A 907,500-nucleotide genomic window follows, 5' to 3' on the forward strand; every position below is an offset into this window, starting at 1 on the left:
TAATCTTGTGCAGCTTTGTAAAAACATTGACAGTCTCTCAAAATACATACATTTTTATTGGGGGGAATTTAGATAGCTATGGTGAGTACACTCTAAAATCTCGTTGAAATCCATTATGAGAAATCAGAACCTATGGATGATGCTCTAATTACACATCTTTAAAATGATAACAAACTTTTAGCTTCATAGGCTAAAGTTCCAAATACTGTAGCTGCAGAATTTGACCAGGTAGACCAATAGACTAAAATCAACCTAACCAGTTGCTTATAAAAATCCTATTGGATAAATGCATTATAAAGATTAGGGATTAAAATGAATAGGAGTAGTATTGGTTGTTTTAAGTGTCTCACTGCAATATTTCCTCTAAAATTAATCAGTCTTCAAAGGTCATACAGCTGAAAAGGCAGACACAAACTTCATATTTTTAATGAGTATTTTCCTTGATCATTCTTCAGAGTCACAGGCATACAGGTGTATTTCTTGTTCTGTGTGCATGAAAAAAAAAAAAAAAGAATGATTTCTCTGCTTCAGACCCACACATTTATGGGCAACTTCAGTGTTCTTCCAATAACACAGAGGTATTAGTAGCACTTCGTTACTCCCAATAGCTATTTACTAGTCATATCACTTAACCAAATAATAAATGTATTTGTGTTGTGTTTATTCTGTCTTAGAAATGTTTGTCAGGATTCATGGTATTAAGTCAAGTAATCAAGATTATTTCCTCAAAGCCAATTCATTTTCTTGGATGGATTTTCAAATACTGTAGGTATAACTTTATCACTTTTACTAGATACAGTAAAGAAAATGATCAGATGACTTACCTAGGAAGAAGTAAGCAATTGATAATGGTCTATGATTCCATAAAGCAAACATTTTGATAATGTTTGACACTATGTTTTTGTTTCAGTCATCTATGTTTGTGATTCTGGGAACAAAAGACAGGAAGTATAAGAAGGAAGAAAGTTTCTGTAAATAATAATTTACATTGCCAACATACCCTCAAATTTAACCCTACAGAGAACATGCACATTGGCAAACACAGGTATTGTCATCTTTAAAGTTGTAGTGAATCCCCTATTGAGAGTTTGTATGGTTTATTTATGATTATTGTATTTTCATATGTAAATGAAAAATTCAAGATATTACCACTAAGGTTTATTGTGAGAATGGAATGAGACAAAGAGGGTAAAGTATCTGGTGACACAGTTGGTGGCCAACAATGTGAATCCTCTCATACACTATATCCACCAGCTGAATTGGACCTGAATACACTTAAAGAGTAATTCTTTAAAGTAGCCTTTCAGACAGATGATGAACAATTCCTTCTGCACAATTACAAAATTGCCAAGCAAAGAAAACGATTTCCCAACATACCATGAAAGTGTGCCAGTTTGGCAGGAAGAAAAGTACAGCAAATAGCTAAAGCGCCAACGTATTAAACAAATGTCTTCATGCTCTTTTATGACTAGTGATGAGGATCTGAAAATTATACCCAGAAGTAGCTTGCAATTATGGTGTGTAGTATGAACTAAAGAAACAGCCTGGATATTTTTCTTATATTCTCTGTGACTATTTTATTGCACATAGGCCCTCTAATCTTCCTCTGACGTCCCTTTTCCTAAGTAACTTTCTGTAAAATAAAGACAATTTCCTTAGAGTCCCCTCCCTGCAATCTCATTAACTACAGAAAATTAATCTTTGGAGAAGAAATTAAAGGTCATTATATCCACCTGGTCAGATCATCTTCTGTTCCTCTCAGGGCTATTACCTGAGGGATTTTATTTGCCTAACAAGGACTTTGATGGAAGTTTAGATCTAACCTCACCTTCTGACAATTTGGTGCCACCTCTTTCCTAACTCAAAAGACCTTTGTCTTTGGTCATTAGCACTTTGAGCCCACTCATCTCCTTTAAAAATCAGTTACTCCTTGTCTTAGTCGGGGTTTCTATTCCTGCACAAACATCATGAACAAGAAGTTTGGGAGGAAAGGGTTTAGTCAGCTTACATTTCCACATGGCTGAAGTCAGGACTGGAACTCAAGCAGGTCAGCAAGCAGGAGCTGATACAGAGGCCATGGAGGGATGTTTCTTACTGGCTTGTTTCCCCTGGCTTGCTCAGCTTGCTCTCTTACAGAACTCAAGACTACCAGCCCAGACATGACACCAACCACAATGGGCCTTCCCCCCTTATTGCCAACTGAAAAAATGCCCCACACCTGGATCTCATGGAGGCACTTCCCCAACTGAAGCTCCTTTCTCTATGATTACGACAGCTTGTGTCAAGTTGACACACAAAAACAGCCAGTACACTCCTCTAAATTCACCAATACCCTCCATTCCTCTTCCTCTATAAAAACCATATTTAAGGGGCTAGAGAGATGACTCAGTAGTCAAGAGCACCGACTGCTCTTCCAGAAGTCCTGAGTTCAATTCCCAGCCACCACATGGTGACTCACAAACATCTGTAATGGGATCCAATGCTCTCTTCTTGTCTGTCCGAAAACAGTGACAGTGTACTCACATACATGAAATAAATAAATCTTTTAAAACAAAAGAAAACATATTTAAGCTGCAATTATTTGACTGTATTTTGACCTTCCCCTATATGTACTTCTACATGTTTGCATGTTAACAGGGATGCTTGCCTTTCCTCCTGGGACTGTGTTGACTACCAGTCTGTTTTATAGGCTCAAGTTAATGAACCTTCAGAAAGTAGGAAGAAGGACATTTTTGTATGTACATGCCTGCTTCTTCCCCCTGCTACATTTATGGTGTGATCTAAATTCCTTTAGAAACTTCAATTGGTCGTGGAGGCATTTATCAGAACCATCTTTGATTGCTGAGGCCCAAGAGCAGGTCACTGTTACCTAGGACTGCAATGCTTCAGTTCACATGAAGAATTGCTTCAGGCTGACCAAGAAAGACAGCATGAAGAAGACTCCGAGGTACTTTATTTTAAAATTCCTTTTCATTGTTTCTCTTGAAAAAAATGAAAGAAGTTCTAAAAGAATGAAAGAAAACAACCCAAACAACACTGGATTAAATACAATGTCTTTCTTTTCCCAGTGGTTGATTATTAGGATTTGACACAGTCTGTAAAGCTCCATACACCTTCCATGTCAAATTCAGCAGAGTTATAACCTCAACCGAGCATCGTAATTCCAGTGTTCTTTCTGGAGATGTTCATGGCAAGTGTAGCCATGTGAGAGATGGCATTACACTTGCTGCTCCCTGACTCTCTATGATCCCAAGTACATGACCACATATGTCTAATAGTGACAGATTTTCTCTACTCTTCAATGATTAATAGAAATTTACTTTTCAAAAAGGAAACAATAATTGACATCATCTAGGAATACACTATAAACAAGAGAAAAAACTAAGAGTGACTCTGTATTTTCAATTACTCTAAAAACAGGTATGAAAACATGCATTCTTTCAAAATTGCACTGATGGGTGTAGTGGTAACAAACTGTTTTTCCATGCCCAAACATGTGACCTTATCATATGTAAATGAGCCAATAGATATGTATAATCCAGATAGAGTTACAAATTGCTAAAATAAGTGAGTTAGTGAGCACTGGTCACACACACTGGATTATTATACCCCCCAAAATAAACCCTTAGCAATATTTAATTGGTTGATAGTACCTCACCTTCAATGATATATAAAATTTGAGACCTCTGGAGTTTGTGTGACAATAAAGATTAAAATTCCAATTGTTAAAAAATTAGATAACTTACCAGGTGAGCCTTAGCAAAAGGGCCATAGATTATAATCATCAAGCAAGAAATAATAACATGGAATATAACTACTAGTCTAGTTTGCATAGTGATATGCTGTGTTTATGTTTTTGTTAGCAGAGAAAGTATCCATATTAAGACTTTAGACCTAACTACTACCAATTGTACATCAGGAAAGAGCAGTGGCTGTTCTATCATCCTCCAAATTTCACTTCGTTTGTCAAAGATTATTTGCTTAATTTGCAATAGATACTCTAATTGTAAACAATATAAAAAACACGTTTTAAAAGGGCTAGAGAGATGGCTAAGAGTATAAGGGCATTTGCTGTACTAACAAGGGACCAGGGTTCAGATTCCAGCACACATGGAAATTTGCAACTGTCTGTCACTACAGGTTCAGACAATCTGATGCCCTTTTCTGACCACCTTGGCACCAACCATACACAGTGCCCACATACTCATGCAAATAGACATGCCCATAAAATGTAATAAAAACACTTTTAAAAAATGTTTTAAAAATATAAAACATCCAAACATCAATACAAAGTATGCAATGGATATTTGTGAAGAAAGATACTGCAGTGGGCTTAGCTAGTGTTATTTAAACATTATAGAAATGTGGCCAAATGCTTCAGGAAACGTATTGAAAAGAAGAAAAGTTGGAGATTGATGGAGCAGGACAATGATGGCTCAAGGGAAAAAAAAGTGGTTGGAGATTTCCTCCTTGGATGCTTCTGAAAGCAATGGCAATCAGAGATGATTGTTTTGAGATTAAGTGTCAAGACAAAGTAGAGGGCATCACATTCAGATTGCTAGAAGTTGGGGAAAGAAGAGATATCTATGTTGTAGGCAAAGGCATTCATTGCCAAGTCTTGGCAGAATGGAAAAGGAGAAAGAATGACACATGTTATGGCTTCAATGAGAAATGTAACCCATTGTCTCAGGTATTTGAATATTTGATCACCAGCTCAAGGCACTATTTGGAGAGGATTGGTAGTTATGACCTTGTTAACAGTACATCACTGAAGGAAAGTTTTAAAGGATCCTGTCATTTCTAGTTTGTTCTCTATGATTTGCACTTTCAGTTCAGGGTTCAGCACTTCTCAGCTCCCACTGCTGCCATGCCTGTGGCTTCCTGTGCTGGTGACTAGGTTCTGATCCCCCTGACCCATAAGCCCATATAAACCTTTCTTTCCCCAAAGTTGCCTTGGTCATGGTATTTTGTCACAGCAATATAAAAGTAACTAATACAATTTATTATTAAATCTTGATTGATGTGGCCCCCCTCACATTGAACCCGATACAGCTAACTTCTGCTGAATCCCTCTACAGTTCAATGAAGCGTGGGTACACATTTTGAGGAATGTGTCTCTATGCTTGACATCACTGGAGAGTCAATAAAAATACTGACGTGGTAGTTCAATGTTGTAAATCAGAATCTTCTGTATTCAGTCTGAAAAATGTTTTTATGAAAAGATAACCAGATTATTTGTCTGAGTGGGTAAGTTTTGGAAAGTTAAATTTTCTTCTACTCTTCTGAGTTCTTGGCTTGAAGAAATATTTGAAAGAGCAAAACAAATGGAAGTTTGTTAGCATGTGTGGTGTTTTGAATGAAAATGGTACCCATAGGCTCATAAGGAGGTGTGGCCTTGTGAAAGTAGATTTTGCATTGTTGAATGAAGTGTCTCTCAGTTGCTTCCTGCTACCTGCCTACCCAGTTATAGAACTCTCATTTCTATAATTATAACTGGATATAGGTATCAAGGTCTACCTGCATATCACCATGCTTCCTGCAATGATGATACTGGACTAAACCTCTGAACTGTAAGCCAGCCCTGATTAGATGCTTTCCTTAGAGTTGCCAGGGTCATGGTATCTCCTCATCACAACAATAGAAACCTTAACAGTATGCAAACTTCATATATACAAAGGAAATTTAGGGTGAGGGTGACTATGATGTGACACAAAACTCTGGTTTCCATAGTAACTATTAAAAATAAGGAGAAGATAGGGAAGGCAAATCATGGATTATGACTAGGGGAAGCAGAGTTTGTACTCTTGAGAGTCATCCATTTTGTTCTCCATGAATCAGGGACAGATACACACCGACATGTGAAGATTCTCTTCATAGATGTAAATTTCCTCGGTAATATCCACTCTGTTGTCACAGCTTCGTCTGTATTTACACTTCTCAAAACAAGTAGGTCAAAATGACCTCCAAGGAACTACAGCTCCTTCTTCTTCTTTATTTTTTTTTCCTGACCCACTGCCATGAAGTGAGCAGTATGCTCAACATGAGTTCAGGCTATGGTATGCTGCCTCATGCCGGACTCCAAAACAACAATCAGTCCAGGAGGAGAATCTCCCAAACTGTGAGCCAAAATCATCTTTTTTTTAAAAGTTAATTAACTCAGTATTTGTTATAGTTACAGAAAACTGGATTAAAAAAGTTGCTAGGGAGCACTATGATTTCTTATATTTATTTTGTATTCAAGATAATGATGATGGCATGTGAAAGAAGAATAGCTTAATAAAAGCATGTTAATTAAGTTTTATCTTTCAAACTTAGTGCCATGACTCCTAGATAGTTTCTGGGAGGAGGATGTGTTGGGAGGAATCAGGGAAGAGTTGAAGGGGGAAAATGGGTTTTGATGTGACTATGTTTCATTGTATGTATTCTCAAATAATCTCATATAGTATTAATAAATTATCAAATAAATTAAAAATAAATACTAGCAAAAGAGCTCTCTGATTTCCATATGATTTAAAATATTCATTGAGAAACATCTTCATATGAGATATGGAGAAGGATTCTTAGAATGCAATAGATGGAGAGCCCTTCCAAGTCAGGGGCTGACACAGTTTTCTTCATAAGTCAATCTCTCTCCAATTTCATTCTGGGTGAAACCTAAAGTCAAATTTGGAAATACATTTTCTCCATACCACCCAGGTGCTCTGACTCTGTAGACTAAATGACTTAAGTAATTACTTAACCACACATAGCCTGCCTTTGGGTACTTTTGGTTGCTCTTTGGGAAGACTTGAGAGTCAATAGTTCTCAGCATGGGTCTAGAAATACTACTATACTCTACTATTTTTCTGAAGATACAGGCAGACATTTAAGAGCCACTTGTTCTCAAGGAGCTTACATTTGAGGGTGGATGGGAGACTGGCAAGTAGACAACCAGATCAGCACGTGCTAGTATACTATAATCTGAAGAGGAGAAAAGATGGAAGAAGATTGTGAGCAAGTGCCAAGCAAACCTCTGAGTAGGTGCTTTTCAGGGCCATGCAGAATTCTGGAGGAAGAACATGCTGGATGCAGGCATAGTAATATAGATACCCTGCACTGGAGGAGTATTAGGACTAGAGGGGAATGGTAGAAGAGAAGAAAGCAGAGGAACAACGGGTTAGAAAGGGAAAGGCAAGGTTTTAAACTAATGTACATTATTATACAGTGACCATTGTATTCTGCAAAGGCTTTTTTAAAAAATGTGTGGATGTTAACTTATTTAAATATACATAATAATTGTATGTTTCAGTATCATTATCTCTAATGTAAGATGAAATTCTGGTAGTGCAATTAATTGTTTTATGGTACAGGGCAAAGTTCACACAGACTCTGAGTCAGATTTTAATGACTGCCACTCTCCTAACAATTATATTCATCTTTGAACAAATTTTGTTTACCCTTCCTTCCCAACCTTAAAGTTCCATTGCAGGCAGAACATATATATGGTAGACATGAATAAATTCGACTCTGAGATATTATTTACAAAATATCATCTCCCATCTTAATGCTAACTAGAAAATATGAAGAAGGTCAAGGAAATTGAATTTTTGTACTATCTCCCAAGACCAAGTTTTAGGAAGTAAAATTTCTCCTACTATTTTTCCTCATGCATCTCTTCACTTATTTCTCTCTGACTATTGATCCATGGTCTGTGACCTAGGTGCTCAGCCAATGGCGTCCATGTATTGATTTAGCCTGGAAGACACACAACTTAAGCATAACATTTCTGAGAAGGGTTAACATGGTCAATCACCCATCCAAGCTTCACTTACATCGTTGCCTTTGGTCTGTCCTGGGGTGATGTGTGCTACCTTTCCAGACAGTGCTGATGGTGACAGCTGGAAAGGCAATACAGACAAGGCTGTAGAGAGCCCCTCTCTTACCCCATCCCAGCACTATAGATTTTATGCTCAGGAAGAAAATAGAGTGCACAGTCTGTGTATGTGTATCTTATGGGATCCAAATGCTAGAAGAAATTAGTAATTGCTTTGTCCTATTTCTTTGTAAATAACTAGACTCTACCTACTGGAATAAAAATAGAACATTATTGAGGAAGGGAATTGGAGTTAATCCCATGGATTTAAAGTGGGAATGGTGTCAATGATCATCTATTTTTGTGTGCCAGAAAAACAGATTGTATTAGAAAGAATTTGATAGTAAAGTCTTGAGGTGCAGTTTAAAAGGTAGAAGTTGAATTGTGTACCCTAAAAAGAATAGAAATGGGTACAGGAAGAACTAATGTCTCAATATCTCCCTGAACTAAAAAAATGACCATAGATGAATAAATCCTGGTTCCTCTTCCACAAAGTGTCAAAAATAATGATGTTTTAGGATATTGTGAGGAGTAGCTGCTTACATGTAAAGCATAGAGTATAGTGGTATACACCATAATTGCCACTTACTGTGACTAATCTCTTACTGCTCCTTTTCTCATACAAAGGGATGGATTTCTCATATTCATATCCATCTCAAGGGTAACTTGTCAAATTCAAAAGATTTCTTCAGTTAAATATTATCCTCTGTGTTACCAGCTACTCATTTATAAGAAATTACGAGCAACTGTTACTCATGCATTTAAATTGTGGGGAATCCAGGTCAGCTCAAACTTTTCAGACTGATTTACAACAACTCCTCAGAAAATTGGAAACACCTGTACATTCTTATAGGTGCCATGGTATAGCCTCGTGCCTTGACCTGACTTTTCAACCAAGTATTAAAAAAAAATTTATCTAGCATAGAAAATCCATCTGATATAGCAATTTCTTAACTTCTAGAGATGGGAAAAATAAGTGTATATTCTTTATAAATCAATCAGTCTCTAGATTTTGCCCATAGGAACGCAAAGGATGTATTTTTACAACCTAGCCAAAAGTAAGCCAAAAAAAATCTTTCTCCTGCATGCTGAATTCTTCAATGGTGAGTATGAATATGGTTGTGAATATGCCTATGTATCTCCACAGCAACCACTGAAGGACCCACATACTTGCCTAAATCTGGTTTCCTTTTTACAAGTGCCTCCAGATTCTTGAATGTTTTTCTAAGGAAGGGGATTTTTATCCCTGGTTGCACATCAAAAGCAAAAGAGATTTTGAAGTCCACAACTAGGTCCTAACCATGAGCTCTATATGCAATTATTACTTTATAAAACCAAAAGAGAGTGAAGTTCAAGTGCCAAAGAAATAGTTCTTTAATTAAGTTGGAGAGACAGGTGAAATAACAAATAGACATGCCCCTTTACACTGGGTCTCAGGGAGAGTGTGGGAGCTTTTTTATTTTTTTTTCTTTATTGGATATTTTCTTTATTTAAATTTCTAATGTTATCTCCTTTCATTCACTCCCTCCAGGAAACCCCCTATCACATCCTCCCTCCCCCTGCTTCTATGAGGGTGTTCCTCCACTCACCAACCCACCTCCACCTCCCTGCCCTCGAGTCCCCTAAACTGGGGCATCTATAGAGCCTTCATAAGACCAAGTACCTCTCTTTCCATTGATGAATGGCAAGACCATCCTCTACTTCATATGCAGCTGGAGCCAGGTGTACTCCTTCATTGATGGCTTAGTTCCTGGGAGTTCGGGGGGGGAAAAGGGGTCTGGTTGGTTGATACTGTTGTTCTTCCTATGGGGTTGCAAATCCCTTCAACTCCTTCAGTCCTTCTCTAACTCCTCAATTAGAGACCCTGTGCTAAGTCCAATGGTTGGCTGCTAATATCTACCTCTGTATATGTAAGGCTCTGGCAGGGCCTCTCAGGAGACAGCCATATCAGGCTTCTTTCACCAGACAGAATGGCTAAAATAAAAAACTCAGGTGACAGCAGATGCTGGCGAGGATGTGGAGAAAAAGAAACACTCCTCCATTGCTGGTGGGATTGCAAGCTGGTGTAACCACTCTGGAAATCAGTCTGGCACTTCCTCACAAAATTGGACATACTACTACCTGAGAACCCAGCTATACCACTCCTGGGCATATAACCAAAAGATGCTTCAACACATAACAAGGACACATGCTCCACTATGTTCATAGCAGTTTTATTTACAATAGCCAGAAGATGGAAAGAACCAGATGTCCTTTAACAGAGGAATGGGTCAAAAAAAATGTGTTACATTTACACAATGGAGTACTACTCAGCTATTAAAAATGATGAATTCATGAAATTCTTAGGCAAATGGATAAAACTAGAAAATATCATCCTGTGTGAGGTAACCCAATTGCAAAAGAAAGTACATGGTGTGCACTCACTGATAACTGAATACTAGCCCCAAAGCTCCAAATAACCAGGATACAATACACAGACTACATGAAGCTCAATAAGAAGAAAGACTAAAGTGTGGGTGCTTTGGTCCTTCTGAGAAGAAGAACAAAATACTCACAGGAGCAAATCTGGAGATAAAGAGTATAGCAGAGACTAAAGGAAAGGCCACACAGAGACTGTCCCACCTGGGGATTCATCCCATGTACAGTTACCAAACCCAGACACTATTATGGATGCCAGGAAGTACCTGCTGAAAGGAAGCTTTTTTTTTTTTTTTTTAAAGGACTAATTAGTGAAAAAAAAATCGTCTTTTCTGATCTCTGGTTTTCCACATTGCAAGAGATGGTAGGAAGGTTAAATTGAATTTACTGAAATCCATCATCTGTATACATTTAGGAAATGTAACTTCACTCAAGATAGAGATGATGGCTAAATATCATAGTAAGGATGCTGACCTTGTCCTCAAGGTGATTCTAAATTTATTCTCACAAATTTATGTCTCTAAATTTATATCTCATAAATTATCTTGAAGAGACAAAATTCCCACATCTGATTCAATAAGATGTTACTAGTTGGAATATAATTGGTACTTTGGCTAAACTGCACGGGGGGCGGGGGGAGGAGTGTTGAAGGAGTTCAGCAAAAGAGAGATAAAGAAAGGATGTATACTTGAGGATAGGAAGAATTGGCACCACTTGTCCATTTGGCCAAGGGAAAATAATTATAAAAACAGAGACAAAATAAGCAGGGGTATTTCTTTGCTGGAAGATAGAAACTATCAGCCCTGACAAAGAAGAGTGGAATAAAGTGGAGACGATTGTGTAGGACAAATTACAAAGAGTCACCCATAATATCTCTTGTGAAACTACACTTCTGTGGTTATTGAACATATCAGTCAATATGTTACCTAGAGGAGAGAACTTACAGAATGAATGTGTGTGTGTGTTTGTGTTTGTGTGTGAGTGTGTGTGTGTGTGTGTGTGTGTCTGTCTGTCTGTCTGTCTGTGAATTGTCATAAAAGACAATATACTTTGAAAAAACTTCTGACAACAAAACTTAAAATAGGAAAAGGTCTATCATTAAATACTATAAAACATGATTTACCAAAATCCACTCTTCTCTCAACATTTTGACTTCTGGACGAATTGCTTCAAGGCAATTGTTTTCCCAGAGGATTATTGAATAATTCTACAATTAAGGAAAGATGAGTTTCTGTTTGCCTTTTAGTTAAATTTTAGCATACTTCTTAAAAGATACAAACCTCATTTGAAGACATTGGAAGCTTTTTCAACTATGAAAGTAATAGTTGGCATTTGATCATCTATTATAATGACCCAAAGGACTCATCTATCAAGCTCTAATATTACCTTCAAACATCACTGTTGAATTCATCCCAACCACAGGCTCTCTTTTTGTACCAAAAAAAAATGTTATTTCTTTTTTTTAATAACAAATATTTTTATTCATGCATTTCAAATAAACATGTTATTACACAACAAATCAATCTGCTGTTTATGCTTGATGAATATAACTTCTTTTGCTTTTAACTCTGTAAATAATTGTATACATATTTTATGTATCAAAATATAAAAAGTGATGTTATTAAATTCACAGAAAACTTCATAGTTTTCTTCATATTCATCCAAAAGTACACTACTTAAAATATGATCACAAGCATAGGGATTATTCAGTTTATTATTATTCAGTTTATTATTCAGGTTATAATTATTCCATTTTATTATTGTTTCATTTTTACTATTATGATAATATTAAAGGATCTTAGCCATTCTGACTGGTGTGAGGTGGAATCTCAGGGTTATTTTGATTTGCATTTCTCTGATGATTAAGGATGTCGAACAGTTTTTCAGGTGCTTCTCAGCCATTTGGTATTTCTCAGGTGAGAATTCTTTGTTTAGCTATTAGCCCCATTTTTTAATGGGGTTATTTGATTTTTCTGGAGTCCACCTTCTTGAGTTCTTTATATATATTGGATATTAGTCCCCTATCTGATTTAGGATAGGTAAAGATCCTTTCCCAATCTGTTGGTGGCCTTTTTGTCTTATTGACAGTGTCTTTTGCCTTGCCGAAGCTTTGCAATTTTATGAGGTCCCATTTGTCGATTTTTGATCTTACAGCACAAGCCATTGCCGTTCTATTCAGGAATTTTTCCCCTGTACCCATATCTTCGAGGCTTTTCCCTACTTTCTCCTCTATAAGTTTCAGTGTCTCTGGTTTTATGTGGAGTTCCTTAATCCATTTAGATTTGACCTTAGTACAAGGAGATAGGAATGGATCAATTCGCATTCTTCTTCGTGATAACCACCAGTTGTGACAGCATCATTTGTTGAAAATGCTGTCTTTTTTCCACTGGATGGTTTTTGCTCCCTTGTCAAAGATCAAGTGACCATAGGTGTGTGGGTTCATTTCTGGGTCTTCAACTCTATTGCACTGGTCTACTTGTCTGTTTCTATACCAGTACCATACAGTTTTTTTGTTTTTTTGTTTTTTTTTTTTTTGTTGTTGTTTTGTTTTGTTTTGTTTTTTATCACGATTGCTCTGTAGCACAGCTTTAGTTCAGGCATGGTGATTCCACTGGAGGTTCTTTTATCTTTGAGAAGAGTTGTTGCTATCCTAGGTTTTTTGTTATTCCAGATGGATTTGCAGAATGCCCTTTCTAATTCATTGAAGAACTGAGTTGGAATTTTCATGGGGATTTCATTGAATCTGTAGATTGCTTTTGGCAAGATAGCCATTTTTACTATATTGATCCTGCCAATCCATGAGCATGGGAGATCTTTCCATCTTGGCGAGGATGTGGAGAAAGAGGAACACTCCTCCATTGTTGGTGGGATTGCAAGCTTGTACAACCACTCTAGAAATCAGTCTGGCAGTTCCTCAGAAAATTGGACATAGTACTAACGAAGGATACCACAATACCCTCCTGGGCATATATCCAGAAGATTGTTCCATCTGGTAAGAAGGACTCATGCTCCACTATGTTCAGAGCAGCCTTATTTATAATAGCCAGAAGTTGGAAAGAACCCAGATGCCCCTCAACAGAGGAATGGATGCAGAAAATGATGTACATTTACATAATGCAGTACTACTCAGGTATTAAAAAGAATGAATTTGTGAAAATCCTAGGCAAATGGTTGGACCTGGAGGGCATCATCCTGAGTGAGGTAACCCAATCACAGAAAATCTCACATGATATTTACTCACTGATAAGTGGATATTAGCCCAGAAACTTAGAATACCCAAGATATATGATACAATATGCAAAACACGTGAAACTCAAGAAGAATGAAGACCAAAGTGTGAACACTTTGCCCCTTCTTAGAATTGGGAACAAAACACCCATGGAAGGAGTTACAGAGACAAAGTTTGGAGCTGAGACAAAAGGATGGACCATCTAGAGACTGCCATATCAGGGGATCCATCCCATAATCAGCCTCCAAACGCTGACATCATTGCATACACTAGCAAGATTTTGCTGAAAGGACCCAGATATAGCTGTCTCTTATTAAATCCGTGTCTAGCTTTTCGGGTGTGTTGGTGTGCCCAGGACTGGCTGAGGTGGGAGTGCTGGGTTCTGATGATGGTGAGGGTCTTGGTTTCTGTTAGTTATATTCTTACATTTGTCTTTCACCATCTGGTAATCTTTGGAGTTAGTTGTTATTGTTGTCTGTGGTTAGAGCTTGTTCCTCTTGTGATTTTGTTAGCCTCTATCAGCAGACCTGGGAGACTAGCTCTCTCCTGAGTTTCAGTGGTTAGAGTACTGTCTGCAGGCAAGCTCTCCTCTTTCAGGGAAGGTGCACAGATATCTGGCTTTCGGACCTGTCTCCTGGCAGAAGATGAAGGCCCGAAACAGGGCCTGTCCCAGAAGCTGTCGGCTTCGGTAGTCCACACTCTCACCTGTGCAGACTAGTCTTGGCTGAATCTGGGAACCAAGATGGCTCCCCTGGGTGCTCTGGCAAAGCCCTCCTGGGCAGGGCGGACACCTCTACTCTGGAAGGGAAGGTGCCCGGATGTCTGGAGCCTGAAACAGGGTCTGCCTCAGAAGCTGGGTGGCTTAAGCCTGTCCCAGAAGCTGTTAGCTTCTGTAGTCCACACTCTCACCTTAGCAGACTAGTCTTGGTGGGATCCAGGAACCAAGATGCCTCTCCAGGTTGCTCAGGCCAACAATATCATTTCTTACCATTAGACAGCACATCTATTTGAGGAACATTTTCATTGTCATTTTTTGCATTTAATTATATTTGCTTTTACTGAAGGTTATTTGAAAGACTATTATGAAACATATAAGGCTTTAAAAACACTTTAGAAGTAATTTACAGGTAAAAGACAGTTTCAATTAAAAAGTAAATATTAAAACTGGCTACTGCCACAAGACACACCTCCTATGGCATGGATCACATTATCCATAATTTGGAAATAGTGATTTCACGTGTATAAATTTGTTTTTTCAGAGTCTCACTTTGTAACTCAAACCTGGTCTCAAACCTGGGTGTTCTTGAGTGCTGGTTTACAGGTGTGTGCAACTCTATCCCATTGGTGGGAAAATCAACAATTTGAATTTTTCTGTATGTTTGAGGAACTCCCTGCCCCTGCCCCATCTACTCAAACTATACCTTGGATTTTAATACTTAATGTAATTGGAAAGAGAATTCTGTTTCTCCACTGCATGAGTCTTCTGTGACTAAAAGAAGTGATCACAGATTTGGTAGAGTGGAATAGTGTAAATGGATTGTTTTATAGAACCAGGTCAATAGTCTGAAATGAAAGTGACCCAGGGCAATATTTGCTTGGACACTCTAAAAAAAAGATTCCATGTTCTCCCTCTCCCATGCTCTGGGGGTTACAGGCATTCATTGGCATATAGTCACAGCCTTACAATTTCTAACTCCATCATCACATTGCTCTTCTTCTTTTGTTTTTTTGTTTTTTTCCTCAAAGATTTGTCTGTTGAATACTCTCTCTATATAAAGACTCTGGTAATGGGACCAGAAGAGCCCGACTCTGGGGCATAGGCTGACCAACTACGCTGCCATTCATGTCTGAATCCAGCACTTTGAGTAGGTTAACTGTAACACCTACTCCATCCATGGGCCATTGGACCATGAGAAGGAGCCGGTGCTACAGAAGACATCCAATAGCACACCATCACCACCAAAGCATGGCTGTGATCAAGAATTATCAGTGATGGTACAGTATTTATGGTCCTTCAGAGACTAGCCTTTAAGCCAGCTCAATGGCTCATGATAATGAGTATTTGCATGTTGCACGTAGAACTGTGTGGGATACACACACACACACACACACACACACACACACACTGAGTGATGAGCACAGTTTCCAATGTGACTGTGTCTAATGAATTTTCAATGGAGGTGTGGGATGGATGGAGGAATGGAGCATTGCATAAGCTATAGAGAGAGATGTTGAACCATATCAGTGTCTGAGGCTTATGTTACTGCCAAAGGCCATGAGGATGCCCATGGTCTGTGCTTCCACACGAAACCATGTTGATGTCTGTGATCCAGGATGCCATCAGGACCTTGTTTGTGTCCATGGCCCATGTTCTGGAGGCAATGTTGATGTCTGTGGTCTGTGCTGCTGCTGGGGGCCATGTCTGGGTCCATGGTCCTGCTACAGCTGGAACAGTATTGATGTCTATAGCCCTATTACCACTCAAGGCTAGGTAGATATCTGTGGTCTCTCCTGCCCCCTGAATCCATGTTGATATCCAGGGGATGGACTGCTTCCAAGAAACATGGTCCATGCTCTTGAGTACTGTAACAGACAAGGGAGCGTCTTCGGCAGTGCTATTGATTGACTTTGGCTTTAGTCAGTCTCACAATTGAGAAAGACAGAAAAGGCTTCTGTGACAACTCCCCTTTCCCCAAAGCAACAACAGAAACAGGAAGGCATCAATGAGAATTCATAAAAAATGTGATAAGGAAGATCAAGTATAGCCAATAGCTGGCAACTAGTGGGCATGGGGAAGGACTCACTTCTCTTTATGAGGCAGGCCACTAGGAGCTTGGTCATGCCCTAGTGACTATCTAGGCAGAACAAATTGGGTTATAAAAAATATTTTGGCAGTGGGAGGCCACAAGGGTGAGGGGGTAGATCTGAGAGAACTGGAAAGTAAGGGTGATCAGGGTACATTATATGAAATTACCAAATAATCAATAAAAATAGTATGTCAAAATAATCATAAAGGGGGGGGGGCTGGAAAGATGCTTGTAATGTCAGGTAGGGCCATCCTGAAGATGATGCTGGGTAATCTTACCTCAGGATTCCTAATTTAGCACCTCTATGACTACCTGCTTTCTGTACAACATTAACAGATTACACGTACTTAATACGGATGTCTTTTAGGGGTCCATATAGGTGAGTCTGTATTTCTACAATGACGACAAAAGGCATTGCTTCTTTCAAAATTGTTTTTTATCGTGCTTGTAAAGTCATAAGCACTCTATGAGGAGTTGACTATTGGAAAATTGTACTAAATATTAAATAACCTTAGGTAACATAAAATTGATTACTTGGAGAAAAGGCTATGGTGTTTGGAGACATCCAATTGCATTATGCCCTATCCATTCATGTCCTCTGTTCAGTGTCCCAAACATGACTCCTTACTCTGGATGAGTAGAGGAACTACCTTCAGTTTGCTGTTACTCTACCCTCAGTACCAAGGGAAGCTATCTGATAGTTTCTTACATCTCAACTAAGTAACGCAAAATGCAATTGTTTCCTAATGTCATATTTAAATTGACCTATGTGTTTGCAGTGTCTTGCTATAAAGGGAAGGGTAACCATGTTACAATCCACAAACCTAAAGGGGCTGGATAATAAAGAGGTCCCAAGGAAGGATGTGTGAATCTCAGAAGGGAAAACTACATAGTCATACACAGGTGGATAGAGAGAAGGAACTGGGAAGGAGAGGAGGTAAAGAGCAGAAGTGGTGAGGTAGTCATCATGTGGGAAGGGTGAGGGAAGCCTGGGTGTGAGAATGGAAATTGGCAGGGGCAGGGTGCATCTCTGGTGACTAACTTGAAGTCTAGGATGGGAGAGGATTTGGGAAGTCTATGGGGGTAACCTGAGCTTAGATTCCTACCAGAGTGGAATATAGATACTGAAATGCCCACCTCTTGTAGCCAGGCAGGAATTCCATAGGAAGGATGGAAACATCAATCTACCCACAAAACCTTCAATCCAAAATTTGTCGTGGCTACAGATATGCAGGGATAAAGGTGGAGCAGAAACTGAGGGAACAGCCAACCAGTCAACAGTTGACTGCTTCAACTGGAGACATGTCCCTTGTACGAGAGCCAACTTCTGACACTATTAATGATACTCTGCTATGCTCACAGACAGGAAACTAGCATAACTGAGTCCTGAGAGACTACATCCAACAGGAGATGGAGACAGATGCAGAGAGCAACAGCCAAACATCAGGTGGAGCCTGAGGAATCTTGTGGAAGAGTGATGTACAGAAGTGAGCAAGGCAGCAAGGTCAAGCACACCACAAAAAGAACCAGAGTCAACTAACCTGGGACTATGGGAGCTTACAGAGCCTGGGCCATCAATTTTGGAATATGCCGGAGCTGGACCTAGACCTACTACACATTTGTAGGATACATAGAGCTTGGTGTTCATGTGGTTCCCATAACAGGAGGATCAGGGGCTGTGTCTGTCTCTGTTTCTGACCATTGGATCTGCTTCCTCCATATTTAGATTGCTTGGTTGGGCCTCAGTGGGAAAAGATGTGCCTAGACCAACTGGGACTATGTGCCCCAGGGTGAGGTGATACCCAAGGGGAAACACCCCTTCTCTGTGCAGAAGGGGTGGATGCAATCAGGGGAAGGATTTGTAAGGGTGGGACTGGAAAAAAGGAGCGGGGGGCTGTGATTGGAATGCAAAGTAAATAAAAAATAAATAAAAAGAAACAAAAGAAAAACAAAAGATTTTCCAACTATGTAAGAAACTGAAAATCTACTTTAATCTCTTAAGACTTACATTTGTTTAAAATGTATATACACACCAACAATATACATATATTTGAAATTAATATTTCAAATCTGATTATCTTAATCAACAGAATACTGAAATTAAAAAGGCAGCATTGATTAAATAACCACTGACGTTTATATTAGCATGTTTATATGAAGAGTTACTCATTTATTTATAAACACTTGCAGAATAGAATGTTTATGAGCAAATATGCTGAAAATATTAAGATTTTTAAAATGAAGAAATTAGTGGTGATATGAAACTAGACCAGCATTACTGAAGTAAAATCTTCTGGGAAGTGTTTTCTGAGAACACAGAAAAACTGAATTCCAAAGGCAGACACAGCTATACCCCATTCTGGTAGCTAGGCTTGATAATTTGTAAGATTCACACAGGTGGCATTTGTTTTGAAAGCATGAAGGGCTCATGAGGGGCATCTGAGGCTTGGCACTGTGAGAGACCATTGGCAAAGGGCACAGTCTTAATGGCAGTTGAAAGCCTAGGACTGAAGAGATCATACAAAGAAGTCAAGGCTTGGCACCATGAAAAGGGCCTATGAGAGGCTATTGGAGAAAGTGTGGCTCAGTTGCAGCAGAAGACTACATTGCTTTGGAGATGCCACTCCCATGGAATGACCACCAAGAACTGCAGCAGCAGTGGAGTGGCACCACCAGGAACCTAGAAGCCCAGCTGCTTGCTACACGGGGCAAGGATAGAGAAGTGAGCCAAGGCCCTTTGGAGGAGACCAGAAGATCATGAGTAGATCCCAGACATTGGAATGTTGGTGTTTGATTTTGTTTTGATTTGACTGTGAATGTGCCCTGATTTTTCCCCATTGAAGTAAAAAAGGTATTTTACTAAAGCCCACAGTTAAGAAATGTTGAATTTTAAAAGACTGGATTTGAAAAGGAATTGGTTATTTTAAAGGGACTGGATTTTTTAATGTGTTTGAATTTGTAAAGTGCATGTGACTTCTAAAGTTTCTTCTGTTTTTAATGTGAGATCTTGGGGATGAATATGAAAGGAGGGTTGTTGCTTAATAGTGATGCATTTGTGTGTCAAGTTAACAAGGAGTCAGTTGAACTGGCTGGTTTTGTGTGTCAACTTTACACAAGCTAGAGTCACCAGAGAAGAAGGAGCCTCAGTTGAGGAAATTTCTCCACGAGATCCAGCTGTAAGGCATTTTCACAATTAATGGAGTGGAGAGGACCCAGTCTATTGTGAGTGATACTACCCCTGGGCTGGTAGTTCTGGCTTTTATAAGAAAGCAGGCTGAACAAACCAAGAGAAGCAAGCCAGTAAGCAGCACCACTACATGGTCTCTGCATCAGCTCCTGCCTCCAGGATCCTGTCGTATTTGAGTTCCTGTCCTGACTTCCTTTGATGATGAAAAGCAGTGTGGAAGTACAAGCCAAATAACACCCTGCCCTTAACTCTCCTTTTGGGCATGGTGTTTTGTCACGGAAATATAAGCCCTAACTAGAGCACTCATTAATAGGATCTCCTGAGTAACTGTGGTGTCTGTAGGTCCATCTGTCTATCTATCGAACCATCTATCTACTTATCATCTATCTATCTAAGACAAGGCCTTACCATGCAGCCACAAATTCATAAAGATTCGCCTACCTCTGCCTTCAGAGTTCCAGGGTTAAAGGCATGTGCTAGTGTGCAGTGCTAGGTTCCAAGTAACTATGCTTTTAAATTACAGTGACCAGAGAATGGTGGTGATATCCTATAGAAAAGGTAGCCCAAAGGTTCATGGCCTTGTGTTGTTCTTGGTGCATTTCTTAGACTCACAGGTGATAAATTACAAATCTGGAGTGAGGATATTTGAGGACACAACTCATTTTATATCAACTACTCCTATTAGCAACTTAGCCGGTCCCATTAACCACATGCCATACCAGGGACACTCAGGAAGATGGCCAGGTTTCCAATGTTTAGGTTATGTTTTTCCATTCAAATAGATTCTCTCATTTTATGAGGGTATTTCCAGATTTGAAGTGGGCAAAGCTCCATTTATTCCTTTGGCTTCTTAAGGATGGGGAGAACAGAAGGGTAGCCCTAGCAGAACTATTTAGCCCTAACAGGATGGGGTTGCCCTCCTACGGCCCTAGTGAGTACATTTACCACACCTCCCCCTTCTCAATATTCTAACTTCAAAGCACAAAAGGAAACTATTAAAAGTTCATTTTATGACATTTCTCCCTGCCCACTCCCTCCACATAACTTTAAAAATGAACGAAGCAATTTATTTATTTATTTTTTAGAAGTAGTAGAAAGTTCCCTTCTGGACTTATTTTCCATGTGTTGGGTTTCAGCCTGGAGCACACGTTCTGTTGGAAATCGGGGGTTATAATAAAAATGCTGACACAACCTCCTCAACCACAGAGGTGCTAGCAGGCACTTCTGTAATAAATAATGTGGGAAATATTTTACACTTCAAGGCAATTACATGTTCAGCCATCTTTAGAAGAGCTGGCCCATGAAGGGTAAGGATTAGGTTTCCCTGACAAGTGTAAAAGACCCATGACTCATGAATGCCGGGAGGTATGAATGAATTACAAGGGCTGAGTGGAAGCCACATAATCACCTATCACAGGTGAAATAGAGTCTGTTTATTTGCAGAAGGAAAATAGGATGGAAAAAAGGAAGGCATCACTTTTCTGACAGTTGGACCAACAAGGCAAGAGGCACATTTCCAGGTATAGATTCAATGGGTACTGCTATGCTGTGGAGGCTGAGTTTTGCTTCTGAGCTTTCCTCCCTATCAATATGTTTTCAAAGGGCATGGAAGGGATTACTTAAATTCCATAAAGATGAGAGGGTCTGTACACCTATAGACTCTCACACAGCTAGGAGGGCCCAGGACATAGTGACAAAGCCTTTCTTGATTCAGTCCTGCTTGATCTCGGTGCTAAACTCATGTTCTCACTTGTCTCTGTCTTGCCACATTTGCTCTTTTCGGTGTATCTGTGCATAGCAGGCACCATTGAGGGATACCCCGCCCCCAGAGCTATTTACCTGGAAGCATGAAACCTTACTTTTCCTCCACTTTCTCGGTAAATGCTTTGAACAAACATAGGGGCACAGGGATGAGTTACACTGTATGAGTCTGATAGATGTTCCATATAGACTAAATCTGCAAACACAGCAGCAAGGAGCGCAGTGCTCATACAACTTGTTGACTGAATTCATGCTTCCATTACAGAATTAGTTTTATTTGGATAGAAAAGTTTTTCTTTTCTTTTTTTTTTTTTTTAAATTTAAATTTTTTTTCTATAGGGTCTCTGTGTAGCCTTGGTTGTCCTAGAACTACCTCTGTAGACCATGCCAGTCTTGAACTCAAAGAGATCTGCCTGCATTCACCTCCCATGTGCTAAAGCCATGGACTACCACTGCTGCCCAGCTTCATTTGAATAGAAACTTTCATCCTTCGAAGGGGCTGTGGTACTCAGCTCAGAATTTCTTCCCTCATTTGACTAAGATCTCATGTTGTGAGCAGATAAGCCTCACTTTAGTTCATTTGGGCTGCTATACCAAAATGTTGTGAACTTCTAATCAGACCACTTATAAATAAGTTGTTGCTCCTAGTTCTTGGAACCAGGGAAGCTCACTCTGTTTTCCACCTTAGCTTGTGGACCTTTAGAGACTCCCCACACTCCCACCCTGTCATGCACACTGAAGCCAAACCTGTTGATGTCTTATAAGAACTATTTTGTAGTGAACCTTGTTCCCTCTGAGAAAGAATAAGCGAAAGTTTAGGAACCATGAAGTTATACTTTTAAGCTGTATATGAAGAATTACAATATGTAATTAAAACCACAATTTGGTGAAATAATTGTCAAGTAGTGGTCTGACTCACAAATTTCCTGAAATTTACTAATATGCATATTGGAGTTCCAAGAAAATTTAATTATCCTATACCTGATCTTTTTCTGACATAGATAAGTACCCATCTCAATACTGTATTTAATATCTGTTTAATAAAGTCATGAAACTGAGTCACAAAATTTCAAAATTAAGTACTGGTAAGACCCTAATATGTACCATATTAAAGTACACATATTATTGCCTACATATACATTTCTCGTTTGCAGATAAAACTATGGTTATTCAAGAGATTTAAAAGAATAGGCACTGGCAAATACAGAACTGGAGGCTCACAGTCATCTATAGGATGGAACACAGGGCCCCCAATGGAGGAGCTAGAGAAAGTACCCAAGGAGCTGAAGGGGTCTGCAACCCTATAGGTGGAACAACAATATAAACTACCCAGTACCCCCAGAGCTAATGTCTCTAGCTGCATATGTAGCAGAAGATGGCCTAGTTGACCATCATTGGGAAGAGAGGCCCCTAGGTCTTGCAAACTTTATATGCCCCAGTACAGGGGAACGCCAGGGTCAGGAAGCAGGATTGGGTGGGTAGGGGAGCAGGGCAGGGGAAGGTATAGGGGACTTTTGGGATAGCATTTGAAATGTAAATGAAGAAAATATCTAATAAAAAAAAGAAAAAAGAACAGGCACTACTTGATATCACTGGTTATAAAGCCTTGAGAAGGGGACTCTGAACATTATGTTAGCATTGATGCATCAATCTTTTAATTGAAGGATGGCACATCTGAATCCCAGAACAGACTTAATTAACAGAAAATAATTAGCATCAATTTCCCAACAGAGAATATGGGCTTCTTTTTTTCTCCAGCAGAATTCATTGATTGATAATTAAGGAGGAGTTAGTTGTAATAAAACTCCACTATTGCAATTTTTAATTGGCATTTCAGGACATTTTACAGTTACAGTTACTTTGTTCCAGGCATTCTCTGCCTTTTGAACGGTTTTAATAAGAATGTTTCCTTTCCAAAGCCAGCGCTCTGCAGGTGATGAGGGAAGGAAGGTGGAGGCACACAGAGCACATTAGTATCAGGTTGGCAGCGCAGCAGCTGAAGAACATTTCTTTTCCTTTTAAATTTTTGTGGCTACCACACTCTACCTCCAGGCTGAACTTGTTCAGGGGACAGGTATGCTCTGCCCCAGGGACTTTCTCCACAGGAGGCATTCCATAACCTGAGGTCCTGTCTATAGTAGAAGGCACTTTAGTAACTGTATTGAGCCACAGTCTTTCCATGTATGCATGCATGTATGTATGTATGTATGTATGTATGTATGTATGTATTTAAGACTGCTTTGCCTACCTATGATGCGCAGATCACTGATTATCCGTTTAAGCTTTTAGAGCCTTTCTTGGTGTGTATGTGTGTCTGTGTGTGTGTGTGTAATACAGTGGTCTGAAATAATCTACCTGCCTCAGACATACCCTTTCTCTAATAATCTCTAATTTTCTCAGTGTCTGGACTACAGTAAGAATTCACTTTAAATGCATATTTTAGAAAAATCAGAAAAAAATAGAAAACAAAGGAAGAAAATGAAAAGTAAATCACCTTGAATATGCCTTTCTACAATGATTTTAAATTTGGCATATTCCTGTCTGATACTTTTGTATATCTATTCTTAAAAATAGAAAAAATATATAAAAATAGAATCAACTTTTTTGTAAAATATGAATTTATTAAAATATAGTTTCATAGCCTTCAAATCTACAGAGCAGTACTATTTTTAAAATTCAACAGAAGTAGGTATTTGACATAATGATCTTAGAGTACAAAATTCTGCTCATTTCAAACAAGATCTTTGTATTTGTTTTTGAGAATAAACTTAACCTTCAATGTCTAAAGAATATTTCAGGTATCTTAGAAATATGTTAGGCAAGTGAAATAAAATACATTATAGGAAGAAGTGTGAAATTAATTGCATAAACACAATTTGTAAATGATAGTTATTTATTTGAACTAAAACACATCTCTGTGATATATCATGATACATATAAATCAGGGGTTATTTTATTGGGTCAAAACCATAATACTTCTCACAAAGGGACAACCCCAAAAGGCCAAAGGATGACAAGTCGGGCTTTTGATTGTCAGTTCCACTCACTCTCCCACTCCCTTAGACAAGATGCCCTGGATCAGACCTGTGCCCTGGGAGGGAAAGCAAGGTTGGAACACAGTGGGTGATGGAGAGATCCACAGGCATCTGGTGAACACAATGAAAAGCAGAGGCAGGCTTCATTGAGCAGCTCCTTTAATTGGGGGAAAACAAAGGCTCTTTAAACAAGAGCCTTTGGGGAGTGAGTGGAGGCTTTCAGGGTGAGTGTACATCTTTGGCTGGGCTCTTGGTGCTGGGGATGCCTCATTTGCATGAGGAGGAATTCCAGAGCTAAGGAGTTGTAAATGTTTCTTTTGCATGAATTCCAGGTGCTGGTAGAAATGACCTTATACGGGGAAGGAAGTTTAACCTGGCTACTGAGCTCACTCTGGTGAGTCAAAGGTCAGCATGGGTCTGGGTACAGCAGGAATTGCAGGCCTAGGGTAGGGGGTGGAGCAATCCTACTCATGCCAACATCAAGACAAGATTTCCAGGGTTGAGATTAGACTTGACCCCACTCTTGCTTCAGGACTGCTCCTCATGGCTCTAAAGCTACTTGGCCCCACATTTGGCGATGCATTAAAGACACACCCAGCTATTAAGCTCCCCATAGGTCACCACACTTGTTAAATATAAAGAGTAAAAGGATAAAATTTTGAAACTCAAGATAAAAAAAAAATCATTGAAAAAAATTAATAAGTAGATTTTCTAACTATATGTGGTGAAATTTCAACTGTCTGCTATAAATATTAACACAACTATTGGTATGTTAGAGAAAACAGGGAAATTTTGTTTAATGACATGAAATGCTAGATTCAATGAGTGCTCAAAGTTTTTGATTGGATTACCTTTGTAGAGAGAAGAGAGTTCCACAGAACATTGATTAGAATATACTTGAGACATAACACTTAAAAATGCGAAATAACTACTCAATTAAATACCATGAGTCATTTCAATCATTTTTTTCTCCCCACATGTAAACAATAAAGTATATTCCCATAAATACACCGAAAGGAACAAGGGCCCTTGGTTTGCTTGAGGCCAGTAGTTTTGGGCAAGTGTTAGTAGTGGTCTATTAGTCAATTGCTCTTTAGAAAGGACCTCCCTCTCACATACAAATCATTACAAACTCATCTCTACAGTCCCACATATTTGGGACATCCCTCTGTTAACTTTTTAGTTCAGCTATTTAGAACTAAGAAAAATATCAAACTCAAATGATCACTTTGCCATTTACATTAATAAGATATAAATGACATAACAGTATGGATTACAATAATAAAGTTAATTTTAGTATTAGTATGTAAGAACAAAACATTTAAGGTCTTCAAATTTTAACTATAGAATGTGCATGGGAGCAAACACACACCCACACATATATACACACACAGAGTATGTTACAAAATATGGTACAATCAAGATGTGAGTGTAAGCTGCCCAGATGAGAGGCCTCCAGTTAGAACACACTGCTCAGTCAAAATGAGTAAGTTGCCATCTACATGGTAACTTCTTTGGCCAGTGAGTAGCAGACTATACTCTCCTCATTTCTGAATCATTTGCAATGTGTGTTGTTTATCTTCCTTTGGCTTCCCTTGTGCTCCTGCACAGGCCTCCCCGCCCCGTCTCCCATCCATAGCTTTGGGTATGTTAGATACATTAGCCATATCAGGAAGACTACCATATTTCTGTATATGAGAGTTCTAGAGCTGCCATCAATAAGTCAGAATTAAATTCCATGCAATTGGAAAACCCCAAATACAGTGGTTTAAATACGACAGTATTTATTTTCTGTTGTATAAACTTCTACATGGGTCCACTCAAAATCTGATTTGTTGCTCAGTTTTATGAAATTCTCCGAGACCTAAACACTGTACCCCTCGCCATGATCTCTGAGGTAAACTCTCTATCTTTTTTGACTTATGATGGTGATGGCCCTCTTCTCAGCAGCAGAGCAGATCACAACAATGCTGATTCCTGAAGCTACCAAAGTCTGCCTTTATCACCCACTTAAAAACAACAAAACAAGCAACCAACAAAAACCTTTCAATTTATAATCACATTGAGCTTTAGGGTGCACTGAGAAATGCAATCTTTTTCTCCCCCTAAGGGGCCCCTGTATGATGCTATAAGTTATCATCGCAGAGGATACAGAGGGATGCCAAATGCTTTAAAGACAAGCCAGATAGCCATGAGCATGTGCTTGGCAGGGTGTGTATCAAGGTAGGAACAGGATGGAGGAGAGATGAGCAGGGCAAATGGGGAGCAACTTCAGAAGAATGTTCTCACCCTCAGGAGTTCTAGAGCAAGACTCGGTTCCAAAATCTTCCTCTTGAGATGGGAACGGGCTTTGGGAATCTTGGCCCAGACACTCTGTTGGAAAAGAATAATCTCGGGGTTGCACAAAGGCATACATGAACAAAACTAAGACATTTGGCAAGGCAACCAGAGTCCTTGTTTGTGAAAAAGGCTGAGCCAGAACTTAGACCAAGCTAGCAAGCAGCACATTTGGTCAAAATGGCCTCTGTTTTTGATCCCTGACCTAGATGGTGACTGCCTCTTATCCTACTGGTAGGAGCTTGGTTTTCTTAATCTGACATAATTGGCTAATCTAATTGGTGTAATGAGTAAGGGATTGGGGCTCTGGAAATGTTGGCTTTTGTCAAGTTAACAATTACATTTGATACAAAAAAGTGTTTCTCAGAATCTTGTGGTCATGGATAGGGATCATGTTTTTCTCCCTTTGATAACACCTTTTTAACAAATTAGTTAACTTTACCATTTTGGTGGTGCTGTCTGGGAGGGAAGGCAGGATATTTGAGAGGAATGGATATTTGTGGGCTGTAGTCTCTGGCAGTGGGAATTTTCAGTTAGTTATTTGATCATATGTTTGGGGCAGCTGGCTCACCTTTGTACGTGGTCACACTTAAGAATGAACAAATGGGCACACTTACAAATGAACACTTGGGCTTACTTAAGAATAAACAAATAGACAAGCAGTTCTGAGTTCCAGGAATTGCTAAGGTCAAGTTGATTCTAAAACAAGTGATCATCACCCAAAGCATATATGCCCTACTACATAGGATATTTGGTATTTTTTGTTCTTTTCATAGGTGCTTATTTGTTTATTCTTAGTGGTAAACCTCAAAAGGAATGCACTGTAATTGCTAATTTTTTTCCTTCTAATCGAAATAAGAGAATAGAGCTCTTGTCCATAAGGCCACCAAAACCCAGTAGAAACATTTGGTGCAATCAATCTATCCCAAGCCAATTTTATAGCTATATAATGAGATCTAATTGCTGCTTTATTAGTCTGGCTAATATTAAAAGTGTCAGTAATTGCTTTGCATTTAAGTTGCTTTTCCAATTTAAATTGCATATCCAATACATTACCATTAACTTATGTACTTCTTTTGTTTAATAGATTTTTTGTGTGGTCTAGTCTGCATCTGTAGAATTTCTCCTTCCTAAATATTTGAAATTATAAGAAGGAGAAATTAGAGAGGTAGAAATAAATGCAAATTTTATAAAGTGAGTTCCTGTATTTCTAGAATGGTTTGTTATATTTTTAATTCTGAAACATAGATCAAATTTGTGTATTGTGAAGTATTTCTAGTGCCTTTTTTATGCAAAATGTATGTAAGAAGAAAGTTAGTAAATCTATTCTTTACTGCATAGTCCACATATCTCTATTAATTGAAATACTGGATTAGTTATTTCTAATTCCTTTGATTTAATTACATTAATTAATACTTTAAAGAGATTTTTAATGGAGTCTCTTATTGATTGGGTCTTTGGAACCACAGATGAGAGGGAGGCAAACAGATCATTTTTACAGTTAAGTGCTCATGCTTGAGTGCCCACTATTAGCCTCTGTGACCATATTCTCTGAAACAAAGGCTTTGCTTCTCAAAAACAATGTTTACCTGATACATTGCCACTTTGAGGTAAACTAAGTAATGGTTCCATGAGAGGCTGAAAGAGACTGTTGTTAGTTGTTGGGAAAATTCTGTGTCTCTCAGGTACCTCACTGTCATACCTGAATGTCCATGTAAGAACTGAAAAAGATTCTCTATTTCAATATGTCCTCTTTGTCTTTCCATCTAGGGGTTTGGGGAGATTTGTTTTTTTTTTTTTTTTTTTGCCTTCAAGGAATATTTAAGTGTGTAGAATTTAACTTAGTCAACTTCGATGCTTGCTGCCAAGCCTGATAACCTGTGCTTGACTTCTGAACTCATGTTGTGGTAAAAGAGAACAGACTCTTTGGAAGTTATTCTATCTCCACATGCATGCTGAGACATGCACATGAGAAGAGAAAGGAAGACAGACAGACAGACAGACAGACACAGGCAGGCAGACAGACACACACACACATACACTCAGACACACAGAGACACACACACACAATTCATTAGTGACTTAATATAAAAAATGCTTATATTTCCATATTCTTTAAGTTTTATTCGTTAATCATATCAGACTTGCTCCAGTCTTGCATTATGAGCTCTGTAGTTTGGTAGCAAAGATTTATACCCTGGATCCTGTTCATCCTTGCTGGTATCCTTGGGCAAATTCTTTTTGTTTTGTTTTGTTTTGTTTTGTTTTGTTTTGTTTTGTTTTGTTTTGAGACAGGGTTTCTCTGTGTAGCCCTGGCTGTACTGGAACTCACTCTGTAGATTTGGGACAATTCTAAATTATTCTGTGTCCTGGTAGTTTTTGTTGTTGTTTATAGAATTAAAATAGCAATAGAAACTATTTTTTATAGTTATTTTGGGACTTCAATGAAATAATAACTATTTTATACAAATTAGATATTTTTATTCATTTTTATCTTGGAAGAAAATATTACCAAGGTAAGATTCTAAGATTATATTAATAAAATATTTTTTTAGAGTCATAGAAGTATTCTAAGCTACTCTCTGGTAGCCATGGGTTTTTCCTTCACTTCAGGGAGACCTTAGTTTATAGGAGTGGGTGGTCATGTCTAAGAGGAGGGTTCAAAGGAAACCTTGTAATCCTATTTTTTCATTTTCTTTATCCAGTAGATTCTTTCACCCAGAAGCCACCCTTGATCCCTGTTCTTACTTGAGTAGGTTTCATATTTACAAAAATTATTTCTCAAATCCAGAAGTTATGAAATTATATGACATATGAAGACAGTGTACATAACATTGAAATACAGGTTTTGTTTTACTTTTTAAAGATTTATTTTTATTTTAAGTAGACAAGGATTATGCCTGCATGTATGTAAGTGTAGCACATGCATGCAGTGTCCAGAGTCCAGAAGAAGGCCTCGGATCTCATGGGACTCGAGTTATAGGGAAGTAGAAGCTCTCATGTATGTGCTGGTAACTGAACCCCGGTCTTCAGCAACTGCTCTTAATCATAGAACTATTATCTTGGCCCTTGCTCTCCTTCCATTTTGGAAAAATAACTTCTCTAGTTTACTGACAACTTATATGTATATGATGCATCTGGGAAATCTTACCTCCCGTTGTCTCCCACCTCTCTACATCCTAACACCTCTCCTCTTCACCAATGTCTTTCTTATGTTTGTATCTATCTGTGTTAGTATAGAACCTTCTAAATTTAACTAGGACCATCTGTGTGACCAGTGGTTAGGAGCTCTTCATTGGAGCCTGATACACTGAGCAGTAGGTACATTATTGAGGACAGTAACTACCCATATCCAACAATCTATCAAAAGCCAAATGGTCTGCTAAAAGGGTTAAGGCCACATCAACCCCTTTCCCTTCCTTGATTGATTGATATCAGGGCCATCCCAAGTAGCTGCTGTTCTGTGTTCATGATGATAAGGGCTGTATGAAGTATGAAGGAAGCATGACTTTCACACTCTTCCTGCTCTTACATGTTTCCCACCCCCTCTTCCAATCTGCCTTTCCTGAGCTTTAGGATGGTGACATAGGTGTGCTTTCTAAATCTTAGCCCCCAGCCATCACTTGTTCTATGCTGAGTCTCTGAACTCACTCTGTTCCTGCTGTGTGATCACAAAGAACAAAAACATTACAGGATAGTTCTCTTACATATTTTAATCATCAGAGATTTGGACAAAATGTTACTGTGACTTTGCAGAACCAGTTTTACCGATCTACTGCCCACCTCCCCTCCGACTCCATTCATTAAGGTCTTAAGTTCTTCTTGAAGTTGCTTTCCTACATACACTGCAGCCTAAAAGTCCCTTTAACCTTTCCCTGCTTAATTCTCTGCTCAGAGACAATTCCTCACTTAGATTAAGGAAAGGCACATAAATCCAAAAACTCAAAATTATAGGTACATAGGTATATATAATTTATTTGGATTTCCTCAGGAATATTTATTATCACATATTGTAAGTATATGCCCAATAGCAGACAACAATATTTTCCATTAGCATCATCTAACCATTTAATTAATGAACTCAGAGAGTGTAGGCTAGGGGTGGCTACTGGGTGATTTGAGGATAAACAGCATGTACCAATAAGAATTTCCTAATTGCACTTGCTTGATTGTATCTCTGAACAACTTGCTTCACCTCTATGGGAATCTATTTCTTCAATTTAAAATGAAACAAATCCCTGAGGCCTGTTACAATTCTAACCTTCTTCCTGCCAAGGTTTTATTCTGCTTAAAATTCTTCACAAGACTGTGCTTACACATAGATAGGTTCATAGGCCCATGAAAAACTTCAGATTCAGGATTATTTTATATAATTTTACAGTTATTATCAATGTTTTAGTTATTACCTAAATGTGGATGGCAAAAAAATGTGCTTACATGTTAATATTCTTAAAGTCTATTGTCCTACCTCATAATAGTCTGTGGGGTGGGGGCTCCCCAGAACATTACAGTCTACTCAAGTTGTAGCCTCACTATTCCATTTTTCCCCAAAATAGTGTTGACTGAAACCAATATGAGAGTTTAGAAGATCAATATTTTTTCATTTTTTTCTTATTCTGGTCTCCTAAATGCCTTTATCATTGAAAAGGCCACAGGAAAAGAAATCAAGAAAACCTGAAACGTAAAGCCAGATAGCAAATCTAATTAGATTGATTCTCCTTCAGCCCCATCATCAATGGCATCCCTGGAGTCTGTCAATGGGGGAAAATCTAGAGAAAACGAGACATATCTTTTTAAAGTTACTTGACTTTGGACGTTGAAAGCAACCACAGTGGGGCTTTTTCTTCTCTTTTCTCTCTGCCTTTTCTGCTCCTGAATCTCCACACATCATGCTGTGCGCCTGATAATTTGTAACATCTCATGCAGATCCACGGCACTCAGGAAGGCTTTATATCTTGCACATGTTGGGTAGTAATTGGGGATTTGTATTTTCCATGGGGACATTTCCCTGAGTGGAGAGGGTTTGTTTCCTTTTTTATGATTGGCCAGTTGTGATTGGCTGCTGTGATCTCAGAATGGGAATTTATGGGATGACCTGTGCCACCCTAGTGTGGTGATTATGACTTTTAATGCTGACTATTTACTGCCTTAGGCAAGGGATGCCAGGGTCCCACTCTGTGGACGGAAGCATTTCAAGGCCACAAAGAAGTGCATCACTGGATTTTTACATAGCATGGGGCTGAAATAAATTGACTACTATCCCTTGTAATATTTATTAGAGAAAAAATGAAATATTTATGGTACTTATTTGTGTAATGGTCATTTTTTTTTTGGTAGAATTTCAAATGCTTGAAAGAGACAAGCTTTCTTAAGGACACTGTGTTAGAAACTAGGAAGAATGAGCCTGTGTCTTATTCTTGGTTTGGATTTAGGTTTCATTGTTTGAGCAGTGAAAATGCTCAAAAAGGAGAGATGTTTACTAATAGTGTCTACAGAAAGCAGAGCCAGGGAAAATGGCTGATATGAACAAAGTTGTTTTGAAAATGTTATCTTGGAAAATGTGTGAGAGATAGGAGAACAGTAGCATGTGAGATGGAGTGAAGGGCAATATAAAGATTCATTGCTGAATGGGCTGTTGCTATGGATGTGTGGAGCACATTGCCAGAGGGACTTTCTAAGTTCAGAATGCACTTCATATTTGTGAGGCCACTAATGAAAATAGAATGTATTTATTGCCATGGCCAGTCACTGGAGATTTACACTATGTTTAATTCCCTGTAATTTCGCTAACTGAGCATCAGCAAGTATCTTTGATGTAAAATCCCAGAAGTACCAGAATAAAAGGGAGCCAGTGGTTTGTCTAGTCGAAGGTTGTCTAGAACTACAGAAATGATATGATGTAGCATCCAGGAAACCTTCTTGATGACCATGGTCACTGCCTTCATCTAGTCATCCTGTGAAACAATATATATAGCCTCTGAGTTAGTGAGTTCTCATTTCTTCAGGGCAAGCACTGGGTTAGCCAGTTCCTACTTAGCAAAAATAACAAGCAAATGATAAAGTCAATGCTTGAGTCTAGTCTATTAGATTGGTCTTGGGAGCCAAGCATGAGAGTGCTTTCTCTGTTTCACAACTCTTGGATTACTGAATTTGAAAAAGTATCCAGAGATGTGTAAATATGAACTCAAAAAGAAGAGAACAAGAGGATGATTTGTTGTGTTTCCATATTTCCATAGTATACATTATGTCACCAGTGCCAGTTTTAAGCAATCAATCTAATGATATCCCTTTAAAAATATAATGTTAGATACATCTGCTTCTAAGAGAAAACACTGGCTACCTTCAATACAGCAATGTGATCTAAGTATGGAACTAATCGGAACAAGAAGCTCTATAGCAAAATAGTTACAATTGCAGGTTCAGTAAAACTATAGGTCAAGGTTTAGTACAGACTCTATTACTCATGTAACTTTGAAAAAATTCCAATCTTCTGTGTGCCTAATATTATTTCTATAAAATGGCCAAAATGAATGTGCCTGGGAAAACTGAGGGTAGCCTTGTAAAGCATTATCCATTTGTCGTGAATTAGCTGGCTTATACTGCAAAGGATGGCCAGATATCAGCAGAGAACCCCATGCTGAGTCATGTACAAGCTAGGATGTAAGAAAGGGAATTTAAGTAAGAATGAAAATTCACTTTAAAGTACTCCATCCAAGTAACAGAATAAGAGAAAAATCAAAATTGTGACCCACTTGTCTGTTTCCCTTGCATTTGGCATCACCATGGGATCAAGAATGTATTTTAGAAACTATTCCTTTTCTTTTTTCTTTTCTTTCCTTTTCTTTTTAGAAATTGGTTCTTTATTTCATAAAATTGCCCCCATTTAAACTGTATTTTAATATTTAACAAGCTTTAAGACTGAATTTTACTTTAATTTGTCGGTGGAATGATTTCCTCTTGTACAAAATGACCAGGTATGTAATTTGAGAAACTCCAGAATTGTGTTGTGTTGGGCTGGTGGCTACCATTTGGTGCAGACCCATGTAGCCCCCATGATGGCTGCTTCAGTTTCTGTGAGTTCAACTTTGCTTGGTTGGTTTTGATGGTCTGGTTCTCCTGGTGTCTTTATCTCCTGGATCCCTTACTCCTTCTACCTCCCCTCCCCTTCCACAGTGTTCCCGAGCTCTGAGGGGAGGCATTTGTTGGAGAAATTTCCTTGCATGTATGTGTTCCGAGGTCTCTCTCACTCTGTGTAATGTAAGCTTGTGGGTCTCTATTCACATCTGCTGTAGCAGGAAGCCCCTCTGGTGGTGGTGAAGAAGGTGTCAATCTATGTGTATAGCACCGTAAGGGTAAAAGTCACTTTTATTATTACTTTCTACTGCACTAGGGTTTCCATACCTCCATTCAAATGCTCTGAAATTCTAGCTGTCTCTCCCCTCATTCCCACTTTTAATCTCCTCTCCCCTACACTTCCCACCTGACCCTCTCATTCTAGTCTCCCCTCCACCTCAGGCACCATTCTATAGATAATATTCCCCCTATCAGAGAGATGTATATGTTCTTCCCAGTCCCTTCCTTACCCCGTATACTCTCTGGGTATATGGACTGTAGCTTTGTTTGCTATCCTTCATTTAATGGCTAATATTCAGATATAAGCAAATACATGCCATATTTATCTTCCTTTAATATTTATATTTAATTACCTCACTCAGGATTTCTTTTCCTAGTATCATCCACTTGTCTACAAATTTCATGATGTCATTATTTTTAACAGTGGAGTAATGATTCATGTGTGAGTGTACCACTTTTTTATCCATTCTTCTACTGAGGGACATCTCAGTCATTTCCAGTTTCTGGCTATTATGAATAGAAAAGCAATAAACGTGGCTGAGCAAGTGTCCCTGTAGTAGGATAAAGCATCTACTGAGTATATGCCCAAGAGTGGCCTAGCTGGATCTTGAGATAGATTGATTCCCATCTTCCTGGGGAACAGTCACATTGATTTCCATAGGGGCTGTACAAACTTGTCCTCCCACCATCTATGGAGAAGTGTTCCTCCTTCTTTATATTCTTTTTCTACAGCCCCCCCCCCTTTAGGGTTTTCATTTTTTATTAGATATGTTCTTTATTTACATTGCAAATGTTATCCCCTTTCCAAGTTTCCCCATGAAACCTCCTATCCCCTCCCCACTCTGCCTGCTCACCAACCCACCTACTCCCACTTCCTAGCCCTAACTTTCCTCTACATTGGGGCATAGAGTCTTCACAGGACCAACAGCTCTCCTCCCATTGAAATCCAATAAGATCATTCTCTGCTACATAAGCTGGAGCCATGAGTCCCTCCATTTGTACTCTTTCATTAGTGGTTTAGTCCTTGTGTTCACAAACCACATGAAACTCAAGGAAAAGGAAGACCAAAGTGTGGATACTTCAGTCCTTCTTATCAGGGGGAACAAAATACCAATGGAAGTAGTTACAGAGACAAAGTATGGAGCAGAGACTGAAGGAATGACCATCCAGAGACTGTCCCACCTGGGAATCCATCCCATACTCAGTCACCAAACCCAGACATTATTGTGGATGCCAACAAGTGCTTACTGGCAGAAGACTGTTCTAACTGTCTCCTGAGAGGCTTTACCAGTGTCTGACAAATACAGAAGTGGATGCTCACAGCCAACCATTGGACAGAGCAGAGGGTCTCCAATGGAGGAGCTAGAGAAAGGACCCAAGGAGCTGAAGGGGTTTGCAGTAACATAGGAGGAATTTTTTTTTAATTGGATATTTTCTTTATTTACATTTCAAATGTTTTCCCCTTTCCAGGTCTCCCCTTTGGAACCTCCCATCCCATCCCCCCTGCCCTTGATTCTATGAGGGTGCTCACCCTCCCACCCACCCACTCCTGTCTTCCTGCCCTGGCATTCCCCTACACTGGGGCATTGAACACCCTCAGGCCCAAGGGCCTCTCCTCCCACTTATGTCCAACAAAGTCATCCTCTGCCACATATGTGGTGGGAGCCATGGGTCTTTGGTTGGTGATTCAGTCTCAGGAGCTCCAGGGGCTCTGGCCAGTTGACACTGTTGCTCCCTCAATGGGACTGCAAACCCATTCAGCACCTTCAGTTGCTTCTCCAACTCCTCCACTGGGGACCCCACACTCAGTCCAAGGGTTGGCTGTGAGCATCTGCCTCTGTATTTGTCAGGCTCTGGCAGAGCCTCTCAGGAGACAACTATATCAGGCTCCTATTAGCAATCTCTTCCCTACATCTACAATAGTGTCCACATTTGGTGACTGTATATGGGATGGATCCCTAGGTGGGGCCATTTCTAGACGGCCTTTTCTTCAGTCTCTGTTCCACACTTTGTCTCCATATTTCCTCCTGTGAGTATTTTGTTCCACCTTCTAAGAAGCACTGAAGCTTCCATACTTTGGTCTTCTTTCTTCTTGGAATTTGTATGGTCTGTGAATTGAATCTTGAGTATTCCCAACTTTTGGGCTAATATCCACTTATCAAGAGTACATACCATGTGTGTTCCTTTGTGACTGAGTCACCTCACTCAGAATGATGTTCTCAAGTTCCACCCACTTGCCTGTGAATTTCATGAAGTCATTGTTCTTAATAGATAAGTGTTATTCCATTGTGTAAATGTGCCACATATCTATTCCTCTGTTGAGGGACATCTGGGTTGTTTGCAGCTTCTGGCTATTATATATATGGCTGCTACAAACATGTGGAGCATGTGTCCTTATTACATTTTTGAGCATCTTCTGGGTATATGCCCAGGGGTGGTATAACTGGGTCCTCAAGTAGTATTATATCCAATTTTCTGAGGAACTGCCAGACTGATTTCCAGAGTGGTTGTACAAGCTTGCAATCTCACCAACAATATAGGATTGTTCCTCTTTCTCCACATCCTTGCCAGCATCTGCTGTCACCTGAGTTTTTGATCTTAGCCATTCTGACTGGTGTGAGGTGGAATTTCAGGGTTGTTTTGATTTGCATTTACCTGATGATTAAGGATGTTGAACTCTTTAGGTGCTTCTCAGCCATTTGGTGTTCCTCAGTTAAGAATTCTGTTTAGCTCTTTTCCCCATTTTTTAATAGGCTTATTTAGTTCTCTGGCATTTCTAAGTTTATATGCGTCTAAGTAATTGAGAGAGCAGGGTCCAGGGGAGGGACATGGGTGTTGGAATTGTTTTTAATTACCCTGGAGAAAAATTGCTTACTTAAAGGCTCTAGACTTTATCCACTATCATTTTCTTTAGCATATCCACAAAATGTTGTCATTAATTTATTCAATGAAAAGCATCAGTGCATGGTAAATTCATTTTAAATGAAAGAATGATGTCAGTAGAGAAAAGCATTTAGAAGAAAATATATTTCTATTCATTCAAGTTCATGTAATAAAAAAGTGAATATTAGTCTTCTAATAGAAATATTAACTATGGTGAGGATTATTACAAAAGGATTAATGAATAGATTTATTAAAAGTAGTTAGTAAACCTTGGGCGCGACCTCCCAGAGGGTCCCAAGTTCCCCACAGGACTCTCCACACTAAAGACACCCTAGCAGACCTGGGATCTTGAGATTACTGATGAGTTGAAAGAAACATCTGTTCCAAAAAACCCAGAGGGTCTTGTGCTAGCAGGAACAGGGACAAAGGAAAACTGCACAACCAGCAGCTAGGGTTCCTTCCTGTAGGCTCCAGCCCCTCGCCATCTTGGACATGAACTTGGCAGGCACTAGCACACCCAGGATCTTGGGATCACTGGGACCAGTCTACACAGGAGAGCACATGGGCAGCAGAAGCAACAGAGCTTCTTGGGCAGGGTCGCTTTGGACCTTCATCCTCAGCCAGGAGGCATATCTGAGACCCACACCCCTGGGCACCTTCCCCACCAGAGAAGAGTAGGCCTTAAGGGAGGGCTCTGACTCTGGGACTCAGGAGATGGATCTGAGCTCCAGACCTCTGTGCACCTTCCCTGCAAGAGGAGAGCTTGCCTGCAGAAAGTGCTCTGACCACTGGTACTCAGAAGAGAATTGGACTCACAGGAGTGCTGACAGAGGCTAACAGAATCACAGGAAGAATAAGCTCCATCCAGGGACCGCAAGAACATCTAACACCAGAGATTACCACGTGGCAAAAAGGCAAACTTAAGAATCTTACTAATAGAAACCAAGACCACTCGTCATTATCACAACCCAGTATGCCCACCACAGCGAGTTCTGGATACCCCAACAGACCCAGAAAATAAAGATTGGGATTTAAAATCATATCTCATGAAGCTGGTAGGGATTTTTAAGAAGGACATTAATAACTCACTTAAAGAAATAATACACTAATAGTAGAACACTGCTAAACAGGTAGAAGTCCTTAAAGAGGAAACATAAAAATCCCTTAAAGAATTACAGGAAATTGAACAAAACCATCTAAGATCTAAAAATGAAAGTTGAAACAATGAAGAAAACCCAAAGGGAGACAATTCTGGAGATAGAAACCCTAGGAAAGAAATCAGGAACAACAGATGCGAGCATCAGCAACAGAAAACAAGAGAAGGAACAGAAAATCTCAGGTGCAGAAGATTCTGTAGAGAACATGGACACAACAATCAAAAAAAAAATGCAAAATACAAAAAGATCCTAACTCAAAACATCCAGGAAATCCAGGACACAATGAGAAAACCAAACCTAAGGATAATAGGTATAGATGAGAATGAAGATTTTCAACTTAAAGGGCCTAAAAAATATCTTGAACAAAATTATAGAAGAAAACTTCCCTAACCTAAAGAAAGAGATGCCCATGAACTTACAAGAAGCCTACAGAACTCCAAATAGATTGGACCAGAAAAGAAATTCCTTCCAACACATTATAATCAGAACAACAAATGCACTAAATATAGATAGACTATTAAAAGCAGTAAGGGAAAAAGGTCAAGTAACATATAAAGCCAGGCCTATTAGAATTACACCAGACTTTTCACCAGAGACTATGAAAGCCAGAAGATTCTGGACAGATGATATACAGACCCTAAGAGAACACAAATGCCAGCCCAGGCTACGATACCCAGTAAAATTCTCAATTACCATAGACAGAGAAACCAAAGTATTCCATGACAAAACCAAATTCACACAATATCTTTCCATGAATCCATCCCTTCAAAGGATAATAAAGGGAAAACACCAACAAAAGGAGGGAAATTATGCCCCAGAAAAAGTGAAAAAGTAATCCTTTAGCAAAACTAAAAGAAGACAGCCACAAGAACAGAATTCTAACTATAACAACAAAAATAACAGAAAGCAACAAATACTTTTCCTTAATATCTCTTAACATTGATGGACTCAGTTCCCCAATAAAAAGACATAGACTAATGACTGGCTACATAAACAGGACCCAAGTTTTTGCTGCTTACAGGAAACCCCCCTCAAGGTGAAGACAGAAACCACCAGAGTAAAAGACTGGAAAACAATTTTCCAAGCAAACAGTCTGAAGAAACAAGCTGGAGTAGCCATTCTAATATTGAATAAAATCAACTTCCAACCCAAAGTTATCAAAGAAGACAAGGAGGGGCACTTCATACTCATCAAAGATAAAATCTGTGAAGATGAATTCTCAATTCTGAATATCTATGCTCCAAATGCAAGGGCATCCACATTCATTAAAGAAACTATAGTAAAGCTCAAAGCACATATTGCACCTCACACAATAATAGTGGGAGACTTCAACACCCCCTTTCATCAATAGACAGATCCTGGAAACAGAAACTAAACAGAGCTACATTGAAACTAACAAGTTATAAAAGAAATACATTTAACACATATCTGTAGAACATTTTATCATAAAATAAAAGGATGTACCTTCTTCTCAGCACCTCATGGTACCTTGACCATATAATTGGTCACAAAACAAGCCTCAACTGATACAAAAATATTGAAATTATCCCATGTATCCTATCAGATCACCACAGACTAAGGCTGGTCTTCAATAACAACTTAAATAATACAAAGCCAACATTTATGTGGAAGCTGAACAACACTCTACTCAATGATTCCTTGGTCAAGGAAAAAGTAAAGAAAGAAATTAAAGACTTTTAGAGTTTAATGAAAATGAAGGCACAGCATACCCAAACTTATGGGACACAATGAAAGCAGTCCTAATAGGAAAACGCATATCTCTGAGTGCTGTCAAAAAGAAACTAGAGAGAGCACACACTAGCAGCTTGACACTACAACTAAAAGCTCTAGAACAAAAGGAAGCAAATTCACCCAAGAGGAGTAGATGACAGGAAATAATCAAACTCAGGGGTGAAATCAACCAAGTGGAAACAAGAAGAGCTATTCAAACAACCAAACCAGGAGCTGGTTCTTTGAGAAAAACAACAAAATAGATAAACCCATAACCAGACTAACTAGAGTGTACAGGGGAAGTATCCTAATTAACAAAATCAGAAATGAAAAGGGAGACTTAACAACAGAACCTGAGGAAATCCAAAACATGATCATATCCTACTACAAAAGGCTACACTCAACAAAACTTGAAAACCTAGATGAAAAGGACAAATTTCTAGACAGATACCAGGTACCAAAGTTAAATGAGGACCAGATTAATGACCTAAACAGTCCCATAACCCCTAAAGAAATAGATGCAGTCATTAATAGGCTCCCAACCTAAAAAGGCCCAGGACCAGATGGGTTTAGTGCAGTTTCTGATATTTTCTTCCTTCTCTACAGATCTACACAATTGATCTCCAAGACTGGTACTATGGGATTTCTTTTTCATTTTTTGAGACAGGGTCTCATGTAACCCATCTTGGTCTCCACTCATTATGTCACTGAGGGTGGCCATAAACAATTTGTTCACTCTGATAATTGGTTTTTTTTTTTGATTTTTAATATTTTTATTACATATTTTCCTCAGTTACATTTCCAATGCTATCCCAAAAGTCTCCCATAGCGCCCCCCACTTCCCTACCCACCCATACCCATACTTTTGGCCCTGGCATTCCCCTATATTGGGGCATATAAAGTTTGCAAGTCCAATGGGCCTCTCTTTCCATTGATGGCCGACTAGGCCATCTTTCGATACATATGCAGCTAGAGTCAAGAGCTCCGGGGTTCTGGTTAGTACATCATGTTGTTCCAACAATAGGGTTGCAGATCCCTTTAGCTCCTTGGGTACTTTCTCTAGCTTCTCCATTGGGAGCTCTGTGATACATCCAATAGCTGACTGTGAACATCCACTTCTGTGTTTGCTAGGCTCCAGCATAGTCTCACAAGAGACAGCTATATCAGGGTCCTTTCAGCAAAATCTTGCTAGTGTATGCAATGGTGTCAGCATTTGGAGGCTGATTGTGGGATGGATCCCTGGACATGGCAGTCTCTAGATGGTTCATCCTTTTGTCTCAGCTCCAAACTTGGTCTCTGTAACTCCTTCCATGGGTGTTTTGTCCCCAATTCTAAGAAGGGGCAAAGTGTCCACAATTTGGTCTTCGTTCTTCTTGACTTTCATGTGTTTTGCAAATTGTAACTTATATCTTGGGTGTTCTAAGTTTCTGGGCTAATATCCACTTATCAGTGAGTACATATCATTTGAGTTCTTTTGTGATTGGGTTACCTCACTCAGGATAATGCCCTCCAGGTCTAACCATTTGCCTAGGAATTTCATAAATTCATTCTTTTTAATAGCTGAGTAGTACTCCATTCTGTAAATATACCATATATTTTGTATCCATTCTTCTGTTGAGGGGCATCTGAGTTCTTTCCAGCTTCTGGCTATTATAAATAAGGCTGCTATGAACATAGTGGAGAATTTTTATTTCTTACTAGTTGAAACATCTTCTGGATATATGCCTAGGAGAGGTACTGTGGGATCCTCCAGTAGTACCATGTCAAATTTTCCGAGAAACAGCCAGACTGATTTCCAGAGTGCTTGTACAAAGGACCAGCAAATATCTTCAACAAAATTATAGAAGAATACAAGCTTGCAATCACACCAACAATGGAGGAGTGTTCCTCTTTCTCCACATCCTTGCCAGCATCTGCTGTCACCTGAATTTTTTTTAATTTATTTTTTTACTAGGTATTTTTCTCGTTTATATTTTCAATGCTATCACAAAAGTCCCCCATACCCACCCCCCAATCCCCTACCCACCCACTCCCCCTTTTTGGCCCTGGGGTTCCCCTGTACTGGGGCATATAAAGTTTGCAACTCCAATGGGCCTCTCTTTGCAGTGATGGCCGACTAGGCCATCTTTAGATACATATGCAGCTAGAGACAAGAGCTCCGGGGTACTGGTTAGTTCCTATTGTTGTTCCACCTATAGGGTTGCAGATCCCTTTAGCTCCTTGGGTAATTTCTCTAGCTCCTCCATTAGGGCCATGTGATCCATCCAATAGCTGACCGTGAGCATCCACTTCTGTGTTAGGCCCCAGCATAGTTTCACAAGACAGAGCTATATCTGGGTCCTTTCAGCAAAATCTTGCTAGTGTATGCAATGGTGTCAGTGTTTGGAAGCTGATTGTGGGATGGGTCCCTGCATATGGCAATCACTAGATGGTCCATCCTTTCGTCACAGCTCCAAATTTTGTCTTTGTAACTCCTTCCATTGGTGTTTGTTCCCATTTCTAAGAAGGGGCAAAGTGTCCACAATTTGGTCTTCGTTCTTCTTGAATTTCATATGTTTAGCAAATTGTGTCTTATACCTTGGGTATCCTATGTTTCTGGGCTAATATCCACTTATCAGTGAGTACATATTATTTGAGTTCTCTTGTGATTGGGTTACCTCACTCAGGATGATGCCCTCCAGGTCCATCCATTTGCCTAGAAATTTCATAAATTCATTTCTTTTAATAGCTGAGTAGTACTCCATTGGGTAAATGTACCACATTTTCTGTATCCATTCCTCTGTTGAGGGGCATCTGGGTTCTTTCCAGCTTCTGGCTATTATAAATAAGGCTGCTATGAACATAATGGAGCATGTGTCCTTCTTACCGGTTGGGAGATCTTCTGGGTATATGCCCAGGAGAGGTATTGAGGGATCCTCCGGTACTCCTATGTCCAATTTTCTGAGGAACCGCCAGACTGATTTCCAAAGTGGTTGTACAAGCTTGCAATCCCACCAACAATGGAGGAGTGTTCCTCTTTCTCCACATCCTCGCCAGCATCTGCTGTCACCTGAATTTTTGATTTTAGCCATTCTGACTAGAGTGAAGTGGAATCTCAGGGTTGTTTTGATTTGCATTTCCCTGATGATTAAGGATGTTGAACATTTTTTCAGGTGCTTCTCAGCCATTCGGTATTCCTCAGGTGAGAATTCTTTGTTTAGCTCTGAGCCCCATTTTTAATGGGGTTATTTGATTTTCTGGAGTCCATCTTCTTGAGTTCTTTATATCTATTGGATATTAGTCCCCCATCTTATTTGGGATAGGTAAAGATCCTTTCCCAATCTGTTGGTGGCCTTTTTGTCTTATTGATGGTGTCTTTTTCTTTGCAGAAGCTTTGCAATTTTATGAGGTCCCATTTATCAATTCTTGATCTTACAGCACAAGCCATTGCTGTTCTATTCAAGAATTTTTCCCCTGTACCCATATCTTCGAGGCTTTTCTCTACTTTCTCCTCTATAAGTTTCAGTGTCTCTGGTTTTATGTGGAGTTCCTTAATCCACCTAGATTTGACCTTAGATCAAGGAGATAGGAATGGATCAATTCGCATTTTTCTACATGATAACCACCAGTTGTGTCAGCACCATTTGTTGAAAATGCTGTCTTTTTTCCACTGGATGGTTTTAGCTCCCTCGTCAAAGATCAAGTGACCATAGGTGTGTGGGTTCATTTCTGGGTCTTCAATTTTGTTCCATTGGTCTACTTGTCTGTCACTGTACCAATACCATGCAGTTTTTATCACAATTGCTCTGTAGTACAGCTTTAGGTCAGGCATGGTGATTCAACCAGAGGTTCTTTTATCCTTGAGAAGAGTTGTTGCTATCCTAGGTTATTTGTTATTCCAGATGAATCTGCTGATTGCCTTTTCTAATTCGATGAAGAATTGAGTTAGAATTTTGATGGGGATTGCATTGAATCTGTAGATTGCTTTTGGCAAGATAGCCATTTTTACAATGTTGATCCTGCCAATCCATGAGCATGGGAGATCTTTCCATCTTCTGAGATCTTCTATAATTTCTTTCTTCAGAGACTTGAAGTTCTTATCATACAGATCTTTCACTTCCTTAGTTAGAGTCACAACAAGGTATTTTATATTATTTGTGACTATTGAGAAGGGTGTTGTTTCCCTAATTTCTTTCTCAGCCTGTTTATTCTTGGTGTAGAGAAAGGCCATTGACTTGTTTGAGTTAATTTTATATCCAGCTACTTCACTGAAGCCGTTTATCAGGCTTAGGAGTTCTCTGGTGGAATTTTTAGGGTCACTTATATATACTATCATATCATCTGCAAAAAGTGATATTTTGACTTCATCTTTTCCAATTTGTATCCCTTTGATCTCCTTTTGATGTCGAATTGGCTGGCTAGGACTTCAAGTACAATGTTGAATAGGTATGGAGAAAGTGGACAGCCTTGTCTAGTCCCTGATTTTAGAGGGATTGCTTCAAGCTTCTCACCATTTACTTTGATGTTGGCTACTGGTTTGCTGTAGATTGCTTTTATCATATTTAGGTATGGGCCTTGAATTCCTGATCTTTCCAAGACTTTTATCATGAATGGGGTTTTGGATTTTGTCGAATGCTTTCTCCACGTCTAATGAGATGATCACGTGGTTTTTGTCTTTGAGTTTGTTTATATAATGGATTTCTTTGATGGATTTCCATATATTAAACCATCCCTGCATCCCTGCAATAAACCTACTTAGTCAGGATGGATGATTGTTTTAATGTGTTCTTGGATTTGGTTAGTGAGAATTTTATTGAGGATTTTTGCATCGATATTCATAAGGGATATTGGTCTGAAGTTCTCTATCTTGGTTGGATCTTTCTGTGGTTTAGGTATCAGAGTAATTGTGGCTTCATAGAATGAGTTGGGTAGAGTACCTTCTACTTCTATTTTGTGGAATAGTTTGTGCAGAACTGGAAATAGATCTTTGAAGGTCTGATAGAACTCTGCACTAAACCCATCTAGTCCTGGGCTTTTTATGGTTGGGAGACTATTAATGACTGCTTCTATTTCTTTAGAGGATATGGGACTGTTTAGATCGTTAACTTGATCCTGGTTTAACTTTGGTACCTGGTATCTGTCTAGGAATTTGTCCATTTTTTTCCAGGATTTCCAGGTTTGTTGAGTATAGCCTTTTGTAGAAGGATCTGATGGTGTTTTGGGTTTCTTCAAGATCTGTTGTTATGTCTCCCTTTTCATTTCTGATTTTGTTAATTAGAATACTTTCCCTATGCCCTCTAGTGAGTCTGGCTAAGGGTTTATCTATCTTGTTGATTTTCTCAAAGAACCAGCTCCTCGTTTGGTTGATTCTTTGAATAGTTCTTCTTGTTTCCACTGGGTTGATTTCGCCCCTGAGTTTGATTATTTCCTGCTGTCTACTCCTCTTGAGTGAATTTGCTTCCTTTTTCTAGAGCTTTTAGGTGTGTTGTCAAGCTGCTAGTGTGTGCTCTTTCTAGTGTCTTTTTGGAGGCACTCAGAGCTATGAGTTTCCCTCTTAGAAATGCTTTCATAGTGTCCCATAAGTTTGAGTTTGTTGTGGCTTCATTCTCATTAAACTCTATAAAGTCTTTAATTTCTTTCTTTATTCCTTCTTTGACCAAGGAATCATTGAGAAGAGTGTTTTTCATTTTCCATGTGAATGTTGGCTTTCCATTATTTATGATGTTATTGAAGGTCAGCCTTAGTCCATGTTGATCTGATAGGATGCATGGGATGATTTCAATATTTTTGTATCTGTTGAGGCCTGTTTTGTGACCAATTATATGATCAATTTTGGAGAAGGTACCATGAGGTGCTGAGAAGAAGGTATATCCTTTTGTTTTAGGATAACATGTTCTGTAGATATATGTTAAGTCCATTTGTTTCATCACTTCTGTTAGTTTCACTGTGTCCCTGTATAGTTTGTTTCCACAATTTGTCCATTGATCAAAGTGGTGTGTTGAAGTCTCCCACTATTATTGTGTGAGGTGCAATGTGTGCTTTGAGCTTTACTAAAGTTTCTTTAATGATTGTGGCTGCCCTTGCATTTGGAGCACAGATATTCAGAATTGAGAGTTCTTCTTGGAGGATTTTACCTTTGATGAGTATAAAGTGTCCCTCCTTGTCTTTTTTGATAACTGTGGGTTGGAAGTCAATTTTATTCCATATTAGAATGCCTACTCCACCTTGTTTCTTCAGACGATTTTCTGGAAAATTGATTTCCAGCCCTTCACTCTGAGGTAGTGTCTGTCTTTTACCCTGAGATGGGTTTCCTGTAAGCAGCGGAATGTTGGGTCCTGTTTGTGTAGCCAGTCTGTTAGTCTATGTCTTTTTATTGGGGAATTGAGTCCATTCATATTAAGAGATATTAAGGAAAAGTAATTGTTGCTTTTATTATTTTTGTTTTTAGAGTTGGCATTCTCTTCTTGTGGCTGTCTTCTTTTTGGTTTTTTGAGGGATTACTTTCTTGTTTTTTCTAGGGCGTGATTTCTGTCCTTGTATTGTTTTTTTTTTTTTTTTTTTTTTTCTGGTATTATCCTTTGAAGGGCTGGATTCGTGGAAAGATAATGTGTGAATTTGGTTTTGTCATAGAATACTTTGGTTTCTCCACCTATGGTAATTGAGAGTTTGGCTGGGTATAGTAGCCTGGGCTGGCATTTGTGTTCTGTTAGGGTCTGTATAACATCTTTCCAGGATCTTCTGGCTTTCATAGTCTCTTGTGAAAAGTCTGGTGTAATTCTGATAGGCCTGTCTTTATATGTTACTTGACCTTTTTCCCTTACTGCTTTTAATATTTTATCTTTATTTAGTGCATTTGTTGTTCTGATTATTATGTGTCGGGAGGAATTTCTTTTCTGGTCCAGTCTATTTGGAGTTCTGTAGGCTTCTTGTAAGTTCATGGGCATCTCTTTCTTTAGGTTTGGGAACTTTTCTTCTATAATTTTGTTGAAGATATTTGCTGGTCCTTTAAGTTGAAAATCTTCATTCTCATCTATACCTATTATCCTTAGGTTTGGTCTTCTCATTGTGTCCTGGATTTTCTGGATGTTTTGAGTTAGGATCTTTTTGCGTTTTTATTTTTTTTTGATTGTTGTGCTGATGTTCTCTATGGAATCTTCTGCACCTTTGATTCTCTCTTCCATCTCTTGTATTCTGTTGCTGATGCTTGCATCTATGTTTCCAGATTTCTTTCCTATCTCCAGCGTTGCCTCACTTTGGGTTTTCTGTATTGTGTCTACTTCCCTTTTTAGGTCTTGGATGGTTTTATTCAATTCCATCACCTGTTTGGTCATGTTTACTTGCAATTCTTTAAGGGATTTTTGTGCTTCCTCTTTAAGGTTTTTTTCCTGTTTATCAGTGTTCTCCTGTATTTCTTTAAGTGAGTTATTAAAGTCCTTCTTGATTTCCTCTACCATCATTATGAGATATGCTTTTAAATTCAGGTCTAGCTTTTTGGGTGTGTTGGGGTGCCCAGGACTGTGTGTGGTGGGAGTGCTGCGTTCTGATGATGGTGTGTTCTCTTGGTTTCTGTTAGTAAGATACTTACGTTTGCCTTTCGCCATCTGGTAATCTCTGGAGTCAGTTGTTGTAGTTGTCTCTGGTTAGATCTTGTTCCTCAGGTGTTTATTTTAGCCTCTATCAGCAGACATGGGAGACTATCTCTCTCCTGAGTTTCAGTGTTCAGAGTACTCTAGGCAGGTAAGCTCTCCTCTTGCAGGGAAGGTGCCCAGATATCTGGTGTTCGAACCTGCCTCCTGGCAGAAGTTGTTATCCACTCACAGAGGTCTTAAGATCTCATGGCAGGTCCTGTGTATACCTTGCAGATGTCTGCAGACTTCACTCTCAAGGTACGCCGGTGCTGGCGGGGACCAGAAGGGACTTGTGCCTCTGATCAGGCCGGGTTTTCTGCTTCCCTAATTAATGCAGTCTCAGTTCCCTCGAGATTGGATTGGAGCAGCAACTGTGTTCCACTCACCAGAGGTCTTAGGATCCCGTGGCAGGTCTTGTGGGTAGCTTATGCATGCCAGCAGACTCTGCACCCAAGCTACTCTGATGCTGGTGGGGACCGGAAGGAGAACCTCTATTTCTAAAAAAAAAAATATTTTGACACCATCCTATGTTGTACAGTTGTACAGTCACAAACTGTTCAATCCTAGGTACAGTTTTTAGTTTTATTTATTTATTTATTTGTTTATTTATTTATTTATTTTTACTTATCTTAGAGAAGTCCTAATGATCTTGGTATGTATTTATAACAGAAATTATAGATACTATCTATATATGGGTGTAGAAACATGCACACAATGAATCCCCCCTCCATTCCTTTCTCTCTCTTTAGAGAGAGACAGAGATATGAAATTCATTGTGTAAATTGGCTTAGGTGATAATGGAGGCTAAGAAGTTCCACAATATTCCCCAAGCAAGCTGAAGTTCAAGAAAACATTGAGATATTGAGCATCATGAAAGACCATACTGGTGCTCATACCAGAATCTGAAACTTTAATCTAGAGAGTTTTTTACTGTTTGCATGCCACCTTCACTCCATTGTAAAGTTCAAGGTGTTAAGTGAAGCTTTTGCACTTCTGTGTAATCTATCAAGGAATGAGGTTCCAGTCCTTCAGGGAAACTCAGACTCAGAAGCTCAAATGAAGCTAATGATGTTAGTAAGTCCAACCAAGCTTTAAGTCTTTTGCTGAGAGGGATTATTACATTTATTTGTTTACTTACTTATTTGTCTGTGTGTGTGTGTGTGTGTGTGTGTGTATATATGTGTAGTTGGGGAGTAGTAGGACAGCCTCATATAGAGGTGAGAGGAAAAAGTGTGAGAGAAATGTAGGTTGGCAAATGATCTCCTTCCAACAAGCAAGTCTCCTGGAATCAAACTTAGACTCTCAGGAATCATTGAGCCATCTCTATGGCCCAAATGAAGGGCCGTTACCCCTGGGTGGGCTCAAATCATTATCCTTTTTGTTTGCATCCATGTGCAATAACCTAACATACCACATAGAGGTAAATCTTTTAAATGTTTGTTAACTTGGGTGTACTGTCCTATACCCTGTCCTAATAAACTATCATTCAGGGAAATGAGATAATATTAGGCCATGGTACCATGTGTTGCAAATTTTGGTTTAGTATGAGTCAACATTTAGAGATCTCCATTGAAATATTTGGAGAAGTGGAGGAACAAATAATGTCACTGAACAATGTGGACACTATTTCTGAATACTTTCCTTCTTATCTCTGTTATGGTTACAATGTGGTGAACTTTAAGTCAGAAGCCTTAGCCTGTAGGCCACTGATGAAAGGGGACAGGAAGTGAGCAGTGCCAAGCCTGGGGCATTCTTCCTTCCAGATACTTGCCTATTTCCTTCATGCAAACTCTGTAGTTTAGTGTTTTGATCCCTTGCTTGCAGCAGGGAATGTTTGGTGGATTACTTACTGCATGGACCCCGAATATTTCAAGTAACCTCTATTTCATTCACCTCACATTATATGCCAGAATGGTTCTGTACTGAATTATTGTCTCAACTTCCAGAGGCTTCTAACGTTACCATTAATGATTGTAATATTGTTTAATCTTCCTTCATTCTACTAATTTAAACATGTTATATTATTTTCTTTAAAAAAGCAAAAACATAAACAATGCTTGTGTATTCTTTCCCCTCTCCCAACTTCTCCCAGATCCTTTCTCACCTTCATACTCATCAAACTTCATGCCTGAATTGTCTACTCAACCAACTTCAGGACTCCTCTCTCTCTCTTTCAAGAGAAACCTAAAACAGAAAATCTCAAAGCAAACAAAAACTCAGTATGATATATATACTAAAACACAAACAGCAAAAGCAACAAAAATAGACAAACACACACACATACACACAAGCATGGAGACTGTTCTGTGTTGGTCAACTACTCCTGATCATGGGGCCTGACCTAGACTGTAGTTGATAACTTAAGAAAACTGGTTTTTCATTTTCCACCAGGGATATTTTATTTTGAAAAGATATTTTAAAATCACCTTCTGCATATCCCTGCCTAGCATTGCCCATACCTGAGCCTAGAATCTGTCTCAAAGGACCTTGTTTTGGTGGAACAACTTAAGGAAATGTGAACCAACAGAGATTCATGAGAGGTTACTAAACTTGTGGTCCAAAATAATACCAAAACTTGTGGTCCAAAATAATACCAAGGATGGAGGTAAATAACATGTTTTTCATCATTTTGAAATCTAGGTTACAAGAGAGCCATACACATGTATGAGCAGCAGAACAGCAATGTATCATAGAATTGTTGGCCTTATCCTTACACATGGTAATCAATCAACAGAGTCCTATGCTCAGGACTCCTTACACTAAGCCTGTATTCCTATTTGCCTTCCTACATTCCTTCTGTGCTTAACGCTCCTCTCCCTTTTGCTATGTACTCAATGGGAATCACCTGTTTAAAGTTTCAGTTGGAGTACTTCTTTATTAGACAAGAATAATTTGCCTAATCACTCCAGGTCATCTTTATTGTTTCTATGTGTTAATATCTTAGTATATTTCCCAGGCATCTTTCTAGTCTTGAACTCATGGGACGATTCTGCCTCATCTCTCTAGTAGACTACAGGTGCATACTGCTATGCTAGACTGTGTGTGCTTTGTACTAACAACCTAAAACTTTAAATGACTTCTATTATTTTGGTTGTGTGCTTAATGCTCCACGTCTGGCCAATCAAATTTAGTGAATTTGATCAAAGCAGCTCACCAAGTCTTCCTAAACTGTTTTCTTTAATAAGTGGTAGTTTCTAACACATAAGACCCCATAGACATGTTCAAATAAGTAGATTATATGCATTCAAAATCTGCTAAACTCTATCACCTAGATGTCATGTCTTCTTTCTTTCCCCTTTCTGTAGTTTATACCAGTAACATAACCTTCTAAAGACTATGGGGAGATGAAGTCTGTGATTTTCTAGATGAAACACTAAGTTAATAGAACTGTATTTCAAACTATGCCAGGACATCTACTCAAACCAATTCTGCTTCTAAATAGCCTCTGGAATTTAAACATTCGGCATGACTCTGATGCAACTGCTCAAAACAACAGTTTGAGGGCTTCTTTGCAAAAATTGCTTTTTAAAAGTCTTTTGTTTTGTTTTGTTTTTTTGGGATAGGGTTTCTCTGTATAGCCCTGGCTGTCCTGGAACTCACTCTGTAGACCAGGCTGGCCTCAATCTCAGAAATATTTTCCACATGCCAAATCTTTATTATCTGGGGTTGAATTAGATTTCTGAAACCTGGCAAACTTTTGGCAAACTAAAGTTCGCAAATGAAGTGAATGCTTAAGCTGTGTAATGTCATTTTTGGATATTTTGGTACACTGTGCCTCAGGAAAGAATGGGGCCTTATGTAACTGTAAATTGACTTCGATGCAGGGATAATGAGAATAATAATGTAACAGCTGGCTGCTTCCTCTCTTCTTCAGAATCCCATCTTGTGTGGTCTGCTGTGCATTGACCTAATTCTACAGAGTTCATAAACAATTGCTCTCAAAGTTATATTTTATGATTAGAATCTCTCTCTCTCTCTCTCTCTCTCTCTCTCTCTCTCTCTCTCTCACACACACACACACACACACACACACACACACACACACACACTCTTCTGGTTCTTGGACAAGTCTGCTCTTCATGACAGTCAGAATTAAGTATTTTAAAAGACCCCTGTTCTGATAAATCACAAGGGAGGACTAGAGAACCAGCCTCATAGTTTGATAGCTGCAAACTTTAGGGCAAATGTCAGTCTTAGCGCATTTGTCTGGAAAACATACATCAATATATCAGATACTGATCTAATCATGCTTACTGTTATGATTTCCAATTTGTTACCCTTTGCAGTACCACATTTGATTGGCTTCACTATATTCGCTGGGAGAATTTGAACCGCTTGAGATTAGGGCCCAATTAGACTCCCATCAATATTTCCTGCTCATATTTTAGCATACCATGACCACTCAACAGATAAGACTCATAAAGATACTATAGAAATTGATTAAGTTTTGCTTCTGTGAAGCAAATCTTAACTTAAAATATATATGCCCTTCACCATTGCCATGGTTTGATTATGATTTGTCCCTCACAAACACAGATGGAAATTTAATTGCTATAATGAGAAGCTGAGAGATGGGACCAGATGGGACCATTAGCAACTAAGTCTGGTTCTGACTTCATGAATGAAATAACACATTCCTGTGGTTAATACATTAATTGATAGATTAATGGGTAAATGTGTTATTTTAAAAATGGGTCAGCTACAACTGTCTGTTTGTCTGGGACTCTAGAGCTCAGTGATACAGCATTCTACCTGGCAATTCCGCCAGCCCTTCAACCTCAAAAAGAGCCATGGGCCAAACAAACCTTTCTTCTTTATAGGTTACTCAACCTATGGGAATAAGCAACAAAAAACAGACTGAAAAATAAACCACCTGTCATTGTTCTTGGAGATTAATATTTGTAACAGTGGTAATTATGTCTCAAGACATTGTTTTCATTTGAAGAAAGACTAGTCACTAGGCCAATCAATAATAAGTTCTGAGTGTGAAAAGTGACCATAAAAGGAGTCCCATGTGACTCATATGACCATGAAGATATGGCCACAGCATGTAAACATAAGTGATATAAGCTGAGAACACCACATTCATAATAATCCCCCTGCCTTTGAAAATGAAAATGTAGATCTACTTACAGGGGTTAGAGAAAGAGGCCATAGTATCTAAAACTCTGAGCATCCTTGTCACAGAGCATAATGGGAGGTAGCTCTATGGACTTCCTCCTTGTATGGAGGTGTTATGAGAGATGGAACCGAATTTGTGTCTTGTTGAAGCTACTGTAATATAATTAGATCTTAAAAAAAATCATTTGCAGAGTCACCCAATATGGGTCACCCATTTTATGTCCTTCTCAAAGCCATGATTCTTTTCCTCATGGTACCTTAGATATCTTTAGTCTTCATTATTTCTTTATTCTTGTCAATAATGATTAAATTATTAATAAAATCTTGGTGGGGTTTTTTTGGCATTCTGTTCTACAGCCACAAAAAAATGCACCACCTCTAGACATTTAATTCCTTTGTGCTGTTAATTGCCCCCCCCCACGCACACACACACCCACATACACACATTCTTTATTCCACTTACTCTCTTAGCTTGTTAGGACCTTTGTTCATCTTCAAAGTCATTTCAGGCAGCTATGTATTACTGGGGAAATGCAATAGAGATTAAGTCCATGTTCCCAGGTTTTTGTTGTTGTTGTTTTTGTTTCTTTTGTTTTGTTTTGTTTTGTTCTCCTAGCCTCTTAGCAACCCCCTGACATGGCCTGAGCTCTTTTTATTATGTATCCCGAAACATGGTTCCTTCTGTGTCCTGACTGCTTTTCTTTGAAAGGAAAGGAAGTTCCCAGGTTTTTTATGCCACTGTTTCTTCAGTCATCATAAATTACATGCCACAACTCTTCAATAAAACTTTTTCTTCAAATTTCATTCAAGAGAAAGCTAACATGTCTCCCATCTTCCTCCATTTGAAGTTGGCACTTTGTCCATGTTTGTTCCTACATGCTGACTCTTAGTTTCTAGACATGAGGTGTACTTGCATCCGTCAAAGGCCTGAGCTTAGGACTGGCCTCATTTTAGTTATCCTTTGAATAACTGTCATGACTTTTTCCTTATCTTTTAATCATCAAATATGCTTGCTTAATAATTATATTTAACACCAACTCACTTTAAGAAAAAGAAGGAACTCCCTGGATACCCAGAGAACTCAACTACACCCATGTCTTCATTTTTCATTCGCTATAAAATCTAATTAAACGTTTGGGCTGGGGAAAGCAGCCTCTTTCCTGTGTTGTAGCACATTCCGGTCGAGTGCTTTCCTCTGGATCTCCTCTGAGACCAAGCTGATGGCCCTTTCTCCTGTATTTTCTCTCACTCCCTGTCTAGTTCATTACTACCTCTCCTCCTTTGGTGTCTTCTAGTATCATAAGAGCCTCCATATTCCTGGCACTGCTTTCACTTCATTGAACCCTTTTTCTTTGCCTTCTTTCTCCTGTACTCAACTTCTAAATACCAATGTATTCTAGTACATGACTTGGACATCTGTTTTTTCCACGACTCTTTACTTTTGTCTATTACTAATATAGCCCCAATACTTAACAGCGTTTCTTAGATACTATGGCCACAGTAAACATGTATAAAGTGGATGGACATATTATTCTTACAAAATAATAACAGTAATGGCTGGAAAGATGGATCAGCATGTAAAGGTTATGGGTGCTCTTGCAGAGAATGGGGATTCAACTCCCAACACCCACATAGTGACTCACAACTCTCTGTAACTTCTAGTTCTAGAAGATCCCACAACATCTCCTTGCCTTTGTAGGCACTGCATACATGTGGTACACAGATAAACATACAGATAAGACATCGCACAAAAAAAAAATAAAATTTAAAAATTAAAGTAACAGTAAATAATGGCTGTCAGTTATATTCTATACATTCATTTTTGGACTATCGCTGAACATTTTTTAAAATTTTATTACTGTTTTGGGATTCAATACTTGATCCTTGGGTGGGACAGCTCAGCAATTATCTTTATATAAATCTATGGAGTACGTGAAAAACTTAATAAAGTATAGGGCTCAAAACACATAGACAAAAATATTGGAATATTAAACAATTACCATGTAAATTTGCTTCAACTGGACAACTAATATAGATATCCCAGTTTTAAAACTCCTGTTTGTTTGTTTGTTTGTACATCTATATGTACAAACATATACTTGAATTGCACAGGTAACAATTCTAACTATAAGATATGTGTAAGAGAACTATAAAATCCAATATCCATTTTACTATAATTTTGCCCCACCCTTTCCATTTTCACTAAATGGAGATCAACCTTTGTTCATAGTGTGCTTTCAGATCATAAATGAAAGATTGCTAAGTCCCTGTCATTATGATTGCATTATGTTTAAAGTGGCCTAAGTTACCCGCAAAGGAAAATAACACGTTATGATCTATTTAAAGGCTTTTGTAAGTAGTCAGGTCTCCAACCTTTAATCCAGTTCATTATGCTCCTATGCTCCAGTACTAAAGCAGAGAGGGCTTAGGTTGTCATAGTTGCTGGATGAGAGAGCTCATTACCTATTAAAGACAAGTTAAGCAAGCTAGTCTACAGAGAGCACTCACAGCTTGTGACCACACAATAGCCAGAGGGGTGTGGGTTGGGCTTGATGAATGATGAGATCACATCTCTGGGTAGCATCTAAAAATTTCTAATCTGTTCATAAAACCAACCACTAGGGAAGGACTAGCTGGTGCATCTTCACTCAGTTCTAGTCACTTCTAATGCCCCCAGAAACCTTACTTTTGGTTCTTTGTTTGTTTTTCTTTTTTTTTTTTTGTTTTGTTTTGTTTTGTTTTGTTTTGTTTTTCAAGACAGGGTTTCTCTGTGTAGCCCTGGCTGTCCTGGAACTCACTTTGTAGACCAGGCTGGCCTCGAACTCAGAAATCCACCTGCCTCTGCCTTCAGAGTGCTGGGATTAAAGGCGTGCGCCACCACTCCCGGCTACTTTTGTTTCTTATTACACAGTTGGTATTACTTCTCTCATATATACTACTCCACAAAATGTGCCAAGTATTTTAGGTTCAAAGCCTTTCCCTGATTCTTGAATCATCCTTGTACACTATATTCTATCTTAGGAAGAAGTGAAGCACCATTGATGACATCCAGCCCTAAAAGTCCAATGTCATGATAAATGAGTTAGTACTATGGCTATGAACTCCACAGTGACAGTCCCACTTAGATACTTCTGAAGTGGATATTCCCTCAGATAAACCCATATGCCCATCATGTCAGGAGACCTTCTACCTAAAATTATACATTGTGATTATCACTAGTAAATTGCACAGGAGACGAGTGTTCTTCATGAGATACAAATAACTCTTAGATGTAGCTACTCTGTTGTGGGTCAGTAATGTAATAACATCACCTCCTTGCCAAAGTTTATCAGAACAGTAAAACTGTGGGTCTTCTCTGCCTTTCATTTATGTTGTTATAATTTATTCTGCATGAAACCAGTATAGATCCCTGGTATCTATATTTCAAACAAGTAAATTGCTAGTTGTGGTAGCACACACATTCAATCCCAATACTCAGGAGACAGAGGCAGGAGCAGAGGAATCTCAATGAGTTTGAGGCCAGCATGGTCTATAGAATAAGTTCTAGGATTGCCAGGCCTACACAGAGAAGCTGTCTAGAGAAAACAACCCACCAACCAACCAATCAACAAATAAATAAACAAATCAATTTCACTGTACTTAGTTTTGAATATGATCATATAATATTTGTTATCTGTCTTTCATTTATTTATTCTAGCTGTTACACACAGCATTTACCTTTAGAATATTAATAGCATTAGCATGGAATTTCTCCATGTTTTAGAGTCAGAGAAAATTAAAAGTAAGTTCTAGACTGTAATAGTATAATAACAAACAAAGGTTTGTAAAGGTTATGGATTGACATCTTAAATTTGCTATTTCTTATAGTTTAACATCACTCATTCAGAAGTCTACATTTTCTCCATATTTTCATATCAATACATAATCATAATCTACATATGAAAATCACTACACAAATGAGATTGGAAATAATGACTAGTGTTAATTATTGTGCACTCTCTGTTGGTTACCATGAGCCCAGGAGTGGCTCTTCTTAGGAGGTAAACAATATTTAGTGAAATTAAGCCAATGGGTATTTGAAAGCAATGAGACACTACATGATTCAGAACTTTTATGGAATCAAATTGCCTTCTCTCTTCCCCATTCATGTATACACACATGCAGATGCTCTAACAGGAAGAGTTTAAAAGATTCAGAGGCTACGAAGGCTGTACAGATGAAACCACCACGAATAAACAGATTCTCTGGATTCGAGGTGAGGTAGGAGAATTCCAGTTCAGAGAGGGCAAGAAGCACAATAACAGTGTGCCTACGAACTGTTTCTGCTTGATCTGAGTAAAGGCTTTCATGTGGCAATGCTGAATCTGGAAAGGTTTTCTGGTCCTTTTCTAACCCTCTGTGGAGTGTCAGATGGCACAATAATCTCAATTACCAAACAGCCCATGCTAGATCTGAGGGTATCTCATCCTTTCCAGGTAAATGTCTCATGCAGGTTCAATGCAGGACTTCCTGCTGTTCCCATTTCTCCTCTCAGGATTCTCACATACAGGTATGCATTTTCAACAATTGGCAGGCACCTCCCTAAAGGAGATGTTCCTGTGAAAAACATCATATCCTTCAAGCTTATTTCTTATTCCTATCAAAACTGTTTTATGTCTCATTGTGTCTTACTGTTAGCTAACTTTATGATCATGCTCTAGCAGATGTTTGGCTCTTACTGACTCTCAAACATGAAGTTTTTAAACATAGACCATATTGGGGCAATGGAAGAGAGTTCATAGAACATAGCAGCTGACACAAGAAACCAAATTGATAAATCCAGCTTAACACTAGGTCTTACAGCACATCTAATGGGAATGAGCTGTGTAGGGAAAAGCACTATTCTGCTCTAAATGAGTAAAATTAGGAAGAGAAAGATCTTAAAGAGGGCACAGGTGGGACAGAGGTAGGACAGGTGCTTGTTCCTGCATGCCAGCCATTGGATCCCATTAGGGCTAATTGGTGGGTAACTTATGCATTCAAAATAAAGGACAAAATGACATCAGCAAACATTGATAAGAATAAGAGATTATAACACAAGTATAAATTACAGTAGGGAAGCGCATTAATATTTCTCCTCATATTCATATAGTCTTATTCCAGCTACACTTTCATACTCTTTCAATAACATCCTAGAATAAATGCATATGTGTGTAAATGTTGGAGTGTTACATAACAATGTTCTGAAGCAAAGTTGGAGTTTATTGGGGAAGGATTTAGTATAGACCTGTAAGCATGAGCATGGAGACAAAGAAGCATGTGAGGTAATGTTAATTTATTTACAGCCTGTGATTGGGCTTCTCAAGAGTCAAAGGGCTGGAGAAATGGTTCAGGAATTAATAGGACACAATGTTTTTATAGAGCACCCATGTTCTGTTCCCAGAATTATATTCCCAGAAGCCTATAACTTTGGCTTCAGGGTATCTAACTTCTAACCTCCATGGGCACTTCCATTAATGTGCATATACTCTTACACATACATAATCTCAAAAATTCAAAATACATCTTGTGATAATTTTTGGAGAAAATCATTTTCACTTCTCTCTCCAACTTCTCCAACCCTTCCTGTATCCCCAACACTTCTACTCATGTTCATGATATCTTCTCTCTCTCTCTCTCTCTCTCTCTCTCTCTCTCCCACACACACACACACACACACACACACACAAACACACACAAATTTCCCCCGAACCTACTAAGCCCATTAGTAGTGCTGTTATGTACATGTGTTTAGGTCTGACACTTGGGCTCATCTCCAAAGAAAGCTCATTCTCTCTCGCTTAGCAGCCATTGACTGCCTGTAATTATTCATGGAAGAATGGGTCATGATGAAATGTCCTCCATTCCCATTGGCATATTAACTGGAATTGTCATCAGTCAGGTCTTGTTTAAGTGATGATATCGTTGTGATTTCACAGGTGCATTTTCCCTGTCATGTCTTGTAGCAGTGGTCTTCTAGCTCTTAAAATCTTTTCACTGCCCCCATGATGCTCCCTGAGCCTTAGGTATAGGGATTTCATTGAAGTGCCAATTGTAGCTGGGCACCCCAAGATCACTTCATCCATATTTTAATTAAAAAGGGTCTTTTAATTAAAGGTACTATTCATAATGATGTTTTGTTTTCTGGTCATTTTTATTTTATTAGAACTTCCTTGAGGCAATGCCTTAACTATAGTACTAAGCATTCCCTTGCTGAAATTTTCATCAGTTCAGGAGGTTAGTGAAAGATAAATTTCATGGGGCAAAGACATGGACAGCTCCTCCTATAATGGCACGTTAACAATTAGCTTCTGGTTATATGCTTGGGAAACACCAGTATCCTATGCCAAATGAATCCATTTGCAATGAATATGAAACTTAAACCAGATACAGGTCACAGTAGCACTCTTAGATAGCTAATTAAACACAAATCAGCAGTGCTAGAATTATTCCTGTCCATATATTTATCAATGGGTAAGATATAGAAATTTGACAGGAATTTTCAAGGAGATGGATAATGATCATTGATGGTCCCCTGGGGAGCTGAAATACTAGTAAGGGCAAAGTGGGTGTTTATGTTAGATAATCATGGGAGGCCTTACTGTTTATTGCATTTGATGAGGAGGTATGTGAGTGTGTTGAATTAGTCTAGTTACATTATAGAGTGTGGTATGCCTTTAGAAATGGCCATGGGCATAAGTCTGATGATCAAGGTGGCACAAGGGTGCCATGATGATCATCAATTGGGTAGTTGTACGCTCACTGTAGGCAGTGAGAACCTTTGGTCTTTGAGGAGTCAATATACAAACAAAGAAGAAAGAAAATTCCATTTGCTTAATAGACACCAATGATCAACTTCTAATTGATTAGACTTTTGACTGTAGTATGGTATCCGTGGTGAAATAATAACACTTGAATGAGAAAATAAATGAAAATATTTAGAATGCCTTTATTAGTGAAGCTTACCATTTGTATCTATAATGTGTAATGACATCATTATGTTAAGCTATTATAGACTTTCCTTGCAAGCTTATTTTTTTGTCTCCAGTATTATTGCTATTTCAATTTATAGTGCATTTAAAATAACTGATTATATTATAAAAGGAGCTACATTTTTAAAGCTATTGTTCTATGCTTAATTATCCTTAAGTAGGCTCAAACCACCATAGTATTAGTACAATTAAAAAGACATTAAGTAGAATGTTTAAATCTGTGTACTTAAATATATAAAATATTTTAAAACTACGTTTCCTGTCTTTCTTGCATGAATTGTGTTTTAAGGTACATTTAAGATTGTATGAAAAATATTAGAAGTAATTTTTGTTCATGTATTATACTACTTATACTTTCTTTATAATGATAAGCAGTTTTTCCTGTTTTATGTGCTATGCAGCTGGTATTTTCACACTTTGCAACTGTATATCTAAATGAATAAGCTCTTGCCCTCTTGCTTGCCCTCTTCCCCTATTGCCTTCCCCCATCTCCCCAGGTGCTCATGGCTGGCCCCTATTATTCTACTCTACTTCTCTTTCCCTGCCTTTCTCTGCCTCTACTACAGTCCTTAACCCCTCTCCCCATGCCCTGAATAAACTCTATTCTATACTAAAAAAAGAAAAAAGAAAAAAGAAAAAGAAAAACACAAGAGTTATGGTTGGGCTACCAATCGTTTTGTATGTTAGAAAAGAAAAGAATGTATCTTATTAAGGAAGTTTTTAATCTAAGAACAAACGTCAACAAGGTATTAATTAAACTTAATATTCAATTCTTAAGCCAATTAATTCTAAGTATACAAGTTTTATGCAAATAGGAAAAAGTTAAGACCACATCACTTAATTTATGTGTTGAACAAAATAATAGATTTTACGCTAATGTTTTCATACATATGCATTATTATCTGCGGATATTCATTCCCTCAGTATCTTCTCTTTTCCTGCCTCTTCTTCCTGTCCCTTTATCTTCTCAAATCATCTTTCTAATTTTAGGTCTTATCTTATTTTTCTAAGTTTAATTGCACATATGAGAAAAATTATCACATTTAACATGTTTTCTCATGTTAAAATGGAAAGTATTGTTAATACTGTGTTGTTGTTGTTGTTGTTGTTGTTGTTTTAATCAGCTTGATTTTGTTTACTTAAAATATTTTTACCACAGCTCCCAGGGACTAAACCACTGACCACCAACACAGAAGGCTCGAGCCACATATGTAGCAGAGGAAGGCCTTGTTAAGCATCAATGGGACGGTCCTGTGGAAGCTTCATGCCCCAGAGTAGGGGGATGCTAGAGGGGACACCCTCATAGACTCTGGAGGAAGGGAGGATGGGTTTGGGGAGGGGCTACCCAGAAGGGTGATGACATTTGTAAATAAATATAAAACATATATTTTTTAAATGTTCTGGTGGTCACTGGTCAATGTCCCCTTTTTAAGTAAGAATAACTGCTGTATTTTAAAACACTCTTGAATTCTCAATGATTATTATGATTTTTATAAATCTCTGTAGAGCTCACAGATTTTTCTAAATTGAAAGGAAGAATTTATAAGTAAGGAACTTAACACTACTTGATTAACTTGTGTTCATTTAAGGTGAGAAGAAGTTTTGAGAGTGTTAAAGTAGAATTACTTTTGGAATGTTGATCAAAATTAAAAGACAGCTATTTTTCTTTAACTACTTTGGTCTATCAATGCACTAATTTGTGACCCTTGCTGTGTAAATTATAAATACACTATAAAAATCAAGTTAATATTACCTAGAAATATTAAAGGTATCTACTGTCTACAACCTCAAAAATTCTATTTCAGGTTACATATAACCTACAGAAATTTTCTTAAACTTTAATGCAGACCAAATCAAAGGGACCTTGTTAGAATTAAACTTGTGACTTTGTAAGTCTGGGATAAAATCTGAGTGTTCATTCTGCTCCAGCTTCCTAGGTGAATGTTGCTTGGCTAGTCTATGGACCACGGATAAGGACCCAGAGCTAGAACTGCTATTCTCAAAGTATGTTTCCATGATCTGCATGCATCAATGTCTTCTAGAAATTTATTTAAAATGCAAATTCTTGGATACCAAAAATCTCAACCTCTGGGGATGGGGCCCAGCCATTAGTGTTTGAAGAAACCTTCCAAATGAGTGCAGATCATGTTAAAGTGTATCAGAGTTTGTGTGTAGAAGTAGTCTCAACACCACTGCTAACCAAACTCAAAGCTGGAAAAGATTCCAAGCAAGATGATCAGGTAAATAAACTAAGAATGCTCATGTGCTAAGCTGCCACAAGGCAGTGACAATTACATAGCATTAGGAGAGTGTGGATGAATTTTATAGATGATACACCTTAGATATGAAACAAAATTCTTATAAATACTACGAAGAATGTAAATATCTCAAAACAAAATCTATCTATCTGAATCTGCTTCTACAAAGTTAAAGGTAGTTAAGACATTTTAGGGAGGACTGCATAAATGGTAAAACTGTAAATAAAATATACACCATATTGACCACCTCTACTGTAAGTGAAAGTGCCGTTTTATGAAGGACCTTGTGGGCTAGGCTATGTAATATTTTTTGGCAGAATGATACATATATGTGCATATATGAATAGCCACTTTGGAATTATTTACATATTTTCATTTTATGATTTTGTCCTTTTAAAAGTGAAAATATATGAAGGTAGTAAGGTATATAATGCATTTTGTTTATGATTGTAAGGACTCTTCCTTTGTTAATAATGTAAGATTATTGTGATCAAAATCATCCTGCTGCCCATGGTTCTAGTTAATTATGCTTGCCAGTTTGACTGAATTTAGAATTAACAGGGAGTGACACAGATATGCATGCCTTTGAATACATTTCTAGAGACTGGGGAAGACCCACTCTGAACATGATTCATACCATCCCACAGATGGGAAATAAAGACTAATAAGGGAGATAAAGACTAATAAATGGAAGAATGAAGTAGGACAGTCTTGAAAATGTCACAAATAATAAGGAAAAAAGATGAATGCTTTTGGGCCCAAGGATCAGAGCACACTTGGATCTCACCGATAGGGCATAGAAGTGATGGTCGTTACTTGCCCAAGTACTTGGCATCTCGGTCGGCTGGACTATTTTAAGTTCAGTTTCAATACTTAAAACTACTAACTTGATAGAGCCCTTACCTAGCATATACAGAACGCTGACTTTAGCTCCAGTGCTAAACATGCTGTGGCCACACATTCCTATTGTCCTAGCACATGCTGGAAACAAGAGCCTCAGAAGTTCAAGGGCTTCCTCAGCTATAGATTGACTCTAATGCTGGTATACATGAGACCATGTCTAAAGAAAAGAAAGGAAGGAAGGACAGAAGGAATCAAGAAGCAACATCAAAGAAAAAAACAAAACAGACAAACAAAAGCAACAATAAAAACAAGAACTTAGAAGCATTTAGGCTAATGTGTAATTTCAGTTCAATGCATACAGTACTCACATTCTAAATTCAGACAACTGTTAATGAATCATATATTTGTATTAATTTCTTGGAATTATAGTCAATTATAATTATATTTATATTGATTATATAAATGTTATGTATATGATCATATATATTATGATATATAGTCAGTTACTAATAATTAACTGTTAATGTAGGTCCTGAAACTACAATGTTTTGATACATCTCTCAGATCACAGATATTGCCTTCTCTATCATAGTAGACGGTAGGGTAGAGATGCCCACAAAAAGAACTGCATCAGATTCAGAGGGAGTAATGTCCTGATAAAGTTTCTTTCTTCTTACTTACCACAAATGTGAAAGATTTTGACTTCTCAGTTTTACAACCTAACTAAAAGGCTTACTGCATGACAAGAAACTGTCCCTAGGTGAAATCTAAGTGAAACTTCTAATGTCTATAGAGTTTCAAATTTATTTTAAGACTATCTTCACAGAGATCACAGTATTAAAGGGAATGATCACCCACTAATGACTACATTATCATATGATAAAGTACGATGTAGGAACGTGTCAAAACTAAAACCCATTACTGTGGCTGCTGATTTAATATATTTAATACTGCCAAAATACATACGATTTATAATTGTGCTATTTTAGGAAAAAAAAACTATCTCGAGGTACTATATTTTAGCCCCATTTGAGACACTAGGAAACCTCTAAAATTTTTAATTCTCAGTCTACAGTCAGGTTTTGAAGGTCTCAGATTTGTCAGTATGATTAAGTATGTATGTATGTATGTAAATAAGTATGTATGCAAATAAGTATGTAAATAAGTGTGTATGTAAAGTATGTATGTATGTATGTAAATAAGTATGTAGTATGTAGACACATAGAGCCATTTATTGGCTTAATTTTAGTGCCATGAATGTGAGGGAAGTAGTTAATTTTCAGGTTGCATTCTACCACAGTGTCTCACCTGATCACTTCATAAGGTTCACCCCACCCCCACCGACTTACTTCTCAGCTCATCACAGTAGTCCCAGTGGGGCACACATTCACTTAGAGTGTAATTCTGAAATCATTCCTGTTAGATTTCAACTCCCCTCTTTCAGAGCTTTATTCACTTTATATCCTTTTGAAGCCCCCTCCCTGCTCTCTTCCAAGTCCCACCCTTTCAAGTCCCCCACCCCTTGCTCCGAGAAGGGAAAGCCCCCCTTCTCCTTTGGTACTACCCAGCACAGAGACATCAAATCTCAGCAGGACTAAGTGCATCCTCTCCCACTGAGGCCCAACAAGGCAGTCCAGCGAGGGAAAGGGATCCAATGACTGTCAAAAGAGTTAGGGGCAGCCCTTTCTCTTTTGTAGGCACCTGTGTTGCTCCCCGCTGGCCTTCAGCCCCTCAACCTACCTCCATTCACCCTGAAGCTGGTAGAACCCCTGCTCTTGGCCCAAACTGTGAAGCTCTTTCAGGGGTCATTTGCATGTTTCTGAGCTTGGTCCTTTTACATTTGTTTCTCATGTGGATTTCATTGTCAGCCAAGTGTGCACGGCTTGTCTTCCATTATGAGCAAAGAAAAACAACAAGTTCAGCACTAAAATGCAGCATCTGTGTCAATACGTGTCTGCGTGATGGGGTTGATTTAAATCTGAGCCCATTTGTTTATTTTAAATCAGAGACTCCTGGTATGGCAATCCACTGCCCTGTCTAGCCCTCAGTGGAAGCATCATTCCACTTCCCTTTGTAGCTGTCAGGTCGGGAACTGCTGAAAACACTTCTCCTAGTGCCTGGCTTGCATTATGTGTAAGGCCACAGAGAACAGAGTTAAAAGCAAGCTCCTTTCATCTCCATACAGCAAATCCTTTCACTTTTGCCTTATGCTTTACCTTGTGCACTGTTGCAACACTAAAAGTTTTAAGACAGTTGTCTTTTCATACTTCCTGGATGGCCTCATGCTGAGAATCGTCTTCCTAGTAGGAGCCAGGAAATCAGGAATGTAGAAAAGCCAGTGAAGTTTTAATTGGATTAAACTCCCTGTGTCCCTCCACACCCCACACCCCCAATCTCCTCACTGACAACTTTCTCAACAGCTTAACTAACAAGATATTTAACAAAGCGATGTGGCATTCAGCAGGGCCTCCTGTCTTACCTGGGGGTGGGGTGGGGGTGGGGGACACACCTGGGCCATCTCTGAGAAGCAACAGGATAACACATAACTGACAACAACCCTTGCTCAGATACTGTCACCAGTTCTTGGGCTTTGTGCATTTCTCAGATGATTGAAACTCAAACCTGAAATTTTAACTGCTCAGAGTGATTGGATTCAGCAGGCGCCTCCTAACTTGTGGTTAAATGCCAGAGGGGGAGCAAAGTCACTTCCCTGGTCTTTAATTCCCTTGGCCAAGAAAAATCAAAATCTGTCCATTTGGCACCTTTGAGAGGGAAAAAGGGCAATACAAATTTTCCTTAATAAAATCACGCTGGCTATTAAAGAGCAGCCTTGCCGATGTCATTTGACGCCCTTTCCCAGCAGGGCTGGCGGGCATAGGTCCGGGTGTGTGGAAGCGCAATTGCAGACATTAGTAACACCACCTTAGGTACGGTAGCAAAATAATATTTGATAAATGAAAATAAATCCAGGCGGACACAATTTCCAAATAGTTTTTAGAAGTACCTGTCACTCCTAGCCTCTCTTCTTAAGCAGAACCCTTGGTGAGCGAATCCATTTTATCGCTCCTTCCCAGCAGAAAATTTCAGTGTGCCCTAAAGAACAGCTTTAGGAAAAAGGTTGACAACCACATGTTTTTATGACTATTAGGAACTGTCTATGCAAGCTCCTTCTAGAAAGTTCCTACCTGAAACCCAAGAAGAAGAAAATGTTCCCTGTTTTATATTAGCCACACAAATGCAAGTGTGTTATCATGTATCTTCCACAGGAACACACCTCTTCCCTACTAGGAGAACTAGGAAGAACTGGGAATTATGACCACGAAAGTGATCACCTAGCGATCTAAGGATAAGTGCCCTGACTTAACTCAGCTTTAATTTGGAGAAAGTTAGGCAAGACCTTTAGCAAACAACAACAACAACAACAAAAAAAACAGCCAAACAACAACAACCCCCCCCACACAACCCACAAACAACAACAACAAACCAGGGGAGGTAGATGAAGAGCATCACAAGAATCCAATTCAAATGATCTGGGAGATATGTGTAATTTGACAAAATTAGAATTGGGAGTAGGACATCTCCTGCCTCCTCTTGTGTTTCAAGCTTACTGTATTTAAAATCCTTGTGAGTTCAGTTTATGATCTTTTAAATTTTACAGTGGTTAAAAAAATGATATTTGTCTAATAGAACAAATGGCCCAGGCACCACGTGATGACTATATGAGGAACTGATACTCTGCCATGTTACTACTTTCTGATGCATGATAGGTTAGGTAGAACAAAGGCAGCATTTTTATTTAGAATGAAATTATCTTCCCACATATTTATAAAAAGGTGAGCTTGTCCCAGTTTGGGGGGCTGTGGTCCTCTACCTGTGCTGGGAAACCTGAGTCAGGAAGATCTTGCTGAGACAATGATAGCCGGCTTGAGTTCCAGTGTTCATTTAGAATGTAGCACCTATTATCAGATAAGTGGGGTATGTAGCTGGTATGCGGCTGGCAAGATTGGATGCATATTTAAATAGCCTGTCTGGTTAGTCTTTGTACAGAGGTTTACTTTCTTCACACGATATGAGAACTAAAAGCAGTAATGTGAATAAAGTATCAACAACCCCTCCTCTCAACTTCTACTTTCTGTTCTGAGTAGTAAAGTTCTAGCCTTTGTTTCCTCAGGTATAGTATAAGGAGGGGAGCAATACTCTCTGAATAGATTGCTGTAAAGTTTAAACAAGGTAATATATTTTAATATCTCTTTAGGAGTGTGTATGGTATGAAATAGTGACAACTATTTATGCACTTTTCTTTTAAATCAGGGCCAATACAGCCACTATTTGAGTTCGCCAAGTTGCTGCCATGTGATAAGGGGTAAGCATGAGAATATAGGATTTTTTATATTTTATCTCTGCATTGTTGTCTTGAAGCAGAAGAGTTTGGTATAGCATCTTCAATTTCAGAGCAGAGGACATAAGAGTCAAGAGTGAGTAGTGTAATGTGGGTTATGTTGACATAGAAACCAGGCTGGAGATAGTGTATCTCTCTCACCAGAGGTTCCTATGGAAAAGTGTCTCCACCTCTAGAACAAATCCCAAAAGAGAAAGTAAAAATCCAAACAGTGTCTAGCTCCTGAGAAAGCAAACTCCAAACAGGAGAAGTTTTAGAAAGCTCAGCTTGCAGGGAGGACAACTAAACTACCTCATTATACTTTGAACTGCTAAAAAACAATCCTGAAATTCCTGAACTCTGGTTGATAACGATGGGCATTGTGAAGAAATTATGGATGAAGAATTATTTACCAAAGTCTATGAACCTGTAGCATGTGAATCAATTCTTTTGCCGGAGTCTCTGAAAACTTCAAACATTATAAAAAAATTTAGAAGTATATAGAGTTTTGTAGGGTATAGAGAAATTTGGGGGTGGTGGTTTTAAGTTTCATCTGATTTCAGAAATTTCTGACACTTCAAAAGGGTTAAGAACACTAGATTATACAACAAAATCTTAGGCTTATAAATAAGAATTCTTATCTTTTTTATCTTCTTGTTGCATAAGAGTGTCACGAAGACACTGTATAATAGCCCGGCATCTTGGCAGGAGAGGCGTTGATTCTTTCTTAAGAAGCAACAGGAACTAAAGGATTGGTAGGTGGCCCAGATCCTGTGCTTTTGGCTTTGAAGAATTCCTTGTATTTTCTTATGTTGATTGAGTATGAAAGTTGACTCTAACTCTATATGAGACTCTGGGAGAACCGAACAACACTGTCCACAGCTTTAGATGAACAGTGAAGTATATTATCACTGTCCCTTGCAGTTACATCCCTCCCTAGCTGCTGAAGGTACCACCAGTTTATAGCTTTCTGCTCAGTGTCTGACACCAACAACACCTTAGAGACACTCTGCTGCTTCTCTTCCATCACATTTCTAGGAGGATGGGACTCAACAGCAAATGGCTTATTACAGCCCACTCCCATCTGGAGAACCACTAATAGGAAGTAAGAACAGACTTAGTTTATGGAAATTTGTGCATGTTAATAGTAGCAGAGATAATCTTCCCTTATCCTGTCATTAGTGAACATTGTGATTGCCAGAAATATCTCCAAAATAATTTATAAACCTTTTCCTCTTCAATCACAATACAAATCCAGGAGATTGGTATACTTTTCAGACTTCAGATAAATGGGTTATTGCTTCACAAAATCACACATCTACAGAGTAAAATGGCTAGCAAATATCAGAGTTGAAATCCAACAGTCCTGTTAGCATGATTCAACATTCTTGACCATTATTCTGTAGCAACTAGTTGTTTCTCTTAGATAGCCAAAGTTCTACTATAGTTTTTTTTTTTTTATGACTAGTTTAGTTTGAAGGAGATACAAACATTTGCTGTGAAAGAACTTTATACACAAGGGGCCTGTGTGATTCTGTGACTGGAGAAATAATTCCCCTTTGCCTCCATGAAATTTCAAATTCAGTGACTGAAAGTAAGAACAGGAAGAAATCAAGAGCTGTGGCACCCCTGTTCTTAAGAACAGTGAGACCATGGTCCACTACTAAGGATTTCATAAAAGACTATATTTTTATGTAAATAAATAAAGACTTTTAGTGTCACACTTAAGACATCAGTCTATGGCTGGGGTAGGGACCTCACATCCCATCTGGGCCCACTGTCTCACAGTTTCTCATATCATTTGTCTCTATCTGCATTGTCACTGAATCCATAAATGCTGACAGCTGAGGCCCCTGGCCATCATGTTTATGTTCTAGAAAAGAAGGCCAAAAGTAAATAAAGAACCCAAGCATGCCAGCCAAGCCTGTGCCTGGAGCCATTCACATAGCCATTCCAAGCAGAGACTTTGAAGATGTGCTAGCTCTGTGCACAGTGCAATTACAAAAGAGAACAAGGATCTACCAGGAAGAAACAAAGGGAGTCCAGGCACTGGGGCACTGGAATGGTGACTACAGGAGAATCCCCATGCTACAAAATGGGCAGCAGCCTCGAGGGAACCTCACAGTGCAAAATCCCACTTTCTATAGCTGCAAGGGTTGTTCTTAGCTGGGCTTCCTATTGCAAGCCCTGGGGTCAAACAGAGCTGGAGCTTGTATATTTTATGGCTGGCAGAGTGTTGTCTTGAGCTACTGAATTAAGCCACTGACAGATTTGTAAATTCACAGCGTTATTGGGACATAGTTCTCAGTTGTGTGAAGTAGGTCATGTGGGGTTTCTCTGGAAAGATTCATCTTGTCCCAATCCAAGCTGGGCTTAAATTCAAAGAACCTGTGTTAGTCAAAGACCCAAGGTAAAAACATGAAAAAAAGTTTATGTTGGCTCAGAGTTCCAGGGGGCTCTATTTGAGCTTGGTTAGCTTTGCTTCTTCATGCCCAAGATGAGGCAGAGTATCAAGGCTATGAGCTTGCAATAGAGAAAGCTAATGAAAGCTGGAAAGATGAGGAGGAGGGAAGAGATTGGGATTGGGACAAGATGCATCTTTCCAGAGAACCCCCACATGACCTACTTCACACAGTTGAGTGCTATGTCCCAATAACGCTGTGAATTTACAAATCTGTCAATGTATTAATCCAGTAATCAGGTCAGAACCGTCTGTGATCTAATTGCCTCCCACTGATTGGATCTTCCAACTGAGGACCAAGCCTCTAAGACAGGAACCTCTGAGGGATGATTCAGACTCCACACATAACAGAAACAAGATCGAAGTTCAAAACCTCAAGTCCCTCATTGGCCCTCTTTATCCAGTATAACATTAGACTAATCATCAACCTCAATTTTAAGTATAAAATAAGGATAGTAATAACACCTGTAAGATCAGATTCCTGTACAGTGTCAATTAGATGATGTGTGTAAACCTGATTTATGGAAAGGTGAATGTGCATAATGCCCCATAGAGATTAAGACTATGGAACAAAAGCACCCAATTAGGCTTCTTTATTATTTTTAATGGAAATCATTGTATTTTGGAAAGCAGTAAGGCCTCCCTCTGTACAAAACATCACACTACGGAAGGCTGCTGTAGATGGAGAAACGTGGTGAATCTCTACAGTAGCGACATCCCCAAAGACTGGTCTCCTTTATACATCTATCCCTTCTGCCCTCTTGTCTGGATCATTTCCTTTGTGGGATTTTGCATGAAGCTGGAAAGAATCTTTGCCGTCACCTCTGCAGTCCATAGAGTTCTTTTACTTAGTATTTCAGTTACTGTACTTTTATGCTTTTAAAAAATTTATTTCACCCACCCTTACCCCTTCATCCATTCCAGCTCTAGAGTATAGCAATCCCAAGTCGTCACTATACTCAGCCATGACTTTCTCTCAACTGACAGGCTCTAGGTTAATTTCAGCTGCACTCATGGTACCTTCTACCTCAGTTTGCTGGCTGGCAAATCACTTGTATGTGCATGTAGTTCCGACTTGTGCCCCAGGCTGCACAATCATATATGTGACAGCTTATTGGACATGTCCCCAGTGGATTTCTCAAGCAAGTACAAATCTTCCACTGTGAACTTTTCTTTATCCTATGGGCCATGGCCCTACCTCTGTGGACTGTTCAGTTTTCCTTATCTTCTTCTGCAACTCAGCTCCAGGGCTATGATGCAGGCCTCACTTTCCTTCGCTGAACTACATCCACTCAGTTAAGTCTAGCATTTTTTTTTCTCTCTTCTTTCTTGCCACTGCCACTGTGGATGTGGGAGCTTTGATAGCCTTCTGTGTGGGCTATGATAATGGATTCCCATCTTGTCCCCAGTGTCATCCCACTGGCCCCAGCTGTTAGCATAAGTGACCGAGCCAAACAAAACAAACTACTTCAATTCTTTTGACAGTTTCCCAAGGTGTTTTCTATCCTTCCCTTTCCATTTAGGAATTCTGAAATTGAGACCTTCATGAGATGCCTGAATCTTTCCTAGTGTGAGTTCTGTCAATGTTAGTCAGTGTCCTCATGCATGCTTAGTCAATGTATCCACCAACAGCACCACACAACCGACATCCTTCAGCACAGATCTCATTAGGCAGGGCTGCACTGATTTTGCCTATATATTTTTGTGGAATGGTCTAGCCCCTCTCCCTCTCCCCCTGCCTCTTCTCCCCCTCTGTGTATTTCAACTGCTTATCTAAAATAATTCTTTTTAGCAGGTAGCTTGAGTTTATTTTCTGAAGACTGTGTCTTTTACCCTGGAGTTCTGTAAACCTTGCATGGCATTCCAAGGTAGGATCAGGTACAGGCATGAACCTAGAGGGTTGATCAGAATTCCTGAGTATTTACTTGGCTCCCACCTAGATTTTTTCCCCTTAGTTGTGTAGCTGAACCTATTAATGTGGAGAAGTCTGAGTAGTCAAAGTGAGTCACTCCCTGCATCTGACTATAGGAAAAATAAGTCTTTTGATGTTAGCTTCCCTAAAAGGCCCCAATTCTCTAAGGACATTTTTTGGTGACATCAGCCCTTTGTGTTTGTGTGAATGGCTTAGATTAAGGAGATTAAGAAAGACTGAATGAGTCAGAGGTGAAAGTGGCTGGTGGCAGAAGAGTGGGGGACAACAAATCTCTCCCTGCCTTGTAGAGCAGATTCCCCTCACATCTGCAGGCATTAAGGCACATGCAGCAGATAGAGTTCTGAACTGCACTCTTTCTTAGGAGCTGAGTTCAATTTTAAGTCCTAGGTTTAGCAGACAGAAGACAAGATCATCATGGTGTTTGAGTTTGTTCCTTCCATTAAAGAGAAAGCACTGTTAGGCCTTCCCACAGCATAACAAAAATGCATTCACATATAATAAATATGTAGTCTCCTAAGCTTCATGATTAAGTGTATGGCATATTACATGAGGGCCCTGAGATTGATATGCAGGTGAATGGTTCCAGTATATTATTCTTAAGGTCTTAGGTACTTAACACAAAAGCACATGTACTCTATAGACTTTATAAAAATGCCAGCTCCTCTAAATATATGGGGTGTTTGTGTGTGTGTGTGTGTTTACAGCTTGAAATATTGGGTATTTTCTTCTGTCTGGATTCCTGGGTTCTGTTAATATCTACATGATAAATTCTAAGCTTCATTTAGAAAATAGTCACCCCTAGGCTCTGAGTATATATTTTTAAAATTTTTTCTGTCTCCCTGACTTTCCTCATTTGTGCCATATACACATAATATACACACCTGTACAGAAGCGCATTCACTTAAGCATATTTAAAATTAAGTATATAGAACTGTGTACAAATGCATAGTTTACACATGTACATAAATATAAACATACAAAATTCATACATTTTCACAAAATTCATAAATGCATAAGACATATGGACACTTAAGATATATAGAAATTCAGATGGTTATAGGATGTACAATTTTGCATAATATATGAACACAGGCACACTATAAACACACATAAACACAAAATTTACATATTGTTACATGCGTGTCACATGTTTCTGTACATACCCACTCAAGTGTTTACATATATTCATATGGCTACATACACATGGGGTTACTCATGCAGACATTGGCACATACCCAACACTGCTTCATGCAGATGACTGTTAGTTAACTTCTCTATCCCACTCTCAGCAAGGTGGTGGAGCCTTTGATTTGGTTCATGAGATAATGATGCTCTTTTTCTCCTCCCAGAAGAGTGTTAATGCTTCCCTCATTTTAGCTAATTGCCAAAGCATCTGGCTCTCCTCTTCACCAAAGGCACAGAAGTTTTATTCACAGATATTTGTCAGGGGGTATCTCATTTCATCTCACCAGAGTTCTGAGATGAACTTTTATAGAGGAGCAGACCATCAAGTACAGCCTAGATTGTCACCCAGACCAGCAGGGCTTGAAAATAATGAGTGCACATAAGACACCCATGCAACTTGACATTCATAATACATACTCAGGTGTGTACATATATTCATATGGCTTCATAGAAAGGTACACATGAGGGTCATTCATGCATACATGCAACATGGGCATATACCAACACTCCACCTCATGCAGAAGAATGTTAATTACCGTCCCCAGTGACATGACCAACTGAAGAAAGCAGTAAGAAATAGATAAACTAAATTTTAGTAATGCATCTATTGACTTATTACAAATTACAAAATGGAATGGTTGCCTGTGACCATTGTTACATTCTGAACAAGTTGTCTTATCATTTGTACCTGTGTGCTATTCTTTGAAATGTAATCTGACTGACCTTTGCATATGTAGAAATTGTGGCAAAATGATGGAAGAGAGGAAGGTAGCCCAAGGAAGACAGGAAGTATTCACAGAACACAACGAATCATGTGTTTGGTAACTCAAGGGAGTAGAGATTACTGCTATGTGATCAGACACACGTGTGTACCATTTGTGCATTCTCGATCTGTCCAGTTCATTTGAATGTGGTTTTCATGTTGGACCAGGATATCCTGCAGCTGCAAGATTCACCTGATGCTTATTTTGTTCCCTGATTTAGCAATCCTTAGAAAAAATTTGTGTTTATGAAAATAAGTGTGACTGTTTCTCTGACTGTAGTTATCCCTGCTCTGACCACATTTATATCTGTTTGGTTTTAGGTGTTTCCACATGGTTCCCATTCTCGAGTCTAGCCTACGAATGACATTTAGGCAAATGCACTTTTCATCTTAAGGACATATTTCTATCATCTGTATCTTCTAAACCCTGTGCCTGTCACAGTGATAACATCCCCTTTGTCCTCTAAACTTTATCTACATTATATCTGGTTCCCTCCCACGAAAGATGCATTTCTCAGGAACGAGACCACAATTTATTCATTGCCTCATATCATTTTGCTGGTTAGAACATAGGATGCTCAGAATCTGATGAGTACTGACTGGGCCCAGTGGATTCCCCTGCTGCTTACATTTATTTTACCCAGCCCTTTCCTTCCCTTATCACTTAGGTGACTGTCATGGCTTAGTCAATGAAGTCACTGTTTTAGCACAGCAGACTGTAGGGAGCCAGAGCAGGCCAAGGGAACACTGAGGAGAGCAGTTTGTCCAAGTCTTTTCAAATCCCTCCTTCAGTGTGAAAACCCTCCAAGGCTGCTCTTATTGTCAGGACTGGGTTCTCACCAGTACCACAGATGCACAGAACAGAGGAAACAGTGTTCTTCTCTCCCTGGCTCTGTTAGAATCATTCCTCACCCTAGGCACTTGAGAGAGTGGAAATTAGAGTTGAGAGTTTAGAACATCAGCCTGTACACTAGAACTCAGAATAGTTCTGAGTTCTTTCTACACATATAACTAGTTTTGATAGAATAGTAAAAGAAATGGTCCATATAGCTGAATCCGGCAAAGTTGCTTTAGTTGGTCTAAAGTATTTTACCTGAGTTTCTTACTTTTAAGTGTGTGTTTTTAACTTTTCATAATGAATATAAATTTCTATGCATGTATCAATGCCCTCTACTGGATAATTTCGGTAACATTAGTTCATTAGTTGGCCATGTATACCAATATATCAAACAATAGCTTATTCTTGGCTTGCAATTTCCTTTTGCAGGTTTTCAGTTCCTTTATCATAGAACATTTAAAGTTATCCTTTTATGATGCTTTTAAATAGCTCAAATATTTTCATTCCCATTTTAGAGATGGTAAAGCTGAGACAAAGGTAAACTTATTAACTCAATTTAATACCTCAGTGGCATGCTAGAAAGTTTACAAAGATTAATAGGATAGTGTCATGTCTTTGGGAGCTGTTGGTATGTTACAGAAAAATGCATTCTCAAATCGTTTTGTTAAAATAACATTATGATACATTAATGATTATAAGATTTGTTATTGTGGCAAGTACATATAAGTTATTTTGGTGTATAAAATTTTTTCAGAAGAAAAAAACATTTGTCACTTGTGTAAATCAAGGAAAGTGGAGGTATTTGACCTAGGACTTTAAAAAGAGCTGAAAAGAGAGCATCTGTTAGGTGGTCATGGTGTCAGTAATTCGCTCACTTGAGCAATGATAGATCCTGCAGAGAGAGCGGTGCTCAGAACACAAGAAACCAAGGAAGGGTCAAGAACCAGTAGGAGAAAGGCCATTGGCTTCTTTGAGTTAATTTTATATCCTGCTACTTCACTGAAGCTGTTTATCAGGTTTAGGAGTTCTCTGGTGGAATTTTTAGGGTCATTTATATATACTATCATATCATCTGCAAATTAGTCCAGAAACTTAGAATACCCAAGATACAAGATACAATTTGCAAAACACATAAAACTCAAGAAGAATGAAGACGAAAGTGTAGACACTTTGCTCCTTCTTAGAATTGGGAACAAAATACCCATGGAAGGAGTTACAGAGACAAAGTTTGGAGCTGAGACGAAAGGATGGACCATCTAGAGACTGCCATACCAGGGGATCCATCCCATAATCAGCCCCCAAACTCTGACACCATTGCATACACTAGCAAGATGTTGCTGAAAGGACCCTGATATATCTGTCTCTTGCGAAGCTATGTCGGGGCCTAGCAAACACATAAGTGGAGGCTCACAGTCAGCTATTGGATGGATCACAGGGCCCCCAAAGGAGGAGCTAGAGAAAGTACCCAAAGAGCTAAAGGGATCTGCAACCCTATAGGTGGAACAACAATATGAACTAACCAGTACCCCCCTGGAGCTCGTGTCTCTAGCTGCATATGTATCAGAAGATGACCTAGTTGACCATCAGTGGAAAGAGAGGCCCATTGGTCTTGCAAACTTTATATGCCTCAGTACAGGGGAATGCCAGGGCCAAGAAGTGAGAGTGGGGGAGTGGGGGAGGGAGGGTTTGGGGGACTTATGGGGTAGCATTGGAAATGTAAATAAAGAAAATACCTAATTAATAAAAAAAATAAAAAGAAGAACAAAGTAAAAAAAAAAAAAAAAAGAGCCAGTAGGAAAGCTAAGACTCATTCAGCTCTGCTCCTCTGAGCAGTGAGAAAGGGCCCTTGAAAGAAAATGCTGGCTTGGGCTGGCTCCTCTGGCAGAAGGCAGTGGTACTTGTCTGTAGAATCGTCAGCCTTGCCTCTTACAAGGCCTGAGGTGTTTTGTTCATGAAGCTGGTCACAGGTCAATGGGAGCCGGTGTGGGAAGCATGAACAGGCTATGGCAGCCTGTTCTCCCTGAATAGTAAGGAGTGTGGCATCACAATGGTACACAGGGAAATTACTCACTCTCACATTAGAGGTTGCTGAACTGTGGCACCAACTCTTTCCTTTAACAGCCTGGATCAACAGCTTCCAAAAGCACCATGTAAAAAAAACAAAATAAAATAAAATAAAATCGAAAACACTTCGGTGAGTATAGCAGGCATATCTCTGTCCTTGTAGAATACATTCTTGATTTTTGCCTAGAGTTTTTTTTTATGACTCAAAATTCTACAAGCTCTCTCAAGTAAACCTATACTGCCTTCTAGGCAGCCTTGCAGAGGGTATCTAGGTCAGAATAAGCGGCTGACACCCCCAGAGAGTTCTCAGAGATCATATGACCAGACCTAGTTAGTGTGAAACTGATGGAATAGTGGGTGGGGGGCCATAAAAGAAAAGGAAGGAACAGAGAAGATAAAGCTAAGGCAAGTTGCAGAAACAGGTATAAGCTTTTGTTTAGACAAAAGAATCACTGAGTTAGAATATTCTGTTTTCCTTCTGAAGATTTTTGTTTTAATTACTTCCAGTTATTGGAAAGAACATGTGAGGGGAGTGGGGAGAGGGGATGAAGAGGCATGGCTTGAATGAGGCTTGAATAAATGTGCTGTTTCTATAACTTTCCTTAAAGAACGTCTACTGTTTATCAAATCTCGGTCCTAAATCAAGGCAGTAGTGGTTCTTTAGAATTTACAGAACTATCGCTGCTTCCCATTTGCCTGCTCACCAAGAGACCATGAAGCAGATTCTCAGGAGCTTTTGCCTCGAGGGATGCTTCTGGAAGGGGCGCTTAGTAAATGCCGAGTGAGGTTGGTCCTCGCGTTACCTCATCTCCTTTTCAGTAGTTCTTAGACCTGCGCACACCAGTTCCAGCCCTTGGCCATCACTGTAGAGACAGTACACATAACTGAGACACAGGCGTGACTGCTATAGAAAATATTTTATCTCAATCGGGGACTTCTACCCTGACTTTGATCATTCATTTCCCAGATAAAACACACACAACTTCTATTATTTATAATAAACCTTAATCAACACTAAAGCTGGGCAGATATCTACCCTCTGTGCTATTAGATTCTACATTTATATCCATAACCCCTAGTTATTACTGACTATGTTTCTTCTGGGCTGCTTTTAACTCCAATTGGCCAGCCTAGCCTTCATGGCTATAATTTTAAAATTCTTATCCTCTCTCCACTTTCCTCTCGCTCTACTAGTTCTCTTTTTGACACCAAGCCCTGGAACCTCAGACCTCGTCTACATTTTATTTATTTATTTATTTATTTATTTATTTATTTATTACCCAGCTCTTGGCTGTCAACATCGTTGTTTAACCAATAGTTTTAAATTGAAAAGCAAGGTCGCATCGTCCTTGCAGATTCTCTCATTCCTGGTAGCATCCAGGCTTTGGAGGTCTATACTGATCATTGCAGTACTTATCAAAAGATCAAACGTCAACACGTGACTCCTTGTGTTGTCAGCATGTGTCTCATCCTCTGAATTGGCAGGAGTAAATCTCGCTGGCAGAAAACATATCAGGGCAGAAAAGCACATGGTTTCACCTATAAGACTGAGCTGAAGTCTTTATGATCTGAAACCAATTGCTACTATATCACCTCCAGAATATGTGCTTAATATTCATAAAGAATAAAAGAAATAACGACCTCTCCTGGTCAGTCTTTTCAATTTAATTGGTTTAGATTTATGAAAAGCTCACATAAATGGCTATGTGTTTTGCATATGCCATCTGACCCATGACTACAATGTCAATAGTACTTGTGAGGTCACTCTGTCCTCAGTTAAACGTGTCAGCTGTCAACAAGGAAGGGGTCTAGTCTGATGTGTAAGCCCCCACAGGACTTCCTAAATATAATTCTGACAAGTCAAAGACAAGATATTTGATGTCACTCTATGCCAATGTTTCCTCATTCACAAAATGGGGACGGGACTGTTTTGGTAAACTAGAATGGCTATTTAGACTGTCAGTGATTAAAATCAAGGAGCAATGGCCTCACCTCAGACTTACAAGATGATGTCTTTTATATCCTCAGGCAGCAAGAACTGCACCTTACTCTTGCCTTGGGACACATTGATATGGGTCTTCATATAGAGAGAAGTACTTAATAAAGGTCTCATAGATTGAGTTGATAAGGAATGGTTTGTAGTATAACATTTATTATACCATACTTATGGTAACTTGCCTTATTTAGTAATTGCCCCCTTCTTCATTTTCTTAACAATTCTATGCACCTTTTAGATATAGAGAAGGTGTCACTGATTTTCCTACAATCACTTCCCACCCACAATGAGCACTATAGTATAGCTTACATCACAAACTCTTTGAAATAACTTGGTAATTAGTCAGTGACTGAAAGGACCAATATGCTTTTCTTCTAAGGTATCAAGAAAAAGATATTTGTGTACACACCCACTCCCACAGGACTTTTATTTCTAAACATCTCAGTGAATCTTGGAACTCTATTCTGACTTTATAGACCTTCAGAGAGGATGATCAGATTGTCTTTTGGGAAAAATCTATTTCAAGTGTGAAGTTTCTCGTGGCCAAGGGCAAGAATTTTTTTTGCCTCTAATAATTCAGCAGGGGCAGCAAGCAGTAGCCTTGCTCAGAGGCTCTTCATTCTTCACAGGTGGGAACAGTATTGCCTTCTGTGGCCTATGATATTTTACTTACTTAGTGGTGATCTGATTATTTTGATGGTGAGATTTTTTAACTTTGCATCGTCCATTCCCACAGAGAACTGAGTAAGATGATAAGGGCCTGTGGAAATCCAGGCCTAATTTTATATTGCAGTTCTATTGGTAATTGTGATTTAACCAACTTAACTGCGAGTTCTTGGGGGAAGTAAAATTACTCACACTAATAAGATTTTAGAAAAAATGGATATGATACATCATGCAAGAACTTTCCTTGATGAAGTAGCTAATACAAGGTACATATATAACAATCTAATAAGTAAATTTTTTTTATTAAAGGTAATTTGCTCAATAGTCAATAACAAAGTCACTAGGAAGAATGACCAAGGGAACAAATGCTATATTCTCGCTCACTTTTGAATAAAAAAATGCTTTCTCTGTAACATGTTTTAGGAGGGCACACAGAGACTGAGAGGAAGAAAGGATAGTCAAGTATTTTGAAGACCTTTAAAAATTTAGAGTGTCCATATCATATTGGATTCAATATTGTTGATACTTAGAGTATGAATATATGATCTTGACAAGCTGAAGATCTGATCCATTCACATTACTAAGGTCAATACTGACATTTTTGTTTTCTTGTATACCATAACTTGGTCACAGCATTTTGTATGAGCAAAGCAACTGATTTACGTCACTGACAAAGTTTCAGGCATGCAGTTGAACACTGGATGGGCTTTGTATAGCTTGAACAATGCTTCTTTTCTTTCTTTTTTTTTAAGATTTATTTATTTTATGTATATGGGTACACTGTAGATGTCTTCAAACATAGCAGCAGAGGGCACTGGATCTCATTACAGATGGTTGTGAGCCACCATGTTGTTGTTGGGAATTGAACTCAGGACCTCTGGAAGAACAGTTAGTGTTCTTAACCACTGAGCCATTTCTCCACCCTCTGGATTTATTTGTTTATTTGTTTATTTGTTTATTTATTTTATACAAGTGCTCTATATGCATATACACATGTGTGCCAAAAGAGGGCATCAGATCCCATTATAGATAGTCATGAGCCACCAGGTGGTTGCTGGGAATTAAACTCGGGACCTCTGGAAGAGATGCCAGTGTTCTTAACCTCAGAGCCATCTTGAGAAATGCTTTTAATCTTGATATCTTACCTCTTTGCCAACATATACACATGATGTGACCAAAATTGAAGAATTAATAGAGCTACTATACTGAATATAATCCCTATCAACTCTTCTTTCACTGCTGAGACTAACGGAAATTTAAAATTTTATTTTACTTAACTACCTTTGATGAGAAAGGAGATAGTTGACCCTGATTAAGAAATGATGACAAGCCTTTCGATCACTCTAATTGGCTATTAACAGTTAGTTATGCAGCTTTCATCTTTGAATTTATCTAAACTGTTCATGCCCATATTTTTACTTCCAGCTCATATAAATAATTGCTCTAATAAATTCCACATGTTACCTTATTTACAGTTAAGAACTTCCTCTCAGACTTGAGGAATCTGCTCTAAATTTGTAACCACAAGATAGAAGAAAATCCCACTGTCTCTAATAATCATCTCCTCTTTATTCCTATAGCTTTCCAATTGGTCACTTAAAAATCTTCAAAACCATCTTGGCATTAAAAACAAAACAAAACAAAACAAAACAACAGTAACAGCAACATGTCACAGAAAGACTCCCTTCAAAGACAACTTTGTGTAAACAGTTGATTCTGCCAGTACTTATAGAGTTGATTCTGGTGGCAGACACGGGAATGTAATAGAAAATAAAATACAGCTCCTGTCTTCTAGGAGCTCTCAACCAGGCCAGAGAGAGACAGGATAAAATGGATCAGTATAACACAAATACAACTGAGTTATGTAAAGCGTTATGGATTGCAATAGAGTTGAGGGGGAAATTGTTCCAAAGAGGCAAAAATCAGCAAAACTGTCAGATTGGAGGAGATGCTCAAGTCTTAAAGAGAGCAGAAATCTTGTTGAAAAGATAAAAGGTATAAAGGCAGTAGACACAAGGGTAAAGAGACGGGGTTTGCAGTAGAGTAAAGTTGGGTTTGGCTCATGTTTCTGCTTTTGCCTTTTGAAATCAAAGTTTTTATTCTATGAAGAATACAAAATGCAGCAATATTTCTATTGGATAGATAACCTTACACACTATTTTTCCCATAGTTGGAAGTGTCCTTCCAAAATTCCCTGGACTCTAATGCCTGATTCAGTATCCTCTGGACATGACAGAGCACCTGTATGTACTGTAGCTGTAATCACTTGATCAAGATAAAGGCAGTTAACATTCTAGCACAGAGGGAGAGGGGTTCACCAGCCCCACCCCTAGCCTTGGTTGGGGGTGGGGAGGAGGTAGTATTCCTTTGGGATGTGGTTCTTTACAGGTTGACCTACCATGCTCGGATAGATGCCTCACCACCATGGTTTTATAGACTTGGACTTGGAGGTGGAAGGTAGGTGTGGAACAAGGAAGAATTAGAAGAGGAGGGTTAATAAGGACAAAATACCACATGGACACTATGATATTCTCAAAGAGCTAAAAGCAATCACTTTTAGTGAAGTGATTAAATCAAGAGTAATCTCCTTTCTTTGATGAGTGGTGAACTTGTAATGCAACAGAGGTTGAGGCAAGCCTGCTGGGGCCTCCTGCTCCTCTGTCATCTCTGGAAGCAACAATACAGTCTTACCAGACTCAGAGTTTGTTCGCTCTTTGATCTTGTACTTTCTACCCTCCAGAACCGTAGGGAAGAAATATTATTTATGAATTACCCAGTGCTGAATATTCTTGTAATAACGGCATGGAGACTGTGTATAGTGCTTAGCATCATACTTGCCACACAAGGTACTTCTGTGCTCATCACTATTCTAAGTTATTCATGCCACTCCCATTTCTGTCTAAAATCTTCCTAGTAACATCCAATTGTCTTTTCTTCTTTCATGAGACTAACGAACACTGAGATAAACAGTATGTTACTTAACATGTAGGCCCTAAACCAAACTTCTGAATCAGCAGTTCACTTGTTAAAATAGACTTGTGAATCACTGTCTTTCTGGAGTTACCCAGAATCTTTGGGTATGAATTTATTATAGATAATTTTATTCTGGCTTAGGGCAAGTTTTATGCCCACCAGTGAAGGAAAACACCCTCTTATTTAGATGGCATTGCAGTGTTCACAGAACTCTGTTTACTAACAATCGCCCCAACACCTCAGAATTGGTTTTCCTTCAGCCTCTCCCGATGCTTCCTGTCATAAAGACCATTTGCTGGATAAGCAAGTAAAGAAGTGTAGGTTGATTTTTATTTTTAGGCTTATAGTCTTCTACATTTTCATCAATGTCAGTGGTACATAATTCTAAATGTACTTTTAGATGGTATTTATATATTCATTCATATGTTTACACATATCATTTAATTATCTGAAAACCTACTAAATAGGTTTTAATAGAATTATCTTTCTTTTTTTTTTTAAAAAAAGCAAATCTGTGAAAGTTACATAATAAACTCCACAGCCACAAGATAAATGCATGATGAAGATGAAAGTAACCCAGATCCTTCTCTTTGGTGTCAGAGCTCTGAACAGAGACAATAACCTTTCCTTGAGAAAATAGTAAGCATTGCAAATGTGTGACCAGAACTTTAAGCATTGTCTTAATGCATGATGTCTAATGATAAGTCTCAACTCCTGACAGTCCAGAGCTCATGAGATAATGAGCTTGTCTGCTTGGCCTGATGACCCACAAAATCAAAAGAGAAGGATATGATTGATGTATATAGTATCACTTTTAAAAGACACTCAAGTTTTGTCATCAAAGCAGTTTTATTTTTAATGAAGCAAAGTTAAGATCTACAAAAAAAAAAAAAAAAAAAAAAAAAAAAGGGTTTTAACATAGGCTTTTGCACAGGCATTGGGGGAACATTTAGGAAAATGTAGTACATTCCCAAGACGTATGTTTGACCCTGTCTCAGAAGAGTCACTAGAGTAGTTTTAAAAGATTCAAAACAAGCAAATTATGATATATGAGATTTGGAGATTCAGATGTCATTAAATGGTGGCAGGTTTGGCTTTGATCCAGACTCCTAAGAACTCCTGTTTCACCCCATCACTTAAGGCATCCCACTGTCCCAGTTTGCCTGAGAGTGATGAATTTCCCATAATATAAACCAAATCGTTGGTTACCCTACTCTACCACAACATTGTCTAAGTTCTATCATATACTGTATAACTCTGACTTTACAAAGGGCAATCAATGGTTAAGTGAGCAGGTCTTTGGGATCACCAAGTGGCCCATCTTGTTATCAAGATGAAATGAGAATAATAATGATAATCTTGTAACCCAAGATCTTGATTATGATACTAATCAAAACATTTGCCATAACAATGTCAATTATCATTAAATAGCATTTCCTTACTTACACCATGGGAAAGGAGCCAGCAATATAATAAGCCACCCACGATGAAGTGAAGGGATGCTGCCTATGTTCTGGAAAAGGACCACAGAAAATAAACTGTAGAGAATTATTTATAAACTGATGTGATAATTTGTGTGTGGGAAGTGTGTTAGGTGCTCTGCAGCCACTCATGTTGATTCTGAAAGGGAAAGTGTCTTTCATCCAGAAGAGCAATGATTATAAAAAATGTGCACCAAGACACTGCCCTATCCTCAGCCATAATCAGAAAACAACTTCATGTGATTCTACTTTTGATGATTCTTTGGTTATTATTTCCCAGTGATTTATAGATACCATGACACCATGAATGGGTTTTTTATATTTTGTATCTCCCCCTTCCCCTTACCACTGGATTCTTTTCTAGCACTGAGCTGTTCTTATCCATGTCAACTTAGATTAAGTCAAATTAGTTCTCATTTCAATACTGACAAAGATTTTGTTTGACAGCAAGAGTCACCTCTGGTTTTCTCCCAAGAACATCTTATCTGCAGAATGAATCATATGCTACATCTGGGAGAATGACAGAGAAATCTAAGACATTTCCACTTCTAATAGAATCAGAAAATACAAGGTTTAAAACGGTGGCTAAGGACATCCAAGCCCAACAGAAACAGAAACCAACTGATTTAACATTGGGGATTTAGGAAATCCTAGAATTTACTCCCAATTTATAGACAGGGATTTTATTAAGTATAAACCTTGAAGGGAGTGCATGAAAGTCAGGCTGATTTGAGAGTAGCAGTGACCCATATTGTAATCGTGAATGAAACTGGAAAGCGAAAGTGGGTGTGAGATGGAGAAAGGAGAGAAGAGACACATTTCTTTTGGTTACAGTCCCATGAGTATATTTGTGTTGGATCTAAATTCAAAGCTGAAAGGCAACTCTAACTCAGCTCCTTTCACTGGTCACTGGATGTCTTAGACTTTTACATTCTTTATACAAGATCTGGGCTTTTCTTAAACTGATATTCTATGCAAGTGAGACAAATGATGACTGCTCTTATTTTATGGACAAAGAAGGATGCAAAGGACTTGATAGCAAATAATGTGTCCACAGCTACATTACTAGAGATTTGTCTAGGCTACAGACTTCTTCCTCTTTCTATATCTTTCCACTGCTACCTTTCTTCTCATTTATGACAATTAAGTGGTTTCCATCTATGTTTCATTGTCTAAGTTTGCAGAAGTAATCATGGAAGTTTGGCAGACTCAAAACAGGATGCATCATATGCCCAACTGTTTTCTTGTCCTGTGTGGGTAACCCATAAAGTACTGAATCCAAGTCCCTCCACAAAGTACTGAGACACAGTTCCTCAAGCTGCTGGTGTAACTGCTAGTATTCATATCATCTCATTTACACTCAGGATAAGGGAAGACTTAATACTGAAGGATTATTGGGGCAAAGAGTTCTGTATCACAAATCCAGAAGAACAAAAAATGACCACGAAGCAACTTGTATAAACAGACACAGAGAGTGACTGACAAAATCAAATTGACTTGTGTGAGATCTGATAGAAGAGATATTTAAAGTACTATATCCTCTAACTCTAATATAATGATGCTTGCACAGTTTTACACTTCCACCTTCTGTGGTCTTGTTGGTTCCGGCTTCTTAAGGCATACAGTTAAGTCACATCCAAGTTTAAACAAACAAACAAAAAAAGTGAAAACTGTTACTCGGAAGGACCATCTATCATTTTTTGTCAGTTTCTGCCTTTCTCACGTACCTGGCTGCGTGTTGTGAACAATGCATTTGATGTTTAATTAAGTCAAATTGAATGTAGTGTTTACTCCAGATGACTCTGCAATATGACTCATAGTTAAGTATTTTCTCAGAGGGCTCATTTGCAAATGTACGAGGGCTAAAAACATTTGCAAGAAGGAGTGGCAAATGAAATCATAATGAAGTGTTTTGAGAGTGTATCTGTCAGCTAAAGAGTGGCAGCATTGAAGGGTAGCTTTTTCTCACCTGAAACTTCTGGTGTTTTAGTTGAAACCTTCGAGGACAGCTACTAGATGATTTTTAAAGTGTGGTTAAGTGGGATAGGTTTAATAACTTTAAGAACACATGTTAACTATCAAATTTCAAAGCACATGATAATGATTATAATTGTGACTATTGATTAGAACCAAAAGACTTGTGAGACCCTCTTATTTTCAACTGTTAATACACATAATAAAATGCAACATAATAAAAACATTTATATGAGATAAAAAACAGACTTTCAAAATATCAGATATCTCCCACTTAACCAGATTTAGATATTCTCAAGGGTTGGAACAAATGCCATTAATAAAAGTAATACATAGATTGACTATTTGTTAATTAATAATTTATTTGTTGGAAATTACCAAGCCTCTAGAGTTTAGGCACAATATTTCCAAAAGATTTGCACAAATCCCGATATGGATCAGGGAAAATGAGCATGACATCCTATATGTAGATGTAAAGCTACTAACAACTGAGGGAGGCAGAAGGATGGGAGTTCTCTTTAGGAGTGTAGCCCTTGGTAAACTCATCAGTAAAGGATGGATGCAAACATATATGGCAGCACAAATTGGAGTGGATGCTTTTTTTTTGGTTTTTATTTTATTTGTTTGTTTGGTTGGTTTTTTTGCTTTTGTTTTTTAAAAGAGCAAAACTAAAAAGAACATGCAGTTAGTTGAGTGGTTAGGAAAGAGGAACAACGGACCTGGTAGGAATTGAGAATGGGATGAATGTGACAACATGCATGAAGAGTCTCAAAGAACTACTTAAAGTTAGTTTTTAAAACTAATTTGTATATATATAAGTAAAGAATTCTACTTTCCTCCTGTAGATTGCCCCAGGGTTTGCAGGAGGTGAAGGATCCTTGGCCGCAAAATAATATCCAGAAAGACTTGGGCAACAATGATACAAAATGTATTACACATATCCACATGCTCCCTGAGGGCTGGAGAGGAGGCGCTGACTGAGGCTGAGAACCACAGATAAAGTTATAGCAAAGATGACATGAAAAATTCGAGCTTATTATCAGTTGTATGGCCAAGGGCAAATTATCTCTGGGCCTCAGTTTCTTCATTTGTATAATGAGAATAATAATAAAGAACCTCATAAGATTCTTGCCAATGTGATTTTAATTAATAAATTAATGTAATAATGCACATACTGTTCCCAATGAATCACCTTGTAAGTAGGAAGTTAGCAGTATAGAACTAATTACATCTATTGTTTTGCTCTCTTCTTAATTGTGAATTTTATATACATAGGAATGTTTCACTGCCAGCCAACCAGGGCTGCAGAGACAAATCAAATGTCCTCAGAAAGTCAGACTGAAGAATATCTTTTGTAAATACAACATAGTGAGACTCTCATTGACCACAGTCTACACCCAGCTCAATTATTTGAATATTTAATCATATCTTGGGTAATAAGTTTCCCATTATGTTCATAAATCTAGTTTTTCCTGAATAGGCCTTATCTGTCACAGAGTAGTTTTGTAGCTACAATTACCTTTAAGACATAGTTATGCTTTCCAGATAGCTTTATTTTAAAGCCTTTCTTTCTTTCTTTCTTTCTTTCTTTCTTTCTTTCTTTCTTTCTTTCTTTCTTTCTTTCTTTCTTCCTTCCTTCCTTCCTTCCTTCCTTCCTTCCTTCCTTCCTTTCTTTCTTTCTTTCTTTCTTTCTTTCTTTCTTTCTTTCTTTCTTTCTTTCTTTCTTCCTGTCTCTCTTTCTCTATCTCTATTTTACTTTCTTCCTTTCTTTTTCAGGTTTTATTAAATTGTTTTCAATAATTAATTTTTTTCACTACATCACAATTGCAGTGCTTCCCTCCCTGCTCTCTTCCCAGTTCTGCCCTTACAAGTCCCTCCCTCCATTAAGCCTCCCATTCTCCTAGAAGAAGGGAATCCCCCTCAGGTACCACCCCACCCTGGAACATCTAGTCCCAGCAGGACTAGGCACATTCTCACCTGCTAAGTCCTTCTTGATGGTGGAAAAACAAAATCCAGACATAGTATACTACTAATTGTTCTCTTGAGAATCTGGCTTCTAGAACACCATATCTAGGTTCAGTATCCTCTGCAGTTCTTGCTTTTATTTGTTACTTTGAAGTATTGCAAATGCTCCATTCTTTACTGTGCTCTCCAATTGCGTGCATATTTCTAAAACAGAATCATTCACTGTGTGGGTCCTGGAACCAGGTTTCTTTGCACTGTGACTTAGCTTGTTGTGACGTGTTGAATGAAAGTGGTTCTCAGAGATTTAAAAGTGCCTGGCTCTGGTGGTTGTATATGGGATGGATTCCCAGGTGGGGCAGTCTCTGGATGGTCTTTCCTTCCGTCTTAGCTCCGAACTTTGTCTCTCTACCACCAAACTCAGACACTATTGCATATGCCAGAAAGATTTTGCTGACAGGACCCTGAAATAGCTCTCTTTTGTGAGTCTATGCCAATGCCTGGCAAATACAGAAGTGGATGTTCACAGTCATCTATTGGATGGAACACAGGGCCCCTAATGAAGGAGCTAAAGAAAGTACCTAAGGAGGAACAACGATATGAACTAAACAGTACCCCCCCAGAGCTGTGTCTCTTGTTGCATATGTAGCAGAGGATGGCCTTATTGGCCATCAATGGGAGAAGAGGCCCTTGGTATTTCGAAGATCATATGCCCCAGTACAGGGGAATGCCAGGGCCAGGAAGCGGGAGAGGGTGGGTTGGGGAGCAGGGTGGGAGGAGGGTATAGGAGGCTTTGGGGATAGCATTTGAAATGTAAATGAAGAAAATATCTAATAAAAAAAGTGCCTGGCTCTTCACTGCTTCTTTAAATACATCTCCATAAAAAGCCAACAGGGAATTCCCAGCCTTCTACCAGTCTTTGGTAATGAAATGAAGGTCTGGAAAGAGTCTATTCACTACAAGATTTATTGTTCTTAAGATTCAGTAAACCGTGAAAATCAAAACTGGGAGAGACCCATCAACAACTGCTAAATTTCAATTAAAAATATGTTTATATATTTATTTTTGCATTGGTGTCTACAGATAAGGACAATGTAATGTATATTTCAAAAAGGCTAAAAGGAGAAATTTCAAATGGTTCCACTACAAGAAAATGATGATTATTTTAATAAGTACATTTTCACCTTGATCTGAATATTATATGGACATGTATAGAAATATACATATCCATAATTTTCATGTCAGTTAAAAAAAGACAGAAAGAAGAAAGTAAGGAAGACAGAGGGAGCAGAGGAAGGAAGATTAAAGAATATCAGGAAGAAAATACAGGAGTATTAGAAGGCTGGGGTTGTCATTCAATTCATACAGTGTCTGCTTATTATGTATGAAACCCTCCGTTTAATCTCCAGCAATGCATACCAAGACATGGTGCTACATGCCAAATAATATCAACACTCAGGGCATACAGACAAGATGATCAGAAATGCAAAGCCATCATCCAAAATTTTCGTTCAAAACAACTAAGAAATACATGAAGGATCATAGTAATAACAACAAATAAAAGGAAAATTATCAAATGATATTTTATTGTTTAATAATGAGTTAGATTATTTTTCAGACAATTGACAAATTATTTTAAACATACCAAGCATCTTAACTTTCACAAAATCTCTAGGGGAGAGTTACCATCATCTTTACTAAAAAGTGAATTAAGAGCTAGGAATATTAAGCAGCTCATTTAGTTCCAGGTCATAACAGTAGTCAATAAAGGGTGGAGTCAAGATTTGAACTAGGCAAGAACTTCTCTAGAGCTTATCTCACCAAAGGGTTTGACTCACTGTTCAGAGAACCAGTGAGGAAGATATCACAGAAAGGCTGCCCTTGATGTTGTGTTTCAAAGTGTACATGGGTTTCTTCAGATAAGTCAGATAATGGGTGTGAAAGCTCATCAATGGAACAAAACTAGCATGGGCTGGAAGGCACAGTTCTATATAAGGTATGGTACATTATTATAATTACAAGGGGATTAATGTAGGAGGACATCTTGAAAGTATCGATGTTTGCAAAGAGATGAACTATAAGATGCTATAAAAGCATGGACTCACTATCACCCCCATAGGATGGTAGTCAATGAAGGAGTGAGGCTTTGGATGTTGAGAGTATTTGAATGGAAATAGGACAGGAGCCTTTGATAGGGAAGTAAGCCAGAATAGAGAAACCTAGCTTGAAATAGTAGGGACTACATCCCCAACTTCACCATTGCTTCCCTTGTATAAATGGTGCTCATTGGCTGAAACCAGCTATGACCTGCACCCTAATGAATCAATAGATCTTTTCCACAGAGTCGGGATCCTTGGGTGCAGATCAGGGGCAAACTTTGAAGACTGGGTCTACAAAGACAAGTAAACAGTGTTTGGTGCACTACAATTGTTTTTGCATAATATCAAATAACTTTTGGAAAAAGCTTGGGAAATTTCAGAGTAATTTTGAAAGGTCAAGTATACTGACTGACAGGAGAATATCTATTTTCTGGGAGAGCAGATAATGAAGTCATAGTTAAATTTGATGTGAATATGTCCCCAGATGTTTCTGAAATCTGACTCTGCACAAATACAGTAGTAACTTAATACTAGCACAGATTGAGCAGGTTAAAAGCAACATTTTTAAATTACTCCTAACTTAATTAATATTTTCATAATTAGCCAGAAGATTTCCTGAATGAAGATGAGATATATGAATATTTTTTTTGCTGTTAGTGAATTATCTTGGCACAGAAATAGCCGTATGCTTCTTTCAGCCAGAAAAAATAGTTGTTTTCATCTGCTTTTAATTCAAAAGTAGACTGTATGAATTTGGTTAAAGGTTATTTGAAAACATCACCTTTAGATGAGACCATGCATGGAAAAATTCAACTCCCAAAGGATAGAATTTTGGAAAATAATATGCAACCAAAGTATCAGGCTAGATAAAAGGAAGGAAGAACATCCTAGATGGAATCTATAAATAATATGAGATTACCTACTGATGTTGACAGTTGACAAAAATATAAGGATTCTAATTCCTCCACAAAGGAAGATGGAAAACAACCCGTATAAAGCATCTCAGGAAATTCAGTTATCAACTAATAATTCTGTTAGCTAGCATTTGTGCATATCCATCTATTCCTCTACATATACAGAGAATGGTTTATCATTGCCTTTATTTTACATATAAGAAAATACATTTTACATATTTTACATGACTTTTACAAGGATCTTGATCTATGAAATGATACTGCTGAACCCCATAATCTTGGACTTTTTGACTCTCTAGGTCAGGGTGTGTGTGTGTGTGTGTGTGTGTGTGTCTGTGTTTGAACAAGAGTAAACAGCAGGGTAATACTGGACTAGGTATATTACTCTCCAATCAGAACTAATTACATAAACTATTCAATCAATTTGTAAAATTAGCTGATGACATGAAATCTCTGTGGATATGCTGTCTGTCTTCATTTTATTTCTGAATTTGTTCATTTCCTGAGTAGAGATCAGAACTGTTAGAGTGTAAAGCTGTTAAAATAAGCATAACAAAGCCAAAGACACTGACTATGTTTGGTGAAGGATATTTGAACAGTCATGATTAGCCCAAGGCTGACCTTGGCATAAGTAATGTTTTGGTTATGCAGTGGGACCCAGACTTGTTCTGCAAGTTAACGTGACTGGTTTCCTTCTATCCTAAAAGGGTGATGACTGATCAAGGAGTACAGGAAAATTCATGTTAATTTTAGATTATATTGTAATTTTTTTTTTAATGTCGACATGGCTTGGGAGGCCACTGTTGACCACTGTATTGTAGGAAATGGAAAGAGGGCAGATCAGTGAAAGTCTCAGGAATGTGATCAGACAAGAAGACAATCTTGTAACCACTGAACTCTTTTTCTTCACTCCCTGTTTCCTTTTTGCCCAGCCTGATCTGTAGGGGCAGAATGCCCTTGGATGATTCATGACTCAAATAGGCATGTTAAAGAAGGGTGGCCTGAACCCAGCAGATGGATATTCCTTCCTCTAAATTTGAGACTTTTCATTTTATCACTCTCTGCTTGTGTGTCTTAAAAAACTCTATTACTGTTGTAAAATAAAAATGGTAAAGTGGCATAGAATGTACAAGTTGTTAAATGGATGCAGTAACAAATGTGAGAGATTATTCACTTAACCACTACTTGATAACTATAGGTATGTTTTGACAGTTTCTCTCACCTTACTTTATAATTCATTTTCCTCAACTGGCAGAAAAACAGAGTCTTTCTTAAGAGCTCAATAACAGAAAAAAAAGAAAAAGAGCTCAATAACAGAATGTGGGAAGTTTAAAAAAGGACTACCTATACTGTAAAATGAAAATATTTTAAAGGAAATAAAATCGAATAATTCTAAGTATCTAATTTTGAGATTTTTCTAAATTAAAAACTTCAAAAGTTTTCCTTTGGGACATAACTTCTTATATTTGGTCTACATAGAAAATAATACTTTTTCTATAAATCCCAGCCACTTGTAAGTTAACAGGAAAACTCCCTTAACCCAAATTATGAAAAGAAATATTTTCCATTGTTCAAAATTTTGCCACTGCAATGAAATTCTGGAGAGAAACTCTTAAGGAGTAAACACTTATATTTTTAATATATTTTTCTGGAGGTTTCAAGGTCAGATGGCTTCTTCGTTTTAAGTCTGAGCTGAGGCAGAGAACCATGGCTATGGGAGCTTTTGGTAGAGTAGGTTTCTTACCTCAAAGTAGCTGAGAAGATGAAAGAGAGAGAGAGAGACAGAGAGAGAGACAGAGACAGAGACAGAGAGACAGACAGAGACAGACAGAGAGAGACAGAGAGACAGAAAGAGAGAGAGACAGAGAGACAGAGAGAGAGAGAGAGAGAGACAGAGACAGAGAGAGAGAGAGAGAGAGAGAGAGAGAGAGAGAGAGAGATCTCCTTCTCCTCCATAGCATTCCTCTAGAACTTTAACCCTGCAAATAGGCCTCAGTGGCAATAATGTCATCAAATCATAGATTCATCAGTAAATTAATTCATTGGCCCAGGCAGATCCCACCTATGATAAATGATGTCCTAAAGCATGGCAGCTGGGGCTTCAGCTGAACAGTACGCCGTTAACAGATGAGCTTTAGTGACTACTGCAGGCATGAACCAGAATGCACTTTGATTTTCCCTGTTGTAATTTGTCCCTTATTTTAGGGTCAGCACTGAAGGTGAAATTGGTGATTATTTTATATCTGGTAAGAACAACAATGGTTTCCCACAATCCTCTTATCTTAATCCAACCCTGTTGGACTTCAGGGTTCTACTGCCCAGGCGTGGTGAGCACTTTAGAGACATACTTTCAAAAATTAGAGAGTTGTACAAAATATCACATGCACAGAGTTTTAATTTTTTAAAAAGGACAATTATAATCATATATATATATTTCTTTCAAAGATTTGCAAGTACTTTATTACTGAATATAAATTGTGTATGAATGACTGTGAAAAATTCTGGATAGAAGTTTTCAAGTAATCAAGCAAGGATGTGAGGATAACAATACTTGTAGGGCAAGAAAAGTTGTTAAAGAAAAGCCAATTAAGATATCCAAATTGGCAGAGAAGGAGAAACGTATCTAAGGTTGCTTTCATTGATAAGACTTTTTATGAACTGGGACCCTTAATTAAGCAGCAACATGAGTAATATAATGAGGATGTTCCTCAAATTTGTTAAGTGTATTGAACTTTACACTGTCATGTTGATGCAATTTGAATATAGCACCCTTCTTTTATTTTCTTTGGTTTTACATGAAGTTAGCTATACACAGCTATACATACGAAAGGACAAATAATTTACACAGTCTGGACAGCTTTACTCTCAATTACCTGGGCACTTGTCATGAAGATCAGCAGTCCAGAAAGTTAGTCAAGTTCATACAGAGTAGCTGAATTCAACAAGACTTTTACCTGGTTCCTATGCTGTTTTGAGGGGTTATCATGTACTGAGCTGTTTAAACAAGGTAAAATTATCCAAATTTCTGAAGCACATAAATTATTGAAAAGAAATTTAGCATCTACAGAAGAACTTTTCATGTCAAAAGTCAATTATCGATAACTCCTTATCCTCTTCATGATAGTAATTCTTTCCCATTCATTCCAGTGGCTTGTCATATATGGAGTGACATTACAGCTTATATGCATCCTATTCTTACTTGTACTGAATGAGTTATTGATAAAGACAACAATTTGTAAATCCATCCCTATACTACAAAGTTTATGCACATATTCTTAAAGTATTTATGATTATTAGTTACAGAAATTGAATTACCCCTTAAAGAAATTAAGGGGGATGTCAACCATGATCATATTTAACAACACTGAGGTTTTTATGGTAGGAATTCTGGTTGTATGCTCCAGTTGGCGTTTGACATAAGAAAATTAGGTTTCTCTATTAATTTATTTAACAAGCCACTTAATCTGTTCAAGCTATGGACTCAATGATGCTCCCCTTACCAGGGTTTTGATAATACCTATGTCATGAGTTATTTTTGGTTCCTATGGAATATAAGCAAATGTGTCTTGTTAGCACCAAAACCCTATCACATAAAAACTTCCTTCGAAGATGTTCTTAGATGGTCATTACATTTTATTTTATGTTATTTTATGGGTGCTGGAGATAAAACCTATGGCTCTGCACATGTTAGGGAAGTACTCTATTACTGAGCTATAGACTATCTTATACACTAGCTTGTGGTATACTCTTCAATGAGCAATATGTCAACCAAGTTTTTGACATGACTGAAACCTTGATCTGTCAAAAAATGTTTTTTCTTTGAATCTCATATATGGTTAATCTTGATTTGGTACCTGAGAACTATTTAATTTTGAAGCTAAAATCTTAACCAACCTTAATAAGTCAACATTAAAATAATATTATGTTCTCTAGTCAACAATGAATGCTTATGACGTCAGAGTGCCATGGAGTAGGTGCTTGAGGTCCTGTTCTGAGTTGTGAGAGCAAGTGCCTTCTTTTATGTTTCTCTCTCTCCCTGTGAATCATGAAGCATCACTAGGGAAGACAGCCTATGTCCTGGTGGGTGGATTGGAGAAACCAGTTTCTGAGAAAAGAGAAGTATTTTAGCTGTACATAAGGGAGGGTTAGAATGTAAGGTCTTATTTCTTTCTTATAACTAAAGATAAACTAGAGTTCTCTACTTTGTGGGGAGGCAGACTAATAAGATTCCATTTCCTGAATATTGCGGCATCATGGTTGGGAGCATACATGGGAAGACATGTTGGACTCTATTATCCCTCTGGATGTACAAGCAGAAATCAACTTAGTAAAACCACTATGAAAAACAGTATGGAATCTAAATCACCAAAACAAGTGAGAGAGTGAAAGATATATATGAGATGTTGAGACTTTTCATTTAACAGTTGGAAGTCAAAATATAATGCCAAGACCTTGGTCTTGGAAACTTTACATGCCCCAGTACAGGGGAACACCAGGGCCAAAAAGTTTGAGTAGGTGGGTAGGAGGAGCAGAGACGGGGGAGGGTATAGGGGACATTCAGGATAGCATTTGAACTGTAAATGAAGAAAATATCTAATAAAAAAATTGAAAACAAACAAATATAATGCCAACATACTCAAATGACTAGGAAAACATGAGGAATCTGACTGGATACAAAGACAGAAGTGAGGAAAACTGAGATCTATTCAGACAGGAGAGATCATCAAATGTATGAAAAAGTGACCATGAAAATGGTTCATTACAAGCCAAGCAGTGGTGTCACATGCCTTTAATCAGCACTTGGGAGGCAGAAGTAGGCGGATTTCAGAGTTCAAGGCCAGCCTGGTCTACAGAGTGAGTTCCAGGACAGTCAGGGATACACAGAAAAACCCTGTCTCAGAAAAATAAAAATAAATAAATAAGTAGATAGATAAATAAACAAATATTTAGAAAATTAAAAAGATGAACAATTAATATGTATTAACCATCATTATAAAATGATATAAATAAAACCTTACAGAAAGGGAGCTATTTTTACATTTGTTCACCATTGACATATAAAGATCTGTTGTTTTGCCCCAATATTCTGGTTTTCCCATGGTTCAAAGCTTATTATCATTTAATTTCCCTAAACTTCTTAGGGTAAGTATACCATCCCAACCATAGACAAAGTATTACTCCAAAGTGTTGTTACAATGAACTGGACAAGCCCTTGGTCTTGCGAAGATTATATGCTCCAGTATAGGGTAATTCCAGGGCCAGGAAGTGGGAGTGAGTGGGATGGGGAGCAGGGTGGGGGGAGGGTATAGGGGACTTTCAGAGAGGAAGCTAGGAAAGGGGATAGCATTTGAAATGTAAATGAAGAAAATATCTTATAAATTTTTTTTTAAAAGATTGAAGAGTTCCCACAGAACTCGAAACAAAGAAAATGTCAGTTGAGAAATTTCATAACAAATAGCAGCACACTCAAGCAAGTAAAATCTGAGCAGATACATGACAACTTTCTATTGTCATTTCCATCATGGTCTGTAATATTAGTTATTCAATAAGTGAATCAATGAAGGAAGATCAGCTGTTAGAAAAAGGAACTGAAATCCTCATGACGAATGCAAGGGATGGTTCACCCAGTGCACAGAGCATAAGAGGAGTAAGAGGAGAAACAAGTAGGTATAAGCCTAGGTGTGTTCATCCAGATAAGGAACATGTATGCTTCTATGTAAAGATTGTGTAGATTTTTAAGATAGAATTATGCATTGTTATGTTTCTCTATGTCTACACACACATACATCTACATATATAATAGAGAAAAAGAGAATGAACTCTTTGACAGTGCAAGAAAATAGTCAAAGTCCAAAGTCTAGAAGCACAATGTAGGATTTATGAACCAACTACAGAAATTTTTTTAATGTAATCACTTGAAAATTAAAACTTATTGTTTTGATATAGGCCTAAATCTAACTATGGAACTTTATAGCATTCTTTTGGACAGAGGATTCACACTTAAACAGAAGGTGCTAGAAGTTATTATCAGGTCCACTTTTGCTTAATTTAGTCTTAAGCAATTTCATTGTATCTGAGGACAAGATGTTATTATTGTGGTTGGCTTTTCCCATTACTCACCTCATCTTTTGCATATGGTTAGTGCAATCTTCGAGGACAATCCATTATTTCGTTCCTTTGAAAAATTCTGCAAGTACAGTTGGCAATGCCTTTTCCCATGGAAAACATTACTATGATGTGATAAAACTGGAAGTTCATTTCATTATTCACCTTAACTATAGGAATAAAAAGAATAGTATGAGATTCCAGGCTACAAAGGCCCACCTTCCTCCTCATCCCCTCTTCCCATCCTCATCCTCCTGTTCATCTTCCTTCATCCCTTCCTCCCTCCTTCTCTCTCTTTTCTTCCTTTCTTTCTTCTTCCTTTCTTCCTTCTTTCTTTCTTTCTTTCTTTCTTTCTTTCTTTCTTTCTTTCTTTCTTTCTTTCTTTCTTTCTTTCTTTCCTTCTTTCTTTCTTCCTTTCTTTCTTTCCTTGAGACAGGGTCTTACTAGGTAGCCATGTCTGGCCCAGAACTTGCTCTGTAGACCACCCTGGCCATAGTGGTACTCTTGCCTCTCCACAATGCTAGGATTAAATGCACAGGACACCACAAGCAGCTGCCTTTCTTCTTTTAAGATGTTGGTTTAAACCTCTTTCCTTGTCTTACAGACTTAGAATTATTCTTCCACTTAAAAAACTCTACAGACTATTTCATGAACAGTCAATAATACACTCATCAAGGTGACTGACTGAGCTATCTCTGAAACACCTGGGAAAATCACAACCCTAAAATGTGCAGGTGGACATTTCAGGTGCTGATTTTACAGAGCTCATTGAAGATTGTAATATGGTGTGAGCCCTTTAGGTGTTGTTGACCTATGACAGGAAGAGCAGGAATTGTCTTAAGACTAGATTATTGCAGCCTGGATTTTTAAATCTCTGTAAAATTGCTATCCCACCCCCTTACTACCTCGAAATTCACAGTGGTAAGTAGAAATGGCAGAGGTGGTAGCTGCATTGCTCAATGAGAATATAAAAGGCAATTAGAGCAAAGATCCCTTTTAAAGGAAGGGGTATGTGGAGAGCTGGGAAAATTTCAAAGGCCTCACTTGTCTGATAACTGAATGGATGGATGAGAAAAAAATTCAGGTTGAAGGGCAATACAGGCAAGCTACCTTAACATAGCCAGTAATTTTGTCTATTCAAATGTGTTTGCCCTGGAGCCAAAGAGTCAGCTGTGTTCTGCTGGGTGATGTGTGAAGCAGAAAGAACACTGTCTCATTTTTATATTCAGTTGAGCCTGAAGTACCTCAGAATGGGGAGGGAGGTAGTACAGCTCAGTCCCACCATAGATTCTTATTCATGCAAGAATCTCTCTGCAGCTATCCCAAGTAGCTCTAATTGCATTAACCCTTCAACCACAGGGGAGGGGGAAGACAGAGAGTTGTCATCTAATTAACATGAGTGGGTTGTACAGCAGTGAAGGGTGAGATTTTTTTTTATTCTTTTACATTGTGTTAAGAAGGGACTGGGGGGGGTGTATTGGGGACTTTTTGGATAGCATTGGAAATGTAATTGAGGAAAATACCTAATTAAAAAAAAAAGAAAAAAAAAAAAAAGAAAAAAAGAATAGTATCCCATAATCAGCTTCCAAACGCTGACACCATTGCATACACTAGCAAGATTTTGCTGAAAGGACCCAGATATAGCTGTCTCTTGTGAGACTATGCCGGGGCCTAGCAAACACAGAAGTGGATGATCACAGTCAGCTATTGGATGGATCACACGGCCCCCAATGGAGGAGACAGAGAAATTACCCAAGGAGCTAAAGGGAACTGCAACCCTATAGGTGGAACAACAATATTAACTAACCAGTACCCCGGAGCTCTTGTCTCTAGCTGCATATGTATCAAAAGATGGCCTAGTCGGCCATCACTGCAAAGAGAGGCCCATTGGACTTGCAAACTTTATATGCCCCAGTACAGGGGAACCCCAGGGCCAAAACGGGGGAGTGGGTGGGTAGGGGATTGGGGGGGCGGTGGGTATGGGGGACTTTTGGGATAGCATTGAAAATGTAAACGAAGAAAATACCTAATTAAAAAAAAAGAATAGTATTGGATTTATTTTGTTTTTGTTTTAAGCAGTGATGAATGTCTTCTGTCTTTCTTTAAGCAGGTTAGTTTCTTCTTTTGAAATACTAACAATTTCTTATGAAAATAAGAGGTTTTCACAGAGTACTTACTAGCTCTCTCCATGGATAGCTTTTTCTCACTGGAAGGTCTCTCCACCTGAGTGATTTAACTCAGCAAAAAGTGTATCTTTTTCTTTCTCTTTAACAGAATTCTGAGACATTTAGAAATTACTTCCTTACTCACTTACTTATATATAAAAAAATTTATGAATGATATCAGTAATGGACTCAAGTATACCAAGAAACAGGGAGAACCTTGTCTTTGACAAAAATCAGAGAATTACTATAGGTTACATACATCATGACAACTATTAATTAATATTATATTAGCATGACTAAATTGCATGTTTCTGTATACATTAAATTGTTTAAAAACAGAATGAGGCCACATATATTCAGTAAGATAAAGTAAGATTCTAGGGCAGTCATTCCAATGTGCATTCTGCTAGAATTATGGTTGTGACACTCAAATGGATGCAAGGTATTGAAGATTGTCTAAAACACTTAGGTACTTTAAAATTCTGTAAACTTCAAGGTCATCTGTAGATAAAAACTTGAAAATTCTCAGGCTTTTAAGAAGAAAAGTAGCTTATGGGCACCAAAACAACACCACTGCTCTCCAGTTTCCCAGGCAAGAAAAAAATTGTGTGGAGTCATATACTTCTATATTACAGGAAGTGACAGGCAGAAAGGAAACCCTTGCCTGTCCAGGCCTTGAAGAGATGCTACATGCAATATTCTACTCTCAACAAACAGAAACAACAGGTTTTGGAGTACAACTTCAGATAAACCTATCTCTATGTGTCTCTCAGATCATCTTATCTGAGTCCCAATTTCTCTGCTTATAAATCTGACATTGATCTCACACAGTAAGTGTGTGTCTCCTATTACTTTAGTGTCTGTAAGATGCTTATTGTAGGCTGGCATATCATAGATCATCCTTTAAGCTTACTTCAATGAGTTAGTATTCTTTATATTTTGTTGTTTTATTAATGGAATTAAACTCATTCTTTATAATAAATGAAAATGTATCTGATTTTATTCATCTTCCATTGAATATCCATATCTCTTATTTAAAGAGGAACAATTATTTGCTGAGTGGTCAGAGCTTGCTTGGCATTTTTGTTATGCCACCATATACATTACAAATATCTAGCAAAGCTGGAATGATTAGGCCCACTGCACCGAGAAAAGCAAGTGAGTAAAGCCAACCTTTGCCTACTGTCTTAGTCTTAATAAGAAAGTCCATAACACATAGACCATGATATTTCTCCATCAGAACTCCCAGTTAAGATAGTTTAAAAGCTATAAAATTGTATTTTACAGTTTTGATAAAGAAATATCACTATTTTATATGACAAATCACTCTGGCTTCCTAGTGTCTCTGATTAAAATAACCTTGAAGTCCTACTTACCAAAGTGCACATGATATATGTGTGTGACTCCTCTAGACCCCAGATGATCAGAATAAGTCAAGGTACAGTTACATTATCTGTCATGATGTCCCCGATAGGTATCTTTTCTCTGTGGGGAACCACAGAGGCTTCTTTGCATAGACCATCAGTGCATCAAAACAGATTTCTAGGATATAGTGCTATGGAAAGTATGAATCATGTATAACAACTGTTTCTAGTTATCTCTGGTGTGTGAAAATGAGTTTCTGTCTCTGTTGTTGAAGGTAACCAAAGAAGAATTTTAGACTCTTGGAAATTACTACCTGCCACAGTTCCTGAAGGTTTTATGGAAGTACAAGAAAATACCTTGCTGTTTTAGGACACTGACATTGGGGTGGCTGAAACAGTAAAAACAAATAAATGGATAATGTTCCCGAGTACCATGTTCTTGGAAGTTGTATGATTATTCAAAGAAAAATTAAGGCTTGAAAATGCCAGTTCAAGTAGATATCAGGAAGAAGATGAGAAATGATGTGTAGGATTTGAATGAATCTTTAGTACTCAAAGGTTTGTGGTTATTGTATCTTGAGATTAGAGTGCTGATTCTTCAACTAGCATCAGTCTTTGGGAAACAGCTAGGTGCCTTATACAAGCCTCCTATTGTCTTGAACTGTCCTCTCTTTATTAATTGTACAATAATTAAATGCATGTGGTAGATCATGAGAATACAGCAATGAAAAACATGTTGCATCATTCCAGTATGGCCACACCTAAAGAGAGCTATAGGATAGAACATGCTCAAATCATTACTGCTGGACAGCTAGGGGTCAAAGCAGCTGAGGTTTACTAGGATAGAACATTGAGAATAAGTTACCTCCCATATTGTACAGTATGCTAGATCTTCTTAAATGTTTAAATATATAGCTGAGTTTATAAGGAAAAGAGAGCATAAAAGGGAAATCCATATAGATACAACAATGCGGGGGGGGGTGGGGATGAAGAAAGAGCGTAAAGGGAGGAAAGAGGAGAGTAAACAAAGAAAGAAAGAAGAGAAGAAAGAATGAAAAGCAAGACGATAGGGAAATGGGGGCAATGGTGTAAAAGAAACCTAATGGAAAGAACAGATCTCATGAACTGAAGCATTCTAAGAGTAGATGAATGGGTATTAGAGTAAGTATAGGCTGGAGGGCCTGAGGAAGTGGACTTGAACGTGCAAATAAGATCAAGTAGGATAGAGGACCTGAATTTGCATAAAGACAAATCTGTATGTGATATATTAGAATGATTCTTCCCACAATGCAGAGAAGGGTCCTGGATGACTCTTCTGCCCTGGGCTATGGGTGGAGGAATAAAAACTTCTTTGAAAATTGAAAAACCAGGCAAGTGGCAAGGGTAGAATTTAATTTTCAAGAGATACATAAGACTAGACTTTACCCAAGGCTACAAGTCAATGTAAAACTGATTGCAAACCAGTGAAATTCCTATACTATATTAGGAAGCCAAAGCAAAAGTCCTTTGTAGCTTTATACCAACAATCACCACATTTCCAAGATCAAAAACCAACTGGCTATGGTGAGCAAATAATATAATTATAAGCCACACAAAGAAATATTGGGTCAGAGTTGGAGGGAGGGCTCAGCAGCAAAGAGAACTTGCTATTCTTTTTAGAATTTGGTATGATTCCTAGCCTCCAAGTGGTGGCTCACAACCATCTGTAGCTCCAGTTCCTAGGAATCTGATGCCCTCTTCTGGCTTCCACATGTACTGCACACAAACACACACACACACACACACACACACACACAAACACACACACACACAGACACAGAGAGAGAGAGAGAGAGAGAGAGAGAGAGAGAGAGAGAGAGAGAGTCAGAGAGACAGAGAGAGATTTTAAACATGAATAGATTTTTAAAATAAAAGAAGCAAAAAAAAAAAAAAGACAGAGAAAAGAAAAGAAAAAAAAAAAGAAAAATAAATTCTGGGTCCTAAGACACAAAGACTGTGGGAAGATCAAAAGCAACTTTAAATAATTTAAATTAGCATAGAAGTCACAATGGGAAGGAACCCACTGCCCACTAGAATAGACAGGTTTGGGGAAATATTCAAAAATAACCTTACAAGTAAAAACTACCTATGCATGCACTTTTTAAAATATATAGCTGAACCCCATCAACACATAAAACAGCCAAGATAAAACATAAAACAGTGACTGAAATTTATAAAATTTAATCTGATGTGTTACAGATCTAAAAAACTTAAGTGAAACACAAAGGAGCCGAATAAATATCTATGTCAATCACTCAGCATGTAGCATAACTTCTGTAACTCAAGCACCAGAGAATTTCATAGACTCTTCAGGCCTCCGTAGGCATACAAATAGTTCATAGGCAAACATACAAGCAAACCATCCATACACATGGCAAAAATATAAAAATAAAGTAAATAAGCTTGTTTTTAAGATGTAGCACTGAGAAGATTTTTTTTTAATGTAGCAAATGTTGAAGAAGCTCCAGACCTAGAAGTCTATGGAAAATTCAAAAGCACAGAACAAAGATTGTGGTGATAGGAGATGCTTAATTAAGGTGGATGGCAACAGAAACTTCAGACACAAGCGACTCAATAATACCAAGAGTGGACAACAAAGAAAGCAGCATTTTATTCACACCACAGTGAAGATTACTTTATATAATTTTATATTGTATTGTATTTTATCATTAAGCCATACTACCTAGAGTGTACTTGTCAATGCCCTTCCTTGGGTAAAGTTTCCCTATTTAAATACCTCCCAGGTACCTCAGGAGCACTGATTATCTCTTCTAGTTTATATTCAACTAATTTTATTGTCCACTAAATAATTTCTCAAGAAAGTAAAACAACTTGTTAGTTTGGCAGTTATATTCAATGTTGCTACTTGTGATGGAGACCAAGGGGCTGAGACATCCAAAACTGGACCCTTAGAGACAGGTTGCAAACTGCCTGCAAGGTTGTCACCTACAGCCCATGGTCTGCCTGCATAAGCCATTCCATAGAAGATGGGATCTTCTCAGGATTAGGGAGGGGAACTGAAAGATTAAGATGTAGATACACCTTACATTAACCAGCAGGGTGCAGCTGGTGACACTGGGCCAATTAGAATCCTTATATGCTACAAAAAATACAGCATGCCTGTGTTTTCATGGTAATCTTTATAGGTAATGTACGGCAAGATATTATGGTTTGTGTAAAACATCATTGCGAATGTATTTTAATCATCCAGGAAAGTTTCTTTGCTGAAAGCATCATCCTGTGCATCTGACTGAAAGGAATGAAATGTTGTGTCTTTCATAGCTTTCTTTCATTGTTTATAATGACACACTATGCAGAGTGATGTTAGCCACTAACAGGGACAGTCTTCAAATGCTTTATGATAGAATTAGAAAAAGATTGTTTTAAGTTACATGTATTCATTTGGTGTGTGTGAGCACACATGTGTGCATCTGCATGTGCCTGTGCTGGTATACACACACCTGACTGGAGATAGAAGGACAACTTGCAGGAATCAGTTCTCTCTTCCACCACATGGGTCAAGCTCAGGTCTTGAGACTTGAAGGCTAGAACGATTTTACTCACTGAACCACCTCCATACCTGGAGGGTTTTTTTTTTTTTCACTTGAAGTAAACTAATTTGTTTCTCTAGGAAAAAATATGTGCTTCTCTCCTCTTCCCTTCTCACTTGCTTTCTTGTCTCCTTTCTTTCCTTAATCTGCTCTCTTCCCCATTGTATGAGCTTTTACCTGCCTATATATATATAGAAATTATTATATATGTGTTATATATACAATTATTTTATATGCTATATTCTTATATATTAATTTATATACTACTTGAGGTATTTAATTCTTTAAGTGTGACCAAGTGCAGTATAATATCTGAAAATGTATTAGAAATACAAGTTCTTATGCTTGACCTTTGATCTCCGGGGATGAGGTCCAGCAATACAGAACATGAAAAGTGCTTAAGGGGATATTGCTATTCACTGATGTTTCAAAAATATTGTGTTAGATCCTTTTATTCAGCATTGTTCCAATCTTGTCATTGTTAGAACAATGGAGAGTCAGACCCTGCCTGAGACATATGAAAGGAAAACCACTACTTTATTAAGAACTCGAGTCATTTTTATGCTTATTAAGGTTGAAGTACTGTGTTGGAGGAAGAAATAAATTACTTTGATAATTCTCACAACCCTCTCTTAATGTCTATTAATCAAGGCCAATAGCATGGCTCAGAGGGTGAAACACTTTGCCAGGCAATCCTGATGACATGAGTTCAAGTCCCAGGACCCATAGCGGGGGATTGTCTTGATTGTTAAGTGAGGTGAGATGATCCTCCTTGAATGTGAGCAGAGCTATTTAATGGGCTGTGCTCTGAACTGGGAAGAGAAGTTAAGAAAGCTACCTGAGCAGAAAACGATCAAGACAGGAGGTCTTTCTCTGGGCTCATTAGTTATTGTGTTAGCTGCTTGAATACTGCTTGATTTCCCTGAAATGATGAACAGTGCTGTAGCATTATAAGACACATAAATTCTTTTATTTCCTGAAAGGATGGGTTTTATATTGGATGGGTACATGTCATAGCAATGTAAATGAGATGAGAAAAATAATAATGCAATCTTCCTTCTGAGCCCAGCAGAGGCCACTAAGGGCTTCAGAGTGCTCTCCATGCTGCAGGACCTCAGGATCACCTTGGGATCATGGGTGAGTGGAACACAACATCAGCTCCAAAGAATTGCAGAGGATCTTGTGCCAGCAGGAACAGAAACAAAGGAACCCTGCCCAACTAGAGGCTGGGAACCATTCAGGTCGGGGCCAGCCCATCCATCTTCTGCATGAACCCAGTCAAGGGTGTCTAGGGCACCAGAGGACTCTCCACACCACAGGACACCTAGCACAGCCAGGACCTCCTGATCATCTGAGAGCACATGGGCAATAGAAGCAACAGAGTTTCTTGGTCAGGGTCCCATCAGGCCTTCATCCTCAGCCAGGAGGCAGAACTGAAACCCAGATCCCTGGGCACATTCCTTGCCAGAAGAGAGTTGGCCTACAGGGAGAGTTCTGACCCCAGAACTCAGGAGGTGGATCAGAACTCCAGACTGCTGGACACCTGCCCTGAAAGAGGAGAGCTTGCCTACAGAGAATGCTCTGACCACTGGAACACAGGAGAGAGTTGGACTCCCTGCAGTGCTGACAGAGGCTAAAAGAATCACAGGAAAGCAAGCTCCAACCAGTGAAAGCTTGAACACCAGAGATCTCCAGATGGCGAAAGGCAAACATAAGAATCTTACTAACTACTTCATTGAAGCTGTTTATCAGGTTTGGGAGTTCTCTGGTGGAATTTTTAGGGTCACTTATATATACTGTCATATAATCTGCAAACAGTGATATTTTGACTTCTTCCTTTCCAATTTGTATCCCCTTGATCGACTTTTGTTGTTGAATTGCTCTGGTTATAATATCAAGTACAATGTTGAATAAGTAGGGAGAAAGTGGGCAGTCTTGTCTAGTCCCTGATTTTACTGGGATTGCTTCCAGCTTCTCACCATTTACTTTGATGTTGACTACTAGTTTGATGTATATTGCTTTTATCATGTTTGGGTATGGGCCTTGAATAAAATACCTTGGTGTGACTCTAACTAAGGAAGTGAAGATCTTTATGATAAGAACTTCAATTCTCTGAAGAAAGAAATTAAAGAAGATCTCAGAAGATGGAAAGATCTCCCATGCTCATGGATTGGCAGGATCAATATAGTAAAAATGGCTATCTTGCCAAAAGCAATCTACAGATTCAATGCAATCCCCATCAAAATTCTAACTAAATTCTTCAATGAATTAGAAAGAGCAATCTGGAATAAAAAAAAAAGCTAGGATAGCAAAAACTCTTCTCAAGGATAAAAGAACTTTTGGTGGAATCACCATGCCTGACCTAAAGCTGTACTACAGAGCAATTGTGATAAAAACTGCATGGTACTGGAATAGCCACAGAGAAGTAGACCAATGGAATAGAATTGAAGACCCAGAAATGAACCCACACACCTATGGTCACTTGATCTTTGACAAGGGAGCTAAAACCATCCAGTTGAAAAAAGACAGCATTTTCAACAAATGGTGCTGGCACAACTGGCATGTATCATGTAGAAGAATGTGAATTGATTCATTTCTATCTCCTTGTACTAAGATAAAATCTAAGTGGATCAAGCAACTCCACATGAAACCAGAGACAGTGAAACTTATAGAGGAGAAAGTGGGGAAAAGACTTGAAGATATGGGTACAGGGGGAAAATTCCTGAATAGAACAGCAATGGCTTGTGCTGTAAGACCGAGAATTGACAAATGGGACCTCATAAAATTGCAAAGCTTCTGTAAGGCAAAAGACACCATCAATAAGACAAAAAGGCCACCAACAGAATGGGAAAGGATCTTTACCTATCCTAAATCAGATAGGGGACTAATATCCTATATATATAAAGAACTCAAGAAGGTGGACTGCAGAAAATCAAATAACCCCATTAAAAATAGGGCTCAGAGCTAAACAAAGAATTCTCACCTGAGGAATACCGAATGGCTGAGAAGAACCTGAAAAAATGTTCAGCATCCTTAATCATCAGGGAAATGGAATTCAAAACATTCCACCTCACACCAGTCAGAATGGCTAAGATAAAAAATTCAGGTGACAGCAGATGCTGGCAAGGATGTGGAGAAAGAGGAACACTCCTCCATTGTTGGTGGGATTGCAAGCTTGTACATCCACTCTGGAAATCAGTCTGGTGGTTCCTCAGAAAATTGGACATAGTACTCCGGAGGATCCCACAATACCTCTCCTGGGCATATATCCAGAAGATGTTCCAACCGTTAAGAAGGACACATGCTCCACTATGTTCATAGCAGCCTTATTTATAATAGCCAGAAGCTGGAAAGAACCCAGATACCCCTCAACAGAAGAATGGATTCAGAAAATGTGGTACATTTACACAATGGAGTACTACTCAGCTATTAAAAAGAATGAATTTATGAAATTCCTAGGCAAATGGATGGACCTGGAGGGTATCATCCTGAGTGAGGTAACCCAACTACAAAAGAACTCACATGATATATACTCCCTGATAAGTGGACATTAGCCCAGAAACTTAGAATACCCAAGATATAAGATACAATTTGCAAAACACGTGAAAGTCAAGAAGAACGAACACCAAAGTGTGGACACTTTGCCCCTTCTTAGAATTGGGAACAAAACACCCATGGAAGGAGTTACAGAGACAAAGTTTGGAGCTGAGACAAAAGGATGGACCATCTAGAGACTGCCATACCCTGGGATCCATCCCATGATCAGCCTCCAAAAGCTGACACCATTACATACACTAGCAAGATTTTGCTGAAAGGACCCTGATATAGCTGTCTCTTATGAGGCTATTCTTGGACCTAGCAAACACAGAAGTGGATGCTCAGAGTCAGCTATTGGATGGATCACAAGGCTGCCAATGGAGGAGCTAGAGAAAATACCCAAGGAGCTAAAGGGATCTGAAATCCTATAGGTGGAACATCAATATGAACTAATCAGTACCCTCTGGAGCTCCTGTCTCTAGCTGCATATGTATCAGAAGATGGCCTAGTTGTCCATCAGTGGAAAGAGAGGCCCATTGGTCTTGCAAACTTTATATGCCTCAGTACAGGGGAACGCCAGTGACAAGAAGTGCGAGTGGGTGGGTAGGGGAGTGTGTGGGTGTGAGGGTCTTTTGGGATAGCATTGGAAATGTAAATGAAGAAAATACCTAATTAAAAAAAAAGAATCTTACTAACAGAAATCAAGAACTCTGGGCATCATCACCCAGGACACCCAACACAATGAGTCCTGGATACCCCAACACACTCGAAAAGCAAGATGAGGATTTAAAATCATATCTCATGATGGTGGTAGAAGATTTTACGGAGGGCATTAATAACTCACTTAAAGAAATACAGGAGAACACTGATAAACAGGTAGAAGCCCTTAAAGTAGGGGCACAAAAATTCCTCAAGGAATTACAGGAGAATACTGCTAAAAAAAAGTAGAAGCCCTTAAAGAGGAAACACAAAAATCCCTCAAAGAATTACAGGAGAACACTACTAAACAGGTAGAAGTCCTTAAAGAACTACAAGCAAACACTGCTAAACAGGTAGAAGAAACACAAAAATCCCTTAAAGAATTACAGGAAACCACAATGAAACCGACGATGGAATTAAACAAAACCATCTGTGATGGTTTGTATATCCTTGGACCAGGGAGTGGCACCATCTAGAGGTGTGGCCTTGTTAGAATAGGTGTGACCTGGTTGGAATGGGTGTGTCACTGTGGGTGCGGGCTTAAGATCCTCACCCTAGTTGCCTGGAAGTCAGTATTCCACTAGCAGCCTTTGGATGAAGATGTAGAATTCTAAGCTCTACCTGTGCCATGCCTGCCTGGATACTGCCATGCTCCCACCTTTATGATAATGAACTGGACCTCTGAATCTGTAAGCCAGCCCCAATTAAATGTTGTTTTATTAAGATTTGCCTAGGTCATGGTGTCTGTTCACAGCAGTAAAACCGTAACTAAGACACCATCCAAGATCTAAAAATGGAAGTAGAAACAATGAAGAAAATCCAAAGGGAGACATCTCTGGAGATAGAAACCCTAGGAAAGAAATCAGGAACCATAGATGGTTCCATCAGCAACAGAATACAAGAGATGGAAGAGAGAATCTCAGGTGGAGAAAATTCCATAGGGAACATGCACACAATAATCAAAGAAAATGCAAAATGCAAAAAGATTCTAACTCAAAACATCCAAGAAATCCAGGACACAATGAGAAGACTGATAATAGGAGTAGATTAGAATGAAGATTTTTAACTTAAAGGGCCAGCAAATATCTTTAACAAAATTATAGAAGAAAACTTCCCATACCTAAAGAAAGAGATGCCCATGAACATACAAGAAGCCTACAGAACTCGAAATAGACTGGAACAGAAAAGAAATTCCTCCCAACACATCATAATCAAAATAATAAATGCACTAAATAAAGACAGAATATTAAAAACAGTAAGGAAAAAGGTCAAGTAGCATATAAAGGCAGAACTATTAGAATTACTCCCGACATCTCGCCAGAGAATATGAAAGACAGAAGATCCTGGACAAGTGTTATACAGACCCTAAGAGAACACAAATGCCAGCCCAGGCTACTATACCCAGCAAAACTCAATAACCATAGCTAGAGAAACCAAAGTATTCCATGACAACAACAACAAAAAAATTACACGATATCTTTCCATGAATCCAGCTTTTCAACGGATAATAAAGGGAAAACACCAACACAAAGACAGAAACTACACCCTAGAAAAAGACAAAGTAATCCTTTAACAAAACTAAAAGAAGACAGCCACAAGAACAGAATCCCAACTTTAACAACAAAATTGACGGGAAGAAACACATATTTTTCTTTCATTTATCTTAACATCAATGGACTCAATTCCTCAATAAAAATACATAGACTAACAGACTGGCTACATGAATAGGACCCAAAGGTTTCCTGCTTACAGGAAACCCACCTTAGGGATAAAGACAGACACTACCTCAGAGTAAAACGCTGGAAAACAATTTTCCAAGAAAATGATCCAAAGAAACAAGCCATTCTTTTTTTTTAATTTTTAATATTTTTATTACATATTTTCCTCAGTTACATATCCAATGCTATCCCAAAAGTCCCCCATAGCGCCCCCCACTTCCCTACCCACCCATTCCCATTCTTTTGACCCTGGCATTCCCCTATATTGGGGCATATAAAGTTTGCAAGTCCAATGGGCCTCTCTTTCCAGTGATGGCCGACTAGGTCATCTTTCGATACATATGCAGCTAGAGACAAGAGCTCCGGGGTTCTGGTTAGTACATCATGTTGTTCCAACAATAGGGTTGCAGATCCCTTTAGCTCCTTGGGTACTTTCTCTAGCTTCTCCATTGGGAGCCCTGTGATACATCCAATAGGTGACTGTGAACATCCACTCCTGTGTTTGCTAGGCCCTGACATCGTCTCACAAGAGACAGCTATATTTGGGTCCTTTCAGCAAAATCTTGCTAGTGTATGCAATGGTGTCAGCGTTTAGAAGCTGCTTATGGGATGGATCCCTGGATATGGCAGTCTCTAAATGGTCCATCCTTTCATCACAGCTACGATCTTTGTCTCTGTAACTCCTTCCCTGGGTGTTTTGTTCCCAATTCTAAGAAGGGGCACAGTGTCCACACTTTGGTCTTCATTCTTCTTGAGTTTCATGCGTTTAGCAAATTGTATCTTATATCTTGGGTATCCTAAGTTTTGGGCTAATATCCACTTATCAGTGAATACATATTGTGTGAGTTCTTTTGTTTTTTTTTTTTTTCCACTGTTTTTTTTTTATTACATATTTTCCTCAATTACATTTCCAATGCTATCCCAAAAGTCCCCCATACCGCCCCCCACTTCCCTACCCTCCCATTCCCATTCTTTTGGCCCTGGCATTCCCCTATATTGGGGCATATAAAGTTTGCAAGTCCAATGGGCCTCTCTTTCCAGTGATGGCCGACTAGGCCATCTTTCGATACATATGCAGCTAGAGACAAGAGCTCCGGGGTACTGGTTAGTTCATCATGTTGTTCCAACTATAGGGTTGCAGATCCCTTTAGCTCCTTGGGTACTTTCTCTAGCTTCTCCATTGGGAGCCCTGTGATCCATCCAATAGCTGACTGTGAGCATCCACTCCTGTGTTTGCTAGGCCCCTGCATAGTCTCACAAGAGACAGCTATATTTGGGTCCTTTCAGCAAAATCTTGCTAGTGTATGCAATGGTGTCAGCGTTTAGAAGCTGATTATGGGATGGATCCCTGGATACGGCAGTCTCTAGATGGTCCATCCTTTCATCACAGCTACGAACTTTGTCTCTGTAACTCCTTCCCTGGGTGTTTTGTTCCCAATTCTAAGAAGGGGCACAGTGTCCACATTTTGGTCTTCATTCTTCTTGAGTTTCATGCGTTTATCAAATTGTATCTTATATCTTGGGTATCCTAAGTTTTGGGCTAATATCCACTTATCAGTGAATACATATTGTGTGAGTTCCTTTGTGATTGTGTTACCTCACTCAAGATGATGCCCTCCAGGTCTATCCATTTGGCTAGGAATTTCATAAATTCATTCTTTTTAATAGCTGAGTAGTACTCCATTGTGTAAATGTACCATAATTTCTGTATCCATTCCTCTGTTGAGGGACATCTGGGTTCTTTCCAGCTTCTGGCTATTATAAATAGGGCTGCTATGAACATAGTGGAGCATGTGTCCTTCTTACCGGTTGGGACATCTTCTGGATATATGCCCAGAAGAGGTATTGCTGGATCCTCCAGTAGTACTATGTCCAATTTTCTGAGGAACCGCCAGACTGATTTCTAGAGTGGTTGTACAAGCTTGCAATCCCACCAACAATGGAGGAGTGTTCCTCTTTCTCCACATCCTCGCCAGCATCTGCTGTCACCTGAATTTTTGATCTTAGCCATTCTGACTGGTGTGAGGTGGAATCTCAGGGTTGTTTTGATTTGCATTTCCCTGATGATTAAGGATGTTGAACATTTTTTCAGGTGCTTCTCTGCCATTTGGTATTCTTCAGGTGAGAATTCTTTGTTCAATTCTGAGCCCCATTTTTTAATGGGGTTATTTGACTTTCTGGAGTCCACCTTCTTTTTTTTTTTTTTTTGATTTTTAATATTTTTATTGCATATTTTCCTCAATTACATTTCCAATGCTATCCCTAAAGTCCCCCATAGCGCCCCCCACTTCCCTACCCACCCATTCCCATTCTTTTGGCCCTGGCATTCCCCTATATTGGGGCATATAAAGTTTGCAAGTCCAATGGGCCTCTCTTTCCAATGATGGCCAACTAGGCCATCTTTCGATACATATGCAGCTAGAGACAAGAGCTCCGGGGTTCTGGTTAGTACATCATGTTGTTCCAACAATAGGGTTGCAGATCCCTTTAGCTCCTTGGGTACTTTCTCTAGCTTCTCCATTGGGAGCCCTGTGATCCATCCAATAGCTGACTGTGAACATCCACTCTTGTGTTTGCTAGGCCCCGGCATCGTCTCACAAGAGACAGCTATATTTGGGTCCTTTCAGCAAAATCTTGCTAGTGTATGCAATGGTGTCAGCGTTTAGAAGCTGATTATGGGACGGATCCCTGGATACAGCAGTCTCTAAATGGTCCATCCTTTCATCACAGCTACGAACTTTGTCTCTGTAACTCCTTCCCTGGGTGTTTTGTTCCCAATTCTAAGAAGGGGCACAGTGTCCACACTTTGGTCTTCATTCTTCTTGAGTTTCATGCGTTTATCAAATTGTATCTTATATCTTGGGTATCCTAAGTTTTGGGCTAATATCCACTTATCAATGAATACATATTGTGTGAGTTCTTTTGTGATTGTGTTACTTCACTCAAGATGATGCCCTCCAGGTCCATCCATTTGGCTAGGAATTTCATAAATTCATTCTTTTTAATAGCTGAGTAGTACTCCATTGTGTAAATGTACCATAATTTCTGTATCCATTCCTCTGTTGAGGGACATCTGGGTTCTTTCCAGCTTCTGGCTATTATAAATAAGGCTGCTATGAACATAGTGGAGCATGTGTCCTTTTTACCGGTTGGGACATCTTCTGGATATATGCCCAGGAGAGGTATTGCTGGATCCTCCAGTAGTACTATGTCCAATTTTCTGAGGAACCGCCAGACTGATTTCCAGAGTGGTTGTACAAGCTTGCAATCCCACCAACAATGGAGGAGTGTTGCTCTTTCTCCACATCCTCGCCAGCATCTGCTGTCACCTGAATTTTTGATCTTAGCCATTCTGACTGGTGTGAGGTGGAATCTCAGGGTTGTTTTGATTTGCATTTCCCTGATGATTAAGGATGTTGAACATTTTTTCAGGTGCTTCTCTGCCATTCAGTATTCCTCAGGTGAGAATTCTTTGTTCAGTTCTGAGCCCCATTTTTTAATGGGGTTATTTGACTTTCTGGAGTCCACCTTCTTGAGTTCTTTATATATATTGGATATTAGTCCCTTATCTGATTTAGGATAGGTGAAGATCCTTTCCCAATCTGTTGGTGGTTTTTTTGTCTTATTGATGGTGTCTTTAGCCTTGCAGAAGCTTTGCAGTTTCATGAGGTCCCACTTGTCAATTCTCGATCTTACAGCACAAGCCATTACTGTTCTATAGAGGAATTTTTCCCCTGTGCCCATATCTTCAAGGCTTTTCCCCACTTTCTCCTCTATAAGTTTCAGTGTCTCTGGTTTTATGTGAAGTTCCTTGATCCACTTAGACTTGACCTTAGTACAAGGAGATAGGAATGGATCGATTCACATTCTTCTACATGTTAACAACCAGTTGTGCCAGCACCATTTGTTGAAAATGCTGTCTTTCTTCCACTGGATGTTTTTAGCTCCCTTGTCGAAGATCAAGTAACCATAGGTGTGTGGGTTCATTTCTGGGTCTTCAATTCTATTCCATTGGTCTATTTGTCCGTCACTATACCAGTACCATGCAGTTTTTATCACAATTGCTCTGTAGTAGAGCTTTAGGTCCGGCATGGTGATTCCATCAGAGGTTCTTTTATCCTTGAGAAGAGTTTTTGCTATCCTAGGTTTTTTGTTATTCCAGATGAATTTGCAGATTGCACTTTCTAATTCGTTGAAGAATTGATTTGGAATTTTGATGGGGATTGCATTGAATCTGTAGATTGCTTTTGGCAAGATAGCCATTTTTACAATGTTGATCCTGCCAATCCATGAGCATGGGAGATATTTCCATCTTCTGAGATCTTCTATAATTTCTTTCTTCAGGGACTTGAAGTTTTTATTATACAGATCTTTCACTTCCTTAGTTAGAGTCACGACAAGATATTTTATATTATTTGTGACTATTGAGAAGGGTGTTGTTTCCCTAATTTCTTTCTCAGCCTGTTTATTCTTTGTGTAGAGAAAGGCCATTGATTTGTTTGAGTTAATTTTATATCCAGCTACTTCACCGAAGCTGTTTATCAGGCTTAGGAGTTCTCTGGTGGAATTTTTAGGGTCACTTATATATACTATCATATCATCTGCAAAAAGTGATATTTTGACTTCATCTTTTCCAATTTGTATCCATTTGATCTCCTTTTGTTGTCGAATTGCTCTGGCTAGGACTTCAAGTACAATGTTGAATAGGTATGGAGAAAGTGGACAGCCTTGTCTAGTCACTGATTTTAGAGGGATTGCTTCAAGATTCTCACCATTTACTTTGATGTTGGCTACTGGTTTGCTGTAGATTGCTTTTATCATGTTTAGGTATGGGCCTTGAATTCCTGATCTTTCCAAGACTTTTATCATGAATGGGTGTTGGATCTTATCAAATGCTTTTTCCACATCTAACGAGATGATCATGTGGTTTTTGTCTTTGAGTTTGTTTATATACTGGATTACGTTGATGGATTTCCGTATATTGAACCATCCCTGCATCCCTGGGATGAAACCTACTTGGTCAGGATGGATGATTGTTTTGATGTGTTCTTGGATTCGGTTAGCAAGAACTTTATTGAGGATTTTTGCATCAATATTCATAAGGGATATTGGTCTGAAGTTTTCTATCTTTGTTGGGTCTTTTTGTGGTTTAGGTATCAGAGTAATTGTGGCTTCATAGAATGAGTTGGGTAGAGTACCTTCTGTTTCTATTTTGTGGAATAGTTTGTGAAGAACTGGGATTAGATCTTCTTTGAAGGTCTGATAGAACTCTGCACTAAACCCATCTGGTCCTGGGCTTTTTTTAGTTGGGAGACTATTAATGACTGCTTCTATTTCTTTGGGGGATATAGGGCTGTTTAGATCATTAACCTGATCTTGATTCAACTTTGGTACCTGGTATCTGTCTAGGAACTTCTCCATTTCATCCAGGTTCTCCAGTTTTGTTGAGTATAGCCTTTGGTAGAAGGATCTGATGGTGTTTTGGATGTCTTCAGGATCTGTTGTTATGTCTCCTTTTTCATTTCTGATTTTGTTAATTAGGATGCTTTCCCTGTGCCCTCTAGTGAGTCTGGCTAAGGGTTTATCTATCTTGTTGATTTTCTCAAAGAACCAGCTCCTTGATTGGTTGATTCTTTGAATAGTTTTTCTTGTTTCCACTTGGTTGATTTCACCCCTGAGTTTGATTATTTCCTGCTGTCTACTCCTCTTGGGTGAATTTGCTTCCTTTTGTTCTAGTGCTTTTAGGTGTGTTGTCAAGCTGCTAATGTGTGCTCTCTCTAGTTTCCTTTTGGAGGCACTCAGAGCTATGAATTTTCCTCTTAGAAATGCTTTCATTGCGTCCCATAAGTTTGGGTATGTTGTGGCTTCATTTTCATTGAACTCTAAAAAGTCCTTAATTTCTTTCTTTATTCCTTCCTTGACCAAGGTATCATTGAGAAGAGTGTTGTTCAGTTTCCACGTGAAGGTTGGCTTTCTATTATTTATTTTGTTATTGAAGATCAGCCTTAGTCCATGGTGATCTGATAGGATGCATGGGACAATTTCAATATTTTTATATCTGTTGAGGCCTGCTTTGTGACCAATTATGTGGTCAATTTTGGAGAAGGTACCATGAGGTGCTGAGAAGAAGGTATATCCTTTTGTTTTAGGATAGAATGTTCTGTAGATATCTGCCAGATCCATTTGATTCATAATTTCTCTTAGTTTCACTGTGTCCCTGTTTAGTTTCTGTTTCCATGATCTGTCCATTGGTGAAAGTGGTGTGTTGAAGTCTCCCACTATTATTGTATGAGGTGCAATGTGTGCTTTGAGATTTACTAAAATTTCTTTAATGAATGTGGCTGCCTTTGTATTTGGAGCATAGATATTCAGGATTGATAGTTCCTCTTGGAGGATTTTACCTTTGATGAGTATGAAGTGTCCCTCCCTGTCTTTTTTAATGACTTTGGGTTGGAAGTCAATCTTATCAGATATTAGAATGGCTACTCCAGCTTGTTTCTTCATGCCATTTGCTTGGAAAATTGTTTTCCAGCCTTTCATTCTGAGATAGTGTCTATCCTTTTCTCTGAGATGAGTTTCCTGTAATCAGCAAAATGTTGGGTCTTGTTTGTGTAGCCAGTTTGTTAGTCTATGTCTTTTCATCGGGGAGTTGAGTCCATTGATATTAAGAGATATTAAGGAAAAGTAATTGTTGTTTCCTGTTATTTTTGTTGTTAAAGTTGGCATTTTGTTCTGGTGGCTGTCTTCTTTTAGGTTTGTTGAGGGATTACCTTCTTGTTGTTTCTAGGGCGTGGTTCCTGTCCTTGTATTGGTTTTTTTCTGTTATTATCCTTTGAAGGGCTGGATTCGTGGAGAGATAATGTGTGAATTTGGTTTTGTCGTGGAATACTTTGGTTTCTCCATCTATGTTAATTGAGAATTTGGCTGGGTATAGTAGCCTGGGCTGTAATTTGTGTTCTTTTAGTGTCTGTATAACATCCGTCCAGGATCTTCTGGCTTTCATAGTCTCTGGTGAAAAATCTGGCGTAATTCTGATAGGCTTGCCTTTATATGTTACTTGGCCTTTTTCTCTTACTGCTTTTAGTATTCTATCTTTATTTAGAGCATTTGTTGTTCTGATTATAATGTGTCGGGAGGTATTTCTTTTCTGGTCCAGTCTATTTGGAGTTCTGTATGCTTCTTGTATGTTCATGGGCATCTCTTTCTTTAGATTTGGGAAGTTTTCTTCTATAATTTTGTTGAAGATGTTTGCTGGTCCTTTGAGTTGAAAATCTTCATTCTCATCCACTCCTATTATCCGTAGGTTTGGTCTTCTCATTGTGTCCTGTATTTCTTGGATGTTTTGAGTTAGGATCTTTTTGCATTTTACATTTTCCTTGATTGTTGTGCCGATGTTCTCTATGGAATCTTCTGCACCTGAGATTCTCTCTTCCATCTCTTGTATTCTGTTGCTGATGCTCATATCTATGGTTCCAGATTTCTTTCCTAGGGTTTCTATCTCCAGTGTTGCCTCCTTTTGGGTTTTCTTTATTGTGTCTACTTCCCTTTTTAGGTCTAGTATGGTTTTGTTCATTTCCATCATCTGTTTGGATGTGTTTTCCTGTTTTTCTGTAAGGACTTCTACCTGTTTGATTATGTTATCCTGTTTTTATTTAAGGATTTGTAACTCTTTAGCATTGTTCTCCTGCCATTCTTTAAGGGATTTTTGTGCTTCCTCTTTATTGTCTTCTGCCTGTTTAGCAGTGTTCTCCTGTATTTCTTTAAGTGTGTTATTAAAGTCCTTCTTGAAGTCCTCTATCATCATCAGGAGATATGCTTTTAAATCTGTGTCTAGCTTTTCCGGTGTGTTGGGGTGCCCTGGACTGGGCGAAGTGGGGGTGCTGGGTTCTGATGATGGTGAGTGGTCTTGGTTTCTGTTAGTAAGATTATTACGTTTACCTTTCGCCATCTGGTAATCTCTGGGGTTAGTTGTTATCTTGTCACTGTTTAAAGATTGGAGCAGAAGCTGTGTTCCACTCACCAGCAGTCTCTAAATCCTGCGGTGGGGGTCGTGGGTAGCTGATGGTACCCCGGTGCTGGTCCAGCCGGAAGAGGCCTGTGGTCCTACTCAGGCCGGTTTCTGCTTCCCTAACTAATGCAGTCTCAGGTCCTGCGCAATTGGATTGGAGCAGAAGCTGTGCTCCACTCACCAGAAGTCCCAAAATCCTGTGGCGGGGGTCGTGGGTAGCTGGCGGGTGTCAGGCAACCCTGCGCTCCCGCTACCCCGGCACTGATCCGGCTGGATGAGGCCTGTGGTCCTACTCAGGCCGGTTTCTGCTTCCCTAACTAATGCAGTCTCAGGTCCCACGCAATTGGATTGGAGCAGAAGCTGTGCTCCACTCACCAGAAGTCTTAAGATCCTGTGGCGGGTGTTGTGGGTAGCTGGCGAGTGTCAGCTGACCCTGTGCCCCAGCTGCCCTGGTGCTTTTCTGACCGGAAGAGGGTTGTGGCCCTATGTAGGCCGTATTTCTCTCTCCCCAACCAGAGCAGTCTCAGGTCCCGCGTGATTGGACTGGAGCAGAAGCTGTGTTCCACTCACCAGCAGTCCCAAAATCCTGAGGCGGGGGGTCCTGGGTAGCTGGTGGGTGTCAGGCAACCCTGTGCTCCCGCTACCCCAGCGCTGATCCGGCTGGATGAGGCCTGTGGCCCTACTCGGGCCGGTTTCTGCTTCCCTAATTAATGCAGTCTCAGGTCCCGCGCAATTGGATTGGAGCAGAAGCTGTGTTCCACTCACCAGCAGTCCCAAAATCCTGAGGCGGGGGTCGTGGGTAGCTGGCGGGTGTCAGGCAACCCTGCGCTCCCGCTACCCCAGTGCTGATCCAGCCGGATGAGGCCTGTGGTCCTACTCAGGCCGGTTTCTGCTTCCCTAACTAATGTAGTCTCAGGTCCCGCGCCTGGAGTCCACCTTCTTGAGTTCCTTATATATATTGGATATTAGACCCTTATCTGATTTAGGATAGGTAAAGATCCTTTCCCAATCTGTTGGTGGTTTTTTTGTCTTATTGATGGTGTCTTTTGCCTTGCAGAAGCTTTGCAGTTTCATGAGGTCCCACTTGTCAATTCTCGATCTTACAGCACAAGCCATTGCTGTTCTATTCAAGAATTTTTCCCCTGTGCCCATATCTTCAAGGCTTTTCCCCACTTTCTCCTCTATAAGTTTCAGTGTCTCTGGTTTTATGTGAAGTTCCTTGATCCACTTAGACTTGACCTTAGTACAAGGAGATAGGAATGGATCGATTCGCATTCTTCTACATGATAACAACCAGTTGTGCCAGCACCATTTGTTGAAAATGCTGTCTTTCTTCCACTGGATGTTTTTAGCTCCCTTGTCGAAGATCAAGTGACCGTAGGTGTGTGGGTTCATTTCTGGGTCTTCAATTCTATTCCATTGGTCTATTTGTCTGTCACTATACCAGTACCATGCAGTTTTTATCACAATTGCTCTGTAGTAAAGCTTTAGGTCAGGCATGGTGATTCCACCAGAGGTTCTTTTATCCTTGAGAAGAGTTTTTGCTATCCTAGGTTTTTTGTTATTCCAGATGAATTTGCAGATTGCACTTTCTAATTCGTTGAAGAATTGAGTTGGAATTTTGATGGGGATGTGAGTTCTTTTGTGATTGTGTTACTTCACTCAAGATGATGCCCTCCAGGTCCATCCATTTGGCTAGGAATTTCATAAATTCATTCTTTTTAATAGCTGAGTAGTACTCCATTGTGTAATAGTACCATAATTTCTGTATCCATTCTTCTGTTGAGGGACATCTGGGTTCTTTCCAGCTTCTGGCTATTATAAATAGGGCTGCTATGAACATAGTGGAGCATGTGTCCTTTTTACCGGTTGGGACATCTTCTGGATATATGCCCAGAAGAGGTATTGCTGGATCCTCCAGTAGTACTATGTCCAATTTTCTGAGGAACCGCCAGACTGATTTCCAGAGTGGTTGTACAAGCTTGCAATCCCACCAACAATGGAGGAGTGTTCCTCTTTCTCCACATCCTCGCCAGCATCTGCTGTCACCTGAATTTTTGATCTTAGCCATTCTGACTGGTGTGAGGTGGAATCTCAGGGTTGTTTTGATTTGCATTTCCCTGATGATTAAGGATGTTGAACATTTTTTCAGGTGCTTCTCTGCCATTCGGTATTCCTCAGGTGAGAATTCTTTGAAACAAGCCATTCTTAATATCAAATAAAATTGACTTACAACCCAAAGTTTTCAAAAAAGACAAGGAGGGGCACTTCATACTCATCAAAAGTAAAATCTACCTAGATGAACTCTCAATTCAAAATACCTATGCTCCAAATGCAAGGGCAGCCACATTCATAAAAGAAACTTTAGTAAAGCTCAAAGCACACATTGTACCTCACACAATAATAGTGGGAGACTTTAATACCCCACTCTCTCTAATGGACAGATCCTGAAACAGAAACTAAACAGAGACATGTGGACACTAACAGAAGTTATGAAACAAGTGGATTTAACAGATATATACAGAATATTTTATCCTAACACAAATGGATATACCTTCTTCTCAGCGCCTCATGGTACCTCCTTCAAAATTGACCATATAATTGGTCATAAAACAGGCCTCAACAGATACAAAAATACTGAAATTATTCCATGCATCCTGTTGGATCACCCCGGACTAAGGCTGATCTTCCATAACAGCATAAATAATAGAAAGCCAAGATTCACATGAAAACTGAACAACACTCCTCTCAATGATACCTTGGTCAAGGAAAAAATAAAAAAAGAAATTAAACACTTTTTAGAGTTTAATGAAAATGAAGGCAAACATAACCAAACATATGGAACACAATGAAAGCAGTCCTAAGAGGAAAACTTATAGCATTGAGTGCCCCCAAAAAGAAACTAGAGAGAGCATACACTAGCAGTCTGACAGCACACCTAGAAGCTCTAGAATGAAAGGAAGCAAATTCAAGCAAGAGGAGTAGACATCAGGAATAATCAAACATAGGACTAAAATCAACCAAGTGGAAACAAGAACTATTCAAAGAATCAACCAAACGAGGAGCTGGTTCTTTGAGCAAATCAACAAAATAGATAAACACTCAGCCAAACTAACTAGAGGTCACAGGGATAATATCCTAACTAACAAAATCAGAAATGAAAAAAGGAGACATAACAACAGATCCTGAGGAAATCCAAAATATCATCAGATTCTACTACAAAAGGCTATACTCAACAAACTGGAAAACCTGAATGAAATGCATAACTTCCTAGAGAGATACCAGGTACCAAAGTTAAATCAGGATTAGATTAACGATCTTCTTTTTTTTAATTTTTAATATTTTTATTACGTATTTTCCTCAATTACATTTCCAATGCTATCCCAAAAGTCCCCTATACCCTCCCCCCCACTTCACTACCCCCCATTCCCATTTTTTTTTGTTTTTTTTTGGGGGGTGGCCCTGGCTTTCCCCTGTACTGGGGTATATAAAGTTTGCAAGTCCAATGGGCCTCTCTTTCCAGTGATGGCTGACTAGGCCATCTTTTGATACATATGCAGCTAGAGTCAAGAGCTCCGGGGTACTGGTTAGTTCATAATGTTGTTCCACCTATAGGGTTGCAGATTCCTTTAGCTCTTGGGTACTTTCTCTAGCTCCTCCATTGGGAGCCCTGTGATCCATCCAATAGCTGACTGTGAGCATCCACTTCTGTGTTTGTTAGGCACCGGCATAGTCTCACAAGAGACAGCTATATCAGGGTCCTTTCAGCAAAATCTTGCTAGTGTATGCAATGGTGTCAGCGTTTGGAAGCTGATTATGGGATGGATCCCTGGATATGGCAGTCTCTAGATGGTCCATCCTTTGTCTCAGCTCCAAACTTTGTCTCTGTAACTCCTTCCATGGGTGTTTTGTTCCCAATTCTAAGAAGGTGCACAGTGTCCACACTTTGGTCTTCATTCTTCTTGAGTTTCATGCATTTAGCAAATTGTATCTTCTATCTTGGGTATCCTAAGTTTTGGGCTAATATCCACTTATCAGTGAGTACATATTGTGTGAATTCCTTTGTGATTGTGTTACCTCACTCAGGATGATTCCCTCCAGGTCCATCCATTTGCCTAGGAATTTCATAAATTCATTCTTTTTAATAGCTGAGTAGTACTCCATTGTGTAATATTAAATATCTTAGATAGATTAACGATCTTAATAGTCCCAACTCCCCTGAAGAAATAGAAGCAGTCATTAAGAGTCTCCCAACCAAAAAAGCTCAGGACCAGTTGGGTTTAGTGCAGAGTTCTATCAGACCTTCAATGAAGATCTAATTCCAATTGTCCTCAAACTATTCCACAAAATAGAAACAGAAGGTACTCTACCCAATTCATTCTATGAAGCCACAATTACTCTGATACCTAAACCACGCAAAAATCCAACAAAGAAAGAGAAGTTCAGACCAATTTCCCTTATGAATATCAATGCAAAAATACTCAATAATATCCTTGTAAACAGAATCCAAGAACACATCAAAATGATCATCCATCTTGAACAAGTAGGCTTCTTCCCAGTGATGCAGGAATGGTTTAATATACAGAAATCCATCAATGTAATCCACTATGTTAACAAACTCAAAGACAAATATCACATGATCATCTTGTTAGATGCTGAGAAAGCATTTGACAAAATCAAGCACCCCTTCATGATAAATCACCGAAAGATCAGGGATTCAAGGCCCATACCTAAACATAATAAAATCAATATTCAGCAAAGCAGTAGCCAACATCAAAGTAAATGGAGAGAAACTGGAAGCAATCCCACTAAAACCAGGGACTAGACAAGGCTGCCCACTTTCTTCCTTCCTATTCAATATAGTACTTGAAGTCCTAGCCAGAGCAATTCAACAACAAAAGGAGATCAAGGGGATACAAATTGGAAAGAAAGAAGTCAAAATATCACTCTTTGCAGATGATATGATAGTATATATAAGTGACTCTAAAAGTTCCACCAGAGAACTCCTAAACCTGATAAACAGCTTCAGTGCAGTAGCTGGATATAAAACTAACTCAAACAAATCAGTGGCCTTTCTTTACACAAAGAATAAAGAGGATGATAAAGAAATTAGGGAAACAAAATCCTACACAATAGTCACAAATAATATAAAATACCTTCATGTGACTCTAACTAAGGAAATGAAAGATCTGTATGACAAGAACTTCAAGTTTCTTAAGAAAGAAATTGAAGAAGATCTCAGAAGATGGAAAGATCTCCCATGCTCATGGATTGGCAGGATTAATAGAGTAAAAAAGGCTATCATGCCGAAAGCAATCTACCAATTCAACACAATCCCCATCAAAATTCCAATTCTTCACTGAGTTACAAAGGGAAATTTGCAAATACATCTGGAATAACAAAAAAATCAAGAATAGCAAAAACTATTCTCAACAATAAAAGAACTTCTGGTGCAATCACCATGCCTGACCTAAAGCTGTACTACAGAGCAATTGTGATAAAAACTGCATGGTACTGGTACAGTGACAGACAGGTAGATCAATGGAATAGAATTGAAGACCCAGACATGAACCCACACACTTATGGTCACTTGATCTTTGACAAGGGAGCTAAAAACATCCAGTGGAAAAAAAAGAGAGCATTTTCAACAAATGGTTCTGGCACGACTGGCGGTTATCATGTAGAAAAATGAGAATTGATCCATTCTTATGTCCTTGTACAAATCTCCAGTCTAAGTGGATCAAAGAACTCCACATAAAACCAGAGACACTGAAATTCATAGAGGAGAAAGTGGGGAAAACCCTCAAAAATATGGGCACAGGGGAAAAATTCCTAAACAGAACAGCAATGGCCTGTGCTGTAAGATCAAGAATCAACAAATGGTACCTCATAAAATTGCAAAGCTTCTGTAGGGCAAAAGATACTGTCAATAAGACAAGAAGGCCACCAACAGATTGGTAAAGAATTTTTATCAACCCTAAAACTGATATGGGATTAATATCCAATATATACAAAGAGCTCAAGAAGCTGAATTAGAGAAATTCAAATAACCCCATTAAAAAATGGGCTACTTGGCTAAACAAAGAATTCTCAGCTGAGGGATACCAAAGGGCTAAGAAGCACTTGAAAAAATGTTCAACATCCTTAATCATCAGGGAAATGCAAACCAAAACAACCCTGAGATTCCAGCTCACACCAGTAAGAATGGCTAAGATTAAAAATTCAGGTGATAGCTGATGCTGGTGAGGATGTGGAGAAAGAGGAACACTCCTCCATTTCTGTGGGATGGCAAGCTTGTACAACCACTCTGGAAATCAGTCTGGCGGTTCCTCAGAAAATTGGACATAGTACTACCAAAAGATCCAGCAATACCTCTCCTGGGCATATACCCAGAAGATGTTCCAATTGGTAATAAGGACACAGGCTCTGCTATGTTCCTAGCAGCCCTATTTTTAATAGTCAGAAGCTGGAAAGAACCCAGATGTCCCTCAATAGAGGAATGGATATTGAAAATGTGATACTTTTACACAATGGAATACTACTCAGCTGTTAAAAACCATGAATTTATGAAATTCTTAGGCTAATGAATGTATCTGGAGAATATCATCCTGAGTGAGGTAACCCAATCACAAAAGAAGTTACTTGACATGCACTCACTGATAAGTGGATATTAGCCCAGAAACCTAGAATACCCAAGATACAACTTCCAAAACACAAGAAAATCAAGAAGGAAGTCCAACACGTGGATACTTCATTTCTATCTAGAATAGGATATAAAATATCCATGGAGGGAGTTGCAGAGAAAAAGTTTGGAGCTAAGATGAAACGATGGACTGCCCCACCTGGAGGTCCATCCCATATTCAGCCACCAAACGCAGACACTATTGCATATGCCGGCAAGATTTTCCTGAAGGGTCCCTGATATAGCTGTCTCCTGTGAGGCTTTGCCAATATCTGGCAAATACAGAAGTGGATGCTCACAGTCATTTACAGGATGGAACACAGGGTCTCCAATATAGGAGCTAGAAAAAGTACCCAAAAGCTGAAGGGGTCTGCAACCCTATAGGTAGAACAACAATATGAACTAATCAGTACCCCCAGAGCTCATGTCTCTAGCTGCATATGTAGCAGGAGATGGCCTAGTTGGCCATCATTTGGAAAAGAGGCCAACTTGGTCTAGCAAACTTCATATGCCCCAGTACAGGGGAAGGTGAGGGCCAAGAAGTGGGAGTGAGTGGTTAGGCTTGCAGGGTTGTGGGAGGGTATAGGGGACTTTTCGAATAGCATTTGAAATGTAAATGAAGAAAATATCTAATTAAAAATGTGGGGAATAAAAGAGTGGAAGATAAAAAAAGAAAAGAAAAGAAAAATAATAATGCAAAAAATTATAAGATATAATTAATCAAGGCTACACTGGCCACAGTAAAATATCAGTACAGAAATGAGTGATTCGGCACAGGCAATTTTATTAGTGATCCAAATTAAAGTCTAATGGATGGATAGCTATGGTGCTGTGTTCTACTGTCACTTCATAGGCTATGATTTTCAACAATTGCCCCTGAGTGTGATCTCAGATATCAGCATCCTCTTGAGAAAAGGGAAAGAGGCACTCGAGAACCCCCTGTGATACATCCTAGGTGTTAGTGGCCAGAATTAATCCACATGGTCCCTATGGATATACTGATGCCAAATGGAAATAATCCGCGGTTGGTTGCCTGGCATTGGAAAACAACAATGCACCATGCAGAGAAGGACAAATGTAAGTAGCTAGTTCCTTTATGTGGCTTTGATATACGTTGAGGACACAAGATAAAACATGCATATTCACAGTATCCTATATTCAGGGTCCTGATATGTACTTATGGACATTTTTGGAGGAATCACATAAGCATTCCATGGTTTTAAGTGTGCCCAGATATAAAAGTCAGAAGCCAAATATCAGAGTGTCAGATCCAATGGCATCATGAGTAAGTGGGATGTGAAATAGAGGCAAGAACATAGAAAAGAGGTGGCTGAAGAGTGAACTAGTATCAATTTAAAATAGTGTTTAAAAGACAATTTTAGGCTCCTGTCTGTAAGCACACCATAGCATCAGTAATAGTGTCAGGCCTTGGAGCCTCCCCTTGAGCTAGATCCCAATTTGGGCCTGTCAATGAACAGACAGGAGCCTAGCATGGCTGCCCTCCCAGAGGCCCAACAAGCAGCTGAAAGAGTCAGATGCAGATACTTACACCCAATCAATGGACACAAGTCTGGAGCCTCTGTGGTTAAATTAGAGAAAAGCTGGAAGAAGCTGAGGAGGAGGGTGACTCCATAGGAAGACCAGCAGTGTCAACTAACCTGGATCCCCAAGATCTCTTAAACACTGAGCCACCAACCAGGCAGCATACACCAGCTGATATGAGTCCTCCAAAACATATACAGCAGAGGACTCCCTGGTCTGGCCTCAGTGAGAGAAAATGCACCTTAGTCTTGAGGTCCCAGGGAGTAGAGAGGCATGGGGGTAGGGAGGCTGGAGGGGTGGCAACATCCTTTTGGAGATGGGGAGTGCTAGGAGGAGGTATGGGATGAGGAATAGTCAGAAGGCAGAAGAGGAAGGCGATAAGAACAGGGCTGTAAATAATAATAATAATAAATAATAGACAACTTTAGACTCATTTATATTTTAGATGTAAAAAAAACCCTAACAATCTTATGATCTATAATACTCATAAGTAGAAAATGAATGCCAGAAAGGCTTTAAAAATTTTGTAGAGTTACAGTAATTAGTGGGTGTATAGATTTAAAGAAAATAGCTTATTTTTATTTTAAAATGTGCATTTGTTTGTGCTTGTGTGACCTATGTGTTACTGTGATGTTCAAAGAGGCCCAAAGAGACTGTGAAATCCCCTGGTGCTGGTACAGCTTGTAGAGGGCCCTACAATGTGAGCTCTGACAAGTGAACTCAGGTCTTCCCTAAGAGCTGTCCATGCTCTTAACTGCTGAGCTCCTTCTCCAGACTGGATCCAAGACTTTATCTACACATATACCTTCATGACACAGTTGTGATGATCATGTGATGGTCACACTATCTTTGGTACCTCGGTTCTCATCCCCCATCCCAAGTCACCTTATACTAGAAACATTTTTCAATAAGCCTCTGACACTATGATATTGGATAGCTTTATCATAAGCATCCTTAAGGATCATTTCACCAGAGCTCCCCAGTGTCTTTGAATTCTTTTTTTTTTTTTAATTTTATTCATTTGACTTTGATTTGTTTTTGAAATAGCCATGCTAGGTCAGGCAAGCTAGCATTAAACTTTCGGTCTTCCTGCCTAAGATTCCTAAGTGCTGGGCTGACAAGTGTATGTCACTCCACCCAGATCACACTATTCGTTCTCTTTATGCACTCTTGGATCTAATGGCATCAAAGAGGCTTAGAAATTAGATGCAAATGTGAGAAGGCCATGGACTGTTGCTATAATGTTGGGGTGTCACAATGTGAGCCAGATGGCTCACCCTGCTCTGTGTGTCTAACATGACAGTGTCTGCTGCATGCTCAATATTAAATGTTCCTCTTTACATGTTATACAAATCTTAAAATGGTCTATGCGGTGAAAGATAGTTAACAGTTTGGGAGAGAATAGATAGGTAGTAACTGCTCTAAATGATGAATCACCGCTTAAATGCTCTTCCATTAATTTGAATGACATTTTGACAATAGCATGCTGTCAGTCCAATGGTTTGACCTGTACAACAACCTCTAATTATTACTAATTAAATAATTAATAATTCATAAAAGTGCATGCCATTAGCATAGCAGAGATGTGTTAGAATATGAGTTATATGAGGTTTATGAATCTTCAGAAAATAGATTCTTTAATAAATTAATAAAGGGGCTCTGGGGTTTCATTAAAAGGTGGCTGGAGGGTGTGCTTGCCTGTTTCCAGGGAGACCACAGGTGGTTCGCTGCTTTTTTTTTTTAAGTTAAACTTGTTTGGGCTAGATGATTTTTTTTTTAAGGCCTTTCTCACTGCGCTGTCCTCAGGCAGAGAATGGAACATTTTAATGAAACCCCTGTTGTGTTCATATCACTTTGATCCCCCTGTGTTCTCTCCAGTCTACACATTGGCCAGGCGGATGAAGGGCTTCGCATTTTCCCTCCAGTATTAAAAACTGTGGCATGCCCTCCATGAATAAACAACATTGCAGTGGAGACCCAGTGAAAGAGAAAGGCAGAGCAAACAAAAGGATGAAGGAAAATGCATAAATTCAAATGACACCAGCCTCATTTACCCACTTAATTATCCTGACTCCTGACTCCGTTAGCCACTGCGATTATTTTTCCAGTTGAGTCTGGTTTAAAGAAATTGGAAAAATAGGCTCATCCATTTATTCCCCCTCAAAAATCTCTTTGCCACATGGAGTTCTGTGCCTTCGTTATCTTGGCATAATAATGATCATGGTGATATTAGTATCTTCCAGCACTGCTCACTAAATAGTGATAAAAATAGTAATATTAATGTTTTCTAACATCCATTTTTGATGCTCTAAGGCGCATTAGAAATTCGGTCTTTGTTTAAGCAGTAGGGAGCCCACAAAATATCATTATAGTTATCATTAGAACTCAAGGGCACTCCCCAGCAACTGAAACCTAGCCGAGGCTGTGTCAGCAAGCATTCATGGGCCATTGGAGGAACAAAACTTAAAAAAAAAAAAATGATTTTTTTAATACTGTTTCAACATCTGACCTATTCTGACAGAGTGGCTTTTTTTTTCTTCCTCTCATTCTCCCTCTCTCTCCCTCTCTCACCACCCGACTCCTCTCTCTGTTTTGTTTTCTGTTTTCCTTTTTTCTTTCTTATTTTCCTTAAATTGTTCTTCATTATCCTTACGAAGATGGAGTGGCCCTTTTTCTTTTTTCTGAACCTGGTGTCAATCAGTCCTTTAAAGTCAGTAGGACCCATCTCAATTTTAATCTCAATCTTGCTTCTCTTTTCTTTCAAAGAAGAAAAAGAAACTTCAAAGGAGCAACAGGGTTGGCTTTCTAAAGCTCCAGGCCAGGGCAGTCTTCACCTACACACCACTGTAGAGACTGAAAGAAAGCAAAGAGAGCACTCTCCATGCCTGAGCTTGGGAATGCTAAAGACTGGGATGTGGTGGGGCACATTTAACTACTTATTGGGGTTGCAAAAGAGGAACAAAATTTCTGAAAACTAGTAAAAGAAAATATTCTTTTCTGAAGGGCCAGGCTTCACTTTCTGCTTGTGCCACAGCCAGAGAACCAACCCAGTGTGAGTGCTTACTTGGCACTGCCACACTTCTCATGGCTGGCAGTCTCTGGGAGACCTGAGATCTCTTTGCACTGGGGACTTAGACCTGTCCCTCAATCAGTGTGTGTGGCCTTTCCCTCCTCATTTTCACTCTGATTTTGACGTTTTGGATTTGATTCCCCCTTCTCATTATTTCTCCCTTCCCATTCAAACCTTTCTATTCTCCCTTCTCTGGTCCCTTACCTCTGCTACTTCCCAGCCATTCCTTAGCTCAGTAGTTTTATTTGCTTGTGTGTGTGTGTGTGTGTGTGTGTGTGTGTGTGTGTGTGTGTTTCTTTTTTAGCTGTCTGTTATGTGGTCAAGTATATTTTCCTTGTTCCTAGTCTGGCAAAATACAGATATTGTGTCATTCCTGTGTATGTATCCAAGGTAGAATGTTCAAGCAGGAGGGCAAAAATTCCTAAAAGTCATTAAGCCAATTACATTAATTACTAACACAAATGGGTGTTTACTAATTATAGTTTAGGAATAAGAATCATTTCAGGAAAAATATTATTAATCTCACAGATACCCACTCTCTTTTCTTTAAAAGCAAAAACAAAAAACAAAAACCAACTGAATTCAAGGAAGATTAAAGCCTTAATTGAACACATACTTTATTTCTGTATTTAGTTTTCACAAATGACATTCTTCTTAATGGAAAACTGACATTCTGGCATCAGTCATATGCCCATCAGGGTTGGATAATCAACAACAGTTTATAATAATGCTGACCAGAATAATTAATAAAGTATGAAGCTCAAGGAAAAGAAATGTGTATTGCTCCAAACACAAAAAGGAGACTGCTGTATATGTGTGATATATAGAAGGCTTAAAGTTTGTTCAACTTTCTCTACTTTTCCATTAGAGGAAGAAATTAAGTACATGATTGCCATGATTTGCCTATGCTAGCAATCTTGTTTTCTTATTTTCCATACACCTTTTCCTTTTTTAATTCTAGTTTCACTACCTGATGTTTGCTCTGCCTGTTTTCTGGTCTTCAAAACTCACACATTTAATACCAACTCCAAGACAATAATGTCAAGAGAGAAATGTGAATGTGATGTGTGATTCTAATAATTATTTGCATTCTTAACAACAGTTAGTTATCCATTAGTGATAGCTCTGTTTATAGATAGATAGATAGATAGATAGATAGATAGATAGATAGATAGATAGAATAGATAGTTACATAGGTACATAGATACATAGATACATAGACAGACAGTAGACAGCCTGGTAAAAAGAACCTGGATAATGCTAGACCAGGTGATCTGTAGTACTTCCAAAATACTATCATTAACTTACCATCTTTATAGCAAGACCCCATAAGCCCACTAGATAGGTGTTTTCCAAAATCAAATCAGTAAGTTCAAAGTTGAGTTTGCAAATATAATGGGCAGCAGTATGGAACACAATTTTTGCTAGTGTAAGCAATTGCTCATCTTCATAGTTGGGTTCATAATAGTCTTCCACTTATTTACTCAGTGCTATGAAATAAAAATTATTCTGGATCATACGTTAAAACTTAGAAAATCAAAACAGAAGTGAAAACCTACTATAAAATATAAGATTACTTTTTTTTCCAATTTATGGGAAAAAATGCAAAGGAGTCTGCTGAGGATTGTACTGAGTCTGTATGTTGTTATTGTAATCTGGCCCTTTTAATAATTAATAATCCTACCAATAATAATAATCATTAATAATCCTACCAATCAATGAGTATGGAAAGGTTTTCCATCTTATATCTTTTTCAATTTCTTTTTTTCCGGTGTTAAAGTTTACATTGTAAAACACCTTGGTTGGATTTATCCCAAGATTTTTTGATATTGTTGTGTGTATAGAAGCACAATTTGTGTGTGTATGCTAATTTTATATCCTGCTACTTTGCTGAGTTTGTTTTTTAGTGTAGGAGGTTTTTGGTGAAGTCTTCAGGGTCTATTCCATACAGAATGATATTTTTGCAAATAGGGGTACCTTGAATTCTTTCTCTCTCTCTCCTATTCATCAGTGGACTTATTGCACTGGTAAGACTCCAGTAATTATACTGAACAGAAGAGGAAAAAAAGGGTACAAAGTAAAATAAGTTAATGAATAAAATATAAAAGGAAAGATGGAAGAAAACCTAGTATGGTTTAAAAATTATCAGAAGCATATGATAAACTTATGAACGATGTTAAGGTTCAATTTAAATTCTAGTCATTAATCTGTTCTTTAAAGAATAGTCATCTTAGCATAAAATCCAAAACACTGAAATGCTAGTATGAAATGAAAATACAGGTAGTACCCCATGAGATACAAGTATAAGAAAAGACATTTTGAATATGATTGTGTTTGCCCAGAAACGTAGGCCAACAATTGATAAGTGGGATCTCACAAGATTAAAATGTTTCTGCAAAGCTGAGGAAGCAATCAATAGACTGAAGAAGCCTCAGAATATGAGAGAATCTGTGACACCTATATATCTGACAGATGATTTTTACAGCATTTTTGTTCTCTTGGCTTTACTAATTTCTTAATGGTTTTGACAGAAGATGTAATATCCAGAATGTATAAAAACTAAACAGACAAAAGGAAAACAAAGAGAAAAGAAAGATAGAAATCATGTGGCCTATTTAAAAAAGAAGCTACAGATTTAAAGAGGCATAAATCTCAAAAAATGTTTATCTTTAGCAGTTAGGGAAATATTAATCAAAACAACTAGAGTTTTATCTTACCCAAATCTGAATTATTAGGATCAACAAAACAACGAACCATAAATGCTGGAGAGGACATGGGAAAATGGAACTTCAAAATCCAAACTGGTACAGCCCCTATAGAAATCAGCATACAAAACTCTCAAAAAGCTAAAGTACATTGGCCTTATGGCCCACCCCATGGTATATGCCACGGTGATGTAACATCCCAGTCCACAGGTACCTGCTCAGCTGTGTTCACAGCTGTTCTATTCATAATAGGTTGAAAATGAAAACAACTGAAATGTCCTTCAGCTGATAAAAGGATAATGAAAATGTGGTACATATACACTATGGAATACTATTCAACTGCAAATGAAAATGAAATTTAACTTCAGTTAAATGTATGGAACTAGAACTGTCACATTGAATGAGGTAACCCAGAGTTAGACAAATGTTACATGTTCTCTTTCTTCTGTTATTCCTAGCTCCAAATCTTGGGATGTAAGTATATAACCTGGAACAACCATAGAAACCAGGTGGGCAATGCTAGTAGGCAATGAAGAGCAGGTTATACAAGTGATAAGAAGAAAAGTGTAAATGACAAAATAGGAGAGCTTTAATTGAGCCTAGATAAGAGGGTGATATAGAAGAATGAGGAAGAAGAAAATAAAATTAAGTATATTTAGAAAAGGCCATAAGAAATCATATTATTTTTATTTAACTAAAATTATACCTAGTAATATATTTATACATATATGTGTGTTCGTATTTGCATACGCATATATACATAAAGCTTAAATGGATGTACACAACATGGGCTGGCAAATTTTCTCCCCTAGGATCCATTATCTATCTAAAAAAGGCATTTTACCAGACATGGGAAATCTCCTTTGAATTTGTTGGCCAGAAGAGTCCAAGAAACATCCTAAACAATATGAACTATTGCTGTTGTACTTTGTTGCCGTCAAGATGTTGAAGTGCCTACTGAAATACTATGTACTTCAGATACAGGACTCAGAGGATCTGAGACAGATCTCATTTGAAAATCTCCTCCCTGAGAACTAGCTTTCATTGTAACAAAAGGTGCTATGTAAGCTTCCACCGGAGGGAAGCAACCAGCAATTCCATTCAGCTGTCATGCCTATGAACCACAACAATGATCAGCACAGCAATATATCTCTGAATACATTCGTGGCACTCATATTTTGGTGGTACCCAATATCTTGTTAGATTCCAGGCTAGTTCAACAAGGAAGAAACAATTTCTCTGGTAATCTAATCAACGTCCTGAGGCTAACGACGTCGTGGATCTTAGAAGAGAATCTACTACCACTGCTTTAGCAAGCCAATATACTTTCAACTGCCTTCTAAACACATATCCTTATATCCATAGTTAAGGTTGGCTCTTATCCCTCATCATATAAGCTTTTTGCAACAGACATAATCCATTACAAATATACAAAAAAATATAAAAAATAAACAAAACACAAAGAACAAACTGCAGTAGAGAGTCCAGCCCCAATCTACAACACATCTTCAATATCCACAACACAATTTCTGAACCCCTAAGGCTCTGTGGACATCATGGAGATAGGTGGTGCAGAAAGATTTTAAGAGACCCAGAGACCTACAACATTTTCTAGGAGATTGTGTTTCTTACAAATGACAGGGAAGCATTACCCATGACACCTCAGCAGCATGTCTGCCTAAACAAGTCTTGAACAAGTACAATGCCAAAAGACAGACTAATGTATAAGGGATAAATCTCAGAAGGCTCACTCACTCCTAGATAAAGAAATATAAGCAACTAAGGAATAGTCTTCTCCAAGGACGAGCCTCTTAATTGATTACTCAGTTGTTCAGCCTTGAAATTATATACATATATGAAAACCTAAACTGAGTGATCAAGTCTTATTCATATACTTATTATATATGATATGTGAATTTCCATCTGTCTCTCATCTCTGTTTCTGTCTTTCTATCTGTCTGTCTGTCTCTATCTCTCTGTTTCTGTTTCTTCTCTCTGTCTCTCTCTCTTTGTCAGGGGAGTGTGTGTGTGTGTGTATAACAGAAAACAAAGAAAAAGATGCCATGAATTTGAGAGGGAGCAAAGCCAGGTTGGTTAGGTCATGGGAAGGTTTGGAGAGAAGAAAGGGAAGGGAGAAATGTTGTAAGTATATCTTAATTTAAAATATTCATTCTAGTAACTTAAAAGCATGAATCTTTTGTGTATATTATCTTCTGACCATCATACAGCTACAAACAGAAGATGATATGAAGCACAGCTCTGCTGTGCAGATTTTCCATCCTCAGATACAAGTATGGCACACAATTCTTCTACTTACAGTTCTATCCACTTGCATTGCTTACTTCTGTATTTTACCATCTTCTTGCAGGCATGCATGCTGATTTCTGTACATCACTAAGACAATCAAGGGGAGAGGGGCTGCATCTTATTTTGTTCCTATGCCATATCCAATTACATGTTCACTACTTGATATATGAATCAAATAAGGACTATTCAAAAACAAATCCCAGAGTAGGTATTCACCACTCTTATTAATTAAGAGTAGAGTTCTCACTAATATCTGCCTACCTCTGTCTTTGGTGTTCACAAATCATAAGCCACCATGTTCTGTTTTCAGAGGCATTTTTCTCAAATTAGAAAAAAATGACCTTTGCAATAATCAGAGGCATAATGGTGGTGCCTCTTACAGTAGGGGACATATTTTTTTGACAGAAGATCTTCCACTGTTTCTCAAATATTACCACCATAAATCAATCTTATTGTATCTTCTTTACTCACAGCAGTCAATGCTTTCTAAAATCTTTGTATGTGAAGATCATTTCTTGAGTGTGAAGAAAAATCTGTGAACTGGATGCTGAAGGTTTCTTATTTCTGCCATAATAATCAACACAATATTAGAAGGTTAACACAATACACATGCTGTCCTACTGCTGCTTTGGTCACAATTTGACATGGAAGCTACCACATAAAACTCATCATTTGTGTTGATATGGATATGTCCTTTTAGAAACTGTAGAAAAGAACTGATTGCCTCGAGGTTTCCAGACTTTGGCAAAAATCTACATTCTTTGACTCTCCTGCCTCCCTTTTAAAATTCCAATGGACATCATACCAAGGAACCTTCTTTTGTACTTTACATCTCCTTAAAACAAAGTCAGGAAACATTTGTCCACTCCTAGATTGTATTGGATTGATGGAGAAAATATCAAACATGTCTTTATGTCAAGGTTCTAATGTTACATTTGCAAAGTTGCTCTTGTCATGCAAGGGAACAATTTCAGGTTTATGAGCACCGACGTCTTGGCTCTTGTCCTCCCAATTACACTCATCACTTGTTACACTGTTTCATAAAGAGAATTGTATTTAAAAGGAGAGATCAGAAGCAAAGATGCTGTATTAATATAATTTTGACAGGAATAGATATTACATAGAGACTGAATAATAAAACATGATTTAATGGAGGCTTTTTTCAATGAGGAGAAGGGTAGAGGGAAACTATGGGGATATTGAAGCTCCATGAAGACAAGGAGTGAAGAGAAGGCAAGAGTGACCCTTGGCTGAATGAGCCGGAGGAGCAAACAGTCACTGGGATGTATTTACAAAAGCCTGCCTGTTAGACATTGGGGCCTTTTAATACATTGACATAGTCCAATTGGGAGGACTCAATAGTTAAACAACATCATCTTCTTCAGTCTCTTGCTAGTGAAATTTCTATTATTTTCTTCTACCCATCTAATTGACAGTGGTTAGTGATAAAGCCTACTAATATTGGTCTGGTTAGTGTTTGTGGACATGGGAGCATAGCTGTGGGAAGTAGACATGAAATGGAAAACAAAAATATATAGTGGGAATAAAAGCTAAAGAATTGTCTTGGATACAACTTCAAATATAAAATACCCAATTAAAAATAAGATTTATATATGAGTAAGATATACGTTGGCACCAATGACCTTAGGCAAATGACCAGGTTCTGATCCTCAAGGAGATAAACATGAACATAGCCACAATGAAGCTTCTGGTATTGGGTAGAAATCAACACAAAGTTCCTGTTTTCTTTGACAGCATTTTGGTGGTGGTGGTGGGGGCAGTGTTAGTACCCCTATATGGATTTTTAAGGAACATCTGTCATTATGTATTTATTTAGCCTAAAACTATTTATTGAGTTTAGAAAGTACAAGCTATATAAGAATTAGTTGACATCAGAATTAAATAATAGACTGAATCTGTTTTTATTCTCTCTTAATTGAAAAAAAAAGAACAAAATACCCTAACATACAATTTCTATGAAATGGAGGAGGAATATTCCTTCAGTTCCAACTGGATTATTTTTTAATCCAGGCTCATGTTTTTATTATTTATTTTTATTAGTGGATATTTAGTGTAAATAATAATCAGTTTCATTTTGCTATTTTCATAATACTTACTTTGATTCTATTCAATTCTCTAGTTATCTCTCTTCTCTTCCAGCTTTCTTGGTCTAGATCCCTTGTTTATCCCAAATACTCTCCTGCTTTTCTTTTTTCCTTTTTCAGATGTATGTATTTATTTTATGTATGAGCACACCATAACTGTTTTTGGACACACCAGAAGAGGGAATCAGATTCCATTACAAATGTTTATGAACCATGTGGTTGTTGGGAATTGAAATCTGGACCTCTGGAAGAGCAGTCAGGGCTCTTAACTGCTGACCCATGTCTCCAGCCCCCACTCTCCTTCTTTTCATGCCTTAGTAAATGAAGGTTTGGCATATGAGTAAAAGCCTGCAATATTTATCTTCCAAAGTCTGGCTTATTTTGATTAAGGTGATGCCTCTATTCCATCCAGTAAGCTCCTTGCTCTGAGTACATTAAACACGAGCTGCCTTCTCCATACGTGCCTCTCCTGGATGTATCCGCACTGTGAGAGGAACCCTTACCACAGTCTTACTTTCTGTTTAAACCAGGACAATGCTAGGCAACTGATAACAGAATCCAGTCAGATACTGTCATATGGCTTCACACTGGTTGTATTTTATTTTTATGTATTTATTCTTCTCTCTGAGAGAATGAGAAGTTGTATAACATGAACATTCAGTAGAATTTCCCACTTGAGTCCAATTCTAAAGAGAACTTCAAATAGAGAAACAATCCGTATTATTCAATCCTCTTTTTATCTCATAGATGTGTTTACTTCTATTAGATCACAAAAAATATACCATTCCTCCCACCATACTGGCCTTCCATCCTTCCTCCTTTCTTCAGTCTAAGTAGGGTTTAGTTTTCTTCTTACTCCAGTATGTGTGGCACATAAGCACTGTTAAGGAATAGAACTCATGCTTTAAATGAATCTATCTATGCAGGTGAGTGTAACAGTTGGGATGATGTAGGTTAATGTTGAAACTCTACAGTGTGCTGGAAGGGAGCATTTTAGGATTCCAGGAAATGGAAAAGAAGTTATCTCTGCATTTCAGTATATTCCTACGCAGTAGAGTGCTTATCACTCATTTGGTTGCCTTGCTGTCAAGCTAGGTGTGATCCTTTGGAGTACAACACTTCTGAAGACTTGACAATTACTATTAAAAATTGTCTTGACCTCAGCAGCTAGTTCATATTGTTGTTCCTCCTATGGGGCTGCAAACCCCTTTAGCTCCTTGGGTCCTTTCTCTAGCTCCTTCATTGGGGATCCTCTGCTCAGTCCAATGGGTGGCTGTGAGCATCCACCTCTGTATTTGTGAGGCACTGGCAGATCCTCTCAGGAGACAGTTATATCAGGCTCCTGTCAGCAAGCACCTGTTGGCATCCAAAACACTGTCTGGGTTTCATAGTAAATGGGATGGATCCCCAGGTGAGTCAGGCTCTAGATGGTTATTTCTTCAGTGTTTACTCTTAGGTATTCTGAGCTTCTAGGATTCTCGGCTAATATCCACTTATTAGTGAGCGCATATCATATGTGTTCTTTTGTAATTGGGTTACCTCACTCAGGAAAATACACTCCAGATCCATCCATTTTCCTCTGAATTTCATAATTTCGTTGTTTTTAATAGTTGAGCAGTACTCCATTGTGTAAATGTACCACATTTTCTGTATCTATTCCTCTGTTGAGGGACATCTGGGTCTATCCAGCTTCTGGCTATTATAAATAAGGTTGCTATGAACATAGTGGAACATGTGTTCTTATTACACGTTGGAGCATCTTCTGAATATATGGCCAGGAGTGGTGTAGCAGGGTCCTCAGGTTCAATTTTCTGAGAAATTGCCAAACTGATTTCCAGAGTGGTTGTACCAGTTTGCAATACAACCAGCAATGGAGGAGTGTTCCTTTTTCTCCACATCCTCACCAGCAACTGCTGTCGCCTAAGTTTTTGATCTTAGCTATTCTGACTGGTGTGAGGTGGAATCTCAGGGTTGTTTTGATTTCCCTGATGACTAAGGATGCTGAACATTTTTTTCAGGTGCTTCTCAGCCATTTGGTATTCCTCAGTTGAGAATTCTTTGTTTAGCTCTGTACCCCATTTTTAATAGGGCTTCTCTGTAGTCTAACTTCTTGAGTTCTTTTGTGTATATTGGAGAGTAGCCCTCTGTCAGATGTAAGATTGGTAAAAATCTTTTTCCAATCTGTTGGTGGCCTTTTTTTGTTTTCTTGTCAGTGTCCATTGCCTTACAGAAGCTTTGCAATTTTATAAGGTCCCATCACAAGCCATTGGTGTTCTGTTCTGATACAAGCCTTGCTTGGATGTAGAAAAATGAATTATGTGACAATATGAAAATGCATAGGAAAGTCACAGAATATTTCTGGGCTCTTTGTCTTCCTCTCAAAACTACAATCAGGAAAAGATAGCGATGTAAAGAAACTGATTAGTGTTCTAGAGTCTAATAGAACTCTTGCCATGTGGTTACTATGAATGCAATTGTTACTTCAGACATATACTATGCTTTCATTTCAGGTATTTGGCAATTTGTTGGGTCTCATTTAAAATAGGCTTTGGAATGGTATACGTTTCCAACATGAATTTCCATTTTAAGAGTGACTTAAGACAAAGAAAGCATCACAGGAGGGCCTCTGTAGAACTCCATCATCATGACTACAGAGAGATGCTGATAACATGCTTTCCTATCATTAGATACATAGCATAAGGAATATGTGTGTGTGTGTGTGTGTGTGTGTGTGTGTGTGTACTTATGTAGCAGGACTGTTTATACATATGAGCATAAACTACAAAAAGTACACATGTGTTTTAAAATGTAACATATCATATAAATCCACATAGCAAGTTAGTATATGAACATTTGTATTAGAGAAACACATTCTATAGAGAAGAAATAAAATATGTATAGTATATAAGGAATGTAACACTTATGTATGTAATATGCATATATTCCATTACTAAGCTTACAGAAATAAGTATACGCAGCCACCAAATGTGTCATAGATTTATGAGTTGTAAGTAAGCATTGGACATACAGCATATAAATAATACTTATATCAATAATTAAATAATACTTATCTCAATGTGTAATACATATAGCTCTAACATATATAGAACATAATAATCATTCATATAATTGCAAGATTCATGTGATTATTGATTAAAACTTCATTTATTTATGTATGTACATACTTTATACAAAATGTGTCTATTCTGAATAAAAATGCAGGTGTGTAAAGTACCATTTTGTATGTAGCTTATCTAATAAAATGCCTTTTAGAGAAGGATACATAGAAAGCAATCTGCTGTAAAATATGTGTTGTAGTTTGTAGTCTTAATCATGACTGATCTAGAAGTCCTAGTGTTTAGTCACATTTTGTTCTGTACCTTGGCCCTTCAAATGACTATTGTTGGATTTCAAGCTATAAATGGGATAAAGCTATAAAATATCAACAGCCATTCCAGTCAAGCTAAATGGGAAAAGTGAGAGAACAAACAGAAGTATTTACTAGAGTCAAAACAAGTGGTAGGCAACATAAAAGCAGACATGATTTCTTAACTTTTCATAGGAGAAACAAGAAAATAGCTTCAACTAAAGAATACCATGCCAGACACAACATTAGTATCTTGCAGGTTCAATGGACTATAAAGAAAAAAGAAAATAAACAAACAACAACAACAACAACAACAACAAAGAAAACAACAGTAACAGAAAAACAGTAAAATATAGAAGGTAACACTTTATTTTATTCAGACTGTTAACACAATGAGAGGACATTAATAGCCCTGTATATAACCCACTAAATTATAGTACCACACACTATCATAACTGGAAACCAAACTCGTCCTTATAAGTTTCCAAAGACAGTCAAGGGCTGGACTTTATTCATTGCGAACCACTGGCATAGGGGACAGTGAATAGTGTTTTTATCTAGGTCTTTACTCTGTAATTTATGTTTATGAATTAGCAATATGCTTGCCTCATTGAAAATATGTTCCTTTGAGTTTTCATAATTCTGTTTTTATCTGTCTTTGTCTATACTCAAAACAATTTGCAGGCTTCCACTTGTGAAGATTTCTTAGTTTTCATTCCACGTGTCTTGAATATTTTGTACCTCTTAACCAGTCGTGACAGTCTGGAAATCTATGAATGTACAAACCATTAGTATTGTCCTCTATTAGCCAATTTATGCAGGACAGGCAGCCATGGCAACATATGTAGATCTCTCAGAGAAAGCAGTCTCAATAATTAACATGTTTCTTCATCTCAATTTCCTACTAATGAAGCTCACATGAGATCTGGTAATGCTTTGTACATGAGAAAATTATATTAATGATACATGAATGGATAATTTACAATGGAGGAAGGAAAAAAACTTTTATTATCTCACAAGTATCAAATATCATCAAATCCTCCAAACCATAAGATTAAAAATGACCAAGATGCTTCAGTGTATGTCTATACTATCTAACTGAATAGCCGACAGACAGATCTCCTAGCTAAAAGTCCTATATCCAAGCTGCATTCATTTATTTCAGAAGGATAGAGCAGATATAGGAAGCATCTTCAATAGTCTCTGCACAATGTCTTAAATGAATCCAATTGGATCATACTTGATCCATTGAAGAGAGTCATTTCAGAGTGAGAACTATTTTACAGGTATTCTGCTCATGGACTATACTTGTACAAGACTTAGTGGGGTGTTCATTCTTTTTGTTGTTTTTATTTTTTACCAACAATTCTTTGGTGATAAGAGAAAACACACTTCAAAGTACATCACCAGGCCGATCTAATCTTTGTAGCAACCATATGCAGTTTTTCTACTTCTTCACAAAACAAGTAAAAAATGAGGACATAAATATCTGCTTGATCATATTTTGCTTTCATTAAAATGGATTGCCTATTTTTGAAGAATTAAATGTGAAATTTTAGTGATTGGACAATCCTATTTTGTCTTTATACTTATGTAGTTAAATAAATATATTTTTGTTAGTTAATCTTCAATCAGACATTACAGTTTTACAAAAATACGTTGAAAAGTTTATTGCAAAATATAATCTAAATAACCAATTGGTCTGTTCTTGATTGGTAAATACTACTGCTGCTCTCGGCATCTCTTAGTTGCCTGTATTTCTTTGTGCAGGGTTAGGGCCTTCCCTGTCCTTTTTGACATGTTGTATATTGTTCTTGTCTTTGTTCAGCTCATATTCATGGAATCATGTTGGTGAGCGAGCATGGGTGTAGTCTCTGACAGTAGTAAGAGATACAATCAAACAGAAAAGTCCCTGATCCCCTGGCTCTTATAACTACCACTCTTCTTCAGTATTTAATGAGCCTTAAATATAGAAGTTCTTTTATAGGTGACTATAGATGTACATGTAACAACATTCATGTAACATCAGTTAATGAGGGAAGACATCATATATCTGAATGAGGGCAAGGAGGTGTATGTGGGAGGGATTGAAATGAGGATAGGCAAGGGAGAAGTGAAATAATTACATTATAATCTCAAAGATAAAAGAAACTATAAAATCAGCTAATAGTTCATCTCATAAAATAATAACGCAAATAATGGTAGAGAAAATCATCTAACATTGCCCAAAAGAACGAAGGCTACAGTGAATATTATCACCTTGATGGTATATAGAATAACATAAAAAAAAAAACCTTATCTTTGGCACATCAATGAAGGATGAAATTGATTAGGTTAATTGATGTAGAAAGACCTGTCCCGAGATTGGGTACTACTATTCCTTAGGGTGCTTTGGTGAAGGTCTTTTATCACAGCAAATGGAAAATAGCAAGCACACCTATTTGGAGGCAATTATCGATACTGAGGGGTCACAACGCATACTCTTCTGATCACCACCTCAACTCTTGTTTCTATCAGTCAGTACCTCCTGTTGAAGGTGAAATGTCCCTCATAGGCTTCCTTCAACACTCCTTGAACCCTAGTGATGGAGCTGTTCTGAAAGACTGGGGAACACCAGGAGGTGAAAACTTGCTGGGTGGGTTTCAGGATGGTATATCCTGATCCTATTTTCTCTCTGCTCTCCATGTCTGGCTCTATCTACCTGTGAGGAAATGAGGAATTACTGTTTTACAATCTTGCCATCATGAATCTGCCTGTTCCCATGATTTCCTCTCTATGATGGACTTTAGCATGAGATTGTGATCTGAAATAAAACCCTGCCTTCCTCAAGTATCTTTGGTCCAGTATTTTGTTACAATGCAAAGTTACTATCTCAATTTCTAGGCTAATTATCTTAATCAGGACTGTATCAGAAAGCACCAGGGCAACTCTTTGCATCTATCTTTTAATAATGTTACTTCATCCTTTGCAATCATCATTATCTATGGAGAGATACAGAGATCACATAGAGGTTTTCTGCAGTGGCTGGGCAAATTTGACACACTGGACCCTTTCCTTCCTCAGACCAACTGCACCCCTCTTCTGCTTCCCTCTTGGTGGAACACACCACACCCCTCATCCTTTTTGATTGTGTGTGTTTTTCCTCTTCATTACAGCTAAAGACTGAATGGGCCTCTTGTATGAAAGAGAGACAATGATGTTCATTTAATGGGATTATTTACAATAGGAAAAAAAAAGTAGCTTTAAAAAGAGAAAGCAGAGACAGTTATAGCAAGAGGCCTGGCCATGAAGCCTTTCTTTTATTATGAATCTGGCACACTCCGCACCTTTTCCTGGCCATGTGCCAAGGATCTCCTCAGCTTGAGAGCAGCGCTTTAGTTCTGTTGCAGTTTCCAAATGATGCCACATTAGCCAGGCTCTGTGGTGTGACTCATTTCCGCAACAAGGGTGCTCTGGTACATTAACAGCTCTGTGTTCTTTGATCAAATAACACTGTGGCAGCCATTCTCATGGCCAAGGTTCTCAGATGATTAGGCTTTTCCTGGGCACACCCACATGTAGAAGAGAACACTAGCTGTAGAAAGACAGCCAAACTTGGCTCCATAGGCAGAATAGGTATTAGCCATGGGAAGAAGAGACTGGCTAGGCTTGGAAGCTTCCCTGATCCGGGCAGTGTCCTTACGACAACCTGAAAACCCAGCTTTTCAGGGCCAGTCGATTAGAGAAAGTTGCCTCCTGTCAAGAGATATAGCCCTTCAGCTCCACACTGAGGCTCTTAGACATCACACATAGTGTACAATTTCATGCAGCAACTGGGACCACACATAACCACGCTCATAGTCATTGAACCCCCAACTGACCATTGGTAGCAACACAGTGCATAGTCCAGGATTTGTATCCTGAGTTTATCATTTGTTATCTGGATACATCCATTATATTTGGCTATTTATTTAAATATTGCCAGTCATGGTTTCTTTATCTGGGAAATGGTTTATTATGCCATGATAAGATTTGAATCAGAGGTCACTTGGAAGAGACTAAAACGGAAAGGAAGTTCATAGAGCTGAGCTCTCCCTGAAAAGGAAGTTCTCATTACCATTTATGAACATTAAGTGCTAAGTGAATCCAGTCCTCAATAAAGATAGTAAGTAAGAGTCTCCTCTTGCATTGGTACATCAATCTTTTGTTCTTCTTAACTTTCTTTCAGGGAATGGAGGGGGTGCGGTGGGTAGGAACCTAGTATAGCCGCAGGTCTTACTCTTTCAACCAGGCTGGTTTCAAGTTTACCATAATCTTCCTTTTCTGTGCTGGGTTTACAGCTCTGCATCATGACATCTGCTTCTGTACAATATTCTTTAGTATCCAAATTCTCCTATTGGCTTAAGCTACTATAATATTAGTTATTTTGAATATATTAATTATATGCCAAACATTATGTTAAATATTTTATGTATTTAATATTATAAACCACCTTACCTTCTTTCTGAACTTGGCTCTTTTATTAATCCCATGTATTAAGCCAGGGTCCTGATGTTCAAGAAATCTAAGTTACTTATTCAGGGTTGAAAGCTAAGGTGTACTTCATGTGGAGATTCATGGAACTTCTGACACAGTTGTTCCTCTACACTGAAAGCAGAAATTTGCTTACCTATATAAGAATTTATAACTCCAATCTTTTCTCCCTATTTTATATCCTAAAATATATAATAAGACATCCTTGGTAAGATACTCTAATTAAAAAACAAAGCACAATATACTGCCTCTTTAAAGGGCAGTATTTATTTAGTGAAAAATAAAGAGATTAGTCACATCCTCTGGGATGTCATGAGAGCTATGGAGTTCTGAGGACCAGTTAGTGTCCTTAAAGTGGAAGGAAGTATATCAGCCTCATCCACAAGTCTGGTTCTGAACTCTCTCCCATCTGGGTTTTCCAAGTAGTACATATACTGTTTCTATTGCTATGATGTTAATATTGATAGCTCTGATAATAGTCTATCATTTTCTCACTCCATTTCTGGAATATTGTTTCATTTGTCTCTCTCGTATTTTATTTACTTAATGTTTTTCAAATTGCACCATTTGCTACTTAGCCTCAAGGAGTATCAGCTATTAAAATTACCCTAATAATGTTAATTGACTAAATTGATGTAAAATATCCCAGCTGTCAATGTGGGTAGGTGCCATACAGAGGGAGAAGGTTGCTTTAAATAAAGCAAGGTGGTCTTGGGGTTCTGAACACTTTAACTGAGTAGGAAGATACGATATTGCAGGAAGTCCATGTGGGCCCCTTTGCAGTGTATCTGTGTTTCTAGTTTAGTGCATATTGTAATATAAGTTTTAAGTTTCCAAGAGAAACCACTTATGGAAGGGCACTATCAGATATAACTGTTCACTGCATAAAATTGTATTTGTTGAAGGACCATCCAGAAGATATAAGCTTGGATTAATGAACTGTCATATACAACTGTTCAAGATCATGCCTATGTGTCTGTTATAGATAAATGTATATATACTTGTCCATATCTCTTATTAACTCTGTCCTAAAGCCTAGCTAAAAACAGTCTAAAGAGAAAACACTTGCTAGTTTCTAAGTACAACTTTCATATTTAACAATGGACGGTTAAAAAAAAGGGGGGATTCGGGGAGCAATAGTTATTTCCCGAAGGTCACTACCTACTTATAGGTAGAGACAATGTCCACTCATATGTTTCTGTGTTCCACTCCTGGTCATTGTATATTCTACTTGATGGGACTTTTAATTTAAAGGAAATAAAGTTGGATGTGGGAATACTTAAAAGATGACATAGAACCTTAAACATGAAAAAAACAAATCTGAAGCACAGATGAAATATTTGGAAATTCAGAGAAAAAAGTAATGTTTTACAAAATATAGGGTAGAAAGTCTATTAAAAATTCTTTTCCTCTCACTGATCTATTCATTAACCTCCAGAAATAATGACCAAGAGCCTAGAATTAGACAAAGAGAATGATTAGATAGACTACACTAACCTGGATATGTTCTGCGTTTCCCAATGTTTACCATAAACCCAAAGGGACAGCACCTTGTGAATGACTTACTGTGAAAAGTCCTTGCTATGACCTAAGCTTTATGGGAGTTGGCATTAGATTAAAGAGTAAGTCATAGTGCTGAGGAGCAGTTAAACGAGACACAGATCCCTGCCCTCTAACAGACATGCAGTGTTGGAAGTGGAGGGCACTTGAGCAGAGGTAACTGAAATCCTTCTGGAAGAGAAGCAATTACTGCCATATTTAGTTCAACATTTCTGGAGTACACACTCAAATGCTTATTCCTGTTGGATTTTTAATAGAGACATTGGCATTAGTCTCATCTTTTCAATGACTAAACACAAACTAGAACAACAGAGATATATTTTGTAAGTATCCACATTTTCTTCATGGGATATTTGGGGCCAAGAACCATATTTTCTAATTTCTGAAATTATAAAATAATAAGTGATTCTGCTACTTAAATTTGGTCTTACTTATTCCCATGTTGCAATGATAAAGTGCCCTTATGAAAGCAACTTAAAGAAGAAAGAGTTTTATTTGGTTTTCAGTTCCAAGAGGATTCAGTCATTCATGGGAAGAAGTCACAGAAGCAGGCAGGGAAGGTGTGGCAGCAGATGAAGGTGGTTGACCAGTCCCTTTTCATCCACACTAAAGCAAAATGGATGTGTGCTGCTATTGGCCAATGGATATTACAAAGTATCTGATAATCCCCAACTACATGGAATATTTTAAGAAGGCATTTCACAAAATACTATCTATGACTCTGCTAAATTGAAGAGAACATAAGCACATGCTAAATTACTCTATGTGTATCAAACAAAATATTTAATCTTTTCTCTCCCACAAAGCTGGGAAGAGTTTTGTGTGTGTGTGTGTGTGTGTGTGTGTGTGTGTGTGTGTGTGTGTGGCTTTCTTTAAATGTATAAATCTGCTCCCTATAAAGTAAAACCTAGCTATCAATAACTTAAACTTTGTTATGTTAGAGATGCAATTTACATCCATTTTCTAGGGTCATTGACAAACTTACAACACACATGAGAAAAAGGTGTCATAAATGTAGAAATATGTCTTTACCAAAAATAAGCCAAAAATATGTACATTGATGGATATTTCCATCTCTCAGATAACATGGAATCCTGTTGAATGCATTCAGAACCCACTTTCTATATCTGTATTTCATAGACGGGACAAAAATAAGAGGAGGCAAAATAAGAGGAGGAGGTAGGGCAAAGAGCATTGTAAATAAAGAATATCAAAAATACCCAACTTCAGGACCCGCTAAACAACCGTAGCATCAATTAATTTTCTGAACCAATTATATACCCAGGACATTTCTGAAAATGATCAAGGAATTAGGCATGAATACTAATTTTTAAAACTAGTGTGTGTCTCATTCACTGCTGGTAGGAGTACAAACTTGGACAGTCACTATGGATATCATTATGGCCATTCCTCAGAAAGATTGGAATATATCTACTTCAAGATTCAGCTATATTAGTCTCAAGAATATACCCCAAAGACACTTCATACTACAATAGAAGTACTTGCTCAACCATGTTCATTGCTGTTACAGTCACAACAATCAGAAACTGAAAACAACCTAAATGACTCTCAATAGTTGAAAGGGTAAAGAAAATGTGGTACATTTACACAATGAAGTATTACTTAGCCATTATGAGATGATGTTCTCAGGTAAATGGAAAAAAAATAGAAAGATCATTCTGAGTGAGGTAATCCACTCTCAGAAAGGCAAATGTGGTATGTATTCACGTATATGCAAGCTTATGCTTTATTTAGCTATATGATTTACATCGATGATAACTAAGCTACCATCAGTAGAACAATAAAGGTTATATATAAAATACTAAGAGGGAATAGATAGATTTCTCTGGGAGAGAGAAATAGAAAAGATAGTTATGGATGTATGGGGAGGGGGAACTAGAACAGGAGGATCAAGTAGAGATGTAAGAGGGGATAAATGGAAATAGAGGGAAAACAGGAAAAATTAAGGACCATTTGATGGGTACTATGACAACACCACTAATTGAGCAGCATGGTTGCTTTTGACAAAAGAGCTCACCATTTTCATAATCCCAATTATAGGGCATCCCTGACTCTCTTCTTTTCCTCTTATCATCTGCTTTTTCTTCCCATTTCTTCTCTCTCTCTCTCTCTCTCTCTCTCTCTCTCTCTCTCTGTGTGTGTGTGTGTGTGTGTGTGTGTAAGAGAGGGGGTGAGGGAGGAGAATGTGTAATGAAAATGGTGCAGTTATTTCACAAACTTATGGCTCCTAAGTCCAGCATGGCCTTGGTAGGGACAGAAACTTCAACAATTTTTTTCTAACAGAATTTCTGACTTGGGTCAGAAAAATCCATGGAGAGTAAACACAGCTCTCTTAGAAATTTTTTGCAACAGGATTTCTGATGACCTTGGTCAGAAGTCTCAAGAATTACTTAGAGAGCTGACAGAGCTCTTTTAGAAAGTTTTCTAGTACCCAAGGACTAATCAGTACTCCCAGAGCTCTTTGGAACTAAACCACCAATCAAAGAAAACACATGGTGGGACTTGTGGCTTTAGCTGCATATGTAGCAGAGGATCGCCTAGTTGTTCATCAATGGGGGAAGAGGCCCTTGGTCCTGTGAAGGTTCTAAGCCCCAGTATAGGGGAATGCCAGGGCTAGGAAGCATGAGTGGGTGGGTTGGGGAGCAGGGGAAAGGGGGAGGGTATAGGGAATTTTGGCAGAGCAAATTAGGAAAGGGGATAGCATTTGAAATGTAAATGAAGAAAATATCTAATAGAAAAATTATTTTAAAAAGAGCATGTTTTCTAGCTGCTATCCAGAGAAGGCTGTCTCAAGAGTGAACACAGATCTTTTTAAATTCTTTTTCCTGGTTCTCTGATTTTCAAGGGAAAACCCAAGAATAGCTTTTAGAATTTTTCTAACAGGATTTCTGACTTGGTTGGAAGATTCAAGAATGTTTTAGCAGCTTTCCTGACTTTGGTTAGAAAACCCATGAGCTATCCAGAGAGCTTTTAGAATTTTTGGTAGCAAAGAGATCTGTCTTCAGCAGAAAGGTAGCTATGTCAATCATAGAGTTTTTAGAATAGCAAGAAAAAGTTGTCTAGAGCATAGTAGAATACACACATACACACACACACACACACACACACACACACAGGAGAGAGAGAGAGAGAGAGAGAGAGAGAGAGAGAGAGAGAGAGAGAGAGAGAGAGATCTTTATTTAAAGCTATCTCAGCTGAACATGGACCACGAGCTTAGACCCACAGTTTGACTTAGAGTCATTTGTTTTCACAACTCCCAAACACCCTTTCTATCAGGAGCCTGGTCCAAGACAGGGCTCCTTGGCACATGGTTAAATATCAAGAATAAGTCATCCATACAGTTCTGGATGTCCAAAGGCAAAACTCAGCCATTTCTCCTAAGAACCATGAAGAACATCTGACCAAGCTTTTTTTTTTTTTTTTTTGACTCATACTGCCAATGCTTCCCAGCTTCTTCTTCTTTCTTCTTTCTTTCTTTCTTCTTCTTCTTTCTTCTTCTTTCTTCTTCTTCTTCTTCTTCTTCTTCTTCTTCTTCTTCTTCTTCTTCTTCTTCTTCTTCTTCTTCTTCTTCTTCTTCTTCCCCCTCCTCCTCCCCTTCCTCCCCCCCCCTCCTCCTCCTCCTCCTCCTCCTCCTCCTCCTCCTCCTCCTCTTCTTCTTCTTCTTCTTCTTCTTCTTCTTCTTCTTCTTCTTCTTCTTCTTCTTCTTCTTCTTTCTCTCTCTCTCTCTCTCTCTCTCTCTCTCTCTCTCTCTCTCTCTCTCTCTCGCCTCTTCTCTCTTCTCTTGATCTCTGTGTCTCTGTCTCTCTGTGTCTTTCTCTGTCTCTCTCTCTGTCCCTCCCTCCCTCCCCCTCTCTCTGTCTCCCTCTCTTTCTCCTCCCTCACTCTGCAGTCTTAAGCATCTTTCCTTACACATTTTATTGTTATTGTTGATAAGTGAATGATACTTATCCTATCAGCAGATGATTGATTTTAGCCTTCATAGGACAGTATGATTTAGATGTGCCCATTACATTCTAGTTAATAAGATGTTCACATCTGTATAAAAGTTCATTGATGAACTGATTATCAGAGAGGAGATCTTTTATAAAAAGATTATCCAAATCTGATTATGTGATTTGATATGCATTTATTAATCTCATAATAGTATGTACTTTCCATTAGTACATTTCTTGCTGCTTAAGTATCTATTTGCTATGTTTCCTTAATCTTCTTGTGAATGAACCAGCCAACAAGCTTATAGATAAGTAGGGCTATAGTTGGAGCACTTTCCATACCCATAGACATGGAAAATGACTGGACAATGTTGCTCACATTTATAAAGAAAGGGGAAAATGAAGCGGATATCTTGTAGAGCCTGCATGCTGCCCAGTTCTGACAGGCAAAAGGTTAAAGCCAGTTCCAAACTATGGAAACATTTTGACTTAGAATTGCAGTGACTAAGTTCAAGTAAACAGCGCCAGTAGTCTGTTGGCTCAATTGCCAATATGGAAATCAGTCCTAATAAATTATTTTCTGTGATGTTTCTAATCCCACAGAAAGTAATTCTTTATTGTTCAACTAGGTTATTTAAAAGAGAATTTTGATTGCTCTAAATAGCTATCAATTATCTTTCTATTTCCTGGTATAAAATATGAACATTATGACAATGTTGAGTCACCCATGAACACAAAGGAGGGGAGAGAAAAAGCATATTCATCATGTGACTCCTTTAACATGCTGTATAAATGTAGCCTTTATATATTACTCACAACAAGACTCACCAGATTCTGTTACCAAGTTAAACTGAACAATTGGATGACATCCACAAGCCAGAAATTACTCAGCCCCTTTGAGGAGTTTATTGGCAAAACTCCAAGTCTGGGGAAGGGGCTTCCTGGGTGGATTAGCACTTGGGTATTATTTTTTATGTTGCACTTGAAAATTATTGAAGTTTCTTTTGAGTTATTTTTCACAACGATGAAAACCAGCTGAAATTAATGAATGTTTTGAATTTAACTAACATTGCGCCATTAGTCATAAGTATCTAAATAGTGTTTTTTTTAAAAGGCATTTTACTATTAACATTTTTTAAATGATCAACAGAGCTGCTTAAGCTATGCTTTTTCCCCCTTTACTTGATAAATGTATCAATTTGAGGTTTGCTTATATCACTGTGCAATGCAGATCCATTTCATTTGGCTGTAAGACAAACCAACATATTTTGTTTTGAATAACTGTTACTTTTTTTTTGAAAAGTAATCTATTTGGAAAGGAGGTAGCTGGAGGGAGGAGTGAGGAAATAGAGTTAACCTAATTACTCTGTAATGCTTTTTTCTTTTTAATAATTTATATGGCATGTCTGGAAATGTCCTTTTAGAGAGAATATGTGGGCTTTTGCTTTATCAGAACAAAGTAAATGAAAATGCTAATTGATTTCCAATGAAATGATTTGGGTGAATTCTTAATTTTTGAGTTTTTGAAGCAATGTTATTCATGCTAATGCATAAATAGCCTTATATCTGTAAGGCCTTCCAAGTTTTAGGAAGCTGTCTGGAGAGTAGAAGCCCTCTAGCTGCATATGTAGCAGAAGATGGCCTAGTCGGCCATCACTGAAAAGAGAGCCCCCTTGGTATTGCAAACTTTATATGCCCCAGTACAGGGGAATGCCAGGGCCAAGAACCGGGAGTGGGTGGGTAGGGGAGCAGGGCAGGAAAGGGTATAGGGAACTTTCAGGAAAGCATTTGAAATGTATATAAAGAAAATATCTAGTAAAAAAGAAAGAAAATACAGGAGCCCCTGTTTCCTGGGGCATTAGCCTTGGCTTTGAGGCATTTGTGTGCCCCATATGCATTTTCCTTCCCCTGTTAAACACCCTGTGGAACAGGCATTATCCCACACCACCTTACTGTCTACATCTGCTCAGGATACCTTGTGAGACATTTCTCACAGGGTTGTTTTGATATTTTACTGCCCTGTCTTGGACTCTTTGTTACATGTTCCATATGTGTCTCACTAGGTACCATATTTCCTATACTGCCAGCTTCTTTCTCCCACTATACCTATGGAAAAGTACACTATGATTGTCTCTTCTACAAGGCAAAGGTCTTCTAGGGCTGTTTAATTCATTGTAATACACTGATTTTAGTCTACTTGACCAATGTGTGTTGATCCTCAGTGTCATTTTCAGATATACAGTGAAAGGACTTTGATGACTTTAAAAGTTTTAGGAATTGAACTTTATCTACTATATGAAATAGATGTGATTTAATAAAAAAATGGATCCTTCTTCCATTATTATGTTTTTGTTTGGAAAATGTTATTTCACTTTCTCATAATTTAAAGCATTACTTTGATACAAGTCTCTTTGCTTTAAAAGTGGTTAGTCTTGGTCTATGCATTCAGGAGGTTAGAACCCCCTGAAGCTTAATGCAACAGAAGACTCTCAAATATTTGAATAGCAATTCTCTTTCTTTGATTACAGATTTGGTGAAATTATTCAAACTGAAGAATGGTATATATACTTTGTTATTAATTTCATTGGGCAAATATATGGAATACAGAGTGATCATTCAATACAAACATACTGTCATTGTGCTATATTTATAGTGAGTAACACTTCTGTTTTCTCACATATCATTATTAGTTCTTCAACCTGTGTATAATAACTGCAAATTTTCGTAGTATATAGTGTGAAACACCAAATGCATGTATACACTCTGTACTAATCGAATCATAATAGGATTACTCAATTGTATTTTAAAATTACATGTTTTGATTCATCTGAACTTTGGTGGGGTTCAGGCATCTGCAGTTTATTTTTTTTTTGATTTTTAATATTTTTATTACATATTTTCCTCAATTACATTTCCAATGCTATCCCAAAAGTCCCCCATAGCGCCCCCCACTTCCCTACCCACCCATTCCCATTCTTTTGGCCCTGGCATTCCCCTATATTGGGGCATATAAAGAGATACCAGGTACCAAAGTTAAATCAGGATTAGATTAACGATCTTCTTTTTTTAAATTTTTAATATTTTTATTACGTATTTTCCTCAATTACATTTCCAATGCTATCCCAAAAGTCCCCTATACCCTCCCCCCCACTTCCCTACCCCCCCATTCCCATTTTTTTTTGTTTTTTTTTGGGGGGGGGCCCTGGCTTTCCCCTGTACTGGGGTATATAAAGTTTGCAAGTCCAATGGGTCTCTCTTTCCAGTGATGGCTGACTAGGCCATCTTTTGATACATATGCAGCTAGAGTCAAGAGCTCCGGGGTACTGGTTAGTTCATAATGTTGTTCCACCTATAGGGTTGCAGATTCCTTTAGCTCTTGGGTACTTTCTCTAGCTCCTCCATTGGGAGCCCTGTGATCCATCCAATAGATGACTGTGAACATCCACTCCTGTGTTTGCTAGGCCCCGGCATCGTCTCACAAGAGACAGCTATATTTGGGTCCTTTCAGCAAAATCTTGCTAGTGTATGCAATGGTGTCAGCGTTTAGAAGCTGATTATGGGATGGATCCCTGGATACGGCAGTCTCTAAATGGTCCATCCTTTCATCACAGCTCCGAACTTTGTCTCTGTAACTCCTTCCCTGGGTGTTTTGTTCCCAATTCTAAGAAGGTGCACAGTGTCCACACTTTGGTCTTCATTCTTCTTGAGTTTCATGCGTTTATCAAATTGTATCTTATATCTTGGGTATCCTAAGTTTTGGGCTAATATCCACTTATCAGTGAATACATATTGTGTGAGTTCTTTTGTGATTGTGTTACCTCACTCAAGATGATGCCCTCCAGGTCCATCCATTTGGCTAGGAATTTCATAAATTCATTCTTTTTAATAGCTGAGTAGTACTCCATTGTGTAAATGTACCATAATTTCTGTATCCATTCCTCTGTTGAGGGACATCTGGGTTCTTTCCAGCTTCTGGCTATTATAAATAGGGCTGCTATGAACATAGTGGAGCATGTGTCCTTTTTACCGGTTTAAACAAATGTTTTAGGTAATATGGATACTGGTACCAGCAAACTGGAATTCAAGCAGAGAAGTTTAATTAAAGCCATAGAAGAGACACTTAGCTGTCTAAAAACTGTTTTTCAGATATGATTCTATGGACAATGGTATGATTTTGTCCTCTTCCACTTAAAATATGACACCTAAACAATACCTGGCTAATTGTTTATTATCTCCATCACATTGAGTTCAGTGTTCTTCCTTCCTGGTGCCACCAAAGCAGGCATCAAAGGAAGCTCATTTCTTTTCATAGTTTATGCAAAGTTGGGAGAAACCTAAGAATCTGAAATAACAAACAAAACACATAGGAGTTTGCTTCTCTCTGTGGCCATGTGATTATTCCTGAGTTTTAACATCTGCCAATAATGACAGGGCCCACGAAATTACTCATGCATCACCACGAACTTGTTCTCATACTCATGGAACTTCTCTGCATCATTACCACAGCAATTGACCTAATATCAATCATGGCCATACTGCCACTGTTCCAAGGAAAGTTTGCCTATGCCTCTCACTCACATTTGAAATGAATCTGAATCTGAAGCCTGCCTGGCAGTGTCCTTGTGGAGTTTCTCAGCCTTTCTTTCCCAAGCCCATCTGCTTCACCTGGTGATTTCTTAGACTTTCTCTAATACTTTAAATTTTATACACTGTCCTTCCTAGAAGGCCTCACAGCTTTGACTTCTTGTGCAAATGAATACTCTGTATTTGAATCTCATTCCTCTGGTAGACTTCAATGTGCCTAGCTCCTCTTCTACCGTCACATCAGGCTGTTAGAGAAAAGAAATCAGCAGTAGCTGACCTCATTAACTACTCATGCTATTGTCTTGATAAATGTAGGGGACAGATTCCCATTTAACAGATGACACACTGAAACATGGGGACACTTAGTCAAGTCCACAAAAACTAAAGATTAAAAGGATTGAGAGTGGGACCCAAGAGAAGACCCTCTCTTGGCCCATTATCTGAACCTTGGTCTCACAACTAAGTGATGTTTTACAGAGCTGCCTTCTCCAACCAGTTAGTAATTTCTTCAACACCATGTCTTAAGGGTTCTCCATATTCCGGTTTTGTAGTGAATAGCCTAAACCATGTTAAACGAACACATGACTAAATCATGTAATGATTTCATATGATATGTCTGAAATAACAAACAAAACACATAGGGGTTTGCTTCTCTCTGTGGCCATGTGATTATTCCTGAGTTTTAACATCTGCCAATAATGACAGGGCCCACGAAATTACTCATGCATCACCACGAACTTGTTCTCATACTCATGGAACTTCTCTGCATCATTACCACAGCAATTGACCTAATATCAATCATGGTGCAGCAGAGAGCACAAAGTGAGCTGGGTCATCCAATGATAGCCTATTTGATACACCCTTATTATAGCTCACAGGCACCACAGTTACTTAAAACATCTGGAGCTAAAGGGATCTGCAACCCTATAGGTGGAACAACATTATGAATTAACCAGTACCCCGGAGTTCTTGACTCTAGCTGCATATGTATCAAAAGATGGCCTAGTCGGCCATCACTGGAAAGAGAGGCCCATTGGACATGCAAACTTTATATGCCCCAGTACAGGGGAACGCCAGGGCCAAAAAAAAAAAAAAAAAAAAAAATGGGAATGGGTGGGTAGGGAAGTGGGGGGGGAGGGTATGGGGGACTTTTGGGATAGCATTGGAAATGTAATTGAGGAAAATACGTAATAAAAAAATATAAAAAAAAACCCATCTACATTAAGTTTGAAATCAGTGCAATGCAGTAAAAAGAGAAAGAAATCAAGCAGGCATGATTGACTTGCATTTGACCTCTAGAATCAAAGGTATGAATTAGGAATGGTCTGTACTTTTTCTGTAGCTATTTCTGGATTTCTCTGTGGTAAGGGACATTAGTTTCAGCTCATGTGATATGTGTCAGTGATGGGCCCAATGATCAAAGGGATCATACTTCTTTGTGCTCAGAAGCCACTATCAGTTTTTCCTGTCAGTGTGTTTAGACAGTACAGATGAACTGCATATCAAATGATTTGGCTCAGATGAGCTTCTAAGCTGTCCCTGAACTTGAAGATGTTGTACATGTACCTATCCAGCATCCTGTACATTTAAGAACACACCCTATGCTTTGGAGTCAGAGAGCCCCAGTTTAAAGTTACAGCCATGTCATTGACTGTAAGTTAAAACAATATGCATGACTTCTCCATGTCTTGGTTTTTGTTTGTTTGTCTGTGTGTTTTGTTTTGTTTTGTTTTATTCTTACAATGGGATTAATTAAAATCCAAATTAAAAGGATATTATAAGAAATATTAAATGTCAAAATTTGTACAAGATATTCCTTGTGTTTGATATTATACCTTTAACACTTCCAATAAAGCCAGATAAAGAAATCGAAGTCAGGAATTTTGATCAAATGCCTGAATTTTGAGCCTCATTAGAACCTGCTCTGTTTGATCACATATCTGACTTTTTTTTTTAACTCTTTCATATCATTATTCTCTGGCTTTCAAACAAACAAACAAACAAACAAGCAAGCAAGCAAAAAAAAAAAACACAAACAAATCATTATGAAGCACAATCATTTAGAACCCCAAACTGACTGGTAGACAACCTTAAAATACATGGAGTACCTCTATAAGGGTGATCTTCATTTGATCACCCATCGAGCAGAACATAGACATGAATTTGTGGAGAATTCTAAAGTGCGTGTAGATTGATGTTGAGCAAGCTATACATAGGTGCTCGTTCCTCAGAGTCTCAAATGCATTCCCACCTTACACAAATAGGAAACATTCACTAGTAATGAACTAGCCTGTGTCATCTTTTCATGAACTTTCTCTGTGCTTTCCATCATGCTGTTTGTATCAGACTGTTCATTCTGCATTACATTTGCCCTCATATCAAACCCTTTAAGGTAAAGAACAGTTCTACCTCTTTTGCTATAGTTTTTCCTGGTTTCCCCTCCAAAGGAAGAGGAAAATGAAGACAACAAGCTTTTCCTATCTTAGATCATATAAAAGATCAAATCATGGCAGGTTAGACTAGGAGGCAACCTCAACAAAGCTTTCTTGGTATTAAAAAAAGAAAGAAAGAAAGAAAAAAAGAAAGATAAGCCCAGAGAGATGAAAGAACTAACTGCTCAAGGCCAAAACTAAATCTATTGGATTCCATTCCTATCTTCTTTCTAAACATTAATGTTGCCTCTTCTTGCTGTAGGAACAGCCCCATGAGTTAGTTATAATCATTAACTCTTTCAGAATGTTTCTAATGAATCTACAGTATATATTACAAAATGGTAAAATGTTAGTGGTTGTAAAAATACTGCCAATAAAATCTTCCTTGTATAGACTGACAGATGAAAATATTTCTCTAGTTCTGCTTTATGATCCTGTAAGTTTTGAAAATTACTTAGTTTTTCTTAGCAATTGTTCAAATTTCAGTGAGAATGAATTCCTGGCGGTTGAGTGTAGTGATAATTGTTTCTGTGCATTAGTCATAATCACTTTTTAAGCAGCAAAGCCTATTACTGTTGCAGAGCGAGTTTCAGATGCCCTGCAGATTTGAGTAATTTTGGGTAATGCATCTGTGTGTGGTAAAAAAGATTTTACAATGCCTATAAAATGTTGCCTCATGACACGTTCAGCAGCGAATATGTGGCACCATACAGCAATTTCAGTGCTATTCATTAAACACCAGATAAAATTTACATTGTGCAGTTTTTAAACAAGAGCCACCCTCTTAGATAAGGAGGTTCTCCAAGATGCTAGCATTTGAGAGTCCAAAGTGAGACTTAGAATATTGTAAATATGTCTGTGGAAGCAACACAAGATAGTCAACACACACACAAACACCCTGAAAAGGCACACACAGGAGAGAATTCTGTTCTCTTTACACTTTTCTCAGCTACAACATTTAAGAATGTGCCTCCTCCAGCTTTTTACATCTGCTCAGGACAGATCAGAGGTCTGACTCCCAGTTTTACATAATGTGTCATTTTTCCGCATAAACATAAGAGGAGCATGAGTAACCCACACTGGAAAGCAGGTTACTTCCTTTTGGTTTTTAAGATTATCTTTCCAATCTTCAACTGCCTGTAGGTCATTGTTGTTGTTATAAATAAGTTAGCCAGACACAGTCACTTTTTTGGTTGATCCATTTACATATTTGATACATAATGATCTCAAATCTACAAAAATCAGGTATTGTATGTATCAACAAGACACAAGTTCTTTCAAATTTCCTCTTTCCTCATGTGTGATGGTGATTGTGTAAGAGGTTGACCTTGAAACATAAGTTCACCTATAAATCCAGACAGAACTCTGTAATACAGTGGAAGTTTTCAGAAGCAAATGGAAGCTAATGTTTCTAGGGTGAACAGTTTCACTCCCCCCCCCACCCCGCCCCTTGCTTTCAAATAGTGCATTACCTAGATATATCAATAGAGCTACAATCATAGGCCCTGATGAAACTCCCAGTATGCATACCCTACTCATGTATTGTAGCCACTACCTACAATGCAGTTAATCTTGAAGTTCAGTTAGGTATCAGAACACACTGGAAAGAACACTGTATTTCATCATGTTTTTAAAAATTTATTCAGCCAAAACTTACTAAAAATACAGGTGGATAAATGCAGGATTATGTTCTCTATGCATTGTCCTGGAAAGCTCCGCAGGTACTCTGAAGGGAAGGAGAGTGCACGTCTTTGGTGAGTATGTGTTCTGCTGAGGGAGGCATGTCTGATCTACTTGGATTCCAGACCCGATTTCCATCACTCACTCCCTGTCTTTATGGGTATTACTTCTGCTCTAGAAATCTAAATGTCTTTAACTATAAAACTATGATCACTTCATAGAAATTCAAAGTAAGTATGATAATGTATGTCTGACATACACAAAAAACACCCAATTTCCCCTCTGCTTGTATCTACAAAAGTTGAGTCCAAACTAGAAATGTGTATGAAGCTTTCTGTTTGGAGGAACAGTACAGCCAGTGGTTACAATCATTATCCTGAGAAACGAGGTTTTCATAAAACCCCTATAGACCACATTTGATGTATTGAAGAAGAAGAAAGAGTAAAAAACTTACAGGATTTCCTTTCAGTCTTTCTGACAGCCTCAATTTGCAGATCCTCTCCAAATTTTCTCTGGAGACAGAATTGGATACAAAGACATTGATGTCAAAGGAGTGGTTATAGAGAGAGACCTCATTAAGTGTTCTGCTATGTTATCTGATATAAACTGATCCAGGTAGAGTGTTGTACTGACTCTTAACTGACTTGTCCATTATAAAAAGGTAGCAATAACAGTTTTATCTTCCATATATGAATGTTTTATTTATTGTTTGGGTACATAGTGAACAATGACCTGGTCCTAGACACTACACTATAAATAAGAACTTTGATTTACTGAGCTTTTATCTTTTGAAGAAGACAGACAATAAATACATAAATAGGTTCTAAACTCTTCAGAGAAGAAAAGTAGCATAAAGAAAAATGAGACAGAAAATTACTGGAAAGAAGAAGTCTTCTATGAAATAGCAATGTCGATATTGTAGAGAACACAACATATGTGTGTGTGTGTGTGTACATATATGTACATATATATTCAAGTACTTATTATTGCTCAATCTTGAATTAGACACAAGTATTCCTGGTTCACATAGAGCAGTGCTCCATTAAACACCATCTCCCAGCACTGGCATGCATCCTACCTGTTTCTACTTCTAAAGTAGAAAAGAAGACTTCTAAGAACATTCAGGAAGCAGGGCATAGAGGGTCATAGATCTTCTATCAATTTCTGCTTTAACTTGTTTCTACCATGTCTACCTTCTCCCTCTTAATATATCTCCTAACTGGAAGCACTATGTCAACATCATAAGCTTTCTAGCAAAGAGAAGGAAGTAATACAGCAAGGGGAGAAGAGGTCAATGAGTTTGTTGAAACAGCCCTTCAAATCAGAGTGTGCATTTGAAGAGATGTCAGAGGCATCGTGTAACCATTTGGACTGATTTGGAATCCCAGAATCCACAAAAAATGTAGATGCCCAGTGCGATTACAGTATCTGTAACCCCAATGGTCCCCCGAGGAGGTAAGAGATTGAAATAGAAGAGTTGCTAGAAGCTTGGTGCTGAAATCCAGGTGTTCTCTGATCTTCACACCTTGGCATATATGATCCTGCGTTCACACATTACACACACACATACACAAATACACGCACACACACACACACACACACACACACACACACTCTCTCTCTCTCTCTAATGGGAAGGAGAAAGACTTAAGTAAAGGAGAAGGAAAAAGAAGAAAAAAAAAAGAGGGAAGAAGGGGATGAAGACCTAGAAGATGGAGTTTGTGTTATATAGATAAAAATGTTAGTTTGATGAGGAACTGACTTACACATCTTGTAAGATTTGGGGTGGGAGAACTTCAATTACTCATCCGTATCAATTACTTTGGTTAAGAGAAGTAACATTTCTGTTTTCTTGAAGTCTTGAGAATGCAGAGTGCTTTCTCTGCACAGTGGTCAATCCACATGGAAGAGTCCTCCAGGCCTTGTCAAACTGGCTCATTTTAACCCAGCAGCATACATTTCTCTTGAGGGTGTGAAGGCTTGCAAAACAAGAACTTCCCGGTCATCGTGTTCACATTTATTGCAAGTAATTTTTATTTAATCTTTTTAAAGAGTAGGGCGATTTGATAATACAGTGATTTTGTTTTACAGGCAATTAAAAGAGAAAAGCCTCCTTCTTCCCAAATGGTTTATTATGTAAACCAATAAAAGTCACTTAGAGGCCTGGGTAATTATCTGGATAATTATCTAAACTCTGAGCTCTGCTCTTCTAGCCTTCTTGTAGACATACAATGGAAACTTAGATGATTTGAAGACTTGGTTTAATTCTGAAGGCCAAAAGCCTGAAGCACTGAAGAAAAATATTTACCTGTTGCTATGTTAGAATCATAAACTTCAAAGAGAGGCAAACCTTCTCCTGTCAGGAAGAAATGAACTAAGGGAGTGTTCTCCTTGGCAGAGGACATGATGCTTGCTTTGATAGCAATTTCTACCACCACCTCTTTTCAAGAGGTTGCCTACCTCACAAACCAACCTTAACATTGTTCTCTGCTTCACTCATTTCAATGTGACATTTCTTTTCCTCTGCTGAAAATGACAGAGCATGGGGAATTCTCATAATTTACTTATACGCCCAAGTTAGTAACCTAAAAGATTGTGGTTCTTTTTATTTTCATTTTGGAAGAGGGTAGGGACATGATATTTGTTATAAATCGGGGTATATATGCTATGATTTGTATTTGTGTTCCTTCTCCAGAGAACTAATTGTACACAGGGCAACTGCTATGCAATTCTTACTTTGCACATGCAACTCGACTTATTACCAAGATCAATCAATATGAAGAATTATAAAACTCCAATCTAATGGAAATAATTGTCTTATATTTTTGCTCATTATTTAGTCACTTACACACAGTTTACAATGTATGTGTATACATATTGTATTATATTATATTATATTATATTATATTATATTATATTATATACATTAAGTGCTTGATGCATTAAGCCTTGACCACTGATATGCTTTTCCCCTATTCTTAAAGCCTCTTCACTAGTTTCTAGTGAAATCTTAACCCTTCAACAATTACTGTATTTTCATTTCTATTATATAGCTCATCTTCCCCATTCCTTGATTTTAAATAAGCAGCCTCAATGTACCTGAGTGCCTAAGTCTGCTAGGTACCTTTACTGCCATGAATTGGCTACAACGATGGGTTGAGATAATGGTGCCCAAATATTAATTTCCCAATACAGATTTGAATCTCTGAGACTTGCCATGATTTGCTTAAGGTTCTTCAAGAGAAGGATTCAGACACATAAAATTCCAAGTTCAAGAACTCTGTTGAATTCTACTGAGTCATCAGAAGATATTTGCCCTTGTCCTAGCAACATAGTGATATAAAAACAAAGTCCTAAGTCTGAATCTCTATGTCATCACTACTTTTTAAATGTGTTTTCTATGTGTTTTGGGTTAATTTAGACTCTGTTATTTTGTCCATGAAGCATGAATAGACCTGGCATACTCCTGTTTCTACCTAAGTTTTGTATAGTGCTTCCAGGTAGAGTTTCTGTAAAGATTTCAATCCATGAGGCAAATGAGAAGCTAATGGCCAGAGCTATATCAGAACTAATTTTCATCTTTGAAATCATAACTGCTTTATAATTTTCTATCTCAATAAGTTCATAAGACCTTTAAAAGCAGGTCTACTGGTTGCTTACCACCATTTTCCAGAAGTCTAGGAAAATACCAGGCATGGAGGCCATGCTCATTTTAAGTTCACGGAATCTCTATCAAATAACCAGAAGGAAGAATGCTCAAAGCTTCTTTGCGTCTGTATAGAGTGGCCTTTCTGCATCTCCAACAGTGGCAGCTGTGTACTTATAGCTTCTGTGACTCTGATCCATCACATAATAGGTTAGAAAGACAATTTTCAAGGTCATAAAGTATCAGATTATACCATAACTCACTAGAATATAATGCAGATCAATCCAGGAGTAGATTATCAACCTGTTGTTGGAGTTAGGTGTTGTTTGGACCAGTGGAAAGTGTTTCTATCTGGTGCTGCATTTCCCAGATCGCCAACCACCTATTTCCATAGCCGTGCCTTTTGCCTGCTACCTACTGTTAACTGATACTGTGGTGGTATTAAGGAAAACAATAATGTCTGCTAATGCTGCCAACACCTTGGTAGTATCTGTCTCTCTTCAATTACTTTTGTTTACAAATTACTCCTAATTTTGTTCTTAAAAGCTAGTTAAGAACAAACGCTGCTAGGATTGATGGGAAGCTAACTGCATGATTAAGTAATTACGTTTTTAAAGCTTGCCTTACACTAGGACTAATGATACATTACCCCGTAGCAGAAACCCCTGATAATGAATGAGAAATGTTTATATGTACTTAGTTGCTTTTAAATCTCCCTTCACGCTAGAGCTGGTGCGGTGCATTGGGGACTGGGATGAAGAAAGGAAATGACAGCTTGGCCTCTCCAGCCTTTGTATGGTACACAAACTCCCACGAAGGTCTCTTTCTGCCCCATTCGGCTCTTTATTTTTCTGAGTGCAGAGTTCTCAATTGGTTCGCTGATAAAAATGCTACATCGTTTTGTCGACTAAAGAGTTGAATTAATTTAACTAGTAACTGATTGTCCTTTCACTGCAGGGACCTCAATTGGCCCTGAACTTTTGCAGATATACAATAGAATTAGAGTTAGGCCTGAAGGGTCCAGCCAAATAGTGGCTTCTACAGTCTGTGTGTGTAGACCGGGGAGCCAGTGTTGGGATGTCAAGAGGCTTGAGAGAGAATGGGAAGGAAGGCTCTTCTGGAGTTATGGCTGAGGGTTCTTAGTGATGTGTGGCCCATACACTGAAGGAAAAGGCATTGATTGCTTTGGAACTGCCCTACTGAAGAGAGTATCAGAACTAGGTTTACCATGAGCCTAGTGTCTCCTTAAGTTTATACTTAATAGGATTGCTCACAATTATTTTTAGACAAAGAAAGTAGAATAATATCTTTGTTTCTGTGTATGCACATATAGTTTACATATGAAATTGTAAAAAAAAACTGTTTTAATACATTTCATGTAGCACTGTATGTAGTATGATTATATCTATATAATTAGAATTTATACATGTTAATATGTATTTATATATAGTTATATATAATGACAAATGCATATAAAACATAGCACAAGAACTGTTTAAATGGTTGCTATAATGATACACACATTTGTTATTATAACTCATGTCTACATAAACACATAAGTAGATAATTGCTATATATTTGTTGCATCACATAAACATAAATATATTATATATTCTTGCCCATATTCTCAAAAATTATAATCTAGTAATCATTTTAGGGCATATGAGAATTACTAGGACTGCTATAATTAGACCAATACCTTGTCTGAACAATGACAGTCAAGTACATCTGTGTTTATTCTAGAAGTAACCAGTTGCTGGGCTTCCTCAAGATTTCTCCTAAAAATATTTTTTTCAGGAGAATACAAACTATAACATCAACCTGGTAGATTTCTATGAATAGAAAATGAGACTGTACATGTGTATAAGTATGGTGTATATGAAGTTTATTTTACAGCACTATATATTATAGGTACTCATTAAATGTTAGTTTCGTATTCTCAGAACTGTAATTTAAATCTAATGTTTGCAAACAATGGTGCCTCAGATAAAAAATGCTGTACAATTTTTTTTTGTAGTTGTGAAATTCAAACTATCCCTTCTTGCCATGTTATAACAATGGTAGTTGACTCAGAAGTTTCATGTCTAAATAAGTGGTTGATTGAAGATAAGTTTAACAATGTAAATGGACCCTAATTAACAAATGCTTTAATCATTCATCCTGTTTCCTCTTTATATTCATTATTTCCTGCCTAGTGGTGTACACATAGTGTATATACATTTAGATATGAATGTACATGTACACATATGCATGTGTAGATTTTTAGTATACCAGATTTAGTGAAGAACAAAGGTGTGAATTAATTGGGGTAACAAAAAGACTCTCTTATAGACTTGTTTGCATCTGAATAGCCTATCCTCACTAGTAGGTATTCCAAGTGGCCATGATTCTGATGATACTTCATTTCCTTCAGGAGGACCTTAATATTTACAGAAGATTCATTTGATAAAACAGTTATTTGCTACCTATAGATCTATTTAGTTTTTAAATTTTTACTTCTCAGAGCATTCCAATTATCACTGATAAAAATGTTATTGTATATTGATAGTATTATACATACACAATAACATTCATAATTATATAATTATTTTGCTAATACAAACCCTGATTAAAAATAAGTATTAGAAAACAAGAAAATAAGGTGATCCCTATTGAGATCTTCAGGACCTCGCTCTGCTGCGGGTACCTGAAGCAGATCCGTTGGAGAAAAGATCAACTCATTCTGGTTCCCTGCTACAAGCCCCCCAAATCCCTACTCACCCTCATGTCTAAGTCACACAATGGCAGTACAAAAAAAGTTGTGCTAACTGTCTCTGTAAATGGTAAAGGATGGGCACTAAAGGACAGCAGGTATGTAAGTGAACCAAGAGCCCTGCTGTATCTTCATATCTGATATGTTGTAACCCTCCAAGTTCATTTCTGGGATCAAGGTAACTGTTTTTGTATTTTTTGGTTTTGTTTTTTTTTGTTTGTTTGTTTGTTTTGGTATTTGAAGCAAGCATTAATTTCTAGCTCAAAGACAATGAAAAGGAAGGTGGTTATAGCACCTATGTGACTTGTTGGTTCTTTTATTTTAATCTTTTTTTTTCACTCCAGTTTTCTTATCCCCCCCCCACCCCCTGCCTCCCCGTCTTCCCTCTGGCTGTTCTTCCCCATATCTCCTGCCATGTCTCTAAGATGTCCTTGTCCCTCCTTCCTCACCCCACCAGCCCTCCCCACTCAATGGTGCTCCAAGTCTCTGGAGAGTTACATGTTTCTTCTCTCACTGAGTCCAGACCAGGAAGTCCTCTGCTGTATGTGAGTCAGGGGCCCCATATCAGCTGGTGTATGCTGCTTGGTTGGTGGCTCAGTATCTGAGGGATCTCTGGGGCCCAGATAAACTGAGACTGCTGGTCTTACTATGGGCTGCTCTCCTCTTTAGCTTCTTCCAGCTTTTTCCTAATTCAATCACAGGGGTCCCTGGCTTCTGTCCATTGGTTAGAGGTATAAGTATCTGCATCTGACTCTTTCAGCTGCTTGCTGGGCCTCTTGGAGAGCAGTCATGCTAGGATCCTGTCTGTAAGCACACCATAGCCTCAGTAATAGTGTGAAGTCTTAGAGCCTTCCCTTTGGGAGTTGGATCCCAATTTGGACTGGTCACGGGACCTCCTTTCCCTCAGTCTCTTCTCCTTTTTTGTCCCTGCAGTTCTTTTAGACAGGAACAATTCTCTGTCAGAGGGCAAACTGATTCTTTTTTTTTTTAATTTTTTATTAGATGTTTTCTTCATTTATATTTCAAATGCTATCCCAAAAGTCCCCTATACCCTCCCCCACCCTGCTCCCCTACTCACCCACTCCCATGTCTGGGCCCTGGCGTTCTCCTGTACTGGGGCATATTAAGTTTGCAAGACCGGGGGGGCCTCTCTTCCCAATGATGGCCAACTAGGCCATCTTCTGATACATATGCACCTAGAGACATGAGCTCTGGAGGTACTGGTTAGTTCATATTGCTGTTCTACCTATAGAGTTGCAGACCTCTTTAGCTCCTTGGGTACTTTCTCCAGCTCCTCCATTGGGGGCCCTGTGTTCCATCCAATGGACTGTGAGCATCCACTTGTGTATTTGCCAGGCACTGGCATAGCCTCACAAGAGACAGCTATATTAGGGTTCTTTCAGCAAAATCTTGCTGGCAAATGCAATAGTGTCTGCGTTTGGTGACTGATTATGGGATGGATCCCTGGGTGAGGTAGTCTCTGGATGGTCCATCTTTTCGTCTTAGCTCCAAACTCTGTCTCTGTAACTCCTTCCATGGATCCTTTGTTCCCTATTCTAAGGAGGAATGAAGAATCCCTGAGTTGGTCTTCCTTCTTCTTGATTTTCTTGTGTTTTGCAAATTGTATCTTTGGTATTCTAAGTTTCTGGGCTATCCACTTATCAGTGAATGAATATCAAGTGACTTCTTTTGTGATTATGTTACCTCACTCAGGATGATATCCTCCAGATACATCCATTTGCCCAAGAATTTCATAAATTCATTGTTTTTAATAGCCGAGTAGTACTCCATTGTGTAAATGTACCACTTTTTCTGTATCCACTCCTCATTGAGGGACATCTGGGTTCTTTCCAGCTTCTGGTTATTATAAAGAGGACTGTTATGAACATAGTGGAGAATGTGTCCTTATTACCAGTTAGACCATCTTCTGGGTTTATGCCCAGGAGAGGTATTGATATGGGCACAGGGGAAAAATTCCTGAACAGAACAGCAATGGCTTGTGTTGAAAGATCAAGAATCATGGGAACTCATAAAATTGCAAATCTTCTGTAAGGCAAAAGATACTGTGAATAAGACAAAAAGGCCACCAACAGATTGAGAAAGAATTTTTACCAATCCTAAATGTAATAGGGGACTAATATCCAATATATCCAAAGAGCTCAAGAAGCTGCACTCCAGAAATTCAAATAACCCCATTAAAACTAGGGTACAGAGCTAAACAAAGAATTCTCTACTGAAGAATGCCGAAGAGCTGAGAAGCACTTGAAAAAATGTTCAACATCCTCAATCATCAGGGAAATTCACATCAAAACAAAGCTGAGATTCCAAGTCACACCAGTCAGAATAGCTAAGATCAAAAATTCAGGTGACAGCAGATGCTGGTGAGGATGTGGAGAAAGAGAACACTCCTCCATTGCTAGTGGGATTGCAAGCTTGCATAAACTGATTCTTTAACCTGTTTACATTCAGATGTCAAAGAAAGCTTTCAGAATATAATAATAAAATTGACAAAAATAGGAGGAGTGGGAATTTGGTAAACTATGGATTGATAATGATGTTCTGGTCAGAAAATTATGACAAAAATATTAAAATAAATATATGACACTAAACTATTAGGAAAAAAGGAAACCATGTTCCTGGTTTTTCAGGACCCTTTTTCATTCCATTCTCTGATACAGGAGGTATAAACCACTGTTGAATATCAGTGATGAATATCATCACAGCTATTAAGGCATACAAACACCTACAGTCCATGCACAGTAAGTGAACTGATTCAGAACCTGCTGAGGCCAAGGCAAGAATGCACAGAAAATTATAATGTGATAACTAGGCGAGGTCCACTGTTTCCTAGACACCAGATACAAGCTGTGTGGTAACTTACAGTAAATCCTGAAGGTTGATTCATTGTTTTCCTTGCTATTGTAAGCAAATGGTTAACATAAATAACTTATGGGAAGATATAGTTTGGTCTATGTTTCTCTAGATTTGGGTCATCGTGTGGATAGTTCACAGTAGAGCACAGCAGCTTACAACATGGTGGTCAGGAAGCAGAGAAAAAAATATGTATATGCAAGGGCCAAGCAATATACTCTCATTGATACATCTACTACCTACTTCCTCCAACTGATAGGCCACACCTACTGCTTTGACTGCCCTCCAATAATGTCATCTCCTTAAGAGTCTGTCAGGGGACTAAGTCATTCATTAAATCTAGAAGTCTACTTTACTAATATCCTAGGCAGGCTCCAATGTGAGTCTCAATCTAGTCACAGTCAGTCAAGTTCAACTCTCACATAGAGATACAAGATGACTTCCCCAGTACATGACCAGCTCTGCGTACCTAGCTTTGTGTCTCTGCACAAAGCTCGTTTTTAAACTGAAGTCAAGTAAAGTTAGTGTCAGCCCCCTGTCACTTCTCTGTCCTTCATAGGTGACAGATCTATGCCTAGTATTTCAATTCCAAACATGTCACTGTGTACATGTCACTGCTCCATTCCTTGTTGCAGGGATCACAACGGTCCGCCTGTCAGTTCCCATTCATCTGGAAGAGTCAGCCAACACTGACAGCAAGAGGTCCCACCTGTGCCTCTGACAACATCTGTCATAGTGACTGATACCAGGCACAGCACCAGTTAGCAACACTCAGCTGCCACTTCAGAAGCTGGTTGGGTAACTTTAAGTAGTGTTGAAATTCTACTTACCATCCACATGATCCAATACTATAACTGAAAACAAATGGCAAAGTGGATGTTGAATCAGGTGGGGGGGGGGGATGCTGTTGGATTTTGAGTCACGTGTCCCAGATGTGATTTAATGCCTTACTTGGACGTGCCAAGTCCTGTCCAGGGAGGAAATGTATACAAATACAATAGAGTGATAGGGCACACTTAATAAGCTATTACTGAAGTGTCAGGAAAAATAACTTTTCTGTATAATTTCATAGGTAGCTTATCAGAACTGAAACTTGGGATAAATCCCAAAGGTTGTAAGAGAAATCTCAGTAAGAGGCATACACATTCTCCTTGTTTTCTACATTGTATTTCCTAGTAGAGGCTTGAAAGATAGGGGAAAAAAACCTAAGTTCTGACCATGTATCATTTTTTTATACTTAATTATCTATATTTCAGCTATGTCTTTGGGATGTGATATAAAAATGAATATTAAAACAACAGTGTATTGACAAATTACATGGGTTTTAATGTCTTGAAATATTTGGAGGATGACCTCATATTGCAAGAAAATATTTGAAGAAGATTGGGAAACATAGCCAGTGTTTTCTCATAGACATATCATCCATCACATCAGCTTTAACATTGACTGTCTCTTAATAAATCACAGACAGCATCATCCTTTATGTAGCATCTTAGAGTATAACAATATTCCATCTTCAATGTACACAGTGTTTATAGAAATCAGAAAGCCACATAGGAAGCTTGATAACAGACATATCAAGAAATAAACATTTTCCGTCGTTTTTTAAATTAAATATTAAATGAGATGCTGATATCCTAGACATATTTGAGGAATTTCACAAGAATCTGGGATACCATAGTATACTTCTTGGAGGATGTCTTGATTTCTACAGCTTATTTATTCATTATAGTGTGGAAAACTCATATAGTCAATATACTAAAGACAACAGATCAGGGGACATCTCAGTGCACATGTTTCTGTATATGGAAGGTCCTGTGTTTGATCACCAACAACATAAGAAAAAAATGCAGGCATAATGAAAATTCGAAATTTTAACTAAAATTTTACTTACTAATTTTCTCATAAGATAGCTTTTCTAACTTGACTTTGAAGGTCACTCTGGGTATACAATATACTCATATTTTTATGGAAAAATTATATACACGAGGTATCCTGATTATATCTGTATCTATCTCTATCTCTACCTATATCTATCTATACATATATACAAAATATAGCTAGAGGAATGATGAAAAGATGGAAAGATAGAGATTATGCCATCAGACATAAGATGTATGATGATTATTTTTGACATGTGATATATGATATAGAGTGATATATGATTAATTGATATACGATACATAATTAATATGTGATATGATATTTGATATCTGATATTGGTATGAACTTGTTCATTATATGGTTAAAAATAGGACCATAGCAAGCCGGGCGTGGTGGCGCACGCCTTTAATCCCAGCACTCGGGAGGCAGAGGCAGGTGAATTTCTGAGTTCGAGGCCAGCCTGGTCTACAAAGTGAGTTCCAGGACAGCCAGGGCTACACAGAGAAACCCTGTCTCGAAAAACCAAAAAAAAAAAAAAAAAAAAATAGGACCATAGCAAATCCTTATTATCTCCAAACAACCCTTTGGGGTTTCAAAAAAATGGACCACCATGCTGTCAAACAGCTTAAGATCACTTATATAAAGTGATCCCATTTTTCTAAAGCTCACTTATCTACCAATCACTTAAGACAGTTTGGTAGATGAGGCATTTACCAATGTATTAAGCTCTCAAAAGTTACTTTAGATGATAACTTGCTGAACAATAATAAGTAAATGGAAACTTATAGGCTAATTAATTAAAATGTATGAGTGTCAGTGCTCACTAAGAATATGTGTACCCGTTTGGAACTTCAGAGATAACATAGCCCAGCAGTCATTCATTTGCCTTTGGTAGACAGAGTCTCCTCAGTCATCACAAAACGATTAGAGGAACTGTGAAATTCATTTCCATGTGCTTGAAAGCTATCCATCTTTTGCTATGATTAAATATATAACCAGCCGGGCGTGGTGGCACATGCCTTTAATCCCAGCACTCGGGAGGCAGAGGCAGGCGGATTTCTGAGTTCAAGGCCAGCCTGGTCTACAGAGTGAGTTCCAGGACAGCCATGGCTACACAGAGAATTCCTGTCTCAATCCTCCCCCCATATATATATATGGACTCAGCAAGTCAACTGCTATATATATATATATATATATATATATATATATATAACTGCTATATATATATATATATATATATATATATATATATAACCACAAGACTTTCCATATAGTGGTGGAAGAAGGCCTTGACTAAATCCAAAATATCATTCACTAATAAAAGGTTAAGAAAAAAATATTCCTCAGCTTAAGTCTGGTAATGTTAATCATAATCAACAATGGAACTAGAATAGGGAGAGAGAAATGATATTCTTGACATACATGGTAAGAGACTACCTCTGACTCTTTGCAATCCAGCCTCCTTTCTGCTGCTAAGCCAGGCACTATGGCTCCATACAGATTGAAAAAACTGTTTACAAGAAGTTCTGGCTCTTGTATACCCTGAAGGTGTTGAGAACTAGATGAGGGTATTATTTTCCTTTTGACCAAAGCAAAGCAAGCTTTAATGACTCAGAAATACTCCGAAAGCAGCAAGGGGTTCTCTACAGTGGAATCCTGACTTTTCACACACTAAGAGAAAGGACCAATTAAGAAGAAAAATGTAAGAGGAAAGAAAGCACATTGTGGATCATCAGACTCCTAGTCCAACAATGTTAACCAAATAGACCCCTCTGCCCAAAGCTCCCAGGGACTAAACCACCAACCATATAGGGACTCATGGCTCCAGCTGCAAGTGTATCAGAAGATGGCCTTTTCAGGCATCAATGGGAGGAGAGGACCTTGGTCCTGTGAAGGCTCAATTCCCCAGTGTAGGGGAATGCCAGGTCAGGGAGGCAGGAGTGAGTGGGTGGGGGAACACCCTCATAGAAACACGGGAGAGAGGATGGGATAGGGATTTTGCAGGACAATGGGGGGGGGACTGGGAAAGGAGATAACATTACATTTAAGGTGTAAATAAAGAAAATATCCAATTAAAAATAAAAGAATTCTAGTCATAATGGCTGTATTATATGAATGTAAAATTTACACATTTAAGTTTTATGTCAAAGAAGAATGACAAGCCATCTCTTGTGACTTGACTCATATCTGTCTTCCACTCCCCCCGCCTCACTCCACCCCGACATCCCTCCCAGTCGAGATCGAGGGCATGTAATGCAAGCAGAAACTGCTGAAAGGAGTATGTGGTTGATGGAAATGTTGCTCAGTATCCTGTGGACATACCATGAAAGTGACCTTCTCCTGGAATTCCCAAGGTGCAGTTTAGGTAATATTTGGCTTTAAACATTGGCATGGTGAATTTTCAGAGATCTAAGGAAACAACACCTGCTGTGTTTTTGGTTTTTTTGGTGTCTCTAAAACACATATGAAAGGTTTTTGGATTTTATGGATAGCAATACTCAAAAATTATGTCCCCAATTCCACTCTCTAAATTATGACACACCAGTACAATGTTTCATTGGTCATTGTCAGGTTCTATCAAGTCTCATGATTGACATAATTGCAATGATAGTAAATGTAATGGACATTGGGATGTTCATGAGTATCTATTGAAATAAAGTAACTAATGAGCCTGTTAAGTAGTCTGCTAGCATGGATGTAGCATTGAGCTCTGGAGAGTGACAAGTGAAATGTTTGGAATGCAGGTAGAATGAAATGTTAGTACCTATGACCATCACACTGTGAAGTGCATTTGATCAGCTTAAGGGTTACAAAGTGGTCAGAGAGACTTTCTCAACAGTCAGAAAGAATTCAGTGTGACTGCTTTGTTGAGAAGACATCAGTGTTAACGCATGTTAATATATTCAGGCTGATAGCAGTACCTGAAGTTTTCCATGGCTCATTAGGAATACTCGAATGATATAAAACCAGAAGTCTTGTTGGGGATATATCAGTAAAATAGTTTTGATTATTTTAATTATTTATTAAGATTTATTAGATTTCTAAGTCAGGATACAGAATGATGGATTTTATTATGAATTTTTCACACACATATATGATTTGATTTTGTTCTTATCAGAAAAGATCCATCTTTCCACACTCTTGCTGGTGCTCATCTTCCCACAAAACCCCTACATTCTGCTGTCATGTCCATGTATTGCATTACCTTCTCCTTATCCCATCTCTCCTTTCCAGAAGATCACTTCAGATTGTTCTTTGGACTCAGCAAGTCAACTGCTAAAAGCTGACTAATCTAAAAAAATTAATGAAAGATGATGAATGATGTACAATTCTACAATTGGGGAAATCAACATTTATAAAACACTTGGGGAAATATGAAACATATTAGGTTGTAGTGCTATCTCCAGGTGCTTTATCTAGTTAGAGTATGAAGAGATGTAAAATTACGTTACTTAGTGGAGAGTCTTAGTTTTCTCATTTGTTCCAAGGACCTGTTAGAAAAGATTATCTACAACATTCCTTCAAGCTCAATGTAAACCAAAACCTGAAATAGTTTCTCAATTCTGCAAAACCACAGCCTTTTACCAATTTTGTTTCTACGATTAAAGAATGGGTTTTTTGATCCCTTTGTAAGGTTTTGATCAACACCTGAATTTCCATCCTCTTAGTTTGAGTACATGTTGGGGAAACAGAGTGATAATGCTAGCTATGCGGATTAAGAGAAAATTAGTTGCTTATTCTCATGAGGGTACTGTGTGGTAGCAACTGTGAAAGGCAAAGAAGAATAAGATAAATGTATGTGATACATTCAAGAAGTGAAGTGTTTGGATATATGTTAATGCTTCTAGAATAAGGTAACAATAACTATCGTAGTACCAAGGTGTTCTTGAAGCAAATAGTAACTTACTGCCCCACCACAGGGAGGTACACTTCATGAACAGGATTGAGAAGAAACAGAGAGCTGCCATGGGCATCTGTGACAGTACTGACTAAGGTAAGATTTTCACTGATAAGCAGAGAAAGAGTGTGTCCCTTGGGAAGGGAATGATATGCAAACTGGAGAAATGGGAATATTTAGGATATCTTCAGAATGTTAAAACAGATTAAAGATTCGTGCATGGAAACAGTAAGGAATGAAGGCTCAAAATAAGCACTGCACCATAAGATGAGACACTAGCATCCAAAGACATGTAAGAAGCTTGAACTAAATAAATGAATAATCTGATTCACAAAGCCAACAAAGCAAGCCACAGTCAAAACAAAGTCAAGCGATATCACTACAACTATAGAACAAAAATGTGGAAATGTTATTTCCTGTTCCCAGTACTGACTTTTCCTTTTTCAGATGTCAGAAATCATGTGTAGTGTTCTTCATAAATGCTGAATTCAGAGTGTGTTAATATTGGTTTATTCAAATTCCATGCACCTGTGTGAGAGGACAATGTATTATTAGAACCAATTGCATTAGAACGATCTGGTCTCTGACAGCCACCAGGGAGAAAGTGATGGAGACCTGACAGAATGAGAGATAGGATATAGATAGGCTCTGCTGTTGTAATGTAAGCTTACTCATGCAGAGAGAAAGGCCTGTAGAATTACATAGGTCAGTCCTTTTAATGGAGAAATATTTTAACATGAAAGAACCCTCAAACTGTAACATTAATCTTACATGTCTCTGGCATGTTGTTCCCTTGTCTTTTATTACGTGAAGAAACAGAGTAGACTGTTGGATAAACATCAACACAATCTGGCTGAAACCACTGAGTCAGAATTCTTCCTCATTGTTTCCTCTACCCTCTTCCAACAACCGCCTGCATGATTACAGAAAGACAGGGGTATAAGGGACTTACACAAGAGGTGTCCTTTGTTTACCTTTGCCAATAAATATATGCAGGAAAGCCACTCTTCTTTTAAAAAAATTACATAGTACAAATAACACTATATTTATTCAAATCATTTTATTTTAGGCTGGTCCTCTGCCACAGTCCTACGTCTTGCCTAGCATGTGATTCAAACTTCTGCTTTAGCATCTATTTAAAATTTACTTTGGTGATTATAAGACCATTAAACACACATGTGAATGAGTATGTAAACCAATTGGCTTCACAAAGTGATTTTGAGATCAAGACAAAAACCTTTGTCCTCCAGAGATCTGCAGTCTAGATGAAGGGTCAGGATACCAAGATTTCCACCTTGCAGACAGGAAAAGAAATCTTAGGATACCTAGGCTGTAGAAGATGATAAGCAGGCTGGATTGGTAGGGAGGGCTTCCTAGAACTAAGGCAACTTTAAGAGTAAAAAACAGGATTTGATTAAATCAAGAAGGCCAAAGAAAATGAGATGTGAGAGCCAGGGGTAGAAACACCACGGCTGCTCATGCATTCATTTGTCCTGGTATGGAGCTGCCTTGGCTTTATTGCCAGGCATCTTGTAGCCACCTTCTCTCCCAACTGGATTGTTAAGTTATCCAAACTGCACATTCAACTGCCTTCAATATACCTCTCAATTCTATCTAAGATGAAGAGGGTGCAGACTCCTTCCCTAATACCAGAGACAGACCCTGAGCAAAAAAAACAAAAAAAACAAACAAACAAAAAAACGTTTCTCAGCTAGATTCCCCTATTCTACCACCAGTAATTCAGCATAAGTACCCCTACTCTAGGGCTGTCCGAGTTTCCTGAATCTTCAGTCTTTCCAGTTTCTGTCAGTGTTTGATCTCTAATCTATCTGAGACTCCTCTTCATTTTTTTTTTTTTTTGTTTTTAAGAGAACACAAAAAGTCAAGTCCAAAAATATTACATTTGCTCTTTTCAACTTCTCTTGCTTAACTTGGTGCCAAGCGTGATCACTTTTGCTCCTGCTGGGTTCCTCCCTTTGACTTCTTTCCTCTCCTTTACAAAAAACATTCGCTGTTAAATTACAAAGCACAGACAAGCCCGTGCGAGCACGTGAGCAGACTCATGCATGCACCCGCATGCGCGCTCACGCAGGCTGAAATTTGGCTTTTGCCCTTTCTAATTACAAATCACCACCTGTGGTAAAATTATTGAAAAACAGATGAGCTTTTCATTCCAGCAATAGCCTTAAAACAAGCAGCGGTTTCAACTGCCAGTGTGATGTATAGACACCACAGAGGGCAGATGAGGGATTAATTAGGTCTGTCCTTGCACATTGCCAGGGGAACACTTCTGTAGAAGTGATTGAAAACTAGAAAGAGTGGCATTCGTCTTCATTGTTGGTTAAAGGCAACAAAAATAAAGATGCAATTGAGTTGACAAAGCTTCAAGGTATGTGGCTGGATCATTTGGAGGTGTCAAAACGATCAAACTATAATTAATTAGCTAAACTGTTATATTTAATCCCTCAACTTTAATGAAGAATTTTACATCCATGAACAAACAGTATGAGAGGAGCCATCGGTTTCGGATATTTGTCAGGTCTGACAAGGGAGGGGCGATTGTTAGGAGAGACTCAAGTTTTTTTCCTCAGCTGTAATGATCCACAATCTCTGCTTTTAATCTTACTGTCATTTCCTTATAGAGCAGTAGTGCCATTCCATGCATTTCTATGAGGATAGCAAACGCAGGCAGACAGCCTGTATGTGAGGTCTTCTTAAGGGAGCAGAAGCTTGGCTGGGATGGCAGCCTTTGAGCACTTGTATAGTGCTATGTTTTGTCATATTTTACCAATTGCTGGCTCTAGTTTAGACCAGAACTGTAGCTGTTGATCACAAAATAATAAAAGAAATAATTAATAAATTTTAATTATGGTAAGGAAATATTCGTTGAATGCCTGCTAATGTATGGTATCTTTTGTTTATCATTACAAATATTTACAAATAGGAATACACATATGATTATATCTTTTTATGCTGTCTGTAAAGATTTTACCTACATGTGATCCACCCAATAATATGGACAGCTAGACAAGACCAGTCTATGAGCTCTGGTCTCAAGGAGGAGAACTTGCCTCAATATATAATATCTAAAGTGAGAATGATTCAAGAAAATATCCAGTGTCAACTTCACATACTTCCATGCATATCTGCACAAACATGAACACCTTCACACATACACATAGCATATACATGCACACACACACACACACACACTCACACACACACTTACATGCATGCACACAAACATGCACCCACACAGGTAAATTAAATGCATCAATGTTCAGGACTGAGACAAAGATGAGCTTATAAATTAGCTTTGTAAACAACATGAATTGGTCAGTGAAGTAGGATAGATACAGAACTATGTAACTTATATATGTGCATTGTAGAAGGTAGATTGTTAATCCCCAATATTCATTCTCAAGATGCAAACAATAGTACTCAACACATTAATGAGTTCCATTGTAATGATATACAATGGAATACCACTCAGAATTCACTGAAGGAAAAATAAAATAAGCATGAGACACATCCAAGAAAATATGGTGCCAAGCTAATAGACACCAGGCATCAAATATATATAACAATTAATTAAGGTAATCAACAGATTGGGAAAATATCTTTACCAATCCTAAATCCAACAGGGGGGTAATATCCAATATATATAAAGAACTCAAAATGTTGGACTCCAGAAAACTAAATAACCCTATTAAAAATGGGGTACAGAGCTAAACAAAGAATTCTCAACTGAGGAATACCAAATGGCTGAAAAGTACCTAAAAAATGTTTAACATCCTTAATCATCAGGGAAATGCAAATCAAAACAACCCTGAGATTCCACCTCACACCAGTCAGAATGGCTAAGTTTAAAAACTCAGGTGACAGCAGATGCTGGTGAGGATGTGGAGAAAGAGGAATACTTCTCCATTGCAAGTGATACAACCACTCTGGAAATCAATTTGGCGGTTCCTCAGAAAATTGGGCATACTTCTACCGGAAGATCCAGTGATACCATGCCTGGGCATATACTCAGAAGATGTTCTAGCATGTAATAAGGACAAATGCTCCACTATGTTCATAGCAGCCTTATTTGTAATAGCCAGAAGCTGGAAAGAACCCAGATGTCCTTCAACAGAGGTAAACGTGGTACATTTATACAATGGAGTACTATGCAGCTATTAAAAACAATGAATTTATGAAATTCTTAGACAAAGGGATGGATCTGGAGGATATCATCTAGAGTGAGGTAACCAAATCACAAAAGGACACACATGATATGCACTCACTGATAAGTGGATATTATCCCAGAAGCTCAGAATCCTTTTTAGAAGGGAGAACAAAATACCCACGGAAGGAGTTGCAGAGACAAAGTTCGGAGCAGAGCCTAAAGGAATGACCATCCAGAGACTGCCCCACCTGGGGATCCATCCCATAAACAACCACCAAACCCAGACACTAGGCAGATGCCAGCAAGAGCCTGCTGACAGGAGCCTGATATATCTGACTGGGAGGCTCTGCCAGTGCCTGGTAAATACAGAAGTGGATGTTCATAGTCATCTATTCGATGATGCACAAGGTCCCCAATGAAGGAGCTAGAGAAAATACCCAGGGGGCTGAAGGGGTCTGAAGCCCCATAGGAGGAACATCAATATGAATTAACCAGTACCCCCAGAGCTCCTTGGAACTGTATCACCAATCAAAGAAAACACATGGTGGAACTTGTGGCTCTAGCTGCATATGTAGCAGAGGATGGCCTAGTCAGTCATCAATGGGAGGGGAGGCCCTTGGTCCTGTGAAGGCTCTATGCCACAGTATAGGGGAATGCCAGAACCAGGAATGGGAGTGGGTGGGTTGAAAAGCAGGGAGGGGGGAGGGGATAGGGGATTTTCAGAGTGGAAACTAGGAAATGGGATAACATTCGAAATGTAAATAAAGAAAATATCTCATAAAAAATCTAACATATGGTGATAGAAGTCTATGGATATTTCGGGATGCTAGAGAGAGAAGATAGGATTAAGGGCAAAAGTTTCCGTGGAAATGGTCTTCAAACAGAGTTTATTTTATTCATTCTCCCATTATCCTTCTTTTCCCCAACCCCCAGATCCCTTGCAAATCTTTAAAACCTCATCAGTTTCCTTTCTGCTTTTGTCAAGTGTCCCATATCCCTTACCTCTTTCCTCAACACGTATTTTTTTTCTCTTCTTGTGGTCCCCTTTCTAATTTTCATAACATATAAAACTCATGCCCACCTAAATAGATGATAGACAGGTGACATAGAGAGACAAATGGAAATTAAAAGCACAGACCTGCATATGAGAGAGTATATGTGGTGTATGTAATACTGGGTCTGAGTTTCCTCACTAGTTTAAATACTTTGAAGATCCATTCAGTATCCTGAAAACTCTATAATTTCATGTTTTCTTTACAGGTGAATAAAATGTAATTGTATACATGTATATATACATGTAGACACTATATAAATGTGTATATACTTATAGACACTATATTATGCATATGTATGTATATATACATATAGACACACACATATATATATATATATGTATATATAATTTCTATTGCATACTCATCTATTGAACGTCATCTAAACTGGTTTCACTTTCTTACTGTTATGGATAATCAACAGGGATTCTACACATATCTCTATGATAAAACTTTGGGTGTATAGCCAGGATCATATGGAAGCACTGTATTTTAATATTTGAAGAAATGTCCATACTAATTTCTATAGTGTGTTTGTTAGTTTGCAGTCCTTCCAGGAGTAAATATGGGCTCTTGCTTCCCTCCCTCTTGGCTAGCACAAGGCCAAAACAAAACAGACCAAAACAAGTGCTCACCTGATGACTAGTAAGTGTTCATGAGGTGAATAGGCAATTCTCAAAAGAAACATAAATGGCTAATACAATACATGTTTTTGTTTCCTGTTCAAAAGCCTTTAGTTAAAATTAAATTAAAGCTAATTGGAGATTCCATCTCACCACAATCTCTGTAGCTATATATTTGTGGGTTTTTTACCCTATTTTTTCTTATTTAGGATAATGAATTCGTAGTGTAATCAGACATTATTAACTTCTCTCTATGAAGATAGAAATACAGGCGACACTTTGTAATCATTTTATACACTATGCAATCTCCTCATTAGTTTCGTTTGCTTATAGGACAAACAAAACTGAGGATTAGTGTAACCATAAACATTTGACACTGAAAGTAGTGATGAAGACTTCTTAAAGGCAGAATCCAATTAAGATATCCCTCCTGTCATCATCTTCATTTCTTTTCCTGGTTGTGATTAAAAAGCCTGATAAAAGGATGTTAAGGACAGCTGGGTTCATTTTAGCTTACAGTTCAAGGAATAGTCCATCATGACAGTGAAGTCAAGGCAGCAGGAGCTTCAAGCAGCTGGTCCCACTTCATCAGAAATCAGAAAGTTTCGAAGGAAAATATGCATGCTGCTTATAAGTTCTCTTTCTCCAATTGTATACTCTCGAGTAGAGAATGACATGACCAGAGTGGGCATGTCTTCCCACTGCAATTAATCTAATCAGGATAATCCCTCACAGGGATGCTCAGAGGCCCACCTCAGAGCTGATTCTAGATTTCTTAACTCTGAAAACACTAATCATCACAATTCCTATGTCATCAGGTAATAGTGTACAGGTATCTTCACTCAACTTTTTACCAAGCAGCCTGCCATACTGTGTCATAGATGTTGATGTACTATTAAAAGAAAAAACCATGCTGTTAATAATATCTGGCATTCAAATGTTATCTTCATATTTTTAGTGTATCTCTGCTTCCTTTATTTTCAAGCAAATGATGCTGTCTACAACTTATTTGAGGCTGAAAATATAAATTTCGCATTTTCTTTGAGCAGAGAACCCCCTCTGTCTTTTGGGGACCTGTGTGCCTACTCTGGATGACTGTCTTCATTTTGAGAAGGATCTTGTGCTATATTTATATCTCATACAGCAAAAGGTACATGCACCGTTGCTTGTGTTTGGAGAGGGAAGGAAATAGAGAAGGTGGGTATTACTAGACTCCTTGTAAGGATCAAGGAGAGGGTACCAATGAGAAACAGCTCACCCAATAGCTCCAGATCTGAGCTTCTCCTCAGGGAACATCATGGGAACCGGTGAGTGACTGTCTCATTACAATGTTGATTCAGTGAACACATCTCATAGTCTGGAAAGAAATTAGTCACTGGCAAATGAGGAGAGGGGAAAGCTAAAACTGACCTTTTAGCAAAGGGGTAGAAAATAACCTGAATCCCACTCATCTTTCAATGCCGCCATAGTTCTCTCCCAGATCACTAGCACGTACAGAGTAGTGCAATCTTAACCCAACCATTTCCAAACATCTCCTTCCTCAATATCTTCTAAGTTTGATTGTTAAGTAGCAACAACTTCAAGGGCTTTATTTCAGGCCACAGAATGTAAGCCAAGTGAAAATGGTTCCTAGCATCTTTCTTCAGTGGACATGGAACAGTACACACTGAGTAGGCAGGGTCAAATGGCCACAGTACTGTCCAGTGTTATCTGACAGTCAGTCGAGAATCTTTGAAGATACCTGTTACATTTGTGTTAGGAATGGTGGGTGTGTGTCCACAGTTGGAATCTGTTGTGTGCCAGGCACGTCTCCCATCGGTGTAACCAGTTCCATACTCTTGCAGATCCCATGGTGATGAGTTACTTGTCATTTCTTTTTCTGTCCCCAAGAAGGCTGTTTGTTGTTGTTCAATGGTTTACTTTTAACATTTGCATAACTTCTTTGTTATCTTGATACACTCAGAATAAAGTCTAAAAACCCCCTAAATATATCTTTGGAGAAAGCTAAATTTATTGTTATGGCTTTCTGAATGCAGATGGGCATTTGTTTTGATACAGATAGGCTTCATTGCTCTGACTTCTTTCCTCTGCCCTCCTGAGCTCTCAGTTCATCCTGGACTACAGTTCCATTTAGACAGATTTCTGCTACAACTATTTTTTTTCCAGAGTTTTCTTGGCAATTGTAGTATGGCACTTTTCGTTTTAATCAACAACTGGGCTGTATGTTATTGCATGTTCCATCTGGAAGACATCAAAGATCAATAGCCACAGAATTTCAAAAACTGTCAAATAAAAACTAACTTCAGTTCTCTAGTTCCCGTTCTCAAATCCCAAGGTATTGTTAAAGCCAAACACATCTGTCTATAGCCCAATATGGGATTCTCAGGACCAGAGAAGCTGCAGGTAACGTGGAAGCTGGGTAAACAACAGACACAGAAGGCCCTTTGTTCTCAGGCAAAATGCTAGCTATTTATTTATATTTCCTTGGTGCCATTTTCCCAGATGGCTTGAAGAGACCAGTGGGGCTTCTATATCTGTACTTCTCAATTGGCAGACTCTTCCACCCTAGGGGGCATGTGACAATAGCCAGACATATTCTGAGTGTCACAACATGGGTTGTGTTATTGACATCTGTAGTGTAAAGATTAGAAATCCTGACAAACATCTCAGGTTGCATGGAACAGTCCTCACAGCCAAGAACTATCTACCCCGCACTTGAGAAATCTCCCCTGAATGGGTAAGTGTGAACATAAGAATTTCAGTTACAAAGGGGGAACTCAAAGGCATTTTTATTTATGAAATGCCAATTAAGGCATCATAATTAGTGATTTGGGCACATTTAGATAGATGAGAGTTATCTAGGAATAATAGGACAAAAGGGGGGGGGCATACAAGCTGAGTCCAGAAATGAAGTGAAGGAGAGGGGGAAAGAATTCATTCAGAGTTCATTTCTAACCACAGGCTTCTAAAAGGAAATCAAATATGCCTGTGTTCATTTCTTTCTTTATTCTCACTGAAGGTTTGCCCAAGCAAACTTTTTTTTTTTTTAAAAATCAGGATTTATAGTCGCTCCACTAAAGTAGGATGCACACCCCTCACTTTATTCCAAGAGGTAAGGTTGTGATCATAACAATTCATACAAGGTAACTTCACCTTTACTAATTTTATAATATACCTCTGATAAAAACGCAAGTCCAAATTTCAGAAATATTTGAGTGTGCAAATTGGCAATAACCAATCCTTTGAGAAATGAGGAGAAAGAGGTCATTACTAATAAAGACTCATTGGTCTATGTGAACTGTGTCCAGGGCCCTTACTTACCATGTCTTTTATCTGGTTTCTCTGACACTCCACACTGAGGTATAGTCTATTTCTCTTGTTATGTTGAAGCTTCAGAGGACCAGGAAGTGTTAGTCTTCTGTGTGAGTACATAACTAGGAAAATGAGCCAAGATTTCTGATATGGTTTGGTGATGCAGGGTACTCAAGTAGGGGAAATCTCTCTCTCTCTCTCTCTCTCTCTCTCTCTCTCTCTCTCTCTCTCTCTCTCTCTCTCTCTCTCTCAATCTCTCTCTCTCTCTCTCTCTCTCTCTCACACACACACACACACACACAAACACACACACACATATATACATACACAGACATATATTGTTGGGAAATGGTGATGCTTGCCATATACATATACGCACACAAATATATGTGGCACAATATATACATACATACACACACATATATATATATATTGGGAGAGATGGTGGTACCTGTCAATCAGGGGAGTAAAAGCTGTTTGAATATTATCAATCAGTATAAGAATCCCAGACAGAGTTAGTAGCAATCTTGAAGATATTTTTTCTTAACCCCCCTTCTCTAGTATGTAGTATGTAGTATGTAGTGTGTAGTGTGTAGTGTGTAGTGTGTAGTGTGTAGTGTGTAGTGTGTAGTGTGTAGTGTGTAGTGTGTAGTGTGTAGTGTGTAGTGTGTAGTGTGTAGTGTGTAGTGTGTAGTGTGTAGTGTGTAGTGTGTAGTAGTATGTAGTATGTGTAGTATGTGTCCCATATATTCTTCCTAAAGGTTTATGTCACTGGTTTTACCTGGAAATATGTAAATGAAGCAACACCTGATAGTGTTCCCCAATGTCTATTATTGGAGCAAGAAAACATACCTAGCCCCTACTGACCTCCCTATTCCATACTCCAGGGAAGTGGACATTTTGTTCTAGAATTCCCTTGCTCCCTGATGAAACAAAGCCTCAGTTTTCTTACTTTCAGGCCATAGTACAGAGATGGCAGTTTAGTATGAAAGCATGTGCTTTATAAACGTCCTATCCTTTCTTCCTTCCTCCTCTTAGCTGAGCTAGTTAAACCTCACAAAATGTTAAATTATAATGCCAGTGGGCTGAGATTAATGGTGATGTTTATTTTGCTACATTTGCTTTAGGATCCATTTTGTGTTTTTACAAACTTAACAAATAATTGGATCGAGAATAAGTAGGCACTCTGCAGCCTCCCATTAGCCACAGTTGGATTTGAACTGGTGACCTTCAGGGGCAAGGCAACACATCATATTACCAATGCCTCAGGCCAAGAGTTCCACTCACTGACTGTTGCTTTAAAATAATTGCCAACAGCAAGATCAGCAGTGAGAATTCTCTCTGGTATGAAGATCCTGGGGTCTTAGAAATTCTGCCATTGAGAGTTTTTCCTTTAGTGTGGAGTTTGGATCTATTAACTAGCAACATTTTTAGAAAAACTGCAGAGGGATAAAAAAAATGGTGTGTAATCAGACAGTTTTGCTGGAGAAAAAGTAGACTATCAGGTTATAGCTGTCTGATTTCCCATCAGGCTGGTTGATAGCTCAAGTCACCAGTGCACAAGTAAGAGGAAATAGTTGAGAGCGCTAATGATTTGCTGGTACCCAGGGACACGATGAACAGTTTAGAAATGCTGCTCCTCAATGGGAGAGAATGTATTTCTATTAAGGGACCAGAATTGTGCTACGCTTCTTGGAATTTTTGCTTGTGCACAGGAATTTAGCTCGAGGTCTGTGTCTGTCACTAAAATTGACAACTGCCTATGGCTCTGCACAATTGAAACGTAGATCTTAAATTTCACATCATTATCCAAATAAAATATATCTGCCAAGGGGGACTGGTATTACACAGTTAGAGGACTATGATACCAGTCATCTGATTAACATATTGAGAAGAATATAAGAATTTCTCACCTATTTTCCAGAGAGAGGCTGGCTGGGGAGCTCTTGCTAAATGGACTAATTGATCAGCCTCCCTGTGCTAAGAAGAGAGATGCCCAACAACTGCCTGGCCTGTGGAAACAAGGCTTTCCTGTAATATATGACAGTGCAAGAAGGGACAGAGTTTAAAGACGTTTCCTTAATCTCATCTTGAATAAGAAAGCATTAGCCCCTGATTATCTAATCCAGAGCAAATGCTTCCTGTCTTCAGAATGATCCAGAAACATGGAGAGAGAAGACGCACACTGAATTTCTCTTCTCAAAGTCTTGACACCATCATGCCTCTCATTAGATTATTCATAAAATTGCAAAAGTCATAGGCAACACAAAACATCTTCCCAGTATAATAAAATCAATAATAATAATAATAATAGTAGTGTAATGGCAGTTTATTGAAAAAATATATTGGCCTTTTAAAACACAAGTTACGTGAGTTTTTTATGGTATGTTAGTTACTTGTGTTACAGTGTAGTGAACAATTCTATATTGTGATAGACAGGTTATCATGTGTAACTCACAAGTGTAGAACACAGTGATTCTAGAAGCCATAGGCACATTTGTTCAAGTTGCAAGTAAATTTTGTCAGACATACTGTTGCTCATTTTATTTTTCCAAGTGAAAGTAGAGAGAACTCTTCGCCTAATAGCAAACCATTGTAATCATTTCGCAGCATTATGGGGATTCACTTAACCTTAATTTCCCCACGTGTCATTTTATAATCATTTTTCATCAGACTATAGAGTTATATCCTGGTCTGATAGGTATACTGACAGTGCTTTAATCAAAATAGACCAGTGTTTTTCTCATATTGTTGCTATGTCTAATCTATCTTTCTACCATTTTTCATAACTCTGAAATATGGTGGACATTGAAATTCTCCATAGTGTTGAGTTCAGACATAGCTTAAAAATACAAGTTGCTGATGCTTTCCTAAGTCCTCTGGTGCCTGAGTTGACATCTCATATGTAAGTTTTTACTTTCTTTTTTCTTTTTTTTTTCTTTTTTTTGTTTTTGTTTTTGTTTGGTTTTTGTTTTTGTTTTTGTTTTTGGAGACAGGGTTTCTCTATATAGCCCTGGCTGTCCTGGAACTCACTCTGTAGACCAGGCTGACCTCTAACTCAGAAATCCACCAGTCTCTGCCTCCTAAGAGCTGGGATTAAAGGCATGTGCCATGCTAGTGGATGGAAAGAGAGATGTGATGCATTGGACAGTATTTACTCTAGGTGGTGGGTAATATTAGACTAAAGAATGAATGGAATGGTTCTTCTTTAGCTAATTCTGTTCATGACACCACACTAATATTCTTTTGTGTTTCTAGCAAACACCAACAAAGGGACTCTCCATTTCCTGCCTCATGGTCCATAAGGTTGAAAAATTGTGGTTCCCATGGCTATGTTTCACTGAGACAAAATGCCATTTTATTTTATACTATGTTGGAGTTCCTTGCTGTCATGCAGGAAAACAATATAAAAACAAAAACAGAAAAACCAAATCCAAAGACATCATGGTTACTTTCCAGAATCCCATACAAGTAAGTTAAGATTATGTTGATCACTTTGTTCTTTAAAGGTAACTGTAAAATAAACTCTACACATCCCTGCATGTATTGAAATTTCTTGCAAGAAGACTTTGTTTTATATATATGTTTAAAACTGACAGAGCTACAAGGTATAATAGAACTAGCATGAATTGAGGAAATACACAAATCATTTTTATCATGTGTTTATACCTATGTTCTTTTCTATCAACTATTTTACAATTACATGGTCCTGCCATGTCCACATGATGGACAAGCTTAGATAGAAAGAAAAGGTCAGATGGTCTTACTCCCATGGTTCTGTAAGGCAGTCTTAGATTCCAGGAGCTGTTTTGAGCTATTTACAAGGCTAGGTGGAGAGAGTGTTTTAAATTGGGGCAATAAAACAGAGTCTGTACACAAGCAGAGCCTTTGTTTACTTTGAACACTCACTGAGTGTCATTCTTGCTTTTTCTATAACCTTGGGGATTGTGTATCTCCCTAGAGAAATGTTGGAAGGGTAGGTGCTATGGAGAGTTAAGAGAAAACATAGACATGGAGAAATGAGAGAGAAATTCAGTCCCTGGGGCTCCCTGTTTACTTTGCTTTAAAAAAATTTTAACCTGGTCTTTACTGAGATTTATCAGTCATTTCTGATATCATAAAGTGTGTTACCCTGTTTGGGACCCAGAGTATTTTATAGTACACATGACTGACTTCCCTGTGGGTCTTACATTTAATCTGATCAGTATTCATCATTCCTGTGAAGAACAAACAAAAATATATTCCCACTGGGGTGACAGAGGCTCTCAGGCATGGATAGATCTCCTTTTGTTCTTTTATTCTCTCCTTCCCTTGAATCCATAACCCAGTGTTGTCAGAGTGAATCAACTGGAGAGTGACATAAGAAAAAAACAAATGAACAAACAAACAAACAAACAAAAAACCAAGAGTCATATAAAACTTCCCTGGGTAAGGAACGTTGTGAGATTAGGGACAATATCAAATTACTTTCCAGAAATCTTAGAAAAGTTTGGTTGTTTTTTGTTTATGTACTTTAATTGTTTATTAATGCATATTTTATTGTAGAAAGGAAAATATTTCTTTATGACACTTCTACATACAATGTAATTTGATAATTCTCAGTCCTCCCCTCCCCCATTGCTTTTTCTCATGCTTCCTTCTTCTTCCTTTGTCCTGTCCACATCCCCCACAATCCTCCTCTTACATTTAAGTCATCGTTACACATCCAGCAATAAACCTGTGATGCTTGCTTTGTGAGGTTGGCTTATTTCACTTAGCACCCTGCTCTCCAGGTTCATTCATTTCTCTATGGTAGAATAAACCTCCTTTTGAGTACACAAACAAATTTTCTTTACCCATTTATCCACTGATGGGTGCCTAGGTGGACTCCCCAACTTGTCTATTGAGAATTTTGAAGTGATAAGCACGGGTGAATACCTGTGTTTATCAGTTATAGTCAGGCATGTTGACAAACAATCTATATACCCAAAGTTCTGTAGCTGGATCATAGGAAATTCTACTTGTAAGTTTTTGTGGAATATTTACAGCAGTCCATAATGATCAGACTACATCTTTTTTCGAGCCATGCCATTAGGAGTGATCAAAATGAAAGGACTAGAAAGAATGTGAACAATAATCAAAAGGTTCAACAATTTGAAATAGGTATAGATTTACCAGTTAATTATTAATATCATTAGTGATATTGTATGCTTATTCTTGATGATTAATATCATTAGTGATTTTGTAGTCTTATTCTTGATGATCAATAAAATATGAGAACAGAAAAGAAAGCAATGATTGACCTAAATAGAACATAGTAACATGGTAGTTACCTTGCCATGAAAGCTAATTCTCTTTTCTGGTTTTAATAACAGCCCTAATTCTTCACCAGGATTCCTAGATGGCAAACTATCTAATAATATGTTCCATGTGCCTTGCCCTCATTGCCTATCCATAGTTAGGTTAGAGACTAAATTTTGTAACTTTTCCTTCAATGATATTAGAGAATGCAGCCATTCTACAGCCATGCCAAGGACACAATAGTCTACCATTTATGTTTGAAAAGCATTTTCATCTTCTTCCCCCCTCCTCTTTCTCATCCTCATTCTTCTCTTTCCTGACATGATTTCACTTACTACATAGGCCTAGCTGGCCTAGAACTTGCAATATAGATTAAACTGCCCTGGAACTCATAGAGATCCATATGCCTCTGTCTCCCAGCTAAGATTAAAGGCATATGAGCCACTATATCTGTTTTATTCAAAACCTATGGGGAATTGTTTTAGTTTCTAAGATACCTTATGCAAAATGCCCTGCCTTTACTTACTTGGCTAATTTACAATTTTAGTAAGCAGACTGTTCACAGATTTAGTTTTCCTCTGGTTTATTCACAGTTTTCCATGGCCAGTGCTTTGGCTCTTTTTCTCTTTGTAGATAATAAAAAAACCTAAAGGTCAATGAGAAAAAAGTCTCTTTAGTCTGCTGTAAAGGGAGGCTTGTTTTTGGAGCAACCTATTTTCACATTTCTAATAATGCAGGATAAACATTCCAAAGTACACCCGAAACAAATAAATTTTCCCTTGATAGTAGACTTGAATGTTATATGACACAATGTGTAAATGGCACTTGGTTGTCACTGTGGAGTCTGGTTGATTCCCTCTAGTATGGTGATGTGTCTTGATGCAGGTTAGAATAATGTCAGGTAATATTAGATGGCAACTTGGGACCAAATCCTGTGATTTTGATGTTGCAAGGTGGTGGACCTCATTTGGATTTTCAAAACCTCCATCTTCTCTTCATTGAGGTCACTCTTCTCATCATAACTTACTGCATAAACTGAGTACGTGCATAGCATGATGAAATGAAAATAAAGGCCCTTTGTAAACTTGAGGTGAGGCAGCATATAAAAACAGGGGTGACTTCATTCCATCACATCAAGCCACATACGTACTGACCCAGGGGATGGGGAGAATGACTCATGGCTATTAGTGGGTTGATTACATTCATATGGGACTACAGAGGCACAGATTCTTCATCATTTGGATACTGATTTTTTTTTTATTCTTTTCATTTTGTGACAAATGTGGAAGGGGGGAGGAAATTGGAAAAGTTAAAAATGAAGGCCTTTTCTGATATTGCCTATCCTGACATACCAAAGAGTGATATGTTTTCTGCCCATTAGGAAAAACAAAAGATAGGTGAAAATTTTGTCTCAGAAGATTTTACCTTAGTTTATGTCTGGCACATTTCAAATATATTCTATTGTGTTCTCAGTGTGTGTAAGTACAATATTTTCCACATACAAGAACCGTGAATACTGTCAATGACATGGTCAGCTAAAACAGAGCAAAATTCCAGGGGCTACATCACTCTCTGCACCAAATATTCTTTCCAAAAAAAAATCTTAGAACTTACAATGGAGTGTATAGGTCATATATATATATGAAACTTGTGAAGGCTGGAGATTAAAAAAAAAGAACTTGGACGAACTAGGGTTAACTGAGCTATAAAATAAATATTCATGGAGACATGGTGCCCAATTAACTAAATATAGTGTCTATGTTCAGAAAGACTGGGTTTCAGTGTCTCCTACTTATCCTCAAGTAAATACTATAAAAGAGATGTGTTCCCTCTGTGTTTCTCAGTCCTGGCCTTTGCTACAAATCTTTAAATGAACCACTAATCTTCTGATCTATAAATGGCTCTGTTTTGATAGGAAGGCTGTATTGAATGTTGAACTTTGAGGCAACTCTAAGGTGACCTGTGGAGAACATCAAGAAGCCCTACTTCCTAGGCAATTTGAGTTAAAAAGAAAAAAAGACAGAATCTTTGAATATGTAATAAAACTACCAAAACATTTAAAATGAACTATGCAAATTATACCATATAGTTTGGGCTTTGTTCTGGAAATTTTGACAATTTTAAATCCAGAAACTCTTTAGAACCACTTAAACTGCCATGCTTTCTAAAGACCCTACACAACCACATAAGCACAGCCTCCCTCACATCCACATAAGCACAGCCTCCCTCACATCCACATAAGCACAGCCTCCCTCACATCCACATAAGCACAGCCTCCCTCACATCCACATAAGCACAGCCTCCCTCACATCCTGACTCTTGCCACTAACCTGATTCCATTCTCTCTTACAACTGACTTAAAAGACATTGAAAAGAAAGCATGAGTCTAGTAGGAAGATTGCCTAGTGCCCCAAAGCAAGCACAGAGTCTTCCTTGACTGAGTTTCAGGTGAGGTGCTTACAAAATTAGAAGTACGTGGGCAATTCTTGTAATCACCAGGCAAGTAACAGAATGCCTGCAACACAGAACAGTTTGTCCTAACTGGGTTTCAATTTGAATTGAATTCAGATAACCAATAAGTAACATTAAGTCTAATGTTTTGAAGCATGAGGGGGTGTACAGAAGACCTCAAGATGTTCCATATCTCATTGAGGTGAGAACTCATCTTATGCTTGCATCATTTAATTGAGTGAACAAACTTTGAGGTCTATAATTTATCTCACAAAAAGATTACCAATAAAATTTGATCTCACTGAAACAAAACACAAATAATTGCAGGCATGGGAGTAAAACCAAGAAATTAGCATAGCTATTTTCTTAGAGTGAACATCTTATGAAATGAGTATTATGACGATATGATTTTACATCATACAGTGTCAGGAAGCAAGAAACACAGTATAAGTTTATAGCCACAAGCTGAATCCCTACTTATGATCCTGTAAGGGATTCTTTGCGCCCGAGAGCTTGCATTACTCTGAGAAGTAAAATTCTTATTCACACCTTAAAGATGAGGATAGACAACCTCAGTGAGACCAAGCAACAGGTTAAAGTGTTGCAGGCTGCTTGTTTTCTTAAATTGAGGGCCATAATTAGGAGCAAAAGAATCAAATGAACAATGAAAACTCAATGTACACCAACTTTTTAAAAGAAAATGAATTAAAAATTATTCCATTGCTCACTTCATATTCATTTCATTTTGTCAATTTTCATTGTCTATTCCCTCAGTAAAAGTTCAACTTTGACTTCTGTTGCACCACAAGATAGTAATTAACTACCAAAAAAATTGAGTGTACTAGGCAAACATATAACCTGCTGGTAACTAGTGGAATTCTTTATCGTTTAAATTGTAGGCTAAATTCTCCCATATACCAAGAAAACAAGGATCTGTTGAAGGCTACCTTGTCTACTCTGTCCAGGTAATAGCTTCACTGATAAGAGCTTAAAGAGATGTGGACAAGAACAAATAATAGTGAGACAAAGATGGGAAGGCTCAATGACTCTTCACTTGCACTACCCGCCTAGCAAGGAAATATATACAACAGATAGAACTTGAAGCACTGTTCCCAGAGTTAGTAAATTAACTTACCACGAGACACTTCCTATGATACCATATAGATATGATTAGAGGCAGTCTACAATGTATGAAGTTACATTCTTCTAAGCCCAGCAGAAATATTCCAGATTCACCACAAATTATAGTAGAATAATTAAGCTACTTTTCATATCTTTGATACAGAGTTGGGGACCTTCATAATGATTCCTGCCATCCATGGGGCGATCCCTTAAATATTGGTCACTTTCTATATGAGTAGAGACAAAGAGGAAAAACTATTTAGAAAAGTGTTTTTCAACCTGTGAGTTGTTACCCCTTTGGGGGGTCGAAAGATCTTTTGATAGGGGTCACCAAATTACATCTGCATATCAGATATTTACATTCCAATTCGTAACAGTAGCAAAATTACAGTTATGAAGTAGCAACAAAATGAATTTTATGGTTAGGACCCATCATCACAACCTGAGGGGCTGTATTGAAACACTGAAGTATTAGGCAGATTGATACTCTCTGCTCTCCAAGAGGGAAATAGATATCCACATCATAAAGGCACCTTGCCGAACATCAAGCTTCGTAAAGAAAGGTCCATCTTGCTTTTTGTTCCTCATGCATCTTTGAAACTAGACACAACCTCAGACCCATGCCAGACACACAGCACACATCAGATAGATAAAAAGTAATGTAATGAAATGCAATCTTGCCTCCCGTTTGTAGTAAAAGTGCCCCATGACTATTGCATTATGTCCTGACAGCAGAAATCCTTCTAGGCAGGCAAGAAACTGATATTTCTAAAGTGAAAAAGATAAAGGTAAGGCATTGTTAACCAATTAATTGGCTCTGAAACAAACTCCCCTGAGACCCTTCCCATTCTCCATACACTGCAAATATTTACCACAATCCGGCATAAAATAAAACTCTTAAATTTTCACCTTTTTTCTGGGGACTTGAACTCAGGTTTATTTTGAGTGTAATTACAAGTGAGGTTTCTCACCTAGGTTTATGTCAAAATCATTACGCGGGAAAAATAACTACAGCCTTGCCCTTCACAGACTACTGACGTGAGGGTTATTATTTATTTTGATTAGACTGGCTTTGTTATTGGAGACATTTTTCTCTCCAGTTCCCCGTAACAACTCCCTTACAGAAACAAGCAGGAGAAGCTGCTGAGAGGAGGACCCAGGGAATTCTAATTTGCCTCTCCCCCATCAGTTTCAGATGGAGCTGGCTATCTCCCTTCGGCTGAACATTATCATAACCACCCTAACAGTCAACAAAAGTCACCCGAGGACACCTGCAGCCTTGCTCATTACCCACTGCAACCCGACAGTTTACTTGCGGTACCTGCCAATTTAAAGAAAAACGTACAGTATACCACTGGTCCCCACAAACCCACAGTAACATTTCCACCAAAGGGTGAAATCCTGGAACATTTAAGTATCTTGAAAGCAAATGGTAATTAAACACTTTTCCTACACTGGGAAGCTGGAGTGGTGAATGGGGTGAAATCTAAGGATTGGAATCTATTATGCAGTGGAGGCTTCTGTCTGGTCGATTTAAGCAGATTGAAGCCGAGGCAGTCGCACATAACCCCCTCAGGTATGGGAGCTCAGTGTTCCTTTGGGGTTATCAAACCGGCCAGGCCTTGAAGGCAGAGCAAAACCCTTCCAGTGGGAAGTTCTGCCTAAGTGCTTGCGTGGCATCCGCGGGATTATCCCACCCCACTCACACATCATCTGGCTTTAAACTTCAGGCCCTCTGGCAAAGAGGAGACGAACATTCTATTCGGTCCCTCCTCCCTCTTATCCCTTGGTTCTGGCTTTCCCATCCTGTTTCCTAGCAGCCGCTGGCTGAGGCCTGCCCTTCTCTGCCAAGCATCAGGCTGGATTAGCTGCAAGCCAATAGCTGGGGGTCAGGATTAAGAGGCCAGCGTGCACTTTAATACAAGCTGCCTATAATTAATGGCATTATTAATAGCTTGACTGAAAAATTCATTAAAAAATCCATTAAAAATAAATACCCTTTTACAAAAGGCATCGCCTTGGGTGAGAACAACAGAAAAAAAGATAAAGGAAAATTGATTGGTGGCTTTCAGTTCACAGAAAGACAGACCATAGTTCAAACTGATTAAAATTGAACATTTTAGATTAAGCACCCTTGCCAAAATATTCTCTGTAGTTACCCAACATGAAAATATTATGATATGTCACATATTTATATGCTTAGGCATCAAGGGCAGGGATAGAGCACACGCAGGTAACTGCTTCAAATAACTTTCTTGGAGTGAATATTCTTGATTTTCTGCAACAGCAGAATGCACTATGAAATGCTAACTAAACTGCATCTGCTTACTTCATAACCTGAACTGCAAAAGAACTGTCAGGGGCAAATCATCACCCCACAAACTCTTAATTTTCCCAACTCTGTAGCTACCTGGATATTGTCTAGGCATCTATGAATTAAGCCCCCTCCCTTTCCTTTCTGTTTCTTCTCGAGCTCTTTCGCTCATTCCCACCACCGTTTTTTGTCCCTCTATCTGATTCCGTGACTTGGAGTCGATCCTATTGAGTTTTGCCTCAGCCCAAGTAAACACTGTTGATGGAGGCTAGAATGTCTGCTTTCAATGTTTGCTGAAGTGGGAGGGGGGTGGCAATAGAAAGGGGTATCTATGGCTGGACATGCAGCCTCCTTGGATTTCTATAAAGGGTTTGTTTGTGTTGATACTGAGTCTGATCTTTCGGGTCAACTTTGCCCTGGGTTTAATCTGCTCACTGGTGTGAGATGAACATTGTCTTCCTGAAGTACAGGCGATCACATTCTCACTCAGTCAAAAGACCCTATTCATGAGAGAGTTTGCTGGGAGAGCGCTTTTATTCACTTCACCTGTTAGGTTGTGTCTATAGAACACAAAGCCAAGTGGAGATTAGGCAATTATCTGGTTAATAGGATCAACATAGACAAGAAGTTCATTCAGTGGGCATTTTTGACTGCACACCATGCACAGCTCAGCCATCCATGGATGAGAGGCACAGGGCAAAGAGAGAGGGCAGTGTTGCCGAGTTCATGATGGAACAGAGGAAATGATACAATCACACACAGCCAACAACTGATGGGCACTTTACAGGCTAAGGCAGAATCCTACAAGATCTTATGCATTACAGTGTGCAGAGTAACACAACAAATATGAGAGGATGTGGGTATCTCAAGCTAAAATTCTTGAAAAGGCAGATCATTGTTTCTACACTTTTGGATAGCTCCCATTTGCCTCTTTCAAATCTGTTCATTTTAAGCAGAGCATGCTTTTCTTTTTTAACCTTTAAATATGCATCTGATCTTCTCTGTTACTGTTACCCTATGCTTCCAGAATTTATACTGGAGATAGTATTAGGTTCCTGGAAATATTGAGAGACTTGTCTTTATCTGGATTCACAAAGGTGCCCACAGATACTGTGTTTAAAACTGGGGCATTGTTTCAGCTCTCTCTTTTCCAGCCTTAATTACTACTTGGTACAGAGGTCTTTGAAGTTATCAGCATGCCATGATCGATACTGAGAAGTGAGCTTTGCAGTCCAAAGCGCTGATAAAAACACCCTTGCCCTGTTGATTCTCCCTTACGTTGCAAATATAACTACAGCCACAATGAGCAACGCGCTGAGTAACTTCTCAACCAAGATGAAGTAGTCTACCTAGCAGCTTTCATTCCCCTCCATTTCCTCACGATAAATTTTCCCAAAAGTGAAACATTTGTAATCTTGTAAGAATAGGAAGCTTAAGAATAGATGTTTGAGGATAAGATGTTCTCCCCTGTGCCTTCTAAGACTTGCTATCCTCAGGGTTTTTTATTTGTAGGCTAGTATGAAAGCCAATGCCACTGTGTGGAATTTTAAACATTATTCCAGACAGCTGATTTGTCCATGTGGGCCAAAGACATTTAATTATTGTGCTTATAAAAAGTTTCCTCGTGAAATCAGCTACTATCTGGGCATGAGATAGAGAGAAGGAAGCAGCTAGTGATAGAGAGAAGGAGGCAGCTAAACAAAAGAATCAGTGAAATGGTGGGTACCTGGAAAGGAGGAAAATAAGAATGCAAGGATATGGCATCACTGTATCCATCACAACGCACCTGGTGTGTTCTCATTGAGCAAATTGATCAGTAATGGTTTAGGAAAGAAAGGCCTTGGTCATTAGAAAAATGACATCCTGTAAAAGCTCAGAAGATTCTGCATTCCATTTTTGTCTTTCAAATCTTGTTATTCTGGATGTCTGAATGTGGAGGAAAGGTATCAAGGATCAGAGAGTGAGAGAAGACTTTTCTTTCTTTCTCTCTTTCCTCCTTTCTTTCAGCCTGTCTTTCTTTCTTTCTTTCTTCTTTCTTTCTTTCTTTCTTTCTTTCTTTCTTTCTTTCTTTCTTTCTTTCTTCCTTTCTTTTTCTCTTTTTTATTAGATATTTTCTTTATTTACATTTCAAATGTTATCCCCATTCCTAGTTTCCCCTACTAAAATCCCCTATCTACTCCCCCATCCCCCTGCTCCCCAATCCACCCACTCCCATTCCTGGTCCTCACATTCCCCTATATGGGGGCATAGAGCCTTCACAGGACTAAGTCTTCCCATTGATGACTGACTAGGCCATCCTCTGCTACATATGTAGCTAGAGCCACAAGTTCCACCATGTGTTTTCTTTGATTGGTGGTATAGTTCCAAGGAGCTCTGGGTGTACTGGTTAGTTCATATTGATGCTCCTCCTATGGGGCTTCAGTCCCATTCAGCTCTCTGGTTATTTCTTTGGTTCCTTCATTGGGGACCTTGTGCTCTGTCCAATGGATGACTGTGAGCATCCACTTCTATATTTGTCAGGCACTGGAAGAGCCTGGCAGGAGACAGCTATATCAGGTGCCTGTCAGTAGGCTCTTGTTGGCATCTGCCTAGTGACTGGGTGTGGTGGTGGTTGTTTATGGGGTGAATCCCCAAGTGGGGCAGTCTCTGGATGGTCTTTCCTTCAGGCTCTGCTACAAACTTTGTCTCTGTAACTCCTTCCATGGGTATTTTGTTTCCCATTCTAAGAAGGAACAAAGAATCCATACTTTGGTCTTCATTCTTCTTGAGTTTCATATGTTTTGCAAATTGTATCAGGTGACAGCAGATGCTGGTGAGGATGTGGAGAAAGAGGAACACTCCTCCATTACTGGTGGGATTGCAAGCTGGTACAGCCACCCTGGAAATCAGTTTGGTGGTTCCTCAGAAAATTGGACGTAGTACTACAGGAAGATTCGGCAATTCCTCTCCTGGCATATACTCAGAAGATGTTCCAAACTGTAAGATGGACACATGCTCTACTATGTTCATCGTAGCCTTATTTATAATAACCAGAAGCTGGAAAGAACCCAGATGTCTTTCAACAGAGGAATAGATATAGAAAATGTGGTACATTTACACAATGGAGTACTACTCAGCTATTAAAAACAATTAATTTATGAAATTCTTAGGCAAATGGATGGATCTGGACGATACCATCCTGAGTGAGGTAACCCAATCACAAAAGAACACACATGATATGCACTCACTGATAAGTGGATATTAGCCCAGAAACTTAGACTACAGGAGAGAAGAATTTTCTATATCAGTCTCCAAACTAAGATCCTCATCACCATATGAATAATCAGATAGATCTGCTCACGGGTTCTGATGCTTTCATGAAACTATATTTAAACACTTACTAGATGTTGGCTACATTCCAGAGTCAGAGAAATGCAACATATAACAACAACAACAACAGCAACAAAATCCGTGCATCATCCTGAATGTAATATTCTAATGAAAGGATGGATAAAAGAGGAATGTGTATATATATATATATATATATATATACATACATATATATATACATACATATATATATACATATATAATCATACCATATATATTTACATATTATTACACATATTATTTAATATCTCACAAACATTACATATATACAGGAAGAATATTATAAGAAAAGAGGACAGTGGTCTTAATTTCTTGAGGAAGTAATGAAAGAATGAGGGAAATTATTATCTCAATGTTAAATATGCTTATGGTCACAGGATGCTGACAAATACAGCAAGAGTTTTAAGCTGTTTCTGATGGCAGAATGGAAAGCAGAAATGAAAACATGTTGTGAATTCAAGCAGGTACTAAAGGCTGTTTACTTGATTTTGGTGTTGTTGGGAGTTTCAATTGTTCTAAAACAATGTTTTGAAAATAATATACTAAATCAAATAAATTTTAAGAATGCTTAGTTAGTACAAAATCTAGTCAGTTTCATTAAAGTTATTGACAAATAGTTTCCATAAAAATATAGGCTTAAAATATGATCATCTATCTCAACATAACTTGAGCCATAATTGCTTTATGGTTTCCACCCCCCCCCACCCCCCAGGAAGAATCTACTCTTCCTGACTATAATGCTAAGAAATGGCTATTATATCCAGTGTCAGCAATCTCCTCTTTACAACTCTAAGCATACACAGATGAAAGCTGACCTTAGAGGATCATTTCTCTTTAATTAGGACATGGGGAAAGTAGTTGATCTTGAATGGTGTCCTGCAACCCACGTGATCCTAGAGAACCAGGGAAACAGATAGCTGGAATCTCTGCCCAGAAAGGATTCAGTTAACTTTGTCCACAGAATGTTTGTAACTGGAGTCTTATGAAGGGGAAAATCTAGATAGTGCCAGAAAGAGAGAAGGGCATTTGTTGTTGTTATTATTATTATTATTAATTATTAATATTAAGATGGAAAGGCAGAAATAAAAAGTTAGACCAAGCAACAAACAGTGACTTATAATAACAAAATTATGAAAGATGACTATTTAATTACGACAAAATTAATAGAAAAAGCCCAGTGTAGAAACATTCTGGCTAATGCTACCTTAAAGAGAAGATACTATAAATTCCTCATGCAGTTATCTGATTTCCTTTCCTTTCAGGAATAATCACTGTGGCAGCAGTGTCAAGAGTCTAAATGGCATTGTGGAGCCATGGGGACTGGCCAATGATCCATTGAACTAATCCAACCAAGACATTATTAAGTGAATTTGTAGTATAGGGTTATGAATGGCACTATTAATACAAATAATTTTTGAAATAATAGGGGGTGACATGATTGTAAACAGTGTTTAACAGAGGATGGATACAGTAGTCAAAGATAACCCCAATACATTGCTCAGCCAAAATAAAGAATTTGGTAAAGCAAGAAAGGAACAGATTGGGGTAAATAATAATATTGAGTCTGAATAGCTAGATCCTGACATATTCATGTGACAAGCCTCTTGGGAATGATCATTGTATGGCATATGCACATGTGGATCTGAGTAGACACAAAATGTGTATAAAGGAACCATTAAGCCTACATCATATTTATTTCTATTGATAGCATGCATATTGTACTTAATGTTTCCAACTGTATGCCTGTACTACCAAACATGGAAATGCTTCATGGTAGCAAACATATGTTTTGCATTTATGTTTTTCTTGAATGATCTTCAAATGAGTTTCTATCATCATTGATAATAGCTCTACCATATGATATACTTTCATGAAAAGAGCCTAAAACAAATAGCAATTTTTTTCTCCTCAGAAAAGAATTGAGTATATTGGAATGTTTATCAATTAATATATTTTCTTATTGTTGCATTTTTTTAAATGTGACAGAATCATTTGGAAATTATTTTTAGTTCGTTTTGTTTTATGATATAACTGGTCACTATAAAGCTTGGAGGACATCAAGTGTTTGTTAGAGCTCCTGGATCCCAATTTCTCACAAGGTAAAGGCCACCATATTTAATTGGGAATTATTTTCAATTTTTTTGTTTGTTTAAATTTTATTTAACATGCACGGACATTTTGACTGAATTTATGCCTGTGTATCCTGTGTGTTCAGGGTGCGCATAACAGCTAGAAGAGGGCCTCAGATCTCCAGGAGTGAGAGTTCCTGATGGTTGTAATCTGCCATGTGAGTGTTGGGAATTGAACCAGGAAAAGAAAGCAGTGCTCTTAGCCACTGAGCTAGCTCTCCAGATCCTCTTTGTTAGAAAACAATCTCTTGGACTTAAGGTTTCCAAAGTAAGGACTTGCTTAGCAAGCACCAGGCTACACATGATTCCTGGTGCCACAAAATTAATTAACTAAGACATGAATGCCAAAATGAACGTGTTCTATGAAAGCCTGGGCTTTTGGTCACTGTGGCCACTATATGCTTGGTTTTGGCACAGTGATTGGCAAAACGTGATAGTGAACAGATACTGAATATATAAACTACAATTCTCATGTGGAAGCAATCTCTCTTTAGAGCCAGATGCCTAACTAATAAAAAGCTTCCAATGTCCTCATAAAATGAGTGAGTGGTTATTGTTGCTGAGATGTTTGCTCTTATGTGGTTAGTGAGTCACCAGTCTGAATTCTGTTTTAAAAATCAGGCAGTTTATAAAAAGATGCTGCCAGTGTAATATAAAGAATATACAATGGCTCATTGGATGACACCCTTCTGTGAGAACAGTTGGACTTTCATTGGTTTTAAGGATAGGGTGTCAAAGAAGCATCACAAATTTGTATCATCTTAGCCAAGAGTTGTGGGCAGTATGTGCTACCTGGCATAGGTTAGGAATTTGACTAAATTCTATCCATCTCCTAACTTGACTTCCCCATGTTAATTTTTGGAATTCACAATAGCAGTTTGGATTTGCTTCATTCATATATATATATATATATATATATATATATATATACAGATACACATGACTATCTGTGTGTGTGTGTGCAACTTACAATATACATGCATAGTTACCAGTCACACACTTCTTATTAGTAGTAATAGGGAACAGTTAAAAAGATTTTATGTGAATAGAGAAAAATAAAACAATGATCTATAGGAGAAGAATATGGAGACACATACAACCTGAGAGTTCAGCATTGAATGAAAGAATAAGTGAAAAGCCAGAACTCTGAACTCCCCTCCCCACAACTTTCCATCTAGTACAGTGGAAGTAAAAGACAGTTGGGTACACCTGGGAATAAAATCAAAATCGTCCAGAATCTTATACTACTCACCTTTGGACTTTGGGTTTTCTATCTTACCACTTAAAAATACTCCAAGTAAGCATCTTGTCATTATTTTTTTATTTTTTTATTTTTATTTTTTTGCTTTTAGAATTGTCTTTGTATTGATTAATTCAGCTCTTTGACAATTCCATACATTGTGCATAATGAATTCTGATTACTGACCCTTCTACTCTATATATCCCTTCCCAGCCCTACAAGTTCAACTCTTCCCTACAGGTTCCTTCCACAGACTCGTGATTCATTTGGTTTAACCAGGGCCATGTATATTGAGCATTAGATTGCAAGTATCCACTTGAGTTTGGTAGAGTCATCAGTGGGTGCCAACTGAAAGCAACCACTACATCTTTCTGAGTCTATCAGTAGCAAATAGTTCATCATTAAGGGACAGAACCCCCTGAACCACTCCTCCATGCATGCCTGTCTGTCTACAGACCCACTCTTGTGCAGACCCAGGGCAGACATCTATGGCTACTGTGATTTCATGATTCCAATGGTCATGTCTATCCCAGAAGATGGAATTTCACAGTTCTTGTTCTGATATTCCAGTTTTCCTATTCATTATTTTGCTTGGGCTTTAGAGGTTGTGCCTTTCTAGTAGCTTCTGGTTAAGGTTTTAGAGCTCCTTTGTGAACTCACCATATGGGCCCATCAATCTACTGAAGCTCAAGTTGATGCAGTTGATCAGGGATGTTTGGGGTGGTGTGGTCATAGAGAACAATCTTGTATCTACTAGACATGACATGTAAAGAGAGAAGAAAAGCCAGTAATGGAGTGGCAACATGCACTGCCTCCCAAAGGAATAAAGCAAAGTATATTGAGAGGTGGAATATGGGAGTGATTGGCAGTGGTTTGAATCCTAGAATTAGTCCTTTAATAGGTTCACTGAAATAGACAAAAACATCACTTGTGTATGAATTAGAATAATATGACCCATGTCACAGTTTATTTAAAGAAACTCTTAGAAGCTATTCATATCCCTCCATTAGTTGATAATTCAGCTGTAAAACATTTTGCTAAAGTCAGCGGATCAAGTAGATAAAGTTGAGTGAGTGAATGAGTGAGTGTGTGTGTGTGTTTGTGTGTGTGCATGTGCCCGAGTGAGCACAGATGCACACATGCATATGTGTGCATTCACATGCCAAGTTCTGTTGCACCATTCAATGATGTGGAGATGAAAGAATCTTGCCATGCCAATATACACAGCTTGGAATAAAGAAGGAACAAAACATGTTTTATTTTGTACGTTGCTTGAGATTGAACCTAGGGCCCCACATATTCTAAAACAAATTAAAACATTTTCTTTTAAATCTTGATCTACCTGATCCCTTTAGGATATTTTTTAACTGGGAGGTTAGAGTTGTGTATTCTGGGAGATGCTTCTAAAAGATGAAGAAACAAAGCATGCCCAGTAGCTTGGCAAGGAACTGTAAGGATATAAGAACAAGTGAGATCATCAACTCCAGCATGTTGCAACAGGAGGAGGAGACTGAGAATGTTGACTTTCAAGTGAAAGCAAGCAGAAAGCTTCATAAATCTGAATTAAATAAACGTTGCCTTGAAGGAGCCTGAAAGGGAAAAAGGAAGTGTTTTCTAATTATTTCAAAACTGGAGAGAATAGAGGGGTAATACCTTCACTGTGTAAACTTTCCAACTGGCTATTAAGGACATGTACCTGAGACACAGGATACATAGAGAGCTCAAGTAAGGGACACTGGAACTCAATTTCACAGAGGCAGTACATGCTGTCATGTGTCCATCTTGTTAATAATAGATGCCACCCTGTTCTGCACTTGTTAGACAGAGACATTGGTTTCAGCAGCACGTGTCCTGCTCTGAATGCAAAGGATATCCATGAGTATTAACCAAGTTTGCAGGAGGAATCAGATTCACCCCCAAAGAGGTTTTGGGGAATGAAAATGTGTCTTCAGGAAAAATCCTCATAAACCAGACATCATCTTTGATTTACAATTTATGATATTTTCTTCACTGTATTCGATACCCTCAGTTTGACGTGTGGCATTACCAAATGCCCTTGGTGCGTGGATCATTTTATGCACTGAAACGAAGTCAATCGAATTAGAAATTCAGGAAAACATACAACAAGCTAAAGTTCCCTGGGTTGGTTTGTTTGTTAATGGTAGTTAATATATTTGTGTGTGACTTTCCAGAAGGAAACCACTCAGAAGACTTGTTTGCACTTCTAGATATCTGGCGCTCCAGTCTGCTGTGATAAGATTCACAGGATACACTAACCTACTTTGCACTACAGGATATCAAAGACCACCAGGGGCTTTCAAATATAGGAAAAGATTGGGACTGGGGAGATATCTCAGTGCTTAAGGATGCTGGCCACTCTTGTAAGGAACCTGGTTTCACAATCATCTCTAACTCCAGTTTCAAAGGACCCTTCAACTTGTTACATTTTTAGGCACCAGGCATGAACATGGTGCACACACAAACATCCAGAAAAGCACATAAAATAAAAAAAATTTCTTTTATAAACATTGACCAAGCTACACAAGGTTCCCATCAGATCTGAGAAGTAAACCAAAAAAGAGGAGAAAAATGAGACAATATTAAACAAATTTGATTTTGTTAAGAAACTGTTCAGAGAACATTGGATATTATATAAAGTACAAGATATAGAAGAAACTAATGTGGCAAATTTTAAATCATGTAAGAAGACTACTGTAATTAATTTATACATGGAAATGAATGATAAATACATTCTCGAAATTCTGTATCATTTTTGAATCCTGTAGATATTCAATGATATCATCAGAATGATGACTGAAAAGAAGCATGGCTGTCCTACACATGGATTAGTATGCACACAAGTAGCTGGCACATGTGTTCAGAGTTATTGGTAAATGAGTATGCAGGTATGTTTAATTCCTTATTGATCATTCATTTTTTAAAAACCTAGCTGATGAAAGATGCATTAAACTAAAAATGTTAAAAATTGAATGTCTTTAGTATAAAACATTTGAAAGCATATGAATGTATTTTGAAATAATGACCTTTTCAACTTTTCCACACTTGAAAGGTCACTTCTAATTGGTTTAAAATAAATCATGAGAAACTTCATGAGTACTTTTACTAAGATAATTGATATGTATGCAAGTAATAGATAAACAAAACGTTGTACATGTGTTGGTTTTCTTTTTTTTTTTTTTCTTTTTAAAGAATTAGTATCTTGATAAGGTAGAGTCTTCTAGGTTAGTCGTGAATGGTAGGTGGAGATATCACAGGACTTAGGAACTTGGAAATTTACTCTCCAATAGTATGAGTGAATGCAGATGAGCAGAACACACTGGTTCCCCAAGCAGATGGGTTAAACCACACCCCCAAAGACACACCAAAGGCTGAAAATGTTTTTATGATTTCTCTCCATGATGTTTGGGACAGACGTACGTGACTTTAGTGTGTGTATTGGTTCCAGATTATCAGCTACGTCTCTGGGTTTGAATTTTGTCATCTGCGAAAAATGTTTCTGAACTCCCAGGAAAGTCCCTGTTCTTGTGACATCTGGCGTTTAAAAACAATAAATACATACTTATCCTGACCAGAACCTAATCTCTGCTTCTTCAGAAGTTATATCCTAGATATAAGCTATTTTTAACATTTCCCCTCTTACTTTACTTAAATCAAGTAAGCATGAGACATTGTTTTCACAACTTACAATCCTGGCAACTTCGTATGCTGCTATTGTTGATCAGCTGCATTATGTCTTTTATTTCAAAGAGTCACAGATATTCTCTATTTATACAAAAAAGCTCAACCAACAGTAACATAGCAACCTATTTGTGATAAATTTGAGCAAATTAATGCCATTCAACATAAACCCAAGCACTATGGCTTCAAAACACTTTGCTTGCCTCAAGTCAAGTGGAAATAATGTGTTATATAAGAAATAAGACAAAATATCCTGATCTTTGTGTGTGTTTGTTTGTTTTACACATCCTGCATTACCATCCCTATTGCATGCTCTCCTGGTACTGATTCATTCTGACATAGATCTTGTGCTGGAACGTGCTGGAAATAAGGGTTGCAGACTGGCGACTGAGTTCATTTCACAACGGATGGCTGGGTTTGCTCTGTGTTAGAGTACACGATACTTTATGCAAACACCCACATATGTAATGAGTCTAGAAGCTGAGCTCTCAGCAACCATTTTCTTCTTCTTTATTGATGGTGATGAAAGCCAGGACTGTTCATGCCGGACAAGTACCAAAAAGTGAAGTTGTTATCTCTAGCCCTAGGATTGTTCTCTAGTTCCATTGTTCATATGAAAGATTAGAAAAATGAACAAGACAACACTACTAGGTCATGTGTATGCTTCAGCCATTCGTGTTTTCCATATAATAGAAATATGGAGGCTCCTCTCTTCCTACAGCAAACCCATGGTTCAAAAAGAAAATGACTGTTGGGGTCAGCTTCTGTCTGTTTCCTCCTGTGCAATTCCTTACAGACTTAGCAGATGAAAATTCGAGGGTGAAGATTAGAAAAAATACAAAAATGTTATGTGGGAAGTAGAAAGCCCTCCAATGTATCTGCTTTTATACTGAGTGTGAGGGACTTGCCATTTTCTCCTCTCCACAAACAACCTCTGATGAATGCCATAATTTTGAAAAAAGCAAACAAATGAACAAACACCATTTGCAGAGATCATACAACATACCAAGAAGATAATTCACCAACAGCAAAACAAAACAAAACAAAACAAAACAAAAAAACAAATTCTTTTACTAAACAAAGTGGCAAAGCAAAGCAGGGCATTAATCAACCTCAACCTTTGGGTTCTAAGAATGTTTTTAAAGTTATGGAACGGTCATCTCCTGAAGGCCCAGTTGAGCCCTAAAATAAAGGCAGCGTCCAGGGGGCAGATCTGTTCTTTCTGAGCTGGCTTTTGGCCTACTGTGCAGCAGCTGATGCTGTGAACTCGGTATCAATAAAGGGGGTGCTGTCCCTGTGTGTATTGTGTGGGTGTGTTAATCTACCACCCATGTCCAATTGCCTGAGCACTAAGTGGACTGGATGAGGATTTGGGGGGAGGGTAGAGAAAGCTTGCCTTTTCTTATCTCATTCAAATTGGTTTGTTCATTTCAGTTCTCATGTGTCTTATAAAAATCAAGATGGGTGAGCTCCTGGGGGAATCTAGTATATTCTCCTCTGTCAGCTAAGGATTATATCCTATAATCTGTCCCCTAGTGCTTTATACACACCCATTTAAAATAACTCCAGTAACCGGATCTTTAATTGATTAGGGGATGGTGGGGGCCTTGCCAGTGTGATTGTAGTTTGGGTTCAAAGGAGAAGAATGAGGTTGATTCTCTGCCTTGTGTCTAAGTAACAATATGTGAAAAGATTCACTTAGTTCTTAATCCTTATGGAGGACCTGAAAGGAGCTGGCCATTTAACAGCAAGCTGTTTTTCATATTTATATCTTGGTTGTTAAAGCTCTAATTGTTCTCCCTCATTGTTTGGGGTGAGAAGAGGAAAGAGAGAAAGAAAAAGGGACAAATTGGTGTTAGTAACTCATAAAGCAATGAGCTGAAGTTAAAAAATGAAACCTACCCAAGTCTCCCTGTAAAAGGTTCAAATTTGGTTTGGAATACTCTACGAGATAAAACAATAAGAAGGGAACAAATTAAAAAACACCAGTTAGAGAAAGCATGCATAAAAGAGAACGTTTGACCTTGCCCAAGTGCGTCTCTCCCACTTTTCCTGCTATAAGTGAGCTCAAAAGATGCTTCAAGGAAGAAAAGAGGTTTACAGGTTCATTGGTCTAGGAATTTGTGACAACAGGTCTGTATGACTTTAACTGTACATTCAGTTTTAGGGAACACAGATAAATATTTCTTAACAACCATTTTTCTACCACATGTCCAGCCATATATCAAATTGAGAACATTTTATTTAATACAAAACTGGGGTAATACGACAAAAGGGTTGTGCAGGGTATTTATCCCAAGAAGAAAAATTATCATCATCCCTTAATAGCTGCATATCTGTATCTCTTTTTGTTTGTTTGTTTGTTTGGTTGGTTTTTGTTTTGTTGTAGTTTTCAGCTTTTGCTGATTTTTATATCACCAAGAAAACTGAGAGAACAGCCAAGTTCAAAGCTTCTACACTGTCCTTGGTAGGTAAATGTAAAGGCTGAGTGAAAGCAGTCAATAGATATTGCCCTTCCTGACTTCCTCTAGAGGACTGAATGGCTTGCACACCCATATCAATATGGCCTCAAGGTTTCTGAAGGCAGAACTCTAAGGAACCAAGTGTGACTGAGATGCATATTGTTCTTGACACACAAGATCACCATATATGCATAAGGATATATCTGGATGCAGATGAGAGGAGTAAGAGATAGGCAACCCAATCACAAAAGAACTCACACAATATGTACTCACTGATAAGTGGATAATAGTCCAGAAACTTAGAATACCCAAGATATAAGATACAATTTGAAAAACACAGGAAACTTAAGAAGAACGAAGACCTAAATGTGGACACTTTGCCCCTTCTTAGAATTGGGAACAAAACACCCATGGAAGGAGTTACAGAGACAAAGTTTGGAGCTGAGATGAAAGGATGGACCATCTAGAGACTGCCATCCCATAATCAGCTCCCAAATGCTGACACCATTGCATACACTAGCAAGATTTTGCTGAAAGAACCTAGATATAGCTGTCTCTTGTGAGACTATGCCGGGGCCTAGCAAACACATAAGTGGAGGCTCAAAGTCTGATTGGATGGATCACAGGGCCCCCAATGGAGGAGCTAGAGAAAGTAACCAAGGAGCTAAAGGGATCTGCAACCCAATAGGTGGAACAACAATATGAACTACCCAGTACCCCCCAGAGCTCGTGTCTCTAGCTGCATATGTATCAAAAGATGACCTAGTCGGCCATCAGTGGAAAGAGAGGCCCATTGGTTGTGCAAACTTTATATGCCTCAGTACAGGGGAACACCAGGGCCAAGAAGTAGGAGTGGGTGGGTGGTGGAATGGGTGGGGGAGCTTGTGGGGGACTTTTGGGATAGCATTGGAAATATAAATGAAATAAATACCTAAATAAAGAGATATATGAATCAAATCACAGCAATCAGTGTGGACATATTTTATTAAAGCACAGGGTTCTGTGCGGCAATGGTCATGTCCAAGGTCCACATAAAAGAAACAGTTGTACTACCGAAAAAAGGCATATATCAAGGTTGTTATTACTCAATCAAACCCCAATTTGGGAATTGGTCTGTACTTGTTTGCTATCTCAAACAGTTTTGAAGGAATTAACGTACAGCTAGTATTTTTATTATTATTTGTAAATATTTATTTGCTTTTATTTTATGTGTAGTGTTTTTACACATTCATGTATGAGCACCACATGTGAAAAGGGCTCCTATTTCCTGGAACTGGAGTAAAGTTCCAGGAAATAGGAGCACCCCATGGGTGCAAGGATTCAAACTTGAGTCCTCTGCAAGAGAAGCTGGTGCTGTTAAAGAGAGAGCCTCATTTCTCACTTCTAACAAACATTTCAGAAAGAATTGGCCTGTAAAAAAAAAATCTCTTGAAGAAATTGGGAGTCATGATTGCAGTAGTTTCTGGAAAGGCAGTTTTGAAATGGGTCCACACTGAGATTCGTTTTGCTCACTTTGAACAACATGTGAACAAGGAAGTGATTATTTCAGTTGTTTTGCATAGTGAGAATGATGCATTTCATTCATTGCTAGAAAGTTAAAAAAACACTTGTGGTAACCACATATAATAATAAGTACTGGGATAGAATGTTATATTTAGGAAAATATTTGAAGTGTATATGAACAGCAAACTTGGTATGTGGAGTTCATGGCTAGCCAGATGACTGTGTGATATGAAGAGGGGTTAAATGTCAGGACTTCAAGGAGTCTCTTGGCAGTGAAGCACATTCCCTGAGAGTTTCAGATAGTTTGTGCTATTACACCTGTGAGATGATTAGGTAAGAAGAAAATATTCTAGCCCAGTGTGGTGGTATATGCCTTTAAACCTAGCACTTAGGAGAAAGAGGCAGGAAGATGTCTGAGTTTGAGGCCAGCCAGCCGCTGGTCTATGGAGCAAGTAGCAGGACAGCTAGAGATACCCTTTCAAAAGAAGAAGAAAAGATGAAGAAGAAGAAGAAGAAGAAGAAGAAGAAGAAGAAGAAGAAGAAGAAGAAGAAGAAGAAGAAGAAGAAGAAGAAGAAGAAGAAGAAAGAGGAGAAAGAGGAGAAAGAGGAAGCGAAATTTCTTATGGTTCTCTTTCCACAACATTTTATAGAAACAGAATTCACTCGTTTTCCTTCCATGTCTAACAAGAGTATGCTGGAGCCAATGATTTTAGAGATATCTTTAAAATATCTGTAGCTGTAAAAAATAAAATGGACCATTGGTAAGAAAAAGAAAGATGAGCCTCGTAAAGCTGAGTTCAAGCTTCCCTCTACTTCACTACTATTGCCTTTCATGTCTTAATGGGTATTTTCATTGCTCAAAAGGCTTTTGGGTATCCCAAAAGAGTTACCTACTATTTGATTTGCTTAAACTGTTTTCCTCTGTGTAACCTAGTACTGTTGAGCACTGAGGTTTATGAGAGGCAGCACCTCGGGTACATAGATAGCCCTTTGACACACACTTCCATGTCACCCTTAGCTTTCTCTTCAGACAGACATAGCAGATGTGAACAAATGTGTGTCCTGGGCTAGAGCAAGAGCTCAGTGAGTGTTTACCACAAAAGCATGAGGAATGTGAGTTCCACTCTCAGAATGCACTCTTAAAAAGTAAAACGAACAAACAAAAAACAACTGGGCATAGTAGTATTCACTATAAAGGCAAAGGTAGGCAGAAATCTGAGTTGTTGTTGGCCAACTAGCCTAAACTAGCTAGTCAGTTCCAGACCAATAGGAGACCTTGTCTCAACAGAAAGGTGAATAGACCCCAAAAGACACCTGATATTGTTATCTGTACACACACAGTCAGATACACATAAATACTCCCACATGAACTCACACATATAAACACACAAAAACATTCACACAGCACACACACACACACTGTAATGTGCAAATCTACAAAATAAGTTCTTTTAAGCAATAACCTTGAGTCAAAATTCCATCTACATGTTGATAATTTTCTATTCACACATGCCATCAACTTGCTACATATATCTTAAAATTTCTAACAACTCAGAACTTTATGGATTGCCATGTCCAGCTGTGGCCCTGATGGGGACAGTGACATGGTGACATGGCTTCTGCCCCTGGGACCGGACCCCAGAGTGAGCCTTCAGGACTGTCAATGACTGTTGTTGGCTTAAGACTTGCTTGTATAATAATGTACGTATTTCACATTCCTCTGAGGAATGTCCTCTCTGTTAACATTAGTGACTCCATAATAATCTGATAGCACTAGTCCAGGAGGTGAAGGTGTGGCTAATCTCTCAACAAAATGGTAAACACTATGATCTTCAGGACAGCCCTTAAGACTATGGGAAAGAGCCCTAAATACATGAATTTGAAAATATATAATTTCTCAACTATGCAAAATATAAGGATGCAATATGAATTATAGGGTGGCTCTTCAAGTATTTTATCTTAACAGGATTTCTGACTTGGTCTGGAATAATTTTTTATTGGATATTTTCTTTATTTACATTTCAAATGTTATCCCCTTTCCTGGTTCCTCCCTTCCCTTCACAGAAACCCCCTATTCTATCCCCCATCATCCTGCTTCTATGAGGGTGTTTCCCAACCTACCCACCCACTCCTGCCTCCCTGCCATAGCATTCCCTTACACTGGGGCATCTAGCCTTCTCAGGACCAAGGGCCTCTTTTCCCATTGATGCTGGACAAGTCCATCCTCTGCTTCATATGCAACAGGAGCCATGTGTACTCTTTGGTTGGTGGTTTAGTCTGGGAGTTCTGGTTGGTTGATATTGTTGTTCTTCCTGTGGGGTTGCAAACCCTTTCAGCTCCTTCAGTCCTTTCTCCAAAGCCTCCATTGGGGACCCCATACTCAGTCCAACGGTTGGCTTTTTATAGCAGCCTTTGGCCAGAAAAGCCATGAGATATCAAGATAACTTTGAGATATTTTACTAGAAAAGAAAGCTATCTCAACCACAGAGTTTTTAGAATAGAGCAGAACACACACACACACACACACACACACACACACACACAGAGAGAGAGAGAGAGAGAGAGAGAGAGAGAGAGAGAGAGAGAGAGAGAGAGAGAACAGTCTGGAAAACCATCACAGCAGAGCCAAGGCCACCAGCTTGTATGATTTGACTTTGAGTTGTTATTTTCGTCACTCCCAGACACCCTTTCTCTCAGAACCCCTCTCCATGCCAAGGTTTATCTTTGGGAATGGACACTTAAAAGTAAAATGAATAATCAAAATGTCCCCTCCCTGAGTAGAATTCCACTGTTTGGCTTGCTCTTGCTCACAAAGCCAAAGTCCTTAAACCCATACCTTTCTGAATCTCCTCACCATGGTGGGATTCTTCAATAAGGTTTTCACATTAGCAAGATGACAAAAGCATTTGGTGAACTCTCTAAAGGTCCTACATCTCCTCACAACTTTAGATGTCCATTTTACCATTTATGATACATAGTAGGTTTTGATGTATTTCCTAATCTGTGGATTACATACAACTAAATCTCATAAAATAATACATTATGCAGGTAGAAATTTTTCTTTGTGGTTCTTACTTAAACAATCCCATTTTCTTTGGGTGAGTTACTGTCATCTAGTGAAATAGCTGAAGGGCACTAAGACAGGAAAAAAAAAAGGATTTTCAGTATTGTAATCCATGGCACAGGAGGCTCTCTTGCAGAAAATATACCTGACCTATACCATTGCTTTACATGTCAATCAAGTTTCTTAATCATTTTACACACACACACACACACACACACACACACACACACACACACACACACACCAAAATTACCAATTGTGGCAGCAAATGGCAGTATGTCTTATTACCTTTTGAATTTTCAAAGGGTGGCTTGACATAATGTTTGGAATAACAGTCATCAACTCCCGAGCAAAACAGCTTCAATGTAGTCAAAGGGACGAGACACAGGTGATTCAAAACACAGGTAGCTACAGGCAAATGGCTTCCAGAGAAGTCAGGATGGCCTGCCTTCCAACTCAGCATATGTCCTAGAGTAGAATTTGAGCCAGCACTGTTCTGTCTTCTTTTGTGAGGCAGGTTATGACTTGGCTGCCACAGCAGAGCATTGTACTACTGCCAGCTTTGGGCACCTGTGCAGGTATGTGCAGCAATTACAGCCAATTTGGCTATGTAGATAAGAGCATGCGGAAAACTGGCTTCATGCTTTGACTAAGTTGCAGAGACAAATGAATTGGCTGACTGACTGTTCATGTTGGAATGGCATCACGAAGATTCTGAGTGCATATTGGAAAATTCATTGTAATCTGCCCATCATGTTACATACTACATGGTGATGCTTGTTGCCATAGGAGAGATGGACATAAGGCAAAAGATCTTCTGTCTCCCAGATTAGTGTTCTATACAGTCAAAATCTAGAGATGTGGATGGTTTCCCTCCAAGATCTAACATTACTTCCACTCATAGAAGTCGGCTTAGAAGTTGAATGAAAAGGTAGTGTACAAAATGGTTTCTCACCTCTCATTTATTTTAATATTAGCAAAGCTTAATACATAATTTTTGTTTTGGGATTACTTGAACCAATGAAAAATTTTCTTTTTATTCTTTGAGAAGTTTTGATGCATCATATGCTTGAGGTGTATTCTGTTCCTCAGAACAATAATTAAAAGCTTGCTATTTTCCCTATACATAGAAAAATAAACTTACATGTGATTTCCAAAGAAATTATAAATGATCAGGACCTGAAGCATATTTTACCAGCATTTGTCTTAAATAGCTAAAACAAATTCACAAAATAAATATTAATAAAATCAGAAAAATATCACTGTTTATATTAAATTAACTGAGGAAGAGGGATAAATTGCAAGAAATGCATTTCAATTGTTTTAATTCTTTTTATAGTTCAGCAGGATGACTATTAAACTTATTTTCAGTTATTAAATGCTACAGAATTAGCTACTCCCAAATAACTGCATTATTTTGAGTATAAGGGTACAAGAACACAGTAGGGCTACAAGCGTCAGTAAAATACCCATGTTTCTCTCTAATATTCCAATTTTATACTGTAGGGTCCCCAGGTGAATTAAAGTTATACATGTTGCTAATAAGGTGACTATATTTAATGTTTTTCTGGATTATCTAATGAGGCTCTGAATTGTATGTCTCTTTAAAGGTCGAAGATGGAATTGTAACCACAGAAGAATTCTCAGAGAGACACAACATGGGTTGGCTGGGAAGGTTTAGTATAGAAGGAGGGCATCAAACTGAAGAGTTCTGCACAGTGTTTGGAGGCTGAAAACCACAAGGAAATGTTGTCCCTAGTTCTCATCTGGAGAGGGTTTGCATCTCATGAACATCTTGATTTTTGATTCAATGTAGTCCTCCTTTTTTTCCTACTGTTTTCCAAAACTTCATATTAATAAATTAATATTGCTTAAGGAAGGGGATTGTGTGTACATTGCTATACTACCCAAGAACACTCATCTATCCATATGCACTGTGCCCCTTTACCCATTCCTGTAGACTTTATGCCCAGGTCCATCTCATGCTAAGATATAGCCTCCTATGTGTATCAGGACCTGAATTCCCATTCATTATTCCAGTGATAGCTCTGGTGAGACACTTCCCTGTCAATCCTGGGGTCTGTGTTCCTTTTAGGTTCCAATTCCTGGGCTCTAATGTTGAATACCTGGACTCTAAGGGTAAGAGTCATAAACATGCACTTTTCCATTATCCTAAAAAATTTAGCTGAGACAAGTGAAATAAACTTCATAGCCTTAAGGCTAAGGGTTTCTTAGATAGTCATTACTTTTAACCAAATTTATATTTCACCCAGTCAACTGCAGGGAAAACTTCTCTCAGTGGTATAATTATGTGAATGAATTCTGTAGTTCTTACTCTTAGTGAGCATGTACCTTGCTTTTATTAATTTCCTCCAAGGCTCATTTCAGGCTTCATCCACAGAATATTCACTGAGGTAGGCCAAGTCTTAATTACTTTGCTGTACTGATTATTATTTCCTGAAATACATCCATTTACCTGCATATTTTCTGAACCCCTGTGTGTCAGGACATGTTACCAACAAGGCAGTCAATTGTGAACTCACTCAATAAGTAAAAATAGAAGAAAAAGGAAAAAAGGGGGGGAGGGAACATTTAGAAAAATAAAATTGTTAATGAAGCTAAAAAAAAAAAAGAAAGAAAGAAAAAAGAAAAAAAAAGACTCAAGGGATGAGCAAGATGGGTAAATGTGCTTGCTGCCGAGACTGATAACCTGAGTTCAAAACCCAGTCTGTAGTATAAGGAGAGAGAAAACCATGTGAGTTGTTCTTCGATCTCTATATATGTGTGAGTGTGTGTGTGTGTGTGTGTGTGTGTGTGTGTGTGTGTGTGTGTGTGTGTGTGTGAGACCTGGGCATAGGGTCTACACACACACACACACACACACAAACACCTGGACACCTCTACTCATAAGTTAAAGAAGTTAAGAACAAAAATATTAAATAAATTTTTTATTCAAGAAGGTCAATTTCATTACATGTTAAAAGGGAAGCTCCACATAGGCAAGCCACAAACCTTACCAGCTTTCTGGAGCAGGAGGATGGAGAAGAGAAATTAAACAGATATGTCATATGAGTTAAGCCAACATGGAGGTCAGCTGCAAGAAGACCAGCAGCCACATGATAGGGAGAAGAGCTTTAGAGAAAAGGGAAGCCCAAAGTACTAGTGGAGTGGAGACCAAAATTAGATTATTGCTAGCATAGAAAAAGAAGAAGAGAAGAAAGAAAACATAGAAAACAAATTAATCCTCGTGGTAGGTCAGAAGTACTGTGCTCTCAGGAGCAGGGCCAGCTTCTGAGAACAAAACATACAAGCATCCCATCAAAGGGGTGCTTATTCTACCCATCCCATCAAAGAAATGATTGTTCCACCCAGACCATCAAAGGGATAAGTATTCCACCCATCTCATCAAAGGGATAAGTATTCCACCCGTTTCTTGATCACGGTTTCTGGTGAACCTTCCTTGATCAGGTGGTTGATGTGAGCAGTTAAATATTAAGTCTCCAGTCAGGCCAAAAATTCTATTATCTTGACCAGAAGTTTTCCTTAATGGGTTGATCATTTCTGCTCTGAATAGGTAATGGTAAAAACCATTTAAGAGATGAGCTGAGATTAGGGAATGAATACGAGCCATTTTTTTTTCCATGAAAACACAGAGATCCCATTCCAATACTGATCACCAGGAGGGATCAGCCTCTGCGTAGACATTCTCTTCTCTCTCCCTGGCATGTAGGCTCCTGGCAGTGCTGCTCATTGAGAAGATAAGAGATCAGATCTCCTTTCTCATAGTCCTAGCCTAAAAACCAACAAAATTTCTGAAACCACTGCTTTGGGTTTCCATGTCCTTAGGTGCTTCCCTAGTTTCTACTTCCCGTTCTCATTATTCTCCGTTGAAGATGTAACCCTGACTGCCACTAGGGAACTGGATAATGGCAGATCTGAATTCATTGACCTGGTGAGGTCAGTGAGCGAGGTAGTAAGGATATTTTTCCAGTGGGCCTATCTAAGAGACCCCCCAGAGTGCATCAATAATCCACCTGCATAGCATCCAAGGAGAAGTCCATGACCAGCACTTGGAGAGAGACATGAGGGGGAGATAAAGGCAAGAGCCTTATAATTGCCTTATAATCCCTAGGCAAGTAGCTCAGAGAGACTAGGCAAGCAGGTCAGCAAGAATTGTGGCTTATTCTCAAAAGATGGAACATCTCATAAAAGGAAGGAACCATTGGCTTCTCCCAATTCTTTTAAACCCCAGAAACTAGATCCTTTACTCATCTTGACATTTTTTTTCCATACAACATATTCTTTCTCTGTCCATAAAGATTCTTTCAAATATTACTTTTGGTCACATGCATGGTCTTAAATCCCAAATAGAAAAGCATGACCAAAACTAAAAATAATTGTGTTTCTTGAACAGTCCAGAGTATTGCACTCTACAGACACTAGTATTATTTATGAGATTTAATTGTACAGCTATTTCTCACTAATACTTTTATTATTGATAAGAAAATTTATATTTAGATGTAAGCTAGGATTTTGGATCAGTTTCAACACTCTAGCACTTATTTGCAACCAAGACAGACTGGCCTAGCACTGTTTTAACCTAAACATTGGAAGGTTAAATTTCTTCTGCTGCTCCCTCTCTAGAACTTTTCTGGTAGAGACCTAACCATGTGATTCTAGATCCCCCAACAGCTATCAAAGTGCCTGAAAGCAGATGCTGAATCCATCACTTCCAGCCCCAGAAGCCCATGGAAAATGTGAGGCAACCAGTCAAATAATGCTCTTATAAACTTATCAAGAGATTAAAAAAATATTTTAGTAAAATTAGGTAGGACCAGGCAAATGAAATAGTAATTATAATCATACATGAAGACAAATGCCCCTCAACCTGGGTTAATACCTTGATAAGTCATAAGTCAAAAATACCTTGACAAATGTATTGGACACACTGCAAATAACACAATATAAATGTATTGGGCACGTTATAGTAACATAACACTGAAGGAATCAGTGGCTTAGAGTCATGATTCTGAATATGACTAAAAAATATGGCTAACTATAATGACACAGCATCATCTAAGAATGTCATACAACATCACAGATGTCTGGTTAGTGAAAAAAAAAAAACAAAACAAACAAACAAACAAAAACAAAGCAAAACACAATTTAAATCATGGTTTCTACTTTTGTGGAAACATGTAAGCCCACATTTATGAAAGGTATCAGTTTGAGTAGGAAGGCATGGCTTGACCATTATTGTAGAGTCTGTGAGTAGCTAATATAAAATAGTCAGCAAACACTTACAGAATTAATGAACACACTCTGTGATGAAATGCCTCCCGAGAGATTTCCTATGGTTGCTTTATTTCCAGGTGAAGCTGCCCTGCAAACATTTATCATCTGTCTAGATAGAGGCAGCCAGAGAATGAGGGAAATTAAATGGATGTTTCACTTTTATAAACTTACTGCAACTGAGTTATATTTCCCATTGATATATCTCTGTCAATAACATTGATTCCCCTCAGAGGTATTTTATTTATCTCCGATTTGCAGATTAAATATTCTACATTTTAATCTCAAATTTGTCATTGATGAGCATTAGTCTCATGCTTTAAACTCTAAAAGCCCTACGTGTTAAATGACTACCACAGGGATTGGAAAAAAGAGCTCAAGATTAAGAATAGCGGTTGCTCTTCCAGAGAACCAGGGTTCGGTTTTCATTGAACCCCACATAATATCTCCCAACCTTTGGTAACTCCAGTTCCAGGACTGGACCAAGAGCTCAAGGTGAAGAATAGTGGTTGTTCTTCCAGAGAACTGGTATGTAACCACCTTCAGTAACTCCAGTTACAAGAGATCCAATGCTGTTTTCTCAGCTCCAAGGCACCAGTCACAACACGCAGGGACAATACCCATATTTGTCAAATAAAACAAAAATTTAAAAATTAGCGATTACAATAGTTGAGGGATGTGGTGAGTAAATGTTCTTTCTGATCCTTAAGACAGTTGAGGTCCCTACTAAACAACAGGAAAGAAATGCAGGCAGGAGCCATTCTATCTCTACTTATAATCTATTATTTATATAACACTCTTGGATTGTAACACTTACATAGCACTCTTGGATTGTAACAGTTACATCTGTCCCGGGAACAACAGAGTAATTTCATTTGAAATTTAAATAAAGGAAAGCTGATGATGTAGTCATAATAATTCTAGCTCACTGTCAAAAACAATCTCCCTTTCTACCTGGGCCCATAGTGAGGGCACATTTCAGGTGCCCTCTAAGTCTACTGATTGAGTTCTCATCAATAGAATGTGTGTGCCCATGGCATATACTGCTTCTTGAGAGGCCCTACAGTGCTCCTCGTGGCATGACTGTGCTTCTCTCAGCTGATTGGGGAGGATGAGCCCTCTGGTGAACTTGGGGAGATTGTGTGAACACAGAATAAACTGAACCTGATGCTCACCATTTTGGCTGTGTTGACCGACAAGAGAGCTCCCAGGAGCCACCTGTCTCTGGAGTTATAGTCATAGACAAGCATGCCCGGCTTTACATGGGCCTTGGAATTCAAACTTGGGTTCTCATGCTTGAACAGAAACCTCTAGGACCCACAGATCCAGCTCCCCAACTCCAAGCAGTTGTTGTGAGACTGTCCAGAGCCCATATAAAATATTGTTTGTGTGTATTAACTTTCCACAAGATATCCTGTATTCAAATGATGAGTATAATACTTCATTGATTTATACCAAGTTACTTAGCCTCCCAGTATCTCAGTTCTGTCATGTAAAATTAGGGATAAAAATAGAAACTTGCCTTGCAAATGTCCCCTCTATAGTTGAGTGAGTTAAGGTAACAAATGTCAACCCTTTGATGTAGGATTTAAGATGTATCCTGAGGATCAGCCCCATATCATTTCCAGGTGTCAGATAGTGCTCTGGGGTCATTCTCTGACCAAAGACTAGCAGCACACTTTTTTTTCTATATCCCAAACATTTATGAGTGTAACTTGGAATTCTATGAATGAGTTTTATTGAAAATAATTTAAACAGAGTATATGAAGTTCTTGGTGCAAGAGTATTTGGTAGAAAAATCATGAAAAAGATGGTATTTTATACAGCTCAAAATGAGGTTTAGAACAGTGAAGGCTGTTACAAAGAAACTGAAATCATGCCTTTGTGTAAATTGATTGCACTGAAATGAGTGGATGATCATATATTAATTCTTTAAGACTCTGTTCAAATGATTCCCCTTCCTCAGCCTTAGCTAAGCCCTAGTTAGAAAATTATAAATTTTGTCTATGTGATTTCTACATTGTTTATAATCTTTGATCTTAAATTACATAATTATATGTATGTATGTGTGTGTATATATGTATGTGTATATATATATATATATATATATATATATATATATATATATATATATATATATGTATTACCTAGGTGTCTTTTATATGAATATAAGCTTCTTAATTTCTGAACCCATTTAATTTCCCTCATTTCTATAATGTAAGGACTTTTGCTCCAGTGGCAACCTTGACCTCAAAGCATGAAGGATGATGGGAAACAGAAGAACATGGGAATACTTCCTGTCATGTAACTTTTAGGCTTTCTTCAATTTCATAAGAGAAGAATGGCACCTATAGTATTTATGAAAGAGACACGTATAAGAAAAAAAAATGCTATCCTTATTCAGATGAAATTCCTGAACGTGGCCCCAAGTAGTAGAATGTGAAGGTCTTTTCAAAACCTTCTGAAGCTTGCTTCAACAAAGAAGCCATAAACTTTAAGAAAAGAATTTGAAGTGTCACAACTGTGGGGACTTTTTAAGCAAAAGTGGTTTCTGATAAGCCCTGAGAAGTAGCTTCCAGTCATCACTAACAGAACACCCGGCCCCACTATAGAGCTAGCACACATCAGGCAATGCTCAACTTCTAGACTGATGACAGGATCAATGCTTTAGATGAATACAGTCTTGGATAACAGACTAGTAGGGTAGAAGTCTCCAAGATTGAGCAGAGGTAGAGAACTGTGGACTAGAAAAGAATGACCCTTTTCTGAAGGTTCCTATGTGCCTAGCTCAGATGTATTCTATCAACCTTGATATTATGTGGAAGCCAGATTTGCCTTTGCCATTCTAGAAAGCCTGCCACAGATTGAAGGAAGAATGAAAACTTACAGGTCTCTAAAAGATTGGTGGTAAAAACACTATGCAGTAAATGTATGCCTGATTGGGTTTTTCCATCCAAATATACACCCTTGCAAAGATGTGTGTTGATGCTGGCATCTTTAACACAAGGAAACTGAAAACTGTTCACCTTATGTTCCTCTAGTGGCTGTAGTGTATACTGCATATGCCCCAGTGCCCTGCTTGGTAGCAGGCAATATTTAGTTGACCAGGCCTTAGTGACCCTTGAAGGCTGATACTATAATAGATCCAGACTTTGTGGCTGTGAACATAATCCTGTAGAAATACAGTTAATGCCTATATGTTTCTATGCCCTGTGAATAAATGGTAAGATTTTGGGGAAAAACCAAGCAACTAAAATATTCAGTTCTGCTCTTACAATTTATTGTAATGACATCTGAACTGTTACCTCTGATTATCACATTTTTTTTCTTTGAGCTGAGATATATTTTGTGAATCTCCAACTAGCTCTAGAATTTGAATCCAATTCTCCCATTCCCCTAAGCTGGCAAAACCAATGCATTTAAGTCTTTGCCAGTTTTGAAAGCTGGTGAGATCATCAGCTATTCTTATTGGTAATTTATCGAGTAGAGAAAGCTGATTAAGGGCAAAGAAAGAAGGCTTGATCTCACAGACACGTGCATACATAAACACTTCTGCCATCCTGCCCCATTCTGCAGCCCCAACTGTGCAACCCACTGAGCACATTAGCATTGAGCAGGACAAATGACCTATTTTCAATCAGCTGGAGTCAGCTGCCTCCCACTTGTCTCAGACTCTCTGCCTCATCATTGTTCTTCAGGCCCCCAGCAGCAGGAGGTAGAGGACACGTGGAGCCATTCTCACCCTCTGGCCCCAAATCCAGTTCTTTTCATCAAATTGTAGACAGACACTTTCCAAGAACTTGAATGGGGCTCTACAGCCTCCTTGGTGACTGCTCATTAATCTGCTTGTTCAGACATTCCTCTGCCTTTTGGCTGGTCTGTCCAACCCCCCGAGGACAATAATACCCAGAGAGCAATCACTTCTTACAAGCTGTAAGTACAATTCAGGAAGGCAGGACCGTCTAATAAATTCTGCACATTGGATAGAGCCAAGCCCCTAAAGATCAGCTTTATCTAGATCTGGAGGATGTGGACTGACATATTGGCATAGAATATTAACTTTTGGATGAGGATATATGTGCTCATTGGGAAGTCACCATAGCTAAGCTGTGCTGTGCTTGGTTCCAACATACGTAGGAGGCATTTTACAATTTATCCTGTTGAAACAAATGCCCTGGTTGCATCTCAGCACTGGCCCATGCCTTTAAAACGCTGCCCCTCTGGTTACGTAGATAAAACATAACTACATGATCTGGAAATAAAGTGAATTTCAACTGAATGGAACAGGAGCAGAGAGAAGGTAGATTTCCACCTCGGAAGGCCTATGAAGATTTGAATGAGAGAAGTTGACATGACTGGGACCTTAAAGGATTGGCAGTGTCTGGATAAATACATTTAAGAGATTAAGAGCAGTCTGAATAATAAGGCTGGGAAATTAGAAAGAATAGAAAGTGTGTACACTGGGGGGAATTCACCCTCATGTGATTGAGGCAATGGATTGAAACAGGGGGAAACTAGAGACCACCTGGGAAGCAGAGCAGAAAAGGCATCTAAGAAGCTCTTGTCTCCTTCCTTTACCAGTATTGGAGAGAACCATTTTCAGCTAAATCTATGTTTAAGCTATGATATCATGAGCAACATCTGCCCCCACAAAGGCTCAGGCAGCTACATGAAAGAAAAGACAGAAAGACTGTGCAAGCCTGAGAGAGGCAGAAATCAAGGAACTTCAACACACAGGGCCTTCACCTATTCAAGTAAGATGGTTATCAGTGCTGAGAGGGGCATGTGGATGTGAGCACCCACCCCCTAATCTAGAATCTGTCAGCAATAGGAACCCCCTTGCAAAGGAAGAGACAATTTATTTCTTCAGTGGAGTTGCATTGGGACATTAACCGTACTTTAGGGCAAGCCCCGTGCCCAGCAGTAGATGGCCAACACAAAATGAACTCAACAGGATTTATGTAGACTTTTTATATCATGTTGCTTTGTTTGGATTTATTTTTATTTTTATTTTTTGTCTTACTGATCTTTTGTCTGTATATAATGTCCAGCTTTCTGGTTTTGTGAAGTTTTATGTATGTATTTCTTGTGTTTTGTTTGCTCTGTTTTTTCTTTTCACCTATTTTGCTTTCTAAAAAAGAGAAAAAGAAAGGACATGGATTTGGGTTACTGGGAAGGTTGCAAGGATTTGGGAGGCATTGTGGGAGGAGAACCTTGATCAGAATATATCTTATGAAACCATGCTTTTCAATAAAAAATAAAATAAAAAGATATGTTAGGGATAAATCTAGACCCTAATGATGATGTCCTATGGGTGATTGAGAAGCTATTTGAAACTTCTTGGTAACAGGTGGCCCTATCAAACCAGGAAAGATACTGCTTTCTGATTTCAAACCTAACCTTCACTGCTTAATGGAGCAACTTTGTACCTTAAGAGCTCCCTGGGTACTCACTAGGCAGTTTAGGAACCAGCATGAAATTAGTGCTGGCCCCGAGGCTACCATTTAGCACATTGAAGCAGCAACTTTTGGAATGGTCTCCCACTGTCCTGACAGGGTCTCTTTCTGCATTTCTTTCTAAGGTGTCCATTGAAGATCCAGGGAAGATTGGCTCCAACAATTACCATCAAGGATGCACATCTTGAGAGTTGCTGAACAGGCCATGAAAGGTAACACTTGTTCACTTTATGGTAATAAGAATATACATAGAGACCCATTTCTGAATATCGGGAGATCTCTTGACTAGTATTCTCCCTGACAGAAGAAAATGTCAGGATGCATAGACAATGTAGCACAGAGTCACCATGGCAATGTGGATCTCAGTTTGGGCTCCTGTACCACATTGTACCAAAGCAGCCTCGGCAGTAAGAAAAAGGAGGTGAGATAACTGTATGTACATTTAATCTCTGCTGTGCTGTGCTGTGCTGTGCTGTTGAATGTGTAGCTGAGTCTTACCAAGTATCAGAAACTTAAAAAGAAAGAAAGTAAAAAGAGCAATCACATTCATTTGCCTTTATCTTTTAAAAAAGTAACACATCATAAAATGGGGTTTATAAGGTCATTTCCTCAACGGTAACATCTTATCCTGTGCCAAGAACTATCAACAGTTTTAATAGGCTTAATGGAAACACAAGTGGACTTTTTGTAGACCTGTATATTTTCATTTTCATTTAATGGACATATGTGTACTGGTTAAACAAGTTTCCTGTGTTTTATACTTGTGCATGTATACAGAGTAACAACTTCCTGTTTGATAATCTAGGTCTGAGAAGTCTACATTTTAGTTCTCCAGAAGGACAACTAAAAGGACAAATGCAGTGTCCATAGAGTGCTGCAGAAGTACATTCCAAAGGACAGTATTAGGAAAGATGGGGATCTACACACACACACACAAACACACACACACACACACACACACACACACACACATATATATATATATATATATATATATATATGTGTGTGTGTGTGTGTGTGTTGAAGCAGCAACTTTTGGAATGGTCTCCCACTGTCCTGACAGGGTCTCATTCTGCATTTCTTTCTAAGGTGTCCATTGAAGATCCAGGGAAGATATATACATACATACACACACACATACACATATATATATATACACACATACACACACACAAATACACACACATACACACACACAAACACACACACACATACATACACACATACACACACATACACACCCACACACAGAGTAATTCAGGAATGGCAGACATAAGGTCCAAAGATCTCCAAAGTAGAACCCCCATTGCCTGCCCACCTTTAAAGAAGAAAACCAACATAGGTCATTTTCACGTCCCCAAGATATTCAGGAGGCTGATGACAAGAACGTGCAGCCTGATACACTTACTTTACTAAATCTTGATTCAGGCTCCTGGGAAGAAGAGAATTATATAATGAAAACTTCAGAATGATTGGGACTCTGGTACTGGATTTGCTTCTTACATCTGAAATAATCACAAAGATAAAAAAAGAGCCTCATGGATTGTATAGTCAGTCATCTAAGAAATGGATTTGACTCACTCTCTTCTCTCCATCCTTTCCCTAACCAATCCACAAGAGACATAAAAATAATAAAAAAGCGTTTTGCTGCCTTGTCAGTGTAATGAAGGCCTCCTTGCCCATTGTGTTTGTCTATAAGCACACATGTAATATGCCCAGAGGCAACCTGGTTGATTGTGCCCTCTCTCTCTCTCTTTCACTCTCTCTCTTTCTCTGTCTCTCTGTCTCTGTCTCTCTCTGTCTGTCTGTCTCTCTCTCTCTCTGAGGCACAGTTCCTCACTTTACTTAGACTAGTTGACCAACACTCTCCTATCTCCGTGTTCCCAATGCTGAAAGTAGAGGTTCTCGTTGACATGTCCTGCTTCTGTGTTTTTAAGCATGGGCCCTGAAGGTCATATTCAGGTCCTCCTGCTTATGCATCAAGTAACTCACAAGTTGAGCCATTTCCTCAGCTTCCAGCCTCTACTCTTGTGCTTTAAATGCTTAAAAGTACAGAGGGCCACTTGTAAGCAGCTGGCCTTGGGCTTTGCCTTTTCTGCAATCTCAGTGCCCACTGGCTCATCCCATCTCTGTACTCTCTCCTTCAATAAGATTTTGTTAAATGTTTTGCTCCTTTAAAAAAAAATCCACTGTTCCCCTAGGCTGAAATGTTCAATTTTTTTGTTTTTATTTTGTCTTTTTTGTTTGTTTGTTTTTGTTTTGTTTTGTTTTTCAAGACAAGGTTTCTCTGTGCAGTCCTGACTGTTCTGGAACTCACTCTGTAGACCAGGCTAGCCTCCTCCTACTCAGAAATCCACTTGCCTCTGCCTCCCAAGTGCTGGGATTACAGGCATGTGCCACCACTGCCCAGCATGTTCAAGTATTTAAAAATGTGTCTATAGTTCTTCCTACAGTGACCTTATCTGCTTTCTGAAGGACAGTATTAGTTTTCCAGAATTCTCAGATAGGATTAATTTGCTGTGAGGTAATTAAAATTCTCTTGACCCTTCTCAGGTAGTGCTATTATATCAGCAGTTAAAAGTCATCAGAGGGCACTGATTAGGAAGTGTTAAAAGAAGAAAGACAGAAAGGAAGTGCAGGACAGAAAAACTCATCTTATATTACTTATAAGTCAGGTGGGTGTTGCACTATGAAATTAGTTTTAGTCAAACACACATGTAAATACATGTGAGGCCATAAGTCTGTGTACACACTGCTGGATCATTTGATAAAATAAAAACGAATGCTCTGGAATAGAAAAAAATGTATGTACCTATTGATGCACGATAGTAACTTAATCCTATTAGGTTTCTGGATCCAACTATGTCCTCCCGAATATTTCAAGAAATGATACCTAAAGGCTCTGGAAGCTTAATGGCTGAAATATTCACTTGCAGGTATTTTATTCACACTAACCAGTGTCAAGGCTGAACATTTCTATTCAGATTATGGAAACAGGAATAAAACAATCCACATTTGATAATACTACTTTTAAATAATTATTAAAACCCTATGTAGCATGATGTAGTATAAAAATGTCCTATGAAATGAAGTAGTTTTTTTTTAATTAGGTATTTATTTCATTTACATTTCCAATGCTATCCCAAAAGTCCCCCATACCCTCCCACCCACTCCCACTTTTTGGCCCTGGTGTTACCCTGTACTGGGTCATATAAAGTTTGCAAGTCCAATGGGCCTCTCTTTCCAGTGATGGCCGACTAGGCCATCTTTTGATACATATGCAGCTAGAGTCAAGAGCTCCAGGGTACTGGTTAGTTCATAATGTTGTTCCACCTATAGGGTTGCAGATCCCTTTAGCTCCTTGGTTACCATCTGTCTTAGTCATGGTTTCTATTCCTGCACAAACATCAAGACCAAGAAGCAAGTTGGGGAGGAAAGGGCTTATTCGGCTTACACTTCCATACTGCTGTTCATCACCAAAGGAAGTCAGGACTGGAACTCAAGCAGGTCAGAAAGCAGGAGCTGATGCAGAGGCCATGGAGGGATGTTCTTTACTGGCTTGCCTCCCCTGGCTTGCTCAACCTGCTCTCTTATAGAACCCAAGACTACCAGCCCAGAGATGGCACCACCCACAAGGGGCCTTTCCCCCATGATCACTAATTGAGAAAAATGCCTTACAGTTGGAGCTCATGGAGGCATTTCCTCAACTGAAGCTCCTTTCTCTGTGATAACGCCAGCTGTGTCAAGTTGACACAAAATTAGTCAGTACACCATCTCTAGCTCCTCCATTGGGGGCCCTGTGATCCATCCAATAGCTGACTGTGAGCATCCACTTCTGTGTTTGCTAGGCCCTGGCATAGTCTCACAAGAGACAGTTCTATCTGGGTCCTTTCAGCAAAATCTTGCTATTGTATGCAATGGGGTCTGCGTTTGGAGGCTGATTATGGGATGAATCCCCGGATATGGCAGTCTCTAGATGGTCCATTCTTTTGTCTCAGCTCCAAACTTTGTCTCTGTAATTCTTCCAGGGGTGTTTTGTTCCCAATTCTACGAAGGGGCAAAGTGTCCACACTTTGGTCTTCGTTCTTCTTGAGTTTCATGTGTTTAGCAAATTGTATCTTATATCTTGGGTATTCTAAGTTTCTGGGCTAATATCCACTTATCAGTGAGTACATATCATGTGAGTTCTTTTGTGATTGGGTTACCTCACTCAGGATGATGCCCTCCAGGTCCATCCATTTGCCTAGGAATTTCATAAATTCATTCTTTTAATAGCTGAGTAGTACTCCATTGTGTAAATGTACCACATGTTTTGTATCCATTCCTCTGTTGAGGGGCATCTAGGTTCTTTCCAGCTTCTGGCTATTATAAATAAGGCTGCTACGAACATAGTGGAGCATGTGTCCTTCTTACAGGTTGGAACATCTTCTGGATATAGGCCCAGGAGAGGTATTGCGGGATCCTCCAGTAGTACCATGTCCAATTTTCTGAGGAACAGCCAGACTGATTTCCAGAGTGGTTGTACAAGCTTGAAACCCCTCCAACAATGGAGGAGTGTTCCTCTTTCTCTACATCCTTGCCAGCATCTGCTGTCAGCTGAGTTTTTGATCTTAGCCATTCTGACTGGTGTGAAGTGGAATCTCAGGGTTGTTTTGATTTGCATTTCCCTGATGATCAAGGATGTTGAACATTTTCAGGTGCTTCTCAGCCATTTGGTATTCCTCGGGTGAGAATTCTTTGTTTAGCTCTTAGCCCCATTTTTAAGGGGGTTATTTGATTTTCTGGAGTCCACCTTCTTGAGTTCTCTATATATATTGGATATTAGTCCCCTATCTGATTTAGGATAAGTAAAGATCCTTTCCCAGTCTGTTGGTGTCCTTTTTGTCTTATCTTGAAAGAAGTAATTTTTAAGACTTTGGGGGAACAAAACTTAATAAAGCTCAAGGAATGAATAACACACAAGTATCAAGAAATTCCAGAAATTTACAAGATTTAAACAGTTCTTCCAACAACAGTAAGGATATCTGGGGAACAGAGACACTCAAGGAGGTCAAGCTCCTTTTATAACTTGTAGGGAGGCCAGGGACACAGCTTCTGTGATCACCCAAGTTGTTGCAGGATTTAAACAACACAGCTGTGTTTATCCCTGGAAGTAAGCCCTCAGCCATATTCTGTCAGTAACCACAAAAAAAGTCATTGGTTCTCCAAGTTAGACTTTGGTAGAATCATTTCTTTGATCTACCTTGGCTTCCTTGAGGTAAGTAGATGTGTTTTCATGTTTTCCTAAGAAAAGATGCATACCAAAGGGATAGCCAACAAAATATGTATTTGCAGAGGTGCCTGAGAGACTAAGAAAAGAATAATTGATCAAGACTCCTTGACCAAGGAACAGTGCTCTTACCATTTGAATATAAAATTGTTGTCTTTCAATCTTGTTGGTTAGTTTGTTAAAAGTAACATTTAATACTTATGAAGCTAGAGTTCTGAAGGAGAAAACAGGAAAAAATAAGAATATATCCCCCAGTACAGTGGACTGCCAGCGCCAATAAAGTGGGAGTGGGTGGTTAGGGGAGTGGTGGGGACTTTTGGAACTTTTTAGGGGAATAGGGGACTTTTGGGATAGCATTTGAAATGTAAATGAAGAAAATACCTAATTAAATATTGGAAAAAGTTTTTAAAAATGATTATTCAAAAAAGAAGAAATATTCAAAATAATAGTGTTTTGCCCTATGTAAAAGTACTAGCATTAGGTTGAACTTAAGTAACAATATACTATAAACTGGATGGCTTCTAAACTACAATTTTCTTTCTCCTCTACCCCATGCCCCCACCCCAGTTCTGGGGGCTGGACTAGTTTTGAATCTACCAAGGGGTCATGTCCTGTTTCCTGGGTTTACTTTCCTGCTGTGTAGTCAGAGAATTGAAAAGGGGAAAGATGCTTTTTTTTGCCCCTTTGGTAAGAATATTAAATACTATTTATGAAGATTCCTTTTCTATTCTCTAATGGTCTTTGTAATTTCCCTGCTGAGTTGAATCTTAACTGTCCTCCAACAGCCTGGTGATCCTATTTTGGGAGGATGTGAGATTCCTTTAGAATGGATGTCCTGAGTGACAGAAGTAATTCACTGGGGGTGGACCTTTGAAGGTGATAACTGATTCCTGATTTCTATTGCACTTTCTGTGTGTTGCTTAGGCAACCGTGATGCAGATGGTTATACAGCTCACCCTTACTGCATAATTTTGGGCTCAGGCACATTGGGCCCAGAAATTCTGAACTTCTGAGACCATGAGCAAAATCAATCTTTCCTGTTTTGTCTCTGCTAGGTAATATTATGAAAGCAACATACACTCCCCACTTCTTGATATTGTCACCTTGAAGGCTAGAATTGCAGCACATGAATTTTGAGGGCACACAAACATCAGACCTTAGCAGTATTAAATTTAAAACACACCATAAATCATATCTTTCCTTCAAGTATCCTTTGGAGAATACAACCTATCATCTCTCAGGCATGTGTGTTTTCTAAGTTGCTAATAAGAGCTACCCAGCATGTACAAGGAGATGTTCTACATAATTGGAAGCTGAATATAGACACGTAGATCAGAGAATCTAGGTCACACAGGAGAAAAATGCTACAGACTTTCTGGACAAGCAGGAGGGTAAATACATTGCTTCAGGCAAGCTCTGATAAGAATTTACTAAGGAAAGAAGTATAAATTGATCATTTCCAGATTCATTAGTTTGCAGCCGACTCCAAAGATGTGGAGTCCTGTCAGAGCTTTTGAAATTTAAAATGATCAAATATTAGCTTTTTAAAACTATGGCTGCAAGGAATCCAGCAATGTAAGTTATCAAAATGTGTTATCTTGTTTGTTTGCTGGAGTATTTTCTGTCTATCTACAAAGAAGATGTTGTTTTGATATGAGATAATGTCTTTTTTTTTTTTTGCCACATTTTCCCTAGTTTACTTTTGTGTCATTTCTTAATAGAAAGGGAAAAATACTGTAATCTTATTTTATAGATCCAAAGTGCTATCTTTAAAGTTCTCACTTTTTATTTTATTTTATGATGCAGAATCCTGAAATTAGTGACAATTATGGCAATGGAAGAAAATGATACACTTTCCTAATAAGTCTACTGTCTGGAGCCATGCCGGTTTTTGATACCTCCTTCTCTTATAGATCATCAGCTACCAAATAAGGAAATACTTCAAAATAAGTCAGGTTCTTAGATACTTTTTAAGGCTGGAAAAGAGGATGTACCAATATCAAAAAGTAAATAACTAAATAACTCTTAAAGTTTACATTTATAGTCCATGCATCCAAATGAACATGTAACCAAGTATTTTATACACCAAATCCCTTCAAACATCATCACTGAATATGAATACCTAACATAAAGAAGATGTCATGCTGATTTTAGTACAGAAAAGGCAGGATTGGTATATTTATATTCCCAGGACATTCCACATCAGTAGAGACCAGGCAAAGCATATCAAATGGTTTAGACACTAATGCATATGACAGCAAGATTTTGCTGAAAGGACCCTGACATAGCTGTCTCATGTGAGGCTATGCCAGTGCCTGGCAAATACAGAAGTGGATACTCACAGTCATCTATAGTATGGAACACAGGGCTCCCAACGGAGGAGCTAGAGAAAGTACCCAAGGAGCTGAAGGGGTCTGCAACCCTATAGGAGGAACAACAATATGAACTAACCAGTACCCCCAGAGCACATGTCTCTAGCTGCATATGTAGCAGAAGATGGCCTAGTCAGCCATCATTGGGAAGAGAGGCCCCTAGGTCTTGCAAACTTTATATCCCCCAGTACAGGGGACCACCAGGGCCAATAAGTTAGAGTTGGCGGGTAGGGGAGCAGGGTGGGAGGAGGGTATAGGGAACTTTAGGGATAGCATTTGAAATGTAAATAAAGAAAATATCTAATTAAAAAAAAAAAAGAAATTTCAAGGGAAGGAAGATTCATAGAACCAGTGTTGAGTTATACTCTGTCCTCTTTCTATCTTTTTGTTTCTTTCTATGAAGAAACCTAAGCTTAAATAATTGTTTAAACATGCCTACATTTATCACACTACAAAATATTGTCTGGAAGTTAAACAGGATCATTTCACTAGAAAGTCTGTACTAATTAATAAAATCAATAGTATTACTTAGGTTAACTAGGGAGAAACTACCAGGGTCACATTAGGGTTTTGTTTTTGTTTTTTGGTGTAGTAGTAAATGAAGACATTTAGCCAGCATAAGCAGTAAACTGAGAGAACAAGAAATCCAAGAGTGGGATTGGTTTAAGTCACTGACATTTTGTGGCAAAATGGTGGAATAAGATAGATGAGATGACAAAATAGAGCTAACATATCTCTTGTGATGGAAAATTTCTGATTGGGAGTGCAATCAGACAATCAGAGTTTAAGAGAGGTATAATGAAAGCAAAGAGAAAAAGGGGAGAGGAGAGAAGTAGAGATCTACATCCCAGATGTACTGCTGCAGGAAGCCATTGGCCATTGTTAAATAACAGACCCCTAACTTGTGATCCTCCCACAGACTCAAAAACATTAACCAAGAAAAAAAGCCGTAGGCTGCTTGAATTACACCTAGGAGGGGAAAAAAAGAGTCATGGAATACAGAGGTAGGGAGGAAACTGTGTGGGAGAGGGGATGTGGAAAGGGAAGATGGGGCAGGATCAGGTATGAGAAGAGACAGGAAGAAGGCTGAGAGGGCCAGGAGAATGAATGGAAATCTGCAGCTACTGCTGGTGGGGTGAGGGAGTGGGAGGGGAATCTCTAGGAAGTCTCAGAGATCTGGGATGAGGGAGGCTCCCAGGAGTCAATGCAGATTACCTTAGACAAGATGTTTAAGATGTGGGGACATGGAACCTGAAAAGGCCATCTTCTGTTGTCAGGCAGAACCCCCCAGTGGAGGGTTAAGGACACCAACTCACCCACAAAACTTTAGACCACAAATTTGTCCCGACTAAAAGAAATGCAGAGGAGGAGCAGAGACTGGAGAAAAAACAAAGCAATAACTGACTCAGCTCATCCTATGAGCAGCACCAATGACATTATTAATGATACTCTGTGTCTTAGTCAGAGTTTCTATTCCTGCACAAACATCATGACCAAGAAGCAAGTTGGGGAGGAAAATGTTTATTCGGCTTACACTTCCATACTGCTGTTCATCACCAAAGGAAGTCAGAACTGGAACTCAAGCAGGTCAGAAAGCAGGAGCTGATGCAGAGGCCATGGAGGGATGTTCTTTACTGGCTTGCCTCCCCTGGCTTGCTCAGCCTGCTTTCTTATAGAACCCAAGACTACCAGCCCAGAGATGGTCCCACCCACAAGGGGCCTTTCCCCCTTGATCACTAATTGAGAAAATGCCTTACAGTTGGATCTCAAGGAGGCATTTCCTCAACTGAAGCTCCTTTCTCTGTGATAACTCCAGCTGTGTCAAGTTGACACAAAACTAGCTAGTACACTCTGTTATGGTTGCAAACATAAGGTTAGCATAACTGTCCTCTGAGGACTTTACCCAGTACCTAACTGAAACACATGCAGACACCCACAGTCGAACATTGGATGGACAACAGGGACCCTTATGGAAGAGTTGGAGGAAGAATTAAAACCCTGAAGGGGATGGGAACCCCACAGAAAGATCAGCAGAGTCAATTAACCTGGATCCCTGGGAGCTTTCAGAGACTGAACCACCAACCAAAGAATATTCATTGTCTGGACAGAGGTCCCTGACACATAGGTAACCAATGCAGCCCAGTGTCCATGACTGCCTTGTCTGGTCTCAGTAGGTGAGGATGAGCCTAATCTGGCAGAAACTTTATGCACCAGAGTAGGGGGATACCCAGATAGGCCCCATCCTCTCAGAAGAGAAGCAGAAGCTATGGAAGATGGACTCTGTAAAGGTGGGGGGGCAGCATTTGGACTGTAAATAGAGAAAAAAAAAGAAGAAAAAAAAAAAAAGAAAAGAATCAGATTCCTAAACATTTTGGCAGCCATGTGCTAGAACAATAGTTATGACATTGCTAAGTTTGAGGGTTTGGCATAAGGGCAATACAGCTTAGGAAAGGGATCCAGACAAGGCATACAGGGATGCAGAGTAACCATTACTCTTAAAACAGCTATTTTATAAATATCCCATTTTTGCTTGGAGCAGGCATAAGGATGGACTTTAGAAGCACATAGAATGTCCAGAATTCTCTTTTCTGCTTTTAGCCCATGCATGTACAACAAAATTGAAGCAATGATGAAAGACAACAACATTTGTATTTATACTGTTCTTTCCCACTAAATTAAGAATAATGTATTCTATCATGATTATCTTATATTTGCATGGAATATGTAGAACAAATCAGATTCAAATAGCTTGAGGAATGGAAAAGCCATATGCCTTTATTCCAACCTCATAACGTTGCTCAGCCTGATCTCATACCTCTCTTCTCATGTCTCATGTATCATTATGGAGAAATTGAAATATATACTAGCTTGGAGAAACATATTGAACATTTACTCTGAGCTATCTATTCTGTTAACTACTTGACATGGAGTAGGAAACAATGGCTTCCAGTGTTCTCCACCTCCTGCTACAAATGTCCATGTTTAATTCTTAATCCCTAAAGAGAAGGTTTGACTTAGTGACCTACTTTCAACAAATACAATATGTTAAAAGGAATGGAACAACTTTTATAAAGGTAAGTTAGAAAAGACCTTGATATCTATGATGTCTCTCTCTCTCTCTACACCCCCCCACACACACAAGCTCTCTCTCTCTGATATATACATATATGTATGTTTATATGTATTTATGTATATATGTTTCTCTCTCATATATACATATATACATATGAGAGAGAAGCATATACATACATATATACATATATTTATGTATATATAATCTTCCTGTTTAGTCACTGACATGCAATGTGGTAATAAATAGTGGAGAGGCTTGAATGCTAAAAGTTAAGGGTGATTTTTTTTGACTAAAAGATAGATATTATGTAACTCAGCCATCTTTCCAATAATTGACCAAAAGTTTCATAAATAAATTTCAAAGCAAGTCTTCCACTGAAGTTTCAGTTATCCATTGTTCACTAATACCTCAGCCACACATCACGGGAAGTTCTGAGTGAGAACACAGCATAGATAGTCCCAGATTTCTCACCTAAGAAAATGATACATCAGTTAAGTCACTGTTTTGAGGGTTATAATTCATCATATTGCAAGGGGTAACAGCCAATATTCATGGATAATTTGACTATTAGCACAGTGATAAAATGTATGTCATTTTGTCTATTTTAGGTAATTCTGAGCTTTCCATATATCAAATGACTCTCCAGTATCATATGCAAAATGGTAAAATTGAAATATAAAACCAGAAGAAAAACACCTAAGAATTTCACCTATGATTTATGACTTACAATACATCATCAGCAAAACTGAGTATCATGGCAGTAAAGTGTACATAAATATCAAATTTTGCCGGTTTGTTGTTTATTTGTTTGTCATTGTTGTTGATATCATTACCCCAGCGGTTGAACATGACCAAAGTAGTTCATCTTAAGATAAACTTTCATGGTCCCCCAAAGTTTTTGGTCTCCATTAAACCCATTTTGGGCAACTAAACTGCAATTTCTTTAAAAAGTGGGGCCATGGTAAAATTTCATTAAAAAAGGTGGAGAGAAATATATGTCACTTGATCATCCAAGGATCCCTCATGAAGGAATCTAATTGGCAATAAATTTTGTACACTGAAAAATGTTTCCTAGAGTCTTTGTCTTATATTTAACACTTTAAACCTCCAAATCTCAACACAAAACATTGCTTGCTTTTCCAGTAACTAGAGATGATTTCCTATGCTTTTGTTATACCTATAATCAGAAAGAGAAGGGATTTGAGTCTTCTGTGTTTCACCATGTTTCAAGTGTTTGAAGGCACTTCTTTTCTTTTTTTTTTTTTCTTTTTTAAATTTTTTTCTGAACTGAAGTTATTTCCTTTGAAGCACCAGCATAGACAACGATGCTGGTGTCATCCCAGAACAGTATAGTCTTTTAGAATTAATATCAGAGAACAAGACACATGTTGATTTAGTATGAATAGCAGATTTACAAGGTTTGATATCCTCAGTTGACAATAAATGTTGATTCTGAACACAGAATGTTTTGCTAAGGTCTAGGGTATGAACACTAGGGGAGCCCACCCAAACGTATGACCATATCTTTATAATGTTTGAGTTTGATCTATCCAACCCTTCTTTTATGTTCTTTCTTTCCTCAAAAAAAAAAAAAAAAAAAGCAAACAACAACAACAAACCACTTTCACTACTCTTAATGGCTCTAACTGAGGAGTAGGAGAGTTATATACCTTGAGTGATGGTCACATGATCTAAGGGTTATTGCCAGTACTGAAGATGAATGTGAGAATATGAATCCTATATTCAAACAGTTTCATTCACACAGAACAATGAATGTGCTTTAATTATAATCCTTTCTGCAAATATGTTGAATGTTATTAGCAGCCTCCATCTATTTCTTAATCTGTGTCTTTCTTTGATGAGTTCACAATAATGTATTATAGTTCAATATTTTATGAGAGCAATGGTATTAGTCTCAATGCTTTACTTTAATCTATTTACTATAAACATGTATATCTGTTTCCAGCAAGGAAGCTTTACCTGTGATACATCAACCACAATCTACTGTCTAGAATAACAAACACAGTATGTGGTTTAACTTTGTTTGAGGATTTTGTTATATCACTTTGAAGAAACTTGAGAACAATAAGCATAATTTGGAGGAGGAAAAAGCTTTCAGTAAGATGACATATACTTTAACTCTTCTAACATATAAAATTTATCAAGGCTTAATTCCTTCCTTTCTGTTCTCCAACCTGACCTTTATTGTATTTCCCAGAATTTTCTATATTTGAACTGAGAATTTTGTTAAAAAACAAATATCTATTATGCAATAATTTATACAATTATAATTATGCAATAATAATACAATAATTTATATATTGTCATCTGACCCTACAAACATTAATACATGGAATTAAATTCAAGAAAATTGGATTTTTCCTGTCTGAAAAGAGTGAGAAATCAGGGTGTATAATTCTCAAGTAGGCTGAGAAGCATGTATTAACCACACCCTCCCTTTCACTTGAGTCTATGGAACAGCTGATACAGTGGTATATGCCTATAATTCTTTATTTGTTCAAGCAGGAGATTCTCATGTTGAAGGCTAGCATAGACTTTATAGTACATTTGAGACCCTCCTAAAGTACATAATGAGATATGCTCTCAAAATAAGCCAGCAAAACCAACCAAACCAAAGGGAGTCTCATCAGGGATCCTTTAAGACCTGACTGCTGATCATGGTGCTATCAATATAGTTACATTTATTCTGTGAGTGGCAAGGTGGCAAGAGTTCAGAACTCCCAGGGTATGTGTTAAAGTTCACAAATGGAGAATAGAAGTCACCCTCTTAGTCAGGAGTCGTTTTATGTAATGAGCCAGATAATAAATGCATGCCTTAGGATCTCTTTCTCAACCATCATCTGCTACTGTAGTACAAACCCAACCACAAGTAATGCACTTATTGCCTGTTGTGCCTGTATAAACTTCATTTACAAAGCAAACTCCTAGGACATCCTTGGCTAATTTGCTGAACTTTCCAATACTTAACATCTCAATATATACTGCTAAGTTCTCTTGTTATGTAAAATATTGCATGGCATATAAGAAAATATATGAATAACTTTGCCATGCTCAATATCTACAAATTTTATAATGGTGGTAGTGGTGTATGTGTGTGTGTGTGTGTGTTTAGGATGAGCTGTAATATTGTGTGGAAGTATTCAGCTAAAAGCAATTTGCTGTATCACAGGGCTCCCAATGGAGAAGCTAGAGAAAGTACCCAAGGAGCTAAAGGGATCTGCAACCCTATTGTTGGAACAACATGATGTACTAACCAGAACCCCGGAGCTCTTGTCTCTAGCTGCATATGTATCGAAAGATGTCCTAGTCGGCCATCAATGGAAAGAGAGGCCCATTGGACTTGCAAACTTTATATGCCCCAATATAGGGGAATGCCAGGGCCAAAAGAATGGGAATGGGTGGGTAGGGAAGTGGGGGGCGCTATGGGGGACTTTTGGGATAGCATTGGAAATGTAATTGAGGAAAATATGTAATAAAAATATTAAAAATTTTTAAAAAAAAAGCAATTTGCATGGACTGTAGTGATGGGTCAGTGGTCAAGAACAATGTTTACTTGGACCTAGGTTCGACTCCAAGCATCCACATGGAAGTTAACAAACATTTGTAACTCCAGTTCCAGAGAACCGTATGTTTTCTTCTAGTCACTGTGGACACCACGGACAAAGTTGTGCACAGACATGCAGGCAGGTAAAATTTTACCCACACATACAATTGGGAGGAGGAGGAAGACGATGGCATTGAAAATGAAAAAGTTGCAATGTAATTTATTTATACTTTCACAACTACTTCGAACTCCAAATCCAGGGTCATCTAATACCACTGGCATCCATAATCACCCATATTCCTTCCAATAAACAGACACTGACATAGAGATGGAAATAGACACAAACATACATAAGTTTAAAAAAATCTTTAAAATAATTAAATTTTGACTGAATAGTTCTATTGAATGGTGTACAGCATTTTGAAGCTGTCTTAGAATTGATTGATTAGTACTACAGTTTTATATTCACTGAAAGAGAGAACACTCCTAAAATACTACAAAATGGGAGAAGTATGTTTAGGAGAATGTCAAAAATTGTTAGAAGTTGTGTCCCAGTTTCAAATAAAGGTTTATTTACTGCTTTTTTAAAAAATATAATCATTAAATTCAAGTCAACATTTTAATGGTAATTTTAAATATTCTATAGTCTCATAAAATATAGTCCAAACTTATACTAATTTTGATACTTAGATGATGAAGAATAAGGGTAGAAAAATACTAAGAATCTGTTTTCTGTAATTGAACTCTCCTGTTTCTGTAAGAACAATCAACTTCTGTGCATGGTAAAAATACTACACAATTGTGTCCAATCTGAATCAAGGCATATTGTTCTGGATTCTGTAGTGTGATGGCATGTTTATAGTGTATATGTGTACATACAGAATCAGAGCCTTGGGAAGGTATATTACAACAGCACTTAGGAATTATTAGGAATTTGAGTCTAAATTATTTTTACTTTTTTGATCACTGTTCACTCAGACAACTTTTATTGGTGTGAAAATGTTTGCTTGCTCTATACATTCAGTTCCACCATCCCATACTGGTTCAGGCTGGAGAGAGATCATGTCCTACCTAAGGGACCAGATTTCAATTCCAGGGACCCACATGAGAGAGAAAACCTATTGCAACAAGTTGTCCTCTGACATTTGCATGGGTGCCATGACAAGCGTGGCCATACATATGCACATAAAGAGTGAAAGTTTAATAGGGTGTTGTGATGTATGTGACCACACACATGCACATAAAGAATAAAATTGTAGTAGGCTATTGTGACATAAGTGATCCTGAGTCATAAAATGAATAAATTAAAGTGTAGCAAAATTCTTTATAAAAACATTAAGAGGTTTTTTTTGGGGGTATTTTTTTTTGTTTTTTGTTTTTTTTAAAGGATGGTTTTTAAGGAATTGAAGAGATAGGATTTAAAACCTCACAGCATAGTAAAATTTAGACATTTCATTCACCAGGGCATTGTGGGAAAATTCTCAAGTTATGAACAAGGATTTGCATAGAGTTCATAGGGCAGTACTGGAGTTTTCCTGTAAGCAGCAGAATACCACTTACTAGTAGTAGCATACTGAAGTTGAGAGACATGAGGTTCAGGGGCCTGCTGTGGTCATTTTAGATAGCAGCCAATTCTGTATTCCAAGCTGGTCTTGAACTCTGACCCTCCTCCCTCAACCTCCCAATTTGTGATTTTAGGCTTTTTCTAGCACAACTGTGAATTTCTTGAAATAATTTATTTGTGGTAGTTATCTATATTCTCAAATGTAAGCCAGTTTTCTTTTTTCCTTTCTGCCTCATTCTGGTGTTGATTCTCTGTGTCAGTCCTGGCCTGGTAGAGTCTGAGGGGCCATTCACATCAGCAAAATGGGAAAAATCACACTCAATTTTTTTTTTATTGCGTTTTGATACTGGAAGCTTCCTGTAGTAGAACTGCTGACACCATCATGATTCCTTCCTTCCTGCTCTGCCTTCATTTTTGTTCTTGAAGTCAATTTATTTGTTGAGGAGGACTACAAACTCTGACCGTGACACTCAGGAACACACTTATAAGCAGTTTCTTTACTTCTATCCCCACAAAAAAACAGATGAATATGAAATGTCCAGTATCCACACTGCATTCTGGCTTTCCTAAGCAAAGGCATGACTTAAGTAATGAATTTCACATGATAGATTTATTTAAATTACGATAATTGTTAAGCCTGAGATTAAAGAGCCAACAAACATACCCCATGTTGTACATATTTCATTCAAATGGTGTGGCCAGAGTTACAGAAGGAAAAGAAATAACTTTAAATTGAGCATAAAACATGCACCTTATACAGAGCAATCCATTCCAACCTCTGATCAGAAAGCTACCTACCTACCCTACTATCTTCCACTAGTATTTGAAAAAATGACCAGTTTTCATGTTACGCTGAGAGCTCCTATGCAGGATAAGGGACCAAGCCATCTAAATTTATTTACCCAGTCAATGGGATGAGTTCAAGCTCATGCTTGTAGAAATAGGAAAGACAAATAGAAAGTGTGTAATACTATCAATCTGTAATCTCTCATGCCTTGCTTAGGAAGAGATAGATAGATAGATAGATAGATAGATAGATAGATAGATAGAAGCCATTAACTCTCCATACCCAGAAGAAACACCCACAACAGCCATAAAACTCTCAAACAGTTTCCAAAGCAAAACCTTACCTTCTTGTGGGGATTAGGTCAGATCAATCTACATAGCCCCAAAGAAATGCAGAGTTAGAAATACCTTCCCTTCCTTCTGAGCATACCCTTCTCTCATTCTCTCCTTGGGAAGTTTGCTCTGGTCACAGTGGCTGGCTATTCTTGTGGTCCTTGTTTCATCTGAGAGTAAATGATTGTCAAGACTCATTTCAGTGAAAGCAGAAGCCAGGAAAGAAATTAAAAACACAGCTCACATTATAGAAGATCTCTCACCTGACCACATTTCCTTCCATTCTAACACTTGTCAAAAATAGGTAAAAGTGTAACCAATTTATAAAAACCTATTCTTGTATGTGCTCAATCGAATATAAAAGTGATGCTAACTGACTAGATACCAGAAGCATCAGGGTGCTCTCTCTTGCTATTCTCAGCATATATCATTTGTTATCACAGAGTGCAAAAGCATATAGTATACAGTGGTGACTTATTTCCAGTCTTTAATATGGGAAAAAAGACCTGGGTGGGAAGAAGTCTTACTTGTTTTGTTTCTTGTTTCAGTTTCTGGAACTCCTGTAATTATGTGCAATTACCTATTATGTAGGAAATTGGTTTTTCAAAGATGCAGAGCCTACTCTATGTTCTTTAAAAAATTGTATAAACTATGCAATTTAAGGAAGGAACAGTTTGAGTGTGAAGAACAATGAGACTACAGCTGTAGGATTTTGTTTTGCTTTTAGTACCAAATCACAAAACCTATTAAATTATTATCCTACAGGCAGGCATTGTACTGCTAACTTTGAATACAACTGCAGATTCTAGAGAAAGAAATGTGTGCATTTTAATTGCCTCTGAGTTAAACAAGCTTTAATTTTATTAGTTTTTTTTTTCATTCTTTAAAAACTAAGGGGTTCATTTTTTTTGTTGTTGTACTAGGACACTCATGTACAAACATCTTCTTTTTCTTTGAAGGAGCAGGTTCAAAGCTGAAGCTTCAGCGAAACAATTGTCTATACATAAACGCAAGGACCCTGCACACACATGGGCAACACGTTCTCCTGGATATGCAGTCTTCAATATACTTCTGAAGAAGCCTCGATGCATGTCTTACATTCTTTGCTTCTCATCCACTCATATAATATGACTGACTTACTGTATTTCACTTTCATTATTTTTCAAGATACTGAGTCACAAATGAAATTATCCTTCAGGAGTCCCTCTTTAAAACTCAGACCATTGTTCTCCCAGGAAGTACACTTGCAAGCTGAACCAAGGCTGCATAGTATGGTAGAGGGAGTCTCTGAAGCTGTACTTCTTGGGTTCATTAAAAAAAATGTATTTTTACCATTCTCTGTATTTAAAACTCATTTGTTTTCATATTTATCACCATAATAAATGCTATTTATTTATTTATTTACTTACTTACTTATTTTATGGGAACCACTGGAAGTTTCTAACATTGCCTTAGGCTCATTGCTGTACTTTTGTGGGCCTCTTCTCCCCATGATAAATGAGCTTAACTTCAAAGATAAGTTGCAACAATGCTTAAAAGGGAAACCCCTATTCCAGCTAATATGTTACTCCCCTTCACTACCTTCCAAACACCATTACATGGAAAACAAGCCAGGAAGTAGGCTTAAACCCTGCTGTGGCCAGCCAACAGTGTCAGCTATAGACTACTTAGAATACTAGCAAACTGTAGAGTAAGTTCAAGCTACCCTATTTGCTTGCAGGGAAACATACTAGTGTGGTTTATCCTTGTTATCTAGACATTCATTTCAACAACATCCACAGAAAGAAAGATGACATTATTGTTTGCTATTTTGTTTCATTTCATTATCGCAAAATGTTACCAAACTAAGAGGCTTATTTAAAGTGAGTTTTAAAAATCTCAAAATGCTTTGATTATGTTTCCTGACTTCCAGCTTTTTCAGAACGAAATGCTCAAGGTGGGCTTATAAAATTTTGATTTTAATGCTGAGTGGTCTCCAAGGGCTATGTGCATTTTAAATGAGGTATTGGTATTTCATATTTAATAGCATATATTTCTTTCTAGAATCCCTCTGATTTTTAGGAATTTCACACTAGCCCCTTCCCTGAGAATATGCTTTTTAGAGGCATTTTAAAATGCGACTTTAGAAGAAAATAGCCCATGAGCCCACAGTGCTCCTCTCCAAGAGTCCCATTTGTTTGTCTGGCCAATGAATTTTCATTCCACACCCCGGCTGGTTACAAGAGTAATATATAGATGGAAGAGGGTGTGCAGATTGGAGCTGGCCCTTTATCCTTTGAAAGGGTTAAAATGAAAAGGGGGTTTGTTGCAACTGGGGGTCAATAGGGTTGGGGATGAGGGAAGGAAAAAGGAAAAAGAAAAGGTTAGTGTTTTCTGTCCATTAAAGGGGGTATTCTGTCCTGAAACAAAATTGGTCATGCATTCCAGAAGCGTTTCCTGGTGGAGCCGGAGTCTGATTGGAGCACCTGCCCTGCTATAGTACTGGCTCTGGGCTCCTCTCCCCCAACCTTTACCATTCCAGGGAGCAGAATCTGTCACTTATTACAGACAGATCACCCAGAGTGCCTGAGCCCCACCAAGAGGAGAGGGGAAATCTCTGTGACAACTTGACTCAGCCTCCAAGTCATCAGGCATAGAGAGCTTTGTTTTGATTCTTTAGACGATTAGAAGTGGTTCCCTGCTAAAGACTGCCAGAAACGCGAAACTGTCTGCTTCCTGCGGACAGATAGGTTAGTTAGTACCCAAAGCTGAAGAAAAAGAAATAGTGGGTGCTGGGCATTAAGACAGTCAGGAGCATAGAAGAAAATGGTGTGTCGTGTGACCGGCACACAGCAGGTGGAGTCTATTAGTTCTATACACAAGGTAAATAACTACACTTGGTCTGTGAATCTTGAAAGGCATCCCCCAGTGCCACAGCTGTGTTTTTCTATACTCCTCTGAGTACCTCCATATATCTGTGCCCTGGACAACCTCAGTGTTAAGGAAGGACACTTTATCCTGAAATGATGTCATCACCTTTACTGCGTGCCTCGACCGGTTATAATTTTTAAAGACGTGTTGCTTCAGAGGCTCACACACTGTGAACAGTTTCTTAATGCATACTTTAAAGGATTAGCTGGTTCCCTTTCATCTAGTCATTTTGGTTTTATCTTGGAGAAGTGCACAATGAGAAGAAGATTTTAAATGCTCACCCCCCCCCCCCCAATTCTTCTCAATGGGTGTACATCGAAAGGGACTTACTGTGATAAAATCCAGTTGTGAACAATTCACAGTGCCCTGTGGCTGTCTGTTTGAATTAATGAAAGGTAGCCTTTGTAACTGAATCTTTCAACCCCAGGGTCACTCTCTCCGGCCCTCTAGAACTACCCTGCTAATCATTAGAAGGACAGCCCTTCAATACTTTGGCCTTTACTATAGTTCCTGAAAGCTCGGAACAGGTGTTAATTATCAGAAAAAAACGATAGTAGAAAAGTTGACGCTACATCTATTAAACTCAATATCTATTAAAATTCAAAGTGATTTCTCTATTATTATTGTTATTATCATTATCATTATTGCCAAGGGCCTTGGTTAGGAAAAGGACATGGTGAAATCTTCAGACAGAGCATCCCTAACCCCTTGTGGCACAGTGGAATTTGGGAGTAGAGAATTCATCCTTAGATACTCTCAGATTTCTGAACTCTGAGGCCCCTGAATTCAGCCTTGAAGCAATGGCAGTCCTGGTGGACACCAGAGTATGTTGGAAGAGTCAGAAATTTTCCTCTCTACAGGAATTTTGTGTTTCCACTAATTTTTCTTTTAGTTTATTTTTGAAAATGTATATGATGGATTTAATCTTTGGGCACCACAGTTAAGGTAAAGATCGATTTCCATACATCAAAATGAATGAGTAAAAACTTCAGTGTTTACCAAACACTCTTACAACTATTGAGACATTTGCTTGCATTGTCCCTGCGTGGATGTCTGTGACTGGCATACTCTCTGCAGATGAGGAAACAGCAGCTCTGAAACCTGTGAAGGGGCCCATTCTGAGTAGACAGTGAGCTCTGGGGACCCATCACAGGACAATATGGCCAGTCAAGAAAGAAATCTTTCTGTAAGCCAGAGTTTCAGTCACTAAGTGTAGGAATGTATGACTTCTTGTCTCACGTTGTTTTCAATGTAATACTGGAATATAATACTGGGATAGCCTGAATTACATTCTTTAGCATATTCATCTCATCTATTCTTCCTCACTCTGCTCTCCTCTTTAATATCTCTGCCTAAATTTCTTCTTTTCCTTGGAAACTCAACTGAACAGACCCTTCCTCCATGAAATCTGCACTGATAGTACTAAGCAGTCACTAATTTTTTCCCCCCTGTGTGTTTTCTCTGGCCTCAAAATTACTCTTTCATGATGAGTTTACCAAGTTGTATTAGTCCCACTAATACAACTGTAGCTCCTGCTAGGCTCCAAGCTTCACAGGAGTGATGTCTTGAATCATTTATGTTCAAGTCCACACATTTGTTATGGGCCCAGCAATGATGTCAGCTCTCAGGGGATGGTGGAAGATTCTCCTGTATATGTGTGGCTCCACATTGTTTCTTATGTCACCTAAATCTGACAACTCAAAAAGAATCTCATGATTACAATGCAAGACCCCTCCAGCTTCTGTCCTTTCTTACCCTTTCTGTAGCAGGCACTACTTACTCAGTAAGTTTCAAATAGAACTGTGCCACACCACTCTGTTTTCAAATTGTAGTTAATAAAGAAGACAAAGAGCATGAGTATTCTATGGTATTACAAGAATTGATTTTATACAGGTAAGTAGGAAGAGGAGCTGGAAAACTTTCTAGCAGAGAAAATAATATGAGAGGGAAAGAGAAAAGGTGATAAATAGAAAATTCACTCAAAATAACCTGCAAACTAAACCTCCAAAGCAAGTATTGAATGAGAAGTTAGGGGGTTGGTGGTTAAGAATTCTTAGAGCTCTTGAAGAGTGTCTGGATTAAATTACCAACATTCATATGTTAGGCAGTTTATAACCTACTGTAACTCCAGTTCCTGGGGATCTGATACTCTCTACTTCTGTGGGCATCCACACATACACATGTTGGATTAAACTCACGCAAACACACACACACACACACACACACACACATGTTTGAATGAGTTTAGTGCAAAAATAGAAATTGGTAATCTAAAATATGTAGCTCTAGGATTGTAAGACATGTGAAAAGACAATATCCAGTTTAAAGGAATGTTAGAAAATAAAACAGAAACAGGAACTAAATTAAAATATATGTGAAATGATAAAAATTATACACATGTGTGTGTATGTATGGATGTAGGCACCTGTGTGCATGTGTGTATGTGTGTGTGCACCCTCTGCTTCTGTGTGCGCGCACACACACACACACACACACACATTCAATGAAATATATCCAATATAGAAAACTAGACCTCTATTAGAATCACTTGAGTGAGCATAAACACATTATTAACCCAGAATCCAGGCGAGGAATGGGACAGAAAACAACAAATTGAAACAGAGGCAAGTAAGGACCAAATGCCTCACAAGTGTCCAATAAGACTTCTCTCAACTGAAAATTATGGCAATGGCAGAGAACTGATGAATCAAACAGACTTTTCAAAATTAGAGTAAACTCAAGTATCTCTAAATCCCAAACAAGATAAATAGCAATGAACTGACAACTAGAAACATTATAATAGAAATGTAGATCATCAAATGCAAGGGAAAATATCCAAAGACTATCAGAAGAAAAAAATATAGATAACTTTAAAGGGAATAAAAATTAGATTGTAGATTTTCTAAAAGTAATGACAAATGCTGAAGCCTATGGAATAATACCTACTGAGTCCTGAAGGGGAATACTGAGCGAACTGTGATGCACAGGCACCAACATTATCATTTCAGCTGGAGGACGAGCTAAAACATCTAAAACAACACGCACCACCAGGAGAATTTACCCAAAGCTCCCTCAAGTCACTGTTAGATGAAGTGCATGAGGAGGAAGAAATAGGAATCCAATTGGAAGGAATGAGTAGTATGAAGAACACCTAAGTATTTACTCATTACTGGGCGCAGTCTCAGCATTTGGCATTTTGAGATAAATCCCTGTAGCAAACATCAAGACAGCTGCTGTTGTTAATGCTTCATTTTATAATCAAGAAAAAAATATATTTATGAGGAAGAGACATCATTTTTCTCATAGTTAGGAATTAGAGAACCCAAAGTTTAGACAGAAGATTGGCCTTTGTAGGCACATGCTTAACACTACCCATTCCTTCTTACCATTAAAAAAAAAAAACCAGGTGATCAAAGAAAATAATAGAATATATCATTCAGTATCATTATAAAATAATAACTGAGCCAGTTTGAGGCAGATAAGTTAAAGTTATAAAATAGCAGGTAAAGATATGAAGACTGTCAATAATTCTGGTACGTGGGATAGTGGTCAGAGGATGTAGAAAAGAGAAAAAATAATGTCAAAATTTGTATGCTGAGAGATGGTGTCCCCAAAGGTAAAACAGTAGTATGGAAAGAGAAGAGCCCCGGTGTCAGAGCCAGCAGGAGGAGTCAAGGCCCAAGGCTTGGGAAGACTTTCTATCATATTCCTCCAACTTCTTCGTTTCTCCCCATTTGAATTCCCACAACCTTTAGAATCTTAATCACCCACATTAGCTGGTAATTATAGGTTCCTCTGTTTCTGTCTCCATACATATTACTTCTTGTCACCCCCAAGTGAACTGAGCTCCTTGAGGTGAGAAATTACATTTTAAAGTTCCATTTTCCCCTTCAAATATCTACCACAATTCAGGAAATACAGAGGCAAATCATGATGCCCAGATACTCAACTGCTTTGACAGCTACATGAGTACAATCTGCACAGTAAAAATTACCTGTCTGCATATATGTGCAATACCTGAAGTAGAAAAGGTAGTATTTTACAAAATGTTTATATAGTTATAGATAATATATTTTGAGAAAGTTACTCTAGTTAAAACAGTATAAATCTTGAGAATACTCAAATAGGGATCATGAACCTACCACTCTTAATTCTTTGGAATTAAAGCAGTTATTTCTCCTAATAAATGTCCCTGTGAGCTATGAATGATTACAGTAGGGCTTGCTTAACAGTACATCCATCTGGCTCTTGGATCCTCCTATCTCTGAACAACTTCCACAAACTCAACACAAATCAGCATTTAGAAATGCCATTAAGGGAGCATGTGGAGGGTAAACCTTACAGAGGAAGTGGGTTTTGCTCTTGGCCGCACAATCTTTTGAGAATTTGTTCTAAGCTAACATTCTCTTATCCCTAACTCCACATTCCAGCAGCTAAATAAGCTGTCTTCAAACATATAGTTTGTCTTCAAATATTACTGTTGAGTTTGGAGCCAAGGAAATCTACCCAGGAAGATTTAATCCAAATGTTTTGATTCCTCTTGCTCCTTTACTGGCTTCCTGAGATCCACTTCCAGGGTAAAGTCATGACCAAGAAATCACATTGACATTTCTGGAGACCCATTCATGAAGGGCCCAAAGATAACCTCACAGACTCTGCAACCTAACAAAGAACACTCCTCTAAAATGCTCTAAGGGACACTTCAGCATCCTCCCAAAAGTGTCCTCTTGGACCTTCAGTCTTTTGATTTTTCTAGAATGCCACACTGTGCTTAAGGACACGGACACATCATCAGTCTTTCGGGAGCTCAGATGGCTGAAGAGCTGCCAGGTGTTGGGAGTATCTGATTAAAACAGAAAGCTAAAATGAAAGTACCAGGAAACCTTTAATCACCTACAGCTACTATATAAGCTGGAGGCTAAGTCCAAGAGAAAAAAAAAATCCCTTCCATTCTATTGTCCTCCCATGGGATTGCCCCAGTGAAATATCAGCTGAATCAGCACAGCTGGGTGAGTAATTTCTTTGTCATGAGAGCCCAAAGATAAAAGACAATAAAGTTGAATGGACCTAAGACAAGATGAGGTTGGACATCAGGGAGGAGAAGGGGCTAAGAGTGGAAAGTATTAAACACTAGGTCAAAGTGACATATCTGTGGTTTATGCCACCCCACAAAAGTATCTTTATAAAGATATTTGAGGTGCCTTGTCAAAAATCCCTGTAAAGATTCCTCAGGGAGTGCTCAGCTAGGGTGGAGCCATACCTAAGAGCATGCTGATCAGGAGATCTGTACTGGCTGGTTTTGTTTATCAACTTGACACAAGCTGGAGTTATCACAGACAAAGGAGCCTCCCTTTAGGAAATGTCTCCATGAGATCCAGCTGTAAGGCATTTTCTCAATTAGTGATCAAGTGGGGAGGGCCCATTGTGGGTGATGCCCATCCCTGAGCTGGTCCTGGGTTCTGTAACAAAGCAAGATGAGCAAGACCGGGAAGCAAGCCAGTAAGTAGCATTCCTCCATGGCCTCTGCATCACCTCCTGCCTCCAAGTTCCTGCTCTTTGTGAGTTCCTGTCCTGACTTCCTTTGGTGGTGAACAGCAATGTGTAAAAGTAAGCTGAATAAACCCTTTCCTCCCCAACTTGCTTCTTGGTCATGATGTTTTGTGCAGGAATACAAACCCTGACTAAGACAAGGGCTTTTTGTCTTGACCACTGTAGCCCAAAAATGGGGTGAGGAAAGTGGCTGACCCCACAGTGGCCTGGCGAATAAAGACATTATAACTACCCCCAGCTGGACCTGAAAACTTGAATATAAGTTTAAGCCTAGAGTTAGATGCTCCATCCTGTAGTCTTTCCTGACAGTGCAGCTCTGGTGAATTTATCAATCACTCATCATTGCCTCTTTTCTCCAATCTCATTACAGCAACTGGCCAATGCTGGACCAATTATAGAACCTCCTGTGCTACTAAATACACTGCGTCTATTTCCAAATATCCTGTGCACACTAGATTGAGGGGCAGGCATTAGTTCCAGAAAATAGAAGTCCTTGCCACCCCCCACTTCTTTTACAATTAGTATTGATAAAAATAATTAAGTCTTTTTTCATAGGTCAGGAGGCCCTGGTATTTTCAGAGCTATCCTTATTTATTGTACAGAGGAACTGCCTGGCAACAAGGCCAACTCAGCAGCTATAGAATGACACATCTCTGGCTAGGGTATCCACGGGACTCCCTATAAAATCCTTTTAATTGTTGAAGGAGAAGGAGCTGTATTTGTGGTTTTGTTTTTGTTGTTGTTGGTTTTGTTTTTGTTTTTGTTTTTTGTTTTTTGAGACAGAGTTTCTCTGTATAGCCCTGGCTGTCCTGGAACTCACTCTGTAGACCAGGCTGGCCTCGAACTCAGAAATCTGCCTGCCTCTGCCTCCCAAGTGCTGGGATTAAAGGCTTGTGCCACCACTGCCCGACAGGAGCTGAATTTATTAACTTTATTGTTTCAGTAGTATCGCTCTATTTCAGTGGTCCCTACAGAATCCACTCTTTCTTCTTACTCTGATCCAACTTTCTTCTCACACATCACAACACATATCGCTTTCTCAATTCATTCCCAACACTGTCTCTGTTTCCAAATATCCTGAGACCTGTTCTAGGATTGCTGCCAGCCAATGCCGGCAAAGGCACCTGCTCATTCTGCACAATGTCAGTGGGGAAACCTAGAGGAATGCAGGCTTAATTAACTTTTTGGATTATTGAGATTATTTTGAATAGGAATAAGTATATGGAAGTCCTCCATTATGTGCTTAAAATCACTACAGGTGATGGACTAGTTTTCTAGGTGAAGACTGTCATGGCAAGAAACGTTCTGCTTATTATTTTATTTAATTCTTAGAGCAGCCTCACAGGCTATTTTGAAATGTGAAAGGGATGGTAAAAAATGGTTAGTCATGGTAGCTTGGAGAAGTGTACAGACATTGGATAACTCAGGGACAAGGTTGATTTAAATTTTATTTAATTAATGTATAAGCCTACTGCCTATCTGCATAAATTGAAGTATGGAGATGTATGAATCGTGGACACAATGATATTTCAGTTATTGAGTTATTCAGAATGAATATATAGAGCTTTCTTTCTACTTATTACATTTTTCTAGATTTTTTTCAAGCATAATAACTTAACAATTTGTATGAACAAACGGGATGGTCCCTTGACACATTCCAAGCCAAATTGGAACTGATTTTTCCATCTTTCTGGAAAAAGTCTAGTTCTATTAAACCCATTGGATGTAACAAGACAGAGACAAAATTTAAAATTGTGAAAGGTGCTATCAATTACCTATGAGATAGTGGGCTATAGGTTTTATTGACACAAGGAATGACTTACGATGAACTTACATGGAAAATCCCAGGATGTTCACAGAAATCAGTGATATCAGAACACAATACAAGAACTCATTTGACTCACCATTTCCAGCAACTGATGAAGATTCCAAGTAGTTTGGTGGACTTCCACTTTTCTCCTGTTTTCTATTTCTGTTTTATGAAAGTGGTTTTGATTTGTCACAAGGCAGTTGAAAGTCACTTTTTATGAGTGTGATAGCACCCTAGAGGGAGCTTCCTTCTGAAGCTTATGTTTGTAAATATGATAATAGATCTTGAGCACTTGGTTGAGACTATTCTGACAATAGTCACAAGAAAACAATAACTGTTGACACTGTACACAGAAGGAGCAGTTTCAGATATTAACAGTTATTGCACATATATTTTGGTTTATTTTATGAACTTTTCATCCAATTTTTTTCAGGTTCTATAAAAAAAAAAAGAGCAGAGTGGAAAAGACCTTTGGGTGACCATGGCAACAGATGGTCTCTGAGTGCTCCATATCAGATGCTTTGCCTTGATTAATGCTCAGCATTGCTGGAAACTTAGCAGCTTTGTGACGTTCACTTTTACATCTGAAAAAACTGAGGCAGAGGGGATATCATTGTTGAAGATCACTCATCTAGTGCATACCAATGCTTACTGGAGACTGGGAAGTCAGACTCTAAAGGATAATTATAATTCTTCATTAATAGAACACAGAGCCTCTGATTAGTATTTCTGGACTAGTGCTTATGTACTAGATATGCAAAATGATGACCTATGCATAAATGCTTAAATATAAATCAGCCTACACACTTAGAAATTACACAGGGCAGAGTCTCTGTAAAGCTCAATGGAAAGGCTGTTGATATAGTACAATGGCATTTAAAACTGTCACTTGCTTTCTCAGTGTCTCAGTATCCTGCTATGCCAATGGCTGTAGGAGCAGTAATCCCTCATGTAGATGAGAACGATAAAGTGACGTAGGGTGACTGGCTTCATAAGCATCATCCTGGGAATAAGCCAAGTGCTTGGAGAAGTTGGATGGTTCTATCAGTGGATGAAAGCAATTTGAGACATTGTTGTTCCTGTGCCCCAAATGATCAGCTAGCCAGCCTAAAAGGCCAGCCCAATGATAGACCATCTAGTAATGCTAATGACCCCTCTGCTCTTTTAACCGCCTATGGTGTATGTGGTATAATAGCAACATCTCAGAAAGGCACACCATTTATTTGTTTGTTGTTTGTTTGTTTACTTTATTTGTGTTGTTGTTGATGGTGTTATGTGATGGGAACAGTAACTTCCAAGAGATTGCTACAGTCAGATAGAACCTAACAACTCATGTTATAATCTAGTTTTGTTCTGTCTCTACCTTGCAGGGCTTAATATTGAATAAAATTTCATATTCTTCACTCCTTCCCAAAGCACGTGGAACACATCATATACATGAAGCTATGATTGCTAATATGAGCTACTAAGAAAATTTATATTTTGAAATTGTCAGAGAGCACATACTAACAATCTGTTCTCTTAGAAAGTTATTAGCTATTCAGTACACATTTTAACTTACTCTCAATGCAGGGGTGGTGAGATTCCATTATTTCAAAGTAACTTAGTAGGTAAGGCATTGAAAGAGGTACTTCATTCATACCTGATTATCACTTCAATATTATGACATTGACATTATTGTCTGTTATTACTTCTTACAATTCACATATTTGGAAATGAGAAGCTTGGGAAATTCACAGCAGGTTCAAGTTCACAAAGCTAGGGCAGGGCAAGTGGGTAGGTGCATTTCCCAATCCCATTTCCCTTCCTCTAACCTGAATCTTATCATTACTTTGGTATTTCTGAGGTTCAACTGCTCATGGGAATTGTTGGAAAGGGCTTTAAAAGAAGTACTGATTATAATCCACAATTTACACCAATTCCACAGAACACTTAGAAAGTAATTAGATACATGTCTGTCTTGGGGTTTCCATAGCTGTGAAGAGACACCATGACCAAGGCAACACTTCTATGAGACAACACATAATCAGGCTTATAGTTTCAGAGACTCAATCCACTGTCATCATGGCAGGAAGCATGTCAGCATGCAGGTAGACACAGTGCTGGAGAAAGAGTGAAGACTTCTACATCATGATCCAAAGGCAGTGGGAAGACTGACTCTGGCCAAACCAGAAGTATATATGAGACCTCAAACCCCACTACCACAGGGACACACTTCCTCCAGCAAGGGCACAACTCCTAACAGTGCCACTCCCTATGGACCAAGCATATACAAACCACCACATCATCCCCCTTATAATATGGTTTGCTTTGCAGTGTTGGGAATTGAATCCACAGCCTCATGTACAATAATCAAGCCCTTTCCTACTAAGCTACAACCTCTAATTTTGGTAGTAGTCAGATGTAATTCACTGAATGCAATTCACTTAATTAAGTTAACTCACTGAAAGAAAAGTGATGTGTGAGTTGAGCATGGTAGCATATGTGTACTATCCCAATATTTTGGGAAGAAAAGGAAGGATGAAGGATGAACTGAGGCTTGGGGTCAGCAGCTGCTGATACAGGGTACTTTCAATTCAGCTTGCCTGGGCTACGTGAGACTCTGCCTCAAAAACAACAACAAAGACAACAAAAAAGCCACAAACACAAACAAGCAAAAACACCAACAAGAGTCCATTATATGTGAATTTTCTTCCTAGCCCAAATTAAAAATCATAAGGATAGAATTTTTCTGAAAGATATATAAATGATCATGCAAGTGATGCTCTCTAAGTTTAGAAAAAATGATTGGTTAACATTTAGGAGAAATGTAGAGACTCGTCCTCTGAACCTATCTATTATGATAGAGAAGTTCTAGAAAATTCCATGGCAGGAGTATAAATGAGTCCCTACGTAACAAGCCTGTGTTCTCTAATTCCTGAACATAGTTTTTAGAAGTTGAGAGATTTCAAGAAGAGTATTTGTTGTGCCTAAGATTTCACCATAAATTTCTAGGTTTGTATTTGATAAGTAACTATTAGTGTATCAAGGAAAGCTATGGACATTACAGCAGACTCCATGCCTCCAAAATTCTATGTTTGGTAGCCATGCCATGGTATTTACCAATAAACAGTCAATATTACCTCCTCTCTCTCTTTCTCTCTATGTTATTGTTTAGACAGGCTCTCCCATGAAACCTGACTAGCTAGCAAGTTCCATTCACTGGGGTTATGTATGTGTGCTCATTTACATATAGCATTAAGCATATTAAACAATGTATACTGCAGAATTTAGTGTGGCTTTCTCAAAAATCACTGGGGAAATGTGGACACAGCACTGGGGAGCCTCAGCAATTCTTCTCTTTGATCAGAAGGAAAAGTGGTGGGTTACTTATTCTATTAACATTTATTGATCTTCTTTAAGAAAATAAGCTCCAAATGGATCCAAAATGCGTTTCCCTCCTCAAATCTCCCAAATGAGCAGGGAAGAGACCTTGAAATGTTGTGTAGTCGTCATTCAGTGAAGAACCAAATTAACACTAATTATATTCTGGCTTGCTGTGGTGCAGCCAGTGTGACTTCACAAGGGGGTGGGGGGTGGCATCCATGGCACTAGGTGGCATCATTCTGACACATTTACAGATCATTAGCCAGCAATAACATCATTTCTAAGGGCTTCTGTCAAAACATGAAGGACACCCTGGAGCATGCCGCTCAGACCTGTGAGATCCCAGAATGAAAACTTGGCTGTGGATAGATACAATAGAGATGAAGGGCTCTGGAGTGTTGGGTGTCCGCTGCTGGTACAACTTGTTCCCAAATGTAGGTCACGAGAATAGGCTCTGTCCTAACACATCTAAAAAGTGCCTAGAAACTTTTTTTGGTATAAAGGGCATGTTGTCATAAAATGCCCTGGCCTTTTTAACAGAGAAAGAAAGATGAGTTCTTCTGCTGCATCTGAAGATGGTAGTCACATGATCCAGACCTTTGTTGAACAAACATCAGGATTTCTGTAGCAGTGGTTCTAGAACTAGAGTATGACAATTAGGTATCTCAAGACAACAGGCTTCTAGCAGAGAAAGGTAGGCAGGATGAGTCTGTAAGCTGAATGAGATCCTGGATGTGTGTGTGGTTCAAATGTCTGTGGAACTTTGGAGAACAGAGCAGGATACTCTCTTTACAAGCTAACTGGGATTTTGCTATTTAGGAGTTTATCAACAGGGCATCAACAAGGCTTTCTAGACGAGGGTTTTAGAAATGGAGAACTTTGTTCTCTGCTCTGATTTCAAAGCAGACTCTACCTGAGATGCCAGAAAATTGAGGAGCAGATAATTGGTAGGGTATGGCTGTTCCCCTGAACACCGAACCCCACCCCCACCCCGTCCACTTCTGCTGCCTTGGGATTCCCTAGTCCACACATTGCTGTGGTTACTGCTCAAAACTTCCCATACCTCCCTTTGGTCACATCATAGATGCTAGATAATCTTCCTCTTTGTCTCCCATCTCCTATGAAGAAGTATTGATGAATACCTGAATTGAGACTCTCTCTGTGTGTGTCTGTGTGTGTGTGTGTGTATGTTTTCTTCTTTTACATCTTTGACAGTATTGTGTGCTTATAATGCACTGTGACCATACCCATCCTCCACAACCCTCTCTTATTGTCCTATCACTTCCACAGACAGCTCCTCAGTTCCTCCATCACTCTCCTACCTTCACATTCCTCACTGTCCACCCCACTTTTCAGGTCCCATGGAAGTGGTCCACAGCTTCTCTATGTCAATGATTGTAGTGAGTTCACTCCTCCCCATCTCACAAATCATCCACCCTCTCTTGTGGTTTTACCCAGGCCCTGGGTGGCAATATAGATATCCTGTTTGAGGCAAATAGCACACCAGTCTCTTATTCTTTTTAATACACTATCCCACTGCACCTTAGACTAGAATCCCACTACATCATAAATGCCCGAAGTTTGACAGGGGAGCATTATAGGAACTGATAAGTATGCTATCAAGACTAGAATGAATTTTCAACCAAGTGATGTTTAAATTTGGTACTCACTCTTGTAAGGTAAGTCTCTTCCCTTCACATTCTAGCTGCCTTCATGCTTGCCTCAGGGTCTTCATTACTTACAACACTAAGCATAGCACCATGGGATGATTCTGTACTTAGCAGACACCAGCATTTGTGTGTGAGCATCACACACACACACACACAAACACACAGAGAGGCATATATATGTACATACGTGGACACTCCTACACACATACACACACAGGTACATATTCACATGCAAAAGTATGTATGCACACTCATATATATATATATATATATATATATATATATATATACATGCAGACACACATACACACACAACACATACACACACACACATACCAGCATGCACACACATATACACTTATATACATGTACACACACACCATTTCTGGACCTATTGGTTATGATCAAGCATATGGTAATAGTTCTCAGAGGAGTCTTAGCAATCATTAGGGTTCATATTGGCATGGCTATATGAATGAGAATCTAACACCTTAAAGTGTTTAAGAAGTGAATGGATATGATAACACTCTACAGTGACAGTCATGAGAATGCATAAATGTTTACCCATCACTCTTTGCTCCTTTAGTGCATTTTGTACTTGGAAGCTCCATCTTGTATGATTTATTCTCAGGTATGCGTTAGATTAGCATGCTCGGGTCCAGCATTTCTCTACAGGATGAATGTAAAATGGCATTACACATTATTATTGAAGCATTTGGGGGAAGGATTAAAGACCCTCAAGGAGATGGTAACCCCACAAGTATGTTTGATCCAAAATTGGTCCTGCTTAAAAAAAAAACAAAAAAACACAGGGACAAAGATGGAGCAGAGACTGAAGGAATGACCAACCAGTGAGTGGTCCATTTTGAGACCCATCCCTTGAGCAAGCACCAATCTCTGACATTGTTAATGATGCTGTTGTGCTTGCACACAGGAGCCTAGCATAGCAACACTCTAAGAGGCTCTACTCTTCTATGTGACTGAGACAGATACAGAGACCCACGGACAACCATTGGATGGAGGTCAGAGACCCCTGTGGAAGAGATAGGGGAAGGATTGAAGACCCTCAAGAATATGGCAATTCCACAGGAAGACCAACAGTGTCAACTAACCTGGACCCCTGGGAGCTCCAAGAGACTGAACCACCAAACAAAGAACATACACAGGCCCCTGACACATATGTAGCCTTCTTCTGCCTCAGTGGGAGAGGATGCACCTAATCCTGCAGAGACTTGATGCCCCAGGGAGGGGGATATGGGAGTCTTCCCTCTCAAAAGCAAAGGAGAAGAGGCATGAAGGAGGAACTCTTTGAGGGGGGACCGGGAGGGTCAACATTTGAGATGTAAAGAAATAAATATCTTTCCTGAATCTAAAGAATCACAGTTTATTTGAGAATTGAGTTATTAGTCTTCCACTGATTGTAGGATCTTTTGTTTGTTTGTTTGTTTGTTTGTTTGTTTTTTTGGTTTTCCAAGACAGGGTTTCTCTGTATAGCCCTGGCTGTCCTGGAACTCACTGTGTAGATCAGGCTGGCCTCGAACTCAGAAATCCGCCTGCCTTTGCCTCCCAAGTGCTGGGATTAAAGGCGTGCACTGCCACTGCCCGGCTGGTTGTAGGATCTTAAATCAAGGGATATTAAAAGTACACACAGCAAGTTGTTAATAAAGTAATTTAGTAATGATTGCAGACTCTTGTCTTAGAACAACTCCAGGAAGCATTTTCTAATCCACTGGTTCATTGTGTATATTATTTAAAGGACCTTGTCTAGAGGGAAATTATAATTGTTCTCCAATAATAATGACTGGAAGAAGTTATTATTTCTCTTCTTTTCAATCATGAACATCCTTTCTCTAAGCAGATACCCTATATTTAGGTCCTATATTTGAGCAGGACGAAAGGGCATGGAGATTTGTCTTTGATGAAATCTGAAATAATATTTGGTTCAAATGGAATAACTCTTCTATTCTAAAATAAATCACCTCCCATGTTCATTGATTATGAATACACTTCTGCAGGTCGTAAAGGATCGTTTTTATTTTATTCCACTCAAGTGTGTGCCACTTTCTGTCTCTCTGCTTCTGCTTTTCTTGAATTATTTAATGTTTTCTCTAGTTAATCTAAATTAGAGGGCTTTGTGGTGTTGTTGTTGTTATTGTTGTTTCACAGGAGGTGGGGAGGTGGTGGGAAGAAACTAAAAATAGTCACCGAAGCCAAGATATATTATAGCAACTGCTCTTGCCTCTGGTGCTTGCTGGAGTTTCCTTTGTTGTCTTGTTTGATTGTTTCATTTATATGGCAGGTTAGACAGCGACACACTTCTGTTATTGCCTTTTCTCAGTGGTGGATTTTTTAGACTCAGATTCCCCGGAGGCAGCCACTCCCTATCCCCAGCTGGTGACAAGAGGTGCTGTTGCTCTCAATACTTACACCCACTGAAGAAAGATCTACAGAGACGGTATTAAGTGCCGTGGAGTGTCTCCATTTTTAACCGGAGGGACGGACGGAGGAGAGGGAGGGAGATGCGGTAACTGTGAGAGAGGTCACTGAACAGGTTACACCTTGCCCTTTTGCAGATGTTCAACCACATTCTTTTGCTTTGTTCATGCTTTCCTGCAACTAGCTACTACCCTCTCCTTTAAGGATATTTTTTGGCTTTTTTTCTATTATGTTGTTTTCGATAGTCACATCATTTTTTAATCAAATTGCAGAGAGTTGGACAGGGGCAGGGTGGAGGATCCTAATGACTGAGAGGAGGAAGGTTGGTAAATCGGTCCTCTGGGCCATTTTAAAGTTCTCTCAGGAAACGTGGCATCATTAGTAACTCTCTAACTTTCCGTTACTCTTTTAGTTGATGCAGCCACAGAGCGTAATCCTTGGCATAAAATCGGGAATGAGAAGGCTTACAGGAGAAAGAGAAATAAAGTGCTGAGAAAGTAGAAATTCCGTGGCTCTAGCAATACTTCCGGCACAGCCAGTTGAGAAGAGACACCAAAGAGCCCTGGTCATGCAGAGAGAGCCTCTGTCCTCCAGTCATGGCTCACTGCAGACTTCTCAGCTGCCCTTTTGTTTCCTATCACAGAGCAGAGAAGAGGAGACACTGGAGACCCTGGAAAGAGCCCCTGTGCTGCTGCTGTTCTGTGATTGTTTTCATTGTTTGTTTGAAGTTCAAAAAACCCAAGGTGAGTCAAGGGATGTCAAAGAAGGCAGTGCAGAAGAGGCTAAAACCACCTCAGGTACTGAGTGCTGAACCTTAACAGAAAAATAAGGAATAAAGAACAGAGTTTAGTTATGTCTGGTGTGCCAGGAGCCAGGTTGTTGGCTTTAAAACCACAGCTACAAGAATCCCTGAAGGAGATCTGCTGCAGAACTTCAGAGCAATGTGAAAAATCAGGGGACTAAAGGCACACCAGATCCTGATGAGATCTAGGCGGCTAATGTCCTCAGAGATGGCCTGTGTGTAGAGGTGTAATTGGGAAGAGGAGAATGAGCAGGATTTGAGCAAGGACTATAGATCAAAGAAGGTATTTAAAAATGTCTCCCTCCCTCTATAACCACAGACATGTGAGGTAAAGTTATAGAGAATGCTGAAAGTCCTAGCTGTTTTTCACTAGAATAAACTTGATGACCTGCAGTAAATAGTCTAAACTCACCCTAGGGGCAGAGACTGAAAGCACAATGATGTCATACCATGCAATGCCAGCAGCAGAGAGGTCTTCAAGATTCTTTTACTTCGGATTCTTGGTTTCTTCATTACTATGTAATTACATCGTATGGTAGGTTAAACTGTGAAAAATGTGAACTGGACAATCCTATAACTGTGACTAATTTATAACTTACTTCATAGATTTATGGTTGTAGAGGATGAGGCACATTTCAAAATATAGTCTTATAACATCACATAACAGAGTTCCCTGAGGTATACGCTAAAATAACATTTAATAAGGTGTATGGCATTTCAATAAATAAAGTATTTACTCTGTCTCACATACCATGTATATGCACTTTCATTTGCTATTTAAAAAGAATGTGACCAACGTACAATAACGTTGGAAAATATGTTGACACTGGGGACAAGGGAGATGGCTAAATTGTTAGGAGCGATTGCTCTCACAGAGGACCCAGGTTTGGGTCTAGCACTCACATGGACTAGGTTAACCATCTGTAATTCCTATTCCAGGATATCTGGTGCCCTCTTCTGACCTTCATAGGCATAATTACACACGAGGTGCACATATAAACAAGTAACCATAAACACATAAAAGGAAGAAAAATCATCTAAAACAATCGCTAAAGTATGTTGGATTTATATTAACATATAGAGAAGTAACAAAATTTTATGCTATCAAAGGTGTGTGTGTGTGTGTGTGTGTGTGTGTGTGTCCACATGCCAAAGTATATATTTGGTGGTCAGAAGACACCTAGTGGGAGTCCATTTTCTCCTTCTACTGTGTGGAAGCTTCCTGTGGAGCTTGTGTGAAATCATCAGGCTTGGCTGTCTTACCAACTGAACCATCCCCTCATCCCCCAGCATCAGTATCTAAAAAGATAATACCTTATTTTTACCTCCTACACTTTACACTGAAAGTACTCCATGCCAGTCCCTTTCTCTATTTTGTTTCTAACAGGATAAGGCAAGAGAAGTGGTCTGGAACTCTTGCTCACCCTGTGTCTCAGAAGCTCCTGGATGAAGGAATGTTCATTCCCAACAAACAGATAGACAAACTGCCAGTACCGTTATTGTTTTCCATAGCAGTTCTGTTGGCAGCAGAAGAAAAGACATCTAAGAACAGACTGAAAGACCCCCCATGGGAGTCTCAGCAGCCTTATCAGACAGACAGACAGACAGCACATGATGTTAGGAGGGTACCGGGGGCACTGGACCATGCCCCCTAGTCCACTATCCCTGTTCCCCTCACTTCTCTCAGTTTTCTGAGTTTATGATCCTGAATAACAGCCTTACCCTATACTCTTTGACCCCATTCCTTCATCTGTAAAGAGAGAATGATAACACTGTCCATTGCATGAAAACATTAGGAAGATTAAATGAATTCATATTTTAAAGCAATTAAAACATCAATTCAATAATGCAGATCATATCATATAGAGACATATGAAGGCATATCTACATATTGTCTCCCTTAAAATACAAATATCAGTGTTTTTATGCTTACTGCTCACATAAATTATATTCTGCTAAGAGAAAACATGATTTTAAAACATGTGGTATTTAACGTTGCCATGATCTTTTTTCTCTGTTGGATTGCAAACCTCTGTGGCAAAACTGTGTGCCTCATTGTAGCATCTCTCAGCCTGCGTCTTTTTTGCAATTACTAAAGCTCCCTCTTTTTCAAAGGACATCACCTGGTGATTGTCAGCAGTTGAAGCTGAAATGGGCATCACAGTTCCCTAGTAAGCACCATTTCCTGGAACATCTTTATGAAGTTGCACACAGTAGCTTGGGGTGCTAAGACTGTGCATAGAGTACTTGAAAAGCTTCATTTAGTTTGGCTTGACATAGGGGAAAAGTCCAACCTCTTCATGAAACAAAGCCTGTTGGAGGCTAAAGAATGAAAAACCCATCATACAACTTGTTATGCTTGCTTTTTGTTTTTTTAATTTGGGAGATGTAACTTTTATTTTAAGTAGATATTTTCTTCATTTACATTTCAAATGCTATCCCGAAAGTCTCCTATACCGTCTCCCTGCCCTGCTCCCCAACTCCCCCATTCCCAATTCCTGGCCCTGGCATTCCCCTGTACTGGGGCATATAATCTTCACAAGACCAAGGGCCTCTCCTCCCAATGATGGCCAACTAGGCCATCCTCTGCTACATATGCAACTAGAGACACAAGCTCTTGGGGTACTGGTTAGTTCATATCGTTGTTCCTCCTATAGGGTTGCAGACCCCTTTAGCTCCTTGGCTACATTCTATAGCTCCTTCATTGGGGGCCCTGTGTTCCATCCAATAGATGACTGTGAGCATCCACTTCTGTATTTGCCAGGCACTGGCATAGCCTCACAAGAGATAGCTATATCAGGGTCCTATCAGCAAAATCTTTCTGGCATATGTAATAGTGTCTGGGTTTGGTGGTTGTATATGGGATGGATCCCTGGATGGGGCAGTCTCTGGATGGTTCTTCCTTCTGTCTCAGCTCTGAACTTTGTCTTTGTAACTCCTTCCATGGGTATTTTGTTTCCCATTCTAAGAAGGTGCTTGCTTTAAGTATGGTGTGAGGAAATGATATTTTTATTCATTATGGGGAATTTTGGAATCAAATTTTTATCTCCCTGAGAAGTATGTGGAAACTGTTTTTTAGTATTCAGCCTCAAAACCAAGGTGTATTGAATTTAATTAAGATAATTTTAATGAGGTGTTCTTTTTTTGCATTACTTCCTTTATATGGAACTACTGGGTCACATCCAGGATCAGGGTCGTCTCTTGCCATGTTTCCCTAGTTCATCTTTCTTCTCCTGTCTCTATATATCATATTTCTCTTCAGAGAAAATGATGGATAAGCAGAAAACAGAAAGAGGAAACATCTGGTCTTGAGACAAGCATCAAAACTGATCACTTACAAACCCAAGTATTTGCTTTGGAAAATAAGTCTGGGATATTATCAAACAATGTGAGAGGAAATTGCCAGAATTTTTATTTTCACACTGCCATGAAGGAAGGACGCTAGTGGGATTCAGCACATGTACACTCACCTAGATTTCTGCATTATGGATTCACAGTTTCAAACCTAAAGAGAGTGTGTGTGTGTCCCCTCATCCTTTCCATTCACTATCAACACCCACTGCTTTATAAGTGAGGAAATCAAATGTCCTTTTGAGATAAAAGAGTGACCTTTCTTCTGGATTGTTTAAAAAAAAAGCCCCACAAAGCTGAACATTCATTTCTGGAAGAATCCAATATAGCTCTGTTCTAATGCTCACTTTTATTCAAAGTTCACCATTTGAAACTAAACATTCTATGGGGACAGGGTACGGCAGCCTCACTGCTGATGGTATTTTTCTCAGCCTCCATACATAGTAATAGACCGCACAGTCTGAGGCTTTTTCAGATGGGCTGCCCAATTATATTTTTTAAAAGATGTTTTGCTGACATCTAGAGGCATTTGGGTAATAACACTTATTAATAATGATTCTTCTCATTTATAGGGTGCCTTGCATTGCATGCTCCCTCTGCACTTTACACACATTAATTAATTACACATCACAGCACCCCAGTGAGGTGGAGTGGGCGGGCATTATTGTATGCGAAGGATTTATTGATTTTCAGAGACAATATATAGCTGAGGCACAGAGGGAAAGCGCATAGGAACAGGGATTAAGGGAAGAAACTAAAGACACAGGGTGAATGCAAAAGAAGTATATACAAATGAGCACAACCCCACTATGCTCTATGGAAAGAGACTATTACCTGGAAGTTTTAAAGGAGTGAACATTAACATACGTTTGTTTGGGACTTCTGCAAAAATACCTAGGAAATTGAAGGGAACATTTCTTCAATTAGAATTCTAGTGCTGTGGTTTGAACCCTGTTCTCAATGCTTCCACCATGGATATCCTGGCATCCTGGATTTTTCTACGAAGTCACTAAGGGGCTGTGGTAGGTAGGAGCAGGGTCTGTGGGCTTGCAGTGGAGGTATTTCGTGAGTTCAAGACAAGGATTGGGATCCAGCATGGGAATCCAGACAAGGGAAGGAGAAGTGACTTCAATGCAAAAGTATGCTAGGAGGCTGTGGAATTCAAACTATGCCACAGAGTTCCATAAATCAACTGTCCTTTGAAATTCTTCTAGGCTTGTTTTATGGCAATGGCTCAGATAACTGTTCTTTTGAAGCAGTAACTACTCTGGCTTTTCATGGCAGGCATCCTTCTTATTTATCTTCATAAAACTAAAACTTCCAGGGCTTACTATTCATTTCTAAACTGAAAGATAATATTCTCCTTAAAAAGAAAAATGTTGTAAACACTAGCTTGAAGTCACCAAGACATGATAAAAGACTGGCGAAAAGCATGATCCTCTTTCTACAAGTTATTGTAATGTTCTGTCATATGACAGTCACAATAAGTTGACTTTAAAACAACTTATTTTAGTCAAATCCGATGAAAGGCAGCAAGAAAGCAAATTGAATGTAAATGATCATAAATGGGTCTTAGACTTCCAGCGCTGATTTTGAAAAAGAAAACTTCCCCCAAATCCCCATAGCAACTGAAACCTGTTACTAGAACGAACATTGCTGTTTCTCATGAATCTTTGTTGACAATTTAATTCCCAGGATGGGCTCAAACTTAGAGAAAAATGGGCTCAGTTGGTAAGAGTGTTTGCTGTGGGACCATAAACACATGTAACAAGCCTGGCTGCTCCCTTCTGTGAACCCCAACATTTTGTGGGGTAAGATTGCTGGAACTCACTAGCTGCCAACCTAGATAAAAAGAATGTGATTAATCAAGAGCACTTGCCTTTGCCATGTACACATGAACATACACAAATACACTTACACACTGAGACAGACATAGATAGACAGAGACAGACAGATATACAGATAGACATAGAGAGCTCAGAAACTGGTGGGATTTATTAGAACTGATTCCTGGGGAAACTTGCATTGTCCTGCATGGCCATGAAAGGGACAGAATAACATGGTTCCTGCCCCTGAGACAGAGCCCACAGGGGGTGGGCTTCCATGAGTGTCCACGGTTTCTGTGAGCATAAGGCTTGTTTGTATAATAATGCATATATTTTCACATTCCCCCTTCAAGGAATGTCTTCTTTGCCAAGGTTAATGACTCCATGATAATCAGGGACAGCACGAGTCTGGGAGGCAAGGGTGTCTCAGCAAAATGGGAGAATGCTGTGACCTTCATGCTGTGGGAAAGAACACTCAAAACATGAGTTCAAAAATATATAATTTTTCAACTATGCAAAATCTAATAATGCAATATGAATTTTATAAGGTGCTTCCCAGACCTAAAGGAACAGAGGCACTGTGAGCCAGCTTGTCAGAAAGATATTGATGAAAGAGATAAAGAGATTAGGGAGTGGTGATTGCAGATCCCACCCAGCTAAGTTTATTGTTTGTGCTTACACTGGCAGGCAGATTCCTAAATTCAAGGTCAGCCTGGGACCAAGAGAGTTTAGGTGCAGGCCTAGGCATGGTAGGAATGGTAACTTCAGGGTGGGATCTCACCTACCTATCTTATTGTCTGTGCTTGTGCTTGCTGTATTTTTCAAAGAATCACAGGGCTAGGGTCTGTGGTGTGGATTCATGGAAAAATCAAAAGGGAACCTGGGGTGATGAGTGATCAATATGTAAATAAAAGACTGGGCTTTTGATCTGCAAGAGATGAGCCATTCAGAGTTATTAGAATAACAAGAGAAAGCTCTCTTGAACAGAACATAGACCAGCTTGTACCCAAGATTTGATTTCAAGTTCTTTGTTTCATATATAACCCCTTCCTCAGAACCCCTCTTCTAGCTGAAATTGGTCTTTGGCAGAATCTCTTTCTGATGGGGTCTCTTTTCCTAGTCTCTGCTATCATTTATATCTATTTGCTTTACTTTATGCCATGGAGAAAAGCTAAAAAAAGTTCTTCTTCTTCTTCTTCTTCTTCTTCTTCTTCTTCTTCTTCTTCTTCTTCTTCTTCTTCTTCTTCTTCTTCTTCTTCTTCTTTTCTTTGCAGTTTTTTCTAGAGCTGTTGTTTAAACCATTCATTCATTGCGATGAAATAACTTGATCACATTCTTCCCCAAATTACATCAGAACTAGGTGTTCTGAAGCCAAAAGGAGGAAAAGTTTTGCTTAGAGGAAAAGTTGGAGGGCAGGGAGTCATCGTGTTGAACATAGATCATTTTATTGTGAGGAAAGCTGGAGCATGGTGTGATACTGAGCTTTGAATCTTTAGGGATTTGGAACCAGAACTGCTAGTTTAATGGAAAGAAATTTAAATTGAAGAGGTGGGAATGATATCAGATTCAGCCATTGATTTCAAGACAATGAGTGGATCTTTATGAACGACTATGAGAAGAAAATTGTTTCACCCTTCTTCTTTCTGTTATTCTTCTGATCAGCCACTCTGACATACTACACATTGGCTGCCATTCAATTATACTCCAGGCTAGACTATTTAAGAGTGCTCCAGGTATTTAAACATCTCCAGTTACCTTGTTTCTCAAGGAAAACAGTTCCAAAAAAATGGACCAAATGGAGAATTTAGAAAAACTAGCCACTTCCTAAATTGGAAACCACTTCATCTTCAGATGAGTAGTGGTAAGAGAGTCAAGGAATCAAATATCAATCATGACTTCAGGATTTGTTTTGCTTTTGAACTTGGCTTAGTACCCTGGGATTGCAACCTATACCCATACAATTCATGTTATCTGAGAAAGAAAGTGTATATTCTCTAGGTACTATGTTACTGAAACAGCTATGCAGCTACTTGTTGGAGACAGTAACAGTTTACAGCAGGTGAACATTAACAACTATGCGTTCCATCCTGCTTTTGTGGTCATGTGCCTCCTGGGTGAAGAGCAAGCTGGAAAGTTAAAATTCTCTCATACACAAGTAATATGCTCCTATTTGCCACGGAGCTGGTGATAATGTAGAACACATGTGGGTCCAGAAACTCAAGAGATTTGCAAAAAACACTTCCATATTTAAGATAGGTTGAGGGGTAAGGAGGCTGTGATTTTCAGTTTGTTCTTTTATTGAAATATTTATTTTGATTACAAATGGATTTTGTAGAATCTGAGCAGGGAACTTAAAAGAGCTTCCTGTCACTTGGCTTTGTTTACAAGTGTGGGACTATGTAGTAGATAGTGAGAGGTGTTATCAGTGAAACATGTGTATGAACATTGAAGGGAGAGAGAGAGAGAGAGAGAGAGAGAGAGAGAGAGAGAGATTTCTCCCTTGTAACTGTTGCCTCTTCTAACACTCAGAGCATTCAATTTGTACATAGTGCTGTCTTCAGTGGGTAACCCCATACATGACATATGCACACATGTACAAATAAACAAAAATCTAAATAAAAAATAAATAAGGGTTGGGGAAATAGCTCAGGAGTTAAGCATGCTTTCTACTCTTTCAGAGGACCTGAGTTCCCAGAACCCATACTGGGCAGCTCATAAGCCCCTGTAACTCCAGTTCCCAAATATCTCATGTTCTTCACTGTTCTTCTAGACACATGTGTATTCTCTCTCTCTCTCTCTCTCTCTCTCTCTCTCTCTCTCACACACACACACACACACACACACACACACACACACACATACATGCATATGCAAACATCCACACAAATAAAAATAAAATTAATGTAGCATGTATGTATATAAATTCGAGGCTGGCCATTTGCTATTGGCTAAACAAGTAGAGGACCTCCCTCTGTCCATAGTCATTAATCTAGGAATGGGGCCCATGAGATTTCTTCTTCCATGTTAGCAAGTCTATTTGTATTTTCAATGTTTAGGTCTTGTTTAGTCAGTCATGTTGCTGAGGGATCTGAGGCATGACTTCTCTATTATTTCTAAAAGACATAGTCCCACGGGAGAATTCCTGGTCTTTCTACCCTGTCTTCTGAGATGTTCTTGAGCCATTCTTTCTTTAGAGGTCATGAAGGAGTGATAAAGGAAGATAGTTGAAAGGAAAACAGGAAGGGGGGAAATTCTGTAAGTATACTTTGATTTTTTTTTAATTACAAAAATAAAAAAAATGAATTTAAAACATAAAATTAGTTCATTTTATAAAAAAAGACTAAGGCTAGCTAGTTTATTCAGATGAACTCTAGTTCAAATGACTCAGAGAGAGTCCAAATGTATCTCTTTTATGTAAACCATTTAAGCATTTAAATCTCACTTAGATTAAAAGCCAAGATTTCCATCATGACTACAATGGTCCTACATATTCTGTATCTCTCAAGCACTAATCTTTTTATTCCATTTTACTTGCCGTCCTTTCCAGTCAGGCTTCTGTGCTGCAACTGTTGGAAAACATTCCTGCCTCAGGCTCTCTTCTTCTGTCATCTGTGTCTTTGGATCACTAATGACTTCCACCTTTACCTCCTTCAGGTCTGGACATAAGTATCACTTTAGTGAGTTCTTTCCTGATTCCAGCAAATTTTCAGCACTTTTTTCTTCCTCAACATTTGCATGCTTTCTATATCTAAACCCCAATTTACCTTTCTCCTTGGCAATTTACCTTTCTTAAACATCCCATTAGTCTCTACATTTTTCTTCTTTGTTTTGTTTGCCATTGGCATGCATCAAGTAAAACACAAGCTTATAAACTCAAGAATCATTGTTTTATTTCCCTTTGCATGTTCAGGATCTAGAATAGTACCTGGTGCTTAGTAGGTGCTCCATAAATGTATTTAGTGACTCTGCAGGAATGCCTTGAGTATCAAAGACAAAAATATCCACAGATTGGGTGTATTGTTGTGGGAACACCATGCAGTGAGTTTAAGCATAGAGAGACATTAACTTCCTTTAACTTGACCAGTTGAACAAATTGAAATCACAGACCAAATTATATTGTCAAGCCTTTAATGAAACTGCCACAAGTGTATTCAGGGCTGCCTTCATGGTTTCAGATGCACAGGGTATGTCTGTTTCAGAGTGATGGATGTATAATCAAAGGATAATGTTTCACTCAGAGATTTTGTGCGGCTCCGGTGAAGTTAATTTATAAAGTTTAACTACTGTAGTTAATTTCCCTCACTAGGCTTAGACATTGTGCTGAATTAAAACATACATCTCATTTTATCTACTATGTATACATAATATACATACATAAAATACATAAATATCTATTTTTAATTTGGAACCACCAATGTTTTAGTGCATTGTTACCTTTCACTACCACATGTTAGTTAAGTAGATGATTTTTCTTTTGCATTTTTTCAGACTCTGTCCTAAAGTTTCATGTATCCACCAGAACAAATTCCACATGCTCAAAGCCAGCATGAAGAAAGCTGGAAAGCATCTTGGACTTGAAGACTGATAGGAATTGAGCAAACTGTCTCTCGTTTTCCTCTCCTTTTTGCAATAGTAAAGAGCATGTTTCAAAGAAATGTGTGGAAACTATTTTTAGTGGACAATTTTGTTACCCCAGAGTAATGAGATGAGACAACTAAAAATACTGTTGCAGGTGAAAAATAAAAATGAAAACAGGCCTTGACAAATGAATTCAAGCTGGGGTACTTTAGCAATCTGGAAGTACTTTTGAGATTGATACCAAAATTTCTTGTATGTATGATAACCTTTCATTAACTAGAATATAAATATTTATTCATATAGAAGTAACCCTTCTATTAGAAGGTATCTAATTCTTCATGCTGGCTTTGAGCATGTGGAACTTGTTCTAATATACCTAAGGAATATCTAAGTAATCAAGGCACCTTTCCGTGTTGTCTAAGATGGACTGTAAGACCTTTGTCTTGTCTCGGGAAAATATCCTTCAGTGTATAAGGCTGTATGGATAAGCTTATAGCCTGATACTCAATACTGATACTCTTGGGCTCCAAAACATAATGCTGCAAAGTTTTACCCTACTCAGGGCTGTGACACTGACAATTGGATTAATATCATATCGACATTGATTAAAAACCCTATAATTCCTCAGATGTAGTCCAAAGCTTCAGAGCTTAAGTCAAGATTAACATACATGTGTTTGCCAAGGGAAGAATGCAAGTGTGAGACTCAACGGTGGGTAGTTGTGGCAGTAACAAGGATGAAGCTAGGAGAAGTGGATGTTCCTGATCAGATACCAATAAAACAGCTTGTTTCCAAAACATTCCGTATGATTGGCATGCTTCCTGGTAGAATAAAAAGCAGGTCAGTTATAACTGTTGTTATATTTCTATGGTGTAAGGAGACAAAGAATTTAGATGAATGGGGTGAAGTGAAGGTGGTGAGAGCTTTGTCTGGCTTCACAGCCATGATGTTTCAAAATGTTGCCATCCCTGGGCATTTTCCCATCTCCTTTATGTTGTATTTAGCTTTGGTGTTAAACCCACCCCTCCAGAATCTTGTAAAATTAGTATGGCAGTTAGAAACTTAGCTGGATTTCAAATTGGGTCTCCAAGAGACTTCAACACACACATACATACACACACACACACACACACACACACACACACACACACAAACAAACACACACACAGAATAAGAAGCACCTCTTGGCTAACAAATTATTTTTAAAATTATTGCTTTTTATTTTATTTCAATTTTACATATGGGTGTTTTGCCTACATGTGTATCTGTGCATCATGTGCGTACCTGGTGCCTTTGGAAGCCAGATGAAGTTATCAGATCCCATGGGAGTGGTTGTGAACTGTCATATAAATGTTGAAGATTGGACCTAGGTTTTCTAAATGAACAGCCAATGCTCTCAACTGTGGAGCCATCTCTTCAGCCCTCAGTAAGAGCTAAGTAAATTCTTAATGGAGAATAATGAAAAGAAAAGGGAATTTGTTTGAGACACAAGTCAAATGCCTATTAAATTCAAATGCATAGAGTGAAAAGCTTAACATTCCTTGCAAAGTATATCACTAGGACAGAACCAGGAAGGTACAGAAGTACTGAGTAATAAATGAGTAATAAGTGAGTAATAAGTAAAAAGGTATATATATATATATATATATATATATATATATATATATATATACCTTTTTATAATATGTACATGTTTGTGCATATAGAATAGCTACTTTGAAGGAGCAATAGTCCCTTCAAAACTATCACCTGCCAAAGAGCCAATAAAACATCCTTATGAGCCAAGAGGTTTAATTTTCTTATAGCAAAATAGGAAGACTACACACACCAATACATTGTGCAGTCTTTTCTTTTATTCCAATATATGCTGTGTCTCTTTTCTTCCTGGTCTTTCTCACCCCCAGCATCGTCTTACCCTCCCTCTCTTTGGCCTTTATTACAAAGTCTTTGTCCCTGAGCCAGAAGCATGCCTCAGGGTGGTAGCCCCATGGTCTAATAAAGGAGCCCTTTTGTCAATGGCCAGAATGATTACCTCTTGTGCAGCTGCCCCTGGTGTTGCATTTTGTAACACAATTTGGCCTCTTTGGGCTCTGGTTAGTCCTATTTAACTTACTGCAGGGGTTCCCTGTTTGATCTCTAATTGATATAATTGACTGGGAATAATCGGAAAGGCTTTATAGATGTTTATTGATAGCTAATTTTCCTTCATCCATTGTTTAATTCGATAAGAGCATAACCTAATTTATTGTCACTCCAATAGGGATCCATTATCCTTTTGATAAATGCTTCTGGGGTCAACTTGTCAGTAACTGATTTCAAAGCACTGTTAACTCACAGAGTCCATCATTAGTTAATGGCAGTTTAGAAAGCTAATGATGTTATAAATTACGATCAATAAGAACATGGAAATTACAGTGTTGAGCAGGATAACACCATATTATTAAGCAGACACTAAACTGCACCTTTATTTATGTGTGAAAAGTTTCTAAATCCACTTAAGGATATTCATGACTGACAGACACAGTCCTGAATCAGAAGGGGGAATAAAGCAACTGGTACTTAGAGAAACATTTCAAAACCATCAAGGGGCTACACTTGCACTCTCTGACAACAGGGGGAGTGTACAGAAAAAAAAAATCATACAATCTGGGACACGACACATACATAGCTATCATCTTAGGTCTTTAATCCAGTCCCACTAATGGAAGGGAAAATATGCCATCAAAGAAAAATATCCCCAAACCTGCAAAAGCATGCAGGCATTGCATATATTGCATGTCTTTGTTTCTTGAGGTTCTGTGAAGTATGGAAAATATGTGTATAAGTTCACTGGTGCAACTAGCTTCTCCCTAATGGTTCACCACGTAGCTGATTGAGCTCATGGTGGATTCATAAGAGACATGAGTGAAACAGAGCCAACAGCTCCTTTTCTTGTAGCAACCTACTTTATATAGAGGTCATTATTATTTCTTTTTAACATGCATTCATTCCATAATATGATTCCAATTAAATATTTTGTTCTGGATTGATATGCTATTGATTTATATCTCAGCATACCTCAGTACATAGCAAACAGCCTTCATAAATTCTACTGGTCATTCAATAATGTCAAGTCATGTTTTCTGGGGAAGGGGCGGAGAGTTGAAGCACTTAATAAACACTGTAGTAGGTACAAGTGGCTAAAATGAAAATTTTATGAATATCTCACCATGATAAAAAAATCAAATACAGTCTAAATTAATGCTGTCTTTTTACACTAACACAATGTCTTTAATATATTATATTTTAGTAATGAGAAATGGTATATAGAAAGCTTATTAATACTTTTGGCCTTTTGGATTATTGCTGTTTTAAGATAAGATCTCATTCCATGGCCTAGTCTGGCCTTGAACTTGTAACCCTCCTGTCTTAACCTCCTGAGCATGGGGAGTTAGGATATGTGACAATCCATTCACCTAAGCTATCTACCCCTCCCCGAGAAAACATGGCTTTACATCATTGAATGACCATTAGCATTTATGATGATTGTTTGCTGTGTACTGAGATATAAATCAATAGCATATTAATCAAGAACAAAACATTTAATTGAAATCATATTATAGAATTAATGTATATCCATTGTGGGTAGTACAGATAATTCAGGAAACTACAGTAGCAGAGCCTTCTCATTTCTTATTCTGAAGTGAGAAGAAACTATACAATTACAAAGATGTTCTTCACATAGGATATAAATTATATCAGGTCAAATTGTAGTTGCCACTAGAAATCTTCAGATGGTGGCTCCAAAGTGCAGGGCTTGACTCATTCAGGATGTTGTTCATTTAAAGAAGTACAACATAGGTATACCATTATGGCAGGTTCTATAGAAAATAAAAAAAAAAACCATAGTTTCTCTGAAGAGATCAGATTCTTATTGTATATTGGACACAATGTTGTACAGTGTGTGTGTGTGTGTGTGTGAGGGTGACTGAGTTAATCAACAAAATGAATGGCAACATTGCTTCACTCAGGCAAACTATGATGATTTGACTGACAGATTATCATAGTAACAGGAAGTTATTTGCTAGTCAAATCAGAGAGACATCAATGAAGAAGGTGGTAGACAAATAATGTGTGTAAATTTGGAGGGGAGACGAGTTGAGGAAGAAACATCTTAGGAGATCAAAAGGGTGCAATATGTCCATTAGACAGTGAGGGCAACATGCACTCCAGTAGAACAACCATCATGTATCAAGAGAGGTATGGGATAAGAATATGGTAACATGTACATCTCAGATAATGAGTAAACATCATCAGCACAATAGAAAGACAGGAAATTCCAATGCCGTTATATGTGGAAAATACCACATCAGGAATATAGGTCTGTATAAAAAAATACAATGACCAGCAGTCATAAGCTGATACATTTCTTTATTATCTACTTTCTCTAGAAATGTAAACTCATAAAGGCAAGTGGTTTTTTTGGCTATCTATCCACTTCTGGATTTTCATCACTTACAAGAGTACTTAAGACATAAATGATGCTCAACGAATAGTTCTCAAGAATAGATTCTAAACAAATGATCTTCAAGTGATACTTATTCAAAATGATGCCTCATTTTCTATGGGACTATACAACTCATGATTCTTCATTCTCATATTCAGTATTTGTCGTACACAGGTGAATACTAAATGAGCACAGCATGAAGCTGTCCCCAGACAGTCCCACTAAATGTGTTCAAGCACATGAGCCTGTGAGAGACATTTTTCTTTTTTCTTTTTTTCCAATTTTTATTAGATATTTTCTTCATTTACATTTCAAATGCTATCCTGAAAGTCCCCTATACCCTCCCCCCGCCCTGCTCCCCTACCCACCTACTCCCACTTCTTGGGCCTGGCATTCCCCTGTACTGGAGAATATAAAGTTTGCAAGACCAAGGGGCCTCCTTTCCCAATGATGGCTGACTAGGCCATCTTCTGCTACATATGCAGCTAGAGACACAAGCTCTAGGGGTACTGGTTAGTTCATATTGTTGTTCCACCTATAGGGTTGCAGACCCCTTCAGCTCCTTGGGTACTTTCTCTACTCCTCCATTGAGGGCCCTGTGTTCCATCCAATAGATGACTGTGAGAAAAATATGGAACACTTCATGAATTTGCTTGTCATCCTTGCGCAGGAGCCATGCTAATCTTCTCTGTATCATTCCACAAGAGACATTTTTCATTTAAAGCACAAAGGAAAGAAGGAAGGGAGCAAGGAAGAGAAGAAAGCAAACAATGAAAGTCAAAGGAAGGAAGGAAGGAAGGAAGGAAGGAAGGAAGGAAGGAAGGAAGGAAGGAAGGAAGGAAGGAAGGGAGAAACAGAGGAAGGGAGGATAAGAAGCCAGATTTCCATGAGTTCTATATTTCAGCTTAGGTCAAATCTATCCACAATTACTATCCACCATCTCTTGAATTCTTCACCATTCCCTAGTAGCATCAAATTAAGGGTCTATCCTTTATTACAAGGGCCTTTGAAGTACATTCTATTTTCAAACTATGGCAGAGTTCATACTTGAATAAAAAACATCTAAATGAAAATACAGGTATTTAGAAAATACCCAATTATGTAAAATCCAGCAAACTGTGTGGTTATAATTGTGAAAGAAAATTCGGTAACTCCTTCCATGAGTATTTTGTTCCCTATTCTAAGGAAGAATGAAGTATCCACACATTGGTCTTCCTTCTTCTTGATTTTCTTGTGTTTTGCAAATTGTATCTTGGGTAATCTAAGTGTCTGGGCTAATATCCACTTCTCAGTTGAGTGCATATCAAGTGACTTCATTTGTGATTGGGTTAACTCACTAAGGATGATATCCTCCAGATATATCCATTTGCCTAAGAATTTTATAAATTCATTGTTTTTAATAGCTGAGTAGTACTTCATTGTGTAAATGTACCACATTTTCTGTATCCATTCCTCTGTGGAGGGACATCTGGGTTCTTTCCAGTTTCTGGCTATTATAAATAAGGCTGCGATGAACATAGTGGAGCATGTGTCCTTATTACTAGTTGGAACATCTTCTGGGTATATGCCCAGGAGAGGTATTGCTGAATCTTACGGTAGTACTATGTCCAGTTTTCTGAGGAACAGCCAGACTGACTTCCAGAGTGGTTGTACAAGCTTACAATCCCACCAGGAGTTACAGAGACAAAGTTTGGAGCTAAGACTAAAGGATGGACCATCCAGAGACTACCCCACCAGGGGATCCATACCATAATCAGCCACCAAACCCAGACACTATTGCATATGCCAGCAAGATTTTGTTGAAGGGACCCTGGTATAGCTGTCTCGTGTGAGGCTATGCCAGTGCCTGGCAAATACAGAATTGGATGCTCACAATCACCTACAGGATGGAACACAAGGCCCTCAGTGAAGGAGCTAGAGAAAGCACCCAAGGACCTGAAAGGGTCTGCAACCCTATAGGTGGAACAACAATATGAACTAACCAGTACCACCAGAGCTTGTGTCTCTAGCTGCATATGTAGCAGAAGATGGCCTAGTCGGCCATCATTTGGAAGAGAGGTCCCTTGGTCTTACAAGCTTTTTATGCCCCAGTACAGGGGAATGCCAGGGCCAAGAAGTGGGAGTGGGTGGGTAGGGGAGCAGGGCGGGGGGACGGTATAGGGGACTTTCGGGATAACATTTGAAATGTAAATAAAGAAAGTAGCTAATAAAAAAAAAGAAAATGAAAAAAGAAAATTCAGTGTTCTATGGGAGGACTGTGAAATGAGAGTCACTCTGGTTATGAATCAGGAATTAAAAAATTATACATTTCAGGCCCAGATGGGCAAGGCTTGTTTGCTTTCACCTGGGGCAACATTCCTCTTAGGGCTCCCTATGATGCAGATGATCAACAAGTATCAGTTAAACTGAATTGTTTTAAAATCATAATACAATATATTTTCATTTACTAACAAAACATTAGTGTATCAGGATATTCTATTACCTATTGATCCTAAGAAGCAGGTACTTGCTTTCATTTGCTTTTATTTCCCTTTTGTGAAGAAAGGCTTATGTTTCATGTACCTTACCCTCCTGATGTATTTACATGCTGTAAAGCTAAATTAAGATCCAGGCATATTGAAGTTGGCAATCTTTCATGAGGATTTCATTTCTTGAGATTTCTATTCACAAGGCTGACCTGGTGTTACTCAATGATCATGTGTGATGTAGTGAAATGTGGAACGTAGAATGCTTACCTCTTCGATGACAGACTCTCACTGTGCTACTGTACCAAAGAGACTTTTTAAACATATATTTGGCTGGGCAATGCACGAACAAACTATTATGCATATTTTCCCTGCAGGTGTAACATGGAAACATATATGACATAATCATCATAGAGAACATTTAGAGTAGGGGTGAGTGGGGGAAGGGACTCCTCTGAAAAACTTGTCTGTGCTCCCTCTCCACTCTTCATCGGCTTATTGCCACTCCTTCAGTGATGTTATCAAAGTCATGTTCATAGAACCCATTTGTGGGCTTGTGGAAACTGATGGGGAGGTTGGTGCAAGGATAAACAGCCAGGATGATGAAATATAAAATAAAATAAAATAAGTAAGCAGTAAAATAAAGTAAAACAAATGAACTACTCTCTGTGGAGGCATGGCCCATTAGCAGTAACCAAGAGAAGAACTAAGAATGTTCCAGAAAGGGAGCAGTGCAGGGAAAGGACATATCTGTCTTCTATGAGCCATCGGCTGCTTTCTACTGTGTAGTCTCTGCTACTTTGAAGACACCGTGGAGGGCTGGCAAGTAAAGGGAGCTGCTTGCAGATTGATTTCCTTGCTTCAATAGCTACTTGACATGGCAAAGTTTGGCTTCATTCCATTTTCAAATTGAAAATTTATACAGAAATGAGAAAAACCACCACACCCAGCAATGAATTAATAATAGCTGCCAACGAGCTCCAAGAACTGGCATACCCTCATAATGCCTCCTGATGTCGTTCTCATTGCCTGTGAAAGGGAATTTGTCCTTAAGCTGCTTATTTTCAAGCTACATGGGAAGAAAGCAAACTGTATGGCATGTTTATCCAATAAGGCATAGCAAGGAAACTGAAGAATTAGATGGGAGGGAGTGAAAAGAGATAGAAATTTAAGAGCCAGCCAGGCTGAAATAAAGCAGGCAAGATTAGGAGACACATGTACAATTCTCCACGGTCCCTAAAGTCTCTAGCGAGAAGGTAGAAATGAACTAATTTATTAGTAAAATCGCATCAGGGGCAGTAATTTCATGTTAGTGAATTTACATGTAACAACATTAGGCTCCCAACCTCCACCTCACCAGTGTGGCCCTCACCAATGATGAATGAGGTGCCTAAAGAAAGATGATAGTTTGATTGTTTTCACAGCAAACAGATCAGCTTTTTAATTTCTTGCCTCTGTGTTTATTGCTTATTTGGCCCCTTGCTCGGCTTGTAAAAACTTGGCTAAATGGAAATGAATAAATGTAATTACTGTGGGTGACAGTGGTAATCTGTGTGGGTTTTTCATATTGGCTTTGCCAGCCTTAATCTAATCACTCGAGAATATGTGTCAGAGCACAAATATACTGACAGAAAGCAGAGTTCTCAGTCAGTGCCAAGCACACACACAGGACGGGAAGCCTGGGCCCAAGCCCAGGCTGCTGCTTCACCTCTGGTTGGGAGCACAAGCTTCAGGAATATTCTAGAATGTGGGCCTGAGTGCACAAAATGGTTTGTAGTTTTGAGAATTGATAACAAAGTCTCCCAGGTGACCCTGAAGGCAACCGTTTTTCTTTAATGCTAGATACAGAATCCCAGGCCATTGCAGGGATGAACACGGAAGCCTTCCATTTTCTTGCCAGTATTAAAAAGGCTGGCAAGGCTAGCTAACCTGTTTCTTTACCTTTTTCAGGCTTTTGTTTTTTTCCATCCATAAGGCAGGGATGGGACAAGTCAGATGTTTGATGTTTGTAACAGCAGGAGGTGAGCCAGGCAATCAGTGTGGGGTAGGAAGAATGAAATGAGATAATGTATGTTAAAGTGTCTTGCAAACTACAAAGCAAAGCTAAATGGAGCAGAAGAAGAAGCCTGGGAACAGACTTTATTATATGTAAGATTTATTTTATCAAAGCAGCGGGGAAGCAGAGGATTAGTCACTAAATGGCAGCTGAATGGCTGGTTAGCATTTTGTAATGAAAAATAAATCAAGACCTATAATGCCAAATATTGGTCAAGGAGAACTCCAGATGGATCAAATAATTAAATATAACAGTAAAATATTGGGAAAAAACAGATTAAGGATTTAATATATACTGGATTTGGGGGGAATTGGAAGAGGATTCTGTAAACTGAAGAATCTTAAAGGGAAAATAAGCAAACTAAATATTAATGCTTCAAATTTTTTCAGTCAAAATGAAGATAAAATGAAAATAACTTCAGTAAATAAGACAATTGAAATGTATGAAAGCTCATGAGTTTATTTAATTAATAAAGCCCCACAGATGACTGAAAGATGAAAGCTGTGAGAAGTGTCACTCAAACACTCACTAAGGGTATGTGAAAAGCAAATGTTCAAGCCAACCAAGAGGCAAAGCCAATTTAAACCAATCTGCAAAAGCAGGAAATGCCTACTGTTCTCAGTGCTGTGGACAGGCAGAGACATCCAGGTCAACTAACACTGATGCCAGTAGCAACTTTCTGGAAGATACTGGCTAATCTATTTATGGAAATAGATTAATTATTAGACCCATGGAAACAGAGGAAGAGGAACACAGCATGGGAAATGATATAGTTATAGAAAACTGAAGTATTAGGACAAGACGGGAAACTAGTATCTTGACATACCAAAACCAATCCTTGAACCAATTTTTGAAGGAAGGAAGGAAGGAAGGAAGGAAGGAAGGAAGGAAGGAAGGAAGGAAGGAAGGAAGGAAGGAAGGAGCAAGGAAAAAGAAAAGGAAGGGTAATGGAGGTGGGGAATAAAATGAAGCAAAGAAGAAAAGAAAACTAAAATAATAGATTAAAAATTAATCTGTTACAACCCTCAGCACCAATCTTGGAAAAAATCTGTACCATTCCTAAAATAATTCCTTTTGTACATACCAAAACTATCTATCACTACAATTTAATTCCACAAATGCTATCAAGAATTTAAGGTCCTTTTGGTTTGCTAGGAAGGGTGCTGATACATTTAGAAGCGTTGGTATTTTTGTGTGGAACAAAGGAAAAGCAAGACAACTCTTTGAAGAAGGCAACACCAGATCCATCTGGGCCAAAGTGTAGCAGGTAGACCAATGGACCTTCAGTTTCACAACACAATGAGTGGGCTGGGCTAGGTCAAAAACAGAGGAGGTTCAGTGAAATGTCTTAGTCTGCTTTATATTGCTGTGATAAAACACTGGCCAAAGGCAACTTGGAGAAAACAAAGAATTTATTCTGTCCATCATCCAGGAAAAGTCACAGACAGAATTCAAGGCAGAAATTGAAAGACTTTTCCTGGAGGAGTACTGCTTACTGGCTTGCTCCTTATGGTTTGTTAAGCTTTCTTTCTTATACATCCCAGGACCACTGGCTGAGGGGAGGCACCATTCACAGTGAGCTAGACAACTCACATGAGTCATGAAAATTTTTGAAAAAACATGTGTATGAGCAAATGAGATGAAGATATTTTCACATATGAGGTTTCTGCTTCCCAAATGACTCTAGCTTACAACAATAACAGCAGAAAACCTAATCCTAACCCTAACTCTAACCCAACTCTAACCCTAACCTAACTCTAACCCTAACCCAAGCCTAACCCAACACTAACCCTAACTCTAACCCAACCCTAACTCTAACACTAACTCTGGACACAAAACTCAGCATATGAGGGGGATGTAGGGATAGTAAAGGGAGTAGCTGGGAAGAGGAAAGAAGAGAGTAGGAATAGGAAAGGGTTGTAAGAGGATAGTCAGGGTGGTGATGAATATAACCACAGTGCAGTCTGTACATACATGAAACAGGACAAGGAAAGGTGCCACAGTCTTCCTCCAAGGTATCTCTGCAAACAAGTAGAATTGGAAGTTAGCTGTGGTGGCCCAACCCTTTAATCCCAACACTTCAGAGGCAGAGGCAGGCAGATCTCTGAGTTCCACATCCTGATCTACAAAGTGGGTTTTAGAATAGCCAGGACTACACAGAGAAACCCTGTCTTAAACAAGCAAACAAAAGAAAACAAAATAGAATTTAACCACTTAAGGAATTCAAAGTAATTAACTTCTGGAGACTGCAAGGCACGGGCCTGGGTGGTTGATGTTTGTTAAAGTCCAGTTGGTAAGTTTATTTGCAAGAAAATGGAATTCATTTTCAAATCTTCTACTAGCCCATATCTTATTGCATTAATTAAGCTTGGGTAGGAAAGCAGTACTTGTGAAACAGTCATTAGAAGAAAAGAGCGTAGCGCTAGGGAGAAGACATCTCTGCTGTTGGCTGTCTGCACAGCCACACCCTGGAAGATAGTTCAGATGAGAGTTTTATTTTTATAGAGTATTTGCAAAAAAAAATTTTTTTTTCAGACCAAGAAAATATATGCATTGGATTTTCCGGAAATTGGATTTCTAGTTCTCTAAATCAGTGGTTTGGATTTTCATTTTGTCTGGGCATCCCAAGGATAGTTTGTGTCCATTGATACCCAGGAAGCTGGAACCAGTGAACCTAGGGGCAGAAAAATCAGAGTTCTCGGTTCATCCCACCAGCCACCCAAATTCATTGCCTGTAAGAGGAAATAAAGTGGTTTTGCTTCTCGTTTTAAATGCAGAATTAGAGTTCAAGCCCAGTCCTCTTACTTGGAAAAAAAATTAAAAAATAAAAAATAAAGACAGGGAAAAGTTTCTTTTATGTTTCAGGAAATTATTACATTTTGGTGAAGTGCTTAGAGGTATATAATATGAGCTGGATAATTTTCACAGCATTTGATGTAGTGAATGTTGTGGGACTTCTCCATGACACACAATCAGTATTAAGCCAACGTTTATAAAATAAAAAATGAAGCCAAGTTTCTCACCAGGAAAATTGGTTTCTGTTCAACAAGATGTCCTTCGGCACACTTATAATTTTTAGGTTTTGCTTCTCAGTATTCTTTTTCTTTTTTTTTTTACCGCAATAGATAGCAGTCAGGAATAAAAGAAAGTAGGGGGTCCCCTAAAAAGGACTTATATCAAATATTGAGAGACTCCCTGACCCAAATTAACTAATATTTAATGGTTAGTATTGATTAGAAGCTTCTTCTTGCCCTCTTAAATATAGTGTGTGCATGTGCACATGTGCATGTTCATATGTTAGTTTTCTGAAGCAACATTACAGGTCACTCCATTTCTAACAAAATATGTAGTACCATGTAATTTATTTTCATATGCATGAGGAGCTTTGCATGAATTTATGCCACTAGTTCAGGTTAAATTTGAGGCATTATGAGAAGTAAACAGAATAGAATTTATTTCCCATCTTTTAGTAACACTAATAGAATAGGGAAACTGAAGTGTTCACACTTATCAAGGCATCAAATTTATGTATGGACAAAGAATCACAAATTCAGAATTGTGAAACCTAAGGATATGAAATTCACAAGCACTGCAAAACTTCTGAATTATTGAATCGTAGGAAAGTATTAAGAACTAACATTAAAGGAATGTTCTCCTTTATAAAGATTTAAAATTCTTCTTTACTTATGTGTATGTGTACATGTTTGTGCACATGTGGATAGAGTTTTGTTTGGAGACCAAAGGGATCATGTGCTCTGGAACTGGGGTTATAGATGATTGTAAGACACACATCAGCATGGATGCTGAGAACTGAATGCTCTTCCTCTAAAAGGTTGAGCAGTGTGCTCCCTTGAACACTCTGTCATCTCTGTGGCCTCTAAGAAAATTTTAAACTGAGTAACAGTATTTTTGCAAATATTAAGATGATAACGAAATATCATGAACAATATGCCAACCAAAAAGGGAATCCAATTGCCAATAGGTTTATTATCTCATGGAAAATTCTTTCTCAGGGAAAGCTTGAAAGAGCTCTCCTGAAGTAGCCAATATCCTCAGATTCCCTCATTTGTAAATGTATTCAGCCATAAATAATAGAATTGTGCTGATAGAGCATTGCTAATTTTAAGAAAATAAACTTTTGAGTAAGTGACATAGACATGGTTGTAACAGAGTATCCACTGACTTTAAGTTGTGGGTGCACGCATGCCTGACATTGAACACATTCAGAGTCCCTTTTCCTTCTTACTGTTCTACCCTGTTGGAATCAGTCTTTACAAATAAATTTCTCTATTTCTGCAACTGCCACAGGGCAAGAAATTCTTTGCCTTCTTTTTAAAAATTAAAGATAATATTATGTTCTAAGTTCTTACTCAAATGTGCCATCCCTCTCTTGTAAGAACAAGAGATGAAGTCTATTGCAATCCGGAATCCCCAGCTGCCATTTTACTAAATGATAATAGCAGGGGTGGGAGATGCTGGAAAGCTATAAGGCTGGGACTTCCTACTCTATCTATCTGTCTTTTATCTATCTATTTATCTATCTATCTATCTATCTATCTATCTATCTATCTATCTATCTATCTATCTCTCATCTATCTACCTAAATGTATATGTATGTGTATGTATACGTATGTGTATATATTGCTAGCAGGCAAATTCCAAATACTGAATTTCTACATATGCTTTAATCATAGAATATGAAACCTGTCCCGGCTGTGGCTCTATTCTTCCTAGTGCCTGCTGGTGGCAGCAGGAGAGTTATAGCACTTGCTCATTTTCCTGCTGGGCAGAGGGAGCACACTGTCAGAGCCAGGTGACAGATCTAGTCCCTGAATGGTAATGGCACCCAGGTCCTGTGAAGCTATTCTCCTCACAAGGAGAAGCAATATCTAAGTAAATGAAAGAGGACCAGAGAAGCAACAAGAATGCCAGTCAGTAAAAGAGCAGAGCACTTCACTGAAGTCTGGTGAATACTCTATTCTTAGTAGGGAAAGAAAAGCAGACCTTGCATAGTGACTTTCTAGTAAGCCTTAAAATGCAACAGGAAACATAATCACTGGTGAGTGATACTCAGCCAAGGTTCAATACACTTCTGTTCATTTCTTTCTATCAATCCGATGCATGTGAACACAGAATAATCCAGTGATTTGGAACAAAACTGAGGACAGACAACAAAAGAAACAAAACAAAATCATGTAGAAAACAAATCCTTTTAAAAGTAAGTTTATTTTTCAGTTAGCATATAAGGTATTAAGGAACGGTGTTTGCAAGCAGAATTTGTTTTAGGTGGTTATCTTCCCTCCTCTGTCCCTTTAGTCGCAGAATTCTCATGCCTTGTACTCACCCCAGCCCCTTTTCTGCTGCTTTCTCCCTCTGACTTTTGCACCATTTTTTCCTTTATGAAGGAAGTGACACTCTCACAGACAAATATACTCTGGCACCTCTCCCAGCCACACAGCTCCACCTGTCTGTAACACCTCAGCAGGCAGCCTCATCAGTGCCAGGAATGTTGAAGACAGGTACTCCTCAGGAAAAGTTCCATATTGCTGCTCTCCAGGAATATCTGCTTGAAAGAATGTTCACCATCAAGCTATTTCCTGAAGACGTTAACTACAAATATGGGACATGTTGGGAAGAGTTCTATCGTCCGATTTGTCTCCTAAACTTTCTTCTGCTCTTTGTTCTTCCTTCTTCTCAAAGAAGACTATGGCCTGTAGGATCATAAGTGAGCTTGCTTGAAATTCTACTATGCATTTTGGTTTACATGAGAGAGTCTAGAATAAGGGTAATTAATTTTGTCTTCCTAAATACTGAGTCATCATTATATTGTAATATATTATTAATTAAATCAAATGATTATAAAGTGACAGTGATTTGTTTAGAAGTCTTGATGAGATAGGTACCAGCCTGGGTAGTTTTTACTTACTAACAAATTCGATTATCAAAATAAAACTCTAGTAATTGTCATCATTTTAGAAATGTGGAAACTGAATCATCAACAAGCCACATGTTTTCCCCCAAATTATAAAATGAGAAAGAGACACGGTGATAATTCTACTTCTTATGGTTTCAGCTTTGTACCTAATACCTTCTAATTTTAAAAATAACTATTATAAGTGGGTGTGTGGCCAGGCAGTGGTGGTACATGCCTTGAATCCCAGCACTTGGGAGGCAGAGGCAGGTAGATTTCTGAGTTCAAGGCCAGCCTGGTCTACAGAGTTCCAGAACAGCCAGGGCTACACAGAGAAACCCTGTCTCAAAAAACCAATCAATCAATCAGTCAATAAGTGGGTGTGTGTATACATTGCACAAACCCCAAATACATAAATGACTCACTGTAACTAATATGCAAAATTTTAATTTATGCATAATAGGGGTAGTTTCAGACAACAAAGTGAGAGAGTTGGGCAAAACAAAACCAACAGAAGCAATTGCAAGGGACTGAATAACTCTAGTCTAAAAGGGCTGAGTGCTAACGGAATGATAATAGGACTGGTTACTTTCACTGATGGGTTGACAATATTACTACTTTGAAAAGGTTTGCTTTCTGTAAATTCTCTGATTGTTTGCCATGCAGATAAACACAAGAATCCTCTTCCCAATTCCATGCACTTGGAGGAAGGGAGCTCCCTTGATTTCTGGATGTGAACTGAAAGGGCTTCTCCTTGCTGGGACACCTGAAAAGGTTCATTGTAAAATGCAGGCTATGGGCTCCCCAGAGATCTAGCTGTTACTGTGTTTGGCTTTCAGGTCTCAGGACTTCCTCCTTGACTGGCTATTGCTCTCTTTGCTCTCACAATGGAGAGGAAATACAAGAAACAATCATGTGAATAAACGTTAGTATTGCTATTCTATGTCCATTGGCAATTGTCTCAAGTCTTCCTCTCTAAGGTTTCAATTGCGGACTATACTGCTGAGTTTTCATAAGCTTCAGTTTAACATTTGCTCCTGCCAGGTTTATTTCATTTGGCCTGGGAGAAACAACGTAAGTAACACTTCTCCTCTTTCTTGTTCTGCCTGTTGAGATGGGATATAAAACTCAGGTAGTAGCAAAGGAGGAACACATTGGAGTGTCTTGCTTTGGCTGGATTATGTCTTCTGAGATCAAAGGAAGTGTCAACAGAGCTCTTCTAGGTGGCAGAGAAAAGAAAGTGTGATTCGCAGGTTACACAGTGTGGGTTTGTATGATGTTATGTAGCCACTTGTTTAAAATTATGTTACAGAAGCTGCATGAGGAATCGAGGCCAAAATATAAAAAGATATTAACTAAAGATGTAAATATAATGCTTTGAAAAAGAAAAAAATTAATTCTTTCACTCATCTAAATTCTCATTTCTAGTAAACTTAATAGCAAATTTATTTTATTTTTATTAGATATTTTCTTTATTTACATTTCAAATGCTATCATGAAAGTTCCCTATAACCTCCCCCCACCCTGCTCCCCTACCCACTCCCACTTCTTGGCCCTGGCATTCCTCTGTACTGGAGCATATAAAGTTTGCATGACCAAGGGGCCTCTCTTCCCAGTGATGGCCAACTAGGCTATCTTCTGCTACATATGCAGCTAGAGACACCAGCTCTGGGGGTTCTTCTTGTTTCAAATTGTTGTTCCACCTATAGGGTTGCAGACCTGTTTAACTCCTTGGGTACATTCTCTAGCTTCTCCATTGGGGGCCCTGTGTTCCATCTTATAGATGATTGTGAGCATCCACTTCTGTATTTGCCACGTATTTGCATAGCCTCATACTAGACAGCTATACCAGGGTCCCTTAAGCAAAATCTTGCTGGCATATGCAATAGTGTCTGGGTTTGGTGGATGATTATGGGATGGCTCCCCAGGTGGGGTAGTCTCTGGATAGTCCATTCTTTTGTCTTAGCTCCAAACTTTGTCTCTGTAATTCTTCTCATGGGAATTTTGTTCCCTATTCTAAGGAGGAATGAAGTATCCACCCATTGGTCTTCTATCTTCTTGATTTTCTTGTGTTTTGCAAATTGTATCTTGGGTGTTCAATGTTTCTGGGCTAATATCCACTTACCAGTGAGTGCATATCTAATGACTTCTTTTGTGATTGGGTTACCTCACTAAGGATGATATCCTCCAGATACATCCATGTGTCCAAGAATTTCATAAATTCATTGTTTTAAAAAGCTGAGTAGTACTCTATTGTGTAAATGTACCACATTTTCTGTATCCATTCTTCTGTTGAGGGACATCTTGGTTCTTTCCAGCTTCTGGCTATTATAAATAAGGCTGTTATGAACAGAGTGGAGCATGTGTTCTTATTACCAGTTGGAAAATCTTCTGGGTATATGCCCAGGAGAGGTATTGCTGGACCTTCCGGTAGTATTATGTCCAATTTTCTGAGGAACCTCCAGACTGACTTCCAGAGTGGTTGTACAAGCTTGCAATCCCACCAGCAATGTAGGAGTATTCTTCTTTCTCCACTTCCTTGCCAGCATCTGCTGTCACCTGAATTTTTTATCTTAGCCATTCTGATTGGTTTGAGGTGGAAATCTCAAGGTTGTTTGATTTGCATTTCCCTGATGATTAAATATGGTGAACATTTTTTCAAGTGCTTCTCATCCATTTGGTATTCCTCAGTTGAGAATTCTTTGTTTAGCTCTGTACCCCATTTTTAATGGGGTTATTTGAATTTCTGGAGTTCAGCTTCTTGAGCTCTTTGAATATATTGGATATTAGTCCCCTATCAGATTTAGGATTGGTAAAAATCCTTTCCCAATCTGTTGGTGGCCTTTTTGTCTTATTGACTGTGCCTTCTGTCTTACAGAAGCTTTGCGATTTTATGAGGTTCCATTTGTCAATTCTTGATCATACAGCACAAGCCATTGCTGTTCTGTTCAGGAATTTTTCCCTGTGCCCATATCTTTGAGGCTTTTCCCCAATTATTTACTATTAATGTCAATGTCTCTGGTCTTATGTGCAGGTCTTTGATCCACTTTGATTTGATTTTTGTACAAGGAGATAAGAATGGAACAATTTGCATCCTTCTACATGATAACTGCCAGTTGTGCCAGTACCATTTATTGAAAATGCTGTCTTTTTTCCACTGGATCGTTTTAGCTCCCTTGTCGAAGATCAAGTAACCATAGGTGTGTGGGTTCATTTCTGGGTGTTCAATTCTATTCCATTGATTTACCTGTCTGTCACAGTATTAGTACCATGCAATTTTTAATCACAATTTCATTTCTGATTTTGTAAAGTAAGATACTGTCCCTGTGCCCTCTAGTAGAGATTGAGGTCAGGCATGGTGATTCCACCACAGGTTCTTTTATTGTTGAGAATATGTTTTGCTATCTTAAGTTTTTTATTATTCCAGATAAATTTGCAAATTGCCCTTTCTCTCTCAGTGAAGAATTGAGTTGAATTTTGATGGGGATTGCTTTGAATATGTAGATTGCTTTCTGTAAGATAGCCATTTTACTATATTGATCCTGCCAATCCATGAGCATGGGAGATCTTTCCATCTTCTGAGATCTTCTTCAATTTTTTTCTTCAGAGACTTGAAATTCTTATCATACAGATCCTTCACTTCTTTAGTTAGAGTCACACCAAGGTATTTTAGGTTATTTGTGAGTATTGTGAAGGGTGTTGTTTCCCTAATTTCTTTCTCAGTCCATTTATCCTTTGTGTAGAGAAAGGCCATTGATTTGTTTGATTTAATTTTATATCCAGCTACTGCACTGAAGCTATTTATAAGGTTTAGATATTCTCTGGTGGAATTTTTGAGGTCACTTATATATATTATCATATCATATGCAAATAGTGATATTTTGACTTATTCCTTTCCAATTTGTATCCCCTGATGTCCTTTTGTTGTCTAATTGCTCTGGCTGGGACTTCAAGTACTATATTGAATAGGTATGGAGGAAGTGGGCAGCTTTGTCTAGTCCCTGATTTTAGTGGGATTGCTTTGAGTTTCTCTCCATTTAGTTTGATGTTGGCTACTGGTTTGCTATACATTGCTTTTATTATGTTTAGGTATGGGCCTTGAATTCCTGATCTTTCCAAGACTTTTATCATGAATTGGTGTTGGATTTTGTCAAATGCTTTCTCTGCATCTACTGAGATGATCATGTGGTTTTTGTCTTTGAGTTTGTTTATACTGGATTACATTGATGGATTTCCATATATTGAGCTATCCCTGCATCCCTGGGATGAAACCTACTTGGTCAGGATGGATGATTGTTTTGATGTGTTCTTGGATTTGGTTAGCGAGAACTTTATTGAGGATTTTTGCATGGATATTCATAAGGGAAATTGGTCTGAAGTTCTCTATCATTGTTGGGTCTTTTTGTAGTTTAGGTATCAGAGTAATTGTGGCTTCATAGAATGAGTTGCGTACTGTACCTTCTACTTCTATTTTGTGGAATAGTTGTGAAGAACTGTGATTAGATCTTCTTTGAAGGTCTGATAGAACTCTGCACTAAACCCATCTGGTCCTGGGCTTTTCTTTTGGTTGGGAGATTATTAATTACTGCTTCTATTTCTTTAGGGGATATAGGACTGTTTAGATCCTTACTTGATCTTGATTTAACTTTGGTACCTGGTATCTGTCTAGAAACTTGACCATTTCATCCAGGTTCTCCAGTTTTGTTGAGTATAGCCTTTTGTAGTAGGATCTGATGGTGTTTTGGATTTCTTCAGGATCTGTTGTTATGTGTCCCTTTTCATTTCTGATTTTGTTAATTAGGATACTGTCCCTGTGCCATCTAATGAGTCTGGCTAAGGGTTTATCTATCTTGTTGATTTTCTCAAAGGACCAGCTCCTCGATTGGTTGTTTCTTTGAATAGTTCTTCTTGTTTCCACTTGGTTGATTTCGCCCCTGAGTTTGATTATTTCCTGCCGACTACTCCTCTTGGGTGAATTTGCTTCCTTTTGTTCTAGAGCTTTTAGGTGTGTTCTCAAGCGTCTAATGTGTGCTCTCTCTAGTTTCTTTTTGGAGGCACACAGAGCTATGAGTTTTCCTCTTAGAAATGCTTTCATTGTGTCCCATAAGTTTGGGTATGTTGTGGCTTCATTTTCATTAAACTCCAAAAAGTCCTTAATTTCTTTCTTTATTCCTTCCTTCACCAAGGTATCATTGAGAAAAGTGTTGTTCTGTTTCCAGGTGAATGTTGGCTTTCTATTATTTATTTTGTTATTGAAGATCAGCCTTAGTCCATGGTGATCTGATAGGATGCATGGGACAATTTCAATATTTTTGTATATGTTGAGGCTTGTTTTATGACCAATTATGTGGTTAATTTTGGAGAAGGTACCATGAGTTGCTGAGAAGAAGGTATATCCTTTTGTTTTAGGATAAAATGTTCTGTAGATATCTGTCAGATCCATTTGTTTCATAACTTCTGTTAGTTTCACTGTGTCCCTGTTTAGTTTCTGTTTCCATGATCTGTCCATTGGTGAAAGTGGTGTGTTGAAGTCTCCCACTATTATTGTGTGAGGTGCAATGCGTGCTTTGAGCGTTACTAACGTTTCTTTAATAAATGTGGCTGCCCTTGCATTTGGAGCATAGATATTGAGAATTGATAGTTCCTCTTGGAGGATTTTACGTTTGATGAGTATGAAGTGCCGCTCCTTGTCTTTTTTGATGACTTTGGGTTGGAAGTCGATTTTATCAGATATTAGAATGGCTACTCCAGCTTGTTTCTTCCTACCATTTGTTTGGAAAATTGTTTTCAAGCCTTTCATTCTGAGGTATCATATCTTTTTCTCTGAGATGAGATTCCTGTAATGTGGGGAGCAGGTGTGGCAGCAGTCCCAAGAAGGCGCCAGGGACTGCAGCTAAGTCGTATGACTTGCACCTGACTTCCTCATATAAACCACACACATCGTGAGAGCTGCGCAGGTGTACCAGGTTACTGGCGAAGCCATTTTGGTGGAGATATGCCCCTGCTGCCCTGATTAGCTGAAGCTGCGTACCTGGTGAGGTGATGTGGCCTGCTGTGAGTGGATGGGAACTGATAGTATATAAGAGTGAGAGGCCCAGGGCTCGGAGTCTTTCGCCTACACAGTCAATGCGCAGCCCAATAAACGTGTGCAGAAGGATCCTATTGTGGCGTCGTTCTTGCTGGCGAGTCAGGAGTCCCACACTGTAAGCAGCAAAATGTTGGGTCCTGTTTGTGTAGCCAGTCTGTTAGTCTATGTCTTTATTGGGGAGTTGAGTCCATTGATATTAAGAGATATTAAGGAAAAGTAATTGTTGCTTCCTATTATTTTTGTTGTTAAAGTTGGCATTCTGTTCATATGGCTGTCTTCTTTTAGGTTTGTTGAGGGATTATCTTATTGCTTTTTCTAGGACGTGGTTTCGGTCCTTGCATTGGTTTTTTTCTGTTTTTATCTTTTGAAGGCCTGGATTCGTGGAAAGATAATGTGTGAATTTGGTTTTGTTGTGGAATACTTTTTTTTCTCCATCTATGGTAATTGAGAGTTTGACTGGGTATAGTAGCCTGGGCTGACATTTGTGTTCTTTTAGTGTCTGTATAACATCTGTCCAGGCTCTTCTGGCTTTCATAGTCTCTGGTGAAAAATCTGGTGTAATTCTGATAGGCCTGCCTTTTATGTTACTTGACCTTTTTCCCTTACTGCCTTTAATATTCTATTTTTATTTATTGCATTTGTTGTTCTGATTATTATGTGTCGTGAGGAATTTCTTTTGTGGTCCAGTCTATTTGGAGTTCTGTAGGCTTCTTGTATGTTCATGGGTATCTCTTTCTTTAGGTTTGGGAAGTTTTCTTCTATAATTTTGTTGAAGATATTTGCTGGTCCTTTGAGTTGAAAATCTTCATTCTCATCTACTCTTATTATCAGTAGGTTTGGTCTTCTCATTGTGTCCTGGATTTCCTGGATGTTTTGAGTTAGGATCTTTTTGCATTTTCCATTTTCTTTGATTGTTGTGCAGATGTTCTCTATGGAATCTTCTGTACCTGAGATTCTCTCTTCCATCTCTTGTATTCTGTGGTTACTGATTTCTTTCCTAGGATTTCTATCTCCAGAGTTGTTTCACTTTGGGTTTTCTTTATTGTTTCTACTTCCCTTTTTAGGTCTTGGATGGTTTTATTCAATTCCATCACCTGTTTGGTTGTGTTTTCCTGCAATTCTTTAAGGGATTTTTGTGCTTCCTATTTAAGGTCTTCTACCTGTTTAGCAGTGTTCTCCTGTATTTCTTTAAGTGAGTTAGTAAAGTCCTTCTTGATGTCCTCTACCATCATCATGAGATATGCTTTTAAATCCGGGTCTAGCTTTTCGGGTGTGTTGGGGTGCCCTGGACTAGGTGAGCTGGGAGTGCTGGGTTCTGATGGTGGTGAGTGGTCTTGGTTTCTGTTAGTAAGATTCTTATGTTTACCTTTCGCCATCTGGTAATCTCTGGAGTTAGTTGTTATAGTTGTCTCTGTTTATAGATTGTTCCTCTGGTGATTCTGTTAGCCTCTATCAGCAGACATGGGAGACTAGATCTCTCCTCTGAGTTTCAGTGGTCAGAGCACTCTCTGCACGCAAGCTCTCCTCTTTCTTACAGGGAAGGTGCACAGATATCTGGCATTAGGACCTCCGTTCTGGCCGAAGATGAAGGCCCAAAACAGGACCTTTCCCAGAAGCTGTGTTGCTTTGGCCTGTCACAGAAGCTGTTAGCTTCTGTAGTCCACACTCTCACCTGTGCAGACTACTTTCGGCAGAGTCTCAGAACCAAGATGCCTTTCAACAATGCTGAGGCAAAGCCCTCCAGGGCTGGGCGGACACCTATCCTCCTATCCTCTGGCCGGGAAGGTGGCTGGATGTCTGGAGCCTGAAAAGGGGTCTGCCTCAGAAGCTCTGTGGCTCCTGCCTGTCCCAGAAGCTGTTAGCTTCTGTGGTGCACACTCTCACTTGTGCAGACTACTTTCGGCAGAGTCCTGGAACCAAGATGGCTCCCGCCGATGCTCGAATAAGCTACATTTACAGGTGCATTTGTTCTTAAGAATTATCTGTAAAATGATTAAATAAAACAGAGTATGAACAATTGTTACACAGATTACAGTAAAATTACAACAATCAGCCTTAGTGAGCTAACATACCATAGCCTTTTAAATTTACCAGCAATAGTTCCATAAGATAGCCATAGAAGAACTTGGATCAGAGTAGGAGTATTGTCCTGTCTAAACTAACATACTCTGTGAAGAATTATATTGTGAAATATATTGTAGATAAAAATCAGTAATGAGCCAGGCAGTAGTGGCTCAAGCCTTTAATCCCAGCACTTGGGAGGCAGAGGTAGGTGGATTTCTGAGTGTGAGGCCAGCCTGGTCTACAGAGTGAGTTCCAGGACAGCCAGGGATACACAGAGAAACCCTGTCTTAGAAAAAAAAAATCGGTTACATCTCAGCAGCAGCAGGAATGAGAAGCCTAAGAGAAATTGCCTCTGTGATGGAAGACACTCTAATGTTCAATTCCATTCTAAGGTACATAACAAATGCTTTAAAAACATAGTCTAAGGTTAAGGACACATTTCTTTTTGTATAGTCAAGAGATCATAGATTGCCACTGATTTCACAGACACATTGTTACACAGTAATTACATTTCTCTAATGTACTCACAGTTGGGAATTTCAAAATGAAATCATTAATAATTGAATTTTTCTTCCTTTTGATAGAATGACACTATGTGGCCTTGCCTGGCCTCACTATGTAGATCAGGCTGGCCTTGAACTTACAAAGATACCTTTCCTTCTGTTTCCCAAATTCTAGAATTATAGACATCTACCAAAAACCTCAAAGTTGGGTGGATATGAAGGTCAGGAAGATGCGAGTAATTATGGAACAAGTTGAGAGCAAGGATGAGTACATTATATAAACTTCTCAAAGATGTAATAAAACATTATTATAAACTATTCTTATATCTAATTAAATTTATGAAATTATCATGGCCATCAAATTTAGTTCATAGTGGTATTCTAAAAACAGCATGTTTAGAAATAAATTCATCAAAATTGTATGTAAGAATTTGTTGGGTGATAGAATAGACTTCAATAAAAAATATTTTAAAAACTGGGTGATAGTGATTCATGCCTTTAATCTAATCTGAGCACTCAGGAGGCAGAGAGGCAGAAAGGCAGGCAGAGAGGCAGAGAGGCAGAGAGGCAGAGAGGCAGAGAGGCAGAGAGGCAGAGAGGCAGAGAGGCAGAGAGGCAGAGAGGCAGAGAGGCAGAGAGGCAGAGAGGCAGAGAGGCAGAGAGGCAGAGAGGCAGAGGCAGTGGTAGGTGAATCTCTGAATTTGAGGCAGGAGTAAAACTGTAGGTGTGGGCTATAAGAAGCTCACTCTAGCTGCCTGGAAGTCAGCATAATGCTAACAGCCTCCAGATGAAGATGTAGAACTCTCAGCTCCTCCTACACAATGCCTGCCTGGATGCTGCCATGCTCCTGCCTTGATGATAATGGACTGGACCTCTGAACCTGTAAGCCAGCTCCAATTAAATGTTCTTTTTAAGGTTGTTTTATTCGTGGTCTCTGTTCACAGCAGTAAAACCCTAACTAAGGTAGTGATAATGTACACATTTCTCAAAAAATAAAATTAAATGAACAAATAAGTAATAAGATATATTTCAGAGACAAAGAAAAGTGAAATGGCCAAATATTTCTTGGAATACCCAAGATAAATTCAGAAACCACATGACACTCAAGAAAAAGGGAGACTGAAGTGTGGATACTTAGATCCTTCCTAGAAGGGGGAACAAAATACCCATGAGAGGAGATACAAAGTGTGGAACAGAGACTGAAGGAATGACCATCCAGAGACTGCAACACCTGGGGATCTATCCCATATACAATTACCAAACCCAGACACTATTGGGGATGCCAACAAGTGTTTGCTGACAGGAGCCTGATATAGCTGTCCCTTAGACGCTCTGCCAGTGCCTAACAAATACAGAAGGAGATGCTCACAGCCATCCATTGGTCTGAGCACAAGGTCCCTAATAAAGGAGCTACAGAAAAGATCCAAAGAGTTGAAGGGGTTTGCAGCTTCATAAGAGGAACAAAAATATGAACCAACCAGTACTTCCTAGAGCCCCCAGGGACTAAACCACCAACCAAAGAGTGCACATGGTGGGACTCATGGCTACAGCTACATATGCAGCAGAGGATAGCCTAGTTGGTCATCAATGGGAGGAGAGACCCTTGGTCCTGTGAAGGCTCTCTGCCCCAGTATAGGAGGAATCCAGGGCCAGGAAGAGGGAGCAGGTGTGTTGATGAGCAGGGGAAGGGGAGAAGGGATAGGGAGTTTTCAGAGGGGAAACCAGGAAAGGGTATAACATTTGAAATGTAAATAAAATATCTAATGAAATAAAATAAAATGAAAGGAAGGAAAGAAGGAAGGAAGGAAGGAAGGAAAGAAGAAAGAAAGAAAGAAAGAAAGAAAGAAAGAAAGAAAGAAAGAAAAGAAAGAAAGAAAGAAAGAAAGAAAGAAAGAAAGAAAGAAAGAAAGAAAGAAAGGAAAAAATGTAGGAGGGAAACATGCCATACAAAAACTGAGAGAAAATATAATTCTAAACACATTCTCAAAATAAGAAAAAGGATACTTAGCATACATTAAAGAAATCAATATTCTATTTCATTAAACTTAAGATATAATATTTACAAAGGTAAAATGCTTGAAATTCATTTATCAGACTAGTACCAAGGTTATGTAAAATCTACATAATCTATAGCAAATCTGCCTAATCTACAGCAAAACAACGCATAATGGCCAATATCAAGAATTCCACTGAAGAAAAACTGAGCAATCAAAGATAGTGAACTATTTTAGCAGAAACTAAATAAACTGACATTTAATATATATTCCCTTTGTTTGAAACAGATTTTTTCCTCAGATAATATGTCCTGATTATGGTTTCTCCTTCCTTTACTCCTTTCAGTTCCTCCCCATCTCTTCTTGCTTGTTCCATCTCCTTTCTGTATTTCAGTAGGAAACAGACTTCTAAAGGATAATAATAAAATATAATATGATAAAACAAAAACTAACACATCAGACTAGAAGAAAATACACAGAAAGAAAACAGACTAAAAAAAAGGTCTAAGAAACATAGAGAACTACTTGTTTGCACACTAGGGAGTCCCATAAAAACACTACAGTTGAAGCCGTACTATATATAGCTTAAATTAAAAAAAAAAAACTCTAAGTTTATAACTTAGTATGGAGTAATAAAATAAAAATTCTGAATTTATTTGGTTGACATTAAATTAATACATTCTGACACCCAAATATATTACAAGAAATATGCAGGAAGAATCTTCACAGAATATTATTTTTGATGACAGAAATTTTAAAAAATCTCTAAGTGAACACATTCTTTCTCAAGCAAATTAACTGTGTCATATTTAATGGCAAAATAGAATATTTATGAACATAAATGCTTTTTCATTAAGGTAAGTATTTACGAGAATGAATAATGGTAGCTATCTATCTCACCACATAGTATCACAAAAATATAGTTCACGGGAAGAAATGAGCAACTCACAAAATTCATATATTATAACATATATTCAATAACAAAAATCAGTACCAATAATCTGGGGATATTTGTTAATAGTGTGGCCATGCTGTTTTGTTGATGTGTGACTGTGTAGAAGGGTCTTCAAGACAAGTGTACATTTACATTTAAAATTTTGCAACTTTTGTATGAATTTATTGTTAGCACCATGTATATTTTTCATTCTCCCTGAAAATCATAACATTCATAAAGTTTATAAATTCCTGTCTTTCCCTATCATCTAAAGATTGAAGATCTGGTTTTGTATATCAAATATTACAGTAGATTAACATAATTGTACTTAAGCATATATACACATATATATTATTGATTGGGAAAATGTAATCTTGAAAAGTACAGTTCTATAAATAGATAATTCAGATCGATTTATATTTTAGTTTTTATAACATTAGCATTTTAAAGGTTGTGACTATGTATAAAATATACTAATTTGCTCACAAATTTGCACAGAATCATATAAAAGTTGTGAAAGAAATTTTATCCAAACTTTCAGGAAAGGCAAAGTCAAACCCAAACAAAAGCAGCAAGGTCCTTGAAGGTCTTCAGGCATCAATTATCTTGTGTAACTAGAGACAATTGTCTTTAGAAGTTAAGGGCCATGGTACATGCTGACCATTCCAGCTACTTAAACTAAGGGAAGGGGGCTGGAAAAATGACTTAGTGGTTAAGAGCACTGACTACTCTTCCAGAGGTCCAGAGTTCAATTCAAAGCAACCATATGGTGGCTCACAACCATCTTTAATGGGATCCAGTGCCCTCTTCTGTTGTGTCTGAAGACAGTTACAGTATACTCATATACATAAAATAAATAAATTATTCTTTTAAAAAATCTTAAAAAAGATCTTTTAGTCCCAGGAGTTTGAGACCAGCCTGGGCAACAGGCTGAGAGCCCATCTGTAAAGGAGTTTGGTAAGACATTGAATAATATGGTAAGTATAGAAAAACAGCTTTATAGCTGAAAATAGATATTTATTTTATTCCCCTGAATTATTTTAGCTTATTACATTCATTTAGCACTGTGACAAAAATCTCTTCAAAATAACTTTTTAAGACACTATGTGACTTTTCTCCTGAAGTCAGATCAAAGTTCTCTACAGGACATTTAACATTCACACACACTACTATTGAGAATCTCTACCTGTCATATGCTATCTATAGCCCAAATAAACAAAATATTTCACTCTTTGAGGAATAGGTGAACTTGACTCAAAATCTTTTTTTTTTCTTTCTTTATTCAAAGAGCCAAAACAATTCAGTAAGAGATTTGGAACTTTTAGAGTGAGCTTCATTAAATTTCTCTACATTTTAGTGATTTTATTTATTTTGGTTTTGTTAGTTTTTCTGAAAGATTGCTTAGGCATATAGATGTCAATTCACGTTGTAGAAAATTACATTTAAAAATAATTAGGTATTTGTTTTTATAGAAATATCTGGCTTATAACACATGTCAAGTGTCCTTTAAATTCATCTATGACACAATAATTAACAGGGTTTTCTTTTTAAGCTTGGCTAATGGTGCATTGCCTGTATACTGTATTTTCTTTTTTTATTAATACATTAGTGAATCCTTAAGATGAGTTATGTTGACATGAACATGGATGTAGATGTCTCTTTGACCTACTGACTTTATTTCCCTGGTTGGTAGAGTGATTTCTGGATTAGATAGTTATTTTATTTTGACTTTTTGTGGAACCTCGATAATGCTTTGAAAACTGACTCTACTAACTTATACTCTCACTTCAGTGCATATGCCTGCCTGTTCCATTTCTCCACATCCCCACTGATACTTCTTACCCTCTATCCTAGTTATATGTGGAATTTTAATGTAAAAAGATCAAACTCATGAAATTTTGGTGGTTTCTAAATTTTGGGGACAGAAAAATTTGAGGAATGCTGGTCAAAAGTTTCAGCATCTCACTTAGCTAGATTAATTTAACTATTTCTTAATCATGACAATTGATAATTATATATATATATATATATATATACATTTATATGCATATATATATATATGTATATCTGACAGTTGATGATTATATATATATATATATATATATATATATATATATATTCTAGAATGATCTGGTTGTATTTTAAATGTTCTGAAGAGTAGGTTAATATTAATTATCTTGGTTTATAGTTTGTAAAATGTATAAATATACCACAAGATCAGCTCATATTATATAAGCATACACACATGCTTATACACACACACACACACACACACACACACACACACATTTATAGTGTTGTCAAAATTTAGAATTTAAAAAGTAAAATTATACAGAAGTGGATGCTCACAGCCATCCATTGGATGGAGCACATGGTCCCCAATGAAGGAGCCAGAGAAAGTACCAAAGGAGCTGAAGGGGTTTGCAACCCCATAGGAGGAACAACAATATGAACTAACCAGTATCCCCAGAGCTCCCAGGGACTAAACCACTAACCAAAGAGTACATATAGTAGGACTCATTGCTCCAGCTATATATGTAGCAGAGGATGGCCTAGTCGGTCATCAATGGGAAGAAAGGTCCTGTGAAGGCTCTAAACCAGTGTAGGGGAATGCCAGGGCCAGGAAGAGGGAGTAAGTGGGTTGGTGAGCAAGGGAAGGGGGAAAGGGATAGGGGAGCTTTGGAGGGGAAACTAGGAAAGGGGATAACATTTGAAATGTAAATAAAGAAAATATCTAAAATAAATAAATTAATTAATTAAAATCAAATATCAACAATAATTCATTCATATCATATACTTATGACCATAATTGACTTTGGCTAGCAATACTGCTGTACCACAGACATAATTTTAAGTTCACATTGTTGCCATACATAAAACTGTAGCCAGCATGCTCTTGTGTTTTGTCCCTCTTTTCTTTGGGGATATCATTGACCTTTTATCCTGAAAAGGAATGGCACTTTCAAGGGCTTTTTTCTATTTGCAAACTCCCTTCTCTTTTATTCCTATTTCTGCCTATGTACTCAACATCCATTCTCCTTCATTTCCTACAAACATTTTGGTTGGACGTATCTTCCCTTGTCAGAAAACTCAGACTTTAAGGAAAGAGGTCAGACCCAACACAGAGGATGTTCTGAGCATAACTGTGGGTACAGGATGCGTCATGTGGCCTAGGATGAGCCAATTAAGGTGAATGGAAAGATACTTGGAGGGGAAATGCTCTTCTCATTGTGTGTAGACACAAGCTCTGCTGTTCCTGTTCACTGGCAGCTGCCTTGCCACTTTGAAGATATTTTAGGTTGTGTAACTGAGCAAACGACACATGGCCTGTGTATATCATGGCATGATAGAGCCACTGCCTTAAATATTCCCAGCAGCAATACCATCTCTGAACTCCTGAATGTCACTGTCTAATCTCATAGAAATCAATTTTTTTGCCAACAAAATATCCTAATTAATTATAGTTCTATTTTAAATTTGCTTTTTTTTCTTAAAAATCAAATATTTCAAATAAATTAAAAAAAAAGACAGCGTTTTCAACAAATGATGCTGGCTCAACTGGCAGTTAGCATGTAGAATGCATGTTGATCCATTCTTATCTCCTTGTACAAAGTTCAAGTATGAGTGGAACAAGGAACTCCACATAAAACCAGAGACACTGAAATTTATAGAGGAGAAAAGGGGGGAAGAGCCTCAAAGATATGGGCACAGGGGGGAAATTCCTGAACAGAACAGCAATGGCTTATGCTGTAAGATCAAGAATTGACAAATGGGACCTCATAAAACTGCAAAGCTTCTGTAAGGAAAGAACACTGTCAGTAAGGCAAAAAGGCCACCAACAGACTGGGAAAGGATCTTTAACAATCCTAAATAAGATAGGGGGCTAATATCCAATTATTATATATATAAAGAACTCAAGAAGATGGACTCCAGAAAATCAAATAACCCTACTAAAATATGGGATACAGAGCTAAACAAAGAATTCTCAACTGAGGAATACCGAATGCCTGAGAAGCACCTGAAAAAATGTTCAACATCCTTAATCATCAGGGAAATGTAAATCCAAACAACCCTGAGATTCCACCTCACACCAGTTAGAATGGTTAAGGTAAAAAATTCAGGTGACAGCAGATGCTGGTGAGGATGTGGAGAAAGAGGAACACTTCTCCATTGCTGGTGGTAGTGTAAACTGATAAAACCATTCTGAAAATCACTTTGGCGGTTCATCAGAAAATTGGACATAGTTCTACCAGATGATACAGCAATACCACTCCTGTGCATATACCCAGAAGATGCCCCTACTTGTAATAAGGACACATGTTCTACTATGTTCATAGCATCCTTATTTATAATAGCCAGAAACTGAAAAGAACCCAAATGTCCCTCCACAGAAGAATGGATACAGAAAATGTGGTACATTTACATAATGGAGTACAACTCAGCTATTAAAAACAATGAATTTATGAAATTCTTAGGCAAATGGATGGATCTGGAGGATATCTTCCTGAGTGAGTTAACCCAATCATTGTGTCTTTTTAAACTCACATAAATTCTTCAATTATCAACACTTGTTTGGTGTAAGCTTGAAGTAAGTTTTGGTATAAGCTTACTCTAACCAAAGTTCAATTTCATAAACAATGATAGTTCCCTTTTGAGAAATATTCTGCAAATTACTATGTGTGTGTATATATATGTATATATGTGTGTATGTATGTATGTATGTACGTATGTGTATATATACTGTATATATTCATTATATATCCATTAGCTATTCTCTTCTTCTCCTTCTTCTTCTTCTTCTTCTTCTTCTTCTTCTTCTTCTTCTTCTTCTTCTTCTTCTTCTTCTTCTTCTTCTTCTTCTTCTTCTTTGTCACCTGTGTCACAGGAGTAACATAATTTGTAGCTTCCATATCAGGAAATAGCAATCACTTCACAGCTTGCCCCAAGTTTCTACTCCCAGAAACTTCTGCCCCTTCACTTGCTCTGCCTATTTATAAAGAAACCTGTTGGTACCTCACCTTCCCTTTTTGCTGCCTTCCCATTCACAACTGCAGAAAGCATGCATTTTTAGCATCAAACACAGATAGAGTGGCTATCTACTATAAAGAATGCTGTGTGGTACAACCTATAGGAGTACCCCTCCCTCCCCAAAGGCATACTGTTTACATCAGTGCTGTCCTTGTGGTGTCTCCAGGAACTGCACTTCATTAACTAGAGCTGCATCCTGGTCCAAATGGCAAATGGATTTAGACAAACAAAGGACTCCACTTTTGTCTCAGTTTGGTAAACTCCACAGCACATTAGAGTTTCAGAGCACTCTGTAAATTACTTGAAACCAATGCTAAAAATATGCCTATGCTAAAGTAGGAATTTTCCCTGACTATTTCTGCTCTGTTCCTGCTTTATATAGATATTCATCTTATATACAATTCTTCATTTGAATCATCTGATTTCCCTTCTTGGGGAAGCTGACTGTCAACAGTCAGATCAGAAATCTGAGAAACAGATGTGTATATAGAATTCTGAAGCCCCAGACCCCCAGCAGTCAGCAGACACCAAGTTGTCAGTCATTCATGAAAGAATGGACAATTGTGGTGGTTTAGGTAAGAATGGCCCCATGGGCTCATACGTGTGAATGCCTAGTGTCATAGTCAGGGTTTCTATTCCTGCACAAAACATTATGACTGAGAAGCAAGTTGCAGAGAAAAGGGTTTACTCCGCTTCCACTTCCACATTGCCGTTATCACTAAAGGAAATCAGGACTGGAACCCACACAGAGTAGGAACCTGGAGGCAGGAGCTGATGCAGAAGCCATGGAAGGATGCTGCTTACTGGATTGCTTCCCCTGACTTGCTCAGCTAGCTTTCTTTATATATATATATATATATATATATATATATATATATATATATATATTACATATTTTCCTCAATTACATTTCCAATGCTATCCCAAAAGTCCCCCATACCCTCTCCCCCACTCCCCTACCCACCCAGTCCCAATTTTTGGCCCTGGCGTTCCCCTGTACTGGGGCATATAAAGTTTGCAAGTCCAATGGGCCTCTCTTTCCAGTGATGGCCGACTAGGCCTTCTTTTGATACATATGCAGCTAGAGTCAAGAGCTCCGAGGTACTGGTTAGTTCATAATGTTGTTCCACATATAGGGTTGCAGATCCCTTTAGCTCCTTGGGTATTTTTTCTAGATCTTCCATTGGGGGCCCTGTGAGCCATCCAATAGCTTCCACTTATATGTTTGCTAGGCCCCGGCATAGTCTCACTAGAGCACTCAGGACTACCAGCCCAGGGATGACACCACCCACAACAGGCCCTCCCACTCTTGATCACTAATCAAGAAAATGCCTTACAGCTGGATCTCTGGGGGGCATTTCCTCAAGGGAAGCTCCTTTCTCTGTGATAATTCCAGCTTGTGTCAAGTTGACACAAAACCAGCAAGTATACCTAATCATTATGGAGTGGTACTACTTACAAGGATTAGGAGTTGTGACATTGTTGGAGAAAAAATGTCACAGAAGTGGACTTTGTGGTTTCAGAAGTCCAAGCTATATCTAGATATTCTTGCTCTTCCTGCTGCCTTTGGGTAAGTATGTAGAGCTCTAAGCTACTGTGTCATTCTTCATGTCATCACGCTCCCCACCATGGGGTTAATGGACTAAATCTCCGACCCTGTAGGCAAGCCCCGATTGTGTGTTTTATTTTATAAGAATTGCCACGATCATGGTGTCTCCCCACATCAGTAGAACATGAACTAAGACAACAACCCAGAGTGGGGCAGCAGTGCACCTGTAAAATGTTTCACCTTAGGAAATCAGGTTGACATGCTAGTGAAGAAACATACATGGTATACTGCATCAGGTGCTTAGGAAATGCTGAGAAAGAAATAGAGATGCAATAGAAGTGAGAAAATATTGCTAGGGGCATTGAGCCCTTCTGAAAACACATAATCGAAAGCTGAAACTAACAAATCAGAAATAAGAACATACGAATGGAATGTAGAACACATGCCTGACAACGTAGAAGCTGGCATTTACCTCTCACAGTTGAAAGACAGAACAAGCTGAATATTTCCAGGGGTTATTAACAAGAATAGGAGAAATAACACAACAGCAAGAATAACCCATGCAAACAACTATGCTATCCTAAGTTTAAGCAGTGGAAAGCAATGGAACAATAAATAAGAACATCTACCATGATCACAGACTGCAGTCACCTAAATTCACCCAACCCAATATTCTCATCCACTTCTAGCTGCGTTGTTCTTTATAACTGCTGTCTTCTTTGTGCATTGTAAGATGTTCAGCAGCATCAAATGTCCACCCCCTAGATTTCTGTAGTCTATAGTCATGTTGCTTCCTTTGTAATAATGAAAAAAATCAGCATACACAATGAAATATCTTCTGGGGACAATGCTAGGTTTAAACCTGTGGTCTAAAAGCCCCAGTGCTAAAAGTACTGGCCAACCTTTATGTTAGGAATTACTTGCTTGGGTAAATTGTGAAGAAACTAACTAACTCAAAGGATGATTTTGAGCCTATGGGGAAATCTGATAATAGGGAATTTTGATTGTTTACTTGATCAAAAGAAAGCCTCAGTTAGGGACTATTTAGATCATTCTGCTATTCAGATAAATCTCTGGGGGATCTTTTTCATTCCATCATTGTTAAGTATGGTATACACGTACATACATACACATACAATGACACACACAAATATATAATAAATGTTACATTACATAATATATATGTTGCATGTAACATATATATGATATAAGTTGTATATAAATTAATATACAGACACATAAAAACTGAGTACAAGCATGCATAGTTATTGCTATTGTATCCCCAAGCACTGCTGCTGTATGTTCAGCCTGGCAGACTCTTACAAAACCCTGACCTGAGCTTTCATACATAATTCCATTCTTAATAATAAGTCTCAGTTTTCAAAACAAGACATAATTAAAACTTGGTTCAGCATAAAGCCTTATTTGGTGTACAGTCATGAGATCAACCTTGGGAACTTGAATATGACAAAAGAGATTTAAATAGGAAGTTACCACAAACCTGCATCTGTATCATGATGGTCGGGTCCCTGATGCTCAGATTGTCCTTCTGTGCTTAAATGACCTTGAAGTTGCAGCATTAGAAACTGTAGAACTAGTGCATCTCTAATGACTTTGATTATATTATAATATTATTTACACTGTCATTTTGACTCTTCCCAAATTATAGGTATTTCTAATATAGGAAAATATCCTCTATCATGAAGACATGTTGCTCCATGATTTGGGAGAGAAAAGGCTTCACCTTACATTAAGAGTGTCACCTAACTCATATGTATTCATAAACATTATGTTAAAACTTTAATATAGACCCACTGTGCTCCTTCTGCTTTTGGATAGCCTACTATATCTCTGTTTGACCTCCTCATGCATGGGCTTTTGACCAGGACTATGGTACCAGGCATGGAATGCTTTTGTGTGGATCAAGCTGCAAATCCAATCAGAAAGCAGTTAGCTACTCCATGATAATCATAGCACTGTTAACATTGTTCTTGGATACATACCATAAGTATATAGTAAGCCACTATTGTTCAAGATACCTTTGACTGAGAACATCTTAAAAGAACAGGGAAATTTCCTCCTTGCTAGCTGGCTTATAGAGAGCCAAAAGCTGCTACACTGGTTTCTAAAGAGAAAAAAAAAAGCATAATTGTCTCTTCTGATAATAGACTCTCTATGCTGAAATACTGATTTCTGTCTGCTCTTGAGACTTTGTATGTGACTCTTGAGTTCTTCCTACCTTGGCCTTCTTTTTATGGAAGGAATAGACTGTACTTTGGAATTTTGTGATCTGACACAAACCCTTTCTACCCTAAATTGCTTTTGCCAGGTATTTTATTGCAGCACCAAGAAATAAAGTTAGAATCTTGTGTTTTCTAAACTAGTAGGAAATACGTGGATGAAAGGAACAACAATCTTTTGAGTTTAGAGTGGGAATGGACTATGACACTGTACTACGAGGTGTAGTGATATTAGTGGGATGATTAGCACCAGAAATAATTGATGACATGTGGGTCTGTATCAAGCCAATTCATATTTTAATTATTTGACATTTTACAAAAATATCCAGCCACAAGTGCTAAAAGTATACAGACTAAAAGTGATAATTTAGGGTAATTTAGAGATTCATTGTTTGCAACCATGCTAAGTGTCCCTGTAATTGATCTTGGGGTCCTACTCTTTCCTAACTATGTCCATAGAATAAACCTTCAAATCCTCTGGCATTTTGCTATTCTCATGCCTGGTCCAGAGCACACTATTGACCCTTCTAATTGCACTATTGACATAGGATATAGCGTAAACCTTAAGGTGCTTATACTCTTGACTGACTGGCAGGTCTTGGCATTCTCTGGAATGTGGGAGAAAGCCTCAGTATGCCTAATTCCATCACACCAATAAAATATTCAAGGATACCAAGGATTGTGCAGGATGACTCAATTAAAGAAATTAGGTAGTGTTAGGTTTCATATATCTCAGTATGGAAAGTGAAGAAGATAAGATTGGTCCATAGGCTTTTTAGAGGCAGCCTTCTCTATGTGGAAAATGCTGCTCAGTCTCTAATACTAGTGTACCATTTGAATAGAGCCCCAGGGGCACAAGTTGAGGGGAGCACAGACCAAGGATGACTCTTGAAGAATACAATGCCCCAGATCTTCTGAAACAAGGCAAAAATCATATACATTGGTGAATTATACACGGTGAAAAAATCAGTTCCCTGTATGCTACTAGACCCTGCTGAGTTAATAATATGCAAACCACAGAATACTATCTAACCAAGCATTCAGAATTACCTGATGAGAAACTGAAGCCAAAAGTAAGAAAACTATCAGAAGTCCATGTGCATGCAAGTGTCCAAAGTGTCCTCTTGAAGTATACAATACCTAACCTATGTATATTGAGTTGTTACTTATCATCTAAACTATATTCTGTAGGCTAATACCTAAAGCATCTTTCAGCCAACTTTCAGTATAGTCTCCCTTTTCCTACTCTGTACACACAGACACTATGACAAATTTCATGTTTTAGCTTTCCAGGTTTATTTGCAACTTTATATTAGCACAGAGGCACTATTCAGACAAGTGTGATCGGAGCAGATGCCATAGGGTGGTGACCTCAGAGAGCCAGGAATGGGGGAAAGCTCATGGCCTGGAATTTCTTCCTTCTTCAAGATACAGATACCATGCCTGGAGCTGAAATATCTATCTTGTGATCAGGGGATGGAGAGCTGCATTCTAAAGACTATATAAAGAGCAGGGACTATAAAGAGATATGGTGCTTTCTCAGGCTGGGATTGTTTATGTCTAAATCTTTCTCAGGTGAAAATGTTAAAAATGAATAAGTTGTCACTGTCTTTTGGGGTTAGTTTTGGAGTCAATACAATCCCTATCTGATACATCCATTTTAATAACAAAGAGACTTTTAATGCTATATTCACTACAAGAAAACAGCAGCCTATATATTTATAGTTTATACTTAGTTGATAATAATACTAGAAATTGAACTAAAATTAGAATTTTTCAGACTCAAAATCATTATTGTAGAATCTGATTATCCTACCTGGTGAAATCTACAATGTGAATGTTCAGGATAACTTATGGATATATGATTGGCAGGGTATCATTCACTGAAGGATTTCAGAGAAGAGTTTTCCCAAAAATAGTAAATAGGAATGTAAAACATAAGTGGGAAAAGACCATGAAGCCTAATAATGTGAGCAACTGTGTCACGTTTTAGACTCATTGTATTCTTCTACATAAATGACCCTTCTGAACAGATCTACTCTATATACGTACAGATCTGGCAGTGTCTGTTGGCTATCTCTTTGTTCCACTTTGGGGCACACTTTTGTGTAAAAGAACCTTTGGACTTTCAATGTCTTTTATTCCAGGGGACCCTCTTTCTGTATTATGTCTTCTCGTCTCTGTGTGTTTGTATCAATATGCTAATTTTTATGAAATTAATTTATAATTTAGAGCTGCACTTCGAACATTTTAGGTAATAGAAAAGTACAGGCTCATGATGAGCTGCTCATATTCAAGGATTTAAGAATAAAAGCAGCATAAAATATGGTGACCACAGCTTGATATAACTAATCTTGGGAGGCAAGCTGTGTTCAAAATAGCAATTATTTTGCTTCTACTATGTTATTTAGATGAAAATCATTATGAGATCAGAGAAGGCGATACTCCCTTGACATTAAAATTTACTTGGTATGTGATGAATTGAGTTTTTCTCCAAGGTTAAGAATAAATGGATAAAAGAAATATATCTTTCAATTTGTCCATTCATCTGTGGAGCAAACATCTGATACATCTAAATACTGTAGATGGAAAATCGAATAGCTACATTAAACAAGATAACATCTGCTTTATATAAGTCCTTAGTCCCACTATCATTGTATGTGTTTATCTAATATTGAAATTTTAACGGTCTTTAAAATGTCAAGGGAAAGATTGTCACATGTCAATGGCATGTTATAGCGTTAGGATTCTTATAAAAAGTAAGTTTTTATTCTGTACCCAATTTTGTTTATTTCAAAGACAGATCTATATATTTTTTGAGACTCCAAAGGAACAAGTGTCTATGACCTTAATTGTGTGTGTGTCTTTTATCTTTTTTGTTTTTTCAACTTGAGGCCTCATGCATGTTAGGCATGCAATATTCTATGGATCTACATTCCCAGTTTTGCCATAATTTTATAGTCAAAGCTGCTAACACTATCATAAGAAGTGTCATTAGAACTTATATTACCTGTATTAATCACTGTTCTATAGCTGTGAAGAGATACTATAACTGTCTTAATTAGGGTTTTACCACTGTGAACAGACACCATGACCAAGGCAACTCTTATAAGAACAACATTTAATTGGGGCTTGCTTACGGTTCAGAGATTCAGTCCATTATCATCAAGGTAGGAGCATGGCAGCATCCAGGCAGGCATGGTGCAGGCAGAGCTGAGAGTTCTACATCTTCATCCGAAGACTACTAGAAGAATACTGACTTCCAGGCAGCTAGGAAGAGGGTCTTAAAGCCCACTTCCACAGTGACACATCTACTCCAACAAGGCCACACCTATTCCAACAGGGCCACTCCTTCTAATAGTGCCACTCCCTGGGCAGAGGATATACAAACTATGACAATGACAAAGGCAACTTATAAGAGAAAATATCTAACTAGGTTCTTCCTAACAGTTTTAGAAGGGTTAATCCATAATCTTCATGGTTGAAAGCATGGCTACCAACAGGCATGGTCCTGGAGCAAGAGTTAAGAGCTTACTGACATACTTATCCTTAGGCAGGAGACAGGAAGAACAAGAAAAGCCCTGGGCTTTTGAAACTTCAAAGGCACCCCCAGTGACACACCTTCTCCTATAAAATCACACTTCCTAATCCTTCCTAAGTGGTCTGCCAACTGGGAAGCAAACATGCAAGTAAAGGAGCCTATGAGGTCCATTCTTGTTCAAATCACCACAGGGTCGATTATGTTACTTTTCCCCTGTGTTATTAAATCGCCCTTCATTTGTGCATTCAGTAAATATCTACCGAGTGCTCATTAAATATGAGGCACAACAGCAAGTACAAAAGCATAACAGTGCATACCACTTAAACAAGGGTCCCTCGGTGGGCATTAGATTAAAAAAAATTCTAAATATGAAAATATATGAAAAACATGCACTCAGAACATTCTGGAAAGACCAAAGCTGATCCTGTGGGAGAGGGATGTCTCTAACCACTTGCACCCTTTCCCATCATCTAAATTTGAAGTGTTATGTTGACAACCTTTGAACATTTTTTTCTCTAACCGCGATAAAACCAGAGAATGCTGAATTCCCTAAGAATTTCCATTTTCTGGAAGGCTAACTTGGACTTTTGCCAACCTCACACCATCCATATATATATATATATAAAAATATATATATATATATGGATACATATGCATGCAATTGGATCTATCTATATGCAGCCATATTGAAAATTGTATTCCATATGTGACAACATATTATTAAAACAGCAAAATCATAGCTTCCATCTGCCTGTTGGGATGCTTGGCGTCACTCTCTACCCTGTAATGTTAGACTTTATTGCATTTGTCGGCAGCATATTCCATTTTAATATTTGATAAATAGATATGGGAAGAATTGTTTCAAGCTACAGCCCTGTGCTGCTTCAGCTGTTCACCTCTTTTCTGAAGCAAAACTCTCTATCCACAAACTAATATTCCCCCTCAAAAGAAAAATCAATTTCAAATGACTGCCGAAATGTGTTTATTTTTCTACCCTCAGGATTAAAATGCTGAGATATGATTAATAATAATTTGTCTGCAAAGATAATGCAGACATTTTAGGGGGCTGTGTGATTTTGCATCTTTAATTTTCACCATGGCTAACATGTTATCATTAAAACTGCATGAATATAGAGAGAGGAAGATAAAGAAGAGGAGAGAGGTAGTAATACCTTTGATCTCTTAGGCGGTATTTCCTATATTTCAGATTTCTACATTGTCTGACCCCATTGCAGTCAATTTTCCATAGACTGCCTGTCTCATATCCGCTGAGGGAACACACCAGTGCTGTGTTTATGCTAATTTTATGCTCTCTGAGTTGTGTCTGTTATTCAAAGCAGTTGAAGCAGTTATTGCCAGTAATCTTATTTCTGTGGGAGCCTCAGGGCAGAGGAGGCCTCAAAATCAGGCCTGCAGACCGAGGCAAAGCCATCACAGCCTGCTGGTAAATGGCAGCTCTTTCCCTCCGAATCTGATATCAGTTACTTCGCAAACACAGTAATAAAATGAAACAAATCAGATTTTCAAGTAAATAAACCAGACTTCAGTGGGAAGCAACAATGGTCAGGGCAACAGGAGTTTAATAAGTGATACATAGGGGGAAATACGAAGCACTATGGACCGCTCCCACACTGCTGTCATTTGAAACAGGCCCCCAAGCTTCCCAGTCTTAAGGCAAGATGTTTTAATTCTACTGGAGGGATAGAGGGACATCAGAGCTGACCTCAAGCAAAACAAGCAGTGAATGAAAGGTGTACGTTCTCCTGCTAAACATCAGGCAAAGGGACTGAAGACATGTGTGCTCCTGGAAAGTGACAGAGATATGGTATAGACAAAAGTATGACAAAACAAACGGGATTGTCTCTTCCCACCCATCAGTAGTAACTGCAATGTTCAAAGGGTTACTAGTGTCCTTGCCTGACACTTGCCCTCTAATGACTCGGAAGGGGCATGGGTACAGGTACAATGACACAACAATAGAACTGGGCAATGTCTGTTAGTTCTAAATTACAGGTGGGTACTGTTCACAAATTTGAGTTCAGTGTTACACTAGTAAGCTCAGAAGCTTACTTTTTCTTAATCGGAAATATCTTGCTCTAATTATTCTCAATAGTTGCCATGGTCTTCCATCCATGAATCTATACATCCACCTAACCCATTCATTCATCCTTCTCTCTAGCCATCCTACTGTCTGTCTCCATCCACCCACCTACCCACCCACCCATACATCCTTTCTTCCTTCCCTCCTTTTTATATTCACACATCTGTCTATCCATTCATCCATCTATCTAGCCATCCATCCATGCATGCACCCACCCACACCCCTGCTTGTCCATCCATCTTTCCCTCTTTTCTTGACCTACCCTCTACCTTCCTTCTTCCCTCCAACCATCTACCTTTTGATTCATTTATTTTGGTAAACATTTGTTGTCTGTCTCCCTTATGTCAGACTCTGTTGTCAGAAGAAAAACCCATCTAATGGGAAAGAAATTGCACAGAATTGTGGATATATTCACTCGTTTAGCTGAAAATGCAAAGGTTTGCACCCCTGACCTAAGAGACACAGACACTCTGGTGTGTGGAGATGGATTGTTTGCAAGAAAGTGATTCCTGAGTTCAATTTAGTGTGAAAATAGAAAATTTTAATCGAGGAAAAATGCAGAAAGCATCTCTGGTAGAGGATTAAGTGGGTTAGTTGGGAGAAAATCACAGACACTAGTGTCACTGGGACAGAGGTCAGGGAAGTGGTAAATAAGGGACATCTGGGTTAACTGAACACTGCTGGGTTTCAGTGTCAACTGGATAGTAATTAGTGTGTTCTCTCTTAGCCTCTTTTCATAGATACTGGATATGCCAGTATCTAGAAGGTCAAGTGAGATATGCATTTGAAAATGGCAGCATTAATTAATTAATTAATTAATTTTTGCTTTCTTGTTTTGAAACTTTAAGATCCCTTTTAATTCTCGGTAGAATTAGAAATACAATAGCTATGTGAAAGTACTAATTTTAAAATGTAACTAGATAACTATGGTAATGATCACAATCCATGAAATATTTCTTATGTCCCAAACACTCTGATCCATGCTTCTTTACATAATCAGCTCTATGTAATAGAACTCCCAATGGAAAAGCAAAAGGCCTTTTCCAAAATCACAAAGGCAATATGCAGATATATTGAGGCCTGAACTCAATACCATGAGTGTGTGCCTAGTCTAATCACATGATTATCCTCCTCATACTGCTTTCCTGCCAACTGCTTCTTCACATAAGATGAAACAGGACTCAAAGTCTCAATATCTTCATGGACCACATATTGATGATACATTGAATGAAGGCCTTTCCCACCACTGTTAGTTTCCACACTACCTGCCTCTCATTTGGATCTCTTGAGTATTGAATTCATGAGTGAATCAGATGCTGTTCTACCATTAGTGAGGACAATTAATATCCCCCCTTACTGAAATATTTCCCAATGGTGGACCATGTCGCTTTAAGGGAGATATACTGAAGTGTTTGATATTTGATTTGGGTAGTTCCTTTGTTTAGCTTAAGATACATCTAAATAACATACTCTCTGTGAGCTGCTGAGCTGGCTCAGCTAAAGGTCCCTTCACCCTAACTTGAAGATCTGAGTTCTATTCTACATAGTAGACCCCACATAGTAGAGGGAGACAATGGACTCCTGCAAACTGCCCTATGACCTCAACATTCCCAATATAGCATGAGTATACTCCAAAACAAACAAAAACTGTAATTAGAGGCTAAAGATGTGTATATGCAGGTGTGTGGTAGCCAGAGAAGGACATCATTTACATTACTCTGTCCTTCTATGTCTTGTTTTCTAAGAAGCAATGCTGTTTCTAATTGTGGTTGTAATCTTAAGGTTTGGAGAGACAGCTATTTTCCATTTCACCACAACAGTTTGCAACTCTGACAATCCAAACTTAGGAAGTGATGTCTACCCTCTAAACCCCACCAATTTTTTTTTTCATGTCATTTGATGGGTGTCGACTTCAGGCTGTGGCCATGATGGACAAGTGTTCTTCCCCTGAATTATGTTCCAACTTTTGTCACACTCTTACCAATATTTGTTGCCTGTTATATCTTCAAAAAACAGAGATTCTATAAGGGAGGGCATTATCTATTGGTGTTTAAGGTTGTATTTTGCTAGTGATTAGTGATGCCAAATATTTTCTTAGATATCTGTTGGTACACTTTCATGAATTCTCCAGGTTGTTTCTCTGTGTTGGAAATATATCTGTTTAGATACTTTGGAAAATTTTCCATGTTTATTTATTATATTCATTTATTTTTATTTGTATTGAGCTGTTTGCATTCCTCACACGTGCTAATGATTATTTCTTCCCAGAACCATAGATAACATTCTGCCACAATGAATGCACACATGGAATATATATCTGTATACACATAGGATATACATATACAGTTTGGTTGTTACCTTTACTGTATAGAAACTCTTTAGTGTTTGGTTTATATTTGTTTAGTTTTTTTCTTCCTTCTTTTTTTCAGTTTTTCTCTCCTTCTTTTATTTGTCTTCCCACGCCCTCTTTCTGATAGTATGTTTTACTAAGTGGCCCTGTTGGCCTGGAGCTTGTTATACAGACCAGGCTGGCCTTGAACTCACAAGGCTTATTTCTGCCTCTGAACTGCTGGAACGAATAGTGTGTACCACCATGCCCAACATGCTTTTGTTTTTTGAGATTTAACATAATTTTTAAAAAAAAAATATACCAAGACCAACATCAAGGGGTTTTCTGCTCATGCTCTCTTTTATGAGTTTTTTTTTCAGAGTTTTTCTATATATCTTTATTGACTTTTGATTTGGTAGGTTTTATAAGATAGAATTCAATAGTATTACTTCTTCACCTGTGCATCTAGACATTGAGTTTTTTGACATCATTTATTTTTAGTTATATTTTATGTGTCTTAGTGTTTTGCCTGCATAGATGTATTTGGACCACATGCATGCCTTGTGCCAGGTGGAACCAGAAGAAGCCACAGAATCCCTTGCAGCTAGTCTTATAGATAAGTATGAGACACAATGTGGGTACTCAGAACTGAGCTGGGTCCTTTGCAAGTACAAGTACAGCAAGTAATCTTAAGTAAGGAGCCACTTCTTCAGCCTTCCGGACACAATTTACTAAAGAGATAGCTAGCCTTATTCCCATTGTGTGTGCCTACTGTCTGTGTTTACAAGTAAGTCAAGTCTATATACTTGTGTTTACTTCTTGCTTCTGTAATGTATTCCATAGGGAACTGAGTCTGAGTTTAGGCCAGTGCAATGGCATGCTGATGATTATGGATCTGTAATACAACATAATACCAGAAAGTTTGCTGTCTTAATCTTTCCTCATCTTCCTTGGAATTGCTTGATTTGGGTTAATATCGTTACATATTCATTTTAGTATTATTTTATGTATTTCTGGGAAATGTGTTTTGGTATTTAATAGAAATAATGTTGAATTTGTATATCACTTTGGGTAGAATTGACATTTTGTAGTATTTATTATTCTGTTACACAAATATAGGTTATATATATATATATATATATGTATATATATATATGTGTGTGTAATAAATATGTCTTCAGTTTCTTTTAATGTTTTATATTTTACAGCATACATCAATTTTACCTATTTGGCCAAATTTATTCCCAGTTATTTTTCTTTTAAGATGGTATCTTAACTGAGAATGATAATGTAACCAGCAATCTCACTTATACATAGGTCCAGCTGGTATAACAATACAATGTGAGTGCTTGTATTCTGAAATTTAAATAGGCTCATCGATTTGTTCAAACAGAATGTTTTGTTTGGTTTGGTTTTTCTTATCTTATCTCTTGTAAGTGCATCAAATTCTAAGTTGCATAGAGGTAATGATAGTGGCAATCTTCCTTATACTAGATCATGGAAAAAGAGCTTGATGCTATGGACTTTACTTAAAATGGACTTTGATAAAGATAATGTAGAGATAGATGATAGACAGACACACAGACAGACAAACAAATATCTCACAGCCCTCTTTAAGTATATTGGCTAGTATACTTATTGACACATATGTATATGTCATATACATACACATATACATATATATGACATACACACACACACACACACACACACACACACACACACACACATTTTTTGAGACACTGTTTCTCTATGTAGACCTGGCTGTCTTAAAACTGTCCCTGTAGTCTAGGCTGGTCTTTAACTCAGATATTTTTGCTGTATTGCTGAATTTATTTATTTTAAGACTATTTGTATTAGTCATTTCCTGGCATACTTCAGCTGTGATGCTATCTCATCCTCATATTATTATATTTGGGAGGATTTTGATTATTAGCCCAATCTTGTTTAATTGTCCAATTGAAATTTTTTCTTTGTAGGTTGTTTGTTAGAAGATATTTGTACCTGTCTTGTAGATAACTTAGTTTATGGGTATTACTATAGTTTCACAAACTTTATAATTTCCAGAGTATTTAACCTTTGCACCATTTCTGATTTTGTTTATACTAGTATTCTGTTTTTGTCTTAGTCCAGTTTCTAAATTCTGTTTAGAATTTAGAAACTAGAATTTAGAATTGCATTTAAAAACAATCCCAAATTTTCCAGCATTTGGTTTATATTTTAGTTAACTTTGTTATTTTATTTCTTCCACTAATCTCATTAGTTTATCCCTTTGAAGATCATTTGGGGTGTAATGATAGCTCGCTGATCTGGTAACTTCTTTGAAATACAGAAATTCACTTATCATTAACCTTCCATATTATCAGTGTCATTAGAATATCCCATGTTTCATTTCTTTCTGAGTCCAAATATTTCTTCTTTTATTGAAAATAGACTCCTTTCTCATACAATACATTCTGGTTATAGTTTTCTTCTCTCTACTTCTCCCAGTTTCTCCTCAACTCTCCTTCCTCCTGGATACCCTTGTTTTCTGCCTCTCATTAGAAAACAACAGGCTTCTAATAGTTAACAACCAAACATGACAAAATAAAATATCATAAGATGAAGCAAAAACTATCATGTCGAAGGTGGACACAGCAACCCAACAGGAGGAAAGGAGTCCCAAGAGTAGGCAACTGAGTCAGAGACAACTAATCCTAAGGTAACAGCTATAATACGCATGCAGAGGACCTGGTGCAGACCCATGCAGGCTTTGTGCTTGCTGCTTCAGTCTCTGTGAGCTCTTGTCCACCTTTCTCAGGTGCATTTGATTCAAAGTGAATCATTCTGATGTTCTGTATCCCCTCTGACTCTTACAATCTCTCTGCTGACTCTTTCAAAAAATTCCCTGAGCTCTGAGTGGAAGGATTTCATGGAGACCTCCAATTTAGACTCTCTCTCTCTCTCTCTCTCTCTCTCTCTCTCTCTCTCTCTCTCTCTCTCTCTCTCTCTCTCTCTCTCTCTCTCTCTCTCTCTCTCTCTCTCTCTCTCTCTCTCTCTCTCTCTCTCTCTCTCTCTCTCTCTCTCTCTCTCTCTCTCTCTCTCTCTCTCTCTCTCTCTCTCTCTCTCTCTCTCTCTCTCTCTCTCTCTCTCTCTCTCTCTCTCTCTCTGCACAAAGTCTGGCTATAGGTCTTTGCATCTATTCAAGACATTTTAAATTGTCTCTTCATTTCTTCTTGAATATGGTGATTATCTAGGTTCATTGTTTCTTTTCCTTGTCTTTGTGATGTTGCTTTTCTAATTTATTGCTGACTGCTTTCAGCTTTCATTCAGCTGTAGCTAGACAAAATATGTGGTATAATTCTGACCTTCTAAATTTTGTTATGCTTTGTTTTATGGAAAAACATGGTCTTTCCTAAATAGCACTCTGTGTGCATGTGAAGAAAATATATACTACTACTACATAAAATCTGGTATATATACGTGTGAGGTAAATTTGTTTGATCTGGCATGGTTCAAGCTGTGAGATTTTTATGACTTTGTGTCTAAAATTTAAATTCATCACTATAAATTGTGTAATATTTTGTATTATTAGTATTATTGTTCTATTAGAGCTGCAAAAGTTTATTTATATGTTTACATCTACTAATATTAGATGAATATATTTTTAATTTTTATATTTTCCTGCTGAATTGATCCTTTTATTACATAATAAAATTCTTTGCCTTTATGAACCTGTACCATACACCTATCTTATTTGAAGTAAGGATAGCTACTGCTGCTTTTTCATGTGGACTTTTATGTGACTTAAGTTCTAGTCTATGCATTTCTTTGAGTCCAAATTGAATTTGGGGGGTACTGATGGACAGAGTGTTACAATACTGACTGCCACCAAGTGTGAGACCCTGTGTTCAACAACACAGAATAAAAAAAAAAAAACCTAAACAAATGAAAAATAAACCAAGTGGGTTTCTCTTAGACAGTGGATAGTTGGGTTTGGTCTTTGTTACTCAGTTGCTCTCTATCTTTTTGTTAGGAAGTTTATTTGAATTAGTGTCATATGCAGAGATGTGCTGTTGCTACACTTTGGCTGCTTTGTCTTTTATGTTTTCTTATAATTTTCTCTCTTATGCATTTCTTTTCTTTTCTTTTTTGATAATTTTTAAATTATTTTTGTCTTCAATTGATGCAAGGTTTCTTTAAGATAGTCTTATGATATAGTTTTGTTTAGTCTAAGAACACCTTTATCCTTCTGTAATTGGTAATACACATGGCTATCAGGTTTAGTATTAAGAGTTGACAATTTAAGTAGCAAAAAATTTATCATACCAATCTATGTTTTCCATTTGTTAGTTTAAAAAAATCCACTTGTAACCTTATGAAAGTTTCCTTATAAGTTATAAGTGAGTTTTCTCTTATTGCTTTCAAATTTCTTTGCCATTAACTTTTGCTAATTTGATTTAAATGATCCTTTCCTTTGGTGGATAGAAGCTTTTTAGTTTCTTGAGGTCCCACTTGTCAATTGATGCCCCTAGGGCCTGAGCAAATGGAGTCCTACTCCAAAAGGTGTTTCCTAAATGTATAAACTGCCTATGGTTTCTTCTAGAAGACTCAGTGTTTCAGATATTACATTGAAATATTTCATCTACTTGAAGTTAAGTTTTCATGGCAATAGATATGGGTCTAATCTCATTCTTCTTCATTTGGGTATCTAGTTGTCCTAGACCTATTTGTTGAAAATGCTGTTTGATTTTCTATCATTTTGTTTTCTTCAATGTACATTTTTGGTCCCCTTGTTGTATATTGTATACCTATAGTTGTAGGCATTCATGTTTGGGTCTAGTTTTTGTCCCTCAGTCTACATGTCTGTTTTTGTGCCTACGCCATGTTGTTTTCATTAGCATAATTCAGGATTATAGCTGGAAATCTGGTTTGAAAATCCCTCCAGCATGAAACAGTTTGCTTAGGATTGCTTTGGCTATCTAAAGGTCTTCGGCGCTTTCATATGAATTTGGCATTATCTTTTTCTGTCTGTGAAGAGTGCAAGAATAATAAATCTAGTTATGAATTTTTTAAAATCCATATTTGGTGTTATTTGAGCACCCTTAAGTTGGATGCTCTTTTTCCCAATGTTTTGGGAAGTTTTATCTTTATTTTAAGATTTATTCCTATATGTGTATATATGTATATATGTATGTCTATGAGTATATGTGGACATGTGCATGCAGGAGTATGACTCTATGCTTATTATCAGAATCCAGATAAAGGCATTGGGTGTTCTTTATCACATAATTCCTTTTCTTTTGAGGTAATCTCTCCTTGAATCTGAGGTCATGTTTTCTTGGCTAAGCTCAAAGACAGCAATCTAACTAGGCTCACTGACTTCTGAGCCTGGGTTTAAGAAGTGTGTGAGAGACACCCATCTTCTAGTTTGACTGCTGGAATCCAAATTCTTGCATAAGAGTTGTAGGTTTTCCCTAGGGCATTTGCTCTTCACAGCCATGGTAGTGAGCTCTGGATCTTATTTACAACATTAAAACTTTGATTTTCTATGGTCTTCTTTGCATTTCACCACCTCATATTTTTCAATTCTATGGACACTTTTTAAAATTTTGGTCTTCTAGTCACTTCTGTCACGACACCAAACCTAGAATTAATCTTCAGGAAAACACACAGAGAAAGGAAACACAAAAGACGACTGTCATTACACTGTCATAACTCTATAGAGCCTGTAATTTTCTTTGAAGGAAAATAATCTCCTTATCTTTCAATGGGATTCAATCTTACAAACAGAATCTGAAAGAAAGATAGTTAGACCTTGCCTTTGCTTAAAAAGTACTCAGAGACAAAAGAAAGCTGCCAAGAATTGTCTCTAAATACCACATAAAACAGTATTTAAACATCTGACCGGACCAGAAAGAGGTTTTTCAGGAAGAGTAAACTTAATTTCCAATAGTATTGGATGCCTGTCCTTTCTTAGAATGCTAATTCAGCCCCAGTGGCTTACTGTAAGATGGGGGGGATGAACAAGTAAGAAAGCACAAACCACACATTATGTCAAAACACATACTATAGTCTCCTAAAAAATAAACATGCATGTGAGCAGTTCTTAATCTCGTTCATATTCATTTGTATTTCTGTAGTATGAATTAAGGCTGTGGTTTTCATATTAGAAATTTACAAAAAAACTATCAGATTTCCATAGAGAGATAGAAAATTTTATAATCAACCACCTTTTCATGTAGTGCAGCTGAAAAATTCTCCAAATCATGTTTCAAAAGGTGGTGGGTAGAAGACAAATGCGGGTGGTATACGTTCATTTTCCAGTTACAATAATGATGATTGCCATCTATTGAGAGTTACTGTGCTCCAGGCACATTCTTATCCTTTTATGTAAATTAAATAATACTATGCCGTAGCAATTGAATTAATTACTTGTAACTATTACGGACTTTTAAGACAAGAGCATGGTAAGGCACAGAAAAGACATGATCCAGCAATCCCACTTCACACACACACACACACATCCACAGGGGATGGAATCAGTGTGTGAAACGGATATCTGCATTTTCAGTCCACCATTGCATAACCAACAAAACACAGGAGGAATCTGGAGAAGTATCTATAAGTTTAGGAACAGTTGAGGAGAATGTGAACAATAAACATACATTACGTGGGTATACATAATACACTCATACCTAGTGGCCTATTGTTTAGTCTTAGAAGAGTAAGAACTCATGTTTTTACCCATAATACAGATCAGTGGTTCTCAATGTGTGGGTGGTGACATCTTTGGCAAATGTCTATATCCAAAAATATTTACAATATGATGTATAACAGTGCTAAAATTAAAGTTATGAAGTATCAATGAAAATAACTTTAAGGTTGAGGTTACAACACCATGAGGAACTGTATTAAAAGGTTGCAGAGTTAGAAAGGTTGAGAGCCACAGCTGTGGATGAGTGGATAAACCTAGAGACCAATATGTTACTTGAACTGTGCCAGGTACATACATGTCTTATAATCACATTTACAAATGGAGCATTGCACAGACTTTCTACAATGGCCATGTGAGTAGATAAATGGAAGGTATAATAAATAGGTAATAAACCTAATGGCATTGTCCTCTAGAAATAATTTTCACTATCATGACGGATTTGAGCACAACAAATAAAATTCGTATGAGAGAGTGTAAGAGGTCTAAGGTTCTGTTGGTTTATGGAAGCTAACAGAATTCAAACAAAATAAACACCATCACACCAACCTCATCATTTCAGTCAAACTCAATTATACCATTTGTCTTGAAATGTTGGTCTTGAAGCCAAAATGTCTACGTGTATGTAAAGCTACAAACTAAGTAGATTAGATTACTTTTCTGAGACACAATATTTTCAGGGATAAAAGATAACGGTAATGCTTTCAAAAGACAATTGTAACGTGGCTGAAGACAGTGCCTTAGTGGGTCCCAGTTCTAACTGCTCTTGTAGGACCAGAGTTCAGTCCTAGTAAGCAGATGAGGTGGCTCTCATCAGCCTATAATCCCAGTTAAAAGGGATCTGACGACATTTTCTGGCCTCTATGTGCACCTGAAAGCACAATAATTGATAAAAATGCAAGTAAATATTTTAAATTCCAAGTAGGGCACTCTGAGACCATATGCCCACAGGTAACATTACTAATAGTTTTCTGCTCAAGATTCTAATTCCTAGCTTCCCTGTACACTACAGAAGTGACTACATCACATCTTCTTCTGTATTTAGACCACATATATGGGTCCAAATTTTGCATATGTGGGTGGCCAAAAGGCCAAGATGTCCTTTGTCATGGATAAACATGGTTCCATGTGAGGTCAGAAAAGCTCTCTCTCTCTCTCTCTCTCTCTCTCTCTCTCTCTCTCTCTCTCTTTCTCTCTGTCTCTGTCTCTCTCTCTCTGGCTCTCTCTCTCTCTCCTGCCTTCCATCTTCCATCTCTCTACTTTTTTAATGCCTTTTAAATGAGCAGGTGGTAAGTACACATCTAGGAATATATCAACTATTAAAGACAAAGAGACAATGAACATAGCAGGGTCTGAGTGGGAGAGTCTGAAGTGAGATAAAGGAAGGGGGAGTGATGTCATTATGTTAAAATAAAATTTATTAATAACATAGCAATAAAACCTCATATCATGTAACAGAAATAAGATGAGGCATTCATTGTTATAAAAGGGTTGTGGTTTCACAGTGGATGTACTCAGACATTAAGACTTAAATATTAGAGATATCTTAAAATAATTGTGATGGAATATGGAATTTAGATAGCATTTATTTACTTTTTTCTTTTGTTTCTATGAATAATTTTATTACCAGTCTGCTGTTGATAGAAATGAAATACTAATAGGTCCCTAACAAGCAAGGTGAAAAACATTAGCAAAGGCAGGTAACTCCAGGGCAGTATGCTGCATAAAACTGTCCCAAAGTGGGGAAGGGGGCAGAAACCCAAATTCAAATGAATGTTTATTAAATAAAAACATACATAATACAGGAAAAATAACACGGTTCTTCATCCTTGAGGCAGCAATGGTAGTAAGGCTTCTTGTGTTGATCCAGCGGGAGTCTGAACCTAGTGGAGTATTTTGACACTGTGCCTTGGTCCTACGTGGTAGAGAGGGAAGCTCTTCAGGACAACATCTAGTGCATGTTTGTGGGTACAAGGTTATGGCTTCTGCTTCTCCTTGTGCTAAAGAAACTAAGTCTTAACTTCCTCTTCCATCAGGTTAAGTCTGTTGGACAGGACCCTAAAGCTTTCCATTTAGGATTTGGGTCCATCTTCAACTGTTTCTTTAATACCTGCTATTGCTCCCAGATGAACACTTGGTATGCATGACCAGGGATTCAGCAAGGCAAGGAATCAGGAGTTGCTTCCATCTTGACTGCAGATCATGTGGCTCACTTCAACTCAGTTCACCTGCTTTTTTGTATTTATGTTTTAAAAACATACTTCATAAATTACCTATATGGTCCTTTTATTAAATACATTCACTCAGTCTTCCCCAAGATTGAGTCTTCTAACAGGTTAACCAATACCAAGTGGCCAACACTGAAATAATATAAGCAGGAGCAGCAGCACTAATCAACTTGATATGTGAACTACTTATATTCTTGTGTGCACGTGTGTGTGTGTGTGTGTGTGTGTGTGTGTGTGTGTGTGTAAACAATTAAAGAAAGAAGACTGATGCTATGAATTTTAGAGGGAGCATGAAGAGGGGCGTGGGAGGTGTTGATGGGAGGAAAGGGAACCAGGATATAATATAATTTTATTTATAATATATTTATATTATAATTAATTTATTTTAATAAAGTAAAAATTCTCAAAAGACATTATAGGTCATTTGATGTCCGACTGGAAAGGGAGCAAAGTGTAAGTGAAGTATGTGTTGCCTTTATGTGGCTACCAGGTTAGAGGGTATCTCAAGATGGGATCCTACATCCACTAGATACTCACATGTGAATTTCTGACCCTCTTGCTTCTATATCCATGGTGTTGAGTTCTGTTTGCTGTGAAGAAACAGAATGACCATGACCACTCTCATAAAGAAAGTATTTAACTGGAGCTGGGTTCAGATGTTTAGTCTGTTATTGTCAGTGTGGAAAGCATGAGCCTATGGAGGTAGACATGGTGCTAGAGAAAGAGCTTAGAGTTCTACATCTAGATCTGTAGGCAACAGGAAGAGAGAGTCACACTGGGCCTGGTGTCAGCTTCTAAAACTCCAAAGCCCATCCTCAGTGACATATTTCCTCCAAGTCCACACAATGCCAACTAATAGTGTCACTCCCTATGAACCTATGGGATGTATTTTAATTCAAACTACTATAAAATTAAAGGTCCCACCAAGCTTACCTACAAAATGTTTTTGTTTGTTTTGCTGTTCTTGAATAGAAATACATACTTGTAAATTCTACCTGAATTTACAAATTGATTTAAAAAATTAAAGTTTTCCCATATTTATATATACATTTAGAAAGAGTAACAAGAAAAAAAAATCATGGTGACAATCTCATTATCACCAACAGCTGTAACCTGTTGCACTAGATCCTGAGAACACAATCTAGGCTGCTTTCACCAAATGTTCAGGCTGTTTAAATGCCTCTCTTATCTTTTCTACTTACTTAAAGAGAAACTGGAGTAAAAAGCCAGTTGCATAGGAATCTAATAGAAAAAAATTGTAACTCATTGCTAGCTACCCTTGAAAGTTAAGAATGACGAGGCATTTGGAGGAGGGGGAAGAGAAGGGAGATATAATGTAATTATGACCTCAAACATTAAAAAGAAACCAATGAGGCTCCTCATGTTTTCTTCTCTGTTTCCCACCACAAACCTCCCATCTAGGACTATACCCTTTCTCTCTCACTGAAACACAAACAGGCATCTAACGAACAATACCAAAAGGAAATAAAACAAAAACTAACAAACTGGAAGAGGGCAAAACAGCTAAGCAAGACAAAGAGACAAAGAATGCCACAAGAAATTCATATAGACATAGTGACATACCTGTTCACACACACAGTAATCCTGTAAAATACCCAAACTGGAAACCATAATATAAATACAAAGGAGTTATAAATTTAAGTACTCAGATTTTACATAACAAAGAACTCCCAAAAATGCCACTGAGTTTTGTGTTGATCATCTACTGTTTTACATTGGGCCTATCCTTAAGAGTACCTTCTCTAATGAGCTACTCCCTTAGAGAACACTAATTTTTTTTTTATATATATTTTTATTACATATTTTCCTCAATTACATTTCCAATACTATCCCAAAAGTCCCCCATAGCGCCCCCCACTTCCCTACCCACCCATTCCCATTCTTTTGGCCCTGGCATTCCCCTATATTGGGGCATATAAAGTTTGCAAGTCCAATGGGCCTCTCTTTCCATTGATGGCCGACTAGGCCATCTTTCGATACATATGCAGCTAGAGACAAGAGCTCCAGGGTTCTGGTTAGTACATCATGTTGTTCCAACAATAGGGTTGCAGATCCCTTTAGCTCCTTAGGTACTTTCTCTAGCTTCTCCATTGGGAGCCCTGTGATACATCCAATAGCTGACTGTGAACATCCACTCCTGTGTTTGCTAGGCCCCGGCATCATCTCACAAGAGACAGCTATATTTGGGTCCTTTCAGCAAAATCTTGCTAGTGTATGCAATGGTGTCAGCGTTTAGAAGCTGATTATGGGACGGATCCCTGGATACAGCAGTCTCTAAATGGTCCATCCTTTCATCACAGCTACGAACTTTGTCTCTGTAACTCCTTCCCTGGGTGTTTTGTTCCCAATTCTAAGAAGGTGCACAGTGTCCACACTTTGGTCTTCATTCTTCTTGAGTTTCATGCGTTTATCAAATTGTATCTTATATCTTGGGTATCCTAAGTTTTGGGCTAATATCCACTTATCAATGAATACATATTGTGTGAGTTCTTTTGTGATTGTGTTACTTCACTCAAGATGATGCCCTCCAGGTCCATCCATTTGGCTAGGAATTTCATAAATTCATTCTTTTTAATAGCTGAGTAGTACTCCATTGTGTAAATGTACCATAATTTCTGTATCCATTCCTCTGTTGAGGGACATCTGGGTTCTTTCCAGCTTCTGGCTATTATAAATAGGGCTGCTATGAACATAGTGGAGCATGTGTCCTTTTTACCGGTTGGGACATCTTCTGGATATATGCCCAGGAGAGGTATTGCTGGATCCTCCGGTAGTACTATGTCCAATTTTCTGAGGAACCGCCAAACTGATTTCCAGAGTGGTTGTACAAGCTTGCAATCCCACCAACAATGGAGGAGTGTTCCTCTTTCTCCACATCCTCGCCAGCATCTGCTGTCACCTGAATTTTTGATCTTAGCCATTCTGACTGGTGTGAGGTGGAATCTCAGGGTTGTTTTGATTTGCATTTCCCTGATGATTAAGGATGTTGAACATTTTTTCAGGTGCTTCTCTGCCATTCGGTATTCCTCAGGTGAGAATTCTTTGTTCAGTTCTGAGCCCCATTTTTTAATGGGGTTATTTGACTTTCTGGAGTCTACCTTCTTGAGTTCTTTATATATATTGGATATTAGTCCCTTATCTGATTTAGGATAGGTGAAGATCCTTTCCCAATCTGTTGGTGGTTTTTTTGTCTTATTGATGGTGTCTTTAGCCTTGCAGAAGCTTTGTAGTTTCATGAGGTCCCACTTGTCAATTCTCGATCTTACAGCACAAGCCATTACTGTTCTATTCAGGAATTTTTCCCCTGTGCCCATATCTTCAAGGCTTTTCCCCACTTTCTCCTCTATAAGTTTCAGTGTCTCTGGTTTTATGTGAAGTTCCTTGATCCACTTAGACTTGACCTTAGTACAAGGAGATAGGAATGGATCGATTCGCATTCTTCTACATGTTAACAACCAGTTGTGCCAGCACCATTTGTTGAAAATGCTGTCTTTCTTCCACTGGATGTTTTTAGCTCCCTTGTCGAAGATCAAGTGACCATAGGTGTGTGGGTTCATTTCTGGGTCTTCAATTCTATTCCATTGGTCTATTTGTCTGTCACTATACCAGTACCATGCAGTTTTTATCACAATTGCTCTGTAATAGAGCTTTAGGTCCGGCATGGTGATTCCACCAGAGGTTCTTTTATCCTTGAGAAGAGTTTTTGCTATCCTAGGTTTTTTGTTATTCCAGATGAATTTGCAGATTGCACTTTCTAATTCGTTGAAGAATTGATTTGGAATTTTGATGGGGATTGCATTGAATCTGTAGATTGCTTTTGGCAAGATAGCCATTTTTACAATGTTGATCCTGCCAATCCATGAGCATGGGAGATCTTTCCATCTTCTGAGATCTTCTATAATTTCTTTTTTCAGAGACTTGTAGTTTTTATTATACAGATCTTTCACTTCCTTAGTTAGAGTCACGCCAAGATATTTTATATTATTTGTGACTATTGAGAAGGGTGTTGTTTCCCTAATTTCTTTCTCAGCCTGTTTATTCTTTGTGTAGAGAAAGGCCATTGATTTGTTTGAGTTAATTTTATATCCAGCTACTTCACCGAAGCTGTTTATCAGGCTTAGGAGTTCTCTGGTGGAATTTTTAGGGTCACTTATATATACTATCATATCATCTGCAAAAAGTGATATTTTGACTTCGTCTTTTCCAATTTGTATCCCTTTGATCTCCTTTTGTTGTCGAATTGCTCTGGCTAGGACTTCAAGTACAATGTTGAATAGGTATGGAGAAAGTGGACAGCCTTGTCTAGTCCCTGATTTTAGAGGGATTGCTTCAAGCTTCTCACCATTTACTTTGATGTTGGCTACTGGTTTGCTGTAGATTGCTTTTATCATGTTTAGGTATGGGCCTTGAATTCCTGATCGTTCCAAGACTTTTATCATGAATGGGTGTTGGATCTTGTCAAATGCTTTTTCCGCATCTAAGGAGATGACCATGTGGTTTTTGTCTTTGAGTTTGTTTATATACTGGATTACGTTGATGGATTTCCGTATATTGAACCATCCCTGCATCCCTGGGATGAAACCTACTTGGTCAGGATGGATGATTGTTTTGATGTGTTCTTGGATTCGGTTAGCAAGAACTTTATTGAGGATTTTTGCATCAATATTCATAAGGGATATTGGTCTGAAGTTTTCTATCTTTGTTGGGTCTTTTTGTGGTTTAGGTATCAGAGTAATTGTGGCTTCATAGAATGAGTTGGGTAGAGTACCTTCTGTTTCTATTTTGTGGAATAGTTTGTGAAGAACTGGGATTAGATCTTCTTTGAAGGTCTGATAGAACTCTGCACTAAACCCATCTGGTCCTGGGCTTTTTTTAGTTGGGAGACTATTAATGACTGCTTCTATTTCTTTGGGGGATATAGGGCTGTTTAGATCATTAACCTGATCTTGATTCAACTTTGGTACCTGGTATCTGTCTAGGAACTTCTCCATTTCATCCAGGTTCTCCAGTTTTGTTGAGTATAGCCTTTGGTAGAAGGATCTGATGGTGTTTTGGATGTCTTCAGGATCTGTTGTTATGTCTCCTTTTTCATTTCTGATTTTGTTAATTAGGATGCTTTCCCTGTGCCCTCTAGTGAGTCTGGCTAAGGGTTTATCTATCTTGTTGATTTTCTCAAAGAACCAGCTCCTTGATTGGTTGATTCTTTGAATAGTTTTTCTTGTTTCCACTTGGTTGATTTCACCCCTGAGTTTGATTATTTCCTGCCGTCTACTCCTCTTGGGTGAATTTGCTTCCTTTTGTTCTAGTGCTTTTAGGTGTGTTGTCAAGCTGCTAATGTGTGCTCTCTCTAGTTTCCTTTTGGAGGCACTCAGAGCTATGAGTTTTCCTCTTAGAAATGCTTTCATTGTGTCCCATAAGTTTGGGTATGTTGTGGCTTCATTTTCATTGAACTCTAAAAAGTCCTTAATTTCTTTCTTTATTCCTTCCTTGACCAAGGTATCATTGAGAAGAGTGTTGTTCAGTTTCCACGTGAAGGTTGGCTTTCTATTATTTATTTTGTTATTGAAGATCAGCCTTAGTCCATGGTGATCTGATAGGATGCATGGGACAATTTCAATATTTTTATATCTGTTGAGGCCTGCTTTGTGACCAATTATGTGGTCAATTTTGGAGAAGGTACCATGAGGTGCTGAGAAAAAGGTATATCCTTTTGTTTTAGGATAGAATGTTCTGTAGATATCTGCCAGATCCATTAGGTTCATAATTTGTCTTAGTTTCACTGTGTCCCTGTTTAGTTTCTGTTTCCATGATCTGTCCATTGGTGAAAGTGGTGTGTTGAAGTCTCCCACTATTATTGTATGAGGTGCAATGTGTGCTTTGAGCTTTACTAAAGTTTCTTTAATGAATGTGGCTGCCTTTTTATTTGGAGCATAGATATTCAGGATTGATAGTTCCTCTTGGAGGATTTTACCTTTGATGAGTATGAAGTGTCCCTCCCTGTCTTTTTTAATGACTTTGGGTTGGAAGTCAATCTTATCAGATATTAGAATGGCTACTCCAGCTTGTTTCTTCATGCCATTTGCTTGGAAAATTGTTTTCCAGCCTTTCATTCTGAGGTAGTGTCTATCCTTTTCTCTGAGATGAGTTTCCTGTAAGCAGCAAAATGTTGGGTCTTGTTTGTGTAGCCATTTTGTTAGTCTATGTCTTTTTATCGGGGAGTTGAGTCCATTGATATTAAGAGATATTAAGGAAAAGTAATTGTTGTTTCCTGTTATTTTTGTTGTTAAAGTTGGCATTTTGTTCTTGTGGCTGTCTTCTTTTAGGTTTGTTGAGGGATTACCTTCTTGTTGTTTCTAGGGCGTGGTTCCTGTCCTTGTATTGGTTTTTTTCTGTTATTATCCTTTGAAGGGCTGGATTCATGGAGAGATAATGTGTGAATTTGGTTTTGTCGTGGAATACTTTGGTTTCTCCATCTATGTTAATTGAGAGTTTGGCTGGGTATAGTAGCCTGGGCTGGAATTTGTGTTCTCTTAGTGTCTGTATAACATCTGTCCAGGATCTTCTGGCTTTCATAGTCTCTGGTGAAAAATCTGGTGTAATTCTGATAGGCTTGCCTTTATATGTTACTTGGCCTTTTTCTCTTACTGCTTTTAGTATTCTATCTTTATTTAGAGCATTTGTTGCTCTGATTATTATGTGTCGGGAGGTGTTTCTTTTCTGGTCCAGTCTATTTGGAGTTCTGTAGGCTTCTTGTATGTTCATGGGCATCTCTTTCTTTAAATTTGGAAAGTTTTCTTCTATAATTTTGTTGAAGATGTTTGCTGGTCCTTTGAGTTGAAAATCTTCATTCTCATCCACTCCTATTATCCGTAGGTTTGGTCTTCTCATTGCGTCCTGTATTTCTTGGATGTTTTGAGTTAGTATCTTTTTGGATTTTACATTTTCCTTGATTGTTGTGCCGATGTTCTCTATGGAATCTTCTGCACCTGAGATTCTCTCTTCCATCTCTTGTATTCTGTTGCTGATGCTCGTATCTATGGTTCCAGATTTCTTTCCTAGGGTTTCTATCTCCAGTGTTGCCTCATTTTGGGTTTTCTTTATTGTGTCTACTTCCCTTTTTAGGTCTAGTATGGTTTTGTTCATTTCCATCATCTGTTTGGATGTGTTTTCCTGTTTTTCTGTAAGGACTTCTACCTGTTTGATTATGTTATCTTGTTTTTCTTTAAGGATTTGTAACTCTTTAGCAGTGTTCTCCTGCAATTCTTTAAGGGATTTTTGTGCTTTCTCTTCATTGTCTTCTGCCTGTTTAGCAGTGTTCTCCTGCATTTCTTTAAGTGTGTTATTAAAGTCCTTCTTGAAGTTCTCTATCATCATCAGGAGATATGCTTTTAAATCCGTGTCTAGCTTTTCCAGTGTGTTGGGGTGCCCTGGACTAGGCGAAGAAGGGGTGCTGGGTTCTGATGATGGTGAGTGGTCTTGGTTTCTGTTAGTAAGATTATTACGTTTACCTTTCGCCATCTTGTAATCTCTGGGGTTAGTTGTTATTGTTGTCACTGTTTAAAGATTGGAGCAGAAGCTGTGTTCCACTCACCAGCAGTCTCTAAATCCTGCGGCGGGGGTCGTGGGTAGCTGACGGTACCCCGGTGCTGGTCCAGCCGGAAGAGGCCTGTGGTCCTACACAGGCCGTTTTTCTGCTTCCCTAACTAATGCAGTCTCTGGTCCCGCGTGCAATTGGATTGGAGCAGAAGCTGTGTTCCACTCACCAGCAGTCCCAAAATCCTGTGGCGGGGGTCGTGGGTAGCTGGCGGGTGTCAGGCAACCCTGAGCTCCCGCTACCCCGGTGCTGATCCGGCTGGATGAGGCCTGTGGCCCTACTCAGGCCGGTTCCTGCTTCCCTAACTAATGCAGTCTCAGGTCCCGCGCAATTGGATTGGAGCAGAAGCTGTGTTCCACTCACCAGCAGTCCCAAAATCCTGCGGCGGGGGTCGTGGGTAGCTGGTGGGTGTCAGGCAACCCTGCGCTCCCGCTACCCCGGCGCTGATCCAGCCGGATGAGGCCTGTGGTCCTACTCAGGCCGGTTTCTGCTTCCCTACCTAATGCAGTCTCAGGTCCCGCGCAATTGGATTGGAGCAGAAGCTGTGCTCCACTCACCAGAAGTCTTAAGATCCTGTGGCGGGTGTTGTGGGTAGCTGGTGAGTGTCAGCAGACCCTGTGCCCCAGCTGCTCAGGTGCTTTTCTGACCGGAAGAGGGTTGTGGCCCTATGTAGGCAGGATTTCTCTCTCCCCAACCAGAGCAGTCTCAGGTCCCGCGTGATTGGACTGGAACAGAAGCTGTGTTCCACTCACCAAAAGTCCCAAAATCCTGCGGCGGGGGTCGTGGGTAGCTGGCGGGTGTCAGGCAACCCTGTGCTCCAGCTACCCTGGCACTGATTCTGCCGGATGAGGCCTGTGGCCCTACTCAGGCCGGTTTCTGCTTCCCTAACTAATGCAGTCTCAGGTCCCGCGCAATTGGATTGGAGCAGAAGTTTGTTCCACTCACCAGCAGTCCCAAAAACCTGTGGCGGGGATCGTGGGTAGCTGGCGGGTGTCAGGCAACCCTGCGCTCCCGCTACCCTGGTGCTGATCCGGCCGGATGAGGCCTGTGGCCCTACTCAGGCCGGTTTCTGCTTCCCTAACTAATGCAGTCTCAGGTCCCGCGCAATTGGATTGGAGCAGAAGCTGTGTTCCACTCACCAGCAGTCCCAAAATCCTGCGGCGGGGGTCGTGGGTAGCTGGCGGGTGTCAGGCAACCCTGCGCTCCCGCTCCCCCGGCGCTGATCCGGCCGGATGAGGCCTGTGGCCCTACTCAGGCCGGTTCCTGCTTCCCTAACTAATGCAGTCTCAGGTCCCGCGCAATTGGATTGGAGCAGAAGCTGTGTTCCACTCACCAGCAGTCCCAAAATCCTGCGGCGGGGGTCGTGGGTAGCTGGCGGGTGTCAGGCAACCCTGCGCTCCCGCTACCCCGGCGCTGATCCAGCCGGATGAGGCCTGTGGTCCTACTCAGGCCGGTTTCTGCTTCCCTACCTAATGCAGTCTCAGGTCCTGCGCAATTGGATTGGAGCAGAAGCTGTGCTCCACTCACCAGAAGTCTTAAGATCCTGTGGCGGGTGTTGTGGGTAGCTGGTGAGTGTCCAGAGAACACTAATTTTTATTTGAAAGGGATGTCAATCAGAACCCCCTTCTGGGTTAGGGATAGGTATCCCCTTCTTTCAGTTCTAGAACCCCATCTGTGTAGACACTATATATACTGCCATAGGCTCTGTGGACTCATATGTGTGCCAGCCATGTTATGTTTAGAAGGCCTAGATTCCTTGGTGTCTTCTATCCACTCTGGTTCATACCTTCTTTCTTCCTCCTCTTCTGTAGAACCTCTGAGCTCTGAGGGGAAGGATTTGATGGAGACATCCCTTTTGGAACAAAGTATTCCAAGGTCTCACTCTCTGCACATTGCCTGACTGTGGGTCTCAGTGTTTGGCCCCATCTGCTGCAGGAGGAAGCTTCTTTGATGTTGGCTGAGTAAGGTATGGGTTCACAGATATAGTAGAATGCCTGCCATTAGGAGTCATTTTATTGTTATGCTTTAGTGTTTGATTTTCTTCTTGGTCCCTGGCCTATATAGTCTCAGGTTCATGGCCATTCAAACAGTGTTGAGTATGGACCCATCTCATGTCATGGATCTTAAATCAAATCAGATATTGGTTGGTTACACCCATAAGCTATGTGACTCTATTGCACCAGCATATGTCACAGGCAGGTCACCATCATAGATTAAAGGTTTTATAGCTGGGTTCCTGTACAACTCATTTAATGTGGAGAAGTCCATCTGGTGCCTACCTACAGCCTTCTTTCCTGTGGATTACTGTTCATAGTATCAGAAGGTGCTCTGCAAACTACCAAAGAAGAGCAGGGTAAACATTTTTAAACATGTATCTTACCTCTGACCTAGATAGATGGCACATATTTAAGAGCAAATGTTTCCCCACAAATCCTTCTCTCTTGTACATGGGATTTAAGGAGACATTTTTGTATGTTGTCATCCTCTTTTGTTTGTTTGTTCATTTGTTTGTTTTGAGACAGGGTTTCTCTGTATAGCCCTGAATGCCCTGGAATTCACTTTGTAGAGCAAGCTGACCTTGAACTCAGAAATCCGCCTATCTTTGCCTCCCAAGTGCTGGGATTAAAGGCGTGTGCAACCACTGCCCGGCTGTGTGGTGTTATCCTGAGCATGGCAGGATAGCATTCCATGAGAGAATTATTATGTTTTCACAATTGAATGCAACACATTCACCGAGAAAAAAATCACCTTGATAATTTGTTCAGATTGATTATTATATCTAAAAGACATATTTTATAAGAGTTGACCCATAATTTATGCACACACATCCACTTTGCATTGTGTGTCTTGTAGCAATAACATCACAAAGATAATTAGGCAATGAGTTTGAAATCCAGTTCAATTGAAATACACAGTTTCAGGGACTTGCTGTTCCCCCTCCAGTATGTCTTCTTAAATATGCTTATTTATAACTCATGAAAGTTAAATAATTTACATTTTCTACAAAATTACAAAAGGTCTTCTGTGCCATGAATGATTTTCTCATCTCCTTAGTGAGAAAGTTTTCTGGGCTGTAGATGATGTCCAGTGACACAAACATTAAAATATACTGCTGGGTGTTATAGAGTAAATGCAGTCCCTAGATTGAAGAAAGATGAGGAGGGAGAGAGGCAGGTAGGGGGAGCAGAGAGGAGAGAAAGAGAGAACTATGAGGGAAAAGTAAAGCATAGAAAATGAGGTGTCAGATAAAAAATGTACAGAACATAATTAAGACTTCCAGAGTTGACTCTTTACACATACTACCAATGTATGGAAGACATAAGAAATGTAATTTTCTTTTTTTTCGATTAAATTAATTATTTCTTTCCTAGTAGTCATAAATATAAAGGTTCTTACTTATTTGTTTTACAGTCTGATAATTGATATAAACTCACGACTTTGCTAAGAGTGTATTAATAAAGTGTGTTTTTTAATACTGATTCCCCCTTCTCTTCTTTATTAAGAGAAGTTTCATTGCTTATTCTAAATAAAATTTTAAAAGAAAACATGTATTATTGATTTAAAACAAAAAAGAAGAAGTCCCAAATATTTTGTGTTCAAACATTTCTTCTTACAAAGAAGCTTGGGAAGAATTTAGGGCTAAATAAATGCTGCCTCAAACCAGGCAAGATAAAACATAAATCATTGCATTAAAACCTCTAACAAGTCTATCTGCTTTTTGAAATGACTGGGAGATGAAAGCAAGAGTCTCATTTAAGAAGGCCCAGCGGATCCGTTCTGCATTTATATAGCTGTTATCAAAAGCAATTCATTTGGAGATCAAATAGACTGACAGATAGGACAAGCAGGGGATCACCACTGCCTTCAGGCAGCCCAAAGCCAGGACCGCTTCCCAGTGCGGGCACTGATATTGGGTCTAGTGAATGCTATGTCTATTACTCTTCCCTCCTCTGCCAGCTACACACGATCATGGTTCCCTGGCATCATTTCTCACAAGGGCAGCAATACTGAGAACAGGGTTTCTCTAAGTGAACCGAGTCCTAACTTTGGATACTGGTGACTACAGAGTGGAAATTAAAGTCTTGCCAAAGGGCTATGGGCTTGGGGACCTCTCCAAGGCTAGCATGCTACTATTCTTAACCATCTGCAGGCTGCTCAAACCTTTCTATCTACAGAGCGGGGACACTGGAGAGCAGTGGGCATGTTTGAAGTTAAGTCACAGTAGGTAAGAGATTCTAAAGATAAATTCAGGGACATTTGTTTATTAAGGCAGAGGTGAGGTGCTCCAGGCCTCTACTTACTAAGTATTCATGAAAGAAAATTAAGCTACAGAAGTTCAATTAATATATTCATATTTTTAAAGAGTTGTTTTATTTTAAATTATGTAATTATGCCCATGTCTGTCTGGGTGTGGGGGTTACTGAGGCCCAAGAAATACAGGGACAGTCTGGAACTTGACACAGGTCATTCTGAACCATCTGATGTGGGTGCTGGGAATTGTACTGAAACTTGAATTCCCTACAAAACCATCAAGTGGTCTTATCCATGAGGCCATCTCTCCAGCCCCAGATAATATATTTTAAACTAAATATAAATAGCATTATCTCTCAGGGATGACTCCTGCTCACTGCACTATGCAGAAATATATTCCTATGTGTCATTTTGCACTTAATATTAAAATATAATGCAGTTATTATTAAACTGCATAATTTTAATGAATGAAGATTTAATTATATGGGCATCTCTTGCTTTAATTAACTTTTTTTTTGTTTATTCATGCTAAAACTTGGTTGGTACTTAAAATTCCAGCCATTTTGGTGTAGAATATTCTGGAATAATAAAGACAAAGCTAGCCAATGCTAACTAAACAGTAAAATATGGAAATTTTTACCACATAGGAGTTAAGGAATCAATTGGAAAATATTTCCAGAGTACTTTTTTGCCTCTTGTTGCCTATAGAAATTATAAATATTTTAAAACATTCATGCAGAAATAAGATAACCTTCTCCAAAAAATATGTTATATTTCTAAACCTTTATCAGATGCCTGGAAACATATATAAAAATGGGATGTATTAAATTTTGCATATTGCAACCCCTAACATTGAGGGAAAATAACAGAAGAGATTACAAAATGATTGTAAGAGGCAGGCAACCAAGATGCCTGCTGTTAGACAATCTGTTTTCCCTAGAAATGACAGAGAAAATGAACCCAGGAAACCTCAACAATATGGTTGCCTGAACAAGATGGGCATCAGTGATGACACCAGTTTATATGCCAATGTGAACAGAGGAAATTCCACATGGCCCCAACTCTAGCTGAAGAGCTCTGGGTGGTCAATGGCTGTTAGGGAGGGCAAATTAGTGTCCTCTAGGGACGAGCAGCTTCATTAGCTAGCTCAGGATGCATGAAAAGATTAGCAATGCTAAATGGATTCAGTAGGTTGGCATACATGTTGGCATATATTCATACATATACATATATACCTACAATAATAATTAAAGGTGATATTAGGAATTTTGGAGGAAGGCAACATGAAAGGAGTGCATGGGGTGGTAGAACACAAGTGGTATATATGCAGTAGTCATATATGAAGTCCTCAACATAAAATTATGAACAGTAGTTATGCAAATGGCTATCAAATATATTAAAAATTACTTGATGTAACAAAATATCAAAAAGTGGAAAACCAAAACCACAACAAGGTATTTCACTGAAATTATAAAACCAAGGTGACAAATAATATCAAATTCTGTGAGAGATGCAGAGCAAGGGGAACTTGCCTACACTATTGGTGTAGATGGAGGCTTCTACATTAGTATAGGAAGTGGTATGTGAATCGCAAACAAATGAAAGCAAGGAATTACCAAACAGAACAAAAACGTAGACTGATCATGTGGTTCAGGATCCAAAGGAAATGAAGCCAGCATAGCAGAGAGAAAGCAGTTCTCTGAGGATTTTTGCAGCAGAATTCACCAAAGCCAAGAGAGAACTTCAATTCAAAGTGTCCATCAACAAAGTAGTTAATAATGAAAATGTAGGATAGATGCACGATGGGATGTTTTTCAGCCATGTAAACAAAACCCTGACATTTTTGGCAATATAGCTGGATTTAGGGGAGTTTCGGTGCACATGCCAAGCATAGAAAGAATAATGTCAGATGTTACCACTCCTAGACGGGGAGTAAAATTGTTGAATATAGAGAAGGGAAACAGAAGGAGACGTGACACGCCAGTGAGGAGAGGAGAGAAGGGAGATACAAGAAGCTCTGATAGTGGACACCAACACTAGGTGATGTGCAAGGAATGTGTTAAAGCTCTTCAGGTTATTGTGTAGACTATAGCACACAATGAATGCTTACATACTTCATAAAGAGCTAGGAGAAAGGTAAGCAGGATGGTACACACCTGCAATTCCAAAATGGCACACACCTGTAATACGAGGACGACACAAACCCATTATCCTATCAATTAGCAAGAGGTAAAGGCTTTATGAACAGGATCTCAAGCTCACTCCGGTCTGAGTGAGACCCTGTCTCAGTAGAAGTACAAACCAATTAGGTCTAAAAGAGAAAAGCTCTAATTTTCTCAACACAAAAGTTTATGCCAGAATAAAATGGTAATTACACCAATTTAGACATTGCAACTATATAGTGTATGTACATGTATATACATATGTATATGATGTAAATTTATGTATACATGTATATATGTATACAAATATATGCCTTTACATATATAGGTGTCACTGTATACTGCAGAATTATATACAATTATTAGATGTTAATTTAAAGTCAATCAATCAATGAAAGAGGAATATTTCAGGAAATAAGGTAAGGTTTTCTAGTGGTACAATATATTGAAAGGAAATGTGGTAGATTTTTCCCATGTGAATGTTGCACAATTTGATGGTTAAAGTTCCTACTAGTAACCTATTTATAACTTGATATATTTGTTATACAAAAGTTTACACTATTTAATAGTTCAGCAAATTGCTTGCCTGTGGAAGCCATTCCCCAACATGGTGGCTTTGTCTGGCTTCAGTGGGTGCAGATGTTCCCAACCCTGCAGAGACTTGATGTGAAAGGATGAGAAGATCCCATCCTCTCAGAGGTCCCCACCCTCTCAGAGGAGGGAGAATGGAGAGGGATTCTATGATGGAGGGACTGGGATGGTGCAATAATTGCGATGTAAAATAAAACAAAATAAATCTATTTATTCACTTTTTAAAAGACTGTGCAGCCAAATATTTTAAATGATTTTTTAAAACTATATTACAATTTTCTTTAAAATGTATTTATAGTTTTTATTCTCATTAAATAGAATATGAATAAAATTATTTTGTTTCAAACTACAGTGGTGTTTTAATTGCTCATTTAATTATTGAACAAAATTTTGCTTTTGAGAAAATGTGCAAAAGGCATGCTCTTTATTTTATAAGCCCCAAGTTAAGAATCTCTGAATCCAGACATCACCTGTCAAAACCACCTAGCTACTGTCGACCATTGCACCAAGATTTCCATTCAAAAGGAAGCATCAGTTTTTACTGCCATTGGAAGGTGATGCATCAGAGTGAAGATCTTTATTATCTCCGAGAGAAAGCAGCTTGTAGGTAAATGTTCTGTAGGTACTGGCTTCAAAGCATTTTGCCATTCATTCTTCAGATATGTAACCTTTCATGGCTACCAAGGAAGACTGCACCTAACAACTAGAGACAGCTTCATATCCCCTGTCCCTTCCTTCTCTCCTTTGACACCAAGTCTCCCCTTTTCTCTTTTTCAACTCCTTCCTTTAAATGCTCATTTTGGATATATGCTTTTCCCTGGGATTAATGGAGGGTTTGCATTTAAAATTTTCATTTACTAAACAGCAAAATATTTTACTTGAAGGGAACAGTATTAAGGAGAAATTATTTTTTCCTTCTACCCCGAGGCCTGGCATAGACAGGATTTGATTTGCTATGTTCGTCTGGAATCTGGATTGATACACAGAGATGAGAGGAGGTGTTTAATAAAATTTACATTTCATTTTCTCACTTGACACCAGTCTCCTGTCACTCACAGAGCAGATGGGATTGCTGCAAATAACTTTTGTCAGAATCTAGGTGGGGAAAGAGAATGAAATGAGAAACCGGACTGGGAGAGAGAAAAATTACAATGGTTTGTTTTTTTCTATCTTCTGATTTCACTCATAGAAACAAACCTTCTGAGTCTTGAGATCTGATGGGAGGTCACTTCCCCACAGAAGGGAGCAGCTGCACCAGTAGGGAGCTTGGAGAAGCCCCTGAGAGCTCATATGAACCAGATGTGTTCGGGGAGAGCATTTATGAATTGAGTTGAGAATTTAAGCTTCTAGAGGCATGAAGTGACTCCTGCCAGCTGAATAAGACACTAAGAGACAGGTACAAAGACAAGAGTACCTCAGATTCTCCTTTGCTCAAGGAAGGTAGTCTCTAATAATTTTCTATTTCACAATCATTGACCCAAAGCAGTACCTGTTTATCAGAGCTTGGTTCTATAGTCCTGAAATTCAGATGAATTTCATTTTTAGGGCCTCATGTTTTTAAAATCAAAGTCATTCTGAACATCTACCTGGAACTTCTACTGGAAGAATCCATTTCAAGACTCATTCATTCTTGCAGTTGGCAGAACTAATTGTCTTGCAGAGCAAGCACTGCTATCTCTGGTTACATCCCAGTTGCCTTCCTGAGGCCATTCTTGATTCCCCAACCCTAAGAGCTTCTTCTAGACTGTGTCCTTCATCCTTGAAGTGCCAGTGGATCACAGAACTACCCCTATCTGTTTATAACAAATTCTTCCTCCATTTACTTTGATGAGCAAAAGAAAGAGCTCACTTCTGCAAACTTTGATGGAGGATTCTAGTCGTTCATGCATGTATGCCATGTGCCCAAGCACGCTCAGATCATGGTCACTTGATAGATCACCTAGATTAGACATCTACATAGCAAGTGACTAGGCATATTTACTGTTTTATGAACTTCTTACCTGTGTGAAAGTCTGGCTAGGAATGGTATGATGTCATTCAGGAGCATGGTGTGTGTGGAAAACACCCATTGTGTAGATCTGAAGGCAATATTGACAGAGAAGTTTATTAATTTCTGATCCATTTGATGTAAGAAAAAAATAAGAAAAATTAGCTTACCTACACCGGCATCCTCCAGTATGCAAGTAAGATGAGAGAAATAGCACTTAGCCATATTTTAAGAAATTGAAATACAGGGACTGGACAGATGGTTCTATAGTTAGAAGCACTTGTTCTTCCAGGGGACCTGAGTTCCATTCCCAGCTCTCAAGCCAAGTTGATAGTATGTAAGTCCAGCTTGAGGAGACCTTAAACCTGTATCCTCCAAGGACACCTGCACACCCATATGCAGACACACACACACCAGCATGTCATTAAAAATAATATAAATCTTAAACAAAAGAATATCAACAGAGGACCAGTAAGATAACTCAATTAGTATTGGTGTTTGCTGCCAATCAGGCCAACCTGAGTTCAATCCCGGGACCCACACTGTGGAAGAGGAAAGTCCTGAAGCCACCATGTGTGCACCAAAGGACGCATGCACACACACCCTCACATAGGTGCACACAATAAAGGCTAGAACAATTAAACCCTTCATTGATTCAGATGTTGAAATAGTTATAATTTCCACTGACAATCCCTCCAAGTATTTTTTCCCTAATTCCTAATCTTCTCAAAATGAATTTTCCTTCATTTGTCCTGGTACAGATTGAAATTGCTTCTACCACCACAGATTATAATTTTATCAGCTCAAAGTAATTAAAATGTTAATTCAGCATTTTATTTCCTTTAAAATCAATAATTTATTGTGGAAGTATCTATCATGTGGGAATAAAGAGCTATTATATTCATGTATATATTTCTTCCTACATGATCTATCCTATAGCTATTTAAATTCTACTCATTCTTGTAGAGTTTGCTTGAGTTTTCCTTCCTATGAGGCTTCCTCTCTTATTACAGTATGGCCAGCCTCTCTTTGTAATTATTGTTATAGAGTATGCAAAAGACTATGAATAAGGGATAATTTGATCACTTCTTGATCCATAAGCAGAAGGCAGAAAGAGAAAGTATTCAAGAATGACACAAGTCTTTTGAAACATCAAAGCCTATCACCATTGACACATCTTATCCAACCAGTGCACACATCTGAATCCTTCCCAAGCAGGTTCACTAACTGGGAATCAAATATTCATATATATGAGCTTATGAGAGAACTTCTCATTATAGCCGCCACACAAGTACATGGGGCATGCAAGTAAACCAAGGACCCAAAATAAAGTCAACACAAAATCGTGGTATCTGAGAAAGATTCAATTAGATATTCAACTGAGGTAATGCAAAGAAAAAATAGAGAAGCATTGTTCAGACTTACAATGCAGAGGTCATCTGTGGTTACCACTAGAGTAATCTCTAGTCTGTAGCAGTGTCAAATGATGTTAATGAACTTGTAGCACAATAGAAACCACAGTATAATAAAAAAGGTATTAACAGCTATATTTCCTTGTTTTTCCTCTTTTTTTAATTTGTGTTTTAGGATATGAATTTATTAACCATGTTGGATTATTATTGAAACAAACTAGTATATGGGAAGTGATTGGCGTTTTTGAAAGAGGTAACAATTGAAACTGTCACATCATTGAGAATAGCATAAATATTTTGTTGGGAACAGAAGTTGATGCTATTACTCAATCTATAATCCCAAACATAAAATATATCTAGTGTATTCAAGAAACTAGGGAAACTAAGTATATTTATTTATTTACTTGATATTAAGAAAAATTCTACATCATTTAATTTCTCAAGTCAGCCTGTTTATTTACATGTTATGTCTCTAACTTGAGAGTCTAAATCTGAGGAGCTGAATTAAAGAATTTTCTCACAAAGAAGAAACTATTGTGTTAGAGAGCATCTACTCTTTATCTTAATTGTTGAGAGTGAAAGGTTTCCAATTGATCTTAATAATGTATTTAAAAGTTATCAGGTCAAAGGAATGTTAAACACACAAATCTGTGTTTTCTACTCCTTATGCCTCACTTGACCTCATAAAAAATATTTCATTTGCTTTTTAAAGCTGCAGTCTAGAAACTTGCTCTCTTATATATATATATATCTGTAGTTGGTCACAGCACTGTAATGAAGATTATAATAAATTATTCTCCATCCAATTCTAATTCTTCTTATTGCTTTCCTAAAATTTACAGAGTCAATTTTTAATCTGGCAAGAGATTGATGGAATAAATGTACAATTTCTAAGTGATGGAATCACTTTACTGCCACAGACATACATAGTTTCAAAGAAATTTAGTTGAGTAGCAAGTGCATGTGTTTTATAATGTTTCTCCTCTTTTGTTTTTGAATGTACTTTGTGTGCATTTAAATGTATAGCAATTCTGTAAGTTTGGAATTCTGCCTGTAGATTGGTAAGAGTTATTCAACTGAGTAGCTTTTGGAAGAGATAAAACCTGAGGGAGCTCAAGGCATCTTTGTTTTTAGCAGCTTCACTGGTAGGAACATGGGCAAGAACTCTATGGTAACTGCCTGATTCAATTGGCTCAGTCTCTTCTCTAAGAATGTCATCTGTCGAAGGCTGAACCTCCTGGAACATGATGCTAAAAGCAAAATAAATGGGACAAACTCCATTGTTTTTCCTTTGCATTTTACGATGTGAAAATATTTATTAATGATTTCATATTGTTGACTGATTAATAAAGAATGTATTTACTGAGTACAAAATAAAGTTTTCAAACACACATCTGCTGTGAAACAGCTCAGTAAATGACATTAGCATCACCTCTCCTGTTTATCAGCTTTTTGTGATGAGCATCTGTTAGCAGATTAAAATCTGTTTTCAAATATTTTTAAATCCTCAGAGCTTCAGTACCATAATCTCTTGGGAGGAAGGGCATGTCATACAGAGAGCATTGCAAATGAGCAACAAAAATAGGCTCTTTCAAATGACACAGGAAAAGAGATGTTTATCACATCGCTTATTGGTTAATAGGAGTAGCTGAGAAATATTTACCTTCATCGATGGTGCAGTTCAGGGTTGGCTTAGCATGGGCTCTCGTCAACAGACTTGTTCTAAGCCATAAGTGAACTTAGCTTCTTTTCCTGCCTCCAGTATTTATCCCACTCGCCCATCCTTTTCTTTTTAAGCAGTGAAACAGAGAACCAGCTCAAAAGTTATCCCACACAAAGACAGCCTGGTGCAGCATGGGGTATGGATGAGGAGATTAGACTGAGACTGGAGACATGTGTGAAAATGAGACTTGGGAGTTGAATGAGAATACTGACATACAAAAAAATGTGCCATGGCTTCTGTTATAATATGATGCCATTCATTGGATGAGGAGGGGAAAATACCGAGTTGGAACAGGGTTGAGCTTTGCACAGACTTCACAGTGGTTATGAAACAGCCTACTGAAAATTCTCAGTAGGTACATGGAATAGACTTCAGCAAGTGTCGAAGGCAGTTACCTGAGTGCAGATGTAATGCAAAGATAAACAGCAGGCAATGCAATGACTGAGATCTACTCTCCCATAGTCCTCAATCTCCTTAATTTCTGAAAGGGATTGGTCGATGAAGACTTTAGCATGCAGTACTTTAGCATGCAGAGTTTGCACTAGAATTTGCAGAGGCCAATGATTTTAATTATCAAAAACTTACCAAATGAAATATAATAAAATAATTATTGCCAGGACTAATTACGTGGGAGAAGCAAAGCAGAAATAGTTGGTTTGGCATAGCTATTTCTAAAATACCTTTGCTGTCTGAAAAATGCACAGCTACAGAGATTTACCCTGAGGAAGCTAGCTTATACCTCAATGGTAAATTTGTATCATTTCAGTTGTCTTATGGTATCTCAGCATGCATACATACTGGATTCACGTTTCCTAAGGGGCATCAGACTCAGTAGCATCATTCCTGCACTCAGAAGTCGGTACAGAGCCACAGGGAAGGGTCTCCACCTCCAAACAAAGTAATCTTAGAAACTGGGAGTTTTATGAGATACGTCACGAATGGTTAAAGAGGAAAGAGGCTGAGATAGCTATGGCCAACTCACAATGGGAAAAGATACGCTTTCCAGTTGACGACTACTTTCTACCAATACTTCCAACGGATTCAGTTTCTATGCTGCAATTATTTGAGAGTTAGCAGTAGAAGACAACTGTTGCTTGTCTGTGTTCTGTCTCAATCACAGAAGAGCTCCTTAGTCATGATGATATTGGAAAATCGTGGTTTATACTCTTGGAAAATCTGACATTTCCACTGAAAATTGTGGAAATTCTCTTTACTGACTGACTGTCATCCATAACTTTGCTTCATATTCTCATGTCTTAAGGCTTTGTGGGGAGCAGACAAATGTGATAATTCAGTGCACTTAAGTATTCTTTAGTTTGGATAGAGATGGATGCCTTCATTTGCCTAAGATTTCATGAATTCATTGTTTTAATTGCTGAGTAGTACTCCATTATGTACCACATTTGCTGTATCCATTCCTCTATTGAGGAACATCTGGGTTCTTTCCAGATTCTGGCTATTATAAATAAGGCTGCTACGAACATGGTGGAGCATGTGTCCTTATTACAAGTTGGAGCATCTTCTGGGTATATGCCCAGGAGAGGAAGTGCTGGATCTTCCCTTAGTACTATGTCTAATTTTCTGAGGAACCGCCAGACTGATTTCAAGAGTGGTTGTACCAGCTCGCAATCCCACCAGCAATGGAGGAGTATTTCTCTTTTGCCACATCCTTGTCAGCATCTGCTGTCACCTGAATTTTTGATCTTAGCCATTCTGACTGGTGTGAGGTGGAATCTCAGGGTTTGGATTTGCATTTCCATGATGATTAAGGATGTTGAAATTTTTTTTCATGTGCTTCTCAGCCATTCGGTATTCCTCAGTAGAGAATTCTTTATTTAGCTCTGAAGCCAATTTTTAGTAGGGTCATTTGATTTTTCTAGAGTCCAGCTGTTGTGGCCCGCCCGCAGTCCACAACGCGAATGGTTCAACTGAGGATGGCAGTTCGAGCTGAAAAGAGAGGAAGCTAGACGGGGCGGGAGAAAGAATGAGGCCAAGACGATTCCATGTTCAAGGCCCCCCTTTACTAATTCCAACATTCAGTTATAAAGGAAGGGGGAGGGAACATAATTTCCAGCCAAGTAACTCGGGGTCCAGTAGCAGGACGAACACGTGTGTGCCTCCAAGCAGCAAAGCGACAAGGTCCAGCAGTGGGCGTGGCAGAATGAATGAGCAGGAAACTCCACCCTTGAGCAAGCAGGTTCCATGGTGGGGGAAGGGAAACCACATCCAGCTTCTTGAGTTCTTTATATATATTTTGAATATTAGTCCCCTATCAGATTTAGGATTGGTAAAGATACTTTCCCAATCTGTTGGTGGCCTTTTTGTCTTATGGACAGTGTCTTTTGCCTTATACAAACTTTGCAATTTTATGAGGTCCCATTTGTCAATTCTCAATCTTACAGTACAAGCCATTGCTATTCTGTTCAGGAATTTTTCCCCTCTGCCCATATCTTTGAGGTTTTTCCCAACTTTCTCCTCTATAAGTTTCAGTGTCTCTGGTTTTATGTGGGGTTCCTTGATCCACTTAGACTTGAGCTTTGTACAAGGATATAAAGAATGGATCAGTTTGCATTCTTCTACATAATAACCTCCAGTTGAGCAGGCACCATTTGTCAAAACTGTTGTCCTTTTTCTACTGGATGGGTTTAGTTCCTTTGTCAAAGATCAATTGACCATAGGAGTGTGGGTTCATTTTTGGGTCTTCAATTCTATTCTAATGATCTACCTGTCTGTTACTGTACCAGTACAATGCAGTTTTTATCACAATTGCTCTGTAATACAGCTTAATGTCAGGCATGGTGATTCCACCAGAGGTTTTCTTATTGTTGAAAATAGTTTTGCTATCCTAGGTTTTTTGTTATTCCTGATGAATTTGCTAATGTGCCCTTTCTAACTCTGTGAAGAATTGAGTTGGAATTTTGATGGAGATTGCATTGAATATGTAGATTGCTTTCAGCAGGATAGCCATTTTGACTATATTAATCCTGCTAATCCATGAGCATGGGAGATCTTTGCACCTTATGAGATCTTCTTCAATTTCTTTTTTCAGAGACTTAAAGTTCTTATCATACAGATCTTTCACTTCTTTAATGAGAGTCACACCAAAATATTTTAAATTATCTGTGAGTATTGTGAAAGATGTTTTTTCCCTAATTTCTTTCTCAGTCTGTTTATCCTTTGTGTAGAAAGGCCTTTGATTTGTTTGAGTTAATTTTATATCCAGCTACTTCACTGAAGCTGTTTATCAGGAGTTGGGGTTCTCTGGTGGAATTTTTAGGGTCACTTATATATACTATCATATCATCTAAAAAGAGTGATATTTTGACTTCTTCCTTTCAAATTTGTATCCCCTTTATCTCCTTTTGTTGTCTAATTACTCTGGCTAGGACTTCAAGTACTATATTCAATAGGTAGGGAGAAAGTGAGCAGCCTTGTCTAGTCCCTTATTTTAGTGGGATTGCTTCGAGCTTCTCTCCATTTAGTTTGATGTTGGCTACTGGTTTGTTGTATATTGCTTTTATTATGTCTAGATATGGGTCTTGAATTCCTGATCTTTTCCAGACTTTTTTTCATGAATGGGTGTTGGATTTTGTCAAATGCTTTCTTAGCATCTAACGAGATGATCCTGTGGTTTTTGTCTTTGAGTTTGTTTATATAGTGGATTATGTTGACAGATTTCTGTATATTAAACCATCCCTGAATCCCTGGAATGAAGTCTACTTGGTCAGGATGGATGACGATTTTGATGTGTTCTTGGATTCTGTTAGTGAGAATTTTATTAAGTAATTTTGCATTGGTATTCATAAGGGAAATTGGTCTGAAGTTCTCTTTCCTTGTTGGGTCTTTATGTAGTTTAGGTATCAGAGTAATTGTGGCTTCATAGAACGAATTGGGTAGAGTACCTTCTGTTTCTATTTTGTGAAATAGTTTGAGGAGAATTGGAATTAGATCTTCTTTGAAGGTCTAAAAGAACTCTGCACTAAACCCATCAGGTCCTTGGCTTTTTTTTTTTTTTTTTGGATGGGAGACTATTAATGACTGCTTCTATTTCTTTAGGGGATATGGGACTGTTTAGATTTTTAATATGACCCTGATTTAACTTTGGTACTTTGTATCTCTCTAGGAAATTGTCCATTTCATCCAGGTTTTCCAGTTTTATTGAGTGTAGCCTTTTGTAGTAGGATCTGATGATGTTTTGGATTTCCTCAGGTTCTGTCTCCTTTTTCATTTCTGATTTTGTTAATAAGGATACAGTTCTTGTGCCCTCTAGTTAGACTGGCTAAGGGTTTATCTATCTTGTTGATTTTCTAAAAACAAAACAAAACCAATAAATAAATAAACAAACAAAAACAGCTCATAGTTTGGTTGATTCTTTGAATAGTTCTTTTGTTACCATTTGGTTGATTTCAGCCCTGAGTTTGGTTATTTCCTGCCTTCTACTTCTCTTGGGTTACTTTGATTCCTTTTGTTCTAGAGCTTTTAGGTGTGCTGTACAGCTGCTAGTGTATGCTCTCTCTAGATTATTTTGACAGCTCTCAGAGCTTTGAGATTCCCTCTTAGGAATGCTTCCATTGTTGTACATAAGTTTGGGTATGTTGTGTCTTCATTTTCATTACACTCTAAAAAGTCTTTAATTTCTTTCTTTCTTTCTTCCTTGACCAAGGTATCATTGAGTAGAGTGTTGTTCAGCTTCCATGTGAATGTTGACTTTCTATTTTTTATGTTGTTATTGAAGTTCAGCCTTACTCTGTGGTGATCTGATAGGATACATGGGATAATTTCAATATTGTTATATCTCTTGAGGCCTGTTTTGTGACTGATTACATGGTCAGTTTTGGAGAAGTTACCATGAGGTGCTGAGAAGAAGGTATATCCTTTTCTTTTAGGATAAAATATTCTATAGATATCTGTTAAGTCCATTTGGTTCATAACTACTGTTAGTTTCACTGTGTCCCTGTTTAGTTTCTGTTTGCAGGATCTCTCCATTCATGAGAGTGGGGTCTTGAAGTCTCCCACTATTATTGTGTGAGGTCCAATGTGTGCTTTGAGCTTTATTATAGTTTCTCTAATGAATGAGGTTACCCTTGCATTTGGAGCATAGATATTCAGAATTGAGAGTTTGTCTTGGAATATTTTAACTTTCATGAGTATGAAGTGCCCCTCCTTGTCTTTTTTGATAATTTTGGGTTGGAAATCAATTTTATTCGATATTAGAATGATTACTCCACATTGTTTCTTAGGACCATTTGCTTGGAAATTTGTTTTCCAGACTTTTACTCTGAGGTAGTGTCTTTCTTTGTTTGTGAGGTAGGTTTCCTGATTGCAGCAAAATGTTGAGTCCTGTTTTTATAGCCCGTCTTCTAGTCTGTGTCTTTTTATTGGGGAATTGAGTCCATTGATATTAAGAGATATTAAGGAAAAGTAATCATTCCTTCCTGTTATTTTTGTTGTTAGAGTTGGGATTCTGTTCTTGGCGATTATCTCCTTTTAGGTTTGTTGAAGGATTACTTTCTTGCTTTCTAGGGTGTAATTTCCCTCCTTGTGCTGGAGTTTTCCCTTTATTATCCTTTGAAGGGCTGGATTTGTGGAAAGATATTGTGTGAATCTGGTTTTGTCATGGAATACTTTGGTTTTTCCATCTATGATAATTGAGAGTTTTGCTGAGTATAGTAGCCTGGGCTGTTACTTGTGTTCCTTTAGGGTCTGTATAACAATCTGTTCTGGATCTTCTGGCTTTCATAGTCTCTGGTGAGAAGTCTGGTGTATTTCCAATAGGTCTGCCTTTATATGTTACTTGGCTTTTTTCCCTTACTGCTTTTAATATTCCATCTTTATTTAGTGCATTTGTTGTTCTGATTATGATGTGTTGGGAACAATTTCTTTCCTGGTCCAATCTATTTGGAGTTCTGTAGGCTTCTTGTATGTTCATAGACATCTCTTTCTTTAGGTTAGGGAAGTTTTCTTCTATAATTTCATTGAAGATAATTACTGGCCCTTTAAGTTGAAAATCTTCATTCTCATCTCTACCTATTATCCTTAGGGTTGGTCTTCTCATTGTGTCCTGGATTTCCTTGATTTTTGAGTTAGGATCTTTTTGCATTTTGCATTTTTTTGATTGTTGTGTCCTCCAGGTTTTCTATGAAATCTTCAGCACTTGCAATAGTCTCTTCCATCTCTTTTTTTCCTTTGTTGATGCTTGCATTTATGGTTCCTGATTTCTTTCCTAGGATTTCTATCTCCAGGGTTGTCTCCCTTTGGGTTTTCTTTATTGTTTCTACTTCCATTTTTAGATCTTGGATACTTTTGTTCAATTCCATCACCTGTTTGGTTGTGTTTTCCAGTAATTCTTTAAGGGATTTTTGTGATTCCTCTTTATCTTTAAGGACTTCTACCTGTTTAGCAGTCTTCTCCTGTACTTTTTAAAGTGAGTTATTAATGCCGTTCTTAAAATCCTCTATTAGCATCATGAGATATGATTTTAAATCTGAATCTTGCTTTTCCAGGACTCACTGTGGTGGAAGGATTGGGTTCTGATGGTGCTGAGTGGTCTTGGTTTGTGTTCGTAAGATTCTTATGTATGCCTTTTGCCATCTGGTAATCTCTGGTGTTAGATGTTCTAGCTGACTCTGGCTGGAGCTTGTTGCTCCTGTGATTCTGTTAGCCTCTGTCAGCACTCCTGGGAGTCCAACTCTCCCCTAAATCCCAGTATTCAGAGCACTCTCTTCAGGCAAGCTCTCTGTGAGCTCTCCTCTGCAAACTGGTCTCTGAGAGACCTGGGATTCAGGATGGTGCTCTCCTCTGAGTTCTGGGGTCAGAGCCCTCCCTGGAGGCTGACTTTCTTCTGGCAGGAAAGATGTGCAGAAGACTGGGTCTCAGCTCTGCCTCCTAGCTGAGGATGAAGGCTGAAGTGACCCTGTCCAAGAAGCTCTGTTGCTTCTGCAACCTGCATGCTCTCCTGTGTGGACTGGTCTCTGAGAAACCCAGGATACAAGATGGTGATCTCATCTGAGTCTGGGGGTTAGAGCCCTCTCTCAATCAGTTCTATTATAACTATTAATGCACTTTATCATTAGGTTATGTTTAGTCTTCCAGGAAAATTTCCTTGTCATTGTAAATTTGACCCAACTAAATGAAAATATTAGAACTAATAAGTCAAAATATTGAGAGTCCACATTATCCCTTTATTGTCCAAACAGATAGACCTCTCCTTGCCCATTTACCATGTAGATATAATTTTGAATATTTCCCCATTTCATACAAATACTCATAATGTAAAATGTAACTATAGTACATAATTTTTTTTTGCCTAAACTTAGTATTACACTTTTCCTTACTGAAATCCTAACAAATCCCATGTGACCATCATCTTTCTTATACAAGTACTCATGAAGTATAAATGATAATGTTTCCAATGCAGTGAGTGCCTGTTAATGACTGAATTTAAACCATGAAATAAAATCTACAAGTAACTTTTATTAAGTTAACTCTGTTTGGAGGGTAAACTTTGGTGTAAAATATCCGCTGGGTATTTCTATAGCACTGCAGATACAACATTAGCTAACTAAAGCTATCACAGGTCTTCCATGAAACAACCCTAAAGCATCCTGAGTGTTCACTAGAGGGAATCTTAATCATAGTTCCTACTTAGTGAAACTCAGTATATATAGCACAGGTATTAAGTTGGCTGCAACGTAACCAATTTGAACCCCAGAAAATATCAGCAAGCCTTTGAGATCCTATTATTTGCTGGACTTGGGTAGGATCAATGAGAGGTACAAGAGACATGATTGATTACAATCTCAGTCTACAAGCATTTGCCTGACTGTCTTCCATATTAAAGTTTAAAGATTTAGAGTTCACATTCTCCTTATTTGTCCAAACAGATCAGACCTCTCCTCCCCCATTTACAATGCAGAAATAATTTTGAATATTTTCTCCTTTTCATACAAATGCCCACAGTGCTCCATGCCCACAGCTGTTACTGGATAGTTTCTGGTGGAGCAGTGTGGAGGCAGAAAGTCTCAGTGGTAATGCAACTGGCCTTCTCTTGAGAAAGTCCAGTGCAGTCACTCCCTTTGTCCAGCTGGCTAGGCTCCTGACCCTGTTTCCTCTCTTGCCTGAGGTCTGGGCGTAACAGGAGCAGCTGATTGCGGCCTGCCAGCTGGTATCTGAGCAATTGCTGTTGGGCCTCCTGCCAGTTCCCAGGCTCCTGCAGTGTCAGCTGCTGAGCAAGAGATCCTGGAACACAGGTGATTCTGGGAATCTTTGGGGCAGGTGTAGCTGTTCTTTCCTCTGTGGCAGCAAGGCGGCTAACTTTCCTTTTGGACACTCCATCCATTGAGTGTTGGGGAAACTGGCTCTGCATTCCCTGCATGACCTTCATTCTCATATCTATAAAAAGAACATAAGGGAAGAATGGGCTTTGTTTTCAGTCAGTTGATTACTATATTCTATATTCAAGTTCTATATTTGGCCATTATGACAGCATAGTCAAAGGATAAAATATTGAATGACATCTATTCACCAAATTTCCAAATAAATTTAGAAATGCTTTCCTTAAAAAGTACTGTTTTTCCTTCTCAATTTGTAATTAACATTAACTATGTAACCAAAATGTGATTATATCATTCCCAGAAGAAGAAAAAACACTCATGCGTTGTTATTAAGTTAACAAATATTTTTGATTGTAAATATGGGTCAAATTTGAAATCCATATCACAGCCAAGGCCAAGCATCAAGCCAACCAACATGTTTATTCAGAACACTGAACTTAAAAAAAAAAAGAAACAAAACAAACTAGTAATTTTTCTTAAAATTTGCTTTAATAGTCTTAATCAGCCACATATCACAATTACAAAAGCCAGCACATGTTCCATACTAATTCCACATATAATTTTGCTCTCAAAACACTTTTCTGATTTATGGAGTGCTATTGTCACTGCTTTAGATGTAAAGGAGTTTAGACACAAGTTAAGTAACTTTCTAAGACCACAAATAAAGCAGGAACAGACCTTCTGGAAAAATTCAAGTATTTGACTCTACAGAGTCGGTGAAGCCAAGACCACACCAATACTGTGGAAAGATTAGGAAAAGCACAGAGACTTAAGGAACCATTGTAATAGTGAAAGAAGTCATGGTGTCTACTCACTATCCTCTTCTGGAAGTTGGCTGTGTGATGGTCATTCCTCTAGTCTACACTATTCTCCACTGTGTGCAACGATGTCACATATTCAAAAGGATGCCTCTCATGTGCCTTACTGTTTACAAAAATGAGAGCTATGCCCAAATTCTTGGGAAGTAGACAGTAATATCATCCTCTACGTTTACCATGCCCATACATTGAAGATGGGGATTTATTAATAGGCACATTATACAGTTCCTATTCACTGAGTGCTGCCTTCTTTACTGTGTTAGAAGACAGTCAGCACATCTTTGGTTTATCATAAGAAACGGACACAAAGTACCAGTTTCAACTTCAGTTCATTATAACAGTGGATTGAAAAAGGATGTGAAGATGTATGAAGGCAATTGCAACTATGAATATGAGTGGTGTTTTGTATTCACAGTGGAAAAATTAGGACAAACCATATTGTTCATGTAATTTACATAGTGCATGGATTAATATATGAGAAGCATGTGTTCTTTATATCTCCACTATCCCTTTCTGACCCTTGTTGCCTTCTATTTATCTGCCATGGTCACCTAACTGGAAAAATCTTGCTGAGAGCTATAGGAAATTCCTGGTTATGCTAATTCTCCTACAGGGTCTGCAACTCCTTTCACAAATGTTTCTTGAAAGCTCAGCTACATGGATTTATATCTCAGTGCACACTGACTTGGCCTATGCAGCTTCCTCTATTGGCCACCTTCACTTGTGTGTTAGTCTTTTCTTCCTCACAGCGTTTTGAATGCCTTCACGGGAGGAACTGTTTGTTGTTGTTAGCTTTGCACAATCACCATGTCCCCTCATGTAGCCTGTACTGAACTTGGTATCACCTCCATAGATACTGACTTTAAGAGAAAAACAGGTTTTAAATTTTAATCCTTAGATAAAACCAATACAACTACAGACCTGAGGAATCGAACACCACATGTCGCTTTTTCTGAACCCATTGATGATGTTCTCAGTCTGGTTTTGAGAGACCTTCCTTGGAAATATCCCTGTCCTTTTGTTTTTCAAGTCTGCATCTATTCATAAAAAACTAATGCAAACTTAGCTTCCTTTTACAGACCCCTAAACATTAAAAAAAAAATCTCCCATGAATTATTTACATGGCAGCTCCAATCAACCACACACCTGACAGACTCCCCAGCTGAAATGAAAGTTCCCAGTGTAAAGGTGCTCAGGGTGGCTGGCCACCTCCCACTGTGAGCTTATAGACAGAACTAAGTCAGCACACATTATGTGTCACTGCCAACATCAGAAAGAATCGGCTCCTTTGATCTTAGACCTCCACAGGATGCTTAGATCTCAGACAAATTAGATAAAAAAAATGAATTTATAGCAGATATGTATCCTAAGGCCTTCAGCTTAATGTTTGGGTTTTAGGGAAGGAAGAATACTGAGTATCAAAACATATGAATTACATGCCTCCCTCATCATTCGTGTTGATGGGTCTTCACTAAAATGGAAACATGACTTCAGACAACCCATCCATGTTTTGTACTATTTGTCATCAGGTGTGATGAAGCTTCAGGGAGAACATTATAAAACATGGGCAAGACATATCTCTGCTCTTCCCAAATACAGACTCATTGTGTTGAGGACCTTATGGGTGCATGAACCCGTAACTTCTGCAGCTCCTTAGTCTCTTTTGACTTTGAGAACATTCTCAAACAGCAAGCACATGTTCTCTCTCTCTCTCTCTCTCTCTCTCTCTCTCTCTCTCTCTCTCTCTCTCTTAATAGCACAAGAATTAACCAGTATCCTCTGGCTCCCAACCCTCATCTGAAATGTTCTTACCCTGGCTCTATGTATGGTGCTCAGTGCTGAACCACATAAGCCCTCAGTACAGTTACTTTATATGAGACTCTAGCAATGTGAAGTGGAAGTCGGTTAGGAGAAGGAGTATACTCAATTCCTTGTCATAAGGACTGGGAATCCTGCCCATGTGTTAGAGAATGTATACAGTTAATAAACACTGCTGCTTGTAGTCTAATTAAATTCTATATTCCTTTATGTAGAAATTAGCGTTTATCTTAATAAGCAATGCATTGTTCTTCAGAAGGCAGAGAAATTTGAAGAATACAAAACAAAGAAGGAAATTGATCTAGTCTCTTACATACAGTCCCTCGCACCTTATACTGTATTGGCTTAGAGATACTCTACCTCTGGTTGTGTTTGATCAATTTATTCAGCTAAGTTATGTCTGTGAAATTTACTTTCTTGTTTTATTTTTTATTTATTTTTTATTAGACATTTTCTTTATTTACATTTCAAATGTTATCCCCTCTCCCGGTCCTCCCACCCTGAACCCCCCTATACAATATACCTCCTCCTGCTTCGATGAGGGTGCTCTCCCACCCATTCACCCACTCCTGCCTCCCTGCCCTGGCATTCCCCTACACTGGGGCATCGAGCCTTCACAAACTTTCACAGGACCAAGGGCCTCTCCTCCTATTGATGCCTGACAAGGACATCCTCTGCCTCATATGCGGTGGGAGTCATGGGTCCCTCCATGTGTACTCTGGTTGGTGGTTTAGTCCTTGGGTGCTCTGGTAGGGGGGTTCTGGTTGGTTGATATTGGGGTTGCAAACCCCTTTAGCATCATCAGTCTTTTCTCTAGCTCTTCCATTGGGGACCCCATGCCAAGTTCAGTGGTTGGCTTAGAGCATCTGACTCTGTATTTGTCTGGCTCTGGCAGAGCCTTTTGGGAGACAGCCATATCAGGATCCAGTCACTTCTTGGCATCCACCATAATGTCTGCGTTGGTGTCTGTATATGGCATGGATACTCAGGTGGGACAGTCTCTGGATGTCCTTTTCTTCAGTCTCTGCTCCACACTTTGTCTCTGTATTTCCTCCTGTGAGTATTTTGTTCCCCCTTTTAAGGACAGAAGTGTCTACACTTTGGTCTTCCTTCTTGAGCTTCATATGCTCTGTGAATTGTATTTTTAAAATATAGATCTAGGTAAATATTCTAAGTAATCAAATTAACTAGTTCCATGTGAAGACTGTTTTCCTTATGAATATTTTTATGTTAATATATGGAGTAGTGTGTGTTGCTATGTCATTATATATATATATATACTTCATTTACATTTCAAATGCTATCCTGAAAGTCCCCATACCCTCCCCCCACACTGCTCCCCTACCCACCCACTCCTGCTTCCTGTCCATGACATTCCCCTATACTGGGGCATATTATCTTCCCAAGACCAAGGGCCTCTCCTCCCATTGATGGCCGACTAGGCCATCTTCTGCTACATATGCAGCTAGAGACATAGCTCTGGGAGTACTGGTTAGTTCATATTGTTGATCCTCATATAGGGTTGCAGACCCCTTTAGCTTTTTAGGTACTTTCTCTAGCTCCTTCAGCGGGGGCCCTGTGTTCTATCCAATAGATGACTGTGAGCATCCACTTCTGTATTTGCCAGGCACTGGCATAGCCTCACAAGAGACAGCTATATCAGGGTCCTGTCAGCAAAATCTTGCTGGCATATGCAATAGTGTCTGGGTTTTTTGGTTGTATATGGGATGGATCCCTGGGTGGGTCAGTCTCTGGATGGTCATTCAGTCTCAGCTCTGAAATTTGTCTTTGTTTTTTTTTGGGGGGGTTGTTTTGGTTTGGTTTGGTTTGGTTTGGTTTGATTTTTTGTTTTGTTTTGTTTTGTTTTGGGTTTTTTTTTTTTTTTTTTTTTGGTTTTTGGTTTTTGGTTTTTGGTTTTTGGTTTTTGGTTTTTGGTTTTTGGTTTTTCGAGACAGGGTTTCTCTGTATATTCCTGGCTGTCCTGGAACTCACTTTGTAGACCAGGCTGGCCTCAAACTCAGAAATCCATCCGCCTCTGCCTCCCAAGTGCTGGGATTAAAGGCATGTGCCACCACCGCCGCCGGGCCAAACCTTGTCTTTGTAACTCCTATTACACACGTGTTAGTATATTTTTTTCCTCTATTCCTCTTTACCACTGGCATTATCTATACCTCTGTCTTGTTTTTTTGTTTTTACTTTTACTGTAGGTTATTTTTCTAAATCTAAATTACCTAAGATGTAATAGATAGATTTATTTCCATAATCATAGCCATATATATATATATCACAGAATCTGAAGAGTGTGAAGAGTGGTAACATAAATTTTACCTCTCTGCTAGATCCTAACATTCTCACAGCCATGGCATTAATTTACTTAATTTAATTTAGAAGGTTGACACTCCATCTCACTTGTTAATATTTTATGAAGAAATTTAGAATCATCTTATATCATTTGACATTGTATAAAGTGATTGAAATAACATTAACATAAGTAAATATGTCTTTGTAGCTATGAAACATATATCATAAACATATGATCACCCTCTACCATATTCAGTGTTTCTTTAAACTTTTTGGCAAAATATAGTTTTTGATTGGTTCACCATATCTTCAAAACTGACCACATATTGAAGCCACTTTCATGGTACTTACTACCTAACCACATCCAATGCATTCATTGTGTTAATTTGCTTTTTGTTGCTATAAAGAAATTCCTAAGCCAGGATACTTTACTAAGAAGAGTCAGCTTTAATTTCTAATATAATCTATAAATGGTTTCTAATGTTGTCTTTTTGATTTATATTTGACTACATCCTATAGTGTTAAAACTATATTGTAAGGTGAAATGATTAAATTATTTTTCTGTACATATTTGAGTAGGAAATCTAAAATGTTATGTTTAGTAAAATATTGTATAGCAACAGAAATTTCAGTGCTAATTTTGAAGTTATTTTAAGAAGTACTAGATTTTATTCATGCTTTTAAAATAAGAAATATATCAGGGTCCCTTCAGCAAAATCTTGCTGACATATGCAATAGTGTCTGGGTTTGGTGACTGATTATGGGATGGATCCTCAGGTAGAGTAGTGTCTGGATGGTCTATCCTTTCATCTTAGCTCCAAACTCTGTCTCTGTAACTCCTTTCATGGGTATTTTGTTCCCCATTCTAAGGAGGAATGAAGTATTCACACGTTGGTCTTCCTTCTTCTTGATTTTCTTAGGGGAGCATGGTGGGAGGCAGGGGTATAGGGAACTTTCAGAATAGCATTTGAAATGTAAATAAAGAAAATATCTAATAAAGTTGTCAACTTAACGCAAGGCTTTCTTATGTCTACCTTATCATTTGATATAAATTTATATCTTCTCTAAGCCTGACCTCATTTACCATAATGATTATTATATTAAAAACCACAGGGAAAGATAGGAGAGATGTTTCTCCAAAGCGCTAAGGAAAGCAAGTGCATTTGGAAACTACTAATTAATAGCATCTCTATAGAGATGCTCATTAAAAGGGGGAGTAAATATTTCCTATTTTATTTTTTTAATTTAATTTTTTTAGATATTTTAGATGGGGGAGTATAAACTCTTAGATACAGGAATCTGAAAAAAGGTTCATCTTGAGTTGGGAGAAATGAGAGAAGCTAAATATGTGGACACATTTGAGAATATTTTGAAGTGGAGATGCTGTGTTATACATAAGGACTACTGTCACTGTGGTAAAGCGACTGGACTGGAGAGGATGGTAAGACACAGGCCTTCAGACAGTAAATGTGGCTGTACTGAAAATACTGGGAAATGATGAAAAAGATAAGTATATCTAGAAACAAAAGAGGAAGTCTAAATTTATAAAATTCAGCAAACAAGAAAGAGGGAAGTATGAGAAAAACTGAACAAGGAAAGAAACAGAACTTGGATATTTCTAGCCTGGGAGATAGAAGGTGCTATGACCAAGAAAACAGAGAAAACAAAATACAGACTGACTTCCAGAGTGGTTGTACAAGCTTGCAATTCCATCAGTAGTGGATGAATGTTCCTCTTTCTCCACATCCTTGCCAGCATCTGCTGTCACCTGAATTTTTGATCTTAGCCATTCTGACTGGTATGAGGTGGAATTTCAGCGTTGTTTTGATTGGCATATCCCTGACGATTAAGGATGTTGAACATTTTTTTCAGGTGCTTCTTAGCCATTCGGTATTCCTCAGTTGAGAATTCTTTGTTTAGCTCTGAACCCCATTTTTAATGGGGTTATTTGAATTTCTGGAGTCCAGCTTCTTGAGCTCTTTGTATATATTGGTTATTAGTTCCCTATCAGATTTAGGATTGGTAAAAATCCTTTCCCAATCTGTTGGTGGCCTTTTTGTCTTATTGACAGTGCCTTTTGCCTTCCAGAAGCTTTTCAATTTTGTGAGGTCCCATTTGTCAATTCTTGATCTTACAGCACAAGCCATTGCTGTTTTGTTTATGATTTTTTCCCCTGTGCCCATATCTTTGAGGCTTTTCCCCACTTTCTCCTCTATTAATTTCAGTGTCTCTGGTCTTATGTGGAGGTCTTTGATCCACTTAGACTTGAGCTTTGTACAAGGAGATAAGAATGGATCTCAGAAAATTGTACATAATACTACTGGAAGATCCAGCAATACCTCTCCTGGGCATATACCCAGAAGAAGTTCCAACTGGTAATAAGAACACATGCTCCACTATGTTCATAGCAGCCTTATTTATAATAGCTAGAAGATGGAAAGAACCCAGATGTCCCTCAACAGAGGAATGGATACAGAAAATGTGGTACATTTACACAATGGAGTACTACTCAGCTATTAAAAACAATGGATTTGTGAAATTCTTGGACAAATGGATGTATCTGGAGAATATCATCCTTAGTAAGGCAACCCAATCACAAAAGAAGTCATTAGATATGCACTCACTGATAAGTGGATATTAGCCCAGAAACACAGAACACCCAAGATACAATTTGCAAAACACAAGAAAATCAAGAAGAGGGAAGACCAATGGGTTGATACTTCATTCCTCCTTAGAATAGGGAACAAAATATCCATGAAAGGAGTTACAGAGACAAAGATTGGAGCTAAGATGAAAAGATGGAACATTCAGAGACTACTCCACCCGGGGATCCATCCCATAATTACCCAGGCACTATTGCATATGCTAGAAAGATTTTGCTGAAGGGACCCTGTTATAGTTGTCTCATATGAGGCTATGCCAGTGCCTGGCAAATACATAAGTGGATGCATGAACTAACCAGTATCCCCAGAGCTCGTGTCCCTTGCTGCATATGTAGGAGAAGATGGCCTAATCGGCCATCATTGGGAAGAGAGGCCCCTTGGTCTTGCAAACTTTATATGCCTCAGTACAGGGGAATGCCAGGGCCAAGAAGCAGGAGTGGATGGGTAGTGGAGCAGGGCTGGGGGAGGGTATAGGGAACTTTCTGGATAGCATTTGAAATGTATATAAAGAAAATATCTAATAAAAAGTAAAGAAAAAAGAAAACAAAATACAGTTCTGAGTTCTGATAGCAATGCAAGACTCCTTCCCTTACATTGCTATGAACCAGAGTTTCTGCAAAATGGACAACCAAGTCCCTAACAAATGAGATTCGAAACAGTACAAAATGATTCAGGAGGACCTACAAGGGCTAGATGTGTCATTCAAAATATTGTTCTTTTCCCTTTTGGCACCTAGTTACATATCTACAGTCGTTAATTTGATATTTGTCTGTTGTGATTTCTTTATTCTTCATTGGCTAACACTATTCTCTAATTGTCCCTAAAATCGAGTCTCCAAATGTTTGAATTTGATGTTAGATAGGGAAGCTGATAACATTCCTGGAAACTACACAACAGGACACTATGATACAGTAAATTAATATTCAGTATGTAGAGAGGAGCACTAAACTTCACTAGTCACTCATTGACCCAGGTTCTCACCCAAGTGTAGCAAGGATAGGGAGGAGCTTCAAGTGAGGTTTCTAGTGCTTGATACTCTTGCCATCTGGGATGAAATAATTTCTGTTGTGGGTTTGACACCAGGCACGAGGTGATATTCCACTATCCTTGGTCTCCACACACTGCCAACAGTGAATTGCCCTTACCAAGTCCTGGTCAGAAAGTATTTTCTCCATTCACTGCAAATATCCTTCCAAGAAAATGTAACTAATTGTCCCCAGAATTCTGAAAGTGAGGGAATGACTGAGTTTTACTGCTTTGTAGTTTTACAACTGAGACTCTTCTCTGCAAAACCATTGGAAAGTCAGTTGCCCTATAGAGGGGACAATATTGCTGTGAGAGCGAGCTACAATCCTTGAGAAAGAAACTATTACAGGCAAAATAAATAAATAAATAAAAGGTTCAAGGAGGCCTACAGAGTTAACTAACCTGGGCCCATATAGGGCACAGAGACTGAACCACTAACTGAAGTGTACATGTGGCTCGACCTAGCCACCCTACCCATGCACATATATAGCAGACATGCAACCCAGTTTTCATATGGGTCCCCTAACAACTGCAGCAGGGCCATCTCTGACTCTTGTTGTGGATTTTTGAATCCTTTCCCCATAACTGGGCTGCCTTGTCTGACTGCCTCTCTCCTCAGTGGGAGAGGATGCATTTGGTCCTGCTATGACTTTATGTGCCAGAGAGTCTGGGTACCAAAGAGAGGGCCCTCTCTTCTCTAAGGAGAATGGGAGGGAGGAGTGAAGGGTGTAAGGGTGAGAATAGCAGGAGAGAAGGAAGGGGGCTGCAATCAGGCTGTAAAGTGAATAAACAAATTAGTGGAAGGGTAAATAAGAATTCTCAAGGCCATAGCTAGCGACTACTATGCAGGCACATATGCAGTGTTTCTTAATCCAATAAGAAATATTTTCCCATTTCATTTAAATATGGAAGTGGAAGACTCTCTAGCAGGCCCAAGCTTGCAGACAGGTCTTGCCCTTTCCCTTTCCCTTTTCTTGCCCTTGCTAAACTATTAGACTACATTCCAAAAGCTAGCCCCCATGCTCTATTCCCTTATTTGACCTTTGGCTCATTCCTGAGACAAAACCACCGAGATTGAGTAATGAAAATTCATCATTCATTCTGCCTAACCCACCCTAGCAGGGACTTCCCCATTTGTTCCTTTAAAAAAACACACATCTGCTAAAACAAACAAGCAAACAAAAAACAAACACACAAACAGAAACAGCTAGTGCTTGCTGTGTTTCTTCTCCTGATTCAGAGGCAGCTGACCCTTGCTCCACCCTACCCCATCTTCTTGCCCCTGCTTCCCCCACCATGCTAATAAATCTCTTTTGTGCTGGGAATTTTGTGTCTGGGTGTGTCCTGTACCAAATGGGGAAGAGGACAACTCCTTACAGAAAGACTAGGGAAAAACATATGAAGAACGAATGCTTAGTATCTAGTGCCTCAATTGAAAGAGTATGCTAGCAAACTAACGAGGAGTTAGGCTATCCCAGATTGAGTGAATGTCACATAAGAAAATCCAAAAATACCTAGCACATGGTTAATTCATTATATGCTATGATCTTCCCTGTGATCTTTGCTGATATTAATTTTCTTAACTAATACACAATTTGTGCAACAACCCTAACTGTGATTATTATTATTACTATGTCAGTTCTACCAGTTTGGAAACCAAAAGGCATGGGGAGGTTAGTTGTGAAGCTAGAGAATAGAAAGTTTGTCAAAGGAGGCATTCAGAAGTAAACCCAGTCTGTCCGACTCCATGGTTCCATGGCTGCAACTGTCACATCCTCCTGCTCACCCATCTGACAAGGAGGATTTGTTAAATCTGAGGCATAGAAGAGAAGCATTATATAGGAACTGGAAAGATGGCGTCAGCGTGTCGAAACCCTTGGCAGCGGTGTGTTGTAAGGGCCCTTTCTCTACACTTCTCTCCTTTCTTCCACTCTTGCATCCATGACATAATGAGCTTAGTATCTAAATTTAGGAGTAAGACTCAGCCCATCTTTCTAAATCATCTCTGTCTCTGAAGGAATCCATAGGGAAGGAAGACACTGGCAAGCAGGAAAGCCAACTCTGTTAGTAGTAAATGCCAAAAATTTGAAAACACAGACGGAAACGGAAAACTAAAATGTCATGTAAACAGTGGAACAAACCCAAACTTATTTAAAGCATTTTAATAATTAGGCGTTTTTGGAAAAGATGTTTTTTAGATCCAGACAAAGCTTGGAAGATAAGGAAACAAATCTAGCATGATCCTCTGAGAGGGCTCAGATAGCACATCTATTTTTAACATGGATGTCCTAATAAAATGGCCTCTTTGATGTTTCCATCTCTCAGTCTAAACTGGTCCCCAGAAGCCCCATTTCTTGTCTTGTTCCTGATAATTTATTAATAAACTACTCCATAAAACCCAGTAATTGTGGAGCACTTAATAACATTAATTTAAGCAAGGAGACTGTGAGCCATGTAGATAACCATATTAGGTTAGGTGCAAGCCCGGCTTCCCCCCAGTCAGTGGCTGAAGAATGTAGCTGAAGATGAGCTGCTGGGATCAGAAGGCAATTTCAAATACACCCTGAATCTGTGTGCAATAGAGGACAAGAAGCTTTCCTTTTAAGAGGTGGATAAAACCCCAAGATCCAAATGGCTTGATGTGGAATCTCCGAAGAATTCTTGGGTCTCTTTTTCTCATTCTATTTTTGAGTATTAGCATATCCTCATTTTACTACTACCCCATCATCATCATCATCATCATCGTCATTTTTATTATTATTATTTAGTATAGAGTGAGGCTGGATAATTTTGAAAAAAATAAAAATTGTATTTCTTCTTTGGGAAACGGCACAGTCAAATACACACACACATATATGTATGTGTGTGTGTGTGTGTGTGTGTGTGTGTGTAAACACACACATGGTCACACACAAATACACTCAATTGCATGCACACAACCAAAAATCTCATTCAACTATAATTTCTGACTGGCAGATTTCAGTTAAATCTTAACTCAGAACCACTAAATCCATTTCTCCTTTTCTACTAGAAAATATGCTATTTGACACATATTAGGAGAACTAGAATTGTTATTCTACTTAGAACATATTTTTAAAATGTTTCAGAGTCATGGAAATTATGTGAATATTTTTTATACACACTATCCATGCTTGGCAAACCCATGTGCTCTGGTCATTGCATTCCTAATGTGCACCCTTAAGTAGGCGAAAAGCCAGACACTCGTTTAAGGCACAGCCTTAGCTTTCTTGCTTTGCATTGATTTTGATGATAAAGTACTGTGAACGAAACAGGAACACATACCACAGCACAGCAAATGATTCATGCTGCTAATAGTCCCAGGAAACAACAAGGCAGGGTTGAGCAATACTGCCTCAGATCTTAAGGGTTCTACCCTAAAATCTAATTTGCACAGCAGGCATTTGGCAACTACACCCTCTGCTTTTCCAAACTCAATAATGTTGCCAAATTGGCAGCTTTGCAACAGCTAAGGGAAAGATTATATGCCTATCCTCTATCCACTGGCTTTCCCCCTTTTCTCTGTTAAACAAACTCAAATGTGAAACCAATAATCTTTTTCTAAGAAAAGATATATAAATGTCAGTTCAAATAACTGGCTACTAGCTGGGTGAATCAGAGAGTCCTGTGTCTTCCTGCTCTGGGGTTTTACTTAATGAAGAAAAAATAATGAAAAAAAGAAAACAACAAACAAACAAAAACAAAGAAGGGGCTGGAACTGAACCACTACCTAACCTAACATCAGAGAAAAGAGAGCCACCATTAACCCACAGAGGTCTTCATTGCTTACCCCTTACCTTCTCCCATCAAAGTGTTCTCTTTTGCTGTCTTTACTTGTAGTCCTCTGGGTTTGGAGGAATTATGGGTATTCTTCTTTTCTTCCTTAGCCTGGGATTCAGATATGTCTTCTGGTTTTATTTCTGTAATGATGACAAAACCAAGTGCCCTTTTTCTTTTTTGTCAGATTAAAAGACTTTAAAAAAATGACAAAGACCTAAATGTAAAGGCATTTCTCCTTCAGTCACAATTGTAATATTTAACAGAATGTGTATAGTGTGTCTAAAGATTAAGAAATGGTATAAAAAAATACACACTGATCACTAACTTTTTGGTATAATCTGATACATTCGCATCCACATGCTGATTTGGAATGCTTGAGATATACCTAGTTTTAGTTGAAATGTATGGTAAATAGAAAATACACACCAGATTTGGGGAAAAACATGATATCCACTTATTTTATATTTACTATACAACAAAATAATATGTTGGATATTTAGGATAGAGACCAATTAGAAAATCATTACACTTATTGGGTGTCAACTAGTATTGCTTATGTTATATTTCAATTGGACAAGACCAGTTAGTACAACAAAAGCTATTAAAGCTTTTAATTTGAAGTAAACAATAAATATTCAAAGAAACCTTCTAAGAGATTTATAAGGAGCATGAGAATGTGACCACACATAGCTAAGGACAGTTACAGACACAACCCAACACAAAGTCATAAGTCCACTCAAGACGTCATGAGCCAACTTTTTTTTGACATTAAAAAAAATAGATTATATGGCCCTCAAAACTGAACGTTGCAAATGTCAATGTTGTATTTTACTATCATAAAGTTGAAGGATCTACCCTCCTAACAGTGCCATCTTGTGCAGCAGCGCTTCAATCATGGGCCTCTCAGGGGTGTTCTAACCAATGACCAAACAGATTAACAGTGGGTGAAAATTCTGATGTGTCAATGAAAAATCAGAGAAATGAATCCACAGATACTGACAGCTTTAGAGAACAGTAAGGGACCAAGACAGACAACCTTCATGGTTATAACTGTAGGAAGAATCTACTCTTAGAACTGAGGGCACATCCAAAAGAAATGAGATTTAAAAGGTTTCACGCGTGGCCTGTGAAATGCTAGTGGAATTAGGCATTAAATTAAAAGTCAGAATTATGTAACTTAATCCAGAAGATCATATGACATAAAAGATTTTGATAATCTACTTAGGAATCGGAAAGTACCATAAACAAATATATACACACAACATATATACACCGACACACACAAATACACGTAGATGTGTAAACACAGATATCCAAAAACATAAAAGGAGACACATGCACATAAAAATATACACACAAACATACTCATACATCACAAAACACAGACACAAGCATACACACACACATATAAACCTATACACTCATGTATACACAAACACACTCACATATACACATATACTGTAGATACATACAAACAGAATGTAGAAAGAACCTCAGATTTAAACATGTAAACAGTATAGAAACTGAAATTTGACACATTATAGGCAACCCAGTTCAGAACTCCTTTCAGATCTATCTATCTATCTATCTATCTATCTATCTATCTATCTATCTATCTATCTATCTATCTATCCATACATACATATATATATATGAATGAAGGGGAAAGATTTTATTTGTAGCTTATCTACTCCTGAGGTCACCATGATGGGTAGAGAGATAAGATCTCAAGGATTAATGCTGTTCAGATGCAAATAACCCTTGAAAATCCAAGCACAGTGAACATCCAAGTAGTTAGGAAAGTTTCCATCTATTGTATGTAGTTCCTGTATTTCCTGTATTTGCATCTTATCCATTCACTCACTGGGGCACCTTTTAGGTAGTCATCTCTTAAGGCTGTAGTTTTATGCTGGCTCCTACTACCACCGGTGGTTCTTCAGTATACTCAAACTCCATGGTGTGAGATTTGGGTATAAGGAGAATATATTTTTATTAGATATTTTCTTTATATACATTTCAAATGCTATCCCAAAAATCGCCTATACCTTCCCCCCACCCTGCTCCCCTACCCACCCACTCCCAATTCTTGGCCCTGCCATTCCCCTGTACTTGGGCATATAAAGTTTTCAATACCAAGGGGCCTCTCTTCCCAGTGATGGTCAACTAGCCCATCTTCTGCTACATATGCAGCTAAAGACACGAGCTCTGGGGGTACTGGTTAGTTCATATTGTTTTTCCACCTATAGGGTTGCAGAACTCTTCAGCTCCTTGGGTGCTTTCTCTAGCTTCAAGAAGAATATTTTTAATGACAAATCTGCAGCTTTTTTCTTATTTCATCCCTAAAACCAAAGGAGAAGGATAAGAAGTCCCATTAGAGACTCCCCTTCAGAGTGCATGTTATTGCCTAAATTCTGCTTCTGGGAACAGGATTGAGGAAGTACATGATCATTTGGAACTATTCACTGATAAGGAAAAATATCCAAACTTGCTTTTCTCCCTCCAGGGAGTTTGCATATGTGTTTCCTCCCTTTGCATCTCTAAGTTAAGTACCCAAAACAGACTCTCAAGGATTTTACCAAGTATAATCTTGAACATCTGATCATCCTTTCTCCACCTCAGTGTGTGAGAAGTAGGGTTATAGATGGGCCCCACCTCATCAAAGAGTAGGCTTTGGAGACACACTGCATGGATTTCCAATGGTGGGTAACAGTACTCATGTTACTCTTACTGGACATCGCCATGTAACACCTACACTGCAGAATAATCATCACTATCTCTCATCGTTAAGTTGTTCAAGGCATTAATAAACTTATTTATCTAATGCACTTAGAACCTGGTCAATACTGAGTATGCAGTCAGTGTGAGCATTTATTATTTTTGTTAATATTAAAGATTAGATAATTCCTGCCTTTATTTATTGAAATGGGGTGGTGTCATGGAGTTGTATAAATCACAATCATAGCATTTCTCTTTGAAGACATGAAAATCATGAATATATTTATTATACATGATTACTTCAGACATTTTCATCAACATCCTCCCTTAAGCCACCTACTTCTGGTTTTGCTTTTCTTAAACCAGCAGCAAACAAGACAGCTCAGAGCCACCCATGATGCCACTGAGCACAGGGACAAGGCCAAGATGATAGTTGATCTCTCCTTGCTGGCCACGGGCAAGACAACAAAGGTTCTGGATCGAGCTGTAAAATTAGTACCTGTTTGGGAAGAAGAAACAAGTTTCAATAGCACATTAAGATATCAATATATAGCTCAGAGCAGGCATGTGAAAAGCTTTTTTTGAAGTTACTAAGCAAATGAATCAATAATAAATTCAATTTTCATGTTATGGAAGAAGTGCAAGATGACAATAAGTAGTAAAAACTTTTTGTTTTAGCTTTGTCCATCATGATGAGAAATCCTTCTAAATTCTTCATTTGATGCTCAGACTAACTTTGTCCATCACTGCAAAATTTTAACTTCATCCTCTCTCATTGTCTACTTATGAGAAAACATGATCTCCTCTCCAGAATGTCTGGAACTACTCACCTGGACAAGTAGTCATTTGAGGCAAAAATCTTCACAAATTAAAAAAAAAAAAAGTTAAACTATGGAAGCCTGCTTATAGCCCACAAGGTAACAACTTCCACTCCAAAGCACACAGGGTATTGATAGTACTTTAAAAGATTTAGTGTGTGTGTGTGTGTGTGTGTGTGTGTGTATGTGTGTGTGTGTGTGCATGTCTATTGTGTACATATGTATATGTACTTATTTGTGTGAGCACTTGTGTGGGGGTACTAGCAGAAGCTTAGAATAGGGCACCAGATACTCTGTACCAGAAATTACTGGTAATTGTAAGTTCCCTGACACAGGTACTGGGAACACAACTAAATGAACAGCAAGTAGTCTTGATGACTGAGCCATCTATCCAGCCCAGATCAGACAGTTCTCTATATAACCAAACAAATGAACAAATATAAAAATTGAAGTTTGCTGGACTTACTTAAAGTGTTCATCACACCAGGGCCTCGTGGTCTGCCAATATGGTGCTAACAGATTTCCCAAAGTTAAGTGAATTGCTACCAGGAAAACTGTGGAGTTGCTGAAGACACTGCTGCTTGGTCTCCAGGGTCTGGGGGTTTGGGGAGTGGGGAGGAGTGGATTGGGGGTTGGGCAAGTGAGGACTTCTTACACAGAGAGAGAACATCTGAGAATTATCTGAAACCACACTTTTTTAAGTTAATATTTTGCTTCTTATCTCATTAATGTGTATAAAAAAAAAAGGTGCAAAAAGAATTTGTTTAGGAACATTTAAAAGAACTAGATACAAGTGTTTATGGTAGTGTTATTCCTAACTGTCCAAACTCAGAATATAGCCAAATATCCTTTGAAAGGAGAATAAGCAAATAAAATGTTTTATCTAGAGAATCAACAGCCTGCCTACTCAACCACAAAAAGAAAATGTTGAAAAGATGGGTAAGGGGTGGGTGATCAGTAACCTCTAATAACTGAAATTAGGCAGGCAGATTTCTGAGTTTGAGGCCAGCCTAGTCTACAAAGTGAGTTCCAGGACAGCCAGGGCTATACAGAGAAACACTGTCTCAAAAAAAAAAACAAAAAACAAAAAACAAAAACAAAAACAAAAACAAAAAAAAAGGAAAAGAAAAGAAAAAAAATCAAATGCAATACGCTGAGAGAAGCGGATGGCCCCAGGGTAGACTCTGTAGGTTCCACTTACATGACATTCCAAAGATGACCAAACTGTGGAAACACACAGAAAATACTTTGGTGTTTGCCAGTAGGTAAGAGGGTGAGATTTTTGCACTATCAGAAAGGAACTTTCTGGAGTAATGATAATTATCTGCATCTTGATTGGTTTATGCTTACAAGTATCTGTGCATGTTTTTAAAGTTATAAACCCCCCCCAATGGCCTATTTAGCTCAAGAAAATTAGAAAAATAACATGTACAGAAAATATGGCCATAGTCTCTGAAGAATATGTTAATTATGAAGATAGTTACTTGAGAGGATATCTATCAGAGTTTATCACATAATATGCTTTATAGTTACACTTTACCATATTCAATTATTTTAAATATTAAAAATAAAAGTCAGAATGAATATTTGTTTCTGATTGTTACTCATAGCTGGTCTTTTTTCAAGTAGCTAATTCAAAACAAATCTCTCAGAAGAAACAGAGTTGGTTTTTATTTTTCTCTACTCAAAGAAAATAGCATGTATTTTCATGCTATGATTTCCTTGGGTGAACCTGACAATTTGTTTGGAATCCACAATTAGATGTCTTGACTCTGGGCTGAACTCACCTCAGGGCTCCCAAAGCTACTTGTAATGGCATCTGATACCGTGGCTCTAATTTGCAAGCATGTAGCATGGATCTGAGCTGAGTTTAGCTAGATTATCCTCAAATATCTGTTTGGTACAAGCATCTGCATAAGATCAATTTTCCCAGTGAGAGAGGAATGAATTTTACCAGGTACTCAAAGAGTTATACAAAATTCTTAAATTTTATCCATTTCTCCCATTTTAATTAATAACAATGATGTTAGCTCTCCCATTCTTACTTAAGATATTAAGAGCTAGAAAATTAATCAATACATACATATGACAAATACTTATAAAAATAAGAACACAATATATTCGAGAAAAGTAACAAAAATAAACATGATCAGGGAAAGAACTCTGAAGAAGAAATGTTCTGAAGGAGAGTTCAAAGGCCCAACTCAGTCATAACCAAGAACAGGAGAAGGAAACATTTGGTGTGAAATATTAGAAAACAGGGAATTTTTTATAGGCATTAAATTTTAGGCAAAATGCTCTAGATAATGTTCTGACCCTAGTGGGTTGCAGTAAAGAGGAGATGCTACGCTGAGAAGTGATGTGAGTCACAGGAATACAGACTATGTAAAACATACCACCACCACCATCATCATCACCACCACCACCATCACCACCACCACTACCACCACCATCACCATCAACACTACACCACCATCACCACCACCATCACCACCAGCACTACCACCACCATTACCACCACCACAACAACATTGGCTGAGACGTTAACGTCAGAGACATCCAAGTAGAAACTAAAATACATGGGGGGGGGGAAACCCTGGCTTTCAATTATTTTAAAAAATGAAACCATTTTTAACAATAAAATCTTAAATGTAATCTCCATGTATTCGCTCTTCCATAAGCAAATATTTGTTTGTGTTAGATATTTCTATAACTTGGGGATATATTGCTCAAATATAGTCACCTAACCAGAATTCCTGTCCCTCAGAAACTCAGGAGGAGACCTAGCACACAAGCTATAGATAAAGGAGAAAAATGCACATGAACTATAGTGGTCAATGTTGGGGGCAGGGGGCAAAAGCAAAGGTAGAAGACCAAATTACTAGGAGTGGGTTGTTGGGAAAAGGTATTGTAGACTGGGTTGCCCAAATAGTACTTCTCTAAAGATGAAACTTTAGAATGGAAGCTTGATGAGTCAATTATGTGGATTTCTAGAGAATCCTCCTAAGAAATTCCTATTACAGGCAAATGTTCTTTAAATGTAAAGGCTAAGGGCAAGATTCTGGCTCCTTGTGATTCATTTAAGAACTTCATGGCTTCAGGTAGTGGTGAGAAGAGCCACAGCCAAGACCACAGGGACAAATGCAGATAGGTCAACTAGAAAGTCCGACTTACAAAGCTGTAGCCCCAATCATCAGCCAATAGTATCTGAGAAAGGGCATATGTGATAAAGTTGGATTTATTAATACATAGGAATGATTCAAGAGGATCCCATAGTTCACATTCACACCAAATCTCTTTAACTTCTCACTTAGAAAGATCAACAGGAAAAATGGTTGTATGTTCTTTCCTTGATTTACATACAAATAAAATGTAGCATCTGTTGTTCTCTTGCTAATTGTGCCCCCCCCCCCAAAAAAAAAAACCTGCTTGCAGTGTCCTGCATGCTATCTAAAGGAAGCCAGCCCCCAGCTGGATTTGATTGCTAATAAAGAATTGTCATACAGCCAATGGCTGGGTAAAGGGAGACAGGGATCCTTGGAGATGTATGGGCAAAGAAGCAGGAGGAGGAAAGGAGAATCACCATGACCTAGAGAGACAGAACATCTTTAAAGCTGCAGAGAGGAGATCTTCTGAAATGTAGGAGTAAAGGGAAAGCTGCCCCTGAAAAGGTTGCCCAGAATCGTCTTGGGCAGCAAAGACCAATGGGTTTCACAAAAGGTAACAGAAGTAGACTTAGAAGGTGTTATGCCAGGAATATGGGAGTGAAGGGCATCCTAGCCGCGGAGGACTTAAAGTGCCCAGCCATTGAGCTAGTGAGGCATGTTAAAAATAAGCTAATGTGTGTGTGTGTGTGTGTGTGTGAGTGTGTGTTTGTGTGTGTGTTTCATTCATGTATCCAAAAATAGCTCCTAGGTAGGTGTGTGTGTGTGTGTGTGTGTGTGTGTGTGTGTGTGTGTGTGTGACCTGCCAGGAGCCAAAGGCAGTGTAGCAAAAACCACCACAACATGCAATACGAATGTGAATTACACATGAAGGCTGCTTTGTAATATTGTCACTCTGGACAATAGTATACTGAATATTTGAAATCTGTTTCTCCCAGGGACAAAGGACACCAGCCTGACCAGTGGCTGGGGTTCCTTTTTGTCAGCACCACCCCTGCACCATCTTGGGCACTATCTCTTCAGAGGGCACCAAGATCCCCAGAAGACTCTCCACTCTTTAGGAACCCTAGTATACCTGGGATCTTGAGATCACTGGTGAGTGAAATGCAACATCAGTTCCAAAAAGCCAGAGGGTCTTATGATAATAGCAACAGGGTCAAAGGACAAAGGCAAGGCCCTAGCACACCCAGAATCTTGGGATCACTAAGACCAGTCTAAGCAGGAGAGCACATGGGTGGTAGAAGCAAGAGAGCTTCTTGGACAGGGTCCCTTCGGGCCTTCATCCTCAGCCAGGAGACAGAGCTGAGACCCAGACCCCAGGATACCTTCCCTGCCAGAGGAGAGGCCTCCAGGGAGGGCTCTGACCCCAGGAATCAGGAAGTGGATCTGAGCTCCAGACTTCTGTGCACCTTCCCTGCAAAGGAGAGCTTGCCTGCAGAGAGTGCTCTGACCACTGGAACTCAGGAGACAATTGGTCTCCCAGGAGTGTTGACAAAGGCTAAAGAATCACAGGAGGAACAAGCTCTAGCCAGAGACAGCTAGAACATCTAATACCAGAGACTAACAGATGGCAAAAGGTAAATAAAAGAATCATACTAACAGAAACCAAGACCACTGGGCATCCTCAGAAACCAGTACACCCACCACAACAAGTCCTGGATACCCCAGCACACCTGGAAAGCAAGATTTGGACCTAAAATCATATCTCATGATGCTGGTAGAGGATTTTAAGAAGGGCATTAATAACTCACTTAAAGAAATACAGGAGAACACTGCTAAACAGTTAGAAGCCCTTAAAGAGGAATCACAAAAAATCCCTCAAGCAATTAGAGTAAAACACTGCTAAACAGGTAGAAGACCTTAAGGAGGAAACACAAAAATCCCTTAAAGAATTACAGGAAAACACAACCAAACAGGTGATGGAATTGAAAAAGACCATCCAAGGTCTAAAAATGGAAATAAAAACAATGAAGAAAACTCAAAGGGAGACAACTCTGGAGATAGAAACCCTAGGAAAGAAATCAGAAACCATAGATTCAAGCATCAAAAACAGAAAACAAGAGATAGAAGAGAGAATCTCAGGTGCAGAAGATTCCATGGAGAACATGGACACAACAGTAAAGGAAAATGCAAAATGCAAAAAGATCCTTACCCAAAACATCCAGGAAATTCAGGATACAATGAGAAGACCAAACCTAAGGATAATAGGTATACATGAGAATGAAGATTTTCAACTTAAAGGGCCAGTAAATATCTTCAACAAAATTATAAAAGAAAACTTCCCTAATATAAAGAAAGAGATGTCATTGAATATACAAGAAGCTTACAGAACTCCAAATAGACTGGACCAGAAAAGAAATTCCTCCCGACACATAATAATCAGAACAACAAATGCACTAAATAAAGACAGAATATTAAAAGCAGTAAGAGAAAAGGTCAAGCAACATATAAAGGCAGACCTATTGGAATTACACCAGACTTCTCACCAGAGACTATGAAAGCCCGAAGATGCTGGACAGATGATATATAGAACCTAAGACAACACAAATGCCAGCCCAGGCTACTATACCCAGCTAAACTCTCAATTACCATAGCTGAAGAAACCAAAGCATTCCAAGAAAAAACAAATTCACAAAATATCTTTCCACAAATCCACCCCTTCAAAGAATAATAAAGGGAAAATACAAACACAAGGACAGAAATTATGCCCTTCAAAAAGCAAGAAAGTAATACTTCAACAAATCTAAAGGAAGACAGCCACAAGAACAGAATCTCAACTCTAACAACAAAAATAACAGGAAGAAACAATTACTTTTACTTACTATCTCTGAATATCAATGGACTCAATTCACAAATAAAAAGACATAGACTTGTTTAAGCTTCTATATTCTAATTTAAATCTTTAAAAAACCCAAAAAGACAAAAAACAAATAACAAAAAATATAAAAGTAAAAAATTAAAAAATTTTAAAAATTAAAAAAAAAAAAAACCCTCTCCTCATGCAGAGCCTGGCCTCACAGAACTAGTTTTGACAAATATTTAGTAAGTGTATTTAAGAATAGTATAAGGAAAATATTCAAGGGCATTTCAAATCTGCAATTTTTCAGAAGGGAAAAAAAACAAAACAGTAATCTACCAATAAATGCCAAGACCATATGCGGTTCTGGAAGCTTTTGTCAGCAATTCTTGCATTTGTTTTTATAGTCTATTCCTTAGAATACCATTGATGAATCATGTGGAGAGTCTTAGTTAACCACTGGAAAACTAAAGGGCAAAAGTATCAAAAATGTCAGACAATCTGGGACAAACAACTCAGGGCCCTGTGAGTCTCTGTAGAAAGAATTTAGCCAAGCAGACCCAACCACAAAGTTGAGGCATGCACTGCTATTTTCTTCCCATGCCAACCTAGAATCTACCAGGCCTGGCTAGAGACTGCTGACACATGATCCGGTGATGGAGCAAGCCAATGAGAAAGAGACAAAGCCACTACTGACCACTTAAGAGACAATGAGATACTTGGAGAGATGTGTAAAGGTTTGCCCAGTCCCTGAAATTAACAAGTCTGCTTTTGACACTTGCCTAACTCCTGGAGTCTATGCTATTGACTCTGCTCCTTCCTACCCAAGCTTCCAAGTGTCTTGGTCAGGGTCCCATGCAACAAGTCTGACCCATTAAAAACATACGTTCAAAAAGTTGAGGTTAAGGCAAAAATTCCTGCATCTGGAGAATGAGCATGTTTGACCATGAATCGCTGTCCATCTTTAGACAGATTGATAGGGATGAAAAGAAATAGTATCTGACTCACAAAACCACGACTTGACAACAATTTTATATTTCCAAAGATAGATCTTTTGTTAAGAAAAATGTTTTTAAACTTGGACTTGAGGCATATTTGTTCAAGTTCTTCCTCACACTATGCTGAAGCATTTCCAGGCAAGATTTATCAAATCCTCTACAGTAGATTTCACTTTAGAAATTGAGATCTCACTATACTGTCCAAAGTTTGTCTCTCAAGCTCCTGGACTTTAGCAATCTTCCTGTATCAGTCTCCACAGTTTTTTGTGTCTACCAAATACAGGCTAATATTTACAATTTTAGCATCCTGATTTGTTAATTTGAAGAATACTAATAACTTACAAATGATTTTTGTCATTTGTGATTGATATAAATGATATCTGTGGACATGTAATTCAAATACTGTGTCTTTCTTTTTCTATATTCCTTGACAAGTGGCTTTCACAACACCTCTACACTACACTTTAGCTGAAAGGTTTTCTAAAATACCATAGCTGTTGTCCTGGATCCCTGGGAAACAATTTAAACTACTTTTATACAAGTATTTTCTGTATATCTTCATCTGAGACACATTATATGAATCAGAAAACAGATATCTTCAAGTGGCTTATGAAGGAAGACTGCCTTGGTTCACAATTTACACATGCCTTTTACCAATGCTTTCAGGTTCTCGATTGCTAACAGGTCTTGCTTCACTTTTTCTATAAAGAAAGCATGAGGGAAATGGGATAGAAAGATTTGTGTCCAACATATTCAACAGCTCAATTGTCTCATGGATTTTTTTAAATATTTTTATTAGGTATTTTCCTCATTTACATTTCCAATGCTATCGTAAAAGTCCCCCATACCCTCCCCCCGCCCCCACTCCCCTACCCACCCACTCACACTTTTTGGCCCTGGCGTTCCCCTGTACTGGGGCATATAAAGTTTGCAAGTCCAATGGGCCTCTCTTTCCAGTGATGGCCGACTAGGCCATCTTTTGATACATATGCAGCTAGAGTCAAGAGCTCCAGGGTACTGGTTAGTTCATAATGTTGTTCCACCTATAGGGTTGCAGATCTCTTTAGCTCCTTGGGTACTTTCCCTAGGTCCTCCATTGGGGGCCCTGTGATCCATCCAATACCTGACTGTGAGCATCCACTCCTGTGTTTGCCAGGCCCCGGCATAGTCTCACAAGAGACAGCTATATCTGAGTCCTTTCAGCAAAATCTTGCTAGTGTATGTCTCATGGATTTTTAATAAGTGTAAATCATATATGTAAAAGAAAGAGAAAAAGGAAGGGAAGGAATGAAAGAAGAGGAGGGAGTATAAAATAAATGGTAACACCTATGGGAAAATGTGTATTTAGAGTCTTGTTAATTAAATAGACTGTGAATCTGAATTTCCACAGGAGTGCTTTAATTTTATACTCAATAGTATAGTCAAGTAAACTTCTTCTATAAATTATCATGGCTTCTTATTCATGAAAGGAGTTATTCGAATCACAAAGAAAAAGAGTTACTTTTGGGGAAAATACAGATATAAAAGTATACTGTGCTGAAATTACCTGGAGGGGATATAACAGTAAAAACCAAGTGCCAGTTTGACCCAGAGATCAAGACAGTCAATCTAGAGAAGGTCACATAGCCATCCCGTGTTTCTGCCTGGGTACACCCTGTAAACAAACAGAAAACCAAAGGTAGATGTTAGCTACTTCAACTAGAGCAATGTCTTTTAAGTCTTCTCTGGAGACAAGGAATCGAATATCTCAGAAGAAATAACAAAGATCATTGGCTCTTTCCATTTCATCTTAAACAAATGCTAGAACCAAATAACTCAAAGCAAAATATAAAACAGCATTTACTGAAAGCATAATATGCTAAACATTGTTCGGCATAGATATCTTTGTGTTCAACATATATAACAGTGCTATAAACTATGTTAAATTCTATAGTTAAATTATAAAATTTATGCTGAGATTGTAGCCACAGATATACCTTATTATAAGCTTATATTCCTAACTACAACTATGTATTTGGCTTCTGTCTTGATACAAGTCTATGGAGGGGGCTGGGTTTATAGATGAGTAGTGGAGTGCTCTTTTAGCATATGAAACATCCTGGGTTCAAAGAGTCGCACCATCCAAAGAATGTATAACAAGAAATAAATCCTGTAATGAGGCAAGGAGGTCAATCTCTCTTTTTAGGGAATCTGTATTAAGGTAGTCCATCACCATGACAACAGTCTATCATCAAATCATGACTGAAAGCATGCAGGGATTTAGTAAAACGCATTGATTGAGCCTTGGTTTCTTTGAATTAAAAGGAAATGTTTAAAAGAAAAGACACAAAGCTTACATTTTCTAATGAGCAACCCATGTATACAGTTAAAGGGGACAACTTAACTAAGTTCCCATCCCTACACCATAAAATTCCTTTGACTCCACTACACTTAAATTACTTTGTAAATTAATGGTTGTTACACTTTACTCTGAACATGTCCCCATGGAGGACAAAGAGTTCAAAGAGTGATAAGTTTATGAATTTGTTTGTGATGTCTAAGGCAGAAAAGAATCATAAAGATTTAGGAAATTTAGTGTTAACATTTTTCAATTCAATTGCTCAGTCCTTTCTGTGAAAACAATGCCTTTCCTCATCAATTTTGCAGAGCTAACTAAAAGTTTCTTTACACAAGCCATATTTTCTTCCATCTCTACAAAATCCCAAAATAAATAAAATGCCCAGAAAAAAATGGAAATAAATAAGCCAAGACTCAAGTAAATGATAGGCGCCCAAGATAAATGTAGTTTATACTCTTTAAAACCTATATGCATCAAAATTATGGTCAATAAACTCTTGCAAACAATGAACTGCAGAGTACAGATGTTCAACATGAAATCGTTTGCTGCAGTTTTTCCTTTGACAAACGTCCTTATTGTTTCCATCTTTGCAAGAATGCAAAGCAGCATTTAATCGAAATGTGTCCGTCGAGCCCTGTGAGTTTGTCTCATAGAACAGCCGTCAAACTGCCTAATGGAAAGTGCTTTAGCGCCAAATGGGTTTGCTTTTGCGTTAAATACCAGCTTGCCTTACAGATCTCCACAAAGATTCCCATATATATCTATGATATTTTCAGATTTGAAGCATATGTGCCCAAAAGCTGAAGCACTTGCTGCCAAGTACAGTACATTACTCCAGGGTCCATCATATCTTTGGAATGGCTATTATAAAATATACAAATGTGGTTGACAGGCTCCCTGATCAAGCTGCTATAGAGAAGATACTGGCTGAGAGAATGTGGGATGGAATGGGGAGGCAGGCTGAAACCAGCATTGAAATCCAACTGGATTATACAGCCACCAAGGAATCATACCTCGGTATGCAGAGTATACGGTCTCTAAAATACCCTCGGACCCCAAACATCCCCAAACAAACTAGCTACTTGCTATACATGCTAGCAAGCTGACATGTCAAAAATGCTGGGAAATTATTTTTAAGCATATATATAGAATAGTTTCTGCAATTATGACCTAAAATTGAGTTTCAGGGGATCCAAGGAGACCCCCTGAAATTGCCCTTGTTTATGAATTAACTTTGTGGTGATGGCATCTTTTTCATTGAGGGCCTAAGAAAAGAAAACAAAGACCGTTAAATGCAGAATAAAAGGCTTAGACTATACAGAGAAAATATATTTTGCAGTTGCTATTTCCCCTGCCTCTGGTAATTACCTGGAGTACGTTAATTCATCCATTCCAAATGGTTGAGTTTCCATTCTTTATGAAGTTAAGGAGAACTATTTCAATAATATGAAATAAAGGTACGTTGTATTATGTGTCAGTTCATGTGTGATCAAGAGAGATTTGAGTATCATAAAATACATAATTTGTATCCTACTTAATCACACACACATACACAAACACAAATGTGAGCATTTTCATCTACCTTTCTATTACTGAAACTGTCAATATTGGTAATATTGATCCAAGTAGTCTAGTTGGATGAGGCATCCTTAGTATTGAGTTCACCAAATTACAGTCTTCTCTTCTTCATTCACATTTTATGACCATGATATTATTTTAAGCAAGTTAGTGGGGGTCATCCTTAGGATAAGTGAAGGACATAAACTAAGGATTATTTGAAAGAATTTATAAAAGTGTGTGAAGTGAGAAGTCTAAAGGGTGGTATAAGGCATAGTCCTGGAGGAGGCATTGAGTATAAGCCAGGTGCTGAGTATAGGCATGAGAGAAAGTATGAATGAGGTATGGCTGATAAGTTACACAGTATGGGAAAGGTATGAAGCATTGTAAGATACCAAAAAATGATCATAGAATGAAATACAAGAGAAAGCCTGAAGTGAGTAAGTGCTAGAGGAGATAGAGGTAGACAAGCTCTGCTAGTCATATGCTATGTGAGTTATCTTTTGTAGACAACATTGAACATGAAAAGAAAAAAACAACTGGATATCATTATTTCTCATTAGAATTCTATAAGGAGATTCTCACAAAATGCATGCAGTTTCATGGACCCATAAAGTTACAACAGTGAAGGTGCTGATGGGAACACAGAGACTTTAAGTGTTCTGAAAAAAAAAATCCATTCTGTTGAGATTCAAGAGTTATACAGCAGTTAGGAGCACTGGCTATTTTTCCATAGGCTCCAGGTTCTAAACTGACATCCCACATGTCATCTCCTAACTGTCTGTAACTCCTGTTCCAAGGGATCCCACACTCTCTTACAGCATACAAGCACCAGCCACACAAGTGTTACACAAATATGCATACATACATACAATACAGTCATATAATTTAAGAAAAAAAATAGTTTAAAAATTGTATTTTGTGGATAGCCTGAAAAGATAAGGCTTATGAATAAAATGATGTTTACAGGTAAAACTCATTGAGGGACACCTAAAAAAGGAAATAGTGAGAAAATGCATGGCTCTAATAAGAAAATAAGCATTAATCACTAAGGCTTTGAAGCTACGGAAGGTGTAATCACACAATGTTCATTGCTTCCTCAAAAGGTTTTAGTTCTGTTCTCTGGGGTTGATGATGAGTACCAAGAAAACAAGAGGTATAAATTAAATGAGATAGGGATGCTAGAATACCTTGGGATCTGACATAAATCATAAAAACAAACAAACAAACAAACAAACACCATGAAATATGTATAAATGAGACTTCATCACTTAATTCAAATAACATTATACTTTGCTTTATTTAAGGACAAATGGCAAAAAGTGAAAAAAGAAACAAAGACAACAACAAAACCTTCAGTATCCACAGGAATCTTGGGTATTTTCTATGGGTATTGAACAACTGTAAGAAACTTCTTCCATCCATTTAAGCATTTTACATATTTATGAGAGGCATGTGATGCACTGTAGACATATAGGTAGGATAGGGCAAGAGATGTCCTCATTGGAGAAATGAGCAAATGACATCTGTTTTGCTAGTGAAGACATTTCTGTGTTTGTAGAAAAAAAGGTTCAGATAATACAAAGTCAACAAAAACACCTTAGACTAACTCATGAAGTAGGTGAAAAACTTGAGATATCAATTTGTTAAAGAACTATCTTCAAATTGTCTTGAGAATAGGTTATATGACAAGTTATGACAATGTATAACATTATTATTATTACATATTATTATTATTATTATTATTAGGTATTTTCTTCATTTATATTTCCAATGCTATACCAAAAGTCCCCCCACTCCCCTACCCACCCAATGCCACTTCTTGGCCCTGGTGTTCCCCTGTACTGAGGCATATAAAGTTTGCTAGAGCAATGGGCCTCATTCCAATGATGGGCAAATAGGCCATCTTCCAATACATATGCAGCTAGAGACATGAGCTCCAGGGGGTCCTGATTAGATCATATTGTTGTTCCACCTATAGGGTTGCAGACCCCTTTAGCTCCTTGGTTACTTTCTCTACTTCCTCCATTGGGGGCTCTGTGATCCATCCAATAACTGACTATGAGCCTCCACGTCTGTATTTGCTAGGCCCCAACATAGCCTCACAAAACACAGCTATATCAGGGTCCTTTCAGCAAAATCTTGCTATTGTATGCAATGGTGTCAGCATTTGGAGACTGATTATGGGATGGATCCCCAGGTATGACAGTCTCTAGATGGTCCATCCTTTTGTCTCAGCTCCAAACTTTGTCTCTGTAACTCCTTCCATGGGTGTTTTGTTCCCAATTCTAAGAAAGGGCAAAGTGTCCACTCTTTGGTCTTCCTTCTTCTTGAGTTTCATATGTTTTGCAAATTGTATCTTATATCTTCGGTATTCTGTTTCTGGGCTAATATCCACTTATCAGTGAATACATATTGTGTGAGTTCTTTTGTGATTGTGTTACCTCACTCAGGATGATGCCCTCCAGGTCCATCCATTTGCCTAGGAATTTCATAAATCCATTGTTTTTAATAGCTGAGTAGTACTCCATTGTGTAAATGTACCACATTTTCTGTATCCATTCCTCTGTGGAGGGACATCTGGGTTCTTTCCAGTTTCTGGCTATTATAAATAAGGCTGCTATGAACATAGTGGAGCATGTGTCCTTTTTACCGGTCGGGAACAACTTCTGGAAATATGCCCAGGAGAGGTATTGTGGGATCTTCCAGTAGTACTATGAACAATTTTTTTGAGGAACTGCCAGACTGATTTCCAGTGTGGTTGTACAAACTTGCAATCCCACCAACAATGGAAGAGTGTTCCTCTTTCTCCACATACTTGCCAGCATCTGCTGTCAACTGAATTTTTGATCATAGCCATTCTGACTGGTGTGAAGTGGAATCTCAGGGATGTTTTGATTTGCATTTCCCTGAACATTTTTTCAGGTGCTTCTCAGCCATTCAGTATTCCTCAGGTGAGAATTCTTTGTTTAGCTATGAGACCCATTTTTTAATCGGGTTATTTGATTTTCTGGAGTCCACCTTCTTGAGTTCTTTATATATATTTTGGATATTAGTCCCCTATGTGGTTTAGGATAGGTAAAGATCCTTTCCCAATCTGTGGTGGCCTTTTTGTCTTATTGATGGTGTCTTTTGTCTTACAGAAACTTTGCAATTTTATGAGGTCCCATTTGTCGATCCTCAATCTTAAACCACAAGCCATTGCTGTTCTATTAAGGAATTTTACCCCTGTGCTCATATCTTATAGGCTTTTCCCCACTTTCTCCTCTATAAGTTTTACTGTCTGTGGTTTTATGTGGAGTTCCTTGATCCACTTAGATTTGACATTAGCACAAAGGGATAAGAATGGATCAAGTCGAATTCTTCTATATGATAACAGCCAGTTGTGCCAGCAACATTTGTTGAAAATGCTGTCTTTTTTCCACGGGATAGCTTTAGCTACCATGTAAAAGATCAATAGACCATAGGTGTGTGGGTTCATTTCTGGGTCTTCAATTCTATTCCACTGGTCAACTTGTCTGTCACTATACCAGTACCATGCGTTTTTTGTTTGTTTGTTTGTTTTTGTTTGTTTGTTTGTTTGTTTTTATTACAATTGCTCTGTAGTACAGATTTAGGTCAGGCATAGTGATTCCACCAGAGGTTCTTTTATCCTTGAGAAGAGTTTTTGCTATTCTAGGTTTTTTGTTATTCCAGATGAATTTGCAAATTGCCCTTTCTAATTCATTGAAGAATTGAGTTGGAATTTTGATGGGGATTGCATTGAATCTGTAGATTGTTTTTTGCAAGATAGCCATTTTTGCTATATTGATCCTGCCAATCCATGAGCATGGGAGATCTTTCCATCTTCTGAGATCTTCTTCATTTCTTTCTTCAGAGACTTGAAGTTCTTATCATACAGATATTTCACTTCCTTAGTTAGAGTCAGAGTAAGGTATTTTATATTATTTGTGACTATTGTGAAGGGTGTTGTTTCCCTAAATTCTTTCTCAGCCTGTTTTTCCTTTGTGTAGAGAAAGACCATTGACTTGTTTGAGTTAATTTTATATCCAGCTTCTTCACTGAAGCTGTTTATCAGGTTTTGGAGTTCTATGGTGGAATTTTTAGGGTCACTTATATATACTATCATATCATCTGCAAAAAGTGATATTTTGACTTCTTCCTTTCCAGTTTGTATCCCCTTGATCTCCTTTTGTTGTCGAATTGCTCAGACTAGGACTTCAAGTACAATATTGAATAGGTAGGGAGAAAGTGGACAGCCTTGTCTAGTCCCTGATTTTAGTGGGATTGCTTCCATCTTCTCACCATTTACTTTCATGTTGGCTACTGGTTTGCTGTAGATTGCTTTTATCATGTTTAGGTATGGGCCTTGAATTCCTGACCTTTTCAAGACTTTTATCATGAATGGGTGTTGGATTTTTTCCAACTGCTTTCTTTGCATCTAATGAGATGATGATGTGTTTTTTGTCTTGAGTTTGTTTATATAAAGGATTACATTGATAGCTTTTCGTATATTAAACAATCCCTGCATCCCTAGAATGAAACCTACTTGGTCAGGATGGATGATTGTTTTAATGTGTTCTTGGATTTGCATAGTGAGAATTTTATTGAGTATCTTTGCATTGATATTCATAAGGGAAATTAGTCTGAAGTTCTCTATCTTTGTTGGGTCTTTCTGTGGTTTAGGTATCAGAGTAATTGTGGCTTCATAGAATGAATTGGGTAGAATACTTTCATTTCTATTTTGTGGAATAGTTTGTGAAGAACTGGAATTAGATCTTCTTTGAAGGTCTGATAGAACTCTGCACTAAACCCATGTGGTCGTGGACTTTTTTGGTTGGGAGACTATTAATGACTGCTTTTATTTCTTTAGGGGATATAGGACTGTTTAGATCATTTACCTGATCCTGATTTGACTTTGTTACCTGGTATCTGTCTAGAAATTTGTCCATTTCATCCAGGTTTTCCAGTTTTGTTGAGTATAGCCTTTTGTAGAAGGATCTGATCGTGTTTTGGATTTCTTCAGGATCCATTGTTATGTCTCCCTTTTCAATTCTGATTTTGTTAATTAGGATGCTGTCTCTAGGCCCTCTAGTGAGTCTGGCTAAGGGTTTATATATCTTGTTGATTTTCTCAAAGAACCAGCTCCTCCTTTGGTTCATTCTTTGGATAGTTCTTCTTGTATCTACTTCGTTGATTTCGCCCCTGAGTTTGATTATTTCCTGCCATCTACTCCTCTTTTGCTTCCTTTTGTTCTAGAGCTTTTAGGTGTGTTCTCAACCTGCTAGTGTGTGCTCTCTCTAATTTCTTTTTGGAGGCACTCAGATCTATGAGTTTTCCTCTTAGAAATGCTTTCATTGTGTCCCATAAGTTTGGGTATGTTGTGGCTTTATTTTCATTATATTCTAAAAAGTCTTTAATTTCTTTCTTTATTCCTTCCTTTTCCAAGGTATCATTGAGAAGAGTGTTGTTCAGTTTCCACCTGAATGTTGGCTTTCCATTATTTATGTTGTTATTGAAGATCAGTCTTAGTCCATGGTGATCTGATAGGATGCATGGGACAATTTCAATATTTTTGTATCTGTTGAGGCCTGTTTTGTGACCAATTATATTGTCAATTTTGGAGAAGGTACCATGAGGTGCTTAGAAGAAGGTATATCCTTTCATTTTAGAATAAAATGTTCTGTAGATAACTGTTAAATCCATTTGTTTCATAACTTCTGTTAGTTTCACTGTGTCCCTGTTTAGTTTCTGTTTCCAGGATCTGTCCATTGATGAAAGTGGTGTGTTGAAGTCTCCCACTATTATTGTGTGAGGTCCAATGTGTGCTTTGAGCTTTACTAAAGTTTCTTTAATGAATGTGGCTTCCCTTGCATTTGGAGCATAGATATTCAGAACTGAGAGTTCCTCTTGGAAGATTTTGCCTTTGATAAGTATGTAGTGCCCCTCCTTGTCTTTTTTGATAACGTTGGGTTGGAAGTTGATTTTATTAGATATTAGAATGGCTACTCCAGCTTGTTTCTTCAGACCATTTGCTTGGAAAATTGTTTTCCAGCCATTCATTCTGAGGTAGTGTCTGTCTTTTCCCCTGAGATGGGTTTCCTGTAAGCAGCAAAATGTTGGGTCCTGTTTGTGTAGCCAGTCTGTTAGTCTATGTCTTTTTATTGGGGAATTGAGTCCATTGATATTAAGAGATGTTAAGGAAAAGTAATTGTTGCTTCCTATTATTTTTGTTGTTAGAGTTGGCATTCTGTTCTTGTGGCTGTCTTCTTTTAGGTTTATTGAAGGATTACTTTCTTGCTTTTTCTAGGACGTGGTTTCTGTCCTTGTATTTCTTTTTTTTCTGTTATTATCCTTTGAAGGGCTGGATTTGTGGAAAGATAATGTGTGAATTTGGTTTTGTCATGGAATACTTTGGTTTCTCCATCTATGGTAATTGAAAGTTTGGCTGGGTATAGTAGCCTGGGCTGGCATTTTGTTCTCTTAGTGTCTGTATAACATCTGTTCAGGATCTTCTGGCTTTCATCGTCTCTGGTGAAAAATCTGGTGTAATTCTGATAGGCCTGCCTTTATATGTTACTTGACCTTTTTCCTTACTACATTTAATATTCTATCTTTATTTAGTGCATTTGTTGTTCTGTTTATTATGTGTTAGGGGGAATTTCTTTCTTGGTCCAATCTATTTGGAGTTATGCAGGCTTCTTGTATATTCAATGGCATCTCTTTCTTTATATTAGGGAAGTTTTCTTCTATAATTTTGCTGAAAATATTTACTTGCCCTTTAAGTTGAAAATCTTCATTCTCATCTACTCCTATTATCCATAGGTTTGGTCTTTTCATTGTGTCCTGGATATACTAGATGTTTTGAGTTAGGATCTTTTTGCATTTTGCATTTTCTTTGATTGTTGTGCCGATGTTCTCTATTGAATCTTCTGTGCCTGAGATTCTCTCTTCCATCTCTTGTATTCTGTGGCTGATGCTCACATCTATGGTTCCAGATTTCTTTCCTAGGGTTCCTATCTCCAGCTTTGCCTCACTTTGGGTTTTCTTTATTGTGTCTACTTCCCTTTTTAGGTCTAGTATGGTTTTGTTCATTTCCATCACATGTTTGGATTTGTTTTCCTCTTTTTCTTTAAGGACTTCTACCTGTTTGGTTGTGTTTTCCTGTTTTTCTATAAGGACTTGTAACTCTTTAGCAGTGTTCTCTTGTTTTTCTTTAAGTGAGTTATTAAAGTCCTTCTTGATGTCCTCTACCATCATCATGAGATATGCTTTTAAATCCGGGTCTAGCTTTTTGGGTGTGTTGGGGTGCCCAGGACTGGCTGAGGTGGGAGTGCTAGGTTCTGATGATGGTGAATGGTCTTGGTTTCTGTTAGTAAGATTCTTACATTTGCCTTTCACCATCTGGTAATCTCTGGAGTTAGTTGTTATAGTTTACTGTGGTTAGAGCTTGTTCCTCTCATGATTCTGTTAGCCTCTATCAGCACACCTGGGAGACTAGCTTTCTCCTGAGTTTCAGTGGTTAGAGCACAGTATGCAGGCAAGCTCTCTTCTTGCAGGGAAGGTGCACAGATATCTGGTGTTCGGACCTACTTCCTGGCAGAAGATGAAGGCTCAAAACAGGGCCTATCCCAGAAGCTGTTTGCTTCTGTAGTCCACACTCTCACCTGCACAGGCTAGTCTTAGAGGGATCTGGGAACCAAGATGGTTTCCCCAGGTGTTCCAGCAAAGCCTTCCCAGGTGGGGCAGACATCTCTCCTCTGGCAGGGAAGGTGTCCGGGTGTCTGGAGCCCGAAATGGGGTCTGCCACAGAAGCTGTGTGACTTCCACCTCTCCCAGAAGCTGTTAGCTTCTCTAGTCCACACTCTTACCTATGCAGACTAGTCTTGGCGGGATCTGGGAACCAAGATGGCTCTCCTGGGTGTTCCAGCAAAGCCCTTCTGGGCAGGGGGGACACCTCTCCTCTGGCAGGGAAGGTGCCCGGATGTCTGGAGCCCGAAACAGGGTCTGCCTCAGAAGCTCTGTGGCTTCAGCCTGTTCCAGAAGCTGTTAGTTTCTCTAGTCCACACTCTCACCTAGACAATGTATAATGTACAGCCTTCTGGCACTAATGAAAGTTAGCCATCAAGGAAGGAGTTTTTCATGATTGATATAAGATTGATTTCTCTATGTCATCTAACCAATCTATACAATATTTTTGGTCATATGGTCTCATCATTCAGTTATAGTCAGATCTCTGCTGCTCAGAAATAGACATTCATGGATTTAGACCCTTGCTACAATAATCACCTATCTGGCAAGATGTAGAGACTGTTGCAATTGTGGCTTAAATGTAAAGAAGACAACCAAGCACTTTCTGATTGGCTTTGAGGCCTATTGCATGTGAAGTAATTTATTCCTGGCACAAACCTGGTCAAAAGTCCATGGTCGTGAAGGTCATATGCATTATGAGAGAAATCTTTTATTATGCTGCTAAATGTTATTGTTACCAACAGACTTCTAAATATTTATAATTATACTCATAATTTGTACTGTTTTCATCTTCACTCAGAGAAACCTCCCTTTTAGAGTCAATAGGACTGACTGTAGACTCATTCTGGGCAAATTACAAAGTGCTTGTAAATGCTCATCTCTAATGGAGACATCTATATTAAACTCCCTCTAAAGCTAAGAGATTATCATGGAAACAGAGGACAAAAGAAGGTAATTCCTGGAAGATAAAGAGGAATATTGTAATTTTTTCTAGATATGACTATGTAATTATATTCATGAATTCATAGAGGCCTAAACAAGATCAAATGAGTTGAATACCAGTGTGGTAGTTTAAATAGGCATTGACTTCCACAGATTCATGTGTTTGAATCCTTGGCCATAGAGAGCTGAACTATTAGGAGGTATAGCCTTATTGGAGGAGGTATGGCCATGTTACCAGACGTATGTTACTGTGGTGGTGGTGGGGGGGTGACTTTGAGATCATAAATGTTCACACTATGGCCAGAGTACAAAGAACTTAGTATCCTTCTCGTACCTTCAGATCAAGATGTAGAAGTCTTGGTTCCTCTAACACTATGACTGCTTGCATGCTGACATGCTTCCCAACATGATAATGGACTGAACCTCTGAAACTTTAAGCTAGTTTCAGTAAACTCTTTTCCGAGAGTTGTCATGGTAATGGTATGTATGGAAACTCTACCCATTATTTTTCAGCAACAACTAAGATAATTTTGGGGAAGTATTTCTGATGCAAAAGTGACAATACACACTCTTAGTTTGAAGATTTGGCTGATTATTGGGTCTTGATAAAAAGTGATTCAGGGATACAAATTCAACAGATATAAATTTATCAATTCAAATATCTTAGGCTTTTTTTGAGAGGGTCTGTCTGAAATAAAGGTTTTTGGTTGTAGGTGTAAAAATTCGGAAAGTATTGTTTTATGAATATTTTCTTTTGAACCATTAAACTATGAAACATTAGTATAATGGTTAGTCTTCACTAGATTTAGACTCACCGAGTAGATTTAGCTCTGCCTGTTTCTATCAGAATATTTCCAGAGAAGCTTAACTGAGGCAGGAAGACCCATCCTGAATGTCTTGATTGACATTCCAGAATGAATTTAAGAAAGAAACAAGTAAAGCCCCTTTGTCACAAAAAAAAAAAAAAAAAAAAAACATAACAACTGACCCAAAATCTCTTTCTCCTTTGCTTTAAAATTCAAACCACTCATACAAAAGTCTCTCTTTCTTCCTGCCTCCTCATTCTCTCCCTTAATTTGGTCACTTACTTTTTTGTGTTTCCACTATGATATTCCCCATCTCAGTAAGTGACACCAAACTTCTGTCACTGTATTAGGGTCAGATTTCAAAGGCATCTGTTTCTTTTATTTGAAATAAATTTCTTTACTCTACTTCTAAAAGGCAATCTGAGTCAACACTTTTTACATTTCCCCTACTGTCCTGTTCACACATGGTCTATCATTGTGTTTCACCCATTTTACTCCAGAGAGGTTATCTAACATAGATGTCAGTCTGTCAGTTCCAGCATGGCTAAGGAAAGGATGGTTTGACATGGTTCCAAACCCTGGAGTAGAGCCAGGTGTGGGTCCTTTGGAGTGCTGATGTTTGCTGTAGACATAAGGCTTGTTTCTATAATAATGTATGTATTTTCCTTAAGTTCTTCCTTTGAGGAATGTTCTCCCTGCCAAAGTTAATGAATCCATGATTATTAGAAACAGCATGATTCCAGGAAGTGAGAATGTCTAGTATTCCTTCAGAAAAATGGTGACTATGGACAGCCCTTAAGGCTGTAGGAAAAAACTCTGAAAACATGAGCTCAAGAATACAAAAATTAGTGTGAGAAGTGTTCATTATAGGATTTCTCAACTATTCAAAATATAAGGATGCAATACGAATTGTATAAGGAACTTTACAAAACCTGAAATAACAGTGGTAGCTGCATGAATGAGCCATCTTTGTCAGAAAGATACTAAGGAAGGAGATAAAGAGATTTAAGCGAGTGGAGGTCTCAGGGCAAGATCCCACACAGCTAACCTTATTGTTTGTGTTTTGCAGTTGAACAGGGATAGTTTGGATTTTTAATCTGGAATGAACTACAATTGAGAAATGGAGGGAACACTGTGATCCAGATCTCGAGGATGGAAGACACAAGCTTTTGATCTGGATCTTGAGGAAGAGTGGCCATGAAAAACTTAGGTCTAGGTGTGGTGATACACATCTTTAAGCTCAGCATTCCAGAGCAGGGCCATGCAGATCTCTGAGTTCAAGGTCTGTCTGTCAACAGAGCAAGTTCCAGGACAGAAAAGCTTAGGCAATAAAGGTGTTGGAAAACAGAAAGGTGGTGATAATATTAATAGAACAATGGGCCATATTCCAGCCCCAGCAAGCAGCAAAATTCCACAGCTTTGGCAATGTGCTTCTATGTAGAGTCAAGGGACTAAATCATAAAATTATGACTTGTGGGATAATCAAAAGGAAAACTGGGGTAATGGCTAAATTGGTGTGTAATTCTCAAAGAAGTAGGTTATGCAAAATAAAATACTGAACTTTGCTCTGCAAGAGAAAGTTATCTTGAGCAAAGAGCTATCTGGAGCAGAACACAGCTGTCAGCTTGTATTCATCATTGACTCTCTTTGTCACAAAAGGAATAACAATTGGGACCCAAAAATCTCTTTCTCCTTTGCTTTAAATGTAAACCACTCATAAAAAAGTCTCTCTTTCCCCTTGCCTCACCATTCTGTCTCTTAATATTCAGACACTCACTTTTTATTTGTTTTCACTCTAATGTTCCACATCTCAGTAACACTAAACTCCTGTCACAGTATTAGGGTCAAACCTCAAAGGCATCCTTCACTATCTTTTTCTTTCATTTGAAATAAATCTCTTGACTCTACTTCTAAAAGCCAATCTGAGTCAACATTCTTACATCTCCTCTACTGTCCAGATGATGGAGTGTCAATTGTTGTGTCTCACCAACTATACTCCAGAAAGGTTATCCAACACAAATAGCAGTTTTCAGCACACTGGCCTGCTTAAAGATCTCCCAATGTATGTGCATCTCCCAGAAGAAGTATTCCAGGCTCCCCTCCTCCAATTCTAGAATCCACTGATGTCTGCCTCCAACCCCCAGTCTCTGATTTCACCTTCTTTCCTTGTTTCTCTTAGTTAATAGGCTTCTTTTTCCTTGTCTGTATATATAACTTATTCTCCTTAAAATAATGTCTGTAGAACATACTTTAGATTTTAAATATAAAATTACAATGATAGAACTACTCTAAAATAGCAGGGTATACATTTTGTAGTCCTCCATTCAAAAATAAGTATTGACATCCAAGCTAACACTTAGGGACTCTGAGATCCCAGTGTGTCACCGACTACATCTTTATATCTAGGCAACTTTATATCACAGTGAGTTAGTTAAATTTCAAAAAAGTGTTTGTTTGGCATGTCAGATGATCTGAATTAAAGTATAATAACTACATTTTATGTAAAACCATGCCATATATGTTTATTTTTCCTTGGTTTATGAACAAATGTAAATTAAGGGGATTTTCTACAGAATACATAATCCCAATTCTCTTTTCCCCAGCACTAAAAACTCTTCAAATTAAATTACTAATATATGCTTTTTCATATTCACAAGCCCCAGAGAAATGAGATGGTGCTTCATTTGCTGGCAGGATTGAAGAAGACAGTGAGGGAGGGCATGAAAATAACATAAGCAAAACTTAACTGTAACAGTTCTCTCTAGGTCACATATTTACACAATTAATCTATTTATTCTTCTTAGCACTGAGAGTACATTTTTCTGTTTCCATAATAGAAGATACAAGTGCAAGGCAAATGAATTCCTGGACAAATTTATGACCCTCTACCAAAAACTGTGTGTCAGAGGACCACTGAGTAGAGTACAGAGGAACTAGGACTTGAGACTTAGCCCAAAACTAAGACTGTAAATATTTATTGCTAGCTTTTTCTTTTAATGACCATCAAGACAGGAGACAAAATGAAAAGAACTCTGAGAATTTGTTGAGTATGTCCATATTTGCAATTAATTCTTAATAGGGTCCCAATTGTTTGGATAAAGCTGGAGGATGCCACCTATGTATTAGTGTGTTGAAATTTAATATTCCTTGAATATGTGCTTATGAGAGGAAATTTTGAGATCCTGGTGCACATTCTGTCAAGTTTTCTAAAAAGCAAAAGATTTCACATGGAAAATTATATGAATCATATATTCAGTAGAATTTGAGAAAGAACATGCAATTTGGATTTGTAAGGCCATCAGGTGGAACGTCCATGATTGAATACTAATGGATTTTTAAAGGGGACACATTAATACGCACAGACATACACACTGTACATGAACACACACACATACACACATACTCTACATACACCACAAACACACATATACCACATATAAGCACACATTTGCACATGCATGTGTGCATGCACGTGTGCACATGCACACACACACACACACACACACACACACACACACATACACATACACATACACACACACAAACATCCACACCTACTTGCACACATATTCCCTCTCCTTTGCATGTAACACCCTGTAGTATTTATGGCATTATGTCAGAAAAAATAAAAACCCACTAGCCCTTAAAACTCTAAAAATATGAAACAAACTCCCATTTCTTTGTAAAATTGCCAACTTCAGATGTTTTGTTATAATGAAACGAGTAAGACAATATGAACCTTTGTGCACAAGGTCATAATAAATACTTAAAAGTCACTGGCACCTACCTTTAAGCACTGATTCAGATGCCCCTTCTAGAGAAACTGAAATAATCCAAGGTTCTGAGGGGAGACCCAAAGACTCTACTCTCTCATTCTGGAAATAAGTGAGGAAAGAGAAAAGGCTGGATTAAGAATACCATTTTTTGAAGTTTCTTAAAAAAAATGATGTATTCACACATATATGTTATAAATCACACATGTACTCCATGGAAGAGAGGAAATGAATGAATGCATTTCTTCTCATATAAGCATCAAATTTGACTTATTGAAAGGAGAAAAGTTATTTTATGGAGACTTAAAGCAGGATGTACAAGAGGAGAAAGTAGAATGGAGTCACAAAAGAAGGGCATCACAGCTATCCTAAGGAAGCTAGTAAGAAAGAAAGGGAATGGAAAAAAGCAGGCTTACAAACAGCTCTATGGTACAGCACTTGCCTCACAGAGCCACCTCTCTGGGTTCAGGTTTCCATGCCCTCAAAGGGAAAAGCAAGAAGCAGAACCAAAGCCATGGTGTCTGAATGCGAGATTTTATCCAAGACATGAATCTGCTTTAAGAACAGAACCAACACGGGGAGGAAAAGCATCAGAGGTTTCTGTTTGCCTTTGCTAAATCTCAAACCTTCATAGGAAATGCAAGAAGATATGTTATAATATGCAAGAATGACCAATGTAGTGAGTGAGATCTTCTACATTCATGTGGCAGTCGCTCTGTAAATGTAGATGGGGATGTTTAGAAAGAAAGCATATTCTGTGGAGAACTTGTCAGATCTGAGGAGCTACCTTCTCATCCAGGAAGACAAGCCGTGGCTGAACTGGCAATTCTATTCCCACTTCTCCATCAGAAGGCTGCACCAGGATGGAAAGCTTTGAGGGCCGGGTGTATATCAGGTTCCCAGTTATTAAACTACTTGCATTTCTAGAAAAAAATAAATGAGGTCAAGATATCCACAGGATTACAGAGATCATTGCAGTAGCTGTTTCTCATAGAACAGTTGAATTTGTGAGAATACTTGAGTTGCCTGTATTTCTATAAACCATAAATATACTGTAGTGGATTATTCTATATATGCTCATAAATTATGTGTCTTAGATACTATGGATTAGCTATGCTTAAAAATGTGCATTAAGCACAGGAAAGTGAAATTATAATTTCCACCAGCATATATTAAGTTAGGCTCCAACCGACTTCAGTGAACAATATGATGAACTAAGATGTTTACATGGCAAGAATATTCTCAGCCATAACGTGTTGAGCCAACTCTTCTGGGAAATTCTGATTTGTACCTTATCCCAATGTCTAGGGCACAAATACTTTTCAGAAATGGCTTAGTCCAAAATGCCTAGATGCCACTAAACAAACCTCAGAAGAGATTACTCCAACTCCAGCATGGTGCCATTTTGTATTCACACTTTCCAAACATACTTGCATTAAGTAGGTCCCTTAACTGTACATTAATTGTAGTTTTTAGATTCAGATGGTGCAAATCAAGGAAGTAGTAGATAGTCACAGAGTCTGGCTACTATGTGCTATTAGCCTGCCTTTCCTGTATAAAGCCGTTATATCTTTAGAATCACACTGTGAGCTGGATACTTTTATTATATTTGAGGAGTTTGAGGTTCAGAAAGAAGGATGTAGCAGAGGTCTTTTAAACTGTAACTATTTTTTGCCACTGATCCCGTGAGCTATACTGCCGCTCTCGTTCAAACATGCATGCTAATTGCTGGTGAGACTTAGCATAAAATAACTATACAGCTTTTGAGACCCTGAAACAACTTTGACTCAGGTGCTTTGGTGTGCTGAAAGATGTAACTTAGGAGAGCATTAAAAACTCACACATCCCCTTATGCATTACATATCATAGGCATGCAACACATGTGTCACAAGTAAATGAAGATCTATAGATAACATATACTATACATTCTACACCAACATTTAGTATTATTTGATAAGCTACTTTCAGAGTAGTTAGCCCTGTCTCATCTAATAAGGTTTTCATTATATTTTTTACTATAGCATCAATTAAATATTTGTAAGTCACATATTCTATTTTCTGCTTCTACTGTCCACTTGCAGGAGTAAGAAAGGATAAAATGTTATTTATCAGAGGCAGCTTATGACAGGTAAAGGTAGATGTTATTTCTGAAAGAGGAAATAATGGAGGGATGATTACAGTGTGTTGTTTTTTTTAATAAAATGAAGTTTCTATATGGGGAACAATTTCCTTGTGCTGGATGAAGCACAGAAAGGTACAGGCAGAGTGGGAGCATATGGTCGTAGGAACTTGGTTTATCCACCAAGCTAAGGTGCTGGCTGCTGAAACCTCTCCCTGAACGTTCTGTACCCAAGCATATATTAGTTTGCTTAGCCGGAGTATCTAAGGTTCCTTTCTTTGTTAAAAAAGGAACAGAGCACACTAGAGTTGTTTTTTAAAATCTGTGCCAGTATTTCCCCCACCCCAGGTTGGGATGCTGCAGATTATCTGGATTCCTCTCCTACACTCATCCCCAAATGTCTTCTGATGGGACATGGATATGGGTAAGCAGCTTGTGTTAAGAAAACTGAAAAACCCATTAAAGACTCTGACATAAGTTCATTGGTATCTGGAGACACTAGTTTGGGAAGCAGTAGACTGACCACTTACAGAAAGGCCTATTCCTGACACACTTTAAAGTTTATTGTGAGCAAACATCTGTTATTAAATGTAAACAGCATCTCACTGGAGGTCAGAGACTGGCGACTGCAGCATATGCCAAGGTAATACCACTTTAAGCTCCACATAAACTCCTAAGCAGTTTCTGTCCTAAAACCTGACCGTAGGTGGTACAGTTTTTTACGATATGTTATAATAGTGCAATAAATCTGTTAGCTTAAAATCGAATCTCCGTGGCCTTTTAGAGAAATCATCATTAAATGCTGGGTCCTGTTAATGATGCCATTGAAGTGAAATTGTTTAATCTGCTAAGGGGGTGAAAGGTCACCAAATGAATTTTTTATAATACATCAACTTGACACGCAATAGGGAAAACTGTAATAGATAAAAGCAAAGGAAAAGGGCACTGTCTTCTTCTGATAGGTCAATAGCAGCCAAGAGAGTCACTCATCCACTTTCCTTTCACGATGGGGCTCCTTTTGCATTTAATATGGACACCCAATTAATACCTCAGTACCACAGACAACCTCATTTTAGGTGACTTATAGCAATTTCTCCCCCTTCCCTGAAATGAAAGTGATCACAATACATCATAGCATTGTGCGAATTAACGTTAATTGATTCAGGTTACCAAGCAATGATGGGCCACTTATATAATCTAGACGTTATTGGGTGCTAGAAGGGATGGAGGGAAGATTAGATTCCAGTGTCCGTTGCTGTGACGACGGGAGTCACCTGACACCTTGTTAGACAGTTGTAAGGTTCTATTGCTGGCCCCAGTGGGGTCGTCAGTAAACTAGAGTGATGTCCAAACATCATTACACGCTGCTCCAATATTAAAGCAAAGGGATTAGCAACTTATTGCAAGCAACCTGGATTTGTCATTGTGCTGTCGTTATCCAATTTCCAACTGCTAATGTGACTGTAGCCTGCAGGCAGAAGGACCTACAGCCAAACTTTAAAAAATGGGGGAGGAAAGTTCCCTCCATCTCCTCCAGTTTCAAACACTATTTAACAGCTTGCAATACCCAGTCAAGTATGTGTAATATATTTCTCCCTGCAATGCCTAAGTGCAAGCTGAAGAAGGAAGATCATGACACTGCAAAAACTTTCCAGCTCAGAGACCACCAGTATTCTGTCCAGCACGGGCTTCTAAATCTAGTGCCACAAAATGCATATCTCCTAAACTTGGCCACAGTGCAAAGAAAGGACAAGATAAGACTTGCATAAACATAGCAAATGGAAATAAATAAATCCTAGTGGTGAACCCTGTTTTTCAACAAGATCTTCTGGGATGACTAGGGTGGTATGGGGGATTTCTGGCACTTCCTCTTCATTGTGCCCTTCCCCTGGATTGTTTACTAGTTTTCCACTAAGCCAAACAAAATAAAAAGCAATCAACTAAACAAACCAAAAAAACAAAAGTAATCTTCCTGTTTTGATTTAATGTCCAAGGTATCCTGAGCACCTATGGTCTCTCTTTTTCCAACATATTAGACAAATGATAGAGTCTATATGTATCATAGAGAGGACTTGTAAAAGGGGAATGGGGAATTTCTGTGCCCTGGAAGAAAAAGTTTTCCAGTCAATTCCATTTGACAATCAATGTTAGACCTCCTAGTTTGTACAAAAATTGCTTGAGGCAACGTGAGATATGCAAAGATAAATAAAACACGGTGACTCTGGCCCTGCGGAAGACTCTTCCGTACCTCTGGAAGACAAGAATGACTTTCCTAGCTATCCTTCTGAATTGATACAACCATTTTATTCACATTTAGCGATTCTCGTGATCCCTATTAAACCCAGGCTGGCTCCCTTAGCAACTGCCCTCCCCAGTTGGTAAGAAATGTCTTATGATCTGATATTTTCCTACTGGTACTATGGTTCTGTCATTTCAAGCCTAACACATTACAAGTCTCTACTTTATCTCCCTGTAACACTTCGCCATCTCAGTACCTGTCCTGTCCTTTCTTTGCACATAGGCCATCAATGTTTGAGTGCACTGTCCACAGCAGGCTTACTTCTGAGCTCATCCATTTATGGCTAAACTCTTGTAGTGGCCTGAAAGTATCCATTTCAAAAAGCAGTATGCCAAGTATAAACATGGTACATCTTATGAAGGTTTCAATGAGATGCAAACATTCAGGAAACAAACCTAAAGTACTGTAATTAGTAAGTTACTTAAGATATTATTTTATGAAAAAATCTAGCCTGAATAAAATTATGGATTAAAGTTGTCTAAAAAATGGAAAATAGATATTAAGATCTATACAAGTATTCAAAGTTTTCTATTTATGTGGAGGTACTGTAGCAGCAAAAGTCTTGGTAGAAACCACTCAGGACCTTTCTAATAGAAGAGATTAATACAAAATAATAAGGACTGGGGCATGTAGGTCTCTGTGCTCACGTCTAAGCTTAAGGGGAACCTGAAGTGTTAAGGACACACAGTTGTTCCCTCAATGGAAGGGATTTTGTACTTGCTTTTCACCCAGAAGGCTGGGGACAGATGTGTTTACTAGTCCTGTGACTGACGTATGCTCTATCTGTGTGGCGAGAGACTTTTCCAGTACTGAATTCTCCTGCAGACCCTTATCATAATTTGTTTTGTTAGTCCATCTATAGAACCTTTCTTTCTGGACTTAACAAAGAGTGTTGATGTAGCTGTATCCTATCTGTATTTAGCTTTCTTTGTCCCTTTGTTATGTATACCTCATTCTCACATATGTACATGTGAGAATGACTTAATCATCATAATAACTTTTCACCAAATGGTGCTATGCTTAAATATGTCTAAAATAAACTACTCAGGGTCAGACTCCAGATCTTTGAACCAATACTGGCTGCTTGGTCTTATTGATTTAAACCATCTTTTTGCCTTCAGCAGATCATCTCTTTTCAGGCCTCCTGCAGACAGTTACACCTGGCTATCAGACTCAAAAAGCTAAATAGCTATTATGATGGTTGATTTGCACTGTGAATCAACTAGGTATTGTGTTCATAGAGCTAGGAAAGCTTGTGATAACAAGTCACTGTCTATGAAAGATGCTGAATGATGCCTGGTTATGAATAAAATCTGATTAGGTTCTCTCGGGAATACAAAATGAATCTGAAACTGTGACCACTGAGTAAACATGATACAGATGAAAGCATACTTATGATATTAGAAAAATAACACTACTGGGCTTGTTCATGTTGAATTGGTTAATTAATTCCTTTTTTTGCTATATCAACTTTTTGCTTAAAGTTTGAAAATTTCTTACATAAATACACTGCATTTATATCATTTCCACTTCTTTCTCCCCTCTAACTCTTCCCATTCTCCCCTACTTCCTCCAGGATTACACACACATGTACACATACATACTCACATGCACTATACACACACACATGCACATGTATACACATGTACCCTATTAAATTCTAAATCCATGTAGTATTTTTATATGTACATGTATGTGAAGTATAATGTAACATATTTTTATTAAGTAATTGAGAAAATAGTTTAATTATCCATACTTGAAAATCTATATTTTTAGAGTACTGATATAATAAAATATCTTAATATGCATGCATATATACAGTAATGTTTAAATTTGTATAATATGTTGGACATGATAGGTATTCCAATAATGTTTGAGAATAAAAATTTGTTGAAATATGAGTTTTCATGAGGTTTCTTATTTATCAAATACCCACTATATGTTCATATATGTTTTACTGTGTTTTCAAAGTAGTTTGGACTAATTTTTGGAACTGGAAACTAATGTGCCTGAGGACAAAGATCTGATAGGTTTACAGATGTCAGTAATAGTAACATTATAGATAACAACTTGTTCATAAGTAAAAGCAAAGGAAAAATATAATCTTCAGAACAACAATCAAAGAGGCATTTGTCTCAGAGAACTTGGTATAAGCAAAGCCTAAAGCCATTATTGGAGACATAGGGGTCTGAAATAAATGACAATTCTTCTGATGACCCAGAAGAATCATCAATAAAAGGGACTGTGAATTGTGAATGAGCTGTGAATGCTCTGATATTTCCCATTTGATAAGGCTAGGTATTCAACTTTCACTGAAATTATTTATTTATTTTCTTTTTAGCCCAGGATAACCTCAAATGCATTATTATGCAAGTACCACCATGAACTTCTGATCTTCAGCCTCCTCCACACAAGTGCTGGTGTTGTAAGTGTGTGCTATCACACAGTTACATGGCAATGGACATCATACCCAAGGATTAAGGCACAATAAGTATGCACTCTACCAATTGATTTATAGTGGTAGGACATTTTGAAGACTTTTTAAAATACTACAAAATAAAACCCAAATATTAGTTGCATAGAAAGTTTGCTAAAGGAACAACATCTCATTTTCCTAAAAAGGAGTACATAGGAGATATACAGCAGTATGCTATTCATCCAACTTAACCAATTTATGAATTTGTACTATACTTAAATGTTCTTTCATGATTCTAGCTTGTGTTAAGTTGACATAAATACATGAATTTATAAGGTCCTAAAGTGGGGGTTGAAGAGACAGCTCAGCATTTAAAGAATATATACCATGCTGGCAGAGGCAACTCAGTTCCCCACACCCTTGTAGAGCCACTCAGAACTGCCTATGAGTTCTGCTCCAGGGAATCTGATGCTCTTTTTAGGACTGTAAGAATCCACACTCACATGTACATACTACACAAAGAAACAGACATACATTTAAAAATAAAATGTTTTCAGAAGGTACTATGTTAGGAATGAACACACATGTGTGTGCACACGTATTTTCTCCAGGGAGGTCAGGAATCTAAGGCAGAATAAGATGTATTCTGAGTGAGTCTAATTATAAACCCACTCAGATTGAAGGGTTTTCTCAAGAACTCCTAGGCTACCATGCAATCCCCATTTTGCACTCATACTATTTATCTATAATTCCCTTCCTTCCTTCCTTCCTTCCTTCCTTCCTTCCTTCCTTCCTTCCTTCCTTCCTCCCTCCCTCCCTCCCTCCCTCCCTCCTTCCCTTTCTTTCTTTCTTTCTTTCTTTCTTTCTTTCTTTCTTTCTTTCTTTCATTCTTTCCTTCCTTTCTTCCTTCCTTCCTGTATTCTTTTTATTCCTGTGTGTATTCGCTAATGTGTGTTTCTAGTTGTATGAATGCACATGTACTTACCAATTCCTATGTACATGTGCAAATGGAGCTGAGAGACTGAATTAAATTTCTTCCTAGATGGCACACTATTTCATTTATTCATGCAGGGTGTCTCACTTGAACTCATTTAGCTATGTTGACTAGTCTAGATAGCCAGCTTGCTCTGAGGATCTCATGCCTCTGTCTCATGAGCACTGTGATTATAGGCAGGCACCATGGCAGCCTAGCATTTCCATGGGTGTTATGGTACTGAACTCTGGTCTTCATGCCTACAGAGCAATTACTTTACTCACTTCACTAAGTCATCTCCACAGTTCCCTTACATCATTTCTATGGGCTCTTTACTGCCCTTAATCATGAGGAAGCAAGTTCTTCTCACACCTTGAATTGCTGTCTGCTTTCCCTGTCTGGTTTTCTTCCCATGGTAGGAAAAATTCTGCTCTTTCTGAGACTTATGTGTTTGACTGAGCCAACTATAATTCTGCATATTCTTCATATCTTATGGTCAAAATGCACCACAGAATGCAGCAAAACCATAAAAGTACATCATTCACAGTGTCAGCAGCTTATAGAGGTGCATCATGGGAGGACCCAGAAATGCTGCCATCTATAGACATCTTGGGTTTTAACAGCCAAGCTTCTGTAAGGGAGATAGCTAGAATATTTTTACATGTCTGTGCATATTTGCATGGGGGTATGTTTGTGTGTGTGTCTGTGTATGTGTCTTTGTGTGTGTGTGTACTAGAATACATATACCCTGGATCAAGATATAAAGTAGTCAGCAATTTAAGAATATATCAAACTCAAGTTTCTGGCCTCCAGAGACACAGGTACATAGGAGTCTGTAAATTCTTATTCTAGTAGGAAGATGAATGAAGCAGGAGACAGAAGAGAGAAATGAGGAAGAGATAAAAGACATACAAAGCTGAATGAAGGGCAAGCTTCTAGTGAAAGGAAAGCAGGCATTAATAACTATTGTGTCAAGATTCCTGAATACAAAGTAAATCGCATCCTGTTGGTGGTCCTCTAGCTTGAAGAGAGACATATAGAATGTGAGTTCATCTCTTCCCACTGAAAACTCTACTAAAACCACATGAAGCATAAAACTTGGTAAAAAAAAAATAGAGCAAGTAAATACAAGAACGTAGAAGACAGAGGAATAGCTAACTGATTGGATGTGTCAACAGAAGTTGGAAAAACTGGAGAACAAGCTCATGCAAGTGATCTAAGTGGGCAGAAGAAACTTGAATCCTGAATTCCTGGAGGGAGAAGAAAGCATAAACAGACACATTGACTATATATCTAAAAACCAGGTAGCAGTTTCATTTCTCCCCACTTTCCACAATGCTAGCTTCATGAAAATAAGTAGTGGTTTTCTGGAAATATAAGTTTCCAACATGGCCTCATTCTGTAACCCCTATATAACAAAAGCGACCTTCTGGAGACTTCATTAGTGCTCCCCTAAAAGGCTTCATCCTTAGACTCATCTCTGCTGCATCAAGGTCAATTCATTAGTTTGCTGATGGCTCTCCAAGGAGTTCAGCGGAGGTCCTAGCTGATACTGGTGAGAGCTGAAAGACATGGAGCTGGCCTTGGGGCCTGTGTATGCCTCCAAGGCTGTTAAGCGTACAGTGCAATGTTCAGGGGCATAGGCAATCTTGCTAAATGTTTGTCAATTCTGTGGGGAGAATGCTGTTTCTCACTTGGTAGAGATTTTTGTCCAGTATGCTTTATAGGCAGCCTTTTCTTTATCTTCACATGATTTGTTGCTTTACATCTGGAAAAATATCTCTTAATATAGCAGAGAAACAAAGCAATGGAGGATATAGAAAATTCAAACAGAAAATCAATGCCATATTATTTATGCTTCTAGTTTTTTATCATTATATTAGACACATCTGAGTCAGAAGTGAAGAGGGCATGTAATGATCAGTGATGGAGGTGATGTTTTTGCTGGGCGTATCTCTTGTCTTCAGGACAAGATGATTTCCACTACAAGTGTCTGTTACATTTCCTACTGTTCCCAGTCTACTCTGCAGGATTTCCCCAATGGCTCTTGATTACTTCTGCTCATTATCGGCTCTTGCTAATAGAATAACACACACTGCAATGTTCTGTAGAAGTTTGGGCTGGTTCTTCCTCCCAGCTCCATGCTTCCAGAAATAAGACTTAGACTCAAAATACATGTACAAATATCTTGGCCAATATTTAGGCTCATATCTGACTATAATCATAACTAAAATAACCTATTTTTTTAACCTACATTCTGCTAAATGGTTGGTTTCCTATGTTCAGGTACCATGCATCTGTCTTGTCACATCTTCCCAGGCAACTCTTCTGATACCTGGCTCCATCCCATAACCCTTTCTTCCTCTGAAATGTTCTACCTCCTATTTCCTGCCTAAACTATAAGTCACAGGCTTTTTAACTGACATATTGTGATGTATATGCAAAATACATAAGATACTCTCTCTACAATGTTTAATATTTTGCAATGGTGAACAAAGTAACACAACAGGCTAAAGCTTTGATCTCTAAGTATACCTATAAATTTATAAGAATTCATTGAAGCCTAAATGAAATTATACTAGGAAAAGAAAGCAAAAGCAAAATGCATCAGTGCCACTGACACAGATATTACCATACAAAACATAATAATAACACTAGAAAGCATGAAAGGTAGCTCAGGGGTTAAGAGCACTTGTTTCTCTTGCAGAGGACCCAGACTTGGTTTCCAGTACCTGTCTTGTGACTTAACCATGTGAAACACTAGCTCCAGAGGATCTGTTCCCCATTTTGAATTCTACAAGCACCAGATATGCATGTGGTACACATACATACATAAAGCAACACACAAGTTTTTAAAATAATATTATCACTATTTCATTAAAATTGTGTGCTTAGCAAAAAGAAAAATACTCAGTTCTATATTAGAAACAACTAAGGATAATTATGCTATCATTTTGGCATCTATCAACAAAAGGAATACTTATGTGTTCTCAGTGTTAAAATGCAAAATGTAACCAAAAATATTAACTAAACTTCCATATGGATAGTAATTCTATATAAAAAATTAATTGCCCTCTCCCAGGAATAGGCCTTCTTATTGGTTACCAAATATAAAAATATATGTGGTCAAACCCTGAAACCATACACATACCAATAATAAAAATTAGATTCAGCATATAAGTAGACTCAGCATATTGCATTTATACATTTATGGACACAAATGTGTGTGCGTGTGTGAATGTGTGTGTAAAACAATAAAAAAATCAAAGAAAAAATGTATCAGTTTAAAAGGCCACCAACAGATTGGGAAAGAATTTTTACCAATCCTAAATCTGATAGGGGATTAATATCCAACATATCCAAAGAGCTCAAGAAGCTGGACTCCAGAAATTCAAATAACCCAATTTAAAAAAAGGGGGGTACAAAATTAAACAAAGAATTCTCAACTGGGGAATACTGAAGGACTGAGAAGCACTTGAAAAAATGTTCAACATCCTTAATCATGAGGGAAATGCAAATCAAAACAACCCTGATATTCCACCTCATTCCAGTCAGAATGGCTAGGATCAAAAATTCAGGTGATAGCAGATGCTAGCGAGGATGTGGAGAAAGAGGAACACTCCTCCATTGCTGATGGAATTTCAAGCTTATAAAACCACTATGGAAATCAGTCTGGTAGTTCCTCAGAAAACTGGACATAGTACTACCGCTAGATCCAGCAATACCTCTCCTGAGCATATACCCAGAAAATGTTCCAACTGGTAATAAGGACACATGTTCTACTACGTTCATAGCAGCCCTATTTATAATAGCCAAAAGCTGGAAAGAACCCAGATGCCCCTCAACAGAGGAATGGATACAGAAAAAGTAGAACATTTATACAATGGAGTACTACTCAGCTATTAAAAACAATGAATTTATGAAATTCTTGGACAAATGGATGTATCTGGAGGATATCATACTGAGTAAGGTAACCCAATCACAAAAGATTTCACTTGATATGCACTCACTGATAAGTAGATATTAGCCCAGAAACCTAGAATACCCAAGATACAACTTCCAAAACAAGAAAACCAAGAAGGAAGACCAACTTGTGGATACTTCATTCCTCCCTAGAATAGGGAATAAAATATCCATGGAAAGAGTTGCAGAGACAAAGTTTAGAGATAAGACAAAAGGATGGACCATCCAGAGATTGCCCCATCCAGGGGTCCATCCCATAATCAGCCAGCAAATGCAGACACTATTGCATATGCCAGCAAGATTTTGCTGAAAGGACCCTGATATAGCTGTCTCCTGTGAGGCTTTGCCAGTGCCTAGCAAATACAGAAGTGGATGCTCATAGTCATCTATAGGATGGAACACAGGGCCCCCAATGTAGGAGCTAGAGAAAGTACCCAAGAGCTGAAGGGGTCTGCAACCCTATAGGTGGAACAACAATATGAACTAATCAGTACCCCCAGAACTCATGTCTCTAGCTGCACATGTAGCAGAAGATGGCCTAGTTCGCCATCATTGGAAAGAGAGGCCCCTTGATCTAGCAAACTTTATTTGCCCCAGTACAGGGGAAAACCAGGGCCAAGAAGTGGGAGTGAGTGGGTAGGTGAGCAGAGCAGAGGGGACGGTATAGGGGACTTTTGGGATATCATTTTTAATGTAAATGAAGAAAATATCCAATTAAAAAAAAAGAATTGGGGAGGGAAAAATGTATCAGTTTGAGAGGGCAGAATAGGAGAAGTAGGAGGAAAAGTTCTTGGGAGCTGCTGAAAGGATGGAAAGTGATATAATTCTATTTTTAAAGTATCCATAAATGAATTGGTTTAATATGCCTTGCATTGGGTGTATGACTTTGGCTTTTTAAATTTTTCAATTCTAGTGAATCCTTTGCAGTTAATTGTGAAGAATAAGCAAATTTTAATAGATGTCAACATAGACTCAAGAAACCACACTTTATCCAGATATTTTAATAATTAGTGCTTACCTATATCCTGTGACTCCCTTGGACTGAGTCACTAGTAGAGCCCCAACAGTCATACCTAGGACATTTTCTAGAGCTCCAGTCTGTTGAGCAGTGATAACCTGGTTCACCAATCTCTGTAATCTGTTACTTGGTAAGGACAGAATGGGTTCACTGGTCCTTATGTTTGGCAGATCACCAATTTCAATGACAATCACCTTTGAGAAAGTTTCCAGAGTTGTTGCTGGTGTGATCTTAAGTGATGTCATTTCTGCCATGAGAGGTCTACGTTGACCATATCTGATAGAAGGGCCACCACAAGTTACAGATGGGCAATTGCGCTTTCGTTTTCCTTCACTGTTTGCAATGGCCTCTAAGGTCTCTTTGTTGCCAGGCATCTCAAGAGTGAGTCTGATTTGGTTTGGGTCAATCTGGAAGAAGTAAGTTAGGCTTTCAAGCATTGCTCTCTCCCAGCCCTTTTCTAGGACTGAAAATGTCACAGTCAAAGCCAAATGAATGGAAACGCTTGAATGTATTTCAACAGGCTCCTCTCCTTGCAGGACAACATACAAGAGGTTATTCATGATGTCGAAATAGTTGGCACCAGAGGGCTCAGCCAACAATGAAGATGCTGACTTTAATGGAGTAGGTGGAATAAAGCTCTTGTCTAAGAAAACGTGAGGGCTCTGAATCTCATTGTAGAATACAGCCAAGATGAGCTTGGAGGCTCTTTGGTTTCCCAATAGAAGAAAACGCAGGAATGGAGGAGTTTGCTCTGGAAAGCATACTTTGGTCATTTGTCTGGTGGGCAAGATGGAATAAAAAGTAGACAGAGAGCTTGTGGGAGAGCATAAATCACTGTCCTTCACAATGCTAAATGTGTCCACAAAGCCATTAGTAACAGATACAAGTGGGTGTGATTTGGGGATTGTCCAAGTTGCATCCACATTATCGAGAATTAGGACCGCATGCTCAGTCTGCTTACAGAAGAAGCCCTGGTTCATCGCTCGGAATGTGCATTTCTGTTCTTCTCTGAATATACCTGTGAAACAAAGGAAACAAATGAGTAACATTTAAGCTACAACTAATGAGGATTTTTAATCCACTATTCTCGCCACCATGTGTTATACTACGAGATATTTATTGATCATTTAAGCATATTAGATATTGGGAACACAAAGCAATCTTGAGCAAAGTATGAAAAGATGTATGCATTAAAAATACCCATTTGACATAGTCTAACAATACATGTACATGGCATGTTTTTTTTTATCTTTAATCTTTTTATACAGTCTCAGTCGTTATTCCCCTCCTTTTCTACCCTCCAAGAGTTCCACACCCCATTCGTCATCCCCTGTCTACAAGAGGATGTCCCCATCCACCCCCACACCCCACAACCCACCAGGTCTCTCCATTCCCTGGGCCTTCAAGTCTATTAAGGGTTAGGTGTATCTTCTCTTATTGGGGCGAGACCAGGCAGTCCTCTGTTGTATATGTGTCAGAGGCCTCAGCTAGTGTATGCTATCTGGTTGGTGGCTCAGTGTCTGAGGGATCTCAGGGGTCCAGGTTTATTAAGACTGTTGGTCTTCCTATGGGATTGCCCTTCTCATCACCTTCTTCCAGCATGGCATGCACTTTTAAAAATTAACATAAAAATAGGATATACATAGATATATGTGTATATTCTATAACTAGTAGAAACACAAGAGTATTGGAAAAATGGCAACTAAAACTGATTAAAGATTCCATCTCATCTTAGAGTGGCTACCATTAAAAGAACAAACAGTTGTTCAATAAATGAATGGAAATATGCAACTTACAGATGTGAGGAGGTAGGGGGCATCTCCAAGCTAAGGCAGAGACCTGGGATAAGGGAGGCACCCAAGAGTCATTAAGGTGACCTTAGCTGTGACTCACAACATTGGGATATGGAACCTGAAGAGGCCACCTGCTGTAGCCAGGCAGGAACCCCAGTAGAGCAATAGAGATACCAACCCAACCAAAAAACTTTCAACTCAAAATTTATCCTATGTACAAGAAATGCAGGCATGGGGGATGGATCAGAGATGAGAAAATTGGAAATAACTGGCCCAACTTGACACCTATCCCATGGGCAAGCACCATTTCCTAATACTATTAATGATACTCTGTTATGCTTGCAGACAGGGGCATGTTGTCCTCTGAGAGGCTTCAACCAAAAACTGAATCCGGTAGATATAGACACCCACAGCCATACAGTGGTTAGAGCCTGCAGATTCTTATGGAAGAATAGAAGGAAGGATTGTGGATCCCAAAGGGGATGAAGGGGATAGGAACTCCATAGGAATAGCAACAGAGTCAACTAACCTGGACCCTTGCTGCTTTCAGAGTCTAAAACAACAACCAAAAAACATGCATGGGCTGGACCTAGGCCAGGAGGCTTGGTCTTCATGTGGGTCCCAAACAACTGGAATAAGGGCTGTCCCAAAAGCTGTTGCCTGTATGTGGGATAGGTTCCACTAGTTGGACTGCCTTATCTGGCTTCAATGTGAGAGAAAGTGCCTAGCATTGCTGAGACATGAAGTACCAGGGTAGGGGGATACCCAGAGGGTACCCACCAGCTCTGAGAAGAAAGAGGAGAAAGAAGAAGGATTGTAGGAGGGGGTAACTGGGAGGGGCAGTAAGCAGGATATAAAGTGAATAAGAAAAATAAATTTAAATAAAAAAGAGATAACAGTCAGTAGAATGTAAGTAGGGAGGAACACTATGTACTGCTGATGGGATTGAAAATTTGTGAGGCCATATGGAAATCATTATAAATGCTTCTTTAAAAAAATCTAAAAATAAAACTACCCTATGGCCCAACTGTACCATCCTAAATACACTGAGAACTTTAAGTCTTACGATTGATACATCTCTGTTTATTGGTGTTCTGTTTACAATAGATAGGTAAAGGAACCAGCCTAGGCATCTTTCATGTTATAAATGGATAAATAAACTCCACAGTTTCACTCAGATATATAGAAAATGAAACAATGATTCTTGTGGGATGAAGTAGAATTTTTGGTTCTTTTAGAGACTCAGTTGTGTCCTGTAATGTTTTCTGGAAGCTGTCTTGGGGTGGATGCATGATGTTTTGCTGGAGACAGACACTTGAGAGGGTGCATGGCGTTTAGAAAGAATATATAAGTAAAACAGCACAGACTGTGAGAGGGCACTTTTGCATTGCTACACTGAATGCTTCTCTGGTCTTCACTGAGGATGCTCCTACATTGTCATACCATGCAACACTTTGCTAATCTTCACTGGTTTTCACTTCAGAGAGAGAAATTTACCAAAGAACTTCTCATGGTATTCCAGCTGATTCTGGATGATTCTGACCAATTCAGATGACTGGTGCCAACTTGAACTTCTAATGGTATTCTGGCTTTTTCTGACCAATTATGATGACTGGTGCCAATTTGGCAGGGCTTTGCTGTTTCTGTTGGATTGTGCCACAGCAGTGTTTGGTGTTTGCAATTGGCCTGGACTGCATTGCTGGTACCTAGACTAGAAAGAGTGGAATCACCTCAAGGAACTACTCTAAATAGGTCCACACTCCCCCTTTCTTATTAACATTCTCTCTACTTTACCTTTGGTTGATGGGTTAGAAGGAAAGTTGAAGTGTTTAAAAACCCTAAGCAAAGTTGGTGTGAAAAATATAAGCCTGCAGTGGGAAAATTGATGGGACTAGAAGAAATTACTCTTGTAAGCAAATTATTCCCAACCCTGAGATACAAACACCAAATGTTTTCTGTCCTATGTGCATTCCTAGCTTTTAATTTTATATGTGTGAGGTGTGGTGGTAAGGAAACTGAATGTGGAAGTTCATGAGAGAAAACCATATCTTGAGGGAGAGTTCGGTTGGGGTAAAAGAGCATAGCTAATACAAGGAACATGAAGGGAGAGAAGGGACTATGAGCAACCAGAAGAGGGGACACAGGGGAGAGGAATGGGAAGAAAACATCAATAAGAACAAATATGCATGCAATTCCATAGTGACGCTGTTTCTGTGTATACTAATTTGAAAAAGTAATAGAGGGAAAGAAGGAAGAAAGGTAAGGAGAGGGTGACAAAGGGAGGGGAGAAGGAAGCAAAGGAGAGAGAGAAGGAGAGAGGAAGAAAGAGGAAGGAAGAAAGGGAGGGAGGAAGGGAGGAAGGGAGGAAGGGAGGAAGGAAGGGGAAGGAAAGCCCCGTCTTTGGCACACAGTGCTTCCTCCTGACGGAGAACTCCTAGAGGACTCAGTGGCAGACATTCTTATCACTTAGTACTTTACAAAGGTCTTAGGGGTTCTATGTCAGGATCCCCAAATATTAATACCAAAGATTTTCCTATCATATTATCTAAGGACATTTTAGGGGACAACACTCTTCTACATTAGCAGAATTCCAAACTCAGAAAAAGAAATGGTCTTAGGGGCTTCACTTCAACAACCAGACTTTCTCCTATTACCATAATGCAGCTCTTTATAGGATGGAGAGGACAGGACAGGGGACTTTTGGACACACACAGACACTGCAGTTTCTGCACTCTGGCCAAAGAAGATGAGTCTTAACAACACAGTCAGGGTATTCCATTTTTCATAGCATTCTCAAAGATAATATTTGGGCAATATTGCAGACAACAGCATTTGGGATAGCCCCTGCTCCACTTGTTCAGGACACTCTTGAACACCAAGCAGCAGCATATCTGCTACATGTGAGTGGGGACGCCTAGGTCCAGTCTGTGTAAGTTCTTTGATGGATCAGACTCTGAGAACCCCAAGGGTCCAGCATACTTGACTCTGTTTGTCTTCCTGTGGAGTTACTATCCCTTCAGGGTCTTCAATCTTTCCTCCTATTCTTCCATAAGAGTCCCCAAGTTTGTCCACTGTTTCACTGTGGTGTCTATATCTGTCTGATTCAGATTCCACTCAGTCTATTTTGAATTAAGTATTCTCTATATCCAATTTTTAGATTTCATAATTTTATCTGAGGAATAAAAGGTAGTTTTAAAACAAAATGTAGTAAACACTTCTAGTCCTTTTGACACAGTAGAGTGAGTACTTGTTAAAGCAATTCATGATATGTTTCAAAATGACTAGATGAATGCAAAATTTCCCACACATAAAATGATTAATCTTTGAACAGGCAGAAATATGTAATGTCTGAATTTAAATATTTTACATTGTAAACATCTACTGAATTACCATAATGTACCCCTATTTTTATATACACATGTGTCTCAATAAAGTTCTCTCTCTTACACACACACATATGTACTCCTATATACACATAAATCTGTATGCACACATATAAATGCAATGTATCCACACAAGCAATTTTACCACAGGTATATCCTTTTGCTTAAAGATGCTTTTTCATTTTCAAGATTTACCATAATGACAAACACATTATTTTAAGGCTTCCAAAGCTTATAAAATATAGCATTTCTTCTGTAAATATGAATCTCTTCACTTGGCAGTGGTGGTGCACGCCTTTAATCCCAGCACTTGGGAGGTAGAGGCAGGTTGATTTCCGAGTTCGAGGCCAACCTGGTCTACAGAGTGAGTTCCAGGACAATCACGGCTACACAGAGAAACCCTGTCTCAAAAAAACAAAATTAAATTCTTAGTAGTCAAAGTTGAAATTTCCTTGTCCGTGTGGTAATGACTGGGGTTTTAGTTTTTCAGTCTTTCCACAAAAGACATTAAGTTGCACAGGACTAGCCTTTACCCAGTGGACAGGGCCATTATATTATGGACACCTAATATTGGGTAATTAGAAAATTTTCCTCTTCTAATAGGTGCTGACACCGAAAAGAAGCAACATCATCAGGCCTTTATGGTAATCTCTAATAATATAAAAAAATCCACAAATAATGAAAATTGAGTATTGAAAATATGCATATATATATATATATATATATATATATATATATAGAGAGAGAGAGAGAGAGAGAGAGAGAGAGAGAGAGATATCCCTCTCTCACACACACACACCACACACACACACAAAAAATGATTCTGTGGGATGAAAAATAACACCTACTTCCCAATGCAGCCAGAGCTTTGAGGTGTGTATGTGTGTGTGTGTGTGTGTGTGTGTGTGTGTGTGTGTGTGTATGTATGTATGTATGTATGTATGTATGGTCTTTAACTCATGGTGAAACGATAGAAAGAAAAAAGCCAATTCATGATGCTAGGATTATCTACAGTTTCTCACAATGGACCAAATGAAAGAGAAACATTACTGTGTTGAGATCCAAGTTAAATAGAGAAATCATATAAAAGGATTAAAATGGAGTTGGATGAAGTATATTACTTAGACTAAATTTCTTGAGAGTTTAAGAACCAGTACCATATCCCTGTTGATGAAATGGGAGTAGAAAATTTAAAGACTCAATCTCTAAAGCTGGAGGAGAAATGAGGTGCATGGCAGAGGTCACAGAAAATGGAAGGCCTTCTCCTCTTCCAGGAGCTGTGAGGTAGAGTCATCTTAGAGTCACCTGTGAGGATGGAGTAGGGATGAGCCTAGGGGCACAGGTTAGATGCCAATGCTAAGACCGAGAAATGGTGTCAGGCAGAGGAGTAAGCAGCTTATTTGGATCCAATGATTACCCAGGTGAACCATTCTACAAGAACTTGTCTCGAAATTGTTAACTCTAAATTAGGAATATTATTTATTTTAATGCAATTGATTCGTTTTTTTCATTGATTTCATTTTTTGATACTGAAAAAAATAAGTATGTTTAATGAAGTTTGTGTAGTGAAATCCAAGAGAAGCCATGCAGATTGTGCCTATATACTAAAAAGCTATAACTATTGTAATTATTAAGTCTTTTTAAGATTAGTTTTATTTAAGATATGTTTTATATAATATGTTTTGATTATAGTCTTTCTGGTTTCCGAAGTTCTGTCTGGTTCTCCTCACTTTTCTACCCAACCAACTTCATGATTTTTCCCTCTTTCTCTTTTAGAAACAAACAAACAAACAAACAAAAAGCACAAAAGCAAAATAACAACAACAAAATGAAGATGGCAAGCCTAGACAATAAACAAGAGATTAATTTAGCAGGGTCTTGGAATGTGGCTTATATATCCAGTGATACTCCACCAGAGAAAACTGATTTTCCTTTTCCCAGAACATGTCAATCACAAATAGCTCCTTGGTGGAAATGTTTGTCTTCTTAGCCTTCTTGGTGCTTGAACTGTCTCACTTGGAACTGTGCAGTTTATGTGTGTACTGATAGAATCTCTGTGAGGTCATTTGTGTATCAGTCCTGTTGTTTCCGAACGAATCCTTTTATATGATTTCTCTATTTAACTTGGATCTCAACACAGTAATGATTCTCTTTCATTTGGTCCGTTGTGAGAAGCTGTAGATAATCCTAGCATCATGAATTGGCTTTTTTCTTTCTATCGTTTCACCATGAGCTAAAGACCATACATACATACATACATACATACATACATACATACGTTCTTTGGAATCCTTCTTAGAACCTTTCTGCCTCCTCTTCTTTATAGACCCCTGAGCCTTGAGGGGAGGGGTTTGGTTTGAACACCATATTTACAACTGCATATCCCAAAGCCTTTCACTCTGTACATTGTTCAGCTATGAGACTCTGTGTTAATTCCCATAAACTAAAAGAAGAAACCTGGCTGATGAGTGTTGAGCAAGGCACCGATTTGTACATATGTCCTTAGAGGTTTTTTTTTTATTTGTATGTCATTAGGGGTTACTTTGTAGCCATGTCCCTTTAGCAGATGTATTTTAGCCATGCCCCTTAGTAAGATGTTTTCACCCAAGGCAATACCTATCTAGCCTTGGGTACTTAGCCATGTCAACAGTATCAGATATGGATTCCATTTCCCGCAATTGGCCTTAAACCCAGTAAAAAAAAAAAAAAAAAAAAAAAAAAAAAGGTGGTTGATTATTCTCATAACATTTGTGCTGCTGTCGCACCAATATGTCTTACAGGAATGTCACTGCTGTAGGTCACATGGTTGGTGTCTGGGTAATACTAATGATTTTTTTTTTCTCTCCAGAAGCATATCGAGTACCTTTAAATACCATAAAAAGTTTTAATGGGTTTTTATTGTGATTTTCATACACATATGCAATGGTTGATTATTCACATTTGATCTTCTCGAGACCTAAATATTAATCAACATGAGAGAAATCACTATTAAATTGTTAATTGTTAATAATCTGCGTAAAGGTCTAAAGAGATCATCAATAAAAAGGAATGGAATACACATGTTATGCCAACAGAAGTCAAAAGGATTTGCAGAAAGCAGATAATGAGGGACAGGAGAAGAATGGCGCGGGTGGTAGCAGGAGAGCAAGACTAAGGACGAACTGTGTCAATGCATGTGAATGCAATTGTCCCAGAGAAACACATTTCTCTGTAAGCAAATTAAAACTGATATAAATGGAAGTGTCATAAATAACATAATTATAAAACCCAAAAAGTAATAATTTATCAACTTATTTAATCCTGATTAATTTTCCTATATTTAATTACATACTTTTGTATTCCTTCTTTGTATGAGGTAGATTTTTAAGTTTCCCATGAAGGACTTAGAAAGAAATTACAGCCTTTTCTCCAGCTCGATGATTGATACTTGTTTTCCAGCATGAGCTGTTTAGAAGAAATTCACTCAGCTTTTTACGTTTTATTTTTATTATATATAAATGTTTAGAATTATTGTTAAAAGTGATACTTTAAAATGTTTACTTATAGATAAGCTAGGATATTGGATACATTTGGCAAATCAGTATTCAAGGAAGTCATTTCAAAATGCATATCTCTTCTGCCCTTCATTTTCTCCTATAAATCAGGAGAGGTTCATATCATAGAGTGGCCTAGGGTCTAGTCCCAGTGTGTCATAGCATTGGGTAAGCCAACATTTATGAAGACTAGAAATTTTATAAGGAAGTATTTGGCAAAATACAAAAGTAATACCCTCACCTCTTAATTTCACATCTAAAGTATTATGCTATCCCAAACACTATGGCCATTCCCCTATCATGTAACACCATAGACATCAAAATTAAAAAAAAAAAAATTAGAATGGAAAAGGTACCATCTTTACTAGTCTCAGTTAAATTATCATAATTTAATATTTTTACAAAAACATAACTTACATAATCATACTGTTGGAGCTCCTTTAGTGATACATGGAAGGGATTTGTATCAACAAAGAGCCTGACACATGATCATGTTCTTCACAGAAAGTCTATCTGCATTGTGGGAAATGCCTTGGGTAGGTCCAATAAAAAGATGTAGACAAACAAGGTGAATGGGATCATGCAAGGCTGGGGTTATGCTTGGCTAAGAGAAGAGACTGGATAGCCAGTAATAGGAGTATTTACAGAGACCTAATTAAACAGAAGCATAGCTCATTTTAGCTACTTAAGAAGGAAAGTCCAGAGTGCACAAGAGAACTGAAAGGTGAGAGACTTAGATGAAATGCCTGACACTAGGGAGAGGTAACTTATAGAGCCCACCTCCAGCAGGAAGATGGGGCATCAAATGAAAAGGGGGCATCCTACAGTCACAATTCTGACTCATAATTGTTTCTGTCTGAAATAATTACAGAGATGGAAATAGAGAGGAGCCTGAGGAAAAGAGTGACCAGCTACAGGCCCAAAGTGGGATCCAGCTCAAAGGGAGGTCCCAAGACCTGACACTATTACTGAGGCTATAGAGTGTTCACAAAAAGGGATCACCATGACTATCCTCCAAAAGACCTAACACGCAACTGAAAGAGTCAGATGCAAATATTTGCACCCAACCAATGGGCAGAAACAGCTGACCCCTGTTGTTGAGTTAGGGAAGGCTGAAAGAAGCTGAGGAGAAGGGCAATCCTTTAGGAATTCCAGCAGTTTCACATAATTTGGACCCCTGGGATCTCTCAAACACTGGACCACTACACAGACAGCATACACCAGCTGATATGCAGTCCCCAACACACATACAGTAGAGGACTACAGGTTCTGTGTTCATTCAGAGATGATTCACCTAACCCTCAAGAGACTGGAAGCTCCAGGGAATTTAGAGGTCAGGTGAAGTGGGGGTGGGGTGGGGACATCCATGTGGAGACAGAGGGTGGAGAGGAGGTGTGGGATGTTGAGCAGTAAGAAGGTGAACAGAAAAAAAGAAGCAAAGTCAAAGGCCACAGAGAATTTGGTGTCAGAAGGAAAGAATTTGGTGTCATTTTGAATGGGTGATCAAGGATTTCAAGAGTTAGAGGACTCATCATTTCATCATGTTTTAAGGTTATTAGTGATGAAAATTTTACTACTATAATTGTGTGGGTGAACACTAAACTTCGTTGGAGAAGAAAGCATCATTTTTTATTGAAAGTCTTTTCTTGGTCTAGGCTTCTAGAAAGTACCTACAGGTGATCTCCATAAAGGTCTGGATATAGAAGTACAATGGATGGATTATATAGAAAGCTGTACTACAAGCACATAATCTGCAGTAACCAGTCCAGGCATCTACAGTTCTATCCGTACCAACCAGCCACTGAAAGTAAAAAAACAATTCTTAAAGCCTGCAGCTATACTTTAATAATAGGTTCTTATGTCTAGTTCCCTAAATCCTCCCACCATCATCATCATCTTCTTCATCTTCATTGTCCTCCTCTCTTCATTATTATTTTAGCTCAGGTTCCAATGCAAACTAACTGTAAAAAGCCCAATATATAGATGTGTGTGTGTGTGTGTGTGTGTGTGTGTGTGTGTGTATTCCTAACCAATCACATAGGATGCTTCACTTTTTGTTTTAACTCATTTTGTTTTTAACTTATTTCAGAGTCTCTAATGAAGCTCAAACATGCCTCTAATTCTCCTTGAACTTTTCCTCTGTTTTCACTATAAATCCTTCCACCCTATTTTCTGCATTTAAGTCTTTATCAAATAACCAAAGGTATTGGATGATTCCTTTGTACCAAGGTCAGAACAATTGGCATTTGCTTGCTGCCCTTCGGATGTTCTTTGTTTATTCCCAAATCTTTCAAGATTTGATGCAAGTTTCCTACTTTGATAAGAATTGTAAGGATGTTAGGATGGAGAGGGAATAGTGGGCCAATTTCCATGACCTCTTATGACTGTAGAACATTGCCTAGTATATGCAAATAAGACATGTACACTAGTGAGATCAAGAAGTAATCCAGAAGCTATTAGTCTTTGAAGAGCTGTGGATACTCTAAGGGATATTTACATACTGTGTAGGAACAGCAAAGATCAGTAAATGAAACAAGGTTTGGGATGTGACCTAAAGATATCTATTTCTTTACAACACAATGGATGCCTAGTGGAGTAAAAGGGGATGCATATCATGTTCCTTGGAAATAATGGCTGCACTGGTTCCAATTTCAAGGATTCATTCAGCTCAGGAGCAAATTTTGGACAATTGAAACAAACAGTTAAAGAGCTCCTGAGTATCTCTGGGAAGAGATATGTTACTATCACAGGCATATAGTGCTGGCCTGTGACCATGGCAAGGTGTGTTAATCAGAGGACACTTTATTCTCATACTAAAATTTGTGCGAAAATCACAATATTGGTGGTTCACATATTTTTTGTTAGTCAATGGATTTTATATAGTAACAAAGTAGTCACTTTATTTCAGCCACCGTAATAACATCGTGGCTAAAACGAGCCTTAGATATAGAAATATATGACAGAAAGCCTATAGAGTGGCATCAGGAAGGGGACAAAGAAGAATAAGAATTTGAATGGACAAGATGTTGGCTTTACTTTAAAGAAGCCTTCATACCATAAGGCTAACAGACCTTCCCTCGTTCCTTCTCTTCCTTCCTTCTTTCTTTCCTCTTCCCTGCCTTTCTCCTTTAGCCTCTCTGCCTACCTTTATATTTCCATCCTTATTCCCCTTTAGATAGTAAGTTTAATTATTTCTACATCATAGACAGAAAATTGAATCACAAATATATGAACTCAACAATGTGATTTAGAAGTGAGGAGGAGGAAACAGAAGAGGAAGAGAAGGAGGAGGACAGGGAAGGAAGGAAGGAAGGAAGGAAGGAAGGAAGGAAGGAAGGAAGGAAGGAAGGAAGGAAGGAAGGAAGGAAGGAAGGAAGGAAGGAAGGCGCAGTATAACTACATACTTCTAAATTTTTATTCTTGTATTTTGCACCTGGTAAAATAAAATGTCAGGGTTTGGACATAAGGTTCTTTTTTTATTAGACATGCTTTATTTACATTTCAAATGTTAACCCCTTTCCTAGTTTCCCCTCTGAAAATCCCCTATCCCCTTCCCCCTCCCGCTGCTCCCCAATCCACTCATTCCCACTTCCTGGCCCTGGTATAAGGTTCTGATGTGACATGTACCACTGTGAGAAGAAGGGCCAATATGTTGGAAGCTCTGTGTGCCTAGTTTTCTTACCAGGTACATATGGAAAGATTTCAGACAATTAATCACATACTGGGCAAATGCTTTTTGATTCTGTGTATTATTATTTGCCCCTTCAAACCAACATTTTATCCATAATATACCAGGAGAAAAAATTTATTGCCACAATCTTAACAAAGGCAATTGCCCAAATTCTACCAGTAAGTCATATTAAGGATCCACCTTTGCAGCCAAGTGGGAATTCTCATTTTTTTTCTAAATTGAAAATTCTACCTTAATGTCTTCAGAATTCATCCACAGTGGCTAAGAGATGTGTTGGCTTGCTCATGTCCCATCATCTGATTTCCTATGAAATGTGTACAGTTAATCAATGCTAATGTTTTCAGTTGTCCAAAAGGCAAAATAATAATGGTGATAGTTGTTAAAGCACAAATATGCAAAATTATAGGGCTGAAGAGCTGCTAAGCAGTCATGGTTCTTAATTATAACAGAGAATATATGGTCACTGTTTTCAAAAACTCTCCACACAGCTAGCCAGACCTCCTGGTTCAATCCCCAGTGGCTGAAGGTAAAATCCCATAGTCCTGGTCTAGAATCATGTCTGAATAGCCTTGCATTGTTCTCTCCCATAGATGTTTTTCTCTCCTGCTTTCCTCAGTTGGAGAAGGTTTAGTTCTGAGTAATGATTTTCTTTCACACTTGTTTTTGTCTTTTCCTTCCCCCACTTTGCCAAATGGCCTCATCTGCCAGTCACAATTTTTGTGGTCCACAATTCTGATCACTTTTAAATGAAACCCATGCTGGCTTTGGTAATCATAATGTCATTTACAATTTACCACTAAACACGTTTATTCAGTTAGTAGCACACGGGAGAAAGAGAACTCCATATGAACTCACCGTGAAAGGCATAATCTGATTATTTCCTCATGAAAATCCAGGCAGGGGTGCTTGTAAGAGGGGCTTGAGAGAAGATGGAGAGAAGGCAAGGCCTGGCCACAGCTGACTTTGATAATCAATGTGAACAGATAACTGATACAGCCTGTCAGGGCAACCACCCAGTCACCCCAGGGCATTCTTCTCAAAAAGGCAAGAGTGGACAGGTCATAATGATTGCTGAGTGACCAGTGAGCATTGGTTTGGTGTATGCTATTGCATTCAGGGCAGACATGCACAGTGACAAGGTCCAGAAGCTCCACTTTAAGTGCGGGAAATTTGATTAAGCAGGTTGTATTTGTGTATGCACATGGGCACATAAGCACTTGCTCTATGTGCCTTTCACCTTCCTAAAATATCCTGGACATAAAGCACACTCTCTCATCCTTTCCTGAGTCTAGAGGCCATAGACCCAAGCCCAGGAAAGGGGGGAGGTAATTATGTCTGGTTAAAAGCAGAAAGAACTCTGTGTGTGTGTGTGTGTGTGTGTGTGTGTGTGTGTGTGTGTGTGTGTGTATGTATGTATGTATGTACTCGGGTTGCTTCCAGGGTTCTAACAAATATTAACTTTGTGTCAATATTTGTCCTTCCTGTCGTGAAATGAGGATTTTCCACCTCATTTCACATTTGAAAAGAAAATATGCCAAAGGGGTCATCTTTGCTACAGGAAAAAAAAATTAACAGAAAACAACAACAAAAAGAAGAGAAATAACTTCTATCTTTTATTTAGAAAAATGGATCAGAAGGAAAGTAAAAAGTATGTCTAAAATAAATGCTTTGACTCAAAGGCACATAGAATCCTTCTAACTTCCCATTTCAACAAAAGAGAAAAATTTATATGGTTAAAATAGAATGAAATACATCAACATTAATGATTTTTCTCCTCAAGGTTAATGCCACCATTTCCCTCAACAATATTTTCTAGCCATCTTTGATATATTTCACCAAGTATCATAAACTATGAGAGATTTGGACATCACCAAAATATATAATCATTCACTTGTTTTCAGGAAATGAAAATAAGTAATTTACAATTTGTGTCTGCCAAACGATATCTACACCTCATTATTTCCAATTTAACAAATATGAATGGGCACAGATCAAATCAGCGACGACAGGTTGCGTGTCTCTCCATTTATATATGTCGTTCTAAATCCTTACGCAACCAGGAGTGACACCCCAAAATCTCAAAGCTCTGTTTCTTAACACTCAAAGAAATTAACAGAGACATTTGCAGGGTTGTTAGAGAAAATGTGTTTTGCTTATTTTAGATAAAATGAACAGAAGGGCTTTTGACTTCAAACTGAAGAAATGCTAAATATGATTACTTTTTTAAACTTCAAAAGCAATAAGCATATGTGTTGGAATTATTTGTTAAGACAAGTTGAAAGTGTTCTTACATGTAGTATATTCAATATCTAAACAAAATATGACTATGCTGATATAAAATCTAGAACTTGGAGTTCGTAAGGTCTGCTGTGTGACCATAATAAGTTAGTCATAATTATCATAAAGGGAACACATATATTTATTCATATATATATGCATACTACAATTTTATAAGTAATCTAAGGGTAATAGTGCTATATTAACATGCAAAATATTTATCACTGTAAAATTTGAGAAACTGTGTCCTTGGATTAAAAGGGGTCACTGTATATTCAGCCTTTATCCCTGGAATGTAATGTGTGTGTGTGTGTGTGTGTGTGTGTGTGTGTGTGTGTGTGTGTTTGTGTGTGTGTATACACATGCACATGTCTCCATTTCTAGGTTGGCTTTCACAATTAGCTAGAGAGTGTCATTGGGAACATAGTTAACTTTGACATCATTTTCAGCAAGGGAGGCCACTCTACTCTAATGAGCAGTGACAGTTGCAGTGCTGTGGCTTTGGATGGCTGTGGTACATGAGGCATGCAAGTGTGAAGACAACCCTAAGATGAAGATAACTAAAGGAGCCAGAAGCTGCTCAGTGAAGATAATGCTGCACTCTGGGTGAAAGGTGTTGTGGCTATCGAGAGCTGCTCATCTTAGCATTCCTCACACTCTCACCAGGGTTCCTGTGCTTGTCCTTCTTTTCTATGAAGACACCTTTCCAAAGTAATTGTGGAGAAACAGGCAACCACAAGAAGCCTACAAATACACAAGGCAAGCTTGCTTGGCAGAATATCTGCCTCTGTCATGTTATTTTGGTGGGTGTTTCAGAGCATTTTTTATATTTCATAAGATAAAATACTCTTTAATGATAGTCTTATTTTGAGAAAGATAAGGATAGGAGGTAGAAGAGGTGAGGGGATGTCATTATGAGGGGGAGGTGTCAGGTGGGGTGACAGATGGGCCCAGTGTCTCTTTCTTCTGAATCAGCCATTTTAAATTTTTCAGTACCTCTATGGATAGAACATTCAAACCAAATCCAGGAACTATCTCATGTTATATTTTCTAATGATGGTGACATTTCTCCGTGATATAGTACTTGAAACAACAAGTACTTTTGTGGCAGGAATAAAATTTCACCTACAAACTTCAATGGATATGGTCCCAATTATGAAACTTATTATTTGAATACTACATTGAAAACATCCCAGGCAACTGCAGGCTCAGGAAGTAGGCTCACCAAGAGATCAGGTTCAGCTCTGATTGCATCCTGCCTCCTCCTCTTTGAAGCTGTGGCTAGGCTTCTCATCCTCCCTCTGACTCCCTTTTCTCACAAGTAAAGACATTAACAGCTGCACACAACTCATGGGCTGATGCACTCTTGTATATAAGATATTATATCCTCTCTTAAACATTGACCCCATAATGTAAGTTTTTAGAAAATGTAGATGAGGGAAATACCCATACATCCATAGAAGTGTGTGTTTTGTGTGTGTGTGTGTGTGTGTGCATGCTTATACTCACACATATGCATGTGAGGTCCAGTAGAACATATATTATTCATCACTGAAGTAAACAGCCCCACAATGAAAATCCAGGATAATTTTCACTTTTGTCCAATCTCTCATTCATTTCTTTTGTCCCACTCCCCACCTCATCCCATCCCTCTTCTCATCTCCTGTTCCTATTAGCAAGCCTTATCTTCCAGCTTTAAACAAAGCAGTGTTCATTGCGTGCCTTAAAGAGAAGGACAGCCACCATCATTCTTTACAAGTGCAATTCCTGGCACACCCTTTCCTCAAAATGATAAAGTCATCACCTCTCCAGACCCTGTTTTGAAGCAGCCACAGTAATTCTGCTGGGTGCCAAAGCCGAAATGAATGGGACTCTGCCGTGGCCTGCTCAGAGCTGTGGCTATAATGAGATTTGAATGGGAAGCCCCGGACACAATAAATCTGCACCATATGTGACCATTTCCTGTGTCAATTCCTTTCTCATAACCAGCAGAGACTTTTTTCCCCCCTCTCCTGACCCCACACCATGACTCTGAAATCTTTCATGGCTGCTTACGGGCCCCAGGCTCTTTACAGCAGTTGTATAAATAAATGAATTTGACAGCAAACATCATAACAGTTAGCAGTAATGTGTGTTCGCCAGAAGTGCCTATACTACCCACTGGAGAAATGGCAGAGGAAACAGCTTGTTTTGTTACCTAAACAAAAGTAGTTTCATTTGACAAGTGGTGAAAGAATTAGTCAAATTAACTTTAAACCCAATGGGACTATTTTGCCAATTCGCCCTGTTAGAGAAACTTTCCCAGCAACTCAGTGCCTGTGACTCATAAAAGAGAAATTCCCTCTTCTTATTCTGACAATCCAGGCTAGGGATGTAAAGCCTTTGACTGGTACCTGTTAATCTAAGGGGAAAATCCAGCCAGCCTGTTGGGTATGAGGTACAGCAAAAGGTTTCTTACCAACCATGGCAGAAAAACCACATGTGATCATTGGCATGAAAATACTGAGAGGTGGCTATCATGACACAGCTAATGTGTGACCTCAGATAATAACTGAAGCCTCTGAGTAGTTCCCCTCCTCCCTTTTCCTAATTGTATCTTCATTACAGAACAACCACAAAACATCCAAACCCAATAGTTGCTTTTTTAAAAGCTACACTCTCCCCTGTATCTCCATAGTCCTAGTAAAATGAGTTTTTCTATATTTGATGAATTTGAGTCAGTTACAATAAAGATAATAATAGCCTTGCTTTTCAGTTCAAAGCACTGCTTTAAAAGGGCTTACATATCTGCACAATCCCTTATGGTATCTCCATGCTGGGAGGGATTGCACAGCACAGTGATTCTCTCTATCCTATAGAGCAAGCGGCTGTGTCAGGTCCGGACTCAGTTACTCACATTCTCTGTGACCACACTTAAGTGAATTGCCCTTGGTGTACCTTGTTTTCCTCCTCCTTTTTCCTGGTTTTTAAACCAGGAAGTTTACTGGTACAGTGAGATCCCAGTCTGGTTTTCGTTGCTATGGGTTATGTATAACATCACAGACTGGATGCTTTATAAAGAAGAGTTTTATTTAGCTCACAGTGCTCCAGGCAAGACATGCAAGAATGGGCAGCCACATGTGCTTGCTCTTAAGATCTGCTGCTGCTTGGTATAGAGTGGGGAAATGGAAGAGCGGTCTGGCTCATACAAAGAATAGAGAGGCAGGGGCCACGTGTATTCAGGAGAGCTGATGTACTGTTACAGGGATGTGGCTGTCCATTCTCATGTAGACAGAATCTCCATGATGCAAGCACCTTTTAATCCCCCACACCATTACATCAGAAGTTAAATATCAAAATCAGTATTGAAACTGCACAGACCACACTAAACCAAAGCAGACTTATAAAGTTCATACTGTGACTATACCAATTAATGCATTTTTAAAGCAGAGAAATGTAATCTAATCTAATATCAGCTATTGTTAGACCAAAGAGAGAAACCTGACAGAGTCTCCTTAGCAACAATATAGCCCCTTTCCATGACAGCTTAACACTGGCAGAAACCATATGGAAATAAAGTAGAAAGTTCTGGGAGAAAATTGAAAATTGTAATAGTACAGTTATTCAAGCTGATAGCTATCAAATTCAATGAATATTTATTTCCAATGCAAATATCACATAGACCCCCCAATATAATTTTTTATGTAAAACTTATTTTTAACTCTGTTATGGTGGTATACTTTGCAACAGTGAGTTAATCATTGTCTATAGAATTGCCCTAACAGTAAACATAAAAGCACTGATTAAGCCCAATGTCATACTGTGCACCTGTAATCTACACAATTAGGAAACAGAAGAGGGAGACTGGAGTTTGAAACCATCATAGGCTACATAGTGGGTTCAAGATCAGCCTGGGCTGTGTAGCAAGTTCTATCTCAAAAACCTAAGGGCTACAAAGAAGCTAAGTAAGAAGGAAGGCACACATGAGGATACTTGAATCTCACTTAGAAGGGGGAATAAAATGGCCATAAGAGGCAGATGGAGGGGAACAACTGGGAGGTAGAGGGAAATAGGAAGGGGACTGGGATTTCAGGATCAGATGTGGGGATGGACAGGAGAGATGGCCAGATGGCCATGAGAATGAATGTAGATCTGAAACTGATGGGGGTGGGAAGGTGTTGGACATCTCCAGGATGTGACAGAGATCTGGGGTAAGTGAGCTGCCCAAGAATCAATGGGGTAAACTTAGCTGTGACTCATAGCATTGGGGAAATAGAGCCTGAAGAGGCCACCTTCTGTAGCCAGGCAGGAACCCCAATGTAGCAATAAAGACACCAACCCACAAACAAAACTTCCAACTCCAAATTTATCCTGTCTAACAAACAATGCAGGGATGGGGGATGGAACAGAGATGAGGAGATGGCCTACCAATAACTGGCCCAACTTGAGACCGATCCCATGGTCAAGTACCAATCCTTGAAACTATTAATGATACTCTGTTATGCTTGTAGACAGGTGTGTAGCATGGCAGTCCTCTGAGAGGCTCCACCCAGCAGCTGACTCAGATACAGATACCCACAGCTAAACAGGGGATGGAGCTTAGAAACTCTTATGAAAGAATAGAGGAAAGGATTACAAGCCCTGAAGGGGATAGGAACTCTACAGGAAGACTAACAGAGTCAACTAACCTGGACCCTTGGGGTTTTCAGAGACTGAACCACCAATCAAAAAGCATACATGGGCTGGACCAAGGCCTCCCACCACATATGTAGCAGATGTGCAGCTTGGTCTTCATGTGGGTCTCAAACAACTGGAGTGGAGGATATCTCAAAAGCTGTTGCCTGTACATTTGATATGTTCTTCCAGCTGAGCTGCCCTGCCTGGTCTCAGTATTAGGGGAAGCACCTAGCCTTGAAGAGACTCGTTGTGCTGGGGGTGGGTGTGTACCTAAGGGATCCCCATCCACTCAGAGAAGGGAATGAGGGATTGGTGGGGGAAGGATTGTGGGAAGAGGTGACTGGAAAGAGGACAGTGAGCAGGATGTAAAATGAATAAAATAAAATAAAATTAGAACCATTAAAAAAAAAACAAAGGCTGGAAATGTAGCCTAGTGGTAGAGACAGAAGTCTGGTATGTTTGCTGCTAAGCCAAATGACCGGAGTTTGATCCCAGGAACTCATATCACACAAGGAATTTCAAATTGTTGTCTGAACTTCAAGTGTGCACTATGGCATATGCCATAAATAAATGGAATACATATATCATTTAAGTTATTAGGGATGGATAAGGACCAATGCAAGGAGGTTTTTCCATTTACAGAGTTCCTACTACCTGCACAATAGATTTTAGTGTCTTCATTTTAACTGCTGGATAGATCTACTTGTTTATGATTTCTTCACGTCTAGTCAAACTATGGAGAAAAGTCACAAGTAGTAATGTGTTGGACTGCATAAAAGTAAATGGACTATTAAAGTTTTCTTTGTAAGGCAATGGCAATAAAATGGGAAAGAGCTAACTGAAAGTAATGAACCCTGTGGCTACATAAAATTACAAACATGAAGGAGACAGAACAAACACTTGGTGTGAAATGGGCTGGTTGTGAATTGGAATGTAAATAGTATCCTTCTAGGTAAAGTGGACTTAAGTATGATCCCATTTATGACCTAATCAACCAAAAGCCTGAGCTTATCACTGCTTTTCTTGTACAGACGAGACACTACAGCAGGGAAACTTCTCAGGAGCTGGTCTGTGAGAAAATGACTTTTCCCATCTGCTGCAGCATGGCATCTGATAAATGCCCCATTGGCTATATCCAGATCCTTTCCCAAGATCTGAGTCTGGACTCCCTTGCTGACCCACCTTAGGGTTCCTACATGTGAAGATTTATGAATGACTCCACAGACTTCAGCCATGGGGCCACCAACACTGAATAAACACAAGGTTGAGCCGCAGCCCCTTTGATTGGGAAGCCATGGCTTCTGCCTTTTAATCAGCAAATGCACACTGTCACCTTGTAAAGTCTGTTTTTCTCAGTTAAAGGGAAAACATAAAGTGACAGGGAAACTTTACAAGATCAGTATCCTCAACCAAGCATCTCAGATTCATGAAAAAAAAATACTACTCAATTATTGCAGTATTTTCTGGGCACCTGTGAGAACACATATGAGCCTGCTCATACTTCAGGAAGTGAGAAGCTTGGACATCTCTTCTTAAGGGTTGGCAGAGTCATTAATTAGTCCTTAACCATAGCACAGAAGGAATGAGTGTTCCTTTGTGGCCATATAATTTAATTGAAGGAGTTGGCAAACCACAGGCTACAAAACAGCTCTGGCTCATTGGCTAATGTCATAAAGGACATTTCTCTAAACAGCCACAGTCATTTTCTGGGGTCTTGTCTGTGGCTGCTTTCCACCTTAATAGCACAACTGAATGATTTCAAAAGGAACCATGTGATCAAAAGCACTGAAATGTTTAGTATAAGATGCTTCATGTTAAGTGTTTGTCAGTGTCTGTTCTGAGTTCCAACTTTGTTTCTGAGACAGTGAAGAGCTTAAGTATAAGATAGAAGCTAATCCGTGCCTGAGTCCCTGCCAAGAATATGTTGATCAGAAGTACAAACCAAAAATAAATCTTTGCTGTTTGGAGGTACTGAGATGTGTGGGTTGATAGGCATCCTAACTTAGCTTCCCTGGATGGAAATAGCATACAGATTCACTAAGTTCAGATGTATCAGTTTTCTCTGAATGTACTCCCTGCATTCTGATTCAAGAAACAGGACAAAAGCCATAGGGGATTCTTTGTCTTCTAAACATCTAGCTTGACCTCAGAATATATGTAGGTTCTCAAACACATGGTCTAGAACTTTCCCTTAAATAAGCACTAATTTCCTTTATAGAACATCAGCTTCATCTACTGTCTGGGGACAAGCTTCACGGGTAAAGTGGAATGGAATGGACACTTTCTATGCACCTCTGCAAATTCTCTCTCTCTCTCTCTCTCTCTCTCTCTCTCTCTCTCTCTCTCTCTCTCTCTCTGTACAAAGTTAGACAGAAGGGATTTCCTTAGTGTGGTAATACACATAGTTACAGACATAAGTAAAGGGAGATATGGGCAGAAACCTGGGTTTGGCATGCTAAAATATTTGATAATAATTTCTTTCGTTTCGGAACGAATAGTTTTAAAGTGGGTGAACTACACACCTGGCTGCTGCACTTGCTCATTTTTTTAAATATACATATCTTTCAACTTTGGAAGCAAAAGAAATAGGTTTGTTTCTTGGAAGGAACCACAATGGCCTTTCAACTTCACAAATGGGCAAGTTGAGCTAACAGGCTTCCTCCCCTGCTCCTTAGAACCCCAGAATGGTAGAAAGCACAGGGGTTTCAAAGTCTGTATGCCTGGACTCAGCTCCTAAGGTCACAGCTGGGGAGAATCTTGCCAAGAGAATCACTTTGATTTTTACAAACAGAAGCACATTTCAAGTATAAACTACAATCTAATTTCTTCCCACTGTTTATGATACTTGAAGGTTTACAGGCTACAATGCACTTCAGTGCATTATTATAGATGCAAAGGGGTACACAAGAGCATTTACCTAACACAGGGAAATATATATAAAAATGAAGACGGCAAAGTCTAGGAGACATATAAGATAGGTTTGACTGAAAGGAAACTGAGTTTCTAAGTGTGAGGAAAGGGAGTCACGATGGAGAGTGGATAGGGAGCACAATGACACCAACCAGATACTGCTTAGGCAGTGAGCCAAGTCAGCTGACCTGATGCTTAGCAACAGAATTTCAGGATTCAATGTTCCAGGGACCTTGTGATCACTTCCTTCTCCATTTCAGTAACTCCTGGAGACTGGGGCCTCACCACTGAACAAAATGCATGGATGCTGAAGATCATGGGGAATTCAATTGGTGGCAACAAAGTCCAAGACACATTATTGGTGTATCTCACATTCCTAGCACCCACATAAAGCCAGCTGACCATGGCAGCCAACCACTTATTTCAGAAGACAAACAGAGGGGATCCCTCAGGCGAATTGGCCAGCTAAAGTCACTGTGTCATTGAGTTTGGAGTTCCATGGAGAGAACCAGCCTCAATGAATAAAATTCAGAGCAATCAAAGAAGCCTGTGTGTCAGTCTTGGGCTCCTATGTGCAAGTGTATGTAAGGAGCCGTCCTCACATTCGCCATTATAAGATGGCACTGACACCTGTGTTCTAAGTAGTAAACAAACCATCTGCACATGCGCTGGGGTAGTTTCCCACCCCATGTGCTCTGCCTTTCCCGTGATGACAACTCTGGCTGATGGGCTGCAGCCAATCAGGGAGTGACACGTCCGAGGCGGAGGACAGTCCTCCATAAAAGGGAGGGGGCTCCACCATCTCTCTCTCTCTCTCTGGCTCTCTTCTCCACTGGCTCCTGATGGGGTAAGCAATAAAGCTTGTGCCGCAGAAGATTCCGGTTGCCCTGAGTGTGTTCTTACCAGGGGGAACAAAAGCGGCGGGCAACAAATGGTGCCGGAACCCGCGAGCTACTACATCACGGGGAAGGAGCGGTTAATGAAGGGTTCCCGGAAACAGACTGTTGAGAAGGATCCAGTGTGGATTCAGAACTCATCAGCTGGGGAACTGTGGTTAATGAAGTGTTCCCGGAAAACAGACTGTTGAGAAGGATCCGGTGTGGATTCAGAACTCATCAGCTGGGGAACTGTGGTAATGAAGTGTTCCCACAAAACAGACTGTTGAGAAGGATCCGACGTAGATTCAGAACTCTTCAGCTGGGGAACTGATGCGCGTTTGTTACAGCTTTACAAGGTATGTCTGGTCTTGAACTTTCTCTAGTGTTAAAAGCCCTTTTATTTCTTTTCACATGTCAACAAGTGGTTAAGGCAGGGTGGAGAATTCTGGACAAAATTCAAGACAGTCTATCAGAAGTAAAGCGGGGAGAGAGAGCAGGAAAAAAGAGGAAACATGGCGCGCCAAATAAGTATACAGGCCTTTCCACGGGTCTTGAACCCGAGGAAAAGTTAATGTCAGGGAAGAATACCTGGGGAGAGATTAGAAGGAAAGAGGAGAAAAAACAAAGGAAAAAAGAAAAGTTAATGTCAGGGAAAAATACCTGGGGAGAGATTAGAAGGAAAGAGGAGAAAAGAGATGAGTTTAAAGAGCCAGTTCTTAGTAGCTGTAAATCAGATGAAAAAATTAGCCCTTCTGAGAAAACAGACTTGGAGGAGGGAGCAGCTCGTTATGAGAGAGAAATGCGAGCTTATAGGTCAAGAAAAAAGCCAAAAGCAGCTGGCAAAGGCCAGCTTGCTGCTTGGCCTCAAGGTCATAGTGCACCTCCGCCCTATGCGAGCCCCCGCCCTGCGTAGTGCGTCAGCCCTGTGCAGAGAGGCAGTGCGCAGACTCGTTCATTTCAAGAGAGGCACAAAGGAAGATACAACAGGCATTTTCAGTCTTTGAAGGAGCCGAGGGTGGGCATGTCCACGCTCCAGTAGAGTATTTACAGGTTAAAGAGCTTGCTAAGTTGGTTCGTAAATATGGAGCCAATGCTAACTTCACCTTGGTGCAGTTAGGCAGGCTTGCTGGCGAGGCATTAACTCCTGCCGTCTGGCAAATGATTGCAAAAGCCGCTCTCCCCAGTGCGGGCAAATATATGGAATGGAGAGCACTATGGCAAGAGGCTGCACAAACGCAGGCCCGAGCAAATGCTGCCGCTTTGACTCCAGAGCAGAGAGATTGGACCTTTGACCTGTTAACGGGTCAGGGAGCTTATACCGCTGATCAAACAAATTATCACTGGGGAGCTTATGCCCAAATTTCCTCCACGGCTATTAAGGCCTGGAAGGCGCTCTCCCGAACAGGTGAAGCCACTGGACAATTAACAAAGATACAGCGGCTGAACGTCATTGTTCAGAGCCAGATAGGCCCAAAGAGATGGTTAAATGGAAAGATGTTTTAAATAACAAATGGAAAGGCCCGGATCCTATTTTGATAAGATCCAGGGGAGCTGTTTGTGTTTTTCCACAGAATGAAGACAACCCATTTTGGATACCAGAAAGACTCACCCGAAAAATCCAGATGTCCCTCATCATGGTGATGCCCAGGGCGACAACAGCAAAGGGAAAGCAGCATTGGGAGATACAGAATCGGACGGCTAAATTTGAACAGACCCTTTGAAAATTGAGACTTGCCCCACGCACTTGGACCTGTCCCTGACCTAAGGACTATCTTTTCAACATTTTCCTTCTTTAAAGAATGGGTGGGGGTGGAATTATTTGGAGCTGTTCTTTGCTGTGGATTAGTGTTGCTTCTCTGATTGGTCTGTAAGCTTAAGGCCCAAATTAGGAGAGACATGGTGGTTATTTCCCAGGCGCTTGCAGCACTAGAACATGGTGCTTCCCCTGATATATGGTTATCTATGCTTAAGCAATAGGTCGCTGGCCACTCAGCTCTTGCACCCCACGAGGCTAGTCTCATTGCACGGGATAGAGTGAGTGTGCTTCAGCAGCCCGAGAGAGTTGCACGGCTAAGCACTGCAGTAGAAGGGCTCTGTGGCATTTATGAGCCTATTCTAGGGAGACATGTCATCTTTCAAGAAGGTTGAGTGTCCAAGTGTCCTTCCCCCAGGAAAAACGACACGGGAGCAGACCAAGACCCCTTCGGGTGATGAGCCTGGGAGGAGGTTTTGTGTAAAGCCCCTATTTTACACACTGGGGATTTGACCTCTATCTCCACTCTCATTATTATGGGTGGCCTATTGCTCTTAAATAAAAGAAAAGGGGGAGATGTAAGGAGCCGTCCTCACATTCGCCATTATAAGATGGCACTGACACCTGTGTTCTAAGTAGTAAACAAACCATCTGCACATGCGCTGGGGTAGTTTCCCACCCCATGTGCTCTGCCTTTCCCGTGATGACAACTCTGGCTGATGGGCTGCAGCCAATCAGGGAGTGACACGTCCGAGGCGGAGGACAGTCCTCCATAAAAGGGAGGGGGCTCCACCATCTCTCTCTCTCTCTCTGGCTCTCTTCTCCACTGGCTCCTGATGGGGTAAGCAATAAAGCTTGTGCCGCAGAAGATTCCGGTTGCCCTGAGTGTGTTCTTACCAGGGGGAACAAAAGCGGCGGGCAATAAGTGTACACATGTGTATGTATGTACATCTGTGTACCCATACTTATACCTGAAAATGCACACACACATGCATATACATCCACCATATCCATGTAGGAAAAAAGAGACAAAATTTTATTTCTGACAGAAGTTTTCAATAAACTATGAAACAAAGAGGGGCTGAAGCTATAAGAACAACTATTCAAAATGGGTTTGTCTTAGGGTTTTCATGGCTGTGAAGGGACAACATGACCAAGGTTACTCTTATAAAAGAAGACAATTAATTGGGGTTGGCTTACAGTTTGAGAGGTTCAATCCATTATCAGCATGGTTGCAAGCATTGTAGCATGCCGGCAGATATGGTGCTGGCAGAATGGGGGAACAGAAAGGAACTGGCTTCTTCAGGCAGCCAGCAGCAGAGTCTCTTCCACACTGGGTGAGCTTGAACACTAGAAGCCCTCAGAGCCCACTTACACAGAGATATACTTCCTCCAGCAAGGCCACCTCTATTCCAACAAGGTGAGACCTCCTAGCAGTGCTACTTCCTATGGGCCAAGCATACTCATATTTCCACAGAGTCTGTAGAAACCAGTCCAACTACAAATAAAACATGGCGGCTGTGAGTAGGTGACTTTATGTGGGTGCTCAGGATGTGGGCACATAGCAAGGTCAGCTTACAGGGAAAATTGAAGGTCATATGTTCAACTTGGGATGAAACCTGTGGTAGAGGTAGGAAAACAAAAGTCACCTGGTCTGGAGTGAATCATTTCAGAGTATTATAAACTCTGTACAGCAAGGTGGGTGACTGGGAAGAAATACAGGGATACTGTGACGTGATCTCCTCCCCATTGTCTAGGTCTAATATTTAAGCCCCAGCTGAACATGACTGAATGGGCAATTGTCATTATTCTGATAGAACACCAAACCTTGGGAATACAATAGCGGAAACAATAACAGACAGAATGCTTACCCTTAAGCTTATAGTCACATCTCTAGAAATAAAGAAGTTACTTTCTCTTAAGGAAACATTCTGCTCCTGGGACACTGGAATGTAGGCATAACCCTCATTCACCTTGGCACACTGTGTCTAATGCCTCCTCCAGGGTACATGTTCCGTGGCGGCCTCTCATGCACACAAAGAGGGAAGAAACATCAAGGTTTTCTGAGCATGTACAATATGCAAGCAGATTGCTGTGCACATCAACCAAATATACCTTTTTCTTCACAGCAGTCTAAGAGGTATAGTACCATTGCTTCTTTTTACCAATTGAGAAAACTGGATTTGAAGTACTCAAGGGTGTGTGAGCCAGATGCAAGCAGCATCTAAGATCTCCAAGTGTCACACCTGGAGGGTGGCACCTCACAACTCTTCAATCTTTTTCAGGCTGAGATGCGGGTGTAGCAGGCTTTTGCTTGTTAAACAGCTGAAACATGGGAGATCATTAGCACTGACTATGCAGGTAAATAAGCTAAAATATTTAAAATGGAAAAATATAGAAAGGCAATGAATAAATACTGCCAGGACACCCACACTTAGAAATCACATTATGATGTATCGAAAGATGGCCTAGTCGGCCATCAATGGAAAGAGAGGCCCATTGGACTTGCAAACTTTATATGCCCCAATATAGGGGAATGCCAGGGCCAAAAGAATGGGAATGGGTGGGTAGGGAAGTGGGGGGCGCTATGGGGGACTTTTGGGATAGCATTGGAAATGTAATTGAGGAAAATATGTAATAAAAATATTAAAAATAAAAAAAAAAAGAAATCACATTATGATGAAAAACCATGTATCCTGACTTTCTGACCAAGGCTACCTATACACTTAAGGATTCTTGGGCAGAGATAATGGGGCACTTCTCTCCTTGCCCTGTGTGCTTATGAGTTTATTTAAAGTGACTGCTGATGAGCTTTACCCTCCTAGGCATTCTCCACTTGGCGGCCAGCTCAAAACTAATTTGGGAGCCCTAAGGACTATTAAGGACCCTGAGCCGCACTCAGACCTACAATATAAGTACTAAAGCAGAATCCTTCATACCAAAATAAAGTTAGAAGCCAGGGGCAGCCGGTTTGAAGGTTAAAAGTAGTTTGGCAAAAAGGCAAAAGCGTGTTCATAATCATTCTTAAAAGTGAGCTCATGTGCTTCCACAGAACCTTCCTGCGTCCATTTCTCCCCTTTGTATAAGACTAGGTCAGTTATATGAATATTATGTTAAGAGAAATTCATACGCTGGGTCAAAAGCGAAATTGGACCACATCATTCAGTGAGGAGTTTATCCCAACTAAAGACTTCTCTTTGCTGAGATTCAAAGCTAACTTCCTGTACCCCAAATGCAGCTTTCTCCACATAAGGCTAACCACTGGTCTTTTCAGCATGTTTGCTATGTTAATAAGTCACCCCCTGGGAGGATGCTACAGCCAGTAAAGCATCTGGTCAAGTCCTTGATGCCATTCAATTTGTTATGGGTTTGAGGAGGAGAATTCCTTCTTCTCTTCTGGGTTGAGATCATTTTATACCCCAAAGCGTTAGACTCATTATTCTTAACTGAGCATAATTACAATGTTATGACTGTCATAAAACTAACCAGATTTTCCTCTCTCCTCTTCCTCCTCAGCATCTGCCTCCCTGACCTCCATCAACAGAAAAGTGTACAGGCTGATTATACACTATATGTGGAAGTATTTCCTTCTATTTGCTTTAATTTTCTCACCCTTAATTTCATTGAGAACATACTCATTCTCATATCATGAAAAGGAGTAAAGAAAATAAGTTTTGTACAGCCCCTAATGTCTCTCACTTCATCTGATTTTCTTACCTTCCTTGCCAGAAGTTCTCAGTGACCTGGAAATCAGGGAGCCACCGACTTGTTCCCTGGACTTCACTACTCTTTTTCCCAAAACAGCTTTGCTGATCTTGTTATCTAGTGCTTATGGTTTTCCAAGCCACTGGCTGAGAAAGTCATAGCTTAGGAGCAACAATCCGACATAGAAAGAAAACAAGAAGGTGAACCATGGCGCACGAGAAGGTGGCGATGCATATGCAATGACAGCAGTTTGTGGCTTCCAGTTGGGGCATGTCATTGTTATTCAACTACTATGAACTTTGTAGTACTTATCTATAAAATAAAATAAAGATTATATGTTCCGTATTATTTTGTTCAGATTGTATCGGGAGCTTAAATTAGTGTTTAAAGTATTAGAGCTATGGCCTGGTTTTCTTTCTATTAGTGCTTTAAACACCACAACAAAATGCAACTGGAGGAAGAAAGGGTACACTGAGCTCACACTTCCATATTACAGTCAGGGCAGGAACTCAAAACCTGGAGGCAGGAACAGAAACAGAGACCATGGAGGAACATTGCTTACTGTCTTGTTCCTCATGGATTGCTCAGTTTTCTTTCTAACACACATCAGTGACCCAGCCTGCAGGTCAGTCAATGGGGTGTGCAAGGGAGAGAGTGGGAATGTTGGGGTAAGAGACAGGAAGAATGTAGACAAGACAGACTGTCTGATCAAGTTGCTTATTGAAAGACAACTATGGGTATATAAGCACAAGCTGGGGAGTGCAGGTGGAGACAATTAATCACAAGTCCAAAATGTGTCTGAGACAAACAGGGTGTTATCAGAGTGTGTTCAGTTGTGAGTGGTTGCTTGCAAAAATGTCATACTAGGAAAACAAGTCTCTTGTCAGGGTGGAAAAGTACCAACCTGTAAGTAAATAGCCCAAGATGGCTGTAGAGATGATAGCCACTTTCTGCTAGGAGTCAGCTCCCAACACATCAGAACCACCTGCCCAGGCTGGAACCACCCAGGGTAGGATGGACACCCCCACCTCAATCATCAAACATAGACTTGCCTATCAACCAATCTGGTAAGGGCAATCTCTCAAATGATACTCTCTCTTCCCAAATAATTTCAAATTCAGTCAAGTTAACTTTTATTCCTACTTTTTCAGTGATAAGACTAAAACTCACAGTAGTTAAATAACCAGAGGCACTCAACCTCCAGGACATGTCAGGATCTGAAACTATAAAGGAGCCTCTTGAGATTTTTGAAACCATTTCTCTTGTCATCAATTTCCTTTCACAACACCTGTGAAAGGCAAGTATAAGTGTTGTTTCCACTGGCCTAAAGTAACAAACCCAATTTTGTATAGTTTATTTAGGTCTCATTTTAAAAAATAGAACTCATCAATTAAAAGTGTTTGTCCCCTAACATCTTTAGCCAATGTTTTTGTCATGACATGATGCTGTGTGTATTAACTAGAAAAGTAATGCTTCTCAAAGGGTGGATGGATGAGTTTGTTGGCTAAAATATGATGCAGTCATTTCCAAAGTGTTTTCAAAATTGTTTTCATATTAAAACTGTGTGAATTCCAAAAACATTCTAAATTAGAACATAGAAAGCAACTGAATTTTCAAACTGTGTTCCACAAATAGCATTGCCTTGGGGTCCATCCACTTGAATTAGCCAAAAATTACCATTAATTAACTAGACTTAAGCAAGGGCTGGTGTTAGGCAATGTGACCTTTTAAAGTCATATGTCACCTGGATTATATGTTGTCTCTGACGTACATATCGTTGGTCACAGTAGGCTTCCAGCACTTGACACTATAGATTTATTTGATGAAGTGTGTCAAAAACAGTAAGTTCGTTAATTTCTAAACACAGTCTTAAGTATATTATACTATAGTGTTTCTGACTTCCCTGAAGACTTGACTTCTTCAATTATATGATGATATGGTTTTGTAAGCACAGACCCATCCCAAAATCAAGAGAATCCATTCAAACAACTCATACTTTTGCCAAAACTCAGAGCTATTAATCAATATGCCTTAGGACCTTAAATAGTTACATTAGTTTTCAGAGATTCAGACCTGCCCCTATCAAATAAATTCTTTTAACTTTTACCATCAGAAGAATTTTTTACTTAGAAACTTCTCAGCTAGTTAAATTTAATCTAACAGCAAATAATGGGCTGTTTCATTTCTACCGTTTACAGCATCCTAAACTAGGAAATTTTCATCTTTAACCAAACCTTCAATTGATTTCTCATTTCTTTGCCTCAGTTGTTTCAGTCTAGTATTCAATCTCCCCTGCCCCTGCCCCTTACCCAGTAGTTACTCTCTTCTGCATTTCTCCTCATCATCACTCCTCAGACACTTGTGCCAGGGCAATCCTTTGAAACACCTACCCTTTAGAAAGACCAGCTTTCTGGTGCTTTAGTTGCATAATTTTTATCATTGAGTTTGCCTTATTTTTACATGTCACATGCACAGAAATGTAGATTTCTGTCTTCATCACACTAATATGATGGGAAGCCTAGTCTCCCACACCATTCATTGACAGTTATCCCACTTTACACTCTCTTGCCCATTGTGGTTTCTGCTGTTGTTGGACCTCATTTAAGACAGAAGATATTCTTTGGAATAGTCTCTCTCTCTCTCTCTCTCACACACACACACACACACACACACATATATATATATATATATATATATATATATATATATATAGAGAGAGAGAGAGAGAGAGAGAGAGAGAGAAGAGTTACGGACTCCATGCTCCATGTATGACAGATCTGCCCTAGCTGAACTGCCATCTACCTTTTTCAATAATAGCATCTCACACACACCTCTAACATCATTTCCCTGTAATCACTCAGGGATTCAAGATGAACTACATATTCATTAACTTCATAATCTTCTGAAGGATTGTATTTAAGAGGCCCCCAAAGCAACCACCTACTTGATCTCTTTTTTAAAACATGGGAGTTTATACAGGAATTATTTTAGAATAGCTCCCAACATTCCTTTTGCCCAGTTTGTGTGTCTGGATCTGTTGGATATAGTTTACAAAGCTTATATCAAATCTAGTCATCACAGTGAACTGAAAACATCGCTGCTGGTTTCTTTCCTATCTAAAGATACAGAGATAGACTGAAGAGAAGCCAAGGAAGTAGGCTAACAAACAAGATAGGAATCCATCCAGCCCATCTGGTTAAAGAATTGTTCAGTCCACAACATTATGTCTAGGGGGTAGTAAGTTCAGCTTCATTCCAGTCACAGGTGGCAGCAAGGTAGCCAATGAAATCCTAGTAGAAATGACAGTCCCATACCCCTTTCCTACGTGCACCACAGGCATTGATTCATTTAATCATAGCAATGACACCATTTCCTAAGTTCTACAGTCACTCCCATATCATTGAAGTGGGCAACAAGGTCTATAGTGCTCAAGCTTCTATTTCATTTTCAAGTGCCTTAAAAGAAAGGACACTCCAAACATTTTGATTTTTAAAGTCTCTTTATCCGCCATGTTATAGTCTTTTGCTTTATAAAAACTTTATTAGTTTTGAAAGGAACAAAATCCTGTGTACACTCACTCACTGTCTTCCTGCTACCTTTCCACCTAGATTTATCCCCCTGTTGCTTTTTTGATCTTTCTGCTTTCTTTTGGATTTTTTTTCTTTATAGCAATCTCTACAGATCATTCTTGCTTCCAAATATAAGTCTTACCACATCCTGAATAGCCACATTTTACTTATGATTTTAATAAGCCACATCACCATACCACCAAAGCAAGTAAATGACATGGTGATCATTACCACTCTTTCCTCTCAGCCTTCTAAATCCAGAGTGACTAATTTATTTAAGTCAACATACTTTAGGGAGTAGTGTTATAATGATGCTAGATCCAGGCAAAACACTGAACTTCTCTGGACAGAATAGGTGAAACAGTACTACAACATCTGACCTAAGGGATGGGACTTGCTGAATTGCCACAGTTTCACTGAAATGCTTGCAGGTTCCTCAGAAGCAGGAAGACTCGCTTCCTCCAGAGGCACTGTCTACAGGATTGAAATTCCACTGGTTCCTTCAAATAACAGCATGCCCAAGCAAGAAATCTTGCCAACATTTTAAAATAAGAAACTGAAGAATGAAAGAATAAGGTTTAAGGTTCTAATTCTATCACAACCAATGGAAAGCCACAACGCTGAATAAAACGGGACTTAAAGTATTTAGTGATATTTCTTTAAATTGACAGGATTTAAGAAACAGAGACCTCACTTCTTAGATCTTTCCAATAAAACCCAGAGTTTAATCTTATTAAAAACTCTGATCTTGCTACATAAACATTATCTAATGAACAAAGGATTTTCACGAAAATCCTTTTGTATCTTATTATTCTCAAATATAAATTAAAGCTTTTAACTTGTCTTTATAATGCAGCCTCAAACTCAACCCTATAACCTTTCTCTGCAGGATTGAAGACTGTGATTTCTGGAATGTAGAGCTAATTTTCCCAAGCGAGGAGGACTAAGAGAAAGGTACAGTAGGGTAGGAGAAGAAAGGAAAGAGGGGAAAATGGGAAAGTGAGGAGAAAGCAAAATCTTGAAGTCCATCAATCCACTAAGTTGTGCAGAGATGGCTTGCATTCAGGCATGTGTTCTTGGCATGCATCTTAGCAATGACTCAGCTTGCTGCAGGATGGGATGCACCTCAGGTTTGCAAATGACATTCCTGACATTTTGAACATACTTTCTTTATAGGTTCAGAAGGTAAAAACTGATGGATAGCAGCAGCTTCAAACCTCTGGTTTAAAATAATGCTAGTATGAGCCTTATGAATGCTTCTGGGAAGCATAATACACCATCATGAGAGACTATAGGTGAGCTAAATTCTTCAATATGATAAATTCTAGCATGAGGATTTTTTTTTTTTTTTTGCTTTTCTACTTTATGATTATGTACCTTCACATGTAACAAGCAGACGATAAACAGGACAAGCTCAAAGGAAAGAAATATTGTTCTTGATGGTCTTTTTTGTACTTCTCTCACTTCAGAGCTGGAAATAAACTATTGTCTCTTTAAGAAGCCAGAATCTGTTGCCTTGATTTGAATTTGCATAAAAATGTTTCATAATATTCACTCCAGCTTCAACTATAGATACTTGCTTCTTGAAAGAAAAAAATCTTTATGGGTTTAAAGGGGACGATAAGCACTGGATTCCAGGTCATGCTGTGATTTCAAGAATGGAGGTCCCCTGCTCTGTGAGGCTATAGTACTGGAAAGGTTAATTGGAAGGCATTTTACCTTATAGGATTTGGCAGAGACAGACAGATAAAACGTCCATAGTAGTGGCTCTTCTCCAGTCATTAGATGCCTTGTATATCCTCTGGACAAATAGAAATATAGTTGGTGCTTCTAGAAGTTTAGTTCTCATAGATTTGTGGGAATCATCCTATAAGCAAAAGCTGCCCAAGGATCCAGAGAAGGCCACATGTGGGGAGGGGTAGTACAACCAAGGACTTAGGCATGCCCGTGATTTCTCCTTCTATCTATCTACCATCACTGCCTACTTCCTCATCTTCTCCCAGTCAGAACTCTTTGATACAATTTTTCTCTCAGTATTATGAGTTCATTTTAAAGACAGGTTTTAGGGAGGAGACTTCAAAACCCTCCATGTGTAATGGTCAACCAGCTAAAGACAGGACAGCCTGGAAGCCAAACACCAGTAAATATACTTGTGAAGCATCAAAGCAAGAGAAAGAGGACCCAGCTGATGGAACATGCATTTCAGATATTTTGAGGATGGTAGAAGAGGGAAACCTGATGACTGCTCTTTAAAAATACTGCCATAGAGAAGAGAAGGCAGCAGTCTCACCGGTTAAAAATGATACTTGTAATATTCTGCTAATGAGCTACTTTGCATGTGGGCCTAATCAAACATGCTGTGAAATCATTGCCAATGAACGGCTTAGAATTTGTGTTACATTAACATGCCTTTGCAATTTGCTTGATTACAATAATAAATACATTCCCTTTATGCCCTGAGTCTGAACTTTGAAGTCCCTGGAGAAAATACAGTGGGTTTATGTTCCGCACTAACCTGTTTATACCTTTGCACAGTGTTGAAAACACATCTTACTCACCAAAGAATTGTCCTTTCTCCACTGACCTTAGCTCTACTGACCTAGTGGCCTGAGTACCTTCTTTATATAAGGAGCAGTTCTAGCCATAGTAGGACATTTATAAAAACCTCTAAATCTTCCTTCTGAACCCGCAGGAGGCCACCAGAGGCCCTAGAGTACTCTCCACGCCACAGGACCTCAGGACCACCTCGGGATCACTGGTGAGTGGAACTCAATATCAGCTCCAAAGAATCACAGAAGGTCTTGTCCCAGTGAGAACAGGGACAAAGAACCCTGCCCAACCAGAGGCTGGGATCCATTCAGGTCGGAGCCAGCCCCACCATCTTCTGCCTGAACCCTGCCAAGGGCATCTAGGGCCCCAGAGGACACTCCATGCGGCAGGACCCTAACACACCCAGAACATATTGATCACCTGAGAGCATGTGGGTGACAGAAGCAACAGAGCTCCTTAGACACGGTTCCATCAAGCCTTCATTCTCAGTCAGGAGGCAGAGCTGAGACCCAGACCCCTGGGCACGTTCCCTGCCAAAGGAGAGTTGGCCTAAAGGGAGGGCTCTGACCCCAGGACTTAGGAGATGAATAAGAGCTCCAGACTTCTGGACACCTGCCCTGCAGGAGAAGAGCTTGCCTGCGGCGAGTGCTCTGACCACTGGAACTCAGGTGAAAGTTGGACTCCCAGGAGTGCTGACAGAGGCTAACAGAATCACAGGAGGATCAAGCTCCAGCCAGAGACAGCTTGAACATTAACACCAGAGATCTCCAGATGGCGAAAAGCAAACATAAAAATCTTACTAACAGAAACCAAGAACACTAGGTACCACAAAATCCCTTAAAGAATTACAGGAGAACAATGCTCAACAGGTAAAAGTCCTTAAAGAACAACAAAAGTCCCTTAAGCAATTACAGGAAAACACAACCAAACCTGGGATGGAAATGAATAAAACCATCCAAGATCTAAAAATGGAGTAGAAACAATGAAGAAAATACGAAGAAAGACAACTCTGAAGATAGAAACCCTAGGAAAGAAATCAGGAACCATAGATGTGAGCATCAGCAACAGAATATAAGAAAAGGAAGAGAGAATCTTAGGTGCAGAAGATTCCATAGGGAACAATCAAAGAAAATGTAAATGCAAGAAGATCCTAATTCAAAACATCCAGGAAATTCAGGACACAATAAGACCAAACCTACAGATAATAGGAGTAGATGAGAGTGAAATTTTCAACTTAAAGTGCAAGCAAATAGCTTCAACAAAATTATAGAAGAAATCTTCCCATACCTAAAGAAAGAAATGCCCATGAACATAGAAGAAGCCTACAAAACTCCAAATAAACTGGACCAGAAAAGAAATTCCTCCTGACACATAATAATCAGAACAACAAATGCACTAAATAAAGATAGAATATTGAAAGCAGTAAGAGAAAAAGATCAAGTAACATATAAAGGCAGGCCTATTAGAATTACTTCAGACTTCTCACCAGAGACTATGAAAGTTAGAAGATCCTGGACAGATGTTATACAGACACAAAGAGAACACAAATGCCAGCCCAGGTTACTATACCCAACAAAACTTTCGATTACCATAGATGGAGAAACCAAGTATTCCATGACAAAACCAAATTCACACAATATCTTTCGATGAATCCAGCCTTTCAAAGGATAATAAAGGGAAAACACAAATGCAAAGATGGAAACTACACCCTAGAAAAAGCAAGAAAATAATCCTTCAAAAAACTAAAAGAAGATACCCACAAGAACAGAATCCCAACTTTAACAACAAAAATGACAGGAAGCAACATTTACTTTTTTTTTTTCTTAACATCAATGGACTCAGTTCCCCAGTAAAAAGACATAGACTAACAGACTGGCTACACAAACAGGAGCCAACATTTTGCTGCTTACAGGAAACCCACCTCAGGGAATAAGACAGACACTACCTCAGAGTAAAAGCCTGAAAAACAATTTTCCAAGCAAATGGTCTGAAGAAACAACCTGGAGTAGCCATTCTAATATCAAATAATATTGACTCCCAACCCAAAGTTATCAAAAAAGACAAGGAGGGGCACTTCATACCCATCAAAGGTAAAATCTTCCAAGATGAACTATAAATTCTAAATAACTATGCTTCAAATGCAAGGGCAGCCTTATGCATTAAAGAAAGTTTAATAAAGCTCAAAGCACACATTGCACCTCCACAACAATAGTGGGAAACTTAAACAGGCCACTCTCACTAATAGACAGATTCTGGAAACAAAAACTAAACTGAGACACATGGACACTAACAGAAGTTATGAAAAAATGGATTTAATAGATATCTACAGAACATTTTATCATAAAACAAAAGGATATACCTTCTTCTCACCACCTCATGGAACTTCCTCCAAAATTTACCATATAATCAGTCACAAAACATACCTTAACATATACAAAAGTATTGAAATTATCTCATGCATCCTATCAGATCACCACAGACTAAGGCCGATCAAATCACAGCATAAATAATAGAAAGCCAATATTCACGTGGAAGCTGAACAACACTCTACTCAATGATAACGTGATCAAGGAAGTAATAAAGAAACAAATTAAAGACTTTTTAGAGTTTCATGAAAATAAAGCCACAATATACTCAAAAATATGTGACACAATGAAAGCAGTCCTAAGAGGAAAACTCATAGCTCCAAGTGCCTCCAAAAAGAGACTAGAGAGAGCATACACTAGCAGTCTGACGGCACACCTAACAGCTCTAGAACTAAAGGAAGCAAATTCACACACAAGAGGAGTAGACAGAAGGAAATAATCAAACTTAGGGCTGAAATCAACCAAGTGGAAACAAAAAGAACTATTCAAAGCATCAAACAAAACATGAGATGGTGCTTTGAGAAAATCAACAAAATAGATGAACCCTTAGCCAGACTAAGTAGAGGGCAGAGGTGCAATATCCTAATTAACAAAATCAGAAAAGAAAAATGGAAACATAACAACAGATACTGAGGAAATCCAAAACATAATCAGATCCTACTACAAAAGACTATACTCAACAAAACTAGAAAACCTGGATGAAATGGACAACTTCCTAGACAGATACAAGATACCAAAGTTAAATCAGGAACAGATTAACAATCTTTTTTTTTTAATTAGGCATTTTCTTCATTTACATTTCCAGTGCTATCCCAAAAGTCCCCCATACCCTCCATCTCCCACCCAACTACCCACCCACTCCCACTTCTCAACACTGGCATTCCACTGTACTGAGGCATATAAAGTTTGCAAGAGCAAGGGCCTCTCTTTCCAATGATGGCCAACTAGGCCATCTTCTGCTACATATGCAGCTAGAGACATGCGCTCTGGTGGGTACTGGTTAATTCATATTGTTGTTCCACCTATAGGGTTGCAGACCCCTTTAGCTCCTTGGGTACTTTCTTTAGCTCCTCCATTGGGGGCCCTGTGATCTATCCAATAACTGACTGTGAGCATCCACTTCTGTGTTTGCTAGGCCCCAGCATAGCCTCACAAGAAACAGCTATATCAGGGTTCTTTCAGCAAAATCTTGCTAGTGTATGAAATGGTGTCAGCATTTGGAGGGTGATTATGGGATGGATCCCTGGATATGGCAGTCTCTAGATGATCCATCCTTTCGTCTCACCTCCAAACTTTGTCTCTGTAACTCCTTCCATGGATGTTCTGTTCCCAATTCTAAGAAGGGGCAAAGTGTCCACAATTGGATCTTGTATCTTGGGTATTCTAAGTTTCTGGGCTAATATCCACTCATCAGTGAGTACATATCATGTGAGTTCTTTTGTAATTGGGTTACCTCACTCAGGATGATGACCTCCAGGTCCATCCATTCTCCTAGGAATTTCATAAATTCATTCTTTTTAATAGCTGAGTAGAACCACATTGTGTAAATGGACCACATTTTCTGTATCCATTCCTCTGTTGAGGGGCATCTGGGTTCTTTCCAGCTTCTGGCTATTATAAATAAGGCTGCTATAAACATAGTGGAGCATGTGTCCTTCTTACCAAAATGGACAGATCGTGGAAACAGAAACTAAACAGAGATACAGTGAAACTAACAGATTAACAATCTTAACAGTCCTGTTTCCCCTAAGGAAATAGAAACAGTCATTAATAGTCTCCGAACCAAAAAAAGCCCAGGCCCAGATGGCTTTAGTTCAGAGTTCTATCAGACCTTCAAAGAAGACCTAACTCCAACTCTCCTCAATCTATTCCACAAAATAGAAACACAAGGTTCACTACCCAATTCATTCAATGTAGTCACAATTTCTCCAATACCTAAACCACACAAAGATGCAACAAAAAAAGAGAACTTCAGACCAATTTCCCTTATGAATTTTGATGCAACAATACTCAATAAAATCCTCGAAAACCGAATCCAACAGCACATCAAAATGATCATCCACCATGACCAAGTAGGCTTCATCCCAGGGATGCAGGGATGGTTTAATATATGGAAATACATCAACGTAATCCACTATATAAACAAACTCAAAGACAAAAAACACATGATCATCTCCTTAGATGCTAAGAAAGCATTTGACATTAGTCCCCCATCTGATTTAGCATAGGTAACGATCCTTTCCCAATCTCTTGGTGGTCTTTTGCAGAAGCTTTGCAGTTTCCTGAGGTCCCATTTGTCAATTCTCAATCTTACAGCGCAAGCCATTGCTGTTCTATTCAGGAATTTTTCACCTGTACCCATATCTTTGAGGCTTTTCCCTACTTTCTCCTCTATAAGTTGCTGTGTCTCTGGTTTTATGTAGAGTTCCTTGATCCACTTAGATTTGACCTTAGTACAAGGAGATGGGAATGGATTGATTTGCATTCTTCTACATGATAACAACCAGTTGTGCCAGCACCATTTGTTGAAAATGCTGTCTTTATTCCACTGGATGTTTTTAGCTCCCTTGTCGAAGATCAAGTGACCATAGGGGTGTGGGTTCATATCTGGGTCTTCAATTCTATTTCATTGCTCTACTTGTCTGTCACTGTACCAGTACCATGCAGTTTTTATCACAATTGCTCTGTAGTAAAGCTTTAGGTCAGGCATGGTGATTCCACCAGAGGTTCTTTTATCCTTGAGAAGAGTTTTTGCTATCCTAGGTTTTTTGTTATTCCAGATGAATTTGCAGATTGCTCGTTCTAATTCGTTGAAGAATTGAGTTGGAATTTTGATGGGGATTGCATTGAATCTGTAGATTGCTTTTGGCAAGATAGCCATTTTTACAATGTTGATCCTGCCAATCCATGAGCATGGGAGATCTTTCCATCTTCTGAGATCTTCTTTAATTTCTTTCTTCAGAGACTTGAAGTTTTTATTATACAGATCTTTCACTTCCTTAGTTAGAGTCACGCCAAGATATTTTATATTGTTTGTGACTATTGAGAAGGGTGTTATTTCCCTAATTTCTTTCTCAGCCTGTTTATTCGTTGTGTAGAGAAAGGCAATTGACTTGTTTGAGTTAATTTTATATCCAGCTACTTCATTGAAGCTGTTTATCAGGTTTAGGAGTTCTCTGGTGGAATTTTTAGGGTCACTTATATATACTACCATATCATGTGCAAAAAGTGATATTTTGACTTCATCTTTTCCAATTTGTATCCCCTTGATCTCCTTTTGTTGTCGAATTCCTCTGGCTAGGACTTCAAGTACAATGTTGAATAGGTATGGAGAGAGTGGACAGCCTTGTCTAGTCCCTGATTATAGTGGGATTGCTTCAAGCTTCTCACCATTTACTTTGATGTTGGCTACTGGTTTGCTGTAGATTGCTTTTATCATGGTTAGGTATGGGCCTTGAATTCCTGATCTTTCCAGAACTCAAGAAGGTAGACTCCAGAAAATCAAATAATCCCATTAAAAAATGGGGCTCAGAACTGAACAAAGAATTCTCACCTGAGGAATACCGAATGGCAGAGAAGCACCTGAAAAAATGTTCAACATCCTTAATCATCAGGGAAATGCAAATCAAAACAACCCTGAGATTCCACCTCACACCAGTCAGAATGGCTAAGATCAAAAATTCAGGTGACAGCAAATGCTGGCGAGGATGTGGAGAAAGAGGAACACTCCTCCATTGTTGGTAGGATTGCAAGCTTGTACAACCACTCTGGAAATCAGTCTGGCAGTTCCTCAAAAAATTGGATATAGTACTACCAGAGGATCCAGCAATACCTCTCTTGGGCATATATCCAGAAGATGTCCCAACCGGTAAGAAAGACACATGCTCCACTATGTCATAGCAGCCTTATTTATAATAGCCAGAAGCTGGAAAGAACCCAGATGCCCCTCAACAGAGGAATGGATACAGAAAATGTGGTACATTTACACAATGGAGTACTACACAGCTATTAAAAAGATTGAATTTATGAAATTCCTAGGCAAATGGATGGACCTGGAGGGCATCATCCTGAGTGAGGTAACACAATCACAAAGGAACTCACACAATTTGTACTCACGGATAAGTGGATATTAGCCCAAAAACTTAGGATACCCAAGATATAAGATACAATTTACTAAACACATGAAACTCAAGAAGAATGAAGACCAAAGTGTAGACATTGTACCCCTTCTTAGAATTGGGAACAAAACACCCATGGAAGGAGTTACAGAGACAAAGTTTGGAGCTGTGACGAAAGGATAGACCATCTAGAGACTGCCATATCCAGGGATCCATCCCATAATCAGCTTCCAAACACTGACAACATTGCATAAACTGGGAAGATTTTGCTGAAAGGACCCAGATATAGCTGTTTCCTGTGAGACTATGCCCGGGTCTAGCAAACACAGAAGTGGATGCTCACAGTCAGCTAGTGGATGGATCACAGGGCTCCCAATGGAGGAGCTAGAGAAAGTACCCAAGGAGCTAAAGGGATCTGCAACCCTATCGGTGGAACAACATTATGAACTAACCAGAACCCGGAGCTCTTGACTCTAGCTGCATATGTATCAAAAGATGGCCTAGTCGGCCATCACTGGAAAGAGAGGCCCATTGGACACACAAACTTTATATGCCTTAGTAGTAGTACAGGGGAATGCCAGTGCCAAAATAAATAAATAAATAAATGGGATTGGGTGGGTAGGGGAGTGGGGGGGGGGAGTGTATGGGCGACTTTCAGGATAGCATTGGAAATGTAATTGAGGAAAATACATAATAAAAAATATTAAAAATTTAAAAAAAGAAAGCATTTGACAAAATCTAACATCCCTTCATGATAAAAGTCTCAGAAAGATCAGGAATTCAAGGCCCATACCTAAACATAATAAAAGCAATCTACAGCAAACCAGTAGCCAACATCAAAGTAAATGGAGAGAAGCTTGAAGCAATCCCTCTCAAATCAGGGACTAGACAAGGCTGTCCACTTTCTCCATACCTATTCAACATTGTACTTGAAGTCCTAGCCAGAGCAATTCGACAACAAAAGGAGATCAAAGGGATACAAATTGGAAAAGATGAAGTCAAAATATCACTTTTTGCAGATGATATGATAGTATATATAAGTGACCCTAAGTTTTCCACCTGAGAACTCCTAAACCTGATAAACAGCTTCAGGGCAATAGCTGGATATAAAATTATCTCAAACAAATCAGTGCCCTTTCTCTACACAAAAGATAAACAGGATGAGAAAGAAATTAGGGAAACAACACCCTTCACAATAGTCATAAATAATATAAAGTACCTTGGTGTGACTCTAACTATGGAAGTGAAAGAACTGTATGACAAGATCTTCAAGTCTCTGAAGAAAGAAATTGAAGAAGATCTCAGAAGATGGACAGATCTCCCATGCTCATGGATTGGCAGGATTAATATAGTCAAAATGGCTATCCTGCCAAAAGCAATCTACAGATTCAATGCAATCCCCATCAAAATTCCATCTCAATTCTTCAGTGAGATAGAAAGGGCAATTTGCAAATTCATCTGGAATAACAAAAAACCAAGGATAGCAAAAACTATTCTCAACAATAAAAGAATCTCTGGTGGAATCACCATGCCTGACCTTAATCTATACTACAGAGCAACTGTGATAAAAAAAACAAACCAAACAAACAAAAAACAAACAAAGAAAAAAACACTTCATGGTACTGGTACAGGGACATATAGGTAGATCCTTGAAATAGAATTGAAGACCCAAAAATGAACCCACACACCTATGGTTACTTGATCTTTGAAAAGGGAGCTGAAACAATCCAGTTGAAAAAAGACCATATTTTCAGCAAATGGTGCTGGCACTAATTTCAGTTATCATGTAGAAGAATGCGAATTGATCCATTCTTATGTCTTTGTACAAAGCTCAAGTCTAAGTGGATCAAAGAACTCCACATAAAACCAGAGACACTGAAATTTATATAGGAGAAAGTGGGGAAAAGCCTCAAAGATATGGGCACAGGGGAAAAATTCCTAAACAGAACAGCAATGGTCTCTGCTGTAAGATCAAGAATCGACATATGGAACCTCATAAAATTGCAAAGCATCTGTAGGGCAAAAGATACTGTCAATAAGTCAAAAAGGCCACCAAGAGATTGGGAAAGGATTTTTACCAATCCTAAATCTGATAGGGGACTAATATCCAATATATACAAAGAGCTCAAGAAGCTGAACTCCAGAAATTCAAATAACCCCATTAAAAACTGCGATACAGAGCTAAACACAGAAATCTCAACTGAGGAATACCAAATGTCTGAGAAGCACTTGAAAAAAAATATTCAACATCCTTAATTATCAGGGATATGCCAATCAAAACAACGCTGAGATTCCACCTTACACCAACCAGAATGGCTAGGATCAAAAATTCAGATGACAGCAGATGCTGGGAAGACCAACACATGGATACTTCATTCCTCCCTAGAATAGGGAATAAAATATCCATGGAAGGAGTTGCAGAGACAAAGTTTGGAGCTAAGATGAAAGATGGACCATCCAGAGACTGCCCCACTCTGGGTTCCATCACACAATCAGCCACCAAACGCATACACTATTGCATATGCCAGCAAGATTTTGCTGAAGGGACCCTGGTATAGCTGTCTCTGTGAGGCTATGCCAGTGCCTGGCAAATACAGAAGTGGATGCTCACAGTCATCTATAGGATGGGACATAGGGCCTCCAATGGAGAAGCTAGAGAAAGTACCTAAGGAGCTGAAGGGGTCTTCAACCCGATAGGTGGAACAACAATATGAACTAACCAGTACCCCGGAGCTCTTGACTCTAGCTGCATATGTAGCAGAAGATGGCCTAGTCGGCCATCACTGGAAAGAGAGGCCCCTTGGTCTTGCAAACTTTATATGCCCCAGTACAGGGGAGCTCCAGGGCCAAGAAGTGGGAGTGGGTGGGTAGAGGAGCAGGATGTGGGGAGGGTATAGGGGACTTTTGGGATAGCATTTGAAATGTAACTGAAGAAAATATCTAATAAAAGAATTTTTAAAAAAGAAAAAACTCTAGCTTCTGCCCACTAACTGCCAGTAATCATACCCATGGCCAACTATTGCAACCTAGAATACACAAAGATACTGCCAAATGCCCTCGGAAAGGAAAAACCACCACTGCGGTAGAAAGATTATTCAGCCTACAACCAAACGTTATTTACTGCTCATATGGTATGGTTGCCCTTAAATATTCATTTCATATCCCTTCCTTCTGAAGCTCAAGGGTCACAGTGGAGAGAGAACAAAAGAACTATAAGAAGCAAAGGCAATGGATAACTGAAGCAAAACTGTATTTTCTGGCCATTGTGGGCTTGTTGTACACAGGCACACATAGCATCTGTGACTGTATGCATGGGGTTGGTGTCAGGTCAAGCCAGACAAGATTCAAACATTGGTGGGGTTGGGATCACTGACCCTCAGGGGAGGAGTTATTGACAAATTACTGTTGCTGCTAGCAGAGCAAGGGTTAGTTTTCACCACAGTTGGTTTCTGAGAGGTCACACATGCTCCACTAGATGGTCCTATACCATCCATATAGAGAAAGCACTAAGTAAAGTCAATGGGTTTAAACAAAACAAAACCTATGCAGTTGGTAGGGAAATAGTGGAGGGGGAGGAGGGGAAGAATGGGAGGGAAGGGAATGATGTTGGGAAGTAGATTTGATAATTTACTTTTAAAATATTAAAATTAAAATAAATTGTTAAGAAATAAGAATTATCACAACTCTGATTACAATCAGCAATGACAACAAATATTTCCATTCACTAAGCTGTCTAAATGTTAAGTCTTGGACATTTGAATTCTGTGAATTTTAAGATTCTCATTAGAAGCCAAGAATGCTAAATATGTTTCTGCTGAGCATAACTCACATCAATGATTGCACCTTCAACCTCTATGGGAGATGGGAAGACTGTATTACATTATCCCATTAGTCTATCCAATTCTTTGAAACAAAACGATGTGTTATACTCCATTGCACTATTATAGCAAATGTAACATTTTCACAGAATACTGAATATGTATTTATTTAGCTATTGATTGTTTCAGAATGCTTGGTCATGAGCCTATTATTCAGGACTCCACAGCGATATAGCAAGCGTGGAGAAGTTGATTGCTTTTGATAAAGCACATGCTATTAACAAGCATGCTATAGCCATCTGTACAAGATTGGGCCTGTCAACATTTCATTATGGAAGTAGAAGGGGGCCATGAGACCCCACACATCCTTGGGAGATTATGAGCAGTTAACTTGCTGTATGGAGAGTATCGTTTTCTTCATTGGCATAATTAGTGGCAAGTTGTTCTTGTCCCAGTGAATAACATCCTACCCATAAATAACATCCTAACTATGCTCACACAGACACTAAGCTCAGTTATCCACACACAAAAAGATGTGAAAGTTGAAGAAGGTGTGTTAGATCAAAGACTGTCAGGTGGAGAAAGAGGAGTGGAAAAGGGATGGGTGTGTGAATATGGTTAAAATTCATTAGATAAATGATTTAAATTGTCAAAGGAAAAAGGAATGAAGCATAGAACTTCTAAATGTATAAAATCTGTGACAATGAGACTGTGATCTTACAGGATTCTAAGATTGTTACAGGAAAATAAAACAATTGGTAATTAGGATTAGTGTATTGGTGTATTCCCTACCATTTTGAACCTAAATTTATACTATCAAAACAGTATGGCAGAAGTGTATTTGAAGAGTAGACAGTAACTTAGTTGTTCTCCATTGAGCATCTTCTCTCAGGGATTCCCATGCACAACTTAACCACAATCATCACTAGAGAAACACTGATCAGATGTTCTGTGGGGAAATGCTAGTGCCCTCTCAAGTGCACTACCTAGTAATTACCTAAGCCAAATGTGAGATGTTCAGACACGGCCAACTAATAATGTGATTTAGGAAGGAAATCCCCATGATTCCCAAGCAACACAAGCATCAACCACTTTTAAATATATAGTTTCCATTGGACTCCAGATGAGTAGGGAAAATGCTCCAGCTCTAAGAAAATCCCTGTGCTCCCCTGTTCTTTCAATAAAGAACTCATCCCTAAGCAATACTTTCTCTAATAGCATGCCCCTAAAATGTTCTTTCCTTCAAATGCTCTGTACATTAATTAATGGTCAGAATAAATGCTGGGGGAGGGGATGAATAGCTGGACAATAAAACGGTGGGTTCAGACAAGGTCACACCGCCTGGATTTTTAAGTAATTATAGGTAAGTTTCTGTGTTGATGATTATTTTATGATTTTGAAAGTGATACTATAATTGAATTTTTTACCTTACCATCCAAGAGAACTATACCATAAACTCCAAAACCCATAATTTTCATTTATGAACCTGAGAGCATGCCACTGACTTTATATCTCAGATATTTATATAATTTATCAAATATTATATGTTGAGGAATTTTTCTGTTCATTTATGAATGATATTATGTGGTACAATATTTTTTTCATTTATCATCCAGGTCTATCAAGTTCAACAAATGTGTATAGATTTGTAAAACTTTTATCACAGCTAGGATGTAAAATCCATCATTCTTAACACCTCCTAGCCTTCCTATATACAAATACCTTCAGTATGGCAATATCTCTGAATTCAGGAATATTTTCACTGACTATATAATTTTCCACTTTTCAAAACGGCATGCAGTTGGAACCATACAGCATGGACCCTTTATACATTAGCTTCTGAAAACTCTTCGAATCATCTAACTAATGACATACATCAATCATATATTCTTTTACATTTGGGAACACTAGCTACATACATGGAAACAACTTTTGTTTATCCATACTCGTAATGAAGGACACTCAGTTTGTTTCTAGTTCTCAACTATAACCAATGAAACTTCTACTCACATTCACATCCAGTTTTTTGTTAAACAAACAAACAAACAAAAACAAAAAAGGAAAAAGAAAAAAAACCCCTCAGTTTCTACAGTATAAATTCCATGGGCTGGGATTGTTAAATCATAGGTAAAGTATCTCTGTAACTTTATGTTTATCAATAACCAAATGTCACACTCTGCCTTGATGCAATTTTTCATTCATACCTTGCTTGTATGTGAAATGCAATTATTCTCTGACCTTCCACATCAACACTTAGTGGTAGAGTCTGATGGTTAATAATTACGGCTTTGTTTTAAGTCTGTTGTGTACCTAAGAGTGCTACATAGGTTTCAGCAGGCAGCAAGAAAAGACAGAAAGCCACTGGTCCTGGCTTGGACCTTTGAAACCTCAAGGACACACTTCTTCTAGCAAGACCACCCCTACTTCCACAAGCCACACCTCCTAATCCCTCCCAGGTAGTGCCTATGAGCCATTCTTCTTTTCCTTTTTTCTCTTTTTTTATTAGATATTTTCTTTACTTACCTTTCAAATGTTATCCCCTTTCTTTGTTTCCTTTCTGAAAACCCTCTTATCCCCTCCCACCTCCCCCTGCTCACTAACCCAACCACACCTGCTTCCCTGTCCTGGCATTCTGGGGCATCAAGCCTTCACAGGACCAAGGACCTCTCCTCTCATTGATGTCCCACAAGGCCATCCTCTGCTACATATACGGCTGGAGCCATGGATCCCTCTATGTGTACTCTTCAGTTGGTGGTTTAGACGCTGGGAGTTCTGGGGGTACTGGCTGATTCATATTGTTGTTCCTCTTATGGGGTTGAAAACCCCTTTGGCTCCTTGGGTTCTTTCTCTAACTCCTTCATTGGGGACCCTGTGCTCAGTCCAATGGATGGCTGTGAGCATCCACTCAAACCACCACAGATCATTCAGAAGAAAGAACTGGTATTAATAACTTATACTTCTGTCCAAGGCCCCTTGGTCTTGCAAACTTTATATGCCCAGTACAGGGGAATGCCAAGGCCAAGAAGTGGGCGTGGGTGGGTAGGGGAGCAGGGTGTGGAGAGGGTATAGGGAGCTTTCGGGATAGCATTTAAAATGTAAATAAAGCAAATATCTAATAAAAATAAATTAATTAATTAATTAATTAATTAATTTAAAAAAAAAACCCAAACTTGTAATATTGTCTCCTTTGCCAAAATACAGTCCATTAGCTGGAAGTTCTATGAAATCTGTAAGGAACAGAAAAGCTCACAATCAAAAGGCTGAGTCATCCTTAGGGTCTGGCAAGTAACTCATAATTCAACAGCTAACAACCTTTCTTAGAAATAAAACTGCCTGGACATAATCAGTTCACCCTAATTGACTTCATACAGCTTTATTACATAACTGATGGCTTTAAAACTCAAACCAATTAGTTTGTCAAACAGAGGTTAAATTCTTTACTGGTTATTCAAGTTAAATTTAGGCAGGATTTATCCTACTTTATCCCAGTCACTGAACATGTAATCTCTTTAGAAGAGAAGTTATTTCCTCATAACCAGAAAAAGAAAAAGAAAATTCTATGAAGATGCTGGTCTTGATGACCATGATAGTAACCCTGGAATGTATTTCATCCAGTGAACTATCCTTTGCTGTTCAGTTTATATACTTTTGAAGGCTTGAGAAGTTTTTGTCTGGTGTCACTGGTGATACTATGTCAGAAGTTGTTATACTTGAACCAGGGAAAAATCAGCAAACTTACCATCTATACTGGGCTCCTGAAAACTCACTAAATATCAGCTATTTGCATCTTCCAGTAACTCCTACAGGTTAGCTGAGAATAAATCATCGGCATAAAATACTTATTCTTCAGTCTATTTCTCTAGTCAACTATGCCATTTTAAATCATTCTCATTAGAAATATCATGTTCAGCAAAATCTTACTAGTGTATGCAATGGTGTCAGCTGTTGGAGGCTGGTTATGGGATGGATCCCTGGGTATGGCAGTCTCTAGATGGTCCATCCTTTTGTCTCAGCTCCAAACTTTGTCTCTGTAACTCCTTCCATGGGTGTTTTGTTCCCAGTTCTAAGAAAGGGGCAAAGTGTCCACACTTTGGTCTTCCTTCTTCTTGAGTTTCATGTGTTTGGCAAATTGTATCTTATATCTTGGGTACTCTAAGTTTCTGGGCTAATATCCACTTATCAGTGAGTACATATCATGTGAGTTCTTTTGTGATTGAGTTACCTCACTCAGGATGATGCCCTCCAGGTCCATCCATTTGCCTAGGAATTTCATAAATTCATTCTTTTTAATAGCTGAGTAGTACTCCATTGTGTAAATGTACCACATTTTCTGTATCCATTCCTCTGTTGAGGGGCATCTGGGTTCTTTTCAGCTTCTGGCTATTATAAATAAGGCTGCTATGAACATAGTGGAGCATGTGTCCTTCTTACCGGTTGGGACATCTTCTGGATATATGCCCAGGAGAGGTATTGCTGGATCCTCCTGTAGTACTATGCCCAATTTTTTGAGGAACTGCCAGACTGATTTCCAGAGTGGTTGTACAAGCTTGCAATCCCACCAACAATGGAGGGGTGTTCCTTTTTCTCCACATCCTCCCCAGCATCTATTATCACCTGAATTTTTGATCTAGTCAGCTATTGGATGGATCACAGGGCCCGCAATGGAGGAGCTAGAGAAAGTAACCAAGGAGCTGGGTAGATCTGCAACCCTATAGGTGGAACAACAATATGAACTAACCAGTACCCCTTGGAGCTCCTGTCTCTAGCTGCATATGTATCAGAAGATAGCCTAGTCAGCCATCAGTGGAAAGAGAGGTCCATTGGTTGTGCAAACTTTATATGCCTCAGAACAGGGGAACACCAGGGACAAGAAGTGGGAGTGGGTGGGTGGGGGAGTGAGTGGGGGAGGGTGGGGGAGACTTTTGGGATAGCATTGGAAATGTAAATGAAAAAATACCTAATAAAAAAAGAGAAATACCATGTACACAGCATGTTTTAAGGGTTTTAAATCACAATTCTAGCAGGCTAAGATGATTTTTTCCTATGCCAAATCAGCTATAGAAATCAGTTGGACAGCCTTTACATCCTGTTCACACACTCAGGTCCATGTCCAGTGAGAATTAAATATCAAAACAAGAGAGATATGGAAATGGAAACAGAACTTGCAGTTTTAATGTGAGAGTTAGTGCTAATCTACAGTGTTAGGGAAACTTTTGGACATTAATTATTTTATGAACTTTACATCACTGTATGGGGATTTTATAGATAAGGAGTCAGCAAACTTTCTTGTGGGGAAATAGACAATATTTTGAGCTTTATTGCTTTATTTAAACCAACAATTCTATATCAATATTTATGATCTATCATACTTCAATATAATTTTCAGAGATAATTTGCATATATTTTTATCTTTCAGAATCTCAGTAAAGAATAGAGAATTCAGGGCAATCGAGATAGCTCGGCAGGTACAGACACTTGTTGTTAACCCCAGTGAACTGATTTTTATTCCCAAAAATCCAAATGGTGAAGGAGAGAACCAAGTCTGGCAAAATTGTCCTCTGACAACCAAATATTATTGTACATATTGCGAACTGTGGTACACATGTGCAAATTGTGTGTATGTGTGTGGGGGGTTAATCAACAGTATATAGAAGTTAAATTATCACATTTTCAATTAAAAGATATCTTGCGTATGTGTGTGTAAAGGGATAACTTCTCACTTGCCTTATTGAGTTTTTCTAGAACTTGTACTAGTAATTAAAAAAATGGAAACAAATTGCCCTCTACTCTCATAGCACAAACCTTTGAGAAAGACAAATCACAATAATGAAATATAACATGTTCTTGGATTAGTGTATGCAGCACTGATACGCATTCATAGGAAATACTATAAAAACATATTATTAGGGGATATATGGCTTAGCAGTTTTAGCATAAAATGCTCTTACATAGGACCTAGGTTTGGTTCCTAACATCCATGTCAGCTTACAAGCATTTATATATAACTCTAGCTCCAGGGAATCTAACTAGACTAGACTCTATGACTATCTACACTCACAACTGCACTCACATATCCATACAGAGACATATGCATATAGACTCATTCTTAAAACAGTAGAACTAAATCCTTTTTTTTAAAGTGTGAGAGAATATATATATATATATATATATATATATATATATATATATAATTTAGGTAAATACCAAAGAAGCCTTTCCTAGTTAACTTTATTTCTCCCTTTCCAATCTTAAGAAGAACACCAGATTTGGGAGATAATTAAATGATTAAAATACTTGTCATATTTCTAATGACTATTTCCATTTCATAGATTTTTTTAGCACTGGTTGTTCCAACTAGGTATGCCTATATTGGAAACAGCATAGTGCAAAAAGGCACTATTTTCTTGTTTTGTTACATCTTATTTGTATCTAATCTTTCATTTGCTTTATTATGTCACAGTAAACTTTCATTTCTCCTCACAATTAACATCTTTAGTACTTGATAGCTCTAGTTAATGGATAAATTTCTCCAAGCGATGTTGAGAATTAAAATGAGAATAAACAGATAAATAAAAATTCTGATTAGTCAATATAATTCTAAACCACATGAATTAAAAATAAAAATATTTTTGTTTTTCAAACTAATATGCCATATGGTGGAGAGTAAACTACCAAAGCTTCATATTTACACTGTAAGTAAAGAAAGTAAAGAAAGAAGTTTGAATGGTAAGATAAAATGCCAGCCAATGCCTGACTGATAAAGTTTCTTCAATTATTAGGTTATGCCTGAATATCTCCCTGCTCTAGATCAAATATGTGCTGTGAATCATGCTTTGTGTTTTAATTCCAAGAAAACTCAAGTAGCAATAAACACACATACAAGTTGTGGTTCTCACACAATGCTCAAGAAAGCTGGGCATGTAATGTTCCATTCAAGATGGCCAAGTAAAGACTTCAATTCAAGAGCCAAGTCAAGATGTTCAAATCAAAATAGTTGGAATAGAGGTTGTAGAGTTTGTTCTACATTTAAATACACTTGCTGCTCTTGAAAAGGACTTATGTTTGAATCCTAGCACCTACTTGACAGCTCATACCTGTTTGCAACTCCAGGGTACCAGGTAATATGGCACCTTCTTCTGACCTCCATGGACACCATGTATACATTCACACATATATATGCATGCAAGCAAAACACTCCTACACAAAAAAATAATAAAATAAATCTAAAGAGATACTCAAGTCAAAAACGCTCAAGTCAGGATGTTCCACTATTTCTGGGAAGGGAGGATGTAAATTGTTTATTTGCATGTCAGCTGTAATAATCATTATCCAAGGGGTACCTGGTAGATTTTCAAAGGGTTGTTTCTACCTTAGTGTCATACCAGTCATGCCAGGAGTACAATGAGCTTGTAGCTAAATGAGATGTCACACTCTTTCCTTGCCTTTCCTGTGACCGTCATTTCAGACAATCAACATAAAGAGTTAGTATGAAAGAGTCTATTATTCCACAATCTTTTGTAAGGTGGATTCTATCTTTCTCAGTAGGTAGATAAGGCATAGATACTCAGGAAATAGAGATAATATCCCAAAGTAACAGTACACAAAAGTACAGAGAGCCCAAGTCTAACTCTTTAGTTACAATGGGAAGGGCTGTAGTGCCAGTCTTGTGAGGGGTTAGACCTTGAAATATATCACGTGTCATGTTAGCAAATAAAAATACATAGGGAGAGAGGAGGAATTTTATGTGGATAGCCACAGGATTACATTTGTATGTGAAAAAGGAGCCTTCTTTGTACAGACTGCAGGATTTTTAGAGGTTTAGTGTGGTAAAATGGAGAATAGCAGTTACTTTAATTGCTCTGGAAAAAAGTTCAATCCATGACAGAGGCAAGAAATGGAAAAGAGAAGATGGTGTTAATAGACATAAGAAAGTGAACTTAGTAAGGCTTCCTGGCTATGTGAAGAAGGGAGCTTGAGGAAGCAGCAGCTAAGAGTGACTGACTGCTTACTTGGGAGATTGGGTGGAAGGTGGAGTGTGAGTTTATAAAGCTCTAAGGGAAGAAAATGTTATTGTGGATAAATAGGTGGCCAGAAGTTTTGTGAGTGTAGAATAGTAGTAAGTCTACAATAAAAACAGAAATCTAAGTGTCATTAGCACAGACCCAGTGATGAAAGTTTAAGGTGCTGATGAGTTCCAGATGGGAAGAATGGGTAGTAAAGATTATAGTTAACAAGAACAGTTTAAGAAACATAGAAAGTAAGAGTAGACCAAATAGTAAATATGAAAAAAAAGGAAATTATGGGTTTAGTGGTGCCTCCATTACAGACACACACACACACACACACACACATACACACACACACACACACACGAGTACTAGAGATCAAATCCTGAGCTATATTAACTAGGTAAGCATTCTAGAATGTAGCTATATTCTCAACCCAAAGATCTCAAACCAAGGACCAGGTGAGAGAGGGGTTTGAAAACTAATTTGCATAATATTTTATCTAAGATGAAAAACTTCCATTGCACATATCAAAAAATGGAGGTTGAGTCTACCTCTCTGTTAATCTGTTAATGGTGGGTAAGAGAAATAAGAGATCGTGAGTATGGCTCTGGAGATTAAATGGAGATGGTATTTTAATAAACAGTTTCAGTGTCACAGATCACAAAGGACATATAGATGTCAAGTATTATCCTTGATAAAACTTAGGCAGAGTAACAATCAGTTTGGTAAAGCTAATGTGTTCCAATACAATTTTAGTGAAATTGTAATAGGAAACCACATTGCAGAGGACAAAGACTGAAAGAAAATAAGGAAGCAATATCAGGGCACATGCTTCTTTAAAAATATTTACAGATTAAAAAAAATTAATGAGGAGGTGACAAGAGCCTTAAGGGATGCTGAGTCAAAGTATCTCAAAAATAGTTTGACAAGACAAGGTAGCAACTCCATCTAGAGCTAGATCCTTAGACCCCTGGTGCAATTCACCTGCAATGGAACACAAATTGATGGCTACCCTTCTCTAAAAAAAATGTCCCTGCCATAGGGCCACATTTCCATCTAAAAGTCAACTAGAAGAGGTTTATTTAATTGGACCTTAAAGGCGTTCTACTGGCAGCAATTTTGTATTAAAGTTCAAATATTCAGGAAACCAGTGGAAATGAGGCCAAGATCTGTGCTCGGGGTGTAAAAGAAAAAGGGAGAAAGAAAACACAAGAAAAAGAAAAAGAAAACTTTCCCTGGTTTATAATTTTGCCTGAGTTGTATTCTGGGAAGAACAGAAATTCTGAAGGGACAAGAAAGAGGAAGCATTTCTTAGCTCATGTTTTAGTTATTATTTCAGCTTTCTACTTGTGTATGTGTGCATGTGTGGGTACAGGTACATATGCATGCACCTTTGAAGGCTAGAGATCAACTTTGCATGTTGATCTCCATCAATCCTCTATGAACCTTCACATTATTTTTTGACAGTCTTTCACTAATCCTCTAACTTAGTGATAGACTAGACTGGCTGTCGCTGAGCAGGCTGGATCCCTCCTTCCTCCACATCCTAGCACTGGGACTATAGACACTTCCAACCACACTTGGCTTTTTTCATGGTGATGGAAATTGGGTCCTCAAGCTCATACAATGAGCATTTATGCATTGAACCAGGATCCCAGACCCAGCTGAGATTGTATCTTTCTGCAGTAAGGCATCTTACATAAGATATACTTTTCTCATAACAAAAAAGAACTTAAACTTAATAATGCTTTGAATCATAATGAAATCCATTAAGCTGATACACAAGGTATGCACATGTTAAAGACCATACTTCTGAAAATCCTTTAATATTTCACACTTATGAAAATCAATTTCAATTTTCCCTACACTTTATCACCAGTGAAGAATGTGGAGAGACCTGTGCTTTACCTCCCACTCTCACATCTTGTTCTTCTGACTGCCAGTGAACAATATGAATATTATTCTCTCAGATATTGAAGATAGACTATTGATTTATATTGGTGACTTTTATCAACATACATGATAGATACTCAACTCTCAAGTAGATCTTTTCTTCCTTGAATGTCCTATTCTTTCTAGCATCCAAATACAAATTCATAGACACCATAGACAGTGCCTCCAATTCTAATGTCTCTTAAGTATCATTCCCTAGTGAAATGTAAAGATGAGGCACCACAAGACAAGGAAAGAAAGAAAACAATGGGTACTATGACTAGTGAAAGATGAGTGAGAAAATTAAGAAGGAAGAGCATGTAGAGATGGAAGGCAGGCTCTTATACATCGGGAGATTTCTATACATCCAATAATAGTCATCTTTATGTAGTAACCTAACTGCCCCATGTTATTACCAGCCTTTAGTGTTTCTTTTGTTGTTTGTTTGTTTGTTTTTATGTAATCCAACTCCAGCTCAAACTCTGACCATGTGATTTGTAGGAGGGTATGAATATTACTGTCTCCAAAATATAAAAGAAATTCGCTTCAACTATTTGTAACAACCAGTCAGTTTCATATATCTGTAAAAGTTGTGTTTGGATTGTGGCATAATCACAATAGATCAATATTATTGTGAATTTTCTGAATAGTCATCTGCTAACTGAACATTATATAGACTAGAAAATATAGTTTTTGAAACATAGATTCTTACATGTTTATTAAATTGCATGGTGATTATTAAGATATATTCCTGAGTTGGTGAGATGGCCCATTATGAAAAGGCACTAGGCAGCAAGCCCAGTAACCTGAGTTTAAACCTCGGGACTTACATGGTGTAAGGACATAACTGACTCCCACAAGTGGCTCTCCGATATCCACATACATATTATGATATGCCCATCCAATGCATGAACTCATGCACACACAAACACACACACATTTTAAAAAGAACTGCAGAATACACAGGAGATTTATGTTAGCATATATAATCTTTCAACAAACCCACACAAACATAATTCCACCTCTAACAAGAAAATTAACAGGAAGTAACCATCACTTTTCCTTAATATCTCTTAATATGAAATTTAATATTACCAACATATCCTAATGGATTGAAATTAAAAAATATGAGGAATTAGAAATTTGTCAGATGTCATCCTGTGGTGTCTCTAATTTGGTAATGGGAAAAATAGGTCCAATATTGTACAATCCATCTACATGTTCTGCTTGTTTGTACATGACAGGGTCTTGCTGTGTACCACATAATGGTCTTGAAATCATGCTTCTCCTATCTCAGCCTCTCTATTAGTAAGATTGTTTATCTGATGTTTTTACACTATGCAAATCAGAGTTTGTTTAGTGAACAGCTTACATATTTCAAAATTATTTATACAGCCAAAAGAAACATAGACAATTAATTTGGGAGGTGGCTTATATGAGAACAGTAGAGTGAGACTGAAGGCTTTGCTTGATATTTATAATTATTGTATCAATTTTGAAGAAGAAGACTTTATAAGTTACTCTTATTCTGAGATGAATGCTTTTCAAAATCATCACAGCCAATGAACTGGAATCTTATGCTCACCTAACGTCTGTGCCACCCTCCAAGCAGAGCCATTGTTCATTGAAACAGTTGATGAATGACTTCATGGATAGACCATCTTAATACATACACCATTTCTTAAATGAATGCAACCTGTTCCCTGCAGGCTGAGAATGAGGACAATCACTCAAGTCAAATAGCTTTGACCGTAGCAGAAAATCTGTATCCAAAAATCGTGCCTACAATTCATTCCTTGGTGCAGCAGAACTGTCAACTCTTAGCTTATCTACTATGGAGGTAAAATCCTTTGGTGATGTGAGGGACATTCAAGTACACTCCTATTACAATGAACTCCAATGTCTAAAAACTGTTCTTATTTTGTGTTTGTACCACAGTAAGAGCCAAGATTTTAAGCTCTATTAAAAACAAAACAAACAAACAAACAAACAAAAAGACTTTATTTATGTTCATTTAAAAAACTAAAAATTATATGTTATTTTAAAATATCATACTGTTAATATATTTGGAATTATTTAAAATTTATATTAAGAAAAACGTATATATTTTCAGTATTGCTGTAGACAAACATCTACATAAGACTGTTCAATTGATTGCTGTTTTATATCAAACAACTTTTACAGTACTCATTTTTATTCTTACAATATTTTATAAATTTTAAAAATATGATAAAAGACAAAAGGTATTGCAGGTTTTGCAGTGGGGGGCTTTCTGGGAGGAGTTGGGGTACAAAAGGGAAAGAAGAATGTGTTGTAAGTCACTTACTCAAAATATGTTTTTAAATGTTAATAAATTCAGATAAATTGAAATTATGTATCATTTTTCATCATAATGCAATAAAACTTAAATCAAAGGAAAACAACAACAAACTTCTCAACTGAGCATATCTTGTAAGTTGTTTAAATGTCATTACTTCCTTTCTACCACCATTGCTATCCTCTAGTTCTCTGTCTGGGAAGCACCCCTTCCCCCACCCCACCCCCAAGTGTATAACCTTTGTGTCAGACTGTCCTGTTAGCACCATTCAGGATAAGAGGAACCCATTTCCTCTACCATCTGTCATCATCTCATCTCTATCCCTCAGCTTTCAAGAACTAACATGAAACCACTATCGCATTTTATCAGAATAGGAAATCCCCTGTCTCGGATGGACCCGACTTCTTTATATCCTTTGAATAGCAGAGCTATCAGCATCTGGAGAGGCTGAGGACCATGTTGAGAATATTTGTCTACCTCTGCTGGAAGCCCTTCTGATTAGTCAGGCTCCTTGACTTAGAAACATAAGGATTTATAATGAAAAAGAATCACACAGTAAAAACAGAAAGAATGAAAAGAAAACAAACCAATAAAGAACTTATCCTATCATAACATTTGAGGTTCTGCTATTTGCTAGCTTTGGAAAGAGTTCAAAATAAATGAAAGAAATGTGTATTTTATTAAATGCTAATATTTAGAAGATGTGGGATGAGGAAAGAAAGATAAATATTCCGATCATAGTTGTGAATATGAGGCTTCTTCAGTGCTCTTCAAGATGGATAAATGTATTCCTTCCATCTAATCAACTTTCTCTGATTTGGGAGGAATGACTAAAACCCATAAGGAAAAAAAACATGCTGGAAGTATTGAACATGAGTATGCCTCTCTCCACCCAATAGACATCACACTACAGTTTGTTCCAAGCCTCCAATGTAATACAATGAGCTCTGTCTTGTCAATCTGCAGCTGCCCAGTTGACTTCCACCACAGGAAGCCCCTATTGCTTCTGATCCCACATAGACTCGCCAGCAATAAACTCTATCCCTCCTTGCAACATCTGCTATTGTTAACGTGATATCTATTTGTCTTGAAGTATAAATAGGCCCCCAAATTTAGGAGTTCAAAATACACTGAACCGTAACAACCACGGCTTCTTCCTTTAGTTGTTTCTAAGAGTCTCATGTCTCTCTTGGGTTTCAAAATTCACTTCAAGAACAACAAAGAAAAACCATGGAAAGGAAGAAGATTTGAGAGGCTCAGGGGATACTCACAGGTGTTAGTTTTTACTGCATCTGCAGTCCTACATGTTGACCGAGCTTGAGCCTTTTCCCACCAAAATTTAGAATTTATCATCAAAATTAGACAAGAAAAAAATTACCATCTTTTTAGCATTTTTCCTTTTCTTTATTTCTTCTTTTTATTTTACAGATATAAAATCTTGCTATACTGGTGTACTGACTAGTTTTGTGTCAACTTGACACAGGCTAGAGTTATCACAAAGAAAGGAGCTTCAGTTGGGGAAATGCCTCCACAAGATTCAGCTGCAAGACATTTTCTCAATTAGTGATCAAGGGGTGAGGTCCCATTGTGGATGGCGCCATCTCTGGACTGGTTCTATAAGAGAGCAAGCCAGGGGAAGCAAGCCAGTAAAGAACATCCCTCCATCCCTCCATGGCCTCTGTATCAGCTCCTGGTCCCTGACCTGCTTGAGTTGCAGTCCTGACTTCTTTCAGTAATGAACAGCAATGTGGAAATGTAAGCTGAATAAACCCTTTCCTCCCCAACTGCTTCTTGGTCATGATGTTTGTGCAGGAATAGAAACCCTGACTAAGACAACTGTTAACACCAAGAGGACTCAGTGGATTTTTAAGTCTCTTTCTTTTCTTTCTTTCTTTTCTTTCTTTCTTTCTTTCTTTCTTTCTTTCTTTCTTTCTTTCTTTCTTTCTTTTTTTGAGACAGGGATTCTCTGTATAACCCTGGCTGTCCTGGAACTCACTTTGTAGACCAGGCTGGCCTCGAACTCAGAAATCTGCCTGCCGCTGTCTCCCACGTGCTGGGATTAAAGGTATCTGCCACCACCGCCTGGCTTCAGTGGATTTTTAAAAGAGGCCAAGAATATGAGAGGGAAAAATGATGAGGTGCATAAAGAAGAAATTGAAAAGGAGGAAAAATCAGTAGACTTAAGAGAACATTTTTAAGCTCCAAGAATTACTAATGTTCCCCCAGGTACAACATACCTGTGTAAAAGAAAGTCACAAGCAATGACTAAAAGTAAATTAAATTACTCCCTTGTCCATCACTACAAACTCAAAAAGCCCTCTGGCAGAAAAAGAAGCCTTCGGTCACAAGGAGCAGAGCTGAGAGGGAAGCACTGAATTCTTGTTATTTCTCAGGACTCTTCACTTAAAATCTTCTTATGGTCTGGGAAGGGTTGCAGGACCTTCTAGGGGCATGATCTAGGTACTGATGTGTAGCATAAGATTCTTACATGTATGGCTCACTTCATTAGCCTAGTTGATAAGGTTCTGTGTAAGTAGCCACATACCAGGCAGAACAAGGAAGACATTCTGGAAAGAGTTGAAGGGGCAGGGGCCTGAGCACAGGAGAAACCAATCACAGAATAGAGTGATTTGGTCTCAATGAGATAGGACTCTGAAGAAAAAGTGCAAGCAGTATGGGAAACAATGTTTTTTATTTATCCTAACTACACCTACTAAAGGCTTCTCTCAGAAAGCTACTCCAGCATAGAAACCTCTAGAGAAATAAGACCTGACTAAGAGGTTACTTTTCTAGTGGTTAAAGAAATATGCTACATCCAAATGTATTAATAGCTTTAGTAGTGGTCTGTGCACACACACACACACACACACACACACACACACACGTGTGTGTGTGTGTAATCTTTTGTCATGCACAGACCACTACTAAGTTCATTAGCATCATGATTGAGAGCATGGTGCTGGTAAAGAACCTGAGAGTTCTATATCTGGATTGGCAGGCAGTAGGAAGAGAGGGAGAAACACTGGTACTGGCTTGAGTATTTGAAACTCTGACATCCAAACCTCATGACATACTTCCTCTAACAAGGCCACACCATCTCATCCCTGTCAAGTAGGGCAACTCCTCAATGATGAAGTATTCAGACATAGGAGCATATGGAGGCCTTTCCTATTCAAAATACCACAATATCACAATTACTTCAGAAAGTTTTTTGGAACTAAGAGCACAAGGACCTGGTAGGCACTCTAAGAGGAAGTTCAATGCTTTGCCTCCCCTACTGCCTTCAAAGCCATATGAACGACTACATTCCCAGCCTCAAGCAAGTCTTAGACACATATTCTCTCTGTGTGTATGATTGCTTTTATGCTGTGGACGATTTCTGTGTCCTAGGAACAGCCAGCACATAGATTCAATCATGTTTGTTTTCTCTAAAAACAGAAGCTGGGAAGTGTCTACAAACAAACAGCAACACATTGTCACCAATGTTTACAGATTATAAATGTGGGTCTAGTCACTGTATCTCAGATGGTACATTTTCTAGGGAATACATAGAAACAGTAAAAATTCCTTTTAAGAATTATCTACCTGAAGCTTAGGCAATATGACTGTTTCTGGTAGGATTCGATGTTTTGAGCACAGAGTGAAGATTTCGCTGTGATACTGTGTCACAGTCATTAAATAACATTTACTATCTGCTATCTGATCTGCAGATAAATAGAGGTGTTCTCAGTAAAAGTGATCTATGATATTTTAAACTTCTGTTGCACAAAATGAGAACTATAAATGGAGATATAATCAAATAAAAACATGGAAATGTAATTTTCAAGTTGATAATACAGATCAATGTGATGCTACCTGCAAGTGCTGTATCAAGATGAAATGAAATAAAAATTCAACAGTATGTGTCTCCAGTTCACTTCCTACTGCTGCTCAGAGAAATTATTATTCAGGTATGTACAATATGTCAAGGAGTTGTAGTTTTGGAGCTAAAATGCTCTGATGTCCAATTGCTTCATGTAATTCATCGCAAAGCTCACAAAGTCTTCTGAGAACTGTAGCATTGCACTGACCATGTACTAATCAATTTTCCTGACCATGTGATAACAATCTATAGGGAACAGGAATTTCCAAGTACTTACACAGCATAGAGATTACTTTGAATGTCAGTCAGCATGAAGCTTCTGAAACATGCAATGTGACATCAGAGGCTAAGTATGTCAAAAGAAAGGCTAGGTAATTACTGGATAGTTTTTCCTATAAAATTAAATCACTTAGAGCCATTAGGATCTTTAATCCTCAGAAATATTGACCTTTGGAGATATCTAATTTTTTCTGTAGGTGGCAGCATATGTTCCACTCTAGGATGCAATGTAACTGTCCCAATTGTTAGTGCCATTGTCTTCAGAGTCCCAGACACGTCTTCAAATACCACTGAAGGTTGTCTAGGAGTGGAGGAGATGACAAAATTCATCACCAAAGTTACACATGAGAAGCACTAATGTGGAAGATCCTTTTGAGAAATAAAACAGATAATGAAAATTAAAACAGATTGATAAAAGATGAAAGTTAGAAAGAAGCCTTCTCTGCAGGAGGGAACTCAGGCCTGGTACTGTGAACCTGGCCTAGAACCTAAGGCTAGTGAGGTCATTGCCCTAGGAGAGAACCCACTATTATTGTTTTGCCAAATAGACTTAACATAAAACTGCAGTTTAATTTTTCATCCTTATACTTCTGGATTAGTTCAGGTCTCTTCATGGAAGTTTGTATTACAGTAGACAGCAGTTACCACATTCTGTATAATTTAAGAGATAATTTTCTAATCTAATTGGGGAAAATAAATTGAGCAAATGGTATTGTATTCTTTGAGTAAAAAAATAATACATGTTCTGCTTTTGGCAAAATCCAACAATGAAGCAAAGACTTGGAGGCTGTGGTCAATTTTAAACCTCAAAGGCTCAGTTCTTCAGGTGACATCTTTAAATTGCCTCCATAAACCTTTGGAGAATAAAAAAGAAGTAGTCTAAGAAGCAAGCCAGAAGACTCAACAGTTCAGAGAACTGAATGCTTATCCAAGGACCCAGGTTTGAATCCTAGTACTCATATCATGACTCACATACTATAACTTCAGTTCTAGTGAACCAATGCCTTCTCTGACCATGCAGATACCAGGCATGCAAATTATACACAGATGTACAAACAGACAAAACACCCATATACCTAAACACAGATGAAATGGATTTTACAATGTATAATTTTAAAATGACTTATCATTAAGAGACCTTGGGAGTAATATACACTTGACATTCCCAACATGAAGATAGATAGATAGATAGATAGATAGATAGATAGATAGATAGATAGATAGATAGATGACAGACCGATGCTAGATATAGACACACAGATGCTAGATATAAACAAACAGATGACGGAGATAGAGAGAGATAGAGATAGAGAGAGAGATAGATAGACAAAGAGATGATATAGATAGAGATGAATCACATCTAATATTTTTGTTAATTTTAATAAATTGTAAGGATATTAATGTGTCATTTTTGTATAACACTTCTTTAGCATACAATACATGCCCAATATAAATACCTGTTGAGTAAGTTACTCCACAAATGGACAAACATACATATTTTAGAATGGAACTAGGAAGTATGTGACAGGCAACAAAACCAAAAAGGGGCCAAGCTCTCAAGTCACGTTGTTTCAAAACTAGTTTTCCCATTAGTGTGTGACTAGAGAGCATCTTTCCATATAGCCCATACATACATCTATCTGCCAGAGCTTAGTGTATTTGGGTTTTTGGATTTTGGAGCACCTCAGATCCTAGTAGGCATCCACATAGAAATGGACAAACTTCTGCTGCCACAGCCAGTAACCTTACTGTTCTTTTGCATCTCTAACAAACAGAAAAGAACTCAATGCATTGCTCAATTACTTATTAACATTTCAAACAAAGCCTCTTCTGCCTTAGAAGAAGGCATTCCCCAGTGTTCTCACTATAGTTTGTCTCCCTTTCCTTTTCTTTTTCAACTACATAGGCTGTATTTTACCTGATATTTTATTCTAGACAGCTTCTGTCTGAGTCTAGTATGATTTTCTCACTCACGTTCCAATCTCAGCGGCTTCATTTACAGCTGAATATTTGGGTATCTACTCCCCCAGACACCAGCTTTCCCCAACTCACTAAGGGGAAAGGAGAGGTAGCTACCCTTTTTTTTCTTCTTTCCCTATATCTGCTACTAGAACCTCAATTCCCTGAGATACTCTGTCTCTGCACAATAAAATCATTGTTGGCTTCAATTTCCAGAGAACCCAAAAAGTCAGAGTAAGGAAACCCATTCTATTTCTGTCCGTTTATTTCTTTGGCCAATGTCATCCTCTCCATCCTGGTTGTCATTAATCTCTTCCGGGTCAATGCATTTCTTTCAAATCTCAACAATTGGAACACTGTCCCTACAAGTTTTAGAATTTGGTCCTTGCTCCAATCCATTCTTCACCCTGTTTCCTGCAGCCTGATTAATCTTTCTGAGGTCCAGCTTCCTACAGACTCTTCCTCTATTCTGGCTTTTTAAAAGCCTTCTGAAAGGTTACTGAAGTCAAGAGAAGTACTAACAGGATTTTAGCCAGTAATGAAGGCTCTCCAGAGGGCCACACCCTGGCTGTTTTCAAATCTTTTCCATACTACATCCAAAAGAACCCCAAATCTTATAATATCTGATCTCTTTATTCATGTTTCTATTCAAACTGCAAAGCTCTTTCTCCTTCCCCCAAAAGAATAGTCAGTTGATATCAACAATGATTTTTAGAGCATTGTGTTCAGAAATAGAGATGCATATTTCATGTCACAGTAGAGTTGACTATGTCAATTATCTCTCCTTCTAAAATATCTCCTAGAGGTTCCAATCACAGCTAATTGCATGGAAATTCTTTAGAAAATGTAGACTCAGGAAAGGAAATCGGTATTTTAAAAACTACAAAAAATAGTCATAGACAATAAATTATGAAAGTCTTAAACATGGCTTGACATGACGTTGCACAGTTTTAATGTCATCTGCTTAAGAAGTTGACACATGAGACAACTTGGTCAGTGTATGAAGTGATGTTACAGATTCTACTTCAAAATGCACTAAAAAATTTAAGTCTTAAAATTACTTGGGAAGTAACTAAGAGTTAGAGTCTTACCTACTATGTATGAAATTCTGAGTTAAACTTACAATAGTACACACATATACATGTACATACACATAGACACACACAGACACACACATACACACACATGCACGCACACATATACATAGACACACACATACATATCACAAACACACATACATATACACAGACACACCATGTAACACATATATACATAGACACACACATGCATACCACAAATAAACATATATATATATATATATATATATATATATATATATACACACAGACAAACCATATAATATACATGCACACAGACACACATATATGTATACAGACATGCACACATGTGCACAAACAGGCACACACATGCATTCACACACATACACACATCTATGCTCATACACATCACACACATGCATACACATCCAATACTAAACATACACACAGATACATACATGTGCATACATACATGTGCATATACACATGTGCATACACAGATGCACACATAACTATATGCATACATGTATACATCACACACAAACATACATACACAGAGTACCCTGAGCACAAATCTTAGCAACCTGACTTTTCCACTTGATATTGTATATATATATATATATATATATATATATATATATATATATATATACAATCTAACAGTTTCTGGAATGTAGAAGGTACCCAGCCAATGGGAAATATGGAAATAGTAGAAATTTTGATTGCATTGTGATATAGAACTGATGTTTTTCAAATTAAACTAAAATTAACATAATTAATCTTCCTGCCCCCTAAGAGATTATAATGTGGTCTGGAAAAGGACTCACAGCTGATACCATTAACTATTCTAAGCAAAATGTAACATGAATGAATGGCATCGCTAAGTATGCTCTAAAATTGAATGTATAGAGCAGCCCCTTCCCTGCTAGAACAGAGAAGGAAACAGATGAAACACTTGATACAATGTTCTTACAACATAAAGTACAGGATGGGCGCCATCTGAGCTGTAACGCTAATCAGTGGTTTTGTTTGTTTGTTGTTTGTTTGTTAAGGAAATAAAATAAAGCTCATTAAAAACTAATCATTCATCATTTTATTATGCACTAATAACTTTATTCCCTTTATGATTATCCTTCTTAAACACATCATAATATCAGGGTGTTAGCTAGAAATGTGTTCTGGGTCATCACACCCTTCCAGTTAAGATGAAAATTAAAAGTACAGGACAGCAGGATGTAGGATTTTAGAAGGCACTTTGTTCCTGATACTTGCCTAATATAAGCTATAATAGAAACATAGACATATTTTATACAAGAAGCATCCAGGAAAGAACTAGGTAGTGAGCCCCATGTAATAACAAATTCAACGTGAATTCCTACTGCAGGTCTAAGTACTTTTATGCCATTGTAACACACAATGTGTGCAAGTTTTATGACTGCACACCTTCCTGTCCCATTCGTTCCCCAGCACAAATGGTCTTCTTTAGGAGGTAGAAATGAGAGCTATGGACTTTCTAATTCCTAGGTTAAAAACTTAAAAACAACAACCACCTTTAATACTCATGAAACGATTGACCACTGAAGATGACTTCAAGTCAAGACAGCATACATACCTCTAAAGCTCGAAGTTAAAATAAAAGAGTCTATAGAGAAAATAGTAATTGCTGAGAGTCTAACATGAGGAAAAGCTCTCAAGGTTCAGTCTTTACTGCTGAAAAACAAATTGGTGATGAGATATGCCCTATGATCAATCTATTATTAGAGTATGGGTATCTTTTACATTTTGTACAACAATTTATTGTGGAATGTTGTAATGTTATTTTCTAATCTCACACATGTACATAACATATACTGACTACTCATACCCCTTCTCCATATTGTCTCTGTCACTTTCCCACCTTTCTGCAAATCTCTGTCTTGCTTTCACATCTAATCATTCTGTTTTTCTACCACTGAGATTGTGCACTTAATTTTTTGTGTGTTTAATATGAGACTAAAATATTTTTTGTTGTGCTCAGAATACTGTGTATATAAATCCATATAATGGCTGCAGCAAACTACAGTATGACTCAGTGGTAGAACATTTGCATGTTCTGCCTGAGACCCTGGGTTGGATCTCAAGACAGACGTACACATACACACACACACACACACACACACACACACACACAATTATGTTGTTTCCCTGCAGGCTACAAACATTACCTGTGTTGCCAGAGGGGAAAATCTGAAAATGATCAAGTTAAGGCTCTGAATCCAAGGGAATAGCTTCCACTATCTGTTTAAGCTGTGAGTGTAGTCACAAGCATCCTGACAAAAGAGGCTAAGGAATATTTGTCTATTGCAAAGCAATGTGGGCACAGGGACAGGAATGAAGATGAGGCAGCTGTCATGGCAACAATAGCAGCAACCATAAAGATTGAAGAGGAAACTATGATAATCCCTAGCTATAGCACTGTACACAGAACAGGGCCAGGGAAAAGATTCTACGGACCCATCTCTTATGCATGTGCCATCCTTTTCTTCCTTAGGATCATCATGGAAAAGTTAAAGCAGATCGAGGAATACAAAATAACAGTTCAAAGCTAGTCAGGCTGCTGAAAAAATGGGGGAGGGATGTCTTGGGATGCCCATGTAATCCTTTTGTAGGAAACCCCACCCCGACATAGCCAGGGCACAGGCTCACCTTCGCACTGAATATTCTGCATATCTGTGGACCATTTTTGGCAGGTCTGAGTGCTCCCTGTTTTAAAAAACTTTTCTGTCACCAGTTTTATGTCCACGGAAATGGCAAAGCTGTGCACACCCCCTGCTAGTGACACGCGCTGCTCTCTTTCAGAAGCATTGATTTAGAGAAATTTCTCACCGTGTACCCCATTATTTCTGTAGTCGAAGGGAAGAAGGAAGGAAAGGGAAAATACAAAGAGAGAATAAAATTATAATTATGGGGGCAAGGAAGACCAAGAAGGAAAAGGAAGGGACCAATGGTGCTTGTGCGTGACTCTCTTTCATATGGAATTAATGGTGGTTTAATGGGGTATGAAGGGAGGCTGCAGAGGACACAATGAGGAACAATTGTCTAGCTCACGTTTCATTTCACAGGTCATTATTGCATTAAGAAGTAAATCGACCAAGTCCGGTAAATAACAGTCTGCGTATCGCCGAGAGCTTCAAGCCAACAATTTTAGCCCTCACAAACTAATATCTCTGTCATTTTAACCCTTGCAGGGTTGTGCTATGGGGCTAAACAATTATGACTTTGCCTGGTTCTAGCAGGTGAGCATAATTCAATGCCCCTCTAGTCCCTCCTTTTGAAAAACAAAAAAGGAAAAATAAAACCCAGAAGGCCATATTTTAGCATTGTTGTTTTGTTGATGAGCCAGCCTTAGCCAAATGCAGCTCTAGTGGCCTTGAAAAACAACCTCCATTTTAGTGAGTGCTGCAGGCATCTTTAAATGGACTGCTTCCTCTGCAAAATTAATTGCTGCAAAATGCAGTGCTCCCTCATCTAAGCTTCTGCAAGCTCACACTCAGCTATTTGGGTGGGCTATAGACATTTTTGAGAGATCCAGGGAAAATGAGCTTCCCTCCTTTATTACAGGAGTTCACGTTTGTGTCACCGAGCATCATCAGGCACTGGACATCCAGAAGTTTCTAATGCCTGAATTCTACTTCTATTAACTCAGGGGCAATTGGTGGGTAGGCAAATGCTGACTGAATTTTGCATCAATAGCACAGTAAATATAGCAAAGGCAGTGTAAAGTAAACAAATGCACTTAAAGTACAAATAGCTAAGTGCACATTAAAAGGCATGTCAAATCAAGACACTTTATCTGTGGCAAGAAGTCGAGTTAATATTCACAGCACTTCATCATCATCTCAAAGTGAATCAAGTGGTACTGTAGCTGTTTATCTTGCAAAGGGATTATAGATGCTTCAACTTTCCTTAGTATGTCTAAAAGAAGGTGAATAGACACTAACTTCTTTCCTAAAATAGAAATGTCTTGAACAGACAACTCCAGTATCCCTATTCCCTAGTTTTTGCTTGTGTAACTAGAATGAAAAGAACTATTCAAAGAACTGTGGGATGCATGCCTCTGCTGTTAGCGTTTAAATTCATAGATTGAATATGTGACTGTGGCAAGGAGACACTATGCACACGACTAGGGGTATAGTTTTGTTTGTATGTTTGCTTTTATTGTTTGAAATAGGATTTCACTATATAACCCAATTAGACTAAAACTCACAATCCTCCTGCCTCAACCTCCTGACCTCTGGGATTAATAAATGTGTTCTTTTGTGTACAGTTTAAGGCTAGAGATCTCACAGTGAAGAGATTTTGCAGGACAAAGGAAAACATTTAGGAGGAGAAAACAAACTTCCTGGCTGAAATCAGAGCTGGAGACAAGAAAGTAAGGGAAAGGAAAAGCGCACAGGAAGCATTAAAGCTCCAAGCTAGGAATGCCCTAAAAGGGGACCATGAACCTCAGCTTATGTGAATCTAGGAAATGGCCCTGTCAGTCCTATAACCACATGCAACTGAATTAGTTCCAGAGACTGAATGGACTGAATGTAGATTCATAGTGCCAGGCAGCAGAATGTAATGTTAGCTTTACCTAGGGAGAACCTAATTTCACCACCTGAATACTGATGCTGTTTCAGGACACTGGTGTATCAGTATTCTGTGACATCAACAGGAAATAAACATAAGAACTAGCTAAGGTGCATTGCTCAAATTCTCCAGTCCTCACTCCAAGCAAAGCCATGACAAGGTACTTGTAATGGCAGCAGCTGAGTGGTCACTATGATTCATGTAGTGCTTAGAGTGATTATGGCACGAGCTAAGGTTTCTGTATGCATCTGTCTACTCCTGTGGTCTCCTCCTTTGCCCCTAACAGCAAAATTCTAGTAGAAAGAGAATATGGCTTGAAGTGTGTATATGCTAGCTTCTAAGCCATCAGTATTCCAAAGCTGTGTCCTCAGCATTGCACCAAATATTACTATCCATAGCAACATAAAAATTAGTTTCCACATTTGAAAGATCTCATGGGTCCAGATTAATTGAGGCTGCTGGTCCTCCTACAGAATCGCCCTTCTCCTCAGCTTCTTTCAGCCTTCCCTAATTCAACAACAGGGTTCAGCTGCTTTTGTCAATTTTTTGGGTGAAAATATATGCATCTGACTCTTTTAGCTGCTTGTTTTGTCTTTCAGAGGACAGTCAAGTTTGGTATCTTTTTGTGAGCATTCCATAGCCTCAGTAATAGTGTCAGGCCTTGGGACCTCCCCTTGAGCTGGATCCCACTTTGGGCCTATTGTTGGACCTTCTTTTCCTCAGGCTCCTTTCCATTTCCATCCCTGTAATTCTTTCAGACAGAAACAATTATGTGTCAATGGTGTGACTGTGGGATGGCTGGGGAGGGACGGGAAATGGAATATGGAGTATAAAAAATGAATTACAAATAAAATTAAATTTAAAAAATAAATGTATGAATACATAAAAAAATTAGTTTCTACTACCTTTTTCCATTGAAATTACTCTCAGAAACTCAATTCAATTTTTACCAATCTGTCTCCTCTGAGGAAGGTAAAACAAATACAATTGGCTCTACTCCTTAATTCCAGAGCACAGAGCCTGGCTGACAGATCAAGGAAGAGATCTGTCTTTCTTGTCCCTTTCTTTCACAATGCTTTTAAGAAAACCCAGTTCATTTGTGAGGATTCTCAGTGGTAATATAAATGTGTTTTTACTGACTTTATTCTTATTAAAATATTAAGTAACATAAGCACATGATGTTTAATATAGCAACTTCTCCATCTTCCTTAAGTTGGGGTGGAGGGATAGAGGATTTTCAGTCTCTCTGTAAATGTTCATTTCTCATTCAACAAAATCATTAGGATAATTTCATAAAAGCAGAGTTGCTGGGAGAGAAATGTAGGTCTTTAGATAGTTATAAGATGTCAAATTGTCACAAGAAGCAACAAGAACAAGATTTTATGAATTGTTTGCTCAGCTGGAGGGGTCAGGGACAACTACAAAGGGACAAAGAAGACCTACAGAGTCAACTAATGTGGGCCCATGGGGGCTCACAGAGACTAAACCAACAACCAAAGAACATGGGCAGAACCTACACCCCTACATATATGGAGCAGATGGACAGCTTAGTCTTCATGTGGGTCTCTTGGCTCTGATCTCTCTCAACTCTCTCAGTAGGCCAGGCTGCCCTAAAACTCAGAGATTCACCTTTGTATTTTCAAATTCACTTACATATATTTCTGATTTAAATTTTTTTTACCAGGCTGGAGAGATGTCTCAGTGTTTAAGAGCATGGCTGCTCTTCCAGAGGTCCTGAGTTCAATTCCCAGCAAACACAAGTGGCTCACAGCCATCTATAATGGGATCCAATGTACTTGCTAGTGTGTATGAAGACAGCTACAGTGTACTCATATACATTAAATAAATAAGTAAATAAATAAATTTTATCAATATATGTTTCCACAGATTAAAAAAAAATATGTGTGTGTTCAAGTGGGCTCAGGCATCTTCAGAGGCCAGGAAAGAACTGGATCCCCTAGAGCTGAAATTGCAAGTGCTTTGTGAGCCTTGAGATGAGAGTGCTGAGAAATGAAGTCAAGTCCTCTGGAAGAGCAGTAAGTGGTCTTCACTGCTAAACCATCTTCCCCACCCTCAATCTGTGGGATGTTTTAATAATTGCATTCAATTTGCCACAGACTATTGCCACTTACATCGGCTGGAAAGGTGAAAACAAAAGTACACCACACTGGAAACCAGATGAAAGCGTCTTTTAGGATCATAATATTGACACAACACATCATTGCGTCATTCATTGACTTGCTTCTTCTTCTTATATTAGCAAGAAACTAGTGTTTTGCTTATGACTTTCCAAGTGTTCACATTCATTAAAATGTGTGCAAGAATGCCTGTGGGATATATCTATCTATACCTATACCTATACCTATATCTCTACCTATATCATCTGTTTCTATATATGTGCATACACACATACATGCATACATACATACATACATGCATGCATGCATACATATATGTATGGTGTACACATGCTCCTCCTGTAGAATGTTAATATTAGTGCTTCTCATAAACATGGTTTGAGAAAATGAGTAGATTTTTTTTCTTATAAAGAATTGTGAACTTATTTGGGTAGGGAAATTCCCAGGTTCAGAAAACTTCATTCTTTCATTAGAGGATGGCATGTTTCTTTGGTAGTTCACCAGAACGACAAACAACCCAAGGTTTGTAGGCTCGGGGCTCCCTTTCTTTAACTAATTTGGATGCCTACATCAACCAGGTGCTGTCGTGAATCATCTAATTCAAGTCATTTCTAATGAGAGCAATACAGTCTTTATGTAGCATTAATTTATTTATAAAAACATAGTTTAACATAGATGAATATTAACAGACTAGTTCAGACTTTGAAAAATAAATCAGCCATCTAACATATATCCCTCCATACAAGTAAGTATATATATATATATATATGTATACATATACATATATATCATAGCAATTATTACGTGGCATCTATCCTATGACTTGTGGAACATAAAAAAATAAATTTTGAATTGTACATAAATTTAACTATTTAAAATATAAAACAAAATTTAACTATTATAAAATAGTTAAGTACATTTGAAACAACTCATGTGTAGTTCTATGTATTATACCAGAGAGTTTTATGGTAAAGTTTATGAACTCCAGATGCAGGTCAAGTATTTCTTATGAAAATGAACCTCAACCCTGGGCATATACTCAAAGAACTCTATACTGTACCATAGGGGTACCTGCATATCTACGTTTATTGGTGATATATTCAATATAACAAAGAACTGAAATCAACCCAGTTTTCCATCCAGATGAGAATAATTAAAATTATATATACATATATTATAGAATACTATTCAGCTTTAAAGGAATATAATCATAAAGTTTACATGAAATGGACAAACTTATAATGCATAATTTTAAGCAAGGTGACATAATCTCAGAAAGAAAGAAAATGACATGTTCTCTTTCATATATGGAATTTAGCTAATATTCTATGTGTGCAAATAAAACATATAGTGTGGATATGGTTTAATATGTAGAAAAAGAAAACAGAGAAGTTTAAATATTAGGAGATGAGGGCACACTGAATGTGGGTAATGGACATGAATTATGGAGGCAGATATAAAGCTAATTATTTTTTGAGCTTTAACTCTGACAGATTTTTCATTTTTGGTAATAAGTTCATAAAACGAAAAAATATGTGTCAGAGTACAAAAGTCGATGTGAATCCCCACAGCTTCCATCTCAAAAGTACTATACTAATTGTACAAAAATTCACTAAGACATAACGCTTTGGTTCTTGTTAATTTTGGCATGTGTTTTTTATTTATAAGTCATAATAAATTTCTAAAAGAAAGTATATTTTGTGAATTGAGATCAGCCACAATTATAAACAGATAATTATATCTTATAAGCAAGAACATCCCCAAAGAAGAGATAGAAATAATCAATAATTTTATAAAAATATGCTTAATAGTCAATAAGAACACAGAAACCCATACCACAATAAAATAACACCTTATTCCCCTTATATGGGGGAGAAATGTTAGTGAAAATGTAGACAAAGAGAAAGTCATGTGCACTGGGAATGGGAACATATAATATTATAGACACTACAGGAAAGACTGTGTATAGCGTTTCCTCAAAAAATCCCTAAACATAGTTATTGTTTGACCCTTTTTTAAAATTAGGTATTTATTTCACTTACATTTCCAATGCTATCCCAAAAGTCTCCCACATGCAGCCCCACCTACTCCCCCACTCACCCACTCCCACTTTTTGGCCCTGTCGTTCCCCTGTACTGAGGCATATAAAGATTGCACGAACAATGGGCTCTTTCCACTGATGGCCGACTAGGCCATCTTCTGATACATATGCAGCTAGAGACATGAGCTCCAGGGTACTGGTTAATTCATATTGTTGTTCCACCTATAGGGTTGCAGATCCCTTTAGCTCCTTGGTTAGTTTCTCTAGCTCCTCCATTGGGGGCCCTATGATCCATCCAATAGCTGACTGTGAGCATCTACTTCTGTGTTTGCTAGGCCCCGGCATAGTCTCACAAGAGACAGCTATATCTGGGTCCTTTCAGCAAAATCTTGCTAGTGTATGCAATGGTGTCAGCGTTTGGAAGCTGATTATGGGATGGATCCCTGGATATGGCAGTTTCTAGATGGTCCATCCTTTCGTCTCAGCTCCAAACTTTGTCTCTGTAACTCCTTCCATGGGTGTTTTGTTCCCAATTCTAAGAAGGTGCAAAGTGTGACCCTTTACATAGATGTCCAAATAAACTCAATGCAAAGTTTGTAAGAGGCTTATGTAGGCCACATATGTAACAATATAATTCACAGGAGCTATAATATAAGAAGAATCCTATGTTCATGGGCAGATGAATGGAATATTTGAAATTCTACAATTTGCTACAATTTTTATGAGCCTTGTGAACATTATTCTAAGTGAATGCATCAGTCATAAGGAGGCACGTGTGGTTCTATTTATCTAAGTCACTTAGAGTAGACAAAATCATATAAACATTAAACACAGCAATGTCTGCTGGGGATGGAGGGGGAAAGTGGGATACAGAGTTAGTGTTTAATGGGTATAGTATTACTGTTTTATGAGATGAAGACTTATAAATATGGATGGTAGTGATGCTTGCATGACATGAGGAATGCATTTAATACCACTGAACTAAATGCTTAAAGTGTTTAGGTTTATAAATTTCATTCAATGTACATTTTATCAAAATAAGATTATAATACTATAAAAAGAGAAGCAATAAGCCTAACCCATTGTTTGTTCCAAAAGATAGGATTTGGATTTTGTACCTTTCAATATATATATATATATATAATTTATATGTGTGTGTGCGTGCGCATACATGCACACATACACCTCCATGAATTTATGTGCAGATGCCTGTGAATTCCCTTGAAATGGGTGTTACAGCTATCTGTCTCTCTTATGTGGGTGCTGGGCCACAAGCTCTCTTAACTGCAGTGCTGCAGTGTTCTCTCTCTCTCTCTCTCTCTCTCTCTCTCTCTCTCTCTCTCTCTCTCTCTCTTTGGCTTTTTGGGTGTTTTTTTTTTTTTTTTGAGATAGGGTTTCTCTGTGTAGCCCTGGCTGTCCTGGAACTCACTTTGTAGACCAGGCTGGCCTCGAACTCAGAAATCCACCTGCCTCTGCCTCCCAAGTGCTGGAATTAAAGGCGTGCCCCACCACACCTGGCTTAAAAGATTATTAGTTAACCCATAAATTCCATGTCATACTGAATATCTAAAGGGGTATTATATGGGAAATAATTCAACATGTATTCTAATATGATAGAAAACAAATTAGATCACTAGGTTGAAATTACAGAAGGAAGATCCTGGCCATTAAGACTGAAATGGTAGAAAACAGAAGGAAGAAGCCCCTGTGTGGTGAAGAATGAAAAAGATTGAACTCCAAGAGATCATCCATATACAAACACAAGACATTCTAATCTTATCATTTCTTCCTAGCCAAATTTGTAAAGAATATCAGCTTGCTATGATGCAATCTTTTTCCCAAATTCATTTTTAAAATACTAGTTAGACACATGTAAAAGTATTTACCAGTTAAAATACAAAATTAAACAAAAGTTTTTAATTTAATTACATAACTTATCATCTTTAATGCTTTAGGATACATATTAAATCTCTACAATGTGAATAGAGTTTTCAGAATTGATTTGACGGTACAACATATTTTTCAGTCTCCTGAGTCAGCAGCTCTGGAAACAGAACAGCCTTGAAAATAATACAAAATATTATACATCAATCATAGCAATGCAACAAACTTTGTAGAATGGTTGTCTTGAATTTTTCACTGACTCATTTATTTACTAGTCACTTTTTGGTGTATATTGGGTATATAGTCTAGAATCATAGTAGAATATAGATAGTGTTAATTTTCAGCTTGACAAAGATAGAATGACTTAGGGAGAGAGTCTTCATGCAGGTCGGTGGGGAAAATACCTTGATTGTATTAAAGTGGGAAGACTTACCCACTGTGGCTAGTACTGTTCCCTACAGGATCCTGGTCTGTACAAAAGGGCTGAGCTCAGGTAACTCACTGCCCTGTGCTTTTGACTATGGAATAACTTGACTAGCTATTTTGGGTTCTGGGCAGCCTGATTTCCCTACAGTGATGAATTGATGACTCAAATAAACCCTTTCTTCTTAAGTTTATTTTGTCAGGGTATTTGATCATAGAAACAGAAAAAAAGAAACAAGTCATAGAAAATACAGTAAAAAGTCATAACTTCTTCACAGCCTTGTAGCCTGGTGAGATAGCACAACACTTGCACAAGGGAGTGAGTGACAAAGGAAGATCAGCTAGCTAGAGAGACCCACCCTACATGGGAAAGCCATCAACTGTTCCACATGGAAGGCACAAATCTCCATCACAGAACACAGAGCCACAGCTGCTGTTTAAGTGCAATGCATATGCTTACCTCCTTATGCATGACACTTACTCATTCATTCACTTTTATCTGTTATTTGTATTGGTATATATTAATATGGAGCACATATAATATGCTCCATTGTAGCATTCCATGCATTTGCGTGAAGTATTTCAGTGATACCCACTCACTCTTCTTTATTGTCTCTCTCCTGCTGCCTCCCTTCCTCTTCTCAAGATTCCCCTTCTACTTTCATATTTGTTTTTCTGTGATGAACTCTTTAGGGAAGTTTCAGGTTGATGGCTCTTTAGACGAGCATGAAAGTCTTACTGGTAGCTACAACAACAAAATAAAATAAACTCCCTCCTTTTCCCTCAGAAATGCTCAGAGGAAGAAAGACCAGCCCCATGAAACTTCTGGATGCTGATTTTATCCAAGTCCATTCCTGCTGGTCATGTCGCTGTCTGGCATGTTTGTTCCACTGTGTGAGGGCAGGAACTGTCACATTCGACTTTAACGCCTCCCCTTGCACATTCTATCAGTACACACACCACAATGTCATTGGGAACTCAATAAAATAAACAGGTAACTGCAAATTATACCTACATCAACCCACTAAAGGAAGGGGAGAAGCTACTGAAATTTTCCAAGATGAAATTCTAATCCAGGCCAAAGGCACAATTAAGTAACTACTCCACTGTTGGGATGTAGCCTCCCTGGTTAGCAATAGAAACATTTGGTTTCTTGGCTATGATATTAGCCATTTTGTACAGGAGTTAATAGCCATACGTAAATATATATTTATATTATATAGAGACTATGAAGAGAAACAAAATGTTACTTTCATGGCTGTTAATATATTGCAACTATAACTGATGATTATGTTTTAAAATTGAAAACTTGATTAACTCCTACATATAGTGCCATTAAACGCAGCTTTGTGCAGTTTCACCGAATGACAAAGACCAGAAGCTAGTTACTTAGAAGTAGCTGTGAGCCCAAGCTTTTGAGTCTGACAAGTATTGAATTAAATTTGGGATCTGAACATTCTAACTATGAATCATGAAAAACATAGCTAGTTTCTCTAAATCCTTATATTAGCAAATGCTTGCAGGTAATAACAACCCTGACAAAATGGTAAGTGTATTGTAAGGGTAAATGTGTAATGTTTATAATTTGTCACAAATACAGAGTGCTACAAAGAAAGGGCACTGAACAAACAGTAACTGGGTTCTTATTGGTCTGAGTAGATTCTTGCTAGAATAATCATGTTATCTGTTTGCTTAAGCTAAGTCTGTGAGAAAGACTTGTAGATCTAAAATAGATTGTATGGAAGAATGGGGTAGCATGTGAGAAACCCTTACAGTACTACTAGGGACAACATAGTTTCGACTTAAGAATGGTTCAGTCCTGGATCTGTCGTTAATTAGCTATATGACTTGGACAATGAGTCAGTATCTCCATATCAGATGCTGCTCCTAAAAAATAAAGTCAGTACGAAAATATATATCATAGGGCACATCACGTTCATGTCATTAAATGAGATAATTAATCTAATAGTCTCAGCAAAGAGCCAGAGACAGTGGTCGGCATAGTCATAAATGAAAGATTTGAAGAGGGAGAAACAATGTCTAGAAGGTGGAAAGGTAACAAAATAATCCCCAGGGTATTCCTTCCTTTTTATATCATCCTGTAGAAATCACACATGAAAATCGCTGCAACCCAAAGGATGGACTACTCCGGAAAGCAATCAAATAGTGTTATGCTGAACAGCCTGGAGACCAGGGAGAGTGAGAAAATGAGGTGGATCAAAGTTGCTCTTTGGGTGTCACAAAGTACCACTGGAAGCCTGTCTCCCTCTGCTTGGGATAAAAGTCCCTTGCAGCTACATATCCCACAGCCTAATATTTTCTGAAACTCCACAGTGCCTTTATATTTTAATACCCTGACATCTGGAATCCTAAAAGTCTAATGTTTAACCATAAATATCTGCTGAGATTAAAGAGCTATATACCAAGTTTCAATCTTTGGGGCCTATAATTGCTTGGGAAAAGAGAATGGCATTTCCCCCTCTAGCTAGAAGAAAAAGACCTCAGCAAGCACGGATATTGGCAGACAAATCTTCTAACAACAGTTTCCCCTCTCCATTCTCTCCTCTCATTCCCTCCCTCCCTCCTCACGCTCTCATTTTATAATACCGTCTTGCTGTCACTCTCGGAACAAATGGGAAGAACAAGAAGCCTAGAAAGCTTAAAGAAAGACACATTTCAAGACCCAGCAACAAAGAATAGGGAAGGGCTGGCCACCCTCTGCCTGTAAAGCGGGAACAAACGCAGCTTCAGTACTTTTCCCATCATTCACTGCGAAAACACTCCATCATTCTGTGAACTGACAGTCAAATGCCAACTTTATTTTCTTTCTTTATCAACCTCGTATTTTATTTTTCATTCAAGGCAAGTCACTTTTAAGGTCTGCAGAATGTTTTATAACTTTCTTTCTTGGGAAGTGTCCCAGAAGCAACAAATTTGAAAAAATGTTTCTTAGCTACTCACAGTAAAAATAATAGGAAACCAACCTTTTTTCTCTGAAGGTAGATTTGGTCAGAAGTCCTGCTCAGAATACAGTTACTTGCTGGGAACAATGTCAAATTAAGTTTGGGAAAAGTTTATCATGAAATGAGCTTTAAATATAATGATTCAATGTAGAATGTACAAAATAATAACAAACCCATTTTCACCCAGTAAATGAATTATGAAAAAGGCCTTTATGAGATCATTCAACTCATCTTAATATAAGACAATACACATTAAAGTAAAGGTCTAACACTGTATTTTAGTCAAGGACTTTATCTATAAACACTTCTATGCCTTTTTAATGTCCTTTTCTTCTTCGGGTATGTGTCCAGGCTATCATATTTGGCATACAATCATTCTTTTTTCCCCCTTTGAGACAAGGTCTCACTCTGTAGTCTGCCTAGCCTTGAGCTCAGGATAATTCTGATACAGAAACCCCCTCAGATGCTGAGGTTTCAAGCTTAGGCTACTGTATGTCGACTCAAAGACTGTTCTTGATTACTAATGAAAACAATGCCATACACTAAAGGCCAATTGTCTTCTTAACAGATTGTTAACTGAAAAGAAGTATATAGTATATAGCAGTAACGTTTAAACTTAACACAGCAGATTTCTTGTAGATATTTAATTTCTTACCATCCCCTTCTGTCTCTGGCTGTTTCTCTGTCTCTGTCTGACTCTCCTTTTTCTGCCTCTCTATCTCTGTCTGTTTCTCCTCTCTCTCCTCTCTCTCTCTCTCTCTTTCTCTCTCTCTCTCTCTCTCTCTCTGTGTGTGTGTGTGTGTGCATGTATGTGTGCGTGTGTGTCTTTATGTGCCTGTGTTAATCCCAAAGGCTGGGTTCACACACACATATCTAATCAAAGTCTTCCTACATGTAAAAGGAAAAAAGAAATGAAGAGGATATCGTTCAGTGAATGAGTACTTACATACCATGTGAAAGGACTCAAGTTCAATTCTAGCAATAAACACATACACAAATCAAAATATTCCTGCACGTGTATGAATGCTGAATGCCTTGGTTGATTTTTGTACTAAGCTAGCCTTGAGATCTAGCGTCCTGGATTGGTTGTCAAGAATATTTGGCAATGCAAGGGAAAAAAAAGGTTTTGCCTGAGATGGACAATTTGGTTTTTTTTTATTTAATTTTATTTTAATTCATTTTTTACACTCCATATTCCATTCCCCACCCCTTCCCATATGCCCTCCAACTGCTCCATATCCCACACCTCCTCCCCTCCCCATCCCATCTACACATGGATGGCCCCACCACCCACCCTATCTGACCTCTAAACCCTCTGGTCTAACTGGCTGTCTGTATGTAGAAGAATGAAAATAGACCCATATTTGCACCTTATACAAAGCTCAAGTCCAAGTGGATCAGGGACAATTTGTTTTTAAATATTCTGTCTACTGAGAGCTCCCACTTTTAGAAAATAGGATGAAAATTATCACATAATGAGACACAAAACAGAAACCCCCAAAGCATTATTAGATACCATGGATACAAATGATTTGATGAAATTGGCAGGTTCATCAATTAGAAAATGATGTGACTATTTGCAGTTTGTGGCTAGCAGAAACCACTGAATACCAGTCCTGATGGAAGGCCCTGTCTTCTTATCATGAGAATCTTCTAGGCTACACTATCTTTCCCACTCCAGCTTGCAGCTGTCTCAAAGAACTGATAAGAATTCCCATCACTGACCTTCTTAGATCCTCCAACTTAATCAGACAATAGAATGATAGGTTCCAGAAGCAGGAAGCAGAGTGTGTGCAAATGAGGAGATGTAGTTCAGAAGACCCACATTTGCACTAATCTGTCCAATGGAAGCAATCCTTTAACTATGGATGTCAGAATATCATGCTGTATACCTTAAATGCACATAACACAAATAAAACTGAACAAAATCCTAACCTCTTGTGCTGGCCTTCAGCAGGTTGGCTCCTGTGTCTCTGCATACACAACTAGTGGGCTGCAAGCTAATCACAGTCTCTGTTCCACCCACCCCTCCTATGTATGTCTTGAGGAATTTCTTTTACCAGAGCCCCTGTGCTGCTTGGTGACACCGCCCTTACGAGTTTCCTCCCTTTGCTCATGGGAGTCTTATCTGCAAGCCATGTTACTTTATACCACATCTGAACTTCTTGCACATACATACACAATCACACACACAGACACACAGAGGCAAACACACACAGACACACACACACAGAGGCACATGCCAAAGAGAGGGAGAGAGAGAGAATGAGAGAAAATAAACTCACTCCTATATGAAATTTTCTCTGTAAACCAAAATACTATTTTATTTTCTTCACTCCTCTTTTCCTTATTAGTTGTGCATATGTTTCTGTTGCAATATAACTTTGATGAGACCACGGTTATTATCTTCTCCACACTATAATATCCATTTTAATAAGATACTAAGAGACAGTGTGTTGACAAAACATATTTACTGAGTAAAGGAAAATATCAGATACTGTACCTCCCATGCAAAGGGTAGTCACATTATGCTAATTTCTGATTCACTTCCCTCCTACTTTATTTATCTGAGGAATTATTAACTGCCACCAACCTATGGCTCTGAGGTCTTCAGTCCTCTTATAACAAACCAGGCCTCCATATATATAAACTAGTCTGTGAGGTGATAGTTTTAATTATTAGCAAAAGATAGACAGAAAATGAATAGGGACCCAAATGAAAATGCCTAGTGTTGTTCTCCTACCTAAGTGGGATATTAATTTCAAGTTTATGTTGTATTGAATGATTTTGGATTTTTGGATCATTAGAAGGCTACATAACCCCAGAAATCCTTCATAAAATAAAATGTAAATATCACCGGCTTGGGATTAGCTGCCTTCTCTTATTGCCATGTAATTTGCAAAGTTGGCAGTAAATGAGAAGTTATAGATAAGTATAAAACAAAATTACTAGCTCACTTTTTCCCTGGGTGCACACCCTGAAGTGCACAGATAGCAAAGCCTGCCGGCACTGTGCTCTCACCTGGTGATACACATGGATAGATTTTGCTCCTAATGCCAAAGTGCGTGATGTTATGCAGAGAATGAAGTGTGGCTATATGATTGAGAGAGGATTTTTTTCTGCATGTGAACTAATAGGTGCAAACAAGATCAGTTATTTTGCAAATTAAAAAGAAACCTCAGAGGCTATGGAACTGATGTGGTTTGGAGAGATTTACTAATAAAATTCAGAAAGGACATGAGGGAGTTTCAAACATGGTGACATTAGCAGTAAATACAAGACTTGGTTCTAGTGTTCTCTACTTTCAGCTTATCTGTGTCATCTTTATGGGCTCCCATGGACATATATGGAAAAGAGCCACTCTCTTAGATATTAATCGGGGCTTTTCTTGTCAACTGGCTTAGTGACAGGAATTAGAAAGTGTTTTAAAACACTGATTGTTAAAATATAAGTCTTCCATCATCAAAGAAGATATCTGAAAGTCAAGGAACACTACAATCCTATTAGCACCCCCCAATAGACACAGTTTATTATATATTATCTTCTTTGCACAGAATGTATTTTTTAGTGCAGTAAACAGCAGACTCCACTGTGAGAATCTTCTCACCTATAACAACTTCACTGAACATTTTAGGCAGCACAGTCCATACCTCTTATACACCTAAGTGGATATGCTCAGCCATGCACAAAGACTTGCTTTCAGACACGGAAAGCAAATGGTGTGTACTGTTTGTTATATATCATGGAATCATGTTTCACACAGGTCAATGAGCTGAGCAAAAGCAAACAGAGAAGAGCAACCAGTAACAAGAACATTACACCTGAATAATGTATTACACCACATGGTAAGCAACCTCCTCAAAGCTCATCAAAAGGATGTTCTTATAATTTAAAAATGAAGCATTTGATTGACATTGGAGTGACTACTGGTAAGAGGGCTCATAATGACATTTGCTGCTGGCAATCATCTTCTCCAACAGCAGAGAACTATTGATAAGACCTATGACATCCATCTGAGAAATGCTTTCTGACCATATGCAAGAGCCCATACAACCTGTGTTCAGAGAAAGCCAACAGGCCGCAGAGAGATCCCACCCTGAATCATCTCTCAGTTCAAGGGTAAGCGGGAATATAACATTTACATTAGCTCCCCAGGCACGGTTGAGGTCGTTTGGGTTTATAGTCCCCAAAAGTCCCATTAGTGTTGGGCTCCAAATTCCACAGTGGTGACAGTTTGACAGCCCATCTTTACTGTCATAATTTCTTTCTAATCTCACTTCCCTAGTGGTGGTTTTTGATAGTCTGCTACTATGTGCAACTACTTGAGTGCAAGCTTCATATCAGGTGTATTTCTAAGTCAACCCAAACAAAGGCATTATGTTCAAGCTTTTTCCATTTCTGTTAGAATAAATTTTAATTTGTGTCTAGCACTGTGGACCCATCTTATTAATTAAAAAGAAGTATAAGTTTGGCCAATGCACAAGTCCATAAAAATTCTATAATTACCCATAGGCTAGTTTTAAAGAATGAAGATGTTGCCATGACTTAAATGTCTGTGGTAGTGGTGTAAGTTTTTTTTTTTTTTTTTTTTAACCAATAGAAAATCTTACTGTTGGAAACTTTGAATAAGTTTAGAGATAGATGAAAATAGATCTGCCTATCAGCCTTAGTTGCTTTTCCAGTTGACAGAAGCAAACTAAGGGACAGAGGTTGACTTCAGAGCACATCCTGGCATGAAATCAAGGAAGGAGGAACTTGAAGCAGCTGGTCATTTCCATCATCAGTCAAGAAGCAGAGTAAGATGAATGCACATTCCTATTCAACTCATCAGTGTGTTTCTTCCATCCTGTCGTGGCCAGAGAAGGGTCCCATTAACCAACCCCCCCACCTCACCCCACCCCCCATCCCCGTAAGAAGCATCTCCTAAATCAATTCATGTAATCAAGATAATCCTTCAAAGGCATTCCAAAAGGCCTGATTTCAGATGATTCTAGATCAGGGTGACAAGGGACACTAAGGATGAAATTATCTTTTGATTTTTTTTTTATCTTTACTAATCATATATCAATACTCACCTTTATCTTCTACACACACACATACATACACACACACACACACACATTATAGGCACACACACATATTATAGGTTTCATTCCATTGTGAAAAAATATATTTACTGGTTATATTAAAAATACAAACAATATAACAAAGTGAGTATTGGCTCTGCATTTTTATGTACTCAGTATATATATATATATATATATATATATATATATATATATATATGTGACTTTAAAACCTTTCCTATAGACCCAGTATCCCAGTATCTTGTCATTCAATTACAACACTAAGACTTGAACATATGGAAAAGTATAAGATGAGTATAAAATATATTTTCAAATATGAAACATTATAATAATTTAAACATTCATCTAGAGAAATAATTCCAAATGTCAAATGTTATACTTCAACAATATCTCTGATGGAAAAAATTATAAACAAATAAAAATATACTCAGATTTTCATGATGATGTTTGTTTATACCAGGACACAGGAAGCTGAGACAGGAGGACTGGAAGCTTAAGGCAAGTTAAGAACAACACACAGAAATAAGCCCCTCTTGGACTACACAACAAATTCCAAGCTAGCTGCCAAGGTACTAAACAAAATCCCATCTCTACAAAAAGTACAAACAAAAACAAACAAGCAAAAGCTATGAACTATATAGAAGGCTTCCATATGACATATATAACATTAAATCAACAGCATGATATTCTTGAATAGTTTGGGACAAACTCATTAGTATTCTTCTAGGTATCCATGATACAGCTACTAGACCTCACTGAGTTTGTGTATAAAAGAGTTGAGTGGTAAATAAACAACTAAGTAATTACATTTATAGCATAATGCCCTGTGGTGAACCCCTATGAACAATAAAGCAACTGTATTGCAGGATGTCTAAACCCTGAGATTGTGTTGTTTTCCAAAAAGACCTGTTTCTGGTTTTGATGTGGCTCAGCCTTACCAAGCACCTTTAATTCATCTAGCTGGAATACAGACACACCCTCAGTACACACCTTTAATCTAAAACAATGAAGGTAAAGTTTACTTTGTACACTAAAGTGCCCGTATTTCAGTGATGCCTAATAGAGAAGAGAAAGGAACGGGAAGCCACTGGAGGGAGCAGTTCAGAGAGAAGGTAATAGTTTTACTGGAACACTTATAGAGAGACACTGGTTGCTGAAAGAGAAAAAGCTAGACACAGGTGAAGACAGACTAAGCCAGAGAATCAGAAGGAACCAGAAGATTAAAACAAATTGCCAGCGTTATTAGAGGCCAAGCAGAGCAATGTGGGAGAGTTAGGAAAAAGAACAAGGAGTATGTTCTATGTTCTTACTGATGGAAGCAAAAGGCAAGTAACAGGCCGCATACTGGGGGGGGTGTGTGTGGGGGAATTGGGGTGTAATGGGGGGCATGTGAGTCCTAGATGCTTGTGCTAATTCACAGAATCAGTGGGTATTTTCGACCAAATTTCAGGGTCAGGTATGAGTTAGTGATAGGAATCATAACTCATAGGTAGAATTGTGTGGTAATTTGACCTTGGTCCTCCTGGAATATGGAAACGAGTCTGAGTTCATAGCCCTGGGAGAGTCATACCTTCAGGCCTCAAAATGGCAAGGAAGAAGGGGGGTAATAAGGGTAGGGAGAAAATATAAATGTAAAGAATTATAAAAGAACAAATTTAATTGGTAAAAAAAAATTAAAGGCACAGAAGATCAGAGATAATCTACAAAGAATGATGAAGACCAAAATGGTGCTATGGTTTTATGAGCAACAACAACAACAAAAGGAGACAGAAGTTCTGAGTAGAGCACAAGTTTAAGAGACATTTTGAGACCAGGAAGATGAATCTCACAGTTCTGCCTGTACTACCCTCTCCAAAGTGAGCTTTCAAGTCCTAAAAGAAAAAGAAAGATCAACTCATAGTTTCATGGGTTATTTCAAGATGACATGAACATTACACAAGACTAAGGAGTGTATGAGGATAATTCTCAGCACTCAGTGTTAATGTGTCCATATGACATAGACATCTACATAGGCACCTACGGAGGTCACCGTAGTGACATCACAGAATCTCAGTGACCCAATATCCCTTCTATACATGTGATCCAGTAGCACATCAGCACAGGCTCCATCCAATATATTTTGTTCTCATGGAACAACAGGGCCACCAGCCCTTTCACATGCTGGCTGCCTTTCCCACACACATCGTGGTCAGACATAACCCACCTGTATTGAGGAATGATCCAGTCCACTCTTCCTCTGTCCTTGGAAACACAGAAACTGGTGGGGGTAGACCCAGGGTTCTCCCATCAAGATCTGTGAAGAGGTATTTTCTTGGATATTCACAGACCAATGTGGGACAAATGGTTCCCACTAAGTCTTTGCTGTGGAGAAAGGGAAAAGGTAACACCATCATCTCATGACAGGCAACAAAAAGAAAGCACATGGGCAGTGCTGGTCTTGTCAGGGTTACTCTTGTCTTCCTGAACCTTCTGTCACGTGAGACTAATACTCTTCACCTCATAGGGAAAAGCTGCACAGGATCCCTCATCAGACACCAGGCATGACCTGACCTGCTTTGACTTTTTTTCTTTTTTACTCCCCAGACTCCAAAACTATAAAAAATAAATCTTCGGTAATTATAAACCATCTGGTTTGTGGAGTTTTGTTACTAGCACAAATGGACCAAGAGATGTTGCTTTCAGCCTACAGGTAAAACACAAGCAGAAGGAAATTTTGACAGGAAAAGGATGAATAATAATACAGCCCAAAGTGTACCTAAGTGTATTGAAGTACCTCCAATGGCTCAGGGATGGGTATTAAAGAGGAAGCTGTATTAGGGCACTCACATAGACTTTCCATAAAGGATGCTTTATTTAGACTATTCCTTTCCTCCCTAAAGCAGTTTTTGCAGTGTGAGTAAGCAATGACACATTTTTCATCTCTCCAAGTTTTTTAAGGCAAAGAGATTTGGTATTTACTTTTTATTTATACACTTGAATAAAATGTTCAGATCATGAGACCTAGAGCAGCAGTTGCACCTGACCTGTGCATTATTGTTTAGCTTGGAAATTCCTAGCAATAGGTACAATCTCCTATCTCCTCATCCTGCTCAAAGGTTTCCTGAACCCCTATCTCAAACTCTGTATGTTATGCTCCATGACAGAGAAAAGAAGGCAAGTCAAATGTTGATTTGTTTATCTGATTCCATCAATTTTGAATCTATTTCTAAGGAGAAAAAGCAATAGAAAATAACAATAAAACTGGCATCAAATCACATTGAACCCTTCTTTTAGAAAAAGATTCAAAAGGGGAGAAACCACTAACTAGCATCTATTTGTTTGTGTGCAAATTCTTAAAGTCATATATGGAAGGGCAATAATATCGGAGTAAAATGTTGGTACCACTAAATCAAGGCACCAGCCTTTTCTACAGGGGTTTATTTCAATTTGTGTAATGGTGTTATATTTTTCATGTGTTTGGGGATTTAAGCAGTTGAAAACTGCTTCAGAAATATATTATATCATCAATACTGAAAGTGGTACCTGGACTGTAATAGAGGAAAGTAGAACTTGTTTTTGTCCTTTATCCCCAGCATTCTGGTCCTCTCTGTTGTTATTGGGTACATAACTCCAGTGCTATACTCATTAGGCAGGATGCAGACATCCAGGTCGTTGCTATAGCAACTCTTCACAAAACTAGAAAAGGTGACATCTGAAATTTTAAACAATATATCATGAAATTATATCATGTGAACCATCTACCACAGAGATTATAGAATTAAATATTGTTTTCATAATACATATTCTAGGAACTAATTTGAGCTATCCAGGACAACCCAGGTAAATTTACATGAATTTTACTTACAAAATGTGATTTGTAACTACAGAATGGACATTTCATAATAAATAAATAAATAAACAAATAAATAAATAAAAAGACAGCAATTCCAAGCTGGAAAGCTAGCTCATTTAGTATTTAGAACACTGACTGTTATTCTGGGGAACTTAGACTCAAGTCCTAGCAGCTAAATGGAAGCTTATAACAAACACACTATAACACCAGTTCTGGGGATCTCATTTCCTATTGTAGCCTCTGTGGGTGCTTCATGTATATGGTTCACATACATATATACTGACAAATACTCACACATGTAAAATAATTTTAAAACCCATAAATATACACTACAAATACACTAGACTCTTTAGAAAAATAATTAAAATTTTGATGAAAATCTGTCCATATGTAACACTCAAACCAACTGTGAGATAGGCTAAATACGAATGGAATAAGTACAAAATTGCCAAAACTATCTGATAAAAGATAAACTTCCCCTTATGGTCAAATGCTGACTTTAAACCTACCAATCTTTATAGCACCAACTATAAAGCCACTTGCAGCTGTGATACAATTTCTGCATCTCAGTTACTGTATTGGATAGCAGGAAAAGAATTGCTATTAAGTAGTAATTATGGAGTTAAATAGTTATAATGAAGACAGTCCAGCAAGCAGAAACAGTAACTTCTATAAGAAATCACTTGCTGTCTTTAATTCACAGTTGTAATTCGTCAATAGTAGGATCCCAGCTAGACAAGCAAGCAGTAAATCAGGCTGGACCTTCTAGCTGTATGGTTTCAGAATACTACTGAATATTGTGTGTCTGGGTGGATGGATCCATACATTTAGGGCAAAGTCAACAATCCTACCTTGAAGCTTCATAATTCCTGGAACTGAATGACGGCTCCTTACTTTGTGCCATGGCTCCTGGGGCCATGCATTTGGTTCTGAGGCAGAAACAGGCCACAGAATCCCGATTCGGCCTCCTCTGGGATTGGAAGGTGCTCTATCTGTTGATGTCCAGTTGGCTGACTGAGGAGCCTTTCTGTCGTGGATGCAGTCAAAAGAGGAGCTAGTGGCCACAATGACTGAATTCCTAAGTGTAATCTGTACAGTACTGACAGAGCTTAGAAGAGTAGAAGATACATATGTGAGAGCCAAAAGACCAACAGTATTGTCTACCAGAGTGATATTCTGTATGTCCACACTATTCTCTGTCTGAACCATGGCACCATAGTCAAAGTTCTTAAAAGCCATAAATCCAGAGATACCAGTACAGTTGTTGGATTCATGTTTCTTGTAGAGGTGAAGGCCATGGAGGCTTGAGTGAACCACATTGTCAGACCAAAGCACTTCAGAGGAGCACCCATGACCACCGACATGAAAGCCAAGTCTCTCGGATCCTGCAACCACATTGCCATGGAGAATGATGTCCTCTGCATAGTTCACTTTGATTCCTGCCACCCAAGGAGATGAGTTTGCTGACTGCATTGTCAGAATGACAAGGTTATTGGTGAGAGAATAGTTCTGACCCTCCACATCGATGCCATGGCCATTTGTGCCAAACACTACATTATCAGTTAAAATCACCCCATGGCTGGAAGATGCATGGATGCCCACACTGCAGCTTTGATGTACAGTAGAAGATATTACCCAGGATCCAGCTGATACACCAGTAAATTCAATAGATGAATACAATGGCAACCCCATGTTCTGAATTTCTACATTGAGAAGTTGAAGAACACCTGCAAAAGAAAACGGATATATTCAGGTCAGGTTCTTTCATATTTCCCACAAAATACCAAGGCCTCTGCTTTGGGGTATCAGAATAAGCAGATATTTGAATGGAATGTAATCATTATCCCAAGCACCAGATCTGTACTTCACACTGTAAAATTTCACTAACAAAAAATGAATCGCTGGAAATATGACACTCTTATCTACAAACACTAATGTGCTATCTAGGCTCTCATATATCTGATATAAAAAGTGAGAAAAGAAATAAGGCAGGAAGTCAGGCATCGTGGCGCACGCCTTTATTTCCAGCACTCGAGAGGGAGAGGCAGGAGGACTTCAGAGTTCGAGGCCAGCCTGGTCTACAGAGTTCCAGGATGGCCAGGGCTATACAGAGAAACCCTGTCTCAACCCCACCCCCCCAAAAAAGATAGGGAATGTCCTTGGGCATGTATGCAACTGGTTCACAGAATTTTTTCATTTTTTAGGAGACTGAATGAAAGGGTCTGGTTAAGCATGAAGAATGTGTAGATTGTTGCCCAGTTGCCTCAAAGACTTGTCTCCCTTTCTGCCTCAAGGATCCTGTTCAAGAGCCAGGCAGTGGTGATGCACACCTTTAATCCCAGCACTTGGAAGGCAGAGACAGGTGGATTTCTGAGTTCAAGACAGCCTGGTCTACAGAGTGAGTTCCAGGACAGTGAGGGCTACACAGAGAAACCCTGTCATGAAAAACAAACAAACAAACAAACAAATAAAAAGGATCCTGTTCAGGTGAGCTTCAATTACCTATGGAAGAGGTAAACTGAATAGGCAACTCTAGAAATACTTCTAGCATTTTCAAGAAGAGTATAGGTACACAGCTTATTACAGCCCAATTAACATCCAGAAATATGAGCTTCTTGATGAAGACATGGGAAAGAAAGAGAGAGAGAGAGAGAGAGAGAGAGAGAGAGAGAGAGAGAGAGAGAGAGAGAGAGAGAGAGAGAGAGAGAGAGAGAAAGAGAGAGAGAGAGAGAGAATACACATTTAATATTGTTTGTGAAACTGGATCTGAAGGCACAAGGCTGTAACCAGGCAACACCAGAGGCTGAGGCAGAAGGGTAGGATGTTCAAAGCCTGCTTGTGCTACAAGGTGAAGTCAAGGTTAGCCTGGGCAACTCACCAAGGCTCTGCATCTAAATACAATCTGAAAGAGAAGACTTGGGACAGAGCTAAGTGGCACAGGACTAGCCTAGCATGGATGACACCTTAGGATCATTTCTTGGGCATAAACATAAAGAAAAAACCCCATGAAACCTTTTCTAGATTTTAATCTTAGTGACACTATTTCCCACAAGATTTTTTAACAATGAGAGTTTCCTACATCATTGATAAAAATTAATAACTATGTAATCTCACAGAAGGCATTCAGCTCTTTTGAATGTTGTCCTTTTGTTATGGATCGTTTTGCTTTCCCTTCAGCCCTAAACTCACTACTAGGCCAGTATTCAATCACTAACTATACCTCTAGCCTAGCCTTTTTATTTATTTAATTATTTTTGAGGTAGAGTCTCTGTAAATTGCCAAGTCTGGTCTACAACCCCTGCCTTAGCTTCCTGAGTAGCTCAGATCATAGGCTTGAGCAACCAGGCCCAGATTATTGCTCCCAAGTGCTAGGGTTATAAGTGGATAGATACTACATGCTTAGCTGTGCTGCATTACAGTAACAGCAACACAGAATTCAGCCTATACATTGGTTTTAAATTTGAGTATTAATAATCAGTATATATACATCTGGTAAAAATACATAGTGCACTGTATGCTTATAGGTTATGAATTAATAATAAAGTAAAAAAAAAAACCCTGAAATATCTAATTTCCATATAACGCTGATCATTTGCTAAGCTCTGCTGTAACAGACACACACACACACACACACATACACACACACACACACACACAATCTTACTTATCACGAAGATACTATGAGTTAGCAAAATTAATACATCCATTTTGCTGACAAGGCAACTGATACATAAAATGGTTGACAAAATTAGTATTTCAACCAGAACTATGTACAATGAACTTCATTGCAAGTACACAGCATGGTTGAGCTATTCGACACTGTAGAGGGAGGACCTTCACACTAGAGTCAGGTAACCAGGCAATAGCTGATTGCCAGTCATCATTCATGTATTCTTTGCTAGGGAGATTACAGCTTGACAACAGGGTCTCTCACTTCTTTTTTCTCTTAATTGTTGTTGCTGGAATATATGAGGTTTTGTTTTGTGTTTTGAGGCAATGGCCAAAGTAAATCCTTTGATAAAGACAGAAGCTCCACCCACCTGTGACCCTGTGGCATTTCAGTGTTACTGCATTTAGTACTTTTACTTAAAGATCACAGATAGGCCAGCCTAATCCCCCAGTTCTCCACTGCCCCTTCAGAGATAGGAAACACAAACCCCTGCAATTAGTTGCTGTGAAGAAGTTTAAACCTGTGAGAGGGAGAAGGTGAAATTCTACATGCCTCTCCAGGATGAGATAAAAGAATCTCAATAATAAATCTCTCACTTGGCAATGATTGATAAGCTTCTGTTAGATGGCATCGATAGGCTGTGCTAAATAATGTGATAGAGGATTAACCTCTGAGCAATACTGCTGCCCTCCTCAGGAGTTCTGCAGGTCCCATTCGCCTCTTTGACTAGATATCACTGGTAGGTCTGCTGACTGTTTACTTTAAAAAGAGGGAATTGGGGAGTGGGGCAGTATAGATCCTTAACTGAACATCTAGCTATTATGCCCAAGTTACAGGTACCACCAAAGACTGCTGAGGAGACAACTGTGATGTAAACATAATAAGGGTCTTTCTTTTTTTTATTTTTTATTTTATTTTATTTTAATTAGGTATTTTCCTCATTTACATTTCCAATGCTATCCCAAAAGTCCCCCATACCCCCCCCACTCCCCTACCCACCCACTCCCACTTCCTGGCCCTGGCATTCCCCTGTACTGGGGCATATAAAGTTTACAATACCAAGGGGCCTCTCTTCTCAGTGATGGCCGACTAGGCCAAATTCTGCTACATATGCAGCTAGATACATGAGCTCTGGGGGTACTGGTTAGTTCATAGTGTTGTTCCACCTATAGGGTTGCAGACCCCTTCAGCTCCTTATGAGCTCACAAGCAAAGTCTCTCCTGCCCTCATTACAGTGGGTCAGAGTGGGGGTCTAGAAGTGCAGGGTATTTACTATAGTTACAGCAAGCATGGAGGATTTCAATATAGGTCGGCAAATTAATATTTTAAAAACTGCATTTCTGGTGTAATCTTCAGGAACCAGAAACAGGGACAAAAACCACCTGACAAACAGAATAGCTAAGTTATTTATTCTCTGTAGGGTGCCTTAAGTTATCTGTATGTACATTTACCCTGCTATGAAGCCTGACTGGCTGTTGCTAATGGGGGGGGGGCTGCCATAGGATGGTTGTTCAGGAGGACTCTGTGATCTTCTTGGAATTGAAGTTTAGGCCCTGGTCTTACACAAAATGTAGTTTCTTCAAAATGGAGTTGGTTGGGCTTCATATAGTTACCACTCCAAACAAGTTGTATGCGATTTTGCCTACTTGCATATGGCTTTGGGAAAGCGATAGAAGATATTGGGGGTGGGGAGATGACAGAAGTTATTCTATCTGCACAGACATGAAAAGCCATCATTCCTCCTGGGAATGACCTTCTAGTGTGGATACTTTAAGGTCACCTATATTCCTGCCCATATCCTTTACCCAATTTCTATAAGTAAACCGAACCAACTCACAAGTTCACTAGAGTGAGCTTCGGTGTAGTCACATATTGGTTGGTTTAGGAACCATAGGAGGAGAGAGGTAGATGTTCTTTACATCTCCCCCAGGAAGGGATTTAGCCACAAACATTAAGACGGTATTTGTCTCTTCATATTCTTTGCCAATAGCACACTGCTGAAAGGTTTGTTACATCTGCCCTATACACAAAACGTTGATATCGACATCTCCAAATGGAACTGTAAATTCACCTATAAACAGTCTGCTTCCTATTATAGATGGTGGTTTTAGCCTCTCATTAACATATTCTCGAATAATATTTCAAGACCTCATAGATATGTGGATGTTGTGGTTCGCAGTTTTATTACATTTGCATACACATTGAAGCAACAAATGAAAATCAATAAATAGTAAGCAAATACTTAAAGTATCTTGAGTATTTGAATGAAGAATTCAGATTCAATTTTGATAGTTAAGTACTTTTGACCTTTTTCCTTTTGAAATTATAATCATAGAACTTTCTAGCTAGATAGTGTCAGGAAACCAAACCAAACCAAACCTTGTAGTCTCTAATTACCAGGAGAAACTGTCCTTACCTGGTTTTCATCTCTATTCAGCAGCATCCATGATATTTCTTTTATCTTTATATTTTAAGATGTTACTTAATTTTCCCCTTCCCTTTCCTTCCTCTAGACCCTCCCAGATACCATTCCTTTCTCTTGTTCAAATTCCTATACCATCTTTTTCTTTAAATATAATCTGTTTAGATTGGATATTATTTCTTATAAGTAGCTTTTCAGGGCTGAGCATTTGGTGTTGGACAACTAATTGGTGTGCTCTTCCCTGGAAAGGACTCTTTCTCTGGGTTTCAGAATTTCATAATTGCCTATAGTTGTTTGTGTAGGGTTGAGGCCTTGTGGTCCTCCCCTGGTTTACCTTGGAATGTTTTATATTGTCATTCTTCTTCAGCTCATGTTCAGAGGCATGGGCTCCCAGCAAACTCCCTGGTCCACTGGTTATGACAATGCTTCCATGTTCTTTTCTATAGTGGCATGGATTATTTTAAAGAGCAAGGGTGCTTAATGTAGCATGAGAACCTGGGTTGTACACTGGACAGGAAGGAGTCATTAAACAAAAAAAATGTCCACTGTGGAAAACCAGAACAGATCCAGCCCACAGGAGCATTTAATGTGTTTTTTCTTTCCTTTTCTGGGAAATTGTTTTAAAAGACATAGGTTAGCAACTACAGAGTCTTATGAATTGGCCAGGCTTGATGCTGGTTCAGGCTTTGTACTCAACTGTAAGATTTGGTCTTCTGTCCTAGTCCCTGAACATTGTTCTGCTTGACCTACTTTTCATTAGCTGTGTTTCAATGTTCCAACTCTACAATCAATTCTACAAGACCAGAGTCCAGATTTTGACCCTGTCATCTAGAACAACGTTGACCTCATCATCATGGTATTTTAAGCCAGACATTCCTTTCTTGGATATTGTTGTATTATACATTTGGCAACTATGCATTGAATACCAGAAACTTTCTCAACGTATAAGAAGTAAAAATGTCACCAGATATCAACAATTGTCCTTCCAGGGGTGGGAGCAATTACACCTCTGGCAAATTCATATAATGATAGCGCTTATAAAAAGAGGGTTTTTTTGAACTTCTGATTTCATATCTGAAGAGTCCAAAATAGTGAACAAATGAGGCCAAGCAAACAAAGAAAACCCCCCATGCTGATCACATTAACACCCCATGCTTGTCCCAGTAGGTAGTGGCTAGGGCAACATGGCCAGATCTTCTCTGAGTCTTTATTATATTCAAGAGCAGAGTGACTTTCTTTTCTTTAAGAAAAAGATAGGTATTATTTTATTAATTCCTTGAGAATTTCATAAGTATGAAGAATGTATGTTTAAGTCAATCAGTCTAATAAGGGTTACTCACATAGTCCAGGTATGGGAGTGTACACTGGAATGCAGTCAACCTGCCAGACACACCATTCAACAAGAAGCTATCATTTGTCAATGGCTGCTCAGCTAGGGAGAAGAGGCTCACACTGGACTGTTGACTGGCTTGACCATGTGTAGGTTTTATACAGGTAACCACAGCTATTGTGAGGTTATGAGTGTGGTAGTCTTGTCAGAATGCTTGAGACAGACCTAGATCCTCTACACATATGTAACAGTTATGCAGCTTGGTCTTCATGTAGATTTTATAGAAGATAAAGTTGGAAACTGCCTTAAACAGATTGGTACAGGAGACATATTCCTGAATAGAACACCAATTGCTCAGACACTAAGATCAATAATTAATAAATGTGACTTCATGAACCTGTAAAGCTTGTGCAATGCTAAGGACCATCAATAGGACAAAACAGTGGCATACAGAATGGGAAAAGATCTTCACCAACCCCACATTCAACAGAGGGCTAATATCCAAAATACATAAAGAACTTGAGAAATTACACATCAACAAACCAAATAATCCAATGTAAAAATAGGGTAGAGAGCTAAACAGAGAATTCTCAACAGAGGACTCTTTTATAGCTGAGAAACACTTAGAGAAATGTTCAGTGCCCTTAGTCATCAGGGAAATGCATGCTGGAATACTGGTCAGGATGGCTGAGACAAAAAAAAAAAAAATTCAAGTGACAGCACATGCTGGCAAGGATGTGCAGCAAGGGGAACACTCCTCCATTGCTGGTGGAAATGCAAACTTGTACAACCACTTTGGAAATCAATTTGGTAACTTCTCAGAAAATTGGGAATAGTTGTACCCCTATACCCAGCTATACCACTTCTGGGCATATACCCAATGACCTACTATATCATAGAGACACTTGCTCAACTATATTTATCCAAATGTCCAAATGACCAATATTTATTGTAAAAAATCCTTCCAGAAATTGTAGAAGAAAACATGGAATTTTTGATAAAAGAAAAGAGAATTAATCAGAAGTTGATGTGTGTTTCAAAAATATTAAGGGCAATTTCTAAGAACCAAGGAAGATAATTGTATAAATAAATTCAGTTCCTTAAGGATGACTATACAGCAACTTTCAAAGATGGAGCTATCCTTAAAATATTTCCTAAACTATTTGATCGTGAAGAGCTTTTTTAAGACTATCTTCAGAACATAAGTTTAATAAATAAGGTCATCAGACAATTTCACAAGATTCCAAAAGAGCTGAAGCATAAGTTTCAAAGAAAAAGATTGCATTGATCTTTTTAAAAGATTGAATTGATATTTATAGCACTCAAAAATATGGAAATAATTTGTATTTAAATTTCAGGCACTAATTTGTAACATGAACTCATGTCTACAATTAGATACTGCATACTACTGGGTAAAAAGTAGGAGAAAATCATGAAGGTGATAAAATTTAAATGCCTATTAAATTATCTGTCATTTCAAAGCAAAGGAGAATTTGTATCCGCTGAAGGTGTTTTCTTTGAGGTAAAATGTGCATATGCATTGACATCTAGTATATTATTTAACTTTACATGATAATTTAGCAAAGATGAGAGCTGAAAATTTATAGCTTCCTGGAGCACAAATGGGCCACCTAATTTGATCATTTTGCATTATAAGTGAAAACTGTCACAACTGAAATTTCTGAGTGTCCTAGATGAGCGGTCCAGAATCACTTAGTAGCTGAATGGTAAGTAACTGTAGGTTTCATTTTTCACTTACCAGAAAAGTCTTCTCCGCTAGACTTCCTGGAGGACCCCACAAGGAGTCTCCCTCTACAGGATGAGTCAGGCTGAATTCTAATGTTTCTGGTCAACAGCCCAACCTCAGCAGCTAAATGAATCTGTTGACCATCCTCCATGATGTGGGTACTTCCTAGAGAAACAGGAGTCAGGGGAAACAACCTTTAACTTTTTGCCTTGGAAATTGCCAGCTGGGGACCCAGTGTACCTCACAAGTGACATTTTCCCTTCCCTTTCCTATCCTTTCAAGTCCTCCCAACATGAAAGCCAGCTTTTCCTCCAGGCACACTCCACAGATGTCAGCCAAGAAGTGAAAAACTGTTCACTTGCCCCTCTTTGGGATCAAAGAGAATGTGTGAGTGATGATTCATTTCTTTTCAATAAACTCTGGGTACCAGGACAGGCCACTGGTTCAGAGATTTTTCCAGTTACCAGTCTCAACCTCTTTCCTTCCAGGCATCAGTGTCAGGCTGTGACAGTTGGCTGTATATTGTTCACCTACCTCCACCATGCGAGGAAAGAATCCCCAGGTCAGAATAGGCAATGATAGAGCATAAGCAGGAATGTTAGACAGTGAATGTAGTAGAAAACGGTGATGCTGAGCTCAGGAACCCCCTTTCTTGATGAGATTTCTCCCGTCTACCTGGACCAGGGGGAAGGAGGAGCCTTGTATTCCTGTTTCCACTGATATTTCAGAATGACTTTAACCGGACAGGGTTACTAAAGATTTCTCTCTTCTATGCTACGGTTTTTAAACTGAAAAAGCGTAACATGGTGATCAAAGCCTACAGTCTTCTAATTAGAGGCTGAGGCAGGAGAATGAATGGATCCTAGAAATTTAACAGAAAAACTTCATCTCAACAATAATAGAGAGGAGAAGATAAGGCATTAGCCCTGAAGCTGTAACTTAGAAATAACAATAGACAGTCTTGGTGAACATATATACCCCCTCTCAGATATCAGATAAAGAAAAATGATTCTCTGGCCCATTTATTTTACATATTTCATTAGTTATATCTCCTGAGTTAAACTTGTTTCTTACATGAACTACCTGGCTTTCTTTAATATATATATGAGTGTTCTATCTGCAGGCATAGCTGCAGGCCAGAAAGAAGTTATCATACCCTATTACAGATGGTTTTAAGCTGCCATGTGGTTGCTAGGAAATGAACTTAGGACTTCTGGAAGAGCAGCCAGTGCTCTTAACCTCTGAGCCATTTTTCTATCCCCATCACTATCTGCCTTTACAAAAACTTATCTGAGTTTTTGTTTCTTTTGTGATTTTCTTGGTCATCTTAGTAGACAACAAATATGTAAACTATATTTTGCGTGAAGAAGAATATATTTCTACACAAAGTGGAGTTATTATTTACACTATCCATTGTATTCCAAGGTACTGTAGTATTCAATGTGCCATGAAATAAACTAGATGCTTACTGTCCAAGAGTTTTGTTCTTAACCACAAATAATCTACTGGTTTTTAAAGATTTTTTAAACTGTTTTCTTAGAAGAGCCAACATGAGTGATAAGCTATCTTATAAAATATCTAAATATTATTTTGACAGTTAACAATATGCTAAGTGTGATAACATACACCTTTAATCCCAGCCCCATAATGGAAGAGGCAGCTTGAGGCCAGCCTGATTCACATAGCAAGTTCTATGACAGTTGGAACTATAGAATGAGATCCTGTCCCAACAAATAAATAAAATACAAATTAAAAGTAAGCCAGGCATAAAGGCATGGGTCATCTATGCCTATAATCTCAGTGTTGGAGAGCTAAGGTAGGAGAATTAATTTGCAAGCTTAGAGTGCTTAGTCAGACTCTGTCTCAAGCAAGCAATGAAAGGCAGGAGGAAGAAAAAGAGAAAGGAAAGAAGAAAGAAAGAGAGAAAGAAAAAGAAGAAGGAAGGAAAAAAGAAAAAGGAGGGATGAGAGGGAGGAAGGGATAGAGGGAAGGAAGGAGAAAAGAGGCAAAGGAATGAAGAGAGGGAGGGAGGAAGAGGGTAAGGGAGGGACAGAGGGAGAAGAGGGGCAGAGAAAGAGAGGGAAGGAAGGAGGGAAATAGGGAGGGAGGGAAGGAGGGTGGAAGGAAGAGAGTAAGGGAGGAAAACGGAGGAAGGAAGGGAGGGAAGAAGGAAGGTAGAGAAGGAGGAAGAGAGGGAGGAAAGCAGGGGAAAGGAAGTGAGCAGAGTGGAGGTGACAAGAAGAAAATTAGAGAAGGGTTTCTAAGACAAGTGTGGGACAGCAATCAGGCAGCCTCCTCCGCTCCTAATGTCAATCAAGCGCAATGTGCCTGGGTAGGCCATCAAGCAGGCTGCTTATGGTGCATCCATGAAGCATGAACTAAATCAAAGCCATACCGATGTGCCTGTGCTTTAGACGTTCATAGATCCTGATGTGATGGCCCTTGACTTCCTTCACAGTGAGGACCTCTGCCTCATGGGCCTCATAAGAAGAAGAGCTGAGGACAATTGTGTCATGGGGCTGCCAATCCACGGCACTGCGTACTATAATCCTGTAAATCCAGAAAGCAGATGTCAGATGTACTCATAAAACAACAGAGATCAATAAGAACCCAAGAGAAAGTACAGCTCACATCAGCATCCTTCACCATGGAAAGTAAAACAGAACACAACAAACACGAGAAAAAAAGGTTTTGTTGTACACTGACCCCTGCATACTGAAGAAACATGGAGTTCACAAAGTTTTTGCTTTGCAAGCATGAAAACCTTAATTTGATCGCTAGAAACCACATTTTTATTTTGAAAGTAAACAATATGCTAAGTGTGATGGTACACACCCTTAATCCCAGCCCCAGGGAGGCAGAGGCAGGTAGATGCTTGTAAACCCAGTAATTTGGCAGAGTTTAATAATCATATTTTCATGTGCTTTTGCTAAGAGCTGTCTCCTTTCTTCGCTGAGAAACAACTTGAATAATAAAGATATTTCCAAAGGGATCTTTATTTTCATGTTTTCTGATGATGCATTCACCATTTTTGAACAAAATATATGCAAAGGCTAATATCTTGGTCAGGCAGATGCAATTGTGAGTCTTTAGAATTCTAGTTCCATCTGTGCTACCTCAAAAAGCAACTTATTTTTCCCCTTGTATCCTCAATGAAGAATGTTTATATGGCCCCCTGATGCCCAAACTGCATTGTGTGGAGATGAGTGTTGTGTACTGTTCCAAGTACGGTGCTTTCTGTCTCCCAATGAATCAATGGGAGCTCTGAACATTTCCTTCGACTCAGTAAATTAATTTTCTCTTCAATCTGTCATTGCTCTGTAACTTTTTCTTAGTGAATATGACTATTTTTTCTCCATTCACAATCCTTGCTTATTTCTACACTGCATGTTTACTCAGTGGCCTTTTACCTAACACCAATTTAACTATGTCACTTTAGTCAACTCCCCAAACTTACTGACAACACATTCTCTACTACCTGTAAATGTTCCTCTGAGCAACAGGGGCTGGAAAAGACATCAGGTATGCAGCATGCATTGACAGGGCCACTAATAAATGACAAGTATTATAGATCCTCATGGAGTCTTAGCTATGTCTTTATTTGCAATGATATTATAGAAGATTCATTAGCAGAATAGAACAAATGTTATTTTTAAAGGGAAATGAAGGGCTGGGCTTGTGGTTCAGTTGGTAGTTTCTCTATTCCAGCTCCCGTTTGTCACCACTATCACTAACTTACAACCATCTCAAAAAAATCATAATTTAATGACTTAAGGATGAGAAGTATTAACTATATTTTAGTCTTCTATGTGACACTAATGAAACACATGTTATAGAAAAGAGGGTAAGCTTTCCTATTTCCTGAGAAAAATATAACAATCAACTAGTTTCAAATAAAAAAGGATGAAATTTAAATTATAATAGTAGAAGGCTCCTGAAAAATAATGTTTTTTAAAGCTGATAAAATATCACACCATTCTTTTATTTCTGCATTAATATTTGACCTTGCTTAGAGAAAATATAATACTTGCCTGTCCAAAGAATACCAATCAGGTGATAGAGACAAGTGTTTTATAAATTTTACTTAACAGTTTTCAACTATACATAAAACATTTTTATGTATATAACTATAATTTCAATGAATAAAGCTAGACACTAATGTAGAATTATAATGAAAATAGTTGTGTTTGACCAGTCTCAAAATATACAAGTTGCCTCAAGAATCAGGGGTAACCTCAGATTCTGAACTCTACAAACACCAACTATTCCATTCCTAATTCCTGTATTAACACTGTTCTTCAATGCCATTGGAATGCAATGAGAATTTTCAGTCATATAGGCTGCTGGGTCCTGAAGAAACTGCATTCCATAATGAGGTATAAATGCTGTGAGCAACCATAGTAGATTGTTTTGCCTATCATGCCTCGTTTCTCCCTCATCCTGGGAAAGAGTTCCCCTTCTGAAACTCTGTTCTTCCCTACACTGTGCCCCTTTAATAGTTCTCCTGAGAACCTCAGCACAGGCTAAGTATGTTTGTATAAATCTCTCCCCAGACGGAATGAACACAAGGATTGAATAATACCCTCTCTGAATTGTGAACCTGGATAAAGTGCAATAGTTCTGAGATTATGTACAGCCTATAGCAGTGAGAGAACCTATTCTTCAGTATTAAAAAACAAAAATAATGAGGTCAAAATAGAGAAGCATAAAAATGTGGGGACAGAAGAGAGGGTCTGGATTGGCACCAGTCCAAAAATGCATCAAGAAATATTCATTTTACCTCTCTAATAGGAGCTTGATTGCCTATCAGTTTCCCTATCTCAGGGTTGACTTTATGCCAGAAATTGAGCTTAAAAAATTCACATTCATTAATTCATTTAATTTGTATAATTATTATATTAGCTAGGCACTATTACTCTCATAATTACAGGAGGAGAAACTATGAGTCAAGAGGGTAATTTACCAAAGTCATACATTTAGTAAATCATAAGCTTATCTCAAGCCTGTCTCCTTACAGAGTACTTTTTCCCCTTTCCTCTGAAAGTCAAGTCCTTGATCTCCATGGAAGAGTTATCTATATGAGTTTAGGACATAGTGCTTTGCTATGCTTTTAAAAGGTTGCACATAAGATCAATAATTGTTAGAAAGTGGGAAAAGAGCCACTAACTCTATACTCTGATACAGAAACACAGTTGTGGTTAATAATAAATCTTGAATAATATGTAAATTAACTGAAATTTAACTTGAAATTTAAATTCTGATATATTAGAAAATATACAGTTGGGTTAACATGTTCTAACTTCTACAAAAGACATATAAATTCAAGAAGCAGATATGAATTAGATGCCTTTGCTGTGCTTTTATTAAATACTATAGATTATATCAAACTAATAACAATATTTCCTCTCTCTTACATAGATAGAGCACACCCAGTTTAAATAGCTTAAATGCCATACATTAAGAACCATGTCAACATTTTGTGGCTATACTAGATGTGACCACTAGCAAAGGCCAAACCAAAAGTATTACAGTAACATTACCATTTATACAACATTTAATGTCTTAAATTAATTTCCACATATATTATATAGCGTAAGATTAGAATTTCACACTATAAGATACTGTTATGAGTTTGCTGATGAATGAGTTGAGTGCTAAATTAAAAGATAAGTAGAGAGCCGGGCGTGGTGGCGCACGCCTTTAATCCCAGCAGGCAGAGGCAGGCGAATTTCTGAGTTCGAGGCCAGCCTGGTCTACAGAGTGAGTTCCAGGACAGCCAGGGCTACACAGAGAAACCCTGTCTCGAAAAAAACCAAAAAAAAACAAAAAAAACAAAAAAAAAAAAAGATAAGTAGAGCAGTGTGTAATGACACACATCTGAAACCCTTTTTGTCTGTGTTTGAAAGGACTAAAATTGCCAGAAAAGGCCTTGTGTATAATGCTAGGAAGAGAGAAAAAGAAATATTCCAAGTGTAAAATATCTCAAAAGCACAGGGACCAACAGAACAGATACTAGCAATGGTGCTGTTCAAAGTAAAGGTCTAGGTCCTGGGGATAAGGTTAAGTGATAGCTATTTGCTCTTTTTTATGTGATTTCTTTGTAGATGACAGACTGCAATCATAATCTACTCAAAATAATCCAAGCCTGCTAAAGCAGCTCTTATTTAAAAAAAAAAAAGATGCAAGATAATAATAGTTCATGCAAAGAGGAGGAAGAAGAAGAAGTCATTATGCACTGCTGGTGGAAATTCAAACTGGTAGAACTGGTATAGAAAATAGAATAGCAGGATTAGAGCTATGGTTCTTCAGGGGAGCCGGGTGTGGGGAGGGTATAGGGGACTTTCAGGATAGCATTTGAAATGAAAATGAAGAAAATACCTAATAAAAAAATTGGAAAAAGTTAAAAAAGATAAAAAGTCAGGTGCCTTGCACATGCCTGTTATCGCCAATTCCAAGGGAGGTTGAGACAGCAGTACATCTGGAACTTCATGGCTTTTAGAGCTACAGGTTCATAAAGAGACACTGACTTAAAGTAATAGATGGAGAGTGACAAAGTAAGACGTCTACCACCCTCCTCTGGGCACTGTGCTCCAATTAAATAGGGCACTGTGCTCCAATTAAATAGATATGTGAACCTGAATATATATATATATATATATATATATATATTACATATGTATCCCATATATATGTACTTCACATACACACATAAAATATATAATGATATATATATATATATATATATATATATCTCAAGAGGGATGAAAGAATCTTAAAAATTAACAAGAAGTATAGAAATTCTGCCCAAACTTCCTATAGAAAGTGAAATCAGTGATTTAAAGCATACTTGCACATCTGTGTCCTTAAATCCCCTGTCTACTATAGGCACCTGTCCACTAATATGTGTAGCACAAGGCTGCCTTGTCTGGCCTCGGTAGGAAAGGATACATCTAAGCCTGTAGACTTGATGCCCCATGGTGAGTAGGATACAGGGTGGGGCACCCTCTCAGAGGTGAAAGGGCATGGGAAGGTGGGGAAGAACTTTGTGAGGGGGGACCTAGAGGGGTTCAGCATATGGGATGTAAATAAATAGAATAATTATTTTTTAAAAGGAAAAGAAACTAGGTACATATGCACAGTAGAACAGGGTCAAGCTCCCAAAGCACTGCCGTCTAAACAGCGTAGATTAACTTTACACTGGGTGAAAGAGCGAAACAGCCAGAAACACGCCATCTGATCTCATTTATGTGTGAAACCTAAGTGTGGATGGCAAAGAGGAGTAAAAAGTTCAGGGAACACATGTTAGGTCATGCTAATTTGGGCAAACATCTTATTCAAGAACTGCTGAGAACACAGACTTCACTTGTTTCTCACCAGCAGCAGCAGCAACAACAGAGGCATGTGAGATACTGCATATGCTAATTTACTCTGTTTAGTCATTGCATGACATACAGGCTTCAAAACATGATTCCAAACACATTAAACAGTCAATGGTTTTACTTGTCAGCTAAAAACAAGCATTTGAATATTATGATAGTGAGACAAAGAGACTGAACAAAGCCTTATGTAGTTTATTAGAGAGAGAGAGAGAGAGAGAGAGAGAGAGAGATGATTAACCAGGAAAAAACAAATAGAAATTTGCAAAACATTCTCAATAATATTCTCTCTGCTTTCTGGTCCCTTTTCCACAGAGTTGCTTAGGGACAACTAAGATGTTCCCGGTCTTATTCCCCTCTCATCAACAGGTCTCTCTCTCTCTCTCTCTCTCTCTCTCTCTCTCTCTCTCTCTCTCTCTCTCTCTCTCACACACACACACACACACACACACACACACACCACCTAACCTAAGACACTATCAGGTGTCTCCTTAAAAACTGAAAAGATGTTATTATCTCTTAAGGATCTTTGCCATCTTCTTTGGCCTCAAACTCAGCAACAGCAGTCATTTCCCATCAGATCAAAGCACAGACCAGATCAAGTGCTTTCCTGCTTAAAAGTCTAGAATAGATAGAATGAATACAAATACCTTAAGATTAGCTAGAAGAGTAACCACTTAATTTCAGAGAACACATGCATGTTGTGGCCTGAGTCTACATGGGCAATGTAGGCATATAATGAGCAGAATTGTGTAAGAACTCTTTGGCTTTATATAGTCTGCTTTGACTTATTCTAATTGCAAAATGCCCGTTTGGTTCATCTTTCTCACTGAAAGTTTCAACCAGGTACAGTAAGGAGACATAAGAAGGCAAGTTTACAAATGGCATACAGCAAAGAGAAAGCAGGGTCTCTTCAAAGCATCTCACTGGGCCTCCATTGGCTGTGTGAGCAAGAACTGAAATGAGAAGGGATTTCCTGGAAGTTTCCTCATTGATTGCACTTATGAAATAAATCAACCATGTACAAATTTTATGTGTCATGTTCTCTTGATAAGTTTGAAAATATTATATGTTTTCCTAGAAATACATGAACAAGTAAGTGTCTATGCACCCCAACCAGAGTACCAGTGATAGACAATCTAAGAGTCAGCCCATACCTAGCCACATAATGAAGTTTTTATGGTCACTTAGAGAAGCACAAGTAGGACAGCAACCAGGGTTACTGAACATGGGCTGCATCACTGACAAGCCTTCCCAAAATGGGCTGACAACTAATAAAAGCACACACCCAGTTACTAGAGTTTCTTGGGGAAACCAGGAAGTTTCGGCTAAGGACCTCTTCCCTTCTACTTCCTCGAAAGCAACCCTACAATAGCCCCATGAATTCATTTTGCAAGTCTCAGGAGTACCCTGAGACTCATGAGCTTCCTAGATCATGATCTAGGTCAGCTTCACATTCTGCAGCTGGCCTTGAACTCATGATGATCCTGCCTTACTGGTGGCTTACTACAAATACAGGTGTGAGATTCCCTGCCTGGCAAACTTCCTGAGTCTTAGGAACCTTCTTCCTCTCTCCAGGAGGGAATGTTTCAATTTGGAGAAAACAGCTAAGCAACACAGAAAACCAGTATGCTATGATACTTACACTTTTAAAATACTTTCAGTAAAATATTCCTCTGTGAGAGTGATTCTAGGAGATGCTGGCTTTTAATAGTTCTAATTTTTAGAACATAACCAGTGGAATTAAACACACTGGGAAATATTATTCAGCCGTAAGAACTTCTAGCTTTGTAATACTTCTCTAACTTTTGTGACTCCAGTTAAATAATGTTGATAATAACCCAACTCATATATTTCTGAGAGATTTAAATGGGAATATTTACTATAAATAATCATATAGAATGAATCATATACTGATATATATGTGAAATATATTATATAGCATGGATGTATGTATACGTATATGTATATGCCATTTCTTTTTTTCTGGAGTTGGAGCATCCTTCTTCCCTTGGTCATCAGAACTCCATGTTCTTTGAAATTTAGATTATAACAAGCTTCTGGGCTCTTGTTTCTCTTTATTAAATCAATTTTCTTTCTATACCATCAGGACCATATAATGTTACAATCAATCTTTTTTATTAATTGTTTTATTTATTTACCTTCAAAATGTTGCACCCTTTCCCAGCCTCCTTCAAGAGTTCCTCATGCCATCCCACCTCACCTTTGCCTGAGGGAGAGTGCTCCCTACCTTACCCCCTACTCATGCTCCTACAATCAATCTTCTTAATATTCATTTATCTATAACAGAAACCTCAACCAACCTCCTCTGGGCACTATGCTCAAACTAAATAGGTATTTGGACTTGCATACACAAATAAATACACATTCACATACAAACATATAAAAATATATAACAATGCATATATGATTATATATATGAAAATTGTAGAAGATCCTTAAATATTAAAAAGAGAACTGCTAAAGAAATCCCACCAGGAAGAACATAGCTAAAGTTAGAGTTTTTCTTATTCTTTCTGTTGGAGATGCCCTGCTTCTTATTAGTAAGGACAGTTACCTGTGAGAGATTTCCATTTTCTGATCTTTGATTCTAGGATCACATCTTCTGTTGTTTTCATGTATTGATCTTGTCTTCCAAATCCTAGTAGGTCACTGCCAGTTTGTTCTCCATATGATCTGTCTAGTTCAAGGCAATGGTGGATATGTTCTTCAACCTCATATGCTCCATCTCACACTTATTTCTGCCAGTATCTCTACACGGTGCCTTATCAAGGCTCAGTGTTACATTTTCAACTCTTACGCCTTGTCCTAACTCCCATAACCCATAGTTCTACAGCTTGTTTTTAAAAAGTATGCATTACCTAAAACTACTCTTGGTACATAGTTTCCTTTCCCTAGATTTCATACATTTCACCATTTTATTATGTGTTACATTTTTCCCCTAGTTGCTCCTGCTTTTGAACTTAACTTTCAGTGATGTTTAGTTGAATAATATTTAGCATTTCATTTCACAATCCAACACCACAGAGAGCCAAATGAAACAACAACAAATAAAGGTCCCTGACTCTTACCTCTCATTTCCTGGTGCAATGTCAGCTCCAAGCTGTACCCAGGATTTCTTAGAATAAGCACTGTGAAGGCGGAGTTTCCCATAAACTCCTGAAAAATTAAAGAATCAACAAATCACTCGGAAAACACTTCCATCGCAAGTTTCAAAGCTTTTTTTTTTACTGTCTTTTTTTTTTTTAAAGATTTATTTATTATATGTAAGTACACTGTAGCTGTCTTCAGACACTCCAGAAGAGGGCGCCAGATCTCGTTACAGATGGTTGTGAGCCACCATGTGGTTGCTGGGAATTGAACTCTGGACCTTCAGGAGAGCAGTCGGGTGCTCTTACCCACTGAGCCATCTCACCAGCCCCAGCCATCTCACCAGCCCCTCAAAGCTTTTTACACAAACCATACAACATATCTAAGGTGTCTGTCCGTATCTAAGGTATCTGTCTTATCTTTGAAAAAAAGAATATTTCTATTATAACAGAAAAACTATAACTCAAAGACCTACAGAGAAATTAAAGCTATATCAGATAACGGCAATATAAAAACTTAGAAACACACCACCATTTAATGGCTAACCAGCACCTTTTCAAGGAGCATAGCCTTCTGCCATTAAGGTGACTTCAGAACTTTTGTGATCTCCTGGAAGTCTATCAGTTTTGATATTTTATGATTTGTACTGGATTTTTCAAGTGGAAAGAGTTGTTCTATTTTCTGAGGATGGGATATCAATGCTATTAGCTTTGCTCTCAGGGCTAAGATTTAATATCTTATTTATAGATAATCAAGAGAAACATGAACAGATTCTCTGTTTTATTTTGGACTCACAAATTTTAGTCTTACCAGGGACTGTCAGACTGCAGATATCCCTCAGGGTTTTTTGGAATTTCCTCAAAAATATTTCATGGCCATTTTCAATCATATTAAGTATAATTTCTCATACTCTATAATTTTCCAAAAATGTGACCATGCATTCCAGCAAGAGAAAAACAGTAATCATGAATTTCCATAAAGATTTATTTCACTTAGGTAATATGTAGATGAATAATATGTGTCTATAAACATCCACACCTGACTACAAGTTTTAATTTTACCCTGCACTCAAATGGATTATGTGAATAGCCATACACATAGAGAAACATTTTGTTGCAAGCCTCTAATTTAGCAAACTATTCATAATATTTTATAAAAAATAAATGAAGGGGAAAAGTATAACAATGTCATTGAGGTATCAACAATGTGCCTTGGATTTGCATCGTGTGGCACAAAACAATAACATCATAACTGATGAAACCTTAATTGTTTGTGCCAATGTATGCAATTTCTTCTAAACTCTAATTCAGACAGATTTGCTAGAAGATAAAATAAGATAAGGATTAGTAGATGTAAATGAACTTTGATTTTAGAACATGCGCTAGAATCAGATCCTCATAATATACTTTCATAAACACGTGTGTCACAAAATAGCAAACAACAAAACTAAAATCATCTTTTATTCATCATGGGCTAAGAACCTAGGCAGAAAGGATTCTGGGACGACTTAAAGAAATTTCCAACAACAATGCTTGTTACAAAAAAAAAATCATATCTTTAAAATCTAAATTATCCAGAAAATTCAATTAGCTAGAAAAGCAAATTTCTTGGTTATTTCCATTCTCAAAGGTTAACTATAAAATGATTCTGTTCCTTAGTTGTTTCAAGAAGGTAATAAACTACGTACAATGAATACAATCTGCCATTTGCTTACTATGTCATAGAAGTTAAGTATGCTGTGAATGGTGAATTCTTTATTTTAACTCCTATCAGTAAGAATTGTAAAGACATTCACTGAAGCATGTGGCTGGGGCCAGGATCAGCACACCCACACCCGGTAGTGTGGACCGACTCCCATCTGAAAATTTCAAACACTGTGACTACTGCACACATTGAACAAAGGGATCAAATCAAGTGTCCTGGTATAGTCCTTCTTCTTTGTCTACTGTGAAAAATTAAAATTCATCTACCCATATCATGATAGTGATAATAAACAAAATTCATAGAAAAAAACTTTAAAGTTACTAAGCATTTCAACATATTATAAAGCAATTACTAGGTATTTTAGAACTAAGAAACAAGCCCCACACCATCTGAATATATATCCCATAATGTTCATAATTCTCATATGTATGCATACATGATAAGTAGATAGATAGATGATAGATAGATAGATAGATAGATAGATAGATAGATAGATGATAGATAGATAGATGATAGATAGATAGATAGATAGATAGATGATAGATAGATAGATAGATAGATAGATAGATAGATAGATAGATAGATAGATAGATATTGCATATGCCTTTAAAACACCCAACATGGCTGTTCATCTAAAGAAAAATTCAATAAAATTATTATCCTGGCTCTAGAAAGTAACACACACATCTAGAGTATATAACAACATAGTCCTACAAAACATAGTAAATGACTCTGACCTGACTCATTTCAAAAGGGTCTGGTTTTGAAATGGATGGGTTTTTGTTTGTTTGTTTGTTTTTTTAAGAAAATGAAACTACTTCCTACAAAGAATTTTCCCTTTTACAAAGTGAATAATTCCCATATAGCACCACTCTTGGATTTGGAAGCATTATATGTATCTGTACAAGATACCCCAGTCTTAATATTCTCATACAGAACAGTTTAGGATTTGATACTACGATACTATGAAAGTATCAGATGAAAATACTGTCAATAGTGAATGTTTTTATGGCCATCACATATATGTAGTCTATCAGTTCTGAGTCACAGCTATGGTATCTGTAAATGGGCTTTGAATATCTGATACATCAAAGAGTAAATATAAACTGTCTAGAACTCAGCAGCTATCTGATAAATGGAACTCCTCTGCCTCTCTGTCTCTGTCCCTCTGTCTTGGTCTCTCTGTCTCTTTCTATCTGTGGCTCACACAAAAACATAGACACACACATTATACACAGGTTATACTCGTAACATACACTATACTTAACTCTTACCAATTGTTCCTGGGTCAACATGAATTCCTTCAAAATAGTCACAGAAGACTTCTTCTGAGGCTCTAAGGAATATCAGAAGTCTTTGGTCTTTTTCTAAGGGGTTTTCCAAAGTGCCTGTTAAGAAAGCAAAGTAAGCCATCCAAGATAATCCGAAATGCAGAGAGAGACTCCAGAGAAAGTGCTATGATACTGACTGCATGGAGAAAGTCACTGGTCACATAAACAAGGTCACACTCTCTGAAGAAGGCTGGGTCACTCCTCATGCGATGTCTGCCACTTCTCATCACAAGCTGACTCAGAGCACACTTTACTCTCTCCTATTATCCAGGCAGATTTGGTAAAGTGCTTTGGATTAGCCAACTTTGGATAAAACAGGGAAGAAATGGCAGATGTCGGCTGGCTGTATCAATACATACCAAGTATTCCACACACCTCTTATCTACCACAGAATTCCTCACATCTTTGGGTACCAAAGTGTAAATACTTTAGAAAACCCCCGAGAATAGCATGCAGGCTGAAGCCAGGTTCAACCCTTCCTAATATGAATATTCATTTTACAAACCACTGAGACTTGGAGGTTATTTATTATCGACTACTATTACAGCAAGTCCTGGATAATATAGTGACCAAGGTTTGTGAATTATTGCACACATGATTTCACATGATTTTAGCATGTAATGCTCCCTACAAACCTAAGAAGTGTGATTCTTGCTTCAGTGTAAATATCCACATATAACTTACCTAAAACTATCCAACTAGCAACGTGTAACACACTTCAAACAGTTGGTGGTTTAGTAAACCAGGAATAAATTGTTTTGCATAAGTTCTGTTAACATCATTGGGATACAAAAATCATAAGCCTATGACACTCAGCAGATGGGACTTGTGTCTGACATTCTCTTCCGCTGTGTTCTTTACAGTTTAATAAATACTGAGGGACATGCTAATGTTATATATTAGTGAATATGACCTAGGAAAGTTATGCCATTCTTACAAAATCAATTGTTGAAGAAATAGCCAGTAGAAAAGTACTCCTCAAACTATACATTCTATGGAAGCAGCCTCACCAGAATTATCTACTATCAAATTAGACTTTCCAGTTTACCAGTTTGCTAAAAAATAACAAAAAAGGGGGTAGGGAACTGACAGGTATGGTATGGAATAATTGGTAAAGTTAAAATTACCTACTTGTCGTTTTCGTTAGCCTTTTCTCTCAGGCAGCATAAAATTATTCCTTCCACACCTCAGAAGGCACTTTTTATGCACCTGGTGTACGTTTTGGGTTTGCTATATCTATATCTCCTTGGATCATCCTCTCCAGCCAATAGTGTGTCAACAACAAGATGCTGAGAGATAAATCTATCGTGACAGCACACAGCTCAAGAACAATCATTGGAACCCATGGCTGAGGTGTTTCTGCTACAACACTAAGGCAGGTTCCTGTTCTGTAGAGATGCCACAGTGCCTTAGCCTAGAAGCTAAAGTATCCTCTTAACCCAAAGACACAGCTCAAGAAGAAAGGAAGCAAAGGACAGGGAACTGTTAAGCAAATGAACACTAGTGTGGCTCTTATCTTGCTGTTATAAGTCTTTCCAGTAAGCTGTTTTCCAACTGAGATTTCTTTCAGAGGGTAAAATCTTTGGGGCAGAAGGGAAGTCCTAGCAGTAAACAGACACCAGAGACAAAAAGTAGGACACTTTTTGCCCTAGAGAAATGTATGCGGAGCCCCACAAAGAGCTGTACGCGTTTTTCTAAAATCGGAGATTAAATCAATTATGCAACCCCAGACTGCAGCACATGTGGAGCCTTCACAGAAAATCTGGGCAAAATTAGTCAGCCTGCCGTGATCTTCGAGAATCTGAAGCGACCAAAGTTTGGATTCTTTGTGTTTAGATGGGAGAGGGAAAAGGTGGAGCCCAGGACTATTCAGCAGTCAGGCGGGGACAAGGGCAGGAAAGGCATGATAATCTAACATTACAATAAGGTGCCTCCTGGATCTGTGAATGTTGGTGAGAGTGAATCATTTGGGGGCCTGCTGTCCTCATAATCTCAGTCTCGCCTTTAGAGGTGGGATGCTCTACTCAGGATGAGACACAGTGGGTATTGATTTATGTTTGTAAAGCTGAAACCAGTACCCCCCAGAGCTCCTGTCTCTAGTTGCATTTGTTGCAGAAGATGGCCTAGTTGGTCAGCAATGGGAGGAGAGGCCCTTGGTCTTGGGAAGATTATATGCCCCAGTACTGGAGAATTCCAGGGCCAGGAAGCAGGAGTGAGTGGGTTGGGGAGCAGGGCAGGGGGGTGCGGAAAGGGTATAGGGAACTTTTGGAGAGGAAACTAGGAAAGGGAATAGCATTTGAAATGTAAATGAAGAAGATAATTAAAAAATCTTATTTCTCAAAAAAAAAGAAAGAAAAAGAAAAGGAGAATGAGAAAAAAGAGAAAGAGAAAGAGAAAGAAAGAGAAAGAGAAAGAAAAAGAAAAAGAAAAAGAAAAAGAAAAAGAAAAAGAAAAAGAAAGAGAAAGGAAAAGAAAGAGAAAAGGAAAAGGAAACCTGAAGTTTATAATTGGGAGATGTTGCTGATATTTTCACATTCATGAGTGATTTCACGACATCATCACAGGTCTTCTGTGAAAACTGTAGAGATTCCCATAAGAAAACTGAGGCAAGAAGAGCTAAAGTAACTGGTCAGAAATCACATAGCTATTATGTAGTGGCATTGGGCTTAGATAAAATAAATGCCAGTCTAGGAAGTGTGTGTGTGTGTGTGTGTGTGTGTGTGTGTGTGTGTGTGTCCATGCACATGCGCATGCTCACGCGCATAGGTAGAACTAAGGGAAAAGCAAGGAATAGTTGCCGTTACTTAGTGTGATTGTGGGCAATGGAAGTGAAAGAGAATTGATTCCAAATGTTAAAATCACCTGGGGAGACGGAAGAACATAAATTCTGGTATACCAAAGATAACCATTATTGATTTGGGGGATATGGTACAAATGAATTCCATGAATTTCAAAATGTATAAAAAAGGGGGAAGGGACCTTTTAATATTTTATTAACTATCTTTGATACAGTCAAGTATAAGCCTGGTTTACAGTTAAGCATACAGTATCAATGTGATTGCCCACACCTTGGAATCAAGAAACGCACTCAAGGTTATTTACTAATCTTTCTGTTCACAGTCTTGTTCATTCTCCCCAGTCCTTCATTTCCCACCCACACCGGGCATCACTCTAATTGATTTCTAAGAATCCCCTGTGCTCCTGAATTGCAGTCTGTGAAAATGGCTGTACCCTTGTATTTTCAGAAGTCTGAACTAAAGATTTAGCATTCGGTATGGACAAAGGAATAAATCCTCAAAGTTCTTTGGCTTGCTATTTACAAATAATGGCAAATATTTTTAAATGCTTTGAAATTGTAAACAAGGAGAAGCATCATCTATGGTTTGTGTTCATAAAGATCAACTCACCTCTTCTCTCCTTTTCTATCATGCTCCTTAGCTGAGCCACAGTAAGTCCCAAAACATGTGCTTCCCTGCCTCTGCCTGGAGTATCACTCCTACCCCTTATGGGATGAACTCCTCAGAATCTTCGTGACTTTATTCAGATCTTTCCTTGTCAGTTAAATTGGGGTTAAGTGGCCCTTCTTGGCTCTAACAACATAACATACTTTATTTCAATTTTTTTAAAGACTGTAATGTAAGCACCTTTTGTCTCTTTTCTTCTCCTTGTGAGCTAAGAAACAGTGTACTGCCAGAAAAGCATACATTCTAAAATATTGATTTTGAAATCTTCCTATTTAAAGATATTTAATAGATTAGAAGATTTTTTTAGGTTTATTAGAGTTTTAATAATGCATGAATAAAATTTTAGAATAAATATGTTTGTGAAAAGTGGTATCCATTTAGAAATAAATATCTTTCTATGGCAAACTTATCTTGAAATTATTGTGCCTGTTCACAAGCCCCAAAAGACCACCAAGGTGACTCTGATGCAATTGCACTAGGGCCTTTATCTACAAGCTGGAGCTTGGGCCACACTGCTGTCTTTGACACAGCAGAACCTGAGGGTGCAGCCCCCAGCCTAGTTTCAGACAAGTATTTATAAAGGCAACAGGGGTTATCTATCCTGCTATACATCTGATTGGGGGTGGGGGGAACGCATTATGGCCTTTAACATAATTGACTGGCACTGAGGGTCAAACCATAAACTTAACTTCTTTTTTTCTGATTGGTGGTTGTTAGGAAGTGAAGTGTCAGAGGCAGGCTTGTAACCTGGAGGTGCAGATTTGTTGGAGAATAACCTGGAAACTGGTGCAGGTATTGGTGGGGAGTAACCTAGAAACTGGTGCTAGGTACTAGCCTGTTAGTTAACTTATTTCAACCTTAGGACAACCTTAGGACAGGTTCTCTAAAATGGAGTCTGAACACAAATGATCTGGTCTTTCAAAATCTGTATTATTTTTTTAATTATTTATTATTTATTTTATGTATGTGAGTACACTGTAGCTGTCTTCAGACACACCAGAAGAGGGCATCAGATCCCATCCCATGGTTGTGAGCCACCATGCAGTTGCTGGGAATTGAACTCAAGACCTCTGGAAGAGCAGTCAGTGCTCTTAACTGCTGAGTCACCTCTCCAGCCTCAAAACCTGTATTATTTAATGTTAGACATTTGGATCTATTAGGACTCTCCAAAAACAAAAGTGGAATTTCATGCTTCCTGTTCTTATAAAACACAAAGTTTTAAATATAGGACTTAGCACATATCTTCCATGTTACTTTAAACATTTTTAGCCGACCTGGATTAGAAATCGGTTAGTGTGAATAATTGGCTGATAGCTGATCCACTTTAGCTGCCATGAACCATGTCTTTGTGGAAATACATGTGGCACATTTATCCACTAAAAGTGTATGTGCTCAAAAGAAGACATTAGTATTTATTTTAGCCTGATATATTATTTTATTATTTTATGTGAATGAGTGGTTGCCTCATTTGCATATATGCATGAGCTGCATGTCTGATGCCCAACAATGCATATTAGAATATATACTACTCAATTTATTTAGATGAAACAAAGTATATACATTTATATAAATTTTCTATTCGCCAATTGCGGGCGGGACCTGAGACTGCAATAGTTACGGAAGCAGAAACCAGCCTGAGTAGGGCCACAGGCCTCATCCGGCAGGACCAGCACAGGGGTAGCTAGAGCACAGGGTCGGCTGACACCCGCCAGCTACCCACGACCCCCGCCACAGGATTTTGAGACTGCTAGTGAGTGGAACACAGCTTCTGCTCCAGTCCAATCACGCGGGACCTGAGACTGCTCTGGTTGGGGAGGCAGAAATCCGGCCTACCTAGGGCCACAAGCCTCTTCCGGTCAGAAAAGCACCTGGGTAGCTAGGGCGCAGGGTCAGCTGACACTCGCCAGCTACCCACAACACCCGCCACAGGATCTTAAGACTTCTGGTGAGTGGAACACAGCTTCTGCTCCAAACCAATTGCACGCGGGACCTGAGACTGCATTAGTTAGGGAAGCAGAAACCTGCCTGAGAGGGCCACAGGCCTCATCCGGCCGGACCAGCACCAGGGTAGCTAGAGCCCAGGGTCGGCTGACACCTGCCAGCTACCCACGACCCCCGCCACAGGATTTTGAGACTGCTGGTGAGTGGAACACAGCTTCTGCTCCAATCTTTAAACAGTGACAACGACAACAACTAACCCCAGAGATTACCAGATGGCAAAAGGTAAACGTAATAATCTTACTAACAGAAACCAAGACCACTCACCATCATCAGAACCCAGCACTCCCACTTCGCCCAGTCCAGGGCACCCCAACACACCGGAAAAGCTAGACACGGATCTAAAAGCATATCTCATGATGATGGTAGAGGACTTCAAGAAGGACTTTAATAACACACTTAAAGAAATACAGGAGAACACTGCTAAACAGGTAGAAGACATTAAAGAGGAAGCACAAAAATCCCTTAAAGAATTGCAGGAGAACACTGCTAAAGAGTTACAAATCCTTAAAGAAAAACAGGATAACATAATCAAACAGGTAGAAGTCCTTAATGAAAAACAGGAAAACACATCCAAACAGATGATGGAAATGAACAAAACCATACTAGACCTAAAAAGGGAAGTAGACACAATAAAGAAAACCCAAAATGAGGCAACACTGGAGATAGAAACCCTAGGAAAGAAATCTGGAACCATAGATACCAGCATCAGCAACAGAATACAAGAGATGGAAGAGAGAATCTCAGGTGAAGAAGATTCCATAGAGAACATCAGCACAACAATCAAGGAAAATGTAAAATGCAAAAAGATCCTAACTCAAAACATCCAAGAAATACAGGACACAATGAGAAGACCAAACCTACGGATAATAGGAGTGGATGAGAATGAAGATTTTCAACTCAAAGGACCATCAAACATCTTCAACAAAATTATAGAAGAAAACTTCCCAAATCTAAAGAAAGAGATGCCCATGAACATACAAGAAGCCTACAGAACTCCAAATAGACTGGACCAGAAAAGAAATACCTCCCGACACATAATAATCAGAACAACAAATGCTCTAAATAAAGATAGAATACTAAAAGCAGTAAGAGAAAAAGGCCAAGTAACATATAAAGGCAAGCCTATCAGAATTACACCAGATTTTTCACCAGAGACTATGAAAGACAGAAGATCCTGGACGGATGTTATACAGACACTACAAGAACACAAATTCCAGCCCAGGCTACTATACCCAGCCAAACTCTCAATTAACATAGATGGAGAAACCAAAGTATTCCACGACAAAACCAAATTAACACATTATCTCTCCACGATTCCAGTCCTTTAAAGGATAATAACAGAAAAAAACCAATACAAGGACAGGAACCACGCCCTAGAAACAACAAGAAGGTAATCCCTCAACAAACCTAAAAGAAGACAGCCACAAGAACAGAATGCCAACTTTAACAACAAAAATAACAGGAAACAACAATTACTTTTCCTTAATATCTCTTAATATCAATGGACTCAACTCCCCGATAAAAAGACATAGACTAACAAACTGGCTACACAAACAAGACCCAACATTTTGCTGCTTACAGGAAACTCATCTCAGAGAAAAAGATAGACACTACCTCAGAATGAAAGGCTGGAAAACAATTTTCCAAGCAAATGGTATGAAGAAACAAGCTGGAGTAGCCATTCTAATATCTGATAAGATTGACTTCCAACCCAAAGTCATTAAAAAAGACAGGGAGGGACACTTCATACTCATCAAAGGTAAAATCCTCCAAGAGGAACTATCAATCCTGAATATCTATGCTCCAAATACAAAGGCAGCCACGTTCATTAAAGAAACTTTAGTAAATCTCAAAGCACACATTGCACCTCATACAATGATAGTGGGAAACTTCAACACACCACTTTCACCAATGGACAGATCATGGAAACAGAAACTAAACAGGGACACAGTGAAACTAACAGAAGTTATGGATCAAATGGATCTGGCAGATATCTACAGAACATTCTATCCTAAAACAAAAGGATATACCTTCTTCTCAGCACCTCATGGTACCTTCTCCAAAATTGACCACATAATTGGTCACAAAACAGGCCTCAACAGATACAAAAATATTGAAATTGTCCCATGCATCCTATCAGATCACCATGGACTAAGGCTGATCTTCAATAACAAAATAAATAATAGAAAGCCAACCTTCACGTGGAAACTGAACAACACTCTTTTCAATGATACCTTGGTCAAGGAAGGAATAAAGAAAGAAATTAAGGACTTTTTAGAGTTCAATGAAAATGAAGCCACAACATACCCAAACTTATGGGACGCAATGAAAGCATTTCTAAGAGGAAAACTCATAGCTCTGAGTGCCTCCAAAAGGAAACTAGAGAGAGCACACATTAGCAGCTTGACAACATACCTAAAAGCACTAGAACAAAAGGAAGCAAATTCACCCAAGAGGAGTAGACAGCAAGAAATAATCAAACTCAGGGGCGAAATCAATCAAGTGGAAACAAGAAGAACTATTCAAAGAATCAACCAATCAAGGAGCTGGTTCTTTGAGAAAATCAACAAGATAGATAAACCCTTAGCCAGACTCACTAGAGGGCACAGGGAAAGCATCCTAATTAACAAAATCAGAAATGAAAAAGGAGACATAACAACAGATCCTGAAGACATCCAAAACACTATCAGATCCTTCTACCAAAGGCTATACTCAACAAAACTGGAGAACCTGGATGAAATGGAGAAGTTCCTAGACAGATACCAGGTACCAAAGTTGAATCAAGATCAGGTTAATGATCTAAACAGCCCTATATCCCCCAAAGAAATAGAAGCAGTCATTAATAGTCTCCCAACTAAAAAAAGCCCAGGACCAGATGGGTTTAGTGCAGAGTTCTATCAGACCTTCAAAGAAGATCTAATCCCAGTTCTTCACAAACTATTCCACAAAATAGAAACAGAAGGTACTCTACCCAACTCATTCTATGAAGCCACAATTACTCTGATACCTAAACCACAAAAAGACCCAACAAAGATAGAAAACTTCAGACCAATATCCCTTATGAATATTGATGCAAAAATCCTCAATAAAGTTCTTGCTAACCGAATCCAAGAACACATCAAAACAATCATCCATCCTGACCAAGTAGGTTTCATCCCAGGGATGCAGGGATGGTTCAATATACGGAAATCCATCAACGTAATCCAGTATATAAACAAACTCAAAGACAAAAACCACATGGTCATCTCGTTAGATGCGGAAAAAGCATTTGACAAGATCCAACACCCATTCATGATAAAAGTCTTGGAAAGATCAGGAATTCAAGGCCCATACCTAAACATGATAAAAGCAATCTACAACAAACCAGTAGCCAACATCAAAGTAAATGGTGAGAAGCTTGAAGCAATCCCTCTAAAATCAGGAACTAGACAAGGCTGTCCACTTTCTCCATACCTATTCAACATTGTACTTGAAGTCCTAGTCAGAGCAATTCGACAACAAAAGGAGATCAAAGGGATACAAATTGGAAAAGATGAAGTCAAAATATCACTCTTTGCAGATGATATGATAGTATATATAAGTGACCCTAAAAATTCCACCAGAGAACTCCTAAGCCTGATAAACAGCTTCGGTGAAGTAGCTGGATATAAAATTAACTCAAACAAATGAATGGCCTTTCTCTACACAAAGAATAAACAGGCTGAGAAAGAAATTAGGGAAACAACACCCTTCTCAATAGTCACAAATAATATAAAATATCTTGGCGTGACTCTAACTAAGGAAGTGAAAGATCTGTATAATAAAAACTTCATGTCTCTGAAGAAAGAAATTATAGAAGATCTCAGAAGATGGAAAGATCTCCCATGCTCATGGATTGGCAGGATCAACATTGTAAAAATGGCTATCTTGCCAAAAGCAATCTACAGATTCAATGCAATCCCCATCAAAACTCCAACTCAATTCTTCAACGAATTAGAAAGTGCAATCTGCAAATTCATCTGGAATAACAAAAAACCTAGGATAGCAAAAACTCTTCTCAAGGATAAAAGAACCTCTGGTGGAATCACCATGCCGGACCTAAAGCTTTACTACAGAGCAATTGTGATAAAAACTGCATGGTACTGGTACAGTGACAGACAAATAGACCAATGGAATAGAATTGAAGACCCAGAAATGAACCCACACACCTACAGTCACTTGATCTTCGACAAGGGAGCTAAAACCATCCAGTGGAAGAAAGACAGCATTTTCAACAAATGGTGCTGGCACAACTGGTTGTTAACATGTAGAAGAATGCGAATCGATCCATTCCTATCTCCTTGTACTAAGGTCAAGTCTAAGTGGATCAAGGAACTACACATAAAACCAGAGACACTGAAACTTATAGGGGAGAAAGTGGGGAAAAGCCTTGAAGATATAGGCACAGGGGAAAAATTCCTGAATAGAACAGTAATGGCTTGTGCTGTAAGATCGAGAATTGACAAGTGGGACCTCATGAAACTACAAAGCTTCTGCAAGGCTAAAGACACCATCAATAAGACAAAAAAACCACCAACAGATTGGGAAAGGATCTTCACCTATCCTAAATCAGATAAGGGACTAATATCCAATATATATAAAGAACTCAAGAAGGTGGACTCCAGAAAGTCAAATAACCCCATTAAAAAATGGGGCTCAGAACTGAATAAAGAATTCTCACCTGAGGAATACTGAATGGCAGAGAAGCACCTGAAAAAATGTTCAACATCCTTAATCATCAGGGAAATGCAAATCAAAACAACCCTGAGATTCCACCTCACACCAGTCAGAATGGCTAAGATCAAAAATTCAGGTGACAGCAGATGCTGGCGAGGATGTGGAGAAAGAGAAACACTCCTCCATTGTTGGTGGGATTGCAAGCTTGTACAACCACTCTGGAAATCAGTCTGGCGGTCCTCAGAAAATTGGACATAGTACTACCGGAGGATCCAGCAATACCTCTCCTGGGCATATATCCAGAAGATGTCCCAACCGGTAAAAAGGACACATGCTCCACTATGTTCATAGCAGCCCTATTTATAATAGCCAGAAGCTGGAAAGAACCCAGATGTCCCTCAACAGAGGAATGGATACAGAAATAATGGTACATTTACACAATGGTGTACTACTCAGCTATTAAAAAGAATGAATTTATGAAATTCCTAGCCAAATGGATGGACCTGGAGGGCATCATCTTGAGTGAAGTAACACAATCACAAAAGAACTCACACAATATGTAGTCACTGATAAGTGGATATTAGCCCAAAACTTAGGATACCCAAGATATAAGATACAATTTGCTAAACGCATGAAACTCAAGAAGAATGAAGACCAAAGTGTGGACACTGTGCCCCTTCTTAGAATTGGGAACAAAACATCCAGGGAAGGAGTTACAGAGACAAAGTTCGTAGCTGTGATGAAAGGATGGACCATTTAGAGACTGCCGTATCCAGGGATCCATCCCATAATCAGCTTCTAAACGCTGACACCATTGCATACACTAGCAAGATTTTGCTGAAAGGACCCAAATATAGCAGTCTCTTGTGAGACGATGCCGGGGCCTAGCAAACACAGGAGTGGATGTTCACAGTCAGCTATTGGATGTATCACAGGGCTCCCAATGGAGAAGCTAGAGAAAGTACCCAAGGAGCTAAAGGTATCTGCAACCCTGTTGTCGGAACAACATGATGTACTAACCAGAACCCCGGAGCTCTTGTCTCTAGCTGCATATGTATGGAAAGATGGCCTAGTTGGCCATCAATGGAAAGAGAGGCCCATTGGACTTGCAAACTTTATATGCCCCAATATAGGGGAATGCCAGGGCCAAAAGAATGGGAATGGGTGGGTAGGGAAGTGGGGGGCGCTATGGGGGACTTTTGGGATAGCATTGGAAATGTAATTGAGGAAAATATGTAATAAAAATATTAAAAATTAAAAAAAAATTCTATTCACACAAATACTAAGATTCCATATCACTTATGCAATAATATATATGTGTGTGTGTGTGTGTGTGTGTGTGTGTGTGTGTGTGTGTGTGTACTTTTTTAGTACGTTGATAATAGTTTGAGTAAATATGCTATTCCTGATCAGATCTCCTGGCTCTAGAATTACACATGGTTATGAACCACCATGTGGGTTTTGAGAATTGAACCCAGGTACTCTGCAAGAGCAACGCCTGCTCTTAACCACTGAGATCTCTCTCTAATTCCTGATATATTGTTTTTAACAATAAAAGACACGATTCTCTGTTCATTGGTATCATGGCTTTAGGCTGAGGGATGTAATCTATAGTTATCTCGGGTTTGTTTATTTCTAATTACATAATCACCCAGTGAGTCTTGCAGAACTGCCAATTTGGAAGGCAATGAACTATATAGATTTGCTTCCTTGGTATTGAGAAAGCTCCAATCCTGAAAGCAATGGAAGAAGTGTCTGTACACCTAGTACTTCGTTTCCTGACAATCAAAGCCAGGTGCTAATGATGACCTCAGGCTTCTGGCTGCAACAGTGAGGTAGCACTGATAAATGCCCATCAGTGGCCCTAAAAAATCCGTGACCAGTTTCAGGATAAAAGTCTAAGTTCTTAACATAATCTACTGAGCAACTAGGCAGTTCATCACATGACTTGGCTGTGACAATCCAGAGAAATGATAAAATACTGTGTCCCCAGTTTAAAAATATGTGCAAGTATACCTTGCTTATTTAGGGATTCTGTTAATATTCAAAAGTTGTTAGAATATACATTACTCAATTTATTTGGATAAAATAAAGTATATAGAGATATTTATACAAATTTTCTATTCATACAAAAACCAATATTCCATGTTACTTATACTATTATAAAACATTTATATACTTTTTTTTAGTATTTTGGCAGGAGTTTGAGTAGGTATGTTATTCCAGGTTATTCACCTTTGAAGTCTTCCTACAAATTATTGCCAAAAAAGTTATTCACATACAAGTTTAAAAGCATAAAGTCCTTAGTGAATTGAACATCTGTGTCAATAACAGGCTAACATCAATAATAAGAAGGATTCAAGGAACACATGTAAATGAGTTGGTGCAATCACTCATTTAAGTGAATAAAGGAAAGAGATGGGTCCAGGCAGGTGCTCCTGTGCAGACACACACAAATTAGTTAATGGACCCAACAAACCAAAGTTTTATTTGAGATGGTGTTGGCATTTTTAATCGGTCCAAGAAAGAGTGTAAAAACTGAAATTGAATCACCAACTTTTTTACTGTGTTTCATACTTGCTCAGTTCCTTTCCTGCAGGAGGTAAATGCACCATGGTCATTTCAACATTAACACTAGAATTCCTGACTCAAAGATATGCACATGTGAGCATGATATGTGCTAAGGGTTAGAAATGCACTGACAGAAAGTGTAGACCTCAGTCTATTCATATACATTCACCCATATACCAATTACATACATTATCAGAAGCTGCCAGTAACAAGTTTTCCAACGTACATTAAACATTGCAGTTTAATGAAGAGGATACTTGAAAACTAATACATTCTATCAGTAAAGTAAATGTAGTAAGGGGGAGAACAGGCAGAACATACCAGGAAGAAGACACCGAAAGCACTCCATAAATCAACACAGGAAAGGATTCGTAATAGATGCTGAGCTAGTGGAAGCTGGGAAAAGAGGATTAAGAAAACTCTGACAGAGGCTGCTCATGGCTTTGTGCTTTACTAAATACAAGGTTTTGAAACATGTAAGAAAGATCTGCCAACCTCAATGTCCTCGTGAAAACTGGGAAGGACTGATCCATACAGTCGTGGAGTCTCCCAACTAACAGTTACTTTTGGAGAATTTTATGGAAGTTGTACAATGAATTTCTAAAGTACAATTAAAAACTTATTTTTTTATAACTCTCTAGTCTAGCAGCTGCCCCTTCACCTCCCACCCTGCAAGGCAAGTTCCTGCCTCAAGCCTTTTGCATGAGCTGTTCATCAAGGCTGAGATTGTCTTTCCCAATTGGTATAGGTCTAGATCCTTCTATTCTCTTTGGTCAGAGGTTGCATGATTCTTTAGAACACACTTTATTAACCACGTAACCTCTAGTGGCCAGTCGCCAACCTGGACATCTACACAGTATTTCCTTAGTTTCCTTTAGAACATACTCTGTCATATAAATGTATCGTTTCTCCTAGTCTCATCATATGTTTTTCCAAAAACACAAAAAAACACAAGAATGTGTTTCTCCCTCCCTCTCTCTCTCTCTCTCTCTCTCTCTCTCTCTCTCTCTCTCTCTCTCTCTCTCTCTCTCTCTCTCTCTCTCTCTCTCTCTCCCTCTCTCTCCCTCTCTCTCATCTTGGCACTGAGGTGATCACTGAATTAAAAAAAACATATAAAAGAGAAAAAGTGGGAAAGGGAGGCAACAACAAATGTTTTGTTTTGTTTTTATTTGTTTCTTTCTTCTGTTTTACTTCATTTCTTCATTTCTTCATTTCTTCATCCAGGAATGTTATTCATGAAAGTAATTCTATATGTTACTCAAGGTTGATAGCTATGAACTTTCTAGTATGTGATATATTTAATGAAATTTGGGGCTATATTGAAGTGGGGCCTGCCACCAATGCCACTAAGCTTGATTACCTTCTGAGTTCAGTTCAATTCCCAGGACTTACAACCCACATGATGAATGGAGAGAACCAACTTCTCCAAGTTGTCCAGAAACATCCACAGGTGCAGTATGGTATGCACAAAACTAAATGCTCTCTCTCTCTCTCTCTCTCTCTCTCTCTCTCTCTCACACACACACACACACACACACACACACATATGCACACACACATAAACACACATATAAACACATAAACCCATGCGATGTGTAAAAATGTAATAAAAATGTTATGAAAGAAAAGCGAAAGCCAAAAGTTAAGTTGCTAAAGAATAGATAAAAGATTTCGAGGTTATAAAATCCTACCATCTGTTAAGATATACATGCTAGCTGGATAGATGGTTCTGCAGTTAAGAATTCAGGTGACTCATACAGAGGACCTGAGTCCCAACACCCCTAATCAGAAGGCTCACAACTCTGCAACTCCAGCTCTATTATTGTAGAGGCAGGAGGTGTCTGAGACCCTCTTCTGGGTTCCAATAGCACTTATCTACACAAAGTCACATATTGTATGCATAATTAAAACTAAATATTTTCAAAGAAATATATATTGTGGGGATGTTTGTTGTTATTGTTACATGTTTTTGCGCATGATGCATTTATCACCCACTATTATAACAATAGCTAGAGCATAGTGGTCAGTTTTCTTTCCTGTTTTCTCTAGCTGCTATATTTTCTGCTCATGCGTGTGTTCTAGTAAGTCAAGCACTGAGCAAATAATGTAACTGACTCTGAAATTCATGATACAACTATGATTCTGAAAGTCAGATGAGATCTTTGGTCAGCCTCCACTGCCTCAGAATCAGAACCACCAAGAACCAGAATTCCACACTGTTAGGATTTGGATCAAATGGCATCACCGAGCAGTTATGCTCTGGCAGTATGCTGCATCAATGTCCACATCTATTAAGTTTGTTTACTAACTAGACATATTATCTCTCTCATGTTGGGATTTCTGTAGGTGTGGACAGATGGGTTTAAAGTCTTCCTTCAGGCATAACACACATAGGATTGGGCAGATGGGTTCCAATAAGCAACCTTTAGGCCTGGAACACATGGGTGAGAGGAAAAGAGACACACCATTATCTAGTGATGGGTAAAATCAAGTTAGGAATAGACATAATTTAAGATCTAAAATACCAAAAGCAAAACTGGAGGCTGACACATTGCTGTTTTCTTTCAATGGTGTAAATCTCAGTCTGCTAGTTATTGGTTATAAGTGACCCCAGAAGCCTGGAAAGAAGATCTCTGGTCATAAGATGATGGCTTCAAACACTTTTTTACTGACACAAGCACATTTCATTTCATTAAATATTTCCATCAGTGATTAGATGAGTGTTTTTGAGACTGCTGAACAAATGGGAGAATAATCTTAATCAGAAACGAAAATATCAGAATGCAGATGTTTCCCAGGGCAGAGAGATGAGCGAAAATAACATAATGAAGAAACAGGTAAAAAGACAAGAGACTTATGTGTCCCAATACCCAAGGTAAAAGAAAAGAAGCCTTGTACAAGTGTATGGTGGGAAAATTGTTATTTGAGGCAACACATGGAGAAAGAGCAGGAATTACAGATGCAAAGATCATTGCCAAGACTGACAGCATGAGGTAGCTGGAAAAGTCAGCTGACTTATTGGCTCTATTGGTAGGCACACCATGTCTGTTCTGATAGCTGGAAGCCAACTATGCTGAACAACTTCTGCTGATGCCCACGTTCCTAAGCTGCCATCTCTAATCTGTGCCATGCCCCAAGTGGTATTGGCCTATCAACACAGTGCTGGTGAGCACTCTCTGACTTCCAACCCTGGAGAGAAGAGACAGGTTAGAGTACTTATTCCTGCAAGACACTCTCATCAGCCAGTTGAGTCCCTGCCGTGCAAACCCTCATGAGTCTCTCCAATAACCAGCTCCACACTTACAAGTCTGGATTCCAGGAATAGCCCCTTTTTCTCTACCTTTTTCAGCAAAGCATGGAAAAAAATATCTGGCTTTACTAGTCCTAAGGTATGCACCATCCCAAACATGTAATTATGTAAATAGTTTGCTTGCTTAAATATTTTTTAAAGATGTTTAATTCATGTTATTGATTTGTGTATGAACACCCTGATTGATAAAGTAACATAATGTGTCTTATATCAAACACCTAACAAAAGACCATGTGAGTAGTTGCCTCTGGTTATTTAAACATCTCATGTCCCTATGATAGGTTCCATTAATGCACATGTTACAGATGAGGAGTTGGAGGTCCCCTGGGTATTTTGCTTAAGGTCAAACAGCCAGTGTGAGGCTGTGGTGGGTTTGGCTCCATGTTATCTGACTTAAGAGTCCCTCTAGGGCAACAAAAGGGAATTATGGACAGAGAATGAAAAAGAAGAACCAGAAGTCCCCATTGTTCACATCTAACCATGCCCTGGGAAATCCATCCCTAGTCTTAGCCCCACTTCCACCCCACCCCCAGCCTATGTCAGGCAGGAGATTCCTGCTACCTCCTGTTTCCATGAATGCTCTCTCCCAGAACTTGACTTCCATTACATTCCCAATCCAATACCCCAGCATCTACTCACCTACTTTCAGCTCCCCTCCTGCAATGAGTAAGCATGCCACACTCAGAACATTGCTTCTGTCCACAGGGAATTCTAAGGTACCCATCACATAGAGGCATCGAAGCACTGGTAGATCAGTATCCACAAGAACAGTCTTGTCTGCAGGAGACAAAAAGATCACTCAGAGATTAGCCTAAGATGAGAGCCCCTTTCTCTCCTTCAGGGATGCTTCATGCTTCTGACAATTCAGGAACTGCTCCTGTTGTTACCGGAGTCAGGCCAGGTACAGCAACCAGAATAAATATTCCATATGAGGCAGTCTTGTTAAAAAATAGGAAAGAATGTCAGTTGTGTGTAGCAAATTTTGTCACTCCTTAATACAATAAATGTTATGGCCAAAAACTTTTGTTGATACCCTCAAATACAACCCCAATTTCATACAAGTTTAGTATGGAAAGATATGAACTCTGTAAGCTTCATATGTGTGTCCTCAATTTTGACTCTAGTTTCAAGGCATACAGAACAATAGCTAAGGCCTTGGCCTTGAAATGAGAGACAATTTGGTTCTAAATCTCAGATCTGCTACCTGCTAGATGGGAGACCAATTTTATCCTTCTATGACTCAATTATCTTCTCTGTAAAATGGGAATGAAAATAGTATCGACTTCCTCACAGGTCTTCTGTGGGTATTAAAATATTTAATAGATTATGGTAACCCCCTAATTTCTACAAAGTAATACAAAGTCCACAATGACTCCTCAGGAAGTGCTGAAGAGAAGCATTGCATATACAAATATCCATTTGGTTGGCATACTTATAGGGCTTATGGGTGACTTCAAACCATTATTCTCCTATCTTTACCCCTCCTCCCTTCATCTCTCCTCCTTTTATCGATTTCAGAAAAGCCTTTTCTATATAACTTCAAGAGAAATAATCACAGATTTTGCCTGAACTTAACAATAAAGTAATGTATGAATAAAACATTTTCACTTAAAATAGTAAATATTTCATGTAGGCTGAAGTATTAACTGTTGCTCTCTTCAACATGAATTAAAGATGCCCAATAAATGTTTCTGCTTAAATTTCAAGTACCACAATCACTGACCAGTGAACAGAAATTTTTTAAAGTTCTTTTGCTAGTGTAATCTCATTTCCCATGCCAGAAAACAATGTACTCTATCATTCGTAGGTACCTGACCAGGCTAATTAACTTGTTATGAGTAATGCCTTGCTAGTGCTTGCATGGTTCCTTAGTTAGAAGACCAGACATTACCTCCTGTGGCAAAGACTAGGAGAATGCAACCTAACTGGTTACACTTTTAGACCCCATCTGTTTTTACAGTTAAACGAAGTCATGTGACTGAGTTGTAGCCAATGACATGCAGGCATTCTTCCAGTATAACACCTTCAGCCTAGCCCATACCCTCTGTTACAGCATTTCTCTCAGCTGAGCACAAGGAGTTGATCTCAAAGTAGCTGTATGGTCCAGCATCAGCAGCACCACTCACTCCATGAGGGTGCTGGATTTTAGCTGACAGTAAAGCACCCCTCACCTCCTCCTTAGTGATCTCTATCACTACTGCCTCTAGAGAAACACTCTGTCTTTTTCATACTCCCAAGACACCATCAACATATTTAAGTCAGAACATTAGCATGTATTATTTGAGTCACATCCACACATAATTGCATATTACATAGTCATTATCACTAAGGCTGCCCTTCCTGTCCTCTTTTTAGAGGAGGACACTAATTTATAAAAGAAAGAAATTGTGCTTATTATAATGTTGGAAATAAAGACATTAACCAAGTGTTTCCAGCTCGGGAGAGTCCATCAGCTTACTAGCATGTATATAAGAACTCGCTCGACAGAGGCATAAACCTCAGTCTCATCTTAGGCTCTTCTCATAACATTCAAACAAAAGAGTGAAATAGCAAGGCAATGCTATAGTTTTATATATTAAGCAGGCTCACAATTTTGAAGTAAAAAGTTATTTCAAAAAAAGTGTTAGAAATTAAAGTTTTGTGTAAATGGTCCTCATGTGTCCAAAACTATAGTCAATGCTTGCATATAGAATTTGATTACACAAAACAATAAACACAATTAAATAACTAATTCATTTGTTCAAAGAATGTGTACAGAACATACACATACAGGCACACACTAATGTGCACACATTCACACAGGCACACAACACACACACACACACACACACACACAGGACACTAGACTCCTTGAAGGTAACTCCTATGTAAAAATATAACAAATACATAGGATTTGGGGTTTTCCTTTTATAACATGCCCATCTTAAAGGAACTCTCCTTTTAAATTGTCCTTCCTACTCCAAATGATCCAACCAATTTCCTAAGAATCACACACAGATTAACTGCATGGGACCAGTATATGATTTCTTCCCTCATGTGTATTTTATCAAGATATGAAATAAAATGTCATTTACATTGGGTCTTCAGAACCATTCCCAGGAGTACACACATACATACAATTGAGCCACATCCAGGAGGAAAGGAGGGGCTGCAGGGAAGAGAAGTATTAGTATTGTTTCTTTGAATGTTAATTTTGCACTTTCAAGTTTCCTAGATTCAACTCTCCAACTTTGTTCCTCCTTTACTTTCTTGCAATATGTCAACCCTTTCAAGAAGTTGGAAATGAAAGATGAATGGGTAGTGTTTCTTATCATTTCATGATACAGATGCATTAGTAAAATAATGCTACACTTTAATTAGTTGGCTGTGGTCTAACGTTTTTTTATTTCCAGATACTTCTGGTTGAAAAAAATACTAAGGAGCTTATTCTGTTCTGATGAAATAAATGTATCTCATTTAACCTTTTCTGTTAAAGGGGTTCTCCTTGTATCACAGTTGCAGAGATGACACTGACATGAGCCAAGGAATACAAACTTCATGCTGAAACTGGCCCCTTGAGCAGACAAGCTGCCAGGTAAAACTGTCCTCAAACATATGGGCAGCTTGTGTGTTTTTGTCCTGGTGTGAATTTGAACCAATATGCTACACTCTCTACAAGCATCATCTCTGTGAAGTTCCTGAAAGCATTTCTAGAGTTCACTCATAAAAAGTTCTAACTCACAAAACAAATGCACCTCTATCTTCATTGCCCCCTAGTACTTTCCACCTATTCCTAGATGGATGCAGTTCCTCCATCCTATTCTGTCAATGACCAATCTATCCTACTTGAGAGAGTGAGCTCTGGCATATGGAGGGAACCATCTGGAATTTCTATTGCTCAATGGGAGGCTGATGGGGGAGCTGATCTGGAAAGAGCCTCCAAAAAGAAATAATGAGTTCCAGATGTAATTAAAGACTGCCTTTCCCCCCAAAGGGGCTTAGGACCAACCATGGGGTGGTGTCTCTGGGTACCAAATCACACTCTTTTACCACTTGCTCATCCATCAACTGCTAAGCACCTCCATAGTTACCCTAGTATCTCTTGCTGAGCAACTGCTTTTTGGGTTGATTTCTTAGCATGTTCTATTGTGACAATCAGAAATATAAAAAAAAAAAAGCTTTAAAAGAATTATCTGGAAACTTAACTCTAAGAAATATCTTTAGGATTTCCCTGTGTACTGGGCATAATAATAAAAAACAAAGGAGACTTAATCTTGTACAAATATATCACTATCCTCAAGAACAGAAAAGTGAAGACCTGACCCAAGTGGAAAGACAGATGTCTCTGTGGTGGTCTAGGACTTCTGTACCAGGAGTCACTTAACTAACATAATCATGAAATATTTCATATAACTTCAACCTTAGATTTTAAACTCAGTTTTCCCCCAGAAAAGTCCAAGAATCAAGGTCACTATAGGGTAGCATTCCAAGGATCTGATACTTGTCTAAATCCTGCAGAAATGAGACAAAGGGCAAAGGGCACAGATCTTGGGAACAATGATGGGTCACATGCATAGGCATGAATTAGGGGAGACAGAACCACTGTTTGTATGGTAGGTTCTGTATCAGGCCCCATAACTTAGGTGGTGCAGACAGTTTCCACTACAACTCTCCATTGTCGAGTAGGCAGCCTGCCCCAACAGTGGACATAAATGAGGCTTCTAAGAGCATGCAGGGCACAGAAAGACACACAAGGACCATTTATTTGTAGGGTGTCATTTTCCTGAGCCTTCCATAAGTAATGGGTTTGTTTCTGCATCCAGACTCAGCTGAGACATTTTCCTGTAAATGCAAGAATGAAATGAACAGTAAATGCTAATGTCATCAGATCTCTAGTAAATGAGATAATCCTTCCTTAAATAAAAGAGGAGAGTATTTTTAGCCCAGAATGCAAAGTTATGGCTGGCACTTCCCATCTTTTGTAGCCTTGATTAACTTTAAGGGAATACACTATCATAATTTATAAATATGGCCAAGAACAATAGTCCAAAAAACAGTGGAAGATTTTATGCATGAATAATTCACAGGGATGAAAGGTTAACATGACTGAAAATTAGTGAAACAATGGCTTCTCAAGAGATCCCTCCCACATAGAAAAACTGAACAGGATTCTGCATGACAATAAGGATGCCTTCCCTGTGTAACAGCACTCTGCTCAGTGAGCTGCAAGCTTTATTGCACACTTTCTTAAAAAATCAACTCCACACAGGTGCTTTCTTTATTCTACTTTATTCTATCCTTTCTATTCTCTCTCTCTGTCTCTCTGTCTCTGCCTCTCTCTCTCTCTCTCTCTCTCTCTCTCTCTCTCTCTCTCTCTCTCTTTTCAAATTGGTCTTAAAAATAGGCAAAAGAAACAGTTTCTCTCTCTCTCTCTCTCTCTCTCTCTCTCTCTCTCTCTCTCTCTCTCTCTCTCTCTCTCTCTCTCTCTCTCTTTTCAAATTGGTCTTAAAAATAGGCAAAAGAAACAGTTTGCACAGGGCCCGGAGGCATGATTCAAGAAAGAAAGGCAGGCCTCACACCTTGATAGAAAACCATCTGCCTCTCTGGTGTATGTGCCTGTGTGTGTGTGTGTGTGTGTGTGTGTGTGTGTGTGTGTGTGTGTGTGTATGTGTATGAGAGAGACAGAGAACCAGAGACTGACAGAGAGACAGACTTCAACAGAGATTCAGACATCGAGAAGTGAGATTAGAAAAGAGGAGAAAATAGCCCCCCTCATTTAAACTACACACTACCCTTCCCATCCCTCCCCCCACATACACTCTGAATGCTGTTTCCAGTCCTGTGCAGACATGCATAATCCCCACAGCAGAATCAACACTTTAAATTATGATATTTTAATTGATCAATAAAATGTTTAACATACAATATTTGCCTCTTCCTCTAGTCTATACCATCTGTTCTACATAAACAAACAAAAAATGGCAAATCTGGGCAATAAGAAGGCTTTTTAAGTAAAATTACCAAGAGTGTCAGATCAATCCTCTGAACTCCAAATTCTGAAAGGAAAAATGCCAGAAAGTGCTACTATCTTCATACTGATGATGGGAAATTAAAGGCTTTTCTCATCTTTCTAGTTTGACTGTTTTCATCCAGGGATAGTGCTAACTTACAGTGTTGGCTACTTTTATGTCAGCCTGATGTAAACTGGAATCAGTTTGAAAAACGTAACATCAATTGAGTAAATGTGCCAACCACAAGATTGGGCTGTGGTGCGTTTTTTAGATTGATGATTGATGTGGGAGGGCCCAGATGACAGTGGTAGGTGATGTCACACCCGGGCTGGTAGTCTTCAGTGCTCTAAGCAAGCAAGCTGAGCCAGGCATGAAGACCAAGCCAGTAATCAATGTTCCTCCATAGACTCTGCATGAGTTCCTGTTTTGAATTCCGGCCTTGACTTCCCTGGCTGATAAGACAACAAGTTGTAAGATGGATAAACCCTTTCCTTTCCAAGTTGCTTTTGGTCCTGTTGTGTTATGGTTACCACAGCTGACACAGCTACTGTTCACCATAAAACCTCAAAAACTTTAGCCAGGCTGACTTGAAGTTGCAATTTCAAACATAGACCATGGTCTTCTGCTTGCACCAACAGGTCAAGTACAATAAGAGGAAAAAACATCAAATCTTGAATCCAAAGAATAACTATGCATTTTGTTAAATTGGAGGTTAGGTGTTAAGCTACTTCTACTTCAGCTCATTATAAATGAATATAGGTTGCCATGAAGATTGGGGATAAATTGCTCTCACCAATCCTAATAGTGGATAAGCAAACATATTATGTGGGAAGGAAAAAGCTGGTAACTCTCAGGTGGTTCAAATAATATATTTTTACACAGTACAATTTGTTAAAACCAGACTAAGCTTAAAACGTATTCCAATGTGTATTTGTTTTGATTTGTTTCCCCAAGAAAAACAATGAGACCGACTTCTAATGAATTCATGTATGTTCACAGTTTAACACTGAAGAAAAAACTGTGGAGCCCTAGAAAATTATTTACTCCTGAATGAAGCTCTTTAGGCAAAGATCTGTGCAGCAAACATTTTATTCAGAGAGTTAATTCCCCAAAAGTTCCTCATTGGAGACAAAGCCCTGTTTTAGTTTCTACTTCAAAAAGAGAGCACAATATATGCCAAAATTTATGATTGTTCATTTTTCTTCACTATGTTGATTATTTGTCTTGAATATTTTAATACATTTTTTTCTTTTTGTTTCTTTTTCCAATTTTTATTAGGTATTTTCTTCATTTACATTTCAAATACTATACCGAAAGTCCCCTATACCCTCCCCAAACCCTGCTCCCCTAGCACCCACTCCCATTTCTTGGCCCTGGCATTCCTCCCTACTGAGGCATATAAAGTTAGCAAGACCAACGGGCCTCTCTCCCCAAAGATGGCCGACTAGGCCATCTTCTGCTACATATGCAGCTAGAGACACGAGCTCTGGGGGGGGGGGGGTACTTGTTAGTTCATCTTGATGTTCCACCTATAGGGTTGCAGACCCCTTCAGCTCCTTGGATACTTTCTCTAGCTACTCTATTGGGGGCCCTGTGTTCCATCCAATAGCTGACTGTGAGCATCCAGTTCTGTGTTTGCTAGGCACTGGCATAGCCTCACAAGAGACAGCTATATCAGTGTCCTTTCAGCAAAATCTTGCTGGCATATGCAATATTGTCTGTGTCTGGTGGCTGATTATGGGATGGATCCCTGGGTGCTGTAGTTTCTGGATGGTCCAACCTTTTGTCTCAGCTCCAAACTTTGTCTCTGCTACTTCTTCCATGGGTGTTTTGTTCCCAATTCTAAGAAGGGGCGAAGTGTCCACACTTTAGTCTTCGTTCTTCTTGAGTTCCATGTGTTTTGAAAATTGTATCTTGAGCATTCTAAGTTTCTGGGCTAATATCCACTAATCAGTGAAAGCATATCATGTGAATTCTTTTGTGTTTGGATTACCTCACTCAGGATCATTCCTCTTGGCCAAGTAGGCTTCATTCCAGGGATGCAGAGATGGATTAATATACGGAAATCCATCAACATAATCCACCATATAAACAAACTCAAAGACAAAAATCACATGATCATTTCCTTAGATGCTGAGAAAGCATTTGACAAAATCCAACACCCATTCATGATAAAAGTCTTGGAAAGATCAGGAATTCAAGGCCCATACCTAAACATAATATAAGCAATCTAGAGCAAACCAGTAGCCAACATCAAACTAAATGGAGAGAAGCTGGAAGCAATCCCACTAAAATCAGGGACTAGACAAGGTTACCCACTTTCTCCCTACCTATTCAATATAGTACTTGAAGTCCTAGACAGAGCAATTAGACAACAAAACGAGGTCAAGGGAATACAAATTGGAAAGGAAGAAGTCAAAATATCACTATTAGCAGATGATAAGATAGTATATATAAATGAGCCTAAAAATTCCACCAGAGAACTCTTTGTACATTTTTTTCTAACTGCAAAAAAACCCTAAAACATTATGATATTCCTTAAAGATGTTGGCATTTGTATTCTAGTTTGCTATATACGCTGTTCTGTAAATATTTATATACGCTGTTCTGTAAATATAGATTTATTGCTTGAGAAGGTTTAGAATATCATCCTAACATATATTGACTCAGATATTTCAACATGTGATCTAAGTTGGCTAAACAAACCAATTTATATGTAATATTCCTAAATGTATAAAATTATTTTATTATATAAAAGTCTATAAATAATTTCTGTGGTAATTATCATGGTTCTGGACTTTAATATATATTTAGAATACACAGAGCCTTTAAGGTCATATCTATCTGTCTGTCTATGGATTTCAATAAGTTGTGTGAAGCTAATATAAAGATTTTACTTGGGTTTTCATTTTTTTTTCATTTTTAAATTCAAATGTTTTTTTATGTAAATGTGTTTTTTATTATTTATTAGGTATTTTCTTTGTTTACATTTCCAATGCTATCCCAAAAGTCCCCCATACCCCCCCGCCCCACTCCCCTACCGACCCATTTCCACTTCTTGGCCCTGGTGTTCCCCTGTACTGAGGCATATAAAGTTTGCAAGACTAAGGGGCCTCTCTTTTATCAGTGAAATAGAATCTTTATTCATAATTCTAAGTATATTAGTAATTCCAATAATATTCAGATTCTACAACTTCAGCCAAAATCCCAACATTATATAAAGTACCTCTACATGACTGGCACAGATACTGAAATTTTCCCTTAGTTAAATCCCTCTTTTCAAGTCAGGGCATATGATACTCCAAGACAGGAATAGAAAGGATGGCATTATCCCTGATGAATAAATTGGCTCCTGTACCTATTCATTAATTTGCCAATACTATCGAAATTTAAACAATGACAGATGGTGCTCAAATGCTCCCACTTCGTGAAGAGGGATAACTTTTTATTTATTTTTTGGGATGGGCTTTTATTGTGAAGCTCAGTCTGGCCTTGAGCATGTCATCCTTCCCCCTCCACCTCTGGCCCATAGGGACTATGAGTATGTTTCTGCATTGAGAAGAAACTTTTAATGCAACTAATCAGGTTGAAATGTTTGCTGAAAGGAGGAAGTAGATTTGAAAACGTTTTAGTATTTACCTCTGATGAAATCATCAGAATAACCATAACAATAAAGGAAACGTTGTGAGATCCTACTGCAAGGCAAAGAAAATAATAGTTCTGCAGTTACTGGCATTTCTCAAATGTGTCTGCATTTCCTCCCTGCAGGGTCTGTTCCCTGACAAAGACTACACAGAGAAAGACATCACAGGGGTGATGATAAATATTATGAGAAATAACACATGCAAGAGCATGTGCCAGACACAGAAAAGGACTTCATCACTGTCATCTCTTTCACACGTCAAATATGTAGGTCTGGATGCTCACTACACCCCTGACATTCCTCTGTTGTGTGAACATGGGCCAAGAATTTGAAAACTAAGAACTGGTGGAGGAAATGGATATTAAAACACAAGCAACACAGAGCTATAGAAAGACAAACTGTGTAACTTAGTAAGCAGAAAGGTATGTAACGGTGAAAGAGAGAGAGGTTAGTGCATTGGAAGTACTGCAAAAATCTCTCAAGGGTAACAGAACTAAGCACTGTGATGCAGGACAGTGAGAAGAGAGTCAGTGAGACAAGTAGGCCAGAGCAGAGCAAGCAGGACTTTGGCAGATCTATAGAATAACAATGAACTTCATCCCGAGGATGATGTCAAGCCACTGACAGGTTTCTAGCATGCAGAGAAATCCCACAATTAATTAATTAATTTGTGATCTGAAATTATGAGCAGAAGGTCCTGTGTAGAGGGAGGAAGAATGGTAAGGATAATACAGCAGTTCAGAGTCAGTCTAGTGGTGCACTTGGGAGGTGATGGTGCTCTGGCTTCCTCTGACTGGCTCTTGATGCTTCAACCCATCTTGGCTACTCAGATTCCTGAATGTTTCTAAAACCTATACTTTTAGAATTATTAATGTGATAAGACAGCTGAACAACAACAACAACAAAAAAGGCAAATTGAGAGGCAGACTGCAGTGTCCTTGGGTTTAGTGTCAAGAGTTCTTGAAGTCACCCCAGAAAAAAAAATTCAAGTTGAGAGGATAAAAGAAGAAAATATTTCATGGTTTCTACTGATGGTGTCATCTGTTGATGGCCTCACAGCTGGCAAATTTATTTTCTTGGAAATCACTAAGGGCAAGGAGACAATGAAGAGAGATAAATCGGGTTTTAGAACTTGATGAGAGACCCTGGAAACTTTTTGATCACAAAAATGTGTGTGTGTGGTTACAGAAGGTACCATGTAGAGGAAGAAGGGAAGATGGGGTAAGGATTGAAAATTGACAGCCAATAGAATGAGGGACCTAAAAGGGAAGAAAGGAGAGGATGGGGGGGGGGGGTTGCTGCGAGCCTTGGGCACTTACCTCCTTTAGGAAAGAGCCTCAAAGCAAAGAGTAAAGCACACACCACTGACACTCAGGTGGGAGCAGCTTTAGTTCACTCAAATCATTCCATTTAAAAAAATTAGTCTAGACCTGTCAACAGACAATTAAGAATGACTCCCCAAAACAAATAAAAGTTAAAAAAGAAGGACTTCCAAAATAACCTTTTTGTGTGTGTGAAGTAAGCGTGTAACCTGGGTATTAACTTACTGTACTTAATAAGAACTAGTATGTAAGAATTAATGACTGGGCTGTAAGAGCACAATGTGGACATTGGTGAATGTACACTCATCTATCAGTATGCAGATCAAGCACATTTTATTCTCAAATAAAGAATGTAAATGATGTAACATGGGCGAGCCTTGAAAACTTTAGGCTAAGTGAAAGCCATAAGTGCATAATTCCATTTATATAAAATGTGCAGAACCCACCAAAGAAGGAAGAGGAGGAGGGAAGGGAGGAAAAGGTGGTGATGGTGGAAATGGTAGTTGCCCAGGGCTAGGAAAGACGGGATATTAAGGAGTTATGGATAATAGGTGAGAGGGTTCTCTACAAAGTAATGAAACGTCCGAAAATTGACTGTGGTGTTGGTTACATGATTCTGTAAATACATTAAAGCCTTAAGTGAATGAATTGTGTGGTATACAAATTCAATGTTATTAATACATCTCTTTCAAAGTGATGTATTTTTATGAAGGAATATGAAAAAAATCTTAAAATGCATCTTTTCAAGCAGTTTAAAATGTGCTATTTGTGAAAAGGTACAAAAGTGACATTATGTATAGATAATGAGCTTGAAATGTTTTTTATAAGTGGAATAGACTCTCTCTGTTGGAAAACCCCCAAGAGCAAGCAGCGTTGTCACCTGCAGGAAATAAAAAATGTGGAGGACAAAAATACTTGTGGATAAAAATACAAAGAATATTCATTGTTCCTTAGAAAAAGAAAAATGTGCTTCTGGGTTTTAAAGCTTTAGGGCTAGTGGGGTGGCTGAGAGGAGAAAGGTCCTTATTTCTAAGCATAGTTACTTAACCTCCATGTCCAAAATACATAAGGAGAAGAGAGACAACTTGTACAAGTTGTTCTTAGACTTCCACACACCGTGGCATGTGTATGCACATAGACACACACCACAAATAAGTTAACTAATTAACATTTTAATTTATCTTTTAATTTTTTTATTTTATATTTTAGACATTTATTTATATTTAATATAAATTAATAATATAACAAAGAAATTTATATAATAAATTTACTAAATAAGTATATTATTTATATTTAACATAAAGAATATCAAATATTTATTTAATATTTTAGTTAACATTTTCTGAAGATGACACCAAGAGTTGAGACTAGTTATATTTCCATTTGTTACAAGCAAGGATTTCAGTTCTATGTGTGTACTATGTGTGAAAGTGTACATGGACATGCCTGAGTATGTACTAGGTATGAAAATACACATGTATCTACTTGTGTATGCACTATGTGTGAAGGTGAACATGAATCCTTTAAGTGTGGAAGTATACACTGCCTGAGTATACACTCAATGTAAAGATACACATGAACCTGTCTGTGTATACACATTTTGGCTTGCTATATTAATTAGAATGGTGGGAAGAACAAACTTGACCTCCTTGCATTGATTACACTGGGCTGTGATACGTTATCGTCACTGTCATTCTGCTCATCAATAACTATTCCTTAAAGTCAAAATTCACAATCAAGCAAAAACAGAATTGTGCATGCAAAACCAGAAAAACTAAGAACAATAATGAATTATCAACAATAAATTACTAAACCCAAAGGTGAATAGAAGAAATGTACAAATGCATGCAGACTAGAAAAGGCAGGGAGGAGGGTTTACACATGATCTGAAAACATTTTAGAAACACATGAAAAAGAATTTCTTTAGATTTTTTTATTGGATATTCTCTTTATTTATATTTCAAATGCTATCTCCCTATCCCCCTACCTGGTCCCCCCAGGAACCCCTTAGCCCCCATCCCTCTGCTTCTCTGAGGGTGCTCTGCCAAATACCACCCATCCACCACCACCTCCCTGACCATTCAACTACACTGGGGCATTGAGCCTTCCAAGGGCCAAGGGCTTCCCCTCCCATTGATGCCTGACAAGGCCATCCTCTGCTACATATGTGGCTGGAGCCATGGGTCCCTCCATGTGTACTCTTTGGTTGGTTGGTTAGTCCCTGGTTGGCTGGTTGGTTGATATTTTTGTTCTTCCTATGGGGTTGCAAACTGCTTCAGCTCTTTCAGTCCTTTCTCTGACTGCTACATTGGGGACCCCATGCTCAGCCCAGTGGTTGTCTGTGAGCATCTGCCTCTATATTTGTGAGGCTCTGGCAGAGCTTCTCAGGAAACAGCTATATCAGGTTCCTGTCAGCAAGCACTTCTTGGCCTCCACAATAGTGTCTGGGTTTGGGTTGGGATGCATTCCCAGATGGGGCAGTCACTAGATGGGCTTTTCTTCAGTCTCTCCTCCATACTTTGTCTCAGTATGTCCTTCTGTGACTATTTTGTTCCCCCTTCTAAGAAGAACTGAAGCATCCACACTTTGGTCTTCCTTCTTCTTGATCTTCATGTAGTCTGTGAATTGTATCTTGGGTATTCTGAACTTTTGGGCTAATATCCACTTATCAGTGAGTGCATATAATGTGTGTTCTTTTGTGACTAGGTTACCTCACTCAGGATGATATTTTCTAGTTCCATCTATTTACCTAAGAATTTCATGAAGTCATTGTTTTTAATAGCTGAGTAGTACTCCATTGTGTAAATGTACCAAATTTTCTGTATCCATTCCTCTGTTGAAGGATATTGGGATTCCTTCCAGCTTCTGGCTATTATAAATAAGGCTGCTATGAATATAGTGGAGCATCTGTTCTTGGTATGTGTTGGAGCATCTTTTGGATATATGCCCAGGAATGTTACAGCTGCGTTCTCAGGTTGTACTATGTCCAATTTTCTGAGGAACCACCAGACTGATTTCCAGAGTGGTTGTACCAGCTTGCAATCCCCCTAACAATGGAGGAGTGTTCCTCTTTCTCAACATCCTTACCAGAAGTTGCTGTCACCTGAGTTTTTGATCTTAGTCATTCTGAGTGGTGTGAGGTGAAATCTCAGGGTTGTTTTGATTTGCATTTCCCTGATGACTAAGGATATTGAACATTTCTTTAGCTGCTTCTCGGCCATTCGATATTCCTCAGTTGAAAATTCTTTGTTTAGCTCTGTACTCTCTTTTTTAAATAGGGTTATTTGTTTCTCTGATGTTTAACTTCTTAAGTTCTTTGTATATATTAGATATTAGCCCTCTATTGGATGTAAGGTTGGTAAAGATATTTTCTCAATCTGTTGGTTGCCATTTTGTCCTATTAGCAATATCCTTTGCCTTACTGAAGCTTAGACATTTTATGAGGTCCCATTTGTCTATTGTTGATCTTAGAGCATAAGCCATTGGTGTTCTGTTCAGGAAATTTTCCCCTGTGTTCAAGGCTCTTCCCCACTTTCTCTTCTATTAGTTTCAGTGTATCTGGTTTTATGTGGATGTTTTTGGTCCACTTGGACTTGACCTTTATAGGAGTAGATAAGAATGGATCAATGTGCTTTCTTCTACATGGTGACCGCCAGTTGAACCAGCACCATTTGTTGAAGATGCTGTTTTATTCCACTGGGTGGTTTTAGATCCCTTGTCAAAGATCAAGTGACCATAGGTGTGTGGGTTCATTTCTGGGTCTTCAATTCTATTCCATTGATCTACCCGCCTTTCTCTGTACCATTTTAAAATAGGCTTCTATCTTATTTTTCAGTTCCTTTATTTTTAATTGGGACTTTTAACTCATTTCTCTCAATATGATTAGATAATATAACAGGAGTACTTAACATATGCATAGGCAACTCTTCTGATGTGATTTATAGGACAAATGGCATTGTCCTGCTGGTTTTAAATGCCAGCTTCTTCCTGAAGTCATCATTCTTATGTTTTTTTTTTAATTGTATTTCATTGTACACACTTTGGTCTCTTCATATGACGGCACCATAGCATTTAGGACATTAAAGTTCTTCAAGAGTAGCTAGGCTCCCCACATTAAACTCCCTATAAACCCTTGCAGATTGCTATCCATTTGCTTGTATTCATGATTATAACCAACTTGTCACATTTAAATTTTTTAATTCACATACAATTTCAACTTGGATTACTTGAACAGAAAATAGTTTTGAGTGAGATGGCAGAGCATGCAGAAGCACTTGCCACTGACCCTGGTGTGCTAGATCCTTTTCCAGGTTTATATGGTGGAAGGAAAGAACACATGCCTGTAAGTTGCCTTCTGACTTCCACATGCACAATATGGCATCTGCATGCATGTGAATGAATGCACATACACATAAATAGATATAGACAGATATACATACATACATACATACATACATACATACATACATATAAATAAGAAGAAAGAAAGAGGAAGGAAAAACAATGAAGTGAGGGAGGAAGAGGAAGAGAAGAAATGAACTGAGGGAAGTCAGACTTCTAATCCTGTATAATTCATAAATGCATTCTAAGCACGGAACTTTCCCATGCTTGTAGAATGGTAGGATTATTTTTGTGAAAATTACCATTTTACAAAAAAAGCTCTTTAAAATATTCAAGGTAATCAAAACCATGACATCTGCAGGGAAATTGGTGCGATTAGAAAACATTGTATTAAGTGAAGTAAGCCATATCGAGAGGGACAAACAAACACTAAATGTTTTCTTTTATTTGTGGTTCCTGGCTTCATTCATATAGATTTGAATATATAGTCTAGAATAACTAGAGAAGTCTCAACAGTAGAAAGATCACATATGGGAAGAGCACTGGAGAGGGGAATAGTAGGATAGAAGAGATATAAAGAGGAAAATGGGAAACTATGGGGTGGCTTGAATTGGAGTTTAAATGAAGATGAGTTGCTTAGGCTGACAATACTACCCCCCATGAACTATAGACTAACAAAACCCCAGTATCCAAGCAAGAAAAATACACTTTCCAGTCTTTGGCCAGGTAAAACCAAACAACTCTCAAAATGATATGATCTATTACTGCTGCTTTGGTTGCCTTCCTGAGATGAGAGGTAAGTTCCTATAACTGAAGATACTGTGCACTTTGAACAGAGGATCTGGAGGACATGAACTGGACTTGACCTGAAAACCTCCTCCCTGAAGACTAACGTTAATATACCAGAAGGTTCTATATAGTCTGCCAAGGAAGAAAATAAATCAATAGTCCTATATAGCTATATACCTACACATATACACACATATATGCATATATATATGCATATATACCTGTGTGTGTATATACATATATATATATATACACACATACATATACAGCTGAGTAGGACTGTGTGATGTGTATATGTGTATATATATATATGTGTGTGTGTGTGTGTGTGTGTATAACTATATATGTATATATACATGTATATGGATTACAACAATGAGCAGTAATGGTAAGATAACACATTTTTCTCTTGATAGATAGATAGATAGATAGATAGATAGATAGATAGATAGATAGATAGATAGATAGATAGAAAGACAGAAACAGAAAATAGATGAGGAAGATATAAAAATATCCAATAATATATTAACCTCTTAAAATTTTTTTCTTCTAGTTATTTAGTTCATGTGTATGTTCATATACTCACACCTCCTCTTTCTATCATTCAAATTTTTGGCTTCTTTTTTCTATAATTATTACATGTGTGCATACATGTGTGATCACTTTAAATCTTAAACTTTTGTTACATTGTAACAAAACATTGAAAGCTTTAACTAGCTTTCTTGGGGAGGGGCCATATGCAATTTTTACTTATAAGATCAAGCATCTCTGATGGGTGATAATTTGACTTCACCTTGTTCTGTTTGAGTATCAGACATCATTTTCTCTCATCTGATTGTTCTGGCTAAGATATGCAACAGCTTGTCAAATAAAAGTAGAAGAACTAGTCACCTGTGTTAGTTCCATCTTAGCTTCCCCCTACTCATGATATTAGCTGCTATACATCATAAATTCCATTAGTGTATTGAAGTATGCTACTCTTTAAATCAACTTATTCACAGAGGTTTTTTTTTTTTTCACAAAAAGGTTAGAGCTTTAGGTATACATCTTTTCTGCATCTATTGTCATTTGTTCTGCTGCTGCTGCATATATACTTATATTTATATGCATAAAGCAACATAAAGTGTGTGTATAAGGAACCCTGTTTGTATTCCTTCAAGAGATGATCCTTGAGCATATCATGACACATAATTCAAACGGGAGGATGGGGCAGCTCAGAGGGTAAAAGTATTTCTTGCCAAGCCTGGCAATGTGAGTACCATCCCCAGAGCCCATATGGTAAAAGTAAAGAACCAGTTAAAGCTTATTGTCATCTGACCTCCACAGTGGTACGCATGCATGCACACACACACACACACACACACACACACATGCATACACATGAACTAAATAACTAGAAGAAAAAAATTTTAAAAGAGGTTAAAATATTATTGGATATTTTTTATATCTTTGTGTTGATCTGTATTTTCACAGGAAATTCTTCATGATTTACTTTTAAATAAGTTTACAGAAGCTTTGAAAAGAACAGGGAATTTGATGAGTGACATGTCCAAGTAGCATACTGGTCTTCCATTATGCCACATCCAAACATGAAGAACAGGCTAGCCATGGCAATGAAATGTAACAATGAGTACAGATCTGGACATAAATCCTAACCAACCATTCTTCTTTTGAGAGAGCCAAGCAAAGTTACAGAGTGTCTCAGGACTTTGTATCAAGTATTTCAACAAAGAACTAGCTGCTCTAGTACCACTTTCTGAACTGGTTCAGCATTCAGACTACACATGTTTTAAGAACATCGAATTTGAAAATTCAGATGCACCTTAAAGATTACTACCTTGGGGGATAAGCTTACAGCTGAAAGAATTATAAAGAGATGGGACATACCTGGAGGAAGTCCTTAAAAGGGATACTTTATCTCCACCCCTTCCATTGTCTATGCATCTGGGCCACCATCACTGCTTCTGGGACTTTCCCATCACTCCCTCCTCCTGGATGTTAGTTCTCTGCCTCAGTTTCTGTGGTTCTGGTTTATAGGTTGACTGAGCCAGTCGAACCATGGACTACAGCCTCTGGAATCAAAATAAATGTTTCTTCCTTTCTTGAGGCTTCCCCTGCCCCAATGGAAAGTGAATTGCCACAATCACCATCAATGAAAACTGAAGTTTGAGTTTGCCTATGATGGAAGGTGGTGATGTTACAGGGGGAGGAGAGGAAATGCTGGTATTATACAGCCTATAAAAATTGTTGATTTTATTTTCTTGATGAGACTTGAGCTAAAAGTAATATAGCAAGAAATATGTTATCAATCAAATCCTGTGTTTTCTGGGAAACAATTAGTCTCTGCCTTCTCTTTGTTACCTGAAAATCCTTTGCTGGGAGCCACATGGGTCTTTAGTCTTTTTCCTGAAGGGGGGGGGGGCGGTGCACTGGAGGAGCTGCCCACATTTCTTATACAGCTTTAGGGAAAAGACTCATAACCATACTTAATGTATAAAACCTGTGATTTACATGCAAACGGCTGCTTTACTCGGATTTAAAAAAAAAAAAAAAAAAAAAGCAAAAGCCCTCTTTAGCAATTTAAAGTCTTTTAACTATTTCCCTTCCTTCTGATCCTCTGGAAACACCTTTCAGCTTTCTCTGCCTACAGCCTGCCCTTGAGTGATAAAGTCTGATGAATAAGATCATTTTAAAAAGAGAGAGGTATTTGAATCATTCAGGCTGGCAAGATCTCCTTAAGCACACCCGCAGTACACATACTAGGTGACAGAGAGAATGGCAGGCTCCTCTCTGGTCCCTAAGTCACAGCTAATTTCTTCAACAATACTAATATAAACTCTCACTGTATTTCAAACAACACAGTCTGCGCCCCTCCTTGGGAAATAATGTCACTGAATTCAGCAGACATGGAGGTTGTCTCTTCACAAGCTTCCCTTGTACTTTCACAAAGAAAAGGAAACCAAACAGAAACAGGTGCATCCGCGGTATGCAAATGAAGAAGGTAACCTCTGAAACTATTTCACAGGAAACAGAAGATGCACAAGCTGCTCCCTAAGTAAAACCACAGGAGGGGTGTCAAATACTGGATGCTAAGCCACAGGAGGCGTGCAGGCTGGAGAGGCAGTGAATCCCCAGTGAGCTCTAAACTCCCGCATTGGCAAAGTAGACCAGACCCAAGGGGCCCTCAGGTGCTGAGCCACAGGGGGCCCATGAAGTGCTCAGGTGGAAGATAAGGAGAAGAAGAAGGAAGCAGACAAACTGTGTGAAGGAGCTTGAGTGAGAGGCCACAGAGCTGCCAAGGGTGAAGAAAAAATGGGAGGCACCTCCTGGTAATACCTGAAGGAGAACTCAATTAAGAAGGAAAGGAAGCCATGCTGTCTCCCCTGGGAGAGACAGCTTCTGGGAAAGCACTTCTCACAAAGAGTTTCTGGCCCAGGAATTCTAAAGAAAAACGGTGCCCAGTGAGTTCCAGATCAGATCTGGTAGGAAAAGCACATCAGCACATGCTATGTGTTTGCTAAGGTCTCCGGAGAGTCACCATCCATTCCTGTTCACCAAGGTGCTCTGTGTGACATAACTCCATTTCAAGGTTTCCCAACTCCCTGGAGAATGACTGGTGAAATGTTCCCTGCTCCTCATCTCCTCACTCCCCTTTTCTTATTCTAACATTTCCTGACAACCTACAGCATGCCAAATCCTAGATTGTACCGGGTAGACATAAACAAACAAACAAACAAAAAAGAGGAATATCCCTCTGACCTCAGGGGAGTATAAAAGTAAAAAAAATAATTACAAATAAACGGTTTGTGGTAGAAAGACTGCCAGGGTGTTGTAGGAACACAAAATCAAATGAAAATTCAAAAGTGTCTTTAAATGGTTCAGTGTTAAAGAATAAAAGTAGGCACATCAGGAAAAGAGATGGAGAAAGTAAAGGAGACAGGATTAAGCAAGTGGTACACATCTACAGTCCCAATACTGGGATGGAGCAAGAAGAGAGCCTTAAGGTTGTGGCAAATGTGGGCTGTAAAGCAATTTCCACACCGCTCAGAGCTCCATAGACCGCTCAATAAACCAAAACCAAAGCTATATATATCATATACAACACATATTTTAGCACCAGCATATAACATACACATGCTATAAGAAATACTAGTATGTTTTGTAAAACTCAAATAAATACTAAATACACCTTCACTAGAAAAGTAAAACTTAAACTTATATGTTTTCAATATTATGTTTGTTTGGTCACACAGTGATAAGTTACAGTGATAATTACACATACATTTCACAATACTCATGTAAAAACACTATCTATGTGATATATTTATATCAATACATATTGATATATACATACATATATATACATATACACATGTACATATACACAGATATACATATACACATATATACATATGTACACATATATACATATGTACACATATATTTACATACATATATATGCACATACACACACACACATATATATATACATATGTTGTCCTGGTTGGTCTTTATTGTCAATTTGAAACAACCTAGAGTCACATGGTAAGAGATTGCGTTAATCTGCTCCATCAGGTTGGTCTGTAGCCATGGCTGAGATTGCCTTGACTGATATATGAGAACCACATATATATATGGCTGTGTGATCCCTGGACAGGTGGACAAGTATACAAAGAAGCTAGCAACATTAGCCAAAATGAAGGCCAATAGGTAGCCTTTCTCCTTAGAGCTTCCATGTCTATTGCCTGTTGAGGTCAGAAGAGGGTGTCAAATCCCTTGGAACTGGAGCCTCAAATGGCTGTGAGCTGCTCCATAGGTGATAAGAATCAAACCCAGGTCTTCTACAAGAACAGGTGCTCTTAACCACTGAGCAGTTTCCATAGCTCTTCCCAGTACTTTTTAGTTGAGTATTGTCCGTGTCGGAATCCAGAGATAAAACTACAAGAAACATGTATTCCTACCTTTTCTTTATTAGGGTTATTTTTACAAAGATATTTCGTTATGTCCATCCATTCATTATGTAACATGTGTGAGTAAGTGTATGTGTGTGTGTGTCGGTATGTGCTAGTGTGTGCCTGTTCACATGTGTCTGAGTGCAAGGTTATTTGCGAGGACTTGTGTATACATGTGTGCAGATATGTGGACATCTGAAGCTGATGCTGAGTTTCTTCCTCCATCAGTTACTCTCCACTTTTATGTATTTGAGGCTGGTTCTCTGCTGAACCTAGAATGAAGGAAACCCTTTCCTTTGAGTGCGAGGATTAAAGAAGCCTCCCACTTCTGTCTAGCATTTTGTTCTGGGTATTGACATTGGCTACTGATTGGAGTTTATATGGACTTTAAGCCAGTGTGACAAGCACAGGCTATGTGGATTGAGATTCCCATAGCTTGGGACTATGAACTGAGTTTTGTAAGGGAAAATCCCAATAGCAAGTAGGACAAGTTTTTTCTAAAACAAGAATTTTTACTACCTAGCCAGTTAGCTCCAAGAACTTAATTGTACATTCTATCTAGCACATCACTGAGGCGGAGCATGTTCAAGAGGAGAGGAATTAGCCCTACCGAGGGAGGAACTATATGTCCCTAAATGAAGAGACATAATTAATAGCAGCCCTTCATGGAAAATATTAGCAATAACAACACTGAAGTGGTGACCGTTATTAGACCCTACATGAGATACTGCTATTAATCCTAAAAAGAGGATGATTACATCACAAAGTTTGTTTTTAATATTTTGATAACTGTACCAATAAAACTGGTTTCTTCTGTAATCCTAACATTATTTTATGAATCATAATGATTGCCCTGAGAAAGATCATATTTCACTAGGCTGTTGAAGGAGTTGAAGCCACAAAAGACATTAAGAAATCCAGGACAGAAGAGCAGTAGAGTAGCAATCCAAGATTCAACACAGACACACCTAAATTTCTTCCCCTGCTGACCTCTCCACCTGAGATGCCTAGTTACTTGGCCAAATTCTTATCCTTAAATGCTGCATGTGAAGAGAGTCCAGAAATCCCCTCAAGGGAGTATAATCAACTCAAGAAATGGCAACTATACCTAAGCCAATAATAAGGAAATCATGAATTATTTAATTCTGCATTCCAAAAATATCTACATGGAAAGCAGACCATAAAGAAAAGAGCAAAAAAGTAATTCAATTAGAGCAAGCAAATAAAGCCCTGCTCTACATTACAAACTTCCACGGCAGTGTTCTCTGCTTGGCTCACACTTCCTGTGTTAGCCAGCAGGGAAGTACATATGTAATCACTCAGGCCCCCTTATCCTGCAAGAAATGCCAGCATCTCCTTAAAGAATATTAATTCCATGAAACAGAGGTCTTGGAGGAATAATACTAGGTAAAATAAGTATAGGTTTACATCAAGGAAAAAAAAACTCTCATTAATCCTTACCAAAAAAAAAAAAAAAAAAAAAAAAAGGTTGTAATGCAAAGAATACAGGTGGGCCAAGCTAAAGGTGGTTTCTTGTTAGGATAAACAGATATATACTCCTTGGCTTCCCGTTTTCTAGGGTTTATCGCTAAAGTCCTAAACCGTAAGAAACCTCACTTCTGGAAAAACTAGGGAAGACAGTCATTCAATTTATTAATCATTTTAAAGGGATTGATTCATAATATAATGTCTTCAAATTAGTTTCAATGTCACTGGATGATGTTCTCAATGTTCAAGAACCCCTCTGTTTTCTGAATGCCCAAGGCTGCCATTTTAAATAATATGAACTTCAAGTCTTACTTCTGGGAGTGTACTCATTTTGCGAGGCAAACATAATCTCTAAATCCTTTAACAATATTTACCATGTTGTTTTTATATCTTTGTAAGACTATAGCCCTTTAGGAAATGGCCATGGTGTCTTATAGGACATAGATAACCTATTTTCTCAGTAAACTGACTAACTGCTCACACTGGCCATTCAATAGTCTGTACCTCTCAGTGGAGACTCTTAATGTGCAGTCCACACTGGCATTATAACCAGAAAGCAAAGCCATAGCAACTTGCCATACTTAAAGTCCACAGTCTCAAAAGGGAGCAATTGCCTTCCATTTTAACTAAATTGTATGGCTCCTCAAAGACAGACCCAACCCAGATATCCACAACTGTGAGACAAACAAGAAATCTCCCATCAGTTATGTTTGATTTGTAAGCACTAATCAAGAGTAACTTGGATTATTCTCCTAGTCATAAAACACTTTGGTATATTGCTAACAACACTGGATACTTTATAGGAACTACCCAAGAGTAACATGGCTCACTCTCTGGGCCGAGAATACCTTGGTTTATTGCTAACAACACTGGATGTCCTTTACTTGCTCAATGCTGGCTTAGACCCTCTCATTCCACAACTGCTCTTTCTGATAGCTTTTCTTGCCAAATGAATGACAACTTCCTCCAAGATGCCCTCTTTTTCCTCATGGTATGCGTTGGTTCCAACCCTTATTGTATTCTCCAGGCTTTCTAAGTCACTTTGAGTATTGCCAAGTCTAAATCTACTTTCCTAGTAAACTTTCCTCTCAGTCTCCAGCTCCATGGTTCCTGTTACCATTTGCGCATCTACATATGAAATTTAGCATAGCTATGCAATGAAAGTGATCAAGTTCCTTGATAAATCTATCCTTGCCCCTGTGTGCTAGTTACTTTTTCTCATCTTTGTGACAAAATATCAGTGAAAGGCCACTTAATGGAGTATGAGAGGCCACTTAGAGGCGAACACCGACCAAGTTTATTCTGGCTTATGGCTCTAAGGAATCATTTTCTCTTTACAGGAATGACATAGCAACAGGCAAGGAAGGCATGCGTGGTCCCTGAGAGAGGAGACAATTTTATTACACTGTATTTGCATTGTGGAAAGAGAACTCAATGAAAGCCATGGCTTGCTCACACATTCTTTGTTTTCAGTCCAGGACGCCAATCCATATTGCAGTACCACACACACACTTAAGGTGAATTGCCTGCCTCAATTAATCTAAAGTAAAATTAGATAAGCCACAGATGTGCTCATAGGCAAATCTAATCTAGACAATTAGTCATAGACTTGTCTAAAGGCTGTTGGAATTCAGATAAATCTTCATAGATTCCTGGCAGCTTACAAACGTAGGTTATTCTAGATCTTATCAAGATGATAATGGATTTAAACCACCTAACATGTATCACCTATTTTTATGATGAACACCCCTAGTCTGTGCCAGCATATGTGGAAATATTCTGGTCATCCCCTGCCTCACCTTCCTTTCCCCTGCATAATTGATAAATTCCCAAGTCCTAAAAATTCTAATTTCCCATATAATAAATGTATTTTCCATAGTAATTACCACATTTACTGCTACCATAAAAGTTTATAATTTGAAATCCTAGGGCCAATGTTTACTTTAAATTTTTAATGCGTAGTTCCTTTTAGAAGTAGCTATAGAGTTAGGGGACATGAGTAAATTGCTTATTAGACCCACATTTGTTCCACAGTTTGGATCCCTAGAGTGCAGGGTGTGGAAATACACTTTTGTACTCCCACAACAAGATGGGAGGTAGACAAGAGAATGACTAGAAATTCTCAGGTCATGTAGCCTGGCATATTCAAACAAGGAAACCTGTCTCACATAAGGCAGAAAGCTCAACACCTAAGGGTGACCTCTCACCTCCATACCTGTACCCTAGAGCTTGTACACACCCATATACATACAAACATCAAATACATACACCGGGTAACAATGATAAAAGAAGAAAGTAAAACATCACATGGAAAGTATATGGAGGTTGTACAGGAGAAATACATCATCTCTGCAATAACAATCTCACATTCCTCTGAGAAAGAAATGCATCATGGGTACACATCAAGACATTCTTATCCTGTTCCTCTTACTCTGATCCACAAGGTGTTCAGTAGTTCCAGACTTCTGGGAGACTGAGACAGAATAAAGGAAAGTTGGAAAGGCTGTGATTTTCTAGATGAGGTTAAATGTCAAATAAACGTGGGTTTCGTACCTCATAATCATCAAATCTATCCCCAGCCCATCGAAATTAAGACCCATCTACGCTGGGGAAGTATATCACCCCTTAAACTCAGTGGTTTATGATACTGATATTAATGGACTTTCACAGTGAGGATGTTTCTCAGGTGAGGGAGACTATAAAAGGTTTGAAAACTACTCAATTAAAGAAAACCCTCATTAGTTCCAGCAAGTTAGCAAGCCATAAAGAGTATCAGGGCCTACAGGAGTTGGGATCCCAAGAGAAGAGTCTAAGTGAGCTCTAATTAGCCCAGTGATTGAGTCAGACACAGATTGACAAATTGAAATTAGAGAGATGGAGAAAAATCTATCCCAATGTTATTCTGTCATTATGTTTTTAATGCTCATTTTTGTAACTTGTAAGCAACATAAGTAGCCTCTTTCATATTAAGTAAAATTTCATTTTTTATGGAGAAAAGAAAATAAAGCTCAAATGAAAAGGGCCATCTGTTTCTGGGTTGGCCACTTTAGCAAGGGCACTGATTTATAGTGCATGGTAGGAAAAATGGGCCACTGGTATTCTTTCCTTGGGAAAGCCATGGGAATTCCTTGCCTTCAAGTGTTTCTTCTTACAAACTCAATTCTGTTAGAGACACAGGTCTAAAATACAACAGACACATGTCTGACATTCACTTCATAGATGTACGAAGGTAATGAACAAAAAAGGGCTAAAAATGAGAATACTGAATTTTTAAGATTTATTTTATTTTATATTTTTATGTATGACTGCTCTATCTGCATGCATGTCAGCATGCCAGAAGTGAGCCTCAAATCCCGATAAAGATGGTTGTGAGCCATCATATGGTTGCTGAGAATTGAACTCAGGACCTCTGAAAGAAGAGCCAGTGCTCTCAACCACTGAGCCATCTCTCCAGCCTTGAGACTGAAGTTCTATTCTTCACCTTGGTATAAAAATTTGGGATGATAACACTAGCATGTTCAATAGCATTTCACAATTTATATTAAGCTTGTATCATCTTAAGAGCCACTGAGTTGTCTGCCAGTTCAGCAGTCTTATATATTTTATAAATATAAATATTTCAAATGACTTTACACATACAAATATTTACTACTAATAAAAATGAAAACAAACACAACAAATAAAGTACTAGCCATTGTCCTTGTTTACTGGATTTTTGCACGAAAGATACTTAAGGTAGTAAATTTAGTCAGTACATTTTAGTGATTTGATATATGAAAATTCCACTAATATTCAATATTTTAAAAACAAACTGGAGAAGCAATCCCACTAAAATCAGGGACTAAACAAGGCTTCCCACTTTCTCCCTACCTATTTAATATAGTATTTGAAGTCCTAGCCAGAGACATTTGATAACAAAAGAAGATCAAGGGGATATAAATTAGAAAGGAAGAAGTCAAAATATCACTATTTGCAGATGATATGATAGTATATGTAAGTGACCCTAAAACTACCACCAGAGAACTCCTAAACCTGATAAACAGCTTCAGTGCAGTAGCTGAACATAAAATTAACTCAAACAAATTAGTAAGTATCCTTTCTCTACACAAAGGATAAACAGGATGAGAAAGAAATCAGGGAGACAACACTCTTCCCAATACTCACAAATAATATAAAATATCTTGGCATGACTCTAACTAAGGAAATGAAAGATCTGTATGACAAGAACTTCAAGTCACTGAAGAAAGAAATTGAAGATGATCTCAGAAGATGGAAAGCTCTCCCATGCTCATGGATTGGCAGGATTATTATAGTCAAAATGGCTATCCTGCCAAAAGCAATCTACAGATTCAAAACAATCCCCATCAAAATTCCAAGTCAATTCTTCACTGAGTTAGAAAGGGCAATTTGCAAATTCATCTGGAATAACAAAAAACCTAAGAGAGCAAAAACTATTCTCAACAATAAAAGAACCTCTTCTGGAATCACCATGCCTGACCTCAAACTGTACTACAGAGCAATTGTGATAACAACTGCATGGTAATAGTACAGCAACGGACAAGTAGATCAATGGAATAGAATTGAAGACCTAGAAATGAACCCACACACCTATGGTCACTTGATCTTTGACAAGGGAGCTAAAGCCATCCTGTGGAAAAAAGAAAGCATTTTCAACAAAGACTACTGGCACAACTGGCACAACTATGTAAAAGAATGCGAATTGATCCCTTCTTATCTCCTATAAAAAGCTCAAGTCTAAGTGGATCAAAGAACTCCACATAAAACCAGAGACACTGAAACTTATAGAGGAGAAAGTGGGGAAAAGCCTCAAAGATATGGGCACAGGGGAAAGATTCCTAAGCAGAACACCAATGGTTTATGCTGTAAGTTCAAGAATCGACAAATGAGACCTCACAAAATTTCAAAGCTTCTGTAAGGCAAAAGATACTGACAATAAGACAAAAAGGCCACCAACAGATTGGGAAAGAATTTTTACCAATCCTACATCAGATAAGGGACTAATATCCAATATATATAAAGAGCTCATGAAGCTGAACTCCAGAAATTCTAATAACCCCATTAAAATGGGGTTCAGAGCCAAACAAAGAATTCTCAACTGAGGAATGCCAAAGGGCAGAGAAGCACCTGAAAAAAAAATATTTAACATCCTTAATCATCAGGGAAATGCAAATCAAAACAACCTTGAGATTCTACCTCACACCACTCAGAATGGCTAAGATCAAAAATTCAGGTGACAGCAGATGCTAGAGAGGATGTGGAGAAAGAGGAATATTCCTCCATTGCTGGTGGGATTGCAAGCTTGAAAAACCACTCTGGACATCAGTCTGGCAGTTCCTCAGAAAATTGGACATAGTACTACTGCAAGATCCAGCAATACCTCTCCTGGGCATATACCCAGAATATGTTCCACCTGGTAATAAGGACACATGCTCCGCTATGTTCATAGCAGCCTTATTTATAATAGCCAGAAGCTGGAAAAAACCCAGATGTCTCTCAACAGAAGAATGGATACAGAAAATGTGGTACATTTACACAATAGAGTACGACTCAGCTATTAAAAACAATAAATTTATGAAATTCTTAGGCAAATGGATATATCTGGAGGATATCATCCTGAGTGAGGTAACCAAATCACAAAAGAAGTCACTTGATATGCACTCACTTATTAGTGGCTATTAGAATACCTAGAATACCGAAGATACAATTTGCAAAACACAAGAATATCAAGAAGAAGGAAGACCAACATGCAGATACTTCATCCCTCCTTAGAATAGGGAACAAAATACCAATGGAAGGAGTTACAGAGACAAAGTTTGGAGCTGAGAGGAAAGGATGGACCATCCAGAGACTGACCCAGCAGGGGATCCATCTCATAATCAGCCACCAAACGCAGACACTATTTTATATGCCAGCAATATTATGCTGAAGGGACCCTGGTATAGTTGTCTCTTGTGAGGCTATGCCAGTTCCTGGCAAATACAGAAGTGGATGCTCACAGTCATCTATAGGATGGATCACAGGGCCCCCAATGGAGGAACAAGTGAAAGTACCCAAGGAGCTGAAGGGGTCTGCAACCCTATAGGTGGAACAACAATATGAATTAACCAGTACCCCCAGAGCTCGTATCTCTAGCTGCATATGTAGCAGAAGATGGCTTAGTTGGCCATCATTGGGATTAGAAACCCTTGGTCTTGCAAACTTTATATGCCCCAGTACAGGGGAACTCCAGGGCCAAGAAGTGGGAGTGGGTCAGTAGGGGAACAGGGCGGGGGAAGCGTATAGGGGACTTTTGTGATAGCAATTGAAATGTAAATGAAGAAAATATCTAATAAAAAATTAAAACAAAACAAAACAAAACAAATTGCATAGAGAAAATGTGGAAATAGCTACTAAACAAGTTATACCGTGAATTTATATTTTTTGGAACATACACATAGGTCATGGAAGGTTTTCTAAGTCTTAGTTTCCAAACACTGTTTCATCTTTTGCTTCAGATTTTTATTTGGTTATTTCTATTTGATAATAATGCTGTAAAAAAGATGGTGTGTCAAAAGTATTACTTTGAAAATCATGTTTGTCTATTCTCCCTTTGAAAACCTTGAGGATACCTTTAATCTTCGTGTTCAAAATAAGGCCAAAGAGAAGTGTAAGTGTGGTCTTATCTGGCCTTTATTTTCTGCTTTGAAATGAATGGCTCTACAATTTTTTTTAATCTGCTTATGCCACCATGGTCCTCTCTTCCAAGGAGAGGTTCCCAGCATGAATGAGGAATAGCAGGCACAGAATGAAGGCAAAACACTGCTATCCATCCCAGTTTCAGAGTAACTAATGTTACAACCTGAACTGTTGAAGATTTTTATAAGAAAAGGATGCAAGGCTAAGCATCATAGGTTATGCAAAAAATGAAGAATCCTTTGACCAACTTGTCTCCTAGTGTTCTGAACGTCTGATTCGTACAAGCTAATGGGGTCTATACACAGCCTGCCTACATTAAAAAAAAAAAAAGACAACACACAGCTAGCTCTAAACACCTTTTGAATTAAGTCAGATACATCTGCTCTTAATTAGGTGCGTACACATACACACATGTAAGCACACATAGAGTGGTAGATTAAAGACAGCTGTGGATGCTTCGCTCGTCTTCTCAGTGTAAATCTGAGCTGAACTTTGTGTCTTTCCTAGCAGAATATGAGAGCCAAGACACTCTGAGGCTTTGAGGACTGGTGCAGAAGGATCACCTGTGTAGGTCCCACCTATTTTTTGGACTCATTCTGATGGCAATGGCTTAGGTATTCTTTCTTGGATGCACCACGATGCTATGAAGAAAGGCAAGCAGCTCCACATAGAAACCCTAAGAGGTAAGTATCAGAGCCCTCTTAGCTAGTTTTTGACTGGAAGATAGTGATGCCTTAGGCTGGTAGATAGTGTTGCCTTGGATTGATTGATAGTGACAATTTAGACTAGAAGCCGTAGACTGCTAGTCACATGAGTATTCTTCAAGTTAAGATTTTGGATGAGCAGACCTGACATCATCTGATGACCATGACATGTAAAAGAATCTAAATGGAAGCACTTTATGTCAGGTATTCCTCCACTAAATTGTGAGCAAAATAAAATCTGTAGGCTTAGAATTAAAGAGCTTAGAAGATAATGATAGAATTACAGAACATTCAGAACTAAAAACATTAAGGACTCTGGTAATTCAAGCCTAAATGTCTTTGTCTCCAATTATTTAGTAATCCAGAATGAGTGGATGGTAATCTCAATTCAATGGCCATTTTACACTTCCTAAGTATTACAAGACCAAATGATAAAATCTATTTCAGCTACAGAGACAGTATATATACATATATAAATATATATATATACATATGTGTATATATGTGTGTGTGTATATATATATATATATATATATATAGTACAACAGACCTAAATATTTGATAATACTTTGATAATGTATATGTAAGTCATCCTAAATTGGATGGAGTCTCAGCTAATAAATAGAAGTAAATCAAGAACTTTCGTTCATTCACTCACTCATTTATTGTTGTTTTTTTTTAATTGTATTAGAAGTCAGGGTTATGTGCATGTGAGCACAGATGCCCATGGGAGCCAGAAGCACTGGATCTCCCTGGACCTGGAGTTGCTACTCATTATAAGTGCTAGAAACCCAAACTGAAGTCTCCTCTGTAGGAGTAGTACCTGTTCTTGAATATAAGTCCTTGCTCTATCCCAAAGTAAAACCAAGTCTATAATCACATCATTTTACAGAAATTTCTTCTTTCCGAAATCACTTTCTGATTATGTTCATCTTGTCTCACATCACCACCATCTTACAATGCATTTTAATGTAACCAGAAAATGTCTTAAATGCTGCCATGTTTGAATACCACATGGCTTTGATGAGGTTCTCTACTGGTCAAAGTACTCAAGTTTTGAAAATCAGAACAAACAAAAAGACCATTATAAAAGAAAAAAAATAACAGTACCCCATTCATGTCTTCAAATGAGACTAGTTCAAAGCAAGAGAGGAAATGAAACTTGGAATTCTACCATCACATACACACCAAGAAAGATTCCAGGGATGACAGGACACTGTGTCCATATCCTTCAAAGCAGAATCCTATCTTTTGTGATTGTAACATATTCTCCTCCTACTAAATCTTCACTGTACTCTATTGGGGGGAGGGTGTCTTTCGGTCTGTCTGTCTGTCTTTACCAAGGCTAAGAGCTCTTCTAGAAAACGTTCTGGAAGCATCTTGTATAAATCCTCTCAGGCAAGTTCAGGCCAAGACATGAAGGTTAAAGTTAGGTGGATTGTTTTGTCAAGTAGCCAACTATTTTTTCGAAAGGTTTAAGATTGACATCTTAGGTTCAATAGAACTTGTTCTGGCTTCTTAGGATGTCTAGAATGCATCGAACCAGCTCTTCCAGTACAGATGAGGCAACACAGGTATGTTTGTTTGCAAAAAATGAAAATACATTAAACCACAAGATCAAATTATTCACGATTTCCCCCACTTACTGCATTTGATACCACAGAAAGACATTTATAGCTTTCTCAAAATCCAATGTCTCTGAAGACAGACCACCTTAAGAAAAAATGGCATCATGCTTAAAATAGATAGCATCAGACTAGAGTATAGTGATGCTTTAGACTGGTAGATAGTTTTGCCTTGGACTGGTAGATAGATGGTGATACCTTAGACTGGAAGATAGTGATGCCTTGCACTGGGGTAGTAAAGCCCTGCTTTTATGGAAAAGGATGGGTCTGAGGTCATTCCATGAAATTGATTTCCCAGAAAATGGAAATAGGCAATTTACTCTAAGAATTTTATTGAAAAATTATGCTATTCTATTTGAATAATGATGGGAATGTTCTACACATTTCCTTTATTAATAATTAAAATACACAAAACACCATAAAATTATATTAGAGGTTCAAAAGTATCACTTAAATCTTCCTTACCAGTCACTTTCATTTTGTAAAATCAGCAGTTCCATTAAAATCGTATTATGTAAAAATGGGTTTTTACTGTAATAATAGTTATTACCTATTTAGCTCCCAAGGATGTTGTGAAAATTAAATAATAAGCCATTGGAAAGCAAATACAAAATGTCGCTAATATCAGGGGGCAAGAGTGGCAGCCAGATGGCAAAACGAAAGGGAAAGAGCACCCCAAGTATACCACAAATCACAGCCTTCACCGCCAAATCCATTCCTACAAGCACTCTAAACAGTGGTCCTGTGGACTGATGCTATTTCATTTCTTAGTATTATAATGTAGTCATCTTAGGCCTTGTGTTATATAAATGAGGGCCATTTACACAGTTGCTAAATGTCAGGAATGCAACAGTGAACCCAGGTTTGTCCAATTTGATGGCGCACTCTCTATACACTGAGGAATTTTCCCTTTTCCTAGTGTCTCAAAATAATCATGCTTTAAATTCAGGCCCCATCTTTCACAGCCCATTTCATGTACCTTTTCCTTTAAGATATTCTCCACTATTCACCAAAGACAGTTTGCTTCTGTACACATTATGCTTGTTGTTGTTTGGGATTATTATTATTCATTATATGCTTTATTAACACAGCTTAATGATTGGCAGTCTGAGAGGATGAGCCTAGCTTATTCACTTTTGGCAGCTATGTCCTAAATACATGATGTGCTGTAACCTCACACACAAGGCAAATGATCTTACCAATGGTATAGCATGTTAGGGCCCTATCTAAGCAGCATTTCTGGTTTTTCTAAGAGTAAATATGGTGTGAGGTTAAAAGCATCCAGTTGCTTTGTATTTGTTTTCATTTCTAGTTGAAGGGACAATGTGAATAGTAAATGATGAAATATAATTGTTTTTATGAAGTAGGTTGATTTTCATGAATCAAAGCAGGTAGGTAGAGTAACTTAAAAAGTAAGGGAAATACAATCAAGAAAGCTAGGTACAGGCCTCAGTGGCAAAGAAGTTACCTTGAATGCACAAAGCTCTGGGTTTGAGTTCCAGTGATATATATATATATATATATATATATATATATATATATATATATGTATGTATATATATATATATATACATATACATATTCCTCTTTGTGTGTGTGCTTGTGCGCATATGTTGTATGTACATTCATATTTATAAGTATACATATAAACATGTGTGTATGAGGGGAGAAAGAGAGGAAGAGAGAGGGAGAGAGGGGAGAAATATGAGTGTATCCAATGCTAGCTTCCTTCCCTACCTTCTTTCCTCACTGCCTTGGTAGAATCTGAGTAGATTACTTCCCATAGCCACATCCCAGACTTCTCATTTGTGAAATGATAGATAATAACAGGATCTACTTACAAAGCAGTTGTGAGAACATGTGAAAAAGTCCCCATTTGGCAGCATAGTAGGTAACACAGACCAAGCTCTATCATCAGAAAAAAATATTAATCATTCACATTTCTTAGGAATCTATTCAAAGGATAAGAAATTGATTCTCACTGCCTTGCAGCCTGTACTGGCTATTTTTGTGTCAACTTGACACAGCTGGAGTTATCACAGAGAAAGGAGCTTCAGTTGAGGAAATGCCTCCATGAGATCCAACTGTAAGGCATTTTCTCAATTAGTGATCAAGGGGGAAAGGCCCCTTGTGGGTGGGACCATCCCTGGGCTGGTAGTCTTGGGTTCTATAAGAGAGCAGGCTGAGCAAGCCAGGGGAGGCAAGCCAGTAAAGAACATCCCTCCATGGCCTCTGCATCAGCTTCTGCTCCCTGACCTGTCTGAGTTCCAGTCCTGACTTCCTTTGGTGATGAACAGCAGCATGGAAGTGTAAGCCGAATAAACCCTTTCCTCCCCAACTTGCTTCTTGGTCATGATGTTTGTGCAGGAATAGAAACCCTGACTAAGACACAGCCTCAAAGTTGTAATGGGTCAAACCTTTCCACCTCAAAGATTTGCTTTTGCTGTTAAATTTCCCAGGCAACAGTAAGCTCACCCAAGTTCTTCATCCAAGCACCATTTAGTATCAGACTTGAGCCAGACTCAGTTGAACACACTTGCATCAATGAAGGTTGGGAACTAAGAGAGCAAAACCAGTCACAAAAGGGTGAAGAGGCAAATCTACAGGGAGACAGAGGAGGCAGATTCAACAGGAAGACCCATCCAAGGTGAGATTATCAAGAAATATTTGTCAAACAAAACAACAAAGCAACTTCTATCTCATGGCCAACAATGAGTGGCACAAATGGATTTAAATGTTGGCCACTATGAGGCCATTTGTTGCCATCAAAAGAGGCTTGCACAAGAGAGGAAAAACAGAATGGGTAAAGAACAAGGGCTTTGTCACATGTTCTGTAGCTCCTTTTTCTTGCTTCTTTTTCACTTGAATGCTAAATATAACAAACACTGAGTATGTTTCACAGTCCCCCTCCATTGGTTCTCAAAGCACCACTGGGTGGATTAAAAGATGCCTTATATGTATCCTCTACCTACAGCTGTGTTCCCCGTCCTCCCTTCCCCCACAGCTTCGATCTCACATGTTGGAGCAGCTTTATGGACAATCCAGGCCCACCATCCTGAACTAATTGTGATCACAGGGCTGCAGGGTAAGGGAGAACAGTAGACACCCAGGCATCGGAGTACACCCTAGACACAGCTTGCAATGTTAAGCAAGATGGTTGAGATGGCTGCTTGTTCAGCATCAAAGCTCCAAGAGATTCTAAAAGCTTGGCTACTTTCAAAAGCTTCGCTAGCTTCCTGAGTGGAGACAGGGAAATCTCTAGCTTCATTGGGGGGGGGGGGGACAGAGCCTGAGGCAAATCCGCTGGCTAGATTCATCAAAGACATGACTGAGGGAGAACAGATCCCACCCCACCCCCTTTGGAGTATGGGAATGACTCACAAGCCTATTTATTCAAAAAGTTACATTCTCCATTGAAGAGAGAGGTGGATAATGGAGAAATTGCAACATTTCAAGTTTGCATGAGACATCTCATATGTCCCATCATTCATCTTTCTATTCAATTACAAAGACATCAAAAAAGGCTGCAAAGTTATCCATCCCATCCGGTATTTTCCTTGTTTGTTGTTGTTGTTTTGCTTTGTTTTTTTGTTTTTGTTTTGCTTTGGGTGGGGTTGGCTCTGCTAGTGTAAACAGCGTGAATAATATATCCACTCTGTTCTTTACCCTTTGTCCTTGCAAAGGGAAAGGAAATACACTCTACTGCTTAAAAATAAGGACTTAAAATCAAATTGTTTGGGTTCACATCCCTACTCCTATGAATTGCAATTTGTGCAATTCTGACCACATTACTAAGCTGTCTGTCTGTAAAAATGTGGGACAATAGCATTACTCTATTTACAAAGTCCTTGGGAAGCTTAACCGAGTACATAAAGAACAGCTCCTGGTATATTGTTAGTGCTCAGTAAATGTCTGACATTATTATTGATTCACAGGTAGACAAATGTTCTTTCTCCATTGCAGATCTTTTGTTTACTGTAACCATGAGATAGTCATATTGACCACAAATGGAATTTGGTTTTGTGGTGCTCAATAAAAATTGATCTATGAAGAGTATTTTATTTTAAGTCTAAGGAGATTACTTGGGACTTTAATAGACTCTAAGGGAAATGAATGTTTTAAATATGGGTGTGCTTTGCTGTATTCCTAAAATTATCTTTTTTCTGCATCTGTTCTCTCCCATTGATTCAAGTCTTTTAAAGCTAATATTAGTCAGTGTAGGTGATATACAAAGGAAACAATTTCAAAAGTGAAGACAATCATCAGAACAGGAGAAAATATGTGCCAAGCATTCACATGACTAGGGATTAATATGTAGAATATACAGGGAGTACAAGAGTTGGAGATGTAGCTTCATGGTTGAGGGCTTGGCTAGTATATAAAAAGTCCTTAATTCAATCCCTAGAACAAAAATAAATAATTTAATTCAACACCAGAAGAACAAATAATCTAATCAACAAATAAATAAATTTGATTGACAGTTCTCAAAGAAGAAAGTATAACTCCAATGCATACACGAAAAGTACTCAATGTCCTCAGCTATAAAGGAAATAAAAATCAAAACTACATTGAAGATCCCATCATAGCTAAGCAGATTGGCTACTAGTATGAAAAAAAAAATGACAGTAAATGCTGGCAAGGATATTAGAGGGAGAGAAAGCTCACTTACTATTAGTAGGAACAAAAACTGATCCAGCCACAATATATATATGATATAGAGGTTCCTCAAAAAACTCAGAATGATTCTTCTCCCAGGTTACCCTCCCCAATGGGTCATAAAAATAAGAAGCTACTTATTTCTATCTGTGTTCCTATCTTGCATTACATCATTCAATCTTATCCCCCATCAGACTTGGTTTAGTTTGGTCCATCGGTTTCCCTGCCTGGCTGGTTTCACTCACTGGGTAAAATCAAGACATCATCACCGGGTCCTGGGATGGTGTGGTTGTATCCTCCCCAGCCTTTTTCAACATCTTGCCAAGTTTCAGGAAGAGACCATCTTGAAGCTGATTCAGGTACTGATGTAGAAGCTGGAATACACAGGAAATATAGAGTTAAAACTATGAAAACCAAAGACATTGTGACAAGTTCAAGATTCTCTTTTTATTTTAAGACTGGTATCTTCACCTCTCAAATTAGCTGGCTTGAATATTAGAAATCTAGAAAATATTTATGGCAAGCAAGAAAGTTACTTCCAAGCCCTTACACTTCTGAGAAAATATATTCCAAGCTTATTAAACATTTGCATTCTGCTTCATTATAATATTATATATGCTTATTATGTATTATTTTGAATATTCTAATAAAGAAAAGACAATAATTGCCCAGAACCTCACCACATAATGATTACAACAATCAACCTTTTATTTGTATTTCCTTCCATAATATCTTAGTGTTATTATATAATGAAATTATATCAGATTCAGTTCTATTTAGTTAGCTTAGTTATTTTTCTTATGTATTTTCTAATGACACTAAAACTCTATAAACTCAATTTTAGTGATTACACAATATTCTATCATACTAGAAATCCATTATTGTCTTACTCTGTAACATTTAACATGTAGAGTCTTTCTAACAGTAAACAATGTGATTTGAGCAATTTCTATGCAAAGCTAACAATAGTCCTGATGATGTTCTTAAATTGGACTCTTTCTTGGAATGGCTGAGTGAGAGTATGTTGTTCTCACAGCTTCTGGCGTACATGAATGGCAGGATCATGAACTGGACACTTCTTGTGATGGTAATGTATGCATTGATAATGTTTCCTTAATAATTCTGTTCCTGATCAATAGCATTTTACTAGCACCATGATCATGGAATTGATGATCACTAACCACTTCCTAAAGAGACTTCTAGAACCACACTGTGAACCCTGCCATGATGAGCTACATTTGCCTGCCCTTTTCTGCTTTGTTTTTATTGTTGTTGGACCCCCCAAAGGGAGACCCTCACTCAAGTCTCAGGGATCGAGAGCCCAGAAAGCCACAACAGTTAAGCTTGCTGCAAACACAGGAGGTTTTAATGGCACACAAACCAGCATGCTGAGGTCGAGACCCATACACCACATAGGGGTAGAGGAGTCTGACCCCAACCCTATTTTCCAGCAGGCTTATAAAGGCAAAAAACAGAACCTAGGGGGAGGATCGGAGAGGAAATAGGGGAAATCTAGGGGCGGATATTTACTTTAAGGCACCTGGGACATTGAAACATTTTGTGGTTGTTTTTTTCTAAAAGTTCCGGGGAATTAGGCCATCTGGCCGGGGGCTGGGGCCCATGTTCTCAGGGCAGTCATTATTTTATTCTTTTACTCTTTATTGTGTTTGTTGTTTTCCCCTATGATATGAGTAGTTCAGCTAGGGGCCAGGAAGACTGCCTCAAAAAGGCAAGAGAAAATGCTACCCCTTGACAGGGTGAAGAGAACCTCTTTCATTAGTGGTTAATTTCACAGCCATAAATAATGATTTAGAAAAAAAAAAAAAGGAGTTCTTGATTTGGTAGAAGTCCCAAATGAATAATGAAAACAAACAAAACAAAACAAAAAACAAAACTTCCAAGCTAATTAATAAGATGGTCAGTGAATACTGGAAAAATAAAAGCATGCATCCCGATTGATAATTGCTTTCTTAAAGAATTCCCAGCCAAGGAAGGAAGCAGAGTTTGGCCAGGAGAAGCTTCCTGAAGGAAGGATTAGCTGACCAGAATTTCAAAGGTTTAAAGGTTCTATAGGTAAAGTGGGGTAAAGTCAAGGCCCTTGCCTCCACATGTTGAAATGTGCATGTGCATATGCAAAGCTGAGAAATGAAATGTCTGTTGGGGAGTCAAATGAAGTTTGGTAAAACAGAGCTAGGGCAAATGATGAGTCTGGAAGACTTTCTTAAGTAGTCAGGGAGTAAAATACTATGAGGACAGAGGAGCCAAAGATTTCAAGACTAGTGGGCTAGCTGTTGATGAGTTCTATCAATGTCTAATGAATTGAGAAGATGGTATTTTGGGTAATGTTGAGATATCCAGACGGAGATATACACCAAGCTGATGGATGTGATTCTGAAAACTAAGAGATACCACTAAGCAAGAAGAGTGGTTTTGTTCATCATCTGCCATTGGTCATACTTGAGTCTTTGAAAATGAATATGATATCACCAGGCATGTCACCAAGAATTAACAAAACGCCTGTGATGTCACATGCATGGGAATAACCTCCTGGTTTTTCTGAGTGTCCAAATCTATAGCAGTGATGGTCTAATTTGATCTCCAGAATAACTCCAAAGCAAACAGTATGGTCATGCTGAAATCATAGGCACATAAATACAACACACAGCACAGGAATAAGGTGCTTCTTAGAACATTCCTATTGCCAAAAGAGTCTTTAGAATAGTTCATAAATGCTAACACTGTAATACCTTCAGAATAATGCTTTCTGTGTGTTATACCTCCTTCTATTTATGGCCTATATAGTCCAAAAGAACAGGCCAAAGGGCATTTGTTGGAATAACCACTAACTAGTACACAGAGACCAGGCATGGTTTTTGATGTTCTATACACAGGAATGTATCCAATGGATAATGATGAGGCTCTTTAGAATGTCATGAATTCTCAAAATAAACAAAGGAGAACAGAAAAACTGTTGCTTCAATTCTATGACAGATGGTAGAAAAAAATCACCCCTCACTGCTGCCACTCTCTTCTAGTTTATAGAAGAGCTAGATGTTTTTTTTTTTTAATTTAGCAATCCAGATCTTCCAGTGACTATCATATACAAATCCATCATTCTATTCCATCCTGCCTTAAGAACATGTTTCAGTTTCTTGTTACTTACTAAATCTCTATGTAGCTAATATTGCACCAAAATTCTGAGTTTTTGTTTTATTTTGTTTTGGGGTTTTTTGTTTTTGTTTTTTTAGTATTCAGCAACATACTGCTTATCTTTTCCTGGGACCTTGTGCAATAGAATGAGTTCAAGATGAGATCTTGTTAACAGTAAAATTCTCTAAGAGAGAGTATTAGAAGCTAACTCTTGAGTTTGGCTATCAGGGAATGTGTGATCAAGATAAGACCCTCATCAGAGAAGTTTCTTCTTATGGTAGATGTCAGACACACACTAGTACACACAAGTACACACTATGCAGAAAGCAAAAGACTTTGAAGGACTCAGGCTAAATGGAATGCCTTTATCAAACCCTTCCACTCAAGGATCAGGGATCTGTGCAGAAAGAGGAGGAAGAAAGATTGTAAGAGCCAGAGGTGGTAGACAACTCCAAGGGAAGAGCATCTTCCAGGTACAATAGGACTGACCTACATATGAACTCACAGACTGTGACAGCACACACTCTTGTGTGTGCTGGACATGTTTAAACCAAATAAACTCTCAGCAGTGAAAAAAGGAGGTGGACACAAACTCCAACCTCTTAGCAGGAAGCTATTTGTGATCAATACCCACTGAAAAATGGAAAATACATTTTCTCCAAAGGAGTGTCACTAGGTGTATCAACCACATGCCAATGTAAGTCCCATGACCAGAAGTAATTAAATAGATACAATACAAACTTCATATCTTCCTCTTTCCCTTCCCTCCCTTTCTCCTTCCCTCTCTCCCTCCCCCTCTTTTCTCTCTTTCTCTCTATTCCTCCCTCTCCCTCCTTCCTTCTTTCTCTCCCTCTCTACCTCCCTGCCCAATCTCAATGTATACTTTTGGTTTGATTATGTTTTGGGACATTTTAGCCTCCTGAAAGGGAGTGAGGGAGAAATAAAGTGAGGATCCAAAAGGGAGGGAGGGAAAATGAAGTTGGATGGGTGGGGAGATGTGGGAAGAATTGTGGGGGTGGGGAAGAATATGATCAAAATATATAGCATGAAAAAAGTGTTAAATAGAAAAAGAGTGGTCCCAGTGTAGTTGTTGAAGTAGAATCCATATTACAGGGGACTGGGGGACACACTAGAGGTAAAGAAAGGTAGAGGTCAGGACTAGGCATCCTAAAGCTCATTGCATTTATCACTAGAGACTGTCTTTTGTCTTCTCCCAAACCTTTAGATCATATTTGATGAGGACCATCATTTGAATCCTCATCTTACTTCCCTATAAAAATGGGTTCGACAGCAGCAGCCCAAATTTGACATGGTCTCGCATAATATATATCAGGCAAATATTGCATCTACTTAACACTTCATTAATTTCATCCCAATTTCTGTAGCTCTGCATGGAGGAAGCTGATCTTTTGAGAAGCTTCCATGACCAATAACAGCAGAAAGGAGATTTAAATTGATTTCTTGGCATAAGACTAGAAATTTCTTGTCCATAATATCCTCAAAATAACCACCACAATTCTGTGCACCCAGCAGACTCTCTATTAGTGTGTCAATGGAGGGATTCTTAACAGCAAATTAATAAAAGTTTTAACTGCATTACATACTTATATTGAACCTTGTAATGAATCAACACATATAAAACTTCATTAATCATATACCTTTGTCTATGGAAAACTAGTGTTGATAGTACAATAATTAATTGTATTGATTTCTACAGAATGGTTTATTAAATAAAATGTACGTTCACATCTTAAATTTACTATTAGACTTTATATTCTATATCATGGAAGTCAAGGCACTCCTAGCAATCCTCTCATATGAAATATATTAGGTATACTGATTCTGTGCTTTCTTATACATAATAATGCTTTTCTGTCCTAATTTGTTTAAGAGCAGAAAACTGGTTATAGAGTTTAATTTCATGTGTAAATTAACCTATATCTACCTAAATAATATAAGTAAGTATATTAGGGGCAACATGGCATAGCAAAAGGAATACAGGACTGAGTTCAGATATATGAGGTCTTACCTAGGCTCAACCATTGACTGCTGATATGACAACATGAACTGTTTAATCTCTCAGCATCCCATGTAGTCCCAGATACCCTAGAGGACCCTGGCACAAGACAGCATTTCCAAATGGTATGAACCTATCAGATAAAGACTTGCAAAATTTTGTGGAATTTGGGGACAGGATTTTCAGAAAGAAAAGAATTTGGTGACACTTTTTTTCCCCTTGGTAATAGTTAATTAAAAGGAAAGCAAATTAATTACTTTTTTATTTATTTGACATCCTCTGGAGACAATAAGGCATCATAAAGTTAAGAGCCATTATTTTTTGCTCACCATTGTTAAACACACACACACTAAACACTGCACACACACACACACACACACACACACACACTACACACACACACACTACACACACACACACACACACACACACACACACATGCCATATAGACGGGCAATCAATCAAACAGGAATTTTGAAGCACCTAATGGAATATAGGTGGAAAGTGTAAAGAATTAAATGCATTCATAGCATCATAGCATGGAAACTACTGTGAAGTCGGTCTTAGCTGCACTCGTCATAGCACAAAAAGCATGGAGCAGAAACCCAAAGTCCTTCTCTTAATTTAGTGCAGTAACTTTACCTCGTCTACTTTTTAATTGAAATGGAAGAATTTGAATGGTTTTGATGAGTGTGACTCTTGTCTGACATAACACAAATATTCCCCTGAAAATCAAAGGGAAACCCAGCCTTTGAAAGGCTTTATCCCTCCTGCAAATGTACAGTTAAACTGGCTCACAGTAAACAAAAACAAACTAAGACATACATTAAAAGGTGGTTATGAGATGTTTAGTCTTGGAGAATTCGGCTTCTTTTGAGTTAGCAGGATCTCACAGAACCATCTGACTTCTGGGGAGGGTTTGTTTATCCTGATTTCCTAAAATTACCAGGAACAATTAAAGTTTAGAGATACCCTGGATTTTTCTCTCCATTTGGAGGGAGCCTAATGGCCCATCTGTAGATCTGGAGTCCTGTGTGCACATATGGCTCATAATTTATGAGATGTGCTTATTTACATGTTACAATTCTTACTTTCTATTGCTTTGAAAACTAAATGCATCCTTATATCTTCCCTTGACATGCAGACATATATTAATTGGAGGACAACACAGCAGAGAGCTGTCAGGTGCAAAAGCAGGAGAGCTGATGCTTGCCTGGTTATAAACAAAGAAGTGGAGGGCTATATAGAACCAATGGCGCACATTTTGCTCTGCTGGACATTCTCTTCAGTGTTTACACTCACCTGAAACACTTGGAGGTACACCAGGCTTCAGTTGGAGAAATACCTTAACTTGACCTTCACCTGAAACTTAACATTAAAAAAAAAAAGAGTGTGACATAAGATACTACATACAGGCAAGAATGATGGTGTTGCATTTTATTTTTCATACACACCCCCAAAAGAACAGAAATGAAATAAAAGGACTTCTTGCTAATTAATTGAACACTTGATTTCTACCATTTCATTTAGTTTGATTTGGGTTGATTACACGTAATTGCAGAGAGGTTCACATAAGCCGTGTGGGAGGAAAATACTTTAGTCATGTGCTCTGTGGAGACCACTGGTGTCCAGCAGGCATGCCCCATCTTCTATATCCACAGTTTGGTGGGCTCGGTTGTCTCACATGTGTCCTTTTCACCAACAGAGTTTAGATCACCCATGAAATGTATTTGCTTTACCTTTTTGCCAAACAAATTGTCCTTTTAATGAAGGTTTTTTTTTCTCCCTCACCCTACTCCCCCCTTTCTCCTCCCTTCTTCTAAACCAACTAAGCACATTTAAAAGGCCTGGGGTTCATTAATTTTAAGTGTTCAATAAATTAGTGGAAATAATCAAAAGGCCTGATTCTTTCTGATAATGACAATTTGATGTCTGTATAAACCAGTAGATTAAGCTGGGAACATATGCTCCTTTGACAAGAGAGGTTGCTATAATTAAATAGTGAATGCATCTACAAGGTGCTCTCATGCCTGATTAATTAGTAATCAGGTGCACGAACTCTATCTTTCTAGTAACACCTTGTCTCTTATTGGTTAATTACCTTTCTGCCTTATACACTGTCATGCAAACCAGCCTCTCCCATCACTGGAGGACCTAATGCAGATGCAGGCTGCAGCCTCAGGGTCTTGGTCAAATTCATGCTCTCTGTGATTGTTTTACTAGGACCCTAAACTCTTTCTTCCATCACAGATGGGACAGAACAAATGTCATTCTTTTTCATTAGATTAGAACATTAGGGAGAAAATTACTCAAGAGACCTAAGAAGAGATCTCTCTGGTTCTTCTACTCAGGTTTTCTTCCTTTTCTCGTGATGTTCAATTATAAAATACATTGGTTTTCTCTTTATATCATCACATCTAAAACCAGGTACATTGGCCAACATACTCTTGATATGTTCCTTCTGTGTGTGTATATACATATGTGCATGTATTCGTGTATATGGAGTGGGCAATGCATTCATAAGTATATCAATGCATGTGTAGAAGACAGACATAGCCTCAAGTACTCATTCTCACTTTGTGTATTGTTTAATACAAGGAATCTTGAATAAAGCTGCATAGGTCATGCTAACTAGCCTATGAACGTTTGGGGAATTCTGCCTCTCCCTGCCATCTTACCACATGAACCCTGGGAGGTATAACATAAACATGTACTATCTGTCTGGTTTTTATTCTGCTTCTGCAGATTTACACTTGGTCTTTAAGCTTGGATGTCCAGAGTTTTATGCACTGAGCCGTCTCCCTAGGCTAAAATCTTCCTCTGAATGAGCATTTCTATGACCTTCCATAAATTATAATTTACTTCTTGTATATTCACGCATTCATCTTCCCACATTCTACCCCCCCCCCATTAATGGAGCTGGACAGTACTTCATTGGTTAAAAGCACTAACTTCTCTTTCAGAGAACCCCAGTTCCAATCCTGGTACCCATATTGAGGAGTTGCCTATAACTCCAGCTCCAAAGGATCTAATGCCCTCTTCTGGTCTCTGTAAGCACTGCACTTGAATGAATAAACCTATACTCACAGGCACACGCATGTACACATTAGTACTAATAAAATAAAAATAATTTAAAAAATTTAAGTCAAAGATCTTGTGTTCCAGGTTCCTCAGAAACCAGTCTGCATAGGTGAGAGTGCGAACTGCAGAAGCAACTCAGATTCTGGGAAAGGCAGAAGTGACACAGCTTCTGGGACAGACCCCATTTTGGGCTCCAGACATCCGGACACCTTTCCCCACCAGAGGGGATGTGTCTGCCTGGGAGGGCTCTGACTGCCAGAGCAGGTGATAGAGCTATCTTGTGTCCTGGATCCCTCAGAGACCAGTTATTGCAGGTGAGAATGCAGACTGCAGAGGCAACACATCTTCTGGGACAGGCCCTGTTTTGGGCCTTCATCTTCAGCCAGGAGGCAGGTCTGAATTCCGGACCTCTGTGCACCTTCCCTACAAGAGGAGAGCTTGCCTGCAGAGAGTACTCTGACTACTGAGACTCAGGAGAGAGCTGAACTCCCAGGACTGCTGACAGAGGCCAACAGAATCACAGGAGGATCAAGCTCCAACCAGAGACAACGAAACCACTAATGCCAGAGATTACCAGATGGTGAAAGACAAACATAAGAATCTTAATATCAGAAACCAAGACCAATAACCATCATCAGAACCCAGCATTCCCACCTCAGCCAGTCTTGGATACACCACCACACCAGAAAAACTAGACTCGGATTTAAAAGCATATCTCATAATGCTAGTAGAGGACTTTACAAGGGCATTAATACACTTTAAGAAATAAAGGAGAACACTGCTAAAGAGGTACAAGTCCTTAAAGAATTACAGGAAAACACAACCAAACAGGTGATAGAATTGAACAAAACCATCCAAGACTTAAAAGGGAAGTAGAAACAATAAAGAAAACCCAAAGTGAGACAACTCTGGAGATAGAAACCTTAGGAAAGAAATCAGGAATCATAGATGCAAGCATCAGCAACAGAAAACAAGAGATGGAAGAGAGAATCTCAGATGCAGAAGGTTCCATAGAGAACATGGATGGGACAATCAAAGAAAATGCAAAATGCAAAAAGATCCTAACTCAAAACATCCAGGAAATCCAGGACACAATGAGAAGACCAAACTTGAGGATAATAGGAGTAGATGAGAATGAAGATTTTCAACTTAAAGGGCCAGCAGATATCTTCAACAGAATTATAGAAGAAAACTTCACAAACTTAAAGAAAGAGATGCCCATGAACATACAAGAAGCCTACAAAACTCCAAATCGACTGGACCAGAAAAGAAATTCCTCCCGACACATAATAATCAGAACAACAAATGCACTAAATAAAGGTAGAATATTAAAAGCAGTAAGGGGAAAAGTTCAAGTAACATATAAAGGCAGGCCTATTAGAATTACTCCAGACTTCTCACTAGAGACTATGAAAGCCAAAAGATCATGGACAGATGTTATACAGACACCAAGAGAACATAAATGCCATCCCAGGCTACTATACCCAGCAAAACTCTCAATTTCCATAGATGGAGAAACCAAAGTATTCCATGATAAAATCAAATTCACACAATATCTATCCACGAATCCAGCCCTTCAAAGGTTAGTAAAGGGAAAACACCAACACAAGGACAGAAAATACACCCTAGAAAAAGCAAGAAAGTAATCCTTCAATACCCTAAATGAAGACAGCTGCAAGAACAGAATCCCAACTTTAACAACAAAAATAACAGGAAGCAACAATTACTTTTCTTTAATTTCTCTAACATCAATGGACTCAATTCTCCAATAAAAAGACATAGACTAACAGACTGGATACACAAACAGGACCCAACATTTTGCTGCTTACATGAAACCTACCTCAGGGAAAAAGACTGGAAAACAATTTTTCAAGCTAACTGTCTAAAGAAACAAGCTAGAGTAGCCATTCAAATATCGAATAAATTCGATTTTCAACCCAAAGTTATCAAAAAAGACAAGAAGGGGTACTTCATATGCATCAAAGGTAAAATCATCCAAGATGAACTCTCAATTCTGAATATATATGCTCCAAATGCAAGGGCAGCCAAATCCATTAAAGAAACTTTAGTAAATCTCAAAGCACTCATTGCACCTCACACAATAATAGTGGGAGACTTCAACACCCCACTCTCACCAATGGACAGATCCTGGAAACAGAGACACATGCACCCTAACAGAACTTATGAAACAAATGGATTTAATGGATTACTATAGAATATTTTATCCTAAAACAAAAGGATATACCTTCTTTGCAGCATCACATGGTACCTCTTCCAAAACTGACTATATAATTGGTTACAAAACAGGCCTCCGCAGATACAAATATATTGAAATCATCCCATGCATCCTATCAGACCAACATGGACTGATCTTCAATGACAGCATAAATAATACAAAGCCAACATTCACATGGAAACTGAACAACACTCTACTCAATGATTCCTTGGTCAGGGATGAAATAAAGAAAGAAATTAAACACTTTTTAGAGTTTAATGAAAATGAAGCCACAACATACCCAAACTTGTGGGACACAATAAGAGGAAAACTCATAGCCCTGAGTTCCTCCAAAAAGAAACTAGAGAGAGCACACACTAGCAGCTTGACAACACACCTAAAAGCTCTAGAACAAAAGGAGGCAAATTCACCCAATAGGAGTAGACGGCAGGTAGTAATCAAACTCAGCTCTTTAATCAACCAAGTGGAAACAAAAAGAACTATTCAAAGAATCAACCAAATGAGGAGCTAGTTCTTTGAGAAAATCAACAAAATAGAATAACCCTTAGCCAGACTAACTAGGGGGCACAGGGACAGCATCCTAATTAACAAAATCAGAAATGAAAAAGGAGACATAACAACAGAACACGAGGAAATCCAAAACATCATCAGATCCTTCTACAAAAGGCTATACTCAACAAAACTGGAAAATCTGAATGAAATAGACAACTTCCTAGACAGATACCAAGTACCAAAGTTAAATCAGATTAACAATCTTAACAGTCCCATTTCCCCTAAAGAAATAGAAGCAGTCATCAATATTCACCCAATCAAAAAAAGCCCAGGACCAGATAGGTTTAGTGCAGAGTTCTATCAGACCTTCAAAGAAGATCTAATTCCAACTCTTCTCAAACTATTCCTCAAAACAGAAACAGAAAGTACTCTACCAAATTCATTCTATGAAGCCATAATTACTCTGATATCTAAACCACACAAAGATCCAACAAAGAAAGAGAGCTTCAGACCAATTTCCCTTATGAATATCGATGCAAAAATATTCAATGAAATCCTTGAAAACAAATCCAAGAACACATCAAAAGGGTCATCCATCATGACCAAGTAGGCTTCATCCAAGGGATGCAGGGATGGTTTAATATATGGAAATCCATCAACGTAATCCACTATATAAACAAACTCAAAAGACAAAAACCACATGATCATCTCATTAGATTCTAAGAAAGCATTTCACAAAATCCAACACACCTTCATGATAAAAGTCTTGGAAAGAGCAGGAATTCAAGGCCCATACCTAAATATGATAAAAGCAATCTACAGCAAACCAATGGCCAACATCAAACTAAATGAAGAGAAACTAGAAACAATCCCACTAAAATCAGGGACTAGACAAGGCTGCCCACTTTCTCCCTACCTACTCAATATAGTACATGAAGACCTAGCCAGAGCAATTTGACAACAAAAGGAGATCAAGGGGATACAAATTGGAAAGGAAGAAGTCAAAATATCACTACTTGTAGGTAATATGATCGTATATATAAGAGACCCTAAAAATTCCACCAGAGAACTCTTAAATCTGATAAACATCTTCAGTATAGTACTTGGATATAAAATTAACTCAATCAAGTCAGTGGCCTTTCTCTACACAAAGGATAAAGGTGCTGAGAAAGAAATTAGGGAAACAACACCTTTCACAATAGTCACAAATAATATAAAATACCTTGGTGTGACTCTAACTAAGGAAATGAAAGATCTGTATGACAAGAATTTCAACTCTCTGAAGAAAGAAATGAAGAAGATCTCAGAAGATGGAAAGACCTCCCATACTCATGGATTGGCAGGATTAATATAGTCAAAATGTCTATCCTGCCGAAAGCAATCTACAGATTCAATACAATCCCCATCAAAATTCCAACTCCATTCTTCACTGAGTTAGAAAGGGCAATTTGCAAATTCATCTGGAATAACCAAAAACCTGGATAGCAAAACCTATTCTCAACCATAAAAGAGCCTCTGGTGAAATCACCATGCCTGACCTCAAGCTATACTACAGAGCAATTGTAATAAAAACTGCATGGGACTGCTACAGCAACAGACAGGTAGATCAATGGAATAGAATTGAAGACCCAGAAATGAATCCACACACATATGGTCACTTGATCTTTGACAAGGCAGCTAAAACCATCCAGTGGAAAAAAAGATAACATTTTCAACAAGTGGTACTGGCACAACTGGTGATTATCATGTAGAAGAGTGCAAATTGATCCATTCTTATCTCCTTGTACAAAGCTCAAGTCTAAGTGGATCAAAGAACTCCACATAAAACCAGAGACACTGAAACTTATAGAGGAGAAAGTGGGGAAAAGCCTCGAAGATATGGGCACAGGGGAAAAATTCCTAAACAGAACAGCAATGGCTTGGGCTGTAAGATCAAGAATTGACAAATGGGACCTCATAAAATTGCAAAGCTTCTGTAAGGCAAAATACACTGTCTATAAGACAAAAAGGCTACAAACAGATTGGGAAAGGATTTTTACTAACCCTAAATCTGGTAGGGGACTAATATCCAATATATACAAAGAGCTCAAGAAGCTGCACTCCAGAAATTCAAATAAGCCCATTAAAAAATGGGGTACAGAGCTAAACAAAGAATTCTCAACTGAGGAATACCGAATGGCTGAGAAGCACCTTAAAAAATGTTCAACATCCTTAATCATCAGGGAAACGCAAATCAAAACAACCCTGAGATTCCACCTCAAATCACTCAGAATGGCTAAGATCAAAAATTCAGGTGAGAGCAGATACTGGAAAGGATGTGGAGAAAGAGGAACATTCCTCCACTACTGATGGAATTGCAAGCTTGTACAACCACTCTGGAAGTCAATCTGATAGTTCCTCAGAAAATTGGACATAGTACTACTGAAAGATCCAGCAATAGCTCTCCTGGGCATATACCCAGAAGATGTCCCAACCGGTAAGAAGGACACATGCTCCACTATGTTCATAGCAGCCTTATTTATAATAGCCAGAAGCTGGAAAGAACCCAGATGTCTCTCAACAGAGGAATGGATACAGAAAATGTGGTACATTTATACAATGGAGTACTACTCAGCTATTAAAAACAATGAATTTATGAAATTTTTGGGCAAATGGATGTACCTGGAAGATATCATCCTGAGAGTGGTAACCCAATCACAAAAGAAGTCACTAGATATACAATCACTGATAAGTGGATATTAGCCCAGGAACTTAGAATACCAAAAATACAATTTGCAAAACACAAGAAAATCAAGAAGGAAGACCAACATGTGGATACTCCATCCCTTCTTAGAACAGGGAACAAAATACCCATGAAAAGAGTTACAGAGGCAAAGTTTGGAGCTAAGAAGAAAGCATGGACTATCCAGAGCCTATCCCACCTAGGGATCCATCCCATAATCAGCCACCAAACACAGACACTATTGCATATGCCAGCAAGATTTTGCTGAAGGGATGCTGATATAGCTGTCTCTTGTGAGGCTTTGCCAGTGCCTGGCAAATACAGAAGTGGATGCTCACAGTCATCTATAGGATGGAACACAGGGCACCAATGGAGGAGCTAGAGAAAGTACCCAAGGAGCTGAATGGGTCTGCAAACCTATATGTGGAACAGCAGTATGAACTAACCAGGACACCCAAAGCTCTTGTCTCTAGCTGCGTATGTAGCAGAAGATGGCCTAGTCGGCCATCATTGGGAAGAGAGGACCCTAGGTCTTGCAAACTTTATATGCCCCAGTATAGGAGAATGCCAGGGCCAAGATATGGGAGTGGGTGGGTAGGGGAGCAGGCCGGGGGGAGGGTATAGGGCACTTTCGGGATAGCATTTGAAATGTAAATAAAGAAAATATCTATGAAAATAAAATAAAAATTAAGTCACCATCTCACCTTTTATTTTTTTAACATTCACATATTCACTTCTGTTCACATTGTCTATGTCTCTCTGGTATGAAAAGCTACTGCTAGCTCCATATCGTAATATTAATCTTGTTTGTTTTCAATTCAATAACTAATAATTGCATATCAACTGCTAATTTAGGATAGTATCAGTAACTAACATCATGTCTACATTTTTGCTTTGTTTTGTTTTGTTTTGTTTTATAATGTTGAGGCACCAACCAAATTCTCCTGAATGCAGGACAGGCACAATGCCACCGAACTACACTCATACTCACTAGAAATACTCTTTTTTATTTTATTTTATTTTATTTTATTTTATTTTATTTTATTTTATTTTATTTTTTCCTGGGACAGGGTTTCTCTGTGTAGCCCTGGCTGTCTTGGAACTTGCTCTGTAGACCAGGCTGTCCTCGAACTCAGAAAATCGCCTGCCTCTGCCTCCCAAGTGCTGGGATTCAGGGCATGCCCCACCATGCCCGGCTAGGAAATACTCTTTTAAAAGAGATTTTCTCATGTACTCCTGAAGCCTAATACTTCTGGAAGTGTAGTTTTTTGTTTTGTTTTTGTTTTTTCTCATGTGCTGATTTACAAAATGGTTACACATGTTAGACCACAGAAAGGTTTTCTGCTCACTCATAGATGCAAAAGAATAGTAAGCCATAGTAGTAATGGTATGAATGATAATAGTGTTAGTTTTCACTGAAATGAAAGGGAAAAATATGGACAAAATATCATCAAGAAACATGCAAATAAGGGCAAAGATACAATGCCTTTCTGTAAGAGCTGGGCATAAAATAGGGTCACCCAATCAATCTCTAAGAAAGACAAACTAGAAAAGAAATCCCAGGAAACATCTGAAATGAGAAATGAAGGTCATTTAAATGTATTATGGAACTCATTGTTAGTTTATGTTTTCCAAACAGCACAGACTTCATGAGCCTTGCACGTGTATGCACAGTGCATACATGATATATTTCTTATGAAACAGCCAGGGGTAAGGAAAGAAATAGTAGGCACTCGTCAGAAGACTTCTAAAGCTTTACAGACACTTTACAATAACAACCCCTCCAAAAAAACCAATAGCATAAGAGAAATAATTGGAGGAATAAAAATAATTAAAATTCTCCACATTGGCCATACCAAACCAATCAGTTAGAGGAAAAGCAACCCATGTATTCCAAAGACCTTGAGTGAAAACAGCCACCACACATGTCCATGCACTGTGATTACCACAGAATGACTATCATGGAATAAGCTGGGGCAGAAGGATGTACTCTTGACACATCAATCAACCCTCAAACCATTCAGCTTGTCCCCTGTTTTCCTTCGACTCTCATCCAGGGACCATTCTTAGCAGAGCAAGGCTTTCTGCCTCCATGTTCTATCCTGCACTCTTGACACATCAACCCTCAAACCATTAAGCTTGTCCCGTTTTCCTTCAACTCTCATCCAGGGACCATTCTTAGCAGAGCAAGGCTTTCTGCCTCCATGTTCTATCCTGCCAGCCCCTCACTCCACTGCACTTAAGGGATGGTGACTGAACAGGCTTTCACATCTACCTCCAGGGTGACCCCGCTACACATCCACTTCCACATCTACATGTTCACTTCCAGTGTAATTCCAAACTCGAACAAACACTGCAGAGCTGAAGGTACACTGAAAACTTCTTGTCCTCTTTATTAAGTATGAGAATGTCCCTCAGATAAGATTCAGATAATCAGAGAAGGCAGAGAAAAGCTTTAAACAGTTGGAAAAAAAAATCACAAGAGTCTAATTTCCCAAGCTTCCATTGTGCATCTCCACCTGGAGCTGGCTGTGAGTGCGCACATATGAGTCAGATGACAATACCTTCTCAAACATTTCTAAGTCAGAAGAGGCAAACCAGGATGGTGCAGAATGCATGGGTGCTAGACTCTACTCTCAACAGCAGAGATCTGAATCTTGACTCATCCCATTCCTACACAAGGACAACTGAGAAGTTAGTCACCATTTCTGACCTGCATTCACATCACCAGAAAATGGGGGGGGGGGCAGGCAGGAAACGTATCTGTTTTATAGGGTCATTGGGTAAAGAAATGTGAGCTAACAGTACATGGTACATAGGAAGCAAATATTAGCTGCTGGTGGTACCACTATCACAGCATCCCCATCGTTCCTGGCCCCACCTTAAGAGGCTCCAGACATTGCTTTCACTTGAGTTGCTCTTTCCATAGCCGCACCTCTTCAAGGGGATCAATAGTATTATACAACTTAAAGAGATCTGCTTAATTTTACTAAGTGTTTTAACTTCAATAAACTGTGACTATGAAGTGTCATTTCCAATTTGAATAAAGAGAAGAAGGGATGAAAACCATTAAATAGTACGGGTATTGACTTGGGAAGAGTTTAAAGGCTTCATCCAAGCTGTGATATTGTGCATATGCTTTCTTCATGTTTGTATCTTCCAACTTTGTATTTGTAATATGTGGGTGGCTAATCATCCTTGTTTATAAGTGAAGTCCCATTCTTGATCCTTCCCAGATTGTAGGAACTGGTCTTCAAACACAGTCTTTTTTTTTTTTAAGATTTATTCATTTTTATTATATATAAGTACACTGCAGCTGTCTTCAGACACTCCAGAAGAGGGCGCCAGATCTCGTTACGGATGGTTGTGAGCTACCATGTGGTTGCTGGGATTTGAACCTCGGACCTTCGGAAGAGCAGTCGGGTGCTCTTACCCACTGAGCCATCTCACCAGCCCCTCAAACACAGTCTTAGTGTCACTGGATACCAAGTTGTCCTGGTAAATGCTATATGATGTAAGCCTGCTATAAACAGAAGCATCTAAGAGAAAGAGGGGTGTGGGTTTGTTTTCAAGAAAATGCCTCCTGGAAAGAAAAAAAAGAAGACAACTATACAACTATACAGAAGTACCCAATAACTTAGTGTGCTATGCCTGGTGACTCTTGTCCTATCTGGGGTCTTAGGAAAGAGAAAAAAAAAGCACCCTTCATTCTGCTCTTAAGCAAGTTTTGATGTTTTGGAAGGGAAAGTAAACATGTATTGTAGAAGAATCAGTGTGGCAGTGCCCTTCAAGGGCACCCCTAGGGGAGTTGTTATATTTGGTTCTCACTCCATGTTCCCATTTTAGCTGCCATGCCTGCTGTATCCATCTCTTCTTTAGATTATGCCTCACATTCCTTCCCTGAGCCCAGAGCTTGACCTCAGGCCCAAGAAGTTGATGTCTTCTGATTTAGCTGTAGAAAGCACTTGCTTATCAAAAAGTATGATTCTTTTGCTTGATGTCAGCATCACTAAGCTATGGAAGTCACATTTGCCCTCATGACACATGAACCTTTAAGGGTCCTTAAGGAAATAGAGGAAAATTCTAGGTTAGAGCCTTCGCCTAACCCTAGTGATATTCACTCATGGGTAGCTGCTATTATTTTTTAATAATTTAATCAAGACTGACAGATATGTCTGCATTAATCATAGTCCTGAGAGTTAGCTCATTAAACCTTCTTAATTAACATAGAGAACAGTAACAATTATGAGTATGACTTGGAAAAATGTGTACCACACATGTATGGAGGCATTTGCAATATCTAGGGCCCTCTTGAAGACGAAAAAATATTCCCAAGGGACCTGGAAATGAGTATTCTGTTTACTCATGAGGAAAATCTTTAAAAAATTACTATTTACAAAATTATATAACTTCTCTTTGCCTCTCCCAACAGCAGTCTGCACTTGAGAACAGGTTTTCTTGTCAACTAAGGAGAGTAACTCTGGTGGAAAAAAAAAAGGAAAATAAAAAAAAAAAAACACATGAGTTCAGAACAGTCATGAGAAGAAACCAGATAAAACTTTGCAAGGCACAGTCTCATGCCCAAATGCACGTGTAACAACGATTTTATTAACATCATATATCTTCTTTCAATGGTTATTGACTTTCAAGGTATTGTACAAAGAAAAAAGTATCCCATTGATTTCCATGCTTTTAGGATTCGTATTGCATAGGAGAAAGTTCTGTTTTTAAAATACAACAGCGTACGAGTTGATTTTCAATATTAAGCAAATAATACAGAAGGCATGAGAAAGTGTACTGAAAAAGCCAAGTGATCCTAGGTCTCAGGACCAAGGACAGCTGAGCTGGCAACAAAAGCACAAGGAAATGTGACAAGAGACCAAGGGGAAGTGGCCACATATCTAAAATTTAAGAAACATGGTGTCAGCTAAACTGACACCATGGGTGTCCTTACAGATAGAGAAGAATTGGTTTGCCATGGTAGTTATTCAACCTTAGATTTTAAATAGAAAGCAGGGGGCTGGAAAATAGAAGGCACTGAATTCAAGTCAGAACAGCTATACTGGAATACCTGTGACGTATATCACTTATGTTCTACCACTTAGCATTAGGAAGAATTATCTTTCTAACTGTCCTTTCTAAAATGTCTGTGACAATTCATCTAAATTTGTCTCTCCTCCTTTCCTCCTCGCTAAATCATTCTCTCTCCATTTCTCTCTCTCTCTCTCCACTTCTCACTCTCCCTCCTCCCTCCTCCCTCTCCCTCTCTTTCTGATTTTTTTTCTTTTAGAATCGAAGCTTCTAACCAAGAAGCAAAGAATCTCTTTTCCTGCCCCAAGTTCCTGTTCCAGTATGGAGAATTTTTTTTTTTTTAAAACCATGAAGGTTAGTGCATTTCCAAGTCAGTCGCCTACATTAATGGCAAAGTCCTTTGGGATCTTTGAGGAATGAGGTTTTCTATAAGAATGTAAATGAATTTATTAACTTGAATGCTATAGATTGCCTTAGAGGTCTTCTGCATTGGGGTGTGTGACAGCATTGTGAAAGATTATGATTCTGCTCCTTCTAGAGATGTTCCCAAGAGCTCTGGAGAGCAGTTCAATCCTGTCTCTTTATATCCTCACAGGAGTCCTTCTCCAGGTGGTTCATGGTATCTCCAGACCCACAGAAGCAGAGAGGAGTCCATACAGCAGCCAGTGTCCCACTGCTTTGAAAATAGGAAAATTAGAAAGCAATTATGGTCATGAACCTAGCCTGGAACTCAATAAAGCATCATTATTTGGGGGGTCTTTCATGCCAGTAGCCAGATTTCTGGGGCATCTGTGCAGTGTGATTTGAGTCCCCCAAAGAAACCTGGCACGCACAACAAAATCCATCTGTCCTTCTACCCACATCATGCTTGTTTTCACAGAACACAACCCCCAGATCCTCAACACATAGACAGCCTTTATCTTGGTGAAGGGACCATTTGGACACATACACTGGTTGCTCTGCCAAGATATGTTTTGGTTTTGTTTTCTCTCCGATCAGAAGGTGGTGGCATAGGAGCCTCTGAGCCTTGCAGGTGTACCTTCAGCTGCTGCCTCACACAATGTCCCAGAGCCCAGTGTGGGAGCTGTGTCTGCTTTGCTGGGGGGGGGGGGGGCCTGTGTGAATTCAGGAGGACAACTGTGAATGGCAAAGCATCTGATATGAATTTATCACAGGCTGCTGGTTGGATAGAGGGTTAAAGCAAGGGGTGGGGGGCTCTGAGTATTTAATGCACCCTGCCACAACCCAGCAGTTTGCCCTAAAGAGCCTTTTACCGATATGAAAGGACAGGGTCAAAAGTAAGTTGACCCTTGACAGAATGTACAATTATTAGAAGAGTCTGTGTAGGAGCAGCTGCTGGAACCCCACTGGCTCCACGTTGGGCTTCCAAGAGTCAGAATATGAATAATCAAGTCAAGATTGTTTCCTCCACTCCCCTTACCCCCTCACCACCTCCCGCTAGTCTTCACCTCCTGGTTTAGGCAAGTCCTATTCTATTTCTACAGGAAGAAGCATAGCCCTCCCTAGCAGCTGCAATAATTGTGTTCCTATTGTGATGAAGACCTCCTCCTGGCCACCCCCCTACAAGTGGCCATTGTGTGTCAGGAGTCAGTGATTATACGCTTGGCCTGATGCTTTGGGGAACCCAGCTGCCTAAGTGCTGACACACAGAGCATGCGGAAGGCCAGGGAGGGGACCAGTAGAGGTAGAGGCAAGAAGTGGGGGAAACCCAGTCTGCGAGATGGTCTGACATACTAGACCTTCTGCATAAGTCAAGCCCAGAACAAATGAGGCTTTATCGGGCCCCAGTGATGAGGGGTCTCATCTCCCTTTGAAGTGGAGCTGAGCATGGGGCCTCACAGCTTTCCCTTCTTTGGACCAAGCAAACATCCTTCTTTTGATATGCTACATGGTCATTATCTCTGCCCCATTTAATGATTTTTGATTGAAGGGTGGCGGCTGGGTTGCTGAGAGGATCGTTAGAGAGGCTCCACACAACCAAGTCCATAAGAAAGGCTCTCCTTGTGTCTGGGCCTAAATTTGGAATTTCTTAACAGTGTGCACTTGTTCTTGGAGGCAGATAAGGGCTGAGCGTGAAATTCTTAATTAAGCAATAAATAGAGAGTGGGGTGTCAGCAGATGTAGCCAGTAGCCATGGCAACGAGAATCACATGGGCAAGAGAGATGGGACTAGATGGCGGCCTCAGGCCTGGGCCTGACTGACAGCTGAAGAATCCTACAAAGCTTGTAAACCAGATTAATTAGCTGACTAATTATTTCATAGCGTTAATGTAACTAAAAAATAAAAATAGTTCACCATGAACTGAAACATTCCTGGGGGGCAGGGCAGGGAGGAGACAGTAGCAACAGAAATGTTAAGAACGTAGCTTGGTAGGGCAGACATACAAGCTATCAAGTCAAACTCCTTGAGCAGAGGAGTGGGATTGCTGAATTTGACTCCTGGTTTGCAAATAGGAAAGATTGCTCTTTACAGTTGTGTGTGTTCCTAAGCATGCCTGAACATTACAGCTGGGGGCATCATTCTTCATAGTTCACCACATCAAATACTGCTTCTTCTGGGTCCTAACCCACACACATCAGTAACATGACTCTCCTGTGCCCTCCTTTCTAGGCAGCTCCCTGTGGGATATTTTCAATAGCTTTGGAAAGGCTCCCCAAATGGCTCTCCTCAAAATGGGGTCATTTGGTTTTGTGGAGTCCAGCTTCTTGAGCTTTTCTTGAGTATATATTGGATATTAGTCCCCTATCAGATTTAGGATTGGTAAAGATCCTTTCCTAATCTGTTGGTGGCCTTTTTGTATTATTGACAATGTCTTTTGCCTTGCAGAAGCTTTGTAACTTTATGAGCTCCCATTTGTCGATTCTTGATCTTACAGCACAAGCCATTGCTGTTCTGTTTAAGAATTTTTCCCCTGTGCCCATATCTTCGAGGCTTTTCCCCACTTTCTCCTCTTTGAATTTCAGTGCCTCTGGTTTTATGTGGAGTTCATCGATCTACTTAGACTTGACCTTAGTACAAGGAGATAAGAATGGATCAATTTGCATTCTTCTACATGATAACCGCCAGTTGTGCCAGCACCATTTGTTGAAAATGCTGTCTTTTTTCCACTGGATGGTTTTAGCTCCCTTGTTAAAGATCAAGGATCCAGCAATACCTCTCCTGGGCATATATCCAGAAAATGTTCCAACTAGTAATAAGGACACATGCTCCACTATGTTCATAGCAGCCTTATTTATAGTAGCCAGAAGCTGGAAAGAACCCAGATGTCCCACAACAGAGGAATGGATACAGAAAATGTGGGACATTTACACAATGGAGTACTACTCAGATATTAAAAACAATGAATATATGAAATTCCTAGGCAAATGGATGTATCTGAAGGGTATCATCCTGAGTGAGGTAATCCAATTACAAAAGAACTCACTTGATATGCTACTCACTGATAGGTGGATATTAGCCCAGAAACTTAGAGTACCCAAGATACAATTTGCAAAACACATGAAACTCAAGAACGAATACCAAAGTGTGGACACTTCACCCCTTCTTAGAATTGGGAATAAAACACCCATTGAAGGAATTACAGAGACAACATTTGGAGCTGACACAAAAGGATGGACCACCCAGACACTGCTCCACCTGGGGTTCCATCCCATAATCAGCCACCAAACACAGACACTATTGCATATGCCAGCAAGATTTTGCTGAAGGGATGCTGATATAGCTGTCTCTTGTGAGGCTATGCCAGTGCCTGGCAAATACAGAAGTGGATGCTCACAGTCAGCTATTGGATTGAACACAGGGCCCCTAGAGAAAGTACCCAAGGAGCTGAAGGGGTCTACAACCCTATAGGTGGAACAATATGAACTAACCAGTACTCCCAGAGCTCATGTCTCTAGCTGCATACGTAGCAGAAGATGGCCTAGTTGGCCATCATTGGGAAAAGAGGCCCTTTGGTCTTGCAAACTTTATTTGCCCTAGTATAGAGGAACACCATGGCCAAGAAGTGGGAGTGGGTGGGTAGAGGAGGAAGGGGGGGTATAGGGTACTTTCAGGATAGCATTTGAAATGTAAATGGAGTAAATACCTAATGGATGTCTCACTAAGTAAAGTGTTTGCTTTACAAACATGGAGACCTAAAATTAGTGTCTGGAACCCATGTAAAACGCGCCAAGAACAGGAACATGCACTTCTAATCTCAGCTCTGGAGAGACAACCAGGAGAACTGAACCCCTGAGGCTCACTGGCCAGCTAATATAATCTAATTGTGAAGTTCCTAGCCACTGAGAGCCCCAGTCTCAGAAAACAAGGTGGATGGCACCTAAGGAATGACACCTGAAGTTGGCCTCTGGCCTCCACATACATTTATGCACACATGTGCATCTGTAGGCATGTGTGCCTGCACACGCACAAGCATACAAAATAAAAGTTAAAGTGAGTACTAAGACATTGAATGTTAATGGAGATAAAAGAGAAATAGCCCATTGAGAAAGGTTTTTCCCAGAGTATCAGATTATGCTATGTAAGCTGGGATCTATTTAAATGCTTTGTACCACATTTCCAAGAGACAAGTGAATATTCGTAACCTCCTTGTAGTAGTCAAGGTATTGAGGCATGGTGTGATTACACAATGCCCTAGGTAAAAGAGCCTGTCAGCCACTGATTAAAATCCTCAGCTGGAAGTACTGGCCATGAGGTTTCAGAAGCCCAGCACTCCATAAAGATGTTTACTGATCAAAGACAAGACTGGTCTCACTGGAAAAGAGAAATGGAAGGGTCACAATGTATATATGGCATATTTTTCACTGTCACTGGGGACCAGTGAGAAGTTTTCTTCCTTGGCAGCCTGCCTAGAAGGCCCTTCTCCGCCTTTCGCAATGGTGATCAAAGATTAGTGGGTAGCACACTCTAGTGGAGGGATCCAGAGCCAGGAGCTAGACTGCCTGGGTCCTGTTCTTATTCTTGCTTGGGCCTAAGGTTAGACAGATACTTTTAAGTCTCCTGTGATAAAGTCAAACAGGAGAGATGTGATAAGGTTGCAAGCAAACAGTACAGAAGATCATCCATTTAGAAGCACTTAATGTTCAATGCACAAAAAATTACAGCACAGAGGAAAAGACCTTGACACAAAGTTCCACCTCTAACCAAGAACCTATTCACATCTGATACCCACTGGCTCAGGGAAAATCAATGTTTTCCAATGAACTATCACTGGGTATATCAGCCACACTACTGGGCAGGTCGCATGTTCAGGAGTAATTAAGAAACCATGGTTTTATGTACATTTTGTTTTTTGATTTTGTCTATTGTTATTATTTATTAGATTTTGTTTGGTTTTCTTTTTGTTATTTGGGGTAGAGCTTGCGAAAGACAGTGATGCTCAGTGGGTAAGGAGATGGGGGAATCTGGGAAGATTTGAAAGAGGGAAAGGAATATGATCAATGTATACTGTATGAAAAAATAATAGTAATAAAAGAGAAGTAGTTAATGATTGAAATCTATCCAGTTGTCAGAGATGTTGTCTCAGAAGGAAACAGCAGCTATGGAAAAAAGAACAACACAGAAAAAACTGACCTGAGTTGGGTCTGCCTTAGGACATCAAGCAGTTTCCATACATTAGAGCCAGACTTCTACATATGAAAGTCTTCTAGTGTTTTGCATCCTCGAATATACCTGTGAAATCTCGACCTGCATCTTTTACATAATATATCCTCATGCTAATCCTAATAGTAACAGAAAAACTAAACACATAAATAAATGTAAAGACCCAACTAATGTATCAAATATACAATACAAATCCAGCACTATTCTTCCTATAGGTTATGTTGGGGTGTCAGCTACAATAAAAATACTGTTATTAGTGAAGGCAGGCAGGTGAACGCATGGCAGTTGTCATGGCAACAGGTGCACAGGTCCCTGTCGCCTATGGGTGACATCATCACTGGATTCTGAGGCTCACTTCAGATGCCAACAATTAGGATATTAGGAAATGCGCACAGATTTGTAGGGTGCATGGTAGTAATATCCATTCTATTCCTACAGAAGTTGTAAACTTTACACAAAGGATATCTGTAATTATGGTCAAATGCCCTTGGTCCTGTGGAGGATTGATGCCCTAGCATAGGGGAATTCTAGGGTGGTGAGGCAGGATTTGGGGGTGGTGGTGAAGGGAGCACCACCATAGAAGCAGGGGGGAGGGGAATGGGATAGGAGGTTTGCAGAAGAGAAACCTGAAAGGAGAATAACATTTGAAATGTAAATAAATAAAATAACCTATTAAAAAATTATGGTTGAATGCACATAGCCAATGCAGCTGCACGGGGAGCTAATATATGGAGCAGTACACATCTTGATTCCAGACCAGAAATGGGAACATAAATGTCTGTAGTCACTCATTTGCCACATTGATTAAAGACATAAAAAGGTGATACTGTCCAAACTCCTATTGGGCATCCTCTTCAAGGTTCAAGGGTCTCTAAGTTCATTAGACAGTCATTCTACTCTTGGTGGATTCTTTTTTTCTGTTCCAAATCATAGGCAAAGGAAGGGCTATGAGGATATTCTGGTACAAAAGAAATTATTTATTAGTGAAAATCTACTTACCTAATAAAATGTCTTTTATCAAAATAGTTATGTAATGATGACTATCTTTTGATTAGGGCATATTAGAAATGAAGTATCCATAGTTAAATTCAGTCTAAGGAATATATATTTCAAGGATTTTGTCAAGAAGTTTTCTTTTTATAGGAGGAGAGCACCAACTCTCCCTTCATTGCTACTAAGAGTCAGTAGTGACAAGGCTTTTGTGTAGGTCAGACCCAGTTTTCATATGGTTACGCACAAGTGGGAGAGACATGTGACTCAGAGCAATTGCTTACTATTCTGTAGCCTTAGGGGTCAGATCTGGCTTGTGGTGGTGGATAGCACTTGCTATGTTGATCAGGCTCCCCAAATTTGTCAGAATCTGTTAAGAACAATTTATAACAAAACCATCATTGCAGAAACTGATTTTTATCAGATCCTCTTTCTTGCACACCACCACAAAAAACAGTGCAGTCACTAAACCCTAAAAGGTCATGAACAATTAACTAAAAGTGGGAATCTATCTGGCCATCTAGATGAAGACTATTATTTGATTAGATCATATTAATAAATGGTTAAGGCTGATTCAAGTAGACACCATGGTTCTCATGACAAGAAAAAAAAGGACATTGGAATATAAAAAAATAAAACCAAATAAAAACTCCAGGAGGTCAACAATAGACAGTCCTGACGCTAACACTGGGATGCTATAAAGTGCACACATGAGGAGGTACAGAAATGTTTCTGCTTTCAGACTGCAAGGACAGAGGGTGCCAGGTTCCTTCTTCCTGAAACTAATCCTAGCTCAGGACAGACATAGCCTACCCTCCAGTCCTCGAGTCCATGGAACTGGACAGACATAGCCTACCCTCCAGTCCTCAAGTCCATGGAACTGGACAGACATAGCCTACCCTCCAGTCCTCGAGTCCATGGAACTGGACAGACATAGCCTACCCTCCAGGCCTCGAGTCCATGGAACTGGACAGACATAGCCTACCCTCCAGGCCTCGAGTCCATGGAACTGGACCTCACGCCATCTTGATTCCCTAACCTCAGCAGCTCTCCAGAGTTTCTCAAGGCATCAGCAGATATTCTGTGCTGTTCCCTGTGTCTGTGGTCATAACTGGCCAGACTGTCATCTTCATAGTCCCGGATAGTTGGTGGTTGGTTGGGTTCAGCATACAAGGAAGTGGAATTTATGTTAAGTGTGACTTTCCATTCCACACCTGGACACCATTAGACTCTGTTATTAACTCCTCAGTTCTCTCTCTCTCTTACTGTCCCCCCTCTACAATTACCTCCTCTTCTACTTTCATGACATACTTATTCCATCACACTCTCTTGCTCCTCCATGTACAACATTTCCTCTTCTCTGAGTCCTCTTTTCTAACTCTATCTATCTATCTATCTATCTATCTATCTATCTATCTATCTATCTATCTCATACAAACACACACATATATAAACTTTACATATGAGAGAAAGCATACAAAAATTGTCACTCTGAATCTGGCTTACCATAATGATCACTGGTTCCAAACATCTTCCTCTGAATGTCTTAATTGAATTCATCTTTACAGATAAATAACATTGTATATATGTATCACATTTTCTTTTTAAACACCTCTGTTAATGGAAAGCTATGCTGATTCCATTTCCTAGCTGTTTGTGAAGGACATATGAATAAGCACAGGCAAGCAAGCATCTCTGGTATGCTGATCTAGGAGCTTTGCATGGATATACACCTTGGTCACATAGTAGGTCTGCATTTAGTTTGTAGACAGACTTTCATACTGATTTCCATAATAACTTCACTACTTTGCATTTGTGACAGAGATGAATAAGATTTTCTCTTTCCATTACATCCTTTTTAGCATTTGTTGTGTTCTCGATGGTAGCCATTCTGACTGGAGTGACACAGACTCTCCAAGCAGTCTGTTTTTAAATTATGTATATATGCATATGTCTAATTATAGTTTTATAAACATAAATGTCATGTTCCCTTGGATCCCTGGAACTGGAGTTAGTTCCAGTAGTTGCTGGGTAACAAACTCATGTCCTCTCTAAAAGCAGAAAGCACATTTAACTGCTGAACCATCCCTCCAGCTCCACCTCAAAGCACTTGTAATTTGTAATCATTTTGCTACAAATAGAACGCTATCTTAAAATCAGTTTAAAAAAAAGTGATATTATAAACATCTTAAGCATGATCTAGATTAAGTACTTGGATAAAGAATTTCATATTCCACCCTTTATTTAATTGAATGTCCTTTGATGAAGGCCCTATTATTATTTTAGAAATAAGGGGACTACACTGTTGAATACCTACTTATTACCCACCACCTTCTAATGAAATATATACAATTTTATTTATCTCTGTAGAAGAATTCAATTATGACAGTCAGAGGAAGATGTTTGGATGTAGTGGGTGATAAATACTGAGTTTGGTGATTGAGATTTAAACCCATATGATCTGAATTTAAAGCCTATCCATCTCATTAAAGCACACAACACAGTTGTCACCTTTGTATTTATATCACAGCACAAATGCAGAAATTCAAGAATTAAGAAAACTTCTGATCATACGCCCTCAAACATACCTCTGCAAATGAACACTTACCCAGGTAGGTGAGCTGCCTCAACTGCCTATTGAAGAACCAATCACAGGCTCTGTCTTGACTAGGCAAAGGCTGAAATGGAAGTGCCTGGCCCTCCTGACTCCCACATCTGAGGAGGATGTCAGGATAAGGTGGTAGGTCCCTGTGCATTATCAGGAGGTGATTTCCAGGGGCAAAGCTGTCAAACGTTGCTGAGTACTAAAGAGAGAGAGAACAAAAACCACATTGATGATGGAGAAGACGCCTTCCCCTCAAAAGGAGTCATTTTAGCAATAGAACAGATCAATGCTAAGCCACACATTCTGTGTGAGGAACAGGCCTACTTGAGTCTATTTCACAGTGGGGCTACAAACCCATTAACTGTAAAGATTGGGGGAAAAAAGCCATGGGGTTCCTATTGTTCATAACCACAGTTAAGGAAGGAGCAGACCATGGCCCAGGCAAGTAAATTGACTTTTCTCAAGTCAAGCAGCTGTAAAGGAAAGGAGAACATCTACAGTTCCTTCCCACCTAGCCCCAGGACACGCAGAGGCAGCAGTGGTAAGAACTGTGTGTGAGTCACAGCAATAGCTGACACTCCTGGGGCACATTCCATAGCACGAGGCACCTTTGATTCATTCAGCGCCAAGAGCCCAGCAATTGTGGATCTCACCATACCAGTCTACATCATGCTGCAAGTGCCTGTGCATCACAAGACAGGACAGAGTTGAGCCAGGACACAAACCCTCCTGTGTCACATCCTTATCCCAGTTCACTTAGCTTTGGGGAAATCCCCTTGAGTGTTTTCATGGTAAACCCAAGACTATAAAAAGAAGCAGAGGTCGGGATATTCTTTCTGAGGGTCATGGTGTGATGGGAAAAGATGTGTCCCTCCTGTTTCCCCAAGATACACATTTACAACTATGTGGACACATGATACATGGGAAAAATAAAAAACAAACAAACAAAAAAAAACCCACATGTGGCAGGGAAATAAGCATAAGGAAACACATTGAATTAATTTTTCCCTTTTAAATTTTATTTCATGTCTTATTTGCTTTGTTATTGTTGTTGTTATCATTTTTTAAAAAACGTGGCCACTTCCTACCTCTCTATTACCCCTTGTAATTTGATTCTTTCCATCCTAGTCCAGCTTGGAGAGGCACAGATTTGCAAATTCATCTTGAGCCACAAGGTGGCAGTATGAAACATGTAACTGCTCAGTTAAGAACTTTCCTCTGCCTGCTAACTCTTAAAACCGTGATAAGTTAGGTTTTCACCTATGATTTTTTTAAAGAAAGTATACAAAACTCTTACAGCCTACTTTTTATTGAATTACTTAATTTAACATTTCTAGAAGATCTAGATGGGATTTTTAAGATTCAAGATGGGATTTTTAATACCAAAATTTTCAAGATGAACAAACCATGTATCAAAACATTGCTGCAGTTTCCTGCATGAGCATCATTTACAGCTCATTCTTTCACAGAAGTACAGAGAACCCCTTAGTGTGTAAAGAGATACCAATGTACGGGGTTACCTGCAGAGATCTGTTCATCCAAGGGCTCTCAAACTGCAGCGAGTAGGTCTCTTGATCCAAGAGTAGAGCCATCCAGCCGTAGTAGTTAGACAAGGTGTCTTCCACATAATTGACAGTGATTGTCTTATTACTGATGTCAGTAATGGTTAAATCCTTAGGAACATCAAGGCTATTGGCTCTACAGTGAACAAAAAAGAAAAAGAAAACTAAATAAGATTTCCAAGGTGGGCCTGGGAGATAGCTCAGCAGTTAAGAGTACTTGCTGCTCTTCCATAGAACCTGGGTTTGACTCTCAGGCCCCAGCTGCTAACGACTACACATAAGTCCAATTTTAGGGGACTAGACTCCATCTTGTAGAATCTATGCATACTGAACAGATATACACACAATCAAAACATAAATATATTTAAAATAAATGAATTAATAAAATCAAAACACAACTAATTCCATGGTAATTTTTCCATTCTACATCTAAAACCTTCCTCTTCCGTTCTCTGTGTGAGTCCCTGCTGGTGATACCAAGCAGCTTCTATGTGTCTACAGAAGTGTCCACAATCTATGTAGGTCAAAACTGCCCGCTAGAAGATTGTCACCAGAAGGACTGCATAGATTACATGGATGTGGTGGAGCTAGGTAAGCAACAGTCGTTTCTGAGCCCACTAATAAATGTCACCTTAATGAATCCACGTGGGCTGGAATAAAACATAATTTAAGAAATGTCCACAGTAAAAATTTTGCCATATAACAAGCTTGTTAACAACAAAAACAATCATTATGAGTAATTTGATGTTCCTATAGGAGATTTCAGGAGCCCAGAACCTTGATGTGTCACAACTCTTCAGAAACCTTCTCCAACTGCCTAGGAAAAACAGCTTTCCTGGTGTTTCCTGGAATGGAGATCTTGGCTTCTCTCCCAGGGTCTGGCCTACTGCACAGAACAAATGGCTGTTGCTGCACCTTGCTGTTCCTGGGTTTACTTCTTTAAAACCACAAATTGTACTAACCTTGAGTCAGACATACTTCTTTCTTTCCCTTAGCGGCTTCCATGCCAGACAAGGGCTCTATACACATTGGTGCTGTTCACACCCTTTACAAATTCAGACTGGTTGAATAGGGACTCACAAAAGCAGTCTGTGCCATCTCGCTAACTTTTAAAAGGAATTGTAGGTAGAGCTGCTTTTCACCAAATGAAGAAACTGAGGCAGATCATGGTAGCACTTAGATTACCTGATTCATTCTGTATAGCTCATCCCAGAAAGTGATTTTGAAGATTTTATTGGAACATAAATATATGGGCAGGAGAGATGTCTCAGCAGTTAGGACCACTGACTATTCTTCTAGAGGAGTCGAGCTCAATTACCAGCAACCATCTATAACAGGATATGATGACCTCTTCTGGTGTGTCTGAAGACAGTTAAAGTGTACTTATATACATAAAATAAATAAATAATTTTTAAAAGAACATAAATATACTTAGCCAAAAGTTAGGACTCTTTGTACAAGAAGCTAAGAATGGATCAACTTGCATTCTTCTACATGATAACTACCAGTTGTGCCAGCACCATTTGTTGAAAACGATGTCTTTTTTGTACTGGATGGTTTTGGCTCCTTTGTCAAAGATCAAATGACCATAGGTATGTGGGTTCATTTCTGGGTCTTCAATTCTATTCCACTGATCTACCTGTCTGTTGCTATACTAGTACCATGCAGTTTTTATCACAATTGCTCTGTAGTACAGGTTGAGGTCAGGCGTGGTGATTCCACAAGAGATTCTTTTATTATTGAAAATACTTTTTGCTATCCTAGGTTTTTTGTTATTCCAGAAGAATTTGAAAACGGCCCTTTGTAACTCTGTGAAGAATTGAATTGGAATTTTGATGGGGATTGCATTGAATCTGTAGATTGCTTTCAGCAGGATAGCCATTTTGAATATATTAATCCTGCCAACCCATGAGCATGGGAGATCTTTCCATCTACTGAGATCTTCTTTGATTTCTTTCTTCAGAGACTTGAAGTTCTTATCATACAGATCTTTTAAGTGGATCAAGGAACAGTGGTACACACCTTTAATATAAGCAAGCACTTGGGAGGCAGAGGCCAGCAGATTTCTGAGTTCAAGGACATCCTGATCTACAAAGTGAGTTCCAGGACAGTCAGAGCTATACAAAGAAGACCTGTCTCAAAAAAACCAAAAAACAAAAACAAGGAAACAAACAAACAAAGAGACACTAAAACTTATAGAGGAGAAAGTAGGAAAAAGCCTTGAAGATATGGGCACAGGGGAAAAATTAGCTGAACAGAACAGCAATGGCTTGGGCTGTAAGACCAAGAATTGACAAATGGGACCTCATAAAATTGCAAAGCTTCTGTAAGGCAAAAGACACTGTCAAAAAGACAAAGAGGTCACCAACAGATTGGGAAAGGATTTTTACCAATCCTAAAACCTATAGGGGACTAATATCCAATATATAAAAAGACCTCAAGAAGCAGGACTCCAGAAAATCAAATAACCCCATTTGAAAATGGGATACACTCGTACTCCCCTTATGCTTACTCTCCTCTATCCTCTCCTCTCTCTCTCCTTGTTCTCCCCCCTCCCTCTCACTCTCTCTGTTTTGCTCTCTAGCCATTTTTCTCACTCTCCTTTTCTGCTCTTGGCCATGGCCAGTCTCTCTCTCTCTCTCTCTCTCTCTCTCTCTCTCTCTCTCTCTCTCTCTCTCTCTCTCTCTCTCTCTCTCTCTCTCTCTCTTCTCTCTTCTCTCTTTCTCTCTCTTTCTCTCTTTCTCTCTCTCTTTCCACTTTTCTCTTTCCCCCTGTCTTTCTACAATAAAGTTCTAAAACCATAAAAAAAAATTTGGGTACAGAAATAAAGAATTCTTAACTGAGGAATACCAAATGGCTAGAAAGCACCTGAAAAACTGTTCAACATCCTTAATCATCAGAGAAATGCAAATCAAAACAACCCTGAGATTCCACCTCACACCAGTCAGAATGGCTATGATAAAAAATTCAGGTGACAGCAGATGCTGGCAAGGATGTGGAGAAACAGGAACACTCCTCCATTGCTGGTGGGATTGCAAGCTTGTACAACCACTCTGGAAATCAGTCTGGTGGTTCCTCAGAAAATTGGACATAGTATTACCAGAGGATCCAGCAATACATCTCCTGGCCATAGACCCAGAAGATGTTCCAACTTATAAGGACACATGCTCCATTATGTTCATAGCAGCCTTATTTATAATAGCCAGAAGCTGGAAAGAACCCAGATATCCCACAACAGAAGGATAGATACAGAAAATGTGGTACATTTACACAATGGAAGACTACTCAGCTTTTAAAAACAATAAATTTATGAAATTCTTAGGCAAATGGATGGATCTGGAGGATACCATCCTGAGTGAGATAACCCAATCACAAAAGAACTCACTTGATATGCACTCACTGATGAGTGGATATTAGTCCAGAAACTTAGAATACCCAGTATACAATTTATAAAACACATGAAACTCAAGAAGAAGAAAGACCAAAGTGTGGATACTTTGTTCCTTCTTAGAATGGAGAACAAAATACCCTTGGAGGGAGTTACAGAGACAAAGTTTGGAGCTGAGATGGAAGTAAGGACCATCCAGAGACTGCCCTATCCAGGGATCCATCCCATAGACAATCACCAAACAAAGACACTATTGCATATGCCAGCAAAATTTTACTGACAGGACCCTGATATAGCTGTCTCTTGTGAGGCTATGGAAGTGCCTGGCAAATACAGAAGTGGATGCTCACAGTCATCTATTTGATGGAACACAGCCCCCCCCCCCAATGGAGTAGCTAGAGAAAGTACCCAAGGAGCTGAAGGGGTCTGTAACTCTATAGGAGGAACAACAATATGAACTAACCAGTACCCCCAGAGCTTGTGTCTCTAACTGCATATGTAGCAGAAGATGGCCTAGTTGGCCATCACTGGAAAGAGAGGCCCTTTATCTTGCAAAGATTATATGACCCAGTACAAGGGAATGCCAGGACCAGAAAGTGGGAGTGTGTGGGGAACAGGGCACGGGGGTGGGGGGGGGAGGATATAGGGGACTTTAGCGATAACATTTGAAATGTAAATGAAGAAAATATCTAATTTTAAAAAAGAGAGAGAAAAAAGTTAAGACTCATAAAACAAGTGGAAAAAAAAACTAAAAAATAAAGAAAAGATTTTTAGATGGTCAATAAATAGATGGCTGTTTTTCTCCTTTTCTTTGGACTACACAAAAAATGTCACCATGACCTTTAGGTACAAGCAGATAATTAAGCTGTGAAGGCAAAGGATAATGGGACAAGGAGGGTACAGAATTCTCACAGTAAGATGGAACTTAGATGTATCTAAACCTACTTTATAGCCCTGTGGTATATGATAAGAAGGAAGAACCTGGATGAGAGAGATCGTTCTCACTACATCAAAAAACTTGCCATGATCTCCTGACTTTAAGGGAATCCAAACTTTTGCCTCCTAAGTGCTTGGAATTATAGGGAAGTGCCCCCACACCTATAGGCAAAGGGCAATATTCAATACCTGGGCAGCCAGGAGACTGAGGCAGAGGATCTCAAGTTGCAAGTCTCCCTCAGCCACTAAGAGAGATTTTGTTTATGCTGGATAGTTTTGTCATCTTGACATGATCTAGGGTCATTTGGAAAGATAGAACCAAACCATGCTGCTAAGGACACCTCCTTAAGATTGCTTTGTAGGGAAGTCTGTGGGGGCATTTTTGTTTTTTTTTTTATTAATGATTTATGTGGAGGGCCCAACTCACCGTGGGTAGTATCACCTCTGAGCATGTGGTCATGAGGTGTTTGAGAAAGCAAACTTAGGGAGATGTGAGAGCAAACCAGCAAGGAGTACTTTTCCATGGCCCATGGCGTCTGCTTCAGTTCCTACTTCCAGATTCCTGCCTTGAGTTCTCTTTGTGAAAGACTGCGGTAAGGACACGTAAACCAAACAAACCCTTTTCTCCCCAAGTTATTTTTGATCATGCTTTTTTAGCACAGCAGCAGGAAGCAGACTATTATAGTTTTCAAATAAACAAATAGAAAAAGGTGCTTTTGCAAATTAGAATAAAATATAAAGCATTAGATGTAAAATATAAATGTGAACTATATATCAAATGAATTAGCCTTTTGACATGGAGACATAATTGTTATCTACAAAGTACACATTTGAGAATCACACAATCCAGTGACAAAATAAAATCAAAAAGATATTTCATAAGGTTTCAGTAAGTTTAGGATTTTCTGATAGTCTATCCTGGGTTGCTGTGATGTATGTGTGGTTACAAGCCAATGGTTCAGTACATCTCGGAAGGGTATTTGTGATATTCTGTCCTTTGAAAACATGGCTATAAGCTTTGGTGTTACAGAGCATTGACTGAGGAATTTCTTGTGTTAGTAAACCTATTTGCTTCCCACACTAGTGAAATAAAAAGGATCAAAAAAAAAAATAATTGGGCATTTGGAATAAAAGAACTAGTCTGTCCCAGAATTTACCTATGTAGTGTTACCTAGATCATTATAAACTTGAAGGAAGGAATTTTCTCTCTTTGGGTTTTAGATATTGAGGGTTTACCTCATCAATTTCTATAGGGATTTGTGTTATAACTGCTGAACAGGTTTTGGCTTATATATTTAGAGCCAGAATGAACCTGAAGGAGATTTGCTCCAACTTCAAATCCAACACCTAGTCTCCCTCATAGCATTTTATCATATCCCTGTTCCTGCTTAACGATGCATTCATACTCTGTTTGTAGATTTTATAGGTACAATCTTTAATATTATTAGTACTTGAGACAGGGTCTCATCACATAGCAAAGGTCGACATCAAATGCACTTTAAATTTTCAATCTCAGACTCTCTACAGCTATGACTGCAGGTATGTGTGACTATAACCAGATAAAATGGTAGTAGTTAGAAGAAAAACATTAGAATGGAGCTATGAGTCCTAAAAGTGTACATCATAATTTGTCCAACTAATACATTAAGAATAAACACATGCATCTAAGAAATGAATGTAAAATGAAAGTGATAAGAGGAGAGATAAATTTCAAGCAAGAAACATCAAGGAGATTGACATGTTGGCTCTAATGAACACCATAGTCCAATTTGGGATTGTATTCTTCAGAGATCTATATTGTTCATCTTTAACACCAAATCTTTCAGCTTCTACATGGGCATAAAGTCCTTGAGTAACAAACTATAGGACCGTATGCAGAAGAGAATAAATGAAATATCAGAATCTCTAATCACTGATTTGATGCATTAAATGAAATTTTCTTTAACACGATAACAATTCAAAAGGTATTGTTGAATGAATGATCAATTACTAAGTGTGTCAAAATACGTTAACTATCTACTTTGTGATATATCTCTGCAGTGTCTATACAGAAACTTCTAAACTTGTTAACCAAAGATTAGCAGTTGATTATAACTTATTGAAATTTCTTAGTGCCACTCAAAGCTACATAACATTTACCAAAGTGGATCATACACTTATATGTGGTGGTTGGAAGTGCTCTTCAAACATGAACACTCTGATTGAAGTAGGTCATGCTGAGGTTTCCATATGAACTTCTAGCTTTTTTATTCTACCCACGTTCTGTCAATTGATACACTTGGGGAAACAGCTTAATTTTCTTTTGTAAATGTTCACCAACCTATGAACTGGTCTTTGTTCCTGGAAGGGTTTCTGCTAACTTAGTACTTCAGAATTTTGTAGGTATTCATTGCAGACACCATAGTGGCCAGATCCTATAGACAGTAATCTTTTGTGAGATTTATATAATTGTTGCCACTGCCTAGGTTATCATGGGAATTTAAGAATTCCTTATCTTCCATAAGACAGTAGTGAGTGGTGTTTGGCATCCAGACAGCCTGTAATGTTCCTTAGGGCCTAGGTGTTCTCTGCCTCATGACACTACTTGCCCAGGTCTTTGTGAGTTCCACCAACATGTAGCAAAACTTGTTGAGTAGTTCCATATGCAAAGCACAGTAAACATGCTGGGCTGTGATTTTCAATCTCACTGAAGTCAAGTGAATCATTAATCTCCACGCAGTAGGCTCTGTCTCTTGGCTCCATAAGTATCACCTAAGCTCCGGAAGTCACAATTCCCTCCAATTCCCTAAGGACTAGAAAGCGGCCACCATTATGCTGTCCTCGATGTGCTGCAACAAGTAATTTTCTATCTCCTATTCCTTGTCCTGAGCCAACTCATCAGATTGCCCCAGAGGTTCACCATGATCTGAGGTGTTGATGTTTGGGGATGTAGACCTCCATAGTCAACACAAATTTGGCAACTTGTATTATCGGCCTTTAACTTCCTCCTCATGCTTCTTCCTTATGAACAGTAACATGTCCTTGAGAGCCTCAACTTCCTTTTCTATAGCAGCTAAGCTAAGCTAGTAACATCAGTGATCTTGCAGAGACACTAGCTTCCCTCCATAGATCAGAATACACATTACTTACTTTTCTCTTATGATAAAATATCATGATCAAGGCAACTTATATAAGAAGGAGTTATGTTTGCTTTTGGCTCTACAATGATGAGAGTCCATAGGGGTAGAGGCCTGGTACCAAGTATCAGGCATGCTGGGATGAACAGGAAGCTAAATGCTTCCATTTCCAAATGCAAGCTTCAAATACCACTAAGAAACATTCCTTATTGAAACTATGATAGCATACAACCAACTCATTCTTATACCTGATTCTATGATCATCAGGAACAATACAAGCAAAGTTGATTTCCAGAAGGCTATTGCATTACTCACAGGCTTTGCAAAGATCTGAGCACTCAGCTCTTTGGTAGTCTTGAATGTAACCCACTCCCTCTGAGCCAAAGTTCCCTTTCCTCCAACCATTCTTGAATTTTGTTCTTTACTTTCAATTCTCCATCTCTAGTTTCCTGGAGGAGGACAAATGTTCATTAAGTTTTCTCATGGTTTCCACACTCCAGATGTTTCCCATCTCCACATAGTCTCCTAGCATTACCACAACCTAGTCCCTGAACCACCAGGTACCCTAAGAGCTGACAGAATAAGAAATGAACATCTGGTCATCTTAGATCCTTCAGATCCTGCATATACACAGACCATATTTCTGGTCAGACAGACTCAGAATTGTAATAGTTGATGGAGAGGGAGATAGAACATAGATGAAGTTCAAGTTGTCCAAGGATAATAGTCAGAAATTTAGGACTTGTGTTTGGTCACCAAAATTAGTATAAACTAGATACTAAATGAAAAAATGTAGGAGTACATGTCTCACTACTTTCCTAGTTATCATTTATACCACCTTATTCCAGAGTTCCCAGGGACTAAACAACCAACGAAAGAATACACATGGAGTGACTCATGGCTCCAGCTGCATATGTAACAGAGGATGGCCTCATCTGGTATCAGTGGGAGGGGAGTCCCTGGGTTCTGTAAAGGCTCTATGCCCCAGTATAGGTGGTGAGGTGAAGGTGAGTGGGAGGGTAGAGGAGTTCCCTCTTAGAAGCAGTGGGGCATGATGGGATAGGGGTTTTGAAGAGGGGAAACTGGGACAGGGAATAACATTTGAAATGTAAATAAATAAAATAACCAGTAAACATTTTTTTAAAAAGTTATTTAAATCGTATCTTAATATATCTCAATATAATCAGCTGGGTATATTTCTGAGCAATTATTTTTAATTCTCTGGAACAGGAATATGTCCCAAGAACCCCCTAGTTATTTTGACTAGAGTTAGTTATTTATCCAATTTCTTTCACTATCTTTTCTATTAGCCAACTAGGATGTTAATTTCTAAATTAGGTTCCTATAGGTTGCAATTTAAGTTTCAAAAAAACAACAAAACAAAACAAAAAAAATCGTATATGTCCCCAGTTTCTAAGATTTTATAAATATTTTCCCTTCTAAATGTTGCCAACATCTGATAGCATCAATGAAATTCTACTTGATTTAGGGTCCTTTTTACTACTCGCTGGATAGTCTTTTCTTCCATCAGCACACAATAACATTGTAGTGGCTACTCAGTCACCAAGAGACCCTCCATAGCCCATAGTGTAATTCTAAACTGACTTTCTTCTTGCCTCTTTCTGCCAAGCCAGCTCTTCCTGTAGAGCCCTGAGTCTATCAAACCTCTCTCATACATCTCAACCATTCAGGATGTACTTTCCTAGACATCCATGAAAGCCAACTTTCTGTAGTGTAAATAAAGAAATAGGTACTAAGCCTGGCTTCATCACAGCTGGTGTCAGAGTGATAGTGCACATTCTAAAAAAGCAAATCAAAATGTAAAAGGCTCATCTCCCTGCAGGTAAGATTGACCGTTGCAAGCGGCCAAACTTTGAAGTCAGCATAAGTCTTATCCTTCTAGGCCAAACGCCAGCACTGTCAGTGGTGGGCTTCTCTGAAAGGCACCAAAAGAACATCAAGAGTCAAAGAACACCATGAAGGGAATTTACCAACCATAATTACTACAATCTTTGCTTGCCCTAAATAGCCACCAATTTCCCTGTGCCCTAAATAGCCACCAATCTCCCTCTCTTTACTGTTAATGAAGCAAAGGAGCACAAAAGTATTTCTAATTTGGAGGAGCCAAGGGAGTCTGCATGGGCCATTAGCAGCAGAGAGCTTCATTACTAGGGGAAGAAGTCTCTCCCTGAACTTCGCATGGCTTTATGTGCAAGAAATCAGGAGGCAACCAGTCAATTTTAAATGTTAACCCTTACATTTCCATGGGCAACAGTTCCTACATACTCTCAGAAACACAAAAGGTCTCTGAGCCTCACATGCAGCATTTTTTCTCATCATGAAACTGCCTTGTCTCATAAGGTGCTCTGTTAAAGGGATGAATGATATACAGTGAAACCCAGCTATATCTCCTCCCATTCCCTATCCAATTTCTCCCATATCTCCCTCAATATTTCCTCTCCCAACTACATGTATTTTTTGTTGTGGTAGTGGTCACTGACTCATTGGGCTCAGTTAGTTTTGAGCATGTGTGCATAGGTGTAAAGCCATCTGCTGCAGCATGAGAATTCTACCAACAGGTCCATCCTCCAAAAAGAATGACTCTCTTAAAATAATTTTATCTATCTATCTATCTATCTATCTATCTATCTATCTATCTATCCATGTAATGTGTGGAATTTTTGTGTACAGTTGTTTTCCTACATGTATACATGTACACAACACCAGTGTCCTGCCCTTGTAGGCAAGCAAAAGACATTGGATCGCTTGGGACTAAAGTAACTCACAGTTGTGAGCTACCATATTTCTGTGGAGGACGGAATCCAGTTCTTCTGGAAGAACAGCCAGTGCTCTTCATCCATGAAACAACTTTATAGCCACAAGAATGATTCTTGTTAATTAAATGAGATGATTCATTAGACTAATAATGTATTTATTGCTAAAACTTCCAAATAAGCATAACAATTTACCATCTTAGTTGCTTAATAGTTGCCAAATACTGTACAGAACAGTTGGATGTATAGTGCCCACAAAGAATCTGCTCAATTATCAAACAACCAGTGAGAATAGGCACTAATTCCCTGGGCCCCGTTTATCATTATCTTGAATTTCCTGAGGGTCCATATCTCTACATACTAACAAAAACACTGCATTAAGCACCAAATATTATGAAATCTGAACAACTGAGAAATAAAACATCTATAATTACCCATTTCCTAAGCCAGATATATAATAGCCAGCCACAAATGTTGCTCCAAGCAACTCCTGGATATTTATACTTGCATATCTTTTTTTTAACTGAACAAAACAGGGCAAAATCAAATTTTTGAGCAGAGCCAACAAACCTTGGTGGCATGCCTTTCCATGAGCACTCTTCAAAGTTGCCCTGAACTCAAAATATCCCTCACTGTTAGCCTTTCTGCACACCTGGCAGCACCTACTATATAATACTATTTTATGCAGTTACTAAGATTTCCAATGTGAGTGTGCATGCATGCATGAGTGCATATGAGGAAGGAGGAAGAAGCAGAAAGTGCCTCGGAAACAGTTCAGTACTCTACCCTCTGAGTAAAGCAACAAGAAGCCTGAAGAACAGAAGGAAGACAATTTTCAGTCTTTCATAAACTTTCAACAGTTCTTCCATCATCAAAGTAAGGGTCTGTAGAGAGTCAGAATATTTGATATAAGCACTGTTATGTTTCTGGAGAGCACAGCACACTAACTGTCCTCCACACCTTTTCAAATGCCTGCTTGCTTCTATGTGTAGACATAGCGAAGGTACAAACTCATTGTAGAGAAACCTGAGTAACAACATCACAGTTCTCCCAAAGGGACCATCTACTGCTGTGCAATAGACTTAACTGTTGTGTTAAAATACTACTTGTTGCATATTCTGTTTTAGTCTGTGAAGAATGATATTCTTTTACCCTTCAAGCTCCTTGGGTTGTACTTTTTACACCATGTTATCCCTTTCCACAGACCTCAGGAATCTAGCTAGAAGGCCTCCTCTAGAAAGAATGCATTCTTAGAAGAATGCAACTACTTAGCAAGGTTATTGAAAAATAATTGTGCATTTACTAGATAGGAAGACAGGCTAAGATCTGTCTTCTCTCTATGTCTAGACACCTGCTACTGGATACTGGTCACTGAAAGCAGCTCATAAGAACCTATTGGACTTACTACTCTAAGTCCAGCACGCTTTTATAGTTTCAAATAAATCAAATGACACTCATTCATCATGGAATTATCCAAGTGCTACTAATCAAGACTTTATTCTGGAATGTTAGTTGAACATTTACTGATGCACAAACATATATTGATGTACTGTTTGTTTGGTTGGTTTTGGTTTTTCGAGACAGGGTTTCTCTGTATAACCCTGGCTTTCCTGGAACTCACTTTGTAGACCAGGCAGGCCTTAAACTCAGAAATCCACCTGCCTCTGCCTCCCAAGTGCTGGAATTAAAGCTGTGCACCACCACTGCCTGGCTGATGTACTCTTTTATTATTCATTAAACTCAATGATCAAATAGTGTCACTATTGGTGTTTCATAGCTTGGAGTTTACTGTGATTTTTAGATGATTTTATGTTTTGGTTCTGTAACCTCCATAGCAAAAAGAGGATAATACATCTTGAAATCATCCTGTCTCACAGGGTGTTTTATTAAAGGACCGAATGATACTATTAGTGATGCTATGCCTATTTATCCCTGGGAAGGGGAGTTAGGTGATTATTAGACGAAAAGCTAGGCCAAAATTTCCATTTGAACTCTTCTTTACTTTTGCATTCACAGAGGCAGGGGGTGCCTCATACTTTGAACACTAACACATTAAGAGCAGTTACATAGGTAAAAACTGAACGCAAGCACGACAGGAGAGGGTATTAAGCAAGATCTAAGAATCAAAGTGATCAACGAGAACATTAACCTTTCCATTCCCAGAAGGAGAAAGGGAGAGTCAGAGGACACAAAGACATGCTGAATCCAAGATGAGGTTACAAATGGCTCCAGAGTCTGTGCCCTCCAAGGAATTCTACTGAATTAGCACAATGTGATATGATTTTTGGAAATTATTCCCCTTTCTTCAGAATTTAGATGGTTACATCTGAGCACATGTGATTGTGGCACCTGGCATATATTTCATGAATGTAGAAACCTACAGTACTCTCTTCAATTACAGAATGTCTACATGTTGTTTTCAAAATAAAAGATACTGCACAGACATGTTTAAAGTGGGACTTACTGAATACATGCTGTATGACTGGCAATGACCTTGTGATATAAATACCATTATGTTCACTGTATTGATGTGAGAAACGAAATGAGCCTTGTTGAAAAGAACACACATAGGAAGCTAAGAAGTCATGACTTTACCCACTGATTCCAACTGCCTCTGCATACTCCCGTGTCTGAAGACTAACATGGAATGCAGGCATCTAACCTGACCACACTTTATGTGTAACCTACAAAACCCAAGCAGACTGGTTGGCCAGCCTATATTTTTCATTTGCTACCTAGAAGACAGACTCAAGATCTGATTTGTTGAATATCTAAATAAGCCTAAAAAAATCGAAGACTGAAAATTAAAACCAGATGTAATTCCTAGATGATAACTGTGAGAGTTAAATTCTCATCCTCCCTCATTACATTCTTCCCTACCACAATAAAGTCTGTATACGATCAGAGGAAGGAAACATTGGCAAATGTTAGCAACAGATTGGGGTGGAGGTGCAGTGAAGAAAAAAAATTAGATGTTAAAATATATACTCTAATTAACTCATAGCCCCAGGATAGCAAAATACTACAAGTAACTACGAAAGGATACTAAGTGTTCTATGATTTTAGAAATTTGGGGAATAAGGATAGAGGATAATATGTTAATCCCTAGATCTTTTGAAGAAAACGTAAATGTCACTGGGATATCATGGACATAAAGCATGGAAAATAATAATGTGAGAAGACAATTTGGAGGTAACAATTTTTTTTTAATTTATATAAAACCAATTCAAGTCAATGTGTGCTTGATGTTATATTAGCACCATAAGACAAAACAACAAACAAACCCACCCTGTTATCCTCCTTAACATCTGCAAAGGAATGAAGCTTATAAAACTGTGCAGGAGTTATGAGTATTGATCAGAGGAAGTCTAAAGAGCCAGCACACAGCAGGGATAACAAAGTGCACAAGATGCTCAGGGAAGCTCATCAAAGAAAATCACCTTCATGCTGAGCTCATGGAAGCTGAACCTTATGAACAGAAACAAGCAAAGAAGTAACTATGGGCTGGAGGGCTGGGGGAATAGGGTGCTGCCAGGACTTTATGCAGGTAGCAGACCATAAAGGGCTGGATTGGGTTTGCCTCATGAAACAGATTTTAAGCAAGATCAAGAAGAGAAAGGCTAGGTCTACCCAGGTTAGAGCATCAGCAAGTGGCAAGCTAAGATGCTTATGTGATCACACTGGTAAAAGATAACTAAAGCTGGACTGGAGATTAGTTAGCCGAGGGAAAGACTCAGGATGGACTACTTTGAAAAACTAACTTCTGGAAACTGGTCAGATTTGAAATCCAAGTATTCAGAAGGCAGGGCAATTGCTGACAGCTTGAGGGCAACCTGGACAGAGAATGAAACTCAACAAGCACAAGACAAAATGGCAGGGGCTCGGGGAGTGGAATAAAGTGAAGGAAGGGAGGAGAAGAGAAGAGAAGAGAGGAGAAGGAAGGGGAGGGGAGGGGAGGGGAGGGGAGGGGAGGGGAGGGGAGGGGAAGGGAGGGGAGGGGAGGAGAGGAGGAGAGTCAGTATTTATACCAATGTATGTTTTGAAAATTATGTGTCTATACCATCATCCTAAATGTGTTCATGATGTATTTTGTGTTGCCTGTGTAATTTGAGATCATGTATTGATTACTTCATTTTCCCCTTTCTCCTTAGCATTGCTGTGGATTTCTGAGGTTTTTTTTTCTCTCTGTGTGTCTCTCTCTGTGTCTCTCTCTGTTTCTCTCTCTCTCTGTTTCTCTCTGTCACTCTCTCTCTCTCTGTCTCTCTCTCTCTCTCTCTCTCTCTCTCTCTCTCTCTCTCTCTCTGTGTGTGTGTGTGTGTGTGTGTATGTTTGTATTTGTCTGTCTCTGTGTTTCTCAGTATGTGTCTCTCTGTCTCTCTCTCCTCCCAGTATTTGTATATGTGTGTTTCTGTATGAATTTTAGTATCTTTTTCTACTTCCACAAGAATATAATTGAGTGTTAAATGGGCAGGATCAGACATAGTGCTAGGAGGAATGGAGGGAAGAGTACTGGAATTGGGAGATGGCATGGGGGGGGATGTAGAAACCTAGTACAGTGGAAACTCCCTGGAATCTATGAGAGTGACCCTAGTAAAGTCTCCTAATAATGAGGGATACAGAGCCTGAACTGGCCATCTTCTATAACCAGGCAAAGCTCCTAGCAGTAGGGCTGGAACATCAAGGTAGCCACAAAACCTTTTACCTACAATCTGTCCCACAAGCAAGGTTCACTGGAGTAGTGATGGCATAGAACTCATGAGAATGGCCAATCAATGACTGATCCAACTTGGAACCCATGCCAGGAGAGGGAGCTCATGACCAACACTGACTGGATGGCCAAGAAGCACAGGTAGGGCTGCCCAAAGATCTAGGATAGAACCCAACACAATTAGCAATTTAAAAGAAAAGTCAACAAAATGATTCCTAATGATATTCTGATATATTCATAGATTGGTGCCTAGCCCAGTCATCATCAGAAAAGTCTCATCCCAATCCCAGTAACTGAAGGGAGCAGATGCTGAGAACTATAGCCAAATATTAGGTGAAACCAGTGAAACTACGCACAAGACTTAAAGGAAGGATTGTAGGAACCAGAGGGGTCAAGAGCACAGCAAACAGAATTAACTAAGCAGAGCTCATAGGACCTCATGGAGACTGAAGAGATAAGCATAAACCCTGTATGGGTCTATAAAGTTCCTCTGCATATTTGTTATGGTTGTATAGCTTAGTGTTCTATTGAGACTTCTAACAGTGTGAATGAAGACTACTTCTGACTACTTTTGCCTGCACTTGGGATCAGTTTCCTCATGCTGGGTTGCCTCACACAGCCCTGATTTGAGGGTATGTGCCTAGTCTTGCTGTAACTTGTTATATTGTGTTAGTTTAGTGTCCCTGGGAGGCTTGCTCTTTTCTTAAGGGAAACAGAGGAAGAGTGAATCCAGCCTTGATATGAGAGATTGTGTGTAGTCTTAGGGTACCTTCTTAAGCTTGGTTGATATCTCTGGGAAACTGTTCTTTTCTGAAGGGATATAGAGGAAGGGTGGTGCAATGGGGGCAGAAGGGAGGTGGAGGAGGGACTGGGAGGAGTAGAGGGAGGGGAAACTGTGGTGGGAATGGAATGCATGAGAGAAGACTAAAAAGAGAGAATAAATTTAAGTGGGGATTATGTTAAATCTATAGATCACTTTGGGTAATATCACCACCCAGACAATATCAATTGTGTCACTATATGGGCATGGAAGTGATTTTCCTCTTCTAAGGTCTTCATGTCTTTCTTCAGTGTCTTACAGTTTTCACTGTCAAGGCCTTTTACTTTTTGGATTAGATATAGTTCTAGGAGTGAGACTTCTTTCTTGATTTCTTTCTTTAAAAGTTTGTTGAAATGCCCTACAGTGGGGAGAGGGAACATGTAGAGCCCACCGCCAGCAGGAAGACAGGGCATCAAGTGGAGGGATGGGGTTGTCAACCCACAGTCAAAAACTCTGACCCAGAATTGTTCCTGTCTGAAAGAACTGCAGGGACAGAAATGGAGAAGAAAGTGAATTAAAGGAGGTCCAGTGCCTGGCCCAAATTGGGATCCAGCTCAAGGAGAGGAGGTTCCAAGGCCCGACACTATTATTGATGCTATGGTGTGCTTACAAACAGGAGCCTATCATCACTGCCCTCCAAGAGACCCAGAAAGCAGCTGTAAGAGTCAGATGCAGATATTTACACCCATCCAACAGACAGAAGCTGAGGACCCCTATGGTTGAATTAGGGAAGAACTGGAAGAAGTTGAGGAGGAGGTCGACACCCTAGTAAGACCACCAGTCTCAACTAACCTGGACCCCGGAGATCTCTCAAGACACTCAGCCCAACCAGACAGTATACACCAGCTGGTATGAGGCCCCCAACACATATACAGCAGGGGACTGCCTGGTTTTGACTCAGTGAGAGAAGATGCACCTATCCCTCAAGAGACCTGAGGCCCCAGGGAGTGGAGAGGCCTGGTAAAGTGAGGCTATGGGGATATCCTCTTGGAGACTGGGGAAGGGGGAAGAGGTATGGTATGAGGAACAATCACAGGGAAGACTGGGAGAGGGATGAAGACTGGACTGTAAAGAAAGATTAAATAATAATAATAATAATAATAATAATAATTTTTAAAAGTAGAAAGAAAGTTTGTTATCTTGTATACAGTACTAAAAAGTTTTTATGAGGTCTATGTGTTTTCTGCCAGAGTCTGTGGGGACCTTTAAGTAGAAACTCATGTCATTTGCAAATAAGGATCCTTTCAAGTTTTTTATTCCTGTTGGTATAACCTTTCTTTCTTTCTTTCTTTCTTTCTTTCTTTCTTTCTTTCTTTCTGTCTGTCTGTCTGTCTGTCTGTCTGTCTTTCTTTCTCTTGTCCAATTTCTCTGGCTATGATTTTCACCATGATACTGAGGAAAATAAAAACACATCATTTCACTTCTAATTTCAGAAATATTGCTTTCAGTATTACCATTTAGGGTAATGTTGGCTACAATGTGAATTAAGTCAAAATATGCCTCTTCTATTTATTAATTTTTCAAAGTTTTTATTATGAAAAAATACTAAACTCTAACAAAGGCTTCATCTGCATAGAATATGATGAGCATGTGACTTCTGTACACACTTCTTCACAAAAGGGTACTGTTCATTCTGGTTATTCACATGTAGGAAAGTGAAACTACATCCACATGTCTAGTCCAGCACAAAAATTAAGTCAAAATAGATTAAATGAAATGTAAAAGCACTTTCACATCAAGGAAAGAAGGAAGGAAAGGAAGAAGGAAGGTGGGAGGGAGGGAGAGAAGAAGGGAGGGAGGGGGAAGGAGGGAGGGAGGGAGAAAGGAGTGAGGGTAAAAGAAAAATCATCAGAGTACAGCCTGTAATCAGTCAGGGAGCTTGCTAAATATAGTGTAGTCAAGATATTAATGTTTAGAATATACAAAGAATTTTTAATATTAGGAAGAGAAATGAAAACAAAAAAGTTTAGTAGAAAAGTAGACCAAATAACTAGAAAGACTGTTCTCAGAAAAAGAAATACCAATGGCCAATACAAATTTTAAAAAAGTATTCAATAGCCTCAGTCACTAGGCTAACAAAAATTAAAAGCACTCTGAAATCTCATCTTACAATAATCCAAATGGCTGTCATCCATACAACAAACAAGAATAATTACAAATGAGTTGGGAAGACAAACTTTATCACTGCTAGTGGGAACATTACATTGGTATAGCGGCTATGGAAGTTCCTTATAAAAACAAAAATACGACTACCATATATATGATCTAGCTATACCAGTCCAGGGTATAGATCCAGTGGATCTATAAACCTTAATCCCAGAGACACTTGAGTACCCAGGTTTATGGATATAGTAGTCACATTAGCTGAGGAACTGAATCAATGGCTATGGAAAGATGAATGAGTAAATAAAATGTAGTACATATAATGGGATTTTACTTAGCAGTAAGAAAAAATAAAATCATAGTATTTTCAGAAAATGGATGAAACTAGAGATCATTTGAATGAAATAAAGTTGACTTAGGACAAGCCCCACAGATATATTTCACATGCACAATCTAAATTTAAACGTGTGTGTGTGTGTGTGTGTGTGTGTGTGTGTGTGTATGTGTGTGAGGGAGAGAGAGAGAGAGAACGAAACAGACAGACAGAGAATGTGTGTGTGTTTGCATATATGCATGTGTAGGAGGGTGAGTGCATCTGTCTTTTATAAAACTAGAAAATGATAAAATCAAAGACAAAAATCTTAATGGGAAAGAGAGTGAGAGAAAAAAGAGAAGATAATTATATTCTTGTGACTAGAAAACCAAAGGGGTATATGACAGTTGAATGAGAAAGACCCTCAAGGGAACATATATTGTAATTCTTGGTCCTCAGCTAGTGAAATGGTTTGGGAAGGATAAGTAGGTGTGGCCTTGCTGGAAAAAGAGTGTCACTATGGGTGGGCTTTGGAGTTTCAGAAGGCCCAGTAGACTCCTGGGTAGATTTTCCTGCCTCGTGTTTGTGGATCAAGGTGTAAACTCTAAGCTACCACTTCAGTGACATGCCTATTTGCCTGCTGCTGTGCTTCCTGTCATGCTGGTCACAGACTCTATCCCTAGGAAACCATAGGTCACAAATAAATTCCTTCCTTTTTATAAGTTTGCTTTGGTCATGGTATCTAAGCAAAGCAGTAATAGAAAAGTAACTAAGGCAGCTGGCTATCTGGAGTGAAAAATGGGACCAGCACCAGGGTAGGAGGGTATCGGAGTTGAGGGTGGGCATGGAGGGTGAATAAATGCAAATTATAAGTGCATACATATATGGAAAAGTCATAACAAACCATTGTTTTATATGGCACTTAATTTTAAATAGGGGGATAAATAAAGAAGGAAGCAGGAAATGAGGGAGAGAACAAAGGAGAGAGGAAGGGAGAGAGAAAGAAAGCAACACGCAGAGAAAAAGGAATAGAGAGAGAGAGAAAGGAAAAGAAAGAAAGAAAGAAAGAAAGAAAGAAAGAAAGAAAGAAAGAAAGAAAGAAAGAAAGAAAGAAAGAAAGAAGGAAGGAAGGAAGGAAGGAAGGAAGGAAGGAAGGAAGGAAGGAAGGAAGGAAGGAATAGAGAGAAAGAAAAAATGTAGAGAATGAAGGGATGGAGGGAAAAAGGAAATTATGAAGAAAGGAAAGGGAGAGGAAAGGAATCTGGTAATCAATAGGAAAAAATAAATAAAAAGATAACTTGTGTGTTTGGTTAAGACCATCATTTGTCTTGGTGGGGTTCTAAACACCCAGGAAGGAACAGGTCTATAGATCAAAGCCATTAATCCACAGTCACACTGAGCTTGAAATAGATTTGAAAGACACAACTGGAAATAGTGGATCTGCTTAGTAAAAATATAAGCAACCCACAAACATCAGCCACAGATCTCTCCCTCATTTAAAATTTTGCAGCAGCCACATTTAAAAAATGAAAAGGTTGATTTCAGACCTAAGTTTGATTATTTCGTGCCGTCTACTCTTGGGTCTATTTGCTTCATTTTGTTCTAGAGCTTCTAGGTGTAGTGTCAGGCTGCTCATGTATGCTCTCTCTAGTTACTTTTTGGAGGCACTCAGGGCTATGAGTTTTCTTCTTAGGACTGCTTTCATTGTGCCCCATAAGTTTGGGTATGTTGTGGCTTCATTTTCATTAAACTCTAAAAAGTATTTAATTTCTTTCTTTATTTCTTCCTTGACCGATATCAAGGTATCATTGGGTAGAGTGTTGTTCAGTTTCCACGTGAATGCTGGATTTCTATTATTTATGCTGCTATTTAAGATTAGCCTTAGTCCATGGTTATCTGATAGGATGCATGGGATAATTTCAATATTTTTGTATCTGTTGAGACCTGTTTTATGACCGATTATATGGTCAATTTTGGAGGCGGTACAATGAGAAATCAATGAAGTGGAAACAAAAAGAGCATATCAAAGAATCAACCAAACTAGTAGTTGGTTCTTTGAGAAAATCAACAAGATAGATTAAACCCTTAGGAAGACTAACTAGAGGGCACAAGTAGAATATCTCAATTAATAAAAACCACAAATGAAAAGGGAGACATAACAAGAGAACCTGAGGAAATCCAAAACATCATCAGATCCTACTACAAAAGGCTATACTCAACAAAACTGGAAAACCTGGAATGAAATGGACAATTTCCTAGACAGCTACCAGCTACCAAAGTTAAATCAGGATCAGATTAATGATCTAAACAGTCCTATTTCCCCTAAAGAAATAGACACAGTCATTAATAGTCTCCCAACCAAAAAAAGCCCAGGACCAGATGGGTTTAGTGCAGAGTTCTATCAGACCTTCAAAGAAGATCTAATTCCAACCCTCCTCAAACTATTCCACAAAATAGAAACAGAAGGTTCTCTACCCAATTCATTCTATGAAGCCACACTTACTCTGATGCCTAAACCACACAAAGATCCAACAAAGAAAGAGAACTTCAGAGCAATTTTCCTTATGAATAACGATGCAAAAATACTCAATGAAATCCTTGCAAACCGAATCCCAGAACACATCAAAATAGTCATCTATCATGACCAAGTAGGTTTCATCCCAGGGATGCAGGGATGGATTAATATACGGAAATCCATCAACATAATCCACAATATAAACAAACTCAAAGACAAAAATCACATGATCATCTTGTTAGATGCTAAGAAAGCATTTCACAAAATCCAACATCCCTTCATGATAAAAGTCTTGGAAAGATCAGGAGTGCAAGGCCCATACCTAAACATAATAAAAGCAATATAAGGCAAACCAGTAGCCAACATCAAACTAAATGGAGAGAAACTCGAAGCAATCCTACTAAAATCAGGGACTAGACAAGGCTGCCCACTTTCTCCCTACTTATTCAGTATAGTACTTGAAGTCCTATCCAGAGCAATTAGACAACAAAAGCAAATCAAAAGATACAAATTGGACAGGAAAAAGTCAAAATATCACTATTTGCATATGATATGATAGTATGTATAAGTGACCCTAAAAATTCCACCATAGAACTCCTAAACCTGAAAAACAGCTTCAGTGCAGTAGCTGGATATAAAATTAACTCAAACAAATCAGTGGCCTTTTTCTACACAAAGGATTAACAGGATGAGAAAGAAATTAGGAAGACAACACCCTTCATAATAGTCACAAATAATATAAAATTCCTTGGTGTGACTCTAACTAAGGAAGTGAAAGGTTTGTATGATAAGAACTTCAAGTCTCAGAAGAAAGAAACCTTCAGTTGAAGAAGTTGACCTCTTCTTCAAAGATGTCAGAATATGAAAAAAGATCTCCCATGCTCATAGATTGGCAAGATTAATATAGTTAAAAAGCTATCCTGCGGAAAGCAATCTACAGATTCAATGCAATCTCCATCAAAATTCCAACTCAATTCTTCACTGAGTTAGAAAGGTCAATTTGCAAATTCATCTGGAATAATGAAAAACCTAGGATAGCAAAAACTATTCTCAACAATAAAACAACCTCTGGTGGAATCACCATGCCTGACCTAAAGCAGTACTTCAGAACAATTGTGATAAAAAGCTGCATGGGACTGCTACAGCAACAAACAGGTTGATCAGTGGAATAGAATTGAAGACCCAGAAATGAACGCACACACCTATTGTCACTTGATCCTTGACAAAGCATCCTGTGGACAAAGACAGCATTTTCAACATAATGTGCTGGCACATCTGGGAGTTATCATGTAGAAGAATGTGAATTGATGCATTCTTATCTCCTTGTTTAAAGCTTAAGTCAAAGTGGATCAAAGAACTCCACATGAGACCAGAGACACTGAAATTTATAGAGGAGAAAGTGGGGGAAAGCCTTGAAAATATGGGCACAGGGGAAATTTTCCTAAACAGAACAGCAATGGCTTGTGTTGTAATACCGAGAATCAACAAATGGGACCTCATAAAATTGCAAAGCTTCTCTAAGGCAAAAGATACTGTCAATAAGACAAAAAAAGGCCACCAACAGATTGGAAACAATTTTTATCATCCTAAATCTGATAGGGGACTAATATCCAATATATACAAAGATCTTAAGAAGCTGAACTCCAGAAATTCAAATAACCCTATTATAAATGGGGTACTGAGCTAAACAAAGAATTGTCAACTGAGGAATACTGAAGGGCTGAGAAGCACCTGAAAAAATGTTCAACATCCTTAATCATCAGGGAAATGAAAATCAAAACAGCCCTGAGATTCCACCTCACACCAATCAGAATGGCTAAGATAAAAAATTCAGATGACAGCAGATGCAGGTGAGGATGTGGAGAAAGAGGAGTACTCCTCCATTGCGGGTGGGATTGCAAGCTTGTACAACCACTCTGGAAATCATTCTGGCGGTTCCTCAAAAAATTGGACATAGTACTACCAGACGATCCAGCAATACCTCTCCTGGGCATATACCCAGAAGATGTTCCAACTGGTAATAAAAACACATGCTATACTATGTTCATAGCAGCCTTATTTATAATAGCCAGAAGCTGGAAAGAACCCAGATGTCCCTCAACAGAGGAATGGATACAGAAAAATGTGGTACATTTACAGGATGGAGTACTACTCAGCTATTAAAAGCAATGGATTTATGAAATTTATGGATGTATTTGGAGGATATCATCCTGAATGAGGTAACCCAATCACAAAAGAACTAACTTGACATGCACTCACTGATAAGTGGATAGTAGCCTAGAAACTTAGAATACTCAAGATATAACTTGCAAAACACAAGAAAATCAAGAAGGAAGACCAACACTTAGATATTTCATTCCTCCTTAGAATAGGGAACAAAATACCCATGGAAGGAGTTTCGGGGACAAAGCTTGGAGCTAAGACGAAAGGATGGACCATCCAGAGACTGCCCCACCCGGGGATCCATCCCATAATCAGCCACGAAACCCAGAAACTATTGCATATGCCAGCAGTATTTTGCTGAAAGGACCCTAATATAGCTGTCTCTCGTGAGGCTATGCCTGTTCCTGGCAAATACAGAAGTGGATGCTCACAGTCATCTATAGGATGCAACACAGGGCCCCCAATGGAGAAGCTAGAGAAAGTACCCAAGGAGCAGAAGGGGTCTGCAACCCTATAGGTGTAACAACAATATGAACTTACCAGTACCCCCAGAACTCGTGTCTCTAGCTGCATATGTAGCAGAAAATGGCCTAGTTGTCCATCATTGGGAAGTGAGCCCCCTTGGTCTTGCAAACTTTATATTCCCCTGAACAGGGGAACACCAGGGCCAAGAAGTGGGAGTGGGTGCGTAGGGGAGCAGGGCAGGGTGAGGGTATAGGGGACTTTCAGGGTAGCATTTGAAATGTAAAGGAAGAAAATATCTAATAAAAATTGAAAAAAAAGATGAAAAGTGTCACTGGAATTAATGTTAACCATAGAATAACTTAATATATCCGACAGCATTTCAACTTTACCAGTAATACCTAATTGTTAAGCCATGTCATATCATTTTTTCATAGCAACTATAGAAATATGATGTATAATTTATCCTTACAACACATCTCAATTTAAACTAGCCACATTTCATGTGTTTAGTAGCCATATTAGCCTAGCAACTAATGTATCCACTAATGCACATTGACGTACAGTAGAGCAGTTGAACTACAGGAAAAACCTGGGAATCATTACTGAATGTGAAAATGCTGTGGGTGGCTTTGGACACATATGTGTGTTTGTAGGAAAAAGAAGGTTCACAGATTTTCCAGCACTGAAACAACAGAGAAAATAGGGTAATAAATGGATGGTACCAAGGAAATAGTGTCTTCCACACACATCGAGGCAGATGCGTATGAACTCACAGAGACTATGCCAGCATGCATAAGATTTGTGTAAGTTCAGGCCAGACAAAATGGCACCATGAAATAGGGGTGGTGGGCATTTATTCCACTCCTAGCTGAGGAGCTATTAGCAGTTGATTAATATTGGGCTAGGGGAAGCAAGTTTATTCAATACAGTGACACCTGAATGTCAATCACTCTCTAAGATAGACCCCATCCCCAAGAGTAAAAAGCCAGCACAAACTGAACTCAGTGGTGGAGGGGAATGGATATGTTGGGAGAGGGGGGTAAAAGTGATCAAAATACATTATATGAAATTCTCAAAGAATTATTAAAAGCATTTTGTAAAAAGATCTAGACACACACATTCACACACAAGCACATAGTATTGACAGCATTATATGTATTCTGTGTGATTATATAGAGGGAAAGAAAATTATTTATATAAATCCAAACACAGGTTAAAAAAAAAAAAAAAAAGCAGGGCATAGGAGCCAAAATGCCTCAGCAGGTAATGGTGCCTCCCACCAAGTCCCATAAAAACGTCTAAGACTTTACATGGACTTTACATGGTAAGACATTCTCCTCTGACCTCCATACAGCTACTATGGCATGCACACATGTGCCCCTCCACACACAATGAATAAGTTAAAATGTGATTGAAATTTTTAAAAAGAAAACTCCCACGACACTGCAAATCCTTTTATCACTATAGGACCATGGGGAAGAAATGTTACTAACAGAAGAGTCTAAGAGAAGGTCCTGACTTAAGGTCTTCATCCCGGGGTTCCTGGGAGAATACTGCTAGAAGCAGGATTTTGGGATTAAACACTTTCCACAACACAGTCAAGAAAAGGAAGCATGTTGCCATTTAACAAACAATAAAGTTGACTCTGCCTCCCAGGGGGCAGCCATTTGTTCTTTACTTAGACATTGGATAGTGTGGACAACTTCACTTGCTTCTGTGAAGCAAACTGCTACTGTTGAGTCACAGAGTGTCTAAGAAACCTCTGCCACAGATGTGGGCTCCAGTCAGGCACAAATAAGACAGCAAGAGACAGGATCCTAAGGTCACTAATGTCAAACAAAGAACTTATGTATAGTGAAAGGGAGTCAGCCTAGCAGAAAAGATATCACACTGCAAGTATTGGATTTTATCAACAGCGAGGAGAAGAGAGGGGGCTTTGTTTGTGTGGATATACAGAGCCTCACTCTGTGCCCTCTGGGGACTGCTTGCTGAGAGAAGGGGGTAACAGTTGAAAGTGGAGACAGCAGCGCTTGCCCCAGGGTAAATAGCACAACAAATTAATCCTTTCTCCATGAAACACAACAAAGTTTGTATCTAAGCTGAATTCAAATTGCTCATTAGCACTGACATGTTCCTAATGAGGTTATAATGCTCTGGGACAAAGATCAAGCCACTGAGCACAAAGAGGGATGAGTAGAAACACAGAGTGTATAATTAGAAGGACCTGGGAGCAGGGCTGTCCCAAGGTTCCTTTGTATCACCTGGGCTCTCTCATTCAGGAGACCTGAGGTCCATGGGGAAGGTCTGCATTTCAAGTTGTCTGTTGCTATTGCTGTGTGCTAGCCCATACGCTGCCCTGAACTGCTGGGGCTCATAGCTCACATAGTCCAACAGCCCTCTTTTAGTTAGAACTCAAAGGCTAAACCACCTCTAGGAGCATGCAAGAGGCCTTCTAAGGACTAATGTGACTTTTGTGACAGGTGAGCATTTGTGTAGACTTGTGGGTTGACTTGAAATTTTGAAATAAAAGGGCAAGAAATCTTAGGTTTTATGGTACTAAAGAGGTTTTTCAGGACATGGGGTTTTATATTTTAAAATGTGGGTGTGCATTAAAATAAAGCAGGTGATGACTTCACCCTACTAGGAGTCTTTGGGGTCTTCTTAGAAAATTGCATTAGGACTGTCATCTACCTCTTCAGAACCAGACTAGGAAGATCGTGGCCTGTTTCTGCAGCAAAAAGCTGCACAGCCTGGGAGATCTCCAAGAACAGATAATAGGACAAGACTGAAGTTCAGCCTAGCTTTCACTACCACAGTGCACATCCTGCCCCCCCCACACACACACACACACAGGCATATGCACCTGTCTGTGCGTGCGCACACACACACACACACACACACACACACACACACACTCACACTAACATGCACATGCACAGGCAAGAAACCACCTAAGCAAGCCTTAAAGAACCCATTTAAAAGGAGTTTGACAATGCCTGCAGATAAATATCATAAAGGCACATGATGTTCCCCTTAACTGTACGAATCTCTTATTGTCATCATGTAGGGGGTTAAAAATCATATTAGAAAAAAAAAGCAGCAGTAACTTTCGTAGATTCCGCAAACCTGCCTTAAAGCAGATTTTTGTTAAAAGCAGAATTTTGATACTGAAAGTCAGGCTCCATCCCTGAGAATGAAGATAAACGTTACCCTACACACAAGCAAAGTTTAGAAATGAAAATATCTCTCTCTGTAACTCTTACGCTACTCAATGGATCTCAGGCTCTTTACCAGTAGAGGAAATAATCAGTAGTTTGGAAAGCTGAGAGAGAAAATATTTGGACTATTCAAAGATAACTCAGTTTTTAAGTTGAGAAGATGCAGTTCTCTGTGCACTTTGTATGCAGCAGCTAGTGCAACCCCGGCCTCTGAGAGTCTCCCCCCTCTGGAGTTTACTAGCTCAAACAAGTTGCCAATGTGGACTGACGGAATTACTTGGCTTAATATTCATGGAGTCAGGACACTTAAAGGGAGGAAATAAGTGTGGCTAAATATACACGATGCATTTGAAATAGGTAAAGGAGAGAACCCCAGACACTCAGCAATCATTACCTGGAAATTAAAGAGGGCAGAAGCAATCCTATTATGCATTATAAACAGCCCAGCTGCTGACTTAATAGTAGTTTGAGTAGCACAACCAAGGAGTGCTTGCTCCAATATTAATAGGAAAGGTATTGTACGAATCCAATAGTTCATGAAATTAACAAGGAAAATGAGCTAGAGTCAGGCAACCTGGCACGGAAGCGAAGGCATCAGCAATTGCTCCCCCGAAGCACACTGAGCACTTAAAAGGAGCTTGGGGAAAGCACATGTATATAAATGAGGATGGCATTATTGGATTCTTTTTTAAATAATACTTTTCATTGAATAAATTTCAAATATTTTGTTGGTCATGAGTCTCTTAAAGAAGAAGCTGTTAACTCAAAATGTCAATAAGGGGTCATGGGCTATAACATCTGAGCTGAAGATATTGACAGCTGTCATTTACGCCAGCATAAAACCACAGTAAGTTCATGACTTCACAGTGGTCCACATTAGTCCCGCTTCCCTTTTAAAGAAATAGATATTCCAACTTAACAGAAAATAAGTTTCCTTCAATAAGCTTGGGCCTATCGAATGGCATGCACATGCCCATGGATAAGCTAAGAAATATAGTTGAAGCCGGGCGTGGTGGCACACGCCTTTAATCCCAGCACTTGGGAGGCAGAGGCAGGAGGATTTCTGAGTTCAAGGCCATACTAGTCTGCAAGTGAGTTCCAGGTTAGCCACGGCTATACAGAGAAACCCTGTCTTGACACCCCCCCAAAAAAAGGAATATAGTTGATTCTACTTACAGAGCAATAGACATACGATGGAAGAGAACAGCTTCCCCACAGACGCTGCCAGGGACAATCTGACTGAAGCTTGCATTGGTCAAGCATGTGTCTGAGAGGGTTTCCATAGAAGCAAGAACATGAGACCCATTTTTCCCAGACAGGGACCCGTCTAAGTCTTCCAGAACTGCTGCATGAGGAAATGGAAATGCTACTAAATTTGAAGAGTTTACAAACTTCAATTGCCTGGTCTTCACAGTAAATCCACCTACAAATTAGGATATAGACTGTTACACATGACGCAAGTCTGTTATTACAAAAGGCAACTAAAAGCCACAAGATTCTGTTCAGTACTTTCTCTAGAACATGATATCATTTTATAGCTCATTAAGAAAAGGGAACATAAGTAGTCCCTTACATCAGGGCACTTGTGGTAGCGATACTAAGGACAATGAACAGCATGCTCAGACACGGTTCAGTTTGTTGTGTAGGACAGTGATTTTGTACCAGGGATTATTTTGGTTATTTTATTCTACAAGAGGCATTTGTCATTCTTTTGAGTCATTATGGGCGTTCACTGTTGTCATCTTGCTGGTGCTACTGACAACTGGAGAGTATGAGCAAGGGATGTTATTAATTTTTCTACAATGAATAGAACATTTTTTAAATTACAAAACAGTTACCCCAAATAACAAGCATACCATGTGGGGTACTCTTCTATTAAACAGAAACAGCAAGCATTAATTCTCTAAACACAGAAGGTGTTATACTCCAGTCTCCTAATCTTTTGGCTTCCATTCCTTTGTCATAAGCCTGATCTTATCAGTAATACCTCAGACTGTGAGGCTGATACTTCACTTACTTACTTTTGAAACCAACATTCTATTAACCATTAGAATAAACAGTACTAGGAGCACACTTTATAAATATTAGTTAGCTTCAGGCCATACTTCCTGGTCATTCTGTAATGTCATCACCACTGCCAGCCTAGATAGTTGTATCTAGGAAACTGTTTCTAGGAACACACTCCCTACCACCGAGGGACAAAGGACACAGCATCTGATACATACATTGCCATACCATTGTTAATTACCTGTAAAGTACAGAAAATAAAGACAAAAAACCATAAGAACAAGATGTATAACGATATAGCATTTTAAGTCTGCTTACAGGGGGTTACATGCAGTGAAGCAAACCATGTGTGCAAAATGTGTAAGGTATACTTTTAATAATGTATAAAACTTGCCAATACCATGGCATCCTTGCCTTTATAATCTCCTTATGCTTATGTTTCATTTCTCAAGCAAACCTGGTGTATGCCAATGCTATTTGTAACACCTAGAAGGAGTCCTTCTTTTCTGTTGTAATTTTCCTTCACCCTTTGTACCCCTGTGGGAGAGTCAAAGGACACCCATCCATGGTCCCTCCAAAGCTAACCTGTTCCCTCCAAAGCTCACCCACCCCTGTTCCCTCCAAAGTTATCCCTAGTCCTTCCCTGACTGTGGTCACTTTACCAAGACTGCCCTCATCAGTCTTCTGAGATTATATTCTTGTATATTTGTTTTTGAAGAGCTGTGTGGGTTTTTTTTCCTGTCTGTACACTCTAGTTCATTATGTAGCGCCTATAATAGACAATTTTTAAACAAATGAAAATCTTATTCACCCAACATTATCCAATGATGAGGGTTTTATTTCTCAGTATCTGATGAATGATATGAAATCATCATAGAACTGGAGAAGTATGAACTGAAGTATTTGCCATAGGGTGTTTTAATATTCATATGACTGTTTCAGAATCTTAAACGCAAATCCCCCAATCTTTGGTTCTGCCAACACAGGGGTAAAAGAGTAAAGTGGGAACTTGCTGATTATTCATTTAATTAAAAAAAAACAAACAATTATCTAAAGTGGTGATTCAAACCACAAGAGCATATTTACTTGGATTACTTGGTATGGCTGTTTACAATGATCAGATCAACTAAATAGTTCTGTGCCTCTTTTCACCTTGGTCCATGAGTTCTCCAAGGGGTTATTTCTCACCACCTTGTATTGCAGTTAACAAGTCATCAAGAACTGCCCTTGTTTTCTTTCCACACACATCACAGCCTAAGCTGCTGAAAGCATTAAGTACCCTGGCTCTGGATCTCTCAGCAGAGGTGTAAATAAGTCAGTTAATGTCCGTGTGTCCATTAGCCACATAACTTCATTTATTCATTGTATGGATGAAGTTCCCACTAGACAGCAGCTTTTCTTCCATGTACAAGTTTAAAAATAGACACTACTTAAGAGAGATACCTCTACTTTATGAAGCTGAGTATACACATGAGCCACACAAAGATAATCACAAAATGTGATGATCATTGAAACATACAGAGGATGAGAATGCCAGAAGACATGCCCCATCCTCCTGGATTCCTTTGTGAAAGTTGAACAATTTCTATTGATATAATCTTACAACTAAAGGAAATATTGACCCATAATACCTCTGCCACTATTTGTCATACTCACCTGAGCTCTGATCTTGTTTACCATCGGTCCTGTCTGTTCAAACTTACCCTGTCCTTGGGAACAGCCAGAACAGGTTCTGATGGCCACACAGTTGCGATCAAAATTAACAAAAGTTGTGTTTGAAATGGTCAGTTCCCATCTTTGGGGAGTTTTGATCCCAGCTGACATACATAGACTTCCCTTTGAATTTTTAAAAAGAAAGAAAAGAGAAAAAAACAAAGTAAGACTACCAGTAATATTAAATGTAGTCAGAACACACAAGTAAAAATGATTAAAACAAGAAAATTACAAGCTATGCACTGAAATTATTAAGACAAGAGAACACTTGCTACTCATATTTATGAAAAAGAACTTAAACAGAAAACAGAAAGAAACTGTAAAGCTCAAAAGTAAAAATACAATCAAGGAAAAAGTTAAGACATACCTCTAAATTGAAATGTGTCCATGACAATGTATCACATTTAAAAATGTTTAATTTCATATAAAGTAGGGAAATGCAAGTAAGATATATCTACTAGAATTTTATTTTTTAAAAAAATGACAGCATCAAGGACCTATGAAGATTAGATCCTTCTACTAAAGTTCACATGCCAAACATGGAATACATAATGGAATAGCTATGATGGGAACTACTTTGGCAGTTTCTCATCATTTCTCACATGACACAGCCATTTAATTGCTGGGTAATTATCTTATAGAAATGAGAAGTGGTGTTCATATAAAACATTACACAAATGGTTATGCCAAGCTGCTTATTATCACCAGATCTAGAAAATAGCTCAAATGGTTTACAACAAAGAAATGAACAAAAGAACTATGTTACATCTGTGTAGTAGCATATAATTCATTAAAAATAAAAAATAAGATACTAAATGTAACAAGTTGCATGAATCCCTAAATACATTTGGCAATGAAAGAACCCAATCCCCAAAGGATGCAAACCATGCAATCCCACTTATGGAATTATTGAGCAAGAAGGCATCCAGACAGAGAGCAGGTTAGTGGTACTCCAGAGTTAGTAGTGAGTGGAGGATGTGGCTGGAGAGATGAAGCCTGGGGGGAAGCAGTGGTTGAGACAACTTTTCTGTATATTGATTATGGTAGTTGTGGTGATGCAAATTTACACATGTGTTGAAAATCAAAGAGGTTAGCTTCTCTAAAGATAACACAGAAAAAGAAATTTTTTAAAATGTCTAAAATAAAACAGCTCTTTCTAACATTTTCCCACAAAAACCTCTCTAGCAAAGCTCATTCAACTAAGCTGTTGGCTCTGTTGAAAACCATTAAAGTTTTTTTCAAAAATCTACAATAAGAAAAACAGCAACAAATGCAAACAAGCAACAGAAAGAAGCACTCAGTGTATGTAGTCAGTATAAAAATCAAAGGAAAATGAAAACGTTTATCATTAATAAGATTCTATTCCTAATAAAGAATTGAACACACCACAAATACACAAAGAGGTAGGAGAAGAACTGAAGGTGGGGAAGCAACCAAAGGTTCTTCAGACAGGAACAGCTGTCCCCGGGTTTCTGGATATATCACACTGCCTGCCCCAGGGGAAGCATCATCTATCCTGGGCATGGGTAACACAGAAATAGCAAGATGGCAATAGAGCAAGCTGTAGAGAAGCATTGGGAAGAAGGAACCTTAAAGAAGTGAGAGAATGAGAAGACAGGACAATGGGAATGCATATGAGATGAAAGCAAAAAGAAAAAATGAAGCTTGGTAGCAAACAAGGATGGATGATGGGAAAGACAAGAGGGAGACAGATGTGTGAACAGAAAGTGGATTGAAACATCCACAGAGGTGGTATGATGAAACCCTGCTTTATACCTTAACTTAAACAGTTAATTTATAAAGGAAAATGTCTGCTGGGGAAAATGTCTTAATGGACAACTGAAGTAAATAATCTGTTACCAGATTCAAGAATGCAGGCAAGCTGGTACTTCCAGGAGTTCTGAATCAGGAAGAACAACTCCTGCAGAATACTCTCATCTCTGCTGAATGACTCAAGGGAAATGTGCTTTAATCTTGAACACCCACACACACACCCTCACAGACACACACATACACCGATGAGTGACTTGAATTGCATGAGTTCTGAGTGTAAGTTTTAAAGTTCCAAGAGACTATATATACTATTTTTTAATGAGAAAAATAAGGGAGAAAATAGTTAGAAACTCTCCAATACCAACAATTCTTGTTATGAACTCAATAAACAGAATTTGATCATGAGAAAATATTTGGTACAGTCATAAAATGGAATAACACACAATGACTAGAATAAATTACTACAGCACAAGAAGACACAGACAAAGATCATGGACATATTATTGCACCAAAGAAGCCCCAGAACAATAGAGTTATGTGCTCTGTGACTGGGTTATATCATATAACGAGAAGAAGAAAAAAATCAATTCATATCACCAGGAGTCTGAATCATGGTTACCCTTTAGTTGAAGAGACTTGGGTTTAAGTCTGGGAATATAAAGGGATCACTCTAAGGAAAATAGATAGTGCATCACTTATCTAGTGATGCACAGTTGATTTGCTTTATATTAAAAAAATGTGGTAATTACTGTCACACACACATAGACATATATGTGTATATCATGCACAAATATATAAAGTCTGCTAGATTCTTTTTTATTGTTTGTTTTGTATGTATTTTGGTTTCAGGGCTGACCACTATTTATTATATAAAAAATAAGAGGGCTCTTCCCTGGGAGAAGCTAATTTTTCCTCTTCTAACAGTAAGCAGTTGCCCATAGTCCTTTGTCTAGAGTAAAAAAGGACTATCAATTTGAGAGCTGGATGGGGTATGGAAGAGTTTGAATGGAGAAAAGGAAAAGGCCAAAGTGATGTAATTCTATTTTAATTAAAAATGTGCTTGCAAAACACACTGTATGCTTTCCTTAGTAAATATTTCCATATAACATTTACTTTCAAAGGTAGGGCCAATAGAAAGTGAGGTAGCAGAGGCCAGGCTGAGAGGGTAAATAAAGAAAGAAGATAAACAGAGGTGACATCCCAAGTTGAAAAGCTTTGGGGCCTTGATGGCTGCTGGGGGGTGGGGAGATGGTTTTCTTCAAGGGTGTGGTCCTTGAGAAGCTACCCATGTTCCAGCAGATGGTCCTATGTCTTGGTACCTATAGGTATCACTAAGTGGACTCAATAGATCTATTTTAAAAAATCACATGACATTAGGAGGGAATAGTGTGGGAGATAAAGAGGGAGTTGGAATGTAAGAATGAAGGAGTGGAGTAGATCAAAACATATCATATGCATGCATGAAGACTTTGAGCATTAAGAAAGGAAGGGGGAAAAAAAGAAGTTTCAAACTTGAAGTCTGGAATTGCTGAGGTATGGCTTAACATTGTTAATATAATTACAACATCATCACAACCAGCAGGCATGTTAAAAATTTAATCCCAATAGCTAGACTGTCAAAGCATAATGAGTACGTGAGAAATGAGAAAAATATCTTTGAAAAGATGCAACACAGGACAATAGGAATCAAGTGAGAAAGTGGGGCGGGGGAGGAAAACAAAAATAATGATTAAAACCGAAAGCAGAGAATTAGGTGGTAGAAAATGCAAATATGTGGGAGATATCAGCATGGATGGTAATTGAAACCACAAGAGAAAATGGGATTTCTCCCAGCAGGAGCAAGCATATTGAAAAAAGAGGGTCCCTGAAACAGAATTTAGAGACACGAAAAAGATGAAAGGTCTAAACTGGGGTAGACAAATTCCCAATGAAAATGAGAAATAACCCCTTGGGACAATGGCTAAAGAATGAAGCAGGCCCACTGGCAGATGCTGGGTAGTTTAACTTACATTTTTATTATAAACATTTTCCAAGGAACGAAGAAGTTGAAAGTGCAGAGAATTTTCTGCTTAGAAAAGATCCAGAATCAACAATTCACACTTTGCCATATTATTCTTGTCATCTACTTCTTTTCTGCTAAATTGTATAGAATATATTTGCATACATTATACTACACCTATACATATGAGCATGTTTCATTTCAGCACACGTCTGATATAACCATGATGCCTGTAAAAATGGCTGGCTGCTTGAAACAAATATCAAATTGTTCCCAGTAGCAATCCAAAGGCAGTCATCCTGCAGATACTCAGAAGACAAGAGAGACCATAATTTAAATCCAAACATGGATGTTTCTAAACATGAAAGAGGGGTGACGATTAAGTGGGATGTTGAGCAGCAAGCGTGAGAAACTGCCTAACCAAGCTAAGAGGAGGCATGCCCAAACCTTGCTTCTTGGAGATTAAAAGTATTCTGTGCATGTGAACACAAAAACAAATACATTCAATTCTACTCTACTAACAAAACAAAATAAACTAGTATCTGTCTGAGTATATGACTACCTTACAATAATTGTATAGCATCAATTAAATATAACCGAGAAGGCCAAATTCTCTAAAACAAAACAAAACAAAACAAAACAAAACTTAATTCCACAAAACCAGATAAGATTGAAAGACAGAGGCTAAAATCCTATTCCACAGCCAGCCCATCATCCTTTCACATTTAATAACAATAATAATAATAATAATACCTGTGCTCCAAAATAAACTTTAAAATTTTATGAATTAAAGATTAATTGTCATTTTATTTGTGTCAATCAAAAGATTTCTCAGAACCTTCAATCCTGTTTTTGCACATTTATTTTACTGAGTATACTTAAAAACTACAGGATCACAGTGTCCAAGTAGACAGTAAAATAATTATTGTAATGAAGACAATTAACTTATGTCATCCCACATTTATTTATTTATTTGTTTGTTTGTTTATTTATTTGGAAAGCAGCAGCTAAGATTTCCCTTTTTAACAGAAATTGTTAATATGGCCCAATTTGATCAACTGTAATCCTCATAGTACTTAGTGCATCTTTAGACTTACTTGAGATTACAGTTCCAAAGGTTTTACCATCACAGCATAGGATAAAAGAGTAAATTACATTAGCCACTCCCTTAGGACAAGGTCCTCATAGAAAATACTTCAAAGAAATGGCACATCAATGAATTCCTTGGTCCTATGAAGGCTCAATAGATGCCTCAGTATAGGGGAACTGAGGGCAGGGAGGTGGGTGTGGGTGGATGGAAGAAAACCCTTATAGAAGCAGGAGGAGGGAGGATGGGATAGAGGGTTTTCAGGGGGTGGATGGGTGGGGGACTGGGAAAGTGGATAACATTTGAAATTAAATAATGAAAATATCCAAAAAAATCTTATTAATTCTGTCTGAACAATATCATCATCTAGGTAGCAGTTAGATATAAAATTTAGTGGCTTTATTATTTGGGTGACTTATCAGCATCTAGAATTCTCTAGAACAAACATGCTCAGGAGTTTTTTATCAGTAGCTCTTGGGCTGCATTTGTTAAAGAGTCTCAAAGGCTGCAGCTAGACTGTAATTCTAGTAAATAGCCTCAGGGGTATGATTATTTTTTATTGTCTCATGGTAAGTATCCTTTGGTCATAATTTACATCTTAACTTATGTCACTCTTCCACTAATTACGATGTATAGTTAACATCAATTAAGAGAGTTAAACATTAATTTGCCAAGACAGTTACTCAGATTAGTGGGCATCTAGTGTTAGTATATATTTTAAAGGTCATTACTGGACTTAGGGTCCATTGACCTGGCAGCATCCCCTCTGGAAACACTGAAGGCTGGGGAGACAAGTCATAATCTAAGTCAACAGAACTCTCATTGGAAAGGAAAAACTGCAGGAAAAAAAAAAAAAGATGGTTCAAAGGAAAATTAATTAAAAAGTTGAGTGCTAAATAAAGGAAGGTGTAACTCAGTAAGAAAATAACTTAAATCCTGTTTTAAATTGTTTAATTCATGATATATCTGTGAATAATCTCCAATGCAAGTAAAAGAGTCAGTTAGCACATGTATCTCTTCTAAATACGCTCAAGAACAAACTGAAGTGAATATTCTCTCTATGGATCCCAAGAAGTATGCAAGCCATCTTCTGCCTCCAGATTGTTAACAATGCGTTGTGAGGCTGACAGGATCTACAATCACCTAGGAGGCATGGCTCTGAGGATGGTTGGTAGGGATTTGTTGGATTAGGTTACCTGAGCTGGAAAGCTCAACCCTGAAGAGGGGATAGAGTCCCCCAGACTTGGGGAAGAATAAGAAAGTGAGCTGAGCACAGGCATTTATCCATGGCCCTGCTTCCTGAACTTACATGCCATATGAGCAACTGTCTCTTGCTCCTGCTTCTGTAACTTCTCATGATAAATCTACCTTCCAAATGTAAGCCAAAATCGATCCATTCAGGTGTTAGTCACAGCCACAAGAAAGGTGAGTAATGTGTCATTGCTAATATATGTGTGATTCAGAAATAAGAACATGGGAAGTTAACTGGAAGTCTGAAGCCTCAGAGGCCAGGCTTGGAAACTGAAGGGAAAATGGTCCTCCTAACCATGGAAGTACCTTTTAATGTTATGTCTGGAATATGAAGTGTTTTTCATGAGCTTGCATTCTGATACATTGTTCTCTAGTGAGTGGTAAAATTTTCAGAGGTTATGCAACCTTGAGGAGATGAAGGAGACTCACTTGGGAGAAATACGTCATTAGAGGAAGGACTCTGAATATATACCCACCTCCTGGTTCCTATCACACACTTCCTCATCTGTTGTGATAGGAGAAACATCTATCATAATTTGCAGCCACCATTTCTTCCCTACCATGAAGAACATAAGTCCATGAAACTGAGCCAAAATAGATATTTCCTCCCTAAGTTGTTTGTATCATATATTTTGGCTATGTCAATGTAAAAAGAACTCCACAAGGTTTCTTGGAGTGTGCAATGCAGGAGAAACCATCTGTAGTCTGAGATTAATAATATAGAAACCCATATTTATTGAAAGGCTATGTAAGTATATCTGAAATCTTAACTCACACACATTCCTTTGTCTCAGCCACCAACACTAGAGACTCTCTCTCCCTGGAAATCCATGGGGCAAGCTAGCAAGAGAATGAGGTAGGCATTCACTCTTCTTTTTTGTCTTCCATTTCCAATTCCTACTCATTCCCAGCCCTGTAGCAGACCATCTACAGGAGCCCATCTTCCCTCTCTTGCTCCATTTCCTGGAGAGTCCATAGATCCTCAAAGCAGACACAGTTTTCCTCCCTCCTGTGGACCCTCTCAACCCTGACCTTCTAGCCCATCCTCATTCCTTTCTGTAAGTTCCCCATTCCTAGAAAAACATTCTATCTGGGACCCCTCACCATACCCCCAGTGTACACACCTAACTGGGACTCAGAAGCACTCCCTACCAGGCAACACACAGCCACCATACTTTCCTAAGTTTCAGATAGGCGATCAGAAAACTCACCCAACAAAATCTCATCACAAAATAACAAACTATACAAATCTCTATAGCCTCTTTACACCCTCTAGTGACCTGCTAGATTGGATAATGATGAATAAATCTGATAACAAAGCTTAGAACATCATAGAAGAGGGACAGTATGGCTTATACTATTCACAGTCTTTGGGAAATTTAAACTAGAAAATGAAACCAAATCATTAAGGTGGAGATTATTTGTTTGCTTTTGATTTGGAGATAATCTCATTTTGTACCCCAATTTTGTATCAAATCTCCTGCCTCAACCTCTGTATTGCTGTGATTGTAGATGTGAGCCATGGCAGTCAACTTAAATTATTGGGTATAATAATGAACTTGCACATATGAAAAAAATCTACATCTGAATCAAATAATTCTTCAGATTATTACTAATTTATGATTTACATGGATTCAGTACTGCAACTCAAAGTACTTGAATTATATGATTAGTATCATCACTACAACAAATAAAATGTTCTCCTTTTATGGACCATCCAGATACTGCCCCACCCCGGGGCCCATCCCATAATCAGCCACCAAACACAGACACTACTGAATACTCCAGCAAGATTTTGCTGAAAGGACCCTGATATAGCTGTCTCCGGTGAGGCTTTGCCAATGCCTGGCAAATACAGAACTGGATGCTCACAGTCATCTATAGGATGGAACACAGGGTCCCCAATGTAGGAGCCAGAGAAAGTACCCAAAAGCTGAAGGGGTCTGCAACCCTATAGGTGGAACAACAATATGAACTAGTCAGTACTCCCAGAGCTTGTGTCTTTAGCTGTGTATGTAGCAGAAGATGTCCTAGTCAGCCATCATTGGGAAGAGAGGACCCTTGGTCTAGCATACTTTATATGCCCCAGACAGGGGAATGCCAGGGCCAAGAAGTGGGAGTGAGTGGGTAGGGGAGCAGGGCAGGGGGCGGGTATAGGGGACTTTTGGGATAGCATTTGAAATGTAAATGAAGAAAATATCTAATAAAAAAATCCAAAAAAAATGTTCTCCTTTTATTATTATTTACTACAAATTTCTATTATAATTATGTACTAGGTCATTACAAGGCCAGTATACATGGTTAAGTGTTGATGGACAGCCCAAAATACCTCAGTAAGGCACCTACCTTGTGGGTGAAATGACCAAGTAAAAAGCTGTCAGTAATCAAAGTGTTCCCATCACTTTCCAAAATGTCAATTCCAAAATCTCTGCATGCATAAATTTGGAAGTTTTTCAGGTGTAGATTGTTACTTCTAAAAATCTATAAAATAACATCCTAAGTTATGCCAAAGGTCTAAGGATTGGTTTTTCTCATAGAATTCTTAAGTAAAGACCTCTTTAATTATTGATTGAGCACACCGGCATATTTCAACAGGTTTTGTCTATCAATATTACTACAGACAAAGTAGTTAACAAATCCCTTTGGAAATTACATTTCTCCTCTAACAGGCATCACATTAAAAGGTCAATGTGGACTGTCCACATATTTCAAACAATCTTACAGTCCTCCAAATTGCACGATTCATTCACAAAAGCATAACATTAAAATGTGAGAGTTTCACATTTTAAAACAGCATTAGCAGAACTAGTCAGAGATTGCAAATATAAAATCCATAATTCAATATGTCTACATATTCCTTGTATGTGGATCCAACCTGTGTATACATATTTATGAAAACTTGGGCTAGCACCTCTACGGAGGGATGAAGGAGGGGCAAAGCTTAGTTGGATTGAAAAGCATCCCACTCGTGTGGAATGTTCTTACTATTCACCTTCCTCTTCTATTAACAAGGTGATCTTGAGCACGATGACCATTAACTTCCCTAGGCTTGAGTTCACCATCTTTAAAACAAAGACCGACAGCTGACCTAATGGTCATCCCTTGCTCATTAAATCACATCATATTTGCAATCAGACTTGAATTGAAAGTGCTCTAATGAAATAATAATGCATGAATGAATTTCCTAATGTGCCTGCATGGAAACAGTTTGTACAATAACACTTTAAATACAGCTCTATTAGTGCAAAGCAGGTACGACCTGAACTGACTTGACAACAACTACAACCTAGTTACAGGGACCCACAAACAACTCATTTGCAAACATATTCAAAAAGAGTAACACCAAGCCCTAGCTAGCAAATCTCTGGTTTTAAGTTATACACTAGCAAAATGTACATACCTATTTGAGGTATGAGCAAAACATTCATTTTATTATAGAAAGAAATACTGTATTTATAAAACTTGATGGAAATAATGCTTTTAAACTATTATTAAATGCAGAAATTAAATAGAGTTTGGTTCAAATCAATAATTTTAATCTATGGGACTTGAGAAAGTATTCCCCAGTACATAAAAGTTTTTTTAAAAACTAAATTAAACAAAATATTAAAACACAATTAGTCTTGCTAGCTATCCTAATCATGAATTTTAGGCTTTCTTCATTTAAAAGTGTCATCCTTTTACTGGGAACTTGAATGAATATTTAGCTGTGATTTTTTTTTATTTTGTTCTAGTCTCTAAATGCTCTACAAACATATCCCCTCATCTGTGCATTCTAGTCTGCAGATTTATAAAAAGCAGAGATTGAATGTATGCAAGTTTCTTTTTTTTAGAACTGGTGACCCTGGGTAATTTGAGTTGTTCCTAACAAAGAACACACAGGCAAAGCTCCCTTTTAAAAAAGTCACTGTGATAAAAATTAAATGAGCAAACTTGGATCTTTTTTTTTCTCGCTTTTGAGAAAAAAATAGAAAACCAAATGCACTGATTAAAGTAAATTACAGCTAAAACTGAAATTGTGTTCCATTGGAGAGCCAATTTTTTCTTGGATAGAAGGATTCATTATTCAGGCTACTATGCCACCAAATACATATTTGTGTCTGTACACTGCAGTTGGTTGTGTCCCTAATCAAATATGTAGTATCTGACAAGTCCTTTACTTTCCGATTCTTTCTTTATTGCCCATAAGTAGGAAAAGGAATGGATGAGCCTCTATAATTGACACCTCCTTTCTGTATATGTCCCTAAAACCCTGTTCTCTATTAGGACTGTTGAAGGAACCCATGAAGAAAATGACCTCTGATGTAACCACTCTGACGCAACCACAAACACACACACCTACCTATGATACCTATGATGTCATTGACACTAATTGTGATAACATTACAGTGTTCTCTTCCTCATCAAGGTGATAAACTTTAGCTAGACTGATGGATTAATCTACCTCTGAAAACCAAAGACATATGTATGATATGCATGTTTTAAGAAAAAAACATACCTGGGCACCACCAGCACTTCCCCAAACCATGAAGTTTTGGAACAGAGTGAAGCCAGTGTCATTATTCCAAGGTGGTTGAAATTTAGGATATACAAGGAGACCATATCTAAAAATCCAGCCAAGAATGAAAGTAAATTAATCAATATTTTCCCCATTGGAATTAAAGGGGGGCTTATGCATTTTTACAAATTGACACATAGGAATGGAACATCTTTACAGATGTATGTGTGACATTTCAATGTATAATCACATTCTGTGGTACTCAAATTAGGATATGCATGTTTATCTTCTCAAATATTTACAATTGTATTCTCAAATATTACAACTATAGAAGAATATATAACATCCTCTCCAATTTTAGATCTGTTTTCCAGTTTAAAGTTGGGTTATTCAGGAGATTGTCTCAAGTTGTTTGTCTTCTATAGACTGTATTTTTATTCCTTGTCAGATACCCTCTGTCTTGGGGACTTGAGACAAGTCTCTTATCACTTATAACAGACACAAAGAGGTCCTCCCCCCACCCCAAGACTGATTGCTCCACTCGCCTCCTGGTCTGAATCCACAAGCCTCTCTAGGGCTCACCATTGCAAGCTGCTACTAACCCCTTGGAAATTCAAATTATATTTTCACTGAATTTTCTTTAGCTACAGAAGGTATCCTCTGTCTCCCTGGCTGCTGAAGTGACTCCTTTCTCTTTTATATCCCATTAAAAAAGTGTAATCAACATGTTTAGCACAACTCACAATAGGTAGACATAAAGCATCCATGGTGTCCATCAATAGATGAATGAGTGCAAAAAATGTCATATACACTTATGATGAAATATAATTTAACTTTGAAAATGATAAGCCCCTGCTTCTTGTGGTAATGTTGATAAATTCATAAGATATTGTACTGAGTGATATTAACCAGAGCATGGGAAAAATAGACTACTTCTATCAGAAATCTAATGGATCTAAATTTCAGGAGCACAGAGTATAAGGTGGTATGGGGGATTGTCTGGAGGGTAACTGAGTCAAGTAAGTGCAAAGCAATAAAGTTTCATATGTGTAATATGAATAGGTTCTAGAAATACACTGTGTAATATCTATAAACAATATTGCATTGGTTGTACCAGCTTGAAATCCCACCAGCAATGGAGGAGTCTTCCTCTTTCTCCACATACTTGCCAGCACCTGTCACCTGGGGTTTTGATCTTAGCCATTTGCCTAAGGATATTGAACATTTTTTTAGGTGCTTCTCGGGCATTCAAGTTCCCTCAGATGAGAATTCTTTGTGTAGCTTTATAACCCATTTTTTAATAAGGTTATTTAACTTTAAGCTTCAATGTATCTGTGGAGGTCCTTGATCTGCTTGGACAACAAGAAAAGAATGGATCTATTTGCATTCCTCTACATGCTGACCAACAGTTGAACCAGCACCATTTGCTGAAAATGCTGTCTTTTCCACTGAATAGTTTTAACTCCTTTGTCAAAGATCAAGTGACCATAGGTGTGTGGGTTCATTTTTTGGACTTCAATTCTATTCCCTTGATCTACTTTTATGTCACCATACCAATACCAAGAAGTTTTTATCACCGTTGCTCCATAGTACAGCTTGACGTCAGGGATGGTGATTCCCCCGGAAGTTCTTTTATTGTTCAGAATAGTTTTCACTATCATCAGTCTGGCAGTTCCTCAGAAAATCGGACATAGTATTACCTGAGGACCCAGCTATATCACTCCTGGGCATATACCGAAAAGATGCTCCAATAAATAACAATGACACATGCTCCACTATGTTCATAGCAATCTTATTTATAATAACCAGAAGGTGGAAACAACCCAGATGTCCCTCAACAGAGAAATAGATACAGAAAATGTGGTATATTTATAAAATGGAGTACTATTCAGCTATTAAAAGCAATGAATTCATGAAATTTTTAGCCAAATGGATGGAACTAGAAAATATCATCTTAAACCTAAAAGAAGACAGCCACAAGAACAAAATGCCAACTTTAACAACAAAAATAACAGGAAACAACAATTACTTTTCCTTAATATCTCTTAATATCAATGGACTCAACTCCCCGATAAAAAGACATAGACTAACAAACTGGCTACACAAACAAGACCCAACATTTTGCTGCTTACAGGAAACTCATCTCAGAGAAAAGGATAGACACTACCTCAGAATGAAAGGCTGGAAAACAATTTTCCAAGCAAATGGCATGAAGAAACAAGCTGGAGTAGCCATTCTAATATCTGATAAGATTGACTTCCAACCCAAAGTCATTAAAAAAGACAGGGAGGGACACTTCATACTCATCAAAGGTAAAATCCTCCAAGAGGAACTATCAATCCTGAATATCTACGCTCCAAATACAAAGGCAGCCACATTCATTAAAGAAACTTTAGTAAATCTCAAAGCACACATTGCACCTCATACAATAATAGTGGGAGACTTCAACACACCACTTTCACCAATGGACAGATCATGGAAACAGAAACTAAACAGGGACACAGAGAAACTAAGAGAAATTATGAATCAAATGAATCTGGCAGATATCTACAGAACATTCTATCCTAAAACAAAAGGATATACCTTCTTCTCAGCACCTCATGGTACCTTCTCCAAAATTGACCACATAATTGCTCACAAAGCAGGCCTCAACAGATACAAAAATATTGAAATTGTCCCATGCATCCTATCAGATCACCATGGACTAAGGCTGATCTTCCATAACAAAATAAATAATAGAAAGCCAACCTTCACGTGGAAACTGAACAACACTCTTCTCAATGATACCTTGGTCAAGGAAGGAATAAAGAAAGAAATTAAGGACTTTTTAGAGTTCAATGAAAATGAAGCCACAACATACCCAAACTTATGGGACGCAATGAAAGCATTTCTAAGAGGAAAACTCATAGCTCTGAGTGCCTCCAAAAGGAAACTAGAGAGAGCACACATTAGCAGCTTGACAACACACCTAAAAGCACTAGAACAAAAGGAAGCAAATTCACCCAAGAGGAGTAGATGGCAGGAAATAATCAAACTCAGGGGCGAAATCAACCAAGTGGAAACAAGAAAAACTATTCAAAGAATCAACCAATCAAGGAGCTGGTTCTTTGAGAAAATCAACAAGATAGATAAACCCTTAGCCAGACTCACTAGAGGGCACAGGGAAAGCATCCTAATTAACAAAATCAGAAATGAAAAAGGAGACATACCAACAGATCCTGAAGACATCCAAAACACCATCAGATCCTTCTACCAAAGGCTATACTCAACAAAACTGGAGAACCTGGATGAAATGGAGAAGTTCCTAGACAGATACCAGGTACCAAAGTTGAATCAAGATCAGGTTAATGATCTAAACAGCCCTATATCCCCCAAAGAAATAGAAGCAGTCATTAATAGTCTCCCAACTAAAAAAAGCCCAGGACCAGATGGGTTTAGTGCAGAGTTCTATCAGACCTTCAAAGAAGATCTAATCCCGGTTCTTCACAAACTATTCCACAAAATAGAAACAGAAGGTACTCTACCCAACTCATTCTATGAAGCCACAATTACTCTGATACCTAAACCACAAAAAGACCCAACAAAGATAGAAAACTTCAGACCAATATCCCTTATGAATATTGATGCAAAAATCCTCAATAAAGTTCTTGCTAACCGAATCCAAGAACACATCAAAACAATCATCCATCCTGACCAAGTAGGTTTCATCCCAGGGATGCAGGGATGGTTCAATATACGGAAATCCATCAACGTAATCCAGTATATAAACAAACTCAAAGACAAAAACCACATGGTCATCTCGTTAGATGCGGAAAAAGCATTTGACAAGATCCAACACCCATTCATGATAAAAGTCTTGGAAAGATCAGGAATTCAAGGCCCATACCTAAACATGATAAAAGCAATCTACAGCAAACCAGTAGCCAACATCAAAGTAAATGGTCAGAAGCTTGAAGCAATCCCTCTAAAATCAGGGACTAGACAAGGCTGTCCACTTTCTCCATACCTATTCAACATTGTACTTGAAGTCCTAGCCAGAGCAATTCGACAACAAAAGGAGATCAAAGGGATACAAATTGGAAAAGATGAAGTCAAAATATCACTCTTTGCAGATGATATGATAGTATATATAAGTGACCCTAAAAATTCCACCAGAGAACTCCTAAGCCTGATAAACAGCTTCGGTGAAGTAGCTGGATATAAAATTAACTCAAACAAATCAATGGCCTTTCTCTACACAAAGAATAAACAGGCTGAGAAAGAAATTAGGGAAACAACACCCTTCTCAATAGTCACAAATAATATAAAATATCTTGGCGTGACTCTAACTAAGGAAGTGAAAGATCTGTATAATAAAATCTTCAAGTCTCTGAAGAAAGAAATTATAGAAGATCTCAGAAGATGGAAAGATCTCCCATGCTCATGGATTGGCAGGATCAACATTGTAAAAATGGCTATCCTGCCAAAAGCAATCTACAGATTCAATGCAATCCCCATCAAAATTCCAAATCAATTCTTCAACGAATTAGAAAGTGCAATCTGCAAATTCATCTGGAATAACAAAAAACCTAGGATAGCAAAAACTCTTCTCAAGGATAAAAGAACCTCTGGTGGAATCACCATGCCGGACCTAAAGCTCTACTACAGAGCAATTGTGATAAAAACTGCATGGTACTGGTATAGTGACAGACAAATAGACCAATGGAATAGAATTGAAGACCCAGAAATGAACCCACACACCTACGGTCACTTGATCTTCAACAAGGGAGCTAAAAACATCCAGTGGAAGAAAGACAGCATTTTCAACAAATGGTGCTGGCACAACTGGTTGTTAACATGTAGAAGAATGCGAATCGATCCATTCCTATCTCCTTGTACTAAGGTCAAGTCTAAGTGGATCAAGGAACTCCACATAAAACCAGAGACACTGAAACTTATAGAGGAGAAAGTGGGGAAAAGCCTTGAAGATATGGGCACAGGGGAAAAATTCCTGAATAGAACAGTAATGGCTTGTGCTGTAAGATCGAGAATTGACAAGTGGGACCTCATGAAACTGCAAAGCTTCTGCAAGGCTAAAGACACCATCAATAAGACAAAAAAACCAACAACAGATTGGGAAAGGATCTTCACCTATCCTAAATCAGATAAGGGACTAATATCCAATATATATAAAGAACTCAAGAAGGTGGACTCCAGAAAGTCAAATAACCCCATTAAAAAATGGGGCTCAGAACTGAACAAAGAATTCTCACCTGAGGAATACCGAATGGCAGAGAAGCACCTGAAAAAATGTTCAACATCCTTAATCATCAGGGAAATGCAAATCAAAACAACCCTGAGATTCCACCTCACACCAGTCAGAATGGCTAAGATCAAAAATTCAGGTGACAGCAGATGCTGGCGAGGATGTGGAGAAAGAGGAACACTCCTCCATTGTTGGTGGGATTGCAAGCTTGTACAACCACTCTGGAAATCAGTCTGGCAGTTCCTCAGAAAATTGGACATAGTACTACCGGAGGATCCAGCAATACCTCTCCTGGGCATATATCCAGAAGATGTCCCAACCGGTAAAAAGGACACATGCTCCACTATGTTCATAGCAGCCCTATTTATAATAGCCAGAAGCTGGAAAGAACCCAGATGTCCCTCAACAGAGGAATGGATACAGAAATTATGGTACATTTACACAATGGAGTACTACTCAGCTATTAAAAAGAATGAATTTATGAAATTCCTAGCCAAATGGATGGACCTGGAGGGCATCATCTTGAGTGAAGTAACTCAATCACAAAAGAACTCACACAATATGTATTCACTGATAACTGGATATTAGCCCAAAACTTAGGATACCCAAGATATGAGATATAATTTGCTAAACGCATGAAACTCAAGAAGAATGAAGACCAAAGTGTGGACACTGTGTCCCTTCTTAGAATTGGGAACAAAACACCCAGGGAAGGAGTTACAGAGACAAAGTTCGTAGCTGTGATGAAAGGATGGACCATTTAGAGACTGCCGTATCCAGGGATCCATCCCATAAGCAGCTTCTAAACGCTGACACCATTGCATACACTAGCAAGATTTTGCTGAAAGGACCCAAATATAGCTGTCTCTTGTGAGACGATGCCGGGGCCTAGCAAACACAGGAATGGATGTTCACAGTCAGCTATTGGATGTATCACAGGGCTCCCAATGGAGAAGCTAGAGAAAGTACCCAAGGAGCTAAAGGGATCTGCAACCCTATAGTTGGAACAACATGATGAACTAACCAGTACCCCGGAGCTCTTGTCTCTAGCTGCATATGTATCGAAAGATGGTCTAGTCGGCCATCACTGGAAAGAGAGGCCCATTGGACTTGCAAACTTTATATGCCCCAATATAGGGGAATGCCAGGGCCAAAAGAATGGGAATGGGTGGGTAGGGAAGTGGGGGGCGCTATGGGGGACTTTTGGGATAGCATTGGAAATGTAATTGAGGAAAATATGTAATAATAAAAAAAAAAGAATATGTTGGTTAATTGAAAGGTCAGCTAGTTTTCTGGTTGTACAACCATACTATTTTCTTTTTGCTTACATTTTTCTAGACTATGGATTTTTCCTGTAGTAAAACAGATGAATAAAAGCAGAATAAAAAATAATAGCTTTGCTTTTGCCAATGTTAGAAGAGAACACTCACACAGTTTGTGGCTGTAAATTCTTTTCTTTCTTTTTAGCATGAATATCATTGCCTTAATTCACAGACTGAATTTTTCTACATTAGTTGATGTTACCCCTGCTTCTAACAAAGTACCAGACATAAACAACCTGAAGGAGGAAATACTAATTTAGGCTCATGGTTTCAGAGATTAGTTTGCTAAAAAAAAAAAAAAAAAAAAAAAAAAGAAAATATCATCTTGAGTGAAGTTACCCAGTCACAAAAGAACACATGTGGTATACACTCACTGGTAAGTGGATATTAGCACTAAAGCTCTAAATACCCCAGATACAATTCACAGATGACATGAAGATCAAGAAGAAAGACCAAAGTATGGTATGGGTGTTTTGGTCTTTCTTAAAAGGGGTAATAAAATACTCATGGGAGGAAATATGGAGAGAAAATGTAGAGCACAGACTGAAAGAAAGGCCATACAGAGACTGTTTCACCTGGGGTCCCATTCCATATACAGTCACCAAACCCAGACACTACTGTGGATACCCAGAAGTGCATGCTGAAAGAAGCCTAATATAGCTGTCTCCTGAGAGGCTCTGCCAGTGCCTGACAAATACAGAAGTGGATGCTCACAGCTAACCATTAGACTGAGCACAGGGTCCCCAATGGAGGAGTTAGAGAAAGGACTGAAGGAGCTGATAGGAATAACAGTATCAACCAACCAGAGCTCCTAGGGTCTAAGTCACCAACCAAGAAGTATACATGGAGGGACCCATGGCTCCAGCCATATATGTAGCAGAGAATGGCCTTGCTGGGCATCAATGGGAGAAGAGGCCCTTGGTCCCAAAAAGACTTGATGCCCATTGTAGGGGACTATAAGGGCGGAGAGGCGAGAGTGGGTGGGAGGGAAGACATCCTCACAGAAGCAGCAGGAGGAGGATGGGTAGGGAGTTTCTGAGGGGGAAAAATCAAGAAAGGGCATAACATTTGAAATGTAAATAAATAAAATATCCACTAAAAACAATATTGCATTGAATACCTAATTATTTCACATTTTAAAATAATTAGTGTATTAATGAACAGATTAGCAGGAAAATTTTTGAGGTGATGTGTTGGTATAAACTGTAGAGTTGGCTTCATGGATAATACTTATCTCCAAGCTTATCAAGGTTTATATGTTAGGTATATACAGCATTTTCAAGGCAAGAACACTCCAATATTGTGGCTATAAACAATATATTGTAGCATTGCCAGATCTCAGCCAAATTCCAAGAATCATGCACCCTTTGTGCATAAAAGCCACAATCACTAAATCATAAACACTGCATGTAAAATGTAGTTAAGTTTTCCCAGAATTACCTTGTACAAGAATGAGCAGTATTCCAATTGAATGAGAGGAGCGGAGCTTGTAATGTTTGGCTGGTCACAAGGTGGAAGACATATCCATACCCAGCTGCACACACTCTGTTGCCCTACAGAATTTAAGGGGGATTTGAAAAATAGTTACATGCTAAGGTTGCTATTTTTAAAAAGGAATTTTATTAGACATTTCTACTTTCTTATTCTATTCTTTTCATGTATGGTGGAGTAAGTCGTTCCAGATCCCACTACAGGATCACCCCCTCCCACTGCTTCCCAAACTCCAGACAACTTGGCTGCACTAGAAATTGCCCGTCTCAATAACTAGCATCCCTTTAAATCCTTCTTGAAGATTCCATGGTGAGAAGGTGCCCTCATTAGTTTTATGTCAACAAATTAGATTCATTTTGAAGTGGGGACTCTCAATTGAGAAAATGCTGCCACAAGGTCTGCCTGTAGGCAAGTCAGTAGTGCATTTTCTTGGTTAATGATTGATGTGGGTGAGCCCAGTTTCCATGGGGTGGTACTTCCCCTGGAACATGGTCCTAGATGGCTTAAGAAAGCAGGCTGAGAAAGCTATGAGAAGCAAATCAGTAAGCAGCATTCTTCCATGGCCTCTGTTTCAGTTGCTTCCTCCAGGTTCCTACCCTGCTCATATTCCTGCCCCAAATTTCCTCAGTGATGGACTACTGTCTAGAAGTGTAAGCTAAAATAAACCTTTTTTATCCACATGTGCCTTTTGGTCGGAGTGCTCAAGAGAAACCCTAACTAAGACAGAAGGTTTCCTGTGACACTGCATAAGAGGATAGAGTTATTTGGGTATTCCCTATTGGTACTTAGCATGAGACACAGCTTTCCAAGGTAATAGCCAAGTCTGCAGTCTTCTCCCTTGTTTATCCTTAGTTCTGAGACCTGTTGACTAAGTTCAGTTACAAGCTGAATCTCTTCAACACACTTTTGTTCTTCTCAAATTACTAAATTACCTCAATATTTCTTCATAGAGTACACTAAATAATTTAATATTTTATGTGTTTTTTATGAAATCTAGCTTCTCCATGGATTGCTATTCCAATTGAATTAGAAATTCAATTCTGATCAAACTGAAGTATAATTAAGTTATTTAAAAAAAAAAAACCCTATGAAGTATTTACATGATTTTCATTGCTGTCTAATACACACTAATACAGAGTTTAAAATAATAATTTCTTGAAAGGTCTAATCCTGTGTGTGTGCATGTGCATGTACATGTGCACGTGCGTGTGTGTGTGTATGTGTGTGTGTGTTTGTGTGTGTATGTTGTATGTCATATGTGTTTGTGTATGTGTTTATATATGTATGTTCATATATATTTAACTTGGCCTACCAAATATTTGCAAAGACTTTTACTCATTACCAACAGCTTAAAATGAGAAGACAATGTAAAAATCCAAATTCAACTGTGATGGTCTGAGTAAGAATGGTCTCCATATGCACATGGATTTGAATGGTTGGCTCCCGACAGGTAGACAGTTTTGGAAGGACTTTCAGGTTTTAAAATCTCATTTCACACCTAGTTTTGCCCCCTCTTTCTGCCTGCTCCCTGCAAATCAGGATGTAGTCTCTCAGATAAAGCTCCATTCCCCTGCCTGATTGTCTGCTGTCATGTTTCCTGCTATCATGATCATGAAATAAGCCTCTGACATTGTAGTGAAGGCTCAATTAAATGCTTTCTGTTATGAGCTGTCTCAATCATTGTGTCTCTTCACAGCAATAGAACAGTAACTAAGATAATCCTGAGAGTCCTCACGCCTAGCAGAACCAGGGAGCATTTAGAGATGGGGGAGTCTATCTTCTTGACCTATGAATTTTCTTGCCATAGTACACTCACTTCCTGCTTCTCTCATTCCTGATAAATACCTGTTCATTGTTGGACACTGAATTTGCAATCAAATCCTCACTGCAGAAAGCAAAATATATGGAATACTGGCTGTTCAGTGGGTGTTTCTATTTGTCCTAAATTGTACCTGCATCCTCTCAGTGGTACACTGTCACATCTCAGAGCAATAGCAATCCTTTCTCCACTATTTGGAAGATCAAATGTGGATCAAAACATACTGTTGGTGAGAAGGTAGGGTGGAACCACTACTCTATCACAGCCTGGCACAGACTGTATATTTTCATATGTATGAGGCACAGTCCTATAAGGAAAATCTGTAAGTAGATTACTGGTTGTCTGGAGGTAAGAAGACAATGGGGAGGGGGTGACAATGAGTATAAGCGTTATAAGGGATGATGAAAATGTTCTGATTTGCTATGAAAATGGTTCTTCAGCTCTACCAACACAAGCAGGCTGTTTTGCTGTATACTTTAATTAAATCTATCATAATAGAATAAATTCTATCTTTATAAACCCTTTACTTCTGAGATTTCAGAGCCCTCTTCAGAGTCTCTGAGGTACTCAACCCATTTCACTGGCAGGTAGTCCTTATTTTCTTTAGGTTGAATAAGCTTGCTTTATCTGATGGTTCCAAGTCACTCTACAGCAACATTTTTATTAATGTTTATTATGAAATTAAAGCATAATTTGGGGTCTTATTAAACCTTGAGCTGGGGTGACCCACTGACATCTGATGTGTATCAGCATTATCTGCAAAAGGTGGAGCTTAAAGATCCTATTCTTCGGATATCTCTCATGTACACACAAAGACCATGGGGGTGAAGGAATTCTCTTTCCTCAGAGGGCTTCAGTCTGTAAGTGCCAATCAGGGCTAGACTTTCCCTGAATCTGAAAGACTGATCACAGGACCTGGTCAGAGAGCTAACACATGCTGAAACAATCATCTTGCTGTTTACTTAACTTAATTTGATATTTATTGTGGGCCCCAAAGTCTCTTTACCCTGGCTGCTTGTAAATAGTCTTTCCCTGGTTTTCCACAGTTACAGAATGTTTTCTTCCTAAGTGAACTTGCTGGCCTGTTCTCTCTTTGCTAAGCTTCATTATTTGAGATTCCAAAAAGTTCTTCTATTTCCTGGGGTCATTTCCAATTGTAGTCTCATTTCTCTTACCACACAGGATTCAGAAAATGCCACTTATGGGTATCTATTTATTGCGGTTTATGAAGTTGAATTGCCATTCAAGAGACCACAGGGCTTCAGGAGCTCTGAGCCTTCTCTAAGATATCATTGATTTTAGGGGATCACAATGTAGAGAATACAGACCAAGGATAGTTTGATGACATGTGTGGAAATATCTGGAAACAGTTTTTCCCACATTTCACAGGGAAGAGAAGAGTGTCATTAATATTTAAAAGAATGGTATGTAGAGGAAACCTGCAACTATCCACCCCGAAGGACCACAGTTGAAAAGCCTACTTACTAGCCTACTGTGTGTTATCAAAGTAATTCACATCCACCTCCCACTATCCCATATTGATGGAATTCCATATTTTTATGCTAAATATAAAAATGCAATTAATTATAATGAGAACTGTTTTAGCAGTCTTTATAAGGAATGTATTCATCTTTTAAAAATAACCAACTCTAGCACTAAGCAGTCTCAAAAAGAATATTACCTAGCTATTTCAGTCCTATGCTAAAAAAAAAGGGGGGGTACACTAATAATTCCCTGCCTCATAAAGAATCCTTATCTCTCAGGGGGTGAACATAAGTGCTCAAAATATCTGTCCAAAACAGTGAGACACCATAGTGTCTGACATTGCTTATTCCCAATTGTCAGCAAATATCATATAGATATCCATCTTCCCGAACATCCTATAGCTACCTCTACCACATACATGTAAGACCACACCTCTAACCCAAACCATGATCCACAAGTACCTAAGAGCAATAAATAGATCAAACAAGAAAGCTCTAGGGGCAGGAAGATTACGTATGATTAGCAGAGTTCTTCCATGCAACCATGAAGACAAAAGTCAGATCTCCAGCTTCCATGTAAAAAGCTTTACATAGCCCCTCATGCTGTTTGTATTTCTAGTGCTGAAAGTAAATTCAAGAGATTCATTTGGGTTTGTTGACCAAGTATCAACTGAATAGGTGTGCTCCAAAATCAGTGAGGTACCCTTCATCGATAAACAGCACAGAGGGCCAGAAAGTTGACCTGAGTTTCACCTCTGAAGCACACATGGTAGAAGAAAAATATCAATTCCTATAAGTTGTCGTCTCACTTTTACTTACATGCACATGCATATGTACACACATGTATGCAAGTACATGCACACACACAATGCAATGAATACATTTTAATATTTCAAACAAATTAGTTGGATATCTACTAAGACAGACATCTGACATAAAAGTTTGGCTTACACACACACACATACACACACACATACATGCACACACACATACATGCACACATATGCCTACACAAATGTATGTATACATCAATGCTATATTAAATGAGGAAAAACTGAAAGCATTTCCTCTAGGATTAGAAATGAGACAAGGTGTCAATCTCTCCATTCCTTTCAATAGAGTACACACACACACACTGTTCACTCTTAAGCACTTACCTTTTATACAAGTGCACAAATACTGAGAATATACACCAGAGGCTGACAATGCCAGTCTCAGTTTAATAGATACATTATTTATTACGAATGTATGCGAGCTCACCACCAAGACTTCATGAGGAGGAATGTTCTGAAAGGTCAGAAAGATATTCCATAATCCTCTTTCATTACCACTGCCAGCACCAGTGTGCAGCGAGCATGTTGAACAGGTGAGAGTATTTGTTGAATCAACCTGCCTCAGTGCCATTGATATTTATGCAACATGTGAGGAGTGATCACATATAAACACTCACCAAGTACATTTATAGTTGGAAAGAATATTACACCTTTGGTCCTATGTTAGCCAGTAAGACTCACTTTTCTTATAAAAGAAGTACATCAGCAGCCAGCCCACGTTACTACTCAGCCCTTTCTCTTACTTCCAATTGGTTACTCTACAAAGAATTCATGAAGAAACCACATACTTATGCAAGCAGCCAGAGGCTTGCAGCAAAGGGTTTAAGGCAAGCAGGGAATTTTGTGTGGAAATCAATTCTTTGCCGAAGTCAATGTGTTATGGACATTCAAGCAAGAGAAATCCCAGAGAGAAATTAAATGCCCAAGTAAAGCCATCTCCTTGAGGTCTGTGCATCTGTAGTGACTAAAAGAAAAAGTGGGAGGGAGGGTGACTTAACGCTTTAGGCAGCTCTTAAATATGCATTACCTATTGAGTGGGCAGAGCCAGAGAACTGAGGTTGGGTCGTTTAAAACAGAATTCCTTACAAAACTGGTTAACAAACCAGAACAAATTCTCTCAAATCAAATGGATGTCACCATCAGATTCCTTTTCCCATGGACTCTCATAAGTAACTCTGTGCTCATAGGAAGACTCCAACACCTATGTAAATATGGACCAGTCTGAAGCAGTGGGAGTGAACTGTCTCCTATGCCTGGATGTAGTCTTTCCAACAGGAGGGAATGGGGAGAGTGGGATCATGAATATTATGTCAGATAAAAGAAATGGAAGACAGATTACCAATGCCAGAACCGTTGAGAGATGACAGATGTAGCACAGAGAGCAAAAACTAGAGTGATGCATGGAGATATGGCAACCAGTGCGTTCTTAGAAACCAAGGCAATGTTTCACATGGGAGTGTAGAAAGATGGCTATGCACCTGTAGACTCCAACAAGATGCTACAAAAGTGCTCACTGATGAAGGCACAGTATAGACTTTCATTTTCAGAGAAACTGGCTTATTAGACTTTGCTGCTACCTGAGGTAGGGAGAGAGCTGACAAATTGCAGATAGAAAAACTAAAAAAAGAAAAGAGAAGAGAAGAGAAGAGAAGAGAAGAGAAGAGAAGAGAAGAGAAGAGAAGAGAAGAGAAGAGAAGAGAGGGGATAAGAGGGGAGGGGAGAGGGAGGGGAAAGGGGGAGGGGAGGGGAAAGGGGGAGGGGAGGGGAAAGGGGGAGGGGAGGGGAGGGGAGGGGAGGGGAGGGGAGGGGAGGGGAGGGGAGGGGAGGGGAGGGGAGGGGAGGGGAAACAGAAATTCCTTTGTACTATGAAGAGTTGAAGGTGAGTGAGTTTCAAAGGTGTCCAACTAGAAATGAAGATGAACTCTAGACTGTGGCTAAGAATTTGGTTGAAGTTTCTGGATTAGTACAAGGGAGGAATGACATAAAACCACAAACTATTGTCCAAAGTTTAAAATGTCTTCCTTAACCACTAAGTCCAAGATTTCAAAGACGGGCTCAAAGGTAGAGGAGTTTGTTCATGTGTGTCTAGATTGAATGTTGGCAATGGAAAAATAGACTATGTTCTTCAAGTTTCCATAAGGGACTTGTCTTGTTTACTATTATTACACCAATGATATGTTCCTATTTTTATGTCATTCAGTGACCAGAGACAGGTTATTGGAGGAAGTCAGGTAAAAGGAATGAAAGAAGACTCAGGAACTTCTTGTGAGTCTGAAGTTATTTCCAAATTAAATTTTCAAGGATCAGGATATATCTCAGTGAGTTATGAGGAGCTTCAATCAGATTGCTGGCACCTACATAGAGCATAGCAGTGCACACCCACTATTTCAATCTCAGGAGTCAGAAAAAGACAGACAGGTGCTGAGCTCACTGGCCAGAAATCAAGCTAAATCAGTTACCTCTGAATTCAGTGAGAGACTCAACATCAAAAACTGCATAAATAAAATAAGTCAGAGAAGAACAGAGGAAGAAAGTAGATGTTGTATTTCTGGAATCCTCATGCATGAGCACACAAATGCACACATATGTGTGCTCTTATGTGCATGCTCATGCATACATTTGCTCATGTATGCAAACAAGAACCAATCACAAGCATATAAAACTACAAAGTTTAAAATAAGAGGGGCAAACCTAATTAATCACTGTAATATAGGGGCAGATAAGGGTAGAGTACATTCCCTTGAGAGATGATTCCAGAGTCAGTCAAACAGTGGGACATGAAAGCCACCATCATAGGACAGGGAAGAAATTATGAAGTTACTCTCCCCTGTGAGGAAGAACTTTCTTTTTTTTTTAATTAGGTATTTTCTTCATTTACATTTCAAGTGCTATCCCAAAAGTCCCCCATACCCTCCTCCATTCCCCTACCCACCCACTCCCAATTCTTGGCCTTGACGTTCCCCTGTACTGAGGCATATAAAGTTTGCAAGACCAATGGGCCTCTCATTCCACTGATGCTGACTAGGCCATCTTCTGATACATATGCAGCTAGAGACACGAGCTCCCGGGTGTCCTGGTTAGTTCATATTGTTGTTCCACCTATAGGGTTGCAGATCCCCCAGCTCCTTGGGTACTTTCTCTAGCTCCTCCATTGGGGGCCCTGTGATCCATCCAATAGCTGACTGTGAGCATCCACTTCTGTATTTGCTAGGCCCCGCATAATCTCACAAGAGACAGCTATATCAGGGTCCTTTCAGCAAAATCTTGCTAGTGTATGCAATGGTGTCAGTGTTTGGAGGCTTGATTATGGGATGGATCCCTGGATATGGCAGTCTCTAGATGGTCCATCCTTTTGTCTCAGCTCCAAACTTTGTCTCTGTAACTCCTTCCATGGGTGTTTTGTTCCCCATTCTAAGAAGGGGCAAAGTATCCACACTTTGGTCTTTGGTCTTCTTGAGTTTCATGTGTTTTGCAAATTGTAACTTATATCTTGGGTATTCTAAGTTTCTAGGCTAATATCCACTATTCAGTGAGTACATATCATGTGATTCTTTTGTGATTGGGTTACCTTACTCAGGATGATGCCCTCCAGGTCCATCCATTTGCCTAGGAATTTCATAAATTCATTCTTTTTAATACCTGAGTAGTACTCCATTGTGTAAATGTACCACATTTTCTGTATCCATTCCTCTGTTGAGGGGCATCTGGGTTCTTTCCAGCTTCTGGCTATTATAAAGAAGGCTGATATGAACATAGTGGAGCATGTGTCCTTCTTACCAGTTGAAACATCTTCTGGATATATGCCCAGGAAAGGTATTGCAGGATCCTCTGTCAGTACTATGTCCAATTTTCTGAGGAACCTCCAGACTGATTTCCAGAGTGATTGTACAAGCTTGCAATCCCAACAACAATGGAGGAGTGTTCCCAGAGGAAGAACTTTCTATTGCATTGCTTTCATGTGTGTGTGTGTGTGTAAAAGGTTACAATAGTGTTTATATTTGAAATAAAAGTATTTATTTCTAGAATTCATTCTCTAAAGTCCTCTGTGTCTCATCCCTTCATACTGAAAATGTTGCAATAAATACAAATCTGACATTTGCTCCACAACTCAAATGAGCTTCCCTGACCCTAAGAATAAGAGAAAATTGTAATGTTTCAAATTTGTAACCTATCCTTGGCTATCATCTATGTGCTTAAAAGATAACATTCTAGATAAAAATATATGAAACACATAACATAGGATGAAATCTGTGGTACAGCTGAAACTTTGGGATGAACTTTATGGAACTGCACATCCATAGGGGAGACCAACAGCATCTATGTGCTGCCAGAGATAATAGGTTAGGGAATCTTATAACCTAGTTGCTAACCTATATATATACATATACATATATATACACATACATACATATATTATATAAGTGTAAATATATTTAAATATATTATATATAAATAACATATATTGCTATTATACTATTTGTATTTAAATATAAATATACACATATTTGTTTTAAAGGAAATAATCCTACAAAGAAAAAACCCAAATCTATAGAAATAAAAGGCATCCAAAAGAGGAGCAAGTATATGATTTCAGCTTCATTTTTCTGTTGCCAACTAGGTGTGCTTTCTAGATTGAATACCCTTCCAAAAAAATTAGACTACCTTCTAAAATTCAAGTGAGGAGGTTTTGCTCAGCCAATATTATTCCATCCATGTATTGTACCCAGATGGATAGTGTTGCACAACCTCCATGTTAATGGAGAAGGCATTCACCCAGAGTCTTCCAGTATAGGCAATGTAGTCTTTTTGCTTTCCACATGGGTCTCCTGATACCCTGCACGTAAAATGGGTCAGCTTTTCTATAGCCATAAAATATACCACCTACTCAGGGAGGCAAAGTTATTCCAGCCTCACAAAGAATGAGCTGTGAAGCTTTGATTATCTACAGTGTACAGGCTTCTGTGTAGATGACATTGTATTACCCAAGTAAGTCTTAAAATCTGCAACTCTCTAGGGCCCAGAGCTGGCTTCCTAGCTATGCAACAAGCCTAGTAGTGGCCAAAACATTAAACACAACTTGTCTTGAGTTTGGTTTCTGATGATCCATGAAATTCTGCCTCCTTTGTCACTGGCCTATTAGCCAGCCCTATTAGGCACCTAAAATGGTGTGTAAGTGCTGTGCTTCGGAAAGACACAATTAAGCGTGTAAGGAGTCTTGAGCAGAGAACCACAACTTTTATTACGGGTTTTTCAACTGAGGGTAATTAAGAGCAGCTTGTCCTGTGTGCTCCTCAGAAACTGGGCATAAATGTTGTGACACTGTAACAGTGAGAGGATATGTGGGGCCATGCATCCACAGATGCTCAGAGCAGCATCCTGGGGAAGGGAGGGACTTAACTCCTACTGGAAGTAGACTAAGACATAAATTAACTAATGAGAAGAAAATGAAAGGGCCTCCTGCTATTGTAGTATAACTCCCCACTCACAAATGTGTGGTTAATCATAAAAAGAAAACAATCACAAAGTGGCTAAAATTTCATAGCATTAAGTTGCCCTGAATAGTGGAATAAAATTATGATTGTGCTCCTGAAACTCATATGCCTCCAGACGCAATGTAAGACCCTCTTTTGTTAAAGATACAGGCAGATGAATATGATAGGCTACAGGTGATTTAATAAGTAATTTGCATCAGAACCAAGAGATCCAAAACAAAGTACTTCAGGTTGCATTACCAGGAAGGGATCAATGTGCAATTCATTAAGGTCCCTATAGGGATCATTCTAAAGAGCTTTTATAGGATGCCTGAGAACAATTGTTAAATTGCCCACTTGACACAAAATCATAAAGAAATTTGATACTAATTCAAGTATGAAATTGAACAATTGAAACCAAATATCTGATGTTCCTGTGAACTGCTGGAAGAGATCCCTGTGTGCTATATCAGCTTAGATTCTCCTGGTAGAACCAAAGCTCTTACTTCGATCACATTGGTGGGACTGAAAGTGTAGATGCCAGCTGGTGCCAACATTTCAGAACCGGACAGTCCCTCAGCCGCAGAAACACTGATGATCACATTGTTTCTTATTGTACTTCCCTGTTCCCACCAACCTATTTTGAATGAAAGATAAATCAAATACAAGCGATTTACAAACAATTAAAATGTATATAGCTCAATACTTTTAGACTTTGCTTATAGAATACATCTCATAAATATCTCATACATCATATCTTATATATTATTAGGTACTATAAATATGGCACTGAAGATGGCTCAATGGTTAGAAGAAATATTCTTGAGAAAGACCAAAGTTCAGTTACCAGTACTGATAATGGGCAGCTCACAACCTCCCATAATTCCAGCTTTGGGGGAACTCTAGCTCCCTCTTCTGGCCTCACAGTCACCTACACTCATGTGTACAACATGATGCACATACATTCATATGATTAAAAATAAAGTTTCAAAAAAATATGAATCTTTCATGAGGGTTGAGAGATGTTGTGATCTGTGGATACAGCAATTAGTCATTAGGAGCCGTTTTAATGTCAATTTAGCTAAATAATAGTATTGTGTTTGATAAGGAAAGAAGAAAAACACACAAGTCTTCTCAAAGTTGAGTGTAATGGAATAGAATAGTTGAGAGCAGGAAGGAATTGGGGCATGAATGGGCTTCAAATATATTGCATGAAATTCTAAAAGAATTAATAAATATTTATATATCCTTAGAACATTTAGTATGTTTAATTATTTACAATAATTAATAGTATGTCATGATATTTGCCTATAAATTATGACAATCATAGATGAACTACAATGGATTCAAAATAAGTTTACATATTTACCATTTTTTCTTCCAGTAACAGTCTCACTAGTGTTAAACCTTCTGTCCAGATAGGACCCTGAGAACAGAAGATCGTATTGCTTTTGAATATTTGATGTCACTCAGGAAAGTAAGAGAAAAGACAACATTATTCCTTGTTTGGATTATTTTATTTTTATCTGTGAGGCAGAGAAAAAGGTACATGTTGTATGGACTATACGTCTTAGCATCTTGTGGATCTGAAGTTTCCTTTAAAGAAAATAACCATAGGAATAGACCTTCTACTTTAATTCTTAGATGGAGTCTAAGTGAACAACTTCATTGGCTAAACAGGTAGATGGCCCTGGTTAAACTCATTGAGTCACAAAAACCAAAAAGACATGAACGTGTCTTTCACGTCATGTCAGAGACTTGGAGTGTGGGAAATGGGGAGGGGTGGGAGGTGGGAATAAAGTGGGAACAACAAGATTGCATTAAATACATGCATAGACTTGTCAAGGAATAAATTTAACCAAAATATAATAATGAACATACTGCTTCTGTTCAACCCAGCCTGGTTCTCAAATTGTATGGAAATGGGCTGGATAGGATGAGGCACTCAAATAACGAGAATGGACTTGAAGAGCAGGAAATGCCCCAACCATGTGACACAAAGAGGTATTATTCGTTAAATGGGATCAATAGTGTAGGGACAGTGCCACAGAATCCATCATTGCTAGAATTTTATTTTATCTGAGATTCCCATATCACTTAATAGATACAATCTGTCTTAGTCAGGGTTTCTATTCCTGCACAAACACCATGACCAAGAAGCAAGTTTGGGAGGAAAGGGTTTATTCAGCTTACATTTCCACATTGCTGTTCCTCACTGAAAGAAGTCAGGACTGGAACTCAAGCAGGTCAGGAAGCAGGAGCTGATGCAGAGGCCATGGAGGGATGTTTCTTACTGGCTTGCTTCCCCTGGCTTGCTCAGTCTGCTCTCTTATAGAACCCAAAACTACTAGCCCAGAGGTAGCACCACCCACAAGGGGACCTCCCCCATTGATTACTAATTGAGAAAATGCCTTACAGCTGGATCTCTTGGAGGCATTTCCCCAACTGAAGCTCCTTTCTCTGTGATAACTCCAGCTGTGTCAACTTGACACAAAATTAGCCAGTACACAAGCTTATAATTGTTTTTAGACATGATTAAGAACTTTATAGTGAATTAAATTATAGTGAATTAAATATTTTAACTTCCTTAATTATAATACAAAGGCAATCAAAAGCCAATAATCCACTATAACCAAAGCTAAGTTCCTGCTAGAGGTTTGTTTATTTTTTTTAATTAGTTATTCGATATTATTTTCTGCTAAGATCATACTGTTAGCATGACATCCTAAATATCTGCTTACAGTCATAGACTCACACTTATAGAAAAAAGTAAGCCAGAGTCAAGATTCATCTGTTGGCACAGCTTCCCTATGGCCACCCTTCTCTAGCCAAAAGACTTTGTATGCCTGATGACTTCTTGGTTCTACTCTTTGACTTCAAGCCAGAGTTTGTTTTACATAAGTTCGTAGAACCCATATTCCCTCACTAAACACCATCTCATTTAGGATTTTCAGCACTTTATCTCAAAAGGTTGTTCTTAATGGTTACATAAGCCCCCTATCTCCATCACATCACCAGGTGCACTTAAAAATAAAACACTAACAATTATAGTTTTGTTTTTAATTTCTACAGAAATCTCTGGTAAGCTTTATATATTACGACATAACCAGAGACTGCTTATCAATTCACTTCTTTCAGCCGACTGTCCTTCATGGAGGTATCAGTACAAATGCGAAGACTGCAGTGTCTACCAAAATCTGGTGGTAAAACAAGATGAATCTGATGGTCAAAAGTGTGACACCTAATTTTAAGTTGAAAAATGCTAACCTGGAGGTGTAAGGGAGAGAGAATGTTCCACATGAGTAACTGTCATGGACAGAGAGAGAAGACTTGTGCAAAATCCATGTAGCACAGGAAAATATGAGCTTGGAAAAGAATGAACTAAAGTAGCCCCTATATCATGACAGTTCAGAGGAAGAAATGAAAAAGATCAAGATGAGTTTACAGAAATCAGTCGGGGTGAAAAATTCACTGACAGACAATCTATCTCTAGATTTTAGCCCAGCTAAAACTTTTGGGTTGTTTTCTAGGAGTGACATAATGTCAACTGAGACTTCTAATTATCTAAGGCTAATTCTAATGTCTGGTCGTGAACCTAAAGGAACAAAAGTAAAAACTGGTGGGTAGATGGCTAGTTCTAGAACTCCAGCCCCCGCCCCCCACTGATGCACTTACATGCAAATTCAGTTTTTAAAATCTGTAGCTAACATATTCCAAGCCCAAGCATCTGAGAGCACACATGGACTAAGAATTATAGGAAATTACAGCAGTAAATTCTAAAACCTCCCATTAGGCATTTATTAACCTGACTTCAACTTTTAAATGATTCATTTCCTATAGATACAGTTTAGGAAGTCACTCGGTGGTGAGTAAATGTAAATTTGGGAGTTTATTAGATGATACTCAGGAAAAACCATCAATGATTTTATACACTGAAAACTCAACAATTTGGGGGAATACTTCATGGGAGACTGCCCATCCTACTTAAGAATGTATACATTGACCAAGCAAGTTTACTTACCCAGCACCAGGGCATGACCTACAATCTTATAGAATATATTACTGTCCACCTTCAGACCCCAGGTCCTGTGCATGCTAAGGCCTCTGTTGAAGGAGTTCCACACTGAACAGCTTTGGAGATAAGAGCCTGAATAGGAAAGAGTAATGTAAATATTTTATTTACACCTTAGAGTCTCCTCTGAATCTGTTGACAACATTCAAACAAGATATACTGTCACCAAAATATATTTTCTACACAGAAAATGAAACAGTCATTTGGAGAAAAAAAAAAGCAAACAAATCAAAAAATTGGGCAACCAAGGTCACTGGATCATAAAGATTAAATACACTTAAATGTAATATATAAATGCTTGGAAGTGTTTATCCATCTAAGAAAGAAAAAGTATGGTCAAACGACAAAGCCACACGGCTGTCGAGAATTCTACCTATTCAATGCCCTCTGTCACAGTATGGTAAAGCAGATTTAACCTGGATTGTTTTAAATGTTATTTTATTTATTAGATATTTTCTTCATTTACATTTCAAATGCTATCCCCTTTCCTAGTTTCCTCTCTGAAAGTCCCCTATACCCTCCCCGCAACCTACTCCCCAACCTACCCACTACCGCTTCCTAGCCCTGCCATTCCCCTATACTTGGGTATGTAATCTTAAAAACTATACCTGTATAAAAATGTTGCGGCTGTTATTTCTTGGACTATAAATCAATGTTTACGACTTTCAGCTGTTCTAGTTTAGTTTCTGTTGCTGTGGTAAACACTACCACCACAAGGAAATTGGGGGTGAAAGGATTTATTACGTCTTACAGTTTACAGTCTAGCACTGAGCAATCAATGGCAAAAATCGGAAGAAGAAGCTATTGAGGAAAGTGGTTAACTTGTTTGCTCTTCCATTGGCTCATGCTCAGCTAGTTTTTCATACAGCCCATGGCCACCTGCCCAGGCACAGTATCACCCACAGTGGGTTGGGGCATGATTGATAGAAATGCTATCCTGTGCTGCACAAATGTAGCTGGTAGCCCACATTTATTTATTGATGGGCCCAGGGCATGTGTCATTATTTGGAGGTAGATACAGAGATGAGATACTGAGGTAGAGTCTTCACTTTTTTAAATGTCAGTTCATTTGAGCATCATTGAGGCAGCTTCCCCTGTATTGTCATGAACTGGTTCTCAGGGCAATTTGGGGCTCTAAAAATAATTTGAATTAGGAATATCAGGCCAACATGGACCCAGACCCTCATGGGCTGGTGATCATGACTAATCTTGGTGGTCAGTGTGACACACTTGGGGGAGAAAGGAGCCACAAAGAAAGCTTTGCCTCCATTAGATTCTGTGGATTTGTTTGTGGGGAACTGTCTTAATTATTTCTGACGGTTCTATAGTGAATGCCACCATTTACTGAGGCAAATGGTATATTTATTGCTCACTCTTACACTTCTTCAGAAGACCATATATATCTGTGTACATATAAATATGTATGTACATATATATATATATATATACACTTATGCATATATAATAGAACTTAAGGTTTTACATGTAATGTTGAAACTAAAACAAAATTAACAAAGTTATGAACTGAGTTTACAGTCTTGAGTCTTCCTTTCTTTCTTTCCTTCTTTCTTTCTTTCTTTCTCTCTTTCTTTCTTTCTTTTTGTTTTTGTTTTTGTTTTTTATTGTTGTTGTTGTTTTTTGAGACAGGGTTTCTCTGTATAGCCCAGGCTGTCCTGGAACTTACTTTGTAGACCAGGCTGACCTCGAACACAGAAATCTGCCTGCCTCTGCCTCCCGAGTGCTGGGATTAAAGGCATGTGCTGCCATGCCCGGCTGGGTTTTTCTTATTTTTAAACAAACAAAATTTTAAAATTATCATCAGTAGCCTAGGTTTCTTTAAAAAATAATCCTATTTTTGCTGTGGACAGTTGTCCCTCTTTTAAGTTTATACTAACATACATGGTTTTTGACTGTTTTAAAATAAACTGTTTTATATTCTGTATCAAAATAAAACATGAAAATAGGAGGAAGATAGAATATGATAATAGGGGATGGAAGATGATCAAAGTATATTATATCCATGAGTGAGATGTCATAAAGAAACCCATTAGCTTGCACAATTAATAATTTGAATAAAAATGAAAAGTAGTCTATGTCAGTCAAGACATATTAGTTAACTTTGTAATTATATTATGACTTTTAACATATGAGAACTATGTAGTTGGTACAGTATCTTTCTAAGATAAATCACTGAAATGATCAGGACTTAAATAATGTACAATTAAAGTGGAAAACTATAGTTAAAATGTTGGCTGATAGTGAACACCGAATGTGTTTCATTGATAATTAAGAAGTAACAAAGATAAATCATTTATTTTTGAAATATCAATTCAAGTTGTACATCATTTTTCTTCTCAGTGATTGTTAGAAATTGTAAGTGTTTCTCAAAAAATAAAGAATACTCGTGAAAATATTTAAGCAGAACCAAAATAAAAATTTCTGTCTCATATATTTTATTTCTGTTCCTTTTAGACTTATACTGTTGAATAGGTTTAAACCTTTATATCTATTTTTGAAAATAGTTATTCCAAAACTGTCTTGCTATTGGGCAAGCAAAGATTTTTACAATATGTACCTACTTTGGGAATTAAAAGCGTATATAAAAGACACAGATAAGTATACTACCAATTTTACTTTAATAAATAATTCAGAACATACATAATCCGTAGTATGTATGTTTGTATGTAGCCTTACACATGGTAAACTGAATAATATCTATGCTCATAGACCCTTGATATCTTTATCTGTCTTTTATAAATTACAAGAAATTAACCTTAAAATCACAACGTATCTGTTAACTTGCAAATTTGTAAAGATAAAAGAGAGCAACTAGAGTAAATCTAAAATGAGTGCCTAAGTTAGAATCCTGATTTTTAGAGTCACATTTTAGCTACAGTATTGTCCGAGTGTGGTGATCCAGGTTGAAAGCTTTTAGAACAAATTTCCCTTGCATGTATTATCTTGGGAACAAAATCATGGGAGCTTTTCTCATAGTAGAATGGAGAAGGGTTGCTTTTGTTTCATTAATATTTATATCTAGTATACTGAGTCTTCATTTAAAGGTAATATTAAGTATTGGATCTCTTTGACACTACTATAAAAATCTGTTTACACAAAGTTTTATGTTGACTATAGAGGAAAATCTCCAGTTTCTGATAAGAATTTTTTGTAAAGAACACCACTAAATTAAGCCATTAATAATTGCTTCTTTAAGAAACACTCTCTACTGTGAGGTTTTTCTCAACCCCGAAAATCTATCAAAACATCTCCCCATCAGAACACACTGTGAACATGAATGGTTAGTAAGTCCTCATGTGTCCAAGTCCCTCTGGCAAGTAAATGTAACACTGGCTTTTATATGCTCCAGTGGGATTTACTTGAGTACTAAATTTTGCAAAGCATCTAACCTGAAAACGTGTATCCATCTCTCAATTTCCCAGTCCCACATATCACCATCGTATGGTATCATCAACATAGAAGAAGAGGAAAACTGGGAGACCAACACTGCTCCCCCTACCTCTCATAGCTCCCACCAGTGTGAGTGAGCTCAGGTGCTTATGGAAGGCCTGTCCCAGGTCTCTGAACTGTACTCCCTTCAGCTTGACCGAGCTGGGTTCCTCTGGGAAGGACTGAATGATGACTCTGGCCCCCAGATCCCTGGCTCCCAGCATCTTCTCACTCTTAGAATACAAACAGTGCTTCAAGTTACCTGAAACACATAATGATGTCCGGGGGAAAAAATAGAGCATACTTCTAGATAAATCTCTGTTTACAAGACTCTATATAAAAGACAAATTGTCCAATTATCTTGTTTCACTGCTATTGATTTCTCTCTTCAGATTGTTTAAACAGATCAAATTTCTAGGACATGATACTGGCCCCTGCTCTCTTATTTCCAGAAATTCCCACCACCCAAACTATCACCATAATTATCCAAAAAGGGGCCTATTAGAACCTTAAAGGCCAGGTAAACTGGTGGAGATTTCAATACAGAAGATAACCCATAGGAAAGGTGTAATAAAACGGTTCTTTCATATTAGATACTTTGGTGGAAAGTTGTAAGAACTGAATGCTATCATACCACCTTCTAGTCTTGAAGTGCCCCATGGTATTTTCCCTTTGCTACACTGTTTTGTGTTTGGGGATTTACTAAAAGTGAAATGGCAGAAAACTCCAGACAAAATACTGAGAACCTATGCCAATCTGCTTGCTCAGCTATCTTCCTACTAAGGAAAAAAAAAAAAAAAAAAGAAAACAAAACCCACGTATCCCTAATGTATAATTGCCATTGCTACACAGTTAAGAGAACAGCACTCCAGTTATATTCTGCTATCATGTGAAACTTAATAATGGGAAAGTAGTCCCAAAGTGGAGAAGTTGTCTTCAGAATTGAGTCAGTACCAGCCATATTACTTCTGAGTCCATACTCAGAATAATTAAAGATGACCTAATTTGGATATACTTATTGTTCTAATTTGCTTTCTTTTGTTTGCTGTGATAAAAACAATTTAAGGGAGCAAAAGGATTATTTCATTTTATATTTCCTGAATACAGTCCATTGTTAAGGAAAGTCAGGTTAGGCCCTCCAACACAGACCAATACTCAGAAGAAAGCTCACACTCAGACAGCCTTCTTATATAGCCCAGACTCATCTACCTAGGGATAGTGCTGCCCACAGTGGGCTAAGCTTTCCCACATTAATTTTCAGTCAGGAAAGTCTCTTACAGATATGACCAATGGTTGATCTAATATTGGCAGTTCTTCAAATGAGGCTACTTCTCCCCCAGGAGACTGGAGGTTGTGTCACATTGATAACACTAACCAGCACACCTACATGTCCATCTGTATTGATAGACTCAGGTTAAATTCAACAGCACAGTAATGAATAAAAGAGGTAGCAATTGATCAAAACAATGTGTCACTCTCTGCTGAATTACAAAGTCTAATCCTTCAAAGAATTGATCTATAGGCAATAAACGAAGAAATGCTGTGTATTTTGTTTGTTGATATGTTCATTCATTTTGTTTTTGTTTTGTTTTTCCTTTTAATTGGATATGTTATTTATTTACATTTCAAATGTTATGCCTTTCCCAGTTTTCCCTCTTCAAACCCCCATCCCATCCCTCCTACTTTCCTTCTATGAGGGTGCTCCCCCACCCACCCAATCCCTCTCACTGTCCCAACATTCCTCTACACTAGGGCAGCAAGTCTTCACAGGACCAAGGGCCTCCCATCATAGTGATGCCAGATAACTCCCCTTCAGCTCATTTAGTCCTTCCCCTAACTCCTCCACTGGGGTCCCTGGGCTGAGTCCAATGGTTGCCTGAAAGCATCCACATCTGTATTGGTCAGAATCAGGCAAAGCCTCTCAGAAAACAGGTATATCAGGCTCCTGTCAGCAAGTGCTTCTTAGCATAAGCAATAGTGTCGGGGTTTGGTGTCTGTATGTGGGATGGACCCCAGATGGAACAGTCTCTGGATGGCCTTTCCTTTAGTCTCTGTTTCACTCTTTGTCCTTGTATTTCCTTTAGACAGGAGCAATTCTGGGTTAAAATTTTGGAGATGGATGGGTGGCCCCATCCTTCAACCAGAGAGCCATGCCTAACCTCTAGATGTGATCTCTACTGGTTCTCCCTCCCCTTTGTGGGGTATTTCAGCTAATGTCATCCCTGCAGGGTCCTGGGAAGCTCTTGCTTTCATGGCATCTGAGAATGTCATGCTGCTACTCCCATTTCCCCATCCCTGATTGCTACATACATCTGTTTAATTTCTAGACCTTTTATACAACTCCTTCATCTCCTCTCATACCTAGTTTTGCCCCTCCTTTTCCCTACTAATCTTCTCTTCCTCTCAAGTCCCTCCCACCCTCTACTCCCCTTGATGATATTGCACCCCCATCTAAGTAGGACTGAAGCATCCATTTTTGGTCTTCCATCCTCTGAGCTTCATGTGGTCCATCAGTTGTATCATGGATATTCCACACTCTTGGCCTAATATTCACTTATCAGTGATTACATACCATGTGTGTTCTTTCGTGAGTGAGTTACCACACTCAGGATGATATTTTCTAGATCCATCCATCTGTCTGTGAATTTTGTGAAGTCATTGCTTTTAGTAGCTGAATAGTACTCCATTGTATACCACATTTTCTGTATCCATTCTTCTGCTGAGGGACATCTGGGTTGCCTCCAACCTCTGGCTATTATAAATATGGCCGTTATGAACATAGTGGACCATGTGTCCCTATTACATGTTGGAGCATCTTCTGGGTATATGTACAGGAATGACATAGTTGTGTCCTCAAGTGCCACCATGTCCAAATTTCTGAGGAACTGCCAGACTGATTTCAAGAATTGTTGCAGCCGTCTGCAATCCCACCAGGATTGGGAGAGTGCTCTACCTTCTTTACATCCTTGGCAGCATCTGCTGTCACCTGAGTTTTCAATCCTAGCCATTCTCACTGATGTGAGGTAGACTCTCAGGATACTTTTGACTTGCATGTCCCTGATGACTAAGGATGTAATAGTGATTGCTGCTTTGTGTTATTTTTGTTATTTCAGGTGGAATTATGTTTGTGTGGCTATCTTCTTTTGGTTTTGTTGAAAGAAAATTAAATTCTTGCTTTTTCTAGGGTGTAGTTTCCCTCCTTATGTTGGAGTTTTCCCTTTATCATCTTTTTCAAGGCTGGATATGTGGAAAGATGTTGTATAAATTTGGTTTTGCAAAGGAATATCTTGGTTTCTCCATCTATGGTAATTGAGAGTTTTGCTGGGGATAGTAGCCTGGGCTGGTACTTGTGTTCTTTTAGAGACTGTATGATATCTGAACACGATCTTCAAGCTTTCATTGTCTCTGGTAAGAAGTCTAGTGGAGGTTAACTGCTGTGGCTGCACCTCCTTGTTCTCAGCATCATGACTGCCACCATGCCTGCTGCATACAGGAAACTTGCCTCAGACACAATGACAGACACTACCTCAGAGTAAAAGGCTGGAAAACAATTTTCCAAACAAACAGTCTGAAGAAACAAGCTGGAGTAGCAATTCTAATATCGAATAAAATCAACTTGCAACCCAAAGTTATCAAGAAAGACAAGGAGGGGCACTTCATGCACATCAAAGGTAAAATCTTCCAAGATGAACTCTCAATTCTGAATATCTAAGCTCCAAATGCAAGGGCATCCACATTCATTAAGGAAACTTTGGTAAAGCTCAAAGCACACATATCACATCACACAATAATAGTGGGAGATGTCAACACCCGACTCTCATCAATGGACAGAACCTGGAAACAGAAACTAAACAGAGACACATTGAAACTAATGAAAGTTATGGAACAAATGGATTTAATAAATATCTAAAAAACATTTTATCATAAAACAAGAGGATATACCTTCTTCTCAGCATCTCATGGTACCTTCTCCAAAACTGACCATATAACTGGCCACAAAACAGGTCTCAACAGATAAAAAATATTAAAATTGTCCCATGCATCCTATCAGATCACCATGGACAAAGGCTGATCTTCAATAACAACATAATAGAAAGCCAACATTGACATGGAAGCTGGACAACACTCTACTTGGTAAAGGAAGAAATAAATAAAGAGATTAAAGACATTTTAGAGTTTAATGAAAATGAAGCCACAACATACCCAAACTTATGGGACACAATGAAAGCATTTCTAAGAGGAAAACTGATAGCTCTGAGTGCCTCCAAAAAGAAACTAGAGAGAGCACACATTAGCAGCTTGACAACACACCTAAAAGCTCTAGAACAAAAGGAAGCAAATTCACCCAAGAGGAGTAGACGGCAGGAAATATTCAAACTCAGGGGTGAAATCAACCAAGTAGAAAGAAGAAGAACTATTCAAAGAATCAATTTCCCTTATGAATATCGATGCAAAAATACTCAATATAATCCTCGCAAACCGAATCCAATAAGGCATCAAAATGATAATCCATCATGAAGAAGTAGGCTTAATCTCAGGGATGCAGGGATGGTTTAATATATGGAAATCCATCAATGTAATCCACTATATAAACAAACTCAAAGGAAAAAAACACATGATCATCACATCAGATGCTGAGAAAGAATTTGACAAAATCCAACACCCCTTCATGATAAAAGTCTTGGAAAGATCAGGAATTCAAGGCCCATATCTAAACATAATAAAAGCAATATACAGCAAACAAGTAGCCAACATCAAACTAAATGGGGAGAAACTGGAAGCAATCCCACTAAAATCAGGGACTAGACAAGGCTTCCCACTTTCTCCCTACCTATTCAATATAGTACTTGAAGTCCTAGCCAGAGCAATTCGACAACAAAAGTAGATCAAGGGGATACAAATTGAAAAGGAAGAAGACAAAATATCATTATTTGCATATGATATAATAGTATATACAAGTGGCCCTAAAAAATTCCACAAGAGAATTCCTAAGCCTGATAAACAGCTTCAGTGCAGTAGCTGGATATAAAATTAACTCAAGCAACTCAATGGCCTTTCTGTACACAAAGGATAAAAGGGCTGAGAAAGAAATTAGGGAAAAAACACCCTTCATAATAGTCATAAATAATATAAAATACCTCAATGTGAGTCTAACTAAGGAAGTGAAAGATCTGTATGATAAGAACTTCAAGTCTCTGGAGAAAGAAATTAAAGAAGATCTCAGAAGATGGAAAGATCTCCCATGCTCATAGATTGGCAGGATTAATATAGTCAAAATGGCTATCCTGCCGAAAGCAATCTACAGATTGAATGCAATCTCCATCAAAATCCCAACTCAATTTTTCACTGGGTTAGAAAGGTCAATTTGCAAATTCTTCTGGAATAACAAAAAATCTAGGATATCAAAAACTATTCTCGACAATAAAAGAACCTCTGGTTGAATCACCATGCCTGACCTAAAGCTGTACTACAAAGCAATTGTAATAAAAACTGCATGGGCCTGTTACAGAGACAGACAGGTAGATCAATGGAATAGAACTGAAGACCCACAAATGAATCCACACACCTATGGTCACTTGATCTTTGACAAGCGAGTTAAAACCATCCAATGGAAAAAAGACATCATTTTCAACAAATGGTGCTGTTACAAATAGCAGTTATCATGTAGAAGAAAGTGCGTTGATCCATTCTTATCTCCTTGTACAAAGCTCAAGTCTAAGTGGATCAAAGAACTCCACATAAAACCAGAGACACTAAGCCTGGCTTGTAGTGCACACTTTTAATCCCAGCTCTTGGGAGGCAGAGGCAGGCGAATTTCTGAGTTCGAGGCCAGCTTGGTCTACAGAGTGAGTTCCAGGACAGCCAGGACTATACAGAGAAACCCTGTCTCACAAAAAATAAATAAATAAATAAAATAAAAACAAAACAACAAAAAAACAAAACAAAACAAAACAAAAACAGAGACACTTAATTACAGAGGAAAAAGTGGGGAAAAGTCTCAAAGATATAAGCACAGGGGGAAATTTCCTAAACAGAGCATCAATGGCTTGTGCTGTAAGATCAACAATTGACAAATGGGACCTCATGAAATTGCAAAGCTTCTCTAAAGCAAAAGACACTGTCAATAAGACAAAAAGGCCACCAACCAATTGGAAAAGGATTTATACCAATCATAAATCTGATAGGGGACTAATATATAATATATACAAAGAGCTCAAGAAGCTGGACTTTGGAAGTTCAAGTAACCCCATTAAAAAATGGGATACAGAGCTAAACAAAGAATAAACAGGCTGAGAAAGAAATTAGGGAAACAACACCCTTCTCAATGTCAAAATAATATAAAATATCTTGGCATGACTCTAACTAAGGAAGTGAAAGATCTCTATGATAAGAACTTCAAGTCTCTGAAGAAAGAAATTAAAGAAGATCTCAGAAGATGGAAAGATCTCCCATGCTCATGGATTGGCAGAATCAACATTGTAAAAATGGCTATCTTGCCAAAAGCAATCTACAGATTCAATGCAATCCCCATCAAAATTCCAACTCAATTCTTCAACGAATTAGAAAGAGCAATCTGCAACTTCATCTGGAATAACAAAAAACCTAGGATAGCAAAAACTCTCCATAGGATAAAAGAACCTCTGGTGGAATCACCATGCCTGACCTAAAGCTTTACTACAGAGCAATTGTGATAAAAACTGCATGGTACTGGTATAGTGACAGACAAGTAGACCAATGGAATAGAATTGAAGACCCAGAAATGAACCCACACACATATGGTCACTTGATCTTTGACAAGGGAGCTAAAACCATCCAGTGGAAGAAAGACAACATTTTCAACAAATGGTGCTGGCACAACTGGTTGTTATCATGTAGAAGAATGCGAATCGATCCATTCCTATCTCCTTGTACTGAGGTCAAATCTAAGTGGATCAAGGAACTTCACATAAAACCAGAGACACTGAAACTTATAGAGGAGAAAGTGGGGAAAAGCCTTGAAGATATGGGCACAGAGAAAAGATTCCTGAATAGAACAGCAATGGCTTGTGCTGTAAGATCGAGAATTGACAAATGGGACCTCATGAAACTGCAAAGCTTCTGCAAGGAAAAAGACACCGTCAATAAGACAAAAAGACCACCAACAGATTGGGAAAGGATCTTTACGTATCGTAAATCAGATAGGGAACTAATATCCAATATATATAAAGAACTCAAGAAGGTGGACTCCAGAAAATCAAATAACCCCATTAAAAAATGGGGCTCAGCAGGGCCAAAAGAATGGGAATGGGTGGGTAGGGAAGTGGGGGGCGCTATGGGGGACTTTTGGGATAGCATTGGAAATGTAATTGAGGAAAATATGTAATAAAAATATTAAAAATCAAAAAAAAGAAAAGAATAATTAAATAAAACTATTCCTAAACCAAAAAAAAAAAAAATGGGGCTCAGAACTGAACAAAGAATTCTCACCTGAGGAATACCGAATGGCTGAGAAGCACCTGAAAAAATGTTCAACATCCTTAATCATCAAGGAAATGCAAATCAAAACAACCCTGAGATTCCACCTCACACCAGTCAGAATGGCTAAGATCAAAAATTCAAGTGACAGCAGATGCTGGCAAGAATGTGAAGAAAGAGGAACACTCCTCCATTGTAGGTGTGATTGCAAGCTTGCACAACCACTCTGAAAGTCAGTCTGGTGGTTCCTCAGAAAATTGGACACAGTACTACTGGAAGATCCAGCAATACTTCTCCTGGACATACACCCAGAAGATATTCCAACAGTTAATAAGGACACATGTTCCACTATGCTCATAGCAGCCTTATTTATAAAAGCCAGAAACTGGAAAAAACCCAGATGTCCCTCAACAGAGGAATGGATACAGAAAATGTGGTACATGTGCACAATAGAGTACTACTCAACTATTAAAAACAATGTATTTATGAAATTCTTGGACAAATGAATGGATCTGGAGGATATCATCCTGAGTGAGGTAACCCAATCACAAAAGAAGTCACTGATATGCACTCATTGATAATTGTATATTAGCCTAGAAACCTAGAATACCCAAGATACAATTTGTAAAACACAAGAAAATCAAGAAGGAAAACTAACACATGGATACTTCATTCCTCCCTAGAATAGGGAACAAAATACCATGAAAAGAGTTACAGAGACAAAGTTTGGAGTTAAGATGAAAGGACAGACCATCCAGAGACTGCCCCACCCATAATCAGCCACCAAAAGCAGGTACTATTGCATATGCCAGCAAGATTTTGCTGAAAGGACCCTGATATAGCTGTCTCATGTAAGGCTATGCCAGTGCCTGGCAAATACAGAAGTGGATCTATTGGATGGAACACAGGGACCCCAATGAAGGAGCTAGAGAAAGTATCCAAGGAGTTGAAGGGGTCTGCAAACTTATAGGTGGAACAATAAAATGAACTAATCAATACCCCCAGAGCTCGTGTCTCTAGCTGCATATGTAGCAGAAGATGGCCTAGTCAGCCATCATTGGGAAAAGAGGCCCCTTGGTCTTGCCAAATTTATATGCCCCAGTACAGGAGAATGCCAAGAAGTGGAAGTGTGTGTGTAGGGGGTAGGGAGGGGGGATTGTATATGGGACTTTTGTAATAGCATTTGAAATGTAAATGAAGAAATATCTAATAAAAATTTTTTTTAAAGAAATCTAGTGTAATTCTGATAGGTCTGCCTTTCTCCCTTACTGCTTTTAAAATTCTTTCTTTGTTTTATGCATTTGATGTTTTGACTATTATGTGACAGAAGGAATTTCCTTTCTTATCCAATCTATTTGGAGTTCTGTAGGCTTCTTGTATGTTCATGGATATCTCTGTCTTTAGGTTATGGAAGTTTTCTATAATTTTGTTGGAGATATTTACTGGTCCTGTAAGTTGGGAATTTTCACTCTCTTCTATACCTGTTATCCTTAGGTTTGGCTTTCTCATTGTGTCCTGGATTTCCTGGATGTTTTGGGTTAGGAGCTTATTTGCAGTTTGCATTTTCTTTGACCATTGTGTCACTGTTCTCTATGGCATCTTCTGCCCCTGTGAAGATACCTCTCTTCTATCTCTTATACTCTCCTTGTGATGCTTGGATCTACAACTCCTCATCTCTTTCCGAGGATTTCTATCTCCAGGGTTGTCTCCTTTTGTGATTTCTTTATTGTTTCTATTTCCATTTTTATATCCTGGATTGTTTTGCTCAATACTTTTGTCTGTTTCGTTGTGTTTTCCTATAATTCTTTGACAGATTTTTATGTTTCCTCTTTAAGGACTTCTACCTGTTTACCTCTGTCCTTCTGTATTTCTTTAAGGAAGTTATTTATGTCCTTCTTAAATTCCTCTCATCATCATGGGATGTGATTTTTAAATCAGAGTCTTGCCTTTCTGGTGTTTTGGAGTATCCAGGGCTTGCTGTGGTGGAAGAACTGGGTTCTGCTGATACAAAGTAGGTTGGTTTCTGTTGCTTATGTTCTTACCCTTGCTTCTCACCATCTGGTTATCTCTTGTGTTAGCTGGTCTTGCTCTCTCTGACTGTGGCTTGTCCTTCCTGTAAGCCTGTGTGTCAGCACTCCTGGGAGAGCCGCTCTCCTCAGGAGGAATTTGGGTATGGAGAGCTGTGGCACAGGGTCAGCTCCAGGGCTCAGACAGAAACTAGAAGGTTCCTATCTCCAGCTGTTCCTTGGTTCCTGTGTCCTGAGGTCTCTGGGAAGGTCCCTTGGAGCAGAAGTGGTGGCCTTACCTGTATTCTCAGGTGTGTCAGCATTCCTGGGACACCATATCTGTCCTGGTGGGATTTGAGTATAGAGAGCTTGACACAGGGTCAGCTCTGACATACAGATGAAAACCAGAAGGATCCTTTGAAATGCTGTGCTTTGGTGCAATTATGATCCCAATTTGGCAGAAATGTGAAGGTAGATGTCAATCAACTCTAGCCCATTTTTATCAAAACATTTTTTTTAGTAAATTACATATTTGTCAGTTGATGACTTTTGAGTGAAAACAATTAAGGTCGTGATCATTCTGTCCTGCTAACAACCCCTTTTGTCACAACATTGTGTATAAGTGCACCTCAACGCATATATATCTGAAATTCTTACCTCTAGCCATGATATTTCTATCAGGTTCCAGACTCTGCCAGATATCTCCACTCAATTGCTGGCCTGCTTTCTCAGTTTCAACATGTACAAAATTAAACTCCTGTTTGCTATCACCCTCCTACCCCTAAAACCTTCCCCTCTTCCCATCACAGTAAAAGCCCCATCATCCATCCAGAGCTCATGCCTGGAAGTCATCCTTGACACCCACACCATCCTGGACCAAAGTTGACAAATTATATCTTCCCAGCATGTGAAAGCCCTCATAATCTACAGCCTGGGAAACCAAAACATAACCTCCCAAACTAACCATCCCTGAAATAGATGTTTAATAGGCACATCAGTATGATTCAGTGCCTGCTATTCTACCAGAAGATGAATTGGCTCTTAAACTCCTCTACCTAGAGTATGTGGTAAGTCTCTCAGAAAACAACCCTCCCCCTAAATCTGATCAATAAGAATGAACTGCCTGAGCTTAGGATTCTAGAATTATGGGGGTTGGGGAGGGCGATTTAGGAGAAGCCTGGGATTAAAGAAATCATTACAGCATTCCAGCTCTCAAGGTTTAATTCATTAACACAAGTTTTCCCAGAACAAAGCATTAAATTATTTGCTTTGCCTTTTGTCTGTTTCTTTTACTTCTTAGAAGTTGGGAACAGGATGAAGTGACAAGCTGCCAAGAGGAGTCTGAAAATTAGAGAAAAATATGGACACTCGAAGACTTTAATGAAGAAGGCCAAACACAGTCCTAAGACATAAGGGTAGGCAGGGAGAACAGGTATTCACTCTGGGTTTTGCACCAAACTGTATTTCTACCTTTAGTAGTGCTGGCCTCCTGGCATGAATTGAGAAGCTTTGCCCTCTCAAAAGTGAGATTTCCTTGGATGATAATGTTCCTACTGAGGAGAGCAACTGTTGGCTTCAAAATATGATTCTCTCCAGCTACCCAGTTCTCTCTGAAATTGTAGGAATATCTGAAAAAAAAATAAGAGAGTAAGATGTACTTGGGAACATCTTATTAGAAACAGTAAATAGATTCTTCTTTAGGAATATCTATGGTTTTAGGAACTCAAATACCCAAAAATGAAACATACATATATCTGTAAGACACACCATGCAAAGCAATGGGAGCTACTCTCGGACCACTTGCTAAGAGAAAGTCTAGGGTCCCACTAGAGAAAGCATTTAAGAAATCCTCATCTTCACAGAGTTCACGCTTTATTGTATTATTTTCTTTTCCAGCATAATGTCTAGCATTATTTAATGCTAATGTATCTTATCAAGAGATAAATACCCAGAATACAATTCACTTAAACCCTCATCTTCCTCCATGTAAACCTATCCAAGCTGAAATTTGAGTACCTCAGGGGGTTCCTGAGATGGAGGTCTGCATTGTGGACAGTTTCTACAACAACAACTTCTGTTGCTTCAGCTCCTTCCACAGTCATCCCACTGGTAATGACAGCCTTATCCCCAGGCTTCCAGTCCACAGCTTCCCCTAGAGTCAACACTTTGTCTCCCGCATGTGCATCTGCTTGAAGATACGTGACAGTAACCTCTGGAACTGAACCTAAAGCCACCAAGAGAAAACTTGTTCAGATACTTTGATTGTTAGTAAGGATATGATTTTATAAAAGGTGCTTGTAACACCAGCCAAGAACAGAATAGTGCAATGAAAAACACAGGTATTACCACTAGACAAAATTTACATGCAAGGTAGTCTTGACACGACATAGAGGAAATGTGCATACTTGGCCTTCAGTTTTCTGTTACATGGAGAGGTAGAATTAGATGAAGTTCCAGCATAGGGCTTAGGGCAATTTCATGAGATGTTAGTTAATGAAGTATCTAGCTCAGATATCACTGCAAAAAAAGGCACTGGCAGCACAAATGTTACATATGTGTGGAGAGGCATGGGCCCAGCCCGTGTATGTCCTATGGTTGGTGGTTCAGTCTCTGAGCGCCATAAGGGTCCAGGTTAGTTAACTGTGTTGGTCTTCCTGTGGAGTTCCTATTACCTTTGGAGGCCTGCAATACTTCCTTCTATTCTTCCATAAGAGTCCCCAAGCTCCATCCACTGTTTAGCTGTGTGTGTGTGTGTGTGTGTGTGTGTGTGTGTGTGTGTGTGTGTATCTGTCTGAGTCATCTACTAGGTAGAGCCTCTCAGAGGACAACATGTGCCTGTCTGCAAGCATAACAGAGGATCATTAATAGTGTCAGGACCTGGTGATTGCCCATGGGTTGGGTCTCCCTAGTTGAGCCTGTTACTGGTTGGCCATTGCCTCAGTCTCTGCTCTATCCCCTCATGCCTTATATGGGTCCAAACAACTGGGGAGGGGTCTATGCCAAAAGCTGTTACTTGTAGGTGACATATATTCTTCTAGCTGTACTGCCTTTTCTGAACTCAGTGGGAGAGGACTCACTTAGCCTCATAGAGACTTGAAGTACAGAGGTGGGGGGGAATACCTGGGGGAGGGGGGAGCACCTGCTCAGAGGAGAAGGGGAAGGAGATTGTAGGAAGGGGTAACCAGGAAGTGGACAGTGAGCAGGATGTAAAGTCAATAAATAAAAAAATTATAATTAAATTTAAAAAAAGAAAAGGACATTGGATTATGTCAAGTTTTACTTTTTCTTTCTCTGTATCACATTATATTTGGAAAATAAGCTTTTATTTCACTCTTATTTTCAATACAAAAAAGTAGATATTTTATCCCAATGTAGAAAGAAGTCCATCATTCATTGACAAGATGAAAAGTTTAACCCCCACATACTGGAGGCAGACTAAAAGATTACTTTAGAATAGTCACCCTAGGACATTGTGTGTTAATTGATAACTTTGAACTAAAGCTGGGAACATATGGGATGCTATTATCAAGCCATTGAAGCAGGGACACTTGTGACTCTTCATATCTTAGTGGGCACAGTACTCTGGCACAACGTTATCACCTTCCTGACCCTCAGCACATATGCACTTAACTATCAAAGATTTAAGGATGCCATTTGATTCACCATTTGCACTGGTATTTTCCATCAGAGGTCAAGGCAAATTTTTAAAGGCATTATCTGAAGCAATAGTTCAGAAAACACATTGCTTACTCCCAACTTCTTCCCCTTCTCCTCAGTACATCTCCTTCCTCCTTTGCAATAGATCATAATTTACCTTTAGCCCACAGCAAGTTGCTGTCCTCCCCTGCCACACAGAAGTAAAGTAATAATACTTGAATTCCTAACTGCAGGGGTGGCCGAAAATAAATCATTTTCAAATTATTTTAAACTTTCCTCTTTATTTATTTGTCTGTGTGTGCAGAGACACTTGTACCAGCCATGTTGTTCTAGGCTGAGAAAGGTCTTTGGGTTAATGATGTAATTTCCGAAGTTTACCAAGGCAATAATTTTATCTTAAGAAATATTTACGGAGTTCAAAATTTCTAATTATAGGGCAGGTGGAAATTAAGACATAAATCATCCCTAAAGAAAATAATTTTAATTTTATTCCTTGTTTGTACATCTTAACCCTTGGGAATAATAAAATGAAATAAAGTTTATTTATTTGTATATACATATGTGTGAATTTCTCTAACCTGTTCCTGATTAGCTACATAAAAAATACATCTATGCTGTGAAGTATTAAAGAATGCATAAAAGATAGAGTTGCCTGCATATTCAAGATGACTGTTACCATGTATCAAAAAGAATCAACAGTGAAGACAAGAAGCATATTTGTCAGCTAATCCTTTGTATAAATAATAGTCAAGTCAAATTGAACAAAGAAACTCGGGGACTTTTTAAAGTGTATATTTAACTATTAGCATAATTTTCCAGCTCATGTCCTTCCGAATATTGATGGTCTTTCAGTGAAGAAAATTACTTCATAACTTATTTATTTTCTTTGCAAAAGTATCATTCTTTCTGTATATAACTAAGATATGAAACCTGTAAACACTCTGAGGTCCATTTTCCTACTTCAATCTATAGGAGATATTGACCTTTTCATGAAATACAATCACTCGGACTCAAGATGTCAAGAGAATTTTAAGGAATAACTAACCTAGACCTTCGGTGCTTCTGCTGACTGTGTCTATCATGTGCTTTTAAAGAGAGATTGTGGTGAACCATTCTATCCCACTCTTCTCTGTTGGCTCATCTGTAGTTTATGTCATCAGACCCCAGTAACAAAGGCCCAAATTAATGTTTTTTTAACTTTCCAATTCTCTCCAAGTAGATACTACTACTCTATAGTGTCTGACTTAGTAAAGAAAGATGTTTTGTTTTGTTTTTTAAGTTGGAAAATAAATTTATTTGTTCTAGGGATGGCCAGAGTTCCCTTAGAACTTCTGAATCTGCTTCTTTTTGTTTGTTTGTTTGTTTTTTGTTTTTTGCTTTGTTTTTCAAGACAGGGTTTCTTTGTGTAGCCCTGGCCTGCTGTTCTTTACTTCTTCCAACCTACTTCAAAGAGTGACATGGAGCATCTGACTGGAGAAATCAGTGGCTGTATCCGGGGTTTAAGTGTGCACAAGACAAACTAAGCAGTGCTTGAGCCATTTATATGAGTTATTTTGTATTAGAGAATAAGACTGCATAAAGAGGCAAATAAGGAAAGTAAGAAATACAATGATGATATACCATGTACCATATAGCTAAGGATGGACATAAAAATACAAGGCACTCAGAATATCTGATGTTTTTCTCTCTGAGATTCTCCTAAGAGAATATGCTGCATTCTTTAGAGTAATTACTTGGGGCCATAAAGCAAGCCTACAGGATTGCCTAGATAGTCAAAATCTGTGTTGTAATTTGTCTTCTGTCTTATTCTTGACTCAACCACAATTTGGCCTCTAGTGCTGCAATTACCTGTCTGCCTCACCTACTAAGCATGAAGCAAAAGCAACACCTATTTTGTTCACTATAACAACACCAAAGCCAATCGCAGTGTCTGGTAAATAATAGGTGCCCAATATGCATATATATTATATGGTATATAATAAGACATGGGAAAGCAAGTACCTCAAGCATTGAATTTCTATTTAATTAGATTGGACTTGGTGCCATGGCAAGGGAATATCTAAGCTTTATTATGCATTAAACACCTTCAGGTTTGACAAGCTGGGGAAAATGGAAGCTGACACCCTTGGACACCTATGTTCAGTATTCGCAGGGTAGCTAACAATAGCAGGGGTAGGGAGGAGATGCTGCATCCTACCTTCCTGAATGGAAAACAATGGCAAAGAAAGTCAAAGCAAGTAGAAACTGTCATGAAAGATGCCTTGTGCTGAATGAAGTACACAAATTTTCCAGCTGACATGCAGTTCAGGATGAATACACCCATATAGCAAATGGGAGTGTTGGGGGAAGCTCGTATGTTTTAAGAGCCAAATGGGTCAGGCAATACAATTTTAGTTATTGCTACTGAAATATCTACCAGCTGAACAGATTCAAGGTCTGGAGAAGCTGATACACATAGAAACCTACAACTGCCATTTTGTCAGAATTAAATAATTTCTGTAGTTATTCAACAGGTAAACTTTACCTCCCCTCATCATATCATGGGTGCATGAATGTTGTAATTTTCATTTTACCTTTTTGTGTGTGTGTTAACATAGTATACAGAGAGAAAACTAAAATTCTCCCAGGACATGATTTACATAGTAATGAGATAATCAGCTCTGAATTCAGAAAATGGAACTTTTAAATTCAGGACCAAAGAACTAGAAAGATAACACAATTCTCAATCTCTTAACAGAACCATACATCAACTGTATGCAATTAGCTTCAGTTCTCAAAACACTGTGTATATTACTTTACAAAAGTTACTTGTGCAAGGCAACTGGCTGACTGGCACTCCACACTTCAAATGTGTACTGTTTTCTTCACTGAAACCTTAAAACCCACATGGGTCAGCTCCTGTACAGTACCACAAATCAACGATTATATAAAAACACAGCTAAGAAAGATTAGTGATTTATAAATATGCTTAAATAAATAACAAAGCCTGTAACTCAATACAATGTTTAACCACACTAGGCACTCAGGGTTGACCTGTAAAGCAACCAACTATTCATTTACTCCCACAGATGGCCTCTCATAATTGTACTTCCTACCAATTATTGTCCAAGCAGTTCACTGCCATTCATCTGTAATTATGGAGTCCCAGAGAACCTCTTTTATGAAATGGGCATGGGAAAAAAAGGAAATAATCTTTTGTGGGTTGACACACTTAAAACTCACTAATTGACCTGTTTGTTTTATAGGACTTAAATCTTTATTCCAAGTGAAAATCTCGGCCCATACATAAACATAATCAAAGCAATATACAGCAGACCAGTAGCCAACATCAAATTAAATGGGGAGAAACTTGAAGCAATCCCACAAAATCAGGGACTAGACAAGGCTGCCCACTTTCTCCCTACCTTTTCAATATAGCACTTGAAGTCCTAGCCAGAGCAATTTGACAACAAAAGGAGATCAAGGGGATACAAATTGGAAAGGAAGAAGTGAAAATATCACTATTTGCAGATGATATGATAGTATATATAAGTGACCCTAAAAATTCCACCAGAGAACCCCTAAACCTGAAAAACTCTTCAGTGCAGTAGCTGAATATAAAATTAACTCAAACAAATCAATGGCCTTTCTCTACACAAAGGATAAACAGGCTGAGAAAGAAATTAGAGAAACAACACCCTTCACAATAGTCATAAATAATACAAAATACCTTGGTGTGACTCTAAATAAGGAAGTGAAAGATCTGTATGATAAGAACTTCAAGTCTCTGAAGAAAAAGAAATCGAAGAAGATCTCAGAAGATGGAAATATCTCCCATGCTCAAAAATTGGCAGGATTAATATAGTAGAAATGTCTATCTTGCCAAAAGCAATCAAGACATTCAGTGAAATCCCCATCAAAATTTCAACTCAATTCTTCACAGAGTTACAAAGGACAGTTTGCAAATTCATCTGGAATAACAAAAAACCTAAGATAGCAAAAACTATTCTCAACAATAAAAGAACCTCTGATGGAATCACCATGCCTGACCTCAAGCTATACTACATACAGAGCAATTGTGATAAAAACTGCATGGCACTGGTACTGCAACAGACAGGTAGATCAATGGAATAGAATTGAAGACCCACAAATGAACCCACACACCTATGGTCATTTGATCTTTTACAAAGGAGCTAAAACTACCAGTGGAAAAAAGACAGCATTTTCAACAAATGGTGCTTACTCAACTGGAGGTTACCATGTAGAAGAATGCAAATTGATCCATTCTTATCTCCTTGTACTAAGGTCAAATCTAAGTGGATCAAGGAACTTCACATATAACCAGAGACACTGTAACTTATAGAGGAGAAAGTGGGGGAAAGCCTTGAAGATATGGACACAGGGGAAAATTCCTGAATAGAACATCAATGGCTTGTGCTGTAAGATCGAGAATCGACAAATGGGACCTCATAAAATTGCAAAGCTTCTGGAAGGCAAAAGACACTGTCAATAAGACAAAAAGGCCACCAACAGATTTGGAAAGGATCTTTACCAATTCTAAATCAGATAGAGGACTAATATCCAATATATAAAAAAAGAACTCAAGAAGCTGGACTCCAGAAAATCAAATAACCCCATTAAAAATGTGGTACAGAGCTTAACAAAGAATTCTCAACTGAGGAATGCCGAATGGCTGAGAAGCACCTGAAAAACTGTTCAGTGTCCTTAATCACCAGGGAAATGCAAATCAAAACCACCCTGAGATTTCACCTCACACTAGTCAGAATGGCTAGGATCAAAAATTCAGGTGGCAGCAAATGCTGTCGAGGATGTGGTGAAAGAGGAACATGCCTCCATTGCTAGTGGGATTGCAAGCTGGTACAACCACTCTAGAAATCAGTCTGGTAGTTCCTCAGAAATTTGGACATAGAACTACCAGAGGATCCAGCAATACTTCTCCTGGGTATATACCCAGAAGATGTTCCAACTTGTAATAACGACACATGCTCCACTATGTTCCTAGTAGCCTTATTTATAATAACCAGAAGTTGGAAAGAACCCAGATGTCCCTCAAAAGAAGAATAGTTACAGAAAATGTGGTACATTTACACAATGGAGTAGTACTCAGATATTAAAAACAATGAATTTGTGAAATTCTTAGGCAAATGGATGTATCTGGAGGATATCATCCTGAGTGAGGTAACCCAATCACAAAAGAACACACCTGATATGCACTCACTGATAAGGGGATATTAGTCCAGAAATTTAGAATACCCAATATATAATTTGCAAAACACATGAAACTCAAGAAAAAGGAAGACCAAAGTGTGGATACTTCGTTCCTTCTTAGAATGAGGAACAAAATACCCATGGGTGGAGTTACAGAGATGAAGTTTGGAGCAGAGCCTGAAGGAATGACCATCCAAAGACTTCCCCACTTGGGGATCCACCCCATAAACAACCACCAAACCCAGACACTAGGCAGATGCCAACAAGAGCCTGCTGACAGGAGCCTGTTATAGCTCTCTCCTGAGAGGCTCTACCAGTGCCTGGCAAATACAGAAGTGGATACTCATAGTCATCCATTGGACAGAGCACAAGGTACCCAATGAAGGTGCCAGAGAAATACCCAGGGAGCTGAAGGAGACTGAAGCCCCATAGAAGGAACATCAATATGAACTAACCAGTACCTTCACAGCTCCTTGGAACTATACCACAAATCAAAGAAAACACATGGTGGAACTTGTGGCTCTAGCTATATTTGTAGCAGAGCATGGCCTAGTTGATCATCAATGGGAGTAGAAGGCCTTGGTCCTGTGGAGGCTCTATGCCCCAGTATAGGGGAATGCCAGGACCAGGAATGGGAGTGAGTGGGTTGGGGAGCAGGGGAAGAGGGGAGTGCATAGGGGATTTTCAGAGGGGAAACTAGGAAAGGGGATAACATTTGAATAGAAAGTATATCCAAGTGAAAAACTCACAAGACTTTTCAAAAAAGAGATGGAAAAGAGGGAAAGAAATAAAACAATGAGGAGGAAAGAAAGGAAGGAGGGAGGGAGGGAGGGAAGAAAAAAAGGAAGGAAGGGAGGGAGGACAGAAAGAAGAGAGGGAGAGATTGAGGGAGGGAGGGGAAAGGAAATGAAGATAGGCAAACTAGGCAATAGATAGATGATGGATAGATAGATAGATAGATAGATAGATAGATAGATAGATAGATAGATAGATAGATGGATGGATGGATGGATGGATGGATGGATGGATGGATGGATGGATGGATAGATAGATAGATAGATAGATAGATAGATAGATAGATAGATAGATAGATAGATAGATAGATAGATAGATAGATAGATAATCACTTGATAGCATGTTCCCATCGTAATAGAAATAGATAAAAATGATCAACTAGAAACGTTCTCAGTTATACACATGCTGTTTCTCCTAATGTCTATCTGCATCTTCCCCATGGTGGAGCAGTGAGGCTTCCTTTCTATCCTTGTTGCTCTGTCACTGAGAAGACAAACATAGAGTGAACAGCTTCCTTCCCCTAGTACTAATTCCCAGGGTAAGAAGTACACAGATGAATATCAATTAGTCATGCAAAAACACACAGTCTTGTTAACCTATGAATATAAAAAGGAGCAAGAAAGGCACATATTGATATGTCATAAAAAGGTTATTAATCTTTCCTTTAAAATGTATTTTCATTAGAAAAAGATTCATCACAGTATGGCTTTGGTGTGGACTGCTACATAGAGGTAAACACTACCCTGATTCTTCTCTTCTCCTGTGTTTTATGGCCTCATCCATCCAATCAGATAATTGATCTTTTTGATTAAACCATATGCCTTCTCCTGCAGATGCACATGAGTGTGTTCATATTGTGCTGCCTGCAGACTACCTTCTCTTTAACATCTTGTTTTCTATTTCTAAATCTGTGCATTAACCTGTGAATAGCTCTTCTCTGCACGCTCTTCTCCTAGCACAGCCTGATGACTGATACTGTGTTTTCCTTATTCTTCAGCTTCTTGACTAGTTTCATGTATTTTACTTCTGCATCTACCATCTTCAAAACAGTTCTAACTTGAAGCTTTAAAAAGACATGAAGGGAAAACACCTAGAGCTAGAGCAACAGCGCTGGCAGAGTCTGGCAGGATTTGGAACTCCCACTGATGCTGCTTTCTGGTGAGACATCTCTTATTAGATAAACTTAGAAGAAGAAGAATGTTCTCCAATTTCTTCAGTTATGTTCTCTTTACTGTTTATTTATAAAAAGAACAATCTTGTTTGGAGGATCAGACCTGGAGAAAAAGGTTTTAGAAAGAAAAGGTGAAATCTGGTTGGTTTCTGTTAAAGTTCATGGTCTTACGAAGAAGGCTCCTTATGAAAGTGAAGAGATATAGCATGGGAACAAAAGATCTCAGGTGTGATCCAACATGCCAGACTCTCATGTGACACCTATTCCAGGTCACACATGCCCTATAGGACATCAGAATCAAGCTTGTAATCTATTTTCTCCAACATTCAATATGTATCTGAAAAGATAATCACCCTTAAAGTTGTCTAATGATACCCACCTTAATTCTGTCACAGAAAACTTTGAGGCTTGCAGTTCTTAGGCACCTCAGAGTTACCACCTTAAAGACTAAGTTATTCCTCAGACCCCAAGCTCAACTAGTGAAAGACATACATCAAAAACACATCAGTACTTTACTGCTTAGTTAATTGCTCTTGGTCATGGGTGGGGCCTCCAAGGTGCCTCGATTGTAGGACCATGAAAGGCAGCCTGGTTCCTGGTTGAGCTAACCCTAGGAACTCCAGTGGCCCTAAAGGGATGACAGGCATTTCATGTGGTTCCCAGACACTAGGCTCCTGGTTTGAGGCCACAGCCCTCCATAGATTTGTGGTTATCAGTCATGTAAGGGCAATGCCCCAAGCCACTCCACAGGTAGAGATCTGTCAGATCTCCATTTTAATGAGGTACCTAAAGGCCTGGAGGGCTTAGCCAATAAACTTTCCTTCCCAGATGCTCCTCCCTGCAAAAGGTATTTAACCTCAGGCCTGCCCTAAGAAGTGGGGTACCATTTTACTCATCCACTTTCCACCATGGTAATAAGTGCCTTAAAACCATGAGACCTTTGGCTATAGAGCCACTGTCTTATCTCCTGTAGAAGGTCTCTCTGCACTTGGGACCAGCCTGAGCACCCCTCTTTCCCTCCCACACACCTGGCTCCAGGGTCAGATCCAGCCTGAGGACCCCCATTCTGTTCTCAGCTACACACACACACACACACACACACACACACACACACACACACACAGCCATGGCTGCTACAAAAGCCAAACCTAGTAGGTATTGATGTTCCTGACATCTGGGTGGTAGGATGAGGGAGGCAAGTGCCCACTGAGGAAGCAACATTTAATGTCTGTAGATAAGCAAAAGGATTTAGCCATTTTTCTTAAATTCTCTTTATATCATGCAGTGGGATCATGATTCTTTTTTCAGTAATGGGAATTGAACCTAGGACCTTAAACATTCAAGGCAAGAGCTATAGCCCAACCCTGAGAATGCAAGGTTTTTATCTGGTTTTAATAGTCTGAATTCTGGAGGTAATCCCACTGAGATAAAGTCAGTGTTGTTGGTGTTGCTTCATTTTAGAAATTCTGAGGAGAAAGTCTAGTTGTGTGCAGTACTGACTTACAGTTCATTTGTTCATATGTAAACACATCACTTATATCCGTTCCTGTTATCATTTTGCCTTCTCCTCCAGCTTCTCTTCTTTAACCTGCTCATAAGCACCACTATAATTACTTGGGTTCTGCCTGTATAATTTAATGTAATCTCCACATTTAAAGATTTTTAATTTTATCACATCTGGCAAGTTTCTCCACTTGTTTTATTCTTTTTGAGGCAAGGTCATACTTTGTACCCCAGACTAGCTTCAAACCTGGGATCTTCCTGACTTTGTCTCCCAAATGCTGAGATGTCAAATGTGTGCCAGGATACCCATCACTGCAAGGTCTCTTTTGCAAAATAAGGCAATGCTCATGAATTCTGACTATCAGGAAATAAATATAATTTAAGTTTACTTTCAGATTAGTATAATACATTGATGAAGTGTAGAGAACATGATTAGCTATTAGAGAAAAATAGATAACTGACTTCCAAACAATGTCAGATTGTAGATTGAAAAATTGTAGATTGAAGCAGAGCCAACAGCCTTTTTTTCCTGAAGGAATAATTCAGGTATTAAAGGGTCTAGGGCTTAAGAACCCTGTAGTCTCTAGGACACCTACTCAATTCTGCTACTGTCATGCAAGGCCATCACAGATAAAATCATGGCAGACAAGAATTTCTGTGCTTCAACAAAATTGTTCTAAAACAGCAAACAATGGACCAGATTTGGCCATAGGCTGTAGTTTTTCAAACGTATTTAAACATACAATGGAAAAAGGAAAAAATTCAGAATAGTAAACAATCTGAGACTCTAGTAGGTAAATGTTTACATGGTTCTTCTATGGAAAAGATTTTCTAAATACAATATCAATAACAGAAATCATACAGAAAAATATTCATAGGCTTGTTATTACAAATAACATAAAATTCCATTAAAATGCGGAAGAGTAGGTAACAATATGGGAAAAACACAACAGGGTTTTGTTTTGTTTTTATGTCTCTGTCAAGAGTATTACTTAGGGAGATGTAGGAATGATGTTCCACTTGGGATGTCAAAATAACTTGAAAGGATTAAATTGAAGAGACTGTTCCAGAACTCAGAAGGCTTATCCTCTGTGTTTTTATACCAGAGTTATATGTAAAGAAAGCAGAAAGAGCCTTGTGTGCCTCCTATGCCCATGAAGAAGACTGAATAAACTTTAGTTACCTCACCATCCAGGCTCAAATTTCACCATTTCTAACAAAAGAAAGTAATAGTCCTAATCCAAACAGTTTTGCTTCACTGAGCTGTGAGATAGATAAGAGGCAGGGGTAAGAATCAGCTCTGATAACTATAAAGTGTAAAGTGCCAAAATATAGGGAAAATAAAGTTTCAACAGACACTAACTAGGATACACATTCCTTCCGTCTCCATAACAGGCTAGTAGGACTTGGGCTTTGATGATGGAAGTGGAAGACTGTTGTTTGAAAGGGTGATTCTGCCTTGGTAGACTCCCATTCCTTTAACTAACCTAAGTCCCTTTTGATGTGTAGAAATTGTAAAAGCATACCAAAATCAACCAGTCAATAAACTAAAAGAAAACTCTCCTGGGGAATGATGATGGCAGGCATGGGAGTCTCTTACTCAGACTGTGCACAAAAGCTAGCATAGACCTTTAGGACTTTATCATGGGAACACTAAGAAGCTATGAAGAGTTTCAAACATCTGTATGATGGAGAATAAATTATGTTTTTAAAATATTGCCTTGGCTTGTCACTATTCCATTTTCAAATTACAAGGACACATGCCACACAACCTGAATTGAATATTTGTAATATCTAGGTGTGGCACCTACTGGGGTTACAGAAATTTGTGACTTTAATGATATAAATTGCCCAGTACTAATAGGAAGCATATGTGGCCATGAAAAGAAGCCAATTTAGACTCAGGCTCACCTATGTCTTAACATGGAGTTTGAATAAATAATCATTGGTGATTGTTTATGAAACAAAAAGATTACCTTAGTTCCAGGGTACAGAAGGAACTATAGAGGTTTTAAGAATAGCAACTAAAAGATACATTAGCATGAAAATAAGCTACAGTGACAATAATTGAAGTGGACAGAATACAAATTCACAAGTTGTTCAACAATAAACAAGACTTAGTGCTGGCAAAATGGTAAAGAACGGGGTATTAATAATGGCAGCCAGAATTATGTCTGACAGGAAATATTAGCAACACTGTATTCATCTCAGATTAATAACGAGGCAATTTCACCAAATCCAATTGTAGCTACATGACATGAATAAGAATATAAGCATGAATTGAATAGTTAGTTGCTTGATTCCTGCTGACTTCAGAAGTATTTTATATGTCTTACTAGCCTTCTCTCACATAATAATAGCCTTATAAGGAATATTTTAGCATCAGTTCTACACATAGAAGCTGCAACACTCAGGAGGTAACTTTTTTTGTAGTCCATCATCTACTACTTATTGATAGAGTTGGAATTTGAACCCATTAAATCTTATAGAGTTCAAACTTAATGACTGAAGATGTCTAAATAATCAATGTCTACTCACAGTCAAGCTCATTGGAGGAACAAAAAAAGCATTCTGCCACATATTAGAGGAAAAAGCTTGCTATCCTCCTGAATTACATATCTATAATATCATAGAAAGCCATTTGTGAAAAGTGGAGTATCCATTGGTGACTATAATGTTAAACTTTATGTTTTAATTTGTTTGGACTATAGAGTACCCAAACTTTGACCAAATATTATTCTAGGTGCATCTGCGAAGGTCAGAGTGTTCCAAGGGAAGAAAGGAATGGACAAAATTATATAATTACATCTTAATTTAAAATATATATAATTATAATCAAATCTTAATGCTCAGGGCTGATTGGTGCTTTGTTGGCATTTACCTCATATGTAAATATTTACACAGAAGAGTAGCAAGTCAGGTCAATATACTTGCGCTCTGGAACCTTCTCCCTAAAATTATTTAAAAATCAACCTCTTTCTTTTACCATCACTTGAAAAACAAAAACAAATCTTTTAAACAGGACAGTGTATATTTTAATTCTAAATTTCCTTTTCTTTGTGTTGAGGGTTTTAGGTTTTCCTAGTGGATCTGAGGATATTTTTTCCTCACTAAATTAAACATGTTTTCAATATATTAATATAAACAGTCTAGCTAAATCTTTTTGGCAATTCAAAATTAGTAAGATATATTAAAATGAAAAAGAATTTCAATATTTAAAAAGTAGCCAAAGTACTTTATCTTTTTATAGCTGCTCATCATTGTCTTCAATAATAGAAAAGACACCTCTTTTTTTTTTTTTTTGAGAAAATTCTTCAATCTCAGGCCATGTAGTTCTGGAAGACTCTCCATCAGATTGCTGCAACAAGGATCCACTGGAGAAATAAGAGTGACCCTTACTTTCTCACACACAGTAATTCAATCAGTCCATGATCCAAATGCAGCCAAAGTAACTTCTAATCCTCTTACTCAAGCTTCCTGTTAAACTCCTCATGAAACAAACACTTATCAAAGTCCACTATGAGTTTTGGTCGTATTCTTGGCAATAGAGATTCATCAGAAACAGAAACAATAGCAAAAACAATGAAAGACACCTGTCCCCATGATGTACATATATTACCGATAGAGACAATGGAATAAATAAAACAACTATGAAAAATAAGCCCTGTGTGATATATTTATTAGGCAATGTTAAGAACTTAGGGCGGGTAACACAGTGATGTACAATGGTAATGTTGGGAGAAGTGAGAACTTGTTCAAGGGTCAAAGAACCATTAGGAAGTGAAAGAAAAACCAGAGTAGTCGGTAAACGATGTTTGTGTAGTAAGAACAAATTCAGCTGATTAGTATAATGATATGCAATACACTTTTCATGTTATTAGATGCTTTGTCTGAGAAACCATTCCCATGATTCTTCTCCAAAATAGCTATCTTTTTTTGCTGTCTTCTATCTGGAACCATAGGATCCCCTCTTTTCTACCTCTGTGGGGGTGTAAGGTATGACTGAAAATGAAGCCAGCTTAAGGGAAAGCCCAACCCAGAACTGTCTAGAAGCAACCTTAATGACAGCATTTAGAGCACCTGGACACAGCTGTGTTTCAAGTTGTCTCGGTTAGATGAGGTAGTAAATGCCCTTACTTTTTGTTTGAATTGGGTTTTCTGTCACTTCCTACTGGAAAAGACCTGACTTAATGCCAACACTTTCAAGTATATATAGAAATCTGAAGTGCCTTCCAATGTGTTTCTAAGTGGGGTCCCTGCTGTACTTGGGTTATTGAAAAGCTCACTCTCATTTCCAATTAGCAATATACATTTACACACAAATGCTTAAAATCAAAAGACCTTAAAAAACCATGTTTACTTAAACAAGTTCCTTCAGTGTGATCTCTACTATCAAATTAGGGAAGCCTTTCATATGCATTGGCCCAAGGCCAATCTTGTCTAATCAAGAAACTACAGAAAGTGTGTTTTGTCACTCTATACAAAATAGTTGTATGTGAGGGGCCTTTTAGAAGCATTATTAGACAGAGCAAAGAGAAATTTCCATCTTATTTTTTGCTAGTGATATTGATCGTGTTTTCAACGTCATATGACCAAGAATGCAGTATTTATCCCTGAAAGGAGACTAGTCATCTACCCAGTTTTCTAAGCTGAGGTCGGACTCAGAGAATATTCCCTGCTGTTAACTGTATTAACCATGGTCTGTCACAGCATCCCAGATGACTACATCCATGCGTTCCAGAGACAGAACTTGGCAGGCTTGGGGGGAAGCATTTCACTGGCCCCTTAATAGAGCTTTTAATCATAACTTTTACAGTGAAACTCATTTTCTCTTTCAAATGAAACATTGCTTTAAACAGGTAGTAGAGATAAAGGCCCTGAATTGATTCCCTGAACAGCTTAAGCTTTCTGTTACTTGACCTCAAACGTTCCCCTGTTTATGGAGCCCCTGGGGGCTCTCTTAGGAAATGTGGTGTTTGTGCAGCACAATATGAAAATCAGTGACCAGGAACAAGCTAGTATACACATCTCCATGAGCCCTGCACTGTGCTTAAAGATATCACCCCTTCTCAGCAACTGCAACCACAGAACACAGTATGGGGTTTGTCAAAACCATACAACTGAAATGTGGATTTCTAGAAACTCTACAAGAAACACAAGCCACTTGCATATGTGAATCGTTCCCCCCCCCTTTTTTTTCCTCCTGAAGTATTATGCTCAGAACACTTACACTACTACTTTTTTCAACCATGCCCCTTTCTCTCAAAAATTTCCATTTATATTTAACGCCTCTACCTTGTAATTCCTTGAGAAGGACAAAAGGCAGAAGTCCACTGAAGGCCATTAAACTAGTTTTCTTCTGAAAAACTGTCACCCAAATTTCTCAGGGAGGAGGCCGAAATGAAATGAGAGACATTGATAAATTTCCCCACTGAACAATCAATAAAACCCTCTCTGGCCTGCTCAGCCCCCCACTGTGGAGGCAAGAGCCATAATTACATTGTCAAAAATTCAAGCTGCCCAGGCTGACATGACCTCTTTGCAAAGTGACAAGTGATTGGCACTCAGCTTGGGTGGCGAAATGAGATTGGCAGATGCAAAGGCAAGAGTGTGGCCAAGGCAGAAAGCCAGTAAGGATTTTCTTTACTGACTCCAAAGGCTCAAACCATAGACTTCCAGCCATGTGATAGTTAATAAACCATTAGCACTCCTCCTGTGGTGCAAAGCATGCCTTGTCTTGATCCATTCCCAAATACTCCAAAGAAAGATTCGCATACATATGGGTGTGTGAGTGTTAGTGTGTCGTTTTCCTACATTAAGGCAAAGCCAATAAATGTGCTTCCAATGCCAGCTTTCCAGTGACAGTTGAGCAACAAAGCCCATTTGCCTAGCAGTTTTAATCTACAATAAAAATCAGCTAGAGCAGAAGGGTTACACAGGGCAGTGATGAAGAATGAGCTGGAAGGGAAGCACTGGGGAGAGGGATATGACTGACATGCTGACCCAGTTGTATGATTCTATATGACCCATGCTGGAGTTAAATTAGAATCCATCAATCCCTTCACTCTTCGATGCTAGGAATGAAGTCTGCAAAGGACCCTGGTTGCTGGACAGCGTCTGCCTTCCGGCTATGCAGGAGCCATGCAACTGTTTTCTGAGAAGATGGCATGGTGACCACACCCAGGAGTGGTGGTTGTCCTGTGCCAGGAAGCAGCTGTACCTTAAGAGATTAAAATCTAAAGGTGTCCACCAGGTGCTGGGAACAGAACAGACGGTGCCTCAGAATGCGGTTGCCTCATGAGCTCGAAAACTAAATCCTCTCTGACTGATGAAAAGATATATTCATTAATAAGATGAGAGAGTGAGTGGTAGGCAGACTGGACCACGGGACTTGTTTTCAATTAGGAACCATAGTTCTCTCAAATGTCCTAACTTCTGAAAGAAAATAAAGCCATCCAGCACTCTACTCACTACAGTTATGGAAAAGAAAAGGAAGATGAGCAGAAAGCAATCAAAGCAATAAAAATTTACAGTTTAGGGTGTGTGTCCACTGCTCTGTAAGTAGTTAAGTGTAGGATGGTGACTATGGTTTTCTAGAAATTAGCTTGTTCAAAAATCCTAATTGAAAACCAACAGATGGAAGCCTATTTCTGAGTCCACAATATTCAGTGTACCAGTGAATCTCCCAGTTCAGTCTCTTAGGTGCACGTTCCCCCTCGATCCCATGACCACTGAATCGGGCTTTGGAGTTGACATTTGGAAATGTAAGCATTCCTTGGATTAATCCTGACTCAGCAAAGCCTGGGGATCTCATCAGTGCCTGTTTCCTGGACTGTTAAGTGGATAGCCCCTCATTATGAACACTCTGGGTAGAAGGCAGTGATCAAGATGGTCACTCATTCTTTGGAATAGTTGATGGCAAAAGAAAATTAGTTTTTTCTAATGTCCAATTGTCACCTGACCCACCTTTGCCCTGGGAGATAAAAAGGCAGTGAAATTGTGTAATGAATTTAACCAGAATATTCCACCATGCCTGAAGGAGAATCTACTCCAGACCTCAGGTGGCAAGAGAGGAGTAGAGAGGAGGGGTTGATAACAGACATTTGTGACTGTGGAACACTGCTGCATGGGTAAGGAAAGACTCCTTTTCACCCAACTGGACCAGTTTTGTTCCTACGGATTATTTATTCCAGTATAGAATTTCCATATCCATGAGGGCATAGATTATTGAGGGTTTTTTTCCCCTATGTCCCATGTTCTGGCTCTCCAGCTCTGCAGTTTGAGTGAGGACCTGGTCATATTTTGTGGGAAGGGCTTTGGGGATGTGTGAAATGTTAACAACAGGTCTGAAAATACAAGAGGGACAAGAGAAGAGGCATAAAAGGAAATAAAGAAAATACGAAAAGCAGAGAAGATAGGAAAATAAAATGGAAAAGAGAAGCAGAGAAAAAGAACGCACAGACACTCTAGGAATCTTTCCTTTCATTTCCAAGTCTGAAATGTATTATTATAGTGCTATTTACTTGGTTTTGATTGTATGATATTGAACATAGACAATGTCACTGTGGATTTTCTTTAACTTGACATTTTCTTATAAAAGTTTGAGTCCATAGAACATTTAAAACACAGGCACATAGGGTATATTCATAAATATTTTCACATTCATTCATGCTTGAACATGGGTGTTCAGATCAATGAGGAAAATAAATGGAACAAGTTTTTGTTGTCCTCATTTGAATTCCTGTTTTGAGAGGAGTAATGCCTGGAACTCTGTAGGTGACCAAAGAACCCTAAATACTTGGAGACCACAGCTAATGTGGGAAAAGACAGAAAACAGTCATGGATCCTAGGCAACAGATCCATAAAGATGGGAGGAAACAAATAACAATCAGTGAGACTGGAATTCTGATCTCCCATCCAGAGTTACTGGTATTTAACACTGCAAATTTTGAGGCTCAGTTTCTAGAATGCTAGCTGACCTAGGGTCAACCATACTGAAGAGAAGCCTTGGATTCCTCTTAGAGTAAGATAAAAAGGAATCTAGGGAATATTGTTTATAGACAATGATTATTACATAGTTTATAACATAACCCAGACAGAGAAAATACCATAGTCTTCAGTACAGCCACCAACTCATATCTAAAACAATTTTTCTATTACAAGTACGTTCCACTTTTTCATGTCAATATGAAAATACTGATGTTGATGACCTTGGCCTTTTAAGATCAGCCCACTACCCTGGGTCTACAAACGAGGGAGGTTCATTCTGTTTGGTTTTGTTTGGGGGTGCTGGAATTGGAGGTCTTACCCATGTTATGCAAGTACCAAACCACTGATCCTCCCCAGTCCTGGAGCTCACCCTTTTATTCTGTATTTGACTAAAGCCAGACAACCAATGTATATAATCATCTGCTGAAACACTCAATTAATTCTTACATTTTCCAGTTTATAACAACATTCTACACACTTAGTAATTGCTTATATTTTAAAAGGTAAAAAAAAACCAGTCAATTGTCAAAGTAGAATTAGGTGATCAGGAAGCAAGAAAGCTTCAAGCAGAAACACTTTGTTGCCTAATGCCTGTTTTTCTCTTAGGAAGCCATAAACACCAGGCCCATCTGTAAGGGGATCTTAAGTACAACTGTAATTGAACTCTGCACAGGTTCTAATGAGGGAAAGGAAGAGGTTAAATAAATAAATAAATAACAGAATGGAGTTGTCTTTACTTGGTTTATAATGCTAAAATATTACTTGTTGGGAAATATAGGTATCTTCTAGATAATTATCAGTCAGTTTTCACTGAGAGGAGTAATGCTTACAAATGCCAATCTCTATGGCTTGCTTCAGTTAAGGTTCTATTTTTCACTGACATACAGCTGTAGTCATCAACTCAAGTCCATGTTGTAGTGTACAGGCTCGCAATCTGAAAGAACTGTCCTCTAAGAGGCTCTGTCAGCACCTGACTAATACAGATACAGATACAGATGATACAGATACAGATACAGATACAGATACAGATACAGATACAGATACAGATACAGATACAGATATACAGATACAGATATACAGATACAGATATACAGATACAGATATACAGATACAGATATACAGATACAGATATACAGATACAGATATACAGATACAGATATACAGATATACAGATACAGATATACAGATGATACAGACACAGATACAGATGACACAGACACAGACACAGACACAGACACAGACACAGACACAGACACAGACACAGACACAGACACAGATACAGATAGTCACAGCCAACCTTTGGACTGAGCCCGGAGACTCCAATGGAAGTTAGGGAAAAAAAACTGAAGGAACTGAAGGGGATTGCAGCCCCATAGGGAGAACAACAGTATCAACTAACCACCACCACCACCACCACCACCACCAATCACCACCACCACCACCCCAACCACCACCACCCGCCCCCCCGCCAGTCCCAGGGTCTAAACCACCAACCAAAGAGTATACATGGCTCCAGACACATATGTAGCAGAGGATGGCCTTATCTGGCATCAATGGGAGGGGAGGCTCTTGGTCCTGTGGAGGCTTGATATCCCAATGTAGTGGGATGCTAGAGAGGAGAGGTGGGAGTGGCTGGGTTGGGGAGCACCCTCTTAGAGACAAAGGGGAGGAGGGATGGGATGTGAGGTTTGCAGAGGGGAGACCAGGAAGGGAGACATTTGAAATGTGAATAAATTTAATAACCAATAAAAAGAAAAGAATTGCCCCTACATGGGACAGAATATTTCTAAGTGGAAATCAAGTGCCAAATGAATAAAGAATCACAATAGATTTTAAAATTTTTACTTTCCCATGAAGTACACTATTTCTGCTCACATTCAACAAACCAGAGGATGTCCAAGCTTGGTAGGGCAGGGAATATGGTTCAAACTTAGGGAAGCACTGGCAGTGATTTGATGGTGAGTGAGGATCTCCAGTTTCTTTACAGGAGCCACAGCACACTCTGCCTCTGATAATAATAATAATTATACATGGGCTTGGGAGATGGTTTATCAGGTAAGAGCACTGGCTGCTCTTCCAAAGGACCTGGGTTCAATTCCTAGCATCCACATGGCAGTTCACAACTGTCTGTAATTCCAGTTGCAGGAAATCCAACACAAAGACATAGATGCAGGCAAAACACTAATGTGCATAAAATAAAAAATAAATAAATCATGTTTTAAAAATACAAAAAGCGATAATAATTAGATGTGTTATACTTTTTAAAATGTGTTATAGAATGATTGATCCACTGCCTCAGACACATTTTAAATGATTTACCAATGGTCATTGTCCACATATTTTTCAGAAACAAACCCATTTCTGGATGTGTGTGTGTGTGTGTGTGTGTGTGTGTGTGTGTGTGTGTGTGTTGTCTACTTACCATGCAGGGAAAGAGTTCCATTCCTCACAGCTAGGAACTTGACCCCATAGGGAAAGAAGGGAGTGGAATGGACACTTCCATAGATTTTGATCTGAGCTTTGCCTTGAAAAGGCTTTTCCTCAGATCCAATATGGAGCTCTCCACCATCTGTAATAAGGATGGAGTGGGCTCTGAGCTCAATGGGTCCCAGATCCATGAAGATCAGCTTGCCACCTGACAAACAAAAAAGCAAGCTGTCAATCTCCAGGAGAATGAGGTTCATCCCATTTTGGCAGATCCAATGTTATGAAACTGCTTTTGTGTGTATGCTTCTTCTGGAAGTTGGACTTACTATATATTGAACTCTGCTCTAGAAGAACTATAAAGTAGCTCAGGTACCAGAGGATGGGAACATATCTTTAAAGCAGTTTTCATAAGATTATTACTATTTGTTGTAGCTTTCATGATGAGACTTTTTGTGCATTAATCCAAATGTCTAGCAATTTAGCGTTGGCTAAGTAAACAGTGAGGAAGTCACCAACTTTCCCAGTTGCAATAGATTAAACTTGTCAGGAAACTATGCATATGATGAAGCAGATACACAAGAGGCAAGTATAAAAGAAAATGTGCTAAAAGGGAAAGCATTACAATCCAAGGAAACAGTGGACTAACACCAAGGGTTTTGTGGAATGCTAGCTAGCCAGCATCCTCCACCCTTGCATTCCTCAACAAACCTTAATTTAGCAGCTTTTCCTCCCTGAGTGGAACCAGCCTATCAAGTAAGATGTCTAGTCATCCCAAACTCTAGATCTCAGACTGTCGTTTTGAGAAGAATGCAGAGCAAAGTGGAAGAGGAAGGGGAAGTCTTTAGATGCCATTCATTCCAGAGGTGGCATTTTAAAAATCCTGAAGATGGTTCCAGCTCCACAGCCCTTATTCTTTGCCCCAAAAGCCTTGATTTGTATTTGTTTCTGACTTCCACCAATTACGAAGCTATACAAAACCTTTAAAAATTGCTTTCTAGAGAAAAAGCAACTAATTTGGCATCAGTCTGTTCAGATGTATCAATCTTGGTAACATATGAAAGTGAATCTAAACTAAAATTATTGTTAGAATAAGTAATTAAATTCTTTTAAGGAAACTGGTTTCTTCTTGATACTTAATTGGTGTATGTTTCATATGATGTATCAATTATAACAGTATCATTAATAACTTTGTGATAAGTATAGTATCTAACTATAACACCAATTCCTAGCATAACTAGAAAGAGCTGTAAGAGTCCTTGGTGTAAACACATCACAAAAATACTAAGCTATGCTCTTCCCTATAGTATAGTGGTCAGAGCTATAAACTCTATTGTTGTTTTTCTTGTTATTGTTTATAACTATTTTCTGCCTTATAGAATATTTTTATTAATTCCTTGAGAATTTCATACACACATGTAAAAATATTTTGACTTTATTCACCCTTGTTCCTCCTTTTAGTTCCTCCCAAGATCCATTACACTCTTACCTACCCTCTCTCTCAAATTTCTTTATTTTTTCATAACTGAGTAAAATTCATACTGACCAAATAATCCTAGCTGTGGGGCTAATCACTGGAATATGATTGATCTACCGGGGTCATCCCACTAAAGAAAACTGACTCCCCTCCTCCAGCAACCATCAACTGTCAGTCGTTCCTCAGTTGGGGTGGGTGCTGATTAGGTTGCTTCCACAGCCATGCCATAGAATGATTACTGTCTTGATCTTGTACAGGTCTTTCTTATGCCGGTATTCACAGCTGCAGTAATTTCATGAGTGCCATGGTCCTGTCAGTTCCAGAAAACACTGATTTGGCAAGTCTTCCTCAACCACTAGAATTCCTCTCCTCCAAACTCTGTAATAGTGTCTCACTTTACTCAGAATACATTTCATAGTCTTTATATCAGGCTAAGAAAAGCCCCTCATAGTTTTCTGGCTATCTCCAATGCCTCTCCAAAGTCATCTTACAAAATTTAACCTTCATTTGTTCTTCTATGGCTTGAAAAGGGCTTATCAACTAATGAATGAGTTTATTGCAAATAGCCTCCGTTAATGGAATTAAGAAGATAGAGATTTAAGCCAACCATTGTGTTTGGAGGTGGGAACCTTTACAAGTGTAAGATTAGGTCAGAGATTGGAGAGCCTTGATTGAATCCTGGTTGCTTTATAAAGGGGATGGAGACTGAGCATGCATACAGAGAGGTACACACATATTCCTACAGTAGAATTATGTACAAGCAGGGGAGGAATACTTGCAAAAGCCCTTTCCATGCCCTATGGACATGTCAGCTGAAATAAATCTATTTTCATTACAAAATATTCTACCACAAGTATTTCATTACACTAACAAAAGCTAACTAATACATGTTTCAAATGTATTGGCCTACCTGTTAGACTTTATGATCTAGTTTGGGGTTTCGTTTTTTTGTTGCTGATGTTTTTGTTTGTTCGTTTGTTTTAGTGCTGTAGATATCAATTCCAAGATATCAAACATTCTAGGAAAGTACTCATTGCTAGCCCTTGACTATAAGTTCTCAGATAAGCCCTCTAACCATGGTAAATACTGTTCCTTTACTTACAAATTTCTTTGGCTTATATGAAATAGCTTGTCTTACCCCCACAACCACTACATGCTTTTTCTTTGTAACATCTGAAAGGCATACTACATATTTGTGTGTTTATTTTCTGTTCTTTTTGTGTCAGAATGTATTCTTCATGGGACAATTGCCAATTTTGTTCATTTTCAATATCTGGTGACTAGAGCAGCCATTGAGAGGGGACTAGCACTTAGTATATAATTGTTGAATGAATCTGATCCAAATATAAACATATACTCTCACTTCTATCTTACCAGAAAAGATAGCAATATATTTCTATATGAAATGTGAGACATTATTCCAATAACTTAAAGCAAAAGACGTAGATAGAGAAAGCTGTCAGAAGTATCTCAAGGGACAGTTGTTACTTTTACAAAGAAGATATTGGTAAGGGACTATACAGACCAAAGACTCTTCAACTAGCTGAAATTTGTCTTGAATTCAATATATTAATCCATGGTTCAGAAGTGTTATTCTCCTAGAAACAACTGGAAGTACTTAACAATGAACAAAAGGAGAGAAGGAAAAACCCTAGACATCTGTAGGTATTTTTGTACACCTCTATTTTAATGCAGAGATGATGTTGAAGAAATGTTTGACCAATTGTCAGATTTAGAGACCATTTCTCTGACCTTGTTCTAAAACTTCTCTCCAGCTTTTTTGGCTCATTGCCATACCTTCCAGTCTTCAATCCTAAATCCCAAGCCACACACCATCAGTAACAGTTACAGGATATTTACTTGGACTAGAACCTCTTATACTCCCTTTACTTAAACATAATTTAGAGACACTCCATCTAGGTAGTCAAATCATCACTTTGTAAAGTATTCAAGGGAGTTTCTCCAACCAATTATGATACAATTCACTAAGATAATGCTCATTTTGTAGGCTCTTAATTTGGTGCCTGGTAGACACTCATTTTTCTGTTACTTTCATACTTTCCACTTTCATTTCCCAACTGTTGCTAATGTCTACCCACTTTGAACAATGGTCCCAAAACTATCAGGCTATTGACTTCCAATAGCTTAGAGTTATTAGTCTTGACTTTCATTTTGAACTGTGTCCTGTGTAAACCATACTGTAAGACAGAAAAGCTATCTACAATCCAAGACACTTCCTTTTGGAAATCTCCAGGCCTGCTGCCAGATAATGGTAGCACTTTGCTTACTAGGCAACTAAAGGAGCCACAGCAATCTTGACATTAATTTTTCCATCAACTGTTATGGCATCTAGAAATGAGCCTGAACTAAACGCCACTGTGAACAAAAAAGAGCGAATGAACCCTGTGTTCACATAATGATATCAATTAAAATATTTTCACTCACACCATTCATTTCTTCATGAATAATGTGCAAATGATGGACCACAAATTTGCATGGAAGGACTTCCCATTTTAAACACTCAGAGAATCAGAATTGGCTTTGGTGAACAAGTACTGAAGGTCATGCTCCAGCCCTAGCTGTTATATGCATCTAACTGGCCCTTAGTAGAACCTGTAGCTTCACTACTTAGGGACAGTTCCATTTTCTCTGTTACAAAGTGGGGGGTGAGGAGTGGGGGAACCACACATCTGCTAAGATACTTCCAAATGTAAAACATTTGTCATTTCTACGTATACAGATAACACAGTCTCCCTCGGTTTTTACATTCACAATGAAAATATTCAATAAGATGAATGAAGAGTCTCAGAAAATAAAGCTTATTAGAATAAATCAAAGTTGATTAAAACAAAATAGACTCAGCTGACATGAGTGGACTGACTGACTATACAAGACATGGGACCTGTCTGAATATCAGGCTCCTTTTGTTGACATTTTTGGTTGCTCTTTGTTTGTGTGTCTCTTTCCTTACCGTCTAGTCATGTCATTCGTATTTTCCCCTTATGATCAGTGAATTTAAGATGGGCTATTTTCAAAGCATATCTCTTCTAATGAGATTACAATGAGTTACAAATGAGATCTCATGATCCAGTCTTGTGACCACATGATGACTTCAATATCCTTTTGCCACAGACTAAGAAAACACAATAGAACTTTTCCTCCAAGCCTCCTCCTACCACCACTCTTATCTAAAATCTACCTAGTAAAAATGTAGTCAGATCTGAAGAGAGGAAGGAGACCAGTGAGAGGGTGGAAAGAAGATCCAGAGAAGGGTTAATGAGGCATAGCTATGATACAACTACAGCTTAAGTACCCATGAAAATGTCTCAAGGAAGCCCATTGTTTTATATAATGATGAACAGATAACAATATTTAAAAATAAATTTTAAAAAGAACTTATTTGGATGTTCATTTGATATTAATAATGGTGTGAAGCACAGGTTCTGAGATCAACTGTAAATTTGGAATCCCTCTTCAGCTAATATTAAGCAAGGTTGTTTTCATAGCGGCATTTATGTGAAAATATGTTAACCTAAACAAGTTTGCCTATGGCTTCTTTCTATAAGGCTTATGTTCATTTTGTTACTGGAGATATATCCTTCCAAAACGGATATATAACAGATTAAAAAAGGGATATATGACAGATCACAAAGATCAGTCGCTAAATGTATAAACCTAGGCTTTGTCCCCTTGTACCATTAAGCAAAATTTTAAACACATTGAAAAAATTTGGTAGAAATTTTTGATACACCATTTATAGAGAGGACCTAGTAAGAATGTTAATGAAGGGAGAAGAGTTCAGTCCAAAGAGAACAAGTACTTTGTGTTGAGAGTACTGCTAAAACAGGATGAATTCATGACTATGAACATCATAAACCCAGCTAAAAAGCATGCCCTTGCTCCATCTGTAGCAAAGTAGAGATAGGTGCAGAATGGAGAAAGTTTGTTGAGGACCTTAGCTCTTCGCATATAAAATAGTCCTGTGGTACCCAAAGCAGAGCCTTGCTGTAGAAGGAACCAAAAGTGATGTTTCTCTAGGTTTGTGTAAAAGCTAGAATTTCCATCCTCACAAAGTCAGCTTGAAATCAGTCTAGAGTGAGCTGCTTCATAGAATGAAGCCTTGAACATAGGAGAGAAGTAGGTCGACATTATTTCTTTACTTCATAGAGTCCGACCCCACTTGTTAAAGCTACAGTCAAGAGCAGAGCTGAAATCAGCCTTTCCATGTGACTCTAAAATTGCTTGTTATGACTTGCATGAAAGCTGACTGCATCTTCACAAGTGGCCTAGGGTAATTTTATAAAAATCAATCAACCATCATTACAGTTGCTTCCCCCTCTAAAATACATAAACGAACACATCTTTTATATGCAATTACTCATTTGCATCAAACGTCTCTGATTTCTCTGGAAAGGAAGTAAAAGAGACTTTTAGCAGCTAGTTAAGGTTTGAAGGAAAAAGAAAAGAAACATGAAAACAAACTTTTGGCTAGCTGTAAAATTAATCATCGTCTGTAATGACCACAAAATAATCTGTTATGCTTTATAAAGAAAACATACATTGTTTTAAAGACAACTTCCTTACAAAAAAGAAAATGTGTTTTATCTTTATACCAATAATCTCTGAAAGAGCTGCCTTTCCCTGTCTTTAATTCTTTCATTCCTTTCTCTTGTAATTTCTACTCACAGCTGGGCCTTTGTCCCACATTCCTACTACAACTGTTTCTGTCATGGTGATACATTTTATTCATATTGGCCTCAACCTTCCATGTACCTGGTAACTCATCCTTTCCTGGAATTCCTTCACCCCACCTGCCCACTACTGTATGACTGTATGGCCCTAGTTTTCTTCCTTCCTTCCTTCCTTCCTTCCTTCCTTCCTTCCTTCCTTCCTTCCTTCCTTCCTTCCTTCCTTCCTTCCTCCCTCCCTCCCTCCCTCCCTCCCTCTCTTTCCTTTCCTTTCTTCTTTCCTTCCTTCTTTCCTTCCTTCCTTCTCTTCTTCTTATTTTCTTCTTCTTCTTCTTCTTCTTCTTCTTCTTCTTCTTCTTCTTCTTCTTCTTCTTCTTCTTCTTCTTCTTCCTCCTTCTCTCTCTCTCTCTCTCTCTCTCTCTCTCTCTCTCTCTCTCTCTCTCTCTCTCTCTCTCTCTCTCTCTTGAAATAAGGTCCCATATGTAGCTCTGGCTGTTCTGGAAAAACTTACTATGTTTACCAGGCTGGCCTCGAACTCACAGAGATCCACCTGCTTCTGCCTCCCAAATAACAAAAATATATTGTAACACAACATGCTTACTCAAAAAAGAAAGGCCTTCATGTGGGTCCTGAACAAGTGGAATAGAAGCTATCCAGAAAGTTGTTGCCTGTGAGTTATACTAGCTGGGCTGCCTTCTCTGGCCTCAATGGGAGAGAAAGAGCCTAGGCTCCTAGAAACTTAATATGCCAGGGTGGAGGGAATGCCCAGGGGCCCCCAACCTGCTCAGAAGAGAAAAAGAGGAAGATGGGGAGAAGTGATGGGAGGAGGTGACCTGGAAAGGGGCAGTGAACAGGATATAAAGTGAATAAGTAAAAAATTAAAATTAAATTTAAAAAAGGAGCAAATATTTATTAAATACTTACCATGGACCAAACTCATTGAACATTTTATTTAAAATAACCTTGAGGAGAGCACTGGCTGTCCTCGAAATTCCTCGACTTAAAGGCATTCATTACTCCAACATTGGCCCATCTTCCTCCTAATTCCCAGGCAGCCATCCCACTGGTAGCTGATCTCTCTGATTATCCCAACCAATGACACTTCATGTGTCCAAAGACTCATCACTCTGGTGACTGTTCTTATTAGTGCATGTACATCGCCTTCACTGTCCTCATATTATCTCAAGGATTAAAAATCAAGGTATCTAGTTGGCGATTACTCCCAAACTTTTAACCCAAATTCCAATCTCATCTCTGAACTCAACTGATACCCCCAACCTCCTAGTCAATACTTGGGTGTCCAATAATCTTTTCAATCCAACAGTTCAAAACCTAAACTCCTCTTATCTGAAATCTGGTTAACCCTATACAGTTGCCTAGTCCCACAACTCTAGAATCAACTTTCACTCAGACCCAACAACAAATCCCACAGGCAATTTTATGCATCCTATGTTCAAATTATCCTCATGACCTAGTACTTCTCCCCAACTGAATATATACCCTTAGGACCTAAGTAATTTTTATCTCAATTTTGCATTACAGAAAGAGCTTGGATTTGTTTGTTTTGTTTTTCATAGAAACAACATTAACCATTTCTTTGCTTAAAATCCTGTAATTGTCCTCATTACTTTCAAAGACAAAGCCTACTGCACATTTCCGGGTTGGTCTTTAACTTTATCTTCCTCTACTCCCTTCTTTTTATTATTAGATATTTTCTTTATATACAAATATTTTCTTTATATTTCAAATGCTATCCTGAAAGTACCCTATAAACCCCCCGACCCCCTGCACAGCTTCCCTACCCACCTACTCCCACTTCTTGGCCCTGGCATTCCCCTGTACTGGAGCATATAAAATTTGGAACACCATGGGGCCTCTCTTCCCAGTGATGGCCAGCTAGGCCATCTTCTGCTACATATGCAGCTAGAGACACGAGCTCTGGGGGTACTGGTTAGTTCATATTGCTGTTCCACCTATTGGGTTGCAGACCCCTTCAACTCCTTGAGAGCTTCCTCTAGCTTCTCCATTGGGGGCCCTCTGATCCATGTTATAGATGACTGTGACCATCCACTTCTGTATTTGCAAGGCAAAGGCATAGCCTCATATGAGACAGCTATACCAGGGTCCCTTCAGCAAAATCTTGTTGGCATATGCAATAGTGTCTGGGTTTGGTGGCTGATTATGGGATGGATCCCTAGGTGGGATAGTCTCTGGATAGTCCATCCTTTCAACTTAGCTCCAAACTTTGTCTCTGTAACTCATTTCAAGGGTATTTTCTTCCCTATTTTAAGGAGGAATGAAGTCACCCTCCACCTTGGTCTTCCCTCTTCTTGATTTTCTAGTGTTTTTCAAATTGTATCTTGGGTGTTCTATGTTTCTGGGTTAATATCCACTTATCAGTGAGTGCATATCAAATGACTTCTTTTGTGACTGGGTTATCTCACTAAGGATGATATCCTCCAGATACATCCATTTGTCCAAGATTTTCGTAAATTCAATGTTTTTAATAGATGAGTATTACTCCTTTGTGTAAATGTTCCACGTTTTCTGTACCCATTCTTCTGTTGAGGGACAACTAGGTTCTTTCCAGGTTTGGGCTATTATAAATAAGGCTGCTATGAAAATAGTGGAGCATGTGTTCTTGTTACGAGTTGGAAATTCTTCTGGGTATATACCCAGAAGAGGTACTTGCTGGATCTTCTGGTAGTATTATGTCCAATTTTCTGAGGAATCTCCAGACTGGCTTGCAGAGTGGTTGTACAAGCTTGCAATCCCACCAGCAATGGAGGAGTGTTCCTCTTTCTCCACATTCATGCCAGCATCTGCTGTCCCCTGAATTTTTGATCATAACCATTCTGACTGGTGTGAGGTGGCATCTCAAAGTTGTTTTGATTTGCATTTCCCTGATTGTTGAGGATGTTGAACATTTTTTCAGGTGCTTCTCAGCCATTCAGTATTCCTCAGTTGAGAATTCTTTGTTTGGCTCTGTACCCCATTTTTAATGGGGTTATTTGAATTTCTGGAGTCCAGCTTCTCCAGTTCTTTGTATATATTGGATATTAGTCCCCTATCAGATTTAGGATTGGTATAAATCATTTCCCAATCATTTGGTGGCCTTTTATTCTTTTTTTTTTTTTTTTTTTTTTTTGGTTTTTCGAGACAGGGTTTCTCTGTGTAGCCCTGGCTGTCCTGGAACTCACTTTGTAGACCAGGCTGGCCTCGAACTCAGAAATCCGCCTGCCTCTGCCTCCCGAGTGCTGGGATTAAAGGTGTGCGCCACCACGCCCGGCTTGTGGCCTTTTATTCTTATTGACAGTGTCTTTTGCCTTACAGAAGATTTGCAATTTAATGAAGTCCCTTTTGTCATTGCTGTTCTGTTTAGGAATATTTCCCCTGTGCTCATATCTTTAAGGCTTTTCCCCACTTTCTCCTCTATAAATTTCAGTGTCTCTGGTTTTATGTGGAAGTCTTTGATCCATTTAGACTTGAGCTTTCTACAAGGAGATAAGGATGGATCAATTCACATTCTTCTACATGATAACCACCAGTTGTGCCAGCACCATTTGTTGAAAATGGTGTCCTTTTCCCAATGGATGGTTTTAGCTCCCTTGTCAAAGATCAAGTGACCATAGGTGTGTGGATTCATTTCTGGGTCTTCAATTCTATTCCATTGGTCTGCCTGTCTGTCACTGTACCAGTACCATGCAGTTTTTATCACAATTGCTCTGTAGTTCAGCTTAATGTCAGGCATGGTGATTCCAGCAGAGGTTCTTTTATTGTTGAGAATAGTTTTTGCTATCCTCGGTTTTTTATTATTCCAGATGAATTTGCAATTTGCACTTTCTAACTCAGTGAAGAATTGAGTTGGAATTTTGATGGGGATTGCATTGAATCTGTAGATTGCTTTTGGTAGGATAGCCATTTTGACGATATTAATCCTGCCAATCCATGACCATGGGAGTTCTTTGCATCTTCTGAGATCTTCTTCAATTTCTTTCTTCAGAGACTTGAAGTTCTTATCATACAGATCTTTCACTTCCTTAGTTAGAGTCACACCAAGGTATTTTATATTATTTGTGACTACTGTGAAGGATGTTGTTTCCCTAATTTCTTTCTCAGTCGGTTTATCGTTCATGTAGAGAAAGGCCATTGATTTGTTTGAGTTAATTTTATATCCAACTATTGCACTGAAGCTGTTTATCAGGTTTAGGAGTTCTATGATGGAATTTTTGGGGCCACTTATATATACTATCATATCATCTGCAAATAGTGATATTTTGACATCTTCCTTTCCAATTTGTATCCCCTTGATCTCCTTTTGTTGTCAAATTGCTCTGGCTAGAACTTCAAATACTATATTGAAGAGGTAGGGAGAAAGTGGGCAGCCTTGTCTAGTCCCTGATTTTAGTGGGATTGCTTCGAGTTTCTCTCCATTTAGTTTGATGTTAGCTACTGGTTTCCTGTAGATTGTTTTTATTATATTTAGGTATGGGCCTTCAATTCCGGATCTTTCCAAGACTTTTGTCATGAAGGAGTGTTGGATTTTGTCAAATGCTTTCTCAGCATCTAAAAAGATGATCATGTGGTTTTTGTCTTTGAGTTTGTTTATATAGTGGATTATGTTGATGGATTTCTGTATATTAAACGAGTCCTGCATCCCTGGGATGAAGCCTACTTGGTCATGATGGATGAGTTTTTTGATGTGTTCTTGGATTTGTTTGCGAGGATTTTATTGAGTATTTTTGCATCGATATTCATAACGGAAATTGATCTGAAGTTCTCTTTCTTTGCTGGATCTTTGTGTGGTTTAGGTATCAGAGTAAATGTGGCTTCATAGAATGAATTGGGGAAAGTACCTTCTGTTTCTATTTTGTTGAATAGTTTGAGGAGAGTTGGAATTAGGTCTTCTTTGAAGGTCTGATAGAACTCTGCACTAAAGCCATCTGGTCCTGGGCTTTGTTTGGTTGGGAGACTATTGATGACTGCTTCTATTTCTTTAGGGTAAATAGGACTGGTTAGATCATTAATCTGATCCTGATTTAAGTTTGGTGCCTGGTATCTGTCTAGGAAGTTGTCCATTTCGTACAGGTTTTCTTGTTTTGTTGACTATAGCCTTTTGTAATAGGATCTGATGATGTTTTGGATTTCCTCAGGTTCTATTGTTATGTCTCCTTTTTCATTTTTGATTTTGTTAATTAGGATACTGTCCCTGTGCCCTCTAGTTAATCTGGCTAAGGGTTTATCTATCTTGTTGATTTTCTCAAAGAACCAGCTCCTGCATGGGTTGATTCTTTGAATAGTTCTTTTTGCTTCCATTTGATTGATTTCAGCCCTGAGTTTAATTATTTCCTGCCCTCTACTCCTCTTGGGTGAATTTCCTTCCTTTATTTCTAGAGCTTCTAGGTGTGCTGTCAGGCTGCTAGTGTATGCTCTCTCTAGTTTCTTTTTGGAGGCACTCAGGGCTATGAGTTTTCCTCTTAGGACTGCCTTCCCAAAATTTGGGTATGTTATGGCTTCATTTTTCATTAAACTCTAAAAAGTCTTTAATTTCTTTCTTTATTTCATCTTTGACCAAGGAATCATTGAGTAGAGTGTTGTTCAGTTTCCATGTGAATGTTGGCTTTCTATTATTTATGCTGTCGTTGAAGATCAGCCTTAGTCCGTGGTGATCAGATAGGATGCATGGGATGATTTCAATATTTTTGTATCTGTGGAGGCCTACCTTGTGACCAATTATATGGTCAGTTTTGAAGGAGGTACCATGTGGCGCTGAGAGGAAGGTATATCCTTTTGTTTTAGGATAAAATGTTCTGTACATATCTAATAAATCCATTTGTTTCATAAGTTCTGTTAGTGTGCATGTGTCTCTGTTTAGTTTCTGTTTCCAGGAACTGTCCATTGGTGAGAGTGGGGTGTTGAAGTCTCCCACTATTATTGTGTGGGGTGCAATACGTGCTTTGAGCTTTACTAAAGTTTCTTTAGTGAATGTGTCTGCCCTTGTATTTGGAGCATAGATATTAAGAACTGAGAATTCCTCTTGGAGGATTTTACCTTTGTTGAGTATGCTCCTTGTCTTTTTTGATAACTTTGGGTTGGAAGTCAATTTTATTTGATATTAGAATGGCTACTCCAGCTTGTTTCTTTGGACCATTTGCTTGGAAAATTGTTTTCCAGCCTTTCACTCTGCCTCTACTCCCTTGTTAAACCAATGATCCCATTGCATTGATCATCGTCCCATCTTGTAGCATTTACCCTTGATGTATATAAAGTTCCCTACCCACCTTTCCTCAATATGGGTCCCCTGCCCATCTCAAGCCACTGCTGCATATTGCTCATAGGAGTAAGAAGTCTAATAAAAACATAACTCACCTGCTTATGGTTCACTGTTTTCCTTATAAAAGAAAACTCTGTAGGAGAAAGAGTTAAACCAGATTCATCCATAGCCATAGTTCCTGTGCCTACAGCAGTGCCTGGGCTATGGGAAATAGTTAATTATTTACTTAACAATTTTAATCTATGGAAGTAGAACGAAAAAAGAAGACACAAAATGGAAGAAGGGTCAATTGACTATCCACATGCAAAGCCTAGCATAATAAAAATTAAATAGATTAGAATAATCAGCAGGTTGCAAATGTAGGACTCTTGGGAAATTTTTTAGAGTTCTTTATTTATTATGTGTATACAGTGTTCTACATGCATGTGTGCCTGCAAGCCAGAAGAGGGTACCAGATCTCATTATTAATGGTTGTGAGCCATGATGTGATTGCTGAGAATTAAACTCAGGACCTCTGGAAGAGCAGCCAGTGTGCTTAATCTCTGAGTCATCTCTCCAGTCCAGTAGGAAACGTTTTAAAAGGTGTGAAAGGAGCAATGAGGTGTCAAATGTTTTGTACCACTTTTAGGAGGATTAGGAGAGTAAAGATTTGGAGGAATAGCATCTTTGTTGAGCAGGTGAGTATAAGGGAGACAAGAAATGAGCAATGAACTCAAGATTCAGTCTGCAAAGAGAGGCACAGTGAGACTGAGACTGATGCAAGACTCAAAAAAGTATCCAAGGTCTCCAATTAACTAGATCACCTGTCTATTCAAACCTTGAACTACCTGGATTGGAGGAAGCAAGTTACTGAATTTATTTGCTCACAGTGACTACTAACCTTCATTTATATTTTTTCTTAAATAATTTAGCAGCATATATATCACAACTTTTCAACTGTTAACTAGTCGAATAAGTAGTCAGGGGAGCTGCAGATTAGTGCCTATGGAGAATGACAGGTGACTGTACATTCAGGATGCACAGATCGTACTCTGCCTTGATAAGGGAGAACTAGCTATGATATGGGCTGCAGTGGAGTGTGAAGCTACACTCTGCTGCTTTGTGCTGTTTGGAGGGTGGGAGCCATGTAGAGGTGAGTAAGAACAGAGGAGAATAGTGTTTAGGCAAGGCAGCCACAGCCTGAAGCCTGCATTGTGATAGGATGCACACCACACTATTTCCTTTGTTGGCAAGATCCAAATTAGACTCGTGCCTGATCCACTGGAGCAGAGCCTGGGAAGCCTTCGAGGTGGGCTTGTCCCCGGCCAGAGAGGCGGAAAATCAATTTGGCTGGCAAACGAGAGCCCCCAAGAGCTCAGTCCACGCTCCATAATCCTATCCACTAGCAGCTCAGGAAATAGAAGCCTAAGTCCTCACATATTCATGGAGGATGTGAGGCATAAATCATGCTTTAAGGATCAGGGGCAAAGGGAATGGACTCTCTGGCTGGCTACTAATTAATCAAGCACAGAACACCTAAACTTAGCATCCTGGGATGAAGCCACTTACACACCAGCAAGCAAGCAGGGGCTACTGCTGCTCTTCCCCATCTCTTTTTCCTTTCAATTAAAACAGATATAGGCTGAAAATTTCCCCTTTAGCTGATGCTGCTTACACGCACATACCCCTTGCAGTCCCATTCTCCCTTTAATTAAAAAACATGCTTATTGCAATACTTGCCAGAATCGCTTTAACGGTATTTTAATTGTAATGTCTCTGCCTGATTAAAAAAAGAAAATATGAACTGAACGTGTTTGCAAAAATGTTCTTGAGATGCAGGAAGAGAATTATACATGTCCTAGGAATGGATATCGCATACCAGTTCCTTAATTAGTCTTGTGTTGCAGTGACATAGACTACACAGAGGGGGAAAAATGTATCTGAAATAAAGTCATTGACTCGCAGCCACAAACAATAGCAGATGAAAGAAATAGTCTTTATCAGTTTAGAGTCCCCTGGCAGGATAAAGAACTGCTGCCAATCTAAAACACTATGCCCAAGAGAAGCCCATCCAGTGTGCCCACTGCTCTTTGTACAAGTCAAATGACCACTGGGAAAAGAGCAGAGGCACTGTGTTAGTAACCTTTCAGCATTGACAACTTGATGGGGCTCACTTTACTGTTCTGGGCTCATTCGAAACCTGATCATGCATCAGAGTCGCCTGAACAAATATCTTAAAACATAGATTGGGGGGGCGGGGGTTCATTCTATACCTAAATGCTGTGGACACCACATACTGAGGACTGTAGGTATTTCTTAAGATTGTGGGTAAGTTATGTGGTAGCTTTGCATGTGCAGAATCTTGCCATGCTTGCTCTCATCTGAAGCGGCTGAGAAATAAATACAAACTTGGAATTATGGACTAATTCCCTTTCTCATCCAATAAATACTTTCTGTAATTTCCAAGACTTCCTCTACTATGGTGTCTATATCAAATGTAAAAACATAATAGTGTCTACAGTGCAGTTGAACTGCTTCAGGAAAATGAACACGTCCTGGTATAGTGAACAGCCTGTTTTACAGACAGCAGAGAAGGGACGTTATGATTCACTTAGAGTTTTACTTGTTCTACATGATATAAAACACATTGAGATAATCTTCTTTCTGAATCAATTCTATACTGATTATAAGGATAACCATATTTGTGGAACTGCTCCTAAATGTTTAAAGGAACTGAGATACAGACAGGAGTAAATGCTTGTCATCCGTGAAGCTGCCATTAATTACTTCCTAACTAAATCCTTTCTGTTTAGAGCTACAGAAAACCATCATGTGCTTCATGCACAGTACTTCCTATATCTATGAGCTCAAAGATCTTGATTACTGCACTGTTTCCTAATGTCACTGAAGTCCTCACAAAGAAAACATCTGCAAAAGGAAACAAAGACAGAAACAAAACCTTTCCGTCCTACCCCACCCCCCCCAAAAAAATTCTGCCTCAAGCCTCTCTATCTGCCAATGTATTGCCTTCTTTCTTTTCCTTATCAATATTCCCTAAGAAACCACCCAATTCACATTTAAGTAGTTACATCTCTCTGAGCCAGATAGTCTTTCAGTGGCTTTCAAATATATTTCTCTGATTTGGCTATATCATTGCTCTATTAAAAATCAAGGGTAAGTTATATTGTATAGTAATTTTGAAACTATGAGAACTTCTCTTATTTTATAGACTGAAGCATCACCCCAGTCCCAATTATTTACAAATATATCAAATTTTTCATTCTTTGATCATTGTGGAAGATTATAAAAATATAGGCTATAAGCTATGGCTTTGTGAATATTACACAGTACATAAGAAACAACAGAATAAAATGTTTGGTCTCATAGTTTCATCTGTCCAAGAATCCTGGTTACATAAGGAGCCCAAACTTCCAGCTCCCTTCCTATCTGGGATGAATAGGATCTAGGGATCATTAATCAACAAATGAGATAGAAAGGTAAGGAGAGGCCAAGTCCTGAAGGACCCTGTAAGCCATATTCAGTTTGGATTTGAACTGAAGGGCTAATGGAAAGCCAATGAAGGGTTTTAAGTAAGGGAGTTTGAGACATTTATCTTTCATTACTGAAAAATGCTGTGCTAGAGAAGGACTGGTCCTTTCAGTAGCATTTTTCATATAATATCCAAGTTGTCAAGACATAAACTGTAAATTGTTAAGCATCTATCTATCTGTCTGTCTGCCCATCTATGGAAAGCATGTCCTTTCTCACAGCAATGGATTACCTTTCATTTATGGCTAATCAAGTGTGTCTGGAAGTAAATAATATGAGCCATTGCCTGGTTGGAAAGAAATAACGGGCTTCAGAGGGAAGTGTCTCTCACATAAAAAAGCCTTTGTCTCTGATCTCCTGATACAGAAATAGCAAATGAAATTGGTCACTGTCTGAATGAATCCAGTAACATGTGAGAGTACCAGGAAGGATGCTGGCTATAGAAAATTCACAACTAACATTAATGTTTCTTTTCAAATAAGAAACTCAATTCTTGGTTCACTCACTTAACAATTATTTGTGCATCTAATTCTTTCCCAGAAGTCCACAGGTGCTTTCAATCAGGATGAGCAACATCAGTTCTGGCTCTTGACATCCATGGCCTAGAAATGTATAATCTTCCACACTGGTCAAAGAATGAAAAAAATCTGATGTCATATTCGTTAATAATTGGACTGGAAGGATGCTTCAGTGAGTAAAATAATTACCATACAAGCATGAGAACTGGAGATCAAATTCCCAGAACCTACATAAAACCAGACATAGCAGTGCTTGTCTGCAACCTGGTGTTTGTATGGTGAGATTGAGACTGAGACTGAGACAAAAGAATCCTAGAACCTTGTGGACCCATTAATTGCCATATGCAGCATCAAACTGAGGCACCCTGTTTCAAACAAGATAGAAGGTAATGGTCAACACCTGAAGTTTTGCTCTGACAGCCATCTGCCTGCCCTTGTACACACAGGTAGAAAAAGTCAAGGCCTGGAGATACCACAGTTGATAAAATGCTTGCCTAACAACTATGAGATTCTGAGTTCAATCTCTAGAACCTACATAAAAATACAATAAAACTGAACAGCCACCATGGTAAACTTATAAATCCAGCTTTCAGAGACAGGGGAAACAAATACAGGCAAATCTCTAAGAGCTCGTGAGCTCTGACCTAGTGAGAGACCATGTCTCAAAGAAAATCAACAAAATAAGAGTGTGCAAAGCTGTCCTATACCCTACACACACACACACACACACACACATACATACACACACACACAATCTCCGCACACACTCCAACACACATGCACTGACACAAACAAAAGTCAAGTTCTAATTAGATTACAAATTCTGTCAGTGATTCACCTAGCCTTACATACAGTGTCTTCTCATGATGAAAGTTACGTTAGCCTGTCACCAGGAAGAGGCTCACAACCCAAAGACTTCCAAGGCAAAAGAAGTTACAGGTAATTTTCAAAACTCCTTGTTAATACTTTCCCATGCAGAATTAATTAAGCTGCTTCTTGGGACCTTATGGAATTCCTGCTTGCAAATGTAGGCAGTACAATTGCCTTCTCCTTTGCTGCTCTCATCCACAGGACTAGACATGTTATAATCTTTTCTTTCTTCCTGTGGAAGAGAGATGCCATTATTCAGAACCAAATGGACTTACTCAAACCCACTGAACAACCTGTGACTGCCCCAGATTCCACCCAGGGTCTACCTTGCTGACCAATCTCTGGTGAGTCAATTTATCACCCCATCCTCTGCAGCAAGAGTAGCCATATTTCAACCAAGAAAGGAAATAATTAAGTGTTCTTTCACAGGCAATTTATAGGTAAATCATTCTGAGTTTACCAATTAGGAACATATTTGCCCAGCTTCCAAACGTCTAACATTGACCGAGACATCCTATTCCAAAAATGAAGAATTAATACAGAATATTTCAATATGAGCAAAATCCCATGCTCATCAGACCCATTTCTTTTCAACCCAAGCTGGTGTCTACAACTTCTGCAGGCATTGAACTGTCTGCCACGTGACCGATAAGCCTGATAACCAGAAAGATGAGTGGTGTATTGGGGGAGTCCTGTTTGCCGCATTTCCAGGCCACTCACTTGTAACATGGACCTGAAGCACCAATAAAATCTGAGGTTAGATCAGTATCAATAAGGAGTAAGGATGTACACAGTTTCCTGGAGAGAAGCTTAGTCTAGACTGTAAACTTAATTTCCAAGAATAGGAAAACAGACTGCCAGGTAAGCGTGTGAGTCCATTGCCTAGACAATCAGGTACTGAGGACTCTGGTCTGAGCAATGGACTCATCCCCTGATGGACTCACATTCCTGGGAGCTTATGAGACATAGAATGTAGGGCCTTATAGGAGGCTTTAGGTCTCTAGGGGAATATATTGAAGGTTATATCATGCCTCGGCCTCTTCTCCTTCCTCTGACTTGTGTTCCCCTAGTGAGCTGCTCTACCAACACACCATTCTTAGCACAACAGGCAAACACTTCAAACTGTGAGACAAAATTATTCCTCCATTTGTATTGCTCTTCCAGGTACTACAAGGAGCTAACTGACTCATCTGGGACAAAAAGGCATGCTGGATTCAGCACGTGACAGTGTGCTCTAAAATCAACAAGATGGGGAAATTTGACAATGGGCTGGACAGTGGATCGAAATGGCACAACAGCTGTGGCTGTTTGCACAAGACCTGTACTAAAGAAGCCAGTCAAGATCCCAGCATGGAAGGGGAGGGGCACACGTGTCACCATCCCAGCAGAGCAGCTATTGAATATTGAGAGCTGTTAGAGGAAACAAAGTCATTCTTGTTTTTTGTTTGTTTGTTTGTTTGTTTGTTTTGTTTTTAATCAGGCATGCTCCACTGGCTCCAGAGCATGTGGGTGACACTGATTGGACTCAACGTTATTTGTGAAAAGGGGAAAGAAGTAAGGGGAGGGGCTAGAGTAGAAGTTGGATTGGGAAGGAATTGTGGGGAATAATGGTTCCTGAATATAGTTAAAATGCTCTATGTGCATGTATGAAAATCCTCAAATAGTTCATAAATATTGTATTTTTAAAAGAAACGAAGCTTCATCTCCAGCAGCCAGCAGTAATCATTTTGATAATATACAAATTCTAAATATAATAGACTGGAAAGATCCTTAAAGCTGTGAATTGAAAACAACTTTAGAGGGGATGAGATCCCACCCCAGTTGCCCCAGAGAAGCCATAGGACTTGCTGAGTCTGAGCAACAGGAGAAAGGAGGCAGCCAGATGACAATTCTACTGTCTCTACCTCCTCTTCTCTTGCAAAGCAAAGAAAACCACTTCAGTGTACATCCTGAAGATAACAGGGGCAAAAGCAATCCAACGTCTTTATTATCCAACTAATTCTTTCAGTAATTCAGTTTGCTTTATATATAGAAGCAGCTGCTATCTGTAAATAACATTTTAACTTGGGTCCAATTCTCAGCCATCTCCTCTGTTATCTCTATAAGTCCAAAAGAAACAACAAAAGTTAATTGAGTTCTTATTCTGGACCATGCCCTGTCAAAAACTAATGGCTTTAAAAATATTTCCTCATTTAGCCCCAAACATCCCTCATGACCTGGGAAGTGCACAGTAACACTGCCTCACAATGGTCACAAGTGCTTGCTATTGCTGTGACTTCTGAAGTCACAATAATTTGGTACTCCCCCAGAAGGGAGAATCCCGAGGCTTATAAAGACTCTTAGTTTAACCAAGGTCACAGAGATGGTGGATGGTGAAGCCCGGATCTAACTCAGTTCCTTCTGGCTTGAAAGCCTGCCAAGCATTTAACTGTCCTGGTATACACCAGTAGACCAAGAAATAGAATATCACATTAAGAACAAGAAGTGTATTACTAAGCAGCAATGGAAACTGGAAGCAAGCTTCTAGTCAAAGCATTTTAAAGAAATGGCATTGTGAGCAATAAGAAGGTACAAAATGTCATTTATATTGCATGGATTTACAGTAAAAAAAATAGGATAGTTTCATTACATATTTACATGTGAGCATGCACATACATATACATGTATTTATATACACATATACTCATTGGATAATCAAACAAATTACTGTATCCCCCAACTCATATTTATCATAGTTTTATGCATGCATATATGTATGTATGAGGGAAAGACACAGAGATACCTAAAATATAAAGGCTCTACATCATAAGCATAGTCTAATCTCCCCTAATTACCTCTTAGTTAATTATTATCTCTCAGCCACTTAACATCAAGCTGCTTGACCACCAGATGAGAAAGAGATTCATTACCTCATTCAGGAAATATAAATGTTTCCTCAACTGCAGAAAGTCTTCGCCTGGAATGCATAATGCGCTGAAAGAGGGTAACTTTTCTTCTTTGTTTTTATTGCTCCTCATAATTACTTGGAATGAAAATGATAAGTTTTAATTCAAAAATGCCTATAGCTATTGAGCATCTTAACACAAAAGGACAAAAAAAGTATAATTAATGGAATGAAGGCAATATGGCTCCTTCTACCCTAACTCATTAGTAATAACTGATTAATTCTCTTTTGTGTTTAACAGTATCCCTAATAACTAGAAAAGAAAAGGTTGAGGGGTTAGACATATGCTCAATGAACGGAGGACTTGCCTGGCATGTGTAAAGCTCAGAGTTCCATCCCCAGCTCTTCTCTGAGATATAGGCCTATAAACCCAGCAATGGGAACTAGAGGCAGAAGGATCAGAAGTTCAAAGCCTTCTTCAGCAGTGGGGATTGAGAACCCAGTTTTGCCTACAGATTCTGCCTCAAAATGCAAAAATGGAAGAGTGAGAGTTGGAGAGGAATAGAGATGAGTAATAAATGCAAATTTTGTGTCTTTTTCTAATTAGAGTAAAATAATATTGAAGAGGGACAGCAAAATAGGTTAGCAGGCAAAAGGCTTTGCACTCCAAAACAAAATAAAGCAAAAGTAGATAGATCTCAATTTATTTATTATGCTTATAAAAATGTGACTTTTTTCAGTACAATTTAAGAATAATTGAAAGGAGGAGCATGGGGAGATAACTCAGTTCTCAGCACCCACAAAGAAGGCTCAGCATTATAGGGTAGCTCCATCATCCCAGCATTGAGAAGGCAGAGACAGAAGAATCCAGGCAGGCAGTCTAGCCCTATCAGTGACATCCAGATTTGGTTAGAGAATCTCCTGAAAATGATGCAGAGAGTGACTGAAAAACAAAGCTGGCAGGAACACTCTGCCCCTCCCACCCCACACAAGTATGTACACATGAGTACACTATAATATTTCAGATCTGGTTCCTTAAAGTCTTTTGAAGAAACTATTCCAGCCTTGACACTTTCCTAGTTTATCTCAGCCTGTCGGTGGAATGAGAAAATTAAAAGAAAATTTTCTCAGCTTTTTTCAGATTTGATTCCTGGTTATGAATAATAAAGGCCACAAGAGATGTCCAGAGACTGAGTTGCTCGTGGTGAGTGTGACAATACTTTGATCTCTTACTGAGTAGCTCTTTATTGTCCTTCAAGTGCTTTCATACATACTGTGGATCAAAATTGAGTTATATAGAATATAAATTATGTATTGAGGGCTGGAGTTCTTCACCAGAAAAGACATTCCTCTACATATTTTAGAAGCAGAAAGATAACTTAGTAAGGGACATTATGCTGTTGAGAACCCATAACTATATATGTGTACACATATGTGAGTATGTCTATATATACTATGTGTGTATATGTGAACATATATTTTACATGTGTGTACATACATTCATGTGTGTATATGTGAACATTCATAAGTATGACTGAAACAATTGAGGAGACTGAAAAAAATTAACTAGTAAAGATTGCAATCAAGAAAGCAGGAAATATTTTTTTAATCAAATACCCAATAGTTTATGGGCGAAACAGATTTTATACCTATAGTCTTTGCTAATTCAATAAAGCTAGACAGTCATATTTACATGGTCACATAGTTCTGAACCATCTACTTCACTGTTTAATAACATGCTTCTGCATGTTAAAGCACATCTCTCCCAACAGGGCTCATTAAAGACCACAAGAAGACCTTTAACTTTATCTGCATTTATTTTATGCTGAATTTATTACGGGGCCATGAGTTTTTGTTTCTTCAGTTTCTTCTGGGATATCTTTTTCTTCTGTGAAGCCTCCTCTTCTGGCTTTCAATGATCTGTTCCTTCTCAGTGAGGATCATCTCAATGTGGCAGGGGGACTCATGTATGGGTTAATCCAGCCATGAGCTCTGTAGGTTCATCAGCACATCTTAGGTGCCTTGTTCATCTGGATGTGTTCAATCTACTCTAAACCCTTAAGTTCAGCGTTACTCTCTGCATTTTTTAAGCATGAGTAGCAAAAACTCAGCACTCTTTTGGGCCACCATCTCTGTGTCCAACCCCACTGTTTGGCCTGGGCACACCTACCGACTCCATCATTATACCACCAGAATGGCACACATTGCTTCTTTAAAGTGACATCCTTCAGATATTTGGTGGCATTACAGTTATGCATACCCTTGATGGCCTGGGCGGTTTCCCAGGTGTTCTTAAAGTGAACATGAAGGTTTGAACCTCTTGATTTGCATGATTTTGTGGGGTTTTTTGGGTCAAGAGAGTAGCGAACCAAAAAATATGGAACACTTCACGAATTTACGTGTCATCCTTGCACAGGGGCCATGCTAATGTTCTCTGTATCATTCCAATTTTATGTGCTGCCAAAGTGAGCACAGGAAGTATTTTAATATACGCAATAGACTTCACCCAGAACTAGAACTGTACACCATTTGCTTGCCCATTCATATGACAATAATCTAGCAGCTTTTGAGCCCCCATTATCTGTCCCACACTGTTCTAAATCTTGACTAGAAGACAGCAAATAGATAATGAATTTCTTTATTTTATTATTCTATGAGGAGGAAAATACTTTGTACCAACAAGTAAATATAAAACATGGCATAAAATAGAATCTATGAAGAGCAAAAGCCAGAACTACATAGAGAATAATTAAAGGAGTTGTTGCAATTTCAGAAAAGATGCCCAGCAAGCTTCTTTAACGCACTAATAGTTTCTCAGAGAGCATACAAACACAATGAGTTGGCTGCATAAATCCAGGGGACAAAGGACATTTAGGGTGAAGACATAAGGACAGGTGTAGCCACAGTGTGTCTATTTAGAGTGACTATGGATGACAAGATCAAAGAAGAAATCTGAGGTTAGAAAAAAGTAAGGCTTTGGGTTTTACTCTTGATAAGGCATGATGTCATTAAAGGGTTTTGAAGAATGAAGCAACAATAGGAAATGACATATGTTTAGAGGGTATGAGCTAACACTGATAGAGTTAACCTTAGCATACGATGCAAAAGGCAAATTGCAATGATTTCAGTACAAGAAATCTTACCTTCCATCCAAATGGCTTATTTCAAAAGTGGGCTTACTCCTGCATAGAGTAGGGAGGGCTTATAAGCCCCCACCAGAAGCTCAGGAGATATAGAGAGCTGCTGGCTGCTGCAAGAGAGATTGTCTGTTTTCTTTAGAGTTATAGCCCAGGTAGGTCACCCACACTCCAGTGGATGGTCCCACACCCATGTCCATAAGAGTTGTCTACTTAGATTCAGATGCTTATTAAAACAGGACATTGGGAGGAGCTATGATTTGGGTAGCAGACCTGGATGGAGTTAGAGCAAAGAACTGGGGAGGAGTGTGATCACAATTGTATGCATATATAAAATTCTCAAAGAACAAATAAGTGTTATAATTTTTAAAAGTAGCCTAGCATAACTGTCATCTGAGAGGCTTCACCCAGCAACTGATGAAGACAGATGTGGAGACCCATAGGCAAACATTAGGCAGAGCTTGGGGAATCACACAGATGAGGAATGGAAAAATTTAAGGAGACAGAGAGGTCAAGAGCACCTCAAAAAAAAGAGCAAAAAAACCACAAAAACATAGAGAATCAACTAAACAGGACCTACAGGGGCCCACAGAGATTCAATTGCCAACAAGAGAGCACACATGGAACAGATCTAGACCTCTGCATATATGTAACAGTTATACAGCTTGGTCTTCATGTGTGACTCCTAAACCAGGAGCAGAGGCTATCTCTGACAACACTGCCTACCTCTGGATGATTTCCCCTAACTGGGCTGCTTTATGTAGAAGATGTGCCTAGTATTACTCCAACTTGATTTGCCAAGGCTAGTTGATATCCTTGAGCATGAGCTGCCTTCCCTTTTCTGAGAAGAAAGGGGGGAGACATGAATGAGGGGGAATGAGAGGAAGGGACTAGGAGGAGGTGGGGAAGCTGTGATTGAGATATAAAATAAATAAATTAATTAATAACAATAATAATAGTAATAATAATAAATGGCCAGCTCAGTACTCTTATAGCAACCCCAGAGTACGCAAGGTCCCGAATTCCTTTCATGTTCTTTCTTCCATCCTTACTAACTCACCTAATGAGCTAACACAGTGGCTGATTCAGCTGTCTCATTTACATGACAGAAAATGAGAAAGACATGAAGTATAAGAAGGCCCTCTACTGCATCAGCTCTACCTTAAGAAACATCCCATATATACCATGTACCTTTCCTCTTGTATCTTCCTGGCCAGATGTTAGCCCAAGCCTAATGGCAGCTACTACTGTAGCCAGCATTACACACAGCATTTTAGCTGTCTTGCTATTACAAGTGGAATTCAGCTTCTGCTAATACATAAGACAACACACTAGCAGCACTAGGAAGAACTTAGAGGCAATTTGTAGTAACGGAGGCCAAGAATTACAGTGACCAGAACTACAATAACACAATGTTAGAGCAGATGTGTGAGAAACGCAGCGAGGCTTGAGACGGCAGGAATCCCCAGTGGACAGGTTATATGTGAAACAACTAACAACACCTGACACTAGGCTGGCATCTCACTGAGTGAGGTGGGGACGTTTTTCTCACTGTGATTTTCCATGTGACCAAAGCACAGGTTTGAAGTAAATAGCATGCTCCCTTTCATGTATGTGTGAGAACAGGTGGGCATGTTCACGCCTTGGCTGTCCTGTTCAGAAATGCTACATACCTTTCCTGAGATACTGAGATATGGTGGCTCATGGTCCGGGGCTCACCATTAGGGTATACTGGCTGACCAGACAGATCCAGGGATCTGCCTGTGTATATGTCCCTGGCACTGGGGTTACGAGTGCATGCCACCACACGTGCCACTTTCCTGTGAGTTCTGAAGATGAAATTTGGGTTCTTGTGTCTACCCAGCAAGCATCTTTTACTTACTTGAGCCATTTATCCCACCTCAAAAATGGCATGCCCTAAATCCTCTCCACAATACAACTCTAATCACATACCCTGCCTGACCTAATTACTCATTCTGTACTATACATCGCTGCCCCTATCTAACAACTGCCTTAGAACTAGAAACTTTAGCCTGTCATATTTATTCCCACAGTCATTTTCCCTCTGGTAATATTGCTTGTTACTGACATTAAGTATTAATAATTTTCTTCACTTTTTCTTGTATCACAGAGAATTCTCAGGCCACTTAATAAGCATTCACAAATTATCTGCTGAACAAAATTTGATCTGTGTCTTTTCATTGTTCTCATTATTTCTAGATGCACAACTCATGTCTCTATGATAAAAATCTATTTCCCCAGAGGTAAATCTCCTCCTGCCAAGAACTCATGTACACCGTGTATGTAAAAGTGAATATCCACTCCTTACTCTTCCATCCCATTCAGCCTTTCCCTTCCCCAGAATGAGAGTCTGTCCTCCCACTGGCTCTATACAACACTAAACTAAGAAGAGCATGGGACATCATGAGTGGGGGTAAAGCATGTGGGTTATTGCATCTGTGAATCTATAGGGAGAAGCTACACTTGGTGCACAGGATCCTTCCTTTCTCCAGCCCTTTGATGCCCATCTGATGTCTTCTCTTTCAAATCTTGTTCTTTCAACACTGATTTTGATTAAACATTATAAGGAAATAAGCATATATCTATATGCTAGACTACACTTAGAAATCAAGGACTTTAAGTCAGAAAGCTTCTCCCAAATGGTGGTATCAACAAAAGGCCAAGGCCCTTGGGTAGCTGCAGGGCATCCCATCCTCTGCCAGAATTCAGGTTCTGAGGGGATGGTCCCAGGTCAAAGCAAGCTTTGAGATGTGATTCTAAGACTCTAGTTTTACTTTGTCATTGCTAATCTTCAGAATATTCAAAGTGGCTGATAGATTGACAGTCCCTATAGCCGCTAAGTTACATACATACATACATACATACATACATACATACATACATTTCATAGCCACTAAGGCACACGCACACACACACATATATGTGTGTGTGTGTGTGTATACATATACATATATACACATACACACATATATATATATACATACATACATAAGTATATACATACATACATACATTTAATAGCCACTAAGCTATATATATATACATACATTACATATTTCCGGTCACTAAGCCACATACATACACATCCCTATAGCCACTACGCCACATACATATTCATATAATAGTGACATAGCCACTGCTCTACATACATACATACTCCCCATAGTCACTAAGACACATACATACATATATACATACATACATACATACATACATATTACTCCCCATAGCCACTAATTCACATACTCTCAATAGTCACTAAAACACATATATACATACATATATGCATACATACTACTTCCCATAGCCACAAAGACACATACACACATGTATATATTCATACATACATATCTAATACTCCTCATAGCCACTAAGCTTCACACATACATACAAACTAAGTCACTAAGCCTCATGCATGCATACATGCATACATACCACCCATAACCTCTTATCTGCATATATGCATAATAAATACTGCATTCATACATTATATATACATATATACATGTATACATACATAGAAAAAGCACAAAGACAAGTTGAAAGTCCAATGTGTCAGACAATTTCCCTCTTAAAGGGTATTAGTTAACTGACTTGACAAAGAACTTTTCTCTCTTGGGACCAAAGGAAAACTAAAAGTAGCTTCTAGAATATAGAATATCACATTAGCTGATCAAAAAAAAAAAAAAAAAAAACAAAAAAAAACTTCATTCAGTCTGTTAGAAATAAATATCAAAAGTGCTTTAGATAATCTTCTTGCAAATGTTTGGTTGTGTGTATATCCTCTTACGCTATCTAGAGCATATACACACCAGTGCGTGTATATACTCTTACTCTATCTAACTGGTGTTCATGGCATGTATAGTAAATACTGGTGTTTTTAGCCTCCAGTGTCGCAGGCATCCAAAATTAAGCATCTCTCCCAAACGATTTTCATTTGACAATGAGAAAAGGCCCTTTAGTCATCATCTCTTATTATCAACTCCTGAAGTAGGCAATGTGTTCCATTATCATTTTACAGATACAGAAATAAATATACAAAGAGTAAAATGACTGACTGAGCCACATGGTAGATGAGTCAAACTTTGAATTCTCAGGCTTCTCCAACTTCCTACACCCTAGAGCTATGTGGACGGTTTTGTAGTAAGGAAGCCTATTTATATGACTTTCCATGGGACCAAGAAGTCAAAACCACAACAGGGTAAAAGCAGGAAGACATTGCTTTCTTGGCAGAGGATTTAAAAGGCAGCAGCATTAACCAATTTCAAGGCATTCGCTGTATTGTGGGGGCTGCCCTGGATAAGCATGACTACAAAGGGTTTGGGCAAGGCAGCAGCTGCTCCTGGAAAACACTGTTAACTTGTTTTTGAAAAGAATTAAAAATAATTAAGCTCTGAGTTTTTAAAAAGCCGAAAAGAATGGCTTTTTACTTTGAACCTCTCTGACTATTTCTTCCCTTTAGTTTAAAAAAAAAAAAAAAGTTTCAATTTGGTTTCGAAATAAATTGTCAATCAAATGTCCAAAATCCTCTGGACCCTCCCTTCTCTCCTTCCCGTGCCTTGCGACAGGATCATAGAGGGTGCTGTTACTTGCTGTTCAAATGCCACAGACCTTTAATGTGCAGGGAGTTCAGGAAACTAGTGTTCGCATCAAGCAGTAGCAGGTGACCAGTCTCCACTGTGACACTGTCGCCATCTTGTGGCAGTCTTTGAGGAAACCAACTATGAGGCCTGGACCACCTTCGGCAGAATTGGAAGGAAAAGTTGCCCTGGGAAAGAGAAAAAAAGATTTAGCTTGTTGCTTAAACTGGACAGCACGGATGACAATGGATAATGTTAAGTGCTTCAGTAAAAATCAGACACCCTGCTTTCCTCAGACAACTAATCTAAATAGAAGACAAACATGAAGGACCGATCGACTATGCCTCTCAGCTCAGCACCTAGAATGTCTCCTTTTTTCCTCAGCGCATGCTCACTTGAATCTAACAGGCAGAGTTGACTCCTTGTCTTATTTTCACACACAGGTGTTGAATCTTGCACAAATCAGAACAAATCATAAGTCGCCTGGAACTAGAGAGAGTTAAAATGTTTGCCTTGATGAGTGGTGTCCAGCTTTATGTAATTGATATCATTTTCCACTGACTCTGCTGACAGTGTCCCTGTTTTATAGGAACATTCTTCCTGGGACCTCAACATCTACCCTCCAACATGGCTCTGTTTTGATATTACTGTTTCCTCTTCTCTCTGTTCAGTGCTCTGTGTTGAACAAAGCCAACATCTGCACATTGAGAGGCAGACTGAATTTACACAAGCAAATGCAAAGAGCCTCGTGGTTAAAGTGAAGGTCGGAGGGCAGGCCTGCGGAGAACCATCTTCTCGGCGGATCTTCTTCAGTTTTCCTATCAGAACATTCAGTTGTCTTGTTTATCGGTGATGCTCTAAAGTCACATTCAAAAGAAAGACAGAGAGAAAGAGGGAGAGATATAGAGGGAGGGAGGGAGAGAAGGAGGGAGACAGAGGGAAAGAAAGAGAGAGAAAGTTATAGAGGTAACAGCAGAATTCAGCACTTCCAAGAACCCAAGAGGCTTAACATGTATCTTCCGTAGTTCTAGAGCTACCAGAACAATAAATATCTAAAACGCAGAACAAAAAAAAGATGATTTCTTCAAGGTAAAGCATTGGCAGAGGCATGCCTCTGTACAGTTGCCATCATACCAGACTCCAACCAAATGGAAGCCTTGGGTTCTGTGCATGTGTACACCTAAGACATCCTCTCATGATGGGTTACAGGCAGATGAAGGGCAGTCATTAAGAAGGGAATGCATGTTTGTAATGGTAGTAATTCTACCCATGTGGAGAATTGTGCCCTGGAATACTTCTGAAAGATGATATAGAAAATGGTGTTCTAGAAGGGCTAGTTTAGTCTCTAAAAGAGGATACTGACCCCCTAGGTCAATAGTTCCATGATATAGACCTAACCTAATCACCATGGGGCTTTGAGATTGGATAAAACATAGCTTTTTGTTTTCTATATCTATGAAGGAGAAATAAAACTCTCAGGTTTTCCACAATTTATGAATTGCAGATATATAAGGTATATCAATAAAAAGGGAGGAGTTATATATTGTGCATGAGCATCATTGGAAGCCACAAGAGCTGCATCACCATGGTGACAGTCCATGGTCTGAGAGCTCAGTCCATCTCTCCAGCTGATCTCACCATAGAGCAAGTTCTAGTGAAGTAAAACCAAAATAAAAGCAACTTCATAGAAAGATATGAAGTATAATTTTATGGTACTTGGGTCTGAAACTAGAGCCTTCTATATGCTGGGCAAGAGCTCCATCATTGTGCTGTATCTTCAGCCCTGTCTTTATGTTTTGTTTTGAACAATGGTCTTACCAAGTTACCTAGGCTATCTTGGAACTTATGAACCTCTAACCCCTGTCTCCTAAATGTGGCTGGACATCCATGTTTGTACCACTGGGTTTGTGTTCCTTCATTCCATTCATGGTAATTTAGAGGAAAAAAAAGGAAGGCAAGCAAGAGGAGAGTAGGGAGGTTAATACAATGTTGAAAAATGATAAAGACTGACATGACTATATTATAGTTTCAAAATGGGGTGAACCAGGTTCTCCACACTCATCAAAGTCCTCACTAGAAGAACTGGAAAGGCTTAGGTTTCTGGGCCAGACACAGAACAATTGTGGCCAACTGCCTTCCTTTCACTGTACAGATGATGTTTTAGTGTTTTTCCGATCAGCACTTAATAAAATGCAGACACTCCCAATTCCTCAGTGTCACCACAGAGCAGAAGAATGAGCAGTTCTGGAGGTAGAACAGAAGCACTTACCACTGTGGAGATCTCAGATGACAGGCTAGCTTCAGAGTGGGGGGGGGGGCTAATCAAGGTAAGGACTAGAAAGAGAGACATAAATCTCAAAAAGAGGGACTACGGAATTTCCTCCCAAACAACACGCAAGCTCGGGATCTGAGATCAGGGTCACCTGACAGAAGCAGGTTAGACAGGGTGGTATGGAGTGGACTTGAAGGCATATGAAGATTTCAGTGGCACAATTTTCTATAATGAATAGTCTGATGAGCAGATCTGTACCCAGAAACAAAACTACAAAAGGCGTGAAGGCTCATGACACTCAGTAAAAAATATCTGGATCAACCAGACATTAATTAGGTACTTAAGGGCATCAAAGAAAAACAATTCCATGGTGCCTTTCATTGATTTGAGAACATTTTTAAATTGCTACAATTAGCTCTGATATCTGTTATCCAGTTTGGAGTTAGCCTGGCTGGCCCGGCAGCCTTTCTGAAACTGTTCCAGTCAGTCCCAGGCCAGGGGATAAGAAGATCAAGTGTTGTTATCTCCATTGTGAGGCTGAACAAATTGAGAATCAAATAGAGGCATTCAATCATGTGAAGCAAATTCCCACCTGAGGTCTTTTACTCCTGTATCCTCTCCTGGGATGCTCTTCCTAAAATATTGCATGGCTCATCCCATTATTACATCCATATCTTTGCTCAAGCATGGCTTTCTTCCCTACAAGTATATGTTTCAAAGCTTAACTTTAGCTAATCCCTCTCCTTATCATTCTGACAGGACATCATAGAACGTCTTCAACATTTATTTATCATTTTTCAAGCTTATGCTTCATTCTACTAAAAAAAAAGGAACTTCTTCATAGATATCATTGACATAATTCATTAAATTACTATTCCATCTTCTAATTCAATGGCAGACATTGCATACAGTCACACAGACATAAATACACATGAACACATACTGCACATACTGTACCCTCCATAGTACACAAATATAGAGTACACAAACACACACACACACACACATGTGAGCACACACACATCATTCTAATACAATGTATGAACAAATGGGTGCCCAAACCTAAATTATCAAAAATGCTGCATTTCTCAATCCACATGTTTGGTCAAAAACGCTGCATTCACTTAAGTCACTGAGTTTGGTCTGTACCCTTTCACATTTCCATTCCTGTTGTCTAGCTCTATGCTAAGAAAGAGGGACAGGGAAAAGGGAAGGGGAGAGACAGAGACAGAGACAGAGACAGAGACAGAGACAGAGACAGAGACAGAGACAGAGACAGGGACAGAGAGACAGAGAAAAGGGTAGAGACAGTGTTAATTATTCAAAGTCTCAAGGGACTTGGAGCCCAGATTTCCCCTTAGCATAGTAAAGGCATAGTGAAGTATGTACATTCATATTGACAATTCATGCTTTCATATAAAACAAGGACGAAATACTCAAAGGTCAAAACAATGTGACTGTAGCCATCATTCTTTAACAGGTACCTGGAGAAAAAGAACAATAAATGCCCATGATTACAAAATTTCAATGTAATCCATGCGAACAAGTCTGCTGCCATAAGAACTATACTTCTCCATCTTTAGAGTTGACAGTGTTGTTTGGATCATTCCTCATACAAGACTCTCAGGGTAATGGCCCATGGACAAACGGAGATGGCTCACCTTTCAATGTATTCACCTTCTAACTCACCACTCCTTAGGATGATTAAAAAACCAATGCTGAAAGCATTAACACAGGGATCTTTGTCACTACACATGAAACTCTTCTGTTGGTTAAAATAGAACATCTCCGGTTCAGAAGATGCTCGCTGGCACATTCACAGTTCCTAGGTCAACAGAAGCTTCACTTCCACCCAAGACAAGCTCATTCCTCGATGGCTTCCAAAATGCTCAGACTTAAACTATAGTTTTCTGCTTGGAGATAGATAAATCAGTCATTCTGTTCTGCAGAGGAGGTAAATCATTTCCTTATAAGCATAAAGTAGAGAGAGACTTTAACAGAACAGGATATGCATTCAAATCTTTATCCAGCCCCATATATTCAGCCCCCAAGTAAACAACAACAAAAACTCCAAATGAATAAATAAAATGGAAGTTAAAAAGCAAAAAGTTTCCTGCCTCAGCAGGGAGCTTATGCAATTTGTGCTCTTCTTAGTTCACATCAGCACTTCTCTGAACTTCAGGGAATGTGCAATGTCTGCAAATCTTCCCTGTCACCTCAAATGGACTCACTCTGCAAGAGCTATCTTGAAAGAGTCATTGATCAGCAAGATGGAACATCAGGCAGAGGAAGGACCGATTTGAGAGCAAGAACTGAGCTAGTGAGGAAGAAGAGGTGGGGCCTGGGAATCTGTGGTCACAGCTGACCCACAAAGGTAAAGAAGAAAGTTCTTGACACCTCACCAGAAGGCCTTCTTACATAGCATGCAAGGCTTGCGCATGGAAAAGACAAGTCCCTGTGGCCAATATTTTCTCTAACTTTCAAACTCCTGTAGTCTCTCCAAAGTCCCTATTACTATACAGTACATTGTTCATGTATTCATATTCAAACCTGGCTCTATCAGACTCTGAAGAAGGTTCATGAGAGCTTTTTAGCTTATAGATAGATAGATAGATAGATAGATAGATAGATAGATAGATAGATAGATAGATAGATGGAGAGATAGATTACATATAATTAATTATATATATATATATATATACATATATATATATATATATATATATATATATATATATATATATATTCCCACTGCGCACAATGCCTGGCACACCATAACACAGGATTAAAAGAAATGAATGGCTAATTCTTCATTAGGTTTGTAATCACTACACTGAAATTTAAAAATCTTTTAATAATCACAATAACTTGATAAGATGTAAAGCTTAAATTATATCTAGGATTTCTTTACAAAGAAGTGTTTTTAATTGTTATAAAACTAAATTTATTTGCCTTTTCACCTGATATATCTTTCACCATTCTACACAGGAATCATTCTTCGCTGCTGTAATAAATACCACACAATCAATTCTTTATTAGTGGACTATACACATTTCCTAATTAAGTTAGTATTTGTATTATACAATGTTTTCCAAATTTTGCCTTTTCTATCTAAATAAATTATTAGCTTCATGCCACTTACTAAATACTAGTTACCATTTGGCTATACCAACAGTACCATTATATTGCTAAGTGATATTAAAAATGTTGGCCAATTAAAACTCCAAACATTTGTGTGAGTTTATGGGAACACAGATCTCCAAAAATGTGAACTCCTTCCTGTTCTTGGGACACTTATATGATCATGGAAAAAGAAAAAAATGTCAAGATAAATACAGTGTGACTGACTCAGTACTTAGAAGTACAGACAAGGGTGTAAGGGGCTCAGAAGAGCAAGGGCGGGCAGCTATAGGTGAAATATAGTAAATTAATTCCCTCTTCTTTTTAAAGACTTAACCAGCAAATGAATTAGCACAGTCTAAGATAATGTCAGATGACTATAAAACAAAGAAAAAGGAAAAAGGAACAGAAAATCCTCCTTATAGAAAGGCCAATCATCTGAGCATTTCAGGTTACCAATGGAGTCCTGACCTGCAATCTATTAACTCTTTGAAGACTGCAAAGCAATTTCCATTTACTTGGTGTACTTTCTTCTTCCTGAGGTCCTTCTGGCCCTAAATCTCTTTCTTTACTTCGTACTTATCAATCCTCCCAGATGAAAGAACGGCATGAGAAAGTCCTTCTACATAGCGAGCACTTCAACCGCTCAGAGAAATGTCAGCAGAATCTCTTGCCAGAGACTCCTTCCTCTGTCCAATCTAGTCTGTCTCTTTCATAGCAAAAAGAGCTAGTTACTTTTGCCTCCATTTTTGGTTGTACAAACTGAGTCTTGCCTTCCTGATTTCTCAAAGATGACTGCTACCAGCTCACTGCTTCACATATATGAGTCACTAATGTGTCTGGGACCATTCCAGTCTACAAGCAAAGGCAACACACAGAGACTCATCTTCTCCTACACTTGGATCTTCTTATCTATTGTAACAATGCCTCTTCTGAATTCTACATCTGAAGGTCATTTCACTCGTTGACAACTGAATGCCTCTAAGGTCCCAGGTATGACACTATACATTTTATTTTCAGAGACTTTAATCTTCCAAACAACAAAATACAGGGAAGTATTATCTTCAATCTTTTTTAAAAAATAACAATAATAAGTCTGAGATTTACTGAACTCACTCAGAAGGTGTTACCTTGCTTAATAATCATAGGCTCCCTTTAGACTCCTTGTCTACCACTCCAGAGTGATAGATACCTACATCCAATGAATAGAGTATTGAGCACACACTACACCTCAGGCACCTTTGATCTGAGCACAAAGAATGCCAAACCCCTGATGGCATGGAGCTTACTTTCTAGCAGGACCACAGATAAATATATAAAATAAATAGTTTGCCCTGGAAGAAATGAAAGAAAGAACAGGGTAAAGTGGATCAGAAATGTCAGGGTGGTGCCAGGAACTACTGACATTGAGTGACTGGCTACATAGTTCTGATGAGAGATTGAAGTAGAAATACTGAGAATAAGCCAGAGGCTAATGGACTGGGGAGTGACCCTGAAGAATGGGCTTGCCTAAAGTGCAGCAAGGACAAGAAGGGTGTCAGGACCTCAAGGGAGAAGAAGGGATGCATTCAGCACTTGCTGCTACTGAGCAGTTCCTGCTGATGCAGCAAGAAACATTGAGAACAGACCTCAGGGGATATCAAAATCTTGTATGCCATAGAAGAATTACATTAAATATTCAGTAGTACATAATGGTATACAAACTATAGTCTAAAGTCCAAATGTGGCCTATTCTGTTTGATATTAGTTTACAGCATTAGCAATTCACTTATGTGTAATTTGTAGCTCTTCCCAGGTCACAATAGGGACAATATGACCCACAAAGTCTAAAATATTTGTCATGTAGATCCTCTAGGTTAGGTGGGCTCTTGTATACTGTAATTCATACTATTGGGATGGTACTTATAAGGAGCCCATTCTAGCATATGTATAATCCGATGGTATTAAAGTACAATCAAAACAGAACTCTCTATAGGTACATATAAGTAATCACAACTCAGAATTTGAGTATTGGAAATAAAAAATTGCATAGCAAAGAATAAACCCTTAAATACTAGATATTAATTTAATTCCATTTCTATTTCCTAATAAGTAAATAATAAGGAAGGTCTTGTGAAGTCACATAAAGGTAAGTGGAAACATGAAGAGGTAGGTGTGTGTGTGTGTGTGTGTGTGTGTGTGTGTGTGTGAATGTGTGTATGCACGTGTATGTGTTTGCATCCTCACACACAGAGTCAAATCTGAAGATTGACAGATACATGCTAGCCGTTTTCACAGAGCTGACACACTGCCATTTAACCAGCGAGCATGCAGCACATGTTTCTGCTTGCAGTCACTAGTAAGAGACAAGGTTAACATTTTAAGTGATGGACTACAACGTGTTATTTCCCCATGCAATAGACCCATGACTGCACTGCCTTCGAAAACACTTAATTTCGGTGATTGAATACACGGGAGCACACTTTCCCTGCTATGAGCCTTTGACAGCTTCTCAGTTCCACACACCAGGGGAAGCATTTTTTTTCTCCTTTTCATTTCTGCGTCCCCTTTGTACCTGAAGGGAAGCAAATGAATGTGTCATGGCAAAGAGAAGCAGCAAGATGCCCAAAGAATGAGATCCAGTTTATGAGCATCGGTGTCTCTTACCACAAAAGTATTAACTATCATCTGCTCTAATTGCTTCCAATGTTTGGGCTACTATTTTTATACAGTAGAAATAACGATCTCCTCAAGGGCAAAAGAAAAAAAAACAGAAATAAACAAAAGTTGATTACATATGCCTCCCAGGCTAAAGGGATGGCCACAGTGAACAATCTCTCAGGAGAATAGCAAGGCTCTGATTGACCCAAATTGAGACCCCTTGGCAGTGACTCCTCTTTTTCTCTTCTCACCTCTTTGAAAAATTCTGTCCATAGCTCACTGAGGACAAGGAACTGGGAAGGGATATCTCTGGGTCTGAAAATGCTGTAGGACGATTCTTTACATCTTTATCAGAAGCAGACATAACTAAGTCTTCTAGAATGCCCAGGCTTTAGAAAATACTGATCACAAAACCAGGTATCCATCCAAGATTTCCAAAGACTTCATAGGGTTGATTCCTTAAGGACCACCCCAGTCCTGAGTCTCTTAAAGGAAAATAAAACCAACTGAGTCTCAGAAAAGTCTCCAAGACTAGGTCCACTCCTTGAACACACTGCAATGTGTGGAAACAAGAAAACATTAACGGATGCTAGGAACCTCAGCAGAAGACAGATGATCTCACAAAGTGTGAGTCTGGAAATCTCCTCAAAATCAAACATACCACCTGTATTATCAGAAATTCAACATGATCCAGGACACCCCTACATCCCTACATACATGCACACACACACACACACACACACACACGTATATAGACCTTAGCCATCAGAGATGATGAAAACTAGAACCATATTGGGGAAAAAGATAAATTGCTACAGTGCTTATTGTGTAAACATGAGGAACTAAGTCTGATCCCTAGAATGAACATACAAATCAAGGCATGATCACTTGCAGCTAAAATTCCACTGCTGTGAAGGCACAATCAGAAGCATCCCAGGGGGTTATTGGCCAGCCAACTTAATTGTATTGGCAAGCTCCAGGTTCAGAGACAGACTCTCATTCAAAACAATAAGGTGGAGAGCAATAGAGGAGGGCACATAGACATCACACACACACACACACACACACACACACACACACACATTCTAGCTACACTGACATTCCATTTCATTCCAACCAGAATAGCTATCAAGAACATAAACAATGGCAATATACAGTGGTAAGAATACTGAAAAAGAGGGAAAAAAATGAAGCCCTAACCCCTACAGACTCAAATTGGCCTCAGCAGACAACCTACATGGGCCTAGAAGATGGCCTAAGTTCCAGATGAGGAGGTAGCTGGACAGCCACCCTTATTCCAGCCTTAGGAGAACTGAAGTAGTAAACTCAACCGTATTTCCTATCGAAATGGATCATAATAAGGCAATGAAGTTTCTAAGAATGGGGATCACTATTGTGGATTCACTAAGGATCAGTTGAAACCTACTATGTATGGTAGACTCTGCTGGAAAACAATATTCACAAAACAAAAGACTTTTGTTTTTCTACCTCCTCACTGAAGTTACTACTGAAAAGGATTAACTCAAGTTCATGTTGGAAGCCAGTTTGGGGCAGCAGGCCAGCCTGTCCTTGAGGCATAAATGACTCTACATACACAAAACATGCAGCATTTATAATACCACAACATTTATAATACCCAGAAGTGTAAATGAAGAGGTGCAACAGACCTTTTATTTGCTAAGAAAGACTTATGACTACTCAAGCTACACAGTAAATGTCCCAAGGATCCCAAGTTATCACAACTTCTCTCTAGCTGTTGGGAAAGGCAAAAATCCTCCTAGTTCTAAGCACAGCCATAAAATGTGCCCTGCAAGAAAATCTTAATTCCTCAAAGTTCTCGTAGGATATTATTTGTGGAACAATTTGAGTATAGATGATATTAATAGCCCTATTTTTTATGGGCATTGCTTCCTGAAGGAAGTAAAGGAGTGAACTTGTATTGCCTCACTTTGAAAATAAACTGGATAAAATGTAGAGATTAAATGACCCTGGGCGGCTTACCCCAACTGATAAATCTGCAACACAACCCTTACATCTAAGGCTTAGGAAACAAGGAAGCAATGGCTGAAAGGAAGGTTTATAAAAGTCAGAGGCCTAAGACACCTGATGCTAGATAGTACCCCTTAGAAATGACACTGGAAAAGTTGTCATGAAATCTCAAAAATGTGGTTGCCTGAACAAGATCTACATAATGATATCAGTTAGCATACCAAATCAAAAAGGTGGAATTCCACATGCCCCCGCCCCCATAGATGAATTGCTACAGGCAATGACTACTGAGTGAGGGAGAATCAGTTTCTTCTGGGAATGAGCTACCACATAGGCTATCCAATCCTAGGAGGTCAGCCCAGGATGTATGTATATATGAACAACAATAAATGGAATCAATAGATTGTATATGCCTATGGATATCCATATATGTATTTGTGTAACAATAATAAAGAAGATATTACTAATTTGGAAGAAAGGGGAGACACAGGATGGAGGGGAGGGAAGAAAAGGGTAAGAGTCCTGTATGTATCGTGTTCATCGATGTCTCAAAAGGAAAAGATTTAAAATTTCAAGAAAAAGAAAGGTAATACATTGAAGGGGAAAACCACACAAAGAAACACATCTGATACCTCCTTCTTCACAGGTCTTGATTAAATTCATTTGCTTATGTACTTTATAAGGAAGACAAAGGAAATATCAGTTAAGGCTACTAGATGGCTTGAAAGTAGCATTGTGCGTTATTAAGCATCATGTGGATAGTTGTGGGGTTTGGATATGGCAGAAAGAGCATGGTTTTTCCTGTCAATGCTAACTCCAAAAATTACCACCCTTAGTTCAGGAATAAGTAAACTAAGACAGCTGAGTTTTCTAACTGGGATGAAGTTTCAAGAACCTTGATTTTGAAGAGCTTACCTGTCCCCGAGAGGGTGAATGCCTTTCTAGTATGTAATGGTCACATTGTTCAAAATCCCCAGCATCTTTTCTGAAATTCACCATGAACCAGCACTGTGGTACCTATTTCTACATTCATAAATGTGTAATTGCATTTTCAAGCTCTTAGAGCCCACTTTCAAAGCCATTGTCCTCCTGGGCCCAAATGCATCTGCCACACATTGTCCCTTTTCTGCCAAACCTTGTTGTTTAGTTCCAGATGCAATGAATCACTTACTGACTGCAGCAATATTAAAGGTAAACACCACAGTTAAAATGTAGAGATAATTAAATAACACCAGCTACCAGTAACAGCAGCCCAGGCAAAGGAGGAAATAGACCTAGAGATTTCAGATAGAGAGGTCTGATGGAAACACTCCACTCTTGGGAATTAAAACCACATGCCATTTGACATGATGGGAAAATAATCTGCTTTTTATATTTTCTAAGTTTTCATATGCAAGAGCTCAACATCAAAAGAATCAGGTGGTGACAGAAGTCAAATATTCCAGTGACTAAAACATGCCAAAACCCAATGGTCATATATGTAGTACATCAGAATTTACGCATTTAACATAGATTTCATGTAGATATTTTTTAATTTAATTCTTAGGCTACAGATAAACAAGATGAATGTCATATGTGTATTTTCTTTTAATAAACTCATCTTCAGTGAAAATCACATAGGAATACATCATTTCTACATTCCTTCCAAATGTTCACAAAGCTCAGTATGATTTCCAGATAGTTATGCCTTTTAATCATTTGCTTTACAGTCACCTGGAATTCATTGTATACAATTCACATAATGTATAAACATGAGTGTACAACATAACCACAGTAAATTTACACAAACACTTGAAAACCTGCTCGTATTGTTCATCTTTCAAAGGAACCCTCTGCCAACACTAAACAAGTTCAAAATCCAGAGACTCCCACAAAACAAGCCTTAAAGCAACTAACTAGGGACTGAAGGAGATCCCGAAGCTTGTTCGATAAACCGTGTCAGAGTGCTATCAGTAGCCACAGCGCCTCTCAGAAATAAGTACAAATTGCCTTTGCCCAGAATCCTTCCAACTTTAGGGAATTGCCCCTTTGCTGAAAATCAATTGCTCAACTTGTTGGGAATTAATTATTCATGGGGCTCCATCTCAGCAATAGAAAACAGAAACTTCTTTCTCTGTTTCCCCAGTGAGAAAAAAACAATGCTTTCTGTGCCTTCCTGTATCACTGCAGGGCTTAAGGAAAGTTACGCTATCTGTATCAATACCTCACTTTATAAATAAGGAGCTAAGTCACTGCTATAGGGTTACCCAATGAACTGAGTAGGGGTAGAACCAGGGAAATAGCCAAATCAAAATAGATATTGTTTTTTGAAATTTTTTCTTGGTGGCACATCGTTATGTCCTGCAGAAACAAACCCTACTACAACAGATTCCATGGAAAACATTCTACCAGTCCCCTTGTTCCCCAATTCTAAATGATTGACACTCTCTATATCTCCCCTCAAGATAAAGTTTCCCTTGACTGGCCTCTACACAAAGCACTCCTTGGCTTTGCTTCAGAAAAATGGATAACCAGGTAGGAAGCAGAGAAGACTTTGTTACATCATTAATCACATAAACTCAAAACAAACTTTCTCTCTATTCTCCTTCTTCCTGTGACATTCAACTGTCAAGTCGTTTAAGTTTGCCTTACGAAGGAATCAAATCAAAATCAAACCTGCCGGGCGGAGGTGGCACACGCCTTTAATCCCAGCACTTGGGAGGTAGAGGCAGGCGGATTTCTGAGTTCGAGGCCAGCCTGGTCTACAAAGGGAGTTCCAGGACAGCCAGGGCTATACAGAGAAACCCTGTCTAGGAAAAAAAAAAAAAAAAAACAAAAGCAAAAAAAAAAAAAAAACCAAAAATCCAACAAAAAAAAAAAAAATCAAACCGTCCTTAGCTTTGAATAGCGTTTTCAAATTCTTGACCTACTTGAAAATCTCAAGGCAATGCAAAGAAAGCACCATGTTTGCCTGGTGGGTGTGTAGCTTGATGTTCTTGTGGGACTCCCAACAGTGGGAATTGAGGCTGTCTCTCACTCTTCTTCCTGTTCTGGGACACTTTTATTCATAGTGGGTTGTCTCATCCAGCCTTGATATGAGGGTTTGTGCCTAATTTTACTGTAAGTTGTTAGGCCATGTTCAGTTGCTATCCCTGGGAGGTGTGCTCTTTGATGGATGGAAAGGAGGAGGAGTGGATCTGGGGGAGTGGGGCTCAGAGGAATGGAGGAAGAAGAGGCTGCAGTCTGGATTGAATGTGAGAGAAGAAAAGAGGAAAAGAAAGCTCCTAATAAAAAAATGATGGTGTTAATAATCACGTTCCTTTTTAGAAAATGATGACAAGGCACCCAAAAAAATGTACAAGCTATAAAGTAAGACTGGCGAAATAAATGTAGCTTCATTACATAAGCAGATTGAATGTCAAAAATAGATATTAGGCTACTGCAATTTATACAGAAAATGTTTAGGCTTGTTCATATGAAAGAGTAATTTTTATGACATTATATTTAATGTGGTTTGTTTGATATGACACTAAAAATAGAACAACAAACAAGACATAGCTAAATTAGACTTTATCAAAATGAAAAACTTTTGTCCACAGGAATAAACTACCAATACTATAAAAAGGCAGCCCATAGAAGGAGGTGGATATTGGTGAATGGTATATCTGATATGGGATCAATATCCAAAATATATGAAGACTTCTACATCTTAACAATGAAATAGTCCCATTTCTAAAATGTGTATTCATGTTCATGTACACACACATACACAGAGAGACAGAGACAGAGAGAGAGAGAGAGAAACAGAGACAGAGACAGAGACAAAGACAAAGAGAGAGAGAAGACAGAGAGATAGAAACAGAAAAACACACAGATAGATAGATAAACAGAGACAGACAGACAGACAGACAGAGAGTGTGTGTCATATAGCTGGCCTACATTTTCCATCCTCAACATTAAGATTCTGTTGCTATGGAGTCTACATGAGAACTGAGTCCCACTACCTAAAGGGGGGGAAAAAAAACTCTGAATTCAAATAATGTAACTCTGCAAACATTGTAACTCTGAACACACACACACAAATGGGACTCCAGCCTCATCCCTGACTCCTCCCCATTCTCTCAGCCTCCACTAAATCCTGTTAGTCCTTAGGCTGCACCACGAGACACCTGGCCTCCTAATGTATCACAACTACATGCATGCGTGCCTGGGCCACATTTCTCTTGAGAGTATCTCGCAAGGCCTGGTTCCAGTTTCCATTTGCCTGTTATGATTTCTGAGGTCCTTTAAAGACTCCCTTTTCCCATGTGCTTGCCTGTACTCTGCTCCACATCATGTTAATGTTTTATCTTGCTAAAGTCTGACTTCTGCCATGGTCTGGCCCTGTGCTTTCCATATCAATACTGCACACTCGGCACACAGATACGCTCATCAGGCAATCTGACTAAATTTGTAACTGTATAAGCCTAGGGACTTATAGAACAAGTAGACCAAAAAATGACACGGTGAATTATAGTGACCAGAAATCTTACAATTGCTTTGTCTTCTCTTAAAATTAATAGTTTTAAGATATAGATATAGATGATATAGATATAGATATAGATATAGATATAGATATAGATATAGATATAGATATAGATATAGATATAGATATAGATATAGATATATTCATTCAGATACAATTGCTGACCTGTATCTTCCACCAGGACACTTCTAGATCTACCTCAGTAACTTGATGGCATGATTTATAATTTGCAGCTCCTATTTGCATGCAGATAATTAATGTGTAAGAGTCCATAAAATCATTTTTCCCTTAAGGTAAATATTTCAAGTACAATGTTGTTAGGGTATCAACTAGTGAAGTTTTACTAAGTCTAACTAATAAACATTTACAGAGTCAGTTCCCATGGAGACCCGGAGGACAAGATGATAAATATAAGGGCCTGCTCTCAAGAAGCTCATTGTCAAGAAAAAGGCTATCAGAAAGCACATAGCAGTAGTAAGGGAAGCTTGTTTCCTCTCCTTGAAGAGTAAAACCAGGGTGCTGGCAGGAGAGAAGAAAAACAACTGAAAGCTAGTATTTAAAAAAAACTCTCAGACTGTACTCTCATGTGCAGGAATATCTCAGTGACATGTAAAACTTTTAAAAGAAACCACACAAACATCCCTGAACATTTACAGCCTACTCAACATGATCTTATAATATCAAAACCTTAATGGGTGAATCAAACACCATAGAAATCCATAGACAATAATTAAATATGGTTCAATAACTCGATTCCTTTAGGTTTTGAGGCACATAAATGTTCACAACAAATGAGTTTTAGAGATAGATAGATAGATAGATAGATAGATAGATAGATAGATAGATAGATAGATAGATAGATAGATAGATAGATAGATGATAGATGGACAGGCAGATAGATAAATAGACAGATGCATCTAGATCAGGCAGCTTCTTAAGTCTCTAAAAACCATAGAGAATAGAGCAAGATTACCTTATTTGAATCAAAATGGCTGAGAAAGCCAGAACTCACACCTCTATTGGGACCTCTATGTGCTCCCAAGAGAAACTTGTGGTAAATTCCCAGAAGAGACCTGTGATATACCTGGACCACACATTCACCCTGAAAGTGTTCCCATTCTACTCTGCCCTCCCCTCTTTTTAGACTCAAAACTTACCCCAGTGTGACTCCTAAGTGCACTTTTAGAAAGACTCCAAGACAGCCCCTCAAGAAACCACACTGAAGGTTTGTCCAGGCTCCTCACCAAATGCTCATTACCTCTTCTGTGCATAGGAAGGCTTTGCAAATTTAGAGCCACTTCTGATGAGAAGTCAGAATTACAAGGGAGGCCAGCCTGACACAGAATTTATAATTATTAATTCATTCTTTTTTTCTTAGCTTGTCATAGAATTCAGCACAGTAGTCAATCAACCATAGTGGCCATAGTGGTAACTGTTCAAGTAAATTTAAACTAGGCAGAACAAACCTGAATCTGCTATTGTTGTTGTTGTTTATATTTATTTCAGCTACTACAGTGATAGGAACTGGATACATTACAAATAGTGGAGGTACCTGCTGTATTGATATTTTAGCTTGAAACTCCATTACTATATAAACAGAGTCTCCCTGTACATTTGTATTCAGCCCAGGCTAGAAGCAGCATCTGAGAGGAACATCGTATCACAGAAGGTTTCTCTCTCAAAAGCTGAGCCTTCTGCTTTAACACTTCCACAGACTCCTCCAGGCCTGCTTCAAATACACAAAACACTCCTCTAAAACTCAAAGAGACATCCCAACACCTTTGTAATAGGCCTGTGTCCCGGGGGAGGGAGAAGGAAAGAATAAAGAGACCAGGCAAATTAAGGAAAATGTTGAATATAAACTTGAAACTTACTGTCAATAAAACCCAAAACCAACTTGAAGCATAGGTAAAAAAAGCAGGGGGAGGAACGGCAATGTTAAATGGTCATCTTTCTTCTCTTTTTTTTATTTGAGGAAGTTAAGTTTGCATAGCTCCTTATGAGCTGTCTTTGGTTAAACTCACTATTAACAAGCTTTGACATTTGAAATTTAACTGAACGTGAGCTAACCATTTCCAGCACCATGCCACCCATGAAGGCAATTGGAAATATTTTTGCTAGCGCCTTACAGTGTGTTTATTGAAAAGACACTGCTTTCAAGGGAAAGTGTTTATAGCGTCCACTTTAGCTGCTATCCCTAAACTGTTAAGTCGGCAAGCAGGGGGGGCAGGGGGGTGTTAACCCTTTCTGTCTCTGCTCTAATTCTCTTCAAGTCTAGCTTGGAAATGTTAATGAAGTTTATCACATTATATCAGCCTGGATTGAAAGGGCAAATTTGCCAACCTTGCCATATGACCACAAAAGGAAAGCACGGGATTAAAAAAAAAAAAAAAAAAGGAGCAAGCCTATAGGGACCTTAGAGGAGCCATTACTCACTAGGAAGGCAGGAAAATACTTACACTTTATTAGTAATGTCATTAAAATGATCCTTTCCCAGAGAGACTGTAAGGACTAGATAGATCAATGGAGTTGTGAAGATGCTGTAGATTCTTCTGGGCTAAAATTCAAGTCCTCTCAATGAAAGCAAACCCATTATTAATTAAGTTGATTTCTCAAGAGGATGGCCTAGGAGGAAGTTCCTTACTTCACTCCTGAAGAAGGAAGGCTTAAGGCTTTCTGGCTTGGACCAGGACCAAATAAAATGAGAAAGAGGGAAATGAGCTTGAAATAAAAGCCTGCCCATGAGTACCTAGCTTGTGCAGAATTGCCCAGTGTCAGTTGGTCCTCTACATGGGGAGCATCATCCTCGTCTGTGTGATGGTCCTATAAGCAGTGCCCTATGTTCATGGCCTTGCACAGACTCTCAGCCTTGAACTTCTCTGCATGCCTCTATCAGTAAGAAATTCAGTAACTGCTACCCTTTCCCTGAAGCCAGAGTTGCACTGGGGAATGTGGGTGTTTCCTTTGCCTGAGGCAATTTGGACCAAGTAAAAGAAAAGCAGAAATTATAACCTAATCAGGAATGCCTCTGAGGAATGGAGAGGAAATCTCAGTTACAAAGAAAAGGAAATTCACAATCTGTGAACTCCAAATAACATAGCATCTCAAGTTTGGGTTCACCAGACCAAGGATGGGCTACACTTCATGATAAGGACAAAGTTCCTGCACCAGAGTTGGTGCAAGTCAGAGACAATGACTTAGAAAAATACCTAGAGGAGAGAGCCAGGAAGTTGAACTCTGTCCAAAGATATTGTTATTAATAGATATTTATCCCATAGAAAAACCAAGAATCTCTTTTAAAGTATCCAATAAGATCTTTATATATTCTTATATTTCCATGTGCTATGTGATTTCTATATTATTTATAAAAGGTATAGGTAGTATTTTAATATAATTGACAGTATTCATTAATAAGTCATAGTACGCTTTTGATATTTAATTTTTTACCCAATGTGAACTCACAGAACTTCTTGTTTGAAGTTTTAAGCAGCTAGTATCATGGGTCATGTTAACAATTATTTTTTTAATCAGCATACTTGAGATATAAAAAAATAAAATGCAGAATTAAAAACTTAACGTAATAAATAAAAAGAAGGTGCTGGGGAGCTGGCCCAGTGGTTATAAGCACTGGTTGCTCTTCCACAGGACCTAGGTTCAATTCCCAGCACGCACATGGCAGCTCACAACTGTTTGTCTATAACTCCGCATCCAGAGAATCTGTTAGCCTCACACACACATACATGCAGGCAAAACATCAATGCACAGAAAAAAAAAATAAATCTTAATAAATAAATAGATGAAAATCTGTATATTTATAACTATTAAAGAGACACTGCAGAAATGGAAATAGTTGATAACATAGCCACACTACTCCATGAGGTCTTGAATGTAGAAAGGCGCAAAGCTGATGGTGTCTTGCAATCCTAGTCATGATGGTGGGAAATGAGGACAGTGAGCCATGTCTCAGGATCTCACACCTAACCTTGTGGACTTCTTCAAACCCACTCAGTCCTTTTTTATTGTGATTTTGCTTGCAGGTCTCTGGGAGGATTTTGTCAGTTGTTTGTGTAACCGTGTATCACCTGAAGGAAGCAGAGACTGATAAAAGCATCCAGCTGTGAACTTTACAGTCTTGGCTCAAATGGAGGACTGGCATCTGTTGGTATAGTCAGAGGCCATTCAGTGGCAAGCAGGCACCCTCAAGAAACTTGAGTCCTACGCCTGGGTATGGTAGTTAACAGCAATCGCCAACTTGACTGGATCTAGAACTGGCCAAGAGACAAGTCTTTGGGCATTTCTGAGAGGTGTCCTAGATTCAGTTAATTAAGATAGGAAGCCCAATCCCACATGTGGGTTGTGTGATTCCATAGCTGGGGTCCTAGGCTGGCTGAAAGGAGGAACCTGAACTGAGCACCGGCCTCCAATTCTTGATGGCAGATGTCACGTCACCAGCTCTTGTTACCTCGCCTTCCAAACCATGATGGGCGGCCAAAATAAATTCCTCCCTTAACTTGCTTCCGTCAGATACTTTGTCAGTGCATGAGAAAAGTCGCAATGAGACTAGTATAGACATATTACTTTATGGTTTGTTTTTTTTTTCTTTTTAGTATTAGGTGTGACCCAAGAGCCTTGAACACACCAAGCAAATGCTCCTCTATTGAATTAATCCCCATCCTGGGGTATTATTTGGAATTATTTTTAAAAAGTTTTGATGATGATGATGCAGAAATATCAAGAGAATATTTGCCTTTAATCAGGCAAAAAACACACAAAGATCTCCAATATGTTTTAGAAAATAATATTCAAAATAAACAGTATTTGGAATTTAAGGGAAGGTTTCACTTAAAAAACTAATCTCTCTGAAGGAAATTCATTTTTCTCACATTTTTTATTCCTTAAGAAAAATATAAGACATCACAAAGTTTGGGTTTTTTACAATAAATTATTATTATTATTTTTATTATTATATTTTCTTTATATACATTTCAAATGCTGTCCTGAAAGTTCCCTATACCCTCCCCCTGCCCTGCTCCCCTACCCATCCACTTCCACTTCTTGGCCCTGGCGTTCCCCTGAACTGAGGTATATAAAGTTTGCAATACCAAGGGGCCTCTCTTCCCAATGATGGCCGACTAGGCCATCTTCTGCTACAAATGCAGCTAGAGACATGAGCTCTGGGGGTACTGGTTAGTTCATATTGTTGTTCCACCTATAAGGTTGCAGACCCCTTCAGCTCCTGGGGTACTTTCTCTAGCTTCTCCATTGGGGGCCCTGAGTTCCACCTTATAGATGACTGTGAGCATCCACTTCTGTATTTGCCAGGCACTGGCATAGCCTTACATGAGACAGCTATACCAGGGTCCTTTCAGCAAAATCTTGCTGGCATATGCAATAGTATCTGTGTTTGGTGGCTGATTATGGGATGGATCCCCGGTTTTAAAACTGTCAAAACATAGGACTCCATCAGAAGATTGCTCCCAGAATGAAATTTGGAGATATATTCGTCTAACAGATGGTGGTACAGCTACCCCTAAGCACCCAGCCCTGAACAAGCTGCTTGGGTTACTATTCATGAAATGTATACATAATTCTCATGACAGCATCTACAAAATACCAGTCTATATACAGAAAAAAATGAGGCCACCGAGATTGACCGATAGCCAGCAAGTCTTGGTAAGGATTCTACTCTGAGGCCAGATTTATACACACATGACCCAGGCTGAGAGTAGCCAGATGATCCCATTTTTGTTAGCATATAAAGCAGACGTGTCTGGCTTGAGAAACTATTAAAATCAAAATCGGAGCAACAGTATAGACCTGCCTACCGGAGGTTGAGGGTAGAGGCCACGAACAGAGAGATAATAATGGTGATATGCTCTCATTGAGAATTCAGCAGACCTCAGCCACTGCACTTGCATAATCCACTTAGATCCCACAACGCTGTGAGGTCATTCATTATCAGCCTTATTTACACAGAGTCAAACCTAGACCCACAGAAACCACACAGCATGCTTAACGGGAAAGCTTTGAGCAGCAGTGCAGGCAGGCTTGTGAAGCTATTACTCTGATCACTGAGGAGAGGTGTCAACAACGGTAAAGCTTCCATAAATCTGAAATGATACCGATGAGTCTGGCCTCCCAGACAGAAAGCTGATCAAATCAGCCTGAATCTTGATCTGAGTACAGCCAGTTTTCTCCTCTTGTGGAAAAGAAGTTCTTTTCCCTGAGGTATTTTGAACTGAAAATGTGGACTCTCAGTATCTGACTGCTTTCAAAGAAGTCCCCAAATCAAAATAACCATTTTATTTGAATTGTAGACATCAGCCTCTAGAGGCAGTTATAGAAGTTTGAATGCCTTCCTACACTGGCTGGGTGGCCACTAGGCATCAGTGCTTCTCAACCTTTCAAATGCTGTGACCCTTTAATTCAATTCTTCATGTTATGGTGACTCCAGCCATAAAATTATTTCGTTGCTACACCATAACTGTGATTTTGCTACTATTATGTAATGCACTAACCATTATGTAAATTCCTAATATGTAACTCACAGAGGAGTCACGATCCATGGGTTGAGAACTGCTGGATGCTCAACTCTTCATATGAGAAACACAGAGGTTTTTCCAAAGGGTTCTCTCACTAAGATAATTAATGTATGCAGTGATTAACTCAATACCTAATATGTAACAAGTACTTAATATTAGTGGTCATTCCATGCCTTCCCTGTGCTTAACAAAACCAAAATCAAGGAAAATATACTTTTTGAAGATTTAATTGTTAGCATCACCACTTATGGAAAAATAAAAACCAAGTAAAATCATCTTCTTTGGTTAAGTGAAATGCCTTATGTCTTCACATTGAACTGGGCTTCATACCGCACACACATTAATGAACTGGGCTGCACACCACACACACATTAAAGAACTGGGCTTCACACCACACACACATTAAAGAACTGGGCTTCACATCACACACATTAATAAACTGAGCACTTCAGGTCAGGACAGTCTGCTATATCTAATTTATGCTTGATGAAAAAAAATGTATTTTAGTGTGTGTATTGGGTGTCTGTGTATGTCTGTATGTTTGTGTGTTGCTATCCCCATGGGGGAAGGTGTACCTATGCACACGAACTTCTATGAAAGCCACCAATCAACCTCAAATGGCATTCCTCAGGAGCCATGTATAGTCCAATATAGAAACTGTTGCTGGGACCTTGAGCTTGCTGTTTATAAGTTAAGCTGACTAGTCGGTGAAACTCAGGGATATTCTATCTATCTATCTATCTATCTATCTATCTATCTATCTATCTATCTATCATCTAATCTATCACCTACCTATCATCTATCAATTTATCTATCCACCAACCATCTATCTCTCTCTCTCTCTCTCCTTCCCCATGGATGGAATTACAGACACAGGACACTATGGCCAGGTCATTGCATGGATGATGTGAATATGTTAGCAGTACACACTTTTCTAACTAAGCTATATCCCCATGCCTGAGACAAATACTTTACAAATTACACTCTCGTTTCAAACTTAGTGTATCACATAGTTTAACTGTATTAGTACATTAAATTATGCAGCATATATTTTATGTTGTGAACTAAGAAACTATGACAGGAACAAGAAAGTACACACAATGTATTCTTCATCTGGCCCTGACATCACTGCCCCACTTTGTGCTTCATTTAAATACTCCCAAGTAATCTCCAAGAACCAGTTTCATGGATCTGCTCCATGTGGCCTTTGAAACTTTCTCTGCAGATATTTTGGCCACAATACTGTTGGTTACCACAGCCACATGCCCCTAGTACAAGAGTCCTGAGTTGAATAGGGTTTTATCACCTTCTGAAGCTTCTCTGCCTGTCAATCAATTTAAGCTTGACAAACTGCTCAGGAGGATAGTGATAAGCAGCACATTACTCCTTCACTAAGGTGAAGCACAGCTCTAGGTCAAGGACCCAGGGATCTTAGGTGGCATGTGGGACTCAAATACACGTGTTCCAGCAGCAAGGCTTCTCTTCTTTATCTACTGTTAGGATGTCTCTGATAGACAATTCACCTGAACTTGTGCCATAGTAGCCTTGTACAGTATTGGCAAGAACCAATGGTGTAAGGTGAAAAATGCACAGAGCCAAGGCTGTGGCTTTCAAAATGATGAAGTTTACCCACTAAAATGTCTCTACTCCATACAGAGCTGCTTTTGGAGACTCGGGGGTCAGATCCAGTGTGGTTCATCACCAGAGGGAGCATCGGTACAGTGGTCAGCATTTTACCTTATGCAAAAAGGGGAAGACCCTACATTTTGGGGACAATATAAAAAAGGAAAATTCTATGAAAGCAAAGCATATTATTTCAGAATCTTTCAGTTCCTCAAAATGTCATTATAAAAGTTCCATAGAGAATGAAATATAGCCTCCCCCCACTCCCCTCTGCCCACTCTCCACTTCCTCATGTACTGTGCCCTTCACAACAGTTCAGTAGCTCCAGGTCTGTCTCCATTTGTCTTCTTAGGAAAGGGGAAGGAGAAAAGGAGATGGGAAGGAAAGAAAAAAGGGAGAGAAGAGAAGGAGACAGGAAAAGGAAGAAGGGAGGGGGAGATTACAGAGGGAGGAGGGACAGTTGCTTTTCCCACCCATGCATCCAGCAGTCGCTTTTATGGTTATTTATTTATTTCCTCCCTTTTAAACCAGATCCTTTTTTTTTTTCTCATTTAGTGGGGCAGAGAATGTCCTCCTGGAGTGACCTTTTATTCTTTCTTTTTCCTTCACCCCTCCAGGCTATTGCCCTCATGCCAGTAACTAGATAACACACTCTATCAAAGATTTAAAAAAAAAATCACTAGGAAGGCACTACGGCTGATAGTGGCATCAATCGTAGGCTGACACGGGCCAGGGTCAACCATTTATCTCTTTGCATAGCCTGTGGTTACTGTGAGACCTCCTTGCCTTTGCGACAGCTTGACAACCTTGTGCAGAGGTGGCTTGTCCCACCCTGGATAAAACCGGCTGCCTCTTTCCTCTCACTTTCCTTGTTTGGCATCTTTCTTTGTTTCCATTCTGGGGGACACCATTTTCTCACTAGCTAAAGACAGGAAAATGTGAAGCCGCTCCCATCTTTCAGAGACCTCCATATTCCAACACCAAGAATACCGCTACAGGCTCTAAAGATAATCTTGTCCTGTGGGCCAAACTTTACAAAATAACACTGAAATTCTGTTCCCACTTAGTAAATATGGTGACATAGCTCATGTCCAACTGAAGTACTGTAGCATCCCTCTTTTCATTAGATATGAGATTTCTATCAAAAGTCATCATTTGATTGTCACAAATTCATTTTGCATCCTATACCACCCTTTCCCATAATATCCCTCCATTCTAACCCTACCACTTAGTCAGCAGATAACACTGTGCTTAAAAAGAAGTTGAATGTTAAGCAGACTACCCCTGGGGCCTTGAGCAAGTCTCAATGTTTCAAAGCATTTAGCTCTGTGACTGTAAAATGGAACTAACAATATCTTCTCTATAGAGCTGTAAAATTAACAGAGAAAGAACGTTTCTGTGTCATGTATGTGTTACAGATACACAGACAGTGCTAGCATCAACCTCGTGCTGTGTTCCTACAAAGTTAATGAAGAGTCTGTTGTGTGGACAAAGGAACTTGATCAAAAGGGCATCTTCAGTGCTAATTTTTCTTTTGCTTTAACTTTTCTTATTTGAATCCTCAAGACATCTGCTTAAAATGCAAATGCACGAGGCGAATTTTAGGCTTTCTGAACTTAAACTCTAACTAGGACCTGAATAGGAGAAAGAAACATAACAAAAAGAAAATTTAAGAAAAGAGAAAGCAAAGAGGCTCCTGAGAAATTTCTTGTCCGCATGATTTTTGCCCTAAATTTTTAATCTAAATGCCAGGTGCTTTGTAACTTGATAAATTTAAATACATATGAAATGCATTCTATCCTCTCATACTAAGTAATAAGAGATCTCCAAATGAAAACACGTCTGTATTCGTTCTTAAATTTTTATTAGTAAGTTACCCTTTTAAAATTATAGCCTCGTGTGTGTGTGTGTGTGTGTGTGTGTGTGTGTGTGTGTGTGTGTGTGTGTGTGAGTTGTACAAGCAAGTATATGTAGGGTAAGTGCATGCCGGTGGAAGCCAGAGGTCAAGTCTGCTGTTTCTTAGATGCTGCTATTGATTTTTTGAGACAGGCTCTTTCACTGGCCTGGAACTGAATGGTTTGGCTAGGATGGCTCACAGTGAGCCCCAAGGAGCTACTCTTCTCCACTTCCCAGCCCTGGATTACAGACCTGTTCCACGATCAGCTTTCTTCACATGAGTTCTAGGGATATATTTAGGTCTTCCTATTTTTAAGACCAAGCTATCCCCCATCCTTTAAAGGATAATCTAGCAAATAGTACACAACTAAATGTTTATTTAAAAAGAAACAGCAAATAAGTTTATAGCTGTAATGAGTGTTTAAAGTTGATCATAGTATAGTCTTTTTAATTTTCATATTTAAAGTTGTTAATTTAGAAAGTTATAAATATGTATTGCCTTAAGTAAACCAATTGTGATGACCTTTTATTTGTACCATAAAATAAAATATATACTATACAAGTAGTCTGGTAAAAAGTAGAATCAATTTCCCACAACACAGAACAGAATAGTTTTTAAAGATGAAATAAGAGAAATCTTAAGCATTGTCATGGATAGGCACACAATCATAGACACGTGCACAAGAATGCCAGCACCAACACTCAACTGGCGACTGGCCCAGACTCACTGTACAGAGAACACCTCTCAAGGGTGCTTACAGAAAATGAAGTCAGGACTTTCACCCTTTCCACTGAACCTTGTAACCTGCAGGACAAAGAGGACAAGCCTTTGGGAACTAGGACCACAGTCTCTGACATTTTCATAGCCAGAATCAAAGCAACTAAATGCTAAAAATTATAGTAAATTATTTTTCTCCAATACAGTGATTATCTTCCAAGATTTTACTAAATATATATCTTTTAAAATAAGTAGAAACTGTTTTATTTCATTGTATATTGAAGTGGTATTCTGGGGAAGCCAACATGGTTAAAATCTTTTTTGTTAGGCCATAATTATGATCATTGACACACACCTTTAAAAATTATGAAACTTCTGCATCTTTCACACAAGCATCCCCCATCCCTCCCTTTTGAGATGAATTATCTAACTAGCTAGCACACTGAATAAAACAAAATGATACCAAGATCCTAGAATTACAGATTAGATCACCCATTCCTGCACAAAAAGCATACAACAAAAATTGAAAAATAAAAATGAGATTCTTCTTATAAGAAATTTTCTGCTGAACATTATTTACAACTTTGAGATTAAAATAGTTCAAAAGCATACACTAGATATCTGTGTCTGAGACCTATGCAGAACTCCACAGAGCAGCAGAGAGCAGAAGCCTTAGGGCTTCAGACACCAGGCATCTTTCTCTCTAGTGTTTCAGGGAAAAGCCACACGGGATGTGTAACTCTGCTCACTGGTCAACATGGGGCTCCTGTTTATTTCTTACCATTCAAAGTTTCTGCACAGGTTTCTAAATTTTCACCGCAAATGTTTTAAGAAATTACTTCAGTCTGGGGAACATGAGTCTGTTTTGCTTTTTTGGGACTTTTTTGCTTTTCTTGATGTCGCCCATGCTTTCTTTCAAATGACTATGCTGCCTTCACCTTCTGAGTGATTGAACTACACAAACACGGAAGGAACATTCGTTTTAATCATGTTCATTGAGGCACGCAACAAAATTACTTGTACCATCACAGTGGTTGCAGATAATATATGTAAAATTAAAAACAGACCCCCACCATCTTTCCCCTGTCTCTAACTCTGACTTGCTTTGTCTCTGTCTCTCTGTCTCTTGCACACTCAAGACACACACAGAGAGAGAGAGAGAGAGAGAGAGAGAGAGAGAAGTATGAATTCCGTAACACTCATGTGGTAGTGACTTGGGGAGAGTTTAATTTTTTTCTAGGCACCAGGTGGGTCCTAAGGACTGATGTCAGGTTTTGGGCCTATGGGCAAGTCTCTTTACCCACTGAGCTATCTCATCAGCTATTGCATGTCTCATTTTAACAAACTATCAATCTATTTAAACAAAGTTATAAATTCCTTGAAGAGAAGGGACAAGCCAGGAAATTCAGAATCACTTCCTGACTGAGTGGTCCCTGAGTAAGAAACGGTTTTAAACTGCAGGAATGACTATTTTACAGTTTCCTTTTGGAAAGGCCATTGGGATAAAAAATGTTTTAAACAATTCTACTGAGACACAGAAGTAGACCTCACAAATTCTCTAGACTTCCCTAAGAATGGGCACTGGGTTTCACTGAAAGGCTGGAAATCTCTAACTGTGCCCCACATTTCATGCCCTATGGTGGGGTGAGGCTTTCCTCCAGGAGCAGGGAATCGTTAGCATATCAGACGCATTAATAAATCCCTATCTCAAATAGGCTAAAACCTCACACAAAGAAGGAAGGAAGCCTGTCTTCTAGCTGCCCCTTCTATCTCTGAGTCGGGAAGGTGTGACTCCCAGTACTGCAAGAAAAAGAGTTCTCTTTCAAACCTTCAATCCCTGCCCCCATTAAAATGTAAAACCAGAGTCAACCCCATCACCGAGTGGCACCAGAGGATTGCAATTTCATCCGCCATGATTTTTATTAGCCTTGCAATTTCTTAATGGGCTCCCCTGAGGGCTAGCTGGGAGAATCCTGCTCCTCCAGGCCGGATTTGCTACCGGCAGAGCGATAAACATGGCACCTGCCTGGTGACAGCTGACATCACATCCACCCCGGGTGCAGAAGGCAGAGTTAAAGGTTAACAAAGGCACTGCTCAGGCGGGCGGGCAGGCGAGCGGGCGGGCGAGCGGGCAAACCGGAGGGCGGGCAGGAGGCAGCAAGGTGAGCAAGGAAGATGTTCAGAATTGGAATGTGAAGGCAAAAGCTGTTCCCTGGGTCTGCAGATCTTGCAACCCCGCCAGATTTCGAGAGCTGAGCAGGCAGCTCTCCGCCGGCTGTAATCAGTATCTCTTACACACATCATCAGTGTCACCGTTGCCGGCATCTCATTATGCAGCCGAGGTAGAAGTGGACAGGTACAGAACACCGGAACTTTTACTTTTCTTATTATTTCCACGGAGCACGGCAAAGCTGGGAGTTAATTAAGTCCTGTGGGACAATCAGTGTCTTTTTTGGCTAGGTTAAATTACATTATATACAGATGCAAAGAAGCGGGAGGTGAGGGGAAAATCCCCAGCTCTTTCCTGGTTAATAGAGTAAGCTAGAAAAATGACGATTCCGAACGGGAAGGTGAAGTTGAAGGCTCCTGAGCACACAAGGGTGTCTAATGAAGTCATATGACAATGTCACCAGGGACAGCGGACCTCAGATAATCTCCAAGCAAAAAAACCAAAAAACCCTCCTTGCCTCAACTCTGAGACAGCACTGATTGGGAGAAGGGCGGGGCAATGATCATCCTGCTTTATTGATGGGAAAGTTCCTTCAAAGATGCTGGAGAAGCAAATTCCCTTTGTATTCATGCAAGTTCAAACCATCCCAGAGGGAAAGGGGGAAGTTGTCACAAAGAAGTCCCAAAGAACCTAGTCAAGAAGCCATTTGCAATCCATATCTGCTGGCAAACAGAAAATCAGTTTTCTCCAGTGGAGAGTCACCAGTATATTAGCTGCACTCTAGGGCAGGCCCCATGTCAGGAGCAGTTGGCCAATAAAACAAATTCCATAGGTTGTGTGTGTGTGTGTGTGTGTGTGTGTGTGTGTGTGTGTGTGTTTGGATTTTTAGTTTCTGTGAATAATTTTATTATCAGTCTGCCATTGATAGAAACAAATGAAACCCAGCAGGTTGCAGACAAGGAAGCTGAAAAGCATTAGCAGAAGCAGCTGACTTTAAGTTAAGCTGGTACCGAAACTGTCTCAAAATGAAAGTCTGGGGGTGACAAAGCAAAATCCCCAAAACATGATGTTAAATGACGTCTCACAACACTAATTAGGCAGTCCATCACTTAGGAGGCTCCAAAGCCAGGCTGGGAACAAAACAAGCACAGAATGAAAGAATAACCCAACCAGGGCATGGTGGAGGCAGAGAGATGGTCAGTCATTGTGCCTCACAAGGCCAACATGCTTCACATGAGCCTGCTCAGAGAGAAGCCAGGTGACAACCAAGCACCTTAGGGGCTCAGATGTGGCCCTGCACATGGGCACTTTGGCACTTTGTACCTAGGCTTTGCACTTCTGCTTGTGGTGTGAGGGGAGCGTCTACAAGATAAAGGAGGTGTTCTAGGTTTCTGGGCTAATACCCACTTATCAGTGAGTGCATATCTAGTGACTTCTTTTGTGATTGGGTTACCTCACTCAGGATGATATTCTCCAGATACATTCATTTGCCCAAGAATTTCAATAGCTGAGTAGTACTCCATTGTGTAAATGTACCACATTTTCTGTATCCATTCCTCTGTTGAGGGACATCTGGGTTCTTTCCAGCTTCTTGCTATTATAAATAAGGCTGCTAAGAACATAGTGGAGCATGTGTCCTTATTACGAGTTGGAACATCTTCTGGGTATATGCCCAGGAGAGGTATTGCTGAATCTTCCAGTAGTACTATGTCCAATTTTCTGAGGAACCGCCAGACTGACTTCCAGAGTAGTTGTACAAACTTGCAATCCCACCAGCAATGGAGGAGTGTTTCTCCACATCCTTGCCAGCATCTGCTGTCACCTGGATTTTTGATCTTAGCCATTCTGACTGGTGTGAGGTGGAATCTCAGGGTTGTTTTGATTTGCATTTCCCTGATGATTATGGATGTTGAACATTTTTTCAGGTGCTTCTCAGCCATTTGGTATTCCTCAGGTGAGAATTCTTTGTTTAGCTCTATACCCCATTTTTAATGGGGTTATTTGAACTTCTGGAGTCCAGCTTCTTGAGCTCTTTGTGTATATTGGATATTAGTCCCTTATCAGATTTAGGATTGGTAAAAATCCTTTCCCAATCTGTTGGTGGCCTTTTTGTCTTATTGACAGTGTCTTTTAAGTCCCATTTGTCAATACTCGGTCTTACAGCACAAGCCATTGCTGTTCTGTTTAGGAATTTTTGTCCTGGGCCCCATATCTTCAAGGCTTTTCCCCACTTTCTCCTCTATTAATTTCAGTGTCTCTGGTTTTATGTGGAGGTCTTTGATCCACTTAGACTTGAGCTTTGTACAAGGAGATAAGAATGGATCAATTCGCATTCTTCTACATAACTGCCCAGAAACTTAGAATACCCAAGATATAATTTGCAAAACACAAGAAAATCAAGAAGAAAAAAGACCAACTTGTGGATACTTCATCCCTCCTTAGAACAGGGAACAAAATACCCATGAAAGGAGTTACAGAGACAAAGTTTGAAGCTAAGATGAAAGGATGGACCATCCAGAGACTGCCCCACCCGGGGATCCATCCCATAATCAGCCACCAAACACAGACACTATTGCATATGCCAGCAAGATTTTGCTGAAGGGACCCTGGTATAGCTGTCTCTTGTGAGGCTATGCCAGTGCCTAGCAAACACAGAAGTGAATGCTCACAGTCAGCTATTGGATGGATCATAGGGTCCCCAATGGAGGAGCTAGAGAAAGCACCCAAGGAGCTAAAGGGGTCTGCAACCCTATAGGTGGAACAACAATATGAATTAACCAGTACTGCCCCCCCCCCAGAGCTTGCGTCTCTAGCTGCATATGTAGCAGAAGATGGCCTAGTTGGCCATCATTGGAGAGGCCCATTGGTCTTGCAAACTTTATATGCCACAGCACAGGGGAAGGCCAGGGCCAAGAAGCAGGAGTGGGTGGGTAGGGGAGCAGGGCGGGGGGGGGTGTATAGGGAACTTTCCAGATAGCATTGGAAATGTAAATAAAGAAAATATCTAATTAAATAAAATAAAAAAGAAAAGATAAAGGAGGTAGTAAACTTTAGTCAGATGATGACGGTGATGGTGATGATGACGATGCTTATTCAAGCACCAACCCAACCAAGTCTCAACTTACACCTCCTTCAGGTTGTGTCTGGCCACCAAGACCTCCCAGACTCCTGGTTAAGGTGGAGGCCACCTTCAAGTATCTCTTCATCCCCTAGAGCTGTTCCCAGGTAAAACCATGGTGCTGATGATCCCAGATCTAAGTTGCTGGTTTCTTACTGGTTTGACCTGCTCACTTCACCTGTTTTGAGTTCTGGGGGTTTTGTACAATTTTTGGTTTGCTTTGGTAATGCAGTTTGTGTCTTTGTTTGATTTTTTGTTTGTTTGTTTTATTTTTGAGAGAGAGAGAGACAGAGAAAGAACATGAAGCTAGGTAGTTAGGGAAGTGAGGAGTTGAAACAGAGGAAAGAATGTGATTAATAATAATAATAATAATAATAATAATAATAATAATAATAAATATATGGACCTTAAAAGATAATAAAATTTTTTATATTTAAAAATCTAAAAAATAAAAAATCTGTGGTTAAATGTCTTTGGAGGTAACAGAGAGGGACCTGCAAAGGATCTGTTCCCAAATTTCTCAAAGTCTCACAGAAAGCCAAACAGTGTCCCATGGGGGAAAGATGAATGAGTCTACTGAGCCAGCAATGTTAGAGAAGGCCAGCTTCAACAGAATCAAGCTCATTTTCTTTCTGTACTCTTTTTCAAGCATTTACTTTGTTTCTAGACATGGCTCTTGGAGTGGTGCCCTGTCCCCTGAACTTATTTGACCATGGAGTGCTTATTTTCCAATGGGAAAATCCCATCTCACTAACTGTACGCAGGATTCACACTAGAAACTTCTGTTCAGTCTAATTCTTCATTAGAGATGGAGAACCAGACTTTCTAAACTTGCCTATAGTCTTGGGATAATGCTAGGCTAAGAGGCAGAACCTGGGTCACTATTAGAGTGATAAAACCACACCATCTCTCTGATTCACCAGAAGTCTAAAGCCAGTTGACAACAACCAGTTCTGTTGCCATTCAAAAAGCCATTCCAGGCTCCTCAACATTACTTTCCAGAGCACCTGTCTAAGCTGTCCTTCTGTCTGGGCTGTAGCTATAAGATGCCTGACTGCCTACCATCTGACATGGTGGCCAGTGTTTTCCTTCATAGACATGTATCTGAGCTTCCAGGGAACAGCTGCTATGCCAGTGAGAACTAACCTGTAACTCAGCCCTGTTCAACAGCTCTAGTTCTCTGCTTCTGATATGAGCTCTAAAGGGTATTTTTTTATGAAAGAGCAACCCATGGCTATAAGATGAATTCCCTGAGAGTCTTACATTTCCTTCTGGTTTAAAGACACACTTCTCAAGTGATGCTCAAGACAGCTCATGGTACTCTCCACGCTCTCCCCTGGAACACTCACCCCAATGACATTCTTTCAAACCTCACCTCCCACTCTAACTATTTCTATATTTCATTCCCCCACAATGTAGACTCTATAAGACTGGTCATTGTAATATCTTGTGACCTCTGTCCCCTCATCCAAATCCAGGTCACTCTTCCGAGCCTAAGTTTAAATGCCATACCCTCTAGGGAATTTGCAGGTGACTCTTTTCAGTCAGAAGATTTCTTTGCCTTCATTTATTTTTAAATTTAAGATATATAGTATCCTCATATTGTTATACTGTGCTTGTGACTTAGTCATTGAGCAAGACTTTCTAGTTTCCTCTGTAGAGTGATCAAAACCTTTTCAAAGTCCAGTAGATTGGGCTAGCCATTTCATCCCAAACACTTAACACCATTTCATAGTCTTTTCTTTCTCTTTTCAAATTAGTCCTAAAGAGCCCTGTAGCATGGCTAACCAGTGACTGGAATCCTCTGAGTCCTCTGTTGTTTGAGGGTTAAAAATTAAACAATTTCAATTTCCCAGTGCAGGGATGCCAGGTGTCTACCTACATGGCATAGTGTCTGCATTTCCTACATGTTCACAAAGTTATCAGGTACTGTTCTTCAGACTCCAAAGAGCCAATGCCAGGCAGAACCCAAACAAAATCGGTTTGCTTCTGCTTGGCTGTCCATACAAAGGGAACAAAGTTAAAAAAACAATACTCTCAGGTGGCTGGTATTGTTGCTGTGGGCCTCAACAGTAGAAGCCATCGAGTTTTACATTAAACTATGGAGGGTCCTGGGTCTGCTCCTCTTTGCTTATTACATAGAAAGGCTGGGAAATTTAATTAATATTTGCCACGTTCCTGAAAAGTCATCACTTGGAAGCAAAATCTTAGAATGGGGCACTTCCTTCCCAAAGATTATTGATTCTGTCTTTGTTAAAGGGAAGTTGCTTTGCACAGAACTGAATAATGAGCCATCTCATTGGGAGTTGGTCTATCATAAAAACAAACAACCTACTGTCATTTTGAATTAGGAAGGTATACATCGTCAGAGAAACACAGAGTTAATTTTGAGATCCTGCAGACCACTGAGATAGGCATGTTCCATCAGTCATCACGTTTTCGCAGTTTGTTTGTTGGAAGTAAACACCCCTATTATATTCTAAGGGAGCGTTACCGAACTCTTCCAATCATATAGAACAGATTTCTGGTTCCCACCCCTATTAGAGTCCACATATCCCCAATGCCTAGTTATCAAAAGCTTTCAGTAAGAAGGACCAGAGAAATAAATGACAATATGCAGACAAGCATGGTTGGACTACTCAACTTCCACTTCCAAGCTTGCCATTCAACAACACCCTCAAACTTTCCCTTCCAGGCATCATTGATTCCATTTTCCTGATCAGACATTTGAAATGAGATTAGGTTTAAGTCAAGGTTCACAGTGGACACACATTGGCTAAAACCAAACTCTGAGCACAGAGCACTACAATCCAACAACTTAGTGTAGAGCTTTCTTGAATAGATGTAATAGTATATAGAGAAAATAATATCCTCTCCTTGCTAACTGTGCAAAAAAGAACCCCTAATTCCCAGGTCACGTGAGTAGGAAAGCAAGTGGTCCTGGGAACCATAAAAGCCTTCTGTGGCTACCAGAGACAGATTTAGGTTTAAACTGAATACTGCAGAGACCCAAGCAGCTCAATCAAGCCATTGCTATCCCTAGGACCCCCAAGCTCTCCCATTCAGTGAGCCGACATAATCTCCCTGTCATTTAAGTCTATTTGAATTCCTTCCATTTGTTTCTGAAGTCTTAATGATAGGATTTGTATGTGGGTATGTGTTCATGTATGCAGCACACATGTAGACACACAGTCATAGCATGCACATGCTTATGGGGGGCAGAGGACAGCTATGGTGTTATTCTTTGGAATACCTTTTGTAGCCTTAATAGTTCCATTGTTTACACCTGGATGGAGCTTCCCGCTCAATCGTTCTGCCACGCCCACTGCTGGAACCTGCCGCTTTGCTGTTCCGAAGCCATCACGTGATCACCCTGCTACTGGACCCCAAGATTATTTGGCGGGAATTGGGCTCCTCCCCCTTCCTTCATAACTGAGTGCTGGAATAGTAAAAATTAAACCTTGAACAGAGAGCTTTGTCTTAGTTCCTTCCTTATCTCCCTCAGCCCAGCCCCTCTTCCCTTCCAGGTTTCCAAAATGCCTTTCCAGGCTAGAACCCAGGTTGTGATCTACTGGCCAGACACAACAACCTTTCACCTTGGTATTTCAAGACAGAGACTTTCACTGACATGCATCTCAAGAACTAGGAGAGGCTGGTTAGCCAGTGATTTCCCAGGGATCTCCTGCTCTCCCCATCCTTAGGACTGGGATTACAAGCGTTCACTACCACACTCACATTTTAACACAGGTTCTCACTCTAGTGTACTTAACACTAGTTTGCTGAACACTAGTGTCTAAAAGACAAGCACTTTACTAAGCCATCCCCCCAGCTCTTCACAGTAATAAATATGGTCATGGTTGACATTATAATATAACAGTCCTCCCTTCTTTTTCCTCTCTCCAAATGTTCCATACACCCCTCCCTTCTCTCTTCAAAATTCATGGCCCCTTTTTCCATTGATATTTTTAATGTAAAATTCAATGTGAAAAAAAATAGAAAGCAAGAGTATACAGAAAATGTCTGTGGATTATAATGAGCTATGGGTATTGATATGAATATAGTATAAATTGTAGATATAGACATTACTACATTTGAATAAACTTTTTTTTTGGTTTTGGTTTTGGTTTTACAAGACAGGGTTTCTCTGTGTAGCCCTGGCTGTCCTGGAACTCATTCTGTAGACCAGGCTGGCCTCGAACTCAGAAATCTGCCTGCCTCTGCCTCCCGAGTGCTGGGATTAAAGGTGTGCACCACCACGCCTGGCTTGAATAAACTTTCTTAATGCTTAATATTCTCAGTAAAAAAAAAAGAGAGGAGAGACTTAAGACATAGTTGCCAGGAGAGTCGCAAACCCCGACTTATCCCTACAGTTTGTAACAATACTGTGAAGGGTGAATAAGTCTCAGTACAGGAAAACTCCACTGAGCATCTTCAAGAGATAGGGACTGCAGGTAAGAACAGAAACACAGTACCCATGGAAGGGAAGCTTACTCCACCTTACTCCCTCAGAGCACATCAGCCCATCAGACTACCTAATGCTCCCTTCTTAAAGTGTCACCTGTCATATTTGTCACCAAGAGTCATTAGGTTTTGAGACTCAGTGTAGACTCAGAAAGAGAAATCAAAGGTAGCATATAGAACCTAGGATGCTGCGAGGCTACAAAAGCCACTTGTGAAATATGGAACAGTCAGTAGGTCATGCATAGTAAGAAATGATCCCCCGTCTTCAGTGGCATAAGCTTTTTATTTCTTGAAGATTAATTTATTTATTGTTTTTTATTTGTTTGTACGTATGTATGTACTTATATGTATGTGTGTATTATGTAAGCTTGAGTGGTTAATCATGTGTATGTACTGTGAAAGTACCGGAGACTGTGGAGGCCAGAAGAGGTCATTGGATCCCATGGAAGGGGAGTTACAGGCAGTTATGAATTGTTGTGTGGGTGCTAAGAACAAATACCTGGTCCTCTACAAAAGCAGTAAGCACACTTAACTGCTAAGCCCTCTCACCACTCCCATCTTTGTTCATACAAAGTTAACAAGATTATTTTTCTGTCTATGTCCACACCAACTCTCTAGGTCTCTGGGTCAGAACAATCATTATTATGTATGTGTATATATATATATATATATATCATTCTCTCATTTCTCATTTAATAAGCAGACATGGGGGCTGAGGAGATGGCTGAGGAGGTAAAGTGTTTGTCATGCAAGCATGAGGAGCTGAGTTCTAATCCTCAGAACCCACATGGAGTGGGACACAACAGTGTGTGTCTGGAACCCCGGCACTCTTACAGGAGATGGGAGATAGATGCTGGAGGAAAGGCTATCCTATATACCCAGCAGCTGAAGTTCAAGGTAATCACCAACCCTTGAGATCTTTCCATTTACCTCCACACAGATGTTTTCACATTTAAAACCCAGCATACATACATACAAACACACATACACAAATGACATTAATAACAATTCTTATAATGAGCTAACATTGGAAATGAAGGACAGAAGGGTCCTTACATGCAAAGCTGCTATCTATCCACATCCTATTCAAATCAGATGTCCCATCAAAGCTCAAAAGGCTAGGCAAGTACAGTGCTCCATAGCTCTTAAAATAGAAATGGGATTTGGAGAAACTATCACAGAGGAAATAATTGGAAATTGTTATGCATTCTCTCTCTCTCTCTCTCTCTCTCTCTCTCTCTCTCTCTCTCTCTCTCTCTCTCTCTCTCTCTCTCTCTCTCCTATTCTCTTACGTCAGTGATTCTCAACCTTTCTAGTGCTGCAACCCTTTAATCCAGTTCCCCATGTTGTGGTGACCCCAACCATAAATTTATTTTTGTTGCTACTTTATAACTGTAATTTTGCTACTGTTATAAACCACAGTGTAAATATCTATATTTTCTGATGGCCTTAGGTGATCCCTATGAAAGGGTCATTTGAACTCCAAAGGGGTCAAGTCTCACAGGTTAAGAATGAGTGTCTTATATAAAGAGAGGGACTAAGAAAGTCAGGTAAGCATCCAGTGGTTTGAGGAAGATTCCAGTATCAAGTGGAGCCAAGGGAATGTTATTGTTTTATGTATCTTCCATCAAGAAAAGAACCTCAGAATACCCACTGATTACCACAGCTCAAAAATGCCAGATGGTCCCTTGGAAAAACCAATAGAATTGACACCTTTCTTGTCTCATAGTGTATTATTCTTGTTTTGTTCTATGTTTTAATAAATAAACTGTACATTTTCTTTCCTTATTAAATAGTTGCTTCTACATGCTGCTGTTCTCTTTCCTCCCTTGGGAAAGACACCTTTCCTTCTATGAAAACTTTGCCTGATTTATACTTCCTTCCAATTCACACTGTGTTGGTCTCATAGAGAAAGGCAACCAGAGGGAAGTTCTGCACTGGAGCTGAGTCAGCTCTTCTGCCACCAGCTTCCTAGCTCTGCACTCTAAGTCAAGTGTAGCTGAGTGCATCTGAGGGGCCAGAAGAGATCCTGTCTGACCCTCTTACCTGTATGGTCAACGAAGTTTGAGACACCATCAAGAACACAGTGACTAAAGGAGTCTACAACAGAGTATGATGATATGGGACCTTAACTTAGATTAGTCCAGTCCCTGTGAGACTGGATTATACCAAAGAATTAGAAAGTCCCCAAATCATACAGAAAAAATTCATAGTCAACACCATGAATGATGCTATCTTACTTGTAACCTCTGTTTAGTAGGTTTTCTAGAAACTAGTTCAATATTCCTAATTCTACTTACCACTGCTCCTTCTCCCGCAGGGAGCCTGCCCCTGCCTGTTATTCACAGGGCCATTTTCATAGGCTCATTAAGCTTTGTTTTCCACTGAGGTCAGAAACTAGACTTTAAGGTAAAGACTAAGAGCGGTTCTCCTGGAATGATTCAAACTCCCATATAGTGATGTAATTACTCAGAGGTATAGCATAACTGGAAATAATAAGGGCATTTATGTCTGCGGCATAGCACATAACTATTGAAAGTGCCACCTCATCCACTGATAATGTATATTACATGGAACCCTAATGTATAATTTACTCCTAACATGTAATGTAACCCTAACCTTCAGAGCATGCTGATGTCACAAACTCGATCAGTGCTAAAGTTCTCTGGGAAAAGAGAGGGGTGCAATATGCTTAAAAAGGTGATTTAAACACTAAAATCAGGCTACATAGTAACAGATTTGTTTCTTCAAATAAAAGCATATAAAATAAAGAAGCCTATAAGAACTTATTTGCCATTTGAATCAATGACAAAAACAATGTTTCTTTAGTACTACAGGTTACGGGTGTGATGTCATCACAGTAAGCAAAAAACAACATTCTGACCCTGCACAACAATTTTCAAAAAAGCCTGCCCAAGTCTATTCCTTTTCAGTTGTGTCTCATAGGTTTTACAGACAATAAGAAACAGCATATGCGGAAGCCACCTATGAATGAGGGACAGCTAAGTGCTAAGTGCTCTGTGCCTGCTACTGTATCCTGACAACCTCGGGAAACAGAAAAGGAGGTGGGTGAAGTTCAGGAGCTATACCCAAATCCATATAATCTAGTTTTCTCCTGGAGCCCAAGGTCACGGGCACTGTATCACGATGACACTTTTGACCTCCTAGGATTCTCTGACTATTCCATTTTGTATATACTGTCTTCCTCCAAACCTGAGTGTCAGGTAATGCTAATTGATTGAAAGGTTAAGTGAGCTGCCTCGCAGTCACAGACAGACAGTTCTAGAATTAGAAGTCAGGCCCCAAGAGTCCTGTTCGCTATGCAGCTCACTTGATTCTGCTGCCTGCCTAATTATCCTAAAGAGATCAGCCCCTTCTGAGGTGAAATGTCTGCCTTGCAGATCCTTAGCTCCTGGCAGCAGACAGTTGTTAAAGCATTAGGATCCTCATTTCACAGAGAAAGTGCAGACTCAAAGGACTCAGCTTTCCTGCAGGTCAGCTAGGGAACTTCAAGCTCCTACCTCCTATGTCCCTGTTCCAAGAACTAGCTCCTACCTGCATGGCAGGTAGCTCCTACCTGCATGGCACACTTTCTGTCTGCAAGCACATCACCATCATACCAGGTAAGAGAGGTACGTCCAAAAGGCAGAGAGAAGCAGAAGAGAAGAGAAGGGAGAAGAAGAGAGGAGACGAGGGTAAAACTGAATGAGGGATGGCATGGGAGAGTGGGAGGGGGGAAGGAGAGGTGAGAGAGGAAAGGAAAATATAGAAGAGGATAAAAGAGAAATAAAATAAAAATAAGGCCATAAAACAAAATATAAGGGAAAGCTGGTTTGGGGTTTCTGTGATAGGAGAAACAAAATTGATTAGAGACTTTTCAAATCCATTTCTTGATACCTATAAACATTGTAACGGAAACACTGAATGCTGCCACTCCCGAATTGTGGGAATTTTCTAGGACATTCTCCTTTTAAAAGTAGAGATGCTCTTTAAACAAGCAGCATGGTTGATTTTTGACCATTAGTCCAAACTAGGTATTCGCCTTTATTCATTCCTCAGTGAGGAATCTTAAATGGATCTCACCTCCAGTGAGTTTCATTGTCCAGCTGGGAGATAGAAAATTTAAATCAATCCATATAATATAAACATACAAAAGAGATGAATTATATGAGAGAAATATGATAAAGTACTATGGGATATCACAAGATCAAAACATCATTTAGTTTTAAGGAAATAAGTATCCTCAGGTAGAAATGTACTGAGAAGCCCAAATGAACTTCAAAAATGTCAACAGTTCAGGGTTGGAGTAGGGCTTGGTAGAGCCCTAGGTGAGGATAACAACTCAGAACAGACTGCAAAGCTGGGTAGGCAGGGACCTGTCGTCCCAGCACTCAGGAGACAAAGACAGGGAACCCTAAAGGCAAGCTGGCTCCAGGGTCAATGAGAGACAGATGCTTAGCAAATAAAGTAAAGCAGAAAGTGACTGAGGTCCTGACATCCTGACATCCACATCAGGTCTCCACATGCACGTGCACTCATTTCCACATGCAACCATACCCACACATCCATATATGGACACACAAGCAAACATACACCCAAACAACTCACACAAACGCATACACACATACACATTCACTCACATACACACACACATATATACATACTACACACATATATACACATACACATGCATATATACACACTACACATATATATCACACATACATTCACATATACATACACACATACATACATACATACATACATACAAACTATGCACATACACATACGCACATATATACACACACAAAGCTGAGGGGGGTGGTAGAGGTAACCAGCCAAGCATCAAACATTAATTGGTCTATGAGGTATTTTGTAGTCAATGAGAGAAAGCTAAGGGGAGTCTTCCCAGTCTTCCTTGTCATTGTTTGGAATCACCCAGCATTTTGCTGCTCTGGGTCTTTGGGTCCTCGGCTCACTCCAGACATCTCAGCAGCTGTTGTTGGCCTGATCTCATGATATGAGGAACAAAGATACAAAGTCCCACACTGATTTTTGGAGATTCATTTCAGCACTGTCCCTCCACTCTGATACCCTCCCTAGAATCTCCACCATTGTCACCAGCCCGTTCTGCCTGGTTATACAGAATCTGTGGTGCACAGATATACATGCAGGCAAAACCCTCATACAATAAAATAATAAAAATAAATCTAAAATTTTAAAGAATCTGAGAACAATTAGTGTTAAGTGAGACCGTCAGATGTGGTATCTAGAGGGGTCTTCACTCTGTTTTCATCTCTCCAAAAACATGTCACTCAGTATCTGTTCTGGGCAAAGTAAACCTGGATTTGCAAACGACCTAAATCTTCAGGGTTGGCTGGTACACTGAATTTAGTGAATTTACTGACTTTTTCTTAAGGAATAAATAGATAACTTATCTGCCCACATTTCCATTATATCCAGAATCACAATGCCTGGCTAGTGTATTTTCTCCTGAAATCATGTGCCTGCTTCCTGGAAGGTGAGATTTGAGTGGCTGTTATGCCATTTAAATGGGAATAAGGAAAAGATAAGTAGAACAGGGATTAGTTAAGAAAGAACCCAGATGCCCCTCAACAGAGGAATGGATTCAAAAAATGTGGTACATTTACACAATGGAGTACTACTCAGCTATTAAAAAGAATGAATTTATGAAATTCCTAGGCAAATGGATGGACCTGGAGGGCATCATCCTGAGTGAGGTAACCCAATCACAAAAGAACTCAAATGATATGTTCTCACTGATAAGTGGATATTAGCCCAGATACTTAGAATACCCAAGATATAAGATACAATTTTGCGAAACACATGAAACTCAAGAACGAAGACCAAAGTGTGGACACTTTGCCCCTTCTTAGAATTGGGAACAAAACACCCATGGAAGGAGTTACAGAGACAAAGTTTGGAGCTGAGACAAAAGGATGGACCATATAGAGACCTCCATATCCAGGGATCCATCCCATAATTAGCCTCCAAACACTGACACCATTGCATACACTAGCAAGATTTTGCTGAAAGGACCCTGATATAGCTGTCTCTTGTGAGACGATGCCGGGGCCTAGCAAACACATAAGTGGATGTTCACAGTCAGCTATTGGATGGATCACAGGGCCCCCAATGAAGGAACTAGAGAAAGTACCCAAGGAGCTAAAGGGAACTGCAACCCTATAGGTGGAACAACAATATGAAATAACCAGTACCCCCCTAGAGCTCTTGTCTCTAGCTGCATATGTATCAAAAGATGGCCTAGAGGGTCAACACTGGAAAGAGAGGCCCATTGGTCATGCAAACTTTACATGCCCCAATACAGGGGAACGCAAGGGCCAAAAAGTGGGAGTGGGTGGGTAGGGGAGTGGGGAGGAGGGTATGGGGGACTTTTGGAATAGCATTGGAAATGTAAATGAGGAAAATACCTAATAAAAATATTTTAAAAAAAAGAAGGAATACGAATTGTACTTCTCAGTGCTATGACTTCCATCTCTAGACATCAGGCAACCCCCTTATATGTGTGTTATGGTTAGAATTGATATGTCCCCACAGCCTCATGTGTTCAAACACTTGTTTCAGGAATAAAGATGCTACTTGGAGACTTGTGGAACCTCTAGACGTTGGATTGTAGGAAACTGATCGCTAAGGGTAGGCTTGGAGGTCTCATGTGTTCAAACACTTGTTTCAGGAATAAAGATGCTACTTGGAGACTTGTGGAACCTCTAGACGTTGGATTGTAGGAAACTGATCGCTAAGGGTAGGCTTGGAGGTCTTACAGCCTGGCTATTCTTCCATGCACTCTGCTTTCTTACACACTGTTCATAAGCTGATACACTCCTGCCACCAGCACTACCCACTATGGTAGACTGTATCCTCTCAGACTCTAAGCCAAGAATAAATACTCACTGATTTAAGTTGCTTCAGGTATTTGGCCACAGCATTGAGCTAAGTGACTAATAGTGGGCTATCTTGTGCTCAATTTCTGGTACCTGTCTCTAAATTCAATGGCTTAGGGTTCTAAAGGGTAATCAGTCTTTTTCCTCTTTATCTCAATTCTGCATTGAGAATATTTCCTCCACTTTGTTACATCATGTGCCACTCTTCTCCTACTTGCCTTCCACGTCCATGCACTACAGTTTGTCTCTGTATTTCTACATTGCTTTAAAGAAGGAACTTATGCTGCTGCTGCTGCTGCTGCTGCTGCTGCTGAGGCTGCTGCTGCTGAGGTTGCTGCTGCTTCCTCATCCTCTTCCCCTTCCCCTTCCCCTTTCCCTTCCTCTTCCTCTTCTTTTTCATTTTTTTGTCATTATATCTATTTAAAAGATGTAACTTTTTCTTTGGGTTAAAAATGCATTCTTGGAAACTATGACAAGGGACAGTAGAGAAATAGTTTAGCGAATAAAATTCTTAACACACAAGCAGGAGGAGCTAGGTTTTATCACCAAACCCCATGTTTATAAACAAAGGTGGGATGCTGGGCAATGGTAGAGCACACTTTTACTCACTTCTTAGTGAGCTTCCGACCAGTGAGAGAGACCATGTTTGAAAAGGCTAGGTAGACAGTACCCGATGGAAAAAAAACCTGAATTTTCTTGTTTTCTGTTCACTGTTGTTTTCTGAATCCCACGTCACATTTTACAGTTTCTCAAATCATCATTCAGGGTATGTATGCAGTGGGTAGTGTAAACTTTCTGAATTTCACATCACTTTCTTTCATTGTTATACCTAATGACATATCTTTATTTTATTCTCACATCAAGTAATATTTTAGTAGATACAAGTTTCATGATTCAATATTAAAGACAACTTCACTTAGAAGGCCATTTCAAGTAGCTGCCCCTAAAACCCACTGGGACAAACAAACAAGTGGGGTGAACTTGGCAGAATTTCCCAGAGGTGGAAATGAGGAGAAAGCTGTTTCCTCAGCCTTCTCGTCTCCATGCTTGTCACAGAGCTCCACGGTTGCCTCAGGCATGTTCAAGCTGAACATCAGTCCTGCCATATACAACGAACCAAATCCCTCTGCAGCCCAGACAAGCAATCCTACTTTGGTTTGGTTTATGTTTTCCTCTCAAGACCTCATCTTGACAACCACAGAGCTAAACACACTGAGCGACACAGACAACTCTTTTCCAGGACAAGGCCATCAAGAGAGGTCATTCCCTTGAGAAACTATGGAAGTAAAATATTCCAAAGACGAGTTCTGCTAATACCATGGGTCTTCATAAAATTCACATTATGATTCATCTATCAAATACCCCTAAGCATCCATGATAAAGAAATCTATTCACGCCGGGCGTGGTGGCGCACGCCTTTAATCCCAGCACTTGGGAGGCAGAGGCAGGTGGATTTCTGAGTTCAAGGCCAGCCTGGTCTACAAAGTAAGTTCCAGGACAGCCAGGGCTACACAGAGAAACCCTGTCTCGAAAAACCAAAAAAAAAAAAAAAAAGAAATCTATTCACAAACTTAAATACTCTCATACCTATACACACACACACACACACACAGAGTGAGAGAGAGAGAGAGAGAGAGAGAGAACAGACATTCACAAATTCCTCTGACTTTGGAGCCTTCCACTGCCAAGCATTTTCTACTTGTCTCAGTTAAGTGCCTGCCAGGACTGTGCTTTTCCCAATCTGGCCTGAGACAAAGTTAGTTTGCATGCTAATGAGGATTCCCAAGACTAAAGAAGAGAAAGCACACATTCAAACATGGATAGGAAAACCACCGGGGACTTATTACTCTTAGATCCTATGGCCAGGGTTATGAATCAATTCTATATCCACCTAGTTAATTATGGACTTCAAGATACCTATTTCCTCAAACAAAACAAACCACTGTGAGACCAGCAAACAGAATAGCGAACTGACAAATTTTCCTTTGCCTAGAACTATATTTTACTGGGCCCTGGACAACTGTGTGCCTGTTCAGCCACACAGATATCCCCCAGCTCTCTATATGTAAATACAATCAACAATATAGTCGAAATGTTAAAACTGTGTCCCAGACCTTCGTTTGATTAGTTAGGAACCTGCTAAGGCCAACAGACCTCCAATCCAGATGATTCTGTTCTAACTCTCTTCCCCTGTTTCCATGTGTGCCTAGCTTCTCAATAGGGCTCTGCTAATAGATTACTTAAAACTATGACATCATCATCACCACTACCACAGGTTGCAGCCACAACTGTCCTCATCGTTAAGGAATGGAGTCTCCTATACATTGCTTTAGCCCAGTAGGTCTTTCATGCCCTCATTCTCCCCCCCCCCACCCCAGATCTTAAGAGCTTACTTTCTCCCAGTTACTTATGGCTGCATGGCTGTGGTATCAAATACAATGCCATATGATCCTTACCTGTCCTTATGAATCTTACTTACACTGAAACACTAGTCTGGGTGATACCCAAGGATCTATCAGACTGACTCTAGGTTATAAAGCCACTTGTAAACCTTACCTTCTCTCTTACCTCACTATCCAGCTATCCCTTAACAGGGAAGGCATCATACCATATTGTTTTAGATGCCCCAGTATAAAGGGATGCTAGAACGGTGAGGCTGGAGTGGGTGAGTGGGAGGAGGAGCACCCTCATCGAGGCAAAGGGGAGTGGGAATGGGAAGGGAGGATTGTGGAGTTGAAACCAGGAAGGGTGATATTATTTGAAATGTAAATGAATAAAATCATTAATTCAAACAAAAAGAACACAGCAGAGAAATTTGAACATGTTCAGAACTCAATACATATGCCTTGTTTGAGGATTTTAAAATAAGTGAAGCATACAAAGATCCTTCAAGTCTCAAAATTAGACTCTGAATTGTTTAAAAAAAATTTTTTTTTTGAAATCTAAGAAGTAAAATTATCTGGTCAAAGCAGCCCGCACTATGATATACAACTGATACCATTTTCTTGCATGCTCACTGGCCATCACTGGACATTTGGTGTGTGTGCGATGTACTTTTCAGTGTCTTACATATAATGAAGCTCAAAAGAACCTGAGCAGGTAGCTACTATTATTATCATGATCCCCACTGCACAGATGAGAAAACTGAGGCACAGATATGTCAAATAATTGCCTTGAGGAATGTGGTTTATTCAAATCTGGTAGTACAGCTCCAAAGCTCAGACACCTAACCAATATGATAACCTTCCCCTGGGTCCTTTGCCCTGAATTTGCTTATGCTAACATTCTAAGGACACTAGACTTTTACCCATTCAGAAAGAATGGTGCCAAGGTGCTTAAAACAGAGACTTATAACTGGAGCTGACAACAAGAGTTGGTGAGGTGTTTGGCACTAAAGACCTCAGTACCAAGGCTCAGGGACATTTGCAGGGGCAAGAAGGAATTTAAGAGGCAGAGGACAGGGTGGCATCACAAAATGACATCTCATGGACATGACATGGCTCTTGAACTCATGAACTCATTGAAGCTATGGCTACCTGAATAAGATATAACCCCTCAACCTTTCATGATGGTTGAGAGACATCTCATGGGATCCTTTTCCTCAATAAAGGACAGTTAATGGTTTGGGGCAGAGCATGACCTATTCATCAGTGGCATAGCCACTCACCAATTTTTCCAGCTCCAGTAAATGACATCCTACCCATGGTTATGCCTAAAACACAAATTAAACTCAATGGTCACATGCCAAAGAAACAGCATGAAAGAGGAAGGGGGACTTTGCTGGAAAGAGAAAAGCTTTCCTCGGGACAGGAGGGGACATGAGAAGGGACAGGGGGCATGAAAACCACTTACATGCACAGGCACACGTATGAGACTGTCAGGAAAAAGTAACTTAGAAAACGAGACTGAGAGTCTTTTTTTTTTTTTTTTTTTTTTTTTTTGGTTTTTCGAGACAGGGTTTCTCTGTATAGCCCTGGCTGTCCTGGAACTCACTTTGTAGACCAGGCTGGCCTTGAACTCAGAAATCCTCCTGCCTCTGCCTCCCGAGTGCTGGGATTAAAAGCGTGTGCCACCACGCCTGGCGAGACTGAGAGTCTTAAGATTGCTCAGTGTCCCATACAGGAACAGCTGGGTAAGAAGCAAAGACTGGGATGTGACCTGTGATTACAGGACAGTGGGCCTGGAAATGAGAAGCCAGTGCAAGCCCTGGACTGAAAGGAAGAGGTGTTTGAGAGGAGACACTGTGAAAGGACACCCACAGGGGAGTCACCTGGAGGGAAGGTTCTGAGAGGTGAGAAACCTGGGGACAGGACAAAGTGAACTCAGAGAACCCTAGTGTGGGGACAGACAGGGGACAGTTTGGAGAGGACAGAAAGACAGACTTTGCAAAACCACACACATTTTTCAGCAGAAAGATAAAACATACACACACACACAAATAATTATCACAAGGCAAAGGTGTGTGGATTTGGATCAGGGTGGACTAAATCAAACAGCATGCACAAAAGGACCTGGAATGCTGTGCAGTATATAATAGGCACTTAATAATTGTTTGTACCAAGTAAAAGAGACAAAGACAAGATGACCTAAGGATTGCTTTCATGAAAAAAGAAAGGCACCTAAGGGAGTAGGTGCTCAATAAATATTATTTTTTGGTCTGTGTACAGTGAGAAGCCTGGGGAGTTGTAAGAGATTAGCCGATAGATTCCCAAAGAACTCTTAGCCTCTGATTTCAATTCTCGTAGTAAACTCCCCTGAGAGGCTGTGGATCTCTCACTGGGGACTTAAAGAACACAGTATTATTAGAAGAGTCACTTGGAGAGAGTGGTTTAAATAAGACGCATTGAGAACACCAGGCTGGACCAAAAGGCCTCTGGCCCTTCTTAATTCTAAACTTCCCAGGAATCTCCTCTATTGTTGACATTCACATTCTCCTCCTCCCCCCCTGCCCCTAGGAACTGAGCTGGACTGGATAGATCAGCAACACTGTTGTCCTGCAAGACGAAGATGGCCGAGTGATCTGGAAGCCTTCCAGAAGGGCCCAGTTAAATGGTAGGCTATTTATTGGATCAAGAAATAAAACACTGGGAACCTCCTTTCTAACATGCATGCAGAAATAGGGACAAAAATGCTTCAGAGGTTATCTGTTCAAAACTCACCCTCACAAAAGTCAGGCAGTACTCGTTTATTTTTTGAGAAAATATATGATTAACCATAGTTAACGATGAATTCAGATGCTAGGCACAAGCTTTGCTCCCTCAAAGATGGAGAGCATTTAATATTATGTATTGCTGCCATTTGGACTAAATTGTTTTTTTTTTAATGTACACAATATTACAAATTTAATTTGAGCTGTTTGAATCAGTCTGTAAAAAAGATTTGATTATACCTGAGTGTTCTGGCCCCAGCTTTTCTGTATTTCAGTAATCTTGGCGGTAATTGGCTGATTAGGCGTCTCACACTCCATCTCTGCCTCAGTTTCCATGGCAATGTTACAGGAGCTATTATAGATGAGAACTTCATCTCTTTCCACTTTAGGGCTGAAACAAGAGGGGAGGTTAAATGGGGTGCCATCAATCTTAATGAAATGCAATTATTTTTACTCTTATTAATCATTGCGAGCCATTAGCTTGTGGCAACCACAGGCCACCATTTGTCAAATTTTGCAAATTTCTGTAATTTTGTTTCCATTCTTTTATTGTTTATTTGTTTTTTTCTTTATCTGCTTCACTCGGCGATGAAAACGCACACAGTTAAATATCCTTCGCTCGCTCAGGCCTTGCTCGGCCTTCTCTGTTTCCAAATTAGGCACGGGAGCAGACTCTCCTCAAGCCCCACCCAAGAGGCAGCTCCCAGACAGCACGTTCAGTGCTAAAACTGGAAGTAGAACCTGAGCTTACTCTATTTATTTTGTTTGGAGTTGTTGGGTTTTTTTCCCCTTACCCCTGTACCTCTTCCTGATCTTATTCACACTCTGTGTTGGGGAGACTGAATTGCCTGAATTCCCCCCCAGGGCAGATGGAGAAATTGGAAAACCCTCACAACTGGCTAACTGGTCCCTAATTCCAACTGTGAAAAAATGAGCTCATTTAGGCTTTCAATTCCCTCTCCCCAGCTGATGGCAATGAGGCTCTGTTGCTAGCAGTAGAACGTTAAGTTAGTAAATTAATTAAACTTACTTAGCAGCCCAGACTAAGGAGATTCGATATATGTACCAGTTATATCCCAGACATTCACTTTTAAAAGTCCTTTTGCATTAAGGAGAGAAGGCAGACTGAGTTTCAAATGAAAAACAGCAGCACCCTGTTACAGAGAGTCTAAAAATATGCAGTCAGAGGAGGTGAAAGTCTGCATATTAAAGAGTAGTGTCCCCAACAGGTGTGATATTTATTCAGGAATAATCCTGGCTTTAGGCATTGTTGCAACTAACTCAAAGATTATTAGTAATAATAATGCATGCTGTTTCACACATTCCTACAATTTTATATGCAAGGTCTCGGTTCAGCCTGTAAATTAGGTGGAAGTATGAAGTAGGTAACCCAAAGAGATCAGGGAGATTTACATAAAGCCAAGTACAAATTTATTCAGTGTCAAGATTGGAACTTGGGTAGCTTGCTTCCTAAACTGAGCCCTCAGATTTGCAGGTCTAACTAAGCCTCAGACAAGAAGGGAGCAGATCCCACGAGAAGCTCAGACGGAGCAGCAGGAAGGACAAAGGTCACCGACCCCAAGTCTGTAAATCATGTCAAACTGTAGCATCCTTCTTGAAATCAATGTCAAAATGGTTTCTCAGACAATTTGCTAGAAATAATGACTATATTTCCTATCATGTCTCAGCACTTAATCTTGAGAAAATGTCCTCGGCTATATCCAGCAAAGACGTGACTTCATAACCACCATGTTCTAGACCAAAGGAGCATCAGCAGCATTTTAACTTCACACTACCCAGAGCCAACCCAGAGCTAAAGCTGACCGTTGAGGAGCTGTTCTCCTTTCATTAGAAGCTTACTGCACAGGGCACTAGCACCCTGTAATGGGGCTTGCCTGGTGTTTACTTGAAGATGTCAAAAATCCCAAAGGCTCAGCACTCCAAAGTGTGGAGGTTTCACTCTACTCCGTATATTCAATAGAGGCTTGGGGCAGCATTAGAATACAAAGGTCAGGCGTGGAAGCCGGTGAGTTATAATGGGATGCCAGTAAAAATCCTTAGCATCGATATGACACTTAAGATAGCACTCACCAAACTTTGTGTTCCTTTCCCTTTTATAAAATAGTTACTAATAATCTAGCCCCTGTCTTTGTACAGGTGGTAGGGATTTGAATATCATAATGCATATAAACTGACTAGAATAGAGCCTGGTATACAATACGTGCCCATAAACGCAATGCTTGCTCCAGTTCAGGTAGCAGTGGTATTATTAGTCATGTTATTGTAGAGATGTAGGAATCCACATTCAACTCTAAATCCTTCACCTCACATATTTGAGCCCATAATTCCAATACATTTTAAGTCAGGTGCCATGGTCTACCTAGTTAAATGGGAATCCTGAAAGCAGATGGAGCCATAGGTTAAATATATTGCATTCACTCCTGAAATGCCAATCTCACTGCAAGATTCATTTGCAGAAGAATGATATAAAAAGGGAGCGAGCCGGGGGTGGGTAGTGCTTTTTCAGAAGAGAAACCAGGAAAGGGGATAGCATTTGAAATGTAAATAAAGAAAATATCTAATTAAAAAAAAAAAGATTCAGAGAAGAAAAGTAGAGTAGCTTCTAAAAGCCTGTGTTGGGGAGCCATAGGTCTTAGCAGAGAAAACCTGGTCAAAGCCTGTGTCGGGGAGGCATAGGTCTTAGAGAACAGACTGTTTTTTCAAAAATGGATCAGTTATCAAATTGCCTTCTAAATATTTATTTGTAGAGTGACTTTTGCTACTCTCAACATGGGCCAGAGAAGTTTCTTTTTGCAAAAGGTAGTGAGTGGTTAGTTCAGAGATTCATGACTGGTCAAAGCACTGAGAATGGATGACTCTATGCACTCAGGTATAGGTAGATCATTTATACCAACAGCCCGACAGCGCTCCATCCAAGGTTCAGGGAACATCTCAGAAGAGGAGGTCCGGGAGAAAGTTTGAGAACCAGAGGATAAGAAAGGAAGAAACTATGGAATACTTCTCTGGACTCAACATGGACACTGCACATAAGAATGTATGGAAATTGGGGTTATCCACACAAGATAAAGGCAGTCCTAATTCCAGCAGGTTAGGGGAAGGGCTCCTAGGGCCTCACTCCAGCTGAGCAGCTATGGACAGTTGCTCCTGCAGAATGGATGGCTGTAGGTAAATTGTCTACATTTCTATGGATGGCCCCGCACCTCTGCATGTATGGGCCTCAACTGGACTTAGGTGACTTGTTTATTTTAAAAAGAAAAAGAATGCATTAGTTTGGGACAGAGATGTATTAGGAGTTTTCCAGGAGGAGCTGGAGGGAGTTAGTCGGGGTAGATTTGACCAGAATACACTGCACATGTTTATGAACTTTCGGAAGAATAAATTTTCAATTACAAAAAATAAAATAGAGAAAACTAAAAATGCTCTATGATATTTGAAAGCATGAAAATAAAATCAAATGCAAAACCCAGATGGATTCTCCAAATACCTGACTTCAGAGCAATTTGAGGTGGGGCAATCCACTGTGGGGCTTAGCAATCAAAAGTTGTTTTCTCCTTTTTTGCTTCTATTTCCTTTCCTGCTCCTGAGTTGGAGGAGATCTGATGAAAACAGGGACTAAAGTTCTGTGCTCTTTGGCCTAAGTCATAAAAGCTCCGCAGAAATTCTCTTTTCCAACTTCAACAGAACTTGTTTTGCATAGCCCTGGCTTTCTTTCCCACACACCTCTTCACTAAGGCTTTCATTATAGATGCTGACAGACAACATTATATGAAGTGCACTGTGAGCCAAGAGCCTCAGGTTCCACTCCCAATATTGCCGTAAATATGCTGTAGACTTTGAAAAGGGACTTCATCTTCACTTAATAAAGAATCCAGAGTCCCTCAAGAATTTCCCATAGCTCCTAGAGAGCTTTCCTTTCCTTCCTGGGGTCACTTTTTTCTTTTCACTCTGCTCCCGCTTAGCTGGCCTTTGAGAACGTCACAAAGTCTATAGTGACTTCATTCTTGCTGCCTTCACTGCCTGGATTTACACAGTGATACCTTCTCTTTTTAAAAATGCTCATCTAAGCATGATGTCTAAAGAGTTTGAAAATTTGTAGGTGTATAGCACTCATCACCCACGACTGCTGTCTGTTTTTTATTTTACCCTCTTAAGGTTGTTGATTTTTGTGTTCTATCACCACTGAATCACCCGCAAGACCTGGGACAATACCTAAACCATAGTTGTACTTGCTAAAAGATGAATAGTAGGTGATGGTGGGGGAGGGGAGGGGATTCGTAAATGGATGGATGCACGGGGCACAGTTTTGCCACAGATACATCTGTCTGCCTTTGCCAAATCACAGGAAGCCCAATATGAGTTCTATCAAGGAGATAAATCATCTAATGGAAGTGGGTTCTGTAAAAATACCATGGAAAATAGAACTCTAGATTCACAAACAGAACTGTTCAAGAAGTGGACACGCTGTATGCTGCAAGATTTCCTTAGTGCCCTTTGCAGAATTCATTGTGTGTCTTCTAGTTGTGAGACCAACACTTGTTCTGCAAAGAAATACATAAAAGCTAATTGAGAAAAGGACATAAGACCAAGCACCTAGTCTTTGCTCTCCAGTCATCTGAGTACAAACACAGTACACTCACAGAGGGAGCCAACCCCAGCCCTGCCTTGTGCTCTGTGATCGTGGAGCATTTTTTAAGCATTTCCTATTAAACACTCTACAGCATGGTTTTTAAGTCTTTTAGTGCCATGTCATTTGGATGTATTATTAAACTTATTTCAGATATTAGCTCCAAAGAACATCACTGTACACATCACACAGTGCCATCTGCTTTCTTAAAAGGAAGTCTTAGAAGTGAAACCTCCGGAAACCTCCGGGACATCCGATAGGTAGAATTCTATGGCTTTGAATAACGATTTACCAAACTCTGTTCCAAAGATTGTACCTGCATCCCACTAGACACCACACCGAGAGCCTCATGTTTCCGCCTTGTCCTCAACATGAAATGTAAACTGAGTTTAAGTCAAGAAGCTCAATAACTCACATCCACTTTGGCATGCTGCAATGGCCAGAATGGCAAGATGCTTGGTTTGCTCAAAACATACTGATGAGTAAGGGGACACCTTGTAATGGGGTCTGAGACACAGCTGCTTCAGCCACCTCTGACAGTGAGGAGGAAGAACATGGAAGACCCCATTTAAGATGTCTAAATTAACTCCCCCAAATCAATGGAACAGGATCTGTTGACATGGTGGTGAGTTCTGAGACCCTGCTTCACCCCAGTATACCCTCCAGGCTCTTATTTCCCACAATATCTTTCCAAAGCACATCACACCCAGGGCAGCAGCAGCCAAGGAAGTGCTTCTTTTCCTCTGGCTGACCACAAATCTCTGATGGCAACTTCCTACCAAGACAGATTGCTCAGGCCATCACAAAGTCAGACAGCCATGGAAAGAACTAGTTATTTCCTCCACCACAGGCGACTGGTCTTGTTTTGTTTTATATCTTAATGAGGAAGTCGATCCTCATTAAAAAGTCAGTTGTGGCCGTTCTATCCAGATGAGCAGTAAAGACAGAAGGCAGTGGTCTGTTCTGTTCTCAACTGCCCTGCCGACAGGGATTAAGGTCAGATGAAGTTACTAACATGCACACCTTTTAAAAATTGCCTTAGCCGGGCGTGGTGGCGCACGCCTTTAGTCCCAGCACTCGGGAGGCAGAGACAGGCGGATTTCTGAGTTCGAGGCCAGCCTGGTCTACAAAGTGAGTGCCAGGACAGCCAGGGCTACACAGAGAAACCCTGTCTCGAAAAAACCAAAAAAAAAAAAAAAAAATTGCCTTACAAAACAGGTTGGATCTAGAAAATTCATGGTATTACTTGTATTTTTTTTCTTTTTAAAAACACAGAGTGTCCTATGAGTTTATGGCATCTAAACCCAGATCTACAGTAATTCTAGGGCATACCCCCCCCCCTTCTTTTGAATAAACATTGTGCACTCTGCCGGATTTTTTTCATACTTCTGAATCTGTTTGGAAAGAAAAGAAAAAAAGGGAAGTTGGGGGAAGGCTTCTGTTTTTCATAATGTCTAATCTTTCTCCCCATTGGCATTCACCAGATGTTGCTTTGGATCGGAAGATAAATATTAAAATCTAAGCAAGAACAAAGTGAGCTGTTTACTGGGCATATTTTTCAGATGTTCTCTTGAACACTTGAAAAAGACAGCGATGCTTTGATATGTAGGCTGGCTGGAATCCATGATAGAATAGCCCCTCTGAAAGAGTTGGAGGCCTGTAGGCCACAACCACCCTGCCTGTGCTTTCTGACAGCTCTATGGAGCCCAGTGACCATGCCCTGATAGGAAAGTCAGAGAGGACAGAAGAGATGGAACTACCTGAGGAAGAGGCCTGAGAACGATGGAAAGACTGACTCTGTCCAGTGATCTGGTTCGAAGAGGCACAGGGAACTCTCTTCACAAAGGTAGACGTAAGGCCAGGATCTAGGCAGTCTCTCTGTCCCCATGGAGACAGTCAAATCACATCGCAAGTAGGTGGAGCTCCTGACTTTACAGCTGTCTTCTGCACGCCTCAGGTCACATAGGAAAGCCAAGGACACTGGAAAAGTCACCAAGAGTTTAGGTAAAGCTGTGGAAGGAACTCAAAGTCTTGTGTCATCTCAGGAATGATGTTTTCTTTGAGCAAGGAAAATGAAATGATCAGTTCATTTTCAGAAAGAAAGAGAGAGAGAGAGAGGGAGAGAGAGAGAGAGAGGAAGGAAGGAAGGAAGGAAGGAAGGAAGGAAGGAAGGAAGGAAGGAAGAAAGAAAGAAAGAAAGAAAGAAAGAAAGAAAGAAAGAAAGAAAGAAAGAAAGAAAGAAAGAAAGAAAGAAAGGGAAGAAAGCATTATCATTCAATGTGGAACATTGTCTCAAAATAAAGTAGAGGGCAATCTTTGTGAATGATACCACATATATGGAAACACATTCACTAGCACACACCCACACACATATATAAATATACACATCATTATTAAAGTATTGTATATGTCATAGGCGGATAAATTTAAGAAACGGCTTTGCAAACCTAGCTCATCCTCATAAGTGAAAGGCATGTAACTACTCAGACGGCGAGAGACGGAAACAGTTGTAATAGTTCTGAATTAACTGGAAACAGTTATAATAGTTCTGAATTAATTTGCTGCTCTAGACCAATTTCCTGCCTCATTCTCAGACATAACTACTTGGCATTTAAAAAATAAAATGTGTGTTGCTGGAGAGAGGGCACTAGCTGTTCTCCCAGAGGTCCTGGGTTTGGTTCCCAGAACCAGCATAATGGCTCTCGACCACCTACAACTACAGATACCCTTTCATGGCCTTTACCAGACACATACATAGTACACAGACAAATGTGCAGGGAAGAGTCACATACATATAAAATAAAAACTATTCTTAAATTTACTAAACAGATTTATATTTCTAAATGAGAGGCTACTGAGTTTTATTTTTGAACATTAATAAGCATAATACATGACAAAATATTCGTGACCCTGTTCTTTCTATGTCATGTACAATGTCTGATGTTTGTGCATGTTGTCGCTGCATGCAGCTGCCGTGTTATGTCCCCTCTGTGTGCTGCCTGCCATGACTGTAGTGAATCATTTCCTTCACCAGGGGACTTTTGGGTATTTCCAAATATTTGCTGCTACACATATGAACAGAGTTTCTCTAGGATGGACGTCTATGAATAAAAAGGCTTGCAGGTATCAGGTCAACTTTAAGAAAAACCACTACCTTGTTTTCCATAGAAATGTTTGTATTGCTCCTGTCTATATTGCCATCTGACTCAACAACTCCACTGAGTTGTTGGCACTTGAAATTATCAGACCCTGACTTTGCCTTGTGGTGAAGAACATAGTGTCACACTGTGGCTTTAACTGACATTTTTTTAATCTTGACTTTTTAGATTGAATTTCCATTTTTATCATTACATATTAAATTGAGAAATTTTATGTTTAATTATAATTCATGAATCTGTTTCTGCCCTTGCCTTGTGGCTATTTTCTACATGGAATATTTGTTTATCTTTTTCTTATTAATCTGTTCTGCTGGGGTCCTCTGAAAGTTACCTCTTCCAAGTTGCTGCCTAGGCTTTTTGCTCTTTATGGAACTCCTTGGTCAACAGAACTCTCTGTGTATTAGAATGATCAATATTATTTCATAAAGCAGAAAGCAACTATTTTGCCCCATTTCTCTGGGACAAGGAAGAGACATAAAAGTAGCAATAAGGCAAGCATGATCCCACCATCCAGGAGAGAGAGGCATCCAGTAGATCTGTGAGTATGAGGCCAGCCTGGTATACATTGTGACTCATTTGCAAGCCAACTGGAATTATATAGTCAAACTTTAGCTCCAACAAAAGAACAAAAATAATGCAATGTCAGTAACTTTTAATGGGAAGAAGACCAGATGTCTAGTGAGGCATTTTAACAGGAACTGTCTGAGCATCCTAAAGTGAACATGAGAAGAAAAGGAACTCTAGCCTGCTCCATCTGCAGCTAGCCCATCCTCACGGGTACACAACAAATATCTGTATCTTCAGGCATGAATCCACAATTGCTATCTCAACCCAGCACTGACAGCGAGGACCTCACAAGGTAAGCACATGCAACAGGATTTGTAGTTATGCTATCACATCCAAATGTTATTATGGCTGCTCTTGCATCCCAAAGCACCTGATACCTAGGACATTATCTGGGACTGTTTTGAATGAATAATTGCAGGAGAAAAAAAAAAGCTGGTGGTAGGATTCTCTTGTGTGTAGACAAAAACACAAGACCTTTCTAGTTCCTGAGCCCCAAGGCAAATAAAAACAGGCTCAACACCTATAAAATAATGAATTCATTATAGGTGATTAAGTGGATGCAAATTGACAGGGTGGATTATGAAAAGCACCCAAGGCTGGGGATCAAAATCCGTGGGTTTTATTCAAAGTTCCGCCACTAAATAGCTCTGTGACCTTAATCGCTTTAGCTCTTCATGCCTCATGGAAAAGTTAAAGTTTCCATGAAAAAAGTCATTTGGTATAATCCAAAGAAATGCAAAAAAAAAAAAAAAGAAAGAAAAAAGAAAAAAAGAATCCTGAAGATCAAAGATCTTGAGCATTTTTAAACAAAAGTGAAATATGAATTTCATCTAACCAGATGTTTTAGCACCCATTGTATAGAGAAATATTCTTTTGCTAGAAGTGCAATCTGAGGGGAGTTCAAGATAGTTGACCCAAAAGCAGCCAAGGAAGTTTTCTCATCTCCCTTTTTAATTCTCCATTCTTCTCTAAAATCGAAACACATCCGTACATGGCATTAGAACAAGCAAACCATAATTAGGAAAGCTCGCATCTTAAGACATTTATCTATGATCTGGGGGAGGAACCATCCCTCTATCATGCAAAGATCAAACTGAAAACATTTCAAACCAAGGGTCAGAATTCAAAGTGACCTTGTTAAATCTGAGAAGTACAAACAAAAGACCAAAGGAGGAGAGGAGAGCAGTGAGCTGTAGAAGGAAAAAGGAACCATATAAACAGGCAGAGGGTGAGGCTAGACGCAGTCATTTTAGAAACACAGACACACACTTGGCACATTCACAGACAGCCACACCAAATGCATACACATGCCACATGCATGTATATATATAAACAAGCAATGTACCAGGTGGTGGTAGTGCACACCTTTAATTCCAGCACTTGGGAGGCAGAGACAGTCAGAGCTCTGCAAGTTTTAGGCCAGCCTGGTCTACACAGCAGTTCTAAGACAGATAAGGCTATACACATAGAAACCCTACCTCAAACAAAACAAAACAAAACAAAACAAAACAAAACAAAGAAGCAATGCACGCCCACAAATGCATGCATATACACTGCATGTATGCACTCATGTGCATATACACATCAGCACACACTTTGCATACATGATCACATAATGATGTTGTGTAGAAATTTTTTTTGAGATAAAATATTCCATTCTGAAGGGAGGTTCATTAACTCAGGAAGTAAACAATTCAAAAATCTTAGGAAGTCCCTGAAACTGACCAGATTTACTAGGTCCCTCTTTCCCTGAACACACATAAGTGATGTATAACACACTTTCGAATAAGCTGAGCTGCCTGAAAAAGACATGTCAGCTAAGCTGCATGGAAGAAGCAGAAAAGCTGATCTGCCTGAAGAGACTCGGCTCCTGTAAGTAACCCCTCACCCATACTACTGTGAGTAACCCAAATAAAACGATTTGGTTCACCAAACTGAACTTTGACAGTATCCTTACTTTGATGTATATAAACTCCAAATCTGGTGTGAGGAGATATTTGTTCATGTCTCCCTAATGTATCACACAACACATACACACATACCACGAGCATGCGTGTACACCACATGTTTGCACAGAGAGGAAGAAAGAGAAGGAGTGAAAGGGGGGAGAACAGTATTTATCAGCAAGAGCATAAAGTAGAAAACAGCACTACTGTTAATAACAAAACTAGGACCAAATTACAGGCAAACATCTGTGATGCTCCCAACCATGTCTAGAACTTGTTTAATAAACTACCTGGTTTTGAGCTTTAGGTTAGGCAATAATGTAGGAAATCAGAGAAGAATATCAAGATGTTTGTGTACAAAGTTTTAGCTAACATGAATCCTGAGAATCATGTCTAACAGGTTCCCAGGCAAGGCTGCAGAAGTAGCCCGGGGCACAGGCACAGTATACTGTTGTAGCAAAGGAAGATGCCAAGACTTTCCAAAGGCCACTGGCTGATTAACACTGAGACGGTTAAGGAGGGCAGTTCTAGCAATATAGAAAGATGGATGAATCCTCTGCAAATGGCAACTGGAATACAGGTGTGAGGATTGCAGCTGATTTTCCTCCGACAAGGTCTCTGGACTACACAGATTCCCCGTGCTGCTGGTCACATGCAGTCCTATGCAGCCGGAGAATTACTAGTGATTTCTAACAATTTCTCATGAGCAATCTCTTAACCATTTGTTGTCTATTACACATGTACTTTCACAGGAATAAATGAAAACACAATCGAATGTGGAGCATTTAGTTTAGTTTCGGAAGGTTTAAGAATCCCAAAACCTGCACCTGGATCTTACATAAGGAGCATGGAGTAGACCTTCACAAGACCATGAGAATACCCTTCTTTTCAAAGATTCCTTTAATGAAAAAGAAATGTGTTTGTGTGATTGATGAGTGTTTGGTGCCACCTTGTGGCCACAGTAAGTGTTACAGCCTTTAATTCCAGTGTTGCTCCTTTTCAAAACCCAAAGAGCTAATTCTCAGTCTCTAACACTTAACCAAATCCTTTATAGTATGCTAATTTATTTTTTCCTATATGAGTTTCCAAACTTACAGTACCAAAATTTACCTGAGCCTAAACACTTCATTTTTTTTTCCTTTTGTACTCCTGGTTAAAGGGTTAAAGTTTAATATATTAAAATAATACTAAGTTGTTTTGAAGTTTATTAATTCATGTGAGATAGATAGTGAGATAGATAGGTAGACAGATAGAGATAGAGATATGAGAATGTTTTTTTTTAAACCTCTGTTGGACTTAACCCTGATCTTGAGGGTCATACCTATCACTGCACCAGAACACCTACTGTGTCCCCTCCCACTGTCCACACCTCCTGTTGACACCACAGACCATCTATCTCCCGCCACCCCAGCTTACCTTCTACCCTGCTACTCCAATTCAGGCAGACACCCTATGCTCACCTACAGATGCAAGTATCACCAACAAAGCACAGGAGATGAGAGAGAATCTCAGGTATCAAAGATACAATTGAAGAAATAGATACATTGACAAAAGAAAACATTAAATCAAAAAAAAAAAAACTCCTAAGACAAACTAAATATCCAGGAAATCTGGGACACTATGAAGAGATCAAACCTAAGAATAATGGGAATAGAAATAAAAGATTCCCAATTCAAAGGCCCAGAAAATATTTTCAACAAAATCAGAGAAGAAAATTTCCCTAAACCTCAAAAACAACCTGCTTAGAAAGGTAGAAAAAGATTACAGAACACCAAATAGATTAAACCAGAAAAGAAAGTCCTCTCACCACATAAAGATCAAAACATTAAACATACAGAAGAAAGAATAGTTAAAGCTGCAAGGGAAAAAATACCATGTAACATACAAAGGCAAAAACATTTGAATTACACCTGACTTCTCAATGGAGATACTAAAAGCCAAAACAGTCTAGATAGATGTGCTGCAGACTCTAAGAGACCACAGATGTCAGCCCAGACCACTATACCAGCAAAAAATTTAATCACCATAGATGGAGAAAATGAGAAATTTCATGGTAAAGTAAAAAATAAACTTATCTATCTACAAATCCAGTCCAACAGAAGGAACTAGGAGAAAAAAATCCAACCCAAGGAGGTTAGCTATGCCCATAAAAAACATAGGAAGTAAATAATTTCATACCAGCAAATCAAAACAAGGCAAGTATACATGCAGGCATGCACATATACATACACCATCATCACCACCACTACCATTGCCATCACCGCCAAGATAATAGGAAGTAATAGTCACTGGTATTGATATGTCTTAATATTAATGGCCTTAATTCTCCAATTAAAAAAAAAAGAGAGAGACTAACAGATTGGATGTGAAGACAGGATCTGCTGCATACAAGAAACACACCTCAACATCAAGGACAGCCATTATCTCAGGGTAAACAGTTAGAAAATAGTATTCCAAGCAAATGGACACAAGAAGCAAGCTGATGTAGCCATTTTAATTTTAATATTTAACAAAATAAACTTCATTCCAAATTAGTCAAAAGAGAGGGGAAAACACTACATCCACCAATATGATATCCCAATTCTTTACATCTATTCCTCAAACACAAGGGCACCCAAGTTTGTAAAAAGCAAACAAACAAACAAGCAGATAAGCAAACACTACTTATCCTCACACACTGATAATGGAAAAATTCCTTACCCCATTCTCACCAATAGTCATTGAGGCAAAACCTAAACAAACAACTATTGGAACTAACAGATATTATAAACCAAAGAGACCTAACAGATATTTACAAAACATTTCAGCCCCAAACAAAAGAATACAGCTGCTTCTCAGCACCTCATGAGAATTTCTCCAATATTGACCACACGTGCAGATACAATGTCTCAACAGATGTAAGAAGATTCAGATGATGCCGTACACTCTGTCCAACAACCATGGATTAAAGCTGGATATCAACAAGAAAAACAACTTAAAGCTTACAAACTCATGGAAATTGAACAACTCTCTATTGAATGGGGGAAAAAGGTGAAGGTAGAAATAAAGAAATTAATTAAGACTTCCTAGAATTCAATAAAAAGTATTACACAACATACCCAAACTTATGAGACACAATGAAACTGTGCTAAGAAGAAAGTTCATAACACTAAATGCCTTCAAAAAGAAATCAGAGAGAGCTCATACTAGCAACTTAACAGCACCTGAAAGCGTTAGAACCACAAAGAAACCAACACATGCAAGAGGAGTAGGTGGCAACAAATAATCAAAGTCAGGGCTGAAATCAATAAAATAGAAACAAAGAGAATACACACGAATTGATTCGTCAATGAGTTAATTCTTGGAGAAAAATCAACAATATAGACCCTTGTCCAAACTTATTTTGTTAATTTGGATATTCTCTTCTCAGAGAATATCCAAATTAACAAAATAAGAAATAAAAAGAGAGGCAATCTCAACAAACCCTGAGGTGATAGAATCATAGGGACATATTTTAAAAACCTGTACTCTATCTAATTGAAAAATGTAAAAGAAATGGGTAATTTTCTTGATAGATACTACCTACCAAAATTAAATCAAGATCAAAGAAACAACTTAAATGTACCTATAACCCCTATGGATATAGAAGCAGTCATTAAAAGTCTCCTCCCCTCAGCCACTGAAAAATCCCAAGGCCAGACAATTTTAGAGTAATGTTCTACTGGACTTTCAAAGAAGAGTTAATACCAATACTACTCAAATTTATTCACAAAATGGAAACAGAAGAAACATTGTCAAATTTGTTTGATGAGGCCATAGTTACCCTGATACTCAAACCACATTAAAGACTCAAAAATGAAAGAGAATTATACACCTATTTCCCTTTTGAACACAGATGAAAAACTACTCAACAAAACACTTGCAAGCCCAATCTAAGAACACATCAAACTAATCATCCACATGGTCTAGTAGGCTCCATCCACCCCAGAGGTGGAGGAATGGCCTGGTGTATGAAAATCAGTCATTGTAATCCACTACAAACAAACTGAAAGAATACAACCACATGATCATCTCAGCAAATAATCCTTTGACAAAAAAAGACAAAAAGAAAAAAAACTTTCACAAAATCCAAAACCCTTTCATGGTAAAAATCCTGGAGAGATTAGGGATTCAAGGAACATACCTAAACATAAAGCAATTTACAGCAAACCTATAGCCAACATCAAATTAAATGGAAAGAGATTTGAAGCAATTCCACTAAGATCAGAAACAATATAAGATTGTCCACTCTCTTCATATCTACTCAATATAGTACTTCAAGTTTCAGCTAGAGCAAAAAAGCAACTAAAGGAGATCAAGGTTTTACAAACTAGAAAGGAAGAAGCCGAAGTATTGATACTTGCAGATGATATGACAATATACATAAGTGACCCCAAATTCCACCAAGAAATTACTACAGCTGATAAACACTTTCAACAAAGTGGCTGGATACAAGATTAACTCAAAACCAATATCCTTCTGTATACAAACAACAAATGGACTATGAAAGGAATCCAGGAAACACCACCATTCACAATAGGTCCAAATAATATAAAATGTCTTGGGATAACTCTAACCAAGCAGTTCAAAGATTTGTATAATAAAAACTTCAAGTCTTTGAGGAAAGAAATTAAAGAAGATATCAGAGGATGGAAAGATCTCCTAGACTTATGGATCAATAGAACTGATATGATAATGATTTTTAAATGGCTATCATACCAAAGCAATCTACAGATTCAACACAATACCCATCAAAAAAAAAAAAAAAACAATTCAATGCTTTACAGACATTAAAAGTACAATTCTCTACTTCACTTAGGAAACAAAAATTCCAAGATAGCTAAGATAATCCTGAACAATAAGAGGATTTCTGGATATACCATCACCCTGATTTCAAGTTGTACTGCAGAACTATAGTAATAAAAACTGCATGATAGTGGCATAAAAACAGACATGTTGACTAATGAGATGATATTGAAGACCCTATAGACAGACAGATAGACAGACAGACAGACAGATACTAGATATCAAAAACAAAATAATACAATTTAAAATGGGGATACATATATAAATACAGAATTCTCAGTACAGAAATCTTTGATAGCTGAAAACACAGAAATGCTCAGTATCCTTAGCTATCAGGGAAATACAGATCAAAACTACTTTGAGATTCTGTCTTACACCTGTGGAATGGCTAAGATCAAAAACACAGGAGATGGCTCATGCTGGCGAGAATGTGGGACAGGGGAACACAGGATCAGAAGGGATCAGGTTAGGGGTAAGGGATGGAAGGAGAGAATGTGGAAAGACACAGCTAGGGGCATTTGGGGGTGGTGTAGAAAACTAGGGCAGCAGAAATTTCTGGGAATCTATGAGAGTGACCCTAGTTAGAACTCCTAGCAATGGAGGATAGGGAGTCTGAAGTAGCTATCCTTTGTAGCTAAGCAAGGCTTCCAGTGGTGGGTCAGGGCTTCATTTGCTTGAGTTGCTAGGAAAGAAGGTCCTTTGGAAATCCCCAAATAATCCAGGCTGATGCTAGAACAAAACCTCACAGTGGAGCCCCATTGCCAAGGACAACATCCACACAGCTCACTGAACATAGAGAGGCTGAGCTAGTTCCCACATGGAGCCTTCAGCACTACATTCTAGTCTCTTTGGTACTGGAAGGTACTCTGAAGGCTACGGAAGGAGAAACCTGGACAACCCAGCAACCAAATCCTTGACCTACACTCCATCCTGCCTATAGCATGTGCTGGGGCAATAGTGTTTGTAAAAAATGTGGATGCGGCCAACCAATGACTGGTTTAACTTGAAGCCCATGCCCAACATTTCTTGGATGGCCAGGAACCAGAGACTGGCTAGCCCAGAGATCTAGGGTAGAACCAGTCAGCCAAAACAAAACAATCAACAAAATGATTCCTAATGATATTCTTTTTGTCTATGTATGTGTTATATGCATGTGTAAGCTGTACATGGTTGAGTATGGGAGGTTATGTATGTGTGTAGGGTGATACACTGGTCTAGGTGTGTGCATGGAGTTCAGAAGTTGGCTTCAAGTGTCTTCATCTCTCTTCACCTTATTTTTGAGACAGATTTATTGAACCCAGAGTTTACCTTTAAGCTGAAGTGCCTACTCACCGAGTTTTGGACATTCACATGTCTCTGCACCTCCAGCCACTCCTAGGTTATAGCCATGTACCATTACAGTAAGCTTTAACATTGGTGCAGTTTCTAAACTCAAGTCCTCATTCTTACAAAGCCAGCAATTTACCCACTGAGCCACCTCCTCAGGCCCCAGGGTCTACCATCTTTGATAGAAAAGAGGAAATTCTACTCCCAGTAGTAGTCAGTATAGTAGCAAAACAGAAATAGAAAGGACCAAAGGATATGATCTTTATATAAATGTTTACATGTGGTTTTTTTCTTACCATCCAGGGGCAGAACCAAGCAGCTGAAGGCAGACACTGTCGCATTAGCCAAGACTTGGCATGGAGCACCACATACAGCAGCTGAGATGTTCCCTGGAGAAAATCCTGCTCCGAGCACATGCAAAAGCCTTCCACCCAGGCAGCCTTCAGAGACAAATCCCAGACGCATCACTGATGAGGCAAGACTTGGCATATTGCACACAAAGCTCAAGCATCACTCCCTTGCTGTTCAGCCTTCTCAAACCCTACTCAATGTGTATGGCTGATCCCAGCACCTCCATGCACCTCTCTGCTTGGCTCTGACATGCAGCTTTTTTGTGTGTGTTGGGCAGTGTTTAAAAACTATAGTAACAATGTATAAATAGCTAATTTACCGCTTTGAGTTTTTCTATACCAAAAATTATTTCTATACAAAAAAAGCATAAAATGGAAACAAAAGATTAAGTTATTCTAACCACCTATTTATGACTCTTTAGCAAACATTATATATATGTGTGTATATGTGTGTGTTATATATATATATATGGACATATATAGATTGAATGATCCCCTCTATGTTTTTAAATCACAATGATACATGTATACATATATAACATATATATTCAAGCAAGGCTATATTAGCTACATTAACCACTGCTTCCAAATGCTCATATATAATATATATATATATGTATATGTGTGTATACATGTTATATATATATATATACATAAATATACATATATAAACACATATAAAGCATGTATATATAACATGTATATATATATCATGTATATATAACATGTATTTATATGTGTATGCATGTATGTGTGTATAATATATGTATGTAATATATTATGTGCATATTATCCTGAAACTCTTTCATTTACTTAAAATTACTGCACAGATATTTTTCCAGGCCTTCATAGATTCCATTTCATGTTGATAGATAACTAGAACCTCATTATACAAATTTCCTCAATCAAGAGTTTAACATCTAATACCTCCAATTACTGTTCCACTTCTGCCACTATCAATAATTGACAGTAAAGACATGTTTTAAAGTTCTTAGGTAAGCCAAGTTAGCCCAGACTGCTGAGTGACTCAGAGATGCAGAGATTCAGTCTCCACTAGAGCAGCGATTCTCAACCTGTGAGTTGAGACCCCTTTTGGGGTCAAAGAACCCTTTCACAGGGAACTGTAGCAAAACTACAGTTATGAAATAACAAAAATAATTTTATGGTTGAGGGGCACCATAACATGAGGAACTGTATTAAAGGGTGAGTTGCAGCATTCGGAAAGTTGAGAACCACTGCATTAGAGAAAGGGAGATCCTTCCTCAGAAGCTCAACCACTCAAGGGTGATGTCTCCTGCTGTAGGTGCATTTTACGGTACTTTTTCACCATAAAAAATATGGTTTCTTGAAGAATAGAGAGAAGAATTTATAGACTATCCAGCCCAAAGTCTTTTATTAAGTAAGGAAGCCAAATCTTAGAAAAAGCAAGGCTACATTTGCTATATTAACCACTGCCCCCAAATTCAAATCCTGATCCTAACAGAATCCCACTCAGCAGAAGCCAAGTGTCTATGAAATATCATGGGTATTGCCCCCAACAATAGGGACTGAATGATTTCCTCCATGTTTTTAAATCGCAATCATGATTGAACTGCTTCAGCAAAGTAAGTGAACAGAGACTTTAAAAGAAAAAAACTAAACAAATGTCAGTGTATCTAAAAGAAAAAGAATAAAGTTGGAAGCCGTAGAGATGACTCAGGATTTAGAGCACTCAGTCCCCTTCCAGAAGACTGGAGTTTGGTTACAGCACCCACCATCGGCAGCTCACACTGCCTGTAATACCATTGCCTAGAGATCTGATGCCCTTTTCCAGCCTCCATGGGCACCTTGAGTGCATGGGATGCACATATATCCACCTAGGCACACATACATACACATAAAATAGAAAATAAATATTTGTTTACATTTAACCAGCACACTTGCACTATGGCACTGGCATATTATTGGTGGAGTATGAATTCACCTGTGAACCATTACAAGATGGCAAAAATCAGTGCTACTGAATGTGAACTTGTTTTAAATACAAATCAGCATATCTCTAAAATGGGTGAACACATTTATACTCTTATATAGTCAAATAATGAGCTTTAGCAACTGATATTCAATTTAAGACACTTGTTCAGTGAAGAAGTGGTTGCTTGAAATTAAAATAAAATCAAATACTTTGGAAATATGTGGAATTTCTATGATGAAAAATGAAGATAAATATATGAGACCTCACAAGATAGGCCTGAAGAAGACCCTGTGACCAGTGACTATAAGGGCTCAAGGGGTCACCCAGGCCCTTTCTTTCTGTTTTCTTATTTTGTTTTGTTTTGTTTTGTTTTGTTTTGTTTTGTTTTGTTTTGTTTTTGTTATCCTATAGTGATGTTGGTACCCCTCTTCCCAGAACTGAGAGTAACAATTAATTCATTTTATAGAGAAAATATTCTGTCTTATATTCTCTACTTACCATAGTTCTTGGTCACTGAGGTCACAGTAGCTCTCAGCACAAGAATGAGAGTGGATGAGGCCCACCCTCGGCTGTGATCATAACCTGTGACAAGATACTCCCCAGCAGGAAGCAAAGGGACCATGCACTGGAGAACTGTACGGTTGCCAGCAACACCTAGACACGGTGATGTCCCAATAAAAATGTCAACATTTGCAGCCCCTGAGATCCGGGCCACTGTAAAGGTTAAGATGTCTTGGCTCCGTGAAACAGAAAGCAATTCTGGGGTGAAGATGCTGCTGTAATCAACAAATCCTATGTCATATAATACTCCATCAACATCAATTTCCAGAGCAGCAGAGCCATTTCCTGCAGGAGCAATGCACTGGATGAAGTCAGAACTGATGTTCACTGTTAGACAAGCCTGCCGGCCAACATAGACAACTGTAGCTTTCCATCCTTGCAGGGCTGTGCCTTTTATCGTCAAGAGACTTCCACCATGGATGCTAAAATCCTTAGGAAAATAATCAAGCACCTGAGGCACGATGAAGAAGTTTCTAGAAACACTATTGAGGCAGGCATATCCAGCACTTGTATGAACAGCTGACAGATAGTGGAACCCTGGGGCCAAATCTCTTATCTGGCATGCCACATGGCTGGTATTGAAGAACGTTGTGTGGCAGGGAAGTTGATCATCCACAAATGCTATTGGCTCATCAGCAGTGGTACCTAACCTCCGGCCTCTCATCAGCACCATGGTTAGAGACCCACTGATGCTTATAGTCAAAGCATCCACAATAGGAGTTGCTGCTTCCTCTATGAAGAGTGTACAGTTCCCCTTACACTTGCTGGTCAGCCCATTGACCACAACTGTGATGTTTAGAGCCAATGATATTTCAGAAAACTGGTCACCCACAAATCTGGTCTGGCATAGGACTGTGTGGTCTTCCAAACTCAAAATCATGCAAGCAAAAGGACCTAAAATGTCAACATGAACTGACCTTCTTCTGGAACTGAAGGCCATGCCCTTCACAGTAAGTACTGTCCCACCACATTTAGACCCCTGTGTTGGAGAGATAGCAATAATCTGAGGTGACAACTCAAATTTCTGAGGAACCATAGACATATTGGCAAACCCCATCCTCTTGTGACGAACTTGGAGAGTATAGACCCCAGCTTCCAAACGATGGAGAGGAAGGGAGCACCCAGACAGGTTCATGCTATCACCAAAAAATTGTACTTCAAGTTCACATTTCAAGGACCCCAAAAGAATGACTGAGTCAGAGATGTTATTTCCTTCCACATAAAACCTCACACTGTTGTTCCTGAATTCTCCCCACATAGCAGTGACCACTGGTGTTGCTGCTGCTTCATATGTGAAGGTAAAGCCCTTCCCCACCAAGCTTGGTCCATGGAAGAAGGAAGTGTTGCCAGCCCAGATCTCCACAGAGGCTGAGACAGTGAGAACATCTGCCGTGGGTGGTAGTACAGCTGGAGGAGTCTCACACCAAATGTTTACTTCCGTTAAGTTGACAATATCACAAGGATGATTGTCCACAAGCACGCGAATCAGAGCTGGGTCTCTACCCAGTCCTGTTCCTAAGAGACTGAGGAGAGTTCCACCTAAAGTGTAAACATGAAAGACACAAATTAAAAGGTAATATTCCTGCCAGCTGAAAGCCTCAGCAACAAAGGCCTTTGTGGTGTGGCCAACCAGGGTTTAATTCCTGAGGACCCACATGACAAAAAGAGAAAACTGACCTCTGACCTCTACATGCCCACTGGGGATGTGCTTATACACAGACAGACAGACAGACAGACAGACAGATACAAACACACACACACACAAACATACACACACACAAATAAATGTAAAAACTAATATTCCAAATAAGAACTGTATCACTTGTACAGGTCTGCTACAATAAGTCAAAAGTAGGGTACACAAATTTTATCCTCATCATGACTAAATTTCTGATCACTAGGCCAGTACTCAGATATGACAAAATTCACATAGCAGCACAATGATTCAAATTGTTTTATAAGAGTACTTTTCAAGATTTTTTTATGAAACAGGATTTTATTTATTTATTTATTTATTTATTTATTTATTTATTACATCACAGTTGCTGTTCCCCTTTCTAGTCCCCCTTCACAGAGTCCTCCCCCATCACCAACCCCTTCTCCTCTGAGCAAGTTGAACTCAAACTCAGGATCATTTTGCCTTGGACTCCCAATGCTTCAATCATAGGTGTTATTTACCACATCTGGGTTTCAAGTAGATCTTTTTATAACATAAAATATTCTTTTTAAATATAATATCTTAAACTACCTGATAACAGATACTAGCTACTCCATTCTGTTTGACATATGTTACCAAGCTAGAAATAGCCGAACATCCTCAGGGAGTCATCCTGATTCAAGAAAACCAAACCAAAACAAAACAACAACAACAAAAAAACCTTTACATTATCTAGTTAGCATGGTGTTAAAGTAAATTATTATAATAAACAGTTTTATTATAGGTTATTTGAGTTGTGAGTTCTTCTTGAACTAGTATCTTTCATTTCAGACTTCCCTGACTACAATTGGGTGTAGACAAAACACTCAAAACCAATAGTCCTAAGAATTACTTTTCAAGGCTGTCAGTAACAAGCAACAAGAAAAAGGTTCTTAAATCATTTTGAAAAAAAAAAAAAAACAAAGGAAGAAAAGTTAAAGTGCACCTATAATTCAGAGGGAATTTAACTTTTAAAATCTGGCATAAGAGTAGCCTGCTTTCAGTGTCTCACACCTCTTTCTGTAGTTTCCTTTCATTGCCTATGTGGAAAAATAATTTTTTTCTACTGATTTTGTTTTTAAGTTACCACATAAAGTCATGGGTTTAAATACAATATCTTAATACTGTATGTCATTTTTCTTTGTTCTTATTCATTTCCCTTCCCAGGCCCTTCAACAGTCTATCCTTCTTCCTACCCTCTTGCTGGTTCTACCTCTCTCAAATAGCCCCATCTTCTGCTTTCATGTGACATGTATTCCATTACATGGGTATTTTGCCTATGGGTACGTCTGTGTACCACTGTATTCTGTGCCCATGGAGGCCAGAAGAGGAAATGACAGATCCTCTGAAACTGGAATTACAGACCAATGTGAGCTGGGAACTGAACCCAGTCCTCTCTAAGAGCAACAAGTGGTCGTAATCACTGGCCATCTCTTCAAACCCCAAAACTGGTATTATGTCTTAGACATCTATACTACTAACAACTTATATGTGAGTGAAAATTGCATTCTTTCATTTTCTTGCCATCTGTTATATTATCTGATATAACATTCTATGTAGTTCTTACATTTTCCACACTGCATTTGTTTTTCTATTTTCCTTCTTTGTCTTTAATCCCAGGAGGAAAGTGGAGACACTGAAGACTCCTCCCTCATTACTATGCACATATAATGTCAAAAATAATTGTTGCAGGAGGCTTGCCCTTCTCTTCCTAATACCTGCTTGAGTATGGTGTCCACAGGATGATTGAGTGTGGTATTTGCTGAATGACTGTCATGTCCATTGGATGCTTGAGTATACTGGCTATTAGGTGCTTGAGTTTGGGGTCCACTGGGTGCTTGAATGTAGTGTCGACTTGAAGCTTAAGAGTGGTGTCTACAGGATGCTTGAGTGTGTTGTTCACTGGATGCTTGAGTGTGCTATCTATTGGATGCTTAAGTGTGGTATCCATTGGATGCTTAAATGTAGTGTCCACTGGATGATTAAGTGTGATGTCCACTTGATTATTGAATGTAATATCTACTGGATGCTTGAGTGTGCTGTTCATTGGATGCTGGAGTGTGCTATCCACTGGATGTTTCCACATTTCCAGTAGAAAACAAAAGTCAACGACCTCTCCTTTTTATACTCTTTAATTTCCCAAACTCACAGAGCTGAAGTCCCACGACTCTTGACACTTCACATAAGACCCATTGTTCATCTGAGAACCAAAGGAAATTTCTTTCCAATGCCCCTGAAGCCCTGACCTCACCTGATCATTAGTCCGGAAATGAAATCTGACTATTCAGAAAAACAACTAGCTGGATAAATTATGTGCAATGTCAGAATCACTCACCCAAGAGAGACCCAGAGCAAGGTTCCACGCTGAAAACTTCAGTGAGGTACTGGATATAGAGATCAACCCTAGAGAAGATGGGTGGTGTTAGAAAGTATCGTGGAAATAAGCAAAAGCAGATGGAGAGATGTTTGCAAAGGGAGGAGCAATGATGGAGAAAAAGTATCAGTAGTCTTGCTCATAGAGAAGAAACAGGGAGAGAAGACTGAAGCATTGTCCTCGACCTGTGGCTTCATCAGTCTCAGTTTCACACAGGTTAGATACTTCCTAGATTAGGGAGAGAGAATTTCTTGAAAAAAATCTAGAGGAATTACAAGGTACAGAGGTAAAGGTGAGGCAGGAGGCATGGCTTATCCAGCTACTGTAAACCATTAATTCAAAGCCTCAGACAAAAATCTTAAAGTGTTCCACTAAAGGCTTACCTTCTCTAGACACAGATGTCCACCCTATTCCCTCCTCAACCAACTTCCAGAGATTTCCCTTTCTCCAACAAGTAACCCAACATTTTCCCCTCCATTGGTCTGAGGAGTGAATTGTCCACAAGGCTTGAAGACTCATTCATATGTTTGTAATTCTCATTCTTATCACCTCACTTTACATAGAAAAGAGAAGATGTTTAATTCAAAATAGACTTTCCCAGATGAGTTGGTAGTCCATCAAACAGACCCAAGTTCAACCACAGTGTTGACCTTACCCTTGTGAACGAATACTGACTCCATTGATGAATGCTGAAATTGCATGGATGCCAGGCACTAGTGGAGGCAACACTACCTCCAGTCCCCACACTGTCTGTGAAAGGACCTGAGCAGAAGTATCCTGCACATAGATTTGCACATCCAGATCTGTGTAGTTCACCAGCAGTGACATCCCAAGGAACAGAATCTCACCTCCTGTGTCAAGAAGAATATATTTGCTTCTGGACTTTTGGCCTCAAACACTACAGTTTTTATGATTAAATAAAGTCAGCCCTGAAAATAATTCTCTAAGAATTTTAACAGCTATCCGTTTTTTTATGAAGTTTCTAACAATTCTTTTAACAGAGGTACAGCCTAAAACTTCAAGGGCATCAACAATGCAAATTTGCTGAGACAATTTTGCTAACTTTTATTCCTGTAAGGAAAATTAAGTAATTTGGAGGTTTAATTGTCTTCCTAACCTGCAACAGTGTCCTGTGTTTTTTTCTTCATCCTCTCTTTTGTGTTGATAAAAGCAAAAATCAACATCTCCAGTAGGTACTGTACAATTCCAACAGTTCCTCACCTACAGAGCACCTTTACACCATCACCCCATTTGATCTTCCCAGAGCCCTAGTTTGCTTTATGTTTCTATAATAAAATACTGACCAAAGTTAACTTGGGGAGGAAAGGGTTTCTTGGGCTTGTTGGTTACAGACAATCATCAAGGGAAGCTGAGGCAGGAGCTCCTAACACAAGAACCCAGAACAGGAACTGAAGCAGAGACCATGAAACACTGCTGATTTATTTCCCATCCCTGGCTTATTTCTTTCCTGTTTACCCCAGGCCCACCCACCCTTGGGATGCCACCACCCACAACTAGTTGAGCCTTGATGTATCAATTATCTACCAAGAAAGTGCTTCAGAGGAGTGGTTCAGAGCACTTGCTGCTCTTAACAGAGGACCTGAGTTTGGTTCCCAGCACCTATACAGTAGTTTAGAAGCATCCATAACTCCAGTTCCAGGAAATCTGATACCTGTTCCTGTGCTCCATGTAACAGGGACACATGTGGTACCCATAAATAGAAAGAGGAAGAGAAATTGAAAATTTTAAAGAAAATAAAATATCTCACACACATGCCTAAAGGACAATCTGATCTGGGCAATTCTTCATCTGCAGTTCCATATTCCAGGTGATCTTAGGTTTGTGTAAAGTATGCAGATGAAGGGAATTGCCATGTACTGCCCTGATGAAATACAATGGGCATTTTGAAGCTAAGAAAATCTCAGCCATCAAGGTATCATAACTAAGTACTTGAAAAAGCTAGCCCAAGATTCCTCCCTGTTTTCTATTTCAATGGCCTTCTGGTAGAGCCAGCAACCCTGGTGAAAGGATGTGCATATCTTAAACACTTTACCACAACTCTTTCTGACTGAAATATGTATTGTCATGACAATGAAATATGTAAGTCCATGACAAAGACACTAAAGTTTAAGGGACACATAAAGAGCTCTTACCATCAAAGAACTGTCAAAGGTAGTCAAAGATCTGACAAAATCATGTCAGTAGGGGCAGATGAGATGGCGGGGTGGAGGGGGGGAGGTGTAAATATATTTGCCACCCAATCGGACAACTTGAGTGTGATCCCTGGGAACCACATGGTAGAAGGAGAGAACTGACTCCCAGAAGTTGTTCTCTGACCTACACATACACAAGCATGCATGCACACACACATATTGATTTTTAATTAATTTACTTGATTACTTTATATTTCAACCACAGTTTCCCCTCTCCCCTCTCCTTGAAGTTCCACCTGCTCACCTCCCTTCCTCTCAAGCCACTCCCTTGCTTCTCAAAGAAGGAGAGACCTTCCATACATATCAACCCCTTTAGCCTATCAAGTTGCAATAGGATTAGGCAGACCTTCTATTGAGGCTAGACAAGGGAGCCTAGTTAGGGTAAGGGATCAAAGACAGGCAATGTAGTCAATCTCAAATAAACTTAAACGATTTCACGTGAATAGTGCTTTTAAAATCCTTTTTATACACAGTAAGTGTCAAAAAACAAGAATACTTTGTTACTCAGGGTACCTGTTCTATAACTATTAATCTGCCACAATTGAATCTACTATCAAAACCTATATTCAACTGTCAGTAACTGAATGCTTGGTATCTTTAGACTGTTGGTGTTTAAATCTCAGCTTCGTTACTTGCTAAAAGTACACATAGGTTACATAGACTCTATTCCTTAGTTTCCATGTCTATAAACTTAAACTATAAATTACTACTAAGAATTGAAGTCTATTATGCATCTATACAATTGGCAGTGGCAATACAAATTAGCTGCTCAGTAAATATTTATTAAATATTAATTCAATATTCATATAATTTTCATGAGGAAATAGTCCCATTTTCACAGAGAAGAAATAAGATATAAGATTAATTTTTGACAGGCAACCTGAAATTTTTTTCATCTATAATACAATAAGCTAAATCAAGTTTATATGCCTGTAACCCTAACTCACAGAAGAGTGAAACAAGTATTGTGAATTCAAGATCACTATCAAATAGAGCTCCAGACTAGCTGGGCTAAACAGTGAGTCCCTGTCTTAAATAAATAAATAAATAAATAAATAAATAAATAAATAAATAGATAATAAGATAGTAAATCAAAATCCATAGTCCATTAATTGATGTTTTGAATAGGATCAAAACTCTAAAGTGAAGACAGGCTTGAAGTAACAGGTATCTTACCTGCTATGTTGCTTCTGTTTCTGCTCAATGACACAATCACTGGATTTAAAGAGGAGACATATGTAAATGCTCTGGCAAGAACTGTAGAGTGGTCGCCACTGATCACGGTCACATTCACAGTGTAGCCATCTTTCCCCTGAAAATCAATTTTAGAATTCAAATCTTGGTTGGATTTGAGAGTAAAGGAAAACTCTAAGCATAATCAGCCAAAAGAAGAAAAGTTACTTATCATAGAATATATTTTTTTAATCCATTTTCTCAGCTCCTGCAGGGAAGCAAGAATTTAGACAAACTAAGTATTGAAGAATATTACTTGTGCCCTGAAAGGTAAGAAAGAGTACCCTTCACACAGTAATTGTCTCTGGGCAGAAAGATGTTTTTAGTAGTATTTATACCTAGCTAAACTACCCATCATATGTGGGAGTAGTTTCAGAAGTAGAAATATTCAGAAAATTTCCTCTTCTGTTGTATTTTATATTTTGTCTAACAGATAAATAAATAGAAATAAGGAGACACTATTCTTTACCCTCAAGGCCCCACAAATATGGAGGAAAGTGCTGTGGAAAGAACATAAGAACAAAGGATGAGGAGGTGTGCTATGAAATGCTGCTGTCTAGACATAAGATCATTGCATTCATGAAAACCCAGAGAAGCTTCAGCTAACTGCACAAGACATACATAAGACAGAATATATCAACAGTCCAGCCGAAATGGAGAAAGTGGTTCAGAAAGACTATCCCAGTTGAGGAGATACTAGCAGTTAATGGATGCTGGAGATTGCCACAGCTATTTTTTCCCCCTGTGGTTTAATCACTGATAAGTTTCTTGTGCTCTACTAAATGACTCCCCACCCTATGCTCATTCAAGAAACCCAATTAACCTCAGTGTATCCTAAAAGGAAGGGGTGGAACTTAAAAGAAGAAATCCAGAAGAAATTGAGTGGAGCCAAAGGAAGGTAGTAGTGAGTGAACATCATCAAAATATATTACATTCATGGATGGAACTGTCAAAGAGCTTTTAAAAATCTAGAGAGAAAATATAAGCCCTAGGAAACAGAGTCTACTAGTAAGAAAAAACAAAAACCTAACAAAATAACATCTTCAAAATAAAAGCCTAGATACACCCAACATAGATAAAAGCAAGACACAGGGTTTCAGTAAAAGAAAAAGGAAGACCCAAGTGTGAATACTTCATTCCTTCTTGGAATGGGGAACAAAATACCCATGGAAGGAGTTACAGAGACAAAGTTCGGAGCTGAGATGGAAGGATGGACCATCCAGAGACTGCCCCACCCAAAGATACATCCCATAAACAACCTCCAAACCCAGACACTATTGCATATGCCAGCAAGATTTTGCTGACAGGACCCTGATATAGCTATCTCTTGTGAGGCTATTCAAGTGCCTGGCGAATACACAAATGGATGCTCACAGTCATCCATTGGATGGAACACAGGACCCCCAGTGGAGGAGCTAGAGAAAGTACCCAAGGAGCTGAAGGGCTCTGCAGCCCTATAGGAGGAACAACAATATGAACTAACCAGTACTCCCCAGAGCCTGTGTCTCTAGTTGAATATGTAGCAGGGGTTGTCCTAGTCTGCCATCAATGGGAGGAGAGGCCCTTGGTCTGGCAAAGATTCTATGTCCCAGTATAGCGGAATGCCAGGGCCAGGAAGCAGGAGTGGGTGGCTTGGGGAGCAGGGCTGTGGGGGTGGAGGGTATAGGGGACTTTCAGAGAGAAAACTAGGAAAGGGGATAACATTTGAAATGTAAATGAAGATAATATCTAAAAAAAACTATAATAATGAAAACACATTTTGTTGATTTAACAAAAAATATTATTGTAATTTTAATTCAAAGACTTAAAAGTGTTTCCAACAGGGAGACAGAGGAAGAGAAACAGAAAAGAGAACATGATTGTCCTTTGCCTTCCATTGTATCTTTCCATATATTAACTCTGTTCAAAATTTAACATTTGTTCTGTAATGTTTATTCTCTGTAGTAAAAGAAACCCAAAGAGTTCAAATTTTGCTCATTTAATGGGGATTACACACGCAAAAAAATAACACCCATGGTTCACCAAAGTGCCAGAAATCAAACACATGGTGATGCTAAGCACATAAAACAGAAAAGAACTGTAGACAACCTAACTTTATATCTACTTTAAAACTTAATTTAAAATATAAGGTCCGGGAAAATATAAATATCTTCAAAACATAATTATTAGGATGGTCAAAAGCCTTTGCTTATAATAGGACAGATTTATAAAATTATCTAAACAGCTGATAAAAGGCACAAACAATTACAGTACAGTTATATATAATAATCATATGTCATTTTTATGTAAAAGCTAGCTTTTCATGGTATTTGAGGAACTTCATGACCTAAAGTTGTAGAGTCTGTGATCAGTTAGTATTCTGACCTCTCTCACATTGGATGTGCTTGCTCAGTAACTAGTCATCCTCTGGGGCATGAAGCTGCTAAGAATGATGAAGACATCAAGGCAGCCCTAATTACTGAGTGTGGCAGTGATGTGGCCTTTGCCAATCACTCCATGAAAGAGAAAAGCAAGACCCTAGACAATGGACACTAGACAGAACTGATTAGAAAGAAATGGAAACTTGGGACCTTATTTGTGTTGTTTGTTTTGTGTTTGAGGGGGTGTGTGAGCAGGGGCTTGTTTGCAAGGTCATATATGTATTCAGAGAGAGGGGGGAGGGAGGGAGGGAGAGAGAGAGACAGAGAGAGACAGAGAGACAGAGAGACAGAGAGAGACAGAGAGACAGAGACAGAGAGACAGAGAGAAAGGTGGCATATGCAAACATGTATGTGTCCACATAGAGGCCAGAGATCAGGAATGGGTGTCATTCCTCATGAGTTATTTACCTTCTTTTTTGAGAAGGGGTATCCCACTGTGACTTGGAGCTTTCTGGTTAGGATTCTGGCCAGCCAGATGGCCCCAAGGATCTGCCTGTCTCTGACTCCCCAGCTCTGGAATTGTGGACATCTGCCAGCACTCCTATCTTCTTATGTGCTAAGGATCAAAATTAAGCCCCCCTACTTGAAAGGCAAGCAATTTAACAACAAGCTATCTCTTCAGCCTAGGCGACCTGCTTTTACAGCACAAATAGAATAGTTGGGAGTAACTAGGGAGATATTTAATAAGAATCAAGCATTCTAAAATTGTCTATTGCCAGAAAATAAAACCACTAACATATGCAACTTGTTTGCTCAATAAACAAGAAGGACAAATACGTCTTGCTACCTTTGCTTAGTCTATAGTACCAATATCCATTAGAAGCGCAGCGTAGGATGTTTGAGTTGCCTTGTTTTTAAGAAATTAAGTGAAATTAATTATAATATAGGACTCAGGTTTTTCACAGCAAAACAAACAATAGAAAAATAAAACAAGCACATTGTTATGATAACGGGTTTGGATTCGTGATTTAGTTCTCACAGGGATGGTTTAAAATTTGTTTCCTCATTAATTATGGTCACCAACCAGACACAAGGAGCTAGAGTTAATCCTGAGATTCGCCAGAGTAAAACCAATTCCACCATTTTGGGCCAAATTTGAAACAAGCTTTATTAAATATTAAACACTGACCAAGGGATGGATTGCTCTCTGAAAACTTCCCAGCCCTGAGACACTTGTTATAGGAATTTATAAAGACAAACCCATAGGCCATCATACTTCCCAATGGGCTTCTTTTATATTCCCAGAATTACAACTCCCAGCATCCCAGGAAGTTCCCTGGCCCTTGGGTGTGTGGAGCTCACAGGTTAATATTGGGTATTACAATAGCAAAGTGTGTTCTTACCCTAGGTGGGGCTTCGCATTGAACTTGTTGTGAATTGCTTCTAATGACATCAATGGCACATGACTGAGTTCCAAATAACACCAGGCTAACACCTTCCAAACTAGAACCTCGGAGAGTAACCCACCGTCCTCCTGTAACAAAAACAGCATTTTCACACGTAAGTAGACATATAGGCAGATAAAAGTTAGTTACAGGGAAAAGTAAAAGGAAATTGAAATAGAAAGGCCTTAAGTCAAAAATGCAAAGCAATTCTTAAACTGTAGGAAAAGACTGCATTGAAAATGTAAAAATTACCTCACATAAAGTCAGAAGGAGTAAGTAGAGAGCAGAGAGAGTAGTGAGTCTTTCTGGAGACCTTTATGAATAAAATATGAGGCTACCGACAGGAATCAAACAAAGAAGCAGGTAGTTTCTGAAAACATTTTCTGCCCTAGATTCTAAATATCATCCTTTCCAGGCCTAAAAACACTCTTTCCCAAGAAGCAATGCATGACAGCATGATGTTTCATAAGACCAAGGAGCCAGAGTCAGGACCTCCAGCCAAACTGCTACCTGAGGCAGCTCATGTTTAGTTCTGGCCCCAAGTTCACCGGTCCTCATCTTCCTCATTATTGAATCTAACGAAATAAAAACGTTCCCAACTGGGGAAACAGAAAGAGGAAAAGCAGAAAAGAGAACATGATTGTTCCATTTTCTTCCAATAAGGGCACATTATCTATAAATGAACTTGATAGAAAAAAGATTGAAGGAAATTTGAAAATATGGAAGACCTTAATTGATTAACTTAAAACTAGGGGAAAAAATGAACAGAAGTAGGTAAAAAGAGTAAGTATTGTAATTTCTGAGAATGAAACATAAAAAAGGACACATACGGTTCCAATAAAACATGATGGAACTTTGATACAAATTAAGTGAGTGTAAAGTTCAGTGAAAAGTGATCAGCAAGAAAACAAAAATTGAGAAACAAGAGTAAAGAAGCACCAAGTAATGGGCAAATGTGATGACAGCAGCTGCTCACAGCTGGCAGCACGGGCAAGCCAGAGGGTAGCTCCGGCACGCAGGTCTACAGGACAGGATGAGCATGTTGCTCCACTATAGCCACCGTTACTTAGTAAGCAAATAATTTATTGAGTAAATAAAATAAAGAGAATAGCATGAGAAAAGATAAAACCTGAATTTGGGACTCCCATCTTTCATCCAAAGCAAGCTTCAAGAAAATATTTGGACATAAAGAGATTAAGTCTACCCTGCACTCCTAAGCAGGCCTATTTGTCTGGCCTCACTGGGAGAGGTTTTAGCTAGACCCATAGCAACTTGATGTGCTGGGCTGGAGGTGGGGGAGTAGGCAAGTGGGGAGGGTGGCACCCAGGGGAGGACTTCCAATTCTCTAAAGAGAAGAAGGAATGAAGAAGAACTTGCCTGATGGGGTACTAGGAGAAGAAGGATTGTTCTTGGGTTGTGAAGCAGATAAATAAATAAATTTTAAAAACGAGATTAATTGGAAAAAAATAAAGGAAAAAGTAGAAATTTATTTTCACAAGATCTCAGAGACAGAATGCCTACTCTGAGTATTTAACAATCTCTAAAGCTATAAAGGTCAAACACACTTAATTACATACAACTATTTGTAAATTATAAAGATATGAAAAATAGATAAATAAATCTAAAAATATTTAAAGGCCTTAAAATGAATAAGAAAGAAAAATATTCGAATTGGAAAGAAAGACTGAGATAAACAAACACCACAAAAAGGAAGCTGATAAATACTTCCTGAGATGTGGAAAGTCTACCTTTTCATCTATAAGATTAAACATCAAAAAAGTTTCAAAATATGTATTGGTAAGATATAAGAAAGAGATATCCATACCTTCATGGATAAAAATTATGGCACGCGGGACCTGAGACTGCATTAGTTAGGGAAGCAGAAACCGGCCTGAGTAGGGCCACAGGCCTCATCCAGCTGGACCAGCACCGGGGTAGCTAGAGCGCAAGGTCGGCTGACACCCGCCAGCTACCAACGACCCCCGCCACAGGATTTTGAGACTGCTGGTGAGTGGAACACAGCTTCTGCTCCAGTCCAATCATGCGGGACCTGAGATTGCTTTGGTTGGGGAGGCAGAAATCCGGCCTGAGTAGAGCCACAAGCCTCTTCCGGTCAGAAAAGCACCAGGGTAGCTAGGGCGCAGGGTCAGCTGGCACTCACCAGCTACCCACAACACCCACCACAAGATCTTAAGACTTCTGGTGAATGGAACACAGCTTCTGCTCCAATCCAATTGCACGCGGGACCTCAGACTGCATTAGTTAGGGAAGCAGAAAACCGGCCTGAGTAGGACCACAGGCCTCTTCCGGCTGGACCAGCACTGGGGTACCGCCAGCTACCCACGACCCCCGCCACAGGATTTTGAGACTGCTGGTGAGTGGAACACCGCTTTTGCTCCAATCTTTAAACAGTGACAACGACAACAACTAACCCCAGAGATTACCAGATGGCGAAAGGTAAACGTAATAATCTTACTAACAGAAACCAAGACCACTCACCATCATCAGAACCCAGCACTCCCACTTCGCCCAGTCCAGGGCACCCCAACACACCGGAAAAGCTAGACACGGATCTAAAAGCATATCTCCTGATGATGATAGAGAACTTCAAGAAGGACTTTAATAACACACTTAAAGAAATACAAAGGAACACTGGTAAACAGGTAGAAGACAGTTAAGAGGAAGCACAAAAATCCCTTAAAGAATTGCAGGAGAACACTGCTAAAGAGTTACAAATCCTTAAAGAAAAACAGGATGACATAATCAAACAGGTAGAAGTCCTTAATGAAAAACAGGAAAACACATCCAAACAGATGATGGAAATGAACAAAATCATACTAGACCTAAAAAGGGAAGTAGACACAATAAAGAAAACCCAAAATGAGGCAACACTGGAGATAGAAACCCTAGGAAAGAAATCTGGAACCATAGATACCAGCATCAGCATCAGAATACAAGAGATGGAAGAGAGAATCTCAGGTGCTGAAGATTCCATAGAGAACATCAGCACAACAATCAAGGAAAATGTAAAATGCAAAAAGATCCTAACTCAAAACATCCAAGAAATACAGGACACAATGAGAAGACCAAACCTACAGATAATAGGAGTGGATGAGAATGAAGATTTTCAACTCAAATGACCAGCAAACATCTTCAACAAAATTATAGAAGAAAACTTCCCAAATCTAAAGAAAGAGATGCCCATGAACATACAAGAAGCCTACAGAACTCCAAATAGACTGGACCAGAAAAGAAATACCTCCCGACACATAATAATCAGAACAACAAATGCTCTAAATAAAGATAGAATACTAAAAGCAGTAAGAGAAAAAGGCCAAGTAACATATAAAGGCAAGCCTATCAGAATTACACCAGATTTCTCACCAGAGACTATGAAAGCCAGAAGATCCGGGACGGATGTTATAAGACACTAAAAGAACACAAACTCCAGCCCAGGCTACTATACCCAGCCAAACTCTCAATTAACATAGATGGAGAAACCAAAGTATTCCACGACAAAACCAAATTCACACATTATCTCTCCACGAATCCAGCCCTTCAAAGGATAATAACAGAAAAAAAAACAATACAAGGACAGGAACCACGCCCTAGAAACAACAAGAAGGTAATCCCTCAACAAACCTAAAAGAAGACAGCCACAAGAACAGAATGCCAACTTTAACAACAAAAATAACAGGAAACAACAATTCCTTTTCCTTAATATCTCTTAATATCAATGGACTCAACTCCCCGATAAAAAGACATAGACTAACAAACTGGCTACACAAACAAGACCCAACATTTTGCTGCTTACAGGAAACTCATCTCAGAGAAAAAGATAGACACTACCTCAGAATGAAAGGCTGGAAAACAATTTTCCAAGCAAATGGTATGAAGAAACAAGCTGGAGTAGCCATTCTAATATCTGATAAGATTGACTTCCAACCCAAAGTCATTAAAAAAGACAGGGAGGGACACTTCATACTCATCAAAGGTAAAATCCTCCAAGAGGAACTATCAATCCTGAATATCTCTGCTCCAAATACAAAGGCAGCCACATTCATTAAAGAAACTTTAGTAAATCTCAAAGCACACATTGCACCTCATACAATAATAGTGGGAGACTTCAACACACCACTTTCACCAATGGACAGATCATGGAAACAGAAACTAAACAGGGACACAGAGAAACTAAGAGAAATTATGAATCAAATGGATCTGGCAGATATCTACAGAACATTCTATCCTAAAACAAAAGGATATACCTTCTTCTCATCACCTCATGGTACCTTCTCCAAAATTGACCACATAATTGGTCACAAAACAGGCCTCAACAGATACAAAAATATTGAAATTGTCCCATGCATCCTATCAGATCACCATGGACTAAAGCTGATCTTCAATAACAAAATAAATAATAGAAAGCCAACCTTCACGTGGAAACTGAACAACACTCTTCTCAATGATATCTTGGTCAAGGAAGGAATAAAGAAAGAAATTAAGGACTTTTTAGAGTTCAATGAAAATGAAGCCACAACATACCCAAACTTATGGGACACAATGAAAGCATTTCTAAGAGGAAAACTCATAGCTCTGAGTGCCTCCAAAAGGAAACTAGAGAGAGCACACATTAGCAGCTTGACAACATACCTAAAAGTACTAGAACAAAAGGAAGCAAATTCACCCAAGAGGAGTAGACGGCAGGAAATAATCAAACTCAGGGGCGAAATCAACCAAGTGGAAACAAGAAAAACTATTCAAAGAATCAACCAATCAAGGAGCTGGTTCTTTGAGAAAATCAACAAGATAGATAAACCCTTAGCCAGACTCACTAGAGGGCACAGGGAAAGCATCCTAATTAACAAAATCAGAAATGAAAAAGGAGACATAACAACAGATCCTGAAGACATCCAAAACACCATCAGATCCTTCTACCAAAGGCTATACTCAACAAAACTGGAGAACCTGGATGAAATGGAGAAGTTCCTAGACAGATACCAGGTACCAAAGTTGAATCAAGATCAGATTAGTGATCTAAACAGCCCTATATCCCCCAAAGAAATAGAAGCGGTCATTAATAGTCTCCCAACTAAAAAAAGCCCAGGACCAGATGGGTTTAGTGCAGAGTTCTATCAGACCTTCAAAGAAGATCTAATCCCAGTTCTTCACAAACTATTCCACAAAATAGAAACAGAAGGTACTCTACCCAACTCATTCTATGAAGCCACAATTACTCTAATACCTAAACCACAAAAAGACCCAACAAAGATAGAAAACTTCAGACCAATATCCCTTATGAATATTGATGCAAAAATCCTCAATAAAGTTCTTGCTAACCGAATTCAAGAACACATCAAAACAATCATCCATCCTGACCAAGTAGGTTTCATCCCAGGGATGCAGGGATGGTTCAATATACGGAAATCCATCAACGTAATCCAGTATATAAACAAACTCAAAGACAAAAACCACATGGTCATCTCGTTAGATGCGGAAAAAGCATTTGACAAGATCCAACACCCATTCATGATAAAAGTCTTGGAAAGATCAGGAATTCAAGGTCCATACCTAAACATGATAAAAGCAATCTACAGCAAACCAGTAGCCAACATCAAAGTAAATGGTGAGAAGCTTGAAGCAATCCCACTAAAATCAGGGACTAGACAAGGCTGTCCACTTTCTCCATACCTATTCAACATTGCACTTGAAGTCCTAGGCAGAGCAATTCGACAACAAAAGGAGATCAAAGGGATACAAATTGGAAAAGATGAAGTCAAAATATCACTTTTTGCAGATGATATGATAGTATATATAAGTGACCCTAAAAATTCCACCAGAGAACTCCTAAGCCTGATAAACAGCTTCGGTGAAGTAGCTGGACATAAAATTAACTCAAACAAATCAATGGCCTTTCTCTACACAAAGAATAAACAGGCTGAGAAAGAAATTAGGGAAACAACACCCTTCTCAATAGTCACAAATAATATAAAATATCTTGGCGTGACTCTAACTAAGGAAGTGAAAGATCTGTATAATAAAAACTTCAAGTCTCTGAAGAAAGAAATTATAGAAGATCTCAGAAGATGGAAAGATCTCCCATGCTCATGGATTGGCAGGATCAACATTGTAAAAATGGCTATCTTGCCAAAAGCAATCTACAGATTCAATGCAATCCCCATCAAAATTCCAAATCAATTCTTCAACGAATTAGAAAGTGCAATCTGCAAATTCATCTGGAATAACAAAAAACCTAGGATAGCAAAAACTCTTCTCAAGGATAAAAGAACCTCTGGTGGAATCACCATGCCGGAACTAAAGCTCTACTACAGAGCAATTGTGATAAAAACTGCATGGTACTGATATAGTGATAGACAAATAGACCAATGGAATAGAATTGAAGACCCAGAAATGAACCCACACACCTGCGGTCACTTGATCTTCGACAAGGGAGCTAAAAACATCCAGTGGAAGAAAGACAGCATTTTCAACAAATGGTGCTGGCACAACTGGTTGTTAACATGTAGAAGAATGTGAATCGATCCATTCCTATCTCCTTGTACTAAGGTCAAGTCTAAGTGGATCAAGGAACTTCACATAAAACCAGAGACACTGAAACTTATAGAGGAGAAAGTGGGGAAAAGCCTTGAAGATATGGGCACAGGGGAAAAATTCCTGAATAGAACAGTAATGGCTTGTGCTGTAAGATCAGGAATTGACAAGTGGGACCTCATGAAACTGCAAAGCTTCTGCAAGGCTAAAGACACCATCAATAAGACAAAAAAAACCACCAACAGATTGGGAAAGGATCTTCACCTATCCTAAATCAGATAAGGGACTAATATCCAATATATATAAAGAACTCAAGAAGGTGGACTCCAGAAAGTCAAATAACCCCATTAAAAAATGGGGCTCAGAACTGAACAAAGAATTCTCACCTGAGGAATACCGAATGGCAGAGAAGCACCTGAAAAAATGTTCAACATCTTTAATCATCAGGGAAATGCAAATCAAAACAACCCTGAGATTCCACCTCACACCAGTCAGAATGGCTAAGATCAAAAATTCAGGTGACAGCAGATGCTGGTGAGGATGTGGAGAAAGAGGAACACTCCTCCATTGTCGGTGGGATTGCAAGCTTGTACAACCACTCTGGAAATCAGTATGGCAGTTCCTCAGAAAATTGGGCATAGTACTACCGGAGGATCCAGCAATACCTCTCCTGGGCATATATCCAGAAGATGTCCAAACTGGTAAAAAGGACACATGCTCCACTATGTTCATAGCAGCCCTATTTATAATATCCAGAAGCTGGAAAGAACCCAGATGTCCCTCAACAGAGGAATGGATACAGAAATTATGGTACATTTACACAATGGAGTACTACTCAGCTATTAAAAAGAATGAATTTATGAAATTCCTAGCCAAATGGATGGACCTGGAGGGCATCATCTTGAGTGAAGTAACACAATCACAAAAGAACTCACACAATATGTATTCATTGATAAGTGGATATTAGCCCAAAACTTAGGATACCCAAGATATAAGATACAATTTGCTAAACGCATGAAACTCAAGAAGAATGAAGACCAAAGTGTGGACACTGTGCCCCTTCTTAGAATTGGGAACAAAACACCCAGGGAAGGAGTTACAGAGACAAAGTTCGTAGCTGTGATGAAAGGATGGACCATTTAGAGACTGCAGTATCCAGGGATCCATCCCATAATCAGCTTCTAAACGCTGACACCATTGCATACACTAGCAAGATTTTGCTGAAAGGACCCAAATATAGCTGTCTCTTGTGAGACGATGCCGGGGCCTAGCAAACATAGGAGTGGATGTTCACAGTCAGCTATTGGATGTATCACGGGGCTCCCAATGGAGAAGCTAGAGAAAGTACCCAAGGAGCTGAAGGGATCTGCAACCCTATTGTTGGAACAACATGATGTACTAACCAGAACCCCGGAGCTCTTGTCTCTAGCTGCATATGTATCGAAAGATGGCCTAGTCGGCCATCAATGGAAAGAGAGGCCCATTGGACTTGCAAACTTTATATGCCCCAATATAGGGGAATGCCAGGGCCAAAAGAATGGGAATGGGTGGGTAGGGAAGTGGGGGGCGCTATGGGGGACTTTTGGGATAGCATTGGAAATGTTATTGAGGAAAATATGTAATAAAAATATTAAAAATAAAAAAAATAAAAATTATACAAACTTTAAAGAGAGTATTTTTATACTTACTTATCAGTGTTTTATTTTATTTTATTTTATTTTCAATTGTGTGTGTCGTGTGCATGTGTCTATATGAGTGTTTTTGCATGTGTGGGTACATGTGTATGTGTGTGCACAGGTATGTGGAGTCCAGAGGTTGCTGTGAGGAGTCAGTCTCTATTGCTCTTTCGCCTTATTCACTGAGGCAAGTTCTCCCAATCAAACTCAGAGCTCATTGATGTGGACAGCTGTATCAGTCAGCTTGCTCTAGGAATCCAGTCTCTGTCTTCCAGGTTTGTTTACATACAGGATATGTGCTCACCTGGTATTTCCATTGGCTTCTTGGGATTTAAACTCTCTATAGCAAATACTTTAACCACTAAGAAATGTTTCTAGTGCCCTTTATCAAAAATTTCAAGTGTGTGTAAAGCCCTGTCTCTGAAATTCTACTTCTAATTAGGTATGCTACTATATTTTCCAGCATATGTAAAATGGTCGCTACATATCCAAATACAAGATTAAAATTGCCATAATAATGACAACATAGTATTGAGTGAAAACCAGACAGGTTGAGCAATAAAACATAGTAGAGAACCCAAAAATAAACCCACACAGCTACAGTCATCTGATTCTTGATAAATATGCAAATAATAACACATTGGGGAAAATCTTCTTTAGGAAGTGTTGCTAGGAAAATTATATATTCACGTGTATAAGAATGAAACTCTGCCATTCCTCTTCATGCCACTCTCATCTTTATATAATGTAGATCCTATACATTTATCAAAATCACCCACCCAAGAACATAGCCTCTTTTTTTCTCTATCACCAGCATTAATAATATCTATCCCTATGTACCTATGAATTGGTACAAAAACCAATTCATAATAAATAAAAACACTAATGTAAGACCTAACAGTGTGACCCTACTAAAGGAAAACAGGGAAAATACTTCAAATATAAGCATTTAACAATTAAAGTAAAAAAGAGACCATGAATTTGAAAGAGAGCAGGGGGTGCATACGGGAGGGCTGGGGAGGAGGAAAGGAAAGGGGAAGAGATGAAGTTCTATTATAATCTCAGGAAGAAAAGAAATGATAAAAATATGTATAAGCATAGTGATGGCTCTTTACATTCCAAAAGCTTTTTTAAAAAATGAGAATAGAAACAGGATCACATCGAATTAAAAGGCTCCATAGCAAAAGGGAAAACAATAAAAAGACAGGCTACAGCCAGGCGTGGTGGCACTTTAATTCCCAGCACTCGGAAGGCAGAGGCAGGCGGATTTCTGAGTTTGAGGCCAGCCTGGTCTACAAACTGAGTTCCAGGACAGCCAGGGATATACAGAGAAACCCTGTCTCAAAAAAAAAAAAAAAAAAAAAAAAAGGACAGGCTACAAAACAGAATCATTCGGGATAGCATTTGAAATGTAAATGAAGAAAATATCTAATAAAAAATTTGTTAAAAAAAAGAAGTGACCATAGAGAAATATCCATAAAGAATACATAAATACATAAAGAGTTTTTTAAAATGATCACAGAAAAAAATAATGCAAATGTTAAATGGGTGCATGAACAGATGATAATAGAAATAGTCAATAAGCACATGAAAAAAAAATAGGTTCAAGAGCTTTGACTATGAATTAAATGCAAATCAAATGTACACTGAGATTTCCTCCAGCCACAGCGGTGCCAGGATGCTTCTGAACAAGCCAAGCTGCTTTTGAATCAAGATGCCACCATACTCTTCTGTACCACATTCTCTCCCACAAGGCCTCCCTCAGGCTTGCTCCTTCACTTTCTAATGGCCTCTATTCTCCAGTGTCCTTTATGTCGTGCTTCCAGTGAGTCCTGATGAGTATCCTATCCCACCAATGTCGTCCTTCCCTCTTCACACCGTTACCACTACCTATCCAAGAGCATCACTACTTTGACTTACCATACCACACATTAAGAGTTTCTGATGCAATAATCTCATGATCACGATTTTGTCAAGGGTAGGTGTGGGGAATTTAGAGGTGGTAAGACTTTACCATTCGCATTTGAAATTGTGGTTTTCATGAGAGTCTCTGACTAAGGAGAAGGCAGCCTCTATCTTTGCACAAAAGTAGACTAACTGTCTGTAAGAAAAGCTAAGACTGTCCTCAAAAACCTCTTTTGAGGACGCTCGAGGACAAAGATAAGCGGTGACTTTGAGTATTACAGACCTCATTTTTATACTTGTTCATTCTGTACTCCGCTGTTATTTAAATTTCTTTGGACATGCCTCTCCTGCGTCTCTTTAAATCCCCAAATCAGGGTTTCACACGCTAGACATTTCATAGAGGCATTTTGAGGATTGTGGTAAAATACAGACTGACTCGGGAGGTCTAGAAGACTGCACTTCTAACAAGTTCCCAGGTGATATAGATACCACTTGCCCCGGGCCACACTTGAAGCACTCAAGGTTATCATTACCCAATATGGCTCCCCCTACAGGCTTCAGTGAGCACTGCCACTGTCTGGATGGAATTCCCAGAGAGGAAATGAGCCTCTCCCAGATCCCACCGCTTGAATCTTCACGTGCATCTGAAATCATCCCTTCTAAGAGATTCACTCCCTTGACTGCAGTGTGAAAGAATGGTGCATGATTCTCCAAGCCCTTCAGTCTCCTCCCCATCTCTAGCGGATCCATTTCCTGACAGGGCTTTTCATAACATTCCAGTTCTCCTGGAACTGATTCTTTGCACTGAGAGTTCTTCAGTCTTTAAAACCGTAAGTCTTCCATTCTGAGAGCACTGTCAATCCCAGACAAACTGGGGCAGTGAGCCCCCTACCTGTGCTAATCACTCTATGTAGGGCAAGCAACTGAATGAGGCACCTGTTTATCTGAAAGGTGTCTACCATCTAGCAGTTGGCCTGAGTTGGGCAAGGAACTCTGTAAGATCAAACTTCTAATAAATCTAATTAGAAGACTGCAATAAGCCCTGCTCTCAAGCCAATAATTCACTGGATAATGAAGAATATGGTCTTTTACTCCTTGTTCCTTCCTGACATCACTGAAAGAGGTTGTTATTCTGTGTGGAGATGAAAAGGGGTAGGCCTGCTGATTCTCTCTCCCAAGGCAAAGCAGAATTCAATCAAACTTGGGCTTTTAACACTGACTCTCACTAGAACACACCACTTTACATTCTATTCTGAGGGGGGATGGCTCCAGGGAGTCTTTGAGGGTGACCCAGAGTAGTGTAGGATATGGATCCTGAAGAGGCCACCTTCTGAAGCCAGGAAGGACCCCCGGTGGAGGGATAAGGGAATCAACCTATCCACAAAACTTTTGACCCAAGTGTGTCCTGTCTGCAAGAAATGCAGGGACAAAGATAGAGCAGAGACTGGGGGAATGGTGATCCAATAAGAGGCCCAACTTAAGACCCATAGCAAGGGCAAACACCAATCTCTGACACTATTAATGATACTCTTATGCTTGCTGACAGGAGTCTAGTCCTCTGAGAGGCTCCACCCAGCAGCTGACTGAAACAGATACAGAGGCCAAAAGCCAAACATTGGACAGATTTCAGTAACCCTTGTGGAAGAGTTGGGAAGGAAAATTTGAGGGTCCTGGAGGGGATAGGAACTCCACAGGAAGACCAACAAAATCAACTAATCTGTACCCCTGGGGACTCCCAAAGATCATACAAGGGATGGACCTAGGCTTCCCACACTTATGTAGCAGATGTGCAGCTTGGTCTTCATGTGGGACCCTCAACAGCTGGAGTGGGGGCTTACCCCTACTCTGTTGCCTGCCTGTAGATCCTGTTCCTCTAATTGGGATGCCTTGTCTGGCCTCAGTGGAAGAGGATGTACATAGTCCTGCAGTGACTTGAGGTACCAAAATGGGTTAGTACCCACAGGGCCTTCACCCTTCTCAGAGGTGAAAGGGTGGGGGGACTGTGGAAGAGGACTGGGAAGGGGGCTGCCAAAAAGATGTAAAGTGAATTAGTTAATTAATTAATTAATTAATTAATTAATTAATTAATTAATGGAAAATGTATTCTGAGCTACAGGCTTCTGGCCACCAGAACTGACAATAACAAAAATCCAAAAGACTAAGGAAAGGAATGTACGTTGTATTCTATAGGTAACAACTCTAGCAAACAGGAGCCTGCTATAGCCCAGCTGTAGTTTTTCTAAACTGGAAGCATTCTTCAGAAAGTAACAAGATTTAGAAAGATCTTTACTTTCCCATGGACCTAAGAGCCAATCCACAGGCCTGATATTGATAAGACTCACTGTCCTCTGGTCTTGCACTGTGCAAACAGTAGTTGGCTTTTCATGCTAGCCAAGTGCCTAAGAATACTGAACAGGGTTATGGGGGAAAAAACCAAACTATGTTGTTAGTGGGCTCTACACTTCCCACAAGCTGTTACTTTTAAAGGTGTGTTGCCATCTGTTGAGTCATTTACCTCACAGAAGGCTACATCAAGCGATCCACCATTGGGCCATTTGAAAGGCAAGGCAGCCAAGCACAGAGAACCTAGGAGCTCTAACAGCCTAGTACTATGGTTTGTATTTTAGCTCCACCTCCCTCTCTGTGAGGTTCAGGCAAGTCACCTTTCTCCTAAAACTAGCACGACTCACTTAGCATCTTTGAGATTTTAGGATGAATAGCCACTAAAGTGACTTCATGTTCCAATTATACAAGACATCACTAGCCAAACTCTACCTTAGTTTGCCACAAACGACCATGTCAGGGCTTAAAGGTGTTCTTTCACAAAAATCAAAGAGCTTTTACTCTCTCAGTCCTGCTTCTCTCCCTTGCCCCCTTGCTCACCCCCCATGCCCTTCTCCCCTCTCTCCTCTACTTCTTCTCTACTCTCTCCTTCACTTTGCCTTTCTCTGCCTCTGCTATTCTGTTAACTCCCCTCCCCATGTCCTAAATAAACTCAATTCTCTACCAGAGAGAGAGAGAGAGAGAGAGCTGTAAATCACAATACATATAGGCCTAGATTTCTGCCTATCAACTCTAGCTTCAGAGGGCAGGTACCCAGTGTAGCCCCGCCCATATTACCAATCTCTGCAGCTGTAGAAGGCTCCACAGCATCCAGCCTGGGTTCCACATGCAGAAGGAGGTCTTCTCCACTGGCATTAACAGCAAGGCCTGACGGTATCACCAGCATAAAAATCTGGTGCACTCCAACTGGTAGCAGGGACAGCTCACAGGCCACATTGGTTTCGTTTGAGAAAAGAACTTCACAGCTAGTTTTGTTCACTGTGACCTGTAAGAACTGGGCGTCTCTAGGGAAACCAATTCCAGTAAAATGAACCAGCAAGTTTACATTGCTTCCTAAAGGGGGTGGAGGGGAGAGAAAATGTCAAACACCAAATCAGTGCTAACACTCATTCCACCATCAAATGCTTGCTCACTTTTAGCTTCCTCTCCCAAAACTGAAGAAATCTCCTGCTGACTCACTCAGACAACTGCATTTACTATTCTGATACACAGTCTCCACCCTCAATTTCCTCAAACTTGCAATGAAATGCCATAACTTAATAAGAATAAATCAGCCAATAATAATATAAAGGAAGATCAAAATGAAGGAAAATAATAATCTCACACACATACATTTCAAGGAAGGAACAATGTCTGGGCTGGAGAAATGGCTCAGCAGTTAAGAGCCCTGGATGCTCCTCCAGAGGAACCCACATGGCAGCTCACAACTGTCTATAACTTCTGTTCCAAGGGATCTGACTCCCTCACACATTCAGGCAAAATACTGATGTACATGAAAGAAAAAGAAAGAAACAAACAATATCCTTTCCCTTACGTGAACTAAAATGCAACCCCCATCCCATCTTTCTCTACTGAACATGCTGACTCTACACTACCTGGCCTCTAGGGAAATCAGTGAGTCTAAGTTTCATATCTAAATCATACCAAGGGAGTACCACACATGATCCACGCTGGGAGTTGACTCTTGCTGGTATTGGAAAGAACAGGAGCCTGAACAATAGGCTGGTATGTCATTCACCTGTACAGCCACCTGGGGGACAGAGATAAGAGAATGAAATGCAAATGTCTGGACTATGTGTCTACAAGGGCACTCAAAGTATTTGTGAGTGTCTCCTAAATTAAAATATCTCTATGATTCATAGACTCTCATTTCCTTTTTTTTTCTATTTTCTCAGTGAAAAGTTCTTATATAAAAATGAATGGTTCAGGACACTCGCCAGCTACCCACAACACCCGCCACAGGATCTTAAGACTTCTGGTGAGTGGAACACAGCTTCTGCTCCAATCCAATTGCGCGCGGGACCTGAGACTGCATTAGTTTGGGAAGCAGAAACCGGCCTGAGTAGGGCCACAGGCCTCATCCGGCCGGATCAGCACCAGGGTAGCTAGAGCGCAGGGTCACCTGACACCCGCCAGCTACCCACGACCCCCGCCACAGGATTTTGAGACTGCTGGTGAGTGGAACACAGCTTCTGCTCCAGTCCAATCACGCGGGACCTGAGACTGCTTTGGTTGGGGAGGGAGAAATCCAGCCTACATAGGGCCACAAGCCTCTTCCGGTCAGAAAAGCACCGGGGTAGCTAGGGTGCTGGATCTGCTGACACTCGCCAGCTACCCACAACACCCACCACAGAATCTTAAGACTTCTGGTGAGTGGAACACAGCTTCTGCTCCAATCCAATTGCGCACGGGAACAGAGACTGCATTAGTTAGGGAAGCAGAAAACCGGCCTGAGTAGGACCACAGGCCTCTTCCGGCTGGACCAGCACCAGGGTACCGCCAGCTACCCACGACCCCCGCCACAGGATTTTGACACTACTGGTGAGTGGAACACCGCTTCTGCTCCAATCTTTAAACAGTGACAACGACAACAACTAACCCCAGAGATTACCAGATGGCGAAAGGTAAACGTAATAATCTTACTAACAGAAACCAAGACCACTCACCATCATCAGAACCCAGCATTCCCACTTCGCCCAGTCCAGGGCACCCCAACACACCGGAAAACCTAGACACGGATCTAAAAGCATATCTCATGATGATGGTAGAGGACTTCAAGAAGGACTTTAATAACACACTTAAAGAAATACAAAGGAACACTGGTAAACAGGTAGAAGACAGTAAAGAGGAAGCACAAAAATCCCTTAAAGAATTGCAGGAGAACACTGCTAAAGAGTTACAAATCCTTAAAGAAAAACAGGATAACATAATCAAACAGGTAGAAGTCCTCAATGAAAAACAGGAAAACACATCCAAACAGATGATGGAAATGAACAAAACCATACTAGACCTAAAAAGGGAAGTAGACACAATAAAGAAAACCCAAAATGAGGCAACACTGGAGATAGAAACCCTAGGAAAGAAATCTGGAACCATAGATACGAGCATCAGCAACAGAATACAAGAGATGGAAGAGAGAATCTCAGGTGCAGAAGATTCCATAGAGAACATCGGCACAACAATCAAGGAAAATGTAAAATGCAAAAAGATCCTAACTCAAAACATCCAAGAAATACAGGACACAATGAGAAGACCAAACCTACGGATAATAGGAGTGGATGAGAATGAAGATTTTCAACTCAAAGGACCAGCAAACATCTTCAACAAAATTATAGAAGAAAACTTCCCAAATCTAAAGAAAGAGATGCCCATGAACATGCAAGAAGCCTACAGAACTCCAAATAGACTGGACCAGAAAAGAAATACCTCCCGACACATAATAATCAGAACAACAAATGCTCTAAATAAAGATAGAATACTAAAAGCAGTAAGAGAAAAAGGCCAAGTAACATATAAAGGCAAGCCTATCAGAATTACACCAGATTTTTCACCAGAGACTATGAAAGCCAGAAGATCCTGGACGGATGTTATACAGACACTAAAAGAACACAAATTCCAGCCCAGGCTACTATACCCAGCCAAACTCTCAATTAACATAGATGGAGAAACCAAAGTATTCCACGACAAAACCAAATTCACACATTATCTCTCCACGAATCCAGCCCTTCAAAGGATAATAACAGAAAAAAACCAATACAAGGACAGGAACCACGCCCTAGAAACAACAAGAAGGTAATCCCTCAACAAACCTAAAAGAAGACAGCCACAAGAACAGAATGCCAACTTTAACAACAAAAATAACAGGAAACAACAATTCCTTTTCCTTAATATCTCTTAATATCAATGGACTCAACTCCCCGATAAAAAGACATAGACTAACAAACTGGCTACACAAACAAGACCCAACATTTTGCTGCTTACAGGAAACTCATCTCAGAGAAAAGGATAGACACTACCTCAGAATGAAAGGCTGGAAAACAATTTTCCAAGCAAATGGCATGAAGAAACAAGCTGGAGTAGCCATTCTAATATCTGATAAGATTGACTTCCAACCCAAAGTCATTAAAAAAGACAGGGAGGGACACTTCATGCTCATCAAAGGTAAAATCCTCCAAGAGGAACTATCAATCCTGAATATCTATGCTCCAAATACAAAGGCAGCCACATTCATTAAAGAAACTTTAGTAAATCTCAAAGCACACATTGCACCTCATACAATAATAGTGGGAGACTTCAACACACCACTTTCAGCAATGGACAGATCATGGAAACAGAAACTAAACAGGGACACAGAGAAACTAAGAGAAATTATGAATCAAATGGATCTGGCAGATATCTACAGAACATTCTATCCTAAAACAAAAGGATATACCTTCTTCTCAGCACCTCAAGGTACCTTCTCCAAAACTGACCACATAATTGGTCAAAAAACAGGCCTCAACAGATACAAAAATATTGAAATTGTCCCATGCATCCTATCAGATCACCATGGACTAAGGCTGATCTTCAATAACAAAATAAATAATAGAAAGCCAACCTTCACGTGGAAACTGAACAACACTCTTCTCAATGATACCTTGGTCAAGGAAGGAATAAAGAAAGAAATTAAGGACTTTTTAGAGTTCAATGAAAATGAAGCCACAACATACCCAAACTTATGGGACGCAATGAAAGCATTTCTAAGAGGAAAACTCATAGCTCTGAGTGCCTCCAAAAGGAAACTAGAGAGAGCACACATTAACAGCTTGACACCATACCTAAAAGCACTAGAACAAAAGGAAGCAAATTCACCCAAGAGGAGTAGACGGCAGGAAATGATCAAACTCAGGGGTGAAATCAACCAAGTGGAAACAAGAAGAACTATTCAAAGAATCAAACAAACAAGGATCTGGTTCTTTGAGAAAATCAACAAGATAGATAAACCCTTAGCCAGACTCACTAGAGGGCACAGGGAAAGCATCCTAATTAACAAAATCAGAAATGAAAAAGGAGACATAACAACAGATCCTGAAGACATCCAAAACACCATCAGATCCTTCTACCAAAGGCTATACTCAACAAAACTGGAGAACCTGGATGAAATGGAGAAGTTCCTAGACAGATACCAGGTACCAAAGTTGAATCAAGATCAGGTTAATGATCTAAACAGCCCTATATCCCCCAAAGAAATAGAAGCAGTCATTAATAGTCTCCCAACTAAAAAAAGCCCAGGACCAGATGGGTTTAGTGCAGAGTTCTATCAGACCTTCAAAGAAGATCTAATCCCAGTTCTTCACAAACTATTCCACATAATAGAAACAGAAGGTACTCTACCCAACTCATTCTATGAAGCCACAATTACTCTGATACCTAAACCACAAAAAGACCCAACAAAGATAGAAAACTTCAGACCAATATCCCTTATGAATATTGATGCAAAAATCCTCAATAAAGTTTTTGCTAACCGAATCCAAGAACACATCAAAACAATCATCCATCCTGACCAAGTAGGTTTCATCCCAGGGATGCAGGGATGGTTCAGTATATGGAAATCCATCAACGTAATCCAGTATATAAACAAACTCAAAGACAAAAACCACATGGTCATCTCGTTAGATGCGGAAAAAGCATTTGACAAGATCCAACACCCATTCATGATAAAAGTCTTGGAAAGATCAGGAATTCAAGACCCATACCTAAACATGATAAAAGCAATCTACAGCAAACCAGTAGCCAACATCAAAGTAAATGGTGAGAAGCTTGAAGCAATCCCTCTCAAATCAGGGACTAGACAAGGCTGTCCACTTTCTCCATACCTATTCAACATTGTACTTGAAGTCCTAGCCAGAGCAATTCGACAACAAAAGGAGATCAAAGGGATACAAATTGGAAAAGATGAAGTCAAAATATCACTTTTTGCAGATGATATGATAGTATATATAAGTGACCCTAAAAATTCCACCAGAGAACTCCTAAGCCTGATAAACAGCTTCGGTGAAGTAGCTGGATATAAAATTAACTCAAACAAATCAATGGCCTTTCTCTACACAAAGAATAAACAGGCTGAGAAAGAAATTAGGGAAACAACACCCTTCTCAATAGTCACAAATAACATAAAATATCTTGGCGTGAATCTAACTAAGGAAGTGAAAGATCTGTATAATAAAAACTTCAAGTCTCTGAAGAAAGAAATTATAGAAGATCTCAGAAGATGGAAAGATCTCCCATGCTCATGGATTGGCAGGATCAACATTGTAAAAATGGCTATCTTGCCAAAAGCAATCTACAGATTCAATGCAATCCCCATCAAAATTCCAACTCAATTCTTCAACGAATTAGAAAGTGCAATCTGCAAATTCATCTGGAATAACAAAAAACCTAGGATAGCAAAAACTCTTCTCAAGGATAAAAGAACCTCTGGTGGAATCACCATGCCGGACCTAAAGCTCTACTACAGAGCAATTGTGATAAAAACTGCATGGTACTGGTATAGTGACAGACAAATAGACCAATGGAATAGAATTGAAGACCCAGAAATGAACCCACACACCTATGGTCACTTGATCTTCGACAAGGGAGCTAAAAACATCCAGTTGAAGAAAGACAGCATTTTCAACAAATGGTGCTGGCACAACTGGTTGTTAACATGTAGAAGAATGCAAATCGATCCATTCCTATCTCCTTGTACTAAGGTGAAGTCTAAGTGGATCAAGGAACTTCACATAAAACCAGAGACACTGAAACTTATAGAGGAGAAAGTGGGGAAAAGCCTTGAAGATATGGGCACAGGGGAAAAATTCCTGAATAGAACAGTAATGGCTTGTGCTGTAAGATCGAGAATTGACAAGTGGGACCTCATGAAACTACAAAGCTTCTGCAAGGCTAAAGACACCATCAATAAGACAAAAAAACCACCAACAGATTGGGAAAGGATCTTCACCTATCCTAAATCAGATAAGGGACTAATATCCAATATATATATAAGGAACTCAAGAAGGTGGACTCCAGAAAGTCAAATAACCCCATTAAAAAATGGGGCTCAGAACTGAACAAAGAATTCTCACCTGAGGAATATCGAATGGCAGAGAAACACCTGAAAAAATGTTCAACATCCTTAATCATCAGGGAAATGCAAATCAAAACAACCCTGAGATTCCACCTCACACCAGTCAGAATGGCTAAGATCAAAAATTCAGGTGACAGCAGATGCTGGCGAGGATGTGGAGAAAGAGGAACACTCCTCCATTGTTGGTGGGATTGCAAGCTTGTACAACCACTCTGGAAATCAGTCTGGCGTTTCCTCAGAAAATTGGACATAGTACTACAGGAGGATGCAGCAATACCTCTCCTGGGCATATATCCAGAAGATGTCCCAACCGGTAAAAAGGACACATGCTCTACTATGTTCATAGCAGCCCTATTTATAATAGCCAGAAGCTGGAACGACCCAGATGTCCCTCAACAGAGGAATGGATACAGAAATTATGGTACATTTACACAATGGAGTACTACTCAGCTATTAAAAAGAATGAATTTATGAAATTCCTAGCCAAATGGATGGACCTGGAGGGCATCATCTTGAGTGAAGTAACACAATCCCAAAAGAACTCACACAATATGTATTCACTGATAAGTGGATATTAGCCCAAAACTTAGGATACCCAAGATATAAGATACAATTTGCTAAACGCATGAAACTCAAGAAGAATGAAGACCAAAGTGTGGACACTGTGCACCTTCTTAGAATTGGGAACAAAACACCCAGGGAAGGAGTTACAGAGACAAAGTTCGTAGCTGTGATGAAAGGATGGACCATTTAGAGACTGCAGTATCCAGGGATCCATCCCATAATCAGCTTCTAAAAGCTGACACCATTGCATACACTAGCAAGATTTTGCTGAAAGGACCCAAATATAGCTGTCTCTTGTGAGACGATGCCGGGGCCTAGCAAACACAGGAGTGGATGTTCACAGTCAGCTATTGGATGTATCATAGGGCTCCCAATGGAGAAGCTAGAGAAAGTACCCAAGGAGCTAAAGGGATCTGCAACCCTATTGTTGGAACAACATGATATACTAACCAGAACCCCGGAGCTCTTGTCTCTAGCTGCATATGTATCGAAAGATGGCCTAGTCGGCCATCAATGGAAAGAGAGGCCCATTGGACTTGCAAACTTTATATGCCCCAATATAGGGGAATGCCAGGGCCAAAAGAATGGGAATGGGTGGGTAGGGAAGTGGGGGGCGCTATGGGGGACTTTTGGGATAGCATTGGAAATGTAATTGAGGAAAATATGTAATAAAAATATTAAAAATCAAAAAAAAAAAGGATGGACCATCTAGAGACTGCCATATCCAGGGATCCATCCCATAATCAGCCTCCAAACGCTGACACCAGTGCATACACTAGCAATCATTTGCTGAAAAGACCCTGATATAGTTGTCTCTTTTATGCCAGGGCCTAGCAAACACATAAGTGGATGCTCACAGTCAGCTATTGGATGGATCACAGGGCCCCCAATGGAGGAGCTAGAGAAAGTATCCAAGGAGCTAAAGAGATCTGCAACCCTGTAGGTGCAATGACATTATGAACTAACCAGTACCCAGGAGCTCTTGACTCTAGCTGCATATGTATCAAAAGATGGCCTAGTTGGCCATCACTGGAAAGAGAGGCCCATTGGACTTGCAAACTTTATATGCCCCAGTACAGGGGAACGCCAGGGCCAAAAAGTGGGAATGGGTGGGTAGGGGGGTGGGGGGGAAGGTATTGGGGACTTTTTGGATAGCATTGGAAATGTAATTGAGGAAAATACGTAATAAAATAATATATAAAAAATAAAAAAAAATTAAAAAAAATGAATGGTTCAAAACATAGAAAATCTCAAACTAGTAGATATACTGAGACATAGCTAAGCAAATAAATATGCTAAATATATGCCTTTCTGAAATAGGGTCCTCTTTGTGTTTCCCAGTCTGACCTTGTCCCATCATATTCGATCATGTACATCATAAGTGTGTGATAAATTGTCTTTCAAAAGTGTCCTTTCTGTCATCTGGCAATGATTTCGTAAACTGAGAATACACAAGGACTTTTTAATCACTGGGCCCACACTTCATGAGAACTAACTTTTTCTCTTTGACAAGCACAGACTATTAGGAAAAACACTATCCTTCCACCAGCAGGGCAGACCAACCAATGTGTATTCACATATTTGGCTCAAAGTTGGTTTTGTGCTAGAATGTGGTGAGTCCTTAAGTAAAGACTCTGAATCTCTCCTTTTCAGTGCAATCAATGTCAACTCAAAGAATGTTTAGAAATGGGAACAGAAACAAGATATGACTTGACTGATTCTGTATGGTTTTGAAAATGGGCTAAATGCACGCTCCCATTCTATAACTGTTCTGTAAGAAGGAAAAGCATACTTGAGTGACATGGGAGACAAAAGTCCTTCCACGTTTCTTGTGTGCTTTAATTTCAAAAGAGAAATAATAAAATAATAATGGCAGTCAGTCATGAGCAAGACGGTTCTTGCTATCCAATCCTAAGAACCTGAGTTCATTCCCCGGAAGCCATGTAAAGATAAAGGAAAGCACCAGCTCTCCAAAGTTCTCCTCTGGACTCCACGTGCACACCAATGCATGTCCTCTCCCACCCCACCCAAGACACGCACACACCGTAATAATAATAACTATGATGATAATTAATAAGTTAGAATAATAATTATAATTATCCACTCAGTTTGGATGCTTATAATTGGTTATATATATATTGAGCTTTAAGCTATATAGGTCCTCTATCTTTTGTACCATAATAATAGCACCCATACTTACAAAAGTTATGGTGCTTTCGAAGAAATTATGTTTTCATAGTACTTTGGAAATGCTGTGGAAGCAAACCAAATTAAAAAAAAAAGGGGGGGGGAGTCACAGGAGTTGAACCAATTGGCTCACACTGAAAGCAAGTGAGGAACTTGAAATATGTTTGGAGCTAGGTGCCACGCTCACCTGAGTTTGCTGGTTGGCAGTAGCCAACATGTCTCCAAAGATGGGTCCAAGGAAAACTCCACCGTCATATACCACGCGAGCAGTTATGGTGGGTTTCACCCCAGTAAGATTTTGATCAGAGACCTGAAATAGTTACATTTCTGGTCAATTCTGTCATAGAAAGAAATCTCATCTTGATGAAAACAAAAGATGAGTTTTTATTCCACATTACATTTGAAATAATCCCATAGATGCATTGATAAGGAAATTTAGTCCAAGAACTTAATAACTAAAAAATTAAGCAAAAGTGGCTCATGGAAGCTGCAGTAAAACTCATGGATGTTCATTTGCAAGAAGAGTTGTCAAAAGGGTGGCGTGATACCAAGCAGGGCTCCCATTCTCTGAGGAGGAGAGGGGGTGATGGGTGGGGCTGGGAAGAGAGGAGGGAAGGGGGCTGTGATTGGGATGTAAAGTCAATAAAAAATAAATATAAATTATTTTAAAGAGGCACAAAAAATCAATATGTTAAGTACTGAGATATGTTGCTTCTATGTGCCTCTCTGTCTTAGTTTACAATTTAAAATATTAAATTATATAAGAAAATGGTGCTTTGAGATCAGAGCCAAGATTACCATTCTTCTTCCATCTCCCTCCAGGATCCTAACTGAAAAACCATATATGTCACAGTGCCACATAGCTTGGGTAAAGTTTCATCTTGGCTTCATTTTTAAAATAAGCAAGTACTAGATGACCATTAAATTATTTTTTAAAATGTTAAGTATGCAAGGACAGCAAAGTCTTTTCTAAACTCCCTTCTGCCATGCCATCTGCCTCCATGATGTTCCAAGTCGATCACATCTGCTTAAATTATCCAATAACATCCAATAACAGATGTGGAACTCTGTGTGGTGGACACTGACCAACAGCCCTTCTCCCCATGCTGGCTGTTAGAAAAGTCAAAACTGGGTTTAACTCGATGAGATCAGAGATGTAAAATTTATGCTGAAACCATTGAAGAAGGATAGGAATTCTCCTCCCTAGAATATCCCAACAAATGACAATAATAACCAGTGACTGTTTTCACTCATTCAGTCCTGAATTTCTTCTTTTCACAAAATTTCTCCAGGGTACCGAATCTATACCACAAACAAACAAGGTTGAGTATACCTACCCTAATAAAATTGGGCAAATCCCCAATCTGAGTGGTCCAAGAAAGAGTCCACACATGTTCATAGCAGGAATTCAGATCCTCTGTCACAGTGAAGTCACCGGCATTGAGAAATCCAGATGTGGACTCATCAGCACTGTCCTGCAGTAGCTTATGCAGCTGTCGGGCAGACATGCGCACCGGAACATCTGTGAGGCAAGGGTTTGATGCAGAAAACATGATGCTAATCAATGCACATTGCAGGTGTCCACATCAAGGATAAAGGAAAATAAATACCAGGATGCGCACTAAATGGGCAGAAGACCTTCAGAGACAAAATATTACACAAGAGAACCTTCTACCCTAGTTAAAAATCATGTCTGTCCCCAGAAGTAGATGCCCACTTTTTACAGTGAGATACTTCCAACAGGGCTATATCACATGGCAAACAGTGAACACGCTGTGTCAGGGGAAAAAAAAACTGTCTCAACAATCAACTTAAAACATAAGCTCCACACACCTATGTAATGCTGAGAGTCTAATTAAACGCTGGCTTTTGCTTGGAAAATTTTAGCTAGTTCTGTGAACAGAGAAAACTTGGCCACTTTTCACAGAAAGGCATGCAGCAGCTGACACCCATAAACTTTAGCCACCCCAGCTGAGGAATGCTCGCACTTCACTTTGCTTTCTCTATTAGAAGCGCCTCTAAGCCCAACCACCTGCTTTCCTGTTCTGCATCCCCACAGAGAAATAACAATCTCTGTGCTCCGTACTTTACCAAAAGTTTCCATTTCATTAGCCAGTCCCAACAGCCCTGTGAGGTGGGCCATGTGGGCACCTTCGTGCATACCTGAGGGATGAAGAAAATAAACCCTAATGATATTCAAAAGCTCACCAAGTCAGTGAGGCAGGTTTAAATTAAAATTCAGGCTGCTTTTCACCTGCTCAAGAGCCTTCTTCCTGAATGCCACACTACCCTGAAGGGTTAATAACATTCCACTCTGTTTCTACAAGGCCAACAGCAGTCCCTCCATTAAAAAGGGTTTCTCTACATTTGCACATAATTTTGGGTCTGTCCTCATTCCAAAACATTGGGCTAAGGCTGGCTTTCCTCCATGGTTCGGCATGCAGTAACAAAACACCAGGAAAATACTTCTGCAGATAGTTGCTTATTTGTAAGAAGTATAGATGCCCTAGTGGTTCATACCATAGAGACAAAAAATACTGTGGACACTGATATATTTATCAGACTCTAAAAAGCAAGCTTTTCATACGCTGTCCCATTATAGTAAAGATAACCATGAGCCTCCTACTCAGGGAGACGTTTCCTCAGGAAATAGGACGTGGGGGCATGTACCAGCTACACGGAAAGCCTTCCGGAATGCCCCTTAGCTTCCCTTCCGAAGACCCACATTTCTATCAATATGCCTTGTGAAGAGTGTACATTATCAAAGCTCCTAAGACACCATCATGTGTTTCAATCTCTTCCAAACTTGAGTGGCCACTAAAATTCTCATTAGTACAAGGCAGTGCCACTGTGTTTAACTCTGAAGGACCTGAATGCTACGGGTTTGGGCCTAGGAAATTCTAGAGAGAAGGTGACTCTTCAGGGTAGCTTCAGTGTGGCTGATTGAATTCCACCCCACCCCACCCCATTCCTCCCTCCCACCTCACCACTACACCTCAAAAATATGATAGTGTCCTAGTTATTTGGAAGGCCAAAGAACAAATATTATCTGATGTGTAGAAGACACACAGTTTGAGAAGAGGAGCTTATCAGGAACTGTGTAATAAAATCTTATGTGTCCTTCAAGACCCAGCCAGAGATTCAAGGAGCGGGAACATCCACAGGGGTTGAAAGGGGCAGCCAACACACCATCCCCTAGAGCAGGGACAGGTGGGGCCCAAACCCACACCTTCATGTGGGGGCTTCCGACTCCAGAACTAAGAATAAACTTCTGTGTCTCCAAGGCTGTGGTAATTTATTATAATGGCCTCAGAGAGCCAACTCACTTTCCCCTTCTACAAAATTAAAAGGTCAGGACTGTACAAAAGAGACTGTCTTTTCCCAGGTCTTTAATGTTAAAACAGCCACTTCAGACACAGCATCCTAACTGCCAAACTTGCAGGCTATGTTTCCCTTATGTGCCCCAGTATGTGCATGACGAACATGTACCCTGATTCCCCCTTTACCAGGTATCACTGTGTCAGAGAGGTAGAGGAAGAAGTGTCCTCCCAAAGGAGGGCTTGTCCTCTGGAGTCTTTGAGCTGTCACCTCAATCAATTCATATCCATCTCCTGTTCCCTCCGTGGACACAGAGCTGTGGTGGATCAAAAGCTAAGCATTAGCCACAACAGCCTGAGGGTGCGCAATGCAGACCATATCCAGCTCTTCACAAAGATATCCGTGATTCTAGGCTATGAGTTCCAGCTCCCGGACACTGGATGTTCCTGTCCCATCACAGCAGGAATAATGTGCTATAGATATCTGGCCTTTGAAAAATGTACCAGCAACGTTGATCTTATGAGCACAGGGATCCAGAGCAACAGGCAACTCGTCCACCCGCCTGCCACTCCACCTCTGGTTCAGAAAGGACATGGCTTTTTAGAGCCTCATTTGCATACCAGGGCCACTGTGCCCTGGTCCATCAGTGTCCCCCCAGTACCCCCTGCTGAAGCATCTATTCCACCTCACTAACTTCCTCTATGTAAACACACTGCTGGGCACAGCTCTGCTTTTGACAAGCAAATGTATCCAAATAACTGCACCGTGACCTGAGATGGAGTCTGTCTAGTCACTACCCTGAGCTGACTAGTTGTCCCCCTCAAGCACAAAAGTCACATGGTGAAGCCTAGTCCCCGGGGACATGGCTTCAGAACATTAGACATCTGAGCAGGCTTTTGGATCATGAATGGGATTGGTGTTCTCTGTAAGCTAGGTCCCAGACAGACTGTCCTCTTTTCTACTATGGTCACCAGCTTCTAGAGGTGCTCAGGTACTTGAAGAAAACTTGGAGTGGAAGGTCATCAGGAACACGTTGAGTGTGAACCTGTGCGCAGTAGCACAAATTGGTTCTTCTCATTTCATAGTTAATAACTATGCATGTGCATGTGTGTGTGCATACATTTATACACACACATGTATGTACAGTATACATCCAAGGCAGGGCATTTTGATTATGATGAGCCTGCTGAGTTTTAAGTGAAAATTAAAAGAATAACACAAATGTAGTCCTGGAACTTCAAGGAGGTGGATCCTTAGTTGATACTTTGTAATGGACAGCAGCCTGAGAAGCCAGGGTTGTGATACTCTACTGCCATCTGCTGGTGCACTCTCAGAAATGCCCATCTGCCATCTACTGCTGCACTCTCAGAAATGCCTATTTTTGTTCCTTAAGCGGCTTGAAAGGATTCTAACAAGATCAAATACAGCAGGATTGCAATTAGGGGTGTAACCAGAAAACAGAAAACGGTGTTTACTCTGATCAGCATAAAAATAAATCATTGTAAAACAAATTCAATAGAAATAGATTTGTATATTTAGCTCTGGGCCAGATAAATCATCACCACTAGGTCTCTGAAAAATGCAAATTTTTCAGAAGACCCTACCCCTAACCTACCACGTCCCAACAATTTGCCTCTAAACAAAATCCCCATCAGAGTCTGATGTATCACACTTGAGTTGAGACCAATGCCTTAAACATTAAGTTAGGGAGTTTTCCCACCCTGATAGAAGCTGTACCTATGTGTACAGATGTGGCTACTGAAGAGGGACCCATGTGGAAAACCCACTCCTTACCATGCAGTGATGAGAGGGAGCTCTGAACCACATCCTGCCAACCAGGAGGCTATGCTGTAGACTGGAGGGACTCCCACCACCGATACTGACTCCACCACATTCCCACCTGGGTAGGCTCTTCCAGAATCAGCTCGAGAAACTAGAAACCAGGGATCCAATTAGTATCTTATAGTTCAAGATAGAGACTCGGGAAATGGAGAATTCTGACTAGAAATGGTTGTCACTCAGATCTCCAAGCACAACATAAAGCCTAGATCTCTCCCCACCTACTACCATCAGAAAAGTATGTGGGGGTTGAAGGGGACTACATTCAGTGTATTACCAAGAAGGAAATGCAAAGATCATTTTAGGAAGACGAAGATCAACTTCACAGCAATAAATAAAATGATACTAAGCTCCCTCCAGCCAAACACCTCTTAGAACACCCTTACATTCTACTGTGCAGGTAATAGCTACCTCTTCCTTTCCACGGCCTTGGAAACTTTAGTGATGCACAGACAGATGATCCTCCCTAGGTAGGTAGGCCATGCGCCTGAGGTATATACTAAGTGAGCTACCCAAGTGAGGGTTCATAGCATCAAGTGATGTGTGCGCACAAACACACAAATTCAAACCCTGCTTTTCCCACTCTGCTAATCAACACAGGCTCTCCAGGGTTCAGATTTCTAAATAAAGGACCATGTAATGTGTGACTGAAAAAAATCTTCATGGCAAGTAGTTTGGAAAGACTGCAGACCTGAGTGGCCACAAACTATGGTGTCCTTTGCCTTCTCTTTGGGCACTGGGTAAAAGACAGTTTTCACAGATCACAGTTCAGATTACAAAGAGCTCAAGTGCAACGATATACTTGTCTTATTCATTCTCTTCATTTGTTTCTTTGAGTTTTTCTTGAGACAGGGTCTCACTACATAGCTCTAGAACACACAGAGGTCTGCCCATCTCAGACTCTCCAGTGCTGAGATTAAAGGCATATGTCACCATGCCTAATACCACATGCCCAATTCTTGCTGCAACACTAGCACACGGTAGGTGCTCAGTGTGATTACGAGCCCTGCTGAGGAGACAGTGTCAGGAAACTCTGGGTTCGGTTCTCTCGCCCACATCTGTGTCCACTGGCAGAGAGAAAGGCGGGCAGGAAAGGCTTTGAGAATAACTCCTCTCAGTCTGTCTTCCTCATACATAGATTAGAGGGGAAAGCACAGCCTCAGGTGCTTTTGAGCGCTACATGAAAAATGATGGTGATGGTGGTGATGATGGTGGTGGGAGTGGTGGTTGTAGTGGTGATAATGAAGGAAACTACCACTGTGGATACAAAGAACTTCAACAGAGGCTATTAAGCGCAATAATATGAGCACATATTATATTGATCAGACAAACAGCTAATCATGACAATCGAGATAATGTATATTGTCATTTACTAAAACTCTCCGGTGCCAGCAGAGCAACCTGACAAGGAAGGAAGCAAACTGCTCCCCAATCCCAGCCTTCTTTCTTGTCCTCACCCCGCCCTCCTCCCTATCCTCAATTATCTTGCCCCTAGATGAGTCTACATCTACAGAGCCTTCATGGTAAAAAGGTGAGGGCAGTGAGAAGGGGCACTGGGTCCTTGACATCAATGGTTTAGAGCATTGGTCCTCCACCTTCCTAACGCTGCAACCCTTCAGTACAGTTCCTCATGTTGTGGTGACCCCCAGCCATAAAATTATTTGCTACTTCATAACTGTAATTTTGCTTCTGTTATAACTCTTACTGTAAATATATGATAGGCGGGATATCTGATATGTGGCCCTGATGTGGTCACTATCCATAGGTTGAGAGCCACTGGTTTCCAGTGACAGAGTGACATGCAGTAGAGAGGGGAGGGAGCAAAATGTCACCTGCTATCTAGTCTAGAGCTTCCCAATCATGTTTAAATTGTGAAACACTGACTGGCTTGGCCCTCTGAAAACTCTTCACAGTAATAGGGATGACAAAATCCCTCCAGCCAGTTGTTTTAAGACACAGCAATATGGTTCATCATCTCAGCCTACATCTAAATAGCATCATTTTCAGTGTGTCAAAGCAGTGTTTGAGCAGCCAGCAGTGGTTGGATGTGCCTCCAAAGATTCAAAGAACACTTAAACCAACAGAAAAAACAAAAGATGGGATTTTCATGCACCTCAAAGATGAGACAAAAAAAAATTAAGGGAGGAATCCCAAGATGACTTAGCATTAGGTAGAGTCACCTGCCATGCAAGCCTGGGGACCTGAGATCAAACCCCAGAAATGAATCAAAGGTAGATAGAGAGAGACAACTCACAAAGGTATGCTCTGACCTCCACAAGTACACCATAGCATACACACATGTGTGTGCATGTACAACACACACAAATAATAAATAAAAGTCAAATTTAATTTTAAAATATGATATGATTTCAAAGCTGATCATTCTCTCCTCAGCCATCTGCAATCTCTCTTATCCTTAGGTCTGCAACTTTTAGGAGAAAGGCTCAAAAGTTGCACATTTTGTAAATGAAATTATAAGAGACAATGTCATCTTCTCTCCTAGCCTGGGAAACTAGGAAATAGGGAAGAACTGAGCCCAAAGTCATAGGAAGCAGACTTGACAGAACAGAAAAGGGAGCAAAGGTTGAGAGGCTAGGGGCCCTGAGAGGCACCAGACCATCAGCCTTGGCCTCAGTGCTCATGCATGGCCAACCTCAGTGAGACTCATCAGGGTTAGCTCTGTGTCCTGAGGAGGAGCAGCCAGCATGGCCACGGAAGAACACTATCCCCAAGAGAGGCTGGAGGAGACTCTGTGAGGAAGGAATCAGAACTGAACTCAGACTGTGTGGTAGGAGTCTGTGAGGACAGAAAGGAAGGGTTGGTCCCTGAAGTACCAGCTGTCTACGGAGAAAGTCATAGATCACACCCTTAGCCCATATACAAGAGCAAATACTGAGCTTCGCTTCTAGCACTGTGTATGATAGAAACTCTGCCCGAAGGAGAGGAAAAGACTCTGCTGGCCTAACAAAATAATAATCACAACGCTTATATTTTGTAAGTACTTCCTTGGTCAGGAGACATGAAGGGTAACTTTATTTTAATCACTGGCTTATCTCCATGCCTTTATTGGTATAATCTTTATTGTGCCCATTTTACAGATAAGAATAATAAATCTTCCAAGCCAGAAATTAGTAACATGGGGAGTAGGAGTACAAGCACAAAAAAGCAGGATGAAATTGTGAGATAAACAGGAGATGGGGGGGGGGGCAGACAGAGACAAAGAGAAACAGAAAAACTAGCTAGAGAGACATAAAAGTAAGGGCAAACACTCTCAACCTCATCTGCCTTCAAACCAAGGCAACCAAGTTGAGGAATCACCCATTCTTTCCTCTGGGGGAGGGGGGAGAACAATCTCTCATGTGAAAGTCTGAGACAGGCATTTGACAGACAGGCCCAAGAGAAGAGCAGATGCGGTGATCACCTGTTACGTTGGTATCTGCAAGAATAATTTCATCCACGTAGAGCAGGCCTGCGTCCGGAACCACGGGGCGGATGTCCATCCGATGAACCAGCAATGGGGTGTTTGCCAGAGAAGACTGGCGATCCTCAGAGTGACATAGACATGTGTCCCAGAGGTTAATGCAAGTGAACTGCCAGCTGACAAATCAGAGTGGAGGGGGCCAAAGGGTAAGGCCTTCAGCCCTCCTCCTCAAGGCCTGAGCCTGACAACCCCCTACACCCTGGCTCAGCCCACCTTCATCTACAGTCAGTAAGCCAGTCTGTCAGTCAGGACACTAGGTATCAGCAGCACTTTCAGGTAACTAGGTAATTATGCATCTCAAACAGATTACATGCCAAGCTCTAGCCATAGGACCATCCATGGGGTACTGACTCACTGAAGTTTAAAACAACTCCAAGACCCTTGAGAAACTTCTGGATAGAGAACAGAATCAACAGAGCAGGGTGCCTTAATTTTATTCCAGATCCGCTAGCAGGATGCATTTCAGTGAAGTGCAGATTCTCGGGGGCTCAATTCTCCTCATCTCTCATGTCAAAGAATGTCTTGAACACTCTGTCCTAAATGTGATGCTAGCATTCTGTCAGACTCCTTCTATGTTCATAACATTTTCTCTTAAGTGAAACTGCTTTGTCAAGTAGAATAATCTCAAAGCCCCGAGTTAGTACCTAAGGCCCAAATGGAATACTCAGTATCTCACATGAACCATTGTCCCCAAGACAGCTGCTCCAGGCCCGAGGAGGCAGAATCCTCTCCCACCTTCTCCCCCATGGTTACCTCTCAGGGTGGGGATCAGTAAGACTCCAGTCACAGGTGATATTCTTCATGATATTTTCGAAGCCAAATAGGAAAGAAACAGTCACATCCAGGGTCTTGTTCATATGGCCTCTGTATGCAAGGCACAGCTGTAGATACCAAATATGCCCTTCAATATACACTGCAGGAAGCTTCAATTGAGACCCAGTGTGAGGAGAGCTTGCTGCATTCTATGCAAATGTCTGGGTGCTATATTCCCCCAGCTTCCAGTCTAGCAGGAAGCATAAAGCGTTGTTCTTGACTTCCTCAAGGAAGCCAGAAAATACTACATAACTACTTTCTCTGAGGCCAAAAGAAAATGATGATCAATGGAGAGCCTTTTCAAAGATCAATACTATGCTCAGCAATAAGGACTTTAAAGCACATCAATTATAAAACCCCTGCTTTAACCCAGGCACCTGTGGGTCTTCAGCAAGTCACAGATTCTGTCCTGTTCTTCCTTCTGCTTTCATTCCCGGCATGCCTGATTTCTAAACTCAATACAAAACCAAAAGTGTTTGGCATGAGAGGGCTTTGGAGGAGGGATTTCTAGCCTACACATTGAGAAAGCAGAGTGACCATTGAGAAAGCTGTCTTTTACAGTATGGGACATTTAACAGCATCCCTGGACTCTGCTTACTAAATGTCAATAACAATTCTCCCAATATGACAAGCAAAAATATTTCTCTGCATTTCCAATTCTCCGCTAAAGGTTGCCCAACTCTCCCCTAAAGGTTGTACCCATCAGCATTCCTCTGCAATAGAGAAGAGGTTGAAGATGGGTGGGTCCGTGGCCTGAGCCAGTGAGCCCAATACCCATTACATCTCAACTAGGAAGGATGCAGGTTATCATGAACTCTGATATCCCATACACACTGACTTCGGTTCCAGAACCAATAAGCTGCACATGTTTATGAAGATGGAAGAGGTACCAAGCCAAGAATGTAAGAAGTGCTCAAGAGGGTCTGAAGAGATGGCATAGCAGTTAAGAGCAATGGCCACTCTCCCAGAGGACATGGATCCAATCCCCAGAACCCTCATGGTGGGTCATAATCATCTGTAGATCCAGTTCCAAGGAAGCTAACACCCTTTTCTGGCTTCCACAGTTACCAGAACACCTATGCAAATACATACAGAAAAAAAAAACCATACACATGTGATAATTTTAAAAAAAAAAATAGGTTTTCAAGAATTGGGCTAACTTTCCTAAACTAGTATAATTATTATCTTATAATTATTTTAAAATTATCATTTAGTAATAATTATGCATTGTAAATAATTATCCTTATAACACTGATAGCTCCCATCCCTAATCACAGAAGCATCTTGCTGCAGACAGAAACCACCACAGAAATCCACAACTGGTCAGAAGTGCAGAAAACTGAACACGGAGTTCCCAGCCTGGGATCTACAACACGACACAACCCCTACACTTAAGGCTCAAAAACATTTCGGAACAGGGGACAGAAAGATGCTAAGAGCCAGAGGACCAGAACATCAGCCACAAGATGATATTTTTTATATATGACTGGAAAGCTACACCCATGCAATCCAATACAGTCACCTGAAAAAGGCCTGCATGATGACAAAACCAGGTCCCCTTCCAAATGTGGATGAGGGAGAGATCACAGGCAATTAGGGGCTGCTGAGAGGGGGAGAATCCATCTTCTTCAGGGACCAGCCCGCCAATAGGTGATCCAATCCCAGGTAGTCAGCTCCAAACACACATACACATAGGAAATACTAAATGGACGCTGAAGGAAGTGCGCATGTGCTTATGCATGTGTGTGTGCGTATGTGTAATAACTAACAGAACAGGTAATGAACTTGGGAGGGAATAAGGAAATACAAAAAGAGTTGGAATATGGAGAGGGTAGAGTGAAATGTATGTAAATGCAGTACTTAGGTATGAATTCTTCTAATTAAATAAATAGAAAAGGGGGCAGGTATATCCATCGATCAACTAGTTTATTACATTAATTGCAATAATGAAGATGATAACTACCCTCAACTGAGTCCTCTCTGCTGCAAAATATGTTTACTATGATTTTCACTGCATTCCTGAGAGCCAGACAACAACAATAACCATTTTAGAGATGAGTAAGTTAAGACATGTCGGACTTCAGTAAGACATTAAGAACACCAGGATGTAGACTTAGGCTTCCAAGTCAGAGTCCACCGGCAATGTCTTCACTATTCCTCAAGCTGGGAGAGCAAAGACAAGAAAGATCTGACCAAATAAACATTCCCATAGGCCATCTAGCTAACAGTAACCTCAGGTACCCATGCAAAAGTCGGAACTTGGAGATGGAGCTACAAAATTTAAAACTTCAGCTCAAAATGCACTGTACAAATCACTGAAGTCATTCCCTTGTGCTTCCATTATTTTGGTTTCGAGCCCACGGAATAATCCCAACATGCCAAGCCCAGAGACATGAAGATGGACACTCACATACGGGTATCGATCCAGCTGATAGCCCTTGTCAGCAGCCTCTGGAATTAGGATAAGATGTCCAAGTTGACCAAGGCTGAATCTGCCACAGAAGGGTTCAGTTGAACTAGTGAGGACCCCATCAGACCTGGAGCCTTCTAAACCTATATATAATGCAAATGCATAGAAACACAGGCAAAGCCATGAAATACAACAGTATATGTACAGGAAATGAACAGTAACATTGGCCCCTCAGCCTAGAGAGAGATGGGAAGAATTCACAAGCCGTGAACCCCCAATTGGGAGGTTGTAGCTATGAGAAACCCTTTCTGGCTGCCACAGAACATGGAATACTAATAAACATCTTCTCTGTGTGCCAAGACATGAAAAGCTATTGAGAAACAAGAGAAAGGGAAATGGCAATAGAAAAATGGTTATTTATCAATTTATTTTATATGTATGTGTGACTGAGTGTATGTAAGTGTACCTGTACATGTAGGAACCAAGAGATGTCAGTCAGAAGAGGATATAGAATCACCTGGAACTGGAGTGCAGGCTGGGAATAGAACCTGTGCCCTATGCAAGAGGGGTAAATGTTCTTAACCACTGATCCATATCCCTAGCCCCTCCATAAAACTTTAGTTCACTTTAAGAATAGTTTTTTAGAATGCACTGGCCAGTGATGGGGGGGAGGGGTAACAAAGCACATTAGCACATTATAAGAATTTTTGTCTGTATTCTTATATAATAATTCTTCTGTGTCCCCTAGAAACGGTGCTGCACACTTGTAGTCCCAGCTACTCAGGAAGCAGAGGAAGGAGGATCACATGTTCAAGGCTGATCTGAACAACTTGGTGAGATCTTGTATTAAAACTTTTTTTTTAATTAACAGGGCATCAGCATGGCTCAACAGAAGAGCTCAATCTGCAAAGCCTTGTAGTTTAATCTCCATCAGCACACCAACAAAAATCACTGATATGCATTTCAATTTTTCACTAAAAAAGATTTTTTTAAAAAAAAGTTGCTACATGCTCTATTTTTTCTCCCTGTTTACAGTAAACTCTCTAGATGGTGTTTCTCACCACTGAACTGTCAAGAAGAATGGACCCCAAGCATCTCCCTCATGCAAAGCTACTCTCCTGGCCACTCTACTCCATCCAGACCAAGTAACCATGCCTTTATTTGGCTCTATTAGCACTTTTGGTCACAAATAGAGATGGTTCCTATGTTATAAGAGAGAACGGTAATAGAAGAAAGGACCAGAACTTGTCAACAGAGGAGCCACCTTGCTCAAATCCAAGCCGGAGAAGAACACGGGCCGAAAAGGGTGCCAGATTGCATTTCACCACAAGCAACTCTTCAATGGTGGTTTGGATCTATCAAGATGAATAAAAATGCAGTCATTCAACCATCAGGCCTAAAAACCACCCCTTTTACCTTCGCTTTTGAAAGAAGACCCTCACCTGTTGGGCTGTGGCATTTGCAGGAACTGGTTCGCTGGAGACATTGCCCCAAGTAAGGATAAAGTTTCCTTTACCTGACACATTCAACACCTAAAAAGTCAAGAGATACAAAGTTCACTGACTCACAGGGACTTCAGTCAGACAGTCTGTCTAGGGAGAGAGCACAGCTCCTCAACAGGCTGTTTCCATCTATGGTTTCAATTTTCTAAATACATATGCTCTAGAAATCTCTGGAAAACAGCATCACCACCTTATGAAACTTTCCTTGGAGTGATGTCAATGATTGGGTCCATATTTGTCTGTGGTGCTTTTTCTAGAGTACTTGACTTAAAAGTGGCCACTGGGAGTCATACTTTTGAGAGTAAAGGTGGCCACTGCCCATGTATCTTTTGAATCTTCTTGACAAATGTTTCCTCAAAGGAGTAGCCTGAGAAGCAGAAGCCAGCACATGCCATACCCCTCCCTCAAAGGGGCTCATCCGGTCTCTGTGCTCCCAGCAGCTGTGCTCTCCTAGCCACATTATGCTTTCGTCCTGAGGTAGGACTCATTAACTATTTGTTCTGTGCTGCTTTCCTCGGTGGTTCTTCATGCTCCTGTTACGACTTAGCCAGAAGCAGCAGAAGGTGAAGTCCACATACATTCACCTCTGTATAGGAAAAGTGAATGACAGCAGAAGGTATATTGAAGTTGCTCAACAAAGACATGGAGTACGACCAAAAGACTCAAAGTACAACCTTGACAGAGCAGACACAAAAACACAGCACATAGGGAAACAAGTCCAGAATGGGTCCAAAAGCTATAGTGTTTCAGTGTTTCATGTGTTGTAAGTGTGTGTGTGTGTGTTCATGTCTGCCTGTCTGTGTGTGTGTGTGAGAGAGAGAGAGAGAGAGAGAGAGAGAGAGAGAGAGAAAGAAAGAAAGAAAGAACAAATGAACGAGAGAGAGAGAAAGAGAGAGAGAGGAAGGAAGGAAGGAAGGAAGGAAGGAAGGAAGGAAGGAAGGAAGGAAGGAAGGAAGGAAGGAAGAGAGAGAGAGAGAGAGAGAGAGAGAAAGAAAGAGAGAGAGAGAGAGAGAGAGAGAGAGAAAGGAAAAGAGAGGAGAGAGTCTGAACGCTGAGGCTGGAAAGTTGGACACTGGCTACTTATTCAGAAGACCTGGGTTCAATTCCCAGTGGTCACATGGTGGTTCACAACTATCATAATTCCATTCTCAGTTCCAGGGAATCCCATACCCTCTTCTGGTCTCCATAGGCACCAGTCACACACACATAGTGCACAGATATATTCAGACAAGATAATCACACATAAATCTAAAAAAAAAAATGTAAAGACTTATCTAGAATTCAAATATTTCAAAAATACGTCAGCAAGAAAGATATTCTCAATAATAAAGACACATTCAGGAAATGTATTCATCTGATCAGCAAGATGTACCTGTGTTGGATATCTGGGACCAACATGGTTAAAGGACAGAGCCAACCCCTGCAAGTTGTCCTGTGGCCTCCACACATAAGCCTTGGAACTCGCATACACATACACATAAATAAATAATGTCCAAAAATGAACAAAAGAGAAGGAATTTTAGTCTTTATGACCCTATATCCTATATCTGTGGCAGAGAAATTGCAGTTGTGCCTCAGGTTTCCTTATTCTCTGCCAGATGTACTACTGAGGAAGGCTCTACTCTTCCTGTGGCTAGCTTTCCTGGGACTGGAAAGACACGCAGACCTGTATTTCTGGAAGTCTCTGGGCTTGGGCTCGGATCTGGTGTTTCTCCAGAAGGTAAGTGTTGACCACATCTGGATTCAGCCAGGTGTTGTGGATCTGGACACCAATTCTCATCCCTCGGCTGGGAGCTATCCCATGCTGCTCTGCTTCCAAGTAGTACTTGGCTCCGCCCTGCAGTTCTAGCTTGGTTGTCTTCCTGTGCCAGCTCCCTTCATTCCCGATCTGCTCCCAAGAGTCAAACCAGTCAGCAGTGCCAACCCCAACAGAGGCCACTTCTACCTGTGCCCAAATAAGCAAATCAGGGTCAGCATAATGAACCTTCCATGCATTTTGTTCTCAAATAATGAGCATTTGAAAAGCTACCAACATGAAGTTTTTAAGTAATCACTTTTCCAACAACATAGCCCTCTCACTTTGGCTCTGTGGCTATGTTTGCTTCTCCACTCTGCTTCCTCTCTCTCTCTCTCTCTCTCTCTCTCTCTCTCTCTCTCTCTCTCTCTCTCTCTCTCTCTCTCTCTCTCTCTCTCCCTCCCTCCCTCCCTCCCTCCCTCCCTCCCTCCCTCTCTCTCTCTCTCTCTCTCTCTCTCTCTCTCTCTCTCTCTCTCTCTCTCTCTCTCTCTTTCTCAAGTGCAATGTATTTGAGTTAGAACCTGTAAGTTATATTTACAAACAGCCCCTGTCCTTATACCCTATGTCTGTGTGATGCTGTATAAAGATAGTATTAAACCCTAGAAAGACCTGGAATGGTACTAGCTCATCTAAACCCATAACTTTCTCCAGCAAGACAATCTCAGGGAGCAGACTAAGGACATCATGGGTCTCTGATAATGGCACAAGTGGATGCTGGGAGCTTTCTAAAGGCACAAGGCTGATAGAGCATTCCTACACAATGCTAACCCAAACCATGGGGAAAACACAAGTTTTTCAGTTAAACCAATCTGATTTTGAATTGTGAACTCTTCTCTTATTATTCAAGTGGTCCTGAACAGGCCATACAATTCTCCAAAACCTCATTTTCTCATCTAGAAAGTGGAGATATGCATATTTCACAGAGATAAATATTACTAGCAAACTGTAAAAATGTAGCATGATACTGGGCTTACAATACCATTATAGTCATCAAAATTGCCTTTGCAGCAATTAATATCCATGGTCTGCCAGGGGTGCTTTACAGCCATAGGACAGAAGACCTTTATCTATGATCCTTTCTTCTTTCAAGGGCAAAGGATGATGAAGCAAGGGAAGGTAACCCAGAGAAGGTGAATACCTTGCTCCTTGGCTCCTCTGAAGAACTGAAACACAAGGAAGCTTGGCTGTCTGCCTGGATCCAGAATGTGTAATTGTTTGTCTGTGGAGCCACGAAGAACCCACTGAGCCGTGCTCTGTAACATAGAAGAACACAGAATCAGCTGAGACTAAGCAAGGCCTGGATCCCCGAGCAGCATACAGCAGCTTTTGCACTTGGCTCTTCATTATAGAGATGACAAGAAAAAAAAAAAAAACCTGACTCTTATACCACAGGATTATTCTGAAGTTTCTAGAAAAAGCAAAGCACACCTGTCTAGTCTCCTGAGCACCCACACACACACACACACACACACACACACACACACACACACCCCTACTTTATAGTTTACACACAGCCCATTGGAGCTGTATCATCTCTCAGACAAGCATGACCGTAGCACAGAACAATGTGGAGGTTTGCACTTATCTCCAAAGCATATTTAGACTTACAGGAAATATGGGTTTATCCTTTGCTCTATATTTGGTTGTATATCTACAAAAGGTCATATGATCAGCAAAATGACCAACACTGGTTGAGAATGTCGTCAAGTATTCCTCGTGCTGAACTGGCTCGTGTGACAAATGATCCCCTACAAATATCACTGCTTTCTTCCCTGTATCCTAGCTGGCCTGAATCAGTCAATCTGCACCTGCTATAGATTCCCAGTCCATAACATACCTGAAAGGTCTCTCTTCCTTTGACCAAAAGCCAGATGGAGAACTGGCATTAGGAACTATCTGCCACCTGTACCCTGGGGTGGCTTCAGTCAGCGCCACATCCTTAGTAGCATCTCCAACTTCAAAAAGGAGTCCTCGATTGCCTGTAAGATATATATATATAGATAGATAGATATAGATATAGATATAGATATAGATATAGATATAGATATAGATATAGATATAGATATAGATATAGATATAGATATAGATATAGATATAGATATAGATATAGATATAGATATATCCCATAACCACCAGACAGTGTTCCTCCTCACAACAAAGCCCCCTCACAAATTACAAGGTGAATGGCTTTGCAGACACTTTCTGGGATGGTGAGTCTTCAGAGGCCAAGAAGGGGTAGTCCTATGCAGAGACTAGGAACTTTCTAGAAAGAAAGAAAAAAAAAAATCCCCGGGTAGTAGGTAGATTCTTGGAAAGATCAACTTAATGAGAAACATTAAGGAGAGATTTTCTCAAAGGAAGGGAAGAGGAGGGGAGGAAGACTTTCAGCTGCCATGCTACAGAAGAAGACCATGTCTTAGAAAGAGCATGAATGAACAAACACTGCTGTTCTGAAAGGTGGCCTGTGTGGCACTAATGTGTGACATTGTCTGACTTTGTGCCTTCTTAGGCTGAACTTGAAGTTGAAGGCCTGATTCAGCCTGCAAGTTCTATTTCTTAAAATCCCCTTTTCCCAGAAAGATTTTCCAGTCCTTCAAGTTTTTTTAAGTGTCATGACCTCAATGTGTGGTCCTACACACAAGGCCGGTTGGCGGCATAGTTTGATTATGTGGTATTTTAACTGATGTTGCACTTATATCTTTATACTTTGTGTTAAGCAAGCCTTGAGGCAAAAGGCACTGGGCATTGATACTGGATACCTATCTTTATCAGTGCTGGACAGTCATCCCGGATAGTCACTAAAGTTCTAGATGTATTTAACTGTGTATTCAGATTTGTGGTCTATCATTTACTAGGTGTGAGGTTTGCAGGCATTCCTCAATACCCTGAGTCTCCATTCACTCATACATCGAAATAGGGCTGGTAAGAACCAGAAACAATATTCAAAGACTATAGGATCTGGAAATAGAGTAATTACTCGATAAAGGTTACCTATTATAACTACTATTATAAACTACTAATGTTGCTCATTAGCTCCTAAAGTGGATCATAAATACGGGGTAAGCATAGAATTCAAAGCATGTTAAGAAAATCACTTTAACTCTGAGATTCCTAACCTCTGTCCTGTTGCTGTTTTAGTCTGGGCAGCTCTGTTGTTGGGCTGTGCTATACACTGAAGTATGAACTGCATCCCTGGTTTGAACTCATTAGATGCTAATATCATCTTATCCCCTAAGGGCAAGAATCAGCCATGTTGGAGAAGCCCTGCTTTGAGTGTTTTTTTGCCTTACTTCCACAGGACAAACTTCAACAGCTTTTCAAAAAGGGTATCACTTACTCAAATAGCTGCTTTCAGGAAATGATCCTACCATGAGTACAGCACCTAAAGCAGGAAATGCTCAACAAGGGAACCACCTTCTGCTTCCTGACGCAGGAAACACACTTTCTCTGCATCACTTGCTTCAGTACTTTGGTTTCCTTGGGTGGGAGCTCTCCTTAAGTAAACACTGGCAGTCTGGGAGCTCCAGAATTCTCAAGACAGACCTTTGCATTTCTCTCTACACACCAAAAGGACTGTCTTTAGGAAGGCTTCACTCCTGCAGGGCAATTTTGCCTATAAGTGCTGAGCCTTTCTAATTGGCTTGCTACATCTTTGAGCATTAGGTCAGTGCCTCATGCACAGAACAGCAACCCGTGGTTCTTGACAGAGCAACATGCCAGCCTTCCTTATCCTTAAGTGAACTGGAGCCTCTAGTGCTAATGCCTAGCAGAAAATGTGGGAGCTTCAAACAAATGAAGACAGGTGGAACCTGCTGCCTTGCCTCCTCCATGGGTGTCTCCTGGAGGCAGATGCTGGTGGCCATGTCACCTCACATACCCATTTGTGATATCAACAGAAAAAAATGCCCACAGGGGAAATAAACAGCATTTAAATATACTCCATTGTGCCTTTCTCTTTGATCTACCTACTGCTGCTGCTATGAACAGAGAAGAGCATGCTCCACTGCTCCTGTCTCCTTGGTCCATAAACAAACAACCTCCCTACCAAATGCAGAGAGACAGTTTGGGGATTCCATTCAGTAGCCACGGTGTCTTGGTGGCAGTTATATTCTGCCTGAAGTCTACTGCTTAGACATATGGTGGGGGCTAGGAATGTAGTGCCAAACAGGAACAAAATGAGGCTAAGATATTCCCTGATATGATAGGCTTGATCATGGCATTGGGGATCTAATTAGTCACACTGCTGAAACAGAATTCAAGCATGTTTCCTTCTACTCCCTGGATCCTTGAGACAAAGCATGGCAGTGGAGAATTTACTGTGCAGCCCTAGCGATTTCCTTACCTGCCTGAGGAGCAGTGAGCCGTGCTTCATTTCCTGGAGCCCTGGTAGTGCACTCAATCTTCCTGGGAGACACATATCTAATATCACATGGGATGCCTAAGGAGAATTTTAAAACCTATAAATATACCTGTAAATAAACATACAAACACACACACACAAACACACCATGCCATGCCACAACACATGTATGCATGCCACGGAGGCAACCCACGCCACAACACCACGCACTCACTCACGAGTGTGCAGTGGGAGAAAAGGCTGAAAGGGTCCTATTGATATAAAGGGCAGGGTCTGGATAGTAGCAAAAGTTGTCACTCTGACAGAAGGTCAGGAAAGGGACTGTGCAGAGCACCAGGGGTGGAATATGGAGTGTGGCCGGCTGTGAGCAAGCAAGTCACACAGAGCAATTCCATTCCACAGGGAGGTGCTGACCCTCTTGCTCTGTGGGGTGGGTGAGTGCAGCATGAGGGTGTCAGAAGCACCCCTGTTTCAAGACAAAGGGTTCTAGAGAGGCACCACCAAGCGGTTTCCCAAGGGAACTCTCCAGAGGAGACTGCATAGGAAATGCCCATCCACTACTGCCAAAGATGAAGAGAAGGGCTGTTTTTAATCAAAGAAGACCTTTGGGGCAAGGCAGATATGCTTTCTCTTCCATGCATCCATAGGACAGATATGCACATATGCTGAGTCTTCCTGAAGGCCATCCTGTCAATGTGGCACATGTGCAAGGTGACAGGACAAACATCACACCCGGTTGCTAACACATACAGGGAAAGACCTTAGAAGAATCAGATATCAAAAAGGACAAAGGACAAATCCAGAGCCAATGGCAGGCTGTGTATGGGAGGCACACACCTTCTGTCAACCCTGACAGCTTGAGTTTGATCCCCAAGATAAGGAGAGAATCCACTCCAAAAAGCTACCCTCTGACCTCCACAGGAGCGTTGTGGCATACATTCACACACACACACACACACACACACACACACACACACACACACACACTCATCCACCCACACACATACCACATGCACATACACTCACTCATACACATAGACACCACACCACACACATACACATATACACACATATACACACAGCACACCCCACACATACCACAGACACATAACATACAAATATATTCATCCACATCTATACACACACTACATACATACATACATACATACATATATACATACATACATACATACAAGTTTCAAATGTAAGACAGCTTCCCCTCACAGCCATGAGCCAAAAGAGATTTAAAAAGAAAAGAAAAGAAAAGAAAAGAAAACAAACAAACAAAACCTACAGCCTAGAGAATTTAAAACTGAAGCTGGGCATGGTGGCGCACACCTTCAATCCCAGCACTTGGGAGGCAGAGGCAGGCGGATTTCTGAGTTCGTGGCCAGCCTGGTCTACAGAGTGAGTTTCAGGACAGCCAGGGTTATACAGAGAAACCCTGTCTCGAAAAACAAAAACAAAAAACAAAAAAAACAAAAAACAAAAAAACAAAACAAAACAAAACAAAAAACCTGAACCATTTTCAGCCATTTCAGCATAATTACCTGCAATGCTAACCCGGGCAGAAGGGTCAAAGAAATCTCCTGTAATGATGATATCTGTTCTTCCCCCAAGGCTCCCAACTTTTGGAAACACGGATAAGATTTCTGCAAGAGTATATAAAATGGGAGCTTCTAAATATGTAATGTGATGTGACCCAGAGAAATCACCACCACTCAATTCTTACACTACAAGTTAAGCAACAGTTGAAGAATTTCTATAGTCATTTTAATGTGTTGTGCCCCGATTCTGTGGAAATCCAGGAGCTCAAGAACTTCTTATGCAATCATGCATAAGAGTCTTTTAATTTTGGACCACAAACCTTCCCACAGGGCAGGACAGGAGTGTGACCACAAGCTTGAAAGGTTGGGCACTTGTATACAGCGTAGTTAGAGATTCTTTGAATAATTAGGGTGATGGGGGAAGGCGGGGGGAGGCAAGTCATAACTCAAACACAAACACGGTATCACTTGGTAGGGCTGAGTTGTGTGGCTGAAAGGGGGATTCTTCCGACCTAAAGATTATCTTTATGAGGCTATCAGGAACTAGTTTTATGGCCAGCCATAACTGTCTGTGACCTCTGATCACCTCCCTTCTATAATTTAAATGTGGGACCCTAATCTCCTTTTTTCCAAGGACAGGTGCCAGCTATACCTGGAAAGCACCCAGCCAGTTATCAGGGAGAGAGAGTGTTAGCCTTGGTGTCACAGAGGAGAGGGAGGCTGTCTTCCTCTCACTCGCACCTGTGACTCCTGGAGTTCTCTCAGAGCATCCAGGGAAGGGGAGGAAGGCCTGAGTTTGCTGCATGGGGGAGCAGGGTTTGGGGAAAGCAGAACTTCTGATTCTGCAGAAAAACACAGAGGCAAGTTGCCTGTGCACCCCACAGTGCTTGCTGTGGGAGAGAGTCTGGGGTGGGGGAAGTGGAACTTCTGCGAGAAAGTGCAGAAGAAAGCACGCCTGTGCACTTCAAATGCACATAATAACAAAGGGGCTATAAATATATGTTATACAGACAGGGTCAGAAGTTATAAGGACGGTCACTCACAGTATCAGCAAAGGTCCCTGCATCTCTTATGCTTTCTTATGAAGTATGTCTCTTCACATCAAGGATTTAACATTGGAAGAGAGTAGTGTACACCACAAGGAATGCACTAGCTAAGACTTTCTTTACCCAGTCCTTTGGTCTTCTCCAGGTGTATACAATGCCTTACTCATTCTTCCTTCAAGCTGAATACCCTGTAGCAATGTGAAACATACCCTAAAGGTTTTTATGCTACCCTTTCCTAAGAGATTTTTTTTTTAATTATGTGTATATGGGGACGGGGAGGTGCCGTGCTTACAGAGGCCAGGAGATGACACCAGATTATCTTGGAGCTGAAGTTATAGGTCATTCTGAGCTCCCTCCTGGGGGTGCTAGGAAATGAACTCAGGTCTTCTACAAGATCAGTGTGTGCTCTTGACCACCAAGACATCTCTCCGGCCTCTCATCCTTTCTTTAGATATTAGTTTAAAGTCTGATTGCTTCCACGGGAAAGAAGAGTTGTTCTCTTTGATAAATGAAGTATAAACGTATATGTCTTCATAGTATAATGTATAGTGGGCATATATTCAGACATGGCATAAACTAGCACAGGGGCTGGTCATGAATAGTTACGACTTCAAAGTAGTAATCTTTTTTTTTCTAACTTGCTTTGTGCCAGATATCATACATGAATAAAAATGCATTTGAATTACTCTGACATCCCACCCTTTCAACACCCTTCCCTCTCTACAAATCCTTTGCCCACTTTCAAAGCTTCTTGTTTTGTTTAGTGACCCACTGACCTTAACCAAGGTCATTTCTTTGACCGCACATTTAATACTGTCCACTGGCACTTGGTACACTCATCAATGGGTCCAGAAACAAAGACTATGGCCCCTAGTCTTCCAGAATCTTTCAGTAACCAATAATTAAACTTGCAGGCAAGTCTTATGCAGGTCCAGGGTAAGTTTAAGATGGCGGTGACTATGCCATGCCCAGAAGTTGGCATTTCATACCCCTTCTTCCTGTCTCTGGGTTTTTACATTCCTTCTGCACTCTCTTTCATGGTGTTTCCTGAGCCTTAGAGGAAGTAGTTTAGAGCCAAGCACTCAGCCATCACTTATCGGCAGCATCTGGAGCAGCTGTGCATCTCTGCATTCACTATTGTTCACTAGGAAGAGAAGCTTCCTAGCCCTGTAGAACAGCTGTAGGTCGCACCATCTTTTTCCAGCACCCACATAGGGCCTACTCTATTCCATTAGGAACATAATGAGGAATTCAGAGAAGCCCCTTTCTTCAAGCACTTGTCAATGGTAAGGAAGTGTATATATATGGGAGTATAATTACAGTAGGTAATTACATACAGGTCAACAAAATTAAAGAGGCTATGAAGTAGACAAAGGCTTAGGAGTAGATTGTGGTACTGAGTATGTGATGGTTTGTATATGCTCGGCCCAGAGAGTGGCACTATTAGCACATGTGGCGCCGTTGGAGTAGGTGTGTCACTGTGGGTGTGGGCTTAAGACCTTCATCCTAGCTTCCTGGAAGTCAGTCTTCCACTAGCAGCCTTCGGATTGCCAGCTCCTATTGCACCACACCTGCCTGGACCCTGCCATGCTCCCGCCTTGATGATAATGGAATGAACCTGTAAGCCAGCCCCAATGAAATGCTGTCCTTACAAGAGTTGCTTTGGTCATGGTGTCTGTTCACAGCAGTAAAACCCTAACTAAGACACAGTAGAAAAAATACTTTCTGCATATAATATCTGAACTGATTCCTAAAGGGTAAATTTAAACTGACCAAGAAAAGATGAACATGAAAGGTGTACACCTAGTGAGAGTCTCAGCCTTGGGAAGGCTATGGCAATGGTACAACAAACTCAAGGCTAGCTTGGCTATAGAGCAAGACTGTTTTAGGAAGAAAATTAAAATTATAACTGACCACATAAAAGGAAGCGGTGACATTGAAAGCAAATAATAGGCAGAATTGGGGAAGATTACAAAATGCATATTGGTATTACTAGAATATGCAGAGAGATGGGGAAGAGAGACAGGCAGAGAGGAGAGATGGGAAGAAGAGAGGGGAGAAGAGTTAGCATAGAACCACACAAGAAGGAGAGAGACACTTAAGCTGTTTCTCCCAGAAGATGTGACTCCTTTAGAGCAGCAGTTCTCAACTTGTGAGTTGCAACCCACTAGGGGTTCCAATGACCCTTTCACAGGGATCACCTAAGACTGTCCTACATATCAGATGTTTGCGCTATGATTCATGGCAGTAGCAAAATTACAGTTACAAAGTAGCAGTTAACATAATGTTATGGATGAAGATCACCTCAACACGAGGAACTGTATTAAATGGTTGGAGCATCAGGAAGGTTGAGAGCCACTGCTCTAGAGACTGTGCACACTGAAGATGTGTCAGGTATGTGCTTGATGTAGAAAATGCTGGTAGCTGTGCAGAACATGGATCTGCAGGGGATCACCATCGTCAGACACCACCCCTACAAGTCACTAGAGCAAGCTATACTGGAAATTATGGGTCCCCCAAGTACACAGAGATTATAAAGATAAAATAGATGTGTCAACTGGGTATAGTGGCACACACCTTTAATACCAGAAAGTGGAAGTCAGAGGCAGACAGATCTCTGAGTTCGAGGCCAGCCTGGTTTACCTGACATGTTCCAGGATAGCCAGGGCTACAGAAAGAAACATTGTTTAAAAAAATAATAATAAAATAAAACTAAAAATAAAATGGATGTGTTGTATTTAATAAATATGTAAGAATAAAATGAAGAAACTTGTTATTCCATGACCATGATCATAAAAAGGACAGAGAAATGTTGGGTGAATTCAAATATTCTTCCTCACCAACTACTTTAGCCAATCTCTGGAAGAAAAAGGATAAGCTCTACAGTACTCATTTCTGATAGGCTGCATCTGGGCTCAGAAAGACTTAGAGGCTTAACCACACTGGACTAGTTGCAGAATGGCAGTCTTAAGAGGCTAAGCCCCAGACCCTTACGGATTCTCCATATCTCCAAGGATCCCTCCACTATAGAAATGCTTATGCCTGTGAGTCTCCATCCCAAGAGATGTATGACCACAGATAAGGTCAGCCTATTCATCCAGCCCATCAGAACTGCAAATCATAGCAGAATCAAAGAAGCCTGAGGCAGGGTACAGGGTACCCAAGATAACATGCTTCCTGAAATGTGTTGGGTTAAGTGCATGAGGTTTTCCATTTGTGGGGACCTTTGGATAAGTTGCAACCCCCTCCTTTACTCATTTTTCTCAATAGTAACACAAGGGCAATATAGCTATTCTTTAGCTCAGAGAGGTGAATGTTGGAATTATATGCCAAAGACTCAACAAGGATGTAACTTTCATGTTGCTGTCTGTGGCTATATCCATCAGTATTGATGCTTCTTTATACCCACTCTCAAACACATCAGGTAACTAACTGTTTAAAGACAAGAAAGGCAAGGGTCAGAATTCAGTTCCAGTAGGATAGATTGCCTAGAGTACGAATAACATTTGTCCCACATTGTAGAACATTGTCACTTTCTCTTTTGGAAAGGGGGATTTTTGCTGTTTCTAAAATCTGAATCTACCTCACAGACATGTTTTAGGCAGTTTTGAGACTGTATCTCAACCTAGACAATGGGTGCTCTCTTTAAATAGCCAACCTGCTACACAATTGCAAGTCCACAATTTCATGCAACTTTGAAATTTTCAGTGTTCATCTTTTGGTACCAGAGTTATCCCATCAGAGGGCAACAGCATAGCTTAGCATCAGAATAGTCAAGTCATAAACCCCTGGCTGTGAGAATAACCAGAAAGAAGTCCTATTATATTCTTAAGTGCCACTTTCATTCTGTCACTTTTCATAACATACAGGAAGGCACAACTCCCCTTTGTGTCATTTAGTCTATAGCTATATCTTTGTATCTACAATTAAGTCTCTTTGGATATAGTCAAAAATTGCTGGACAGTGCATCGACAAACAACAGATCACATCTGTATCAATAGTGCCATAAGAATGTACTGTTGCTGAAACCTTATTATCATGTAGTGACATCAGTAAGGTTGCTGTAAGGACATATACAACACACAACACACATATGATGTGTGATGACAGTGCATATAAATCTACTATACTACCATTGAAGAAAGAATGTGAAAGAGTTAATTACTGGACACCTGAACTCTCCATGAACTCTTCAGCTCAGAGTTCTCTTACCCCTCCCATCCAGAGATAGTTCCCGGAGCACTCCTGAACTTTTTACCCCAAGGTACCCCCTCCCAATTGGAAACTGCTCCAGGAACATTTTTTAGATAAGGGGTCTCCTGGAAAAAACCTAGTCCTACCCCTCCCAACTGAAGACTATGCCAAGAACATTTTTGAGATAGGGGCCTCCTGGTAATGTTCCAATAGATCGAGTACATTGCCAAAATATAGGACACGACCCCTTGGTTATGTAAAGCCCCTTGGCAGAACACCTTGGTGACGTAAAACTTGTACTTTTTACCTGGCTATTTCCTATAAAAGCTTGTGAAAAGTTTGGGCTAATTGCCGAATCTCCTCTGCGAGTTTCGACCCCAGATATCTGGTATATGTGCTTTTTATGTTCTTTCTTGTCATTGCTTTATTAAATCTTACTCTCTATACATCTTAAGTTCGGTCTCAGTGTCTTCTTGGGTGCGCGGCTGACCCGAGGCTTGAGTAAGTGCCTCCCTTTGGGAGTTTTGGAGTCTTTCATTTGGTGCGTTGGCCGGGAATCAGCGCGTCTACCCAGAGGTCCTGGACCCACTCAGAAGTAAGATTTACTGTTCTGCTTTGGTCTGGTGTCTGTGTTCTGTTAATTTCTGAAAGGCCAGGAAGGCCATTCTGTATGAGCGATCGCTGTTTCGGTTTTGCAGACGCTCAGTGTGCAATGTGCACAGTGAGACCGCGCTCCGGGTAGGAGCGTAGGGTGTGGACAAAAGACAGACGTGTCCAGGAGGTGTCCACCGTCTGTGCGCCCTGGGAGACGTCCCAGGAGGACAAGGGGAGGACTAAGGACGCTTAGTGGACCCCTCTGTGCGAGATCGTGGGTTAGAGTCCCACCTCGTGCTTCAGGTCGCGAGATCGTGGGTTCGAGTCCCACCTCGTGCTTTGGTTTTTTCTTTTTGTCTCAGTCTCGTGTCTGCTTTTGTCGTGTCCACTCTTGTTGTGTCTGCTATTAATCTAGAAATGGGACAATCTGCTGGGTGTGTAGGTGTGGAACTGCTGCATTTGTGTATTCTGAGATTGTGGGTTTATTCTGGCAGTGGCTGTGAGAGGACGACTGTCTATGGCCTCACGGTCGGCACCCCAAAAGAGATGTTCCAAGGGAGACCCTGGAAGGAGTGCCCAGGGTACAGAACAGTCAAAAAGACCTGGCTGTTGCCTGGCAGAGTGAAAAAGAGAGAGAATGTTCTCTCTGCCAGAGCGAGAGTCAATGTGAAATCCGACCCCGTCAGAAAAAAGTGTTTGGCTGGTTGTGTAAGTCCAGGCGTGGACGAGTGTGCTTGTTTGTGGCCACATGACAAGACTGTGTGTGTGTGTGTGTGTTAACCCTTTGTCGACTGTAGACTTGGACTGACGTCAGGACAAAATTTGTCAGCAATGGTTTTAAAAAAGGAAAAAAAGAGAAAAAGAACCATCAGGCCGGTCTTGCCCACCGCGCTCTCGGCGAGGCAGTGCCAGCGGCTCGCAGCGGGCAGGCAGCGCCGGCCAGCCTGGCTGCGGGGCCATCGTGGGGCAAGACCAGCTGCCACCGGCCGACAGGGGCAGCACACGGTCCGCACTCGGCTGGGGAGCCCCAGGCTGTTCAAAAGAGAACCTAGATGCAGAGCCGGCTTTGGCGGCGCAGTTATGCTGGTGGTGAGTGCGGCCGCCTGCCGGTCCCGGAGTGGCCGTGAAGCCTGCCACAGCTGGGGAGGGGCCGACTACAGCCGCCGTCCCTCCTTTGGCCCCCCCAGAGTCTGCCCGCACTCCCTTGTGCCTGCCTGGCTGCGTGCTCCCTCCCCAAAGACAGTGCAGAGAGCACAGGGCGTCTATCAGGTAGTTAAATAGTTAAATTGCTGCCTCTGCCTGCCTGCCAGCGTTTGTTTGCCACTCCCAGGAGTTTACGCTGCATTCCGGCGCGCAGCGGAGACTCGGCGCTGGGCTCTTCACATCAAAGGATCTGTTTTCAGCCTTTGCCTGCCTCTTGGGTGGGAGAAAGGCTCATTCTCCTGCCCCCTGTATCCTGTCTCTTGTTAACTGTTAACAGAAAAAAATTGTGTTCATTTTGAAATATCAGTGGTTTGGTATAGCCAGATGTGAAAACTGCACTCCCTTCTCTGCCCCATGTGTTTTCTCTTCTCAGGCACTGCCCTGAGCTGTGTGAGTTTGTTCTAAGCTCCGGTGAGGGAGACATACAAGGTAAGGAGCACCTGACTGCCAGGCTCTGTTGAGGGTCTCATGTCTGTGGGACTAGAAAATGTCCCATTAATCTGACCTAGGTTATGAAAAGTTACAAAAGTTAAGTGACAGAATATAGATGTAATAATTAGATCCATTGCAGTTAAGAAACAGGAGCAAAGAGAGATAAATGACAAAGATTAGAACTTAGCACAGTGATACTTGCTAATAATACTAGCACTTAGAGATGATCTGTAAGAAATAGGGAGCCAGAAAATTTTAAAAAAAGATAAGAGAAATGAACTGCTGGTCACAAAAGTCAGGGAGACTAGAAAACTTAGTACCTGGCAACAAAAGCAAGCCTTTGGCTAAAGATCAAAGTGTTTACTGTCCTAACAAAAAGAAGAAGAGCCCCCCCTCAAGACAAAACCCTTCACCTGTTCGTGGCTAAAAATAAAGAGATAGAAGAAGGGGTGCTAACACAGAAGCTGAGTCCTTAAAAGAGACTGGTGGTCTACCTGTTAAAAGCAGCTAAAAAGAGACTGTGTTTTCATATTCCTCCACTAACCAATGCAAAGCAAGTTTAAAAGGTTCCTGGACACTGCAGGCCTTTGCAGACTGTGGATTCCAGGTTTTGCTGAATTAAAAAGATGAACAGCCCTTCGTATAAGAAATAAAGAACAACCTTGGATGGCCTTGGATGCTATTGAGACTGCCCTAATGTTGTCCCCAACTTTGGGACTCCTAAATGTGACTGAGAACAAAAGTATTGCCAAAGAGGTTCTTACTCAGAAATTGGGACCCTAAAAGACCAGTGGCACTTGAAAAATTAGACCTGGTGACTGAGGGATGGCCTGCTTGTCTGCATATAGTGGCTTCTGGTCAGGGACACATGATTCAATTGTTTCCCTGGCTGATGGACACATTATTAGAGCTTTTTGTTGACAGAATAAGACCTACTCATCACTCTGACATTCTGGCAGAAGGAACTTTGGCTCAGAAGGCTGAACTCCTGGCGCTAACCCAAGCCCTGCGGTTGGCTGAAGGCAGAGACATCAAAGACAAAGAAAAATTCTGGCCCTCCTAGAAGCTCCTGAATGAACTGGGTGAGTTGGGATATCGGGTATCGGCTAAGAAAGCTCAGCTATGTCGTACCGAGGTGCCGACGACGGAAAGCGGTGGCTCACCGAAGCCAAGGAAAAGGCTGTGATGCTGATCCCAACCCCCACCACCCCGCGCCACGTGAGTTTCTGGGAACGGTGGGCTTTTGCAGATTCTAGACTAAAGAAAAAGTCCCATTCACCTGGACTGAGGAACACCAAAAAGCCTTTGACAGCATAAAGGCAGTCTTGCTTGCAGCCCCCGCTCTGGCTTTGCCAGATCTGACTAAGCCTTTTACCCTACACGGATGGCAGTAGCCTCATGGTTAAAGGTAAGCGGAAGGCGGGGACAGCAGTGCAGCAGTGGACAAAAAGCAGGTGATCTAGGCCAGCAGCTTCCCTAAAGAGACTTCAGCCCAAAAAGCTGAACTTGTGGTTTTGATACAAGCTTTATAAATGACACTGACAGCGGGTATGCTTTTGCCACTGTATGGAACAATATGCAGACAAAGAAAGCTGTTGACATCTGCAGAAAAAGACGTTCTCAATATGGATAAATGATACTGCTCACATAGTCATCAAGAAGACTATTAAAGAAAATTTTTTCCAAGGTTCAGAGTGCCAAAAGCAATAGTTGCCCAGGTAAGTCAGGGTGTGGCCAAGCATTTAGAGGTCAAATAAAAATTACATTGTGTGTATAGACCTCAGAGCTCAGGATAGATAAAAATTAGTTTAAAACTCTAAGACGGACCTTGACAAAATTAATCGTGGAGACTGGCATGGACTTGGTGTTCCTTCCCTATGTCCTATCTCTTGATTCAGTTTTACTCTGTTTAAGATCCTTTATGAAACTCCTATGCCCATCATAGTCTCAAATGATGTGTTTAAACCTATGTTGTTAATAATGCTCTGTATGCTAAGTTAAAAGGGCTTGCAGGTGGTACAGAAAAAAAGTCTGGTCACAACTGGTTACAGTGAACGAGCTGGATATCCCAAGGACATCTCACCAGTTCCAGCCAGAGATCTGATCTACGTGCACCTGCGTCATGCCCAGACCCTAACTAAATTAGTTATTGAGACTGGCGGTAAAGACTGGGTGACCCTCCTTCCCTTTGTGCTTCTCAGAGTCCGAAACACACCTGGACGTTTTACTTCTTTGACTGAGTCTAGCAGGATATTGGATCCCTGTGTTGACTCTTTCTCACCCTCTGCTCTGTTTACCCATTTAAAGGCCTTGGAGGTTGTCAGAACACAGATCTGGGACCAGATCAAAGAAGCTCATGCACCTGAGACTACAGCAGTTCGGTCCTTGTCAGATGACATCGCACCGGCACTCTTGAGCCTCGGTGGAAAGGACCATATCTGATACTGCTAACAACTCCACGCCTCCCACGTCAAGAAGGCTCCTAGCCAGGGTAGAGGCAACCATGAAGACAACTGGACGGTGGCAACTACTGACAATCCTCTTAAACTTCGCTTGTGTCGTGGGGGCCACCCTAAGCCTAGGGAACGACAACCCTCTTGCCCCGATTCAACAGTCATGGGAAGTACTTAATGGGGAGGGAAACATTGTATGGGCAATCACTGCAGCACATCCCCCTTGGACTTGGTGGCCTGATCTCACACCTGACATTTGTAAGTTAGTAGCAGGATCTCCCAATTGGGACCTCCCTGACCATACTGATCTTAGTAACCCACCCCCTGAACAGCGGTGTGTTTCAGGTGGAATAGGGAACATGTATGGGTGTTCAGGGCAGTTCTACCGGGCTAATCTTAGAGCTGCACAGTTTTATGTTTGCCCTGGTCAGGGTCAAAACAAAGAGCTTCAACAAAAATGTGGGGGGGCATCAGATTATTTCTGTGGCAAATGGACATGTGAAACGACAGGGGATGCCTACTGGAAGCCTTCCTCTGACTGGGATCTAATCACGGTAAAACGAGGTAGTGGTTATGATAAGCCATATCAAGGAGAAAGAGATCTCCATAAATATCCAAACTATGGCGACCTCCATCCAGATGAGGCCGCCATAGGAGCTTATGGGTGTGCTACTGAAAACAGCCCCCCAGGACCATGCAAAGGTAAATACTGCAACCCCCTACTTATAAAATTCACTGAAAAAGGAAAACAAAATCGTTTAAGTTGGCTTAAAGGAAATAAGTGGGGTTGGCGTGTATCCAGTCCACCGAGAGACCCTGGGTTCATTTTTACAATCAGGCTGACTGTGACAGAACAGGGTCCCCCAATAGTACCAGCTCCCCCACAAGTCCCGGCTGTACCAGCTCCACCAACTCCACAGCCCAGAACAGTGAGACCTTCCCTATCGACCTTAGTTTCCCCACCGCCCCTAGATACAAAAAGCCGTCTGGTCAGTCTAGTTCAAGGAGCTTTTTTGGCGTTGAATAGGACTAATCCTAATATGACTCAATCATGTTGGTTATGCTATGACTCTAGGCCCCCTTATTATGAAGGAATTGCTCAGATCAGGACTTATAATACTACTTCAGATCATTCTCAATGCCTTTGGGGAGAAAACAGAAAGCTGACTCTGGAAGCAGTTTCAGGAAGTGGACTCTGTTTAGGCCAGGCGCCTCAGGATAAACGGCACCTTTGTAATCAGACCCAGAACATCCAGCCTAGCAAAAGTGGTCAGTATCTGGTGCCTCCCATAGACACAGTATGGGCTTGCAATACCGGTCTCACTCCTTGTGTATCTCTATCTGTTTTTAATAGTTCCAAAGACTTCTGCATTTTAGTTCAGCTTATTCCTAGACTCCTGTATCATGATGATAGCTCCTTTTTAGATAAGTTTGATCATCGGGCCCGTTGGAGAAGAGAGCCCATTACCTTAACCCTGGCAGTACTTTTGGGATTGGGAGTAGCAGCAGGAGTAGGTACAGGGACCGCTGCCTTAATTCAGACCCCCCAATACTATGAAGAATTACGTACAGCTATGGACATTGATATTAGAACTATAGAACAGTCTATAACTAAATTAGAAGAATCTTTAACTTCCCTGTCTGAAGTAGTGCTGCAAAATAGGAGGGGATTAGACTTATTGTTCCTTAAAGAAGGAGGACTTTGTGCTGCCCTAAAAGAAGAATGTTGTTTTTATGTTGATCATTCAGGAGTAATCAAAGACTCTATGGCCAGACTTAGAGAACGCCTAGATATGCGTAAAAGAGAGAGAGAAAGCCAACAAGGATGGTTCGAAAGCTGGTTTAATAAGTCCCCTTGGCTTACCACTCTCCTCTCCTCCATAGCAGGACCCTTAATTATACTTATGCTTTTGCTCACTCTCGGCCCCTGCATTCTTAATAAGTTAGTGGCTTTTGTCAGAGAAAGAATAAATGCAGTGCAGGTTATGATATTAAGGCAACAATATCGGGTCTTTCAGGAAGCCGGTACCCAGCTCTAAGATTAGAGCTTGTCCCTAAAAGAAGGGGGGAATGAAAGAGTTAATTACTGGACACCTGAACTCTCCATGAACTCTTCAGCTCAGAGTTCTCTTACCCCTCCCATCCAGAGATAGTTCCCGGAGCACTCCTGAACTTTTTACCCCAAGGTACCCCCTCCCAATTGGAAACTGCTCCAGGAACATTTTTTAGATAAGGGGTCTCCTGGAAAAAACCTAGTCCTACCCCTCCCAACTGAAGACTATGCCAAGAACATTTTTGAGATAGGGGCCTCCTGGTAATGTTCCAATAGATCGAGTACATTGCCAAAATATAGGACACGACCCCTTGGTTATGTAAAGCCCCTTGGCAGAACACCTTGGTGACGTAAAACTTGTACTTTTTACCTGGCTATTTCCTATAAAAGCTTGTGAAAAGTTTGGGCTAATTGCCGAATCTCCTCTGCGAGTTTCGACCCCAGATATCTGGTATATGTGCTTTTTATGTTCTTTCTTGTCATTGCTTTATTAAATCTTACTCTCTATACATCTTAAGTTCGGTCTCAGTGTCTTCTTGGGTGCGCGGCTGACCCGAGGCTTGAGTAAGTGCCTCCCTTTGGGAGTTTTGGAGTCTTTCAAATGGAATGGGAAACAAAATAACTATGACTATAAAACTGTCAAATTATAATAAAATATTAAAAATTTAATTAAAAGTATAACACAAATATGTACTGTCTATATTCAATAATAACTAATTTAAGTTACCTTTATCTACTTATTATATTATACTACTCCTATGCTTTTTTCTGTTATTTTATAATGCCTACTCTTGTTTATAAAATAAAAAGTTCACTGTAAACTAATATTCTGTGTTACACTGATGCCAGTCTCATGTGCGCCATGTTTACTTCATCTCTTGCTTGCATCAAGAGGCCACAATACATGACTGGGCTGCAACATCTGGGTGCATGCAAGCAGTGAGGAAAGTGCAAGAACAAAAGCATCTAATCTCTCAGAACATCAATAATCACTGCAGGACTTCAAGCACCAGAACTGATACAGATACAAGCAGTTTACCTTTAACCAGAATGAAGAGGCCATGTTAATGGTCACAGAAAAGCTGCCAGAAGAAGAGGAGAGCTAACTTTGAGTGCACTGTGAGGGAAGGGATGAAGACAGGATGAAGGGAAAGAGTACCTGGGTATGTCTGGTACAGGAACAGTTCCTGTTTAGCACTGATGAGCCAGGCTTCCTTATGCACCATCGACCTCCAAAGGAAAACAAAGGAAAATAAAATGTCACCTCTAATTGCATTATTTTTTTATAAATCAGCTTCTCGAAAGGGAGTTCATAGAATAATCTCTAGTAAATTCAATAAGTTGGATACCAGATCTTTTTGGTAACCTAAAAACAATATCAATGAATACAAGCTTGTTTTCTCATAGATAAAAACAATTGATTGTATTGGAATAATCTCTATTTTGTGAGATGTCAGAAGTGTTAAATGCAGCAGGAAATGTGAATGGGCCTAATACTCAGTACACTAAATAAATAAGGTAGAATCCTCCAATAGATAAATGGATCCAGATTCCTACAATAGATAGATCCAATAGATTCCTACAATAGATAGATCCAATAGATTCCTACAATAGATAGATCCAATAGATTCCTACAATAGATATAAACAATAGATTACTACAATAGATAGATACAATAGAATTACTAGAGTACATAGATACAATAGATTCCTACAATAGATAGATACAATAGATTCCTACAATAGATAGATACAATAGAATTACTAGAGTAGATAGATACAATAGATTCCTACAATAGATAGATACAATAGATTCCTACAATAGATATAAACAATAGATTCCTACAATAGATAGATACAATAGAATTACTAGAGTACATAGATACAATAGATTCCTACAATAGATAGATACAATAGATTCCTACAATAGATAGATACAATAGATTCCTACAATAGATAGATACAATAGAATTACTAGAGTACATAGATACAATAGATTCCTACAATAGATAGATACAATAGATTCCTACAATAGATAGATACAATAGATTCCTACAATAGATAGATACAATAGATTCCTACAATAGATAGATACAATAAATTCCTACAGTAGATAGATACAATAGATTCCTACAATAGAGTAGATGAGTTTGGTTCTTGAGACTAGAGAAAAAGAAAACAAATGCATGCTTTGAGCTGTATCCTCATATGTAATGTGTTGATATAATCACAATGAAATTAATGTCAAACAATGAATGTACAAAAACATCTACCAGAACAAGAAGTAAGGTACACCCAGAAATCCTGAATCTTAATTTTCCTGTCTCAAAAAAAATGGTGAAATATGAATTCTTTCCCTCTTGAAGAAGGCAATTCTTATAACATGTCTCTTGCAGAGTCATCACACTTTGACTGAAGGGCTTAAAGTTCTTACAATTCTGCATCATCCCAACATTGAAACATCTGTGATACCCACAGGTCAGTCAGAACACAATGCTCTCTCAAGTGAAGGAAATCCAGGAGGTGTGAGAACTTTGCTATATCCTACTGGGGTGTGGTTGAAATTATAAAGGTTAAAGAATGTACACTGGATGTTACAGACAATACAAGACTCGGGCAGATTTGTCTATCCCAGTTACTCACCTCCCTTTGTTAAATACTGAAAAACTAACATTATGAGAACCTGAAACACAAAAAAACACACAGTAATGTAAGACTGTGCAGGATTCTTCTGAGCCAGGATATTGCTACCCTAGGTCCAAAACTCCAGTATCAGCATTACTGTTCAACCTGCAATTTCTCTCATGTTACCCAGGTAAATATTTCAGACTATGACTTTCATGAAGAAATGGACACCTTTCTTTTCTGGATACCAAGAAAGAAATTTTCTTTTAAATGACACTTGTAAAACAGACCAATATAATCGCCTTCCACACGACACTGCACATTCCCAAGGCCATGCTCCTCCCGGATGGGAAAACTGTGGAAAAAAAAAACATACCGGAGTAAGAATAACCAAACAACTGCTTAGAATTACCAGCTCTTTAAAGAAACCAATGTATAGAAGTCAAACTAGCCAGAGGAAACTGATACATACTGAAGGAATCTATAGTAAGATTATCCTCAGGATAATACTAACTGGAGTCATCAATACATAAGCCCCATGGCTAATATACAGAGTGACAAGCAAAATTTAACTTACTCCTTGTTTCAATTTAGTTTTCTCTTCCCAAAGATCTATTTTATGACAAGTATAATAAAACATATCAAGGGATGTGACCTAAAAACAGACAATTATAGGCAAACGACAGGAAGACACTAGAAAGAAACTTTAGAATTTCAGCTCCACTGAAAACTCATGCCAAAAAGCCAGGCCACAGCACACAATTCTTGTAATAGCCTCAGAGCAAAGCCAATCCACCTAGTTGAAAGTGAAGTAAGAATCCAGCCAAATTTGGGCTGTATGATCTAGAAAATATATATATTCATTTTAAAACATTACAAGATGGGGCTTTGTGTGAGCAAGACTACTCACAGCTAGCTCTGAGTTTGATTAAGAGGGCCTATCTCTTTGAATAGGGTTGGAAACAGATCTGTTATGATTCCAACACATCAAATTTGAGCATACCTGCATGTACAGGTAAAGCCTCACACATACATGCACACATAAACACAGAAGCACTTTTAATAGGGAAAAGCAACAAAAAAAAAAAAAAAAAAAAAAAAAACACGTTTCAGGCACTATTTGCTTTCCTGGTCACTATCGTTACAGTGGTTATGACATGGGTTCTAAAGACTGCTTATTATACAAAGGAAAACTAATAATGACTATACATATCACTATTACTATTACTATTACTCAATGTAACCCATTGAGTAAGCCTTGGTGTAGGGTTTGCCTTAAGTAAGTAGTGCCTAGGTTTTTGATCCTTATTTTACTTTTTATTTTCAAATGATAACCGAGCCTCTCCTCTTTTCCTATAAGCCTAAAGGGAGAAAACTGCTACCTGTGATTTCTGTTTTTTAAATAATGAATGTATCTGTATGAGGTTGTCATATGGAAGGAACGGAATGCACACACATTCACAAGAAAACAATAACAACAACAACAACAACAAAAATACTCACCAGCTTCCTGTCTGCCTGTTTATAAGAGAACAGGGAGTAAGCCATTTGTCTTCTCCAGCTTCTAGGATCAATGGGCTGGATTGGAGGGCAATAAAACAGAAACAAAGACAAGAAGCAATAGTGTGGTGTTCCCAGTAAACATGGCTGCTAAGAGGCAGAACATTGTGAACTTTCTCCTCGGCCCTACAGGGTACCATTGCAGTGGGCAGTGAAGACTGTAAATTTTCTCCCAGAGAATAGAGGCTCCCTCATGGTCCATGCTTCTGCACTGCACATGGAGCTCTTACAAACCCTTCCCCATGTTGGCCATGCTTGGTCTGCACAGTTATTGTAGAGTTTGCACCTTCTCTGCCCCTTTTAAAAGTTGGATCCCAGATGGAGGCTGAGATAGATCTGCATAGTGACAATGGCACATTGGTTAAGAATGTACTTGGACTTTCTATCTCCAGTAGAAGTCTATTTTTAATTTAGGAAGAAAAGAAGTTGATGACTTCTTAATGGTATAAATAGAGGGAAGAATTTAAAAGATGGAGAAGCTATAGGAAATGCCTCTAAGACATTCACTCCGGGGTGAAGAAAATTTTAAACACTGTGTATAGACACTGTGCAGTTGGTCAAATAGTGAAATCATGTTTCTTCTGTCTTAAAAATCCTCACTACAGTTACTGGATTTGTTGGGGGATAGCAGTTGCTTATGACTTCCCATGAACTCTGGTCTTCTTCTCCCCTGTATGGATGATTTTATAGTAACATTTTATACTTCCAATGTGTCCATTGAAGAAAGTCACATTCACATCTAATCACTCCAGAAAACATTACAAGCTGCACAGTTTTTAAGACCTGAATTAGTGGCTCCTTCCCTGTTTGGTGACTGAGCCCACAGTTCCCTCTCATCCCCCCCCCAGAAGGACTTCTGAATAAACAGGTGGGAAATAACTAAAAAGAGAGGTAAATGGACTTTTGTATTTATTATCAGTTTAGAAAGAATTTACCCTCAGTGTGGAGACAGGGAAGGGTAAGAACCAAAAGGGAAAACCTATGGATGTAGTGACAGTGCAGTTCACACAGGGTCTAGTCTCTACTTGTCAGAGAGAGGAAGGAAGGAAGGGAGGGAGGGAGGGAGGGAGGGAGGGAGGGAGGGAGGGAGGGAGGGAGGGAGGGAGGGGAGGGAGGGAGGGAGGGAGGGAGGGAGGGAGGGAGGGAGGGAGGGAGGGAGGGAGGGAGGGAGGGAGGAAGATAGCAACTTAGTCTGCCAGTTGCAGTCACATTTACAGAGTAAAAGCTGAAATCTGGTGCACGAGGGACCATAAACTGCATAGAGAAAAAATAGCAGTTCTGTGTCAAGTGCTTACAATTTCCCACTGCAGAGGAAGCTGACCCCAGGATGCCATGTAGCAGATATGAAACACAGGAACAAACACATGCTTACCTCTCTATGTAGTCCACATCAGGATCGAAGGTCTCCAGCCAGGTAGTGATGACCCGGCCGTACACGGACACTACTTCTCCTGTTTTAAGAAGAGTTAGCTCAAACTCTGAATGTGTAGCATAAATTCTGTTTATGTTTGTTTTGTTACATATGCCCAACAAGGCACAGATATATAAAGCTAACATATTTAATAAATGATATTAATGTAAAATGAGTGCTAGAACCCAGTGGCGGGGTTATACAGTAGAAAATCTAAGATAACATAATACCTAGAAGCACTGAGTGAACAGAAATCGAGAGTAGAATGGTACTTGTCATAGACTGGAAAGTGACAGGGTGGGCTAAGACCAGGTTGACCAATGACAGCTAAGTTGTAGTTATATCGGAAAAATAAGTCCTGGCATTCTACTTCTCATTTTGGTGACTTCAAATAATGTCAATGTACTGGGTTTTAAAATCAAGAAGAAAGGGTTCCGAGTGTCTTCAAAAATAAAGGAGATGTTTGAGGAGACAGATATGTATCTTTCAATACGAATGTTATACAATGTACGCATACATTAAACCCTTTGTGGCATCCCATATGTAAGGTAATATTGTGTGTCATATCTCAACACTCATCAGAGAAGCTTCTTTTGGCAGTAGATAGAGATTAGCACAGAGATTCACAACTGGCCAACTTGCAAAGAGTAAGACTTACAAAGAGCTTAGTTAGCTCTTTGGGGTTGGAGGATGGATATCCGTATCACAGTCCCTCCCACAGGACTCAAGAGTCATCATGTAAAAGTGAGAGACTGGGACAATGAGTAGGAAACACCTTTTTCCAGACACACCAGGGCAGCTGCACAAGCAAACCCACAGTGCTTGTGGCTGTGCCATGCCAAAAGCCTGTGCACTATCAAAGCAGACAAAATCCCAGCATGGAGTAAGAGAAGTTAGGATGAAGCTCTACCCCTAGATACAGAGCTATTGGCAATTGATAGCTGCTGGGAGGGGGAGAGTCAATTTTCTTTAAGGGTGTGGCCCCTAAGAAGTCACTACTCATGCTCCAGCTTAAGGCCACACATTCAAAGGTAGACGGGCAGCACAAACTGGAGTGTGTGTGTGTGTGTGTGTGTGTGTGTGTGTGTGTGTGTGTGTTACGGAAAGAAAAAGATAACACAAAATTGAATAGGTAGGGAAGGAGGAAGTGGATCTGAAAAGAGAGGGAATAAAGGGTAAGTGTGACCAAAATGTATTGTATGATATTCTCAAAGAACTAATAAAAATGAGAAAACAAAATAAAAAGCTGTATGAAGAGGTCATGTCAACATTCTGATTGTTCTTCTGAGATCCTAAGTAGTTTCTGTAATTCTAAGTACAAAAGATAAAAGTCTCTCATAAGCCAAATGGACAGGAACTACAAAACAAGCACAAAACAAGCAAGAGAGTTAAGGCTAAAGTCTGGACATATGCTGTTCACTGAGCAGAGTCGGGGTAAGCCATGTACAATGTCATATATCTATAACTCCAGCTACTCACAATGTTCAGGCAGTAATATTATAAACTAGCTTTGCAGATGAGAAAGCTTTTTGTTGATCCAGTAAGTCCTCAAAACTTGAAAAAGGATGCCTCCGGGGTACTTGTGGCCACTGCATCCAGAAAACTTTTAAGTTTCTCCACAAGCAGGTAAAGCTGATCATCATCATCATCATCATCATCATCATCATCATCAGTCTGTGTGTTCTTTGCATGCTGTTCTGTTGGTCACTAGTAAGAGGCAACTTTCATCTGCAGTCCTTGCATCCTAGCGCTGACCATTTCAGGTAGATGGCAAGACAATGTGCCATCTTAAGTACTAAGACAAAGGTCTCAGAGTTTTCAGAAAGCTGGAACCTCAAGTTCTCTGCTGCTGCTGAAACATATCTATCTGGTGTTGACAAAAGCCACACCACTGGCTTCCCAGCCCTAGAGAGTCAAGCTTTGTTAAGTGCCATTCAAAAACGATTAGCAGATTACAGAAATGAGAAAGTCCTGTGGGCTCTTTGGTTGTTTGTTCCTAAACAAAGAAGCCAAACAGAAGCTGACAAATGAGCGAAGTAGAACACAGTGCCAGGGGATTCTGCTTCACAGTGAAGGGCTGTTAAGCACATACAGGAATCCAACTACCCATAAAATAACACACCATCTCTTCTGTAGCCACCTCCTCCCGCATGTCCCTAGCTGCTACTCTGGGCAAGCTTCCCAAATGAAATGAGAGTAATTGTCCAGAAAGTGATTGTGGAGATGCAGCCATATGCATCGTGCCTCAAGGGACCAATCTGACAGGCCCAGCCACCACATACACCATATACGTCCAATCACACACATACACACACACACACACACACACACACACACACACACACCTCCCAAGGTAGAAGAGACAGTGCAGAACTCCACCTCAGCAAGACAAACTGGTTTGACAGACCTGGAGAGCATCTGACATCCCACCCACATCTCCCATACCTCCTTATTCATCCTTTATCACAATAAGGTCTCTGCCACCTAAACTGGAGCTTTTTGCACTCCGCAGCAGGAACCTAGATGTGTGCACATAATTTCCACGGTGCACATCCTTTTTCATAAAACATGATCATGTCTCAGTTACTCAAACTAATGAAATGGGTTGTATTTGTGAAAGCCTCATGCCAATAAGACAGTGCCAAATTCTTACTCTTTAGAGGATAATTGAAATACACACATACACATGAAACACACAATTCTGCCTACATACATACATACTTCAACATACAAGCACTGTCTGTAACATAGATATTCATTCTCATTATATTAACCAGTCAAACACATCAAAACAATTAAATCAGATTATATGTTCTGGCAGAATCATACCTAAAAACCTAGCACCTTGGTCTGGCAAAGATTCAGTGGGTAAAAAACAAAAATGTGCTCTCTACTGAGTTGCATCGGAGTCCACATGGTACAAGGAGAGAACCAACTCCTGAAAGTTGTCTCCTGACCACTACACGCAAGCTGTGGCACATGTGCACATACATATACATGCTACACACACTACATAGCGCACACTCACATACACACACCAATAAGTAAAGAGGGAGATGTAATTATTTTTTTAAATTAGCAACTATGTTTACATATGTCTACCATACAAGAAATCTAGAACAAATGAAATATCTGACATGTGTGTATGTGTGTGTGTGTGTGTGTGTGTGTGTGTGTGTGTGAAATTGCCAGTAAAAAGATAGCAAAAGTCATCTTTTAAAAGCTATGCATATTATTTGGTTCTAAAGAAGGCTGATAAAGCTACTGGACCTACTCTTCAGAGCATCCTCTTTTTTTAAGATTTATTTATTTATTATATGTAAGTACACTGTAGCTGTCTTCAGACACTCCAGATCAGGGCATCGGATTTCATTATAGATGGTTGTGAGCCACCATGTGGTTGCTGGGATTTGAACTCGGGACCTTCGGAAGAGCAGTCAGCACTCTTAACCACTGACCCATCTCTTTTTCTATGAAAATCTCCTAACCTTACCCAGCCACCTTCTCTTCCACCCTCCTGGTTCTAATGTGACTGTGTTTTATCCTTTCTGAGCCTTTTGACTAAGAACAAGTACACATGTCCATGTTTTCTTTAACTGATGAATAAATCCTCTCAAAAAATATCAGGGCTAACAGCATTCTGAGTTGTATCTAGTACCAATTTACACACCTCAAACTGTTTATATATACAGGTTTATCTAAGTTCAGATCTCAGCCACACTGCTTTTAATAGATATGACTTTAGACCAGTGCTTCTCAGTCTGTGGGTGATGACTCCCTTGGGGGATTCACATCAGATATTCTGCATATTAAATAGTTATATTACAATTCATGTCCTGTATACCATATGGTTACATTACAATTCATAGTAGTAGTAAAATTACAGTTATGAAGTAGCAATGGCATAATTTTATGGTTGGGGGCCACCACAACATGAGGAACACTATTAAAGAGTTGGGGCATTAAGGAAGTTGAGAACCACTGTTTTAAACAAACACTTTAACCCCCAATACTTTATTTTTTTTCTCTTCAGAATGAAAATAATAAGAATAGCTCCTGTAGCATCATGTTTTTTGTGATCCTCAGATAATAAGACATATTAGTAGTTAAGAATATAAGTAGACACATAGCAGGGGCTCAGTAAGGACTTCCTGGTATGGGTGGACTAAGATAGGTAATAATAAAGCCAAGTGGTGAAGATTTCTATCTTTGACAGTCTCCTGTTTCAACTCCTTTGGGTTTTGTTGGACTTTTTTTTTTTTAAATCGTTTTATGTAGGCAGTGGTTCTGATGCTTTGATCAGGAATCTGCGTGTGAACGCAGAAGGTCCTATTCTGCAATTGGCTCTTGATTGATCAATAAAGATGCCAGAGGCTAATGGCTGGACAGAACAAGTGGGGCTTCTGGTTCTTGGAGGCAGGCTAAGAGACACCAAAGGAGGAGAAGGAATCTGCCAAGCTTCAGAGGGAAAGAAAGTCACCAGCCATGTGAGATCTCATCTCGGGTGGAGTGGCCATTGATCGCTTCCCCAGGTGGAAGATTAGGATCACAACTAAGCTGAAAGCAGATACCAGGTGTTGAGCAAGAAGTAAAGGAAAGGCATGCTAGCCATGGGAGGCTTAGAAGAGCCCAGCTGCTGACCCATAAGTCAGGTTAAAAATGAGCTATGTGTAGGTAGGTGTCTTTCATCTGTGGATCCAAGGGAACCAGGGTGGTTACTGGTAGCCTGGTCCACCTGGAGCTTAAAGCAGGGTAGTAGAAACTACAGGCTACATGTTTAAATTTTGTGTTGTTGTTATCAGTAAAGCCATAGAACAAAAGTGCCTAAAGGGAGAAACAAACCAATTTAAAAAGAAGCCAGAAGCTGAAAGTTATTTTCAAAACAACATCAGATATGAAGTTAAATCAGACTGCTTACAGAAAGCAATGGGATTCTTAAAGAGATCCATAATTACTTATATTTAATAGAAGATTTCTTACCTGGAACTCCACTTGCTGGGTAAACTTGATATAAAACAGGTGTCTGGTCCTTGGAAAACTGTTTAGAAAGTATTATCACACGTGAGCATTTCATTAGACTATATGTGACCACAAGAGCCATTAACTATTTCCCACAAAGCATTACTGGAAAGCAGGATGTGTGTCCCTAAAGAATGGACACCTACTATTTCTTATCCCTGTGCTGTTTCCATGAAAATGAAGGGACAGGCATTATTGTATTCCTTTGAGAGTGAATTAAAGGGACCTGATAGAGGGCACACAATTCACCTGTAACATATTGTTCAAGTCTTACAAGGCTGTTCCTATCTACCCGTCCATCATGCCCATAGACATATTTTACCAGAAACAAAAGTAGACAATGCACCATCCAGAACATCAGTCTATTGATTCCACTGTTAAAATTTAATGTCTTTGGATCCTAAAGAGTCACATTTACCTAGAAACGAATTAGTGTTTTTAAGATTGTCTTAGTCAGCCCTTCCGGTAGGCAATAGCACCAGGTCACCTAGGGCCCGGAGTCGGTGGACACGCCCACCATCCCTCGAGGACTCACCACGAGATCTTAGGATCACTGGTAAGCAGAACACAACATCAGTTCCAATCAAATGGGAGTGGGACCTGAGACAGCAGAAGGGGAGCAAAAAACTGGCCTGACCAGGGGCACAAGACCCTTCTGGTTGGTACCAGCACCAGGTCACCTTGAGCATGGAATTGGTGGACACCATCACAGTCCCCAGAGGACTCTGCACTGGTGAGTAGAACACAACATCGGTTCCAATCCAATTGTGACAGGCCTGTGGCAGCAGGATCAAGGACACCAGAGCCCTTTTTGACCAGAGGCTCAGGTTCCTTTTGATCAGTTCTGATTTACCTTGATTTTGAACAGACCAGACAGCTCCATGGTCCTCAAAGGAGACACCACTTCCAGGCACTGTAACACGCCCAGGATCTTAGGATAACAGGATCCCAGGATAACAGGAGCTGGGTCACACCAGAATTTCAGGGTGTCAGAGGAGCTTGACTCCCAAGAACTCTGACACACCCAGAATCTCAGATTCACAGGAGCCCACAATCAAAGGATCACAAAAAAGATGGACTTTGAGTCCTGAATCAACTGGGATTATAGGAAGGACAGGCTCCAATCAGATATATTGAGGGCAGCAAGCATTTAAGATAATCAGATGGCAGGAGACAAGTGTAAAAACAGAAGCAACAGAAAACAAGGTTACTTGGCATCATCAGAACCAAACTCTCCCACCATAGCAAGTCATAGATCACACCAGAAAAGCAAGACATGGATCTAAAGTCACTTCTCATGGTGATGATGGAGAACTTTGAGAAGGGAATACAGGAAAACACAGGTAAATAGCTAGAATCCGTTAAAGAGGAAACACAAAAGTCCCTTAGGGAGTTACAAGAAAACACTAACAAACGGGTAATGGAATTGAACAAAACCTCCAGGATCTAAAAATGGAAGTAGAAACAATAAAGAAAACATATAGGGAAACAACTCTGGAGATAGAAACCCTAGGAAAGAAATCAGGAACCGTAGATGTGAGCATCAGCAACAGAATATAAGAGATGGAAGAGAGAATCTCAGGTACAGAAGATTCCATAAGGAACATGGACACAACAATCGAAAAAAATGCAAAATGCAAAAAGATGCTAACTCAAAACATTCACGAAATGCAGGACACAAATCCTTCTTCTTTGGAGAAGACCAAACCTTAGAATAATAGGAGTAGATGAGACTGAAGATTTTCAACTTAAAGGACTAGTATATATCTTCAACAAAAGTATAGAAGAAAACTTCCCTAACCTAAAGAAAGAGATGACCATAAACATACAAGAAGCCTTCAGAACTCCAAATAGACTGGACCAGAAAAGAAATTCCTCCCAACACATAATAATTAGAACAACAAATGCACTAAATAAAGACAGAATATTAAAAGAAGTAAGGGGAAAAGGTCAAGTAACATATTAAGGCAGGGTTATTAGAATTACTTCAGACTTCTCACTAGAGACTATGGAAGCCAGAAGTTCCTGGACAGATGTTATACAGACACTAAGAGAACACAAATTCCAGCCCAGGCTACTATACGCAGCCAAACTCTCAATTACCATAGATGGAGAAACCAAAGTATTCCATGACAAAACCAAACTCACACAATATCTTCCCACGAATCCAGCCCTTCAAAGGATAATAATGTGAAAACACCAAAACAAGGACAGAAACTATGCCCTACAAAAAGCAAGAAAGTAAGCCTTCAACAAACCTAAAATAAGACAGCCACAAGAACAGAATGCCAACTCTAACAACAAAAATAAGAGGAAGCAACAATTACTTTTCCTTAAAATCTCTTAATATCAATGGACTAACTTCCCCAATAAAGAGACATAGACTAACAGACTGGCTACATAAACAGGACCCAACATTTTGCTGTTTACAGAAAACCCATCTCAGGGAAAAAGACAGACACTACCTCAGAGTAAATGGCTGGAAAACAGTTTTCCAAGCAAATGGTCAAAGAAACAAACTGGAGTAGCTATTCTTATATCTAATAAAATCGACTTCCAATCCAAAGTTATCAAAAAAAGACAAGGAGGGGCACTTCATATTCAAGAAAGGTAAAATCTTCCAAGATGAACTCTCAATTCTGAATATCTATGCTTCAAATGCAAGAGCAGTCACATTCATTAAAGAAACTTTAGTAAAGCTCAAAGCACACATTGCACCTAACATAATAATAGTGGGAGACTTCAAACACCTGATTCTCATCAATGGACAGACCCTGGAAACAGAAACTAAACAGAGAAAAAGTGAAACTAACAGAAGTTTGAAAACAAAAGGACTTAATAGATATCTACAAAACATTTTGTCCTAAAACAAAAGGATATACTTTCTTCTCAGGACCTCATGGTACCTTCTCCAAAATTGACCATATAATTGATCACAAAACAGGCCTCAACAGATAGAAAATTATTGAAATTGTCCCATGCATCCTATCAGATCACCAGGGGCTGAGGCTGATTTTCAATAACAACATAAATAATACAAAGCCAATATTCACGGGGAAGCTAAAAAACACTCTCCTCAATGATACCTTGGTCAAGGAAGAAATAAAGAAATTATAGACTTTTTAGAGTTTAATAAAAATGAAGCCACAACATACACAAATTTATGGGACAAAATGAAAGCAGTCCTAAGAGGAAAAGACATAGCTCTAAGTGCCTCCAAAAAGAAACTAGAGAGAGCACACACTAGCAGCATGACAGCACACCTACAAGTTCTAGAACTAAAGGAAGCAAATTCATCCAAGAGGAGTAGACAAAAGGAAATAATCAAACTCGGGGCCAAAATCAACCAAGTGGAAACAGGAAGAACTACTCAAAGAATCAACCAAACCAGGAGCTGGTTCTTTGAGAAAATCAACAAGATAGATAAACCCTTATTGAAACTCACTAGAGGGCACAGGGACAGCATTAACAAAATCAGAAATGAAAAGGGAGACATAACAACAGATCCTGAGAAAATCCAAAACACCATCAGATCCTTCTACAAAAGGCTATACTCAACAAAACTGGAAAACCTGGATGAAATGGACAATTTTCTAGACATATACCAGGTACCAAAGTTAAATCAGGATAATATTAATGTCCTAAACAGTCCTGTATTTCCTAAAGAAATAGAAGCAGTCATTAATAGTCCCCCAACCAAAAATAAAGCCCACAACCAGATGGGTTTAGTGCAGAGTTCATTGGACCTTCAAAGAAGACCTAATTCCAATTCTTCTCAAACTATTCCACAAAATAGAAACAGAAGGTACTCTACCCAATTCATTCTATGAAGCCCTTACTCTAATTCCTAAGCAACATAAAGACCCAATAAAGATACAGAACTTCAGACCAATTTCCCTTATGAATATTGAAGCAAAACTACTCAATAAAATTCTCACAAACCAAATCAAAACAACTCTGAGATTGCACCTCACACCAGTCACAATGGCTAAGATCAAAAATTCAGGTGACAGCAGATGCTGGCGAGGATGTGGAGAAAGAGGAACACTCCTCCACTGCTGGTGGGATTGTAAGCTGTACAGCAACTCTGGAAGTCAGTATGGAGGTTCCTCATAAAATTTGACATAATACTACCAGAAGATCCAGCAATACCTCTCCTGAGCAAATACCCAGAAGAAGTTCCAACTGGTAATAAGAACACATATTCCACTATGTACATAGCAGCCTTATTTATAATAGCCAGAAGCTGGAAAGAACCCAGATGTCCCTCAACAGAAGAATGGATATAGAAAACATGGTACATTTACACAATGGAGTACTACTCAGCAATTAAAAGCAATGGATTTATGAAATTCTTGGACAAATGGATGTATCTGGAGGATATCATCCTTAGTGAGGTAACCCAATCACAAAAGAAGTCATTAGATATGCACTCACTGATAAGTGGATATTAGCCCAGAAACATAGAACACCCAAGATACAATTTGCAAAACACAAGAAAATCAAGAAGAGGGAAGACTCGGGGATACTTCATTCCTACTTGGAATAGGGAACAAAATATCCATGAAAGGAGTTACAGAGACAAAGTTTGGAGCTAAGATGAAAGGATGGACTATCCAGAGCCTACCCCACCCGGGGATCCATCCCATAATCAGCCACCAAACCCAGACACTATTTCACAATGCCAGAAAGATTTTGCTGAAGGGACCCTGTTATAGCTGTCTCCTATGATGTTATACCAGTGCCTGGCAAATACAGAAGTGGATGCTTACAGGCATCTATAAGATGGAACACAGAGTCCCTATAGAAAGCACCCAAGGAGCTGAAGGGATCTGCAACGCTATAGGTGGAACAACAATATGAACTAACCAGTACCCCCAGAGCTCATATTTCTAGTTGCATATGTAGCAGAAGATGGCCTAGTCAGCCATCACTGGGAAGAGAGGCCCCTTGGTGTTGCAAACTTTATATGCCTCAATACAGGGGAATGCCATGGCCAAGAAGCGGGAGTGGGTGGGTAGGGGAGCAGGGTGGAGGGAGGGTATAGGCAACTTTCGATTAGCATTTGAAATATATATAAAGAAAAAATCTAATAAAATGTTATTTTAGTCTAAAAAAAATTCTCACATACCGAATCGGAGAACACATCAAAACAATCATGCATCATGACCAAGTAGGCTTCATTCCAGGGATGGTTCAATATATGGAAATTCATCAATGTAATCCACTATATAAACAAACTCAAAGACAAAAACCACATGATCATCTCCTTAGATGCTGAGAAAGCATTTGACAAAATCCAACACCCATTCATGATGAAAGTCTTAGAAAGATCAGGAATTCATGGACCATACCTAAACATAATAAAAGCAATATACAGAAAACTGGTAGCCAACATCAAACTAAATGGAGAGAAACTTGAAACAATCCCACTAAAATCACGGACTAGACAAGGCTGTCCACTTTCTCCATACCTATTCAATATAGTACTTGAAGTCCTAGGCAGAGCAATTAGACAACAAAAGGAGATCATGGGGACAAAAACTGGAAAGGAAGAAGTCAAAAGGTCACTATTTACAGATGATATGATAGTATATATAAATGATTCTAAAAATTATACCAGACAACTCCTAAACCTGATAAACAGCTTCAGTGCAGTACCTGGATATAAAATTAACTCAAATAAATCAGTGGCCTTCCTTTACACAAAGGATAAACAGGCTGAGAAAGAAATTGGGGAAACAACACCCTTCACAATAGTCACAAATAATATAAAATACCTTGGTGTGACTCTAACTAAGGAAGTGAAAGATCTGTATGATAAGAACTTCAAGTCTCAGAAGAAAGAAATTGAAGATCTCTGAAGATGGAAAGATCTCCCAGGCTTATGGACTAGCAGGATCAATATAGTAAAAATAGCTATCTTGCCAAAAGCAATCTACAGATTCAATGCAATCCTCATCAAAATTCCAACTCAATTCTTCAACGAATTAGAAAGGAAAATTTGCAAATTCATCTGGAATAACAAAAAACCTAGGATAGCAAAAACTCTTCTCAGTGATAAAAGAATCTCTGGTGGAATCACCATGCCTGACCTAAAGCTGTACTACAGAGCAATTGTGATAAAAAAAAAAAAAAAAAAAAACTGCATGGTACTGGTATAGTGACAGACAGGTAGACCAATAGAATAGAATGGAAGACCCAGGAATGAACCCACACACCTATGGTCACTTGATCTTTGACAAGGGAGCTAAAACCATCCAGTGGAAAAAAGACAGCATTTTCAACAAATGGTGCTGGTACAACTGGCAGTTGTCATGTAGAGGAATGGGAATTGATCCATTCTTATCTAATTGTACTAAGGTCAAATCTAAGTGGATCAAGGAACTCCACATAAAACCAGAGACACTGAAATTTATAGAGGAGAAAGTGGGGAAAAGCTTTGAAGATATGGGCACAGGGGGAAAATCCCTGAAGATAATAGCAATGGCTTGTGCAGTAAGACCGAGAATTGACAAATGGGACCTCATAAAATTGCAAAGCTTCTGTAAGGCAAAAGACGCTGTCAATAAGACAAAAAGACCACCAACAGATTGGGAAAGAATCTTTACCAATCCTAAATCAGATAGGAGACTAATATCCAATATATATAAAGCACTCAAGAAAATGGACTCCAGAAAATCAAATAACTCCATTAAAAAATGGGACACAGAGTTAAACAAAGAATTCTCAACTGAGGAATAACGGAAGGCTGAGAAGCACCTGAAAAGATGTTCAACATCCTTAATCATCAGGGAAATGCAAATCAAAATAACCCTGAGATTCCACCTCACACCAGTCAAAATGGCTAAGATCAAAATTTCAGGTGACATCAGATGCTGGCAAGGATGTGGATAAAAAGGAACACTCCTCCATTGTTGGTGAGATTGCAAGCTTGTACAACCACTCTGGAAATTAATCTGACAGTTCCTCAGAAAATTTGACATAGTACTACCAGAGGATCCAGCAATACCTCTCCTGGGCATATATCCAGAAGATGTTCCAACTGATAATAAGAACACATGCTCTACTATGTTCATAGCAGCCTTATTTTTTTTTATTGTTTTTAATATTTTTATTACATATTTTCCTCAGTTACATTTCCAATGCTATCCCAAAAGTCCCCCATAGCTCCCCCCACTTCCCTACCCACCCATTCTGATTCTTTTGGCCCTGGCATTCCCCTATATTGGGGCATATAAAGTTTGCAAGTCCAATGGGCCTCTCTTTCCAGTGATGGCCGACTAGGCCATCTTTCAATACATATGCAGCTAGAGACAAGAGCTCCGGGGTTCTGGTTAGTACATCATGTTGTTCCATCAATAGGGTTGCAGATCCCTTTAGCTCCTTGGGTATTTTCTCTAGCTTCTCCATTGGGAGCCCTGTGATACATCCAATAGCTGACTGTGAACATCCACTCCTGTGTTTGCTAGGCCCCGGCATCGTCTCACAAGAGACAGCTATATTTGGGTCCTTTCAGCAAAATCTTGCTAGTGTATGCAATGGTGTCAGCGTTTAGAAGCTGATTATGGGATGGATCCCTGGATACGGCAGTCTCTAAATGGTCCATTCTTTCATCACAGCTACGAACTTTGTCTCTGTAACTCCTTCCCTGGGTGTTTTGTTCCCAATTCTAAGAAGGTACACAGTGTCCACACTTTGGTCTTCATTCTTCTTGAGTTTCATGCGTTTAGCAAATTGTATCTTATATCTTGGGTATCCTAAGTTTTGGGCTAATATCCACTTATCAGTGAATACATATTGTGTGAGTTCTTTTGTGATTGTGTTACTTCACTCAAGATGATGCCCTCCAGGTCCATCCATTTGGCTAGGAATTTCATAAATTCATTCTTTTTAATAGCTGAGTAGTACTCCATTGTATAAATGTACCATAATTTCTGTATCCATTCCTCTGTTGAGGGACATCTGGGTTCTTTCCAGCTTCTGGCTATTATAAATAGGGCTGCTATGAACATAGTGGAGCATGTGTCCTTTTTACCGGTTGGGACATCTTCTGGATATATGCCCAGGAGAGGTATTGCTGGATCCTCCGGTAGTACTATGCCCAATTTTCTGAGGAACTGCCATACTGATTTCCAGAGTGGTTGTACAAGCTTGCAATCCCACCAACAATGGAGGAGTGTTCCTCTTTGTCCACATCCTCGCCAGCATCTGCTGTCACCTGAATTTTTGATCTTAGCCATTCTGACTGGTGTGAGGTGGAATCTCAGGGTTGTTTTGATTTGCATTTCCCTGATGATTAAGGATGTTGAACATTTTTTCAGGTGCTTCTCTGCCATTCGGTATTCCTCAGGTGAGAATTCTTTGTTCAGTTCTGAGCCCCATTTTTTAATGGGGTTATTTGACTTTCTGGAGTCCACCTTCTTGAGTTCTTTATATATATTGGATATTAGTCCCTTATCTGATTTAGGATAGGTGAAGATCCTTTCCCAATCTGTTGGTGGATTTTTTGTCTTATTGATGGTGTCTTTAGCCTTGCAGAAGCTTTGCAGTTTCATGAGGTCCCACTTGTCAATTCTCGATCTTACAGCACAAGCCATTACTGTTCTATTCAGGAATTTTTCCCCTGTGCCCATATCTTCAAGGCTTTTCCCCACTTTCTCCTCTATAAGTTTCAGTGTCTCTGGTTTTATGTGAAGTTCCTTGATCCACTTAGACTTGATCTTAGTACAAGGAGATAGGAATGGATCGATTCGCATTCTTCTACATGTTAACAACCAGTTGTGCCAGCACCATTTGTTGAAAATGCTGTCTTTCTTCCACTGGATGTTTTTAGCTCCCTTGTCGAAGATCAAGTGACCGTAGGTGTGTGGGTTCATTTCTGGGTCTTCAATTCTATTCCATTGGTCTATTTGTCTGTCACTATACCAGTACCATGCAGTTTTTATCACAATTGCTCTGTAGTAGACCTTTAGGTCCGGCATGGTGATTCCACCAAAGGTTCTTTTATCCTTGAGAAGAGTTTTTGCTATCCTAGGTTTTTGTTATTCCAGATGAATTTGCAGATTGCACTTTCTAATTCGTTGAAGAATTGAGTTGGAATTTTAATGGGGATTGCATTGAATCTGTAGATTGCTTTTGGCAAGATAGCCATTTTTACAATGTTGATCCTGCCAATCCATGAGCATGGGAGATCTTTCCATCTTCTGAGATCTTCTAGAATTTCTTTCTTCAGAGACTTGAAGTTTTTATTATACAGATCTTTCACTTCCTTAGTTAGAGTCACACCAAGATATTTTATATTATTTATGACCATTGAGAAGGGTGTTGTTTCCCTAATTTCTTTCTCAGCCTGTTTATTCTTTGTTTAGAGAAAGGCCATTGATTTGTTTGAGTTAATTTTATATCCAGCTACTTCACCGAAGCTGTTTATCAGGTTTAGGAGTTCTCTGGTGGAATTTTTTAGGGTCACTTATATATACTATCATATCATCTGCAAAAAGTGATATTTTGACTTCATCTTTTCCAATTTGTATCCCTTTGATCTCCTTTTGTTGTCGAATTGCTCTGGCTAGGACTTCAAGTACAATGTTGAATAGGTATGGAGAAAGTGGACAGCCTTGTCTAGTCCCTGATTTTAGAGGGATTGCTTCAAGCTTCTCACCATTTACTTTGATGTTGGCTACTGCTTTGCTGTAGATTGCTTTTATCATGTTTAGGTATGGGCCTTGAATTCCTGATCTTTCCAAGACTTTTATCATGAATGGGTGTTGGATCTTGTCAAATGCTTTTTCCACATCTAACGAGATGACCATGTGGTTTTTGTCTTTGAGTTTGTTTATATACTGGATTACGTTGATGGATTTCCGTATATTGAACCATCCCTGCATCCCTGGGATGAAACCTACTTGGTCAGGATGGATGATTATTTTGATGTGTTCTTGGATTCGGTTAGCAAGAACTTTATTGAGGATTTTTGCATCAATATTCATAAGGGATATTGGTCTGAAGTTTTCTATCTTTGTTGGGTCTTTTTGTGGTTTAGGTATCAGAGTAATTGTGGCTTCATAGAATGAGTTGGGTAGAGTACCTTCTGTTTCTATTTTGTGGAATAGTTTGTGAAGAACTGGGATTAGATCTTCTTTGAAGGTCTGATAGAACACTGCACTAAACCCATCTGGTCCTGGGCTTTTTTTTGTTGGGAGACTATTAATGACTGCTTCTATTTCTTGGGGGGATATAGGGCTGTTTAGATCATTAACCTGATCTTGATTCAACTTTGGTACCTAGTATCTGTCTAGGAACTTCTCCATTTCATCCAGGTTCTCCAGTTTTGTTGAGTATAGCCTTTGGTAGAAGAATCTGATGGTGTTTTGGATGTCTTCAGGATCTGTTGTTATGTCTCCTTTTTCATTTCTGATTTTGTTAATTAAGATGCTTTCCCTGTGCCCTCTAGTGAGTCTGGCTAAGGGTTTATCTATCTTGTTGATTTTCTCAAAGAACCAGCTCCTTGATTGGTTGATTCTTTGAATAGTTCTTCTTGTTTCCACTTGATTGATTTCGCCCCTGAGTTTGATTATTTCCTGCCGTCTACTCCTCTTGGGTGAATTTGCTTCCTTTTGTTCTAGTGCTTTTAGGTATGTTGTCAAGCTGCTAATGTGTGCTCTCTCTAGTTTCCTTTTGGAGGCACTCAGAGCTATGAGTTTTCCTCTTAGAAATGCTTTCATTGCGTCCCATAAGTTTGGGTATGTTGTCTCTTCATTTTCATTGAACTCTTAAAAAGTCCTTAATTTCTTTCTTTATTCCTTCCTTGACCAAGGTATCATTGAGAAGAGTGTTGTTCAGTTTCCACGTGAAGGTTGGCTTTCTATTATTTATTTTGTTATTGAAGATCAGCCTTAGTCCATGGTGATCTGATAGGATGCATGGGACAATTTCAATATTTTTGTATCTGTTGAGGCCTGTTTTGTGACCAATTATGTGGTCAGTTTTGGAGAAGGTTCCATGAGGTGCTGAGAAGAAGGTATATCCTTTTGTTTTAGGATAGAATGTTCTGTAGATATCTGCCAGATCCATTTGATTCATAATTTCTGTTAGTTTCACTGTGTCCCTGTTTAGTTTCTGTTTCCATGATCTGTCCATTGGTGAAAGTGGTGTGTTGAAGTCTCCCACTATTATTGTATGAGGTGCAATGTGTGCTTTGAGCTTTACTAAAGTTTCTTTAATGAATGTGGCTGCCTTTGTATTTGGAGCATAGATATTCAGGATTGATAGTTCCTCTTGGAGGATTTTACCTTTGATGAGTATGAAGTGTCCCTCCCTGTCTTTTTTAATGACTTTGGGTTGGAAGTCAATCTTATCAGATATTAGAATGGCTACTCCAGCTTGTTTCTTCATACCATTTGCTTGGAAAATTGTTTTCCAGCCTTTCATTCTGAGGTAGTGTCTATCTTTTTCTCTGAGATGAGTTTCCTGTAAGCAGCAAAATGTTGGGTCTTGTTTGTGTAGCCAGTTTGTTAGTCTATGTCTTTTTATCGGGGAGTTGAGTCCATTGATATTAAGAGATATTAAGGAAAAGGAATTGTTGTTTCCTGTTATTTTTGTTGTTAAAGTTGGCATTCTGTTCTTGTGGCTGTCTTCTTTTAGGTTTGTTGAGGGATTACCTTCTTGTTGTTTCTAGGGCGTGGTTCCTGTCCTTGTATTGGTTTTTTTCTGTTATTATCCTTTGAAGGGCTGGATTCGTGGAGAGATAATGTGTGAATTTGGTTTTGTCCTGGAATACTTTGGTTTCTCCATCTATGTTAATTGAGAGTTTGGCTGGGTATAGTAGCCTGGGCTGGAATTTGTGTTCTTTTAGTGTCTGTATAACATCCGTCCAGGATCTTCTGGCTTTCATAGTCTCTGGTGAGAAATCTGGTGTAATTCTGATAGGCTTGCCTTTATATGTTACTTGGCCTTTTTCTCTTACTGCTTTTAGTATTCTATCTTTATTTAGAGCATTTGTTGTTCTGATTATTATGTGTCGGGAGGTATTTCTTTTCTGGTCCAGTCTATTTGGAGTTCTGTAGGCTTCTTGTATGTTCATGGGCATCTTTTTCTTTAGATTTGGGAAGTTTTCTTCTATAATTTTGTTGAAGATGTTTGCTGGTCCTTTGAGTTGAAAATCTTCATTCTCATCCACTCCTATTATCCGGAGGTTTGGTCTTCTCATTGTGTACTGTATTTCTTGGATGTTTTGAGTTAGGATCTTTTTGCATTTTACATTTTCCTTGATTGTTGTGCCGATGTTCTCTATGGAATCTTCTGCACCTGAGATTCTCTCTTCCATCTCTTGTATTCTGTTGCTGATGCTCGTATCTATGGTTCCAGATTTCTTTCCTAGGGTTTCTATCTCCAGTGTTGCCTCATTTTGGGTTTTCTTTATTGTGTCTACTTCCCTTTTTAGGTCTAGTATGGTTTTGTTCATTTCCATCATCTGTTTGGATGTGTTTTCCTGTTTTTCATTGAGGACTTCTACCTGTTTGATTATGTTATCCTGTTTTTCTTTAAGCATTTGTAACTCTTTAGCAGTGTTCTCCTGCAATTCTTTAAGGGATTTTTGTGCTTCCTCTTTACTGTCTTCTACCTGTTTACCAGTGTTCCTTTGTATTTCTTTAAGTGTGTTATTAAAGTCCTTCTTGAAGTCCTCTACCATCATCATGAGATATGCTTTTAGATCCGTGTCTAGCTTTTCCGGTGTGTTGGGGTGCCCTGGACTGGGCGAAGTGGGAGTGCTGGGTTCTGATGATGGTGAGTGGTCTTGGTTTCTGTTAGTAAGATTATTACGTTTACCTTTCCCCATCTGGTAATCTCTGGGGTTAGTTGTTGTCGTTGTCACTGTTTAAAGATTGGAGCAGAAGCTGTGTTCCACTCACCAGCAGTCTCAAAATCCTGTGGAGGGGGTCGTGGGTAGCTGGCGGGTGTCAGCCGACCCTGTGCTCTAGCTACCCCGGTGCTGGTCCAGCCGGAAGAGGCCTGTGGCCCTACTCAGGCCGGTTTTCTGCTTCCCTAACTAATGCAGTCTCAGGTCCCGCATGATTGGACTGGAGCAGAAGCTGTGTTCCACTCACCAGCAGTCTCAAAATCCTGTGGCGGGGGTCGTGGGTAGCTGGCGGGTGTCAGCCGACCCTGCGCTCTAGCTATCCCGGTGCTGATCCGGCCGGAAGAGCAGCAGCCTTATTTATAATAGTCAGAAGCTGAAAATAACCCAGATTTCCCTCAACACAGGAATGGATACAGAAAATGTGGTACATGTACACAATGGAGTACTACTCAGCTATTAAAAACAATGAATTTATGAACTTCCTAGGCAAATGGATGGATCTGGAGGATATCATTCTGAATGAGGTAACCCAATCACAAAAGAAGTCACTTGATATGCACTCACTGATAAGTGGATATTATCCCAGAAACTTAGAATACCCAAGATACAATTTGCAAAACACATGAAACTCAAGCTGAACGAGGACCAAAGTATGGATACTTTGCCCCTTTTTAGAATTGAGAACAAAACACCCATCGAAGGAGTTATAGAGACAAAGTTTGGTGCTGGGATGAACAGATGGACCATACAGAGACTGCTGCAACCTGGGATCCATCCCATACTCAGCCACCAAACACAGACACCATTGCATATACTAGCAAGATTTTGCTGAAAGGACCCTGATATAGCTGTCTCTTGTGAGGCTATGCCAGTGTCTGGCAAATATAGAAGTGGAGGCTCACAGTCATCTATTGGATGGAGCACAGGGCCCCAAATGGAGGAGCTAGAGAAAGTACCCAAGGAGCTGAAGGGGTCTGCAACCCTATAGGTGGAACAACAATATGAACTAACGAGTACCCCCAGAGCTCGTGTCTCTAGCTGCATATGTAGCAGAAGATGGCCTAGTCGGCCATCATTGGGAAGAGAGGCCCCTTGGTCTTGAAAACTTTATATGCCTCAGTACAGGGGAACACCAGGGCCAAGAAGTGGGAGTGGATGGATAGGGGAGCATGGTGGGGGGAGGGTATAGGGGACTTTTGGGATAGCATTTGAAATGTAAATGAAGAAAATACCTAACAAAAATTGAAATAAGGGAAAAAAAGGTCCACCATAAATCAGAGTAAAATAATAGTAATTTCAAAAAATGGCTCTGGAACATTATGAATCATGTAAACACAGATCTTGAAAAATGATAATTCTCTTTAAATATTAAGAGTTTGACCTTTAATAATTTCATTTTAAAAACTGTTAGCAAAATAAGATGCACAGATACTACAAAAAAAATTGTCTTAGTCAGGGTTTCTATTCCTGCACAAACATCATGACCAAGAAGCAAGTTGGGGAGGAAAGGGTTTATTCGGCTTACACTTCCATACTGCTATTCATCACCAAAGGATGCAGGACTGGAACTCAAGCAGGTCAGGAAGCAGGAGCTGATGCAGAGGCCATGGAGGGATATTCCTTACTGGCTTGCTTCCCCTGGCTTGCTCAGCCTGCTCTCTCATAGAACCAAGACTACCAGCCCAGAGATGGTCCCACCCACAAGGGGCCCTCCCATCCTTGATCACTAATTGAGAAAATGCCTTACAGCTGGATCTCTTGGAGGCATTTCCCCAACTGACACTCCTTTCTCTGTGATAACTTCAGCCTGTGTCAAGTTGACACACAAAACCAGCCAGTACAATGATGGAAGGATTATAGTTTAAATTTTTGTCAACTTGCAACTGTATAAAATAAGAAGTTGGATATACATGAGTACAGTTGGAAAAAAAAAAAAAACAGAAGGTGACTACTTTGTGAGAAAACGTTCCAGAAAATGGGAAGAAATACTGTTTTTCCAGAAGGAGGTCATGGCTATGACCATGGCTCAGTAAGTAAAGCACTTGCCATGCAAGCATGAGGACGTGGGTTATTTTAATCCCCACAACCCATATAAAATCAGATATATGTGTTGTCATCCCAGTGTTCCTACAATGAAATGGAAAATGTAGATGTGAGAATCTCTGAAAGTTCCTGGACAAACAACAAAGAGACCCTGACTCAAACAAGATAGAAGTGAAAGATGGAGAGAAACATAATACTCTCCTTATGTTCACACACACACACACACACACACACAGTGGACACCATTGATGGCCAAAGAGGGAACATGCTGAATCCTACTTACAGAACCAGAAAACAACCTACTACGGCCCTTCTTTTTTTTTTTTAATCCCCCTCCTGATTTGCCCTCCCACAGTTCTTCATTCCATTCCTCCTCCTGTCTCCAAGAGCATGTCCCAACCCCTCTCACACACCACCCCACCCCACCATATCTCCCCACTTCCTGGGATCTCAAGTCTCTCAAGGGTTAAGTGCATCTTCTCTCACTGAGGCCAGATCAGGCAGTCCTCTGCTGCATGTGTGTCAGGGGCCTCATATCAGCTGGTGTACGCTGCCTGGTTGGTGGCTCAGGGTCTGAGAGATCTGGAGAGTCCAGGTCAGTTGAGACTGCTGCCCTCCTCCTCAGCTTCTTCCAGTATTTTCCTAATTCAACCACAGGGGTCCCTGACTTCAGTCCATTGATTGTGTGTACGTATTTGTGTCTGTCTCAATCAGCTGCTTGTTTGGCCTCTCACAGGGCAGCACTGTGGCCTTCTTAAAACACAACACAAGTTAGCTTCAGGCTTCACAAAGAAGAAACATTGCCTACTGCCAGTGCACTTGCTTTCCTCTGTCGAGCCTGAAATGTTGGAGACATTTGAATTCTTGTCTATACATCTAATAACCCATTCTTGGTTGACTAGTATCATGTTTGGCCCAAGAAGTGGCACTATTTGGAGATGTGGCCCTGTTGAAGTAGGTGTGGCCTTATTGGGGTAGGTGTGGCACTGTGGGTGTGAGCTTAAAGACCCCCATCCTAGCTGCCTGGAAGTCATTATTCTGCCTGCAGCTTCCAGATGAAGATGTAGAACTCTCAGCTCCTCCTGCACCATGTCTTCCAGGATGCTGCCATATCCCCACTTTGATGATAATAGACTGAACCTCTGAACCTGTGAGCCAGCCTCCAATTAAATGTTGTCCTTATAAGAGTTGGCTTGATCATAGTGTTTGTTCACAGCAGTAAAACTCTAACTAAGACAACTGGTATACTAATGAGAAGCAAAGAGAGAACAAGATGATTCAGAAAGCCCATCTCACTGACAAGCATCTCAGTTAGGCTAAGGGTAGAGTATTACTCCATTGGATAATCATATCAGACTATGTGAGGAAATGGAGATGCATACAAAATGGGCTGAACTGGCCAAGATTTGATCCAGGAGTTAATGTCTAACCCAGGAGAAAACTTAGTCACTTCTGGTCTCACTAGGTGCTTAGTCGGCTTTATCTCTAAACAATCTAGGATGTTGCTTCCCTTTTACAAAACAAACTACAGCAAACTGTTTAGTTTGAGCTACATCCAGCTCCCCAGGAGTTCAAATTCCCAGGGAGACTATTACCAGAAAATAACCATGGTTAATCAACAGCCCTAATCAGGCATTCAGAATGAATGGGCTGTTTAGCCAAGCTGATGGTGGCCTGTTGGGTTGTGGAGTTTAAGTATTGATGTACACAGCAGTACTGTCTGACATCAAGGCCATTTTCCTCATTCCCTCCAGGAAAGGGTTAGAAACTAGTTCACAGAAAATATGCACAGCTGGGGGGAGGGAGTCCAGATTCAACTACTATGGCTTCATAGATTAAGAGCAGGCTGTGATCTCCACAGAAGATAAAGATTAATGCAATTCCACACATGATACCAAACATTCAGTCCCAGCTCTGGCCTCCAACCCAATGACTATAATCTGCTTTTCATCTCCCACGGGGAGGCCCTTCCTACCAAAGTGACTTCCATTGGACTCTTAGAGACTTGGTTATTGCCCTCTCTCATACTCATTAAAAACTGAGGCAGATGGAGCAATCAACTTCAAAGCAAATAATGAAGCATACCTCTAGGTTTCCAACTTGAAATATAAGCTCTAGTGTGCCATCTGCCACTCTTAGAGAAGCTAGTGGGGATATATAGATTTATTTATTGCTTCACACACACACACACACACACACCTCAAAGAGTGCTGGGATATACTCAGGGTTAACCCATAATGAAAGTCTTCACTTGTGGGTGTTTTTTTTTTTTTTCAGAGTTCATATAACATAAAATGGTACTTTTTCTAAGAGAATCAGGCCTCTGGTCACCCATCAGGCTAGAGACAAAATAGTGAGAAATTAATGAGCTTCCAAAGCAGGGCTCCTACATGCTGGTCCTTGACCCCTGTGGGGTTAGCAATAGCAAGATGGGAAGGTAGGTGGGCCAGAGAGGGTGGCATAAAACAGCGGATTAGAATGTTAATGTCACAGCCGCCAGCTGCTTGATAAACCTTCTGTGAGTTCTTCAGACTTGTCAGTGCCCGCAGCAGGCTCTTTGGAGTGGGCTGGCAAGATGGAATTAATTTTTAATACCCATGGTTCCCTTAGTCCCAGTCACAGAGCAGAAAGGCCCGCTGCATTTTCTTTTACTCGAATGCCTCTCATTAACTGCATCCCCTGGTGATGGTTCATCAACTCACTAAGTTAGTGGAGCCATTCATGGACTTGTTTCCTTTAATGTGCAATTGCAGAAAGTGGGCCCCCCAACCTCTGTCCTCACTGATTTTTATACTAAGTTGGAAACTTACACCCTGGGGTGAAGGGAGCTTGGTGAGTCAGGGATGCTCAGACATTTTCTATCTATGATGATCCCCGAGCCAGAGTAGAGCTGTGATATGGCTCTTAACAAGAAAGAATTTGTCGCTTCCTTCTGCTACCTACATACAGAAACAAAATTTCAGGCAATGATATTCTTTTGGGCTGAAGGTCAAATTGTTACTTGTGATTAGATGACAAATTACCAATTTCAAAAAGTCGGTGCCTATATAATGGTATTCGAGTTGAGGTTAGGGTGGTCCTGTCTTAATTCTAAAACAGCCCTAGTTAATGAGACAGCTCTATGCTCTATAGTTCTCAGAGGTCTTTTCTACCAAGATCATGGCTGGAGCACCATGCTTCATGAGAGCTTGGTTGAAAGGATTTCTCTTTTACAGTTCATTTTACTCTAAAACTAAATGAATCTTAGGCTGAACCAAACATAAAAGTAAGCCTAGTCTAAGTGTTAAGGGTCTAAATGAAATAAGACCAGACATTGGCCTCAAGGAAACTGTTTTCAGTCTTGCCATCTTTCCTTCTTGATCCATCTGATCAAGGAGATTTCCAGGAGAATTCCAGTAACAAACATGCTTCCAGACAAGTGTCAGAAAGGGCAGCGAAAGGTGCTGTACTGGCTGGTTTTGTGTGTGTCAACTTGACACAAGCTGGAATTATCATAGAGAAAGAAGCCTCCCTTGAGGAAAGGCCTGCATGAGATCCAGTTGTAAGGCATTTTCTCAATTAGTGATCAAGGGTGGGAGGGCCCATTGTTAGTGGTGCCATCCCTGGGATGGTAGTCCTGGGTTCTATAAAGAAGCAAGCTGAGCAAGCCAGGGGAAGCAAGTCAGTAAGGAACATCCCTCCATGGCCTCTGCCTCAGCTCCTGCTTCCTGACCTGCTTGAGTTCCAGTCCTGACTTCTTTTGGTGATAAACAGCAAGTGAAAGTATAAGCTAAATAAATCCTTTCTCCCCAACTTCCTTCTCACTCTTGATGTTTCTGCAGGAATAGAAACCCTGAAGGTGCCATGAAGCAGGGAGATTGACTCCCACCTCTAGGACCTGGAATCTTTATGCCCCTTCAGTATCCAAACAATCAGAATCTGCTGAAAACATACCACTTTTCCATAAAAGCAATGTCTGTGGCTTCTCTATGAGCTTCAGGTTTCCTGCAGTCTTACAGACACATGAGGGTTCAAATCCTGACTCTGCCATTCATTGCCTGGATAATGTGGCAAGCGGTCTAGATGGCTTTGGGAGCATTGTCCTCTACACTATACATAAGGCACTTGTCTAAGCCTAATATACAAAGACCCAGTGTTTATCTTTCACAGGTAAGCCCATAGAGAAAGAAATCGCAACATTCTCTCCATATTTTTTCCTCCCTATTAAAGAAGACATGGGTTGACTCATAACTTGCCACTGATAAAACAGCATACTATCTGACCAGTTAAACACACATTCCTCTATCCTAAGAACCCACCTTGAAAGTACAGCTGTCTAGTGATCCAGGACATGGAGCACCTAGCACTTGCTCCCCAGAGCCTATTTCCAGGGAGTATGGCCCTGCATGTGCTTCTGATGGAAGAGACCTGGGGACAGAAAATGGAGATCTTTAGGAACAAAAAACCAAGAGTTCCCACTTTACCACTTCACACTCCCTGCCTGTATTTGTAATGTGGAGCTGAGTAAACATCTCTATAGCTCACCATTCACCACCCAGATCTGCTGCTTACTATAACTGCACTTTAAAGCTGAGTCCTCACCAAGAGAGACTGTACTGCTGCTACCACTACTACCACCTCCTCTTCTTTGTCATCTTCATCTTCATCGTCCTCTTCTTTGTCTTCATCTTCTCCTTCATCTTCTTCTAAGTCCTTTGAACTTAATTTAAAAGGCCCTACTTCTCATAATTAGGACTCATAGGACTTGAAAAGCATAAGACAAGCACTTCAACTAAGAAATTGTGAATACACTCAACGACCTTAAGGAGGATATAAACAAATCTCTTAAGGAAGTCTATGAAAACACAAAGAGGCTGTGGGATGAAATAATGAAAACAGTTCAAGATGTGAAAATAAAAAAAGAATCACTAAGGAAAACCCAAACTGAAACAAACCTGGAAACAAAAAAGTTAAGAAGTCACAAAACGTCAGAGGTAAATCTCAGCTACAGAGTCCAAGACATGCAAAAGAGAACCTCAGGCACTGAAGGCAAGACAGAAAAAAATGGATACCTCAGTCAAACAGAAGGTCAAATCAAAAAAAAAAAAAAAAAAGAAAGAAAGAAAGAAAGAGAAAGGAGGAAAGAAAGAAAGAAAGAAAGAAAGAAAGAAAGAAAGAAAGAAAGAAAGAAAGAAAGAAAGAAAGGGGAAAAGGAAAACTTTGAAGCAAAGGAAGTCTGGGACATCATAAGAACACTAAATTTTATCTAATAAATATTTATTTATTAAACATAAGTATTGATTTATAAGTATATGTATATGTATAAATATATACATAAAATAAATTTTTAAAAATACTAAATAAGGCAGACAGTGGTGGTGCATGCCTTTAATCCCAGCACTTGGGAGGCAGAGGCAGGCAGATTTTGGAGTTCGAGGCCAGCCTGGTCTACAGAGTAAGTTCCACAACAGCCAAGGCTACACAGAGAAACCCTGTCTAAAAACAAATAAAAAAAAAAAGTAATAACAGTGGAAAGAGAAGAAACATAGATCAAAGACATAGAAAAATTTTAAACAAAATAAAACAAAACCAAACTAAAGAAGGATGAACACATCAAGGTACAAGAAACATACAGAACAAAAACAAGAATGAATAGACTGAACCAGAAAAGAAATGTCTAAATGTATTGAATAGAGAAAAGATATTAACAGCTACCAGGGGGAAAGACTTAGCGGCAGAAACATTGGAATAACACCTGACTTCCCAATGGAGACTGAAAGCCAGAGGGGCCTGCACATATGTTCAATAAACTCTTAGAGAGGACAGATGCCAGTCCAGACTACTATACCCAGCAAAACCACCAATCACAAAAGACAGAAGAGGAAAAACACAAAACAATAAAACAAAACTTTCAAGCCAGCCCTACAAGGTCATTAGAAGAAAACTTTTCATCTGAAGCGGTTAATTCCACCCAAGAAAACACAAAGAATAAGTAATCTCAGAACAATATTTCAAATGATGGGAAGAAACTTACAATATAACAACACAATAACAGGAATCAATAAATGCTGCTCACTGATAACTCTCGGTATGTATGGTCACAGACTAATCTACTGGATTAGAAAATAGAATTCACCTTTCTGCTGCATCCAAGAAATGTACCTTACCGTCAAAGATAGACATCACCTCAGAGTAAAAAGATGGAAGATGATAATCTAAGCAAATAGACTCGAGAAGCAAGAAGGTGTGGACACTGTAATATTTGACAAAGTAGTCTTCAAACCAAAGCTAGTTAAAAGAGATAGGAAAGAATAGTATACACCTATCAAAGGAAAAATTCACCAAGAGGATATTGTAACTCTAAATAATTATGCACTGAACACAATAGTGCCCATGTTCATAAAAGAAATACTACAACTGCTAAGATATCAGTGATACTGGAAGACTTCAATACCCTCCTTTCTCATGTTAGATTCCCTGACACACACACACACACACACCCCATATACATCCATCCTCCTTTTGATCAGGTTTAGTTCCTGACTGCACAGCACCACAAATATAAGAAAGGTGAAAATGTATGCATTGTTTCCCTTGTGACAAGTTAAATGATGATGCTTCCCATTTATTAATTGCTCATTTATCTCATGCTGAGATCTTTATCAGACTGAGCTTGGGGACCCCAATGGAAGAGTTAGGGCAAGAACTGAAGGAACTGAATGGGCTTACAACCCCATAGGAAGAACAACAATATCAATCAACCAGACCCCCCAGAGCACCAAAGGACTAAACTACCAACCAGGGAGTACACATGGAGGGATTCATGGCTCCAGCCGCATATGTAGCAGAGAATGGCCTTATCTGGCATCAATGGGAGGAGATGCCCTTGGTCCTGTTAAGGCTTAATGCCCCAGTAGAGTGGAATTCTATGGAAGAAAGGCAGGAGTAGGTGGGGGTGGGGGGGAGCACCCTCGTAGAGTCAGGTAGAGGGGGAGGGAATAGGGGGACTGTGGAGGGGAAACTAGGAAAGGGCATAACAGTTAAAATGTAAATAAATAAAATGACCAATAAAAATGTTTTAAAAGATTTTTTAAAAGAAAGTAAAGAAAGATTGTAAGAGCCAGACGTCTGGTCAGAGTCTGCTACGGGATTGTGCCTCCTAGTGATGTCAGACGCTACACCCATAAAGTTTCACCAAGCCTCACCAATGTGACTACCCAAATGTGAGCCAAAGAAAGACAATAAGCATGTCAAAGCAAATGGGGGAGAGCCCAGGAGACCTCAGCCCTACACAGAGAATTATAGGCACCTGAAGAAAGCTAAGAGTGGGAGAGACGGTCTTCCAGGAAAGAACACACCATCTCCTTATCCAGTGCCAAACCCTGAAAACGTGCGTACGTACAAGTAACATTATACAGCATGAGCAGGTTATATTTAGGGGTGTGTGTGTGTGTGTGTGTGTGTGTGTGTGTATGTGTGTAACATTAATGGGAAAGAGGAGCATAAATTTGAAAGAGAGCAAGGGAAGGTCTGCGAGAGTGTTCAGAGGGAGGAAAAGCAATGTGATTATATTATATTACGATCCCCAAAATGAAATTAAAGTAAAGCAGACAAAATTTAAAGTTCTACAGACGAAACGGCCATTGATGAGTGGTGGCTTTTGCTTGTGATACTGTTAATTTTTGCTTTCTTTCATTTGTCTTTTTTTGCCATAGCCAGACCTTTTTTTCTGTTTTCTCCTCCGAGAGAGATTAGAGGAAAAGAATTTTTTAAGCATATGAGTGTATCCACAGAGAATGTTTTTACAGTCACACCTGATAATTGTAGTCACTGCAGGAGTTGTCTAGCATTCCACCCAAAACTCCTAAGCAAAGCAAAGCCTGTTCGGCCTGCCAGGTTTTATACTTCGGGCAAGTGTACCTGGTCTGGCATGTCACCACAGGCAAATCCACGAAGACCGGAGAGACGTCACAGGGGATTCTCAAGGTAGGTATTGCCACACTCACCAGGTCTATCTGCAGCTGAGAGCCATTGTTGGGGTAAAGAATACTCCTATTCAAACCTAAACACAAAGAGAAATCTCAGGCTGAGAACACAGCGCAGGGCAATGCAAATATTGGCCACAAGAGGGCAATGTAAGATATTGCGTTTGCCTGAGGATAAAATTAATCCTCATTTCCAAAGGCAATTACAGTGTTTTACAAAAGTTCTATGAGCCTATAAATGTTTTCTCTCTGTCTCTCTCTGTCTCTCTGTCTCTGTCTCTGTCTCTGTCTTTCTCTCTCTCTCTCTCTCTCTCTCTCTCTCTCTCTCTCTCTCTCTCTCTCTCTCTCTGTCTTCATGTCTGCCTACTCCCTAGAAAAGAGTGTTTCATCCCTCCAAGTTGATTTGTGCTATGGTGGAAACGGGCATGGTAAGGCATGGTTTACATAACAGAATCACTTGTAAGGGCAACCGCCAAGAGGGAGTAGTATTTCTGTGCTGTCCACTTCCATGTCACTTCGTCTTCCCAAGCATCCCACCGTGAGGATGTTGATGCTACAGTGGCCTCTGCTGTGACACTGACTACTTAGCATCTGCAAAGACAGAGTTGGGTCTCTGTTCATCCCGCTCAGTCCCTTCTTTGAGCTGTTCTTAAACAAAGAAGCGAGAATTTATAATTCTTTGGATTTTTACATCAATAAATTCAACACCCAAATTCAGAAAAGCCCAAACCTACCGTCAAATACAACTGTGATCCATGTTCCTCCTGCAAGGCTACCTTCTGCGGGTTCAATCTGGAAACTCGAGTAAGGCTCTATCAATAAGAGAACACGTTGGTTGTGAAGGTGATGTACAATATAGTAGCACATCCAATACTTTAAAGCAGACTTTAGGGTGTACATACAATCCAGAGGGCAGATGAAGCACGGATCAGTGGGCCCTATGACCAGAGTTTCTGGTTCAAAGTGTCCACTTCTATTCAGGCATTATTGGTCCAGAGAATTTACCTTCAGAGTCCTACTTTAAGAAAAATGGATGGCTCTCATTTTACCAATCCAGAATCCCAATGTTCATCAGGAAAGTCCTGAATTTCTGCTTCCCTTAGAAATAATCTCAAAGATAAGCTTGAACATACAATGCCTCTCTTCTCTTTTACACTCTTTATTCAGACGACCACATTGAAATGTAAAGGTTACGACTTATATTATATATTCCTACTTCTTGGGAAGAGGAAAAACTTTTTTTCCTCCAGTACAGGGGAACACCAGGGCCAAGAAGTGGGAGTGGGTGGGTAGGGGAGCAGGGTGGGGGAGGGTATAGGGGACTTTCGGGATAGCATTTGAAATGTAAATGAAGAAAATATCTAATAAAAACTTTTTTTTAAATTTATTTTATGTGAGTATGCTGTTGCACTCTTCAGACACACCAGAAGAGGGCATCAGACCCCATTAGATGGTGGTGAGCTACCATGGGGTTGCTGAGAATTGAACTCAGGACCTCTGGAAGAGCACTCAGCGCTCTTAACCACTGAGCCACCTCTCCAGCCCGAGGAAAAACTTAAGATATGCCTGATTCCTTTCTTCTTCTTCTTCTTGTCCTCGAGTTTTCTGCTTTGTGCTCTTCCGAGTACATAATCAGAACCACTCCCCAGATGCATCCAAGGCAATCATGATTTTTGCTTTGAATGATCATAGACAGACTAAAGTGAGAGTGCTGTAGAACTTCCTTTAGGAGACAAAGCGAGTAGGAACTTTAAATACTGGGTTACATTGGGTTAATAACATCTTGAAGATATTCCCAGATATGTCTTGGTCAAGGCAAAGCCACTCCCAGGAGGCTAGCAAAAATTACTCAGTACCTCCATATGATAATAAACAAATAAAGTGTTATGTGTTATCTGTAGAAACCTGCTTCATTTCCATGTCAAGAAATTCCAAGGGTAAACCAGGCATTGCCTGTGAACTAGCCCAGGGCATTATGTATAGAAACCATGTAGGTAGCTCACTACACACCTAAGACTGATGGAAACCCATTCACATCAACATGTCAGCCACATCATACCGTCCTCAGACCCCAGAGATGATTACATACTTTCATTCGAAAAAGACAAAAAGTATCATAAGAAAATACAGATTACTAAACTCGGAGAAGCCCGAAGCATGATTAGAGGAAAAGTGTAATTGTAATACAAGCAGCCATTAGTCACCAAGACACAATCCCTTAGGAAAGATAGAACAATGAAATCTAGTAAGAATTATATCTACTAGCCCCAAAACAAAGATTATAGAAAAAGTTATTAAAATTTTTGAAATATTTGAATTGTAACAGTAACCCCTACTGGCCATTAAAAGTTGACATATCTATTTATAACAATTTAGCAGGAAAACCAATTATTATTTTAGATCAGAGAGCAGATACTTCAATACTTCTTTCTAAAATGATGGCTTCACTCACATTTTAAGTGAGCAAGTAAAACTTGCATATGTCTACAGTATAAAAGCAAGATAATATTTCCTTTACTAATAATAGTTGTCAAGGTAACCTAGTGGTCTGATCTGCACTCTGTTCATACACTTTATACTTACTTGCTAACAGTAGTACTTCCATACTCAGCAGAGAGACCAGCCAGGCAAGCATCATGTCCAGTTAGTTCAGCTCTATTGAGATTCCTCAGATATTAGAAGCATTTTTTAGGGTTGATTAGCGCCATGTAGTTTTTGTGCCTTATAAAACATAAAGTAGAAAAAATTCTGCTTTGCCTGTGTACTATCAATGAGTTATGTTGAGACAGAAAATTAAAGAGATTATTTAAATGTAGTGCTAGCCCAACAAGTATGGCTCTAACTCACTGAAAAAGACTCCCTACCCCCTACCCCACCCTCACCCCTATCCTCCAACGCACACACACACACACACACACACACACACACACACACGGCACATGGAGGCCATTACAGAAAGCCACAAATGGTGAAAATGTAGAGAAGAGCTGCCTCAGGGTGCCCAGTCCAAATAGATACATCTACAACAAAACCCCTACCCATAAGTCTCTGAGAACATAAAGAAAGAGGGGGCAGAAAGATTATAAGGGCCAGAGGACCAGGAAGTCTGCTACAATATAGCATCATCTAGATATGACAGGAAAGCCACACCTATGAAATCTCTTCAAAAAGCCCTGGCCAATGACAACAAGCTGACATGCCAGCATGGATAAGGGAAAGTACATGGGGACCCTCTCCTGGATGAAAAGCTACTGGCAATTAAAAACAGATGACCTCATCATATTGTATTTACATATTTATCCACATATATATGTAACAATAATAATTAATAAGAAGCTGTGTGGGAGGGACTGGGCTGGAAAGAGTAAGGGAAAAGGAAAGATTTAATTACATTTAAAACAATTAAACAAATATATAATTAAATGATGTAATACTATCTCCTCTAGAGGCACCTACTATCTTCCTAGGCGCAGAAGAGAATCAGCATACAAGAAACATTATAGAAAACCACAGCTCACTCATCTTGTCTCAATAGCTATTTAATGCATGTTTAAACCAATTTACCATTGTGCAAAAAAGGTAATCTTAAGAATAACTTTTAGTTATCTGGGCACTGGTAACCAGCCAGGGTTCCATGTTGCTTTCTCATACCCCAGCTTCCCTTCCTATGATGGTCAGATTTGAATCCTACATGATAGACACATTGTATTTCTTATTAGCAATTAAGCAAGGCTTCCATTTGCCGATCTCTATCTCAGCCATTAATCTCCCATGACTTTATCAGCTACTGGCCTTGTTCTCCAGTAAATTTTTCCTCAGTAGTCTCTCTCAAATTTCCAGTTCACATCCTAGGAGCCGAAGCCAGATACTATCTGTGTGCTGTCATGCCGGCCTTGCCTCTAGAGATCACTCTGAATCAGTCCAGAGACCAGTTATCCATTTCCATACAGGTCATGATATAAGGGCCTGATATAGTATTCAAAGACTTAATTCTTTGATATATTTTTAAATACCACATATCTGATTTTACAGCTCTAGAATAAATGGCTTTTTCTCCATGCTGAAGAAAACAGAATTCACATAGCCTGGCCCTATGAAGGCTGAGAGTTCCTCTCTAACACCAACCAGAAGTGATTAGACAAATATTCCTAAAACTCTAGCTCTGAAGGTCTCTGAAAGCTTGAAAACCGTAATGAATAAGCCCATGTCATTACATATACATTAATGTAAATTTCTACAAAAAACGCTCAATGTGGTAGCAGTTACAACCGTTTCAGAACGCCCCAGTAGTTTCAGGACAAGAATGTCTAGCAATGTCTGCCTGCCCAATTGTAGTGAATTTATCATACAGGTGTGTCCTGTTTAAGCTGGCCCAAAAGAGATAATAACTTCTATTGAGTTCAGGACTGGGAAGGTTTATTACACACCCAATAGATGCTGAACATTGTACTGGAAGGCAGGAAAATAAAAAGTCCTTCTGTCTGTCCTTAGTCCCCAGCAAAGAGGAGGCGTGGAGGCTTTTGAGATTTGAAAGGAGTGTTGGTGTTACCAGGTGTCCTTCTGCCTTGCAAAATTTCCTACACCCTTCGGTCTATTTGTAATTGAATTCAATTTACAAACATCCAGCGTTCAAAAGCGCATGTCCTACAAAAGCACAACGGAGAGAGGATTCCATACCTAGCCCAAAGGCACGGTCCAGCTTGCATGTTCTGCCAGGCATGCAGGCCAATCTGGGCATACTATTTTATAATATTTCATCTTAATGTCCGGCCCCATGCTTAGAACAAGCATAATAACAGCCCACTTAGAACAACAGAAATAAGCACCCCACAATGAGCTCCAATAAACTTGAAGTTCAGAAATACCTATTTTTTTTCTCCAAAACAAAACAGTTATCTCAACCATAAATGTCTCTTTGCTGGGTGGGGATTCATTCAAGTCTACTCATCGTTCCTGGTGATAAACTCAGTGTCCAGTTTCTTTTAAGGAGAATGTTTCAGCCACAGAGACGTGCACTGTGCATTGAGTTTAGTCCTCTTCCTGGCTGCTTTCTCTTTCTTCTGCCCCTCCCGCATCCCTCTTCTCTCAGCATCCCCTCCTCTGGGAGCCTAAAAGACAAGTTTCCATGCTTCCCTCCCACTCCCACTTCCTTTTGCTTACTGCAATGACAGTGGGAGATGCAGCGCTAGAAAAGGAAGTCTTTTCTGAATCAAACAGTACCTGATGCTGTGTCAGCCTTGTGCCTCACATGAGAGAAACCGTTCCCTTTTAAATGAAGCCGCGTTATTCGGTGGCAGGCCAGCCTGCAGCTAGCTAGCTAGCTAAGATGCAGGTAGCTCACTTCCTGTTGGACTGGAACTCACCTAACTCGCTTGTGTCCTGGCTAAACATGCACCAGAGTGAAAATTCACAAATGACCACAGAGCAAGTTTAATAATTAACGCGAGCCACTTAGAGACCCAAAGAAAAGGCTGCTTACATTTTTCTCCACTTACTGCATGTGTCTCAGACAAGAATTTAAAAAAAAAAAAAAAACAAAAACAAAAACAAAAAAAAAAACCAGTCTGGCCAGTGTGGCCAGTGGGCACTCAGTAACTGAAAGGAGGTGCCAGAAAGACAGCCAGTGAGCAGAGAGCCCAGCAGGAACTTACATGCTCCATGAATGCTCTCTGCCTGATCCTGGGCCCTATGCTATGAGCTTTCAGTGGTGGTCCACTATACTTGATGTCTTATTGGTTTCAAAATTACGGCACAGCCTGGGGTTCAAAGGTCACCAGAGTAGACCATTTCCTTCATGGAATACTGTTGCTGTCTTGTGCTTGCTTTTTCTGCAGGTTCAGATATATTTCCTTTGTGTGCATCTTCAGGCCAAGGCTACTAACAGCTCACACTATTGCTAGCTTGCAAGTTTTTAATACCACCCCTTTATGCCTTTTCTAAATCTTGGATGCCCTTCTAGAATTAATCCCTTTAATAATTTTTTATCTCAAATATGCCTTCTATTTCCTATTAGGACTCTAGGGTTATATATACTCTAAGAGATAACTAAGTTCCCGTATTGGCAATATACAGTTTAGTCATCAAAACTCGAGTATACCTTCCTAAATGATTCAGCATGGTTGAGCTGCTCAATAGTGTCTGACTTATATAAGCTATTCCCAGAACTATGTGTACATCACTTAGGGGAAAAATACTATGTTTATTCTTCTATAAACCCAAATAGATTGCACTGTGCTTTCTATAAAGTAGGCTCATCCATTAAGTGGATTATATTAGGGATATATTTGAAGAAAACCTCTTTGAAGTAGACCTAGGCAATGAAAGCAAAATATTGAAACTGAGAATGCCTGAGGCCACTTTTGGTTTGGACTTTTCCCCTTCCCTTACTTTGAAAAAAAATTATATTGTCTACAACTTATATCCATATTTCTGAAAGAAAGAGGGCAGATCATCAGGTGGACAGGACAGCAGCATGACTTTCCACTGAAGAACTTCATTAGGCGATTAGAGCAAGCTTTTGTCTTCCAGGGTCAAGTCTTGAGATGCTTCACCTCACATTGCACTGTCAGAACCTCGCTGGAGAAAAAGCCCCCTTTTTCCTCTCTGGGATTCCTCTCTTGTCTTGCTTGCTTTTCTTCAGCCCTCTTCTCTTCATGAAGACACAAAGTAAAAGAAAGCATATCCCTCTGGGTGTGATTTCCCATCATCATACCCAGAATCATACATCATACATCAGAATCATGGCTCAGATTTTGAGGCAACTTGACTCCACCCAGGGCCTAAACTAAGGGTAAAACATTAATGTCGGACTTTCATTAACAGACTTCTTTCCTGCCAAGGACCATACAGAGGGAATGACAAATGGCTTTGGAACTCATGGAATGCAGCCCACTGGCTAGCACAGACACACGGGTGAGCCACAGTTGAGGCATGACCCCTGAGGACCACATGTCCTAAGGACTTCACACTGCTATGGAGTTCTGCTCTGCTTGCTGCCCTCACACCCCTCTTAATCTGAGAATTGTATGAAAACTCTGAGGGGGCTTCCAGCCTCTAACTGGGCAGTATCTCTGACATTCACAGTAATAGTGCTTGATCTCTTTCAGTCATTGCTGCTGGAGCAGATTAATGATTCAATCAGCACCCTAGAGAAGAACTCAGAGATATAGATCATCAGCAATGACCACCACCCTTAGAAAGCATTTGGAAAAATAAACTTGTTAGTGAAGCTAGGTTATGATGTTTTGCTACAGACTCTGATGTAAAAAATCTTAGGGAACAATTTGAAGTTCAGAAAGGCACACTCTTATTAGTTAAGCGAGGGGCATTTATGGTCAGGGACCAAGAACAATGGCAGCACTGGTGGACGTGTCTCACTGAGGCTAGACTGCTGATGGTTGATTTCTTATACCCATTTTTATGCTCAGCTTCCAGGTGTGGTTTAATAAGAATTTCTGATGCGAAGATGTGCATTCTGGGGATTTAAAGTAGATATGACTAATTTTTTATATAAAAGTTTAGATTGGTGATTCATTTAAGATTCTTATGAGATTACTTTTAAAAATAAATAATAAAATAATTAAACCTTTCTTGAATCTATGTGGGTGTGCTTGGGAATAACTTGTTTTCTTTACCTGCACTATGTAATATTATATCATGTACAGGTATTGGGAACATACTGGTTTTTCATAGTCATTCACTAGAAGAGACTAGAATAAAATCACATTGTAAGTTTATAGGGCTTGAAAGATTTTTATGGGACATACAGACCATAGGAGAAATGTAAATAAAGAAAATATTCAATACAATAAAAAGAAAGAAAGAAAGAAAGAAAGAAAGAAAGAAAGAAAGAAGAAAACCATGACATCAGGCAATTTGCATGGGTTTTGGAGTTTTCAGAGCGCATAAGAGTTCCAGTTTTGAAGCAAAAGAACACCTCACATTAATCAAGATGACTAATACTCTGAAATCTCAAAACTTAAAAATAAACGTTAAGGGACTTGAAAAAATGAATATGGGATATGTGATATTTTTAGACTCATCTTGTTCCAAGAGGGAAAAAAAAAAAAACCTGACACTTTCTATAACTTGACACTCGGACTGGGTAGACTTTAGCTGCTCTCTCAGTTTGATTCCTGCTATGTCACACTAGACAGATGTTGCAGTAGTCAGTGTTTCCTAAATCAGAGAGACATCCCTTTCTTTGAATTTGGAGAGTATCATATCACTGCATGTCAGTTTCTGAATTACAGCCAATTCTTTCTCCCCATGTTCAGCAGAATTTAAAATAAACCATACCAGTAGGGAGTGACAAGACTAAAGCAATTAATTTTTTTTTCCTTTTTATACCTTGCTGCCGAGGTGTAGAAGCCCAACTGAGCTTTCAGAAATGTCTCTCACACTTGGATTTAAAATGGTGAATCATGCATTTCTGAAGCCCTGTCGAATGCTTGCTGTAGTGGCAGGATGCTATAATATTGTCAAGTTTTTGTATCTTAAATAATTTTCAAAATGGAAGAAATGGTTGCCCCCTTTCTGTAAAATGTTGCACTGTTAAAACAGCATGGTGTCTGATATGATATGAGCGATACAGATGAGGAGAATCCTCTAGAATAATGAAGACATCAAGTAACGAGTCAGATCACTCAGGGGACAACTATCGGGAGCAGAAGACCTATTCAGATATCTTATTTGAGAAGCTAAGTAGCATGGCAGGGTTTTAGAAGCTGGTCACAAATTCTTTGTCAATTCTATCTTTAAGTGTAGAGACTATATTTCTTACTTTATAAATCTGAATAGATCTTTGAACTTGCTCACTTAACACCAGAAGGCATCAACAATCCCACTGTAACTAAAAAACAGACAAGCATGTGTCAGATTCTCAACATTTTTTCCAGTACTGTGAATTGAATTTGGGGTCTCAAATGTATTAGACAAGTACTCAGCCACTGAGCTTATCCCAAGCCCTCTTTAGAATTTTTATTTTGGGACAAAAATCTTACTAAGTTGCTGAAGCTGACCTTGAACTCCTTGCTGTAGTCCTGAAATACACTTGCCTTGGCCTCTCGAGTTGATGGATTAAAGGTCTGTACTGCTAAGCTGGGCTTTAGATACTCAGCATTTCAAAGAAGTGTCTGCTCTCCCGCCACTGTCAAATTGGGTCATATGTCTCTGTGGGTTAGTTTGGTAGAACTGAAAAGACTCTAGCAGCTTAAAGCAGTATCCAGGTGGCTCACAGAAGCTCAACATAGTAGATACTCAGGAGACATCTGTTGAACGTACAGATGAACAATGTCAAGTATATCAAGTGTCTGATGCAGATAGCTAATAATTACTAGCTTTATGGAGTTCTTTGCAAACTTTTTCATTATTTCACTTACACATCAGAAAGGTCCTACCATGTTTATTTGGACTGATGCTTTGAGGGTCCCTTCCATCATGGTAGGGAAATTCACAGAGCTCACATTACATCCACAATCAGAAAGCAGGGATGAACACTGTTCCTCAACTCACATTCTTCTCTTTAAACAGTCCAGAACCTCAGTCCATAAAATAGTATCATCCACCTTTTAGAGAAAGTCTTCCCACCTCAATGAACTGAATAGAAGCTCCACCGTAGGCATGCGCAGAGCTGTCCCTCAGTGATTCTAGATCTGGTGAGATTGGCAATCCATGTTAATCATCACAGTAGGTATCTAAGAGAGGTGAATATCTGTGTGTGGCTGAGAGCACTAGAAGCTTGGTGGCATAGGCCATCCATCTCATGAAGAGCATTTCAGCCATGTCTCGGAAACAGTGTTCTGCCATGTAGAATTGGGAAGGCTGTCCATATTTTTATGTCATCCAATGATATTAAAAGGCACTGAGAGAAAACTGAAAGATATAGAGTGGTGGAGAGGGGAAATGTACATAAAAATAAACAGTGAAGTTTCATTAACTATTCTATAGGGAAGAAGATTAAAAATACTAATACTACTAATAGCAGCTCCAGTTCTGGCAGCAGTCAGAGCTCAAAGGAGACAGAAAAATTTCTATATGAATATCACATATAGCTAAAGCGAATTTGACTAGTGCTATAATACAGCTTAATGGGACAGGAATGATGAGTGTGCTTCCTAGACTGGACAGATATAAAAATGGAAGTGGTGAGTGAAGTTGTGGGATGTGGTGTGTGAGCACCCAGTTTCTACCCCATTGCTAGGCTAGTGCACCCATCCACAGCTTGTGCTTCCTTCATAGCTGAGCCCTCTGAAGAGGGATCCTCGAGCTGTAAGAGCCATCTTGCCATAAAATGCCTACAAGTTTACATAATTCTGCTGGGGGGTTGGGGAGGTTGGGACGTGCCTTTAATCTAAGCACTTGGGAGGCCAAGTCAGGTGGATATCTGAGTTCAAAGCCATCCTGGTCTACAGAGTGTATTCCAAGACAGTCAGAGCTACAAAGAGAAGTTCTGTCTCAAAAAAAAAAAAAAATTGAAAAAAAAATTATATACTTCCTGCAAGTGCTGAGGTTCCTTGGCTAGCTGATGCAGGATGTGGAAGGCAAGGCCTCTCTTCACAGAGGCGTATGAAGCTCCCTGAAATCAGGCTGAACTAAGATGTCAACCTGCCAGGCCTGCTAAAACTCTACAATTATCTCCTGAGTCCTCTTCCTCAATAAATACCTTGCCAATGTCTGTCACAGAACTCTGTCTCAGGGCTCAGAAAACCAACCTACAACAGGAAATAGGATACTTTTGAAAAGGTTTCTTTGAGGTGATGAATGATTTCAGTTTGAACTGTTTTACACTAGAATTTAATGTGGTGCTTATTTAAGGTGGAGTCACTTATCAGATAAGTCCGGCTTCATGTCTACAACTTCCTCATCTTGTAGTCTCAGGCAAGATACTTAACTATGGGTGGGTCCCAGGAGTGCCTAGGTCTTGACATTTTCAACACTGTTTCTAGAGGACACCTGAAGCAGCTGGAGTCCAAGGCCAGTTACCTTCACCTTGCACAACTCTGACATCAAGTTCATACATCATCAATTCAGTGTGTGCCTAGAACCAAAACATGCAGGGATACACTGGTTAAAACTCTCCAGAAAGCTGAGCAGTGGTGGCACACGCCTTTAATCCCAGCACTTGGGAGGCAGAGGCAGGCAGATTTCTGAGTTCCAGGCCAGCCTGGTCTACAAAGTGAGTTCCAGGACAGCCAGGGCTATACAGAGAAACCCTGTCTTGAAAAAACAAAAACAATAACAAAAACAAAAACAGAACAAAACAAAACAAAAACAAAAAAATAAAAAACAAAACCTCTCTGGAACTCCAGTTTCCATATGCAAAATAGAAATCCTTGTTCTTCAGTTCTATCCACAAAATAAGGTAACATGGTAAAGCTTAGGATAAGGAGCCAAGAGTAGCCCCACCAATGACATCATTAATGCTGCCACCTGGAGGACTCCTCCTCTGCTCAGGCAAAGTATAAACTGATGTAGGCTACTGGGCTCTCAGCAGAACTCTGTCTATTTCTTCTTCTTCTTCTTCTTCTTCTTCTTCTTCTTCTTCTTCTTCTTCTTCTTCTTCTTCTTCTTCTTCTTCTTCTTCTTCTCCTTCCTCTTCTTCTTCCCCTTCCCCTCCTCCTTGTCCTCCTCCTCCTCCTTCTCCTTGTCCTCCTCCTCCTCCTTCTTCTTCCTTGTGAAAAGGATGTAAGAAAGTCTTCTAAATGACAGTTTTGATTGTTCTCTCTGGAACCGCATGTATGTTTTGCACCAAGCTGAAGGTGAAATGGACAGAGAGTAGACTGAGTAAGAAGGATAAAACCAATACCACTCTCTAACATGGTCTGGCATTTGCAGGATTCCCTAAGTAAATGAGTCACGCCCTTTGATGGCATGACTCAGCACTTTGATGGCACCGGGCATGCCTTATTTATAGACAGCAACTGCTACCAAACTTCAAAGGGGGTACATACCCAAGGCCAACATGTGAAGGGAACACTTTGAAGTGCTAAATTCTCAATTCAGGAAAGTATACAACAGCTCTGACGACCCAATTGTAAACCGTGCCAAGAATGTCCACTTGTCCCCATAATGTGGTAGATGATCAAAACCCTTTATGTCCCTCCTAGAAGTGCAGCTGTCTTCCAAGGCAGGTGGCACCATGGGCTTTACTTGACTCTCTGCCACAGTGAGACAAATTCTCATATTTACCAAACAAATGCATGACCATCAGATACTGTCTTTCAGAAAAGGAATGCTTAATTTTCTCCATATGAAAGCACACATACACACACACACACACAAAACCCCACAGAATAGCTAAAAACAACCATGAAAAATAAAAGAACTGCATCACCAGGTATTCTTGATTTCAAGTTGTATTACAGAGCTACAGTAATAAAATAAATAAATAAATAAATAAATAAATAAGCATTGGTATTAACACAAAAACAGACGTGTTAAACAGTGGACTTGAATTGAAGAGCCAGTCTTAAACCCACATAATTATAAAGAAACTTGATTTTTAATGAAAAAAACCAGAAACATACACTGTAAAGAGGCAGAATCTCCAACAAATGGTGCTGGTCAGACTGAATGCCTGCATGTAAAACAATAGATTCATGCTTATCTCCCTCAACAAAAGTCAAAACCAAGTGAATCGAAGGCCTCAAAGTGAAATTAGATGTGCTGAATCTGATAGAAGATAAAGTGGGAAGAAGCTTCGAATCCAATGGCACAGGAAAGGACTTTCTTAACAGAATACCATTAGCATAGCCACTAAGATCAACAACTGATAAATAGGACCTCATGAAACTGAAAACTTCTCACTCAGACAAAGAAGCAGCCTACAGCAGAGGAAAAGGTTTTTTTGTTTTGGTTTGGTTTTTGTTTTTTGTTTTTTTACCAACTCCATATTTGATAGAGGGCTAATATCCAAAATATATCAAGAACTCAAAAACTATTAACAAAAGAAATAATCCAATTAAAAATGGGTATGGGGAAACAAGGATGGCTGAGAATTCTTCAACATCCTTAGTCATCCAGGCAGGAAATGCACATCAACACTACTTTGAGATTTCATCTTATACCCATCAGAATGGCTAAGATCAATAAAACAACTCATCCTGATAAGGATGGCAAGCAAGGGGAACACTCGTACATTGCTGGTCGGAATACAAACTTGTACAGCCACAATGAAAATCATGTGGCACTTCCTAGGGAAAATGGAATCAATCTACCCCAAGTGCCAGCTATACCACTCACTCTTGGGCACATACTCAAAGGTGTGTGATCCTCCCACAGAGATGCATGCTCAACCATATTAATTTGCTCAACTCGTAATCACCAGAAATTAGAAACAACTGAAGTGTTCCTCAAAAGATAAACAAATTCTTAAAATGTGGTGCACTTGCACAATGGAGTATTTATTACTTGGCTGTTAAAAATATGAAATCTTGCACTTTCTTTGATTGTTGTGTCCATGTTCCTTATGGAATCTTCTGCACCTGAGATTCTCTCTTCCATCTCTTGTATTCTGTTGCTGATGCTTGCATCTATGGTTCCAGATTTCTTTCCTAGGGTTTCTATCTCCAGAGTTGTCTCCCTTTGGGTTTTCTTTGGGTTTTGGAAGTTTCTTCTTCCATTTTTAGATCTTGGATGGTTTTGTTCAATTCCATTGCCTGTTTGGTTCTGTTTTCCTGTAATTCTTTAAGGGATTTTTGTGTTTCTTCTTTAAGGGCTTCTACTTGTTTAGCAGAATTTTCCTGCAATTCTTTAAGAGCTTCCACCTGTTTCACAGTGTTCTCCTGTATTTCTTTAAGTGAGTTATTAATGCTCTTCTTAAAATCCTCTACCACCACTATGAGATATGATTTTAAATCCAAGTCTTGCTTTTCAGGTGTGTTGCGGTATCCAGGACTCACTGAGGTGGGAGTGCTGGGTTCTAATGATGGTGAGCATTCTTGGTCTCTGTAGTAAGATTCTTATGTTTGCCTTTCGCCATCTGGTAATCTCAGGTGTTAGTTGTTATAAGCTGTCTCTGGCTGGAGCTTGTTCCTCCTGTGATTCTGTTAGCCTCTGTCAGCACTCCTAGGAGTCCAACTTTCTTCTGAGTCTCAGTGCTCTTTGCAGGCCACCTCTCCTCTGACAGGGGAGTTGTGTCTGGAGCTCAGATCTGCTTCCTGGCTGAAGATGATGGTCCAAAACAGGAACTGTCCAGAAACTATGTTGCTTCTGCTCTCCTGTGCAGACTGGGGATACAAGATGGCTCTCTCTCCTGCTCCTGAGAAGCACCTGAAAAAGTGTTCAACATCCTTAATCATCAGGGAAATGCAAATCAAAACAACCCTGAGATTCCACCTCATACCAGTCAGAATGGCTAAGATCAAAAATTCAGGTGACAGCATATGCTGGAGAGGATGTGGAGAAAGAAGAACACTCCTCCATTGCTGGTGGGATTGCAAGCTTGTACAACCACTCTGGAAATCAGTCTGGTGATTCCTCAGAGAATTGGACATAGTACTACCAGAAGATCCAGCAATACCTGTCCTGGGCATATACCCAGAAGATGTTCCAACTTATAATAAGGACACATGCTCCACTATTTTCATAATATCCTGATTTATAGTAGCCAGAAGCCGGAAAGAATCCAGATGTCCCTCAACAGAGGAATGTGGCACATGTACACAATGGAGTACTACTCAGCTATTAAAAACAATGAATTTATGAAATTCTTAGGCAAAAGGATGGATCTGGAGGATATCATCCTGAGTGAGATAACCCAATCACAAAAGAACACACATGATATGCACTCACTGATAAATAGATATTAGCCAAGAAACTTAGAAAACCCAAGATACAAGATACAATTTGCAAAACACATGAAACTCAAGAAGAACGAAGACCAAAGTGTGGACACTTTGCCCCTTCTTAGAATTGGGAACACAACACCCATGGAAGGAGTTACAGAGACAAAGTTTGGAGTTGAGACGAAAGGATGGACCATCTAGAGACTACCATACCCGGGGTTCCATCCCATAATCAGCCTCCAAACGCTGACACCATTGCATTCACCAGCAAGATTTTGCTGAAAGGTCCCTGATATAGCTGTCTCTTGTGAGGCTATGCTGGGGCCTGGCAAACACAGAAGTGGATGCTCACAGTCAGCTATTGGATAGAACACAGGGCCCCCAATAGAGGAGCTACAGAAACTACCCAAGGAGCTAAAGGGGTCTGCAACCCTATAGGTGGAACAACAATATGAACTAACCAGTACCCCCCAGAGTTCGTGTCTCTAGCTGCATATGTATCAGAAGATGGCCTAGTTGGCCATCATTGGGAAGAGAGGCCCCTTGGTCTTGCAAACTTTAGATGCCTCAGTACGGGGGAACGCCAGGGCCAAGAAGTGGGAGTGAGTGGGTAGGGGAGTGGGGGAGGAGGGTCTGGGTGACTTTTGGGATAGCATTTGAAATGTAAAAGAAGAAAATACCTAATTTAAAAAATAAATTTAAAAAAGATACTTTTAAAAAATAAAAATAAAATAAAAGCAATTGCTATGAAGAATAAAAAAGAAAAATGGAAAAATATGACATCATGAAATTTGTGGGTAAATGGAACTAGAAAAAAAAATCATCTTAAGTGAGGGAACCCAGACCCAGAAAGACAAATATGCTATACATTTACTTCTATATGAATATAGCTGTTGTGTTAATGATAACCAAGCTACAATCCAGAAAATCACTGAAGTTAGGTACAGAGCAATGAATTGGACATGAGTGGATAGATCTCATTAGGAAAGGGAAATAGAACTGATTATTGTCATGGGCAGAACAGGAGGATCAAGTGGATAAAGGAAGGGAGAGGGGGGATGAAGGGATGCAGAGAGAGGCAGCTAAAATTAAGGTCACTTTGGGGGTAGTATGGAAACCTAATACAGTCAAAGTTTTCTAAATATACACGTATATGAAGTCAATCTAAATTTTAAAAGAAAACAAGTAATTGGGGAGACAGGGTTCAACAAGTCATCACTTGTCACCAAATAAATCTTACAGTGTAGGGATTAAGTCACATCTAATTACGATTTTGGCTAAAGGGGTCCTATGGGAATCACCAGACAGCCCAAGCTATTGAGAAGATTACATGTGGCTCTCTAAAAACTGATAACAAAGCCCATTGCAGAAGATAACACCTACACAAGTCATTGAATGGAGAAGTGGAGCTTATGCCACAAAGAGCCTTCACCCATTTGGAAGGTACTCTGGCATGCTTCTCAAGGACAAATGGAAACATCATCCCAACTACAAACCCTTTGACCTACAATGGTGTCCTATGCAGATGCTGTGCTAATACAGTGATGGCACAAATCTTGTAGGAGCGACCAATCAGTATCTGATTTGACATAATGTCCACCCCAGGAGATGGAACCCATAACTGATGCTGCTTGTCTAACCAAAACCCTGAGACTAGATAGTGCAAGGCCCTGAGGTAAAACCAAGACTACTGTTATAAAGAAAAATGTGGCAATAAAGTGACTCCTGACAATATTCTGCTATACTCAAAGGCCTTGCTTGGCCATCACCAGAGAACCTTCTCATGAAGTAGAAACAAAATCAGAGACAAGAACCAGGCATTATATAGAGGGTAAAAGATATTGGAACAAACAACCTTAAAAAGGCTGTCTCCATCAAGTACTTCTCCTCAGGGTTCAGGAAACCCCACAAAAGGAGAGACCGAAAGAGTCTAAGAGCCAGAAAGGATGGAGGAGACCAAGAAAACAAGGCTTTCTCCATCAACATGATCAACACATATATAAGCTCATACAGACAGGCAGTGTGCACAGGACCTGCATTGGTCTGCACCAGATAGGGTCCTGGATCTGAAAGGAGAAATGGACATAGGTCCCCATCCCTAACCCAGAAGTAATTCCAATAGATAGCCACTTAAAAATGAAATGTTAGTTTCCTCCAAGAATCTTAATGGGGATGCAAACTACTCTTAAAGGTAGACCACATGTCCAACAGTAGATGGCCAACAGAAAATGAATTCAACAACATCTTTGGAGGTTTCTTATCTCATAGTGTCCTGTCAGGGCTTTTATTTTTTTAATATCTTATTTATTTATTTATACTTTTTCTTTACCCCACAGGTCCTTTATGTATGTATTGTGATTTCCAGGTTAGTTTTTATGGGATTCCTGAGTGTGTGAATGAGCGGGTCTCTGTTTATTGTGCCTTCTCTTGGGATCTTTTTCTTCTGTTGGCTTGTCTTGTCCTGCTCCAATGTGCTAGCCTTTATTTTATTTTATTTTATTTTATTTTATTTTATTTTTATCATCTCTTAAAAGCCTATTTGCTTTCTAGTGAGAGACAGAAAGCTGGTGGATCTGAATGGGAGATGGAGTAGGGAGGAACTGAGAGAAATAGAGGGAGAAGAAAGCATAATCAGGATAGATTACATGAAAGATCTATTTTCAAGAAAAGAAAAAATAAAATTATATGAAACAAATGAAAGGCAATGTAGAAACCTGAGTAATAACTACCCTCCCAACAAGTCTCCAACATCCCCAGAATCTGTGACTGTGGTACCTCAGATAGTAAAGGGGATTCTTAAAGATATTAGGATGGAGATGTGGTCCTGGACTGTCCATTTAGGCCCAATGTATTCCAAGGATCATCTAACATACCCCCAAAATGTCAAGACTAATTTGATTTCAGTGTGGAAGGCAGAGAAATATGAATTCTGTGCATGTGCAGATCAAGAGTGTATCACAATAGTAACAGTCACCGTGCAGTGAGAGCATGCGGTGTTTTCTTTTCTGTATTGTGTTTGCCTTTATTCTTCTTAAATATCAGCACATGCTATGTGTGTCAAGGGGTTTGAAGTGATATCATGTGTACCAACAGTATCATCTTTGGTGATTGTTTTAAGAAGGAAAGGTTGGAGGAAACTGCCAAAGTCACTTCTCATGTGAACGTAACATAGAAAATTCACTAAGCTTCCATACTCAATCTTGAACATAGAACCAGACTCTTATAAGCAAATACTAATGCAGAAGTGGTAGACACACAAGTATAAAGTCTCAATGCCCAACCTTGTCCAAACTATCTTTACACCAATCAACTTTTCATGGCAGCATTACATTAACTTCTTTCATTTGCTGTAGCTTTCAAAAGCATAAAGTAAAACTTAATAATTCAGAAAGATAACCCAAGGAAAACCACAAGCGCTTCAAACAAGTATTTTCAAAATATTAATTTCATCATATACTAGTGCATTTGCTTGGAATTAGCTTTTTGTAGATCACTTAGGAAATTCACATGCTAGACAAGTGCTCTACCACTTAACTACATCCATAGCCCTAGTGGAGGAAAATCTATAGTTTATCAGAGTTAAACCACTTCTAGGAGAGTAAGATACCTAGTTGTGATGGTGAATCTTCATTATCAACTTGTCTAGATTTAGAATCACCTAGGAGACATGTATGTTGATATGTCTATCAGGGATATATATATATATAAACTGAGGAGAGAGTAGCCATCTGGAAAGTGGGAAGCAATATTCCAAATGGGTTGGGGTCCTGGACTGAATAAACAGAAAAAAGTTCGTTGAATCCCAGTCTTTCTGCTTCCTCACTGCAGATGCAATATGACCAGCCACCTCAGACTCTTAATGCAATGGCTTTCAGGCCAGAATGGATTGTGTCTTGAAACTGCAACCCACTTTAAGTACTTTCTTAGGTATTTTATTACAACAACAGCAACAAGACAAAAATAACTGATGCACAGGTCATGTTTCTTATCCTTTGAATGTGTTCTCTATTCTCAAAAAAAACAAAAAACAAAAACAATGAGAACAATGAGATGATCTGCCAGCACCTTGTACCTTAGATGTTTGCATAGCAGAACCAATGAAAGAACTTCACGAAACCCTCAGAAGCAATAGTAGTACTGCTGTTTCCTACAAACAGGAATCCTGCTTGTCTGAGGATTCTGTTAAACTCGTTTCTACAGAAAAGTGTAAAACAGAGGTGGACTGATCCCATCTTATGATTTTCTTCATCCTATGAGAGAAACTGAATCCACTGAGAAAAACCACCATCACCAAGCAAGCATCCTTAATGGGCATCCTCTTCCAGAAAGCAAGAATCATCATAACAATGTACACTGTTGGGTGGCAGAGAGGGAAAGGGATTGGAAAAAAAAACAGAGCCAAAGATTATCAAAAGTGGAAAAGTGATGACATACTAGTCTGACCCTAGCAGTTCTCCTGGGCCAAGGGCATAAGATTTTACACCAGAGAATTTTCAGATTATCTTCTTATCAACTATCAGTCACCTATTGTAATCTCTTCATGTCAGTGATAACAAGACAGAAAAACAACTTGCTCAAAAACACAACTGGCTAAAGACAAAACAAGATCCAGAACCTGGTGATGCAGTTTCTGTAGTGAACTTTAAGGGTCTTGACTCCCAAATATGAGAGGTACTTGATAATGAATAAATGAGGTAAATGCTGGTGTGTGTGTGTGTGTGTGAGAGAGAGAGAGAGAGAGAGATGCTGGTGTGTGTGTGTGTGTGTGTGTGTGTGTGTGTGTGTGTGTGTGTGATGCTGGTGTGTGTGTGTGTGCACACACGCGTGTGCGCACACACGCGTGCACAAACCAGAGCCTCCTTTACTTCAGCTTCTTTCTCTAACTCATTATTTCAAGAGCAAGTAGGAAAAGTTTATAATGTAGATGTAAAAATGGAAGACAAGATTGGAAGAGCTCAGGAGCTCAGGAGGTCAGGCACAATGAGGACTCAAGTTCAAATCCCCAGAATCCATATAAGCTAAAAGAAAAAAACCAGAGATCCCATAGAGAAACAAATAAAAGGTCTACTCATGTGCTAGACTTTAGCGTTATTTGCCATTTTTACTAAGATGCAATCATGTAATGCACAATTGAGAGAAATAGAGAAGAACCGGTGCCAGAAGGAAATCTTAACGACTTGTGCCACACCTAACAAAAGTAAGAAAAGCAAACATTCTGAAGTCACTCTTTGTTTCATTGATCTTAATAAATTAATAAAAGTGTGCATATGGTCCTGATAATGCACTCCCATGAACACTTGCAGTATCTGACTCACATACGCCCTATCATTCAGCTCCCCCAAAGTCCCCTTCTATCCCCAGTGCCCCATGATCCTCATCTCTGGCAGAAGCTTTCTAATCCCCTGCACACACTTGACAGACATCAGTGCGGCTTGTGAAGAGCCACATAAGATTCCTGAAATGTGAGCCCCAGATCGAGCTCCTGCTGTCCCAGGCACAGTTGTTCATGGTGGAAAAAATGTCCCTGTGTTATTCAGCCTGATTGGCAGTATCTGCTGAGGAAAGGGGAAATCTGCAAGGGATTTGGTGGCTCCACCTGCCCCCTCTCCTCCCGAGGGAAGACAGCTGCCTGTCCTCGGTACATGCCATCTCCTGTCCAAGCATTAAAAGATCTGACTGTACTCCCAGGTGCCCTTGAGTCAAAGCTGCCTGGAGAAGCCACACAGAAGACCCCAGCATAAGCAACATAGTCATTCAGGCAAACAGCTGTTCCTCAGAAACCCGAGTGGGACCGAAATGAAATCACAATAACTTGCTGAACCCAACAAATTTAAATTTAAAATAATACTTAATCGGATAAGAAATCAAGCCAATTCTAACAGAATAAAAAGTGGAGGAAAGGAAAGGAGTAGTCATATTTTCATATTTATATATATATGCACATATATTGAAATTTTATGGAAAGTACACAGTTTTTAGGACTGCTTTAAATATAAAAGGATGAAAATGTGCACAGACTCTCCTACAACTGATTCCAGATAAAGCAAATATACCAATGTGCTCATGGACTCATTCCAAGATCTCTCCCAATTTAAGATCTTTGGAGAATTCCATCCTTCTGACGCCTTGAGTCATCCAACCATGATCCCGGCAGCACAGAATAACCATGTTCTGAGTACATATACATGCTGAGGTCTCAAGAGTGCAAAAGTTCTCATCATAAGTTCGTTGAGTGACTGTCTCCATCCCCTCAACCCTTCTTCACAGCCAGTTAGTTGGTTGATGGAGCAAACTCTGGAGTAATGTGGAAAGGGAACCAGAAAACAGAACTGAATTTAAAGACAGGACTGAAGTTGTACTCATTCCTCAGGGTCCTAATAGAATATATCTCAGGAACCCCTGAGATTACCAAGGTCTTCATGCTTCATTCAATCTTTTATATAGAATGATAGTGTTTTCATGAACCTATGAACATTCCCCAGAATACTTCAAATCATCTCCATATTCTATATAGTTAGATACAGATACAGATATAGATGCATGTGTGTAAATGTCATTTAAATATGATCTATCAATTAAAGACTAATGTCAATTTTTTTAAAAAGATATGTACACTTTTGGTAGAGACCCAACTTTTCTCCAAATATTTTCTCCCCAGAGTAAACTGAATCTGTGTTTGTGGATCTGGTGAATATGGATCTATCATGCCCAGTGTCGTGGAGGAGGATCACAGGTAAGGCTCAGCAAGAAGCAGAGACTGGAGACATGACATTCAACAGAACAGACAAGCCAAGTCATCTGAGAGAAAAAGCCTCCCTGGAACTCCAAGAGCACTTAATGAGTCTGGGTCTCACAAGTGCAACCTAATATGGGTTTTTGTTTATCATCCACTTCCATAGCTTCATGTACTATATATGTGCCGATGACTCAGATATTCTAAGCTCCTGACCTGGATGACCAACTGCCGGCACAGTATTTCCACTCAACTGGCTCTCAGACACCTGAAACTCAGCAAGCCCGAAGACTCTGAGCCCTTGATCTTCAGCCCACAAACTCCTTCAGAGTTCTCTGTCTCCAAGAATAGCTCAGTCATTCCTATGGGAGCCCACACTAGAAACCTTTGATTCAGTCCTTGACAGTTGAGCTTTCTATTTCTAATCAGTCACTGAGGCTTACAGATTCAATCTCTTAACTCTTTCAGATTCATTGCTCTTTAACTTCCCCAATGCCACACCCCTTGGTAAGTGATTTATGTCCCCAAACTCCTATGAGATCCACCTAGCTTGTCATCTCATGTCCCCCCTCCCTTTTCCCATCTATTTGCCCAAGTCTCCAAATTGGTTTGTTTCCCAAATCAATCAAAAAGTCTAAGTCAATTGATACTTTTATCCTTAAAATAATTGGATGGTTTCTAATAAAGAATTTGTAACGGCTCTATCTAACATCTCAGTTATTCAATAAATATCTACCAAAGACTACCATGTGCCCGAAGTGTTGCTCAAGCTCTAAAATTCAACAAGGAATAGAATGGATGGATATCACATCCTCCAAGAAACTTAAAGCTGGTGGTAGAGACAGAAAACATACAATAGAAGTTAAATTGTATCAGTTTAGACTTTGATAAGGAGAAAAATATGGAGAGAAGGAAACAGTGAGATTAACAGAAGATCTCTGAGATAGAGGCATGCAAGGATGAAGGAAAAAGCCCATATGCCTCAAGGGAGAAAAGGCTCTTGGCAGAAGAAAGCACATAGCCCCAAGAAGGATGCTGTTCAACATGGTCAACATTTAGTGAGCTGATCAGTGGGACCAGGAGAGAAAATGAGCTTAGAGACAGTGGAAGGAAGAGGCAGGGGGTAGAAAATGCAGCTCATATAGAGTTCATGTTAGATAAAAAAAGGAACAGGACAAGACGTTAATCAACATGAAATAGAAGAAAGTGAGGATTTACAAGGAGAAGGGTAACTTAAGGACAATCATGTGGGGTGTTCTGGGGAACGGCTACAGGCACTGAGAGTCAAGTATTTCATGAGGTCTGTGTACCTGCAAGGTTGCATGCTG

General features: G+C 39.1%; 1 protein-coding gene, 1 long non-coding RNA gene and 2 other non-coding genes across 6 annotated transcripts; 1 reads left to right on the plus strand and 3 right to left on the minus strand.

Moving 5' to 3' along the window:
• Positions 1-271,920: 271,920 nt before the first annotated feature.
• On the minus strand, positions 271,921-272,025 carry LOC115032355 (U6 spliceosomal RNA). The gene has a single exon (XR_003838035.2). It is a non-coding gene; the product is annotated as a U6 spliceosomal RNA (small nuclear RNA).
• Positions 272,026-345,552: 73,527 nt separating this feature from the next.
• Positions 345,553-890,029, minus strand: Pkhd1 (PKHD1 ciliary IPT domain containing fibrocystin/polyductin). Of its 3 annotated transcripts, none has more exons than XM_029477026.2 (67): positions 889,874-890,029; positions 887,237-887,374; positions 885,388-885,465; positions 884,589-884,730; positions 880,988-881,096; positions 861,746-861,803; positions 856,727-856,805; positions 855,298-855,372; positions 854,085-854,149; positions 853,813-853,852; positions 852,330-852,400; positions 839,199-839,300; positions 837,631-837,726; positions 835,126-835,267; positions 834,427-834,541; positions 833,160-833,438; positions 831,434-831,523; positions 831,256-831,346; positions 829,992-830,134; positions 827,522-827,649; positions 826,709-826,884; positions 823,243-823,381; positions 821,637-821,764; positions 819,468-819,652; positions 818,318-818,440; positions 809,919-810,024; positions 809,052-809,327; positions 795,760-795,890; positions 791,940-792,075; positions 789,206-789,401; positions 788,512-788,579; positions 784,418-786,019; positions 781,912-782,055; positions 771,555-771,774; positions 765,390-765,540; positions 718,056-718,212; positions 690,046-690,258; positions 669,317-669,524; positions 668,771-668,928; positions 657,910-658,101; positions 654,342-654,467; positions 651,690-651,746; positions 650,827-650,957; positions 640,663-640,775; positions 632,656-632,761; positions 630,504-630,638; positions 622,038-622,170; positions 619,504-619,672; positions 591,767-591,944; positions 590,250-590,445; positions 568,769-568,834; positions 562,545-562,673; positions 526,733-526,870; positions 509,996-510,109; positions 506,999-507,086; positions 498,926-499,080; positions 496,543-496,695; positions 488,213-489,088; positions 487,052-487,220; positions 485,733-485,890; positions 399,967-400,984; positions 387,966-388,101; positions 387,193-387,280; positions 371,557-371,664; positions 362,574-362,732; positions 359,536-359,658; positions 345,553-347,152 (listed from the first exon to the last, which is right to left on the minus strand). In XM_029477026.2, the coding sequence occupies exons 2-67, from the start codon at positions 887,289-887,291 to the stop codon at positions 346,740-346,742; spliced, it is 12,102 nt and encodes a 4,033-aa protein (XP_029332886.1). In that variant the 5' UTR covers positions 887,292-887,374; positions 889,874-890,029; the 3' UTR covers positions 345,553-346,739. The 3 variants fall into 3 exon arrangements, with proteins under 3 accessions (XP_029332886.1, XP_021014691.1, XP_085692003.1); XM_021159032.3 differs by having other exon boundaries at positions 619,504-619,750; XM_085835877.1 differs by having other exon boundaries at positions 346,973-347,152; positions 359,529-359,658; positions 619,504-619,750.
• LOC115032348 (U6 spliceosomal RNA) lies at positions 712,658-712,759 on the minus strand. The gene has a single exon (XR_003838028.1). It is a non-coding gene; the product is annotated as a U6 spliceosomal RNA (small nuclear RNA).
• On the plus strand, positions 847,118-849,222 carry LOC147006011 (uncharacterized). The gene is made up of 2 exons (XR_015046736.1): positions 847,118-847,882; positions 848,972-849,222. It is a non-coding gene; the product is annotated as an uncharacterized LOC147006011 (long non-coding RNA).
• Positions 890,030-907,500: the final 17,471 nt, after the last annotated feature.

This window comes from Mus caroli, unplaced genomic scaffold, assembly GCF_978045245.1.
Source record: "Mus caroli unplaced genomic scaffold, Mus_caroli_1 scaffold_1, whole genome shotgun sequence".
Lineage (NCBI taxonomy): Eukaryota > Metazoa > Chordata > Mammalia > Rodentia > Muridae > Mus > Mus caroli.

What these genes read in the sequence shown, in the direction of transcription:
- Pkhd1 (XM_021159032.3), bottom strand. Translation starts at nt 887,291, where the DNA reads ATGATGCTTGCCTGGCTGGTCTCTCTGCTGAGTATGGAAGTACTACTG. An exon ending in AGAGACTTCCAGAAATACAG is followed by an intron (nt 831,524 to 833,159) that starts GTCTGCGTGTCT and finishes TTGACTTTTTAG; the next exon opens with GTGTTGAATGTGTCAGGTAA. An exon ending in TACTGTTATATCCCCTCCAG is followed by an intron (nt 362,733 to 371,556) that starts GTAATTTCAGCA and finishes CTTCCCAAACAG; the next exon opens with GTACTAATTTTACAGCTCGA.